General features: G+C 49.0%; 3 protein-coding genes and 1 long non-coding RNA gene across 11 annotated transcripts in view; 3 read left to right on the plus strand and 1 right to left on the minus strand.

The window, feature by feature from the left end:
• LOC140407765 (uncharacterized) overlaps positions 1-9,595 on the minus strand; it is a 21,551-nt gene extending 11,956 nt beyond the window's left edge. Inside the window, exon 1 of the long non-coding RNA XR_011939788.1 lies at positions 9,229-9,595. This is a non-coding gene — a long non-coding RNA (uncharacterized lncRNA). The remainder of the gene's footprint in view (positions 1-9,228) is intronic.
• A 20,389-nt stretch (positions 9,596-29,984) lies between these two features.
• Positions 29,985-236,234, plus strand: LOC140387488 (high affinity cGMP-specific 3',5'-cyclic phosphodiesterase 9A). Of its 3 annotated transcripts, XM_072470641.1 has the most exons (14): positions 29,985-30,386; positions 92,304-92,465; positions 145,645-145,696; positions 147,019-147,121; positions 148,859-149,001; positions 166,233-166,292; positions 182,580-182,757; positions 197,757-197,879; positions 200,632-200,724; positions 201,980-202,047; positions 205,361-205,463; positions 215,138-215,242; positions 217,795-217,941; positions 233,129-236,234. In XM_072470641.1, the coding sequence occupies exons 1-14, from the start codon at positions 30,296-30,298 to the stop codon at positions 233,306-233,308; spliced, it is 1,608 nt and encodes a 535-aa protein (XP_072326742.1). In that variant the 5' UTR covers positions 29,985-30,295; the 3' UTR covers positions 233,309-236,234. The 3 variants fall into 3 exon arrangements, with proteins under 3 accessions (XP_072326742.1, XP_072326751.1, XP_072326761.1); XM_072470650.1 differs by lacking the exon at positions 166,233-166,292; XM_072470660.1 differs by lacking the exon at positions 92,304-92,465.
• Positions 236,235-342,781: 106,547 nt separating this feature from the next.
• Positions 342,782-895,309, plus strand: cacnb4a (calcium channel, voltage-dependent, beta 4a subunit). 6 transcript variants are annotated; one of them, XR_011933885.1, is made up of 15 exons: positions 342,783-342,978; positions 343,389-343,481; positions 654,675-654,794; positions 656,158-656,280; positions 672,489-672,625; positions 717,845-717,921; positions 718,546-718,565; positions 749,395-749,475; positions 774,490-774,548; positions 775,457-775,566; positions 809,340-809,491; positions 816,430-816,525; positions 826,996-827,181; positions 874,808-876,101; positions 894,403-895,309. XR_011933885.1 is itself a non-coding variant. In XM_072470710.1 (14 exons), the coding sequence occupies exons 1-14, from the start codon at positions 342,895-342,897 to the stop codon at positions 874,840-874,842; spliced, it is 1,326 nt and encodes a 441-aa protein (XP_072326811.1). In that variant the 5' UTR covers positions 342,782-342,894; the 3' UTR covers positions 874,843-874,990. The 6 variants fall into 6 exon arrangements, 5 of the variants coding, with proteins under 5 accessions (XP_072326811.1, XP_072326774.1, XP_072326786.1 ...); XM_072470710.1 differs by lacking the exon at positions 894,403-895,309 and having other exon boundaries at positions 342,782-342,978; positions 826,996-827,134; positions 874,808-874,990; XM_072470673.1 differs by lacking the exon at positions 894,403-895,309 and having other exon boundaries at positions 874,808-876,447.
• A 68,971-nt stretch (positions 895,310-964,280) lies between these two features.
• arl5a (ADP-ribosylation factor-like 5A) lies at positions 964,281-1,041,278 on the plus strand. Its single transcript, XM_072470721.1, has 6 exons — positions 964,281-964,651; positions 997,191-997,251; positions 1,023,085-1,023,232; positions 1,026,110-1,026,193; positions 1,032,448-1,032,599; positions 1,032,838-1,041,278. Exons 1-6 carry the CDS (start codon positions 964,606-964,608, stop codon positions 1,032,884-1,032,886), a joined length of 540 nt encoding a protein of 179 aa, XP_072326822.1. The 5' UTR covers positions 964,281-964,605; the 3' UTR covers positions 1,032,887-1,041,278.
• Positions 1,041,279-1,100,257: the final 58,979 nt, after the last annotated feature.

Consider the following 1,100,257-nt stretch of genomic DNA (forward strand, 5'->3'; position numbering starts at 1 on the left):
ACCGAGGCACTCGACGATCACGGTGGGACCACTGACGACTGCGGTGGCGGCGCACCGCTTCCACCCTCGATGGCTCGACCCTCTCCACTGGTTGGTGCATTCCTGCATGTTCCGACTCCAGAAGTGCAGCTTCAGGGAATCTCGGCTGCCTCCAGTGAACCTGTTGGGACTCCGGACGGGGGGCATCGACGGAAGGCAGACCGGACTCCAGATGGGGAGCAGCCAAGCGCCGACTCTGATTCGCGCACGCCAGACCTTGCTCCGGACGGGAGGTGTCGCGGCCTCGGTGATGGCACGCTCAGGGTGACGGCGGATGCCACGGCGACAGGGAATGGATCGCGTGGCAGTCCCACTGGGACGGCAGTGGCAACCAGCACCGGCGGTCCAAGATGGACACACCAATTCGCGCCATCGCCAGACGTTGATGCGAGCAACAATTCTCTCTCCAAGGCGACATGCTTCGACGTTTCTCTGCGGAGTCGCCCTTCCGGCACAGCAGGTGGCCGGAACCAGCGTACACGGTCTCGGCCAACTTCCACATCTGGCACAGTCATCGCCTTGCATGATATTAGTGATGGTGCTACTTCGATGGCGACGACCCATCGGCTACAAGATGCCGTCCACCACAAACATAAAAAGAAAAAGACTCCACCTTGTTCCTGGCATGCAGGGCGGATGGATTGGTGCGTAGGCGCAATCAGCGAGCTTTGCGCCGCCTTCCACGCTCGCAACTGAACCGTACGCACACGCCGGATCCTCCACTGGTTCCCAAGGATGACTTTGTGGAGATGCCACGGATCATGCCCCTTCCATCGCCACCAGAACCAAACCACAGCCAAGGCACCACTAACAAAGATGTTGAATGTTATATTTGCACGAATGAAAAAACCAAGCACTGCACGAAGTACAACAAATGGTAAAGTAGAGACTTCGGCAACAGCATCACCTCCAACAGTCCAAGGTGAACCAGTGTGACCCCAAATCTCCACAGCTGAACCGGCTTGAGGACCAGCCCATTCTTGAGGCGGTCACCCATTAGACTGGACTTATAACGCTGTTCATACGTTCAAAAAGTCAAACACTTCTGTATTATAACCTGTTGTTGTTTATTGTTCCAGATATCGTCTGACCAGACCAATGTTCAAGTTTTTTTTTTCTCTCGCATCCAAGTTTTGTTATGGTACAACCTTGTTAGTGTGACGCACCCGACATCGCCCCATGTAAATAGTTACGTCGTATACACACGCTGTACATAACACACACACACACTCTTCGATGCACTCACGACACAATTATATTTATAACCACGTCGGCACATATCTTTGTAAAAAGGGGGGATGTCATGATATTCAAACACACACATCATGATAGACACACCAACAGACAAATCAAAACACACAACACCACAACCAATGACAGAAAGATATAAAAGCACAGACACGACCCCCGGTGGTCAGTATTAGCTGCAGAGGAGAACCAGGACACATCTGTTGCCAAACACACTTAGGGAGACAGCACGTGCAGAGTATCCAGAACGAACTGTATTATAAGAGTTATAATAAAATAGAGTTGTACCACATACAACTGTGTTGGCTCATCTGTGCACCAGAGCACCCAACACCACAGCTACTATGCAGGTACAGCAAGGAAAGCTAATAGAATGTTACCATTTATTGTGAGGGGAATTGAATATAGAAGTAGGGAGGTTATACTTCAATAAGAAAAACAGAAAATGCTGGATAACCTCAGCAGATCTGTCAGCATCTGTGGAGAGAGAAACATAGTTAACATTTCAAGTCCGTTTGATCCTTCTGCGATACTGCCGAAGGGTCAGATGGCCTCCAGCTCCGAATTTGAATGTTTGTATGTTGAAATTTCAATTCAGTTTTCCTGATCTATAGGAAGATCACACCAAAGTTCTCTAAAGGCCATCTTGACTTTAATATGAGGCTAGTCAAATAAGTTTCTAATCTAGTACTGTGGATTTCAAATGACACAAAAGAATATTAATAGTCCCAGAGGCATTGATTGTACATTTTACTATGCACAGTGCAGCTTCAAAATAAAGTGAATTCCATTCACAAAGTGAGTAGCTTAACTGAATGTGGAGCTATGGTCCAGACAGTCCAGGGAAATGGCTTCTGAACAGTCACAGAACATGACTTATGGCCGCTGTTGTTTCGGCTAAGCCGTCCATATTTCCTGGTGACATCCCTGTTCCCGTGCCCCCCCTCCTCCCCAACAAACACACAGGTCAGCCAGCAGGGAAGAGCAGCAGCTTTGGCAGCTGGATCCTCAGACTGAATCCGAGCTAGTGTGTGACGACAGACAACATTTTTTAATGGCCTGAAGAAGACTAAAAAAGCCTGTGATTGAGACATGAGCAGGCCGAGGGCAACGCTGAATGCTGCCTGGACCCTGGTGTGGGCTGCAGTCTTGGAGGAAGGGATGTTTGTGACCCAAATGCTGTTTGGGTGAGCCCAATTGGCGGTTGTGACTCACAGTTTGGGAACTATTTAATTGGAGCTGGAGTAGGCCTTTTGACTCCTGGGGCCTGCACTACCATTTAATAAGGTCATTGCTGATCTTGAAGCTCAACTCCAACTTTCCAAGCCATCCCTCTATCTCTTAATTACCTTAGTAATTAGTTCACCCGTCTTGAATATAAAAAGTGGAACATAAAAGTGGGCGGCACGGTGGCACAGTGGTTAGCACTGCTGCCTCACAGCTCCAGGCACCCAGGTTCAATTCCAGCCTCAGATGACTGTGTGGAGTTTGCACTTTTCCCCTGTGTCTGTGTGGGGTTCCTCCGGGTGCTCCATTTTCCTCCCATCGTCCAGGATGTGCAGTTAGGTGGATTGGCCATGCTAAATTGCCCCTCAGTGTCAAAAAGTAAGGTGGAGTTACGTGGATAGGATGGGGCCTGACCCTAGATAGGGTGCTCTTTCAGCGGGTTGGTGCAGACTAGATAGGCTGAATGGTCTCCTGCACTGTATTGGGCAGTACGGTAGCACAGTAGTTAGCACTGTTGCTTCAGAGCGCCAGGGTCCCGGGTTTGATTCCCAGCTTGGGTCACTGTCTGTGTGGAGTCTGCACATTCTTCCTGTTTCTGCGTGGGTTTCCTCCGGGTGCTCCGGTTTCCTCCCAAAAGTCCCGAAAGACGTGCCGTTAGGTAATTTGGACATTCTGAATTCTCCCTCTGAGTACATAGCTTCCTGTGGTCGGAATTGAACCCGAGTCCCTGGTGCTGTGAGGCAGCAGTGCTAACCACTGTGCCACTATGTCGCCCCCATTGCAAAATGTGGCTAATGTATTGGATAATGATATTGTGTGCCATCCTATGATGTTTTTCATTTTGTCTGCTGAAAGGTTTTATGCTTGTGCATATGAATCACCAAGCGCTTATCAATCAATGAGATGTGGACATGTTGTACAATAGGCCTTCCTGTGTGCACAAGGCAATACTATTTTAAATTGGTTGTGTACAGGAACAGCTCGCCCCCATTCCTCGACCAGTTCAGATTTGTGTTGTCATGATTCATATTCCAAATTGGGAATAACGAGTTAAAAAAATTAAAGTACTAAGGGATTGCTATACTAATAATAATACTGGAAATATTGGAAATAACTATTGGAAATTATGTTTTTTAAATGGCCAATTTGCTCCGTTCCTTCTCAGGTCGGCAGAAGCGATATCATGGCATCTTTTGAAGGGAAGCTCTCTGTAGCGCACAAAGACTCCGTGAGACGAATAGAGTGAAGTCGATGAGGCTTTATTAAGCGTGTCTGTTCCCCCGCAGCTCGATAGTAGAACGGCCTGCGGGGGAGGACTCCGGCTTCTTATACTCCGCCTTCAGGGCGGAGCTAGAGGTCAACGGCCAACCAGGACCCGGGATCTGTCAGCCAATGACATTAGGGCTTCCAATCCCACATGACCCCCAATACATACTACCACATTCACCCCTTGTCAAAATGAACCCGGCGGGGTGATGCTTCGTATGGTGGTAAGGGTTTAAAGGGCTGGTCCTGGGAGGAAAAAAACATTCACATGGCAATACAGTATTGTACAATTTTGTCCTGTTTCAACTATTTACAGAAGGTAAAGGGAGAAAAGCAAAATGTTCTTGTGAAAAGTCCATATCTTGATTTAGATCGACGCCACGAGTCGGTCGGGCGGTCTTGTCGTCCGTGTCGATCGCCTCGGCCCCGGTGGTGGTGGTGGTGCTTGTACCGGTGTTGTCGTCTCCGGGAGCCTTACGGTTTCAGCTTGGGCTTTATTCTTGGTCGGGCCTGAGGGGAGGGGAACCGATCCTCCTGGGAAGGGGGCGGTCGTGGGGTGCGGCGGTGACAGGAAGGGTGAATGGTGTCGGGGGGTGTGTGTGTTGCCGGCGGGCGCCAGATCCCGCAGGGAGACCGTGTCCTGTCGGCCGTCGGGGTACTCCACGTAAGCGTACTGCGGGTTCGCGTGGAGGAGGTGAACCCTTTCGACCAACAGGTCCGCCTTATGTGCCCGCACATGCTTTCGGAGCAAGGTGGGTCCTGGGGCCGCCAGCCAGGTCGGCAGCGATGTTCCAGAGGAGGACCTCCTAGGGAAGACAAGGAGACGCTCATGAGGCGTTTGATTAGTGCTCGTACATAATAGCGACCGGATGGAGTGGAGAGCGTCCGGGAGGACCTCCTGCCACCGTGAAACTGGGAGGTCCCTGGACCGTAGGGCCAGTAGGACGGTCTTCCAGACCGTGCCGTTCTCCCTCTCTACTTGCCCGTTCCCCCGGGGGTTGTAGCTGGTCGTCCTGCTTGAGGCTATGCCCTTGCTGAGCAGGAACTGGCGCAGCTCGTCACTCATGAAAGAGGACCCCCTGTCGCTGTGGACGTATGCGGGGCAACCGAACAGTGTGAAGATGGTGTTCAGGGCTTTAATGACTGTGGCCGCGGTCATGTCAGAGCAGGGAATGGCGAATGGGAAGCGGGAGTATTCGTCCACCACATTAAGAAAATATGTGTTGCGGTCGGTGGAGGGGAGGGGCCCTTTGAAATCGAGACTAAGGCGTTCAAAGGGGCGGGAAGCCTTAATCAGGTGCGCACCATCCGGCCTGAAAAAATGCGGTTTGCATTCCGCGCAGATGTGGCAGTCCCTTGTGACTGTACGGACCTCCTCTAAAGAGTATGGGAGATTGCGGGACTTGATGAAGTGGAAAAACCGAGTGACCCCCGGGTGGCAGAGGTCCGCGTGGAGGGTTTGGGGGCGGTTAATTTGTGCGTTGGCACATGTGCCGCGGGATAGGGCATCGGACGGCTCGTTCAGCTTTCCGCAACGATACAAAATCTCGTAGTTGAAGGTGGAGAGCTCGATCCTCCACCTTAAGATCTTGTCGTTTTTGATTTTGCCCCGCAGTACATTATCGAACATGAAGGCTACTGACAGTTGGTCAGTGAGGAGAGTGAATCTCCTGCCGGCCAGGTAATGCCTCCAATGTCGCACAGCTTCCACTATGGCTTGGGCTTCCTTTTCCACTGAGGAGTGGCGGATTTCTGAGGCGTGGAGGGTCCGGGAGAAAAAGGCCACGTGTCTGCCCGCTTGGTTAACGGTGGCCGCTAGAGCTACGTCGGAGGCGTCGCTCTCGACCTGGAAGGGGAGGGACTCGTCGATGGCGCGCATCGTGGCCTTTGCGATATCCGCTTTGATGCGGCTGAAGGCCTGGCAAGCCTCTGTCGACAGAGGGAAGGTCGTGGTCTGTATTAGGGGGCGGGCCTTGTCTGCGTACTGGGGGACCCACTGGGCGTAGTATGAAAAGAACCCCAGGCAGCGTTTCAGGGCTTTTGGGCAGTGCGGGAGGGGGAATTCCATGAGGGCGCTCATACGTTCGGGGTCGTGGCCTATTATCCCATTGTGCACTACGTAGCCCAGAATGGCTAGCCGATTGGTGCTAAAAACGCACTTGTCCTCGTTGTACGTGAGGTTCAAGGCTTTGGTGGTCTGGAGGAATTTTTGGAGGTTGGCGTCGTGGTCCTGCTGGTCGTGGCCGCAGATGGTTACATTGTCGAGATACGGGAACGTGGCCCGCAACCCATGTTGATCAACCATTCGGTCCATCTCCCGTTGGAAGACCGAGACCCCGTTTGTGACGCCAAATGGGACCCTTAGGAAATGGTATAATCGCCCGTCTGCCTCGAAGGCTGTGTACTTGCGGTCACTTGGGCGGATGGGGAGCTGATGGTAGGCGGACTTGAGGTCCACGGTGGAGAAGACTTTATATTGGGCAATCCGATTGACCATGTCGGATATGCGGGGGAGAGGGTACGCGTCTAGTTGTGTGTACCTGTTGATGGTCTGGCTATAGTCTATGACCATCCTTTGTTTCTCCCGTCTTCACTACTACCACCTGCGCTCTCCAGGGACTTTGCTGGCCTGGATTATGCCCACCATTAGTAGCCGCTGGACTTCGGACCGAATGAAGGTCCGGTCCTGGGCGCTGTACCGTCTGCCCCTAGTGGCGACGGGTTTGCAATCCGGGGTGAGGTTCGCAAATAAGGTCGGGGGTTGCACCTTGAGGGTTGCAAGGCCGCAGATAGTGAGTGGGGGTATTGGGCCGCCGAATTTGAACGTAAGGCTCTGTAGATTGCATTGGAAATCTAATCCCAGTAAGGTGGGGGCGCAGAGTTGGGGAAGGACGTTTAGTTTGTAGTTTTTGAACTCCCTCCCCTGCACCGTTAGGGTAACTATGCAGAATCCTTGGATCTGTACGGAGTGGGATCCTGCAGCTAGGGAAATCTTTTGTGCGCTGGGATAGGTGGTCAAGGAACAGCGTCTTACCGTGTCGGGGTGGATAAAGCTCTCCGTGCTCCCGGAGTCGACTAGGCATGGTGTCTCGTGGCCGTTTATTAGCACCGTTGTCGTCGTCGTCTGGAGTGTCCGGGGCCGAGCTTGATCGAGCGTAATTGAAGCGAGACGTGGTTGTAGTCGTGGAGTGGGGTCCGTTGTTGCCGTCCAAGATGGCGTCGGGGATGAACAAAATGGTCGCCCCCATACATCGCACGTGGCTGGGGGGTCACAAGATGGCGGCGGGGGTGGACAAAATGGCCGCCCCCACGCGTCGCAGAGGTTTGGGGTGGTCCAAGATGGCGGCGCCCTTCCTCCCCTCATGGTGGCCGGGACCCAAAATGGCGGCGTCTGCAGGTCGCACATGGGGCGCTGGGGGGGTTGGGGAGCGCTAGGACCGCGCGGGGCTCCCTCCTCTCCGGGGACAGCGGTGGTCGGGACCCAAGTTGGTAGTGCCGGCGGGTCAGACGTGGAGCGCGGGGGGGGGGGTTAGGGGGGCGTTAGAGACGGCCAGAACTCCCTCTTCTCCGTGGGGAGTGGTGGTCGGGACCCAAAGTGGTAGCGCCGGCGGGTCATACATGGTGTGCGGGGGGGGGGGGGGGTTGGGGAGCGTAAGCGGCGTGCAGGGCTCCCTGTTCTCCCGGGACCGCGGTGGTCGGGACTCAGAGCGGCTGCGCCAGCGGGTGGGGAGCGTAGGCGGCGTGCAGGGCTCCCTGTTCTCCCGGGACCGCGGTGGACGGGACCCAGAGTGGCTGCGTCTGCGGGTCGTACATGGGGCGCTGGGGGGGTTGGGGAGCGTAAACGGCTTGCAGGGCTCTCTGTTCTCCCGGGACAGCGGCGACCTCGCGGGACCGGCACACAACCGCGAAATGGCCCTTTTTTCCGCAGCTCTTGCAGATCGCTGCGCGGGCCGGGCAGCGCTGCCGGGGGTGTTTCGCCTGGCCGCAGAAATAGCAGCGGGCGCCCCCGGTGCGACTTGGCATTTGGACCGCGCAAGCCTGTGGGGTGTCCGGGGGGGGGGGTGGGTTTGTCGCGACGGGTACGTACGGAGCCCAATGGGCTGCCGCGCGGTCGGGGCCGTAGGCGCGGGTATTACGCGCGGCCACGTCTAGGGAGGCTGCTTGGGCCCGGGCCTCTGAGAGTCCTAGCGACTCTCTTTCTAGAAGTCTTTGGCGGATTTGGGAGGAATTCATACCTGCCACAAAAGCATCGCGCATTAACATGTCCGTGTGTTCATTTGCGTTCACCGAAGGGCAGCTGCAGGCTCGTCCCAAAATCAGCAGCGCGGCGTAGAATTCGTCCATCGATTCTCCGGGACCTTGCCGTCTCGTCGCGAGCTGGTAGTGAGCGTAGATTTGGTTAACTGGGCGGACATAGAGACTTTTCAGTGCTGCGAACGCCGTCTGGAAATCCTCCGAGTCTTCGATGAGGGAGAAGATCTCCGTGCTCACCCTCGAGTGCAGGACCTGTAGTTTTTGGTCTTCTATGACCCGGCCGGTGGCCGTTCTGAGGTAGGCCTCGAAACAAGTCTGCCAGTGCTTGAAGGCTGCTGCCGCGTTCACTGCGTGGGGGCTGATCCTCAGGCATTCCGGAATGATCCTGAGCTCCATAGTCCTTTTTTTTTAGGCACGCTTAATAAATTGTAGCGCACAAAGACTCCGTGAGACGAATAGAGTGAAGTCGATGAGGCTTTATTAAGCGTGTCTGTTCCCCCGCAGCTCGATAGTAGAATGGCCTGCGGGGGAGGACTCCGGCTTCTTATACTCCGCCTTCAGGGCGGAGCTAGAGGTCAAAGGCCAACCAGGACCCGGGATCTGTCAGCCAATGACATTAGGGCTTCCAGTCCCACATGACCCCCAATACATACTACCACACTCTCCCAATGTCCAAGAACCAATATCACTGAATCACACTAATTTCACACGACATTGCTTCCTTGGACAGTGTAAAAAGGGGGACAGAATCAATGTGTGAAAATATTATTTCAGCAAATCCCACCGTTGAACTTAAATTCAATGTATAAAACCTAGAATTAAAAGCTAGTCTCGGTAATGGGGAAACCATGGGAATGACAATCATCGATTGTCGAAATATAAAAATACACAACCTTATCCACTTCAACATGCTGGCAATTTGTTTCAAAGTTTCCTACAAACAGTGGCGCAAATCTTTGCTTTTTTTGATGGAAAACGCCAACGAATACACTAGGTGACGCTGTGCAAACACATTTGCAGCGGTCGTGACGGGAAATTAAGGAACAGCAACGAAATGAACAGCGTTAATATCAGGATTCAGCGATTCCTCGATTGCGAAAATAGACATATTTTCCCCTCAGCCTCCATGAAAAGAAATAGTAGTTCAATGGACAGAAAAATCGACCTCCCTTCGCTATCATCTGAGTTACTTACTTTCACATCTCAACTTCCCCTGAACTTGCCATTTCATTTAAAGTTACGCGCCTGAGAAATGTACCGAAACTGACACGGTTGCAGTTCTATTGCTCCAGAAGCTTTCCCCTCGCACATTACCCAATCTGCACCGCTGGAAAGTCGGAATCAAGTCCTCGTGAAGTCTCTCTCTGCCTCTTTTCGGACTTTGCGCTCGCTAACCAAGGGGTCCCAGAGGTTATCCGAAGAGATACTGGACCAAGGTCCTGTCTGGACACCTCTGGTGGACATGGATGGGAGAAATCCCAGGGAGGAGGGGGAACAGGGTATAAACTCAGCAAGGATGCAGCTTTGCGAGGAAGGTTTGTGAATAAAATTGTGCTGCCAGCAGGGGAGAGAAAATCAAAAGACACATCACGGTCTGTTTTTACAATCAAGTATTTTTAAAAAATGTTTCTATAAAGAACCGCATTAGCCTATCAGAGGTGAAAGATGTGCAGGATGGTTACGTGGCTTGGCCATGCTAAGTTGTCTAAAAATGAGGGCCAGGTCATTCAGGAGAGATGTTCGGAAACACAAAGGGTGGTGAAGTTTAGAACTGTCTTCCACAAATGGCAATTGATGTTAGATGAGTTGTTAATTTTAAATCTGAGAGATTTTTGTTAACCAAAGTATTCAGGGACATGGGCCAAGGGCGGTATATGGCGTTAGGCCACAGATCAGCCATGATCTTATTGAATGGCGGAGCAGCCTCGAGGGGCAACTACGTTGCTATAGCCCCCGGAACAGGGGCATATAGTCGGGATGGATGACCTCTAGATTGCCTGCTGCCTGGACCTACTATTGGCCAGGCCTTGGATAAATATTAGTATCCCTGCTAAATATTAGTATCCCTGTGATTTTTAAAAAAAAAATGTTTATTAAGAATTTTTAACAAAATTTTCAACCATACAAAACAACCCCCCCGCCCCCCCCCCCCCCCCCCCTAACACAAAAGAAAGAAAGCTTGCATGGCAAGACATGAACATTGCAAGTCAATATGATACAGAACTTTGTACATTGGATTCCTCCCGTACATATCAGTTTCCCGGATCATTCATATATTTTCTTGCTCAAATGCCCCCCAGAAAGGCCCCCCTTCCCCCTCCCTCCCTCCTCCCCCCCCAAGAAAGATGTCCCCCCCCCCTCCCCTCCCCGCCCCCGGGTTGCTACTGCTGCTGTCCGACCTTCATCTAACGCTCCGCGAGATAGTCTAGGAACGGTTGCCACCGCCTGTAGAACCCCTGCGCAGACCCCCTCAAGGCAAACTTTATCCTCTCCAACTTGATAAACCCTGCCATATCATTTATCCAGGCCTCCACGCTTGGGGGCTTCGCCTCTTTCCACATTAACAATATCCTTCGCTGGGCTACTAGGGACGCAAAGGCCAGAATGCTGGCCTCTTTCGCCTCCTGCACTCCCGGCTCGTCCACTACTCCAAATAGTGCTAGCCCCCAGCTTGGCTTGACCCGGACTTTCACCACCTTAGATACTGTTCCCGCAACTCCCCTCCAGAACCCCTCCAGTGCCGGGCATGACCAAAACATATGGACATGGTTCGTCGGACTTCCTTAGCACCTCCCCCATCTGTCCTCCACCCAAAAGAACCTACTCAGCCTCGCCCCCGTTATATGCGCTCTGTGAACTACCTTAAACTGTATCAGACTAAGCCTGGCACACGAGGAAGAGGAATTAACCCTACTTAGGGCATCAGCCCACAGCCCCTCCTCAATCTCATCCCCCAGCTCCTCTTCCCATTTACCCTTCAGCTCCTCTACCAAAGCCTCCTCCTCTTCTTTCATCTCCTGGTATATCGCCGACACCTTGCCCTCCCCGACCCATACGCCCGAAATCACCCTGTCTTGAATCCCCTGTGCCGGGAGCAGCGGGAATTCCCTCACCTGCCGCCTCACAAACGCCCTCACTTTCATGTACCTGAAGGCATTTCCCGGGGGTAGTCCAAATTTCTCCTCCAGCGCCCTTAAACTCGCAAACGTCCTGTCGATGAACAGGTCCCCCATTCTTCTAATCCCTGCCCGATGCCAGCTCTGAAACCCCCCGTCCATCCTTCCTGGGACAAACCGATGGTTATCCCTGATCGGGGACCACACCGAGGCCTGGGACTTATCCCAGTTTATCAAGTTGGAGAGGATAAAGTGCCTGGAACTCACTACCGGAGGAGGTAGTGGAGGCAGGGACGATAGGGACATTTAAGGGGCATCTTGACAAATATATGAATAGGATGGGAATAGAAGGATATGGACCCAGGAAGTGTAGAAGATTGTAGTTTAGTCGGGCAGTATGGTCGGCACGGGCTTGGAGGGCCGAAGGGCCTGTTCCTGTGCTGTACATTTCTTTGTTCTTTGTTCTTTGAGGCTCCCATCGCTCCCCTACATCATCTCCACTGCCCCCAGATCTTTAACATTGCCGCCACCACAGGGCTCGTGGTGTACCTTGTTGGCGAGAGCGGCAACAGTGCCGTCACCAGCGCCCCCAGGCTCATTCCTTTGCAGGACGCCATCTCCAACCTCTTCCACGCCGCCCCCTCTCCTTCCATCACCCACTTACGGATCATCGCCACGTTGGCTGCCCAGTAGTAGCCACCCAGATTCGGCAACAGCAACCCTCCTCTATCTCTGCTACGCTCCAGGATCCCCCTCCTTACCCTCGGGGTCTTGCTCGCCCACACAAATCCCATAATGCTCCTGCTTACCCTCTTAAAGAAGGCCTTTGTAATCACAATTGGGAGGCATTGGAATACAAAAAGAAACCTCGGGAGAACCACCATTTTAATCAACTGTACCCTGCCCACCAGCGAGAGTGGCAACATGTCCCACCTTTTAAAGTCCTCCTCCATCTGTTCCACCAGCCGCATCAAATTAAGTTTGTGCAGTGCTCCCCAGGTCCTAGCTACCTTAATCCCCAAGTATCGAAAGCTCCTTTCCGCCCTCCTCAACGGTAGGTCGTCTATCCCACTTCCCTGATCCCCCGGCTGCACCACAAAGAGCTCATTCTTTCCCACATTGAGCTTATAGCCCGAGAAGTCTCCAAACTCCCTTAGGATCTGCATGACCTCAACCATCCCCTCCACTGGACCCGCCACATACAGCAACAGGTCGTCTGCATACAGCGACACTCGATGTTCCTCTCCCCCTCGGACCACCCCCTTCCATTTCCCCGACTCCCTTAACGCCATGGCCAAAGGTTCAATTGCTAATGCAAACAGCAGAGGGGACAGGGGGCACCCCTGCCTCGTCCCTCGATACAGCCGGCATTACTCCGACCTCCGCTGGTTCGTGACCACACTCGCCACCGGGGCTCTGTACAGGAGCTTAACCCAACTAATAAACCCTCCCGCGAACCCAAACCTCCTCAACACTTCCCAGAGATACTCCCACTCTACTCGGTCAAAGGCCTTCTCCGCGTCCATGGCTGCCACTATCTCCGCCTCTCCCTCCACCGATGGCATCATTATCACATTTAGGAGCCTTCGCACATTGGTATTTAGCTGCCTACCCTTTACGAATCCCGTCTGGTCCTCGTGAATCACCCCGGGACACAGTCCTCAATCCTCGTAGCCAACATTTTTGCCAGCAACTTAGCATCTACGTTGAGGAGCGAGATCGGTCTATACGACCCGCATTGCAGTGGGTCTTTATCCCGCTTCAAGATCAAAAAGATCATCGCCTCCGACATTGTTGGGGGCAGAGTCCCCCCTCCCTTGCTTCATTGAAGGTCCTTACCAGCAATGGGGCTAACAGGTCTACATACTTCCTATAAAACTCCACCGGGAGCCCATCCGGCCCCGGGGCCTTCCCCGCCTGCATGCTCCCCAGTCCTTTAACCAGCTCCTCCACCCCAATGGGCGCCCCCAAACCAGCCACCTCCTGCTCCTCCACCCTCGGGAACCCCAGTTGGTCCAAGAATCGTCGCATCCCCTCTTTTCCCCCTGGGGGCAGGGACCTATACAGCTCCTCGTAAAAGGCCTTGAATGCCTCATTCACTTTCACCGCACTCCGCACCATAGTTCCCCTGCCATCCTTGACATCACCTATTTCCCTCGCTGACATCCTCTTACGGAGCTGATGTGCCAGCATCCGACTCGCCTTCTCCCCATATTCATATATCGCACCCTGTGCCTTCCTCCACTGTGCCTCTGCCTTCCCTGTGGTCAACAGGTCGAACTCCGTCTGGAGACTTCGTCTCTCCCTGAGTAGTCCCTCATCAGGAGCCTTTGCATATCTCCTGTCCACCCTTAAAATCTCCCCCACTAACCTCTCCCTTTCCCTGCCCTCTCTCTTCATCCTATGAGCCCTGATGGAGATTAACTCTCCCCTGAGCACTGCCTTCAGCACCTCCCATACTACTCCCACCTGCATCTCCCCGTTGTCGTTGTCCTCCAGGTACCTTTCGATGCACCCCCGCACCCTCCCTTGTCTGCCAGCAGTCCCACATCCAACCGCCACAACGGGCGTTGGTCCCTCTCCTCCCCCAGCTCTAGCTCCACCCAATGCGGGGCGTGGTCTGAAATGGCTATGGCCGAATACTCCGTTCCCTCCACTTTCGGGATCAATGCCCTGCCCAAAACAAAAAAATCTATCCGGGAGTAGGCCTTATGTACATGGGAGAAAAAAGAAAATTCTTTGGCCAAAGGCCTGGCAAATCTCCACGGATCTACTCCTCCCCCCTCCCCCCCCCCCCATCTGATTCATAAACCCCCTGAGCACCTTGGCCGCCGCTGGCCTCTTCCCCGTCCTAGATCTGGAACGATCTAATGCTGGGTCCAACACCGTGTTGAAATCCCCACCCATTATCAAGCTCCCTACCTCCAAGTCTGGAATACGCCCCAACATCCATTTCATGAATCCAGCATCATCCCAATTCGGGGCATATACATTTACCAATACCACCTCCGTCCCCTGCAACCTACCGCTCACCATCACGTATCGGCCTCCATTGTCCGCTACTATGTTCTTGGCCTCAAACGACACCCGCTTCCCCACCAGTATTGTCACCCCTCTATTCTTCGCATCCAGCCCCAACAGGAACACCTGCCCTACCCATCCCTTCCTTAACCTGACCTGATCTGCCACATTCAGATGTGTCTCCTGAAGCATGACCACGTCTGCCTTCAGTCCCTCTAGGTGCGCGAACACTCGGGCCCTCTTAACCGGCCCGTTTAGGCCTTTCACATTCCACGTGATCAGCCGGATTCCCCCCCCCCCCCCCCCCCCACCCCGCCGACTAGCCACCTCCTATCTTAGGCCAGTCCTGTGCCCGCGCCTCCCGCACCCTGCAGTCCCCCAGACGGGGAACCCCCACCCCGACCACCTCTTCCATTTTCAGTTCCCCCTCGGCCAGTGCAGCAGCAACCCTATTGTCCCCCCCCTCTCCCCCCTTCCCTCCCCCCTCCCCGCTAGATCCGCATCTAGCTCTTTTGCTCCCCCCATACTACTTCCGTGAGTCAGCTGACTTCTGCTGACCCCGGCTTCCCCCGCTTTCCCGTTGATCTCCCCCGTGTGGGAATCTCTCCTCCTCCTTACCTTCCTCCACCCCCCCCCCTCCCTAGCGCGGGAAAAAGCCCGCGCTTTCCTGAGCCAGCCCCGCCCCCTGTGGCGCAGCTCCTGTTGCGGCCTTATCCCACTTCCCCCATCCCCGAGTCTCACCTCCCTCCAGCACCGGCGCCCACATTTCCCACTATCTCGTCAACAGAAATTCTTTTAAACAAGAACTCTTCCCACATCCCCATCCATCATCCCTCCCATGAAACATTCTTTACCCATATTTACAACCCCGTATACAGTCAACATCCCCCCCACAACTACAGCCCCTCAGTTCGAGTCCAATTTTTCCGTTTGGATAAAGGTCCAAGCCTCTTCTGGCGTTTCAAAATAATGGTGTCGGTCCTGATAAGTGACCCACAGTCGCGCAGGCTGCAGCATTCCGAACCTGACTCTTTTTTTGTGCAGCACCGCCTTGGCCCGGTTGAAGCCAGCTCTCCTCTTTGCCACCTCCGCACTCCAGTCCTGGTAGACTCGGATCACCGCATTCTCCCATCTACTGCTCCGTACCTTCTTGGCCCATCTCAGGACACACTCTCTGTCCGCAAAACGATGGCACCTCGCCACTATCGCCCTTGGCGGCTCATCAGCCCTGGGTCTCCTCGCCAGGACCCGGTGAGCCCCTTCCAGCTCCAGGGGGCTTGGAGAGACCTCCGCACCCATCAGCGAATGGAGCATCGTGCTCACATATGCCCCGGCATCAGCTCCCTCCCCGCCTTCGGGGAGTCCCAGAATCCGGAGATTCTTCCTCCTCGACCTGTTCTCCAGGACCTCGAGTCTCTCGGCCCACCTCCTGTGCACCGCCTTATGCGCCTCCATCTTTACCGCCAGGCCCAGGATCTCGTCCTCGTTCTCATTAGTATTATCCCTCACCTCACGGAGCTCCACCGCCTGGGCCATCTGGGTCTCTTTCAGCCCCTCGATCACCAACAGCATTGGCACCAGCACCTCCTTTTTAAGCTCCTCCACACAGCGCCTGAGGAATTCCTGCTGGTCCGGCCCCCATGCTGCTCGATCTCCGCCCTCCTGTTTTTTCCCCCTTGTTTTTGCCACTGCTCCAAAGCCTTTTTCTCCGACGCTCCACCGCTAATCCCTGCCATACAACGTAAGGGGGACCTTACTTCACCTTCTCACATGGGATTCAATCAAAACATTTCCGTTGGGGCTCCTCTGGAGAGCCCAAAAGTCCGTGATAGCGGGAGCTGCCGAAATGTGCGGCTTAGCTCCGCATCGCCGTAATCGGAAGTCAGTATCCCTGTGATGATGTCTATTGAATGTTTATGCCTTTGGTGCAACAGATGGTACTATGCAAAGTACTATGCAAATAGCGCTATGGTCCTTGGGAAGCTGTTAATTGGATCCTACTGCCGTTGGGACAGTGCCAGGTCCCAACTGAATGTTGCTGTCAATAAAAAGAATTTATTGTGTGTTATTTATGACCAACACTGTTGCATGTGCGTTGGATACTGCTATTGTTAACAGGGTATATAGTGTATGCCGGTGGGCACCATGACCAAGACACTGCTTTATAGGTGTTAGATATAATCATGTTTGTGAGGGTATTTTATTATGTAAGAGGGAATTAAGACATAGGAGCAGAATTAGGCCATTCGGCCCATCAAGTCTGCTCCGCCATTCAATCATGGCTGATATTTTTCTCATCCCTATTCTGCTGCGTTCTCCCCATAATCCCTGATCCCCTTATTAATCAAGAACCTATGTATCTCTGTCTTAAAGACACTCAGTGATTTGGCCTCCACAGCCTTCTGCGGCAAAGAGTTTCACAGATTCAATACCCTCTGGCTGAAGAAATTCCTCCTCATCTCTGTTTTAAAGGATCGTCCCTTCAGTCTGAGATGGTGTCCTCTGGTTCTAGTTTCTCCTACAAGTGGAACCATCCTCTCCACGTCCACTCTATCCAGGCCTCACAGTATCCTGTAAGTTTCAATAAGATTCCCCTCATTCTTCTAAACTCCAACAAGTACAGACCCAGAGTCCTTAACCGTTCCTCATATGACAAGCTCTTCATTCCAAGGATCATTCTTGTGAACCTCCTCTGGACCCTCTCCAAGGCCAGCACACCCCTCCTTAGATACGGCGCCCAAAACTTAAAAAAAAAATGTATTTTATTCCAAACGATGCAAGTGTTCACAATCATATAAAACACACACATGTTACAGACACTTTGTCATTTTTATATCTTTGTCAATGCTCGCAATATTTGGGGTGGCAGAGGAGCCGGGAGTGCAGGAGGCGAAAGAGGCCGGAATTCTGGCCTTTGCGTCCCTGGTAGCCCAGCGAAGGATTCTCCTTCAGTGGAAAGATGCGAGGCCCCCAAGCGTGGAATCCTGGATCAGCGATATGGCAGGGTTCATTAAATTGGAGAGGGCGAAATTCGCCTTGAGAGGGTAGGTACAAGGGTTCTTTAGGCGGTGGCAACCGTTCTTAGACTTCCTGGCAGAACGATAGACATTGGTCAATGGCAGCTGCAGCTAGGGGGGGGGGGGTTACTTTATTTTTGTTTATGTTATTTACAGTGGAGGGTCTGAGGGGGTGTATACACCTGTTGTGTTAAGTCGGGGTGTTAATGTTAATTTATTATTTATGTACAGGGGGGGGGAGGGGTTTGGGGGGTTGATTTTAGATTGTGTTTTGTACTTAACCCTGTTGGGTTCTTTTTTCTTTCTCATTTTGTTGTTGATATTTTATGAAAACCTTTAATAAAAATTATTTAAAAAAAAAAAGTGAGGGCTTAAGTGGGTCGGTGCCGACTTGATGGGCCGAATGGCCTCCTTCTGCACTGTATGTTCTATGTTTCCTATGTTTCCTATGAAGGTCGGCCAGGTTGGGTCCCGAAGGTTGGCCGGTTGGTACAAATGGGTCCCCGTGCGGAAAAGGCTTTCGACTGGGTCGAGTGGGACTATCTGTGGGAGGTGCTGGGAAGGTTTGAGTTCGGGGAGGGGTTCATTGACTGGGTTAGGCTGTTATATCAGGCCCCAGAGGCTAGTGTAAGGACGAACAGGACAATATCAGATTACTTCAGACTACACCGCGGGACAAGACAGGGTTGCCCTCTCCCCCCACTACTGTTATGGCTGGCCATAGAGCCGCTGGCAATTGCTCTGTGAGCTTAAAAGGACTGGAAAGGGCTGGTCCGGGGGGGAGTGGAACATAAAGTCTTGTTATAAGCGGATAACCTGTTGTTATATGTAGCGGACCCAATGGCAGGGATGGACGGCATCATGGAAATCCTGAGGGAATTTGGCCGTTATTCAGGATATAAACTGAACGTGGCTAAGAGCGAGTTGTTCGTAATTCAGGCGAGGGGGCAGGAGAGTAGGCTGAAGGCGTTGCCGTTCAGGCTGGTAGGAGAAAGCTTCAGATACTTGGGGATACAGGTGGCACGGGACTGGGGCAGGTTGCATAAGCTCAACCTTTCCCGATTGGTGGAACGAGTAAGGGAGGAGGTTCGGAGTTGGGATGTGTCCCCGCTGTCACTAGCGGGGAGGGTGCAGATCGTCAAGATGACGATTCTCCCGAGATTCTTGTTCATATTTCAGTGTCTCCCCATTTTCATCCCGAGGTCCTTCTTCAAGAGGCTGAATAAAATTATCCTGGGATTTGTCTGGGCGGGGAAGTCCCCGCGGGTGAGGAAGGTGATGCTCGAAAGGAACAGAGGGGAAGGGGTCTGGCGTAGCCGAACCTTAGCAACTACTACTGGGTGGCCAACATAGCGATGATAAGGAAATGGATGGTGGGCACGAGTTCGGTCTGGGAGCAGATAGAGGGTGCTTCGTGCGGGGGCACCAGTTTGGTTGCGCTGGTTACGGCGCCTCTGCCGCTCCCCTCGGCATGGTATTCCACCAACCCTATAGTGGTGGCGGCTTTGCGGATCTGGGGCCAGTGGAGGAGGCATGTGGGGGAAGTGAGAGCATCAGTGTGGACCCCAATCTCCGGCAATCACTGATTTACCCCGGGGAACATGGACAGTGGTATCGACTGTGGCGGAGGGCGGAGATTGTGAGGGTGGGTGATCTGTTCCTGGAAGGGAGCTTTCCGAGCATGAGGGCGTTGGAGGAGAAGTTTGGGCTGGTGGGAGAGAATGACTTTAGATACTTACAGGTGCGGGATTTCATGCGCAGGCTGGTGCCGTCCTTCCTACGCCTCCCGCCAAAGGGGAGGCAGGACAGGGCAGTATGGAGGGGAGAGGTAGGTGAGGGTGGAGTCTCAGATATTTACAAAGAACTAATGGAAGCAGAGGATACACAGACTGAGGACCTGAAGCTTAAGTGGGAGGAGGAGCTCGGGGTGGGGGGGGGATGATATTTGGGCAGAAGCTCTGAGCAAACATGACCGCAACATGCGCCAGGCTCAGTCTGATCCAGTTTAAGGTCATGCACCGGGCCCACATGACGGTGACCCGGATGAGTAAATTTTTCGGGCAGGAGGACAAGTGTGCCAGATGCGCCGGTGGGCCGGCTAATCGCCTGCACATGTTCCGGTCGTGCCCTAAACTCAGGGGGTACTGGCAGGGATTCGCGGACATCATGTCCTGGGTTTTGAAAACTGGGGTGGTAATGAGTCCTGAGGTGGCAATCTTTGGGGTGTCGGAGGACCCGGGAGTCCAGGAGGAGAAGGAGGCCGACGTCTCGGCCTTTGCTTCCCTGGTAGCCCGGCGACGAAAACTGTTGGCATGGAGGGACTCAAAGCCCCCGAAGACCGAAGCATGGCTCTCGGACATGGCGAGCTTTCTCGGTCTAGAAAAGGTTAAGTTCGCCTTGAGAGGTTCACTATCGGGGTTCGTCAATAAAATTGTTTATTTATTTTTCTTAAATGGGTTCCCAGAAAAAAAGTTGGCAAAACACTGCCCTGGGCGACACTGCCGACCTCTGTCCAAGGAGAATCTGTCGCTGGGCATTCAGATAAGTGAAGGCCATGGTAGGCCTCCTTCCTCTCCAGCATGGTTGGGGGATGGCTTCAGTCTCACCCCACGGTCGCCGACAAAGTCTCAAACACTGATGTCCAGAACTCAACCAGGTTTGGGTATTAGCAAAATATAGGCACATAATTCGCTGCCCCCTCGAGTATCTTTCACACCTATTCCCCACATCTGGAAAGATCATCACATGAGCCCTGTGGAACACCTTAAATTGTATCAGGCTCATCCAGGTTCAAGAGGAGGCTGAGTTGATCTGATATGGTATTTCACTCCAGGCCCCTCCCCCCAGTACCATTCCCAACTCCTCCTCCCACTTCCCCTTTATCTCTTCCAGCGAAGCCTTCCCCGTCTACAGGAAACACCCATGTATATCCGAGATCATCCCTTCCCCTAGCTCATCACACAATGACAATCTATCCACCAACATATGACACGGCAGCTGAGGGAATGAAGGTAATTCTTTGCACACCTGCATTTCCCAAAATTCACTCTATCTCGGGAGCTGGTATTTTTCCTTCAACTCCTCCAGTCCCGCGAACCTACCCTCTAAAAACAGGTCCCTGGTCCTCTCAACCCTCTCTCTCCTCCAGTTTCTATAAGTTGCATCTACCCCGAGGGTGCAAATCTATGATTTTCACAGATTGGTGACAATACCAACATGCCCCCCCAATCTGAAGTGCTGCCTAACCTGATTCCAATTTTAAGGGGTGCTACCACCACCAGGCTCGCTGTAAACCTGGCAGTGGGGTTGTGACCAGAGCCTTTAAACACAACACAACACAGGATGCCTCCCCTGTATGTGTCAGATGCACTGTGTGAGTGACTATGTTTGTGTGTCAGGTGCACTGTGTGAGTGACTGTGCGTTAGGTGTTTGAAGTGATGTGGGAATGTCGCTTTAAGAAATGTTTGTCTTCTCAAGTGGCTGCAGTGATGTCATTGCGTGGGTGGAGCTGGACTCTGGCTCTGCTTTTTACTTTCGCTTTGAGCTGGAAACTGTTTTTGGCTCTGAGCTTTAGTTTTGTTTTCAGTTGGAGAGCTGCATTCAAACCAAGGAGGTGTATTTTGGTCTCTCTCTCTGCATGCTAAAGAATGTTTCCAGATCACTTGATGATTTCAAAGTAATACCTGTTTCTGTAAGGAATGCAAACCTTTGTTAAAAAGGGTTTTTGACTTATGGATGTTGTTAGGAAAGTTACTAAGGGTTATCTATAGAGTACTGTATCTTTGGGTGGGGGTATCAGTGTTGGTAGTTGATAAGATGTTTACTGTGTGTTTATAAAATGTTAACTGGATTCACAGAATAAACATTGTTTGTTCAAAAATACTTTAGATCTCTGTTGCATCACACCTGTAAAGTGGGTCCTTGTGCTCTCCACAACCAAAATCTATTAAAAGTTGTGGGTCAGGTGAACTCCATGATATACTTTGGTGTTCTCTAAACTCTGGCCCATAATAGATGTCAGATGTACTGTGTGAGTGACTGTGCTTATGTATCAGATGCACTGCGTGAGTAACTGTGTTTGTGTGTCAAATGCACTGCGTGAGTGACTGTGTTTGTGCGTTAGGTGCATTGTGTGAGTGACTGTGTTTGTGTGTCAGGTGCACTGTGTTAGTGACTGTGTTTTTGTGTCAGGTGCAATGTGTGAGTGACTGTGTTTGTTAGATGCACTGTGTGTGACTGTGTGTCAGATGCACTGTTTGAGTGGTTGCATTTGTGTGTCAGGTGCACGGTGTAAGTGGCTGTGTCTGTGTGTCAGGTGCACTGTGTGAGTGACCCTGCCTGTCTGTCAGATGCACTGTGTGTGTGACTGTTGTTGCGGGGCAGGGTTTAGAGAACACCAAAGTATATCATGGAGTTTTTAACATTTTATAAACACACAGTAAACATCCTATCAACTATCAACACAAATACCCCCCCCCCCCCCAAAGATTCAGTACTCTATAGGTAACACTTAATAACTTTCCAAACAACATCCATAAGCCAAACACCCTTTTACTACCAAAACAGTAGGTTTGAATTCTTTACAGAAAACAGGTATTAGTTTGAAGTTATCAAGTGGTCTGGAGACATTCTTTAGCATGCAGAGAGAGATACCTTCTTTGTTTGAATGCAGCTCCCAACTGAAAAATAAGCCAAAAAACTCAGAGCCACAAAGCAGCTTCCAGCTCAAAACGAAAGTTAAAGACAGAATCACAGCCCAGCTCCACCAACACAATGACATCACTGCATCAATTTTATAAAACACACTTTTCTTAAAGGGACCCTCACATGACACCTCCCCACAAGAACAAAAAATAAACCATCAACTTCAAGATGGTTTCATTTTTCAACTTTTCACTTTCCTTTCAGAAATATTGACAGTAAATACACCTTTTAGTTTAACAAAACAAAACATGCAAACATTTGTAATAACATTGTAATAACCACGTCTGAGGATCCTGGGATTGTATTCGTTGGAGTTTAGGAGGTTGAGGGGAGATCTAATAGAAACTTACAAGATAATGAATGGCTTAGATAGGGTGGATGTGGGGAAGTTGTTTCCATTAGCAGGGGAGACTAGGACCCGGGGGCACAGCCTTAGAATAAAAGGGAGTCACTTTAGAACAGAGATGAGGAGAAATTTCTTCAGCCAGAGAGTGGTGGGTCTGTGGAATTCATTGCCACAGAGGGCGGTGGAGGCCAGGACGTTGAGTGTCTTTAAGACAGAAGTTGATAAATTCTTGATTTCTCGAGGAATTAAGGGCTATGGAGAGAGAGGGGTAAATGGAGTTGAAATCAGCCATGATTGAATGGTGGAGTGGACTCGATGGGCCGAATGGCCTTACTTCCGCTCCTATGTCTTATGATCTTATGGTCTTATAGTCCATTTTAGTTCTTCTTCCTCCACCGAACCTGCTTCTCTTCATCACATTTGTGAGAAAGCACCGGCTATCACGTTTTATTGTCCTGCCACATGTATTATTTTGAAATGAAATGGCTGTAACAATAAACTCCATCGAAACAGTCTGGCATTGTTATTCCGGAATCTCGCCAACAACGTCAATGGATTATGATCAGTATATATACTTGTTTCAGATGAATTGCTGGTAATATACATTTGAAAATGTTGCAAAGCCAGCACCAAGCTCAAAGTCTCCTTCTCAATTGTTGAATACTTCTTCTGGTGCTTATTTAATTTCTTTGAAAAATAACCAATGGGCCGCTCTAGTTCTTCGTCGTCTTCTTGTAAGAGCACCACACCTATGCCCACATCACTCGCATCAACAGCCACTTTGAATGGTTTTGTGTAATTTGGGATGGCCAACACAGGAGCAGTGGTTAACACAGCCTTCAGGCCATCAAATGCCTGTTGACACTCCACTGAAATTTGCGACGCTTCTTTCGCACGTCCGTCAGTGGAGCGACCACACTGATAAAATTCGGCACAAATCTCCGGTAAAATCCACTCATGCCAAGAAATCGAATTATTTCCCTTTGTGTCGAGGGTATTGGAAACTCCCCAATAACTTTTGTTTTCACATCCCATGGGACCATTCGACCTTGTCTGATTGTATGGCCAAGGAAAGTGACTTGGGCTTTTCCAAATTCACTTTTGGCTAGGTTTATCACCAAACCCGCCTGCTAAAGTCGATCGAATAACTCCATCAGACGCTTAAAATGTTCTTTCCATGTCGGACTAAAAATTACCAGATCGTCCATGAACACCGCACAATTGGGTAATCCTGAAACAACTTTGTTAGTTAACCATTGAAATGTGGCTGGGGTGTTTTTCATGCCAAATGGCATAACTTTGAATTGGTATATATCATCTGGAGTCACAAAAGCTGAAATCTCCTTTGCCCTTTCGGATAAAGGTCCAACCCACTTCAATTATGCCATTTTTAAGCATACTCTCAATTTCTTTATTAACCTGTGCCAATTTTAAAGGGTTAAGTCGATATGGATGTTGTTTAATTGGAACAGCATTTACCACATCTACATCATGTATAGCTATTTTAGTACTTCCCAACTTATCTCCACAAACATGCCCCTGTAATATCAAAAACTCTTTCAGGTCAGTTTGTTTTTCCTCTGGAAGGTAACTCAACAATTTATTCCAATTTTTAAGAACATCCTCGTTTTCAAATTTAATTTGAGGGATGTCAAATACAAAGTCCAGTAAGAAGTCTTACAACACCAGGTTAAAGTCCAACAGGTTTGTTTCGAATCACTAGCTTTCGGAGCACTGCTCCTTCCTCCTTTGAATTTGAATGAAGAGGAACCAACCTCTTCATTCAAATTCAAAATTCCTCCAAATTCATCCAAATTCCAAGTCATCTGGATTTGGTTCTTCACTTTGAGTTAGAATCATTAAAACATCCTCCTTTTGCTCTTCTTCCCTTTTAAAGTACCTTTTAAGCATATTCACATGACACACTTGGTGAGTTTTCCTTCTATCTGGTGTTCTCACCACATAATTCACCTCACTTAATTTCCTTTCAATCTGAAAAGGTCCACAAAACCTTGCTTTTAAAGGTTCACCTACCACTGGTAACAATACCAGAACTTTATCTCCACTGGAAAAACTACGAAATTTTGCTTTCTTTCCGCTATTCATTTCATCACATGTTGTGCAACTTTTAAATGTTGTCTAGCCAATTTTCCTGCTCTATTTAAGAGTTCTCTAAAATTTGACACGTAATCCAATAATGTAAGTTCCGACTGCTCACTAATTAATTTTTCCTTAATCAATTTAAGTGGTCCACTTACCTCATGACCAAAAATTAGTTCAAAAGGACTGAATTTGGTCTACTCATTAGGTGCATCCTTAATTGCAAACAGTACGAATGGAATTCCTTTATCCCAATCTTCTGGGTAATCTTGACAATAACCCCTCAACATTGTCTTTAATGTCTGATGTCACCTTTCTAACGCTCCCTGTGATCCTGGATGGTACGCAGTTGATTTAAATTGTTTTATTCCTAAACTATCCATAACTTCTTTGAATAACCTTGAGGTAAAATTTGATCCTTGATCCGATTGTATTTCTGTGGGTAGTCCATATCTAGTAAATCCATTTAAGCAACTCCTCCACAATCTTTTTAGCTGTAATATTGCGCACTGGAATGGCCTCTGGAAACCTAGTAGACACATCCATTATAGTCAAAAGATATTGATTCCCACTTTTCGTTTTAGGAAGCGGTCCTACGCAATCAATCAAGACTCTTGTCAAAGGTTCCTCAAATGCTGGAATGGGTATTAAGGGCGCTGGTTTTATCACTGTTTGAGATTTCCCTATCACTTGACATGTGTGACATGATCGACAAAATGTAACTACATCTTCAGGTAGTCCAGGCCAATAAAAATGTTTTGGGATTTTAGCTTTGAGGATTCTATTGCAGCCAGTCCGGATGAAATGATCAGTCGAACACCTTGTTACTTTAACATATTTATTTCTCGGTGCCGGAGCTAGGACCACTGTGTCTCTCAAGAGTCACAATAGCAAGCCAAAGTCAATACATCTAACAGCAGTTCTTATACAGAGTTTGGCTCATTTCTGACGGCAGCTCCCTCGCATTCCTATCTGTGCTCTCAGCTCAATTATAATTCAGCCCCCCTCAATTATAATTATCTTTAAGCCTAGTGCACCCATTCCCAAGGTCGTTACTGCAATTTTGTCTGGTTCAAAAACAACCTTGTTATCAGAAGCCTTTGACAGCCAATCTTGACATTCCTCAGTTTGCTATCAGAAGCCTGTAAAGGCCTGTCTTGACATTTCTTCACACAAAGCTTTACCTAACATTTTGTTTTTCCCATAAAGTTCCAATCGATCATCAGCCAAACTCTCATTTATCGATCATCAGCCAAACTCTCAGCTTCAGTTTTCCTTACTCACAAATGACCTCCCACTGGTACGTCATGTGCTACTCGCAACACCTCCTTTCTATACCCTACCGGCAACACCACTTGATGAATTTCTGCCCACTTTTCATCCGCCTGCATATGTACAGGTCTCCATTTTCTCATCAGGACATCATTTTTACGATGATAACATTCTGGTATACACTCAGATTCCTTTTCCGTGTATGCTTTCTGATACATCCATTTTATTTCTATATCTTTCTGTTGTAACTCCGCCAATTTTCCTGAACTAAAAATATCCACCTCATCCTCCACCTGTTCTTTTTCAACCATCTGATCAAATATATTTTCTGATAATTGAACTTCAACTTTATCTTCACTCTTTGATTTCTCCTCTTGTCTTAACCTGTGACTTTGCTATTACACAATCCGGAATCATCCCAGGATATTCGTCCTTCAACACTTCAGTTGTCTGATTTTCCACTGGCTTATCAACAACATCACTCCCACCTGCGATCCAGCTATATTATTAGCCAAGATAAACTGTAGTCCTGGACAAGACAGCTTCTCTATTACTCCTACTACCACTTCACCACTCTTCACTGGACTTTCCAACCTTACTTTACATAATGGAACTTCTCACCCTGAATTCCACATATTACCACCTTTTCTGGCAATATTCCTCCCAAACTACATAACTCCTCATCTCTGACCATCATAGATTGCGAACTCCCGTATCTCTTAAAATTGTGACTTCTTTACCTATTCCTCCTGGTACACATGAGTAAACTTAACCACACAAGCAAATTTTTAAAAGAGGTCTGGCACTTTCTTATCAATCACCTCTTGATCCGGCTGTACAATCTTGTGCACCTCCTTCGCTTCACTTGGGCTTTCCTTTACCACTTTAACAAATTCCACTGGCTTATCCTGTTTTACCACATCAACCTTCCCAGTGCTTTTCTTCAACCACCAACACTGTGACTTTACATGGCCCAGTTTATTACAGTGAAAACATTTAAAACTTTTCATTTCTCTTCCATCCTCCTGGATTTCTTTTTTAATCGGAGGTACACTCTTCTTATTATCTCCCATCAGATCACATTTACCTCTACCACTTGAGTATTTCTCTTTTCCCCAGTTTCTATCCCTCACAGGCTGAAACTGATGTTGGAAACCAGCTTTGATTTATGAACTAATTCATAATCATCTGTCATTTCTGCTGCTAATCTCGCAGTTTTAACCTTCTGCTCTACCACATGAGTTCTCACGACATCAGGAATTGAATTTTTAAACTCCTCCAAAAATATAATTTCTCTGAGAGCTTCATACGTCTGGTCTATTTTCAAAGCCCTTATTCACCTATCAAAATTACTCTGTTTGTTCCTTTCAAACTCCATGCATGTTTGACCAGATTCTTTCCTTAAATTTCTAAACCTTTGTCTGTAGGCTTCAGGCACTTGTTCATATGCACCTAAGATGGGGTTTTTTCACCTCCTTATACGTCCCAGATACTTCCTCTGATAGTGATGCAAAGACATCACTAGCTCTGCCTACCAGCTTTGTTTGAATCAGTAATACCCACATGTCCTGTGGCCATTTCATTTGTTTAGCTACCTTCTCAAATTAAATGAAAAAGGCTCTTACCTCCTTCTCATCAAACCTTGGTAATGCTTGGACATATTTAAATAGATCCCCACCAAGCCTTCGACTATGATGCTCTTTTTCTTTATCCTCATCACTATCCTCAAACTGTACGTTTCTCTTTACATCCGCCAATTTTAACTGACTGTCATGTTTCATGGCCATTTTCTGAAGTTCAAACTCTCTCTCTTTTTCCCTTTCCTTCTTTCTTTTTCTTTTTCCTCTCTATCTCTTTCTCTCTCTTTTTCTTTTTCCCTCATCTGTAAATCCCTTTCTGTTTCTTTTTGTTCTGCTAGGGTATTCTTTTTTCTTTCTTTTTCTTTAGTTTCTTTTCTTTTTCCCTGATCTGTATCTCAGGCAATTTTAAATGCTCAGCTACCGCCGTAGGTACCTCTTCTTTTTGTATGCTGTCAGGTAACGTTAACTGCAATGTTTTTGCCCAATCTAAAAGCCTTTTTTAGTCTGTGTTCGTAAGGTACTGCGTGAGACCTTCTCCACTCCCAAAAACTTCCGAGCCTCTTAAACTGGAATACCACACCTGAAAAGCAAACACAAATGTGCTCACCCCTCACTGTCTTTAAGTTCACTCAGCCAATCCAATCACGAAAGATATACTTTTACCCCACAAGTCCCCAATTTGTTATGGGCCAGGATTTAGAGAACACCAAAGTATAACATGGAGTTCACCTGAGCTACAACTTTTAATAGATTTTGGTTATGAGGAGCACAAGGGTCCACTTTCCGGTGTTATGCAACAGAGATCTTCTTTTTCAAATTTAGAGTACCCAATTAATTTTTTCCAATTAAGGGGCAATTTAGTGTGGCCAATCCACCTACCCTGCACATCTTTGGGTTGTGGGGTGAAACACACTCAAACACGAGGAGAATGTGTAAACTCCACACGGTCAGTGACCCAGAACCGAGATCGATCCTGGGACCTCAGCGCCATGAGGCAGCAATGCTAACCACTGCTCCACCGTGCTGCCCGTTTGCAACAGAGATCTTCAGTATTTTTAAACAAAACAATGTTTATTTTTTGAATCCAGTTACCATTTTATAAACACACAGTAAACATCTTATCAACTACCAACACAAATACCCCCCAAAGATACCCCCTCTATAGGTAACACTTAATAACTTTCCTAACAACATCCATAAGCCAAAAACCCTTTTTCTACCAAAACAGGTGGTTTGAATTCCTTTCAGAAAACAGGTATTAGTTTGAAGTTATCAAGTGGTCTAGAGACATTCTTTAGCATGCAGAGAGAGAGACCAAAAATACACCTTCTTTGTTTGAATGCAGCTCCCAACTGAAAACGAAACCCAAAAACTCAGCCACAAAGCAGCTTCCAGCTCAAAACGAAAGTAAAAGACAGAATCACAGCCCAGCTCCACCCATACAATGGCATCACTGCAGCCGTTTGATAAAACACACTTTTCTTAAAGGGACCCTCACATGACACTGTGTTTGTGTGTCAGGTGCAAGTGTGAGTGACTGTGTTTGTGTGTCAAATGCACTGTGAGTGGCTATGTTTGTGTGTCAAATGCACTGTGTGAGTGACTGTGTTTGTGTGTCAGGTGCACTCTGTGTGATTGTGTTTATGTGTCAGGTGCAATATGTGTGGCTGTGTTTGTGAGTCAGGTGCACTGTGTGTGACTGTGTGTCAGAAGCACTGTGTGAGTGACTCTTGTCTGTCAGATGCACTGTTTGAGTGTGTGTTTGTGTGTCAAATGCACTGTGAATGACTGTGTTTGTTTGTCTGTCAGATGCACTGTTTGAGTGACTGTGTTTGTATGTCAGCTGCACTGTGTGTGACTGTGTGTCAGATGCATTGTGTGAGTGACTGTGTGTCTGGTGCACTGTGTGACCATGTTTGTGTGTCTTGTGCACTGTGTGACCATGTTTGTGTGTCAGATGCACTGTGTGACTGACTGTTTTAGATGCACTGTGTGAGTGACTGTGTGTCAGATGCACTGAGTGACTGTGTTTGTGTGTCAGATGCACTGTGTGAGTGACTGTGTGTCAGATGCAGTGTGAGTGACAGTGTCTGTGTGTCAGATGCACTGTGCGAGTGACAGTGTCTGTGTGTCAGATGCATTGTGCCCGTGTGTCAGATACATTGTGTGAGTGACCCTGTCTGTGTGTCAGATGCACTGTGCGAGTGACTGTGTGTCAGATGCATTGTGTGAGTGACAGTGTCTGTGTGTCAGATGCATTGTGCCTGTGTGTCAGATACACTGTGTGAGTGACCCTGTCTGTGTGTCAGATGCACTGTGCGAGTGACTGTGTGTGTGTCAGATGCACTGTGTGAGTGACAGTGTCTGTGTGTCAGATGCATTGTGCCTGTGTGTCAGATACACTGTGTGAGTGACCCTGTGTGTGTGTCAGATGCACTGTGTGAGTGACAGTGTCTGTGTGTCAGATGCATTGTGCCTGTGTGTCAGATACACTGTGTGAGTGACCCTGTCTGTGTGTCAGATGCACTGTGCGAGTGACTGTGTGTGTGTGTCAGATGCACTGTGTGAGTGACAGTGTCTGTGTGTCAGATGCATTGTGCCTGTGTGTCAGATACACTGTGTGAGTGACCCTGTCTGTGTGTCAGATGCACTGTGCGAGTGACTGTGTGTCAGATGCACTGTGTGAGTGACAGTGTCTGTGTGTCAGATGCATTGTGCCTGTGTGTCAGATACACTGTGAGTGACCCTGTCTGTGTGTCAGATGCAGTGTGAGTGACTGTGTGTGTGTGTCAGATGCACTGTGTGAGTGACAGTGTCTGTGTGTCAGATGCATTGTGCCTGTGTGTCAGATACACTGTGTGAGTGACCCTGTGTGTGTGCGTGTGTTAGATTCTGGATGTGGGTGTTGAGATTGTTTGCTGCTCTTTCTGTATCACATGTTGCACATTCACTGTTTAAACTCAGTTCCGTGCTGCTTGTTTGGGTGACACACGTCTCCCTCTCTGTCTGCCCCATTCCGCATCTGCAGACCGGTTGAGATTGGCAGGCAGCAGCCGGAGCCGCACACTTTTGATGCGAGATTCTTTCCCTTTCTCAGACTGACCATGGCGACCACGAAGATCATTTATTTCGTTGTGGACGGCAGACCCGAACAGGCGGAGTTCCCCAGCGATTGTCCAGCTCAGGATGTGAAAGGTAGGGAAAGTTTAACACGGGTGAAACGCGACCTGGTGAATTGGGTCAATGTGGGATGTGGGCAAGTTGATGTTCTCGGCTGCAGTCCCCGCGATTGGCTCGGCTGATCAGTTGTCAAGTGTTCAACACACTGTAGCCGGTCCTGCCGTTAACCCGCTCGCATTTGTGCAGCCGTCTGCTTGCAAGAAGAGGCAGAGATTTATAAAGTAAATCTCTTTTCGCTCCCCGTCGTTTTCTTCACTGCTAAAAGTTGCAGAGGTTTTTTAAAATTTAATTGTAATTTTGAGTCTTCTTAATAAAGTTCTGGTTATCTCAGCAGAGCTGTCTGCCAGCCGGGAAAGCACTGTGCAAAATATGACTGGCTTAAATAATAATAATCTTCATTGTCACAAGTAGGCTTGCATTAACACTGCAGTGAAGTTACTATGAAAAGCCCCTGGTATTCCCATGTTCGGGTAGACAGAGGGAGAATTCAGAATGTCCAAATTACCTAACAGCACGTGTATGGGTGTATGGTTCCTCCGGCTGCACAGAAGGAGAATTCAGAATGTCCAATTCATCTAACAGCACATCTTGAACGCAGGTGTGGATGATTGTTTAGAGTGTACTCCTGATCTAAGATAGTCTGTATTTGGGGTTAGAGTTATAATGCAATTTTTAGAAACCGATCAGGTTCACTAATGCCCTTTAGGGAAGGAAATTTGCCACCCTTACCTGGTCTGGCTGACAGGTGACTCCAGACACACAGCAATGTGGTTGACTCTTAACTTCTCTCAAGGACAATTGGGGATGGGCAACATCCTTGCCAAGAATGCCCAAATCACATGAATAAAAAACAAAAATAATTATGTCAGAAAAGAGGATGTCCATTGATGATTGCATGATGTTCAGCATCATTTGTGACTCCTCAGATATTGAAGCAGTTTGTGCCAGTATGCGATAAGACCTGGACAACATACAAGCTTGGGCTGATAAGCAGGAAGTCATATTCACACCATATAAGTGCCAAGCAATGTCTCCAACAAGAGCAAATCTAACCACCTTCCCTCGACATTCAATGGCATTATCATTGCTGAATTCATAAAGTAGTTGAATAACCAACAGAACAAGTTCTCCAAAGGTAATGGGTTAGACATGATGATGAGATCAACAAAACTGAAACCTATTGAAGAATCATTAAAACACTTCAAGGACACGGCAAGCTGTGTTTGTTGCAGTTACCAGCTATGATGTGGGCATGTGTAGAAGTGTGACGGAGAAGGTCATGGCCAGCAATTAGCTCAGGACGGAGGGATTTGGACCAGACTTGATTCAGCCTTAAACTGGGGAGCATGAGGATCTGTGACAGGAAGTGCGATTGGATCAGCTAAGATACAATGATTAACACACTAATGCTCGATCAATAACTCCAGAAGCGAGGTTGGATGGCAATTGAAGGCTTTATTGGACTAGATGTTTCCCCCAGCAGCGCAGGTACAGAATGCAGCTGCTAGGGAGACACAGACTCTTATACTCCGCCTTACTGGGCGGAACCAGCAGGCAGGCTTCACCAATGATATTGCTGTCTCAGGTACCTCCCACACCAATGATCTTACAGCATCAACCTGGGTACCGTAATACCCCTAATACCGACTACCACATTCACCCCCTGTTAAAAAACAGAGTCCGGCGGGGGTGGTGGTCTCGCGTTATACAGTGGTAGAGGTTGAGGTTATGGTGGTACCCGGTATACATTAGTACAGTGTTTTGCCTCGTTACATGTCGCAATTATTTACAGTATTTATTTACATTCAAAATGAAGCAATTAGTCGGTTGGGGGCCCTGGTCGTCCTCTGCAATCGTCGCAGTTTCGGCGGTGATGCAGGCGGCGGCTCGGGCATCCGTGGCTCCGGGAGCGTGGTTTCGGCTTCTTCGGCAGCTTCATCACCGCTAGATGGGACCAATGGGAGAACCGATCCACCTGGGAAAGGGGCGGCTGTGGGGTGCGTCGGTGGGAGGGAGGGTGGGGTTGGTGGTGGGTGTGTGTGTGGGGTCCCAGCGGGCACCAGGTCCCGTAGGGAGACCGTATCCTGTCGGCCGTCGGGGTACGCCACATAGGCGTATTGAGAGTTAGCCTGCAGGAGGTGGACCCTCTCGACCAATGGGTCCGACTTGTGCGCTCGCACGTGTTTGCGGAGCAGGATGGGTCCAGGAGCTGTCAGCCAGGTTGGGAGCAAGGTCCCAGAGGAGGACTTCCTGGGGAAGACAAGGAGACATTCATGAGGTGCCTGGTTGGTCGTGGTACACAGCAGTGATCGGATGGAGTGGAGAGCATCCGGAAGGATCTCCTGCCAGCGGGCGACTGGGAGATTCCTGGACCGTAGGGCCAGTTGGACGGTCTTCTAGACATTTCCATTCTCCCTCTCTACCTGTCCGTTTTTTCGGGGGTTGTAACTGGTCGTCCTGCTCGACGCAATGCCCTTGATGAGCAGGAATTGACGCAGTTCATCGCTCATAAAGGAGGACCCCCTATCGTTGTGTATGTAGGCGGGGAAACCGAACAGTGTAAAGATACTGTGGAGGGCTTTTATGATGATGGCTGCGGTCATGTTGGGGCAGGGGATGGCGAATCCGGGAGTACTCGTCAATCACGTTCAGGAAGTACGTGTTGCAGTCGGTGGAGGGGAGGGGCCCTTTGAAGTCCATACTGAGGCGTTCAAAGGGACGGCAAGCCTTTATCAGGTGCGCTTTCTCTGGCCTGTAGAAGTGCGGCTTGCACTCCGCGCAGATTTTGCAGTTCCTGGTGGCGGTCCTGACCTCCTCGATGGAGTAGGGCAGGTTGCGGGTCTTATTGAAATGGAAGAATCGAGTGACCCCAGGGTGGCAGAGGGCCTCGTTGAGGGTCCGGAGTCGGTCCACTTGTGCGTTGGCACATGTGCCGCGGGATAGGGCATCAGGAGGCTCGTTTAGCTTCCTGGGATAATACAAGATCTCATAGTTGTAGGTGGAGAGCTCGATCCTCCACAGTAAGATCTTATCGTTCTTTATGTTGCCCCGCTGTGCATTATCGAACAGGAAAGCAACCGACCGTTGGTCAGTGAGGAGAGTGAATCTCCTGCCGGCCAGGTAATGCCTCCAGTGCCGCACAGCTTCTACTAGGGCCTCCTTTTCAACTGAGGAAAGGCGGTTTTCTGAAGCGTGGAGGGTGCGTGAGAAGAAGGCCACGGGTCTGCCCGCTTGGTTGAGGGTGGCTGCCAGAGCTACGTCGGACGCATCACTCTCGACTTGGAAGGGAAGGGATTCATCGGTTGCGTGCATCGTGGCCTTTGCAATGTCCGCTTTGATGTGGCTGAAGGCCTGGCGGGCCTCTGCCAACAGGGGAAAAACCGTGGATTGAATGAGTGGGCGGGCCTTGTCCGCATAGTTGGGGACCCACTGGGCATAATATGAAAAAAATCCCAGGCAGCATTTCAGGGCCTTGGAGCAGTGGGGGAGGGGAAACTCCATGAGGGGGCGCATGCGTTCGGGATCTGGGCTTATAACTCCATCATGCACTACGCAGCCGAGGATGGCTGGATGGTCGGTGCTGATCACGCATTTGTCCTTGTTGTAGGTTAGATTAAGGATTTTTGCGGTATGGAGGAATTTTTGGAGATTGGTGTCATGGTCCTGCTGGTCGTGGCCGCAGATGGTGACGCTGTCTAGGTACGGAAACGTGACCTGCAAACCGTACCGGTCAACCATTCGGTCCATCTCCCATTGGAAGACCGAGTCTCCATTTGTGACACCGAAGGGAACCCTTAGGAAGTGGTAGAGCCACCCATCTGCTTCAAATGCTGTGTATTTGCGGTCGCTAGGGCGGATGGGGAGCTGGTGGTAGGTGGATTTTAGATCCACCGTGGAAAAGTCCTTGTATTGTGCAATCTGATTGACCAGATCAGATGTGCGGGGGAGAGGGTACGCGTCGAGCTGCGTATACCTGTTGATGGCCTGACTGTAATCAATGACCCGGCTTTTCCCCAGGGTAGAGGGGTCAATTACTAGGGGGCATAGGTTTAAGGTGAGAGGGGCAAAGTTTAGAGTAGATGTACGAGGCAAGTTTTTTACGCAGAGGGTAGTGGGTGCCTGGAACTCACTACCGGAGGAGGTAGTGGAGGCAGGGACGATAGGGACATTTAAGGGGCATCTTGACAAATATATGAATAGGATGGGAATAGAAGGATACGGACCCAGGAAGTGTAGAAGATTGTAGTTTAGTCGGGCAGTATGGTCGGCACGGGCTTGGAGGGCCGAAGGGCCTGTTCCTGTGCTGTACATTTCTTTGTTCTTTGTTTTGTTCTTTGACCATCCTATGCTTCTCCCCGGTCTTTACAACCACAACTTGAGCTCTCCAGGGACTGTTGCTAGCCTCAATAATACCTTCCTTCAGTAATGCTGGACTTCCGACCTAATGAAGGTCCAGTCCTGGGCACTGCACCGTCTGCACCTGGTGGCGACGGGTTTGCAATCCTGGGTGAGGTTCGCAAAAAGGGAAGGCGGATCGACCTTGAGGGTCGCGAGGCTGCAGACAGTGAGGGGGGGGGGGGGGGGGGGTGGTATAGGGCCGCCGAATTTAAAAGTTAAACTCTGGAGGTTACATTGGAAATCTAACCCTAGGAGCGTGGCAGTGCAGAGGTGAGGGAGGACGTAGAGGTGGAAATTTTTTTATTCCCTTCCCTGGACCGTGAGGTTCGGTACGCAGAACCCGTTGATCTCTACAGAGTGAGACCCAGAGGCCAGGGAGATTTATTGATTAACTGGGTGGATGGGAAGAGAACAGCGTCTTGGAGTGTATAAAGCTCTCTGTGCTCCCAGAGTCCATCAGGCAGGATGTTTTGTGCCCATTGATGAGCACGGCCGTCGTCGCGGTCGCGAGCTTTCGGGGCCGAGACTGGTCCAGGGTCAGCGAGGCAAGTCGTGGCAAAAGTTGGAGGTTTTCCTCGGGCGGTGTGTGGTCATCCGAATCGGAGTCCTGAGACTACAGCCAAAATGGCGGCGCCCACTGGTCACACATTGCTGGGGGTGTGCAAGATGGCGGCACCCATCAGTCGCACGTGTTCCTTGGGGAACAAGATGGCGGTGCCTGGGGCCCGCACGTGGCTCTGGAACAGGAATATGGCGGTGCCCACTGGCCGCATGTGGCTCATGGAGAGAGTTGGTGTGGCTGTCCCAGTTCGCCCCCGGAGACCGCGGCGACCGCCCGGGCCTGGCATACCGCCACGAAATGGCCCTTTTTGCCGCACCCTTTGCAGGTGGAGGAGCGGGCCGGGCAGCGCTGCCGGGGTGTTTGGCTTGCCCACAAAAATAGCAACGGGGCCCCCCGGGGTAGCCTGGTAGTCGCGCAGCACAAGCTTGTGGGGGGATGGGGGATGCACCGGAATCGGCCGCGGGGGTGTTCCACGCTGCCCAAGGAGCCGCCGCGCGGTCAGGTCCGTAAGCGTGGGCGTTTCGGGAGGCCACATCCAGGGAGCTAGCAAGGGCCCATGCCTCCTTGAGGCCTAGTGTTTCATTTTCGAGCAGCCGCTGGCGGATTTGGGAGGACAGCATACCTGCAACGAATTTGTCCCGGATCAAATGTTCTGTGTGTTCGCTGCTGAAACTTGCAGGCAGTCACAGTTCCTACCTAACACCAGGAGCGCACGGTAGAATTCCTCCAGCGATTCCCCGGGGATTTGTCGCCTCGTCGCTAGCAGATGTCGGGCGGAAACCTGGTTTACTGGGCGAATATAGTGTCCTTTCAGCGGGGTCATTGCGGCCTCGAAATCGTCCGCATCCTCGATGAGGGTGTAGATCTCTGGGCTCACCCTCGAGTGGGGAACTTGCAGTTTCTGGTCCTCCGTAGGTGCAGTCGTGGCCGTCCTGAGGTAGCATGCCAGCCAGTGTTTGAAGGTTGCCGCTGAGTTTGCTGCGTGGGGGCTGCGTTGCAGACACTCCGGCTTGATTTGGAGCTCCATTCTTTAAAATCTAGTCCAATAAATTGATTCTCGATCAATAACTCCAGAAGCGAGATTGGATGACAATTGAAGGCTTTATTGGACTAGATGTTTCCCCCAGCAGCGCAAGTACAGAATGCAGCTGCTAGGGAGACACAGACTCTTATACTCCACCTTACTGGGCGGAACCAGCAGGCAGGCTTCACCAATGATATTGCTGTCTCAGGTACCTCCCACACCAGCATCAACCTGGATACCGTAATACCCCTAATACCGACTACCACACACACCAGCGAGAAGATTCAGTAAATGAAACAGGATTGAAAGACAAAACTTATAAGCAGACGTGACTGCGTTTTGTGGTGGAAAATCAAGAGGGATAAACTGACTTGTGCCAAAAATCAGTAACATTAGTTTTACAGAGCTGTACATCACAAGGAAATCCCACATATAAAAGCTAGACTATGATAAATTAACTGACCATGTCCTGTATGGTAAAAAAGGTGCTGGAATACTGTTATAATTCAGCCCCCTTAGCTTGAAGTGCCTGGGGATGTTCATTACATTAAAGACGTTATATAAATATAAGTTGTTGTAAGAAGGAGACATTTGATCCCAGTTTCCTCTCTTGTTTCCCATTTGGCAACCTCTGAAACTTGAAGGTGGCATAAGGTTCAGTTATGATTTCCCATCTGACATAAGCGTTGGAAACTCCCTGTGGCTGCTTGAACATGAAAAATAGTGCGAGGGTGTATGGTTCCCATGGATCCGTAGATCAGCTATAGGTCAAAATATTCAGCGGAGATAGAGAGGGAAGAAAATTGTTCAAGCAGGCAATCTTTGAAAAAGAATTCAGTGACAGAAACTTTGTTCATTCTGACATGCTTAACTACTCAATAATTATTTTGTCAAGTTGAATGATATCTGTTCAATTAAATCTTATTAACAAAGGACTCAAGTCAAGCATTAGAAGGAATCATAAGTATTAGCTGTCCAATTCTAAAGTGAAAAGACTGCGATCTTGATTTTTTTAAAGTGCTCAGCAGTCCCTCATGCCATTGCACATGATAAGGTGGTGAACACGGTCATCTACTTATGTGTCTCTGATTCCTAAGCCCTGCTTATTTCTCTTTGTCTTGCCTGTTTTTCTTTCTCCTCTGTGTCTCTCTCCTATAACTTTAAAAAGAAAATTCTGCTTCTGCTCTTCTACTTCCCACTCTGCTTTTCATTTCGGGTGGGATAACTAGTTGGTGATAATTAAGACAGGGAAACAAACCACCGAAAGTTGCAGGTGAGATTTTCATAGAATTGGAGAATTTTCAGTGTAGAAGGAGGCCATTCAGCCCATCGAGTCTGCACCGGCCCTTGGAAAGAGCATCCTCCCCAAGCCCACATCTCCACCCTATCCCCGTAACCCAGTAATCCCATCCAACCCTTTTGGACACTAAGGGCAATTTAGCGTGGCCAACCCACCTTACCTGCACATCTTTGGATTGTAGGAGGAAACCGGAGCACCTGGAGGAAACCCACGCAGACACAGTGAGAACATGCAGACTCCGCACAGACAGTGACCCAAGCTGGGAATCGAACCCAGGTCCCTGACGCTGTGAAGCGACAGTGCTAACCACTGTGCTACCATGCCACCCTTTTGGGGGTTGGTGATGCAGGGAAGCCATCCCCCTCAGCAGAATCTTTAAAAAAAATCTCCTTATTCAATCACTCAGGCTTCCCCTTCACTCCTTCTCTCCCATTATGCCCATTACCCTTTTATCTTCCCACAAGCCATTTCCCCTTCCTACCTCATGCCCCAAAATGACCCGACTGGCATAAATTGCTCTACACCTGTATCCACCTCTCTCCTTGCTCTACTGTCACTATTCTCACCCATAATCTTTAATCCATCCCCATTCACCCCCTACAGCTGGACAACACTGGAGTCTCCTCACCCTCAACTAGATTCCCTTCTCCCCTTGTATAACGCAGATGCTGGAAATTTGAAATAAAAACAAAAAATGCTGGAAAAGTACTCAATCCGATAGCGTCTCTAGAGAGAAACAAAATTAATGTTTCAGGTCGAGATGACCTTTAATCAGAACTGAAGAAAGATGGAAATGTAACAATTTACAGCTGGATAAGGACATGAAGGATTGGTTGATAGGGTGAGATGAAGTAATGTCTGTGGAAGCGACATGGAACATAAACACCAGCATTGGATGAAATAGCCTGTTTTTGTGCTGCAATTTCTTTAAAAAAAATATATATATTTTATTAAAGTTTTTCGATCAAACTAAAACAAAAATTTCCCATTTTACAACTTTGTAATAATATATACATTGATCGTTTTTTAAATAAATAATATGCTAACTAACGGCAACTGCCAACAACAAAATAAGAAACAACAGAATTAGTAACTAAAATAGTAACTTCGTAAAATCTAATATAAATAACTAATATATAAACACACACATAAAACCCCTGAGGACCCAAATGAGTCCTCCCCCCCCACCCCCTCCCCCCTGGGCTGCTGCTGCTACCTTTCCTATTTTCCCTAATCGCTCTGCGAGATAGTCGAAGAACGATTGCCACCGCCTGGTGAACCCTTGAGCCGAACCTCTTAGTGCGTACTTTATCCGCTCCAATTTTATGAACCCTGCCATGTCGTTTATCCAGGCCTCCACGTCCGGGGGGTTTAGCTTCTTTCCACATAAGTAGAATCCTTCGCCGGGCTACTAGGGACGCAAAGGCCAAAACATCGGCCTCTCTCGCCTCCTGCACTCCCGGCTCATCTGCAACCCCAAATATAGCCAACCCCCAGCCTGGTTCGACCCGGACCCCCACCACCTTTGAAATCACTTTTGCCACACCCACCCAGAACCCATGCAATACCGGACATGACCAGGACATGTGGGTGTGGTTCGCCGGGCTTCCCGCGCATCTCCCGCACCTATCCTCCACTCCAAAAAATCTACTCAGCCTTGCTCCAGTCATATGCGCCCTGTGTAGAACCTTGAATTGTATCAGGCTGAGCCTGGCACACGAGGACGAAGAGTTTACCCTACTTAGGGCATCTGCCCACAGCCCCTCCTCTATCTCTTCCCCCAGCTCCTCCTCCCATTCTCCCTTCAGCTCTTCTACCATCGTCTCCCCCTCGTCTCTCATTTCCCTATATATATCTGACACCCTGCCATCACCCACCCATGCCCCCGAAATCACTCTGTCCTGGATCTCTTGCGCCGGGAGCTGCGGAAATTCCCTCACCTGTTGCCTCACAAATTCCCTCACTTGCATATAGCGAAATGCATTCCCAGGTGGCAGCCCATATTTTTCTGTCAGTGCTCCCAGACTCGCGAACATCCCGTCTAAGAACAAGTCCTTCAATTTCGCAATTCCTGCTCGCTGCCAAGATTTAAATCCCCCATCTATCCTTCCCGGGACGAACCTATGATTGTTCCTTATCGGGGACCACACTGAGGCACCCGTCACTCCCTTATGTCGTCTCCACTGCCCCCAAATTTTCAGAGTTGCCACCACCACTGGGTTTGTGGTGTATTTTTTCGGGGAGAACGGCAACAGCGCCGTCGCCAGTGCTTTTAGGCTAGTTCCCCTACAGGATGCCATCTCCAGTCTTTTCCACGCCGCTCCTTCCCCTTCCCTCATCCACTTACATATCATTGACACATTGGCGGCCCAATAATAATCACTTAGACTCGGCAGTGCCAGTCCCCCTCTGTCCCTACTGCGCTGCAGGAACCCCCTCTTTACTCTTGGGGTCTTTCCAGCCCACACAAAGCTCATAATACTCTTGTCCACCTTTTTAAAAAAGGCCTTTGTAATCAGTACAGGGAGGCACTGGAACACAAAAAGAAACCTTGGAAGAACCACCATTTTAACCGCCTGCACCCTGCCCGCCAATGACAAGGGCACCATGTCCCACCTCCTAAAGTCCTCTTCCACCTGCTCTACCAGTCGTGCCAAGTTAAGCTTATGCAAGGTTCCCCAGTTCCTGGCCACCTGGATCCCCAAATACCGGAAATCCCTTGTTACCCTCCTCAACAGTAAATCGTCTATTCCCTTGCCCTGTTCCCCGGGGTGCATCACAAACAGTTCACTCTTCCCCATATTCAATTTATATCCTGAAAATTCTCCAAACTCCCCGAGTGTCTGCATTATCTCAGGCATCCCCTCCACTGGGTCCGCGACATACAGCAACAAATCATCCGCGTATAATGACACCCGATGCTCTTCTCCTCCTCTAAGTACTCCCCTCCACTTCCTGGAGCCCCTCAGCGCTATGGCCAGTGGCTCAATTGCCAACGCAAACAGTAACGGGGACAGGGGACATCCCTGTCTTGTACCCCTATATAGTCGGAAGTGGTCAGATCGTTGCCTATTTGTAATCACACTTGCCATCGGGGCCCTGTACAGGAGCTGAACCCATCTAATGAACCCCTCTCCAAATCCAAATCTCCTCAGTACTTCCCACAGGTAGTCCCACTCCACTCTATCAAATGCTTTCTCTGCATCCATCGCCACCACTATCTCCGCCTCCCCCTCCGGTGGGGGCATCATCATCACCCCCAGCAGCCTCCGTATATTAGCATTCAATTGCCTCCCTTTAACAAACCCCGTTTGATCATCATGCACCACCCCAGGGACAGAGTCCTCTATCCTCGTCGCCATCACCTTGGCCAAAAGCTTGGCATCTATGTTCAAGAGTGAAATAGGCCTGTATGCCCCGCATTGCAGCGGGTCTTTGTCTCTTTTCAGGATCAGCGATATCGTCGCCTCCGACGTTGTCGGGGGTAGTGTCCCCCTTTCCCTAGCCTCATTAAAGGTTCTCGTCAGAAGTGGGGCCAGCAGGTCCACGTATTTCCTATAGAACTCCACCGGGAACCCATCCGGTCCCGGGGCCTTCCCTGCCTGCATGATCCCAATTCCTTTTACCACCTCCTCCACCTCAATCTGCGCTCCCAGTCCTGTCATCTCCTGTTCCTCAACCTTCGGGAACTCCAGCTGGTCTAGGAAACGCATCATTCCCTCTTTCCCTTCTGGGGGTTGAGCCTTATTTAGCCTCTCGTAAAATACCTTAAACACCCCGTTCACCCTCTCCGCTCCCCGTTCCATCTTTCCCTCCTCGTCTCTAACCCCTCCGATCTCTCTAGCCGCCCCCCTCTTCCTAAGTTGTTGGGCCAGCAGCCGGCTCGCCTTCTCTCCATATTCATACTGCACTCCCTGTGCCTTCCTCCATTGTGCCTCCGCCTTACCCGTGGTCAACAAGCCAAAGTCCGTGTGCAATCTCCGTCTTTCCCTGTATAGCCCTTCATCTGGAGCCTCCGCATATTGCCTATCCACCCTCAAAATCTCCCTCAACAATCTCTCCCTTTCTTTACCCTCTTGTTTCCCCTTATGGGCCCTTATGGAGATCAGCTCCCCTCTAACCACTGCCTTCAGCGCCTCCCAGACCACTCCCACCACGACCTCTCCGTCATCATTAATCTCTAGGTACCTTTCAATACATCTCCTCACCCTTACACATACCCCCTCGTCCGCCAACAGTCCCATATCTAATCTCCAGAGTGGGCGCTGTTCCTTTTCCTCTCCTACTTCCAGATCTACCCAATGTGGGGCATGATCTGAAATGGCTATAGCCGAATACTCCGTTCCTGCCACCTTCGTGATCAGCGCCCTTCCCAGGACAAAGAAGTCTATCCGGGAGTACACTTTGTGGACATGGGAGAAGAAGGAAAACTCTTTACTCCTTGGCCTAGTAAATCTCCAGGGATCCACTCCTCCCATCTGCTCCATAAAGCCCTTAAGCACCTTGGCTGCTGCCGGCCTCCTCCCGGTCCTAGATCTGGACCGGTCCAGCCCTGGGTCCAGCACCGTGTTGAAGTCCCCCCCCCATTACCAACTTTCCCATCTCCAGGTCCGGGATGCGCCCCAACATACACTTCATAAAGTTCGCGTCATCCCAGTTCGGGGCATATACATTCACCAGCACCCCGCCTCACCTTGCAGTCTGCCACTCACCATCACGTATCTACCCCCATTGTCCGCCACTATGTTCTTCGCCTCAAACAATACCCGTTTCCCCACCAGTATAGCCACCCCTCTATTTTTCGCATCCAAGCCCGAGTGGAATACCTGTCCCACCCATCCTTTCTTTAATCTGACCTGATCCGCCAGTTTCAGGCGCGTCTCCTGAAGCATGACCACGTCTGCCTTTAGTTTCTTTAGGTGCGCAAGTACCCTTGCCCTCTTAATCGGCCCGTTCAACCCTCTCACGTTCCACGTGATCAACCGGGTTGGGGGGCTCTTTACCCCTCCCCCTCGTCGACTAGCCATCCCCTTTTTTAGACCAGCTCCTCACCCGGTTCCCACGCACCCGCTTTTCCCCCCGACGGCGCCCTCCCGTCCCGACCATCCCATCCCGTAACAGCTCCCCCTTCCCCTTAGCAGCAGCAACCCAGTTAACCCCCCCCCTCCCCCCGCTAGATCCCTCTCTAGCTTAGTTGCTCCCCCCATATTGCTTCCGGAAGTCAGCAAACTCTGGCTGACCTCGGCTTCCCCCGTTTATCCTTAGCCTCCCATCATGTGAGGCCCCCTCCTTCCTGCGCCCCCTTTTCCCGCCACAATTTCCATAGCGCGGGGACAAAGCCCGCGCTTCCCTCTCGGCCCCGCCCCTGATGGCGCAGCTCCCTCTCTCCTGCCCCCTCCCCTTCCCCACCGGCACCCACATTTCTTTGTGTGTCCCCCCTTCGAGGGGAAAGAAATTTCCCCCCCCCCCCATCTGATTCACAGTCCCTTGCCACCACCTCACTACTTCATTTCAAACACTCTTTCTCCAATCTAGTCCAACTTCTCCTTTTCGATAAATGTCCACGCCTCTTCTGCCGTCTCAAAGTAGTGGTGTTTACCCTGGTGTGTAACCCACAGTCTTGCCGGCTGCAACATTCCGAACTTCACTTTCCTCTTGTGGAGCACCGCCTTGGCCCGATTGAAACTCGCCCTCCTTCTCGCCACCTCCGCACTCCAATCCTGATACACGCGGATCACCGCGTTCTCCCACCTGCTGATCCATGTCTTTTTCACCCATCTCAGGACCATCTCCCTGCCCTTGTAGCGGTGGAACCTCACCACTATTGCTCGAGGTATTTCTCCTGCCTTTGGTCTTCTCACGAAGACTCAATACGCTCCCTCCACTTCCAGGGGGCCCGTCGGGGCCTCAGCTCCCATTAAGGTATGGAGCATCGTGCTCACATTCGCCCCAACGTCCGCTCCCTCTGCCCCTTCGGAAAGACCCAAGATTCTTAAGTTCTTCCTCCTCGAGCTATTTTCCAGGGCTTCCAGTCTCTCCATACACCTCTTATGCAGTGCCTCGTGCGTCTCCGTCTTCACCACCAAGCCCTGTATCTCGTCCTCATTTTCGGCAGCTTTTGCCTTCACTCCACGGAGCTCCATCTCTTGGGTCTTCTGCGCCTCCTTTAACCCCTCAATCGCCCGCAGCATCGGCGCCAGCACCTCCTTCTTGAGCTCCTCCACACATCGCCGGAGGAACTCCTGCTGTTCCAGGCCCCATACCAACTGGCCGCCCTCCGCCGCCATCTTGCTTCTCACTTCCCTTCTTTGCCGCTGCTCCAGAGGATCCTCCGTAATCTGGCCACTATTATCTCTTCTGTCCATTCACATCCGGGGGGGGACTCCCTTCTATGTCACCTCACAGTGGGTTTAGCCTTCGAAAATTGCCGTTGGGGCTCCCGATAAGAGCCCAAAGGTCCGTTAAAACGGGAGGTGCCGAAACGTGCGACTTAGCTGGTCATCGCCGCACCCGGGAGTGGTGCTGCAATTTCTATTTAAATGTGTATTTTTATTTAAAAAAATAAACTGCAAGTCTCGGTACACTCACGATTTTAAAGAGCTCCAAACATAATAGGACTCGGTGTGTGATGCATGATTACTTAATGAATTCATTAAGCTTTGGCACATATCTTCACTGTCCACGTGCTCCTTCAAATTACACTATGTCAGGACAAACTGCCTGCACCTAATACAAAGGAGTTGGTGAAAGACTCAGAAATTGGAAACCTTTGACTTGCCCTAATGAGAGAAAATTGGACAATTTTAAGGAGTAAGAGATGTGAAACCACAGACCTTCAACAAAATACAGAACCTTTTAGTCCTTTCACTCTGCTTCTGACCCACACCCACGCTGACCTTTACACAGTTACGCAAGCACTATTCACAGTAAATGTCTCCCAGTTCTGTTTGAAGACATCTTTTGGAAACATCTTTGTGACATTATTTGCTTTTCTGTCAGTAGGGGTTTGAGACAGCAGCCTGCCAAAGGGTCAAGGTAATACATTGCCTTGTCGTACTCTGCGCCTCTCTCTCTCTCGCATCAACCTTTGCAAGTAATAGCACATTCTGGAGGATGCAGTTAATGGGTCAAAGGAGTAGGAGTGGGTGCATGACTATGGAGTTCAGATGTGGAGAAGTAAGTGGTAGTGACAGCGGAGTAGGAGAGACATACACCTTATCCCTTTACCCCAGCAAACACAGCAGCACAGTGACATTGCGCTTCTGTATCATGCTTCTGATGCTATTTAGGAGGAAAGGTGTTGAAATATTCCGAGTGGTGCAGCAGGTGTTGTCTCCTACATTCAGGTGTAATCCTTGGCTCAATGATGGCCTGGCAGGCAGAAAGTCATGGATTCAAGTTCCACCCCTAGAAACATTTAGGTTCACCTAGGTTTGACTCTTCACTACTGAGCAAGTGCTGTGTCATAATACCCACTCATGTATATAATGAGATGCAGACAGGCAGTGATTGACACACAGGATGACCAGTAAGCACACAACACAGTGCAGCCAATCACCAGACAGGACACTACCACTATAAAGCCAGGGGGCACTAGGTTTCCCGCTCTCTCGGGACCCAGCCACTGAGACAGTCAGAGTCCACGAGCTAGCAAGTGCAAACACCATGCGGTAGCTAGTAAGTTTGGTCAGGCTACTACAAGGTCTCCAATCAGTTCAGTATAGAGTCGACCCACGGCTGAATATATATATCAGTTCTATCATTGAATAAAACAGTGTTGGATCTTCTCCAGTGTTAGACGTCTGTTTCTAGCTTCCCTGCATCGAGTGCAGTCCACATCGAACCTACCTGCCTAACACATCATGCTGCACTGCTGGAGGTTTGGTGGAATGAATGTTGGATTGCAGAACCTTTACAGATCTTGCTGCTTTAAGGATGTTCCCGTTCTGCTGGACCTTGCAGGGTACTTTTGTTTGATTAATTTCTTTGTAACTGTGGTAACAACAGGAGTCATGTTTAACTTCACCGAAAGTAATCCAGAAAACAAATCTTCTATCTGTTTTACAATCTGCCCGAGTTTCATCCCATTGAAAAATTACACAAATGAATTCTGCCGGTTTTCTTACTACACAAACGTTCTCTCCACAAATTTCATCAGGAAAATGCAAGAAAAGTCCATTAAATGTTAGCTAGAAAAATACATTACTATTCCGAACATTGACTCAAACATAGCTAAGTTGTGAAATGAATGCATGAAACAATTGCTGTGACATTAAAAAGTAAATTAATCCATTGGCTGAAAATGATTTTTCTTTAAATTCAGGCTGTTTTCCTTTGACCCTTTAAATTGAGATATTAACCAGCTTTTTCTTAATAGCTGTATACATAATAAGCAGCAGAACCTTCACTCACACATCAGAGAAGTGAGCAGACCTGTTAAATGCTTTTATTAGTATGCTGGGAGCACGCATAATTAGGCTCCTCTAAAATGAACAGAAGTACAGGCTGAAGGAAAACAGTACGGTGAGTGTTATCGACAGGGATTGGGTGGAAGTATGTGTTACCCATGGTCCAGAGTTGTCTGGCTCCTGTTGACTTTACCGTATCTATACAACTGAGAGAAAAATTGCAACAAATGTGATTTTTCCAGCCAGTTTGATACTGGATTTTACGTGTTCTGAAACCAAGATTTCATGCTTCACTTAACATGAAAGCATCTGTTTTTAGTTTCAAACAATTTAATATGAAATTGCAAAAAATGATCATGCCTCATCTCTCTCGTTTGAGGGTGCGATTTAACCATCATGGTGCGCCCGACACGACCTTGGCACACCAGGTAAATAGCAGGAAAGGCAAATTCGAGATTCGCGCCGGGCACAACTCAGTTTGTAATTTATCCGGCCCGTACCTGAGTGCGTTTCGGATTTTGCCCAAAAGGGACCCCTCAGGAGGCTGAGCTTGGTCTGAGGGCTAGAGCACTCTTGGTCAGCAGTCGTCCATGGGCCGGGGAGGTGAGGGGCAGAGGCTGCCATCGCGGTGCTGGTGGAAGCACAGGCTTTGCATCTGTGAGGCCTTCAAGCCATCTTTAAATATTATGGAGACCCCTAACAGGAGCAACCACAGAGGCAGCCTGTCTGTCCTGCCAAACACTTCCAGGACAGAGTCCTGCTCTTGGTTCGATGCTGAAAGTCACTTTAACTCCCTTTGACTATGAGCAGTCTCAAGCTTCACAGCTGAAAGCTATTGAAAATGAGGAATTGGCTTTGTTAGTTGTGAGAGCCTTCATAGCTGCAGGTTGTGTTTGCTGCTAGCTCCTACTTGTGGCTGCAGATGCCTGGAGGCTGCGACTGCTGTTCCCTTCCTTTCGATGAGATGACAGACAGCATGTGCTGCAGGATACTCGGTCTCAACAAAGAGACAGTGCGGCACTGTGCCACATCCTCGTTGACTTGGCACCTCATGAAGGAGGACACCCACTCCGGTGGCCATGAAGGTCACCACTGCCCTCAACCTTTATGAAACCATCTTATTCCAGGGCTTGAGCGGGGCCATGTGTGGCTATAGCTTACAGGTGTATCTGGGAGGTCACTGGTTCCCAGTATGATCGGGCATCCAACCACATTATCTTCAACCTGGATCAGGCCCACCAAGGTGCTCGGGCTGCAGGATTCTCCGTCATCGTCGGGATGCCCCAGATCCAGGGGACAATAGATGGCACGCATGTCACCTTGCGTGCAGGGGCATCAGGGAGTGCAACTTATTAACAGGAAGGGGTTCTACTCCCTGAATGTTCAAATTGTGTGTGACCACAACCTCCATATCATGCTGTAGCGCACAAAGACTCACGAGAGACGAATAGAGATTAAGTCGATGAGGCTTTATTAAGCGTGACTTGTTCCCCGCAGTTCAGCAACAGACTGGCCTGCGGGGGAGAACTCCTGGTTCTTATACTCTGCCTTCAGGGCGGAGCTAGAGGTCAACAGCCAACCAGGACCCGGGATCTGTCAGCCAATGACATCACGGCTTCACAGTCCCACATGACCCCTAATGCATACTACCACATTGACCCCTTGTTAAAAATGAACCCGGCGGGGTGGTGCTTCGCATGGTGGTAGAGGTTTACAAGGCTGGTCCTGGGAGGAAAAACTTTTGCATGTCATCACAGTATGTACAGGGTTTTTTTTTTGTTTTGAACTATTTACAGTATTCGTAAGAGGGAAAAAAGGGAAAAAATTCTCGTTAAAGTCCACAACATTCTAGTGTTACACCGATGCCACAAGTCGGTCGGGCGGTCTGGTCGTCCTTGTCGATCGCCTCAGCCCCGGTGGTGGTGGTGCTTGTTCCAGTGTTGTCGCCTCCGGGAGCTTTACGGTTTCTGCTTCAGCTTCACTTCTGGTCGGACCTGGGAGGAGGACCGATCCTCCCGTGAAGGGGGCGCTCGCGGGGTGCGCCGGTGGCAGGGAGGGGGTGATTGGTGTCGGGGGGGGTGTGCGTGTTGCCGGCGGGCGCCAGATCTCCATGACCCCTAATGCATACTACCACACATGCACGTGTGTGCACGCTACCCAAGGAGCGTGCATGACAGCTACATCCTGGGGTTCTTGGAGATCCCTGGCATCTTTGAAGACTACCCCAGGATGACGGGTTTGCCCTTGGAGGACAAGGGGTACCAGCTGAGGTCCTGGCTGGTGCGGAGGCCCATGCTGCTAGCCATGCTGTCATTGAGCGGTGCATCACACTGCTCAAATTGTGGTTTCTGCAGCACACCTCCCATAGGGTCTCCCACTTTCTGCTGGTCTTCTGTGCCCTCCACAACCTGGCACAGCAGTGGGGCAACATGCTGGAGGAGGAGGAAGGAAATGCAGCCTCGCCTGAAGAAGAGGTGGATCAGGAGGGGCTGGAGGACGAACCTGGGAAGGAGCCACAGGAGGAGCCAGAGGATAGAGGACAGTCAGCGGCAAGGGCTCTACACACCCTGAGGACCCGGGAGGCCCTCATTCCCACCAGATTCTCATCAGACGATGCTGTATTCGTCAGCTCACCATCCCCCCCCGCAAAGGGCGGCATGGTAGCACTGTTCCTTCACAGCGCCATGGTCCAAGGTTCGATTCCCGCTTGTCTGTGCGGAGTCTGCATGTTCTCCCTGTGTCTGCGTGGGTTTCCTGCGGCTGCTCCAGTTTCCTCCCACAAGTCCCGAAAGACGTACTGTTAGGTGAATTGGACATTCTGAATTCTCCCGAAGAGGCGCCGGAGTGTGGAGACAAGGGGCTTTCCACAGTAACTTCATTGCAGTGTTAATGTAAGCCTACTTGTGACAATAATAAAGATTATTGTTATTATTTATCCCATCCCCCATCCCCCCATTTCCATCCTTCTCCTCCAATCCCCCTGCCCTCCAAACCCCCCTCAGCCCCATTTTCCTTCTTTCCCCTCCCCAATCCCCCTCCAGCCCAATCCCCTCCCCCTATTTTCCTCCCCCCCCTCCCCAATACCCCTATTTCCCTAATTCCCCCTCCCCCAATCCCCTCCCCATTTCCCTCGTTCCCTTCCCCATTCCCCCTCCCCATTTCACTCAGTTTCCCCCTATTCCACGCAGCCCCCGCTCCCACCCCACCCCCACCCCAACCACCCTGTTCCACCCTCCAAGGGTCTGTGTAACATCATTCCAGGTAGATGGGTCTGTGTCGGCACTGTCAGCCGGTCAATGTACAAGGCAAGAGAGTGATGATAACTCACTGTGAGTTAAGCTCTGGTACTCCTCGGTTTATGCCAAAATCTGAGTCCTGTCTTCCTGCTGACAGCATGCTCACACTCTCTAAACGGGGTCTGCATCAAGAATGTTTGATCTTGGACCACTATTCCCATAGGGTGGGGGTTGGGGGAAGCGGAGGGCAACAAGGGTTGAGGGTGCATGCATGCCCACTGTGAAGATTAACATGACAGAGGGATCACATGTATGAGGTCTGACATGTTTTAATAGTGACCATTTGACATTTGCACCCCCCTGCCCACCCCCCACTCCCCAACTCCGCCCACTCAGTGCTCCTCACTTTTCTTGATCTTCTGTGCTCTACTGCTATGTCTAGATGTATCCCCATCAGAGATGGAGGCTGCCTGCTTCTTTCCATGCCCTGTGGCCTTTGATGCCCTTGGTGGACGTCTTCTGGAGGGCCTGAAGTCGGAGGGCCTCGGTTGCCTTACCAGCGTCACAGGCATTGCCGGGCTTCCCTGTTCTAGCCGCTGCCCTTGAGGTATGTCGGTGTCAAAAGGGGGAGATTCAGAAGAACTAGAGACTGCCATAGTTTCCTTGGTGGCAGGCCCCCCCGGTTGGCCGCCAACACTTCCACCTCCGTGTCGGTGCTCGTAGGGCCCTTGGAGTCTTCGTGGGATTGACGGGCCGTTGGAGTGAGTTCCAGAGAGGCCTCTGAGTCATCTGGCACTGCCTGTTCCCGCAGCTCCCCATTGTCTGCACCATGGTGTCGGCGCCCTCAGCGATACTCCTCAGTGAGGTCCATGCTCTGGAGTGTCTCAGCAAACTGGGACATGTCCCTCAGTGGCTGGGACATGATGTCAAGGCCCTCAGCCATGGTCATCACAGATGAGCCATGCCTTGGGCACCAGCACTCAAAGACGTGGACGTCGTGTTCCAGGCTTTCTACTGCAGTCGCCACCTGAGCAGTGTTGGCCTCAGTGCCACGCATTGTCGGCAACCTCCTGCGCCAGCAGCCTTTGGGACTCCCCCAATCAGCTATGTGCTCACTGAAAATATTGCTGACATCGCCCCCTGAATGTCACTGCTCTGTCCTACCATCTTCAACAGCTCTGGGAGAACCTTGTCCAGAGGCTCGGCATCTGACTGGGACCCAGTTGAGTCCTGGGATGCCGCAGACCTCCAATTGCTGCCTCCCCTGGATGTTTCTGCCTCCACCTGATGTGTATCAACAACTGTGTGGTGCTCACCAGATTGTGCCCCAGAGGCCTGTCCACTAGTATCGCCCACCGAAGTGTGTCTCTGTGCTGGTGGAAAGTGGGGGTGACAGCTGCGGCGTATGGTCGGTGTTCTCCTCGGAGCTCTCCTCTGAGGTGGTCTCTTGGTGGCAGGGTAGGGAACGACACTGGGTGGTCCAGCCTCATTAGATGGAGATCCTGTGAGACAATGGGCATGTGGTCAGTGAGAGGGAAAGATCATTTTGACTGACATGACCAACTCACTTGAGACAAGTCATCTGGGTGAAGGGGCAGTGGATCCTCACCTCTCTGGCGCAGGACAACCTCACTGTTGGTGACTGCTCTGTCCTCGGTCAACCCGTGATCTCCAGGGCCCGTTCCTCATAGGGGGTGAGGTCTCGGATCTCTGGGACTCCATCCCCCATCTTGGCCCTTAGCCCCTTATTATGGGCTATCTTCTCCTGCGGGGATAAAGAGAGGACATTGTGAGCCGCATGCTTAATCGGTCATGGGTGTCTATGGCAGGTGGCATATGTGGGCACCGCACCCAGACAAGAAGGGGCTCGGCTGATGTGTGCCAGGGGGTTTAGAGGAACAAGCATAAAGGTTCGAATGTGGGAGGGTGCAAGGTGTCAGCCAGTGATTTGTGGGGGGGAGGGGGGGTGGGTGGGGGGGGATATCTGGGAATTCGAGGGGTGGCAGGCAGAATTGATACCAAGAGAGAGGTGGTAACTTACCCTTACAGCTCAGTGGAGACCGCTGGTCTTCTTCCGACACTGGGCGGCAGTCCTCCTGATCATATGCCCGAACTGACAGCCGCTGTTCTGCCTCCCAGGCGGCATTGCTGACCCTGTTGCTGGTCCTCTGATTCCCTCGGGGGAACAGGATGCTCCGTCTCTCATTCACAGCATCGAGAAGCCTGCTCAGGTCGGTATTGCCAAGGTGAAGAGCAGGCCTGAGCGCTGCCATGCCTGTATTTTGACTGGAAGTGAGTGGCGAGGGAGCGTTTAAGAGCAACTCCCTCTTGTTCACGGCGAATCAGTCCAGCGAATCAGATGGCGAGACAGCCAGTAATGGCGAGAAGCTCATGGCGGCTCATTTCGGCACTAAATGCAGTTAAATACAGGCCGCGATCCCGCCAACATGGCCGTGGAGAAACACTTCACCAGTGGCGCCCAAAATGACACTTAGAAATGTTTCCGTTAAATCTAGACTCTTTAAATATCAGAAGGCTTACAATAACAGCTTACAGTTAGCTTGTGCCTTTAACATAGTAAAACCTCCCAAGATGCTTCACAGGCCTGTTATCAAACACTTGACAGCAAGCCACTTAAGGAGACACTAGAGTAGATGACAAAAGTCGTAGCCAAAAAGATAGGATTTAAGGAGTGACTTAAAGGAAGGAGGAAAGCGAGGCAGAGAAGCGAAGGTGCGTGGGGAGGTTATCCCAATGAACAAGACCTTGGCAGTTGAGGGCAGAGCCGACGATAATAGAGTCATTAAAATCAGGGATTCTCAAGAGGCCAGAATTGGAGGAGATTAGATATCCCAGAGGGGTGGAGGCCTGGAGATGATTCCAGTACGGAGATAGCGAGGCTATGGAGGGATTTAGAAACAAGGCGCCAATTTTAAAAACTAGGCGTTAACCGGGAGCTGATCTCGGTCAATGAGCACAGAGGTGATGGGTTTCCCTAAAGCGTGTAGGGATGTCCTCAAAGCATCCCCGAAGAGCCAAGCATCCCTGTCGATTCATGGGAGTCTGTAGCCTGTGACCGACCAACACAGAGAAGGGTTATTTGGGATGGCACCGAAACATCAAGTCACTTCATTGAGAATATACAGAGTCGAAGTTGAGGTATTGGAGGGAGCCTTCAAACCATTCCTGACCCTTCAAGCACCATCCTCCCTGCATGCGGCAGGGTCAGCAAATTACACAATTAACTTTTCAGCCGCCTCAAAATCTATTGAACTGGAATGAAAGCAAGTCATCCATAATCCCCAGGGACTGTCAATGAAGTAAGAAGAAGGTGGGTTTCCCCTCTCTCTCATGTAATAGAATGGCTTTAATTATGCTATGAATAACCACATGAGACTATGTACCCCGCTCATTCAAATAGAGCCAAACTCCTCCTAGAACACATGTACATTGAGAGAGAGGAAAATATACCCAGGTTCCTCAACCCTCAAAATTGGGCACGGCAATTTCTACACTTCCTACCCCACCAAAAATCATGTGGTTCTCTGGGATGGACAAAAAGCCGTTTAAAAACTCAAGCCAATTTTGAGAGGGAAAATATCTGGGGAAAAATTTTTATATCCTGAAAATTATACCCAATCTGGTTCAGTGAAGTAATTTTGAGTTAGGAAAATGGAGTTTCTAATTTCTGACCAATCTTCAGCACATTTTTAGCGTATCACTGTAAACTCACAGTGACGGAGAAAATGCAGGAGAATGGCATAAAGCCAAAATGCTAATCTGCTGGAGGCATGACGGGCCGAATGGCCTCCTTCCACTCTGTAACAATTCTGTGGTACATCCAGTTGATATATTCTGAGTAAGAACAATTGCACTTTCAGTCTGTTGTGTTAATTTTAGGGAATTGGTTAGCTCAGTTGGTCAAATGGGCTTAATCCCTGTACGGCTGGAGTAGTTTATGTCCTTGTTTTGTCCCCGAGTAATATCGTGGAATAACCCAATCTCGGACAATGAGGATGCTGCATAGAGAGAGAGATGTTGGTTTGGGGAAAGGGGCCTCAGTTACTTTAGAGCAGCTTCATTCATTACTGTAAATGCAGTGGCCCATGTGCAAATAGATTCACTATGAACAAACTCCAGTAAAACACTGTAGATCGTGGCATATGAGATGACCCCATTTGTCAAGTACCAGAAATCGTATTTGGGCCTGATTTCAATTTATATGTTGACCCCCCACTTTTCTGATTAGAAATGTTCGCATCAGGGGTTGGCCTCAATTTTTGCGCATCAGAAATGCAAGTTTTAGTCGACTTATAAGCTGGCGCATGAGATCAACCAGGCGACCTGGACCACGCTGCCAAGAAGATGTTTGGGAACTGAAGACACGGCCACACCGAGCATGGCGAAAAGAAAGAAGTATGAAGCTAATTTCAAGCTAAAAGTCACAACATTTGCTGACTCATCAAATAAATGTGCTGTTGCGAGGGAATTCGACGTCGGGATGAACTGGTGCGAGAATGGAAGAAGAAGGAATCCGTCCTCAAGAAAATGCCCAAGACCAAACGTGCCTTTAGCCTGACCTTGAGAAGCAAGTATCCGAATGGGTCCTCGGGACTTGTCAGAATGGTTACATTGTCCCCAGAGATGCATTGTGTACAAAAGCACTTAAGTCAGACCCTGAATCCAGCACAAATTGAAGAGCAGCAGCTGGCTGTGTAACCACTTTATGGAACAAAAATTGAACTAAGATCACTCAGAGACCACCAAAAGGCCTAAATGGCAAAATTGCAAATTTCCAGCCATTCGTTATCAGACAACAGCAAGAACACGTGTACCCATTATCTCACATCAGCAGCATCAATTACATTTTGATATGCGCAGCAGTTGAAATGTGGAGTGGAAAGGTTCGAAAACAGTTCTCGTGAAAACCACAGAAAGTAAGGCGGCACGGAGGCGCAGTGGTTAGCACTGCTGTCTGTGGCGCTGAGGACCCGGGTTCGAATCCGGCCCCTGGGTCACTGTCAAAATTGGGTACTCTAAATTTATTAAAAAAAGAAAGTGGGCGCGATTGGCAGTGGTACTAACCTACATGGCCAACAGAAGGAAACTAAAGCCTACTGTCATTTTCAAATGTAAAATATTACTGAACATTACGTTCGCTGCAGGAGCTTTTGTGCATGTCCATGACAGCAATTTAGTATGGAGTGAAGCTGTGGGTAATGTGTGGCATACGTGTCTGATGCGACCATCAATTCACTCGAGACATGTGTAGAAGTAAACCATGGCTTTAATCAACTTAGAACAATGCCTGCCTGCGACTGATCCAATACTGAGAACCGCCTACAGGTCGACTGCTCTTTATACCTCCCTTCAAGGGGAGGAGCCATGGGTGAAGCCCATACAGGCCCCAACATGTTCCCCTATGGATAATGCCATAAAATGGCCCATAGGAGAAGACCACAAGGGCAACAGCATAGCACAGATACAAATACAAGGGCAACAGCACAGATACAAATACAATGGTGGATTATTGGAATAATACATTCACCACAGTGTCCTGATGACCTCTGGAAAGAATGCAGCTTATTTGTGTAGGACATATTCAGATTCAATATAACCAGTGGAACCAAGAAGCACCTGTGATTGAATAATGTTCACATTACAGTTGTACCAGGGGATTTTTACATCTGTCATTCAACCTTTGGATCTGGATTTGCATTTTTAAAAATGTTTTTTTTTAATTTAGAGCACCCAATAATTTTTTTCTCAAATTAAGGGGCAATTTAGCGTGGCCAGTGCACCTAACCTGCACATCTTTGGATTGTGGGGGTGAAACTGTTATAACCTGCCTGCTTACCATTGGCTGGGGACTAATGTCAACCCCACAATCCTGTGGGAGTATGAGCTTCCCCAATAAGGGGGGCGGAGAAACCATTAGTAAACTCCAAGTATAAATAAAGCTGGCCAGTTTAGGAACCAGCAGGAAGGAGTGTGCAGCAAGGGAAGTTGCTGCTGCTGTTATATATATATATGTTATTGTAAATAAATGTTATTACTCTGTATCCTTAAACTCGTGCTGGATTCTTCATGGCCCTTACAAAACTGGCGACGAGGGTTAAAGTGAATAGCTGTCTACACTGCTGAAGCCACCTCCCTGGATTTTTGTTGGATACAGGTTGGAAGTTGTTTTCTATTATACCATGCCTCTGTACGGACGTTTGGATGTTTTTGATGCTGCGCTGGAAAGCTGGAACCAGTACACACAACAAATGCGTTACTATTGCCGGGCAAACAATATCACCGAAAACGAGCGGCAGGTGGTCATATTGCTCACCGCCTGCGGCCCGCATACATTTGGGGTGATTAGGAGCCTTACGTACCCAGCTTCGCCGGACACCAAAACGTTTGATGAACTTGTGAATATAGTGGGGCAACATTTTTACCCAACCCCGTCCACGATAGTCCAGCGTTACCGGTTTAATACCGCTGAGAGGACCCCTGGAGAATCCCTTGCCGATTTTCTATCCAGGCTACGCAGGATTGCAGAGTACTGTGACTATGGTGAGACCTTGTCAGAAATGTTACGCGACCGTTTGGTTTGCGGTATTAACAATGCGGCCACCCAGAGAAAGTTGTTAGCTGAGCCAACATTGACTTTTCAACAGGCAATTCAAATAGTATTGTCCCGAGAGAGCGCAGAACGAGGAGTGCAGGAGCTACAGGGAATGGAAGTGCATGCCTTGGGGCGCAACCCCTTCCGTTCGAAAACGTCCCCCCGCGCTCCTGCGGTACCTTGGGCGAGGCGCCGTCCGGACCGACGCCAGTGGCCGTCGGACATTCCTCCCCGAAGGGAGCCTTCTCCAGAACCAATGGATGAGGAGCCATGTCCGTGTCAAACTTGTAGGCGCCGACCCCGTCGTGGACACCGGTCCTGGGGGCGCCAGAGGCGCCGTCGTTCCGACCGAAACTGGGACCAGCCCAGTGGCCATAACTGGGACCAGCCCAGGGGCCATACCTTCCATGTGGATGAACCTGCGGCGACTACTCCTGAAGACGTGGAGACGGAGGACGACTGCCTGCAGCTGGATTGTGTGACAGCTCCCCGTGTGGCCCCCATTAAGGTGACAGTACGGGTCAATGGTCACCCGTTTGAGATGGAGTTGGACACTGGTGCAGCGGTCTCCGTGATCGCCCAGAGGACACTCGACCACATCAAGCAGGGTATACAGACCCTTACATTAACCGACTCACAGGCCAGGTTGGCCGCCTACACGGGGGAACCACTGAACAGTGCAGGAACTACAATGACCCCTGTTGTTTATGGACGCCAGGAGGGGCGTTTCCCACTTATCGTGGTGCGCGGCCATGGGCCCAGCCTGTTGGGTCGGGACTGGTTGCACCATTTGCGGTTGCAATGGCAGCACATCCTCCAAACAGATTCTGAAGGATTGACTGAGGTGCTAGGATGATACCCAGATGTATTCCAGCCTGGTTTGGGGAAAATAAAAGGGGCCGTAGCCCGTATCCAAGTCGAACCAGGAGCCACACCGCGCTATTTCCGGGCGTGCCCGGTGCCTTACGCCTTGCTCGAGAAGGTAGAAGGGGAGCTCACGCGTTTGGAGAGTTTGGGTATTATCAGGCCCATCCGTTTTGTTGACTGGGCAGCACCAATTGTACCTGTAATGAAGCCAGATGCCACAGTTCGCTTGTGTGGCGACTATAAACTTACAGTGAATACGGCTTCCCGACTCGACCGATATCCAATGCCTCGCATAGAGGATCTCTACGCGAAGCTTGCAGGTGTACTCTTGTTCACAAAATTAGATAGGAGTCACTCCTACCTGCAGTTGGAGCTGGACCCTGCCTCCCGACCATATGTAACGATTAATACACACCGGGGCCTGTATGAATATACACGGTTGCCCTTTTGGAGTATCCTCTGCCTGTGCTATTTTTCAACGTGTTATGGAGGGCATTTTGAGAGGTTTACCACATGTTGCTGTCTACTTAGATGACGTTTTGATTACAGGGGCGTCGGAGCAGGAACATTTGGAAAATCTGGAGGCTGTCCTTAGACGCTTTTCGGAGGCTGGAGTCCGTTTACGTCACACAAAGTGCGTATTTCAGGCAAAGGAAGTAGTCTACCTGGGTTATCAGGTGGACCGCGAAGGTTTGCACCCCGTCGCAGAGAAGGTGCGTGCGATTCAACAGGCCCCCGCCCCGACTGACACTTCGCATCTTCGTTCTTTTCTTGGTCTCGTAAACTATTACGGGAAGTTCCTCCCCAATCTGGCAACTACGCTGGCCCCGTTGCACCTTCTGCTAAAGAAAAATCACACCTGGGTTTGGGGTCAGCCGCAAGAAACCGCTTTCCGGCGGGTAAAGCAACAATTGTCGTCGTCTGTGTTACTAACCCACTATGATCCTGGAAAGCCTTTGCTCGTCACAAGTGATGCATCCCCGTATGGTATTGGGGCCATCCTGTCCCACAAGATGGAGAAGGAGGCCGAGCGACCGATAGCTTTCACCTCCCGCACATTGACTGCAGCGGAGAAAAAGTACGCGCAGATCGAGAAGGAGGGCCTGGCAGTGGTTTTTGCGGTGAAACGCTTCCACCAGTACGTGTATGGCCGCCATTTCACTATCGTGACTGATCATAAGCCTCTGCTGGGACTTTTCAGAGAGGATAAGCCAATACCGCCCATTGCTTCCGCACGGATCCAGCGCTGGGCTTTGTTGCTTGCTGCATACGAGTATTCTCTGGAGCACAAACCAGGAACGCAGATAGCAAATGCCGACGCACTGAGCCGATTGCCTTTATCGACCGGCCCCATGTCGACCCTCACGACCGGTGAGATGGTTGCAACCCTAAATTTTATGGACACCTTGCCTGTCATGGCATCACAGATCCGTGAGTGAACCCAGACGGAGCCAGTCCTGTCAAAGGTTCGGCACATAGCCCTGTATGGTGGGCAGCATAGACAGCTCCCAGGCGAGTTGCGGGCATTTTCCTCCAAGCTGTAAGAATTCAGCGTGGAAGACGGCATCCTCTTGTGGGGGACGCGTGTGATTGTCCCGGAAAAATGCCAGGAGCTGATACTAAGAGACTTGCACAATGGGCATCTAGGTGTGACCAAAATGAAAATGTTGGCCCGGAGTTATGTCTGGTGGCCAGGCCTCGACACCGACATTGAGAAGGTGGCCCAAAACTGCTCCATTTGCCAGGAGCATCAGAAGCTTCCGCCGGCCGCGCCCCTACATCACTGGGAATGGCCAGGGCAGCCTTGGGCACGCTTGCATGCAGATTTTGCAGGCCCTTTTCAAGGATCCATGTTCCTTCTATTAATCGACGACCAGTCTAAATGGCTAGAGGTGCATAAGATGCAGGGGACAACGTCCTGCGCAACAATTGAAAATATGCGTTTGTCCTTTAGCACGCATGGCCTCCCCGAGGTGCTGGTCACGGATAACGGCACTCCATTCATGAGTGAGGAGTTTGCGAGGTTCATGAAGATGAACGGCATCCGCCATATCCGCACTGCCCCTTACCACCCGGCTTCAAATGGGTTGGCAGAGCACGCAGTGCAGACATTCAAAAGAGGACTAAAGAAGCAATCTTCCGGATCAATGGACACAAGACTGGCTCGCTTTTTGTTTACGTATAGGACCACCCCCCATGCGGTGACTGGGGTAGCTCCCGCAGAACTCCTAATGGGCCGGAGACTTCTCACCCGCCTTAGTATGGTTTTCCTGGACATTGGCGCAAAAGTACGCTGCACACAAGAACGGCAGGGACAGGGATTTTCTCGGCATCGGCCGATTCGGCAGTTTGCGCCCGGTGACCCAGTGTTCGTTCGGAATTTTGCTGGTGGTGCCCAGTGGGTTCCTGGCGTAATCTTTCGCCAAACGGGCCCTATATCTTATCAGGTGCAACCCCTGGGACGTCTCCAGCGCAAACATGTAGACCACGTTCGGTCCAGAAGACTATCCCCTCAAACGATTCCCTGCCCCCGGAGCTCATTTCTACAGCCGCAGAGACCAGAGACAAGGGAAGGTAGTCCTCACAATCTTCCACTGGTGCCTCACTCAAAGCCTGCGCAGGTCGTTACAGAACCGAATGGAGATAGAGACGCTGACATGACGGAGGCAGCAGACTCTGACTCCGAGATGGAGACACAGGATGCATCAGAGGGGGAATCCTCGGGTCCACGGGCCGTGGATGTACAACCGTTACGCCGTTCATCATGGAAGCGCCAGTCTCCGTCTCGTTACACGCTGCCTGATTCAGCGCCGCGTGCAAATGGTGTCCGGCCTGCGCCAAAACGAGTCCGACGCCCTCCTTCGCCAGGGTCTTCGGTGGATTCCTTGGACTTTGGGGGGGGAGGGATGTTATAACCTGCCTGCTTACCATTGGCTGGGGACTAATGACAATCCCACAATCCTGTGGGAGTATGAGCTTCCCCAATGAGGGGGCGGAGAAACCGTTAGTAAACTCCAAGTAAAAATAAAGCTGGCCAGTTTAGGAACCAGCAGGAAGGAGTGTGCAACAAGGGAAGTTGCTGCTGCTGTTATATATATATGTTATTGTAAATAAATGTTATTACTTTGTATCCTTAAACTCGTGCTGGATTCTTCGTGGCCCTTACAAAAGAAACCCACGCAGACATGGGAAGAATGTGCAAACTCCACACGGACAGTGGCCCAGGGCTGGGATTTGAACCCGGGTCCTCAGCGCCGCAGTCCCAGTGCTAACCACTGAAAAATGTTTTGATTGTGGTTAAAGGTATGCTTGTAGAATTAATTCATCTAATACAGAATGTCACCTTGATTAAATTTGAATTAACGGTGTGTTTTTTTCGCATTTCAACATGGCGACCATCTATGCCAACACTCAGTGTATAAGTTGACTCCTGTTTCTGTAAGAACGTTTTGATGGTTCAGTGATCCACGCGTACACTCCAATCTATGGTTCTCACTGGGGCAAAAACAATAATAAGAATCTTTGCTAGTGTCACAAGTAGGCCTACATGAACACCGCAATGAAGTTACTGCAAAAATCCCCTAGTCACCACACTACGGCGCCTGTTTGAATACATTGAGGGAGAATTCAGAATGTCCAGTTCACCAAACAGGCACATCTTTCAGCCCTTGTGAGAGGAAACCGGAGCACCTGGAGGAAACACACGCAGCCACAGGGGGAACGTGCAGATTCCATGCAGACAGTGACCCAAGCCTGGAATCGAACCCGAGTCCCTGGCGCTGTGAAGCAACAGTGCTAACCACTGTGCTACCGTGCTGCCCTAAATGACGCAGCCACAAATGCAGCAACTCAATCAACATCTATTGAGAGAGCAGACTGTTGACATTTCAGGCTCTGATTCTCTTTGGGAATGGGTAGAGTGTTGGTGCACTTTTGCCTAGCCTGGGACATTTGCTACACTTTCAAATTAGAAATTGGCAAAATGACTTTGACTGCAGTTAACAGTGAACAGCCGGAAAGTGAATTGACCGTGAAGGGGAAAACTGTGAAAAGCCGATTCACATAACAGACGGACTCATGATCTGAGAGGGCTCACAGACAAGTGGCTGTGAAGCCAACCCTTGTCTGTTGGGTTCAGCTCAGGACTTCCATGTATTTTACCCAGGAAACTGGCTGTATCCATTTTGCAGGTTAATTGCAATAACAAGCTTTATGGTTTGCAGCTAGCCTCTTAGGCAAAAGCACCTCTGACTTTATACCTCTATTACCACTTACATTTCGAAAAACACAATTATAACTATATCTGGCAGCCATGCATAATTTTATGACTTATATTTGCAATCAGAGAGGAAAAGTCAATCTAATGGTTATGGCATTGTGCTTGATGATGAATTTGTTATTAAAAGAGCCAAATAACATCAGTTCAACTCTATTTACCATGTCAAGAATTAAGAGTTATGTAAATGGGTTAGAGAAACAATTAGAAACATTGCTGCAGAGAGGAGAGATTCAGATATATAATCCAATGATGGATGGATAGTGTGGCACCAATGGAATGCTTCAAGGATCGGCGCTTGGACCAAAGCGACTTACATCTATCTTACTGATGAGACAGAGAGTAATTTGGTGGATGACTTATGGGGGCCGGGAGCTGTATTTTGGATCTTCGGAGGAGGCAGCGGAGTTTATGATAGACGGGCTGGGATTCTCTGTTTTTGGGACTATCTCCCCACACCGTTGTAAAAACCGTGGCCTTTTACGCCAGAAAAAATTAGCGTCAAAAGGCCCAAAATTCATAGCCCTGCAGGGGGCTAGCAGGGACCCGTCGTGAATCTAGCAGCTTTAGCTGCAGATATGGGCCCCCGCACTTCCGGGTGGGAGGCTGCGCATGCGCATGGCTTCCTAAATAGTGCCCCAGATCGGCCGCGCGCCTGACCCGGGCCGCCCGCCCCAAAATAGTCTGGTCCTGTATGAGGCCCCCCTACCCTCCGATTGTCCCGCCCCCGACCATGGCGGCCGCGGACTGAGTCCACAGCCGCCACGAGAGTATCCCGAAGGGCAGGACAATGTTAGATGCATGCCGTCAGGACTTCAGCCGATTGGGGCGGGCCTCTGGCAATGGCCACAGGCAGGGGATACGTGGCGCGGCGTCCGGCGCTGGTCCCGATTCCATGCGCGGAAATGGATTCCGTGAGCTGAAGGTTAGCAAGGGGAGTGGGAATGGGGGGAGCTGGGTGATCTGGGGGCAGGGGGGTAGTACTGCTGACAAGGGTGGGGCCTTTAAAATGGAGGATGAGGAAGGTTGTTGACGGTGGGCGTGTGTGTTTGCACACTTGAGGCGACTGAAGGCAGACGTGGGGGACCAGATCAGGTTGAGGAAGGAATGGGTTGGGCAAGTACTCCACTCAGGGTTGGACTTAAAATGAAGATGGTGGCGATTTTGGACAATAAGCAGGTGGCGTTCGAGGTGGGGAATATAGTGGTGGATCCAGGGGGGATATATATCATGGTTAGTGGGAAACAGGAGGGAATACCAGTAGTATTGGTGAATATTTATGCCCCGAACTGGGACGATGTGGAATTTATGAGGCGGGTGCTGGGGAGGATTCCGGACCTGCATTCTCATCGGCTGATTATGGGGGGAGACTTCAACACCGTTCTGGAACCAAGACTGTGGATACAGGGGGGAAGGCGGTCTTGGATCCGATGGGGGTGAATGGAGTGTTTCAAGATTTCTACAGCAAGCTGTGTAAATCGGAACCCCCAGACAGAGAAGAGGGAATGAGGCGATTTCTGGAAGGGCTGGAGTTCCCGAAGTTGGACGGGGAGCTGGGAGAGGTAATAGAGGTGCTGGAGGCGATGCAATCGGGTAAGTCCCCAGGACAGGATGGATACCCGGTGGAATTTTCTAAGAGGTTTCCGGGAGTGCTGGCATCGCTGTTGGTACGGGCCTTCAACAAAGCAAAGGAGTTGGAAGTGCTCCCCCCCAACGTTGTCGCAGGCATCGATCTCTCTCATTTTGAAGCGGGACAAAGACCCGGAAAACTGCGGGTCATATAGACCAATCTCCATATTGAATGTGGATGCCAAACTGCTGGCAAAGATCCTGGCCACGCGGATCGAGAATTGTGTCCCAGGAGTAATAGGGGAAAATCAATAGGGTTTGTTAAGGAGCGGCACCTGGTGACCAATATTCGGAGGCTCTTGAACGTTATCATGATGCATACAGAGGGGCGCAGGGTTGAGGTGGTGGTGGCTATGGAAGCGGAGAAGGCCTTTGATCGGGTGGAGTGGGGGGTACTTATGCGAGGTCCTGGGACGGTTCGGGTTTGGGCAGGGATTTGTGGACTGGGTCCCGTTGCTTTATCAGGCACCGGTGGCAAACGTGCGCATGAATCAGGTGATGGCAGAGTATTTTAGGCTGTACCAGGGGACAAGGCAGGGATGTCCACTCTCCCCACTGCTGTTTGCTCTGGCAATTTGGCAATGGGCTGCGAGCTTCGAAGGTCTGGCAGGGGATAGTACGAGGGTGGGGAGCATAGGGTCTCACTCTATGCGGACGATGTGCTCTTACATATATCAGACCCGTTGGGGGGGATTAGAGGGATTACGGGGATACTACAGGAATTCGGCCGGTTCTCGGGGTATAAATTAAACATGGGCAAAAGTGAATTTTGCGATCCACGCAAGTGGGCAGGAGAGGAGATTGGGGGAAATGCCATTCAAGGTGGTGGGAGGGAGCTTTAGGTACTTAGGTATCCAGGTGGCACAGGAATGGGGCCAGTTCCACAATTTGAATCTGGGTAGGCTAGTAGAGCAGATGAAGGGGGACCTCCGGAGGTGGGACGCTCTCCCGCTGTCTCTGACGGGGCGGGTACAGAATGTGCAAATGTCAGTCCTCCCGAGGTGGCTGTTTGTTTTTCAGTGTCTCCCAATTTAGATCTCCAAGATGTTTTTTAGGAGGATGAATGCGGTAATTTCGGGATTTATTTGGGTGGGTAAAACCCCACGGGTGAGGAAGGTGCTGCTGGAGCAGGGGCGTGGGGAGGGGGGCTGGCTCTTCCAAACTTTATTAACTATTACTGGGCGACGAATATACCGATGGTCAGGAAGTGGGTAGTGGGGGAAGGGTCGGTGTGGGAGCGAGTAGAGGCAGCATCCTGTAAGGGCACGAGTTTGAGGGCATTGTTAACGGCACCTCTGCCGTTCCCGCCGGCTCGGTACTCCACAAGCCTGGTAGAAGTGGCAGCACTGAGGGTGTGGGGACAGTGGCGGCACGGGTTTGGAAGGGGCGTTGGTGTGGGCACCGATATGCGATAACTATCGGTTCACTCGGGGGAGGGGGGGGGGGGGACTGCTGGACGGGGGGTTTCAGAGGTGGCAGCGGGCAGGGATCGAGAGATTTGGGGATCTATTTATTGATGAGGGTTTTGTGAGTTTGGAGGAGTTGCCAGGTGGGAACGGGTTTCAGTACCTGCAAGTGAGAGATTTTATATGGAGACAGGTCTCGAGCTTTCCACGCCTCCCACAGAGGGGGCTACAGGATAAGATGACGCCGAGAACAGCAGTTGAGGAGGGGAAGGTCTTGGAGATCTGTATGGAGCTGATGGAGTGGGAGGGAACCACAATAGGGGAGGATTATGCAGAGAGTTAACATCGTATTCCAGGCTCAGCCTGATCCAATTCAAGGTGGTCCACAGGGCTCATATGACTGTGGCCTGGATGAGCAGGTTCTTTGAGGAGATGGAGGACAGGTGTGGGCGATGTGGGAGAAGTCTTGCAAACCATGTACACATGTTCTGGGTGTGTCCGAGGCTGAGGGGCTTTTGGCAGGGATTTGCAGACGTAATGTCAGAGGTCCTGCAAGGGTGGGTGGTTCCGAGTCCAGAGGTGGCGATCTTTGGAGTGTCGGAAGACCCGGGAGCCCAGGGGGTGAGAGAGGCCGACGTTTTGGCCTTTGCATCCCTGGTGGCCCGCAGATGGATTTTACTGGGATGGAGGGCTCGGAACCCCCAGAAGTCGGGGGTTTGGGTCAGCGACATGGCGGGATTTCTCAGGCTGGAGAAAATTAACTTCGCCTTGAGGGGTTCGTTACAGGGATTCACTTGGAGGCGGCAGCCGTTCATCGACTTCTTCGAGAAAAATTAGACGGCCAGCAGGGGGGTGTGGGGGGGGGGGGAATGGGATGGGGGAGGGGGGGGAAAGGGGAGACATGGAAATGACCAATGGCGGGAGTGCCGGGAAGGGCTGACGGTATGTTTTTATAAACCATGTTGGTTGGGGTTTGTGTTTGGGGGGAATGATGGTTATTTTGTTGTGGGTTCTGTTGGATGTTATTGCTGAAAAGTGTTCAAATTATAAATGCCTCAATAAAATATTTTCTAAAAAGAAATCTGAGACAGTTTCACAAAAGCATCGGCATTGTGACATTTACATCAGATATTCTAATTGCTGGTTGTAGACATCATGCAGATAATTCCACACTTTGCAAGGAAATTGCACCAGGTTTCTGTTGGGAGTATCAGCAATTTGCATTCACTGCTGACATAGAATTAAACAAATTTGGATAGATTCCAAGAATGTTTAATTTTTTTTCCAGAAATCTTGTTGCAAAAATGTACGGATAGTTTAAAATTGTGTTTTTATCAAATACTGAGATTGTTCAATCTGGGATTCAATTCATCGTGAGCTTTTTCTGTTCAAAAACTGGGTTGAAATTGCTCTGTATGTGGTGTTGAATATTCCAACAATTCCCAAATGCTGTGCATTATTTTAGCAAATTCATCAGCAACTTCGGTTTGGTCCACAGATGTTGCCAGACCGGCTGAGTTTCTCTAGCATTTTGCATTGCTGTTTCAGATTTGCAGCATCTGTCGTATTTTGCTTTTAATGTTGTGAAAATACTGTATACAAATTTTTTATTTAAAATATTTTTTTTAAAATTATAAATTTAGAGTACCCAATTCATTTTTTCCAATTAAGGGTTAATTTAGCATGGCCAATCCACCTACCCTGCACATCTTTGGGTTGTGGGGGCGAAACCCACGCAGACACGGGGAGAATGTGCAAACTCCACACGGACAGTGACCCAGAGCCGGGATCGAACCTAAGACCTCGGCGTCATGAGGCAGCAGTGCTAACCCACTGCACCACTGTGCTGCCCTGTACACAAATTTAACGTGAATACACTGACTCATATGTTAAAAATAATGCACACAAAACAATTGTCACATCTTTTCCACAGCTACAATAAAAATCTCAAATCATAGCTTGCCATGGTTTTAGTTATTGCTGTAAAATGTACTTCCTTTCCATATATTTCCCGTGCTCGATAGCAAAGAAGTATATCATTATAGTATATCATAGAATTTACAGTGCAGGAGGCCATTCGGCCCATCGAGTCTGCACCGGCTCTTGGAAAGAGCACCCTACCCAAGGTCAACACCTCCACCCTATCCCCATAACCCAGTAACCCCACCCAACACTATGAGCAATTTTGGACACTAAGGGCAATTTATCATGGCCAATTCACCCAACCTGCACATCTTTGGACTGTGGGAGGAAACCGGAGCACCCGGAGGAAACCCACGCACACACGGGGAGGATGTGCAGACTCCGCACAGACAGTGACCCAAGCCGGAATCAAACCTGGGACCCTGGAGCTGTGAAGCAATTGTGCTATCCACAATGCTACCGTGCTGCCAGTAAGTGAAAATAACATTAAATTTGACAGTATTTGTAAGTCTCCATGCCCTGGTTGAGTTAATTCATTGAGTTACTGGAGTATTCAACGTGGTATGTCTGATCTGATCATTTCAATAGTGCAAGCAGATTCAGAAACTAGAATATCTGAAACCTTAATTAGTTTTTAGTTAATTAGGGGCTTGTGTTTGACAGTGTGGGCTTCAACCTTTTGGATACAAAATTGGCTTGGCGACCGAAGGCAAAGGGTGGTTGTAGAGGGTTGTTTTTCAAACTGGAGGCCTGTGACCAGCGGTGCGCCTCAGGGATCGGTGCTGGGTCCACTGTTATTTATGATATAGATTAATGATTTGGATGAGAATGTAGGAGGCATGGTTAGTAAGTTTGCAGATGACACCATGATTGGTGGCATAGTGGATAGTGAAGAAGGTTACATAAGATTACAACAGGATCTTGACCAATTGGGCCAGGGGGCTGATGAATGGCAGATGGAGTTTAGTTTGGATAAATGTGAGGTGATGCATTTTAGTAGATCAAATCAGGGCAGGACCTACTCAGTTAATGGTAGGGAGTTGGGGAGAGTTACAGAGCAAAGAGATCTAGGGGTACAGGTTCATAACTCCTTGAAGGTGGAGTCGCAGGTGGACAGGGTGGTGAAGAAGGTATTCAGCATGCTAGGTTTTATTGGTCAGAATATTGAATACAGGAGATGGGACATTTTGTTGAAGTTGTACAAGACATTGGTAAGACCTCACATGGAATACTGTGTTCAGTTCTGGTCACCCTATTATAGGAAGGATATTGTTAAACTAGAAAGAGTGCAGAAGAGATTTACGTGGATGCTGCCAGGACTTGATGGTCTGAGTTTTCATTACCATTCCACCACCATCTTCCCTCAAAGCAGCTGAATGTTTTATCAATCATAAATTGCCCAAGGACTATCTGATGCTATTGAACTTATAGCCATTCCCGGGATTAAATCTCCAGTATGCAATGAAATCAGTGTACTGTTCATCTAGTATGATTGCTCACAGATTGATAGTTTATGAAAACACATTTAACAACATTGATGGCGGTTTGGGTCTTCCGAACCTGATGTACTACTACATGGTGGCGAATGTGGAGAAGGTGCGGAGCTGGGTCAGAGGGGTTGGTTCCCAGTGGGTCAGAATGGAGGAGAGTTTGTGCAGGAGGTCGGGACTGAAAGCACTAGCAACAGCGCCGCTCCCGATAGCTCCGGGGAAATACTCAGGGAGTCCGGTAATAATAGCTTCATTGAGAATTTGGAGGCAGTTCGCCAACACTCAGGGTCAAGGGAAATGCCGATTCGGGGGAACCACAGATTTGAGCCAGGGAGGTGGGATGGAAATTTTCAGAAATGGGAGGAGAAGGGGATTAAGACGCTAAAAGATTTGTTTCTTAGGGCTCAGTTTGCAGGACTGAAGGAGCTGGAAGCGAAGTATGGGCTGGAGCGGGGGGAAGTGTTTAGATACATGCAGGTTCGAGATTTTGCTAGAAAGGAGATACAGAGCTTCCCGGTGGAGCCGGCCTCCACATTGCTGGAGGAGGTGCTGATGACAGGGGGACTGGAGAAGGGAGTTTATGGAGCTATTTTGGAAGAGGATAAGGCACCACTGAAAGGGACCAAAGCAAAGTGGGAGGAAGAATTGGGAGAGGTTATAGAGGAGGGGTCCTGGTGTGAGGTGCTCCAGAGAGTAAATGCCTCCACCTCGTGTGCGAGGTTGGGGCTGATACGCTGAAGGTGGTATACAGAGCACACCTCATGAGGGCGAGGATGAGCCGATTCTTTGAAGGAGTAGAAGATGTGCGTGAACGTTGCCGGGGGGGGGGGGCGCTAATCACGTTCATATGTTTTGGTCCTGTCCAAGGATTTTTAGGGTCATTTCCAAGGTGGTGCACGCGAAACTGGACCCGGGTCTCCGGGAGGCCATATTCGGGGTGTCGGACCAGCCAGGGTTGGAAACGGGGGCGGAAGTAGATATCGTATCCTTCACCTCGTTGATCGCCCGAAGGCGGATCCTGTTGGGATGGAGAGCAGCCTCTCCACCCTGTGCCTTGGTGTGGCAGGGGGACCTGTTGGAATTCTTGACTCTTGAGAAGGTTAAGTTTGAACTGAGGGGAAGGATGGAGGGACTCTACAATTCATGGGCATTATTCATTATGCCCTTTCAAGAACTGGATAACATCGAACATTAGTTGGGGGGGATGGGTGGGAGGATTGGGGGGAGGGGGGCTGTGTGTATTAAGGGTGACTGTGGGTGATCCCTGATTCCTTTTTGTCATTTGTTTATGTAAACATGCGGGCTAATGTTTGGGGTTTGGTGGGAGGATGGGATCGTTGTTATTGTTATGGGGATTGACATTTGTTGCTGATTATTGTTTATTGTTGGTGGGTGTATATTTGGGAGAAAATATGAAAAAGGAGAGTAAGAATTTTTAAAAAAAACAACAACATTGATGGCATTTGACAATATTTTTTCTAAAGTTGTTCTGTTGTTTAATATTTTGACAAAAAAGGAAATTTTTTGCTGCATTGCAGTAAATCATTTCAAAACGATGGGAAAAAACATGTAAACAATCACCCTCTGGCAGATATGTGCAATATTCTTGTTTTTTTATTGGACTCTTTTGAAGCTAAACTATAGTACTCAAGGGCTTCTGCTATCTTGAGGTTGCCAATGATTATTCTGAGCTTCTGTTAATTCGCTCTTAAAATATTTTTATTCTTTACCTCGAGCTGAATTTAATTTGCCGTGTTGGTGACCATGATGACACACATTTTTTGTTGTTGCTTGATTAGAATGTCAATCAGGATAATCTTGGAGGAAATGTAGTTTAATTGGGTAACCCTTGCCATTCTGCAGCCACTTGGACAGTTATGCCACTGGCCGGGGGCATCTACCAGGGCAGGGGGGAATAGTGGGGGGTGGCCAGGAGGTGGGCTGTGGGGTTGGAGTGGACGGAAACTGAACATCATTGCTGCAGTCGGGAAGACAGCCATGCAGCTGCGCAAACCGCTAACAGCCCACTGTGAATTTACTGCCACAGGCCGTATAGGTGACCCCCCCCCCCCCCTCCCCCAGGCCTTCCCCTGGGTGCCCTCTGGCCCCAGCCGACCCATCTGATGTATGGGTGCACTCCAACACAACCAGAGCCACCTTGTTGGCAGGGATGAGTGTGTGCGGGGATTGTAATGTGCATATGTGGCTGCAGCTTGTCAGCCTCCCGAGTGTCAATCACGGACCCGGCGAATCCTGCACCGATTTTCATTGGAATCCATTGTGTTCCACCTGGCGCCGGTGCTGGCCCTCACAGTCGCTGAATCGAAAGTTCAAGAATTCTGGCCCATTGTCAGCCCTTAGGGCTGGATTCTCCGATTGCTGACGTCGAAATCGTGCTCAGCGATCGGCCGGAGAATCCATTTTTACGCCATTTTTCTGATGTTCCGCCCCCTCAAAACGTACTCGAGGAGTGCGCTGCACTTACGTCACCTGAGGCCCTACCCCGATGCTCCATCCTTTATGGGTCGGGTCCCCGACGGCGTGGGGGCATGTGGTCCTGTCACTTTTCGGGGACTTTGCATGGCGACTGCGGACTGTGTCCAGCGCTGCCACTGACTGGGGTGGGGTGGGGGTGGGGGGTGGGAGCCGTTCCGCTGGCAGGTGGGGCTTCAGCAGGGGCTGGGGGGACTGGTGGGTGTGATCCTGGGGTAGTGAGGGGGTTTAAATGGGGGCAGTTTTTGGCAGGCCGGCCCACGCGCAGCCTCGCCATGTTGTATTGCACGGCCGGCGCAGGCCGCTGGCATGCGCATGCGCGGTTACGGACCCGGCCATTCCGCAGGTAAAGCTGGAGGCTATACGTGGCACGGCTGCTAGCCCCCCACCGAGCGGAGCACCGGTGCGGGTGTGACGCGGACATTTTGGTCATAAGACCAGACGGTTCCTGCGGACATAGCCGCAGAATTGGAGAATCCAGCCCTTAGTCTCAGAAACGGAGAATCCTGTCAATTGGCTTGACAGACACTAATAATAAAGTGCAAGTTACCCATTTTTAGAACTGTGCAGCTCTTAAGCAACTGCAAGTTCTTCTATCTATTCTACCTATCATTTTCAATTATTTCCTCTGCAAATCATGCTTCCAATAATTCAGTAAATGACAACAATATATAATCAGGAAATTTCAGTAAATGAATTTCCCAAATTGCAATGAATTCAGAGGAGAAATGATTGGAATATCAAGTTTCAGGACACGTTTTTGTAAGTATTAAGTAAAACAAAAATTGAAAATATTTAAGAAAACTCATTACCCAACATGGAATTTAAATCCATGACCCTTAGATTTAGAGTACCACCATCAACACATTGAGCCAACAAGGTATATTATGAGCTTCCTGCACAAAAACAGACTATAAATGGAAACAGTTCACTTTCATGCTTTGTATGCAATAACAGAAAGACCATAGGCGGGATTCTCCACGATCGGTGCCATTGCCCAGTGCCGGCGTCAAAAACGGTGAGGCACAATCAATTTGGCTGAGACGAAGTTGAATTCAAACTGAGGCTTTATTAGTATCTGAAGTGTGGCCTCCTACAGCAGCTGACGAAATGGCTGCAAGCTGGAGGCCACGCATATTTATAACCCGGCGCCTGGGCGGAGCTAGCATGCAGGGCCCCAGGTGAACCTGTAGTGCAGGTTCTACTGTACAACCCTTAATATAAGAACACAGTGGTTTAGCACAAACGGCGTGAACCACTCTGGCGTCGGGCCGACTGGAAGTAGTGGAATTTTCCGCACTTCCGGGGCTAGGTCGGCGCCGGAGGGGTTGGCGCTGCACCAGCCGGCGCCGAAGAGACTGCGCGAGTTAGCACATGCACAGGACCACCGGTGTGGTTCAGTGCATGCGCAGACCGGCCGGCATATTCAGGCGCATACGCAGAGGGATGTCTTCTCCGCACCGGCCATGGCGGAGCCCTACAAGTGCCGGCGCGGAAGGAAGAAGTGCCGCCAAGGCACAGGCCCGCCTGTAAATTGGTGGGCCCCAATCGCGGGCCATTCCACTGTGGGGGCCACCCCCGCGGTCGGATCCCCCCGCGCCCCCCCCCCCCCCCCCCCGAGGACTTCACCAGCCAACTTCCCTGCCAGGACCCGCCGTGTGGGACCATGTCCAATCCACGCCGGCGGGACTGGCCCAAAACGTGCGGCCGCTCGGCCCATCGGGGCCTGGAGAATTTCTAGGTGGCGGTCCGCTGCCAACGGCACCCGACCGGCGTGGCGTGATCTCCGCCCCCCCTCGAAAACCGGCGCCGGAGAATAACACAGCCGGCGCGGGGCGGCGGGGCGGGATTCACGCCGCCCCCCTGGGGATTCTCCGACCCGGCGGGGGATCGGAGAATCGCGCCCATGGTTCTGAACACAATGTCTGTTATTTCTCTCTGGTGTATGTGGCTGGGAGGGACAGGTGCAAAAGAATGATTTTAAACCCTGCTGTTTTCTATTAAATAGGGACACCGAAGATGGCTATAAATGAGAAACAAAGGTCAAAGGTATTTCTTTCAAGAAGTGTTTTGAACTATTAGATAGTTCATCATGACTCTGAGGTAAAGAAATGCTTACATGAAGTGCTCCGATGATATAATATTTGCATAAAGAATTTACATAAGCTGGATCACGGTATTGAACTTGATGATCAGCCATGATCATAATGAATGGCGGAGCAGGGCCGAAGGGCTGAATTGCCTCCTCCTGCTTCTATTTTCTTGGTAAGATGTGCATTATAAACTCTGACAGTCGGTTTACAGGATGTAAAATTTGCGAGCAGGAAGTGTATGCCGTATAAAAAATGTTTAATGATAAGGTTGCCAATTCCTATTTCTTTTTTAAAAAAATGTATTTTATTACGGACATGTATCAAAACAGGTTACAGCGAATAAACACCCCGGGAAACATACTTCCCAACAATCAACTATACAGTCTGTACAGATTTTTCCTTCTTCACCCCCCCCTCCTCCCCTGCGACGAACAGCCCCTCAAACACGGTGGCAAACATCCCCACCTTTCCTCAAACCCCCCCTGAAGAGCCCCTTAACTCATACTTTATCTTTTCTAATCGCAGGAAGTTGTACAGGTCACCCAATCAAGCCGCTAACCCCGGTGGCAATGCCGACTGCCACTCCAGCAAATTTCATCGCCGTGCAATCAGAGAGGCGAAGGCCAAGACATCGGCCTTCCTCCTCTGCCTGTGCTGCGGCTTCTCTGAGACCCCAAATATCGGCACCAAAGGGTCCGGGTCCACCTTCTCCTCCACTATCCTGGCTAAGACCATGAACACTCCCGCCCAGAATCTTCCCAATTTTTCACAACCCCAAAACATGTGTGTATGATTCGCTGGCCCACCCACACTCTCGTCCCGATCTAACCCTAATCCCCAGCCAGTGGGGCGCATGGTCCGAGATAATTATCCCCGCATACTGTGCCCCCCCCCCACCCCAACCAAAATCTCTCGACTCACTACGACGTAATCAATCCTCGAATACACCTTATAGAAAGCACCATGGATCCACCATTTCCATCCTCTCCATAATCCCCCCCCCCCCAGCTCCCTCGCCACAATCTCCCCCCCCCCCCCTCCCCCCAGCTCCCTCGCCACTTGTACCTTACCCATCGACCTGGGGGTCGACCTATCCATCCTTGGCTCTAGGACACAGTTAAAATCTCCTCCCATGATCAACTGCTGTGTGGACAAATCCGGGATCGCTGCCAGCAGCCCTCTCATAAAACCCATATCATCCCAATTTGGGGCCCCCCCAAAAAAGATGAACATTCCCCAATCCCTACCTCCACTTCAAAATGCGCCCAACCATTACAAAGTGCCAGCAACCAATTCCCAAATATTCTCCCCCAGTTTATGCTCCTTAATGAACTCTTTGGTCGCTTCTGGGGTCTCGATAAAATACTCCCGGCCTCTGAACGTCACCCATAATTTCGCCGGGTAGAGCACCCCAAACCTGATCTGCCGCCGGTACAGCACCGCCTTGGCCTTGTTGAAGCTTGCCCATCGCTTTCCCAACTCGGCTCCAATGTCCTGATACATTCGGACCCTATTCCCCTTCCAGTCACAGGTACGCCCACTGCAGAATCTTCTCTTTCTCTTCAAAATTGTGGAGCCTCACGATCACCGCCCGCGGCAGCTTCCCAGCTCTAGGCTTCTGCCTCAGGGACCTATACGCTCGGTCCACTTCAGGTTCCTTATCTCGCATCCCCACCAGCCCCGCCAACATTTTTAAGACGTACCTCGTGGCACTCACACCTTCCACTCCTTCAGGCAGGCCCACTATTTGCAGGTTCTGCCTTCTCGAGGCATTCTCCTGCTCCTCCACCTTTGCCTTCAACATTTTACAGAGGTCTCCTAGGAGCCCCACCTCCGCCTCCAGAGCCACCATATGATCGCTGTGGTCTGAGATCACTCCATCAATCTCCCGAACCTGCACCTCGAAACACTTCTCCACTTGTTCCAAAGAACTCTTCAGGGGTGCCACCACTTCTTCAATGGCCTTTGCGCGATCTACCCGCATTTGTTCCCTCTGCTGCTGGAATTCAGCTAAAGGCCATCAAGTCAAGTTGAAACCTTCCAGCAGACATACCACTCCCGGGGGAAATTACTCCTCCAACATTCACCTACATCTTTTCATCAAAATTCCACTTAGTATTGGTTAGAAAGAGCTCTTTTCAGTGACTTTGAGCAGGAGCTGCCCTGTATGTGACCACTCACTCCATGGCCCACACCGGGGGAAGGATTATCGGACCCCCCCCGCCGGGCCAGAGAATCGCCGGGGGGCGGCGTCAATCCCGCCCACGCCGGCTGACGAGTTCTCCGGCACGGGGGTTTTGGCGGGGGCGGGAATCGCGCCGCCCCGGTCGGCGGCCACTCGCAGCTGCCCACCCTGCTGATTCTCCGGCTCGCGGTGGGTCGAGCGGAGCACCGGTGCGGGTGTGACGTTTACGGCCGGTCCCGCCGGCGTAAATCAAACCAGGTCTGTACCGGTGGGACCTGGCTCTACGGGTGGCCTGCAGAGTCCTCTGGGGGTCGCGGGGGGATTTGGCCCCGGGGGGTGCCCCCACGGTGGCCTGGCCCGCAATCGGGGCCCACCGATCCGCGGCCGTGCCTGTGCCATGGGGGAACTCTTTCCTTTCGTGCCGGCTGCTGTCAACCTCCGCGATGGCCGGCGTGGAGAAGAACACCCGTGTGCATGCGCTGGGATGACGCCAGCACACGCTGGCGCTCCCGCGCGTGCGCCAACTCGCGCCGGCCGGCGGAGGCCCTTTGGCGCTGGTTGATGCGGCGCGAAGCCCGCCGCCGGCAGCCTGGCCCGACGCCGGAGTGGTTCACGCCACTCCTTGTTCCGGTACGGCCCGCCCCGCCGGGTAGGGGAGAATCCCGCCCCGGAAGTCTAATTCCTATTTGATATGACCATGCGTAATCCTCTGGTGAGCTGGAGTAAAAAGGCACGAGATATTTGGGCCAGGGCACATAGATGTAAACAGTCCCCATTTTAATGGCATGCATGCTTTCCTAATTTTAATTGGATATAAAACTGCGACTACAGTGCCTCTACTGACAGGAGGCAATAATAACAGCGTGACAAGGTTACATATATAAATCAATTATAAACCTGGGTTTGGAAATTATCGTGGAAAGGTTGCCACAAAGTCTTGACAAAAATATGGTTACAAGAGATAAAGACAGGATGAATGTAGAAATATCCTCTAATATGTTATTGAGAAGCAAATTTGCTGGCTGCTGTCTTTCCTCTGCCTCTCATGTACAATCAGACACGCAGACACAAAAACAATTGTGCCTGTGTTGGAAGTGCTGGCCCCAGTGATCAGCCTTACTGAGATTATCATATTGCCTTATATTAAAGGCTTTCTGATTAGGTCAGCGATAGCTAATTAAAATCTACACTAATTAGAGCTGAGAGACCTTTGAAAAGGCTCACAGCACATTTAATGACAAGGCGAACAGCAGATTCAGTATCAGAAGTGGATATCTACTTCATAATAGTCTCTGGTTAACAGAGAAATGGGTGCAAATGAAGCTGGTTGCTTGTGCTCCAAGAGCTTCACAACAGGAGACGCAGTTATTCAACCTTGCAATGTTACAGGAAAACAGATGAACCTGACAACGAGACACAGAAAACCAATGGGCCACTTGCTGATTTATTTTTAAAACTTCTTATCCACTTCAAGGTTCCTAAACCATGTGGTATTGTCAGGCTGGATAATAACAGTGGCAGTAATGAGAAAAGTGTACATATATTTTAAATGTCTTTCCCTGATGGAGGCTCCGAAGAGTTTTGTTCTGAATTTTACATGAGCCTTTTAATGGGTATATTTGAATAAAAAGGGAAATTTAAAATGCTCAAAGGGTCTCCTGTGTGGATTTGTGATGGAAATGTTGTTTCTGGAAATTCACATCCTGCGAATTAAAATCTGCATTAATCCTGGTGATGTCACGATTCGACCATTAATTTAAGAAGTAGTGGTTAATCTAGATATTCTGCTAGTCTTTTGTTGTGGCTGGCTCTGTGCAATTCTCAAAGTTCTCGATCTTCACTGGATTTACGGTTTGGAGTAATGTTGACTAGTTCCAACTTGTTTTTAATGTCAGGCCAATTTTTCTTTGTCTTTTCATGGGCTATTTATCTCAAATTCTCTCCCTATGGTATTCAATCTCTAGAGATTTTAGGATAAGTATTGTTATGACACCCTGGGTTCGTGCGTGGTCAATTCCAGCCCCACACGCCCCTGAGTCCCAACATAAGTGAATTGATCAATAATTTGTATATATATTTTCTGAGATCTTTGATCCTTGATTGCTCCAATGACTTACATGCACCAGAATTTGTAAGTAAAACTTAATAACTTCATTTATAATAAGAACAGCGATAAACATGTAATCGTGATAATAAAACAATGGTCTGCTAATCTAATTCACCGTGCCACCCTCCATCCACATACACACAAGACAGACACACAGTGGAGAAGGGAAGGATCAAAATAGATGGGGATTAAAAGGGACATCAGATGAATATCTTCACTGTTGCAACGTAGTCTTTGTAGTTAGCTATCTTCCTGGACACGAAGTGTTGAAACCCACCAGTTGGATTGGACCTTCTGCTTTGTGCCTTCAATTAGAACACGCAGGTTGTAGAATTTCCTCTGGACAGTCACTTACACTTGACTGACCTCCACCAGATTGACTCTCAGTCTCTCTGAGATAAAATTACAATTCTCTGCCTGAGAATTTAAAAGAGTTTTTTTGTCTACTCTGACTCTTGACTGCTGGCCTGCTCTTTCTTCAGGACAGAACTAACCGCAGTGGAGAGTGAGAGAAAAAGTGTCTTCAAGACCTCTAGAGATCAGGAGAGATATCAGACTGGGCTTTTGTCAGCCTTTCAAACAGGGGTCAGGCTTTCACAGGTAGCCTACAAAGGAGACTGCTTGTAGCCTTTTAATCAGAAATTAAACTTTCACATGCTAGCTGGTGAGAGTTGTAATCAGCAGGCATTAGCTGGTAGCGAGAGTCGAAACCAGTGCCCCCCACTCTCCTGAGTCAAAACAGAACTAACTCAAAATGGAGTCCACCGCCTTCTTTCAGAGTCTTTTGGTGCTCTCCACCAATCAAAATCGAGAACCACTCAAATCCCGAGATTCCAAAAGAGTTTATTGGCTGCTAGCCAAGTCCATCAAAAGGTGACATCACTGGACCGTGCCAAAGAGCACACTGCACTGAGGGGAGTTCTTGGACAAGTTAAAGCAACACATTACACTGGTTAGTCCCGATTAAAAGCACAGTCTGCAGAATTGTACCAGCCAGCATGACAGAACGTAAATGGGATTACACAGGAAAGCAAGATTTAAACGAGGAAAGAAGGGAAACATGAGGATCCTTACAGTGCTGATACATTTTTCTGTGTAGTGAGTTATAACCTCAAATGCATTGCCTTGGAATGGTGACAAAATTAGATTCAATAGTGACTCTCATAAACGAATCGGATATATATATTTGAAAATGAAACAGTCGTAGAGCGGATGTTGGGTTAATTGGATTGCTGTTTCAAAGAGTCAGCATTGACATGATGGGACAACTGGACTCCTGTGTTGTAAGATTCAATGATTTTCGTCTGATCAGAGGTTGGTCTTCATGTTTTTGGTCAGGTTCCAGACCACAGAAGGGGAATTGCGGTAATGTATTTGAAAATGAATCTGCCGAGATGCCATTGTTACAATTTGACACTCACTGGCAATCTCAATCTCACTGAGAAAGTGGAAAATCTCACATTGGTTTAAGTAGAAAAATCTCATGTGGAAGGCCTAAGGTACACTGGCTGACTATAACTAATGAAAGTGAAGTTATTTAAGTCAGTCTGTACTGGTACGTCTTAACATTGCTGAGCACAAATAATTGCCCAAAGTCTTCGGCCGGAATTTTACGTCCATTCCGACCTCCCGGTCCCATCAACAGCGAATCCCGCTGCGAGTTTTCCAGCGTCTGGGGATGGACGCAGCGGGAAACTCCATTGACAACTGCAGGACCAGAAGATCCTGCTTCCATGCGGAGGGGGCAAGGAGTGGAGGGGGGGTGGGGGGGGGGGGGGGGGCAGGGTGCAGGGGGAGAGAGTGCGAGGGCAAAATCCCACCCATAAAACGTTGTCCAATCTTTTCATCTTACAGCTCCTCTTTTCTTTGGCAATATTCACGTTCAGAACTACCGCAAAACAACGCAAAACATGAATGAAAAATATATTTTACAAAGTAGTCATCCAAAATGCTCACCTTCAGCAATGTAGTTGCTAACTTGGTGTCATATAAAAATTTATGTTTGGGGCAGCACGGTGGCTCGGCGCCGAGGTCCCAGGTTCGATCCCGGCTCTGGGTCACTGTCTGTGTGGAGATTGCACATTCTCCCCATGTTTGCGTGGGTTTCGCCCCCACAATTCAAAGATGTGCAGGCTAGGTGGATTGGCCACACTAAATTGCCCCTTAATTGGAAAAAATGAATTGGGTACTCTAAATTTATAAAAAAATATATAATTTATGTTTGCATAAAGAGATTGCAGATTATATTTTTTATCTCACTGGCTTTGGGTCATAGCAGGATTCATAATGACCTAATTCAAAGCGTTAAAGGAAACTTTAGCCTGACCGTTAATATTTTTACTTACGCCCCAGTATTCTTTCCAGATACACAATCCCAAGGTGATTTCTAAAACCATATGCTAAATAAGGCATGCGGAGAAATGCAACTGGGACATGATTCTTTTGACGTTGCTGCTTCAGCCTGAAGTAGATTTGTTGTGTCATCGTCATTGGTTTGTGATCTGCAGGCCTTTGTGTGACCCTACAAGCATTGTTTGTGCCTTAGTTGCCCTGAAGTTTATAAGCAGACCAGTGGAAAACAAGGCTATTATTATTCATCTGGGAACACACAATGTAAGTGGAAAATAATGCTACCCCCCCCACCGCCCCCCGGCCCCACCGCGCCTGCCCCATGGTTAAAATGTCTGTACCAATCTGAAAGATAATTACAGGTGAGGAGGGCTCATCTCAATTAATCCATCCAGATAACTCGAACAACCTCCCACTCTAACATTCAGTTATTTCTTATGTCATTCTAAGGTTTTTTTTCTCTCCACCACGCAAAGGATTTGGCTGTGTTATTATAGTGCAGCATCTGAATACAGAGGAACTCAAGTTGGGTCCCTGTGCAGATTTCACTCATTGCCAACCAATTTAACCCTTTTTTTAAATGAAGCCAAAGAAAGAAAATTTGACTAATTCTGAAATTTCTTAAATTAATTGTTCCTTCCTCGTTATGAAAACGTAAGTATAATAACAAAATCCTGATGGTGGCAGAGAGATGGGTCCCACGGCTGCTTTTTAATGTCAGAGCAATCAATTATAGGAATGAACATAGGAATGTAGGCCATTCAACCCCTGCAGCCTTTAACTAGATTGTGGTTGATCTCCTAACTCAATGCCATCTTCCTGCACTATCCCTGTATCGCTTTATGTCACTGGTATCCATAAATCTATCGAAATCTATTACAGCCTTGGGTCACTGTCTGTGTGGAGTTTGCACGTTCTCCCCATGTCTGCTTGGGTTTTCTCTGGGTGCTCCCACAGTCTAAAGATGTGCAGGTTAGGTGGATTGGTCATGATAAATTGCCCCTTAGAGTCCAGGAATGTACAGATAAGATTACGGAGACAGGGCGGGGTGGACGTGAGAGTGGACATGGCTGGAGCGCGCAGTCAAAGGGGTGGTGCAGACCCGATGGGCTGATTGGTCGCCTTCTGCACTTTCGGGATTCTATCAAATCACTTTCAGACATTGAGGAGTTATACATTAATGAAATATTTCCATGCAAAGATGTCAGTGCCAACAGAGTGTGGGGAAAGATTCTCCCCAGGTTCAGTGAGGCTGCCCTCCATGCATTTCAGGTTAGATGTGATTCATCGAATCCCTGCAGTGCAGAAGGAGGCCATTGGGCCCATCAAGTCTGCACCGACCCTCGGAAAGAGCCCCCTACCTGGTAAATACCAAGGCAAAGTAATTATTTAATAGTTCTGCTATTTTACTATCATTACCTGTGAGTTTAATTTTAATAGCCCCATCCTCATCTTAATTTTCCTTTTGTTATTTGTGTCTCTGTAGAATACTTTATTTCTTTTAGATTTCTTCGAAGGTTTCTTGATAATTTTATTTCAATTTCCTCTGCTTTACTGTTTTCCCCCTGGCCTTTTGTATTCCATTTTCCAACCCCTTCTTTATTGTCTTATATACTTAATATATTTTCCTTAGCATCAATTTTCCCTCAACGACTTCCACGGCATTTTTTTCTTGTCTTTTAGCAGAACTTACTTTTCCTAAACTCTGTCAGTCACTGGTCACTGGGCAGCATGGTAGCACAAGTGGATAGCACTTTGGCTTCACAGCGCCAGGGTCCCAGTTTCGATTCCCCGCTGGGTCACTGTCTGTGCGGAGTCTGCATGTTCTCCCTGTGTCTGTGTGGGTTTCCTCAGGTGCTCCGGTTTCCTCCCACAGTCCAAAGATGTGCAGGTTAGGTGGATTGGCCATGATAAATTGCCCTTAGTGTCCAAAAAGGTTAGGTGTTATTGGGTTACGGGAATAGAGTGGAAGTGAGGGCTTGAGTGGGTCGGTGCAGACTTGATGGGCCGAATGGCCTCCTTCTGCACTGTATGTTCTATGTTCTACATGTTAAATACCTCTTACTGCTGCTTTCCTTTAGTTCTTCAATGATTTCTTCAGCTTACTTTCCCAAGTTACATTCTTAAAATCAGCTTTTCTTTCAGCATTTCCGTATTGATTCCTCTCTTGTTTGACTTATGGAATGAATAGGAAAGCTGTAAATGCAGTAACAACTCTATTCCCTTTTACCTACCTCACAGTACAATGCATTTTCCATGATTATTCTTCTATTTTTATAGCTTTGTCAAACACCTATCCATCTACTTCCCGTTCACTATTGGGTGGTCTGTGATTATACCCTTGAGTTTCTCAATAATAATTATCATCTGGCTGTCTTTGTGCTATCAGTTCAGACAGCTGTTATTAAAAGGATACTAGCAACCTGCGATCACTTGCCCTGGTGCTGCTTTGTACACTTTCCAGGAAATCAAAGTCAGGTATCATTAGGTTTCTGTGCACAGTAATCTGGTATTGGTCTGATGTCACAAGAAGGTTAGAAGTTCCATTAGTGCCAAATAGGACTGAGGCCATCTCGTCTTTAGACTCAACAAATACCTGAGTCATGCGAAGAGGAGGAAGCCCAGGCCGTCTCGTGTTCTTTGGGAAGAGGTGACCGAGGAGGTCAGCAGCGTGGACTTTACAAGAAAGAGTCCCAGCGTCATGATAGGTTCAATGACCTCATGAGGTTGGCAAGGGTGAGTGTGGCATCAGGATAAACAATATTTGCCTGGCGCGATAAGGGCCTTGCAAGTGAATGCAGTAGGTATTCGAGATTAGCTGCCACCCAAAGTTGTATGTTTCCATAAGGACACTGCTGTCTGAAACCATGCCATTGTGCATTCCAAGCAACGATCAGGTCAAATGGTGGGTGGTTGTCAGGATGACGTTGTGATACCTGAGCATCCTGGGCTTCAGTTGTGCACATGTTGATCTGACAATAAGATTGAGCCATGACATGTGGCAGTTTGAGATTGTTTTTTAAAAATAAATGTTTTATTAAAGTTTTTCCAATGCCCCCCCACCCCAGGATGCTGCTGCTGCTGACACTTACTGCTCCCCTAGAAAGTCAAGGAAAGGTTGCCACCACTGGGAGAACCCCATCAAGGACCCTCTCAAGGCAAACTTTATTCGCTCCAGGCTGAGGAACCCCGCCATGTCGCTAACCCAGGTCTCCACGCTCGGGGGTTTCGAGTCCCTCCACATTAACAGAATCCGTCTCCGGGCTACCAGGGAGGCAAAGGCCAGTACCTCGGCCTCTTTCGCTTCCTGCACTCCCGGATCCTCCGCCACCCCAAATACCGCTACCGCTGGGCTCGCCTTCACCCGAGAGTCCAAAACCCTAGACATCACCCTTGCAAACCCCTGCCAGAATCCTTTAAGCGCTGGGCATGCCCAAAACATATGGGCATGATTCGCTGGACTCCCTGCACACCTCGGGCACCTGTCCTCCACCGTAAAAAACCTACTCATTCTTGCCGCTGTTATATGCGCCCGATGCACCACCTTAAACTGGATTAAGCCGAGCCTGGCACATAATGAGGAGGAGTTCACCCTGCCCAGGGCATCAGCCCACAGGCCCCCATCCAGCTCCTTGCCCAGCTCCTCCTCTCACTTATTCTTCAACTCCCCCACTGAGGCTTCCTTTACCTCCTGCAGCTCCTGATATATGTCCGACACCTTCCCCTCCCCTACCCAGACGCCAGACACCACCCTATTCTGGATCCTACGTGGGGGCAGCAGCGGGAATGTCCCCACCTGTTTTCTAAGGAAGTCCCGAACCTGAAGGTACCTGAACGCATTCCCCAGGGGCAGGCCGAACCTCTCCTCCAGCGCCTGCATGCTGGGGAAAACCCCGTCTATAAACAGGTCCCCCATCCTCCGAATACCTGCCCTATAGCAGCCTCGGTACCCCACATCCATCCTACCCGGAGCAAATCTGTGGTTATTCCGTATCGGGGTCCACACCGAGGCCCCCTCCTCTCCCCTGTGTTTCCTCCACTGCCCCCAGATCCTCAGTGCCGCCGTCACCACCGGACTATTGGTGTATCACGCCGGCGAGAACGGCAGCGGAGCTGTGACAAGTGCCCCTAGACTGGTGCCTCTACACGACGCCGCCTCCAGCCGCCCCCTCCTCCATCATCCATTTCCTAATCATGGCCACATTGGCCGCCCAGTAATACCTGCAGAATTTCGGCGGAGCCAGTTCTCCCCCCCCCGGCTACGCTCCAAGAACACCCTTTTGACTCGCGGGGTTTTATTCGCCCACACAGATCCCATAACAATCCTATTCACCCGCTTAAAGAAGGACTTTGGGATGAAAATGGGGAGGCACTGAAATACAAAGAGGAACCTGGGGAGAACCGTCATCTTCACAGTCTGCACCCATCCCACCAGGGAAAGCGGGAGCATATCCCACCTTTCAAACTCTCCCTCCATCTGCTCCACTAGCTGGGTTAAGTTGAGCCTGTGCAGGGCATCCCAGTTCCTGGCCACTTGTATCCCCAAGTACCGAAAGCTCCTCTCCACTATCCTGAGTGGGAGCTCCCTCAGTCTCTCCTCCTGGCACCTACCGTGGACCATGAACAGCTCACTCTTCCTCACGTTCAACTAATACCCTGAGATCCTCCCAAAGTCCCCAAGGATCCGCATGACCTCCCCCATCCCCTCTAATGGGTCCGGAATATACAACAGCAGGACATCCGCATAGAGGGAGACCCGGTGTTCCTCTCCTCCGCGCACTAGCCCCCTCCAATCCCTCGAAGTCCTGAGCGCAATGGCCAATGGCTCAATCGCCACGGCAAACAGCAACGGGGACAGGGGACACCCCTGTCTCATCGCAGTTTGAGATTGTTGATGGAATTTCTGTGTCAAACCTTTTCAGGAGAAGCAAGCTCACAACGCCTGAGAGCGAGCTCATACAGGCAGGGGTCTACCCCACATAGAAGTCATGTTGGAGAAAATTGTGGCCTTCCTCGAGTCCATGTTGACCAGGAGTAGATGTAAGGCCAAGATTGGAGGAAGGCCTGCTTCTGGTGAGATGGCAAACGTATCAGACTGGGTGGAAAGAAGTGATAGTTGGGTAGTTTTTAAGGAGGCTAGGAATTATGCAATGTGTTTAGTGTACATATTTTGCACTTTGGAATCTTAACAAGCTTCATAGTCAGAGGCTTCATGTCATCGCTTAAGGTTCATGGTGGCTGAGGAGTTCATTCATGCATGTCAAGCCATGAAAAGGTTTATTTGAGTTGTGTGATAGGAGTGATGTGTGAAGTAATGTGATACCTGATTACCCCCTTACTGACCTCTCTCTGTTTCAGGAGAAGCCTCTTCAGCGCAACAGAATCTATGCAGCAACCTGCTTCCTCCTCCTGTGAGGATCCCTCACCTCCTCTCTCTGCACCTAGTACCATTATAGATACTGGCACTTTGACAGGGCCCAACAACGTCTCGACTTCCAACGGAAGCTAAAGAAATTCGGCATGTCTGCATCGACTCTCACAAACTTCTACAGATGTGCCATAGAGAGCATCCTATCTGGCTGCATCACAGCCTGATATGGCAACTGAATAGATAGGATAGATGCGGGCAGGTTGTTTCCACTGGTCGGGGAAAGCAGAACTAGGGGGCATAGCCTCAAAATAAGGGGAAGTAGATTTAGGACCGAGTTTAGGAGGAACTTCTTCACCCAAAGGGTTGTGAATCTCTGGAATTCCTTGCCCAGTGAAGCAGTTGAGGCTCCTTTAAATGTTTTTAAGAAAAAGATAGATACCTTTCTAAAGAATAAAGGGATTCGGGGATATGGTGTACGGGTCGGAGAGTGGAGCTGAGTCCACAAAGATCAGCCATGATCTCATTGAATGGCGGAGCAGGCTCGAGGGGCCAGATGGCCTACTCCTGTTCCTAGTTCTTATGTTCTTATGCTCGTTCCAAGATTGCAAGAAACTGCAGAGTGTGGTGACTTCAGCCGAACGCATCACACAAGCTTGCCACCCTCACATTGATTCCGTCTACACCTACCGCTGCCTCAGGAAGGCAGACAGCATTAGCAGAGACCCCTTCCAACCAGGCATTGCCATCTTCCAGACCCTTCCTTCAGGCAGAAGGTACAATGTCTGAAGACTCGCACATCCAGACATAGGAACAGTTTCTTCCCCACAGCTACTCGACTCCTCAATGACTCTTCCTCAGACTGATCTGTTCCCTGTAAGAACACTATTCACGACGCCCTATGCTGCTCTTGCTCATGTATTTGCTTTGTTTGGCCCCTTGTTTTGCACTGTAACCAATCACTGTTTGTCGATGTACCATTTGTCAATGTTCTCTGTTGATTATTCTTGTGTCTACTATGTACGTACTGTGTACGTTCCCTCGGCCGCAGAAAAATACTTTTCACTGTACTTCGGTACATGTGATAATAAGTCAAATCAAATCAAATCAAATCATCAGGGTTCTGCACGTCACACAGGCGTTATGCACACACAGTTGCATGTGTAGCAGCCGGAGAGCATGGACGAGCAGGCCTCGGCAGTCAGAGGAGTATCCAGGGCGATGATGAGACTGATTCTGAGCTGGATGATGAGCCTCTAGGGTCATTCGTAAGGCAACAGATGCTTGAAGGTCAGCAACAGGTCAGTGAAGAATTGACAGACGGGTTGCGTGCTCTGGCCCAGACTGTGGAGGTGTCCATCCAGCCATGAGTTCTGTAATCACCTGCTCTTTGGAGCGCTAAACTCCCTCCATTGACAGACTGGTGGCTGTCCTGGTGGGGCAAACTGAGCATATTGCCGGTGCAATCATCGGCATGCGCTCAAACGTGCACACCATCTCCCTGGCTCTGAGCTCAGGGACACAGACCCAGGACGACCAGGAAACTGGGAGCTTGGCGCCCATCGCGTTCCTGGAACCGCACCGGTTGGCAGGGAGGACTAGCCGGTCCCAGTAGCAGTGGGTGAACAGTAGCTACCTCCATCTGAAAGTCCCTCTCACGTTCCTCTGATGGAGCAGCGTCTCCTTTGTTTATCAGGGTCATTGTCACAGGCCTCGGTCCTTGCCATGGCAACTGCACATTTACATGCGCCTGTGCAAGAGTCTTCTGGATTGATGGGCCACTTCAGGCCACAACCGCACAAAGGATGCCTGCCAAAGCCATCCAGGGCAAGGGAGGTGACGATCAGATGTCTCTCTCCAGTGCAGCTGCAAATAAGAGGGGAAGATTCCGCCAGAGCACTCATAGATGATTTTGGAAATTTGTGACCTTCGTCACGAACAGGGGCACACGGGTGACAGTTCCCTTTAACGATGTTGGTATGTTGGCTTGTGAATAAACACATTGATGTGTTGGGTATGCCGGGTCTGCGAGGACTGCGTTTACTGCGGCAGTGAGAGAGACAGGCTTCCAACACTTGAAGAAATGCAACTCGATTTTATTGAACTCTTAACTGTCATACATACTTTAACTGTGGGTTGACACTATGCTAACTTGACTGGAGACCTGAGGCTAACCTGACCAGACTATCTTACTACCACATGGTGTATATTCTAGTTGCTGCTCATGGGCTCTGACTGTCTCAGAGGCTGGATCCCAAGAGAGCGGGAAAACTAGTGCCCTCTGGCTTTATAGTGGCCGTGTCCTGTCTGGTGATTGGCTGCTGTGCTCTGTGTGTTCACTGGTCATCCTGTGTGTCAATCACTGCCTGTCTGTGCACCATCATATACCTGTGTGTATATTATGACATCCCCCCTTTTTTTTTTACTTATTAAAAAATGTGTGTGGGTCAATAAATAGTGAGTGCGTGTGTGTACAGGAGCTTGACTATATACAAAGTATGTTAACATATTCACATGGGAAGGTGTCTAGTGCAGATAGAGGGCAGATAACAAATTAGGAAGAAACAATATGTACAGATGTGTAAACGGATCACAAGGTAATGCAACATTCAGTCTATAAATTCAGTCTCTGTGGCGGGCGACGAGTTCTGGTTGACCGCCTCAAGGGTGGATCAGGGGCCGCCTGCACTTGAACGGGCGGGACTGCCTCCAATGTAGAGGTCGGTAAAAGACCTGGCAGATCGGTGGCCTCATGGAAAGGCGCGTCCTGAGGAACCAGCATGCGAGGCGGGACATCACGCTCAGGTGGCGGGCGTGGAAGTAGCCGCAGTGCCCGCCTATTACGCCGCAGAAAGGAGCCATCATGCATGCGAATGAGGAACGATCTTGGGGCCACTTGCTTAACCACCACAGCCGTGGCAGATCAGCCACCGACAGATAGCTGAACACAGACTCGGTCAGCAGGAGCCAGAGCAGGGAGATCTGTGGTGTGGGCGTCGTACGCCGAATTGCATTGAGCCCGAGACTGTTGCATCCTCTGCAGGACCAGAAGATTGTCAAGGTCCGGGATGTGGATAGCCGGCACCGGCGTCTGTAGTGTGCGGTTCATAAGAACATAAGAACTAGGAGCAGGAGTAGGCCGACTGGCCCCTCGAGCCTCCTCCACCATTCAATGAGATCATGGCTGATCTTTTGTGGACTCAGCTCCACTTTCCGGCCCGAACACCATAACCCTTAATCCCTTTATTCTTCAAAAAACTATCTATCTTTATCTTAAAAACATTTAATGAAGGAGCCTCTACTGCTTCACTAGGCAAGGAATGCCAGAGATTCACAACCCTTTGGGTGAAGAAGTTCCTCCTAAACTCAATCCTAAATCTACTTCCCCTTATTTTGAGGCTATGCCCCCTAGTTCTGCTTTCACCCGCCAGTGGAAACAACCTGCCCGCATCTATCCTATCTATTCCCTTCATAATCTTATATGTTTCTATAAGATCCCCCCTCACCCTTCTAAATTCCAACGAGTACAGTCCCAGTCTACTCAACCTCTCCTCGTAATCCAACCCCTTCAGCTCTGGGATTAACCTAGTGAATCTCCTCTGCACACCCTCCAGTGCCAGTACGTCCTTTCTCAAGTAAGGAGACCAAAACTGAACACAATACTCCAGGTGTGGCCTCACTAACACCTTATACAATTGCAGCAGAACCTCCCTAGTCTTAAATTCCATCCCTCTAGCAATGAAGGACAAAATTCCATTTGCCTTCTTAATCACCTGTTGCACCTGTAAACCAACTTTTTGCGACTCATGCACTAGCACACCCAGGTCTCTCTGCACAGCAGCATGTTTTAATATTTTATCATTTAAATAATAATCCTTTTTGCTGTTATTCCTACCAAAATGGATAACCTCACATTTGTCAACATTGTATTCCATCTGCCAGACCCTAGCCCATTCACTTAGCCTATCCAAATCCCTCTGCAGACTTCCAGTATCCTCTGCACTTTTTGCTTTACCACTTATCTTAGTGTCGTCTGCAAACTTGGACACATTGCCCTTGGTCCCCAACTCCAAATCATCTATGTAAATTGTGAACAGTTGTGGGCCCAACACTGATCCCTGAGGGACACTGCTAGCTACTGATTGCCAACCAGAGAAACACCCATTAATCTCCACTCTTTGCTTTCTATTAATTAACCAGTCCTCTATCCATGCTACTACTTTACCCTTAATGCCATGCATCTTTATCCTATGCAACAACCTTTTGTGTGGCACCTTGTCAAAGGCTTTCTGGAAATCCAGATATACCACATCCATTGGCTCCCCGTTATCTACCGCACTGTTAATGTCCTCAAAAAATTCCACTAATTTAGTTAGGCACGACCTGCCCTTTATGAACCCATGCTGCGTCTGCCCAATGGGACAATTTCCATCCAGATGCCTCGCTATTTCTTCCTTGATGATAGATTCCAGATATCTATCCTACCAAAGTTAAGCTCACTGGCCTATAATTACCCGCTTTCTGCCTACCTCCTTTTTTAAACAGTGGTGTCATGTTTGCTAATTTCCAATCCGCCAGGACCACCCCAGAGTCTAGTGAATTTTGGTAAATTATCACTAGTGCATTTGCAATTTCCCTAGCCATCTCTTTTACCACTCTGGGATGCATTCCATCAGGTCCAGGAGACTTGTCTACCTTTAGCCCCATTAGCTTGCCCATCACTACCTCCTTGGTGATAACAATCCTCTCAAGGTCCTCACCTGTCATAGCCTCATTTCCGTCAGTCACTGGCATGTTATTTATGTCTTCCACTGTGAAGACCGACCCAAAAAACCTGTTCAGTTCCTCAGCCATTTCCTCATCTCCCATTATTAAATCTCCCTTCTCATCCTCTAAAAGGACCAATAGGGACAGGCTAGAGGACAAAGGAGTCGCCCGGTAGGCTAACAGCGCCAGGTTAAAATCCGAACCCGAGTCAGCAGCTTTGCACAACAGTCTTTTAACAATGTGGTCCCCTTTTTCAGCCTTCCCATTCGACTGGGGGTAGTCGGGGCTTGAAGTGGTGTGCTTGAAATTGTACAGCCGGGCAAAATCCGTCCACTCCTGGCTGAAGAAACAAGGGCCATTATCAGTCATAACTGGAATGCCATGACGGGCAAAAGTCTCTTTGCATGCCTTGATGACCATTGCTGATGTGAGGTCAGTCAGTCTTACCACCTTGGGGTAGTTGGAAAAGTAGTCCATGAGGAGGACATAGTCTCGGCCCTTTGCATGAAAGAGGTCAGTACCTATTTTGGACCACGGGGAGGACACCAGTTCATGCGGCTGTAGAGTCTCTTTGGGCTGAGCTGGCTGGAACCTTTGACATGTTGGGCAATTAAGGACCATATTGGCGATATCCTGACTGATGCCTGGCCAATATACTGCCTCTCGGGCTCGACGGCGACACTTTTCGACCCCCAGGTGACCCTCGTGGATTTGGCCGAGGACCAGCTCTCGCATGCTCTGTGGGATTACTATCCTGTCCAGCTTCATTAATATGCCGTCCACCACCGCTAGATCGTCCTTTATATTATAAAACTGGGGGCACTGCCCCTTTTGCCATCCATCCGTGAGATGTCGCATTACCCGCTGGAGTAAAGGATCCCTGGCCGTCTCCTGATGAATTTAAACGACCCTTTCATCAGTGGCCGGAAAGTTGGATGCACAAAACTTCACTTGAGCGTCTATCTGACAGACAAAGTCCGACTGCTCACACGGTGTGGTGGTGGATCTGGAGAGTGCATCGGCCACAATGAGCTCTTTGCCCGGGGTGTAGACCAGGTCGAAATCGTAGCGGCGGAGTTTGAGGAGGATACGTTGTAGCCGTGGCGTCATATCATTGAGGTCTTTTTGGATGATGTGAACCAATGGCCTGTGGTCTGTCTCGGCCGTGAATTTGGGGAGTCCATACACGTAATCATGGAATTTGTCATTCTCTGTGAGGAGGCCCAGGCATTCTTTTTCAATCTGAGCGTATCGTTGCTCAGTAGGGGTCATGGCTCTAGAGCCATATGCGACTGGGGCCCAGGAGGAGGATTCATCCCGCTGGAGGAGTACTGCCCCAATGCCAGCCTGGCTCGCGTCGGTGGAGATCTTCATCTCCTTGGCGGAGTGGAAAAATGCCAGTACCGAGGCCTTGGTAAGTTTCGCCCTGAGCTCACGCCACTCTTGCTCATGAGCGGGGAGCCACTGGAAGTCCGTAGTTTTTTTGACAAGGTTGCGGAGATTTGTGGTGTGTGATGCAAGGTTGGGGATAAACTTCCCAAGCAAATTGACCATCCCTAGGAAGCGGAGGACCGCCTTCTTGTCCTCCGGGGTCTTCATGGCATTGATCGCCGCCACCTTGTCTGCATCTGGCCGCACACTGAACTGCGAAATACTAGTGCCCTCTGGCTTTATAGTGGTCGAGTCCTGTCTGGTGATTGGCTGCTGTGTTCTGTGTGTTCACTGGTCATCCTGTGTGTCAATCACTGCCTGTCTGTGCACCATCATATACCTGTGTGTGTATTATGACACACACAACTCGCATTCCCTCTTGCTTTTATATTCTTATTGATAACTGTAGATATGTGACTTGTGTCTGAAGATTGAGGTAGGAAATGAAAGGTCGGGTGCGGGCTGGAGGAATTGTGTAAATGTGTAGTTAGATGGAGAATGTTTGCATGCGTGGGCTTTGCGACTCACTCATTGCAAATGCAAGATGGACGGACAATATTTCATGCAACCTCTGAAGTTGCAATGGCTAGAAGACCTAGGTAAACTTTTGGCGTATTACGAGTCTCTAGTCTCATGGCCATCCCCTCGGTCACAACCAGGGACATTCGCAGCAGCATTTTGTACCCTCACCTCATCCTCAACATCGAAAAGGTCTGAAACTTGAGAAATCCTGGGAACATATCATCGCTACTGCCAGGATATCTGGCATGCTCCGTAGTTAGTGGTAGCACACTAGTTGCATTTTGATTGAGTGGAATCCCTTTCTGTTTATGAATGTGCAGGGTTGTCCCGCAGGAGCCTTGTTAGCCATGTGTGTGCACAATCAATGGCTCCCTGTACTCTGGGGAAACCAGCAATGGCAGCAAATCCTCGGGCTCTCTTGTTCTGGCTATGTGTATGCTGCATTAAGGCGATGGAATTGCTGGCCCTCTGGAACATTGCATCCGTGAACAGCTTGATGCAACTGTGTGCAGCCGGCTGTGTTTTCCCAGCCAGCTCTCCAAAGGCTGCCTTAAAAGAACCCGTGGTGAAAAAGTTCAGCACCCTTCAAGCTCCAGGGAAGTTTGATGGGCTCTCCCTTGCGAGTACCTCACAAAGTGATGGAACAGTTGCCCCTGGAAACCCCAGTTATTTTCTGCACCGAATCTCACTCAGTTTCAGGTAGCTGAATTGCTGCCTGTGTACCCTAGGTGCAGCATAATGCCTTCTGCGCCTGCGCTGTGCGTTTTAAGGGTCTGTGGGGCCTGGTGCTGCTTTGTTCCCATCCTGTGGACCCTCGGCCTTCTGGGACATCTTCTGACCCCCCCAAGTCCTATCACTCTTCTGGTCTTCCTCCTCACTGGAGGCTATGTCTCCAATGGAGACTGCAATCCTCATTTGTCTCCGAGAATGTTCACCCCTCGATGCTGGGCTACGGACAGGAAAAGATTCAATGAACTATCATAAGATCCCACTGAAAGAGAGGAGTGTTCTTCGCAATAGAAAATACCCAAAATGTAACTCTGCTCGAAGAAAAGTAGCAATCCCTGCAGCCAATGGATTTTGACCTGCAAAACATCAGACACTGATCGCAGCTGGAGGTCAAAAGCCCACCAAAATGAGGTTGCCTTTAAAAAGAATTGCTTCCCCACCTGTTGTGAAACTCACTTTTAAGGCCTATTATTGCCTTTTGACCAAATAATTCCAGTCAGGTAGGTTGGTAATTGCCTCAATTGGCATTAAAATTAACATTTAATAATGTGGGCAGGTTCCTGATTTGTTGACCATATATGGCATTGTCGTTAACCAACGCGATGACCTCGTGAGTGACCATCACCCAATGTCAACATGCCCCATAATACACACCAAAAAGCGGGAAATGCTCCCAATCGCAGAGTGTATCATTCACCCCTATGCGTTTCCAGCATTGTTTTTCTGAGTTAAGACTGTTCTTTTGTTTTCTTCCAGAGGTTTTCCGAGCTGCTGCAGAGGCAGGTCCCTATGACATCCTGAAGCTGTACAACACAAAAGGCAACATGATAAACATTTCCCCCAAACTGGAGTCTAATATTCGGCAGACACAGTACAAATTGGAAGTTGTTGCTGCTGATTGTAAGACCAATTCCTTGGGTAAGAGGCAATTCCAGCATCGCGTGACAAATACCACATTTCACAATGTGCAGAGAAATTCAACACAACACAGTATGGATAGTCCAAAGTGAACCAACATGACACAGTATGGATAGTCCAAAGTGAACCAACACGACACAGTATGGATAGTCCAAAGAGAACCAACACGACACAGTATGGATAGTCCAAAATGAACCAACATGACACAGTATGGATAGTCCAAAGTGAACCAACATGACACAGTATGGATAGTCCAAAGTGAAACAACACTGCACAGCATGGGTAGTGCAGAGTAACTCAACACAGCACAGTATGGATAATGCAGAGTAACTCAACACGGCACAGTATGAATCGTGCAGAGTAACTTAGCATGGCACAGTATGGATAGTTCAGAGTAACTCAACATGGCACAGTACGGATAGTGCAGGGTAACTCAACATGACACAGTATGGATATTGCAGAGTAACTCAGCACGGCACAGTATGGACAGCGGAGAGTAACTCAGCACGCCACAGTATGGACAGTGCAGAGTAACTCAGTACGGCACAGTATGGATATTGCAGAGTAACTCAACACGACGCAGTATGGATATTGCAGAGTAACTCAACACGACGCAGTATGGACAGTGCAGAGTAACTCAGTACGGCACAGTATGGACAGTGCAGAGTAACTCAGTACGGCACAGTATGGACAGTGCAGAGTAACTCAGCACGGCACAGTATGGATAGTGCAGAGTAACTCAACACGGCACAGTATGGGTAGTGCAGAGTAACTCAACACAGCACAGCACAGTATGGACTCAACACAGCACAGTATGGATAATGCAGAGTAACTCAACACGGCACAGTATGAATCGTGCAGAGTAACTTAGCATGGCACAGTATGGATAGTTCAGAGTAACTCAACATGGCACAGTACGGATAGTGCAGGGTTACTCAACATGGCACAGTATGGATAGTGCAGGGTTACTCAACATGGCACAGTATGGATAGTGCAGAGTAACTCAGCACGCACAGTATGGACAGTGCAGAGTAACTCAACATGACACAGTATGGATATTGCAGAGTAACTCAGCACGGCACAGTATGGATAGTGCAGGGTAACTCAACACGGCACAGTATGGATAGTGCAGAGTAACTCAGTACGCACAGGATGGACAGTGCAGAGTAACTCAACATGACACAGTATGGATATTGCAGAGTAACTCAGCACGCACAGTATGGACAGTGCAGAATAACTCAACATGACACAGTATGGATATTGCAGAGTAACTCAGCACAGCACAGTATGGATAGTGCAGGGTAACTCAACACGGCACAGTATGGATAGTGCAGAGTAACTCAGTACGCACAGTATGGACAGTGCAGAGTAACTCAACATGACACAGTATGGATATTGCAGAGTAACTCAGCACGGGACAGTATGGACAGCGGAGAGTAACTCAGTACGGCACAGTATGGATATTGCAGAGTAACTCAGCACGGCACAGTATGCACAGTGCAGAGTAATTCAGCAGGGCACAGTATGGACAGTGCAGAGTAACTCAGCACGCACAGTATGGACAGTGCAGAGTAACTCAACATGACACAGTATGGATATTGCAGAGTAACTCAGCACGGCACAGTATGGATAGTGCAGGGTAACTCAACACGGCACAGTATGGATATTGCAGAGTAACTCAGCACGGCACAGTATGGACAGTGCAGAGTAACTCAGCACGGCACAGTATGGATATTGCAGAGTAACTCAGCACGGCACAGTATGGACAGCGGAGAGTAACTCAGCATGCCACAGTATGGAAAGTGCAGAGTAACTCAGCACGGCACAGTATGGATATTGCAGAGTAACTCAGTACGGCACATTATGGACAGTGCAGAGTAACTCAGCACGGCACAGTATGGATATTGCAGAGTAACTCAACATGACGCAATATGGACAGTGCAGAGTAACTCAGTACGGCACAGTATGGACAGTGCAGAGTAACTCAACACGATGCAGTATGGACAGCGGAGAGTAACTCAGTACGGCACAGTATGGATATTGCAGAGTAACTCAGCAAGGCACAGTATGGACAGTGCAGAGTAACTCAACACGACGCAGTATGGACAGCGGAGAGTAACTCAGCACGGCACAGTATGGATATTGCAGAGTAACTCAGCACGGCACAGTATGGACAGCGGAGAGTAACTCAGTACGGCACAGTATGGATATTGCAGAGTAACTCAGCATGGCACAGTATGGACAGCGGAGAGTAACTCAGCACGGCACAGTATGGACAGTGCAGAGTAACTCAGTACGGCACAGTATGGACAGTGCAGAGTAACTCAGTACGGCACAGTATGGACAGTGCAGAGTAACTCAGTACGGCACAGTATGGACAGTGCAGAGTAACTCAACACGACGCAGTATGGACAGCGGAGAGTAACTCAGCACGGCACAGTATGGATATAGCAGAGTAACTCAGTACGGCACAGTATGGACGGTGCAGAGTAACTCAGTACGGCACAGTATGGACGGTGCAGAGTAACTCAGCACGGCACAGTATGGACAGTGCAGAGTAACACAACACGACGCAGTATGGATATTGCAGAGTAACTCAGTACGGCACAGTATGGATAGTGCAGAGTAACTCAGTACGCACAGTATGGACAGTGCAGAGTAACTCAGCACGGCACAGTATGGATAGTGCAGAGTAACTCAGTACGCACAGTATGGACAGTGCAGAGTAACTCAACATGACACAGTATGGATATTGCAGAGTAACTCAGCACGCACAGTATGGACAGTGCAGAATAACCCAATATGACACAGTATGGATATTGCAGAGTAACTCAGCACGGCACAGTATGGATAGTGCAGGGTAACTCAACACGGCACAGTATGGATAGTGCAGAGTAACTCAGTACGCACAGTATGGACAGTGCAGAGTAACTCAACATGACACAGTATGGATATTGCAGAGTAACTCAGCACGGCACAGTATGGACAGCGGAGAGTAACTCAGTACGGCACAGTATGGACAGTGCAGAGTAACTCAGCACGGCACAGTATGCACAGTGCAGAGTAATTCAGCAGGGCACAGTATGGACAGTGCAGAGTAACTCAGCACGCACAGTATGGACAGTGCAGAGTAACTCAACATGACACAGTATGGATATTGCAGAGTAACTCAGCACGGCACAGTATGGATAGTGCAGGGTAACTCAACACGGCACAGTATGGATATTGCAGAGTAACTCAGCACGGCACAGTATGGACAGTGCAGAGTAACTCAGCACGGCACAGTATGGACAGTGCAGAGTAACTCAGCACGGCACAGTATGGACAGTGCAGAGTAACTCAGCACGGCACAGTATGGATATTGCAGAGTAACTCAACACGGCACAGTATGGACAGTGCAGAGTAACTCAGTACGGCACAGTATGGATATTGCAGAGTAACTCAGTACGGCACAGTATGGACAGTGCAGTGTAACTCAGCACGGCACAGTATGGATATTGCAGAGTAACTCAGCACGGCACAGTATGGACAGCGGAGAGTAACTCAGTACGGCACAGTATGGATATTGCAGAGTAACTCAGCACGGCACAGTATGCACAGTGCAGAGTAATTCAGCAGGGCAATGTATGGACAGTGCAGAGTAACTCAGCACGCACAGTATGGACAGTGCAGAGTAACTCAACATGACACAGTATGGATATTGCAGAGTAACTCAGCACGGCACAGTATGGATAGTGCAGGGTAACTCAACGCGGCACAGTATGGATATTGCAGAGTAACTCAGCACGGCACAGTATGGACAGTGCAGAGTAACTCAGCACGGCACAGTAAGGATATTGCAGAGTAACTCAGCACGCCACAGTATGGACAGTGCAGAGTAACTCAGCACGGCACAGTATGGATATTGCAGAGTAACTCAACACGGCACAGTATGGACAGTGCAGAGTAACTCAGTACGGCACAGTATGGATATTGCAGAGTAACTCAACACGACGCAGTATGGATATCGCAGAGTAACTCAACACGACGCAGTATGGACAGTGCAGAGTAACTCAGTACGGCACAGTATGGACAGTACAGAGTAACTCAGTACGGCACAGTATGGACAGTGCAGAGTAACTCAGTATGGCACAGTATGGACAGTGCAGAGTAACTCAGTACGGCACAGTATGGATAATGCAGAGAAACTCAGCATGGTGCAGTATGGATATTGCAGAGTAACTCAGCACGGCACAGTATGGACAGTGCAGAGTAACTCAGCACGGCACAGTATGGACAGTGCAGAGTAACTCAGCACGGCACAGTATGGATATTGCAGAGTAACTCAACACGGGACAGTATGGACAGTGCAGAGTAACTCAGTACGGCACAGTATGGATATTGCAGAGTAACTCAGTACGGCACAGTATGGACAGTGCAGAGTAACTCAGCACGGCACAGTACGGACAGTGCAGAGTAACTCAACACGGCACAGTATGGACAGTGCAGAGTAACTCAGCACGGCACAGTATGGATATTGCAGAGTAACTCAGCACGGCACAGTATGCACAGTGCAGAGTAATTCAGCAGGGCACAGTATGGACAGTGCAGAGTAACTCAGCATGCACAGTATGGACAGTGCAGAGTAACTCAACATGACACAGTATGGATATTGCAGAGTAACTCAGCACGGCACAGTATGGACAGCGGAGAGTAACTCAGCACGCCACAGTATGGACAGTGCAGAGTAACTCAGCACGGCACAGTATGGATATTGCAGAGTAACTCAACACGGCACAGTATGGACAGTGCAGAGTAACTCAGTACGGCACAGTATGGATATTGCAGAGTAACTCAACACGACGCAGTATGGATATTGCAGAGTAACTCAACACGACGCAGTATGGACAGTGCAGAGTAACTCAGTACGGCACAGTATGGACAGTGCAGAGTAACTCAGTACGGCACAGTATGGACAGTGCAGAGTAACTCAGTATGGCACAGTATGGACAGTGCAGAGTAACTCAGCACGGCGCAGTATGGACAGTGCAGAGTAACTCAGTACGGCACAGTATGGATAATGCAGAGTAACTCAGCATGGCGCAGTATGGATATTGCAGAGTAACTCAGCACGGCACAGTATGGACAGTGCAGAGTAACTCAGCACGGCGCAGTATGGATATTGCAGAGTAACTCAGCACGGCACAGTATGGACAGCGGAGAGTAACTCAGCACGCCACAGTATGGACAGTGCAGAGTAACTCAGCACGGCACAGTATGGACAGTGCAGAGTAACTTAGCATGGCACAGTATGGATATTGCAGAGTAACTCAACACGGCACAGTATGGACCGTGCAGAGTAACTCAGTAAGGCACAGTATGGATATTGCAGAGTAACTCAGCACGGCACAGTATGGACAGTGCAGAGTAACTCAACACGACGCAGTATGGACAGCGGAGAGTAACTCAGCATGGCACAGGATGGATATTGCAGAGTAACTCAGCACGGCACAATATGGACAGCGGAGAGTAACTCAGTACGGCACAGTATGGATATTGCAGAGTAACTCAGCACGGCACAGTATGGACAGCGGAGAGTAACTCAGCACGGCACAGTATGGACAATGCAGAGTAACTCAGTACGGCACAGTATGGACAGTGCAGAGTAACTCAGTACGGCACAGTATGGACAGTGCAGAGTAACTCAGTACGGCACAGTATGGACAGTGCAGAGTAACTCAACACGACGCAGTATGGACAGCGGAGAGTAACTCAGTACGGCACAGTATGGACAGTGCAGAGTAACTCAGCACGGCACAGTATGCACAGTGCAGAGTAATTCAGCAGGGCACAGTATGGACAGTGCAGAGTAACTCAACATGACACAGTATGGATATTGCAGAGTAACTCAGCACGGCACAGTATGGATAGTGCAGGGTAACTCAACACGGCACAGTATAGATATTGCAGAGTAACTCAGCACGGCACAGTGTAGATATTGCAGAGTAACTCAACACGGCACAGTATGGACAGTGCAGAGTAACTCTGTACGGCACAGTATGGATATTGCAGAGTAACACAGTACGGCACAGTATGGACAGTGCAGAGTAACTCAGCACGGCACAGTATGGACAGTGCAGAGTAACTCAACACGGCACAGTATGGACAGTGCAGAGTAACTCAGCACGGCACAGTATGGATATTGCAGAGTAACTCAGCACGGCACAGTATGGATATTGCAGAGTAACTCAGCACGGCACAGTATGGACAGCGGAGAGTAACTCAGTACGGCACAGTATGGATATTGCAGAGTAACTCAGCACGGCACAGTATGCACAGTGCAGAGTAATTCAGCAGGGCACAGTATGGACAGTGCAGAGTAACTCAGCACGCACAGTATGGACAGTGCAGAGTAACTCAACATGACACAGTATGGATATTGCAGAGTAACTCAGCAAGGCACAGTATGGATAGTGCAGGGTAACTCAACACGGCACAGTATGGATATTGCAGAGTAACTCAGCACGGCACAGTATGGACAGTGCAGAGTAACTCAGCACGGCACAGTATGGATATTGCAGAGTAACTCAGCACGGCACAATATGGACAGCGGAGAGTAACTCAGCACGCCACAGTATGGACAGTGCAGAGTAACTCAGCACGGCACAGTATGGATATTGCAGAGTAACTCAACACGGCACAGTATGGACAGTGCAGAGTAACTCAGTACGGCACAGTATGGATATTGCAGAGTAACTCAGTACGGCACAGTTTGGACAGTGCAGAGTAACTCAGCACGGCACAGTATGGACAGTGCAGAGTAACTCAACACGGCACAGTATGGACAGTGCAGAGTAACTCAGCACGGCACAGTATGGATATTGTAGAGTAACTCAGTACGGCACAGTATGGACAGTGCAGAGTAACTCAGCACGGCACAGTATGGATATTGCAGAGTAACTCAGCACGGCACAGTATGGACAGTGCAGAGTAACTCAGCACGGCACAGTATGGACAGTGCAGAGTAACTCAGCACGCACAGTATGGACAGTGCAGAGTAACTCAACATGACACAGTATGGATATTGCAGAGTAACTCAGCACGGCACAGTATGGATAGTGCAGGGTAACTCAACACGGCACAGTATGGATATTGCAGAGTAACTCAGCACGGCACAGTATGGACAGTGCAGAGTAACTCAGCACGGCACAGTATGGATATTGCAGAGTAACTCAGCACGGCACAGTATGGACAGCGGAGAGTAACTCAGCACGCCACAGTATGGACAGTGCAGAGTAACTCAGCACGGCACAGTATGGATATTGCAGAGTAACTCAACATGACGCAATATGGACAGTGCAGAGTAACTCAGTACGGCACAGTATGGACAGTGCAGAGTAACTCAACACGATGCAGTATGGACAGCGGAGAGTAACTCAGTACGGCACAGTATGGATATTGCAGAGTAACTCAGCAAGGCACAGTATGGACAGTGCAGAGTAACTCAACACGACGCAGTATGGACAGCGGAGAGTAACTCAGCACGGCACAGTATGGATATTGCAGAGTAACTCAGCACGGCACAGTATGGACAGCGGAGAGTAACTCAGTACGGCACAGTATGGATATTGCAGAGTAACTCAGCATGGCACAGTATGGACAGCGGAGAGTAACTCAGCACGGCACAGTATGGACAGTGCAGAGTAACTCAGTACGGCACAGTATGGACAGTGCAGAGTAACTCAGTACGGCACAGTATGGACAGTGCAGAGTAACTCAGTACGGCACAGTATGGACAGTGCAGAGTAACTCAACACGACGCAGTATGGACAGCGGAGAGTAACTCAGCACGGCACAGTATGGATATAGCAGAGTAACTCAGTACGGCACAGTATGGACGGTGCAGAGTAACTCAGTACGGCACAGTATGGACGGTGCAGAGTAACTCAGCACGGCACAGTATGGACAGTGCAGAGTAACACAACACGACGCAGTATGGATATTGCAGAGTAACTCAGTACGGCACAGTATGGATAGTGCAGAGTAACTCAGTACGCACAGTATGGACAGTGCAGAGTAACTCAGCACGGCACAGTATGGATAGTGCAGAGTAACTCAGTACGCACAGTATGGACAGTGCAGAGTAACTCAACATGACACAGTATGGATATTGCAGAGTAACTCAGCACGCACAGTATGGACAGTGCAGAATAACCCAATATGACACAGTATGGATATTGCAGAGTAACTCAGCACGGCACAGTATGGATAGTGCAGGGTAACTCAACACGGCACAGTATGGATAGTGCAGAGTAACTCAGTACGCACAGTATGGACAGTGCAGAGTAACTCAACATGACACAGTATGGATATTGCAGAGTAACTCAGCACGGCACAGTATGGACAGCGGAGAGTAACTCAGTACGGCACAGTATGGACAGTGCAGAGTAACTCAGCACGGCACAGTATGCACAGTGCAGAGTAATTCAGCAGGGCACAGTATGGACAGTGCAGAGTAACTCAGCACGCACAGTATGGACAGTGCAGAGTAACTCAACATGACACAGTATGGATATTGCAGAGTAACTCAGCACGGCACAGTATGGATAGTGCAGGGTAACTCAACACGGCACAGTATGGATATTGCAGAGTAACTCAGCACGGCACAGTATGGACAGTGCAGAGTAACTCAGCACGGCACAGTATGGACAGTGCAGAGTAACTCAGCACGGCACAGTATGGACAGTGCAGAGTAACTCAGCACGGCACAGTATGGATATTGCAGAGTAACTCAACACGGCACAGTATGGACAGTGCAGAGTAACTCAGTACGGCACAGTATGGATATTGCAGAGTAACTCAGTACGGCACAGTATGGACAGTGCAGTGTAACTCAGCACGGCACAGTATGGATATTGCAGAGTAACTCAGCACGGCACAGTATGGACAGCGGAGAGTAACTCAGTACGGCACAGTATGGATATTGCAGAGTAACTCAGCACGGCACAGTATGCACAGTGCAGAGTAATTCAGCAGGGCAATGTATGGACAGTGCAGAGTAACTCAGCACGCACAGTATGGACAGTGCAGAGTAACTCAACATGACACAGTATGGATATTGCAGAGTAACTCAGCACGGCACAGTATGGATAGTGCAGGGTAACTCAACGCGGCACAGTATGGATATTGCAGAGTAACTCAGCACGGCACAGTATGGACAGTGCAGAGTAACTCAGCACGGCACAGTAAGGATATTGCAGAGTAACTCAGCACGCCACAGTATGGACAGTGCAGAGTAACTCAGCACGGCACAGTATGGATATTGCAGAGTAACTCAACACGGCACAGTATGGACAGTGCAGAGTAACTCAGTACGGCACAGTATGGATATTGCAGAGTAACTCAACACGACGCAGTATGGATATCGCAGAGTAACTCAACACGACGCAGTATGGACAGTGCAGAGTAACTCAGTACGGCACAGTATGGACAGTACAGAGTAACTCAGTACGGCACAGTATGGACAGTGCAGAGTAACTCAGTATGGCACAGTATGGACAGTGCAGAGTAACTCAGTACGGCACAGTATGGATAATGCAGAGAAACTCAGCATGGTGCAGTATGGATATTGCAGAGTAACTCAGCACGGCACAGTATGGACAGTGCAGAGTAACTCAGCACGGCACAGTATGGACAGTGCAGAGTAACTCAGCACGGCACAGTATGGATATTGCAGAGTAACTCAACACGGGACAGTATGGACAGTGCAGAGTAACTCAGTACGGCACAGTATGGATATTGCAGAGTAACTCAGTACGGCACAGTATGGACAGTGCAGAGTAACTCAGCACGGCACAGTACGGACAGTGCAGAGTAACTCAACACGGCACAGTATGGACAGTGCAGAGTAACTCAGCACGGCACAGTATGGATATTGCAGAGTAACTCAGCACGGCACAGTATGCACAGTGCAGAGTAATTCAGCAGGGCACAGTATGGACAGTGCAGAGTAACTCAGCATGCACAGTATGGACAGTGCAGAGTAACTCAACATGACACAGTATGGATATTGCAGAGTAACTCAGCACGGCACAGTATGGACAGCGGAGAGTAACTCAGCACGCCACAGTATGGACAGTGCAGAGTAACTCAGCACGGCACAGTATGGATATTGCAGAGTAACTCAACACGGCACAGTATGGACAGTGCAGAGTAACTCAGTACGGCACAGTATGGATATTGCAGAGTAACTCAACACGACGCAGTATGGATATTGCAGAGTAACTCAACACGACGCAGTATGGACAGTGCAGAGTAACTCAGTACGGCACAGTATGGACAGTGCAGAGTAACTCAGTACGGCACAGTATGGACAGTGCAGAGTAACTCAGTATGGCACAGTATGGACAGTGCAGAGTAACTCAGCACGGCGCAGTATGGACAGTGCAGAGTAACTCAGTACGGCACAGTATGGATAATGCAGAGTAACTCAGCATGGCGCAGTATGGATATTGCAGAGTAACTCAGCACGGCACAGTATGGACAGTGCAGAGTAACTCAGCACGGCGCAGTATGGATATTGCAGAGTAACTCAGCACGGCACAGTATGGACAGCGGAGAGTAACTCAGCACGCCACAGTATGGACAGTGCAGAGTAACTCAGCACGGCACAGTATGGACAGTGCAGAGTAACTTAGCATGGCACAGTATGGATATTGCAGAGTAACTCAACACGGCACAGTATGGACCGTGCAGAGTAACTCAGTAAGGCACAGTATGGATATTGCAGAGTAACTCAGCACGGCACAGTATGGACAGTGCAGAGTAACTCAACACGACGCAGTATGGACAGCGGAGAGTAACTCAGCATGGCACAGGATGGATATTGCAGAGTAACTCAGCACGGCACAATATGGACAGCGGAGAGTAACTCAGTACGGCACAGTATGGATATTGCAGAGTAACTCAGCACGGCACAGTATGGACAGCGGAGAGTAACTCAGCACGGCACAGTATGGACAATGCAGAGTAACTCAGTACGGCACAGTATGGACAGTGCAGAGTAACTCAGTACGGCACAGTATGGACAGTGCAGAGTAACTCAGTACGGCACAGTATGGACAGTGCAGAGTAACTCAACACGACGCAGTATGGACAGCGGAGAGTAACTCAGTACGGCACAGTATGGACAGTGCAGAGTAACTCAGCACGGCACAGTATGCACAGTGCAGAGTAATTCAGCAGGGCACAGTATGGACAGTGCAGAGTAACTCAACATGACACAGTATGGATATTGCAGAGTAACTCAGCACGGCACAGTATGGATAGTGCAGGGTAACTCAACACGGCACAGTATAGATATTGCAGAGTAACTCAGCACGGCACAGTGTAGATATTGCAGAGTAACTCAACACGGCACAGTATGGACAGTGCAGAGTAACTCTGTACGGCACAGTATGGATATTGCAGAGTAACACAGTACGGCACAGTATGGACAGTGCAGAGTAACTCAGCACGGCACAGTATGGACAGTGCAGAGTAACTCAACACGGCACAGTATGGACAGTGCAGAGTAACTCAGCACGGCACAGTATGGATATTGCAGAGTAACTCAGCACGGCACAGTATGGATATTGCAGAGTAACTCAGCACGGCACAGTATGGACAGCGGAGAGTAACTCAGTACGGCACAGTATGGATATTGCAGAGTAACTCAGCACGGCACAGTATGCACAGTGCAGAGTAATTCAGCAGGGCACAGTATGGACAGTGCAGAGTAACTCAGCACGCACAGTATGGACAGTGCAGAGTAACTCAACATGACACAGTATGGATATTGCAGAGTAACTCAGCAAGGCACAGTATGGATAGTGCAGGGTAACTCAACACGGCACAGTATGGATATTGCAGAGTAACTCAGCACGGCACAGTATGGACAGTGCAGAGTAACTCAGCACGGCACAGTATGGATATTGCAGAGTAACTCAGCACGGCACAATATGGACAGCGGAGAGTAACTCAGCACGCCACAGTATGGACAGTGCAGAGTAACTCAGCACGGCACAGTATGGATATTGCAGAGTAACTCAACACGGCACAGTATGGACAGTGCAGAGTAACTCAGTACGGCACAGTATGGATATTGCAGAGTAACTCAGTACGGCACAGTTTGGACAGTGCAGAGTAACTCAGCACGGCACAGTATGGACAGTGCAGAGTAACTCAACACGGCACAGTATGGACAGTGCAGAGTAACTCAGCACGGCACAGTATGGATATTGTAGAGTAACTCAGTACGGCACAGTATGGACAGTGCAGAGTAACTCAGCACGGCACAGTATGGATATTGCAGAGTAACTCAGCACGGCACAGTATGGACAGTGCAGAGTAACTCAGCACGGCACAGTATGGACAGTGCAGAGTAACTCAGCACGCACAGTATGGACAGTGCAGAGTAACTCAACATGACACAGTATGGATATTGCAGAGTAACTCAGCACGGCACAGTATGGATAGTGCAGGGTAACTCAACACGGCACAGTATGGATATTGCAGAGTAACTCAGCACGGCACAGTATGGACAGTGCAGAGTAACTCAGCACGGCACAGTATGGATATTGCAGAGTAACTCAGCACGGCACAGTATGGACAGCGGAGAGTAACTCAGCACGCCACAGTATGGACAGTGCAGAGTAACTCAGCACGGCACAGTATGGATATTGCAGAGTAACTCAACACGGCACAGTATGGACAGTGCAGAGTAACTCAGTACGGCACAGTATGGATATTGCAGAGTAACTCAGTACGGCACAGTTTGGACAGTGCAGAGTAACTCAGCACGGCACAGTATGGACAGTGCAGAGTAACTCAACACGGCACAGTATGGACAGTGCAGAGTAAGTCAGCACGGCACAGTATGGATATTGCAGAGTAACTCAGTACGGCACAGTATGGACAGTGCAGAGTAACTCAGCACGGCACAGTATGGATATTGCAGAGTAACTCAGTACGGCACAGTATGGACAGTGCAGAGTAACTCAACACGACGCAGTATGGACAGCGGAGAGTAACTCAGCACGGCACAGTATGGATATAGCAGAGTAACTCAGTACGGCACAGTATGGACAGTGCAGAGTAACTCAGTACGGCACAGTATGGACGGTGCAGAGTAACTCAGCACGGCACAGTATGGACAGTGCAGAGTAACACAACACGACGCAGTATGGATATTGCAGAGTAACTCAGTACGGCACAGTATGGATAGAGCAGAGTAACTCAGTACGCACAGTATGGACAGTGCAGAGTAACTCAGCACGGCACAGTATGGATAGTGCAGAGTAACTCAGTACGTACAGTATGGACAGTGCAGAGTAACTCAACATGACACAGTATGGATATTGCAGAGTAACTCAGCACGCACAGTATGGACAGTGCAGAATAACTCAATATGACACAGTATGGATATTGCAGAGTAACTCAGCACGGCACAGTATGGATAGTGCAGGGTAACTCAACACGGCACAGTATGGATAGTGCAGAGTAACTCAGTACGCACAGTATGGACAGTGCAGAGTAACTCAACATGACACAGTATGGATATTGCAGAGTAACTCAGCACGGCACAGTATGGACAGCGGAGAGTAACTCAGTACGGCACAGTATGGACAGTGCAGAGTAACTCAGCACGGCACAGTATGCACAGTGCAGAGTAATTCAGCAGGGCACAGTATGGACAGTGCAGAGTAACTCAGCACGCACAGTATGGACAGTGCAGAGTAACTCAACATGACACAGTATGGATATTGCAGAGTAACTCAGCACGGCACAGTATGGATAGTGCAGGGTAACTCAACACGGCACAGTATGGATATTGCAGAGTAACTCAGCACGGCACAGTATGGACAGTGCAGAGTAACTCAGCACGGCACAGTATGGACAGTGCAGAGTAACTCAGCACGGCACAGTATGGACAGTGCAGAGTAACTCAGCACGGCACAGTATGGATGTTGCAGAGTAACTCAACACGGCACAGTATGGACAGTGCAGAGTAACTCAGTACGGCACAGTATGGATATTGCAGAGTAACTCAGTACGGCACAGTATGGACAGTGCAGAGTAACTCAGCACGGCACAGTATGGACAGTGCAGAGTAACTCAACACGGCACAGTATGGACAGTGCAGAGTAACTCAGCACGGCACAGTATGGATATTGCAGAGTAACTCAGCACGGCACAGTATGGACAGCGGAGAGTAACTCAGTACGGCACAGTATGGATATTGCAGAGTAACTCAGCACGGCACAGTATGCACAGTGCAGAGTAATTCAGCAGGGCACAGTATGGACAGTGCAGAGAAACTCAGCACGCACAGTATGGACAGTGCAGAGTAACTCAACATGACACAGATATGGATATTGCAGAGTAACTCAGCACGGCACAGTATGGATAGTGCAGGGTAACAAAACGCGGCACAGTATGGATATTGCAGAGTAACTCAGCATGGCACAGTATGGACAGTGCAGAGTAACTCAGCACGGCACAGTATGGATATTGCAGAGTAACTCAGAACGGCACAGTATGGACAGCGGAGAGTAACTCAGCACGCCACAGTATGGACAGTGCAGAGTAACTCAGCACGGCACAGTATGGATATTGCAGAGTAACTCAACACGGCACAGTATGGACAGTGCAGAGTAACTCAGTACGGCACAGTATGGATATTGCAGAGTAACTCAACACGACGCAGTATGGATATTGCAGAGTAACTCAACACGACGCAGTATGGACAGTGCAGAGTAACTCAGTACGGCACAGTATGGACAGTGCAGAGTAACTCAGTACGGCACAGTATGGACAGTGCAGAGTAACTCAGTATGGCACAGTATGGACAGTGCAGAGTAACTCAGCACGGCGCAGTATGGACAGTGCAGAGTAACTCAGTACGGCACAGTATGGATAATGCAGAGTAACTCAGCATGGCGCAGTATGGATATTGCAGAGTAACTCAGCACGGCACAGTATGGACAGTGCAGAGTAACTCAGCACGGCACAGTATGGATATTGCAGAGTAGCTCAGCACGGCACAGTATGGACAGCGGAGAGTAACTCAGCACGCCACAGTATGGACAGTGCAGAGTAACTTAGCACGGCACAGTATGGACAGTGCAGAGTAACTTAGCACGGCACAATATGGATATTGCAGAGTAACTCAACACGGCACAGTATGGACCGTGCAGAGTAACTCAGTAAGGCACAGTATGGATATTGCAGAGTAACTCAGCACGGCACAGTATGGACAGTGCAGAGTAACTCAGCACGGCACAGTATGGACAGTGCAGAGTAACTCAGCACGGCACAGTATGGACAGTGCAGAGTAACTCAACACGGCACAGTATGGACAGTGCAGAGTAACTCAGCACGGCACAGTATGGATATTGCAGAGTAACTCAGTACGGCACAGTATGGACAGTGCAGAGTAACTCAGCACGGCACACTATGGATATTGCAGAGTAACTCAGCACGGCACAGTATGGACAGCGGAGAGTAACTCAGTACGGCACAGTATGGATATTGCAGAGTAACTCAGCACGGCACAGTTTGCACAGTGCAGAGTAATTCAGCAGGGCACAGTATGGACAGTGCAGAGTAACTCAGCACGCACATATGGACAGTGCAGAGTAACTCAACGTGACACAGTATGGATATTGCAGAGTAACTCAGCACGGCACAGTATGGATAGTGCAGGGTAACTCAACGCGGCACAGTATGGATATTGCAGAGTAACTCAGCACGGCACAGTATGGACAGTGCAGAGTAACTCAGCACGGCACAGTATGGATATTGCAGAGTAACTCAGCACGGCACAGTATGGACAGCGGAGAGTAACTCAGCACGCCACAGTATGGACAGTGCAGAGTAACTCAGCACGGCACAGTATGGATATTGCAGAGTAACTCAACACGGCACAGTATGGACAGTGCAGAGTAACTCAGTACGGCACAGTATGGATATTGCAGAGTAACTCAGTACGGCACAGTTTGGACAGTGCAGAGTAACTCAGCACGGCACAGTATGGACAGTGCAGAGTAACTCAACACGGAACAGTATGGACAGTGCAGAGTAACTCAGCACGGCACAGTATGGATATTGCAGAGGAACTCAGTACGGCACAGTATGGACAGTGAAGAGTAACTCAGCACGGCACAGTATGGATATTGCAGAGTAACTCAGCACGGCACAGTATGGACAGTGCAGAGTAACTCAGCACGGCACAGTATGGATATTGCAGAGTAACTCAGCACGGCACAGTATGGACAGCGGAGAGTAACTCAGCACGCCACAGTATGGACAGTGCAGAGTAACTCAGCACGGCACAGTATGGATATTGCAGAGTAACTCAACACGGCACAGTATGGACAGTGCAGAGTAACTCAGTACGGCACAGTATGGATATTGCTGAGTAACTCAGTACGGCACAGTTTGGACAGTGCAGAGTAACTCAGCACGGCACAGTATGGACAGTGCAGAGTAACTCAACACGGCACAGTATGGACAGTGCAGAGTAAGTCAGCACGGCACAGTATGGATATTGCAGAGTAACTCAGTACGGCACAGTATGGACAGTGCAGAGTAACTCAGCACGGCACAGTATGGATATTGCAGAGTAACTCAGTACGGCACAGTATGGACAGTGCAGAGTAACTCAGCACGGCACAGTATGGATATTGCAGAGTAACTCAGCACGGCACAGTATGGACAGTGCAGAGTAACTCAGCACGGCACAGTATGGACAGTGCAGAGTAACTCAGCACGGCACAGTATGGATATTGCAGAGTAACTCAGTACGGCACAGTATGGACAGTGCAGAGTAACTCAACACGACGCAGTAAGGACAGCGGAGAGTAACTCAGCACGGCACAGTATGGATATAGCAGAGTAACTCAGTACGGCACAGTATGGACAATGCAGAATAACTCAGTACGGCACAGTATGGACGGTGCAGAGTAACTCAGCACGGCACAGTATGGACAGTGCAGAGTAACACAACACAACGCAGTATGGGTATTGCAGAGTAACTCAGTACGGCACAGTATGGATAGAGCAGAGTAACTCAGTACGCACAGTATGGACAGTGCAGAGTAACTCAGCACGGCACAGTATGGATAGTGCAGAGTAACTCAGTACGCACAGTATGGACAGTGCAGAGTAACTCAACATGACACAGTATGGATATTGCAGAGTAACTCAGCACGCACATTATGGACAGTGCAGAATAACTCAATATGACACAGTATGGATATTGCAGAGTAACTCAGCACGGCACAGTATGGATAGTGCAGGGTAACTCAACACGGCACAGTATGGATAGTGCAGAGTAACTCAGTACGCACAGTATGGACAGTGCAGAGTAACTCAACATGACACAGTATGGATATTGCAGAGTAACTCAGCACGGCACAGTATGGACAGCGGAGAGGAACTCAGTACGGCACAGTATGGACAGTGCAGAGTAACTCAGCACGGCACAGTATGCCCAGTGCAGAGTAATTCAGCAGGGCACAGTATGGACAGTGCAGAGTAACTCAGCACGCACAGTATGGACAGTGCAGAGTAACTCAACATGACACAGTATGGATATTGCAGAGTAACTCAGCACGGCACAGTATGGATAGTGCAGGGTAACTCAACACGGCACAGTATGGATATTGCAGAGTAACTCAGCACGGCACAGTATGGACAGTGCAGAGTAACTCAGCACGGCACAGTATGGACAGTGCAGAGTAACTCAGCACGGCACAGTATGGACAGTGCAGAGTAACTCAGCACGGCACAGTATGGATGTTGCAGAGTAACTCAACACGGCACAGTATGGACAGTGCAGAGTAACTCAGTACGGCACAGTATGGATATTGCAGAGTAACTCAGTACGGCACAGTATGGACAGTGCAGAGTAACTCAGCACGGCACAGTATGGACAGTGCAGAGTAACTCAACACGGCACAGTATGGACAGTGCAGAGTAACTCAGCACGGCACAGTATGGATATTGCAGAGTAACTCAGTACGGCACAGTATGGACAGTGCAGAGTAACTCAGCACGGCACAGTATGGATATTGCAGAGTAACTCAGCACGGCACAGTTTGCACAGTGCAGAGTAATTCAGCAGGGCACAGTATGGACAGTGCAGAGTAACTCAGCACGCACAGTATGGACAGTGCAGAGTAACTCAACATGACACAGTATGGATATTGCAGAGTAACTCAGCACGGCACAGTATGGATAGTGCAGGGTAACTCAACGCGGCACAGTATGGATATTGCAGAGTCACTCAGCACGGCACAGTATTGACAGTGCAGAGTAACTCAACACGGCACAGTATGGATATTGCAGAGTAACTCAGCACGCCACAGTATGGACAGTGCAGAGTAACTCAGCACGGCACAGTATGGATATTGCAGAGTAACTCAACACGGCACAGTATGGACAGTGCAGAGTAACTCAGTACGGCACAGTATGGATATTGCAGAGTAACTCAACACGACGCAGTATGGATATTGCAGAGTAACTCAACACGACGCAGTATGGACAGTGCAGAGTAACTCAGTACGGCACAGTATGGACAGTGCAGAGTAACTCAGTACGGCACAGTATGGACAGTGCAGAGTAACTCAGTATGGCACAGTATGGACAGTGCAGAGTAACTCAGCACGGCGCAGTATGGACAGTGCAGAGTAACTCAGTACGGCACAGTATGGATAATGCAGAGTAACTCAGCATGGCGCAGTATGGATATTGCAGAGTAACTCAGCACGGCACAGTATGGACAGTGCAGAGTAACTCAGCACGGCACAGTATGGATATTGCAGAGTAACTCAGCACGGCACAGTATGGACAGCGGAGAGTAACTCAGCACGCCACAGTATGGACAGTGCAGAGTAACTCAGCACGGCACAGTATGGACAGTGCAGAGTAACTTAGCACGGCACAGTATGGATATTGCAGAGTAACTCAACACGGCACAGTATGGACCGTGCAGAGTAACTCAGTGAGGCACAGTATGGATATTGCAGAGTAACTCAGCACGGCACAGTATGGACAGTGCAGAGTAACTCAACACGACGCAGTATGGACAGCGGAGAGTAACTCAGCATGGCACAGTATGGATATTGCAGAGTAACTCAGCACGGCACAGCATGGACAGCGGAGAGTAACTCAGTACGGCACAGTATGTATATTGCAGAGTAACTCAGCACGGCACAGTATGGACAGCGGAGAGTAACTCAGCACGGCACAGTATGGACAATGCAGAGTAACTCAGTACGGCACAGTATGGACAGTGCAGAGTAACTCAGTACGGCACAGTATGGACAGTGCAGAGTAACTCAGTATGGCACAGTATGGACAGTGCAGAGTAACTCAGCACGGCACAGTATGGACAGTGCAGAGTAACTCAGCACGCACAGTATGGACAGTGCAGAGTAACTCAACATGACACAGTATGGATATTGCAGAGTAACTCAGCACGGCACAGTATGGATAGTGCAGGGTAACTCAACACGGCACAGTATGGATATTGCAGAGTAACTCAGCACGGCACAGTATGGACAGTGCAGAGTAACTCAGCACGGCACAGTATGGATATTGCAGAGTAACTCAGCACGGCACAGTATGGACAGCGGAGAGTAACTCAGCACGCCACAGTATGGACAGTGCAGAGTAACTCAGCACGGCACAGTATGGATATTGCAGAGTAACTCAACACGGCACAGTATGGACAGTGCAGAGTAACTCAGTACGGCACAGTATGGATATTGCAGAGTAACTCAGTACGGCACAGTTTGGACAGTGCAGAGTAACTCAGCACGGCACAGTATGGACAGTGCAGAGTAACTCAACACGGCACAGTATGGACAGTGCAGAGTAAGTCAGCACGGCACAGTATGGATATTGCAGAGTAACTCAGTACGGCACAGTATGGACAGTGCAGAGTAACTCAGCACGGCACAGTATGGATATTGCAGAGTAACTCAGTACGGCACAGTATGGACAGTGCAGAGTAACTCAGCACGGCACAGTATGGATATTGCAGAGTAACTCAGCACGGCACAGTATGGACAGTGCAGAGTAACTCAGCACGGCACAGTATGGACAGTGCAGAGTAACTCAGCACGGCACAGTATGGATATTGCAGAGTAACTCAGTACGGCACAGTATGGACAGTGCAGAGTAACTCAACACGACGCAGTATGGACAGCGGAGAGTAACTCAGCACGGCACAGTATGGATATAGCAGAGTAACTCAGTACGGCACAGTATGGACAGTGCAGAGTAACTCAGTACGGCACAGTATGGACGGTGCAGAGTAACTCAGCACGGCACAGTATGGACAGTGCAGAGTAACACAACACGACGCAGTATGGATATTGCAGAGTAACTCAGTACGGCACAGTATGGATAGAGCAGAGTAACTCAGTACGCACAGTATGGACAGTGCAGAGTAACTCAGCACGGCACAGTATGGATAGTGCAGAGTAACTCAGTACGTACAGTATGGACAGTGCAGAGTAACTCAACATGACACAGTATGGATATTGCAGAGTAACTCAGCACGCACAGTATGGACAGTGCAGAATAACTCAATATGACACAGTATGGATATTGCAGAGTAACTCAGCACGGCACAGTATGGATAGTGCAGGGTAACTCAACACGGCACAGTATGGATAGTGCAGAGTAACTCAGTACGCACAGTATGGACAGTGCAGAGTAACTCAACATGACACAGTATGGATATTGCAGAGTAACTCAGCACGGCACAGTATGGACAGCGGAGAGTAACTCAGTACGGCACAGTATGGACAGTGCAGAGTAACTCAGCACGGCACAGTATGCACAGTGCAGAGTAATTCAGCAGGGCACAGTATGGACAGTGCAGAGTAACTCAGCACGCACAGTATGGACAGTGCAGAGTAACTCAACATGACACAGTATGGATATTGCAGAGTAACTCAGCACGGCACAGTATGGATAGTGCAGGGTAACTCAACACGGCACAGTATGGATATTGCAGAGTAACTCAGCACGGCACAGTATGGACAGTGCAGAGTAACTCAGCACGGCACAGTATGGACAGTGCAGAGTAACTCAGCACGGCACAGTATGGACAGTGCAGAGTAACTCAGCACGGCACAGTATGGATGTTGCAGAGTAACTCAACACGGCACAGTATGGACAGTGCAGAGTAACTCAGTACGGCACAGTATGGATATTGCAGAGTAACTCAGTACGGCACAGTATGGACAGTGCAGAGTAACTCAGCACGGCACAGTATGGACAGTGCAGAGTAACTCAACACGGCACAGTATGGACAGTGCAGAGTAACTCAGCACGGCACAGTATGGATATTGCAGAGTAACTCAGCACGGCACAGTATGGACAGCGGAGAGTAACTCAGTACGGCACAGTATGGATATTGCAGAGTAACTCAGCACGGCACAGTATGCACAGTGCAGAGTAATTCAGCAGGGCACAGTATGGACAGTGCAGAGAAACTCAGCACGCACAGTATGGACAGTGCAGAGTAACTCAACATGACACAGATATGGATATTGCAGAGTAACTCAGCACGGCACAGTATGGATAGTGCAGGGTAACAAAACGCGGCACAGTATGGATATTGCAGAGTAACTCAGCATGGCACAGTATGGACAGTGCAGAGTAACTCAGCACGGCACAGTATGGATATTGCAGAGTAACTCAGAACGGCACAGTATGGACAGCGGAGAGTAACTCAGCACGCCACAGTATGGACAGTGCAGAGTAACTCAGCACGGCACAGTATGGATATTGCAGAGTAACTCAACACGGCACAGTATGGACAGTGCAGAGTAACTCAGTACGGCACAGTATGGATATTGCAGAGTAACTCAACACGACGCAGTATGGATATTGCAGAGTAACTCAACACGACGCAGTATGGACAGTGCAGAGTAACTCAGTACGGCACAGTATGGACAGTGCAGAGTAACTCAGTACGGCACAGTATGGACAGTGCAGAGTAACTCAGTATGGCACAGTATGGACAGTGCAGAGTAACTCAGCACGGCGCAGTATGGACAGTGCAGAGTAACTCAGTACGGCACAGTATGGATAATGCAGAGTAACTCAGCATGGCGCAGTATGGATATTGCAGAGTAACTCAGCACGGCACAGTATGGACAGTGCAGAGTAACTCAGCACGGCACAGTATGGATATTGCAGAGTAGCTCAGCACGGCACAGTATGGACAGCGGAGAGTAACTCAGCACGCCACAGTATGGACAGTGCAGAGTAACTTAGCACGGCACAGTATGGACAGTGCAGAGTAACTTAGCACGGCACAATATGGATATTGCAGAGTAACTCAACACGGCACAGTATGGACCGTGCAGAGTAACTCAGTAAGGCACAGTATGGATATTGCAGAGTAACTCAGCACGGCACAGTATGGACAGTGCAGAGTAACTCAGCACGGCACAGTATGGACAGTGCAGAGTAACTCAGCACGGCACAGTATGGATATTGCAGAGTAACTCAACACGGCACAGTATGGACAGTGCAGAGTAACTCAGTACGGCACAGTATGGATATTGCAGAGTAACTCAGTACGGGACAGTATGGACAGTGCAGAGTAACTCAGCACGGCACAGTATGGACAGTGCAGAGTAACTCAACACGGCACAGTATGGACAGTGCAGAGTAACTCAGCACGGCACAGTATGGATATTGCAGAGTAACTCAGTACGGCACAGTATGGACAGTGCAGAGTAACTCAGCACGGCACACTATGGATATTGCAGAGTAACTCAGCACGGCACAGTATGGACAGCGGAGAGTAACTCAGTACGGCACAGTATGGATATTGCAGAGTAACTCAGCACGGCACAGTTTGCACAGTGCAGAGTAATTCAGCAGGGCACAGTATGGACAGTGCAGAGTAACTCAGCACGCACATATGGACAGTGCAGAGTAACTCAACGTGACACAGTATGGATATTGCAGAGTAACTCAGCACGGCACAGTATGGATAGTGCAGGGTAACTCAACGCGGCACAGTATGGATATTGCAGAGTAACTCAGCACGGCACAGTATGGACAGTGCAGAGTAACTCAGCACGGCACAGTATGGATATTGCAGAGTAACTCAGCACGGCACAGTATGGACAGCGGAGAGTAACTCAGCACGCCACAGTATGGACAGTGCAGAGTAACTCAGCACGGCACAGTATGGATATTGCAGAGTAACTCAACACGGCACAGTATGGACAGTGCAGAGTAACTCAGTACGGCACAGTATGGATATTGCAGAGTAACTCAGTACGGCACAGTTTGGACAGTGCAGAGTAACTCAGCACGGCACAGTATGGACAGTGCAGAGTAACTCAACACGGAACAGTATGGACAGTGCAGAGTAACTCAGCACGGCACAGTATGGATATTGCAGAGGAACTCAGTACGGCACAGTATGGACAGTGAAGAGTAACTCAGCACGGCACAGTATGGATATTGCAGAGTAACTCAGCACGGCACAGTATGGACAGTGCAGAGTAACTCAGCACGGCACAGTATGGATATTGCAGAGTAACTCAGCACGGCACAGTATGGACAGCGGAGAGTAACTCAGCACGCCACAGTATGGACAGTGCAGAGTAACTCAGCACGGCACAGTATGGATATTGCAGAGTAACTCAACACGGCACAGTATGGACAGTGCAGAGTAACTCAGTACGGCACAGTATGGATATTGCTGAGTAACTCAGTACGGCACAGTTTGGACAGTGCAGAGTAACTCAGCACGGCACAGTATGGACAGTGCAGAGTAACTCAACACGGCACAGTATGGACAGTGCAGAGTAAGTCAGCACGGCACAGTATGGATATTGCAGAGTAACTCAGTACGGCACAGTATGGACAGTGCAGAGTAACTCAGCACGGCACAGTATGGATATTGCAGAGTAACTCAGTACGGCACAGTATGGACAGTGCAGAGTAACTCAGCACGGCACAGTATGGATATTGCAGAGTAACTCAGCACGGCACAGTATGGACAGTGCAGAGTAACTCAGCACGGCACAGTATGGACAGTGCAGAGTAACTCAGCACGGCACAGTATGGATATTGCAGAGTAACTCAGTACGGCACAGTATGGACAGTGCAGAGTAACTCAACACGACGCAGTAAGGACAGCGGAGAGTAACTCAGCACGGCACAGTATGGATATAGCAGAGTAACTCAGTACGGCACAGTATGGACAATGCAGAATAACTCAGTACGGCACAGTATGGACGGTGCAGAGTAACTCAGCACGGCACAGTATGGACAGTGCAGAGTAACACAACACAACGCAGTATGGGTATTGCAGAGTAACTCAGTACGGCACAGTATGGATAGAGCAGAGTAACTCAGTACGCACAGTATGGACAGTGCAGAGTAACTCAGCACGGCACAGTATGGATAGTGCAGAGTAACTCAGTACGCACAGTATGGACAGTGCAGAGTAACTCAACATGACACAGTATGGATATTGCAGAGTAACTCAGCACGCACATTATGGACAGTGCAGAATAACTCAATATGACACAGTATGGATATTGCAGAGTAACTCAGCACGGCACAGTATGGATAGTGCAGGGTAACTCAACACGGCACAGTATGGATAGTGCAGAGTAACTCAGTACGCACAGTATGGACAGTGCAGAGTAACTCAACATGACACAGTATGGATATTGCAGAGTAACTCAGCACGGCACAGTATGGACAGCGGAGAGTAACTCAGTACGGCACAGTATGGACAGTGCAGAGTAACTCAGCACGGCACAGTATGCCCAGTGCAGAGTAATTCAGCAGGGCACAGTATGGACAGTGCAGAGTAACTCAGCACGCACAGTATGGACAGTGCAGAGTAACTCAACATGACACAGTATGGATATTGCAGAGTAACTCAGCACGGCACAGTATGGATAGTGCAGGGTAACTCAACACGGCACAGTATGGATATTGCAGAGTAACTCAGCACGGCACAGTATGGACAGTGCAGAGTAACTCAGCACGGCACAGTATGGACAGTGCAGAGTAACTCAGCACGGCACAGTATGGACAGTGCAGAGTAACTCAGCACGGCACAGTATGGATGTTGCAGAGTAACTCAACACGGCACAGTATGGACAGTGCAGAGTAACTCAGTACGGCACAGTATGGATATTGCAGAGTAACTCAGTACGGCACAGTATGGACAGTGCAGAGTAACTCAGCACGGCACAGTATGGACAGTGCAGAGTAACTCAACACGGCACAGTATGGACAGTGCAGAGTAACTCAGCACGGCACAGTATGGATATTGCAGAGTAACTCAGTACGGCACAGTATGGACAGTGCAGAGTAACTCAGCACGGCACAGTATGGATATTGCAGAGTAACTCAGCACGGCACAGTTTGCACAGTGCAGAGTAATTCAGCAGGGCACAGTATGGACAGTGCAGAGTAACTCAGCACGCACAGTATGGACAGTGCAGAGTAACTCAACATGACACAGTATGGATATTGCAGAGTAACTCAGCACGGCACAGTATGGATAGTGCAGGGTAACTCAACGCGGCACAGTATGGATATTGCAGAGTCACTCAGCACGGCACAGTATTGACAGTGCAGAGTAACTCAACACGGCACAGTATGGATATTGCAGAGTAACTCAGCACGCCACAGTATGGACAGTGCAGAGTAACTCAGCACGGCACAGTATGGATGTTGCAGAGTAACTCAACACGGCACAGTATGGACAGTGCAGAGTAACTCAGTACGGCACAGTATGGATATTGCAGAGTAACTCAGTACGGCACAGTATGGACAGTGCAGAGTAACTCAGCACGGCACAGTATGGACAGTGCAGAGTAACTCAACACGGCACAGTATGGACAGTGCAGAGTAACTCAGCACGGCACAGTATGGATATTGCAGAGTAACTCAGTACGGCACAGTATGGACAGTGCAGAGTAACTCAGCACGGCACAGTATGGATATTGCAGAGTAACTCAGCACGGCACAGTTTGCACAGTGCAGAGTAATTCAGCAGGGCACAGTATGGACAGTGCAGAGTAACTCAGCACGCACAGTATGGACAGTGCAGAGTAACTCAACATGACACAGTATGGATATTGCAGAGTAACTCAGCACGGCACAGTATGGATAGTGCAGGGTAACTCAACGCGGCACAGTATGGATATTGCAGAGTCACTCAGCACGGCACAGTATTGACAGTGCAGAGTAACTCAACACGGCACAGTATGGATATTGCAGAGTAACTCAGCACGCCACAGTATGGACAGTGCAGAGTAACTCAGCACGGCACAGTATGGATATTGCAGAGTAACTCAACACGGCACAGTATGGACAGTGCAGAGTAACTCAGTACGGCACAGTATGGATATTGCAGAGTAACTCAACACGACGCAGTATGGATATTGCAGAGTAACTCAACACGACGCAGTATGGACAGTGCAGAGTAACTCAGTACGGCACAGTATGGACAGTGCAGAGTAACTCAGTACGGCACAGTATGGACAGTGCAGAGTAACTCAGTATGGCACAGTATGGACAGTGCAGAGTAACTCAGCACGGCGCAGTATGGACAGTGCAGAGTAACTCAGTACGGCACAGTATGGATAATGCAGAGTAACTCAGCATGGCGCAGTATGGATATTGCAGAGTAACTCAGCACGGCACAGTATGGACAGTGCAGAGTAACTCAGCACGGCACAGTATGGATATTGCAGAGTAACTCAGCACGGCACAGTATGGACAGCGGAGAGTAACTCAGCACGCCACAGTATGGACAGTGCAGAGTAACTCAGCACGGCACAGTATGGACAGTGCAGAGTAACTTAGCACGGCACAGTATGGATATTGCAGAGTAACTCAACACGGCACAGTATGGACCGTGCAGAGTAACTCAGTGAGGCACAGTATGGATATTGCAGAGTAACTCAGCACGGCACAGTATGGACAGTGCAGAGTAACTCAACACGACGCAGTATGGACAGCGGAGAGTAACTCAGCATGGCACAGTATGGATATTGCAGAGTAACTCAGCACGGCACAGCATGGACAGCGGAGAGTAACTCAGTACGGCACAGTATGTATATTGCAGAGTAACTCAGCACGGCACAGTATGGACAGCGGAGAGTAACTCAGCACGGCACAGTATGGACAATGCAGAGTAACTCAGTACGGCACAGTATGGACAGTGCAGAGTAACTCAGTACGGCACAGTATGGACAGTGCAGAGTAACTCAGTACGGCCCAGTATGGATAGAGCAGAGTAACTCAACACGACGCAGTATGGACAGCGGAGAGTAACTCAGCACGGCACAGTATGGATATTGCAGATTAACTCAGTACTGCACAGTATGGACAGTGCAGAGTAACTCAGTACGGCACAGTATGGACAGTGCAGAGTAACTCAGCACGGCACAGTATGGATAGTGCAGGGTAACTCAACACGGCACAGTATGGATAGTGCAGAGTAACTCAGTACGCACAGTATGGACAGTGCAGAGTAACTCAACATGACACAGTATGGATATTGCAGAGTAACTCAGCACGGCACAGTATGGACAGCGGAGAGTAACTCAGTACGGCACAGTATGGACAGTGCAGAGTAACTCAGCACGGCACAGTATGCCCAGTGCAGAGTAATTCAGCAGGGCACAGTATGGACAGTGCAGAGTAACTCAGCACGCACAGTATGGACAGTGCAGAGTAACTCAACATGACACAGTATGGATATTGCAGAGTAACTCAGCACGGCACAGTATGGATAGTGCAGGGTAACTCAACACGGCACAGTATGGATATTGCAGAGTAACTCAGCACGGCACAGTATGGACAGTGCAGAGTAACTCAGCACGGCACAGTATGGACAGTGCAGAGTAACTCAGCACGGCACAGTATGGACAGTGCAGAGTAACTCAGCACGGCACAGTATGGATGTTGCAGAGTAACTCAACACGGCACAGTATGGACAGTGCAGAGTAACTCAGTACGGCACAGTATGGATATTGCAGAGTAACTCAGTACGGCACAGTATGGACAGTGCAGAGTAACTCAGCACGGCACAGTATGGACAGTGCAGAGTAACTCAACACGGCACAGTATGGACAGTGCAGAGTAACTCAGCACGGCACAGTATGGATATTGCAGAGTAACTCAGTACGGCACAGTATGGACAGTGCAGAGTAACTCAGCACGGCACAGTATGGATATTGCAGAGTAACTCAGCACGGCACAGTTTGCACAGTGCAGAGTAATTCAGCAGGGCACAGTATGGACAGTGCAGAGTAACTCAGCACGCACAGTATGGACAGTGCAGAGTAACTCAACATGACACAGTATGGATATTGCAGAGTAACTCAGCACGGCACAGTATGGATAGTGCAGGGTAACTCAACGCGGCACAGTATGGATATTGCAGAGTCACTCAGCACGGCACAGTATTGACAGTGCAGAGTAACTCAACACGGCACAGTATGGATATTGCAGAGTAACTCAGCACGCCACAGTATGGACAGTGCAGAGTAACTCAGCACGGCACAGTATGGATATTGCAGAGTAACTCAACACGGCACAGTATGGACAGTGCAGAGTAACTCAGTACGGCACAGTATGGATATTGCAGAGTAACTCAACACGACGCAGTATGGATATTGCAGAGTAACTCAACACGACGCAGTATGGACAGTGCAGAGTAACTCAGTACGGCACAGTATGGACAGTGCAGAGTAACTCAGTACGGCACAGTATGGACAGTGCAGAGTAACTCAGTATGGCACAGTATGGACAGTGCAGAGTAACTCAGCACGGCGCAGTATGGACAGTGCAGAGTAACTCAGTACGGCACAGTATGGATAATGCAGAGTAACTCAGCATGGCGCAGTATGGATATTGCAGAGTAACTCAGCACGGCACAGTATGGACAGTGCAGAGTAACTCAGCACGGCACAGTATGGATATTGCAGAGTAACTCAGCACGGCACAGTATGGACAGCGGAGAGTAACTCAGCACGCCACAGTATGGACAGTGCAGAGTAACTCAGCACGGCACAGTATGGACAGTGCAGAGTAACTTAGCACGGCACAGTATGGATATTGCAGAGTAACTCAACACGGCACAGTATGGACCGTGCAGAGTAACTCAGTGAGGCACAGTATGGATATTGCAGAGTAACTCAGCACGGCACAGTATGGACAGTGCAGAGTAACTCAACACGACGCAGTATGGACAGCGGAGAGTAACTCAGCATGGCACAGTATGGATATTGCAGAGTAACTCAGCACGGCACAGCATGGACAGCGGAGAGTAACTCAGTACGGCACAGTATGTATATTGCAGAGTAACTCAGCACGGCACAGTATGGACAGCGGAGAGTAACTCAGCACGGCACAGTATGGACAATGCAGAGTAACTCAGTACGGCACAGTATGGACAGTGCAGAGTAACTCAGTACGGCACAGTATGGACAGTGCAGAGTAACTCAGTACGGCCCAGTATGGATAGAGCAGAGTAACTCAACACGACGCAGTATGGACAGCGGAGAGTAACTCAGCACGGCACAGTATGGATATTGCAGATTAACTCAGTACTGCACAGTATGGACAGTGCAGAGTAACTCAGTACGGCACAGTATGGACAGTGCAGAGTAACTCAGCACGGCACAGTATGGACAGTGCAGAGTAACACAACACGACGCAGTATGGATATTGCAGAGTAACTCAGTACGGCACAGTATGGATAGTGCAGAGTAACTCAGTACGCACAGTATGGACAGTGCAGAGTAACTCAGCACGGCACAGTATGGATAGTGCAGAGTAACTCAGTACGCACAGTATGGACAGTGCAGAGTAACTCAACGTGACACAGTATGGACAGTGCAGAGTAACTCAGCACGGCACAGTATGGACAGTGCAGAATAACTCAACATGACACAGTATGGATATTGCAGAGTAACTCAGCACGGCACAGTATGGATAGTGCAGGGTAACTCAACACGGCACAGTATGGATAGTGCAGAGTAACTCTGTACGCACAGTATGGACAGTGCAGAGTAACTCAACATGACACAGTATGGATATTGCAGACTAACTCAGCACGGCACAGTATGGATAGTGCAGGGTAACTCAACACGGCACAGTATAGATATTGCAGAGTAACTCAGCACGGCACAGTGTAGATATTGCAGAGTAACTCAACACGGCACAGTATGGATATTGCAGAGTAACTCAGTACGGCACAGTATGGACAGTGCAGAGTAACTCAGCACGGCACAGTATGGACAGTGCAGAGTAACTCAACACGGCACAGTCGATTTCGGCGGCGTGAGAGCAGCTGGTTAGTCAGTTTCAGCGGGAGCATTGCTGAAGGAGGGTGCTGGGAGGTAAGTCAACCTTTAAAAGCACTTCTCTTTGCTGGGGCAGGCCAGTCGATTTCGGCGGCGTGAGAGCAGCTGGTTAGTCAGTTTCAGCGGGAGCATAGCGGAAGGAGGGTGCTGGGAGGTAAGTCAACCTTTAAAAGCACTTCTCTTTGCAGGGGCAGGCCAGTCGATTTCGGCGGCGTGAGAGCAGCTGGTTAGTCAGTTTCAGCGGGAGCATTGCGGAAGGAGGGTGCTGGGAGGTAAGTCAACCTTTAAAAGCACTTCTCTTTGCAGGGGCAGGCCAGTCGATTTCGGCGGCGTGAGAGCAGCTGGTTAGTCAGTTTCAGCGGGAGCATTGCGGAAGGAGGGTGCTGGGAGGTAAGTCAACCTTTAAAAGCACTTCTCTTTGCAGGGGCAGGCCAGTCGATTTCGGCGGCGTGAGAGCAGCTGGTTAGTCAGTTTCAGCGGGAGCATTGCGGAAGGAGGGTGCTGGGAGGTAAGTCAACCTTTAAAAGCACTTCTCTTTGCAGGGGCAGGCCAGTCGATTTCGGCGGCGTGAGAGCAGCTGGTTAGTCAGTTTCAGCGGGAGCATTGCGGAAGGAGGGTGCTGGGAGGTAAGTCAACCTTTAAAAGCACTTCTCTTTGCAGGGGCAGGCCAGTCGATTTCGGCGGCGTGAGAGCAGCTGGTTAGTCAGTTTCAGCGGGAGCATTGCGGAAGGAGGGTGCTGGGAGGTAAGTCAACCTTTAAAAGCACTTCTCTTTGCAGGGGCAGGCCAGTCGATTTCGGCGGCGTGAGAGCAGCTGGTTAGTCAGTTTCAGCGGGAGCATTGCGGAAGGAGGGTGCTGGGAGGTAAGTCAACCTTTAAAAGCACTTCTCTTTGCAGGGGCAGGCCAGTCGATTTCGGCGGCGTGAGAGCAGCTGGTTAGTCAGTTTCAGCGGGAGCATTGCGGAAGGAGGGTGCTGGGAGGTAAGTCAACCATTAAAAGCACTTCTCTTTGCAGGGGCAGGCCAGTCGATTTTGTCGGCGTGAGAGCAGCTGGTCAGTCAGTTTCAGCGGGAGCATTGCGGAAGGAGGGTGCTGGGAGGTAAGTCAACCTTTAAAAGCACTTCTCTTTGCAGGGGCAGGCCAGTCGATTTCGGCGGCGTGAGAGCAGCTGGTTAGTCAGTTTCAGCGGGAGCATTGCGGAAGGAGGGTGCTGGGAGGTAAGTCAACCTTTAAAAGCACTTCTCTTTGCAGGGGCAGGCCAGTCGATTTCGGCGGCGTGAGAGCAGCTGGTTAGTCAGTTTCAGCGGGAGCATTGCGGAAGGAGGGTGCTGGGAGGTAAGTCAACCTTTAAAAGCACTTCTCTTTGCAGGGGCAGGCCAGTCGATTTCGGCGGCGTGAGAGCAGCTGGTTAGTCAGTTTCAGCGGGAGCATTGCGGAAGGAGGGTGCTGGGAGGTAAGTCAACCTTTAAAAGCACTTCTCTTTGCAGGGGCAGGCCAGTCGATTTCGGCGGCGTGAGAGCAGCTGGTTAGTCAGTTTCAGCGGGAGCATTGCGGAAGGAGGGTGCTGGGAGGTAAGTCAACCTTTAAAAGCACTTCTCTTTGCAGGGGCAGGCCAGTCGATTTCAGCGGCGTGAGAGCAGCTGGTTAGTCAGTTTCAGCGGGAGCATTGCGGAAGGAGGGTGCTGGGAGGTAAGTCAACCTTTAAAAGCACTTCTCTTTGCAGGGGCAGGCCAGTCGATTTCGGCGGCGTGAGAGCAGCTGGTGAGTGGTGAGTCAGTTTCAGCAGGAGCTGAGACTTTTTCTCTTTTCTTTAAATTAGTTTTTTAGGCGGGATCAGGAAGTCGACCCGCGGACGTCTGGGAAGACCCTCACCAATAAATTCTGGTGGAGAGGAAACCCGAGACACTACACGTGTAGTGTCTCCCACCCGCCCTCCTCCTCTAACCTAATAATAAAACCCATTGGTCTGAGGTAAGTACCATATTTTTATTATATTATTATTATTTTTTATAAAAATTTAATTTAGTTGTTAGCCAGATCTTGGTAGAAAGTTAGAGGAATGGCAGGGAAGGGAGTACAATGTTCCTCCTGCAGGATGTTTGAGGTGAGGGATGCAGTTAGTGTCCCTGCTGATTTTACCTGCAGGAAGTGCTGCCATCTCCAGCTCCTCCAAGACCGAGTTAGGGAACTGGAGCTGGAGTTGGAAGAACTTCGGATCATTCGGGAGGCAGAAGGGGTCATAGATAGCAGCTTCAGGGAATTAGTTACACCAAAGATTGGAGATAGGTGGGTAACTGTAAGAGGGACTGGGAAAAAACAGTCAGTGCAGGGATCCCCTGCGGTCGTTCCCCTGAGAAACAAGTAGACCGCTTTGGATACTTGTGGGGGGGACGACTTACCAGGGGTAAGCCATGGGGTACGGGCCTCTGGCACGGAGTCTGTCCCTGTTGCTCAGAAGGGAAGGGGGGAGAGGAGCAGAGCATTAGTAATTGGGGACTCTATAGTCAGGGGCACAGATAGGAGATTTTGTGGGAGCGTGAGAGACTCACGTTTGGTATGTTGCCTCCCAGGTGCAAGGGTACGTGATGTCTCGGATCGTGTTTTCCGGGTCCTTAGGGGGGAGGGGGAGCAGCCCCAAGTCGTGGTCCACATTGGCACCAACGACATAGGTAGGAAAGGGGACAAGGATGTCAGGCAGGCTTTCAGGGAGCTAGGATGGAAGCTCAGAACTAGAACAAACAGAGTTGTTATCTCTGGGTTGTTGCCCGTGCCACGTGATAGTGAGATGAGGAATAGGGAGAGAGAGCATTTAAACACGTGGCTACAGGGATGGTGCAGGCGGGAGGGTTTCAGATTTTTGGATAACTGGGGCTCTTTCTGGGGAAGGTGGGACCTCTACAGACAGGATGGTCTACATCTGAACCTGAGGGGCACAAATATCCTGGGGGGGAGATTTGTTAGTGCTCTTTGGGGGGGTTTAAACTAATGCAGCAGGGGCATGGGAACCTGGATTGTAGTTTTAGGGTAAGGGAGAATGAGAGTATAGAGGTCAGGAGCACAGATTTGACGTCGCAGGAGGGGGCCAGCGTTCAGGTAGGTGGTTTGAAGTGTGTCTACTTCAATGCCAGGAGTATACGAAACAAGGTAGGGGAACTGGCAGCGTGGGTTGGTACCTGGGACTTCGATGTTGTGGCCATTTCGGAGACATGGATAGAGCAGGGACAGGAATGGATGTTGCAGGTTCCGGGGTTTAGGTGTTTTAGTAAGCTCAGAGAAGGAGGCAAAAGAGGGGGAGGTGTGGCGCTGCTAGTCAAGAGCAGTATTACGGTGGCGGAGAGGATGCTAGATGGGGACTCTTCTTCCGAGGTAGTATTGGCTGAAGTTAGAAACAGGAAAGGAGAGGTCACCCTGTTGGGAGTTTTTTATAGGCCTCCTAATAGTTCTAGGGATGTAGAGGAAAGGATGGCGAAGATGATTCTGGATATGAGCGAAAGTAACAGGGTAGTTATTATGGGAGACTTTAACTTTCCAAATATTGACTGGAAAAGATATAGTTCGAGTACAATAGATGGGTCGTTTTTTGTACAGTGTGTGCAGGAGGGTTTCCTGAAACAATATGTTGACAGGCCAACAAGAGGCGAGGCCACGTTGGATTTGGTTTTGGGTAATGAACCAGGCCAGGTGTTGGATTTGGAGGTAGGAGAGCACTTTGGGGACAGTGACCACAATTCGGTGACGTTTACGTTAATGATGGAAAGGGATAAGTATACACCGCAGGGCAAGAGTTATAGCTGGGGGAAGGGCAATTATGATGCCATTAGACGTGACTTGGGGGGGATAAGGTGGAGAAGTAGGCTGCAAGTGTTGGGCACACTGGATAAGTGGGGCTTGTTCAAGGATCAGCTACTGCGTGTTCTTGATAAGTATGTACCGGTCAGACAGGGAGGAAGGCGTCGAGCGAGGGAACCGTGGTTTACCAGGGAAGTGGAATCTCTTGTTAAGAGGAAGAAGGAGGCCTATGTGAAGATGAAGTGTGAAGTTTCGGTTGGGGCGATGGATAGTTACAAGGTAGCGAGGAAGGATCTAAAGAGAGAGCTAAGACGAGCAAGGAGGGGACATGAGAAGTATTTGGCAGGAAGGATCAAGGAAAACCCAAAAGCTTTCTATAGGTATGTCAGGAATAAGCGAATGACTAGGGAAAGAGTAGGACCAGTCAAGGACAGGGATGGGAAATTGTGTGTGGAGTCTGAAGAGATAGGCAAGATACTAAATGAATATTTTTCGTCAGTATTCACTCAGGAAAAAGATAATGTTGTGGAGGAGAATGCTGAGCCCCAGGCTAATAGAATAGATGGCATTGAGGTACGTAGGGAAGAGGTGTTGGCAATTCTGGACAGGCTGAAAATAGATAAGTCCCCGGGACCTGATGGGATTTATCCTAGGATTCTATGGGAGGCCAGGGAAGAGATTGCTGGACCTTTGGCTTTGATTTTTATGTCATCATTGGCTACAGGAATAGTGCCAGAGGACTGGAGGACAGCAAATGTGGTCCCTTTGTTCAAAAAGGGGAGCAGAGACAACCCCGGCAACTATAGACCGGTGAGCCTAACGTCTGTAGTGGGTAAAGTCTTGGAGGGGATTATAAGGGACAAGATTTATAATCATCTAGATAGGAATGATATGATCAGGGATAGTCAGCATGGCTTTGTGAAGGGTAAGTCATGCCTCACAAACCTTATTGAGTTCTTTGAGAAGGTGACTGAACAGGTAGACGAGGGTAGAGCAGTTGATGTGGTGTATATGGATTTCAGCAAAGCGTTTGATAAGGTTCCCCACGGTAGGCTATTGCAAAAAATACGGAGGCTGGGGATTAAGGGTGATTTAGAGATGTGGATCAGAAATTGGCTAGCTGAAAGAAGACAGAGGGTGGTGGTTGATGGGAAATGTTCAGAATGGAGTACAGTCACAAGTGGAGTACCACAAGGATCTGTTCTGGGGCCGTTGCTGTTTGTCATTTTTATCAATGACCTAGAGGAAGGCACAGAAGGGTGGGTGAGTAAATTTGCAGATGATACTAAAGTCGGTGGTGTTGTCGATAGTGTGGAAGGATGTAGCAGGTTACAGAGGGATATAGATAAGCTGCAGAGCTGGGCTGAGAGGTGGCAAATGGAGTTTAATGTAGAGAAGTGTGAGGTGATTCACTTTGGAAGGAATAACAGGAATGCGGAATATTTGGCTAATGGTAAAGTTCTTGAAAGTGTGGCTGAGCAGAGGGATCTAGGTGTCCATGTACATAGATCCCTGAAAGTTGCCACCCAGGTTGATAGGGTTGTGAAGAAGGCCTATGGAGTGTTGGCCTTTATTGGTAGAGGGATTGAGTTCCGGAGTCGGGAGGTCATGTTGCAGCTGTACAGAACTCTGGTCCGGCCGCATTTGGAGTATTGCGTACAGTTCTGGTCACCGCATTATAGGAAGGACGTGGAGGCTTTGGAGCGGGTGCAGAGGAGATTTACCAGGATGTTGCCTGGTATGGAGGGAAAATCTTATGAGGAAAGGCTGACGGACTTGAGGTTGTTTTCGTTGGAGAGAAGAAGGTTAAGAGGAGACTTAATAGAGGCATACAAAATGATCAGGGGGTTGGATAGGGTGGACAGTGAGAGCCTTCTCCCGCGGATGGATATGGCTGGCACGAGGGGACATAACTTTAAACTGAGGGGTAATAGATATAGGACAGAGGTCAGAGGTAGGTTCTTTACGCAAAGAGTAGTGAGGCCGTGGAATGCCCTACCTGCTACAGTAGTGAACTCGCCAACATTGAGGGCATTTAAAAGTTTATTGGATAAACATATGGATGATAATGGCATAGTGTAGGTTAGATGGCTTTTGTTTCGGTGCAACATCGTGGGCCGAAGGGCCTGTACTGCGCTGTATTGTTCTATGTTCTATGTTCTAACTCAACACGGCACAGTATGGACAGTGCAGAGTAACTCAGCACGGCACAGTATGGATATTGCAGAGTAACTCAGCACGGCACAGTATGGATATTGCAGAGTAACTCAGCACGGCACAGTATGGACAGCGGAGAGTAACTCAGTACGGCACAGTATGGATATTGCAGAGTAACTCAGCACGGCACAGTATGCACAGTGCAGAGTAATTCAGCAGGGCACAGTATGGACAGTGCAGAGTAACTCAGCACGCACAGTATGGACAGTGCAGAGTAACTCAACATGACACAGTATGGATATTGCAGAGTAACTCAGCACGGCACAGTATGGATAGTGCAGGGTAACTCAACACGGCACAGTATGGATATTGCAGAGTAACTCAGCACGGCACAGTATGGACAGTGCAGAGTAACTCAGCATGGCACAGTATGGATATTGCAGAGTAACTCAGCACGGCACAGTATGGACAGCGGAGAGTAACTCAGCACGCCACAGTATGGACAGTGCAGAGTAACTCAGCACGGCACAGTATGGATATTGCAGAGTAACTCAACACGGCACAGTATGGACAGTGCAGAGTAACTCAGTACGGCACAGTATGGATATTGCAGAGTAACTCAGTACGGCACAGTTTGGACAGTGCAGAGTAACTCAGCACGGCACAGTATGGACAGTGCAGAGTAACTCAACACGGCACAGTATGGACAGTGCAGAGTAACTCAGCACGGCACAGTATGGATATTGCAGAGTAACTCAGTACGGCACAGTATGGACAGTGCAGAGTAACTCAGCACGGCACAGTATGGATATTGCAGAGTAACTCAGCACGGCACAGTATGGACAGTGCAGAGTAACTCAGCACGGCACAGTATGGACAGTGCAGAGTAACTCAGCACGCACAGTATGGACAGTGCAGAGTAACTCAACATGACACAGTATGGATATTGCAGAGTAACTCAGCACGGCACAGTATGGATAGTGCAGGGTAACTCAACACGGCACAGTATGGATATTGCAGAGTAACTCAGCACGGCACAGTATGGACAGTGCAGAGTAACTCAGCACGGCACAGTATGGATATTGCAGAGTAACTCAGCACGGCACAGTATGGACAGCGGAGAGTAACTCAGCACGCCACAGTATGGACAGTGCAGAGTAACTCAGCACGGCACAGTATGGATATTGCAGAGTAACTCAACACGGCACAGTATGGACAGTGCAGAGTAACTCAGTACGGCACAGTATGGATATTGCAGAGTAACTCAGTACGGCACAGTTTGGACAGTGCAGAGTAACTCAGCACGGCACAGTATGGACAGTGCAGAGTAACTCAACACGGCACAGTATGGACAGTGCAGAGTAAGTCAGCACGGCACAGTATGGATATTGCAGAGTAACTCAGTACGGCACAGTATGGACAGTGCAGAGTAACTCAGCACGGCACAGTATGGATATTGCAGAGTAACTCAGTACGGCACAGTATGGACAGTGCAGAGTAACTCAGCACGGCACAGTATGGATATTGCAGAGTAACTCAGCACGGCACAGTATGGACAGTGCAGAGTAACTCAGCACGGCACAGTATGGACAGTGCAGAGTAACTCAGCACGGCACAGTATGGATATTGCAGAGTAACTCAGTACGGCACAGTATGGACAGTGTAGAGTAACTCAGTACGGCACAGTATGGATATTGCAGAGTAACTCAACACGACACAGTATGGACAGTGCAGAGTAACTCAGCACGGCACAGTATGGATATTGCAGAGTAACTCAACACAACGCAGTATGGACAGCGGAGAGTAACTCAGCACGGCACAGTATGGATATTGCAGAGTAACTCAGCACGGCACAGTATGGACAGTGCAGAGTAACTCAGTACGGCACAGTATGGACAGTGCAGAGTAACTCAGCACGGCACAGTATGGACAGTGCAGAGTAACTCAGTACGGCACAGTATGGATATTGCAGAGTAACTCAGCATGGCACAGTATGGATATTGCAGAGTAACTCAGCACGGCACAGTATGGATATTGCAGAGTAACTCAGCACGGCACAGTATGGATATTGCAGAGTAACTCAGTACGGCACAGTATGGACAGTGCAGAGTAACTCAACACGACGCAGTATGGATATTGCAGAGTAACTCAGTACGGCACAGTATGGATATTGCAGAGTAACTCAGTACGGCACAGTATGGACAGTGCAGAGTAACTCAGCATGGCACAGTATGGACAGTGCAGAGTAACTCAGCACGGCACAGTATGGACAGTGCAGAGTAACTCAGCACGGCACAGTATGGACAGTGCAGAGTAACTCAGCACGGCACAGTATGGACAGTGCAGAGTAACTCAGCACGGCACAGTATGGACATTGCAGAGTAACTCAGCACGGCACAGTATGGACAGCGGAGAGTAACTCAGCATGGCACAGTATGGACAGTGCAGAGTAACTCAGTACGGCACAGTATGGATATTGCAGAGTAACTCAGTACGGCACAGTATGGACAGTGCAGAGTAACTCAGCACGGCACAGTATGGACAGCGGAGAGTAACTCAGCACGGCACAGTATGGATATTGCAGAGTAACTCAGCACGGCACAGTATGGACAGCGGAGACTAACTCAGCACGGCACAGTATGGATATTGCAGAGTAACTCAGCACGGCACAGTATGGATATTGCAGAGTAACTCAGCACGGCACAGTATGGATATTGCAGAGTAACTCAGCATGGCACAGTATGGATATTGCAGAGTAACTCAGCACGGCACAGTATGGATATTGCAGAGTAACTCAGCACGGCACAGTATGGATATTGCAGAGTAACTCAGCACGGCACAGTATGGATATTGCAGAGTAACTCAGCACGGCACAGTATGGATATTGCAGAGTAACTCAGCACGGCACAGTATGGATATTGCAGAGTAACTCAGCACGGCACAGTATGGACAGCGGAGAGTAACTCAGCACGGCACAGTATGGATATTGCAGAGTAACTCAGCACGGCACAGTATGGATATTGCAGAGTAACTCAGCACGGCACAGTATGGATATTGCAGAGTAACTCAGCACGGCACAGTATGGATATTGCAGAGTAACTCAGCACGGCACAGTATGGATATTGCAGAGTAACTCAGCACGGCACAGTATGGACAGCGGAGAGTAACTCAGCACGGCACAGTATGGATATTGCAGAGTAACTCAGTACGGCACAGTATGCACAGTGCAGAGTAACTCAGTACGCACAGTATGGACAGCGGAGAGTAACTCAGCATGCATTGGACATAAGACCATAAGACATAGGAGCAGAATTAGGCCACTTGGCCCATCGAGTCTGCTCCGCCATTCAATCATGGCTGATATTTTTCTCACCCCCATTCTCCTGCCGTTCCCCCCATATCCCCTGATCCCCTTATTAATCAAAAACATATCTATCTCTGTCTTAAAAACACTCAGTGATTTGGCCTCCACAGCCTTCTGCGGCAAAGAGTTCCACAGATTCAGCATGTCTGGCTGAAGAAATTCCTCCTCATCTCTGTTTTAAAAGATCATCGCTTTAGTCAGAGATTGTGTCCTCTGATTCTAGTTTTTCCTACAAGTGGAAACATCCTCTCCAAGTCCACTCTATCCAGGCCACGCAGTATCCTGTAAGTTTCAATATAACCGCCCCTCATCCTTCTAAACTCCAATTTACAGACCCAGAGTCCTCAACCGTTCCTTATATGACAAGTTCTTCATTCCAGGGATCATTCTTCTGAACCTCCTCTGAACCCTTTCCAAGGCCAGCACATCCTTCCTTAGATACGGGCCCCAAAACTGCTCCCAATCCTCCAAATGGGGTCTGACCAGAGCCTTATGTAGTCTCAGAAGTACATCCCTGGGTCATGTATTCTAGTCCTCTTGACATGAATGCGAACATTGCATTTGCTTTCCTAACTGCTGACTGAACCTTAAGAGAATCGTGAACAAGGATTCCCAAATCCCATAGTGCTTCTGATTTCCGAAGCATCTTCCCATTTAGAAAATAGTCTATATAGTCTATGCCTCCATTTCTCCTTCCAAAGTGCATAACCTCACACTTTTCCACATTTCATTCCATCTGCCACTTCTTTGCCCACTCTCCTAGCCTGTCCAAATGCTTCTTCAGCCCGCCTGCTTCCTCAGTACTACCTGCCCCTCTACAGATCTTTGTATCATCTGTAAACTTAACAGTGTCTTCAGTTCCTTCCTCCAGATCATTAATGTATATTGTGAAAAGTATGGACAGTGCAGAGTAACTCAGCATGGTGCAGTACAGACGGTGTAGGGTAACTCAACAAGGCACAGTATGGACAGTGCAGTATGGAGGTGTAGTGTAACTCAACACGGCATAGTATGGACAGTATGAGATATGATTGGAAACGAGTAATAAGTAGATTTGGAGCAGCTATCCAAGAAACTTACATAGAACATACATACAGTGCAGAAGGAGGCCATTCGGCCCATCGAGTCTGCACCGACCCACATTAATCCCTCACTTCCACCTTATCCCCGCAACCCAATAACCCCTCCCAACCCTTATGGACACTACGGGTAATTTAGCATGGCCAATCCACCTAACCTGCACGTCTTTGGACTTCTTCACTGAAAGAGAAATAAATGCGTGCTGAAATAATCTAGATAATAGGGGAAAAGTGTTGGGTTCATTTGAAATATAATTGGCTACTGTGATGTAAATAGCCAAAAAACTCACTTTAATAGACCTTTTTACTGTTTCTGCTCTGTAACTGTATTGCTACACATGGAGCAATACAGTGACACTGGAAAAGGTGGGAATGTTGCTGGGCATGTCATTGACGCTGTACAGTGGGGTAACAGCAGCAACAGCAAGGTTGGCAGCACCAACCTGCTTCACTGGAAGTAGTTACGTTGTCCTCATACTATGCCAATGCAATGACAGCTGCATATAAACCACAGTTTGCCTTGAGCAAAAAATACGAGTCATCAAAAGAAAAGTTTTCAGTGCTTAGAATCATCTGCAGAGGAAGTATTGTAATATATGATTTGATCAAGGTTTTCAAGATATTTTTAAAAAAAAATTTTTTTATTCATATTTTCACAAAATATCAACAACAAAATATAGAAAGAAAAGAACAACCCCCCCCCCCCACCCCCCATATACATAAATAATAAATTAACAGCCTTCATCAACACAGAGGCAAATATACACCCCCCCCCGCCCACCCCGGGTTGCTGCTGCTGACCATCTTCTAACGTTCTGCCAGGAAGTCGAGGAATGGTTGCCACCGCCTGAAGAACCCTTGTACCGATCCCCTTAAGGCAAATTTCACCCTCTCCAATTTAATAAACCCTGCCATATCGTTGATCTAGGATTCCACGCTTGGGGGCCTCGCATCCTTCCACTGAAGAATCCTTTGCCGGGCTACCAGGGACGCAAAGGCCAGAATACCGGCCTCTTTCGCCTCCTGCACTCCCGGCTCCTCTGCCACCCCAAATATTGCGAGCCCCCAGCCCGGCTTGACCCTGGAACCTACCACCCTCGACACTGTCCTCGCTACGCCCTTCCAAAAGTCCTCCAGCGCTGGGCACACCCAGAACATGTGGGTGTGATTTGCTGGGCTCCCTGAGCACCTAACACACCTGTCCTCGCACCCAAAGAACAGGTTTATCCTTGCCCCGGTCATGTGAGCCCTATGCAGCACCTTAAATTGTATGAGGCTGAGCCTCGTGCAAGAGGAGGAAGAGTACACCCTCCCCAGGGCATCCGCCCACATCCCCTCGTCAATCTCCTCACCCAACTCCTCCTCCCACTTACCCTTTAGCTCCTCCACCGAGGCCTCCTCCTCCTCCTGCATCACCTGATACGTTGCCGAGATCCTCCCCTCTCCAACCCACCCCCCCGACAGCACCCTGTCCTGGACCCCGCGTGGCGGCAACAGTGGGAACTCCACCACCTGCCGCCGAACAAACGCCCTTACCTGCATATATCTGAAGGTGCTCCCCGGGGGGAGCCCAAACCTCTCCTCCAGCTCACCCAGGCTCGCGAACTTCCCGTCCACAAACAGGTCCTCCATCCTTCTAATACCTACCCTGTGCCAGCTCAGGAACCCTCCGTCCATCCTCCCCGGGACAAACCGGTGGTTCCCCCAAAACGGGGCCCACACCAAAGCCCCCATCTCCCCCCTGTGATGTCTCCATTGCCCCCAGATTTTGAGGGTAGCCGCGACTACCGGGCTTGTGGTATACCTCGTTGGAGGAAGCGGCAGCGGCGCCGTCACCAGTGCCTCCAGGCTCGTGCCCACACAGGACGCCATCTCCAGCCTCTTCCATGCCGCCTCAGCCCCTCCATCATCCACTTATGCACCATCGCCATGTTGGCGGCCCAATAATACCCACAGAGGTTAGGCAGCGCCACCCCCCCCCCCCCCCCCCCGCCCCCCCCTATTCACGCACCGCTCCAGGAACACCCTTCTCACCCTCGGGGTCTTCAGCGCCCACATAAACCCCGTAACGCTCCTGTTAACCTGCCTGAAGAAGGCCTTTAGGGATCAGGATGGGGAGGCATTGGAACAGGAACAAAAACTTTGGGCGCACCGTCATTTTAACTGACTGCACCCTACCCGCCAGGGAGAGTGGCAGCACGCCCCATCTCTTAAACTCCTCCTCCATCTGCTCCACCAGCCTCGTGAAGTTAAGCTTATGTAGGGCCCCCAGCTCCTAGCCACCTGGACCACCAGGTACCTGAAACTCCTCTCCGCCCTTTTTAGCGGGAGCTCACCAATCCCCCTCTCCTGGTCCCCCGGGTGCACCATGAACAACGCGCTCTTCCCCATATTAAGCTTGTACCTGGAGAAATCTCCAAACTCCCTAAGGATCCTCATCATCTCCAGCATTCCCCGCACTGGGTCCGCCACATATAGCAGCAAATCATCTGCATAGAGCGACACCCGATGCTCCTCCCCACCCTGCACCAGCCCCCTCCAGTTCCTCGACTCCCTCAACGCCATGGCCAGGGGTTTAATTGCCAGCGCAAAGAGCAGGGGGGACAGGGGGCACCCCTGCCTCTGCCCCCAGTGTAACCGGAAATACTCTGACCTCCTCTGTTCGTGGCCACACACCACCGGGGCCTCATATAGCAGCCTCACTCACCTGACGAACCCCTCCCTGAACCCGAACCTTTTCAACACCTCCCACAGGTACCCCCACTCCACCCTATCAAAGGCCTCCGCATCCATCGCCGCCACTATCTCCGCCTCCCCTTCCATCGCCGGCATCATTATAACATTCAAGAGCCTCCATACATTAGTATTCAACTGCCTCCCTTTCGCGAAACCCGTCTGATCCTCGTGTATGACCTGCGGCACACAGTCAAAGAACAAAGAAATGTACAGCACAGGAACAGGCCCTTCGGCCCTCCAAGCCCGTGCCGATCATGCTGCCAGACTAAACTACAATCTTCTACACTTCCTGGGTCCGTATCCCTCTATTCCCATCCTATTCATGTATTTGTCAAGATGCCCCTTAAATGTCACTATCGTCCCTGCTTCCACCACCTCCTCCGGCAGCGAGTTCCAGGCACCCACTACCCTCTGTGTAAAAAAACCTGCCCCGCACATCTCCTCTAAACCTTGCCCCACTCACCTTAAACCTATGCCCCCTAGTAATTGACCCCTCTACCCTGGAGAAAAGCCTCTGACTATCCACTCTGTCTATGCCCCTCATAATTTTGTAGACCTCTATCAGGTCGCCCCTCAACCTCCGTCGTTCCAGTGAGAACAAACTGATTTTATTCAACCGCTCTTCATAGCTAATGCCCCCCATACCAGGCAACATTCTGGTAAATCTCTTCTGCACCCTCTCTAAAGCCTCCACATCCTTCTGGTAGTGTGGCGACCAGAATTGAACACTACACTCTAAGTGTGGCCTAACTAAGGTTCTATACAGCTGCAACATGACTCGCCAATTCTTATACTCAATGCCCCGGCCAATGAAGGCAAGCATGCCGTATGCCTTCTTGACTACCTTCTCCACCTGTGTTGCCCCTTTCAGTGACCTGTGGACCTGTACACCTAGATCTCTCTGACTTTCAATACTCTTGAGGGTTCTACCATTTACTGTATATTCCCTACCAGCATTAGACCTTCCAAAATGCATTTCCTCACATTTGAGTCCTCTATCCTCATGGACAAAATCTTTGCCAGCAACTTTGCATCTACATTTAGGAGTGAGATCGGCCTATATGACCCACACTGTAGGGGATCCTTGTCCCGCTTCAGGATCAGGGAAATCAGCGCTCCAGACATCGTCGGGGGCATAGCCCCCCCTTCCCTTGTCTCGTTGAAGGTCCTTACCGACAGTGGGCCCAGCAGGTCCGAATACTTCTTGTAAAATTCAACCGGGAACTCATCCGGCCCCGGTGCCTTCCCCGCCTGCATGTTCCCTATCCCTTTGACCAACTCCTCCCACCCAACCGGTGCCCCCAACCCCGCCACCTGCCCCTCCTCCACTCTCGGAAACCTCAGCCGGTCCAGGAAGCGATCCATCCCTTCCTCCTCCAGTGGGGGCTCAGACCGGTACAGTTCCTCGTAGAAGTCCCTGAAGACCCCATTGATACCCACCGCACTTCGCACCGTGCTCCCTCCTCCATCCCTAACTCCCCTGATCTCCCTAGCTGCCTCTTGCTTCCGAAGCTGGTGCGCCAGCATCCGGCTCGCCTTTTCTCCGTATTCATATACCGCCCCCTGCGTCTTCCTCCACTGCGCCTCCGCCTTCCTGGTGGTCAACAAATCGAACTCAGCCTGGAGGCTACTCCGCTCCCTGAGCAATCCCTCCTCTGGGGCCTCCGCGTACCTCCTAACCACCCTCATCATCTCGCCCACCAACCTCTCCCTCTCTCTCCTCTCCCCCCTCTCCTTGTGTGCCCTAATGGAGATCAGCTCTCCTCTGACCACCGCCTTCAGCGCCTCCCAGACCACCCCTACTTGCACCTCTCCATTGTCATTAGCCTCCAGGTACCTTTCTATACACCCCCGGACCCACCCGCTCACCTCCTCATCCGCCAGCAACCCCGCTCTAGACGCCACAGTGGGCGCTGGTCTCTCTCCTCCCCCAACTCGAGGTCCACCCAGTGCGGAGCACGATCAGAAATGGCTATCGCCGAGTACTCCGTATCTTCCACCCTCGGAATCAGCGCCCTGCTCATGACAAAAAAGTCAATCCGGGAATAGGCCTTGTGGACATGGGAGAAGAATGAAAATTCCCTGTCCCCCGGCCTCGCAAACCTCCATGGATCCACCCCTCCCATCTGGTCCTTGAACCCCCTCAGCACCTTGGCTGTCGCCGGCCTCCTGCCCGTCCTAGACCTAGAGCGATCCAATGCTGGGTCCAGCACCGTGTTGAAATCCCCCCCATTATCAGGCGCCCTGTCTCCAGGTCCTGAATCCGGCCCAGCATACGCCGCATGAACCCCGCATCATCCCAATTCGGGGCATATACATTGACTAACACCACCCGCTCCCCCTTCAGCTTGCCACTTACCATCATATACCTACCGCCATTGTCTGCCACAATGCTCGACGCCTCGAACGACACTTTCTTCCCCACCAAGATCGCCCCCCCCCCCCCCCGATTTTTTGCATCCAAACCCGAATGAAACACCTGCCCAACCCACCCCTTTCTCAACCTTACCTGATCCGCCACCCTCAGGTGCGTCTCCTGAAGCATGGCCACATCCGCCTTCAGCCTTTCAGGTGCATGAACACTTGGGCCCGCTTGACCGGCCCATTCAGTCCCCTTACATTCCAGGTTATCAGCCGGATCAGAGGGCTACTCACCCCCCTCCCCCGCCGACTAGCCATAGCCCTTCCTCGGCCAGCCACGTACCCGCGCCCCCCGCACGACCCATTCCCCACCGCGGCAGACCCCCGCCTCGACCGCCTCTGCCAACTCCAGCTCCCCTTTGGCCATTCCAGCAGCAACCTGGTCTCCCCCCCCCCCCCCCCCCCCCCCGGCTAGGTCCCCCCTTAGCTGCATTGCTCCCCCCATTGCACTCCCGTAAGCCAGCTGACTCCTGCTGACCCCGGCCACTCCCGCCGCCCCATCGCCCCCCCCCCCCCCCCCCCCCCCCCCAGGTGTGGAACTTCCCCTCCCCCCCTTGTCCACCAGCAGCCTCTCATCCATTCCACCCGCAGATGGAGCGGCGGGAGTTGCCGGGGTCAAAAGGAGTCAGCTGACTTACGGGAGTGCAATGGGGGAAGCAATGCAGCTAGGGGGGGACCCAGCTGCGGGGGGGCAGGGAGAAAAGCCTGCACTTCCCAGCTCTGGCCCCGCCCCTTCAACCCTAAGTGCGGGAAAAAGCCCGCGTTTTCCACTCGTCCGGCCCCGCCTCCTCTGGCGCAGCTCCCTTTCCAGGCCCGGTCCCACTACCCCCAACTCAAGCCTCTCCCCCCCCCCCCCCCACGGGGCCCCATCTCCCCAACCACCTCCCAAGCAATTTACCTACCTGTGGTGAATGGAACTACTGTTAATTCACCAGTGCACTGTGATATCATGTTACTGCTGTATCGTGTTACGTTATGTGTTTAACCCTGTGGGCTCCACCTATGGGCCATTGTACGGCTTCACCCACAGGGGCATATGTCGGGGCATGTACGGGCTCGCCCATGGCTCCAACCCTTACAGGAAGTATAAAGGCAACTGACCTGCGGGGCCGCATTCATTGTTGTACCGGTCACAGGCAGGCTCAGTTGTAAGCTGATTAAAACCACGGTTTACTTCTCAACGTGTGTTTCAGTGAATTGATGGTCGCATCAATTTAATCAGCTTAAAATACTACTATGGAATCAGCCCTCAAACCTGATAGACTGGAACTCGATCCACAGGCTGCGGAGGCGAGAGAATTTTTTTCGCACTGGCTTCGATGCTTCAAGGCCTATCTCGCCACGTCGTCTACGCCATCCGTCACGGACGAACAGAAACTGAGTCTTCTCCACGCACGGGTGAGCCATCGTATTTCTGTCCAGTTCGACGGCGCCGCGTCCTATACAGAGGCCCTCGCACTACTCGAACGCATATATGTACGGCCCGTGAACGAGGTCTACACGCGACACATCTTCACCACTCACCGCCAGCGACTCGGGGAGTCGCTAGATGACTACCTACACGACCTCAAAGCCCTCGCGCGCAACTGTATCTACCAGTTACGGCCCCTCAGCATATGGAGCTTGCTATCTGAGACGTTTACGTGGCAGGGGTCTGATCGAACTATGTAAGACAGCGCCTGCTCGAAAAAGGGGCCAAGGACCTGGAGGACACGGTAACACTAGCTACCTCTCTGGAGGTCGCGTTTCAGAGCCTCACTGCGTTCCTCGCCGACCACGCGACCCCCTCGTGGGCCCCCGACCAGAGACTACCCCAGGCTTGAGCCGTGCGGCCGCCCACCCATCATGGGGGGCTGCCGTGATATTTTCGCGGCCAGCCCCAACACCCCCGTCAGCACTGCCCGGCCCGCAACGCGAACTGTAGTAACTGCGGGCGAAAAGGACACTTCGCCAAGGTCTGTCTGGCCAGGTCTAAAAACTCAAACTCACAGACCTGATCCACAGACCCACAGGTCCGCAGACCCCGCAAAGTGGCAGCGTGCGACTCATGGGGGCCGCCATCTTGGCCGTCCTCCCCCACGCGGCCGGCCATGTACGATCCATGGGAGCCGCCATCTTGGATGCCATCATCCTCACGGCCCGCCACGCTTGACCAACGGGGGCCACCATCTTGGCCGCCATCTGCTACACCGCCCGAGATGTACGAACGACATGGACAGCAGCCATCGCGGGGCCGCCCCAGCACCTCCGATCACGCCGCCGGCTACCCCAGCTCAGCGCGGTCACCCTGGACCAGTCGCGACCGAAGCACCTCCGGAGCTCCATGATGGCCGTCCGGGTAAACGGGTACGAGACACCTTGCCTTTTCGACTCCGGGAGCACAGAGAGCTTCATTCACCCGGACATGGTAAGACGTTGTTCGCTCCCAATATTCCCGACGCGACAAACTATCTCCCTCGCCTCTGGGTCGCACTCGGTGCAAATCCGAGGGTGCACTACTGATACCCGAGCGATCCAGGACGCTGAGTACGCTAATTTTAAACTATATGTGCTCCCAGCCCTCTGCGCTCCTCTCCTCTTAGGACTCGATTTTCAGTGCAACCTCAGGAGCCTAACTCTTAAATTCGGGGGGCCCCTGACCCCGCTCACCATATGCAGCCTCGCGACCCTAAAAATCGACCATCCCTCCCTCTTTGCGAACCTCACCGCCGATTGTAAGCCAATAGCCACCAGAAGCAGGCGGTATAGCATGCAGGACAGGACGTTCATTAGGTCCGAGGTCCAGCGCCTCTTGCGGGAGGGGGTCATAGAGGCCAGCAATAGCCCCTGGAGAGCTCAGGTGGTGGTCGTCAAGACCGGGGAAAAGTTCCGGATGGCGGTTGATTACGCAACTCGATGCGTACTCCCTTCCCCGGATTGCAGACATGGTAAACAAGATCGCACACTACCGCGTGTTCTCTACGGTAGATCTGAAGTCTGCATATCACCAGCTCCCAATCCGCCCGGATGACCGCCACTGCACGTCGTTTGAGGCAGATGGCCGCCTTTTCCATTTCCTCCTGGTCCCCTTTGGCGTCACAAACGGGGTCTTGGTGTTCCAACGAGCAATGGACCGAATGGTGGACCAGTATGGGCTGCGGGCCACGTTCCTGTACTTGGACAATGTAACCATCTGCGGCCATGATCAGCAGGACCACGACGCCAACCTCCACCGATTTCTCCAAACCGCCCAAAAGCTCAACCTCACCTACAACAAGGAGAAATGCGTTTTCCACACAACCAGGCTAGCCATCCTCGGCTACGTTGTGGAAAACGGGGTCCTAGGGCCCGACCCTGACCGTATGCGCCCCCTCCTCCAATTTCCTCTCCCTCACTGTCCCAAGGCCCTGAAGAGGTGCCTTGGATTTTTCTCCTATTACGCCCAGTGGGTCCCCCTGTATGCGGATAAAGCCCGCCCACTATTTAAGGCCACCATTTTTCCACTTGCAGCCGAGGCTCGCCAGGCCTTCAACTGCATCAAGGCGGACATCGCCAAAGCTGCAATGCGCACGGTGGACGAGTCCGCCCCCTTCCAGGTGGAGAGCGAAGTCTCAGAGGTCGCTCTCGCCGCCACTCTCAGCCAAGCAGGCAGACCGGTAGCGTTCTTTTCCCGCACCCTCACCACCTCTGAAATTCGACACTCCTCGGTTGAAAAAGAAGCCCAAGCCATTGTGGAAGCCGTACGGCACTGGAGTCACTACCTCGCTGGTAGGAGGTTTACCCTCATCACCGACCAATGATCGGTTGCCTTTATGTTTGACAATACGCAGCGGGGCAAGATCAAGAATGACAAGATCTTGAGGTGGACGATCGAACTCTCCACCTCTAACTATGACATAGTATATCGTCCTGGGAAGCTCAACGAGCCCCCAGATGCCCTGTCCCCGCGGCACGTGCGCCAGCGCGCAAGATGACTGATTATGTGCTATCCACGATGACCTCCGCCACCCGGGGGTCACCCGGCTCGCCCACTACATCAAGGCCCGCAACCTGCCCTACTCCATCGAGGAGGTCAAAGCTGTAACCAGAGACTGCCAAATCTTTGCGGAATGTAAACCGCACTTCTATCGACCAGATAAGGCCCACCTGGTAAAGGCGTCCCGGCCCTTTGAACGCCTTAGTAGCGATTTCAAAGGGCCCCTCCCCTCCAATAATCGCAACTCGTACTTCCTGAACATCATAGACGGGTTCTCCCGCTTTCCGTTCGCCATTCCCTGCCCCGATATGACCACTCCCACAGTCATCAAAGCCCTGCATAGTGTCTTCACCCTGTTCGATTTCCCCAGCTATGTCCACAGCGACAGGGGCTCGTCGTTCATGAGCGACGAACTGCATCAGTACCTGCTCAGTAAGGGCATCGCCTCGAGCAGGACTACCAGCTATAACCCCAGGGGAAATGGGCAGGTGGAGAGGGAGAATGCGACGGTCTGGAAGACCGTCCTACTGACCCTACGGTCCAGGAATCTCCCGGTTTCTCACTGGCAGGAGGGCCTCCCTGATACGCTCCACTCTATTACGTCCCTCCTTTGCACGGCCACAAACCAGACCCCTCATGACCGCTTGTTTGTTTTCCCTAGTGGAGCTACCTCAGGGGCCTCGCTTCCGCCCTGGCTGATGACACTGGGTCCAGTCCTCCTCCGAAAACATGTTCGGAGCCATAAGACCGACCCCCTGGTACTCCAACCCACACTATGCGTATATCAGCCACCCCGATGGCCGGCAGGATATCGTCTCCCTCCGGGACCTGGCGCCCGCAGACTCCGACACCACGACCACTACTGCATCCCCCACACTAGGTCCCGTCCATCCTCCCATGTTCAGCGCCCCTACCCTTATTCAACCTCCCATGTTCAGCGCCCCTACCCCGATATGGTTCTCGCGCTCCCTCCCACCCGCCGCACCAGTCCACAGGAATGAAGCTCCGGAAGAGCCGCTCCAGGAGTCCACGCCTGTGCCTGCTCCGGGCGCAGCTCCACAGCCACCCGGACCGGCTGCAACACCAGTGCTTCGGTGGTCGCAACGTACAATCCGGGCACCAGACCGACTGAATCTGTAAACCCGTCACAACCGCCGGACTTCATTTTTTAAACAGGGGGTGAATGTGGTGAATGGAACTAGTGTTAATTCACCAGTGCACTGTGATATCATGTTACTGCTGTATCGTGTTACGTTATGTGTTTAACCCTGTGGGCTCCATTCATGGGCCATTGTACGGCTTCAGCCACAGGGGGATATGTCGGGGCATGTACGGGCTCGCCCATGGCTCCACCCCTTACAGGAAGTATAAAGGCAGCTAACCTGCGGGGCCACATTCATTGTTGTACCGGTCACAGGCAGGCTCAGTTGTAAGCTGATTAAAACCATGGTTTACTTCACAACATGTGTCTCCGTGAATTGATGGTCGCATCACTAACCCCCCCCAACCACGAGCCCACCCGGCGGACCTAATCAAAACAATGCCCAATCAACCCCCATAAAACAAAGAACCCCCCCCTCGAAACACAACACAGCAATCCCCAACCATCCCTCCACCGCGACCCCTCGTCCCCGACCCTTAGTCCGAGTCCAGTTTTTCGGCCTGAACAAAGGCCCACGCCTCCTCCTGGGACTCGAAATAATGGTGTCGATCCTTATAGGTGACCCACAGACGCGCCGGCTGCAGCATACCGAACTTTACCCCCTTTCTGTGCAGCACTGCCTTTGCCCGGTTATAACCGGCCCTCTTCTTCACCACCTCCGCGCTCCAATCCTGGTAGATCTGAACCTCCGTGTTCTCCCACCTGCTGCTCCGCTCCTTCTTGGCCCACCTTAATACACACTCCCGATCAGCAAACCGGTGGAACCGCATCAGCATCGCCTGCGGCGGCTCACTGGGCTTGGGCCTCCTCGCCAGCACTCGGTGGGCCCCCTCCAGCTCCAAGGGCCCCTGAAAGGCCCCCGCTCCCATCAGCGAATTCAGCATGGTGACCACGTAGGCCCCCACATCCGATCCCTCCCCCTCCGGGGTCCCAGGATCCGCAGGTTCTTCCGCCTCGACCGGTTCTCCATCTCCTCGAACCTCGCCTGCCATTTCTTGTGGAGCGCCTCTTGCGCCTCCACCTTCACCGCCAGGCCCAGGATCTCATCCTCGTTCTCCGAGACCTTCTGCCGGACCTCCCGGATCGCCGCCCCTTGGGCGTCTGGGTCTCCAGCAGCTTATCGATTGAAGCCTTCATCGGCTCCAGCAGCTCTGCTTTCCGTTCCTTAAAACAGCGCTGGAGAAGCTCCTGCTGCTCTTGCCTCCATGCTGCCTGGTTTCCGCCCGCCGCCAGCTTGGTCCTCCTCCCTCGCACCTTTCTTTGCTTCAATGCCACTTTTTAAATCGCCCCACTCCTGGTCCAATCTATACACTATCGGGGGAATGTTGCTGTCCCCTTGCCACACCGGGAAACGTCGAACAGGCACCGTTACGGGGCCTAAAAAGAGCCCAAAAGTCAGTTTTTAGCGGGAGCTGCCGAACGTGCGACTTAGCTCCGCATAGCTGCAACCGGAAGTCAAGATATTAAGAGTATCATAGAATCCCTACAGTGTAGAAGGATGCCATTCAGCCCCTGAGTCTGCTCCAACCCCACGACAGTGCACCTTAACTAGGCCCACTCCTCCAGCCCATCCTTGCAATGGCACAGATTGATTTGCACATCTTTGGACACTCGGGGCAATTTTAGCATGGCCAATCCACCTAACCTGCACATCTTTGGATGTGGGAGGACACTGGAGCACCCGGAGGAAACCTACGCAGACATGGGGAGAACATGCAGACTCCACACAGACAGTCACCCAAGGCCGGAATCAAATCTGGCTCCCTGGCACAGTGAGGCAGCAGTGCTGATCACTGTGCCATCGTGCAGCTTATTTCTGCTGATTGGGGAGTCTAAGATGAGGGGGCATTCTCTGAAAATTAGAGCCAGTCCTTTCAGGAATGAAATTAGGAAACACCACTTTACATGGAGACAGGTCACAGTTGAGCCACGATCTCATCGAATGATGGAAGAGGCTGGAGGAGCCACGTGGCCCCCTTCTCCTTTTCATATCTTCCTCTGTTCCTAAGAGATCAGGAGAAACTACTCGTCTCTCTCAGTGGAAATTTTCTAATAGAACTATTACGGGTTGGCAACATGTCAGTAAATGAATATTACCCTCTGCTTACAGGTTCTGAACTGGCAGCAGCATTGGGATTTGATCTATCGGCCATGGAGAAAAGGTTTGTCCATCAAAAATTTCTTTTGAAACATTCAGCTGCTATCTTTCCTTTTCAATATGCTGCCCGCATTCCTTTCCTTCTGTTAAAATACTACAATAATTTTGACAAAACCTTGCGATGGAAAACAGGGACTGGAAAATTATAAAAGGAAAAAGCCACACAAAATCTAGAAACATAGAAAATAGGAGCAGGAGGAGGCCATTCGGCCCTTCGAGCCTGCTCCGCCATTCATTATGATCATGGCTGATCATCCAACTCAATAGCCTAATCCCACTTTCCCCCCATATCCTTTGATCCCCTTCGCCCCAAGTGCTATATCTAACTCCGTCTTGAAAGCATTCAATATTTTGCCCTCAACTACATGCTGTGGTAATGAATTCCACAGGCTCACCACTCTCTGTGTGAAGAAATTTCTCCTCATCTCTGTCGCAAATGGTCACCCCCGATGAGATCCCCCCTCATTCTTCTGAACTCCAGCGAATATATTCCTAACCGACTCAATCCCTCCTCATGCGTCGGTCCGCCATCCCAGGTATCAGTCTAGTAAACCTTCGCTGCATGCCCTCTAAGTTAAGAACATCCTTCCTCAGATAAGGAGACCAAAACTGCACACAATATTCCAGATGTGGCCTCACCAAGAGAAGTCTTGATTACAGCAAGACATCCCTGCTCCTGTACTCTAATCCTCTCGCTATGAAGGCCAACACACCATTTGTCTTCTTCACCGCCTGCTGGACCTGCATGCTTACCTTCAGCGAATGGTGTACGAGGACATCCAGGTCTTGTTACAAATTCCCCTCTCCTAATTTATGGCCAGTCAGCTCATCGTCTGCCTTCTCGTTTTTGATATCAAAGTGGATAATTAAATCCAAATCATATGTGTAATAAAAACGGAGAGCACTGGAAATGCTCAGCTGGTCTGTCAGTGAGGAGAGAAACAGAATTAATGTTTCAGGTCAAAGACCTTTCTTCAGTAGTGACCTGAAACATTAACCCTGTTTCTCTCTTTGTAGCTGTTGCCTGACCAACCAAGTATTTCCAGCATTATGTTTTTATTTCAGATTTCCAGCATCTTCCTTATTTTTGATTAGAATTGCAAGTGTATTCAAAGAAAACTTAAAACTTGCACAGCAAAGTCAACCTACCTTTAAATCTTCTGTGGTAATATCATTGATGGGAAGGAGGCTGTTCCGCTACTGGTGCATCGCTATTCCTTTGCTGGGGCTGTGATTGCAGACCAGCCTGAGAATCTGTCTGAAGGAAATGTCACCGCGAGCAACAGAGGCAACAATATTTAAAGCTACACCAATTATTGTCCCTAGGCTCCAGGCACTAGAGAAGAAAATTCTGGTTGATTCTGCAGACATGCCATCCGTCATGTATGAGATGAGAAATCGGGTTGAATCATTTCGGGACAAACTAGAAGTAAGATAACACAATTTTATTCAGAATTAATGTCCGCATGTTGAGCATTTGTGTGTTTTTATTGAGCGTTTTCCATGGGTCTACATTGTGGCAAATATCTTAACTGAATTACGCACAAAGTTTGAGGAGAAAACTTTTAATGTTTACTCTGGAGGTTATGCTGTTTTTTTCGAATAATAATAATCTTTATTAGTGTCACAAGTAGGCTTACATTAACACTGCAATGAAGTTACTGTGAAAAGCCCGTAGTCGCCACATTCCGGCGCCTGTCCGGGTACACAGAGGGAGAATTCAGAATTCTCAGCTGCGACGGGCATATGCCAATGGCAGCAGGTATCAGGGTGCTCAGAAATCCTGCAATGGACAGATCCGATGCTTAGTCATATATTTAAATCACGCTCCTACAGTGCGATTGGGGGAGTACGATTTGGTGTTAACTGGTGCTGCATGGATTCCTTGTCTGTTGGGAAATGTAGGTGCGAGCTGCTGGCAGCTCCCATGGCAAGTGGCCCTTCCAGTGCTCCTGATGGGCCATGAGGAGTAGCTGCCCTCCCTGCAGCCCCTTTCATGGAGGCCTTTGGAACCCCCCAGTTCTGATCTCCAGCCTTCACTCCTCCTGAACGTGGGTCTTTTGGCTCACTCCATGCCAGCATTCTCAATATTCAGCCAAACCCACAGCGCAGCTCTCCTGATCCTCAGGCCTCCTTCCTCGTCCCTGGTGATATCAGGCCCCCTCCGTACCCCTCCCAAGCACCCCACCCTCCAGCAATGGGCCTGCCCCCTCATCCTCAGTCCTCTCCTGAGGCGCTAGGCTGTCCATTTGGTGATCAGAATAAGTCACTATTAAAAAGTAGATGAGACACCAATTTCTAGTGATCACAAATGTGCGGTTCAATGCAAAATCAGGATATGCTATCTGAGTTGCCCAGCTCCACTAGAAGCTTCACTATACCTCATATCTCACTGAGAGACTCACCAATGTCACAGATGAAAGGCATAAAGCTATAGTAATTATATTACAGATAGCGAGTAACTTCATCACATCACAGGCTTGTCTCTAACAGTTTAAACACATGTTTAATGGTGCGAGTCTTATTTAAGTCCAAACAGCCTCTTGAACATTGAAAATTAAGTTTTTCATGTGTGGAGACTCATTTCGTCAGAATTTAATCATTGCTGGAGATTTAAAAAAAATATATATATATTTTTAAAAACTTTTTCTTTCTCCCTTTTTTTAAATCTCTCCCATCTCTTTATATTATCTTCTGTATGTGATTTGACATCAAATGAACTATTCACGCATGCTGCACACCTCATTAAGAATCCCCCAGTCTCTCACGGCGCCGAGGTCCCAGATTCGATCTTGGCTCTGGGTCACTGTCCGGGGTTTGCACATTCCCCTCGTGTTTGCTTGGACTTCGCCCCCACAACCCAAAAAGGTGGATTGGCCATGCTAAATTGCCCCTTAATTGGAAAAATGTATCAGGTACTCTAAATTTATATTAAAAAATAATTCTCCAGTCTCATTGGTTCAGGAGACTTGCCCTGTTCACAGAGGTTCCTGAATGACCGGAGAGGGCTCCATGTGGAAATAGTTTTCTCTTCATGACTTCCTCCATTTCAAAAGCCCAGAGTAAGCCTCTGGGTAAGTGTAAGTGTGATGAGCTGCTCGCATTGTTCGCTCGCAGATGTCAGCCTTCTGTTTCATCCCTATTAAAACGTGTTAAATGTTTACAGAGTGTTGAACACCTCAGCTGGCTGGGACTATTCAAAGAGCTGACAGAGGGGACAAACAAACCGTCACCATTCTACCACAAACGTTCTTTGAGAAAAACTAAAGAAGAGTGCCAGCAAGTAATGGAAAATTACTTGCATATGAGGTAAATTGTAAATTTAATAATTGACTTATTGTCACAAGTAGGCTTATATTAACACTGCAATGAAGTTACTGTGAAAATCCCCTGGTTGCCACATTCCGGCACCTGTTCAGGTATACAAAGGGAGAATTCAGAATTCTCAGCTGGTACGGGAATTGAACCTGCGCTGCTGGACTTGTTTTGTATCACAAACCAGCTGTCGAGCCCACTGAGCTAAACAAGCCTTGCAAGGTAATGCACATTCCAAGAAACACATTGTGATGAAACTATTTACCGACCCAGCTCTCTTCTACACATTTTAACCATGCCATCATGAGGAAATGAGCAAGGCTGAGAGAAGTGAAAAAGGAAATAAGATAGACAAATATAGTGTATGGGAAGAAACTGGCAGCTTAGGTAATTTCAAAGTTTTCCATAAGCATGCAAATAGTAAAAGGGTAGTAGTAGGAGGGATGGGGCTGAATGGGGTCAAAAAAGGAGGCAGCGAGCAGTGCTGAGGTGTTGAATGAGAATTTTGCTCATGCCTTTACCAAGGAAGAAATTCATGTCTGTAAGGGCCACAACTGATGTTATTTGCTCAGCAAGCCAAATCCCAGAGGGAAACTTGTCTTACTGATCCTCTTTTTGGATTCTGAAAATGAGGGAAAAAACTACTGATCACAAGAGCACAGAGGTCCAGAAATACTTTAGGGAATTGAAAAAAGTTAAATATTTATTAACAAGTAGAAAATAAAATTTAAGCACACAAGAATAAAGTTACACAGTTAAAATAATCTTACAACGATATCTGCAGGTGTGGGACTTTCTGCGGAGGCAGGAACCAACCTTCCCACTCCTGCCGCAGGGGGAATTCAGGTTAGGGTGGTTTCTAGAGGATGGATAGGAGAGGGGAGTGTCTCGGACATATATAAAGAGCTTATGGATTCGGAGGAGACGCAGACTGAGGAGCTGAAGCAAAAGTGGGAGGAGGAGCTGGGGGGAGAGATAGAGGAGGGCCTTTGGGCGCATTGGGTAGGGTCAACACGACCGCAACATGTGCCAGGCTCAGCCTGATCCAATTTAAGGTCGTTCACCGGGCTCACATGACAGTGGCCTGGTTGAGCAGATTCTTTGGGGTGAAGGACAGGTGTGCGAAGTGTGCGGGGGTGGGGCCAGCGAACTATGTCCACATGTGAACCGTTTTGGCCGGGGTTTGCCGACGCCATGTCCAAAGTATTGAATATGAGGGTCACAATGAGTGCAGAGGTGGCGATTTTCGGGGTGTCGCAGGATCCGGGAATCCAGGAGGAGAAAGAGGTAGATGTTCTGGCCTTTGCTTCCCTGGTAGCCCGGAGGCAGATATTACGAGCATGGAGGGACTCGAAGCCCCCGAAATCAGAGACCTGGCTATCGGACATGGCTGGCTTCCTCTGCCTGGAGAAAATTAAGTTCGCCTTGAGAAGGTCTCTGTTAGGGTTCGCCCGGAGGTGGCAACCATTCGTCGACTTCTTCGCAGAGAATTAATCGTCAGCAGAAGACGGGCGGGGGGGGGGGGGGGGGGGGGGGGGTTTTAGGCTGGCATAGATTATGGTGGGACCTGTGGGAGAGGGAGGCAGCATTTGCACTATGTTAATATTTTCCTTGTTATGTATATTGTTGATTTTGTTGCTGTTACAATGCCAAAGAAATACCTCAATAAAATGTTTATTAAAAAAAAAAATCTTACAAAACAGCCCCCTCAAGAAAACCCACTTAGTCAGAACATACAAGCACACAGCATCTTGGCAATACTCCCTTAAAGATTTCTAACTCTTAACAAATACAGCAATGTTACCCAAGGCAAAACTGCTGTCACTTCATTTATAATAATCTAATAATCTTTATTAGTGTCACAAGTAGGCTTACATTAACACTGTGTGGTATTATAGGTATTACAGTACCTGAGAAGCTAAAGCACCATTGGTGGAAACTGTATGCTTTCTATTGGCTAGAGTGTATAATAGCTCCGCTCTGATAGGCGGGGTATAAAAACCCATGCCGCCCCAGCAGCCCTCATTCTGTACCTGAGCTGCTGGGGGAAACATCTAGCTTATTAAAGCCTTCAGTTGGACTACAACCTCGCTTTAGTGGTCATTGATCGTGCATCAATTTAATAAGCTAGAATTTTAAGAAGGATGGAGCTCCGAATCAAGCCGGAGTGTCTGCAACTTAGCCCCCACACGGCGAACACAGCGGCAATCTTTAATCACTGGCTGACGTGCTTTCAAGGGTATCTCGAGACGGCCGAAAATGCACCCACGGGAGAGCAGAAACTGCACGTCTTGCACTCAAGGGTGTGCCCGGAGATTTACACCCTCATCGAGGAAGCGGAAGACTTCGATGCAGCAATCGAGCTGCTAAAAGGACACTATATATGCCCGGTAAACCAGGTCCACGCCCAGCACCTGCTTGCAGCAAGGCGACAAACCCCTAGGGAAGCACGGGAGGAATTCCACCGCGCACTCCTGGTGCTGGGAAGAAGCTGCGGCTGCCCGCAAGTTTCGGCGAGCGAACACACGGAACTCTTAGTCCGGGTGCTTTCGTGGCAGGTATGCTTTCGTCACATATCCGCCAGCGCCTGTTAGAGAAGGACACCCTGGGTCTCAGGGAGGCATGGGCCCTTGCAGGCTCCCTGGACGTGGCCTCCAGGAATGCCCGCGCCTACGTTCCCGACCGCGCGGCAGCCCCCTGGGCAGCGTGGAACCCTGCCGCGGCCGACCCCGAGATTTCCCCCATTCCCCCACAGGCCTGCGCTGCAAGGCGGCCTGGCAACCCCGAGGGGTCCCGCTGCTATTTCTGTGGGCAGGCAAAGCACCCCCGCCTGCGCTGCCCGGCCCGCGCATCCACCTGCAAGGGATGCGGCAAAAAGGGCCATTTCGTGGGGGTATGTCAGGCCCGAGCGGCGGCCGCGGTCTCCAGCGGCAAATGCGGACCGCAACCACAAACTTCTCCACGGGCCCCGTGCGGCCAGCGGTCGCCGCCACCACCATATCCCAGGGCCACGTGCGGACCCCAGGCGCCACCATCTTGTTCCGCGGATGCCACGTTGGAGGGATGGGCGCCGCCATTTTGTGCACCCCCGGCCATGTGCGCCCAATGGGAGACGCCATCTTGGATGAACCCCCAGGACCCCAGCTCTGCCGACCACACACTGCCCGAACAGAACTCTCAACTACTGCGATTGGCTTTGGTGACTCTGGATCAGTCTCGACCTCAAACAATCTCAAAAGCTACGACGACCGTTTTCATCAACGGGCATGAGACGTCCTGCCTATTCGACTCTGGGAGCACGGAGAGCTTCATACACCCCGACACGGTAAGGCGCTGTTCCCTCCTCATCCACCCTGTTAATCAACAAATCTCACTGGCCTCTGGTTCACACTCAGTGGAGATAAAGGGGTTTTGTGTAGCAAACTTCACAGTCCAGGGAAGGGAGTTCAAAAATGTCCATCTCTACGTCCTTCCCCACCTCTACGTGGCTACACTCCTGGGTTTAGACTTCCAGTGTAACCTTCAAAGACTGACCTTCCAATTCGGCGGCCCTATACCCCCCCTTACTGTCTGCGGCCTCGCGACCCTTAAGGTCGACCCGCCTTCCCTGTTTGCGAACCTCACCCCGGATTGCAAACCCGTCGCCACCAAGAGCAGATGCTACAGTACCCAGGACCGGATCTTTATTAGGTCAGAGGTCCAAAGGCTACTGAGGGAAGGGGTCATTGAAGCCAGTAACAGCCCCTGGAGAGCTCAAGTAGTGGTGGTAAAGACCGGGGAGAAGCATAGGATGGTCATCGACTACAGTCAGACCATCAACAGGTTTACGCAGCTGGACGCGTACCGTCTCCCCCGCATATCCGACCTGGTAAATAGGATCGCGCATTATAAGGTCTTCCCCACGGTGGATCTCAAGACCGCCTACCACCAGCTCCCAATCCGCACTAGTGACCACAAATACACTGCCTTCGAGGCAGACGGGCGGCTCTATCACTTTTTAAGGGTTCCCTTTGGTGTCACCAACGGGGTCTCGGTCTTCCAGCGTGAGATGGACCGAATGGTTGACCAGTACGGTTTACGGGCAACATTCCCGTATCTCGTTAATGTCACCATCTGCGGCCACAACCAGCAGGACCACGACACCAACCTCCGAAAATTTCTCCAGATCGCTAAAATCCTTAACCTATCATACAATAAGGATAAATGCATGTTTAGCACCGACCGTCTAGCCATTCTCGGCTACGTAGTGCGAAATGGAGATATAGGCCCCGACCCTGAACGCATGCGCCCCCTTATGGAGTTCCCCCTCCCTCACTGCTCCAAGGCCCTGAAACACTGCCTCGGGTTTTTTAGCTACTACGCCCAGTGGGTCCCCAACTATGCGGACAAGGCAAGTCCTCTGATCCAATCCACAGCTTTTCCCCTGTCGATAGAGGCCCGCCAGGCCTTCAGCCGCATCAAAGCAGACATTGCAAAGGCCACGATTCACGCCATCGACGAGTCCCTCCCCTTCCAGGTCGAGAGCGATGCGTCCGACGTAGCTCTGGCGGCCACCATGAACCATGCGGGCAGACCCATGGCCTTCTTCTCCCGGACCCTCCATGCTTCCGAAATTCGCCACTCCTCAGTCGAAATGGAGGCCCAGGCCATAGTAGAAGCTGTGTGACTTTGGAGGCATTACCTGGCTGACAGGAGATTCACTCTCCTCACTGACGAACGGTCGGTTGCATTCATGTTCAATAATGCACAGCAGGGCAAGATAAAAAACTACAAGATCTTGCGGTGGAGGATCGAACTCTCCACCTACAACTACGAGATCTTGTATCGTCCCAGGAAGCTAAACGCGCCTCCTGACGCCCTGTCCCGTGGCACATGTGCCACCGCACAAGTGGACTGCCTCCAAGCCCTCCACGAGGACCTCTGCCACCCGGGGGTCACTCGCTTTTTCCATTTTGTCAAGACCCGCATCCTGCCCTCCTCCATCGAGGAGGTCAGGACAGCCACCAGGGACTACCAAATCTGCGGGGAGTGCAAACCGCAATTCTACCGACCAGAGAGAGCGCACCTGATAAAGGCTTCCCATCCCTTTGAACACCTCAGCATGGACTTCAAAGGCCCCCTCCCCTCCACCGACCGCAACACGTACTTCCTGAACGTGATTGACGGGTACTCCCGGTTCCCATTCGCCATCCCCTGCCCCGACATGACCGCAACCACCGTCATCAAGGCCCTCCATAACATCTTTGCACTGTTCGGGTTCCCTGCTTACATACACAGTGATAGGGGGTTCTCCTTTATGAGTGACGAACTGCGTCAATTCCTGCTCAGCAAGGGCATCGCCTCGAGCAGGACGACCAGTTACAACCCCCAGGGTAACGAACAGGTAGAGAGGGAGAACGGAATGGTCTGGAAGACTGTCCTACTGGCCCTACGGTCCAGGAACCTCCCAGTCTCCCGCTGGCAAGAAGTCCTCCCGGATGCCCTCCACTCCATCAGGTCACTACTTTGTACGACCACCAATCAGATACCTCACGAACGTCTCCTTGTCTTCCCTAGGAAGTCCTCCTCTGGGACCTTGCTCCCGACCTAGCTGGCAGCACCCGGACTCATCCTGCTCCGAAAACACGTGCGGGCGCACAAGTCGGACCCGTTGGTCAAGGGGGTCCATCTGCTCCATGCTAACCCCCAGTACGCCTACGTGGCGTACGCCGACGGCCGACAAGATACGGTCTCCCTACGGGACCTGGCGCCCGCCAGAACTCCACGCACATTCCAGCCACCAGTCCCACCCTCCCCTCCACTGCAGCACCTTACAGGAGGATCGGTCCTTCCGCCGCCCCCGTCTAGGCCCCCCACCCACCGACACCCCCCGCAGGTGCTCCCTTCCCAGGTCAGCCGTTTTCCCCACCAGCGCCGTCTAGGGGTGACAAAGCTGCCATGGAGATCGAAGCCACGCTCCCGGAGTCACAGACGCCCGAGCCTCCACTGGAGTCACCACCGACGATCACAGAGAATGACCAGGGCCCTCGATCGACTGATTGCTTCATTTTAACTGTAATCTGTAAATATAAACCATCAAATATACATAGCTACCAGACTTGTATATAGTTACTAAACACTGTACGGAGGTATTACGGTACCTCCATAACTAATTATACCATGTTATGTTTTGTAGTTTCTGGCCACCCCCCCCCCGCCGGACTTTTTTTTAAACAGGGGGTGAATGTGGTATTATAGGTATTACGGTACCTGAGAGGCTAAAGCACCATTGGTGGAAACTGTATGCTTTCTCTTGGCGAGAGTGTATAATAGCTCTGCCCTGATAGGTGGGGTATAAGAACCCGTGCCGCCCCAGCAGCCCTCATTCTGTACCTGAGCTGCTGGGGGAAATATCTAACTTATTAAAGCCTTCAGTTGGACTCCAACCTTGCTTTAGTGGTCATTGATCGTGCATCACACTGCAAATGAAGTTACTGTGAAAATTCCCTTGTCGCCTGCTCAGATACACTGAGAGAGAATTCAGAATGTCCAATTCACCTATCAAGCTCATCTTTCAGGACTTGTGGGGGAAACCGGAGCACCCAGAGGAAACTCACGCAGACATGGGGAAAGAACAAAGAACAATACAGCACAGAAACAGGCTCTTCAACCCTTGGGCAGCACGGCAGCAAAAGTTGCTAACACTGTGACTTCACAGCGCCAGGGTCCCAGGTTCGAAACCCCACTGGACACTGTCTATGCGGAGTCTGCATGTTCTCCCCGTGTTTGTGTAGGTTTCCTCTGGGTGCTCCGGTTTTCTCCCACAGTCCAAAGACGTGCAGGTTAGATGGGTTGGCCATGCTAAATTGGTCTTCGTGTCCAAAAAGGTTAGGCGGGGTTATTGAGTTACATGGATAGGGTGGAAGTGGGGTTTAAGTGGGTCGGTGCAGACTCGATGGGCCGAATGGCCTCCTTCTGCACTGTATGTTCTATGTTCTAACCCTCCAAGCCTGTACCGGTCATGATACCAAATTTTGCCAAAATCCTCAGTTCAGTTTTGTGCCGTATCCCTCTCTAGCCATCCTATCCATGTGTTTGTTAAGATGCCTTTTGAATGCCGTCAATGTATCCGCTTCCACAACCTCCACTGGCAACGCGTTCCAGGCACTCACCACCCTCTGCATAAAAAACCTGCCTCGCACATCTCCTCTAAACTTTGCCCCACGGACCTTAAATCTATGCCCCCTGGTGACTGACCCCTCTACCCTGGGAAAGAGTGCCGGCCCATTCACTCTATCCATGCCCCTCATAATCTTGTAGACCCCTATCAGGTCACCCCTCAACCTCCGTCTTTCTAATGAAGACTGTCGGAGTCTATTCAGCCTCTCCACATAGGTAACACCCTCTAGACCAGGCAACATCCTGGTAAACCTCCTCTGCACCCTCTCCAAAGCCTCCACATCCTTCTGGTAGTGCGGCGACCAGAATTGTGAGCAATATTCCAAAACGAGCAGTCTCCACACAGAGAGTGACCCAAGCCAGGAATCGAACCCTGGTCCCAGGCTCTGTAAAGCAACAGGGCTAACCACTATGCTACCGTGGTGGCCTAAAGGTATGCCACATGGTTTCTCACCCGTTTCCACTCTGTTGTGGAAATCCAAGAAAATTCAGAAACTAGGCTGCTGTCTGAAACAAAGACTCTTCTGGTTTCTGGTTGGCTGCTTCAGATTTTGTATCTTCAGGGCAGGTCTGTTCCTCACACAGCAAACACGACTCAACTCAACATCTCTCCTTAAATATCCTTCTTCCCTTTCATCTACGATTCTATTGTCCTCAGCATCTCTTTGAACTCAACTTTTCCAAAAATGCAAAAATCTTTCATGTCTTCCTATTGCCTCCCCTTTCAGGTCAAATCAAATTTAAAGACCTCCCCTGTTTAGTTATGAAACATTTGTAAGTTGTGAAAGTTCCTGACTCTCCTTTGAAATTTAACAACTGAAAAGCCAAGCTCCTATTGATCTCCTAATACAAAATTTTGAACCTCGCCTATTGTAAACCTCCTTCAACATGGCCTCATTACAAATGCACGCACCTCGCTCCTTTATCCCTTCTATCTCTCAACTTGCCCAGACAAGTTTTCTCTATGAACATTTCTCGGGTTTAATTAAATAATTTACACACACACACAAAAATTGATAAAGCTGATGGATGAGAAAGAATGGTTTTAATTAAACTTGCTAAGTAACCAGGACCAGGTGGGATGGTTCTAAGGACTCTGAGGAATATGTGGGTGGGAATTGTCATGGCACTGTCCATAAACTTTTAATCCTCCCTAGATACAAGGATAGTGCCAGAGGACTGGAGAAATCATAAGTGCTTGAGAAACAGGAGCAGAGTTAAGCCATTCGGCCCATCAAGTCTGTTCCACCATTCTATCATGGTTGATATGTTCCTCATTTGCTACCTACAATGTTACAGACCAAGAACTGGATTGCGAAATCAGCCAGAGCATCTCCTCCCTAGAACATGAGTGGGAGTAGGCAATTTAGCCTACCAAGCCTAAACACCCTCAATGTGACAATGGCTGATCCCATCCTGGCCGTTCTCCATAACCCTTCAACCCATTACCAATTAAAAATCTGTCTCACTCCCCCTTAAATTTACTCACTGTCCCAGCATCCACCGCACTCTGGGGTAGCGAATTCCACAGGTTCACATCCCTTTGGGAGAAGTAGTTTTCCTCCAATCTGTTTTAAATTTGCCACCTCTTATCCTAAGATTATGACCTCTCGTTTTAGAATGCCCCCAAGAGGAAGCATCAGCTCCACGCCTACATTATCTATACTTTTAGCATCTTGTATATCTAAATTAGATCTCCCCTCATTCTTCTAAATTCTGAAGAGTATAGGCCTAAACTGTCCAATCTGTCCTCATACGACAAACCCCTCACCTCTGGAATCAATCTAGAGAACCTCCTCTGAACTGCCTCCAATTCCACTACATCTTTCCTCAAATAAGGGAACCAAAACCTGCCCAATACTCCAGGTGCGGTCTTACCAATGCCTTGTATAGTTGCAACACTTCCTTACCTTTATACGCAATTTCTTTTGTTATAAATGCCAACATTCCATTTGCTTTCCTTATTATCTGCTGCACCTGAATGCTAGTTTCCTGTGAATCATGCACGAGGACACCCAGATCCCTCTGCAATGGAGCACCCCAAAGTCTCTCCTCATTTCGATAATAAGCTGCTTTTCCATTTTTCCGACCAAAAAGCATGACCTCACACTTATCCACGTTAAACTCCAAAATCGTAGCCATTACATCCTTGTTCAAAAAAATGTCGCAACATGAACCATGTAATTACAAGTCAGTCATGGTGGGAAATCTTTTAGAAATAATAATTGTCGGGAAAATACTAACAGCTACTTGGAAATGTTAAGTATTAATTAAGAAAAGACAGCATGATTTTTATAAAATGCAATTCATGTTCAAGTAACTTGTTTGATATTTTTGTCAAAGGAACAGAGAGGGTTGATGAAGGTTATGTAGTCGATATACATATATAGATTTCCAAAAAGCAGTTGATAAAGTGCCACATGATAGGCTTGCCAGCAAAATTGAAGCCAGTGGAATAAAAATGGGAGTGCTGCATGGATACAATGTTGGATGAGTGACCGGAAAGAGAGAGTAGTGGTGACTAGTTGTTTAATTTTGGACTGGATAAAGGTGCAGTGGGGTTCCCCAGATGTCTGTACTTTTCTTAATCTATAAAAATGACTTACTTAGACTGTGGTGTACAGGGCACAGTTTCAAAAATTGCAGAAAGTATATAAATTGTGAAGAGATTAGTGGCAGATTTTGAGAGTACATAGACAGGCTGGTTGAATGGGCAGGCATGTGGCAGGTGAACTTTAATATTGAGAGGTGCGGAGTGATGCATTACGGTGGAAGGAATGAGGAAAGGCAATAAAAACTAAAGGGTACAACTCTAAACTTAGTACAGGAACAGAGACTTGTTGGAATACATGTATAAATCATTAAAAGTGGTGTGGCAGATTGAGGAGATGGTTAAAAAGCCACACGGGATCCTGGGTAATATAAATAGAGGCATAGAGTACAAAAGCAAGGAAGTTATGATGAATCTTTATAAAACATTAATTCGGTTTGGCCTCAAATGGAGCATTGTGTCCAGTTCTGGCACTGCACTGCAGCAGGAATGTGAAGGCATTCGGGAGGGTGTGACGGAGAGTTACCAGGCCGGTTCCAGGGATGAGGGACTTCGGAGACCTGGATAATTGGAGAAGCTGGAGTTGTTCTCCTTTGAGAAGAAAACGTTGAGAGGAGGTTTGGCAGAGGTGATCAAAGGGATTACTATCTGAAAAGAAAGAATGTGCCAGGTTACAGGGGTAAGGCAGCCGACAGGGTGGCACAGTGGCTAGCACTGCTGCTTCACAGCACCAGGGACCCGGGTTCAATTCAGGCTTGGGTCACTGTCTGTGCAGAGTTTGCACTTTCTCCCCGTGTCTGAGTAGGTTTCCTCCGGGTGCTCCAGTTTTCTTCCACAGTCCAAAGATATGCGGGTTAGGTGGATTGGCCATGGTCAATTGCCCCTTAGTGTTCAGATTAGATTAAGGGTCTATTAGGATAGGGTGGGGGAGTTGACTTGGGTGAAGTGCTCTTTCAGAGGGTCGCTGCAGACATGATGGGCCGAATGGCCTCCTTCTGCACTGTAAAGATTCCGTGCCCCTGTGTGTTCAAAATTGTGAAGTGTCCAGGAAGACTTGAGAGAGAGAAATTGTTTCTATCGGCAGTAGAGTTGAGAACCAAAGGACACTGATTTAAACTGATTAGCAAAAGCATCTTCATAGAATTTACAGTGCAGAAGGAGGCCATTCGGCCCATCGAGTCCACACCAGCTCCTGGAGAGAGCACCCTAAACAAGGTCAACACCTCCACCCTATCCCCACAACCCAGCAACCCCACCCAACACTAAGGGCAATTTTGGACACTAAGGGCAATTTATCATGGCCAATTTGGGGAGGTGTGGCGCTGCTAGTCAAGAGCAGTATTACGGTGGTGGAGAGGATGCTAGATGGGGACTCTTCTTCCGAGGTAGCATGGGCTGAAGTTAGAAACAGGAAAGGAGAGGTCACCCTGTTGGGAGTTTTTTATAGGCCTCCTAATAGTTCTAGGGATGTAGAGGAAAGGATGGCGAAGATGATTCTGGATAAGAGCGAAAGTAACAGGGTAGTTATTATGGGAGACTTTAACTTTCCAAATATTGACTGGAAAAGATACAGTTCGAGTACAATAGATGGGTCGTTTTTTGTACAGTGTGTGCAGGAGGGTTTCCTGAAACAATATGTTGGCAGGCCAACAAGAGGCGAGGCCACATTGGATTTGGTTTTGGGTAATGAACCAGGCCAGGTGTTGGATTTGGAGGTAGGAGAGCACTTTGGGGACAGTGACCACAATTCGGTGACGTTTACGTTAATAATGGAAAGGGATAAGTATACACCACAGGGCAAGAGTTATAGCTGGGGGAAGGGCAATTATGATGCCATTAGACGTGACTTGGGGGGGATAAGGTGGAGAAGTAGGCTGCAAGTGTTGGGCACACTGGATAAGTGGGGCTTGTTCAAGGATCAGCTACTGCGTGTTCTTGATAAGTATGTACCGGTCAGGCAGGGAGGAAGGCGTCGAGCGAGGGAACCGTGGTTTACCAAGGAAGTGAAATCTCTTGTTAAGAGGAAGAAGGAGGCCTATGTGAAGATGAGGTGTGAAGTTTTGGTTGGGGCGATGGATAGTTACAAGGTAGCGAGGAAGGATCTAAAGAGAGAGCTAAGACGAGCAAGGAGGGGACATGAGAAGTATTTGGCAGGAAGGATCAAGGAAAACCCAAAAGCTTTCTATAGGTATGTCAGGAATAAGCGAATGACTAGGGAAAGAGTAGGACCAGTCAAGGACAGGGATGGGAAATTGTGTGTGGAGTCTGAAGAGATAGGCGAGATACTAAATGAATATTTTTCGTCAGTATTCACTCAGGAAAAAGATAATGTTGTGGAGGAGAATGCTGAGCCCCAGGCTAATAGAATAGATGGCATTGAGGTACGTAGGGAAGAGGTGTTGGCAATTCTGGACAGGCTGAAAATAGATAAGTCCCCGGGACCTGATGGGATTTATCCTAGGATTCTCTGGGAGGCCAGGGAAGAGATTGCTGGACCTTTGGCTTTGATTTTTATGTCATCATTGGCTACAGGAATAGTGCCAGAGGACTGGAGGACAGCAAATGTGGTCCCTTTGTTCAAAAAGGGGAGCAGAGACAACCCCGGCAACTATAGACCGGTGAGCCTCACGTCTGTAGTGGGTAAAGTCTTGGAGGGGATTATAAGAGACACGATTTATAATCATCTAGATAGGAATAATATGATCAGGGATAGTCAGCATGGCTTTGTGAAGGGTAGGTCATGCCTCACAAACCTTATTGAGTTCTTTGAGAAGGTGACTGAACAGGTAGACGAGGGTAGAGCAGTTGATGTGGTGTATATGGATTTCAGCAAAGCGTTTGATAAGGTTCCCCACGGTAGGCTATTGCAGAAAATACGGAGGCTGGGGATTGAGGGTGATTTAGAGATGTGGATCAGAAATTGGCTAGCTGAAAGAAGACCGAGGGTGGTGGTTGATGGGAAATGTTCAGAATGGAGTACAGTCACAAGTGGAGTACCACAAGGATCTGTTCTGGGGCCGTTGCTGTTTGTCATTTTTATCAATGACCTAGAGGAAGGCGCAGAAGGGTGGGTGAGTAAATTTGCAGACGATACTAAAGTCGGTGGTGTTTTCGATAGTGTGGAAGGATGTAGCAGGTTACAGAGGGATATAGATAAGCTGCAGAGCTGGGCTGAGAGGTGGCAAATGGAGTTTAATGTAGAGAAGTGTGAGGTGATTCACTTTGGAAGGAATAACAGGAATGCGGAATATTTGGCTAATGGTAAAGTTCTTGAAAGTGTGGATGAGCAGAGGGATCTAGGTGTCCATGTACATAGATCCCTGAAAGTTGCCCCCCAGGTTGATAGGGTTGTGAAGAAGGCCTATGGAGTGTGGCCTTTATTGGTAGAGGGATTGAGTTCCGGAGTCGGGAGGTCATGTTGCAGCTGTACAGAACTCTGGTACGGCCGCATTTGGAGTATTGCGTACAGTTCTGGTCACCGCATTATAGGAAGGACGTGGAGGCTTTGGAGCGGGTGCAGAGGAGATTTACCAGGATGTTGCCTGGTATGGAGGGAAAATCTTATGAGGAAAGGCTGATGGACTTGAGGTTGTTTTCGTTGGAGAGAAGAAGGTTAAGAGGAGACTTAATAGAGGCATACAAAATGATCAGGGGGTTGGATAGGGTGGACAGTGAGAGCCTTCTCCCGCAGATGGATATGGCTGGCACGAGGGGACATAACTTTAAACTGAGGGGTAATAGATATAGGACAGAGGTCAGAGGTAGGTTCTTTACGCAAAGAGTAGTGAGGCCGTGGAATGCCCTACCTGCTACAGTAGTGAACTCGCCAACATTGAGGGCATTTAAAAGTTTATTGGATAAACATATGGATGATAATGGCATAGTGTAGGTTAGATGGCTTTTGTTTCGGTGCAACATCGTGGGCCGAAGGGCCTGTACTGCGCTGTATTGTTCTATAATCCACCTAACCTGCACATCTTTGGACTGTGGGAGGAAACCGGAGCACCCGGAGGAAACCCACGCACACACGGGGAGGATGTGCAGACTCCGCACAGACAGTGATCCAAGCCGGAATCGAACCTGGGAACCTGGAGCTCTGAAGCAATTGTGCTATCCACAATGCTACCGTGCTGCCCATCTTAAGTGTTTTTTTTTAATGCAGACATCCAGCACACATCAGCCACCGACTTGGCAGGTATAATGCCCTCCTTTTTTCAATAACCATTCTAGAAGAGGGATTGTGCTGGTGAAAATAGTTTTGAGCTCTGATTTGATGAGGAAGAGCTAACAAATGTGAAATGAGGTTTTGACCAAAGATGTGCAGGTTAGGTGGATTGGCCATGCTCAATCGTCCTTAGTGTCCAAAAATGTTAGGTGGGTTACTGGGTTATGGGGATAGGGTAGAGGTGTGGGATTAAGTAGGGTGCTCTTTCGAAGGACCGTTGCAGACCCGATGGACTGATTGGCCTCATTCTGCACTGTAAATTCTATGATTCTATGAAAATGTTCAAGACACCCCAAAGCCCTTTGCAAGCATTGAATGAGTTTGAAGTGCAGTAACTGTTGTTATGGAGGCAAACTCAGCAGCCAATATTTGCACAGCAAGGCCTCACAATCGCCAAAGGAGGTAACTAATACTCCTGGATGGAGGATATTGGCTGGATAACAGATTATTGTGGGCCAGGGTTTAGAGAACCCCAAAGTATATCAAGGAGTTCACCTGACCCACAACTTTTAATAGATTTTGGTTATGGGGAGCACAAGGGCCCACTTTACAGGTGTGATGCAACAGAGAACTAAAAGTATTTTTAAACAAAGCAATGGTCGGGATTCTCCCCCAACCAGCGGGTCAGGCCGTAGCGGCGCCAAAGAGTGGCCGGAACCACTCCGGCGTCGGGCCGCCCGGAAGGTGCAGAATCCTCCGCACTTCTGGGGGCTAGGCCGGCGCCAGCGTGTTCAGGCGCATGCGCAGAACCGCTGGTGTGATTCCTGCGCATGCGCAGGGGGTTTCTTCTCCGCGCCGGCCATCGCGGAGCTTTACAGAGGCCAGTGCGGAGGGAAAGAGTGCCCCACGGCACAGGCCCGCCTGTGGATCGGTGGGCCCCGATTGCCGGCCAGGCCACCGTGGGGGCCTCGGCCAGGCCACTGTGGGCCCCCCCCCCCCCGGGGCTAGATCCCCCCCGCGGCCCCCCGAGGACTCCGCAGGCCGCCCTCAGAGCCAGGTCCCGCCGGTATGGACCTTGTGTATTTCACGCCGGCGGGACCAGCCGAAAACGGGCGGCCTATTGGGACCCGGAGAATCGCCGGGGGGGGGCCCGTCAACGGCCCCCGACCGGCGCGACGTGATCCCCGCCCCCACCAAAAAAACGGTGCCAGAGAATTCGGTGGCCGGCATCGGAGGGGCGGGGTGGTATTCACGCCGCCCCCCGCCGATTCTCCGACCCGGCGGGGGGGGTCAGAGAATCCCACCCAATGTTTATTCTATGAATCCAGTTAACATTTTATAAACACACAGTAAGCAGTTTATCAACTACCAACCCTAACAACCCCCCTAAAGATACAGTACTCTATAGGTAACCCTTAATAGCTTCCCAAACAACATCCATATGTTAAACCCTTTTTAAATATAACAGCAGGTTTAAATTCTCTACAGAAACAAGTATTACTTTGAAATCATCAAGTGATTTGGAGACAGTCTTTAGATTGCAGTGAGATATACAGCTTCTGGTTTGAATGCAGCTCACCAACTCTGAAAATGAAACTAAACACACTGCAGCTGCCAGCTCAAAATGAAAGTAAAAGCCAGACAGACAGCCCAGCTCCACCCACACACTGACATCACTGCAGCTATTTGATAAACACCCATTCCTTAAAGGTACATCCACCTGACAAGATTTATTTGCTCTTTTTTAAATAGCACTGTGAGATTTGTACACCAACCTGAACAGGCAGCTGGGCCTTAGTTTCATGTCTCATTGAAAAAAATTGAGGGCAAAATCCTACCAGAATTTGGCAGGCTAACACTGAAAACTGGTGTACTCTCCAGTTGCACAGACCACAGTTCTGTCGCCAAATCGTGATCGTGTTAGACAAAATAAAATGAGTGGCCGTGGTTTATACCATCATTCTGTTGGAGCGAGGCTTCATCGAGTGGCAACCAGTTCCAAAGAGATCGGGGCACCCTTTAAAGATGGCACCCCTATCAGTGCTGCAGCCTAACAGCCTCCATCATGGAGGCTTCCCCCTCGACAATCCTTGGCGACCCGCTCTCTCCATCCCTCACAACAATCTTTGGCATCCCTCTCCCTCCCTGTCAATCCTCCATGGCATTGAACCCTGCTCCCCCCCCCCCCCCAATAACGCAAAAGGGGCTGCTTTAGCACACTGGGCTAAATCGCTGGCTTTTAAAGCAGACCAAGGCAGGCCAGCAGCACGGTTCAATTCCCGTACCAGCCTCCCCGAACAGGCGCCGGAATGTGGCGACTAGGGGCTTTTCACAGTAACTTCATTGAAGCCTACTTGTGACAATCAGCGATTTTCATTTTTTTCATTTTCAAAAGTATAGCAGGCACTTGCTTGGCTCCACACATCAATGTTTCCCCCCAGTAGGGCTCCCACTAGAGCCTTGGCCAGGCACTGCCCCGACACAGGTTGGCACTGGGCCCCCACGGGCTATACTCATCTTTTTGCCCTCGATCAGATCCCCTCGACCACCTCACATCTGAGCTAATCTGATGTATAAATATTTAGCGAGGGGGGAATCATGTGGTTGGGGAGGGGGTGCGGTAATAATATTGAAATGCATGCAAATGATTTAAAATGAGGGTCATGCCATTTTTGGGCATGAATCTCGTGTCGCTGCTGGCGGGTGGCGGGGAAAATTGGGAAATGCGATCGCTCCGGCCAGAATTGTGTTTCCCGATCCTTGTGAGACTTTCCACCCACGTCACCAATCTTGCGGACGGCAAGTGCAGGCTCAAAATCTCCCATGAGTCTCTGGTATTGCGACCTTTGATCGGTATTTTACTGAAAAGTGTAGATTAATCCTAAACATGCCTGAACAGGAAAATGCTTTCTATTTTTAAGTACAAAAAAATAACCAAAACAAATTTTGATTGTTGCTCTGCATTTTAATCAGTGAAATCTTCCATTCGAAGCATTTTTGCTGTTGTAAATGTCGCATGACTGCTGTTTGAATCTGATTGACTTAACTCAGTTGGAGATTTTCTCCGCACATGCTGTAACTGTGGCAGGACCAGAAGATTTAGTCAAAATCTGTAATCCCTGAATGGAGCAAAAGGCGTTTTTCTTGGCTAAGAGGATTTGATCACCTTATCTCCAAAAACAGAAACAGAGCCTTGCATAAAAACAAAGGCTTGGTTAGTGCTGAGGAACCAACTAAAAATTGGTTTGCTTAAAAAAAATTAAACCGGTACTTAATTATAGAGATATCATCGCTGCCAATGGAGAAAAATGACATCCATGTTGAAATATTACTCATTCCTTTTCAATGCAGCAGTTTGGAGGTTACAGAGGAAGTCCGACAGTATCTGAAGACACCAACCTTCGATAACTGGTATGCAAGCCCTTGCTTTTTGCTACAGCAACTTTTTATCAGTATGAATGATAAATATGGGAATATTAGAATCCAAGATGGCGCCGGAGCTTGGCGACTCTCTGTGAGCTCTCTCCCACAGATCCTCTTCCTTTTAAAAAAATGTATTTTATTACAAACATGTATCGAAACAGGTTAAAGCAAACAAACACCCCAGGAAATATGCTTCCCAACAATCAACTATACAGTCTGTACAGATTTTTCCCCTTTTTCACCCCCGTCACGAACAGCCCCTCAAACACAGTCACTAAACATCCCCCACCTTTCCTCAAACCCCTCTGAAGAGCCCCTTAACTCATATTTATCTTCTCTAATCGCAGGAAGTCATACAGGTCACCCAACCAAGCTGCTACCCCCAGTGGCAATGCCGACTGCCACTCCAGCAAAATTCGCCACTGTACAATCAGAGAGGTGAAGGCCACGACATCGGCCATCCTCCTCTCCATGAGCTCCGGCTTCTCTGAAACCCATGAGACCATAAGAGCATAAGACATAGGAGCGGAAGTAAGGCCATTCGGCCCATCGAGTCCACTCCACCATTCAATCATGGCTGATTTCAACTCCATTTACCCGCTCTCTCTCCATAGCCCTTAATTCCTTGAGAAATCAAGAATTTATCAACTTCTGTCTTAAAGACACTCAACGTCCCGGCCTCCACCGCCCTCTGTGGCAATGACTTCCACAGACCCACCACTCTCTGGCTGAAGAAATTTCTCCTCATCTCTGTTCTAAAGTGACTCCCTTTTATTCTAAGGCTGTGCCCCACGGTCCTAGTCTCCCCTGCTAATGGAAACAACTTCCCTACATCCATCGCCGAGAAGAAACTTATAGCCAAGTTCCGCACACGAGTGCGGCCTCAACCGGGACCTGGGATTCATGTCGCATTACATTCATCCCCCACCATCTGGCCTGCGAAATCCTACCAACTGTCCTGGCTTGGTACAATTCACACCTCTTGAACCTGGGGTTACCCCATCTCTGGATCTGTAAAGATTTAATCACCTGCTAATGCTCGCATTCCAAGCATTGTTTGGCATCTTTGAATTTGTCTATATATGTGTTTCTGGAACAGACCTCTTCATTCACCTGAGGAAGGAGCAGCGCTCCGAAAGCTAGTGACATCAAAACAAACCTATTGGACTTTAACCTGGTGTTGTAAGACTTCGTACTTAAAAAGAATGTTAGAGTACCCAATTTTTCTTTCAATTAAGAGGCAATTTAGTGTGGCCAATCCACCTCGCCTGCACATCTTTGGGTTCTGGGGGTGAGACCCCCGCAAACAAGGGGGAGAACGTGCAAAGCATCAGAAACACAGTCTGTTTATATCTTGAAACATTTAAAAACATATTTTCAAACCTTTAATTGAGAGGGGCATATTGTAACAGTAAGTTGATTGCCAGGAAACAATGATGCAGAAGATCAGTCCTAATAACAAGCAAGATTGTTGAAGCCAGCCAAAGAAGAACTAATATTTCAGGTTGGAAAAGCATGAATAATAATAATAAAAGTAATAATCTTTATTGTCACAGGTAGGCTTACATTAACATTGCAATGAAGTTATTGTGAAAATCCCCTAGTCGCCACATTCCGGCACCTGTTCGGGTACACAGAAGGAGAATTCAGAAGGTCCAAATTACCAAACAGCACGTCTTTCAGGACTTGTGGGAGAAAACCGGAGCACCCGGAGGAAACCCACACAGACACAGGGAGAACGTGCAGACTCCGCACAGACAGTGACCCAAGCTGGGAATCGAACCTGGGATGCAGGCGCTGTGAATCGACAGTGCTAACCACTGTGCTACTGTGCTGCCCATGTAGGAAGATATTTGAGGGTTTTGGAAGATCCCTTTGGGGAAGGACAAAGGGAGTCACGACCGTATTTAAAAAGTTAGTTTCCTTTCCTTGTGCAGTACACTGTTATCAGTGTACAGTCCATCCACAAAGCCAATTTGATATCTGTGAGTTGATGCATCAGAGAAGTTGAGTCAAACACTCCCTCTCATTTTACATTGTTTCCTGTGGATGGGCCTGGGCTCTGCTTGACACTTTCTGATGATGGCACATCGAAGCCTGAGATGCCTGGGTGCTACAGCAGGCTGAATGCACAGTATGCCCACTGCTTCACCCAAGGCAAATAACTGTTAAACTTGGATTGACTTCTAGGCCATATTCATACATGTCGCACCCAGTCTTGAACAAACTGGTCAGATGAGCAGCTATGCAGCGTGAATGTCTTTCATGTGGAATTGCGGTGGAGCAGTGGTATTGTCACTGAACCAGTAACACAGAGACCCAGGGTAATGCTCTGGAGACCAGGTTCAAATCCCACCACAGCAGATGTTGAAATTTGAATTAAATAAAAATTTGGAATTAGAAGTCTAATGATAACCATGCAACCATTGTTGATTGTCATATAAAACCATTTAGTTCACTAATGCCCTTTCGGGAAGGAAATCTGTTATCCTCACCTGGTCTGGCCCACATGTGACTCCAGACCCACAATCAATGTGATTAACTCTTAACTGCCTCCTGCAATGGCCAAGCAATTTAGTCAGCTCAGGACAATTAGGGATGGGCAGTAAATGGCGATGTTGCCAGTGATGCCCACAATTAAAAAAAAGACTCATGAGTAATGCCACAGGAGGCCAACTCGTGTTTTGAAAGAAGTGGATATTTGGAAGGATTTCAAGGTGGGAATGTCATTCCAGTATTCATATGATGATTATAACGGGTTTTCTCTTCATTTCATTCTTAGGACCACTGCCTGTACTCATTTCTAAGTAACTATTTTTTCATTTTAAACTTTTGGGTTCAGAGAAACAAAACAAAATTCAAATATTTAAGCATTTTCTTGGTGTATAAAATTAGGGTACAATTTTTCCATGAGTTACCCACAAAATATTTTTACCGGTAACCATAGAAGAACGTAAGACTGAAAGTCAACGTAACTGTGAAGAATGGGGGGGGGGGGGGAACAAAAACGGCAACATTGATGGGGAGCCAGGTTGGGTGCAGGAAGTAGGGAATAAAAAGACAAAATATTTTCATTTATATAGGGGGTGATTTTGAGCCCGCGTTAGCCGTGTGCGGGATCGCAGATGCCGGCGCAAAACCTGGAGGGAATCGGAAACCGCGAATCTCGCCAGTGAGATCGTGATTTCTGATTTTCAACCCCCCTCGCCGGCGGAGTAATGTGAAAAACACCACGGGAGCCTGGGAACCTCATTTTAATACATTAGCATGTCATTAGTGAGCGGCCGTCATGGTGGAATTGCGCACCTTCATGAACCGCAAGGGATATGACTCGCTCAATGTCCAGCTAGTCTGTGACCATGCGATGTGTATCATGCAGTGTGCTCACTTCCCAGGGTAGTTACATTTTGAAACGTTTGCAGATCCCAGTCATCTTTGAGGGAGAGTTGCGACAGGAAGGATGGCTCCTCGGGGCCAAAGAGTACCCACTCAGGAGGTGACTGATGACGCCAGTGCGGGGGCCACAAATCCCCAGCGAGCCTCACTATAACGAGGCAAATGCGTCAATGCGCGCATTGGTTGAGCAGGCTATTGGACTGCTGAAGATGTGGTTCTGGTGCCTGTACCATTCTGGGGGCCCTCCAATACAACCCTCAGAGGGTCTCCCACATCATAGTGGTCTGCTGCACTCTGCACAACCTGGGACTGCAGCGAGGAGAGCAGCTGGACCAGGAGGAGATGGAGGAGTTCCACATCTCCCCATATGAGGAGCAGATCAAGGAGGGCTGCGAGGGTCAAAATGAGGAGGAGGAAGGACCTTGGACAATGTTCAGGCCCCGCATAGGATGAAAGGTTGGGACGCCCTCATAGCATCTCGGTTAGGGGATGATCAGGACTAGGGAGTGAAGAGCTCTCCCAACATGGGGTCTGACATCAACTCACTAGTGTGGTGCCTGCGGGAGTTCCTCATAATGGTTGCAAAATCCATGGGCTGGGTGCTCAAAGCTATTGGCTGAAGAGCGCAGCAGATGACTATGATGCAGGACCCCCTCTGAGGCTGCAGGAGAACGATACCAACTTGCATTGAGGACAGAGTGATGTTCCTCTCATCCTGAGTGATATGTCTGACTCCTCCAAGACAGAGAGATTATGGCGTCCTGCCACTGAATGGGCTTATCATGGTGTTGAGCGACGCTAGATGCGAAACCTCAGCCAATACTGTCCCCCCTGAGATCAGGTGTTTTTCTCCACCTTACATCCAAGGTGGGCAGGCCCTCAACACTTTGTCAGCCCTTGGCATCCTCATCACTGGAGAAGAGTGGCAGTCATGAGCATTGGCAACATCCATAGACACTCAGGATAGATGGGATGAATGCGTGGCTCAAGAGGGTGCAAGAGGGAGGGATTCAAATTCCTGGGGCATTGGAACCTGTTCTAGGGGAGGTAGGACCAGTACAAACCGGACGGTCTGCACCTGGGCAGGACTGGAACCAATGTCCTGGGGTGTTGTTGGCTAGTGCTGTTGGGGAGAGTTTAACCTAATGTGGCAAGGGGATGGGAACCGATGCAGTAAGTTGGAGGGAAGTAAAACGGGGACAGAAACAAAAGTCAGTAAGGAGGAAAGTGTAAGGCAGAGAAGCCATAGTCCAAAATCAAAAAGGGCCACAATACAGGGGACAGTGACTGAGGAGAGCTCAGTGAATAGGCCCAGTAATACTAAAAGGAATACAACGGGGAGTAAAAACATAAATGGAAAGCGAAGCAGCAGGTTATTACATGAAGATATGGGTTCAACAATAAGGAAAATTAGGAGAAAAGTTAAAAGGAAAAATAACAGTAGAGGTTACTGATAGAGATGTTAAGATTCAAAACGGAAGGAGAAAAGCCAACCTAAGGGTACTTTACCTGAATGCTCGTAGTATTTGGAATAAGGTAAATGAGTTGATGGCGTAAATCATCGTGAATGACTATGATTTAGTGGCTATTACTGAAACATGGTTAACGGATGGTCACGACTGGGAGTTAAATATTAATTAATTAATCACTTATTGTCACAAGTAGGCTTCAATGAAGTTACTGTGAAAAGCCCCTAGTCGCCACATTCCGGCACCTGTTCAGAGAGGCTGGTACTCTGCATTACAAGCCAGCTGTTTAGTTCATTGTGCTTCCAAGGGTATCAAACTATTCGGAAGGACAGAGTGGATGGTGAGGGAGGTGGTGTAGCTCTGTTATTTAAGGATGACATCCGGGTAGTAGTGAGGGATGACATCGGTGCTGTGGAGGATATGGTTGAATCCATTTGGGTGGAAATCAGGAATAGTAAGGCGAAAAAGTCACCGATAGGGGTAGTCTATAGGCCACCAAATAGTAACATTACAGTGAGGCGGGAAATGAACAAAGAAATAACTGATGCATGTAGAAATGGTACAGCAGTTATCATGGGGAATTTTAATCTACATGTCGATTGGTTTAACCAGGTTGGTTAAGGCAGCATTGAGGAGGAGTTTATAGGATGTACCCATGATAGTTTCCCAGAACAGTATGTAATGGAACCTACGAGGGAACAAGCGATCCTAGATCTGGTTTTGTGTAATGAGACAGGATTGATTAATGATCTCATAGTTAGGGATCCTCTCAGAAGGAGCGATCACAATATGGTGGAATTTAAAATACATATGGAGGGTGAGAAGGTAAAATCAAACACTCGTGTTTTGTGCTTAAACAAAGGAGATTACAATGGGATGAGAGCAGAGCTGGCTAAGGTAGACTGGGAGCAAAGACTGTATGGTGAAACAGTTGAGGAACAGTGGAGAACCTTCCAAGCGATTTTTCAAAGTGCTCAGCAAAGGTTTATACCAACAAAAAGGAAGGACGGTAGAAAGAGGGAAAATCGACCATGGATATCTCAGGAAATAAGGGAGAATATCAAATGGAAGGAAAAAGCATACAAAGTGGCAAAGATTAGTGGGAGACTAGAGGACTGGGAAATCTTTAGGGAGCAACAGAAAGCTACTAAAAAAGCTATAAAGAAGAGTAAGATAGATTATGAGAGTAAACTTGCTCAGAATATAAAAACAGATAGTAAAAGTTCCAACAAATATATAAAACAAAAAAGAATGGCTCAGGTAAATATTGGTCCTTTAGAGGATGGGAAGGGAGATTTAATAATGTGAGATGAGGAAATGGCTGAGGTTTTTTGGGTCGGTCTTCACAGCGGCAGACACAAATAACATGATGGAAATGAAGCGATGACTGGTGAGGACCTTGAGATGATTGTTATCACTAAGGAGGTAGTGATGGGCAAGCTAATGGGGCTAAAGGTAGACAAGTCTCTTGGCCCTGATGGAATGCATCCCAGGGTACTAAAAGAGATGGCTAGGGAAATAGCAAATACACTTGTGATAATTTACCAAATTTCTCTAGACTCTGGGGTGGTCCCGGCGGATTGGAAATGAGCAAACATGACACCACTGTTTAAAAAGGGAAGTAGGCAGAAAGCGGGTAATTAGAGGCCCGCTAGCTTAACTTCGGTAGTAGGGAAGATGCTGGAATCTATCATCAAGGAAGAAATAGCGAGGATCTGGATGGAACTTGTCCCATTGGGCAGACGCAGCATGGGTTCATAAAGGGCAGGTCATGCCTAACTAATTTAGTGGAATGTTTTGAGGACATTACCAGTGCGGTAGACAACGGGGAGCCAATGAATGTGGTATATCTGGATTTGCACAAAGCTTTTGACAAGGTGCCACACAAAAGATTGCTGCATAAGATAAAGATGCATGGCGTTAGGGTAAAGTAGAAGCATGGATAGAGGATTGGTTAATTAATACAAAGCAAAGAGTGGGGATTGATGGGTGCTACACTGGTTGGCAATCAGTAACTAGTGGTGTCCCTCAGGGATCAGTTTTGGGCCCACAATTGTTCACAATTTACATAGATGATTTGGAGTTGGGGACCAAGTGCAATGTGTCCAAGTTTGCAGACGACACTAAGATGTGTTATAAAGCAAAAAGTGCAGAGGATACTGGAAGTCTGCAGAGGGATTTGGATAGTTTAAGTGAATGGTCTCATGTCTGGCAGATGGAATGCAATGTTGACAAATGTGAGGTTTTCCATTTTGATAGGAATAACATCAAAAGGGATTATTATTTAAATGATAAAATATTAAAACATGCTGCTGTGTAGAGGGACCTGGGTGTCCTAGTGCATGAGTCGCAAAACGTTGGTTCACAGGTGCAACAGGTGATTAAGAAGGCGAATGGAATTTTGTCCTTCATTGCTAGAGGGATGGAGTTTAAGACTCGGGAGGTTATGTTGCTCTGTTCCGGTCCCAACAGCGTCGCCTACACTGTGGGTATTTCTATTTATCTTGGTGAACCACAAGCCTTCCCTTATATCGATCAAATGACCACACAACCAGTTAGTTAGTTCAAAAGATGGTTTATTTACATACACAAGAGTTATCTCAACATGCAAACACAATATCCACTACGAGTTAAACTACACCTATCAGCTACATAACCTATACTTAACTTCAGGGCAACTGGCACTGTGTAAATGGCAAAGGCCTTTATCTGGACTTCACTTGGCTGGTTCGATGAAAGTGGCTCTCTCTCTGCTGGGCTCAGCCATCAGGTAGCGATCGTTGGTCTTGAACTTGGCTGGCTGTTCCTGCTGCAATTGGGCTTGCACAGGCTGGATCCAAAAAAGACGGAACACATGGCTGTGCTCTCTTTTATCCCTCTGGGATTTTGCGCTCTTTGGGGCGGTCCTTAACCTTGGATCTAATAGTTCGACAGGGCTCTGATCACTGTCTTCGATTTCGGCCAATAAAGGGGAGGGTGCCTTGGTGGCTGGGCGGATCCTGAGCGGTCAATGATCTTGGCAGTTGTGCTTTCTGAGTAAGGGGAGTGGCGCCGATCAGTCTGTGGCTGTACCGGTTGCTTGATTGGAGTTCTATTGTCCTGGGAAAATGGGTCATTAAAATGCAAACGAGCGGGGTTTCGATCAGGTCTGGTCACATAGGCTGGGTATCTGTCTGAGTCCTGGGTCGGCCATAATTCTCATTGTCCTTTGCAGGTAGCCATCTTAGATGGCTACAGTTAGCGAGGCCACACCTGTAGTATTGTGTTCAGTTTTGGTCTCCTTACTTGAGAAAGGATGTACTTGCACTGGAGGGTGTGCAGAGGAGATTCACTAGGTTAATCCCAGAGTTGAGGGGTTGGATTATGAGTAGACTGGGACTGTACTCGTTGGAATTTAGAAGGATGCGGGGGAATCTTATAGAAACATATAAAATTATGAAGGGAATTGAGGCACGATCAATTGGCTGGAGATGAAACTGAATTCAAACTGAGGATTTATTAGTCTCTGAAGTGTGGTCTCCTACAGCAGCTGACGAAATGGCTGCGAGCTGAAGGCCACGCATATTCATAACCCGGCTCCTGGGCTGAGCTAGCATGCAGGGGCCCAGGTGAACCTGTCGTGCAGGTTCTACCGTACAACCCTTAATATAGGAACACAGTGGTTTACCACATGAATAGATAGGATAGATGTGTGGAGGTTGTTTCCACTGGTGGGTGAAAGCAGAATTAGGGGGCATAGCCTCAAAATAAGCAAAAGTAGATTTAAGACTGAGCTTAGGAGGAACTTCTTCACCCAAAGGGTTGTGAATCTATGGAATTCCTTGCCCAGTGAATCAGTTGAGGCTCCTTCATTAAATGTTTTCAAGATAATGATAGATAGTTTTTTGAAGAATAAAGGAATAAAGGGTTGTGGGGTTCAGGCGGGAAAGTGGAGCTGAGTCCTCAAAAGATCAGCCATGATTTCATTTAATGGCGGAGCAGGCTCGAGGGGCCAGATGGCCTACTCCTGCTCCTAGTTCTTATGTTCTTCTGAGCATTGGCAACATCCATAGATAGTCCCCTCTTCACCATGTCAATTGGTGTTTGCTGTTTGCATTTTAGTTGATTTAATTTAATTACAGACTATGCACAAGAGTGTTTGATTTATATATGAAAATAACAAAATATAAAAACAAATACACTTATTTTCCAAACTTCCTCGCAATGTTATTGCCATGTTTTAGTCAGCATCTGATTTGAATCAAAGATGTTAGTTCAATGTGCTCTGAGCACACAGGAACATAGGTACATTATCCCAATTTGTGCTGATTTTAATATTACAATATCAAAAGAGGCAACCCTTGCACCTGCCACTTTAATGTGAAAATTATGTGGCCCTTAGAAGTCCCGGAGATATTTGAAGTGTGTATTTGAATATGCCTGGTTAAATAATGCCTTTTTAAATTTTTTGTGAAATCTCCTATTGATGTGCAAATATTGCTAGCTTTAACATTAGTTGAAAGAGAATTTACCAATGCTCCCATGGTGAATATGGCCTCCTTAAAGTGAAGAGCACCCTTACACATAGGAGACAACCAATTACTGGTAAACAATCGCTGTTATTAAATTGGATGGGGTCTTAGGACATGTTGTCACTCATCTCCCCCAAAATTGCAACCGGTCTTCCTATAATTGCTGACAAAAGTGAGCCCTGGATGTGTCAGAGGGTTTGTCCAGTGCATATAGTAAAGTAATGGTGCCATTAATCAGGGTGGCATGGTGGCGCAGTGGATAGCACTGCTGTCTCACAGCTTCGAGGACCCAGGTTCGATCCTGGCCCCAGATCATTGTCCGTGAGGAGTTTACACGTTCTCCCCGTGTCTGCGTGGATCTCACCCCCACAATCCAAAGATGTGCCGAGTAGGCAGATTGGCTAAATTGCCCCTCAATTGGAAAAAAGAATTGGATACTCTAACTTGAAAAAAAATCAGCTATATGTTCACAATAATGCACTACATCATGGGAAAAGTTGCCAGTTTGGGGTAACTTCAACTGCCTCTGCTATTGTTACTGGGGCTGAAATGTGTGAAACTGGATTGGTGATGATAAAACTCCGAATAGAGTAGTTTAATCAAAAATAACCAACTCCTTCGATATCTTATGTTCTTATTAATAAACAAAGGAAAGCATTGATCTTTGTGAGGGAGACAGAACAATGAGAAAAGAAGAGGGGTTTGGATAGGAACCTGTGTCATGCTCCTTGTGTGCGATTTGGGAGCTCAGGGATATGTCCACTGTCCCTGGCTCCTTCATGTTCAAGAAGTGTGTCCAGTTGCAGCTCCTGTTAGACCGCCTGACGGCTCTGGAGCTGCGGATGGACTCACTTTGGAGCATCCGCGATGCTGAGGACATCGTGGATAGCACGTTTAACGAGTTGGTCACACCACAGGTGAAAGGTACTGAGGGAGCTAGAAAATGGGTGACCAAAAGACAGAACAAGAGTAGGAAGGCAATGCAGGTGTCCCCTGCGTTCATCTCCCTGCAGAACAGATATACCGCTTTGGATACTGTTGAGGGAGATGGCTCACCAGGGAAAGGCAGCAGCAGCCAGGTTCATGGCACCGTGGCTGGCTCTGCTGCGTAGTTGGGCAGGGCTATAGTGATAGGGGACTCAATCATAAGGGGAATACACAGGCGGTTCTGCGGACGCAATCGAGACTCCAGGATGGTATGTTGCCTCCCTGGTGCAAGGGTCAAGGATGTCTCGGAGCGGCTGCAGGACATTCTGGGGGCGGGGGGGGGGGGGGAAGGGTGAACAGCCAGCTGTCGTGGTGCACGTAGGCACCAACGATATAGGTAAAAACGGGACAAGATCCTACAAGCTGAATTCAGGGAGTTAGGAGTTAAACTAAAAAGTAGGACCTCAAAGGTAGTAATCTCAGGATTGCTACCAGTGCCACGAGCTAGTCAGAGTAGGAATGTCAGGATAGATCGGATGAATGTGTGGCTCGAGAGATGGTGCAAGAGGGAGGAATTCAAATTCCTGGGGCATTGGAACCGGTTCTGGGGGAGGTGGGACCAGTACAAACCGGACGGTCTGCACCTGGCCAGGACTGGAACCGATGTCCTGGGGGGGTGTTTGCTAGAGCTGTTGGGGAGAGTTTAAACTAATGTGGCAGGGGGATGGGAACTGATGCAGGAAGTTGGAAGGTAGTAAAACAGGGACAGAAACAAAACGCAGTAAGGGAGAAAGTGTAAGGCAGCGAAGCCATAGTCAAAGATCAAAAAGGGCAACAGTACAAGGTACAGTGACTGAGGGGAGCTCAGTGAATAGGACCAGTAATACGAAAAGGAATGGTAAGCGACGCGGCAGGTTGTTACATGAAGATATGGGTTCAACGACAAGGAAAATTAGGAGAAAAGTTAAGAGGAAATATAACTTAGGAGAGGTTACTGATCGAGGTGTTAAGATTCAAAACAGAGGTAAAATAGCCAACATAAGTGTACTTTACCTGAATGCTCATAGTATTCGTGAATGACTATGATTTAGTGGCCATTACTGAAACATGGTTAAAGGATGGTCACGACTGGGAGTTAAATATCCAAGAGTATCAAACTATTCGGAAGGACTGAGTGGATGGTAAAGGAGGTGCTGTAGCTCTGTTATTTAAGGATGACATCCGGGCAATAGTAAGGGATGATATCGGTGCTATGGAGGATAAGGTTGAATCCATTTGGGTGGAAATCAGGAATAGAAAAGCGAAAAAGTCACTGATAGGAGTAGTCTATAGGCCACCAAATAGTAACATTATGGTGGGACAGGCAATAAACAAAGAAATAACAGATGCATGTAGAAATGGTACAGCAGTTATCATGGGGGATTTTAATCTACCTGTCGATTACTTTAACCAGGTCGGTCAAGGCAGCCTTGAGGAGGAGTTTATAGAATGCACCCGCGATAGTTTCCTAGAACAGTATGTAATGGAACCTACGAGGGAACAAGCGGTCCTAGATCTGGTCCTGTGTAATGAGACAGGATTGATTCATGATCTCATAATTAGGGATCCTCTCGGAAGGAGCGATCACAATATGGTGGAATTTAATATATAGATGGAAGGTGAGAAGGTAAAATCAAACACTAGTGTTTTGTGCTTAAACAAAGGAGATTACAATGGGATGAGAGAAGAACTAGCTAAGGTAGACTGGGAGCAAAGACTGTATGGTGAAACAGTTGAGGAACAGTGGAGAACCTTCGAAGCGATTTTTCACAGTGCTCAGCAAAGATTTATACCAACAAAAAGGAAGGACGGTAGAAAGAGGGAAAATCGACCATGTATATCTCAGGAAATAAGGGAGAGTATCAAATTGAAGGAAAAAGCATACAGAGTGGCAAAGATTAGTGGGAGACGAGAGGACTGGGAAATCTTTAGGGGGCAACAGAAAGCTACTAAAAAAGCTATAAAGAAGAGTATGATTGATTATGAGAGTAAACTTGCTCAGAATATAAAAAGATAGTAAAAGCTTCGACAAATATATAAAACAAAAAAGAGTGGCTAAGGTAAATATTGGTCCTTTAGAGGATGAGAAGGGAGATTTAATAATGGGAGATGAGGAAATAGCTGAGGAACTGAACAGGTTTTTTGGGTCGGTCTTCACAGTGGAAGACACAAATCACATGCCAGTGACTGATAGAAATGAGGCTATGACAGGTGAGGACCTTGAGAGGACTGTTATCACCAAGGAGGTAGTGATGGGCAAGCTAATGGGGCTAAAGGTAGAGAAGTCTCCTGGACCTGATGGAATGCATCCCAGAATGCTAAAAGAGATGGCTAGGGAAATTGCAAATGCACAAGTGATAATTTACCAAAATTCACTAGACTCTGGGGTGGTCCCGGCGGATTGGAAATTAGCAAACGTGACACCACTGTTTAAAAAAGGAGGTAGGCAGAAAGCGGGTAATTATAGGCCAGTGAGCTTAACTTCGGTAGTAGGGAAGATGCTGGAATCTATCATCAAGGAAGAAACAGCGAGGCATTTGGATGGAAATTGTCCCATTGGGCAGTCGCAGCATGGGTTCATAAAGGGCAGGTCGTGCCTAACTAATTTAGTGGAATTTTTTGAGGACATTACCAGTGCGGTAGATAACGGGGAGCCAATGGATGTGGTATATCTGGATTTCCAGAAAGCCTTTGACAAGGTGCCACACAAAAGGTTGCTGCATAAGATAAAGATGCATGGCATTAAGGAGAAAGTAGTAGCATGGATAGAGGATTGGTTAATTAATAGAAAGCAAAGAGTGGGGATCAATGGGTGTTTCTCTGGTTGGCAATCAGTAGCTAGTGGTGTCCCTCAGGGATCAGTGTTGGGCCCACAATTGTTCACAATTTACATAGATGATTTGGAGTTGGGGACCCAGGGTAATGTGTCCAAGTTTGCAGACAACAATAAGATGAGAGGTAAAGCAAAAAGTGCAGAGGATACTGGAAGTCTGCAGAGGGATTTGGATAGGCTAAGTGAATGGGCTAGGGTCTGGCAGATGGAATACAATGTTGACAAAAGTGAGGTTATCCATTTGGGTAGGAATTATTGGGTAGGAAAAGGGATTATTATTTAAATGATAAAATATTAAAACATGCTGCTGTGTAGAGGGACCTGGGTGTCCTAGTGCATGAGTCGCAAAACGTTGGTTCACAGGTGCAACAGGTGATTAAGAAGGCGAATGGAATTTTGTCCTTCATTGCTAGAGGGATGGAGTTTAAGACTAGGGAGGTTATGCTGCAATTGTATAAGGTGTTAGTGAGGTCACACCTGGAGTATTGTGTTCAGTTTTGGTCTCCTTACTCGAGAAAGGACGTACTGGCACTGGAGGGTGTGCAGAGGAGATTCACTCGGTTAATCCCAGAGCTGAAGGCGTTGGATTACGAGGCGAGGTTGGGTAGACTGGGACTGTACTCGTTGGAATTTAGAAGGATGTGGGGGGATCTTATAGAAACATATAAAATTATGAAGGGAATGGATAGGATAGATGCGGGCAGGTTGTTTCCACTGGCGGGTGAAAGCAGAACTAGGGGGCATAGCCTCAAAATAAGGGGAAGTAGATTTTGGACTGAGCTTAGGAGGAACGTCTTCACCTAAAGGGTTGTGAAGCTATGGAAAACCTGCCCAGTAGAGCAGTGGAGGCTCCCTGAAGCAGTAGAGGCTCCTTCATTAAATGTTTTCAAGATAATGATAGATAATTTTTTGAAGAATAAAGGAATAAAGGGTTATGGTGTTTGGGTGGGAAAGTGGAGCTGAGTCCACAAAAGATCAGCCATGATCTCATTGAATGGCGGAGCAGGCTCAATGGGCTGCATTACCTACTTCTGCTACTAATTCCTATGTTCCTATCCAATCCCCTCTTCTTTTCTCATTGTTCTGTCTCCCTCACAAAGATCAATGCAGCTGATCTCTACCTGGTCTCAAATCCACCTCCCTACCTGTTCCCCATATCCCTTTAACCTGTTTTTTAAAATCAGCTATATTTCTATCTCCTTCTTGAAACCTGAAACTTGAAAATGACTGATTCCACCGCACTAGGCGGCACCGAGTTCCACAAATTCAACACCCTCTGCGAGAAGTAGTTCCTCCTCACCTCAGTTTTAAATCTACTGCCTCTCAGCCTATATCTGTGACCTCTTGTTCTAGATTGCCCCACAAGGGGGAACATTTGGTCTAGGTTTACTTAATCAATATCTTTTTGTGTTTTATTTACCTTGATCAGATCCCCTCTCATCCTTGTAAACTCCAGCAGGTATAAGCCAAACTGTTAAATCTCTCCTCATACGTCAACCCTTTCACCCCCGGAATCAATCTGGTGAACCGCCTCTGAACTGCCTCCAATGTCACCACATGAACCAATTGCATAGCCCATTGAAAGAGCCTGCCTCCTGATTCCATGATTTAAATGGATAGGGAATAATTTACAAAATTAGTGAAAAAAATATTTTTGTACTTGTGTCTGCTAAAGGCTGTGGTGATGCATAATTCATTTCTAATGAGACTGCAAATACATAAACCAGCTAGGTTGGCTGTTTATTCTCATGACTTTGTTTACCATTTAGCTCTAATCCAGTTAATTATGTATTTTTTAAAGTCATCAAATTGGATGAAAGCAGTTAGGTCTTATTATCATTCGGATGACTGTTCCTAGGCAATGGCCACAATGAACATGTATTCTGAAAGGAAAATACATCCTAGGTAGCACCAGCTTTCGACGGTGAACTGTCACAATTGCAAAGTGATCAAAGCCTTATGTAGGAGTCTTTTCCTTCATGTTTATGAGGCCTGCACATAGAGAGCATAGGAAAGCAGATGATGTTGAGAGTAACTCTATCTGGAGGGCTCTCAGCCAGCAGTAGCCTGTTTGAAGTGTATAACAATAAACGCCTCAGGTCACAATAATGCTAGACAATGCCAGTAATTGCTGATACATTTTCAAAGTGAATCTTACTGCTAAGCTGGGCGCACTTGGGGCATTTTGTTCTTGCGTTGTTTGTTTTTGCTTACCTCACCCATTGTGCATCATGCAGACTAATTAATTTCATTTTTCTCCTGCAGAATGAGGGCAGAGAAGTGAGCAGTGATATTACTGGCAGGGCAATAATGCCTGCCGTTACACTGTGATCCACGGACAAAGTTTAATCAGAGATGCAAATGGAGCTTGTGTGAAATTTGATCCTTCTCTTATCTTTCATTTCCAATCTCTCAGTCCTCATCTTCCTTTTTGAAGTATCACAGAATCGCTGCTTCTTTGAGGTTCAATCGACCCCCTGGGCGCTTCTTAACCCACAGAACATCATAGAATTCTTACAGTGCAGAAGGAGGCTGTTCGACCCATCAAGTCTGCACCCACCCTCGGAAAGAGCACCCTATTCCCATAACCCCACCTAACCTGCACAACCCTGGACACTAAGGGGCAATTTTTTTTACCATGGCCAATCCACCTAACCTGCACATCTTTGGACTGTGGGAGGGAACTGGAGCACCTGGAGGAAACCCACTCAGACACTGGGAGAACGTGCAAACTCCACACAGTCACCCAGAACTGGAATTGAAACCCGGTCCCTGGGCGCTGTGAGGCAGCAGTGCTAGCCACTGTGCCACCCTGCCGCCCCAAATTATTTAACTGTTTAGAGATTCTCCCTTTCCCATTTTCTAAACATTTACAGCTCCGCCCACATGTACGTGTCTCCAGACGTGTGAACTGCCTTCCCCTGGGTACCACTGTTACAGTTTCAGCCAGGCAATGTAAATGTTGTTTCAACTGGGCTGGATCCTGAACTTGAGTTCATAAGTCTCAGGTTGGTAGCCGAGTACAAATGCACCCAAACTGTTTCCTTTTATAAGTGCTGATGATGATATGGCTCCCTTTCATTACTCCCTTTCATACCAGGCAATGGGAAGATGCAGAAATTATGGTGCTCCTTCAACTGATGTACATAGACTTGGACTTTATGAGCAAATTCAACATTGAAATAGAGGTCCTGCAGCAGTTCCTGTTCGAGGTGTATCGACATTATAACAACATTCCCTTCCATAACTTCAAGCATTGCTTCTGTGTCACTCAGATGGTAAGATAAATAATCCCAGGCACAACTTTAATCAGTCTTGCCAGTTGGAAACTGAGAAGATTGGGTGCAATATTGGTTTTACATCCACTCCACATTGAAGTCAACAAGTAATATTGGACGAGTTGTAAAATCAGTGAGCTACCTGATTCTACCAATCCCATGGGCTTTCCGTCAAAGAAGTCAATGTAAAATTGCTTCCCGTGCCTCAAAGATAAATTGAGATTACTTTGGCAACTGGAGGCTGTTTTTTCACCTTCTCCCTGCAACCCCCCCCCCCCGCGATTCATTTTTGCTACATTTCAGTCTTTTTCCTAGAATATAATTTCAAATTATTTTCTCTGCCCCAACCCAGTACCCGATAGCACTGTCTTCTCATCTCCTGAAGGTGCTCACTCATGCCAGGTGTATTGTTCGACAGGCAGCAGAAGGCATTTGACATCTTGCCCAATAATAATAAAAATAATAATCTTTATTGTCACAAGTAGGCTTACATTAACACTGCAATAAAGTTACTGTGAAAATCCCCTCGACGCAACATGGTGTTGCTGTGCCTGTTCGGGTACACAGAGGGAGAATGCGGAATGTCCAATTCACCTAAGAGCAGATCTTTCAGGACTTGTGGGAGGAAACTGGAGCACCCAGAGGAAGCCCACGCAGACACGGGGAGAGCTTGCAGACTCCGCACAGACAGTGACCCAAGCCGGGAATCAAACCTGGGTCCCTGGTGCTGTGAGACAACAGTGCTAACCACTGTGCTACCGTACTGCCAACCATCCATTTCGCTTCCGTGAGGCTAAACAATGAAGCCAGCAAGCTATCCCAATTATGGAGGACATCCCAACCAAATCTGATCCAGACCTAATCTATGTTCAGACCATTTATGCTATTTCTGAGGGTTCATCCAGGCAGGTTTATGGTGCCTCTAGTCCAGGAGTAATGAAGCTACCTTGGCTCTGATGAAATAACACACGAAAGCCTGGTGATCAAGCCTGGGGCCTTTCAGCTCTGTATTGCTCAATTCCACAACACTGAACGACCTGGAGTTTCTGCATGTTTTCCAACCTATCTCAGTGTAATTTGAATGGAATTGAATGAAATAGCACACAATCAAACGGAACAGTAAATGTGAGTTATGGTCATAACCACTTTATGCTTAAGTATCCATGGCCTTTTATACAATTCAGCAATCTGTTTGCCTGAAGCTGATCCAGTCACAACAAGACTGGTGCTGTGCCTCCCAGGTCAGAAGGGGAGATTAAACCAGTTTAGATGTGGTCACAATGCTTCTAGAAGCTCAGGCTAATGTGCACTCGTGGTCACATGAACCTAGCATTGATCACCTGAACCTGCAGTGACCATCAGTCAATTACAGACTCACCCAGTTGTGTATTTCCTGCTAATTATGTTATATATGTGGGTCATTGTAGTTGTGTGCAATGTCTCTTTCAGAACAGAGTCACATGACATGCGTGACTTCATTGGCCACTTTGGAGGCTTTTGCCCTTAGTCTAGTACCAGTCTTTGTACAATGAAGACCTCTTTAATAAACCTCTATTATTGTTGCATTCAACCCACATGCACCTGCAAACTATTTCTGTTAGTCTAAAGATACAACAGTTTGCAAAAAGAAAACTGGCGGCGAGGAATGAATCAGAAAAAAAATTCCTTTCCAAAGGAAGAGAAAAAGCTGAGCTTAGGTGGTCTGACACTGTAACTGTCAATGTCGAAGAGTCGAGCTGCTGCAACAGATCAATCGATCAAGCAGATTAACAGAGGTTCAGAGAGCACACCCGGTATCGGAACTGGTAAGGTTTTGGGGGCAAGAATTCAAAGAAATGGTCCATACCTATTTTAAACCAGCACTCCGAGGAATTCAGGCTGCAGAGCTCGCCACGTGCAGTTCAGTAAGACTTAGAGGTAAAGCCAAAGATTCTCATGGCTTGTGCTGTGAGTTAAAGCTGTTACAAATAGGTCATTCAACTTTATTTAACTGGACCATTAATTAACGGGAAGTTGGGAGAACATTCCGGTACTGTTAAAAATGGCAGGGAATTTTGGCGCGATGGTCGAATTTGATGAAGAATCAGAAAACTGCAAGTTATACTCAAAGGGCAGCACGGTAGCATTGTGGATAGCACAGCTCCAGGGTCCCAGGTTCGATTCCGGCTTGGGTCACTGTCTGTGCGGAGTCTGCACATCCTCCCCGTGTGTGCGTGGGTTTCCTCCCGGTGCTCCGGTTTCCTCCCACAGTCTAAAGATGTGCAGGTTAGGTGGAGTGGCCATGATAAATTGCCCTTAGTGTCCAAATTTGCCCTTAGTGTTGGGTGGGGGTGTTGACCTTGGGTAGGGTGCTCTTTCCAAGAGCCGGTGCAGACTCGATGGGCCGAATGGCCTCCTTCTGCACTGTAAATTCAATGATAATCTATGATTTCATTATTGTATCCTAGTCAATAATATTTCAGAAGATATTAAGGTCTCTGCACTCCCAAGTACAATTGGAAGCAAAACTTTCAATGTATTAAGAAGCTTGGTTCAGACTGAGAGACCCAGGGATAGGACACATCAAGAAGACCATTATGCACCAAAGCCGTTAATTATTGCAGAAAGATTTTGATTTCTACCGCGACTTGGTGACTCGTTAGATGGCGCAATTACAGATAATTTGGTGTGTGGTTTGAATAATGAGGCCATTCAAAATATTAATGAAAGAAAATCTGAAGACTGCATTTAAGATTGCTATTTCAATCAAGCTCGCGGCTAAGGAGATTTCTCAGCTTGGAGCAAACATGAAGGTCCAGTAACTGGCTGCCATCCAGAAGAGGTCTACCCAGCAACAGGCGTGTCATCGCCGTGCAAAAACGGTCCATTCACAGGCTGATTGTTGGAGCAAGAACAGCATTGTAAAACATGTGGCAGAGCTGGCCACACATCAAGAGCTTGCTGGAGTAAAATAACTTTTCCGAGCAGCATAGTGGCACAGTGGTTAGCACTGCTGTCTCACCGCGCCAGGGACCCGGTTCAATTCTGGCCTTGGGTCACTGTCTGTGTGGAGTTTGTAAATTCTCCTTGTGTCTGCATGGGTTTCCTTTGAGTGCTCCGGTTTCCTCCCACAGTCCAAGGATGTGCGGGTTAGGTGGATTGGCCATGCAAAATTGCCCCTTAGTGTCCAGGGATGTGCAGTTTCGGTTACAGGGATAGGGCAGGGTGGATGGGGGATGGACATGGGTAGAGCATGGGCTCAGTGGGTCGAATGACCTCCTTCTGCACTGTAGGGATTCTAAGTAATGAAAAGAATGCTAACAGGAAGATGCAGAACTCATTTAAAGGGAAATAAAACTCCTCTACCTTTGGGAAAAGATGTTGACTATCTGACTTATCGATGCCCCTCATTATTTTATAGACCTCTATAAGCCTCCTACATTCCAGGGAAAAAAGTTGCAGCCTATCCAGTCTCTCCTTATAGCTCAGACCATTAAGTCCTGGTAGCATCCTCGTAACTTTCTTCTGCACTCTTTCTAGTTTAACAATATCGTTCCTATAATAGGGTGACCAGAACTGAACACATTATTCCATATGTGGTCTGACTAATGTTTTGTATAATTTCAACTAGACGTCCCAACTCCTGTATTCAATATTCTGAGCAATAAAACCTAGCATGCTGAATGCCTTCTTCACCACCCTGTCCACGTTTGACTCCACCTTCAAGGAGCTATGAATCTGTACCCCTAGATCTCTTTGTTCTGTAACTCTCGCCATTAACTGAGTAGGTCCTGCCCTGATTTGATCTACCAAAATGCATCACCTCACATTTATCCAAATTAAACTCCATCTGCCATTCATCGGCCCACTGGCCCAATTGGGCAAGATCCTGTTGCAATCTTGTATAACCTTCTTCACTATCCACTATGCCACCAATTTTGGTCTCATCTGCAAACTTACCATGCCTCCTACATTCTAATCCAAATCATTAATATATATCACAAACAACAGTGGACGCAGCACCGATCCCTGAGGCACACCGCTGGTTACAGGCCTCCAGTTTGAAAAACAACCCTCCACAACCACCCTTTGGCTTCAGTCAGCAAGTTAATTTTGTATCCAATTGGCTACCTCACCCTGGATACCGTGAGATTCACCCTTTTAGATGGTGGAATAAACTCAATAAAACACCTGGAATTAAAAGTCTAATGATAACCATGAAACCATTGCCGATTGTCACAAAAGCCCAACTGGTTCACTGATACCCTTTCGGGAAGGAAGCCTCCATCCTTATCTGGTCTGACCGATATGTAACTCCAGACCCAGGTTAACTCATAATATTCACTAAACCGCTACAAAGAGAACACAAAGAAATAAATCAGGTCTGACTACCCGGCATCTGGCATCGACAGTGGCAAACCCAGCCCTGTTGACCCTGCGAAGGTCTCTTTACTAACATCTGGTGGCTGGTGCAAAACTGGATGGGCTGGCCAACTAGTCTAGGCAAAAGCCTGATTGTGAGTCATACTCACAGAATTGTACCAGGCAGATAATGTCCTGGACACCCCATCACTAGCTATGACACTAAATGTACTCTCAGTCCAGGGTGGTTCACATTGTTTCTGGGTAGTCTCAAAGCTGCAAGGCCAACCTATCAAAATGGAGGTCGACATGACAGCTGCCGTCTCCCTAATTCCTAAGGCCATTTACAAACGCAAACTTAATCACCTGCCTTCAAAGCCAGCAGATGACCTATATCTTCACTCACAAATGTCTGTTCCGCTACAAGAGATTGCCTTTTGGCACAACATCAGCACTACCTTTATTTCAATGGTCAATGGACCAGATCCTTAGTGGCTCACAAGGGGTGCAGTGTTATCTCGAAGATATCTTGTTATCTGGCACCAGGGAACAAAGGATACTTTGAAGCCACATTGAAGGGCCTTCAGAAGCATGGGCTTCGTGTCAGGAAAGATCAGTGTGATTTATTTCAGACATCCATAAAATATCTAGGACATGTAATGGATAGCAAGGGTCTACACAAGATACCTAAAAAGATGGAAGCTATTATGGAGGTTCAACAGCCAACAGACATCACTCAACTTAGATCATTCCGAGAGTTAATCAACTACTATGGGAAATTCATCCAGAATCTGGCAACCCTATTGAAACCGTTAGATATCTTGCTCTGCGCAAAAAAGGCATGGTAATAGATATCTGAATGCTAAAAAGCATATCAATCAGCAAAAGAAGCATTGAAGAGGTGTTGGTACATTTCAACCCTTACTTACCATTACAACTTGTCTGTGGTGTTTCGCCGTATAGAATCATAGAATGTACAGTGCAGAAGGAGGCCATTCAGCTCATCGAGTCTACATCGGCCCCTGAAAGAGCACCCTACCTAAGCCTACACCTCCACCCCATCCCTGCAACCCAATAACCCCTCCTAACCGTTGGATACGAAGGGGCAATTTATCATGGCCAGTCCACCTAACCTGCACATCTTTGGACTGTGGGAGGAAACCGGAGCACCCGGAGGAAACCTACTCAGACGCGGGAGAAAGTGCAGACTCCGCACAGACAGTCACCCGAGGCTGGAATTGAACCTGAGTCCTTGCCGCTGTGAGGCAGCAGTGCTAACCACAGTGCCACCTGGTGTTGGAGTGTCATATATGCTACCTTCAGGGGAAGAAAGACCAATAGGTTTTGCATCTTGCACATTAATAAGTGCAGAATCTAACTACACTCAGTTGGAGAAGGAGGCACTGAGGATTATATTTCGCATACGGAAATGTCACCAATGCCTGTATATTCATCTCTTCACGGTGTTGACAGACCGCAGGCTCTTAACAGCTATTTTTGGGCCACACAAAGGTATCCCTTCATTGGCTGCAAGTAGACTCCAACGATGGTCTTTATTACTATCTGCACATCCCTATAAGATCAAATATCATCAGTCTGAAAATCATGCCAATGTAGATGCATTATCGCATCCATCTTTCCCAGCTGGTCAGGTACTACCCAGTCGTGATATTCTATCTTGTGTACAGATCGAGAATGTTCTAGTGACTGCAGCTCAAGTCCAAAGACATACCAGAAATAGTCCTGTGATGGGGAATGTGCTGATAATGGTATTGAAAGGAAGGATAGCAGTAAAACAATCTGAATTAAAACCATACATTTCCCGGCGACTTGAATTAGCAGCACAGGGCGGATATCTGTTGTGGGGGATGAGAGTAATTATTCCACCAAATTTGTAACGAAGAGTAAGGTAACAGTTACACAAAGGACACCCAGGTATAATTCGAATGAAGGAACTTGCACAAAGCTACATTTGGTGGCCAGAAATTGATGCCCAGATAGAAGAAAAATCAGGACTGTGCCGTGCAAGTGCGCAGATAAGGAACGCACTGCTTGTCCCCATGGCACCCCGGGGAGCTGCCTAAAATGCCATGGCAACATCTGCACGTTGACTTTGCTTGTCCATTCAAAGGGCACATGTTCATTATAGACACACATGCAAAGTGTCCTGAGGTGGTCCCAATGAAGCCAACTACTGCAGAATAAACCATTAAGAAACTCGACGAGATCTTTGCAAGATTCGGAAAACCAGAGCAGATCATGAGCGACAATGGGCCACAGTTTACAGCCCAAGCGTTCGAAGACTATTTAGACATGTGTGGAGTTCAACATATAAAGTCAGCACCTTACCTCCCAACCACGAATGGTTTAGCAGTGAGGTTTGTCCAGTCTATTGAGCATGCGCTGAACATTTCCAAGAACCAAGGTTCACTTCATTGCCGTGTGAACAGGTTTTTAGCAGGGTACTGGAATACGACACATGCGACTACACAAAGTTCACCAGCTTTGCTATTAATGAAAAGGAAGTTGAGGACTACCTTTGTTTTACTCTTGCCAGAGGAGACATCTGACATAGTCGAGCAAAACCAACAGTCACAGGTCTTGAGCCGAGAAAGTAACTCAAGGAAATACTCATTTCAACAAGGAGAACAAGTGTTAGCGTGCAGCTACACCACTAGTGAGACCGGCTCAGACTGGTCCAATAACCTACAAGGTCCAAGCAACAGATTAACTCTTGTGGAGACGCCATACAGATCAATTATTGTCAACGCACACTAGTGTGCCAATGCTAGAACTATCTCAGGAGGTAATAATATCCATTCCATCTGACAGAAGCAGAGATTGCACCAGAGGTAATTGCTACTACTAGCCTTCCCTCGGAAAAAGAGACTGTACCGCCTTCCAGGAGTAGAGACATCTACTGGAGAACCTGAAAATACATCTAAGGTCGAGAATACGGAAGTGTGCAGGCAACCAGCGAGAAATAGTCGCCCACCTGATAAGTCTTATTGACTGTGTTATTACAATGTAATAATTTGATGCCTGCACTTGTGTATATATGTAAAAAAACATGATGGGCTGGATTTATGGGCCCTTCCCCTGGTAGGACCCAAAATCTGCCCCCATCACAGATTCCGCGACAGCGAGAGGGCGAACCACGCAAACTGCCATTTACTTTGGTGAAGCCACGGTGGTTGTGGAGTGGGGGAGGGTTTGGGGAGGAACGCCGGCCAATGGGTGTGCATACACCACATGGACTGCAACAATTCCAGGCCATAAATACTGGCTTTGCCAGTGATGCTCCCAAGAAGGAATTAAAAATGACTTTAAATCACCCAAAATTCAGTTTAAATCAGTCAATTACAGCAGAGGCAGGGCACACTTCTGTAGCTTCAATTAACTGTTGGACACAGTCCTTGTATACCAAGGGCAGATCGAAGGAGTCAATTGAAGCTAATTAAAAACTACGACCAAGAGCATTAAATCAATCAGTTAAAGGATGACTCATTGCCAAGGGATTCTAATCCTCTTTGCGATGCTGGACAATGCCTTTTTTCAGTCAGAGATCGATTATGGTCTCTGAAGCAACTCAATTGTGCTGATTTATGGAAGGTTTTATATTGGGCAAATGCAAATGGGATTGTGTGGAGACTTGACTATAACTTCACCCTGGTAAAAGCGACTCGATATCCAGTGCATTTTGGGCACATTTTGCAGATTGTACCTCTGTTAGGAGCTCCATGCCAATGTGTTCACACCGTGAGCCATCGGGAGATGCCCCAACAATTATCATTCTTTTTTTTAAAAAAAACCTTTTAAAGTCTGACTTTAACATGGAATAAAATATATTTTGACTGCGCTACTTCCCATTGGCCAACTGTGGAGTATCAGCGGATAAATATGCAGGGGTCCCAATAATCGAACCTATCTTCAAAGTTGCCTTCAGATCAATATTGGCTCCATCAAATTTAAACTGAGCGGTAAGATTGGGATAAAAAGCACATGGCACACTCATTAAGAGCATCATTAAAAGATATGAGATAAAACTTGTCATTGCTTGATAAACGTAATAAGAAATGACAAATTAAAGATTAATAATACATGTGGATATCAAGTTCTAATTAGCAGCAGTGACTCGTTTCAAGAGCATTACGGAAAAATGGCAGATCAGATCAGATTCAAAACCTTTTTTAAGTGTAAGTTTTTTGTACATTGCTGACCGGGTGATCACATGGACACTGGGATGAAACTGGTACAAAAGGGATCCTCTATCGGGAGCGCGGGAGTTCCCCCCCGGGGCACGGGTAGACGCACAGCATGTAATAGCTGCTCAGTGTAATCAATAAAACCTCCACTGTTGTTATTCCCTGCTAACCAGATATTGCAACCCAATACTTCTACATGGTGCCAGGAGTGGGCAGAATGGCACAGGGTCTCCGCCACGTCGACCTGCTCATGTTTGATGAAAGTGTTGCAGACAACTGGATAAATTTTGAAAAAGAAAGGTGTATTTACTGCAGTGTCTACTTATCAGACAAATCGATACAGGTACAGACGTACCAATTTACCAGGCCCTGAAGCGGTCGAGAAATTTGAATCTTTTGCTTTTCAAATGGAGGAAGAAAAGGAGGATTCCGAGACATTGTTCAAAAAAAATTGAGCACATATGCATGCCAGTAAAGAACGTTATCTGGATAGATACTCGCTTAGTTTTACTAACCAAAAATTTGATGAATCAATTCAGTCATACACTGCGACTCTAAAACTTCTAGCAAAGCAATGCAGGTTTGGCACCCTCGCTGACAAACCTGTGAGACATATTCCAGATAAACAAACCTCCCTACCTACAGCAAAAGCTGAGAAAAAAAAGAGGTCAGAACTCCATGAGTCCAATGTTAAGGTGAGTTTGGAGCACCTTTACATTCTATTAAGGTAATTAGCATTTAAATTATCTCACGATACTTTCCCGAGGGGAAGAGAGAAAATAAATAAAGAAACATAACATCTACCCAAAATAGATAGTTTGAAGAAACGAGGCAAGCTTGGTCAAAAAGATGAGGCGGCATCGCTCCTCAGGATACAGTATGAGCACTTCTGCCTCATAGATTTGGTTGGCTATCGTCTGTCATAGTTCTTGGGTATTATTGACTGTTTGATTTTTTAGCATCTTCAATGTGAGGTACGGGTTCTGAAAAGTCCCGTTGGATAAAGGATCCTCAAAATGCATTGCTTTTATGTCTCTGATAGGCAGGTACCATTTCCTCCGCATGCCTTATGAGATCTCCAGGCAGGTCTTCCAACGGTGCGCGGAGCAGGACAGCCCTGAGAAATCACTGTCGATGCAATGCTGCGTGTCTTTGTTTAGTTCTCGAAAGAATCAGGACCGTACAGTTGATGTTCAACCCTGCTAAATGCAGATTCAGGAGCACTACGTGGCTCACTGCGGATAGTGTGAAGCCAGACCCAGACAAGACAACTGCCATACGACATCTATCCATTCCCGAGGACAAGCACGCTTGCAGTATGACAAATTATCTTTCCAAATTCATTCCCTGCTACAATGAGGCCACCGGACGGATCCTTCGTCAGCTTCTCCACCGAGATATCGAATCAGCGGAACTCCATCGCATTTAACAAGCTCAAGCAAACCCCCCCACTGATGCAACAGTATTTCAAGATCTGTACACCTGTAGATGGCTCCCAGCAGCGACTTGACGCGGTCTGCATCAAAGGTCCTCACTGACATGAGATTCATTTTGCCCACATCGAGAAGGGACTCCTTGCCAGTCTTCGTTTGTCAGAGATTTCATGGCTTCACATAAGGTTTTCCTGTCAGTGTTGGAACTGATCATAAGGATTGTTAAAAAGCCTCTTCACACTGTGTCTGCCTGACTGCAGTGCATGATGCTCAAGCTGCAATGCTACAACCTCAGTGTTGTCCACAAACGCGGTAAAGAGCTGTACTTGGTTGTTACCCTCTCCAGAGCCTTCCTACCCACCACTGGCCAGGCAGATCATGAGGAAGACATTGACTCATGACCACACATGTACTTTCGCTTTGCCACTGAATCGAGGAACTACAGACGGATCCCATATGCAGGCAGCTCCATATGTCATTATGAAAGTCTGGCCTGAATCTTCAAAGGAGCTTCCCCACAAGCTTTGCACATTCTCCTCTATGGGAGAGGAGCTAACCATACAAGATGATAAGACACTTCCTGGTCAGCGATTTGTCATCCCCACCTCTCTGCAGAGGTACTATACCAACATCTCCACCAAGATAACCCAGGGCTGGAAGCATCCAGGTACGGGGCCAAGGAATCCCTATACTGGCCCCCAATGTATGTAGACATGGAGAGGGGAATATCCAGTTGTGCACCATGCAATGCACTCAAGCTACATCAAGCACTGCACCTACAGGAGGTCCCGAAATTCCCATGGTCACTCACAGTGGCTGATATCTTTGAATGGAACTGTAAACAGCACTTGGTCCAAGGGGTTAGTTTGAAATTAACCACCTGCCAGACACTATCATAGGCAGCCTCAAGAGATATTTCACCACACACGGCAACTCTCAGAGGATCATGACAGACAATGTTTTCCAGTTCGTCTCCGGGGAGTTCAGGGACTTTGCACACACCTGGAACTTTGAGCACATCCTGAGTAGTCCCCTACACCCACAGTCCCAACGTCCTGCCAGGATGGGCAATATGTTCAGCCAAGCGCCAACTTGGGAAATGTGCCCGAGACCACACAGATTCCTATGCTGTACTCCTTAGCCTCCGAAGTGTGGCGAGACAGGGCCTGCCCTCATTAGCACAGCAAATCTTTTCCAGATGCACCAGGACCTCAATCCCCATTGCCAAGGCACTGTTGCAACCAAAAGTCGAAACCAACATGGGTTTCACCCTCATCAAGCGGGGATGAAAGGGAAAGAGGTTATTATGATCACAATTCTCGCACACCCTGCTCTTTAGAACCTGGTCAAACGGTCAGGTTTCAGACCACACACGGCCATGACAAACTGGCGGTGATAAGCAGCCATACCGCACAGTCAAACAGCCATGCGTTCGCCTCAGAAGGTCTTTGTTACATACAAAATCGACAGTACCTACTGAAGGCAGCGGAACCAACACCATCAACCACCACAGTATCCCATGCTTTCGACATGCCTACACCAATAGAAATGGAGGTTCCTCCAGAAGGTAGTGCCACGAGCCCAGAGTCACTGGGTACTCTGCAAGGTCGCCTGATGCCATCCACATTGAAGACACAAGGCTGAGGGCATCTTAAGCACAGCCAACTGGCACAATCACATGCTCAGGGTGCAGGAGTTAACCAAATACAAGGTTCAAGGACCACATGATGAACTAGTCTACTAATGAATTTTTAAAAAAAATTGAGGCCCTAGCACTCATTCCTCTGGCACACCACTCATTACATTCCACCAACCAGAAAAATACCTATTTGTGGTTGCCATCTGCTTTCTGTTAGCTAGCCAATCTTCTATCAATGCCAATATGTTACCCCCGACTCTCTGAGCTTTTATTTTCTGCAATAACCTTTGGTGCGGCACCTTATCAAATGCCTTCTGGAAATCTGAGTACATTACATCCACCGGTTCCCCTTTATCCATGACACATGTGACTCCTTCAAATAATTCCAATAAATTGGTTAAACATGATTTCCCTTTCACAAAACCATGTAACTCTGCCTGATTGCAGTAAACTTTTCTCAGTGTCCTGCTATAACATCTTTAATAAAAGCTTCTAATCTTTTCCCTTTGACAGATGTTAAGCCAACTGGTCTTTAGTTTCCTACTTACTGTCTCCTTTTTTGAGTTAAGGAGTTACATTCTCATGGAACCTTCCCCAAATCTAGGAAAATTAAAACCATCACATCAGCTATTTCACTAGACACCTCTTTTAAGATCCTAGCATAAAGTCCATCAGGACCCGAATATTTGACAGCCCACAGCTCCAGCAATTTGTTACATACTACTTCTCTGGTGGCTGTCATTTTCCTGAGTTCCTCTGTCCCTTCCAATTCCTGATTTACAATTCTGGGATGTTACTTGCATCCTCTACAGTGAAGATTAATGCAAATGCCATCTCCTTACTTTCCAGTATTAATTCCCCAGTCTCACTCTCTATAGGACCAATGCACCTTTTGTTAACTTTTGTCATTAAATTATCTGTAGAAACTCTTTCTATGTTTTCTGTTGTACTCTAATTTTCCCCTCCCAATTAATCTTTTTATCATTCCTGCTGTTCTTTATTTCTGTCCAATCTTCTGACTTGCCATTAATCTTTGCGCAAGTATGTCTTTTCTTTAAATTTTATACCGTCCTTAACTTTTCAAGTTAACCACAGATGGTGGGTGGGTCCTCGCCTTTGAAGTATTTTTTCTCATTGGAATATATCTACGAAACTTCTCTTTAAAAGTCTGACACTGTATCTGTATGGACCTATCCCTTAATCTCATTTGCCGGGGGGCGATTCTCTGGTCGCATTGCACCCCGCACAAATTCTGCTGTGTTGGGAGAATAGTGAGGGAGGCCCGAAATGGGGTCTGCTCCGGGCGCCCAACAGTGCACGACACACCTGGCCCGCTGCAGTTCACGTAATCTGATTCACGCCCAGTGAGGTCATAAACCAGACTAGCATGTTTAAATCAGCATTTAACTGTGCTGGGACAGTTTGAAACCAGATTCTCCCAGCAATGACCCACCAGCCGGCGCAACGTGAGGTCGACGGTAATCACTACTGGCCTCCACCACCGGAGACCAGACGTGATGACCAAGCCGTGGAGTACTCTGAGGACATTTGATGTGAGTGGTTGGGGATATGGCACGGCAGTGCCATGGCACTGCCCCTGCACAGGCAACCTGGCAGTGCTGAGCCAGGGTGCAGTGTCCAATTGGCACTGCCGATGGGTGAGGCCTGAAAGGGACAGGGCTTGAAAGAGGGTGAGTCCTGAAAGGGGGTGCATGAAGGGGGAGGGGGGCATTTGGTGAACCCATAGTGGGGTGTCGCTCACCTGCAGTGGGGGGGGGGGGGGGGCACTGGTACTAGCAGTTGTGAGGGGGGGGAGGGCCTGAACGGAGGCCCATTGGGAAGGCCCCAATGTCAGTGATTCTTGGGGAGTGGGATAATGCCGGCAAGCATGGTGTTGGGATGGGGGGGGGGGCACACTGAAGCCCCCGATGCTGGTGATAGTTATTGGCGGGGCCCTTTACTGACACTTTGTTATTGGGGCACCCTTTAAAAATGGCACCCCGATCTCTGTGAAGCCTCTGGGCAGCACGGTAGCATTATGGATAGCACAATTGCTTCACAGCTCCAGGGTCCCAGGTTCGATTCCGGCTTGGGTCACTGTCTGTGCGGAGTCTGCACATCCTCCCCGTGTGTGCGTGGGTTTCCTCCGGGTGCTCCGGTTTCCTCCCACAGTCCAAAGATGTGCAGGTTAGGTGGATTGGCCATGCTAAATTGCCCTTAGTGTCCAAAATTGCCCTTAGTGTTGGGTGGGGTTCTGGGTTCTGGGGATATGGTGTAGGTGTTGACCTTGGGTAGGGTGCTCTTTCCAAGAGCCGGTGCAGACTCGATGGGCTGAATGGCCTCCTTTTGCACTGTAAATTCTATGAAATTGTATGAAACTCTAAGCCAGGCTTTGTCACTCTTAGTACTGGTGCAAAACTCGCCCCACCTCTCCAAAAACTGTTCTAAGTATGGGTGGATTGTGACCTGGATTGCACTGACCCAGCTGACGGGAATCGTAGCCGGAGAGGACACTTGAATTTTTGGGGGAGAATTGCGCCCCTTATCTTGGACCCACTCTTCTCTCCCTCAAACTAAATAATGTAGAATTCAATCATATTATGATTGTTGCTATCTAGCGGTGCCACATCATTCTCACCACACAATACTCGCCATAGAATTCCCAGCCTCTGACCTGCTCTTGTCCCCATCGTATTTATGTGGCTGGCATCATCCAGTTTCTGATCAATGGTAACTTCAGAATGGTGATAGTGGGAGAGTCAACAATGGTAATGCTGTTGAATGTCAAGTGGAGATGGTTAGCTTCTCTTTTGGTGGAGTTGATTATTGTCTGGCACTTGCGTGGCATGAATGTTACTTTCCACTTATCAGCCCAAGCCTCCACATTGCCCAGGTCTTGCTATATATATTAATAATTGCTTATTGTCACAAGTAGGCTTCAATGAAGTTACTGTGAAAAGCCCCTAGTCGCCACATTCCGGCACCTGTTCAGGGAGGCTGGTACGGGAATTGAACCTGCGCTGCTGACCTTGTCCTGCATTACAAGCCAGCTATTTAGCCCACTGTGCTAAACCAGCCCCTACAAACACAGAGAAACATACATAGAAAACAAAAACAGGAGGAGGCCATTCAGCCCTTTGAGTCTGCTCCGCCATTCATTGTGATCATGGCTGATTATCGAGTTCAACACCCTGATCCCGCCTTCCCCCATAACCCTTGATCCCTTTAGCCCCAAGAGTTGTATCTTTATGACCATGGACTGCGTCCAAGGCTGCATTGATTGTTACGTCCGAGTTAAGCGCAGCATTACATTTAACAGAAAGAGGGTTTAAGGATGTTGAAACATTTCTTTCACAGTGCGTCTTATTTTGTTTTGTACAGATGTATGGGTTGATCTGGCTAACAGACCTTCAAAACAAAATGGACGATATTGACATCCTAACCATGCTGACCTCAGCAATATGCCATGACCTCGACCATCCAGGCTATAACAATGCATATCAGGTAACAATATCCGGTGGACACATGTTAACTTAACACTGTTTTGGATTCACATCTGTTTATTTGTGCTATTTATATAAGCAGTTACTGTTTGTCTAGTGACATTAATGGTGATAAAGGGAGAAGGCAGAACTTTGGCATTAAGACATTTGGGCTCCTTTTGTTGCTTTCACATCACAGGCTGTTTTCCTCTTTGCTAGCACCCTCACACACCTCATCCTCACACAGTATGCTGGCTGGCTTCTTATTGAGGAAACTCAATCCCACCAAAATAGTTAAATTGGAGTGGCCTTCAACATCCTTAAACCTTACCGTCTGTAGTCTTCACTGCCGTGTTCACGCTGGGTTAGAAACAGGCCTAGTCCCCCATGCTGTGATAATTGGGCAACAAGATCCAGGTAGGTAAATAAAGTCTGTTTTCATTCATCATGTCCACATAGGAGGATCAATTATTCCTGGAAGATCAGAATGAACCTGCTCCTCTAGCCTCAACATTAACAATTCTGATTTTATATGGCCTGACGGAGATATTTTCTGATGGGCTGAGGGGCTCCTGAATTGTACAGAACTCTTATCTTCCCTATAATTTAGCTTTTCATGTTATTAGGAGACGGGCTTACCAGGAATCTACCAGTCGTGTTGCTCCCGAAAAGCAGAGCGGCACGGCGCAACGTGACCAGTAGATGCCAGGTGATCCCACTTTCGGGGTCTACCTGGCTTGCCTCGTGGGACGTCGCGATGTGAATCCCGTCCATTGTGGGCAGGATCACTTTCTGGCAAATCTGTATATTAGAGTGAGACAGCTAGTCCTTTGGCAGGGTGGCGCCCTGGTACTGCCAGCTGCCACTGCCAAGGTGGTGTGATCGGGCCGGAAGGTGCACCGTGCGGGTGCAGGGGGGCCAGGGAACTCCCTTATAGTGAGTTGGGGCTTGGAGGGGGTTTGGGGTCGCGTTGGTGGCTCAAGAGATCAGGACGCCATTTTTAAATGGTGTCCCGATCTCTCGCTGCATTGAGGAGTTCCAGCGAGCGGAGCTCCTCACCGCAGAAAATAGGACTATGTGTGGCCTCATCAGGGAGTTCCCTGCTGAGGCCCCCTGACCTACCTGGATGGGCGTTTGATAGCGGGGTATTTCCTGGCACTCCAAGCGCCGAGAAACACTCGGACAATCTTGCACACTACGGGACTCTGTCCCCATTCGGGTAGATCGCTCCATAATCTCTGCTCGACTGGGAAGATTGTAAATTAGGGACGCATTCACAGATCAAAAGAAAGGCACATCTTCACACCAGGAGGTGAAAAGTCATCAAATGTGGCACTTTAGTCCATTTATTTGCATGACTGTCTTATGACAGTATTTATCAAGGTTACTGGTGCTCTGAAGATAGTGACCATTTGAGTCGACTGAGTGGGTCTAATATCCCTTATGTTCCTTAGAATCCGAATCTATGACAGGCATAGGAGCAAGGTGTATCTATCTTGCTGGCAGCATAGTGTGAATAGCTAGCTGAATTTTAGATAATTTGAGTTGCTTGCATGTGCAAAATGGTGTGCCACTCCTAATGCACTCAATTGACGAGTATAATGCACCCAAATGGTGGTTTTGATTACTGCCAATGCTAAACTTGTGACCTGTAATTGGGTGTCAGGACCCGAATTGACCTTGAAGCAAAGTGGAGTTGGTCTACCTCTTTCAGTCAACTGTACAATCAAGCAAAACTAGTGCACACCAATATCATAATAATGGTGTGAATGTATGCTAGTTTTTAATGGAAATATTCCCTAATCCTTGATTTTAAGTATAATGATGATCCAAATTTTAGACCATTGCCTTCTAAAACTTTAATCTAAATTTATCCAAATTCTCTTCTCAATAGTTAAGTCTTTTGCTTCAGCAGAACTATAGAACACAGTTGATTATATCAAGTAACTGAGCAATTGAGACACAGCACTTATGAATACATATAAGTCTAATATATGGAACCTCCTTGCTGTAGAACTGGAGCAGTAAGAGTTTATAAGGGCAGGATTCTCCATCGCGCCCGCCCGGCGATCGGAGGATCCCGCCCGAGGTCAGTGGACTTTTCCATTGTCCACGTCTCGCGCATGACGATCTTGTGGTGGGCGGGATGAAAGAATCGAGCCCAAAGCCTGTTATTGATTAATTATTGCACCAAGGCTTCAAAGCTTATTGGTGTTGCTCGTTACTTGTCAATATGTCATTGCAAAATAATACGGACATAATATTCACAAGGTGGTGTTATTTTCTTAATACACATGCAGAAAACTTTATAATTAAAAACATGTGTAATGACCCATCTGTATCAAAATTATAGTGCCTTCAGGTATCACTGTTAATTTTGGAAGCATTAAGCAGGAGATCTTAAGTTGGCACTGTGAGGTTTCACTCGAGATTGATGTGCCGCCCAGATCAAAATGTACTCTCTCTTTGAGCCAGGTGTTATTTGTCTCGGTTTAGCTCAATTGGCTGGACAGCTGGTTTTGGATGCTGAGCAAGTCCAGCAGCATGGGTTCAATGCCCATACTGGCTCAGGTTATTCATGAAGGTTCTGCCTTCTCAATCTTGCTCCTCGCCTGAGGTGTGGTGAACATCAGGTTAAATCACCACCAGTCAGTTCTCCCCCTCAAAGGGGATAGCAGCCCATGGTCATCAGGGACAAAGGTGACTTTATGACTTTTTTATTGTCTGGTAAATTTTGTGCAAAATCAAACACGTGCTTGTTTACTTTCCTTCAGATCAACGCTCGCACGGAGCTGGCGTTGAGGTACAATGATATCTCACCACTGGAAAACCATCATTGTTCTGTGGCCTTTAAGATCCTGGAAAAGGTAATTTGGCAATAAACGATGAGAAAGCCATCGGTCAAAAGCAGCCAATTTACATTTATTAAGCACATTAAGCTAAATGTAATACTTTTAGGACATTATTTGTTCCCTTGCAGATAGGTTCCTCCAAGTTTATGTGGGTAATTCTAAATGGGTAATTGTGGTCATGAGTTGATTCGAGATGACCTTCAGCAGATGCCAAAATTCTGCAGGTAGCCTGTTGACCCCAAACCTGGAGGAATAGTGGTAAAAGAAAAATACTGTGGATGATGAAAATCTGAAATAAAAACAGAAAATGGTGAAAAACCTCAGCAGGTCTGGCAGCAGAGAGAAATAGAGTTAACGTTTCCTTTTCAGGTCCACTTGAATCTTCTTCACCTCTGAAGAAGCCATACGGACTTGAAACTTTAACTCCATTTCTCTCTCCAGAGATGCTGTGGGCCTGCCAAGTTTTGTTTTCCAGCATTTTCTGTTTTTATTATAGTGGTAGTGGTGCTTGGTTGCTGTGCTTCCAACTAACCACAGGAGGCCCAGGGAGAAGTTACAATAATAAACTTTGTTTTAATATAAAAGGTGGCCTATTGGTCAGTGGCATCAATTCTGGAGTGAAATATCCTTTCCTCACAGTTTTACAAATAAAAGAAAAGTGTTTGGGCTTCCAGTCTGCTCTCCGAACAGATGTTGGGGTCTGGTCTGGGATATTAATTTAAATATTTTTGCTTGCTGGAAATGATGGCTTGTAACATACGTCGGATTTAACTGGACGAATGTGTGCAAATAAAATTGAGCACAAAGACCAACTTGACCAATTTTTGGATTCCCCAGCAGGTCATCACAAACTTCATTAGGTATTTTTCTAAATATGATTCCTAGAATTTTTCAACATTTCTGGAAAAATATTTATGTAAAAATATCTGCTGTGATGCGCGCATAAGTGGATCACAATTAAATAGGCCAAGTTTGCATAACATTCTGGCACTATCCAGGGTTTGTACTAGCCTTTTGAGGATTGTATTGCTTGTTTCTGTTGTTTTGAGGGTCGTATTCCATGATTTCATTTTTTAATTTTTGCTTGGGGATCATATTCCATGATCCATCTATTTTTACTAGCAGTTTGAGAACCTTCGCCTGTGATTCCATCCATTTTTCACGAAGACTATAATTGTTTCACAGTGCCAGTCCTATAATTGAGATGTTCCTTGGTTATAATTGATAATTGGCCCTTAGTAAAATGTTCTTTTATTTCTGGCATCCACAGTCTGACAACAACATATTCCGAAATTTGACAACGGAACAGTTTAAACGGATTCGGGAAGGAATGATAAAGTGAGTACCACCATTTGCCCTGGGGAATGACGTCATGTGAATTATTTATAACATAATCTTTGGGTAGCTCTAGGATTTTTTTTGTTGAATACCAAGGATTGCCATCTAGCAGAGCGACATGGGGAATGTGAAAAATATTATTTTACAATTAAGGCACAGAAAGCCTCAAAATCACCAAGTGCATTGATACCCTTTGCAAAGCGACTGTGTTCCGCACAGGAAATGGCAGATTGACAATTCCCTTTTGGTTTGAACGTGGTTGAACAAAACAAAAATGCACTTTTCTAATAGAAACTCCTTTGACAGACATCAACTGCATTCCAGTGCATGTTGGGCAGCACGGTAGCATAGTGGTTAGCGCAATTGCTTCACAGCTCCAGGATCCCAAGTTCGATTCCCGGCTGGGTCACTGTCTGTGTGGAGTCTGCACGTTCTCCCCGTGTGTGCGTGGGTTTCCTCCGGGTGCTCCGGTTTCCTCCCACAGTCCAAAGATGTGCGGGTTAGGTGGATTGGCCATGCTAAATTGCCCTTAGTGTCCAAAATTGCCCTTAGTGTCCAAAAATTGCCCTTAGTGTTGGGTGGGGTTACTGGGTTATGGGGATAGGGTGGTGTGGGCTTGGGTAGGGTGCTCTTTCCAAGAGCCGGTGCAGACTCGATGGGCCAAATGGCCTCCTTCTGCACTGTAGATTATATGAAATCTATGTTGGGTAGTGTGCTATTTAACAATGCACACTCAAAGTCATAGAATACAGAAACATTTGTTACACCAATTAGTTAATCCCCTAGTGGTTACAGACCGGCGCCTGTTCGGGTACACTGAGGGAGAATTCAGAATGTCCAATTCACCTAACAGCACGTCTTTCGGGGCTTGTGGGACGAAACTGGAGCACCCGGAGGAAACCCACGCAGACCCAGGGAGAACGTGCAGACTCCGCACAGACAGTGAGCCTAAGCCGGGAATCGAGCCCGAGTCTCTGGCGCAGTGAAGCAACAGTGCTAACCATTGTGCTACCGTGCCTACCCAGGTGAGTGCGGTTCTGCGCCCGATTTCTCGTTTCTAGGCTCCCTGCTGCATGTGGAGTCTCAGTACATTTATCTCAACCACATCATTACATTAGATTTTAAAATTGTTCCATCACTAGCTGAATATTGATGATATTATTTCCAGACCCTTTCAAAGTCTTATCATTCGGTTGTATGCTTCTGTCCCACATTTTTCATCCTATTCTTTAACTTTATTAGTTGAAATTTGATTTGCAGTGTGTCAGCCCAAATGCATAACGAATCTAGATATTTTGCTATTGTGCAGTCGACAAATTTGGTTTTCTAATACCTTCAGAGTGAATATTAGAGTCATTTTTTTTGGCAATTAAGGGGCAATTTAGCGTGGCCAATCCACCTACCCTGCACATCTTTTTGGATTGTGGGGGTAAGACCCACGCAGATACGGGGAGAATGTGCAAACTCGAGTGGACAGTGACCCGGGGCCGGGATCGAACCCGGGTCCTCGGTGCAATGAGGCAGCATTGCTGACCACTGCGCCGACTATTACAGTCATAGAGTCATTGAGGTTTACAGCACAGAAATGGCCCTCGGCCCATCGTGTCTGTGCCAGTCAAAAACAAGCACCAAACTATTCTAATACCATTTTCGAGCACTTGGTCTACAGCCCTGTATGCCTTTCCATCGCAAGTGCACATCAAAGTACTTCTTAAATGTTGTGAGGATCTCTGCCTCCACCACCCTTTCAGGCAGCGAGTTCCAGACTCCCACCACCATCTGGGTAAAAAAGGCTTTTTCTCACATCCTCTCTAAACCTCCTCCCTTTCCTTAAATCTATGCCTCCTGGTCATTGATCCCACCACCAAGGGGAAAAGTTTCTTCCTGTCTACTCTATCTATGCTTCTCAAAATTTTATACATCTCAATCATGTCCCCCGTCAATCTCCTCTGCTGCAAGGAAAACAACCCAAGTCTACCCAATCTTTCTTCATAATTAAAACTCTCCAGCCGAGGCAACATCCTGGTAAATCTCCTCTACACCCTTTTCAGTGCTATCACATCCCTCCTACAGTGTGGATTCCAGAACTGCACACAATACTCCAGCTGTGGCCTAACCAACATTTTATACAGTTCCACCATAACCACCCTGCTCTTAAACTGTATGCCTTGGCTAATAAAGGCAAGTATACCATATATTCTTAGCCACTATATCCCTGTTACCTTAGGGACTGGTGTACATGCACATCAAGGTCCCTCTGATCCTCGGTGCTTTCCAGGGTACAGCTGTTCATCATGTATTCCCCTGTCTAGTCTATCCTGCACAAGTGCTTCACCTCACACTTATTGGGATTGAATTCCATTTGCCACTGATCAGCATATCTGACCAGCCCGTCTACATATATATATTGATTGATATTAGTAGTCAATAATCTTTCTTGAGCAACAGATTTGTTTGGAATCACTAGCTTTTAGAGCGCAGATCCTTCATCAGGTAACTCACCTTACAACACCAGATTGGACTTTAACCTGGTGTTGTAAAACTTCTTACTGTGCCCACCCCAGTCCAGCGCCGGCATCTCCGCATCTTGAGCAACAGAGATCACAGAAATGGGCGGCACGGTAGCACAGTGGTTAGCACTGCTGCCTCACAGCTCCAGTGACTCGGGTTCGATACGGCTGTGTGGAGTTTGCACGTTCTCCCCGTGTCTGCGTGGATTTCTTCCGGGTGCTCTGGTTTCGTCCCACAGTCCAAGGATGTGCAGGTTAGTGTCCCTTAATGTCCAAAAGGTTAGCTGGAGTGACGGGGATAGGACGGGTGAGTAGGCCTAGGTAGGGTGCTCTTTCAGCGGGTCGGCGTAGACTTGATGGGCCAAATGGCCTCCTTCTGCACTGTAGGGATTCTATGATTCTATGAAATGTTGCAAAAAGCATATTTAAGGCTGCACAAAAGCAGATACAATGCTTCCAATTTAGAAATAAATAATTATTGCTCACAAAGGAGGAAATCTGTCTTATAAATTAATCGGGCTTCAGTTTAAAAAAAAAAGTAGTCCAAGCAAATGGTTAGTAACACTGTCAGTCTCTATTGATGTATTTACACGAGGAGTAAAATTGTAACATAATGGGTAATGTGCTGGGTGTGTGCGTCGACAGTGGAGGAACATTGTCTGCATTCATCACATATCAGAAAATAACTCGCAGCCCATCGTGCAGCTTCACACTGCATTCGGAAAATTGGCACCAATGTACGTTGATGAGAGGGGGAAATGGCTGAGGGTCCTTGAACTGACGTCAATTTTCTCTATCTTTAGGTGTGTCCTTGCCACAGACATGGCTCGTCACAATGAGATTCTGAATCAGTTCAGATCCATCATGCCTGTGTTCGATTTTAACAACAAAAAGCACAAGGATGTTGTGAGTACCGCGTTGTTCAGCCTCACTCTTGGGATCGCTGCTGGTTTCTGTGCATGACCTAAATGAGAAAACAAAAGACATTTGGGGCGGATGGCATTATCCTATTTTTCTCAGGGGTGGAAGTATGCTCCCCTGGCATTATGCAATGTAGACAATTGAACATGAGTTGGGTGTATGGTCGTGTGTGTAAAGATCATTCAGGTTTCTCATAATGCAAATGAGTACAAAAGCTGCAGTTAACCAAAATGGTGGAGCAAAACAGATGAGAATTGACAAATATTTAGCGATACAAATTTCCCCTTGTATTCAGGCCTTCACGGACACATGAGAACCTAGAAATTCTAGCACAGGAGGAGCCCATTTGCCCTTTTTATTGAATTGAGGCCCCTTTCATTAAGCTGATTTCACACAATAGTCTCCCAACTTTCAGAGAAAAATGTGTTACTAGCCGCCTGTATGCAAAGCTCATTAGTCCCTCAAGATGCTGAAGTTAAATGGCTGTTTCATACCTGGCAGGGCCCGTTTAGCTCACTTGGCTAGGCAGCTGGTTCATGATGCAGAGCAAGGCCAACAGCTCAGGTTCAATTCCCGTGCAGGCTGAGGTTACTCATGAAGGCCCCACCTTCCCAACCCTTGCCTGAGGTGTGGTGATCCTGATGTACGATCCATTACACAAAGACGAGAGAGAGTAGGATGTAATCGAGGCTTTATTACACTGAGATGTGTGGCCTCCTACAGCAGCTGACGAAATGGCTGCTGTACTGGGAGCACACATATTTATACTCCATCTACTGGGCGGAACTAGCAGGCAGGGATCTACCCCCGTACCTGTAGTACAGGGGCCTTAATGGAAAGCACCTATATCAACATCCTATATATACAATATATACATCAGTGGTGACTACCACATTCACCCCCTGTTAAAAAAATGAGTCCGGCGGGGGTGGTGGAGAACTAGAAAAAAAGTTGTGTTTTAAAAGTACAGATAAAATTACAAATTCAGGCGGTCCAGTGCCTTGATCTGACGTTGAGAGTGCCGCAGTGCTGGTGGCGACTCCGGTGGCGGCTTGGTCTTCGGTGACTCTGGGAGCGTGTCGAAATCCTCTTGGGTGTGGGCAAAGGGAGGACGGATTGTCCTGGAGCGGGGTCTGTGGGGTGCGCCGGGGAGGGGAGGGTGGCGCCGGGGCGGGGGGGGGGGGGGGGGGGGGGGCGGGTGGAACCAGCTGGTGGCAGGTCTCTGAGGGTGGCTGGGTCTTGGCGGCCGTCGGGGTACGCTACGTAGGCATACTGCGGGTTGGCGTGGAGTAGCTGTACCCTCTCAACCAATGGGTCCGCTTTGTGGAGTCGAACGTGTCTACGGAGGAGAACAGGTCCTGGGGCTGCCAGCCATGTCGGGAGCGAAACCCCGGAGGTGGACTTCCTAGGCAAGGCAAAGAGACATTCATGGGGGGTTTCATTAGTCGCGGTGCACAGGAGCGACTAAATGGAGTGAAGTGCATCGGGGAGGACCTCCTGCCAGCGAGAGGCCGGGAGATTTCTGGACCATAGGGCCAGTTGGACGGCCCTCCAGACCGTCCCATTCTCCCTCTCCACCTGCCCGTTTCCCCTGGGGTTGCAGCTGGTCATCCTGCTCGAGGCAATGCCCCTATTGAGCAGGTACTGGCGCAGCTCATCGCTCATGAATGAGGATCCTCGGTCGCTGTGGACGTAGTCGGGGAAGCCGAACAGAGCGAAGATGGTGTTGAGGTCTTTAATAACGGTGGCAGACGTCATGTCGGGGCATGGGATGGCAAAGGGGAATTGGGAATATTCATCGACCACACTGAGAAAGTACGTGTTGCGGTCGGTGGAGGGCAGGGGCCCTTTGAAGTCCACGCTGAGGCATTCAAAGGAGCGGGAGGCCTTCACCAGGCGCGCGTGGTCCAGCCGGTAGAAGTCCGGGTGAGAGTGAATCTCCTGCCGGCCAGGTAATGCCTCCAATGCCGCACGGCTTCAATGATGGCTTGGGGCTCTTTTTTGATGGCGGAGTGCCGAATTTCGGAGGCATGGAGGGTGTGGGAAAAGAATGCCACGGCCTGCCTGCCTTTTTGAGGGTGGCAGCCAGAGCGACGTCTGATGCATCGCTCTCGACTTGGAATGGGAGCGTCTCGTCGACCGTGTGCATCGCGGCCTTGCCGATGTTGGCTTTGATACGGTTAAAGGCCTGGTGAGCCTCGGCCGTCAGAGGAAAAAGAGTGGATTGAATGAGTGGGCGGGCCTTGTCCGCATAGTTTGGGACTCACTGGGCATAATACGAAAAGAACCCCACGCGACGTTTGAGGGCCTTGGGGCAGTGGGGGAGGGGGAGTTCCATGAGGGGGCGCATGCGATCGGGGTCGGGCCCCAGAACTTTGTTCTGGACCACATAGCCGAGGTGGCTAAGCGGTTCATGCTGAACACGCACTTCTCCTTGTTAGACGTGAGGTTGAGGAGAGTGGCGGTGTGGAAAAATTTTGCAAGGTTGGCGTCATGGTCCTGCTGGTCGTGGCCGCAGATGGTGTCGTTATCCAGGTACGGGAAAGTGGCCCACAGCCCATACCGGTCAACCATTCGGTCCCTCTCCCGTTGGAAGACCGAGACCCCATTGGTGACGCCGAAGAGAACCCTAAGAAAGTGGTAAAGGTGGCCGTCTGCCTCGAACGCAGTGTATGGGCGGTCCGGCTTGCGGATGGGGAACTGGTGGTAGACAGATTTCAGGTCTACTGTCGAGAAGACCCGGTACTGTGCCGTCTGATTGACCATATCAGATATGCGTGGGAGGGGGTACGCGTCGAGCTGCGTGTACCGATTGATGGTCTGTCTGTAGTCAATGACCATCCTGTTTTTCTCCCCAGTTTTGACCACTACTACTTGGGCTCTCCAGGGGCTGTTGCTGGCCTTGATGATGCCTTCCCGAAGCAGCTGCTGAACTTCAGACCTGATGAAAGTCCTGTCCTGGGCACTGTACCGTCTGCTCCTTGTGGCGACGGGGTTGCAATCCGGAGTTAGGTTTGCAAAAAGGGAAGGTGGGTCGACCTTAAGGGTCGCGAGGCCGCACACAGTAAGAGGTGGTAGGGGCCCGCCGAATTTTAGGGTTAGGCTCTGGAGGTTGCACTGGAAGTCCAGGCCGAGTAGCAAGGCAGCGCAGAGGTTGGGGAGGACGTAGAGGCGGAAGCCATTGAACTCCAAGCCCTGGACAGTGAGAGTGGCAATGCAGTACCCCTGGATTGCCACGGAGTGGGACCCGGAGGCCAGGGAGATTCTCTGGTTAGCGGGGTGTACCGCGAGGGAGCAGTGCCTTATCGTATCGGGGTGAATGAAGCTCTCAGTGCTCCCGGAGTCCAGCAGGCAGGAAATCCCGTGCCCGTTGACCTTCACTTTAGTTGAAGCAGTCGCGAGGTTGTGCGTCGAGACTGGTCAATCGTGACCGAGGCGAGACATGGCTGGTCATTGGCGGTTGCAGGCGATGAGCGGCCGGATGAGGTGCCCGACGGGCATGGGTCCTGAGTCGGGTAAGATGGCGGCGCCCACGGGCCGCATGTGTCGTGGGGGAAGCAAGATGGCGGCGCCCGTTTGTCCTGGGAGGACCAAGGTGGCGGCGGCCACTGGCCGCACGTGTTGCGAGTCGGCCAAGATGGCGGCATCCACTGGCCGCACATGGTCCTAGGAGGGGAAGATGGCGGCCCCACTGGCTGCACGTGTGGGGTGCCGGGACAATAGCGGCGATTGAGCGGGCCTGGTTGGCTGCTGCGGGGCACAGGCGTGGGATTGGCTGAGGGTGGTCACTGGTGGAGTCCACGATGGGCCGTCTGCGGAGTCCACGATGCACAGGGGGATGGGCCGCAGGGTCGTGGGCATAGGCCTGAATGTTGCGTGATGCGACCGTGAGTGAAAGCGCTAGTTTTTTTGGTCGCCGCGAGGTCGAGCGTGGCCCCCTCTAACACGCGCTGGCGGATGTAGTCAGACCCTATGCCCGTAACAAATGCGTCTCTCATTAGCAAATTTGAGTGTTCCGTGGCCGAAATGGCCTGACAGTCACAGTCTCTAGCTAGGGGGCGCCAGAAATCTTCCACCGACTCACCGGGAAGTTGACGCCATGTGGAGAGGAGGTGCCTGGCGTAGAGTGTTAGAGTAGGATGTAATCGAAGCTTTATTACACTGAGATGTGTGGCCTCCTACAGCAGCTGACGAAATGGCTGCTGTACTGGGAGCACACATATTTTTACTCCGCCTACTGGGCGGAACCAGCAGGCAGGGATCTACCCCCGTACCTGTAGTACAGGGGCCTTACCGTAATGCACCTATATCAACATCCAATATATACAATATATACATCAGTGGTGACTATCACAGATCCTCAGGTTAAATCGCCACCAGTCAGCTCTCCCCCCTCAAAGGGGAAAGCAGCCTATGGTCATCTCGGACTATGATATCTGGAATAGAGGGGAGGCCTCAATGAAACACGCTACCTATACCCACGTCCCTTGCCTACTGTATCATCTTTGACATCCATGTCCACATATCTACTATCACTCTACCCACGCTGAAAAATTGACTCTTCTCTGGTTGCTGTGACCTAAAATCCAGCACTGGAAATTTTATCACAAGTGATATTATTCACTTGCAGTGAAACATTCTCCATTCCGATAATGCCTTGTATGATAAACTTTCTACTAACCTTCCTACTTTGCAACAGTGACTGCACTTCAACAATACTTTCCCCTTCAGGCATCCAGGAAATCTGGAATTGCCTGCCCCAGGAAAATGGGGTGGAGGTGCAGGTTGGGAAGGGGTGCAGGTTGGGAAGGGGTGCAGGGAAAAGAACTGGGTGGAGACACAGAGAGGCTCCAAAGAGATATGGACAGGTTAAGTGAGTGGGTAGCAAGGTGGTATAATTCGGGGAGATGTGAGCTGACTCACTTTGATTGTAAGAATGGAAAACCAGAATTTTAAAAAAAGTCGTGGAACCTCTACTGCTGATTATCAAAAGACTTGGGTGTACTCCTACAAGTAACAGAGAAAGTTAGTGTGCAGGTACAGCGAACAATTAGGATGGAAGATGGCATATTGGACTTTATTCCAAGGGGAGCTAGAGTACAGGAACAAAGAGGCCCAGCCACAACTGTACGGGGCTTTCGTGTGAATACTGTGTGCAGTTTTGGTCTCCATATTTAAGGAAGGATAAAGTCGCATTGATGACATTACAGCGAAGATTCCCGAAATTGGTCCTTGGAATCAGAAGCTTGTCATTTATGACAATATAAACAAACGAATATATATAAATATGAGAAGCTGAGTAAATTGGTTCTATATTCTCTGGAGTTGAGAAGAATGAGAGATGATCTCATTGAAGATTCAGAAGGGGATTGACAGGGTAGGCACTGCACAGTTTACACTGGATGAAGAATCTAGGGCGCAATTCTCCCCCCCCCCCCCCCCCACACCGGGGGGGTAGAACAACCGGGGCGCCGCGTGAATCGAGCCACGCCGCACCGACCCCTGCACGCAATTCTCCCAACCCCCCCGAAACCAGCGCCGCGCGATTCACACCGGGCGGCTTGGAGAACCGCCGCAAATGGGCAGCGGCGATTCTCCAGCCCCAATGGGCTGAGCGGCCGTTACGACACGACAGGTTCCCGCCGGCGCTGTCCATCCCTGGTCGCTGCCGGCGGGAACTCTGCGGGAACGCTGGGGGAGGCGGCCAGTGGGGGGGGGGGGGGGGGGGGTGGGGGGGGGGGGGGCGGGGGGGGGTCTTCTTCACCGGGGAGGGGGCCTCCGATGGGGTCTGGCCCGCCATCGGGGCCCACCGATCGGCGGGCCGGCCTCTCCCTCCCCCAGGCCTACCCTTCCGCAGACGACACCGGCGCCATGTTGGTGAGGGGCCGTCGCGCGTAAGAAGTTCCCCGCGCTTGCGCAAGATGGCGCGGCCCAACTGCGCATGCGCGGGTTGGGGCGGCGCCCATTTGGCACCGCGTAAGGTCGCTGGAGCGGCGTGAACCGCTCCAGCGCCGTGCTGGCCCCCTGTGGGGGCCAGAATAGGTCGTGCCCGGGCCCTATTCATGGCGTCATGAAATGCAATGGCGTTCACGACGGCGCAAACACTTACTACCATGTTGGAGAATCGCCCCCCCTAGAACTCCAGGGACAATCTCAGGATAAGGAGGGGATCACTGAGATGAGGAGAAATTCCTTCACTCAAAGGGTTGTGAATCTTTGGAATTCTCTACCTAAGATGTTTGTGGATGTGCTATCATTGACTATACTCAAGGCTGAGAGAGAGAGATTTTTGACCTGGGGTTATGTGGAAGAGAGGGCAGGAAAGTGGAGTTGGGTTAGAATTTGGTCAGCCATGATTGTGTTGAATGTTGGAGCCGGCTCTAGGGGGCCATACGGTCTACTATTCCTATATCCTCACCTTGCTTATCCTCTACCCCTGTGTGCTGCACCTGCAGGAGAGGAGGGCAAGCAAAGAATGAGATGAGAGAAAAATATAGGAAAGGGTGAGGAAGAATTTGGCTTCACCGTGAGGCCGAATGGTGATTGGTTTGGTCTGCAACCTGCACTGTTCATCTCACCATCTCCCAGAGCCTTGGTGGGATTATGGACCGTTTCTCATGGGATGGTGTGGGCTAGCTCTATTTGTTATGTGTGCTCCCTCTGTTTTCCTGTCTTACAAGGCTGAGCGATGAGCTTCAAATTAGCATTTGAGGATGTTTCCCAGTAATTGTGAGATAGACGATGTAATTGGTAACGAAAGAGAAAACGCTGGAAAATCTCTTTCGTTTCAGATTCCAGCATCTGCAGTAATTTGCTTTTATTATGATGTAATTAGTATGTTGGTAGCATGCTGCCAAAGTGGAGGAAGGAGTTCCAGTAATTCATATTAGGGGATTTTACAATATATTTTGTGAGATAGCGAGTTAGTAAATTCCTGAAGCACAGTGCACTCTAAATGTTGACTCCTGCACCTGTTGATTTCAGAGGGTGAACAATGTATAGGTGTCAAAGGGGAAGAGTGGACAGAGACTGGCATAACTAACACTGTAACTGCTCTCAGATGGCGCTGGTGAAGCTATTCAACTGGGAGAACTAGCTCTCACTGCCACTGTAACTTCATTCTCTGTGACTGTTTCAGATTTCCTCCCATGCACACGCAGCAACCATTCTCTCCCTCTCTCTACTCAATCCAACAGTCTCTGAAGATGTGCCTCATTAAAATTCTATTCTGTTCTCCGCATCCATCCAATTCCCTGCAACCTCCACGCTTCAAAATCTTGCATGAGCCATCTATTACAGCTATACCAATCAACCAAGGTTTGCAAAAACTTCACTGCTGAACTGCAACACCCCCATCGTCCTGTCGAAACCTTCAGCCATTCCCATTCATGTAAATGTTGCACAGGAAATTTCCAAGTTCCCTTTCCCCTCTCCTCCAGTCAAGTACTCTTCTGTTACATGCAAGTTACATTCACCCAATATCAGCAGGCAAGCAAATGATCTGGCCGAGTTAGCACTTGGTCTCTTTAGAAGACCCACTCGAGCCAAACGAATGGCCCATGGGTCCAATGAAATCAATTGGCATTCTTTCAAATTGCTATGCCTAAGAACACCTCATGTATCTTCTGCTTTGTGGGGGCATAGAGCTTATAAATTCTGATGCAGCTTGAGCCTTGTTAAGATATTCATCTCATGCACCATAGGCTAAAATAGTATTAAACAGATTTTTCTTTAACATTTGTTACCATGATATGGCCAATGTGGGCAAGGCTGCATTTATTGCTCCTGCCTAGTTGCCTTGAGTCAGCACTGGCTTTTTATGTCTCTCATCGTGTACAAGACCTGGATCACGGCCATTCTCTCTTTGCAATGCTCTAAAGAAAATCTGTGAAAGGGCAACTTTCCATTCTTAGCAGTACAAAGGTTTGGAGTTATTCTGGTGGCTCCAATATATCAGTGTCCATTTGAAGATGGGGCACTCAAGCATTCATGAATTATTCTAAATATAACCTCACAAGTGAGCGGGCACAGTGTCTCAGTTGTGTTTCAGTTCCGAATGAGCTTGTGTTCGCAATGTATTCTAAAAAATTGATCAACTGTCTTGGCAACCCCCCTGCATTTACATTATCTTTAATTTATCAATTTTAAATCAATCTGCCATTTCTCAAATAACTTTACGTATTTACTAACTAAAATATTGCTTTGTGGAGACGGGCTGCCAAGAGCTACTTTCTGTCTGTACCTTTTCACAGCTTCTGCATTCGAGAACATGGAACATACAGTGCAGAAGGAGGCCATTCGGCCCATCGACTTTACACTGACCCATTTAAGCCCTCACTTCCACCCTATCCCCGTGACCCAATAACCCCTCCTAACCTTTTGGGTCACTAAGGGCAATTTATCATGGCCAATCCACCGAACCTGCACGTCTTTGGACTGTGGGAGGAAACCGGAGCACCCGGAGGAAACCCACGCAGACGCAGGGGGAACATGTAGACTCTGCACAGACAGTGACCCAGCGGGGAATCGAACCTGGGGACCCTGGCGCTGTGAAGCCACAGTGCTATCCACTATTCTACAATGTATGTGGCAAATAGGAGGAGACAAAGAGATTAGTGGGAACTGGGTATTGGGTGAAACGGGAAATATTGATTTCTTCCGAGTTTAATTTTCATTGGCTTTAACATACAACGCACAGCTGAACTGATACCACCCACTTTAAAGGCATCAGCCAAAGTCAATATTATACCCAAGCAGTGTGCGTATGTGGGTAGAGGGGAAACTGAAGAGGGAGAAATGAAAGATAAGCGGCGGGATTCTCCCAACGGGAGTCTAAGTGCCGACGCCAAAGTAAAAACCGAATGTTTTACTCAGGCGTCAGCGCCCGTTCCCAGACCCCTATTCTCCCCCCTCAATGGGGCTAGCAGGGGCGTTGCGCGATTTACGGGGGCGGGCCTCGGTGCGGCATCAGAGACCCGGCGCCGCGGGGGTGGGGAGAGTACCGCCCAAGAGATTTACTCTTCCTGACACAGAGTAACTAAGATAGAGAGAGAGAAGATTTCGGATGTAAAGGAAGACATGACTGATTTAAGGGAGCTCTTTCTTTCTAAATATTTTGCAGTTAATTTACACGATTGTCCCAAGATACAAAGAGCCCAGATTGGAGAATTATGATTGGACTGCTGAACCTGACTCATCTCTTTCTTTAATGATATTTCCATCTCTTCATTCCAGACATCTTTTTCTGCTCGGTGTTTTGGGATATGAATGTTGTCAGCTCCTGTATCGAACTTAAGGGTCTTTTCTGCTTTAACAATTTAATGTAAATGACTCAAAAATAATTAAGTTCAAACTGGTGCACACATGCAAATTTCAAATGATAAAATATTTATTTGATAGTTTGAATGTTTCATCTCTTCAAGACACTAGAATGTGAATGACATGCATCATTATATAGGTGCGCACATTCTGACATGCCCACGCGTATATCTGCATATATTTATAGAAAAACATACTATTGTGCATGTTTTTATGGGGAATTAATTTAAGAGTCTCCCAGCTATGACCAAATATCCCTAACAGATGAATAGCCTTAACATTTCCACCCGGTTGCTTTAGACAAAGTCAATTCAGACTTCTTCATTACTGCTTCTTTACAGCTGACAATGATTATAATAAAAGTTAGCGACATTTCCAATGAAGCTCGACCCATGGATGTAGCTGAGCCATGGCTGGACTGCTTACTGCAGGAATTTTTCAACCAGGTATCCTCAAATATTAATGGACATATGTTTAGAGATGTTAATGCTAATATATTTCAATGGAAATGGAGTTATGTATCGGATAATAGATTTCCGGCAAACCATTTTGTCTGCATTGTAGGATATTCAAGACACTCTCCCTGAAAGGTTAATGGATACTAGCAATTCTGTAAGGTTGATTTTCAACCAATTCAGTTTCCGGGAAAGCAGAAGATGTCTCCAAGGATTTTGCCTTCCTCATACTGCAGTAGCAGTAGAATAATTCTCTTCTCGACCCCCTCAAATACCTTTACGTGTGAAAGGGCTGCAGAGCAAAGCTATGGAGGTTCTGAGCCTAGAGAAACAGTCTATTCCACGCCAACTCCATCTGAAAGAAACTGATAGCCATACAGAGCAGCCTTCCGTAACTCAGACCCCAGGCCCGAAGTGGCATTTAGAAAAAGTGTTCGTCTAGGACTGAGGAAAAATTAAAATGCCACCGGGGTAGTCCCCTCTGAGGATTCCAATTGAATTCCCCATTCTAAAGTTCCAGAACCCTTTTGTGATTGTTGTTAGAAATACAGTCCGAAACTTCACGATGATGTTCATAACTTTTCTATTTGAAATATTGAAGCTGAACTGAAACTGAAGAAAAGATGCCCATATATTTAGGACCCTCATGAGATATTTAATTTTAATAATGAAGGAGCGATTTGGAAGAGCTGCTACGTGGACCACCCAGGTTCTTATATTTGCTATAATATGATTAACATTACAGGAAGTCTCTTTGATGAGTTTGTTTCACAATACGACCTGGCCTCCAATGCCTCCATAAAATAATATTGAATTATGATTGTACTGCTGGACGTACTCATCTCTTTAATATTGTTGATTTGAAGAGTTTTTGCACCCTCAACTTTCATATAACTGTTTGACCTCCAGTGCCTTTGATGCAAATATATGTTCCTATTTGTCCTTAAAGTTGGTTTCACTAATTGGTCACTTTGGATGGGTTTGTATCAGAAACTTTAGTTAAATAGTTTCCCACTTTGCACCATATTATCAATAAGAATTACGTACAATTTTGTGACTTTGGAGTAGAGAGGTTTACTATTAAATTTAATGAATAAATATCTTGCTAACTATCTGTTAATCAAATGATAGCCCCTATTGAATTTAATGCAGCGTGGCAGGAAGAGGGTGGGTTGAGATTAGATACATGTTTTAGACCTAATCTGATTTTGCTCTTCTTTGCAATATATGAGAATCAATTCCACTCTATTTGCACTGGGTGACTTTGGTTAAAACCAGGTCAAATAAGGTCATTGTGTCCTCACTGTCGACATCAACGAACATCCGAAAATATGAATTAGGAGCAGGACTTTGCCCCTCTGGCCTGGTCCGCCATTCAATAAGATCATGGCTCATCTCTTTGTAATCTCAAACCCCACATTCCTGCCTGCCCCCAAAACTTTTCACCCCCTTGTTAATCAAGAATCTATCCAGCTCTGCCTTCAAAATATTCAAAGCCTCTGCTTTGCTACATTTTGAGGACGAGACTTCCAGAGACTTATGATCTTCTGAGAGAAAAATATTTCTCCTCATCTTTGCTTTAAATAAGTGACCCCTAATTCTAGATTCTCCAACAAGAGGAAACATCCTCTCCACATCCACCCTGTCAATATTCCTCAGGGTCATAAATGTTTTGATCAAGTCGCCTCTTACTCTTCTAAACTCTAGTGGATACGAAGTCAACCCCTCCAAACTTTCTCATAAGACAACCCTCCCATTCCTGGTATTAGTCAAGTAAACCATCTCTGATGTGCTCCTAATGTGTTCACATCCTTCCTAAGTAAGGAGATCAATATCCATAGAATCATAGAATCCATACAGTGCAGAAGGAGGCCATTCAGCCCATCGAGTCTGCATCGATCCTCTGAGAGAACACCCTAATCTAGGCCCAATCCCCGACCCTATCCTCGTAAATCCTATCAATTCACATAACCTGCACATCTTTGGACTGTGGGAGGAAACCGGAGCAGCCACCGGGAATCCACGCAGACACGGTGAGAAAGTGCAAACTCCATACAGATAGTCACCTGAGGTCAGAATTGGACCATGGTGCTGTAAGGCAGCAGTGCTAACCACTGTGCCACAATACTCCAGAAGTGGTCCCACCCAATGCGCTGTACAACTGAAGCATAACCTCCCTAATTTTGTAATCAATTCTCCTCACAATAACTGATAATGTTCTATTAGATTTCCTAATTCCTTTCTGTACCTGTGTAACTAGTCTTTTGTGATTCATGCACTCATACACCCAGATCCCTTTGACCTCAGAACTCTGCAATTTCTCACCATTTAGACAATAAACATGGCTTTTTCTTCCTGCCAAAATGGGAATTGTTACATTTGCTTATATTATACAACACGTGATTGCAAAAAAGGATATCAGTACTGGGTAAGAGTTCATTGAAAATATAGGTATCAGGTATCTTTCAGGGAGATACAGACACAGATTAATTTATTAGGAGGTTGCCTGGAGCCTAATGCACATGTGCAATGTTTTGTTGTAGAGTGACATGGAGAAGCTAGAAGGGTTACCTGTGTCTCCGTTCATGGACAGGGACAAGGTGACAAAGCCATCATCCCAAACGGGTTTCATCCGCTTCGTGCTGCTGCCGTTGTTTATTGAACTCGCAAATCTATTCCCCAATTTGGAGGTGAGTCATTAACCTTTCCAGCTTTTTGTTCATTGCAGACATTGCAGTTACATATGACTTATCCACAGACACTTCCATTTGGCGGCAGTGAACTGCCTATTTCACCAATGGACATACAGAGAGGAAGGTCCCACAGGAGCAATAGCCATAAGATATACTTGAGAAAATATATAAAGCATTTTTTCTGCCAATTCTGCATCAGAGGAATATATCTTCACCCTCTGAATTTTCAGTCTTTCTCTCCTTTAAGGAGTCACTGAGCTAATGTCAGCTACAGCATTCTCATCGAAAGACTTCATAGGAGTGTGTTTGTGTGTGTGTGTCCCACCCCGGGGTAGGGGGGTGGCGATTCAGGAATAATACGACATTCAATGACAAGTGGTATAGTATAATTGTCAGCATTACCACCCAGAGGAAAATATTTTATCTTGAAAGCACTTCTCTGATTCCTTCTCGATTGAGACAACATGAAAAGATGTCCATAGTATTTTTAAAGGAAAGGTTTAGGGACCATGAAGGTACAAACAAACAAGAGTTTTATTGGAATGGTGGAATTCAAACTCGGGACCCCAGAGCATTACCTTGGGTCTCTGGATTACTAGTCCAGTGACAATACCACTACGCCACTGTGTCCTGCGTAATCTTTGCGTCTCTGGAATGTAGCGTCTAAATTTTTTTTGATATAAATGTTTTTTACTGGGTTTTTGAACATTGTATATTTACAGTTGTGTACACAGAATAAAATATATATATATACATATATAGAAGAGAAAAAATAAATAAACTGGTAGGATATTGTGCACTAGCTCAACAACAGCAACTCTGTACGGTTAGCAATATTATGTTTAACAAATAAGTAGACACATGTTTGTGGAGATGGGGTGACTAGGGAGCTACATATACATTTGGGTGCCAGAGAAACAATTACAGTAGTTATGTCCAATACAGAGAGAGCAATATGAGATTGGATCTGGTGTTGGCGTTGTTACTTGCTTCTCCCGGACGGTTTTCGCTGCCGTTGTTGTCGCTCGTTCACCCCCGCTTCGGCCGTTCGACCCGTCTTTCGCCCGTATTTTCTTTGCTCTCTGTTACTGTGTTTGCTGGGTTTGTTGTCGTTTCCCGTGCTCTCCTTCCGGATATCATTCCCTCGCCCCCCCCTCTCTGGTTCCCCTCTATTGTTCCCTGTCTCCTCTCTCTTCCCTCTTCCCCCCCCACCCAATCCCTTCTGCCCCCCCTTCCACTTCTCCTGTGGTTCGCCTTTCTTTTCTCTTAGGTTTAGCTGCCCCCCCCCCGCCAACGTCCCGGGTCTATCCCTCCCTCTCACACCTTGGCTACTTTCCCCTGATTCTTGGCTACCTGGCTATTCTTCTGCTTGTTCGTTGGCCACAAACAGGTCCCGGAACAATTGGGTGAATGGCTCCCACGTTCTGTGGAAGCTGTCGTCTGACCCTCGCATAGCGAGTTTGATTTTCTCCATTTGGAGAGATTCTGAGAGGTCGGACAGCCAGTCTGCAGCTTTGGGTGGTGCTGCTGACCGCCAGCCGAACACGATTCTACGGCGGGCGATCAGGGAGGCAATGAAATGAAAATCGCTGGAATTTCTCCGTCAGTTCGTCCAGTGTTGCGATCCTGCCGTCCGTGTATAGGTCCCTGACTGTCAGTGTCCCTCCATCCTGTCCCCACTTTTTAAAGGTGTTGTCAGTCAGCGCTGGTGTGAACCTATGATTGTTGCAGATGGGAGCTTTGCCCATCATTTTGTCAGGCAAAATTGCTGCTGTAGTAGGTTCCAGGGCTGGAAGTTGGCTATCACCACCGGGCTGCTGGAGTGTTTTTTGGGTGGGGATGGGAGTGCCGCCATGGCGCGGGCCCAGAGGGAGGTCCCCTTGCAGGAAGCCTCTTCTGCGCGCACCCACTTGGCTTCTGGCTCCTTGATCCATCCCCTGATTCGCTCGGCCGTCGCCGCCCAGTGGTAGAATTGTCGGTTTGGGAGGGCTAGCCCCCCCCTGGATTTTGTTTTTTGGCGGACCTTCTTTGGGATCCTCGCATTCTACCCCCCTGATACGAACGCCATGATTAGTTTGTCTAGTGCTTTTAAAAGGTCTTGGGGATGTAGATCAGGGTAGATCTAAGTAGGAAGAGGCACCTGGGCAGCATGTTCATTTTGATCGCCTGGACTCTCCCCGCGAGGGAGAGTGGGAGTGTGTTCCATCTTTGCAGGTCCTTTTTTACTTCCTCTGTCAGACTGGTGAGGTTCCATTTGTGGATCCCTTTTCAGTCATGGACTATTTGGATCCCCAGGTAGCAGAATTTGTGTTGGGCTTGTTTAAACGGAAGTCCCATTAATGCTGCCCCCCCTACTTGCGGGTGTACCGGGAAGATCTCGCTTTTGCTCATGTTGGGTTTGTAGCCCGAGAAGGCGCCAAACTCTTTCAGGAGCGCGATGATTCCGTCCATGCTGCTCTGTGGATCCGAAATGTAGAGAAGCAGGTCATCTGCATAGACTGAGACTCTGTGCTCTCTGCCGCCCCTTCGAATCCCCCTCCAGCTAGCATCTAAATTTTGAAGAAGCTCTTCTTCATTCTTTCCAGTAACTAAGATATCATTTAAGTACCACTGGACCCCTTCTAGTCCGCTTAGAATTCGATCCATGGCGTGTTGGAACCACGCAGGTGCAAATGTGATGCCAAATGAATATCTGATGTGTCACGATTGTCAAATAGTGTTGTGAATTTGGATACACATTTATCTAGAGATAAGCTTGACTAAGGTTAACTTTAGTGAAATTCTGGCCACCAGCCCACCCACCAAATAAATCATCAGTTAAAGGCAGAGGTTACTCCTCTGCACACAGTACCTGACTGATAATGACATTAAAATCGCCACATATGCAGGGCTGGTTTAGCTCGGTTGTCTAGACAGCTGGTCTGTGATGGAGAACAAGGCCAGCAGCGTGGGTTCAATTCCTGTACCATCTGAGAATTCTGAATTCTCCCTCTGTGTACCCGAACAGGCGGCGGAATGTGGAGACTATAGTTTTTTCACAGCAGTTAATGTAAGCCTACTTGTGACAATAAAGGTTATTTATTTTTATTTATTATGCAGACCGAACCATCTTTCTTCATCACGGGTGCTACCGGCATTGCCCAATCACTTACATGAACGGGCTCGAGGCCCCCATCTTGACCCACCCCTCTAATTCTGCTTCAAATTTAGGCCTGATGGCACTTACCTTGTCTTTAAGCATCTTGCTTGGCTTTCGTCCTTAATCTGTAGCTTGACTAAGATTTCCTTTATGCCTCCCACCTCTCCATTAGAGACAGTGGCATGTTTCTTTAAAATCTTCGGTAGGCCTGCTTTGGACTCCCCCCATGAGATTGACTCTGGCTCAGTTTAACTTGATTCTCTCCAGCCAGGCTCACACCATTAGGCTGGATAGTTATCTTTAACAACGTGCAGGTAAGTCTGGTTGCGGCTATGCAGAGCTAAGCCGCACAATTCGGCAGCTCCTGCTGTCACGGACTTTCGGGCTCGTTAGAGGAGCTCCAACGGAATTTTCTTTGAAGACAACCCATGGGGAAGGGAGAGAGAAGTCCCCCTTCAACTTTTACGGACCGGACCAGAAGTGAAACGGCCAAAAAAGCGGCATTGGAGCAGTGGGATAAGCGAGGGAAGAAAAGCAAAATGGCGGCGGCCGGGGACAAAGCGGAGTGCGGGCCGGAGCTGCAGGAGTTCATCAAGCGCTGCTTCGAGGAGCTGCGCAAGGAGATGCTGGCGCCCATGTTGTCGGCAATTGAAGGACTAGGGATGACCCAGAAGGCCCATGAGGTAAAGATCCAGGAGGTACAGAAAAGAGTCAGTGAAAATGAGGACGAGACCTTGGGCCTGGCGGTGAGAGTGGAGGAGCACGAGGCGCTGCACAAGAGGTGGGCGGGAAGACTCGAAGACCTGGAGAACAGGTCGAGGAGAAAGAACCTGCGGATCCTGGGTCTCCCAGAAGGAGTGGAGGGGGCCGATGCCGGGGCATACGCGAGCACGATGCTTGGGGCGTTGATGGGCGCGGAGGCCCCTTCGAGGCCGCTGGAGCTGGATGGAGCAGACCGGGTGCTGGCGAGGAGGCCCAGGCAAATGAGCCGCCAAGGGCGATGGTGGTGAGGTTCCACCGGTTCACGGACAGAGAGTGGGTCCTGAAATGGGCCAAGAAGGAGCGGAGCAGCAAGTGGGACAATGCAGAGATCAGAATATACCCGGACTGGAGCACGGAGGTTGCTAAGCGGAGAGCGGGTTTCAACCGGGCCAAAGCGGTGTTGCACCGGAAAGAAGTGAAATTTGGAATGCTGCAGCCAGCGCGACTGTGGGTCACACACAAGGACCAACACTATTATTTTGAAACGCCTGAGGAGGCATGGCCCGTCATACAAACCGAAAAGTTGGACTCAAACTGAGAGTTTGTGAGGGTGGGGGGGATGTTTGAGGTTTGGTGTGTGATGGTTGTTGTATATAGGGGGTCAATCACGCGCAGGAAATGTTACATGGGCTGGGGGAGAGAGACAAGGCCGCGACAGGAGCTGCGCCAGAGGGCTTTGGAAAGCGCGGGGTTTTTCCCACGCTAGTGAAGAAAGGCGGGAAGGTGAAGGAAGAAACGATTATGGTTGTGACACTCCCACACGGGGAGGTCAATGGGACGGCGGGGGAAGCCGGGGTCAGCTGACTTACGGGTGTGATGTGGGGGGGGCAAAAAAGCTAGACAGGGGTCTGGCTGGGGGGAGGGGAGCGGGGGAAGGGGAGCGGGGGAAGGGGGGGAAAAAGGGTTGCTGCTGCACTGGCCGAAAGGGAATGGGACACAGAAGAGGTGGTCGGGGCGGGGGTCCCCCAGCTGGGGGACTGGAGGGTGAGGGTGGCGCGACACGGGACTGGCCTAGAAAAGGAGATGGCTAGTCGGCGGGGGGGGGGGGTGAGAGCCCCTCCAATCCGGCTGATAACGTGGAACGTGAGGGGCCTGAACGGGCCGGAGAAGAGGGCCCGAGTGTTCGCGCACTTAAAGGGACTGAAGGCAGACGTGGTCATGCTCCAAGAGACACATCTCAAGGTGGCGGACCAGGTCAGGTTAAGAAAGGGATGGGTAGGACAGGTATTCCACTCGGGACTGGACGCGAAGAATAGAGGGGTGGCAATATTGGTGGGGAAGCGGGTGTCATTTGAGGCCAAGACTATCGTAGTGGATAATGGAGGGCGATATGTGATGGTGAGCGGTAGGTTGCAGGGGACGTGGTTTGTTCTGGGCAGGGCGCTCATCCCGTGGGTGGAGGGGACGGAGTATTTGGCCATAGCCGTTTCTGATCACGCCCCGCACTGGGTGGAACTGGAGCTGGGAGAGGAGAGGGACCAACGCCCGCTGTGGCGGCTGGATGTGGGACTGCTGGCAGGTGAGGTGGTGTGTGGGAAGGTGAGGGGGTGCATGAAAAGGTACTTGGAGGCCAACGACAATGGGGAGGTGCGGTTGGGGGTGGTATGGAAGGCATTGAAGGCGGTGATCAGGGGAGAGCTAATCTCCATCAGGGCTCATAGGGAGAAGACAGAGGGCATGGAAAGGGAGAGGTTAGTGGGGGAGATTCTAAGAGTGGAAAGGAGATACACAGAGGCCCCTGAGGAGAGATTACTTGGGGAAAGACGATGGCTCCAGACGGAGTTTGATCTGTTGACCACAGTGAAGGCAGAGGCACAGTGGAGGAAGGCGCAGGGGGCGACCTACGAGTATGGGGGAAAAGGCTAGTCGGATGCTGGCACACCAGCTCTGTAAGAGGATGGCAGCGAGGGAAATAGGGGGAGTCAAGGATGGAAGGGGAGCCACGGTGCGGAGTGCGACGAAAATAAACGAGGTATTCAAGGCCTTCTATGAAGAGCTGTACAGATCCCAGCCCCCAGCGGGGGAAGAGGGGATGAGACGATTCCTAGACCAACTGAGATTCCCGAGGGTGGAGGAGCAAGAGGTGGCTGGTTTGGGGGCACCAATTGGGTTGGAGGAGCTGAGCAAGGGTTTGGGGAGCATGCAGGCGTGGAGGCCCCGGGACCGGACGGGTTCCCAGTGGAGTTCTACAGGACGTATGTAGACCTGTTGGCCCCGCTACTAGTGAGGACCTTTAATGAGGCAAGAGAGGAGGGGACCCTGCCCCCGACAATGTCGGACGTGACGATTTCTTTGATCCGAAAGCGGGACAAGGACCCACTGCAATGTGGATCGTACAGGCCGATCTCGCTCCTCAATGTGGATGCTAAGTTGCTGGCATAAGTGCTGGCCACGAGGATCGAGGACTGTGTCCCGGGGGCGATCCACGAGGACCAGGCGGGATTTGTAAAGGGCAGGCAATTAAACACCCATGTGCGGCGGCTCTTAAACGTGATAATGATGCCATCGGAGGAGGGAGAGGCGGAGATAGTGGCAGCTATGGACGCGGAGAAGGCTTTTGACCGAGTAGAGTGGGAGTACCTCTGGGAGGTGCTGCGTAGGTTTGGGTTCGGGGGAGGGTTTATCAGTTGGGTTAAGCTCCGGTGGCGGGTGTAGTGATGAACCGGCGGAGGTTGGAGTACTTTCGGCTGTACCGAGGGACGAGGCAGGGGTGCCCCCTGTCCCCCCTGTTGTTTGCATTGGCGATCGAACCCTTGGCCATGTCATTGAGGGAGTCTAGGAAATGGAGGGGGTGGTTCGAGGGGGAGAAGAGCATCGGGTGTCGCTTTATGCGGATGACCTGTTGCTGTATGTGGCGGATCCAATGGAGGGGATGGTGGAGGTCATGCAGACTCTAAGGGAGTTTGGTGAGTTTTCAGGCTATAAGCTCAATGTAGGGAAGAATTAGCTTTTTGTACTACAGACAGGGGGCCAAGAAAGGGGGATAGGGGACCTACCGCTGAGGAGGGCGGAGGGGAGCTTTCGGTACCTGGGGATCCAGATAGCCAGGAGTTGGGGGGCCCTACATAAACTGAATCTGACGAGGCTAGTGGAGCAAATGGAGGAGGACTTCAAAAGATGGGACATGTTACCGCTCTCGCTAGCGGGTAGAGTGCAGTCGGTCAAAATGGTGGTCCTTCCGAGGTTTCTGTTTGTGTTTCAATGCCTTCCCATGGTGATCACCAAGGCCTTTTTTAAGAGAGTAGGTAGGAGTATTATGGGGTTTGTGTGGGCGAATAGGACCCCGAGGGTAAGGAGAGGGTTCCTGGAACGCAGTAGGGACCGAGGAGGGTTGGCGCTGCCAAACCTAGGGAGCTACTACTGGGCAGCAAATGTGGCGATGATCCGCAAGTGGGTGATGGAGGAAGAGGGGGCAACATGGAAGAGGATGGAGATGGCGTCCTTTAAAGGAACGAGCCTGGGGGCGTTGGTGACGGCACCGCTGCTGCTCTCGCCGTCAAAGTATAACACGAGCCCGGTGGTGGCGGCAACGCTAAGGATCTGGGGCCAGTGGTGACGGCACAGGGGCGCAATGGGAGCCTCGGTGTGGTCCCCGATCAGGGGTAACCACCGGTTTGTCCCGGGGAGGATGGAGGGGGGGTTTCAGAGCTGGCATCGGGCGGGGATTAGAAGAATGGGGGACCTGTTCATTGACGGGACGTTTGGGAGCCTAGGGGCACTGGAGGAGAAGTTTGAGATACCCCCGGGAAATGCTTTTAGATATATGCAGGTGAGGGAGTTTGTGAGGCGACAGGTGAGGGAATTCCCGTTGCTCCCAGCACAAGAAGTTCAAGGCAGGGTGACCTCGGGTGTATGGGTCGGGGAGGGCAAGGTGTCGGCAATATACCAGGAGATGAAAGAAGAGGGGGAAGCGCTGGTAGAGGAGCTAAAGGGTAAATGGGAGGAGGAGCTGGGGGAGGAGATTGAGGAAGGTCTGTTTGCTGATGCCCTAGGTAGGGTTAATTCCTCCTCCTCGTGTACCAGGCTCAGCCGCGCACTTGACAGGGGTGAGGTTGAGTAGGTTCTTTGGGGTAGAGGACAGCTGTGGAAGGTGCTCAGGGAGCCCGGCGAACCATGTCCATATGTTTTGGTCATGCCCGGCACTGGAGGGGTTCTGGAGAGGAGTGGCGGGAGCAATATCGCAGGTGGTGAAAGTCCGGGTCAAGCCAAGCTGGGGGCTAGCAATATTTGGAGTAGTGGACGAACCGGGAGTGCAGGAGGCGAAAGAGGCCGGCATTCTGGCCTTTGCGTCCCTCGTAGCCCGGCGAAGGATCTTGCTAATGTGGAAGGAGGCGAAGCCCCCCAGCGTGGAGGCCTGGATAAACGACATGGCTGGGTTCATAAAGCTGGAGAGGATTAAGTTTGCCTTGAGAGGGTCTGTGCAGGGGTTCTACAAGCAGTGGCAACCGTTCCTAGACTATCTCGCGGAGCATTAGAGGAAGGTCGGTCAGCAGCAGCAGCAACCTGGGGGGGGGGGGGGGGACAACGTCCTGGGAGGGGTGGGGGGGGGGGGGAATAGGGATGGGGGGGGGAATGGGGGCTTGCCTGGGAGGGTGAATGAGCAAGAGATAACATGAAGGATTGGTGAAACTGGCACGTGCGGGAGAGAGCCAGTGTACAAAGCTGTCATAGAATTTACAATGCAGAAGGAGGCCATTTGGCCCATCGAGTCTGCACCGGCTCTTGGAAAGAGCACCCCACCCAAGGTCAACACCTTCACCCTATCCCCATAACCCAGTAATCCCACCCAACACCAAGGGCAATTTTGGACACTAAGGGCAATTTATCATGGCCAATCCACCTAACCTGCACATCTTTGGACTGTGGGAGGAAACCGGAGCACCCGGAGGAAACCCACGCAGACACGGGGAGGACGTGCAGACTCCGCACAGACAGTGACCCAAGCCGGAATCAAACCTGGGACCCTGGAGCTGTGAAGCAATTGTGCTATCCACAATGCTACCGTGCTGTCCTTAAGAACAAATAAATCTACACTATATCATTTTACCGTAATTCATGTACCTATCCAATAGCTGCTTGAAGATCCCTAATGTTTCCGACTCAACTACTTCCACAGGCAGTGCATTCCATGCCCCCACTACTCTCTGGGTAAAGAACCTACCTCTGATATCCCTCCTATATCTTCCACCTTTCACCTTAAATTTATGTCCCCTTGTAATGGTTTGTTCCACCCGGGGGAAAAGTCTCTGACTGTCTACTCTATCTATTCCCCTGATCATCTTATAAACCTCTATCAAGTCGCCCCTCATCCTTCTCCGTTCTAATGAGAAAAGGCCTAGCACCTTCAACCTTTCCTCGTAAGACCTACTCTCCATTCCAGGCAACATCCTGGTAAATCTTCTTTGCACCTTTTCCAAAGCTTCCACATCCTTCCTAAAATGAGGCGACCAGAACTGTACACAGTACTCCAAATGTGGCCTTACCAAAGTTTTGTACAGCTGCATCATCACCTCACGGCTCTTAAATTCAATCCCTCTGTTAATGAACGCGAGCACACCAGAGGCCTTCTTCACAGCTCTAGCCACTTGAGTGGCAACTTTCAAAGATGTATGAACATAGACCCCAAGATCTCTCTGCTCCTCCACATTGCCAAGAACTCTACCGTTAACCCTGTATTCCGCATTCATATTTGTCCTTCCAAAATGGACAACCTCACACTTTTCAGGGTTAAACTCCATCTGCCACTTCTCAGCCCAGCTCTGCATCCTATCTATGTCTTTTTGCAGCCGACAACAGCCCTCCTTACTATCCACAACTCCACCAATCTTCATATCGTCTGCAAATTTACTGACCCACCCTTCAACTCCCTCATCCAAGTCATTAATGAAAATCACAAACAGCAGAGGACCCAGAACTGATCCCTGCGGTACGCCACTGGTAACTGGGATCCAGGCTGAATATTTGCCATCCACCACCACTCTCTGACTTCTATCGGTTAGGCAGTTCGTTATCCAACTGGCCAAATTTCCCACTATCCCATGCCTCCTTACTTTCTGCAGAAGCCTACCATGGGGAACCTTATCAAATGCCTTACTAAAATCCATGTACACTACATCCACTGCTTTACCTTCATCCACATGCTTGGTCACCTCCTCAAAGAATTCAATAAGACTTGTAAGGCAAGACCTACCCCTCACAAATCCGTGCTGACTATCCCTGATCAAGCAGTGTCTTTCCAGATGCTCAGAAATCCTATCCTTCAGTACCCTTTCCATTACTTTGCCTACCACCGAAGTAAGACTAACTGGCCTGTAATTCCCAGGGTTATCCCTAGTCCCTTTTTTGAACAGGGGCACGACATTCGCCACTCTCCAATCCCCTGGTACCACCCCTGTTGACAGTGAGGACGAAAAGATCATTGCCAACGGCTCTGCAATTTCATCTCTTGCTTCCCATAGAATTCTTGGATATATCCCGTCAGGCCCGGAGGACTTGTCTATCCTTAAGTTTTTCAAAATGCCCAACACATCTTCCTTCCTAACAAGTATTTCCTCGAGCTTACCAATCTGTTTTACACTGTCCTCTCCAACAATATCGCCCCTCTCATTTGGAAATACAGAAGAAAAGAACTCGTTCAAGACCTCTCCTATCTCTTCAGACTCAATACACAATCTCCCGCTACTGTCCTTGATCGGACCTACCCTCGCTCTAGTCATTCTCATATTTCTCACATATGTGTAAAAGGCCTTGGGGTTTTCCTTGATCCTACCCACCAAAGATTGTTCATGCCCTCTCTTAGCTCTCCTAATCCCTTTCTTCAGTTCCGTCCTGGCTATCTTGTATCCCTCCAATGCCCTGTCTGAACCTTGTTTCCTCAGCCTTACATAAGTCTCCTTTTTCCTCTTAACAAGACATTCAACCTCTCTTGTCAACCATGGTTCCCTCACTCGACCATCTCTTCCCTGCCTGACAGGGACATACATATCAAGGACACGTAGTACCTGTTCCTTGAACAAGTTCCACATTTCACTTGTGTCCTTCCCTAACAGCCTATGTTCCCAACTTATGCACTTCAATTCTTGTCTGACAACATCGTATTTACCCTTCCCCCAATTGTAAATCTTGCCCTGTTGCACGCACCTATCCCTCTCCATTACTAAAGTGAAAGTCACAGAATTGTGGTCACTATCTCCAAAATGCTCCCCCACTAACAAATCTATCACTTGCCCTGGTTCATTACCAAGTACTAAATCCAATATTGCCCCTCCTCTGGTCGGACAATCTACATACTGTGTTAGAAAAGCTTCCTGGACACACTGCACAAACACCACCCCATCCAAACTATTTGATCGAAAGAGTTTCCACTCAATATTTGGGAAGTTAAAGTCACCCATGACTACTACCGTGTGACCTCTGCACCTTTCCAAAATCTGTTTCCCAATCTGTTCCTCCACATCTCTGCTACTATTGGGGGGCCTATGGAAAACTCCTAACAAGGTGACTGCTCCTTTCCTATTTCTGACTTCAACCCATACTACCTCATTAGGGTGATACTCCTCGAACTGCCTTTCTGCAGCTGTTATACTATCTCTAATTAACAATGCCACCCCCCCCCCCACCTCTTTTACCACCCTCCCTAATCTTATTGAAACATCTATAACCAGGGACCTCCAACAACCATTTCTGCCCCTCTTCTATCCAAGTTTCCGTGATGGCCACCACATCGTAGTCCCAAGTACCGATCCATGCCTTAAGTTCACCCACCTTATTCCTGATGCTTCTTGCGTTGAAGTATACACACTTCAACCCATCGCCGTGCCTGCAAGTACTCTCCTTTGTCAGTGTTCCCTTCCCCACTGCCTCATTACACGCTTTGGCGTCCTGAATATCGGCTACCTTAGTTGCTGGACTACAAATCCGGTTCCCATTCCCCTGCCAAATTAGTTTAAACCCTCCCGAAGAGTACTAGAAAACCTCCCTCCCAGGATATTGGTGCCCCTCTGGTTCAGATGCAACCCGTCCTGCTTGTACAGGTCCCACCTTCCCCAGAATGCGCTCCAATTATCCAAATACCTGAAGTCCTCCCTCCTACACCATTCCTGCAGCCACGTTTCCAACTGCACTCTCTCCCTATTCCTCGCCTCGCTATCACGTGGCACCGGCAATAAACCAGAGATGACGACTCTGTCTGTCCTGGCTTTTAACTTCCAGCCTAACTCCCTAAACTTGTTTATTACCTCCACACCCCTTTTCCTACCTATGTCGTTGGTACCAATGTGCACCACGACTTCTGGCTACTCACCCTCCCCCTTAAGGATCCTGAAGACATGATCCGAGACATCCCTGGCCCTGGCACCCGGGAGGCAACATACCTTCCGGGAGTCTCGCTCGCGACCACGGAATCTCCTATCTATTCCCCTAACCATTGAATCTCCTACAACTATTGCTTTTCTATTCTCCCCCCTTCCCTTCTGAGCCCCAGAGCCAGACTCAGTGCCAGAGACCTGGCCGCTAGGGCCTTCCCCCGGTAGGTCATCACCCCCAACAGCATCCAAAACGGTATACTTGTTTTGAAGGGGAACGGCCACGAGGGATCCCTGCACTGTCTGCCTGTTTGTTTTTTTCCCCCTGACTGTAACCCAGCTATTCTTGTCCTGTACCTTGGGTGTGGTTACCTCCCTGTAACTCTTCTCAATCACCCCCTCTGCCTCACGGATGATCCGAAGTTCATCCATCTTCAGCTCCAGTTCCCTAACACGGTCTTTGAGGAACTGAAGTTGGGTGCACTTCCTGCAGGTATAGTCAGCGGGGACACCGGTGGTATCCCTCACCACCCACATCCTACAGGAAGAGCATGCAACGGGCCTAGCCTCCATCCCCTCTTACCTGACAGAATATAGCTGCCCTGTGGACTAACTAGATCTCCGCCCTCCGACTCTGCTCCCAGTCAGTTACACTTTCTGTAAACTCCTGGCTCTCTTCTCACTCTTTGCGGAAATGTCAGAAACAAAATGAAAGGAGCACCTTACTCCCTCCTCACCTAACTCCCTCGGTCACCAAACTCTTACTATAGCACTCAAAATGCACCAAATTCAGCACTCCCTCGGTCACCAAACTCTTACTATAGCACTCAAAATGCACCAAATTCAGCACTCCCTCGGTCACCAAACTCTTACTATAGCACTCAAAATGCACCAAATTCAGCACTCCCTCGGTCACCAAACTCTTACTATAGCACTCAAAATGCACCAAATTCAGCACTCAGTGCAAACAAAGTCTGCACTGTAGGGGATCACTTTTATTCTGTGAATCTAGCCTCTGAAAACTGACCTAATCCAATTAACTAATTAACAAGCTCCAGCTGCAAGTGCCTACAAGTAGAAGCTTGTTTAAAGCTGATTGAAAATTCACCTTCTTCGACACCAAACAGCAACTTTTAAGTTAATTAACTAAATAAAAGAAAGACTAAACTTTAGATAAAAATAAAGCCTTATACTCCCTCGGTCACCAAACTCTTACTATAGCACTCAAAATGCACCAAATTCAGCACTCAGTGCAAACAAAACTCGTTCATGGAATTTGGGTATCACCAGCAAAGCCAACATTTATTACCCGTCTTATTTGCCCATGGGAAGGGCATAAGAACATAGAACATACAGTGCAGAAGGAGGCCATTCGGTCCATCAAGTCTGCACCGACCCACTTAAGCCCTCACTTCCACCCTATCCCCGTAACCCAGTGACTCCTCCTAACCTTTTTTTGGGGGTCGCTGAGGGAAATTTATCATGGCCAATCCACCTAACATGCACGTCTTTGGACTTTGGGAGGAAACCGGAGCACCTGGAGGAAACCCACGCAGACACGGGGAGAACATGCAGACTCCGCCCAGACAGTGACCCAGCGGGGAGTCGAATCTGGGACCCTGGCATTGTGAAGCCACAGTGCTATCCACTTGTGCTACCGTGCTGCCCATAATCCTGAAAGGGTGACCAACCTTGTTCGGCCACTGTACTCCAGTTGTTGTTACGAATAGTGCTGTCAGTAACACAACAAAGTGTTAAAACATGAGAAAATAACTTGATTGAGTTAACAGCAGAGTTCGCTAACCATGTGATGTCTCCCATCTTCCCCTCGAAACATTGATAAATACATTTGGAGTTGGGGACCAAGGGCAATGTGTCCACGTTTGCAGACGACACTAAGATAAGTGGTAAAGCAAAAAGTGCGGAGGATACTGGAAGTCTGCAGAGGGATTTGGATAGGCTAAGTGAATGGGCTAGGGTCTGGCAGATGGAATATAATGTTGACAAATGTGAGGTTATCCATTTTGGTAGGAATAACAGCAAAAGGGATTATTATTTAAATGATAAACTATTAAAACATGCTGCTGTGCAGAGAGACCTGGGTGTGCTAGTGCATGAGTCGTAAAAAGTTGGTTTACAGGTGCAACAGGTGATTAAGAAGGCAAATGGAATTTTGTCCTTCATTGCTAGAGGGATGGAGTTTAAGACTAGGGAGGTTCTGCTGCAATTGTATAAGGTGTTAGTGAGGCCACACCTGGAGTATTGTGTTCAGTTTTGGTCTCCTTACTTGAGAAAGGACGTACTGGCATTGGAGGGTGTGCAGAGGAGATTCACTAGGTTAATCCCAGAGCTGGAGGGGTTGGATTACGAGGAGAGGTTGAGTAGACTGGGACTGTACTCGTTGGAATTTAGAAGGATGAGTGGGGATCTTATAGAAACATATAAGATTATGAAGGGAATAGACAGGATAGATGCGGGCAGGTTGTTTCCACTGGCGTATGAAAGCAGGACTAGGGGGCTTAGCCTCAAAATAAGGGGAAGTAGATTTAGGACTGAGTTTAGGAGGAACTTCTTCACCCAAAGGCTTGTGAATCTATGGAATTCCTTGCCCAGTGAAGCAGTAGAGGCTCCTTCATTAAATGTTTTTAAGATAAAGATAGATAGTTTTTTGAAGAATAAAGGGATTAAGGGTTATGGTGTTCGGGCCGGAAAGTGGAGCTGAGTCCACAAAAGATCAGCCATTATCTCATTGAATGGTGGAGCAGGAACGAGGGGCCAGATGGCCTACTCCTGCTCCTAGTTCTTATGTTCTTATGACATGATGAACATGACCTTGCTGTGTCACTGCAGAGATAAGGTATTATCTTTCAACATGTTAAAGTTGTCTGAGAAGGCAAGTTATCTGAGCCTGCTTGGAATTATATTAAAATATCTCATATTAAATATCAGCAGTTTTAAAGAGTGACGTTTGTGTTTGCAGCAACACATCATTGACCCTGTGCGAAAGGCTTTGGACTACTACACGGAGATGGAAAACGCCTTGGAAATGGAGAAACTGAATCGTACCGGAAGCTCACAGAGTGACAAGATAGGGAAACCTGTAGAGAATCAGGAAGAAAGCAAAAGGGTGCAGATCCAACTGAGTCAAACAAAACCATGAAGAGTAGTCAGCTAAAAGTCAACCATACCGGCACCACAAAGAAAACACAAGCATTGCAATCTTTGCAGAAACATGAAAATAAACAAATAAGTAAAATCAGAGGATTTGGGGTTGAAAATAATCTCAATGAGGAATCCAATGGCATTTATTTGTGGGCCTGGATTTTTCAGTGAGTTATCACTAACCTCAAAGAACCCTGCCCACAACAATTTAACTATCTCTCCAGCATGGTTTTCCCCTTCCCCAAAGTTAGTTCGAATCTGGCACGAAGTTAAGGAGATTTCCATGTACCCAGCTATAGTGAGATCATCAATCAGGGTGAGTGGACAATCACATTGAAGTATTCTCACAGACAGTAAACCAGGTATTGAAATGTATTGATCCAACCTTCACTATTACAATACATTTCACAGAAATTTAAGTAATTATTGGGACACCCATATTAGAAACTTAAATATCATAAAGACATTTACTTTATTTTAGTACATATAAAACGTAGAATTTTTATTCGGTTGAAAATTTTGACATTAGAAATTAGCTTTCCAGGACCAGAGAGATTCCTGAACAATAGTTCTGACTTCGTAAACCAGTAAAACTCAGTTACACCTCAGTAGCCAGACATAGCTACTGATGAGTTTTTTTAACAGTGATATTACAGTATAAAATGGGATGTTTTCAACAGTTTAGTGATTTCTAATTGTTTGCACTTTGCCGGGACTTCAATTTCCTACCACATGGAAAAGTGTAGAATCACTTCTCTGACTTTCAGTAACTTTGGAATTTCTGTTTAATTGCACGCGAGCCAACTCCAGAGGCTGCTGTCAGTTTCGGGGAAGTAATGGGGGGAGTGCTGACAGTTCCACCATCATTACTACCGCAAATGCTGGGCCATAAATAATACATCGCGGGGAGCAGAAAATACCTGAGCTTGCTAAAACACATCTATCTACCTTTATTATTTTTGGCTGTCTCTTGGAAAACATCCTGACAACAGCCTTGCTGTTTACTCATGTATTGTGCTGTGGCCCTCCACTAGAAAAGAATGTGGGGGGGAAAAAATCACAAACATCACTCTTCTGTCCAAGAAAAAACATTTATACATTTAAAAAATAAATTTAGAGTACCCAATTCATTTTTTTCAATTACAGGGCAATTTAGCGTGGCCAATCCACCTACCCTGCATTTAGAACATAGAACATAGAGTGCAGAAGAAGGCTATTCGGCCCATCGAGTCTGCACCGGCTCTTGGAAAGAGCACACCACTTAAGTCTACACCTCCACCCTATCCCCATAATCCAGTAACCCCACCTAACCTTTTTCTGCACACAAAGGGCTAAACCACCTAACCTGCACATCTTAGGAATGTGGGAGGAAACCGGAGCACCCGGAGGCAACCCACGCAGACACGAGGAGAACGTGCAGACTCTGCACAGACAGGGACCCAAGCCGGGAATCGAACCTGGGACCCTGGAGCTTTGAAGCAACTGTGCTAACCACTATGCTACCGTGCTGCCCACATCTTTGGGTTGAGGGGCGAAACCCACGCAAATATGGGGAGAATGGGCAAACGCCATCCGTACAGTGATCTGGGGCTGGGACCTCGGTGCCAGGAGGCAGCAATGCTAACCACTGCGCCACTGTGCTCCCCTAACATTTATACTTTTACCTGAATTACTAAACAGGGTAGATAACAAGCATAAGGAAGTGATGATAGACCAATACAAAGATAAACTTGCAGCATAGTGATTAATAACCACAAAATGGTTTGCACATTTTGGTGAACAATTCTTTTCAAAAAAAAAAAATTTAGAGTACCCAAGTCATTTTTTCCAAATAAGGGGCAATTTAGTGTGGCCAATCCACCTAGCCTGCACATCTTTGGGTTGTGAGGGTGAAACCCCCGCAAACACGGGGAGAATGTGCAAACTCCACGTGGACAGTGACCCAGAGCCGGGATCGAACCTGGGACCTGGGCGCTGTGAGGCAGCAGTGCTAACCACTGTGCTCCCAAACAATTCTACCAGCCAAAAATATTAAAGACAAAGGCTTTTGCTCCGTTACTTTGAGAACTGAGGGACCAATCATAGAATCGCTACAGTGCAGATGGAGGCCATTCGGCCCAGTGGGTCTGCACCGACCCTCCGAAAGAGCACCCTGTCTATCATAGAATCATAAAATCATAGAATTTACAATGCAGAAGGAGGCCATTCGGCCCATCAAGTTTGCACCGGCCCTTGGAAAGAGCACCCCACTTCAGCCCACGCCTCCACCCTATCCCCGTAACCCAGCAACCCCACCCAACCTTTTTGGACACTAAGAGCAATTTAACATGGTCAATCCACCTAACCTGCACATCTTTGGACTGTGGGAGGAAACCGGAACATCCGGAGGAAACCCACGCACACATGGGGAGAACGTGCAGACTCTGCACAGACAGTGACCCAAGCCAAAATCAAACCTGGGAGCCTGGAGCTTTGAAGCAACTGTGCTAACCACTGTGCTGCCTATGCCCATGCCCCACCCAATCTCCGTAACCCAGTCACCGTACCTAACCTTTTTGAACATTAAGGGGCAATTTGGCATTGCCAATCCACCTAACCTGCACATCTTCGGACTGTGGAAGGAAACAGGACCATCCGGAGGAAACCCATACAGACATGGGGAGAATGTGCAACTTCACACAGACAGTTGCCCAAGGCCGGAATCAAACTTGGGTCCTTGGCGCTGTGAGGCTACAGTGCGTTTGAATGTATTGTTGAATGTTGTACGAACTTTTAAATAGATTTATATAGGTTGAAACATATCTTGCCTGTCTCACCCAATACTTTATTTGAGGACCTGGCATGCTCTATGGAGAGGGTACTCAGTTCAGCTTTTGTATTGTAATTAAAGATGGTGGAAATCAGATCCCACCATAATGAGGTAATTTTGTATTTTTCATTCTTGTAGGTTGGCAACAGAGTTTGCCCTACTTTCCGTGATTCCATTTTCACTGGATGTAAGAGCAGAACACTCTTACATTTTTATTTATCAATCTAAGTAAAATATAGCAATGTAAATGATTCAAAGTAGCTGCAGCCACTGAACAGATTTACACCCATTCTAAAACATGTGAACTTTTAGCGATCATTTGTCAGAATGCATGATTTTATTGGTTCACAAGCAGAGCTGGGTTCATGTCTCAAGTGCCTCAGCAGATAAGCTGTTAGGGGCCCAGAATTATGATCTTGTGAGTGCGGGTAGGGGGAAAAGTGGCGTGGTTCCAACGTAGGGAACTAGAATTGCGACTGTCAGCCCAGTGAGGCAGATTTACACCCATTCTAAAACACATGTTAAATGGCTTTCGAGTTGACTGCTGGCGAAGGATGTACCATTAGCACAGCCGTCCCACCTCACGCCTCGCATAAGCGTGACAAATTTCTGCTTCACCGCCTACTAATTCTCACTGCCTACTTACCTTGGGTTTTAAAATCCGCTTTAAGGTATTAAGTTATTGTTTCTGGAGAAGTTTTTAGTCTGTTATTGTGGGGTACAAAGCTACTGTGGTAACCCGCTAAGAAAATAATGAATGTTCTTTATTTGTTCACTGTTTATTCTTGTTTATAAAAAAAAATCATGGCGAGAATAGTGGCGAACAAATCCCAATTACCTATAGTGCAAATTACAAATATTAAAATTGTGTCGGCAACTTGAATAGCATTATTTCAGTCCGGTTCTAATCCATAATTTACGCTACGAGGGCTGTCCCAGAATTTCCACCCCTTTCAGCAGAATTGAACCTGACAACTTTAGCTTGAAGGTCAGGCACCTCCATTATTTATGAGGTGACTGAATTTGCCTCAAGGCACAGGCTTTGGCAGGCATTTTGAAAAGCTTCCATCAGCTGTGCAGCACAGACAGGATTCTGTTGACTGCCCTTCAGCAGTTTCAGGGAGGGAGATCTATTTGTTCCCGACCTTCTGTGAATGAAGAACATGTACTGGAGGTCAGTCAATAAGTATGGAAAGGTTCCCAACAGATTATGGCACCTTGGGAACAGGTGGAGAAAACAAGTGAAGAAAATTCAGATGTATTAGTTATTTCCCCATTGAGCCAACTACATATTTCTGTAACATTATTGATGTAATAAAGCATTGCAAGATGCTAGTTTAGGTCCTGTGTAAGTGTTTTTATTGCGGAGCAGCGGTACCATTTCAGGATGCTCCCAGGAAACAGTATGTGCACAATCCAGAATGTACATCCTGCGAGTGCACTTGGGTCCACAGAATAAGCTGTTTCCAGGCTTCACGATTCACATTGGGAATCCACACACCACTTTCAGAAAGAATTCGAAAACTGGGGAGAGCTTCAGGTAATCCAACAAAACATTTTGAAGTTACGAGGAAAAAAATCTAATTAGAATGGATGCGCCAGAGAAGCACAAACAAATCGAAAATTGGAAAAGGCGAACAGGTAAAGGTGGGATCAGATCCCAGTGAATGCCTGTCACTTATTTTGTTTAGCTGAAACAGGCACAATGTGTGTACATGTTCATTCTGTCTGCAAAGAACAGGACCCTGTGTATTAATATATGTAGCTTCCAGTACAAGCAAATGCACCACATTGCGAGCCTGGATGGCGATCTTAAATTGGTTGTCAGCATAATTTTTTAGCACGCTGAGGATTATTTAGCAAATGTGCAATTGTAGAATCACACCAAATGCTGCACACTGTGGCTGAGTATATCAATTCAACGGCACTCCGAATGTGATTCCTGATCGGGCAGAGAATGGAGCGTCGAGGGGAAATCGGGTTTGGCGCTGATGCTCCAATTTCCTGCCGGCGGCCTCAGCGCGCTACCAACCCTGTGCCAGCGGGAGAATACAAATTACCAATTTGCATCCATTTCCATTTGGTTAACAGGCTGGAAGCCCAATTCTCTACCCCCGCCCCCCCCCCCCCCCCACACCATTATGCCCCAACCCCCACAGCGGCAAATACTCCGGGCAGACTTTGATGCAATTTCGCCCAAGCATGTCCCTAACGCGGTGGACCCCGAGGTGGGTCAAGGGGGTCAGTGCATAACTGAGGTGCCCCCCAAAGTTTATCAGAAGGCCCACCTCCCCACACAATGCAAATCCTGCCCCCGACAAGTAGGGGCATCTCCCCTCCACCACAGGAATAACAGGTCACCCCCTCCCCCACAGCCGCATGCATGAGGATGCCCTGAGCCTCCCATCAAATCCCCCCATCAGCACCCCCAACAGAGACCCCATCGGAGACCCCCAACAGATACCCCTATCAGTCACCCCTGCCTGAAAGCTGAAGTGCAATCCAGGCAATAGAATGAAAATCACTGCATTTTTGCTTACCCTTCACTAACATCTGCTGCCTCAGACAAAGTTGTTTAATGAGCAGAGGCTTCCTTGAAAGACAAGTACACTTCAAAGGGCTTCAAATCCCTTGACAGCCATTTAATTTCACACAGCAATACATTGCACTAGCCAGTGATTGACAGTTTTGTTGGTCCAGGCACAGCTGCTTAGGGGGGCATCATTTGCATTGTGGGGGGAAGGGGCCAGCTGCTGGACCTCGGTATTGGGCCGCTCATTCAAAATGTCGGCCCGGTACTGGAATTCCAGTGGAATCTGGTGAGCTCTCCCCCAAGTATAAATTTGCCTGGTGACCAGTAATGGAGACCAGGAGCAATTCTCTGCTGGTGGGGGCATTTTGGCTCCATAATGGAGAATGCTGCCCTGTATTTTGAGCTTTGCACACGTGGGCAGGTTGGTTATGGTCTGTACCTTGCTTGTTGCGGACAATGTCAGTGTCATGCTGTTTGACATGATCTGCCAATCATCTGCCATATGCATACGGCTTGCATACCTAGTATCACACTGGCACTAAAATTCATATACCTCATTACTCATGGTTTAACCAAGAGATTCACTCGCTACTGAAGGCCAGGTCCGAGGCGTTCAAGACAGGCGACCCTGACCTATGCAAGAAAACTAGGTACGACCTAGGGATGCCAAGAGACAATACCAGACTAAACTTGAGTCACAGACTAACAACATGCACTTTCGTCGCTTGTGGCAAGGCTTAAACAACATAACAGGCTACAAAGCAAAGCCAAGTAGAATCTCCGGCAACAGCGCTCCCCTCCCCGATGAACTCAATGCATTCTATGCTGGTTTCAAGCAGGAAACCAACAAATTATTGTCAATTGCCCCAGCAGCCTCAGACATAACCATACCCACCGTCACAGCCTCCAAAGTCAGATTGGCCTTCTTGAAAGTGAACCACGGAAAGCAGCAGGTCCTGATGGAGTCCCAGGTCGTGCACTCAGATCCTGCGTGGAACAACTGCCGGGTGTGTTCACGGACAACTTCAACCTCTCCCTACTCTGTCCCAAGGTTTCCACCTGCTTCAAGAAGATCACTATCATACCGGTGCCAAAGAAGAACCAGGCAATGTGCCTCAATGACTACCGTCCGATGGCCTTGACATCGATCGTAATGAAGCGCTTCAAGAGGTTGGTCATGAGACACACCAACTCCATATTTCCAGGATGCCTAGATGCACTGCAGTTCACATACTGCCGCAACCAGTTCACAGCAGACTTCATCTCTCTGGTTCTACACTCATCCCTGGAACATCTCGACAACAAGAACTCCGACTTATTCATTGACTACAGCTCCGCCTTCAACACCATAATCCCAGCCAAGCTCATGTCAAAATTCCAAAACCTAGGACTTGGATCCGCCTTCTGCAGCTGGATCCTCGACTTCCTAACCCATAGACCACAATCAATGAGGATAAACAACATTACCTCCTCCATGATAGTCCTCAATATCGGGGCCCCACAAGGCTGCGTACTTAGTCCCCTACTCTACTCCTTGTACACACACGGCTGTGTGGCAAAATGTGACTCCAACTTCATCTACAAGTTTGCTGACGACACAACCATAGTGGGTCGGATATTGAACAACGATGAGTCAGAATACAGGAGGGAAAGAAAGAATCTAGTGGTGTGGTGCAATGACAACAATCTCTCCCTCTATGCCAGCAAAACTAAGGAGCTGGACATTGACTTCAGGAAGCGAAGTATCGTACACACCCCTGACTGCATCAATGGTGCTGAGGTGGAGATGGTTGACAGCTTCAAATTCCTAAGTGTGCATATCACCAACAATCTGTCTTGGTCCACCCACAGGAAACTAAGAAAATTTGGCATGTCCCCATTGACTCTTAATATTTTTTACAGGTGCACCATAGAAAGCACCCTATTTGGCTGCATCACAGCCTGGTGTGGCAACTGCTCAGCCCAAGACCGCAAGATGGACCACCCAGTCCATCACATGAACCCGTCTCCCATCCATTGACTCTGTCTACACCTCCGGCTACCTCGGGAAAGCGGGCAGCATAATCAACGACCCCTCCCACCCGGATTATTCTCCCTTCTAACCTATTCCAACGGGCAGGAGATACAAAAGTCTGAGAACACGAATTAACAGATTCAAAAACAGCTTCTTCCCGCTGTTACCAGACTCCTGAATGACCCTCTTACGGACTGAACTGATCTCTCCACACATCTTCTCTACTAAGTAGCACTACACTTCGTATGCTTCACCCGATGTTTGTGTCTATGTATTTACATTGTGTATAGTATGTACTATGTTTTCATATATGGAACGATTTGTCTACATAAGAACATAAGAACTAGGAGCAGGAGTAGGCCATCTGGCCCCTGGAGCCAGCTCCACCATTCAATGAGATCATGGCTGATCTTTTGTGGACTCAGCTCCACTTTCCAGCCCGAACACCATAACCCTTAATCCCTTTATTCTTCAAAAAACTATCTATCTTTGTCTTATAAACATTTCATGAAGGAGCCTCTACTGCTTCACTGGGCAAGGAATTCCATAGATTCACAACCCTTTGGGTGAAGAAGTTCCTCCTAAACTCAGTCCTAAATCTACTTCCCCTTATTTTGAGGCTATGCCTCCTAGTTCTGCTTTCACCCGCCAGTGGAAACTACCTGCCCGCATCTATCCTATCTATTCCCTTCATAATTTTATATGTTTCTATACGATCCCCCCTCATCAGACTGTATGCAGTACAATACTTTTCACTGTACTTCGGTACATGTGATAATAAACCCAAATCCAAATCCCAATCATTTGTGTGATAGGCAGAATATCTTTTTGGCTTGATGCCAACGTCCTGTTCGTGGCGAATACCATTTGTGTTGCTCCTGATATCGGTAAATCATGTGTTAGAAGCTCGTGGGAGATGTTGGGATCTTGCCTAGGAGCAACATGCCTACTCTGTCACTGGTTTAGTTGTAGCAACAATAAACATGTGCTCAGCATATACCAGAGTGTGTCTGCTGTGTGTCTAGTAAACAAGTACCATGACTAGAATCCACAGATAAGAAGAACCATCTCAGCACATGGTGGCAGCAGTGGAGATACTGATGTAAAAAAATCCATTGGTGTTGCTGAAGGAACCAAAGCGTGAAGAAAACCGATAGCAGTTTGTCCTTACACATCGACGGAGGAAGGAGGCAAATTGGAAAGCAGTAGTGATGGCTGTACCTCGTGAGGAGTCTCTGCCCCAACCCAACCCATTTGACTGTCTCAAGGGCCCGCAGACACACCAGGGGCGGGTTTCTCCGCGAACCGGCAGGGCGGGCCACTCTAGCGCCGAGGAGTGGCGTGAACCACTCCGGCATCGGGCCGCCGGTGGAATCCTCCGCACCTTCAGGGGCTAGGCCAGCGCCGGAGTGTTTGGCGCCCCGCCAGCCGGTGCAGAAGTGCTTGGCGCCACACCAACCGGCACCGAAGGGCCTCCGCCAGCCGGCGCGAGTTGGCTCATGAGCGGGAGCGCCAGCATGTGGTGGGGTCATCCCAGCGCATGCGCAGGGGGGTTCTTCTCTGCACCGGCCATGGCAGAGGTTCGACAGCGGCCAGTGCGGAGGGAAAGAGTGCCCCCACGACACAGGCCTTCCCGCGGATCGGTGGCCCCCGATTGTGGGCCAGACAACTGTGGGGGCACCCCCGGGACCAGATCCCCCCGAGCCCCCCGAGGACTCTGCAAGCCACCCGTGGAGCTAGGTCCCGCCAGTAAGGACCTGTTGTGATTTACGCCGACGGAACCTGCCGAAGACGGGCGGCCACTCGGCCCATCGCTGGTCAGAGAATCGCCATGGGGGGGACGCTGCCAGCAGCCGCCGACCAGCGCACCGCAATTCCCGCCCCCACCAAAAACTCGGCGCCAGAGAATTCAGCAGCCGGCGGGGGCGGGATTCACGCTGCCCCCCGGTGATTCTCCGACCCGGCGGGGGGTTGGAGAATCCCGCTCATTAAGTCACACCTTTCTTTATGCTGTGCGCCCATTAGCAGTTGATGTACTCCTGAAACAGGGTATGGAGGAGTCCACCGTGGCCTTTGAGGTTGTTCTCAATGGCTCTGATGTTGAAACTAAGGGGGAGACAATGGCGTAGGGGTATTGTCACTGGGCTAGTAATCCAGAAACCCAAGGTAACCCAAGGTACCTGGGTTCAAATCCCACCACAGCAAATGATGTAATTTGAATTCAATAAATTGTCTAAGGGTGACCTTGAAGCCATTGTCAATTGTTGTAAGATTCCGTCTGGTTCACTGGTGCCTTCTGAGGAAGGAAATCTGCCATCCTTACCTGGTCTGGCCTACGCATGACTCCAGATCCACAGCAATATGGCCGAGCCTTAAAATGTCCTCTGAAATGGTCTAGCAAACCATTCAGTTGAAGTCAATAAATGCTGGCCCAACCAGTGACACCCACATCACATGAACAAATAAACAAATTACAGAAAGAACATGTTTTAACAAAGGATACCAACAAATTGATTGAATTATTTCTAACCAATGTGCCTCCTCCAGCTAGTTCTTGCGGATATGGGGTGCTGAAGGACATACAAATCAGTGATCGGCATTTCATTTCATGAAAACCTCAGATCATCAGTCTTTCAGTCTTTGATACAGCAGTCAATGCTCTGGCTGTAATACAGTCTTCCCTGGAGTTGAAGATTGTTCCTCTTCTGAGGCTCTTTTCCCGTCTGCCTTGAGGGAGTAACAAGTTCCTCATAGACTCCTGAGTTCTTCACTTTCAGTGCCATAAAGTCCAAAGCTCGATACTCTTCAGTTGTCTCTCTTGGCTGATCAATCTTTCATTGAAAAGTCCTCATTGTCTTTGCATTCAATCACCCTAAACTCTACACAGTTTCTTAACAATGCTGATTAATTGCTGTCCCATTTTGCAGATGTTCATGTTTAATCAAATGTAGAAGACAACTCTCATGTCTCCAAGACTTCTTGCCTTAGGGCCAAGAATACTGTGGGAGATTGAATCCCTCAGGACTGTGACTTTGGAAGGGGGATAATTAGAAGTTGGGAGTTGGGCAAAATCGGTAGTAGAAAAAAGGGAATTACACAAATGCAATTTAAATAGTTAAAGATATAGGCCGGAAAATTTGGAGAGCAGCTAAACGTTTGTTGACTTTTAATGGGAGGCTGGAAAATCCTGTGCAGAGTTTCACAATGTTGTTGAGTGTTGGATAGTATACCTGGGCGGGGTGTTAAAGGTAAGACAAAGTCGCCATAGCCCTAGATGACCACAGGCTGTTTTCTCCTTTGAGGGGGAGAGCTGAGAGTGGTGGTTTAACCTGAGGATCACCCCAGGGTGTTAAGTAATGGGTTAAGAGACATTGCAATTAGTTGTCTCATTTATGTTAAGTATCCATTAATTGACACTGATATGTAAAGGGGCTTCAGGTGGCCTCTGGCAGGTGATGTATAGTGAGAGTTTTGTGCAAAGGCTGTTGGAAGGAAATAAATGTGAGTTTGTGAAAAAGGAACAGAACTTTAGACTCTTCATATCACAGCAACTAAAACGTCTAACAATGGTATCAGAGGATGGTTGCTGTGTAAATGTGAAGGGTTGAAAGATACAACTTTTCCAGATCAAACCAAGGAGTGAGTGGGAAAAAAAAAGAAGGGATATATGGCTGAACCGAGGATAAAGATGGCTGGATATGACTGTCCTCCCTTATTTTCTGAAAGGGAATCGTACGACCAATGGAGAAGTGCAGTAGTCATGTGGACTAAGGTAACTGCTTTGGGAAAGAGAAAACAAGGGGCGTCATTCTCCGACCCCCCAGAGGGTTTGGAGGTTGGGGGGGGTCCGTGCTGGGGTGAGGTTGGGGGTGGGGGTTCGTGCCGGGGTGGAGGTTGGGGGGGGGGTCCGTGCCGTGCTGGGGTGGAGGTTGGGGGGGGGTCCGTGCTGGAGTGGAGGTTGGGGGGGGGGTCTGTGCCGGGGTGGAGGTTGGGGGGGGGTCCGTGCCGTACCGGGGTGGAGGTTGGGGGGGGGGTCCGTGCCGGGGTGAGGTTGGGGGGGGGTCCGTGCCGGGGTGGAGGTTGGGGGGGGGGGTCCATGCCGTGCCGGGGTGGAGGTTGGGGGGGGGGGTCCGTGCCGTGCCGGGGTGGAGGTTGGGGGGGGGTCCGTGCCGGGGTGGAGGTTGGGGGGGTCCGTGCCGTGCCGGGGTGGAGGTTGGGGGGGGGTCCGTGCTGGGGTGGAGGTTGGGGGGGGGGGGTCCGTGCCGGGGTGGAGGTTGGGGGGGGGTCCGTGCCGTGCCGGGGTGGAGGTTGGGGGGGTCCGTGCTGGGGTGGAGGTTGGGGGGGGGGGTCCGTGCTGGGGTGGAGGTTGGGGGGGGGGGGGTCCGTGCCGGGGTGAGGTTGGGGGGGGGGTCCGTGCCGGGGTGGAGGTTGGGGGGGGGGGTCCGTGCCGAGGAGGGGGATGGGAGGGCAAGTGAGTTGGTCCACCTGGCCAGGTGCCAGCCTCCAACAGTTGGACCCATGCGGTCCATGCCACCTGGCTGGGGGGAGGAGGGGATATGGGCAATGATGACATGTCGTCGTTCCCCTCCCCCCCCCCCCCCCCCCCCCCCCCAACCAGGCCGTCATGTTTTCAGATCATCCAGCGATGTTGGCCGCCGTGGTGGCAGCCGCTCATGTCTATGTTGCCCTGGATGAGAAGGAGGAGGAGGAGGAGGAGGAGGAGCGTGCCAGAGAGGCGGCGCAGGCTGCCGCAGAGGGGCAGGCGGCAGCCGCCCAGGCTGGAGTGACACCTGACCGACAGGACGAGGAGGGGGAGGAGGACGTCGCGGCCCCACGGCCACGGAGGCACCCGAGGGCGCCCCGTGTGTACCGGCCCTGGCAGTCATACCAGTACCTCACGGACCGGGAATGCAGGAGGAGACTCCGGATGAGCCGGGAAACCGTGGCACACATCTGCCACCTGCTGGCACACCCGTCACCGCGTGGCACTGGCGGGGGACACCCTCTCCCCGTGTCCATCAAGGTTACGGTGGCCCTGAACTTTTATGCAACGGGGTCATTCCAGGCACCAAGTGGGGACCTGTCCAGCATATCGCAGACATCGGTGCACCGGTGCATCCGGGCAGTGACAGATGCCCTATATGCCATGGCGCACCGCTACATCCGCTTCCCCGTGGACCGGGCCAGCCAAGATGCCCGGGCCGTGGGCTTCTCTGCCGTGGCCGGGTTCCCCATGGTCCAGGGCTCGATCGATGGGATGCACATCGCCGTGCGGCCACCTGCAGATAACAGGGCCGTGTTCACTAATAGGAAGGAGACCTATTCGATGAACGTACAGGTGGTCTGCGACCACCGCATGATGATCCTGCACGTCTGCGCCCGTCACCCAGGAAGTGTACACGACTCATTCGTGTTGTCGCGGTCATCCATCCCCGGCATGTACGAGGGACGCCATCCCCGGCTGAGGGGCTGGTTGCTGGGCGACAGGGGCTACCCATTGTGATCGTGGCTGATGACGCCTATACGGAGGCCACGCAATGAGGCGGAGAACCGCTACAATGATGCCCATGTAGCGACAAGGGGAGTGATCGAGAGGTGCTTTGGCGTGCTGAAGATGCGTTTCAGGTGCCTGGGCCTCTCTGGGGGCGCCCTCCAGTATCGGTCAGATAGGGTCGGCCGCATCATTGTGGTGTGCTGCGTCCTGCACAACATAGCCCAGCAGAGGGGCGATGTGCCGCAGGCAGAGGAGGGCGGAGTGGAGGAGCAGCAGGAAGAGGCCCAGTCCTCCCCAGATGAGGGGGATGGGGGCAATGGTCAGGGCAGACGGGGTAGACACAGGCGGGTGGCTGTCCACCGTTACCGGCTGGCCCAGCGGGCACGGGACAGACTGATAGCCGCCCGCTTCACTGACTAGATGGGCGTGGGAATCGGGTAGTATGGCCACAGACCGCACACCATGGCAACAGCCGACCACCCACACCCCCCACCCATCCACCCACCCAGCACCCTCACCCCCCTCCCCAACCCCACCCACCCCACCCGCATGCACACCACCCCCCCCATTGCCGATCCACCTGCGGCACAACGGGCCGGGCTCACCCAGTTGCGGGTGGACGCGTGTCTATCGCAGGCCATGGAGGATGATGACAACCCGCCCTGCGGTGAGCTCCTGGCTCCACATCGTTGGACTATGTCTGACCCATGGCCACAGTACCACCATCCACCCGGACCATCCCTGCATGCGGCTGTGACACTGCAGCGCACGGTCCCGTCCTCTGCCCGGGGGATGTTGATGGCGGCCCAGGGGGAAGGGGGCAGACTCACCTGGGGCTGAGGTAAGACCACCCCTCACACACACACTTGCGCTCAACGTACATGACACCCCCGCACACTTTGGACAGAGCACAAAGGCAGCTTCGGTAGGTGTAACATTGACTTTAATAACCAAAGGAGTTCATGCACGTGCCCTAGCCCCTAAAACTCATCTGTGCCCTGCACCCGTGCCAACTTACTCAGTGTCTAATTGTTTGGCCTTACGGGCCCTTTGACTACGTCTACGTGGTTCCCCAGACGGTACAGCAGAACTGGAGGTGGACTCCTGTGATTCCTGCCCTCTGACACTGGATCCCTTTGGCGGCCGTTTCCTGGGGCGTCCTGGCCTAGATGGGCCAGGCTGCGGCCCGGGCGACTGGGATGGCGAGCTGCCAGCCTGTCCTGCCCGTTGCCCACCCGATGCACCTGGGACGGAAGGGGGGATTTCGAGGTGTCGCGGTGTACCAGGACCTCCCCTACAGAGGGAGCCGGGACGGACCACACCACCTCCTCCTCCCTCGGGGTGCCCGATGGCCCCCAGGCCTCTACATGGGTGGGGGATGCGAACGGACTGGTCATCCGACGCCCCCCTGACATCTGACGCTGCCAGTCCTGGAGGCCCGTGCTGGTATCGACAGGGGTCTGCAGATTTGCAGCCATGGAGCCCAGGGGGTTGGCAAACCCTGTCTGTGACAGTGCGACGCCGGCTCGCACATGGCCACTGGCGCCGATGCCCTCAGCGATGGCCTGCTGAGACTGGGCCATGGCCTGCTGAGACTGGGCCATGGCCTGCTGAGACTGGGCCATGGCCTGCTGAGACTGGGCCATGGCCTGCAGAGACTGGGCCATGGCCTGCTGAGACTGGGCCATGGCCTGCTGAGACTGGGCCATGGCCTGCTGAGACTGGGCCATGGCCTGCTGAGACTGGGCCATGGCCTGCTGAGACTGGGCCATGGCCTGCTGAGACTGGGCCATGGCCTGCTGAGACTGGGCCATGGCCTGCAGAGACTGGGCCATGGCCTGCAGAGACTGGGCTATGGCCTGCTGAGACTGGGCCATGGCCTGCTGAGACTGGGCTATGGCGTTGAGCGCCTCTGCCATCTGGCGCTGGCACTGGCTCATGGCCTCCTATGAGAGGGCAGCCATTTCCTGGGCCACAGACGCCGCCTGCACGGAAGGCCCCAGGCCTCGCAAACCGTTCCCCATGTCTGACACCGTCGCACCCATTGCCTCCACCGCGGACGCCACCCGTGCGGTGTCGGCCTGGGTGGCACGCATGACCGGCACCACTCCCAGCTCCTGGACGCGGGTGGACTCCTCCACCTGCGACCGCAGCCGCCGCAAGCTGCCCGTCACCCTCTTCGCTCGTCTCCGGGTCGGTGGTTGCATCGGATCTATGTGTGGGTGTGGTAACTGCAGGAACCCGGGATCCATCTGGGCGGCAGATGTTCGCTTGGGCTGGGCTTCCCTCCGACCGCCCAGTCCCTCTGCTGCTCCTACCGCCACCTGCTGTACCTGGACGGCTGTGTTGTGCGCACCAGTGAGTGTACCAGACGCCTCATCACTAAAGTGCCCAACCGAGGTGAGTGTTTCTGCGATGGTGGAGGGTGTTGGTGACAGCAGTGTCGTTGTGTCGTGCTCTTCGTCCCACTCTGAGTCCATGGCACTTTGGGGTGGGGGTTCGTCTCCACCCATCCACTCTGAGTCACTGTCCGGTATTTCGTCTTCCTGGGTAGGGGTGTCCCGGGTAGGGGTGTCCCGGGTAGGGGTGTCCCGGGTAGTGGTGTCCTGGGTAGTGGTGTCCTGGGTAGTGGTGTCCTGGGTAGTGGTGTCCTGGCTCGGATGTGACGGGGGCCTGTGGCTGCCCCCCTCGTCGCTGGGTGGTCGCTCCCGCACGTCACGGGGGTGTCGTCTCCCTGTTGCTCCAGGTTTCTCCATCTCCTGTGGTGTGCGAGGGGCATCCTGCGGGCGTCGCATGCTGGAGGGTCCGGGTCTCTCCATCTCCCGTGGTCTCCGAGGGGCATCCTGCGGGCGTCGCATGCTGGAGGGTGCGGGTCTCTCCGTCTCCTGTGGTCTCCGAGGGGCATCCTGCGGGTGTCGCATGCTGGAGGGTGCGGGTCTCTCCGTCTCCTGTGGTCTCCGAGGTGCATCCTGCGGGCGTCGCATGCTGGAGGGTGCGGGTCTCTCCGTCTCCTGTGGTCTCCGAGGGGCATCCTGCGGGCGGTCTGCATCTGCGGGGATGGGTGCCTGGACGTTTGGTCCTGCGATACACAATGAAGCATGCATGGTTAGACATCAGGCCGTGATCAGGTGATACGGGGGAGGGGGATATAGGGGAGGGGGGATATGGGGACGGGCTGTCGGTGGCTCACTCGCTAGTACGCCCCCGACCTCTGCATCAGCAACCTCCCGGTCCTCAGGTCCGCCAGCCAGTTCTAGGGCCCTTTCCTCGTGTACGGTCAGTGACCTCTCATCAGCGGGCCCTCCTCCAGTCCTCACATGCTCCCTATTGTTGTGTGCGCATTTCTCCTGTGGGGGGGGGGCAGGGGTAAAAGGCAACACTGTTAGGCAGGTATATGAATGCACACCATCGGTTGCGCGTGCATTGCAGAGGTTAAGGTTAGGGCTGGATTCACTTGGGGGGAGGGGGGGGATATGGGGGAGGGGGGTGGATGTGGGGGAGGGGGGATATGGGGGAGGGGGGGATATGGGGGAGGGGGGGATATGGGGAGGGGGGGGATATGGGGGAGGGGGGGGATATGGGGGAGGGGGGGATATATGGGGGAGGGGGGGATATATGGGGGAGGGGGGATATATGGGGGAGGGGGGGATATGGGGGGGATATGGGGGGAGGGGGGGGATATGGGGGGAGGGGGGGATATGGGGGGTGGGGGGGATATGGGGGGAGGGGGGGATATGGGGGGAGGGGGGGATATGGGGGGAGGGGGGGGATATGGGGGGAGGGGGGGGGATATGGGGGGAGGGGGGGATATGGGGGGAGGGGGGGATATGAGGGAGGGGGGATATGGGGAGGGGGGATATGGGGAGGCTCACCCGGCCTGCTCTGACGAGGTCGTTCACCTTCTTGTGGCACTGGGTGCCTGTCCGTCGTGTCAGGGCCACAGCGGCGACGGCCTCTGCCACTTCCCTCCACAGACGCCGGCTGTGGCATGGGGCAACTCTGCGGCCGTGCCCGGGATACAGGGCGTCCCTCCTCTGCTCCACCGCGTCCAGGAGCGCCTCCACATCGCGTGACTCGAACCTCGGGGCTGAGCGACGGCCAGCCATCCAGTCGGGTCTTGCGGTCGGGTGTTCCGGTCGGGTGGGGGGGGGAGCAGCGCGGCCTTATGAGCCGTCACGCCGTGCAGCGCGTATGACGCTGCATGGCGTGAACCACTGCGCAAGCGCGGATCCCATTACGTCGCTGCTAGCCCATTTCGGGCCGGAGACTATCGACCCATTTTTCCGACGTGACGCAAGTCGGATTTGCGCCGTTTTTTTGCACCGATCGGTGGACTTTCCGCCGATAACGGAGAATTTCGCCCAAGGTATGGCATTGGCCCTTTCTCTACCATAGTAAAATCTGAAACCAAGTGCTTTCTGAGCGGGAATTGGACGAGTTAGACTCAGAAGGTCTGGAGACTTTGTTACATTATATGGATAAGATTTATAAGAAAGATGACTTGTTAAGTGTGTATGAAGCATGGTCGGATATTGATAAGTACCGGAAAATGGAGGATATCTCCATGGAAGACTATATAATGGAATTTGGCAGACTATATAAAAGGTTGCAGAAACACAACCTGGAATTTCCACAGTCTGTGTTGGCCTTTAAATTACTTGACTGTGCTGGAGTGAGCCACATGGATAGGCTCCTGGTTTTGACAGGAGTTCAGTTTACTGATAAGGATACCTTATTCGAACAGATGACAAAAGCTTTACAAACGTTTCTGGGGAAACATTCGATTCCAATGGCTCTGATGACACAAATAGGTCAGCCTGCAATAAGGCAGAATATGGAAGATGCACTACTAACAGGATGGCGAAATCGTATGGCTACGAACAGGGCTCAAGACTATAGAAGGAGACCGAGACAAGGAAATTATGAAGACAGAAACCCAGTTAGAACCTAAAATAGGAAGATGAACCCCAGAAATGCACGGGGCATGATAAATCGATGTTTACGATGTGACTCTCAATACCATTATGCTTTCAACTGTCCAACTCGTTATGATAGAGTGTTTGAAGCGACACATGACATGGAAGAGTCAGAAGAGTAAAAAGATAGTGACCAGAAAGAAGGCATTGTCCTATTGACAAGCAGTTTTACGCCAGTAATGAGGGTGTTGGTTGCAGAATCCTTCAGCTGTGCTGTATTGGACAGTGGCTGCACATCTACTGTGTGTGGAATTGACTGGTTAAAATGTTACCTGGACTCTTTGAATGCTGAAAATCGTAACAATGTTAAGGAATACAGTCGGGACACTATTGTATTCCATTACTGAGAGATAATATTTCAAGTAGAGTGGTCAAGGATGTGTTAATGGCAGTTGAAAATGGGACTTTAGCTGATAAAAAGCTTGTGGTCTTAAAACTGCATAGGCAATTTGCACATCCGTCTCCTCGGAGGCTGAAAAATGTATTAAAGGATGCAGGGGTAAGGGATGACGACAATACTAAACTGATAGAACAGGTTAGTGACCGCTGTGAAGTTTGTAGGAAGTACAGAAGGACACCAGCACGACCGATAGTAACCCTACCTTTGGCCAGGGATTTTAACGACATTGTGGCCATGGACCTTAAGATCTGGGATAAAGTAAATAATATATTTATTTTGCATTTTGTAGATTTAGCAACCGGATTTAGTCAATCAACGAAGTAAAGAAAAGAGAGTCATTCTGGATCAAATCGAGGAAAAATTGAAAGGGACTGGAATGGGTCCACCGGCAAAACTCCTTACGGACAATGGGGAGAATTTACTAATGATGAGTTTAGGGATATGTGTGAAAACATGAATATCAGAGTTATGAATACGGCTGCAGAAAGCCCATTTAGTAATGGTGACTGTGAAAGAAATCATGCTGTCATCGATGACATGCTTCGGAAAATTTTGGCAGATCGACCAAATTGCAGGCTAAATTCAGCTTTAGCATGGGCAGTACATGCAAAGAATTCATTGCAGATGGTTGGGGGCTATGGTCCTCCTCAATTAGTGTTTGGTAGAAATCCTAAAATTCTGTCCATTTTGGATGACCAGCCTTCAGCTTGGGAGGGGACTACAATTAGCTTTGGTTTTGCTGAACATTAAATGCATTACATCGCAGTAGAAAAGCTTTTTTTGAAGCAGAAGTCTCTGAAAGAATTCGCAGAGCTTTAAGACATAACGTACGGCCATCAGCAAGGAGGCATGGTATACTATAAGAGAGACAATTCTAATGAATGGAAAGGCCCAGGGAAGATCATAGGCATAGATGGCAAAGCAATTATTTTGCAACATGATAATCAAACTGTTAGGGTACATTCATCAAGGATAATGGGTACAGATTACACTTTGAAGATCAGGATTTAAGGGTAGATTCACCTACACCAGGAAAGGTTATTTTAAAGATCTTCTTGGCTCTATTAGCCACAAAGGCACAGGAATGCAAATCTATAGATATAAAAGCTGCCTTTTTGCAGGGGCATCAGCTCCAGAGACATTTTTCTCCGTCCTCCTAAAGAAGCAGCTAACACAGAAGGGGTACTCTGGAAGGTGAACAAATGTGTATATGGATTAAATGATGCGTCTAGAGTCTGGTATTTTTCGGTAAGGTCAGTTTTGTTAAAGTTAGGCTGTTGCCAGTTGAAAGCAGATCCTGCAATGTTTTACTGGCACTATAAAGGAAATCTTTCTGGCATTTTCATGATGCATGTCAATGATTTTTTGTGGGGTGGGACTAGTGATTTTGAAGCTATTGTAATCTCTGGTTTGAGGAAAGAATTCAGGGTTGGAAGTCAGGCTTCCAGTGCATTTAAATATATTGGACTGGAAATCGGACAGACTAAGTTAGGGGCAACTTTACGTCAGCAATCTTATTTGGAAAGCATCAGCCCAATAGCAATTAGTCGTGGCCGAGTTTCACAAAAAGACACAATGGTTTCAAAAAGATAGAAAAAGTGCAACTGCGAAGTTTAATTGGGCAACTGAACTGGTTAGGTAGACAGACTAGACCAGACGTGAGTTTTGATGTCTCAGAGTTGAGTACAAAAATGAATGATCCCAAAGTGGAAGACATAATAAGAGCAAATAAAGCATTGGCCAAACTAAAAATGCCAGAGTGTGTTTTGAAGTTCCCGGTTTTAGGTGACCTTAGGCACTTGAAACTCATAGTTTATAGTGATGCGTCCTATGCAAATTTGTGATGGGGTTTCAAGCGCAGGAGGTTTTATAATTTTCCTTTTGGAGAACAATGGTAAATGTTGCCCGCTTGTGTGGGAAACAAAGAAAAAGCACTTTGGCTGCTGAGATGTTAAGCCTTGTAGAGACGGTGGATATGGCCTTTTATATAAGTATGATATTGACAGAAATTTTGGGATTAGGGGATTTGTCTAATATACCTATTGACTGTCACATTGACAATAAATCCCTGTGGAAAAATGTGCACTCAACTAAAAGTGTCAATGAAAAGAGGTTACGGATAGACATCGCAAGTTTGAAGCAAATGTTGGACAGAGGGGAAATAACAAAAATTAAATGGGTCGACAGGAGCTATCAACTGTCAGACTGTTTTACGAAAAGAGTGGCGAGTCCACAGAAACTTTTGGATATTGTTAATGAAGGGTGCTTGTTTCTGTGACTTATTTTTTCTTTCTCGTCCAAACAAAAAAAAAAGGGGGGGAAATCATGTGTGTGTTTTTGAGTTTCTTGAAATTTTGTTTTCACCTAATTATTTTTTTTTCTCCAAGGAAGGGGAGACTGTTAAGTAATGGGTTAAGAGACATTGCAATTAGTTGTCTCATTTATATTAAGTATCCATTAATTGACACTGATATGTAAAGGGGCTTCAGGTGGCCTCTGGCAGGTGATGGATAGTGAGAGTTTTGTGCAAAGGCTGTTGGAAGGAAATAAATGTGTGTTTGTGAAAAAGAAACAGGGGCGACATTCTCCGACCCCCCGCCGGGTCGGAGAATCGCCGGGGGCTGGCGTGAATCCCGCCCCCGCTGGTTGCCGAAGTCTCCGGCACCGGAGATTCGGCGGGGGCGGGAATTGTGCCGCGCCGGTTGGCGGGCCCCCCCGCTCGATTCTTCGGCCCAGATGGGCCGAAGACCCGCCGATAAATTGCCTGTCCCGCCGGCGTAAATTAAATCACCTACCTTACCGGCGGGACAAGGCGGCGTGGGCGGGCTCCGGGGTCCTGGGGGGGGCGCGGGGCAATCTGACCCCGGGGGGTGCCCCCACGGTGGCCTGGCCCGCGATCGGGGCCCACCGATCCGCGGGCGGGCCTGGCCATGGGGGCACTCTTTCCCTTCCGCCTCCGCCACGGTCTCCACCATGGCGGAGGCAGAAGAGACTCCCTCCACTGCGCATGCGTGGGAAACTGTCAGCGGCTGCTGACGCTCCCGCGCATGCGCCGCCCCGAGATGTCATTTCCGCGCCAGCTGGCGGGGCACCAAAGGCCTTTTCCGCCAGCTGGCGGGGCGGAAATTCCTCCGGCGTCGGCCTGGCCCCTCAATGTTGGGGCTCGGCCCCCAAAGATGCGGAGCATTCCGCACCTTTGGGGCGGCGCGATGCCCGTCTGATTGGCGCCGTTTTGGGCACCAGTCGGTGGACATCGTGCCGTTTCCGGAGAATTTCGCCCCAGAACTTTAAACTCTTCATATCACAGCAACTAAAACGTCAAACACAGGGCACAAAATTAATTTCTGACTTTGACAGAAAAGCTCAACCACTGTGTAGCTTCAAAATAGAATCATTTTGCTTTCAGACCGCGTGCTTCCATGTTCTACTGAATCTCTGATAATGATAACAATCAGAATGTGGGGAATAATTGATACTGGGGAATTCTGAAAGATTCGCTTCTTCTTCACGTGGACTACTTTGCACTGTTGGTGGATCTGTCATTTACATAGGATATAGATCTAGGTCAATCATTACTGAGTGAAACATTCCATTCTATATACAGAATTCCCTGCACTGCTTGTATTGTACTGAGGGACCACCGATTCCAGCAGCTTGCACACAAATGGAGATGGGAAAACCAAATTATTACAATAATAATAATCTTTATTAGTGTCACAAGTAGGCTGCCATTAGCAATGAAGTTACTGTGAAAATCCCCTAGTCGCCACACTCTGGGGCCTGTTCTGGTACGGGGAAGGAGAATTCAGAATGTCCAATTCACCTAACAAGCACGTCTTTCAGGACACGTGGGAGGAAACTGGAGTACCTGGAGGAAATCCACGCAGACACGGGGAGAACATGCAGACTCCGCGCAGACAGTGACCAATCGCAAACGGGACCCTGACCCTGCGAAGCAACAGGGCTAACTATGGTAGTACCATGCCACCCAACTTGTTAATTGTTAATCTCCTACAGGAGGTCAAAATTAAAAGCTGTTGATAGTCTTTTGGAAAGGGCAAAGCATAGAATCCCTACAGAGCAGAAGGAGGCCATTTGGCCCATCGAGTGTGCACTGACCCTCCAAAAGTGCACCCCACCTGGGACCACTCCCCCGCCCAATCCCGACTAATCCACCTAACCTTTGGATACTAAGGGGTAATTTAGCATGACCAATCCACCTGACCTGCACATCTTTGGACTTTGGGAGGGAACCGGAGTATGGAGGAAACCGGCGCAGACACGGGGAGAAAATGAAAACTCCACACAGACAATGACCCAAGATCGGAATCTAACCAGATCCGTGGCACTGCGAGACAGTTGTGGAGTGGGGTAAATTGGCCCACATCAGTTTACATCTCCTTGTGATGGTATGCCTGAGATCCAGTCTGCACTCTGCCCATCTCAACCAATGGAACTGAGATGAAGTTACATGGTGTCCAAGGCTTGAACTTACAACGCTGCTGTCAAAAGGGATTGGTTATTTGTTATTCTGGAACATTTATTTTCTGCTTTCAGCATATTGTTAGAAGAGCAAATAAGTAAAATCAGTAAAACAATGTAGAATGGTGGGGCTGCTAATTTATTTTGATTGATGCAACGGTAAGAATGTATTTAGATAGCGTTCCCCATTAACCATCCTATAGTTTCACACCAACTTTTACCATTCATGGCCAGTGAGAACACTTCTTCACAAGAAGGGGCTGCCATGTAATACAACCTAATACTTTTTGGAAATGTTTTCTGCTGGAATAACAATGCACAAAGACCCGACACCTCACAGCTGCAATGCTCGTGTCTGCTGAAACAGAAATAAGTTTAAATGTTACTGTTGATCAGAGTTTTCACTGAATGTTCCCGTCCGGGTGATTTGGCCGAACACACAGAGATTTCTGGCACAGGTAAATTCAATTGAAGAATAGTGAGAGAATGGGTAACAAATCCCTTTACTGCACCTCTTAATGGAGCTTTCAATTAAAGCATTTTTTTAAATGGGATGTGGGCATCTCCAACCCTCGTTGGCTTCAGAAGATGGTGGTGAGCTGCCTTCTTGAACCGACGCACTCCCTGAGGTGTTGGTACACCTACAGTGCTGTTCGGGAGGTAATTCTAGGATTTTGCCCCAGCGACAGTGAAGGAACTGCGAAATGTTTCCAAGTCAGGGTGGTGAGTGACTTGGAGGGGAACCTCCAGGTGGTGGGGATCCCAGGTATCTGCTGCTCTTGTCCTTCTAGATGGTAATAGACGTAGATTTGGAAGGTGCTGCCTGAGGAATCTTGGTGAGTTCTTGCATCTTGTAGATGGCACACATTGCTGCCACTATGCATTGGTGGTGGAGGGATTGAATGTTTGTGGAAGGGGGAGCAATCAAGTGTATGGCTTTGGACTGGGTGGTGTTGAGCTTCTCGAGAGTTGTTGGAGGTGCACTCATCCAGGGTGTTATACGTGTTAGTAACAATGATAGTGTCCTTGGAGATCTAGATTTCTAAGTTATCCTACTCTGCTGACCATCTCTCTTTAAGCGACCTTTAATCCAGAGGGGACATGTGTTCACATCCCGCCATGGAAGCTGGTGGAATTTAAATTCAATTAGTAATTCCAGAATTGAAGGCCAGTCTCAGTAATGGTGACCATGAAACCATTGTCGTACTAATGTCCTTTAGGGAAAGAAATCTTCCATCCTCTCCTGCTCTGGCCTACATGTGACTCCAGATCCACAGCAACGTGGTTGACTCTAACTGTCCTCTGAAATGGTCCAGTAAGCCTCTTAGTTCAAGGGCAATTAGGGATGGGCCACAATAGCTGGCCGTGCCAGCCATGCCCTCACCCTGTGAGAGCGAAAAGAAGATGGAGTGATTGGATTCTACTGTACAAGGGTGAAATTGCATTGTTCACTATTAGTATGAATGTGTTGGAGATGTATGGAGATAGGCAGGATAGAAACAGGGGTAGGCCATTAAACCTTTGAGCCTGCTCCACCATTCAATACAATCAAGGCAAGATGTAAGGACCTAGTATATGTTCTTTGCCATACTTTAATCCTCTGCTGTAAAAATGTACATAGTTCAGTAATGTTAATAAAGACTTCTTTGTCACCTCACCAAGACTGCTTCATGGTGTATAAGCTGTACGAATCACGGGTAGCGACAACAGGCAAATCATGGTGGCATTGGGGGATATAAATACACATCCTCTCTGAGGGACTAAATAACTCTCAAGCATAGGACACCAGTAATGAATCTGCACTGACATGGCCTTACTCAAGAAGCAAGACGCTGATAGATCTCACCTGACAAGCTCCAGAGACACCAGAGCCTGGCAGCAGACAAAAGGCAGAAGTTTAGCTTGAGCCAAAGTCTCCAATGATACCCTGTGGAAGATTAACTTCAAGAAAGCTGAACCAACAGCCAGTAACCTGCAGGATGAGATACAGTCCTTTCCAAGTTCTAGATAATCCAGTCCCGTGAGCCATTGTTTTTTTTCAAATCCTATCAGGCAGAAACTCCATTGTGCATTTTGTCGCTAGCACCATTCCTACATGGCGCTCCGAGTCCAGTACGTCAGGGGGGAAGAAAACAAAAAAATAATTAAGCACCGACGTCCCTTGCAATTCTTCAGCCTCCCAACCAATAAAAAATCAACCCTCCTAGTCCATCCCTGACCCTAAATGTAGGGCATGGGCCCAATCCAACATCCGGTGGGCAGGTATCTGTACGGACATAGAAGAGACCATTGCCAATTGTCACACTTGCTCATTGCATTGCTACACCCAGAGTGAGCCATTAATACCTTCACAGCTCCTCGACAGACCATAGCAAAAGCTGGCAATGAACCTGTTTATCGACAACAATAGATCCTTCCTGATCATCATGGACTACTACTCCAGATGGGAGGAGGTCCAGGAGATCCACACACCCAGCCCACAACGGTCATCAAAACACTCAAGGCGATGTTTAAAACTCATGGCATTCTAGACGAGTTCACTTCCATTAACGGCCCCCAGATTACTAACAAATGTTTGACACATTTTGCAGCAGCAGCTGGATTCCACCATCGTACCACCTCCTCAAAGTATCCACAGTCCAATGGGCAAGCAGAATGTGGGGCCCCGTATGGTGAAGGACCTCTTGAAGAAGAATGAGGGCCGTCTCGCTGCCCTCTTGCATAAGGTCCATCCCTTTGCAGTGTGGCCACTCCCCATTGGAGTTCCTGATGGGCAGGATACTGTGCTCTCAACTTCTAATCCTGCAGAAGAAACCCCTGCCAGGTTTGGTCGCCAAAGATTAATTGGCCATACTTGAGAAAGACTTGGCCTACAGACAGAAGCAGACCTCTGCCCACAATAGGCGACACTACACCGGGCACCGGCAGCAGCTGCACCGTGGTGACAAAGTTTGGATGCTGGAGCTCGGGAGATGAGGCACTGCCCTTCGTAAATGAAGACCAATGCTGTTCCTCCCAAATTGGTACACCAGAGGGTGCAGTCTGGTGCAACAGGAGGAGCCTCTACCCTTTTCCTGGCCAGGCACCCCCATTGCAAGTTTAAGCATGATTCATGAGGACTCCTGATGCCAGAGCCACTTGCAAACCAATAGTGAGAGCAAGAACCTCCAGTGCCCGCCACTCTCCGACCGAATGGCGAACGAGAAGCGGAGAGGACCTCCAGACCACCTGAATCTCTGAGGTCAAGGACTTTATGGGGTCGCAAGAACATAGTTAATGTATTTTGTTAATGTTGAAATGATAATCGTGTAGTGGTGAGAACAGTTTGCAGTTGCAAAGCTAAAGTTAAGTACATAAGGCTTACAGTGATGTAAGACTTGAAGCAAACTGCAAGTAACCTAATCACAGTCAACATCCAGGGGTAACCACTGTGCAGGATGGTGGGGCGGGTTGGGGGTGGGTATCGAAGGATCTGGTTTTGAAAGTGCTCAAATGAGACTGAGGACAATAAAACAAAAGCAGTGATGTAAGAAGGCACATGACGTAGAGCTAAGGGCAGTCTGGAGAGAGGTAGCAACATGGAAGGACCTAGTGTGGAGTCCTCTCCTTACCTTTACCCCCTTCTGTAAATATGTACATAGTTCAGTAATGTGAATAAAGATTGCTTTGTAACGTCAATGGGACTTTCTCATTGTTTCCGCCCCGCCAGCTGGCGGAAAAGGCCTTTGGTGCCCCGCCAGCTGGCACGGAAATGACATCTCCGGGCGGCGCATGCGCGGGAGCATTAGCGGCCGCTGACAGCTTCCCGCGCATGCGCAGTGGAGGGAGTCTCTTCTGCCTCCGCCATGGTGGAGACCGTGGCGAAGGCGGAAGGGAAAGAGTGCCCCCACGGCACAGGCCCGCCCGCGGATGGGTGGGCCCCGATCGCGGGCCAGGCCACCGTGGGGGCACCCCCGGGGCCAGATCGCCCCGCGCCCTCCCCCAGGACCCCGGAGCCCGCCCGCGCTGCCTTGTCCCGCCGGTAAGGTAGGTGGTTTAATTGCTGTCCCGGCGGGACAGGTATTTTAGCGGCGGGATTTTGGCCCATCCGGGCCGGAGAATCGCATGGGGGGGCCCGCCAACCGGCGCGGCACGATTCCCGCCGCCGCCGAATCTCCGGTGCCGGAGACTTCGGCAACCGGCGGGGGCGGGATTCACGCCAGCCCCCGGCGATTCTCCGACCCGGCGGGGTGTCGGAGAATCTCGCCCAATATTACCCGCCCAACCGCCCCGGGTCAACCATGAGTCCTCCCCCCCTCCCCCCCCGTTACTTGATCCCCCCGCCACCCCCACCAGGGCGGCCGCAGACTGAGTCCGCAGCTGCCACCCGCGGTACCTGACGGCCAATACGTGGTTAGAACCACGCCGTGGGGAACTCGGCCAGTTGCGCGTGAAGAATCGCGGGGGGGGGAGCCTCTGTCAATGACCCCTACCCACGCTGTGTAGATCGCGTGCGCGCAACTCCCGAGCGATTCTCCCGGGACCGGAGAATCGCTTCAGCGGCACCGGGCATGATTTCTGTGCGAACGCCCATTCTCCGCCCCCCCGCGCTGAACGCGATTTCGGCGCGAAGGCGCGGAGAGTCCAGACCCGTGACCTTCACTGGGTATATTGTTCACAACACCTGTTCAAATCCTTTCATTTGTCATCTTTAGGAATGTATCTCAAGAGAAGATGAATAATAAATTCATTAATTTGTTCAGTGTGTACACTATGGTCCATTGTGCAGAAAACACAGCTTGTATCCTTTTGAATGGTTTGTCACAAGACCCACTTGAGCAGCGACCTAATAAATTAAATTCTAATGTGATGCAGATAAAATGTTCACAAAACCATTTCCCTTTTCATTTGCTATGCTATCTTGTCCTCTTTATGCTGTTGTGGTTGTTGTAATGCATTTAATTATTTCTCATATTTAAAAAAATGACAAATTAAAGAGAGCACGTTCCATTGATTCTCATAATTCACAGCTCAGCTCAGAAAGCTTCACTTTTCAGACTTGTGCACGTATGTAGAAATTGTTGCTGCCATCTAGTGATTTGGAATGATTGAACCACTTTAATGCAAAACAGTTATTGATGAAGTGATTTGTCTTGTCTTATTCAGTAAATTTCTGATTAGTGGGTAAAATGGTAAACTTGTACAATGACAATTTCTCTTGTACACTTGGTGGAGCTTTCCAGTGAATCTGGAAGAATTAAAACCCTTTTTTTTTTACATGTAATGTAATAAAGTGCACAAATCTCACTACTGACTAGAGCAAAAATACTTGGAAATACTCATGACAGGCAACTTCACTGGAGAGAAGCAAACTTTGCGTTTGAAAGAACAAAGAAAAGTACAGCACAGGAACAGGCTCTTCGTCCCACCAAACCTGTGAAATAAAATGAAAATCGCTTATTGTCACAAGTAGGCTTCAATGAAGTTCCTGTGAAAAGCCCCTAGTCGCCACATTCCGGCGCCTGTTCGGGGAGGCTGGTACGGGACTTGAACCGTGCTGCTGGCCTGCCTTGGTCTGCTTTAAAAGCCAGCGATTTAGCCCAGTGTGCTAAACCAGTGCCGACTATGATGTCCTAACTTAAAAATACCTTCTGCCCTAAGGTCAATAACTTTTCATTAGAGCTGAAGAAAGATAGAAAAGTGTTATGGGCCAGGGTTTAGAGAACCCCAAAGTGTGTCATGGAGTTCCCCTGACCCACAACTTTTAATAGATTGTGGTATGGGGAGCACACGGCTTACTCTACAGGTATGGTACAGCAGAAAATGGACCAGTGGTTTTTAAAACAAAACAATGTTTATTCTACGAACTCAAGTTAACATTTTTTTAAACAAACAGTAAATATCTTAGCAACCAGTAAATCAAATACACCCGCAAAGAATACAACACTAAGTAACCTGTATGCTGTCCTTTTACACCCAAAGGACTTAACAAACCTTCAAACAGGAGCACATTAGGTTTACATTTAATACTGAGACTTTTTACAATTCTGAGTTCACCAAATGATCCACAGTCTTTGGATTGCAGAGATCAACAGTAGTGCAGCTGACTGAAAAAACACAGACACACCCAAGCTTTTCCTCAAACTGAAACTAAAAAGCAGAAGTAGAGCTCAGCTCCACCCACACTCTGACATCACTCCAGTAACATGAGCAGCTCCATTTCTTAAAGGTACATTTCTTAAACACACATTTCTTAAAGGGTACTCTCACATGACAAAAGTAAGAGTTTTTAAGTCAGTGGAAAGTGTAGGGGGCAGGAAGAACAAAGGAGAGCTGGGAGTTGGGAGAGCTGTCTCACAGACAACTCAAGCAACAACCTGATATTGTCATACTAACAGAATCATACCTTGCAGACAATGTCCCAGCCACCACTATCACCATTCCTGGGTATGTCCTGTCTCACCGGATGGATAGACCCAGCAGAGGTGAACAAAGACCAAAGAACAATACAGCACAGGAACAGGCCTTTCGGCCCTCCGAGCCTGTACTGGCCATGATACCAACCTTTGCCGAAATCCTCAGCACTTCCTTGTGCCGTATCCCTCTATACCCATCCTATCCATGTGTTTGTTAAGATGCCTTTTGAATGCCGTTAATGTATCCGCTGCCGCAATCTCCCCTGGTGACGCGTTCCAGGCACTCACCAACCTCTGTGTAAAAAACCTGCCTCGCACATCTCCTTGGCCCCCCAGACCTTAAACCTATTCCCCCCGGTGACTGATCCCTCCACCCTTGGAAAGAGTGCCTGCCGTTCCACTCGATCCATGCCGCTCATAATCTTGTAGACCTCTATCAGGTCACCTCTCAACCTCCGTCGATGAAAACAGTCCGAGTCAATTCAGCCTCTCCACATAGCTAACACCCTTCAGACCAGGCAACATACTGGTAAACCCCCTCTGCACCCTCTCCAAAGCCTCCACATCCTTCTGGTAGTGTGGCGACCAGGAATGTGAGCAATATTCCAAGTGCGGCCTTACCAAGGTTCTATACAACTGTAGCATGACTTGCCAGTTTTTATACTCGATGCCCCGTCCATTGAAGGCAAGCATTCTATTTGCTTTTTTGACTATCTTGTCCATTTGTGTTGCCACCTTCAAAGACTGAACAGGTAGACGAGGGTAGAGCAGTTGATGTGGTGTATATGGATTTCAGCAAAGCGTTTGATAAGGTTCCCCACGGTAGGCTATTGCAGAAAATACGGAGGCTGGGGATTGAGGGTGATTTAGAGATGTGGATCAGAAATTGGCTAGCTGAAAGAAGACAGAGGGTGGTGGTTGATGGGAAATGTTCAGAATGGAGTTCAGTTACAAGTGGAGTACCACAAGGATCTGTTCTGGGGCCGTTGCTGTTTGTCATTTTTATCAATGACCTAGAGGAAGGCGCAGAAGGGTGGGTGAGTAAATTTGCAGACGATACTAAAGTCGGTGGTGTTGTCGATAGTGTGGAAGGATGTAGCAGGTTACAGAGGGATATAGATAAGCTGCAGAGCTGGGCTGAGAGGTGGCAAATGGAGTTTAATGTAGAGAAGTGTGAGGTGATTCACTTTGGAAGGAATAACAGGAATGCGGAATATTTGGCTAATGGTAAAGTTCTTGGAAGTGTGGATGAGCAGAGGGATCTAGGTGTCCATGTACATAGATCCCTGAAAGTTGCCACCCAGGTTGATAGGGTTGTGAAGAAGGCCTATGGAGTGTTGGCCTTTATTGGTAGAGAGATTGAGTTCCGGAGTCAGGAGGTCATGTTGCAGCTGTACAGAACTCTGATATGGCCACATTTGGAGTATTGCGTACAGTTCTGGTCACCGCATTATAGGAAGGACGTGGAGGCTTTGGAGTGGGTGCAGAGGAGATTTACCAGGATGTTGCCTGGTATGGAGGGAAAATCTTATGAGGAAAGGCTGATGGACTTGAGGTTGTTTTCGTTGGAGAGAAGAAGGTTAAGAGGAGACTTAATAGAGGCATACAAAATGATCAGGGGGTTAGATAGGGTGGACAGTGAGAGCCTTCTCCCGCGGATGGAAATGGCTGGCACGAGGGGACATAGCTTTAAACTGAGGGGTAATAGATATAGGACAGAGGTCAGAGGTAGGTTCTTTACGCAAAGAGTAGTGAGGCCGTGGAATGCCCTACCTGCTACAGTAGTGAACTCGGCAACATTGAGGGCATTTAATAGTTTATTGGATAAACATATGGATGATAATGGCATAGTGTAGGTTAGATGGCTTTTGTTTCGGTGCAACATCGTGGGCCGAAGGGCCTGTACTGCGCTGTATCGTTCTATGTTCTATGTTCTATCTGTGGACCTGCACAGCCAGATCTCTCTGACTTTCTATATTCTGAAGGGTTTTACCTTTTACAGTATATTTCCCCTCTATGTTAGAGCAACCAAAATGCATTTGACCGGATTAAATTCTATTTGCCATTTTTCTGCCCAAGTCTCCAACCTAGCTATGTCCTGCTGTATCCTCTGACGATCCTCAACACTAATTGCCTCTCCACCAACCTTAGTGTAATCCGCGAACCTACTAATAAGACCGGGTACATTTTCCTCCAAATTGTTTATGTACACTACAAACAACAGAGGCCCCAGCACAGAGCCCTGTGGAACACCACTAGTCACAACCTTCCATTCAGTAAAGCACCCTTCTACTGCTACCCTTTTCCTTCTGTGACCGAGCCAGTTCTGTATCCATCTTAGCACCTCACCTCTGATCCCGTGCGACTTCACCTTTTGTACCAGTCTGCCATGAGGCACGTTGTCAAAGGCTTTACTGAAGTCCATGTAAACAACATCCACCGCCCTCCCCTCATCAATCAGCTTTGTTACCTCCTCAAAAAACCCGATCAAGTTAATGAGGCACGACCTCCCCTTCACAAAACCGTGTTGTCTATCGCTTATGAGTCCTTTTGTTTCTAAATGGGTGTAAATCCTGTCCCTGAGAATTCTCTCCAATAATTTACCTACTACCGATGTGAGGATCACCGGCCTATAGTTTCCAGGATTATCCCTGCTACCTTTCTTAAACAGCGTTACCACATTATCTATTCTGTAGTCCTCTGGGATCTCACCTGTAGCCAATGAGGATACAAAGATGTCAGTCAAGGCCCCAGCAATTTCTTCCCTTGCCTCCCTCAGTATTCTGGGATAAATCCCAAGTGGCTCTTAGGAGACTTATCTACCTTAATATCTTTTAAAAGACCCACTACCTCCTCCTTTTCGATGTTAGCATGATCCAGACTGTCCACACACCCTACCCAAGAATCATCTTCCACAAAGCCCCTTTCATTAGTGAACACTGATGCAAAATATTCATTTAGTAGCTCGCCCATTTCCTCTGGCTCAACACATAGATTCCCTCCACTGTCCTTCAGTGGTCCAATCCTTTCCCTGGCCACCCGCTTGCTTTTTACATATGAATAAAAACTGTGGTGGCACACAGTCGGGAAGGAGTCGCCCTGGGGGTCCTCAACATTCACTCTGGACCCCACGAAGTCTCATGGCTTCAGGTTAAACATGGGCTAGGAAACCTCCTGCTGATTACCATGTACCATCCACTATCAGCTGATGAATCAGTTCACCTCCATGTTGAACACCATTTGGAGGAAGCCCCGAGGGTGGCAATGGCACAGAATATGCTCTGGTTGGGGGACTTCAATGTCCATCACCAAGAGTGGCTCAGTCGTACCACCACAGACTGAGCTGGTCCGGTCCTAAAGGACATAGCTGCTGGACTGGGACTGCAGCAGGTGGTGAGGGAACCATCAAGAGGGGACAAACATACTTAACCTCATCATCACCAACGTGTCTGCTGCAGATGCATCCGATACAGTATCGGTAGAAGTGACCACCGCACAGTCCTTGCGGGGACAAAGTCCCATCTCCACATTGACGATACCCTCCATCGTGTTGTGTGGCACTACCACCGTGCTAAATGGGATAGACTTCGAACAGGTCTAGCATCTCAAGACTGGGCATCCAAAAGCCGCTGTGGGCCATCAGCAGCAGCAGAATTGTACTCAACCACAATCTGCAACCTCATGGCCCGGCATATTCCCCACTCCACCATTACCACAAAGCCAGGGGATCAACCCTGGTTCAATGAAGAGTGCAGGAGAGCATGCCAGGGGCAACACCTGGCATTCCTAAAAATGAGGTGTCAACTAGGTGAAGGTGCAATACAGGACTAGTGTGCCAAATAGCATAAGCAGCAAGTAATAGACAAAGCTGAGCAATTCCACAATGAACGAAACAGATCTAAGCTTTGTGTTCCAACACATCCAGTCATGAATGGTGGTGGACAATTGAACAACTCACTGGAAGATAAGGCTCCACATATATCCCCATCCTCAGTGATGAAGAAGCCCAGCACGTATGTGCAAAAGACAAGACTGAGGCATTCGCAACAATCTTCAGCCAGAAGTGCGAGTGATGATCCATCTTGATCTCCTCTGGACGTCCCCAGAATCACAGATGTCAGTCTTCAGCTAATACAATTCACTCCACATGATATCAAGAAATGGCTGAAGGCACTGGATACTGCAAAGACCCTGAAATTATTCCAGCATTAGTACTGAAGACTTGCCGCACTCCTAGCCTAGCTGTTCCAGTACAGCTACAACACTGGCCCCTACCTGGCAGTATGAAAATTGCCTAACTGTGTCCTGTACACAAGAAACAAGACAAATCCAACCCAGCCAATTACCGCCCTCTCGGTCTGCTCCAAAGTGATGGAAGGAGTCATCAACAGTGCTATCAAGCGGCACTTACTCAGCAATAACCTGCTCACAGATACTCAGTTTGGGTTCTGCCAGAGTCACTCAGCCCCTGACCTCATTACAGCCTTGGTTCAAACATGAACAAAAGAGCTGAATGCCAGAGGTGAGGTGAGAGTGACCATCCTTGACATGAAGGCAGCATTTGATCGAATATGGCATCAGTGAGTCCTAGCTAAATGGGAATCAGGGAGAAAACTGTCCACTGGTTTGAGTCATTAACTGGCACAAAGAAAGATGGCTGTGGTAGTTGGAGGTCAATCATCTCAGCTCCACGACATCACTGCAGGAGTTCCTCAGGGTAGTGTCCTAGGCCCAACCATCTTCAGCTGCTTCATCAATTACCTCCCTTCCATCATAAGGTCAGAAGTGGGGATGTTTTGAGATGACTGCGCAATGCTCAGCACCATTTGCGACTCCTCAGGTAATGAAGCAGTCCATGCAGCAAGACCTGGATAATATCCAGGCTTGGGCTGACAAGTGGCAAGTTAAATTCGCGCCACACAAGTGCCAGGCAATGGCCATCTCCTACAAGAGAGGATCTAACTACCACCCCTTGACATTCAATGGCATTACCATCGCTAAATGCCCCTCAATCAACATCCTGGGGGTTACCATTGATCAGAAACTGAACTGGACTAGTCGCATTAATACTGTGGCTACCAGGGCAGGTCAAAGGCTAGGAATCCTACGACAAGTAACTCATCTCGTGACCGGCCAAAGCTTGTCCGCCATCTACTCGACACAAGTCAGGAGTGTAATGGAATATTCTCCACTTGCTTGTATGAGTGCAGCTCCAACAACACTCAAGCACTCCAACACTTCAACAGCACTCCCGTACCAGCCTCCCCGAACAGGCGCCGGAGTGTGGCGACTAGGGACTTTTCACAGTAACTTCATTTGAAACCTACTTGTGACAATAAGCAATTTTCATTTTTATTTCATTTTCAAGAATCTCGACACCATCCAGGACAAAGCAGCCGCTTGATTGCTCCCCTTCCATAAACATTCAAACTCTTCACCACCGACGAACAGTGGCATCCTTGCGTACCATCTACAAGATGCACTGCAGTAACTCACCAAAGTTCCTCTGACAACACCTTCCAAACCCACGAATGCTACGATATAGAAGGACAAGAGCAGCAGATACCTGGGCACCCCACCACCTGGAGGTTCCCCTCCAAGTCACTCACCACTCTGACATGGAACTATATCACCGTTCATTCACTGTCGCTGGGGCAAAATCCTGGAACTCTCTCCCTAACAGCACAGTGGGTGCACCTACACCTCATGGACTGCAGCAATTGAAGAAGGCAACTCACCTTCTGAAGGGCAGCTAGGGATGGGCAATAAATGCTGGCCTAACCAGCGACACCAACATCATCTAAATATATAAACAAAAGGAGGTGTGTGACACGGTGGAGGTGGGGGAGAAAAAGATTCCACGGTACACCAGCCAAAGAGAATGGTTATGGATATGGTAAAGAAACAAAAACTGTGTCCAAATGAAGCCTGGATTTCAATATGAAAAGAGTCTGAATGAAGGCATAAAGAAAAAATACAATATGTAGATTGATTGTACAAAAGAAAATGTTTTTAAAAGTTGGATCAAGTTTGTTGGAGGGCATTTTGTGATACTGGACTATGATATAAATTATAGGTGGTCCTGTAACTACATTTATGCTCCTATATTACTTTTGAACAGTTCTGATGAAACAAAAGTGTCATGTGAGAGTACCTTTAAGAAATGGATGTTTAAGCAATGTACCTTTAAGAAATGGAGCTGATCATATTACTGAAGTGATGTTAGAGGGTGGGGGGAGCTGAGCTCACTTCTGCTTTTTGAGTTTCAGTTTGAGAATGCAGCTGGGAGTGTCTGGGTGTTTTGCTGTGAGCTGCATGAAGAAACACAGAGCTGGTCTGTTAATTTCTGCAATCCAAAGACTATAAATATATTGAATTTTACCTAATGTGCTCCTATTTTTGAAGGTTTGAAGTCTTTTGGATGTTTAAAGGAACAGTTTGAAGGATTATTTAGTGCTGTAGTCTTTTGGGGTTATCTTTGAAGTAATGGGTGTTAAGATATTCAATGTTTGTTTTAAAAGGGTTAATTTGAGTTCATAGAATAAACATTGTTTTGTTTTAAAAAATCACTTGTCCATTTCTGCTGTTTCACACCTGGAGAGTACGCCGTGTGCTTCCCACACCACAATCTATTACAAATTGTGGGTTGGTTGAACTCCATGAAACACTTTGGGGTTCTGTAAACCCGGACCCATAACAATTGGGGGCTCGAGGGGGATAAAAGTCTATCGATTGGTTTGGCTTAACCAACTGAAAGACAGTGAGGGGTGAGCATATTGTGGTTGCTTTTCAGGTGTGGTATTTTAGTTTAAGTGGGGAATGTGTTGTGGACAATGGCTCTTTCAGAGGCTCAGGAGTTTTTGGGGGTGGACACAGTAACACGCAATACCTTACGGACAGAGACTAAAAGCAGACTGTTAGATTTGGCAAAAGCATTGCAGTTAACATTGCCTGGCAAAATGCGAAAAGATGAGGTACTTACCGCGGTAGCATTTAAATTTGCCTGAGATACATTCTGACTCATTAGAAATGGCAACGCTCCAGTTGCAGATTAAGCAATTTGAACATGAAAAAGAATTAAACCAGCTTGAATATGCAATGAGAGAAAAGAAAAGGAGAGAGAAGAAAGAAACAAAGAAAGAGATAGGGATAGAGAGGAAAAAGAAAAGGAGAGAGAAGAAAGAATAAAAAAAAAAGAGATAGAGGGGAAAGGGAAAAAGAGAGAGAGTTTGAACTTTATAAAATGGCTATGAAACATGAAAATCAGTTAAAATTGGCAGACGCAAAGGGGAACATACAGTTGGATGAGATTGATGAGGATAGTGAGACAGAGCGTCATAATCGAAGACGTGGTGGGGATCTATTTAAATATGTCCAAGCATTGCCAAGGTTTGACGAGAAGGAGGTAGAAGCCTTTTTCATTTCATTTGAGAAGGTAGCTAAACAAATGAAATGGCCACAGGACATGTGGGTATTACTGATTCAAACAAAGCTGGTAGGTAGAGCTAGTGAAGTGTTTGCATCACTACCGGAGGAGGTATCTGGAACGTGTGAGGAGGTGAAAAAATCCATCTTAGGTGCATATGAGCTAGTGCCTGAAGCTTACAGACAAAGGTTTAGAAATTTAAGGAAAGAATTTGGTCAAACATACATGGAGTTTGAAAGGCTCAAACAGAGTAATTTTGATAGGTGGATAAGGGCTTTGAAAATAGACCAAATGTATGAAGCTCTCAGAGAAATAATATTTTTGGAGGAGTTTAAAAATTCAATTCCTGATGTAGTGAGAACACATGTGGAAGAGCAGAGGGTTAAAACTGCGAGATTAGCAGCAGAAATGGCAGATGATTATGAATTGGTTCATAAATGAAGGCTTGGTTTCCGACATCAGTTTCAGCCGGTAAGGGATAGAAACTGGGGACATGAGAAATACTCAAGTGGTAAAGGTAAAAGTGATCTGATGGGAGATAATAAAGAGAGTGTACCTCAGATTTTTTTTAAAATCCAGGAGGGTGGAAGAGAAATGAAAAGTTTCAAATGTTTTCACTGTAATAAACTAGGACGTGTAAAGTCACAGTGTTGGTGGTTGAAGAAAAGCACTGGGAAGGCTGATGTGGTAAAACAGGATAAGACAGCGGGGTTTGTTAGAGTGGTAAAGGAAAACCCAAGGGAAGCGAAGGAGATGCAAACGATTGTACAGCCCGTTCAAGGAGTAATTGATAAGAAGGTGCCAGATGTCTTAAAATGTTTTACTTGTGTGGGTAAAGTTTACTCATGTGTATCAGGAGGAGCAGGTAAAGAAGTCACAATTTTAAGAGGTACAGGAGCTAGTCAGTCTTTAATGGTAAGAGATGAGGAATTATGTAGTTTGGGAAGAATGTTGCCAGAAAAGGTGGTAATATGTGGAATTCAGGGTGAGAGGAGTAGCATTCCATTATATAAGGTAAGGTTGGAAAATCCAGTGAAGAGTGGTGAAGTGGTAGTAGGAGTAATAGAGAAACTATCTTGTCCAGGGATACAGTTTATCTTGGGCAATGATACAGTTGGATCGCAGGTGGGAGTGATGCCTACTGTGGTTGATAAGCCAGTGGAAAATCAGACAACTGAAGTGTTGAAGGACAAATATCCTGGGATTTTTCCGGATTGTGTAGTAACAAGGTTGCAAAGTCACAGGTTAAGACAAGAGGAGAAATCAAAGAGTGAAGATGAAGTTGAAGTGCAATTATCAGAAATGATTTTTGATCAGATGGTTGAAAAAGAACAAGAACAGGTGGAGGATGAGGCAGATATTTTTAGTTCAGGAAAATTGGTGGAGTTATAACAGAAAGATGCAGAAAAACAATGGATATATCAGAAAGCATATACGGAAGAGGAATCTGAGAGTATACCAGAGTGCTATTGCCGTAAAAGTGATGTCTTGATGAGAAAATGGAGACCTGTACATATGCAGGCGGATGAAAAGTGGGCAGAAGTTCATCAAGTAGTATTGCCGGTCGGGTATAGAAAGGAGGTGTTGCAAGTGGCACATGAGGTACCAGTGGGAGGTCATTTGGGGATAAGGAAAACTCAAGCTAAAATCCAGAAACATTTTTATTGGCCTGGACTACATAAAGATGTGGTTAAATTTTGTCGATCATGTCACACATGTCAAGTGATAGGGAAACCTCAAGCAGTGATTAAACCAGCACCCTTAATACCCATTCCAGCATTTGAGGAACCTTTTACAAGGGTCCTAATTGATTGCGTAGGACTGCTTCCTAAAACAAAAAGTGGGAATCAATATCTTTTGACTATAATGGATGTGTCTACTAGGTTTCCAGAGGCCATTCCAGTATGTAATATTACAGCTAAAAAGATTGTGTAGGAGTTACTTAAATTCTTTACTAGATGTGGACTACCCACCGAAATTCAATCGGATCATGGATCAAATTTGACCTCAAAGTTATTCAAAGAAATTATGGATAACTTAGGAATAAAACAATTTAACTCAACTGCGTACCATCCAGAATCGAAGGGAGCGTTAGAAAGGTGGCATCAGACATTAAAGACAATGTTGAGGGCTTATTGTCAAGATTATCCAGAGGATTGGGATAAAGGAATTCCATTCGTATTGTTTGCAATTAGGGATGCACCTAATGAGTCAACCAAATTCCGTCCTTTTGAACAAATTTTTAGTCATGAGGTAAGAGGACCACTTAAATTGATTAAAGAAAAATTGGTGGATGAGAAATCGGAAATTACACTATTGGATTACATGTCAAATTTTAGGGAACGATTAAATAGAGCAGGTGAATTGGCTAGACAACATTTGAAAGTTGCACAAATGTGATGAAACGGGTAGCGGACAAGAAATCCAAAGTTCGTAGTTTTGCCAGTGGAGATAAAGTTTTAGTGTTGTTACCAGTGGTAGGTAAACCTTTAAAAGCAAGGTTTTGTGGACCTTATCAGATTGAAAGGAAATTAAGTGAGGTGAATTATGTGGTAAAAACACCAGATAGAAGGAAGACTCTCCGAGTGTGTCATGTGAATATGCTTAAAAGGTACTTTGAAAGAGAAGGAGTGGAAAAGGAGGTTTCAATGACTCTAATACAAAGTGACGCAAAAAATCCAGATGACTCTGAATTTGACATACTTCAAATTATATTGGTAAATGAGGATGTTCTTAAAAATTGCGATGAATTGTTAAGTTACCTTCCAGAGGAAAAATGAACTGACCTGAAAGAGTTATTGATATCACATGGGCAAGTTTGTAGAGATAAATTGGGAAGTACTAAAATGGCTATACATGATGTAGATGTGGGAAATGCTGTTCCTATCAAACAACATCCATATAGACTTAATCCTTTAAAATTGGCACAGGTTAACAAAGTGTATGCTTAAAAATGGCATAATTGAAGTGGGTTGCAGCCAATGGAGCTCACCCATAGTGATGGTACCAAACCCAGACGGTACCCAATGGTTGTGTGTGGACTATAGAAAGGTGAATGCAGTTACAAGAACGGACTTTTATCCGACCCCACGTTTAGAGGGTTGCATTGAGAAAGTGGAACAATCCGCTTTTATTTCCAAATTGGATTTACTTAAAAGTTACTGGCAGGTACCTTTCTCCGAAAGGGCGAGGGAGATTTCAGCTTTTCTGACTCCAGATGGTATATACCAATTCAAGGTTATGCCAGTTGGCATGAAAAATGCCCCTGCCACATTTCAACGGTTAACTAATACAGTAGTTTCAGGATTACCCAATTGTGCGGTATATATCGACGATCTGGTAGCTTTCAGCCAGACATGGAAAGAACATTTAAAACATCTTATGGAGTTATTCGATCGACTTCAGGAGGCGGGTTTGGTGATAAACCTAGCCTAAAGTGAATTTGGAAAAGCCCAAGTCACTTGCCTTTGCCATACAATCGGATCGGGTCGATTGGTCCCACGGGATGTGAAAATGAAAGTTATTGGGGAGTTTCCAATTCCTTCGACATGACGTGTAATAATTCGATTTCTTGGCATGAGTGGATTTGATCGAACATTTGTGCAAGAGTTTTGTAGCATGCTTGCTCCACTTTCAATGGACAGCGGAGTTGCAACGTGCATTTGACTGCCTGAAAGCTGAGATAACCAATGCTCCTGTATTGGAGAATTGCAAGGGACTCTGTTATCAGACTGAACTGAAGTATCTAACTTTAAAGAGAAAGGCTGAGGCGTAGAGGAATGGATGGATCATGCAGAGACGTTCTTGTTCAAAGAGACTGTCAATCGAGAAGGATTTTGGTTGGAGGAAGAAGAACAAAAAAAAAAAAATGGACTATTTTATTAAACCTGTTTGCATGTGTTGTTTGTTTTGGACCGGTAAAGTGTTTTACTGTGTGCATTTCTTAATTGATGGTGCAAAGGTGAAAAATGAAACCATCTTGAAGTTGATGGGTTTTTTTTTTCTTGGGGGGAGGTGTCATGTGAGAGTACCTTTAAGAACTTCCGGTTGCGGCTATGCGGAGCTAAGTCGCACATTCGGCGGCTCTTGCAAAAGCGAACTTTTGGGCTCTTTTCAGGGCCCCGAACAGCACTTTTTTGACGTTTCCTGATGTGGGAAGGAGATTATACCAGCTCCCCGATAGTATATGGCTTCTACTCGGAGCGGGGCAACTAAAAAGGTGGTGGTGGACCCGAAGAAGGTGCGAGGGAAGAAGAACAAAATGGTGGCGGGCGGAGACCAGTCAACGTGGATGCAGTGGGCGGAGGAGCAGCAGGAGGGTATTCAGTGCTGCTTCAGAGAGATTAAAGCGGACCTGCTAGAGCCAATGAAGGCTTCTATTGATAAGCTGCTGGAGACACAGATGGCCCAGGGGGTGGCGATCCGCGAGGCTCGACAAAAGATCTCTGACAACGAGGACGAGATCTTAGGCCTGGCGGTAAAGATGGAGGCGCACGAGGTGCTCCACAAGAAATGGCAGGAGCAGTTCGAGGAGATGAAGAATCGTACGAGGCGGAAGAATCTGCAGATTCTGGGCCTCCCGGAGGGGCCGGACGTGGGGGCCTATGTGGTCACCATGTTGAACGCGCTGATGGGAGCGGGGTCCTTCCAGGGCCCCCTGGAGCTGGAAGGGGCCCATAGAGTGCTGGCGAGGAGGCCCAAGGCTAACGAGCCTCCGCGGGCGGTGCTGGTGAGGAGGTTCCATCGGTTTGTCGATCGGGAGTGTGTGCTCAGGTGGGCCAAGAAGGAGAGGAGCAGCAGGTGGGAGAACGCGGAGGTTCGGATATACCAGGACTGGAGTGCGGAGGTGGCGAAGAGGAGGGCCGGGTACAATCGAGCGAAGGCGGTGCTGCACAGGAAGGGGGTGAAGTTTGGCATGTTGCAGCCGGCGTGACTGTGGATCACCTACAAGGACCGGCACTATTATTTTGAGTCTCCGGAGGAGGCGTGGGCCTTTGTTCAGGCCGAGAAGTTGGATACAGATTGAGGGTCGGGATGGGCGATTGGGGACTGCGGTTGATATGTTATTTTTATTTTTTTGAGGGGGGGGGCCTTTGCTTTGCTCCTGGTTTCTTTTTCTCTGTATTTTTCTCTTTCGGGTCGGTGAGGGTGGTTGGGGCAGGTTGGGCACTGTTTTGGTGAGGTTGGTCGGAGGGGCTCTTGGAGGGGGGTCGGTAAACGGATCAGGGGTGGTGGCCGGCGGTGAGATGGGGTCCTGCGGGGGAGGGGGAGGCCCGAGTCGGGGGTGAGGGGACTGGGCCTGTAAAAGGAGCTGCGTCAGAGGTGGCGGGGCCGGGTAGGTGGAAAGCGCGGGCTTTTTCCTGCGCTGAAGACTGGAGGGGGCGGGGAAGCGAGGGTTGTTTCCCGCGCTTAGAACGGAAGGGGAGGGGGAGAGCCTTTGGATGGGGAACAAGAGAGGAGGGTGTGTCACACAATGGGAGGAGTCGAAGGAGAGGCGGGAGTGGCCGGGGTCAGCAGGAGTCAGCTGACTTGCGGAAGTGCAATGGGGGGAGTAAATCAGCTAGGATGGATCCTAGCCGGGGGAGTGTGAGGGGTGGTGGTTGGGGGGGGGGGGGGGGGGGTGGAAATCGAGTTGCTGCTGCTATGGTCAAGGGGGAGCTGGAGCGAGTGGGGGGGGTTGAGACAGGGGTATGCCGCTGTGGGGAACGGGCCGGGTGTGGGGTGCGGGCGCGTGGCTGGCTGAGGAGGGGTCATGGCTAGTCGGCGGGGGAGGGGGGCGGGTAGCCCTCTGATCCGGCTGATAACCTGAAATGTAAGGGGACTGAATGGGCCGGTTAAGCGGGCCCGCGTGTTCGCGCACCTGAAGGGGCTCAAGGCGGATGTGGTTATGCTCCAGGAGACACACCTGAAGGTGGCAGACCAGGTAAGATTGAGGAAAGGGTGGGTAGGTCAAGTGTTTCACTCGGGGCTGGATGCCAAAAATCGAGGGGTGGCGATCTTAGTGGGAAATAAGGTGTCATTCGAGGCGTCGAGCATTGTGGCAGATAATGGCGGTAGGTACGTAATGGTAAGTGGTAAGTTGCAGGGAGAGAGGGTGGTACTGGTCAATGTGTATGCCCAGAATTGGGACGATACGGGTTTTATGCGGCGTATGTTGGGCCGGATCCCAGACTTGGAAATGGGGGGCCTGATAATGGGGGGAGACTTTAACACGGTGTTGGATCCGGCACTGGATCGCTCCCGGTCTAGGACGGGTAGGAAGCCGGCGGAGGCTAGAGTGCTGAGGGGGTTTATGGACCAGATGGGAGGGGTGGACCCTTGGAGATTTGCAAGGCCAGAGGCAAGGGAATTTTCATTCTTCTCACATGTCCACAAGGCTTATTCCCGAAACGACTTTTTCATTTTGAGTAGGGCGCTGATAGCGAAAGTAGAGGATACTGAGTATTCGGCACTAGCCATTTCGGACCACGCCCCGCATTGGTGGGCTTGGAGATGGGGGAGGAGAGGGACCAGCGCCCGTTGTGGCGCTTGGAGGTGGGGCTGTTGGCGGACGAGGAGGTGAGCGAGCGGGTCCGAGGAAGTATAGAGAGGTACTTGGAGACCAACGACAACGGGGATGTCTGAGTGGGGATGGTATGGGAGGCGCTGAAGGGAGGGGAGGGCAGGGAAGAGCTGATCTCCATTAGGGCCCACAAGGAGCTGAGGGAACGGGGGGAGAGGGAGAGGTTGGTGGGGGAGATGGTGAGAGTAGACAGGAGGTATGCGGAGGTGCCCGAGGAAGGATTGTTGAGGAAGAGGCGCAGCCTCCAGGCCGAATTCGACATGGTGACCACCAGGAAGGCGGAGGTGCAGTGGAGGAAGGCCCAGGTGGCGATTTACGAGTATGGGGAAAAGGCAAGCCGGATGCTGGCGCATCAGCCTTGGAAGCGGGACGCAGCTAGGGAGATCGGGGGAGTTAAGGACTGGGGAGGGAGTGTGGTGCGGAGTGGGCTTGGCATCAATGGGGTCTTCAGGGACTTTTACGAGGAATTGTACCGATCCGAGCCCCCACGGGAGGAGGGAGGGATGGGCCGCTTCCTGGACCAAATGAGGTTTCCAAAGGTGGAAGAGGGACTGGTGGCGGGATTGGGGGCTCCAATTGGGCTGGAGGAGCTGACCAAAGGGATAGGAAGCATGGAGGCGGGGAAGGCACCGGGGCCGGACGGTGATCAGGACCTTCAATGAGGCAAGGGAGGGGGGTGGGGCTTTGCCCCCAACGATGTCCCGGGCACTGATCTCCTTGATCCTGAAGAGGGACAAGGATCCCCTGCAGTGTGGGTCTTACAGACCGATTTCCTTGCTAAATGTAGATCCAAGGTGCTGGCGAAGGTCTTAGCCATGAGGATTGAGGATTGTGTGCCGCAGATCAACCATGAAGACCAGTCGGGGTTTGTGAAGGGGAGGCAGTTGAACACGAATGTGCGGAGGCTTTTGAACGTTATCATGATGCCGGCGAGGGAGGGGGAGGCGGAGATAGTGGTGGCGATGGATGCTGAGAAAGCCTTCGATAGGGTAGAGTGGGGGTACCTGTGGGAGGTGCTGAAGAGGTTCGGGTTTGGGGAGGGGTTTGTCAGGTGGGTTAGGCTGTTGTATGAGGTCCCGATGGCGAGTGTGGCCACAAACAGGAGGAGGTCCGAGTACGTTCGGTTGCACCGAGGGACGAGGCAGGGGTGTCCCCTGTCCCCTCTGCTCTTCGCACTGGCGATTGAACCCCTGGCTATGGCACTGAGGGAGTCTGGAAGGAACTGGAGGGGGTTGGTGCGGGGTGGGGAGGAGCATAGGGTGTCGCTCTATGCGGACGACCTGCTGCTGTATGTGGCGGACCCGGTGGGTGGAATGCCGGAGGTAATGAGGATTCTTAGGGAATTTGGGGACTTTTCGGGGTACAAGCTCAACATGGGGAACAGCGAGCTGTTCGTGGTTCAGCTAGGGGACCAGGAGAGGGGGATTGGTGAGCTCCCACTAAAAAGGGCGGAGAGGAGCTTCAGGTATTTGGGGGTCCAGGTGGCCAGGAGCTGGGGGGGCCCTGCATATGCTTAATTTTACAAGGTTGGTGGAGCAAATGGAGGAGAAGTTCAAGAGGTGGGACGCGTTGCCGCTGTCCCTGGCGGGTAGGGTGCAGTCAATCAAAATGACAGTGCCATTTTGTTCCTGTTCCAGTGCCTCCCAAAGGCTTTTTTTAGGCGGGTTAACAGGAGTATAATGGGGTTTGTGTGGGCGCGAGGGTCTCCAAGGGTGAGAAGGGTGTTCCTGGAGCGGAGTAGAGATAGGGGGGGACTGGCGCTGCCCAACCTCTGTGGGTACTACTGGGCCGCCAATGCGACGATGGTGCGCAAGTGGGTGATGGAGGGATAGGGGGCTGCATGGAAGAGGCTGGAGACACGTCTTTTGTGGGTACGAGTCTGGGGGCGCTGGCAACGGCGCCGCTGCCGCTCCCTCCAAGGAGGTATACCACGAGCCCGGTGGTGGCGGCTGCCCTCAAAATTTGGGGGCAGTGGAGGCGGCATAGAGGGAAGTTGGGACCTCGGCGTGGACCCCAATACGGGGGAACCACCGGTTCGCCCCTGGGAGAACAGGTGGAGGGTTTTCGGGGTGGCACAGGGCAGGAATACGAAAGTTGGGGGACCTGTTTGTGGACGGGAGGTTCGCGAGCCTGGGTGAGCTGGAGAAGTACAGGCTCCCCCGGGGAACACCTTCAGGTACTTACAGGAAAGGGTGTTTGCCAGACGGCAGGTGGTGGAATTCCCGCGGCTACTGCCACACACAGTACAGGACAGGGTGCTCTCGGGGGGTGGGTGGGAGTGGAGAAGATCTCGGAAACTTACCAGGTGATGCAGGAGGAGGAGGAGGCCTCGGTGGTGGAGGTGAAAGGTAAGTGGGAGGAGGAGTTGGGAGAGGAGATCATTAAATTGGAGAGAGTGAAATTCGCCTTGAGAGGGTCGGTACAAGGGTTCTTTAGGCGGTGGCAACCATTCTTAGACTTCATGGCAGAACGGTAGACATTGGTCAATGGCAGCAGCAACCTGTGGGGAGGGGGGGGGGGGGTGATTTACTTTATTTCTGTTTTTGTTATTTACACTGAAGGGTCTGAGGGGGTGTATATACCTGTTGTGTTAAGTCGGGGTGTTAATGTTAATTTATTATTTATGTACAGGGGGGAGGGGGGTATGGAGGGTTGCTTGTCTAGACTGTGTTTTGTACTTAACCCTGTTGGGTTCTTTTTTCATTTTGTTATTGATATTTTATGAAAACCTTAATAAAAATTATTTTAAAAAAGAGAGTACCTTTAAGAAATGGATGTTTAAGCAATGTATCTTTAAGAAATGGAGCTGAAATGGGGCAAAATCCTGGAACTCTCTCCCTAACAGCACAGTGGGTGCACCTACACCTCATGGACTGCAGCAATTGAAGAAGGCAACTCACCTTCTGAAGGGCAGCTAGGGATGGGCAATAAATGCTGGCCTAACCAGCGACACCCACATCATCTAAATATATAAACAAAAGGAGGTGTGTGACACGGTGGAGGTGGGGGAGAAAAAGATTCCACGGTACACCAGCCAAAGAGAATGGTTATGGATATGGTAAAGAAACAAAAACTGTGTCCAAATGAAGCCTGGATTTCAATATGAAAAGAGTCTGATTGAAGGCATAAAGAAAAAATACAATATGTAGATTGATTGAACAAAAGAAAATGTTTTTTAAAGTTGGATCAAGTTTGTTGGAGGGCATTTTGTGATACTGGACTATGATATAAATTATATGTGGTCCTGTAACTACATTTATGCTCCTATATTACTTTTGAACAGTTCTGATGAAACAAAAGTGTCATGTGAGAGTACCTTTAAGAAATGGATGTTTAAGCAATGTACCTTTAAGAAATGGAGCTGATCATATTACTGAAGTGATGTTAGAGGGTGGGGGGAGCTGAGCTCACTTCTGCTTTTTGAGTTTCAGTTTGAGAATGCAGCTGGGAGTGTCTGGGTGTTTTGCTGTGAGCTGCATGAAGAAACACAGAGCTGGTCTGTTGATTTCTGCAATCCAAAGACTATAAATATATTGAATTTAACCTAATGTGCTCCTATTTTTGAAGGTTTGAAGTCTTTTGGATGTTTAAAGGAACAGTTTGAAGGATTATTTAGTGCTGTAGTCTTTTGGGGTTATCTTTGAAGTAATGGGTGTTAAGATATTCAATGTTTGTTTTAAAAGGGTTAATTTGAGTTCATAGAATAAACATTGTTTTGTTTTAAAAACCACTTGTCCATTTCTGCTGTATCACACCTGGAGAGTACGCCGTGTGCTTCCCACACCACAATCTATTACAGGTTGTGGGTCGGTTGAACTCCATGAAACACGTTGGGGTTCTGTAAACCCGGACCCATAACAAAAGGTACTCATTGGCTTAGATGCCTGTTTAGAAGAGGCAATTTGTAGAAACAGATAGTGTATACACAATGCTGTTAATGTCAGAAAAGACACAAAACGGCTGTTAGATATTTTGTGATATAAATTGGCTGAACAAGCCACATTCCCTGTAAACTGTCTCATGAGACCCAAGTGTGGGTATGTATAGAGAGTGTCCCAACAACCGCTGATTACAGCTTCACAGAACAAGACTTGCAATGTATCCTTGATAAGCTCAAGGTCTACCGCTGTAGACAGCACTCATTATTATGTTAGTTTTGAATGACTTCTGTATGAAGTTAGGGGCGGATAAGACAACACCCACTTTAACCATATATGTGATCATTGGGATGCTTGGAAAATTGATTGACTGCATGTAATAAAGTTAGGTGGATTGGCCATGATAAATTGCCCTTAGTGTCCAAAATTGCCCTTAGTGTTGGGTGGGGTTACTGGGTTATGGGGATTGGGTGGAGGTGTTGACCTTGGGTAAGGTGCTCTTTCCAAGAGCCGGTGCAGTCTCGATGGGCCGAATGGCCTCCTTCGGCACTGTAAATTCTATGATAATCTATGATAAGTGTGACGCGAATATAGTTGATTGATTGTATGTAAATGAAAAAAACAACTAGTTCCGTCCCTTGAATCTGTATATTAACCTGTGTGAGCTTTAGCTCAAGTGGGATAAGGTGCTGTCAGGGGCTGTGGAGTCCCCAGATCTTGGGCGAAATTCTCCTGAAACGGCGCAATGTCCGCTGACTGGCGCCCAAAACGGCGCCAATCAGACGGGCATCGCGTCGCCCCAAAGGTGCGGAATGCTCCGCATCTTTGGGGGCCGAGCCCCAACATTGAGGGGCTAGGCCGACGCCGGAGGAACTTCCGCCCCGCCAGCTGGCGGAAACGGCCTTTGTTGCCCCGCCAGCTGGCGCGGAAATGACATCCCCGGGTTGCGCATGTGCGGCAGCGTCAGCGGCCGCTGAAAGTTTCCCACGCATGCGCAGTGGAGGGAGTCTCTTCCGCCTCCGCCATGGTGGAGACCGTGGCGGAGGCGGAAGGGAAAGAGTGCCCCCACGGCACAGGCCCGCCCGCAGATCGGTGGGCCCCGATCGCGGGCCAGGCCACCGTGGGAGCACCCCCCCGGGCCAGATCGCCCCGCGCCCCCCCCAGGACCCCGGAGCCCCCCCACGCCGCCTTGTCCTGCCGTTCAAAAGGTGGTTTAATCCATGCCGGCGGGACAGGCAATTTATCGGCGGGACTTCGGCCCATCCGGGCCGGAGAATCCAGCGGGGGGGGGGCCCGCCAACCGGCGCGGCCCGATTCCCGCCCCCGCCGAATATTCGGTACCGGAGACTTCGGCAACCAGCTGGGGCGGGATTCACGGCAGCCCCCGGCGATTCTCCGACCTGGCAGGGGGTCGGAGAATGACGCCCCTTGGCTCCCAGAATTTTGACATAATAAACTACGTTTTTTTAACTTATACTCAGGCCTTTGTGTGAATATTTTCACCCCTAACATTTGGCGTAGTCTGGCAGGATGTTGCTGAGCTGGACGCCGCTCGAGCCGGTGGACAAGGCGAGTAGTCAAACCTTTGACCACCAGAAATTAGAGTCACTCGGCGAGGCGGACAGACGGTGAGGTATCATCCAACGAATCTGGTATCAAGGCCAAGTGAGTAAAAGACTCAGTTTAAAATTTATTTTTTTGGTTTTGTTTTGTTGGTCCGCTATACCATTTTCTTTAGTACTAATTGGCTGTTCGGGGACCCATGCTGAGCCTGAATTAAGGGGGCAATTGAGCTCTCACGTGACGGCCAGAGTTAGTTGGGAATCCGAGACGCGCAGACTGTTGAGTGAATAACGGGTCACGAAATTTATCGTGACACAGTGCCAAGCCAGGACCACCACCCGACGGGAGTAGACGATAGGTAAAGCCTCTGAGCACAGTTGCCTAGTCACACCGGATACGCGGGTGATAGAGATGACACGGTTCACACATCATGGAAAAGAGTGGCATGAGGCCGCTTTTCTGGGGTCACCAGGGGATCCTGAGTCTGGCGTTCGGGTAAGAGCAAAATACTCTGGTACAAAATAAATCAATGATCAAAGATGGGTGGGATCCTGATGCAGCCCCCTGTGAACCAGAGAAAAATGGTGAGATACACAGAAGATAAGACAAATAAAGCAGGAGTCATCTTAGTTCACCAGTTAGAAGCACAAATGACATAAATTAAGCCTTCACACCATTTGGAAAACAGGCTAGTTTAAAGGAAGCGAGCTCTCACTCCTTTAAGCATAGCAATAAATCGAGTAAAGATAACGGCAGTACAGATTGTGCAAACTGGCAAAGACATCACAGAAAACTGCTCCAATTACGGCTAATGACTGTCCTGGAATGTCTCAGGAAGAGAGGAAAGAAATAGGCTCCCTGGAAATGGACATTTTAAATCAACTAAAAGTTAGACATGTCCAAAGGACAGGAAAGAAATAAATTAAAGTAAAGGCCAAAAGATCAGAAAGGGGCTGCAATGGTCGATCAGCTTTTTGTTCAGAAATATCTGAGGATGACAAATCCCCCTCCCAAAACGAGGAGAAAATGGGGAGTAAAGTCAATACAAGATTATGGTTAGAAACCTAACAATGGGTTCTTGTCTAAAATAACTTCAGATCGTTTCAAGCCATCCAGATAAACTCAGCAGTAATTCAATTAATTTGAAACAAAAAAATAAACATCCAGTAATATCTCTTTCAAACACTGGTTAAATGGCGAACATTGAGAATTGAATTCAGTTTAAAGAACAAGAAAGAAATTTGAGTAACATTGAAGGAAAGAAAAAATAAAGTTTGAGGTCACGTCACAGATAAAAATGGCATCATGCCAAGTTCTCCGCCTCTTTCGATTCTGTACAAAAATTTAACCATTTCAGCAAGCAGGTCATCTGCACAAAGAAGTATACGTTTCTAAGAATAGCTAACGCCTCTAAAATTAATCAGTGGAAATTGACTTAAATGGAATAACACAGATAAAGTTTTATGACGCAGGAGGATGGAAGATTTTGTTCAGTATTTTAATTAAGCGATTGTGAAATTACTGTCTCTTTACTCTGATATTTGCGACCTGTGAGAATGTGTGTTTGGTCTGTGAATGTTAATATCTCTCTCTGCAAAGATTTATCTTCTGAGAGAGTAACCTTGGGGTTATAATCTGGAATTTTAGAATAGGCTCCAGAAGGATTTTTACCTAACCTATTTTGGTGTGTCGTCTGACATTGTGATTTAAAGATCACAGTTTGAGTGTAGTTAACAAATCTTTCTTTTCAGAGGCTATCATTGACATTTCCAGGGTAACTTTGATACACAAGGAATTTTAATCAGGGTACAAAATCACGTATGTAAGAATAAGAAAATATTAGTTTTATGGTGTTCATTGGAAGTTAGGATAGTTGAAATACATATGATAGTTGCAATACATATGACATATGACCAGGGTTAAAACTTCCCTGACACAAATACTTTGTAATCATCAGTAGGGTAAAACTAACCTGTCTCACAACGCAGATGTTTTAATTCTGAGATTGCAGAATTAAGTGTAAAGGACAGATGGATAAATAAAATATGTCCATGATCATGTTTCTTGTTTAAACAAAAGAAGGGTGGTGACAAAATGACGTCTGGTAGAGAACCACGATACAGCGCAAAATTGGTTCAGTCATATATTCAATAACTTATTGTGTTTGATATTTTAAAATAAATGTTTAAAATTAGCTTCGAAATTAAAACTTCAGACAATGTGCAAAGCTGTTTTTTTAAAAAGGAAAAACACACAATTCTGATTGAAAGCAAATCTATATTCCAAAAAACACATCGTTCTCAGACACTTGATAACAGGAGCTTGGCAGCAATCCAACACTCCCGTGCTGAATTTGCCTGTCCACACTCCCAGCTCTGACTTTGTCATTCTGATAAGGTCATAAAAAGACAAACTGCTGAAGATGTATTTTTAATTGGAACTTACAAATCTTAAGTTTTGAATTGTCAGATATATTCAGATTAGTTAACCCACTCTGTCCCATGCAGAATGGATATTTGGTGTTAGAACATAGAACATACAGTGCAGAACTTTACGAGTAACTACAAGTGCCACGATATTTGCAGTAGCTTCAGGAATTTGAGATAGTTGAGTTATTGTAAACTGGCTAATTAACCAGGCAAATGCACGTCAAGGTCGGGTTCAACAGATTTCGGAAAATAGATATGAAAGGGTTGGTACTGTGAATAAAAATCAGCAGAAATATTTTCAACAAGCAGATTGAATGCTTGATCTGTCTACAAAGAAGAATAGTATAAATTCCACAATATCAACTGGATCTAACCCCTGCATAACACACCTGTTCAGCCCATACAGGATAAGTTTCATACGGACAACATCTAACACCTGGTGACGACCAGGACACTTTTCCAGTTTTCCTTTAAATTTTTCGGTTAAACATTCAAGAAAGGCTGGAACGACAGCAGCAGCTGTGGGGACTCGTGATGGCTCTTGAGATCTCAAAACAACTACAAGCACTTCAAGGCGCTCGAACATCATTGACTCCACAATGTACACAGGATGCACGTAGCTATATGAACTATGGTGCTTTATATAATATTATTGACAGGATGTGCATCCCAGCAGCCAGAGACTGGACCAATGATATAGCTTATTTTAATGCTTGGCTGCAGCTACATTCGGGGAAAGACATCGGATGCGTATCCAACTTGTGTCTGTACTTCTCGCACGTTCCGGTATTGTTTATAATATGAAATAAATATGTACAGTGTTTTAAGTAAGCTTGTTATGAAGCAGGCTGCTAATGACACGGGTGCCCCTAGATTTTGAGGGCGTGACAACCTACACAGGGTTAGAAGAGGCATAATCAATGTTGCACTGACATGACTTAACACAGAAACTTCTGTGGTAAAGTCACTCGACATACGAAGGTTGAATGCGAAGGCGGAACAACTTACAGGAGTAAGGAAGAGAATATCAGGGAAAGCAGAGAAAGATCTAGTCAGCTTGGGGAAGAGGGCCTGGATATACAATTGAATAATAGGACAACAGTGTTAGGTACACACACTAAGACATTCAACATTAATTAACAAACTCATCAACCAAGAAAGGGAGACAGCCGGAAGGCTCTGACAGGGGCAGCTAAGACACAATGTTGATCTGATCTAAAGGGGGGAGGTGCCTGATTGAATAGACTGCCTGCAACTGGCTAAGCTAGCCAAATGACAAGGGGGGCTGGACAACCGTACTCTGAAGGGAGTAACCAGAGTATACTCAGCGATCCCCGACTGTAGAATGGACGAGATGACGGGGGTACAGATGGTCCTGATGATGCCTATCATCACACCGGATTCAGGGCAATAGCCTCACAACCAACTGGAGGACATTGGAATCGTACAGGCTAACCCCTCCATCAGGTACTATCTCATCGAGACCTCTGCTATACGCAGGCAAAATATATGGGATCTCCCTCAAGTTGCCCCCACTCGGTGGGACAGGGAGAGTTGGACGAATGTGGGTTAATCAGAACTCATGGTTGTGTCTTAAGAGATTACACCTGCCCTCATGCATTTTAAGTTTACGGGAGAAAAGGAAAATACCGTAACCTCCTATCGCTATAACTTTTGTACCCCTTAGGCCCTCCACTATAGGCCTAGCAAGGATAATTTGAGTTAGGAGTATAAATAGCCAGTGATAGTCCCACATCTTACAGAAACTCTGAGGGAACGAAGACTCAAGATCAGTCAATCAGTTAAGCTTTAGCACCAGTTAACGGGAAAAAAAATCCACGCTTTGAAAAATAAACACACAGAGGATCTACTTCAGTGACAGTTCGTGGCAGCGGGTATGGGACTGTTAGATGAGCTTACTTGAGAACTGCTATGAATAACATCATGTAATGACAGACAGCAGAGTTAGTTAGGCAGGCAGGAATGATTGATATCAAGACATTAAATGTGACATATATGGGTTCGTTTGAGGGATGATCATTGAATCACATGCACGGTGTACGTACGGAACACCTGGGAGGTTACATGCCCCAAAGGCCATATTAAACGCACCCTGGAGCCCTCATATCATTTCATTGTGGTCAGTTGGAGTTCCGTAAACATCTTCCATGACCAAAAGGGGGAAGTGTTGGAGGGCATTTTGTGATACTGGTCTATGATATAAATTATAGGTGGCTCTGTAACTACATTTGTGCTCCTATATTACTTTTGAACAGTTCTGATGAAACAAAAGGTACTCATTGGCTTAGATGCCTGTTTAGAAGAGGCAATTTGTAGAAATAGATAGTGTATACGCAATGCTGTTAATGTCAGAAAAGACACAAAATGCCTGGTTTTTAAAAAAATATATTTTATTCAAAATTTTTGGCCAACCATGTCAGTACATTGTGTACCCTTTACACAGTAATATAACAATATAAATAACAATGGCCAGTTTTAAGCAAGAAATAAATAATATATAAACAACATCGAAATTTAAAAAAAAACTAAGTGGCAACTGCCTTGTCCCAAATAAATACTCTCCAAAAATACAATTTAGCAGTCCAATATACAATTACCTATAACAACAACCTATACATATTTTACATATACACTAACATCCCTGAGAGTCCTTCTGGTTCCTCCCCCCCCCCCCCCGGGTTGCTGCTACTGTCTTCTTCTTTTCCATTCCCTCTATCTTTCTGTGAGGTATTCGACGAACGGTTGCCACCGCCTGGTGAACCCTTGAGCCGATCCCCTTAGGACGAACTTAATCCGTTCCAACTTTATAAACCCTGCCATGTCATTTATCCAGGTCTCCACACCCGGGGGCTTGGCTTCCTTCCACATCAACAGTATCCTGCGCCGGGCTACTAGGGACGCAAAGGCCAAAACATCAGCCTCTTTCGCCTCCTGCACTCCCAGCTCCTCTACAACCCCGAATATAGCCAACCCCCAGCTTGGTTCGACCTGGACCCCCACCACCTTCGAAAGCACCTTTGTCACCCCCACCCAAAACCCCTGTAGTGCCGGACATGACCAGAACATGTGGGTGTGATTCGCTGGGCTTCTCGAGCATCTCGCACACCTATCCTCTACTCCAAAAAATTTACTGAGCCGTGCTCCAGTCATATGCGCCCTGTGTAACACCTTAAATTGTATCAGGCTTAGCCTGGCACACGAGGACGATGAGTTTACCCTACTTAGGGCATCAGCCCACAGCCCCTCCTCAATCTCCTCCCCCAGCTGCTCTTCCCATTTCCCTTTCAGCTCATCTACCATAATCTCCCCCTCGTCCCACATTTCCCTATATATGTCTAATACCTTACTGTCCCCCACCCATGTCTTTGAGATCACTCTGTCCTGCACCTCCTGCGTCGGGAGCTGCGGGAATTCCCTCACCTGTTGCCTCGCAAAAGCCCTCAGTTGCATACACCGGAATGCATTCCCTTGGGGCAACCCGTATGTTTCCGTCAGCTCTCCCAGACTTGCAAATGTCCCATCTACAAACAGATCTCTCAATTGTGTTACTCCTGCTCTTTGCCATGTTCCAAATCCCCCATTCATTCTCCCCGGAGCAAACCTATGGTTATTTCTTATCGGGGACCACACCGAGGCTCCCGTCTTACCCCTATGCCGTCTCCACTGCCCCCAGATTTTCAGAGTAGCCACCACCACCGGGCTTGTGGTGTATTTCTTCGGTGAGAACGGCAATGGCGCCGTCACCATAGCTTGTAGGCTAGTCCCCCTGCAGGACGCCCTCTCCAATCTCTTCCACGCCGCTCCCTCCTCTTCTCCCATCCACTTACATACCATTGAGATATTGGCGGCCCAATAGTACTCACTTAGGCTCGGTAGTGCCAGCACCCCCCTATCCCTACTACGCTGCAAAAATCCCCTCCTCACTCTCGGGGTCTTCCCGGCCCACACAAAACTCATGATATTCTTCTCAATCCTTTTGAAAAAAGCCTTCGTGATCACCACCGGGAGGCACTGAAACACAAAAAGGAATCTCGGGAGGACCACCATTTTAACCGCCTGCACCCTCCCTGCCAGTGACAGGGATACCATGTCCCATCTCTTGAAGTCCTCCTCCATCTGTTCCACCAACCGCGTTAAATTTAACCTATGCAATGCACCCCAATTCTTGGCTATCTGGATCCCCAAGTAGCGAAAGTCCCTTGTTACCTTCCTCAGCGGTAAGTCCTCTATTTCTCTGCTCTGCCCCCCTGGATGCACCACAAACAACTCACTTTTCCCCATATTCAGTTTATATCCTGAAAATTCTCCAAACTCCCCAAGTATCCGCATTATCTCTGGCATCCCCTCCGCCGGGTCCGCCACATACAACAACAAATCGTCCGCATACGGAGATACCCGGTGTTCTTCTCCTCCCCTGAGTACTCCCCTCCACTTCCTGGAACCCCTCAGTGCTATTGCCAGGGGCTCAATCGCCAGTGCAAACAATAATGGGGACAGAGGACATCCCTGCCTCGTCCCTCTATGGAGCCGAAAATATGCAGATCCCCGTCCATTCGTGACCACGCTCGCCATCGGGGCCCTATACAGCAGCTGTACCCATCTAATATACTCATCTCCAAAGCCAAATCTCCTCAACACCTCCCACAAATAATCCCACTCCACTCTATCAAATGCTTTCTCGGCATCCATCGCCACCACTATCTCCACTTCCCCCTCTGGTGGGGGCATCATCATTACCCCTAGCAGCCTCCGTATATTCGTATTCAGCTGTCTCCCCTTCACAAACCCAGTTTGGTCCTCATGGACCACCCCCGGGGACACAATCCTCTATCCTCATTGCCATTACCTTGGCCAGAATCTTAGCGTCTACATTCAGGAGGGAAATAGGCCTATAGGACCCGCATTGCAGCGGGTCTTTTTCTTTCTTTAGGAGAAGCGATATCGCTGCCTCTGACATAGTCGGGGGCAGCTGTCCCCTTTCCCTCGCCTCATTAAAGGTTCTCATCAGTAGCGGGGCGAGCAAGTCCACGTATTTCCTGTAAAATTCAACTGGGAATCCATCCGGTCCCGGAGCCTTCCCCGTCTGCATGCTCCTAATTCCTTTCACTACTTCCTCCATTTCGATCTGTGCTCCCAGTCCCACCCTCTCCTGCTCCTCCACCTTAGGAAATTCCAGCTGGTCCAGAAAACACATCATTCTCTCCTTCCCATCCGGGGGCTTAGCTTCATATAATCTTTCATAGAATGCCTTGAACACTCCATTCACTCTCTCCGCTCCCCGCTCCATCTCTCCCTCCTCATCCCTCACTCCCCCTATTTCCCTCGCTGCTCCCCTTTTCCTCAATTGGTGGGCCAGCAACCTGCTCGCCTTCTCCCCATATTTGTATTGTACACACTGTGCCTTCCTCCACTGTGCCTCTGCAGTACCGTAGTCAGCAAATCAAATTCTACGTGTAGCCTTTGCCTTTCCCTGTACAGTCCCTCCTCCGGTGCCTCCGCATATTGCCTGTCCACCCTCAGAAGTTCTTGCAGCAACCGCTCCCGTTCCCTACTCTCCTGCTTTCCTTTATGTGCCCTGATTGATATCAGCTCCCCTCTAACCACTGCCTTCAGCGCCTCCCAGACCACTCCCACCTGGACCTCCCCATTATCATTGAGTTCCAAGTACTTTTCAATACACCCCCTCACCCTTAGACACACCCCCTCATCCGACATTAGTCCCATGTCCATTCTCCAGGGTGGACGCCGTTCTTTTTCCTCCCCTATCTCCAAGTCCACCCAATGTGGAGCGTGATCCGAAATAGCTATGGCCGTATACTCCGTCCCCCTCACCTTCGGGATCAGCGCCCTTCCCAAAACAAAAAAGTCTATTCGCGAATAAACTTTGTGGACATAGGAGAAAAACGAAAACTCCTTACTCCTAGGTCTACTAAATCTCCATGGGTCTACTCCTCCCATCTGCTCCATAAAGCCTTTAAGCACCTTGGCTGCTGCCGGCCTCCTTCCAGTCCTGGACCTCGATCTGTCCAGCCCTGGTTCCAGCACCACGTTAAAATCTCCACCCATTACCAACTTCCCCACATCTAGGTCCGGAATACGTCCTAACATGCGCCTCATAAAGTTGGCATCATCCCAGTTCGGGGCATATACGTTCACTAACACCACTGCCTCCCCCTGTAATTTGCCACTCACCATCACGTATCTGCCCCCACTATCCGCCACTATGGTCTTTGCCTCAAACATTACCCGCTTCCCCACTAATATAGCCACCCCCCTGTTTTTCGCATCCAGCCCCGAATGAAACACCTGCCCCACCCATCCTTTGCGTAGTCTAACCTGGTCTATCAGTTTCAAATGCGTCTCCTGTAACATAACCACATCTGCCTTAAGTTTCTTTAGGTGTGCGAGTACCCGTGCCCTCTTTATCGGCCCGTTCAGCCCTCTCACATTCCACGTGATCAGCCGGGTTGGGGGGCTCTTTACCCCCCCCCTTGTCGATTAGCCATCCCCTTTTACCCAGCTCCTCACCCGGTTCCCACGCAGCTGTGTCCCCCCCAGGCGGTGCCCCCCCGCCCCGCCCACCCCACCCCATACCAGCTCCCCCTTCTCCCCAGCAGCAGCAACCCAGTAAATCCCCCCCTCCCACCCCCCCCCGCTAGATCCCCCACTAGCGTAGTTACACCCCCCATGTTGCTCCCAGAAGTCAGCATACTCTGGCCGACCTCGGCTTCCCCCCGTGACCTCGGCTCGCACCGTGCGACGCCCCCTCCTTCCTGCTTCCCTATTCCCGCCATAATTATCATAGCGCGGGAACAAAGCCCGCGCTTCCCTTTTTTGCCCCGCCCCCAATGGCCAACGCCCCCAACTCCTCCACCTCCCTTCCTCCCTCCCCCACAACCTGTGGAAGAGAGAAAAGTTACCGGGTCGCAGGATTAACAACATAAAAATCCTCTCTCCCCCCTTTTTCCCCCCTCTTCGCCCCCCATATTCGCCCCACCACTTTGTCTCGAACGTTCTTTTTTAATAACCCACTCATTCCAATTTCTCTTCAACAATAAATGTCCACGCCTCATCCGCCGTTTCAAAGTAGTGGTGCTTCCCTTGATATGTGACCCACAGTCTTGCCGGCTGCAGCATTCCAAATTTGATCTTCTTTTTATGAAGCACCGCCTTGGCCCGATTAAAGCTCGCCCTCCTTCTCGCCACCTCCGCACTCCAGTCTTGATATACGCGGATCACCGCGTTCTCCCATCTACTGCTCCGAGTTTTCTTTGCCCATCTTAAGACCATCTCTGTCCTTAAAACGGAGGAATCTCACCACTATGGCTCGAGGAATTTCTCCAGCCCTCGGAGCTCGATAGGCTCCCTCCACCTCCAGCGGACCCGTCGGGGCCTCCGATCCCATCAACGAGTGCAGCATCGTGCTCACATATGCCCCGCCGTCCGCCCCTTCTGCACCTTCAGGAAGACCAAGAATCCTTAAATTCTTCCTCCTCGCATTATTCTCCAGCACCTCCAGCCTTTCCACACATCGTTTATGGTGCGCCTCGTGCATCTCCGTCTTCACCACCAGGCCCTGTATATCGTCCTCGTTCTCGGCAACCTTTGCCTTCACGACCCGAAGTTCCCGCTCCTGGGTCTTTTGCTCATCTTTTAGCCCTTCAATCGCCTGTAATATCGGGACCAACAGCTCCTTCTTCATCTCCTTTTTAAGCTCTTCCATGCAGCGTTTCAAAAACTCGTGTTGTTCAGGGCCCCATATTAAATAACCTTCCGACGCCATCTTGGTTTTTGCTTGCCTTCCTTGCCGCTGCTCTAAAGGATCCACCGCAATCTGGCCACTTTCCTCTCCTTTTTCCATCCGTATCCAGGGGGGATTCCCTTCTCGTTTACCGCACAGTGCTTTTAGCCGTTAAAATTGCCGTTGGGGCTCTTAATGAGAGCCCAAAAGTCCGTTCCGCCGGGAGCTGCCGAAACGTGCGACTTAGCTGGTCATCGCCGCACCCGGAAGTCACAAAATGCCTGTTAGCTATATTGTGATATAAAATGGCTGAACAAGCCACATTCTCTGTAAACTGTCTCATGAGACCCAAGCGTGGGTATGGGCTTCACAGAACAAGACTTGCAATGTATCCTTGATAAGCTCAAGGTCTACCGCTGTAGATAGCACACATTATTATGTTAGTTTTGAATGACTTCTGTATGAAGTTAGGGGCGGGTAAGACAACACCCACTTTAACCATACATGTGATAATTGGGATGCTTGGAAAAGTGATTGACTGCATGTAATAAGTGTGACGTGAATATAGTTGATTGATTGTATGTAAATGAGAAAATAACTAGTTCCGCCCCTTGAATCTGTATATTAACCCGTGTGAGCTTTAGCTCAAGTGGGATAAGGTGCTGTCAGGGGATGCGTAGTCCCCAGATCTCCCAGAATTCTGACATGCTAAACTGCTTTTTTTTACTTATACTCAGGCCTTCGTGTGAATATTTTCACTCCTAACAAAGTTGGAGGCAGAAGTTCTATAAAGTTGTTGAACTCAATGTTGAGTGCAAGAGGCTGTCGGGGTGTCAAGCTGAAAGATAAGGGGTGGAATTCTCCGTTGGCTGATGCCAAAATCACAAAACGCGATTGGGCGGAGAATAGGTTCCGACTCTAAAATCACGGTGGGCACCGATTTGACGGCAAATCGCAATTCTCCATCACCTCGACTGTGGCGTCAATGCAGCCAGGAACACCGTTTAGTGGGCCAGACCCGGTATTCTCTGGTGCCTCCGCGATCCGCTGCCACCGATTGGCCGAGTTCCCGATGGCGCGATTCACTTGTGCATTTAAATATCGTGAAACAGGCGTCGTGAAAGTCCATGAATTCTGCGCCGGCGTCAACACTTAGGGCGGAATTCTCCGATGCATGACAGCGATATCGAAATCGGCGATTGGGCGTAGAATCCCTTTTGACGCCGAAATTGGGGGCGGCGCCAGTTTTCACAGGCTCCACCCCCTCCAAAACAGCGTAATCAGGGAGTACGACGCACAACATTGGGACGGCCTCAGGAAGTCACCTGAAGGCTCTCCCCCGATTTTACACCCCCGATGGGCCAACCTCCCGGCAGCGGGTGACACGTGTGCTCAGAGTTTTCATCAACCTCCCGTGATGGCTGCCGACTGTGTCGAGCGCTGCCAGAGTCAGGGGGGGGGGGGGGTACGGTGGGGGGAAGGGAGCCGTCCCACCAGCCGGGTGGGGGAGGGGCTTCGGCTGGGGCTGGGGGTGGTCAAGGGGGGGTTCAGGGGGGCACTATCTGGCAGACCAGGTCCACGCACGGCCGGCGCCATGTTGTACGGCGCGACCACTGCAGAATGTCGGCGTGCATATGTGAGGCCACGCACCCGGCAATTCTTCGGCCGCTTATGTCGGGAACGCTGGGAGTTTCGCATGCGCAGCCCCTGGCGACTTTTTCATCGTAAAACTAGACACTTCCTCCGGACATAGCCTCAAAATAGTAGAATCCTTAGTCTCAGAAACGGCGAATCCCAAGGTGCTTCTCCTGAAGTTTGAGTTGAGCTTCACTGGAACAGAATGGTCAGAGGAGGAACCAATGACAAGTGGCATAATCTCAATGTTCCGCTTGTGCACTGAATGGAGGTTTATTTTAAAAGTATTTTTATTCAACACATTTTCAAGTTTTACAATTCACAACAACCTCTCAAAACCCCCCCAACCCATGAGCCCCCCAACCCATCAAACCCCCCCTCCCTCAACAGTCAATGGTAACCAACCCCTGAAAGTGCATGATAAACAAACCCCAACAATTGTATAACCCCTCACTCGCCCCCCTCAGTGCAAACTTCACCTTCTCCAGGGTCAGAAACTCCAGCAGGTCCCCCGCTACACCGAGGCACAGGGTGGAGAAGCTGACCCCCACCCCAACAAGACCCGCTTACGAACAAGCATCGAGGCAAAGGCTAAAACAGCTGTCCCCGCTCGCCTGCAGCTCTGGCCAGCCCAACACCTTGAATATGGCTTCTAGGGGAGCGGGCTCCACGTCCACATTTAAAACCCCTGAGGTGGTGCTGATCACCGTCCTCCAAACCCTTACCAGCTTGGGGCGGGACCTAAACATATGGACATGATTCGCAGGTCCCCTCCCACAAATCTCCACCCTTTTGAACAGCTGGCTTATCCTAGACTTTGTTAATTGCGCCCTGACCAATACCTTCAGCTGTATCAGCCCTAGCCTCGCGCATGAAGTCGAGGCATTTACCCCCTGCAGCTCCTCGCACCACAGACCCTCCTCCAGCACCACCCTCAACTGCTCCTCCCACCTCACCTTAACCCCTCCATGGACACCCCATCCTCCTCCCAAATCCTCCCTTAAATCGCCAAGACGAGCCCCCTCTCCAATTCCTCCCGCTGACAGCATTACCCTCCAACGATGAGGATGCAGGCGCTATAGGGAAGGTCAAAGTCCCGCTCCTACACATACCTAAAACGTTCACCCAACGCCAGCCCAAGCTTCTCGCCCAGCTCCTCCAAACTTGCAAATCGCCCTCCCAGAAACAGATCCTTCATTTCCTTAATCCTGCTCTCTTCCCATCCCTGGCAGCTTATGTCCATCCTCCCCAACTCGAACCCATGATTTCCCCTAATCGGCATCCCTCCTGACCAGCTTCCAACCTAAAATGCTGCCTAAACTGCCTCCAGGTCTTCAACATGACCACCACCAGACTCACTGTGTACTTCCCTTTGGCCACCGGGAGCCTTTGCCAGCGCCTGCAACCCCGACCCCTGCAAGAGCCCACCTCCATCCTCACCCAGAAACCCCACCTTCATCCCCAAATCTTCTCTGCATTTGCCACCCAATAATAATACATCAAATTTGGGAGGCCTGCCGTCCCCTCTGCAGTATCACCTTCCTAATGTTGGCCACCTTCCCCCTCCAAATGAACAAGGAGATCAACCTGTCCACCCCCCTAAAAAATGCCTCGGGCAAAAAGTCCGGCAGGCATTGAAACTTAGCTGGGTAAACTATGCCGAACCGTACACTTCTGTTATACAGTGCCATCTTCACTCGGTCGTAGGCCGCCCGCCTCCTCGCCAATCCCACTGCACCTCCCGCTTCTGCTTTGCCCAACACAGGACCTTCTCCTTTACGCGGTACCTACAGAAACAAATAATCACTACTCTTGGCGGCTCATTCGCCTTTGGTTTAGGCCTTCACGCCATATGAGCTCGATCCAGTTCGTACCGAGAGGGATCTTCCCCCTCCCCCAACAGCTCCACCATCATCTTGGCAAAATACTCTGTCGGCCTCAGGCCCTCCACCCCGTCGGGCAGGCCCACGATCCTCAGATTTTGCTGCCTAGATCTGTTTTCCAGGTCCTCTTGTTGGCCTCCACCACCCTCTGCAGCTCCTCACCCATCGAGGTGAGTTAATCACTGTGTGGCGACAAGGCCTCTTCCACTCCCTTCAGTCTCTCACCCTGCTCTCGCATGTCGGCTGATGTCCTTGACACTGTCGCCTTCACCGGGGCAATCGCCTCCTCCACCAGCACCTTCAATGCTGCCATCATCTCCTTCCTCATCACCTCCATGTGCTTTGCGAACTGTTTTTCAAGTTCCACAACCATCACCTCGGTCATATCTTTTCTGCCGTGAGCAGTGCGGCTCCACACAGCGACCCAGCCTCCGCCACCGTTCCAGTGGCCGAGCCGACCCTTCCACTCGACGGTGAGTTCGCCCCCTTCTTCATGGCAGCTTTCCTTTGGGTTTTGGACATCCTTCTTCCTGATGTCTTCCTGCACTTATGTAACAATAAATTGCCCCTGGGACCGGGCCTTAAATTCTAAAAAAATCAAGCCTCGAGCAGCAGCCATCCAACGTGTGACCTCCTCCTACATGCCGCCACCGGACGTCTGTCCCTCCAACCTTAACGCCAACACCTTTGCCAATATCTTGGCATCTACATTCAGCAGAGATCTGGGCCTATACGACCCACACTCCACCGGATTCTTGTCCTTCTTAGGCAGCAATGAGATGGAGGCCTACCCCATTGTCTGCAGCAAGACACCCCTGTCCATCGCATCCTCAAACATTCGTACCATCAATGACGCCAGCCTATCCTTAAATCTTTTGTAAAATTCGACCAGAAACCCGCAGGCCCCACCGTCTTCCCTGCCTACATCCTCCCAATTGCCACCTTCACCTCCTCAACCCCACCGACTCCTCCAACCCTGCACTGTCCGCCTCCCCCAAACCCGGGCACTCTAGCCCATCCAAAAACTCCCTGATCTCCCGCTCCTCCTCCAGTGGCCCTGACTTCTACACGCCCCGATAGGACTTCACGAACACCTTATTAATCTGTTCTGGAGTCACCACCAACTCCCCTGTCTTGTCCCGCACCCAAACTATCTCCCTTGCTATGGCCTCCCAACGGAGCTGACCTGCTAACATACACCCTGCCTTCTCCCCATTCTCATAGACAGCACCCCCTCCCCATGGACAATGGGTCAAACCTCGCCTGCAACTCCTTCCACTTTGCCAGGAAACCAGGATCCGGTTTCCTTCCCGTACCTTCCATCCACCTCCAAAATCTCCTCTATCAGTTGTTGACATTTTTACCTCTCTTTCCTATCCAACTTAGCCTTAAACAAAATCACCTCCCTCCTCACACTGGGGTCTTCACTAGGGTTCATTGCTGGAACTCGGCAGAGAGGTAGGTGAGGTGGGATGGGTGTGGTGAGGAAGCGGTTCTCCAGAAAGGAGGGGGGGTCAGAAGCAAAGGCAGCATGGTGGCTTTTCAGGAGGCCCCTGGTTTCCCAATGCTCAGTCAGACACACTGAATGCTGACAGGTGTGTGGAGTCATGGAAGCCCCACACGGTTCTTGTTTAATCCCTAAATCACCATTAAGTATCGATGGGCTCAGGGAGTATTGCATTTAAGTGGGTCCTTAAATTGACTTCACTCACAAGTTTCCTGTGTCAACCTAGTGCGTACTTAATGTGGGGCCGTTGACCTACAGACGTGAGGTCTCCCTTGTGATTTAAGGCTGAGTTAGCTAGATATTTTGGTTAACAAGGGCGTGAAAGGTTATCGGGGATAGGTAGGAATGTGGGGTTGGAGTTTTAATCAGATCAGCCAGGATCCTATTGAATGGTGGCGCAGGTCCAGGACATCCTTTCCTGCAACGTATGAGGTAGACTAAAGGATGTCCCAAAGTGTGGTACATTGGCGAGACCATGCAGGCGCTGCGATAACGGATGAACGGACATCGTGTGACAATCGCCAGGCAGGAATGTTCCCTTCCAGTCGGGGAACATTTCAGCAGTCAAGGGCATTCACCCTCTGATCTCCGGGTAAACGTTCTTCAAGGCGGCCTTCAGGATGCGCGACAACACAAAATCGCCGAGCAGAAACTTATAGCCAAGTTCCTCACACGAGTACAGCCTCAACAGGACCTTGGATTCATGTCGCATTACATTCATCCCCCACCATCTGGCCTGGGCTTGCGAAATCCTACTAACAGTCATGGCCTGAGACAATTCACACCTCTTTAACCTGGGATTACCCCTATCTCTGGATCTGTAAAGACTTAATTACCTGCAAATGCTCGCATTCAACATTTCGTCTTGCATCGTTGACTTTGTCTACATATATGTTTCTGGAACATACCTCTTCATTTACCTGAGGAAGGACTTGTGCTCCGAAAGCTAGTGATTTGAAACAAACCTGTTGGACTTTAACCTGGTGTTACCTTGTTGTTTTTCAGCCTTCCCCATAGAAGTTCAATCTTTCCAGCAGCCTAAAAATTGAGGGTGGGTGGGAAATGGCCTTTAAGTGGCCAATAATTAGCCAGTTAAGAGGTCTCAATTGGGGCAAAGGCGGGCTTCTCTTTCAAGGCCATGCCCGCTCCAACGTAAAATCGCTGAGTGTTGGGGTGGGCGCTCGGACGGAATCCTGTCCATTCAATTATATGCCTTAAAAACCTGCTGGTGGGGAGCATAGAATTCTGGCCATAGTGTCTAACAGCAGATGTGATTCTGCGATTGGACAACACCTGCTAAACAATCCTGAGTGTGCTAAGAATTACACTGAAAAACAACTTATCATCACTTGAACTCATAGTATGGTTCACTTACACATGCTTGAAGCCACACATATTCATACTCAGGGCCATGTCCTTTGCAGACAGAAGGAACCTGTGCACACTTTGCACCTTTTAAACATTTAAACAAAAGCTGAGGGAACAGCCATTCCCTGGTTCATTCCCCAGGTCGATGCCTTGAGCAATCAGAGTTGAACTGCTCGGTTTGTTTGTGACAGAAGCTGGACAGCAAACAGCTCTGTGCTGCATTCTCCATGGCAACATCTCCACCAATCAGAGTCCACTTGCCAACCAATCAAACTCTCTTCCCATGCAGTATAAATTGTACTAAATGATCTGTTTGAGCTGCACGCAGAAAAATAGTTTTCACTGTACCTGGGTACACGTGACAATAAACAAATCCAATCCAATCTTGGGAAAGCCGCACTTGGAATATTGCACACAATTCTGGTCGCCACACTACCAGAAGGATGTGGAGGCTTTGGAGAGGTGCAGAGGAGGTTTACCAGGATGTTGCATGGTCTGGAGGGTATTAGCTATGTGGAGAGGCTGAATAGACTTGGACTGTTTTCATTAGAAAGACAGAGGTTGAGGGGTGACCTGATAGAGGTCCACAAGATTATGAGGGACATGAATAGAGTGGGACGTCAGGCACTCTTTCCCAGGGTGGAGGGATCAGTCACCGGGGGGCATAGGTTTAAGGTCTGTGGGGCAAAGTTTAGAGGAGATTTGCGAGGCAGGTTTTTTACGCAGAGGTTGGTGAGTGCCTGGAACGCGTTGCCAGGGGAAGTTGTGGAAGCAGATACAATAATGGCATTCAAAAGGCATCTTGACAAACAAATGGATAGGATGGGTAGAGAGGGATACGGCACAAGGAAGTGCTGAGAGTTTTGGCAAAGGTTGGTATCATGACCGGTACAGCGCTGTATTGTTCTTTGGTCTTTGATCAATCCAATCCATGTACGAAGGTAAAATGGGTGATGGACTAATTCTGTGAAAATTCTGTTGATTTTCCGGGAGCGGGAGAGCCGGAGTGCAGCTTGGGAACAGGTCAATGATATAAACCTACCTCCAGGTTCCAGCGGCCTTCATTTCCGGGAGCGGGAGAGAGAGATAGAGAGCCGGAGTGCAGCTTGGGAATCAGGTAAGTGATTAAACTTACCCCCAGGTTCCAGCGGCCTTCATTTCCGGGAGCGAGAGAGAGAGAGGGAGCCGGAGTGCAGCTTGGGAATCAGGTAGGTGATATAAACTTACCCCCAGGTTCCAGCGGCCTTCATTTCCGGGAGCGGGAGAGAGAGATAGAGAGCTGGAGTGCAGCTTGGGAATCAGGTAGGTGATTAAACTTACCCCCAGGTTCCAGCGGCCTTCACTTCCGGGAGCGAGAGAGAGAGAGAGAGAGCCGGAGTGCAGCTTGGGAATCAGGTAGGTGATATAAACTTACCCCCAGGTTCCAGCGGCCTTCATTTCCGGGAGCGTGAGAGAGAGAGAGAGAGAGAGCCGGAGTGCAGCTTGGGAATCAGGTAGGTGATTAAACTTACCCACAGGTTCCAGCGGCCTTCATTTCCGGGAGCGTGAGAGAGAGAGAGAGCCGGAGTGCAGCTTGGGAATCAGGTAGGTGATATAAACTTACCTCCAGGTTCCAGTGGCCTTCATTTCCGGGAGCAGGAGAGAGAGAGAGAGAGAGAGCCGGAGTGCAGCTTGGGAATCAGGTAGGTGATTAAACTTACCCCCAGGTTCCAGTGGCCTTCATTTCCGGGAGCGAGAGAGAGAGAGAGAGAGCCGGAGTGCAGCTTGGGAACAGGTATGTGATATAAACTTACCCCCAGGTTCCAGTGGCCTTCATTTCCGGGAGCGAGAGGGAGAGAGCCGGAGTGCAGCTTGGGAACAGGTAGGTGATATAAACTTACCCCCAGGTTCCAGTGGCCTTCATTTCCGGGAGCAGGAGAGAGAGAGAGAGAGCCGGAGTGCAGCTTGGGAACAGGTAGATATAATCTTACCTTATAAACTTTGAAAAAAGGCACTTAAAACCCATGGCCACGCGAAGGCTTTGAAAATCTATGGCCACTCCAGCGGACTCCCCCCCTCCCTCCCTCCCCACACCGTAACGTAAGGAGTCAGTCAGAATAGCTGATGATTTGGTTACATTGGGTGCTGGAATATTGCCATATTGCTATGTGGGGTGGAACCTCCGCTCCACTCCCCCCCCCCCCCCCCCCCCCCCCGCCCCTCGCCAACCTTTTACAAGGTCATTGATAGAAATAGTGGTTGTGACTCGAAATATTGGATTTCCTATGCCTCGGCTGTTTTAGGGACATGGCATATGTTTCTTTTTGCAAAAATATACTTTATTCATAAAATATCTGAAAGAGAAATTGCAAAACATTTCAAATTGTCATAACAAGAAAATACAATGCTGTTCACATTTTCCACAGAGATCAGGATGCACTCTGTGACGTTTCAATTCAGTAATGAGAACATAACAAACATTCCAGGGAGTACAATTCTGTTCAAATTATATACGTTGGCCATGTTGCACTCTGCAGTGCTTCAATGCAGTTACATACAATTAAAGCTAAGACCGCAGTCAGAGGGGAATTGCTCAGTTATCAGCCCCTCAATGTACATTGGCTGCAGGGGTGAGGCCAGGGCAGAGACACCTGCAGTATATGTGCATGGACTGAATGTACACCAGTGCAAATATAATAGTGATTCAGAAAATGAACACACAGTGCAGAAGGAGGCCATTCAGCCCATCGAGTCTGCACCAACCCACTTAAACCCTCACTTCCACCCTATCCCCATAACCCAATAATCCCTCCTAACCTTTTTTTGGACACTAAGGGCAATTTAGCATGGCCAATCCACCTAACCTGCATGTGTTTGGACTGTGGGAGGAAACCGGAGCACCCGGAGGAAACCCACGCAGACACGGGGAGAAAGTGCAGGCTCTACACAGACAGTGACCCAGCGGGGAATCGAACCAGGGACCCTGGCGCTGTGAAGCCACAATGCTATCCACTGTGCTACCGTGCTGCCCGATACTAATATTTGCATAATCATACATACACATGTGCCATAAATATACATGACCAATATGTGCCGTACATAATCCTAAACCTGCTTCGAAATGGAACATAACAGGTTGAGAGGCATCATGGGGTTTTCAGCCAACTGGCTTTGCCACGTATGTAAACCATTAGTTCCCACAGACTCACACTGAAAAGGCTTAAACAGCAAGATAATCTTTATCAGCAGCTGCCCTGAAGGAATGCTGCTTGTAACACAGAGAGCGGCATGGTGGCACAGTGGTTAACACTGCTGCCTCACAGCTCCAGTATGTAGTCCGAGTCTATAGGTATCCAGGGAACACGAGGACAGCAGAGAAGGGAGGATTCCATTGAGCAGGCTGCACTGCCTAGCAACCAATGTTTGTTATGGAACTTTGTCCAACCGACATAGGCTGTGTAACTGTATAAATGTTTATGAATTCTCATGTCCAGTGGACAGACGCATGGTATGCCCAGCAGACTTCTCCCCGCAAGCATAATAAACCATTTGACGTTGAAGCATACCCGAGTGTTGAGTGATTCTTCTGGATTCATTCCCGCTAAAAGCCTTTCCATATTGTGCCTTGGCGGCGACTGCCCCAAGCTTGAGTGCGTCCCTCAGCACCCAATCCTGAACGTTGGAATGTGCCAGTCTGCTGCACTCAGTTGCGGACAATTCTTTGCACTGGAAGATCAACAAGTTTTGGGCAGACAAAAGAGTGTCTTGCACCGAGTTGATGAGCCTCCAGCAGCGGTTGATGTTTGTCTCAGTGTGCATTCCTGGGAACAGCTCATAGAGCACAGAGTTCTGCATCACAGAGCTGCTCGGGATGAACCTCGACAACACCACTACATCTCTCTCCAGACCGTCTTTGCAAAGGCACATTCCACAAGGAGATCTGTGACTGTCTCTTCCCCCTCTGTGGCCGCTTCAAGGCCAGCGTGCGGTAGGGTATGTGTGGCACATGTGCATCTGATAGCAATAGGCATTTCAATGGTTGTTGTGTAGGTACCCTCGGAGGTTAAGACAGGCATTGAATCATAGAATTTACAGTGCACAAGGAGGCCATTTAACCCATTGAGTCTGCACCGGCCCTTGTAAAGAACACCCTACCCAAGCCCACACCTCCACCCTATCCCGTAACCCAGTCACCCCACCCAACCCTTTTTGGACACTAAGGGCAATTTATCATGGCCAATCCACTTAACCTGCACATCTTTGGACTGTTGGAGGATACCGGAGCACCCGGAGGAAACCCACGCAGACACGGGGAGAACGTGCAGACTCCACACAGACAGTGACCCAATCCGGGAATCGAACCTGGGACCCTGGAGCTGTGAAGCATATGTGCTAACCACTGTGCTACCGTGCACTTGCACTTTTCACTTATTCACATTAAATTTCATCTACCACTTTATTGCCGCTTAGGTATTTTATACAATTTGTTCCAAATGAACGAGACCAAGCTATCTAACCTTTTCATCTTGCAATCATTAGAATAGCTCGCAACAAGTTACCAGACTGTAATGGGGAAATAACAATTTATACTGCATGAGAAGAGAGTGTTGATTGGACGTCAAGTGGCCTCTGGTGGAGGTGTTGCCTGATCGATTTGGCCAAGTAATTTCTTTAGTTTAAAATGTTAAAGCACCCCACCTGTAAGTGCAGGGGGAGGGTGGCATCAGTTACCTTTTTGGTTGGAGAGTACGGGGTGTTCTGCTAACCCCTGGTTGAGGAGTCTTCTACAAGTCCTTCCAGCCTTTACAGCGATGGCCATTTACAACTTATCAAAATGATAAGGAATAAAATTTAAGAGCAGAGAAACATTTGTGAAATAAAGGCGACTCACTTAGAATTTTCACAGAATAGTCAACAGTTCTTGAATTTTATCTCCAAAGCAGTGATGTTTTAAATGGACTAGTAATCCAGAGATCCAGGATAATCCTCTGGGGACCCGGTTCAAATCCCACCACGGCAGATGGTGGAATTAAAAAACTCAATAAAACACCTGGAATTAAAAGTCTAATGATAACCATGAAACCACTGCCGATTGTCGTAAAAGCCCAACTGGTTCAGTGATACCCTTTCGGGAAGGAAGCCTCCCATCCTTACCTGGTCTGACCGATATGTAACTCCAAACCCAGGTTGACTCTTAAATGTCACTTAACCGCTACAAAGAGAACACAAAGGAATAAAACAGGTCAGACTACCCTGCATCCGGCATCGACAATAGCAAAACCAGCCCCGTTGATCCTGCAAAGTCCTCCTTACTAACATTTGGTAGCTTGTGCCAAAACTGGGTGGGCTGTCCCACTAGTCAAGGCAAAAGCCTGATTGTGGGTTGTACACAGAATTGTATCAGACAGATAATGTCCCAGACACCCCACCATTATTCCTGGCTATGTCCTGCCTCACCGGCAGGACAGATCCACCAGTGATGGCGGCACAATGGTATATAGATGGGCAGGAGTAGCCCAGGGACTCCTCAACATCCACTCTAGACGCCATGAAGTCTCATGGCACCACTCAGACATGGGCAAGGAATCTTCCTGTTGATTACCACGTACCGTCCCTCTTCAACTGATGAATTAGTACTTCTCCATGTTGAACACCACTTGGGCAAAGCACTTGGAGTGGCAAGGGTGCTGAATGTACTCTGGGTGGGCGATTTCAATGTCTACCACAGACCGAGATGGACATAGCTGCTAGACTGGGATGCAGCAGGTAGTGAGGGAACCAAGAAGAGGGAAAAACATACTTGACCCCAGCTCAATCTGCCTGCTGCAGATGCACCTGTCCATGACAGTATCGGTAGGTGTGACCACCACATAGTCCTTGTGGAGACAAAATCCCGTCTTCACACCCTCCATCGTGTTGTGTGACGCTACCACCGTGCAAAATGGAATAGACTTTGATCAGATCTAGTAACTCAAGACTGGGCCTCCATGAGGTGCTGTGGGCCATCAGCAGCAGCAGAATTATACTCAACCACAATCTATAGTCTCATGGCCCCCACTCTAGGGGCAGCACAGTAGCACAGTGGTTAGCACAGTTGTTTCACAGCTCCAGGGTCCCATGTTCGATTCCCGGCTTGGGTCATTGTCTGTGTGGAGTCTGCACATTCTCCCCGTGTGTACGTGGGTTTCCTCCGGGTGCTCCGGTTTCCTCCCACAGTCCAAAGATGTGCAGGTTAGGTGGATTGGCCATGATAAATTGCCCTTAGTGACCAAAAAGGTTCGGTGGGGTTACTGGGTTGCAGGGATAGGGTGGAGGCGTGGGCTTAAGTAGAATGCTCTTCCTAAGGGCCGGTACAGACTCAATGGGCCGAATGGCCTCCTTCTGCACTGCAAATTCCATGACTTTATCATTCTAATGAAGCCAGGGATCAACTCTGGTTCAATGAAGAGTACAGCACAGCATGCCAGGAGCAACACCAGGTGTACTTAAAAGCTACAACACAGGAAGACTTGCGTGCCAAACGGCATAAGCAGCAAGTAATAGACAGATTGCACAACAAACAGGTCAGAGCTAAGCTCTGCAGCCCTGCCACATCCAGTCCTGAATGGTGGTGAACAATTAAACAACTCATTGCAGGAGCTGGCTCCACAAATGCACAGTGATGGAAGTTCCCAGTACATCAGTACATCAGAGCAAAAGAGGAAGCTGAAGCATTCGCAATAATCTTCGGCCAGAAGTGCCGGATGGATGATCCATCTCAGATGTCAGTCTTTAGTCAATTCAACTCACTCCATATGATATCAAAAAATGGCTGAGGGCACCGGATCTTGCAGTGCCCCCATGCAAAGCTATTCTGGTACAATTACAACACTGGCACCTACCCTGTAATGTGGAAAATTGCCCACATATGTCCTGTACGCAAGAGACAGGACAAATCAAACTGGTCAACTACTGCTCTATCAGTCTACTCTCCATCATCAGCAAAGTGATGGAAGGAGTCATCAACAGTGCTACCCAACGGCACTTACTCAGCAATAACCTGCTCACGGACGCTCAGTTTGGGCTCTGCCAGAGTCATCTTAGCTCCTGACTTCATTGCAGCCTTAGTTCAAACATGAACAAAAGAGCAGAATGCCAGAAGTGAGGTGGGAGTGACTATCCTTGACATTAAAGCAGCATTTGACTGAGTATGTCATCAAGAAGCCCTAGCTAAACTGGAGTCAGAGGGAATCTGTGGAATCTGAGGGAACCTCTCCACTGGTTGCGATCATACCTAGCTCAAAGTAAGGTGGTTGTGGTAATTGGAAGTCAATCATCCCAGCTCCAGGACATCACTGCAGGAGTTCCTTAGGGTAGTGTCATAGGCCCAACCATCTTCAGTTGCTTCATCCCTTCCCTCAGAATTGGCAATGTTCGCAGATGAATGCACAATGTTCAGCACTATTCGCATTCCTCAAATACTGAAGCACTTCAATGGAATACTCTCCAGCAGAGGGCAGTAGAGCGGAGATGCTGATTGGGTGTTGCGGGGGAAATTTGCATACGTCCGTGTGCTCACCCTAACTTGAAGGTGTACCTGAGCAAGAGACCATAGCTGTTCAAGTGAAGACAAGCATCCAGCAGAGGGCAGTAGAGCGGAGATGCTGATTGGCTGTTGTGGGGGAAATTTGCATACGTCCGTGTGCTCACCCTAACTTGAAGGTGGTTTGTGGAGGAGCTGTTGTCAAGTGACACTTAAACCTGAAACACTTCTTCAGTGTTTCCCTCCCTACCCCCCCTCTAACCAAAAAAACCAACCGCTGTAAAGATCAATTGGAAGGCTCGAGGGCAGGTGGAAGTAGAAAGAAGTTGAACTGTGATGTCACAGCCTGCAGGTAAGGGATTGGCTGGTGACTGGTAAGTAGTTTTTCTTTTATTTTCCCTCAGGTGTTATCGTACGGGGTGCAGAGGTTGCTGAGTGAGTGCTTGCTGAGAAGGGGAGTGAATAACAGGTAAGCTCTTTCTTTCTTTTTCTTTTTTTATCTAGAGGGGATGGCAGGGAAGGTAGTGCAATGCAATGTCCTCCTGCAGAATGTTTGAGGTGAGGGACGCCGTCAGTGTCCCTGCTGATTTCATCTGTGGGATGTGCACCCATCTCCAGCTCCTCAGAAACTGTGAACTGGGAACTGGAGCTGGAGTTGGATGAACTTCAGATCATTCGGGAGGTAGACGTGGTCATAGGTAGAAGCTTCAGGGATGTAGTTACTCCGAAGAATAAAGATAGATGGGTGACGGTGAGAGGGGCTGGGAGGAAGCAGTCAGTACAGGGATCCCCTGTGGTCGTTCCCCTTAGTAACAAGTATACCACTTTGGATACTGTTGGGGGGGACTTATCAGGGGTGAGCCATGGGGTACAGGTCTCTGGCACAGAGTCTGTCCCTGTTGCTCAGAAGGGAAGGGGGGAGAGGAGTAGAGCATTAGTCATTGGAGACTCCATAGTTAGGGGGATAGATAGGAGATTCTATGGGAACGAGAGAGACTCATGGTTGGTGTGTTGCCTCCCAGGTGCCAGGCTGCGTGATGTCTCGGATCGTGTTTTCGGGATCCTTAAGGGGGAGGGGGAGGTCATGAGTAAGGTTTCAAAGTTGCAGGAGTGTACCGGCAAGCAGGAAGGTGGTTTAAAGTGTGTCTTCTTCAATGCCAGGAGCATCCGGGATAAGGTGGGTGAACTTGCGGCATGGGTTGGTACCTGGGACTTTGATGTTGTGGCCATTTCGGAGACATGGATAGAGCAGGGACAGGAATGGTTGCTGCAGGTGCCGGGGTTTAGATATTTCAGTAAGCTCAGGGAAGGTGGTAAAAGAGGGGGAGGGGTGGCATTTTTAGTCAAGGACAGTATTACGGTGGCAGAAAGGACGTTTGATGAGGACTCGTCTATTGAGGTAGTATGGGCTGAGGTTAGAAACAGGAAAGGAGAGGTCACCCTGTTAGGGGTTTTCTATAGGCCTCCGAAAAGTTCCAGAGATGTAGAGGAAAGGATTGCAAAGATGATTCTGGATAGGAGCGAAAGCAACAGGGTAGTTGTTATGGGGGACTTTAACTATCCAAATATTGATTGGAAACGCTATAGTTCGAGTACTTTAGATGGGTCCGTTTTTGTCCAATGTGTGCAGGAGGGTTTCCTGACACAGTATATAGATAGGCCAACGAGAGGCGAGGCCATATTGGATTTGGTACTGGGTAATGAACCAGGACAGATGTTAGATTTGGAGGTAGGTGAGCACTTTGGTGATAGTGACCACTATTCGATTACGTTTACCTTAGTGATGTAAAGGGATAGGTATATACCGCAGGGCAAGAGTTATATCTGGGGGAGAGGCAAATGCATCGGATGGAGAGGAAAACTGCAGGGGATGGGCACAATGGAAATGTGGAGCTTGTTCAAGGAACAACTACTGCGTGTCCTTGATAAGTATGTACCTGTCAGGCAGGAAGGAAGTGGTCGAGCGAGGGAACCGTGGTTTACTAAAGCAGTCGAAACACTTGTCAAGAGTAAGAAGGAGGCTTATGTAAAGATGAGACATAAAGGTTCAGTTAGGGCGCTCGAGAGTTACAAGTTAGCTAGGAAGGACCTAAAGAGAGAGCTAAGAAGAGCCAGGAGGGGACATGAGAAGTCTTTGCAGGTAGGATCAAGGATAACCCTAAACCTTTCTATAGATATGTCAAGAATAAAAGAATGATTAGGGTAAGAGTAGGGCCAGTCAAGGACAGTAGTGGGAAGTTGTGCTTGGAGTCCGAGGAGATAGGAGAGGTGCTAAATGAATATTTTTCATCAGTATTCACACAGGAAAAAGACAATGTTGTCGAGGAGAATACTGAGATTCAGGCTACTAGACTAGAAGGGCTTGAGGTTCATAAGGAGGAGGTGTTAGCAATTCTGTAAAGTGTGAAAATAGGTAAGTCCCCTGGGCCAGATGGGATTTATCCTAGGATTCTCTGGGAAGCTAGGGAGGAGATTGCTGAGCCTTTGGCTTTGATCTTTCAGTCATCTTTGTCTACAGGAATAGTGCCAGAAGACTGCAGGATAGCAAAAGTTGTCCCCTTGTTCAAGAAGGGGAGTAGAGACAACCCCGGTAACTATAGACCAGTGAGCCTTACTTCTGTTGTGGGCAAAATCTTGGAAAGGTTTATATGAGATAGGATGTATCATCATCTGGAAAAGAATCATTTGATTAGAGATAGTCAACACGGTTTTGTGAAGGGTAGGTCGTGCCTCACAAACCTTATTGAGTTCTTTGAGAAGGTGACCAAACAGCTGGATGAGGGTAAAGCAATTGATGTAGTGTATATGGATTTCAGTAAAGCGTTTGATAAGGTTCCCCACGGTAGGCTACTGCAGAAAATACGGAGGCATGTGATTCAGGGTGATTTAGCAGTTTGGATCAGAAATTGGCGAGCTGGAAGAAGACAAAGGATGGTGGTTGATGGAAAATGTTCAGACTGGAGTCCAGTTACTAGTGGTGTACCACAAGGATCTGTTTTGGGGCCACTGCTGTTTGTCATTTTTATAAATGACCTGGAGGAGGGCGTAGAAAGATGGGTGAGTAAATTTGCAGATGACACTGAAGTTGGTGGAGTTATGGACAGTGCGGAAGGATGTTACAAGTTACAGAGGGACATAGATAAGCTGCAGCACTGGGCTGAGAGGTGGCAAATGAAGTTTAATGCAGAAAAGTGTGAGGTGATTCATTTTGGAAGGAATAACAGGAAGACAGAGTACTGGGCTAATGGTAAGATTGTTGGCAGTGTGGATGAGCAGAGAGATCTTGGTGTCCACGTACATAGATCCCTGAAAGTTTCCACCCAGGTTGTGAGGGTTGTTAAGAAGGCATACGGTGACTTCCGGTTGCGGCGATGACCAGCTAAGCTGCACGTTTCGGCGGCTCCAGCTTAAACGGACCTTCTGGTTCTTTTAAGAGCCCCAACGGGAAATTCTTTTGTGACGCAACCCGGTGTGGGGTGAGGCAACAGGGAGTCCCCCCCCAGCGGAGAAGAAAAATATCGCCGGCGGCAGCCGGATCTCGGAGAATCCTCGAGGGCAGCGGCAGAAGAAAGAAAGGAGCAAGATGGCGTCGGAGGGAGCCCAGGCGACATGGGGACCGGACCAGGACGAATTTTTAAGACGGTGTGTGGAGCTGCTTAAGAAGGAGGTGCTGGCCCCGATGCTACAGGCAATCGAGGGGCTTAAAGAGACACAAAAGGCCCAGGAGATAGAGCTCCGTGTGGTGGAGCAGAAGGTAACAGACAACGAGGACGAGATCCTGGGCCTGGCGGTCAAAATGCAGACTCACGAGGCGCTCCATAAGAAGTGCATCGAAAGGATTGAAGTCCTGGAAAACAGATCAAGGAGAAGGAACCTCCGGATCCTGGGTCTCCCCGAGGGAGTGGAAGGAGCTGATGGCAGGGCTTACGCGAGCACGATGCTACGCTCGCTAATGGGAGCTGAGGCCTTCTCAGGCCCCTTTGAAGTGGAAGGGGCCCACCGGGTCCCTGCGAGGAGACCAAAGGCTGGAGAACCACCTAGGGTGATGATCGTGCGATTTCACCGCTTCAATGACAGAGAGGTGGTTCTGAGATGGGCCAAGAAGGTACGAAGTAGCAGATGGGAGAATGCGGTGATACGAGTGTATCACGATTGGAGTGCGGAGGTGGCGAGAAGGAGGGCAAGTTTCAATCGAGCCAAGGAGGTGCTGCATAAGAAGAAAGTGAAGTTCGGGATGTTGCAGCCGGCGCGATTGTGGGTCACGCACCAGGACAGACATTACTATTTTGAAACATCGGAAGAAGCATGGACCTTCATTCAAAAAGAGAAACTGGACCAGAACTGAGGGACTGATGTTGGAGGGGAAACGAAAATGCTGATGTATAGAGGTGTAAATTGGGGAGGGGGGGACACTGAGAAATGTGGGCGCCGGTGGGGGGGAAGAAGAGACACAGGCGGGGGATGGGGAATCGGAGCGGGGCAGTAGGGGAGCTGCGCCATGGGGGGTGGAATGGCACTAGAAAGCGCGGGGTTTCTTTTTCTTTTCCCGTGCCAGAGACATGATGGCGGGAAGATAGGCGCAAGGAGGATGGGAGTTCCTCACACGGGGGGCTCAAGGAGAGAGCGGGAGAAGCAGGGGTCAGTTGAAGTCAGCTGACGTTCGGAAGCAATATGGGGGTAGTACATACTAGATGGGGATCTAGCGGGGGTTGGGGGGGGAGGGGGGGACACAACTGGGTTGCTGCTGCGGAGATCGAAGGGGAGCTGGTAAGAGAAAAGGTGGTCGAGGCGGGAATGCGCCGCCTGAGGGACGGGTGGGTGCGCGGAACCGGGACGTGGGACTGGCCAAGAGAGGGTGATGGCTAGTCGACAGGGGAGGGAGGCGGGCAGCCCCCCAGTCCGGCTGACCACGTGGAACGTGAGAGGCCTAAATGGGCCGATTAAGAGGGCCCGAGTGTTCGTGCACTTAAAGGGGCTGAAGGCAGATGTGGCCATGCTTCAAGAGACGCATCTGAAGGTGGCGGACCAGGGTAGGTTAAGGAAAGGATGGGTGGGACAGGTGTTCCACTCAGGGCTGGATGCAAAGAATAGAGGGGTGGCCATATTGGTGGGGAAACGGGTGTCGTTCGAAGCTAGGAACATTGTAGCGGACAGCGGGGGCAGATATGTGATGGTGAGTGGCAGACTGCAGGGAATGGAGGTCGTGCTGGTCAACGTATATGCCCTGAACTGGGATGATGCGGGATTTATGAAGCGGATGCTGGGACGCATCCCGGACCTGGAGGTAGGAAACCTGGTAATGGGGGGGGGGGAACTTCAACACTGTGCTAGACCCAGCGTTAGATAGATCTAGATCCAGGCCCGGCAGCGGCCAAGGTGCTAAGGGGGTTTATGGACCAAATGGGGGGAATAGATCCGTGGAGATTTGCTAGGCCGCTGGCCAAAGAGTTCTCCTTTTTCTCCCATGTCCATAAGGTATACTCCCGGATAGATTTCTTCGTTTTGGGAAGGTCACTGATTTCAAGGGTGGTAGGAACGGAGTACTCGGCCATAGCTGTTTCAGACCATGCCCCACATTGGGTGGATCTGGAACTAGGAGAGGAGAGGGAGCAGCGTCCACTCTGGCGACTGGATGTGGGATTATTGGCGGATGAGGGAGTCTGCGGAAGAGTGCGGGGATGTATCGAAAGGTACCTGGAGGCCAACGATGGTGGGGAGGTCCGAGTGGGGGTAGTATGGGAAGCGCTGAAGGCAGTGGTCAGGGGGGAGTTGATCTCCATCAGGGCTCACAAGGGGAAAACAGAGGCCAAAGAAAGGGCAAGATTACGGGGGGAGATTTTGAGTGTGGATAAAAAATATGCGGAGGCCCCGGACGAAGGACTATACAGGGAGAGGCGACGACTCCAGACGGAGTTCGACCTGCTGACCACAGGGAGGGCAGAGGCACAGTGGATGAAGGCACAGGGGATGAGATATGAATATGGGGAAAAGGCGAGTCGCCTGTTGGCCCACCAGCTTCGAAAGAGGACAGCGGCGAGGGAAATAGGGGGAGTTAGGGATGAAACGGAACCACGGTGCGGAGAGCAGGGAAGGTAAATGAGGTGTTCAAGACCTTTTATGAGAGGTTATATAGGTCCCAACCCCCGGAGGGAAAAGAGGGGATGCCGCAGTTTCTGGGCCAACTAAGGTTCCCGAGGGTGGAGGAGCAGGAGGTGGCAGGCCTGGGGGCGCCAATTGGGGTGGACGAGGTGACCAAAGGGCTGGGGAACATGCAGGCAGGGAAGGCCCCGGGACCTAACGGGTTCCCGGTGGAATTTTATAGGAAATATGTGGACTTGTTGGCCCCGCTGCTGGTAAGAACCTTTAACGAGGCCAGAGAAGGGGGGACCCTACCCCCGACAATGTCGGAGGCGACGATATCACTAATCCTGAAGCGAGATAAAGACCCGCTGCAATGCGGGTCTTATAGGCCTATCTCACTCCTAAATGTGGACGCCAAGTTGCTGGCAAAAGTGCTGACAATGAGGATAGAGGATTGTGTCCCAGGGGTGGTGCACGAAGATCAGACAGGGTTCGTAAAGGGGAGACAATTGAATGTCAACGTGCAACGGCTATTGGGGGTGATAATGATGCCCCCAGCAGAGGGGGAGGCAGAGATAGTGGTGGCAGTGGATGCAGAGAAGGCATTTGATAGGGTAGAGTGGGAGTATCTATGGGAGGTGCTGAGCAGGTTCGGGTACGGGGAGAAGTTTGTCAGCAGGGTTAAACTCCTCTATGGGGCCCCAATGGCAAGTGTAGTCACAAATCGGCAAAGGTCGGAGTATTTTCGACTACATAGGGGAACAAGACAGGGATGCCCGCTGTCCCCATTACTGTTCGCGCTGGCAATTGAACCACTGCCCATAGCGCTGAGGGACTCCAGGAAATGGAGAGGGGTGGTTAGAGGGGGAGAGGAACACCGAGTGTCACTCTACACGGATGACCTACTGCTGTAGGTGGCGGATCCAGTGGGGGGGATGACAGAGGTCATGCAGATATTGAGTGAGTTTGGAGATTTCTCGGGATATAGGCTTAACATGGGAAAGAGTGAGCTTTTCGTGATACACCCTGGGGACCAGAGTAGAGGGATAGATGGCCTGCCACTAAGGAGAGTGGAAAGAAACTTCCGATACCTGGGGATTCAGATAGCCAGGAGCGGGGGAACCTTACACAGACTCAATCTGACTCGACTGGTGGAACAAGTGGAAGAGGATTTCAAAAGGTGGGATATGCAGCCGCTGTCACTGGCGGGCAGAGTGCAGGCGATTAAGATGATGGTCCTCCCGAGGTTCCTATTTGTGTTTCAATGTCTCCCTATATTGATCACTAAGGCCTTTTTCAAAAAAATAGATAGGAGCATCATGAGCTTCGTGTGGGCAGGGAAGGCCCCGAGGGTAAGGAGGGGGTTCCTGCAACGTAGAAGAGACAGAGGGGGACTGGCGTTGCCGAATTTGGGCGACTACTACTGGGCCGCCAACGTGGCGATGATCCGTAAATGGATGATAGAGGGAGAGGGGGCAGCGTGGAAAAGGCTGGAGATGGCGTCCTGCAAAGGAACGAGCTTAAAAGCACTGGTGACGGCGCCACTACTGCTCTCCCCAAAAAAGGTTTACCACGAACCCAGTGGTGGCGGCAACATTAAGTATCTGGGGGCAATGGAGGCGACAGAGGGGTGTGTTGGGAGCCTCGGTGTGGTCCCCGATCAGGAACAACCATCGGTTTGCCCCAGGGAGGTTGGACCGAGGGTTCCAGAGCTGGCACCGGGCAGGAATTAGGAGAGTGGGAGACTTATTTATAGACGGGACGTTTGCGAGCTTGGGAGCGCTAGAGGAAAAGTATGAGCTGCCCCTGGGGAATATCTTTAGGTATATGCAGGTGAGAGCGTTCACGAGACAACAGGGGCGTCATTCTCCGACCCCCCGCCGGGTCGGAGAATGGCCGTTGGCCGCCGTGAATCCCGCCCCCGCCGAAGTCTCCGCTTCCGGAGATTGGGCGGGGGCGGGAATCCGGCCGTGCCAGTTGGCGGGACCCCCCGCTGGATTCTCCGGCCCGGATGGGCCGAAGTCCCGCCCAGGAATTGCCTGTCCCGCCGGCGTAAATCAAACCTGGTATTTACCGGCGGGACCAGGCGGCGTGGGCGGGCTCCGGGGTCCTGGGGGGGGGGCGCGCGGGGCGATCTGACCTCGGGGGGTGCCCCCACGGTGGCCTGGCCCGCGATCGGGGCCCACCGATCCGCGGGCGGGCCTGTGCCGCGGGGGCACTCTTTCCCTTCCGCCTCCGCTACGGCCTCCACCATGGCGGAGGCGGAAGAGACTCTCCCCACTGCGCATGCGCGGGAAACTGACAGCGGCCGCTGACGCTCCCGCGCATGCGCTGGGAATCTGACAGCGGCCGCTGACGCTCCCGCGCATGCGCAGCATTTCCGCGCCAGCTGGTGGGGCAACAAACACCATTTCCGCCAGCTGGCAGGGCGGAAATCCCTCCGGCGTCGGCCTAGCCCCTCAATGTTGGGGCTAGGCCGCCAAAGATGCGGAGACTTCCGCACCTTTTTGCCGGCGCGATGCCCGTCTGATTGGCGCCGGCTTTGGCGCCAGTCGGCAGGCATCCCGCCGTTGGGGGAGAATTTCGCCCCTGGTGAGGGAATTTCCGCTGCTCCCGACACAAGGGATCCAGGACCAGGGTGCTTTCGGGGGTGTGGGTCGGGGAGGGCAAAGTGTCCGAAATATACCGGGAGATGAGAGAAGAGGGGGAGGAGCTGGTAGAAGAACTGAAGGGAAAATGGGAAGAAGAGCTCGGGGAGGAGATTGAGGAGGGTTTGTGGGCTGATGCCCTAAGTAGGGTAAATTTCTCTTCCTCATGTGCCAGGCTTAGCCTGGTCCAATTTAAGGTGCTACATAGAGCACACATAATGGAAGCGAGGTTGAGCAGGTTCTTCGGAGTGGAGGACAAATGCGGGAGGTGCGAGGGAAGCCCGGCGAACCACATACATATGTTTTGGTCGTGTCCGGCATTGGAGGGGAGTGGCGGGAGTGATCTCGAAGGTGGTGAAGGTCCGGGTCAAGCCAATCTGGAGGTTAGCTATATTTGGGGTAGCGGATGAGCCGGGAGTGCAGGAGGCGAAAGAGGCCGATATTGTGGCCTTTGCGTCCCTAGTAGCCCGGCGTAGGATTTTACTCATGTGGAAAGAAGCGAAACCCTTGTGGAGGCCTGGATAAACGATATGGCGGGGTTCATAAAAGTGGAGCGGATGAAGTTTGCGCTGAGAGGATCGGCTCAAGGGTTCACCAGGCGGTGGCAACCGTTCCTCGACTATCTAGCGGAACATTAGGGGGAAAATAGATAGCCAGCAGCAGCAGCCCAGAGGGGGGGACGGGGAGGGGGGCAGGGGGGGGGGGGAGGGTAAATTGTTTGTGTTCTAGATGGGGTGAGGGGGCGGGGGGAGCACTATTTCGTGTTTTGTTTTAGTTCACTATTTTATTTTAACAATGTTATCTATCAGTTATCATGGGCGAAATTCTCCCCCAACGGCGCGATGTCCGCCGACTGGCGCCAAACACGGCGCCAATCAGGCGGGCATTGCGCCGGTCCAAAGGTGCGGAATGCTCCAACATTGAGGGGCTAGGCCGACGCCGGAGGAATTTCCGCCCCGCCAGCTGGCGGAAATGGCGTTTGTTGCCCCGCCAGCTGGCGCGGAAATGCGGCGCATGCGCGGGAGCATCAGCGGTCGCTGACAGTTTCCCGGCGCATGCGCGGGAGCGTCAGCGGCCGCTGTCAGTTTCCCGCGCATGCGCAGTGGGGAGAGTCTCTTCTGCCTCCACCATGGTGGAGGCCGTAGCGGAGGCGGAAGGGAAAGAGTGCCCCCACGGCACAGGCCCGCCCACGGATCGGTGGGCCCCGATCGCGGGCCAGGCCACCGTGGGGGCACCCCCCGGGGTCAGATCGCCCCGCGCCCCCCCCAGGACCCCGGAGCCCGCCCACGCCGCCTGGTCCCGCCGGTAAATACCAGGTTTGATTTACGCCGGCGGGACAGGCAATTTCTGGGCGGGACTTCGGCCCATCCGGGCCGGAGAATTGAGCGGGGGGTCCCGCCAACCGGCGCGGCCCGATTCCCGCCCCCGCCCAATCTCCGGTACCGGAGACTTCGGCGGGGGCGGGATTCACGGCGGCCTATGGCCATTCTCCGACCTGGCGGGGGGTCGGAGAATGACGCCCCATGTTACCATTTTTGTTAATTTGTAAGGGGGAAAAATTGTGTTCGAAAACTTTAATAAAAATATATTTAAAAAAAAAAAGAAGGCATACGGTGTGTTAGCTTTTATTGGTAGAGGGATTGAGTTTCGGAGCCCTGAGGTCATGTTGCAGCTGTACAAAACTCTGGTGCGGCCGCATTTGGAGTATTGCGTGCAATTCTGGTCGCCGCATTATAGGAAGGATGTGGAAGCATTGGAAAGGGTGCAGAGGAGATTTTCCAGAATGTTGTCTGGTATGGAGGGAAGATCTTATGAGGAAAGGCTGAGGGACTTGAGGCTGTTTTCATTAAAGAGGGGAAGGTTAAGAGGTGACTTAATTGAGGCATACAAGATGATCAGAGGATTGGATAGGGTGGACAGTGAGAGCCTTTTTCCTCGGATGGTGATGTCTAGCACGAGGGGACATAGCTTTAAATTGAGGGAAGATAGATATAGGACAGATGTCAGAGGTAGGTTCTTTACTCAGAGAGTAGTACGGGCGTGGAATGCCCTGCCTGCAACAGTAGTGGTCTCGCCAACACTAAGGGCATTCAAATGGTCATTGGATAGACATATGGACGATAAGGGAATAGTGTAGATGGGCTTTAGAGTGGTTTCACAGGTCGGCGCAACATCGAGGGCTGAAGGGCCTGTAATGTTCTATGTTCTATGTTCTCCACTTGCCTGGATGACTGGCGCTCCAACAACACTCAAGAAGTTCAACACCATCCAGGACAAAGCAACGCGCTAGATTCCTACCCCTTCCACGAACATCAATCTCTCCAACACCAATAAGCACTGCAAGAACTCACCAAGGTTCCTCTGACAGCACCTTCCAAACCCACAACCACTACCATCTAGCAGGACAAGAGCAGCAGATATCTGAGAACACCACCACCTGGAGGTTCTCCTCCAAGTCACTCACCACCCTGATTTGGAAATATCTCGCCGTTCCTTCACTGTTGCTGGGGCAACATACTGGAACCCCCTCCCTAACAGCACAGTGGGTGTACCTACACCTCAGGGCCTGCAGAGATTAAAGAAAGCAGCTCACCACCGGCTTCTGAAGGGCAACTGGCAATGGGCAATAAATGCTGACCTAACCAGGGACTCCCACATTACGTAAATTAATGGAGTTTGAGAAATAGGTCTATAGACCTGTTGTTATCCTACATATGGCAACCATATAATTGAAAACAAACCCTCTCACTCACCATTATCAATGCTATAGGAAGTCTAATACTAGTTTATACATTTTCAGGTTTGTTTCAGTGGGTCTGTCTGAACGTTACCCACAGTCTGAACACAGGAAGATAACTATAATGGGCGGGATTCTCTGAGCCCATGCCGGGCCGGGCGGGGATCGCGCGACGCTGCCCTGATGCCGGTCCGCCGATTCTCCAGAGAGATCGGCGCCATTGGCGCCGGCGTGGCGCCGGTTGGGGGCCTCTCTACGCGGTCCCCTCGGCAATTCTCCGCCCGGGATGGGCCGAGCGGCCGTAAAAAAAATCCGAGTCCCGCCGGTGCCGTCCACGTATGCTCTTACCCAGCGGGACCTCGGCATGCATCCATCCGGGGGCGGCCTGGTGGGGGAGGTGGGAGGGGGTCCGACCCCGTGGGGGTGGGGGGGTGGGGGGGCCTCCGTTGTGGCCTGGCCCGCGATCGGGGCCTACTGATCGGCGGGCCGGCCTCTCGGGCTGGGGCCCTCTTTTACTCCGCGCCGGCCCCTGTAGCCCTACGCCATGTTGCGTCAGGGCCGGCGCGGAGAAGGGAGCCACCGCGCATGCGCGATAACTGTGCCGGTCGCACTGCGCATGCGCAGGCCCGCGGCGGCCATTTGATGCCTGCATCGGCAGCTGGAACGGCGTGGGTCGCCCCAGTGACGTGCTAGCCTACTGAGGGGCTCGGAATCGCTGCTCCTGAGGGCCCGTTGACGCCGTCGTGAAACGCGACGGCGTTTACAACGGCGTCAACACTTAGCCTCAGGATTAGAGGGTCCCGCCCAATGAATCTGAAGTTTCAAGTTCCAATATTATTTTGAATTAATTTATTCTTCTTAAGCTTCCCTCTGATCTTTTACATTCTGTCTACTCAGCAGCACGGTTCAATTCCCGTACCAGCCTCCCTGAACAGGCGCCGGCATGTGGTGACTAGGGGCTTTTCACAGTAACTTCATTGAAGCCTACTTGTGACAATCAGTGATTTTCATTTCATTTTTTCATTTCCTTCTAATATTCATTTTAGTTATTCTCAACTGACTTTTGCACAATTCCCAGTCCACATTAGTTTTTTGATTGCTAGTAAGTTCTAAAATACATTTTCTTAGCCTTTCAGGTAGTTTTGACCTCCTTACTGAGCCACTGGGGTCTTTTTCTTTTCTTGTATTGAATAGCAATCTTCTCCATCTGAGAATGAAGCCCCTGCTTAGGAAAGTAAACAACAACAGTTACTGTTCAATGGTTTTAAAATCTTTCCATGTGGGGGATGCCCTGAAAATGTGAACACATTTTTGGATGCTACTCTTCAGGTAGCTTTTTATCAGAATGGAAGAATGGAATTAGGTCATTCAGTCCGCTGAGCCGGATCCACCATTCAGTTGGACCGTTGATGATCTATACCTTAACCCCATTGATCTGCCTTTGCTCCATATTCCTTACCTAAAATCTATCGACATCAGTTTTAAATATTGCAATTGGTCCACATTTCACCACCATTTTGCACAGAGATTTCCGGATTCTCACTGCCCTTTGTTTGAACAACTGCTTCCTGATTTCATTCTGTAATGGCCTAGCCCTAATTTTAATATCATATCCCTTTGTTCTGGATCCTCCCCACCCAAGTAATTGCTGCCTCTGTTGCTGCTCTTTCTTTATTACTTTAAACGTCTTCATTAGGTCACCCCTCTATGCTCAGGAAATAAACTTGAGCAACATATCTTCATAATTGAGGTTCAGTGCCTAATGTAAAACATGGGGCGAGATTCTCCACTCCCGCGCCGGTTGGGAGAATCGCCTGGGCTGCCAAAATTTCCCGGGACGCCGGTCCGACGCCCTCCCAAGCGCGGGCCGCAGGCCGGCGAATCGCCGGAGACACCCAAAATGGCGATTCTCCGGCACCCCCGCTATTCTCAGGCCTGGTTGGGCCGAGCGGCCAGGCCAAAACGACGGGTTCCCCCCTGGTGCCGTCCACACCTGGTCGCTGCCGTCGGGAACAGCGCGGGAACGCTGGGGGGGGGGGGGGGGCGGCCTGCGGGGGGGGGGGGGGGGGGGGGGGGGGGGGAGGGGCGATTCTGCACCAGGGTGTACCTCAAATGTGGGATGGCCCACGATCGGTGCCCACCGATCGTCGGGCCGTCCTCTCTGAAGGAGGACCTCATTCCTTCCATGGCCCCGCAAGATCCGTCCCCCACCTTCTTGCGGGGCGGACTCGGAGAGGACGGCAACCACGCATGCACGGGTTGGCACCGGCCAACCCGCGCATGAGCGGGTGACGCCAGTTATGCGGCACCGGCCGCGTCATGTATGTGGCGCCGCATTTACGCGGCAACAAGGCCTGGCGCGTGTAGATGACGCGGCCCCGATCCTAGTCCATTATCCGGCCCTGAATCGGTCAGGATAAGGGCCGTTTCGCGCCGTCGTGAATCTCGACGGCGTTCACGGCGGCGTGGGCACTTCGGCGCGAGAGTGGAGAATCCCGCCCATGGTACTTCAGATGGAGTAAGACGACGGTTTGGTACAACTGAAGCATCACTCCCTCCAATTTGAATAACAACCTTGTGGCGCACAAAGACTCCGTGAGACGAATAGAGTGAAGTCGATGAGGCTTTATTAAGCGTGTCTGTTCCCCAGCAGCCCGATAGTAAACTGGCCTGCGGGGGAAGGCACCGGCTTCTTATACTTCGCCTTCAGGGCGGAGCATGAGGTCAACGGCCAACCAGGACCCGGGATCTGTCAGCCAATGACATTAGGGCTTCCAGTCCCACATGACCCACAATACATACTACCACATTCACCCCTTGTCAAAAATGAACCCGGCGGGGTGATGCTTCGTATGGTGGTAAGGGTTTACAGGGCTGGTCCTGGGAGGATAGAACAGTTACATGGTAGTACAGTATTGGACAGTATCGTCCTGTTACAACTATTTACAGAGGGTATAGGAAAAACAAAATGTTCATTGGACAGTCCATCTTTATTTTACATCGACGCCACGAGTCGGTCGGGCGGTCTGGTCGTCCGTGTCGATCGCCTCAGCCCCGGCGGTGGTGGTGGTGCTTGTACCAGCGTTGTCGCCTCCGGGAGCCGCACGGTTTCAGCTGTCGGTGCAAAGGGGAGGGGGACTGATCCTCCTGGGAAGGGGGCGGTCGCGGGGTGCGGCGGTGGCAGGAAGGGGGGCAGTTGGGTTGATGGTGTCGGGGGGGTGTGCGTGGTGCCGGCGGGCGCCAGATCCCGCAGGGAGACCGTGTCCTGTAGGCCGTCGGGGTACTCCACGTAGGCGTACTGGGGGTTTGCGTGGAGGAGATGAACCCTTTCGACCAACGGGTCCGCCTTATGTGCCCGCACGTGCTTTCGGAGCAGGATGGGTCCTGGGGCCGCCAGCCAGGTCGGCAGCGACGTTCCAGAGGAGGACCTCCTAGGGAAGACAAGGAGACGCTCGTGAGGTGTTTGATTAGTGCTTGTACATAATAACGACCGGATGGAATGGAGAGCGTCCGGGAGGACCTCCTGCCACCGTGAAACTGGGAGATCCCTGGACCGTAGGGCCAGTAGGACGGCCTTCCAGACCGTGCCGTTCTCCCTTTCTACTTGCCCGTTCCCCCGGGGGTTGTAGCTGGTCGTCCTGCTTGAAGCTATGCCCTTGCTGAGCAGGAACTGGTGCAGCTCGTCACTCATGAAAGAGGACCCCCTGTCGCTGTGGTCGTATGCGGGGTAACCGAACAGCGTGAAGATGCTGTTCAGGGCTTTAATGACTGTGGCCGCGGTCATGTCGGAGCAGGGAATGGCAAAAGGGAAGCGGGAGTATTCGTCCACTACATTAAGGAAATACGCGTTGCGGTCGGTGGAGGGGAGGGGCCCTTTGAAATCGAGACTGAGGCGTTCAAAGGGGCGGGAAGCCTTAATCAGGTGCGCTCCATCTGGCCTGAAAAAATGCGGTTTGCATTCTGCGCAGATGTGGCAGTCCCTTGTGACTGTACGGACCTCCTCTAAGGAGTATGGGAGATTGCGGGACTTGATGAAGTGGTAAAACCGAGTGACCCCCAGGTGGCAGAGGTCCTCGTGGAGGGCTTGGAGGCGGTCAATTTGTGCGTTGGCACATGTGCCGCGGGATAGGGCATCGGACGGCTCGTTCAGCTTTCCGGGCCGGTACAAGATCTCATAGTTGAAGGTGGAGAGTTCGATCCTCCACCGCAAGATCTTGTCGTTCTTGATCTTGCCCCGCTGTGCATTATCGAACGTGAAGGCTACCGAACGTTGGTCAGTGAGGAGAGTGAATCTCCTGCCGGCCAGGTAATGCCTCCAATGTCGCACAGCTTCCACTATGGCTTGGGCTTCCTTTTCCACTGAGGCGTGGCGGATTTCTGAGGCGTGGAGGGTTCGGGAGAAGAAGGCCACGGGTCTGCCCGCTTGGTTAAGGGTAGCCGCTAGAGCTACGTCAGAGGCGTCGCTCTCGACCTGGAAGGGGAGGGACTCGTCGATGGCGCGCATCGTGGCCTTTGCGATGTCCGCTTTGATGCGGCTGAAGGCCTGGCAAGCCTCTGTCGACAGAGGGAAAGTCGTGGTCTGTATTAGGGGGCGGGCCTTGTCTGCGCACTGGGGGACCCACTGGGCGTAGTACGAAAAGAACCCCAGGCAGCGTTTCAGGGCTTTTGGGCAGTGCGGGAGGGGAAATTCCATGAATGCGCGCATACTTTCGGGGTCGGGGCCTATTATCCCATTCCGCACTATGTAGCCCAGAATGGCTAGCCGATCGGTGCTAAAAACGCACTTGTCCTCGTTGTACGTGAGGTTCAAGGCTTTGGCGGTCTGGAGGAATTTTTGGAGGTTGGTGTCGTGGTCCTGCTGATCGTGGCCGCAGATGGTTACATTATCGAGATACGGGAACGTGGCCCGTAACCCATGTTGATCAACCATTCGGTCCATCTCCCGTTGGAAGACCGAGGCCCCGTTTGTGACGCCAAAAGGGACCCGTAGGAAATGGTATAATCGCCCGTCTGCCTCGAAGGCTGTGTACTTGCGGTCACTTGGGCGGATGGGGAGCTGATGGTAAGCGGACTTGAGGTCCACGGTGGAGAAGACTTTATACTGGGCAATCCGATTGACCATGTCGGATATGCGGGGGAGAGGGTACGCGTCTAGTTGTGTGTACCTGTTGATGGTCTGGCTATAGTCAATGACCATCCTTTGTTTCTCCCCTGTCTTCACTACTACCACCTGCGCTCTCCAGGGACTATTGCTGGCCTGGATTATGCCCTCCTTTAGTAGCCGCTGGACTTCGGAGCGAATGAAGGTCCGGTCCTGGGCGCTGTACCGTCTGCTCCTAGTGGCGACGGGTTTGCAATCCGGGGTGAGGTTCGCAAACAAGGACGGGGGTTGCACCTTGAGGGTGGCGAGGCCGCAGATAGTGAGTGGGAGTATGGGGCCGCCGAATTTAAACGTAAGGCTCTGTAGGTTACATTGAAAATCTAAGCCCAGCAATGTGGGGGCACAGAGTTGGGGAAGGACGTTAAGTTTGTAGTTTTTGAATTCCCTCCCCTGTACCGTTAGGGTAACTATGCAGAATCCCTGGATCTGTACGGAGTGGGATCCTGCAGCTAGGCAAATCTTTTGTGCGCTGGGGTAGGTAGTTAAGGAACAGCGTCTTACCGTGTCGGGATGTATAAAACTTTCCGTGCTCCCGGAGTCGACTAGGCATGGCGTCTTGTGGCCGTTAATTAGGACCGTTGTCGTCGTCGTCTGGAGAGTCCGGGGCCGAGCCTGATCGAGTGTAACCGAAGCGAGCCGTGGTTGTAGTAGTGGGGTGGGGTCCGTTGTTGCCGTCCAAGATGGCGTCGGGGATGGACAAAATGGCCGCCCCCATACATCGCACGTGGCTGAGGGGTCACAAGATGGCGTCGGGGCTGGACAAAATGGCCGCCCCCATGCGTCGTACAGGTCGGGGGCGGTCCAAGATGGCGGCGCCCCTCCTCCCCTCGTGGTGGTCGGGACCCAAAATGGCGGCGTCTGCGGGTCGCACATGGTGTGCTGGGGGGTCTGGGGAGCACTAGGACCGTGGGGAGTTCCTACATTGCGAGCGGCAGGGCCGCGGGTGCTAGGACCGCGCGGAGTTCCTTCACTGCGAGCGCCAGGGCCGCGGGCGCAAGGACTGCGCGGAGCTCCCTTGCCGGGGACAGCGGTGGTCGGGGCCCAGGTCGGCGGCGCCGGCGGGTCAGTCGTGGGGCCGCGAGCGCTGGGACCGTGCGGAGCTCCCTCGCCGGGGACAGCGGTGGTCGGGGTCCAGGTAGGTTGCGCCGGCGGGTCAGGTGTGGGGCCGCGAGCGCTGGGACCGTGCGGAGCTCCCTCGCCGGGGACAGCGGTGGTCGGGGCCCAGGCCGGCGGCGCCGGCGGGTCAGCCGTGGGGCCGCGAGCGCTGGGACCGTGCGGAGCTCCCTCGCCGGGGACAGCGGTGGTCGGGGCCCAGGCCGGCGGCGCCGGCGGGTCAGTCGTGGGGCCGCGAGCGCTGGGACCGTGCGGAGCTCCCTCGCCGGGGACAGCGGTGGTCGGGGTCCAGGTAGGTTGCGCCGGCGGGTCAGGCGTGGGGCGCGGGACGGGGGTGAGGGTGGCGTTCGGGATGCGAAAAACCCCCACCTCTCCGTGGAGAGTGTTGGCCGGCACCCAAATCGGGAGCGCCGGCGGCGGGTCGTACATGGACTGCGGGGAGGGGGGTTGGGGAGCGTAGGCGGCGTGCAGGGCTCCCAGTTCTCCCGGGACCGCGGTGGTCGGGACCCAAAATGGCGGCGTCTGCGGGTCGCACATGGCGTGCTGGGGGGGTTGGGAGGCATAGACTGCCTGTAGGGCTCACTGTGGCCCCGGGACGGCGACGACCTCGCGGGATCGGCACACCACCGCATAGTGGCCCTTTTTCCCGCAGCTTTTGCAGATGGCTGCGCGGGCCGGACAGCGTTGTTGGGGGTGCTTCGCCTGGCCGCAGAAATAACAGCGGGCGCCCCCGGTGCGACTCGGCGTTTGGACTGCGCAAGCCTGTGGGGTGTCCGGGGGGGGGTAGGGGTTTTGCCGCGACGGGTACGTACGGGGCCCAATGGCCTGCCGCGCGGTCGGGGCCGTAGGCGCGGGTATTACGCGCGGCTACGTCCAGCGAGGCTGCCAGGGCCCGTGCCTCTGAGAGTCCTAGCGACTCTTTTTCTAGAAGTCTTTGGCGGATTTGGGAGGATTGCATACCTGCCACAAAAGCATCGCGCATTAACATGTCCGTGTGTTCGTTTGCGTTCACCGACGGGCAGCTGCAGGCTCTTCCCAAAATTAGCAGCGCGGCGTAGAACTCGTCCATCGATTCTCCGGGAGCTTGCCGTCTTGTCGCGAGCTGGTAGCGAGTGTAGATTTGGTTAACTGGGCGAACGTAGAGACTTCTCAGTGCTGTGAACGCCGTCTGGAAATCGTCGGTGTCTTCAATGAGGGTGAAAATCTCCGTGCTCACCCTCGAGTGCAGGACCTGCAATTTTTGTTCGTCTGAGACTCGGCCTGTGGTCGATCTGATGTAGGCCTCGAAGCAAGTCTGCCAGTGTTTGAAGGCTGCTGCCGCATTCACTGCGTGGGGGCTGATCCTCAGGCATTCTGGAATGATCCTGAGCTCCATAGTCCTTTTTAGGCACGCTTAATAAATTGTGGCGCACAAAGACTCCGTGAGACGAATAGAGTGAAGTCGATGAGGCTTTATTAAGCGTGTCTGTTCCCCAGCAGCCCGATAGTAAACTGGCCTGCGGGGGAAGGCACCGGCTTCTTATACTTCGCCTTCAGGGCGGAGCATGAGGTCAACGGCCAACCAGGACCCGGGATCTGTCAGCCAATGACATTAGGGCTTCCAGTCCCACATGACCCCCAATACATACTACCACAAACCTCCTTGAGGTAAAGATCTACCTTCCATTCGCGTTTTTGGTTACTCTGTGCTCTGTTACTCAAATCACCTTTTTGTGATTTGTATACATCCAAATCCCTTTACTCCCCCACAACCCCTAGTCTCTCTCCATTAAAAAGATTTGTCTTTTTCAGATCACAAGTAAGGGACCTCATACTTCTCCATATGCCATCATTTTCCTGTTCGCTCAGTGTGTATATCTCCCTTTGTAACTTCCTATTCTCATCCTCACAATTTACTCTGCCCCATAACTTAACATCACCCATCACCTGCAACCTCGGATATACAACTCTCTATTCAATCATCTAATTCACTGATATGTTAATGGTAGAAAGGTGAGTTCTGGGGGCTGGGAAAAAGGATTTGTTACAACCCACCAATCAGAGAAGGCATTTTGTTTCCTTACTCTGTTTTCCACCTCCCAACCAATCACCGGCCCATGTCACAAGGTTACTTCCAATTGTGTGCACTCTCATTTTCGCCAATAATATTTGTATCAAATACCTTTTGGAGGTTCATGTGGACAGCATCCACAGACATTCTCTCAGCCACCATACTAGTGACATCCTCAAACCTTAGTCATCTTTCTTGAGTCAATGCTAACTCTCTTTGACCAGCTCTGATGTGACCAAATGCTCAGTGACTCTGGGATAGAAATTAATCTTGGATGACAGTGCAAAAAGAGCAGTATCGTTTGGGGTGCATGTTGTACCCCTTCCCCAATGTTCAGTTGTATTGAAATCAATAGTACAATAGCAAGATGGCGCCGGAGCGTGGCGACTCTCTGCGAGCTCTCCCAAACAGATCCTCTTTTTACATCTCTTATAATCGTAGTAATCTTTTAAAATTTAATTCTAACACTAGCATTATCACTAACCTTTCTCTTTTATCTTTTTTGCAGGTTTGAATATCTTCCGAGGCCCGTGGAGGAACCTTTTGACCCGACTCGATCTGACCTGGCTGCACTCCTGAAGACTTGATCCGACCTGAAAGCCGATGAGGCCCAAACAGGAAGTGCGGCCCTGACCTCAATTTGGACTGGACCCGGACCTCCGAGCGCCCAACCCAGTCACCGGAGCACCCTGTCCGGCCCCCGATCACGAGCCTATCTGGCTGCATCACAGCCTGGTATGGCAACTGCTCGGCCCAAGACCCGCAAGAACCTTCAGAGAGTCGTGAACACCGCTCAGTCCACCACACGAACCTGCCTCCCATCCATTGACTCCATCTACACCTCCCGCTGCCTGGGAAAGCGGGCAGTATAACTGGCTTACTCACTCTTCTAACTTCTTCTATCGGGCAGGAGATACAAAAGTCTGAGAACACGAACGAACAGATTCAAAAACAGCTTCTTCCCCACTGTTACCAGACTCCTAAACGACCCTCTTATGAACTGACCTGATTAACTACACTCTTGTATGCTTCACCTGATGCCGGTGTCTATGTATTTGCATTGTGGACCTTGTGTTGCCCTTTTATGTATTTTCTATTTATTTAATTTTATTTTCATGTACTAAATGATCGGTTTCAGCTGCTCGCAGAAAAATACTTTTCACTGCACCTCACTGGTCACAAAAAAATACTTTTCACTGCACAAATCCAAACAAACAAATCCAAATGAATGAAACTCAATATCCAGATGTTGCACATAACGTGCAGCCAAAGCAATACTGCCCATTGGTGCAACCACCCAAGTTGAACTACGATTCCTCCATCGCTGATGGTGGATTCCAGTCATTTCTTTACAACTAAACTGGCAGATCTGTAATTACCTGATTTGTCCCTCCCTGCCTTCTTAAATATTTTTCCAGTCCAGAAGCACAATCCCTGGATCAAGAGAACTTCAGTAAATTTATAACTATTGCAGCTGCAAATTCATCACTTATTTAAAAATACGACTTGGGGTGGAAACTGTCAGGTCCTGGCGGTGTGTCTATCTTAAGTCCCATTATTTTCTTCATAACCATTTTTAACACATACTTCCAATAATCTTTACTCATTCTTATCACTGAAGTGAATCAAATAGGCAAGCCCATGCCTCCGATGAATCAAAATATCACCTTATACTCTCAATACTGAATCAGAAGATTGAAGATTCAAGTCTCACTCGGACCTTGAGTACATAAATGCGACTGATTCTTTGTTGTAGTTCTGAAAGTGTGCTATATTCTTTGGAGAGAGTGCAGAGGAGGTTTACCAGGATGTTGCCTGGTCTGGATGGTGTTAGCTATGTGGAGAGGCTGAATAGACTCAGACTGTTTTCATTAGAATGACAGAGGTTGAGGGGTGACCTGATAGAGGTCTACAAGATTATGAGGGGCATTGATAGAGTGGATTGGTAGGCACTCTTTCCCAGGATGGAGGGGTCAGTCACCAGGGGGCATAGGTTTAAGGTCCATGGGGCAAAGTTTAGAAGAAATTACCGAGAAATATTATTGTATTTTGAATCCAACCTGCGAGGCGGGTTTTTTACACAAAGGGTGGTGAGTACCTGGAACGCATTGCCAGGGGAGGTTGTGGAAGCAGGTACATTAGCGGCGTTCAAAAGGCATCTTGACAAATACATGGATAGAATGGGTATAGAGGGAGACGGCACAAGTAACATAGAACATGCAGTGCAGAAGGAGGCCATTCGGCCCATCAAGTCTGCACCGACCCACTTAAGTCTTCACTTCCCCCCTATCCCCCTAACCCAACAACCCCTCCTAACCTTTTTGGTCACTAAGGGCAATTTAGCATGGCCAATCCACCTAACCTGCACATCTTTGGGCTGTGGGAGGAAACCGGAGCACCCGGAGGAAACCCAAGCAGACACAGGGAGAATGTGCAGACTCCGCAGAGACAGTGACCCAGCGGGGAATCAAACCTGGGACCCTGATGCTGTGAAGTTCTATCCACTTGTGCTACCGTGCTGAGGGTTTTGGCCAAGGTTGGTATTATGACCGGTAAAGGGTTGGAGGGCAGAAGGGCCTGTTCCTGTGCTGTATTGTTCTTTGTTTTTGAAGTTTCTGGCTATAGACATTAAATCAAAGTCCTACCTGCCAGTTCATATAGATATAAGGATCTCAAAAGTGACGTGATCAACATTCCTTCCTCCATCATTATGACAAGAAAATACATTAACTTGTTATTCATTCATTTGTTGTTTGTGGGACTGATGGATCTTTGTGTCTATTTGGAACCCTTGTTATCCCTTCTTAGTTTCCAAATAAAAGAGATTCCAGACTGTACTTTTTGGCAAAGTTATTTGAAACTTTATTTGTCAGCCTTTTAGAGTCTACAGGTGATTCAATTTCAGTACAAAATTAAGAGAAAGTTCCAACTAGCCCTGCAGCAAGCTAGTCAGATCGATTGTCTTTAGCAAATACAGTAGTTGGATTCAAAATACAATTACATTTCTTGGTAATTTCTTCAAATCAAGATGCACAGTACAAAATGACTGAGTGATTTAAACAGAAGAGCAATGGCATTAGCAAAGGCAGCAGCAAGATATAGGTTTCAGAAAGTCATAGATTGATTCCAGAATGACATTTTTCATCCCGAAAACTGATCTTTGAAGAATATTACTATCATAAAGTTTCACCCTCTTTACAGCTGCGATTGGCTTTAACTAATTTATAATTCACTCAATGCGGCCGTACTGTCTGTCCGTCAATTTAAGAGATAAATTAATTGGGTGTGATTTTGTAATTTTCCATACTCTGGCTTGCCAATTATGCCTCTAACATTAATTAGATTAACACAGTTTTCGAAAAGTCATTATGACCCTGGATTGGATTGGATTGGATTTGTTTATTGTCACGTGTACCGAGGTACAGTGAAAAGTATTTTTCTGCGAGCAGCTCAACAGATCATTAAGTACATGAGAAGAAAAGGGAATAAAAGAAAATACATAATAGGGCAACACAACATATACAATGTAACTACAAAAGCACTGGCATCGGATGAAGCATACAGGGTGTAGTGTTAATGAAATCAGTCCATAAGAGGGTCATTTAGGAGTCTGGTGACAGTGGGGAAGAAGCTGTTTTTGAGTCTGTTCGTGCGTGTTCTCAGACTTCTGTATCTCCTGCCCGATGGAAGAATTTGGAAGAGTGAGTAAGCCGGGTGGGAGGGATCTTTGATTATGCTGCCCGCTTTCCCCAGGCAGCGGGAGGTGTAGATGGAGTCAATGGATGGGAGGCAGGTTCGTGTGATGGACTGGGCGGTGTTCACGACTCTCTGAAGTTTCTTGCGGTCCTGGGCCGAGCAGTTGCCATACCAGGCTGTGATGCAGCCTGATAGGATGCTTTCTATGGTGCATCTGTAAAAGTTGGTAAGAGTCAATGTGGACATGCCGAATTTCCTTAGTTTCCTGAGGAAGTATAGGCGCTGTTGTGCTTTCTTGGTGGTAGCACGTCGACGTGGGTGGACCAGGACAGATTTTTGGAGATGTGCACCCCCAGGAGTTTGAAACTGCTAACCATCTCCACCGCGGCCCCGTTGATGCTGACAGGGGTGTGTACAGTACTTTGCTTCCTGAAGTCAATTACCAGCTCTTTAGTTTTGCTGGCATTGAGGGAGAGATTGTTGTCGCTACACCACTCCACTAGGTTCTCTATCTCCCTCCTGTATTCGGACTCATCGTTATTCTAGATCCGGCCCACTATGGTCGTATCGTCAGCAAACTTGTAGATGAAGTTGGAACCAAGTTTTGCCATGCAGTCGTGTGTGTACAGGGAGTAGAGTAGGGGGCTAAGTACGCAGCCTTGCGGGGCGCCGGTGTTGAGGACTATTGTGGAGGAGGTGTTGTTGTTCATTCTTACTGATTGTGGTCTGTTGGTCAGAAAATCGAGGATCCAGTTGCAGAGTGGGGAGCCAAGTCCTAGGTTTTGGAGCTTTGATATGAGCTTGTCTGGGATTATGGTGTTGAAGGCGGAGCTGTAGTCAATAAATAGGAGTCTAATGTAGGAGTCCTTGTTTTCGAGATGCTCTAGGGATGAGTGTAGGGCCAGGGAAATGGTGTCTGATGTGGACCGGTTGCAGCGGTATGCGAATTGCAGTGGATCAAGGCGTTCTGGAAGTATGGAGGTGATGCGCTTCATGATCAACCTCTCGAAGCACTTCATTACGACTGAAGTCAGGGCCACTGGTCGGTAGTCATTGAGGCACGTTGCCTGGTTCTTCTTTGGTACCGGTATGATGGTGGTCTTCTTGAAGCAGGTGGGGACCTCGGAGTGGAGTAGGGACAGGTTAAAGATGTCCGTGAATACCTCTGCCAGCTGGTCCGCGCAGGCTCTGAGTGCACGACCAGGGATCCCTTCTGGGCCCGTCGCCTTCCGAGGGTTCACTTTCAGGAAGGCCAATCTGACTTCGGTTGCTGTGATGGTGGGTATGGGTGAATTATGGGCTGCTGGGGCACTCGCCAGCGGATTGTTGGTTACCTGCTCGAGTCGAGCATAGACTGCATTGAGTTCATCGGGGAGTGGTGCGCTGCTGCCAGAGATACTGTTCAGCTTCGCTTTGTAGCCCATTATGTTGTTTAGTCCTTGTCACAACCGCCGAGAGTCTGTCTGTGACTCTAGCTTGGTTTGATATTCTCTCTTGGCATTCCGGATGGCTTTGCGGAGGTCGTACCTGGATTTCTTGTATAGGTCAGGGTCATCTGCCTTGAACGCCTCAGATCTGTCCTTCAGTTGGGAGTCAACCTCGCGATTGAGCCATGGTTTCCGGTTGGGGAACGCACGTACTGCTTTCTTTGGCACGCAGTCGTCCACACATTTGCTGATGAAGTCTGTGACGGTGGTGGCATACTCATTTAAGTTGGTCGCTGAGTTCTTAAATATGGACCAGTCCACTGTCTCTAAGCAGTCACGTAAGAGCTCTTCTGTCTCCTCGGACCAGCACTGCACAACCTTCTTAGCTGGATTCTCCCGCTTGAGTTTCTGCTTGTATGCCGGGAGAAGGAGCACCGTCTTATGGTCTGATTTCCCAAAGTGCGGTCGGGGGATGGAACAGTAGGCGCCCTTGATTTTTGAGTAGCAGTGGTCAAGAGTGTTGTCGCCCCTGGTGGGACAGGAGATGTGCTGGTGGAATTTTGGCAGTACACTCTTGAGGTTGGCCTTGTTGAAGTCTCCGGCCACGATGAACAAGGCCTCTGGGTGTTCTGTTTCGTAGTTGTTTATTACTGTGTATAGTTCGTCCAGCGCCTTCCTCACTACTGCCTGGGGTGGGATGTAAACCGCTGTGATAATGGCTGAAGTGAACTCACGTGGAAGATAATATAGGCGGCACTTCACGGTCAGGTATTCCAGGTCTGGGGAGCAGTAGGTCACCAGAGTCGCCACATCCAAGCACCAGGAGGAGTTGATGAGGAGGCAAACCCCTCCACCCTTCGCTTTGCCTGATGATGCTGTGCGGTCCGCCCGGTGAATTGAGAAGCCTTCAGGTTGTATGGCACAGTCCGGTGAGGCAGGGGTGAGCCATGTCTCTGTGAAACAGAGCACACAGCAGTCTCTTACTTCCCTCTGAGAGGTAAGTCTGGCGTTAAGTTCATCCAGCTTGTTTTCGATTGCTTGGACGTTTGCTGGGGAGAGGGGTCTTGAAACCGCGTTGCTTCAGTCTAACCTGCAGACCGCCGCGTTTCCCTCGCTTCCTCGGTCGGCGGCTGACTGTTACCATGGAAACGGATCTGTCCAGGCCTGGGAAGGCATCTGCCTACAATGAAGTCTTTTGTCACTGGCCTTGGATTCTAGCCAGTCTCAAACAACTTCCAAAATATGAACATTTTATGTCTTATCTGGTTACTTCCCTGTTAGTCAGCTTCTCTTACTCTCATGGTTAATATGATTCAATCAATTACTCCCAATGATTTCTTATTTAAACCCCCTATCTATAGCTAACCATAAAATCTGATTTCTATCAGGGACCTAATGGGCACAAATCATCTGTCATTCTTGTCTGCAATAGTAAATGTACTTCAAAACTAACACACGGCTATGAAGTGGTGTGGATCTGTCCAAGGGTTGATAAGACATTACATAGATACAAATTCTTACGCACTGGAAACGGTATGAAAGCTCTACCGTATGTTGTCAGAAATACTTTGTACAGATGCAAGTAAAAGTCAGCAGAATAGATGGTGATACACCACATAACTTTCACAAAACATTTAACCATCTTCTGAGTTTAACATAACAAATCATTGAGATTCTGGGCCTTTATTTCCTAGAGTTCGTTAAGTCAAGGTCATGTATCATGCATGAGCTTTTGGCACACGGTTTAACTCTTCACTACAACACCAAACCATGAGCTGGAACAATTACCAGTAGCTCTCCCTAAATTTGAAAACTATCATTCAATATCAGGAAAAACGGCACAATTGGAGGAGATGACTGCTGAGGCACAGATTCCATGTCAATGGGTAGTGACATCTAGTGGTAAGTTTACTCAGGATCTGCTGACAGTAGGCATCGTCATACAAATGTGACCTCCCTTTTCCTAACTAGTATATCAAACAATCTAGTTTGTGCTCCCTTAAGCGACTTGACCCTTTTTTTCTGCTGCCAATCTCATGAGAACAGGCACTTTCCATTTTTAACCCTAGCTAGTTTAGTATGCCCTCTATACAAATTTAACAAAAGATAAATTATACAAATTATAAAATCTTCACATGACATGTCGAGTTTCAATGGTATGAAAGAGGATAGATATTAGATCTAGCGCACTGGATATTCCTTTCAAATACGACAAATCCATAGGGAGCTCTGTCCTAACTTTCAAAGAAGCAATGCCAGACACACTATGCTGTCAATGCAGGAAGCAGGAAGCATATAGCTGGAACAATATGCTGGTAAGTTAACAAATAGAGAGGAACATAGTGACATCTGAAAAATCTTAGCCATGAGGTAAGAGATGGGCTGGGGTTATTTTCTTTGGAACAGAAGAGGCTGAGGGGAGATTCAGTTGTGTTGTATAAAACTATGAGGGGTCTATATCGGGTTGATCAGAAGGACCCATTTCCCTTAGCCGAGAGGTTAATAACTGGGAGTGGGATACGGATTTTAAAGACATTGGTAGAAGGATTGGAGGAAAACCTGTTTCACCGCGAGGGTGATGGAAATTTGGAACTCACTGCCTGAAAGGGTAATCTTCATTGCATTAAAAAAACCCTTGACTTTGCACTTGAGGTTCCATAACCTATGAACCAATAGCTGGAAAGTAGGATAAGTCTGGATGGCTCTTTTTAGAACCCATAGAATCCCTACAGCGCAGAAGGAGGCCATTCAGTCCATCGAGTTTGAGCCAACCCTAGAACACCATATCTAGACCTACTCCTCTGCTCTATCCCCGTAACCCCATCTATCCTGCACATCTTTGGACAATAAGGGGCAATTTTAGCATGGCCAATCCATCTACCCTGCACATCTTTGGACACTAAGGGACAGTTTTAGCATGGCCAATCCATCTACCCTGCACATCTTTGGACACTAAGGGGCAATTTTAGCATGGCCAATCCATCTACTCTGCACATCTTTGGACACTAAGGGGCAATTTTAGCATGGCCAAACCATCTAACCTGCACATCTTTGGACCCCGGATCCCGGAGCACCCAGAGGAAACCAATGCAGATACATGGAGAATGTGCACACAGTAACCCAAGGCCAGAATTGAACCCGGATCCCTGGCACTGTGAGGCAGCAGTGCTCACCACTGTGCTGCCCTGTCAGCACAAACAAGATAGGCAGAATGGCCTCAATCTATGCCATAAATCCTCATTGTTTCCATAAACGGTAAATGTGATATTTTCATGAATCCCATTCCGGACTTCTAAGAGCTCAGAGTCCTCAGTATGAAAATCTGTGCCGTACATTAAGCAGGAATTCTGACAGGCCTCTCAGAACCTGCAGCTTCAAATGCAGTGACCTGGCAACCACCGCCTCTTGGTGTTTATGAAGCGTTTGTTCCTTTCCAATTTTCTCTGACAAATTTTGCCTACCCCTCTTTCGAAGCCACTGACCTGCTGTTGCAGCTTTGTTCTGCGGGTCCTCTCCAGCACCTTGGTAAAAGAGCCATCATTCACACGTGAACTTCAACATTGTACATTTGGGAGTTATTTGATTGTGGGGATGGCATTACCATTGATCCCTGCTGTCACCCAGCATGTTCTGTTCAAGCAGTGGTCGGAAGCAAGATCTCTGGCTGACATTCTGTCCCCATACTAAAACACGAATGCCAATTGTGATGTTACTCCTTTGCTATACTGAGATCTATTTAAGACAGGCCATGGTCAAACATGGGACAGAGAATCACAGAGAACTTACAGCATGGAAACAGACCATTCCTTTCTCCTGAACTGGAACATTCTCCACATGGGTCTGCTTCTAATTCATCCAACAATTTCCACATGGCTTTGCTGTTCATTGGAGAAACTTACTGAATCATTCGAGAAACCTATTATGGGCTGAGGAAATTGGGTCTGCACACTCAGGAATTTTGAAGAATGAGAGGTGAACTCATTGAAATATACAAGATTATGGTGGGCTTGCCAGGGTAGATACTGAGAGATTGTTTCCCCTGACAAAATAATCCAGAACAAGGAGGTACACTATCTATATGAGAGGTCAATCGTCTAGGACTGGGATGAAGAGAAATGTTTTCATTCAAAGGGTTGTGAAAACGTGACATTCTCTATCCCGGTGGGTTGTGGATGTTCCATTGTTGAGTGTATTTAAGACTGGGATAGACAGATTTTTGGTCTCTCAGAGAATGGAGAGTTATGGGGACCTGGCAGGAATGTGGATTTGAAGCCAGAGGTCAGTTGGGATTAGAGTGAATGACAGTAAACTCAATGCAGTTTATAGTTTACGCAGGCTCATTTTTCTTATGCCAAAGCAAAATACTACTGATGCTGAAGGTCCACAATAAAAGCCCAAAATACCTAATATACTCAGAATACATCTTCACTAGAAAGGTCAACCAGCTATACGGTTCTAAAGTTGAATATAGTAGTTAGTAGGATAGGTTCCAAATACACACCAGTATAGGTAGAGATCGGGGTGGGGAAGGGGGGGGGGGGGGGGTTGAAAGGGCCATGGTAATGACTCTGGACTAGTAATCAAGAGTTATGGGGCATGGGTTCAAATCCCACCATGGCAAGTGAGGGACCTTGGAGTGAATGTGCACAGGTCCCAGAAGGCAGCAAGACAGGCAACATTGTGGTTAAGAAGACATATGTAATTAAATATTCAGATAAGAGGGCAACGGTGCAGATTTTGTAATTAAGGAGGAGGATTGATGAGGGTATTGTGATTGATGTAGCTTATATGGATTTTAGCAAGGCTTTTGACAAGATCTATTATGATCCTAGACCAGACACCCCAACAATGGCTAGGATATTGGACAGAAACCCCAATATTTTATTTTAATTTTGTAGGACTGTGAGGAAAGGATACCTCACTCCAGAAGTGATTGCACAAAGAAATAAGGATATGGTATATTAAAACAAACTTTATTACTAACACAGTATTAGAATATTTTAACATCACATGATAAAAAAGCTTATAATTACCCTTTAAACAATGTTATTCAATACAGTGAATTCAATACCCTTAACTGCTATCTTTATTCCCACTCAAACAACAAGAAAACAAACCATCACAGCTCTCAATCCACAGTAACTACCAATGGCACATAGGAATACTTGCTGTACAAAGATATTCTTTGAGAAAGAGAGATTTTCTAACACCGCTTTAAAGAAAAGATCAGACTCCTGTCAGACCCATGCAGAAACTCTGGTTGTCTGTCTTTAGAAGCTGTTTTTCCGTTTGTTGTATTTCCCCCTTGTTCTCAGACAAGTCTGCACTGATTTAAAGATTGTTAATCTCTTTTAACTGAACTGCATAGAGTAAACTGCTTCACTTCTGGACACGGCTTAATTCAGATCAGAACTGACCTGCTTTCTGCAAAAATGCCTGAACCTTGGCTCCACCCAGTAATGACATAATCTTACCAAGCTGAAATCTAATTAACTCCACAGGGAATCCCCTTAATCAAAGCAAAATTCCATTAGTCAAGCTTTTTACAATGGTTTAATTGCACCCCTGGCTCCCAAAATATACTTGCCTTCCAAACAAGGGTTTATTTTAAAACGTGATTGCAGCAGTGAACCGCACTCGAGCCTAGGCTTTTAACCCTGCACCAAATATATATAATACTATTCATCTGACATTCCTACACTCATCACAGGTCTCACATGGCAGATTGGTTAAATAAAAGCTCATGGGATCCAGGGGATTGTAGCAAGCTGGATACAAAATTGGCTCAATGGTAGGAAACAAAAGGTTGATTGGAGTCTTTGCAACTGGACAACAGTTTCTGGTGGAGCGGAGGGAGCTCTGTCTAGGTCCCTTGCTTTGGGGTATATATTAACAATTTGGATGTCAATGTATGGAGCATGATCAAGACGTTTGCAGATTATGTTAAACTGGCCGCACGGTTGATGGCGAGGAGGATTGCTGCAGACTGCAGGAAGATATCAATAGCCTGGTCAAATGGGCAGAAAAGTGGCAAATGTAATTCAACCCAGAGAAGTGTGAGGTGATGATTTGGGGAGGTCAATAAAGGATTCCATAGTCAATAGGGAGATACTGAGAGGTGTAGAGGAAGTGAAGGACCTTGGAGTGAATGTCTACAAATCCCTGAAGATCAATAAGTGGTGCAGAAGGTGTATGGAATCATTTTGTTTATTAGCCAAGGTATAGAATAGAAGAAAAGGGAGTTTATGCTGGAACTATATAAAACATTAGTTAGGCCACAGCTTGAATATTATATGCAGCTCTGGTCAGCGCATTACAGAAAGGATGTAATTGCAATTGGGAGTGTACCAAGGAGATTTAAGAGGATGTACCTGATGCACTATCAATTACGACGAGGCGAGAGTAGAGAGTAATCGAGGCTTTATTACACAGAGATGTGTGGCCTCCTACAGCTGCTGCTGAAATGGCTACAGTTTGGTGAGCACACACATTTATACTCCGCCTACTGGTTGGAGCCAGCAGACAGGGATCTACCCCGTACCTGTAGTACAGGGGCCTTACCGTAATATTCTCATATGCAGTGCAGTATATGCAATATAATGTGGTGAATATTATGTGCAGCTCTGGTCATTACAGAAAGGATGTAATTGCAATTGGGTGCCCTACCAAGGAGATTTTTGAGGATGTTCCCAGGATCGGAAGATTGCAGCTATGGGGAAAGATTGGACGGGCTGGGGTTGTTCTCCTTCGAACAGAGGAGGCTGAGTGGAGATTTGATTGTGATGGACAAAATTGTGAAAGGCGTGGGTAAAGTGGATGGGAAAGGACTATTTAACTGAGGTCAGTGATGAGGGGGCATGGATGGGTTTGAAGTGACTGGTAGAAAGATGGCGGGGTGGGGGTGGGAGAAGAAAATCCTTTCCACCCAGAAGGTTGTGGGGGTCTGGAACTCACTGCCTGAAAGGGAAGTAGAGGCAGAAACTTTCATTTAAAACTTTATTTAAAAAGGTGTCTGGTTATGCACCTCAGGTGTGGTAACCTTCCTGGGCTAGGGACCAAATGATGCAAAGTGCGACTGGGTGGGGTGGGTCGCTTTTGGGCTGGCACTGGCCAAGCGGCCTCTTCTTGTGCTGTAAATTGTCGCTGATTCCATGTGGATGATAAAATATTGGCAATGTGGTCACCATAAAGTATTTACTCTTGTCCCACGTGTACCAGTCACCCGTGTGTGTGTATGTGTGTGGTGGTGGTGGTGGTGATGGTGGGGGGGTGGGGGGGGGGGGGGGCGGTGAAGGTAAAGGGTGAAGTACCGTCAATTACCACGAGACGAGAATGGTGAAACAATCGAGGCTTTATTGCACAAGATGTTGTGCCTCCTACAGCTGGAACCAGAATGGGAGCAGCGCAGGAGAGCATACACTTTTATACACCGCCTACTGGACGGAGCCAGCAGGCCGGGATTTACTGTGGTACCTGTAATACAGTGGCAGTACCGTAATACATAGAACATAGAACATAGAACAATACAGCGCAGTACAGGCCCTTCGGCCCACGATGTTGCACCGAAACAAAAAGCCATCTAACCTACACTATGCCATTATCATCCATATGTTTATCCAATAAACTTTTAAATGCCCTCAATGTTGGCGAGTTCACTACTGTAGCAGGTAGGGCATTCCACGGCCTCACTACTCTTTGCGTAAAGAACCTACCTCTGACCTCTGTCCTATATCTATTACCCCTCAGTTTAAAGTTATGTCCCCTCGTGCCAGCCATATCCATCCGCGGGAGAAGGCTCTCACTGTCCACCCTATCCAACCCCCTGATCATTTTGTATGCCTCTATTAAGTCTCCTCTTAACCTTCTTCTCTCCAACGAAAACAACCTCAAGTCCATCAGCCTTTCCTCATAAGATTTTCCCTCCATACCAGGCAACATCCTGGTAAATCTCCTCTGCACCCGCTCCAAAGCCTCCACGTCCTTCCTATAGTGCGGTGACCAGAACTGTACGCAATACTCCAAATGCGGCCATACCAGAGTTCTGTACAGCTGCAACATGACCTCCCGACTCCGGAACTCAATCCCTCTACCAATAAAGGCCAACACTCCATAGGCCTTCTTCACAACCCTATCAACCTGGGTGGCAACTTTCAGGGATCTATGTACATGGACACCTAGATCCCTCTGCTCATCCACACTTTCAAGAACTTTACCATTAGCCAAATATTCCGCATTCCTGTTATTCCTTCCAAAGTGAATCACCTCACACTTCTCTACATTAAACTCCATTTGCCACCTCTCAGCCCAGCTCTGCAGCTTATCTATATCCCTCTGTAACCTGCTACATCCTTCCACACTATCGAAAACACCACCGACTTTAGTATCGTCTGCAAATTTACTCACCCACCCTTCTGCGCCTTCCTCTAGGTCATTGATAAAAATGACAAACAGCAACGGCCCCAGAACAGATCCTTGTGGTACTCCACTTGTGACTGTACTCCATTCTGAACATTTCCCATCAACCACCACCCTCTGTCTTCTTTCAGCTAGCCAATTTCTGATCCACATCTCTAAATCACCCTCAATCCCCAGCCTCCGTATTTTTTGCAATAGCCTACCATGGGGAACCTTATCAAACGCTTTGCTGAAATCCATATACACCACATCAACTGCTCTACCCTCGTCTACCTGTTCAGTCACCTTCTCAAAGAACTCAATAAGGTTTGTGAGGCATGACCTACCCTTCACAAAGCCATGCTGACTATCCCTGATCATATTATTCCTATCTAGACGATTATAAATCTTGTCTCTTATAATCCCCTCCAAGACTTTACCCACTACAGACGTGAGGCTCACCGGTCTATAGTTGCCGGGGTTGTCTCTGCTCCCCTTCTTGAACAAAGGGACCACATTTGCTGTCCTCCAGTCCTCTGGCACTATTCCTGTCGCCAATGATGACATAAAAATCAAAGCCAAAGGTCCAGCAATCTCTTCCCTGGCCTCCCAGAGAATCCTAGGATAAATCCCATCAGGTCCCGGGGACTTATCTATTTTCAGCCTGTCCAGAATTGCCAACACCTCTTCCCTACGTACCTCAATGCCATCTATTCTATTAGCCTGGGGCTCAGCATTCTCCTCCACAACATTATCTTTTTCCTGAGTGAATACTGACGAAAAATATTCATTTAGTATCTCGCCTATCTCTTCAGACTCCACACACAATTTCCCATCCCTGTCCTTGACTGGTCCTACTCTTTCCCTAGTCATTCGCTTATTCCTGACATACCTATAGAAAGCTTTTGGGTTTTCCTTGATCCTTCCTGCCAAATACTTCTCATGTCCCCTCCTTGCTCGTCTTAGCTCTCTCTTTAGATCCTTCCTCGCTACCTTGTAACTATCCATCGCCCCAACTGAAACTTCACACTTCATCTTCACATAGGCCTCCTTCTTCCTCTTAACAAGAGATTCCACTTCCTTGGTAAACCACGGTTCCCTCGCTCGACGCCTTCCTCCCTGCCTGACTGGTACATACTTATCAAGAACACGCAGTAGATGATCCTTGAACAAGCCCCACTTATCCAGTGTGCCCAACACTTGCAGCCTACTTCTCCACCTTATCCCCCCCCAAGTCACGTCTAATGGCATCATAATTGCCCTTCCCCCAGCTATAACTCTTGCCCTGCGGTGCATACTTATCCCTTTCCATCATTAACGTAAACGTCACTGAATTGTGGTCACTGTCCCCAAAGTGCTCTCCTACCTCCAAATCCAACACCTGGCCTGGTTCATTACCCAAAACCAAATCCAACGTGGCCTCGCGTCTTGTTGGCCTGTCAACATATTGTTTCAGGAAACCCTCCTGCACACACTGTACAAAAAACGACCCATCTATTGTACTCGAACTATATCTTTTCCAGTCAATATTTGGAAAGTTAAAGTCTCCCATAATAACTACCCTGTTACTTTCGCTCTTATCCAGAATCATCTTCGCCATCCTTTCCTCTACATCCCTAGAACTATTAGGAGGCCTATAAAAAACTCCCAACAGGGTGACCTCTCCTTTCCTGTTTCTAACTTCAGCCCATACTACCTCGGAAGAAGAGTCCCCATCTAGCATCCTCTCCGCCACCGTAATACTGCTCTTGACTAGCAGCGCCACACCTCCCCCTCTTTTGCCTCCTTCTCTGAGCTTACTAAAACACCTAAACCCCGGAACCTGCAACATCCATTCCTGTCCCTGCTCTATCCATGTCTCCGAAATGGCCACAACATTGAAGTCCCAGGTACCAACCCATGCTGCCAGTTCCCCTACCTTGTTTCGTATACTCCTGGCATTGAAGTAGACACACTTCAAACCACCTACCTGAACACTGGCCCCCTCCTGCGACGTCAAATCTGTGCTCCTGACCTCTATACTCTCATTCTCCCTTACCCTAAAACTACAATCCAGGTTCCCATGCCCCTGCTGCATTAGTTTAAACCCCCCCAAAGAGCACTAACAAATCTCCCCCCCAGGATATTTGTGCCCCTCAGGTTCAGATGTAGACCATCCTGTCTGTAGAGGTCCCACCTTCCCCAGAAAGAGCCCCAGTTATCCAAAAATCTGAATCCCTCCCGCCTGCACCATCCCTGTAGCCACGTGTTTAAATGCTCTCTCTCCCTATTCCTCATCTCACTATCACGTGGCACGGGCAACAACCCAGAGATAACAACTCTGTTTGTTCTAGTTCTGAGCTTCCACCCTAGCTCCCTGAAAGCCTGCCTGACATCCTTGTCCCCTTTCCTACCTATGTCGTTAGTGCCAATGTGGACCACGACTTGGGGCTGCTCCCCCTCCCCCTTAAGGACCCGGAAAACACGATCCGAGACATCACGTACCCTTGCACCTGGGAGGCAACATACCAAACGTGAGTCTCTCACGCTCCCACAAAATCTCCTATCTGTGCCCCTGACTATAGAGTCCCCAATTACTAATGCTCTCCCCCCTTCCCTTCTGAGCAACAGGGACAGACTCCGTGCCAGAGGCCCGTACCCCATGGCTTACCCCTGGTAAGTCCCCCCCCCCACAAGTATCCAAAGCGGTATACTTGTTTCTCAGGGGAACGACCACAGGGGATCCCTGCACTGACTGCTTTTTCCCAGTCCCTCTTACAGTTACCCACCTATCTCCAATCATGCAATGTGTTACTAGTGGTGTTTACCACAAAGGGCTGGTTGGTACTTTTTTTTAACAGACTTCCTCTACATACTTGAATGCAAGAGCTCCTCAGCTTCTGCTCTAATTGCAGACACTGTGCTGTACGTGTCACACCATCAGGGCATCATTCCACTTGTGACAGCTAGAGATTCAAACAAGAATGCAAGCACCCCCCACTAAACAGAAACGGTGCGTTTGCTGCAGTTATTGAGATTGGCACCACAGACAGAAGCCTTTTCAAAAAGAAAGCAGCAAAAAAAATAAAAAATCAAAGGATTGCAATTGGCTCTCCTTTGGGGTCTTTGAAGGTGAACAGCCCTGATTCTGCAAACTGCATTGAGACACCAGGCACATCTCCACACAGATGAGGCCGGTTGCAGAAGGTCATTTGTCACAACCCGCTTTCTGTGCATTTATTGACCAACATCCCCCGCACCACTTCCTCATTTCCCCCACCCCTTCCTCATTTCCCCCCTCCTCCACTCCCCACTCCCTCCCTCCTCCATTCCGAGCAAATGTACTTCTCTCTCCTACGTTTTCTGTGTGTGTGACTGTGGGCTGGAAGCAGCCAACTTCCCCGCCCCCCCCCCCCCCCCCCCCTCACTGACAGAGGGGGGCTGGATGGAGGTGACTGCCGCTGCTGGAGTCGGGACACGGTCTGCTCGGTAGGGGGGTGGGGAAGGATCCAGCAGAGGACGGCGGGTGGGGGGCTGGCCGCTTTGAGGGTTCCGATGCCCCTCCACGCCCCTGTGGACATGCCGAGGGGGGCGAGCCGTCAGCCAGTCAATGGCTCGTCGCCTCCCAGGTGGAACTGAGAGCCGCTCCAGCCCCCTCTCCCCTCGCCAGCTCCAGAGCTAATGATATATGTTAAAATGTCCGGAGTTGGACCTTTATTTACCAAAGAAATACCCGGCGATGGATTACAGCCGCCCATCATCCAGGTAAGAGGATACTTTAGAGCTTATCACTGACTGGGGGGGGGGGGGGGGGGGGGAATGTTGTCTTTATCTATTCTCATGAATACCAATTTGTCATTCACATTCCATTGTCAGGGATTAAAGGAGATTTTCAACCGGTCAGAGCAATGTTGACATATTCACAGAAAGTCACATTCGCATTTTGCCTCACTTGACTTTTGTTTCTAGGGTCACCGAATTCCACACTCGCTGCAAAAATTAAAAACAAAAGTTTTGTTATTTAAACTTTGCCATTCTCCCCCCCCCCCCCCCCCCCCCAACCATTAGAAACTCAGACCCTCTTGTCTGTAGCAATTTTGTGAGGTTTTGTCAAGACATCCTAACCGAGACCCCTATTCATTCCTCCCTCTCTCCCTCCCTCAATATTCGGGAAGCTGAGCCGGGTGAACAGGAGGAGGAGCAGGTTGAAACGTTCTGATGGCAGCACATCCTCCGACACAACTTCGACCAGTTTCATTCTCCGACAGGTAGGACTCCTCAACCAAAGACTGATTTTTTTCCACACACCCTGCCAATGTGGATTTCATCAATTGGCAGATTCATTACAGCGTTTCCTAAACATTTGGTCCCATTGATTAATAATGACGAGGGTGGCATGGTGGTACAGGGCTTAGCACTGCTGCCTCACAGCGCCAGGGACCTGGGTTCAATTGCAGCCTTGGAGGTGGAGTTTGCACCTTCTTCCCGTGTGTGCGTGGGGTTCCTCCGGGTGCTCCGGTTTCCTCCCACAGTCCAAAGATCTGCGGGTTTGGTGGATTGGCCATGGTCAATGTGCGGGGTTGCAGGGGAGTGGGCCTGGGTAGGCTGCTCTTCTTAGACTCGATGGGCCGAATGGTCCCCTTCTGCACTGTTGGGATTCTATGATTCATTGTGCCTATTTTGGTAGCCTATTTTGCCTCAATTACATACGGCACAATTTATATATTTTTGATAGGGAGATATATTAACTTTATCAGCACGTTATATTTTTCCCATTACAGCTTTTTATTTAAATATGAAAAAGCTATTATAATATAAATTGGATCTAATTAGCATAATCCATTAGTGTCATCACTAATAGCATTATTATAACCTTGCAGGAAGGTCTAAGGATTTTGGAATGTGACTTCCTTTCCTTGCTGGAATAAAGTTTGTAACTCCCAAAGGTTGTGGTTTGGGGGCGGGAGGGAGGGGGGGGGGGGGTGGCGGGATGAGGCGGTGGTTGTGGGGAACACAAGGGGGCTGTGGTGATTTGTTTTAAGTCTCTGCTCCGCCTGATTGGTTGGATATCATTACCAAACGCAGAAGGTACAGAACTGGGAGAGTGGATGATATTTCAAGAGAGTGGATTGCTTTTGAAATGAGTACAAAAATTGTAATAGAAAGGAACACTCCAAAATGAGATTCTACAAAAACAACACACTGTGACTGTAATGTTCCAGGATAAGAATGTGTCTCTATTAAAATCGACCATATGTGCAATGTAAATTTTCCACTTGTCCCCTGTTCGATCTGTTATCTCTTCCATTGTGATTCCTTGCTGCTGGCCAGGTAGGGAAAATGACACTTCAGTGCCGAGCATAAAACGGAAGTGGATTACAAACTAGAAAAATTTATGGTGTGAAATTTACCTAAACATATGCACGCACAACTTAGAACCTCCCCACAGGAAAATGTCTTCAGAAATATGTTTACGGTTTTGCTATATCGTGTGCAAATCTTCTCCCATAATAATTGCTGAAAATGATCATCTTCGTTTATTTTAATGAACATGAACCTATATAGCATCGTATCAGATCTCTCAGAGATACCTTGGAGGTCTGACAGAAAATGTACCGCAGCCACTGTTACATAGGTGAGAGGCAGTTGCCATTTTGCACAGAACAATGCTCCCCAAATAGCAATGAGGTGAATGACCTGTTATTTGTGGCGGCTTGGCTGAGGAAGCAATGTTGGGTAGCACATGGGGAGGGTTTCTTGCTCTTTTTTCATATCTGAGAGCCTTGGTTTAACATTACATTGAAAGGGTAGGAGCTCTGGCAAGGCAGCATTCTCCAGCTTTAACCTGGATTATACAGTCAAGACCTGGACCATGACTTGAAATCACAACCTTCTGACCCAGTGATTGTTCCAGACTGTTCTAGTCTGAGTGTTCCAGACTGAGGCAAATTGATACACAGTATGTAAACTTTACATGGATAAATTTAAAAACTGTTTCATTCTGTATGAGAAGTCAACCCAATGGTCCGAATGAGCGGGTGCTTTGTATCTCTATGTCTGTCCTTAGTTCGTGCAGCTGTTACTCTATTGTCACTTTTCCATTGATGGTTTCACCAATTCAGTTTTAGGCCTTTTGTCATTTAGAATCATAGGATCACTACAGTGCTGAAGGAGGCCAGTCAGCCCATCTGAAAAATGAATGAAAATCGCTTAGAGTCACAAGTAGGCTTCAAATGAAGTTACTGTGAAAGCCCCTAGTCGCCACATTCCGGCGCCTGTTCGGGAAGGCTGGTACGGTAATTGAACCCGCGCTGCTGGCCTTGGTCTCCTTTACAAGCCAGCTTTTTAGCCCACTGTGCTAAACTGGCCCCTGAGATAAGACCTCCCCCCAAGAAAAAAAAACCATCAACTTCAAAGGCGGTTTCATATTTCACCTTTTCACTTGCCCATTCCTCACACTTGAGGATAAACTTACATTTTAAAACTTTAAAACAGGCACACGTTTCCAATAATACAGTCCATTTTAATTCTTTGTCATCCACCATCGAACCTGTTTCTCTTCATCACATTCGTGACAAAGCACCGGCTTTCACGTTTTCTCATCCTGCCACATGTGTCATTTTAAAATGAAATGGCTGTAATAATAAATTCCTTCGAAACAGTCTGGCACTTTTATTCCTGAATCTCTCCAAAAATGTCAATGGATTACGATCAGTATATATAATTGTTTCAGACGAATTGTTAAAAGGTTGCAAAGCCAGCACCAAGCTCAAAGTCTCCTTTTCAATTGTTGCATACTTCCTCTGGTGATAATTTAATTTTTTGGAAAAATACCCAATAGGCCGCTCTATTCCTTTGTCGTCTTCCTGCAAGAGCACAGCACCTACGCCCATATCACTCGCATCGATAGCCACCTTGAATGGTTTTGTGTAATTTCGGGTAGCCAACACAGGGGCAGTGGTTAACACAGCGTTCAGGCCATCAAATGCCTGTTGACAGTCGCCGTCCACTGAAATTTGCTTCTTCAGCAAGTCTGTCAGTGGAGCAACCACGCTGCTAACATTTGGCACAGATTTACGGTAAAACCGAATCATGCCAAGAAATCTCATTATCCCCTTCAGGTCGAGGGTATTGGTAACTCCCCAATAACATTTGTTTTCACATCCCGTTGGACCATTTGTCCATTTCCAATTCATGGCCAAGGAACGCGACTTGGCCATCAGATGCTTCAAATGTTCTTGCAATGTCTGAATAAAAATCATCAGATCGTCTATGTACACCACACAATTGGGTAATCCTGAAATTACTTTGTTAGTTAACCAATGAAATGTGGCTGGGGCGTTTTTCATGCCAAAGGGCATAACTTTGAATTGGTATATACCATCTGGAGTCACAAAAGCTGAAATCTCCTTCACTCATTCGGATAAAGGTACCTGCCAGTAACCTTTAAGAAAATCCAGTTTGGAGATAAAAGCTGAACGTCCCACCTTCTCAATGCAATCCTCCCAGCGTGGGATAGGACAAGAGTCTTCTTGTAACTGCATTAACCTTTCTGTAGGCCACACACAATCGTTGGGTACCGTCCGGTTTCAATATCGTTACTATGGGTAAGCTCCATTAGCTGAAACCCACTTCAGTTACGCCATTTTTAAGCGTACTTTCAATTTATTTTTGAACCTGTGCCAATTTTAGAGGGTTAAGTCTATATGGATGTTATTTAATTGGAACAGCATTTCCCACATCTACATCATGTATAACCGTTTTAGTACTTCCCAACTTATTTCCACTAACTTGCCCATGTGATATCAATAAGTCTTTCAGGTCAGTTCGTTTTTTTCTCTGGAAGGTAACTCAATAATTTGTCCCAATTTGTAAGAACATCCTCGTTATCCAATTTAATTTGAGGAATGTCAAATTCAGAGTCATCTGGATTTGGTTCTTCACTTGGAGTTAGAATCACTAAAACCTTTTGCTCTCCTTCCCTTTCAAAATACTTTTGAAGCATATTCACATGACAGACTCTGTGAGTTTTCCTTCTCTCTGGTATTCTTACCAAATAATTCACCTCACTCAATCTCCTTTCAACCTGATAACGTCCACAAAACCTTACATTTAACGGTTCACCGACTACAGGTAAAAATATTAAAACTTAATCTCCATTAGCAAAACTACAAACTTTTGCTTTCTGATCGCTCCCTGTTTTATCACATGCTGTGCAACTTTTAAATGTTGTCTCGCCAATTCACCTGCTCTATTTGATCATTCCCTAAAATTTGACACGTAATCCAATAATGTAGTTTCAGACTGCTCACTCACCAATTTCTCCTTAATCAATTGAAGTGGTCCTCATGACCAAAAATTAGTTCAAAAGGACTGAATTTGGTTGACTCATTATTATTCAGTATATAAATATATTAATGAGTATTAATACTCATTACTGAGGTGCACCCATAATTGCAAACAATACGAATGGAATTCCTTTATCCCAATCCTCTGGATAATCTTGACAATAACCCCATAACATTGTCTTTAACGTCTGATGCCATTGTTCTAACGCTCGCTGCGATTCTGGATGGTACACAATTAATTTAAATTGTTTTACTTCTGAGCTATCCATAACATTCTTGAATAACATTGAGGTAAAACTTGATCCTTGATCCAATTGTATTTCTGTGGGTAGCTCATATCTAGTAAAAAATTTAAGTAACTCCTTCACAATCTTTTTAGCTGTAATATTGCGGACTGGGATGGCTTCTAGAAACCTGGTAGACACATCCATTATAGTCAAAAGATATTGATTCCCACTTTTCATTTAGGAAGCGGTCCTGTACAATCAATTAAGACCTTTGTAAAAGGTTCCTCAAATGCTGGAATGGGTATTAAGGGCGCTGGTTTTATCACCGCTTGAGGTTTCCCTATCACTTGGCATGTGTGACATGATCAACAAAATTTAACTACATCTTTATGTAGTCCAGGTCAATAAAAATGTTTTTGTATTTTGGCTTGAGTTTTTCTTACTCCCAAATGACCTCCTACTGGTACCTCATGTGCTACTCGCAATACCTCCTTTCTGTACCCTACTGGCAATACCACTTGATGAACGTCTGCCCACTTTTCATTCGACTCCGTATGTAAAGGTCTCCATTTTCTCATTAAGATATAATTTTTAAGGTAATAACATTCTGGTATACACTCAGATTCCTCTTCCGTGTATGCTTTCTGATATATCCATTTTATTTTTATATCTTTCTGTTGTAACTCTGCCAACCTCCCTGAACTAAAAATATCCGCCTCATCCTCCACCTGTTCTTGTTCTTTTCCAACCATCTGATCAAAAATCGTTTCTGATAATTGAACTTCAACTTCATCTTCACTCTTTGATTTCTCCTCTTGTCTTAACCTGTGACTTTGCGACCTTGTTACTACACAATCAGGAAAAATCCCAGGATATTCATCCTTCAACAATTCATGGAATCATAGAATTCACATAGAATTCACAGTGCAGAAGGAGGCCACAAGGCCCATTGAATCTGCACTGGCCTCTGGAAAGAGCACCCCACCTAAACCCACACTTCCAACCTATCCCCGTAACTCAGTAACCCCACCCAACCTTTTTGGACACGAAGGGCAATTTATCATGGCCAATCCACCTAACCTGCACATCGTTGGACTGTGGGAGGAAACCTGGCCACCCAGAGGAAACCCTCACAGACACGGGGAGAACCTGCAGACTCCGCACAGACAGTGACCCAAGCCGGGAATCGAACCTGGAACCCTGGAGCTGTGAAGCCATAGTGTTAACCACTATGCTACCGTGCTTCCCAATTCAGTTTTTTGATTTTCCACTGGCTTATCAATCACAGTAGGCACCACTCCCACCTATGATCCAGCCATATCATTACCCAAGATAAACTGTATTCTTGTTAAAGATAGTTTCTCTATTACTCCTATCACCACTCTTCACTGGACTCTCCAACCAGACCTTATATAATGGAATGCTACTCTTCTCACCCTGAGTTCCAGATATTACCACCTTTTCTGGCAATATTCCTCTCAAACTACATAACTCCCCATCTCTTACCATCAAAGATTAGCTCTTAAAATTGTGACTTCTTTACCTACTCCTGCTACACATGAGTAAACTTTGCCCACACGAGTAAATTCTTTAAAGAGATTTGGCACCTTCTTATCAATCACCTCCTGATCAGGCTGCACATTCTTTTGCACCTCCTTTGCTTCAATTGGGCTTTCCTTTATCACTTCAACAAACCCCACTGGCTTATCCTGTTTTACAACATCAGTCTTCCCACTCCCTTTCTTCAACCCCCAATACTAACTTTACATGGCCTAGTTTATTACAGTAAAAACATCTGAACCTTTTCAGCTCTCTTCCACCCTCCTGGGTTTCCTTTTTAATCTGAGGTGCACGATCCTTATTATCTCCCATTAGATGCCCTTTGCCGTTACCACTTGAGTATTTCTCTTTTCCCCAGTTTCTATCCCTCACAGGCTGAAACTGATGTCAGAAACCAAGCTTTGATTTCTGAACTAGTTCATAATCATCTGCTATTTCTGCTGCTAATCTCGCAGTTTTAACCCTCTGCTCTTCCACATGAGTTGCCCCTACATCAGGAATTGAACTTTTAAACTCCTCCAAAAGTATAATTTCTCTGAGAGCTTGATACGTTTGATCTATTTTCAAAGCCCTTATCCACCTATCAAAATTACTCTGTTTGATCCTACTACGTATGTTTGACCAGGTTCTTTCTTTAAATTTCTAAACCTTTGTCTGTAGGCTTCAGGCACTAGTTCATATGCACCTACATTTTTTTTTCACCTCCTCATACGTCCCAGATACCTCCTCTGATAGAGATGCAAACACTTCACTCCCTCGACCTACCAACTTTGTTAGAAACAGTAATACCCACATGTCCTGTGGCCATTTCATTTGTTTAGCTACCTTCTCAAATGAAATGAAAAAGGCTTCTACATCCTTCTCATGAAACCTTGGCAATGCTTGGACATATTTAAATAGATCGCCACCAAACCTTTGACTATCAGGGCATTACAGTAGCACAGTGGTTAGCACAGTTGCTTCATAGCTCCAAGGTCCCAGGTCCGATTCCCGGATTTGGTCACTGTCTGTGTGGAGTCTGCAAGCTCTCCCCGTGTATGCGTGGGTTTCCTCCGGGTGCTCCGGTTTCCTCCCACAGTCCAAAGATATGCAGGTTAGGTGGATTGGCCATGATAAATTGCCCTTAGTGTCCAAAAGAGGTTAAGTGGGGTTAGTGGGTTACGGGGATAGGGTGGCGGCGTGGGCTTGGGTGAGGTGCTCTTTCCGGGGGCCGGTGCAGACTAGATGGGCTGAGTGCCCTCCTTCTGCACTGTAAATTCTCTGATTCTCTGATGATGCTGTTGCTCTTTCTCACTATCCTCATCACTATCCTCAGACTCTACTTTGGCCAGTTTCTGAAGTTCAAAATCTCTCTCTTTTTCTTTTTCCTCTCTCTTTCTTTTTCCCTGACCTGTGCCTCCCTTTCTCTCGCTTTTTGTTCTGCAAGGGCTGTTCTTTCTTTTTCCCTTTCCTCTCTTTCCTTTTCTTTTTGTTCTATTCGGGCTATTCTTTCTTTTTCCCTCATTTTGAATTCAAGCAGCTTTAATTCTTTTTCATGCTCAAGCTGCTTTATCTGTATTTTAATTCTTGCCATTTCCAGTGATTCTGACTGTGTCTCAGGCAATTTTAAATGCGCAGCTACCACAGCAATTACCCCTTCTTTCTGCACATTGTCAGGCAGTATATATAACCATAATGCTTTGGCCAAATCTAAAAGCCGTTTTTAGTCTCCGTTTGTAAGATACTGGGCATGACCTTCTCCACCCTCAAAAATGTCTGAGCCTCTGAAAGAGCATTGTCCACAAAACAGTCCCTATTTAAACCTGAATACAACACCTGAAAAGTAAACACTAATATGCTTATCCCTCACTGCCTTTAAGTTCATTAAGCCAACCACAATCATGAAAGATAGACTTTTATCCCACAAGCCCCCAATTTGTTCTGGGCCAGGGTTTAGAAGCTCCAAAGTATATCATGAAGTCCACCCGACCTACAACCTTTATGTTGAATTTGGCTAGGATGAGCACAAGTGCCTTCCCCTCAGGTGTGATTCAACAGTCTTCCTGGACACTTTAATCAAAATAAGCCTTATTATAAGAACTGATATATATATGTAACCAAATAGCAAGAGTTTTTATCCATTGCAAACATAAAGACACCCCACAGCTACAATAATCTATGTATCTAGGAATAATCTAGGAGTACAGGTCCACAGGTCATTGAAAGGGGCAACACAGGTGGAGAAGGTAGTCAAGAAGGCATACGGCATGCTTGCCTTCATTGGCCGGGGCATTGAGTATAAGAATTGGCAAGTCATGTTGCAGCTGTATAGAACCTTAGTTAGGCCACACTTGGAGTATAGTGTTCAATTCTGGTCGCCACACTACCAGAAGGATGTGGAGGCTTTAGAGAGGGTGCAGAAGAGATTTACCAGAATGTTGCCTGGTATGGAGGGCATAAGCTATGAGGAGCGATTGAATAAACTTGGTTTGTTCTCACTGGAACGAAGGAGGTTGAGGGGCGACCTGATAGAGGTATACAAAATTATGAGGGGCATAGACAGAGTGGATAGTCAGAGGCTTTTCCCCAGGGTAGAGGGGTCAATTACTAGGGGGCATAGGTTTAAGGTGAGAGGGGCAAGGTTTAGAGTAGATGTACGAGGCAAGTTTTTTACGCAGAGGGTAGTGGGTGCCTGGAACTCGCTACCGGAGGAGGTAGTGGAAGCAGGGACGATAGGGACATTTAAGGGGCATCTTGACAAATATATGAATAGGATGGGAATAGAAGGATACGGACCCAGGAAGTGTAGAAGATTGTAGTTTAGTCGGGCAGTATGGTCGGCACGGGCTTGGAGGGCCGAAGGGCCTGTTCCTGTGCTGTACATTTCTTTGTTCTTTGTTGTTCTTTGTATAACACTGAATGAATTCACCCTTAACTGTTCCAATTCAGAAACACAATCCCATGAACCAAAAACCCCTTTTCAAGGGCGTGGCCCAGCACTCTGCATTCTCACTTGAATAAGACTGGCTTTCCCTGAGATTCTGACCCCCTCTCACCAGCAGGTTTAATCCTTTCCAGAAAGCAAACTATATTTTTTTAAGTCACCAAAACAGGTAGCTATAATCAATGTTTTCTTTTCTGGAACAACTCTTTAAAATGAAAATAGAGAGATGGGCCAAAACACTTCTTTTCTCTGTCTGAGTCCACAGCAGCCACAAACTGAAAGCGAAAGTAAAACAAAACTCACAGCCGCAGCTCATCTCCAACCACAAAATGACATCACTGAAGCCATGTGATAAGCCAAAAACCTTTCTTAAAGGGACACTCCCATGAGACCTTTTTTAGGGGGCTGTCCAAAATGGCCACGGTCGGCGCTCTCACCATGAGGGCAGGCCCCTGCGCTCCGGGGTTTCCCTTTGTCCAGGGGGCACCCAACATGGCCGCCAACTGTGTGTATGCCACGTGGGTGTGCCCCTGCACTACGGGGCCCCCTTTGTTTAGGGATCCTCTAAAGTGGCTGAGCGTCATCTTGGTTACTCAGCCTGCTCCTTGCCTGCCAAAGCCAACGCGTATTTTGCTGCCTACCCTTCTTCCTCCCTCTGTCCATCAGCTGTTCTGTGCACACGCCTGTCCACTCCCCCTCTCCCCCCCTTATTCCCCCTCCCTTTCGCTGCGCCCACCCCACCCCCTTGGTCAGATACTCTCTCCCCTGAGAGGTGTGCCGCGGCGCCCCTTACTGCCTGTCTTCCCGTGCTATCGCTCCCTGCTAGTACGGTGGCTCTCCTCCCCGGGCTGGCTCAGCCTTGTGTCTGAGTTGTCTGCCTACCTACATTCCCTTCATTGCCCCTTCACCGCTCTCTCCTCTCTGTAGCCTGACCTTTAGTTCGAAACGAGGCAGAACAGTCCCACGCAAACACATTGTCTATAATATAGCCTCTGGTCTCTGCTTTTCTCTCCCATTGCCGTCCTTCTCCAGTGCCTCTTCACCGCTGCCGAGCCTGTTCTCTGTCCAAGTCGTTGGCTCTTACAAATTTGTTGGCCTCTGCCGGGGTGTTAAAGGCATGTTCTTATCCCTGGTATGTGACCCAGAGTCTGGCCGGGAACAGCATGCCAAATCGCACCTCACTTTTGTAGAGCACCGATTTCGCTGATTGAATTTGGCCCTCTTCTTAGCAAGGTCCGCCCCAATGTCCTGGTAGACCCGGATTCTATGTCCTTCCCATGCGCTTGACTTCATCTGCCGGGCCCTCCTCAGGATCTTTTCCCGGTCCTGATACCGGAGCAGCTTAGTGATAATCGCTCTCGGCTGCTCCCCTGGTTTGGGCTTCGGCCGGAGGGATCTGTGGGCCCTGTCCTGTTCTGGGCGGTTGGGGAAGCTGTCTCTCCCACCTAAATTTCCCAGCATTTGGGCGATATGGTTCGTTGGGTCCCTGCCCTCAATGTCCTCCGGCAGACCCACAATCCGGATATTTTGCGGTTGAGACATGTTCTCTTGGCCCGCGACCTTCCCTTTCATGTTTCCTTGGGCCGCCACCAACCTTTTCACCTCTGCCTCCAGAGCTATGATCCTGTCGCTCTGGTCCGACGAGACCTTTTCGAGGTCCAGGATCGTTCTCTCCTGGGCCTCCACTTTCTTCCCTAAGCCCTCTGTCGTGTGCTGGAGGGAGGCCATCGCCTCCGTCACCACCTCCTTCCCTGCAACCTGGAACTCTGTTTTGATCGTTTCCATCGTGGCGGTCAGTTCCTTTCTAAAGAAGCTCTTCCACTCATCCCTGGGTGGGGAGGGAGAGGTTGCGGTTGGGGTTGTCGTCTGCTTCGGTGCCTCCGCTCGGGTCGCCGGCCTACCCCGTTCTTGGGCAGCCGGGGCTTCCAGGTTGCCTCGTGGTTCCGCCATTCCGTCTGCTCGTTGGTCTTGCCCTTTTCCGCCATTCCTGCCCTCTCGGCTCTTTGAGTTACAGTTCACCGGCATCCTTTTTCCCACTGTTAGCCTTCGTCTTGGGGTTTGTTTATGTTGGCTGATTGAGCCAAACATCTCTGCAAATTAGCTCTTTTGGTTCTAGTTGGGAGGAGAGCCACCTGATATGTATCTGCTCAGCACATCGCTGTCACCGGCGGCTTGGCTCACTATCTGTGCGGAGTCTGCACATTCTCCTCGCGTCTGCATGGGTTTCCTCCGGGTGCTCTGGTTTCCTCCCACAAGTCCCGAAAGAAGTGCTTGTTAGGTGAATTGGACATTCTGAATTCTCCCTCAGTGTATCCAAACAGATGCCGGAATGTGGTGACTAGGGGATTTTCATAGTAACTTCATTGAATGTTAATGTACGCTTACTTGTGACAAAAATAAAGATTATTATTCTTACCCTCAGTCAGTCCTTCTCCCTCAGGTGTGCCTCTTGGAGACAGACTGTGTCAACCCTCAGGTTTTTTAGATGGGCGAAGATTCTGGATCTTTTCACTGGGCCGTTGAGTCCCCTGATATTCCAGATGATTATTCTGCCAGGACGTGCAAGTGTTCAGTCCAGAGAACGAGAAATTATAGATAATGGTTCCTCTGTGTCCACTATTGCTGTCTTCCCAGCCCGTTTTTCTGGATGAACTTATTTGCATCATCAAATGTGGAGGAACAGAGAGATCTTGGGGTTCATGGCCACAGATCTCTGAAGGTTGCCACTCAAGTGGATAGAGCCGTGAAAAAGGCCTATAGTGTGTTAGCGTTTATTAACAGGGGGCTTGAGTTTAAGAGCCGCGGGGTTATGCTGTAACTGTACATGACCTTGGTGAGACCACATTTGGAGTATTGTGCAGTTCTGATCACTGTAGGAAGGATGTGGAAGCATTGGAAAGGGTGCAAAGGAGATTTACCAGGATGCTGCCTGGTTTGCAGGATAGGTCTTATGAGGAAAGGTTGAGGGAGCTAGGGCTTTTCTCTTTGGAGTGGAGGAGGATGAGAGGTGACTTAATGGAGGTTTATAAGATGATGAGGGGGATAGATAGAGTGGACGTTCAGAGACTATTTCCTCGGGTGGATGTAGCTGTTGCAAGGGGACACAACTATAAGGTTCAGGGTGGGATATATAGGAGGGATGTCCGAGATAGGTTCTTTACTCAGAGAGTGGTTAGGGTGTGGAATGGACTGCCTGCTGTGATAGTGGAGCCGGACACTTTAGGAACTTTCAAGCGGTTATTGGATAGGCACATGGAGCACACCAGAATGATAGGGAGTGGGATAGCTTGATCTTGGTTTCGGACAATGCTCGGCACAACATCGAGGGCCAAAGGGCCCGTTCTGTGCTGTACTGTTCTATGTTCGATGTTCTATCAGGCGTGTTGAAATCCAGTTCCTTTTTGTTGTATGTTACGCAAAGTCTCTCTGGATGGTTCATTTCGAACAGCACTCTGTTTTTGAATAAAGCCACCTTGGCCCCATTAACCTTAGACCGGTGCTTGGCTAGGTTGGCCCCCATGTCCTGATAGATGCTGATTGTACGTCCCTCCCACCTCCAGGACTGCGCGCTTCTCACCCAGTTCAGGATCCGCTCTTTATCCTGGAATTTGTGGAGTTTTACTATGGTGCCCCGTGGTGATTCTCCTGCTTTGGGCCTTTGCCGGAGCGACCTGCACACCCAGTTTACCTCTGGGGGTTTGGGAAAACATTCCCCACTGGCCAGCTTTCCGAGCATCTACGCGACATGCTCCGTCCGGTTCCTGCCCTCTAAGCCCCGAGGTTGCCCGACAATCCGTAGGTTCTGGCGGTGGGACCTGTTCTCCCGATCCTGATTGGTTTTATTATCCACAATAACCTTTGGTGTGGCACCTTATCAAATGTCTTCAGGTGATTTCTGATTGAAATATGCGTGTGCTTCCTGGCTGCCATGCTGGGGTCTTGGTGGGCCAGTGAATTTTATTCTTTTATGAGATGTGAGTATTGCTGACAAGGCCAACATTTGTTGTCTTCATTAATTGACCTTGAACCAAGTGCCATTGAGTAAATTGTTGGGTCGGAGGCTGACAAATTAGAATCATAGAATCTACAGTGCAGAAGGAGGCCATTCGGCCCATCGAGTATGCATCGGCCTTTACAAAGAGCACCCTACTCAAGTCCACGTATCTACCCTATCCCTGTAACCCAGGAACCCCCACTTAACCTTTTTTGGACACTAAGGGCAACTCTTCCATGGCCAATCCACCTAACCCGCACATCTTTGGACTGTGGGAGAAAACCCACACAGACACGGGGAGAACGTGCAGACTCCGCACAGACAGTGACCCAGCCGGGAATCGAACCTGGGACCCTGGAGCTGTGAAGCAATTGTGCTAACCACTATGCTACCATGCTGCCGGTAAAAATTGTCGGATCCAGATGGACTTCACCCTAAGGTCTTGAAAATGGTGGCCAATGAGATTGTTGATGCATCGGTTTTGATTTTTCAAAATTCCTTAGACTCGGGGAAGGTTCCATTAGATTGGAAGATAGCAAATGCAACTCCTTTATTAAAAAAGGAGGAAAGCAGGAAACTACAGGTCAGTTAGCCTATTACCTGTCATAGGGCAATGCGAGAAACCATTATTAAAGATGTTATAGCAGGGCACTTGGAAAAAGTCAAGGCAATCAGGTAGTGTCGACATAGTTTTGTGAAAGGGAAATCATGTTTAAACAATATATTTGAGTTCTTTCAATGAGTCACATGTGCTGTCGCTAAAGGGGAACCGGTGAATGTGCTGTACTTAGATCACCTGAAGGCATTTGATAAGGTTATTGCGGACAATAATAATAATAATCGCTTATTGTCACAAGTAGGCTTCAATGAAGTTATTGTGAAAAGCCCCTAGTCGCCACATTCCGACGCCTGTTCTGGGAGGCCGGCACGGGAATTGAACCCGCGCTACTGCCTTGTTCTGCATTACAAGCTAGCTGTTTAGCCCACTGTGCTAAACCAGCCCCTAAAACCACATGGTGTAGTGGGTAACGTATTGGCATGGATAGAATATTGCCTAGTTAACCGAAAAAAGAGAGTAGGCATAGATGGTTCTTTTTCTGGTTGGCATGATGTAATAATAATCTTTATTAGTGTCACAAGTAGGTTTACATTAACACTGCAATGAAGTTACTGCAAAAATCGCCTAGTCGCCACACTCCGGTGCCTGTTTGGGTACACAGAGGGAGAATTGTGTTGTCAGCAGATTTAGAAGCCATACCTTCAGTACCTTCATCAAAGTCATTTATATCATCATAGAATTTACAGTGCAGAAGGAGGCCGTTCGGCCCATCGAGTCTGCACCGGCTCTTGGAAAGAGCACCCTGCCCAAGGTCAACACCTCCACCCTATCCCCATAACCCAGTAACCCCACCCAATACTAAGGGCAATTTTGGACACTAAGGGCAATTTATCACGGCCAATCCACCTAACCTGCACATCTTTGGACTGTGTGAGGAAACCGGAGCACCCGGAGGAAACCCACGCACACACAGGGAGCATGTGCAGACCCCACACAGACAGTGACCCAAGCCGGAATTGAACCTGGGGCCCTGGAGCAGTGAAGCAATTGTGCTATCCACAATGCTACCGTGCTGCCCTATATAAATTATAAAATGTTGAGGCCCCAGTACTGATCCCTGTGGCACATCACTCATCACGCAGTGGTTAGCACTGTTGCTTTATAGCGCCAGGGTCTCAGGTTCGATCCCCAGTTGGGTCACTGTCTGTGCAGAGTCTACATGCTCTCCCTGTGTCTGCGTGGGTTTCCTCCGGGTGCTCCAGTTTCCTCCCATTAGTCCCGAAAGATGTGCTTGTAAGGTGAATTGGACATTCTGAATTCTCCCTCTGTGTACCCGAACAGGCGCCGGAGTGTGGCGACTAGGGGATTTTCACAGTGACTTCATTGCAGTGTTAATGTTAATGTAAGTCTACTTGTGACAATAAAGATTAAGGAGAAAGTCAATTGTGAAGAGGCCGTAAGGAGACTACAAAGGGACATAGATAGGTTAAATGAGTGGGCAAAAATCTGGCAAATGGATGATAATGTGGGCAAATGTGAAATGTCCTAACTGGTGGGAAGAATAAAAAAGAAGCTTATTTTCTAAGTGGTGAAAGATGGCAGAGCTCTCCTAGTGCGCAAATCAAAAAAGGCTAGTGAACAGGTACAACAAGTAATTGGGAAAGCTAATAAAATGTTATTGTTTTTTAGAATCCCTACAGTGCAGAAGAAGGCCATTTGACTCATTGAGTCTGCACCGACACTCTAAAAGAGGCCATGCCTCTGCTATACCCCGGACACTAAGGAGCAATTTAGCATGGCCATTTCACCCAACCTGCACATCTTTGGACTGTGGGAGGAAACCGGAGCACCCGGAGGAAACCCACGCAGACACGGGGAGAACGTGCAAACTCCACACAGATAGTGACCTGAGGCCCGAATTCTACCCGGGTCCCAGGCCTGTGAGGCAGCAGTGCTACCAACTGCATCACCATGGTGCCCCCTTGGTGTTGAGGCGATTGATTACAAAATGTCAAGTTTCAGTTGTACAGAGTGAGACCACATCTGGAGTATTGTGTACAGTATTTTGTTTTTGAAAGTGTTTTTATTGAAGTTTGGGGTGGATGTGGTGTAATGGAATTACCGCTGGACTAGTAACCCAGAGACCCAGAGTCATGCTCTGGGAACTTGGGTTCGAATCCTGCCACGGCAGATGGTGAAATTTGAATTCAATAAAAATCTGCAATTAAAAGTCTAAAAGGTGACCATTCTCGATTGTCGTAAAAACCCATCTGGTTCACTAATGTCCATTAGGGAAGGAAATCTGTCATCCTTACCTGGTCTGGCCTACACGTGACTCCAGACCCACAGCAATGTGGATGACTCTTAAGTGCCGACATGGATGGTTAATAAATGCTGACCCAGCCAGCGACGCCCACATCCCATCAATGAGTAAAGAAAAAAGTTTATAATTTTATACACTGCACAATAAACAAAAGTATGTGGATCAGTTAGAATTTACAATGGCTCAACATTGGAATTAATCCCCCATAACCCTACCTTATTACTCTCCCCTTCCCCCCTTTTTGTTATTTTAATACATCTTATTGGAATGCATATTTTACGAGAAGTGATTGACATATATTTACATATATATAGCTCTTCCCCCCCCTTCCCCTCTGTCGATTGGTCCCTCCACCCCCTCCTCCCCCACTCCTTAGGTGTTTCTTTACGGTTGTGTTCTATTTCGTTTTCTTTGCTTGTGCCTGTCCTCGCCGCTCTTTAGGTCCCGTAGCTAGTTTTGTTGGTCTGTGGTTGCTGGTTGGTGTTGGCATTTCCCCCCGGGAGATTGGGGGGGTGGGGGGTGGTGTCCCTTCCCGTACCGGGTGGCTCGGCCTTGGCCAGCCCTAATTCTTCCCTGGAGCCCTTTGTCTCTGGTGGAGGGCCCTGTTTTTGTGGCCTTGTCCTTGTCCCCCTGTTGTTTATTCTGGCCATTCCCAAACCTTCCTACTGTCCCTGGCTCCCCCCCCCTCCCTCACCTCCCCCCTCTACCTGTCATGGATGATTTTAATCTTCCCATAGATTGGGTAAATTAAATTAGCCACAATGCCGTAGAGGAGGAATTCCTGGAGTGTATAGGGGTGGTTTTCTTGACCAATATGTGGAGGAACCAACTAGAGAACAGGGCATCTTAGACTGGGTAATGAGAAGGGAATCATTGCCAATCTGGCTGTACGAGACACCTTGGAGATGAGCGACCATAACGTGATAGAATTTTTGATCAAGATGGAGAGTGAAGTAGTTGATTCGGCGACGAGGGTGCTGAATCTCAATAATGGAAACTATGAAGATATGAGGTGTGAGTTGGCCTTGATAGATTGGGAAGAGTTACTTAAAGGGATGATAGTGGATAGGCAATGGCAGACATTCAAGGAATGCTTGGGGGAACTGCAATAACTGTTCATTCCTGTCTGGCACAAAAGCAAAATGGGTAAGAGGACCAATCCATGGCTTACAAAGGAAATAAGAAATAGTATTCAATCCAAGGAAGAAGCATGCAGATTGGCCAAGAAAAATAATAGGTCTGAGGATTGGGAGCAGTTTAGAATTCAGCAAAGAAGGACCAAGGGATTGATTAAGAAGGGGAAAATACAGTCCGAACGTAAGCTTGCAGGGAACATAAAGATTGACACTAAGAGTTTCTATAGATATGCAAAGAAAAAGAGATTGGTAAAGACAAATGTAGGCCCCCTACAGACAGAAACAGGGGAATACATAATAAGGGACAGATAAATGGCTGAGCAATTGAATACGTACTTTGGTTTTTCTTCACAAAATAGGACACAAATCAGATACCAGAAATGTTGGAGAATGAAAGGTTTAGTGAGATGGAGGAACTGAGGGTGATCAATTATTAGTAGTGAAATGGTGCTGGGAAAATTGATGGGATTGAAGGTGGATAAATCCCCAGGGCCTGAGAATCTGCATCCCAGAGTGCTTAAGGAAGTGGCTCTGGAAATAGTGGATGTATTGGTGGTCATCTTCCAGGATTCTATAGACTCTGGAACAGTCCCTGCAGATTGGAGGGTAGCTCACGTCACTCCAATATTCAAAAAGGGAGGTTGAGAGAAAACAGGGAATTATAGACCAGTAAGCCTAACAGCGATAGTGGGGAAAATTCTTGAATCATTATCAAAGACTTTATAGCAGAATATTTAGAAAGCAGTGGCAGGATCAGTGAGAGTCAGCATGGATTTATGAAGAGCAAATAATGCTGGATAAATCTGTTGGAATTCTTTGAAGATGTAACCAGTACAATTGACAAGGGGGAGCCAGTCGATGTGGTATATTTGGACTTTCAGAAGGCGTTTGAGAAAGTCCTGCATAAGAGATTGTTGTGCAAGATTAAAGCGTATGGGATTGGAAGAAGTGTATCAAGGTGGATAGAAACCTGGTTCGCAGAGATAAAACAAAGATTAGTATCATGTGAGAGTACCTTTAAGAAATGGATGTTTAAGCAATGTACCTTTAAGAAAACAGTGATGTCAGAGAGTGGGTGGAGCTGAGCTCAGTTCAGCCAGTTTGAAGTTTCAGTTTGAAAAAGAGCTTGGGTGTGTGTCTGTGTTTTGCAGTGAGCTGGATCTGCTGTGATCTCTGCCATGAAGACTATCTCGGGATCATTTGGGTGATTTAAACTCATAATAGTAAAGCCTTTAACCTGATGTGTTTCTGTTTAAAGGTGTTAAGTCTCATGGAAGTTGAAAAGGATAACTGAAGGATTACTTAGTGTTGTAATATTTTCAGGGTTATCTTTGAAGTAAGGGGTGTTAAGGGATCCACTGTTTATTTAAAAGGTTAAGTTGAGTTCATAGAATAAACATTGTTTTGTGTTAAAAACCACGTGTCCATAATTGTAATACCTGGGGAACAAGCCGCGTGCTTCAAAAGCAACAATCCATTAAAGGGGGAGGTTGGTTGAACTCCATGATACATTTTGGGGTTCTGAAAACGCCTCGCCCATAACATTAGGAATTAATGGGTCCTTTTCAAATTGGCAGGCAGTAATAGTGGGGTGCCACAGGGATCGGAGCTGGGACCCCAGCTATTCACAATATATATGAATGATTTGATGAGGGAACAAAATGTAACATTTCAAAGTTTACAGATTATACCAAGTTGGGTGGGAGGGTGAACTGTGACGATGATGCAGAGATCCTACATCATGATCTGGACAGGTTGGGCGAGTGGGCAAATCAATGGCAGATGCAGTATAATTTGGATAAGTGTGAGGTTAATCACTTTGGAAGCAAAAACAGGAAGGTAAATTACTACCTGAATGGTTGTAAATTGGGAGAGGGGAGTGTGCAGCAGGACCTGGGTGTCCTTGTGCACCAGTCGCTGAAGGTAAGCATGCAGGTGCAGCAGGCGTGAAAGAAGGTTAATGGCAACACTGAACGAACTGACAGAGAAATTCCAACTAGCCAGGGGGAACGAGCTAAGGTACCTGCAACTCAAAAACATCGTACGAAAGGAGACAAGGACGTACCCACAACCGCCACGACAGACATTACTGGAAGAGTTACTGGTCGCAAGTAAACTAGATAACAGAAACTGCAGTGACATGTATGACCGACTGGTAGAAAGGGCCGACACTGTACTGGACGCAACAAGAAAGAAATGGGAGGAGGACCTGGGGATTAAAATAGGGTGGGAACTCTGGAGCGAAGCACTGCATAGGGTCAACTCCACCTCCACGTGCGCAAGGCTCAACCTGACGCAACTAAAAGTGGTACATAGAGCCCACTTAACAAGAACCCATATGAGTAGGTTCTTCCCAGAGGTGGAGGATAGATGTGAACGGTGCCAAGGAGGCCCCTTGTGCCAAGGAGCTGGTTTAGCACGGGCTAAATCGCTGGCTTTTAAAGCATACCAAGGCAGGTCAGCAGCACGGTTCAATTCCCGTACCAGCCTCCCCGAACAGGTGCCGGAATGTGGTGACCAGGGGCTTCTCACAGTAACTTCATTTGAAGCCTACTTGTGACAATAAGCGATTTTCATTTCATTTCATTTTCATTTCATTGCCTCCCTGATCGCCCGCTGTAGAATCCTGTTTGGCTGGAAGTCAGCAGCACCACCCAAAGCTGCAGACTGGCTGTCCGATCTCTCAGTATCTATCCAAATGGAGAAAATCAAACTCGCCATGCGAGGGTCAGACGACGGCTTCCACAGAACGTGGGAGCCATTCACCCAATTGTTCCGAGACCTGTTTGTGGCCAACAAACAAGCAGAAGAATAGCCAGGTAGCCAAGAATCAGGGGAAAGTAGCCAAGACATGAGAGGGAGAGATAGACCATGAGAGGGGATGATGCCCCCCCCCCCTCCCCCCCTCCCCCCCCCCCCCCACCACACACACACAAACAGATGCCTACTTATGTGTTGTAAATATTATTGCCAATTGTACAGAGTTGCTGCTGTTGAGCTGGTGCATAATATCTTACCAGTTACTTTATTTTATTTTTTATTATTTTTTAATTTTTTTGGTATGTTTGTGTGTGCCCTTCTCTTATATATATAGAACATAGAACATAGAACAATACAGCGCAGTACAGGCCCTTCGGCCCACGATGTTGCACCGAAACAAAAGCCATCTAACCTACACTATGCCATTATCATCCATATGTTTATCCAATAAACTTTTAAATGCCCTCAATGTTGGCGAGTTCACTACTGTAGCAGGTAGGGCATTCCACGGCCTCACTACTCTTTGCGTAAAGAACCTACCTCTGACCTCTGTCCTATATCTATTACCCCTCAGTTTAAAGTTATGTCCCCTCGTGCCAGTCATTTCCATCCGCGGGAGAAGGCTCTCACTGTCCACCCAATCCAACCCCCTGATCATTTTGTATGCCTCTATTAAGTCTCCTCTTAACCTTCTTCTCTCCAACGAAAACAACCTCAAGTCCATCAGCCTTTCCTCATAAGATTTTCCCTCCATACCAGGCAACATCCTGGTAAATCTCCTCTGCACCCGCTCCAAAGCCTCCACGTCCTTCCTATAATGCGGTGACCAGAACTGTACGCAATACTCCAAATGCGGCCGTACCAGAGTTCTGTACAGCTGCAACATGACCTCCCGACTCCGGAACTCAATCCCTCTACCAATAAAGGCCAACACTCCATAGGCCTTCTTCACAACCCTATCAACCTGGGTGGCAACTTTCAGGGATCTATGTACATGGACACCTAGATCCCTCTGCTCATCCACACTTTCAAGAACTTTACCATTAGCCAAATATTCCGCATTCCTGTTATTCCTTCCAAAGTGAATCACCTCACACTTCTCTACATTAAACTCCATTTGCCACCTCTCAGCCCAGCTCTGCAGCTTATCTATATCCCTCTGTAACCTGCTACTTCCTTCCACACTATCGACAACACCACCCTCGTCTGCAAATTTACTCACCCACCCTTCTGCGCCTTCCTCTAGGTCATTGATAAAAATGACAAACAGCAACGGCCCCAGAACAGATCATTGTGGTACTCCACTTGTGACTGTACTCCATTATGAACATTTCCCATCAACCACCACCCTCTGTCTTCTTTCAGCTAGCCAATTTCTGATCCACATCTCTAAATCACCCTCAATCCCCAGCCTCCGTATTTTCTGCAATAGCCTACCGTGGGGAACCTTATCAAACGCTTTGCTGAAATCCATATACACCACATCAACTGCTCTACCCTCATCTACCTGTTCAGTCACCTTCTCAAAGAACTCAATTAGGTTTGTGAGGCATGACCTACCCTTCACAAAGCCATGCTGACTATCCCTGATCATATTATTCCTATCTAGATGATTATAAATCTTGTCTCTTATAATCCCCTCCAAGACTTTACCCACTACAGACGTGAGGCTCACCGGTCTATAGTTGCCGGGGTTGTCTCTGCTCCCCTTTTTGAACAAAGGGACCACATTTGCTGTCCTCCAGTCCTCTGGCACTATTCCTGTAGCCAATGATGACATAAAAATCAAAGCCAAAGGTCCAGCAATCTCTTCCCTGGCCTCCCAGAGAATCTTAGGATAAATCCCATCAGGTCCCGGGGACTTATCTGTTTTCAGCCTGTCCAGAATTGCCAACACCCCTTCCCTACGTACCTCAATGCCATCTATTCTATTAGCCTGGGGCTCAGCATTCTCCTCCACAACATTATCTTTTTCCTGAGTGAATACTGACGAAAAATATTCATTTAGTATCTCGCCTATCTCTTCAGACTCCACACACAATTTCCCATCCCTATCCTTGACTGGTCCTACTCTTTCCCTAGTCATATCTTATTCTGTGTACATAACGGTAAATATACCTTGTTCAAAAACCCAAGTAAAAACATTTATTAAAAAAAAGTAGGCTAATGGTATGTTGGCCTTCATTGCGAGAGGTTTTGAGTACAGAAGCAGGGATGTGTTGCTGCAATTATACAGGGCCTTGGTGAGACCACACCTAGATTATTGTGTGCAGTTTTGGTCTCCTTTTCTGAAGAAGGATGTTCTTGCACTTGGGGGAGTGCAGCGAAGATTTACCAGACTGATTCCAGGGGTGGCGGGACTGTCATATGAGGAGAGAGTGACTAGGTTAGCAATGTTCTCGCTGGAGTTCAGAAGAATGAGGGGGGGGATCTCATAGAGACTTATAAAATTCTAACAGGAGTAGACAGGGTAGATGCAGGGAAGATGTTACCAATGATGGGTGTATCCAGAACCAGGGGTCACACTCTGAGGATTCAGGGTAAACCATTTCGGACAGAGATGAGGTGACATTTCTTCACACAAAGAAATTCATTCCCACAGGAAGTAGTTGATGCTGAAACATTGAATATATTCAAGAGGCAGCTAGATATAGCACTTGGGGAGAATGGGATCAAAGGTTATGGGGAGAAAGTTGGATTAGGCTCTTGAGTTGGATGATCATCCATGATCGTGATAAATGGCTGATAAATGGCAGAGCAGGCTTGAAGAGCCAAAAGGCCTCCTCCAGCTCCTATCTTCTATGTATCCATGTATCTCCTGGTGTCTTGTTGGCTCCTGTGTGGCACTCCCCTCCCTTTGCTCTATTGGCTGTTGGCTTCATACAGGTCCTGGAATAAGTTGGCAAATGGCCTTCACATTTTGTAGAAGCCCTCCTCTGACCATTGGATGGCAAATTTGATTTTCTCCGGGTGGAGAAATTCCGACTGGTTGGCCAGCCTGTCTGCAGCTTCCGGTGGGTGCTGCTAATTGCTAGCCGAGCAGGATTCTTCGGCGGGCGATTAGGGAGGCAAAGGCAAGGGAGCCGGCCCCCTTCCCCATAAATAGTTCTGGCTGGTTTGATACCCCAAAGACTGCCACTTTCAGGCTTGGCTCTACCCTCACCCCACAACCTTGGACATTGCCTCGAAGAAGGCTGTCCAAAACCTGAAGGATCTGGGGCATGCCCAGAACATGTGGGTGTGGTTGGCCGGACCTCCCTGGCACCGTTCCCATTTGTCCTCCACCGCCGGGAAGAACCTGCTCATTCAGGTTCTGGCCAGGTGCCCTCTGTGCACCACTTTCAATTGCATGATGCTTAACCTTGCGCATGTGGAGCTGCAGTGGGCCTGTTCACTGCTTTGCTCCAGAGTCCCCAACCTCTCCCTCTCACTTTTCCCATGTTTCGTTCAGTGGGCAACGTGTCCTTTATAATAGTTGTCTGTACAGGTCCCCGCAGTTCCCCCTCCCGGTTGCCCATGCCCAGTAGTTCCTCAAACATTGTGTGTCTCGAGTCTGTGGGTATGATGTCGTCCCCTTGCGGAGGAAGTTCTTTACCTGTAGGTGTCGCAGTTACTTCCCAATGGGTCGTTGTAGGTTTTCTGTCAATTCCTCTAAGGCCGTTAACCTGTCCTCTGTGTAGATGTCCCCAACAATCAGCGTCCCCCTGTCTGGCTCCACCTCCTAAAGGTGGCGTCCAACATGGCTGACGTGAACCTGTGGTTGCTACAGATGGGGCCATAGTAGACATTTTGGTTAAGACGAAGTGCTGTCTCATTTGGTTCCAGGTTTGGATTCTGGCTCCCACCACTGGGCTTGGTGAGTGTTTGGCTGGTGGGAGCGTTGCCATGGTGAGGGCCCGGAGAGTCGTTCCTGTCCAGGAGCTCTCCTCCATCCTCACCCATTTCATTTCCGGTTATGTCACCCATCACCTCACCCTTCCTGCAGTGGCTGCCCAGTGGTAGTATTGTAGCTTTGGGAGGGCCAGGTACCCCATGTTTCTTCTCCTTTTGGGGATCTTTGTGTTTTCTCTCTCTCTCTCTCTCTCTCTCTCTCTCTCTCTCTCTCCCCCCCCCCCCCCCCCCCCCCCCCCATCCCCCACCTCCCGACACACACACACATACACACACACACACAAACGGCATAATCATTTTGTTGACAAACTTAAAGAAGGTCTTGGGGATGTATACCGGTATGGATTTGAACAAGAAGAGGAACCTGGGTAACACGTTCATCCTGATCGTCTGCACCCTCCCCCCTAGGGAGAGTGGGAGTGAGTCCCATCTCTGTAGGTCCTTTTTTACTCCACCAGACCGGACAGGTTCCATTTGTGGATCTGTGTCCAATCGTGGGCAATTTGGATCCACTGATAGCGGAATTTGCTTTGGGCTTGTTTGAATGGCAGTCCCCCCCCCGACCCTGCTTTGCCCCTCCCCCTTTCGGGTTCACAGGAAAGACTTCACTCTTGCTCAGGTTGAGCTTGTATCCCGAGAAGGCTCCGAACTCTCTCAGGTGCTGGTTTCCGAGTCTGAGATGTAAAGGAGCAGGTCATCCGCGTAGAGTGAGACTCTGCTCTCCGTCTCCTCTTCGGATTCCCTTCCAGCTTCTCGCCACCCTGAGGGCGATCGACAACGGCTCGATTGACAGGGCGAATAGGAGCGGGATAGCGGGCATCCCTGCCGTGTGCCTCTGTGCAGCTGGAAGTATTCAGAGCTGGTGGTGTTGGTCCATACGCTCGCCGTGGGGGCGTTGTACAGGAGTTTCAACCATGAGATGAACTCTGTCCCCAGCCCAAACCGCTCTAGCACCTCGAGGAGGTACTTCCACTCGACTCTGTCGAAAGCCTTTTTTGTGTCCAGGGGGATGATCACCTCTGGTGTTCTCTCCCCGGATGGGGAAACTATCACGTTTACCAATCGCTTGATGCTCACTGTTAGCTGTCTACCCTTATCAAAGCCTGCCTGGTCTTCTACGGTGACTCTGGTATGCAGTTCTCCAATCGCTTAGCCAGGATCTATGCGAATATTTTTGCATTCACATTCACATGGGTCTGTAGGATCCACATTCGGTTGGGTTTTTGTTTTTCATGAGTATCAGCGATATAGTAGCTTGTGTTAGCCACTCACGAGTGAGTCTGTAAACATCTCCTGCTGTTGCGGATTATTTGTAGAGGTCCGCCGGGAACCCGTCGGGCCCCGGTCCCAGCCTCACCTGCTTGGAGCTGATGCCCTCCATGATCTCTCCCAGTTCTCATGGTGCTTCCAGCCCCCTCCTCCTATTGTCCCCAACAACTGGCATGTCCAGTCCATCGAGGAACTGTTTCATCCCCGAGTCCGGTTGGGGTGTTTGGCGGTGTACAGCTGCCGATAGAAGGCCTCGAATGGTTCATTGACCTTTTTTGGTTGACTACCAATCCGCCTTTGCTATACGTCACCTGCGCTATTTCCCTCGTGGCTGCCTGCTTTCTCAGCCAGCGAACCAGCAGGCGGCCAACCTTGTCTCCACGTTCGTAGAAGGTCCTCCATGTCTGGCAGAGTTGGGGCACTGTTTTCCCGGTGGATAACAGGTCAAAGTCTATTTGTAGCTTTTTCCTATCCGCTAGAAAATCTACGGTCAGGGTCTCGGAGTATCTTCTGTCTACTTCCAGAATGGAGACAATCAGTTGTTGCCTAGCCGCCCTTTCTTCCCTGTCTCTGTGTGCCTTGTAGGCGATAATCATCTCTGATCACAGCCTTCAGCGCCTCCCAGAACGTGGAGGGTGAGACCTCCCCATTCCCGGTTGTTAGTAATATACTCGTCAATGGCCTATGACGTTTTCTGGCAGAAAACCTTGTCGGCCAGGAGGGCCGTGTTCAATCTCCATGGGGGGGGCCTTGGGAACGGCCCATCTCCAGCCTCATATCCTGTTTAGTGTACAATATTTGTCTCCTTAGCTAAGGTAAGAAGCAGTTCAGTAAATGGTTTCTAGACTAATACCAGGAATGGGTGGGTTGCCTTATGAGGAAAGGTTGGAGAGGTTAGGTTTCTATGATGAGCAAAATTTATTTCTCTCTCAGAAGGTCGTGAGTCTCTGGAACTCTCTCCCTCAAAAGACAGTGGAAGCAGAATCTTTGAATCTTTTAAAGACAGTGCTAGACAGATTCTTGATTAACCAATGGGGTTTCAGGTTGGCAGGAATGTGAGGTTGAGGCTCCAATCAGATTAGCTATGATCTTATTGAATGGCGCAGCAGGCTCATTCCTATGTTTGTTTGTTTTGTTTTACTGTCACGTGTACTGAGATACAGTGAAAAGTATTGTTCTTCGTACACTCCAGACAGTTCATTCCGAACACGAATAAAAAACATAGAGCATACATAAATACACAATGTAAATGCATAGACACTGGCATCGGGTGAAGCATACAGGAGTGCAGTACTACTCAGTAGAAAAGATATGTGAAGAGATCTGATCAGTCCATAAGGAGGTTATTCAGGAGTCTGGTAACAGCGGGGAAGAAGCTGTTTTTGAATCTGTTAGTGCGTGCTCTCAGATTTGTGTATCTTCTGCCCGATGGAAGCAGTTGGAAGAGTGAATAACCCTATTGGGAGGTGTCTTTGATTATGCTGCCTGCTTTCCCAAGGCAGCGGGAGGTGTAGACGGAGTCAATGGATGGGAAGCGGTTTGCATGATGGACTGGGCTGTGTTCACGACTCTCTGTAGTTTCTTACGGTCTTGGGCCGCGCAGTTGCCGTACCAATTAACGAATTGTTAAGAGTCAACCACATTTCTGAGGGTCTTGCCAGACCAGGTAAAAATGATAGATTTCCTTCCCTAAAGGACATTCATGAACCAGATGGCTTTCATGGTCAATATTACTGAGACTAGCTTTTCAATTTCATATCATTCATTGAATTTAAATTCCACTAGCTCCCATGGTGAGTTTCGAACCCACCTTCCCCAGAACATTAGCCTGGGCTTCGGGATTCCTAGCCCAGTGGCCTTACCGGTACACCACTTGCTGTTTTCAGTTTCTCATTTCTTGCTATCTGCTGCTTCATCTCTGACATTTGTTTTTGCTTTGACTGAGCAATTTAAGAGAACAAATTGTCCTCCCAAAGGTGTTTGGAACACAGAAATCAGTTGTGTAGAGCTTGGATCGTACACCTTCTACAATACTGTGGTCAATTTTGTCTATTGAATTGTAAGGAAAGATATATTTTAATTGCAGGGGGTTCAGCTAGTGTTACAAACTGTGATCGGAATTGTTTCTAGTGGGCTCATTGCATGACATTTGATCCAGTGACATTTAATTCCATGACATTTCCTGTAGTTTGCATGTCATTGCATATTTATCATAATGGGGACCCCTGTAGTTAAGTACCTTTGGGGTATCTCGCTGTGTGTGGCATTCTGAGAATCAGAAAGCCACTTGCGAGCGGGTGAAGAAAGTAAACTGATGCAAGTCACAGATGCAAACGGCGTACGCGATGTGAAAACCCTACTTTTCGCCCGGGTTGCCAGCCGCAGTAGCAGGGTGATTCATCTTTCTTACCTGGAAACCTCTGGACAATCCGGAAGTGTTGACACCTGGCTTGAACCCTAATCTCCAGCACGGACCATAGGATAGGAGAAAGGAACAGCAGCCAATCGTTTATGTCCAATGAGGTGACTACCTGGATGTTGAGCACCTGAGTAAGATTCAATCAAAGGGGAAAGTGCCAGGTGGGGAAGCAGGTAAGAAGAACGAATACGGGAGGGAAAGGATAAGAAAAATGGCCGGGACAGTGGATAAGTGAGGTGAAAATGAGAAAGGAAAGTTTCATCTCTCACCCAACTCCTGTAAAAATGGTTTGGATTCAGATTCGGTGTGAAATGTACCAGTCCTGAGGTGGGATCCTGAATCACAACTGCGGTGAATTCGGACGTCACTTGTTGAGGTGGAAGAAAGCTGCAAATGGATGATAACAGGCTGACCTGAACTGAAACAAGTGCAGCAGGTTGGGTGCTTGGGGCATCTGCCACAGGGTACAGGACCTAAACTCAGTTCAGTACCCCCGTATCATTCCCCCCCCGCTACCTCGGAAGAGAACTAGAGGGGGGTGTACTTGTTCATATAATGTAAAGTGCTTATCCGCTTTAGGTCTCCTGCACAAGGTTGTGAAAACAGTAACCTGCACAATGAAATGCAACATTCTGCCGCTGCCTGGGCAATCAATATTGCGACTTGACCGCGGACTGGTGAAGTGTCTGGAAACCACAGGGTCAAGCCAACAAACCTCCCCACTCAGGTGCAAAACAATCTGCTTTAATTTGGGCTGGGCTCTGATCGGACGCTGACAGTTTCTCCGTTGTTGAGTATGAGCTGAGTATATAGCTGGGCATACAGGCCACTCCAGGAGTCAAAGAATGAATGACAGGTGCCTCCTGACACTGAGGAACAAACAGCCTGACCAGATTCTCCGATTTTGAGGCTATGTGCGGAGGATCCGTGGCATTTTACATGGGAAAAATCGGTGCCGCCCCCTCACCGACTCCGACCGTGGCCGCGCCACGTAAAACACCCGGCCTCCACGAAATAAAGGCCGGAGAATTGCTGTGTTCGTGGCCACGCTTGCGCATGCCGACAACCTGCAGCGGTCGCGCCGTACAACATGGCGCCGGCCGTGCGTGGACCCGACCTGCCAGATCGTGCCCTTCTGGGCATCCCTTCACCACCCCATGGGCACACCCCACCAGTCCCCCCTGCCCTCGCCGAAGCCCACCCCCCCCCTGGCCATCCCCCCCCGACTGTGAACTCGGCCCCGCCATCCCCCCCCCGACTGTGAACTCGGCCCATTAGGGGCAGAGCATCGGGGAAGGGCCTTCAGGTGACGTCCTGAGGCCGTCCCAATAGCGAGAGCCGCGGAGACGCCGGTTCGCAGCGGGCGGAGTTTGCGAAAAGAGGCGCCGCCCCCAATTCCAATCGTAAAAAGAGATTCTCCTCCCAATCGCCGATTACAAAATCGGCGCGAGAAACAGAGAATCTCGCCCCCCTGTTTATCACATTTTTCAGTCGATCCACTTGCTGCCTCTGCTCGTACCTGACTTGTCGGAAGCCAGCCAGGCCTCGAACCAATCTGAAATGTGTCAGCCCTCCCTTGTTGTGATATTGAAGACATCAGCAACAAACACCAGCCAGCATATAGGACTAGACCTGTTTACTAACCGTATCTGACTGTGACACTCCATAAAATAATTTTATAAAACTTTTAATAGTGATGCTAATTCTGTTGCTGCAACTGTGTAATATAACTTTTGAAGAACTTAGCTGAAATATGATTGGCCTTATGATAAATATTTTAGAGACCAATATGAAGTCCTATAACAAATGTGAAAACAATGTGCAGTGAAGTATACATGAGTAAAATACACCCATCAATTAAATGCACATTTTTTCAGAATCTTAATTCTTTTCCGCATTAATTCAGTGTTAAAAATTCTGGTTAAACACAGACTAGTTCAAACCGGAAAGTGTTTTAAGTGGACAGATTTTCTGAGTTTCTAGTGGCTTATTCACTTTCAAAAGTACATAGTCTTACTTCACCAGTCCATTGTCTCACACACAAAAAAATGTAATAGTTTTATCATCTTGCAAGGAAGAGTTAGCCTTTCTACTTGTCTGATGCCACCATATCTCCCCGTGCTCTTTCAGCAAAGGTCACCCTCACTTTAAGAGGCGTAATCTCGCTGGAGGTAGAACTTGGGGCAGTTGTGCCAGAAATTGCGTGTATTGTGGGCTGGTTACTGACTTCCTGACATGAGTGGAAGGACAAATGCCCCGGCATGATGTCGTCAACATCATGGAGGCTTTTTGCTTTTTGCTCACCACTTTCTTTCTGTGGGATTTGTGGGTCTGGTCACAATTGGGGCTTGTGTCTCTTCTCAAAGTTAAATTATGTGGCCCAAAATCTGGCCATGAAACTATCAGAGGGTTGTGGTTCAATGCTTGAGGAAATGCATAGAGAATTAAATTTTTGAGGATACTGTGAATAAAAAGTAAAATGAAGGCAGGAAATAAGCACTGGTGGAATTAAAACAACAAAGAAAGAGGCTTACAGTAAATTCCTATCCTCCAAACTGCACAAATCGATTTGGCAACATTGCATTCATTGGCTACTGTCTGTTAGTTGAGGTTGCTATTTTCCACTTGTTGTTACATTTATATAGCATATAAGCTTCTGGAATTTACAAAAAGGGGTTATGCAAGTGGAAGTGTTTCTGTCTCGTGTGGACAAATTTTAAATGATTCTGCCTGGGAGACGGTGGTAGATAGCAGGGTGTGCAGAAAGATTTATGGGCAGCGATGGGTGATCTGGCTTTAAGGCCACTTATTTGTTGTAATTTGTAGTAGGTGTCAAAGGATATTGGCTTCCAGAGGATTTTGTGTTGTACCCTTCAAAGGAATGACCGTGAGTATTAACGTCGCTCCTAAAATTAGCCCTCTTGTAGCTTCTGCAACTGTGCTGGCCTGGTTAAGTTTCCATGGTAACGAGAGTCTTATTGATTTCACATACAGTTTAAAGAAAAAGAGAGAGAATTGCACTTGGAGTGTGGGAATGATTGTAGCAGAAATTTGAAATAATGCCACCCGTGCTGCTATTGTTACACAATGGAAAAACAAACACATGCTGAGTAATGAAACAGATCTTGCCCCCTGCTTCCCTTTCTTTGGTAACAATTTGTCCAGCAAAGTTGAGATTTTGTACTCGAAGAAAATAATTAAGTCTGGACTCTGTGACATGATTTGCTCTCTCCAGTTAAATTCTGCAGACATGCAAGATTTGTTCCCTCTGACCGTTTGTTCAAAACCGTCATTTTGTCACATGCTTTTCCACTCATCGGAACAGAACGGACGGATGGCTTCGGGTGCAGAAAGAGAGGAGGTCCTTGAGAATTTGCAGCTCTTAAACCCAAAGGTGTGAAAGCTGTCAGGAGGAAAATCGGGCTGGGGTCGTCTCATCCTGGCAGTCCATTTGTATGGTCCAAGTTGGGTTGTGTTACACTATGAAGCTGATATCAATTGAAGCAATGTGATCTGTGCGTTTCAGTGCCGGTGTGATGCCAGAGATGTATGCCATATGGCCCAAAGACTGGTGGACCGTATCGAACTATATGTCCCTTCGGCTGTTCCCAACGGGCAAAGTACTGACCGGAACCAACCAGCCCGTGCTTGCAAAATTCAGAACATAGGACGTGAATCCACAATTTACAATAAGATTACACCTAACTTAGAAGAGGGGTTGTAAATAAACTTCTTTAATCAGGATGTGATTGAGTTTGCAGGCATTGATTGTCTGAAAAACAAAGTTGCCTCTCACATCACACGGAATCTTTTCAGGCTGGTGGAGGTTTGCTTGGGAATGAACAGGGAAAATTACATCTTGTTGGGATCCCAATGTGATCCTACGTTCTTCTGGCTTTCTTAGAGGTGGGTTGCCAGTCCAGCGGGAAGCCAATTGAAATATTTAGAAAGCCATTTCCAGCTCACAGTTCCCCCTTTCCCAACCGTGTATAGGTTACCCGCTGTGTCTGGAAATCTGGTTGGAGAATGCAAGTGCACAGCAGGAGGTCATTAAAGACTGAAACTGATTTGATATCAACACGATAAAAGGTTAGCTTGCCAAGTCTTAGGTTAGCAAAAGTGAAAGGCTTGCGCTAACAAGAGCAGTGAGTTTGTGTGGGCAGAGCCAATTATTTCAAATACCTTGGATGCTTTTGAGGGGCAAGTTTCTTCATCACCTATGAGATTGTACAGTGCCATGTGCTTCACATATTAGGCCATTGTGTGGACCTCCTGAGGAGGAGGTGCAAGATGCTTCAGCTCAGCAACCACAGTGACAGGGGCAGCAACACCAACAGCAGAAGCTACCCTCACAGCAGCCACATGTTCTGGATGGGACAAAGGGACTGGATGCAGGCTGCACCTAGAAGGTGGCACTACCCTTAGCACAGGACTTAATCATAGCTCCTTAATCATAGAATTTACAGTGCAGAAGGAGGCCATTCGGCCCATCGAGTCTGCACTGGCTCTTAGAAAGAGCACCCTACCCAAGCCCACACCTCCACCCTATCCCCATTACCCAGTAACCCCACCCAACACTAAGGGCAATTTTGGACACTAAGGACAATTTATCATGGCCAAATCCACCTAACCCACACATCTTTGGACTAAGGGAGGAAACCGGAGCACACGGAGGAAACCCACGCAGACACGGGGAGAACGTGCAGATTCTACACAGACAGTGACCCAAGCCAGGAATCGAACCTGGGACCCTGGAGCTGTGAAGCAATTGTGCTAAACACAATGCTACCGTGCTGCCCGCACAATGCTACCGTGCTATAAGGTGACTTATAGTTCAAAGGTCAGCTTCTTCGAGCTCTCTGAACAGCACTATCTCTCTTAGACTGTCCGGGTAGTCATTGACCTCTGCACCCTCTTGAAAGATGACATAAGGCCAATAAGAGGCGGTTCAAGGTAACCAATGTGAATCCAGGGCTCGGTTGCTGACATATGTAGAATCTTACATCCTGCTGCTCATCATTGCATCAACTGGTTCACTGATGACTTTTTTGTAAGAGCTTCCAAATGTATTAACTATGAAATGGATGTGGCCATTTGGACCTAGGAGGCTGTTGCCTTCGCCCCCATCTCAGATTTCCACAGATCCAGGGGGTTGTAAACTGCACCCATGTGGTAATCAAGGTGGCATCAGAACAGACAGGCAATTTTTTTCTTTGGGAAGGTCTTCCACTCCTTCAGTGTGCAGCTGGTATGTGACCACCGCAAGAAGATAATGTGTGTGCAAGGCATCCAGACAGCTGTCATGGACCCATTCATCCTTTGGTGTTCTTAGATTCCCTCTACTCTACACCAGACAGCCTCAATGGATAGATCCTGAGGGTACAAAGGATACCCACTGAAGACCTGGCTGGTAACTTCCAGTGAGGAATCCCATAAGACCACAAGACATAGGAGCAGAAGTAGGCCTCTTGGCCCACCGAGTCTGCTCCACCATTCAGTGAGACCATGGCTGATCTGATATAATCCTGAACTCCACTTTCCTGCCTTTTCCCCATCAACCTTGTTTAAAAATCTGTCTATCTCAGCCTTTAACATACTTAATATCCTAGTCTCTACAGCTCTCTGTGGCAAAGAATTCCACAGATTCACTACCCTCTGAGAGAAGAAATTCCTCCTCATCTCTGTCTTAAAATTGGTGACTCCTTACTCTGAGATTATGCCCCCTGGTCCTAGACTTTCCCACAAGGGGAAACAACCTCTCAGCATCTACCCTGTCAAGCCCTCTGAGAATCCTACATGTCTCAGTAAGGTGGCCTCTCGTTCATCTAAACTCCAATGAGTACAGGCCTAACATACTCAACCTCTCCTCATGAAAAAAATCCCTCCCTACCTGGGATCAACCTCGTGAACCTTCTTTTTTTAAAAAAAAGTATTTTTTATTGAGGGTTTGCAAAATTTTTCATAATAAAACAGTAGTAACAATAATAACAAAACAAACTAGAGTGAACATTAACATAGTGCAAAAAGAGAATATACAATAACAATTAAATAGACATTACCCCACGCGACTCAGTCTTCCCACTGAAGCACTACCCCCCCCCCCCCACCTCCACCCCCCCTTCGGATTGCTGCTGCTGCTGACATTTTAATTTTCCCCGAGAAAGTCGACGAACGGCTGCCACCTCCGAGAGAACCCTCGCGTAGACCCTCTTAAGGCAAACTTTATTTTCCCGAGACTGAGAAACCCAGCCATGTCGTTAACCCAAGTCTCAACACTCGGGGGCTTCGAGTCCCTCCACATTAATAAAATCCGTCTCCGGGCTACTAGGGAGGCAAAGGCCAAGACGTCGGCCTCTTTCGCCCCCTGAACTCCCGGGTCTTCTGACACTCCAAAGATCGCTATCTCTGGACTCAGCACCACCTGTGTGTTAAGCACCTTGGACATTGCCCTCGCGAACCCTTGCCAGAACTCTCTAAGCTCCGGGCATGCCCAAACCATGTGGGCATGGTTTGCAGGGCTACCCGTGCACCTCATACAACTGTCTTCTACCCCAAAAAGCTTGCTCATTCTCGCTGCCGCCATGTGTGCCCGGTGGACCACCTTAAATTGAATTAGACTGAGCCTGGCACATGATGAGGAGGAATTAATCCGGCCCAGGATCTCTGCCCACAGACCCACTTCCAACTCCTCACCGAGCTCCTCCTCCCACTTGCCCTTGAGCTCCTCCATCGGGGTTTCCCCCGCCTCCTGTAGTTCCTGGTAGATATCTGACACCTTCCCCTCCCCCACCCAGGTGCCGGAGACCACCCTGTCCTGTATCCTCAGTGGCAGCAGCGTCGGAAAGGCCTCTACCTGTTTTTTCAGGAAGGCTCGTACTTGCAGATATTTAAAGGCGTTTCCTGGCGGCAGATTACATTTGTCCTCTAGCACCTTCAAACTGGGAAAGCTTCCGTCTATGAACAGATCTCCCATCCTTCTGATGCCTACCCTCTGCCAGCTCTGGAACCCACCATCCATCCTACCCGGGACAAACCTGTGGTTGTTACATACGGGGTCCAGATCGACGCTCCCTACAGCTTTAGCACAGGGCTAAATCGCTGGCTTTTAAAACAGACCAAGGCAGGCCAGCAGCACGGTTCATTTCCCGTACCAGACTCCCCGAACAGGCGCCGGAATGTGGCGACTAGGGGCTTTTCACAGTAACTTCATTTGAAGCCTACTTGTGACAATAAGTGATTTTTATTTCATTTAATTTCTTGTACCTCCTCCACTGTCCCCAGATCTGCAGTGTCGCCACCACCACTGGACTTGTGGAGCAACGGGTCGGTGAGAACGCAAAGGAGCCGTTATCAAAGCTCCCAGACTAGTACCTTTACATGACGCCGCCTCCAGCTGCTCCCACGCCGCCCCCCCCATCGCCCACTTCCTAATCATAGCTATATTGGCCGCCCAGTAGTAGTTGCGAAGGTTCGGCAGCTTCAACTCCCCCTCGACTGCACTCCAACAGCGATCTCCTGACTCGCGAGGTCTTATTCGCCCACACAAAGCCTGAAATGATCCTACTCACCCGCTTAAAAAAGGCCTTAGGGATGAAGATGGGGAGGCACTGAAAGACAAACAAAAATCTGGGGAGGACAGTCATTTTCACGGTCTGCACCCTCCCTGCCAGTGACAGCGGGAGCATGTCCCACCTTTTAAAGTCCCCTTCCATTTGCTCCACCAACCGGGTCAGGTTGAGCCTGTGCAGGGCATCCCATTTCCTGGCCACCTGTATACCCAGGTAACGAAAACTTTTCTCTACCATCCTGAGCAGCAGCTCTTTCAGTCTCTCCTCCTGCCCCTTGGCTGGATCACAAACAATACCTAGTGAACCTTCTCTGGACTGCCTCCAATGCCAGTATATCTGTCCTTAGATAAGGGGACCAAAACTGTTCACAGTATTCCAGTTGCGGTGTAACTTGTGCCTTGTATAGTTTTAGCAGGAATTCCCTCTGAAATATAGGTCAACATTCCATTTGCCGTCCCAATTATTTGCTGAACTTGCATGCAAATTCCTCTGTGCTGAATTTCCTGCAGTCGTTCTCCATTTAAACAATATTCAGCTCCTTTATTCTTCCTACCAAAGTGCATAACTTCAAACGTCCTACATATATTCCACCTGCCAAGTTTTTGCCCACTCACCGAACCTGTCTGTATCTCTCTGTAGACTCTTCTTTCCTTCCCATCTATTTTTGTGTCATCTGTAAACTTGGCAGTAGTGTATTCACTTCCCTCATCCAATCATTAATATATATTGTGAATAATTGTGGCTCCAGCACAGATCCCTGTAGCACTCCACTAGTTACAGGTTGCCATCCTGTAAATGCTCCTCTTATCCTAACTCTCTGTCTTCTTTCAATTAGCCAATCCTCTATCCATGCTAATACACTACCCCCAACATCATGGGCTCTTATCTTATCAAGTAGCCTTTTGTGTGGTACCTTATAGGATGCTTTCTGGAAACCCAAGTATATTACATCTACTGGTTCCCCTTCATCTACCCTGTGCATTATCACATTAAAAAATTCTATTGAATTTGTCAGGCATGATTTTCCCTTTATGATGACTCTGCTTGATTATATTATGCATTTCTAAATTATCTGCTATTAATGAAAAAAATGAAAAGAAAATTGCTTATTGTCATAAATAGGCTTCAAATGAAGTTACTGTGAAAAGTCCCTAGTCGCCACATTCCGGCACCTATTCGGTGAGGCTGGTACAGGAATTGAACCCACACTGCTGGCCTTGTTCTCCTTTACAAGCCAGCTGTTTAGCCCACTGTGCTAAACCAGCCCCATTACATCCTTTATAACAGACTCCTTCTGACAGAAGTTGAGTTAACTGGCCGATAGCTACTTTTGTTTTGTCTCCCTCCTTTTTTGAATAAAGGTTTTACATTGGCAGTTTTCCAATCCTCTGTGACTTTTCCAGAATTTAAGGATCTTGCAACATTACTACCAGTGCATCCATTCCCTCTGTAGGTACTTCCCTTAATATCCTGGGATGCAACCCGTCAGGTCCAGGGGACCTATCTGCCTTTAGTCCTATTAGTTTCCCCAGTATTGTTTCCCTAGTGATTACTACTGTAGTTATTTCGTCCCCCCCTTCTGCACCTTGATTATTTATTTTTGGAATGTCTTCCACCGTGTAAAAAAAAACATAAAATGTGAAGACTGACGCAAAGTATTTGTTGAACCCCTTTGCCATTTCCTGGTTCCCGAATATTATTTCCCCAGTCTCATTCTCTAAGGGAACTATTTTCACTTTGGCCTCTCTTTTTATATACTTAAAGAAACTCTTGCTGTCCGTTTTTAGATGACATGCTAGTTTACCCCCATAGTTTAATCTCTTTTTTTTTGGTCATCTTTTATTGATGTTTAAAACTTTTCCAATCCTCTGGCTTACCAATCTTACTAATCTTTGCCACATTTTATGTTTTTTCTTTCGGTTTAATGCTATCCTTCACTTCTTTGGTTAACCATGATTGATTTATTCACTTCCTAGAATCCTTCTTCTTTAGTGGGATATATTTTAGTTGTGAGTCATGAACTATTTTCAGAAACATCGGCCATTGCTGATCAACCATCTTTTCCTGCGAAACTCTTTTCCCAGTCCACCGCAGCCAACTCTGCCCCCATTCCTTTATAATTACCCTTATTTAAGTGTAGCACAGTTGTTTCTGATCCACGATTCTCACTATCAAATTGAATGCTGAATTCTACCACCTTTGGTCACTGCTTTCTGGGGGATCTTTTACTCTGAGATTGTTCATTAAACCTGCCTCATTACACATTATCAAATCCAAAATAGCCTGATCCTTGGTCGGATCCACAACATATTGTTCGAGGGAACTGTCCCGCGTACACGCGATGAATGCTTCCTCATGACTACCTCTGCCAATTTGATTTTCCCAATCTACATGCCTTTTTACATGCCTTTATTATTTCCTGATTTATTCTTTGTCCTACAGTATAGCTACCATCTGGAGAACTATAGATGGCTCCCACCAGTGTCATCTTCTCCTTGTTGTTTCTTACCCATGCGAATTCTACACCTTCTGATCCAAGACCATTTCTTGCTGTTGTACTTGTTCCATTTTGTACTGACAAAGCTAACCCTTTCCTTCCTGCCTGTCCTTACAGAAAGTCACATACCCCTGAATGCCCACATTCTCCACTTTGATTTAGGCGGCACGGCGGCACAGTGGTTAGCACAGCTGCCTCACAGCTCCAGGGACCCAGGTTCAATTCCGGCCTAGGGTGACCGTGTGGAGTTTGCACTTTCTCCCGTGTCTGCGTGGGTTTCCTCCACAGTCCAAACATGTGCGGGTTAGGAGGATTGGCCATGCTAAATTGCCTCTTAGTTTCTCAATGGTTAGGTGGGGTTACAAAGTTTTGGAGATAGGGTGGAGGTGTGGGCTTAAGTAGGGTGCTCAGACCTGTTGGGTCCAATGGCCTCCTTCTACACTGCAAATTCTATGATTCCTCTGAATATTTCATTCCCAGTTTTATAATAATCTTTATTATTGTCACAAGTAGGCTCACATTAACATTGCAATGAACATAGAACATAGAACATTACAGCGCAGTACAGGCCCTTCGGCCCTCGATGTTGCGCCGACCTGTGAAACCACTCTAAAGCCCATCTACACTATTCCCTTATCGTTCATATGTCTATCCAATGACCATTTGAATGCCCTTAGTGTTGGTGAGTCCACTACTGTTGCAGGCAGGGCATTCCACGCACTTACTACTCTCTGAGTAAAGAACCTACCTCTGACATCTGTCCCATATCTATCTCCCCTCAATTTAAAGCTATGTCCCCTCGTGCTAGACATCACTATCCGAGGAAAAAGGCTCTCACTGTCCACCCTATCCAATCCTCTGATCATCTTGTATGCCTCAATTAAGTCACCTCTTAACCTTCTTCTCTCTAACGAAAACAGCCTCAAGTCCCTCAGCCTTTCCTCATAAGATCTTCCCTCCATTACCAGGCAACATTCTGGTAAATCTCCTCTGCACCCTTTCCAATGCTTCCACATCCTTCCTATAATGCGGCGACCAGAATTGCACGCAATACTCCAAATGCGGCCGCACCAGAGTTTTGTACAGCTGCAACATGACCTCATGGCTCCGAAACTCAATCCCTCTACCAATAAAAGCTAACACACCGTACGCCTTCTTAACAGCCCTCTCAACCTGGGTGGCAACTTTCAGGGATCTATGTACATGGACACCGAGATCTCTCTGCTCATCCACACTGCCAAGAATCTTACCAAGAAATCGGAGAACCCGGAGGAAACCCACGCAGACACTGGGAGAACGTGTAGACTCCACACAGACAGTGATATTGGCTATAAGATCATACCCATTAGCCTCAATTTGTGTCGGTAATCCATTAATTTTGTACCGAATGCCATGTGCATGTGGGTAAAGAGCCATTAATTTTGCTCTGTTACCATTATTTCCCGTTTTGACCCTATTTGTTGCTGTTTTTAAAAATAATTTGTCCACTGTTGCTTCCTGTCACATTCTGGGTATCATTGTCTAAACAGCTGCCTTGTAATACTGTCAAATCCTTTTGCTTTCCAAGCCTATATATCCCCTTTACAGACCCACCCCCACCCTCTATTTAGTTAAAAGCTCTATCTAATTCCCTTTGCAGTTTGAAAGAATACAGTTCAGATGCAGGCTGTCCCAATGGTACAACCCTCCTCTTTCCCCCAGTACTGATACCAATGCCTCACGAACTGAAACCCATGTCTTCCACGCCGGTTTTTGAGAAAGATATTCATCTCTTTAATTTTATGTACCCTATGCCAATTTGCATGTTGCTCAGGTAATAAACCAGATGTTAAAACCTTGGAGATTCCGTTGTTTAATTTAGTGCCTAGTTCCTCAAACTCTCTATGCAGAACCTCTTTCCTAGTTCTACCTATGTCATTGGAGCCTACTCTAGGCAGCACGGTATTGTAGTGGTTAGCACTATGGCTTCACAGCTCCAGGGTCCCAGGTTCGATTCCCGGCTTGGGAATTCCGACTGCCCAAGTTACCTAACAGCACATCTTCCGGGACATGTGGGAGGAACCCGGAGCACCCGGAGGAAACCCACGCAGCTACGGGGAGAACGTGCAGACTCCGCACATACTGTGACCCAAGCCGGGAATCGAACTGGGACCCTGGTGCTGTGAGGCTACAGTGCTAACCACTGTGCTGCCGTGCCACCCCAACTTTCCTGAGGCCTGAAAAGATGCTTCCATGTCTATCCTTCAATTACCTACAGTTTGTGTTAGATTTTAAGGGGAAAGATTAAGATTTTTAAAAAGATTAATCTCTTAAACTTCCACACTTATCTCAATTCCAGAGTCTTACTTACTGCAGCTAGCACTCCGTTGATAGGATGAGGGGAAGTAAATCAGGTGGGAGGAGGTTTGTTTACAACATCAAGACCAGTTTTTGTGCTGTAAGTTACATGCAATTCAATCATGCCATTACTAATCACGAAAAAGTTGATCTGATTCTTTTCATAATATCAGCATTTGATAGATGTGTGTCTCTTTCAGGGGCTTCAAAGAGTGTTTAGGAGAAATCCATAATGTTGCCTGTCTCAATGATTTCAAGGTATCATTTGCCAAGTGTGAGAATCCAGAATGAAACCAGTCATAACAAATTATTTCAGAGGTAGGCTAATCTGTGTAACAACAGGCTTCCTGCTTTTAGTCCTATTTTGTTCAGGAATTTTTTTCATTGCTAAGTTATTTTGACAAGCGCTAACTGTTCTTTTCACACAGGTTTCTTATTATTAATAATTCCCATATATGCATGTGCTAAATCAGGCAAACAGCACATTGACTGTACTGATCCCATCTCCCTGCAATTCCAGAAGCAGCCACCAGATAGAGCAGTTGCATTGTTTTAAGCAAAATGAATCAAATTAGTCATTGCCACTGTTTGAGTTGAGCAACATAACCACATGCTTGGTGGAGCTAATGGAATCCTAAAAATCTAATTCACTGGTTTCCAGGAACATGGTGGCCGCAATTTAATTTAAAAAAAATCAGAGTTTATTCTGGATGTGATTAGAGGTGGCCGTACCTGGTGCTACGACCCCGCTATCTAAAGGCACTTTGTTGCTATTTTGGCCCAAGGCGGGGAATGTCACCCCTCGAGGCCGCACTTAGTGTAATTTCCTGTACTGAGGAGCTCTGATGAGCAGAGCTCCTCAATCAAGAAGAGATTGGGGAGCCATGTTTAAATGGTGCCCCGAACCCCTGACTCCCCAACGCCACCCCTGGAACCCAACTCACCTATAAGGGGGTCCTCGGGGCCCACCACACCCCACCTCACATAGGCAGAGCGCCCCCAGGCTACAGAACATCTAGTTTAAATAATTAATTCTTAAACAACTACTTGATAAAGGTGACTAGAATAAATAAAATAATAAACTACTAACACTATTTGACTATTGTAGAGCAACTGCAAAATATGTCTATCCCTCAGCACGACCTGCTCCCAACTCCCCTGCCACAAGGTCTCGTGGTGGGTTCACATTGCCACCTAGTAGTCGGAGATCGTGAGTAATATTATGTACAGAACTGGTTTATGCATATCATCACAATCCCCAACTGAGCAAAATGTCAGCCTGGCACCCTGGTAGTTCCCCTGCCAGCCTGGCAGTGCCAGGGTGACACCTGGGTGGCACTGCCAGGGTGGCAGTGCCAGGGTGCCAGGCTGGCAGTGCCAAGATGCCCAGGTGGCACCAGCAGTGCCAAAGTGCCACCCGACCCAGAGGCTGACCACCCAGGGCCTCCGATCGGCTGGGAACCACCACCCCCCCTCGCCCAAGTGCTGATTCGCCTGATCCCCGTTTGTGGGGAGCAGTGCTAAATGGCACATGGCTGGGGTCTCTTCGGCGAGGTCAGTCGGTGCCAGGTGGCCGTTCGAACTGGCGTACACGTAATTAAGTGGACTTTTAAACTCACTTCGCTATGCGAGTCTGGGTCCATCCCATTGTGGGTCGGATCCAGATTGTGATGCCTCACGAGATCAGGTTAGATCTCACGAGGCGTAACAACCATCGGGAATCCAGTGAGAGGCCTCTCCCGGGATCTACCGGCCGCGTCCCATCCCGATTCCGGCAGGACATGGCGGTAAATTGTGGCCGATGTTTTCAGATGTCATGCTCACAGAAAAGGCCCTTCGGCCCCAAGAGTCAGCGCCAGTCAAAAGCAACCACCTAACTATTCTAATCCCATTTCCCAGCACTTGGCCTATAGCCTTGTATTCCTTGGGATCGCAAGTGCGCATCTAAATACTTCTTAAATGATACGAGAGTCTCTGCCTCCTGGTCATTGATCCCTCCACCAAGGGGAAAAGTTTCTTCCTATCTATGTAACTCATAATTTTATAGTAAGAAGTTTTACAACACCAGGTTAAAGTCCAACAGGTTTGTTTCGATGTCACTAGCTTTCGGAGCGCTGCTCCTTCCTCAGGTGAATGAAGAGGTATGTTCCAGAAACATATATACAGACAGATTCAAAGATGCCAGACAATGCTTGGAATATGAGCATTAGCAGGTGATTAAATCTTTACAGATCCAGAGATTTAATCACCTGCTAATGCTCATATTCCAAGCATTGTCTGGCATATTTGAATCTGTCTATATATATGTTTCTGGAACATACCTCTTCATTCACCTGAGGAAGGAGCAGCGCTCCGAAAGCTAGTGACATTGAAACAAACCTGTTGGACTTTAACCTGGTGTTGTAAGACTTCTTACAGTGCTCACCCCAGTCCAACGCCGGCATCTCCACATCATAACTTTATACATCTCAATCATGTCCCCCCTCCGTCTCCTCTGCTCCAAGGAAACCAATCCAAGTCTCTCTTTATCGCTAAAATTCTCCAGCCCAGGCAACATCTTGGTAACACTTTACTTTTAAAACAAGATGGAGAAAGAACACTCTGCTTTGGAAACAAAATGGAATTCAGAAGAATGTGTGTGAGAAAAATCTCATTCTATCACAAGGAGATGTGAATGAGTGACCCTTGAACAGTATTTTGTGTCAATGGTCAAGCTGTCAGAGATGGTTTGCGAGGACAATGGAGAGTTGATACCACGGCGTCTTTGGCTTTATTAATTGGGGCATTGAGTACAAGAGTAAGGAAGTCATGTTGAACATGTATCAGAGACTAGTTAGGCCTCATCTGGAGCACAATGGACAAGGCAAGTGCTGAGAATCTGTTCCCACTCAAGAACCAGAGGGCCCAGATTCAAAATAATTGGCAAAAGTGGTAAAAGTGACGGGAGGAAAGGTTTCAACACCCAGAAGGTAGTTGGAGCCTGGAATAAATCTCCTGAGATGGCGGTCGAGGCAGGTTCAGTTGAGGCATTCAAAAAGGAGTTTTGCTTAACTGAAGAGGAAGAATGTGCCAGGGAAGTCGAACTCGGTTGACTGCTTTTTCAGAGAGCCAGTGCAGGCTCGATGGGTTGAATGGCCTTCTTCTGCACTGTAAAGACCCTGTGATTTTCTTTTATTATTTGTTCAGGGGATGTGGGCCAGAATTTGTTGCCTATCCCTTGAACTGAGTGGTTTGCTAGGTCATTTCAGAGGGCATTTAATAATAATATTTTTTATTTCTGTCACAAGTAGGTTTACATTAACACTGCAATGAAGTTACTGCGAAAATAAGAGTCAACCACATTGCTGTGGGTCTGGAATCACATGCTGACCAGACCAGGTAGGGATGGCAGAATTATTTCGCTCAAGGACATTAGGGAGCCAGATGGTTATTTTATGACAATGGTTTCATGGTCATTATTCGACTTTTAATTCCAGATTTTCTGAATGAAGTTTCACCATCCGCCGCCATCTTTGGATTTGAACCTGGGTTCACAGAGCATGACCCTATGTCTCTGCATTGTTTATCCAGTGACAATGCCGTTGCACCATCGCCTCCTCTAAAATCCCACCAGCTGCCTTTGGCGAGCCACCTCTGCAGCGGGAAAAGCTGCGGGATCGAAAAATCCAAGCCATTGATTTTATTTTTTATTTTCAAGGTATAATGCATGCTACCTCTTTGGTAATCAGCTTTTCTAATGTATGTGTGTGTATGTCTGTGTCTGTGACTGCATGGGTGGGTGCGGTTGCAATTGCATTTAGGTGTTGAGTAATAAATATTTATTCTTTTTTAAAACTTATGAGAAAACCTGCCATTCGTCTGTTTGCGAGCGTTACAGCACACAGGAGGTTGAAACACTTTTAAAACATAACAGTCTTCGGCCAGTCAAGAGGTAGAACAAAGGGGGTAACTGTTGTGTTGGGTGTTCTGATGTACAAACGATCCAACACGGCTGGAGATGGTGTAACTCAATTTTATTAACTACTTAACTGTAACAGCACACTGCTATCTTGGGTACGTGCATTACCAGCTAATCTGTGGACCCTGTCCTATTACTATCTGGGTGAGGCACTCAGCACATGGTGAATGTCTGAGTGGCAGGCTCTAAGCTCGGTGCTCTAAGCTGGCTGCTGCTGGAATGAGCGGGAACTGTAGTGTCCCCTGTTTTTATAGTGTGTGTGCTCTCACTGGTGATTGGCTGCGATGTTGTGTGTGTGCTGGTTGGTCCTACTGCATGTCCATCAGTGTGTGTGTGATTGCACCATGATATGCTGATCTAAATATCATGACATCCCCCTTGACGCAAACAATATGTGCCTACATGATAATAAATAAAGAAGTGTGGTGAGTGCATCTAATCATGAGTGTGCAATATTTACAACAATATGTACATGTGGCTTTACTATATACACAGGAAGGTGCCAGGTGCAGAAACTAACTATGTTACACCAAGAACAAAACCAATGTCATTAACAAACAATAACAAAATCTTAAACAGTATGGCAAAAAGTCAAAATCTTAAACAGTATGGCAAAAAGTCTGAAACAGTATGTCAGAACAAGTCAGTGAGTCCAATATGAATGAAATGAAAATCGTTTATTGTCACAAGTAGACATCAATGAAGTTATTGTGAAAAGCCCCTAGTCGCCACATTCCGGCGCCTGTTCGGGGAGGCTGGTACGGGAATTGAACCGTGCTGCTGGCCTGCCTTGGTCTGCTTTCAAAGCCAGCGATTTAGCCCTGTATGAAAAGGTTCATAAATTAAGTCTCTCAGGTGGGCGATGAATTCGGGTTGACCGCCTCAAGGGTGGGTCAGGATCCATCGGCTGAGGAACGGGCCGGGCGATGGTCGAGTGAGGAGGATGCAGGGTGTCCGGAAGGTCAACAAAGTCCATGGCAGGGACAACAGGAGGGCGTGGCACCGGTGCAGGATCACGTAGCGAGCGCGGAACCAGACGAAGGGCACGCCGATTGCGGCGGTGAATAGAACCATCAGGCTGACGAACCAGGAACGAGCGGGGAGCTATCTGTCAGAGAACCTCAGCGGTTGCCGACCAGCCGCCCTCCGGAAGGTGTATGCGCTCATTATCTCCAGGCGGCAGGGCAGGAAGATCAGTCGCCCGAGCATCAAGTGTTGACTTTTGTTGCTCACGCTGTTGCTGCATCCGCCGAAGTACCGGAGCATGGTCGAGGTCTGGGACGTGAATGGATGGCACAGTGGTCCTGAGGGTGCGCCCCATAAGCAGCTGGGCCGGCGATAGGCCTGTGGACAGTGGGGCCGAGCGATAGGCCAGCAAGGCGAGGCAGAAGTCAGATCCTGCATCAGCAGCCTTGCAGAGGAGACTTTTAACGATATGGACGCCCTTTTCTGCTTTGCCATTCGACTGAGGATGCAGAGGACTGGACGTCACGTGTGTGAAGTTGTATGAGCTCGCGAAGGAAGACCATTCCTGACTCGCAAAGCAGGGGCCATTGTCTGACATCACGGTGAGCGGAATGCCGTGGCGAGCAAAGGTCTCTTTGCAGGCTCGGATGACAGCCGATGACGTGGTGTCGTGCAGGCGGATGACCTCTGGATAGCTGGTAAAGTAGTCGATGATGATGTAGTCCCTGCCGAGCACATGGAACAGGTCCACGCCCACCTTCGACCAGGGGGACGTGACCAACTCATGGGGCTGAAGGGTCTCACGGGGTTGTGCCGGCTGAAACTGCTGACAGGTGGAGCAATTGAGCACTGTGTTAGCAATGTCCTCACTTATTCCCGGCCAGTACACAGCTTCTCGGGCCCTCCGCCAGCACTTCTCAACGCCAAGATGGCCTTCGTGCCGTTGTTCTAAGACAAGCCGGTGCATGCTGTGTGGGATCACGATGCGGTCCAGCTTCAGGAGGACACCATCAACGATTGCCACGTCGTCCCGAATGTTGTAAAACTGTGGGCATTGTCCCTTGAGCCACCCGTCCGTCATGTGATGCATCACACGTTGCAGAAGGGGGTCGGCCGCAGTCTCACGTCGAATGTGGGCCAGGCGTGCATCAGTGGCCGGCAGATGGCAGAAGTGAAGGCTACATGTACGTCGACTTGGCAAACAAACCCCTCAGGGTCGGATGGCGTGTTGACTGCCCTGGACAGAGCGTCTGCTATGATGAGGTCCTTACCCGGGGTGTATACAAGTTGAAAGTCGTACCTCCGGAGTTTGAGCAGAATGCGCTGGAGGCAAGGGGTCATATCATTGAGGTCCTTTTGAATGATGCCAACTAGTGGGCGATGGTCAGTCTCCACAGTGAACTGGGGAAGGCCGTACACATAGTCGTGGAACTTGTCAACGCCAGTCAACAGGCCTAGGCACTCCTTTTCAATCTGCGCATAGTGCTGCTCTGTGGGGGTCATGGCCCGTGACGCATAGGCGACTGGGGCCCATGATGAGGCGTCATCCCGTTGCAGGAGGACCGCCCCAATGCCGGACTGGCTGGCGTCAGCCGAGATTTTCGTCTCCCTTGCAGGATCGAAAAACGCCAGTACCGGGGCGGTGGTAAGCTTGACCTTGAGCTCCTCCCATTCACGCTGGTGGGTGGGAAGCCACTGGAATTCAGTTGTCGTCCTGACAAGGTGCTGGAGAGCCATGGTGTGGGAAGCAAGGCTGGGGATGAACTTCCCCAGGAAGTTGACCATTCCGAGAAAGCGTAGCACCACCTTCTTGTCTGTGGGCTTCTGCATGGCCGTGATGGCAGCCACCTTGTCGGCATCCGGCTGCACCCCCAACTGGGAGATGTGGTCCCCCAGGAACTTCAGCTCGGTTTGTCCAAAAGAGCATTTGGCTCAGTTAAGACGCAGGCCCTGGTCCCGCTGGAGGCGACTGATGTGCTCCTGCGGTGTGGTGGACCAAATAATGATGTCGTCTACATAGACACGCACCCCTTCGATGCCCTCCATCATCTGTTCCATGATGCGATGGAACACTTCAGAGGCCGCTATGATCCCAAATGGCATCCTGTTGTAGCAGTATCTGCCAAATGGAGTGTTGAAAGTGCACAGCTTCCTGCTGGACTGATCCAATTGAATCTGCCAGAAGCCCTTTGAGGCATCAAGCTTGATGAATATTTTTGCCCGAGCCATCTCGCACGTGATCTCCTCACGTTTGGGTATGGGGTAGTGTTCCCTCATTATGTTGCGATTTAAGTCTTTCGGGTCTATACAGATCCGGATCTCGCTGGAAGGCTTCTTGACGCACATCATGGAGCTGACCCATGGAGTCAGCTCCGTTACCCGGGAAAGCACTCCTTAGTCCTGAAGGTCCTGCAGCTGCTGCTTGAGGTGGTCCTTGAGGGGTGCTGGGACCCTGCTAGGTGCGTGAACTACCGGGGTGGCATCCTGTTTAAGCCGGATTTTGTACGTGTAGGGCAGTGTGCCCACGCCCTCGAAAACATCCTGGTTGTGCGTGAGGATTGAGTTGAGCTGCGCCCTAAAGTCTGCATCTGGGAAATCGGACGTGCCTTCTGGAGAGAGAATGTCCACGCCGAACGAGGTGGAGGATTTTGCACGCCTGTGCGCCTAGCAGAGAGTCCTTTGAGGAGCCCACGATTTCGAATGGTAGTGTGGCTTTACGTGAGTTGTGTGTCACTTCGAGCTGGCACGACCCCGTGGCGGGGATGACGTTGCCATTATAGTCAACGAGTTGACAGTTGGATGGCAGAATAGGTGGTTTAACCTTCAGGGTCTGGAATGCTGACCATGCGAGGAGATTAGCAGAGGCACCAGTGTCCAGGCGGAATCTGATCTGGGATCGGTTGACCGTCAGGGTGGCACACCACTCGTCGTCCGGATCAATGCTGTGCACTGACAGCGGCTGGTGCATTCGACTTGGGGACAACTTGTTCTTGTTGATGACAGCAACGCGGAAGGGCACCCTGTCCTCAGTGGCACTGTGTGATGTCGGGATCGGACTCGGTGAATGTGGGTTGAATTGCCCGACCGTTTCTGCGAGGCTGGTAAAACGGGTACGAGTTGGCAGGGTGAGCAGCTCGACAGCAGGCAGCATAGTGGCCCAACCTGCCACAGCGTAGGGATTGTCACGCTTTGGCAGGACATTGCCGCTTTAAATGGGCGGAGCCACAGTTGCCGCACGTTGTGACGTCAGTGCGTTCGTTGCGCCACCGTGCATGCGCGGTGCGGTCTTGTGTATTGCGCGCCTGCGCATCGCGTTCCTCTGCGTCAGCGTCCCCTCTTTTGGCGCGTACAAGCGTGGGAGGCCTCGGAAAGCACACAAAATGGCCGGCCTCCTCCAGGCCGTGGCCCGGGAGGTACTCGATCTTTTGGACCAACTCCGCCTCGTGGGGCCCATGCCACGCCGTTTCGGCCGCCTGGATGTGTGAGTCCCGGCTGGTGGCATTCTCAATCAGGACGCAGGTCTCGACGGCAGTCGCCAGGGTGAGTTGCTTGACCCGAAGGAGCTGCTGGCACAGGGTGTCCGACATGACTCCGAAAACTATCTGGTCGTGTATCATGGAGTCAGAGGTGGTCCCATAGCCGCAGGACTGCGTGAGGATGCGGAGGTGTGTTAAGTAAGACTGGAAAGGTTTGTCCTTACCTTGCAGGTGCTGCTGGAACAGGTACCTCTCGAAGCTCTTGTTTACTTCAACGCTGAAGTGTTCGTCGAACTTCAGGAGCACCGTCTTGTATTTGGTTTTGTCCTCGCCGTCCGTAAATGTAAGGGAGTTAAAGATGTGGATGGTGTGTTGCTCCGCCGTGGAGAAAAGAAGGGCAATCTTCCTGGTGTCCGATGCATTCTCCCTGTCTGTGGCCTTGAGGAAGAGTTGGAAGCGCTGCTTGAACAGTTTCCAATTGACCCCGAGATTGCCAGCGATTCGGAGCGGCGGCGGCGGCGGGTTGATGTTCTCCATGGTGCAGGACGGCGGATTGCTGATATGTTGCAGGTAGGTCTCACAGGCGCTGGCTTGCGTCCACTTCTGGTATCATGTCGTGTTGGGTGTTCTGATGTACAAACGTTCCAACACGGTTGGAGATGGTGTAACTCGATTTTATTAACTACTTAATTGTAACAGCACACTGCTAACTTGGGTACGTGCATTACCAGCTAATCTGTGGACCCTGTCCTATTACTATCTGGGTGAGGCACTCACACATGGTGAATGTCTGAGTGGTAGGCTTTGAGCTCGGTGCTCTGAGCTGGCTGCTGCTGGAATGAGCGGGAACTGTAGTGTCCCCTGTTGTTATAGTGCGTGTGCTCTCACTGGTGATTGGCTGCGATGTGTGTGTGTTGGTTGGTCCTACTGCATGTCCATCAGTGTGTGTTTGATTGCACCATGATACGCTGATCTAAATATCATGACAGTAACCATCTTACCTTCCTTAATTGTCAGTAACACAAATAACTTGAGAAACCAAGGCTGTGCCTTCGCTCAGAGGTGGGTGTAAGAGATCTTTTGCCACTTTATCATAATACTGTTAGTGGGAGCTTGCTATGTGTCAATTGATTGTGCTGTTTCCCCACGTCCCTCATCACAACCGTGACTACACTTCAAAATTCCCTCATTGGCTGTAAAGTGCCTTAGTTATCAAGACTTTTTTAAACTGCCTCCACCCAGACTAATGAGGAAGATTTAAAAAAAACATTTAGGGGGAGTGTCCATGAGGCGATTGGGATTTCTGTGACTGCTAACATAAGTGCTTTGTGAAAGTACTGTAAAAGAAATGCAAGCCTTTTTTCTGTGTCATTTGGGGACAGGAATTAGATAGGTGACTGCGTGCAATACATTAAAATACAAACAGGCTTCTACCAGCACTTAGCAATACAATCAGTGGTTGGAGTTTGAAATGTAGAGGCAGCAGTTTTACTAGGGAGTGTGGCGACTAGGGGATTTTCACAGTAACTTCATAGCAGTGTTAATGTAAGCCTACTTGGCGACATTAATAAAGATTATCATTACTATAGAAATGTTTGATTGTTGGGTGATCACCTGAAGACAGCAAACAAATGGGTGGTTTTGGAAAAGTCGGCTCTGCAGGTCGTGAGGGAGAATTGAGCTATCAGCCTCTCCTGTGCAATGCTTGCATTGTTGACCTGTGTGAACCATCCACTGACATTGAGGAAGGTCAAGCAGCCAGAAAGTGGAAGACACTCGTGTGTGCGCATTCGTTACCACGTTGCTGCTACCAACCAGACTCTGTCCTTCAGTGTGAGCAGCAGGGATTCCAGAGCAGATTGCAACAGTGTTTCCTATAGAGCTTAAATGGGGTATGTGCCAACATATCTGTGGTGTTCTTTGTGTTGCTAAATTCAGGATGGTTGGCGTAGTGTTCACAAAGACCACAAAATAGTTTGAACTTAAACAAAGCTATAAATTTATTAACACTACTAATTTGGATTCGACACATACTCCTAAAGAATATACAGTTGATTGTTAACATTTAAACTACGCTCATCTACAGCTAATCTTTTTGCTGATATAAACTATGATCTGCTCTCACTCACACTATTTGTACTTCTGACTCTCTCTAGCTAACTCCTGCACACACTCTCCCACAAGTCTCAGCATCACTGCCTTATATACTCGTAACTGTAGCTCCCTCTAGTGGCTACTCCAGACACTTCATTAACCCTCGCAGTTCTTACAGTTATGATAATACCACAGTATCTAAAAAACACATGAGTTCTTAGGTATCACTTGAACGCTTTCATTCCCCACTGTGACTCAGTGCACCAACTCAATAGTATTTACAGCCAACCCAGTATGATAAAAGCCGCAAAGAGTTTAAGCTGGTCGAAGTCCAATAACCGAGTAGGCGATCCATAAAGTGCTGTCATCTCTGCAGGGACCCTTATAATTTGTGTGGGGCATTGAGCAAAACAAAAGACTGTCTCTGTGGACACCTCTCTGTCCAATAACCTTCTTAATTGGTTGAAAAGGCCAGGCAAAGTGCTGCAGGCACTTCTGTTGTAACATAACAAGTGGATAAAACAAGAAAGATCAGATGATAGAAATGAAGCCAGAGAAGAAAAAGAGAGGGGGGGGGGGGAAGGGAAAGTAGAGTAGCAAACAGAAAGAGGGGGGGGGGGCAGAAAAGGAAGCAAACTCAAATAGATAGAAATGAAATGGCTGGATATACAAACACCTCCACTGTCTGTTTTTCTTTCTCCCTGGGTGATTTAGAATTTGGAACTTGCAGCATTGCACCATGCCTTGGCTTATTTTGCAGTTGCTGTAGCGAAAATCCGGTTCACATTACTAATTAATGTTTCTTTGCTCAGGAATCCTGAGATTGCTATTGTTCCAACAATATTGTAATGCATTTAAATACTTTGTTTGATTAATGAGGACCATCTGGTCAGAAAACATGAATGCACGCTAGTTGTATTTAATTTATCGATTAATATACCTGGTGCTGATCAAAGCAGTGTTTTGCTGCAAAATAAATGGCTTCAGTGTAAATATTAGATGCTGGAACATCTCTTTTTGTTCTCTTATAAAATGGTCTCACTGATTTCCCAGCAGCACTGATATCATTTAAAAAAAATGTTTTTATTCAGGATTTTTCATATTGTACAAAACAAAGGCAAACGTGACCACACATCAAAAACAAAAGAAGAAAAAAAGAGAAACATATCCACATCGGTCGTCTTTCATTATTTACATCAATTGACTTTTGTTACTTTCAATAGTTACAGCTTATTGCTTTACTTTCTCCAGTAGGCGTTCATTTCTGGCTGGGTCCCCTGCCTCCACGCCCCCCCCTTGCTTCCTGACCTCCTCCCCCCCCAGGTGGTGCTGCTGAATGCCAGCCGAGCAGATCCTCCAGCGGGTAATCAGGGAGGCAAAGGCAAGGGCACCCGCCCTCCTCCACCTGGCTGTTCTGAGACCCCTAAGAGTGCTGCTCTCGGGCACGGCGCCACCCTCATCCCCACCACCTTGGACAATGAAGAAGGCTGTCCGGAACTCAACAATTCTGGGGCAAGACCAGAACATTTGGCTGTGGTTGGCTGAGCATTTATCCTTCACGTCCGGGAAGAAACTGCTCATTCGGGTTCTGGTCAGGTGAGCTCCACGTACCACTTCCAGCTGCATTGGGCTTTGCCTTGGGCATGTGGAGGTGGAGTTGACCCTGTACAGTGCTTCGCTCTAGAATCCCCACCCTCAGGGCAGCATGGTAGCACAGTGGTTAGCACAGTTGCTTCACGGCTCCAAGGTCCCAGGTTCGATTCCTGGCTTGGGTCACTGTCTGTGCAGAATCTGCACGTTTTCCTCGTGTCTGCATGGGTTTCCTCCGGGTGCTCCGGTTTCCTACCACAGTCCAAAGATTTGCAGGTTAGGTGGATTGGCCATGATAAATTCCCCTTAGGTTAGGTGGGGTTACTGGCTTACGGGGATAGGGTGGAGGTGTGGGCTAAAGTGGGGAGCTCTTTCCAAGAGCCGGTGCAGACTCGATGGGCCGAATGGCCTCCTTCTGCACTGTAAATTCTATGATTCTATTTCAAACCCTAGATCTCCCATTTTTCCCTTGTCTCATTAAGTGGTGTGCACGCCCTACCCATTAGTCGCCATAACAGATCGCTTTTATTTCCACTGCCGAGTATGTCCGCGTCCAGCAGGTCTTCTAACAGCGATTGTTGCGGTGGTCATGGGTACGTTCTTGTTTCCCTATGTAGAGTTTTTTGACATGCATGTACCTTAGCTTGTTTCCCCCCAATCAGCTGAACCTTCTCTGTTAGTTCCTCTAGTGTTGTCAGTCTTGTCTGTATAGAAATCCGTAACTGTCAAAATCCCCCCATCCTGTCTCCACCGTTTGAAGGTGGCGTCTATTGTGACTAGTGCAAACCTGTGGTTGTTGCAGATGGGGGCTTTAACGGACATTTTGGCTCATTCGAAGTGCTGTGGTAGTTGGTTCCATGAACGGAGTGTTGCGATCATCACTGGGCTGGTTGAGTGACTGTTCGGTGGGGATGGGAACGCAGCCGTGGCCAGGGTCCAGAGGGAGGCCCTCGTGCAGGAGACCTCCTCCATTCATAGCCACTCAGCTTCTGGCTCCTTTATCCACTCCTTGACCCTTTTCGAGTTGCTGCCCAGTGGTAATGCTGCAAGTTTGGGAGGGCTAGGCCCCCCCAATGGTTCTCGTTCTCTGCAGTACTTTTTTGTGGATCCTAGGGTTCTTCCCAATCCCCCCCCCCCCCCCCCCCCCCCACACACACACACACACACAAACGCCATGATCAGTTTTTCTAGTGAGTTGTAGAAGGCCTTGGGGATGTAGATCGGTATGGATATGAACAGGAAGAGGAACCTGGGCAATATATTCATCATGATGATCTGAATTCTCCCTGTCTCACCTCTGCAGGACCTTTTTTACTTCCTCCTCCAGACTTGGCAGGTTCCATTTGTGGATCTGTGCCTATTCATGGGCGATTTGGATCCCCAGCTGGTGGAATTTGTGTCGGGTGCGTTTATATGGCAGCCCCTCCAGCTCTGCCCCTCCCCATTGCGGGTTCACCAGGAAGATCGCACTTTTGCTTAGGTTAAGTTTGTAGCCCGAGAAGGCACCAAACTCTTTCAGGAGCTTCATGATTCGCTCCATGCTGCTTTACGGGTCCAAGATATAGAGGAGCAGGAATCCGTATAGAGCCAGATTCTGTGCTCTCTGTCTCCTGTCCGGATCCCCTTCATATTCTTCGCCGCCCTGAGTGTGATCGCCAGTGGTTCGATCGCTAGGGTGAACAGCAGCGGGGAAAGCGGGCATCCCTGCCTAGTGTCTCTGTGCAGCTGGAAGTATTTAGAGTTGGTAGTATTTGTCTGTACACTCGTTGTGGAGGCACTGTATAGGAGCTTCACCCAGGCGGTGAACCCTGCGCCAAGCCCAATCCGCTCCAGTACCTTTACAAAGAACAAAGAACAAAGAAATGTACAGCACAGGAACAGGCCCTTCGGCCCTCCAAGCCCGTGCCGACCATGCTGCCCGACTAAACTACAATCTTCTACACTTCCTGGGTCCGTATCCTTCTATTCCCATCCTATTCATATATTTGTCAAGATGCCCCTTACATGTCCCTATCGTCCCTGCTTCCACTACCTACTCTAGTAGCGAGTTCCAGGCACCCACTAACCTCTGCGTAAAAAACTTGCCTCGTACATCTACTCTAAACCTTGCCCCTCTCACCTTAAACCTATGCCCCCTAGTAATTGACCCCTCTACCCTGGGGAAAAGCCTCTGACTATCCACTCTGTCTATGCCCCTCATAATTTTGTATACCTCTATTTGGTCTCCCCTCAACCTCCTTCGTTCCAGTGAGAACAAACCGAGTTTATTCAACCGCTCCTCATAGCTAATGCCCTCCATACCAGGCAACATTCTGGTAAATCTCTTCTGCACCCTCTCTAAAGCCTCCACATCCTTCTGGTAGTGTGGCGACCAGAATTGAACACTATACTCCAAGTGTGGCCTAACTAAGGTTCTATACAGCTGCAACATGACTTGCTAATTCTTATACTCAATGCCCCGGCCAATGAAGGCAAGCATGCCGTATGCCTTCTTGACTACCTTCTCCACCTGTGTTGCCCCTTTCAATGACCTGTGGACCTGTACTCCTAGATCTCTCTGACTTTCAATACTCTTGAGGGTTCTACCATTCACTGTATATTCCCTCCCTGCATTAGACCTTCCAAAATGCATTACGTCACATTTGTCCGGATTAAACTCCATCTGCCATCTCTCCGCCCAAGTCTCCAGACAATCTAAATCCTGCTGTATCTCCGACAGTCCTCATCGCTATCCGCAATTCCACCAACCTTTGTGTCGTCTGCAAACTTACTAATCAGACCCGTTACATTTTCCTCCAAATCATTTATATATACTACAAAGAGCAAAGGTCCCAGCACTGATCCCTGTGGAACACCACTTTATGAGGTACTGCCATTCAACTCTGCCAAAGGCCTTTTCTGTGTCCAGTAAGATGACCACCTCTGGTGTTCTCTCCCCAGATGGGGTCATTATCACGTTCAGCAGGCGCCTGATGTTTGATGTGAGCTGACTACCTTTGACAAAGTCCGGTTGGCCCTCTGCTACCAGCACTGGTACGCAGCCCTCCAGTTGCCTGGCTAGGATCTTGGCCAGTATTTTTGTGTCTATGTTTAGCAGCGAGAGGGATCTTTAGGACTCGCATTCTATTGGGTCTTTGTCTTTCTTGGGTATCAGCAAGATTAAGGCTTGTGCTAGCATAGGCAGCAGGGTACCCCTCGCCAGCGAGTCCATGAACATCTCTCGCAAGTGCGGGGCCAGTGCTGGCGCAAATCTTTTGTAGAATTCCGCCGGGAATCTGCCTGATCCCGGGGCCTTCCCTGCCTGCATGGAGCTGATACTCATGATGACTTCCCACCTTTCTAGTGGTGCTTCCAACCCCAATTTTCTGTCTTCCCCAACAACTGGCATGTCCAATCTACCGAGCAACCTTTTCATCCCCAAGTTCCCTGCTGGGGGCTTGGAAGTTTACAGCCCCTGGTAGAAGGCAGTGAATGCCTCTTTGACCTTATCCAGCTCCGCTACTAGTTTGCCTTTGTTATCTCTAATCTGAGCTATTTCCCTCGTGGCTGCCTGCTTCCTCAGCTGGTGAGCGGCTGATTCTGTCTCTGTGCTCGTACAGGGTCCTCTGTGCCTAGCGGGGTTGGTGCATTGCTTTCCTCGTGCAGAACAGATCAAAGTTCATTTGCAGCTTTTACCTCTCCGCCAGGAACTCTACAGTTGGGCCTCAGAGTATCGCCAGTCTACCTTCAATATGGAGTCGACTAGCTGTTGCCTAGCTGCCCTCTCTTCCCTATCCCTATGTGCCTTGTAGGCAATGATATCACCCCTTCAGCGCCACTCAGAACGTGGAAGAGTGAGACCTCCTCATTCGCGTTGTTAGTAATGTACTTGGCTATGGCCTGTGATATTTTCTCGCAAAAAGCCTATTGGCCAGGAGGGCCGTGTCCAACCTCCATGGTGGGCGTTCCATCCTTAATAACCCTGGGAAGCACCGATTTCCCTACTACAAAAAAGTCGACCCGTGTATATACATTGTGTACCTGGGAGAAGGAGAACTCCTTCTCACCTGGGTCGGTGAACCGCCCCCATCTGCTCCATGAAGAAGCCGAGTTCTTTCGTCATGTTGGGGTTCTTCCCCGTTTTGGGGTTCGACCTTTCTGTCCGTGGGTCCAGCACACAGTTAAAGACCCCCATGATAAGTCGGTGTGTGTTAACGTCGGAGATTTCCACCATGGTCTTCTTTATAAACTCCGTGTCGTCCCAGATGGGAGGGTCCACATTCACCAGGACACCACTGACCATGACGCTCTGTCACCCTGGCTCTGTGGCAGTCCTTGTTGCGGGAAATATTGTCCTCTTATTTAACAGTATGGCTACTCCCCAACTCTCATCCGAGAGCAGGAATTGTAGGTCTGTCCCATCCATCCCTTCCTTACCCTCAGTCGGTCTTTCTACCTCAGGTGCATCTCATGGAGGAAGACTATGTCGACTTTCATACTTTTCAGGTGGGCGAAGACACTGTGAAGCACGATCATTTGGACAAAGACGATAGTTGAATCCAACTGAGGCTTTATTGATATCAGATGTGTGGCCTCCCACAGCAGCTGGCGAAATGGCTGCTGGCTGGAGGACACGCATATTTATACAGGCAGGGACTACCGGTGAACCTGTAGTACAGGTCCTACCTTACATCACCTAATACAGGTGCAACAGTGGTTTACCACATTCACCCCCTGTTAAAAATTGAGTCCGGCGGGGGTGGTGGATAACTATATACAACAATGAGTTAATATTTACAAGATTTGAGCAAACAAATGTCCTTTGATGTCCGGTGGACCGGTCAGAGGTTAAGCCGGTCCGGGGCCTTGATGTTGCTCTGGGAGCGACGCAGTGGTGTCGGCGATGTTGGTGCTGATCTGGTCGATGGTGACTCCGGGAGTGTGCCGAAATCCTCTTCATCATCGGGCATGGCCGGGGGGGGGAACAGATGGTCCTGGGGGCGGGGGGGGGGGGGGGGGGTGTTGGGAGCGACGGGAGAGTGGAGGGTTGCGCCAGGGGCGGAGGGGGGGTGGAACCTGCTGGTGACAGGTCCCTGAGGGAGACAGCACCCTCTCCACCAACGGGTCCGCCTTGTGGAGTCGGACGTGCTTACGGAGAAGCACGGTTCCCGGAGCTGCGAGCCAAGCCGGGAGCGACACCCCGGATGTAGACTTCCTGGGGAAGGCAAAAAGACGTTCATGGGGTGTATTGTTCGTGGCAGTGCAGAGTAAAGAACGAATGGAGTGGAGTGCATCAGGGAGGACCTCCTGCCAGCGGGAGGCTGGGAGATGTCTGTACCATAGGGCCAGCTGGACGGCCCTCGATACCGTCCCGTTCTCCCCTCTCTACCTGTCCGTTTCCCTGGGGGTTATAGCTGTTCTTGAGTCGGTTGGTACGTGACCTCAAACTTTGGTATCTTTTTCCTGATGGAAGAAGGTGGAAGAGGGTATGTCCGGGATGCGTGGGGTCCTTAATTATGCTGGCTGCCTTTCCGAGGCAGTGGGAATTATAGATAGAGTCAATGGATGGGAGGCAAGTTTGCGTGATGGATTGGACTACATTCACAACCTTTTGTAGTTTCCTGCGGTCTTGGGCAGAGCAGGATCCATACCAAGCTTTGCTACAACCAGGAAGAATGCTTTCTATGGTGCATCTGTAGAAGTTGGTGAGAGTCGTAGGTGACATGCCAAATTTCCTTAGTCTTCTGAGAAAGTAGAGTCGTTGGTGGGCTTTCTTAACTATAGTGTCGCCATGGGGGGACCAGGACAGGCTGTTGGTGATCTGTACACCTAAATACCTGAAGCTCTCGACCCTTTCTACTTCGTTCCCATTGATGTAGACAGGGGCATGTTCTCCACTACGCTCCCTGAAGTCGATGACAATCTCCTTTGTTTTGTTGACATTAAGGGAGATATTATTGTCGTCGCACCAGTTCACCAGATTCTCTATCTCATTCCTGTACTCTGTCTCGTCATTGTTTGAAATCCGACCCACTACGGTGGTGCCATCAGCAAATTTGAAAATTGAGTTGGAGGGGAATTTGGCCGCACAGTCATAGGTGTACAAGGAGTATAGTAGGGGGCCGAGGACACAGCCTTGTGGGGCACCGGTGTTGAGAATGATCGCGGAGGAGGTGTTGTTGCCTAACTTTACTGATTGTGGCCTGTGGGTTAGAAAGTTCAGGATCCAGTCGCAGAGGGAGGAGACGAGGCCCAGGCCAAGGAGTTTGGAGATGAGTTTCGTAGGAATGATGGTGTTGAAGGCTGAGCTGTAGTCGATAAATAGGAGTCTGACATAGGTGTCTTTGTTATCTAGGTGTTGAGTGCAGGGCCAAGGAGATGGCGTCTGCTGTGGACCTGTTGCAGCGGTAGGCGAACTGTAGTGGATCAAGGTAATCTGGGAGGCTGGAGTTGATTTGTGCCATGACTAACCTTTCGAAGTACTTCATGATGATGGATGTTAGAGCCACTGAACGATAGCCATTAAGGCACGCTTCTTATTTGTGGGCTGTGAGCTCTATGATCCTGTACTCCTTGTGGTGAATGGAACTACTGTTAATTCACCAGTGCACTGTGATATCATGTTACTGCTGTATCGTGTTACGTTATGTGGTTAACCCTGTGGGCTCCACCTATGGGCCATTGTACGGCTTCACCCACAGGGGGATATGTCGGGGCATGTACGGGCTCGCCCATGGCTCCACCCCTTACAGGAAGTATAAAGGCAGCTGACCTGCGGGGCCACATTCATTGTTGTACCGGTCACAGGCAGGCTCAGTTGTAAGTTGATTAAAACCACGGTTTACTTCTCAACGTATCTCTCAGTGAATTGATGGCTGCATCAATTTAATCAGCTTAAAATACTACCATGGAATCAGCCCTCAAACCTGATAGACTGGAACTCGATCCACAGGCCGTGGAGGCGAGAGAAATTTTTTCGCACTGGCTTTGATGCTTCAAGGCCTATCTCGCCGCGTCGTCTACGCCAACCGTCACGGACGAACAGAAACTGAGTCTTCTCCACGCACGGGTGAGCCATCGTATTTCTGTCCAGCTCGACGGCGTCGCGTCCTATACAGAGGCCCTCGCACTACTCGAACGCATATATGTACGGCCCGTGAACGAGGTCTACGCGCGACACATCTTCACCACTCACCGTCAGCTCCCCGGGGAGTCACTAGATGACTATCTACGCGACCTCAAATCCCTCGCGCGCAACTGTAACTACCAGTTACGGCCCCTCAGCATATGGAGCTCGCTATCCGAGACGTTTACCTGGCGGGGGTCCGATCGAACTGCTCGAAAAAGGGGCCCAGGACCTGGAGGACACGGTAACACTAGCTACCTCTCTGGAGGTCGCGTTTCAGAGCCTTACTGCGTTCCCCGCCGACCATGCGACCCCCTCGTGGCCCCCCGACCAGAGACTACCCCAGGCTTGTGACGCGCGGCCGCCCGCCCACTGCCCTAGATGTACGAACGACATGGACAGCAGCCATCACGGGGCCGCCCAAGCACCTCCGATCACGCCGGCGGCTACCCCCAGCTCAGTGCAGTCACCCTGGGACCAGTCGCGACCGAAGCACCTCCGGAGCTCCATGATGGCCGTCCGGGTAAACGGGTACGAGACACCTTGCCTTTTTGACTCCGGGTGCACAGAGAGCTTCATTCACCCGGACATGGTAAGACGTTGTTCGCTCCCAATATTCCCGACGCGACAAACTATCTCCCTCGCCTCTGGGTCGCACTTGGTGCAAATCCGAGGGTGCACTACTGATACCCGAGCGATCCAGGGCGCTGAGTACGCTAATTTTAAACTATATGTGCTCCCAGACCTCTGCGATCCTGTCCTCTTAGGACTCGATTTTCAGTGCAACCTCAGGAGCCTAACTCTTAAATTCGGGGGGCCCCTGCCCCCGCTCACCATATGCAGCCTCGCGACCCTAAAAATTGACCCTCCCCCCCTCTTTGTGAACCTCACCGCCGATTGTAAGCCAGTAGCCACCAGAAGCAGGCGGTATAGTATGCAGGACAGGACGTTCATTAGGTCCGAGGTCCAGCGCCTCTTGCAGGGAGAGGGTCATAGAGGCCAGCAATAGCCCCTGGAGAGCTCAGGTGGTGGTCGTCAAGACCGGGGAAAAGTTCCGGATGGTGGTTGATTACAGCCAGACCATTAACCGCTTTCCGCAACTCGATGCGTACCCCCTTCCCCGGATTGCAGACATGGTAAATCAGATTGCGCACTACCGCGCGTGTTCTCTACGGTAGATCTGAAGTCTGCATATCACCAGCTCCCAATCCGCCCGGAGGACCGCCACTACACGGCGTTTGAGGCAGACGGCCGCCTTTTCCATTTCCTCCTGGTCCCCTTTGGCGTCACAAACGGGGTTTTGGTGTTCCAACGAGCAATGGACCGAACGGTGGACCAGTACGGGCTGCGGGCCATGTTTCCATACTTGGACAATGTAACCATCTGCGGCCATGATCAGCAGGACCACGACGCCAACCTCCACCGATTTCTCCAAACCGCCCAAAAACTCAACCTCACCTACAAGAAGGAGAAATGCCTTTTCCACACAACCAGGCTAGCCATCCTCGGCTACGATGTGGAAAATGGGGTCCTAGGGCCCGACCCTGACTGTATGCGCCCCCTCCTCCAATTCCCTCTCCCTCACTGCCCCAAGGCCCTGAAGAGGTGCCTTGGAATTTTCTCCTATTACGCCCAGTGGGTCCCCCAGTTTGCGGACAAAGCCCGCCCACTATATAAGGCCACCATTTTTCCACTGGCAGCCGAGGCTCGCCAGGTCTTCAACTGCATCAAGGCGGACATCGCCAAAGCTGCAATGCGCGCGGTGGACGAGTCTGCCCCCTTCCAGGTGGAGAGCAAAGCCTCAGAGGTCGCTCTCGCCGCCACACTCAACCAAGCAGGCAGACCGGTAGCGTTCTTTTCCCGCACCCTCACCACCTCTGAAATTCGACACTCCTCAGTTGAAAAAGAAGCCCAAGCCATCGTGGAAGCCGTACGGCACTGGAGGCACTACCTCGCTGGTAGGAGGTTTACCCTCATCACCGATCAACGATCGGTTGCCTTTATGTTTGACAATACGCAGCGGGGCAAGATCAAGAACGATAAGATCTTGAGGTGGAGGATTGAACTCTCCACCTCTAACTACGATATAGTATATCGTCCTGGGAAGCTCAACGAGCCCCCAGATGCCCTGTCCCTGCGGCACGTGCGCCAGCACGCAAGATGACCGATTACGTGCTATCCACGACGACCTCTGCCACCCGGGGGTCACCCGGCTCGCCCACTACATCAAGGCCCACAACCTGCCCTACTCCATCGAGGAGGTCAAAGCTGTAACCAGAGACTGCCAAATCTGTGCGGAGTGTAAACCGCACTTCTATCGACCAGATAAGGCCCACCTGGTAAAGGCGTCCCGGCCCTTTGAACGCCTTAGTATCGATTTCAAAGGGCCCCTCCCCTCCAATAACAGCAACACGTACTTCCTGAACATCATAGGTGAATTCTCCCGTTTTCCGTTCACCATTCCCTGCCCCGATATGACCACTCCCACAGTCATCAAAGCCCTGCATAGTGTCTTCACCCTGTTCGGTTTCCCCAGCTATGTCCACAGCGACAGGGGCTTGTCATTCATGAGTGACGAACTGCGTCAGTACCTGCTCAGTAAGGGCATCGCCTCGAGGAGGACTACCAGCTATAACCCCAGGGGAAACGGGCAGGTGGAGAGGGAGAACGTGACGGTCTGGAAGACCGTCCTACTGACCCTACGGTCCAGGAATCTCACGGTTTCTCACTGGCAGGAGGTCCTCCCCGATGCGCTCCACTCTATTACGTCCCTCCTTTGCACGGCCACAAACCAGAACCCTCATGACCGCTTGTTTGTTTTCCCTGGGGGAGCTACCTCAGGGGCCTCGCTTCCGCCCTGGCTGATGACACCGGGTCCAGTCCTCCTCTGAAAACATGTTCGGAGCCATAAGACCAACCCCCTGGTAGAGAGGGTCCAGCTCCTGCACTCCAACCCACACTATGCGTATATCAGACACCCCGATGGCCGGCAGGATACCGTCTCCCTCCGGGACCTGGCGCCCGCAGGCTCCGACACCACGACCACTACTGCATCCCCCACACTAGGTCCCGTCCAACCTCCCATGTTCAGTGCCTCTACCCCTATCCAACCTCCCATGTTCAGCACCCCAACCCCTATCCAACCTCCCATGTTCAGCGCCCCTACCCCTATCCAACCTCCCATGTTCAGCACCCCTACCCCTATCCAACCTCCCATGTTCAGCACCCCTACCCCTATCCAACCTCCCATGTTCAGCGCCCCTACCCCGATATGGTTCTCATGCTCCCTCCCACCCGCCGCACCGGTCCATAGGAATGAAGCTCCGGAAGAGCCGCACTGCCCCAAGAGAACTCTCAACTGCTGCGGTTAGCCTCGGTGACTCTGGATCAGTCTCGGCCTCGAACACTCTCAACTGCTACGACGACCGTATTCATCAACGGGCACGAGACGTCCTGCCTAATCGACTCTGGGAGCACGGAGAGCTTCATACACCCTGACACGGTAAGGCGCTGTTCTCTCCTCACCCACCCAGTCAATCAAAAATCTCCCTGGCTTCCGGTTCCCACTCAGTGGAGATAAAGGGGTTTTGTGCAGCAAACCTCACAGTCCAGAGAAGGGAGTTCAAAAATTTCCGTCTCTACGTCCTTCCCCACCTCTGCGCGGCTACATTCCTGGGTTTAGACTTCCAGTGTAACCTTCAAAGTTTGACCTTCCAATTCGGCGGCCCTATACCCCCCCTTACTGTCTGCGGCCTCGCGACCCTTAAGGTCGACCCGCCTTCCCTGTTTGCGAACCTCACCCCAGATTGCAAACCCGTCGCCACCAGGAGCAGACGCTACAGTGCCCAGGACCAGATCTTTATTAGGTTAGAGGTCCAAAGGCTACTGAGGGAAGGGGTCATTGAAGCCAGTAACAGCCCCTGGAGAGCTCAAGTAGTGGTGGTAAAGACCAGGGAGAAGCAGAGGATGGTCATCGACTACAGTCAGACCATCAACAGGTTTAGGCAGCTGGACGCGTACCCTCTCCCCCGCATATCCGATCTGGTAAACAGGATCGCGCATTATAAGGTCTTCTCCACGGTGGATCTCAAGTCCGCCTACCACCAGCTCCCCATATATACTAGTAACCGCAAATACACTGCCTTCGAGGCAGATGGGCGGCGCTATCACTTCGGTGTCACCAACGGGGTCTCGGTCTTCCAGCGCAAGATGGACCGAATGGTTGACCGGTACGGTTTACGGGCAACATTCCTGTATCTCGATAATATCACCATCTGCGACCATGATCAGCAGGACCACGACACCAACCTCCGAAAATTTCTCCAGACCACTAAAATCTTTAACCTTACATACAACAAGGATAAATGCGTGTTTAGCACCGACCGCCTAGCCATCCTCGGCTACGTAGTGCGAAATGGAGTTATAGGCCCCGACCCTGAACGCATGCGACCCTGAACTCCTTATGGAGTTCCCCCTCCCTCGCTGCTCCAAGGCCCTGAAACGTTGCCTGGATTTTTTTAGCTACTACGCCCAGTGGGTCCCCAACTACGCGGACAAAGCCCATCCCCTGATTCAATCCACAGCTTTTCCCCTGTCGATAGAGGCCCGCCAGGCCTTCAGCCGCATCAAAGCAGACATTACAAAGGCCACGATGCACGCCATCGACGGGTCACTCCCCTTCCAGGTCGAGAGCAATGCGTCCGACGTAGCTCTGGCAGCCACCCTCAACCAAGCGGGCAGACCTGTGGCCTTCTTCTCTCGTACCCTCCATGCTTCCGAAATTCGCCACTCCTCAGTCGAAAAGGAGGCCCAGGCCATAGTAGAAGCTGTGCGACATTGGAGGCATTACCTGGCTGGCAGGAGATTCACTCTCTTCACGGACCAACAGTCGGTGGCGTTCATGTTCGATAATGCACAGCGGGGCAAGATTAAAAAACGACAAGAGCCTGCGGTGGAGGATCGAACTCTCCACCTTCAACTACGAGATCTTGTATCGTCCCGGGAAGCTAAACGAGCCTCGTGATGCCCTATCCCGCGGCACATGTGCCACCGCACAAGTGTACCGCCTCCGAGCCCTCCACGAGGACCTCTGCCACCTGGGGGCCACTCGCTTTTTCCATTTTGTCAAGACCCACAACCTGCCCTACTCCATCGAGGAGGTCAGGACAGCCACCAGGAATTGCCAAATCTGCGCGGAGTGCAAACCGCACTTCTACCGACCAGAGAAAGCGCACCTGTTAAAGGCTTCCTGTCCCTTTGATCGCCTCAGCATGGACTTCAAAGGCCCCCTCCCCTCCACCGACCGCAACACGTACTTCCTGAACGTGATACGGGACCTGGCGCCTGCCGGAACCCCACGCACATCCCAGCCACCAGTCCCACCCTCCCCTCCACCGCAGCACCTTACAGGAGGATCGGTCCTTCCGCCGCCCCCCACAGGTGCTCCCTTCCCAGGTCAACCGTTTTCCCCACCAGCGCCGTCTAGGGGTGCCGAAGCTGCCATGGAGATCGAAGCCACGCTCCTGGAGTCACAGACACCCGAGCCTCCACTGGAGTCACCACCGAAGCTCCGATGATCACAGAGGGCGACCAGGGCCCCCGATCGACTGATTGCTTCATTTTAATTGTAAACTGTAAATATAAACCATCAAATGTACATAGCTATCAGAATTGTAAATAGTTACTAAACACTGTACGGAGGTATTACGGTACCTCCATAACTAATTACACCACGTTGCCATGTTTTGTAGTTTCAGGCCACCACCCCCGCCGGACTCTTTTTTAACAGGGGGTGAATGTGATATTATAGGTATTACGGTACCTGATAGGCTAAAGCACCATTGGTGGAAACTGTATGCTTTCTATTTGTATGAATGTATGATAGCTCCGCCCTGCTAGACGGGGTATAAGAACCAGTGCCGCCCCAGCAGCCTTCACTCTGTACCTGAGCTGCTGGGTGAAACATCTAGCTTATTAAAGCCTTCAGTTGGACTAGAACCTCGCTTTAGTGGTCATTGATCGTGCATCACACTGCTCCTTCCTCAGGTGAATGAAGAGGTAAGTTCCAGAAACATATATGTAGACAAAGTCAAAGGTGCAAGACAATGCTTTGAATGTGAGCATTTGCAGGGGTAACCCCAGGTTAAAGAGGTGTGAATTGTCTCAAGCCAGGACAGTTGGTAGGATTACGCAAGCCCAGGCCAGATCGTGGGGGATGAATTTAATGCGACATGAATCCAAGGTCCCGGCTGAGGCCGTACTCATGTGTGTGGAACTTGGCTATAGGTTTCTGCTCGGCGATTTTGCGTTGTTGCGCGTCCTGAAGGCTGCCTTGGAGAACGCTTACCCGGAGATCAGAGGCTGAATGCCCTTGACTGCTGAAGTGTTCCCCGACTGGAAGGGAACATTCCTGCCTGCCAATTGTCGCGCAATGTCCGTCCATCCGTTGTCGCAGGGTCTGCATTATCTCGCCAATGTACCACGCTTTGGTACATCCTTTCCTGCAGCGTATGAGGTAGACAACGTTGGCCGAGTTGCACGAGTATGTACCGCGTACCTGGTGGGTGGTGTTCTCACGTGTAATGGTGGTATCCATGTTGATGATCTGGCACGTCTTGCAGAGATTGCCATGGCAGGGTTGTGTGGTGTGGTCGCTGTTCTGAAGGCTGGGTAGTTTGCTGCAAACAATGGTTTGTTTGAGGTTGCGCGGTTGTTTGAAGGCAAGTAATGGGGGTGTGGGGATGCCCTTGGCAAGATGTTCACCTTCATCGATGATGTTCATCTTCATCGATGATGTGTTGAAGTCTGCGAAGAAGATGTTGTAGTTTCTCCGCTCCGGGGAAGTACTGGACAATGAAGGGTACTCTGTCGGTTGTGTTAGAACATAGAACATAGAACATAGAACAATACAGCGCAGTACAGGCCCTTCGGCCCACGATGTTGCACCGAAACAAAAGCCATCCAACCTACACTATGCCATTATCATCCATATGTTTATCCAATAAACTTTTAAATGCCCTCAATGTTGGCGAGTTCACCACTGTAGCAGGTAGGGCATTCCACGGCCTCACTACTCTTTGCGTAAATAACCTACCTCTGACCTCTGTCCTATATCTATTACCCCTCAGTTTAAAGTTATGTCCCCTCGTGCCAGCCATATCCATCCGCGGGAGAAGGCTCTCACTGTCCACCCTATCCAACCCCCTGATCATTTTGTATGCCTCTATTAAGTCTCCTCTTAACCTTCTTCTCTCCAACGAAAACAACCTCAAGTCCATCAGCCTTTCCTCATAAGATTTTCCCTCCATACCAGGCAACATCCTGGTAAATCTCCTCTGCACCCGCTCCAAAGCCTCCACGTCCTTCCTACAATGCGGTGACCAGAACTGTACGCAATACTCCAAATGCGGCCGTACCAGAGTTCTGTACAGCTGCAACATGACCTCCCGACTCCGGAACTCAATCCCTCTACCAATAAAGGCCAACACTCCATAGGCCTTCTTCACAACCCTATCAACCTGGGTGGCAACTTTCAGGGATCTATGTACATGGACACCTAGATCCCTCTGCTCATCCACACTTTCAAGAACTTTACCATTAGCCAAATATTCCGCATTCCTGTTATTCCTTCCAAAGTGAATCACCTCACACTTCTCTACATTAAACTCCATTTGCCACCTCTCGGCCCAGCTCTGCAGCTTATCTATATCCCTCTGTAATCTGCTACATCCTTCCACACTATCGACAACACCTCCGACTTTAGTATCGTCTGCAAATTTACTCACCCACCCTTCTGCGTCTTCCTCTAGGTCATTGATAAAAATGACAAACAGCAACGGCCCCAGAACAGATCCTTGTGGTACTCCACTTGTGACTGTACTCCATTCTGAACATTTCCCATCAACCTCCACCCTCTGTCTTCTTTCAGCTAGCCAATTTCTGATCCACATCTCTAAATCACCCTCAATCCCCAGCCTCCGTATTTTTTGCAATAGCCTACCGTGGGGAACCTTATCAAACGCTTTGCTGAAATCCATATACACCACATCAACTGCTCTACCCTCGTCTACCTGTTCAGTCACCTTCTCAAAGAACTCAATAAGGTTTGTGAGGCATGACCTACCCTTCACAAAGCCATGCTGACTATCCCTGATCATATTATTCCTATCTAGATTATTATAAATCTTGTCTCTTATAATCCCCTCCAAGACTTTACCCACTACAGACGTGAGGCTCACCGGCCTATAGTTGCCGGGGTTGTCTCTGCTCCCCTTTTTGAACAAAGGGACCACATTTGCTGTCCTCCAGTCCTCTGGCACTATTCCTGTAGCCAATGATGACATAAAAATCAAAGCCAAAGGTCCAGCAATCTCTTCCCTGGCCTCCCATAGAATCCTAGGATAAATCCCATCAGGTCCCGGGGACTTATCTATTTTCAGCCTGTCCAGAATTGCCAACACCTCTTCCCTACGTACCTCAATGCCATCTATTCTATTAGCCTGGGGCTCAGCATTCTCCTCCACAACATTATCTTTTTCCTGAGTGAATACTGACGAACAATATTCATTTAGTATCTCTTCAGACTCCACACACAATTTCCCGTCCCTGTCCTTGACTGGTCCTACTCTTTCCCTAGTCATTCGCTTATTCCTGACATACCTATAGAAAGCTTTTGGGTTTTCCTTGATCCTTCCTGCCAAATACTTCTCATGTCCCCTCCTTGCTCGTCTTAGCTCTCTCTTTAGATCCTTCCTCGCTACCTTGTAACTATCCATCGCCCCAACCAAAACTTCACACTTCATCTTCACATAGGCCTCCTTCTTCCTCTTAACAAGAGATTCCACTTCCTTGGTAAACCACGGTTCCCTCGCTCGACGCCTTCCTCCCTGTCTGACCGGTACATACTTATCAAGAACACGCAGTAGCTGATCCTTGAACAAGCCCCACTTATCCAGTGTGCCCAACACTTGCAGCCTACTTCTCCACCTTAGCCCCCCAAGTCACGTCTAATGGCATCATAATTGCCCTTCCCCCAGCTATAACTCTTGCCCTGCGGTGTATACTTATCCCTTTCCATCATTAACGTAAACGTCACCGAATTGTGGTCACTGTCCCCAAAGTGCTCTCCTACCTCCAAATCCAACACCTGGCCTGGTTCATTACCCAAAACCAAATCCAACGTGGCCTCGCCTCTTGTTGGCCTGTCAACATATTGTTTCAGGAAACCCTCCTGCACACACTGCACAAAAAACGACCCATCTATTGTACTCGAACTATATCTTTTCCAGTCAATATTTGGAAAGTTAAAATCTCCCATAATAACTACCCTGTTACTTTCGCTCATATCCAGAATCATCTTCGCCATCCTTTCCTCTACATCCCTAGAACTATTAGGAGGCCTATAAAAAACTCCCAACAGGGTGACCTCTCCTTTCCTGTTTCTAACTTCAGCCCATACTACCTCGGCAGAAGAGTCCCCATCTAGCATCCTCTCCGCCACCGTAATACTGCTCTTGACTAGCAGTTCCGTGTTTGTCTTTTTTTTTTAGAAGTTTCTTTTAGAATTTACAGTGCAGAAGGAGGCCATTCGGCCCATCGAGTCTGCACCGGCTCTTGGAAAGAGCAACCTACTTAAGCCCATGCCGCCACCCTATCCCCGTAACCCCACCTCACCTTTTTGGACACTAAGGGCAATTTATCATGGCCAATCCACCTAACCCGCACATCTCTGGACTGTGGGAGGAAACCAGAGCACCCGGAGGAAACCCACGCAGACACGGGGGGAACGTGCAGATTCCACACAGACTGTGACCCAAGCCGGGAATCGAGCCTGGGACCCTGGAGCTGTGAAACAACTGTGCTAACCACTATGCTACCGTGCTGCCCAGTTACTGTGAAAAGCTCCTAGTCGCCACATTCCTGCGCCTGTTCGGGTACACAGATAGAGAATTCAGAATTCTCAGCTGGTACGGGAAATGAACCCGCTGCTGGCCTTGTTCTGCATCACAAACCAGCTGTCTAGCTCACTGAATATGAATGGTGAACATATCATAGTGACACCTGAAGAATGGTCACTTTGGTATGAGCTGTTGGCGAGCAGGAGCTGTATCAGAATGAGAGGTAGAAGGAGAGAACATTGGAGAATCTGTGAACTCTGGTCCTACCACTACAACAAACAGGTGAATGGAGAGACAAAGAAATGTGTCACTGAACAAACTTACTGTTGCCATCTGACTTTGTTGTTGCTTTTCTTCTGAGGAGGTTGGTGCGTTTTTTTGCTTTGGCGCGTTGGAACTGTCGATCGATGAGTCGAGCGCCATATCCCGTTCGTACGAGGGCATCTTTCAGCGTCTGTAGATGTCCGTTACGCTCCTCCTCGTCTGAGCAGATCCTGTGTATACGGAGCGCTTGTCCATAGGGGATGGCTTCTTTAATGTGTTTAGGGTGGAAGCTGGAGAAGTGGAGCATCGTGAGGTTATCCGTGGGCTTGCGGTAAAGCGAAGTGCTGAGGTGACCGTCCTTGATGGCGATGAGTGTGTCCAAGAATGCAACCGATTTTGGAGAGTAGTCCATGGTGAGTTTGATGGTTGGATGGAACTTATTGATGTCACTGTATAGTTGTTTCAGTGATTCTTCGCCGTGGGTCCAAAGAACAAAATGTCATCGGTGTATCTGGTGTATAATGTCGGTTGAAGGTCCTGTGAGGTGAGGAGGTGTGGTTCAAAGTTGTGCATGAAGATGTTGGCTTGTGATTAGAAAATTGAGCATGAACAATATTTCCCCTCTATGTTAGACCTACCCAAATGCATGACCTCACAGCAGTCCGGATTAAACTCCATTTGCCATTTCTCTGTTCTGCTGCCTCGACTGCTCTGGTGGTGCATTGCAGTACATCTCCTGGAGGGTTGCCTGCTTTGTGCTGGTCTGCTGTGCCCTTCACAACCTGGCACAGCAGCGGGGAAATGTGCAGGAGGTGGAGAAGGAGGAACATGCAGATCTGTCAGAAGAGGAGCCGGAGGAGGTGGGGCTGGAGGACAAGCCCGGGGAAGGGCCCGCGGGAGCAGCCGGAGGATGCTGGACAGGTGGTGGTGGCGAGGGTCGGACGTGCCTGGGGGGGGGGGGGGGGGGGGGTGCAGGGATGCCCCCATCCTCAACTGCTTCTCGTAGGATGTGTTATCGTTTGCCATCTCACCTATCCTCCCCTCCCCCCACCCGATCCGCCTCTCACACCCCCTAAGAGGTGAGAGCAGACCAGCACAAAGGGGTGATGATAACCCGCTGTGAGTTGAGTTCTGGTGATACTCCATCTATGCCGTAGTCTGACTGCTGTTTGTCTGCCAACAAGGCACTCACACCCGTCACCTGCACGTGTATGCTTGTGGGGGGGGGGGGCTGGGCCACAAATCTAGGACCACCGAGCCCAGGAGGCTGGGAGAGGGCGAGGGCTGAAGGCAAACAGGGGAGGCAGCTTCAGGCTGGCCTGCAATGCGGAATAATGTGACAGAGGATTCACATGTCCCGGGTGTAGGGTTCTCTAATGGTGTACAATCGTGACCCTAACTGCCCCTATCTATTGATGGTGCCGCCAGCGCCTCTGCAGTGCCCAATTGAGACTGGGACATGCCCCGCAGCGCCTCTGCAGTGCCCACCTGAGACTGTGAGATGCCCCGCAGTGCACCAGTAATGCCCACCTCAGACTGGGACATGCCCCGCAGTGCACCAGCAGTGCCCACCTGAGACTGGGACATGCCCCGCAGTGCACCAGTAATGCCCACCTGAGACTGGGACATGCCCCGCAGTGCACCAGTAATGCCCACCTGAGACTGGGACATGCCCCGCAGCGCCTCTGCAGTGCCCACCTGAGACTGGGACATGCCCCGCAGTGCACCAGTAATGCCCACCTCAGACTGGGACATGCCCCGCAGTGCACCAGCAGTGCCCACCTGAGACTGGGACATGCCCCGCAGTGCACCAGTAATGCCCACCTCAGACTGGGACATGCCCCGCAGTGCACCAGCAGTGCCCACCTGAGACTGGGACATGCCCCGCAGTGCCTCTGCAGTGCCCACCTGAGACTGGGACATGCCCCGCAGTGCACCAGCAATGCCCACCTGAGACTGGGACATGCCCCGCAGCGCCTCTGCAGTGCCCACCTGAGACTGGGACATGCCCCGCAGTGCACCAGCAATGCCCACCTCAGACTGGGACATGCCCCGCAGTGCACCAGTAATGCCCACCTGAGACTGGGACATACCCCGCAGCGCCTCTGCAGTGCCCACCTGAGACTGGGACATGCCCCGCAGTGCACCAGCAATGCCCATCTGAGACTGGGACATGTCCCGCAGTGCACCAGCAATGCCCACCTGAGACTGGGACATGCCCCGCAGCGCCTCTGCAGTGCCCACCTGAGACTGGGACATGCCCCGCAGTGCACCAGCAATGCCCACCTGAGACTGGGACATGCCCTGCAGCGCCTCTGCAGTGCCCACCTGAGACTGGGACATGCCCCGCAGTGCACCAGCAATGCCCACCTGAGACTGGGACATGCGTCGCAGTGCACCAGCAGTGCCCACCTGAGACTGGGACAAGATTCACCTGCGTCAGGGACACATTTCTCAGTGACGGGGACATGTAGTCGAGGCCCTCAGCCATGGCCTTCACTGACTGAGCAATGCCTTTGGCTCCGCCACTCAAGGTGCTGACGTTGTGCTCCAGGCTCTCCACTGGGGTCACCCCCTGCGCTCGTAGCCTTTGGGACAACCCCCTCCGACTAACACAGCTGCACCCTAGCTTCTGCATCAGCTCCAGGGTAACCTAGTTCAGAGGCTCAGCACCTGACTGAGACCCAGCTGGGACTTAGGATCCAGAAAACCTCCGACTGCTGTCCCCCCCTAGCCGTTCCTACCTCCACCTGATGTGCATCTACAACTGTGTGCTGCTCACCAGAATGTGCCCCAGAAGCCTGTCCACTAATTTCTCCCATCGAGATGTGCGTCTCTGTGCTGGTGGAGGGTGGGAATGACAGCTGAGACGCCTTGATGGTGATATCCTCGGAGCTCTCCTCCGAGTGTTCTCTTGAATAGCGGGTGGGGGGGGGGATTCCGGATGGTCCGGCACCATCGGATGAAGATCCTGCGGGAGAATGGACATGTGGTCAGTGGGAGGGAAGGATCATTATGTCTGGCATGAACAACTCACCTGTGACAGGTCGTCTGGGTGGTGGCCAGTGGATACTCATCTCTGCGGCGTAGGCCAATCTTGGAGACTGAGCTGCCCTCAGCCACCCCTGTGACCTCCAGGGCCTGTTCCTCGTAGGGGCTGAGGACTCTGATGCCTGGCACCTTGCCGCCCGCCTGGGCCCTTTCCCATCTTTTGTGGGACAACTTCTCCTGCGAGGACAGAGAGAGGGCAACGTGAGCCGCACGCTTCATGTAACGCGGGGGAGGGGCTATGGTGGAGAACAGGTGTGTGTATGGATGGGGTGTGCAGATGGGTGGCAGGGTGTGCTGGGGCACAGGTGCGGTATTGTGTTGGGGCGGGGTGTGGTGCAGTGCGTTGGGGGGGTAGGAGGGGGGAGTGGCAGGTAGGCCCAGATCGTTCAGCTTCTTACGGCACTGACTGGTGGTCACTCCCAGTGGTGATGGCCGCTGCCGCTGCCTCCCAGGTCGCCCAGGCTGCCCTGTGGCTGACGCGCCGACCCCTCGGGGGAACAGGCTCTCCCACCTGGACTCCACCACGCCCAACAGTCTGACCAGGTCAGCACCTCCAAATCGCGGGACTGGTCTGCACGGTGGCGTGGCTGCGTGTTGTCTGGGGTTTGCCCTGTGGGATCCCTTGTTAGTGGGGAGCTGCCGAGCGCGGTCCAGGCGAATCAGGTGGCGGGACAGTCTTTTCCAGCGTGTAGCCAGCGGGGCATCATTGGCTGCCCTGATTACCGTTAGACACCAGTGGCGGCCTTACCAGATTTGCTTTCCGGAAACACCCGTTTGTTCCCGCTCGCTACCACACTTAGAAACCTTTCCGTTAGATCACGCCCAGAGTGTAGTGCATCTGAGTCCGACCCCTGCTGCCACAGACATACATCACATCCTGTTGAGGTAGTAAAGATTGACAGCAGTTTAAGATAAGGTTCCATATCATAACAGGGCAATCTGAGGAGGCATGGAGGATACATGGGGACATAAGGGAGGCATGGGGTGAGGAATATGTGGGATGAGGTGAGGTTTAGAGGGCCTTCAAACAATGCTGGGAGCTTGGCTGCCCCCTCCAGGCCACCATGTATCCTCCATGCCCCCTTCCTATCACCCCTGCCCCCTGTATGGCCCCGTGTATCATCCACCCCCCTCTCCCCACGTCACCCAGTGCATCCAGCAGAGAGTGGGAGAGGGGGAGAGGAGTTTCAAAATTGACCTGGATGTTGCAGATTAAAATAAGGAACACATTTTTGCTGCAATATTATTTAATAAGTATGGAGTAACAACCATTTATTCAGTTAGCACCACATACCTCTTTTTATAATTATTATTTTCACTGCAGAATGCATAACAACTCTTTTAACACGGATCATGTGCCTTCTACCTGTGCTATAAAATGAGTCATAAGACACGGTGGCTCACAACCAGCCCACTCTCGTACTGTAGAGTATGTGGGTGCACATCAAACATCGCAATTGGCTGCACAGCACAGATCTAAATATCAGTAAGTATTAGTAGTGAGTCGCAATGTTGCCTGGATTCTAAAAATATACTAGATTTAACACTTTAAATACTGAAAGAAAATGAAATCATTCTACAGTTTGAGAGTGTGCATTTTTAACCGCTCACTAAATTCCTCCAGGAGACTGAGGCTATTAACCTGGATTTTGTAAAGGTGCAAATGTGACCAGTTAAACTCCACCCAGCCCCAGTCTCTCCCTTTCTTTCTCTCCCGCCAATTCTGGAAAATTAGCGAGGGCTGTGCGATGTGGCTTTCATATTGTAGGGATGAAGATCTGTACTCCTGTGATGTCACCACTGCTTTTGATCCTGTTCTAACAATACTACACCATGTTTCTACGGCAACTTTTATTCTTAGGCAAGGATGCTAAGGGCTACGGAACCAAGGCAGGTACATGGAGCTAAAATACAGATCGACCATGATGGAACTGAATTGAACAGTCACGGTGAATTGAATGACCTGCCCCTGTTGTTATTCTCCTAACTGTATCTGTTTAAAAACAATCTGCTTGTGCAGGCTTATGCCCTTGTAATGCTTTTCCAATCGCAAACAGCTACCATTTTGCTCGTAATATCCCCCTACATCTGGACGAAGTTCATTTGGGCCTGATAGAGCAAAATGACTTTGTCCACCCAGGTAGGATGAATATCGGGGCATATTCAGCCCAGCAGCCTTGAAAAATATGCTGATCGCTGCTTGTTCCCTCCACTCTGTTCCAACTCAGAATAGCAGTCCTGGTTAACATAATAATAATCTTTATTATTGTCACAAGTAGGCTTGCATTGACACTGCAATGAAGTTACTGTGAAAATCCCCTAGTCGCCACACTCCGGCGCCTGTTCGGTACACTGAGAGAAAATTTAGAATGACCAATTCACCTAACAAGCCCGTCTTTCGGGACTTGTGGGAGGAAACCAGAGCACCCAGTGTGGTGTTCTTTGTGGTTCAGATCCTAGGATGGTTGGCGTAGTGTTCCCAAAGACCACAACTAGCTTGTGTATTGAACTAGGCTATAGATTTATTTACACAACTTAACTGAATTCGACCTCTTCTGTATAATAAACAATTGACAATAAATATGCATCTACCAATAATCACTAATACAATAACTATGATCTGCTGATGGCAGCACGGTGGCGCAGTGGGTTAGCCTTGCTGCCTCACGGCGCCGAGGTCCCAGGTTCAATCCCAGCTCTGGGTCACTGTCCGTGTGGAGTTTGCACGAGTGCATGGGTTTCGCCCCCACAACCCAAAGATGTGCAGACTAGGTGGGTTGGCCACGCTAAATTGGCCCTTAATTGGAAAAAATTAATTGGGTACTCTAAATTAAAAAAAAAACTTTGATCTGCTCTCACTCACACTAGCTTTCCTACAGTCTTTCTTCTAGCTTTCCCAGAAGGCTCTCCTCAACACTCTCCCAGAAAGCTTAGCATCGATGTTTTATATCGTTCTGCATCTAGCTCCCTCTTGTGGTTGATTCGGACATAACATTACAGTTCTGTACATTTCTCATAATGTCACACCTGGAGGAAACCCACGCAGGCATGGAGAGAATGTGCAAGCTCCACACAGACAGTGACTCAAGCCTGGGACCCTGGCGCTGTGAAGCAGCACTGCTAACCACTGTGTTACCGTGCAGCCCATAGTTCTGATTCTTTCCGTTTCCCACATTAGTCATCCTCAGGCCTTCTAAATAAGACGGCCAATGAATTCACAATCAAGGCACTTTTAAGCTATTGACATTCGCCCACTTGGAACTATGTTGTGTACACCTGTCCAAACTAATTTCACATAGTCATTCTCTAACCAATAAACAAAGAAGGTTTTCAATTCCATTGTCTTCATTGGCTTCGAAATTCAGCATCTCAGTCCTCACACATTTTGTTTTCAAACTGTAACCTATCTCGACATACTTAATTCTTTAAAAATAAGCACCACTCCAAGCATAAACAGGGATTGCGATCGATCTCACTTTATTTGGACCATCAATTTTTTCGCAGCAATGAAAGTTTAAATTTTCTAACATCAGCATTTTCTGGTTCTTTCTTTAAAAAAATTTTTTTATTGAGGCATTTATAATTTTAACAATTTTAACCATCAAATTTCAACAAAAACAAAAACACATCAATATAACCAACAAACCTCCAGAGAACAAACCCCAGACAACATGGCTTACACAAACAATGCCACCTTCCCCAGACCCCCGCTTAGTTGTTTCTCCTTCCCTCACTCGGTTCTCCCATGCCTCCTCTTCTCCCCCCCCCGCCCCCCCCCCCCCCTTTCCCCCCGCTGACAGCTTAATTTTTCTCGAAACCCCTGCAACACACTCCTCAAGACGAATTAAATTTTCTCGAGTCTGAGAAACCTCGCCATGACGCTAACACATACCCCCGACTTCGGGAGCTGCGAGTCCCTCCATCCTAGTAAGATCCGTCTCCGGGCCACCAGGGAGGCAAAGGCTAGGACGTCGGCCTCTCTCACCCCCTGGGCTCCCGGGCCTTCCGACACACCAAAGATCGCCCCCTCTGGACTCGGAACCACCCTCAGCTTTATTACTTTTGACATGACGTCAGCAAACCCCTGCCAGAAACCCCTCAGCTTCGGACGTGCCCAAAACATATGGACGTGGTTCGCAGGACCTCCCGCACAGCGCCTACACCTATCCTCCACCCGCTCAAAGAACCTGCTCATCCGGGCCACAGTCATGTGTGCCCTGTGGACCACCTTAAATTGTATCAGGCTTAGCCTGGCGCACGACGAGGATGCATTAACTCTCCTCAGGGCCTCCTCCCACAACCCGGCCTCCACCTCCTCACCCTGCTCTTCCTCCCACTTTCTCTTCACCTCCCCTTTTGGGGCTCCCTCCCACTCCGTCAGTTCCTTATAAATCTCTGAGACCTTCCCCTCTCCTACTCCTGTTCTCGACACCACCTTATCCTGCAGTCCCAGGTGCGGGAAGGTCGAAACCCGCCTCCGCACAAAGTCCCACACTTGTAAATACCGGAACCCATTTCCACTTAGCAGCTCAAACTCCCCCTCCAGCTCCTCCAAGCTCGGGAAACCCTCATCAATAAACAGATCCCCGCCCGCTGCCATCTCCGAAATCTCCCATCCAGCCTCCCCCGGGGCGAACCGGTGGTTATTGCATATGGGTGACCACACCGATGTCCTCTCCAACTCCATGTGCTGCCTCTACTGTCCCCACACCCTCAGGGCTGCCACCGGGCTTGTGGAGTGCCGAGCCAGCAAAAATGGCACTCCACAAGCTAACGCAAAAACTGCCGTTAGCAGTGCCCCTAAACCCGTGCCCCTATTTTCTGGTTCTTCTAATCATGCTAAGCCTCCCTTTTTTAGTCACACACAGAATGAGTTGCCGCTGACAAGTCAGCGTTTATTGTCCATTCCTGGAATTATGCTTTTTTTTTTGCATTATCTTTTATCCGATCTTTGTTTCATCTCCACTCCTGCTTTCTGATATTTAAGAAGGAAAATAACTGTCACTCCACCAAGCCTTACCGTTATTGGGCGTGCTTTCCAGTTCTGGTAAAGGATCATCAACATAATCCATTAACTCAGTTTCTTTCTCTGTGACCTGCTAAGTGGTTCCATTATTTTTTGTTTCTTCTGCAGATTTCCAGCAGCCATTGTATTATGTTTCTGTTTTACTTTTGAAGTGTAGTCACTGACGTAATGGAGGAAACACAGCAGCCAATTTGCACATAGAAAGCTCCCATAAAACAGCAACTTGATGATGAAACACAGAAGATACTTGAAACATGAGACCCTGAAGGGTCTTGACAGGGTGGAAGTGTAGAGGATATTTCCTCGTGTGGTGGTGGGGGGGGGGTGGGATCTAGAATTAGGGACCACTATTTAAAACTAAAACAGAGAAGGGCAGCACGGTGGCGCAGTGGCTAGCACTGCTGTCTCACGGCGCCGAGGTCCCAGGTTCGGTCCCGGCCCTGGGTCACTGTCCGTGAGGAGTTTGCACATTCTCCCCGTGTTTGCACGGGTTTCGCCCCCACAACACAGAGATGTGCAGGGTAGGTGGATTGGCCACGCTAAATTGCCCCTTAATTGGAAAAAATGAATTGGGCACTCTAAATTTAAAAAAAACGAAAACAGCGATGAGGAGAAATGTTTTTTCTCAGAGGGCCGTGCGGCTCTGGATCTCTGTTCCTCAAAAGGCAGTGGAAGAAGAATCTTCGAATATTTTTAAGGCAGAGATAGTTACATTCTCGATTGACAACGGGGTGATAGCTTAGCGGGGGAAGGCAGGAATGTGGGGTTCAGTTACAATCAGATCATCCATGAGCTCATTGAATGGCGGAGCAGGCTCGAGGGTCCGAGTGGCCTACTCCAGCTCCTTGCTCATATGATCTGTTTCAGAGATGATGGCTTTCACACTGGAGAGAGCGCCCCCGCTATTCTTTATGATCATCCGCCATTTCATTTATTTTCCTTATTCCCTTTATTCTCGTAATTCCATATTTTCAGATTCAGGATATTGCCTTTGTTTATCCCTGCTGGTGTTGCATCCTGATCCAGTTTGTCAGTTTCTGCTCATGGCTGACTTCCGTCTGATACAGAACACTGGCAGATCCACCCCAGCCCAGTCTGAATACTGCTGCCTGTCAAGTCTATGTCCTGTTGTAAAACCCACTCTCCCCTTCATTCATGATATCACGTTGCGCTGTTTTCGACTATCTCAAAAATTTCTTCTGTCACCTTCATCATTATGTTGTCTGTTCTATTTCGCTTGTTGAAAAGATAACTTGGAACAGCCAGCTCACTGGGAGAAAATAATCAGCAAGCATACTTGGTAATAGCTTATGACTCAATCCCTCCTGACAAGAGCTAAGAATAAGGCAGCTGAAGAGCCATTGAAAATGAATGCATGGATTGGCTGCTTTTAGAAGCTGTGTATGGTTAACAATTCATGCGCATCTTGTACTATATGGGAAGCTCATCATTCTGTTAACTCCTACACCGCATAGGAAATGACTTCAATAAACCAGCTAATATTTATACCCACCAAACAACTCAAACCAGACACTGGGATAAAACATATTGAGAATCTCGAGTTAGGCAGAGGCCTGGATATTCTAGTGACAAAGGAACCACTGGGTGTGATTTTACGGAAAAGTTTCTAAGTCAGGCGGGATTGGCTGGGAGTTTCTCTCCGGCTCTGCCAGTGAGTTCCTCACCGCTATCTAGCCACACTGAGTCACTTTTTCAGACCCTGGGAGGTTTCTCTTCAAGCTAGCACACGCGGAGGGTGAGATTTCACAGCGCATTGCGCCCGGCGAGGATCCGTGTGGGCCTGTGAGATCGCAGGAGAGGCCCAAATCAGGAACTGCTCTGGGTGCCAAGCAGTTTGGGATTAACCAGCCCGCTCCTGTTGGAAGTGTCCAGATCCCATCGAAATGAGGCGATGAACCAATAATCACCAATTACAGTCAATCTTATCTCATTAATGAGATGGTCGCTCAACCTAACAGCCTCCTGCGATCTAATCGGCTCCCTGATAGGTCACAGGCACTGATTACTACTGGTCCACAGGCCACTTCAGGCCCCAAGGCAGTTGCGGACAGGTCAGAGTAACTTAATGGCTCTCCCCTGGCACCTAGGGCACTTTGGCACAGCCACGCTGGCACCTTGCTACTGCCACCTTGGCACTACGAAGGTGGCACTGCCAGGCTAGCAGGGACATTGCCAGGGTGGCAATGCCAAGGTGCCCAGGTGCCAGGGAGGCACTGCCAAGGGTCAGGGCCAGAGGGGGACCATGTCCATGAAGGGAGGGATGAGAGGGGGTATGAAGGCTAGGGGAGGGGTGAAGAGCAGGTATGAAGGGGGTCTCTGTAAGATTGAGAGTTGAAGGGGGGCTCGAAGGTGGCCGTGGGAAGGCCTGAAAAGGGGTTGTGGCCCTCTGCGCCCCACAGCAGGGTGGCCTCACATTGCCCATGGGTGGGGGATGTGGGGACCTTCAACCTCACTTAGAGGTCGGGGACCCTTTCAAAATGGAGGCACGAGCTCTGAGGAGCCGGTCTGGCCAGCGGGTTCAGCTTCCCAGTGATGAAAAAAATATTCTCATGGGCTCGCCCGGAGAGAAAATCCCCAGGGCCCCAAAAAATGACTAAGTGTGATCAAATAACGGCGGGGAACCAGTCGACAGAGATGGGGGAGAAACACACAGAAATGTCACTTCGAGGGTGTGATCTAACGGCTGCACCAGATCGACTGCGAATCCGAGCGAGGCGGTTCGATCGTGGGAGGGTTCGAAATCGGGAACCACACCAGGCGGCGATGGGTTTCTGATCTAACCAGCCCGCTCACGTTGGCGAGATTTGTATCACGCTGCGGCACGGCGAGAAACCAATCAGCACCAATTAAAACCAATCTCCATCTGGGTCTGGGGAGAAACTCCCAGCCAAACCTCCCCTGAATTGACACTGAGAAACATTCCCATTAGATCGTGCCCGTAGTCTCCCAGTTAACTCTATATGTCTTATCTTCAAATCCAGGGAGGTGGGAATGGATAGCAAGCTGCAAAATGAGAAGAATTTGCAGTGTTGACTGAAGGGACGGTCAAACCGATGAAGTTTGAGGGGGAATTTTAAGGTAGGAAGAGGGACGGCAAGGAGGAGTTTATGGAGAGCATTCCTGAGTATGGCAGAATAATGGCTGAAGGTTTGCCCCCCAAGGTTTGGTGTCATAGGAAGGGGGTGCAAAGAAGTTGGAGTTGGAAGAGTGTACGGCTTGTAGCAGCTTGTAGGTATGGAGAGGTAACAAAGAGGGAGATGGTGAGAGGCTTGTGAAAGAGGATGAGGATTTTGAATTTAATATATTGAGGGATGATGAGTCAGTGGAAGTTGGTATTGACAAAAGATGAGGGGCGATCGGGGCTTAAAGTGGGACAGGATGTGAACAGTGAAGTTATTGATGAATTGACGTTCCAGAGGGACAAGTATTCTGAAATCTAAGTGCCTCATACCTACTTCCCTGCGACTAAATCACAAACAGTTAATTAAAAATAGTTGATCAGCATAATGAACGAGGATCTTGCTGAAATATTTTGACATCTCTCGGACGGAAGAAACTTACTTGTTCAGCTTGTGAGGTATGATTTTTTTTCCGGAAGGATGTGGAGGATGTAGATGTGGAGACTGCATTTGAACTATATGCATTTGAACTTGATGCTTTTGAACTTGATGAAAATGATCAAGGCAGAAAGAACTGTATCTTCTGTCTTCTGTATCTATACAAAGCTTCTGGCAAGTTAAACTAACAAAGGCTAAGGCCGAATCTTTGTCTGGCACCGGGACAACCCAACCTGTGTACTTTCCAGGCTCGCAAACTGCACTCCTGAATGACCTGTGACTTCATGGCCCATTTTTGTCTTCTTGCAAAGGCCTGGGATTACACTGTGCATTTTGCGGGCAGAATAGAGCAGATAAAGAGTGTGAATGTGGAAGGGGTGCCATTTAGAAGGCCCGCCTCGGTTTTCCAAAACAGCAGCCAAGCTCCCAACATTCTTTATAGGCCCCCTAAGCCTCACCCCTCCCTTATCATAGAATCATAGAATTTACAGTGCAGCAGGAGGCCATTCGGCCCATCGAGTCTGCACCGGCACTTGGAAAGAGCACCCCACCTAAGCCCACACCTCCACCCTATCCCCATAACCCAGTACCCCCACCCAACACTAAGGGCAATTTTGGACACTAAGGGCAATTTAGCATGGCCAATCCACCTAACCTGCACATCTTTGGACTGTGGGAGGAAACCGGAGCACCCGGTGGAAACCTACGCACACACGGGGAGAACGTGCAGACTGCGCACGGACAGTGACCCAAGCCGGGAATCGAACCTGGGACCCTGGAGCTGTGAAGCAATTGTGCTAACCACTATGCTACCGTGCTGCCCTCACCCCTCACCCCATGCCCACTTAGATTTTCCATGCTACCCCAAGGCACCTCTGTGCTCTTATGTATGCTCCATGCCTCTCAGATCAACAGTGCCATCTCCCGGCCCCGCTCTGCATCCAGTATTCTCGATACCCTCTCAGACTGCTCTTTTATGATATGGCGTGTATGCACTTTTTAGGATGCGTATCTGAGATACCCTCAATTACAACTCGAGAGAGATGATTGGTAATACAAAGGCTTTAATTAGCAGAGAACCAGTCAGCTACCGAGAAGTGTGCTCACTGCACACTGCCCACTGAACATTACCTTATATATGGCTCCCTGGGGGGTGGAGCTGGAGGCGGAGTCCCCCAGGGTTCCAAACCCGGTCTTAAAGGGATCATTACATTAAAGGTGCAGTAACCATTCATCACATTCACCCCCTGTTTTAAAAGAAAACACAGATTCCGTCGGGGGTGAAGTGGAATTACATGTCCAGTCTTTTGGGTGGTCTGATTGTCCTTGTTGACCTTCTCAGCTCCGGCGGTGGTGCGGCTGATATGGGCATCTTCAGTAGGGGTTTATCCGGGAGCCCAGTGGTTTGGGCCTTTGCCCATGGTGGAGCAGGGTGGTATCTGGGGTAACTAGGGTGATTGGTGCCGACGCCAGCGGGGGGTGGGGGGGGGCGCTAGAGGGGGCGCTGTCAGCGTCGGCAGCCGGTGCGGGGAGGGGAGCGTCGGTAGAGGGGGGGGCATCGGTGGGAGAGCCAGCGGGTGCCAGGTCTTGCAGGGAAACTGTGTCTTGCCTTCCGTCGAGGTGCTCAACGTAGGCGTATTGGGGGTTTGCATGGAGCAACTGGACCCTCTCGACTAGAGGGTCCGTCTTATGGCTCCTCGCGTGCCTCCTGAGCAGAACTGGTCCCGGAGTCGTCAGCCAACGTGGAAGCGAGACCCCAGAGGTGGACTTCCTGGAGAAGACAAGCAAGCGGTTGTGAGGGGTCTCGTTCGTGGCCATGCAGAGGAGTGACCTAATGGAGTGTAGGGCATCGGGTAGGACCTCCTGTCAGCGGGTGGTTGGGAGACTTCTTGACCTTAGGGCTAGAAGGACAGCCTTCCAAACTGTCGCATTCTCCCTCTCCACCTGCCCATTTCCCCGTGGGTTATAGCTGGTCATTCTGCTCGTGGCGATGCCCTTGTTGAGCAGATACTGACGCAGCTCATCGCTCATGAACGATGTACCCCGGTCGCTGTGGATATAAGCAGGGAAACCAAACAGGGTGAAGATGCTGTGCCGTGCCTTGATTACGGTGGCCGAGGTCATATCGGGGCAGGGGACAGCGAATGGGAAGCGGGAGAATTTGTCGATAACAGTGAGGAAGTAGATGTTGCGGTTGGTGGACGAGAGGGGCCCTTTGAAGTCCTCGCTTAGTCACTCAAAGGGCCCAGAGGCTTTCACCAGGCGAGCCTTGTCTGGTCGATGGAAGGGCGGTTTGCACTCCGCGCAGATCTGGCAAGCCTTGGTCATGGCCTTGACCTGCTCGGTGGAGTAAGGTAGATTGCGGGACTTGATGAAATGAGCAAGCCGGGTGACACTCGGGTGACAGAAGTCATCGTGGATGGCCCGCAGACGGTCTTCCTGCCCGTTGGCGCCCGTGCCGCGGGACAGGGCATCTGGGGACTCGTTGAGCTTCCCCGGATGATGTGTAATATCATACGTGTAGGTGGAGAGTTCGATCCTCCACCTCAAAATTTTATCATTTTTTATTTTGCCCCATTGTGCGTTATCAAACATGAAGGCTGGGGGCGAACCTCCTACCGGCTAGGTAGTGCCTCCAGTGCCACACAGCCTCCACAATGGCTTGTGCCTCCTTCTCGACTGCAGAGTGCTGAATTTCCGAGGCGGTGAGGGTTCGGGATAAAAATGCCACTGGCCTGCCTGCCTGGTTGAGAGTAGCAGCCAGGGCGACGTCTGATGCATCGCTTTCTACCTGAAAGGGAATGGTTTCGTCCACCGCGTGCATGGCGGCCTTGATGATATCGACCTTGGTACGACTGAAGGCCGACCGGGCCTCAGCCATGATGGGAAAAACCGTGGTCTTAACGAGTGGTCGGGCTTTGTCCGCATATCTGGGGACCCACTGGGCGAAATAGGAGAAGAGCCCCAAGCACCGTTTGAGTGCCTTGAGGCTATGGGGAAGGGGAAGTTTCTTAAGGGGGAGCATACGGTCGGGGTCTGGACCTAGGACCCCGTTTTCCACGACGTAGCTGAGGATGGCTAGTCGGGTTGTGTGGAAAACGCATTTCTCTTTGTTGTAGCTCAGATTGAGGGCCCGGGCGGTCTGGAGGAACTTTTTTAGGTTTGCGTCGTGGGCCTGCTGGTCATGGCCGCAGATGTTGACATTGTCCAAGTACAGGTAAGTAGCCCGTAAGCTGTTCTGGTCCACCATTTGGTCCATCGCCCTTTGAAAAACGGAAACCCCATTTGTGACGCCAAAAGGGACCCTGAGGAAGTGAAAAAGCCGACCGGCTGCTTCGAAGGCCGTACAGTGGCGGTCCCGGATCCGGGTTGACAGGGAGCTGATGGTAGGTGGATTTTAGGTGAACCGTGGAGAATACACGGTACTGGGCGATCTGGTTAACCATTTCTGCTGTGCGGGGAAGGGGGTACGCATCGAGCTGCATAAAACGGTTTGTGGTCTGACTATAGTCCTCCACCATTCGTTTTTTTTTCCCAGACCGGACTACCAATACTTGTGCTCTCCAGGGGCTGTTGCTAGCCTCTATGACCCCTTCTTTCAGCAACCGCTGAACCTCTGACTTGATAAAAGTCATGTCTTGGGCTCTGTACCGCCGACTCCTGGTGGCGACGGGCTTACAGTCGGGGGTGAGGTTCGCGAAGAGGGGGGGTGGTGCAACTTTAAGTGTTGCCAGGCTACATACCGTGAGTGGGGGCAGAGGTCCACCGAACTTCAGTGTCAGGCTTCGGTGGCTACACTGAAAGTCCAGACCGAGCAGGGGGTGCAGAGGTGAGGGAGGATATAAAGTTTGAAACGGGCGTATTCGGCGCCCTGGATCGCGAGGTTCGCGACACAATACCCCGTGATTTGGACCGAGTGGGATCCGAAGGCGAGGGCGATAGTTTGGGAGGTGGGATAGGTGCTCAAGAGGCAGCGCCTTACCGTTCCTGTGTGGATAAAGCTCTCCGTGCTCCCGGAGTCGAAGAGGCAGGAGGTGTCGACCCCGTTTATTTGGACCTGCATCATGGAGTTCGCAGGTGCTTCAGCCATGATTGGTCGAGGGTGATCGCTCCCAGTTGCGGGTAGTCAGAGTCCTCAGCTGAGTCGGACTCACAAAATGGCCGCCCGGAGTCACAAAATGACCGCCGTCGTCGGTCGCACGTGTCGGATTTTGAAGATGTCCGCCGCCAAGGTGGCCGCCCCCATGACTCGCACGAGGCCGATGATGCGTCAGAAGGGGGCGTGCCTGGCAGGCGCGCAGCCACGTTGCGGGGCTTGTGGGCCTGGGAGCTCGACTTTTGGGCCCAATTAGACTTTTGTTTCTGGGCCTTGGGCCCAGCCAGGCAGACCTTTGCGGAATGCCCCTTCTTTCCGCAGTCGTTGCAGATTGCGGAGCGGGCTGGGCAACGCTGACGTGGGTGCTGGCCTTGCCCACAGAAATAGCACGGTGTGCCCCCGGTGTGAGCGGCTCGAGTCTGGAGGGGACCGAGAGAGGCCCGCAGGGTCCGTGGAGTACGTGCAGAGATTATGGTGGGCCACTTCCAAAGAGGAGGCAGCTTTACCGTGCCTTGAAGGTCTTTTGCTCCGTCTTCGAGGAGTCGCTGCCTGATGTATGTGGATCGTATACTGGACACGAAAGCATCTGGATGTGCAAGTTCATATGGACTTCTGTCGTCACCTCCTTGTGGTCGCAGTTCCTAGCAAGCGTGGTGAGTCTTTCCATGTACTCGTCTAGCGTTTCCCCGGAGCGCTGCCGGCAGGTCATGAGCAAATGCCGGGCGTGTACCTCGTTTATTGGCTTAACGAAACGCTTCCACAGGATTTCTACCGCTTCCTCGCACATGGTGACCTTCTCGATCACGGAGGAGAGTCTGTGGCCGACCCGGGCGTGTAGTAGGCTCAGCTTGCGAGGTCCTTTGACTGTAGTATCCGAGGAGAGAATTCTTCGAGACAGGATCTACTCCCATTTGGAAGCAAATGGACGTATTAGTGAGAGGCAGCACGGTTTTGTGAAGGGGAGGTCGTGTCTCACTAACTTGATCGAGTTTTTCGAGGAGGTCACTAAGATGATTGATGCAGGTAGGGCAGTAGATGTTGTCTATATGGACTTCAGTAAGGCCTTTGACAAGGTCCCTCATGGTAGACTAGTACAAAAGGTGAAGTCACACGGGATCAGGGGTGAACTGGCAAGGTGGATACAGAACTGGCTAGGCCATAGAAGGCAGAGGGTAGCAATGGAGGGATGCTTTTCTAATTGGAGGGCTGTGACCAGTGGTGTTCCACAGGGATCAGTGCTGGGACCTTTGCTCTTTGTAGTATATATAAATGATTTGGAGGAAAATGTAACTGGTCTGATTAGTAAGTTTGCAGACGACACAAAGGTTGGTGGAATTGCGGATAGCGATGAGGACTGTCTGAGGATACAGCAGGATTTAGATTGTCTGGAGACTTGGGCGGAGAGATGGCAGATGGAGTTTAACCTGGACAAATGTGAGGTAATGCATTTTGGAAGGGCTAATGCAGGTAGGGAATATACAGTGAATGGTAGAACCCTCAAGAGTATTGAAAGTCAAAGAGATCTAGGAGTACAGGTCCACAGATCACTGAAAGGGGCTACACAGGTGGAGAAGGTAGTCAAGAAGGCATACGGCATGCTTGCCTTCATTGGCCGGGGCATTGAGTATAAGAATTGGCAAGTCATGTTGCAGCTGTATAGAACCTTAGTTAGGCCACACTTGGAGTATAGTGTTCAATTCTGGTCGCCACACTACCAGAAGGATGTGGAGGCTTTAGAGAGGGTGCAGAAGAGATTTACCAGAATGTTGCCTGGTATGGAGGGCATAAGCTATGAGGAGCGATTGAATAAACTCGGTTTGTTCTCACTGGAACGAAGGAGGTTGAGGGGCGACCTGATAGAGGTATACAAAATTATGAGGGGCATAGACAGAGTGGATAGTCAGAGGCTTTTCCCCAGGGTAGAGGGGTCAATTACTAGGGGGCATAGGTTTAAGGTGAGAGGGGCAAAGTTTAGAGTAGATGTACGAGGCAAGTTTTTTACGCAGAGGGTAGTGGGTGCCTGGAACTCACTACCGGAGGAGGTAGTGGAGGCAGGGACGATAGGGACATTTAAGGGGCATCTTGACAAATATATGAATAGGATGGGAATAGAAGGATACGGACCCAGGAAGTGTAGAAGATTGTAGTTTAGTCGGGCAGTATGGTCGGCACGGGCTTGGAGGGCCGAAGGGCCTGTTCCTGTGCTGTACATTTCTTTGTTCTTTGTTCTTTGTTGAGTTCAGGTAGGCCTCAAAACACCGAAGCCAGTATTAAAAAATTTCTGCGCCCTCCGGCGACTGAGCGTCCAAATTGAGCTTCTCCGGCTTTAGACCGCTGTCCATCTTGAAGTAGTCTGCTAATTAAATTGAGATACCCTCAATTACAGCTCGAGAGAGATGATTTGTAATACAAAGGGTTTAATTAGCAGAGAACCAGACAGCTACCGAGAAGTGTGCTCACTGCTCACTGCCCACTGGACATTACCTTATATATGGCTCCCTGGGGGGTGGAGCCGGAGGCGGAGTCCCCCAGGGTTCCAAATCCGGTCTTAAAGGGATCATTGCATTAAAGGTACAGTAACCATTCATCACAGTATCTTAAACTACTGTCAATCATTACTACCTTGACAGGATATGATGTATTAATCCCATGACTTGTAGTCAGTCTGTAAGCGGCAGGAGTCAGAATCAGATGCACTTTGCTTAGTTTTATAGTTAATCCTATCTGTGTGTAGCCTTATCTTCAAATAAAGAACCTACATTATTCTTTCAACCATCTTCATGTATGATTGGTGCATTTATGCTGAAGAGAAGATGAATGTTACAGTCCATGTCACCCCATGTCCTAATGTATCCTCCATGTCATCTTAGGTCGCTATGCCACCCAATGGCACCTCTATGCCTCCATGCATTCTTTATCTACCCCATGGAACCTCCATGCCCTCTTAGATCACCTGTGCCACCCATAACATGGGTATTCTCCATAGTTATTTACCCAGAATGCCCGATGTATATTTGTCAGGAATAGCAATTAAATCATGACAGATTAAAATATAATTGGATTTAGCTATCCTGAACCAACTAAGAAAATCATGAATGGGCAAAAAAGGCCAAGGAACAAAAAAAGCATGTAATTCTTTAAGTACCTGTTATGTTTGTTTAAGAAACCGCAACAAATACACATTCACTTCTTATAGGCTTGTAAAAGATTGAGTAGTACTAAGAATACCTGTTGAGCTGAAGCTTTTGAAACCCAGCCAGTCATTCATAATGGAACAGCTGTTGTAAAAAATACTTCCAGTTCGATTGGGCAGAACAGTGGCCCGTTTCCATTTAAAAGTAGAATGCCAGTCAATCAATGGAGGGGGAACAGGTGCAGAGCATTTTTTTCAACCTTCAGAAGCAGCTTATTTTAGAAACCAGCTAGATCTGGCATTGCAGTTAAACCAGAGCAGAGGACATATTTTTCACTGCATTGTGCTGCTTTCTCCAAGGGAAAATTACTGTAATGCATGTGAGCAATTACACAATGCTGGGCAATATTAGAATCTATTTAACTGTGAAGGACTATTCGCATGATGAATCATTGCATTAAAAATACATCTACATTACAATACAGCATCTCACAGAATCTTTATTGCCCTGAAGGAGATCATTCAGTCCATCGAGTACTGGCTCTCTGAAAGAGCATTCTACCTGGTCCCACTGCCCTTCCTTATTCCTGTAAACTTGCACATTCTTTCTTTTCAAATAGTAATCCAATTCTCTTTTGAATACCTCAAGCTAACGTGCTTCCACCTCCCTCTCAAGAATTTTGTCCCAAACTAGCCTCTGGGTGTAAAATATTTCTTCACATCAATAATATTCCCGTTGCCAATTATTTTGAATCTGTGTCCTCTAGTTCTTAATGCTCTCTTTAATGGGAACAGTTCCTCACTATTTACCCTGTCAATACCCCTGTGGATCTTCTATACCACTATCAAGTCTCCTCTTAGTCTTCCTTTGTCCAAGGAAAACAGTCCAAACTTCTCCAATCTATCCTCATAGTTACAGTTCATTATCTATGGAATCATTCTTGTGAATCTCCTTTGTACTCCCAATGGCTTTACATTCCTCCTCAGGTATGGCATCCAGAATTGGATGCAATAGTCCAGTTGAGGCCAACTAGTGTCTTATATAAGTTCAACATAACAATTCATTCTTGTACTCTTACACTCAATGCCCCTATTAATCCCCCTCCCATGGTGGGTTTGCCATCTTGCTGCTAGGTTCCCAGCCTGAGTGCATGTAAGTGCTGGTTAAGCCAGCATTTATTGCCCATCCCTAGATGCCCTTCGGAAGGTGGTGGGAGTTGCCTTCCTGAACCTCTGCAGTCCTTGAAGTGTAGGTACACGCACTGTGCTATTAGGGAGGGAGTTCCAGGATGTTGCCACAGCGACAGTGAAGGAGCGGTGATCTATTTCCAAGTCAGGGTGGTGAGTGACTTGGAGGTGGTGGGGTTCCCAGGTATCTACTGCTTTCATCCTTCTAGATGGTAGAGGTCATGAGCTTGGAAGGTGTTGTCTAAGGAACCTTGGTGAGATTCTGCAGTGCATCTTGTTGATGGTGCACATGGCTGCCACTGTTCGTCGGTGGTGGAGGGTTTGAATGCTTGTGGACAGGCTTTGGGGGGGTCAGGAGGTGAGTTACTCGCCAAAATGAACATCCGTGAGCAGGTTATTGCTGAGTAAGTGCCGCGTGATAGCACTGTTGATGACTCCTTCCGCCACTTTGTCGATGATGGAGAGTAGATTGATAGGGAGTAATTGGCTGGGTTGGATTTGTCCTGTTTCTTGTGTACAGGGCACACCTGGACAATTTTCCACATTGCCGGGTAGATGCCAGTGTTGTAGCTGTACTGGAACAGCTTGACTAGGGGTGCGGCAAGGTCTGGAGCACAAGTCTTCTGGACTATTGCTGGGATATTGTCAGGGCCCAGAGCCTTTGCAGTATCCAGTGCCTTCAGCCATTTCTTGATATCACATGGAGTGAATTGTATTGGTTGAAGACTGACATCTGTGATGCTGGGGACCTCCGGAGGAGACCGAGATGGATCATCCACTTGGCACCTCTAGCTGAAGATTGTTGCGAATGCCTCAGCCTTGTCTTTTGCACAAATGTGCTGGGCTCCTCCATCATTGAGGATGGCGATATTTGTGGAGCCTCCTCCTCCAGTGAGTTGTTTAAGTGTCCACCACCATTTACGGCTGGATGTGGCAGGACTACAGAACTTAAATCTGATGCGTTGGTTGTGGAATCGCCTAGCTCTGTCTATTACTTGCTGCTTATGCTGTTTGGCACATAAGTAGTCCTGTGTTGTAGCTTCACCAGGTCGACAACTCATTTTTCAGTATGGCTGATGTTGTTCTTGGCTTGCTCTCCTGCACTCTTCATTGAACCAGGGTTGATCCCCGGCTTGGTGGTAATGGTGGAGTGGGGGATATGCTGGGCCATGAGGTTGCAGATTGTGGTTGACTACAATTCTGCTGCTGCTGATGGCCCACAGCACCTCATGGATGCCCAGTCTTGAGTTGGTAGATTTGTTCAAAGTCCTTTTTAGCATGGTGGTAGTGCCACACAACACGATGGAGGGTATCCTCAGTGTGGAGATGGGACTTTGTCCCTGCAAGGACTGTGTGGTGGTCACTTCTACCGATACTGTCATGGACAGATGCATCTGCAGCAGACAGATTGGTGATGATGAGGTTAAGTATGTTTTCCCCTCTTGTTGTTTCCCTCACCACCTGCTGCAGTCCCAGTCTAGCAGCTATGTCCTTTAGGACCGGACCAGCTCAGTCTGTGGTGGTACGACTGAGCCACTCTTGGTGATAGACATGGAAGTCCCCCACCCAGAGCATATTCTGCGCTGTTGCCACCCTCAGTGCTGCCTCCAAGTGGTGTTCAACATGGAGGAGTACTGATTCATCAGCTGATGGTGTGTGGTGCGTGATAATCAGCAGGAGGTTTCCTAGCCTGTGTTTAGCCAGAAGCCCTGAGACTTCATGGAGTCCAGAGTCAATGTTGAGGACACCCAGGGCAATTGCCACCCGACTATATACCACTGTGCTGCCACCTCTGCTGGGTCTGTCCTGCTGGTGAGACAGGACATAGCCAGGAATGGTGATCGTGTTATCCAGGACATTGTCTATAAGAAATAATTCTGTGAGTGTGACTATGTCAGGCTGTTGCTTAACTAGTCTGGGAGACAGCTCTCCCAATTTGGCACAAGCTCCCACATCATTATAGAATTTACAGTGCAGAAGGAGGCCATTCGGCCCATTGAGTCTGCACTGGCTCTTAGAAAGAGCACCCTACCCAAGCCCACACCTCCACCCTATCCCCATTACCCAGTAACCCCACCTATCACTATTACCCAGTAACCCCACCCAACACGAAGGGCAATTTTGGACACTAAGGGCAATTTAGCATGGCCAATCCACCTAACCCGCACATCTTTGGACTGTGGGAGGAAACCGGAGCACCCGGAGGAAACCCACGCACACACGGGGAGAACATGCAGACTCCACACAGACAGTGACCCAAGCCAGGAATCGAACCTGGGACCCTGGAGCTGTGAAGCAATTGTGCTAACCACAATGCTACCGTGCTGCCCCAGATGTTAGTAAGGAGGACATGCAGGGTCGGCAGGGCCTGGTTTGCCATTGCTGTTTCCGCTTCCTGGTTCGATGCCGGATGGTCTGTCTGGTTTCATTCCTTTTTTGTGTTTTCGTAGCGGATGAATACAACTGAGTGGCTTGCTAGGCCATTTCAGAGGGTATTTAAGAGTCGACCACATTGCTGTGGGTCTGGAGTCACATGTTGGCCAGACCAGGTAAGGATGGCAGATTTCCTTCCCTAAAGGACATTAGTGAACCAGGTGGGTTTTTACGACAATCGACAATGGTCTCACGGTCATCATTAGACTTTTAATTCCAGGTATTTTATTGAGTTTAAATTCCATTGCTTGCCATGGTGGGATTCGAACCCGGATCCCCAGATCATTATCCTGGGTTTCTGGATTACTAGTCCGGCGACAATACCACTACGCCACCGGCTCCCCAGGTTGTCTCAGTTAGTGCCAACCTCATCGTTTAATATAAAGTCATTTGCTCAGACGATCACCACACTTTCTTCCACCATCTAATTTTTCTAAGTCTTCCTCCGCATTTACCCATTTCACCGCTGGATTGGGAAAGACAATACCAAATAATAGAGGACTTTGTTCAAATCTGCAAAGCTTTCAGAGTATCTTCAGTACGACAATTGTTGCAGACAATTGGTATGCAGGATAGCTGCTTTATCTGTGGCACTTTTATCACGTATCACTTTATTTTATGTATTTGTGTTGTCTTTCCCTCCCCACCCAGTATTAAGACTTCATTCCTTACACTTTTCTGTAATCTTGTTAATAGGTTTCTCTAAGCGTCATGGATAAATGAGCCATTCCGAATGACTGTACGTGTTGAAAATGAACAAAGGTACTGACTTTTAAGTAGAACTCGGTGTTGTCAGACATGATCTGAAATGAATGACACTTCACTTGTTTTTATTGTCCATGAATCTACTGCACTGAGGAATAAAACAAACACTGTCTGGCTGATAGCAGTGCTGGTTTCGCTAATCTTTCTTCATTCTGAAGTGTTAGCAAACCCGAGGAGTACTTAGCAAAACGATATTCCTCTTTCTGAGTGGTTCTTCGCCTCAGCTCTGCCTTTCACTTCAAGAATTTATGGCTGTAGCTTTCTCAGCACTTCCAGGATGGGTCCGGGAATATTTCCAAACCTACGGCTGGATCACATTTGCTAATGTAACGATGCCCGCTGCGACGGGAAACTGACCGTTGTACATGAAGATTGCTGGATGCCCAAAGCGGATATTAAAATGGTCCTGCGGCTCCATCGAAAAAAAGACAAAGTTGTGCCATCGATGCCAAGGATGAGTCACCTGCATTTTACTCCAGCATTGGGCACAGACATGTTTATACACTTAAGGTTGAATAAGATGCTTCAAGGATGCCATTAATCTAACATTTTATTTGTTTTTGTTGGCAGGTCTTTTTCTTGTCCACTCAATAAGACGTGTTTCGGTTTTCATGAGCTCATTTACACTGGACTCGAACAGAATTTGGAACCCTCGAAATAGCATAAAATTCATTTTAACCTTTCCTTAAATTATATTGATTTTCTTCCCCCTTCATTCTGACTCTCATACATAATCGCACCTGCTAATATTTTTCATCCCACTTACGTCGTGCTCCAGCCTTCTCCTTGGTTTTATCTAATTCGTTGTAATGTTCCAAAAATCCTTGGATTCTGGGGAAGTATTGGAGGATTGGGGAACTGACAATGTGACACCACTATTCAAAAGAGGAGGGAGGAAAAATCCCAACATCTATTGTTGGAAACATTTTGGGATCAATTATTAAGGAAGTCATGGCAGCACATTTGGAAAATCATAATCTAATCAAGCAGAGTCAGCATGGTTTCGTGAAAGGGAAATTGTGTCTGCCTAATTTATTCTAATTTTTTGAGGAAGTCTCAACCAGAGTGGATAGAGGGGAACCAGTAGATGTGGTGTACTTGGACATCCAGGAGCCATTCAACATGGTATCTCTCTAAAGGTTCAGTCGTAAACTAAGAGCCTATGATGTTGGAGGTAGTATATTGGCATGGATAGAGAACTGGCTAATGGGCAGGAAACAGTGAGTGGGAGGTAAGACTGTGAGACTGTGCCATGTCCCTCTGAGACTGCACCATGTCCTCTTGCACCTCTGACATGTCCCCCTGCGACTGGCCAAGGTTAGTCAGCGCTCGGCCAATGCTCCCGCTGCCCTCAACCGCGATCCTTTCTGACTGGGCAAAACTCTGAAGTGCGGCAGCAATGTCCATGTGGGGTCGATACATGTTTGTCTGTGACTGGGCTCTCCATGTCCTGTGCCTCAGCCATTGAGCGCATAGATTGCCCCAAGTCTTGGATGTCTTGACCCATGGCTCTGACGTTGTGCCCCAAGGCTTCCACTGCAGTCGCCACACGTTCAGTGTTGGCCTGGGTACCACGCATTGTCGTCAAAATCTCCAGTACCTGGAGGCGGTTGGACTCCTTCAGCTGCACCTGCAGATGCTGGAAAGATGCTGACACTCCCTCCTGTAAATCCGAGCCCTGCCTCTCCACCAGTGATGGGATCATACTTTCCAGAAGCGCGACACCTGTCCGGGCGACAGCTGTTTCCTGGGATGGGGCAGCCCATCGACTGCCAGCTCTCGCAGAAGCCTCTACCTCCACCTGACTTGCCCCAGCATGTGTGGAGTATGCACCAGAAGGTGACCCAGGAGCCTCTTTATTAAAATGCCCAACCGAGGTGATAGTCTTTTCGATGGTGCAGCAGTAACGAGAAGTCAGATGTCTTCCCTGGACAGATGTTCTGGGGTGTACTGGGAATCTGGCTAGGGGGCAGTGACCACGGATGGGCTGGCTTCGTCTGATGATGATCCTGAAAGACAAAAGACAGGACATGGTGAGATCTTGGGAAGGAGTGGTCTAAGGGAGAGGGGTGACTCACTTTGCTTTGGGATCTCACTTGGTTGCTGCATGCTGACTTCTGCTTCTGAGACTGTCCTTTACTCAGCCTCTCCTGCTTGCTCCATCGCCCTCTGCTCCGTGATGTATACACTCGCAGGTCTGAGTTCCCCCTCCAATTCCCTGGCACTCTCTCCGATTATGGGCCATCTTGTCCGAGGGGACTCATAAAGGACATGGTGAGATGCATAGAGGCAGGTTCTATGGGGGGATCTGCCGCTGGTGTTATGTATTTGCAAGGCAGCTGGTCAAAGAGGACAATCCAGGCGTTGGGGTTTGGTGGAAGGTGGGTTGTCAGGGAGATGCAGGCAGGTGGGTTTTGGTTGTCCTCTAGGGGAGTGAGGAGTGATGTGAGGAGTGAGTGACGGGAATGATGCCAGGAGCACAGAGGTGGTGACTCATCCTAAGGAGGTCATTCATCTTCTTCCTGCGACTTCCCGACGGCGTGGGACACCTGTGCTCTCAGTTTTCGTCAACCTCACGTGGTGGCTGCGGACTGTGTCCAGCGTGCCCACAGTTCCATTGGCTGGGGGGGCTTCGGCGGGGGCTGGGGAGTCTGGTGGGGGGTGGTCTGAGGGTGCTGATGGGGGGTACAGGGGGGCACTAACTGGCAGGCCAGGTCCCCGCGCGGCCAGCGGCATGTTGCACGCCACGGCCGCTGTAGGTCGTTGACGTGCACATGCGCGGCCATGGACCTGGCAATTCTCTGGCGTTTCTGTCGGGAACGCTGGGGGTTTTACGTGGTGCGGCTGATAGCCCCCCACCAGCCCGAGCATTGGTGTGGGGGCATCACCGACTTTTTCATCGTGAAACTAGACACTTCCTCCGGACATAGCCTCAAAATCGGAGAATCCAGCCCTGAGTTTCCCTAACGGAGAATCCTCCCCATTATTTCATTGGAGGCGGTTCAGAGAAAGTTCACTAGGATGATCCTCAGTATGGAGGGATTGTCTAATGAGCAAATGTTGGGACTCAATGGCATTTAGAAGAATGAGAGGTGATCTCTTTGAAACCATAGGATTCTTCGGGGGCTTGACAGGGCAAATGTTCATAGGATATTGCCCCTTCATGGGAAAGTCTAGGACCAGAGGGCATAGTCTCAGAATAAAGGGGTGGCAATTTAAGACTGAGATGAGGAGGAATTCCTTCTTTCAGAGAATTGTGAGCCTTTGGAGCTCCTTGTAAAAGAGAGCTGTGGGGCACAGTCATGTGTGTCTTTAAGGCGGCGATATAGTTTCTTGATCAGTAAGGGAATCATGGAATATGAGGAAAGGACAGGAAAGTGGATGTGAGGAATGTCAGATCAGCCATGATTCAATTGAATGGCGGAGCAGGTTTGAGGGGCCAAATGGCCTATTCCTGTTCTTTTTTCTTATGGTTTAATAATGACTGGAAATTCGCCTCTCCAGTTCGTTAACCCAGATTTTCGTATTTCAGCTTTGCATCGGTCCGATGCTTTTCTCAGTGGGTTTGTTGAAACTGGTCATTCTATTTTAATGCTGTGACTTAGAAAAACCCAGAAAAAAGTCATTTTGGGCTTCCTTACATCATTGAGTTGCATGCTTTTAGATGGAATATTCTCTTGCATCTTCGCTTAACCTCAAAGGTGTGACAAAATTGCAATAACAATGCTTCTCTGAGAGCTATGCCTCTCTATTTAGTTGCAACAATGGGTACTTTCATTGGAAATGAGTCAGTTCCCCCTCCGGGGCTCCTGCCTTTTTGCCACAATTTCTGATGTGTCCTCGTGACTCATTTAATCCTCGGTATCAGATATTTACAAATTGTTTTGCGCATAATTGGCCTATGGATCAAGATGATTTCCTTCAATTTTTCTTTTGTCTTTGCTGCTTATTGTCACTCGATCTTTTTGATATGTAAACCAATAAAAGCAATCAGCCCATTCAGCCCCCTCCCACCCAAATAGCAATGTTGAAGCTGTGGCGATCTCTTCACAGTGATTTATGTGGAAAAGTGTTTTATGTGGAAGTGTTTTATGTGGAAGTTTGAACAAATCACTGCTTAGGCTTCTCAAAAAATCATAACAGTAAAATATGTGTTACAATTAATTGGTTTTGATTTTCACCAAGAAATGATTTGACCACAAATCTCTTAAACCTATACGGCTAGATAGACAATGGACAGCATTTTATAGCTCAACTGAAAATGCGCTGAGCCATTAAAAAGTCTATTGACTTTGGTAAAACTGGGAAATCCCACCGACAGGGGGGGCTGTAAAATTCTGTCCCAGTGCTGTTTCAAGAAATGGCCTCACAAGCATTTGCCGTTGAATAAGTGATTAACCACAGCACACATTCACCTGTTGCATTGGTAAATGTCCCAAGGTGCTTCACAAGAGCTGAATCCAGCAGAATCTGACACGAGGCAAAAGAAGATCTTAGGAGAGTTGACTAAATGTTTGATCAAAGGGGTTAAAGGAAGAAAGAGAGGTGGCCAGGTTTTAAGAGAGGACTTTCAACACTTGGGGCCTGGTATTTTAAGGTGTAGCTACCAATGATGGGAATAAAGGAAATGGGGATTCGTAAGATGACAAAGTTGGTGAAAAGAAGAGGTTTTGGAGATTTGTTGGGCTGGAAGAGGTTTTAGAGATTGGGAAGTCATAGCCATGAAGGAATTTTAACATGTTCTTGAGAATTTTCAAGTTGAGACAACAGTGGACTGAATGCTTTGGTGGAACAAATTCCAAGTTGGCAGCTACTCTAAGTCAAGTCAACGGGCAGCAAGGTAGCACAGTGGTTAGCACAGTTGCAGGGTCCCGGCTTGGGTCACTATCTGTGCGGAGTCTGCATGTTCCCCCCGTGTCTACGTGGGGTTTCCTTCGGGAGCTCCGGTTTCCTCCCACAGTCCAATGATGTGCAGGTTGGCTGTGCTCAATTTCCCTTAGTGTCCAAAAAAAGGTTAGGTGGGGTTACAGGGATATGGTGGAGGTATGGGCTTAGGTAGGGTGCTCTTTCCAAGGGCTAGTGCAGACTAGATGGGCCGAATGGCATACTTCTGCACTATAAATTCCATGATTCTATGAAGTAATCGAACTGACAGTAGCACAGTACCGAGGGAAGCCTTCATCATTTGAAGTGGCATGAAATCTAAATACCTTTGAGAGTAGACATTAAGATTTCATGGTATTATTTGAATAAGTACATCCTGGCCAAAATATAACGAGCGGGATTCTCTGGTCTGCCAGCCACATTTTCCTGGCCAGCACGCCCTCGCTGGCAGCGGGATTCTCCGTTCCCGCCACCTGCCAATGGGATTTCCCATTGTGGCCACCTCACACCGTCTGGAAACCCGTGGCTGTGAGTGCGCTGCCGGCGCAACGGGGAATCCCGCCGGCGGAGAATCTCACTGCTGTTCGTGTGGTCTTGCTACATGGTAAGAGCAAATAACTTGCAATTCTATTTGCCTTTCACTCTCACAGTTCTTCAGAGCCAATGCAATTTAAAAAAAATTTGTTATGGGACATGTGTGAGGGTTGCAGGCTGTGCCAGCATTTATTGCCCATCCATATTTGCCCTTTAGGGGCAGTTAAGAGTCAACAACGTTGCTGTGAGTCTGGCGTCACATATAGGCCAGACCAGGTAAGGATGGCAGATTTCCTTCCCTAAAGGACATTAGTGAACCAGATAGGTTCTTATGATAATCGACAGTGGCTTCATGGTCATCTTTTAATTCCAGATTTTTAAAAATTGAATTCAAATTTCACCAACTACAGTGCCGGGATTTGAACCGAGGACACCAGAGCATTACTCTGGGTCTCTGGATTATGATAACCCAGGAAATATGATAACCGATGGAGCAACAGTACCCACACTTTGAAAACATTCCCCGTGCAATGCGGATGATCTAAAAGGGAGATGTATTAAGCCAATAGATAAATCCAAGTTTTTCTTTTGCTTGCAGAACACAGTGTCCAACATTAGATGTGATTCCATGAGTTGGCAGCACTTGCTGAACAATCCTGAGTGTGCCAAGAATTACACTAACAACCAATTTAAGATTATTCGTTGGGCTCGCAATATCACTCACTCACACTTGCTAGAAGCTACATATAGACATATGCAAGGATGATATGTAAGGAGAACTACATGTTCAGATATTGCACCCACTACAACTAAACAGAAGCATGAGGGACAACTGTTCCCAGGTGCATTCCCCATGGCAACGCCTTGATCAATCAGTGTCGATTTGCTTTCTTTGAATTTAAACAAAGATTTGGGGAGATAACTGTTCCCTGATGCATTCTCCGTAACAATGCCTCAATCAATTAAAGTCCACTTGCCAACCAATTAGCACCCTTTTTTCATGCAGTATAAATTGAGTGGTTTGGGTCTGGAATGCACTGCCTGGAAATGTGGACTGGAAATGTGGAAACGTGCACTGCCTGGACAATCGCCAGGCAGGAATGTTCCCTTCCAGTTGGGGAACCATTCAGCAGTCAAGGGCATTAAGCCTCTGATCTCTGGGTAAGCGTTCTCCAAGGTGGCCTTCAGGACGCGCGACAACGCAGAATCGCCGAGCAGAAACATATAGCCAAGTTCCGCACACATGAGTACGGCCTCAACCGGGACCTTGGATTCATGTCACATTACATTCATCCCCCACCATCTGGCCTGGGCTTGCAAAATCCTACTAACAGTCATGGCCTGAGACAATTCACACCTCTTTAACCTGGGGTTACCCCTCTCTCTGGCTCTGTAAAGACTTAATTACCTGCAAATGCTCGCATTCAAAGTATTGTCTTGCATCTTTGACTTTGTCGATATAAATGTTTCTGGAACCTACCACTCCATTCACCTGAGGAAGGAGCAGTGCTCCGAAAGCTAGTGATTCCAAACAAACCTGTTGGACTTTAACCTGGTGTTGTAAGACTTCTTACTGTGCTCACCCCAGTCCGACGCCGGCATCTCCACATTATGGGAATGTGGTGGAGGCCGGTTCAATTGAGACATTCAAGAGGGCATTAGATGATTACGTGAATAGAAACAATGTGCAGGGGTATGGGGGAAAAGGCAAGAGAATGGCACTAAGCCATAATACTCCTTTGGAGAGCCAGTGGAAACACGATGGGCCAAATGGTCTCCATCAGCGCCGTAACAATTCTATGAAATTATTCCCTTTGAAATTTGGCATTCTTGCCTCTGCCCTGATGAGTGCACGATGAAAAGCTTCCACATATTTTTCAGCAATCACTTGTAGATTTTTGTAATTGCTCTTGGACCTGTGCTCATGTTTAGGTAAGGTATCCAGTCCACCGCAATGTATTTTTGCATTAGAATTTCTGCAGTAGCTCCCTCGATGCTGATGCTAATTTCATTATTCAGCATGGAAGTGGAGCTGATGGATCATTCGATTACTTATTCTGTTGAGTTAACTGACTTCAGCCTCTTACTGATTCAATCTTGAGCTTGACACTCAGCAATTGTAGTGAGATCAGCGGTGCCGAAATTTCAGGCTGATGGTATTTATTTGTCCTGGGAAGGTGGTGGCGGAGTACCTGTTTGAAACACTGCAGTACCTGTAGTGTTGCTCTCTTTGGTTGTTTCTAAATATGGCGGTCAATATGGTCGCCTTCCTTAATTTTAATTACGTTTGCTTTCGAGTCGCCAGGTATCTTTCGATACCGCCACAAGGTTCAAACCCGAACACTGATCAAAGAGTCGGTACACCAGTTAGTTAGTTCAAAGTCAATACTATTTATTTACATACACAGTAATATCTACGCATGCACAAAATACTACAGACTAAACTAACACTACTGCTAAAGCCTATACTTAGCTTTGGGCACCCACTCAGTCAGAGGAACAATGGCTGTTGTTTGGGTCTGAGGCTGCTGGGGTTGAAGGGGCGTACAGGAGAACAGCGAAGGTCGTCCATCTGGTAGTGAGCGTTGACCTTGGGCATACTTGCTTCAGGTACAGCTGGTGGAAGGGTCTCTCCGCTTTGAGAGCCGATTCCAAGAGAGCGATTTTCTCTTGGGGCCTTCTTCCTATACCCGAAGGGGGCTTCGCGCGCTTTTGGGCGGGCCTTGAATATGGCCTCAATCAATTGGGCCATTTCTTAATCATTCGCATTGATCCTGACCAATAAAGGGGTGGGTGCCCTGATGGCTGGGCGTGTCCTAGGTGGTCGTTGGCCTGCTTTGTTTTCTGCTTTCGGTTTGGGGAACTGGCGCCGCGAGGTCTGGGGCCAGATCAGTTACTTACGTATCTTCCTTTGTTCCCGGAGATGCGCCATCCATATGCTAATGAGCCTACAGTTTCAGTCTCGTCTGGGAGCTGTTTCTCCAATATGCAGACAGGCTCTATGCCTGCTTGCTGTCTTAACATTGTCCATTTTCCCTGCAATCTTTGCAAATGTCCATTTTGTATTCTGGAAGTGGCCATCCCAGATGGCTACACTCCTCCTTGTGATCCTCAATGCGAAGCGTGAAGGATCACATTACCGCATCGTCTTCGTTCTCCTCCCAAGTCGGGCACCCATAAGCACTTGACAGGCTCTACACTGCTCTGTCCTATGAATTGCAACTTTTACCTAAATTATTTTACATACATACATCATTATAAAATTCTACGTGGCGCTATGACATTCAGGCATGCATTACAAAATAAATAAACTGGAACCTCTAACTGTCCTTAACTAAACTATCCTCAATCAATCCAAAAATAATCGACAACACTTTAAACTGTACAATAGCAGCAACACAGGTCTCTCTGGCTTGGCAGTCAAGCACAGAGTTTTACATTTCTTTATTGAAACAAAACGAACACACAAAAGAAAACGGATGTACTTTAATTCACTTAAAGGGGTTGCGGGGTTTGTTGAAGTCCGGAAATAGGGGACCTGAGGGTGTATACCGGGGTGCGGGAGACTTTCCTCCACCATTTCCTGAGTCTAAGGGTCTGAATGACACTGCAGAGTATCGCCAGTACTAACAGAGCTTCCACATTGTAGGACAGGGAATACCAGGTGATGAACTTGTCACACCAGGTCGGTGTATCGGTAACTATCTCGGGGTTTAGTGTATGGCAGGGGTGGGAAACATTCACGGCCTGTGTGTTAGGGGTCAGGGGGGTAGTGGCCACGCGCAACTGGAGGGATCCCGCTAAGATCCAACCGTAGAACATGATGGTTGTCTTCATCTTTCCTTCCATCTGTTTTCTTCTTTTCTTTTTCTTGAGGCTTCTGTGGTTCCGGAGTTCTATGGACACAAGCATAATTTCTGTTATTATCTTGTTTAAGATCTCGTGTGTCTGCCTGTGTGTCTTTTATTGCCAATTACGCATTATAATTGGTCACCATCTGTGACTCCCTCATTTAAAAAAAACCCAAATATTTGGGACAAGACATCCGAGAAAAATACTGACACAGTGCGAGCCGTCTCGCAGCCTGTGTGATCTAAGATCCCAGTGTTTGATGATGTAAATAGCACCTGGAAGCAACCTAAGGGTTGCCATAAAGAAACAAAAAGTTTTGAACTTAAAGACCCCAAATGGGGTGCATATGGGCCGCCGTGGCGGGTAAGAATGGGTGGAATCTCCGGGTAGGACGGTGACCAGTGCTGTATGTGCTCTACCCGAGCGTAGCTGACCAGATGGGCGTTCCTCTGGCAGGGCGGGGACCAGTGCCGTTTCTCCACAGCCTGAGCGACCGTCAAGAACGGTAAGGATTTGTGGCCGTCGTGGGGGCTGCCTCTTATGATTACCTTCGAATCAGAAGAGTAGCTATGATTGGTTGTCCGTGGACAAACTTGTTCCATTAACTGCCAGTAGGCGTTAAAAGAGTGGTGGCGTGGGGCCATGAAAACTTTAAATTGACAAACAACATTTAACATTCATAATAATGAACAAACATACATAACAAACACGGTGCGGGTTCCATCAGAAAGGACACCGTAACTCTCCATCGCCTCCTTTTTACCATCATCTGAACACCTTATTGCTGTAAAGCGAACAGAGTCGCAAAGGGATTCGTTTGGTGGGAGTCAGACTCTATGTCATCATCTTCTCCCGGCTGCCATACTCTTGACTGGACTAGGTGCGCTAAAGCTGTTTGGGGCGAATGGGGTCCATCTCATCATTCCGGATGAGTCTGAACGAATTATCTCGGTGGTAGAATCTTGTGTCGAGGTTGGAGCTGCTAGGTTTAATCCATAATTGTCGGGCGGTGGGTCTGGGTCAGGAGCTTTAATGTACGTCATCTCGAAGGGGTCGCTGGAATCATGTTCAGTATTGCTGGGAGTGGGGCTTGGTGCAGGGGTGTAATCGTAGCGTGGTGTGCTGGTGCTGTCGCTATCACTATCGCTGTCGCTGCTGGTTGAAGGAAGCGAGAGGCGGAGTCGTGGCTCTGGGGGTGGAGTCGTAGTCGATTCTGAAGATAGGCTGGACAGGTTGGGGGAGGGTAGGAATACGTCGTTCGTGGGCGGGGCGTGCTCATCTGCTGCTGCAAGCGAGATGTGGTGTGCGTGTTTGTTCTGCGAGCCATAAGCCTTAAGCTGGTTTATGTGGAACCACGCAGACTTGCCATTCGGGTAGGTGATCTTATACACAGAGGGGCTGACTTTATCTGAGTTAGAGAATGGTCCGGACAATTTGGGGGAAAGGAATGAACTGGGGTTGTATAGGGATAGCATCACTTGCTGCCTTGCTGCAAACTTGGTGGCATGTACTGTCTTATCAAAGCAAACTTTGCTTTGCTTCTTGTGGGTTCCAAGCCTGACGGCTGCTGCAAGCTGGGCGGCCTTCACATTGTCAACAACCTGTTGTACTCCTTTCTCATGCGTGAGGGCGGTGACTGTGGGGCTGGCCAAATCCAGTCCTAATAAATATTCTGTGCCTTTCATGGGGTGTCCAGTTATGAGGGTGTGGGGGGTGTATCCTGTGGACGTGGATACTGTGTTTCGAATGAACATTAATGCAAATGGGAGAACTGTGCCCCAGGTGCTGTTGGACCATTTTTCTGAGGGTGGCTTTTAGAGTTCTGTTCATCCTTTCTACAATGCCGCTCGATTGGGGGTGGTATGCTATATGGAACTTTTGCTTTATTCCGAAAATTGTGAGGATGTTTTTCATCACTGCGTGGGAGTCCCCATCTTGTAAAGATGTGCTTTGTTTGGATTTTAGCTATCGTTTTGGCAGTGTTTGTTCTGGATGGAAAAGCTTCCATCATTTTGTGAAGGCGTCAATGACCACCAACTTATACTTAAAACCATTTCTGCAGAGGGGTAGGTGTCCTATATAATCTATTTGCAAATTCGTCCAGGGGCCATTTACGGGGCGGGTGTAACTAAGCTGAGCCTTTCGTGCATATCTGTCTGGATTGTTCTGGGCACAGATTAAGCAATTTTCAATGTAGTGTGTAACATTGGCTTTTAAATCAGGCCACCAGCAGAGAGGTCTGAGGTGGGCTAGGGTGGGTTCAATGCCCTGGTGTCCATGATTGTCATGGAACTGACAAATAATTTGATTCCTGTCCTGGCTGGGGACTACATAAATGCCGTCTTTTAGAATCACACTGTCAAGTGTGGTTATTGTGTTTTTAAACTTATCATAAGGGGCTGGGAAGTTGCCTTTTAAAACTTCCCTGAGCTTCTCATCTTCCTTTAGAGCCTTTGCCAAATCTTGGATGTAGGTCTGTGAGACCTAAACTGCGTGTACTGGGGCGCTTTCGGGGGACGTTCCAAAAGTAACCATGTCTGGAACCTGCCTTCGCTAGTGCGTCTGCTTTAACGTTACCAGGGGGGGGAAGAACGATGATGACTGCGAACATAGATGATTCCATATTTACGGTCTGTGGCCGTTTTCAGAATATGTTGGAGTAATGGGGCTGAGCGTAGGGGCTTTCCGTCTGCGGAAACGAATCCTCTAGTTTCCCACAGGGGTAGGAATTCTGTTAAACTGTTGCAGACATATAAGCTGTCCGAATATATGTCGGCTGGGGTCGGAAACGAGTCGGGGTGATCTACAATATAAGCTATGGCTGCCAGTTTTGCTTCCTGCGAGCCTAGATGTCCTGGCAATTTTAATGAAATCCCTTCTAGGGCACGTCCTTGCACGTCCTCAACATAAATGCCGCAACCGGTAATTCTTTTCCCGTTTAAAACTGTGGAGGAGCCATCCACATAGATTCTAAGGGGTGTGCATGTGTCTGTGGGCTGGGGTCTCTGGGGTGGAGTACCTGCTTTCCTGGGGGCTGACTTTGGTATGAAGGGTCATGTATTATGTTTTGTGGATATTATTTCACACTCATGTGGGGTGCCTGCATAATGTAAATTATCGGCTAGGAAAGTGTGGGTCTTGGTTCTCTTCACTGTTATGTCCCATTCCTGTAAAAGAAGGGTCCAACGGGCTGCGTGGATTTGGCTGACTGTGCCATCCTTAAGTCTACCACCTAGTAGTAGCTGTGTTGGGGTGTGTTCAGTGAGAATGGTGATGGGGTTGAGTCCTGTAATGTAGGCGAAGTATTGTACTGCCCAAAAAGCTGCGAGCAGGTGCCTTTCGCAGGCAGAAAACCCTTGCTCGACTGGTTCTAATATGCGTGAGGCGTAAGCCACGGGCCTAATTGATCATGTCGTTCTTGGACGAGCACGGTCGAAAGGGTTCGGTCGGTAGTTGCAACCTCAATTGCGTACGGGGAAAGTGGATCTGGGACCTGTAATGCCCTCTGTGAGGGCTCTTTTTAAAGCGTCCACGGCATCCGTGTGCTGTGGAAGCCATTCCCAAAGTGCCTGTTTCTTGAGAAGTTCGGCTAGGGGTGCTGCTTTTGTGGCGAAACCGTCCATATGGTTTCGGCAGTAGCCAACCACTCGTAGAAATGACCGGAAGGCTGAGACATTATGGGGCAGGGGTAATTTGATGATCGAGTCAATTCTTTTCTGCTCGATCTCGCATTTGCCGTGTGTGATTACTGTACCTAAGTAAATCACTTTTTCCTGTAAAATCTGGGCCTTCATGGGGTTCACTTTACAGCCAATTTGTTGTAGGAGTCCTAATAATTCAGCGAGAAGCGAAATGTGCTCTCCCTTTGTGTCCGTCTGTCGTAGCAGATCATCTACATATTGGACCAGACAATTGGGTCGGGAAAATTTTGCTGAACCATTTGCCAGCTGTCGGTGGAAAATGGAGGGGGAGTTGTGGAAGCCTTGTGGAAGACACGACCATGTATACTGCTGTCCCTGGAATGTGAATGCGAATTTGTATTGGCACGCTTTATCCAATGGAATGGACCAAAAGCCGTTGCTAATGTCCAAAACCGAAATTTTGTTTGACTGTAGTCCCTGTTTGAGCATGGTCTTGGGGCTCGTGGCTATGGTGGGGGATGCTACTGGGGTTACTTTGTTCAGTTCCCGGTAATCAATGGTCAGTCGCCATGATCCATCCGGTTTCCTGACGGGCCAAATTGGTGCATTATTCATGGAGGCTACTGATCGGAGTATGCCTTGATCAAGCAAACTCGGTATAACTTTTGAGATTTCTCCCTCTGCTTCTTGGGGAAAACCGTATTGCTTTTGGGGTCTGGGGTCGGGACCTGTAATATTCACCAAGCCAGCGATCTTGCCACAGTCGTGCTTGTGCTATGCAAATGCTGCTTTGTGTTGCTGCAGGACTTCCCTAACTTGTTTGTTCTGGCTAATGGCGCGAGGGTCGAACCAGAAGTCTCCTGCTGCACTGATCCTATTTTCATACTCTCCAACTGTGAGCGTGGCGGGGGCTCGTACTGCCTTTGCCATTCTCCATACACATTTATTTACCGGATCAAATGAGAGGTTGTGGGAGCACATGAAGTCAATTCCTAAGATGTGTTCGGCTGCCTGGGGTAGATCGACCAGAACTACGGGGTGTTTTGTTTTAATGTTCCCTATTTGGATTGCTACAGGGGCTGTGATGTGTCCCTGCTGTAAATGTCCTGTAAAACCGCTGAGCGTAATGGTGTCTGTCATGGGCCATGTGTCTCGCTGAAACATCGTGGAGGAATTGAGCGTGATGCAGGACCCTCCTGTGTCCCAAAGGAATTCTACGGGGTGTTCCCGGACTGAGCCTGCCACTACCGGTCTACCGGACTAGTCCCAAAGGGTGTCGCAGACCCAAGTTGGGGAGCCCGAACACCGTCAGTCAGTGCCGTTCATATCTGCGTTCTCAGAACGGGCACTAACGCTGTGGATTGGCTTTGCCCTATTGTTTAGGGTGCCTGGCTGTTGGTTTCTCTGCTGCTTCTGGGGGGCTTGACATTCTCGTGCATAGTGTCTTAATTGTCCACAGTTATAACGCTCCTGGGATTTGGGTTGCTGTGGGCTGTTCCTGCCCTCATTTACCCATGCGGGGTTCTGGTGCGTCCTAACTGGATGCATGTCTGCCTGTTCTTCTTCTGTTTTAACAAATGCGGTTTTGCCTTGGATGGACTGTTCCCAAGTGCTGGACAATCGTTTCAAAACCCATTTCTCATTGTGGGCCTCGCCTGAGGGCTCGTAATTTGCGCAAGCTCTCTGTCTTGCCTCTGTCGCATGAGAGACTAGGATGCAAGTCCATTTGGCCATATTATCTGGGGTCAAATGGGCGCGGGCTAACTCTCTGAATACTGCTGTGAAATGCATCCACAAGCGTCCAGCAAACGCTGTGAGGTGCTCTGTTTTCTTTTGCCTACACTTGTTTAGGCCTTCTACTTTGTTATAGCCGATCGCACCTAGGATCGCTGTGTGCATTTCTTGGAGTGTGCCTCCTCCTACATTCTGTGGGTTGGGAAGGGCTGCCATGGCTGAAGGGTCGAGGCTTAAAACTGTGAGCTTCACTTGCTCCTTTTCATCCAGGTCGTACATGGTCGCTTGCTGTTTTACTCTTGCAAAGAACTGGTGGGGGTCCGATGTGGGTAGCAATGGTGTAATTTTATCACACGCGCCTCTTAATTGAGTGACGGTTAACGGGGCAGTGTATAGGAAATCTGAGTCTCCTTCTGCTGCGGCCCTGAGATGTGTGGTTACAGGGTTCATAGGGGTGTATTCTGCATGTGTAGTCGGGGGTTGGGGTGCTTTTCGTTTCTGGGGTTTTTCCTGTGTACATGTCCCAAGTACATATCTATGGGCAGTCTCGTTTAACACCTGCCAATCGGGACCATTTTCCTGGTCTAACTGGGGTCCAAATGTGCTCTGAAACCCATTCTGAACAGAAAGCAGAGATTGCAATTCTGCAATTTGCTTCCGGCACGTTGCGTGATCTACCGAGTTCTGCCTTTGTTCCGTTGTGGAACTGTGGAGTGCTCATGGAGCTGCTTTTAAGTCATTGCACTGTTTCTGCAACTGCTCGACCTGTTCGGTTTCCTGTCTTACCAACACCGCGCGTTGTGTGTCCTGGTAGGCTTTGTCATATTGGGACTGAAAGCTGCTCAAATGGGCGAGACAAGACTGGTGTGCCTGCTTGGCATCCTCCACCTCCTTGTCCCTCGCTGCTAACTGTTCTCTCAGTTCTTTGTTCTCTCTCTCATATCCACTCACATCTCCTTCACTGTTCTTGTCTCTCTCCTCAATCTCTCTACGGGGCATCCTCACGACCTCCGCTGTGCCTTGCAATGGTGCCACGCAGGACGCGATTGCCATTGGCTTGCGAGCTTTCCCTAAGCTCTTCTTATGGAACTCTGTCAGGTTCTCCCACCAAGTATACCCTATACTCCCGGGGCCTGTCTCATCATTGGTGCAGAATTCACTCCAAAGGGGCCATCCTTTCCCTTTGAGATATTTTCTGATCTCTTCTTCCCATACAGGACAATGTCCTACTCTACAGGTCGCTGCGACCTCGAATTCCCGGGGGTTCATAAGGCGTTCCATTGCCTTCATTGCTATTTTTCTCTATCTCTGTGGTCTCTACCAAATTTGGAGTAGGGGGTGATAAAGTGGTGATGTAAACACGGGTGTGGCTTACGCTAATTTCCGGTCTACAAAACTCCTGACAGTTTTACACAACAAAATCTCTCAGGTTTACCTTATATCCCTGTTAGTACGCATGTATTAAAACACTTCCGAATCTCGGAGGTTTGATCAGTATCGTTCTTACACTTGTGGTTTTTCGGTTTCCAATTGGATTCCAATTCAAATTTGGGTTCTCTCGGAGTGACTAGGCCACTTCTAGGACGAGTCCCGTCAGATGTGGCCAGTAAATGTTGCTCTCTTTGGTTGTTTCTAAAGGTGGAAAATTATAGGCCAATTAGCCTAACCTTGGTTGTTGGCAAGATTCTAGAATACATTGTTAAGGATGAGATTTCTAAATTCTTGGAAGTGCAGGGTCGGATTAGGACAAGTCAGCATGGATTTTGTAAGGGGAGGTCGTGCCTGACAAACCTGTTAGAGTTCTTTGAAGAGATAACAAATAGGTTAGACCAAGGAGAGCCAATGGATGTTATCTATCTTGACTTCCAAAAGGCCTTTGATAAGGTGCCTCACGGGAGACTGCTGAGTAAAATAAGGGCCTATGGTATTCGAGGCAACGTACTAACATGGATTGACGATTGGCTGTCAGGCAGAAGGCAGAGAGTTGGGATAAAAGGTTCTTTTTTGGAATGGCAACCGGGTCCGAGTGGTGTCCCGCAGGGTTCAGTGTTGGGGCCACAGCTGTTCTCTTTATATATTAACGATCTAGATGACGGGACTGGGGGCATTCTGGCTAAGTTTGCCGATGATACAAAGATAGGTGGAGGGGCAGGTAGTATGGAGGAGGTGGCGAGGTTGCAGAAAGATTTAGACAGTTTAGGAGAGTGGTCCAAGAAAGGGCTGATGAAATTCAACGTGGGCAAGTGCGAGGTCTTGCACTTTGGAAAAAAGAATAGAGGCATGGACTATTTTCTAAACGGTGACAAACTTCATAATGCTGAAGTGCAAAGGGACTTGGGAGTCCTAGTCCAGGATTCTCTAAAGGTAAACTTGCAGGTTGAGTCCGTAATTAAGAAAGCAAATGCAATGTTGTCACTTATCTCAAGAGGCTTGGAATATAAAAGCAGGGATGTACTTCTGAAGCTTTATAAAGCATTAGTTAGGCCCCATTTAGAATACTGTGAGCAATTTTGGGCCGCAAACCTCAGGAAGGACATACTGGCACTGGAGCAGGTCCAGCGGAGATTCAGACGGATGATCCCAGGAATGGTAGGCCTAACATACGATGAACGTCTGAGGATCCTGGGATTATATTCATTGGAGTTTAGGGTGTTGAGGGGAGATCTAATAGAAACTTACAAGATAATGAATGGCTTAGATAGGGTGGACGTAGGGAAGTTGTTTCCATTAGCAGGGGAGACTAGGACCCGGGGGTACAGCCTTGGAATAAAAGGGAGTCACTTTAGAACAGAGATGAGAAATTTCTTCAGCCAGAGAGTGGTGGGTCTGTGGAAGTCATTGCCACAGAGGGCGGTGGAGGCCGGGATGTTGAGTGTCTTTAGGACAGAAGTTGATAAATTCTTGATTTCTCGAGGAATTAAGGGCTATGGAGAGAGAGCGGGTAAATGGAGTTGAAATCAGCCATGATTGAATGGTGGAGTGGACTCGATGGGCCGAATGGCCTTACTTCCGCTCCTATGTCTTATGGTCTTATGGTCTTATGGCGATCAATATGGGCGCCTTCCTTAATTCTAATTACGTTTGCTTTCGAGTCGCCAGGTATCTTTCGATACCGCCACAAGGTTCAAACCCGAACACTGATCAAAGAGTCGGTACACCAGTTAGTTAGTTCAAAGTCAATACTATTTATTTACATACACAGTAATATCTACTCATGCATAAAATACTACAGACTAAACTAACACTACTGCTAAAGCCTATACTTAGCTTCGGGCGCCCACTCAGTCAGAGGAACAATGGGCATTGTTCGGGCCTGAGGCTGCTGGGGTCGAAGGGGGGTCCAGGAGAACAGCGAAGGTCGTCCGTCTGGTAGCGAGCGTTGACCTTGGACTTACTTGCTTCTGGTGCAGCTGGTGGAAGGGTCTCTCCGCTTTGAGAGCCGATTCCAAGAGAGCGATTCTCTCTTGGGGTCTTCTTCTTATAACCGAAGGGGGCTTCGCGCGCTGTTGCCTTCCCCTCGGGCAGATTTGAGCAAATTTTCCGGGGTCCATGCTGCGAGCCACGCCTTTAATCCAGGAATTATAGGACAAAAAACTGCAGCTGGCTCGTTTTATGTCCGTACACTTGTCTGCGAACCCGTTTGGTGGTACGGAATCCTCAAAATCCATTCCTCTGAAGTGAAATCCTCCTCGATTTGTTCACCGAACCTTTGGTAACGTATTGTATGATTTCTTATCGTACCCCTGGCTGTCAGCAGTGAACCGCAATCGTTCCCGACAGAATATCATCGTCGCTGCGTAATCAAGGATGGTGCCATCCGAGGGGAGCTTATTTTGGATATGCGAGTCAATTGTTGCAAAATGTATATGTATAAATTGTACTTTAGAAAACAATCTGTGACTATCTCAGATAATTGGGCCAAGACGACAGTGTTCCCATGAGTCAAACAAAAGGTGGGAGACATCCATCACAGTTCACTTATGGTTATGGAGAACGGTGACTAAATTGAAACATTTTGTGAGTTATGTAGGTGCGATTCAATGGGAACATTTTTAAGTGTCATTTTGGGCATGTTTGGCAGTGTGTTTCTCGACGGCAGCGTTGACAAGATCGCAGCCCGTATTCAAGGCCACTTAGTGCCGAAAATGAGCTTCTCGCCATTACTAGCTGCCTCGCCACCTGATTCGTCCGCCTCGCACCTCAGCGTCTCGCCGCTGACAAGGGGGAGCTCCTTTTAAATGCTCCCTCACCACTCACTCCGTGTCAACACATAAGCATGACAGCGCGCAAACCAGCTCCTCCTGGCCAGGCTTCCCGACGCTGTGGATGTGAGGCGGGACATTCTGTTCCCCCAAGGTGGTCGGAGGACCAGCAGTAGAATCAGCAATGTCACCTTGAAGGCAGCGGCTGTCAGTTCAGGCAGCATGACCAGGAGGCCGGCTGTCCAATGTCGGTAGGAGACCACCGACCTCCACTGAGCCGCAAGGGTAAGTTACCACCTCTCTGCTGGCATCAGTTCCGCCTGACACCCCTCAAATTCCAACTCCCCCCCCCCCCCCCCCCCCCCCCCATAGATCATTGGCTGACACCTCGTACCCGTCCCATCCAATCTTCAAGTTTGTTCCTCAGAACCCACTGGTTCCCACCAACACACCCACTTCATGTCCAGTGCGGTGCCCACACATGCCACCTGCTATAGACCCCTGACCCATCAAGCCTGCCTTCTCTTTGTCTCCGCAGGAGAAGATAGCCCATAGTAAGCGGGGAAGGGCCAAGATGGGGGAAGGAGTCCCAGAGATCAGAATCCTCGCCCCCTATGAGGAATGGGCCCTGGAGAGCAGGTCGGCCTGTGCCACAGAGGTGAGGATTCGCTGTGCCCCTTCACCATGATGACCTAAGTTCAGGTCAGCCAAAATGATCCTACCCTCTCACTGACCACATGTCCATTGTCTCACAGGATCGCCATCCGATGGAGCCGTGCCACCCGGAGTCTCTCTCTCCCTCCCCCTCCCCCATTGCTGAGGCGCTGCAGAGCCTGTTCCAGTCACTGAGGAGCATCACTGAGGGCGTCGACACTATCATGTAGACAATGGGGAACCGCCAGGGCTGGCAGAGTCAGATGACAGGGGCCTCTGGAGCTCACTCCAGCTGCCTCTTCCTCCCATGGAGACCCCAGGGCCCTATGGGCTCCGTCAGGGAGGAGGAGGTGGAGGAGGCACCGATGTCCGTAACACCCTCTGCCAATGCCTGAATCCCCGCCCCACATCTCATTCACTTATCTTAGAAACCTATCTTCTCCTAAGCCCACACCTCCACCCTATTCCCACACCATCCCAGTAGCAACTAACTACAGGCAATTAATCAGTTTAACTTTGATAATGGGGAAGCCTTTATGAGCAATAACCTTGGACAAAATGAATAGTCAATTGGGCAAATGAAGGTTAACTAAAAAACGACAGCATGCATTTCCAAGGGAAAATCATGTTTAACTGGCTTGTTTGAGTTTTTTGACAGGCAGAAAACCAACAAGCCAAAGATGAGATAAAGAGAGGATTGATCAGGGTACTGTTGTCGTTCTGGTATACGTGGGGCTGGATTCTCCGCCGTGGGGATGCTCCATTTTGCTCCCACAATGGGAAACCACATTGACCAGCGAAATGGAGCGTTCCACCAGTGTACTGGAACAGAAATCTGGCGTGGCGGGACAGAGAATCCAGCCCATGGACTTCCAAAAGGCATTTGATAAAGTGCCACAAAATAGACTTAGAGTCATAGAGGTTTACAGCATGGAAACAGGCCCTTTGGCCCAATTTGTCCATGCCGCCCAGTTTTACCACTAAGCTAGTCCCAATTGCTCGCATTTGGCCCATCATCCTCTTTCCCCAGCTTTCCCATATAGCTGTCTAAATGCTTTTTAAAAGACAAAATTCTATTACCGTTCCAGACACTCACCATCCTCTGTGTGAAAAAATTGCCCTTCTGAACCCTTTTCTTTCTTTCCCCTCTCACCTTAAACCTATGCCCTCTAGTTTTAGGCACCCCAACCTTTGGGAAAAGATGTTGACTATCTACCTTATCTATGCCCCTCATTATTCTATAGACCTCCAAAAGATCACTCCTAAGCCTCCTTCGCTCCAGGGAAAAAAGTCCCAATCTATCCAGCCTCTCCTTATAACTCAAACATCAAGTCCCACTAGCATCCTAGTAAATCTTTTCTGCACTCTTTTTAGTTTAGTTTAATAATATCCTTTCTATAATAGTGTGGCCAGAACTGTACACAGTATTCCAAGAATGGCCATACTAATGTCTTGTATAACTTCAACAAGACGTCCCAACTCCTGTATTCAATGTTCTGACCAATGAAACCAAGCACGCCGAATGCCTTCTTCACCACCCTGTCCACCTGCGACTCCACCTTCATGGAGCTATGAACCTGTTCTCCTAGATCTCTTTGTTATATGACTCTCCCCAGCTCCCTACCATTAACTGAGTAGGTCCTGCCCCGATTAGATCTACCAAAATGCATCACCTCACATTTATCGGAATTAAACTCCATCTGCCATTCATCGGCCCACTGGACTAGTTGATGAAGATCCCTTTGCTTTCCGAGATAACCTTCTTCACTGTCCACTATGCCACGAATCTTGATGACATCTGCAAAAGTACTAACCATGTCTCCTAAATTCTCACCAAATCACTGATCTAAATAACAAATAACAGTGGACCCAGCACCGATCCCTGAGGCACACCGCTGGTCACAGGCCTCCAGTTTGAAAAACAATCCTCTGCAACCACCCTTTGGCTTTGGTCACCAAGCCAATTGGCTACCTCACCCTGGATCCCGTGAGATTTAACCTTATGCAACAACCTACCAGGAGGTACCTTGTCAAAGGCCTTGCTAAAGTCTAGGTAGGCAACATCGACTGCACTGCCCTCATTTACCTTCTTGTTTACTCCTTCAAAAAACTCAGTCAAATTCGTGAGTCGTGGGGCGGGATTCTTCCCTACCTGGCCGGGCAGGCCGTACCGGCGCTGAGGAGTGGCGTGCAGCACTCCGGCGTCGGGCTGCCCGGAAGGTGCGGAATCCTCTGCACATTCAGGGGCTAGGCTGGTGCCGGTGGAGTTGGTGCCGCGCCAGCTGGCGCGGAAGAGCTTGGCGCCCCGCCCACCGGCGCCGAAGGGCCTCCGCCGGCCGGCGCGAGTGGCGCATGCGCGGGAGCGCCAGCGTGTGCTGGCGTCATCCCAGCGCATGCGCAGGGGTGTTCTTCTCCACGCCGGCCATGCGGAGGTTGACAGCAGCCGACGCGGAGGGAAAGAGTGCCCCCACGGCAGAGGCCCGCCCGCGGATCGGTGGGCCCCGATCGCGGGCCAGGCCACCATGGGGGCATCCCCAGATCCCCCCGTGCCTCCCCGAGCACCTCCGAGGACTCCGCAGGCCGCCCGCAGAGCCAGGTCCCGCCGGTAGGGACCTGGTTTGATTTACGCCGGCGTGACCGGCCAAAAATGGGCGGCCGCTCGGCCCATCGCGGGGCGGAGAATCGTCGGGAGGGGCGGCTGCCAGCGGCTGCCGACCCGCACGGCGCGACTCCTGCCCCCGCCAAAATCCCGGCGCTGGAGAATTCGGCAGCCTGTGTCGGGTCGGGATTCACACCGCCCCCTGGCCATTCTCCGACCCGGCGGGGGTTCGGAGAATCCCGCCCAATATGTAAGTTTGAAGGCCAAATCCACTGTTGTCACGCTAGAGTCTGATTTGCTGTGTAGATTTTGGCTTCTTGGCTTTCTGTCTGTCTACTGTGAATTGTTACCTCCATTGTGATCTTCTCGCTGACATCATTACACTTTACTCTTGATATTGGTGAGCTGATGCCCCAAAACACTTTTCTCAGAATCTCTGTAGGTTCATTGTGCTGGTTGTGGAAGTTGATTTCCTTGTGTACTTTTAAATGGATATATGAAAGTTTCTAAAAAATTGCTATTAATAGATCGGTGCTGAGTTGAAAATCAATAGGCTTTTAAGGGAGATCACGTGGATGAAATATAACTGAGACATTTTTTATTCTTGTGCAGAGTACAAATTGAATTACTCCAGTGAAATCACACTGAGTCCATGAATTTCGGTAGACAGTAGCATCATAAATGCATTTGTAAAGCTTTTCCTGACATTTCCTGCAAAACTGTAAGGATACTCTATTGGAATGGGGTTGTTGCAAATGGATATAGGAAACCTCTCATTGCATAAAGTCTTTCTGTCATCCTTCATGTAGCTGTACTATAGTTAACAGGACTTAAACTCATCCTTAGATTGTTGGAGTAAGAAGAACAATCTTATTAATATAGTATCTTTGTTTTTAATTCCAGTCACCAATGTATTACCAGAATTTCTGTTGTCTCTCTTTCCATTCCTGTAATCAAAGTCAACTCTGAACAAATACTTAATTGCACCCGACACAACAGTGTCTGATTGATATGATGTGCATATATATGCATCAAAAAAGGCCAAATTATGTCATTGTTCAGTTGTCTTAGTGAGAAGGTGCACACTTGAACCCTTTCCTAACTCAGTAAGAGGGGAGGCAATGGCAGAGTGATATTGTTTCTGGACTAGTAATCCAGAGACCCAGAATCACGCTCTAGGGACCAGGATTCGAATCCCGCCATGGCAAATGGTGAAATTTGAATTCAATAAAAATCTGGAATTAAAAGTCTAAAGGTGACCATGAAACCATTGTCGCAAAAACCCATCTGGTTCAATAATGTCCTTTAGGGAAGGAAATCTGTCGGGATGGGCAATAAATGCTATCCCAGCCAGCGGTGCCCACATCCCATGAACGAATAAAAAACGTTAACCTAAACCTTTAAAAAAGTTTGGGATACCAATGCTGAAGGACCCATCTACAAAGAGCAGTTCTTTAACCTCAGGTTTCATTTGTAACTAATGTTCCCGAAAACATTGTTTTCTTCAGGTTCAAAAAGGGCCACAAAAATAATGGCCAGGACTTTGTATTAATAATATACATTCATAGGGATGTTATATCCTTCATTTAAAAACCCTGTACACACTAGAACAACAACTTCAATTTATATAACACCTTTAATTCAATAAAATATCCAAAAGGTTCTTCACAGGAGTTATCAAACAAAATTTCACATCGAGCCACATAAGGAAACATTGGGGCAGGCAAACAAAGGGTGAGTCAAAGAGATAGCTTTTAAGAAGCATCTTAAAGGAGGAGAGAAATATGGAGAGGTGGAATGGTTTAGGGAGGGAATTCCAGAGCCTAGGGCTTGACAATGATGGTGGAGTGCTGGAGTGATTCAAATTCAAATGACAATGCGTCACAGGCCAGATGATAAGAACATAAAGATCTCAAGAGGTTTTTATGGCTGGAGGAGATTAAACTGATCGTGAGGGGGGGGAGTCACGGAGGATTTGAAAATGAGGATAAAACTTTTAAAGTTGAGTTGTTGCTGTATCGGTTGTTAAGGTATGTCAGCAAGCACATGGACTTGATGCGAGTTAGGATATGGGAGCAGAGTTCCAGATGAGCTCAAGTTCACAGTTGATCGAAATTGGGAGGCCGGGCAGGAGAGCATTGGATGTGGCAAGGCCGTAACTGAGTATTTCAGCTGTTGGTGAGCTGAGGCAGGGACAAAGATGGGCAACACTACACAGCTGGAAGCAGGTGGTCTTGATGATGATTATTAAAAGATAACATAAAGGCAAAAGCTAAGGCACAGAGGGCAGTGGCAGGCTGGAGGATTGGGAAACGTTTAAAGACCAACAAAGGATTCCTAAAAAATAATAAAAAGAGGTAAACTTTGAAAGAAATCTCAAGCAAAATATAAAATGTATAGCAAAAGACTCTATAAGTATATAAAAAGGAAGAGAGTAGCTAAAGTCAACGTTGGTCCTCAGAGGATGAGACTGGGGAGTTAAATCAATATTTTGCCTCGGTTTCCACGGTGGAGGACAATAGAACCAGCCCAATAATAACAGGTAATGCTGACGTTGTTGAAAAGGAGGAACTTAAAACAATTGCCATCACTAGGGAAAAAGTACTGAGCAAACTATTAGGATTAAAGCAGACAAGTCCCCAGGGCATGATGTATTCCATCCTAGGGTCTTAAAGGAAGTGGCAGCTGAGATAGAGAAGACATTAGCTATTGGTGAAAACGGGGACACGGATGCAAAATCTTGCAAGAGTCGGAAAATGAGATTCTCACCGACAAGATCTCGTTTCCCGATTTTCCCAGTCCCTCGCTGGCGAATTTACATAGTCGCGAATGGCCTACATGCACAGACCCCCCCTCACTGAATGTTCAAACTTTGGCGATGTGTTGTCACATCAGCAAGGTTTACCACTGCTTTGCGAAGACGGGAAACAGACAAGGAGTTCCCACCGGGGTTGCCAAGGTCACTAGAGCACTGGTAGGGAATAGGGGCATGCCTGGACACTGCCCCTTGGTACGGATTGGCACTTCCCTGGCACAGCCAGGTTGGCAGTGCTGGCCTCTGCCAATTTGTAGCAGGGAGCAGTGCTGGGGATCCCAATTAGGGTGGGTTCCCATTATGTGTGGGTGTGTGTGTGTTGAGTCCTTTGAAGGGGGGACTTGGCAGTGACGGGGGATGCTTGCACTGAAGGGGGGGGGGAGGAGTAGGCATTGAGGGGGGGACCTTGTAGTGATGGGGGGGAGTGGGTCTTGTGGGGTGGGGTAAACCCCTAATAATTGTGACGTAGGGGTGTAGGAGAGCTCCCGATAATTGTGGGGGGTGCTGTGAAGGGTTTAACGTCAGTTCTGATCTGGGCGTCCTTTGAAGATGGTGCCCATTCTCTGTGGAGCCGGCCTTGCCGGCTCTATCTGGTCCCACCATGCCGGGCTGACAGTGTAAACCACGCCCCCTGATATTCTTTTGTCAGAGTGGCTCAAGGTCTGGTCTGAAAACTGGCAGTGCATCTGGAGAGGTAGACCCCGGTTTTTAGTCGGAGCCTGACACTGACAAATTTCCACCTTATATTCCAAAATTCCCTGGATTCTGGAAAGGTTCCAGTGGATTGGAAAAAGGCAAATGTAATGCCCCTGTTCAAAAAGGGAGAAAGGCTCCATTTGGCAGACTATGTTCTACTGGAGGTCAATTGCACGTGATTTGTGCTTCCAAATCACGAAGCGGTTCCCAATCCTCAGCCATGCAGACTTGTGCATGGATAGGATTACGAGCGTTTCCTGAGAGAATCCTGCTATTGCGCCGCCATTTTAAATGGGCAAACCCCCCCTATCGCAATGCAGTCCGCCCCTCCCCGCATCGCAAATCAGCCCCCCCCACTCCCGAAATTCCTGGATCCCCCCCATCCCCCAATTACAGGGGTGACCTACCCCGCCTCCCCCAGAGAGACCCCTTATATAGGGTAACCCCCACAAAGACCAGAGAAAGGGGGACCTCCCATTGAGACCCCCTAGATAGGGGGAACCCACACACAGACCCCAGAAAAGGGAAACCTGTCAGGAAGCCCCCCCCACTGTAAAAGAAACCCTTGTCTGGAAGCGAGAGTCCAATCCAGACAGAGGCAGTGACAGGTGGTGGTGTTCTCATGTATCTGCTACCCTTGCCCTTCTAACTGGTCATCGGTTTTGTGTGGTGCGAACGTTACTTGCCACTTGTCAGCCCAAGCCTGGATATTGTACAGGACTTGCTGCATTTGAATGTGGACTGCTTCAGTGTCTGCGGAGTCGCGAATGGTGCCGAACGTTGTGCAGTCATCAGCGAACATCCCCATATCTGACCTTATGCTGGAAGGAAAGTCGTTGATGAAGCAGCTGAAGATGGCTGGGTCTAGGACACTGCCCTGAGGAACGCCTGCAGTGATGTCCTGGGACTGAGGTGACTGATCTCCAACAATCACACTCATTCAGAGAACCGTGGATGATAAGAGACATTCAGGATAGGATGAGAAGGAAAAGAGAGGCTTTTGGCCAGTACAAGGGGAGCAAATCAATGGAGACATTAGTGGAGTACAGAAAGTGCAGGATGGAGCTTAAGAAAGCATTAAGGCGAGCAAAGAGGGGTTATGAGAAAGCTCTGGTAAAAGTAAGGAAAATCTATAAGTATATCAATGGGAACAGGATAACCAGAGAAAGAGTAGAGCCCATTAAGGACCATGAGGGATATCTGTGGGTGGAGCCAGACGATATTGGTAGGGTGTTGAATGAATCCTTCATTTCTATCTTCACCCAAAAGAATGAGACGGTATATATAGAACTTGGGGAGAGAGACTGTGAGGTTCTTGAGCAAATTGTCAGAGGGAATGACAAGGTATTGGAGGTGTTGGCAGGCTTAAAAGTGGCTAAGTCACCAGGTTCAGATGAATTGTGTCCTAGGATGCTGTGGGAACCAAGGCAAGAGGTTGCAGGGGCTCTGATCCAAATTTGTAATTCCTCCCTTCTCTGGGAGGTGCCTGAGGACTGGAGAACAGCTAATGTGCTCCCACTATTTAAGAAAGGCTTAAAGGGATAAGCCAGGAAACTACAGGCCAGTGAATCTCACGTCAGTGGTAGGGAAACTATTGGAGAAAATTCTGAAGGAGAGAATCTATCTCCACTTGGAGAGGCAAGGTTTGATCAGGGATAGTCAGCATGGCTTTGTCAGAGGGAGGCCATGCTTCACAAATTTGATTGAATTTTTTGAACATATGCCTAGGTGTGTAGATAAGGATAGTGCAGTTGATATTGTTTACATGGATTTCCCACATAGGAGACTTATAAAGACGGCAAATGCCAATGGGATACAAGGCAAATTGATGCAGAGGGTGATGGCAGATGGTTCATCATAGAATTTACAGTGCAGAAGGAGGCCATTCGGCCCATCGAGTCTGCACCGGCTCTTGGAAAGAGCACCCGTCCCAAGGTCAACACCTCCACCCTATCCCCATAACCCAGTAACCCCACCCAACTCTAAGGGCAATTTTGGACACTAAGGGCAATTTATCATGGCCAATTCACCTAATCTGCACATCTTTGGACTGTGGGAGGAAACCGGAGCACCCGGAGGAAACCCACGCACACACGGGGAGGATGTGCAGACTCCGCACAGACAGTGGCCCAAGCCGGAATCGAACCTGGGACCCTGGAGCTGTGAAGCAATTGTGCTATCCACAATGCTACCGTTGCTTTAGTGAGTGGAGGCTAGTGTCCAGTTGTGTACCACAGGGATCTGTGCTGGGTCTCCTACTATTCGTCATTTAACTAAACAATATAGATCACTATGTACAGGGGGGAGGATCAGTAAGTTTGTGGATGACACAAACATTGGCCAGGTGGTTAACAGTGAAGTTGAGTGTCTTGGGTTACAAGAAGATATAGATGGGCTGGTCAAATGAGCAGAAAACGTAACCCTGAAAAGTGTGAGGTGAGACACTTTGGAAGGAGTAATTTGACAAGGAAGTATTCAATGAATGGCCTGACACTGGGAAGTTCCAAGCAACAAAGGGACCTTGGTGTGTGTGTCCATAGATCTCTGAAGGCCGGAGGGCAGGTTGCTAGGGTAGTGAAAAAGGCTTATGAGACACTTACCTTTATCAATCGAGGCACAGATTACAAAAGCAGGAAGGTCATGTGGAGTTATATAGAACTTTGATGAGACCTGGAGTACTGTGTGTAATTTTGGTCACCACATTTTGGAAGGATGTGATTGGACTGGAGCGGGTGCAGATGCGCTTCACCAGGATGTTGCCTGGGATGGAACATTTAAGTTACGACGAGAGGTTGGACAGGCTTGAGTTGTTTTTACTGGAGCAGAAAAAGCTGAAAGGTGACCTGATTTTTGTGGACAAGATTATGAGGGGCATGGACAGGGTGGATAGGGAACCGCCGTTCCCCTTAGTTGAAGGGTCAGTTATAGAACATAGAACATGGAACATAGAACGATACAGCACAGTACAGGCCCTTCGGCCCACGATGTTGCACCGACATGGGAAGTCAAAAAACAAAAGCCATCTAACCTACACTATGTCATTATCATCCATATGCTTATCCAATAAACTTTTAAATGCCCTCAATGTTGGCGAGTTCACTACTGTAGCAGGTAGGGCATTCCACGGCCTCACCACTCTTTGCGTAAAGAGCCTACCTCTGACCTCTGTCCTATATCTATTACCCCTCAGTTTAAGGCTATGTCCCCTCGTGCTAGCCATTTCCATCCGCGGGAGAAGGCTCTCACTGTCCACCCTATCCAACCCCCTGATCATTTTGTATGCCTCTATTAAGTCTCCTCTTAACCTTCTTCTCTCTAACGAAAACAACCTCAAGTCCATCAGCCTTTCCTCATAAGATTTTCCCTCCATACCAGGCAACATCCTGGTAAATCTCCTCTGCACCCGCTCCAAAGCCTCCACGTCCTTCCTATAATGCAGTGACCAGAACTGTACGCAATACTCCAAATGCGGCCGTACCAGAGTTTTGTACTGCTGCAACATGACCTCATGACTCCGGAACTCAATTCCTCTACCAATAAAGGCCAACACTCCATAGGCCTTCTTCACAACCCTATCAACCTGGGTGGCAACTTTCAGGGATCTATGTACATGGACACCTAGATCCCTCTGCTCATCCACACTTCCAAGAACTTTACCATTACCAAATATTCCGCATTCCTGTTATTCCTTCCAAAGTGAATCACCTCACACTTCTCTACATTAAACTCCATTTACCACCTCTCAGCCCAGCTCTGCAGCTTATCTATGTCCCTCTGTAACCTGCTACATCCTTCCGCACTGTCGACAACACCACCGACTTTAGTGTCGTCTGCAAATTTACTCACCCACCCTACTGCGCCCTCCTCTAGGTCATTGATAAAAATGACAAACAGCAACGGCCCCAAAACAGATCCTTGGGTACGCCACTTGTAACTGAACTCCATTCTGAACATTTCCCATCAACCACCACCCTCTGTCTTCTTTCAGCTAGCCAATTTCTGATCCACATCTCTAAATCACCCTCAATCCCCAGCCTCCGTATTTTCTGCAATAGCCTACCGTGGGGAACCTTATCAAACGCTTTACTGAAATCCATATACACCACATCAACTGCTCTACCCTCGTCTACCTGTTCAGTCACCTTCTCAAAGAACTCGATAAGGTTTGTGAGGCATGACCTACCCTTCACAAAGCCATGCTGACTATCCCTAATCATATTATTCCTATCTAGATGATTATAAATCTTGTCTCTTATAATCCCCTCCAAGACTTTACCCACAACAGACGTGAGGCTCACCGGTCTATAACTGCCGGGGTTGTCTCTACCCCCCTTGAGGGGACACAAGTTCAAGGTGAGGGCAGGAGGTTCTGGGGGATTTGAGGAAAAACGTTTTTACGCAGAGGGTGGTGACGGTCTGGAATGCACTGCCTGGGAGGGTGGTAGAGGTGGGTTGCCTCACATCCTTTAAAAAGTATCTGGTTGTGCTCTTGGCATGTCATAACATTTAAGGCTATGGGCCAAGTGCTGGCAAATGGGACAGACTTGATGGGCTGAAGGGTCTCTTCTGCACTATTATTCTGTGATTCTGTGATCTTCCTTTGTGCCAGGTATGACTCCAACCAGTAGAGAGTTTCCCCCCGATTCCCATTGACTCCAGTTTAGCTAGGGCTCCTTGATGCCATACTCGGTCAAATGCTGCCTTGATGTCACATCAACTTTGGAGTTCAGCTGTATTATCCATGTTTGAACCAAGACTGTAATGAGGTCAGGAGCTTACACTGAAAAATAAGACTTCATATATTAAAGCAATCCAGTTTTAAAAATGACAAAATACATGTAAAGACTATGAATGCTTTCTGGACGCAGGATATTCAGATTTTGGTCCCTTGCAACAGTGTTGCACGCAGTTGTTAGAATTTAAGAATAGAATTCCTACAGTTCAGAAGGAGTGCATTCAGCCCATCGAATCTGCCACTGACCCTCTGAAAGAGCACTATACCTAGGCCCATTCTCTCACCCTGTCCCCGTAACCCCACCTAACCCAGAAACGGGGTGTAAACTCAACACAGACAGCTGCCCAAGGCCGGAATTGAACCCAACTCCCTAACGCTGTGAGGCCACTGTGCCCGCAGGATACTCAATGTGTAGTTCCAATATCATGTATAATAAGTTGGTCGATTAGAAAAACATCCAACCACACAGATGTTATTCACAACAGCTTTTTGAATGAAGTGAATCAATGCCGTGCCATTATTCTTTCTCTGCTCTGGTCAGGGTTTTTCAAAGAATGGAACTGGTGCATGTTGATAATAATAATAATCTTTGTTGTCACAAGTAGGCTTACTTGAAAAGCCCCGAGTCGCCACATTCCGCCGCCTGTTCAGGTACAGAGGGAGAATACAGAATGTTCAAATTACCTAACAGCACGTCTTTCGGGACTTGTGGGAGGAAACCGGAGCGCCCGGAGGAAACACACGCAGACACGGGGAGAACGTGCAGACTCCACACAGACAGGGACCCAAGCTGGGAATCGAACCTGGGACCCTGGTGCTGTGAAGCAACAGTGCTAACCACTGCGCTACCGTGCATGAATCGGTGTTGGAGTCTTTGGGCAGGATTCTCCCGCTACAGGCTGGATGGCCCGGCTCCAGCACCAAGAGCAGCGCGATCCACTCCGACCGCGCCCCCCCCCCCGGATTCCGGTACACGGCCGACAAGCCAGGTCCCGCCGTGATGGACCATGTCCATCTCACACCGGCGGGACTGGCCGAAAACGGGCGGCCGCTCGGCCCATCGGTGCCTGGGGTGGGGGGGGGCGCTGCCAACGGCCCCCGACCGGCACGGCGTAATCCCCACCCCGGTCCGAAAACCGATGCCGGAGAATACGGCAGCCGGCGGAGGGGCGGGATTCACGCCGCCCCCTGGGGATTCTCCAACCCGGCCTTTATTCCTTGCCTTTGGAATATGATGACCACCGAAGAATATCTGCCACCTGGAAATGAGACTGGAGCGGAGGTTAATTCACTTTTTCTTCACCTGGATTTATTGCACATGATGAGAAATCTGGTCCAAGCCGGATGGATTATCCCAATTGGGTGTTGGCCGTCCGAATGTAATGGATCATTTTAACTCAAACCCTGGCAATTCTAATGTGACTGTTGCAATGGTAGCAACTCTCCCACCTGCTCTTTTCTGATTAGCAACAGGCGCACTTTCAAATACATTATGGCCGCGCTCTCCTGTACCAGTTCTATAATCGGGATGATTGATAACAAAGAACAATAGAGCACAGGAACAGGCCCTTCAGCCCTCCAAGCCTGCACCGATCACGTGTCCTATCTAGACCAAACGCCTGTACCCTTCTATACCCCGTCTGTTCATGTACCCAACTGGATAAGTCTTAAAGGTCACTAATGTATCTGCTGGAAACACCTCACTTGGCCACCGCCACCCTCTGTAAAAATCTTTCCCTGCACATCTCCACTGAACCTATCCTCCCTCATCTTGAACTTGTGCCTCCTTGTAATTGTTATTTCCGCCTTGGGAAAAAGTCTCCAACTGTTCACCCTATCTATACCCCTAATAATTTTATAAACTTCTATCAGGTTGCCCCTCAGCCTCTGTCTCTCTAGGGAGAACAATCCCAGTTTATTCAATCTCCCCTCATAGCTAATAACCCCATACCAGGCAACATGCTGGTAAACCTTTTCTGTACTCTCTCCAAAGCCTCCTCGTCTTTCTGGTAGTGTGGCGACCAGAATTGGACACAGTATTCCAAATGTGGCCTAACCAACGCGCGACTTTGCTGAGAATGACCAAAAAAGTATATCTGCTTCCCTCTGTAGCCCACATACCCTGCCTTCAACTCTCCTGTACAATCAATTGCAGCATCAGCCTCGCTCCTGATCTATTCTCTAATTTCTTGAGGAAACTTCAAATTACATACGTTGTTCTTTATCTGCCCTCTTTCATTCAGGTCCTTACCGTTCACATTTTTTTGTGACCCTGCACTCTGCGACACTTCTGACACCACCCGACGACCCACCTGTGGGTCGCGACCCCTACTTTAAAAAAACCCTGTTCCAGATGGTAGTGGTCGTGGGTTTAGAAGGTGCAGTCTAAGGAACCTTGGTGAGTTACTGCTGTGCATCTTGTAGATGGTGCATGCGGCTGCCACTGTTTGTTGGTGGTGGAGGGTTTGAATGTTTGTGGAAGGAGGAGCAATCAAGTGGGCTGCTTTGTCCTGGATACTGTCGAACCTCTTGAGTGTTGTTGGAGCTGCACCCATCCAGGCAAGTGGAGAGCATTCCTTTGCACTCCTGACTTGTGCCTTGTAGATGATGGACAGACCTGGGTGGGGTCAGGAGGTGAGATATTTGCCATTGGATTCCAAGTGTTTGACCTCCCGTGGTAACCACGGTATTAATATGGCTAGTCCAGTTCAGTTTCTGATCAATGGTAACCCCCAGGATTTTGTTTGTGGGGGATTCAGCGATGGTAATGCCATTGAATATCATAGGGTGATGGTTTAATTATATGCTTCATTATCTGAGGAGTCGCAAATGTTGCTGAACATTGTGCAGTCATCTGCGACATCCCCACTTCTGAACTTATGACTGAAGGGAGGCTATTGATGAAGCAGCTGAAGATGGTTGGGCCTAGGACACTACCCTGAGGAACTCCTGCAGTGATGTCCTGGAGCTGAGATGAATGACCTCCAACCACCACAACCATCTTCCTTTGTGCCAGGTATGACTCCAACCAGTGGAGAGTTTTCCCCCTGATTCCCATTGACACTAGTTTAGCTAGGGCTCCTTGATGCCTTGTAGATGGTGGACAGACTTCAGTCAAATGCTTCCTTGATGTCAAGGGCAGTCACTCTCACCTCAGGTATTTAGCTCTTTTGTCCATGTTTGAACCAAGGCTGTAATGAGGCCAGGAGCTGAGTGACCCTGGCAGAACCCAAACTGAGCGTCCATGAACAGATTATTGCTGAGTAAGTGCCGCTTGATAGCACTGCTGAAGACTCCTTCCCTCACTTTACTGATGATGGAGAATAGACTGATAGGGTGGTCATTGGCTGGGTTGCATTTGTCCTGTTTCTTGTGTACAGGACACTCTGTGTAACTTTCCATATCGCCGGATAGATGCCAGCGTTGTAGCTGTACTGGAACAGCTTGGCTAGGGGTACGGCAAGTTCTGCAGCACAAGTCTTCAGTACTATTGCCAGGATATTGTCAGGGCCCACAGCCTTTGCAATATCCAGTGCCTTCAGCCTTTTCTGGATATCAAATGGAGTGAATCGTATTGGCTGAAGATTGACATCTGTGATGCCGGGGACCTCTGAAGGAGAGCAAGATGGATCATCCACTTGGCACTTCTGACCGAACATTGTTGCGAATGTTTCAGCCTTGTCTTTTGCACAGATGTGCTGGGCTCCTCCATCATTGAGGATGGGGATATTTGTGAATCCTTCTCCTCCAGTGAGTTGTTTAATTGCCCACCACCATTCATGGCTTGATGTGGTAGGACTGCAGAGCTTAGTTCTGATGCGTTAGCAGGGTGGATTTTGCAGGGTCGACAGGTTCGTTGTTGTTTCCAGTCCTATGTCGATGCCAGATGGTCCGTCCGGTTTCTCTCCTTTTCGTTGATTTTGTAGCAGTTTCATACAACTGAGTGACTTGCTTTAGAATGCCTGCTGGAGATCTCACAACCATTAATGATGACTCTTTAGCAGTTAGGGGACAATTCTGTCATATCATTAAAACCTCTTGCACCTTTTTTTTACTGATGGAATGAAGACGCGTATTCTTTGCACAGGTTGTGTTTCTCGGAAATTCCCTGAAGCACTTCATTGAACTCCATTGACTCATTTTAGACACAAATGGTAGCTTTTTAGTATACCGAAGGTTCCCAAGAACAGTATTGACTCAAATGACCAAATAATCTGTTTTTGGTGTGGTTAGGCTGCGGGATGAATAAAAGCTAATGTCACAGATCTCCATTCCCTTCTATGAATAGTGCCATGGCATATTAAACAAAAATGGCACTTCAATACTGCACCAAAATGTCTGCCTGGCAAACACTTCAAGGCCCTTGAAATTTGAAGTCAGCTGCCATAGGTTTATTAAGCATATAGTGTACATAGTATATAGTATGTATATAGTTCAAAATGTCACATTATAGTCAAAACGGATTGGTTGACGATTCAAATATGTGACAACTCTAAGCCCAGTACCTTAATAATTTCCAATCAAAACTAGAAAATGCTATTAAAGCTCAGCTGGTCGGTCAGCATCTGTGGAGAGAGAAACCGAGTTAATGTTTCGAGTCCGTATGAGACTCATATGCACTCAAGATAAACTCTATTTCTCTCGCCACAGATGCTGCAGGCCTGCTGAGTTTTTCGAGCAATTTCTGTTTTTATCTCAGATTTCCAGTGTTTTGTTTTTTAGTGTAAGTGGCTGTTATAAATTTCTCTTATTTCCTCTATATGATAATATACACAATTTTACATTACACCGTTATACAAATGATATGCAACTCCCCATATAGAGAATTTAATTCACTTAACCCTTATTAATAATTGTAGTTAAGCTGGTTGTTTCCATATGGCTAATATGGTAACCCCTTTATTTCATTATCTTATTGATAATTTTACTCTCGTTCCATATAGTTGTTACTCCAGGATTTTTAAATATAATTCTGGCCTAGTTTCTGTATCCTTTGTATCAATTAAAAAGGATGATGTATGCCAAGATGTTTTATTCTGCAGAACTGTTTCCTCACGTTGCTATCAAATGATTAAATTCCTCTTAAACTAACTTTACAGCCAGCATGTTTGCAAGTGGAGGTGGAGGGGTGGGGGTTGCGCTGTGGGGAGGGGAGCGGCAGGAAAGAAGACCGAAAAAGTATTTGGATGGCTTTCCAACTTCTGGCAATCCCGAGCTCTCTGCACTCTAAAGTGGGAGGGCCGTGACCTAGGTCAGCCCACACTCCCTTTCTCTAATTGTGACCCGCAGGTGGTTAATTACTGATTACCTAAGGGCTGTTTACCATCCAGTGTCAATTTTCAGGTGAGGCGTTCAGGGACTGAGGGAAGCCGTCAAAGTGATCCGACTCAGGCCTCGGGGGGGGAAGTGGAGGGGTTGCCTCTGTCAAAAGCCTCTTTTTTCAACAATGGGTTTACCCCCAAAAGGTCTGGCCCCTTGGGAGCTCCTTCTTCTCCCTTCGGCCTCTCTACCAACACCCTCATGTCCCTTCAACCAACCACCTGGGCCTCACCTCCCCTCTCCACCCAGATACTCCCATACTTACCTGGGGCGAAATTCTCCGTTCTCGGCGGAAAGTCCGCCGATCGGCGCAAAAAACGGCGCAAATCCGACTTGCGTCACGTCGGAAAAATGGGTCGAAGGTCTCCGGCCCAAAATGGGCTAGCAGCGACGTAACGGGATCCGCGCTTGCGCACGTGGTTCACGCCGTGCAGCGTCATACGCGCCGCACGGCGTGACGGCTCATAAGGCCACGCTGCTCCCCCCCACCCGACCGGAACACCCGACCGGAACACCCGACTGGATGGCTGGCCGCCGCTCAGCCCCGAGGTTCGAGTCACGGGATGTGGAGGCGATCCTGGACGCGGTGGAGCAGAGGAGGGACGCCCTGTATCCCGGGCACGGCCGCAGAGTTGCCCCACGCCACAGCCGGCATCTGTGGAGGGAAGTGGCAGAGGCCGTCACCGCTGCGGCCCTGACACCACGGACAGGCACCCAGTGCCACAAGAAGGTGAACGACCTCGTCAGAGCAGGCAGGGTGAGCCTCCCCATATCCCCCCTCCCCCATGTCCCCCCATATCCTCCCTCCCCATATCCCCCCTCCCCCATATCCCCCCTCCCCCATATCCCTCCTCCCCCATATCCCTCCTCCCCCATATCCCCCCTCCCCCATATCCCCCCTCCCCCATATCCCCCCTCCCCATATCCCCCCTCCCCCATATCCCCCCTCCCACATATCCCCCCTCCCCCATATCCCCCTCCCCATATCCCCCCTCCCACATATCGCCCCCTCCCCCATATCCCCCCTCCCCCATATCCCCATATCCCTCCTCCCCCATATCCCCTCTCCCCCATATCCCCCTCCCCATATCCCCCTCCCCATATCCCCCATATCCCCCCTCCCCATATCCCCCATATCCCCCTCCCCCATATCCCCCCTCCCCCATATCCCCCATATCCCCCCTCCCCCATATCCCCCTCCCCATATCCCCCCTCCCCCATATCCCCCATATCCCCCCTACCCCATATCCCCGTACCCCATATCCCCAAGTAAATCCATCCCTAACCTTAACCTCTGCAATGCACGCGCAACCGATGGCGTGCATTCATATACCTGCCTAACAGTGTTGCCTTTTACCCCTGCCACCCCCTCCCCCCCACAGGAGAAGCGCGCACACAACAATAGGGAGCATGTGAGGACTGGAGGAGGCCCCACTGATGAGAGGCCACTGACCGAACACGAGGAAAGGGCCCAGGAACTGGCTGGCGGACCTGAGGACCGGGAGGTTGCTGATGCAGAGGTCGGGGGCGTAGTAGCAAGTGAGCCACCGACAGCCCGTCCCCATATCCCCCCTCCCCTATATCCCCCATATCACCTGATCACTGCCTGATGTCTAACCATGCATGCTTCATTGTGTATCGCAGGACCAAACGTCCAGGCACCCATCCCCGCAGATGCAGACCGCCCGCAGGATGCCCCTCGGAGGCCACGGGAGACAGAGAGACCCGGACCCTCCAGCATGCGACGCCCGCAGGATGCCCCTCGGAGGCCACGGGAGACAGAGAGAGCCGGACCCTCCAGCATGCGACGCCCGCAGGATGCCCCTCGGAGGCCACGGGAGACAGAGAGACCCGGACCCTCCAGCATGCGACGCCCGCAGGATGCCCCTCGGAGGCCACGGGAGACGGAGAGACCTGGAGCAAAAGGGGAAGACACCCCCGTCACGTGCGGGAGTGACCACCCAGCGACGAGGGGGGCAGCCACAGGCCCCCGTCACATCCGAGCCAGGACACCACTACCCAGGACACCACTACCCAGGACACCACTACCCGGGACAGCACTGCCCAGGACACCCCTACCCGGGACAGCACTACCCAGGAAGACGAAATACCGGACAATGACTCAGAGTGGATGTGTGGAGACGAACCCCCACCCCAAAGTGCCATGGACTCAGAGTGGGAAGAAGAGCATGACACAACGCCACTGCTGTCACCAACACCCTCCACCATCGCAGAAACACTCACCTCGGTTGGGCACTTTAGTGATGAGGCGTCTGCTACACTCACTGGTGCGCACAACACAGCCGTCCCGGTACAGCAGGTGGAGGTAGGAGCAGCAGAGGGGCCGGGCGGTCGGAGGGCAGACCAGCCCAAGCGAACATCTGCCGCCCAGATGGATCCCGGGTTCCTTGAGTTACCACACCCACACATAGATCCGATGCAACCACCGACCCGGAGACGAGCGAAGAGGGTGACGGCCGGCTTGCGGCAGCTGCAGTCGCAGGTGGAGGAGTCCACCCGCGTCCAGGAGCTGGGAGTGGTGCCGGTCATGCGTGCCACCCAGGCCGACACCGCACGGGTGGGCGTCCGCGGTGGAGGCAATGAGTGCGACGGTGTCAGACATGGGGAACGGTTTGCGAGGCCTGGGGCTTTCCGTGCAGGCGGCGTCTGTGGCCCAGGAAATGGCTGCCCTCTCACAGGAGGCCATGAGCCAGTGCCAGCGCCAGATGGCAGAGGCGCTCAACGCCATAGCCCAGTCTCTGCAGGCCATGGCCCAGTCTCAGCAGGCCATGGCCCAGTCTCTGCAGGCCATGGCCCAGTCTCAGCAGGCCATCGCTGAGGGCATCGGCGCCAGTGGCCATGTGCGAGCCGGCGTCGCACTGTCACAGACAGGGTTTGCCAACCCCCTGGGCTCCATGGCTGCAAACCTGCAGACCCCTGTCGATACCAGCACGGGCCTCCAGGACTGGCAGCGCCAGATGCCGGGGGGGCGTCGGATGGCCAGTCCGTTCGCATCCCCCACCCATGTAGAGGCCTGGGGGCCATCGGGCACCCCGAGGGAGGAGGAGGTGGTGTGGTCCGTCCCGGCTCCCCCTGTAGGGGAGGTCCGGGAACACCGCGACACCTCGGTCTCCCCCTCTTCCGTCCCAGGTGCATCGGGTGGGCAACGGGCAGGACAGGCTGGCAGCTCGCCATCCCAGTCGCCCGGGCCGCAGCCTGGCCCATCTAGGCCAGGACGCCCCAGGAAACGGCCGCCAAAGGGATCCAGTGTCAGAGGGCAGGAATCACAGGAGTCCACCTCCAGTTCTGCTGTACCGTCTGGGGAACCACGTAGACGTAGTCAAAGGGCCCGTAAGGCCAAACAATTAGACACTGAGTAAGTTGGCACGGGTGCAGGGCACAGATGAGTTTTAGGGGCTACGGCACGTGCATGAACTCGTTTGGTTATTAAAGTCAATGTTACACCTACAGAAGCTGCCTTTGTGCTCTGTCCAAAGCATGCGGGGGTGTCATGTACGTTGAGCGCAAGTGTGTGTGTGAGGGGTGGTCTTACCTCAGCCCCAGGTGAGTCTGCCCCCTTCCCCCTGGGCCGCCATCAACATCCCCCGGGCAGAGGACGGGACCGTGCTCTGCAGTGTCACAGCCGCATGCAGGGATGGTCCGGGTGGATGGTGGTAATGTGGCCGTGGGTCAGACATAGTCCAACGATGTAGAGCCAGGAGCTCACCGCAGGGCGGGTTGTCATCAGCCTCCATGGCCTGCAATAGACACGCGTCCACCCGCAACTGTGTGAGCCCGGCCCGCTGTGCCGCAGGTGGATCGGCAATGGGGGGGGGGGGGGTGGTGTGCTTGCGGGTGGGGTGGGTGGGGTTGGGGAGGGGGGTGAGGGTGCTGGGTGGGTGGATGGGTGGGGGGTGTGGGTGGTCGGCTGTTGCCATGGTGTGCGGTCTGTGGCCATACTACCCGATTCCCACGCCCATCTAGTCAGTGAAGCGGGCGTCTATCAGTCTGTCCCGTGCCCGCTGGGCCAGCCGGTAACGGTGGACAGCCACCCGCCTGTGTCTACCCCGTCTGCCCTGACCATTACCCCCATCCCCCTCATCTGGTGAGGACGGCGCCTCTTCCTGCTGCTCCTCCACTCCGCCCTCCTCTGCCTGCGGCACATCGCCCCTCTGCTGGGCTATGTTGTGCAGGACGCAGCACACCACAATGATGCGGCCGACCCTATCTGACCGATACTGGAGGGTGCCCCCAGAGAGGTCCAGGCACCTGAAACGCATCTTCAGCATGCCAAAGCACCTCTCTATCACTCCCCTTGTCGCTACATGGGCATCATTGTAGCGGTTCTCCGCCTCATTGCGTGGCCTCCGTATAGGCGTCATCAGCCACGATCGCAATGGGTAGCCCCTATCGCCCAGCAACCAGCCCCTCAGCCGGGAATGGCGTCCCTCGTACATGCCGGGGATGGATGACTGCGACAACACATATGAGTCGTGTACACTGCCTGGGTAACGGGCGCAGACGTGCAGGATCATCATGCGGTGGTCGCAGACCACCTGTATGTTCATCGAATAGGTCCCCTTCCTATTGGTGAACACGGCCCTGTTATCTGCAGGTGGCCGCACGGCGACGTGCATCCCATCAATCGCGCCCTGGACCATGGGGAACTCGGCCACGGCAGAGAAGCCCACGGCCCGGGCATCTTGGCTGGCCCGGTCCACAAGGAAGCGGATGTAGCGGTGCGCCATGGCATATTGGGCATCTGTCACTGCCCGGATGCACCGATGTCTGCGATATGCCGGACAGGTCCCCACTCGGTGCCTGGAATGACCCCGTTGCATAAAAGTTCAGGGCCACCGTAACCTTGATGGACACGGGGAGAGGGTGTCCCCCGCCAGTGCCACGCGGTGACAGGTGTGCCAGCAGGTGGCAGATGTGTGCCACGGTTTCCCGCCTCATCCGGAGTCTCCTGCATTCCCAGTCCGTGAGGTCCTGGTATGACTGCCGGGGCCGGTACACACGGGGCGCCCTCGGGTGCCTCCGTTGCCGTGGGGCCGCGACGTCCTCCTCCCCCTTCTCGTCCTGTCGGTCAGGTGTCCTTCCAGTCTGGGAGGCTGCCGTCTGTCCCTCTGCGGCAGCCTGCGTTGCCTCTCTGGCACGCTCCTCCTCCTCATCCACGGCAACATAGACATTAGCGGCTGCCGCCACGGCGGCCAACATCGCTGGATGATCGGAAAACATGATGGCCTGGTGGGGGGGGAGGGGAACGACGACATGTCATCATTGCCCATATCCCCTCCTCCCCCCAGCCAGGTGGCATGGACCACATGGGTCCAACTGTTGGAGGCTGGCACCTGGCCAGGTGGACCAACTCACTTGCCCTCGCATCCCCCTCCCCGGCACGGACCCCCCCCCCCCCAACCTCCTCCGCGGCACGGACCCCCCCATCCCCCTCCCCGGCATGGACCCCCCCCAACCTCCTCCCCGGCACGGACCCCAACCTCCTCCCCGGCATGGACCCCCCATCCCCCTCCCCGGCACGGACCCCCCCCAACCTCCTCCCGGGCACGGACCCCAACCTCCTCCCCGGCACGGACCCCCCATCCCCCTCCCCGGCATGGACCCCCCAACCTCCTCCCTGGCACGGACCCCCCATCCCCCTCCCCGGCACGGACCCCCCAACCTCCTCCCCGGCACGGACCCCCCATCCCCCTCCCCGGCACGGACCCCCCCCAACCTCCTCCCCGGCACAGACCCCCCCCCCCCCAACCTCCTCCCCGGCATGGACCCCAACCTCCTCCCCGGCACGGACCCCCCATCCCCCTCCCCCGCACGGACCCCCCCCAACCTCCTCCCCGGCACGGAACCCCCCCCAACCTCCTCCCCGGCACGGACCCCCCGCAACCTCCTCCCCGGCACGGACCTCCCATCCCCCTCCCCGGCACGGACCCCCCTCCCGGCACTCCCCCGGAGCCCAGCCCACTCTAACCACCCCCCCGCCGCACACACACACACACAACCCGAGACACACCTCTCCTCACGCATTCAGACTGCGGCCACGCCATCGCCTGCCCAGAGCCAACCCCCCAGGCCGTCACTCACTCCACGGGTCGGCGTGAACCTGGAGCACAGGGTCACGCCGATGAAAAGGAGGTTTAATTTACGTCGACGTGAACGGTCATCACGTCGACGGGACTTCGGCCCATCCGGTAGGGAGAATATCGGCAGGCCGAAAATCGGCTGCCTTGCGCAGACCCGTGCCATTCTCCGACGGCAGCGGCGACATTAACTCCCCGCCGACTTTTCTCCCTTCGGAGACTTCGGCAACCGGCGGGGGTGGGATTCACGGCGGCCAACGGCCATTCTCCGACCCTCTGGGGGGTCGGAGAATGACGCCCCTGGTCCTGGACGCCAGGGACTTGGAATGGAATTCTCCCCTGGTCCCACCAGCAGGTTCAATGGCGGGCAAGGGAAGAGAACATGGTGGGAGTGCAAGAATGCGTTCCACACTGGCGTTAACTTCTCACGTTATCTTCCATTGATGCCCACCATGGAGAATGGGGAAACAGACTGGAGGCTGGCCTGAAACTGATTTATCGATTCTGCTAATGGGATGCAGATGAAGGCCCACCTACACCCAATTCTCCATGATGCCGGCTGGAAAGCACTCTGGTGCAAAACATGTCTGGAGCAACGTGGTGTATAGAAGTCAGCACAAACCGGAACAATACCTGGGTCCGTCTCCCGAGTTTGGAATGGACGTTGCCTCCAATCCTGGACCCTGGAACACCAGAGCAGTGGGTGGGAGGGGAGCATGTACAATATTCATCTTCCAACCTCAGATGTTAACGGGGATTGACCTTCATTTTTGGGGAGGTCCGTCTTCCTTCTTCAATCGTGAAGCATTGATGACAGCGGACTACATGCCATCAGGTCTGCCCCACCACGGATTAGGCGAAAAAAATACAGTTCCAGAATTACTGCGGTCGAGATTGGAAGATACGCATGGCCGGGATTCTCCGACTCCGCGCTGGGTCGGAGAATCCCCTGGGGGACGCTGGAATCCCGCCCTGCCATCCCGCTGCCCCAACGCCAGCTTCCCAATTCTCGGGCGCCCACGGGATTCCCGCTGCGCCGATCGGGGGCCGTTGAAAGCGGGCCCCCCAGCGATTCTCTGGGCCCCAATGGGCCGGGTGGCCGACAGGTTTGGCCGAGTTCCACTGGCGTGAATCTGCGGGGGCCGTCCTGGCGGGGGGGGGGGGCGCACGGGGATCCGACCCCGGTGGGGGGCTCCCACAGTGGCCTGGCCCGCGATCGGGGCCTACCGATTGAAGGGTGGGCTGGTTCCGTGGGGGCCTATTTCACTCCGCGCCGGGCCGCTGTAGGGCGGCGCGGTATTGCCCGGGGGCCGGCGCGGAGAAGGGAACCCCGCGCGGAATCACGGCGGCTGCAGCGCACATGCGCGGAAATACGCCGGCCATAACACGCATGCGCGAACTCGCGCCGGCCGTTCCGCGCCGTCTGGAGCTGCAGGGGCTACTCCGGTGCCGACCTAGCCCCCTAGGAAGGGGAGGATTCCACATTATCGGGGACCGTTGACGCCGGAGTGGTTGGCGCCGCTTTTCATGCCGGCGTGGGAACATGGCCTCATTATTGGAGAATCCCGCCCCTTGTGTGATTTCCCACCCACTGCATTATCCCACTCCCGCAACAGACTGACGATGGCAGAGGGGGTGATCAACAGTTAAAAAGCATTGACAGTAGCTGAACTGGAAGGTCCCATCCAGACCAACGGCAGGCCTCCTTTGCTGCCAGAAACCACGCCATGAGGGAGAGTGGACAATCACGCCCTTAGTGCCAGGTTGGAGAATTCCGCCCTTAGGTCCTGGGGACTGTTTGGAGTCCCAGTCTTGTCTATTGTAGCTCCTGGTGCTTCTCGGACTAGAGAGCTGCCAGCTAATCAGATTGACAGGCAGCTCTCTGAGGCAGGACTTCGTCCCGACTGAGGGGCGGAAGTCCAACCTCCAGTCAATAATTGCTCGTTGGAGCGTTCAATGACTGTGTGGCAGCCGGAATTGGTTCTTCATCACCACTTTACATGACGGGGAAGGGAAACTCCCACCATCCTGCAAATCTTGACCTAGGCATCAGCATGCAATAGCATGTCTTTCCTTAAATCTACTTTTAATTTATGTTAGAACTTCCCTATGTCATGCAATGGACAGCCCTAGCCCAACAACCCTGTGGCACTTTAAATTAACTTGTATTTCACTGCTTAAAAGGGAAATTTTAAAGATTAACGTTACTTCTTGATAATGGAAAACCAACAGCACTACAGCATTAGTCGTCTTCAGGATATTCAGATTAACCCTTTCACATGTACAGTTGCGTTACAGACCACGGATATCACTTACTGCTGCATTCTGCCATATTTCTTTCATGTCCTTGTTAACCAGTTACAATAAAGCAAATACCTGTTGCTCTCAAACTACAAACACATTGAAGTTATGTAAAGAATTTCTTTCCGTTACAATTTGCACGGGGACATGTTTTCCACACCACAATAACTTCACATGATCTGCACTTGCAGTTTTGATTCAAATTCCTTTTCCTCCTGCGAGTTCAACATCAATTTCAAGTCACTTTTCTTCATTCAAGGCACATTGCGGGAATGCGATGCAATGACCTCCACTTGCCTGGATGAGTGCATCTCCAAGCACCACATCATCCAGGTCAAAGCAGGCCGCTTTGAGCACCACCCCTTGCCCACCTTAAACATTCACTTCCTCCGACACCACATGCAGAGTGGCAGCAATGTGTGCCATCTACATGGCAACAGCTCGCCCAGGTGTCTTCGACAGCACCTTTCAAACTGGCAACCTCGACCACCTAGAAGGTCAAGGAAAGAAGGTGTTTAGGAGCTCCACCGCCTTCACATCCCCCATCAAGCCACGCACAATCATGACTTGGAAATATATAATAATAATCTTTATTATTGTCACAAGTAGGCTTATATTAACATTGCAATAAAGTCACTGTGAAAATCCCCTAGTCGCCACATTGCGGTGCCTGTTCGGGTACACAGAGGGAGAATTCAGAATGTCCAATTCACCTAACAGCACGTCTTTCGGGACTTGTGGGAGGAGCCCCATGCAGACATGAGGGGCGGGATTCTCTGAAATGGAGGCAGAGTGTCCACGCCGTCGCAACCGCCATCGTGTTTTACAACGGCGTGACCAGGCCGTTCCCTCGTCGAAGGGGCCAGCACGGCGCTGGAGTGGTTCGCGACACTCCAGCCGCAGATACAGGCGCGAACTGGGCGCCGCGCAATCCGCGCATGCGCAGTTGCGCCGGCTCCAACGATGACATGCGCAATGGCGCCGGTGCCAACCGACGCATATGCAGTAGCCTCGCGGAGTGCCGCGGCCCCTCACCAAGATGGCGCCGGGGTTCTGGGGCCGGTCGCACAAGGAAGTAGGCCCGGGGGGGGGAGAGTGGCCGCCCCGCCGATTGGTGAGCCCCGATCGCGGGCCAGACCCCATCGGAGGCCCCCCCTGGGAACGGAGCCCCCCCCCCTCCACACAGGCCCTCCCCCAAGACTTTGCGACCAGTACCCGCCGGCAGCGACCAGGTGTGGACGGCGCCGGCGGGACTGGGCCGTTTACGCGCGGCCGCTCGGCCCATCCGGGCCGGAGAATCGGCGGCCCGGCCGCGGATAGTGGGCCACAACCGGCGGCGCGACAAACGCGTCGGCACGAATGGCGGCGATTCTCCGCACCTCGGAGAATCGCGCGCCAACGTCGGACCGGTGTCGCGTGAAAAAATGGCGCGAATGCCGATTCTCCCAGCTGGCGCGGCTTCGGAGAATCCCGCCCGGGGAGAACGGAGGAAACCCACGCACCCACGGGGAGAACGTGCAGACTCTGCACAGAGAGTGACCCAAACGGGAATCGAACCTGGAACCCCGGCGCTGTGAAACAACAGTGCTAACCACTGTGCTACATCACCGTTCCTTCATTGTTGCTGGGTCAAAATGCTGGAAATCCTTCCTAAAATCACTGTGGGTGCACCTACACCACATGGACCTTAACATTCAAGATGGCTGCTCATCCCCACCTTCTCAAGAGCAAATAGGGATGGACAACAAATGCTGGCCCAGTTAGCAACACCCATATCCAATGAAAGAATTTTAAAAAAATCAAGTTCAGATTGTAATTGCTTTTCATGGTTCAAATTCCAATTCTAGTTCATTTTTCTTTTGTTCCAATAATGGTACCTGTAGGTGAATCACCTTAATGATACAGAAAATTGCACCTATACTCAGCGAGGTTATTATCTTTGAAAGTGACCACTGAACACCACTGTTACCAGTACTTCCCCTCACCTCCTCTGCAGGCACAGACAATATACAAGAAAATGTGTGTTGCAAACCAGAAACCTCTGATGACGGTGTCCTATTAAAATAAAGAAGAACTCCAGTTAATATTCTATAAAGAGGCACTGATATATTGTGCAAATAAAGGAACGTTACAAGAGGCTGTTGCTTTAGATGAGGGCACCTTAATTAGAAAGTGTGCAACTCAAGACACAGAGATTTAAAAACATGCACTTGGGCTGCACAGCCATAGGAAAAAAAAACATGCTGGAGCCTTAAAGAGACAGTGATGTGCTAATTATTTTATTGAACCGGGCCTGTGTGTCCCTAATGAAGTCACACTTTCTCTTTAAAGAGCTGCACGTTGATGCAAATAAGATGATGCTAAGTGTGAAATTAGCTGAAATAATAGAAATGCTTACATGCTTCAGCTGGCCTACCAATAGGAATATCCCATAGGCGTGTTCTGCATGTAATTTCCATGAAAACATAGAGACAGATTAATTGTATATCTTCTGGTGATAATGTCAAAATAAGGATACGAAATTGAATATTTACGACTGGCTGAACACGGACGTCCCTGTGCAAATTGCTAAAAATAACTTGCTTATCTAATGCAGAAGGAATTTATCAAATCACTTTCGGAGGTGAAGAAGCTTTCTCCCCCTTGCCATCGGCTCTTCATATACAGACTAGAGGAACAAAGGCTGTTCTCAGCTAACTGGAGTCTAGCTCAGCCAATCACAGAGTCCCTTTCCGGCTGTGTCATCAGGACCTGATGAGGAGAGGATGCTTTTTATTCTGTAGTTGAAAGGCAGAGAAATGCCAGGTCTGGGCAGCCTCTGGGGATAACCTGCACTCCATGATGTGAATGAACAGCGTCTCTCTCTGTCGCTCTCTGTCTCTGCTTCTTGACTGGGCTACGCATCTCTGTAACAGACATCGGCAGGCGCTGGGTTCCTGGGCCTCCTGGCTCTCCATTTGCAGCCGGACTGACATATTTATATTCTGTGGTGTTTATCAGCAGTGCTGGTTGATCAGAGCTCCATGTACGACAATCTGTACCTGCATGGATTCGATGACTCAGAGGCGGTGAGTATCTGTTGTGCGAGTGAACTGGAAAGAGCGAAGGGATTAGAAAAGTCTATCGAGCAGCACACGGATCAGGACATGTTTTTTTTTTGTTGAAAAAGCACTGGTTGCAAATTCTCTCACAGCAGAGATTCCTTTGAATTTGGTGACACCTGCAATAATATTCCATTAAAGCAGGTGACGAGAATGTCGATATATGAATCAACTGGAGGCCTGACTGGGCTGTAGTCACCAGCAATTCCAGCCTCTCCGTCTCTTAGCAGCAAGAGCAGAAAGCAACAGCAATGGATAGTGTCTTCTCTCTGTCAAGCCTTAACAACCCCCACCTGACAACTATTAACACAGCGTTTGGAGTGAGAGAAAAACAACAGACTTGGCTTGAACGCACAGAGCCAGAGTTAAAATGTTTTGATTTCCTTTTTTATTATCTAAAGTGTTCATTTATTTAACCGATTCAAAATACAAAGTTAAAATTCAGACTGTCCCTCGAGAAGTGTGTGTATGTTGCTCAATAGACAGCAGAGCACCGTGCTCTGGAAGAATATTGTTTGTAGCATAAGTATGGAGGATGCCTCTTGCTTTGTTAACATGATTTCACACAGCTGGATCCTAATATACTTTAGCCATTTTGTATGATAAACAGTAGCATTTGTATACAAGCAGGATCAATGGCAATACCACACTGGTGACAAAGCTGTGCTTTTAATGCGAGATTACATTTGCTACTTTTGAGATACAGTTGACGTACAAGGCCAGAGTCAAATAGATCTATATTGTTAGGGACCGTGTTTATGGTGCCTGCTTTATGTTGACAAATCTTTTGCTTAAGTGAGGTTGTGTGCCAGGACAATCCATTGCTTTTCTCAACAGACTGTAGCTTTCTTTTGCCTTGTTTTAAATTGGCTAATTATTTAGAACCACAGCACACCTTTCACATCTATTAGCCTTGATTGAAAGCAATGTACAAGACTGAGGTTTAAAGTCGTTTCCACATAATCTCATAATGGCTGCTTTTAACAGCAGTAACTCCCCTCCGTGAACACTATTTTGGGAGCTGTGCAAAGTGCACGTGACAGCAAGGATATTTTACATCAGTTCTCTAATGAGGAGCAACCCTGAAAAAATTGTTAATACGATCAGAGGTTGCCATATGTTCCAAATGTTATCATGAAGATAACGTTATACAACTAACGTCTCTTCAGATGTTGTTATTTTGATATCTTGGGTTGCCTGTTTTTGTCGCTCATCCTCTGATTGACATCCTCCTGAACATTCGAAGTCTTAATTGACGTGAAAATGTCATGTTGTATAAGAAAAGAAGACTTTCATTTATATAGTGCCTTTTGCAACCTCAGAATGAGGCACTTTACGGCCGATGAAGTTTCCTTTTTTAAAGGATGGCCCTGTTGTCCTATGATAACCAGTGGGTGTGCAACAAGGCTCCACGGACAGCAACGAGATACTTTCCTGATTATTTGTTTTAGATGTCACTCGCAGGAAGGAATTTGGCCAGGACAACGGGAAGACCTCCTTTTCCCTTCAGATTTGGTCACGGAATTATGTTTACAGCCATCTGAGAGGGAAGATAGGGCCTCGGTTTAACGTCACACCTGAAGAGATGGCTTCCTCCTGCACTGAATTGTCAGCCTGGATTAGGTGCTAAGATTTCAGTCCAAGCAAGTTTACCCCAAAACAGCAATCTCTGCACTTCATGTGAAGTGCTGTGAGATTAGTTTAACTGAATGGTTGGCAAAGTTATTGGGTGAAATTATTTTAGTAGGAAATTTATTGGAACATGGAATGCTTAGCCATAAACAATTGTTGCAGGAAATTCATGTATTTGTAAAGGAGAATTGGATTAATGTTAGAAAAGAAACATTGTAGGTCCATGGGGAGAAAACAAGGCAGCACTATTGGTTCTGAGGTTCCCTTGCAAAGAGCCATCATAGATGTAATGGGCCAAAGAGCGTTACTCTGTGCTATAGACGTTTATAGTTTAAAAGTTCTGTTTGAAAATGGTTTATTCACAGTGTAAATAATTTCTGTAGAAAACCAGTAACACCTGAGAGCATCCTGTTGGCCATTCGATCCATTATGCTTGTGACAGCTCTTTGAAAGACCTATCCAATTAGCCTTGATTGAAATCAATGTAAAACATTGAGGTTTACAGTCGTTTCCACATAATCCCATAATGGTTGCTTTGCTCTTTCCATATAGTTGCAAATTGTTTTCCTTTTCAAGTATACCTACTTCCTCTTTCAAATTAAGTTATTGAATGTGCTTCCATTACCAGTTCAAGAACTGAATTCCAGATCATAAGATGTAACTGCAAAAGCATTTATTATCTCTTTTATGGTTCTTGGGACAACTACCTCATATTTGTGTTCTCTGGTTAGTAACTCTCCTACAACAGTTGCTCCATATTTACTTCATCAAAAGCACCCGCCTTCCCATTGCATAATTTTGAATACCTCCATTAAATCACCACATAATGGTCTCTGTCCAAAGAAGCACAAGCTTCTCTAGTCTCTCCACCTAACTGAAGTTCCTCTTCCCTTGTAACATTCTGGAAAATCTCCTGAGCAACCTCTCCAAAGCTTTGACATTCTCTGTGAAGTTTGATGCCCAGAATTAGATACAGAACTGAATCTGAAGCCCAATCAGTGATGTATAAGAAATGTTCAGCATAAATTCAGTTCATTGAACACATAAAGAAGAACTAGTGTCAAACTATAAAGCATTGATAAACAGGTTCTGGAACCCATGAATTATTTTGGCTTTGTCGGTGTCATGAGCCGATGTCAGAGTAGGTTATTTGGTGGCATGTATTTGTTTCCAGTTTTATTTTCTGAATCTCTGTGTGGCATTCTTTGACCACATAAATGCACTAGGCCCAGTGATTGTTAATGTATCAATAACCAAATGCATGTAGCATTATGACATTAAATGAATATATTCCAGATATTACCATAAAGATTATATGCACTTGGCTCCAAAATGGCTGTGCAATTCAGTTTGAAGACCAGTCTGACATCTATTAGCGTGTAGTGTTTTTCTACACAGCATGACATTTTGATAGAGGTGAAAAGAATGCCAGAAAGGAATGGAAAATGTTAGCTCTAAGTAATAGCCGTTTTTAATATGCGAAGGAAAGCAATAATCCACTGAACTTGCGCTATTTTGTCAACCATGCTAATTCAAAATTTTCGGTGTAATCGCTGACCTTTCTCCATATTTACTCTATTTCCCAAGTATGTATCCAGCAGACTTTTTATTTCTTCAATTGTGACATTGCTGGGTTTTAAACAACGTGATATCAGACATATCAGGGTAGGGGAGGGGAGGGGGAGGTGGAAGGGGGGCATTAAGGAATCAATTATTTCTCAACTTTGCTTCAAGCCATATTCTGATGTCTCATTCCAAGAGAAGATCGAGACAGGCTCAGTGCACTTTTCACTTTATATTATCCTAATGATTTACCAAAAGTGTCATCCTTTGTGGCGAACAAGTTAAACTCTGCACCCGAATAGATACCAGTTTGGTCTTCAAACCGAATTGCACAGACATTTTGGAGCCAAGCGCATGTAATCCTTGTGGTAATATCTATAACTTATTTATTTAATGCCATAATGCTTGCTACATGTAATTACTTATTTATTCAGTCACGGGGCCTGACTGAATAAATACCCGATTTGCGAGGAGGCATTATGGGAGATACTGGAACAATTCCCCTGTGTGCGCAGAATTATACTGAAGGCACTTTTTGTGACCTTAGAAGTTCAGTTGATCACTGGAGGCAACGTGAATTGCATACAGTTTTCCAATTTTAGCACCAACTAATTGATCATTGTGATATTTCACCACTCTCTGGAAAGGATAAAATGTGCAAGTTGCTGTCACATGGAGTAGTTGAGGTGAATGGCACAGATGCTTCTCAGCGAAGTCAGATGAGTGTATGAGGGTGAAAAGGAATAGGAGGCTATGCAACTATGCAGGTATGGTTAAATGAAGTGGGTTGGGAGGGAGGCTCATGTGGAGCATGAGCACCACAAGCACAGACCATTTGAGTCTAATGACATGTTTCTATGCTGTAGACTCCATGCAATTTTATGTAATCTTGATCGAGCCGCCTCACAGTTTCGCTGAGGATTAATGACAGTTGTGGTGAGTCTGAATGCAGATGCCTGCTGTGAACTTGTCTGATGTATAGGTTTCCAACTTGGGTCACTGAGGTCATCAGACAATTCTTTGTTGCATGTTTTTCTGCATTGGTATATCTGCATGTTAATAATAATAATCGCTTATTGTCACAAGCAGGCTTCAACGAAGCCACTGTGAAAAGCCCCAATTGGTATATCTGCATGTTATTCCCAATGCTTCAAACTACCAAATAACATCTTGTGTGGTTATGGCATTGTTTACCTTTTCAGCATCTGGCACCATCCTTCAAAGGTTAGTATTGAATAAAAGACCTGGGAGGCATGTGGCGCAGTGGTTAGCACTGGGACTGCGGCGCTGAGGACCTGGATTTGAATCCTGGCCCTGGGTTACTGTCCATGTGGAGTTTGCACATTCTCCCCATGTCTGCGTGGGTTTCACCCCCACAACCCAAGGATGTGCTGGTTAGGTGGATTGGTCACACTAAATTGCCCCTTAATTGGAAAAGAAAAATAATTGGCTACTCTAAATTTATATTAAAAATAAGACCTGAATTTATAGAGTGCCATTCATGACCTTAGAACATACGGAAGTGCTTCAGTTACAACCAATGAAGTACTTATTGTAGTGTAGTTGCTATTGCAATGCAGGAAATATGGCAACCAATTTGAGCACAGCAAGCTCCCACAAAAAGCAATGTGATAATGTCAGGCCAGTCTGTTTTGTGCTGTTGATTGAGGGATAAATAATGGCCAGGACACCAGGGATAATTCTCTGCTGCTCTTCAGAATATTGCCCTGGGATTCTTTATATTCACCAGAGAGCATGCACAGGACCTCAGTTTAGCAAAGATAAACTAAAAGATGGTACCGCCAGTAGTGTAGCACTCCTTCAACACTGCACTGCAATGCAATGTCAGCCCAGAATTTTGTGCTGAAGTCCTGGAGAAGGCCCTGAACCCCCCTCGACATCAGACTCACAAATTCAAGCATGCTACTGACAGAGCCATGGCTGACTCATCACAGTCAAGAGTCACTTGGAATGTGTCATTGTTTAAGCAGGAGCCCTCACAGGGATAGTTGAAAATCAGTAGTTTACTGATGATGCAAATTGAGAAGGTCCAAACTCAATGTCTAGCTGAATTGTTTGTTACATTGGATATCTAGATTGCATTTGAATCATGGTACAAGGTGCAAAATGATGATTTTCAACACCAAATTCTCTTTGTGACCAAAGCTTTGCAGTTGACAAAAGGAAAAAAACTGGCATTTATATAGCGTGCTTTGTGACTTCAAGCGCTCTAAAATGCCCCATAGGCAGAAACTTGCAGCAACTAAGGTGTGCACACAAGATCCTGCAAATAATAATGAGATAAACAATGAGATATTTGGCACGGGAGGCAGTGAAGTAGTGGTATTGTCACTGGATTAGTAATCCAGAGACCCAGGATAATGCTCTGGGGTCATGGGTTTGAGTCCCACCAGGGAAGATGGAATTCAATAAAAAATGAATCTGGAATTCAAAGTCTAATGATGACCATGAAACCATTCTCAATTGTTGTAAAAACCCATCTGGTTCACTAATGTCCTTTAGGGAAGGAAATCTGGTGTCCTTACCTGGTCTGGCCTACATGTGACTCCAGACCCACAGCAATATGAATGACTCTTAAATGCCCTCAGAAATGGGCAACAAATGGTCACATCCCATGAATGAATGAATAAAGGAAAAAAACCAACTAAATAATCTGCTTTAGCGACGTTGGTTGAGGGATAAACTTTGCACAGGAGACCATGAGTTCACCAAAAAGTGGGACAGGGTGATTTATGTCCATCAGTGAGGCATTGTAACATCGGATTCACAAGACAGCGCCTCCAACTGTGCAGCCCTCCCTCATTAGGATGCTGAATGTCAGCCTAGATTACAAACTCAAAGTTTCTTGAGTGGGATTGGAATCCATGATCTCCTGATTTCAGGAGCAAGAGTGCTACCACTGAGCCAAAGCTAATATCCAATGAATAAAAGGAAAACTCACGCATGTCAGCACTCATGGGACATTATCACAGAACAGCTTCTAGATGGCCAGCCAGAAAGTGTATTGCCCGATCCTACATTTTATTCAGTCCCAAAATAGACTCAACTTGTGCTATCCAGTTATTTTAGATTAATTCTACTCTGTTTATGCAGAACCAATTGGACAGTTCTCATCTCCCTTTGCACTAAAAGGGTCTAAAAGGGGCCATGAAATGTCTTTAGCAAACACGGTCAAGGAGAATCCCAAGGCTTTTTATGCATATATTAAGAGAAAGAGGGTAACAAGAGAAAGAGTAGGCCCACTCCAGGACAATGGAGGGAAGTGAGGCGTGGAACCACAGGAAGTGGGTGAAATCCTTAATGAGTACTTTGAATCAGTACTCACCAGGGAGAAGGACATGACGGATGTTGAGGTCAGGGATAGGTGTGTGAACGCTCTTGAGAACATTCATCAAAGGATGAAGTGTTGAGTATCCTAAATTGCATTAAGGTAGACAAGTCTCCGGGGCCGGATGGGATGTATCCCAGGTTACTGCAGGAGGCAAGGGGAGAAATAGCTGGGGCCTTTAGAGATAGCTTCACATCCTCTTTGACCACAGGCGAAGTTCCAGAGGTCTGGAGAATAGCCAATGTTATTCCCTCGTTTAAGAAAGGAAGCAAGGATAATCCAGCAAATTATAGGCCGGTGAGCCTGACATCAGTGGTGGGGAAGATTTTTGAAAAAATACTGAGGGACAGGATATATACACATTTGGAGGAAAACAAACTAGTTAGGGACAGGCAGCATGGTTTTGTACGGGGAGGGTCATGTCTCACCAACCTGATTGAGTTTTTGAAGAGGTGACAAAGAAAATTGAAGAGGGAAGGGTTGTGGATGTAGTTTATATGGACTTTAGTAAGGCGTTTGACAAGGTCCCACATGGCAGACTGGTTAGATAGGTATAGAACTGGCTTGGTTAAAGAAGACAGAGGGTAGCAGTGGAAGGGCGTTTTTCAGAATGGAGATATGAGCTAGTGGTGTTCCGCAGGTATCAGTGCTGGGACCTCTGTTGTTTGTAGTATATATAAATGATCTGGAGGAAAATGTGGGTGATCTGATTAGTATGTTTGCGGATGACACGAAGATTGGCAGAGTTGCTGAGAGTGCCAAGAATTGTCCGAGGATACAACAGGATATAGATGGATTGGTGACTTGGGCACAGAAATGACAGATGGAGTTTAATCCGGCAAAATGTGAGGTGATGCATTTTGGAGGATCAAATCCAGGTATGAATTATACTGTAAATGGCAGAACTCTTAGGAACATTAACATACAGAGGGATCTGGGCACACAGGTTCACAGTTCCTGAAAAGTGTCAACACAAGTGGCCAAGGTGATTAAGAAGGCATATGGCACGCTTGCCTTAATCAGCTGGGGCATTGAGTACAGGAGTTAGGAAATCATGTTGCAGCAATATAAAACCTTGGTTACGCCGCATTTGGAGTATTGTGTGCAGTTCTAGTCATCACATTATCAGAAGGACGTGCAAGCTTTGGAAGGAGGTCAAAGAAGGTTCACCAGGATGTTGCCTGGTCTCGAGGGTGCTGGTTATGAGGAGAGGTTGAATAAACTTGGATTGTTTTCACTAGAAAGATGGAGGCTGGGGGTAGGCCTGATAGAGGTCTACAAAATTATGAGAGGCATAGACACGGTGGATAGTCAGAGGCTTTTTCCAAGGGTGGAAGTGTCAATTACAAGGGGACAGAGATTCAAGGTGAGAGGGGTAAGTTTAAGGGAGATGTGCAGGGTACTTTTTCATGCAGAGAGTAGTGGGTGCCTGGAACTCACTGCCAGAGGATGTGGTGGAAGCAGGCACATTAACAACATTTAAGAGGCAGCTGGATGGGTACATGAATAGAATGAAAAATGAAAATGAAATGAAATTAAAATCGCTTATTGCCACAAGTAGGCTTCAAATGAAATTACTGTGAAGAGGCCCTAGTCGCCACATTCCGGCGCCTGTTCGGGGAGGCTGATACGGGAATTGAACCGTGCTGCTGGCCTGCCTTGGTATGCTTTCAAAGCCAATGATTTAGCCCTGTGCTAAACAGCCCCTAGGGAGGAAATAGAGGGTTATGGACTGAGTAAGGACAGAATGTTTGGTTTTTAGTTAGGGCATCATGATCGGCACAGGCTTGGAGGGCCGAAGGGCCAATTCCTGTGCTGTACTTTGTGTCCAAATACTTAGTGTATGGGCCAGAGAACAGGATCAGCACAGTTTGCAAATAGTAGTGAAAAGTATTGAAGAGAATTTACCTTCAGTTCATCTTTTTCTAATGACCTTTAACAGTATAATTCAAAGGCTGTCATCCTATCACCATTCCTAATAGCTTGTAGCCAGTGCCATTCCATAAGGGTTGAGAGCTTGCCAACTCGCTTTGTCAAAACATCTAAGCTGAAAAAGCTAACTTTATGGTAACCGGTTTTAAAACCGCTGAAGGAAGTACCATTTCATCGAGTTGGTTGCTTCAGCAAATAAATCTCTAGGCCAACTCAACAGGCTTTTCTCTAGATGTTTTTGTACTCCATAAAGTCAGTCTTTACCACTGGGCTGCACAGTAGTACATGGTTAGCACTGTTGCTTCACAGCGCCAGGGACCCGGGTTCGATTCCCGGCTTGATTCACTGTCTGTGTGGAGTCTGCATGTTGTCCCCGTGCCTGTGTGGGTTTCCTCCGGGTCCTCTGGTTTCCTCCCACAGTTCCCAAAAGACATGCTTGTTAGATGAATTGGACATTCTGAATTCTACCTCTGTGTACCCGAACAGGCGCTTTAGAGTGGCAACGAGGGGATTTTCACAGTAACCTCATTGCTATGTTAATTTAAGCCTACTTGTAACACTAATAAAGATTATTATTATCACAACCCTCATATCTGTACCCTGATATCTCTGCGTTAAGGAATGGAGAGTCATCTCCTAATGGTCATCCAGTAAAGCCGTTGGGAGCACACTAATCTGCTCATTAGTTGATGACAGGATTGATTTTTACCATGATGGCTTCCATCACATTCTCATGCCCTTCTCCGTCGCTGCTTTTCTATCTTTCCTGACTCAGTGAACTGCCATGGAATCATTGCCGGAGTAAAGGTGCTTGTCAAACGACCTGCTGGTGATCACGGTTAAGCTTCAGGCCTCAGGGAGAGGAAAAGGTTTTGGAAAAGGAGGAATTAAGGGGAAGGAAAGAAACCCGAGAGTATGGTAGATTTGGCAGTGTGCCACCGTTAAGTGAACAAAATTGATTTTGTTTCATATAGTTGCTCTGCTCAAAGTTGCAATACCTCACTCTGCAGTGGTATCCGCATTGAGGCTGAGATTCCAGCCAGCATTTTCGGATTTGGAATGTTCTGCTTTAAGAGCTCATTTGCATTGCAGTGAAATCATGTTTGCTTTGCATTACATCGCACACCTCTATAGATAAATCAGCTGGCTCAGTTCTCTTCGCCCCACATGCTGTGATACTTCTGTTTTATAGGGTGCTATGAAAAGGGAGGCCACAGCCAGAACTGATATTTTGCCAGGAACTGCTGAATCAACTTTAATCCTTTGCATGGATGACAACCCCATCCATGCCACATTCAGAACGGTGACACACCTTTGAAAAACATTGCATTTGGAGACCCGTTCTACATTCCGATTAATGGGAAATGGCAAAAATGCTGTTTCGAATTTTGCTTTCCTCATTTTCTGCGTTCTTTTAATTGTCAGGAGGATAGGGCCTCGGTGATTGAGATACATGGCCAATTCCTCCCTGGGGGCGTGTGGGGTGAGAGTAGGGGGTGGGGGGGGGGGGGTCCTTCTACAATTCTGTTGCACCATTTTGAAAGCCTCTTATTAATATTTTGTAACACTTATTTGGCAGCGAGAAGCATCATTTTCTGCATTGCTCAATACAATGCACTTAACAGTGCCTCAAGGCTCTTTGAGGCACAGGCATCGGCACCCACGCTGGCAAGTAATAATAGAATCAGCCCTGCGTCTGACTTCAAGCATGCAAGCTGATATACTGTTATAGCAAGGCCTTTCTGTTTTAATATAATGGATCTGAACCCTATCATCAGGCGACTTCTTGCACTGGGAATTCTATAGGAGTACTTGTGTAAACACTGCTTTGTTAGACCGTCAACAATGGGCATCTTTTCGGTGCAAAAATAATCTGCAATTCAAATGGTATTTAGCTGTACACAATGTATTTCTGTGCCACTTTCCTATCAGACATTTTGCATTGTGCCACTACGGAGGTGGCGATGATGGGGAAATATTTATAGCATTTTAAGTGTGGGCAACATTTTAAACTCTTCTGAGTGACACATGAGCTTGGACATCATCACACCATTAATCCTATATTATTAGCGATGGGAAACGTCACTGTGCCACAATGTACTATCAAAACGTTTGTAAAATTGATCAGCTGTGAATCGGTTTTCATTTCTAAAAGAAAAATCAGGTTCCTGGCCAGCGAGGAAACCGTTTGTGAACTCTCGTTGCCACGTCCACTCCAGTTCTTCCTCTGCCTAAAATCTAGGACGCTAACATAAAAAGTGCAGGGAAAATTAATTCAGTCGAACTTTATTAACGTTAGTAAAATGCTATGTTTAGTGCCACTCAAGAAAATGTCAATTTACTTTGCCTCAGGAATAATACCAGTGTAAATACTACAGGTATAATTGCACCCAAAAGATATTGCACATGTTAAACTAAATTGTTGCTGTCTCTTTAACCTGCAGAATTATGTTTGCTATCACTGCCTGACAGCTGTGAATCTTTTTTATTTGGGTTTAACGTGTCAGCACCAATTGGCCCACTCGCTGTGCCAAAGTGCAAAAGGTTGATCTTTAAAATGTAAATGCTGCCACGACCAACATAAAATTCCTGGGATCATGCGTCCTTTTACATTCTGATATGCCGATTGATCGGCTGCCATTTTCGATGTGGGTGCTTGTTCAGGAATGGCTGCCCTGATGCAGGGGAGCTTGGGTTTTCTGATTTAATAGAAAGCAACAGCTGAATTGGTCCAGTTCACAGCATCTCTCACTTTCCCAGCCTTCCTTTCAGGCACACACACAGCAGACTTGCCACCTGCCTCACCTGCACACTACTGGACAGCGGCAGAGCTTCCATTGTCAACCAACAATATGAATTAATAATAAAAACAGAAAATTCTGGAAAAGCTCAACTGGCCTGGCAGCATCTGTGGAGAGGAACAGAGTTAACGGGGGCGATTTGACGGGACAGAAATAGAGTCCCGAGAAACATTGCGCTCTTTAATGACACCTTGCCATTTCTTTTGGCCTCGTGAGGAACGCCCGACCGAGGCCGCACTTACCTCATTTCCTGCACTAACAAACTCAGCTCGCCAGTGCAGGAAGACAACTCGTGGATATTTTGATTCCCCGCAAACACCCCACCACCGCCTCCGGACCCCCTCACTTCACCCAACTCCCTCACTTCACCCAATTTACCTCTTAGGGGGTCCTCGAGCCCCACCTCTCACCCCACCTGTTAAGGACAAGGCACCCCCGGGCCTTATCCCTGGCATTGGCACTACCACCCTGGCATTCCTGCCAGCCTGGAAGTGCCACCTGGGCTTCAGTGTGCCATTGCCTGGGTGGCAGTGCCAAGGTGCCAGGCAGACAGTGCCAGGGTACCATCCTTTGTAGAGCCCGACCACCCAGGGATCTCTAATGGCCTGGGAGACCCCCCCCCCCCCCCCCCCACCCCCCCCCCCCCCCCGCCCCCCACCCCCCCCCCCCCCCGCCCCCCAAGGTGCCATTACGCCTGGTCCAAGTTTGTGTGGATGAGGTCTCTCAGGCGAGGCTGTTAGTTCCCGGGCCCTGGGAGAGCACGATGCAGACATATTCAAAGGAACCTAATGGCTTATTTAAACATGTTCATTTGGATCTCGCCCAACAAGGGTGAGATCCAGGTTGCGACCTCTTGCGCGACCTCGTTAAATCTCGCGAGGTATTTTGTGCGTCGTGAATCTCGAAAGAGGTCTCTTGCGAGTTCAAAGGTCACATTGCATCACCAAGCCAGGCTCGATGAGGCCATTAAATTGCACCGAACGATATGGATCTAAACGATCCTTCTACAGAACACTAAACAATGTTTACATGGCTTATTCCTCTTCTCAGGGTAACATTTTATTATAGTTGAGGCTCTAAATATTTTAAGTAATTATGTGGGAAAATATCTATTTCATAACTTTTGAAAATGTTGGTGACTGAATAGGACAGAGTGTTTCTTCCCTTTCTGATCCCTGTGTCTCCAATCACCCTCTTGCATTCTTCCTGATACCCCTTAATACTTGCTGCACATCTCCAATATCTCCTACTCCAGCTCTGTGATTCACATTTTCAGTTTGGTCTCCAGAAATATCTCTTATTTTCTCATCCTCTGTGGTTCTTTAACCCCTCTGCAACTCGATCTATTGGTACGTCTCATAGCTGGGGGTTACAATATAAGTTTATAGAATGATTGACTATAGTATTCCATGGTTGAGAAAAGTCATGATGTAGAGATGCCGGTGTTGGACTGGGGTGAGCACAGTAAGAAGTCTTACAACACCAGGTTACAGTAAAACAGATTTGTTTTGAATCACTAGCTTTCGGAGCACTGCTCCTTCCTCAGGTGAATGAAGAGGTTAGTTCCAGAAACATGGGCGAAATCCTCCGGAAACGGCGCGATGTCCGCCGACTGGCGCCCAAAACGGCGCAAATCAGTCGGGCATCACGCCGCCCCAAAGGTGCGGAATGCTCCGCATCTTTGGGGGCCGAGCCCCAACCTTAAGGGGCTAGGTCGGCGCCAGACAAATTTCCGCCCTGCCAGCTGGCGGAAAAGGCCTTTGGTGCCCCGCCAGCTGGCGCGGAAATGACATCTCCGGGTGGCGCATGCGCGGAAGCGTCAGCGGCCGCTGACGGCATTCCCGCGCATGCGCAATGGAGGGAGTCTCTTCCGCCTCTGCCATGGTGGAGACCGTGGCGGAGGCGGAAGGGAAAGAGTGCCCCCACGGCACAGGCCCACCCGCGGATCGGTGGGCCCCGATCACGGGCCAGGCCACCGTGGGGGCCCCCCCCCGGGGCCAGATCGCCCCCCCCCCCCCCAGGACCCCGGAGCCCGCCCGCGCCGCCTTGTCCCGCCGGTAAGGTAGGTGGTTTAATCTACGCTGGCAGGACAGGCATTTTAGCGGTGGGACTTCGGCCCATCCGGGCCGGAGAATCGCACGGGGGGGCCCGCCAACCGGCGCGGCGCGATTCCCGCCCCCGCCGAATCTCTGGTACCGGAGACTTCGGCAACCGGTGGGGGCGGGATTCACGCCAGTCCCCGCCGATTCTCCGACCCGGCGGGGGGTCGGAGAATCTGGCCCCTAATATATAGACAAAGTCAAAGATGCAATACAATACTTTGAATGCAAGTCTTTGCAGGTAATTAAGTCTACAGTTCCAGACGGAACAACTGGAGTGACGGAGCAACTGGAGCAACTTGGGGCAGCATGGTAGCATAGTGGTTAGCTCAATGGCTTCACAGTGCCAGGGTTCCAGGTTCGATTCCCGGTTTGGGCATGGTTTGTGCGGAGTCTGCATGTTCTCCCTGTGTCTGTGTGGGTTTCCTCCGGGTGCTCCGGTTTCCTCCCACAGTCCAAAGGTGTGCAGGGTAGGTGGATTGGCTATGCTAAATTGTCCTTCATGTCCAAAAAAAGTAAGGTGGGGATAGGGTGGATGTGTGGGGATAGGGTGGAGGTGTGGGCTTAGGTAGGGTGCTCTTTCCAAGGGCCGGTGCAGACTCGATGGGCCGAATGGCCTCTGGTCTGCACTGTAAATTCTGTGTCGTTCAGAAGGAGGGCAGAATCTAAATTGATTGACAGCTCAAGCAACCCTGATCAGGAAAATTATGTTGTAGTTGATTAAAAGTGGATAAAATTATTGTCACACATGCGGCATCTGTCTCTTTGTTATGGTTTGGGACTGTTTCTTTAATTTAATGTAAAATGGAGACATGGAAAGTGTCATGTGACCTGTTCTGAATTCTACCCGACAACAAGCTTGGGTGGCTTGGCTGTTAAAATATGGAGGGGGAAGATTATCTTACTGGGAAGAAGGTGCGAGATATTTATACCTAAAAACAATGGCTAGAGCAGTAGTGCTGAATGTGGATAGACTATTAGTTTCCAAGTCCCAGGGAGATGATAGGAAAGACAGGCTTTGTAAATGGTTATATTTAAACTTCAAAAATTTAAATTTAAATCTATTTAACTTCAAGATAGAATGGAGTTGTTGGGGTCTAAAGGATAGTGAAATAGCATTTCTACCTGTATACAGGCACATGTGATTCATGTTGCCATGGAGATGAACTTTGAGAGCAGAGCCCACAAGATGCCATTTTAAATTGTATTGCAGGTTTTCTTAAATGTATCACTGATCCTCACAGAGACACTCTGCAAGAATCTGAGGGAGGGAGAGAGCAAGTTCATGCTCTGATTGAAGATACCAAGATCAGGAGGCTTTCAATAAATCTGGAAGATTTGCCAAGCTTTCACTTGAAGGAGGGATCTGCGGGATGACCCTCACTATGAAATTAACTTTGGGGCTTAGATCTCATCTGGCTGGAAAAGGGAAAAGAAGATGAGATTTACTTGGGATTGCTTCTGAGAGAATAGAGTGTCTACACAAGGGACAGAAAGTACAATTATGCTGGGGATTTTGGCTGTCCTGAAAAGTTAAATGGGGGAAAATTTTCCGCAGCTTAGAGTATGTTACCAACAAAATAGTGTTTAAACAATGTTGTTTTTAGTTTGCTTGTTACAGTAAAAGTCTTTCCCCCCCCACATTTTTTCAATTAAGGGGCAATTTAACGTGGCCAATTCACCTACTCTGCACATCTTTGGGTTGTGGGGGTGAGACCTACGCGGACACAGGGAGAATGTGCAAACTCCACATGGACAGTGACCCGGGGCCGGGATCGAATCTGGGTCCTCAGTGCCGTGAGGCAGCAGTGCTAACCACTGCGCCACCGTGCTGCCCCATTGCAGTAAAAATCTTAAACTGAAATCCTGTCATGTGATCCTTTCAGTTAGTGACTGGATGTTTGAGTTTATTTTTTGAAGTTATTGGTCTTTACGGGAATCGTAACATTATATAATCTATTTATGGCTGAGTTTGCTGTATTGGGCTCCACATAATGCAAACCAAGGACAGTTTTCAACATCAGATTTGTTATCTGTAAATTACTTCAGCACATTGCACCAAAAGTTGAATTTTACATCTTTTGTGAACAGAACACAAGTTCTTGGGTAAGTAAATGATGCGAAATATCAACACCAGCCCTATACTTGCAAGGAGGGATGTTTAATCACCATCCACTCTTGATGTAATATACATTTGCTAAAGATCTCTTGATTAACTTTTGCTGCTGCTAACAGTAGATCTGTGTCCCAGCTCAGCTGGCCCTGAGAATAATCGATGCCAATGATGGAATTACAAGCTCTGATCAAAGGTCTTGGATAAATATCACCTATGTGTCATTCATCAGCTTTAACTGAATTCAAATACAGATAATTGGTTTGAACCCCCCTTGCTACCTGTCACTTTCTGCAGTCTGTATTGTTACTTGCTCGTGGGTTTTTGATTCTGTTTATGAAGCAATGCTTCTGTACTGACATTTGCTCAATTACCACGATTGAGATTAAATTAAAAGTATTAAAGCTTCTGATGCAAGACTAGAGTGCTTTCAGGGTTACAGCCGGCAGGTAACTGAGATTACTTTTCACAGAACGGTAAAGCATAGAAGGGGACCATTCAGCCCATCATGTTTGTACGAGATCTTGGAAAGCACTATCCAAATAGTCTGACTTCCATGTTCTTTCCTCATATTTTCCCATTCTTTTATGAATCCAGCTCCCATCATTATTTTGCAATACATTCCAGATCACAACTCAATATTGTGCATTTTTATAAAATATCAAAATATCCTGGGCGCAATTTAAAGGTCTCGTCACGCCTGACTTGGTGTTGCGACGAGGCCGTTGAATCTCTTGAGAGGCCTCCCGCGATACTCGCGATGCGCGAGACGCCTCGCGAGATTCAACCAAACCTCGTGAGACGCCATGATCGTGATCTCGCCCTCATGATGCCAGTTTGGCAGTCCCCAAGTACCACATTGCTCATACCAGGTGTCGAGCCCAGGCTCGGAGGAGTCATACCCAAAAGAGGTGGGTGAGGGGGGGGGGGGGGGGCTCGTGGACCCCGTAAGAGGTATGTTGGGTGAAGTGGGGAGGTTCAGAGGCTGTGGTGAGGTCACTGAGGGGAGGGGGCAAAAGATCGGGGCTGCCTTTCAAAAAGGTGCCCCGATCCACTCATCAGTGCAGGAAATTACTATAGTCTGGTGAGGTGTGTGTATGTGAGAGAGGGGGTGAAGTGTGTGTGGGAGAGAGAGGGGGATGTGTCTATGTGTGTGTGTAGGAGAGACAGGGGGATGTGCCTGTGTGTGTGTGGAAGAGAGAGGGGGATATGTGTGGGAGAGAGGGGGATGTGTGTGTGAGTGTGAGAGAGGGGGATGTGTGTGTGTGTGAGTGTGAGAGCGAGAGAGAGATATGTGTGTGTATGTGAGAGAGAAAGCGGGATGTGTGTGTGTGCGAGAGAGGGGTGGAACATAAGTGTGCATGTGAGGAGGCGGCATGTGGTGCAGTGGTTAGCACTTGGACTGTGGCGCTGAGGACCCGGGTTCGAATACCGGCCCTGGGTCACTGTCCGTGTGAAGTTTGCACATTCTCCCCATGTCTGCGTGGGTTTCACGCCCACAACCCAAAGATGTGCAGGTTAGGTGGATTGGCCATGCTAAATTGCCCTTTAATTGGAAAAAGAATAATTGGGTACTCTAAATTTAAAAAAAATGAAAAAAAAGTGTACATGTGAGAGGGGATTTGTGTGTGTGAGCTATGGATGCCTGGTCATCTCTCAATAGTGACTAAGAGGTTGAACCAGAGCCATAACCTTTTTAGTTTTAAAATGGTGCAGAAAGATCGATACGTTCCAGGACTGATAATATAAGAAATACAAAACAAACTTTATGAAAACAAAAGAAAGAAAACAATAATAATACCTTTAAACTTCAACCCTAACAATAACAGATTACATGTAGTTTCTTAGCCTTTACACACTAATTCCCATTAAACAGCACGTCAAATACATACAGCTCTCATTCCCCTTACATAGACAGGCAAAGATGATACTTGTATTGACAAAGCAATTCTCTGCTGTAAGTCTGCTGGAGGGGTCAGTCACTAATGGGCGCATAGGTTTAAGGTCCATGGGACAAAGTTTAGAGGATATGTGCGAGGCAGGTTTTTTACACAGAGAGTGGTGAGTGCCTGGAACGCGATACCAGAGGAGGTTGTGGAAGCAGATACATTAACTGCGTCAAAAGGCATCTTGACGGTGCTGAAGGTTTTTGGCCAAGGGTGGTATCATGACCGGTACAGGCTTGGAAGCCAAAGAGCATGTTCCTTTGCTGTTTTGTTCTTTGTTATCCTTTAGAACCCTTTTTGAATGTCTGTATTTGGAGCAGCTTCTTTTATGACCTCTCTGGGTGACTTTTAAAAATTATTCTCCCTGTAACTGTTCAAAACAGCATTTCATCTGTCTCCCTAAGCTTGGCCCAGCCCATCAAACAAAGGTTATCTGGGGTATCCATCTAACATCGTTACCTTGGCTGATTGCCCACTCCCATTTATACAAAAAGAACGAGCCATGCTATTGATATGAAACTGACCTCCCATTGACGGATAAAGAGGCTATCGGACCCTGTAATGGGCTAATAGCTGGTCAGATAGGATGGTCCCGAAGAACAATGGATCTGAGGCATCCTGTGTATTCCCACTAATGAGTTTAAGCCTGCCTGGGACAATGCAACTTGGTCAGGTGGAAGCGTATCCTTCTAATTCTGTGCTAGCAGGGTTTTTTTCTCCTCAGTCTGTTTAAACCCGAGTTTGCTTGCTACATTGGGGCCTCATTTCTGGACCCAATTTCCAGATATCTCCCTCACGTGATGGTGTGTGTGTGGTCCATGTGGGGTGTGTGGTCTACCTGCATGAGGGAAAGAGAGCTGCGTGTGTCCGATATGAGTATCAGCTTTGCAGCATTATTCCTCCCATTAAAATGGCAAAAGGAAAGACTTAAATTTGTTGAAATAAGTCAACCTCTCGGTTTTTCCCACTCCTAAAGTGGGTACTACTTCCAGGGATTAATGTTGAGGGGCCACAGGAGGGTGGCTTAACAAAGGGTTAATGTGAGGTGGCCATGTACATGGTGAATGTATTTGTGACTGTGCCTCTTCCTAATTCCTAATATATGCATGGAGATAGTTAGAAAATACTTGTCTAAATTTGATTTCTGTGTTTGCACCTATTTTGTGGCAAAACATTATGAGAATGCTTGCTTTCTCTGATTCACTTGGAAGGACACTGGGGGTTCTGCAGCTCAAGGTTTGGGGAACCCTGGTTTATCGTATATTCCTTGCTTTTGTACGCTATATCTTGACTTATAAAACCAAGGATCTGACAGCTTTACATCACCTTGTCTTGTTGCACTCAAAAGATTTATGCTCCCGGGTGGTAGATTTCCATTCCTAAATGACATTAGTGAACAAGGTGTTTTTTTTACAACAATTGATGATCGTTTCATGATCATCATTATTAAAACTAGTTTTATTATCCAGCTATTTGATCCCTACAAAAGGCTGGAATTCTCTGGCCGTTCGCTGGCAGCGGGATTCTCTGGTCCCGCCAGCAGTGCATCCCCATGCACAGGATTCCGGGCAGCGAGGGTGAGGGGTGGCTTCAATGGGAATTCCCATTGACAAGGGCGGGAGCAGAGGATCCCGCTGTTAATGGACGGCGCGCCACTGCCGCCTGCCACCGAAAAGCACGAGGCTGGGAGGCCGGAGAATCTCGCCCATAAAATCGAATGCCCAATACTTAGAAGCTATGAAAGGAATGAACTATTTTTGTAAAATATATCTCATTTCAATTTTTAACGAAGTGCATGAATAGGAAAATTTATTTTAGGTCATTCATTTGTTCCGTGCTCGGAACCAAAAATGTTATTCTCTTGTTTTAAAAAGAAATTCTCACATACTATAAGAATAAACGAAAAATAGCAGGAGTGGGCCTTCCGGGCCTGCTCTGCCATTCACAAGATCATGGCCAATCTTCTACCTGAACTATAGCTTCCTGCATTATCCCAAAGCCCCTTAACCTCCCTAGTGCCCCAATCTAATTGACACCCGTGTATCAATGTTCCAGAAAGTGAAGAATTCTGAAGCTTCACAATCATCTAAGTGAAGAAATCTCTTCACATCTCAGTCCTAGACTGCTGAGCACTTATTCTGAGGTTAGATCAGCTGGGAGAAAGAGCCTCTAAGGATATTGTATATCAAGCCTTGTCAGAATTTTATATGTCCCAATAAGATCACCTCTCATTCTCCTCAACACCAGAGAATTCAGACACATTCTACTCAATCTCTCCTCATAAGACAACCCTCGGGCGAGATTCTCCGACCCCCCCGCCGGGTCGGAGAATCGCCGGGGGCTGGCGTGAATCCCGCCCCCGCCGGTTGCCGAAGTCTCCGGCACCGGAGATTCGGCGGGGGCGGAAATCACGCCGCGCCGGTTGGCGGGCCCCCCCCGCGCGATTCTCTGGCCCGGATGGGCCGAAGTCCCGCCGCTAAAATGCCTGTCCCGCCGGCGTAAATTAAACCACCTACCTTAACGGCGGGACAAGGCGGCGCGGGCGGGCTCCGGGGTCCTGGGGGGGGCGCGGGGCGATCTGGCCCCGGGGGGTGCCCCCACGGTGGCCTGGCCCACCATGGCGGAGGCGGAAGAGACTCCCTCCACTGCGCATGCGCGGGAATGCCGTCAGCGGAGGTGTCATTTCCACGCCAGCTGGCGGGGCACCAAAGGCCTTTTCCGCCAGCTGGCGGGGCGGAAATTCGTCTGGCGCCGACCTATCCCCTCAAGGTTGGGGCTCGGCCCCCAAAGATGCAGAGCATTCCGCACCTTTGGGGTGGCGCGATGCCCGTCTGATTTGCGCCGTTTTGGGTGCCAGTCGGCGGACATCGCGCCGTTTCCGGAGAATTTCGCCCCTCATCTCTTGAATCAATCTAGTAAACTTTCCTTTCACACGCTGCAAGACAAATACACCATTCCTTAGTTTAAAAAAATATATATTGATTCAAATTTTTCAACAGATTTTCAACAAACCACCAAAAAGAAAGAAACAAGAGCACAACAATCAAAAATTATACAAAAATTATACATTGGATTTCCCCCATATACGATAACCCCCCATATGACATTTAAAAGCACCAATAGGGAAGCCCCCCCACCCACCCAAACGCCACCCCAAAAGAAGCCCCCCCCCCCCTGGACTGCTGCTGCTGACCTCCTCCTAACGCTCCGCGAGATAGTCTAGGAATGGTTGCCACCGCCTGAGGAACCCCTGCACATACTCTCGCAAGGCAAACTTTATCCTCTCCAGCTTGATGAACCCTGCCATGTCATTGATCCAAGCTTCCACGCTAGGGGGCTTCGCATCTTCCCATAATAGCAAAATCCTCCGCCGGGCTATCAGGGACGCAAGGGCCAGAATACCGGCCTCTTTCGCCTCCTGCACTCCCGGCTCGTCCGATACCCCAAATAGTGCCAAACCCCAGCTCGGCTTGACCCGGGCTTAGTCCTTGCAAAACCCCTCCAAAACCCACCCAGTGCCGGGCACGACCAGAACATATGGACGTGATTTGCCGGGCTTCCCGAGCACCTCCCACATCTGTCCTCCACCCCAAAGAACCTGCTCAACTTCGCCCCTGTCATATGCGCTCTGTGAGTAACTTTGAACTGTATTAGGCTGAGCCTGCCGCAAGAGGAGGAAGAATCGGCCCACAGACCCTCATCTATCTCCTCCCCCAGCTCCTCCTCCCACTTGCCCTTTAACTCCTCCACCGAGGCCTCCTCCTCTTCAGCTCCTGGTAAATCACCGAAACTTTGCCTTCTCCAACCCATACACCCGAAATCACCCTGTCCTGAATCCCACGTGCTGGAAGCAGCGGGAATTCCCTCACCTGCCGCCTCACAAACGCCCTCACTTGCATGTACCTGAAAGCGTTTCCCGGGGGTAACCCAAACTTCTCCTCCAGCGCCCCTAAGCTCGCAAACGTCCCATCGATGAACAGGTCCCCCATTCTTCGAATCCCTGCCCGATGCCAGCTCCGAAACCCCCCATCCATCCTTCCCGGGCCGAACCAATGGTTCTCGTGAATCGGGGACTAAACCGAGGCTCCCACCTCGCCCCTGTGTCGTCTCCACTGCCCCCAGATCTTCAGCGTCGCCACCACCACCGGACCCGTGGTGTACCTTGTCGGCGAGAGCGGCAGCGGTGCTGTCGCCAGCGCCCTCAGGCTGGTGCCCACACAGGACGCCACCTCTAACCTCTTCCACGCCGCCCCCTCTCCCTCCATTACCCACTTACGGATCATCGCCACATTGGCTGCCCAATAATAGTCGCACAAATTCGGCAGAGCCAGCCCTCCCCTGTCCCTACTACGCTCCAGAAACACCCTCTTTACCCTCGGGGTCTTATTTGCCCACATGAAACCCATGATAATCCTACTTATCCGTTTGAAAAAGGCCTCCTTGGGGATCATAATGGGAAGGCATTGGAACACAAAGAGAAACCTCGGGAGGACCGTCATTTTGACCGACTGCACCCTACCCGCTAGTGAGAGTGGCAGCATGTCCCATCTTTTAAAATCCTCCTCCATCTGCTCCACCAACCGCGTCAAATTGAGCTTGTGCAGGGCCCCCCAACTCCTAGAAACTTGGATCCCCAGGTACCGAAAGCTCCTTTCCGCCCTCTTCAGCGGCAGCTCGTCTATCCCCCTTCCCTGGTCCCCTGAATGCACCACAAAGAGCTCACTCTTCCCTCCGTTGAGTTTATACCCCGAAAAGTCCCCAAACTCCCTTAGGATCCGCATGACCACCGTCATCCCCTCCACTGGGTCCGCAACATGCAATAACAGGTCGTCTGCATACAGCGACACCCGGTGCTCCTCTCCCCACCGGACCAGTCCCCTCCATTTCCTGGACTCCCTTAGTGCCATGGCCAGAGGCTCAATTGCCAGTGCAAACAACAAGGGGGATAAGGGGCACCCCTGCCTCGTCCCCCGGTACAGCCGAAAGTACTCCGACCTCCGCCGATTCGTAGCCACACTCGCCACCGGGGCTCTATATAGCAGCCTGACCCAACTGATGAACCCCTCCCCGAACCCAAACCTCCGCAACACTTCCCAAAGATACTCCCACTCCACCCGGTCAAAGGCCTTCTCCGCGCCCATAGCTGCCACTACCTCCGCTTCCCCCTCCACTGGGGGCATCATGATCACATTGAGGAGCCTCCGCACATTTGTATTTAATTGCCTACCCTTCACAAATCCCGTCTGGTCCTCATGAATTACCCCCGGGACACAGTCCTCAATTCTCGTAGCTAGCACCTTCGCCAGAAACTTAGCATCAACATTGAGGAGCGAGATCGGTCTATATGACCCATATTGCAGTGGATCCTTGTCCCGCTTCAGGATCAAATAAATCAGCAGCCTAGACATTGTCGGGGGCAAGGTCCCCCCCTCCCTCGCCTTATTAAAAGTCCTCACTAGCAATGGGCCCAGCAGGTCCACGCATTTCCTGTAGAATTCAACCGGGAACCCATCCGGCCCCGGGGCCTTCCCCACCTGCATGCTCCCCAATCCTTTAACCAGCTCCTCCGGCCCAATAGGTGCCCCCAAACCAGCCACCTCCTCCTCCTCCACCCTCGGGAACCTCAGCTGATCTAAGAATCGTCGCATCCCCTCCTCCCCCGCTGGGGGCTCAGACCTGTACAGATCCCCATAGAAGTCCCTAAATACCTCATTTATTCTCACCGCACTCCGCTCTGTATTCCCCCCTCTATCCTTAACTCCACCAATCTCCCTCGCTGCCTCCCTCTTATGAAGCTGGTGTGCCAGCATCCGACTCGCCTTCTCCCCATACTCATACGCCGCCCCCTGCGCTTTCCTCCACTGTGCCTCTGCTTTCCCTGTGGTCAACAGGTCGAACTCCGTCTGGAGGTTCCGTCGCTCCCTGAGTAGCCCCTCCTCGGGGGCCTCTGCATACCTCCTGTCTACCCTTAAAATCTCCCCCACCAACCTCTCCCTCTCCCTCCCCTCTCTCTTCTCCCTGTGGGCGCTAATGGAGATTAGCTCTCTCTTGATCACCACCTTCAGCGCCTCCCAGACTACCCCCACCTGCACCTCCCCTTTGTCGTTGGCCTCCAAATATCTTTCAATGCACCCCCGCACCCGCCCGCACACCTCCTCATCCACCAATAGTCCCACATCGAGGCGCCACAGCGGGCGCTGGTCCCTCTCCTCCCCCAACTCCAGCTCCACCCAATGCAGGGCATTGTCCGAGATGGCTATTGCCGAATATTCCGTTCCCTCCACTTTCGGGATTCGCGCCCTACTCAAAATGAAAAAATCTATCCGGGAGTAGGCTCTATGGACGTGGGAAAAGAAAGAAAATTCCCTGGCCTGCGGCCTGACAAACCTCCATGGATCCACTCCCCCCATCTGGTCCATAAACCCCCTGAGCACCTTGGCCGCAGTAGGCCACTTACCCGTCCTGGACCTAGACCGGTCCAGTGCTGGGTCCAGCACCGTGTTGAAGTCCCCCCCATTATCAAACTTCCTACCTCCAGATCCGGAATCCGACCCAGCATGCGTTTCATAAATCCGGCATCATCCCAATTCGCGGCATATACATTCACCAGTACCACCTGCACCCCCTGCAACCTACCGCTCACCATCACATATCGACCTCCATTATCCACTACAATATTCGTTGCCTCAAACGACACCCGCTTCCCCACCAGTATTGCAAACCCTCTGTTCTTCACATCCAGCCCTGAATGAAAGACCTGGCCTACCCATCCCTTTCTCAGCCTAACCTGATCTGCCACCTTCGGATGTGTCTCCTGGAACATAACCACGTCTGCCTTCAGTCCCTTTAAGTGCGCGAACACCCGGGCCCACTTGACCAGCCCGTTCAGGCCCCTCACATTCCAAGTTATCAGCCAGATTGGGGGGGCTACTCCCCGCCCCCCCCTGCCGACTAGCCATCTCCTTTTCTAGGCCAGCCACGTGCCCACGCCTCCCACACCCTCCAGTCCCCCAGGCGGAGGACCCCCACCCCGACCACCTCTCCTACTTCCAGCTCCCTTTTGGCCAATGCAGCAGCAACCCTGTTCACCCCCCCTCCCCCCGCTAGATCCACATCTAGCCATTTTGCTCCCCCCATGACACTCCCGTAAGTCAGCTGACTCCTGCTGACCCCGGCCTCTCCCGCCATTCCATCGACCCCCCCAGTGTGAAAATCCCCCCATCCCTTGGCAGTCAGTGTGCGCTCCTCTCCAGCACCGCCCTCCACCCACCCCCCGGCCCCACCCCCATCCTTCCCTACCGTGGGAAAAAGCCCGCGCTTTCCTGAGCCGGCCCCGCCCTCCCGGCGCAGCTCCTTTTTGAGGCCTTACCCCAACTCCCCATCCCCGCGCCTCCACTTCCCCTCTTTCTCCGTGGGGCCCTGCCCCTCCAACACCGACGCCCACACTCTCCCACAGCCCCCACATCAAATCCATTCACCCATCCCCACCCAGCACCAAAACAAAAAGAACATTTCCCAAACGCAGTAAACACAGTAAACATCCCCCCACGACCAACCCTCAATTTGAGTCCAACTTTTCAGTTTGTAAAAGTTCCATGCCTCATCGGGCGTTTCAAAATAGTGGTGCCGATCTTGGAACATGACCCACAATGGCGCTGGCTGCAGCATCCCGAACTTCACCCCCTTCCGATGGAGCACCGCCTTAGCCCGGTTTAAACCAGCCCTCTTCTTAGCCACCTCCGCACTCCAATCCTGGTAAATTCGGATCTCCGTGTTCTCCCACCTGCTGCTCCGCTCTTTTTTGGCCCATCTCAGGACACACTCTCTGTCCACAAAGCGGTGGAACCTCACCAGTACAGCCCTTGGCGGCTCGTTGGCTTTGGGTCTCCTTGCCAGGACTCGATGAGCCCCATCCAGCTCCAGGGGCCTCGGGAAAGCTCCCGCAACCATCAGCGAATTGAGCATTGTGCTCATATATGCCCCGGCATCGGGCCCCTCCACTCCTTCAGGGAGACCCAGAATCCGAAGATTCTTCCTCCTCGACCTATTCTCCAGGTCCTCGAATTTTTCCACCCACCTCTTGTGCGGCGCCTCGTGCGCCTCCACCTTCACCGCCAGGCCCAAGATCTCATCCTCGTTCCCCGAGGCTTTTTGCCGCACCTCCCGGATCGCCGCCCCTTGGGCCTTCTGGGTCTCCACAAGCTTCTCAATCGCCGCCTTCATTGGCGCCAGCATTTCTGTCTTCAGCTCCTCCAAGCAGCGTTTAAGAAACTCCTGCTGCTCCTGCGACCACTGCGCCCACGCTGCTTGGTCTCCACCCGCCGCCATCTTGCTTTTCCTCCCTCGCACTTTTCGCTGCCCCAAGATCACTTTTTTAACCGCTCCACTCCTGGTCCAATCCATATAATGTCGGGGGGACCTTGCTGTCACCTTCCCACACTGGAAGCCGTCGAACAATTGCCACTGGGGCCTCTCTGGAGAGCCCAAAAGTCCGTTCCCGGCGGGAGCTACTGAACGTGCGACCTACCTCGGCATAGCCGCATCCGGAAGTCCATATCATTCCTTAGTTAAGGAGACCAAAACTGTACAGAGTGCATCAAGTGCAGCCCCACCAAAGCCCTATATAATTGCAGCAACACTTTTTATATTTGTGTATTGATTGTGGGCTTTGCTGATTAGGCCAACATTTATTGCCCATCCTGTGTTGCCCTTGAGAAGATGGTGAGCTGTGGTGTAGGTGTAGGTGCTCCCACAGTGCTGTTAGAAAGGGAGTTCAAGGATTTTGGCCGAGCAACAGTGAAGGAATGGCGATATACTTCCAAGCCAGGATAGAGTGTGGCTTAGAGGTGGAATTGCAGATGGTAATGTCCCAAAGCTGCTCTTGTCCTAAGTGGTAGAGGTTATGGGTTTGGAAGGTGCCACCAAAATAGCTTGGGTAAGTTGCTTCAGTGCAACGTAGATGGTACGCGCTACTGCCACTGTGCATTGGTGGTGGAGGGAGTGAATGATTAAGTTGGTGGATAGGATGCCAGTCAAATGGGCTGTTTTGTCCTGGATGGTGCTGAACTCTTTAAGTGTTTTTTGAACTGCACTCATCCAGGCAAGTAGAGAGTATTCCTTCACACTCTTGACTTGTGCCTTGTCGATTGTGGACAGGTTTTGAGGAATGAGGAGATGAGTTACTCACAACAGGATTCTTAGCCTCTGTCCTGCTCTTGTAGCTACAATATTTATATGGCTTGTCCAGTTCAGTTTCTGATCAATGGTAATCCCCAAGATACTGATAGAGGGGAATTCAGAGATGGTAATGCTATTGAATGTCAAGGGAAGATGGTTTGATTCTCTCTGGTTGGAGATGGTCATTGCCTGACACGTGTGGCGTGAATATTACTTGCCACTTGTCAGCTCAGGACTGAGTGTTGTTGTCCAGGCCTTGCTGCACAGGGACAAACACTGCTGCAGTATCTGAGGAGTCGTGACTGGTGTTGAACATTGGGTAGTCATCTGTGAACCTCCCCACTTCTGACCTTATGATGGAGGGATGGTCATTGCCAAAGCAACTAAAGGTGTTTGAGCCTTGGACATTACCCTGGACATTACCCTGAAGAACTCCTGCAGCAATGTCCCCGGGCTGAGATGTTTGACCTCCAACAGCCATAACCATCTTCCTTTGTGCCACGCATGACTCCAACCAGCTGAGAGTTTTCTGCTGATTCCCATTGACTCCAGTTTTGCCAAGGCTCCATGGTGTCCCATTCGGACAAATGCTGCTTTGCTGTCCAAGGCAGTCACTCTCATCCCCCTTCATGAGTCCAGCTCTTTTGTCCATGTTTGCGCCAGGCTGTAATGATACCAGGAACTGAATGGCCCTGGCGGAGACCAAACTAACACTTGCTGACGTTTTTCTGCTCTGACCATCTTGCACAGCCGTTTGCTTCTTGTTTGCTTGCTGGAACTAGCTTTCCATGATTCATCTGCACACCATACCAAAGTTTAACAGTTTCACAGTTTTTAAAAAGGGGCTTTTCTGAACTTCCAACCAAAGTGGGTAATTTCCCAGTTCCCCACATTAGACACCATTTGCCACCTTTTCTGTCACGGCCCCCACAAATCGTTCCTCTAAATCTTTGCAATTTTCATCCTTTGGAGGATTTGGGGCAGCACGGTAGCACAGTGGTTAGCACTGTTGCTTCACAGCACCAGGGTCTCGCATTCAAATCCCAGCTTGGGCCGCTGTCTGCGCGGAGTCTGCACGTTCTCCCCGTGGCTTTCCTCCAAGTGCTTCTGTTTCCTACCACAAGTCCCGAAAGACGTGCTTCTTAGGTAATTTGGACATTCTGAACTCTCCCTCCGTGTACCCGAATAGGCGCTGGAGTGTGGCGTCTAAGGGATTTTCACTTTCTCCCCGTGTCTGCGTGGGTTTGCTCCGGTTTCCTCCCACAGTCCAAAGATGTGCAGGTTAGGTGGATTGGCTAGTGTCCAAAAGGTGAGGTGGGGTTACTGGGTTATGGGGATAGGGTGGAGGTGTGGGCTTAAGTTGGGTGCTCTTTCCAATGGCCGGTGCAGACTCGATGGGCTGAATGGCCTCCTTCTGCACTGTAAGTTCTATGATTAAGGATTTCACCCACTTCCTGTGGTTCCCTCCATTGTCCTTGAGTGGGTCTACTCTTTCTCTTGTTACCCTCTTTCTCCTAATATATGCATAAAAAGCTTTGGGATTCTCCTTGACCATGTTTGCTAAAGACATTTCATGGCCACTTTTTTGCTCTCCTAATTCCACGTTTAAGTTCCTTCCTACTTTCACTGTATTCCTCAAGGGCTGCGTCACGTTTTAGATGCCTAGACCTATTGTATGCTTCCTTTTTCCTTTTGACTAAACTTACAATTTCCCTTGTCATCCATGGTTCCTGAATCCTGCCATTTCTAGCCTCCATTTTGTGGGACATACCTGTCCAGCACTACAATCAGCTGGCCTTTAAAAGCTGCCCAAATATCAGACATGGATTTGCCCTCAAATAGCCGCTCCCAATCCACATTCCCCAGTTCCTGTCTAATTTGGATGTAATTGACCCTCGCCTTATTAAGCACCCTCACCCACGGGCCACTCTTGTCCTTATCCATGATTACCCAAAATCTTATGGAATTATGGTCGCTAAGCCCAAAGTGATCTCCCACTGAAACATCAATCACCTGGCCTAGCTCATTACCCAATACCAAGTCTAGTATAGCCCCCTTCCTGGTTGGATTGTCAACATACTGTGTCAAAAAGCCTTCCTGGACACATCTAACAAATTTCTCTCCATCAGAGCCCCTAGCTATAAGGGATTCCCAGTCAATATGGGGGAAGTTAAAGTCACCCATCACAACTACCCGGCTTTTTTCACACCTTTTCAGTATCTGACTACACAATTGCTTCTCTGTCTCCTGCGAGTTGCTGAGAGGTCTAAAGTACACTCCCAACATTGTGATTTTGCCCTTCTTATTCCGGAGTTCCACCCATAATGCCTCACTACAAGATCCCTCAACAGAGCTGTGACCTGCTCCCCAATCAGCAATACAACACCCCCACCTCTTTCGTTTCCCCTTCTATTTTAATTCTTACTCTCACACTGACCTCTCTATCCTCGACCCGTAACAGTGTCTAAATGAAGCTCGTCATCAGCTTGGGAAACAGCCCTTCATCTTTCAGCGAGGTACTTTAAAGCCTTCTGGAAGCAACATTTGAGTTGAACAATTTCAGACTGTAAACTCTACCTCCATTTTGTCACGTGTATGTTTCTGTCTTAATTCTGTTTGTCTTTTGTCTTTTCTTTTCGACGAGAGCTGTTCATCATTCTGCCATTCCCACCAATTCGGACCCATCTTTTTTCCTACTTTACTTGTTCCATTGTCACTCCATTACCTTTTGGTTTTGCCCCACCGACTCTTCTGTTATTAAACATCATCCACCCTATCACAGGCCTTCCCCTTGTTCTGCTTATACCCTCTCCCATTTCAGGTCTGCTTAAATCCTATTACATCCCAGTTCTGGGGCGGGATTCTCCCCTACCCAGCGGGACGGGGGATCCTGGCGGGATGGAGTGGCGTGAACCACTCCGGCGTCGGGCCGCCCCAAAGGTGCGAAAAATCCGCACCTTTAGGAGTCAAGCCCTCACCTTGAGGGGCCAGCCCCGCGCCGGAGTGGTTGGCGCGCCACCAGCCGGCGGGAAAGGCCTTTAGCGCCACGCCAGCCGGGGCCGAAAGGACTTCGGCGAGCGGTGGGAGTCCGCGCATGCGCGGGAGCGTCAGTGGCTGCTGGCGTCATCCCCGCACAGGCGCAGGGGGGTGTCTCTTCCGCGTCGGCCATGGTGAAGACCGTGGCCGAGGCGGAGGGAAAAGACTGCCCCCACAGCACAGGCCCACCCGCGGATCGGTGGGCCCCGATCTCGGGCCAGGCCACCGTGGGGGCACCCCCCGGGGCCAGATTGCCCCGCGCCGCCGATAGAGGTGGTTTGATCCTCGCCGGCGAGACAGGCATTCCAGCAGCGGGACTTCGGCCCATCGCGGGCTGGAGAATCGCGGCGGGGGGGGGGCTGCTGACTGGCGCGCCGCGATTCCCGCCCCCGCTGAATATCCGGTGCCGGAGAATTCGGCAACTGGCGGGGGCGGGATTCACGCCAGCCCCCGGCGATTCTCCGACCCGGCGGGGGGTCGGAGAATCCCGTCCCTGGTTAAAAAGGTAATCGAACTGAAACGTTAAACTCTGTATCTCTCTCTGAAGATGCTTCCAGAGCCGCTTTGTATTTCCAGTATTTGCTGTTTACTGCCAGGGGTAGAGTTCATGTAAAGATAAGTGAATTACTTGTTGGCACTCATTTGTACTCTCTCAATCTTTCGCAGGCCAAGCAAAAATTGGGCCAATTCTTGAGACATTCGTTCTTGTTACAGTGGCACCTGGATCCATCATGATGTGTTGTTATCTAATATATAAAATAAAAGAACCATTTCCTGATTTGCCTATTAAAAGTTGAATCACTGTCAACACTTTTTTGCTTACAATTCAACAAGGAACTGAGGATAAGCGTTCCACGAAACCCTTTCAACGCCATTCACCACATGCTCTTTAACAATACACCTTGAAGTTTTTTTTATTAAGGTCTGGGTAGGAAAATAATGTTCCCTGAAGATGTGGTATTGGAAGGAAGACTGTGACAGAAAATCATCTGACGTGATTTGTCTGCCGCTGAATATTTTTTTGTTTGTTCAGGAGATGTGGGCATCTCTGTCTAGATCAGCATTTATTTGGATTTGGATTTGTTTGTTGTCATGTGTACAGGGGTGCAGTGAAAAATATTGTTTTGCGTGCAGCTCAGACAGATCATTCTGTACATGAAAAGAAAATACATAATAAAGCAAACATAAAATACACAACGTAAATACATAGACACAGACAGTGGGTGAAGGATACAGGAGTGTAGTACTACTCAGTAGAGAAGATGTGTGAAGAGATCAGATCAGTCCATAAGAGGGTCGTATAGGAGTCTGGTAACAGCGGGGAAGAAGCTGTTTTTGAATCTATCAGTGCTTGTTCTCAGACTTTTGTATCTCCTGCCCGATGGAAGAAGTTGGAAGAGTGAGTAAGCCGGGGGGAGGGATCTTTGATTATGCTGCCCGCTTTCCCCAGGCAGCGGGAGGTGTAGATGGAGTCAATGGATGGGAGGCAGTTTCATGTGATGGACTGGGCTGTGTTCACGACTCTCTGAAGTTTCTTGCGGTCTTGGGCTGATGAAAATCGCTTATTGTCACAAGTGGGCTTCAAATGAAGTGACTGTGAAAAGCCCCTAGTCGCCACATTCCGGTGCCTGTTCGGGGAGGCTGGTACATGGTAATGGGGACATGCCGAATTTCCTTAGTTTCCTGAGGAGGTATAGGTGCTGTTGTGCTTTCTTGGTGGTAGCGTCGACGTGCGTGGACCAGGACAGATTTTTGGAGATCTGTACCCCTAGGAATTTGAAACTGCTAACCATCTCCACCTCGGCCCCGTTGAGGCTGACAGGGGTGTGTACAGTACTTTGCTTCCTGAAGTCAATGACCAGCTCTTTAGTTGTGCTGGCATTGAGGGATAGATTGTTGTTGCTGTACCACTCCGCTAGGTTCTCAATCTCCCTCCTGTATTCTGACTCGTCATTGATCGAGATCCGGCCCACTATGATCGTATCATCAGCAAACTTGGGGGCCCTGGTATTGAGGACTATTGTGGAGGAAGTGTTGTTGTGTCTTGGCATCCCTGATGAATTTGCGAAGGTCGTACCTGGATTTCTGGTATAGGTTAGGGTTGCCTGACTTGAACACCTCAGACCTGACCTTCAGTAGTAGGGAGTCAATCTCCCAATTAAGCCATGGTTTCCGTTTGTGGAATGTACATACTACTTTCTTTAGCATGCAGTCATCTACACATTTGCTGATACAGTCTGTGACAGTGATGGCATTCTTGTCACTGATTTCTTAAACATGAACTAGTCCACTGACTCCAAGCAGTAACGTAGGAGCTCTTCTGTTGCCTCGGACCAGCACTCTACGACCTTCTTAACCAGATTCTGACGCTTAAGTTTCTGCTTATATGCTGGAAGAAGGAGCACTGTCTTCTGGTCCGATTTTCCAAAGTGCCCATTTATTGCCCATTTCTGTTTGCCCTTGAGAAGGTGTTGAAACACTGCAGCATATGTGATGTAGGTATACCCACCATGCAGTTAGGGAGGGAGTCCCATGATTTTGACCCAGCGATAGTGAAGGGACAGTGTTATGTTTCCAAGTCAGGAGGTGTGTGGCTTGGCGGGGACCGTACAGTTAGTGGGATTTCCATGTGTCTGCTGCCCTTATCCTGCTAGGTGATAGAATCATATAATGCAGAAGAGGCCCTTCGGCCCATCAATCCTGCACCGACAAAAAATCCACTCTATGGGCGTGATCCAATGGCAATGCTGCACCCGAAAAGCAGCTCACCATGGCCCAGCGTCTCCACTGATAAAAATCAGGAGGCCCTGCTCCTGGGATATACTTGGCTCGCAAGATCCAACGCGATCTCGCGAGACGTTGCGATGTAAATCCCGCCCATTTTGGGGTTATCACTTTTAGGTCAATCTGCATTTTAGAGTGAAATAGTTAGTCTTACTTTAATGTGCAGATTCCCGAGGTACCTGAGGCGGTGGGATTCATCCCCTTCACCTTGGAGACCTCATGCAAGTGCCGTTCAGCACTGGTCTCCACACACGAGGACCAGATGGAGTGGCCTTTGTGGGGGTCTCCAATGGGATCAGAGGCCCCCCAGCTGCATGCCCTTTGAGCAGGGTGGTGCCCTGGTACTGCTGGTGCCACCTGGGTAACATGGCAGTGCCACCTGGATTCTAGCCTGGCACTGCGCAGGTGTCCAGGTGGCACCATCAGCTGGCATGGGTACTACCAAGGTGCCAGGTTGGCACTGCCAAGTGGCATTTACTGGGTGTGCACGATTGGGCAGGGGTGCTGCGGAGAACCTCCCATTGTGTGTTTGGGCTGAGGAGGAGGTTGGGGGCTTCGGGAGCTTCGGAGAAATCTTGCTACACTGCGGAGTTACAGCAAGCAGTGCTCCCCACTGTACAAAATGGGACTATGTGCGGCCGCGCGTTCCCCGTTGAGGCCCATTATACTACGCGAGTCGTGTTGCCATGTGTTTCTCAGCACTGCGAACGCTGGGAAACATTTGGCTAAACATGCTCACTTTGGGACTTTGTTACCATTTGGTTGAATCGATCCCTAAACCTACACTATTTCACTTCCCAGCACTTGGTCCATAGCCTTGAATGTTATGAATTTTAAGAGCTCATCCAGGTACATTTTAAAGATTGTGAGGGTTCCTACCTCAGCTACCCTCCCAGGCAGTGCATTTCATATTTCCATCACCTTCTGGGTGAAAAGCATTTCCCTCAATATTCCCTCTGAACCTCCTGCCTTTCACCTTAGAATTATGCCCACTAAGGGGAACAGCTGCTTTTCTACCCATCCATTTCTAACCACAGCCTAACCCATGCCCTCAACAGCTCCAATATAACCTCCCTGCTCTGAAATATGCCACGACTGATAAAGGCAAGTGCCCCATATGCCTTCTTAACTACCCTATTCACTTGCCCTGCCACCTTCAGGGATCTGTGGACAAGCACCTGTTCCTCTGAGCTTCCGAGTGTCCTGCCATTCATTGAGTACTCCCTTCTCACCTTACTCCTTCCAAAGTGCATCGCCTCACATTTTTCAGTGGTAAATTACATCTGCCACTGCTCAACCCATCACCAATCTGTCTATATCCTCCTGTAATGCCTAAGACCTTCTTTTTCACTCACAGCCACCTGATCAATCTTCGTGTCATCTCCAAACTTACCTAAGATCTTGGTGGTGGCGAAGAAGCTTTGGTGAGTTCCTAAATGCATCTTGTAGATGCACCAAAGGTGATGGAGGGAGTGAATATTGAAAGTGGTGAATAGCCTGCAAATCAAGCGGGCTGTTTTGTCTTCGATGGTGTTGAGCTTCTTAAGTGTTGTTGGAGCTGCAGTCATCCAGGCAAAAGCTGAGTATTCCATCACACTTTTAACTTCTGCGTTGTAGATGGTGGACAGGCATTGGAGAGTCAGGAGGTGAGTTACAATCCGCAGAGTTCCCAGCTTATGCTTCTTATGATCCAATGCTGGAGATACTGGTTCAATGACAGTTTTGTTGATAACGTTTTGGAAAACTGAAGCTATAAAAGGGAATGCGGGGTATAGTTTTCCAAGAATTAAGTCACATAACGACATTCAACCTCAGAACTGCTTGTTTGAAAAGTATGGGCCTGCCTCAAGATATCATTGGTACTATCAGATAGAAAAGGAATGGTGAGAATCTCTAATGTGCTTTTAGAAAATAAAAAGTTAGGTCGCCAGATTTGCTGGGTAGGTTTGAAGTACCAATATTTTAGTGTCAACCAAACATTAATAGCCTGCTGCAAAGAAAGTGGGAGTGGTGTGCAGGCCCCCTAATTTTAACCAAAGGGTAAGACAGAGAATAAAAGAAGAGTTAATGGGAGCTTGTCAGAAAGGTACGGTGATAATCATGGGGAATTTTAATCTACACATAGACCGAAAAATCAGATGGGTCGAGATGAGGAGTTTGCACAATTTATTTCGAGATACGTTTCTTCAAACTTATCTGGAGCCAACCAGTGAGCAGGTTTTGTGAAAGGGAAATCATATTTAACCAGGTTCTTTGAAGGAGTCACATGTTCAGTGGGGAAAGGGGTGGATGCACTGTACTTAGATTTCCAGAAGGCATTTGATAAAGTGCCACATCAAAGGTTGTTATGGAAAATAAAAGCTCATGGTGTAGGGAGGTAACATATTGGCATGGATTGACAATTGGCCGGCTAACAGGAAGCAGCGTTGGCATAAATGGGTCTTTTTCTGTTTGGCAGGATGTGACAAGTGGTGTGTGACTGGGAACAGTGCCAGGGCCTGAACTATTTACAAGTCATAAAAATGACTTGAATGAATGGGCTGAAGGCATGGTTGCTAAATTTGCTGACAACACAAAGATAGGCGAGGAATTAAGGAGCACACAAAGGTACATCGATAGGTTAAGTGAGTGGGAAAAATAAGACCAAAACTGGAGTATTGTGAATGGTATTGGAAAATGTAAATGCATTAGAAGTAGTTCAGGGATGGTTTACTAGACTAATACCAGGGATGGGCAGGTAGTCTTGTGAAGAAAGGTTGGAGAGGTTAGGTTTGTAGCCACAAACGTTTAGGGTAAGAGACAATTTGATCAAAATCTCAAAGAACTTGAGGGATATTGATAAGGTGGACGTGGAGAGGATGTTTCCTGTGGTCAGAGAATCTGGAGCGATGGGTCACTGTTTAAAAATAAGGGGTCACTCATTTAAGACACCGGTGAGCAGAATTTCTTTCTCCGAGTGCTGTGACTCGATGGAACTCTCTACTCAAAAGACAGTGGTAGCAGAATCTTTGAATATTTTTAAGGCAGAGATAGCTAATAATAATCTTTATTAGTGTCCACAGGTATTCTTACATTAACACTGCAGTGAAGTTACTGTGAAAATCCCCTAGTTGCCACACTCCGGCGCCTGTTCGGGTACACTGAGGGAGAATTCAGAATGCCCAATTCACATAACAAGCATATCTTTCGGGACTTGTGGGAGGAAACCGGAGCGCCCGGAGGAAACCCACGCAGACACGGGGGGAACGTGCGGACTCCGCACAGACCATGACTCAAGCCGGGAATTGAACCTGGGACTCTGGCGCTGTGAAGCAACAGTGCTAGCCACTGTGCTACCTATCGGGGGTCAGCGGGAATGTAGGATTGAAGCAACAAGCAGATTAACCATGATCATATTTTAATTCGTTCAAGGGACATGGGCGTCGCAGGCTGTGCCAGCATTTATTGCCCATCCCTAATTGCCTTTGAGGGGGCAGTTAAGAATCGACCACATTGCTGTGGGTCTGGAGTCACATGTAGGCCAGGCCAGGTAAGGATTCTTTCCCTAAAGGACATTAGTGAATCAGATGGGGTTTCATCCGACAATTGACAATGGCTTCATGGGCATAATTAGACTTTTAATTCCAGATATTTTATTGAGTTTAAATTCCATCGCTTGCCATGGTGGGATTCGAACCCGGATCCCCAGATTATTATCCTGGGTTTCTGGATTACTAGTCCAGCGACAATACCACTCTGCCACCGCCTTCCCTGAATGGGGGAAGCAGGCTCGAGGAGCCGAGTGGCCTACACCTGCTCCTAATTCTTTTGTTTATATGTACGTTCATTCAATTGTGGAATATGGCATTACACTAGGAATTTTCAGAATATCTCATTTTGGTAATTGTACAGCAATAATGGAGAGTAGTATTGTGCATGGATGGAATAATATATCACCACTCACTTATGTGCAGTTTATTTGTGTTGGTCCCGTGATTGCAAAACTACAAGTAACCGAGGGTGTAACAAATCAGTGTTTTAATGAGATGTGTAAATTATCCTCTTGGCTGTGACGCTAAATGGAAATGTTATTGACCATTTCCTAAGATTATCTGCTTCATAAATTACGGTGTTCAGCGTCCACAATGTAAATTGCAGCTATAGTGAAAAGCTGCTCTACATTCTCAGAATGCAACATAAAACATAACCGTCAATTCATTTCATCCAAAAAAAAAGACTCAGCCAGACGTTGTGGGTTCAGGCCTCAACCCAGAGATTTGAGTATATGGCCTGGGCCGATATCTCAGTACACTACTGAGGAAGGTCAGAACTGTTGTCGGTGCTGTTTTTCATATGCGATGCAGACTGAGGTTTCCCCTGCCCGCCAGTCTGAATATAAAATACCCCATAGAAACTTATAAAAAAAGACTGGAGCACTTCTGCAGGTATTCTGCCGGATATTTACGCTCATCCAACATCAGTCTCTCTCTCTTTTCATATAGTATCTAAATCAACAGAAGGCTCCTAATCATAGCTTATGCTAGGATATCACTGTGGGGCAAGCTGAGGAGGTAGGCCAAAAGAATTACCTCAACTGACATGTGTTTGAACCTGCATTGTAGCCATTATTCTGTCCTGCGCTCTTAGCATGCAGCTAACTGAACTAACCAACCAACATCAGCACAACTGCAGGTGGCACAGTGGTTAGCACTGCTGCCTCAGGTGATAGTCTGTGTGGAGTTTTCACTTTCTCCCCATGTCTGCGTGGATTTCCTCCGGATGCTCTGATTTCATCCCACAGTCCCAAGATATGCCGGTTAAGTGGATTGGCCGTGCTAAATTACCCTTAGTGTCCAGATGGTTAAATTGGGTTACGGGGATAGAATCATAGAATTTACAGTGCAGAAGGAGGCCATTCGGCCCATCGAGACTGCACCGGCTCTTGGAAAGAGCAGCCTACCCAAGGTCAACACCTCCACCCTATCCCCAGAACCCAGTAACCCCACCCAACACTAAGGGCAATTTTGGACACTGAGGGCAATTGATAGGGTGAAGGCATGGGCTTAAGTAGGGTGCTCTTTCCAAGGGCCAGTGCAGACTCGATGGGCCGAGTGACCTCCTGCTGCACTGCAGGGACTCTATGCCAACAGGTTAATTGGTCATTTATTATGTTGCTGTGTCTGGGATCCTGTTTTGTACACATTTGCTGCTACAATTTCCGGCTTTACAGTAGTAACATTGCGAGTCTGTGAAGACAAGAAGACTTAGGAGCAGAATTAGGCCTTGCGGCCAATCGAGTTTGTTCCGCCATTCAATCTTGGCTGATATATTTCAGATGCCTGTTCTCTTGCCTTCTCCCCATATCCACTGATCACCTTATTAATCAAGAACATATCCCTCTCTATGGGCAGCACGGTGATGCAGTGGTTAGCTCTGCTACCTCACGGCGCTGAAGACTTGGATTTGATCCCGGCTCCCGGTCACTCTGTATGGAGTTTGCACATTCTCCTCGTGTCTGCGTGGGTCTCACCCCCACAACCCAAAGATGTTCCGCAGGGATCAGTGCTGGAACCTTTGCTGGTCGTAGTATATATAAATGATTTGGAGGAAAATGTAACTGGTCTGATTAGTAAGTTTGCGGACGACACAAAGGTTGGTGGAATTGCGGATAGCAATGAGGACTGTCAGAGGATACAACAGGATTTAGATTGTTTGGAGACTTGGGCGGAGAGATGGCAGATGGAATTTAATCCGGACAAATGTGAGGTAATGCATTTTGGAAGGTCTAATACAGGTAGGGAATATACAGTGAATGGTAGAACCCTCAAGAGTATTTTTTAAAAAATATATATTTTATTCAAGATTTTTTGGCCAAACAGTGTTTCTTTTAAACAACAATAAAGCAATATAAATAACCGTGGCCAGTTTTAAACAAATAAATAAATAATATATGAACCGAGACAAAAACCAAACTAAGTGGCAACTGCCTTGTCAAAAATAAATACTCTCCAAAGATACAATCCAACAGTCCAATATACATTACCTAAAACAAGTGCCTATACATATACAATAACATCCCTGAGAGTCCGTCCGATTCCTCCGCCCCCCCTCCCCCCGCCCCCCCCCCCCCCCTCACCCTGGGTTGCTGCTGTTGTCTTCTTCTTTTCCATTCCCTCTATCTTTCTGTGAGGTAGTCGACGAACGGTTGCCACCGCCTGGTGAACCCTTGAGCCAAACCCCTTAGTACGAACTTAATCCGTTCTAACTTTATAAACCCTGCCATGTCGTTTATCCAGGTCTCCACACCCGGGGGTTTGGCTTCCTTCCACATTAACAATATCCTGCGCCGGGCTACTAGGGACGCAAAGGCCAAAACATCAGCCTCTCTCATCTCCTGCACTCCCGGCTCTTCTGCAACCCCAAATATAGCCAACCCCCAGCTTGGTTCGACCTGGACCCCCACCACCTTCGAAAGCACCTTTGCCACCCCCACCCAAAACCCCTGTAGTGCCGGGCATGACCAGAACATGTGGGTGTGATTCGCTGGGCTTCTCGAGCATCTCGCACACCTATCCTCTATCCCAAAAAGTTTACTGAGCCGTGCTCCAGTCATATGCGCCCTGTGTAACACCTTAAATTGTATCAGGCTTAGCCTGGCCCACGAGGACGATGAGTTTACCCTACGTAGGGCATCAGCCCACAGCCCCTCCTCAATCTCCTCCCCTAGTTCTTCTTCCCATTTCCCTTTCAGCTCATCTACCATGATCTCCCCCTCGTCCCTCATCTCCCTGTATATGTCCGACACCTTACCATCCCCCACCTATGTCTCTGAGATCACTCTATCCTGCACCTCCTGCGTCGGGAGCTGCGGGAATTCCCTCACCTGTTGCCTCGCAAAAGCCCTCAGTTGCATATACCGAAATGCATTCCCTTGGGGCAACCCATATTTTTCCGTCAGCGCTCCCAGACTCGCAAACGTCCCATCTACGAACAGATCTCTCAATTGTGCTACCCCTGCTCTTTGCCATGCTCCAAATCCCCCATCCATTCTCCCCGGAACAAACCTATGGTTATTTCTAATCGGGGACCGCACCAAGGCTCCCGTCTTTCCCCTATGCCGTCTCCGCTGCCCCCAAATTTTCAATGTAGCCACCACACCGGGCTTGTGGTGTATTTCTTCGGTGAGAACGGCAACGGTGCCGTCACCATAGCTTGTAGGCTAGTCCCCCTGCAGGACGCCCTCTCCAATCTCTTCCACGCCGCTCCCTCCTCTTCTCCCATCCACTTACACACCATTGAAATATTGGCGGCCCAGTAGTACTCACCTTGGCTCGGTAGTGCCAGCCCCCCCCTGTCCCTACTACGCTGCAAAAATCCCCTCCTCACTCTCGGGGTCTTCCCGGCCCACACAAAACTCATAATACTCTTCTCGATTCTTTTGAAAAAAGCCTTCGTGACCACCACCGGGAGGCACTGAAACACAAAAAGGAATCTCGGGAGGACCACCATTTTAACCGCCTGCACCCTACCTGCCAGTGACAGGGACACCATGTCCCATCTCTTAAAGTCCTCCTCCATCTGTTCCACCAACCGCGTTAAATTAAGCCTATGTAATGTACCCCAATTCTTGGCTATCTGGATCCCCAGGTACCGGAAGTCCCTTGTTACCTTCCTCAACGGTAAATCCTCTATTTCTATGCTCTGCTCCCCTGGATGCACCACAAACAACTCACTTTTCCCCATGTTCAATTTATACCCTGAAAAATCCCAAACTCCCCAAGTATCCGCATTATCTCTGGCATCCCCTCCGCCGGGTCCGCCACATATAGCAACAAATCATCCGCATACAGAGATACCCGGTGTTCTTCTCCCCCCCTAAGTACTCCCCTCCACTTCCTGGAACCCCTCAGTGCTATGGCCAGGGGTTCAATCGCCAATGCAAACAATAACGGGGACAGAGGACATCCCTGCCTCGTCCCTCTATGGAGCCGAAAATAGTCAGACCCCCGTCCATTCGTGACCACGCTCGCCATCGGGGCCCTATACAGCAACTGTACCCATCTGATATACCCATCTCCAAAGCCAAATCTCCTCAGCACCTCCCACAAATAATCCCACTCCACTCTATCAAATGCTTTCTCGGCATCTATCGCCACCACTATCTCCGCTTCCCCCTCTGGTGGGGGCATCATCATTACCCCTAGCAGCCTCCGTATATTTATATTCAGCTGTCTCCCCTTCACAAACCCAGTTTGGTCCTCATGAACCACCCCCGGGACACTATCCTCGTTGCCATTACCTTGGCCAGAATCTTAGCGTCCACATTCAGGAGGGAAATAGGCCTATAGGACCCACATTGCAGCGGGTCTTATTGCTTCTTTAGGAGGAGCGATATCGTTGCCTCTGACATAGTCGGGGGCAGCTGCCCCCTTTCCCTCGCCTCATTAAAGGTTCTCATCAGTAGCGGGGCCAGCAAGTCCATATATTTCCTATAGGATTCAACTGGGAATCCGTCTGGTCCCGGGGCCTTCCCCGCCTGCATGCTCCCAATCCCTTTCACTACTTCCTCCGTCTCAATCTGTGCTCCCAGTCCCGCCCTCTCCTGCTCCTCCACCTTAGGAAATTCCAGCTGATCCAGAAAGCACATCATTCTCTCCTTCCCATCCGGGGGCTGAGCTTCATATAATCTTTCATAAAATGCCTTGAACACTCCATTCACTCTCTCCGCTCCCCGCTCCATCTCTCCCTCCTCATCTCTCACCCCTCCTATCTCCCTCGCTGTTCCCCTTTTCCTCTGTTGGTGGGCCAGCAACCTGCTCGCCTTCTCCCCATATTCGTACTGTACACCCTGTGCCTTCCTCCATTGTGCCTCTGCATTACCCGTAGTCAACAAGTCAAATTCTACATGTAGCCTTTGCCTTTCCCTGTACAGTCCCTCCTCTGATGCCTCCGCATATTGTCTGTCCACCCTCAGAAGTTCTTTCAACAACCGCTCCCTTTCCCGACCTGCTTTCCTTTATGTGCCCTAATAGATATCAGCTCCCCTCTAACCACTGCCTTCAGCGCCTCCCAGACCACTCCCACAAATTGACTCCTTGTAATTGACCCCTCTACCCTGGGAAAAAGTCTCTGACTATCCACTCTGTCTATGCTCCTCATAATTTTGTAGACCTCTATCAGGTCGCCCCTCAACCTCTTTTGTTCCAGTGAGAACAAATCAAGTTTATTCAATCTCTCCTCATAGCTAATGCCCTCCATACCAGGCAACATTCTGGTAAATCTCTTCTGCACCCTCTCTAAAGCCTCCACATCCTTCTGGTAGTGTGGCGACCAGAATTGAACACTGTTCTCCAAGTGTGGCCCAACTAAGGTTCTATACAACTGCAACATGACTTGCCAATTTTTATACTCAATGCCCCGGCCAATGAAGGCAAGCATGCTGTATGCCTTCTTGATTACCTTCTCCACCTGTGTTGCCCCTTTCAGTGACCTGTGGACCTGTACACCTAGATCTCTCTGACTGTCAATACTCTTGAGGGTTCTACCATTCACTGTTTGTATTGTGAATAGCTGTGGTCCCAACACTGATCCCTGCAGAACACCACCAGTCACCAGCTGCCATCCTGAAAAGGACCCCTTTATCCCTACTCTCTGCCTTCTGCCAGTCAGCCAATCCTCTATCCATGCCAGTAGCTTGCACCTGACACAATGGGCTCTTATCGTATTTAGCAGCCTCGTGTACAGCATCTTGTCAAAGGCCTTCTGGAAATCAAATAGATCACATCCACTGGTTCTCCTTTGTCTTACTTCCTTGTTACCTCCTCAAAGAGTTATAACAGATTTGTCAGGCATGACCTCCCCTTGATGAATCCTTGCTGACTCAGTCCTATTTTACAATGCGCTTTGAAGTACTCCGCAATCGCATCCTTAATAATAGACTCGAAAATCATGCCAACAACCAAGACAGGCTAACTGGCCATTAATATCCCATCTTCTACTTCCCAAAATTCTTAAAATCCTGTTACATCAGCCATTTTCCAATCCTCCGGGGCCAACCCTGCCTCCAGTGATTCCGAAAAGATCACCACCAATCTCCTCAGCTATCTCCTTCAGAAGCGTAGGGTGTAGTCCATCCGGTCCGGGTGATTTATCCACCTTCAGACCTTTCAGTTTCCCCAGCACCTTAGTGATGGCCACTACACTTACCTCTTCCCCCTCACATTCTTGAAGTTTTGGTGTGCCACTCGTGTCTTCCACTATGAAGACTGATGCAAAATACCTATTTAGTTCCTCTGTCATTTCTTTGTTTCCTATTACAATTTCTGCAGCCTCATGTTCCAGTGGTCCAATGACCATTCTTGCTGCTGTCTTACCGTTTATCCATCGAAAAAAGTCTCTTGCAATCTTCTTTTATATTACGATCATCTCCACCCGTACTGCTCTTTTAGTTGTCCTCTGCTTGCTTTTAAAGGCTTCCCAGTCCTCTGGCTCCCCACGGTAGCACAGTGGATAGCACTGTGGCTTCACAGCGCCAGGGTCCCAGGTTCGACTCCCCGCTGGGTCACTGCCCGTGCAGACTCTGCACGTTCTCCCCGTGTCTGCGTGGGTTTCTTCTGGGTATTCCGGTTTCCTCCCACAGTCCAAAGACGTGCAGGTTAGGTGGATTGGACATGCTTAATTGCCCTTAGTGTCCAAAATGATTAGGAGGGTTTATTGGGTTACGGGGATAGGGTGGAAGTGATCGCTTAAAGTGGGTCCGTGCAGACTCGATGGGCCGAATGGCCTCCTTCTGCACTGTATGTTCCCTTGTCCATGGTTGCCTTGTCATTCCTTCAGCATGTATCCACCTTCTTGAGATGAATTTCTGTTGTGCCTCCCGAATAATCCTCCAAAACTCCTCCCATTGCTGTTCAACTGTCTACCCTGCTAGGCTCCCCTTCTAATCAACACTGGCCAGTTTCTCCTTCATATCTTTGTAGTTACCCTTATTCAATTGTAAACCAGTTACATCTGATTCCAGCTTCTGGGTGGGATTCGCCCTTCTGGGGACTAAGTCCCCATGCCCGCCAGAAAAAGGGCGAAAATCACTCCAGACATTTTCCTCGAAGGTCTGGGCTGATTCTCCGTTTTCCAGGGGGCTAGCAGAGCCCCAGCGTGCATCCCGCAGCTCTGGCTGCCAGCAGGCCTCTGCTAGCCAGACCGCGTGGCCGGGCATGCGTACGGTGGCCACAAGCGGGTCCGCGCATGCGCGCGGCGGCCCACCTTGGCGCTGGCGCCGCCGACATGGCAGAGCCACACAGCGGCCCGCGCGGAGGAAGGTAGGTCCCTCCCAGATCACGATGGCCCGCTGATCGGTGGCCCCCGATTGCGGGCCTGGTCACCGCTGAGATCCCCCCAGAGTCAGATAGCCCCCACCAGGACCGCCACCGTGTGTCCCAGCTCCCGCGGGTGGTACCACATGCCATTCACGCTGGTGGGAGTTCGGCCGATCGACCGCGGAGAATCGCTGCGGGGGCCTGTTCCAATGGCCCCCGAACGGCGCGTGTGGGACTGGCGGGTCCGTGGATGCGCTGACGTGGCAGATGTCCGGAGTGAACGGCTATTCTCTGCCCCCGCGCCGGGCGCGTTTCCGGCACGGAAGGTCGGAGACTCCCACCCTCTTTCTCCCAAACTGCAGGGTGAATTCTACCATATTGTGGTCACTGCCCCCTAAGGGTTCCTTCACCTTAAGTCTTACAACACCAGGTTAAAGTCAAACAGGTTTGTTTCAAATCACTAGCTTTCGGAGCACTGCTCCTGCCTCAGGTGAATGAAGAGGTATGTTCCAGAAACATATATATCGACAAAGTTAAAGTTGTAAGACAATGCTTTGAATGCGAGCATTTGCAGGTAATTAAGTCTTGACAGATCCAGACTTAAAGACTTAATTACCTGCAAATTCTCACATTCAAAGCATTGTCTTGCATCTTTGATCTTGTCTATATGTATGTTTCTGGAACCCACCTCTTCATTCACCTGAGGAAGGAGCAGTGCTCCGAAAGCTAGTGATTTGAAACAAACTTGTTGGACTTTAACCTGGTGTTGTAAGACTTCTTACTGTGCTCACCCCAGTCCAACTCAGGCATCTCCACATCATTAAGTTCCCTAATCAAGTCTGCCTTATTACACATCACCAAATCCAGAACTGCCTGTTCCCTAATTGGCTCTACCACAATCTGCTCCAAAAAGCCATCTCGTAGACATTCCACAAATGTCTTTCCTTGGAATCCGCTACCAACCTGGGGGGTGATTCTCCAGTATTGGGCCCAAGAGTTCGTGCCGTCGAGTTTCACGACGGCGCGAACTGGGCCCAGTTATGTATGATTCTGGCCCCCATCGGGGCCCAGCATGGCGCTGGAGCGGTTCATGCCGCTCCAGCCTCCTTTCGCGGTGCCAAATGGGTGCCGTGCCAACCCACGCATGCGCAATTGGGCCAGCTCAATCCTGCGCATGCGCAGTTGGGCCGTGCCATCCTGCGCATGCGCGGGGGACTTCTTGAGTGCACCGGCCCCAACTCAAGATAGAGTCGGTGTTCAGGTGCCGGCCGTGCCAGAAAGTAGGCCTGCGGGGGGGGGGGAGGCCCGCCTGCCGATCGATGGGCCCCGATCGCGGGCCAGACCCCATCGGAGGCCCCCCCGGTGAAGGAGCCTGATTTCTATCTCCTGATTTATTTTCTGCCCCATATCCTGACTACTGCTCGGGGGCCTGTACATAACTCCCATCAGGTTCCTTTTTCCTTTGAAATTCCTCAACTCTACCCACACAGATTCTACGCCTTCTGACCCTCTATCGCTTCTTGCTGTCAATTTAAACCCCCCCCCCATTATTTAATTTAAAGCCCTATCTACAGCCCTAGTTATTCACCAGGATTCTGGTCCCAGGTTGATTCAGGTGAAGGCTGTCCCATCGGAACAGCTCCCTCCTTCCCCAGTACTGATGCCAATGTCCCATGAATTCAAACCCATTTCTCCCACACCAACCTTTGAGCCACACATTTATGTCTTTAATCTTATTGACCCGGTGCCAATTAGCTCGTGGCTCAGGTAGTAATCCAGAGATTATTACCTTTTTGGTCCTGCTTTTTAATTTAGTCCCTAGCTGCTCATATTCCTTCAGCAGAACCTCTATTCTTGTTCTACTTATGTCATCGATATCTACGTGGACCACAACAACTGGATCTTTACCCTGGCACTTCAAGTTCCTCTGCAGCCTAGATTAGATATTCCGAGCACAAGGTAGGCAACACAACCTTCGGGACTCTCGATCCTGGTCACCGAGTACAGGGTCTATGCCCCTAACTGTACTATCCCCAATTTCAACTACATTTCTTTTTTCTCCCCCTACTTGAATGGCTCCCTGTACCACAGTGCTCTGGTCAGTTTGCTCATCCTTCCCACAGTCCTTGCTCCCATCCAGTCAGGGAGCAAAAATCTCAAACCTGTTGGACAGGGATAAGGCCTGAGGCTCCTGCAATCGTACCTCCTGGATCCCTCTACCTACCTCACTCGCAGACACACCCTCCTGTCCCTGACCACTGGCTGAATTCAGGCTAGTTAATCTAAGGGATCTGACTGCCTCCTGAAATACAGCACCCTCCCTGATATGTCGCAGCATCCGAAGCTTAGAAATCAGCTCATCAACTCTGAGCCGAAGTTCCTCAAGCAACCAACACTTTCCACAGGTGCATTCAGTAGGAAGCACAATGGGGTCCACCAGTTCCCACATCATGCAGGAACAATACATCACCGACCCTGCCGCTCTATTTTATTTAAATGCTCTGTGATTCCCTGAGTTCATAATCGGCAGTATATAAATGTAGGGATTCTCTTCAATACAGTGTTTGAAAACTGTAATTTCTAAGGGCGTGATCTACCAGTCACATTGGGCGCGGGGGGCTCCTGAGAGCCCTTTACAGTGAGTTGGAGTTTGGGGGGTGCTCAGGGCTCGAGAGTACAGTGCGCCATTTAAAAATGAGGAGCAGGGCTCCTCAGTGCAGAAAAGGGGGCTAAGTGCAGACTTGTTCGGGAGTTTCCCGCTGAGTCCCCCTATCTACCCAGATGGGTGTGTTCCTTCGCGCTTCGAGTGCCGGTTAATCTCATGCGCTATGGGACTCTGGCCCATTCGGGTGCACCCTAAATCTTCAAAACTGGACATTTTACAATGTTAAATTGTAAATATTTTGGGAGGAAAATGTTGAACTTTGTTCTGAATAATGCTTTCAAAATTGCAACAAGAATAATATAACACTGATGTAAACTATATCATCGCACTTAGGTTAGGATGTATGTCACTCTGGCCGAATAAACAATTGTGTGTCAAAAGCAAAACTCAGTTAACAAATCACGAAAGATCGATTTTACCGGATCCAGTAAGTGAAATAACTCTTTGTATTCCAGCAGCTGTGGAACACTGGTCAGATATTGCGTACCTCGTGTTGGCTTCCTTCAGGCAGTGAATGGAAACCTTATTAAAGACCTAGCCAATATCTGTCTTCATCACAGGGTGCACAAAACCCGGTGTTTGTCACTGCTAATGAACACAGAAGTCAAAATGCTTTCACTTTGAATGCTGGAATGACAGGAGCATTATGAGCTGTCAGCAGCTTTTTGTTTACTTGTGGAGTGGCGGATACCTTTGGGTTTTAGAAAGTCTGGGCCTTGTTGCGGATTAGAAGCATTAACCCATTCACTCCAATGCTAATCATCCTGCAGCTTAAGCACTCTGTAAGATCGCAGCAAGTTGTAAATTACTAACGGAGAATTCTTTATTGCTACTGATTTTCAGATTTAAACAACTACACGTTATATTAGAGCTGTGTGTGTCAGCCGCGTCGGAGATTTGCAGTATGCTAATAAAGAATGCAAATAATTTGCACTCTGTGTCTTAAATCAATGTATGTTTGCCAGGAAACCCGCCCTCCCCCCACTGTGTGCTTTTGTTTCAGGGAATGGTGACTCAAACACAATGGGCGGGGTTCTCCGCCCCACAAGCCCCGTTTTCCGACAGAGCGCACACCCCCCCCCCCCCACCCCCTCCTCCTCCCCCTCCCCTCCACCGCCGCCGCCAGCGGGATTTTCCGTTCCAGCAGCCGGCCAATGGGGTTTTCCATTTGAAATGCTCTCTGTATGCAGGAATGGTGAGGTCTTTGTGGTAAAGGTGACGAGAGAACATACGGCTTTGTAAATGAACAAAACTGTTTATTAATTAACTAAAACACTCAAAGGTTTCCATGATTACAGTTGGATGCAATGGCTAAATATAAACAACTATGATTAACTATTATTAATTACTGTTGACTCAGGAGCTGCTTGATATTCGACTGCACCCTGTGCCTACTGTCCAGGTTGCCTCTCTGTGCTGTCCAGGAGAATACATCTCCCACATGTGGGTGTCTTCCAGTAATCTTCTCCTGTATCCACGCCACCTGTGGTCGGATGCTAGAATGTGTCCTGACTCACCATGTGGCCCTCTTCCAGTAATCTTCTCCTGTATCCACGCCACCTGTGGTCGGATGCTAGAATGTGTCCTGACTCACCATGTGGCCCTCTTCCAGTAATCTTCTCCTGTATCCACGCCACCTGTGGTCGGATGCTAGAATGTGTCCTGACTCACCATGTGGCCATCTTCCAGTAACCTTCTCCTGTATCCACGTCACCTGTGGTCGGATGCTAGAATGTGTCCTGACTCACCATATGGCCACCTTCCAGTAACCTTCTCCTGTATCCACGTCACCTGTGGTCGGATGCTAGAATGTGTCCTGACTCACCATGTGGCCATCTTCCAGTAATCTTCTCCTGTTGTCACACCACCTGTGGTCGGATGCTAGAATACTAATCTGTACATACATGCACTAATGTTTACATGCGGTTTTGTTATTATATTATATACATAGATGATAGTTTACACATCATCACACCATTGTGGCCATTCCACATCATTGCGAAACCCACGGGCGTGGGTGCGCTACCAGCAAAGCAGAGGATCCCACCGACGGAGAATCCCACAGAATATATTTCTATTAGATTGAAGATATTGTGGGTGCGGCATGGTTAGCACTGTTGGTTCTCAGCTCCAGGGTCCCAGGTTCGATTCCCGGCTTGGGTCTCTGTCTGCGCGGAGTCTGCACGTTCTCTCCGTGTCTGGATGGGTTTCCTCCCGGGTGCTCCGGTTTCCTCCCACTGTCCAAAGATGTGCAGGTTAGCTGGATTGGCCATGCTAAATTTTCCTTAGTGTCCAAAAAGGTTAGGTGGGGTTACAGGGCTGGGCTGGAGGTGTGGGTTTAGGTGGGGTGCTCTTTCCAAGGGCTGGTGCAGACTCGATGGGCTGAATGGCCTCCTTCTGCACTGTAAAGTCGATGTTTCTATGATATAACTGCTGCATGGCTGTGGTCACTGCCACCAGTAGCTGGAGTGTCTGAAGGTTTGCCAGATCACAAAAGCAAAATCCTGTGGATGCCCGATGGCTTTTCTGACACGCAGCGCCATTACCCCCGCCACCTGTAGGGCAAGGAGGCAGCTCCCAAATCCGCCCCTGCCGGAGCAGTGATTCAAATCCCATTCTGTTGGCACCAATGTGATAAATATCATCCAATTGAGCCAACACTGCCCCCCCCCCCCGCCCCAAATTGATGGAGTCCAGGTTTCTGTGGCAGCATACACTTTTCACACACAGGGCAGCACTGTAACGCAGTGGTTAGCACAGTTGCTTCATAGCTCCAAGGTCCCAGGCTCGATTCCTGGCTTAGGTCACTGTCTGTGTGGAGTCTGCATGTTCTCCCCGTGTGTGCGTGGGTTTCCTCCCACAGTCCAAAGATGTGCAGGTTAGGTGGATTGACCATGATAAATTGCCCTTAGTGTCCAAAAAGGTTAGACTGGGTTACGGGGATAAAGGGGATAGGGTGGAGGCGTGGGGCTTAAGTAGGGTGCTCTTTCCAAGGGCCGGTGCAGACTCGATGGGCTGAAAGGCCTCCTTCTGCACTGTAGATTCTATGACTTTCCATGCAACTGGGAGCCTAGAGGTGTTGGCAGAGATGGTAGAGGCTTGAATTTCGATCCATCACACGGCTGACCAGAAATCTCCCCCTCTCCACCAACCGTTGGTATACTCAAAGGATTCACAAGTTGATACTCCACCTACTTGGCCGTGTTATGCATCTTCCTTGCCCGTCAAGTCCTGGACTGGGACTTGAACTCATAGCTTTCAGCCTAGAGGCAGGGACCACCACCCACTGCACAACAACACCGCTTCCGGAAATCCGAAATAAGAACAGAAACCGCTGGAAACACTCAGCAGGTCAGGTACCATCAGAAGAGAGAGTAAGAGGAAACGTTTTGAATCTCGGTGATGAGGGGTGGGGTGGAAAAAACACACACACAGAGGAAGGCCTGTGATAGGGTGGAAGGAAGAAGGGATTAAATAACGAAAGGACCAAAGAGAATGTTAATGGGACATGTACAGAAATGAAGTGTTGGATTCAATGGCAAAAGAAACATCTATGTCCGGTTTTGGGTGGGTTTAGTGGGATTGGATTGGATTTGTTTATTGTCATGTGTACCGAGGTACAGTGAAACGTATTTTTCTGCGAGCAGTTCAACAGATCATTAAGTACATGGGAAGAAAAGGGAATAAAAGAAAATACATAATAGGGCTAACACAAGGGGTGTTCCCTGACGGCAGCAGTGCCGAGAAATGACCCGCTATTCCATGGCACTTGGCTATTTATTTTGGCCATGGGGAGTTTCTCTCCGCCGAGGCCGCACTTGAGTCATGTCCTGCTGGAGAGCCCAGCAGTAAAGGTTCTTCGCAGATTGGGCCGCCATTTTGTCTGGCTGTCCCGATCTATCTCACCCTCCCCCCAACCCCCCTCGCGACCCAATCACTGGCAGTGCCAACTTGCCACTAGGACACTGCCAAGGTTCCAGGCTGGCAGTGCCAATGTGCCTGGGTGCCAGAGGGAGTGACAAGGTGCCACCCTGCCCTGTCCCCGACCATGTGGGGGTCGCTAATGTCCTGGGAGACACACCGGGTGGTGTCATTGCGACTGGTCCTTGTTTATGTGGACCAGTACTAATGGGCACCCTGGCGAGGTCTCCCAGGCCCTGGGTGAATCCTGCGAACGCATATTTAAATGATCCTAATGGCTCATTTAAATATGCAGATCTGATCACGCCCAGTGATTTTGTTATGTCTTGCACGTCGCAAATCCCGCGAGAGGCCTCGTCCCGATGTCAGGTTGGGTGCGCCGAGGTTGCTGAATTGCGCCCGAAGGGCAGAATGGTGAACAGCTACTGTTGGCTAGCAGAAGCACGGGAGAAACAAGGCTAACACTAAAAAGGTTGTCACACTGACATAGAAATTACTGAAGAAATGATATAGCACACTCAGGGCCAATATTAGGCATAAAAGAGAATGAGCTATTTGTAACTAAGAACTCCAAATTCCAACAAATTAATGATTTGAGCCTCTCCACCGTTAGCCTTGCAAAACCCAAAAAGATTGGAACGTCACCATCATTCTGCACCTTACCGTTGGGTGTTGTGAAATTTCTGCATTTGCCCATTTTACCTGTTCTGTGGTGTGCGTTGTATAGGCTTTGATTCATATTTCCACATCTCCGAAGGATTCTGGAATTTCCTAGCCAGCAGCCCTGCTTCCTGCAGGTTCGAGTTTTCTCATAATAATAATAAGAAATCTTTATTGTCACAAGTAGGCTTATATTAATACTGCAATGAAGTTACTGTGAAAAGCCTCGAGTCGCCACATTACGGCGTCTGTTTGGGTACACAGAGGGAGAATTCAGAGTGTCCAAATAACCTTACAGCACGTTTTTCAGGACTTTGTGGGAGGAAACCGGAGCACCCGGAGGAAACCCACGCAGACACGGGGAGAACGTGCAAACTCCGCACAGCCAATGACCCAAGCCGGGAATCGAACCTGGGACCCTGGAGCTGTGAAGCAACTGTGCTAACCACTGTGCTACCATGCTGCTCCATTGCATCATAAGTGATGATTCAGCATCTCCAAAGGATTCAAAGGAGGATAAACCTCTTCAAGCTCTCTTCAAAACCTCTTGAGCGACACGGTAGCACAGTTGCTTCACAGCTCCAGGGTCCCAGGTTTGATTCCCGGCTTGGGTCACTGTCTGTGCGGAGTCTGCACGTTCTCCCCGTGTCTGTGTCAGTTTCCTCCGGGTGTTCCGGTTTCCTCCCACAGTCCAACGATGTGCAGGTTAGGTGGATTGGCCATGATAAATTGCCCTTCTGTGTGCCCCTTTTTAACACTGTCACAGTGTTACTGTACGAGACAGTTTCTTTGCTTCGTTTTCTACACAGGCCTTTACAGAGTTTGACACGAGTATGCTGATCGCAGTTGTTTTGACTACTTGAGAACTGACAATTAATAAACAACAGGTTTGGTTGAACTCCTGGGATCTGCAAATCTGGAAGATATGATTGAAAACATGAGACAGTAAATGCTGAGTCACTTAATGTTCATATGTGATATTTTGCTTTCACAAATGAATGGCAAATACTGCAGTGAAAATAAGCATGTTTTTGATGTTCAGTATTTTGGATGTGCTGTTTAACAATATCAATTACAAAGGAGATCTAGGACAGAGTTTTACACCTCTCACTGCCACCCACCCTTCCCCCTTCTGCCTGCCCCCTCGGGGGATCGCTGGCAAGTGGTTGGTAGCATAATATCAGGTGGGATCCTGGGGAGAGGGGAGTCATTGTTCCTGTCACCTAACCACCTTTTCAAGCATTTTACCAGCGGCAGTCTAGGTGTTGGGCGGTCTGCTAGCCTTGGACCAATTGAGGTCCTTAGGTACACATTCACTGCCGGTTAAGGCCTCCCCCCACATTGCCTGACTGGATATGGTGAGGCTTCCCATTTCCCTTGGACTCTGGCCTCCAGATCAGGGACTGGCTATAGTCCCAGTCATGGCCACTGATTCCAGTGGCACTGTTGGAACTACATTGCTGCAGTCATCTGATTATCCTGCAGCTCTTGGAGATGGGGCGTTCTTCCTCAAAGGGTGCAAGCTACGATCTCCAGCAGTGAATTTATTGAGCCATGCAAAATTGCACTGTCGCTTCCCAGGTCAGAGGAGGTGGGCTCGGCCCAGCTTTCCACATACAACTCAGCCTCTGGGGCTAATTCAGGTGTTGTGTGAAATTAGAAAAATCAGAAGCTAGAATCAAATCTGTCTGATAAAGCACAGAGCTAAAAATGATTGTGAATCTTATCTCTCATTTGGCCACTGACTGAGGAGAAGCATCTTCAGTCAGAGGGTGGTGAACCTGTGGAATTCTGTACCACTGAAAGTATAGGGGAGATGTCAGAGGTTGGTTCTTTACACAGAGCGTGGTGTGTGTGTGGAATGCACTGCCACGGAGGCGGTGGAGTCAGAGTCATTCGGGATATTTAAGCGACTCTTGGACAGGCACATGGACAGCAGTAAATTGAAGGTGTGTAGATTAGGTTGATCTTAGATTAGGATAAATGGTTGGCACAACATCGTGGGCTGAAGGGCCTGTACTGTGCTGTACTGTTCTATGTATACTTAAGAAGGAAATAGATTTCTAGACATTAAAGGTGTCAAGGGCTATGGGGAGAGCGCGGGAGTATGGTGTTGGCATAGAGGGCCAGCTATAATCCTATTGAATGGCAAAGCAGATTCAAAGAGCTGAATGACCTACTCCTGCTCCTATTTCCTATGTTTCTTACTGCCATTTGTGTCGGTAGCACTCTCCCACCTCTACGTCAGAAGGCTGTGGGTTCAAATTCCACTTTGGAGGCCTCAGGGCAAAATCAAGGCTGAGTATTGAGGTTCAGTGCTGAGGATGTGCTGCACTGTCAGGGGTGCCACCTTTCAGATGAGATGTAATATCTATCCCGGACGTAAAGGCCTTGTTTGCCTTCTCAGTTGGGTGTAAAAGATCCCAAGGCGTGTTTCCAATGAACAGCCTGGGCATTCTCGTGGGTGCCCTCGTCAATATTCATCTCTCACCAAACATCACAGCAACATGGTGCTTTTTGACAGACCTTGCTGTGCGCAAATCTGTTCTTGGATTTCCTACATTACATTTGTGCCAATACTTCAGAGAATTACTGAACTGGCTGGAAAGTGCTTCAGGGTGGCCTGAGGACATGAAAGGCGCTATAGAAATGCCAGTCTTTGTTCCATTTTTATTAAACCATTCTCACCACTCGGCAAGTAAGGATGAAAGATTCACACCAACACAATGACGCTACCGACTGCTCCTTCTGCCAAACTCTTTAAGAGCCCATTGAAATTGGTTCAACATAAGGCTGGCACTTTTCCAGTCCCTCATTGGACATCATTAATCTGGTAGATGTATCAATACCTCACTCCACGAGCGATTTCATACAAAATAGGGATATGGTACATCAAAACAAACTTTATTATTAACACAGTATTAACAGATCTTTAACATCACAGCAGAAAATAGCTTACAATTACCCCTTAAACAACCCTTGTCAATACAGTGACACAATGACTGCTATCTGTATTTCCAACAACAGAACCATCTCATATCTCCATTCTCTTTTAAACATAATTAGCAGACCCAGGCATACTTGCTTTCCAGAGATGTTCTGAGAGGTTGTTTTAGACAAAAGGCCTGAATCCTGTCAGAACCATGCAGAAATGCTGGCTGTAATTCTTTAGAAGCTGCTCCTCAGCTTGTTTGCGCTCACCTTCCAGCCATACAGTTTGGAACTGTATGTAATGAAACCGCTGATCTATCCACAGACACATCTTTACCTGAACTGCAGTGAGAGCAAGTGCTTGACTTCTGCTCACATTCCAATCTAAAACTCAACTGAACTGCCTTTCTGCAAAATGCCTAACACCATTGCTCCTCCCATTAATTACATCATCTTACCATGCTGAATCTAATTAACTCCACAGGAAACTCCCCCCCCCCCCTTAATCCAAAGAAAACTCCATTAGCCCAAGCTTTTTACAGTGCATTTATTGCACCGTTGGCTTTCAAAACCTTTCAAACCAGGATTCTTTAAAAACACTAGTGCAGCAGTCATGCTAACCCAGGCTTTTAACCCTTACTCCACCAAATACCTATAATACAATATATCTGAAATTTATACAATTAATCACAGAACCAGATGGGCAAAGTGTCAACCTGAGGTCCACTGCCACACTCCACACTAAATTATCAGAGATTTGGTCTGGTGACCTACTAGCGGGCTTATTGGTGGTTCAGGCAGGACAGCCAGTAACACAAGATTTTTAAAAATTACCTCTTTCCTATTTGACTAGGAGGTGATTGCTGTAAAATACAAAGGAATCTGTTACGTCCAATGATTGTCTGTGTTAAGCTAAGAGTTGGCTTGTTGTAATGGGCGGTATAGCTGGCAGTTTTGAGAAGGGAGAGGGGAAAGAATAATGGTTGGATGGTTAAAGATTGTAACACAATTGAAGATTTCCTCCACGAAGAGGAAAAAGTAGATAGAAAGAGGTGTAACAAAGAGTTATTTTGAGGTGGTAATGCCATTCGGGTGTTTCCTTTGCCCTCTCAAGTTTCTTGACCTTTTGGTTTTAATTGTTCTGGAGCTACGGACTCCTCCTGTCGTGTGACTCCACATGTGCCAAAACTGTAGAACTCTAAGACACAGTTGAAGACTCCGATGCTTCCCCACAGATGAAGAGGAGGCAGGAAGGGTCAGAAAGTCAACTCGGCAGTTTTCATGAACTAATTACCAAGTCCTCCAGGGAGAGGTGGCGGGGGGGGAACGACCCACAGTGGGTCTCTGTGAGAGGCTGAACAATGCAGGAAAGTTTCAGATAATGGGAGGAAAATTAAAAACTTTGTGATGAGCACGTGTCTGCGGTTTAAGACAGAATATTTTCTTAAAGATACAATTTGATGGTAAACCTGAAGAAAAACCAAATGGTGAACGAATTGCAAGCAATTCAGAAACTACCTCCACAAGCACCTGAGTGACAAGTTTACTGGAGCAAAAAATGGTTAGGAATGTGCACATTGGAATTCCTTCTGGGAATGAATTGAGACAAAAAGTGTGACAAAACCATGACAAAAAAAATGGACCCACTTTTAGTGCAAGCAGGTGCAAAGTTTTTCAAAAAGCAATAGATGTCTGGAATTGTGCCTTTCACAACATTATTTGGAGCAATTTAATAAATGAACAAATAATTGACTCAGTTATTGTGACACGAGTGGATATCAGTGCACGTTTTATAGTTCCTGAGTTAAATCGTTGACACAGTTCCAAATTAATAAGTTAAAGATATTACTCAGTAGGACGCTGTGTAAAATTATATTAAAAATCCAGTATGAAGGATTTGGTTAATTCACAAACAGCTCAGTTGTAATTTTATATTTGTGCAAAAACAGTAAGTGAACACCATAGGCAGAGTTAAAGTTTCCATTTGATAAATACAAACAAGCGGGGTAATACATAGGCATCACAGGATTAGGAGCCAGTCTACCATAAGGATGCAACCAGCTGGTGCACTTGTTTCTATGACAACTTGTGCTTTTTTTCCCCCTGTGGCACCTGCAACATTTATATGGAAATGTGTTGTGATTACACTGCTGGATTTAGTACCCAGAAATATGTTTGACATATATTTTAACCTTTTAAATCTATGATCTTACCTGCTGCATGGGATCATTCTGTTAAACAGAACCTTTGCTCGTCACTATTACTCAATTGCTAAAAACAGTGAACATTTTAAAGAGGAAAATAAACACTAAAATGCAAGATGGAATCTCTCAGTCGAAGCTGTGCTAAAGAATTATCCCTAAAACAACAACATATATTTTTGCTAATTCAGGTCGACACGACCTGCTTTATGTATTTCCTTCATTTCCATTTTTGAAAATGATTTTTTAGCATTTGCTGCTTTTCGTTTTACTCTCGTCACAAAATCAAGGTTTTAGAAACTCAATTGAATCTCTTATTCTTATTTATGGTATGCCAATAAATAGCGGAGGGAAATATAAGGTGATTGTGAAAGGACCAGGGGTGACATGAGAAAGTGTGGTGGAAACAGATTCCGCAGTCGCATTCTAAAGAAACTGGATAAATGTGTGAAAGGAAAGGAAATTAAAAGGCTATGGGGCAAGAATGGGATTAATTACTCATGATTTAGGAGCGGGAGATGACCACTCTGTCTTCAAATTGACAGAAGCGGCACAAAGTCGATGGGCTGAATGGCCTCCTGTGCTGTATCATTCTATCTGAGCATCGGTGGCAGGGCTGGCATTTATCCCTCCTCCCTTGCTGCCCTGAGTTTACAGTTAAAATTACTCATGTCTAAAATGGAATCTCCATTCAGTCGGAGTGGCCCAATGAATTATGAAATCACTTTAAAATTTTCATCCGACTGTTAAGATGTTATTTTTCAGCTGCAGTTTGTAAGGCGACGATGAAGCAAAAAGCTTAAATCCCAACGTTGGTGCTTAAAATGGAAACTTCTTTAAAGTAATAAAATAATGAGATTACGATGAGCAAGTTTGTAAGCTTGCGCCAACTCTCTTGACAACAATTTGTGTAAGAGTAGTAACAGTGATATTAATGGAGATAGTGGTAATATCACTGCACCAGTAATCCAGAGACCCAGGCCAATCCTCTTGGCACAGCGGGCGTGCACAGTGGCTAACACTGTTGCTTCAAAGTGCCAGGGACCCTGGTTCGATTCTCGGTTTGGGTCACTGTCTGTGCAGAGTCTGCACATTCTCCCCGTGCCTGCGTGGGTTTCCTCCGGTTGCTCCGGTTTCCTCCCACAAGTCCCGAAAGACGTGCTGTTAGGTGAATTGCACATTCTGAATTCTCCTCGTTGAATCCGAACAGGCGCCGGAGTGTGGCGACTAGGGGATTTTCACACGTTACTTCATTGCCGTGTTAATATAAGCCTACTTGTGACACTAATAAAGATTATCATCCCATCACAGCAACTGGTGGATTTTGAATTGAAATAATAAATCTGGAATATAAAGCTAGAATCAGTAATGGTGACCATGAAACCATCATGTAAAAATCCATCTGGTTCACAAAAGTCCTTTCATGAAGGAAATCTCCTGCCCTTACCTGGTCTGGCCGACATGTCACTGCAGACCCTTAACTGTCCTCTGCAATGGCCGAGCAAGCCAATCTGTTCAAGGGTAATTCGGGATGAACAACAAATGTTGACTCTGTCAGCACCGCTCACATCCAATGAATAAAGAAAACACACATATTCTGTGAAGGCTGCCTGGTAAATTTACAAATAAATAATTTATTCAAGAAAATTAGGCCCACCACAAGTCAGACTATAACACACAAACACGGGTTATAAAGATACCATGGGAAGCAAGAAACTAAACGGCATATCGAAAATTCTTACTTTTACACAAATTTACTTGATCACAAACAAACATATATATATCATTCACCCACCCCAACCTCAAAACCCTAGCCTAATTGGGAGTTTCTGTGGGCTGAGGGAATTTACTCTACAGTTCCCAGGAAAAATAGCTAAACAGGCATGAAAGTTTTTTGGCTCTTCCTGAAAACTGACTGGTCTGTTTGGCTCCTGGGCCTTTATCCTGCTGGTCTGTCTCCTCCGGAGGAATCTTTTGTGGTCTGTGTAGTCTGGTGTTCGTGATCTTCTGCCTTGTAGTCTGGTAGAAGCCCAATAGCACGAGGACCCTCCCTGCCCTGCGTCCCGTATTCTTAAGGGCAAAAACCTGAATGGAGCTGGCTGGCCCCTCCCACAGGTGAGTTCCAGGACAAAGGCCTGTTAATTGCTGGCAGGATGAAACTGATTTGATCAGTTTCTCCACAAAGGTTCAGTAATGACTCCGGAGACCGCTGATCTCTTGCAAATGGCTCAAAGTGGGCATTGGGGACACTGTTAATCGTTTTCCCATTAGTAGAGTGCGATTTCGTCTGCCAGGGCAAAACTCATTTCCATACCATTATTTCTCCTGTAGTTGATTCGGGCCGTCCAGATCCTCCAGTTTAATTTTCCTGTTGGCCCTGTCATGACTCATGGCCCTTTTTCTGTTCCTATCCGAGATGGGTCTGGGGGGGGGGTTATATTCTGCTGTCTGCCTGCTTGCAGACATCTGGGGCGGGATTCTCTCACCCCGGGGCCGGGCTGAAGAATCGGCGGGACCGGCGCGGATCGTGCCATGCCGCCCCAATGCTGGTCCACAGATTCTCCGGAGAGCGGAGAATCGGTGGCGCTGGCGCGGTCGGGGGCCGCTCAACGGGGCCCCCCAGGCGATTCTCGGCGGGGGATGGGCTGAGCGGCTGCCAAAAACGCTGAGTCCCGCCGGCGCCGTTCACACCTGCTCTTAGCCGGCGGGACCTCGGCGTGGATGTATCTGGGGGTGGCCCAGTGGGGGGGAGGGAGGTCTGACCCCGGGCGGAGGCCTCTGCTAGTGGCCTGGCCACTCTCGGGCTGGGGGCCTCTATTGTTCTGCGCCGGCCCCTGTTGCCCTACGCCACATTGCGTCGGGGCCGGCACGGAGAAGGGAGCCAGTGTGCATATGCGGCAATCGTACCGGTGCCACTGCGCACGCGCAGACCCGCGGCGCATATTTGACGCCGGGGATCGGCAGCTGGAGCGGCGTGGATCGCTCCAGTGCCGTGCTGGCCCCCTGTAGGGGTCAGAATCGCCGCTCCTGAGGGCATGTCGAGAAACGTGACGGCGTTTACGACGGCGCCAACACTTAGTCTCAGGATTACAGAATCCCGGCCCTGGTTTTGGTTGTTTTCTGTCCAGCATTTGTCCTTTTAAAATGGAGCAGTATCCTTTTGCAATTCTTGTCCAGTTTTGTTCAGTTTTGTGTTCAGCTGCTGAGTTGCTATAACTTCCACATGGGTGTAAAACACACATGCGCTTCTGAAGTCGGAATCCACATTGTGAGGAGCACAGGAACATTACATTTCCACCAATGTTAGTGTACTGGTGTGGGCTTTGGAAGCCTTTACAAAACAGTGTACCTCCTTGGAGAGCTGATGACCACTGGGGAAGCCTTTTGAGGAATCGAGAACATTTTGAAATGTAAATGTCAAATATTTTGACACCTTAAAATGTCATTTATTAGACACTATAATGTAATCCAGATGTACTTTAAATGCAGTGATTCATCATAGGGCCCTATCCTGCAAAGGTAGGTTGACCTTTAACATTGCCATACATGTTGTCATACATTGCAGTACTATTTCCATTGAAGAAAGTGCCATAATGCGTTACAAAAGCATTAAAAAAGTCCTGTCGGCATCTGCTGTCATGTTTTGTTCTGAGATTTAAATTGACTGATAGCTCTAGCTGTTTTAAAAGAACCCTGCTTTTGAAAATTGAAATAAATCTGCACTTGCATGCTTTCCATTGATTGACAGGCACTTGGCTTTGAAATGGAAATGAAACATAATTCTGAGCTATCAGTTTCAGAGAATGTAATTTTTGTTATGACAGCTTTGTTATGACAGCTGTAGCCATTATGAATGTCTGGCTACATTTCGAAATCTGACAATGGCTTCCGCTCAGCAGGTGGTCCATTAATCCAAGAAACACTGAAGCTTTTAAGAGGCTGTGATAACATTATGCCTTTGAAGTGGTTTTCTGTTTGTTTACAAATCTTATCACACGTAAAGGATTACAATTTTTTCACACTGGAGTTGTCTTTTTCCAATGTTAATGGTGGTGTGCTTCAACTCAGGATTTTCTGAGATTGTTAAAGGTTTAATAACACAATAAGCTCCTCTATATTTCAGCACCGATGAACAGAAATCTTTACAGGCTCTGGTTAGAAAAGCTACTCAAACTGAACTATTAAAAGTTGGAAAGTCAATAATTAAATTGTGGATGCTTGATATAGAACAAACAAACAAAGAACAAAGAGAAGTACAGCACAGGAACAGGCCCTTTGGCCCTCCAAGCCCGTGCCGACCATGCTGCCCATCTAAACTAAAATCTTCTACACTTCCTGGGTCCGTATCCCTCTATTCCCATCCTATTCATGTATTTGTCAAGATGCCCCTTAAATGTCACTATCGTCCCTGCTTCCACCACCTCCTCCGGCAGCGAGTTCCAGGCACCCACTACCTGGCTTATATCTGAAGTATAAGTAAACTAAATCAGGAGATGATTGGCTATTGGCAGAATTGATGGGGTCATATTTTGGGTATAGAATTTAACTCCTCTGCCCATAGATTTTGACTGACATGCTGAATGTTTCCCATTGTTGATTTAATATTTTGCCATTGTCCTAAACAAAGCATACGTTTTGTGTCAATATTTTTTGTTCCTTAAAAGGAGAGGACACCAATGCTTGGAAATGATTTTATTTTTTATCATCTATCTGCCAATAAGCATCAAATCCTTCCATGTCATGTCCACCATGGAGCCAATCAGATTAGAGCTTCTGAGTCTCCTTTTAAAAAAATTCATTTTCAGGGTGTGGACGTCGCTGGTTAGGTCAGCATTTATTTACAAAGGAAGTTAGGAAATGCATCAAAGCAAAAGAGAAAGCCTATAATGTGGCAAAGAGTAGTGGGAAGTCAGAAGATTGGGAAGTCTACAAAAACAAACAGAGGATAACAAAGAGAGAAATAAGGAAAGAGAGGATCAAATATGAAGGTAGGCTATCCAGTAACATTAGGAATGATAGTAAAAGTTTCTTTAAATACATTAAAAACAAACGGGAGGCAAAAGTAGACATTGGGCCGCTCCAAAATGACGCTGGTAATCTAGTGATGGGAGACAAGGAAATAGCTGAGCAACTAAATAAGTACTTTGCGTCAGTCTTCACAGTAGAAGACATGAGTAATATCCCAACAATTCAGGAGAGTCAGGGGGCAGAGTTGAATATGGTAGCCATCACAAAGGAGAAAGTGCTAGAGAAACTAAGAGGTCTAAAAATTGATAAATCGCCGGGCCCAGATGGGCTACATCCTAGAGTTCTAAAGGAGACAGCTGAAGAAATAGTGGAGGCGTTAGTTATGATCTTTCAAAAGTCACTGGAGTCAGAGAAAGTCCCAGAGGATTGGGAAATCGCTGTTGTAACCCCCCTGTTCAAGAAGGGAACAAGGAAAAAGATGGAAAATTATAGGCCAATTAGCCTAACCTCGGTTGTTGGCAAGATTCTAGAATCCATTGTTAAGGATGAGATTCCTAAATTCTTGGAAGTGCAGGGTCGGATTAGGACAAGTCAGCATGGATTTAGTAAGGGGAGGTCGTGCCTGACAAACCTGTTAGAGTTCTTTGAAGAGATAACAAATAGGTTAGACCAAGGAGAGCCAATGGATGTTATCTATCTTGACTTCCAAAAGGCCTTTGATAAGGTGCCTCACGGGAGACTGCTGAGTAAAATAAGGGCCCATGGAATTCGGGGCAAGGTACTAACATGGATTGACGATTGGCTGTCAGGCAGAAGGCAGAAAGTTGGGATAAAAGGTTCTTTTTCGGAATGGCAACCGGTGACGAGTGGTGTCCCGCAGGGTTCAGTGTTGGGGCCACAGCTGTTCTCTTTATATATTAACGATCTAGATGATGGGACTGGGGGCATTCTAGCTAAGTTTGCCGATGATACAAAGATAGGTGGAGGGGCAGGTAGTATGGAGGAGGTGGGGAGGCTGCAGAAAGATTTAGACAGTTTAGGAGAGTGGTCCAAGAAATGGCTGATGAAATTCAACGTGGGCAAGTGCGAGGTCTTGCACTTTGGAAAAAAGAATAGAGGCATGGACTATTTTCTAAACGGTGACAAACTTCATAATGCTGAAGTGCAAAGGGACTTGGGAGTCCTAGTCCAGGATTCTCTAAAGGTAAACTTGCAGGTTGAGTCCGTAATTAAGAAAGCAAATGCAATGTTGTCATTTATCTCAAGAGGCTTGGAATATAAAAGCAGGGATGTACTTCTGAAGCTTTATAAAGCATTAGTTAGGCCCCATTTAGAATACTGTGAGCAATTTTGGGCCCCATACCTCAGGAAGGACATACTGGCACTGGAGCGGGACCAGCGGAGATTCACACGGATGATCCCAGGAATGGTAGGCCTAACATACGATGAACGTCTGAGGATCCTGGGATTATATTCATTGGAGTTTAGGAGGTTGTGGGGAGATCTAATAGAAACTTACAAGATAATGAATGGCTTAGATAGGGTGGACGTAGGGAAGTTGTTTCCATTAGCAGGGGAGACTAGGACCCGGGGGCACAGCCTTAGAATAAAAGGGAGTCACTTTAGAACAGAGATGAGAAATTTCTTCAGCCAGAGAGTGGTGGGTCTGTGGAATTCATTGCCACAGAGGGCGGTGGAGGTCAGGACGTTGAGTGTCTTTAAGACAGAAGTTGATAAGTTCTTGATTTCTCGAGGAATTAAGGGCTATGGAGAGAGAGCGGGTAAATGGAGTTGAAATCAGCCATGATTGAATGGTGGAGTGGACTCGATGGGCCGAATGGCCTTACTTCCGCTCCTATGTCTTATTGTTCATCTCTATTTGCCCTTCAGAAGGCGGTGGTGAGTTGCCCTCTTGAACCGCTGCAGTCCTTGAGGTGTAGGTACCCCCACTGTGCTGTTAGGGAGGGAGTTCCAGGATGTTGCCCCAGTGACAGTGAAGGAACGGTGATATATTTCCAAGTCAGGGTGTTGAATGACTTGGAGGGGAACCTCCTGGTGGTGGGGTTCCCAGGTATCTGCTGCTCTTGTCCTTCTATATGGTAGTGATCGTTGGTTTGGAAGGTTCTGCCTAAGGAACCTTGGTGAGACTTCTTCACCAATGCATTTCAATCTTGAGTATTGTTGAAAAATAAACCTTGAAGCTATTGCTCTTGCACTCATCAATAGAAGTGAATCAGCAGCTTTACATTTGGATTGCTGAGCGGGAGTCTCACTCTGCTACAGTTGTGTTTAGTTACAGCCTGCAAGGTTGGTTCTCAAAGCTTTAGGAGCTGTGGAGGATTTATCAACATCACCATTTTCCACTGTTTTAATTTTTGCCATGAGCACATTGCCCATCCTGCAGAAGTAAATTAATACGGCAGAGCTATAATTAATTTCAACTGCAACAACCAACCACCTTTTAAAAATGTGTTTGATGGATGCGCGCGTCATTGGTTAGGCCAACATTTATCCCAATTTTCTTCCCACACTGTGATGCACTGAGGAAGACTTTCATTCATTTCCATCACTAGGAATTCCCAATTTGAGGCTCCAGGTGCTTGCCCTCTGGGCAGGCTGGCACTCCGTCACTGCAGGTGCCACCTGTGTACCTTGGCACTGTGAGCCTGGCACCCTGGCACTGCCAAGGTGTCCTGGTGGCACTGCCAGCTGGAAGGGGCATTGCCAGCGTGCCAGGCTGGCATTTTTCCTGTGACGGGCATTGGGCCCAGGGATGCCCTGTGCGGTTACACAGGGTGCACGCGGGCCTATGGGCCCCTGGAGGTCGTCTCGGGGTGTCATGAGATCGGTTGCCATTTGAAAATGGCGTTCCGATCTCCTCCTGCACTGAGGCATTGAGGGAGAATTAGGGAATAGGGCCAGTATGGCTCTGAGGCAGAGCAGACAGGGAGAAGTTGCTGAACACAGCGGGTCTGGTGGCCTGGAGTGCATATGTTTTAATGCAAGTATTACGGGTAAGGCAGATGAACTTAGAGCTTGGATCAGAACTTGGAACTATGATGTTGTTGCCATTACAGAGACCTGGTTGAGGGAAGGACAGGATTGGCAGCTAAACGTTCCAGGGTTTAGATGTTTCTGGCGGGATAGTGCTAGGGGCCTGGACGGGGCAGAGTTTGTAAGGAGCATCCAGGAGGGCTTCTGAAAACAATATGTAGACAGTCCAACTAGGGAAGGGGCTGTACTGGACCTGGTATTGGGGAATGAGCCGGGCAGGTGGTAGAAGTTTCAGTAGGGGAGCATTTCGGTAACAGTGACCACAATTCAGTAAGTTTTAAAGTACTGGTGGACAAGGATAAGAGTGGTCCTAGGGTGAATGTGCTAAATTGGGGGAAGGCTAATTATAACAATATTAGTTGGGAACTGAAGAACCTAGATTGGGGGAGGATGTTTGAGGGTTAATCAACATCTGACATGTGGAAGGCTTTCAAATGTCAGTTGAAAGGAATTCAGGACTGGCATGTTCCTGTGAGGAAGACGGATAAATACGTCAAATTTCGGGAACCTTGGATAACGTGAAATATTGTAGGCCTCGTCAAAAAGAAAAAGGAAGCAGTTGTCCGGGCTAGAAGGCTGGGAACAGACGAAGCCTGTGTGGAATATAAGGAAAGTAGGAAGTAGTAGGAAGGAAAGTAGCAAGGAGTCAGGAGGGCTAGAAGAGGTCACGAAAAGTAATTGGCAAATAGGGTTAAGGAAAATCCCAAGGCTTTTTACACATACATAAAAAGCAAGAGGGTAGCCAGGGAAAGGGTTGGCCCACTGAAGGATAGGCAAGGGAATCTATGTGTGGAGCCAGATGAAATGGGCGAGGTACTAAATTAATAATTTGCATCAGTATTCACCAAAGAGAAGGAATTGGTGGATGTTGAGTCTGGAGAAGGGTGTGTAGATAGCCTGGGTCACATTGAGATCCAAAAAGACGAGGTGTTGGGCGTCTTGAAAAATATTAAGGTAGATAGGTCCCCAGGGCCGGATGGGATCTACCCCAGAATACTGAAGGAGGCTAGAGAGGAAATTGCTGAGGCCTTGACAGAAATCTTTGGATCCTCACTGTCTTCAGGTGATGTCCCGGAGGACTGGAAAATAGCCAATGTTGTTCCTTTGTTTAAGAAGGGTAGCAAGGATAATCCAGGGAATGACAGGCCGGTGAGCCTTACGTCAGTGGTCGGGAAATTACTGGAGAGAATTCTTCAAGACAGGATCTACTCCCATTTGGAAGCAAATGGACATATTAGTGAGAGGCAGCATGATTTTGTGAAGGGGAGGTCGTGTCTCACTAACTTGAAGAGGTCACAAAGATGATTGATGCAGGTGGGGCAGTGGATGTTGTCTATATGGACTTCAGTAAGGCCTTTGACAAGGTCCCTCATGGTAGACTGGTACAAAAGGTGAAGTCACACAGGATCAGGGGTGAGCTGGCAAGGTGGATACAGAACTGGCTAGGTCATAGAAGGCAGAGAGTAGCAATGGAAGGGTGCTTTTCTGATTGGAGGGCTGTGACTAGTGGTAAGTTTGCAGACACCACAAAGGTTGATGGAATTGCGGATAGCGATGAGGACTGTCAGAGGATACAGCAGGATTTAGATCATTTGGAGACTTGGCCGGAGAGATGGCAGATGGAGTTTAATCCGGACAAATGTGAAGTAATGCATTTTGGAAGGTCTAATGCAGGTAGGGAATATACAGTGAAAGGTAGAACCCTCAAGAGTATTGACAGTCAGAGAGATCTAGGAGTACAGGTCCACAGGTCATTGAAAGGGGCAACACAGGTGGAGAAGGTAGTCCAGAAGGCATACGGCATGCTTGCCTTCATTGGCCGGGGCATTGAGTATAAGAATTGGCAAGTCATGTTGCAGCTGTATAGAACCTTAGTTAGGCCACACTTGGAGTATAGTGTTCAATTCTGGTCGCCGCACTACCAGAAGGCTGTGGGTGTTTGGAGAGGGTGCAGAAGAGATTTACCAGGATGTTGCCTGGTATGGAGGGCATTAGCTATGAGGAGAGGTTAAATAAACTCGGTTTGTTCTCACTGACTTTCTTCAAGAAAGTCCAGAGTGATTCGCTTGTGTTTTCACGTTGGAGTGGGGACATAGCCCCATTATTAGAGAATCCCACCCCTGATCTCTGGAACCTTTCTAGGAAATCTCCTCTGTACCCTCTCAGGAATCCTTCCGAAAGTGTCACGATCAGAATTGAATGTGATACTCTAGCTTGCTAACAACCAGATTTGGAAAGTTTCAACATTACTTCCCAGCTTTTGTACTCAGTGGCGGTCTATACGAAGCCCAGAGATTCGCTTCTCTTACTTTGATTCAGTAGATCAAAGCAAAGTGTCCTCCAATTACGAGTGATTTCTTTATGTAAGCAACATTACATTGGAGCACTTTGGCAGAAGCAGCATAGATTTTGAGCAAGGTCTTCTTGCTCTTTGGTCCCACGAAGGCACATTGTGGGTTTCCCGGCGGTGTGGGGTGGATTCTGTGGGAAATCCCATTGACAGTGGCGGGATCAGAAGGTCCCACTGCCGGGAACCACGCAGCGGGGAGGCCAGAGAATCTCCTTTCCGTCTATTCTTTTAAAAACTAATGTGAACTCATTCCAGACAAAGGACGCTCTCTCTACTCAGTGCATCTCATTTCATTTCATTCATCTGAGCTATTTTGTGTGCCCTTCCACTTTCTGTATGCAGGTCAAGCTGGAGCTGCACACCCTTCAACTTTCCAGCAGACCTGTGCCATTATCCTGCCAAAGCAGGCTGAGACTGAGACATACTTAGCCTGGCATTTTCCAGCTAGTGTCCATCTTTTTCCTTTGACATGGAGGTGCAGGTGCAGGTTGGCCCCAGTTGTCATGTGAATGTCCTTTTAAGAAAGGTTTTTGTTTTATCGCATGGCTTCAGTGATGTCATTGTGTGGATGGAGCGGGGCTATGGCTCTGTGAGTTTTTGGTTTTGCTTTCACAATTTGACTGTTGTGGACTCATACAGGAGAAAGAAGTACTTTGGCCTGTCTCTCTCCAGTTTCATTTCAAAAATCTGTCCCAGTAAAAATCACCTTGGTGGTGGGTTTTAAGATATAGTTTGCTTTCCGGAAGGGTTTATACCTGCTGGTGAGACGGGGGTCAGAATCTCAGGGAACGCCAGTCTTATTCAAGTGAGAATGCAGAGTGCTGGGCCACGCCCTTGAAAAGGGGTGTTGGTTTATGGGATTTTGTTTTTGAATTGGAACAGTTAAGGGGGAATTCATTAAGTGTTATACATAGATTAATGTAGCTTGGGGTGTCTTTATGTTTTTAATTGATAAAAATTCTTGATGTGTTTTATATAAATGTTAACAAAGTTCTTAGAATAAAGCTTATTTTGATTAAAGTGTCTCGGAAGACTGTTGAATCACACCTCAAGTGAAAGCCCTTTTCCTCATCCTAGCCAAATTGAACAAAAAGTTATAGGTCAGGTGAACTCCACAATACACTTTGGGGTTTTTAAACCCGGGCCCATAACACAATGAATAGTCCAGATCAGGGCAGTGGTTTAGAATCGTAGACATAGTGAAAAATCTTTCAAAATGTTTGTTTTATTTTTGCACCTGACACTACATGGTTATGGAGGCTTAAAGGTCAATTGACAATTTATTTCAGCGGGGGTAGGCATGAGCAAACTCCCCTCCTCCTAATGGAAGGTTGGCATCAGGATTCAGAGCAACTTGACATGCAGTTGTAGTGGTGCCAGCCATGTATATGGAAGATCCCATCCAGTAACCCTGGACAGTTTAGTGGAGATGGTTAGCAGTTTCAAATTCCTAGGGGTACACATCTCCAAAAATCTGTCCTGGTCCACTCACGTCGACGCTACCACCAAGAAAGCACAACAGTGCCTATACTTCCTCAGGAAACTAAGGAAATTCGGCATGTCCACATTAACCCTTACCAACTTTTACAGATGCACCATAGAAAGCAGCCTATCTGGCTGCATCACAGCCTGGTATGGCAACTGCTCGGCCCAGGACCGCAAGAAACTTCAGAGAGCCATGAACACCGCCCAGTCCATCACACAAACCTGCCTCCCATCCATTGACTCCATCTACACCTCCCACTGCCTGGGGAAAGCTGGCAGCATAATCAAAGACCCCTCCCACCCGGCTTACTCACTCTTCCAACTTCTTCCATCGGGCAGGAGATACAGAAGTCTGAGAACACGCACGAACAGACTCAAAAACAGCTTCTTCCTCGCTATTACCAGACTCCTAAATGACCCTCTTATGGACTGACCTCATTAACACTACACCCTGTATGCTTCACCCAATGCCGGTGTTATGTAGTTACATTGTGTTCCTTGTGCTGCCCGATTATGTATTTTCTTTTATTTCCTTTTCTTTTCATGTACTTAATGATCTGTTGAGCTGCTCGCAGAAAAATATTTTTCACTGTACCTCAGTACCCGTGACAATAAACAAATCCAATCCAGTCCAATCCAGTGGGGTCAACACTGATGGTCTGAGCAATAATAGCCTCAGTGTTTGAATTGTAGCCCTCGAATTATGGGAAGCCAGTTTAAGGAGCACATTTTCCTGCACTTGCACTGGGCACAAAGAATCGACCAGCCTCCCATGGATTGAAATTGGGAAGCGAGGTCCTGTAACACAGCACATCCCATTCTCTGCCCATACATTTAATTTGGTGGAAATTCAATGCGGTGGGGGTGTATCAGGCACAAAACCCTCACTGAACCCAGGCAACCCTTTGTGTCTACATGCAAAATAGAACTTTTGCTTTGTTGTGCAGGGAGAAAATGGAAGTCATAAATCAAGAATCCTTGTCTGAAAAGGGGGCTTTCTGGTGGTCTCAGTTCTGCTCATGACCAGGGCTGTTCCCATTTCAGATCTACACTCTTGGCTGCTTTAGTGAAGCATTAATACAACTGGTGGAATATGAAATGAAATGAAATGAAAATCGCTTATTGTCACAAGTAGGCTTCAAATGAAGTTACTGTGAAAAGCCCCTAGTCGCCACATTCCGGCGCCTGTTCGGGGAAGCTGTTACGGGAATTGAACCGTGCTGCTGGTCTGCTTTCAAAGCCAGTGATTTAGCCCTGTGCTAAACAGCCCCTAATCTATATGCCATTTCAGTGTAGTTTTCTCATTTGCCTTATTAATAAAACGTAAATCAATGGAAATTAACTTGCACCAATTCATCTCTTCCCATGGTTGAAATGTCACAAATGTCACACAGTTAATTACTTTTTTGGATCTTGTGGAACAGAAGGAATTATTTAATTACTAGTCTATTGTTTTGTTGGATACAAAAGATACTTTTTTTCTGAAATCTCAACAATTCTCGTACATGTACATGTTGGGACTAATTTTCCTGACATATTCCCCCCCCAGGATAATGCTAGGTTTGTGTGTTTTGAAGGTATTGACTTTCAGTGATATCACTGGTGGAATTAACCAGACGAGATGCTGCAATTGGCAAGTGAGTATTTTCAAGCACGCAAGCATTCATCATATTAGCTACAGGTGTCAACTCCTTCTATTAAAAATGTCACGTTGACTAATATTTCCTTTCTCTGTGGCTCATGCAGGAGCTGGCAGTTGATGTATAAGAAAGTATTCTGCTCCATTAACTGTAGTGCATCTATTGTCTGGGAGACATTAAGGGAGCGATTTTCCGGCCTCGTTATGCTCTTGCTCAAGCGAAATAAGGCCGTCGAATTGCGGGAGAGGCCAAAAATGAGAACCGCGCCAGGCGGCAAACAGTTTGCGATTCACCCAACCCGTCTGCCCCACCGACCATCCGTGCGGCTGAAGGCTATTGCTAATAGGGAATTGGTAATTGTGGTTAAGTGAGTACTTCACACAACCAAAGTGGACTCCCGTGGGTGGGCGGGCCATGTAGCATGGGGGAGTCATTGCCGAGCATCCCAATCACACCTTGATTCATGGACATAGTGATCGAACACTGCAGGGGGGAAAAACACCACACACGCAACAGCCAACACCCGAAAACAGCTTGGCCATTCCCATCTGAGAGCGGGACATGTCCCGCAGAACTACATCATGGTCAGCCTGGTACTGGGTCAGGTCCTCCATCAAGTCGGACAGTCTGCCCAGACCCTTAGCCATGGCCGTCACCGATTGCGTGATGCCTTGGACACTTTCGCTTATGATGCCGACGTCCACCAGACTCTCCACTGTGGTCGCTACCCTAGCAGTACATCAATGGAAATAACTCGCACCAATATAACTCTTCCCATGGTTGAAATGTCACACATTTGATTACTTTTTGGATCTTGTGGAACAGAAGGAATTATTTAATTACTAGTCTATTGTTTTGTTGGATACAAAAGATACTTTTTTCTGAAATCTCAACAATTCTCGCTGCTCCTCTCTTTTACATGTTGGAACTAATTTTCCTGACATTCCTCCGAGAAAATGCTATGGTTGTGTGTTTTGACCACTAACATTTCCCACCGTGGTGCGTGTATCTGCACTGGTGGAGGCATGACAGCTGTGATGCCTCAATCATGTCTTCCTCAGAGGTCTCCTCCGAGATGTTTTCCCGGGACACTGGAGAGGGAGCCATCTGCGATGGGCCGGTGCTGTCGGCTGGAGGAACTGCGGGAGAATGGACGTGTGGTCAGTGGGAGGGATAGGTCAGTCAGTATGGCAATAACAACTCACGTTTGACAGGACCCCCGGGTGGGTTCCTCACCTCTACGGTGTCCGCCAACCTCCGCATTGGTGACCGCTCTGTCTTCGGCCACACCGGTCACCTCCAGGATCTGCTCCTCGAAGGTCATCAGGATTCTTATGTCTGGCAGACCACCGCCGGTCTGGGCCCTCTCCCGATGATTGTGGGAGAGCTTTTCCCGAGGAGACACAGAGAGTGCATCATTAGCCACACATGTGGTTCACAGTGATGTGAGTGGGGTTGTGAGTGTGTGGGGGAGGGGGGGGGGGTGTTGAAATGTGTGGGGGGGCTGAAGGGAGAGGGGGAGTGGAGGGAAGGCTGGGGTACCATGGAGAGTTGGGGAGTGGATGCTTGCATGGGGGCGAAGGTCTGACTGGGGGTGGGTAGGCGTGGGTGTCCACTCACTTGTGTTGCCCATTGTAGATCGTTACTCTTTCTCCGGCACTGAAGGCCAGTCCTCCTGGTCACACACCTGGCGCTCACTGCGGCCGCCGCCTTGTCCCAGGCAGCATTGGCTGCCGTGGGGCTCATCCTCCGGGACCCTCAGGGGAACAGGCCTCCACGGCGTCTGGGGGCCTCCCCAGGACTGCATCCCCAAATCTTGGGGCCAGTCCCCTGGGCGCCATGGTTGCGAGCTGGCTGGGGTTGGCTGAGCAAGAGCTGTTTAAATGCTGCTCGACTTTGTTAGCAGGGGGGCGAGCGTGGTGTCGGCGAATCAGCTGGCGAGCCTTCATTTTCCGGCGAGAACATAGAACATAGAACATACAGTGCAGAAGGAGGCCATTCGGCCCATCGAATCGGCACCGACCCACTTAAGCCCTCACTCCCACCCTATCCCCGTAACCCAATAACCCCTCCTAACCTGTTTGGTCACTAAGGGCAATTTATCATGGCCAATGCACCTAACCTGCACATCTTTGGACTGTGGGAGGAAACCGGAGCACCCGGAGGAAACCCACGCAGACATGGGGAGAACATGCAGACTCCGCACAGACAGTGACACAGCAGGGAATCGAACCTGGGACCCTGGTGCTGTGAAGCCATAGTGCTATCCACTTGTGCTACCGAGAAGCCCGTGGGGCCTCGTTAAGTGGACCAATTAACATTGATTAGCATTGCCGGCCTCGCTGAGCCGAGCACCGGGAAGCTCTTGGCAGCTCCCGCTCTCTACAACACTTCGAAATCTTTCTGGAGAGTAGCGCTTTAAGTTTGCATTACAAAGCGTGAGTAAAGTTCAATCAAATGCATCTGGAAATAAAAATTGACAAAAAAAAAGTATTGAACAGACCAGGCAGCAGGAGAAATGGGCTGAATTCTCCCACGCTGGTTGAGCCCGCTGCTGTGTGGCTACTGTGGATATGCAGATGGAGAGAGAAAATGGAAACCCTTATGAAGTGGAGGGGGTTCCCGCAGTCAGAGAATGTGGCAGCAGAAAGGCAGATGGGCTCTCGCTGAGGACCATCCACCAGCCATTAAGGAAATTCCCACTACAAAAACACATTTTTAAATTTGATGTGGCAATACTCCAGTCATCTGGCACAATTTCCACAGAACATGGTGAATTATTTTGATAGTTTTGGCTAGATGTCTTCGAGCTGAGCTCCGAGCCCTCAGACGTAAGCCATCAGATCCCAGTGATTTGCCGAACCTCAGCAAATCTGAATAGCCTATTTTAGTGTAAGTTCCAGTAACTACTCGACACCTACCTCAGGGGGTTTTATAATCCCTTTATTCATCTTGAGAAAACTGTGTTGACTTGTCTGTCTTGACTGCAATATTTAATTTGCAGTCCTAACCTTATCTTGATGGATTTGATTTGGATTTGTTTATTGTCACGTGTACTGAGGCAGAGTGAAAAGTATTGTTCTGTGTGCAGTGCAGACAGATCATTCCATACATGAAAAAAACATTGAGCATACATAAATACACAATGTAATCACATACAGGCAGCGGGTGAAGCAGACAGGAGTGCAGTACTATTCAGTGTAGATGATGTTTGAAGAGATCAGATCAGTCCATACGAGGGTCATTCAGGAGTCTGGTAACAGTGGAGAAGAAGCTGTTTTTGAATCTGTTCGTGCGTGTTCTCAGACTTTTATGTCTCCTGCCTGATGAAAGAATTGGAAGAGAGAATAACCCAGGTGGGAGGGGTCTTTGATTATACTGCCTGCTTTCCCCAGGCAGCGGGAGGTGTCGACAGTGTCAATGGATGGGAGGCAGATTTGTGTGATGGACTGGGCTGTGTTCACGACTCTCTGTAGTTTCTTACGGTCTTGGGTTGGGCAGCTGCTATACCAGGCTCTGATGCAGCCAGATTGGATGCTTTCTATTGGGCATCTGTAAACATTAGTAAGAGTCAATGTAGACATGCTGAATTTATTTAGTTTCCTGAGAAAGTATAGGCACTGTTGTGCTTTCTTGGTCGTAGTGTCGACGTGGGTGGACCAGGACAGATTTTTGGTGATGTGCATACATAGGAATTTGAAGCTGTCAACCATCTCCACCTCAGCACCATTGATGCAGACAGGGGTGTGTATGACAGGGTGCTTCCTGAAGTCAATGACCAATGATTATCCTCTTTCAAATAATGCTCCAAGAGTCAGTATAGATCTGATAGGCCAAATGGCCTTCTTTGCTGCTGCATGACTCTATTTCTGTGAAAACTATTTTTTATTGCCCTTTATATATTTGGTAGCTTTTTCGTGATTCCTCTTATGTTTTGTAGCTCTCCTTTTTTATATGTATTTATTGTTTATCTGTCCTGTAATTGCGAAAGACCTCTTTTGTCCAATCTTCCTATTCACCCATGGAACACCAGCCTTTAATGCCACCTCTTTCTCCGTTGATTTCATCCTTTCCATCTCTTGTTATTCCATCTCTCAATGTGGAGAGAGTTTGTTGGGATCACACCTCTGTTTAAGTCCTGAATCTGTGGTTCTGTAATATAATTCACATTACATACCTGCCACCCCCCCCCCCCCCCCCCCCCCCCACTCCCTCCCACCGCCACAGCATCCTTCCCACAGTACCTTGAAGGTTTTATAGGCATGTACATTTCGCAGCAAATTCTGACCCAGCCACAGGATGGTTCTATTATTAAACGTTCTTGTATATTTTTCTGGGGAATCTATACCACATATTGACTATTGTCGGAGGAGGTGGTGGGGGGGAGGGGGACAGGAAGGGTGATTCATAACTGTTCTTGCGCTTGCAATTTCAATTCTGCAAGGCAAATAAAAGAGCTGAATGGTGCTGAAACCAGCAATTAACTAAGGATTTGGGGGATTTAAAAATAAACAGTGCTATATGTATTGACCTTTTAACATTTGGCTCCTGTTTCTGAAGGTGCAGCTTTACCATCAGAAGACCGTACAGCCTCCTGCTTTTCCAAGCAAGAGTGGGCAGTCTCTTACCTGTGCCAACAAAAAAAGAAAAATAGACTTCCACTTGTATAGTGGCTTTCATGATCATTGGACATCTCAAAGTACTTTACGGTCAATGAAGTACTTTAGAAGTGTAGTCACCTGTAATTTAGGCTCTTTTATTTTATTTGTTCATGAAATGTGGGAGACGCTGGCTGGGTCAGCGTTTATTGCCCATCCCTGAGGGCATTTAAGAGTCAACCACTTTGCTGTGGGTCTGGAGCCACATGTAGGCCAGACCAGGTAAAGACGACAGATTTCCTTCCATAAACGACATTAGTGAACCAGGTGGGTTTTCACGACAATCGACAATGGTTTCATGAATGGTCATCATTAAACTTTTAACTACAGATTTTCTGAATTGAATTCTAATTTCGCCATCTGCCATGGTGGGATTTGATCCCGGGTCCCCGGGTCATTATCCTGGGTCTCTGGATTTCTAGTCCAGCGACAATGCCGCTATGCCACATCCTGCCCTCGTCTTCAAAGGCAAGGTGCTGCTTGAAGATTGTGAATATATATTAGAAAGAGCCAACCCTCGTCGCATAAATTGCGCTCAGTTTTGAAGCTTCAAATGATCTCAGTGTAACAGAGTGCGTTGAGAAGAGTGACAGGATTGAGTGCAATATTATTCAATAATGAAGTGTGTGCTCTAGTTGTAAGTGAGTGCATCTGTTACTAATTGGGGGATGGTTAGGGCCTTATTTTTAAGTATATATACAAACCAGTTTCCACCTGTGTGGGGGGAAGGAAAGAGAGCTTCCACCTGTGTTCGTACCTGTACCCATACCTGTACCCGTACCTGTACCCGTACCCTCGGGTTTTGTAAATAAATCTATGTTAAGGAAAGACTAGCTCCAGAATTCTCCTTTAGCAGTGAATGATCAGCACAGTATAACAGGTCAGATGACTGGATTTTTTTCAGGGATTGATTATCAGATATATTTATTTTCTTTATAAGTGAAATCAACATAATACACTGAATTGGAGAAAGACTGAAGAAAGCTGCAGAACAAAGGGATATGGCCATCCTCGTGCAAAAATCACAAAAAGCTAGCATGCAAGTTCAGCAGGTAATAGGGAAGGATGGAATGTTGGCCTTTATTTCAAAGGGAAAAGAGTACAAAAATAGGGAAATCTTCCATTCCTGGAATACTGTGAACAGTTTTGGTCGTCTTATCTAAGGATAGTTTGATGAATAGTTACTGTACCCTTAACACCATGTAGGTGATGCCCCTTTAAGACCAGGTTTGGAGCCTTGGGGGACTCCGCCTCCGACTCCGCCCACCAGGGAGTCGTATATAAGGTGACGCCCTGTAGGTGGCACTCAGTAAGCACACGTCTCGGTCACTGACTTGTTCTCTGCTTATTAAAGCCTTCATTTACCATTCTACACACTCGTGTCGTTATTGAGGGTACTACAGATAGGAAAAATATACTGCCGTTGGAGGCAGTCCAGAGAAGGCTCTCTAGGGTGATCCCGGACATGGAGGGATTTTTTCTGAGGAGAGATTGAGTAGGTTGTGCCTGTAATCATTGGAGTTCAGAAGAATGAGGGGGCAGCCTTTTGAGAAATATAGGATTCTCAGGGGACTTGATGGGGTAGATGTTAAGAGGTTGTTTCCTCTTGTGGAAGAATCTCGGACCAGAGGGCATAATCTCAAAGTAAAGTGTCGCCCATTGAAGATGGAGATGGGGAGGAATTTCTTCTCTCAGAGGGTAGTGAATCTGTGGAATTCTTTGCCACAGAGAGCTGTAGAGGCTGGGTCGTTGGTATGTTCAAGGCTAATAGAGAGATTTTTATTCAGTAAGGGAATCAGGGGTTATGGGGACGAGGCGGGAAAGTGGAGGGAGGATTATCCGAACCAATCAGTCACGTGATCTCCCAGGCCTTTGGAGGCGTCCATGTAGTCAGGCTCTGAGGAGGGTGACTGATCGGATAGGATAATCCTCGAACTCCACTCCCTGGTGCTCCCGCTGCCACCCGAGCAACTTGAAAGTACCAGCATGGCACCTTGGCACTGCCACCCAGGCACCCTGGCAGAGCCACCCTGGCAGTGTCACCCTAGTACTGTCAGGGCGTCAGGCTGGCAGTGCTAAGGTACCAGGTTGCCCATGCCAGGGATTGGGCCTGGGGGTTGCCTGTCTTGAGGTGGGGTGAGGGGGTCTGGAGGATCCTCAAGACCATCCCCTAACAGGTAAGTTACGGAGTTGGTGGGGGGGTCAAGAGATCGGGACAACGTTTAAAAATAGCGCACTCTCCCTTCCTGCACTGGCTAGCTCAATTCACCATGAAAACCTCGCTCAGCTGTTCATTCAACATCACAACATTGCTTTAGGTTCGTAGGGTTCATCCATAATTCTTGAATTTTGTATTTTTTTTTAAATGTGGGAAGGAAAGGTTGGTGCAAGAATATATAGCTTCTGAATTGTGAATTAAGAAGTAGACTCCTGCCATGTGCAATATAAGAAGCACGATGGTGGTTAGCTGTGAAACTGCAAAACCTTGGGCTCATGAAGGGCTCAAAAGTCATGAAGAATCCACCAAGAGACCATCCAGGTTTCAGGCTTCACTTTTGACTGCTGTCATGTGAGAGTACCTTTAAGAAATGGGTGTTTATTACTGCAGTGATGTCAGAGAGTGGGTGGAGCTGGGCTGTCTGTCAGCTTTTTACTTTTGTTTTAGGCTGTTTGCTGCAGGGTGTGTTTTAGTTTCGTTTTCAGAGCTGGATAGCTGCAGTCACAGCCAGAAGGTGTATTAGAGTCTCTCTCTGTAATCTAAAGATTGTAAATCAATCCTGGTGATTTAAAACTAATAACAGTAGTGACTTTAACCTGGTGTGCTTCTGTTAAAAGTTTCTTTTTAAGTCTTATGGATGTTAAAGGAAAGTAAGAATTACTTAGTGTTGTATTCTTTGGGGGTTGTATTTGAATTGATGGTTGCTAACATATTCACTGTTTGTTTTAAAAAGGTTAACTTGAGTTCATAGAATAAACATTGTTTTGCTTCAAAAAATACTTTTCCATTTCTGCTGTACCACACCTGTACAGTGGGCCGTGTGCTCCCCATACCACAATCTATTAAAAGTTGTGGGTTAGGTGAACTCCATGATACATTTTGGGGTTCTCTAAACCCTGGCCCATAACACTGCAAAGAACGAAAAGAGCCAATTGGTTCAATATCACTGAACAGGAAGATCCCATATTTAGTCCCACTCTGCGTTAAGGTTGTTGACCTCGGGTAGAGCTGTGGTAGGGATCCTACTGTAGTTGACCAATAAGCTTTGGTTAGGACCAGTCAAGCTGTATCCCCGCACCTCATTTCCATTCATTGACGAGAGGAAGTCCATGTGTGTGGATGTTGGGGTGGGATGAGGGTCAAGCGGGAAGGATGTTCCTCCTCCTCCTGCTGCTCCTCCTGCTCTCCTCCACATGATAAATAATCCAACGCACCCATTATCTGGGGTCCAGCATGAATTATGGCTAGTGTGGTGAGGTATAGGTCAACTGGTGTCCTTGGAATTGTAGCTTTCACGGACGGAGGTCAGAATTAATATCTGGGCCTAACGTCAGGGGTAGAAAGTGTATGGGTTTCCTGCTGTTTTGGTTTTCCGGTTTGGGTGTCAGTGCTAATCCTGCACTTACATCAAACTAGCACAAAAGTGCAATACAGTTCAGCTGGTGTGGCTTGGGATAGGCATATGGCAGCTTAGCTCTAGGGGCTAGCGCTAAGCTCCAGAAGTGGCAGTCAGCCCACTTTTCATGGGTCAAAGGCCAGATGCCACTGTGCTGCCATTTAGTTCCTGTGACTGGAGAACAAACAACCGCTCAGCTCAACCAGCTCCTCTGGATTGCTAGCAAAAGGTTGGACACTGGCCAAATCTTTCATGTTTGTGAGTGTTCGTGTATGCGTGTCCGAGTGTTTGTGTGTATATGTGTATCCGAGTGCTTGTGTGTGTATATGTGTGTCCGTGTGCTCGTGTGTGTAAGTGTGCGTTTCTGAGTGCTTGTGTGTGTGTCCAAGTGCTCATATGTGTGTCTGGGTGCTTGTGTGCGTAGGTCCGAGTGCTCCTGTGTGTATTTGAGTCCGGATGCTTGTGTGTGTATGTCTGTCCGAGTGCGCATGTGTGTGTATGTGTGTCCAAGTGCTCATGTGTGTGTGTATCCGAGTGCTTGCGTGCGTAGGTCCGAGTGTTCCCGTGTGCGTGTCTGAGTACTCGTGTGTGTATTTGTGTCCGAGTGCTCATGTGTGTATGTGTGTCCGGGTGCTCGCGTGTGTCCATGTGTGTCCGTGTACTCGTGTGTGTGTGTGTGTGTGTTTGTGTGTGTATGTCTGTCCAAGTGCTTGTATATGTGTGTCCGAGTGCTCATATGTGTATGTGTGTCAGAGTACTCGTGTGTGTGTGTGTGTGTGTGTGTGTGTGTGCGTGTCCAAGTACTTGTGTGTATATTTGTGTCCATATACTTGTGTGTGTATTTGTGTCCGAGTGCTCGTGCGCGTATGTGTGTCCGGGTGCTCGGGTGTGTAGGTCTGAGTGCACGTGTATGTATGTGTCCGGATGCTCGTGTGTGTGTGTAGGTCCGAGTGCTCATGTGTATATGTGTCCGAGTGCTCGTGTGCGGAGGTCTAAATGTGTGTGTGTGTCTGAGTGGCCCACTACACGGCATTCTTACTGTTATAAGACTTGCTATTGATACAATGTTCCCCTTTTCAAACAACAGGTTTGAATTCCTTCCAGAAAGCAATTATCTCTTCTAGTAGTCTGTAAACAGCTTTTAAAATGAAGATAGAGGAACACGTCTTTTAACCTGTGCAGTTCAAAACCAGTCCAAACTCAAAGCGAAAGTACAACTCAGAGCCACAGCCCAGTTCCACCCACACAATGGCATCACTGAAACCATGTGATAAGACAAAAACATTTCTTTAAGGGACTCTCCCATGACACTGAGTGCTCATTTGTGTGAGTCTGAGTGCTCATGTGTTTGTGTGCCCGAGTGCTCATTTGCGTAGGTCCGAGTGCACATGTGTGTGTGTCCGAGTGCGCATGTGTGTGGTGTGTATGTGTCCGAGTGCTCATGTGTGTGTGTGTGTGTTTCAGTGCCCGTGTGTGTATGTGTGTCCGAGTGCTCGTGTTGTGTCCCAATGCTCATGTGTGTGTGTCCGAGTGCTCACGTGTGTATGTGTTCCAGTGCTTGTGTGTGTATGTGTGTCCGAGTGCTCATGTGTGTATGTATTCCAGTGCTCGTGTGTGTATGTGTGTCCGAGTGCTCATGTGTGTATGTTTTCCAGTGCTCATGTGTGTATGTGTGTCCGAGTGCTCATGTGTGGTATGTGTGTCTGAGTGCTCACGTGTGTGTGTGTCTGAGTGCTCGTATTTATATGTGTGTCTGAGTGCTCATGTGTGCATGTGTCCCCGAGTGGTTGCGTGTGTGTATGTATGTCTGAGTGCTCGTGTTTATATGTGGGTCCAAGTGCCCATGTGTGTATGTGTGTCCAGGTGCTCGTGCATATGTGTGTCCAAGCGTTTGTGTGCGTATGTGTGTCCGGGTGCTCATGTGTGTGTGTATGTGTGTCCGAGTGCTTGCGTCTGTGTGTATATGTGTGTCTGAGTGCTCTTGTATGTTTGTGTGTCCGAGTGCTCGTGTGTGTGTATGTGTGTCCGAGTATTCGGGTCTGTGTGCATATGTGTGTCTGAGTGCTCGTGTGTGTGTGACCGATTGCTCGTGTGTGTGTGTCGGGTGTTAGTATGCATGCATGACAGAGTTCTCCCGTGTCCGAGTGCTTGTGTTTTTTTTATTTATTCATGGGGCCAGGGCAGCTAAGATTGTTGTGGATGGGGGCAGCATGTGGCGCAGTGGTTAGCACTGGGACTGCGGCACTGAGGACCTGGGTTTGAATCCCGGCCCTGGGTCACTGTCCGTGTGGAGTTTGCACGTTCTCCCCGTGTCTGCGTGGGTTTCACCCCCACAACCCAAAAATGTGCAGGTTTAGGTGGATTGGCCACGTTAAATTGCCCCTTAATTGCAGAAAAAATAATTGGTACTCCAAATTTTAAAAAAAAGATTGTTGTGGATCTGGAGTTACATTTAAATAGTCTTTATTGTCACAAGTAGGCTTACATTAACACTGCAATGAAGTTACTGTGAAAATCCCCTATTCGCCACACTCCGGCGCTTGTTCGGGTACACAGAGGGAGAATTCAGAATATCCAATTCACCTAACAGCGTGTTTTTTGGGACTTGTGGGAGGAAATCGGAGCATCCGGAGGAAACCCACGCAGACACAGGGAGAATGTGCAGACTCCAGACAGACAGTGACCCAAGCCGGGAATCGAACCTGGCACCCTGGAGCTGTGCTAACCACTGTGCTATGTAGGCCAGACCAGGTAAGGCCAGCAGATTTCCTTCCCTGAAGGACATTAATGAACCAGATGGGTTTTCATGACAACCGACAATGGTTTCATGGTCAGCATTAGACTTTTTTATTTTTGTATCTGCAGTGGGAGGATTTGAACCTGCGCCCCCCCGAGCATTACTTTGGGTCTCTGGTTAACTAGTTTAGTGACAATACTACGCCATTCTGCAGGCCGCGGTAATACAAGTGAAAGTGAGAAATAAGCCATTGTCTCTCACTTCTACTTCTGCTGAAATACCTTTGGTGCTACAGTGTATCATTGATTGGATTGCAACAGCAAGATGAGAAAATGAGCTGAAAGTTCAAAGAATGCATGTCAATAATCAATCTGTGGGACGTGCAGGGCAAGTGTGAACGATCTGGTAGTGGCAATGTCACTGGGTGATGGGAACGACGTGAGGGGGGTCAATGGACCCACTGTAGATTACACTATTAAACCAAAGTAGTTTCGACTGAACCCAGCACTGATGTGTTCTTGGGCTTGTGTGCACGGTGGAGATAATGCCAAGAGATCTTTCAGCCTGGCTTTTCGGGAATAATATTGATGATAACTGTCTCTCCAGAATTTATCTTCAGTTGGGACAGTGTCGCAGTAGTAGGAGATAATTGGAAGAGTGCTAGATAAATAATTGTCCTCTCCAGTATCAGAGCATTTTTATGATAGATTTTCTCACTGGGGCACTTAAGAATCTTATTGGCGTTCATAGATGAAAGCTTTCCCATTTCAGGGACACACTGAAAGCTGTGGTTTCATCTGCATCAATACAGTGTGTACGTAGAAGATTCCGGAAGAGCTGACAGGCCAAATACATCGAGAGGCATAAAATTCACAGAGATGTGAGGTTAGAAAGGGTTCTTTGCAGACAGACGTTTAACACCATTCACACAGCAGTTAATTCTGAGCAAAAACATCCATTTGTTTATTTTAAATTGGTTAATGCCTCTGTTAAAATAACAATACTTCATCCACAGCACTGTCCAGATACCTAATGAATAGTAGGGATTACAACCCTGATACACAGTGTAGGTGAAACTGTTGAAATCAATGAACTGGATAACCAACAGTGTGCTTGTTTGCTGATCTCTGTGTATGAGCATCTGGAGGCATTGAAAGTTATTAAGCAGATGTGCCTTTTTGCAAGTGCTGTGGCCACCCTGTACGAAAACCTTTTGGTAAGAGGCATGACTTCCTGGGTGCTTCCTGATCGCCGAGCTGGCTAGATTGCAGCCCCGTGCCAGAAATGATCTCCCGTGAACTTCGTGGCAGAACTGGCTGCCCCGCAAGCTAATTCGCCAGAACCGTTCCCGGCAGCTCCCTGCTAACAAGGGGGAGCAGCTCATAAACGCTCCCTCTGGACTAATCCCAGGCAGCACACGACCATGGCAACACGTAGACCTGCTCCATGATTTGGGATGCCGACCTGACCAGGCTGCTGGACGTAGTGGAGGTGGGACAGGTTACCCTGTACCCCTGACGATGTCGGACCAACAACAGCGCCATCAATGCCGCCTGGGAGGCAGTGACAGCGGCCGTCGGTTTGGGCAGTGCTACCAGGTGGACCACTGTGCAATGTCGGAAGAAGACCATTGACCTCCATCGAGCCGCTAGGCTAAGTTAGGACCGGCCCCTTGGCATCAGACCCGCCTGCCACCCTCCTGACCCCCCCCCCCCCCCACACACACCAGCAGTCAGCGGCTGGCAACTCGTACCTCCCACAGGGTATCACCGTGCTTATGTCTCAGCACACCCTGGCACCCACCAGCACAATCCCTTCATGCCCAGGAACAGTGCCTGTGCATGCCACCTGCCATAGATCCCCCCCCCCAATGCAACAAGCGCATGGCGCCACAAGAGACGTTTGCCCATAACAGGCGCAAAAGGGCCCAGACGGGCAGCCAGTTTCTGGGCACCAGAAGCCTCACCCACAATGAGGAACGGCCCCTGGGGATTGTGACTTTGGCCGTGGAGAGAGCAGTCATCGACAATGAGGTTGGCCTGCGCCGCAGAGCTGAGGATCCACTGCCCCTTCATTCAGATGACGTGTCTCAAGTGAGTTGTTCGTGTCAGACAAAATGATGCTTCCCTCTCACTGACCACTTGTCCATTCTCTCGCAGGATCTCCAAATGCTGTGCCCCCCCCCCCCCCCCCCCCCCGGCTCCCCCCGCCACCCAAGAGAACACCTCGGAGGACAGCTCCGAGGAGATCACCGTCAAGGCGTCACAGTTGTCATCCCCATCCTCCACCAACGCAGAGATACACACCTCGGTGGGTGACATTAGTGGACAAGCTTCTGGGGCACAATCTGGTGAGCACCACAAAGCTGTTGATGCACATCAGATGGAAGCAGGAACACCCAAAGGAGTTAGCGGTTGGAGGTCTGCTGCATGCCAGTAACTCAGCTGTGTCCCAGTCATATGCAAGGTTATCCTGGAGCTGATGCAGACGCAAGGTGATGTACCATCAAATACCACAAGATGAGAACGGTGGAACAATCGAGGCTTTATTGAACAAGATGTTGTGCCTCCTGTAGCTGGAACCAGAATGGCTGCAGCACAGAAGAGCACACACATTTATACACCGCCAGCTGGGCGGAGCCAGCAGGCAGGGATTTACCGTTGTACCTCTAATATACGGGCAGTGCCGGAATACATATAATATACTACTAGTGGTGACTACCACATTCACCCCCTGTTAAAAAAAGAGTCAGGCGGGGGTGACAAAAACATTACAAGTTAAGTCTGTCGGGGGCCTTGACCCTCCTCTGCGATCGCCTCAGTCCTGGTGGTGATGTGGGCGCCGACTTGGTCACCTGCGACTCCGGGAGCGTGTTGTCCTCGTCTTCGTCACCCCTGAGTGGAACCAGTGGGAGGACGGATCCTGCTGGGGTGGGAGCTGCGGTGAGGTTCACTGGAGGGAGGGTGAGTGGCGCAGGGGTGAATGAGGCAACCGGGGGGGGATGTGTCAGGTCGGGGGTCATGGGTGGGGATCCCACGGGTGCCAGGTCCCGGAGGGAGACTGTGTCTTGGGCGCCTGTCAGGGTGTGCCACGTAGGCGTACTGTGGGTTTGCATGGAGGAGGTGGACTTTCTGAACCAGGGGGTCCGATTTATGGCTCTGCACATGCTTCCAGAGGTGGACGGGTCCAGGAACTGTCAGCCATGTCGGGAGCGAGACCCCGGAGGTGGACTTCCTGGGGAAGGCAAACACACGTTCGTGAGGGGTCTCATTAGTCGCGGTGCAGAGGAGCGAACGGATGGAGTGGGGCGCGTCGGGGAGAACCTACTGCCAGCAGGAGACCGGGAGATTTTTAGACCGCAGGGCCAGCAGTACGGCCTTCCAGACCGCCCCGTTCTCCCTCTCCACCTACCCGTTTCCCCGGGGGTTGTAGCCCTTGCTGAGCAGGAACTGACGCACCTCATCGCTCATGAAAGAGGATCCCCGATCACTGTGGATATAGGTGGGGAAACCGAACAGAGTGAAGATGCTGTGCAGGGCTTTGATTACTGTGGCAGAAGTAATATCGGGGCACGGGATGGTGAAAGGGAACTGGGAGTACTCATCAATCACATTCAGGAAATATGTGTTGCGGTCGGTGGAGGGGAGGGGCCCTTTGAAGTCCATGCTGAGGCGCTCAAAGGGGCGGGAAGCCTTCACCAGGTGCGCTCTATCTGGCCGGTAGAAGTGCGGCTTGCACTCTGCACAGACTTGGCAGTCTCTGGTGACGGTCCTGACCTCCTCAATGGAGTAGGGCAGGTTGCGGGCCTTGATAAAATGGAAGAACCGGGTGACCCCCGGGTAGCAGAGGTCATAGTGGAGAGCCCGGAGTCAGTCCACCTGTGCGCTGGCACATGTACCGCGGGATAGGGCATCAGGGGGCTCGTTGAGCTTCCCTGGGCGATACAAGATCTCGTAATTATGGGTGGAGAGCTCGATCCTCCACCACAAGATCTTGTCATTTTTGATCTTGCCCCGCTGTGTATTATTAAACATAAAGGCAACCGACCGTTGGTCAGTGAGGAGAGTAAATCTCCTGCCAGCCAGGTAATGCCTCCAATGTCTCACAGCTTCCACAATGGCTTGGGCCTCCTTTTCAACAGAGGAGTGCCGAATTTCAGAGGCATCGAGGGTGCGGGAAAAGAAGGCCACGGGCCTGCCCGCCTGGTTGAGGGTGGCAGCCAGAGCTACGTCCGATGCATCGCTCTCCACCTGAAAGGGGAGGGACTCGTCGACCGCGTGTATCGTGGCCTTGGCGATGTCCGCCTTGATGCGGTTGAAGGCCTGGCGGGTCTCAGCCATCAGGGGAAAAACTGTGGACTGAATGAATGGGGGGGGCCCTTATCCGCATAATTAGGGACCCACTGGGCGTAATAGGAGAAAAACCCCAGGCATCGTTTCAGGGCCTTGGGGCAGTGGTGGAGAGGGAGTTCCAGGATGGGGCGCATGCGGTCGGGGTCAGGCCCTAGGACTCCATTTTCCACGACATAGCCAAGGATGGCTAAGCGATTGGTGCGGAACATGCATTTCTCCTTATTGTATGTGAGATTAAGGAGTTTGGCGGTATGGAGTAATTTTTGGAGGTTTGCGTCGTGGTTCTGCTGATTGTGGCCGCAGATGGTGACGTTATCTAGGTACGGGAAGGTGGCCCGCAGTTCGTACCGGTCAACCATTCGGTCCATCTCTCGCTGGAAGACCGAGACTCCATTAGTGATGCCGAAAGGAACCCTAAGGAAGTGATAGAGGCGGCCATCTGCTTCGAACGCAGTGTATTGGCGGTCCTCCGGGCGGATGGGGAGCTGGTGGTAGGCGAACTTCAAGTCTACTGTGGAAAGACTCGATACTTCGCAATCTGATTGACCATGTCAGATATGCGTGGGAGGGGGTACGCGTCGAGCTGCGTGTACCGATTGATGGTCTGACTGTAGTCCATGACCATCCTGTGCTTCGCCCCAGTCTTCACTACCACTACTTGGGCTCTCCAGGGACTGTTGCTGGCCTCAATGATCCCCTCCCGCAGAAGCCGTTGGACCTTCGACCTGATAAAGGTTCTGTCCTGGGCACTGTACCGTCTGCTCCTAGTGGCGACGGGTTTGCCGTCCGGGGTGAGGTTCGCAAACAGGGAAGGTGGATCGACCTTAAGGGTCGTGAGGCCACAAACGGTGAAGGGGGGTAGGGGTCCGTCGAATTTTAAAGTCAGGCTTTGGAGATGGCACTGAAAATCCAGGCTGAGCAACAGGGCAGTACAGAGGTGGGGCAGGACGTAGAGCCGGAAGTTGCTTAACTCTACGCCTTGGATGGTGAGGGTCGCGATACATTACCCCCGTATTTCAACGGAATGGGATCCGGAGGACAGGGCGATTTTCTTGGTGACGGGGTGTACCGGGAGGGAGCAGCGCCTTACCATAGTAGGGTGGATGAAGCTCTCTGTGCTCCCGGAGTCAAAGAGGCAGGTCGTCTTGTGCCCATTAATCTTCACCTTCGTGGTCGTGGTCGCGAGGTTGCGGGGCCGGGACTGATCCAGGGTGATAGAGGCGAGCTGCAGAAGATGCTGGGAGGTCCCGGGCTGGTCAGCGGTGGCGGAGCTAGTGGTAGGCGATGAACGGCCAGACGAGCAGGGGTCCTGAGACACAGTCCAAAATGGCGCCGAAGATGGCGGCGCCCACGGGCGCACATGGCAGGCGGCATCAAAGATGCCGGCACCCATGGGCCGCACGTGGCTTGTGGTGAGGAAGATGGTGGCGCCCACGGGCCGCACGTGGCTTGCGAAGAGGAAAATGGCACGCCCCTGGGTCGCATGTGGTGGGTGTAGAAACGCCGGGCCTGGAAACAGCGGCGACCGACCGGGCCTGGCAAACAGAAACAAAGTATCCTTTCTTCCCACACCTGTTGCAGGTCGCGCTCCGCGCCTGGCAGTGCTGCCTGGGGTGTTTGTTTTGTCCACAAAAATAACACTTCATCACAGTGCAGAAGGAGGCCATTCGGCCCATCGTGTCTGCACCGGCTCCTGGAAAGAGCATCCCACCCAAGGTCAATACCTCCACCCTATCCCCACAACCCAGCAACCCCACCCAACACTAAGGGCAATTTTTGGACACTAAGGGCACTTTATCATGGCCAATCCCCTAACCTGCACATCTTTGGACTGTGGGAGGAAACCGGAGCACCCGGAGGAAACCCACGCACACACTGGGAGGACGTGCAGACTCCGCACAGACAGTGACCCAAGCCGGAATCGAACCTGGGTCCCTGGAGCTGTGGAGCAATTGTGCTATCCACAATGCTACCATGCTGCCCCATTGGGCCCCCCAGGGTTGGCTGGCTGCCGCGCAGGCTTGCGGTGAGCTGAGGTCGGCAGCTGGTGGGGCCCACGACGCCCACGAGGGTGCCACGCGGTTGGGGGCGTTGGACTGAATGTTACGGGAGGCCACTTCTAACGAATTAGCGAGCTGCCTAGTCCCCGCAATATCGAGTGTACCCCCATCGGACGTACGCAGACTTCATGCCCGTGAAGTAAGCGTCTCTAATTAAAAGTTTGGTGCGCTGGAGTGCCGAAACTGTCTGGCAGTCACAGTTCCTACCTAGGATCTGCAGGGCACGCAAGAAATCATCCAGAGTCTCCCCGGGAAGTTGCTGTCTCGTGGCCAGGAGGTGCCTGGCGTACACTTGGTTCACCGGTCGAACGTAATGTCCCTTAAGGAGCGTCATCGCTTCGGAGTAGGTGGCCGCATCCCGGATGAGGGGAAAAATGTCAGGGCTCATCCGTGAATAGAGGACTTGGGAGCTTCTGCGCTTCCAAGGGTTCTTCAGCGGCTGCTCTGAGGTAGCCTTCGAAGCAGGCTAGCCAGTGGTCCAAGGTGGACGTGGCGTTGGCTGCTTGAGGGCTCAGCTGCGGGCGATCAGGCTTGATGAGGAAATCCATCGTTTAAAAAATCTTGTTCAATAAATTGATGTACCATCAATTACCACAAGACGAGAACGGTGGAACAATCTAGGCTTTATTGAACAAGATGTTGTGCCTCCTGTAGCTGGAACCAGAATGGCTGCAGCGCAGGAGAGCACACATATTTATACGCCGCCTGCTGGGCGGAGCCAGCAGGCAGGGATTTACCGTTGTACCTCTAATATACGGGCAGTGCTGTAATACATATAATATACCACTAGTGGTGACTACCACACAAGGGCGTGGCCGTAACATTCAGGAGGGGATGTCAGCGACACTCTGGCTAGCACATAGCCGATTGGAGGAGTCCCAAAGGGTATGGGTGCAGGAAATGACGGTAGCATTGCATGACACCGAGCTCAACACTGCTACGGTGGCGACCTCAGTGGAAAGCCTGCAGTTTGGCGTCCGAGTCATAAGTGGTGGTTTTCAAGACATGGATCAGTCTGTGACCACCATGGCTGAGGGCCTCGACATCATGTCGCTCAGTGACTGGGACATGCCCCAGGCGCAGGTAAACATTAACAAGGCACTGCAGAGTGCGGCAGTCACTGAGAAACATCGCTGATGGCATCAAGACCATGGTGCAGTCAATGAGGAGGCACCAGGACTGGCAGAGCCGGATGACGCTGAGGCCTCTGGAGCTCACTCCAGCTGCCCCTCTGTCCCGTGGAGACCCCCAGGACCCTATTGGCACCGTACAGGAGGAGGGAGCACTGTAGGTAACCCAGTACCTGCCACGGGAGACGATGGCGGTCTCCAACTCACCTGGATCCCCACCTCCTAACACTCTCAAGATCAGTGGACAAAGAAGGGTGGCACGGCGATGCCAGTGACATCGGTAAGTTGGCCAGGGCCCTCTGGCTCCAGGTCCCCCAGAGGTCGGCCTGCCTTGGCCATCAAAGGCCACAGGGCATGAAAGTCATATGTTCACATGTAGGCCACACCAGGCAAGGACAGCAGATTACCGTCCCTCAAAGACTCTAGTAAACCGGATGGGTTTTTATGACAATTGGCAATGGTTTCATGGCCATCATTCGACTTTCAATTCCAGATTTGTTTATTGAATTGAAATTTCACCATCTGCCATGGTGGGATTCGAACCTGGGATCACCCTGGGTATCTGGATTACATACCTGTGACAATACTACTGTGCAACTGCCTCCCAATTGGGAGACTGTTCTCCCAATTTTGGCGCAAGCCCCCAGATGATTGTCAGGAGGACTTTGCAGGGTTGATGTTGGGTGCGCCATCTGGTTTATTGACATTGTTGCGGTTGGATACAACTGAATGGCTTACTAGGTCGTTTCAGTGTTAACCACAGAATCACATGTCGGCCAAACAAGATAAGGATGACAGATTTCCTTCCCTAAGGGACATTAGTGAACCAGATGGGTTTTTACAAGATTCAACAATGGTTTTACTGTCATCATTACACATTTGGTTCCAGATTTCCATTGAATTCAAATTACACCACCTGCTGCGTTTAGTTGGTCCGGCCTACATGTGACTCCTGATCCACAGTAAAGTGATTGACTCTTAACTGCCCTCCGAAATGACCAGTCAGTTCAAGGGCAATTAGTGATGGGCATTAATTGCTGAGGTCTTCTGACCCAGTGGGCAGCATCCCTATCTCTGAACCAGAAGCTCTGGGTTCGAGCCCCACACCAAGACTTAATGGCCATGGAAGATGCGTCCTCCCAAGAGCGGGAAAGACTCCTGGTCAGTCATGCTTGATGCGGAGTGGCGACTCTCAAGGTTTAAGCCCCTGGCGAAAGACTGGAGACTTGTTCCGGGAATTACTAACGATGAAAACAGACAAAAGCCTGCTTTCGTGCATCGCTGGGTAAGGGAAGAGAATTGGAATTGGAATTAAGTGTTAGCCTCGCCAGTGATGCCCACATCCCATGAGGAGGAAAAGAAAGCAATGTGACCCGGGGATCTTATGAGAAAGTGATTTTCATTTAGCATATTTTCGTTTCACATACCATTTTTTGAGGAACGCATTAAGAATGAGGAATAGCTGTAGCGGACTTGTGCTTAATATAGTGGGAGCTAGACCTGAACCCGTATGCTTTTGTAGACTTGACTTGTTTTCAGAGCGACTGGCTCTTCTGAGCTTTGTGGTTGTCCAGTTCTACCCCACTGGATAGCTGATGGACAGGAAACTGACAGTAACAACAGCAAAAAAAAAAAAAAAATCATGAAATACGGAAACTGCCCAGAGGTTGGAAGATTGTGTATTCCATGAGATACTCTTTTCTATTGATAACCACATTTGGATGCAATTCCAGGGTAGGGAACGAAAATGAAAAATTCTGAGAGAAAAACAACATAGGTCATCTTCAGTCCTCGATATGTATTCGCCCTTGGGTTAATGCACTCATCTAAAGTGAGTTGTCAGAGTAATTCACGTTATATAAGCAAAGAGATTTTTCCGTCTAGTGTCATTCATTACACCTCAGGATCAATGACATAGCCTAAATAAGTCAACTGCATGTCTCCTCTGTTTTTGTGAATATTTTTGTGTCTCACTCTCTATCTTTCCCTCTTTGTTTGTCTCTCTTTTCACTGCTTTATTGCATTGAATCCAAATCTCTGAGTTCACTTCCCTGAAGTATGTTCACTCACAACAGTTGGGCACACTCACAGCCTGAATGTTCTGGTTACAATCAAAGTGACAGTCCCATCACTGTCTATACCCCATGTGTACTGGACATGGATAATGATATGTTCCTGATATTTTGGTTCCATGAATTAGGTTGGTGATTCCAATGGGCGTCCGCTCGGCCCATCGGGGCCTGGAGAATGGCCGGGAGGGGGCTGCTGCCTCCGGCCCCCTACCGGCGAGGCGTAAGCCCCGCCCCCGCCCGAAAACCAGCGCCGGAGAATACGGCAGCCGGCGGCGGGGCGGGATTCACGCCGCCCCCCCGGGGATTCTCCGACCCAACAGGGGGTCGGAGAATCCCGCCCCTGACATTTAAAGCAGGCCAGAGATTTGATTGAAAGAGGCCGATATTCTGGCCTTTGCGTCCCTGGTAGCTCAGCGAAGGATCTTACTTATGTGGAAGGAAGCGAAACCCCCCAGCGTGGAGTCCTGGATAAACGACATGGGTGGGTTCATAAAACTGAAACGGATGAAGTTTGCGTTGACAGGATCGGTTCAGGGGTTCTCCAGGCGGTGGCAACCGTTCCTTGACTATCTTGCGGAACGTTAAGGGAAAATAGATGGTCAGCAGCAGCAGCCCAGAGGGGGTTGGGGGGGCAAGGGGGGAGCACTATTTTTTGTTACTTTCCTAGTTCACTATTTTATTTAAATAATGTTACTTATTAGTTATTGTGTTACCTCTTATGTTGGTTTGTAAAGTGGAAAGATTGTGTTTGAAAACTTTAATAAAATATATTTAAAAAAAAAAGAAAATCCCTGAAGCCAAGTGACGTTTTCTCATTTGCTGACATTAAGGTGATGAGTCCACCACTTAGAGGGGATAACCCTCTGTAAAGTACAGCATTGTTTTTATCTTTCCAAAGCGCATAAGCAGTTTGCAGTAGTGGAGGGTCTGCACAGGGGCCTTGGCCTGTCCTGAACCTGTTCAGCAAGGACCACACTCACTGTGGTAGTTCAAGACAGACGGGTTTGCCACAAGGAACTTGTTTGTGACTTCCCGCATTTCCCATTACTTGATCCTCCGTGGATCAAGAGGATGTCTGCTGGCAGATTCTACTCAGAAAGGGTGTTCCATATGGAACGCCGAGATGGGAGGCAGGCAGTAAGTGGGTTAGAGTTGAACAGTTCATCATGGGGTGGGTAAGTGAGATGCAGCATGGATGTTTCAACCAGCTTGTAGATTTTGTGATGGGAGTGATGTTTGCGAGACAGGAAGTCAGATATTTTTTTATTCTTTCATGTAAGGCCAGACCAGCTAAGGATGACAGATTTCCTTTCCTGTAGGGCATTAATGAACCAGATGGAATTTTACTCTGATCAACAATGGCTTTATACTCATCGTTGGACTTTTAATTCCAGATTTTTATTTGATTCAACTTTTACCATCTGCTGCAGTGGAATTCGAAACCTGGGGCGAAATTCTCCCCCAACGGCGCGATGTCCGCCGACTGGCGCCCAAAACGGCGCCAATCAGACGGGCATCGCGCCGCCCCAAAGGTGCGGAATGCTCCGCATCTTTGGGGGCCGAGCCCCGACATTGAGGGGCTAGGCCGACGCCGGAGGAATTTCCGCCCCGCCAGCTGGCGGAAACGGCCTTTGTTGCCCCGCCAGCTGGCGCGGAAATGACATGTCGGGGCGGCGCATGTGCGGGAGCGTCAGCGGCCGCTGACAGTTTCCCGCCCATGCGCAGTGGGGAGAGTCTCTTCCGCCTCCGCCATGGTGGAGGCCGTTGCGGAGGCGGAAGGGAAAGAGTGCCCCCACGGCACAGGCCCGCCCGCGGATCGGTGGGCCCCGATCGTGGGCCAGGCCACCGTGGGGGCACCCCCTGGGGTCAGATCACCCCGCGCCCCCCCCAGGACCCCGGAGCCCGCCCACGCCGCCTTGTCCCGCCGGTAAATACCTACTTTAATTTACGCCGGCGGGACAGGCAATTTCTCGGCGGGACTTCGGCCCATCCGGGCCAGAGAATTGAGCGGGGGGCCCGCCAACTGGCGCGGCCCGATTCCCGCCCCCGCCCAATCTCCGGTACCGGAGACTTCGGCAACCGGCGGGGGCGGGATTCACGGCTGCCAACGGCCATTCTCCGACCCGCTGGGGGGGTCGGAGAATGATGCCCCAGGTCCCCAAGACCATTACCCTGAGTTTCTGCGTTACTAGTCCAGTGACAATAACACTTTGCCACTGCCTCTCCGTTAAAATGAGGGATATTACGCAGCGCCTGCCAGTTATAATGGGGAATGTTGCTTTCAATTAAGTCTCAACAAAAAGTGGTGACTTTTACCAGAGGTTTCGAGAACTTTGATGTGGAGTAAGAGAGGGTAAATGCTGAGGTCTGAAGTGTTGTGGCAACAACGCCCCATCCACGTCGATCCAGCAAGTTTGGTTAGTAGGTTATTTCTGGTGTTGACCTTTGCTGCTGCCCCAGATGGACAGTGTCCCGTCTTGAGTCATTCCCAAGTATATTGGGCGCAATTCTCCCATCGGGAGACTAAGTCCCGACGCCGGAGTGAAACCCAGAGTGTTTCACTCCGGCTTTGGAGGCTGTTCCCAGCCCCCTATTCTCCTGTCCCCGGGGGGGCTAGGAGCGGCGCCGTGTCATTTACGCTCGCCGGGCCTTGGCGTCGTGTAAAAGCGGTTCTGCGTAAATGACGCGACCGGGGCCGCGTATATGACGTCACCCGCGCATGCGCAGGTTGGCCGGCGCCAACCCACGCATGCGCGGCTGACGTCCTCCCCGCGGCCGACCCGCAAGAAGATGTCGGATGGATCTTGCGGGGCAGCTGAGGAAAGGAGGTCCTCCTTCAGAGAAGCTGGCCCGCCGATCGGTGGGCACCGATCGCGGGCCAGACCCCTTTTGAGCCCCCCCTCACCGGTTCAGGAACCCCCCTCGCCCCCTCCACAGGCCGCCCCCCCAGCATTCCCGCGCTGTTCCCGCCGACAGCGACCAGGTGTGGATGGCGCCGGCAGGAACTTGTCGTGTTGGGCAGGCCGCTCGGCACATCCGGGCCGGAGAACCGCCGCTCGCCCATTACCAACGGCAAGCGGCGTTTCTCCCAACGGCCAGCCGTGATTCGCACCGCACCGGTTTGGTGGGGGGGGGGGGGGGGGGGGTGGTGTGGGAGAATCGTGTGCGGCGCCCAGGCGATTCTCCCACCCGGCGTGTGGGGGGGGGGGGGGGGGAATTCCGCCCATTGGGTTAGCATCATGCTCATCCATGGCTATATACAATTCTTCTTTGGAATTGACATTGTGGAGGTGGATTACACTGGAGATGGATTTCGAGGGATTCAACACTAGGTGCCATGTGTTGCACCCAAGTCTTCATTAAGGACCTGGTCCAGAATGCAGTAGGATGAAGTAAACACTAAAATCTTCATTAAAGACTTGGTCAAGAATGCAGAAGGATGCAGTAAGTCCTTACTTAAGATTGTGCTTCGTTCCTGAAAATCCCGATTTTAAGTGGGCTGCCTTAAGTGAATCCTAGGTCGACATATGTTGAAGCTGGAGTTAGATTCCTTTGGACATTTTCTGCCTGGAAAAAAGCAATATACAAGTTGAAATACTGTACGATACATGTGCAATACTGTATATTCTGAGCTGAATAACTTGCACAATAAAATACATCGCTAAAAATAAAAGAAATACAATATACAAATTAAATTATTTTTTAAAAATCAGGGCAGTACTCCCCCCAGTACTTTAAAATTGACCAGGCTCCATTTAGTATCAGAATTTGGTCAGTGCAGTTAGTAGTTACCTACATTGACCAACTTCTGCCATCAATTAGAGTCCAAGTCTTAGTGAGAAAATGGAACCAATGATGTACAGGCCCCGCACGGAGGCCGGAGGCCAGGAGGAGGGTCTTCAAAGGGGGGAGGGCGGTGGAGTTCGAAAGAGGGGGTGTCATGGGGAGTCAAGGGCGCGAGAGGGAGGAAGTGGGTGAGGGTGGAAGCTCTACAGGAAAGTCATGTGAGTATACAGGCCACAGTAGAGGAAGTCTTTAGCAAACGATTTTAAGGTGAAAGTGGCAATGTTAAATGGATATGCTGACACTACTTTATTAACAACATTAAAGTGACACAACAACATTGAGGGAGTCAAGGTTAAGTGAGGACTTACTGCAGATGAACTTGTGGAATGCGGTTGTTGGCAAATTATTTGTCTCTATGTTGAACAGGGTTGAGTCCTGTGGTAGTCCTTGACCTGCCTTTTCTATGCCTGTCTTCCTGAATCATCTATTGCAAACAAATATTTCAACAACTGTGCTGACTCAGGTTAGAGTCAGTCTTTCTTTCATTTTCTCACAAAATATGGGTGTCGCTGGCTAGGCTAGCATTTATTGCCCATCCTACTTGCCCTTGGGAAGATCTGTATTCTTGAACTGCTGCTGTCCAAGTGATGTAGGTGCACCCATAGTGCTGTTAGGGAGGGAGTTCCAGAGTTTTGATCCAATGATAGCGAAGGAATGACAATATATTTCCAGGTTGGAATGGTGTGTGGCTTGTGGGGCGGGGGGGGGGGGGGGGATCTTGCAGGTTGTGGTGTTCCAATGCATTGCTGCCCTTGTCCCCCTTGTCTGAATAGAGTTTATAGCATTCCAGTGTTCCATACTGTATCATAGGCAGCTGTGAAGTCAAGTATCATTGTGCCTGTCTTCAGGTTCTTTTAGAAGCTGTTTTCGATGTAGGTGGAGTGTCAGAACTTGATCACATGTGCTTTGCCCCTTATCAAAACCAGATGGGTTAACACTAAGGACGGTCTCTACTTCTTCAATGGAGACTGCCATAGTTGAGGTAGTAATTTGCCATGAGCCCATGCACATTAACCTCATTGTTAAAGATTGAGGAAGCTTTTATCTCATCGGCAGACTGGATTTCATCCCAAATATGCCTGCATCATCATCGATTGCCACCGGTTTACATCTTCTGTCAGAGACAGGTGGCTAAATAGACCAAAATTGTACGGGTAACTTTTTCTCTCAATAATATCATGGTGGAACAGTTACTGCCACTGTGTAAGAAAATACATCCCCACCCCCGTTTGAAAGAGAATTTGTTTGTCCGTGATGCCTGATTTGGTTAGCTAATGCATGGGGATGCAACCACATCAGAAAATGCTTTCAAGATTAATACCATGTGCACAGTATGAGCTTGTTGCAAATGCAGCGGAGCTGAAAGGAAGGAGTCAGATTGCCGTCAGGGTGACAGTGGGAAAGTGATTACTCAGTTTTCTCGGTTTTATGGCTCAGTCACTTCAAGCGTTTACTCAAAGAGTCACAGAGCCATTTACGGTACAGAACTAGGCCATTTAACCCATCAAGCATATGCTACCTTGCCATTGAGTAATCCAGTCAGTGTCATTACGCCTCCCATTCCTGTCATCTCGCAAGTTTATTTCCTTCATGTGCCCATCCAGTTCCCTTTTGCAATCGTTCATTGTCTCTGCTTCGACCACTCTCGTGTCCAGCGAGTTCCAGGTCATTACCACCTTTAATTGGAGAAAGAAAACTAAGACTTGCATTGATGCAGTGTCTTTCATGACTTCAAGGTTTCTCAAAGCACCCTACAGCTAATGACGTACTTTTGAAATGTAATCTGATTCGAATATAACGAAAACAACAGCCAATTTGTGCACAGCAAAGTTCCATGAGCTGCAATGTGATAATGACCACAGAACTCATCAATGCTGGTTGAAGGATATATATTGGAAGTTTGGGAGTGCAGAACTTGAGCGTTGCCGAAAAAAGAGACTATTTTGTCGAAGTGTTTTGTCTTGCACTCATCAGGACAATTTGCAAGAATACCAATGGAAGCAGAAAGCAACAAATGTATGCTGTGTGAGAAGAGACTGCTGACTGGTTGACAAATGGACTGTGATCAGTAGAGGCATTACCATGGTGAATGCACCAGTTGGTGGTGACTGACAGTTAACTGCCAAGCATTGTTTGAAATTTGAATGAGGCAGCTTGACTCTGATTGGTGAAGGCATTGCCCTGTGGAATAAACAAGTGAATAGCAATCACTTATTTTGTTTAGCCAAAATAGACGCAATGTTCTTTCTGTCTGCAAGGAATAAGGCCTGTGCATTAATATATGTGGCTTCCAGTACATGCAAATATGTCACGCTGCGAGCTCGGCTGAATCTTAAATTGGTTGTCAGCATAATTCTTATCACACTGAGGATAATATAACAAATGATGTCCAATTGTGGAATCACATCTAATGTTGGTCACTGTACTTTGAGTTTTGCAAGCATGAGCTGGTTGGGTATGCTCTGTACCTTGCTCATTGCGGACATGATCCTCCAGTCTTTGGGAGGTATGGGACGGGATACTCCAATAACGGGGTATGTCCCCACGCCAGCGTGAAAAGTGGCGCTAACCACTCCGGCGTCAACGGTCCCCGATAATGGGGAATGTTCCCCTTCCGAGGGGGCTACGTCGGTGCCGGAGTGGTCCCCGAAGCTCCAGCCGGCGTGGAACGGACGGCATGATTCCATGCATGCGCGGGGGTTCCCTTCTCCGCCCCGGCCCCGGGCAATATGGCGGAGCCCTACAGGGGCCCAGCGCAAAGGAACATAGGCCCCCACGGAACCAGCCCGCCCACCGATCGGTAGGCCCCGATCGTGGACCAGGCCAACGCGGGGCACGCCCGCCCCCCCCCCCCCCCGGGGTCGGAACCCCCCCCCCCTGCCTCCCCCACCCCCTCCCCTGCCTCCCCCCCCCTCCAGGACGGCCCCCGCAGACACACCTTCCAGGCGCCCGGGAATCGGCGGGGGAGGATCGGAAAGCCGGTGTCGGGGCGCGATTCTCGCGTCCCCCCGGGGATTCTTCAACCTGGTGCATCACACTGGCACTGAAATGCACATACCACATTACCCATTTATGTGATAGACAGAATGTCTTTTTGGCTTTACGGCAGTGTCCTGTTAGTGGTGAATACCACTTTTGTTGCTCCTGTCTAGTAACGGCATGGAACAGCTAGCTTCACCTGTTGCTCAAATCTTTGAGATAGTTTTCCCTTCCAGGATAATCTGAGGTAGAGTGTGCACTTTTCAGGGCCGAAAGTGATGGTCTAAACTCCATTCATGAGTTTGCGCCACAGACAGTGTGCAATTACCTAATCAGGGTCGCTAATCAGCGTCCATTTGCCCACCAATCAGCATTCTCTTCTCATACCTTTGCATTGTATCCTTGCAAATGTCCTGATCAATGCAACATGAAAAGCTTAAACAAGAAAGTCTATTGTCATGAGAGGCTATAGTCATGAGAATGAGAGGGGATCTCATTGAATCCTACAAATACTTAAAGGAATAGATAATTAAGATGCTTCCAGTGGTTGGGGAGTCTAGAACCGGGGGCACAATTTCGAAATAAGGCGGATGCCACTTAGCACCGGGATAAGGTGAAATTTATTTATAGAGGGTTGCGAATCTTTGGAATTCCCAACCCCAGAGAGCTGTGGAAACTCCGGCATGGAGTATGTTTAAGGTAGAGATTGACCGATTCTGATTAACAATAACTTAAAACAGTTATGGGGATAATGTGTTTAAAAGGCATTGAAGTGTCTGATCAGCCCTGATTGTATTGAATGGAGGAGCAGGCTCGATGGGCTGAATGGCCTACTCCGGTACCTATGGTGACTTAACACCATTTGATGTTACATTTTGGTAAATTTCCACCTTTATGCTGCCAGTGAGGAGCCTTGTCTGTTGGGGTGTGTATCAGCAACTTTAGTATATGCTTTCCAACTATTTGAAATATTTAAAACATTGTGTTCAACCTGTACTCAGTTTCTGATAAGCGCTGTGGACAGCCCAGACTTCAGTCACTTCAACAAAGGTGGAATATTAACCCTTTGAGCAATTTATCTGTCTCTTTTAACACTTGCTGTTGCCACTTGCATTCCTTATTCTAGCGACTACTTCCTGTGTTGCTCTCTGGGGCGTGAGATGGAGGTGAAAACATTCAATGATGGTCCTGTTGGTCTGGAATTCTGGGTGTTACCTTCCCTATGATGATAATAATCTTTATTAGTGTCACAAGTAGGCTTACATTAACACTGCAATGAAGTTACTGTGAAAAGCCCCGAGTTGCCACACTCCGACACCTGTTTGGGTACAGAGGGAGAATTCAGAATGTCCAATTCACCTAACAAGCACGTCTTTCGGGACCTCTGGGAGGAAACCCATGCAGACACAGGGAGAATGTGCAGGCTCCGCATAGACAGTGACCTAAGCCAGGAATCGAACCAGGGACCCTGGTGCTGTGAAACAACAGTGCTACCCACTGTGCTACCGTGCCGCTCAGAGTTGAACTCATTGAGGGAAAGGGCTCAATCCCCCCACCCCCCCTCCCCACCCCACTTTTGTATTGAAAACTTGCTGGGCTGGAGGGGAAATAGAATGGGGAAATCTTGTTCCCCCCCCCCCCCCCCCCCCCGCCGCCCCCCCCAACACCCAGGTCAGGTCTAACTACAATCTTTCTCTAGAATGTTGGCCATTCGAGAGTTCAGAGAACATTATCTGGTTGGTAGGTGGTTTTGGCCTCCATCAGTGACCAGCCCATCAAAATTAACATTGAAGGGGTTTTGCTTGAATGCTTGTGGAGTTGGCTTCAAGAAGGATGCTAAGATGTGTCCAATGTTTCTCCCATTGAATCTGGAGAACGTGGCACAGGCACTGCTAATGGAATTTCTCTAGTGCTCTTATGTATCACTGATGCACAGTCCAGGGGCGTGGTGAGGACAATCCTCTGTAAATGAGGGCTTTTGTTGTCCTGGAGAAATCTTTGTTGTCAAATACTCAGTGCCGTAGTTTTTAGAAGGCTGAGCTGATGTAGCTGATCCCATATTGGATCTCCTCTCAGCGGTGGCCTCTCGTAGAGAGAGGTGGCTGCCAAGTTAAATGTCACAGTCAGGTGGGATGTGGGAGAATGTCTCCCCTCTCTTTCCACTCCTTGATCGACCACTAACGGTGTTATTAAAATAATATTCTTGCCAATTCCTGCCCATGCGGGCAGCATGGTCGGCGTGGGCTTGGAGGGCCGAAGGGCCTGTTCCTGCGCTGTACTTTTCTTTGTTCTTTGTTCTAATTCGGTGAGTGTTTAGTTCTTTAGTGATCTGAGTTTCAGGTCAGCGCACACTGGTTTTCTAAGTTGTTAACAGAAAAGAGAGCTGTGTTTATTATACTTAACATCTGATCAAAATTATAAAGATGCTCCAACCACCCCACCCCATCCCAACCCCAACCACACACACACACACACGTGTTAGAATGTGGGAAGATAGGTTACGTAGTTAGAGTTCTGTAGAGGAAGCAGGGGGCCGCAGAAGGACTTGGGTAGGCTAGGAGAGAATACATGAGCAGGGATGTCCTACTGAGGCTGTATAAGGTTCTGGTCAGGCCCCATTTGGAGTATTGTGAGCAGTTTTGGGTGCCGTATCTAAGGAAGGATGTGCTGGCCTAGGAAAGGGCCCAGAGGAGGTTCACAAGAATGATCCCCGGAATGAAGGACTTGTCATATGAGGAGCAATTGAGGACTTTGGTTCTGTACTCGATGGAGTTTAGAAGGATGAGGTGGGATCTCATTGAAACTTACAGGATATTGAGAGGCCTGGATAGAGTGGACGTGGAGAGGATGTTTCCGCCAGTAGGAGAAACCAGAACCCGAGGGCACAGCCTCAGACTGAAGGGGCGATCTTTTAAAACAGAGATGAGGAGGAATTTCTTCAGCCAGAAGGTGGAGAATCTGTGGAACTAATTGCCACAGAAGGCTGTGGAGACCAAATCACTATCTATAAGACAGAGATAGATATGTTCTTGATTAATAATGGCATGCGGGGTTATGGGGAGAAGGCAGGAGAATGGGGATGAGAAACATATCAGCCATGATTGAATGGTGGAGCAGACTCGATGGGTCGAATGGCTTAATTCTGTACCAGGTCTTATGGTATATGGGTCTTGTGGTGATATACATCACTGTAAGTACACAAAGGGTTAATGTACGTACACTACATCTAGCTAGACACTAGAGGGAACACCAGAGACATGACACACAGACAGTCAACCAATAGATCAGTAAGATAGGACACGACCAATGGGCATTCACGACACACACAGAGGTGACACTACCACAGGAGGGCATTACACCAACCCATATAAAAGGACACATCACACATGCTCAGTCTCTTTCCAGTGGAGACTCTCAGTGAGCACAGACACAGGGTTGATTGAACATCACTCCCACCACATGGATTGTAGCAGACTGGTTAGTCAGTCTGAGTAGCTATAGAAGGATTAACAGTAGAGTCAAATCCAAGTAGGAGAATTGTTAATAGTTTAATAAACGTGTTAAAGCTATCCCCAAGTCTGAACCTTCCTTTGTCAGAGTGCACATCAAGGAAGCAGCTTATACTACGACAAGAGCATAACAAAACATGGTTCCAGGAGTGAACTGTTAAATCCATATAGTTGCAACACAACAACACAGTGACAACCAGCAACAACAGCCAGGCAAGATGATGTCTGAGATTCCTGTCCCACAGCAGCTCAGGTACCAAGGCAATCTCAGTGAAAACTGGCGTTGGTTCAGGCAGAGATTCGAGATCTACCTAGTAGCGTCCGACCTAGATGACGTGGCGGATACAGAGAAAATAAAGCTTCTACTCACCATCGCGGGTCCAGAAGCAGCTGAAATCTTCCAGACCTTCAAATACTCAAAGGGGCAAAACAAGAGCGATTTCCAGGCAGTCCTGGACAAATTCCAAGAATTCTGCGAGGAACATACAAGAAGAAGAGGTAAAAGAGGCGCCAAAACTCACCGCGAGGTAGGCTTGCAGCAACGAATGGCAGTTTTGAATTGCAGCAATCTTGGAAAAGGTGCTGCACATGCGCAGTTGCACGAAGAGCGCACAGAACGGGAAGGTCCGTTTGCGCATGCGCGAGTAGCCCCGCATGCGCAATTGAGAACAAGGCCCCAAGTAAAGGAACAGCGATCTGCGCATGCGCAATCGCTTCCTACGCTCTACGTCACACGCTTCATGACGTCCGAGGCCCCGGACCACGCCCACTTAAAGGGGAAATGTCCCAAAACACGGGAAATTTTTTTTTAAAGCCTCAAAACCAGATTCTTTCACCTGGAACGACAGCGCAATGCCTGAAATTCGACCAGTAGCTGAAAGTAACCTCCGCAGAACCCTGCAACAAGCAGTTAGCACCACCCAAAGAGATGATACAGTCCTTGAAGACTATGACTCAGACCTTGAATTCTTCTTTGGACATCGCAAGCCCAATGCCAGCTCCTGTGTACTTATAGTGATGTATATCACCACAGGTCTTATAGCCTGATAACTTAGAAGGTTTAGAACTGGGTTTTATGTTCATTCTGGGTTCTGCATCGAGACAGTTATAGTCATTTGTAGACGATTTATTTCTATTTTCTGGAGTCAGCAGCTGCTGGGTTAATTCTTAAAACAATGTCTGCAACAGTGTTGATGGCCAACCAACAAGCAGGGCTCAAGCTTGCAGATGGAAGGAGATAGAGGGAAAGAGAGAGAAAGAGTACACACTTAAGGTCCTTCTTCTGAGTCTCCAATTCTGTTCTGACTAGTCTGGAGAAAAAACAGTTTCTTAAACACAGGGCGCATAACATTATCCTTTTCAGCAGCTGACTAATTAATAAAAATGGGTGGACGGACACAAAACACCATTCCGCAGCCCTGCGGCTGCACACATTGCTGACAGCCTACTGTGAACTTAGGGCCACGGGTCGTATAGGTGTCCCCCCAGGACACCCCCCTAGGTGCCCACTGGCCCCAGCCGACCCATCAGCTGTATGGGTGTGCTCCAACCAGTGCCATCTTATTGGCTAGGATGAGTGTGTATGGGGATTGTAATGTGTCTAAGCGGCTGCAGCTTGTCAGCCTCCCGAGTGTCAATCATGGACTCAGCAAATCCTGCACCATTTTCTATTGGAATGGATTGAGTTCCCCGTGGTGCCGGTGCTAGTCACTCCGCAGTTTGCTGAATTGATAAAGGTTCGGCGCCAGTTTTGCTGTCATGAAAGCCCACGAATTCTGCGTCGGCGTCAACACTTCGGCTCAGAAACGGAGAATCCCGCCCATGTTTCTGTGCTGTAAATTCCACGTTTCAATAGCAGCTTAGCAAGACTCCCAATCAAATTGAAAAAATATAAATCAGTATTCTGGATCCTTGTAATTTTGCCATAAAGCAGCTCCTGTTGATACATTTAATTCATGCACAGACAAGAAAAAACATCATTGAGTTAAATGTTCTGCCGCTGATACATATCAGCTTATTTTGGCCTGAATAACTTAAATCATAATAAAAGTAATGAATTCATCTGTGTGTTGAAGATCATCTGCCTGAACATCACAATTTTACATCCTGGTTATTTCAGTTCTAAACTGCAACACCGAATGAAAGAAAGGCCCCTGTGTAAAGGTGGCATCAACCCTAAGTCATAATGTGCCAAGTAATTTCTGAGGCACTAAATTTGCATGATTCCTTCTTGGGAGTCAAGAAGTAGCTCAACACCACTTTCTCAAAGCAACGAGAGATGGACAATAAATGCTGGCCTAGCCAGCGACACCCACGTTCCATCATTGGGCGGGATCCTCCCGCACTTGGCGCGATGGCCCGATACCAGTGCTAACAACGGCGTGAACCACTCCGGCGCGGGCCACCCAGAAGTTGCGGAAACCTCCACACTTCTGGGAGCTTAGCCGGCACCGGAGGGGTTGGCGCCGCGCCAACCGGAGGCGAAGGGTCGCCGTGGTTCCACACATGCGCAGAACCGCCGGCGTGTTCTGCCGCATGCGCAGGGGGTTTCTTCTCCGCGCCGGCCATGGCTGAGCTCTACAGAGGCCGGCGCGGAAGGAATGAGTGCCCCCACGGCACAGGCCAGCCCACATATCGTAGGGCCCCAATCGCGGGCCAGGCCACCGTGGAGGCCTCCCCCGGGTCTTGATACTCTAGCGCCCCCCAAGGACTCCACTAGACGGCCTCCCAGCCAGGTCCCACTGTGTGGGACCATGTCCATTTCACGCCGGTGGGACAGGCCAGGAATTGACAGCTGCTTGGCCCTTCGGGGCTCGGAGAATTGCCGGGGGGGGGGGGGGGGGGGCACTGCCAACGGCCCCCGACCAGCATGGCGTAAATCCCACCCCCGCCCGAAAACCGGCGCCGGAGAATATGGCAGCCGGCGTCGGAGCGGTGGGGCGGGATTCACGCCGCCCTCCGGGGATTCTCCGACCCGGCGGGGGGTCAGAGAGTCCCGCCCAATGACTTCAAAAGAACTGCTCGCAGCATCAAGAGTTTGACCATTCTCATCTCATTCTGAATAAACAGTTGCCAGCGACTCAGGTATCACCTTGCACCTTGCCTTGCCAACCTACTCTGACACATTTCCCTCAGCTTTTCAAAAGCAATGCACACTCTTAGTGTAAGGAGCTACATGGACTGTTCTTCTGAGGCTTTGCTGATGTTTGCGAATAAAAATTTGTGATCATTTTTGCCACTTTTCAGTCTTGCCTTCTGAGTGGATTCAGTGTGTGATTTAGATATCTCACGAGCCGAGACCAGGTTTGACCCGGCTGGTTTAGCTCAGTGGGCTAGACAGTTGGTTTGTGATGCAGAACAAGGCCAGCAGCGTGGGTTCAATTCCTGTACCAGCTGAGAATTCTGAATTCTCCCTCAGTGCACCCGAACAGGTGCCGGAATGTGGCGAGTAGGGGCTCTTCACAGTAATTTCATTGCAGTTTTAATGTAAGCCTACTTGTGACAATAAGGGTTATTTATTTATTCATGTAGCACTCGTCGCCTGACTGAATATTCCATTTTATGCCTTATTGCTAATGCCAGGGATAATGACACCACCAGTGCTGTCCAACAATAGAAGTTCTCCGGTGGAAAGCTCATTAAGACCTCTCCCTCTGACAGCCTATTTACAATTTCCACTGCTGTAGCCTTCGGTTAATTTAATCCTTTTCCTATGAGACACAAATAACCCAGATTAGACCTCCCAAGATAAAATTCAGGCAATTTTCTCATAGCCGGAAAGCGATCAGGAAAAGACTCACAAAATATCAGACAAATGCTTTGTTATTTAACGCTAAGCATGCAAAATATTTGATCTTTAAACTCTCCAGTTCATTAAATCATGTTTGGAATTCCTTAAACGACAGGATTCCATTTTATTCATTCAAGGAGATGTGGGCTTCACTGGTTATCACTTATTGCCCATCTCTAATTGCCCTTGAAAAAGTGGTTTGACACAACTAAGTGGTTTGCTCAGCCATTTCAGAGTCACTTAAGAGTCAGCCATATTGCTGTGGATCTGGAGTCGCATGTCGGCCAGACCAAGTAAGGATGGCAGATTTCCTTCACTAGAGGGCACGAGTGGACCAGATGGGTTTTTATGACCACAGACAATGGTTTCAGGGTCATTATTAGACTCTCAATACCAGTTTTGTTTTAATGGAATACAAAATTTCATTAAACTTCTTCCATCAGGCAAGAGATATAAAAGTCTGAGAAGACACACGAGTAGACTCTAAAACAGCTTCTTCCCGGCTGTTAGCAGACTCCTAAACGACCCTCTCATGGACTGACCTCATTAACACAACACCCCTGTTTGCTTCACCCGATGCCGGTGTTTATGTAGTTACATTGTGTACCTTGTGTTGCCCTATTACGTTTATATTTTTTTCTTTTTCTTTACATGTATTTAATGATCTGTTGAGCTGCTCACAGAAAAATACTTTTCACTCGGTACACAAGACAATAAACAAAAATCCAAATCCAAAATTCCACCACCTGCCCTGGTGGGATTCAAACATTAGAGCATTACCCTAGGTCTCTAGCTTATGAATCCAGTGACATTACAACTACAACTTGCCTCCCCATGCACCATCACTGAGGGAATCTGATCAAATATGAAATAAACTCATAAATGTTGGGAAGTTAAACTAGAAAGAAAGGTTACTGGAGAAATGTAGCAACACAGTGAACCCGGAAAGAAATGGCCGGAATTTTCCGGCTTTTCTGATGCACATTTCCCGCCGGCAGTGGACTCCCGCCCACGGATTTTCCAGCGGCCTGGGGCGGTTGCAATGGGAAATCCCATTGACAAGTATAGGGTGGTATTCTACGACCCCCCCCCCCCCCCCGGGCCGGAGAATCCCTGGGGGGCAGCGTGAATCCCGCCCCGGCGACTGCCGATTTCTCCGGCGCCGGGATTTTGGCGGGGTCAGGAATCGCACCGCGCCGGTCGGCGGCCGCTGGCAGCGGCCCATCCCCACGATTCTCTGGCAATGGGGGCACTCTTTCCCTCTGCACCGGCTGCTGTGGACCTCCGCCGTGGCCGGTGCGGAGAAGAACCCCCCTGCGCATGCGCTGAGATGATGCCAGCACACGCTGGCGCTGCCTCGCATGCGCCAACTCACACCGGCCGGCAGAGACCCTTCGGCGCTGGTTTGTGCGGTGCCAAGCCCCTTCCACGCTGGTTGACACGGCGCCAACCTCGCCGGCGCCGGCCTAGCCCCTCAAGGTGCTGTTGTAGGGAAAAATCCCTTGTACCAGTGCAGTCAAGAGGCCGTGTCTCAAGGCAAGGTTCAAAGCGTTGTTCTTTATTGTACAATTACTGAAGCCTTCAGGGAGACCCACGCAGCCAGCTCAAACAGTGTCTTGGTCCACGTTGATCTCAACAATTACACATTCGCTCTGGATTTTTATAGGAATCCAAATTCGAGTGGGAACATTTGCTCATACATAATAGGTAAAGGGTAGTTTTGATTTAGATCTCTCAGACAGGTTTAAACTGAGAATATGCATCTTTGTCAATTTGCATCTGTATGGTGTGTGTCCGTGTTGATGAGATTATCTGTGCTCGCTCCAGTGTCCCTCCCTTCTCTAATGTGTTTTCCATTATCTCCCTGATGTATCTCCTTAACTAAATCGACCTCCGATGTCTGTGGCTGTGCTATGCTTTGTTTCTGTGTTTGCTAGATGAGGTGTTAATGTCATCTTTGTCCTGCTGTGTGTGTGGGGGATGCTAATCTCATCTATACATTTCTTTTATTCCTCCTATTCTGGTTTCTTTGCCTGCCTTGGCCATTTTATTAATACATTATTTCATTCTTTCATAAGTCTTTGCAATACAGTTGTGCCATATATCCCACTGCCAGGGTCTTGACTCGCAGATCTCCCGATCTCCTGGCCATGGGGCCGTTTTAAGATGCAGCTTTGTGCTATTACTGGGCAGAACAAGTATCTTCCATCAGTGCAGAAGGGGATTTAAACAAATGTCCATCCAGGTGTCCCCTTCTGCATTGTGGGCACATTATATTATAAACGGTGCCAATCAGTCCAATAAAACAGTCCAATAAATGTTAAACGGTGCCAATCAGTCCAATAAAACAGTCCAATAAATGAAGAATGTTTGATGAGATGAGATAAAAATATGGTCTTGGAAAATGGCCTACTTCAGTGCGGAGGGTGCCGCACCTTCCGGGCGGCCCGATGCCGGAGTGGTTCATGCCACTCCTCGGCGCCGGGACCGCCCGCCCCGCCGGGTAGGGGAGAATCCCGCCCATAGAGTCCCCCTGTCAGCGAACGGCGCGCCACTGAGAAACACACGGCTGGGGGACCGGAGAATCCAGTCCCATCAGGGTACCCATATTTGACAATTTGCTCTCACACCCATGTCCAAAACCATCCTGGATGGGTCTTGGGAGGGCAGAAGCAGTTTAAGGGGGGACATTAAAATAACTCACTTTATAGATGATGGGATTTGTTTCATTCCATTAAAGTTTTGTTATTGGATTATGTGGACGTGAGATTGCTCCATGACAGTTAGAATTAAATTGTGATGAATGTTTCTTTGTTCGGAAATATTAAACTTGATTTCAGGAAATTTGCTTCATAGAATTTAGTGCAAGTGATCTTTCAGTAATTGTGCTTGTACCAGAATTCGATTCAGCTGGATGTCAGAGGTCCTGCGACATTTTTTGAAAAAGCTTCTCCCAATGTCCTAGCAGGGGCTGGTTTAGCACAGTGGTCTAAACAGCTGGCTTGTAATGCAGAAGAAGGCCAGCAACGCGGCTTCAATTCCTGTACCGGCCTCCCCGAACAGGCGCCAGAATGTGGCGACTAGGGGCTTTTCACAGTAACTTCATTGAAGCCTACTTGTGACAATAAGTGATTATTATTATTTAACATCCGTTCCTCAACCAACATGAGTAAAACAGATTAACTGATCACTTTGTTTATCATTGTTGGCGGAACTTTGTTTCGGGCAAATTGGCTGCTTTGTTTGTCTTATTCCAATACTCCATCCACTCCAAGAGTAGTTAATCGACTCTGGAATATTTGGGGATATCTTGAGGGGTTGGATGGAGAGTTTGGACATCTTCCGGTGGGGGGGCAGCTTTGGACATCGTGGAGGGGTAGCATTTGGACATTCGGGCTTTGGGGGTTTGGACATTGGGGGGGCTGGTGGGCCTTTGGACATTAGGGCGTTGGGGGTTTGGACACCCTGGAGGGATGGTGTTTGGACATTGGGGAGCCAAGGGTTTGGACATTTGTGGGGGGTTCGGGGGTTGGGACCTTTGGGGATCATAGGCTTGGAGATTTCGGGGGGGTCAGGGGCTTGGACATGTGGAGTCAGGGGGTTTGGACATTAGGACATTGGGGGTTTGGACATCATGGAGGGGTGGGAGTTAGGACATCGTGGAGAGGTGGGGTTTGGACATTTGGGGGGATCGGGGGTTTGGACATTTGGGGGGATCGGGGGTTTGGACATTTGGGGGGATCGGGGGTTTGGACATTTGGGGGGATCAGGAATTGGTATCTTAGGGGGGTCAGGGGTTGGGGCATTGGGGGCTTGGAAGTCATGGAGAGGTGGGGTTTGGACATTTGGGGGTGATCGGGGGTTTGGACATTTGGGGGGATCGGGGGTTTGGACATTTGGGGGGATCAGGAATTGGTATCTTAGGGGGGTCAGGGGTTGGGGCATTGGGGGCTTGGAAGTCATGGAGAGGTGGGGTTTGGACATTTGGGGGTGATCGGGGGTTTGGACATTTGGGGGGGATTCAGGGGTTTGGACATCATGGAGAGGTGGGAGTTTTGGACATTGTGGAGAGATGGGGTTTGGACATGGGGGTCAGGAGTTTGGACATTTGGGGGGGTTCAGGTGTTGGGGCGTTTGGGAGGTCAGAGGCTTATTTATTTGGGGGGTTTGGGGGTTTGGACATTGTGGGGGGATGTCAGGGGGTTGAATATGGGGGACTGGGGGGATTGGACATTATGGAGGGGCCGGGGGTGGGGGGGGGGTTGGATATCGGAGGGGTGGGGTGTTTAGTTGAGGTTTGGGGCTGTGGAGGGTGTACCATGCGAGGCTTGGCCTGGGTGTTTAAAACTCTTACTCTGAAGTAACACGGCAGAGCCATTTGAAATTAGCAATTTAAATCGCTTTTTCGGGTGGCGCACAACGCAATTGTCCAGGATGAGTTAGCCCTCCTGGACAATTTCCGGCTAAACCCTTTCCGAGCGGAATTTCCAACACGTCTTTGGATACGCCCCAAATCCTACACTGGGGAGCCAGGAAGTTCTTGCCCAAAATGTGTTGTCCTTTATTTACTGATATCTTATAAATGATGAGCTCTCTGTATGACAATACTCACCCTATTGACTTGAAGTTGAGAATGTTGGGCTCATTTCTTGTTTTACTGCAAAATCCCTGAGTATTAATATTGTCATGTGAGAGTACCCTTTAAGAAATGGGTGTTTAAGAAATGTACCTTTAAGAAATGGAGCTGCTCATGTTACTGGAGTGATGTCAAAGAGTGGGTGGAGCTGAGCTCTACCTCTGCTTTTTAGTTTCAGTTTGAGAAAAAGCGTGGGTGTGTCTGTGAGCTGCACTGCTGTTGATCTCTGCCATCCAAAGACTATCTATGGATCATTTGGTGAACTCAGAAGTGTAAAAGGTCTCAGTATTGAATGTAAACCAAATGTGCCCCTGTTTGAAGGTGTGTTAAGTCTTTTAGATGTTAAAAAGACAGCATACAGGTTACTTAGTGTTGTATTCTTTGGGGGGTGTATTTCCTTTACTGGTTGCTAAGATATTCACTGTTTGTTTTAAAAAGGTTAACTTGAGTTCATAGAATAAATATTGTTTTGTTTTAAAAACCACTGGTCCATTTTCTGCTGTACCATACCTGTGGAGTGAGCCGTGTGTTCCCCATACCACAATCTATTAAAAGTTGTGGGTCAGGTGAACTCCTTGATACATTTTGGGATTCTCTAAACCCTGAACCATAACAATTGGGGGCTCATCCAGGATAAAAGTCTATCTATTGGATTGGCTTAGTGAATTTAAAGACAGTGAGGGGTGAGCATATTGTCGTTGCTTTTCAGGTGTAGTATTTTAGTTTAAGTGGGGAGTGTGTTGTGGACAATGGCTCTTTCAGAGGCTCAGAAGTTTTTGGGGGTGGAGACTGTCACACACAGTCCCTTATGGACAGAGACGAAAAGCAGACTGTTAGATTTGGCAAAAACATTGCAGTTAACATTACCTGACAAAATGTGAAAAGATGAGGTAATTATGGCGGTGGCTAAGCATTTAAAGTTGCCTGAGATACAGTTTGACTCATTGGAAATGGCAAAAATTCAGTTGCAATTTAAACAAATGGAACATGAGAAAGAATTTGGGGCAGCACGGTAGCATTGTGGATAGCACAATTGCTTCACAGCTCCAGGGTCCCAGGGTCGATCCCGGCTTGGGTCACTGTATGTGCGGAGTCTGCACATCCTCCCCGTGTGTGCATGGGTTTCCTCCCGGTGCTCCGGTTTCCTCCCACAGTCCAAAGATGTGCAGGTTAGGTGGATTGGCCATGATAAATTGCCCTTAGTGTCCAAAATTGCCCTTAGTGTTGGGTGAGGTTATTGGGTTATGGGGATAGGGTGAAGGTGTTGACCTTGGGTAGGGTGCTCTTTCCAAGAGCCGGTGCAGACTCGATGGGCCGAATGACCTCCTTCTGCACTGTAAATTCTATGATAAAAAATTAAAGCAGCTTGAATACGAAAGAGAGAGAGTGGAAAGAGAGAGAGGAAAACGAAAAGGAGAGAGAAGAAAGGAGAAAAGAAAGAATAGTCCTTGTAGAACAAAAAGAAAGAGAAAGGGAGATACGGATCAGGGAAAAAGATAAAGAGAGAGAGTTTGAACTTCAGAAAATGGCCATGAAACATGACAGTCAGTTAAAATTGGCAGACGTAAAGGGAAACGTACAGTTGGATGGTAGTGATGAGGCTAGTGAGAAAGAGCGTCAAAGTCGAAGGCTTGGTGGGAATCTATTTACAAATGTCCAAGCATTGCCAAGGTTTGACGAGAAGGAGGTGGAAGCCTTTTTCATTTCATTTGAGAAGGTAGCTAAACAAATGAAATGGCCACAGGACATGTGGGTGTTAATAATTCAAACAAAGCTAGTAGGTAGAGCAAGTGAAGTGTTTGCATCACTACTGAAGGAGGTATCTGGGACGTATGAGGAGGTGAAAAAATCCATCTTAGGTGCATATGAACTAGTGCCTGAAGCTTACAGACAAAGGTTTAGAAATTTAAGGAAAGAATTTGATCAAACATACATGGAGTTTGAAAGGCTCAAACAGAATAATTTTGATAGGTAAGATAAGAGCTTTGAAAATAGACCAAACGTATGAAGCTTTCAGAGAAATTATGCTTTTGGAGGAGGTAAAAAATTCAATTCCTGATGTAGTGAGAACTCATGTGGCAGAACAGATGGTTAAAACTGCGAGACTAGCAGCAGAAATGGCAGATGATTATGAATTAGTTCATAAATCAAAGCTTGTTTTCTGACATCAGTTTCAGCCTGTGAGGGATAGAAACTGGGGACATGAGAAATACTCAAGTGGGAAAGGTAAAGGTGATCTGATGGGAGATAATAAGGAGAGTGTACCTCAGATTAAAAAGAGATCCAGGAGGGTGGAAAAGAAATTAAAAGTTTCAAATATTTGCACCTTAATAACCTAGGCCATGTAAAGTCACAGTGTTAGTGGTTGAAGAAAAGCACTGGGAAGGCTGATGTGGTAAAACAGGATAAGACAGTGGGGTTTGTTAAAGTGGTAAAGGAAAGCCCAAGGGAAGCGAAGGAGGTGCGAAAGATTGTACAGCCTGATCAAGAGGTGATTGATAAGAAGGTGCCAGATCTCTTTAAAGAATGTACTTGTGTGGATAAAGTTTACTCATGTGTGTCAGGTGGAGCAGGTAAAGAAGTCACAATTTTAAGAGATACGGGAACTAGTCAATCTTTAATGGTAAGAGATGAGGAGTTAAGTAGGTTAGGAAGAATGTTGGCAGAAAAGGTGGTAATATGTGGAATTCAGGGTGAGAGGAATAGTGTTCAATTATATAAGGTAAGGTTGGAAAGTCCAGTGAAGAATGGTGAAGTGGTAGTAGGAGTAATAGAGAAACTATCTTGTCCAGGAATATCTTGGGTAATGATATAGGTGGATCGCAAGTGGGAGTGATGCCTACTGTGGTTGATAAGCCAGTGGAAAATCAGACAACTGAAGTATTGAAGGACGAATATCCTGGGATTTTTCCGGATTGTGTGGTAACAAGGTCGCAAAGTCACAGGTTAAGACAAGAGGAGAAATCAAAGAGTGAAGATGAAGTTGAAGTGCAATTATCAGAAACGATTTTTGATCAGGTGGTTGAAAAAGAACAAGAACAGGTGGAGGATGAGGCGGATAGTTTTAGTTCAGGAAAATTGGTGGAGTTACAACAGAAAGATATAGAAATAAAACAGATGTATCAGAAAGCGTACACGGAAAAGGAATCTGTGTGTATACCAGAGTGTTATTACCATAAAAGTAATGTCTTGATGAGAAAATGGAGACCTTTACATGTGCAGGCGGATGAAAAGTGGGCAGAAGTTCATCAAGAAGTGTTGCCAGTAGGGTATAGAAAGGAGGTGTTGCGAGTTGCACATTAGGTACCAGTGGGAGGTCATTTGGGGATAAGGAAAACTCAAGCTAAAATCCAAAAACATTTTTATTGGCCTGGACTACATAAAGATGTAGTTAAATTTTGTCGATCATGTCACACATGTCAAGTGATAGGGAAACCTCAAACAGTGATAAAACCAGTACCCTTAATACCCATTCCAGCATTTGAGGAACCTTTTACAAGGGTCCTAATTGATTGCGTAGGACTGCTTCCTAAAACAGAAAGTGGGGATCAATATCTTTTGACTATAATGGATGTGTCTACTAGGTTTCCAGAGACCACTCCAGTATGTAATATTACAGCTAAAAAGATTGTGGAGGAGTTACTCAAATTCTTTACTAGATATGGACTACCCACAGAAATACAATCGGATCAAGGATCAAATTTTACCTCAAAGTTATTCAAAGAAGTTATGGATAGCTTAATAATAAAACAATTTTAATCAACTGCGTACCATCCAGAATCGCAGGGAGCGTTAGAAAAGTGTCATCACACATTAAAGACAATGTTGAGGGCTTATTGTCACGATTATCCAGAGGATTGGGATAAAGGAATTCCATTCGTACTGTTGCAATTAGGAATGCACCTAATGAGTCAACCAAATTTAGTCCTTTTGAACTAATTTTTGGCCATGAGGTAAGAGGACCACTTAAATTAATTAAGGAAAAATTGGTGAGTGAGAAATCATAAATTACATTATTGGATTACGTGTCAAATTTTAGGGAACGATTAAATACAGCAGGTGAATTGGCCAGACAACATTTGAAAGTTGCACAAAATGTGATGAAACGGGTAGCGGACAGGGGGCGGGATTCTCCGACCCCCCCGTTGGGTCCGGAATCGCCGGGGGTCGGTGTGAATCCCGCCCCCGCCAACCTCCAAATTCTCTGGCCCCCCAGAAATCAGCCCGGCGGTGAGTCGCGCCGCCCACCTCGGACTCAATGGGCCCCGGGGCTGCCCAAATTCTCCGGCCCGCACTGGGCAGAAGTCCCGCCCCTCTTTGCCAGTCCCGCCGGCATAAATTGGAGTAGGTCCTTACCGGCGGGTCCTGGCGGCATGGGTGGCCTCCGGGGTTCTTGGGGGAGGGGGGGCGCGGGGGGATCTGGTCCCGGGAGGTGTTCCCACGGTGGCTTGGCCCGCAATCGGGGCCCACCGATCCGTGGGCGGGCCTGTGCCGTGGGGGCACTCTATCCTTCCGCACCGGAGACTGTACTGGTCCGCCATTCCTGATGCGGAAACGAAGCCCTCTGCATATGCGCGGGGATGATGCCAGCACACGCTGGCGCTCCCGAGCATGTGCCAACTCGTGCCGGCCGGCGGAAGCACTTTCCCGCCGGCTGGCATAGCGAAAACCACTCCGGGGCGGGCCTCCCCCCTGAAGGAGGATTCCGCACCATTGGGGCGGCCCGATGCCGGAGTGGTTCACGCCACTCCATCCCACCGGGTCCCCCCGCCCCGCCGGGTAGGGGAGAACCCCACCCAAGAAATCCAACGTTCGTAGTTTTGCCAGTGGCCATATAGTTATAATGTTGTTACCAATGGTAGGTGAACCTTTAAAAGCTAGGTTTTGTGGACCTTATCAGATTGAAAGGAAATTAAGTGAGGTGAATTATGTGGTAAAAACACCAGATAGAAGGAAGACTCACCGAGTGTGTCATGTAAATATGCTTAAAACGTACTTTGAAAAGGAAAGATAGAAAAAGGAGGAGGTTTTAATGATTCTAACTCAAAATGACGAACCAAATCCAGATGACTGTGAATTTGACAGACCTCAAATTAAATTGGAAAATGAGGATGTTCTTAAAAATTGGGATAAATTGTTGAGTTATCTTCCAGAAGGAAAACAAACTGACCTGAAAGAGTTATTGATATCACATGGACAAATTTTTGGAGATAAAATGGGAAGTACTAAAATGGTTATACATGATGTAGATGTGGGAAATGCTGTTCCAATCAAACAACATCCATACAGACTTAACCCTTTAAAATTGGCATAGGTTAACAAAGAGATTGAAAGTATGCTTAAAAATGGCATAATTGAAGTGGGTTGCAGCCATTGGAGCTCACCCATAGTGATGGTGCCTAAACCAGACGGTACCCAATGGTTGTGTGTGGACTATAGAAAGGTGAATGCAGTTACAAGAATGGACTCTTATCCTATCCCACGTTTGGAGGATTGCATTGAGAAAGTGGGACAATCAGTTTTTATTTCCAAATTGGATTTACTTAAAGGTTACTGGCAGGTATCTATCCGAAAGGGCGAAGGAGATTTCAGCTTTTGTGACTCCAGATGGTGTATACCAATTCAAAGTTATAACATTTGGCATGAAAAACGCCCCAGCCACATTTCAACGATTAACTAACAAAGTTGTTTCAGGATTACCCAATTGTGCGATATACATCGACGATCTGGTAATTTTCAGCCAGACATGGACAGAACATTTGAAACATCTGATGGAGTTATTCGATCGACTTCAGGAGGTGGGTTTGGTGGTAAACCTAGCCAAAAGTGAATTTGGAAAAGCCCAAGTCACTTTCATTGAGGTGTTTCTGATACCCTCAAGACGAAGGGAAATGATGCGATTTCTTGGCATGAGTGGATTTGATCGAAAATTTGTGCAAACGTTTTGTAGCGTGATTGCTCCACTGATGGACTTGCTTATGGAACTTCGGAAATTTCAATGGACAGCGGACTTTTGACAGGCATTTGACTGCCTGAAAGCTGCGATAACCAATGCGCATATGTTGGAGAATTACAAGGGACTCTATGATCAGATTGAACTAAATTATCTGACTTTAAAGAGAAATGCCGAGGCGTAGAGCAATGGACAGATCGTGTAGAGACCTTCTTGTTCAAAGAGACTGTTAATTGAGAAGGATTTCAGTTGGAGGAAGAAGAACGGGGGAAAAAATGGACTATATTATTGTACCTGTTTGCGTGTATTGTTTTTTGAAACGAAAAGTATATTTACTGTGTGCATTTCTTAAAGGATGGTGAAAAGGTGAGAAATGAAACCATCTTGAAGTTGATGGTTTATTTATTTTTCTTGGAAGGGAGGTGTCATGTGAGAGTATCCTTTAAGAAACAGGTGTGTAAGAAATGTACCTTTAAGAAATGGAGCTGCTCATGTTACTGGAGCGATGTCAGAGAGTGGGTGGAGCGGAGCTCTACCTCTGCTTTTTAGTTTCAGTTTGAGAAAAAGCTTGGGTGTGTCTGTGAGCTGCACTGCTGTTGATCTCTGCCATCCAAAGACTATCTATGGATCATTTGGTGAACTCAGAAGTGTAAAAGGTCTCAGTATTGAATGTAAACCGAATGTGCTCCTGTTTGAAGGTTTGTTAAGTCTTTTGGATGGTAAAAGAACAGCATACAGGTTACTTAGTGTTGTATTCGTTGGGGGGTGTATTTGATTTATTGGTTGCTAAGATATTCACTGTTTGATTTAAAAAGGTTAACTTGAGCTCATAGAATAAATATTGTTTTGTTTTAAAAACCACTGGTCCATTTTCTGCTGTACCATACCTGTAGAGTGAGCCGTGTGCTCCCCAGACCACAATCTATTAAAAGTTGTGGGTCAGGTGAACTCCTTGATACACTTTGTGGTTCTCTAAACCCTGACCCATAACAATGTGTCAAATTGGGGACGGAAGGAGCTAAGGGACAATGTTCATTTCCATTTTGTGCCCTTCATGTGTTTTGATTATTACCATGACAAACCTTTCTGCAGGTCTCGTTTCTGTGCAGAAATGCAAATGGCAAATTAATGGAAATGAAACAAATGGAGAAATAACCTTAATCGTAGAATTCTACAGTTGCCAATCGGTCTATATAGATATTGACCATTTTGAGTGTTAGCAAATACATGATACCATAAGACATAGGAGCAGAATTAGGCCATTTGGACCACCTCTGCCCCCTGATTCTCCTGCAGGTCTGATATCCCACTGGTGTCTTCCACTGTGAAGTCTGATGCAAAGTAACTATTCAGTTCCTCTGCCATTTTTAAAATTTCCTATTACTACTTCTGCAGCCTCATTTTCCAGTGGCCCATGTCTATTTTTGGTTCTCTCTTACCTTTTTTATACTGAAAAAAACTCTTGCTATTTTATTTTATATTACTAGCTAGCTTGCATTCCTATTTCATCTTCTCCCCTCTTATTGCTTTTTTAATTGTCCTCGGCTCACTTTTAAAGGCTTCCCAATCCTCTGGCTTCCCACTAATCCTCGCCAGCTTGTATGCTTTTTCTTCTACTTCCCTCATCAGCCATGGATGCCTCGTCCTCCCCTTAGCATGTTTCCTCCTCCTTGGGATGAATTTCTGTTGTGCCTCCTGAATAACTCCCCAAAACTCCGATCATTTCTGTTCCATTGCCTTCCCTGCTAGGATCCTCTCCCAATCAACTCTGGCCAGCTGCTCCCTCATGTCTTTGTAGTTACCTTTACTCAATTGCAGCTTCTCCCTCTCAAACTGCAGGGTAAATTCCATCATATTGTGGTCACTGCCCTTAAAAGTTCCTTCACCTTAAGTTCCCTAATCAAGTCTGCCTCATTATACATCACCAAATCCAGAATTGCCTGTTCCCTAGTAAGCTCTGTCACAAGCTGCTCCAAAAATAAATCTCTTAGACATTCCACAAATTCCTTTTTTTGGGATCCACTACCAACCTGATTTCCCCAGTCCACCTGCATATTGAAGACCCCCATGATTATTTTAATATTGCCTTTCTTATATGCCTTTTCTATCACCTGATTTATTTTCTATGCCGCAACCTGACTACTACTAGGGGGCCTGTGCATAACTCTCATCAGGGTCTTTGTTCCTTTCTTATTCCTCAACTCTCCCCATATCGATTCTCTGCCTTCTGATCCTATATCACTCCTTGCTATTGATTTAATTTCATTCCTCACTAACAATGCAACCCTGCCCACTTTGCCCATCCGTCTGTCCTTTCGATAGGACACATTTCTTTGGCTATTTAGATCCTAGCCCAAACTAGAATAACCTTTGTTTTTATCCATTCATGGAATGTAATCAACAGTCGCATCTGCCCATCCTGAAATGCCCTTGAAAATGTGGTGGTGTGCCACCTTCTTGAGCTCCATTGAATAGTTTGCAAAGTTATTTAACAAGAGCAGTTAAAAGTCAAACACATCACTCTGGCGGATTTATGGGCTGAGGAATGGGGCTGTGGAATTCCCCAAGTGGACTTCCCTTCGCCTTCGTCCCTGCTCCCAACCCCGTTTGCCGGGGTGGGGAGAGGGCCCTGGGGTCTTAATGGAGAGGTCTGGGGTGGAGGGAGCCCCTGCAGAGGGTAGGCCATGGACGGGAGTGCACCAATGTGGAAAGCGAGCCCTTGAGGGAGGCACTCTCTACCTTTCCCATCCAAGCTCCAAACAGGATGGCACGCTGGGCTTCCCCCTGTCCCGAAGTTCCCCCTGCCAGATTCAGAATTGAAGTAACCCAAGAAGCAACCCATAACAGGTCAGTAATTGGCCACTTAAGGACCTCATTTGGGGTAAAATGTCTGACAGTGTAATTGCCTTAGTTTAGCACTAAATGTTTGTTGCTTCAAAAATCAATTAACTGCAGAAGTAAAACAGAAGATGAAAAATAGCTGACTATTGTTCAGGCCTTGCTAAGATAATTAATCAAAGCATGTATATTGCTATCGATCGATGGGACTGCCCGACAATGAGATGAAGATGACAAAATTTGAAGGAAATAATTTTCCATTACCTCTCCCTCTGTGCTGCAGATTTCTGCATTTAAGTAATGCTCTGCTCCTTTATTATTCCTACCAAATAAACAACTTCACATTTTCCTACATTATATTCTATCTATCATATTTTTGCCCACTTACTTAACCTGCCTATATCCCTCTGGAGGCTCTATGAGCGCGATTTTCTGGCGGTGTTGCGCCTGGTACCGATTCCGCTATTCCCGGTGAATAGCAGATCTCCGAAATGAATTTCATACCGGACACCGAACTGATCACGATGCTCTCAACCGACACTATCCCAGCACCTGGGCAGTGCTAACCTGGCACTCTGGCACCCTGGCAGTGCCAACATGTCACTGTCAAGTTGGCACTGCAGGGGTGCCAGGGGGCAGAGTCAGGGTGTCAAAGGGCACTGGCAAGAGATGGGGCCTGAGGGGGGCCATGGTCATGAAAAGGGTGGGCTGAAGGTGGTGCATAAAGGGAGGGCCAAAAGGGCGGAGGCCTGATGCGGTGCATGAAGAGAGGAGGCATGAAGCGGACATATGGGGGTGTTGCTGAAAGTGGGTGGCTGAAGGGGGGTTGGCCTTAAAGGTGGGAGGGCCCTCAGCAACCCCAAGGTGGGGTATGCTCACTTGGGGGCATGGTAGCACAGTGGTCAGCTCTGTTGCTTCACAGCCCCAGGGACCCGGCTTCGATTCCCGGCTTGGGTCAGTGTCTGTGCCGAATCTGTACGTTCTCCCCGTGTCTGCGTGGCTTTCCTCCGGGTGCTCCGGTTTGCTCCCGCAACCCCTAAAAGACGTGCTTTTTAGGTGAATTGGACATTCTGAATTCTCCCTCGGTGTACCCGAACAGACACTGTAGTGTGGCGGCTAGGGGCTTTGCACAGTAACTTCATTGCAGTGTTAACGTAAGCCTACTTGTGACAATAAAGATTATTATTATTAAATGCCCCAACGCCGATGAAGGTGGATGCGGGTGGGGCCGGGTCACCCTCATGGCTGTGTGGGGGAGGGGGGGGGGGGCGCCACGTGACATTTAGTTGTGGGGGCAGGTTGCCCCTCCGGCTGACAGTTGAGGGTGCTGCCCATGTCTACGGGGGTCGCGAACAGAAGGGGCTGGTTTAGCACAGGGCTAAAGAGCTGGCTTTTAAAGCAGACCAAGGCAAGCCAGCAGCACGGTTCAATTCCCGTACCAGCCTCCCCGAACAGGCACCGGAATGTGGCGATTAGGGGCTTTTCACAGTAACTTCATTTGAAGCCTACTTGTGGCACTAAGCGATTTTCATTTCATTTCATATCTGTGGTTGGCGGGTGTGGGGAACTTTCATCTTAACCTTGAGATCTGGGCACCCTTTAAAAGAGCCCACAGTGGAGAGTCTAATGCACAACGTCAGCAGCACGAGTGTCCAAGGGGACTGCGGAGCCGATCTTGCCGGCGTCTTTAATTCCCCACTCCAGAAATAATTCCACGACCGCGATTCTCTGGCCTCATTTCACTCGAGTAAGAGCACAACGGGGCCAGTGAATAGCGGGAGAGGCCAAAAACAAGAACCGCGCCAGATGCCAAACCGTTTGCGATGCAATGGGTCCGCTCCCGTAGGCGATATCGGAGCCCCACCATAGTGTGGCGAGAAACCAATTATCGCCACTTAAGCCCTATTTCCAGACAATTAACAGAAGCCACCCCTTATCCTACGGCCTCCTGTCATTCAGCGGCCTCCCCAGCAAGTGGTCACACTGGTGCCGATTAGTACTCCTTTTGAAAAACGTGAATCTGTGGATGGGCTGCTGAGGGGAGCCGAGGAGGTGAGTAGCCATCTTTTCCCACTGACAAAGAGCCCGGGGCGCTGGGCTTGCTGTCTCTGTGCTCCGGGAGAGTGGGTGGCAGGGGGAGGGTGGTGGTGGTAGGGGAGTCTGAATGTCAGGGGTATGCTGCCAAGGGGGGGCTGGGGGGGAAGGGTCGGATGTGCGCAGGTCCGCCATGCCACGGCGTTCTTGTCAGCAGCATGAACAGCTGTGCTGCTCTGTTCCATGTGCTGACTGCAAGACGAGGCCTCATCAGAAGGGTGGAACCCGGGGGAGCTGGTGGTCACCGCCGCCAGCCCATAGGATCGGTCCGGGTTTCCCCCTCCCGGTCGGTGCCCATAGAGCCCTGGGGTTAACCTCGGGATGGGGGGCCGCCAGATTGAGCTCCGGCTGCCCTGCATCATCTGGCTCTACCAGCCCTGGCAGCTTCCCAATGTCCGCACCATGGTGTTGATGCCCTCGGCGATGCTCCTCAGTAATTGGGCCATGCTGTGCAGTGACTTGGCAATGTCCACCTCCGACTGGGACAAGTTCCGCAGTGCCTTGGTCTTTCCAGTCTGAGACTGGGACATGTTCAGCAGTGCCTCATCAAGGTCAGCCTGGTACTGGGCCTCGTCCCCCAACGAGTCGGGCAGTCTACCGTGGCCCTCAGCCATGGCTGTCATCGACTGCGCAACTCCTTGGACACTGATACAGCCGACGTTGTGCACGAGGCTCTCCACTGTGGTCACCACCCTATCAGCGTTGGTCTCGGTGCCACGCATTGCTGGCAACATCTCCTGTGCCCGTAGCCTCTGGGCCTCCTCAAATCGGCTATTGGAGTGTCGCTGACATCTCCCTATGGGTCAGGGGATCCAGCAGAACTCCGACTGTGGTCTTGCCTGGGCATTTCTGCCTTCACCTGATGTGCATCAGCGACTGTGTGGTGCTCACCAGATTGTGCCCCCAGAAGCCTGTCCACTAACGTTGCCCACTGAGGTCTGTGTCTCAGCGCTGGTAGAAGGTGGACGCATCGACTGTGGCATCCTTGGAGCTCTCCTCCGAGGTGGTCCCATGGAAGACAGGGGAGGGGGCTACCCTGGATGGATTGTCGCCATCGGCTGGAGCACTTGTGGGAGAATGGACTTGTGGTCAGTGGGAGGGATGGGTGAGTCTGAATGTCATTAACAACTCGTGTTTGACAGTCCATGCGGGTGGGCCCGGGTGGACCCTCACCTCTGCGGCATGCAGCGACTTCCGTATTAGTGACCGCACTATAGGGCCCGTTCCTAGAAAGTTGCGAGGAGTCTTATGTCCGGCACCACTCCACTTGTCTGGACCCTCTCCCGACGATTGTCAGAGAGCTTCTCCTGCAGAGGCAAAGGGAGGGCATCGTTAGCTGCACGTGCAGTTTACATTGGCGGGAGGGGTGGTGGTGTGAAGGGAGCGGGGATGAATGGAGGTGGGTGAAGGGTGGGTTGGGGGGTCAGATGGAGTGTTTGGGGGGCTGGTGGCTAGTCCTCCTGGTCACGCTTGCCGAGCCGACGGCCGCTGCCACTTCATCCCAGGCAGCACAGCTGCCCTGTGACTCATCCTCCGGGACCCTCGGGGGAACAGGACATTCCCTCTGGTCTCGACCGCATCTAGGAGCCTCCCCAGATCCATGTCGCCAAACCTGGGGGCCAGTCTCCTGGGCACCATTGCTGCGAGCTGAGTGGGACTGGCTGTGCAAGTGCTACTTAAGTGCTGCTCAACCTTGTTAGCGGCAGGCTGGGAACGCTGTCCCGGAGAATCAGCTGACGAGCCTTCATTTGCAGCGTGAAGCCCGTGGGGCTTCCTTAAGTGGACCAATTAGCATTGAATTCTGTTGCCAGCCTTGCCAGGCTGAGCACTGGGACGCTAGTGGCAATTGCCGCTCGCTACCACTCTTGGAATTCTTTCCGGAGAATCGCGCCCTATGCGTGGGAATATTTCAGTGGGAATCTCCCCAAGCTCTAAAAATCACTAAGTGTGGGTGAATTGCAATCTGGATCGTGCCCACACCCCCGGCTGAAATCACCCAGCAAAAATGACACTTGGGGCACGATCCCCCGAACAATGGCTATCACAGTGACCACTTGACTTCCCAATTTTTGTGTCACCTTTAAACTTGGCAATAATACATTCACTTCCCTTGTCCAAGTCATTAATATATGTTGTAAATATTTGTGGCCAGGTTGCAATGCTGAAAATGCCCCTTATCCAAACTCCCTGTCTTCTATCAGTTCGCCAATCCTCTATCCATGCTAATATACTATTCCCAACAACCTGAGCTCTTATTAAGTAGCCTTTTGTGCGTGATCTTATCGAACACTTTATGTAAATCCAGGTATATTCCATCGACTGGTTCCCCTTTATTTCTCCTGCTTATTTTAAATTGTTGTCAGATAAATATTATAGCTACAAATCAGGTCAGAGGCTAGGAACCCGATAGCAAGTAACACACCTCCTGACTCCCCAAAGCCTGTCCACAATTTACAAGGTCCAAGTCAGGATTATCATGGAATACTCACCAATTTCCTTGATGGGTGCAGCTCCAACGACACTCTGGAAGCTCAGCACCATCCAGGACAAAGCAGCCCACTTGATTTGCATCCCTTCCACAAACATTCACTCCCTCCACAACCGACGCATAGTGGCAGCAGTGTGTATCATCTGCAACATGCACTGCAGGACCTCAACAAGGCTCCTTAGATGCGACTTTCAAAACCCATGACCACTACCATCTAGAAGGAGATATCTGAGAACACCACTATCTGGAAGTTCCCCTCCAATCCACACATCACCCTGACTTGGAAATATATCGCCGTTCCTTCACTGTCGCTGGGTCAAAATCCTGGAACTCCCACCCTAACAGCACTGTGGGCGTACCTACACCATGGGCTGCGGTGAGGACAGCTCACGGCCACGTCCTCAAGGAAATTTAGAGATGGGAAATGAATATTGGCCGAGCGAAGCCCACATCCCTTGAATGAATAAAAAAAAGGCTTCCTGTCTCTCAAGTGAATCGAAGAGTATAGCGAGTGGAGGCCACAGTCAGATCAACCATGATCTCATTAAATGGCAGAGCGCTCAAGGGACCAAATGGCCGACTAATCCTGATGTGTATATTTTCAAATTGATCACAGAGTTCTGATTGTAATGAAATCTTTCATTTTAAACACTAATGTTGCACTGCCATTGACAGTGATAAATTAAGTTGCACCAAAAATAATCTCAGGAGATGACATTATTATAGCTGTAGAACTTGGCCAAGTTGTGTTATCTGTTAACGTGCGGGGATGCGTTAATGCCAGCGAGGATAGTCTTCACTTTGTTAGTGACACAAATACTTCCTGCAAAGTTTGGACTTCAGGTATGATTAACTCCACATGGGTGGAATTTTCCCATCCTGTCCGTGGCGGCGTTGGTCGTGGGTGGGAGTGGAGAATCAGGCAGGAGCCAAGAAGCCAGAAATCTGCAGGTGTAAAAACATATTTCAATTCTCGCAATGCGGGTTAAAGGCCGGTCGATCTTCCTGCTGGCTGATGGTGTGAACACCATTTGCATTCATTTGAATCGCACGGATGCACATCAAAACAGCTGACCGCTGGAATCCTGTCAGGCCTATCAATCAGGTGTCACACCAGCGTGGAAATACGTCGGTCTAAAACCCGATTGCTAGAGAGTGGCGTACACAAGACAGCCCTCAGCTCAAATAAGACTTCGAGGTGAATGCACCAAAGCCTTTCTGTTAGTGCACTGACACTGCGCTGCACTGTGCTGCACTGCACTGTGCTGCATTGCACTGTGCTGCGCTGCACTGCACTGCACTGTGCTGCAGAGTGCTGCACTGCATCTGATCCCCTGAACACCACTCTGCACTGCCCTCCAGCTCCATGCCAAGCTTGTCTTCATGGAGAGGACCATGCTGCTGAACCCATGAATCCTTTTATGCCATTGTCTCGTATTAACACTGCGCCTGGAGTTGGGAAGTGCAACGATCTCCTTTCCCCCAGCACCACACATCAGTGTCTATCAGGTTGTGCCGCGGACTCATGCAGCCATTGCAACAAAGTTCTGAAGTTTGGACCAGGAGTGGGGTGCAAGTTGCGGCCAGGCCGGTGATCTGGCAAAGACAAGGGGACCAATGTGGAAGGAGGCCTGTGCAAGGAGATGGGGGCAAGGCAAAGGCTCACAATGATTGGCATGGGGCAAGGAGGTTGATAAAGAAAATGCACAATGGAAGGCAGAGCGAAGGCTGAGAGGATGGGAGCTGGACCCCGACAATGCTGCATGAAATGCAGGATAACAAAAGGGTCTAAGGGGTCGCACACGTATTACTGGAAGGGCATGCACATAGATAGCAGATTATAGAATGGGTGCGTGTTTGTGTGGCACATTAGGGATGGTTCACATGAACACTAAACATGTCGGGGCTGCAATGCATTGTGAAAGTTACTGTTGTCCATGGTCCTCTTTAGAAATGGGAACTATGACAAGGCTCCCATTTAGGTTCAGGCACTGGCAGATAGGTGTTACAGAGAGCAGGAATTCCATCTGTAAACTGGAAAGTAGTCACAGATGATAGGCAGTCCAGGGGCAATGTGGACCTCAGACTGAGGTCAGAGACAGGAGACGGTGCAGAATAGCAGCGGGCATGCAGCAGGAGCAATCATTGGAAGCATGGTGTACCCCAGATGCAGGTCCACAGGTGGACCACATGTGGCATAAGCACCTCACAGGTGATTGGCTCGGGGGGGCTGGGGGGGACGGGTTGGGAACATTGGTACATCCACCAGCACAACGACAGTATTGTGGAGGAAACTGGAGAATAACCAGTGGCATCTTTACCTACACATTGTTAGATTCCAGGTAAATATGAGGCCTGGGGACAGTGAGGGAGGTAGATTCAAACTCAGTCCTGTAATAAAGCCACCATCTTGACACACAGGTAAAATGGCATCTTCCAAAATTGAAAGTAAGATGGGTTCTATCTGGGAAAGGTGTGGTGAAGTATGGGAGGGCTACTAAGCTGGGCTCTGAGGCTCCTTCTTGTTTCTGCCATTGCAGTGGACAAGGGTCCAGGTTAATTACACTGGACACAAAGCCCATTGCCCAGGAAGCAAGAGCAAACCAGATTTATAAATTTGCACTTTTAAATAGATAGGCAAAACTCAATAGCTTCACATCAAAGTTTCAAAAGTGACATAGTTGAAGGCAGGAATCTGTCTTTGGAGAGTGAAGGCTATAGTGAAGGGGGCTCAGCTTTGTTAATTCTGCCATCGCAGTGGAGTCACAGGTTAACAATTCATACCATTCATCAGTGACCAAACGGATTTTTCATTCACCATGAGTAATCAAATGCTGAGTTACATCAAATCAAAGAATGTTGGTTCAGTGAGGGAATTACAATTTCTCACCCACCACAGGGCTCTGGATGTCAGATCTGTGGAATGGAATGCTGCTTACCTCTATGTGTGCGCTAAGGTCCTAAAGGTAATGTATCAGGAGGAACAATGCAATCTAAGCTGCCAAAGCTTAGCTGTCCCAGTGCTCCCATAGGTCCATCATTCACACCTTTCTTTTCTGCACCCTTTAACTATTCTGGTTTTCAATATATCGTTTCAGAGAGGAAGCAAAAGTGATAATGGATCTGGTGGTCCAGAAGCTTTTCTTCAAATCCTCATTCGGTGCAGGAGGGAAAGGTGTCTATGTGCAGCTCCAGCAGGGGCACTGCCGGGGTGGGGGGGGGGGGGGGGAGGAGGAGGGGGGGGGGGGGGGGATGATGATGACCAATGGCCAGGGGAGCCTCAGCATCGACTAGAGGATGGGGAGCAGAGACCCAGGCAGCGGAGATGACTTGCCACACTGAGAGCCTTATATTCGACGAATCTACCTGCACATGAGTTGGGATTGTTCAGAGATCTGGTCCGCAACTCATGGCCCTTACCCCAAGAAGGCCTAACGCCACATGGGTTTGGAAGCTTGCCCCTGCCAGTGGTCCTAAAGGCGATGGTAGCATTCAACGTCTTTGCCTCTGGGTCTTTCCAGGGGTCAACTGGGGACCTGTGCAGCATTTCTCAATCAGTAACACATCACTGCATTAAGAAAGCGAGTCATGCCCTTTTACAGGAGATCACATCATTAGAAAGTGTTTGTTTGGATGAGGATAATCAGACTGCGAGATTCACCGGCTTCGCAGCTCTCTCAGGGTCCCCAAGAACTCAGGCCTGGGGTCTGGCAAGTGGCGAGGGCGCCGGCAGAGATGTCCACCTGGTCTCAAAAACGGAGAAATCCGCTCCATATGAGGCATTTCTCGAACTTTCTTTTACTTGATATTATTTCATTCTGAGCAGAAGAAAGGGGGGGGAAAAAAACTTTTAGGAAATTGGAACCATTTTTTAAACATTGAAAAATGAGAAGCAAGTGCCGGGTTCAGAGTCGAGCGGATTGACAGAGTTGTAAAGAACAGGAAATAGGATATGGAGTGACGCCAAGCTTGGTTGTTCAAGTTGAAATAGTCACAGAGAGGGAGAGATTACTGGGGATAAAGAGCTCTGGTGTTGAGGAGATCTGAGATCTTGCATTGAGACAATGTGATAAGTGAGAACAAAAGAATTATTGGATATAAAATATTTTTGAATTTTATGCCAAGAACCCATTCTACCAATTTGTACAATGACTTTAAAAAAAAAGCAAAAAACTGCAAATGTTGAAATCCTGGGGCTGGATTCTCCGTTTTTGGGACTATGTCCCCACGCCGTCGTCCCAGGTTCGATTCCGGCTTGGGTCACTGTCTGTGCGGAGTCTGCACATCCTCCCCGTGTGTGCGTGGGTTTCCTCCGGGTGCTCCGGTTTCCGCCCACAGTCCAAAGATGTGCAGGTTAGGTGGATTGGCCATGATAAATTGCCCTTAGTGTCCAAAATTGCCCTTAGTGTTGGGTGAGGTTACTGGGTTATGGGGATACGGTGGAAGCGTGGACCTTGGGTAGGGTGCTCTTTCCAAGAGCCGGTGCAGGTTCGGAGAATCCAGCCCCTAAACTAAACAAATGTTGGGCGCACTCAGTAGCCGTGGCAACATCAGTGGAGAGCAACACAAGAGTTCACGCTTTAGATTGATGACTTTTCACTGAGGTTCTAAGAAGTGACAGAGTTTTTTCAGCGAGATTCTGTTAAAACAGAAATTATAGTGAGATTTGTAAGGCTGTTCAGAACTTTCTCTGGCCTATCTTCCGTGCAGCATGAGGCGCGATGTACAGACAAACATTTAATTTGAAGTGATCTGAAAGTGGGGCCAAAATTCAGGTTATGTTTTACTTGCATATTGTTGCAGCTTACTGCAGGTTTTGGGGTGTATCCAAAATGCTTGCAAATTCAAACTTAAGCACTTCTTATCAGGTCAGCCTGCACCAAAAGTTTCAGTGTGAACATCCTCTTGATGCTGAAGTGAGGAGACTGGAGCAGAGCAACACAGCAACAACAATGTTCTTTGGTTTCTTGCCAAGCTGAAATATCTGGAATTTTTTGTTTGGATCGACCCTGATAAATAATTCATCACAAGCTGCTGGGCCCTATCCGGGGCTGGAGCTGGGAGCCTGCCAAAATGATGGAAGTGGCACAGCAGCTGAACTCGGGACAGCGTTCCTGTTTGCATCTCTGGTGCACCCTTCCACGGGAGCTGTGAACTCATCCTGAGGGTGACACATCCCAAAATGCTGCCAAAGCTGGTCTGCGCTCTGCGGTGTTACTGATCAGTATGAAGTCTGTTTCACGATGTGCAGCATTCTGGTGATACATGGCTGTCTCTGTTAGGCTGCTTTGTGATTCAGTGAGAGGGGAGCTGAAACAGCTGTCCACAGTGATTTATACACCAGTTACCTGTCTGATACATTTGTGGGAAGCTTCATAGCTGATGTTGCAAATTAATGATTTAAATAAAATATTTAAAAGGGAGACTTGCATTTATATAGCCTCTTTCACAACCTCTAGATTCCCCAAAGCACTTCACAACCTATGAAGCACTTTTGAAACACCATCACTGTTTCAGTGTGGCAGGCACTTTGAGCACAGCAAGCTCCCACAAACAGCAATGTGATGATAACCGTATAACCCATTTGTTCCAGAATGCTGTGATTGCATTGGGCCATGTGACCAGCGATAGCTCCGCTCTGCTTCTCTAAAGAAGGATAGAAATTAGATCTTTTCATCCACCTGAGATGGAGCCTCAGTCTGATATCTCAACCATAAGGCAGCACTCCCTTAATGTTGCACAGGAATGCCAGCCTTGATTTCTGAGCTCGAATGGGACTTGAATCCACAGCACTTTGACTGGAGGGAAGAGTGCTGAGCCGTAGTTGACATGGTCAATAGCTTGGTAAATAGTCGAAGGAGGAAGTGATCTTTGCTACACCTGGCAGCATCCTCTTTACAATACAGTCTGACCTCCTATGTCCTTACGGCAAGTGACATAGATCTACAACTGGGAGCCCCCAATTAAGCCTGTTGTCCTGCTCTAGAGCCAGGAGAGCCAGTTCTGTTAAACAGATATGATTGATGGTACAATGGTGAGTGCAAGCGGTCTGACTCTGGCACCCCCTTATCTCGCCTGGAGTGCCTGCCTTTGCCTTGTGCCATATCAACCATGATTAGCACCTTAGTTTGACTTGCTGACCACTGACAGCCACTCATGTCAGACTGACAGCCTTAAAGCTCCCTCAGCTCTCATGGAAGTGTGTAACGCAAGTCGTCCTTTTTCATGTTCCTCTCTTTTTCAGCTCTCTGCTGGTATCTTGCAAGTATTTCAGTGAAATTGGTTTCCCAGTGAATTAGGAGGTACTGAAAGTGATTCCACAATTGAATGGACAGAAAATCAAGGATTGAGACCCCACCATTGACAGTAAGTGCTGCTTCTCGAGGCAATGTTCGCTGTTGTGTTTTCATAATTGCAGAAAGGCGCCAATCACTCTCAGCTATTGAGTAACACATTGTGGGGTCACCTATTGAGACTGTAGGCACATGAAAACATTTACGCAAAGGTAGAAAGCTTGAAGTCATCAGCATCAGAGCAGTGTGGGCTGTGTTCTCCTCATGGGCCAAAGCGAAACTGCGACTGGACACACTTTCCCTCTTGTGATGGCATGCTGCTATCCCTTAAATGCACATTACAACATCCGCTTATCTTAATTAAGTTCCACACGACTATAAGGATTATCTGGACAAGAAAAGCAATTGTCATAGAACATAGAAAAATACAGCACAGAACAGGCCCTTCAGCCCACGATGTTGGGCCGAACCTTTGTCCTAGATTAATCATAGATTATCATTGAATTTACAGTGCAGAAGGAGGCCATTCGGCCCATTGAGTCTGCACTGGCTCTTGGAAAGAGCACCCTACCCAAAGCCAACACCTCCACCCAACACTAAGGGCAATTTTGGACACTAAGGGCAATTTATCATGGCCAATCCACCTAACCTGCACATTTTTGGACTGTGGGAGCAAACCGGAGCACCCGGAGGAAACCTACGCAGACACGGGGAGGATGTGCAGACTCCGCACAGACAGTGACCCAAGCCGGAATCGAACCTGGGACCCTGAAGCTGTGAAGCAATTGTGCTATTCACAATGCTACCGTGCTGCCCTTAAGAACAAATAAATCTACACTATATCATTTTACCGTAATCCATGTACCTATCCAATAGCTGCTTGAAGGTCCCTAATGTTTCCCACTCAGCTACTTCCACAGGCAGTGCATTCCATGCCCCCACTACTCTCTGGGTAAAGAACCTACCTCTGACATCCCCCCTATATCTTCCACCATTCACCTTAAATTTATGTCCCCTTGTAATGGTTTGTTCCACCCGGGGAAAAAGTCTCTGACTGGCTACTCTTATCTATTCCCCTGATCACCTTATAAACCTCTATCAAGTCGCCCCTCATCCTTCTCCGTTCTAATGAGAAAAGGCCTAGCACCCTCAACCTTTCGTCATAAGACCTACTCTCCATTCCAGGCAACATCCTGGTAAATCTCCTTTGCACCTTCTCCAAAGCTTCCACATCCTTCCTAAAATGAGGCGACCAGAACTGCACACAGTACTCCAAATGTGGCCTTACCAAAGTTTTGTACAGCTGCATCATCACCTCATGGCTCTTAATTTCAATCCCTCTGTTAATGAACGCTAGCACACCATAGGCATTCTTCACAGCTCTATCCACTTGAGTGGCACCTTTCAAAGATGTATGAACATAGACCCCAAGATCTCTCTGCTCCTCCACATTGCCAAGAACTCTACCGTTAACCCTGTATTCCGCATTCATATTTGTCCTTCCAAAATGGACAACCTCACACTTTTCAGGGTTAAACTCCATCTGCCACTTCTCAGCCCAGCTCTGTATCCTATCTATGTCTCTTTGCAGCCGACAACAGCCCTCCTCACTATCCACGACCAATCTTCGTATCGTCTGCAAATTTACTGACCCACCCTTCAACTCCCTCATCCAAGTCATTAATGAAAATCACAAACAGCAGAGGACCCAGAACAGATCCCTACGGTACGCCACTGGTAACTAGGATCCAGGCTGAATATTTGCCATCCACCACCACTCTCTGACTTCTATCGGTTAGCCAGTTTGTTATCCAACTGGCCAAATTTCCCACTATCCCATGCTTTGTTACTTTCTGCATAAGCCTACCATGGGGAACCTTATCAAATGCCGCACTAAAATCTATGTACACTACATCCACTGCTTTACCTTCATCCACATGCTTGGTCACCTCCTCAAAGAATTCAATAAGACTTGTAAGGCAAGACCTACCCCTCACAAATCCGTGCTGACTATCCCTAATCAAGCAGTGTCTTTCCAGATGCTCAGAAATCCTATCCTTCAGTACCCTTTCCATGACTTTGCCTACCACCGAAGTAAGACTAACTGGCCTGTAATTCCCAGGGTTATCCCTAGTCCCTTTTTTGAACAGGGGCACGACATTCGCCACTCTCCAATACCCTGGTACCACCCCTGTTGACAGTGAGGACGAAAATATCATTGCCAACGGCTCTGCAATTTCATCTCTTGCTTCCCATGGAATCCTTGGATATATCCCGTCAGGCCCGGGGGACTTGTCTATCCTCAGGTTTTTCAAAATGCCCAACACATCTTCCTTCCTAACAAGTATTTCCTCGAGCTTACCAGTCTGTTTCACACTGTCCTCTCCAACAATATGGCCCCTCTCATTTGTAAATACAGAAGAAAAGTACTCGTTCAAGACCTTTGCAAAAACTTATGAAGATATAGACAAAAGTAAGTTAATAAAAAATGTGAATAATTTTCAACAGGAGCCAGTACTAAAGAATATTTTAAATTGGATAAATGGGGGGGGGGGGGGGGAAGCTAAAAGGCCTTTAACCTTGTCATGTGAGAGTACCTTTAAGAAATGGGTGTTTATATAGGTATCTGCAGTGAGAGTACCTTTAAGAAATGGGTGTTTATTACTGCAGTAGTGTGAGAGAGGGGGTGGAGCTGGGCTGTCTGTCAGCTTTATACTTTCTTTTTAGGCTGTTTGCTGCAGGGTGTGTTTTAGTTTTGTTTTCAGAGCTGGATAGCTGCAGTCACAGCCAGAACATGTATTAGAGTCTCTCTCTGTAATCTAAAGAATATAAATCGATCCGTTGGTAATTTAAAATTAATAACTGCTCTCAGTAGTGACTTTAACCTGGTGTGCTTCTATTAAAAGTTTCATTTTAAGTCTTATGGATGTTAAAAGGAAAGTAAGAATTACTTAGTGTTGTATTCTTTGGGGGTTGTATTTGAATTAATGGTTGCTAAGATGTTCACTGTATGTTTTAAAAAAGGCTAACTTGAGTTCATAGAATAAACATTGTTTTGCTTTAAAAAATACTTTTCCATTTCTGCTGCACCACACCTGTCGAGTGGGCCGTGTGTTCCCCATACCACAATCTATTAAAAGTTGTGGGTCAGGTGAACTCCATGACACTTTGGGGTTCTTTAAACCCTGGCCCATAACACCTTTTAGTCAGACAATCAGTCCTCAATGGTGTACCCAAACCAATCCCACCGAAGCTGCCAAAAAATAGTTTTTCCTTTAATCCATTATAATGTTTAAATGAATCTAAAGATGCGTTCTGTAAGGCTACTCTAGGCTGGTCTAAAGGAACTTACGGAAAATTAAACTCCGCATTATTTATTGCAGATCCATGTGCAAGAATCAAAGCCATATTTTCTAATCATCTAGTGCAGAGCTTCCTAAACCTCTTTCCCATTACGACCCTATTTGAAAGCCCAACAAAGTTTGGATGACCACGGGGTGAAAATCTAAGAGGTATGAGAATTGTTGAGCGAAGGGGAGCTTCAGCTGTTGAGTGGGGGATGGGAGTGAGGTTTGATGTGGTGGGAAGTGTTTAAACTGCAGGGTTCTTTTAAAAAAAACACATCATTTTACAGCAAGAATTAGGCCTCAATGATTTGTTTGTTAGAACATGCCCACTAATAGGCCGACAAACCTAAGGATTTAAAGGGGCTTCTCAGCATTCAGCCCTCAGTCTGAGCACCATGGCGGCCATTGTTGCCTTGGAGATAACTATTCCAAATTCTTGTCTTGGCACACAATTTGGGGAAGACCTGACTTTGTTACCTATCCCATTACTGCACCACCACAGTTAGTGACCAGAAAATGCCTCCTTTCCCCAAATTTTTCTCTTTAATTTTCACCAACATTTGTTGCGTATCAACTACAGGGCATGAAAATGTATTATTTAGCATTGGTACAAAACAAACTTGGTGAGATGTTGAATGAAAGAAAAAGCTGGTTACACAGGACTCAAAACTAGATATTCATTGTTTGCTAAGAATGCTTCTTTCAAGAAAAATCCTTAAGGAATAGTTCCTATGGCTGCCATGTGGTTACTTAAAGCAGAAACATAACTTGGGTTGTTCCAATATTGTCGATTTCAAGTGACGAGGCTGTTTGCAACGTCTAACCCATTGGGAGCATTGGAAAGTATCGCCCGTAGTCAACCTTTGCTTTGTTATCTGTGTATTACTTTCTCCGTGTAACTCATGCAGAGTTTCGCTCATTCAGGCTGATGTGGAAAGAGTTCAAGCATGCGATGTAGCTGGACGGTGACACTGTACATTGCACAGGTCTCGGAAAGGATTTGACAGATGTTGCCAAATATGGACATGATGTACAATGTCATTCAGTGTGTTTGCTTCCCCGCTGTTCAAAGAAGTCAACTTATCAAGGTTCACTTCACTTAGAAACCTCAGTGAGGTCTAATTCACAGATATGGCTCACTCCAAATTGATATATTTTGAATAGTTGCCTCGGTACTGAGGAAAAACAAAACTCTACTGTGGTCACAGGGATGTTACTGGATTCAATGGTACTGACTGAATAACCTTGAATGAATGCTTTTCAGCGTTGTTCCTTTTGTATATTTGAATTAAAAAAGATTTTTTAAAATTTCTCAGGATGTTGGAAATGCTGTCAAGACCAGCATTTATTCCCCATTCCCAGTGTCCTCCAGCATTAGCGGTGAGGTTTCTTCTTGAATCGCAGCAGACCATAAGAAGAACAACAACAACTTATATTTCTGTAGCACCTTTCATGTAATAAAATGTCCCATTCACAGGAACGTTGTAAAACAAAGTATAACACTGAGCCACGTAAGGGAATATTAGGTCAGGTGACCAAAAGATTGGCCAGAAGCAGCTGCAGGAGGCAACACATCTCTGCTTAATAAAGCCTTGATTACTCTCTACTCTCGTCTCGTCGTAATTGATAGCGCATCAATTTATTAAGCAGAGATTTTCCAGCGATAGACCTACGCATCAAGCCAGATTGCTGACAGCTGCACCCTCAAGCAGACAACGCCACGTCGGCCTTCGACCACTGGCTAGCTTGCTTTGAAGCCTACATCGGATCAGCGATGAAACAACCCTCAGAAGCACAGAAACTCCAGATCCTGTACACACGGTTGAGCTCCGATATTTTTCCTCGTATCCGGGACGCGCCCAACTACACTGAGGCCATGGCGCTTCTGAAAGAGAACTACACCCGGCCGATCAACAAACTCTACGCCTGGCACCGCCTGTCCACGCGGCAACAACGCCCCGGTGAGTCATTGGAAGATTTCTGGCGTGCCCGGCACGCCCTGGTGATGAACTGCGATTGCCAGGCAGTTTCAGCCGTTGAACATTCCGAACTCCTAATCGGGGAAGCTTTCGTTACGGGTATAGGGTCGGCGTACATCCACCAGCGCCTCTTAGAAGGAGGTACGCTCGACCTCGCGGCAATCAAGAAACTTGCGACCTCACTAACGGTAGCCTCCCGTAATGTACAAGCGTACGCCCCCGACCGCACGGCACCCCCCTCCTGGACCTCGTGGACCCCACCAGTGACCGCCCCAGCCAACCACAAGCCTGCGCCATGCGGCAGCCAACCAACTCCGGGGGGGCCCAAGTGCTATTTCTGCGGGCAGACAAAGCACCCCCGGCAGCGCGGCTTGGCGGGGAGCGCAATCTGCAAGGCCTGCGGGAAGAAAGGACATTTCGCTGCAGTGTGCCAGGCCCGGTCCATCGCCGCTGTAACCAGCCCCATTGTTCCAGCACCCCCCATGTGCGACCCGTGGGCGCCGCAATTTTCGTCCCCGCAACCCATGTGCGCCCCGTGGGCACCGCCATCTTCCCCCCATCAGACCTCATGTGGCCCATGGGTGCTGCCAATTTTAACGCCGGCCGCATGTGCGCCCCGTGGGCACCTCCATCTTCGGCGCCATTTTGGACGGCGCCTCAGGACCCCTGCCCGCAACCGCTGCCGACCAGCCCGGGGCCCACCAACACCAGCCACAGCTTGCCTCCATCACGCTCGACCAGTCCCGGCCACACAACCTCGCAACCGCGACAACGACGGTGAAGGTCGATGTCCACAAGACACCTTGCCTTCTCGACTCCGGGAGCACCGAGAGCTTCACCCACCCTGATACGGTAAGGCGCTGCTCCCTCACGGTGCACCCCATCACCCAACGAGTCTCCCTGGCCTCCGGATCCCACTCCGGGGAGATCCGGGGGTACTGCACCGCCACCCTCACCGTCCAGGGCGTAGAGTTCAGCGACTTCCGGCTCTACATCCTCCCCAACCTCTGCGCTGCCTTGCTATTCGGCCTGGACGTCCAGTTCAACCTCCAAAGTCTAACTCTGAAATTCGGCGGGCCCCTACCACCTCTTGCTGTGTGCGGCCTCACGACCCTTAAGGTTGACCCACCTTACCTGTTTGCAAAGCTCACCCCGGATTGCAAACCCGTCGCCACCAGGAGCAGACGGTACAGTGCCCAGGACAGGACCATCATCAGGTCGGAGGTCCAGCGGCTGCTGTGGGAAGGCTTCATTGAGGCCAGCAACAGCCCCTGGAGAGCCCAAGTGTTGTTGTAAAGACTGGGGAGAAACACAGGATGGTCACTGACTACAGTCAGACCATCAATCGGTACACGCAACTCGACACGTACCCCCTCCCACGCATACCTGATATGGTCAATCAGATTGCACAGTATCGGGTCTTCTCTACAGTGGATCTGAAATCTGCCTACCACCAACTCCCCATCCGCAAGGCGGACCGCCCATACACTGCATTCGAGGCAGACGGCCGCCTTTACCACTTCCTTAGGGTTCCCTTCGGCGTCACTAATGGGGTCTCAGTCTTCCAACGGGAGATGGACCGAATGGTTGACCAGTATGGGCTGCGGGCCACCTTCCCGTACCTCGATAACGTCACCATCTGCGGCCACGACCAGCAGGACCATGACGCTAACCTTTTCAAATTTCTCCACACCGCCAAACTCCTGAACCTAACGTATAACAAGGAGAAGTGCGTGTTCAGCACCAACCGCTTAGCCACCCTTGGCTATGTGGTGTAAAATGGAGTTCTAGGGCCCGACCCTGATCGCATGCGCCCCCTCATGGAACTCCCCCTCCCTCACTGCCCCAAGGCCCTCAAACGATGCCTGGGGTTCTTCTCATACTATGCCCAGTGGATCCCTAACTATGCGGACAAGGCCCGCCCACTCATTCACTCCACAGTTTTCCCCCTGACGGACGAGGCTCACCAGGCCTTCAACCGTATCAAGGCCGACATCGCCAAGGCCGCGATGCACGCGGTCGACGAGACCCTCCCCTTTCAAGTCAAGAGCGATGCATCAGATGTCGCTCTGGCCGCCACCCTCAACCAGGCAGGCAGACCCGTGGCATTCTTTTCCCGCACCCTCCATGCCTCCAAAATTCAGCACTCCTCCGTCGAAAAGGAGGCCCAAGCCATTGTGGAAGCTGTGCGGCATTGGAGGCATTACCTGGCCGGCAGGAGATTCACTCTCCTCACTGACCAACGGTCGGTTGCCTTCATGTTCAATAATACACAGCGGGGCAAGATCGAGCTCTCCACCTACAATTACGAGATTTTGTATTGCCCCGGTAAGCTCAACGAGCCCCCCGGTGCCCAATCCCGAGGTACATGTGTCAGCGCACAAGTGGACCGACTCCGGGCCCTACACGATGGTCTCTGTCACCCAGGGGTCACCCGGTTCTTTCACTTCATAAAGGCCCGCAACCTCCCCTACTCCATTGCGGAAGTCAGGGCTGTCACCAAAGACTGCCAGGTCTGCACGGAGTGCAAACAGCACTTCTACCGGCCAGACCGAGCGCACCTGGTGAAGACCTCCCGCCCCTTTGAATGCCTCAGCCTGGATTTCAAAGGGCCCCTCCCTTCTTCCGACCGAGACATGTACTTCCTTAACGTGTGCGACGAATGCTCCAGATTCCCCTTCGCCATTCCATGCCCCGATATGACGTCTGCCACAGTCATCAAAGCCCTCAATAACATCATCACTCTGTTCGGTTTCCCCGCTTACCTCCACAGCGACCGGGGATCCTCCTTCATGAGTAATTCCTGCTCAGCAAGGGCATTGCCTCGAGCAGGACAACCACTTCAACCCCTGGGGAAACGGGCAGGTGGAGAGGGTGAACGGGACAGTCTGGAAGGCCGTCCTGCTGGCCCTACGGTCTACAAATCTGCCGGTCTCCCGCTGGCAGGAGGTCCTCCCCAACGCCCTCCACTCCATCCGATCACTACTTTGCACTGCGACTAATGCAACCCCCCATGAACGCCTCCTTTCCTTCCCTAGGAAGTCCACCTCTGGGGTTTCGCTCCCAACGTTGGCTGGCAGCTCTAGGACCCGTTCTCCTCCACAAGCACGTGTGGCTCCACAAGGCGGACCCGTTGGTCGAGAGGGTACAGCTACTCCATGCAAACCCGCAGTACGCCTAGCTGGCCGACGGCCGCCAGGACACAGTCTCCCTCAGGGACCTGGCACCAGCTGGGTTCCCCACCCCACCCCCCCAACTGCCCCGGCGCCTTCCATCTTCCCCCAGCGCACCTGACCACAGACCCCGCTCCAGGACGATCCGTCCTCCCATTGGTTCCACCCGGGGATGAAGATGAGGATTACATGCTCCCGGAGTCACCGGCGACCAAGCCGGCGCCTGCATCGCCACCGGGAATGTGGCGCTCACAACGGAGGATTAAGGCACCCGACCGGCTGAATTTGTGAACTTTTCCAGAACTGTACACTTTAAAAATGCTCACTTACATGTAAATAGTTTTCCACCCCCCCTGCTGGACTCTTTTTTTAACAGGGTGTGAATGTGGTAGTATATATGATGTATATGAGAAGTAATATGGTAAGGCTCCTGTACTACAGGTACGGGGGTAGATCCCTACCTGCTGGCTCCGCCCAATAGGCGGAGTATAAATGTGTGTGCTCACCGAGCTGCAGCCATTTCGGCAGCAGCTGTAAGAGGCAACACATCTCTGCTTAATAAAGCCTTGATTACTCTACTCTCGTCTCGTCGTAATTGACAGTGCATCATTTACAGAATGAAAATTGTAATGTTCTTTATCAGTGTCACAAGTAGGCTTACACTGCAGTGAAGTTACTGTGAAAATCCCCTAGTCACCACACTCCGTCACCTATTTGGATACACTGAGGGAGAATTCAGAATGTCCAATTCACCTAACAAGCATATCTTTTGGGACTTGTGGGAGGAAATCGTAGCACCCGGAGAAAACCCACACAGACACGGGGAGAACGTGCAGAGTATGCACAGACAGTGACCCAAGCCGAGAATCAAACCCAGGTCCTTGGCGCTGTGAAGCAACAGTGTTAACCACTGTGATATCGTGCTGCCCATAACCATGTGGTGAAGGTGCTTCTCCAATGCTGTAAAGAAAGGGCGCACAAGATTTTTACCCAGCAATGATGTAGGAACAGGAATATAAGCCCAAATTAGCTAGGAGACCAAGGGAAGATAATACAGCCTAAATGGTACCTTTTAAAGGCAAAAGGAGAGAGACCTGGAGAGTGCCATCTTTGAAGATGGCAGGAGACGTTCACAAAATAGACAACATCACAACAAAGCTTATAGATCCTGGGCTTGATATCGGCACAAAGCATAATAGCCACGAGATTATGCTAACCTTTTATAAACTGCTAGTTCAGTCCAGACGGAGCATTGTGCCCAATTCTAAACGTCATGCTTTGAGAAAGATGTGAAGGTTTTGGGGACAATGTAGAAGAGACTGAGCAGAATGGTTCCAGGGATGGCCGATTACAGTCAGGCCGATAGACTGGAGACGCTGGAGTTGTTTCCCAGAGCAGCGAAGGCTAAGAGGAGGTTTAATAGAGATGTTGAACACCAGGAAGAGTTTGTCGAGAAACGGTTTCGAACGGATGAAGGGTCAACAACGGGAGGCACAGGTTTGAAGCAATCGGTAAAAAAAATAGAGACGGTCTGGAGAAAAAACTTTATGAGGTAATGTTAGGATTTGAATCCATTGCCTGACACGGTGCTGGATACAGATTCAAGAGTAGCCTTTGAAAAGGAATTGGGTAAATGCTCGAAGGAGAATAAAATTGCAGGGATATGGGGAAAGATTGGGTGAATAGCTCTTAGAACGAACCAGCACAAACCTGATTGGCTGAATGGTCTCTTTCTGTGTTTTGCTGTTCTGTAATTCTTGAGGTCCTTCCCTGTAATTCTCACAGACCAATGCAACTTTAACCCATGGCGCATCAATTTGAACTCAGGACCCAGAGTGAATAGCAAGGGTTTAACCTACTGCAATTTCAGTCCTCTCGGTACCTTGTGTCCTGACCTGATGATTTTGGATGGATGTGGTGGGGTGCGGAGGCTGTTTTGCAAACCAAGCAGGTATAAGCCTGTGAGGTAAGGCAGCACCACACTGGTAAGTGCTGTCACTTACGGGATGACCCCAACCAGCAAACAGTGAAGGAGATGATAAATCTGAAGGATGATACCACTGTTCTGCTTTACTTTACATTGAATTCACTAGCACTCACCATAATAAAGAATTTCTGCAAACATCATTCTTAATTAATTTACCATGTAATTCAAAATATTTACAGCACAAAAACAGGCCATTCGGCCCAACAAGTCTATGTTTGTGCACCATGTGACCCTCCTCCCACCGTTGATCACCATATCTTTCTATTGTTGCCTCACTTGTCTGCATACTCAGCGTCCCCTTTACTGCACATATCCCGGTTGCTCAATTACTCCATGTGTTAGCAAGTTCTGCATTCTCACGACTCTGAGTAAAAACACTTCTGAATTTGGTAATCTTATCTTATATTTGTGGGTCCTAGTTCTGGTCGCTATGCCGATCCTATCAAACCCTTTCATTGTGGTAATGATTTCTGTCAGGCCCAATCCTCTCTTTCATAGAATCCCTACAATGCAGAAGGAGGCAATTCGGCCCATGGAGTCTGCACCAGCCCTCTGAAGGAGCGTCCCACCCAGGCACACGCCCCTGCACTATCGCCGTAACCTCACACTAAGGGGCAATTTAGTATGGCCAATCCACCTAACCTGCACATCTTTGGGTTGTGGGAGGAAACCGGAGGAAACCCACGCAGACACGTGGAGAACATGCAAACTCCACACAGTCACCAGAGATTGGAATTGAACCCGGATCCCTGGCACTGTGAGGCAGCACTGCTATCCACTGTGCCACCATGGAGAAAAGAGCCGCAGACTGTGTTGCCAATCAGGGAAAGATTAGGGAATTCTTTTAAATGGGTTTACACCAGTGTATGGGGGGGAAAGAACGAGCCTGTGCCTGTGCGCTGGGTTTTTGGTGAATAAATCTGTGTTACGAAATAGACTGGCTCCAGATTTATTCTTTCCTCCTGCCTGACCAGTGAATTTAACAGACTGTTCAATCTGCCCTGGTAGGTACAATCATTTAGTTCTGGTAGTATTGTAGCAAATTGTTTTGGGGTCTTCTGCAGTACGTCTATCAGTATTTTGTAATGTGTTCATTGTACTTTGTGTGGTTGAACAAAAGCTCGATACAAGTTTAACGCAATTTCTCTTCTTTTCCGTTCCCTTCCTCCAGAAATAAACCTCAGTACTTCGTTCACTTCTGTTATTAGCTTTAATTACTTGGGTCAGCACCTTCAATGATTTGTGCATTAGAGTCATAGAATAGAATCATAGAAAAGGTCCAGCACGGAAGGAGGCCATTCAGCCCATCTTGTCCATGCCAGCCCGAGGACACCCAGGTGCCCTTTCTAATCCCACCTTCCTGCACCCGGTCCACAGCCTGCGTCCGACAGCAATTCAGGTGCAGATCCAGGTACCTTTTAAAAGAGTTTAGGGTCTGTGCCTCCACCACCAACTCGCGTAGCGAATTCCAGACTCCCACTACCTTCTGCGTAAAGAACGTCCTTCCTCACTTCCCCTCTACATCTTCTGCCACTCATCTTGAATCTATGTCCCTGGTTCGAGAATTCTCTGCCAAGGGAAACAATTTTATCCTGTCCACTCGAACTCTTCCTCTCATAGTTTTGCACGTCTCAATTTGCACACCTCAGCCTTCATTGTTCCAAGGAAAATAAGCCCAACCTACCCAATCTCTCCTCAGAGCCACACCTTTTCAGCCCGAGCAACATTCTTGTACATCTCATTGTAAACCTTCTCTGATACCCCTAGATGCCCTTTGTTCCTCTACTCCATTTAGATGCTCATTTTCCAAGGAGTAAGTGGCCTCCTCAGGCTGCCGATCAAAATGTATTACCTCATACTTATCCATGTAGAAATTCATTTGCCAATGGCACGTCCATTCTCAAAGATTTGTTAAATCTGCATTAACTGTAACCCCAACTCGGTGTCATCTGCAAACTTGGAAGATGTACTTCCGATATCCTGGACCAAATGGTTTCTGAAAATAGTGAAAATCTGTGGACCCAGCACCAATCCTCATGGAATACCACTTTCCACCACTACCTAACCCCATCTCTCTGATCTCTATTTTGTAGCCAGCTTGCGATCAATCCTGTTTCCTGTCCCCTGACTCTGCATGTTTGGATCTTGAGTCCGCTATGTAGCCACTTCTTGAAGGCTTTTTAGAAATTCAGATGTTTTGCGTCTACTGCATTACCGTTGTCAATCCTTGCGGCTCTCGATAAGCTTGGTCATGCGTAGTGGCCTGTTTTGGAATCCGCTCTGACTCGTCCATTGTATTTTCAGTTTCGAGATGCTTTTCTATTAAATCTTTCAGTAAAGATTCCATTCGCTCCCAATACTGGGAGAAAATAAAGCTACATTTTATTGGAATAAAATAACCAACTTAAGAAATAGATAGACACAGATTTCTTATTCATGTTTATCTTTGATTTTGGGGTGAGTGGTCGAAGTGGTGGAAATGCAGTTTTAAACCTTTCCAACAAATGTTGAAGGCTTCGTTCCTCTGAGCACATTGTGTGCACGTGCTGCACATTTGTTTCCTGCAGGAAATATTTGCCTCAAAAGTGTCATCTGTGTTGTAATAGTTTATAATTTGTTGGCTGGACTCCGTATAACATTGTTTTTCTAACTGTTGGGAGGATATTGGTGAGAGAACATTGTCTCTTAAAGAAGTCTTTGTCGGTTATCGTATAAGTCTTTATGAGCAAATAGAACTATTTACAGGTGTACAGTACAAGGGACAGGCTAGTAGCTATATCCATTCTTCGGTCTTTATCAGTCTTCACTCATAACCATACTGACCCCAGGGTCTAGGTCTTTTGTCTTCTTACATCACTGTGTGGGTGGTACTGTAATCAGTCCCATATTAACCCTCTATGCCCCAGATCCTTATAGTCCAGCTACAGTTCTCCCTGCCCACCCGCTTCCAAGTCTTTATCCAACGTTTCTGGAGTTACACTAGTTTACTTCATGTCTTACATTGTCATTGGTCTTGTTGCTGTCACCACATTATTGCTATTACTCTATTAGCATTATTAATACCTTCTCACCTCTCCTCCCTCCCCCCTCAAGTCGCTGAAATTCCAAATTCAGGCAGCCTGGAGTTTGTAGCCGTTCCATATCTGGTTCACCATTCTGTGGTAAGCTCTATTGTTTCTGATTCCTCCTGGTGGCTTGGAGGTTGGACTGGCATTTAGATGTCTTACTTGATAGTTCTGTACTGTGCGATAGTTTAGGGAGAGGGCAGAGACTGCTCCGTTTTATCCGACTGTGCCCTCTGCAGGTTAGGACTGAGATTGATACTTATTCTGCCTGATGACTGTACCTTCTATCGTGAGATCTGTGATCCAGACCTGGTCATCCTTCTGCAGTTGTGGCAAGTGCCTGGTGTGGTGCCTTCTGTTGGAACGGGAAGCTGGCCTCTGTTTGGGTGGTACAGTGGAGCAGTGGTTAGCACTGCTACCTCGCACACCAGGGACCCAGGTTCAATTCTGGCCTTGTGTGACTGTCTGTGTGGAGTTATCACTTTCTCCCCGTGTCTCCGTGGGTTTCCTCTGGGTGCTCCGGTTTCCTCCCACAGTCCAAAGATGCGCAGATTAGATGGATTGGTCATGGTAAAATTGCCTCTTATTGTCCAGGGATGTGTAGGTTAGGCAGGGTTATGGGGATAGTGTGGGGGAGTGGACCTCGGTGGACTGCTCTTTCAAAGGGTCGATGCAGACTCAATGGGTCGAATGGCCTCATTCTGCACTGTAGGGATTCCAAGGTCTTTATGAGCTTTTTGTTTGAACACCCAGGTAGCCCTTGGTTACCAACCTTGGCATTACTTTATTCGGCAGGGTTGGCTGTTGTGTGCGAAGGTTCCTGCCCATCATGAGCTGGGATGGGGATAGGTTGCATTGTAAGGGTTAGATCTATATGTGACTATTGCAGTGGGAAAGTACTCATTCTTGTTCAGGAGGGATTTTCATTCTGTCTCTGCATTTGACTGCATGGGGAGCTGACGTGGTGGTGGAAGCCCTTAGGTTGTCAGCTGTGGCTCTTTGTCTGACCGGATGGCTACTCCAGCATCTGGATCAATTTTAAAATTGTTGGATGGACATTGGCGAAGATGTCTGCATTCCAGAGTGAGGAACTACAATCTATGACCTCATCCAAGGATGATGGCTGTGCATCTTCTGGGTTTTTTGTCTTGACCTTCTGGATTACTATTGGGCATTTCAAGGGTTTTGACTTGCAGCTTGCCAGAGGGTCCAATCCTGTTGCAGGAAAAGCATTGGGCTGAACTCACAGAACACTGATCTCTCCAGTGAGGATGCTTTGCACTGGAGCGCTGGCAAGGTCGCTGCTGGGTGGCTCGGGAATTGCTTTCCCTGACTTGGATCGCCCCCTGCTTCTTTGTGGCATGATATTCTGGACTGAGCGTTGGCTTCTACTGTTTTATTATCACCCCCTTAAAATTGTCTTGTTCAAAGTTCGATCTTCTTTAACTTGCAGGTCTGTAGACTTTTTGTTAAGTCTGAAGCAATGCTGTATGTCAGGAAGCTTTTCAAACAAAGTCCAAATTTTGCAACTGGTCCCGTCCTTGGTTTAGTCCAAATTTAGTTGGAGCTTTTGAATTGTTAAAAACTGTCCAATTGTCTGTGCAGTTTTAAGAGCTTACAGGCTTTCAATATGTCGTTGTCATGGACTCTGCGGCAAAGGGATTTCCTGCATATACTGGTTTTGGCAGGCTTTTACAAAATGGTGAAGGCATGCTTCTTGAAGAAGGCCCTGAACAATGACTGCCTGGATTGGCTGCGTGCCAGCTTTTTAATCTTGGGTTTGCTCTGCACAGTAGCGAGGCATTTGAATTTAAGGTTAAGCTAGTCGTTTTCTGAGCTGGACAATTGCAACGTTCCCGAGAGCTTTGAATAATTCTTTGTTCTTATCCTATGCATTTGGAGGCCATGTTGGGGAATTTCTAGGGAATCCAGTTTTAGTGATGGACTTTTCTTCAACAGCGCCTTTGACACTGAATTAGGAAATATGTTCTTAGGACTGGCTGCAACCTGGAACTTTAAACTTTATTTCCAGAAGGTCTTTGACAAGGTGCCACATAGGAGACTGTTAAATAAGTTAAAAGCCCATGGTGTTAAGGGTAAGATCTTGGCATGGATAGAGGATTGGCTGACTGGCAGAAGGCAGAGTGGGGACAAAGGGGTCTTTTTCAGGATGGCAGCCGGTGGCTAGTGGTGTGCCTCAGGGGTCTGTGCTGGGACCACAACTTTTCACAATATACATTAATGATCTGGAAGAAGGCACCGAAGGCACTGTTGCTATGTTTGCAGATGATACAAGATCTGTAGAGGGACAGGTAGTATTGAGGAAGAAAGAGGGCTGAAGGAAGGATTTGGACAAGCTCGGAGAGTGGGCAAAGAAGTGTCAGATGGAATACGATGTGGGGTTATGCACTTTTGAAGGAGTAATTTAGACATAGACTATTTTCTAAATGGGAAATGCTTAGGAAATCAGAAGCACAAAGGGACTTGGGAGTCCTTGTTCACGATTCACTTAAGGTTAAAGTGCAGGTTTAGTCGGACGTTAAGAAGGCAAATGCAATGTTAGCATTCATGTCAAGAGGGCTAGAATACGGATGACCAGGGATGTGCTTCGAAGCTGTATAAGGCTCTGGTCAGACCCCATTTGGAGTATTGTGAGCAGTTTTCGGCCCCGTATCTAAGGAAGGATGTGCTGGCCTTGGAGAGGGTCCAGAGGAGATTCACAAGAATGATCCTTGGAATGAAGAGCTTGTCATATGAGGAACGGTTGAAGACTCTGGATCTGTACTCGTTGGAGTTTAGAAGGATGAGGGGGGGTCTTATTGAAACTTATAAGATACTGTGAGGCCTGGATAGAGTGGACGTGGAGAGGATGTTTCCACTTGTAGGAAAAACTAGAACCAGAGGACACCATCTCAGACTAAAGGGACAATCCTTTAAAACAGAGATGAGGAGGAATTTCTTCAGCCAGAGGGTGGTGAATCTGTGGGACTCTTTGCCGCAGAAGGCTGTGGAGGCCAAATCACTGAGTGTCTTTAAGACCGAGATAGATAGGTTCTTGATTAATAAGGGGATCAGGGGTTATGGGGAGAACGCAGGAGAATAGGGATGAGAAAAATATCAGCCATGATTGAATGGCGGAGTAGACTCGATGGGCCGAGTGGCCTAATTCTGCTCCTATGTCTTATTGTCTTATGCTCTTAAAAGATTTATCTCACTCTTGCAAGCTCTGTGGCCTGAAGCTGGACTTCTAAGGGAGATTCAGTGGAGTCTTTTGTTGCAGTAAAATCTCTGTTTTTTGCTTCCAGTCCTTTCCTCTGGAGTGTTTCCTGGTAAATTCTCTCTGTGTTCAGCTTCTGTTGGGATCGTTGAAGCTTTTTCTTACTCTACCACCATCTTTGTTTGTTTCAGCATTTTAGTGAGGATGAGGTTTTTGGTCCCCTGTGTTAGGAGGGTGTTGGCTACAGAATGACGTTTCGTGAAAAGGCCTTTGTCATCTTCAGTAGGTTAACTGTAAGTCTTTATTAAGAGGCAGAACTAGAGTAAAGGTCTTAACCTGCCTCTGCTCAACATGACGCTGACCCCTGAATCTGAGTGATGTGCCTTCTTATTTCACTGTGTGGGCGGTACTGTACTCAGTCTCACATTAACCATTTTTAATCATCTTTATTGTCACAAGTAGGCTTATATTAACCCTAGTCGCCACACTACGGTGCCTGTTCGGGTACACTGAGGGAGAATTTGGAATATCCAATTCACCTAACGGCATGCCTTTCGGGACTTGAGGGAGGAAACCGGAGCACCCAGAGGAAACTCATGCAGACACGGGGAGAACGTGCAGACTCCGTACAGACAGTGACCCAAGCCGGGAATCGAACCTGGGACCCTGTCGCTGTGAAGCAACAGTGCTACCCACTGTGCAACCGTGCTGCCCAATGCCAGACCCTTATACTACACAAGCTGGAGACCCTGAAGCTTAATTACTCCAAATTTCTGATCTCGCACTCATCTCATTTGCTTCAGGTTGAGGCAGTGCAATTACCTTTCGAGCTTGGAGACATTTTTTACAAAATGGATCTTTTGCCCTTGCTGTACATATTAATTAAACATGTTTGTGGCAATGACGGCATTACATTCCTTTGTGTAGATTATACTGTCGTTTGGAAGCTAGGGCGGGATTCTCCGACCCCCCGCCGCCGAATTCTCCGGCACTGGAGAGTTGGCGGGGGCGGGATCGCGGCGGGCCGGTCGGCGAGCCCCTCCCGGCGACTCTCCGGCCCGCGATGGGCCGAAGTCCCACTGCTGTAATGCCGGTCCCGCCTGCGTGAATTAAACCACCTCCCTTACCGGCAGGGCCAGGTGGCGTGAGCAGGCTCCAGGGTCCTGGGAGGGGGGGTGGGGGTTTGGGGGGGTGATCTGGCCCCGGGGGGTGCCCCCACGGTAGCCTGGCCCGCGATCGGGGCCCACCGATCCGTAAGCGGGCCTGTGACGTGGGGGCACTCTTATACTACTCGTCGGCCGTGTAGGTCTCCGCGATGGCCGACGCGCAGGTGACCCACCATGCGCATGCGCGGGGATGACATCAGCAGCCTCTGACGCTCCCGCGCATGCGCGGACTTCCGCCGGCCGGTGGAGTTGCTTCGGCCCCGGCTGGCATGGTGCCAAAGGCCTTCCACGTCAGCCGGCGGGACGGCAACCACTCCGGCGTGGGCCTAGCCCCTAAAGGTGAGGACTTGGCCCCAAAAGGTGCGGAAAAATGCGCACCTTTGGGGCGGCCCGACGCCGGAGTGGCTCACGCCACTCCATCCCTCCGGGACCCCCCGCCCCGCTGGGTAGGGGAGAATCCCGCCCCTGGTTAGGAATCTCTTTGAATGTACATTGATATTTGTTGGAGCTTCTTCAAAAGGGAATGTAACAAAACCACTGCTCCTTTGATTATCAGTCTGTTGTCAACATCGTGGAATTTTGACTGAATTCCAAGTACTCAGTTCCCTTAATGGAGCTGTGCAGGCAAAGGTGATAAAGATGGTGAACAAATAATAATAAAACACATCTGAATGACAACGCTGAAATTTCTCCTAGTAAACCTGTTTACACATCGTTGGTAAAACTGTCAACTAGTTTTCGAGTTCTCCTCTAATTTGGAAACATTTTGACATTAATGGCAGACATAAAGCAGCCACTAACTTCGTAGCGGGGAAAGTTTTGAAATCTTAACTTCCAACTCTTAATATTTGCACAATTGCTTGTAATATAACAGAAACAGCAAATATTCTATCCCATGAGCTTAGTTGCCTGACTTTTCTCCAATGGGTATCGAAGAAAGTTATTGTCTAAGTAACTGATTATGGGTAAGATTAATTTTTAATGAACTAATGATGAACATGTAGCAGAGTCTCATCCGTTGTCACAGAAACAGGGGGCGGGATTCTGTGATCCTGAGGCTAAGTGTTGACGCCGTTGTAAACGCCATCGCGTTTCTCGAAGCGTCAACGCAGCCTCAGGATCAGCAAGGGCCAGCACGGCACTGGAGTGGTTCACGCTGTTCCAGCTGCTGATCCCGGTGACAACTGGGCAGCGGTGCCAACGCGCACATGCGCAGTGCCTTCCTTCAACGCTCCTGCCCCAACGCAACATGGCGCAGGACTACATGGGCCGGCGCGGAAGAAAGGAGGCCCCCAGTCAGTGAGGCTGGCCCGCCGATCGGTGGACCCCGATCGCGGGCCAGGCCACATCGGAGGCCCCCCCGGGGTCGGACCCCCCTCTCCCCCCACCACAGGCCGCCCCCTGATCCTTCCACGCCAAGTTCCCACCGGCTGAGAGCTGGTGTGGACGGCGCCAGCGGGACTCAGCGTTTTTATGACAGCCATTCAGCCCCATTCGGCGCGGCGTGATTCCCGCCCCCGCTGAATCTCCGGTGGCGGAGAATTCGAGACACGGCGGGGGCGGGATTCACGCCGGCCCCCGGCGATTATCCGACCCGGTGGGGGGTCGGAGAATCGCGCCCCAGGTTTGGGGTGCTCTACCCGGCGAAGTTATGGGTGACGTTCGGAGGCCAGGAATATTATTTTGAGACCCCAGAAGCGGCTGAAGACTTCATTAAGGACCATAAACTGGGGGAGAACTGAGTGGACAATGCTTGGGAACCGGGTGCTGGCACTATGTAATGGTCGGGAGCATGTTTGAAGTGGGTGTAGGGATTGGGGGACTTTCGCCTTTTTTTTGGGGGGGGGTTCTATTCAATGTTGAGATTGTAAGGAGTTGTAGGGGTGAAAAGTTTATGTGGGGATGGATGTTCCCATCCCCCCTCCTGTTTTATGGCTACCTGGAGTTCAGGAGAAGTCCTTGTTTGGGTGGGGGAGGGTAAGGCCAGCAGGAGGCCTTCTTCTTTGAGCTGAGGAGTGGGGGGTGGGGGGGGGGGGGGGGAGAGGGAGGGGGAGGTCATTAGGATGTGTCTTTGAGCAGGGGCAGCTGCGCTAGCAGTTTATGCTGGTGAACGGAAGTGAGGTGGTGGGGGAGAAGGGCCACGAGGGGTGGCCGGAGGGAGGGGGGAAAGGGGAAGTGGGGGGGAGAAGGAGGGGAAGGGGAAAAGCGAGTGGGGGGGGGCTTCTGCGACGTGGCAGGGGGTGAGAGATGACATGGTCAAGGGCGAAGAAAGGGGCCATCTGGGATGGGCTAGGTACAGAGTGGAATTAAAGGGGTACTACTTAAGTGGGGATGATGACGGACGGTAGAGGGGATTGGTGGTGCAAGCCTCCGGTAAGGTTGCTAACGTGGAACGTCCGGGGACTGAATGGGCCGGTTAAAAGGTCGCGGGTGTTCGCGCACCTCAGGAGCTTGAAAGCGGGGATTGTCTTTTTGCAGGAGACACACCTCCGTGTGAAGGACCAGGTTAGGTTAAGGAAGGGGTGGGTCGGGCAGGTTTTTCACTCGGGGTTTGATTTGAAATCGAGGGCTGTGGTGATTTTAATGAGCAAAAAAAATGGGATTCGTAAGTGCGAAGGAGGTGAGGGATCCAGGTGGGAGATATGCGATTGTGAGTGGGGTATTAGAAGGGGCACCGGTAGTGTTGGTAAATGTGTATGCCCCAAATTGGGATGATGTGGGTTTTATGAGGGGGTTGCTGGCAGCAATCCCGGATTTGGCCATGTACCAGTTGATCATGGGAGGAGATTTTAATTGTGTCCTGGAGCCGAGGGTGGATAGATCGAGCCCCAGGTCGATAATTAGGGTACGAATGGCAAGGGAGCTGGGGGGGGTTTATAGAGAGGATGGGTATGGTGGATCCATGGTGGTTTCAGAACCCAGGGGGAAGGGAGTATTCCTTCTTTTCACACGTCTACAAGGTGTATTCGAGGATTGATTACTTTGTAGTGAGTCGGGGGAATTTGGTTGGGGTGGAGGGGGCAGAGTATGCGGGGATAGTTATCTCGGACCATGCACCCCACTGGTTGGACATTCGGTGCAGTACGGGACGAGAGCAGAGGCCGGGGTGGAGGTTTGACTCGGGGGTGTTGGCGGATGGAGGTTTTTGTGATAAGGTGCGGTTGGCGATTTGGGATTATGTGGAATTCAATCAGAATGGGGAGGTGTCGGCGCGCATTTTTTGGGAAGCACTGAAGGCAGTGGTCCGAGGGGAAATTATCTCATTTACGGTTCGTGCGAATAAGGAAAGGAGGGCGGAACATGACCGTCTAGTGAGCGAGATAGTAGAAGTGGACAGGGAATATTCGAGGGTGCCCACCGTGGAGGGATTGGTGAGGAGGAAAAAGTTGTTGGGGCAATTTGACAGGCTGACAACGGGGAGGGCGGTAGGGCAACTGCGTAGGGCAAGAGGGATGCAATACGAGTATGAGGAGAAGGCGAGCCGCAGGCTGGCGCACCAGCTGCGGAGGCAGGCTGCACCCGGGGAAATATTGAAGATACGTACTGGGTATGTGGTGTCGGAGCCAGGGAAGATAAATGAAGCATTTAGAGAGTATTACCAGGGACCTTATGAGGCAGACCCAGGAGGAGAGGAGGGGGACATGGGGTGGTTTCTGGACGAGCTGGAATTTCCCCAGGTGGAGGAAGCAAAGAGGCAGGTGTTGGAGGAGCCCCTAGGGCTGAGGGAGGTGCTGGATAGTATCAGGGATATGAAGTCGGGGAAGGCCCCTTAGCCGGATGGGTACCTGGCAGAATTTTATAAGGAATTTGCGGCGGACCTGGCACCACATCTATTGGGGGCGTTTAATGAAGCACTGGAGAAGGGGGAGTTGCTGGAGACGATGAAGCAGGCAGTAATCACACTAATCCCCCCAAAAGGGAAGGATCCGGTGGAATGTGGGTCGTATAAACCCATATCACTATTGAACACGGATGTGAAAGTATTGGCTATGTTGTTGGTGGGGAGGATGGAGGATTGTGTCCCGGGGGTGGTTGCAGAAGATCAAACAGGTTTCGTGAAGGGCAGGCAGCTCGCGACTAAAATATTCGCTGTTGAATGTGGTGATGAGAGCTCTGGTACAGGAGGTGGTGGTGTCCATGGACGCGGAGAAAGCATTTGATCGGTGGAGTGGTGGTACTTGTTCGGAAGGTTTGGGTTCGGGCAGAGATTTGTGGAGTGGGTGCGGTTGCTGTATGTGGCGCCAAGAGCGAGGGTGAGGACGAATGATATGAGCTCACGAAGCTTTAACTTACACAGGGATACGAGGCAGGGGTGCATGCTGTCGCCGCTACTGTTTGTGCTGGCCATAGAGCCATTGGCGATGGCTCTCAGGGGGTCGGCAGAGTGGCGGGGGATTATGAGGGGACAGAGGGAGCATCGGGTGTCGCTCTATGCCGATGACCTCTTGCTGTATGTTTCGGATCCGTTGGAGAGTATGGGAAGGATTATGGGCCTGTTGGGGAGGTTTCGAGGGTTCTCGCGATACAAGCTGAATGTAGGGGAAAATGAGGTATTCCCAGTGAATGAGCTGGCACAGCGGGCTAATTTAGGGGGGATGCCATTTACAGTAGCGAGGGATAGGTTTAGGTACTTGGGGATTCAGGTAGCGAGGGAATGGACGGGGCTCCGTAAGCGGAACTTAATGAAGCTGGTGGAGGAGGCCAGGGAGGATCTTGAGAGGTGGGATACACTGCACTTAACGTTGGCAGGGAGGGTCCAAATGGTGAAAATGAATATTCTGCCAAGGTTCTTGTTTATCTTTCAGGCTCTCCCGATCTTTATACCAAAGGCCTTTTTTCGGAAAGTGGACACAATCATCTCTGACTTTGTATGGGCGCGGAAGGTGCCGAGAGTGGGGGGGACCCTGCCACAGAGGCAGAGGCAGCGGGGGGGTGGGGGGTTGCCGTTGCCAAACTTACTTCATTATTGGGCGGCGAATGTGGACAAGGTGCGGCAATGGTGGGAAGGAGAAGGGGTAGAGTGGGTTTGGATGGGGGAGGAATCTTGTAAGGGGTCTAGTTTGAGGGCTATGGTGACGGCAGCATTGCCAATGGCTCCAAGTAGGTATTCAGGGAGCCCAGAGGTGCAGTCCACGGTGAAGATATGGAATCAGCTGAGGAGGCATTTTAGGGTGGAAGGGATAGAACATAGAACATAGAAAAATACAGCACAAAACAGGCCCTTCGGCCCACGATGTTGTGCCGAACCTTTGTCCTAGATTAATCATAGATTATCATTGAATTTACAGTGCAGAAGGAGGCCATTCGGCCCATTGAGTCTGCACTGGCTCTTGGAAAGAGCACCCTACACAAAGTCAACACCTCCACCCAACACTAAGTGCAATTTTGGACACTAAGGGCAATTTACCATGGCCAATCCACCTAATCTGCACATTTTTGGACCGTGGGAGGAAACCGGAGCACCCGGAGGAAACCCACGCAGACACGGGGAGGGTGTGCAGACTCCGCACAGACAGTGACCCAAGCCGGAATCGAACCTGGGACCCTGGAGCTGTGAAGCAATTGTGCTATCCACAATGCTACCGTGCTGCCCTTAAGAACAAATAAATCTACACTATATCATTTTACCGTAATCCATGTACCTATCCAATAGCTGCTTGAAGGTCCCTAATGTTTCCGACTCAACTACTTCCACAGGCAGTGCATTCCATGCCCCCACTATTCTCTGGGTAAAGAACCTACCTCTGACATCCCCCCTATATCTTCCACCATTCACCTTAAATTTATGGTTTGTTCCACCCGGGGAAAAAGTCTTTGACTGTCTACTCTATCTATTTCCCTGATCATCTTATAAACCTCTATCAAGTCGCCCCTCATCCTTCTCCGTTCTAATGAGAAAAGGCCTAGCACCCTCAACCTTTCCTCGTAAGACCTACTCTCCATTCCAGGCAACATCCTGGTAAATCTCCTTTGCACCTTTTCCAAAGCTTCCACATCCTTCCTAAAATGAGGCGACCAGAACTGTACACAGTACTCCAAATGTGGCCTTACCAAAATTTTGTACAGCTGCATCATCACCTCAAGGCTCTTAAATTCAATCCCTCTATTAATGAACGCTAGCACACCATAGGCCTTCTTCACAGCTCTATCCATTTGAGTGGCAACTTTCAAAGATGTATGAACATAGACCCCAAGATCTCTCTGCCCCTCCACATTGCCAAGAACTCTATCGTTAACCCTGTATTCCGCATTCATATTTGTCCTTCCAAAATGGACAACCTCACACTTTTCAGGGTTAAACTCCATCTGCCACTTCTCAGCCCAGCTCTGCATCCTATCTATGTCTCGTATCTTCGTATCGTCTGCAAATTTACTGACCCACCCTTCAACTCCCTCATCCAAGTCATTAATGAAAATCACAAACAGCAGAGGACCCAGAACTGATCCCTGCGGTACGCCACTGGTAACTGGGATCCAGGCTGAATATTTGCCATCCACCACCACTCTCTGACTTCTATCGGTTAGCCAGTTTGTTATCCAGCTGGCCAAATTTCCCACTATCCCATGCCTCCTTACTTTCTGCAGAAGCCTACCATGGTGAACCTTATCAAATGCCTTACTAAAATCTATGTACACTACATCCACTGCTTTACCTTCATCCACATGCTTGGTCACCTCCTCAAAGAATTCAATAAGACTTGTAAGGCAAGACCTACCCCTCACAAATCCGTGCTGACTATCCCTAATCAAGCAGTGACTTTCTAGATGCTCAGAAATCCTATCCATCAGTAACCTTTCCATGACTTTGCCTACCACCGAAGTAAGACTAACTGGCCTGTAATTCCCAGGGTTATCCCTAGTCCCTTTTTTGAACAGAGGCACGACATTTGCCACTCTCCAATCCCCTGGTACCACCCCTGTTGACAGTGAGGATGAAAAGATCATTGCCAACGGCTCTGCAATTTCATCTCTTGCTTCCCATAGAATCCTTGGCTATATCCCGTCAGATGTCGGTGCTAACGTGAGAATCATGGGTTTGAGCCGGCGGGGGGGGGGATGGATAGTCTATACAGGAGGTGGAGGGAAGTGAGTTGGTCAAGGTGAGGGATTTGTATTTGGAGGAAGGGTTCGCCAGTCTGGAGGAGCTAAGGGAGAGGGTAGAGCAGCTGAGTGGTAGTGAGTTCAGGTGTCTACAGGTTAGGGACTTTGCACGAAAGGCCAGGAAGGGATTCCCTAGATTGCCAGGATACACCCTGCTGGAGCGATTGCTGCATCCGGATGTGGAAGGGGAGGGAAGAATTGGGGTTATATATAAGTGGCTGGGGAGCAGGGAGGTGAGCGGGTGGTGAAGATCAAGGAGAAATGGGAAGTGGAGTTGGGAATGGAGATCAATTGGGGAGTATGGAGAGAGGCACTGCGTAGGGTAAATGGGACCTCCTCTTGTGCAAGAATGAGCCTGATACAGTTTAAGGTGGTGCACAGGGTGCATATGACTCGGGCGAGAATGAGTGGGTTCTTTCGGGGGTAGCAGCGGAGTGTGAGAGGTGTGGGCGGGGGCTAGCGAATCATGCTCACATGTTTTGGGGTTGTGAAAAATTGGGAAGATTCTGGGCGGGAGTGTTCGCGGTCTTAGCCAGGATAGTGGAGGAGGGAGTGGACCCGAACCCTTTGGTGGCAATATTCGGGGTTTCAGAGAAACCGGAGCTCATGGAGAGGAGGAAGGCCGATGTCTTGGCCTTCGTCTCTCTGACAAATTTTGCTGGAGTGGCGGTCAGCATCGCCACCGGGGGTAGCAGCATGGTTTGGTGACCTGTATGACTTCCTGCGGTTAGAGAAGATAAAGTATGAGTTAAGGGGCTCAGCAGGGGAGTTTGAGAAAAGGTGGGAAATGTTTGTGACCGTGTTTGAGGAGCTGTTCGTCGCAGGGGTGTGTGGGGTGGGTGATCGAGGGGGGGGGGGGGGGGGGGAGTGGGGGGCGGGGGGGCTGAAAAAGGAGAAAAATCTGTACAAACTGTATAGTTGATTGTTGGGAAGAATGTTTCCCAGGGTGTTTATTTGCTGTCACCTACTTTGATACAAGTTTGAATAAAATGCGTTTAAAAAGAAAACTATGTAAGACGGGTCTTGCATCAGTGGTGCTGGACATCATAGTCAGTGCGAACCTGCCTTCTCAAACGTCACATTTCAAATTCAAGAGCTCCTTTGGTGACCCATTGCACAGCACTCAAGTTTCGAAGGACAGGAAAAGGCTGTACATCCTGTCAGTTCTTTTCTATTTTTAGCGATTTCCTGGGCTGTCAGAGGGTGGTGATCGGACTTCATTGTGTGTTTAAGTGCATGAGTGTGGAGTTCTATTTCTCATCAGTCAAGGACAATGCAGAAATGGACAGTGTTACTACAGCTGTCAAAAATGCTCCCAACATTTCACTACCTGTTCATTGCATCGTGTTCAAATCTTAACCAAGCCAACAGCACAGAAGAAAACTTGGGGAAGGGTATCTTTTTATTTTGACAAACCTTTAAATTTTCTTTTTTTAGAAAAAATATATTCACTCTTCGCGTTAATGAGGAATGAAAGAAAAAAGAACTACATTTACGTAGCACGTTTCACGATGTCTCAAAATTCACTGTTGTAATGTGGGAACGTTGCAGAGAAATTAAACAGAAAAGAAAAGGAAGAATAATGTGGAGGCTCGAGACATGCACTGGATGCGTCCAGTGGTTAATGAAGGGGTTTACTGATGAAAGACAAGGGCAATCAAGTAACAGGCGCAGAAGACTCTACAACAGGTCTTAACATTTTGGCTCCAGGGTCCACAGCACCCGGGGTCCTGCTCCCAGGGCCTTGCGCAAACTCCCTATTGGCCGGGGTTCACGGGCTCCCAAGCGATTGGCCCCGAGCCAGTCACGTGCTCCATGGAGCCCGCCCCCTTAAAGGGGCAATGCTACCACAGTGTTCAAATCTTAACCAAGCCAGCTGCACGGAATGAAACTTGGATGAGGGTTTCCTTTTATTTTGACAATCCTGAGATTTAAAAAAATATATATTCACTCTCCGCGTTAATCAGGAAATAGAGAAAAAAGAACCACAATTATATAGCACCTTTCACGATAGCAAAAAACGTTCTTTACAGTCAGACAAGTATTTTTGAGGTGTGGTCACTGTTGTAATGTGGGAAAGTTACGGGGCAAATAAACAGAAACGTAGAAAAGAAAAGGAAGAATAATGTATTCAGTTCTGTAGGGACCGTTTTTGGTGACCATTTTGTGTCCAAAATAGTTTCCACCCTCTGAGCACACAATTCTGATACGGGCTATCAAATATATTTCAGTAACGCTAAACAAAAGGCACCTTTACCCATGTCGGAAGCAGACATTAGGCCATTATCATATTCAAATCAGGTGTCTAACTTCGTTTGTACCTGAGGCAATGCTGATTGCCTCCGGGAAAGCCAATAACATGACACAAAATGAAAAGAAGGTTGGTACTCACCTTTATCACTGCCGCTCCCAATCCAGCTATCTCTGACCCCCCAAATTCCCTCTTAACCCCAGTTGACCCCAGTCCCGATTTCAGAGTTTCTCTGCCTCCCGATTGCACTCTGAACCCCCCAGTCTCAACGATACTGCAGATCCTTGCAATCCTCTTTCCAACTTCCTTGTGCTCCCCTGACCACAAATCACATTTGAAGGCCTAGCTGCTCCTCCCCCACATCTTTGCGATCTTACCCTATCGCTGACCTGACTACTGCCACGTGAACTTGCAGGCTCTGCTGCGCCTTCTATGTGACAAATGAGGATTGAGGACCACAATTCTGTGTCCCGTTGTTATCGCTCTGCAAGTGGGGATCTTCACTGCTAAAATCTTAGGTCGCAATATTTTGGATTGCGCCCTCAACATTCAGGTTGCTACTTGCAACAGAAAGATGTTTCACATTAAATCGTGCCTTGGCCCCTCTTTAAAATATAATTCTGCCAATTGATTTCTGCTGTAATATTTAGTGAGCAACTTGTAAATTAAATCCTGATAGTCCTGTGTATCAAACCAAGGGATAATACCATCTCTGGTTAAATTGTATGATTCAGTGAAGCCTTCTTACCATTGTACCTGCTTCCATGACAACTCTGTTGGTAAGAAGGCGATGAGCAATCACAAGGTTACCATACTTTTCTACAGAATAGTACGTTCCACAAGAAATATATTCAAGGGCAGTCAGAGACAATGGGCGATATTCTCCGTTTGGGTGACTTAAGTGTTGACGCCAGGACTGGGGGTGCTATTTCTGGAGCAATTCTGAAGGTGCTGAGCACCAAAGAGCCTGGCACTGTTTTTAAGCACTCCACTTATCACTCACTCACTGCAGCCACCAAGATGGCTCAAAGAAGACCTGCCTCCGGAGGTCAGGAGTCCAAGGTGGACTCACAGCTCCATGCCAGTGAGTCCGAAGGGGTGGGGGTCACTGGTGAGTCCTCTGCCCTGAGAGGGGCAGATAAGCAGGGAGGGTTCCGTAGGTCGTGGTGCGGGGTCCTCCGGTTGGGGTGAACTCTGCTGATCCCCTGCTTCCTCTGCATTGGGGCAGCGTTTCTGAGGAATGCCAACACCTGGTGGGCTCCTGATTGAGCTTGGCACTTGATGCTTCAGCTGTGGTATGAGGGTGTCTAGAGGGGTGGCCTGGCTGGGCTCCCAGGTGAGCAGAGGCCTTCAAAACATTTAAAGGACACAGGCCAGCACTCAGCAGTGTGAGCAGCCAGGAGTCTGTAAATAACACCAAGGGGTGTGTATAAAAGACAGACTGCAGCAATGGCGGCCTGAGCCCGGCTTCCCCAATCCCAAGGGGGACACAGAGTCCACGGATTTGGCATTAAGTCACTACCCATTCCTGCCCCCAGCTCGGGCAGCCATCCTCCAGCAAGCCTGACGGTTTCAATGGTTTTTCATTGTTATTTTATTCTCCCGCTCCCCCTCACCATACATGACACCCAGTTCATGTTTGTAAATACTTGTAATAATTCACGCCCGTGAGACTCCTGCCTGAGAGGAGCGAAGCATTGCAGAAGGGCAGCGCGGTCGGTGTCCAACCCGATAATCATATTCAAGTGCATGCTAATGCCGGTTTTGCATGTCGCCACTGGGGCGGGAGCAAACTGCGTTACCATCATCAACGAGGGATTGGCTCTTGGCATCCGAATCAGTGCGGGTGTGGAACTCAATTTTGGTCGGACGCCCATTTCTTCGCCCGATTGCGGTTCACATTTGCGGCATCGGCAGGCGGAGAATTTCACCCAATGTAAGTAAACCGATCAGGATTTGTTTTTGTTGCTGATGACATCTGATCTGCTCTTCGATATGGCAGCACATTGCAGACAGCATGTTATTTTCTAGAAACCTTAAACCAATGGATAATCCTAACTTGAGGAACTGCCACTGCTTAAGTCACAACTGTTCATCACTCAATGAAAGTATCTCTCTGTATCGATTCTAATCAGCACCTTGAACCTCCCCCCTGCATCTACCCTGACTATATATAATGGAGCCCCATGTGCTCTGCAGTTTATGTTACAGTCTCTAATAGATATATGAAGGTGATTACAAGGAAATCTTAGGGTATAAATGTATAAACACATTTTGGTTCACTGCTAGCTTTAAGCCTTCTGCCTTGCAGATACTTTCATGTTATTAATGTGCTAACTGAATGTAACTTTTCAATCGCTTTTGCAACGTTTATTGGGTGAAGTAATGCTGCTCTTGCAAAGCCCAATTAATGGCAAGTGAATGCATTATTAAGAAGGCTGAAATATATGAACCCATATTTAATGACTCCACTCAACTGTGACTAAAGGTGACAACTTCTCAGATTACAACATGGGCCAGAATTTTTCCACAGGTGGAGGGGGTCGCTGATTTATCCAAAATGGCATCGGAGGCCTGATGTGAAATACCCAATCACAAACCAGGCACCCGCCATTTTTACTGGGGTTGTGTGTGTGTTGGGGGACAGGGAGGATGTGTGTATGAAGGGGAATGGAGGTGTAGTTCACATAATCATGGTTTACAGTGACCGCTACAGCTGCCTTGACTCAGATCCAATTTCCGCTAGTGGGATGTCCAGAACACAACCTATGCACTTTAAACCTATCAAGAAAAAGCCTGGAGTTGGTGGAGTTCTTTGGAGTATGAAAGGGTACCCTTGTGTAGAGGTCCAGAGACACTTTTGGAATAGGTAAGGTGCCCTTTGGGAGAGGTCAAGTGTTTTTTAAAGTATTAAAATTAGACTGGAATGTGTAAAATGTGGATAAATCTATTGGATAAACTTAGACTGTCAAGGGAACTATCAAGGCTCATTGGAACTGTCAAACTGTCAAAGGATTGAAATAGCCTGATGTTTAAATTTTAAGCAAAGCTTTCTACATGTTCAAAAGAATCCATGTTCGCTATTTTACTCGGTTTACGTAAGCCGAAGGATTACCATTATAGGATTTGTGCTGCATGATTAATTTCACAAGCTATTATTATCACTGTGGGGTATCCCTTTATTATTGTCCCTGTTGGGTGCCTATCAGTTCACAGTTTGATAGATAGCTCAAAGTGCCTATAAGGTCTTTGTGGAGCTATGGAAAAAAATGTTTGTTGTTATAAGGGATTAAGTGGTTGAATGAATTTAAATGTAGTGACTTTTTTTATCAATGAGAATGACCTTTTTAAGAGTAAACTTATCAATAGGCACTTAGAACTTTATTTCCTCTGAGTGTGGGTCCTGAAGTCTGCCCATTGATGACACTGGTTGAGTTGACATGGAGAGTGTAAGGGTAACAGGTGGGTTGGTATATGCTAGCACTAAGGTAACATGGAGCTATAAAGACCAAGGAGTTAGTGGGGGGGGGGGGGAAATAGGTTGGCATTGAGGGTGTGAAAGTCTTTGGGGTTTGTAGAGCTTCAGAGGTTAGCATGGTGGGTATACGGGGCCATGGGGGTAGGTGGTGGTCACTAGTTGCATGGAAGGAATGAAGGACCATGGGTGGGTGGGGTGTGAGGGGGCGCAGGGCGGAGTGGGTGCTGAGAGTTACAGGGTTGGTTTTTATTTTAGTGACATTTTGCAGCTGGAACGGGATCACTGAGTCCGGCCTTTTGCCCTGCCCGCCTTCACACTCGGAAGCCCCTGTGCCTTCTCCGAGCTGATTCTGGTCATTAAGAAGGCATAAGGTATACTTGCCTGTGGTAAACCACTGTGTTGCATTGTGTTGTATTGTTACATGCCTGGGCTTGTCCTGGCTGGCTCCGCCTGTGGCTCCTCCCCTCGGGCTCATGTATAAAGGTGGCTGGTCTCTGCCTCCGCCCCAGTTCCGGATCAGAGGCCAGGAGGCTAGCTGTTTAGTGTATTAAAGCCTCAGTTATATTCATCACTCGCCGTGTGCTTATTGAAGGCATATCATTGCCTTTATTAGCCGAGGCATTGAGCTTAAGAGCAGTGAGGTTATGCTGAAACCTGTATAAAATGTTGGTTAAGCCAGCTAGAGTATTGTGTGCAGTTCTGGAATCCACATTATAGGAGGGATGTGATAGCACTGGAAAGGATGCAAAGGAGATTGATTAGGATGTTGTCTGGGCTGGAGAGTTTTAGTTATGAAGAGAGATTTGATAGACTGGGCTTGTTTTCCTTGGAGCAGAGGAGGCTGAGGGGAGGCATGATTGAGATGTCGAAAATTAGGAGGAGTATAGATGGAGCAGACAGGGAGAACCTTTTCCCCTTGGTGGAGGGATCAATGACAGGGGAGCACAAATTTAAGGTCAGGGGCAGGAGGGAGGTTTAGAGGGATGGGAGGGGAAACCAGAGGGTGGTGGGGGTCTGGAACTCACTGGCTAAAAGGGTGTTGGAGGCAGAGACCCTCATAAGGTTTAAGAAGTATTTAGATGTGCATTGCGATCCCAAGGCTATGGGCCAAGTGCTGGAAAATGGGATTAAAATAGTTAAGTGGTTATTTTTGACTGACACAGGCGCGATGAGCCGAAGAGCCTCTCTGTGCTGTAGGCCTCTATGAACCCAAGTAGTCCACCATTTTGCATGTAACCGGTAGCAACAAAGATCTCTGGCCAGATTTAAGTTGCCTGCCTCTCATCTACATTGAGTACATAGAACATAAAACATACTGTGCAGAAGGAGGCCATTCGGCCCATCGAGTCTGCACCGACCCATTTAAGCCCTCACTTCCACCCTATCCCCGTAACCCAATAACCCCATCTAACCTTTTTGATCACTCAGGGCAATTTATCATGGTCAATCCACCTAACCTGCACGTCTTTGGACTGTGGGAGGAAACCGGAGCACCCGGAGGAAACCCACGCAGACACGGGGAGAACGTGCAGACTCCGGAAAGACAGTGACCCAGCGGGGAATCGAACCTGGGACCCTGGCGCTGTGAAGCCACAGTGCTATCCACTTGCTATCCCGTACCAGCCTCCCCGAACATGCGCCGGAATGTGGCGACTAGGGGCTTTTCACAGTAACTTCATTTGAAGCCGACTTGTGACAATAAGTGATTTTCATTTCATTTCATTTCATTTTCATTTTGTGCTACCGTGCTGCCCTACTGGAACTGAGTACTACTGGAACTTCTGAACTTTTGTATCTGTGCCTGCAAGTTTAAGTTATCCATACATGCCTACTTTCGTCATGGAAGCCATCACTTCTGGAATAGCAGACCACCTTGCAACAGTTGGAGCCTGCGAGCTTCTGAAGGAATACACCATTTTGATTCTGGACTGACGTGAAACCATAATTCTTAGTTTTGTCTGTGGCCTCGGTCCTGAACAATGCAACGTTTTGGGGGGGGGGGGAATTGGACACCTGATGAATTAGGTCCTTTACAAAGCAGGAAGGGAAGATTTTCATCTCCTTGTTCAGAGCTGGGCCCAGAACTGAAATGGTTATGTTTTTATTCACTGTCACTCAGTTCCAAATCACTGATCTCCAGAGCTTCGAAAGGTTAGAATAGAATAGAATCATAGAATTTACAGTGCAAAAGGAGGCTATTCGGCCCATTGAGTCAGCACCGGCCCTTAGAAAGAGGACCCTACTTAAGCCCATGCCTCCACCCTATCCCCATAACCCCACCTAACCTTTTGGACACTAAGGGCAATTTAGCGTGGCCAATCCACCTAACCCGCACATCTTTGGACTGTGGGAGGAAACCGGAGCACCCAGAGGAAACCCACGCAGACATGGGGAGAATGTGCAAACTCCACACAGCCAGTCACCCGAGGCCGGAATTGAACCCGGGACTGTGAGGCAGCAGTGCTAAGCATTGCGCCGCCTTGGAGAATGTTTACCCGAAGATCAGAGGCTGAATGTCCTTGAGTGCTGAAGTGTTCCCCGACTGGAAGGGAACACTCCTGCCTGCCGATTGTCTGCCTGAATCGCCGATGTACCACGCCTTGGGACTTCCTTTCCTGCAGGTTCTTCTTAGACAGCCCCTTGGGAGTCAAGGATGATTTGTTTCCACACAAAAAGGTAGCTGAGGAGTCCAATGCATGACCTACAGTCCCTGTCACAGGAGGAGGGATGGGGTGAGGTGCCTGGATTGCCATGTGCTCCTTTCACTGTCAATGCTTGGCTTCAGGTCCTTCCAAGATGCTTTTCCTCCACTTCGGGCTGTTTTGGGCCTGGGATCCCAGGAGTCGATGGGGATATTTGGATTTGATTTGATTTATTATTGCCACATGTATTAGTATACAGTGAAAAGTACTGTTTCTTGCATGCTGTACAAACAATGCATACCGTACATAGGGAAGGAAGGAGAGACTGCAGAATATAATGTTACAGTTATAGCAAGGGGTAGAGAAAAGATTAACTTAATACGAGGTAGGTCCATTCAAAAGTCTGATGGCAGTAGGGAAGAAGCTGTTCTTGAGTCGGTTGGTACGTGACCTCAAACTTTGGTATCTTTTTCCTGACGGAAGAAGGTGGAAGAGAGGAACCCCGTGTCTCCCCCTGTCTGCATGGGTTTCCGCCGGGTGCTCCGGTTTCCTCCCACAGTCCAAAGACGTGCAGGTTAGGTGGATTGGCCATGATAAATTGCCCTCAGTGACCAAAAAGGTTAGGAGGGGTTATTGGGTTACAGGGATAGGGTGGAAGTGAGGGCTTAAGTGGGGTGGTGCAGACTCGATGGGCCGAATGGCTTCCTTCTGCACTGTATGTTCTATGTAGAGTATGTCCGGGGTGCGTGGGTTCTTGATTATGCTGGCTGCCTTTCTGAGGCAGTGGGAATTGTAGACCGAGTCAATGGATGGAAGGCTGGTTTGCGTGATGGACTGGGCTACATTCACAACCTTTTGTAGTTTCCTGCAGTCTTGGGCAGAGCAGGAACCATACCAAGCTGTGATACAACCAGAAAGAATGCTTTCTATGGTGCATCTGTAAAAGTTGGTGAAAGTTGTAGCTGACATGCCAAATTTCCTTTGTCTTCTGAGAAAGTAGAGTCGTTGGTGGGCATTCTTAACTATAGTGTCGGCATGGGGGGACCAGGACAGGTTGTTGGTGATCTGGACACCCAGAAACTTTCAGCTCTCGACCCTTTCTACTTCGTTCCCATTGATGTAGACAGTGGCATGTTCTCCACTACGCTTCCTGACGCCGATGACAATCTCCTTCGTTTTGTTGGCATTGAGGAAGAGATTATTGTCTTTGCATATTGTGCTTTTTCAAGGAGGCTTTGAGGATGCCCTTGAAACAATTCCTCTGCCCTTCTGGGGCTTGCTTGCCGTGTCAAAGATCTGAGTAGGGTGCTTGTTTCGGGGGTCACATGTCAGGCATGCGGATGATATGGTGCAGCCGATGGAGCTGATCGAGCATGGTCAGTGCTCCGATACTGGGAAGTTGAGCGGGAACGCTGATGTTGGTGGGCATGTGCTGTCAACGGACCTGCTGGATCTTGTGGAGGCAGCGCTGACGTTAAATGTCCAGGATTTTGAGGTGCCTACTGTATATAACCCACATCCCTGAGCCATATAGGAGGGCAGGTATCAGACTGCTTTGTAGGCCATAAGCTTGATGCCAGGTCTGAGGTCCTGGTCTTCAAACACTCTCTTCGTCAGGTTATACTTCATTCAAATGGAGTGTGGTTGGAAGCAGCTTACTTTTGGAAGTGCCTCCTATTACATAACAAGGCCTGCAACTTGAATCAGTTCAACCAGAAATTATAATAGAAAACACTGGACAAGCGCAGCAAGTCTGACAGCATTGGATTGGATTTGTTTATTGCCACGTGTACTGAGGTACAGTGAAAAGTATTTTTCTGTGAGCAGCTCAAACAGATCATTTAGTACATGATAAGAAAAGAAAATACATAATAGGGCAACACAAGGCACACAATGTAAATACATAGACACCGGCATCGGGTGAAGCACACAGGAGTGTAGTATTAATCAGGTCAGTCCATAAGCGGGTCGGTTAGGAATCTGGTAACAGTGGGGAAGAAGCTGTTTTTGAATCTGTTAGTGCGTGTTCTCAGACTTCTGTATCTCCTGCCTGATGGAAGAAGTTGGAAGAGTGAGTAAGCCGGGTGGGAGGGGTCTTTGATTATGCTGCCCGCTTTCCCCTGGCAGCGGGAGGTGTGGATGGAGTCAATGGATGGGAGGCAGGTTTGTGTGATGGACTGGGCCGTGTTCACGACTCTCTGAAGTTTCTTGCGGTCTTGGGACAGGCAGTTGCCATACCAGGCTGTGATGCTGCCAGATAGGATGCTTTCTATGATACATCTGTAAATGTTGTTAAATGTCAATGTGGACATGCCAAATTTCCTTAGTTTCCTGAGGAAGTATAGGCGCTGTTGTGCTTTCCTGGTGGTAGCGTCGACGTGGGTGGACCAGGACAGATTTGTGGAGATCTGTACCCCTAGGAATTTGAAACTGTCAACCATCTCCACCTCGGCCCCTTTGATGCAGACAGGAGTCTGTCCAGTACTTTGCTTCCTGAAGTCAATGACCAACTCTTTAGTTTTGCTGGCATTGAGGGAGAGATTGTTGTTGTTGCACCACTCCACTAGATTCTCTATCTCCCTCCTGTATTCTGACTCATCATTTTTCATGATCCGGCACACTATGGTCGTGTCGTCAGCAAACTTGCAGATGGAGTTGGAACCAAATTTTGGCATGCAGTCATATGTGTATAGGGAGTTATAGTAGGGGGCTAAGTATGTCGCCTTGTGGGGCCCTGGTATTGAGGACAATCGTGGAGAAGGTGTTGTTGTTTATTCTTATTGACTGTGGTCCGTGGGTCAGGAAGTGGAGGATATAGTTGCAGAGTGAGGAGCCAAGTCAACAAAGAACAAAGAACAAAGAAATGTACAGCACAGGAACAGGCCCTTCGGCCCTCCAAGCCCGTGCCGACCATGCTGCCCGACTAAACTACAATCTTCTACACTTCCTGGGTCCGTAACCATCTATTCCCATCCTATTCATGTATTTGTCAAGATGCCCCTTAAATGTCACTATCGTCCCTGCTTCCACCACCTCCTCCGGTAGCGAGTTCCAGGCACCCACTACCCTCTGCGTAAAAAACTTGCCTCGTACATCTACTCTAAACCTTGTCCCTCTCACCTTAAACCTATGCCCCCTAGTAATTGACCCCTCTACCCTGGGGAAAAGCCTCTGACTATCCACTCTGTCTATGCCCCTCATAATTTTGTATACCTCTATCAGGTCTCCCCTCAACCTCCTTCGTTCCAGTGAGAACAAACCGAGTTTATTCAACCGCTCCTCATAGCTAATGCCCTCCATACCAGGCAACATTCTGGTAAATCTCTTCTGCACCCTCTCTAAAGCCTCCACATCCTTCTGGTAGTGTGGCGACCAGAATTGAACACTATACTCCAAGTGTGGCCTAACTAAGGTTCTATACAGCTGCAACATGACTTGCCAATTCTTATACTCAATGCCCCGGCCAATGGAGGCAAGCATGCCGTATGCCTTCTTGACTACCTTCTCCACCTGTGTTGCCCCTTTCAATGACCTGTGGACCTGTACTCCTAGATCTCTTTGACTTTCAATACTCTTGAGGGTTCTACCATTCACTGTATATTCCCTACCTACATTAGACCTTCCAAAATGCATTACCTCACATTTGTCCGGATTAAACTCCATCTGCCATCTCTCCGCCCAAGTCTCCAAACAATCTAAATCCTGCTGTATCCTCCGACAGTCCTCATCGCTATCCGCAATTCCACCAACGTTTGTGTCGTCTGCAAACTTACTAATCAGACCAGTTACATTTTCCTCCAAATCATTTATATATACTACAAAGAGCAAAGGTCCCAGCACTGATCCCTGTGGAACACCACTGGTCACAGAAGTCAAAAAGTCCTAGGTTTTGGAGCTCTGTTATGAGTTTGGCTGGGATTAAGGTGTTGAAGGCAGAGATGTAATCAATAAATCGGAGTCTGATGTAGGAGTCCTTGTTGTTGAGATGCTCCAGTGATGAGTGTAGGGCCAGGGAGATGGCATCTGCTGTGGACCGGTTGCAGTGGTATGCGAATTGCAGTGGATCTAGGCATTCTGGAGTATGGGGTTGATGTGCTTCATGACCAACCTCTCGAAGTACTTCATTATGATACATGTCAGGGCCACCGGACGGTAGTCATTGAGGCACATTGCCTGGTTCTTCTTTGGCACCAGTCTGATGCTGGTCTTCATGAAGCAGGTGGGGACCTTGGAACGGAGTAGGGACAGGTTGAAGATGTCCTTGAACACATCTGCCAGCTGGTCCGCGCCGGCTCTGAGTGCATGACCAGGGACCCAGTCCAGACCCATCGCCTTCTGAGGGCTCACTTTCAGGAAAGCCGATCAGACTTCGGAAGCTGTGACGGTGGATATGGGTGTGTTTTGGGCTGCTGGGGCAGTTGACAGCGGATTGATGGTTTCCTGCTCGAACCGAGCATAGAATGCATTGAGTTCATTGGCGAGGGGCGCACTGCTGCCGGAGATGCTGCTCGGCTTTGCTTTGTAGCTCGTTATGTTGTTTAGGCCTTGCCACAACCGCTGAGAGTCTGTAACGCTAGTCTGTGACTCTAGCTTGGTCTGATATTCTCTCTTGGCATCTTGGTCAGGGTCGCCTGACTTGAATGCCTCAGACCTGTCCTTCAATTGGGAGTCAATCTTGCGATTGAGCCATGATTTCTGGTTGGGGAATGTACGTACTGCTTTCTTTGGTCCACAGTTGTCTGCACATTTGCTGATGAAGTCTGTGACTGTGGTGGCATACTCATTTAGTTTGGTCGCTGAGTTCTTTAATATGGACCAGTCCACTGCCTGCAAGCAGTCGCGTAGGAGTCTTCTGTTTCCTCGGACCAGCACTGCAGGACCGTCTTAGCCGGATTCTCCCGCTTAGGTTTATGCTTGTATGCCGGGAGAAGGAGCACCGTCTTATGGTCTGATTTTCCAAAGTGCGGTCGGGGGATGGAACGGTAGGTGCCCTTGATTTTTGTGTAGCAGTGGTCAAGAGTGTTGTCACCACTGGTGGGCCAGGAGATGTGTTGGTGGAATTTTGACAGTACACTCTTGAGGTTGGCCCTGTTGACGTCCCCGGCCACAATGGCTTCCAAGAGTTCTGCTTTGTTGTTGTTTAGAACTGTGTACAGCTTGTCCAGCGCCTTCTTCACTTCTGCCTGGGGTGGGATGTAGACCACTGTGATAATGATGAGCAACTGTGGAGAGAGAAGGGAGCCAACATTTCGAGTTTAGATGACTTCTTTGTCAAAGCACTGGCAATTTGAAACTGAGCTGAGCGTTTGCAGTATAAATAGAATATGCTGGAAATACTTAGCAGGTAAGGTTGCTTTCGTAGAGGGAGGAATAGATCGACCACCTTGCAACAGGATTTTTCTCTAATTGCCCTCCTATCACCCCACCTCTCACTTTGCAATTTCTGTTGTCATTTAATCACTCCTACCCTCTGCTTGATCAAAAACCTTTCCACTGCTTGATTACCTTCATTTTTCCAAGTGCCCTGCTGTAACGCCTTTAATAATGGCTTCTAATATTTTTGCTACAACAGATGCTAAGCTAACTGGCCTGCATTTTCCTTCTTTCTGTCTCTCTCCCTTTTTGATTAAAGGAGTAATATCCGTGAATTTCCAATGGAACCTTCTCCAAATCTTGAGGGCAGGATTCTCAATCCCGCCGCACCCTATTTCTGGTGTGGCACAACCCTGCCAACAGCGGGATCCTCCGTCCCGGCAGCCGGCCAATGGGTTTACCATTGTGGGCACCCCCATGCCGTCAGGAAATCCGTGTGCATGAATGCACTGCCGGCGAAGCGGAGGATCCTGTCGACAGAGAATCCTGTCCAGGGATTTAGAGGTTTGGATCAGAAATTGGCTAGCTGTAAGAAGACAGAGGGTGGTGGTTGATGGGAAATGTTCAGCCTGGAGTTCAGTTACTAGTGATGTACCACAAGGATCTGTTTTGGGGCCACCGCTGTTAGTTATTTTTATAAATGACCTGGAGGATAGCGTAGAAGGATGGGTGAGTAAATTTGCGGATGACACTAAAGTCGGTGGAGTTGTGGACAGTGCAGAAGGATGTTGCAGGTTACAGAGGGACATAGATAAGCTGCAGAGCTGGGCTGAGAAGTGGCAAATGGAGTTTAATGCAGAAAAGTGTGAGGTGATTCATTTTGGAAGGAGTAACAGGAATACAGAGTACTGGGCTAATGGTAAGATTCTTGGTAGTGTGGAAGAGCAGAGAGATCTCGGTGTCCATGTACATAGATTCCTGAAAGTTGCCACCCAGGTTAATAGGGTTGTTAAGAAGGCGTACGGTGTGTTAGCTTTTATTGGTAGAGGGATTGAGTTTCGGAGCCATGAGGTCATGTTGCAGCTGTACAAAACTCCGATGCGGCCGCATTTGGAATATCGCGTGCAGTTCTGGTCACCGCATTATAGGAAGGATGTGGAAGCTTTGGAGCGGGTACAGAGGAGATTTACCAGGATGTTGCCTGGTATGGAGGGAAGATCTTATGAGGAAAGGCTGAGGAACTTGAGGCTGTTTTCATTAGAGAGAAGGTTAACAGGTAACTTAATAGAGGCATACAAGATGATCAGAGGATCAGATAGGGTGGACAGTGAGAGCCTTTTTCCTCGGATGGTGACAGCTAGCACGAGGGGACATAGCTTTAAATTGAGGGGAGATAGATATAGGACAGATGTCAGAGGTAGGTTCTTTACTCAGAGAGTAGTAAGGGTGAGGAATGCCCTGCCTGCAACAGTAGTGGACTCGCCACCATTAAGGGTATTTGAATGGTCATTGGATAAACATATGGACGATGAGGGAATAGTGTAGATGGGCTTTAGATTGGTTTCACAGGTCGGCGCAACATCGAGGGCCGAAGGGCCTGTACTGCGCTGTAATGTTCTATTGTTCTATTTAAATACCTGTTCATCATCACATTGCTGCATGTGGGAACTTGCTGTAAGCAATTGGTTGCTGAGTGTTTTTCATTACAATGGTGATTGCCCTTCCTAAGTGCCTCATTGGCTGATACATGTCATGTTCTGTAGACTGGCCAGTGTGAATGATGCGCTACAGAACATCTAGTTCTTAACTAGTTAAAATAATTTATTATGAATCAATTACGTGGTAAAGATAACCCCAATAAAAATATAATAAACTACTAACACGAACTAACTATTCCAGAGCTACTGCAAAATACGTCTATCCACCAACACAACTTACTCCCCCCGTCCCGAGGCACAGAGTCACATGGTAGGTTTACACTGCCACCTGGTGGTCGGAGGTCATGTACAATATTATGTACAAAATTGCTTACGCATATCATCACAATACATGCTTTGGGATGCCATGTGGTCGTAAAGGGTGCCATAGAAATTCAACTATTCCGAAGCTTTCGTGTCCAGCTCCTTCCTTCTACGCCATAACTTGAAATTCCGATAACTTAATCTCCTCAAAATACTGCTGCCTGCGTTCCAATTTGCAACATATCCTGTATACACGTCACTGAACTACATGTGCAATTCTCATCCTTGCGTTCAAATCACGTTCCAAACTCTCCAAGGCCACACATCTCCCTGTCACTGTGACATCCTTCTGCACTACAACCTTCCATAGACTCTGGATGCCTCCAATTCTAACTTATTGAACAGCCTTCATTTCCTTTACCCAACCATTAGTGATCCTGCCCTGAGCTGCCTCGACCCTAAGTGCCAGAGTTTCAATCCGAAATGTTCTTGGTCTTGTTGTGCGAATACAGAATATTTACCAAGTCTGCTGAGGTAAAGAACTCAGCAACTTCATTGGAACATGTCTTACTGTGTCCATATCTTACTACAGGTAAGATTGTGTGACATTGAATTACTTCCTGTGATAATGCATCCCACGTCTCATTAGCATGTCACACAGTCAGAATATCTCCCTTAAACTACATAAACCTCTCCGCACCTCCACTTCACACTTTTTCCTTTTAAGACACTCGTTGAAACCCTCCTCTGTCGGCCAACTTCCCTGGTATCTGCTTCTGTGTCTCGGTGCTTTGGTCAAAATTTGTTTGATAACTTGACTGTTTAACTACTTCAGTGCTTGTTGCTGTGACTAACTTTCTCCTGCAGCATCATTTTGCACAGAATCAGTTTAAAGTATCTTCAACCACAAGTAATGATATAATGGCCAGCTATACAGTGTAAACTGTACCATTAATCTGGGAAGACGATGTTCTTGCTCTGTTTGGAGCGGCAACAGTCATTATTTTAGCTATTACGACAAACTCTTTTTCAGGACATGGTGCACTTTAACAGGAGTTTATTGTATATAAATTAGATTCAGACGGGTGATTTTTAAAAAGCATTCTCCTCACGCTGGTGACAATCTCAATAGGTAATGCTGGGATTACCAACTGGCGAATCTCCTTGTGAAATGCGTACGGAGGGCGATCGAGATTAACTTAAAAAGGTCTAATAATCAAACCTACCATCTTTTCAAAATTTCTGCAGTTCTGGTCACCACAAGGGGCGGCATGTGGCGCAGTGGTTAGCACTGGGACTGCGGCGCTGAAGACCCGGGTTCGAATCCCGGCCCTGGGTCACAGTCCGTGTGGAGTTTGTACATTCTCTCCATGTCCTCGTGGGTTTCACACGCACAGCCCAAAGATGTGCAGGTTAGGTGCATTGGCCATGCTAAATTGCCCCTTAATTGGAAAAAAAAATAATTGGGTACTCTAAATTTAAAAAAAAAAAAAGTTCTGGTCATCGCATTATCAGAAGGAGGTGGAGACTTTGGAGAGAGTGCAAAGAAGGTTCACCAGGATGTTGCCTGGTCTCGAGGGTGTTGGCTATGAGGAGAGGTTGAATAAACTAGGACTGTTTTCACTGGAAAGACGGAGGCTGAGGGGAGACCTGATAGTGGTCTACAAAATTATGAAAGGCATAGACGGGCTGGATAGTCAGAGGCTTATTTCAAGCGTGGAAGTGTCAATTACAAGGGGGCACAGGTTCAAGGTGAGAGGGGGAAAGTTTAAGGGAGACGTGCGGGTAAGTTTTTCACGCAGAGAGTGGTGGGTGCCTGGAACGCGCTGCCAGAGGGTATGGTGGAAGCAGGCACATTAGCAGCATTTAAAGGGCATCTAAGTAGATAAATGAATAGGGAGGAAAATAAGGGATACGGACCGAGTAAGGGCAGAAGGTTTTGTTTTCAGTTAGGGCATCATGATCGGCACTGGCTTGGAGGGCTGAAGGGCTTGTTCCTGTGCTGTACTTTTCTTTGTTCTGTGTTCTCTGATTAATCAACCTTCTCCCATCAGCATACTCTTGCTTCTACCATGCTGGGATTTCAAACATCTAATAGAGTGGAATTTGCTCACTTTCAATATTCTTAAAAAAAAAAAAAATTTAGAGTACCCATTTCATTTTTTCCAATTAAGGGACAATTTAGTGTGACCAATCCACCTACTCTGCACATCTTTGGGTTGTGGGGGTGAAACCCATGCAAACACAGGGAAAATGTGCAAACTTCATACGGAGGGTGACCCAGAGCTGGGACCGAACCTGGAACCTAGGCCCCGTGAGGCAGCAATGCTAACCACTGCGCCACCGTGCTGCCCTCAACATTTCTTTTAAACATTGGTGCACACTATAGACAATTTGCCTTTAATCAAGGCCCATTCAATTACGATATAAACTGAATTTTCCTTGGCATTAAATGACTTTTTAAAAAAATCATGCAACGTAGTCACTTTCTTTGTGAGTTCTCATTTAACTTTTGGTCCTCTGGTTTTTATTGTAGGGTTCAGCAGACTCTTACACTAGCAGGCCATCCGATTCTGATGCTTCCCTGGAGGAGGATCGTGATGGGGTTCGACGCGAATCAGAGCAGCAAGCAGCAATACAACTTGAAAGAGCCAAAGTAAGGGGATACTGATTCTGGCAGAGGTCAACCTGCTTCAGGAGAAGAAAAGTGCCCAGTATGATATTGTTACAAATAATTCCGCTATGTGTTATCCTCAAACATGGTAATTGGAACATTTAAAGATAACAGAAATACGAGTACACATATAAGGTCGAAACTTTAAAAAGCTGACCTTCAGTGATTTTGTTGTGCTCCTTGACAGCTAAGTAGATAAATACAACTTCTGGGCAATCACTTAGTTTCTGTTCTGATGCTGGTTATAGGCTGTATTAATAATTCTAAAACTGGGTTTGCAGTGGGGCATAACGAACATACAAATGTACGGAATTGTCGGGAAGAAAATGGCCAACTTGTCCATTAGGCCTTCTTAACATCATGATGGTCAGACCTTCCTGAATAAAACTTCTTTTACCTCTCCCTCATGGTGGCGAGGGAAATCCAGAGTGGGATGTGGTGAGGTGGAGGGGGGGGGGGGGGGAGTGAGCACCTGCAGGGGGCAGATGTTGGCAGCGGTGGGGAGAGTGAAGGATGTGGGAGTTGCTGGCCAAGTTGGATAGGGGACCCTTGAGGAAGGCACCTTTCACTTTTTACCCAAGGCCCAAGCAAGATGGCCAGCCAAGCTTTCCCCTGTCCTGAACTCCTCCCGCCAGCCTCAAAATTGAGGCCAAGTGCGAAGCAGCCTTTCAGTGGCCATAATTGGCCTCTTAAGGACTTCAATTGGAGTGAGTGCAGCAAGGCCATCCTAGGCCTCACCCACCCCAGATAAAATTGTGGACAAGTCGTGCAGAAGGGCGCCGGAAGGACTACCTGGGGCATTTATGGCCCCACACCCCGTTATCACACCCGCTGGTGGGGGACTGTAAAATTCTGCTCCAGGGGGGTATCAGCGTTCACTGATATTAAAAAGTAAATCAGATGGCATTTTCTATTTCAGTTCACACGTGCAAGTTAGGAAGTTTCTGTAAGAATTGTCCTGCTCCCCCAAAGGTTTTGGTATCTTGCCATGAGACTCACCATTGAAACAGATGGAAGTGAGTGAAGGTGGAGTATTTATGTGATGGATACCCACAAAAAATCACAGAAAAAGTTAAGGCTTGGTCATTCCAGTAATTAGTAGATCTTTAAAAGTGCGATCAGTCTTAACTCCTGCTGCATGGTCACTCTGGCACTGAAAGTGAACATTTACAAGTGTGGAGTTGCATTCCTTCAGAATTATTGTTAGAGATGCTTAAAAACAATAAATATTTAAATAAACACCACAATCGTTTAGCGTCAGTATAAAAGCAAAACCATTTAAACTCACTCTAAACATACAATGTAGATGAACCCCAATGCTGACTCTGTGTATTTTATTTTTTAGACCAAACCAGTTGCATTTGCAGTAAGAACAAATGTCACTTATTGCGGAGCTCTGGATGAAGATGTACCAGTCCCAGGAACTGCCATCTCTTTTGATGCCAAAGACTTTCTACATATTAAAGAAGTAAGTCAACGAGCTTCACTCACCCAAAGAGGGAATTAAAAGTCTTTGGCACGCGTTTGAAATGTGGAAAGGCCGGAAGTTGTTCAGGAATGGAACCTATCTTGGGGTGGAACATAGAGTACAGCACAGAACAGGACCTTCGGCCCTCGATGTTGTGCCGAGCTTTGTCCGAAACCAAGATCAAGCTATACCACTCCCTGTCATTCTGGTGTGCTCCATGTGCCTGTCCAATTACCGCTTGAAAGTTCCTAAAGTGTCCGACTCCACTATCACAGCAGGCAGTCCATTCCACACCCTAACCACTCTGAGTAAAGAACTTACCTCGGACATCCCTCCTATATCTCCCACCCCGAACCTCATGGTTATGCCCCCTTATAACAGCTACATCCACCCGAGGAAATTGTCTCTGAACGTCCACTCTATCTATCCCCCTCATCATCTTATAAACCTCTATTAAGTTGCTTCTCATCCTCCTTCGCTCCAATGAGAAAAGACCTAGCTCCCTCAACCTTTCCTCATAAGACCTCCTCTCCAATCCAGGCAGCATCCTGGTAAATCTCCTTTGCACCCTTTCCAATTCTTCCACATCCTTCCTATAATGAGGTGACCAGAACTGCACACAATATTCCAAATGTGGTCTCACCAGGGTCCTGTACAGTTGCAGCATAACCCCACAGCTCTTAAACTCAAGCCCCCTGTTAATAAACGCTAACACACTATAGGCCTTCTCCACGGCTCTATCCACTTGAGTGGCAACCTTCAGAGATCTGTGGACATGAACCCCAAGATGTCTCTGTTCCTCCACATTCCTCAGAACCTTGCCATTGACCCTGTAATCCACATTCAAATTTGTCCTATCGAAATGAATCACCTCGCACTTATCAGGGTTAAACCCCATCTGCCATTTTTCGGCCCAGCTCTGCATCCTATCAATGTCTCATTGCAGCCTACAACAGCCCTCCACTCATCCACTACTCCACCAATCTTGGTGTCATCAGCAAATTTACTGACCCACCCTTCAGCCCCCTCCTCCAAGTCATTTATAAAAATCGCAAATAGCAGAGGACCCAGCACTGATCCCTGTGGTACACCGCTGGTAACTGGTCTCCAGTCTGAAAATGTTCCATCCACCACCATTCTCTGCCTTCTATGTGATAGCCAGTTACTTATCCAATTGGCCAAATTTCTATCTATCCCACACCTCCTTACTTTCTTCCTGAGCCGACCATGGGGAACCTTATCAAATGCCTTACTGAAATCCATGTATACGACATCAACTGCTCTACCTTCATCTACACACTTAGTTACCTCCTCAAAGAATTCAATCAAATTTGTGAAGCAAGATGTACACTTCACGAATCCGTGTTGACTATCCCGGATTAAGCTGCACCTTTCCAAATGGTCATTAATCCTATCCTTCAGGACCTTTTCCATTAACTTACCGAAAACCGAAGTAAGACTAATCGGCCTATAATTACCAGGGTCATTCCTATTTCCTTTCTTGAACAGAGGAACAACATTCGACACTCTCCAGTCCTCTGGCACTATCCCCGTGGACAGTGAGGACCCAAAGATCAAAGCCAAAGGCTCTGCAATCTCATCCCTTGCCTCCCAAAGAATCCTAAGATATATCCCATCTGGCCCAGGGGACTTGTCGACCCTCAGGTTTTTCAAAATTGCGAATATATCTTCCCTTTGCACATCTACCTCCTCCAGCCTACCCGCCTGTATCACACTCTCATCCTCAAAAACATAGCCCCTCTCCTTGGTGAACACTGAAGAAAGGTATTCATTCAATGCCTCTCTTATCTCTTCTGACTCCATGCACAAGTTCCCACTACTGTCCTTGACCGGCCCTAACCTCACCCTGGTCATTATTTTATTTCTCACATAAGAGTAAAAAGCCTTGGGGTTTTCCTTGATCTGACCCACCAAGGACTTCTCATGCCCCCTCCTAGCTCGCCTAAGCCCTTTTTTTTAGCTCATTCCTTGCTACCTTGTAACCCTCAAGCGACCCAACTGAACCTTGTTTTCTCATTCTTACATGCGCTTCTTTTTTCCTCTTGACAAGACATTCAACCTCTTTTGTGAACCATGGTTCCCTCACATGGTCATTTCCTCCCTGCCTGACAGGGACATACCTATTAAGGACACGCAGTATTTGTTCCTTGAACAAGCTCCACTTTCCATTTGTGCCTCTCCCTGGCAGTTTCTGTTCACATCTTGGGCGCGATTCTCCGACCCACCACCTGGTCGGAGAATCGCCGGGGGCTGGCATGAATCCCGCCCCCGCCGTGGCCCGCATTCTCCGCCACCAGAGATTCGGGCCCACCCCCGGCGATTCTCCGGCCAGCGATGGGCCGAAGTCCCGCCGCTGTCAACCCTCTCCCGCCGGCATGGATTGAACCACCTTTTGAACGGTGGGACAAGTGGCGCGGGCAGTCTCCGGGGTCCTGGGGGGGTCGCGGGGCGATCTGGCCCCGGGGGGGGGTGCCCCCACGATGGCCTGGCCCGCGATCGGGGCCGACCGATCCGCGGGCGGGCCTGTGCCGTGGGGGCACTCTTTTTCTTCCGCCTTCGCCATGGTCTTCACTATGGCGGAGGGGAAAGAGACCCCCTCCCCTGCGCATGCACGGGGATGAAGTCAACAGCCACTGACGCTCCCGCGCATGCGTCGCCCGGCGAAGACCTTTTGGCGCTGGCTGGTGTGGCGCCTTTCCCGCCAGCCGGCGGAGCGGAAACAACTCTGGCGCGGGCCGAGCCCCTCAAGGTGAGGACTTGGCCCCTAAAGGTGCGGAGACTTCCGTTCCTTTGGGGCGGCCCAACGCCGGAGTGGTTCCTGCCACTCCATTACGCCAGAACCCCTGCCCAGCCGGGTAGGGGAGAATCTCCCACAAGATTCCCACAAACAAATCTAACACTTGGCCCAGTTCATTACCCACTACCAAATCCAATGTGGCCCCCCCCCCCTTGTCGGCCTATCCACATATTGTGTCAGGAAACCCTCCTGCACACACTGTACAAAAACTGCCCCGTCCGAACTGTTCGACCCATAGAGGTTCCAATCAATATTTGGAAAGTTAAAGTCACCCATGATAATTACCCTGAGACCTCCACACCTATCCGTAATCTGCGTTGCAATTTCTTCCTCCACATCTCTATTACTATTTGGGGGCCTATAGAGAATCCTAACAAAGTGACCGCTCCTATCCTATTTCTAACTTCAGCCCATATTACCTCAGTAGGCAGATTCCCCTCGAACTGCCTTTCTGCAGCCGTTAAACTACCCTTGATTAACAATGCTACTCCTCCACCTCTTTTACCACCTTCCGACTCCTACTGAAACATCTATACCCCGGAACTTCCAGCAACCATTCCTGTCCCTGTACTAACCATGTCTCCGTAATGGCCACAACATCGTAGTCCCAAGTACCAATCCGCACTCCACGTTCACCTACCTTATTCCGGATGATCCTTGCATTAAAGTAGACACACTTCAACCCACCTTCTTGCCTGCCGGTACACTCCTGCAACCTTGATACCCTGCTCAGACTTTGCTGTTGCTTTATAACTCGCTGATCATACCTCCCACATTCATGTACAGATCATAAATGTACACTACAGACAACAAGCGACCCAACACCAATCCCTGTGGAATACCATTGGACACAGATTTCCAGTCACAAAAATAACCTTCAATCATTATCCTCTGCCTCCTTCCGCTAAACCAATTTTGGATTCAATACCAAATTGCCCTGAATCCCATGGGCAGCCTCCCATGCAAGACCTTGTCAAAATCTTATAGAAGTCCATGTAGACAACATCAACTGCGCCACCCTCATCTATACACCTAGTTACCTCCTTGAAAAATTCAGGTGAATTTGTTCCACATGAACTCCCTTTGACATATCAATCACTTACATTGATTATTGTCACCTCAAACTCTTATAATAATGACTTTAAACCCTCTCCCCATGTCAGTTCTAATTTCTTTGCCACCTCCTGCAGGTAGCTCAAGCACGACACAGAAGCTGGAGCAGAAGTCAGCTGAGGACTCCTCAGAGGAAGCTGTACACTCTGAGGACACGTCATCACACGGTTCATACGCGGCCTCCATCAGTGCAGATAAACACCTTGATGGGGCCTCTAAGGGAGACGGCTAGATTATGGTGTGGTTATCGCCTTCTTCCCGTACCAGCCTCCCCAAACAGGCGCCAGAATGTGGCGACTAGGGGCTTTTCACAGTAACTTCATTTGAAGCCGACTTGTGACAATGAGCGATTTAATGAATTAATTAATTCAAACTGGAGCTTTGTGTGCATTCCTCTTGTCCTGTGGAGCAGCAAGCAGCTGAGGACAAAGCAACTGATGCTGCTGCTTTTTGCTTTTGCTGCTCCTGTTGGTGTTCCTGGTGTTGTTCCATTTTTTTTTATCACATTAGAGGCCCAAAGTAGCACAGCCTAAGCTGCTGCCACACTACAGGGAAGCCTGATGGCAGGGTCAAAGTGAAAAAAGTGCAAAATAGTCAGAATAACCTCGAGTTTAGAAATCATCTCCAAAGCAAGTGAAAGGATAGTCTCAGAACAAGTCCAGTGAGTGAATGTCCTTCACTGAAGCAAGAAGGCAGCTATCCTGTTTCAGTATTCAAATACTTCCCAGCCTGCCAGTTTCACAGTCCTGTCAGTCCCCACTGTATTCTCACCTTATTGACCATGGCGAGTTTCAGACAAGTCAGGAAACCTTTGCGCTGACCTTTGAAGCCAGAATGCAGAGTTAAATCTGTTTCCAATTTCTTTTTTACATATTTAATTCATAGACCTGCCTTGCCACCCCATCAGGGTTTCCTACAAACCTTTGAAATAAAAGAACAAAGAACAAAGAAATGTACAGCACAGGAACAGGCCCTTCGGCCCTCCAAGCCCGTGCCGACCATGCTGCCCGACTAAACTACAATCTTCTACACTTCCTGGGTCCGTATCCCTCTATTCCCATCCTATTCATGTATTTGTCAAGATGCCCCTTAAATGTCACTATCGTCCCTGCTTCCACCACCTCCTCCGGTAGCGAGTTCCAGGCACCCACTACCCTCTGCGTAAAAAAACTTGCCTCGCACATCAACTCTAAACCTTGCCCCTCTCACCTTAAACCTATGCCCCCTAGTAATTGACCCCTCTACCCTGGGGAAAAGCCTCTGACTATCCACTCTGTCTATGCCCCTCATAATTTTGTATACCTCTATCAGGTCTCCCCTCAACCTCCTTCGTTCCAGTGAGAACAAACCGAGTTTATTCAACCGCTCCTCATAGCTAATGCCCTCTATACCAGGCAACATTCTGGTAAATCTCTTCTGCACCCTCTCTAAAGCCTCCACATCCTTCTGGTAGTGTGGCGACCAGAATTGAACACTATACTCCAAGTGTGGCCTAACTAAGGTTCTATACAGCTGCAACATGACTTGCCAATTCTTATACTCAATGCCCCGGCCAATGAAGGCAAGCATGCCGTATGCATTCTTGACTACCTTCTCCACCTGTGTTGCCCCTTTCAATGACCTGTGGACCTGTACTCCTAGATCTCTTTGACTTTCAATACTCTTGAGGGTTCTACCATTCACTGTATATTCCCTACCTGCATTAGACCTTCCAAAATGCATTACCTCACATTTGTCCGGATTAAACTCCATCAGCCATCTCTCCGCCCAAGTCTCCAAACAATCTAAATCCTGCTGTATCCTCCGACAGTCCTCATCGCTATCCGCAATTCCACCAACCTTTGTGTTGTCTGCAAACTTACTAATCAGACCAGTTACATTTTCCTCCAAATCATTTATATGTGCTACAAAGAGCAAAGGTCCCAGCACTGATCCCTGTGGAACACCACTGGTCACAGCCCTCCAATGAGAAAAGCATCCTTCCATTGCTACTCTCTGCCTTCTATGGCCTAGCCAGTTCTGTATCCACCTTGCCAGCTCACCCCTGATCCCGTGTGACGTCACCTTTTGTACTAGTCTACCATGAGGGACCTTGTCAAAGGCCTTACTGAAGTCCATATAGACAACATCCACTGCCCTACCTGCATCAATCATCTTAGTGACCTCCTCGAAAAACTCTATCAAGTTAGTTAATGCACCGACCGGTTAAATATGGAAGTGATTGAGATTATTTCGAGTTTCCGACTTGCCTGCATGTTTTCAGGTTTTTACCCTCACAAACGTACCAGCACCTGCCCCGCCTTGTTGGTTAAAATTCGGCCTGATGTGGATTCTGTCATCACTGGATATCTAAACAGCATTATTGCCAGCAGAAGCTGCTTCAATTATCATTGATTAGAGAAAATGCCATACATTCCTATGCTAGCTGAAGGTTAGGATCAGTAACTGAACCATTAAAATCGATGGGCTTGTACTGCTGTTAGTGCTGAAACAGTATCTGGATGAATTTCCTTTAGAGTGGCGTGAAGCCAGCGTTCTCAGTCCGAAATAGAAATGCACAACATCATGATGCTGAGGAGGAAGGGAAATAGTGACACCCTTTTTCCACCTTGTACTATACCAGATAGGTGAAGAAATAAATGGACCAGAACTTTGTGGAAGTGAAGAGATTGAACATTTTAAGCCTTGCGAATAAATAACATAATCAGGTTTTGTGACACTTTGACTACAAATTTACTGCATGGAGTTTGAACATTTTTCTTTATTATGAGTATTTCTATAGTTTCAATACTTCAAAGGTTAAATGCCATCCAGTGAGTTTAAATCAACTTCCAATTCAAATTATATGACCAAGGGTGGAATAATCATGGCGACAGGATTCTCGCTCGCCAAGTCCCTCGTTACCTCTGTTGGGAAAGCCTGATGGAATTGGTGAGCAGTTAAGTGGCCAGCGTCGGTCCTTTCATGGTATTCACCAACCCGGTGGGGGTGGGGGGGAGGGGTTTGAGGGGGGGAGGGGTTTGAGGGGGGGAGGGGTTTGAGGGGGGGGGAGGGGTTTGAGGGGGGGAGGGGTTTGAGGTGGGCGGGGGGAGGTCGTGTCCACCCCCTCATCTGCCGGCCAATCAGTTGGCAGCAGCTCTCTGTTGCCCACAGCACCATCTTCCTGCTGGCTGCCACTGGTAAAGGACCCGAGGAGAAGCCTAGCATCCCCAAGGGACCTTACAGGTGAGTAAGGGCAGGATGAGGTGCCTCAGGGAAGGGATCTCCAGCTGGAGCATGAGTGAGCTCGGAACAAAGATAATGGGGTGGTTGGCTTTAGGACAGCCCCAACCATCTTCCCAACACCGGTACCTTGATCAGGCGTTGAGTGCCTTTGAGCAAGCGCCCCTTTGTTGTACAGGTTTACATGATGAGCCCCCCACTCGCTACTTGTATTCAGCCGTGGCCACAGGATGAGGCTCTCAATTTGATTTGATCTGATTTATTTATTGTCACATGTACCGAGGTGCAGTGAAAAGTATTGTTCTGCGCACAGTGCAGGCAGATCGCTGCATACATAAACACATAGAACAGATTAGAATTCACAATGTAAATACATAAACATAAGACGTCGGGTGCAGCATACGGAATATATTTCTACAACTGTGGAGAATATGTGTGATGAGATCAGTTCAGTCCTTAAATGGTCATTCAGGAGTCTGGTAACAGCGGGGAAGAAGCTGTTTTTGAATCTATTGGTGCATGTTCTCAAACTTTTGTTTCTCCTGCCCGATGGACGAGGTTGGAAGAGAGAATAAGCCAGGTGGGAGGGTTTTTTAATTATGCTGCCCACTTTCCCAAGGCAGCGGGAGGTGTAGATAGAGTTAATGGATAGGCGGCGGGCTTAATTCGGCATTAATATCCCACTTACGGGCCGCAACTAGCTTTTTGGCAGGAATTATGTTTACGAGTGTTCCCGGCCTGGTTTATTCGAATGGAGATGGGAAGGCAGCCAAGTCGCAACGCACTCTCCCACTTGACCAAATGCAGCACCCCCCGACCACCTCTCAACTCCCCTCTGGAGGAGCACTAAATCCCCAACACCGCAATAATCTCTTCCCGTGCCCTCATATTTGTGGCATAAAGTGAGAGTTGTATTGTGTGACTTGAAGAGCGGTACTGTCTCAGTCTTTGCACTCTCTATTTTATCAGTTAAGAGATGTATACAACTTACAAAAAGACAGGTTTTATTGCTGCTCCCCAAATAAAACATTTATAGATATGCTCACAGTGAGGATGTTTCAAGAATAATCAGATGTTCTGAACATGAGTTGTGTTTATTTTGTTCAGGGAGGGGCTGGGAAGCAAGCTCCTGTTTTGTGGAGCTAGAGTGGGAATAACCTTTTTATTCCTATTGTGTTACATCAGCTCATTTCCTCCCTGGTTTCTCTGTGTAATTGGGACGTGTTGATATGAAAAGCATAATTGTAGAAATGTATTCAAATATATTTAGTAACATTTATTGCATGGGAAAATAGATTAAACCAAGGTGACCCATGCTATGATAATTGTATAAGTGTGTTCCTTTTAAGATACGAAAATGGCTTATATGTCATCTTGTCAGAGTTGCATTTTAATTTGCCACTAATCAGTGCAAAGTAACGGAAGAGTATGATGACCCATTCCAGTTTAGTATCAGGAGCCTATGTCACAAACTTATGACATGCTTTAACTGTGAAATAACATTGTGGGCACGATGTAATGGCTGCATTGTGCTTGAGCGAAAGCGCGACGAGACCGTTAGATCGTCGGAGAGGCTAAAATTGGGAACCGCGGCCAGTGCCAATCGGTTTGCAATCTAACAGGCCGTTTCCCTTGGTGAAATCAGCATCCAGCCATGGCATGGTGAGAAACCAATGATCACCACTTAAGGCCAATCTCCATATAATTAACGGGAGTGACCCCCCCCCCCCCCCCCCCATCTAACGGCCTCTCGTGATCTAATAATAATAATATTACTAATAATCTTTAATGTCACAATTAGGCTTACATTACGACTGCAATGACGTTACTGTGAAAATCCGGTAGTCGCCACACTCCGGCGCCTGTTCGGGTACAATGAGGGAGAATACAGAATGTCAAATTCACCTAACAAGCATGTCTTTCGGGACTTGTGGGAGGAAACCGGAGCACCCGGAGGAAAGCCACACAGACACTGGGTGAACATGCAGACTCCACATAGACAGTGACCTCGAGAATTGAACCCGGGTCCCTGGCGCTGTGAAACAACAGTGTTAACCACTGTGCTACCATGCACCACCGCCCCAACAAGAGGTCACGTGGGTGCCGATTAGTACACCGTTTTAAAAACGTAAAACTGGTGGAATAGCTGCTGCAGGGATGTGAGGAAGTGAGTAGCCATCTTCGCTCCCAGACAATGAGCCCAGGGGCACTGGGGTTGCTGCCCGGGTGCTTGGAGCCCCTGTGGAGAGCAGCCTCGGTCGGGGTGGGATGCCATCGGTGGGGGGGGCATCGCCTCTAGGCCGGGGGTTGGGTGTCTCAGTGCCCGTAGGTCCGCTACCCCTGGGTCATGTGTAGGCGTTACGGGGCAATCCCAAAGAACAAAGAAATGTACAGCACAGGAACAGGCCCTTCGGCCCTCCAAGCCCGTGCCGACCATGCTGCCCGACTAAACTACAATCTTCTACACTTCCTGGGTCCGTATCCCTCTATTCCCATCCTATTCACATTACCTCACATTTGTCCGGATTAAACTCCATCTGCCATCTCTCCGCCCAAGTCTCCAAACAATCTAAATCCTGCTGTATCCTCCGACAGTCCTCATCGCTATCCGCAATTCCACCAACCTTTGTGTCGTCTGCAAACTTACTAATCAGACCAGTTACATTTTCCTCCAAATCATTTATATATACTACAAAGAGCAAAGGTCCCAGCACTGATCCCTGTGGAACACCACTGGTCACAGCCCTCCAATGAGAAAAGCATCCTTCCATTGCTACTCTCTGCCTTCTATGGCCTAGCCAGTTCTGTATCCACCTTGCCAGCTCACCCCTGATCCCGTGTGACTTCACCTTTTGTACTAGTCTACCATGAGGGACCTTGTCAAAGGCCTTACTGAAGTCCATATAGACAACATCCACTGCCCTACCTGCATCAATCATCTTAGTGACCTCCTCGAAAAACTCTATCAAGTTAGTGAGACACGACCTTCCCTTCACAAAACCGTGCTGCCTCTCACTAATACGTCCATTTGCTTCCAAATGGGAGTAGATCCTGTCTCGAAGAATTCTCTCCAGTAATTTCCCTACCACTGAAGTAAGGCTCACCGGCCTGTAGTTCGCGAGATTATCCTTGCTACCCTTCTTAAACAGAGGAACAACATTGGCTATTCTCCAGTCCTCCGGGACATCCCCTGAAGACAGCGAGGATCCAAAGATTTCTGTCAAGGCCTCAGCAATTTCCTCTCCAGCCTCCTTCAGTATTCTGGGGTAGATCCCATCAGGCCCTGGGGACTTATCTACCTTAATATTTTTTAAGACACCCAACACCTCGTCTTTTTGGATCTCAATGTGACCCAGGCTATCTACACACCCTTCTCCAGACTCAACATCTACCAATTTCTTCTCTTTGGTGAATACTGATGCAAAGTATTCATTTAGTACCTCGCCCATTTCCTCTTGCTCCACACATAGATTCCCTTGCCTGTCCTTCAGTGGGCCAACCCTTTCCCTGGCTACCCTCTTGCTTTTTATGTACGTGTAAAAAGCCTTGGGATTTTCCTTAACCCTATTTGCCAATGACTTTTCGTGACCCCTTCTAGCCCTCCTGACTCCTTGCTTAAGTTCCTTCCTACTTTCCTTATATTCCACGCAGGCTTCGTCTGTTCCCAGCCTTTTAGCCCTGACAAATGCCTCCTTTTTCTTTTTGACGAGGCCTACAATATCTCTCGTTATCCAAGGTTCCCGAAAATTGCCGTATTAATCCTTCTTCCTCACAGGAACATGCCGGTCCTGAATTCCTTTCAACTGACACTTGAAAGCCTCCCACATGTCAGATGTTGATTTGCCCTCAAACATCCGCCCCCAATCTATGTTCTTCAGTTCCCGCCTAATATTGTTATAATTAGCCTTCCCCCAATTTAGCACATTCATCCTAGGACCACTCTTATCCTTGTCCACCAGTACTTTAAAACTTACTGAATTGTGGTCACTGTTACCGAAATGCTCCCCTACTGAAACACCTACCACCTGGCTGGGCTCATTCCCCAATACCAGGTCCAGTACCGCCCCTTCCCTAGTTGGACTGTCTACATATTGTTTTAAGAAGCCCTCCTGGATGCTCCTTACAAACTCCGCCCCGTCTAAGCCCCTGGCACTAAGTGAGTCCCAGTCAATATTGGGGAAGTTGAAGTCTCCCATCACCACAACCCTGTTGTTTTTACTCTTTTCCAAAATCTGTCTACCTATCTGCTCCTCTATCTCCCGCTGGCTGTTGGGAGGCCTGTAGTAAACCCCCAACATTGTGACTGCACCCTTCTTATTCCTGATCTCTACCCATATAGCCTCACTGCCCTCTGAGGTGTCCTCTCGCAGTATAGCTGTGATATTCTCCCGAACAAGTAGCGCAACTCCGCCTCCCCTTTTACATCCCCCTCTATCCCGCCTGAAACATCTAAATCCTGGAACGTTTAGCTGCCAATCCTGCCCTTCCCTCAACCAGGTCTCTGTAATGGCAACAACATCATAGTTCCAAGTACTAATCCAAGCTCTAAGTTCATCTGCCTTACCCGGAATACTTCTTGCATTAAAACATATGCACTTCAGGCCACCAGACCGGCTGTGTTCAGCAACTTCTCCCTGTCTGCTCTGCCTCAGAGCCACACTGTCCCTATTCCCTAGTTCTCCCTCAATGCCCTCACCTTCTGACCTATTGCTCCCGTGCCCACCCCCCTGCCATACTAGTTTAAACCCTCCCGTGTGACACGAGCAAACCTCGCGGCCAGGATATTTATGCCTCTCCGGTTTAGATGCAACCCGTCCTTCTTACACAGGTCACACCTGCCCCAGACAGCTCCTGCCTGTCTTTCCCACTGCGCACCCATACTTCCCACAGACTGTGATGGCCTTGGCAATGCGGCTGAAGGCTATTACTAATAGGGAATTAGCAATCATAGTTAGGTGAGCACTTCACAGCTCCCAAGTAGATTCCCGTGGGTAGGCGGGCCATGTAGCATGTGGGGGTTATTGCCTAGCATCCTTATCAGACAATGCTGCCAGGTCACTGTGCCTGAGCACTGCAGGAAGCAACACCACGGATGCACCAGCCAACATTCGAACACCCAGGGACTGGGCCCCAGCACTGGGGACACCTCCGTGACTAGAGGGTGGGTGTGTGCACCGGTGAGGGAACCAGCGCCCGGTCCAGGTAACATTATGTGTGGGTGGCTGGGGTCCGGTGACCAGGGGCCCCCACTGCAGCCGGGGGGGTGTGGGCAGGGCATGTTGGATGGCAGATGATCTAGGGGATGGGGGGTCCCGGGGTGGAAGACACCACTGATCCCAGTCTCACACCCTCTCCAATTCCTTGCAGATATTACACTATGGATGATATCTTGGGCCCTGCAGAAACTGTTCTCGTGGTGCTGCTGTCAGGCCAGGCGGCCAGACACTGGAGAAGGCAGCGGCAGCAGAATCGATGGAGGCTCGAGGCGGGGGCCTATGTGCAGCATCCCGCCCCTCACCCTGAGAACTCGGCCGCCCAACAGGCTAGGGAGGGACACCGAGGGGGAGGCTGGCGAGGGCCCAAGGTGCACAGGCATTGCTGGTCTTGCGAACAGATGGCGGACAGCGTGTACCGCAGAAGGCTCTGTCTTGCGGACTTGGCACCACATGGAGAAGAGGATACCCGTTCCCGGTGGCCATCAAAGTCACTGCAGCCCCGAACATTTACGCATCAGGATCATTCCAGGGCTCGAGTGGGGACTTGTGTGGCATCTCACAAGCTACAACCCACAATGCATCTGTGTGTTCACAGATGCCCTGTTTGCACGCACACTAACTATATAAACTTTGACCTGGACCAGACCAACAAAATGCCCAGGCAGCAGGATTCTCTGCCATTGCCGGGATGTCCCAGGTCCAGACGACACATGTTGCCTTGCATGCACCAGGTCATCTGGGAGTGCCCTACATCAACAGGAAGGGGTTCCACTCCCTGAACATTCAGCTTGTGTGTGACCACCATCCGAAGATCATGCACATGTGTGTACGCTTCCCAGGGAATGTACATGACGGTTACATCCTGGGGCAGTGGGACATTCCCAACCTCTTCAACGACCACTCCTGGATGGCCGGTTGGCTCTTGGGTGATAAGGGGTACCCTCTGAGGACCTGGCTAATGACGCCATTACGGAGCCCAGGGACTGATACGGAGAACTGATACAATAAGGCCCATGCAGCCACCACTCGGACTGTCATTGAACAGTGCAGCCGACTCCTCAAAATGCGGTTCCAATGCCTTGACCGCTTTGGTGGCGATGGAGGACAAGCCCGGGGAGGACCTGCAGGAGCAGCTGGAGAATGGTGGACAGGTGACAGCGGTGAGGGTCTGGCTAGCCCGGAGGGCCAGGGAGGCCCTCATCCTCGCTCTCTTCACACAGGATGTGGCCTCTTCCACCATCGCTTCCCCTGCCCCCTCCACCCCCCCCCCCCCCCCACTCTCCCCATCCTGTCCCACCCTCCCAGGGTCTGTATAACATCTCTCCAAGATGATGGGACTGTGTCGGCACTATCAGTGGGCCTCTGTTGAAGGCAGGGGGGTGATGATAACCCGCTGAGCGCTGGTGCTTCTCAATCTATGCCATAGTTTGACTCCTGCCTGAGTGCTCGCTCACACCCATCACCTGCACGTCGTGTACCTGGGTAGTGTGGGGAGCGGGGTGGGGGGGTGCATGCCCGGTGAGCTGGGGTGGAAAGTTGGTAGGTCAGCCTGCATTGCGGAAGAATGTGGCAGAGGCATCATATTTCTCGGGTGCAACGTCATTTAATGCTGTACATATGTGTCCCACAACTGCCCCAGCCCCTGATGGTGCTGCCCCACCCTCTGCCCCCTTACTCTCCTTTCCCCCCAGGGCCCCCTCACTGACCCTCAACCTGCTTAGCCTTCCGTTCTCTACCATTGCACCTAGGTGTGGTCCCAGGATGCACATCAGCGATGGAGGTAACTTTCGGGCGGAGGCAGTCCCAGGGGGCCACCGCCAACCCTTCTGTGCAGCACGGTGGAGGTTGTTGGTCTTCTTGTGGCGCTGGGTGTCGGTTGTCCTGGTGCTGCTCCCCGAGCTGACGGCTGCTGCTACTTCCAGGTGGCACTGGCAGCCCTTGTGGCTGACCCTCGGGGGAACAGGGAATCCTGCCTGGTCTGGATGCATTTAACAATTTGACCAGGTTGGCATCCCCGACTCGTGGGGCTGGTCTCCTCGCATGGCTGCGAGCTCTGTGGGGTTTGCAAAACGAAGGAGATTGTCATCGACTTCAGGGAGCGTAGTGGAGAACATGCCCCTGTCTACATCAATGGGACGAAGTAGAAAGGGTCGAGAGCTTCAAGTTTTTAGGTGTACAGATCACCAACAGCCTGTACTGGTCCCCCCATACCGACACTATAGTTCAGAAAGCCCACCAACGACTCTACTTTCTCAGAAAACTAAGGAAATTTGGCATGTCAGCTACGACCCTCACCAACTTCTACAGATGCACCATAGAAAGCATTCTTTCTGGTTGTAACGCAGCTTGGTATGGAGCCTACTAAGGAAACTACAAAAGGTTGTGAATGTAGCCCAGCCCATCACGCAAACCACCCTCCCATCCATTGATTCTATCTATAATTCCCGCTGCCTCAGAAAGGCAGCCAGCATAATTAAGGACCCCACTCACCCCGGACATACTCTCTTCCACCTCCTTCCGTCAGGAAAAAGATACCAAAGTTTGAGGTCACGTACCAACCGACTCAAGAACAGCTTCTTCCCTACTGACATCAGGGGCGAAATTCTCCGGTATCGGCGCGATGTCCGCCGACTGGCGCCCAAAACGGCGCAAATCAGTCGGGCATCGCGCCGCCCCAAAGGTGCGGAATGCTCTGCATCTTTGGAGGCCGAGTCCCAACCTTAAGGGGCTAGGCCGTCGGCGGACAAATTTCCGCCCCGCCAGCTGGCGGAAAAGGCCTTTGGTGCCCCGCCAACTGGCGCGGAAATGACATCTCCGGGCACCACATGCGCGGGAGCGTTAGCGGCTGCTGACGGCATTCCTGCGTATGCGCAGTGGAGGGAGTCTCTTCCGCCTCCGCCATGGTGGAGACCGTGGCGAAGGCGGAAGGGAAAGAGTGCCCCCATGGCACAGGCCTGCCCGCGGATCGGCGGGCCAGGCCACTGTGGGGGCACCCCCCGGGGCCAGATCGCCCCGCGCCCCCCCCCAGGACCCCGGAGCCCGCCCGCGCCGCCTTGTCTCGCCGGTAAGGTAGGTGGTTTAATCTACGCCGGCGGGACAGGCATTTTAGCGGCGGGACTTCGGCCCATTCGGGCCGGAGAATCGTGGGGGGGGCCCGCCAACCGGCGCGGCGCGATTCCCGCCCCTGCCGAATATCCGGTGCCGGCGAGGGCAGGATTCACGCCAGCCCCCGGCGATTCTCCGACCCGGCGGGGGTTCGGAGAATCTCCCCCCAGACTTTTGAATGGACCTACCGCGTATTAAGTTGATCTTTTCTCTACACCTTGCTATAACTGTAACATTATATTCTGCAGTCTCTCCTTCCTTCCCTATGTACGGTATGCATTGTTTGTACAGCATGCAAGAAACAGTACTTTTTCACTGTATACTAATACATGTGACAATAATAAATCAATTCAATTCAAATTGCTCAACAGGATAGGTTTGAGTGCTGCTCCCCCGTGTTAGAGGGGAGATGCCGGGTGTGTGAAGCCCGTGGGGTCTCTTTAAGTGGACTAGTTACCGTTTGACAACGTTGGCGGCCTTGTTGGGTCGAGCGTTGGGAAGCTCGTGGTAATCCCGCTCACTACCACACTTCGAAACCTTTCCAATAAATCGCGCCCTGTGTGTATTGCTTCTTTTTTGCTATTGCGTTGTGTTTAGGAATATATTTGGTAATCATGAACAGTAGATCACAGGAGAATTAATGCAATTGAAACGATAATAACAGTTCAATTTAACCTCAACACCTTTGATGTTATGTCACATTTTGATGTTGTCATTTCCATCTGTTTCGACAGAAGTACAACAATGACTGGTGGATAGGGCGGCTGGTGAAGGAGGGCTGTGAAATTGGATTCATCCCGAGCCCCCTCAAACTCGAGAACATCCGAATACAACGAGAGCAGAAATCTCGACAGGGACGTTTTTACAGTGGGTAAGGATCTAAACGTTGGGTCAAGATTAGCAGGCAGAGGGCTGATTTAGAAACAAATTGGGAGAAGGAGTGGGGAAAGGGGGGCAGTTTCCACTGTGTTCTATTTGTCATGAAGTCATAAAAACGTCATGCTTCAAAGAGTACATAGCTTTGCTGTGAAAGATCTAAGTTGCACTATCATGTTTGGTACCTGTGGAGGGGGCATACTGAAACTGCTGTCTTCTCCTGGAGCCAATTCTGATCGAATGATGATAGCAAAGGAGCATTACCAAATTACGGGGTGGTGCGGGTGTCATCTGGAGTTGGGGCTGCTACTCCCCGAAAGAGTTCAGAGGCAGTCAAAGGAGTTGCTGCATGCCGAGGTTGGCTGTTTACAAAGCTCACCTCGGTGCTGTGGCACCGTTGTGATAATGATAGCAAAACAAAGACCAGCCCTCCACTCTCACCTCCTCAACCCCCACACACCCAATGCCCCATCCATGTCAACACGTGCCACTTCATGACTCTCCTCCCCCTCATACCCTTCATGTCAGGCTATGTCCCTCCAACCAACCCCCATGGCATCTTTGACGAAAGCTAATCTGTTCTTCCTTGGGTCATACCCTATCTGTTGCCAGAAATCAGCTGCGGTGGAACGGAGAAGACCGCCCAATATATCTCAAAAACTAATGGAAGAATTTCAACAAATCCTGGCAACAGATAGGGTATGACTCAAGGATAAAATCTGGCTAGGGACGCCGTCGGGATTCTCCCATTTCGCCGGCTGGTCAATGGGGTTTCCCATTGTGGGGCAACCGCACGCCGTCGGGAAACCCCCGGGCTGCCAGCAAAACAAAGAATCCCGCGGCGGAGAATCCAGACCATTGTTTACAGACAGACTGATCAAACAGATCAATCATGGTCTTATTGGATGGCGGAGCATGCTCGAGGAGCTGAATGACCTACTTTCGCTCCTATTTCGTATGTCCGTATGACCATGTGTACTAACAAAGGGAATAACAACCCGAGAAGTTCAGATAGTATTGGAAATTTAGCAGGTAAAAGTTTAAGCATTTTTCTAAAAGCCACATGAACATTAGATTGAGGCTACTGTCAGGTGAGCACTTTAATGTATCCAGCTTTTTCTTTTCTCTCAAATTCAGATGGATACCTTGGCTCTTTTGTGGTGTTACTTACAGGCTGATGAGGGTGTTCCACACAATTGTTGCATCCTGACATTGCACTGAATGAGATTCTGGTTTTCATTTTGCTTTTGTGATTGTCGAAGTCAAGGATATTGATGCTGCAAAATTGAGCATTTGTCCATTTTGGGTACCAGTTTGCGTTCCAGATCAAGTACAGCATGTGCCAGCTGTTGAGGATGTTTCTCTCTATTCTGTCCCAGCTGTGTGCCGTGACTCCGTCCTATGACTGAGTTATAAATCCTGTGCATTGGGCAGCACGGTAGCACACATGGCTAGCACTGCGGCTTCACACCGCCAGGGTCCCAGGTTCGATTCCCGGTTTAGGTCACTGTCTGTGCGGAGTCTGCACGTTCTCCCCGTGTCTGCGTGGGTTTCCTCCGGGTGCTCCGGTTTCCTCCCACAGTCCAAAGACGTGCAGGTTAGGTGGATTGGCCATGCTAAATTGCCCTTAGTGTCCAAAAAGGTTAGGAGGGGTTATTGGGTTTTGGGGATGGGGTGGAAGTGAGGGCTTAAGTGGGTCGGTGCAGACCCGATAGGCCGAATGGCCTCCTTCTGCACTATATGTTCTATGTATCTATGTAACATTGTCTTTCTTCTGAGTTGGTTGTTGCCTCAGTGGCTGTGTCGGGTGGCCTGAATCAGAAGACTGTGCGTTCAAGTATCACCCTAGAAAGGTGAGTGCAAAATCCAGGCAGACACTCCAGTGTTGTACTGACTGAGTGCTGCACTGTCGGAGGTGCCATCTATTGGATGGGGCGTTAAACCCGTGCCTTGTCTGCCCTCTTGGGTGGATGTAAGAGATCCAAGACTTTCCTGAATTAAAAAAAAAATCATGTGAAAAAATCAAGACCAACAAGGACAATGCCCATGCCTAATTGTCCTTCAACTAAAGGGACAATCCTTTAAAACAGAGATGAGGAGGAATTTCTTCAGCCAGAGGGTGGTGAATCTGTGGAACTCTTTGCCACAGAAGACTGTGGAGACCAAATCACTGAGTGTCTTTAAGACAGAGATAGGTAGGTTCTTGATTAATAAGGGGATAAGAGGTTATGGGGAGAAGGCAGGAGAATGGGGATGGGAAAAATATCAGCCATGATTGAATGACGGAGCAGACTCGATGGGCTGAGTGGCCTAATTCTGCTTCCATGTCTTATGGTCTTCTGGTGTAACTAAGTGGCTTGCAAAGCTACTTCAGAGGGGCGTTAAGAGTCAACCGCATCGCTGTGGGTCTGGAGTCAAAGGTAGGCCAGACCAGGTCAGGACGCAGATTCCCTTCCCCAAAGGAGAATAATGGATTGGTATAACATTTGATGGTAATTCCATGACATCTTTACAGAAACTAGCTTTCAATTCCTTATTTTTTTTCCAATTAATTGAATTCAAATTCCATCAGCTGTCACGATGGGATCTGAACCCATGGCCCAGGCTTTGGCCTCTAGTTTAATATTCCATTGACATTACCAGTTTGGCAGCATCTCCCCTAAATGGATCACAGCACCTTGGAGGTTTACAGCACAGAAGCAGATAATTCAGCCAGTTGCCACAAACTTTGTGCCTCGCTGCCCACTTGACGATGTTGTCATCATCAATGTCATTATTGTGTCTCTTCCAGCTCTTTGTTAAAGCAATTCTAAACTAAACATGCGCTCTCCTCAAAGCTTCAAAAATCTCTATTTAAAGAAAAACGGGATAAATATTTGAAGTGCAAAGTAATTGTCTCTGCCTCAGCCAACCACTGGGCAGAATTTTACAGCCCCTCCCGCTGGTGGGATTTTCCAGGCCCATGAAAGTCAATGGGCTTTTAAATTGCTCGCTGCATTTTACACGGGGTTGTAAAATTCCGCACATTCTCTGTTGAGAAGCATTTCTAAATTTGATCGATTGGCATTCTCTCATTGACCATTGGAAATCTTTGGTTCTCCAGAACGATGCTGCCTCCATGTCCAAGGGTTCTTCGGTGTGCTCTGTGGACACCCTGGAGGTCGCAGAAATGGCAGAGGCTGATAGGGTGGAAGATGAAGGCAAGGCTTCATCATGGCTCTGAAAGGGAGGTGAATTGCTGAGAGCTGAAGTGAGTGAAATAGATTGGACTTGTTGAGAGCCCTGTCAAACACAGCTGGGCAGGATTCCTTCTCTGAGGAGAAAGGAAAACATAATGGCAACTTGCTCTGGTCTTGTATTTAGGAAGCAATGCCAACAATCTAAAAGTTACCAACCTTGCAAGCTTTCTATTGTCTGCAAGAGGATATTTGATTGTTAGACCATAAGACACACAGCAGAATTAGGCAATTCGGCCCATCGAGTCTGCTCTGTCATTCAATCATGGCTGATATTTTTCTCATCCACATTCTCCCCACCTCTCTCCATAACCCCTGATCCCCTTATTAATCAAGAACCTATCTATCTGTCTTAAAGACACCCAATGATTTAGGCTCCACAGTCTTCTGCGGCTGGTTTAGCACAGGGCTAAATCGCTGGCTTTGAAAGCAGACCAAGGCAGGCCAGCAGCACGGTTCAATTCCCGTACCAGCCTCCCCGAACAGGTGCCGGAATGTGGCGACTAGGGGCTTTTCACAGTAACTTCATTTGAAGCCTACTTGTGACAATAAGCGATTTTCATTTTTTTTTTCATTTCAAAGAATTCCAATGATTCACCCTCTGGCTGAAGAAATTTCTCCTCATCCCTGGGTCGTCCCTTTAGTCTGAGATTGTGTCCTCGGGTTCTAGTTTTTCCTACCAGTGGAAACATCCTCTCCACATCCACTCTATCCAGGGCTCGCAGTATCCTGTAAGATTCGATAAGATCCCTCCTTATCCTCGAAGAGCATTAGTTTCCCAATGAAGTCCACTAATCTGTGCTCTGGAAGACCTGTCTATATAGTGGTCTGTGCTGCAGCCCCTGATGATTGAAGCCATCCTCTCACTTCCTGCATTTTCTACATTGAATCTTAAGCACAAAATTGGGAGTTCAGCCAGCAGATCCATGTCAGTCTTTGTCCTTCACTCAAACCTTCTCCGATCTCTTCATCTCACCTTCTACTCCATACGACCATAATATAGATGCTGAGAGGTTGTTTCCTCTTGTGGGCGAGTCTAGGACCAAGGGGCATAATCTCAGAGTAAGGGGTCACCAATTTAAGAAAGGGATGAGGAGGACTTTCTTCTCTCAGAGGGTAGTGAATCTGTGGAATTCATTACCGCAGAGGGCTGTAGCGGCTGGGTCGTTAAGTATGTTGAAGATTGAGATGGACAGATTTTTAATCAGTAAAGGAATCAGGGTTATGGGGATAAGGTGCAAAATTGGAGATGAGGATTATCATATCAGACCAATCATTGAATGGCGGTACAGACCCAGTGGGTCGAGTGACTTACTTCTGCTCCTATGTCTTATGGTCTTATGACCTTTATGGCTCCACACACCTTCTTCACCAATCCTACATCATCCCAGTTGGGACCATACAGGCTTACCAGTGCCACCAGCCTCCCCTCCAATGTCCTTGTCACTATCACATACCTGCCTCCCTGGTCTGCAACCACTTTCTCCATCTGGAACCGTACTCATTTGCTAACCAGGATCGCAACTCCTCAAGCCCAGCCATCAAATCCCAAATGAAACACCTGGCTGACCCAGCCCTTTCTGAGCCTCACCTGGTCCTTCACCCTCAAGTGAGTCTCCCGCAGCATCGCCACATCGGCCTTCAAACCTTTCAGATGCGCCAGCACCCTTGGTCTCTTGACTGGGCCACTCAACCCCCTTACGTTCCACGTAACTATCCTAACCAGGGGTCTCTCACCCCCCTTCCCTTCTTATCCACCATCATCGTAACACTGGGCCCTGTCCCATGAGCCTGACCCGCCCCTATCCATTGTTAACACTGAACTCCCTCCCACTCCCAGAACCCCCCCCCGCACTTCCTCTCGCAAAACCCTCACTCAATATCGATTCCCCCCCCCCCCCCCCCCAAACACACTTTCACACCTCTTCGACTCATCAAAGCCTGCTCGCCAGGCTCCAATGTCCCCAGCCCCTCCCCCCACCTCACCTCCGTTCACGAGCCGACTTAAGTTAGCTAGGAAGGGGGCCCCCACCCAAGGCTTTCCCTCCCCTCCCGCCAAGTCCCAGAAAAACAATCAAACCTTAACATCTTAACAAAATAAGATAAAACCGTCGCAACAAAGAATGACAATCAAAAAACTTAAACTCTATAACAGCGTGAAGTAAATAAAGAACAATGTAGGTAAAAAAATAACACATTTACACACTCTCCCAACTCCTCATTCACAGTCTACAACCCCTTTTCAGTTCCAGTCTTCACTTCTGTCCCAGGCCTTCTGCCTTGACGAACACCTCCGCCGCCTCCACTGTCGCGAAGTAGAAATCTCTGGCATTGTACGTCACCCCTAGCTTCGCTGGATACACCACACCAAATTGCACTCTGCTGTAGTATAATGCCGTCTTAACTCGGCCGAAAGCCGCTCGTCTCTTTGCCAGCTCCATCGTCAAGTCCTGGTATATGCGAACTCCAGCACCAGCCCACTGCACCTCCCGCTTCTGCTTCACCCAGTTCAACACCTTCTCCTTCATGTGGTATTTATGAAAGCAGATGATCACTGCCCTTGGCGACTCATTTAACTTTGGCTTCGGCCTCACCAGCTGATGGGCTCGGTCCAGTTCATACTGGGAGGGCTCCTCACCCTCCTCCATCAATTCCACCAACATCTTGGCGAAGTACGTGTCAGTCTAGAGCACTCTACTCCTTCGGGCAAGCCCACAATCCTCAAATTTCGCCACCTCGAGCGGTTCGCCAGGTCCTTCAGCATTGCTCGCAGCCCCTTTGGCCTCAACCACCCTCCGCAGCTCATCCCCCATTGAGGTGAGCTGGTCGCTGTGCTGCGACATGGCCTCCTCCATTCCCTTCACCCTCTCGCTCTGCTCTCTCACCCCGACTGATGTCTTCACCACAGCTACTCTCACAGGGGCGACTGCCTCCTCCACCAGCGTCGTCAAAGACACCGCCATCTCCTTCCTCAATGCCTCCATGTGCTTCGCAAACTGCTTCTCCAGCTCCAAAGACATCACCTCAGTCATCCTCTCTGCTGTGAACAGTGCAGCCCCACCCGACAGCCCAGCCTCCACCATCTTGCTAGCTCCCTGGCTGGCCCTTTCACTTGATGGTGAACACTCACTCCCTCACTTCTTCACGTCTGTTTTTCTTGATCCTTTTGATATCCTTTGCCTCCCTTGTATATTCCTTCAATCAATCATTCACAAATTGCCCCCCAGGACCAGGCTTTAAAACTCCTAAAAGCACGCCTCAAGCACGCACCACCCAACATGTGACTTCCCCTCTCCATGCCGCCACCGGAAGCATGAATTATACGTTAAACGGGTTCCCGGCGGCCTTCAGTGGGAATGGTGATCCGCCATTATCATGCCATGACGGATGGGACCACAAGTTGCTGCTGTGATTTCCCACCATGAGGAACCCAATTATTTTCATCCCGTCGTATTCCCCGTCCCTGCCCTATATGGACCGCGTTGCTGGTGAGGATGGAAAGTTCCGGTCCAAATATTACTCCAAGCCCATGGTAGTACATACTGCATTAATATCTTTCCTTACTGGCTAGGTGTTGTCAAGTTTGTCTCAGATCTAATATCTCTGCCCTTGGCATATGACGCAACATCAAATAACTATGATAACACAATACACACTTGGTCAATGTTGTGTTTCTGGATCGGTTCTGAATGCCTGAGAGGAATTTTTCAGAATATTCTGACTCTTTTTGGTCATGAGCTTTTTCTCTATTTATCTTCTTTCAGGAGAATGGCTGGCTACTTGTTGGGGGGTGGGGAGAGGTGGTGGGGAGATGGTGTATTGAGGGGGTGCGGTGGTAATGGGAAACATGTGGACTGTATGTGTTCCAATCATTATTACGTGGGACTTTTTCTGCATGTCAGTTTTGTAAGCTCATAGTTCCTTGGCCCAGGTGAGCAAATATTCACTTTCAATAAATGGTAGCGAGAAATGGTAGATCGAATCCGGGCAGGACGTAGTCGGTTAATGGAAGGGTGTTGGGGAGAGATATAGAACAAAGAGATCTAGGAGTACTGGTTCATAGCTCTTTGAAAGTGGAGTCACAGGTGGACAGGGTGGTGAAGAAGGCATTCACCACACTTAGTTTCATTGGTCAGAACATTGAATACAGGAGTTGGGACATCTTGTTGTACAAGACATTAGGTTTTTTTTCTTTTCCATAAATTTAGAGTACCCAATTAATTTTTTTTCTAATTAAGGGGCAATTTAGCGTGGCCAATCCACCTAACCTGCACATCTTTGGGTTGTAGTGGTGAAACCTACGCATACATGGGGAGATTGTGCAAACTCCACACGGACAGTGACCCAATGCTGAATTCGAACCCGGGTCCTCAGTGCTGCAGTCCCAGTGCTAACCACTGCGCCACATGCCGTCCCATACAAGACATTAGTAAGGCTACATTTGGGATACTGTGTACAGTTCTGGTCACCCTGTTATAGAAAGAGTGCAGAAAAGGTTTACGAGGATGCTACCAGGACTTGATGCTTTGAGTTATAACGAGAGGCTGGATATAACATAGAACATAGAAAAATATAGCACAGAACAGGCCCTTTGGCCCACGATGTTGTGCCAAACCTTTGTCCTAGATTAGTCATAGATTATCATTGAATTTACAGTGCAGAAGGAGGCCATTCGGCCCATTGAGTCTGCACTGGCTCTTGGAAAGAGCACCCTACCCAAAGCCAACACCTCCACCCAACACTAAGGGCAATTTTGGACAGTAAGGGCAATTTATCATGGCCAATCCACCTAACCTGCACATCTTTGGACTGTGGGAGGAAACAGGAGCACCTGGAGGAAACCCACGCAGACATGGGGAGGATGTGCAGACTCCGCACAGACAGTGACCCAAGCCGGAATCGAAACAGGGACCCTAGAGCTGTGAAGCAATTGTGCCATCCACAATGCTACCGTGCTGCCCTTATGAACAAATAAATCTACACTATATCATTTTATCGTAATCCATATACCTATCCAATAGCTGCTTGAAGGTCCCTAATGTTTCCGACTCAACTACTTCCACAGGCAGTGCATTCCATGCCCCCACTACTCTCTGGGTAAAGAATCTACCTCTGACATCCCCCCTATATCTTCCACCATTCACCTTAAATTTATGATCCATTGTAATGGTTTGTTCCACCCGGGGAAAAAGTCTCTGACTGTCTACTCTATCTATTCCCCTGATCATGTTATAAACCTCTATCAAGTCGCCCCTCATCCTTCTCCGTTCTAATGAGAAAAGGCCTAGCATCCTCAACCCTTCCTCGGAAGACCTACTCTCCATTCCAGGCAACATCCTGGTAAATCTCCTTTGCACCTTTTCCAAAGCTTCCACATCCTTCCTAACATGAGGCGACCAGAACTGTACACAATACTCCAAATGTGGCCTTACCAAAGTTTTGTACAGCTGCATCATCACCTCACGGTTCTTAAATTCAATCCCTCTGTTAATGAACGCTAGCACACCATAGGCCTTCTTCACAGCTCTATCCACTTGAGTGGCAACTTTCAAAGATGTATGAACATAGACCCTAAGATCTCTCTGCTCCTCCACATTGCCAAGAACTCTATCGTTAACCCTGTATTACGCATTTATATTTGTCCTTCCAAAATGGACAACCTCACACTTTTCAGGGCTAAACTCCATCTGCCACTTCTCAGCCCAGCTCTGCATCCTATCTATGTCTCTCTGCAGCTGACAACAGCCCTCCTCACTATCCACAACTCCACCAATCTTCGTATCGTCTGCAAATTTACTGATCCATCCTTCAACTCCCTCATCCAAGTCATTAATGAAAATCACAAACAGCAGAGGACCCAGAACTGATCCCTGCGGTACGCCACTGGTAATTGGGATCCAGGCTGAATATTTGCCATCCACCACCACTCTCTGACTTCTATCAGTGAGCCAGTTTGTTATCCAACTGGCCAAACTTCCCACTATCCCATGCCTCCTTACTTTCTGCAGAAGCCTACCATGGGGAACCTTATCAAATGCCTTACTAAAATCCATGTACACTACATCCACTGCTTTACCTTCATCCACATGCTTGGTCACCTCCTCAAAGAATTCAATAAGACTTGTAAGGAAAGACCTACCCCTCACAAATCCGTGCTGACTATCCCTAATCAAGCAGTGTCTTTCCAGATGCTCAGAAATCCTATCCTTCAGTACCCTTTCCATTACTTTGCCTACCACTGAAGTAAGACTCACTGGCCTGTAATTCCCAGGGTTATCCCTATTCCCTTTTTTGAACAGGGGCACGACATTTGCCACTCTCCAATCCCCTGGTCCCACCCCTGTTGACAGTGAGGATGAAAGGATCATTGCCAACGGCTCTGCAATTTCATCTCTTGCTTCCCATAGAATCCTTGGATATATCCCGTCAGGCCCGGGGGACTGTTTTTCAAAATGCCCAACACATCTTCCATCCTAACAAGTATTTCCTCGAGCTTACCAATCTGTTTCACACTGTCCTCTCCAACAATATCGCCCCTCTCATTTGTAAATACAGAAGAAAAGTACTCGTTCAAGACCTCTCCTATCTCTTCAGACTCAATACACAATCTCCCGCTATCGTCCTTGATCGGACCTACCCTCGCTCTTGTCATTCTCATATTTCTCACATATGTGTAAAAGGCCTTGGGGTTTTCCTTGATCCTACCCGCCAAAGATTGTTCATGCCCTCTCTTAGCTCTCCTAATCCCTTTCTTCAGTTCCCTGCAGGCTATCTTGTATCCCTCCAATGCCCTGTCTGATCCTTGTTTCCTCAGCCTTACATAAGTCTCCTTTTTCCTCTTAACAAGACATTCAACCTCTCTTGTCAACCATGGTTCCCTCACTCGACCATCTCTTCCCTGCCTGACAGGGACATACATATCAAGGACACGTAGTACCTGTTCCTTGAACAAGTTCCACATTTCACTTGTGGCCTTCCCTGACAGCCTATGTTCCCAACTTATGCACTTCAATTCTTGTCTGACAACATCGTATTTGCCCTTCCCCCAATTGTAACCCTTGCCCTGTTGCACGCACCTATCCCTCTCCATTACTAAAGTGAAAGTCACAGAATTGTTGTCACTGTCTCCAAAATGCTCCCCCACTAACAAATCTATCACTTGCCCTGGTTCATTACCAAGTACTAAATCCAATATTGCCCCTCCTCTGGTCGGACAATCTACATACTGTGTTAGAAAAGCTTCCTGGATCCACTGCACAAACACCACCCCATCCAAACTATTTGATCTAAAGAGTTTCCACTCCATGTTTAGGAAGTTAAAGTCACCCATGACTACTACCCTGTGACTTCTGCACCTTTCCAAAATCTGTTCCCCAATCTGTTCCTCCACATCTCTGCTACTATTGGGGGGCCTATAGAAAACTCCTAACAAGGTGACTGCTCCTTTCCTATTTCTGACTTCAACCCATACTACCTCAGTAGGCTGATACTCCTCGAACTGCCTTTCTGCAGCTGTTATACTATCTCTAATTAACAATACCACCCCCCCCCCCACCTCTTTTACCACCCTCCCTAATCTTATTGAAACATCTGTAACCAGGGACCTCCAACAACCATTTCTGCCCCTCTTCTATCCAAGTTTCCGTGATGGCCACCACATCGTAGTCCCAAGTACCGATCCATGCCTTAAGTTCACCCACCTTATTCCTGATGCTTCTTGCGTTGAAGTATACACACTTCAATCCATCTCCGTGCCTGCAAGTACTCTCCTTTGCCAGTGTTCCCTTCCCCACTGCCTCATTACACGCTTTGGCGTCCTGAATATTGGCTACCTTAGTTGCTGGACTACAAATCCGGTTCCCATTCCCCTGCCAAATTAGTTTAAACCCTCCCGAAGAGTACTAGAAAATCTCCCTGCCAGGATATTGGTGCCCCTCTGGTTCAGATGCAACCCGTCCTGCTTGTACAGGTCCCACCTTCCCTAGAATGCGCTCCAATTATCCAAATACCTGAAGCCCTCCCTCCTACACCATTCCTGCAGCCACGTGTTCAGCTGCACTCTCTCCCTATTCCTAGCCTCGCTATCACGTGGCACCGGCAACAAACCACAGATGACAACTCTGTCTGTCCTGGCTTTTAACTTCCAGCCTAACTCCCTAAACTCATTTATTACCTCCACACCCCTTTTCCTACCTACGTCGTTGGTACCAATGTGCATCACGACTTCTGGCTGCTCCCCCTCCCCCTTAAGGATCCTGAAGACACGATCCGAGACATCCCTGGCCCTGGCACCCGGGAGGCAACATACCTTCCGGAAGTCTCGCTCGCGACCACAGAATCTCCTATCTATTCCCCTAACCATTGAATCTCCTACAACTATTGCTTTTCTATTCTCCCCCCTTCCCTTCTGAGCCCCAGAGCCAGACTCAGTGCCAGAGACCTGGCCGCCAGGGCCTTCCCCCGGTAGGTCATCCCCCCCAACAGCATCCAAAATGGTATGCTTGTTTTGAAGGGGAACGGCCACGAGGGATCCCTGCACTGTCTGCCTGGTTTTGTTTCCCCCCTGACTGTAACCCAGCTATTCTTGTCCTGCACCTTGGGTGTGGTTACCTCCCTGTAACTCTTCTCTATCATCCCCTCTGCCTCCCGGATGATCCGAAGTTCATCCAGCTTCAGCTCCAGTTCCCTAACACGGTCTTTGAGGAGCTGGAGTTGGGTGCACTTCCCGCAGGTATAGTCAGCGGGGATTGGCTGGGACTTTTTGCCCTGCAGCTTAGGAGGCTTAGGGGTGATCTTTTCGAGGTCTATAAAATAATGAGGGGCATGTAACATCTTTTCCCAAAGGGAGGGGAGTCTAAAACTAGAGGGCAGATGTATAAGGTAAGAGGGAGAGATACAAAAGGGTCCAGAGGGACAGTCTTTTCACACAGAGGGTGGTGAGTGTCTGGAACAAGCTGCCAGAGGCAGTAGTAGAGGCGGGTACAATTTTAAAAAGCATTTAGACAGTTAGAGGGGGAACGCTGGGTATAGAGGATTATGGGCCAAATGTGGGCAATTGCGCCTAGCTTAGTGGTAAAATCTGGGCAGCAAGGCCAAGTTGGGCTGAAGGGCCTGTTTACATGCTGTAACCTCTATGACTCGAACAATGAACAGTACGAAGTCTTACAGCACCAGGTTAAAGTCCAACAGGTTTGTTTGGAGCCACTAGCTTTCAAGCACTGCTCGTTCCTCAGGTGAATCACCTGCCGAAGGAGCTGCGCTCTGAAAGCTAGTGACTCCAAACAAACCTGTTGGACTTTAACCTGGTGTTATAAGACTTCTTTCTGTGCCCACCCCAGTCCAACGCCAGCAGCTCCACATCATCTATAAATGAAGGTGCTCAGATGTCGATGATTGATTTGCATGGGTGAGTCAGAGGAACCACTTTTGAATCCACATCAAAATGTGCTATTTATATTACACTGTGCCAAATCATACATAGTGCGTAACAATTCATTCACACCATTTCAAACACAGGATGCGAATGATTGGGAGTTTACACATTTCTTTTGACGTGTATCACCTCCCTCCCCACTGATGGAAAGTTGCCTGCTTTTGGTGGCAGCTGCTCTACCAATTTACAACAGGGGTCAGGTTAAACTTTCCCCATTTCCCCCAAATTAATTACACCCAGAGACACTTAGACGACAAGGAGCTTGCCAGAGGCTGCCTTACTTGTTAAGATCCCTACCAAGATCAACAAAACAAAATAACCAAATTTACTGAGCAACCCCAGTGAAGGTCCAATGGACAAGATTCTTTTTACAACTTTTACTTAAACATTCAAACCAAAATTGACATGAATTAAATATGAATGAAGAGGAAAATTGCAGTCATTAGAAATTATATCTCACATATTACCTGGGAGGCGGTGGTTTAGTGATATTGTCACTGGATTAGTAATCTAGAGACCAGGGTAGTAATCTGGGGTCCTGGGTGCGATACCCCACCATAGTAGGTGGTGAAATTTGAATTCAATAAAAATCAGGAATTAAAAGTCGAATGATGACAATGAAACCATTGCGATTGTCGTTAAAAACCCATCGGGTTGACTAATGTCCTTCAGAGAAGGAAATCTGCCGCCCTAACCTGGTGTGGCCTACATGTGATTCCAGACCCACGCAACGATGCGGTTGACTCTTAACTGTTCCCCACTGAAATGGCTTAGCAAGCCACTCAGTTCAAAGGAAATTAGGGATGGGCAACAAATGCTGGCCCTGCCAGCGAGGCCCACATCCAAATAACGAATAATTTTTAGTTTCTAAATTGCGGATACTACAATGTTAGATCTGACAGCTTTATCGGGCAGCTCTCTCAGCCAATTTGGCACCGAGTTCAGCCACAAAGTCGTTAGAAACTCTATTTTTCTTCAGGCAGGATTCCAGCTCCTTTCCAGCGAGAACAGCAAAAAGTGACAATACAGATAGTCAGATCTTTAAAAAGGAGTAGGCAAAGAAGCTTGCAATGGGTATCAAAATCAACTCAAATTAGGGAAAAGAGGGTGCAGCCCTTGGCAGCAGGGCTTCATGACCACCCCAGGGTGGGGAGAAAGAGGAGGAGCAGGAGGAAGGAAGGAGGCGTCTGGGACCATGGCTTTGGATGGGCTGTCTGTGAGCAGTTCATCAGGACCTGGTTCCGCTGAACATATTCCCACATCGTTACTGCTCCACAATTCCCCGCCTTTCCATCCCTGCACTATGGATCATCAGAGCACCATCTTGACCAAAATCCCGAAACAAAACAAATCACAAAACAGCCATTCCATACAACGTGGCATGGTTGGTCTTCAAATGTTCTTGTGGAGTTAAAAATGACGACCCGATCTGAGAGGTGCGGGTCCCGTCCAAGAGATTAGGCCCCACCCCTCACATATACAGCGCCGATCCCAGCATGCCGTGGAATGGCATTGAAAGTCTGATTTGAAAATAAAAATGTTCAAAGTACCATGGACCTAGGTTCCCGAACGGAGAATCCCGGCCAGCATTCGATCTATGGAAGAGGCATACAAATTGGTCAGAAAAACCAGCAGATCTGAGGATTGGGAGCAGTTTAAAATTCAGCAAATTCAGGGATTGATTAAGAAGGGGAAGATAGAGTACGAGAGAAAGCTGGTGGGGAACATAAAAAGCTGACATTTGTTAGTGGCCAGGGTTTAGAGAGCCCAAAGTGTATCATGGAGTTCACCTGACCCACAACTTTTAATCGATTGTGGTATGGGGAGCACACGGCCCACTCTACAGGTGTGGTACAGCAGAAATGGAAAAGTATTTTTTAAGGCAAAACAATGTTTATTCTATGAACTCAAGTTGACCTTTTTGAAACATACAGTGAACATCTTAGCAACCATCAATTCAAATACAACCCCCAAAGAATACAACACTAGTAATGCTTACGCTGTCCTTTTAACATCCAGAAGACTTACAAAAGAAACACCTTTTAACAGAAGCACATAAGGTTAAAGTCACTACTGAAAACATTTATAATTCTGAATTCACCAAATGATCAAGAGATAGTCTTTTCATGGCAGAGAGATCAGCAGTACAGCTGCTCTGTCTAGCTTCAGCTCCAACAATGAAAACGAAATAAAACACACCCTGCAGCAAACAGCCTAAAATGAAAGTAAAAAGCTGACAGACAGCCCAGCTCCACCCGACATCACTGCAGTGGTAAACACACATTTCTTAAAGGTACTCTCACCACAGATATTTATATACACACCCATTTATAAACACCCATTTCTTAAAGGTACTCCCACATGACACTGGTAAAGCGTCTCTAGGTACACAAAGAGAAAAAGATTGGTGAAGACAAAAGCAGGTCCCTTACATTCATAAACAGGGGAATTTATAATGTAGAACAAAGAAAGAGCTAACATACCAGAAATGTTGGGAACACAGGGTTTAGTGAGAGGAAGGAACTGAAGGAAATCAGTATTAGTAGGGAAGTGGTGTTGGGGAAATTGATGGGATTGAAGGCTGATAAATCCCCAGGGCCTGATAATTTATATCCCAGAGTACTAAAGGAAGTGACCATAGAAATGGTTGATCCAATATTCTTTAGATTCTGGAACGGTGCCTACAGATTGGAGGGTAGCTAGTGTAACTCAACTATTTAAAAAGGTAGGTAGAGAGAAAACAGGGAATTATAGACCAGTTAGCCTGATGTGGATACTGGGGAAAATGCTGCGGTCATTATAAAAGATTTAATAACAGCGCACTCGGGAAAGATCGGCAGGATCAAACAGAGCTAGCATGGATTTACAAAGAGGAAATCTACTGGAATCCGTCAAGGATGTAACTAGTAAAGTTGACGTGGGGGAGCCAGTGGACGTGGTTTATTTGGAATTTCAGGAGGCTTTCAAGAATGTCCCATATAAGAGATTAGCATGTAAAATTAAAGCCCGGCAGTGGCGTAGTGCTATTGTCACTGGGCTAGTAATCCAGAGACCCAGAGTCATGCTTTGGGGACCCGGGTTCGAATCCCACCATGACAGATGGTGAAATTTGAATTTTTAAAAATCTGGAATTAAAACTCTAAATGGTGACCATGGGCGAAATTCTCCCGAAACGGCGCGCTGTCCGCCGACTGGCGCCCAAAACGGCACCAATCAGACGGGCATCGCGCCGCCCCAAAGGTGCGAAATGCTCCGCATCTTTGGGGGCCGAGCCCCAACATTGAGGGGCTAGGCCGGCGCCGGAGGAATTTCTGCCCCGCCAGCTGGCGGAAACGGCCTTTGTTGCCCCGCCAGCTGGCGCGGAAATGACATCTCCGGGCGGCGCATGCGCGGGAGCGTCAGTGGCTGCTGACAGTTTCCCACGCATGCGCAGTGGAGGGAGTCTCTTCTGCCTCCGCCATGGTGGAGACCGTGGCGGAGGCGGAAGGAAAAGAGTGCCCCCACGGCACAGCCCCCCCCGCGGATCGGGGGGCCCCGATCGCGGGCCAGGCCACCGTGGGGGCACCCCCCGGGGCCAGATTGCCCCGCGGCCCCCCCCAGGACCCCGGAGTCCACCCACGCCGCCTTGTCCCACCGTTCAAAAGGTGGTTTAATCCACGCCGGCGGGACAGGCAATTTATCCGGCGTGGCCCGATTCCCGCCCCCGCCGAATATCCGGTGCCGGAGACTTCGGCAACCAGCGGGGCGGGATTCACGCCAGCCCCCGGCGATTCTCCGACCCGGCGGGGGTCGGAGAATGACGACCCATGAAACCATTGCCGATTGTTGTAAAAAACGCATCTGATTCACTAATGTCCTTTAGGGAAGGAAATCTGCCGGCTTACCTGGTTTGGCCGACATGTGACTCCAGACTGACAGCAATGTGGTTGACTCTTAAATGGGCAATAAATGCTGGCCTAACCACATGGATGAATTTTTAAAAATGAATAGAAAACTGGTTGGCAGACAGGAAACAAAGAGTAGGAGTAAAGTTTTTTTTTCCCAAATGGCAAACAGTGAATAATGGGGAACGGCAGGGATCAATCCTAGGACTCCAGCTATTTATAACATATATTCGTGATTTAGATGAGGGAACTAAATGTAATATCTCCAAATTTGCAGATGATACATGCTGGGAGGAGGATGCAGAGATGCTTCAGTGTGATTTGGAGAAGTTGAGTGGGCAAATGCATGGCAGATGCAGTATAATGTGGATAAATGTAAGGTTATCCACTTTGGTAGGAAATACAGGAAGGCAGATTATTATCTGAATGGCTGTAGATTGAGAAAGGGGAATATGTAATAAGGCCTGGGTGTCCTTCCGCACAAGCAGGTGCATCAGGTGGCAAAGAATGCAAATAGTATACTGGCCTTCATAGCGAGAGGATACAGGCACAGGGTTGTCTTGCTGCAATTATACAGGGCCTTGGTGATTGGATTGGATGTGTTTACTGTCACGTGTACCGAGGTACAGTGAAAATTATTTTTCTGCGTGCTGCTCAAACAGATCATTTAATTCATGAACAGAAAATACATAATAGGGCAACACAAAATATACAATGTAAATACCTAGACACCGGCGTCGAATGAAACACACAGTAGTATTAATCAGGTCAGTCCATAGGGTATAGTAGGGTAGAGAATGGTAGGTGAGACTGCACCTGGAGTACTGTGTACAGTTTTGGCCTCCCTATCTGAGAAAGGGTGTGCTTGCTGTAGAGGGAGTGCAGCGAAGGTTTAGCAGATTGATTCCTGGGATGGCGGATTTGATGTATGAGGAGAGATTGAGTCGGTTAGGATTATGTTCACTGGAGTTTAGAAGAATGTTTGATTTATTGTCATGTGTACCGAGGTACAGTGAAAAGTATTGTTCTATGTACAGATCAGACGGATCGTTCCATACATGAAAAAACCTAGGACATACATAAATGCACAATGTAAATACATGGACACGGGCATCGGGTGAAGCTTATGGAGTGCAGTACTATTCAGGAGAGGAGATGTGTGATGAAATCAGTTCAGTCCATAAGAGGGTCAGTCAGCAGTCTGGTAACAGTGGGACAAAGCTGTTTTTGAACCTGTTAGTGCGTGTTCTCGGACTTCCTGCCCGATGGAAGAGATTGGAAGAGAGAATAACCTGGGTGGGAAGGGTTTTTGTTTATGCTGCCCGCTTTCCCAAGGCAGCAGGAGTATAGACAGAGTCAATGAATGGGAGGTGTGTTTGTGTGATGAACTGGGCTGTGTTCATGACTGTAGTTTCTTACGGTCTTGGGCCGAGCAGTTGCCATACCAGGCTGTGATGCAGCCAGATAGGATGCTTTCTACGGTGCATCTGTAAAAATTGGTACGAGTCAATGTGAACATGCTGAATTTCCTGAGTGATGCACTATCAATTACGACGAGACGAGAGTAGAGTGTAATCGAGGCTTTGTTAAGCAGAGTTGTGTAGCCTCCTGCAGCTGCTGCCGAATTGGCTGCAGCTCGGTGAGCACACACATTTATAGTCTGCCGACTGGGCGGAGCCAGCAGGCAGGGATCTACCCCCATACGTGTAGTACAGGAGCCTTACCGTATTACATCTCGTTGGTGATATATACAACAGTGGTGACTACCACATTCGCCCCCTGTTAAAAAAGAGTCCAGCGGGGGTGGTGGAAAACTATTTACATACATTTTAAGGTTAACATTTTGGGGAAAGTTCACAAATTCAGCCGATCGGGTGCCTTGATCCTCCGTTGTGAGCGCTGCAGTCCCGGTGACGATGCAGGCGTCGGCTCGGTCACCGGTGACTCTGGGAGCATTTAGACATCATCTTCATCCCCAGGTGGGACCAAGGGGAGGACGGATGGTCCTGGAGCGGGGGCTGTGGTGAGGAGCGCTGAGGGGAGGAAGGGTGGCACTGGGGCAGAGTGGGGGGGGAGATGGTGACCCAGCTGGTGCCAGGTCCCTGAGGGAGACTGTGTCTTGGCCGCCGTCAGGGTACGCCACGTAGGCGTACTGCGAGTAGCTGTACCCTCTCGACCAACGGGTCCGCCTTGTGGAGCCGCACGTGCTTGCGGAGGAGAACGGGTCCCAACGCCACGTTGGGAGCGAAACCCCAGAGGTGGACTTCCTGGGGAAGGCAAGGAGACGTTCATGGGGGGTTGCATTAGTCGCCGTGCAAAGTAGCGATTGGATGGAGCGAAGGGTGTCGGGGAGGACTTACTGCCAGCGGGAGACCGGGAGACTTTTGGACCGTAGGGCCAGCTGGACGGCCTTCCAGACCGTCCCATTCTCCCGTTCCACCTGCCCGTTTCCCCGGGGGTTGTAGCTGGTCGTCCTGCTCGAGGCGATGCCCTTGCTGAGCAGGTACTGACGCAGCTCATCACTCATAAAGGAGGACCCCCTGTCGCTGTGGAAGAAGACGGAGAAACCGAACAGGGCGAAGATGGTGTTGAGGGCTTTGATGACGGTGGCAGACGTCATATCGGGGCATGGGACGGCGAAGGGGAATCTGGAATATTCGTCGACAACTTTAAGGAAGTACTGTTTCGGTCGGTGGAGGGGAGGGGCCCTTTGAAATCCGCGCTGAGGCGTTCAAAGGGGCGGAAGGCCTTCACTAGATGCGCGCGGTCTGGCCGGTAGAAGTGCGGTTTGCACTCCGCGCAGACCTGGCAGTCTCTGGTGATAGCCCAGACCTTCTCAATGGAGTAGGGCAGATTGCGGGCCTTTATGAAGTGAAGGAACCGGGTGACCCCTGGGTGACAGAGTGTCGTGTAGGGTCCGGATCCGGTCCACTTGTGCGCTGGCACATGTACCTCGGGATAGGGAATCGGGGGCTCGTTGAGCTTACCGGGGCGATACAAAATCTCATAATTGTAGGTGGAGAGCTCGATCCTCCACCTCAAGATTTTATCATTTTTGATCTTGCCCCGCTGTGTATTATTGAACATGAGGGCAACCGACCGTTTGTCGGTGAGGAGAGTGAATCTCCTGCCGGCCAGGTAATGCCTCCAATGCCGCACAGCTTCAACGATGGCTTGGGCTTCCTCGACGGAGGAGTGCCGAATTTCGGAGGCATGGAGGGTGCATAAAAAGAATGCCACGGGCCTGCCTGCCTGGTTGAGGGTGGCGACCAGAGCGACGTCTGATGCATCGCTCTCGACTTGGAAGGGAAGCGTCTCGTCGACCGCGTGCATCGCGGCCTTGGCGATGTCGGCCTTGAAACGGTTGAAGGCCTGGTGAGCCTCGGCCGTCAGGGGGAGAACGGTGGAGTGAATGAGTGGGCGGGCCTTGTCCGATAGTTAGGGACCCACTGGGCGTAATATGAGAAGAACCTCAGGCATCATTTGAGGGCCTTGGGCAGTGGGGGAGGGGGAGTTCCATGAGGGGGCGCATGCGGTCGGGGTCGGGCCCTAGAACTCCATTTAGCACCACATAGCCGAGGATGGCTAAGCGGTCGGTGCTGAACACGCACTTCTCTTTGTTGTACGTTAGGTTGAGTAGTTTGGCGGTGAGGAGGAATTTGGAAAGGTTAGCGTCGTGGTCCTGCTGGTCGTGGCCGCAGATGGTGACGTTATCCAGGTACGGGGAGGAGGCACGCAGTCCGTACTGGTCAACCATTCATAGAATTTACAGTGCAGAAGGAGGCCATTCGGCCCAGCGAGTCTGCACCGGCTCTTGGAAAGAGCACCATACCAACCGCACACCTCCACCCTATCCCCATAACCCAGTAACCCCACCCAACACTAAGGGCAATTTTGGACACTAAGGGCAATTTAGCATGGCCAATCCACCTAATCTGCACATCTTTGGACTGGGGGAGGAAACCGGAGCACCCGGAGGAAACCCACGCACACACGGGGAGAACGTGCAGTCTCTGCACAGACAGTGACCCAAGCCGGGAATCGAACCTGGGACCCTGGAGCTGTGAAGCAATTGTGCTAATCACTATGCTACCGTGCTGCCCATTCGGTCCATCTCCTGTTGGAAGACCGAGACCCCATTACTGACGCCGAAGGGAACCCTAAGGAAGTGGTAAAGGCGACCGTCCTCTTCAAACGTGGTGTACGGGCGGTCTGCCTTGCGAATGGGCAGCTGGTGGTAGGCAGATTTCAGGTCCACTGTCGAGAAGACCCGGTACTGTGTAATCTGATTGACCATATCAGATATGCGTGGGAGGGGGTACGCGTCGAGCTGCGTGTACCGATTGATGGTCTGACTGTAGTCAACGACCATCCTGTTTTTCTCCCCAGTTTTCACAACTACCACTTGGGCTCTCCAGGAGCTGTTGCTGGCCTCGATATGCCTTCCCGCAGCAGCCATTGGATGTCGAACCTGATGAGGTTCCTGTCCTGGGCACTGTACCGTCTGCTCCTGGTGGCGACGGGTTTGCAATCCGGGGTGAGGTTTGCAAACAGAGAAGGTGGGTCGACCTTAAATGTCATGAGACCGCATACAGTAAGGGGTGGTAGGGGCCCGCCGAATTTCAGGGTTAGACTTTGGAGGTTGCACTGGAGGTCCAGGCCAAGTAGCAAGGCAGCGCAGAGGTTGGGGAGGACGTAGAGCCGGAAGTCGCTGAACTCTACGCCCTGGATGGTGAGAGCGGCGGTGCAGTCCCCCCAGATTTCCACGGAGTGGGATCCAAAGGCCAGGGAGATTCTCTGGTTAATGGGGTTTAACACGAGGGAGCAGCGCCTTACCGTATTGGGGTGGATGAAGCTCTCTGTGCTCCCGGAGTCAAGAAGGCATGATGCCCTGTGCCCATCGACCTTTACCGTCGTCGACACGGCTGCGAGGTTGAGTGGCCGGGACTGGTCGATCGTGATGGAGGGGAGATGTAGCTGGCGTTGGAAGGCCCCTGGCTGGTCGGCAGGCGATGAGCGGCCCGATGAGGTGCCCAACGAGCAGGGGCCCTGAGGCGGGGAAGGTGGCGGCGCCCACGGGGCGCACGTGGTGGGCGGCATTAAAGATGGCGGCGCCCACGGGCCGCCCGAGGCCTGATGAGGGGAAGATGGTGGTGCCCAGGGGCCGCACGTGTCCTGAGGCAAGCAAGATGGCGGCACCCACGGGCTGCACATGGTCTGAGGCGAGGAAGATGGCGGCGCCCACGGGTCGCACGTGGGGGGTGCAGGAACAATGGGCCTGGTTACAGCGGCGATTGAGCGGGCCTGGCACACAGCAGCGAAATGTCCTTTCTTCCCGCAGGCTTTGCAGAGTGCGCTCCGCGCTGGGCAGCGCTGCCGGGGGTGCTTTGTCTGTCCGCAGAAGTAGCACTTGGGTCCACCGAGGTCGGCTGGCTGCCGCGCAGCGCAGGCTTGGGGTTGGCTGGGGGCGGTCGCTGGTGGAGTCCACGATGAGGTGTTCGCTGGTGGGGTCTATGATGACCAGGAGGGGGGCGCCGTGCGGTCGGGGGTGCACGCTTGTACATTACAGGAGGCGACCGTTAGTGAGATCGCGAGTTTCTTGGTCGCCGCGAGGTCGAGAGTAGCCCCTTCTAAGAGGTGCTGGTGGATGTAAGCCGATCCTATGCCCACAACGAAAGCGTCCCTCATTAGGAGTTCAGAATGTTCAATGGCCGAAATGGCCTGGCAATCGCAGTCCCGCGTCAGGGCGTGCAGGGCATGCTAGAAATCTTCCACAGACTCACCGGGGAGTTGATGCCACGTGGACAGGAGGTGCCTGGCGTAGAGCTTGTTGGTCTGCTGGGTGCAGTTCTCTTTCAGTAGCGCCATGGCCTCAGCGTAGGTAGGCGCGTCCCGGATGAGGGGAAAGAAATTGGAGCTCAGCCGGGTATACAGGATCTGGAGCATCTGTGCCTCTGAGGGTGGTTCTGTCGCAGATCCGATGTAGGCTTCAAAGCAAGCTAGCCATTGGTCGAAGGCCGACCTGGCGTTGTCTGCTTGAGGGTGCAGCTGTCAGCAATCTGGCTTGATGCGTAGTTCCATCGCTGTAAAATCTCTGCTTAATAAATTGATGCACTATCAATTACGACGAGATGAGAGTAGAGAGTAATCGAGGCTTTATTAAGCAGAGATGTGTTGCCTCCTGCAGCTGCTGCCGAAATGGCTGCAGCTCAGTGAGCACATACATTTATACTCCGCCTACTGGGCGGAGCCATCAGGCAGGGATCTACCCCCGTACCTGTAGTACAGGAGCCTTACCGTGTTACATCTCGTATGTGACATATACAACAGTGGTGGCTACCAGACTGAGTTTCCTGAGGAAGTATAGGCACTGTTGTGCTTTTTTGGTGGTAGCGTCGACGTGGGTGGGGCAAGACAGATTGTTGGCTATGCGCGCACCTAGGAATTTGAAGCTGTCAACCATCTCCACCTCAACACCATCGATGCAGCCAGGAGTGTGTACGATACTTTGCTTCCTGAAGTCGATGTCGTGTACTTAGTTTTGCTGAAGTTGAAGGAGAGATTGTTATTGTTACACCTACCTCCCTCTATCTCCCTCCTGTCCTCTGACTGTGGAGGGATCTGATAGAAATCTATAAAATTCAAACAAGACTAGACAGGGTAGGTGGAGAAAGAATGCTCCCAATGGCAGGGGAGCTCAGTACGAGAGGTCACACGGGGGTAAACCATTTAGGACAGAGGTGTGGAGAAATTTCTTCAGCGAAGAGTGGGGAGCCTGTGAAATTCTCTACCACAGAAAGCAGTTCAAGCCGAAACATTGTATATTTTATGAAGGAGTTAGATATTGCACTTTGGAGAGCTGGCACGGTGGCGCAGTGGTTCGATCCCGGCCCCGGGTCACTGTCCGTGTGTAGTTTGCACATTCTCACCGTGTCTGCATGGGTCTCACCCCCACAACCCAAAGATGTGCAGGGTAGATGGATTGGCCACGCTAAACTGCCCCTTAACTGGAAAAAAAAAGAATTAGGCACTCTAAATTTATTTTAAAAAAGATATAGCTCTTGGGGGGGGAAAAAGGGACCAAAGGATATGGGGGAAGGCAAGAACAGGTTGCTGAGTTGATTGATCAGCAAGGATTCGAATGAATGGGCGGCCCGGTGGCACACTGATTAGCTCCACTGCCTCTCAGCGCCAGAGACCCAGGTTCAATTCTGGCCTTGGGTGACTGTCTATGTGGAGTTTGTACATTCTCCCAGTGTCTGTGTGGGTTTCCTCCGGGTGCACCGGTTTCCCCCCACAGTTGAAAGATGTACGGTTTAGGTGGATTGACCAGGTTAAATTGCCCCTGAGTGTCCAGAATGTGCAGTTTAGGTTATGGGGTCACGGGGAGAGGGAGGGTCGGACGCTGGATTGGACATGGTGGAGTGCTCAATCGAAGGGGCAGTGCAGACTCGATGGGCCAAATGGCCTCCTCCTGCACTGTAGGGATTCGGCAATTCTGAAGGGCGGAGCTAACGCGAAGGTCCAAATGGCCAACTCCTGCTCCTATTTCTCTGTTTCAAGTGGTATGGGACTAAATTGGACAAGTCTTTCAGAGTGCCAGCACAGGTGTGACAGGCTGAGTGGCCTAAATCCTTCTATGTTACAAGATTCTTTGATGCTGTGGCATGTTTCTGTTAATCAACGCTGCATTGAACAAGATTTCATGACTAATTGAACTTCAATATTTTCATTCTTTGGTGCATGTTAGAGTGAGTAACACACACATCATGCAATAATTAGGCGAGATCACGCATTTTAATGTTTGCCAACTCCAAAAATGTATATGTCAAAGCTGAGTCATCCTTACTCTGGAGTAAAAAAGTAAGAGAAACAGATCCTTTCGTGAATCTTGTTTGCAGTGCAAGCATCTCTCATTTTTCCGCACTGTTCAGGATATCTGTATAAAGCAGTCAACGTGGATTTGGATCATATTTTGAGGCGGTGAGTTTTGCTCAGTTGGTGGAAAACCAGAACACCGGGTTAGGCACTGATTTTTAAAAAATCCTTCATTAAAAATACAGCGTTAAATTTTATTTATTTTTGCAACTGTAGAGCTTTGCTGCAGATTTTCCACACAAGATAAATGCTTCCCCTCCCTGTATTTTATCAGTGAATGTACAGCTCCGAGTAGCTCAGTCCTACCCTGTGGGGTTGTCAGCCTCAGTATTGTTGCTCCAGAAAAGCACTCGAGCACAGTCTTAAGTTTATTTCTCATCTCACTGGCCGGGGGAGAAGATCGACACGGGAAGAGCGCGAGGAGAGCGGCGGGGACACAGTGAAAGAGCGCGAGGAGAGCGGCGGGAACACAGTGAAAGAGCGCGAGGAGAGCGGCGGGGACACAGTGAAAGAGTGCGAGGAGAGCGGCAGGGACACAGTGAAAGAGAGCGAGGAGAGCTGTGGGGACACAGTGAAAGAGCGCGAGGAGAGCGACAGGGACACAGGATAAAAGAGCATGAGGCGAGCGGCGGGGACACAGTGAAAGAGCGCGAGGAGAGCGACAGGGACACAGGATAAAAGAGCATGAGGCGAGCGGCGGGGACACAGTGAAAGAGTGCGAGCAGAGCGGCGGGGACTCAGTGAAAGAGTGCGAGGAGAGTGGCGGGGACACAGTAAAAGAACGTGAGGAGAGTGGCGGGGACACAGTGAAAGAGCGCGAGGAGAGCGACAGTGACACAGGATAAAAGAGCACGAGGCGAGCGGCGGGGACACAGTGAAAGAGTGCGAGCAGAGCGGCGGGGACTCAGTGAAAGAGTGCGAGGAGTGTGGCGGAGAAACAGTGAAAGAGCGTGAGGAGAGCGGCGGGGACACAGTGAAAGGGCGCAAGGAGAGCGGCGGGGACACAGGATAAAAGAGCACGAGGAGAGCGGCGGGGACTCAGTGAAAGAGCGCGAGGAAAGCGGCGGAGACTCAGTGAAAGAGCGTGAGGAGAGTGGCGGGGACACAGTAAAGGAGCGCGAGGAGAGTGGCGGGGACACAGTGAATGAACGCGAGGAGAGCGGCGGAGACACAGTGAAAGAGCGCGAGGAGAGCGGCGGGGACACAGGATAAAAGAGCACGAAGCGAGCGGCGAGGACACAGTGAAAGAGCGCGAAGCGAGCGGCGGGGACACAGTGAAAGAGCGCAAGGAGAGCGGCGGAGACACAGTGAAAGAGCACGAGGAGAGCGATGGGGACACAGAATAAAAGAGAGTGAGGAGAGCGGCAGAGACACAGTGAAAGAGCGCGAGGAGAGCGGTGGGGACACAGTGAATGAGCGCGAGGAGAGCGACAGGGACACAGGATAAAAGAGCACGAGGCGAGCGGCGGGAACACAGTGAAAGAGTGCGAGCAGAGCGGCGGGGACTCAGTGAAAGAGTGCGAGGAGTGTGGCGGAGACACAGTGAATGAACGCGAGGAGAGCGGCGGAGACACAGTGAAAGAGCGCGAGGAGAGCGGCGGGGACACAGGATAAAAGAGCACGAAGCGAGCGGCGAGGACACAGTGAAAGAGCGCGAAGCGAGCGGCGGGGACACAGTGAAAGAGCGCAAGGAGAGCGGCGGAGACACAGTGAAAGAGCACGAGGAGAGCGATGGGGACACAGAATAAAAGAGAGTGAGGAGAGCGGCAGAGACACAGTGAAAGAGCGCGAGGAGAGCGGTGGGGACACAGTGAATGAGCGCGAGGAGAGCGACAGGGACACAGGATAAAAGAGCACGAGGCGAGCGGCGGGGACACAGTGAAAGACTGCGAGCAGAGCGGCGGGGACTCAGTGAAAGAGTGCGAGGAGTGTGGCGGAGACACAGTGAAAGAGCGCGAGGAGAGTGGCGGGGACACAGTAAAAGAGCGCGAGGAGAGTGGCGGGGACACAGTGAAAGAGCGCGAGGAGAGCGACAGGGACACAGGATAAAAGAGCACGAGGCGAGAGGCGGGGACACAGTGAAAGAGTGCGAGCAGAGCGGCGGGGACTCAGTGAAAGAGTGCGAGGAGTGTGGCGGAGACACAGTGAAAGAGCGTGAGGAGAGCGGCGGGGACACAGTGAAAGGGCGCAAGGAGAGCGGCGGGGACACAGGATAAAAGAGCACGAGGAGAGCGGCGGGGACTCAGTGAAAGAGCGCGAGGAAAGCGGCGGAGACTCAGTGAAAGAGCGTGAGGAGAGTGGCGGGGACACAGTAAAGGAGCGCGAGGAGAGTGGCGGGGACACAGTGAATGAACGCGAGGAGAGCGGCGGAGACACAGTGAATGAGCGCGAGGAGAGCGGCGGGGACACAGGATAAAAGAGCACGAAGCGAGCGGCGGGGACACAGTGAAAGAGCGCGAAGCGAGCGGCGGGGACACAGTGAAAGAGCGCAAGGAGAGCGGCGGAGACACAGTGAAAGAGCACGAGGAGAGCGATGGGGACACAGAATAAAAGAGAGTGAGGAGAGCGGCAGAGACACAGTGAAAGAGCGCGAGGAGAGCGGTGGGGACACAGTGAATGAGCGCGAGGAGAGCGACAGGGACAGAGGATAAAAGAGCACGAGGCGAGCGGCGGGGACACAGTGAAAGAGTGCGAGCAGAGCGGCGGGGACTCAGTGAAAGAGAGCGAGGAGTGTGGCGGAGACACAGTGAAAGAGCGCGAGGAGAGCGGCGGGGACACAGTGAAAGAGCGCGAGGAGAGCGGCGGGGACTCAGTGAAAGAGCGCGAGGAGAGCGGCGGGGACTCAGTGAAAGAGCGCGAGGAGAGCGACGGGGACACAGGATAAAAGAGCACGCGGCGAGCGGCGGGGACACAGTGAAAGAGCGCGAGGAGAGCGACAGGGACACAGGATAAAAGAGCACGAGGCGAGCGGCGGGGACACAGTGAAAGAGTGCGAGCAGAGCGGCGGGGACTCAGTGAAAGAGTGCGAGGAGTGTGGCGGAGACACAGTGAAAGAGCGTGAGGAGAGCGGCGGGGACACAGTGAAAGGGCGCAAGGAGAGCGGCGGGGACACAGGATAAAAGAGCACGAGGAGAGCGGCGGGGACTCAGTGAAAGAGCGCGAGGAAAGCGGCGGAGACTCAGTGAAAGAGCGTGAGGAGAGTGGCGGGGACACAGTAAAGGAGCGCGAGGAGAGTGGCGGGGACACAGTGAATGAACGCGAGGAGAGCGGCGGAGACACAGTGAATGAGCGCGAGGAGAGCGGCGGGGACACAGGATAAAAGAGCACGAAGCGAGCGGCGGGGACACAGTGAAAGAGCGCGAAGCGAGCGGCGGGGACACAGTGAAAGAGCGCAAGGAGAGCGGCGGAGACACAGTGAAAGAGCACGAGGAGAGCGATGGGGACACAGAATAAAAGAGAGTGAGGAGAGCGGCAGAGACACAGTGAAAGAGCGCGAGGAGAGCGGTGGGGACACAGTGAATGAGCGCGAGGAGAGCGACAGGGACACAGGATAAAAGAGCACGAGGCGAGCGGCGGGGACACAGTGAAAGAGTGCGAGCAGAGCGGCGGGGACTCAGTGAAAGAGAGCGAGGAGTGTGGCGGAGACACAGTGAAAGAGCGCGAGGAGAGCGGCGGGGACACAGTGAAAGAGCGCGAGGAGAGCGGCGGGGACTCAGTGAAAGAGCGCGAGGAGAGCGGCGGGGACTCAGTGAAAGAGCGCGAGGAGAGCGACGGGGACACAGGATAAAAGAGCACGCGGCGAGCGGCGGGGACACAGTAAAAGAGCGCGAGGAGAGCGACGGGGACACAGGATAAAAGAGCACGAGGCGAGCGGCGGGGACACAGTGAAAGAGCGCGAGGAGAGCGATGGGGACACAGGATAAAAGAGAACGAGGCGAGCGGCGGGGACACAGTGAAAGAGCGCGAAGCGAGCGGCGGGGACACAGTGAAAGAACGCAAGGAGAGCGGGGAGACACAGTGAAAGCGCACGAGGAGAGCGATGGGGACACAGAATAAAAGAGAGTGAGGAGAGCGGCGGAGACACAGTGAAAGAGCGCGAGGAGAGCGGTGGGGACACAGTGAATGAGCGCGAGGAGAGCGGCGGGGACACAGTGAAAGAGCACGAGGAGGGCGGCGGGGACACAGTAAAAGAGCGCAAGGAGAGCGGCGGGGACACAGTGAAAGAGCGCAAGAAGAGCGGCGGGGACACAGTGAAAGAGCACGAGGAGGGTGGCGGGGACTCAGTGAAAGAGCGCGAGGAGAGCGGCGGGGACTCAGTGAAAGAGCGTGAGGAGAGTGGCGGGGACACAGTAAAGGAGCGCGAGGGAGTGGCGGGGACACAGTGAATGAACGCGAGGAGAGCGGCGGAGACACAGTGAATGAGCGCGAGGAGAGCGGCGGGGACACAGGATAAAAGAGCACGAAGCGAGCGGCGGGGACACAGTGAAAGAGCGCGAAGCGAGCGGCGGGGACACAGTGAAAGAGCGCAAGGAGAGCGGCGGAGACACAGTGAAAGAGCACGAGGAGAGCGATGGGGACACAGAATAAAAGAGAGCGAGGAGAGCGGCAGAGACACAGTGAAAGAGCGCGAGGAGAGCGGTGGGGACACAGTGAATGAGCGCGAGGAGAGCGACAGGGACACAGGATAAAAGAGCACGAGGCGAGCGGCGGGGACACAGTGAAAGAGTGCGAGCAGAGCGGCGGGGACTCAGTGAAAGAGTGCGAGGAGTGTGGCGGAGACACAGTGAAAGAGCGCGAGGAGAGCGGCGGGGACACAGTGAAAGAGCGCGAGGAGAGTGGCGGGGACTCAGTGAAAGAGCGCGAGGAGAGCGGCGGGGACTCAGTGAAAGAGCGCGAGGAGAGCGGCGGGGACTCAGTGAAAGAGCGCGAGGAGAGCGACGGGGACACAGGATAAAAGAGCACGAGGCGAGCGGCGGGGACACAGTGAAAGAGCGCGAGGAGAGCGACGGGGACACAGTATAAAAGAGCACGAGGCGAGCGGCGGGGACACAGTGAAAGAGCGCGAGGAGAGCGATGGGGACACAGGATAAAAGAGCACGAGGCGAGCGGCGGGGACACAGTGAAAGAGCGCGAAGCGAGCGGCGGGGACACAGTGAAAGAGCGCAAGGAGAGCGGGGAGACACAGTGAAAGAGCACGAGGAGAGCGATGGGGACACAGAATAAAAGAGAGTGAGGAGAGCGGCGGAGACACAGTGAAAGAGCGCGAGGAGAGCGGTGGGGACACAGTGAATGAGCGCGAGGAGAGCGGCGGGGACACAGTGAAAGAGCACGAGGAGGGCGGCGGGGACACAGTAAAAGAGCGCAAGGAGAGCGGCGGGGACACAGTGAAAGAGCACGAGGAGGGTGGCGGGGACTCAGTGAAAGAGCGCGAGGAGAGCGGCGGGGACTCAGTAAAAGAGCACGAGGAGAGCGGTGGGGACACAGTAAAAGCGCGAGGAGAGTGGCGGGGACACAGTGAAAGAGCGCGAGGGGAGTGGCGGGGACACAGTAAAAGAGCGCGAGGAGAGTGGCGGGGACACAGTAAAAGAGCGCGAGGAGAGCGGTGGGGACACAGTGAAAGAGCGCGAGGAAAGTGGTGGGGACACAGTGAAAGAGCGCGAGGAGAGCGGCGGGGACACAGTAAAAGAGCGCGAGGAGAGTGGCGGGGACACAGTAAAAGAGCGCGAGGAGAGCGGTGGGGACACAGTGAAAGAGCGCGAGGAGAGTGGCGGGGACACAGTGAAAGAGCGCGAGGAGAGCGGCGGGGACTCAGTGAAAGAGCGCGAGGAGAGCGGCGGGGACAGAGTAAAAGAGCGCGAGGAGAGTGGCGGGGACACAGTAAAAGAGCGCGAGGAGAGCGGTGGGGACACAGTGAAAGAGCGCGAGGAGAGCGACGGGGACACATGATAAAAGAGCACGTGGCGAGCGGCGGGGACACAGTGAAAGAGCGCGAGGAGAGCGACGGGGACACAGGATAAAAGAGCACGTGGCGAGCGGTGGGGACACAGTGAAAGAGTGCGAGGAGAGCGACGGGGACACAGGATAAAGGAGCACGAGGCGAGCGGCGGGGACACAGTGAAAGAGAGCGATGGGGACACAGGATAAAAGAGCACGAGGCGAGCGGCGGGCACACAGTGAAAGAGCGCGAGGAGAGCGATGGGGACACAGGATAAAAGAGCACGAGGCGAGCGGCGGGGTCACCGTGAAAGAGCGCGAAGCGAGCGGCGGGGACACAGTGAAAGAGCGCAAGGAGAGCGGCGGAGACACAGTGAAAGAGCACGAGGAGAGCGGCGGGGACACAGGATAAAAGAGAGTGAGGAGAGCGGCGGAGACACAGTGAAAGAGCGCGAGGAGAGCGGCGGGGACACAGTGAATGAGCGCGAGGAGAGCGGCGGGGACTCATTGAAAGAGCGCGAGGAGAGCGGCGGGGACTCAGTGAAAGAGCGCGAGGAGAGCGGCGGGGACACAGTGAAAGAGCACGAGGAGAGCGATGGGGACACAGTGAAAGAGCGCGAGGAGAGTGGCGGGGACACAGTGAAAGAGCGCGAGGAGAGCGGTGGGGACACACAATGAGCGCCAGGAGAGCGGCGGGGACACGGTGAAAGAGCGCGAGGAGAGCGGCGGGGACACAATGAAAGAGCGCGAGGAGAGCGGCGGGGTCTCAGTGAAAGAGCGCGAGGAGAGCGACGGGGACACAGGATAAAAGAGCAAGAGGCGAGCGGCGGGGACACAGTGAAAGAGCGCGAAGCGAGCGGCGGGGACACATGAAAGAGCGCAAGGAGAGCGGCGGAGACACAGTGAATGAGCGCGAAGCGAGCGGCGGGGACACAGTGAAAGAGCGCAAGGAGAGCGGCGGAGACACAGTGAAAGAGCACGAGGAGAGCGGCGGGGACACAGGATAAAAGAGAGTGAGGAGAGCGGCGGAGACACAGTGAATGAGCGCGAGGAGAGCGGCGGGGACACAGTGAAAGCGCAAGGAGAGCGGCGGGGACACAGTAAAAGAGCGCCAGGAGAGCGGCGGGGACACAGTGAATGAGTGCGAGGAGAGTGGCGGGGACACAGTGAAAGAGCGCGAGGAGAGCGGTGGGGACACAGTGAATGCGCGCGAGGAGAGCGGCGGGGACACGGTGAAAGAGCGCGAGGAGAGCGGCGGGGACACAGTGAAAGAGCGGGAGAAGAGCGGCAGGGTCTCAGTGAAAGAGCGCGAGGAGAGCGACGGGGACACAGGATAAAAGAGCAAGAGGCGAGCGGCGGGGACACAGTGAAAGAGCGCGAAGCGTGCGGCGGAGACACAGTGAAAGAGCGCAAGGAGAGCGGCGGAGACACAGTGAATGAGCGCGAGGAGAGCGGCGGGGACACAGTGAAAGAGCGCAAGGAGAGCGGCGGGGACACAGTAAAAGAGCGCGAGGAGAGCGGCGGGGACACAGTGAATGAGCGCGAGGAGAGCGGCGGGGACACAGTGAAAGAGCGCGAGGAGAGCGGCGGGGTCTCAGTGAAAGAGCGCGAGGAGAGCGGCGGGGACACAGGATAAAAGAGCACGAGGCGAGCGGCGGGGACACAGTGAAAGACTGCGAGCAGAGCGGCGGGGACTCAGTGAAAGAGTGCGAGGAGTGTGGCGGAGACACAGTGAAAGAGCGCGAGGAGAGTGGCGGGGACACAGTAAAAGAGCGCGAGGAGAGTGGCGGGGACACAGTGAAAGAGCGCGAGGAGAGCGACAGGGACACAGGATAAAAGAGCACGAGGCGAGCGGCGGGGACACAGTGAATGAGCGCGAGGAGAGCGGCGGGGACACGGTGAAAGAGCGCGAGGAGAGCGGCGGGGACACAGTGAAAGAGCGTGAGGAGAGCGGCGGGGACACAGTGAAAGGGCGCAAGGAGAGCGGCGGGGACACAGGATAAAAGAGCACGAGGAGAGCGGCGGGGACACAGTGAAAGAGCACGAGGAGAGCATCGGGGACACAGGATAAAAGAGTGTGAGGAGAGCGGCGGAGACACAGTGAAAGAGCGCGAGGAGAGCGGCGGGGATACAGTGAAAGAGCGCGAGGAGAGCAGCGGAGACACAGTGAAAGAGCGCGAGGGGAGCGGCGGGGACACAGGATAAAAGAGCGCCAGGAGAGCGGCGGGGACACAGTGAAAGAGCGCGAGGAGCGCGGCATGGACACAGTGAAAGAGCGCGAGGAGAGCGACAGAGATACAGTGAAAGAGCACGAGGAGAGCGGCGGAGACACAGTGAAAGAGCACGAGGAGAGCGGCGGGGACACAGTGAAAGAGCTCGTGGAGAGCGGCGGAGACACAGTGAAAGAGCACGAGGAGAGTGGCGGAGACACAGTGAAAGAGCACGAGGAGAGCGGCGGAGACACAGTGAAAGAGCACGAGGAGAGCGGCGGGGACACAGTGATAGAGCTCGAGGAGAGCGGCGGAGACACAGTGAAAGAGCGTGAGGAGAGCGGCGGGGACACAGAATGAAAGAACAGGACACAGCTGCCGGAGAAGCGGCCTTCAGATTTTCGATGGGAGAAGTGGCCAAGGGTCTGTCGGGAAGGTAGGTTTATCTCTTTAAAAACTTTTAAAACTTACCATGAAGAGTGACATCACAGCAAAGCAGTGACCTGTTTGGCTGGTAAGGAAAGTGCTCCAATTAGCAGTAGCTGGGAGAAATGTAACTCTTCGTGTGTTGGTAGGTATTGTGTTTGTTAAGTAAAATCTTTATTCCTTTCACTTATTCATTATTTGATATATTTGTAATCAGTTAAGGTAAAGTGGCAGGAGATCCCAGACCCGTATTATGCTCCTTGTGCTCAATGTAGGAGTTCAGGGACGCGGCCGATGCCCCTGCCTCCTTCACGTATGGGAGGTGTGTCCAGCTGCAGCTCCTGTTAGACCGCATGACGGCTCTGGAGCTGCAGATGGACTCACTTTGGAGCATCCGCGATGCTGAGGAGGTCGCGGATAGCACGTTCAGTGAGTTGGTCACCCGACAGATTAGGATTGGTGAGGGAGACAGGGAATGGGTGACCAAAAGGCAGAGAAAGAGCAGGAAGGCAGTGCAGGTGTCCCCTGCGGTCATCTCCCTCCAAAACAGGAAGACCGTTTTGGATACTGTTGGGGGAGATGACTCACCAGGGGAAGGCAGTAGTAGCCAGGCTCATGGCACCGTGGCTGGCTCTGCTGCACAGAAGGGTGGGAAAAAGACTGGCAGGGCTATAGTCATAGGGGATTCAATCATAAGGGGAGTAGACAGGCATTTCTGTGGTCGAAAACGAGACTCCCGAATGCTATGTTGCCTCCCGGGTGCACGGGTCAGGGATGTCTCAGATCGGCTGCAGAACATTCTGAAGGGGGAGGGTGAACAGCCAGTTGTCGTGGTGCATATAGGCACCAACGATGTAGGTACAAAATGGGATGAGGACCTACAATCAGAATTTAGGGAGTTAGGAGATAAGTTAAAAAGTATGACCTCAAAGGTAGTAATCTCAGGATTGCTACCAGTGCCACGAGACAGTCAGAGTAGAAATTCAAGAATAGTCAGAACGAATACATGGCTTGAGCGATGGTGCAGGTGGGAGGGGTTCACATCTTTGGGACATTGGAACCGGTTCTGGGGGCGGTGGGGCCATTACAAATCGGATAGTCTACACCTGGGCATGACTGGAACCAATGTCCTAGGGGGTGCTTTTGCAAACACTGTTGGGGAGGTTTTAAACTAATGTGGCAGGGGGGCGGGGACCAGATTAGGAAGTTTGAGGTCAGTAAAGAGGCAGCAACTAAAGCCAGTAAGGTACTAGATAATAACCTCAGTGTGACTAAAGGGAAGAGTAGACAGGGACGAGATGATGAACGCAAAGGGACACGTGGTCTGAGGTGCATTTGTTTTAATGCGAGAAGTGTAGCAGGTAAGGCAGATGAACTTAGGGCTTGGATTAGTACCTGGGAATATGATGTTATTGGTATTACTGAGACTTAGTTGAGGGATGGGCAAGACTGGCAACTAAATATCCCAGGGTAAAGATGCTTCAGGAGGGATAGAGAGGGAGGTAAAAGGTGTGGAGGAGTTGCATTACTGGTCAGAGATGATATCACAGCTGTGATTAAGGAGGGCACGATGGAGGATTTGAGCACTGAGGCAATATGGGTAGAGCTAAGAAATAGGAAGGGTGCAGTAACATTGTTGGGACTTTACTACAGGCCTCCCAAAAGCGAGCGTGAAGTAGAGGTACAAATATGTAGACAGATTATAGAAAAATGTAGGAGCAATAGGGTGGTCGTGATGGGAGATTTTAACCTCCCCAACATTGAATGGGACTCATGTAGAGTTGGAGGCTTAGATGGAGCAGAATTTGCAAGGAGCATCCAGGAGAGTTTTTTAGACGAATATGTAAATAGTCCAACTCGGGAAGGGGCCATACTGGACCTGGTATTGGGGAATGATCCCGGCCAGGTGGTTGAAGTTTCAGTCGGTGATTACTTTGGGAACAGCGAAAACAATTCGGTAAGTTTTAGAATACTCATGGACAAAGGCGAGAGTGGTCCTAAAGGAAGAGGGCTAAATTGGGGAAAGGCCAAGTATAACAAAATTCGGCAGGAGCTAGGGAATGTGGATTGGGAGCAGCTGTTTAACGGTTAATTCACATTTGAAATGTGGGAGTCTTTTAAGGAAAGGTTGTTTAGAGTGCAGGACAGACATGTCCCTGTGAAAATGAGGGATAGAAATGGCAAGATTAGGGAACCATGGATGACGGGTGGAATTGTGAGACTAGCTAAGATGAAAAAGGAAGCATACATAAGATCTAGGCAACTTAAAACTGATGAAGCTTTGGAGGAATATCGGGAAAGTAGGACAAATCTCAAACGCGCAATAAAGAGGGCTAAAAGGGGTCATGAAATATCTTTGGCTAACAGGGTTAAGGAAAATCCCAAAGCCTTTTATTCGTATATAAGGAACAAGAGGGTAACTAGAGAAAGGATTGGCCCACTCAAAGACAAAAGAGGGAATTTATGCGTGGAGTCAGAGGAAATGGGTGAGATTCTTAATGAGTACTTTGCATCGGTATTCACCAAGGAGAGGGACATGACGGATTTTGAGGCTACGGATGGATGTTTAAATACTCTAGGTCAAGTCGGCATAAGGAAGGGGGAGGTTTTGGGTATTCTAAAAGGCATTAATCATAGAATTTACAGTGCAGAAAGAGGCCATTCGGCCCATTGAGTCTGCACCGGCGCTTGGAAAGAGCACCCCACCCAAGGTCAACACCTCCACCCTATCCCCATAACCCAGTAACCCCACCCAACACTAAGGGCAATTTTGGACACTAAGGGCAATTCATCATGGCCAATCCATCTAACCTGCACATCTTTGGACTGTGGGAGGAAACCGGAGCACCCGGAGGAAACCCACGCACACACGGGGAGGATGTGCAGACTCCGCACAGACAGTGACCCAAGCCGGAATCGAACCTGGGACCATGGAGCTGTGAAGCAATTGTGCTATCCACAATGCTACCGTGCTGCCCCATTAAGGTGGACAAGTCCCCAGGTACAGATGAGATCTATCCCAGGTTGCTGAGGGAAGCGAGGGACGAAATAGCTGGGGCCTTAACAGATATCTTTGCAGCATCTTTGAGCACGGGTGAGGTCCCGGAGGACTAGAGAATTGCTAATGTTGTCCCTTTATTTAAAAAGGGTATCAGGGATAATCCAGGGAATTATAGACCTGTGAGCTTGACGTCAGTGGTAGGCAAACTGTTGGAGAAGATACTGAGGGATAGGATCTATTTGGAAGAAAATAGACTTATCAGTGATAGCCAGCATGGTTTTGTGCAGGGAAGGTCATGTCTTACAAACCTAATAGAATTCTTTGAGGAAGTGACAAAATTAATTGATGAGGGAAGGGCTGTAGATGTCATATACATGGACTTCAGTAAGGCGTTTGATAAAGTTTCCCATGGCAGAATGATGGAAAAAGTGACGTTGTATGGGTTTCAGGGTGTACTAGCTAGATTGATAAAGAACTGGCTGGGCAACAGGAGACAGTGAGTAGTGGTGGAAGGGAGTGTCTCAAAATGGAGAAAGGTGACTAGTGGTGTTCCACAGGGATCCGTGTTCGGACCACTGTTGTTTGTGATATACATAAATGATCTGGACGAAGGTATAGATGGTCTGATTAGCAAGTTTGCAGATGATACTGTTGCTAACCTTTGGTTGGTTCAATTGGTTCTGTTTTATAACCTTTGCTCTCGAGTCGCCAGGTATCTTTATGATACCGCCACGAGGTTCAAGTTCAAGTAATGATCAATAACTCAATACACCAATTAGTAAGATTCAAATCAAAGAACATTTATTGTACACAGTAATCGCTACTCATGCATAAATTCTACTTCTAAGCTACTTCTACAACTAACAGGCCTATACTTAGCTTCGGACTGGCCCACCAGGTCAGGGGAACAAATGGCCTTTTGTTCGGGTTCTGAGTCTGCGGGATTGAAAGTTGGTACGGATTGGTAGCTAGGAACGCCTATCCCTGCACGTCCTCGACGTAAATGCCACATCCTGTTATGCGCTTCCCTTCTAATATTGTGGAAGATCCATACACATATATCCTTATGGGGTCGCACGTGTCTGTGTGCTTGGGGCTCTGTGTTGAACTACCTATCTTTCTGGAGGGTGTTTTAGCAATAAAGTGGCCTGTGTTGTGGTGTGGAGAGATAATTTCACATTCATGGGGGGTTCCGGGGTACTGTAGGTTATCGGCTAAAAAAGTGTGAATCTTTGTCTTTTTAACAGTGATGTCCTGTCCCTGCAAAAGAAGGGTCCATCTGGCTGCTCTTATCTGACTAACTGTACCGTCCTTGAGTCGTCCGTCCAGTAAAAGTTGGGTGGGGGTGTGTTCCGTCAGAATTGTGATGGGGTTTAATCTGGTAATGTAAGAAAAATACTGTCCTGCCCAAAAAACTGTGAGCAGGTGCCTTTCACAGGCTGAAAATCCCTGCTCCACAGCATCTAAAACTCTGGAGGCGTAAGCCACGGGCCTTAACTGTTCGTGCCGTTCCTGAAGGAGCACGGCCGAAAGGGTGCGGTCTGTGCTTGCCACCTCTATCGCATAGGGGGAAAGCGGGTCTGGAACTTGTAGTGCGGGGGCTGCTATGAGTGCTTGTTTCAACGAGTCCACGACATCCGTATGCTGCGGAAGCCATTCCCAGGGGGGTCCTTTCTTTAGAAGGTCTGCGAGGGGTGCTGCCTTGCTGGCGAAACCGTCAATGTGGTTTCGGCAGTAGCCAACCAGTCCTAAAAACGACCGGAGGGCAGAAACGTTCTGGGGAAGGGGCAATTTAGCAATCGAGTCAATCCTTTTATGCTCGATCTCGCGTTTACCGTGCGTGATAATTGTACCCAAATATATCACCTTGTTCTCCAAAATCTGGGCCTTTTTGGGGTTAACTTTACATCCAATTGCTTGTAGGAGTTCCAGGAGTTTGGACAGAAGCTTGATGTGCTCTTCCTTGGTGTCTGTCTGCAGTAGTAGGTCGTCTATGTACTGGACCAGACATTCGGGGCGAGAGAATTTGGCTAAACCATTTGCCAGCTGTCGGTGGAAAATGGAGGGGGAGTTGTGGAATCCTTGTGGAAGGCATGTCCACGTGTACTGTTGATTTTTAAAGGTGAAGGCAAATTTGTACTGGCACGCTTTTGCCAATGGAATGGACCAGAATCCATTACTGATAACCAAAACCGTAAAGTATCGGGAATTGAGTACCTGATTGAGCATGGTCTCGGGACTTGTGGCTACTGTGGGGGCTGCTGCGGGGGTGATTTTGTTGTATTCACCGGTAATTGATGGTCAGTCGCCATGATCCATTGGGCTTTCTCACTGGCCAAATCGGGGCATTATTAGTGGAGGCTACTGATCTAAGTACGCCCTGCTCCAATAAGCTGTCGATTACCTTTGAGATTTCTCCCTCTGCCTCTTGGGGAAATCCATATTGCTTTTGGGGCCTAGGGTCAGGTCCTGTGATTTGTACTGAACCTGTCATCCGGCCACAGTCGTGTTTGTGGGTCGCGAATGCTGTCCTGTGCTTCTGCAGAACTGCCCTAACCTGCTTGTCCGTGCTAAGTGTAGTCGGGTTCAACCAAAATTCGCCTACTGCGCTAATTTTGTTTGCCGTAGTCACCTGTTGTGAGTGTTGCGGGGGCTCTTGCGGATTTTGCCATTTTCCAGACACATTGGTTGACTGGATCAAAGGATAGGTTGTGGGAATTCATAAAGTCCATGCCCAAAATGTGTTCTGCTGTGTGGGGCAGTTCGACTAGAACTATGGGTGCTTGGTGGTGATGTTGGCGATTTGAATGGGTACAGGGGCTGTGATGTGTCCCTGCTGTGAGTGGCCTGTAAAGCCGCTGAGGGTGATAGTGGCTGTAGTGGGCCACGTGTCCTTTTGGAACATGGTGGAGGAATTTATTGTGGTGCGGGCCCCTCCTGTGTCCCAGAGAAACTCGAGGGGCTGTCCCCGTAATTTTGTTGCAACTACCGGTCGTCCGGACCTATCCCAAAGGATGTCGCAGACCCAACTGGGGGAAACCGAACACCGTCAGTCCGTTCCGTTCAGGTCCGTCTGATCTGAATGGGCGCGAACGCTATGAATGGGCTCTGTCTTATTCTTACTTAGAGTGCCCGTCTGCTGGGCTCTCTGTGGCTTTCGTGGGGCATTGCACTCTCTTGCAAAGTGTCCCAACTGTCCACAGTTGTAACACTCCTGTGACTTTTGTGGGGGGCTGTTCTTGCTTTCATTTACCCATGCGGGGTTCTGGTGTGCCTTAACTGCTTGTATGTCTGCTTCTGCCTGCTTTTCTTCGGGATTTTTAACTGTGGGTTTGTTTTGGACAGCCTGCACCCAGGCGCGGGACAATCTTTTTACGACCCATTTCTCATTATGAGCCTCCTCTGAGGGATCATAATTCGCACAAGCTTTATGTCCTGTTCCTGTGGCATGGGAGGTAAGGGTGCGGGTCCATTTGGCCATGTTGTCTGGGGACAAATGGGCGCGGTCTAAGTCTCCAAAAACTGCTGCAAAATGGATCCACAGGCGTCCAGCAAAGCTGTGGGGTGCTCGGTTTTCTTTTGCCTGCACTTATTGAGGTCATCTACGGGGTCAGCCCAGTTATACCCGATCACATCTAGGACCGCGGTATGCATTTCTGCAAGGGTGCCTCCTCCTACATTCTGTGGGTCGGGAATGGCTGCTACGACCTAAGGGTCCAAACTCAAAACTTTGAGCTTTACATGCTCTCGCTCATCCAGGCCATAAATGGTCGCCTGCTGCTTTACTCTGGCAAAGAAGTGGTGGGGGTCTGAGGTGGGGAGGAACGGTGTGATTTTCTCGCACGCGTCCCGTAATTGGGTCACTGTTAAGGGGATGGTGTTCAGAAATTCCGTGTCGTCCGATGTGGCTGAGTGGTGAGTGGTCACTGGATTCATTGGAGCCTGAACTATCTGCTCTGTGGGGGGTTGGGGTGCTTTTCTCTTTTGGGGCTTTCCCTGCGCACATGTTCCCTGAACATACCTCTGCGCTGTCTCATTTAACTCTTCCCAATCAGGGCCGTCTTCCTCGTCTAACTGTGATCCAAAGATTTCCTGGAATCCTTTTTGAACTGAAAGCAGAGATTGCAGTTCTGCAATCTGCTTCCGGCACTTTGCGTGGTCTAGTGAGCTTTGTCTTTGCTCTGTGGTGGCAGCATGGAGTGCTCTTAACGCTGTCTTCAGGTCACTACACTGCCTCTGCAATGCCTCTACCTGCTTCTCGGATTCTTCTCGTACCAGGACTGCACGTTGCGTGTCCTGTTAGGCCTTTTCGTACTGGGACTGGAAGCTGCTTAAGTGCGCCAGACAATACTGGTGTGCCCACTTGGCATCATCCACCTCTCCGTCTTTTGCTGCCAACTTCCTCCTTAACTCTACGTTCTCTCTTTCTACCTCACTGACATCGACTTTGCTCATTCGATGTATGCCTTCTATCTCTTTCCGGAGCGTCCTAACGACCTCCTCTGTGCCGCGCAATTGTGCCAAGCAGGAAACGATTGCCATCGGCTTGCGAGCTTTTCCTGAGCTCTTCTTGTGAATCCCAAACAACAGCCTCCAAATCCTGCCTAATCTGGTTGTAGTTAGCCTTCCCCCAATTTAGCACCTTAACCCTAGGACAACACTCGTCCTTTTCCACGAGTATTCAAAAGCTTACGGAATTGTGGTCACTGTTCACCACATTGTTCTCCCACTACAATTTTGATGACCTGGCCGGGCTTGTTCCCTAGTACTAGGTCCAATGTAGCCCTCTCTCTAGTCGGACTATACAAATATTGTTCCTGAAAAACTTCTTGGACACACTTAATAAATTCCCCACCATCCAAACCCCTAGCCCTAAGGGATTTCCAGTCAAAATGAAGAAAATTGAAGTCTCCCACTACAAGAGCCCTATTATTTCTACTTACGTATCTGTTCCTCAAGTTCCTGTGGGCTGTTGGAAGACCTGTACAACACCCCCTTCATAGTGACTGCCCCCTTCCTGTTTCTGAGCTCTACCTACAGTGCCTCGTTACTTCATTTGTATGCAGGAGGAGGACAAGGGCGCTCATCATCAAGGGTCTTTATGGAGCACCCCATACCTCCAACTCAACCAAGAGTAACGCCTAAGGTGGCTACAATTCACTCAGGAGATGGTCACTGAATTGTGCCAACTCCTTCGACCAGATCTGAGGATGCACAGCGGAGAAAGGATGGTGCTGCCAGTGGCCATGACCTTCAACTTAATGCAGGTAGATCCAAGTGGCAACAGGCGTCGTTGGGAGTGTATTGATGAGGGTGCAAGGGCCATTGAATATGCTCTTTCCTCCTTTCCACTTCCATCACTATGGCCTCCTGTGTAGTATCTGAAAACCTGGTAGCCCTTTCTCTGGCCTCTTGTTCCATTACCAGTTTTATTGTTTCCATCAAAACCTTCCTGAGATTTTTCAAGGGGCTGCTGCAGCCTGAGGTCAATTCCTTCATTAAGAGAAGCAGACTGCCTTTTAGAAGGACCAGCTGATTGTAATACATGTTAGCCACGCACACTGCTAGTCCCCCTGTTTAGTATGAAGCCAATCGGGAGTATTGTTAATATTTTCATAGGATGTGGGCATCCCTGGCTAGGCCAGCGTTTATTGCACATCCCTAATTGTCCGTGAGAAGGTGGTGGTAGTGGTGAGCCACTTTCTGAAACATTGCAGACCACGTGGTGTAGGTACACCCACAGTGCTGTTCAGGAGGGAGTTCCAGGAGTTTGACACAGCGACAGTGAAGGAACAGTGATTTATTTTCCAAGTCAGGATGGTGAGGGGAACCTCCAGGTGGTGGTGGATCTCATCTGGCTGCTGCCCTTGAACGTCTAGATGATAACTGCTGTGGGTTTGGAAGGTGCTGTTGAAGGAGCCTTGGTGAGCTCTTGCAATGTATCTTGTAGATGGAACACAATGCTGCCACAGTGCATCATTGGTGCAGGGAGTGAATATTTGTGGATGGGCAGCCAATCAAGTGGGCTGCTTTGTCCCGGATGGTGTCGAGCTTCTTGACTGTTGTTGGAGCTGCACTCATCCAGGCAAATGGAGAGTAGTCCATCACACTCCTGACTTGTAGATGGTGGACAGACTTGGGGGAGTCAACAGGTGAGTCACGTGCCACAGGATTCCTAGCCTCTGACCTGCTCTTGTAACCACAGTATTTGTATGACTAGTCCAATTCAGTTTCTGCTCAATTGATGTTGGTTGTGGGGGGGATTCAGCAGCAGAAATACAAATTTTCACTGGGCTGGACCACATCACCATGTTGATGAACTGGCAACACAAATATTTCATGCAGCCTGCCACAACAGCGATGAATGCAGGCTAATTGTGTGACACAATCCCTGCACCTGAAAACAAACCTCATCAAATTGTTCCCGCCATTGTTTCGTGGAAGTGCCAATACATTGCTCAGGTGGATACCACCTAAAAAAAGAAAGGAACTTATATTGGCCTCTATCATTGTCATTGCCATGATATTACTATTGAATGCTTATGATAAGAACGGTTAGGTAATGTTTTATGATCCATCAGCTCTGCATCATTAATTCATCATTAAACTCGCAGAAATTGTGGTTTTTAGTTCCTACAGGAAAATGCATTTTGTTTTCCGTTAAACAACATGAATCCATTCAGTATTTGTTTAAATATTCATTCTCAAGGTGCGGGCATCCCTGGCAAGGTTGGCACTTATTGTCCACTCTAGTTGCCTTGAAAAGGGCAATGATGGGTTGCCTTCTTGGTTCAACTAATGGCTTGCGAGCTCATTTTGGAGAGCAAGTAGGAGTCAACCACAGCGGTGCACTTGGGGAGTCCCACGTTTGCCAGACTGAACCAGGCTGACAGATTCCCTTCCCTAAAGGACGTGGACCAGATGGGTTTTAACGTCATCCTGACAGCTTCATGGGCACCTTTCTGGATTAATCCCTTCCTGACAAACTCCAGCTGAACGCTTGAGTGAACTTGGATGAACGATTGCGCTGCTGTCAGCTTTAAGTTGTAATTTCTGAGTGGTGCTTCCTCAGTTGGTTAGTCACTGGCGAGCAGCCGAGGTTCAACTATTTATAAATCTGTCTGCTTTGGGTGATTGTTTTGGTAATGGAAAGCCCTTAAGCTCCATTTCCAGCACTTTATTTCAATGAATGGGTGCTTAAGGTTGCCACCCTGTGCCAAGTCCGAAACTAGACTGGGTGTGGGACAGGAGGCACAATTGTTGCTTGAAATCTGCTTTGATGCTGGCGAAGAAATCTGTCAAAAACGACTGAATCATCATAATAAAAGCAAGATACAGCAGATGCTGGAATCTGAAACAAGAACAGAAACATGCTGGAAAATCTTAGTCCTTATGACTCTTCAGAATCGTATGGACAATAAGCGCTAATTCTATTTTCTCTCTGCACAGGTGCTTCCAGACCTGCTGAGGTTTTCCAGTATTTTTCTGATTTTGCACTGATTCATCATCATACTTTGTCCAGTGATGATATTATGGAGATGCCACTCTCCTTTTCCTAGAGCTCTCACTATCCTGTTAGAATTTCAAAATAGCTTTCAATTCCATAATTACTGCCCTCTTAGGATCATAGAATGGTGCAGAACAGAAGGAGAACATTCGGCCCATGAGAGTCTGTGTCGGTTCTTTCAGCCACTTCTTTCAGATAGCAATCCAGTCTGTCCCATTCCTTGGCTCTTTCGCTAAGCAACTGCAATGTCTTGAAGGATATACCATGGGCGGGATTCTCCGTCCCGCCAGACACGTTTTCTGGCATGGCGCGCCCCCGCTGGCAGCGGGATCCTCCCACCCCGGCAGCCGGCCAATGGGGTTTCCCATTGTGGCCACCCCCACGCCGTCGGGAAATCCGCGGGTGCGAGTGCGCACCTGGAGAAAGTCCAGAGTGATTCTCCATTTTGAAGGGGGCTAGCAGGGCCCTGGAGTGCTCCACGTAGCTCCGGCTGCTGATACGGGCCCTGCACTTCCGGCCGTGGGTCCTCTCATGCGCGCGGCGGCTCAGTGCAACATGGTGGACCCACACAGCAAGTCGGCCCCGACAATATAGGTCACCCCCAGATCGCCCGCTCCCGCCGATTGGTGGCCCGCGATGGCGAGCCTGGCCGTCCTGGAGGCCCCCTCCCAGTGATGGATCCCCCCCGCCCCCCACCGGCCGCGGACTGGGCCCGCAGCCGCCACTCCGAGCTCCCGCCGGGTGGAACCATGAGGGAACTCGGCCAGCTGCCGGTTGAGAATCACCATGGGGGACTCTTTCAATGGCTGCTGCCTGGCGCCGTGTCGACCGCTCCATTCGCCGAGCTCGATTTCGGCGCGGAGGCTCGGAGAATCCCGCCCATTATCATTGCTGATGTTTATTTTATTCTCATTTAGAACTCCCAGATGTCACTGTGGGAGACAGCAGAATAGTGTCTAATTTGTATTCTGATTCCACTTTACAGAGAGCTGACACGTTTTGTGATTTAAGCCGGAGAGTCTGTTTTGTGAATGTCTTAACTAGAACTCTCTAACTGATAATTTTAGTAAAAATAAGTCAGTGCCAACATGGTTCACTGGACACCTCTTAAGTTGTAATCATTAGGGATCTATTTAGAAGCAGGATGATCAAAAGCACTTAATGCAGCACCTGTTGATTCTTTTAAGAACGAGTTACATAAAGGTACCTTTCACTTTTTAATTATATTGAAAGAATAAATATGAGTGAGACTCAATAGACCTCTTAAATGATCCTGATGGGCAGCATGGTAGTGCAGTGGTTAGCAGTGTTGCGTCACAGTGCCAGGGTCCCAGATTCGATTCCCAGCTTGGGTCCCTGTCTATGTGGAGTCTGCACGTTCTCCCCGTGTCTGCATGGGTTTCCTTTGGGCACAAGTCCCGAAAGACATGCTGTTAGGTGAATTGGACATTCTGAATTCTCCCTCTGTGTACCCAAACAGGCGCCAGAGTGTGGCGATTAGGGGATTTTCACAGTAACTTCATTGCAATGTTAATGTAAGCCTACTTGTGACAATAATAAAGATTATTATTGTTAGCTTTGCATATTTTCTGATAATTGATTTTGTTCATGGTTTAAAGCCGTGGAAACAGTGTAAGGATTTTGAGCATGCTCTCAGTGACATTCTTTGCTGTTTTCCTCACTCTCGGTTAATTCTTTTCATTAGGAAGTCAAGTGGGAACTCTTCTTCCAGTCTCGGTGATATGGTGTCTGGTACGTGGCGTTCTCCCTCCCCTTCTGCAGGTGAATTTGTTCTTGCTAATTAAACCACACCTGGAGTATTCGACTTGCAATTGCTCAACTGACTTTAACTCTGTAGGTATTTTAGGGTATTCCGAGAATACCTGATCACCGTGTGTATTGCATGGCAGAGCAAGTTACAGCTTACAGAGTTCAGAAAGCATCATAAACCATGAGAGTGAAACTCGAGTGGTTTATCTGTGTTTTCTGAACCCGAAGAACTCGTATATGCATATATAATGAGTTTCTTAATGCTTCACTGATATAAGGATATTGTTCAGTAGAGGGGATGTGACTGAAAGTAGATCCAGCCCAAAGTGGATGCCAAGCTTGTCTGATTCAAACTGCTGTGTCATTGCACCCTCTGTCTTGTTTTTTTGCCTTGTTGAGTACTATACCACTGAGGTTTCTACAAAAAAAAAAGCACAACCCAGATATATGTATGAATAATGTGAAAACATTCTGTGCATTGTTTCTGTAATATAATTATTTGCAATTATTGCACAATGAATTCTATTTGAGATCATGCATATTTTGACAGCTGGAGCGACCTTTTTTTGTAATTGAATACAATGATATCCAGGGCTAGACCATTTGTTCTTAAAAAATGTATTTTTTCCTTTGCAGCAAAACAGAAGCAAAAAGTGGTGAGTGTTTTTTCCATCCTCTTGTTTTCATTGCTACCGTCCTGCGCCAGGCTATCACCATCATTGGGATTGTCTGATTCACTCTCTTCTGGTAATGAGAGCTGAGGGTATTTTCCACATTATTAGATTGTAAGCCTATTGGAACGAATGGACCTTTGTCGAATTTCTACACCCCTGTCTCAGACTTTTGAGAAAAAATTTGAATTTATTTTGATGCACTGCTTTTTGCTCTCTAGCCATTTCTAAAATGCTTATTAGCAATGACTGAATTGTACTGACAGGAACACAGATTAACAGAACCTAGAAAGTCATGGCCTGCCTCCTGACAGTATCTGGGAAATACAAGCACTGATTTTAGGTCACGGGAAATTTGGGGTGAAGGCGGGCAAACGATTGTTTGGCATTTTGAGGCCTGGCAAGACTTCAATTCCCAGGCCTCATCTGCACAGCCTCAGTCAGGTTCCTGCCCAAATCCAGGGAGAAGTGGAATAATGGGAGCATATGGAGGGAAGGGGTATTCCTCAGAACTCAGTTAAGTCTTGGAGAAAGGGTTCAGGAGGGCCTTGACATTGTTGGGTGGGGAGGGGAATAGATCTGGCACGGGAGACTTAAACTTTCCCTGCAGGACCTGAAGGCTCTGCCAGGCCTCACAGGAGAGTTAAAAATTGAAATAACTTGAATTTTTGGGCCTTTTCTGGTCCTGACGCCTCTTCCCACTTTGTTGGCCTGGTCAGAAAATTACACCCATTTCCCCAAACCCACTGGCTGGTTGATGACAATATTGGACGCCACCTTGCATTTAAAGAATGACACAACTGGTTTCAGGTGCCTTTCCTTCCAGTTCAGACCCCCCCACCCCCCCCCCCCCCCCGCAGGGGTAATGGGGGGGGGGTTAAATTTCCGGCAGTAATCTGAAGACAGCACAGATAGTTTTGTGGCTTTTTTGTGGCTTCACAGAAGTAATATTTTATTACCCACTTAGGCAGTATAAAAAAAAACTAAAAAACACATCATTCAGCCTCATTCAGTGAGACACCAATGTATGACTGACTAATCGGATGGCAAATATTTCTGGAGTAGTGCATAAGTTAACTAGCAGTGACAGAATCAACTATCAGTGACCAATATGGTGCAGAGTATTGTGATCTGAAGTTGTATATATTAGTCACGACAATGCTGCTTCCATATTAATTAAATGTCTTAAATATTTGCTTCCTTGACTGCAAGAATCAAGAAAAGAGAGTGTTGCAATTTTAAGTTTTTATAGAATTGTTTCTTGCAACCCTTTCCCAGTAGTGAACAAAATTGAAAAGATAGTTAAGATTAACTTTGCACCCTAGTGGGGCAGGGCTAGAAATTGGATAGTTTTTGGGGGTATGTGGATCACTATTTACAAACTTGCTGCACCTGTTTAGATTGAGATGAGCAACACACAAACTTGGGCCTCACCGCGCCAGGGACCCAGGTTTAATTCCAGCCTTGGGTGACTGTCTGTGTGGAGTCTGCACGTTCTCCCTGTGACTGCATGGGTTTCCTCCAGGTGCTCCGGTTTCCTCCCACAGTCCAAAGGTGTGCAGGTTAGGTAATAATAATAATAACCGTTTATTGACACGAGTAGGCTTCAATGAAGCTGCTGTGAAAAGCCCCTAGTCGCCACATTCCGGTGCCTGTTCGGGGAGACCAGTACGGGAATTGAACCCACGCTGCTGGCGTTGTTCTGCATTACAAGCCCGCTGGTGGATTGGCCATGATCAATGCTCAGGGTTACTAGGATAGAGCAGGGGAGTGGCCAAGGTAGGGTGCTCTTTCGGTGGGTCAGTGCAGACTGAACGGTCCAAATGGCTTCCTGTACTGTCGGGATTCCGTGGGGATTCTATGAAACTTTGTGTACCCACCTCATCGTTTGCTGGTGCACCTCCAGCGTTGCGTTCTGTCTCCTAATGCTGACAACAAGCTCTCGACAAGAAAGAGTTGTTTGCAGACCAAATAGTACAACTCTTCTTAAAGGCAGGCTGCATCTTAGGAAAGATGGTCAGAAAGATTGCTGCAATGCAAATTATTGCAAAGTGACCAGGGCAGAATAGGACCCGTGTGACGGATGGGCCGCTAGGCACGTTGGTGTTGCAGATGGGTAGGTGGAAAGGTGCCATGGATCTGCAGGACCAACCTCCAAAGAAAGGGTGAGAAGGCAGCCAGATAGGTTAACTCCTGGAGTCAGAACCTGAGAAACTGGCAGCAGTGCCACAAAAAGTCGAATGATCACATGGCAATGCATCTTAACATGACACCTCATATCCATTACCCCAACCAGCCTCTCATTCCTCTCAATCCATCACACCCACATCATACACAGCAGCACCCCCTGGCATTCAGGACTCATGCCTAGCATCTCAATACTCCACCGCACCCTCACACGCCTACCAATTCTGCCTGACTTACTCCCACCTCTGAATGCCTCCCCAAACCTTCAGTTGTTCAGCTGTGGCAGGCACATCATCCAAACACAGTTGGACACAGCCACTGACATCGTGCCCTCTGTCTTGTAGGACAAGGTGACTCACAACAGAAGGGAGCAGAGCAGAATGGTGGTTCTCCGCACCACGTCAGCTGCGGCAGAACCCATGGCATTCAATGTCAGTGAAAACATTGGGATGAATGGCATTTTCTTGCCTTACCTCCTTTCTCAACCCTCATCACCGCCTCGTTCTGCTATTTGGCATGATGTCCAAGTTGCTGATGATGTGTCCATGGACCTCACACTTCCCAGTCTACCGCTCTTCCCTCATACCAAACTTCCCCTTCTGAGTTCCAATTTCCGACACCAAGTTCTGCTGCCTATCCAGTCACCCTAGTCCCCACAGCACTGGTGAAGAGATCCCGTCACTTGATCTAATGCTTGCAGCCACCAGTTCAGAGTCTAGCACTGAAAGTACTTTGGCGCGCCTGCATAGACTAGGCGAGGGGTCAAGGATAGTTACATTTTCTGGCTCACCAGAGGATGAGCTTTGCTGTGGAGGGCTCAGGTGAGGATTTCACTGGGGTAGCATACAGGAGAGCACTGAATGGACATGCACACTGAGATGTTGGGTGCATTGGCTGACCTGCTGTCACTGTCAAAGAGCAAGAGTAGTCCCACTGCAAGTAAGTGGAGGGCACCACATAGAGCTTGCCCTCTCCATTACCTCTACTCCATCTCCCTGTCATGCTGCAGACTCAGAGGCATTGCCATTCCTGCCCGAGGCATCACTCTGTGGCAAATTCAGGAACTCATCAAAGCTCCTTCAAAATGCTCTTGAATGTTTACACTTTGCAGTGGAGAAAATTGGAAGAAATGACATTGCCTGCAATGAGGATTCATGGAAGGGCATCTTGTGTCTCAGTGGGAAGAGTCCCAAGCTCGAAGCTAAAAACGCTTGAGTTCAAGTCCCACTCCAGACTAAATGGCCATAGAAGGTGCGTTTATAACATTATCAATCTCTAATCTTTCCAGTATGTCCAGAGCAAGCGGAAAGTGCGGGAGGGTTTCCTGGTCCGCCAGTCAGATGAGGAAAAATGTTTTCTCTCGTAGGTTCGTGAGCCTTCGAAACCTTCTTCCATAAAAGGCAATGGAAGCAGAGTCTTTGACTATTTTTAGGCAGAGGTGGATAGATTCTTGGGAAGCAAGGGGGTGATAGGTTATCGGGGGTAGGCGGGATGAAGATTTGAATCGGATCAGCCACAACCTTATTAAATTGCGGAGCAGGTTCAAAGGGCCTAATGGCTACCCCTTGTTTTTAGGCTCGATGTGGGGTTGGCACTTCTGAAGCATCAGTCAAGCAGCTTGTTTCAGGAAAAACGAGCCACAAACAGATGTAACAGTGTACCTAGAATTTATAGAATTTACAGTGCAGAAGGAGGCCATTCGGCCCATCGAGTCTGCACCGGCTCTTGGAAAGAGCACCCTACCCAAGGTCCACACCTCCACCCTATCCCCATAACCCAGTAACCCCACCCAACACTAAGGGCAATTTTGGACACTTAAGGGCAATTTATCATGGCCAAACCACCTAACCCGCACATCTTTGGACTGTGGGAGGAAACCGGAGCACCCGGAGGAAACCCACGCACACATGGGGAGAACGTGCAGACTCCGCACAGACAGTGACCCAAGCCGGGAATCGAACCTGAGACCTTGGAGCTGTGAAGCAATTGGGCTATCCACAATGCTACCGCGCTGCCCGACTACTCCTAGTCTGCCACATAGGAGTCTGTTAAATAAGTTTAAAAACCCATGATGTTAAGGGTAAGATCCTGGCATGGATAAAGGATTGGCTGACTGGCAGAAGGCAGAGAGTGAGGATGAAGGGGTCTTTTTCAAGTTGGCAGCCGGTGACAAGTGGTATTCAGCAGGGGTCTGTGCTGGGACCACAACTTTTCACAATATACATTAATGAACTGGAAGAAGGAATTGAAGGCACTGTTGATAAGTTTGCAGATGATACAAAGATCTGTCGAGGGACAGACAGTATTGAGGAAGCAAGGGGGATTTGGACAAGCTAGAAGAATGGGTAATGAAGTAGCAAATTAAATATAACGTGGAAAAGTGTGAGGTTATGTACTTTGGAAGGAGGAATTTAGGCATAGACTATTTTCTAAATAGGGAAATGCTTCGGAAATCAGAAGCACAAAGGGACTTGGGAGTCCTTGCTCATGATTCCCTTAAGGTTAATGTGCAGGTTCAGTCGGCAGTTAAGAAGGCAAATGCAATGTTAGCATTTGTGTCGATAGTGCTAGAATACAAGACCAGGGATGTACTTCTGAGGCTGTATAAGGCTCTGGTCAGACCCCATTTGGAGTATTGTGATCAGTTTTGGGCCCCGTATCTAAGGAAGGATGTGCTGGCCTTGGAAAGGGTCCAGAGGAGGTTCACAAGAATGGTCCCTGGAATGAAGAACTTGTTATATGAGGAACGGTTGAGGACTCTGGGTCTGTACTCGTTGGAGTTTAGAAGGATGAGGGGGGATTGTATTGAAACTTACAGGATACCGCGAGGCCTGGATAGAGTGGTCGTGGAGAGGATGTTTCCACTTGTAGGAAAAACTAGAAGCAGAGGACACAATCTCAGACTAAAGGGACAATCCTTTAAAACAGAGATGAGGAGGAATTTCTTCAGCCAGAGGGTGGTGAATCTGTGGAACTCTTTGCCGCAGAAGGCTGCGGAGGCCAATTCACTGAATGTCTTTAAAACAGAGATAGATAGATTCTTGATTAATAAGGGGATCAGGGGTTATGGGGGGAAGGCAGGAGAATGGGGATGAGAAAATATTAGCCATGATTGAATGGCAGAGCAGACTCGATGGGCCGAGTGGCCTCGTTCTGCTCCTGTGTCTTATGGTCTTATATCTCTCAAAGAGTGACAAAGTATGAGGATGCTTGACCTTTGAATAACACCACTGCAAAGCTCATCATGTAGCTTCAGGCTTGGATTTGTTCCTTTGATATCCTGGCTTCATATTAGTTATTTTGGGCAGTGTGATGTCAGGATAATGCATGCACCCATATCTTTCCAGAATTCCACTGACATCATGCACATGGAAATCACCAATGACACATCGTTACCCTCCCTCGTCCACCGGGGCATCTGTAATGCTGCTAGAAGAGACCTGATGCACGATCAATTACACAAAGACAAGAGTAGGATGTAATCGAGGCTTTATTACACTGAAATGTGTGGCCTCCTACAGCAGCTGACGAAATGGCTGCTGTCCTGGGAGCACACATATTTATACTCCGCCTCCTGGGCGGAGCCAGCAGGCAGGGATCTACCCGCGTACCTGTAGTACAGGGGCCTTACCGAAAAGCACCTATATCAACATCCTATATATACAATAGATACATCAGTGGTGACTACCACATTCACCCCCTGTTGAAAAAATGAGTCCGGCGCGGGTGGTGGAGAATAATATACAGAAAGTTGCGTTCTAAAAATATAGATAATATTACAAATTCAGGCGGTCCGTTGCCTTGATCTGTCGTTGAGAGCGCTGCAGACTCAGGCATCGGCTTGGTCTTCGGTGACTCCGGGAGCATGTCGAAATCCTCTTCATCCCCGTGTGTGAGCAAGGGGAGGACAGATTGCCCCGGAGCGGGGGCTGCGGTAGGGTGCACCGGGGGAGGGGAGGGTGGTGCTGGGGCAGTGGGGGGGGGGGATGGAACCAGCTGGTGCCAGGTCCCTGAGGGAGACTGTGTCTTGTCGGCCGTCGGGGTACGCTATGTAGGAGTACTGCGGGTTGGCGTGAAGTAGCTGTACCCTCTCAACCAATGGATCCGCCTTGTGGAGTCGAACGTGGGTACGGAGGAGAGCGGGTCCTGGAGCTGCCAGCTATGTCGGGAGTGAAACCCCGGATGTGGACTTCCTAGGGAAGGCAAAGAGACGTTCATGGGGGGTTTCATTAGTCGCAGTGCACAGGAGCGACCGAATGGAGTGAAGTGCGTCGGGGAGGACCTCCTGCCAGCCGGAGGCCGGGAGATATCTGGACCATAGGGCTAGCTAGACGGCCCTCCAGACCGTCCCATTCTTCCTCTCCACCTGCCCGTTTCCCCTGGGGTTGTAGCTGGTCGTCCTGCTCAAGGCAATGCCCCTGTTGAGCAGGTACTGGCGCAGCTCATCGCTCATGAATGAGGATCCCCGGTCGCTGTGGACGTAGGCGGGGGAGCCGAACAGAGCGAAGATGGTGTTGAGGGCTTTGATGACGGTGGCAGACATCATGTCGGGGCATGGAATGGCAAAGGGGAATCGGGAATATTCATCGACCACACTGAGAAAGTACATGTTGCGGTCTGTGGAGGGCAGGGGCCCTTTGAATTCCACGCTGAGGCGTTCAGAGGGGCGGGAGGCCTTCACCAGGCACGCACGGTCTGGCCGGTAGCAGTGCGGTTTATACTCCGCGTAGACCTGACAGTCTCTGGTGTTCGCCCTGACTTCCTCGATGGAGTAGGGCAGGTTGCGGGCCTTGATCAAATGGTAAAAACGTGTGACCCCTGGGTGACAGAGGTTGTCGTGCAGGGTCCGGAGTCGGTCCACTTGTGCGCTGGCATGTGTACCTCGGGATAGGGCATCGGGGGCACGTTGAGCTTACCCGGGCGATACAAAATCTCGTAATTGTAGGTGGAGAGCTCGATCCTCCACCTCACGATTTTATCGTTTTTGATCTTGCCCTGCTGTGTGTTATTAAACCTGAAGGCAACTGACCGTTGGTCAGTGAGGAGAGTGAATCTCCTGCTGGTCAGGTAATGCCTCCAATGCTGCACAGCTTTAACAATGGCTTGGGCCTCTTTTTCGACGGAGGAGTGCCGAATTTCGGAGGCATGAAGGGTTCGTGAAAAGAATGCCACGGGCCTGCCTGCCTGGTTGAGGGTGGCGGCCAGAGCGACGTCTGATGCATCGCTCTCGACTTGGAAGAGGAGCGTCTCATCGACCGCATGGATCGCGGCTTTGGCGATGTCGGCCTTGATACGGGTAAAGGCCTGGTGAGCCTCGGCAGTCAGAGGGAAAACAGTGGATTGAATGAGTGGGCGGGTCTTGTCCGCATAGTTTGGGACCCACTGGGTGTAATACAAAAAGAACCCTAGGCGACATTTGAGGGCCTTGGGGCAGTGGGGAAGGGGAAGTTGCATGAGGGGGCGCATGCGATCGGGCCGGGCCCCAAAATTCTGTTCTGGACCACATAGCCGAGGATGGCTAAGCGGTTTGTGCTGAACATGCACTTCTCCTTGTTCTACGTGAGGTTTAGGAGAGTGGCGTTGTGGAGAAATTTGGCAAGGTTGGCGTCATGGTCCTGCTGGTCGTGGCTGCAGATGGTGACGTTATCCAGGTACGGGAAAGTGGCCCGCAGCCCTTACCGGTCAACCATTCGGTCCATCTCCCGTTGCAAAACCGAGACCCCGTTGGTGACGCCGAAGGGAACCCTAAGAAAGTGTAAAGGAAAGTCTGCCTCGAATGCAGTGTATGGGCGGTCCGCCTTGCGGATGGGGAGCTGATGGTAGGCAGTTTTCATGTCTACTGTCGAGAAGACCCGGTACTGTGCAGTCTGATTGACCATATCAGATATGTGTGGGAGGGGGTACGCGTCGAGCTGCGTGTACCGATTGATGGTCTGACTGGAGTCAACGACCATCCTGTTTTTCTCCCCAGTTTTGACCACTACCACTTGGCTCTCCAGGGGCTGTTGCTGGCCTCAATGATGCCTTCCCGAAGCAGCCACTGGACTTCAGACCTGATGAAGGGCCTGTCCTGGGCACTGTACCGTCTGCTCCTGGTGGTGACGGGTTTGCAATCCAGGGTTAGGTTTTCAAAAAGGGAAGGTGCCTTAAGGGTTGCGAGGCCGCACACAGTAAGGGGTGGTAGGGGCCCGCCGAATTTCAGGGTTAGGCTCTGGAGGTTGCACTGGAAGTCTCCACCGAGTAGCAAGGCAGCCAGAGGTTGGGGAAGATGTAGAGGCGGACGCCGCTGAACTCCACGCCCGGGACAGTGAGAGTGGCGATGAAGTACACCCGGATCGCCACAGAGTGTGCCCCGGAGGCCAGGGAGATTCTCTGGTTAGCGGGGTGCACCGCGAGGGAGCAGCGCCTTACTGTATCGGGGTGAATGAAGCTCTCCGTGCTCCCGGAGTCCAGCAGGCAGGAGATCTCGTGCCGGTTGACCTTCACTTTAGTTGAAGCAGTCGCGTGGTTGTGCGTCGAGACTGGTCAATTGTGACCGAAGCAAGACGCGGCTGGTCGTTGGCGGTTGCAGGCGATGAGCGTCCGGATGAGGTGCCCGATGGGCATTGGTCCTGAGTCCGTTAAGATGGTGGCGCCCACGGGCCGCACGTGTCGTGGGGGAAGTAAGATGGCAGCGCCCGTTGGTCCTGGGTGGAACAAGATGGCGGCGCCCACTGGCCGCACGGGTTGCGAGTCGGGAAAGATGGCGGCGTCCACTGGCCACACGTGGTCCTAGGAGGGGAAGATGACGGTGCCCACTGGTTGCACGTGGGGGGTGCCGGGACAATAGCGGCGATTGAGCGGGCCTGTCACTCTGCAGCGAAATGTCCCTTTATCCCACAGGCCTTGCAGAGGGCGCTCCGCGCCGGCAGTGCTGTCGGGGGTGCTTTGACTGCCCACAGAAGTAGCATTTGGGCCCCCCCGGGGTTGGTTGGCTGCCGCGTGGCACAGGCGTGGGATTGGCTGAGGGCGGTCGCTGATGGGGTCCACGATGGGGCGGCCGTCTGTGGAGTCCACGATGCACAGGGGAGGTGGGCCACGCGGCCGGGGGCATAGGCCTGAATGTTGCGCGATGCGACCGTAAGTGAAAGCGCTAGTTTTATGGTCGCCACGAGGTCGTGCGTGGCCCCCTCTAAGAGGCGCTGGCGGATGTAGTCAGACCCTATACCCGTAACAAATGCGTCTGCCATTAGCAAATTCGAGTGTTCCGTGGACGAAACAGCCTGACAGTCACAGTCTCTAACTAGGGGGAACAGGGCGCGCCAGAAAACTTCCACCGACTCACCGAAAAGCCGCGTGGAGAGGAGGTGCCTGGCATAGAGTGTGTTAGTCCGTTGAGCGTAGTTTTCCTTCAGTAGCGCCATGGCCTCTGCATAGGTCGGCGCGTCCTAGACAAGTGGAAAGACGTTGGAGCTCAGCCGCGTGTAAAGGATCTGGAGCTTCTGAGCTTCTGGAATTTTGTCTGGCGCAGACCCGATGTACGCTTCAAAACAGGCCGGCCAATATTCAAAGTCCTTTTTGGCGTTGTCTGCTTGCGGATGCAGCTGCAGGCGATCCGGCTTGATGCGGAGCTCCATCTTCTGAAAAACTCAGTGTAATAAATTGATGCACAATCAATTACACAAAGACGCGAGTAGGATGTAATCGAGGTTTTATTACACTGAGATGTGTGGCCTCCTACAGCAGCTGACGAAATGGCTGCTGTACTGGGAGCACACATATTTATACTCCGCCTACTGGGCGGAACCAGCAGGCAGGGATGTACCCCCGTACCTGTAGTACAGGGGCCTTACCGTAAAGCACTTATATAAACATCCTATAGAGACAAGACATACATCAGTGGTGACTACCACAAGACTCTGCAAAATAAATTTTCACCCAGTACCTTAAGATTCACACAGTTTATGGGAACTCAAAAAACAAATCTTCATGCACAAAGGCTTGTGAGAATGTGGAATAAACTGCTTCAGAAGCCAAAGATGTTGGGCTGGCTTCTCCGTTTCTGAGGCAAAGTGCCGGCGCCAACGGAGAATCCATGGTGTTCCACAATGGAAAAATCATGGAAATCCCTCACCGATTCCGGTACTGGTAAGGGGCTAGCACCGGCGGCGCGAGGAACACCCGCGGATCCCGCGGAGAACAGCCGGAGAATCGCTGTGTCCCGGGCTGCGCATGTGCAGGGCTGACATCCTGCAGCTGCGTATGCCTACACCCGTACCGGTCGCGCCGGGAAACATAGCGCCGGCTGTGCTGGACCATGAAACCGCCCACCCGGAGTCCACAGCCCACCCCTGGCCACTCCCCATCACTCCCCTCGGCCCTAGCAGAAGCTCCCGGGGCAGCGGCATGGATCTCGACCGCGTGTGGCGACGCTGGACACGGTCCGCAGCTGGCACGCCACGCTCTCGACCGCTGGAACCACACGTGGCCTGCGCTGTCGGAAACTCGGCCCATTGGAGGCTGAGCATCACGGGTGGGCCGGCTGACAACGCGCCAATGGCGTTGCGGCTGCACGCGATACGCGTTCCGATGATGCCAATTTGGAGAGGGTGGAACATCGTGAACCAGCGTCAAACCGCCGCCTGCCCCGATTCCGGCGCAGGCTACGGAGAATCCCGCCCCCAGAATCATTTGAGGTGCTTTGAAGGGAGAGGGATATCTCGGAATGAAGAGTTAGGAAGAAAAGTCGGGGCGGGATTCACCCCTACCCGGCGGGGAGGGGGGTTCCGGTGTAATGGAGTGGCGGGAACCACTCCGGCGTCGGGCCTTTCACCTTGAGGGACTAGGCCCGCGCCGGAGTGGTTTCTGCTCCGCCAGCTGGCGGGAAAGGCCTTTAGCGCCATGCCAGCCGGGGCCGAAAGGTCTTCGCGGGCGACGCAGAGGAGGGGGTCTCTTCCGCCTCCGCCATAGTGAAGACCATGGCAATGGCGGAAGAAAACTAGTGCCCCCATGGCACAGGCCCGCCCGATCGCGGGCCAGGCCACCGTGGAGGCACCCCCTGGGGCCAGATCACTCCGCGCCCCCCCCAGGACCCCGGAGCCCGCCCACGCCGTCTTGTCCCGCCGTTCAAAAGGTGGTTTAATGCACGCCGGCAGGAGAGGGTTGACAGCGGCGGGACTTCGGCCCATCATGGGCCGGAGAATTGCCGGGGTTGGGCCCGCCGACCTGCGCGGTGCGATTCCTGCCCCTGCCGGCCGGCGCGGCACGATTCCCACCCCCGCCGAAACTCTGGTGGCGGAGAATTCGGGACACGGCGGGGGCGGGATTCACGCCTGCCCCCGGCGATTCTCTGACCTGGTGGGGGGTCGGAGAATCGTGCACAGGGAATTTGATTGAAAGGATCATGAGGGTGCCATGAAGTGGAGGACCTACTGTTGTTTTGAACTTTTGGGCGGAGAGATGACGGATGGAGTTTAATCCGGACAAATGTGAGGTAATGTATTTTGGAAGGTCTGATGCAGGTAGGGAATAGACAGTGAATGGTAGAACCTTCACGAGTATTGACAGTCAGAGAGATCTAGATGTACAGGTCCATAGGTCACGGAAAGGGGCAACACAGGTGGAGAAGATAGTCAAGAAGGCATACTGCATGCTTGCCTTCATTGGCCGGGGCATTGAGTGTACGAATTGGCAAGTCATGTTGCAGCTGTATAGAACCTTAGTTAGGTCACACTTGGAGTATAGTGTTCAATTCTGGTCACCACACTACCAGAAGGATGTGGAGGCTTTAGAGAGGGTGCAGAAGAGATTTACCAGGATGTTGCCTGGTATGGAGAGCATTAGCTATGAGGAGCGGTTGAATAAACTCGGTTTGTTCTCACTCGAACGACGGAGGTTGAGGGGCGACCTGATAGAGGTCTACAAAATTATGAGGGGCAGAGACAGAGTGGATAGTCAGAGGTTTTTTCCCAAGGTAGAGGGGACAATTACTAGGGGGCATAGGTTTAACGTGCGAGGGGCAAGGTTTAGAGGAGATGTACGAGGCAAGTCTTTTACGCAGAGGGTAGTGAGTGCCTGGAACGCGCTGCTGGAGGAGGTGGTGGAAGCGGGGGGAACGATAGTGACATTTAAGGGGCATCTTGACAAATATATGAATAGATTGGGAATAGAGGGATACGGACCCAGGAAGTGTAGAAGATTTTAGTTTAGACGGGCAGCATGGTCGGCACAGGCTTGGAGGGCCGAAGGGCCTGTTCCTGTGCTGTACTTTTCTTTGTTCTTTGTTCTTGTTCGCACAAATGGATTCAGTCTTAGTTGATCTGAAAGCTGTATTGTTTCTGTGATCGGCAGTTTTGCAGCTGCATACCCAGATGGCTAATTGCCCATTCTGTGTTTTGACACATTTGTTTAAAAAAATAAATAAATAGAAAATTGCAGGAGGGGGGACCCATAATTTCTCATTGTAGATTTCTAATGGCTGAGGCTCCACATTGGAAGCGCACATTTAGATCATCAGCCCTCCAGACTCACCATGGCTCTCATTTTAGAAATGGCAGACATTGCACTTGAGAAGACAGAATACGATGCCTAATACATTTTTAAAATGCACAAGACACCAAGATTTAGCAAATACTCAACAGTGATCGTGGGGCTAAGCACTGGGATTCGCATTTGCATCCCACTATGCAAGATGGTGGAATTTAAACTCAATAAATAATGACGATGAAACCCCAGTGGCACAGTGTTTAGCACTGGTGCCTCACTGTACCAGGGACCCAGGTTTCATTCCGACCTCAACAAAGAACAAAGAAATGTACAGCACAGGAACAGGCCCTTCGGCCCTCCAAGCCTGTGCCGACCATGCTGCCCGACTAAACTACAATCTTCTACACTTCCTGGGTCCGTATCCCTATATTCCCATCCTATTCACGTATTTGTCAAGATGCCCCTTAAATGTCACTATCGCCCCTGCTTCCACCACCTCCTCCGGTAACGAGTTCCAGGCAACCTCTACCCTCTGCGTAAAAAACTTGCCTCGTACATCTACTCTAAACCTTGCCCCTCTCACCTTAAACCTATGCCCCCTGGTAATTGACCCCTCTACCACGGGGAAAAGCCTCTGACTATCCACTCTGTCTATGCCCCTCATAATTTTGTATACCTCTATCAGGTCGCCCCTCAACCCCCTTCGTTCCAGTGAGAACAAACCGAGTTTATTCAACCACTCCTCATAGCTAATGCCCTCCATATCGTGCAACATCGTGGGCCGAAGGGCCTGTACTGCGCTGTATTGTTCTATGTTCTATGTTCTATACCAGGCAACATTCTGGTAAATCTCTTCTGCACCCTCTCTAAAGCCTCCACATCCTTCTGGTAGTGTGGCAACCAGAATTGAACATTATACTCCAAGTGTGGCCTAACTAAGGTTCTATACAGCTGCAACATGACTTGCCAATTCTTATACTCAATGCCCCGGCCAATGAAGGCAAGCATGCCGTATGCCTTCTTGACTACCTTCTCCACCTGTGTTGCCCCTTTCAGTGACCTGTGGACCTGTACCTCTAGATGTCTTTGACTTTCAATACTCTTGAGGGTTCTACCATTCACTGTATATTCCCTACCTGCATAAGACCTTCCAAAATGCATTACCTCGGGTGACTGTGTGGAGTTTACACATTCTCCCATTGTTTGCGTAGGTTTCCTCTGGGTGCTCCAGTTTCCTCCCACAGTCCAAAGATGTGCAGGTTAGGAGCTAAATTGCCCCTTAGTGTCCAAATGTTTTAGAACATAGAACATAGAACAATACAGCGCAGTACAGGCCCTTCGGCCCACGATGTTGCACCGAAACAAAAGCCATCTAACCTACACTATGCTATTATCATCCATATGTTTATCCAATAAACTTTTAAATGCCCTCAATGTTGGCGAGTTCACTACTGTAACAGGTAGGGCATTCCACGGCCTCACTACTCTTTGCGTAAAGAACCTACCTCTGACCTCTGTCCTATATCTATTACCCCTCAGTTTAAAGCTATGTCCCCTCGTGCCAGCCATTTCCATCCGCGGGAGAAGGCTCTCACTGTCCACCCTATCCAACCCCCTGATCATTTTGTATGCCTCTATTAAGTCTCCTCTTAACCTTCTTCTCTCCAACGAAAACAACCTCAAGTCCATCAGCCTTTCCTCATAAGATTTTCCCTCTGTACCAGGCAACATCCTGGTAAATCTCCTCTGCACCCGCTCCAAAGCCTCCACGTCCTTCCTATAATGCGGTGACCAGAACTGTACCCAATACTCCAAATGCAGCCGTACCAGAGTTCTGTATAGCTGCAACATTGACCTCCCGACTCCGGAACTCAATCCCTCTACCAATAAAGGCCAACACTCCATAGGCCTTCTTCACAACCCTATCAACCTGGGTGGCAACTTTCAGGGATCTATGTACATGGACACCTAGATCCCTCTGCTCATCCACATTTTCAAGAACTTTACCATTAGCCAAATATTCCGCATTCCTGTTATTCCTTCCAAAGTGAATCACCTCACACTTCTCTACATTAAACTCCATTTGCCACCTCTCAGCCCAGCTCTGCTGCTTATCTATATCCCTCTGTAACCTGCTACATCCTTCCACACTATCGACAACACCACCGACTTTAGTATCGTCTGCAAATTTACTCACCTACCCTTCTGCGCCTTCCTCTAGGTCATTGATAAAAATGACAAACAGCAACGGCCCCAGAACAGATCCTTGTGGTACTCCACTTGTGACTGAGCTCCATTCTGAACATTTCCCATCAACCACCACCCTCTGTCTTCTTTCAGCTAGCCAATTTCTGATCCACATCTCTAAATCACCCTCAATCCCCAGCCTCCGTATTTTCTGCAATAGCGTACCGTGGGGAACCTTATCAAACGCTTTGCTGAAATCCATATACACATCAACTGCTCTACCCTCGTCTACCTGTTCAGTCACCTTCTCAAAGAACTCGATAAGGTTTGTGAGGCATGACCTACCCTTCACAAAGCCATGCTGACTATCCCTGACCATATTATTCCTATCCAGATGATTATAAATCTTGTCTCTTATAATCCCCTCCAAGACTTTACCCACTACAGACGTGAGGCTCACCGGTCTATAGTCGCCGGGGTTGTCTCTGCTCCCCTTTTTGAACAAAGGGACCACATTTGCTATCCTCCAGTCCTCTGGCACTATTCCTGTAGCCAATGATGACATAAAAATCAAAGCCAAAGGTCCAGCAATCTCTTCCCTGGCCTCCCAGAGAATCCTAGGATAAATCCCATCAGGTCCCGGGGACTTATCTATTTTCAGCCTGTCCAGAATTGCCAACACCTCTTCCCTACGTACCTCAATGCCATCTAATCTATTAGCCTGGGGCTCAGCATTCTCCTCCACAACATTATCTTTTTCCTGAGTGAATACTGACGAAAAATATTCATTTAGTATCTCGCCTATCTCTTCAGACTCCACACACAACTTCCCATCCCTGTCCTTGACTGGTTCTACTCTTTCCCTAGTCATTCGCTTATTCCTGACATACCTATAGAAAGCTTTTGGGTTTTCCTTGATTCTTCCTGCCAAATACTTCTCATGTCCCCTCCTTGCTCGTCTTAGCTCTCTCTTTAGATCCTTCCTCGCTACCTTGTAACTATCCATCTCCCCAACTGAAACTTCACACCTCATCTTCACATAATGTGGAGATGCCGGCGTTGGACTGGGGTGAGCACAGTACGAAGTCTTACAACACCAGGTTAAAGTCCAACAGGTTTGTTTCGATGTCACTAGCTTTCGGAGCGCTGCTCCTTCCTCAGGTGAATGAAGAGGTCTGTTCCAGAAACACATATACAGACAAATTCAAAGATGCCAAACAATGCCAAGAATGCGAGCATTAGCAGGTGATTAAATCTTTACAGATCCAGAGATGGGGTAACCCCAGGTTAAAGAGGTGTGAATTGTACCAAGCCAGGACAGTTGGTAGGATTTCGCAGGCCAGATGGTGGGGGATGAATGTAATGCGACATGAATCCCAGGTCCCGGTTGAGGCCGCACTCATGTGTGCGGAACTTGGCTATAAGTTTCTGCTCGGTGATTCTGCGTTGTCGCGGGTCCTGAAGGCCGCCTTGGAGCACGCTTACCCAGAGATCAGAGGCTGAATGCCCTTGACTGCTGAAGTGTTCCCCGACTGGAAGGGAACATTCCTGCCTGGTGATTGTTGCGCGATGTCCGTTCATTCGTTGTCGCAGCGTCTGCATGGTCTCGCCAATGTACCACGCTTCGGGACATCCTTTCCTGCAGCGTATGAGGTAGACAACGTTGGTCGAGTCGCACGAGTATGTACCGTGTACCTGGTGGGTGGTGTTCTCACGGGTAATAGTGGTATCCATGTCGATGATCTGGCACGTCTTGCAGAGATTGCCATGACAGGGTTGTGTGGTGTTGTGGTCACCGTTCTGAAGACTGGGTAGTTTGCTGCAAACAATGGTTCGTTTGAGGTTGCGCGGTTGTTTGAAGGCAAGTAGTGGGGGTGTGGGGTTGACCTTGGCAAGATGTTCATCGTCATCAATGACGTGTTGAAGGCTGTGAAGAAGATGACGTAGTTTCTCCGCTCCGGGGAAGTACTGGACGACGAAGGGTATTCTGTCGGTTGTGTCCCGTGTTTGTCTTCTGAGGAGGTCGGTCCGGTTTTTCGCTGTGGCGCGTTGGAACTGTCGATCGATGAGTCGAGTGCCATATCCCGTTCGTACGAGGGCATCTTTCAACGTCTGTAGATGTCTGTTACACTCCTCCTCGTCTGAGCAGATCCTGTGTATACGGAGCGCTTGTCCATAGGGGATGGCTTCTTTAATGTGTTTAGGGTGGAAGCTGGAGAAGTGGAGCATCATGAGGTTATCCGTGGGTTTGCGGTAAAGCGAAGTGCTGAGGTGACCATCCTTGATGGAGACAAGTGTGTCCAGGAATGCAACTGATTTTGGAGAGTAGTCCATGGTGAGTCTGATGGTTGGATGGAACTTATTAATGTCATCGTGTAGTCGTTTCAGTGATTCTTCGCCGTGGGTCCAAAGGAAAAAAATGTCATCGATGTATCTGGTGTATAACGTCGGTTGAAGGTCCTGTGCGGTGAGTAAGTCCTGTTCAAACATGTGCATGAAGATGTTGGCGTATTGGGGTGCGAATTTGGTCCCCATGGCTGTTCCGTGCGACTGGATGAAGAACTTGTTGTCGAAGGTGAAGACGTTGTGATCCAGAATAAAGCGGATGAGTTGCAGAATTGCGTCTGGAGATTGGCAGTTGTCGGTGTTGAGTACTGAGGCTGTTGCAGCAATGCCGTCGTCATGGGGGTTGCTGGTGTAGAATGCCGAGACGTCCATTGTGACGAGGAATGTTCCTGGTTCAACTGGTCCATGGGTGTTGAGTTTCTGTAGGAAGTCCGTCGTGTCGCGACAGAAGCTGGGTGTACCTTGTACGATGGGTTTCAAGATGCCCTCGATGTAGCCAGAGAGGTTCTCACACAGGGTCCCATTGCCTGAAACAATAGGGCGGCCTGGTGTGTTGGCCTTATGTATTTTCGGGAGGCAGTAGAGATCTCCAATGCGGGGAGTACGTGGGATGAGAGCACGTAGGGTGCTCTGAAGATCTGGATCCAAGGTCTTAATCAGTCTGTTAAGTTGGCGGATGTGTTCCTTCGGATCTGCGGGTAACTGTCTGTAGTGTTCTTGGTTGTTCAGTTGTCGGTATACTTCTTTGCAGTAGTCCGTTCTGTTCAGTACAACAGTGCTGCTTTGTCTGCTGGTTTGATGACGATGCTGTGGTTGGTCTTGAGAGCGCGAATGGCATTGCGTTGTGCTTGTGTGACGTTCGGGGTTGTCTTGTGAATGCGACTGATGAATCTGGCATTGACGCGACTCCTGACGGCTTGAGCATACATGTCGAGTCTAAGGCAGCGGCCTTCCGGAGGGGTCCAATTCGACTCTTTCCTCTTCGGTTGCCGCACCGCAGATCTCTCGGTCTGCTGTTCCGGTTCATTGGTAGTCTGCTTGGGTTCGCTGTTGGCCTCTTGGGGTCTGTGGAAGAATTCCCGGAGCCTCATTCGCCTGATGAATTCCTCCGTGTCTGCCGCGAGACTGATGGGGTCCATTTTGGTGGTGGTGCAGAAATTAAGCCCTCTGCTGAGGACTTCGATTTCGTCTGGTTGAAGGGTGTAGTCTGACAAGTTGACAATAGATTTCCCTGTATTGTTTTCTACTGTGACACCGGGGGTGGCTTGGTTGCTGCCGGTGGTGATGCCAAGTTTCTCAAGCTTTCTGTTCTTGGTATGCATATGTCTATATATGTGTTTCTGGAACAGACCTCTTCATTCACCTGAGGAAGGAGCAGCGCTCCGAAAGCTAGTGACATCGAAACAAACCTGTTGGACTTTAACCTGGTGTTGTAAGACTTCAGACAATCTTCACATAGGCCTCCTTCTTCCTCTTAACAAGAGATTCCACTTCTTTGGTAAACCACGGTTCCCTCGCTCGGCGCCTTCCTCCCTGCCTGACCGGTACATACTTATCAAGAACATGCAGTAGCTGATCCTTGAACAAGCTCCACTTATCCAGTGTGCCCAACACTTGCAGCCTACTTCTCCACCTTATCCCCCCCAAGTCACGTCTAATGGCATCATAATTGCCCTTCCCCCAGCTATAACTCTTGCCCTGCGGTGTATACTTATCCCTTTCCATCATTAACGTAAACGTCACCGAATTGTGGTCACTGTCCCCAAAGTGCTCTCCTACCTCCAAATCCAACACCTGGCCTGGTTCATTACCCAAAACCAAATCCAACGTGGCCTCGCCTCTTGTTGGCCTGTCAACAAACTGTGTCAGGAAACCCTCCTGCACACACTGTACAAAAAACGACCCATCTAATGTACTCGGACTATATCTTTTCCAGTCAATATTTGGAAAGTTAAAGTCTCCCATAATAACTACCCTGTTACTTTCGCTCTTATCCAGGATCATCCTCGCCATCCTTTCCTCTACATCCCTAGAACTATTTGGAGGCCTATAGAAGACTCCCAACAGTGTGACCTCTCCTTTCATGTTTCTAACCTCAGCCCATACTACCTCGGAAGATGAGTCCCCATCTAGCATCCTCTCAGCCACCGTAATACTGCTCTTGACTAGCAGCGCCACACCTCCCCCTCTTTTGCCTCCTTCTCTGAGCTTACTAAAACACCTAAACCCCGGAACCTGCAACATTAATTCCTGTCCCTGCTCTATCCATGTCTCCGAAATGGCCACAACATCGAAGTCCCAGGTACCATCCTATGCTGCCAGTTCCCCTACCTTATTTCGTATACTCCTGGCATTGAAGTAGACACACTTCAAACCACCTCCCTGAACACTGGCCCCCTCCTGCGAGGTCAAATCTGAGCTCCTGACCTCTATACTCTCATTCTCCCTTACCCTAAAACTACAATCCAGGTTCCCATGCCCCTGCTGCATTAGTTTAAACCCCCCCAAAGAGCACTAACAAATCTCCCCCCCAGGATATTTGTGCCCCTCAGGTTCAGATGTAGACCATCCTGTCTGTAGAGGTCCCACCTTCCCCAGAAAGAGCCCCAGTTATCCAGAAATCTGAATCCCTCCCGCCTGCACCATCCCTGTAGCCACGTGTTTAATTGCTCTCTCTCCCTATTCCTCATCTCACTATCACGTGGCACGGGCAACAACCCAGAGAAAACAACTCTGTTTGTTCTAGTTCTGAGCTTCCATCCTAGCTCCCTGAAAGCCTGCCTGACATCCTTATCCCCTTTCCTACCTATGTCGTTAGTGCCAATGTGGACCACGACTTGGGGCTGCTCCCCCTCCCCCTTAAGGACCCGGAAAACACGATCCGAGACATCACGTACCCTTGCGCCTGGGAGGCAACATACCAAACGTGAGTCTCTCACGCTCCCACAAAATCTCCTATCTGTGCCCCTGACTATCGAGTCCCCAATTACTAATGCTCTGCTCCTCTCCCCCCTTCCCTTCTGAGCAACAGGGACAAACTCCGTGCCAGAGGCCCGTACCCCATGGCTTACCACTGGTAAGTCGTCGTCCCCACAAGTATCCAAAGCGGTATACTTGTTTCTCAGGGGAACGACCGCAGGGGATCCCTGCACTGACTGCTTTTTCCCAGTCCCTCTTACAGTTACCCATCTATCTCCAATCTTTGGTGTAACTAATTCCCTGAAGCTGCTATCTATGACCCCCTCTGCCTCCCGAATGATCCGAAGTTCTTCCAACTCCAGCTCCCGTTCCCTAACTCGGTCTTGGAGGAACTGGAGATGGCAGCACTTCCTGCAGGTAAAATCAGCAGGGACACTAACAGCATCCCTCACCTCAAACATCCTGCAGGAGGAACATTGCACTCCCTTCCCTGCCATCCCTCTAACTTTCTACCAAGATCAGTTTTAACATAGATTAACATAGAATTTACAGTGCAGGAGGCCATTCAGCCCATCGAGACTGCACCGGTTCTTGGAAAGAGCACCCTACCCAAGGTCAACACCTCCACCCGATCCTCATAACCCAGTAACCCCACCCAACACTAAGGGCAATTTTGGACACTAACTGCAATTTATCATGGCCAATCCACCTAACCTGCACATCTTTGGACTATGGGAGGAAACCGGAGCACCCGGAGGAAACCCACGCACACACGGGGAGGATGTGCAGACTCCGCACAGACAGTGACCCAAGCCGGAATCAAACCTCGGACCCTGGAGCTGTGAAGCAATTGTGCTATCCACAATGCTACCGTGCTGCCCACGGTAGCATTGCAAAGTTAAATGGGGTTATAGGGTTGCGGGGGTGTGGGCCCAGGTAGGGTGCACGTTCAGAGGTTCACTGCAGACCCAATGAGCTGAATAGTCTCTTTCTGCACTGTAGGGATTCTATGATTGATGTAAAAACCCAACTGGTTCACTAATGTCCTTTTAGGGAAGGAAATCTGCCATCTTTACCTGGTCTGTCCTACATGTGACTCCAGATCCTCAGCCATGTGGTTGACTCTTAAATGCCCTCTGGATTGGCCTAGCAAGCCACTCAGTTGTATTCAACTGTTATAAAGAAAATACAAAGGAATGAAACTGGACGGACTACCTGGCATCAACCTAGGCACGGAAAATCCAGCCCTGTCGACTCTGCAAAGTCTTACGTACTAACATCGGGGGCTTGTGCCTAAGTTGGGAGAGCTGTCCCGCAGACTAGTTGAGCAACAGCCTGACATAGTCAAACTCACAAAATCATACCTTACAGATAATGTCCAAGATACCACCACCACTATTCCTGGGTATGTCCTGGCTCACCAGCAGGACAGACCCAGCAAAGGCGACGGCACAATTACAGTCGAGAGAGAGTTGTCCTGGGAGTCCTCAACACCGACTCTGGACCCCATGAAGACTCATGGCAAACATGGGCAAGGAAACCTCCTGCTGATTACCACGTACCAGCCACCATCAGCTGATAAGTCAATACCCCTCCATGTTGGTTTAGGGGCTGGTTTAGCACAGTGGTTTAAACAGTGGGCTTGTAATGCAGAACAAGGCCAGCAGCACAGGTTCAATTCCCGTACCGGCCTCCCCGAACAGGCGCCGGAATGTGGCGACCAGGGGCTTTTCACAGTAACTTCATTGCAGCCTACTTGTGCCAATAAGTAATATTTACTGTTGAATATCACTTGGAGGAAGCACTGAGGGTGGCAAGGGCGCAGAATGTACTCTGAGTGGGGGACTTCAACGTCCACCGCACAGTCGTTGTGGAGATGATGTCCCGTCTTCACACTGAGGATACCCTCCATCATGTCGTGCGACCTTACCCCATTGTGCTAAATGGGTTAGATTTCAAACAGATCTTGCAACTCAAGACTCGGCATCCATGAGGCGCTGTGGGCCATCAGCAGCAGCAGAATTGTAGTCAATCACAATCTGCAACTTCATATCCCGGCATATCCCCCACTCCACCATTACCACCAAGCCAGGGGATCAACCCTGGTTCAATGAAGAGTGAAGGAGAGCATGCCAGGAGCAACACCAGGAATACCTAATAATGAGGTGTCAACCTGGTGAAGCTACAACAAAGGACTACTTGTGTATCAAACAGCATATGCAGCAAGTGATAGACCGAGTTAAGTGATTGCACAACCAACAGATCGGATCTAAGCTCTGCCATCCTGCCACATCGAGAGGTGAACAATTTAGCAACAATGGAAGTGCCCAACATAACAGTGCAAAAGGTAAGGCTGAAGCATTCACAACAATCTTTAGCTAGAAGTGCTGAGTAGATGGTACATCTCAGCCTCCTCCTCCTCTGAAGGTCCCCAGCATCATAGATGTCAGTCTTCAGCCAGCTTTCTTTACTGGGGTGGCACAGTGGTTAGCACTGTTGCCTCACAACTCCAGGAACCCGGGTTCAATTCCAGCCTCAGGTGACTATCTGTGTGGAGTTTGCAGTTTCTCCCTGTGTCTGCGTGGCTTTCTACCGGGTGCTCCGGTTTCCTCCCACAGTCCAAAGATGTGCAGGTTAGGTGGGTTGGCCATGATAAATTGCCCTTTAGTTTCCAAAAGGTTGGGTGGGGTTACGGTGTTACGGGGATGGCGTGGAGGCGTGGGTTTAAGTAGGGTGCTCTTTCCAAGGGCCAGTGTAGACCCGATAGGCCAAATGGCCTCATTCTGCACTGTAAATTCTATGATTCTATCTATGATTCTATGGTTCTCCATATGATATTAAAAAATGGCTGATGGCACTGGATACTGCAAAGGTTATGGGCCCTGACAATATTCCAGCAATAGTACTGAAGACTTGTGCACCAGAACTTGCCGCACCCCTAGCCAAGCTGCTCCAGTGCAGCTACAACACTGACATCTACCCGGCAATGTAGAAAATTGCCCAGGTGTGTCCTGTAGACAAGAAACAGGACAAATCCAACCCGGCCAATTACCACCCTCTCAGTCTACTAATGCTCATCAACAAAGTGATGGAAGGGGTCAGTAACAGTGCTATCAGCGGCACTTACTTGGCAATAACCTGTTCACGGCCGAATAGTCTGGGTTCTGCCAGGATCATTCAGCTCCTGGCCTCATTACAGCTCAAACAATGCCAAAATAGCTCAATGCCAGAGGTGAGATGTATTATGATCCCAGATCAGACCCCAACAATGGCCAGGATACTCTACCGAAACCCCAATATTTTAGTGTATTTTGTAAGACTGTGCGGAGAGAATACTTGCACAAAGAAATAAGGATTTGGTATTTTAAAACAATACTTTATTATTGACACAATATTAAACTCTTTAACAGCACACTCGAAAATAGCTTACAATTGCTCCTTAAAACAATACTACTCAGTACAATAAATACAATAACCTTAATTATGATCGGTATTCCCAATTAAAAACATACAGCTCTCAATGCATCCTACATCCCAATGGCACAGAGTAATACTTGCTTTCCAGAACAGATTTGGCTCCTGTTAGAACCCCTGTAGACTCTGGGCTGGGTGTCTTCAAAAAGCTGTTTCAACTGGATTGTTTCAGCTTCTCCCTTGCCCTCAGACAAGTCTGCATTGTTTTAAAATCCATTTTTAACTATCCTACCATGAGAGCAAAATACTTTATTATGCTCTAAAGGATAGCCAGATCCGAACTCAACTTAAAATCATTCTCAAAATGCCTGAATGCCTTAACTCCACCCAACAATGACATCGTCGCCCCAGGCTGAAAACACATTAACTCCCCAGGGAGAACCCTAGTCAAACAACAGTGTATTAGCCCATGCTTTTTACTCTGGTCAATTTCACCTCTGGCTCCTGAAAGCTTTCTGGTCCTGCAAAACAAGATTGTTGTAAAGACATGACTGCTGCATTCAAACACACTCTAACCTAAGCGTTTAACCATTACATTTCCAAATGTTTATAATCCAATATATCTACAATCCCTCATCACAGGTGAGAGTGACTGTCATTGACATCAAGGCAGCATTTGACCGAGTATGGCACCAAGGAACCCTAGCAAACTGGAGTCAATGGGAATCAGGGAGAAAAATCTCCACTGGTTGGCATCATACCTGGCACAAAGGAAGATTGTTGTGGTGGTTGGAAGTCAGTCATCTCAGCTCCAGGACATCACTATAGGAGTTCCTCAGGGTAGTGTCCTAGGCCCAACCATCTTCTGCTGCTTCATCAATGACCTCCCTTCCATCATAAGGTCAGAAATGGGGATCTTCGCAGATGACTGCACAATACTCAGCACCATTCACGACTCCTCATACGGAAGGAGTTCACGTCCAAATGCAGCAAGACCTGGACAATATCCAGGCTTCGGCTGAGAAGTGGCAAGGGACATTCACACACCACACAAGTGGCAGGTAATGGCCATCTCCAATAAGAGAGGATCTAACCACCGCCCCTTGAGATTCAGTGGCATTACGATAGTTAACTTCCCCACTATCAATATCCATTGACCACAAACTGAATTGGACTAACCACAGAAATACTGTGGCTACCAGAGCAGGTCAAAGGCTAGGAATCCTGAGATGAGTAACTCACCTCTTGACCCCCCCAAAGTCTGCCCACCATCTACAAGGCACAAGTCAGGACTGTAATGGAATACTCTTCACTTGCCTGGATGAGTGCAGCTCCATCGACACTCAAGAAACATCCAGGACAAAATAGCCCACTGATTGCTTCCCCTTCCACAAACATTGCATCCCTCCACCACCGCCGAACAATGGCAACTGTGTGTACCATCAACAAGATGCATTGTGAGAACTCACCAAGGTTCCTTTGACAACATATTCCACAAACATGACCACTACCATCTAGAAGGGTGAATGCAGCAGGTACATGGGAATATCACCACCTGGAAGTTTCCCTCCAAGTCAATCATCATCTTGACTTGGAAATATATTGCTGTTTCTTCACTGTCGCTGGGTCAAAATCCTGGAACTCCCTCCCTAAGAGGACCAAGGGTGTACCTCTGCCTCAGGGACTGCAGCGACTCAGAAGGCAGCTCACCACCACCTTCTCAAGGGCAACAAGGGATGGGCAATAAATGCTGGCCTCACCAGCGACACCCATATCCTGTAAATAAATTAAAAAGTGTCAGAACTGCAGAATCTTTCTCTTTCTACCCAATCAGTTCTTTTAGAGTCCAGTTTCAAGCAAACTTAACAATGTTTATATTAATTTGTCAATGCGTATGTTGATTCAATAAAGACAAATGACTGAATAAATAATTGCACAACCGTGGAACTTACTCAAATTCATACATTTTCCAGCAAAAAGCATTTTCCTGTTTGAGTTCTCCCTCATCCTTATTACATGCTTCCAGACAAATGAGTTAATCAGTTAAATGTACCCAGAGATGAACAACTATCCACTAAGAGCCCTTTCAACATTCAGGGAATCCAGTTATTGTTACAATGTTACTCCTGGACAGGTCAGATCCCAGGATGGTACCTGTTTTCATAGATCCTGATTTTAATTTTTTGTTCAGATGCATGGATGATCAGAGTCACAGGACAGAAAAGTAAAACATTTATTAAACGAGGAAAGATGAACACTAATACATTACCCCTTCACCTCAGCTATCCCTTTACAAATAGATATATATATATAGATTTAAAAGGATGACACAAGTTGCAAAATGTTCTCAGTAATACAGACACCAGGTAAACCAGTAGGCAAACTGTGATCAGACACCCTACATTCTGAAACCAAGCCACTGATGCCACCCAATACAACTTCAACGGATTTCTCATTAATGCCCCCTGCCGCTTGTCACATTGTGAGCAAACTGATCTCGCTGGAGGGTTTCCGATCTCTACTCTCAAAGAATGTGCCTTGGAATCTTGTCCTAAACAACACATTCTTTTGGATGGCTTCACCAAGGATCCACTTCCAAGGTTTCAACCTTTCCTTCCGGCATTCCTCTGCCCTGGATCACCATATGCCTTTTAAGTTCCACACAATCTCTCGAGTACAGAGACACACCAACAGAACACCCCTGCTTAAACGTTTTGCATAGGTGTCACCAACATTTTGACCTCTTCAGATATCCGGCTTCTTACCTAGCTGACTTTAAATCTAGTTCCTGTAGCTGTCTCTTTAACTCATAGGGCTTTCACTGTGTGTTACTTTAATTCTGCTGAACAGGACCTTGTTCAACCTGCTGTTCTTTGTTCCTTTAACTTACTGTCTTCCTGAGACATGATTTTGTCCCCACTTCCTGGTTTCTGGAACTTTCTTTTATTCTTTTGGGAAATCTTAGAACATAGAACAGAGAACAATACAGCGCAGTACAGGCCCTTCGGCCCACGATGTTGCACCGAAACAAAAGCCATCTAATCTACACTATGCCATTATCATCCATATGTTTATCCAATAAACTTTTAAATGCCCTCAATGTTGGCGAGTTCACTACTGTAGCAGGTAGGGCATTCCACGGCCTCACTACTCTTTGCGTAAAGAACCTACCTCTGTCCTATATCTATTACCCCTCAGTTTAAAGTTATGTCCCCTCGTGCCAGCCATATCCATCCGCGGGAGAAGGCTCTCACTGTCCACCTTATCCAACCCCCTGATCATTTTGTATGCCTCTATTAAGTCTCCTCTTAACCTTCTTCTCTCCAACGAAAACAACCTCAAGTCCATCAGCCTTTCCTCATAAGATTTTCCCTCCATACCAGGCAACATCCTGGTAAATCTCCTCTGCACCCGCTCCAAAGCCTCCACGTCCTTCCTATAATGCGGTGACCAGAACTGTACGCAATACTCCAAATGCGGCCGTACCAGAGTTCTGTACAGCTGCAACATGACCTCCCGACTCCGGAACTCAATCCCTCTACCAATAAAGGCCAACACTCCATAGGCCTTCTTCACAACCCTATCAACCTGGGTGGCAACTTTCAGGGATCTATGTACATGGACACCTAGATCCCTCTGCTCATCCACACTTTCAAGAACTTTACCATTAGCCAAATATTCCGCATTCCTGTTATTCCTTCCAAAGTGAATCACCTCACACTTCTCTACATTAAACTCCATTTGCCACCTCTCAGCCCAGCTCTGCAGCTTATCTATATCCCTCTGTAACCTGCTACATCCTTCCACACTATCGACAACACCACCGACTTTAGTATCGTCTGCAAATTTACTCACCCACCCTTCTGCGCCTTCCTCTAGGTCATTGATAAAAATGACAAACAGCAACGGCCCCAGAACAGATCCTTGTGGTACTCCACTTGTGATGTACTCCATTCTGAACATTTCCCATCCACCACCCTCTGTCTTCTTTCAGCTAGCCAATTTCTGATCCACATCTCTAAATCACCCTCAATCCCCAGCCTCCGTATTTTTTGCAATAGCCTACCGTGGGGAACCTTATCAAACGCTTTGCTGAAATCCATATACACCACATCAACTGCTCTACCCTCGTCTACCTGTTCAGTCACCTTCTCAAAGAACTCAATAAGGTTTGTGAGGCATGACCTACCCTTCACAAAGCCATGCTGACTATCCCTGATCATATTATTCCTATCTAGATGATTATAAATCTTGTCTCTAATAATCCCCTCCAAGACTTTACCCACTACAGACGTGAGGCTCACCGGTCTATAGTTGCCGGGGTTGTCTCTGCTCCCCTTTTTGAACAAAGGGACCACATTTGCTGTCCTCCAGTCCTCTGGCACTATTCCTGTAGCCAATGATGACATAAAAATCAAAGCCAAAGGTCCAGCAATCTCTTCCCTGGCCTCCCAGAGAATCCTAGGATAAATCCCATCAGGTCCCGGGGACTTATCTATTTTCAGCCTGTCCAGAATTGCCAACACCTCTTCCCTACGTACCTCAATGCCATCTGTTCTATTAGCCTGGGGCTCAGCATTCTCCGCAGTTTCCCTGTCTTGTGTTCACCTTCTCCTGGCACTTGCTTACAACCAACTCAAAAGTTATTTCTGTCCCAGGGAGGCCCTTGGTTGCTGAGCAACAGCCTTGTTTTTCTTTAAAAACCTGGTTTGCTTTCATGTTGAAAACCCTCATTACAATGCAGGCCTATGAGCCAAACTGAGGTTATTAACCCTTTAAAATACAAATATATAAAATCAAACCTACTTAAAGTTATACCTTATTTCTAACACAGAAATGCAAATAGAAAATATTTAAAACTACCTGGTTGCTGACAATATACACAATTATTAGATTTATAAATCAGAAATCTTAAATACCAGACCAACAACCAGAATAAAACTTGCAATTCAATTTTAAATCTTGTTTTTTAATATCTGTTTATACAACATAGAACATTACAGCGCAGTACAGGCCCTTCGGCCCTCGATGTTGCGCCGTCCTCTGAAACCACTCTAAAGCCCATCTACACTATTCCCTTATCATCCATATGTCTATCCAATGACCATTTGAATGCCCTTCGTGTTGGCGAGTCCACTACTGTTCCACGCCCTTACTACTCTCTGAGTAAAGAACCTACCTCTGACATCTGTCCTATATCTATCTCCCCTCAATTTAAAGCTATGGCCCCTCGTGCTAGACATCATCATCCGAGGAAAAAGGCTCTCACTGTCCACCCTATCCAATCCTCTGATCACCTTGTATGCCTCAATTAAGTCACCTCTTAACCTTCTCTCTAACGAAAACAGCCTCAAGTCCCTCAGCCTTTCCTCATAAGATCTTCCCTCCATACCAGGCAACATTCTGGTAAATCTCCTCTGCACCCTTTCCAATGCTTCCACATCCTTCCTATAATGCGGCGACCAGAATTGCACGCAATACTCCAAATGCGGCCGCATCAGAGTTTTGTACAGCTGCAACATGGCCTCATGGCTCCGAAACTCAATCCCTCGACCAATAAAAGCTAACACACCGTACGCCTTCTTAACAATCCTCTCAACCTGGGTGGCAACTTTCAGGGATCTATGTACATGGACACCGAGATCTCTCTGCTCATCCACACTGCCAAGAATCTTACCATTAGCCCAGTGCTCTGTCTTCCTGTTATTCCTTCCAAAATGAATCACCTCACACTTTTCTGCATTAAACTCCATTTGCCACCTCTCAGCCCAGCGCTGCAGCTTATCTATGTCCCTCTGTAACTTGTAACATCCTTCCGCACTGTCCACAACTCCACCGACTTTAGTGTCATCTGCAAATTTACTCACCCATCCTTCTACGCCCTCCTCCAGGTCACTTATAAAAATGACAAACAACAGTGGCCCCAAAACAGATCCTTGTGGTACACCACTAGTAACTGGACGTTAGTCTGAACATGCCCCATCAACCACCACCCTTTGTCTTCTTCCAGCTAGCCAATTTCTGATCCAAACTGTTAAATCACCCTGAATCCCATGCCTCCGTATTTTCTGCAGTAGCCTACCATGGGGAACCTTATCAAACGCTTTACTGACATCCATATACACCACATCAACTGCTTTACCCTCATCCACCTGTTTGGTCACCTTCTCAAAGAACTCAATAAGGTTTGTGAGGCACGGCCTACCCTTCACAAAACCGTGTTGACTATCTCTAATCAAATTATTCCTTTCCAGATGGTTATATATCCTATCTCTTATAAACCTTTCCAAGATTTTGCCCACAACAGAATTTTATTTCAATTGATAGTTAAGAAAAATGTTTTGACTTAACAATTGATTTAACCAGTGTAGCTAATGTTGCCTGTGCCTCATGAGGCTGTCGGCAGGTCCATGCCAAAGTGATCCACTGGTCTCATTAAGTTGTCACTCGTGAACTGTGGGTGCCCTTCTTGGCCCAGTGGCAGCTGGCCAGTCATGTAAGGGGAGCGAGTTTGACTGACTCGGATAATTGCCGATCACCTCAGGTGAGTCTAGGTGAGGAGAAAATTATTTCAATGTGGCACCGGTTGCAGCACTCTTGCGCCTCTTGACTCCACATTGAGGCACATTTAAAAAAAACTTGAGACGTAACTTTGGGTGGCAGTGGTTTGATTACTGTGTGTACTTGAACCTGAAGGCTGCATCTAACAATGCAAAGGAGCGCCAACACAGCAACTATTTTCTAATGGTGTCCTCCAGTAATCTAAAGGGACACTTCCACCTGTTTAAATATACCTTCCATTGTCCCATGGAGGAATTACCCAAATGATAATATGATGGGCTCCTCTGTGGATCACTGTCAGCATTCGATCTACAAGGTATCCAGGCCTACCCAGTGAATGTATTCCATTAGGAACTCTGCTGAATATCATGAAATTGGTCTATCACATTCCATAGAGGAACTACTTTGGAAGGTGCGTATTCTTAACAAGATCCATCTAATATTTTGGGGAACATAACAAAGTAATTGTTTTAAATTTCATGGGATGTGGGCATTGCCGGCTGGGCCAGCATTTTATTGTCCATTCCCCAACTGCCCTTGAACTAACTGGCTTGCTCGGCCATTTCAGAGGGCATTTAAGAGTCAGCCACATTGCTATGGATCTGGAGTCACATGAATCTCCCCCATAAGTACAGTCTGTTGTATTGTAAGTGCTTTACCCTGAAGTAACATTGCCATTAACTATTCGGATATAATGTGTTTTCTCATGCATCATTATTGTTTTTATTGAACGCAGACTGAGCACATTCCTCCTTATGACGTGGTGCCGTCCATGAGGCCCGTTGTGTTGGTGGGCCCATCGTTGAAAGGTTATGAGGTAAGGGATACTGCTGGATTGCCAAAATTAAGTAGGTGCAGATGGGTAACTTTAGCAGCGATGTTCTTTCAGTTCTCAAATGCCTGTTCACAAACCTTTTCCTTGATCTTCCGCCGTGCCTGGTAGGGGTGGGACTGAAAGTGGCAATCATTTTGACCTGGGTAATTCGGATCGACTCACAATTGTTTTTGTTTTCAGCTAATTCAGAAATGTTGCATTCAGGTGGCTTAGGAAAACATCTCGGGTGGAATATCTCGGGCCCAACAGCAGCAGGATGCTTTGGTGGGTGGGGCGGGGGAGGGGGAACGACATAATTTGGTGTGAGGCCAAAAATCAGTTTCCTGATGGCGGGGTGAACTTTGTTCTTGGGATTTTGAAGGAGGCTTAAAGGTGGGTCGAGCTTGCCGACCGGGAAGCTCTTTTGCATGTATCAGTGTGCCGTGTATGCTCATCAAAAGGTCACCTCACTGGAATTACATTCCCCTTCCAAGTTATGTTCCCCCAAGTTACAGTGTTCACATTCATGACTGGACGTAAGCAGCGTGCACCTGGCAAGGTAGACTACTTCCATGATTAACTTAACTGAGATTTGCTGCTTCATTGTCCTCTTTGGGCTGCATCTGTACATGCCAACCTATGCTTGAGACTGGTTAGTGATGCAAGTTGCATGCAGGGTGACCAAGGAAGGGAACCACAACACTAATTCCAATTAATTAAAAATGATGTTGTAAAAAAGCCAGAATAAAACAGCAGGTTAGATCCCAGTTCATAATTCACTGGGCAGTTATTGGGCGCGATCTAACTAAAAGTAAAGCGGGATTGTTCCCTGCCCTTGTAGCTCCGGGAATGACCCTGCTATCGAACTGCACTCAGTTTTACTTTTGAGCCTCAGAATGGCAAATTGGATCCAGAATTGGCCGAGTGGCAGGCAGCAGAGGGTGATGGTTGAGGAGTGTTTTTCTGACTGGAAGCCTGTGCCCAGTGGGGTCCCGCAGGGATCAGTGTTGGGGCCTTTGTAGTTTGTGATTTATATAAATGATTTAAACTTGAATGTAGGAGGGTAGATCTGTAAGTTTGCGGATGGTACGTAAATTGGTGGGATGGTAAATTGTGAGGAGGATAGCCTTCGATTACAGGAGTACATAGACGGGCTGGTCAGATGGGCTGATCAGTAGCAAATGGAATTCAAATCAGATAAGTGTGAGGTGATGCACTTTGGCAGGACAAATAAGACAAGGGGATACACGATAAACAGCAGGACACTGGGAAGCACCAAGGATCAGAGGGACCATGGTGTGCATGTACACCGGTCCCTTAAGGTAGCAGAGCAGGTAGATACAGTGGTTAAGAAGGCATATTTGGACTTTATTATCCAAGGTATAGAGTTTAAGAGCAGGGAGGTTATGCTGGAACATTATAAAGTGTTGGTTAGGCCACATCTAGATTATTGTGTGCAGTTCTGGAATCCACATTATAGGAGCAATGTGATAGCACTGGAAAGGATGCAGAGGAGATTTACCAGGACGATGTCTGGACTGGTGAGTTTTAGTTATGAAGAGAGATTGGATAGACTTGGATTGCTTTCCTTGGAGCAGAGGAGACTGAGGGGTGTTGTGGGCCAGTGTTTAGAGTACCCCAAAGTGTATCATGGAGTTCACCTGATCCACAACTTTTACTAGATTGTGGTATGGGGAGTACATGGCCCACTCTACAGGTGTGGTGCAGCAGAAATCTAACAGTATTTTTTAAAGCAAAACAATGTTTATTCTATGAACTCAGTTTACCTTTTTTAAAACATACAGTGAACATCTTAGCAACCATCAATTCAAATACAACCCCCAAAGAATACAACACTAAATAAGTCTTAAACGTTCCTTTTAACATCCATAAGACATAAAAATACCTTTTAACAGAAGCACATCAGGTTTAAATTCATACTGAGAACAGTTATCACTCTGAATTCACCAAATGATCAAGAGATAGTCGTTACATGGGAGAGAGAACAACATTGCACCTTTTTTTGTTGCATTGCACCTTTTTTGGTTGGCTGCAGCTCCAACACTAAAACGAAACCAAAAAACACAGTGACCAAAACCAAAGTGAAACTAAAAGCTGACAGACAGCCCAGCTCCACCCACACTCTGACATCACTGCAGTAATAAACACCCATTTCTTAAAGGTACACCCACTACAGTTATTCTATAAAAAACACCCATTTCTTAAAGGTACTCTCACATGATACCTCCCCCCAAGAAAAAAAAACCCATCAACTTCAAGATGGTTTCATTTTTCACCTTTTCACTTTCCTTTAAGAAATACGGACAGGGAATATACATTTCACTTTTCTTTTAACAAAACAAAACACGCAAACATTTATAATAATATAGTCCATTTTAGTTTTTCTTCCTCCACCGACCCTCCTTCTGTTCATCACATTCGTGACAAAGCATCGGGTCCATCACGCTTTCTTGTCCTGCCACATGTACTAATTTTAAATGAAATGGCTGTAACAATAAACTCCAGCGAAACAGTCTTGCATTGTTATACCGGAATCGCTCCAAAAATGTCAACGGATTATGATCAGTATATATAATGTTGTCAGACGGATTGCTGGTCACATAAATGTGAAAATGTTTCAAAGCCAGCATCAAACTCAAAGTCTCCTTCTCAATCGTGGAATACCTTTTCTTGTGAGAATTCAATTTCTTTGAAAAATAACCAATAGGCCGCTCTAGCCCTTCGTCGTCGTCTTGTAGGAGCACCGCACCTACGCCCACATCACTCGCATCAACCGCCACTTTCGTATAATTTGGGATGGCTAACACAGGAGCAGTGGTCAAATGCCTGTTGACATTCCGCTGTCCACTGGAATTTGTTACGCTTCTTGAGCAAGTCCGTCAGTGGACAACAAAGAACAAAGAAAAGTACAGCACAGGAACAGGCCCTTCGGCCCTCCATGCCTGTGCCGACCATGCTGCCCGTCTAAACTAAAATCTTCTGCACTTCTGTGGTCCGTATCCCTCTATTCCCATCCTATTCTATTCATGTATTTGTCAAGATGCCCCTTAAACATCACTATCGTCCCTGCTTCCACCACTTCCTCCGGCAGCGAGTTCCAGGCACCCACTACCCTCTGTGTAAAAAAACTTGCCTCGTACATCTCCTCTAAACCTTAAACCTATGCCTCCTAGTAATTGACCCCTCTACCCTTGGAAAAAGCCTCTGACTATCCACTCTGTCTATGCCCCTCATAATTTGGTAGAACTCTATCAGGCCGCCCCTCAACCTCCATCGTTCCAGTGAGAACAAACCAAGTTTATTCTCCTCTCCTCATAGCTAATGCCCTCCATATCAGGCAACATCCTAGTAAATCTCTTCTGCACCCTCTCTAAAGCCTCCACATCTTTCTGGTAGTATGGCGACCAGAATTGAACACTATACTCCAAGTGTGGCCTAACTAAGGTTCTATACAGCTGCAACATGACTTGCCAATTTTTATACTCAGTGCCCTGGCCAATGAAGGCAAGCATGCCGTATGCCTTCTTGACTACCTTCTCCACCTGTGTTGTTCCTTTCAGTGGCCTGTGGAACTGTACACCTAGACCTCTCTGACTGTCAATACTCTTTAGGGTTCTACCATTCACTGTATATTCCCTACCTGCATTAGACTTTCTAAAATGCATTACCTCACATTTGTCCAGCTCAAACTCCATCTGCCATCTCTCTGCCCAAGTCTCCAAACGATCTAAATCCTGCTGTGTCCTCTAACAGTCCTCATCGCTATCCGCAATTCCACCAATGTTTGTGTCGTCTGCAAACTTACTAATCAGACCAGTTACATTTTCCTCCAAATCATTTATATATACTACGAATAGCAAAGGTCCCAGCACTGATCCCTGTGGAGCACCACTAGTCACAGCCCTCCAATCAGAAAAGCACCCTTCCATTGCTACTTTCTGCCTTCTATGACCTAGCCAGTTCTGTATCCATCTTGCCAGCTCACCCCTGAACCTGTGTGACTTCACCTTTTGTACCTGTCTGCAATGGGGGGGCTTGTCAAAGGCCTTACTGAAGTCCAGAGACAACATCCACTGCCCTACCTGCATCAATCATCTTTGCGACCTCCTCGAAAATCTCTATCAAGTTACTGAGACACGACCTCCCCTTCACAAAACCGTGCTGCCTCTCGCTAATACGTCCATTTGCTTCCAAATGGGAGTAGATCCTGTCTCGAAGAATTCTCTCCAGTAATTTCCCTACCACTGACATAAGGCTCACCGGCCTGAAGTTCCCTGGATTATCCCTGCTACCCTTCTTAAACAAAGGAACAACATTGGCAATTCTCCAGTCCTCCGGGACATCACCTGAATGCAGTGAGGATCCAAAGATTTCTGTCAAGGCCTCAGCAATTTCCTCTCTAGCCTCCTTCAGTATTCTGAGGTAGATCCCATCGGGCCCTGGGAACTTATCTACCTTAATATTTTTCAAGACGCCAGCACCTCGTCTTTTTGGATCTCAATGTGACCCAGGCTATCTACACACCCTTCTCCAGATTCAACATCCACATATTCCTTCTCTTTGGTGGAGCGACCACACTGCTAAAATTGGGTACAAATTTCCGGTAGAATCCACTGATACCAAGAAATCGCATTATTTCCCGTCGTGTCGAGGGTATCAAAAACTCCCCAATAACTGTTATTTTCACCTCCCGTGGGACCAATCGACCCTGTCCAATTGTATGGCCAAGGAAAGTGAATTCGGCTTTTCCAAATTCACTTTTGGCTAGGTTTATCACCAAACTGCCTCCTGAAGTCGATCGAATAACTCCATCAGATGCTTTAAATGTTCTTTCCATGTCTGGCTAAAAAGTACCAGATTATCGATGTATACCGCACAATTGGATCATCCTGAAACAACTTTGTTAGTTGACCGTTGAAATGTCACTGGGGCATTTTTCATCCCAAATGGCATAACTTTGAATTGGTATATACCACCTGGAGTCACAAAAGCTGAAATGTCCTTCACCCTTTCGGATAAAGGTACCTGCCAGTAACCTTTAAGTAAATCCATTTTGGAAATAAAAGCTGATTGTCCCACTTTCTCAATGCAATATTCCAAACGTGGGATAGGATAAGAGTCCGTTCTTGTAACTACATTAAACTTTCTATAGTCCACACACAACCGTTAGGTACCGTCTGGTTTAGGTACCATCACTATGGGTGAGCTCCATTTGCTGCAACCCACTTCAATTATGCCATTTTTAAGCATACTTTCAATCTCTTTGTTAACCTGTGCAAATTTTAAAGGGTTAAGTCTATATGCATGTTGTTTAATTGGAACAGCATTTCCCACATCTACATCATGTATAGCCATTTTAGTACTTCCCAATTTATCTCCACAAACTTGCCCATGCGATATCAATAACTCTTTTAGGTCAGTCTGTTTTTCCTTTGGAAGGTAACTCAACAATTTATCCCAATTTTTAAGATCATCCTCATTTTCCAATTTAATTTGAGGTATGTCAAATTCAAAGTCATCTGGATTTGGTTCGTCACTTTGAGTTAGAATCATTAAAACCGCCTCCTTTTTCTCTCCTTCCCTTTCAAAGTACCTTTTAAGCATATTCACATGACACTCGGTGAGTCTTCCTTCTATCTGGCGTTTTTACCACATAATTCACCTCACTTAATTTACTTTCAATCTGATAATGTCCACAAAACCTTGCTCTTAAAGGTTCACCTACCACTGGTAACAACACTAAAACTTTATCTCCACAGGCAAAACTACGAACTTTGGATTTCTTGTCCGCTACCCATTTCATCACATATTCTGCAACTTTTAAATGCTGTCTAGCCAATTCACCTTTTCGATCTAATCGTTCCCTAAAATGTGACACGTAATCCAATAATGTAAGTTCTGATTTCTCAGTCATCAATTTTTCCTGAATCAATTTAAGTGGTCCTCTTACTTCATGACCAAAAATTAGTTCAAAAAGACTGAATTTGGTTGCCTCATTAGGTGCAGCCCTAATTGCAAACAGTACGAATGGAATTCCTTTATCCCAATCCTCTGGATAATCGTGACAATAAGCCCTCAACATTGTCTTGCCACCTTTCTAATGCTCCCTGCAATTCTGGATGGTACGCAGTTGATTTCAAATGTTTTATTCCTAAGTTATCCATAACTTCTTTGAATAAACTTGAGGTAAAATTTGATCCTTGATCCGATTGTATTTCTGTGGTAGTCCATATTGAGTAAAAGATTTAAGTAACTCCTCCACAATCTTTTTAGCTGTAATATTATGTACCGGAATGGCCTCTGGAAACCTAGTAGACACATCCATTATCGTCAAAAGATATTGATTCCCACTTTTCGTTTTAAGAAGCATTCCTACGCAATCAATTCAGACCCTTGTAAAAGGTTCCTCAAATGCTGGAATGGCGCTGGTTTTATCACTGCTTGAGGTTTCCCTGTCACTTGACATATGTGACAGGATCGACAAAAGTTGACTCCATCTTTATGTAGTCCAGGCCAATAAAAATGTTTTTGTATTTTAGCTTGAGTTTTCCTTACTCCCAAATAACCTCCTGTGCAACTCGCAACACCTCCTTTCTCGACCCTACCGGCAATACTACTTGATGAACTTCTGCCCACTTTTCATTCGCCTGCATATGTAAAGGTCTCCATTTCCTCGTCAAGACATCATTTTTATGGTTGTATCACTCTGGAATACACTCAGATTCCTCTTCCGTATATGCTTTCTGAAACATCCGTTTTATTTCTACATCTTTCTGTTGTAACTCCGCCAATTTTCCTGAGCTAAAAATAGCAGCCTCATCCTCCACCTGTTCTTGTTCAAAAATCGTTTCTGTTAATTGCACTTCAACGTCATCTTCACTCTTTGATTTCTCCTCCTGTCTTAACCTGTGACTTTGCGGTCTTGTTACTACACAATCCGGAAAAATCCCAGGATATACTTCCTGCAACACTTCAGTTGTCTGATTTTGTACTGGCTTATCAACCACAGTAGGCATCACTCCAACCTACGATCCAGCAATATCATTACCCTAGATAAACTGTATTCCTGGACAAGACAGTTTCTCTGTTACTCCTACTACCACTTCACCACTCTTCATTGGACTGTCCAACCTTACCTTGTATAATGGAACACTACTCTTCTCACCCTGAATTCCATATATTACCACCTTTTCTGGCAATATTCTTCCCAAACTACATAACTCCTCATCTCTTACTATTAAAGATTGACTAGCTCCCGTATCTCTTAAAATTGTGACTTATTTTCCTGCTCCTCCTGATACACATTAGTAAACTTTACCCGCACAAGTAAATTCTTTAAAGAGATCTGGCACCTTCTTATCAATCACCTCTCGATCAGGCTGTACAATCTTTTGCACTTCGTTCGCTTCACTTGGGCTTTCCTTTACCACTTTAACAAACCCCACTGTCTTTTCCTGTTTTACCACATCAGCCTTCCCAGTGCTTTTCTTCAACCACCAACACTGTGACTTTACATGGCCTAGTTTATTGCAGTGAAAACATTTGAAACTTTTAATTTCTTTTCCACCCTCCTGGATTTCTTTTTTAATCTGAGGTACGCTCTCCTTATTATCTCCCATCAGATCTCCTTTACCTTTACCACTTGAGTATTTCTCATGTCCCCAGTTTCTATCCCTCACAGGCTGACACTGATGTCAGAAACCAAACTTTGATTTATGAACTAATTCATAATCATCTGCCATTTCTGCTGCTAATCTTGCAGTTTTAACCCTCTGCTCTTCCACATGAGTTCTCACTACATCAGGAATTTAATTTTTAAACTCCTCCAAAAGTATAATTTCTCTGAGAGTTTCATACTTTTGGTCTATTTTCAAAGCCCTTATCCACCTATCAAAATTACTCTCTTTGATCCTTTCAAACGGCCTGTATGTTTGACCAAATTCTTTCCTTAAATTTCTAAACCTTTGTCTGTAGGCTTCAGGCACTCGTTCATATGCACCTAAGATGGATTTTTTCACCTCCTCATACATCCCAGATACCTCCTCCGGTAGTGATGCAGACACTTCATTAGCCCTACCTACCAGATTTGTTTGAATCAGTAATACCCACATGTCCTGTGGCCATTTCATTTGTATTGCCACCTTCTCAAAGGAAATGAAAAAGGCTTCTACCTCCTTCTCGTCAAACCTAGGCAATGCTTGGATATATTTAAATAGATCCTCACCAAGCCTTCGACCATGACATTCTTTCTCACTATCCTCTTCACTATCCTCCAACTGTACGTTTTCCTTTACATCCGCCAATTTTACCTGACTGTCATGTTTCATGGCCAATTTCCGAAGTTCATACTCTCTCCCTCTTCCTTTTTCCTCTCTCTCTCTCTCTTTCTCTCCCTCTTTATTTTTCCTCTCTCTCTTTCTTTCTCTCTTTCTTTTTCTTCTGTCTCTCTTTCTCTCTCTCTTTCATTTTCCCTGAACTGTATCTCCCTTTCTCTTTCTTTTTGTTCTGCTTGGCTTTCTGTCTGTTTTCTTTTCTGCCCTCTCTTTTTCTTTTTCCTCTCTATCTCTTTCATATCCAAGCCGCTTTAATTCTTTCTCATGTTCCGTTTGTTTAATTTGTAACTGAATTTTTGCCATTTCCAATGAATCAGACTGTAACTCAGGCAATTTTAAATGCTTAGCCACTACCATAATTACCTCATCTTTTCGCATTTTGTCAGGTAATGTTAACTGCAATGTTTTTGCCAAATCTAACAGTCTGTTTTTAGTCTCTGTCCGTAAGGTACTGCATGTGACTGTCTCCACCCCCAAAAACTTCAGAGCCTCTGAAAGAGCCATTGTCCACAACACACTCCCTACTTAAACTGAAATACCACACCTGAAAAGCAACCACAATATGCTCACCCCTCACTGTCTTTATGTTCACTAAGCCGTTTATTCTATGAACTCGGTTAACCTTTTTTAAAACATACAGTGAACATCTTAGCAATCATCAAATCAAATACACCCCCAAAGAATACAACACTAAGTAATCCTTAAATTTTCCTTTTAACATCCATAAGACATAAAATACCTTTTAACAGAAGCACATCAGGTTTAAATTCACTACTAAGAACAGTTATCACTCTGAATTTCGGCGGCAGCGGTGCGCAGGGGCCCTCTGGGAGGTGAGTAGCGACTTTAAAACCACTTACCTTTACAGGAGCAGCCCTTTGGATTTCGGCGGCAGCGGTGCGCAGGGGCCTTCTGGGAGGTGAGTACTTACTTTAAAAAGCCTTGCCTTTACAGGAGCAGCCCTTTGGATTTCGGCGGCAGCGGTGCGCAGGGGCCTTCTGGGAGGTGAGGACTTACTTTAAAAAGCCTTGCCTTTACAGGAGCAGCCCTTTGGATTTCGGCGGCAGCGGTGTGCAGGGGCCCTCTGGGAGGTGAGTAGCGACTTTAAAACCACTTACCTTTACAGGAGCAGCCCTTTGGATTTCGGCGGCAGCGGTGCGCAGGGGCCTGCTGGGAGGTGAGTACTTACTTTAAAAGGCCTTGCCTTTACAGGAGCAGCCCTTTGGATTTCGGCGGCAGCGGTGCGCAGGGGCCTTCTGGGAGGTGAGTACTTACTTTAAAAAGCCTTGCCTTTACAGGAGCAGCCCTTTGGATTTCGGCGGCAGCGGTGCGCAGGGGCCTTCTGGGAGGTGAGTACTTACTTTAAAAAGCCTTGCCTTTACAGGAGCAGCCCTTTGGATTTCGGCGGCAGCGGTGCGCAGGGGCCCTCTGGGAGGTGAGTAGCGACTTTAAAACCACTTACCTTTACAGGAGCAGCCCTTTGGATTTCGGCGGCAGCGGTGCGCAGGGGCCTTCTGGGAGGTGAGTACTTACTTTAAAAAGCCTTGCCTTTACAGGAGCAGCCCTTTGGATTTCGGCGGCAGCGGTGCGCAGGGGCCTTCTGGGAGGTGAGGACTTACTTTAAAAAGCCTTGCCTTTACAGGAGCAGCCCTTTGGATTTCGGCGGCAGCGGTGCGCAGGGGCCTTCTGGGAGGTGAGTACTTACTTTAAAAAGCCTTACCTGGTCCCGTGTCTGTTCTTCTTTTCTGTTTTATTTGTTTTTATATAAGGCGGGAACCGGAAGTTCGACCCGCGGACCTCTGGGAAGTCCCCCCCCCCCCCCCCAACCAATAAATTCTGGTGGAGAGGAAACCCGAGACACTACACGTGTAGTGTCTCCCACCCGCCCTTCTCCTCTAACCTAATAATAAGACCCATTGGTGTAAGGTAAGTGCCATATTATATTATTATTATATTATTAGCATTGTGCAGGCCAAGGTTCGGAGGTGGAGGAGCAGTCTCTGTCAGCGAGAGAACCTGAGAACATCTAAGACACTCAGAAGGTAAGTAAGTGATTTTTACTTATTTTTACTTTTATACCTTTTTTCAAATTGTGTGTGTCGGGGGGAAACTAAAGTGACATCACAGAAAAGCTGTGGCCAGAGTGACTGGTTGGGATTCTACCCTAAATTTTAAAAAAATTTGAGTATTTGGTAACTAATTAAACATAATAACTTAATTATAATTTAGAGGGATATCTAAGCCAGAGATCGGAGAGTATTATAGTTAGCTATCGCATTTCTATTAGAAATCTAGTGCTAGGAAACAGATAGTTGACAGTAACGTTGAAATTTTTATTAAAATATATTTTTTAAAAAGACAAATTTTAATTTTTAATTAATTGACGCAATGTCAGTTAGAGGGGTGCTGTGCTCTGACTGTGAGATGTGGCAGGTCCGGGAGGCTTCCAGCGTCCCGGATGGCTTCATCTGCAGAAAGTGCACCCAACTGGAGCTCCTCACAGACCGCATGGTTCGGTTGGAGCAGCAATTGGATGCACTTAGGAGCATGCAGGTGGCGGAAAGCGTCATAGATCGCAGTTATGTAAATGTGGTCACACCCAAGGTGCAGGCAGAGAAATGGATGACCACCAGAAAGGGCAGGCAGTCAGTGCAGGAATCCCCTGTGGTTGTCCCCCTCTCGAACAGATATACCCCTTTGGATACTGTCGGGGGGGATAGCCTATCAGGGGAAAACAGCAGCAGCCAGAGCAGTGGCACCACGGCTGGCTCTGATGTTCAGAAGGCAGGGTCAAAGCGCAGAAGAGTAATAGTAATAGGGGACTCTATAGTCGGGGGCACAGATAGGCGCTTCTGTGGACGTGAAAGAGACTCCAGGATGGTATGTTGCCTCCCTGGTGCCAGGGTCCAGGATGTCTCCGAACAGGTAGAGGGAATCCTGAAGGGGGAGGGCAAACAGGCAGAGGTCGTTGTACATATTGGTACTAACGACATAGGCAGGAAGGGGCATGAGGTCCTGCAGCAGGAGTTCAGGGAGCTAGGCAGAAAGTTAAAAGACAGGACCTCGAGGGTTGTAATCTCGGGATTACTCCCTGTGCCACGTGCCAGTGAGGCTAGAAATAGGAAGATAGAGCAGATAAACACGTGGCTAAACAGCTGGTGTAGGAGGGAGGGTTTCCATTATCTGGACCACTGGGAGCTCTTCCGGGGCAGGTGTGACCTGTATAAGAAGGACGGGTTGCATCTAAACCGGAGAGGCATAAATATCCTGGCCGCGAGGTTTGCTAGTGTCACACGGGAGGGTTTAAACTAGTATGGCAGGGGGGTGGGCACGGGAGCAATAGGTCAGAAGGTGAGAGCATTGAGGGAGAACTAGGGAATAGGGACAGTGTGGCTCTGAGGCAGAGCAGACGGGGAGAAGTTGCTGAACACAGCGGGTCTGGTGGCCTGAAGTGCATATGTTTTAATGCAAGGAGCATTACGGGTAAGGCAGATGAACTTAGAGCTTGGATTAGTACTTGGAACTATGATGTTGTTGCCATTACAGAGACCTGGTTGAGGGAAGGGCAGGATTGGCAGCTAAACGTTCCAGGATTTAGATGTTTCAGGCGGGATAGAGGGGGATGTAAAAGGGGAGGCGGAGTTGCGCTACTTGTTCGGGAGAATATCACAGCTGTACTGCGAGAGGACACCTCAGAGGGCAGTGAGGCTATATGGGTAGAGATCAGGAATAAGAAGGGTGCAGTCACAATGTTGGGGTATACTACAGGCCTCCCAACAGCCAGCGGGAGATAGAGGAGCAGATAGGTAGACAGATTTTGGAAAAGAGTAAAAACGACAGGGTTGTCGTGATGGGAGACTTCAACTTCCCCAATATTGACTGGGACTCACTTAGTGCCAGGGGCTTAGACGGGGCGGAGTTTGTAAGGAGCATCCAGGAGGGCTTCTTAAAACAATATGTAGACAGTCCAACTAGGGAAGGGGCGGTACTGGACCTGGTATTGGGGAATGAGCCCAGCCAGGTGGTAGATGTTTCAGTAGGGGAGCATTTCGGTAACAGTGACCATAATTCAGTAAGTTTTAAAGTACTGGTGGACAAGGATAAGAGTGGTCCGAGGATGAATGTGCTAAATTTGGGGAAGGCTAATTATAACAATATTAGGCGGGAACTGAAGAACATAGATTGGGGGCGGATGTTTGAGGGCAAATCAACATCTGACATGTGGGAGGCTTTCAAGTGGCAGTTGAAAGGAATACAGGACCGGCATGTTCCTGTGAGGAAGAAAGATAAATACGGCAATTTTCGGGAACCTTGGATGACGAGTGATATTGTAGGCCTCGTCAAAAAGAAAAAGGAGGCATTTGTCAGGGCTAAAAGGCTGGGAACAGACGAAGCCTGCGTGGAATATCAGGAAAGTAGGAAGGAACTTAAGCAAGGAGTCAGGAGGGCTAGAAGGGGTCACGAAAAGTCATTGGCAAATAGGGTTAAGGAAAGTCCTAAGGCTTTTTACACGTACATAAAAAGCAAGAGGGTAGCCAGGGAAAGGGTTGGCCCACTGAAGGATAGGCAAGGGAATCTATGTGTGGAGCCAGAGGAAATGGGCGAGGTACTAAATGAATACTTCGCATCAGTATTCACCAAAGAGAAGGAATTGGTAGATGTTGAGTTTGGAGAAGTGGGTGTAGATAGCCTGGGTCACATTGTGATCCAAAAAGACGAAGTGTTGGGTGTCTTAAAAAATATTAAGGTAGATAAGTCCCCAGGGCCTGATGGGATCTACCCCAGAATACTAAAGGAGGCTGGAGAGGAAATTGCTGAGGCCTTGACAGAAATCTTTGGATCCTCGCTGTCTTCAGGGGATGTCCCGCAGGACTGGAGAATAGCCAATGTTGTTCCTCTGTTTAAGAAGGGTAGCAAGGATAATCCCGGGAACTACAGGCCGGTGAGCCTTACTTCAGTGGTAGGGAAATTACTGGAGAGAATTCTTCGAGACAGGATCTACTCCCATTTGGAAGCAAATGGACGTATTAGTGAGAGGCAGCACGGTTTTGTGAAGGGGAGGTCGTGTCTCACTAACTTGATAGAGTTTTCCGAGGAGGTCACTGAGATGATTGATGCAGGTAGGGCAGTAGATGTTGTCTATATGGACTTCAGTAAGGCCTTTGACAAGGTCCCTCATGGTAGACTAGTACAAAAGGTGAAGTCACACGGGATCAGGGGTGAGCTGGCAAGGTGGATACAGAACTGGCTAGGCCATAGAAGGCAGAGAGTAGCAATGGAGGGATGCTTTTCTAATTGGAGGGCTGTGACCAGTGGTGTTCCACAGGGATCAGTGCTGGGACCTTTGCTCTTTGTAGTATATATAAATGATTTCGAGGAAAATGTAACTGGTCTGATTAGTAAGTTTGCAGACGACACAAAGGTTGGTGGAATTGCGGATAGCGATGAGGACTGTCGGAGGGTACAGCAGGATTTAGATTGTCTGGAGACTTGGGCGGAGAGATGGCAGATGGAGTTTAATCCGGACAAATGTGAGGTAATGCATTTTGGAAGGTCTAATGTAGTTAGGGAATATACAATGAATGGTAGAACCCTCAAGAGTATTGAAAGTCAAAGAGATCTAGGAGTACAGGTCCACAGGTCATTGAAAGGGGCAACACAGGTGGAGAAGGTAGTCAAGAAGGCATACGGCATGCTTGCCTTCATTGGCCGGGGCATTGAGTATAAGAATTGGCAAGTCATGTTGCAGCTGTATAGAACCTTAGTTAGGCCACACTTGGAGTATAGTGTTCAATTCTGGTCGCCACACTACCAGAAGGATGTGGAGGCTTTAGAGAGGGTGCAGAAGAGATTTACCAGAATGTTGCCTGGTATGGAGGGCATTAGCTATGAGGAGCGGTTGAATAAACTCGGTTTGTTCTCACTGGAACGAAGGAGGTTGAGGGGAGACCTGATAGAGGTATACAAAATTATGAGGGGCATAGACAGAGTGGATAGTCAGAGGCTTTTCCCCAGGGTAGAGGGGTCAATTACTAGGGGGCATAGGTTTAAGGTGAGAGGGGCAAGGTTTAGAGTAGATGTACGAGGCAAGTTTTTTACGCAGAGGGTAGTGGGTGCCTGGAACTCGCTACCGGAGGAGGTAGTGGAAGCAGGGACGATAGGGACATTTAAGGGGCATCTTGACAAATATATGAATAGGATGGGAATAGAAGGATACGGACCCAGGAAGTGTAGAAGATTGTAGTTTAGTCGGGCAGCATGGTCGGCACTGGCTTGGAGGGCCGAAGGGCCTGTTCCTGTGCTGTACATTTCTTTGTTCTTTGTTGAATTCACCAAATGATCAAGAGATAGTCTTTACATGGCAGAGAGAACGCCATCACACCTTTTTTGGCTGGCTGCAGCTCCAACACTAAAACGAAACCAAAAAACACAGACACACCCAAGCTTTTCTCAAAGTGAAACTAAAAGCTGACAGACAGCCCAGCTCCATCCACACTCTGACATCACTGCAGTAATAAACACCCATTTCTTAAAGGTACACCCACTACAGTTAGTCTGTAAAATATACCCATTTCTTAAAGGCATTCTCAAGTGACAGGGGGAACATGACTGAGATGTATAAAATTATGAGGGACATAGATAGTGTAGACAGGATTAAACATTTCCCCTTGGTGGAGGGATCAATGACTAGGGGGCATAGATTTAAGGTAAGGGGCAGGAGGTTTCGAGGGAATATGAGGGAAAACCTTTTCACCCAGAGGCTGGTGAGAGTTTGGAAATTGCTGCCTGAAAGGGTGGTGGAGGCAGAGACCCTCATAACATTTCAGAAGTATTTAGATGTGCAATTGCGATGCCAAGGCACACACGGCTGTGGGCCAAGTGCTGGAAAATGGGATTAGAATAATTAGGTAGTTGTTTCTGACCAGCGCAGACGTGATGGGCCGAAGGGCCTTGACTGTGCTGCAGACCTGAATGACTCTATAAGTCACAAAGAGTGTGAACTGTTGCTTTTTGACTTCAAGACGGATGTGAATAGCTGACACTTGATAAGAATTACAGAATAACACATCTGTTACTTTATAAAGCAGTGATGTCCAAGCATTTGGATTCATGGGTCACTAAGCATAAACCATGGAATATAAGGAGCCACATAGATTGCATTGCTGGATTGAGTGGTTGGAAAAAGTAGTGCAAGATGGAATTTAGTCTGGGGCGGCAGAGTCATTTACTCTGGACCTAAGAACGATCGATCAGAGGATTTGGTAAATGGTGAGAATCTCAGACTCAATTGGCTGGTCTTTGAGAGTTGATTCGTCAGAGATCGGGGGCTTGATCAGGGGGCCATAGGGCCACACTTGGACATATCTGCTAGGAAATAGTTCTGTTAGTGTGAAATACTCTCCCTATAGATTTCATCTATTCAGCAATAATATCTGGCTAAAGACCTGTGTAAATCCTAGGGGACAGGAGATTTCATTCAACTGAAAAAAGAAATGGGTGATCTACCATGATGATGAAACCTGTAACTCCCATCTGATTTAAGTTGCAATCCTAACTGGGTTACAATGTTCTGAGTACAACAGGTCAGATTTGCTTCACTTCATTTATATTGGAAGTAGGTCATTCAAATTATATGCCAGTTTTCTTTCAAAGGAAACGAGACGCATGTTCATCATGGGACGGAAGCAGTGGACACCTGTCCATGGTTAAAACTGACATGAACAAGAAATTATAATTGGCCTGATATTAGCCAAAGACTAGCCTCCTTGCCTCACACGACTGACAAGCCCCAAGGATTAAATTCATATAAATTAATTTATATAAGCCGTCTGCCTTGATTGCTGCGCCTCTAGCATTGCAATTAAGTACACTGGCTGACTGGCCATTATTTGTCATTGCAGGAGAACCATGTACAAGAAAAATGAAAGAGGAATGTTTTGTTCCTCTGCACACATAGTAAGGGCAGTAAAGGACACTTGTGGCTAATGTCTTCCTCAGTTGTGGCCTCCGACACTTTGTTTTCCTCGTCTTTTGGCCTCCATTTGATGCAGAACTGAGTAAATGCTACTGGAGACCAGATTAACTGAAGATTCTCCATTCCTGTGCTCCCAGTACTTGTCAGAAAGCACATGTTGAGATATTTCACTCCATCCATCCGTGTTTTTCTGTCAGTCAGTGGGTTGACGGTGTGCTGTCTCCTAATATGCACTCATTACCATGCAGGCAGACCAAAGAACATTCCTGTTACAGCCACTGAGTGAATAAAAGTTGTGAAAAGCTGTACGTGAGGAGAGGGATGACTCAAAGCGAGCCAAGGCCCACTGAATATATAATTGTGTGTAAAGATCCCAGTTTGGACTACTTTGGGATAGTAATCAGCTTCACATCTCACTGGTAACTGTAAGTGACAGTTGTAACAGATTATCTATAAATGTGCCTATGGGGCACACTGACCCTTCAGTGCTTTGCTGTCTAATTGACATTTAGCACAAATTAAGGTGACCTGGCCCTTTGTATTTGTTACAGCTCACTTCAAGTTGAATCTAATGTGTTTCTGGAATGTTTAATGTCACACCACCAGAATGATTGTCTACCTCAGTCTGAGCCGGCATCCTAGACTTTAAGGTGCAAAATGAGGCTTTGGCTGGTAATGGATAAGAACATCATGTGAGAAATAGGAGCAGGTTTAGACCGTGCTGCCTCTGGGCCCTCTCCACTATTCAATTAGGTCTTGCTGATCTTCTACCTCATCTCCACTCTCCCTCCCTATCTCCAGACTCCCTGTATTCTCCCAGAGGTCCACTCCTGAATTCTGTATCATTCTTTCACGTGGTCACCACTCTTGCGGTCCTGTATTGCCGAAGCAGTGATTTAATTGATCTTCTTTAACCTTTACAGAGCAGATAACAAACCTAACATCAACAAGAGGTCAGTTTGCACTGATGCTGTACACCATAGTCATAAGTTCATAATATATAATAATAATAATCTTTTTATTGTCACAAGCAGGCTTACATTAACACTGCAATGAAGATACTGTGAAAACCCCTAGTCGCCACATTCCGCCGCCTGTTCGGGTACAAAGAGGGAGAATTCAGAATTCTCAGCTGGTACGGGAATTGAACCCGTGCTGCATCCGCTTGGTGGCCACGGACCTGGAAATTCTCTGGATGTTTTTGTCGGGAAGGCCGGGTCTTTTACATGGCGTGGCTGCTGGACCCCCATCGGGCGGAGCATCGGTGCGGGGGCGCCGCTGACATTTTCATCGTAAAACTAGACACTTCCTCCGGCTAGACACTTCCTCCGGACATAGCCTCAAAGTCGGAGACACCGGCCCCATGTTTTGGGGAAGCTGCACTTGATTCTTGACGCAGCAACAGGAGGCAGATGCCCCAAGTCTCTGAGGCTGTGCATGTTACTGATTCTTCATGTCAATCAATTGAGTTATGAAGAAAGATTAGAAAAGCTCAGATTTTTCAGCTTTGAAAGATGGGAAAATGTGTGTCAAACCATAAAAGGGGTATGTAAATTGGAATAATAAACCTAAATTCAGGGCCCAATATCAAATTAAACCACGTTTAACTAAAATAGCACCACAGGCATAGATGTAAATTAGTCCTTTGTTTTTATTTTTAAAAAGCACATGAACGTTAAGTCATGAAAGGCAAATTGGGGAATAACATCAACAAGCACTTCATGCAGAACATGATTAATTGGGAGTCAGCGGCATTGTGGTAATGTCACTGGGCTAGCAGAGGTTCATGTTATTGCTTGGGTCAAGGCTTCAAATCACACCATGGTAGCTGGTGGATTTTAAGTTTAGTTAAGTCTGGAATTGAAAGCTAGTCTCCGTATTGTGCCATGAAACTGAGACTAGGTTTCATGGCAACTCAGACTATATTTGATTGTCTTTAAAAACCCATCTGGTTCGCTCATGCCCTTTCGGGAAGGCAATCTTCCATCCTTATCTGGTCTGGTCTACGTGTGAGCTCAGACCCACAGCAATGTGATTGATTCTCAAAGCCCCTCCAAGAAGGCCACTCAGTTCAAAAGCGATTGGGATATGGACAGCTAAAGGCTGGCCTTGCCAGTGACACCCATGTCTCGTGAAAGAATAGAAAAAATAAATTAAAAAAACGTGGAACAATCTTGCAGATGGAGCACACCAGAATGATAGGGAGTGGGATAGCTTGATCTTGGTTTCGGACAATGCTCGACACAACATCGAGGGCCGAAGGGCCTGTTCTGTGCTGTACTGTTCTATGTTCTACCTTGTTCTGCATTACAAACCAGCTGTCTAGCCCACTGAGCTAATCCAGCCCAGGATCAGAATTAAGCCATTTGGCTCATCGAGTCTGCCCCGCCATTCGATCATGGCTGATCTCATCCTGGCCTTGACACCACCGTCCTGTCTGTTCTCCATAACCCTTCTACCCATTACCAATTCATAATGTGGGGTGGCACGGTAGTGCAGTGGTTAGCACTGCTGTCTCACGCGCCGAGGACCTGGGTTCAAACATGGCCCCGGGTCACTGTTCATGTGCAGTTTGCACATTCTCTCCATGTCTGCGTGGGTTTCATCCCCACAACCCAAAGATGTGCAAGTAGGTGGATTGGCCCGCTAAATTGCCCCTTAATTGGGAAAAAAAAACAGTTGGGTACTTTAATTTTTAAAAAAATATTTCTAATTCCTCAAATTTACTCTCTGTCCCAGCATCTACCACCCTCTGGGGTAGCGAATTTCACAGGTTCACAACCCCTTGGGAGAAGTAGTTCCTCCTCAACTCTGTTAGAAATTTGCTACCTCTTATCTGAAGAACTTAGTCCTTTGATGTAAAAAGTGCTTCTTAAACTAATCTCCATTTGCTGGCCAAGCAGATGTGAGAAAACTGTGCAAGTGTATAACTGGTCAAGTAGCAGTGTAAACACACTTTGGGCGTCATTCTCCGACCCCCCGCCGGGTCGGAGAATCGCTGGGGGCTGCCATGAATCCCGCCCCCGCCGGTTGGGGGCGGGAATCGCGCCACGCCGGTTGGCGGGCCCCCCCGCTCGATTCTCCGGCCCGAATGGGCCGAAGTCCCGCCGATAAATTGCCTGTCCCGCCGGCATAAATTAAAGCACCTATTTACCGGTGGGACAAGGCGGCGCGGGCGGGCTCCGGGGTCCTGGGGGGTGGGCGCGGGGCGATCTGACCCCGGGGGGTGCCCCCATGGTGGCCTGGCCCGCGATCGGGGCCCACCGATCCGCGGGCGGGCCTGTGCCGTGGGGGCACTCTTTCCCTTCCGCCGGAAGAGACTCCCTCCACTGCGCATGCGCGGGAAACTGTCAGCGGCCGCTGACGCTCCCGCGCATGCGCCGCCCGGAGATGTCATTTCCGCGCCAGCTGGCGGGGCAACAAAGGCCGTTTCCGCCAGCTGGCGGGGCGGAAATACCTCCGGCGTCGGCCTAGCCCCTCAATGTTGGGGCTCGGCCCCCAAAGATGCAGAGCATTCCGCACCTTTGGGGCGGCGCGATGCCCGTCTGATTGGCGCCGTTTTGGGTGCCAGTCGGCGGACATCGCGCCGTTTCGGGAGAATTTCGCCCCTGGTCTTAATCCTGAAAGCTGGTTGGTGAAGGAAGAAACCAAAGCTAGTCTTTACTTGGAAGAGATTTATTCACAGAATGAAACATTACAGCTATATATCTCCTCACAATGACCCACCACCTACATCAGTTTGCTTAGTCATAGGATGTGGATATCACTGTCTAGACAAGTATTTATGGCACATCCCTAATTGCTGTTGAGGAGATGATGATACAGCATCATCTGTGGTATTGGTAAACCCATAGTGCTGTTAGGACGGGAGTTCCACGATTTCAACCTAGTGACAGTGAAGGGAGGCGATATAGTTCCAAATCAGGACGGTGTGTAGCTTTGAGGGGTACTTAGAGGTGGTGATGTTCCCATGCATACAGCTTTCTTGTCCTTCTAGGTGGTAGAGGTCGCAGATTTGAAAGGTGCTGCCAAAGAAGTCTTGGTGCGATGCTGCAGTGCATCTTGTAGATGGTCCACACTGCTGCTACTGTACATTGGTGATGGAAGGAATTAATTTCAAGGTGGTAGATGGAGTACCAATCAAGTGGGCTGCTTTGCCCTGAATTCTATCGAGTTTATTGAGTGTTGTTGGAGTAGCACTAGTCCATGCAAGTGGAGAGTATTCCATAACATTCCTGACCTGTGCCTTGTAGACGATGGACAGGTTTTGGGGGGTCAGGAGGTGAGTTACTTGCCACAGAATTTCTAGCCTCTGACTTGCTCTGGTCGCCACAGTATTTATATGACTGGTCCAGTTCAGTTTCTGGTCAATGGTAACTTCCATGATGTTGATAGTGGGGAATTCAGCAATAATGATGCCATTGAATGGTAGACGGTTGGATTCTGCCTTGTTGGAGATGATCATTGCCCTGGCACTTGTGGGGCACAACTGTTACTTGCCACTTCTCAAGCCCAACCTGGATGTTGTCCAGGTCCTGCTGCATTTGGACATGAACTGCTTCAGTATCTGAGGAACCGTGAACTGTGGTGAACATTGTGCAATGTTCAATTAACCATTCCCGCTTTTGATCTTATGCTGGAGGGAAGATCATTGATGAAGCAGCTGAACATGGCTGCGCCTCAGACATTAACCTGAGGAACTCCTGCAGCATTGTCTAAGGACTGAGAAGAGTGACCTCCAACATCCACAACCATCTTCCTTTCCACCAGATATGATTCCAAGCGCTGGAGAATTTCACCTTTGATTTCCATCTTGAGTACAGAGAATCAATACCCTCCAGTTGTACATACTTAACCTCAGTTGATACAATGAACACTTACAGAGTGGCCTTTCATATTTTGCCCAACCTAAGAAGGTTGTGCAGTGCTGGTCCGAGGAGAGAGAAGAGCTCTTACGTGACTGCTTAGAGACAGTGGACTGGTCCATATTTAAGAACTCAGCGACCAACTTAAATGAGTATGCCACCACCGTCACAGACTTCATCAGCAAATGTGTGGACGACTGCGTGCCAAAGAAAGCAGTACGTGCGTTCCCCAACCGGAAACCGTGGCTCAATCACGTGATTGACTCCCTACTGAAGGGCAGATCTGAGGCGTTCAAGGCAGACGACCCTGACCTATACAAGAAATCCAGGTACGACCTCCGCAAAGCCATCTGGAATGCCAAGAGAGAATATCAAACCAAGCTAGAGTCACAGACAGACTCTCAGCGGTTGTGGCAAGGACTAAACAACATAACGGGCTACAAAGCGAAGCCGAACAGTATCTCTGGCAGCAGCGCACCACTCCCCGATGAACTCAATGCATTCTATGCTCGGTTCGACCAGGTAACCAACAATCCGCTGGCGAGTGCCCCAGCAGCCCATAATTCACCCATACCCACCATCACAGCTTCCAAAGTCAGATTGGTCTTCCTGAAAGTGAACCCTCAGAAGGCGACGGGCCCGGACGGGATCCCTGGTCGTGCACTCAGAGCCTGCGCGGACCAGCTGGCAGAGGTAGTCACGGACATCTTTAACCTGTCCCTCTCCACTCCGAGGTCCCCACCTGCTTCAAGAAGACCACCATCATACCGGTACCAAAGAAGAACCAGGCAACATGCCTCAATGACTACCGACCAGTGGCCCTGACTTCAGTCGTAATGAAGTGCTTCGAGAGGTTGATCATGAAGCGCATCACCTCCATACTCCCAGAACGCCTTGATCCACTGCAATTCGCATACCGCTGCATCCGGTCCACACCAGACACCATTTCCCTGGCCCTACACTCATCCCTAGAGCATCTCGAAAACAAGGACTCCTACATTAGACTCCTATTTATTGACTACAGCTCCGCCTTCAACACCATAATCCCAGCCAAGCTCATATCAAAGCTCCAAAACCTAGGACTTGGCTCCCCACTCTGCAACTGGATCCTCGATTTTCTGACCAACAGACCACAATCAGTAAGAATGAACAACAACACCTCCTCCACAATAGTCCTCAACACCGGCGCCCCGCAAGGCTGCGTACTTAGCCCCCTACTCTACTCCCTGTACACACAGGACTGCGCGGCAAAACTTGGTTCCAACTCCATCTACAAGTTTGCTGACGATACGAACATAGTGGGCCGGATCTCGAATAACGATGAGTCCGAATACAAGAGGGAGATAGAGAACCTAGTGGAGTGGTGTAGCGACAACAATCTCTTCATCAATGCCAGCAAAACTAAAGAGCTGGTAATTGACTTCAGGAAGCAAAGTACTGTACACATCCCTGTCAGCATCAACCAGAGTGTGGTTAAAATGTGGAACTGGCAACCACATGGCTGAGGTGAATGGCATGGATACATTTATGCTACACAGACATATAAAGGAGAAAAGAATAGGGAGGTACGTTTATGATGTTGTTGGATGAAGAGGGATGGAAGGTGACATATGTGGAACATTAACATCTGCATGACCCTGTTGGGCCAAATGGCCTATTTCTCTGCTGTCAATACTATGCAAGTACAGACATTTGATTTTCTCAAAGATCTACCAAATCCAACATTGTGTATTTTGAACGTCTGTTATCAGTGTTAGCAGTTTCAAATTCCTAGGGGTGCACATCTCCAAAAATCTGTCCTGGTCCACCCACGACGACGCTACCACCAAGAAAGCACAACAACGCCTATACTTCCTCAGGAAACTAAGGAAATTCGGCATGTCCACATTGACTCTTACCAACTTTTACAGATGCACCATAGAAAGCATCCTATCAGGCTGCATCACAGCCTGGTATGGCAACTGCTCGGCCCAGGACCGCAAGAAACTTCAGAGTCGTGAACACCGCCCAGTCCATCACACGAACCTGCCTCCCATCCATTGACTCCATCTACACCTCCCGCTGCCTGGGGAAAGCAGGCAGTATAATCAAAGATCCCTCCCACCCGGCTTACTCACTCTTCCAACTTCTTCCATCGGGCAGGACATACAGAAGTCTGAGAACACGCACGAACAGACTCAAAAACAGCTTCTTCCCCACTGTCACCAGACTCCTAAATTATCCTCTTATGGACTGACTTCATTAACACTACACCCTGTATGCTTCATCCGATGCCGGTGCTTTTGTAGTTACATTGTATATGTTGTGTTGCCCTATTATGTATTTTCTTTTATTCCCTTTTCTTCTCATGTACTTAATGATCTGTTGAGCTGCTCGCAGAAAAATACTTTTCACTGTACCTCGGTACACGTGACAATAAACAAATCGAATCCAACCCGTGGTCCATTGATTTCAATGGAGAAATATTGCAAGTTGGCTGAAGCTGGGTCCTAGAATAGGAGTCCTGGAACTAGAATTCATAAATATACGTTTGTTGCTAATCATTCCAATAGTGCATTCAGAGGGAACATCTTCACCCAGAGTGTGGTTAAAATGTGGAACTGGCAACCACATGGCTGAGGTGAATGGCATGGATACATTTATGCTACACAGACATATAAAGGAGAAAAGAATAGGGAGGTACGTTTATGATGTTGTTGGATGAAGAGGGATGGAAGGTGACATATGTGGAACATTAACATCTGCATGACCCTGTTGGGCCAAATGGCCTATTTCTCTGCTGTCAATACTATGCAAGTACAGACATTTGATTTTCTCAAAGATCTACCAAATCCAACATTGTGCATTTTGAACGTCTGTTATCAGTGTTCTCAGAGCTGATGTCTTCAGCTGATATCTCTAGAAGGGCTGTTCCTACTTGTGTGTGCTATGCCTCATTTAGTGGCTTCATGAAGAGAAGAATATAAGGACATGGTCATGACAGAGTACAAAAAAACAATTGCCAGTTTCTCAGCTGTTTTCACATTAAGTTGACCATGCGGAAAGCAAGGGAGAAAAGTGTTTAATAAGCTGTGTGCGTCAATTTAAAATAGAATACACCCAAAGTTTTTTTGATGCTTATTTATTACGAGATCAGAAGAAATGGCTTTTCCATTGCAAAGTGAGGGGAGGGCAGTCCTCAAGTGGATTGGTCGTGCACATTTTGTCACTGCCGCAGAGCAGTACCCACAAACAGGCGCAATGGCAGAAATTCTACATTGACCCTGCTGAAATAGATTAAATACCCCAAGCTCGACAGCTATTTGCTCTCTCTTTCTCTCAGATTTTTCCTTGTGACATGAGGTTGCCACAATGCTGGTTAATCGCCCTTCTGGATTCACGTCAACTGATTTTTGTGGATTCGGCTTGTGGTTTTATTGTTGGATGCCTTTCCTGTTGCTAACACTTCCAATTTATCTGGGCTTTGGGGCTGATGCCGATAAACACTGGTCTGCCTGCGCCAGCCACAAAGTCTTGGAATGGGAGTCAAAGCAGGAGCATTCTTGCTTTGAGACAGGAATGAGCCACAAGACCCCTAAAGGACAATTTATCCATCAGAACTAAAAATCATACTGTCTACAATAACAGGCAGAAATCACACATAAAACGTTTTACCAATCCAGCTCCCATTTTTACATGAGCTTTTTTATTGCAACCACTTTAGTTGTGCTTTGAGATTGGGGTGAACAGATACATAAGAATCTTCTATAATTATTTTCATCTTGTGCGATTCTTTCCCTGATCAACATTTTTCCTTCTCCTTCCAAACCTTCCTCCTGTGCAGGTTACTGACATGATGCAGAAGGCCCTCTTTGACTTCCTAAAGCACCGCTTTGATGGAAGGTGAGCAAAACCCTTTCCCACGTTTCTCTTCAAAGCCTTCATGACTTGTCTTCTTTTGACCATGTTTGCACCTTCAACAAGCGGGTTGCAAAATCATGTTGGACCACGTCCGCAAGAAGATTTTATTGAATTACTTTGCAAAAGCAATTGATATTGCAGAGTTAGAGAATTCCAGACAATTGAGGAAAGACGTCGGAAAGACGTAGTGACATTGAAGGTTCATTAGGTTGATTTCAGAGATGTGGGGTTTGTCATATGAGGAGAGATTGAACAGCTTAGGCCTATACTCGAGAGTTTAGAAGAATGAGGGGTGATCAAATTGAGGTATACCAGATGATAAAAGGTATGGATAAAGTAGTCATGGAGTGAATGCTTCTTGTGGGGCATTCTAGAACGAGAGATCATTGTCTGAGGATAAGAGGTAGCAAATTTAAAACAGAGGTGAGGAGAAATTACTTTTCCTAAAGGGTTACGCATCTGTGGAATTCGCTACCCAGAGTGCGGTGGATGCTGGGACAGTGAGTAAATTTAAGGAGGAGTTTGACAGATTTTTAATTGGTAATGGGTTGAAGGGTTATGGAGAATGGGCAGGATGGTGGAGTTGAGGCCAGGATGAGATCACCGTGATCGATGGGCCGAGTGGCCTACTTCTGCTCCTATTTTCTAGGTTTCTAAATAAACCGTCACTGGGAGTCAGAACTAAAAATGTGCGGCTGCTCAGTAGGTGCCTCAGATAGGGCCTTTTGCCAGCACTCTGAGCAGAAATGCTCTGTGCCTCAGGCTGTTCTAACTTGGTGCTTATTGTGTCAGAGAACTGACAGGTAAATTAAATACCTGTGACGACAATTGATCGCAATTAGCAAAACCACTTGACTGAACAAATATTGCTTGCTTGCTTTCTGCTACAGGATATCAATTACACGTGTGACAGCTGACATATCCCTGGCCAAGCGTTCGGTCCTAAATAACCCCAGCAAAAGGACAATAATGGAGCGTTCCAACACACGTTCCAGTATAGGTATGATTTCAGTTTCTTCCTCTTCGACGTTCACTGTTGTTTCTATCAGTTTCCATGCAGTTTCAAATTCTCTGGGCAACCACATTGTGAAGCGGATTTTTACCTGACGCTACTTTTCAATTTTGTTCTACAATAGCCTCAAAGCAAAAACTCATCTCGTTCCTGTTCGACCTTCCAACATTTTTAAAAAATGGCTGAATTTACTATTCATGAGGTAATACGACTAGCCACTAATGCAGGGATTTGGACGCTAAAGCAGGAATGTTGTTACCTGTAAGAGATTGAGAGTTTATGGGCTGGATTCTCCAATTTTCAGGCTATGTCCTGACGCCGACGTGGGAACAGTGGCCTTTTACTACAGAAAATGTGGGTCAAAACGGCCACCGATCCTCCGTTTGGCTGGGGGGCTAGCATGCCGGCAGCATGGGGCACCTGGCTCTAGCTGCCGATATGGCCAGAGAATTGGCAGGTCCGTGGCCGCGCATGCGCACGGTGGCAGCCTGCAGCAGCGGGCCGTGCAACATGGCACCAGCCGGGTGCGGACCCGACCTGCCAAATAGTGCCCCTCACCTTTGGCCGACTCACGATCCCCAGACCACCCCCCACAGTGTCCCCAGCCCCTGCCAAAGTCCCCCCTGCCCGTGGATCGGCCTTCCCCCGACTGGACCGAGTCCGCAGCCGCCACGCTGAGTTCCCGACAAGTAATACCATGAGAGACCCACTCCTAGAGTACGCCGTTTTGGAGGGGGCAGCGCATCGCGAAAGCGGCGCCACCCCCATTCTCGCCGCGAACTTTGAGTCCCCGGCCGATGGCCGAACGCGATTTCTGACTTCAGCCAAAACTTTCTGCCCTCTCAGTTTTAGCAATAGGTCATCGGCTTGAAACGTTAACTGTGCTTCTGCCCACAGATGCTGCCTGACCTGCTGAGTATTTCCAGTATTTTACGTTTTTATTTCAGATTTCCATCAGCCGCGGTATTTTGCATTATATTCAGCCCCCATTTTGTCTGTTTGAGATGTTGGCTGTCTTGGCCTTTATCGCCAGCACTTTCTGCTGCCATTTTAATATTTGTGAAGGTGCACATTGACCACCTTCTCAGGCTAGGATGTGAACACATTAGGGGAGCAGCAGGAATTAAGCATGCATTAGTACATTATTATGGGCCAGGGTTTAGAGAACCCCAAAGTATATCATGGAGTTCACCTGACCCACAACTTAAAATAGATTTTGGTTATGGGGAGCAGAAGGGCCCACTTTACAGGTGTGGTGCAACAGAGAGCTAAAGTATGTTTAAAACAAAACAATATTTATACTATGAATTCAGTTAACACTTTATAAGCACACAGTAAACATCTTATCAACTACAAATACTGATACTTTCCCAAATACAATATTCTATAGGTAACGCTTAATAACTTCCCAAACAACATCCATGAGTTAAATCCTTTTTTAAAATAAAGACAGCAGGTTTAAATGCTCTACAGAAACTGGTATTACTTTGAAATCATCAATGATCCGGATACATTCCTAAGTTTGTAGAGAGAGAGATCAGTATACAGCTGCTTGATTTGAATGTAGCTATCCACCTCTGAAAAGGAAACCAAAAACACACTGCAGCTGCCAGCTCAAAAACTAAAGTGAAAGACAGACAGCCCAGCTCCACCCACACATTGACATCACTGCAGCTATTAGTTAAACACCCATTTATAAAAGATACATCCACCTGACACCTCCCCCAAGAAAAAAAAACCCATCAACTTCCAGATGGTTTAATTTTTCACCTTTTTACTTTCCTTTAAGAAATATTGACAGTGAATATAAGTTTTTTTTAAACAAAACTGGAATCCCTCTTGATTGACAGTCTCTTTGGACAAGAAGGTCTCTGCACGATCCATCCATTTCTCTATGCTTCAGCATTTCTCTTTAAAGTGAGGTACTTTAGTTCAACCCAATCACAGAGCCCTTTGTAATTCTCCAACACATGAGCATTGGTCAACACAGCCTTCAGGCAGTCAAATGCCTGTTGACACTCCGCTGTCCACTTAAATTTGCTACATTTCTTTAGCAAGTCCGTCACTGCTATGGCACAAATTTCTGGTAAAACCCACACATGCCAAGAATTCGCATTATTTCCCTTTGTGTCGAGGGTATTGGAAACTCCCAATAAATTTTGTTTTCACGTCCCGTGGGACCATTTGACCCTGTCCAATTGTATGGCCAAGGAAAGTGACTTGGGCTTTTCCAAATTCACCTTTGGCAAGGTTTACCACCAAACCCACCTTCTGACGTTGATCGAATAACTCCATCAGATGCTTTAAATGTTCTTTCCTTGTCTGACTGAAAATTACCAGATCATCGATGTATATCGCATAATTGGGTAATCCTGAAACAACTTTGTTAGTTGACCGTTGAAATGTGGCTGGGACGTTTTTCATCCCAAATGGCATAACTTTGAATTGGTATATACCATCTGGAGTCACAAAAGCTGAAATGTCCTTCGCCCTTTCGGATAAAGGTACCTGCCAGTAACCTTTAAGTAAATCCATTTTGGAAATAAAAGCTGATTGTCCCACCTTCTCAATGCAATCCTCCAAACGTGGGATAGGACAAGAGTCCATTCTTGTAACTACATTAACCTTTCTCTAGTCCACACACAACCGTTGGGTACCGTCCGGTTTTGATACCATCACTATGGGTGAGCTCCATTGGCTGCAACCCACTTCAATTATGCCATTTTTAAGCATACTTTCAATTTCCTTGATAGCCTGTGCCAATTTTAACGGGTTAAGTCTATATGGATGTTGTTTAATTGGAACAGCATTTCCCACATCCACATCATGTCTAGCCATTTTAGTGCTTCCCAAAGTATCTCCACAAACTTGCACATATGGGGCGTCATTCTCCGACCCCCCGCCGGGTCGGAGAATGGCCGTTGGCCGCCGTGAATCCCGCCCCCGCCCCCGCCGAAGTCTCCGCTCCCGGAGATTGGGCGGGGGCGGGAATCCAGCCGCGCCGGTTGGCGGGACCCCCCGCTGGATTCTCCGGCCCGGATGGGCCGAAGTCCCGCCCAGAAACTGCCTGTCCCGCCGACGTAAATCAAACCTGGTATTTACCGGCGGGACCAGGCAGCGTGGGCGGGCTCCGGGGTCCTGGGGGGGGGCGCGGGGCGATCTGACCCCGGGGGGTGCCCCCACGGTGGCCTGGCCCGCGATCGGGGCCCACCGATCCGCGGGCGGGCCTGTGCCGTGGGGGCACTCTTTCCCTTCCGCCTCCGCTACGGCCTCCACCATGGCGGAGGCGGAAGAGACTCTCCCCACTGCGCATGCGCGGGAAACTTTCGGCGGCCGCTGACGCTCCCGCGCATGCGCGGGGAAACTGACAGCGGCCGCTGACGCTCCCGCGCATGCGCCGCATTTCCGCGCCAGCTGGCGGGGCAACAAACGCCATTTCCGCCAGCTGGCGGGGCGGAAATCCCTCCGGCGTCGGCCTAGCCCCTCAATGTTGGGGCTAGGCCGCCAAAGATGCGGAGACTTCCGCACCTTTTTGCCGGCGCGATGCCCGTCTGATTTGCGCCGGCTTTGGCGCCAGTCGGCGGGCATCCCGCCGTTGGGGGAGAATTTCGCCCATGATATCAATAACTCTTTCAGGTCAGTTAATTTTTCCTCTGGAAGGTAACTCAACAATTTATCCCAATTATTAGGAACATCCTCGTTTTCCAATTTAATTTGAGGGATGTCAAATTCAAAGTCATCTGGATTTGGTTCTTCACTTTGAGTTAAAATCATTAAAGCCTCCTCCTTTTGCTCTCCGTCCCTTTCAAAGTATCTTTTAAGCATTTTCACATGACACACTCGGTGAGTTTTCCTTCTATCTGGCGTTCTTACCACATAATTCACCTCACTTAATTTTCTTTCAATCTGGTACGGTCCACAAAACCTTGCTTTTGAAGGTTCACCTACCACTGGTAACAATACTAAAACTTTATATCCACTGGGAAAACTACGAACCTTTGCTTTCTTGTCCGCTACCCGTTTCATCACATTTTGTGCAACTTTTAAATGTTGTCTAGCCAATTCCCCTGCTCTATTTAATCGTTCCCAAAAATTTGACATGTAATCCAATAATGTCAGTTCCGACTGTTCAATCACCAATTTTTCTTTAATTAATTTAAGTGGTCCACTTACCTCATGACCAAAAGTTAGTTCAAAAGGACTGAATTTGCTTGACTCATTCAGTATATCCCTAATTGCAAACAGGACAAATGGAATTTCTTTATCCCAATCCTCTGGATAATCTTGACAACAAGCCCTCAACATTGTCTTTAATGTCTGATGCCACCTTTCTAATGCTCCCTGCGATTCTGGATGGTACGCAGTTGATTTAAATTGTTTTATTCCTAAGCTAACCATAACTTCTTTGAATAACCTTGAATTAAAATTTAATCCTTGATCCGATTGTATTTCTGTGGATAGTCCATATCTAGTAAAGAATTTAAGTAACTTCTCCACAATTTTTTTAGCTGTAATATTACGTACTGGAATGGCCTCTGGAAACCTAGTAGACACATCCATTATAAGCAAAAGATATTGATTCCCACTTTTCGTTTTAAGAAGCGGTCCTACGCAATCAATTAAGACCCTTGTAAAAGGTTCCTCAAATGCTGTAATGGGTATTAAAGGTGCTGGTTTTATCACTGCTTGAGGTTTCCCTATCATTTGACATGCGTGACATGATCGACAAAATTTAACTACATCTTTATGTCGTCCAGGTCAATAAAAATGTTTCTGGAGTTTAGCTTGAGTTTTCCTTACTCCCAAATGACCTCGCACTGGTAGCTCATGTGCTACACACAAAACTTCCTTTCTATACCCTACTGGCAATACCACTTGATGAACTTCTGCCCACTTTTCATCTGCCAGCATATGTAAAGGTCTCCATTTTCTCATCAAGACATCATTTTTACGGTAAGAACATTCTGGTATCCACTCAGATTCCTTCTCCCTTTATGCTTTCTGATACATCTGTTTTATTTCTATATCTTTCTGCTGTAACTCCGCCAATTTTCCTGAACTAAAAATATCCGCCTCATCCACCACCTGTTCTTGTTCTTTTACCACCATCGGATGAAAAATCGTTTCTGATAATTGCCCTTTGACTTTATCTTCACTCTTTGATTTTTCCCTTTGTCTTAACCTGTGCCTTTGCGACCTTGTTACTACACAATCCGGAAAAATCCCAGGATACTCGTCTTTCAACACTTCAGTTGTCTGATTTTCCACTGGCTTACAAACCACAGTAGGCATCACTCCCACCTGTGATCCAGCTATATCATTACCCTAGATAAACTGTATTCCTGAACAACACAGGTTCTCCATTATTCCTACTACCACTTCACCACTCTTCACTGGGCTTTCCAACCTTACCTTATATAATGGAACACTACTCTTCTCACCCTAAATTTCACATATTACCACATTTTCTGGCAATATTCTTCCCAAACTACATAACTCTTCATCTCTTACTATTAAAGATTGACTAGCTCCCGTATCTCTTAAAATTGTGACTTCTTTACCTGCTCCTCCTGATACATATGAGTAAACTTTACCCACACAAGTAAATCCTTTAAAGAGATCTGGCACCTTCTTATCAATCACCTCTTGATCAGGCTGGACAATCTTTTGCACCTCCTTCGCTTCACTTGGGCTTTCCTTTACCACTTTAACAAACCCCACTTATCCTGTTTTACCATATCAGCCTTCCCCGTGCTTTTCTTCAACCACCAACACTGTGACTTTACATGGCCTAGTTTGTTACAGTGAAAACATTTGAAACTTTCATTTCTCTTCCACCCACCTGGATTTCTTTTTTAATCTGAGGCCACTTGAGTATTTCTCTTTTCCCCAGTTTCTATCCCACACAGGCTGAAACTGATGTCGGAAAGCAAGTTTTGATTTATGAACTAATTCATAATCATCTGCCATTTCTGCTGCTAATCTCGCAGTTTTAACCTTATGCTCTCCCACATGAGTTCTCACTACATCTGGAATAGAATTTTTAAACTCCTCCAAAAGTATAATTTTTCTGACAGCTTCATAACGTTTGGTCTATTTTCAAAGTCCTTATCCACCTGTCAAAATTACTCTGTTTGATCCTTTCAAACTCCAGGGGCGGGATTCTCTGACCCTCCGCCGGGCCAGAGAATTGCCGGGGGGGGCGCCGTGAATCCCGCCCCGAGACCGGCAGCCGAATTCTCCGGCGCCGGTTTTTTGGCGGTGTCGGGAATCGCCTCATGCCGGTCGGGGCTGTTGGCAGTAGCCCACCCCCCCCAGCGATTCTCCGCGCTGCGATAGGCCGAGCGGCCGCCCGTTTTCAGCTTGTCCTGCCGGCATAAATTACACAAGGTTATTACCGGCGGGACCTGGCTCCGCGGGCAGCCTGCAGAGTCCTCGGTGGGCCCGGGGGGGGGGGGGGGGGCACCCAGGGGGGGGGCACCCACGGTGGCCTGGCCCTCGATCGGGGCCCACCGATCTGTGGGCGGGCCTGTGCCGTGGAGGCACTCTTCCCCTCTGCGCCAGCCGCCGTAAACCTCCGCCATGGCCGGCGCGGAGAAGAAACCCCCTGAGCATGCGCTGGGATCACACTGGATCCTCCTGGCGCACCCGCGCATGCGCCAACTCGTGCCAGCTGGCGCAGGTCCTTCGCACCAGTTGGCGCTGCGCCAACCCCGCCGGCGCCGGCCTAGCCCCCAAAGTTGCGGAGGATTCCGCACCTTCCAGACGGCCCCATGCCGGAGTGGTTCACGCCACTCCTCGGCGCCGGTACGGCCCACCCACCAGATACTGGAGAATCCCGGCCCATGTATGTTTGACAAGGTTATTTCCTTAAATTTCTAAAACTTTATCTGTAGGTTTCAGACACTAGTTCATGTGCACGTAAAATGGATTTTTTTCACCTCCTCATACGTCCCAGATACCTCCTCCGATAGTGATGCAAACACTTCACTCGCCCTACCTACCAGCTTTGTTTGAATCAGTAATACCCACATGTCCTGTGGCCATTTAATTTGTTTAGCTACCTTCTCAAATGAAATGAAAAAAGCTTCTACCTTCTTTTCCTTCTCATCAAACCTTGGCAATGCGTGGACATATTTAAATAGATCCCCACCAAGCCTTTGACTATGATGGTATCTCAGGCAATTTTAAATGCTCAGCTAGCGCCGTAAGTACCTCTTCTTTCCGTGTGCTGTCAGGTAACGCTAACTGCAATGTTTTGCCAAATCTAAAACCTTTTTTTAGTCTCTGGTCGTAAGGTACTGCGTGTGACCTTCTGCACCCCCATAAATGTCCGAGCCTTTGAAGGAGCCCTTGTCCACAACACACTTCCAACTTAAACTAGTATACCACATCTGAAAAGTAAACACAATATGCTCACCCCTCACTGTCTTTAAGTTCACTAAGCCAATCCAATAGATAGATTTTTATCCCCCTCGAGCCCCCAATTTGTTATGGGCCAGGGTTTAGAGAACCCCAAAATTTATCATGGAGTTCACCTGACCCACAACTTTTAATAGATTGTGGTATGGAGAGCACAAGGTCCCACTTTACAGGTGTGGTGCAACAGAGAGCTAAAGTATGTTTAAAACAAAACAATGTTTATTCTATGAATTCAATTAACACTTTATAAACACACAGTAAACATCTTATCAACTACAAACACTGATACTTTCCCAAATACAATATTCTATAGGTAATCCGTAATAACTTCCCACACAACATCCATAAGTTAAATCCTATTTTAAAATAAAAATAGCAGGTTTAAATGCTCTACAGAAACAGGTATTACTTTGAAATCATCAATGATCTGGAGACATTCCTTAGCTTGTAGAGAGCGAGATCAGTATACAGCTGCTTGCTTTGAAAGCAGCTATCCACCTCTGGAAACGAAACCAAAAACACACTGCAGCTGCCAGCTCAAAAACTAAAGTGAAAGACAGATAGCCCAGCTCCACCCACACACTGACATCACTGCAGCTAATTGATAAACACCCATTTCTTGAAGGTACATCCACCTGACAACAAACCACATAGGATGATATTGGAGATGTGGTTTGGAGGGCTAAACCGGCCTAAGAGAGTTTATAGGAAAATGTTTCTGAGGTGGAAGATGGATTGTAAATCTCAGCAGATACAGCTGCAGTATGGCTGTAATACAGGACAGCTTTGGACAAAACATCCATCCAACATTGTATTCCTTGTACATAATTCACCATCCAAACGTACCTGCGTTTGATTATTTAAAAAAAAAATTGAAGTATTTTTTTTCCAATTAAGGGGTAATTTAACGCGGCCAGTACACCTACCCTGCACATCACTGGGTTGTGAGGATGAGACCCATGCAGACTCAGAGAATGTGCAAACTCCACATGGACAGTGACCCAGGGCCGGGAATGAATCAGGGTCCTCAACACCGTGAGGCAGTAGTGCGAACCACTGCCTGTGCCGCCTCTTCCTGTGTTTGATTTTTGGTAGACACATAACACAAACTGTTGGATATAATTGCTTTAATACTTGAATTTTAATTACAAAGCTTTATATTTGTCTGGATGTAAACCCCCTATCCCAATTTATGGAAACTATTCTAATCTCTCCACACTGACACACATAACCACTGCACAGCGAAACACGAAGAAGATTTTCTTTTAGTCTACTTTTGGGATACATTTGTAAATTTAATGTTGATTTATTCTCTTCACCATGCCAGCCCACCAGGTTTGCATTGCCTACATCAAGAAGGAAATTAGGGTTACAAAATGTTTCATTTTTATAAACCCTTAGAAAATTGTCACGGAAGTTAATACACTGTCCTGTTAAATAATCCGTTTTGTAGCTCCGAGACGTCAACAACTTGACTGCAACATAGAGCCTTGAGTTCTGAGACAGACTCGCATCAGTTAAGTGACTTACCTGGCTAACTACTAAAGGGAGTTACAACTGGAATTAGGGAAGGGAAATATTTGACATGGCCAGATGTCCCGTACCAGCCTCCCCGAACAGGCGCCAGAATGTGGCGACTAGGGGCTTTTCACAGTAACTTCATTGAAGCCTACTTGTGACAATAAGCGATTTTCATTTTTCATTTTCCCAATGAACATCAGATCCGTTCTTGAATGTCAGAATGCATCACAACTTTTAATTCTGCTCGTGCACAATTGGGTGACACTTTGGGTTCCTGGTCCCAAGGGCAGCATCAAGGTGGGGCCAGGAGGAATTTCAGAATACTATGAATCAGGTCAGTGACATTCCTGCCTCCGAGCTTTCTTCTCTGAGGTGGGTCATCACCCGCAGAGGTTAACTGCCTGTCAGCAGCAGGTAGCCAATCTCCCTCATTGACAACCTATTTATGGGCTGATTGGACATGTCAATGGGGTCTTCCTGGTACCAGAACTGAGAGCCAGGTCTGACAGGTGTTTGGTGGTAGTTTGCTGGTGGTTGTTCTCGCTGGAGGATGGGGGGAGAGGGAGACTGTGAAGCCTCATGTTTTAACCCTATAGTCCATCATCGCCAGGCCACAGCTGCTGTCAATGATCTCCCCTCAAGGGGTTAGACTTGCAGCTGTGGCCACTGTTTATTTAATTGGTGCCTAACCAGTTCAGAGGGCACCCCAAGGCGGAGGTGCCTTTGCGTTTTCCCTTCAACAGTGGCAGTGCCCACCCTCTGGCAGTGAGGCTGCCATCCTACCAAGGCTGCAGACCCTCATCCGTGGCCCCCCGCATCATCATTTGTTTGGAGGGGGATGTGTTTTGCACTGGCATTGAGAGAGGTGAGGCGTTATTAGGCCAGCAGATCCGGCTCCTCAGAGATCGGAGTGCCAGATTGGCATGGCCAAGGTGCCAGGGGGCAGTGCCAGGTCACTGAGTAGCCATGCCCATGAATATCTAGTGGCTCCAGAAACTCTGAACTCCCCAGCTCGGCCATCACATCTATCCAGAGAATTCAACAGTGGCTGCGAGAAGGTCCTCACTGAGGAACCATTGGACTTTAATGTCTGCTTTAATGTCTGAGTTCTGCCAGCTGCTTTTATGGCTGAAAGCTACCTCCAGCACAAGCATGCTGTTCAGGCATAAGAGGTTGAAAAAGACCCGCTATGGAAAAGGTGCAGTCAGACAGAGCACCTGGGCTTTCTAGGAAGCACTTCAGATCAGGAAAAAAGTCTGTATGAAAAGAATGCAATCAGATAGAGCACCTACTCAAAAGATAAACCCCTTCAAAATTAATGGACCGTGATGTGTCATAAATACAAACAAAAGCATACCCTCTTTTGAAAGAGCCTGCAACGGTCAGTCAAGAGGCTTGTAAAAGTTAATGGACTGTGAAATGGAATTTAAACAATGCAGTTCAAAGCTTTTAGGTACGTCAGCAATCCAAGGGGCTTGAAAAGGTTAATGGGGCATGAAATGTAATGTGAACAAAGCACTTCAAAACTTTTCAAGTAAACAGAGAGAAGGCTTTCACCTTCAACCTGACAGCATTTTGAAAGAGACATTCTGGGAGCGAGTTCAAAGCTTTTCAAAGCTAGAGAGAGAAGCCCTCATCCTGGAGAAGCCTCCTACCTCTCCAGCCTAGCCCGACCTCCCTTCAAGGACCACCCTTTGCACTCTAGCAGTGACTGCTTTGCCTACGGGTACCCTAGAAGTAAGTCTGCAGATGGTACTTTTTCACCCTCGGAGCCCATGGCATCTGGCCTCTGCTTTTAAGGATCTGTAGTGATTTGCGCCCAGGTGACTTCCCACTTGCGGGGCAAGGCGGTGTGGGGGCGGGGCGGGGGGGGGGGCGCAGGGCGGTGGCTGGCAGTCTACCGGGAAGCTGCTGCGTCCTGCTTTAATCTCCCTTACGAAATTAAATTGAATACAAATGAGTTCTGAACAGGTTCTTGTCCTATCTGGGTGAGCTCCTGATCATACCAGCTGGAGCAGGCTGGGGACATCGCTATCTGATTAACGCCTAGCACAAATACAGCTTCGGGCCTCTCAGCAAATTCTGAGGAGCCGGATCTGCCGGCCTAATTTGGCCTTGACTCTCTCAATGCTGGTGCAAAACATAGACCCCCTCCAAAAAAAGGACGACGCGGGAGTGGATTGCGATTGGTATCCCACCCACCCAACTGGAGATGACACATTCATTTCTTGGGAGAAATGCACCCATGATTTTGCCCGATGGTCCTGGAGGCAACAGGATCAATATAATTACTGTCTAACACTAAGTGCTCAACCAATGCATTGTTGCTCACCTGCTAGTGAACACATACCGTTCCCAGTTAATTGAGAATTTCAAATAGCTGGGCATATGAGCAATCCTCCACATGTCCAATTTGCCTGTTGCTTTTAGCCTGTGGAATCTGCCCTCCAAGGCAAATGGGCTGCATTCCATTGCACTGACAGCCTGGAGCTCCTTCTTGGAATGATTCTGCAATATAAACACAGCGGTGAACTGTGCTTTCTCCTGAATTGTGAGACCGTTCAAAATTAAAAGCACCTGATCAGCTGCCAGGGGAGACATCTCCTGAAATTATGAATGCAGTGCGTCAAATCAGACACAGGGCGCCTCTTTGGAAATGCCAGTATTTATCTCCAGACATGTCTGTCGATTTGATTTCTGCTTGCTTTGAAACCCTGTGGAAATAAGGAGGCTTTTGATGTGTGAAAATACACGTGGCCATTGACAAAGAATCAGGACCAGATTTGTGCTATCATCTGTTTTGAATGTCTTCAATAATCCCAAAATTGTTATGCTTATTTATCTTTGACTGCCGTGTCAGGTTTCCAAATGGCTTGCATTTGTTGCTTCTTGCAGGAACTGCTATATTAATAATAATTTCATGCCTGTCAGTATTTATTTCCTTCAACTCATCCAACATTGGCATTTCTAACACTGTATGTGTGGTTTGTTTGCGTGTACGTGGTTTGTGTGTGGTGTGTGTAAAACAATTTTTAGTCATCTTCCCCCTGAACAAACCAACGATTAATTTGTCTACGCTTTCTTTGTCATCTTTTCTCAAAGATGGGCAGTGGCAGATTTACATCCTTTAGTGTCACTGAAAGTAGGACAGGTGCAGACAAGTTCATCAGGCCTATCCAAGTAAAGATGATTCTAGTCCACAGTTCATATTCCTCATTACTTGTAATGATGACAAGATGTAAATACTTACATTGCTGATTGTGTGGTCTTTTGGGGGTTGTTCTGACCATTTAATTTCCTCCATCTAGCTGGTAAGAGTGTACGTGCGGTTATTTATTTTCTTGGTGGAACCTTTGGTTTTGTGCAGCCTACCCTGCAATGCAAGAGATGTCTGCAATAATTAATGGCGGGAGACACCCTTAAGTTACATACGAACAAGGAGCAGGAGTAGACCATTCAGCCCCTCAAACCTGCTCCGCCATTTAATAAGATCATGGCTGATCCACTAGTAACCTCAATAATGCATTCCGCTAACCCCTGATAACCTCTCACCTCCCTGCTTACCAAGAATCTATCCACTCCTGCCTTAAAATTAGAATTAAGAATAACTTAAGAAACAGGTACAGTGGGAAAACTTTAAAATGGATGGATTAAGATGGGCCAATGACTGTTCTGATCTGGAAGGTGAGATTGAAACTCATTCCCCCTCCAGGGATAGGCTCAAATCTGGCCCGCAATTATCACATGACGAGTCACCAGTTCTAATAAGAGTTACAGAATTTACAGCGCAGAAGGAGGCTATTCAGCCCATCGTGTCTACACCGGCCCACCTAAGCCCACCTCCACCCCATCCCCGCAACCCAGCAGCCCCACCTAACCTTTGGTCTCTAAGGGGCAATTTAGCGTGACCAATTGACCTAACCTGCACATCTTTGCACTGTGGGAGGAAACCGGAGCACCCACAGGAAACCCACGCACACACTGGGAGAACGTGCAGACTCTGCACAGACAGTGACCCAAGCCGGGAATCGAACCCGGGCCCTGGCGCTGCGAAGCCATAGTGCTAACCACTGTTGTATGGTTCTTGCTCTTTGGAGGAGTGACAGTACAAGGGACTTATTAGCATTACTTGCTCGAAGAGTAGCCTGAACCCTGCTCATAGGTCTGTGTGTAATTAGGGAAAATGGGACAAAACCTACAACAAAGAGAAAACTCCACTTTTGCCATCAATGATATTTTTGCAGCTGTGATCATTTGCTATGTGTGACTGACTCTACAACCACAATCCCCAGCATGGAAACATGTAACATTTTAAATTCAAACTCATTTAAGTAAACGCTGTCACACCCTTAATTGCCAGTCAGCCGGTTGAACAGTGAAAAAGTGCAATTGGGAAATATTCTGGAATTTAAACTCCACTGGGCCACGAGAGTTTGTGGCTGAGCTGTGTGTAAATAGATTATTGGCATGGGGCAGAATGTATGAAGGGCTGTGTTAAGGAGGTGGTGGCGTAGTGGTAGTGCCACTGGCCTAGCTGTCCAGAGACCCTGGAGTAATGTTCTGTGTAGCCAGGTTGAAATCCCACCACGGCAGATGTTGAAATTTGAATTATTTTTAATTGTGACCATTGCCGATTGTTGTAAAAACCCATCTGGTTCACTAATGTCCTTTAGGGAAGGAAATCTGTTGCGCTCATCCAGGCTGGCCAGTATATGACTCCAGATCACAGCAGTGTGGTTGATTTTTTTTTTAAAAATGCCTCCTGAAATGGCCGAGCAAACCACTCAGTTGATGGGCAATAAATTCTGGCCCAGCCAGCGACAGCCACATCCCATGAATTAATTTTTTAAAACTGTAAATATTGTGGAAGGAGTCTGGTGACTGATCAATTGCATTTTTTTTTTCCTTTAGACCAAATTTTTGATCAAAATTACAATTTCCAAAAATTTGAATATGGGAATCTTTGGGTGCAGTGGGTAATGTCCCTGCCTCCGAAATTCTGGCTTCAAGTCCCACTTTGGAATGGCCATGGGAGGTGTGGTAGCGTGGTCTCTTTAAAAGGCGATACTCCAAGAGCCACGTGACAGGCCTAAAGCCTACGCGGACACAGCGTACGAACGTAAACTTATCAGGAGTTTAGGCGCGGTTCTGGCCATTGGGGTTTGGGGAGTTAGTCATGGGAATAAGACCCGTGTATTAGATTTCATTGATTTTACAGTACAGAAGGAGGTCATTCGGCCCATTGAGTCTTTACCGGCACTTGGAAAGAGCACCCTACTCAAGCCCACGCCTCCATCCGACCCCAGTAACCCCACCTAACCTTTTATGAACACTAAGGGCAATTTAGCATGGCCAATCCATCTAACCCACAAGTCTTTCGGGACTTGCGGGAGGAAACCGGAGCTCCCGGAGGAAACCCACGCAGACACGAGAGAATGTGCAGACTCCGCACAGACAGTGACCTAAGCCAGGAATCGAAGCTGGGACCCTGGAGCTCTGAAGCAACTATGCTAACCACTGTGCTACTGTGCTGCCCAGTGTATATTAATTGTGCTGCCCAGTGGAGATAGTTCGCCCTAGTTCGCTAAACCTCTTTTGTGTTTCAACACCGCCTCGTCGGTCGCAATATCACAGAAGGTGTGTTCGCCGATTATCAGCCGTAAATCCTTTCCATGATGTGGAGATGCCGGCTTTGGACTGGGATGAGCACAGTAAGAAGTCTTACAACACCAGGTTAAAGTCCAACAGGTTTGTTTCAATCGCGCATATAGACACTAACATTAAGTTTCTACAAAGATGCAAGAAAGCAGACAAGATCCTGAAAGGGCTACAGATCACAAACCCACTCAAGTCGACCTACAACACAGACTACGCTGAGAGACTCTGCCGTCGCACCTCTCTCACACTCCTCAACCACCTCGTACGCCAGCTCTACAGCAGACGCCGCAACCTGGAAACCAAGATAGAGGCCATATTCTCAACTTTCACTCAGGACGCAGCAGACCAGCTGCGGAACACCGCCAAACAGATGAGACAACAATACTATGCCACCAAATGCACAACACGAACAGGAAGCTTGAGCAACTCGGCATCACCACCAGCAGCAACCAAGTCACCCCCGGTGTCACAGTAGAAAACAATACAGGGAAATCTATTGTCAACTTGTCGGACTACACCCTTCAACCAGACGAAATCGAAGTCCTCAGCAGAGGGCTCAATTTCTGCACCACCACCAAAATGGACCCCATCAGTCTCGCAGCAGACACGGAGGAATTCATCAGGCAAATGAGGCTCCGGGAATTCTTCCACAGACCCCAAGAGGCCGACAGCGAACCCAAGGAGACGACCAATGAACCGGAACAGCAGACCGAGAGATCTGCGGTGCGGCAACCGAAGAGGAAAGAGTCGAATTGGACCCCTCCGGAAGGCCGCTGCCCTAGACTCGACATGTATGCTCAGGCCGTCAGGAGTCGCATCAATGCCAGATTCATCAGTCACATTCACAAGACAGCCCTGAACGTCACAACGCTACGCCACCCGCGCTCTCAAGACCAGCCGCAACATCGTCATCAAACCAGCAGACAAAGGAGGGGCCACCATCATACTGAACAGAACGGACTACTGCAAAGAAGTGTACCGACAACTCAACAACCAGAAACACTACAGACAGTTATCCGCAGATCCGACCAAGGAACACATCCGCCAACTCAACAGACTGATTAAGACCTTGGATCCAGATCTTCAGAGCACCCTACGTGCTCTCATCCCGCATTGGAGATCTCTACTGCCTCCCGAAAATACAGAAGGCCAATACACCAGGCCGCCCTATCGTTTCAGGCAATGGGACCTTGTGTGAGAATCTCTCTGGCTACATCGAGGGCATCTTGAAACCCATCGTACAAGGTACGCCCAGCTTCTGTCGCGACACGACGGACTTCCTACAGAAACTCAGCACCCATGGACCAGTTGAACCAGGAACATTCCTCGTCACAATGGACGTCTCGGCACTCTACACCAGCATCCCCCATGATGACGGCATTGCTGCAACAGCCTCAGTACTCAACACCAACAACTGCCAATCTCTAGGCGCAATTCTGCAACTCATCTGCCTCATTCTGGATCACAACATCTTCACCTTCGACAACAAGTTCTTCATCCAGACACACGGAACAGCCATGGGGACCAAATTCGCACCTCAATATGTCAACATCTTCATGCACAAGTTTGAACAAGACCTACTCACCGCACAGGACCTTCAACCGACGTTATACACCAGATACATCGATGACAGTTTTTTCCTTTGGATCCACGGCGAAGAATCACTGAAACGACTACACGATAACATCAATAAGTTCCATCCCACCATCAGACTCACCAAGGACTACTCTCCAAAATCAGTTGCATTCTTGGAACCACTCATCCCCATCAAGGACGGTCACCTCAGCACTTCGCTTTACCGCAAGCCCACGGATAACCTCACGATGCTCCACTTCTCCAGCTTCCACCCTAAACACATTAAAGAAGGCATCCCCGATGGACAAGCCCTCCGTATACACAGGATCTGCTCAGACGAGGAGGAGCGTAACAGACATCTACAGACACTGAAAGATGCCCTCGTATGAATGGGATATGGCGCTCGACTCATCGATCGACAGTTCCAACGCGCCACAGCAAAAAACCACATCGACCTCCTCAGAAGACAAACACGGGACACAACCGACAGAGTACCCTTCGTCGTCCAGTACTTTCCCAGAGCGGAGAAACTACGACATCTTCTTCGCAGCCTTCAATACGTCATCGATGAAGATGAACATCTTGCCAAGGTCATCCCCACACCCCCACTACTGACCTTCAAACAACCGCGCAACCTCAAACAAACCATTGTTTGCAGCAAACTACCCTGCCTTCAGAACAGCGACCACGGCACCACAGAACCCTGCCATGGCAATCTCTGCAAGACGTGCCAGATCATCGACATAGATACCACCATTACACGTGTGAACACCGCCCACCAGGTACGCGGTACATACTCGTGCGACTCGGCCAATGTTGTCTACCTCAGACGCTGCAAGAAAGGATGTCCCGAAGCGTGGTACATTGGCGAGACCATGCAGACGCTGCGACAACGAATGAACGGACATCGCGCAACAATCACCAGGCAGGAATGTTCCCTTCCAGTTGGGGAACACTTCAGCAGTCAAGGGCATTCAGCCTCTGATCTCCGGGTAAGCGTTCTCCAAGGCGGTCTTCAGGACGCGCAACAACGCAGAATCGCCGAGCAGAAACTTATAGCCAAGTTCCGCACACATGAGTGCGGCCTCAACCGGGACTTGGGATTCAAGTCGCATTACATTCACCCCCCACTATCTGACCTGGGCTTGCGAAATCCTACCAACTATCCTGGCTTGAGACAATTCACACCTCTTTAACCTGGGGTTACCCCTATCTCTGGATATGTAAACACTTAATTAACTGCAAATGCTCGCATTCTAAGCATTGTCTTGCATCTTTGAATTTTCTCTATATATGTTTCTGGAACATACCTCTTCATTCACCTGAGGAAGGAGCAGTGCTCCGAAAGCTACTGTTTGAAACAAACCTGTTGGAATTTAACCTGGTGTTGTAAGACTTCTTAATGTAAATCCTTTTGGTACAGCTATGGTAGGTGGTAAGTGTGGGAAAGACTCCTGGTCAGCCATGTTTGATGCAGAGTGCTGCCCATCAAGCTGTAACCTCTGGTGACAAGCTTGCAACCTTTTCTAGAAAAAACCCGCTCTGGAAACAAATGTAAGCAGGTGCTTTGTCGGCCTCGAGACAGGACTGGAATGGAAGAAGCGCGAGTCAAACACTTTACAATCGGTCACTATGGACTGAAGGCAGTCACTGATGATGCACGAGCCACTGAAACATGTTCCCTCCACTTACAGCCTAAAATAGTTCGAGAAAATAATAGAAAACTTTAATTGAAAGAAGACTGGGCTTTGAGGAAAGAAGAATAGATGTCAAACTTTAGCCCTGGAGGCTAACAACTAAATGGACTTCAGATAAGCACATGAGATGATAAATGGCTTGTAGAAAACAAACCCAGAGCACTCTTTCAAAAGAAACCATTACAATAGTGCGAGGAAGCACAGACAAATATAAGGAAAAGACAAACTTACACAAGGAGTTACCGACACTTGCAAAAGATTCTCGATAAAATAACAGGTTAAAAAGTACCTCAGTCATCGGAGCCAACTGTAAAAGGATACTTTTTTACCCTTGAAAGGGAGGCATTTTACATCTGGAACAATGGTTTAAGTTGCTCCAAAAGTATTTATCTTGGGCACAATATTTACTGCTGAGTATCCTTAACAACAATTTTTATTCAAAAAACATACATTTATATTGGCTGGGATTCTCTGTTGTGAATCCGCCCTGCAACCGCTCCGAACGAGGACGGGGAATTTGGCGCTCAGCCAAATCTCCCATTCACTGCAGCAGGAATGGAGAATCGCGCTGGTGTGAATGAACGGAGAATCCTGCCCTGAATGCCTTATCAATTTGTCAAAATGTCTCAAAATACACAACAGGCGCACAGCACTGTTACATTTATGTGGTAATATTTGGTCAGTACTGTATGGTGCGGTGAGTAGGGAGCTGATGGAGAGAACAAAGATGGGAAGCAAAGTTTAATTGTACTCCTCTGACTCATGTATGTTGGGCAGGCTTGATGGGCCTACAATTCTTTTCCCGCACAATAATTTTGTAGGTCCTTATGCTGCTGAGCAGTATTGAACCAGATGTTCCCGAGAAGTAGCTATTCTGTTTATGTTTCCAGTTTAGGTGTAAAGCGAGTTTGCTCTCGTAAGACTGATTAATTGGCTGAAGAACTGATTAACTTCAAAGCCTGGACCAAATCCACCTAACGTAAACCAATTTGAAGCAAATTTTTGATGGCATAAATTTATATTGTCACCAATAAAATCCATCCCCGGAATCTTCAGATGGTCTGCAATGTAGATGCCGTCTGTTGCATTATAGTTTCAACTCTACAGCCTACAGAGCAGAATACAAATTACATAAATGAACAAACTGATCTGAGTCATCAGTCACTTTAATATTAGATTTTCCTCTCTGGGTGATGGTTGACAATGTTATTATAAACATACATATTAAAAGGTGCACTTGGACTAACCAGATACCTCTTGTGATTCCTAAGCTGTGCTTTTAGCTTTCCTCCTTTTCGCAATCTCCTAAGCACTGAAGTAAATCATTAGCAGTACTATGAGAACAAATCCTCTCGATTAGGGGTGGAGAGTAATGGTGGCACTAAGCCATCTGCCAATTCGGGCCTGCTCCATGATTCAACAAGATTATGGTTGGTTTTCTACCTCAATTTTCCACTTCTCATCCTATCCCTCAGATCTCTTAGTGGACAAAAATCTATTGACTGCTTTGAGTATGCTCAACGACTGAACATTGCTAGCTGTTTGGGGTAAAGAATTCCAAAGATTCACAACCCTTTGAGTGAAGAAATTTCTTCCCACCTCATATTGACTGAGCCTTTCTCCTAAAGCAGTGACTCCGTGTTCCAGATACCCCCACCAGGACACAGCAGACCACCACAAAGTGGGAGATGCGATCCAGGCATCCAGTCCACATTTTGAGCACAGGTGGCAACATGGGCCTCTTTAAATTGGGTCCCATCCTCGGCCTCTGGCCCCCGCACTGGAGCTCTTTTGGAGTCCAACCAATTAAACAAATGTAAACAAATTAAGGGACAAATCAATAGAGACCGCACCTGATAGGGGCACTGCCCAAACTAAAACAAAGATCAATGGAAACTTTAAACCAAAATGTGATCAAAAGGGTCTATAAAGCACACCAAACTATGCAGGCAGTAAGGCAGTAATGGTGTCAGTGGACAACCTATGCTCCCTCTCCAGGGACACCTGGCCATCAATGAAGAGGGGCAGACAGTCAGGCTACACAAATGCCTCAATCGGCCTCCACCTGGACCTCATAATGGCAAGTTTCACCAAGTGAAGTGCAAACAAAATTTCAATAAAAGGTTTGATAAGAAACTAAAAAGGGGGCGCAGACTAAAATATTTAATGTAGGCATGGTCCATGGACTCCACAAGGCCCGAGGTCCCTATCTGCTTCAAGAAGACGACCATCATCCCTGTACCAAAAAAAAGCCAAGCAGCGTGCCTTAATGACTATTGTCCAGTGGCTCTGACAACCATCATCATGAAGTGCTTCGAAAGGTTAGTCATTGCACGAATCAACTCCAGCCTCCCGGATTGCCTTGATCCACTGCAGTTCGCCTATCGCTGCAATAGGCCCACAGCAAACGCCATCTCCATGGCCCTGCATTCTACCCTGGAACATCTAGATAACAAAGACACCTATGTCAGACTCCTATTTATCAACTACAGCTCAGCCTTCAACACCATCATTCCTACAAAACTCATTTCCAAACACCGTGGCCTTGGCCTCGGCTCCTCCCTCTGCGACTGGATCCTGAACTTTCTAACCCACAGGCCACAATCAGTAAAGATAGGCAACAACACCTCCTCCACGATCATCCTCAACACCGGTGCCCCACAAGGTGTGATCTCAGCCCCTTATACACATATGACTGTGTGGCCAAATTCCCCTCCAACTCGATTTTCAAATTTGCTGATGACACCACCGTAGTGGGTCGAATTTCAAACAATGACGAGACTGAGCACAGGAATGAGATAGAGAATCTGGTGAACTGGTGCGACGACAATAATCTCTCCCTCAATGTCAACAAAATGAAGGAGATTGTCGTTGACTTCAGGAAGCGTAGTGGAGAACATGCCCCTGTCTACATCAATGGGAACGAAGTAGAAAGGGTCGAGAGCTTCAAGTTTTTAGGTGTACAGATCACCAACAACCTGTCCTGGTCCCCCCATGCCGACACTATAGTTAAGAAAGCCCACCAACGACTCTACTTTCTCAGAAGACTAAGGAAATTTGGCATGTCAGCTACGCCTCTCACCAACTTCTACAGATGCACCATAGAAAGCATTCTTTCTGGTTGTATCAAAGCTTGGTATGGTTCCTGCTCTGCCCAAGACTGCAGGAAACTACAAAAGGTTGTGAATGTAGCTCAATCCATCATGGAAACCAACCTCCCATCCATTGACTCTATTTATAATTCCCACTGCCTCAGAAAGGCAGCCAGCATAATTAAGGACCTCACGCACCCCGGATATACTCTCTTCCACCTTCTTCCATCAGGAAAAAGATACCAAAGTTTGAGGTCACGTACCAACCGACTCAAGATCAGCTTCTTCCCTACTGCCATCAGATTTTTGAATGGACGTACCTCGTATTAAGTTGATCTTTTCTCTACACCATGCTATTACTGGAACATTATATTCTCTCCTTCCTTCCCTATGTACGGTATGCATTGTTTGTACAGCATGCAAGAAACAAGACTTTTCACTGTATGCTAATACATGTGACAATAAATCAAATCAAATCAAAAAGACAGAAAACTGGGGAGTCCGTGAACCGGTGCCAATGATGGTTGCATGGCACTGCTGTGTGCAATATCCTCCACCCCAGGGCCCCAAGATTAAAGGGGCGGACTCTTCCATAAAGGGACCTCCATTGAAGACCTCCGCCGCCAGACGGCAACAAGGCCTGTCCAGGCGACGGACGAGGAGGTGAAAAGTGTGCAGCAGCAGCCCATACAGAAAACCCCTCATTGCAGTATGGAAGAGTATGGAGGGCATTCCTTCGAGGTGGCTAGGGTTGTGGGGCTCCAGCTCCCGAGGGATGTTTCGGGGCCGATGTGGAATTCCCTCCAAGCAGGGGTCCGCTCAGACGTGAGTCCGCCGCACACCTCTGCATCCTCGAGAGTGCGGGTGCCATCAGGTCCGAACACAACCGTTTTGAGGTCATGGATGGCATCGGTTGTGAGCTGGACACCCACCACCACTCGATGCTCCAATTCATAGGGTGTCATCCAGCACACTCCTCCGCCACCAGCATGTTTCCGATCCTCGTCACCCCAACAGCCTAACAACTAACATGTGCTCTAACAACTAACAAGGCCAATTCTTCAGTAGCAAGAGCCTTCAGCTGTGAAGCTAGAGGCTGCTCACAGACAAAGGGAGTTTGTTCAGCATAGAAACAAGAGCAGAGCTCTGTCCTGGAAGTGTTTTGTAGGACCGAGGCAGCAGCTATAGTGCCCCTGTTATCGGTGTGCACAATATTCAAAGGTGGCTAAAAGCCCCTCCATAAGCCCACAAGACAAAGGAGCAGAATTAGGCCATTTGGCTCAATCGAGTCTGCTCTGCCATTCAATCATAGAACATAGAACAATACAGCACAGTACAGGCCCTTCAGCCCACGATGTTGTGCCAACCATTTATCGTCATCTAAGATCAACTGAACCTACACCCCTTCAATTTACTGCTGTCCATCTGCCTGTCTAAGAGTTGCTTAAATGTGCTTAATGACTCTGACTCCACCACCCACACTGGCAGTGCATTCCACGCACCCACTGCTCTCTGTGTAAAGAACCTACCTCTGACAGCTCCCCTATACCTTCCTCCAATCACCTTAAAATTATATCCCCTCGTGACAGCTGTTTCCGCCCTGGGGAAATGCCTCTGGCTATCCACTCTATCCATGCCTCATATCACATTGTACACCTCTACCAAGTCACCTCTCTGCCATCACCAAACGCAGACTGGGTGATCGCTTTGCTGAGCATCTTCGGTCTGCGTGCACGCAGGACCCTGACCTTCCTGTTGCTTGCCATTTTAACAAAAGACCCAGCTCCCATGTCCACATGTCTGTTTTTGGCCTGCTGCAATGTTTCAGTGAAGCGCAAACCAAACTGGAGGAACAACATCTCATCTTCCGGTTAGGCACGCTACAGCCTTCCAGCCTGAACATCGAATTCAACAACTTCAGATGATCAGCTCTACCCCACCTCGACCCATTTGTTTTCTTTTCATTTTAACTGTCTTTTACCATTTCTTTCTTTCTTAATATACATTTAATTTTTCCCCCCCTCCCAATCTTATCCACCTTTGCTTCATCTTTCTCCTCTTTGCTTCCCCCTTCCCCTGCCTCCACATCTACAGTGATGTGTTAAGTGAGTTGGTTCAACGTTGACTGCAACGTTGACTGCAGTGAAACTAGAAACAAGCTTCCGACACAGGAGATGGTCCAACACTGTTTTATTGAACTTGCTGATTGCTGTACATAATCTGCTGTGGGTTGACACTCTATTAATTTAACTGATAACCTCCTACTGGCTTGACCAGACTAGCTCTCTACCACATGGAGATGGTGCTCACTGGCTTGTGCACTCTAACTATCTCAGTAGCTGTGTCCTGTGAGAGAGTGCGAGTCTTAATGCCCTGGGGGCTTTATAGTGGTGGTGGCCTGTCTGGTGATTGGTTGTTCTGTGTCGTGTGTTCATTGGTTATCCTGTGTGTCAATCACTGCCTGTCTGCATCTCATCATACACATGAGTGGATATTATGACATACAGTTCATCCTCTGATGTTAGTTTCCCTGCTGTTTGACCTTTCACATATTTTGTCCTCTCTGGGGACTGCCATTAGCGCTCTTTCCCCTTGGTTTCTGTGGCCATTAGCACCCGGTTTCCCTGGGTTTCTGTGGTTATGACTCATCTTTCATTCTCACTCCATAGTATAAATATTTCCCAATTTCTCTGTCTGTTAGCTTTGACAAAGAGTCATCGGACTCGAAACGTTAGCTCTTTTCTCTCCCTACAGATGCTGCCAGACTTGCTGAGATTTTCCAGCATTTTCTCTTTCGTTTCAGATTCCAACATCTGCAGTAATTTGCTTTTATCTCTGCCTTCTTCGCTCCAGTGAGAAAAGCCCTTGCTCCCTCAACCTTTCTTCTTAAGACATGCCCTCCAATCCAGGCAGCATCCTGGTAAATCTCTTCTGTACCCTCTCCAAAACATCCACATCCTTCCTATAATGAGGCAACCAGGACCAGACACAATATTCCAAGTGTGGTCTAACTAGGGTTTTATAAAGCTGCAGCAAACCTCGCGGCTCTTAAACTCAATCCCCCTGCTAATGAAAGCCAACACACCATACGCCTTCTTAACAACCCTATCAACCTGGGTGGCAACTTTGAGGGATCTATGTACGTGGACCCCAAGATCCCTCTGTTCCTCCACACTTCCAAGAATCCTGCCTTTAACCCTGTATTCAGCATTCAAATTCGACCTTCCAAAATGAGTCACTTCACATTTATCAAGGTTGAACTCCATCTGCCACTTCTGAGCCCAGCGCTGTATCCTGTCAATGTCCTGTTGTAACCTGCAACAACCCTCAACATTATCTACAACTCCCCCAACTTGGTGTCAACAAAGAACAAAGAACAAAGAAATGTACAGTACAGGAACAGGCCCTTCGGCCCTCCAAGCCCGTGCCGACCATGCTGCCCGACTAAACTACAATCTTCTACACTTCCTGGGTCCGTATCCCTCTATTCCCATCCTATTCATGTATTTGTCAAGGTGCCCCTTAAATGTCACTATCGTCCCTGCTTCCACCACCTCCTCCGGTAGCGAGTTCCAGACACCCACTACCCTCTGTGTCATCGGCAAACTTACCAACCCACCCTTCCACTTCCTCATCCAAGTCATTTATAAAGACCACAAAGAGCAGAGGTGCCAGAACAGATCCTTGCGGGATACCACTGGTCTCCGACCTCCAGGCAGAATACTTTTCATCCACTACCACTCGCTGTCTTCTTTTGGCCAGCCAATTCTGTATCCAGACAGCCAAATTTCCCTGCATCCCATGCCCCCTAACTTTCTGAATGAGCGTACCATGGGGAACCTTATCAAATGCCTTACTAAAATCCATATACACCACATCCACTGCCCGACCTTCATCAATGTGCCTTGTCACATCCTCAAAGAATTCAATGAGGCTTGTGAGGCATGACCTGCCCCTCACAGAGCCATGCTGACTACCTTTAATCAAACTATGTTTTTCTAAACAATCAAAAATCCTATCTCTCAGAATCCTTTCCAATATTTTGCTCACCACAGATGTAAGACTGACTAGTCTGTAATTCCCAGGGGTTTCCCTATTCCCTTTCTTCAACAGGGGAACAACATTCGCCTCCCTCCAATCATCCGGTACTACTCCAGAGGAGAGTGAGGATGCAAAGATCATCGCCAACGGTGCAGCTATCTCCTCCCTCGCTTCCCGTAGTAACCTTGGGTATATCCCGTCAGGCCCAGGGTACTTATCTGTCCTGATGCTTTTCAAATTTTCCAGCACATCCTCCTTCTTACTATCAACCTGTTTGAGTCTATTAACCTGGTTCACACTGTTCTTATGAGCAACAAGGTCCCTCTCTCTAGTGAATACTGAAGCAAAATATTCATTTCGGGCCTCCCCCATCTCCTCAGACTCTAGGCACAAGTTCCCTCCACTATCCCTGATCAGCCCTACTCTCACTCTGATCATCCACTTATTTCTCACATAAGTGTAGAACACCTTGGGTTTTCCCTAATCCTTCCCACTAGGGCTTTTTCATGCCCCCTTCTAGCTCTCCCCATTTTTGAGTTCCTTCCTGGCTACCTTGTAACCCTCTAGAGCCGAGTCAAATCCTTGCTTCCTCAACATTATGTAAGCTTCCTTCTTCCTCTTGACTAGAAGCTCCACTTCTCTTGTCATCCAAGGCTCCTTCACCTTACCATTCCTTCCTCGTCTCAGTGGGACAAAACTGTCCAGCACCCACAGCATTTCCCCAAGAACAATTGTTCCCACTTTATGCTCCTCAGCTCCTGTCTAATAGCAGTATAATTTCCCTTCCCCCAATTAAATACCTTCCCATGCTGTCTGTTCCTATCCCTCTCCATGACTATGGTAAAGGTCAAGGAGTTGTGGTCACTGTCACCAAAATGCTCTCCCACCGAGACATTTGACACCTGGCCTGGTTCGTTGCCGAGCACCAAGTCCAATATGGCCTCCTCCCTAGTCAGCCTATCTACATACTGAGTCAGGAATCCTTCCTGTACATACCTGACAAAATCTGCTCCATCCAAACCATTTGCACTAAGGCGGTTCCAGTCAATATTAGGGAATTTGAAGTCATTCATGACAACAACTCTGTTACTTCTGCACTTTTCCAAGATCTGCCACCCAATCTGTTCCTCTATCTCTCTGCTGCTATTGGAGGGTCTATAGAAAACTCCCAATAAAGTGACTGTTCCTTTCTTGTTTCTGACTTCCACCCATACTGACTCAGTAGACAAACCCTCCTCAACTACCTCCTTTTCTGCAGCTGTGGTGCACTCCCTAATTAACAATGCCACTCCCCCTCCTCTTTTACCTCCTTCCCTATTCTTCTGAAAACATCTAAACCCCGGAACATCTAACAACCATTCCTGCTCCTGTGAAATCCATGCCTCCTTAATGGCCACAACATCGTAGTTCCAAGTACTGATCCATGCTCAAAGTTCATCTCCCTTATTCCTAACACTTGCATTGAAACAGACACACTTTAACCCATTCCACTGAGTGCAACTTTGCCCTATCAACTGTCTATCCTTCCTCATAGACTTGCTGCATACTATTTCTGCCTGTTCAACAGCTACCCTATCCTCTGATCCATAGCTCTGGTTCCCATCCTCCTGCCAAACCAGTTTAAACCCTCCCGAAGAGCTCCAGCAAACCTCCCACCCAAGATATTGGTGCCCCTCCAGTTTAGGTGCAATCATGACTGATATGTTTCTCATTCCCATTCTCCCCAAAACCCCTGATCCCTTTATTAATCAAGAACATATCTATCTCTGCCTTAAAGACATTCAGTGAATTGGCCTCCACAGCCTTCTGCGGCCAATGCGTTCCACAGATTCACCACCGTCTGGTTGAAGAAATTCCTCCTCATCTCTGTTTTAAAGGATCGTCCCTTCAGTCTGAGGCTGTGCCCTCGGGTTCCAGTTTTTCCAGTTTTCCTCTCCACGTCCACTCTATCCAGGCCTCTCAGTATTCTGTAAGTTTCAATAAGATCCCCCTCATCCTTCTAAACTCCAACGAGTACAGACCCAGAGACCTCAACTGCTATGACAAGTCCTTCAGTCCGGGGACCATTCTTGTGAGCCTCCTTTGGACCCTTTCCAAGGCCACCACATCCTTCCTTAGACACGGGGCTTACAACTGCTCACAATACTCCAAATGGGGTCTGACCAGAGCCTCAGACAGCCTCAGCAGCGCATTCCTGCTCTTGTATTCTAGCCCTCTTGACATGAATGCTGACATTGCATTTGCCTTCCGAACTGCCAACTGAACCTCCATGATAACCTTAAAAGAGTCTTGAACGAGGACTCTTAAGTCCCTTTGTGCTTCTGATTTCCAAAGCCATTTCCCATTTAGAAAATAGTCTATGCCTCTATTCTTCCTACCAAAGTGCATAACCTCTCACTTTTCCACATTGTATTCCATCAGCCACTTCATTGCCCACTCTCCTAGACAGTCATAGAACATAGAACATAGAACAATACAGCGCAGTACAGGCCCTTCGGCCCACGATGTTGTCCGAAACAAAAGCCATCTAACCTACACTATGCCATTATCATCCATATGTTTATCCAATAAACTTTTAAATGCCCTCAATGTTGGCGAGTTCACTACTGTAGCAGGTAGGGCATTCCACGGCCTCACTACTCTTTGCGTAAAGAACCTACCTCTGACCTCTGTCCTATATCTATTACCCCTCAGTTTAAAGTTATGTCCCCTCGTGCCAGCCATATCCATCCGCGGGAGAAGGCTCTCACTGTCCACCCTATCCAACCCCCTGATCATTTTGTATGCCTCTATTAAGTCTCCTCTTAACCTTCTTCTCTCCAACGAAAACAACCTCAAGTCCGTCAGCCTTTCCTCATAAGATTTTCCCTCCATACCAGGCAACATCCTGGTAAATCTCCTCTGCACCCGCTCCAAAGCCTCCACATCCTTCCTATAATGCGGTGACCAGAACTGTACGCAATACTCCAAATGCGGCCGTACCAGAGTTCTGTACAGCTGCAACATGACCTCCCGACTCCGGAACTCAATCCCTCTACCAATAAAGGCCAACACTCCATAGGCCTTCTTCACAACCCTATCAACCTGGGTGGCAACTTTCAGGGATCTATGTACATGGACACCTAGATCCCTCTGCTCATCCACACTTTCAAGAACTTTACCATTAGCCAAATATTCCGCATTCCTGTTATTCCTTCCAAAGTGAATCACCTCACACTTCTCTACATTAAACTCCATTTGCCACCTCTCAGCCCAGCTCTGCAGCTTATCTATATCCCTCTGTAACCTGCTACATCCTTCCACACTATCGACAACTCCACCGACTTTAGTATCGTCTGCAAATTTACTCACCCACCCTTCTGCGCCTTCCTCTAGGTCATTGATAAAAATGACAAACAGCAACGGCCCCAGAACAGATCCTTGTGGTACTCCACTTGTGACTGTACTCCATTCTGAACATTTCCCATCAACCACCACCCTCTGTCTTCTTTCAGCTAGCCAATTTCTGATCCACATCTCTAAATCACCCTCAATCCCCAGCCTCCTTATTTTTTGCAATAGCCTACCGTGGGGAACCTTATCAAACGCTTTGCTGAAATCCATATACACCACATCAACTGCTCTACCCTCGTCTACCTGTTCAGTCACCTTCTCAAAGAACTCAATAAGGTTTGTGAGGCATGACCTACCCTTCACAAAGCCATGCTGACTATCCCTGATCATATTATTCCTATCTAGATGATTATAAATCTTGTCCCTTATAATCCCCTCCAAGACTTTACCCACTACAGACGTGAGGCTCACCGGTCTATAGTTGCCGGGGTTGTCTCTGCCTCCCTTTTTGAACAAAGGGACCACATTTGCTGTCCTCCAGTCCTCTGGCACTATTCCTGTAGCCAATGATGACATAAAAATCAAAGCCAAAGGTCCAGCAATCTCTTCCCTGGCGTCCCATAGAATCCTAGGATAAATCCCATCAGGTCCCGGGGACTTATCTATTTTCAGCCTGTCCAGAATTGCCAACACCTCTTCCCTACGTACCTCAATGCCATCTATTCTATTAGCCTGGGGCTCAGCATTCTCCTCCACAACATTATCTTTTTCCTGAGTGAATACTGACGAAAAATATTCATTTAGTATCTCGCCTATCTCTTCAGACTCCACACACAATTTCCCATCCCTGTCCTTGACTGGTCCTACTCTTTCCCTAGTCATTCGCTTATTCCTGACATACCTATAGAAAGCTTTTGGGTTTTCCTTGATCCTTCCTGCCAAATACTTCTCATGTCCCCTCCTTGCTCGTCTTAGCTCTCTCTTTAGATCCTTCCTCGCTACCTTGTAACTATCCATCGCCCCAACCAAAACTTCACACTTCATCTTCACATAGGCCTTCTTCTTCCTCTTAACAAGAGATTCCACTTCCTTGGTAAACCACTGTTCCCTCGCTCGACGCCTTCCTCCCTGTCTGACCGGTACATACTTATCAAGAACACGCAGTAGCTGATCCTTGAACAAGCCCCACTTATCCAGTGTGCCCAACACTTGCAGCCTACTTCTCCACCTTATCCCCCCCAAGTCACGTCTAATGGCATCATAATTGCCCTTCCCCCAGCTATAACTCTTGCCCTGCGGTGTATACTTATCCCTTTCCATCATTAACGTAAACGTCACCGAATTGTGGTCACTGTCCCCACTGTCCTTGTTCTTCTGCAGCCTCCTCACTTCCTCAATACTAACTGTTCCTCTGCATATCATTGTATCATCTGCAAACTTAGCAACAATGCCCCAGTTCCTTCTTACAGATCGTTAACATTCACCGTGAAACCCCCCCCCCACCCCCCCCCCCCCGCCTCTTGTCCTAGGGGCGACCCCTACCTAGCCTAATCTTCTGAGGGGTCCCCCACACTCCTGAGCACTGGGACAGCAGTTCCAGTGCTCTTGAGCTGCGTGCCGGAAAATGGAAATGCCCACTCACATATTCAGCCCCCCTCAGCAGCCATTGCACCAGTTTCATGTTTTTAAAAAGGAGTACTAAATGACGCCATGGGGATTGCTTGCTAGGGAATTGCTGGGAGGCGATTGTATTCAACTTCAATTTTGCTCATGAGAATAGGGGTGGCACAGTGGTTAGCACTGCCGCCTCATAGCACCAGGGAGACGGGCTGAATTTTGACCTTGGGTGACTGTGTGGAGTTTGCACTTTCTCCCCATGTCTGCGTGGGTTTAGTTCAGTTGGCTAGACGCTGGTTCATGATGCAGAGCAAGCCCAGCAGCGCCGGTTCAATTCCCGTGTCGACTAAGGTTATTCATGAAGGTCTCGCCTCGTCAACCTTGCCCCTTGCCTGAGGCGTGGCGATTCTCCGGTTAAATTACCACAAGTCAGCTCTCCCCCACAAAGGGGAAAGCAGTCTATAGTCATCTGGGACTATGGAGACTTTACTCACTGTTCTGGGGGGATATGCTGACAGCAAAGTCTAAATTAAGTTGATATTTATGAGAGAGTTGGATAGTCAAGTGCAGACTACTTTATTCCCAACCTTTTCAAAAAAAAAAATTATGGTGTTATTTGAAGAACATCAGGGGCGGGATTCTCCACTCCCACGCCGAAGTGGCCGCGCCATCGTGAACGCCGTTGAGGTCACGACGGCGCGGAACGGCCCCGGTCCCGACCAATTCAGGCCCTGACAATGGGCCAGTATCGGGACCGCATCATCTACACACGCCAGGCCTTGTCGCCGGCATAGACGACGCGGCCAGCGCCGCATAACGGACGTCATCCACGCATGCGCGGGTTGGCCGGCGCCAACCCGCGCATGCGTGGTTGCCATCCTCTCTAATTCCGCCCCACAAGAAGGTGGGGGATGGATCTTATGGGGCCGCGGAAGGAAGGAGGTCCTCCTTCAGAGAGGACGGCCCGACGATCGGTGGGCACCGATCGCGGGCCACCACACATTCCAGGTGAAGCCCGGTGCAGGATCCCCCCTCGCCCCCCCACAGGCCGCCCCCCCAGCGTTCACGCACCGCCCACGACTGCAGCGACCAGGTGTGGACGCCGCCGGGGGGAACCCGCCGTTTTGGCCTGGCCGCTCGGCCCATCCGGGCCTCAGAATAGCGGGGGTGCCGGAGAATCGCCATTTTCGGTGTCTCCGGCGATTCTCCGGCCTGCGGAGAAACTCGACCGGGCCGTTCCCGCCGCTTGGGAGAATCGCGGGAGGGCGTCAGATCGGCGTCCCCGGAAACTGTGGCGGCCCAGGCGATTCTCCCAACCGGCGTGGGAGTGGAGAATCACGCCCCAGGTGTTTAGGCAAACAGCTGGTCGTATTTCTCGTTGCTGGTTTTTGGAGAATGGTAACTTCATTTGCCTACGGAACCCCAGTTCATCGTATAAGATGTTTTACTAGACATTTCGGAGGTTGTAATAAACTTCTGGTTAATCATTTTTATACAAGGTTGCATTCATATTTTGGGTGAACACCGGCCGTCAGAATAGGAAATAAAAATAAACAAGCTGCTTCCAGTGCAGCTACAACACTGGAATTTACCCGGCACTGTAGGAAATTGCCCTGGTGTGTCCTGCACACAAGAAACAGGACAAATCCAACCCAGCGAATTATCGCCCTATCAGTCTAATCTCCATCATCAGCAAAGTGCTGTCAAGTGGCACTTACTTGGCAATAACCTGCTCACGGACACTCGGTTTGGGTTCCGTCAGAGCCACTCGGCTCCTGACTTTATTACAGCCTTGGTTCAAACATGGACCAAAGCGCTGAATGCCAGAGGTGGGGTAAGAGTGACTGTCCTTGACATCAAGGCAGCATTTGACTGAGTATGGCATCAAGGAGCCCTAGCTAAACTGGAGTCAATGGGAATCAGGGGGAAAACTCTCCACTGGTTGGAGTCATACTTGGCACAAAGGAAGATAGTTTGTGGTGGTTGGAGGTCAATCATTTCAGCTCCTGGACATCATTGCAGGAGTTCCTCAGGGTAGTGCCCTTGGCCCAACCATCTTCAGGTGCTTCATCAATGGCCTGCCTTCCATCATAAGGTCAGAGGTGAGGATGTTTGCAGATGACTGCACAATGTTCAGCACTATTTGCAACTCCTCAGATAATGAAGCAGTCCGTGTCCAAATGCAGCAAGACTTAGGCAATATCCAGGCTTGGGTTGACAAGTGGCAAGTTACATTCGCGCCACACAAGTGTTAGGCAATGAGCATCTCCTAAAGATAGGATCTAACCATCGCCCCTTGACATTCAATGGCATTACCATCGCTGAATGCCCCACAATTAACATCCTGGGGGTTTCCATTGATCAGAAACTGAACTGGACTAACCACATTAATACTGTGGCTACCAGGGCAGGTCAAAGGCTAGTAGTCCCACAGTGGGTAACTCACCTCCTGACCCCCCCCCCCCCAAAGCCTGTCCACCATCTCCAAGGCACAAGTCAGAAGTGTAATGGAATACTCTCCACTTGCCTAGATGAGTGCAGCTCCAACAACACTCAAGAAGTTCGACTCCATCCAGGCCAAAGCAGCCCGCTTGATTGCTCCTCCTTCCACAAACATTCAAACCTTCCACCACTGACGAGCAGTGGCAGCCGTGTGTACCATCTACAAGATGCACTGTAGTAACTCACCAAAATTCCTTCGATAGCACCTTCCAAACCCATGACTACTATGATGTGGTGACTACTACCATCTAGAATCTACCATCTACTACTACCATCTAGTACATGACTACTACCATCTAGAAGGACAAGAGCAGCAGATACCTGGGAACCCCACCATTTGGAGAGTCCCCTCCAAGTCACTCACCACCCTGACTTGGAAATATATCACCATTCCTTCGCTGTCCCTGGAACAAAATCCTGGAACTCCCTCCCTAACAGCACAGTGGATGTACCTACACCTGAAGGACTGCTGTGGTTCAAGAAGGCAACTCACCACCACCTTCTGAAGGGTAACTAGAGATGGACAATAAATTCTGGCCTAACCAATGACACTCACATCCCATAAATAAATAAAATAATTTAAAAAAAATATGTCAGAACAGAATTACGGCAATGGTAAGGGTTTTTAAAAATTTGTTCATGGGATATGGGCATTGCTGACTTGGCCAGCATTTGTTGCCTCCTCAATTGCCCTTCTAGGGCATTTAAGAGTCAACCACATTGCTGGTGGGTCTGGAGTCGCATGTCGGCCAGACCAGGTAAGGATGGCTGATTTCCTTCACTAAAGTACATCAGTGAACCAGGTGTGTTATTACAACATGGTCATTATTCTAGATTTTTATTGAATTCAAATTTCAACACCTGTCGTTGGATTCGAACCCGGCCCTCCTGATCGTTAACCTGTGCCTCTGGATTATTAGTCCAGTAACAATACCACTACGTCATTGCCTCACCATATATTCATACTGGTGAATATCAACAGGTAACAGACAAATCAGGTACATAAATTACAATTAAATTTGAGAAGAGGTGATCATTGCTGAATGGTTAAAAAAAAAGTTAAATCGCCATAGTCCCAGATGACCATAGGCTGCTTTCCCCTTTGAGGGGGAGAGATGACTGGTGGTGATTTAAACTGAGGATCACCACACCTCAGGCAAGGGGAAAGGTTGAGAAAACGGAGCCTTCATGAATGGTATGCATGTGTCCTTGCATATGCCAAGGAGCCTATGCTGATTGATGACCATTCTAGGGATGAATTCAATAAAGTATAACTGTTTTTTCTATTTTCTTCTTTCAATAGCTGAAGTGCAGAGTGAAATTGAAAGAATCTTCGAATTGGCCAGGACTTTGCAGTTGGTTGTTTTAGATGCGGACACCATTAATCATCCTGCCCAGCTCATTAAGACCTCCCTTGCACCAATCATTGTTCATGTCAAAGTATCTTCTCCAAAGGTAAAATATTGCGTCCATATACAAGTTTAGCAAGAGTGAATTTTAAATATATACATTTACTTCACATGTTTTGCCTCCTTCAGGTGCAACAGCACACTGTTTTTTGTTTAAAAAGCCACTTTGACTCAGCGGGTAGCACTATCAGCAGTCTCATAGGTTTTATGGTTCAGGCTCCATAAACTAACATTTTATATAACATGTAAATTGGCACTTAAATTTGAAGTTACTTTTCAAATTGTCAGAGGTGCCAGCCTTGGACAAGGTATTAAACTGAAGCTCTGTCTGTTAGGCCAGGGGTTCATGTAGGTGGTAAAGATTCCATGTGATATTTGTAGAACATTAGGGAGTTTAGGCAAACAGCTGGTCATATTTCGCACTGCTGCTTGTTGGAGAATGGTAACTTCATTTGCTCACAAAACCACAGTTCCTTGTAAAAGACTGGACATTTCTGAAAGTTGTAGTAAAGCACTAAGCAATTGGAAGTCCATACAATCGTAAGAAATAGGAGCAGGATTAGGCCATTTGACCAATCAAGCCTTCTCTGCCATTCAATACAATCTTGGCCGATCTTATTATGGCATTAAGTCCACTTTCCTACCTGGCTTCCAAAGCCCTTGGTTCCCGTGTTGCTTAGAAATCTGTCCATCTCCAATTTGAATCTGTTCAATGACCCAGCCTCCACTGCTCTCTGTGGAAGAAAATTCCAAAGACTAACAACCCTCTTAAAGAAGAAATTATGCAAATCTCTCTCTTAAATGGGAGACCCCTTGGGCGGGATTCTCCGTCCCGATGCACCAGTTTTCTGGTGCGATGTGCCCCCGTCCTGCCAGCCAGTCAATGGGTTTCCCATTGTGACCACACCCACGGCGTTGGGAAACCTGCGGGCATGAGTGCGCTGCCGATGAAATGAAATGAAAATGAAAATCGCTTATTGTCACAAGTAGGCTTCAAATGAAGTTACTGTGAAAAGCCCCTAGTTGCACATTCCTGCGCCTGTTCAGGGAGGCTGGTACGGGAATTGAATAGTGCTGCTGGCCTGCCTTGGTCTGCTTTAAAAGCCAGCTCTTTAGCCCTGTGCTAAACCAGCCCCTGATGAAACGGAAGATCCCGCCGATTGAGAATCCAGCCGATTATTTTTAAATGGTGTTCCATTCCATGAGAGGAAAAATCTTCTCAGCATCTACCCTCACCGTCAAAACCATGTATGTTTCTTTGTCTTTTTCATTCTTATAAACTCCAGTGAGTATAGACTCAACCCTTTCACCCCCCTTGTAATAAAGGCCAACATTCCATTTGCCTTCCTAGTGTACAAGGACACCCAGATCCCTATGTGCTGTAGCATTCTGCAGTCTCTCTCCATCTCAATAATATTCTGCCTTTCTATTCCTCCTACCAAAGTGGATAACCTCACATTTTCCCACATTAGAAAATCTAACTTTCAAAAATGATTAATTATCAGGGTCTGAGTGTCACATGTTGCCGTTCTCTGGAAGGTGCTATGTCTACCTCTTGAACCCTTTGTATTGGTTTGATGCAAGTGAATGGCTTGATTAGCCCCTTCAGAGGACAATTAAGAGTCAACTACGATAGACATTGTGATGTGACAGTCATTGTGCTGGAGTGATGGGTTGAATAATATTCCTTTATCTCTGATTTTCTTTTGTTCTTGCATGTATCTAACAGTGCTATGAACCCAAACTGTATGTCTGGCATTTTGTGTGCAGTTATATGGCGTGACCCAGCGATAAATACGTGCATCTCTTTATAACCTGGCCAATCAGCACTGCAACCTCTTGTGATAATAGTAATTCATCATGTCAAAGTATTACCAATTTCTACCGTTTTCTCCCACCAAAAGGCATCGTCATTTCCAGCAAATTCTGTAATCGAGAGTTCTGGCTCAGACCCCCAAGCATTGTGGCCCTCTCTAAAACTGGGGCCCACTGCTAGAGGTGACCCCAATAGCTTCAGCAGAGGAGGCCATATATAATTCAGCGGATCAAGTTTTGTTGGACGTGTAGCAGGCAGTAGAGGACATCGGAATTGCGGTTAATGCTATACTTGGATTTCAGAAAACTATTGACTGATCACATTGGCGATGGATGGCAGAAATAAGGAGTCAAAGATGGAGGGTTAAAATGTGATGCTAAATCAATACTTGGTTTAAAAATAGGGAACAGAGAATATAAGCAGGATGTCCCAGAGGCCAGTTTCAAGATTACTCTAAATTTAACTATACACGGATACTGGTGGCGTAAGCAAAATCTTTAAGCTCACTGTTGATTATAAAACAGGATTCAGTTCAAAAAAATGCAAGTCAACTGAAGTATCCCATTAAAATCCTGTCATTTCCTGGGTATACACTCCAGTCTGCAAAATGAGGATGTCCATCCATTTCTACTTTCTGGCCTGCGAGGAAAGGAAATTACGAGGTTGAAATTGACCTGCGCCAGCAGGGTGAAATGACCGACTCATACCAAATCGGCAGCTTATTCATCGCTGCGCCAATTTTTACTTCCCATTGACTTGGAAAATATTGTGAAGATGTTTCACAGCAAAGCAAAACTTCCGTGAAACCAAGAAATTAGTCTCCAAAAAAAGCCAGAACAATCGTTCTGTGAACCTCCGTGGAAAGAATTGCCTGAGGTGAACAATCAGCTGCCTATTTGCTATAAGCATATCTGTCGATACTAGCATCGGCCAGTTTCAAGGCCTACGGATTTACCAAGGTCAAGCCGTCTGTAATCCTTGAGCCGCGCACCATAGCCTGTGATCAGCGGTCTGCCAACTTATGGCTCCCTCACCCCTTTCACCATCAGAAAGCTGGACTTGTCCCTCCGCCCTCCCCACGTCACCCTCAGCAAAGCTGACTGTCATCCCCGACCCTCCTTCTATCACCCGTGACCAGCCCTTGGTTACCCTTAACTCTCCTTGCCTTCATTGGACGGGGCATCGAGTATAACAACTGGCAAGTCATGCTGCAGTTGTATAGAGCCTTGGTAAGGCCGCTCTTGAAATACTGCACCAAATTCTAGTCGCCACACTACCAGAAGAATGTGGAGGCTTTGGAGAGGGTGCAGAGGAGGTTTACTGGTTTGGAGGGTGTTAGCTATGTGTGGAAGCTGAATAGACTCTTGACTGTTTTCATTGGCACGACGGAGGTTGAGGGATGACCAGATAAAGATCTACAAGATTATGAGGGGCATGGTTAGAGTGGATGGCAGGCACTCATTCCCTGGGTGGAGGGGCAGTCACCAGGGGGCATAGGTTTAAGGTCCGTGGGGCAAGGTTTAGAGGAGATGTGCGAGGCAGGATTTTTACGCAGAGGGTGGTTAGCGCCTGGAACGCGTTGCAAGAGGAGGTTATGGAAGCAGATACATTAACGGCGTTCAAAAGGCATCTTGACAATCACATGGATAGGATGGGTATAGAGGGATACAGCACAAGAAAGTGCTGAGGGTTTTGGCAAAGGTTGGTAACATGACCGGTACAGGCTTGGAGGGCCAAAGGGCCTGTTCCTGTGCTATATTGCTCTTTGTTCTTTGCTCTCCCAACTTCACCTTGGTTGGCTCCTCTATCATTTTTGTGCTGCCTTGGGTAGCGATTGACTGTTCCCATCATCCAGCTCCCTCCTGCAGTCTTCATGAACCTTCTTAGGGCCATCACGACCCAACCTCCTTCCGTCAGACAGCTATGCCCTGCCCCACCTGTACAGCCAGCACCCAGGCTCAGCCTCCTCTGTCTTGGTCCAATACAGTTCGCCAAATAAGAAAAGCAGCTCCTACTCACTCCAAATGCACCACAAAGACCACCTCACCTGCTGTATGCCCCCTCTAAACCAGTTGTGAGTCTAAAACACGTGTTTCTCAAAGGTACAATTTAACTTGGCGACTGTGTGTTTTAATGAGTATTCACCAGATGCTAATGCATTAAAAATAGGTTCCTGCCACAACAGTATGCCTTTAATACACTACCAACTCCCAGCCTGCCACTGGGAAGCTGATATTCCACCTCCTTTACAATTAAATGCTCCTGGGCCACCTCGGTGAATTGCCTCTTTTTAAAAATCATTTCCACTCTTCCCAGGTGTATTGGCCAATTTCTTCTATTTATATTTCTTCCTGCATCATTTGCCTCACTTACCATAAGACCATGAGATGTAGGAGCAGAATTAGGCCATTTGGCCCATCGAGACTGCTCCGCCATTCAATCATGACTGATATTTTTCCCATCCTCATTCCCCTGCCTTCTCCCCATAAGCACTGATCCCCTTATTGCTCAAGAACCTATCCATCTCTGTCTTAAAGACACTCAGTGATTTGGCCTCCACAGCATTCTGTGGCAAAGAGTTCCACAGATTCACCACCCTCTGGCTGAAGAAATTCCTCCTCATCTCTGTTTTAAAGGATCGTCCGTTTAGTCTGCGACTGTGTCCTCTGCTTCTGGTTTTTCCTACAAGTGGAAACATCCTCTCCACGTCCACTCTATCCAGGCCTCGAAGTATCCTGTTTGTTTCAATAAGATCCCCCTCATCCTTCTAAACATAACGAGTACAAGAACCAAAGATCTCAATTGTTCCTCATGCGTGAAGCTCTTCATTCCAGGGATCATTCGTGTGAACCTCGTCTGGACCCTTTCCAAGGCCAGCACATCTTTCCTCAGATACGGGGCCCAAAACTGCTCACAATACTCCAAATGGGGTCTGACCAGAGCCTTATATAGCCTCAGAAGTACATGCTTAGTCTTGCATTCTAGCCCTCTTGACATGAATGCTAACATTGCATTTGCCTTCCTAACTGCCGATTGAACCTGCACGTTAACCTTAAGAGAATCGTGAACAAGGACTCCCAAGTCCCTTTGTGCTTCTGATTTCCTAAGCATCTCCCCATTTAGAAAACAGTCTATGCCTCCATTTCTCCTTCCAAAGTGCATAACCTCACACTTTTCTACATTGTATTTCATCTGCCACTTCTTTGCCCACTCTCCTAACCTGTCCAAGTCCTTCTGCAGCCCGTCTGCTTCCTCAATACTACCTGTCCCTCTACCGATCTTTGTGTCAACTGCAAACTTAGCAACAGTGCCTTCAGTTCCTTCTTCCAGATCAGTAATATATATTGTGAAAAGTTGTGGTCCCAGCATTTCATCCCCTGAGGCACACCACTAGTCACCGGCTGCCATCCTGAAAAAGACCCCTTTATCCCCAATCTCTGCCTTCTGCCAGTCAGCCAATCCTCTATCCATGCCAGGATCTTACCCTTAACACCATGGGCCGTTAACTTATTTAGCAGTCACCTATGCGGCACCTTGTCAAAGGCCTTCTGGAAATCTAAATAATACACGTCCACTGGTTCCCCTTTGTCTAACTTCCTTGTTACTTCCTCAAAGAACTCTAAAACATTTGTCAGACATGGCCTCCCCTTGACGAAGCCATGCTGACTTAATCCTATTTTATCATGCACTTCCAAGTACTCCGCGTTCTCATCTTTAATAATGGACTCTAAAATCTTACCAATGACCTAAGTCAGGCTAATCGGCCTATAATTTCCCGACTTCTGCCTCCCTCCCTTCTTAAACAGCAGTGTTACATTAGCCACTTTCCAGTCCTCTCGGACCCTTCCTTCCTCCAGTGATTCCTGAAAGATCACCACCAATGCCTCCACAATTTCCTCAGCTATCTCTTTTAGGACCCTGGCGTGTAGTCCATCTGGTCCAGGTGATTTATTCATCTTCAGACCTTTCAGTTTCCCCAGAACCTTCTCTTTAGTGATGGTCACTTCACTCACCTCTGCCCCCTGATTCTCCTGGAGCTCTGGCATCCCACTGGTGTCTTCCACCGTGAAGACTGATGTAAAGTAACTATTCAGTTCCTCTGCCATTTCTTTGTTTCCTATTATTACATCTCCAGCCACAATGTCCAGCAGTCCAATGTCTATTTTTGCCTCCCTTTTACCTTTTATATATTGAAAAAAACCTCTTCCTATCTTCCTTTATATTACTAGCTAATTTGCACTCATACTTCATCTTCTCCCCCCTTATTGCTTTTTTAATTGTCCTCTGCTCACTTTTAAAGGCTTCCCAATCCTCTGGTTTCCCACTAATCCTTACACACTTTGTTGATTCTTAACAGCATGGCACAGACTGTAAACCCACCAGGTGTAGCGATCCCAGGAGCTGTCAGCATGGCACTCTTGATGCCTCACCACCAACCCACCTAAGGCTATGAATGAAATCATATTATTACCATTTGATTACGAGGCACGCCAATGGACACTGGGGACATTCAAAAGAAATTTGAACTGAGTTCTAAGGGCTGTTGGAGGAAGGGTCAAAAGTGATGGAGCATCAAAGATAATGATGGAGGGAGAATCAAGGGTGATGGAGGGAAAGTTAAAGGCGAGTGAGAATGGCTGCAGGGTGATGGTTTCTAGCTCGACAGTCATAGAAGATATAGTTAAGGCGAAGGAGGAGAGGTTAAAGATGATGAGGGAGCCTTGCAGGGTGATGGTTTGCAACTCCAGGTGTTTAGGTATGGCAGGTTGCGGGGGAGGGGGGTCCGCAGTACTTCAGGTTAAAAATCCTCCTCTTTGAAAGGCAGAATGTTGCTTCCTGCCCACCCCCATCACACAATTGGCCGGGCCCCCGACTATGCAGAGCTAATTGGCTGACTGCCCCACCTCGGAGCAGAAATTCCAATCCCACCATCAGCACTCTCACCGCTGCATGAAGATTCCGTCCAGGGCATTGACCAGGCTTTGGAAAGGTGCAGACTGAAGATGCGAATGAAATGAACAGTGTCTTTGTGTTTGTATGAGAGAACGTCGCTGTGGAAGAAGCTGAGATTTATTATACATCCAAGTTCTAATATTAGTGCTTTTAGCATCTCAATGTTGTAAGTAATTACTGCTTTGTTTGAAGAATCTGTTTCTTTTTTTCACCAGGTGCTGCAGAGGTTGATAAAGTCCAGGGGAAAGTCACAGAGTAAAAACCTTAACGTCCAGTTGGTGGCAGCAGATAAACTGGCACAATGCCCTCCAGTACGTAATAATTCAGCAAATTGTTTTGATTGATAAGAGTACGTTAACAAGCTAAGAGCAACTGGAACGGTGCACAAAGCAATTTAGCTTGCTGCCTGTACTTACCACTTCCAGTTGATGTATATTTGTCGTAAGTATAAGTTTTGGTAATTTGATGAAAGCAGGTTAAACAAACACTTCCTGCCCAAGTTTGAGTTTGCCTTTCGAAAAGCAGGTGCCAGATTCAACGTTTGGCTTGAGTTTCAAATGATTTTGCCTCAAAAGAAAATTAAATAGTCAAATATTATTCTGAATTCCTGAACTGGTTGCAAATTATGACAGCAACTTTTATTCATATCTGGAGCGGGATTCTCCGACCCCCGCCAGGTTGGAGAATTGCCGGGGGCTGGCGTGAATCCCGCCCCCGCCGGTTGCCGAATTCTCCGGCACCGGATATTCGGCGTGGGCGGGAATCGCACCGCGCCGGTTGGCGGCCCCCCCCCCCCCCGGCGATTCTCCGGCACGCGATGGGCCGAAGTCCCGCTGCTGGAATGCCTGTCCCGCCGGCGAGAATCAAACCACCTCTCTTACCGGCAGGACAAGGCGGCACGGGCAGGCTCCGGGGTCCTGGCGGGGGGGCGCGGGGCGGTCTGGCCCCGGGGGGTGCCCCCACGGTGGCCTGGCCCGCGATCGGGGCCCACCGATCCGCGGGCGGGCCTGTGCCATGGGGGCACTCTTTTCCTTCCGCCTTCGCCATGGTCTCCACTATGGCGGAGGCGGAAGAGACCCCCTCCACTGCGCCAGCTGGCGGGGCACCAAAGGCCTTTCCCGCCAGCTGGCGGGGGGGAAATCAGTCCGGCGCGGGCCTAGCCCCTCAAGGTGAGGGCTCGGCCCCTCAAGATGCGGAGGATTCCGAACCTTTGAGGCGGCGCGATGCCGGACTGATACGCGCCGTTTTTGGCGCCGGTCGGCGGACATCACGCCGATTGCGGAGAATCCCGCCCCTCATCTTTAATGGAATAAAATATCCCCAAACAATTCACAGGAACGTAAAATTTGATACAAGTGACAAAAGGCAACATGAGTGTTGATGGCTGACAGCTTGATCAAAGAAGAAGGTTTTAATCAATAGAATCCCGACAGTGCAGAAGGAGGCCCTCCATGCAGAGACGAGGAGAAAGTGCAAACCCACACGGTTAACCAAGGTCGGAATCAAACCCCTGTCGCTATGAGGCAGGCGTACTAACCACTAGGCCACCATGCCACTGATGGAGCATCTTAAAGGAGGAGAACAAGGAAGAGAAATTTAGAGAAAGAATTCCCAAGCTTAGCTTGGTAGCTGAAGGCTGGCCTGTCACTGATGGAACAATTAAAATTGGGGATGCTTAAGAGGCCATCGTTAGAGGAGCATGGATATCTTGGAGTGCTGTGGGGATAGAGGAAGTTACAGAGGCAGGGAAGGGGCGACTATGAAGGATTTTAAATTGAGATGTTGCTTAACTGGGAACCAATATAGGTCAGCGACCAAAAGAGTGATGAGTGAATGATACTTGATGTGAGATATGATACGGGTAGTAGGGTTTTGGATGAGTCATGTATCGGGAGGATAGAATGTGGGAGGGCAGTCAAGAATTGGAATAATCAAGTCTAGAGTAACAAAAGCATGAACAAAGAACATTACAGCTCTGGAAAAGGCCCTTCGGCCCTCCAAGCTTGCACCGATCATGGTGCCTGTCTAATCTAAAACCTTCTACACTTCCGCGGTCCGTATCCCTCTGATCCCATCCTATTCATGTATTCGTCAAGATGCCCCTTAAATGCCGTTACTGTATCTGCTTCCATCACCTCCCCTGGCAGCGCGTTCCAGGCACTCACCACCCTCTGTGTAAAAAAACCTGCCTTGCACATCTCCTCTAAACATTCCCCATTGCACCTTAAACCTGTATCCCCTAGTAATTGACTCTTCCACCCTGGGAAAAAGCGTCTGACTATGTACTCTGTCCATGCCACTCATAATTTTGGAGACATCTATCAGGTCACCCTCAATCTCTGTCGTTCCAGTGAAAACAATCCAATTTTATCCAGCCTCACCTCATGTCGATTGGTTTAACCAGGTCGGTCAAGGCAGCCTTGAGGAGGAGTTTATAGAATGTATCCGCAATAGTTTCCTAGAACAGTATGTAATGGAACCTACGAGGGAACAAGCGGTCTTAGATCTGGTCCTGTGTAATGAGACAGGATTGATTCAGGATCTCATAGTTAGGGATCCTCTCAGAAGGAGCGATCACAATATGGTGGAATTTAAAATAAAGATGGAGGGTGAAAAGGTAAAATCAAACACTAGTGTTTTGTGCTTAAACAAAGGAGATTACAATGGGATGAGAGAAGAACTAGCTAAGGTAGACTGGGAGCAAAGACGTTATGGTGAAACAGTTGAGGAACAGTGGAGAACCTTCCAAGCGATTTTTCACAGTGTTCAGCAAAGGTTTATACCAACAAAAAGGAAGGACGGTAGAAGGAGGGAAAATCGACCGTGGATATCTAAGGAAATAAAGGAGAGTATCAAATTGAAGGAAAAAGCATACAAACTAGCAAAGATTGGTAGGAGACTAGAGGACTGGGAAATCTTTAGGGGGCAACAGAAAGCTACTAAAAAAGCTATAAAGAAGAGTAAGATAGATTATGAGAGTAAACTTGCTCAGAATATAAAAACAGATAGTAAAAGTTTCTACAAATATATGAAACAAAAAAGAGTGGCTAAGGTAAATATTGGTCCTTCAGAGGATGAGAAGGGAGATTCAATAATGGGGGATGAGGAAATGGCTGAGGAACTGAACAGGTTTTTTGGGTCGGTCTTCACAGTGGAAGACACAAATAACATGCCAGTGACTGATGGAAATGAGGCTATGACAGCTGAGGACCTTGAGATGATTGTTATCACTAAGGAGGTAGTGATGGGCAAGCTAATGGGGCTAAAGGTAGACAAGTCTCCTGGTCCTGATGGAATGCATCCCAGAGTGCTAAAAGAGATGGCTAGGGAAATTGCAAAAGCTGTAGTGATAATTTACCAAAATTCACTAGACTCTGGGGTGGTCCCGGCGGATTGGAAATTAGCAAATGTGACACCACTGTTTAAAAAAGGAGGTAGGCAGAAAGCGGGTAATTATAGGCCAGTGAGCTTAACTTTGGTAGTAGGTAAGATGCTGGAATCTATCATCAAGGAAGAAATAGCGAGGCATCTGGATGGAAATTGTCCCATTGGGCAGACGCAGCATGGGTTCATAAAGGGCAGGTCGTGCCTAACTAATTTAGTGGAATTTTTTGAGGGCATTACCAGTGCAGTAGATAACGGGGAGCCAATGGATGTGGTATATCTGGATTTCCAGAAAGCCTTTGACAAGGTGCCACACAAAAGGTTGCTGCATTAGATTAAGATGCATGGCATTAAGGGGAAAGTAGTAGCATGGATAGAGGATTGGTTAATTAATAGAAAGCAAAGAGTGTGGATTAATGTGTGTTTCTCTGGTTGGTGTCCCTCAGGGATCAGTGTTGGGCCCACAATTGTTCACAATTTACATAGATGATTTGGAGTTGGGGGACCAAGGGCAATGTGACAAGTTTGCAGACGACACTAAGATGAGTGGTAAAGCAAAACGTGCAGAGGATACTGGAAGTCTGCAGAGGGATTTGGATAGGCTAAGTGAATGGGCTAGTGTCTGGCAGATGGAATACAATGTTGACAAATGTGAGGTTATAACAGCAAATAACAGCAAAAGGGATTATTATTTAAATGATAAAATATTAAAACATGCTACTGTGCAGAGAGACCTGGGTGTACTAGTGCATGAGTCGCATAAAGTTGGTTTACAGGTGCAACAGGTGATTAAGAAGGCAAATGGAATGTTGTCCTTCATTGCTAGAGGGATGGAGTTTAAGACTAGGGAGGTTATGCTGCAATTGTATAAGGTGTTAGTGAGGCCACACCTGGAGTATTGTGTTCAGTTTTGGTCTCCTTACTTGAGAAAGGACGTACTGGCACTGGAGGGTGTGCAGAGGAGATTCACTAGGTTAACCCCAGAGCTGAAGGGGTTGGATTACGAGGAGAGGTTGAGTAGACTGGGACTGTACTCATTGGAATTTAGAAGGATGAGGGGGGATCTTATAGAAACATATAAAATTATGAAGGGAATAGATAGGATAGATGCGGGCAGGTTGTTTCCACTGGCGGGTGAAAGCAGAACTAGGGGGCATAGCCTCAAAATAAGGGGAAGTAGATTTAGGACTGAGTTTAGGAGGAACTTCTTCACCAAAGGGTTGTGAATCTATGGAATTCCTTGCCCAGTGAAGCAGTAGAGGCTCCTTCATTAAATGTTTTTAAGATAACGATAGATAGTTTTTTGAAGAATAAAGGGATTAAGGGTTATGGTGTTCGGGCCGGAAAGTGGAGCTGAGTCCACAAAAGATCAGCCATGATCTCATTGAATAGTGGAGCAGGCTCGAGGGGCCAGATGGCCTACTCCTGCTCCTAGTTCTTATGTTCATAGCTAATACCTTCCAGACCAGGCAACATCCTGGTAAAACTCTTCTGTACCCTCTCCAAAGCATCCACATCCTTCTTGTAGTGTGGCGACCAGAATTGTATGCAATATTCCTCATGTGGCCTAACCAAGGTTCTGTACAGCTGCAGCATGACTTGCCAATTTTTATACTCAGTGCCCCGACCAATCATGCTGTATGCCTTCTTGACCACCTCTGTTGCCACTTTCAGTGATCTGTGGACCTGAACTCCCAGATCTCTCTGCCTATCAATACTCTTGAAGATTCTGCGGTTTACTGTATAATCCCCACCTGTATTAGACGTTCCAAAATGCATTACCTCGCAGTTGTCCAGATTAAACTCTATCTGCCAGTTCTCCGCCCAAGTCTCTAACCGATCTATACTCTGAAAATCCTCTTCACTATCCGCAATTCCACCAACCTTTGTGTCGTCCGCAAACTTACTAATCAGAGCAGCTACAATTTCCTCCAAATCATTTATACATACTATGAACAACAAAGGTCCCAGCACTGAACCCTGTGGAACACCATGAATCATAGCCTTCCATTCACAAAAGCACCCTTCCACCGCTACTCTCTGTCTTCTATGACCGAGTCAGTTCTGTATCCATCTTATCAGCTCACCTCTAACCCTGTGTGACTTCACCTTTTGTACCAGTCTGCCATGAGGGACCTTGTCAAAGGCTTTACTGAAGTCCATATCGACAACATCCACTGCATGGCTGGGGGTTTCAGCAACAGATGAGCTGAGGCAGGGGTAAAGACAAGCGCTCTTACTGAAGTCGAAATAAATGGTGTGAGTGATGTTGTGCTCTACTGATATAAACACCAATCACTCATAAGGGATTGTATAAACAGTCTGTGTGTTACTTTATTTAGAATAGACTCATAAGAGAACCTATACAAAGGTAGAATTTTTGAAGACATCAGCAGCAGAGCTGTGTGTGATGTGCTCAGCTCGAAAGCAAAAGTAAAACTAAGACTGGTTCACAAGACACACTTCCCTTCTAGTGATGTCAGGTTGCTATCCTTTAAAGGCATATTACAACAAGTGATGATGCAGCTATCTGGCCAGAAGCACATTTTGGGATTCCGCCTCTGCCTGCTGCCAGGGAGAGGGTTGGAGTTGGTATTTGGGCAATAAAGTTTGTGGTGGGGAGCAAAGACAATGGCTTCAGTATTCCCAATATTTACTTGCAAGCAATTTCTGGTCATCCAGTTGGACAAGCAATCTGACAATTCTATGACAGTGGAGGAGTTGAAAAAGGTGGTGGTACTGGGTGTCATCAGCCTGGTGCTTTTGAGTGATATTGCTGAGGAGCAGTAGATGAGACATAGGAGGAGGCCAAGGATAGCTCCTCTAACCTTGGGCGACACCAGATGTAACAGTGCCTGAACAAGTAGGGAAGCCATTTCAGGTGATTCTCTGGTTACGATTGGATTGATGGAATTGGAATGCAAGAGCATTCCAAGCCACCTGGATAATGGTGGAGTGGAATTGCCAGAGAATGATTTGACCAATCATTTCAAAGTCTGTAGATAGATCAAGAAGGAAGCAGATACATAATTACCTTTATAATAATCTTTATTGTCACAAATAGGCTCACAGTAACACTGCAATGAAGTTACTGTGAAAAGCCCTGTGTCGCCACATTCCGGCGCCTGTTCGGATACACAGAGGGAGAATTCAGAATGGCCAAATTACCTAACAGCACGTCTTTCGGGACTTGTGTGAGGAAACCGGAGCCCCCGGAGGAAACCCACGCAGACACTGGGAGAACATGCAGACTCCACACAGACAGTCACCCAAGCCGGGAATCGAACCTCGGGCCCTGGAGCTGTGAAGCAGCAGTGCAACCCACTGTGCTACCATGCTGCCCCAACATTAACGTTGTTCAAAAGACATCTTGACAAATACATGGATAGGATGGGTATAGAGGGATACGGCACGAGGAAATGCTGAGGGCTTTGGCCAAGGGTGGTATCATGACCGTTACAGGCTTGGAAGCCAAAGGGTCTGTTCCCGTGCTGTATTGTTCTTGGTTCTTTGGAATGAGAGTTTACCTTTGTCACAACCACATAGGATAAATTTGTAATTTTGATTAGAGCTACCTCAATACTGTGGCTGGGTCTGAAAACTGATCAGAGAGATTCAAACATGGAGTTTTTAATGGAAGGGTGGATATGGATTTGGAAGGCAAAGACAGGTTGAAGGACTTTGGAGAGGAAAGGGAAATTGGCGATGAGGTGGGACTTTGCTGGGAGGTTTCAATGGTTGGTTGTTTGAGGAAAAGGATGATGGCGGCAGCTTTAAAGGAGAGAGGGACAGTACCCGAGGAGAGACTATAACGATATTAGTTAACACGGCAGCCAGGACTGGGAGTTTGGTAGTCAGCAGATTTGTGGAAATTGGTCCGAAGGAGCAAACATGGGTCTGAAGGACAAGACAAGATAGGAAAAGGCATGTGGGAAGATAGGAGAAAAGCTGGCGAACAATGTGAGCTCCGAGCTAGGGCAGTGGGAATTAAGCCTTTGTGGAAGTTTGGTCCAAGAGGCCAGACAGTATGAAAGACCCAGCAGAAGCAGCTGAGTGGATGGTCTCAATTCTAGCGACAAAGAAGTGAATGAGTTTCTGCGAACGTTCCTGTTCACGTGCATGACTGCGCAGAACCTTGGAAGGCCTTGTTCTGTGAAAAATACTGAACACTTGCCACCCCGCAAAAGAGTTTTAAGTACCGTTAGCTGAAGAAAATGTCACTGAGCTCAAAAACTAAATTTTTCAGAGGACTTTGCTCCCCACCACTGTAAGGTGGAGGAGATGAGCAAGAAGGTGGATTACAATAGAAAAAAGACGATGGGAGGGTGGGGGTCATCTTTAGAATCCAGGAAGATTCTGGAATACTGAGCAGTTTTGGCAGATGAGCAAATGTGTGCATGCAAAAGATTTAAAACTCTGTTTAAAACATCGTGCACATGAAATGCATCCAGATATGTTATCGCAAATATGTCGCCAAATTGCATTGTTTCAAATAAAAAGATGGTAGATTCAGCCCAATGGAGTAACAAATTCCCTTTCATCTCCTGCCACTAACCTTGTACATTCATATATATTCTTCAGTTCCAGTGTCAATTACTCCAGATTTTGCCTTGCTGGCTTCCCATATTTCACCCTCATTAAAGTAAAAAAAAATTGCGATTCACGTGCGGTCATGCAGCAAATCCCTTAGCATCCCACTATCCGTGACCTTGCTGATTTACATTGGCTTTTGGTTCCCCAACGCCTCAACTTAAAGTTCTTGCACTTGTCTTTGAATCCCCTCAAGGCCTCACTCTTCTGTATTTCTGTAACCTCAGCCAGTCCCGCTAACCACCCACTCCCTCCCTTCACTGCTGTTCTTCTGACTCCAGACTCATCCATCAAGCATGGAAGTGCCTTAGGCTGTTATGGACTCACTCTCTGAAATACCCTCCACCTCCTTCTTCAACTTCAAGATCCTCCTAAAAAGACAAGCAAATTACTGCGGATGCTGGAATCTGAAACAAAAACAGAAAATACTGCACAATCTCAGCAGGTCTGACAGCATCCGTGAGGAGAGAATGGAGCTAACGCGTCGAGTCTGGATGACTCTTTGTCAGAGCTTTGAACAAGCTTTTGGGCACTCCTGCAGTTTGATTTGACTTTGTCACAACTCAGTGAAGTGCTTTGGGAGGTCATTTCTTTGTTCAATGTGCAGTATAAAATCAAATTTGTGGTTCATATATTTACCATAGAAATTACAGCATAGAAAGAGGTTATTTGACCCAACTGGTTTATGCTGATATTGTGCTGCACATGAGCCTCCTCAAAGAACAAAGAACAATACAGCACAGGAACAGGCCCTTCAGCCCTCCAAGCCTGTGCTGGTCATTATGCCACCCTTGGCCAAAACCCTCAGCACTTCTTGTGCCTTATCACTCTATGCCCATCCTATCCATGTATTTGTCGAGATGCCTTTTGAACACCGTTAATGTATCTGCTTCCACAACCTCCCCTGGCAATGCGTGCCAGGCACTCACCACTCTGTGTAAAAAAAACCTGCCTCGCACATCTCCTCTAAACTTTGCCCCATGGACCTGAAACCTATGCCCCCCGGTGACTGACCTCTCCACCCTGGGAAAGAGTGCCTGCCCATCCACTCTGTTCATGCCCCTCATAATCTTGTAGACCTCTATCAGGTCACCCTTCAACCTCTGTCATTCTAATGAAAACAGTCCGAGTCTATTCAGCCTCTCCGCATAGCTAACACCCTCCAGACCAGGCAACATCCTGGTAACCTCCTCTGCACCCTCTCCAAAGCCACCACATCCTTCTGGTAGTGTGGTGACCAAAACCTACCCCACTTGATCTAATCCTTTCAACATATCCTTCTAACCCTTTACCCTCATACCCATCTGACTTCTCCTTAAATGCACCTGTGCTATTTTCAAATATTCTCAATTGCTCCATGCAATTGCATGTTCTGCATTCTAACTAATCTGGGTATATAGGTTTCTCCGAATTCCTTATTGGATTTATGAGAACAGTAAGAAGTCTTACAACACCAGGTTAAAGTCCAACAGGTTTATTTGGAATCACTAGCTTTCGGAGCACTGCTCCTTCCTCAGGTGAGTCACAAACAAGGGGGTCAAAGTGATACCAAAGGGAAGGCGATGCACAAAGAATCCAGATTTGACAGGTAGAGGTCCAAATGGGGCACGGGCACCTCGCAGGTGATGGGCTCAGAGGGAGGGAGGTTGGATTGAGGAACAGACTTATTCTTGAGGCTGCTAGCTTTTTTCCTCTCGGTTGCTCACATCCTGCACGGCCTGGTGAAGACAGGTGGGCTGGAGAGAGTGATCCGAGTGTGCTGGACTGGCATTTGAATATGGTGTTGGAACCAGCCAGCAGAGGGCGGTGGATAAACCAGTTGATAGTTTGCCACGTAATCTGGAGGGGAAAGCACCTGTGCATAATTAATGAGATTCCAAGTGCAGAATCTGGCGCTGGATCCCACCATTCTGACCAACGGGACAGGTCCCATCACCACACTTGGTCTCAAAATGGGAGAATTCTACCCTATCTAACCAAGGTTCTAAAAATATTTAACATAACCTATCGATTCTATTCTTCTCGAAATAAACTCCTACTTTTTTTCTCTTGTTCCCAGATTGCTTTGTCCATTTCCCCTTTCAGACATGTTAATCTGAATTATAAATCCACAATCCCGTCACCTTTATTCATTTAGCCTCTCAAAATATTTGGAATAATCTATACAATAGATGACCACTGTAAATGTCACCACAAAACCAGAGGCTGCTCTCCCTCTTTAGAGCTGACTGGTGGTGATTTAACCTGAGGGTCACCACACCTCAGGCGAGGGGCAAGGTTGAGAAGGCGGGGCCTTTATGAATAACCTCAGCCGGTAGGGGAATTGAACCCGCGCTGCTGGCTTCGCTCCGCATCATGAACCAGCCGCCTGGCAACTGAGCTAACCGACTCCCTAATTTACATTTGATGACCAAACTCCAAATGGAAGCAATAATTCTGTTGTAGAGACGAAAAGCCACATTAAAATTTCAACAGGTAACCATCACATCCAATTCACCACATAAAATCGTGGGCATGGTGTCCACTTTCTGTACCCCCATAGCATCACAGAGTCTTGCTCTGCAGAAGGAGGCCATTTGGCCCATTGTACTCATGTTAAACACTTTACCTTACCTTTTAACTCACCATGGACAATTCCACAAAAGACTTGCTATCTAAAAGAATTACATACCATCTAATCTTCTTCATTGGATTTTGTTTTGAAAAGTTTTATAATGTAATGTAGTTTGTTTAGAAAAATGACAAAATAAATCACTATTTAATTTTTGTCTCTAAAAGACACTGATTTGTTTCTCTCTATGTGACAGGAAATGTTTGATGTTATACTGGATGAAAACCAGTTGGAGGATGCATGTGAGCATTTGGCAGAATACCTTGAAACATATTGGCGTGCGACACACACCCCCAGCAGCGCACCACTGAATCCATTGCTGGGCCGAAACCTAGGTAGTACTGCACTGTCAACATATCCTACAGCTATCTCTGGGTTGCAGGTATGAACACAAACAATGTGGTTACCTGTGGAAGTAACGGAACGAAGTAAGCCATGACTGATATGTCATCCCAAATATTTGAACACCTCAGCCTCTTGTACCAAGGTGTGCAAATGTTAAATTATTTACCCTAGCTATGAAGTTCCTCATCCTATGGGCGTGGGTCAATGCCACAAATTGATAAGAAATCTATGTCACCTATGGGCAGCACGGCAGCACAGTGGTTAGCACAGTTGCCTCAAAGCTCCAGGGTCCCGGGTTCGATTCCCGGCTTGGGTCACTGTCTGTGTGGAGTCTGCACGTTCTCCCCGTGTGTGCGTGGGTTTCCTCCGGGCGCTCCGGTTTCCTCCCACAGTCCAAAGATGTGCAGGTTAGCTGATTTGGCCATTCTAAATTGCCCTTAGTGTCCACAAAGGTTAGACTGGGTCACGGGGTTATAGGGTGGAGGGGTGGAGTTTAAGTAGGGTGCTCTTTCCAAGGGCCGGTGTAGATTCGATGGGCTGAATGGCCTCCTTCTGCACTGTAAATTCTATGATTCTTTTAAAAAACTTCGCACCATGCTTGGGTAGAGGTGCACCCGTAGGGTCACATTTCTTTCTCATGCCTTTCTGATCTTGGCATCATAGAACCTTACAGCACAGAAGTAAGCCACATGGTCCATCATAGTCATAGAGTTTTACAGCACAAAAAGTGACCCTTTGGCCTAACTGCCCCTCGTATATGCGCCCCCCCCACAAAACTCCCATCTATTTTGATCCTATTTTACGGCACTTGTCTGTCTTATATGCTATGGTGTTTTAAGTGCTCATCTAAATGCTTCCTTAAATGTTGTGAGGCTTCCCGCCTCTACCACCCTTTCAGACGGTGAGGTCCAGATTCCCAACACCCTCTAGATGAAAATGTTTTTCCTCAAATCCCCTCGTAATCTCCTGCCCCTTACCCCTGGTTATTGACCCCTCTACTAAGGGGAAAGGTTCCTTCCTATCCACCCTATCCATGTCCCTCATAATTTTGTACACCTCGATCAGGTTCCCCCCTCAGCCTTTTCTGCTCGATGGAAAACAACCATTGCATATCCAGCCTCTCTTCACAGCTAAAACGCTCCAGCCCAGGCAACATCCTGATGAATCTCCTCTGCACCCTATCTGGTGCAATCACATCATGCCTGTGTTGCACTCAGCTTATGAACACATATTAAATTAATATAGGATATTTTGTTGCTGGATAACTTACTCTTAAAACTTGTAAGACGATAAGCATTGATATTTTGGTGAGAGCTAGGCCCATATTGCTGTCAAATGAATAATTTATGGATTGGTCAATACCTATATCCCAAATAGAATCTAAGTGCTGTTAATGACAGAGATTTGTGCCAATTGCACTGCAATTGCTTGAATGTCAGTTGATGACTTTGACACTTTAGAGGTTTTTCCATTACTTGACATAGGACTGGCTACATAGTCGGAACGACTTTATAATGGGAATTAGAGGATGTTCCAAGAGACTGAGAGGAACTTTGTGCCCTCTCCTCAGGTTGTCTGTGCTAACACAGAACTTGTCCTGACATCTCTTTCAAGTGATTGTTGCCTAAGCCCAATTTCCTTCCAGGCTTTGAGCTTAGCAGAACTAATTTATTAAAACAATAAACCTTTTGAAAATTCTGAAATGTTAGGATCATAGAATCCCTACAGTGCAGAAGGAGGCCATTCAGCCCATCGAATCTGCACCGGCCCTTGGAAAGAGCACCCCACCCAGTCCACGCTCCCATACCATCCCCGTATCCAGTAGCCTCACCTAACCTTTTGGATACTAAGGGGCAATTTATCATGACTAATCCATCTAACCATCTTTGGACGGTTGGAGGATACCGGAGCACCCAGAGGAAACCCACGCAGACACAGGGAGAAAGTGCAAACTCCACATAGGCAGTCACCCGAGGCCGGAATTGAACCGGGGTCCCTGATGCTGTGAGGCAGCAGTGCTAAGCACTGTGCCACCATGCTGTTCTTTAAAAACACAACAACTATGACACTACAAATGATCTCAAATATTAAGAGAAATGTTTTAATATGCACACAGTAAGAAGTCTTACAACACCAGGTTAAAGTCCAACAGGTGTGTTTCGATATCACTAGCTTTCAGAGCGCTGCTCCTTCCTCAGGTGAATGAAGAGGTATGTTCCAGAAACATATATATAGACAAATTCAAAGATGCCAGACAATGCTTGGAATGCGAGCATTAGCAGGTGATTAAATCTTTACAGATCCAGAGATGCTCGCATTCCAAGCATTGTCTGGCAACTTTGAATTTGTCTATATATATGTTTCTGGAACAGACCTCTTCATTCACCTGAGGAAGGAGCAGGGCTCCGAAAGCTAGTGATATCGAAACAAACCTGTTGGACTTTAACCTGGTGTTGTAAGACTTCTTACTGTGCTCACCCCAGTCCAACGCCGGCATCTCCGCATCATTAATATGCACAGGTAGCGAAGCACGTACACGAGCAGGAAAGCAACAGAAGGTGAGATCCTAAATGGCTTGACAACACCAATTTATATTTATATGGCATCTTTCACGTAACAAAGCAGTCCAAGGTGCTTGAGAGGAGCATTATAAAACAAAGGAAAACACTCACCCACAAAAGACGATATTGGGCGGGATTCGCAATCTTGTCCATTGTGGGACCTGTTACGAGCGAGAATGGAAAATTTGGCATTCGGTCAATCACTCCCATTAACCTTCAGCAGCTCCGGAAAATTCCAGCCGCGAACAAAGACATAAGATTTCGAACATTGGACCAAACGTTTACTCGAAGAGGTAGGTTTTAGGGAATGCCTTAAAGGAGGAAGTGAGTCACGGCAAACCATTATTTATCAGACTGGTCGGTGGATAGGCAATGGTGTTTCCCCAAAGGTGAGTGATAATCGAGGCCGGAATGTCCCGGCTGTTCAGCCTGGCTTGATTTTCCGGTCCCCCGGATGGCACACCCCACCGTGGATTTCACCGCAGTGAGGGGCGAATTCAATGGGAAACCCTGTTGACACTGGCGGGACCAGAAGATCTCCCCGCCAGCCAATGACAGGCTGCCTCCGCCGGCGTGAAACACGTGGCGGGTTGCGTGAATAATCACGCCATTGATCTCTGCTTTTTTGGATATGTATAAACACTTGAATGTTTGAATGCAGAGCAAAATTTCAGCATTTGTTAAAGCTGTCTAAATTGGAGATGCGGCAAACAATGAGGATGGTACCAATAGACTGCAACAGGACATAGGTGGGCAGACAAGTGGCAACGGAATTTAACACAGAGAAGTGTGAGATAATGGCCAGAGATAATGGGCCCAATACATTTTGGCAGACGGGATGGGCGAAATGTAATGCCCCCCTTCCCCTGGGGTAAGTTTGGAGGTGGGTGGGGGGTGTCAGATGAGCTCCCTGCCATCTTCCCGCCTCTGCCACAATTAAGTCTGTGCTGGGAAGGCTTGTGGACGGCAATTAATGCCCTTTTCAGGATCTCAAGAATGTACCTGGATAGAGGGACTTGGGAGTGGCAAGACATACTGAGAAAGTAGTGAGAAAGTCATGTGGGATCTTGGGCTTCATAAACAGAGGTATTGAGACAAGAGCAGAGACGTTATGCAGAACTTTTATAAAGTTCTGGTTCGGCCACAGCTAAAGTATTGCATCCAATTCTCATCACCACACTTTAGGAAGGATGTGAGGGTGCTTTAGAGGGTGCAGCAGGGATTTACCAGAATTAATATGGTCAGACAGTGCCCTGGCACTGCCCTGGTGCCAAGTTGGCAGTGCCAGGCAGGCAGTGCCAAGGACATGCCCTCTGGGGAGCCCCATTGAGTGCTGGGGGGGCCTATGCTTGTGGTGGTGGGGGCTGTCAGCATTAGGGGGGCGATGGTGCCTACATTGTGGTGGGGAGGCCCGGCGCCTGTGAAGGGTTGGGGGGGGTGGGCATCAGTGCCCCGATCCTTGGGTGATGGGGGGGAGCTTGCCCTGATGCTTGCGGGGGGTGGGTTGCGTCGAGCCTGCGAAGGGTGGTTGGGGCAGTGTCTATGATAAGGCACGAAGGATGGGGTAAGTTATGAGGAAGCTGTGCGGTGCCTGTGAAGGGAGAACGGAGCCCTGATCCTTGGTTGCGAGGAGCTTGCCCGTATGCTAGAATAGGGGGGTGGGGAGGATATCCCCAATGCTTGTGGGTGGGGGTAGGTCGCGCCAGAGATTGTGAAGGTTGGTGCCCGAGATGAGGACGGGGTGCTGTGCCTTTGATGAGAAAGAGAGCAGTTGCCTGTGATAACGAGGTGGGGCCTGTGATTATGAGAGGGGCGGTACCAGTGATGAGGTGAGGTGGGGAGCCAGAATGCCCGTGAGGTGGTCGATGCCTCTGAGGGGAGAGGAATACCCCCATGGGGTGGGGGGGTGAAGGAGGGGATGTCGAGTTACCCCGATGCTTGTGTGATGGGGATGGTGTTGTGCCTCGATGCATGTTGGGGGGGGTTCCCGATGACAATTGCGGGGTGGGGGGAGGGGGGGGGGGGCCTTTTATTTAAGTCGGAGATCAGGCTACCTTTGAATTCCTGGCCCTGTTGGCTTCTTTATGCTCTGCCCCTCCAGCTGACTGTCTGATTCTCACTTCCCCATTTAAAATGCTCAATACGGTGAGAAAGCTGAAGTGAATCCGGCGAGCTTCACATCGGCGTTCCCGCCAGAGCCAACACAGAAATATTTGGAATGATTCTGCCAGATGTGAGTGAACTCAGAATAGCAGCCCTGGTTCTATGCACAAAATAAGTAATAAATTAAATAGGAAGTCAGCACTTTTAGACTTGTACATGGGGTAGTGAGGAACATTGTCAGGAAGGTTGGTGTTCTTAAACAAGTGAAAACATTCCCCATCAAAGTATGTACAGTCGATGCTGTAAATACCTTAAACAAAATCTTCTGGAGCTTGTTGTAACCTGATTAATTTGAAGGCTGCTTTCCAAACAGAGTCTTTCCTTTTTCATGGTAAACAAGTCTCCCATGACCTGCTGAGTTTATCTGGAATTTTCTGTTTGTATTCCGTGCTTCTTACGTTTTAGAGGTGTTATGGGCCAGGGTTTAGAAAACTCCAAAGTATATCATGGAGTTCACCTGACCTACAACTATTTATAGATTTTGGTTATGAGAAGCACAAGGGCCCGCCTTTCAAGTGTTATTCAATAGAGGTCTTCAGCGCTTTTAATCAAAAACGTTTATTCTACGAATTCAGCTAACATTGTTATAAACCCACACTGTAAGCATTTTTATCAACTACAAACATAAATACCCCACACAGCTATGGTACTCTATATCTAACCCTTAATGAATTCCCCTAAGCTGTTTCAATTTAATAACAGCAACCCATAATCCAGTACCCCCTTTTAGCAAAACAGTATGTTTGAATTCCTTCCAGAAAACAGTTATCACTTTTAAATTATCAAGTGATCTGGAGAAATCTTTTAACATGCAGAGAGAGAGAGAGAGACTCCAAGATCCTTGTCTGTCTGAATCCAGCTTCCAAATGTGTAAACGAAAGTAAAACTCAGAGCCAAAGCTTGAGCTCCTAGCTCAAAAGCGAAACTAAAAACCCAGGGCCACAGCCCAGCTACACCCACACAATGACATCACTGAAGCCATTTGATAAGACAAGACATTTCTTAAAGGGACACTCCCATGACAGTGGAAGCTCAGATGAGCATGAGCTGTAATCAGCATCTGGCACTGATATGATAACTTTCTCTGAAGTTATTCCACATTTACGTGACTGAAAATATTAAATGCACGTAATTCGTTTGCAGTTTCTGAAAAAAATCTGCAACCCTGCTTGTTATTTTCATTTGGTAGCGTACAATGCAGTGACATAATCATTTAAACTTAAGGCGTTTTCCTGCAATATCAGCAAAGCCTGAAGCCAGAGCGGCAAATAGGCATTCAGGCCACCGACGGCAATGGTGGCTTTTTTCAGCATACAACGCGAAGCTTCAAGGAAATAAAGAACAGTCAGGGGTTGCATGTCGTAGCTGGTGGATGGCTCTGATTCACCCACCCCACCATCAACTCAGCGAATCAATGATCCGGGCGCCATTTTAAAAAATCATTTAATCAGACAGGAAGGTGGTCGGCGGGAACCCCACACATGCCATCTTCACCCCATTTAAGTCAAGGCCTCTGCTCATTTACAGCCTCATTCCGTCACTGCTGGTATCAACCTATTGGAAAATGGGGGATGCTATCCGAGGAGCATGACAAGCAAACTGTAATAACCAGCACAGGACATATGGTGTGGGGATGATTGTTTTCCCCATGCTCCTTGAGGAGTATGAGCTCCCCCGCTAGGACCTGTATAAAAAGTCAGTCAGTTTGGAACCGACCAAGGAAAGAGTACCCAGTGAGGTTCTGCCATTGCTCATGTATATAATTGTTGTAAAATAAATGTTGTTCACTTTTACTTACTTTGGACTCTCCGAATCTTATTAAACTGGCAACGAGGGTAAATCTGGAGCTGTAAGCCACCTCCCCACATTGATTTTTTTTCTTCTGGACCATGCTGTGGAGTTGGGTGATGGACATTGCCTCTGTTTGGGTGTTTGGATGCCTTTGACCCTGGTTTGGAAACCTGCGATCAGTACGCAGAGCAAGTGTGGTACTTCTTCAGAGCGAATAATATCACAGAAAATGAGCGCCAGATTGTGATTGCTGATGGCCTGTGAAGCGCACACATTTGGAGTGATCCGGGGCCCCACGTTTCCCGCGGTGCCCGATACACTCGTCTGACCATCTCGTCATGTTGGTGGGACAGCATTTCAACTCCACCCCGTCTATCATGGTTCAGCGATTCAGGTTCAATACGGCGGAGAGATCTACCAGGGAGTCCGTTACAGGGTGAACAACAATGAAACTCAGAAGAAACTTCTTGGCAAATCTTCCCTCACATTTTAACAAGCGCGACAAATCTCCCTTTCTCAAGAGAGCGTGGCAAGGGTCGTCCCAAGAGTTACAGGATATGGAAGTGAATGTTGTCCAGAGCCACCCCATGTGGTTCCCCATGACTCGGAAGGAGCGCCTTCGAGCGATTCTGGCCTTTGGTCAAGGGGTCAGGTGCCGTGACATACACTGTCCCCAGAGAGTGCCTCAGGCGCCCTGGTAATAAGCGTCGACCCCGCAGTAAGGTCTTTTGTTTGGACCACCCGGAAGAGGCCGAGGGTGATGCGGCGATACATCTTAATGGTGTTTCGACGTCTCATGTAGTCACAATCCGTATTCCGGTGCAGGTCATTGGACATTTACTCCAGATGGAGTTGGGCACAGGAGCTGCTGTTTTGGTAGTGGCACATCACACCTTCAACCAGATCAAGCAGAGACTGAGTACCTTGTCATTGACGGGCAAGGCAGCCCAGTTGGCCATGCATATGAAATAATATACACCAGTGTATCATGGTGCAGACACACACTGATGGACACACAGTGGGACCAATCAACACACACAACACCACAGCCAATCACCAGTTAGAGCACACGCACTATAAAGACAGGGGGCATCAGAGTTCCCGCTCATTTGTGTTGCAGCTAGCTAGGAGGACAGAGCTCACAGCCTGCAACACAGACATTCACCATGTGCTGAGTGCATCGACTGATTAGGACAAGGCAAAGATCTTTAGTTTAGATCTTTGGATTCTCGCTGTCTTCAGGGGATGTCCCGGAGGACTGGAGAATAGCCAATGTTGTTCCTCTGTTTAAGAAGGGTAGCAAGGATAATCCCGGGAACTACAGGCCGATGAGCCTTACTTCAGTGGTAGGGAAATTACTGGAGAAAATTCTTCGAGACAGGTTCTACTCCCATTTGGAAGCAAATGGACGTATTAGTGAGAGGCAGCACGGTTTTGTGAAGGGAAGGTCGTGTCTCACTAACTTGATAGAGTTTTTCGAGGAGGTCACTAAGATGATTGATGCAGGTAGGGCAGTGGATGTTGTCTATATGGACTTCAGTAAGGCCTTTGACAAGGTCCCTCATGGTAGACTAGTACAAAAGGTGAAGTCACACGGGATCAGGGGTGAGCTGGCAAGGTGGATACAGAACTGGCTAAGCCATAGAAGGCAGAGAGTAGCAATGGAAGGATGCTTTTCTAATTGGAGGGCTGTGACCAGTGGTGTTCCACAGGGATCAGTGCTGGGACCTTTGCTGTTTGTAGTATATATAAATGATTTGGAGGAAAATGTAACTGGTCTGATTAGTAAGTTTGCAGACGACACAAAGGTTGGCGGAATTGCGGATAGCGATGAGGACTGTCGGAGGATACAGCAGGATTTAGATTGTTTGGAGACTTGGGCGGAGAGATGGCAGATGGAGTTTAATTCAGACAAATGTGAGGTAATGCATTTTGGAAGGTCTAATGCAGGTAGGGAATATACAGTGAATGGTAGAACCCTCAAGAGTATTGAAAGTCAAAGAGATCTAGGAGTACAGGTCCACAGGTCATTGAAAGGGGCAACACAGGTGGAGAAGGTAGTCAAGAAGGCATACGGCATGCATGCCTTCATTGGCCGGGGCATTGAGTATAAGAATTGGCAAGTCATGTTGCAGCTGTATAGAACCTTAGGCCACACTTGGAGTTTAGTGTTCAATTCTGGTTGCCACACTACCAGAAGGATGTGGAGGCTTTAGAGAGGGTGCAGAAGAGATTTACCAGACTGTTGCCTGGTATGGAGGGCATTAGCTATGAGGAGCGGTTGAATAAACTCGGTTTGTTCTCACTGGAACGAAGGAGGTTGAGGGGAGACCTGATAGAGGTATACAAAATTATGAGGGGCAGAGACAGAGTGGATAGTCAGAGGCTTTTCCCCAGGGTAGAGGGGTCAATTACTAGGGGGCATAGGATTAAGGTGAGAGGGGCAAGGTTTAGAGTAGATGTACGAGGCAAATTTGTTGCGCAGAGGGTAGTGGGTGCCTGGAACTCGCTACCGGAGGAGGTGGTGGAAGCAGGGACGATAGTGACATTTAAGGGGCATCTTGACAAATACATGAATAGGATTCGAATAGAGGGATACGGACCCAGGAAGTGTAGAAGATTGTAGTTTAGTCGGGCAGCATGGTCGGCACGGGCTTGGAGGGCCGAATGGCCTGTTCCTGTGCTGTACATTTCTTTGTTCTTTGTTTGTTGTTAAAGCTAGTATCGTATTAACCCACAGTCTGAGTATGTTTAAACAGTTAATGATTCAATAAAATAGTTTTGTACTATTTCAAGTGTTGGTGACCTGTATGTGGTCCAGAACACCCAACACATCAGTATACAGGTGCACTTTTGATGATAATGGGGTCTATGCTGACCAGTGGTTTATGGAGGTCAGTCGTTGTACCTTCGCGGTGCTGGGTGATGCCCCTAGCTTGTTGGGCCATGATTGGCTGCGCCGCTTGAAGATTGATTGCCAGCATATCCTTCAAAAGGGGATGGTGTTGAGCAAATTCGCCGAAGTTTTCCAGCCAGGCCGTGGGACCATTAAGGCGACCATAGTAACTATCTAGGTGGACCCAGAGGCCCAATTCCGATATTTTCAGGCCCACTCGATTATCGGGAAGGTCGAGACTGTTATGTTCAGGTGCTTGGTCGGACAGTATTAGTGCACCAGAGAACATCTAGTTCGTGACTAATTGAATGTTTATTGATTAACAATAATGTGGGTTAGTTAACAATATGAAAACTATTAACACCACTAACTATTAAATCACTTATTGTAAAATTATCTAAGAGCTATTACAAATGTGACTCACCACGATGATGACTAGCTCCAGACTCTCCGAGGTAACAGTGTCACGTGGTTGTTCTTTGCTGCCACCTGCTGGTTGGATGTGAATCTGTTAATATTTACATAACTGCTGCAGGGCAGAACCCTTGGGAATATTAACAGACAGAGGGATTTGGCGTGCAAGTCCACAGTTCCCTAAAAATCGCAACAGATGGCCAAGGTGATTAAGAATAAGAATAATCTTTATTGGCACAAGTAGTCTTACATTAACACTGCAATGAAGTTGCTGTGAAAAGCCCCGAGTCGCCACTTTCTGGCGCCTGTTCGGGTACACAGAGGAAGAATTCAGAATGTCCAATTCACCTAACAGCACGTCTTTTGGGACTTGTGGGAGGAAACCGGAGCACCCGGAGGAAACCCACGTAGACACAGGGAGAACGTGCAGACTCCGCACAGACCCAAGCCGGGAATCGAACCTGGGAGCCTGGTGCTGTGAAGCAACAGTGCTAACCACTGTGTTACCGTGCCACCAAGATTAAGAAGTCATATGACATGCTTACATTCATCAGCCAGAGCACTGAGTACAAGAGTTTGGAAATCATGTTGCAGCTGTTTAATGCATTGGTTAGGCCGCATTTGGAATATTGTGTGCACTTCTGGTCACCACATTATCAGAAGGACGTGGAAGGTTCACCAGGATGTTACCTGCCGCTGCCCAGGGTAGAGGATCTATACAGCTTGGTTAGACCGTTACCCGCTGCCCAGGATGGAGGATATATACGCTACATTGGTTGGTGGATCGACGTTCGCTAAACTCAACATGAGTAACGCTTATTTGTAACTACGTTTGGGTAAGGCCTCAAGAGGAAGTATGTAACTATCAACGCACACAAGGACCTGTATGAATACACCCGATTGCTGTTTGGTGTGGCCTCGGCGTGTGCTGTGTTTCAGACGGTGATGGAAGGCATTTTGGAAGGCCTGCCGTGCAGTGGCATCTATTTAGGTGACGTTTTGATCATGGAGGCCACGGAGGAAGAGCACCTGCAGAATCTCAAGGTGGTGCGACAGAGGTTTTCGGAGTATGGAGTCCACCTGCGCAGGGGGAAGTGCATCCTTCATGCCAAGGAGGTAGTGTATTTTGACTATTGTGTCAATCGCGAAGTGCTGCACCTAGTAACGTTTAAGGTACAGGCGATAAAGATGAACCCTGCACCACGAGACCCCACGGAGCTCTGTTCTTTTTTAGGGCTCACAAATTATCACAGGCAGTTCATTCCGAACCTGGCTACCATCCTGGCCCCCTTTCATTTGCTGTTGAAGAAGCGCCACCCTGGGTTTGAGGTGCATCCCAGGCGATGGTCTTTAAGGATGGAAAGTGATGCTTACCCTCTTCGAAACAGCTGACTCATTTTGACTCATCAAAACCACTATGTGACATGTGTTGGCTCACCATATGGCATAGGAGTGGTCCTGTCCCATTGTAAGGGTGACGGCCGTGACCATCCGTTTACCTCCTGGACGCTGATGGCAGCTGAGAGGAACTATGCCATATTGAGACGGAGGGCCTCGCCATTGTTTTTGGTGTCCACGTTTTCACCAATACGTCTACGGTTGCCATTTTATCGTCATAACTGACCGTAAGCCGCTACTCAGCCTCTTTCGTGAGGACAAGGCAGCCCTGCCAATAGCGTCCGCACGGACACAGTGCCGGGCTTTGCTGTTGGTGGCATGTGAATACCCTTTTGAGCACTGTCCAGAGAAACACATTGCAAATGCGGATGCATTGAATCATCCTCTCCTGCCAGTCATGGCAGCTGACCCGCCCATGGTGGACGAAGCCATCGCTGTCCTTAACTTTGTGGACTCCTTGTCTGTGACTGCTTCCTGTGTGCGCGTGTGGATGCAGACCGATGCTGCGCTGGCTAAGGTGCGTCATCTGGTGTTGTACGGTGGACTTCCAGGAGAGTTGAAGGTGTTTGAAGCTTCCAGGAGAGTTGAAGGTGTTTTCTTCCAGGTTTTCAGAACTGACCATGGAGGATGGAATCTTCCTGTGGGGCACAAAGGTCATCATCTCTGCAAAAAGGCAGGTTGGTTTTGAACAATCTTCTTGCAGGGCGTGCTGGAGTATCCAAGATGAAAATGTTGGCCAGAAGTTACATTTGGTGGCCAGAGTTGGATGCAGCTATCAAGACTTTGGGCCAGGACTGTCCCATTTGACAGGAATATCTTCCCTGCGGCAGCACCCTTACATCCCTGGGAGTGGTTGGTTTGATCTTGGGCACGCGTCCATGCGGATTTTCCTCATCCTTTTTTTGTGGTCGATGTTTTGATCATGGTGGACGGCCACTCAAAGTGGCTAGAGGTCATCCCACTATCACTCACCTCTGCTTGGAATCCAGCGAGGACCCAAGGCCTGGGATATATATTGTATATTGTATATTGTACTGGCGGCAGCAGCTACCACCTCCCTGCTGGCGCTGCCAGTCAATGGAGCTGCCAGCCTCTGGCCAGCAGCTCCTGGTGGGTGGGACCTCCACCCCAGAGTCTTTAATCCCAGGGGAAGGCCTGCCGCTGCCCTGTCAATTGTCTGATTGCAACAAGCTCTGGATTTTGGATTTGATTATTGTCACGTGCACTGAGGTACAATGAAACATATTTTTCTGCGAGCAGCTCAAACAGATCATTTTGTACATGAAAAGAAAAGGAAATACATAATAGGGCAACACAAGGTACACAATGTAAATACATAGACACCCGCATCGGGTGACGCATAAGGACTGTAGTATTAATCTGGTCAGTCCATAAGAAGGTCACTCAGGAGTACGGTAACAGCAGGGAAGAAGCTGTTTTTGAGTCTGTTTGTGCGTGTTCTCACACTTTTGTATCTCCTGCCCGATGGAAGAAGTTGGAAGAGTGAGTAAGCCGGGTGGGAGAGGTCTTTGATTATGCTGCCCGCTTTCCGCAGGCAGTGGGAGGTGTAGATAAGGTCAATAGGCGGCGGGTTCGTGTGATGGGCTGAACTATGTTCACGGCGCTGTGAAATTTCTTGTGGTCTTGGGTCGCGCAGTTGCCATACCATTGTCATGTGAGAGTACCTTTCAGAAATGGGTGTTTATAAATGGGTGTGTATATAAATATCTGTAGTGAGAGTACCTTTAAGAAATGGGTGTTTACTACTGCAGTGATGTCAGAGAGTGGTTGGAGCTGGGATGTCTGTCAGCTTTTTACATTCATTTTAGGCTGTTTGCTGCAGGGTGTGTTTTAGTATCGTATACAGTGTTGGAGCTGAAGCCAGACAGAGCAGGTGTACTGTTGATCTCACTGCCATGAAAAAACTATCTCTTGATCATTTGGTGAATTCAGAATTATAAATGTTCTCAGCAGTGAATGTAAACCCAATGTGCTTCTGTTAAAAGATGCTTCTTTTGTCTTCTCGATGTTGTTTGGGAAGTTATTAAGGATTACTTAGTGTTGTATTTTTTGGGGGTTGTATTTGAATTGATGGTTGCTAAGATGTTCACTGTATGTTTTAAAAAGATTAACTTGAGTTCATCGAATAAACATTGTTTTAATTTAAAAGTATTGTAAATCTCTGTTTGTACCACACCTGTAGAGTGGATCGTGTGCCCCCCATAACCACAATCTATTGAAAGTTGTGGGTCAGGTGGACGCCATGATACGCTTTGGGGTTCTCTAACAAATTGGAGGCTCGTCCGGGATAAAAGTCTATCTATTAGATTGGCTTAGTGAACTTAAAGACAGTGAAGGGTGAGCATATTGTGGTTGCTTTTCAGATGTGGTATTCTAGTTTAAGTGTGGAGTGTGTTGTGGACAATGGCTCTTTCAGAGGCTCTGAAGTTTTTGGGGGTGGAGACGGTTACATGCAGTACTTTATGGACAGAGACTAAAAGCAGACTGTCACATTTGGCAAAAACATTGCCGTTAACATTACCTGACAAAATGCGAAAAGATGAGGTAATTATGGCGGTGGCTAAGCATTTAAAGTTGCCTGAGATACAGTTTGACTCATTGGAAATGGCAAAAATTCAGTTACAAATTAAACAAATGGAACATGAGAAAGAATTAAAGCAGCTTGAATACGAGAAAGAGGAAAAAGAAAGAGAGAAAGAGATAGAGAGGAAAAAGAAAGAGAGAGAGAGGAAAATGAAAGAGAGAGAGAAAGAGATAGAGAGGAAAAAGAAAGAGAGAGGAAAAAGAAAGAGAGAGAGAGGAAAAAGAAAAGGAGAGAGAAGAAAGGAGAAAAGAAAGAATAGCCCCCGCCAAACAAAAAGAAAGAGAAAGGGAGAGACAGATCAGGGAAAAAGATAAAGAGAGAGAGTTTGAACTTCAGAAAATGGCCATGGAACATGACAGTCAGTTAAAATTGGCAGACGTAAAGGGAAACGTACAGTTGGATGATAGTGATGAGGATAGTGAGAAAGAGCGTCAAAGTAGAAGGCTTGGTGGGAATCTATTTAAATATGTCCAAGCATTGCCAAGGTTTGACGAGAAGGAGATAGAAGCTTTCTTCATTTCATTTGAGAAGGTGGCTAAACAAATTAAATTGCCACAGGACATGTGGGTATTACTGATTCAAACAAAGCTGGTAAGTAGAGCTAGTGAAGTGTTTGCATCACTACCGGAGGAGGTATCTGGGAGGTATGAGGAGGTGAAAAAATCCATCTTCGGTGCATATGAACTGGTGCCTGAAGTCTACAGACAAAAGTTTAAAACTTTAAGGAAAGAATTTGGTCAAACATACATGGAGTTTGAAACAGAGTAATTTTGAAAGGTGGATAAGGGCTTTGAAAATAGATCAAACGTATGAAGCTCTCAGAGAAATTATACTTTTGGAGGAGTTTAAAAGTTCAATTCCTGATGTAGTGAGAACTCATGTGGAAGAGCAGAAGGTTAAAACTGCGAGATTATCAGCAGAAATGGCAGATGATTATGAATTAGTTCATAAATCAAAGCTTGGTTTCCGACATCAGTTTCAGCCTGTGAGGGATAGAAACTGGGGACATGAGAAATACTCAAGTGGTAGAGGCAAAGGTGATCTGATGGGAGATAATAAGGAGAGTGTACCTCCGATTAAAAAAGAGCTCCAGGAGGGTGGAAAAGGAATGAAAAGTTTCAAATGTTTTCACTGTAATAAACTAGGCCATGTAAAGTCGCAGTGTTGGTGGCTGAAGAAAAGCACTGGGAAGGCTGATGTGGTACAATAGGATAAGACAGTGGGGTTTGTTAAAGTGGTAAAGGAAAGCCCAAGTGAAGCGAAGGAGGTGCAAAAGGTTGTACAGCCTGATCGAGAGGTGATTGATAAGAAGGTGCAAGAACTCTTTTAAGAATTTACTTGTGTGGGTAAAGTTTACTCGTGTATCAGGAGGAGCAGGTAAAGAAGTCACAATTTTAAGACATACAGGAGCTAATCAATCTTTAATGGTAAGAGATGAGGAGTTATGTAGTCTGGGAAGAATGTTGCCAGAAAAGGTGGTAATATGTGGAATTCAGGGTGAGAGAAGTAGTGTTCAATTATATAAGGTACGGTTGGAAAGTCCAGTGAAGAGTGGTGAAGTGGTAGTAGAAGTAATAAAGTATCTTGTCCAGGAATACAGTTTATCTTGTGTAATGATACAGCTGGATCGCTGGTGGGAGTGATGCCTACTGTGGTTGATAAGCCAGTGGAAAATCAGACAACTGAAGTGTTGAAGGACGAATGTCCTGGGATTTTTCTGGATTGTGTAATGACAAGGTCACAAAGTCACAGGTTAAAACAAGAGGAGAAATCAAAGAGTGAAGATGACGTTGAAGTGCAATTATCAGAAATGATTTTTGACCAGGTGGTTGAAAAAGAACAAGAACAGGTGGAGGATGAGGCGGATATTTTTAGTTCAGGAAAATTGGCGGAGTTACAACAAAAAGATATGAAATAAAACGGATGTATCAGAGGTGTTTATAAATGTGCAAGTATATAAATATCTGTAGTAAGAGTACCTTTAAGAAATGGGTGTTTACTACTGCAGTGATGTCAGAGTGTGGGTGGGGCTGGGCTGTCTGTCAGCTTTTTACTTTTGTTTTAGGCTGTTTGCTGCAGGGTGTGTTTTAGTTTTGTTTTCAGTGTTGGAGCTGAAGCCAGACAGAGCAGGTGTACTGTTGATCGCTCTGCCATGAAAAGACTATCTCTTGATCATTTGGTGAATTCAGAATTATAAATGTTCTCAGTAGCGAATGTAAACCTAATGTGCTTCTGTTAAAAGGTGTTTCTTTTGTCTTCTGGATGTTGTTGGGGAAGTTATTAAGGATTACTTAGTGTTGTATTATTTGGGGGTTGTATTTGAATTGATGGTTGCTAAGATGTTCACTGTATGTTTTAAAAAGGTTAACTTGAGTTCATAGAATAAACATTGTTTTAATTTAAAAGTATTGTAAATCTCTGTTTGTACCATACCTGCAGAATGGACCGTGTGCTCCCCATAACCACAATCTATTAAAAGTTGTGGGTCAGGTGATATCCATGATACACTTTTGAGTTCTCTAAACCCTGGCCCATAACACCAGGCTGTGATGCAGCCAGATAGGATGCTTTCTATGTTGTATCTGTAAAAGTTGGTAAGAGTCAGTATGGACATGCCAAATTTCCTTAGTTTCCTGAGGACATAAAGATGCTGTTGTGCTTTCTTGGTGGTAGCGTCCACGTGGGTGGACCAGGACAGGTTTATGGTGATGTGCACACCTCGGAATTTGATACTGCTAACCATCTCCACCTCGGCCCCATTGATGCTGACAGGGGTGTGTACAGGACTTTGCTTCCTTAAGTCAATGGCCAGCTCTTTAGTTTTGCTGGCGTTGAGGGTTAGATTGTTGTCGTTATACCGCTCCATTAGGTTCTCTACCTCCCTCCTGTATTCTGAATCGTCCTTGTTCGAGATCCGACCCACTATGGTCGTGTCATCAGCAAACTTGTAGATGGAGTTGGAACCAAATTTTGCCAAGCAGTCGTGTGTACAGGGAGTACAGTAGGGGGCATAATACATAGCCTTGCGGGGCCCCGGTATTGAAGACTATCGTGGAGGAGTTGTTGTTGTTTATTCTTACTGATTGTGGTCTATGGGTGATAGACCTGTACTTTGGTTAATATATCTTATGTGTCGCCGCACTATATATCACTCGACAGAACTTAAAACTGAGCTTCATGCGTGAAGTAAATTGTAGCTTTATTCAGTCAGTTTTCAAATGTCTCTTGATCAGGTCAGTTTGCTTGCAAATACAGAGTTTAAAAAGTTTGTTTTGTCCAAGCAAATACAGATGACTGAGTTGAATTCAATACAAATTACAGTTCTTGGTGATTTCTTCAAATTAAAATACACAATATAGAGAAGTTGAAAATAGACAAAATGGCGGCTTTCAGAGCAAAACGCAGGAAATAGTAAAAGAAATGAAGTAAGATGATTCCGGAATAAATTGTTCAGAGCGGCACTTATTTTTAAGGTAATTGCTATCGTTAATGTCCTGTCCCCTTTCAGTCTGTGATTGGGTCATAATAATTATAGTTCATCTTATTTGATAGAAATGGCTGTCCATCAAATTTTGGCATGGTGTGACTGTGATATTCCGTTCCCACCAAACTTTATTAATTCGCATGAACACTGACCTAGGAACGCTGCCCAGATTTACGTACTAACAAATGTGTCTGTCTGGAGTTTTAATCTGATCATTCTCATGCTATTCAGCAGTTTTCACTGTTTGTCGGTTTGAACTGTGTGACCTTAATGACCCATTTTAATTCTGAACCACTTTCCTAAATCATTTTGATTCTGAACCATTTCTTCCTTTTAAACTTATATATTAAAAGCTAGATTTCTATCAGTATGACCGTATTAAATGATCACTTGTGGTTCTTAGAGAGCTCCGTAAGCAACGGTCAGCAGCCCAACAAAAAGACCACGAGGACGCCCTTATGTCTGCCAGAGATGAACTCCAGACAGCCTCTGCGCAAATTTTAAGCTTGAGAGATCCGATCAATCCTTTTTGCACTACCAAAACTGAGAAAAAAGAAAAATACCGAGCTTCAGGCCACTAATGCCGAACTTCAAAGTACTGAAGCCAGGGATATGCCCTGTTATTACAGACAAAATAAGTCCCATTATAAGGAGTGAAATGGGCAATGTCCTCATAGATCTGAAAATGTGGTATTACTCGTTGTAGCGCACAAAGACTCCGAGAGAAGAATAGAGTGAAGTCGATGAGGCTTTATTAAGCGTGACTGTTCCCCCGCAGTTCAGTAGTAGACTGCCTGCGGGGGAGGACTCCTGGTTCTTATACTCCGCCTTCAGGGCGGAGCTAGAGGTCAACGGCCAACCAGGACCCGGGATCTGTCAGCCAATGACATCACGGCTTCCCAGTCCCACATGACCCCTAATGCATACTACCACATTCACCCCTTGTTAAAAATGAACCCGGCGGGGTGATGCTTCACATGGTGGTAAGGGTTTACAAGGCTGGTCCTGGGAGGAAAACTTTCGCATGTTATTACAGTATGTACAAGGTTTTTTTTTTTGTTTCGAACTATTTACAGTAATCGTCAGGAGAAAAAGACAAAATGTTCTCGTTAAAAGCCCTCATATTGTAGTGTTAGATCGACGCCACGAGTCGGTCGGGCGGTCTGGTCGTCCATGTCAATTGCCTCGGCCCCGGTGGTGGTGGTGGTGCTTGTTCCGGTGTTGTCGTCTCCGGGAGCCTTACGGTTTCAGCTTGGGCTTCACTCCTGGTCGGGCCTGGGAGGAGGACCGATCCTCCTGGGAAGGGGGCGGTCGCGGGGTGCGGCGGTGGCAGGAAGGGGGTGATTGGTGTCGGGGGGGTGTGTGTGTTGCCAGCGGGCGCCAGATCTCGCAGGGAGACCGTGTCCTGTCGGCCGTCGGGGTACTCCATGTAAGCGTACTGCGGGTTCGCGTGAAGGAGGTGAACCCTTTCGACCAACGGGTCCGACTTGTGCGCCCGCACATGTTTTCGGAGCAAGATGGGTCCTGGGGCCGCCAGCCAGGTCGGCAGCGACGTTCCAGAGGAGGACTTCCTGGGGAAGACAAGGAGGCGCTCATGGGGCATTTGGTTAGTGCTAGTGCACAGTAGTGACCGGATGGAGTGGAGGGCGTCCGGGAGGACCTCCTGCCACCGTGAAACCGGGAGGTCCCTGGACCGTAGGGCCAGGAGGACGGTCTTCCAGACCGTGCCGTTCTCCCTCTCTACTTGCCCGTTCCCCCGGGAGTTGTAGCTGGTCGTCCTGCTCGAGGCTATACCGTTGCTGAGCAGGAACTGGCGCAGCTCGTCACTCATGAAGGAGGACCCCCTGTCGCTGTGGACGTATGCGGGGCAACCGAACAGTGTGAATATGGTGTTCAGGGCTTTAATGACTGTGGCCGCGGTCATGTCAGGGCAGGGGATGGCGAATGGGAAGCGGGAGTACTCGTCCACCACATTAAGGAAGTATGTGTTGCGGTCGGTGGAGGGGAGGGGTCCTTTGAAATCCAGACTAAGGCGTTCAAAGGGGCGGGAAGCCTTAATCAGGTGCGCACCATCCGGCCTGAAAAATGCGGTTTGCACTCTGCGCAGATGTGGCAGTTCCTTGTGACTGTACGGACCTCCTCCAAAGAGTATGGGAGGTTGCGGGACTTAATAAAGTGGTAGAACCGAGTGACCCCCAGGTGGCAGAGGTCCTCGTGGAGGGTTTGGAGGCGGTTAATTTGTGCATTGGCACATGTGCCGCGGGATAGGGCATCGGACGGCTCGTTCAGCTTTCCGGGACGATACAAGATCTCGTAGTTGAAGGTGGAGAGCTCGATCCTCCACCTTAAGATCTTGTCGTTTTTGATTTTGCCCCGCTGTGCATTATCGAACATGAAGGCTACCGACCGTTGGTCCGTGAGAGAGTGAATCTCCTGCCGGCCAGGTAATGCCTCCAATGTCGCACCGCTTCCACTATGGCTTGGGCTTCCTTTTCCACTGAGGAGTGGCGGATTTCTGAAGCGTGGAGGGTTCGGGAGAAAAAGGCCACGGGTCTGCCCGCTTGGTTAAGGGTGGCCGCTAGAGCTACGTCGGAGGTGTCGCTCTCGACCTGGAAGGGGAGGGACTCGTCGATGGCGCGCATCGTGGCCTTTGCGATATCCGTTTTGATGCGGCTGAAGGCCTGGCAAGCCTCTGTCGACAGAGGGAAGGTCGTGGTCTGTATTAGGGGGCGGGCCTTGTCTGCATACTGGGGGACCCACTGGGCGTAGTATGAAAAGAACCCCAGGCAGCGTTTTAGGGCTTTTGAGCAGTGCGGGAGGGGAAATTCCATGAGGGCGCGCATACGTTCGGGGTCGGGGCCTATTATCCCATTGCGCACTACGTAGCCCAGGATGGCTAGCCGGTTGGTGCTAAAAACGCACTTGTCCTCGTTGTACGTGAGGTTCAAGGCTTTAGCGGTCTGGAGGAATTTTTGGAGGTTGGCGTCGTGGTCCTGCTGATCGTGGCCGCAGATGGTTACATTGTCGAGATACGGGAACGTGGCCCGCAACCCGTGTTGATCAACCATTCGGTCCATCTCTCGTTGGAAGACCGAGACCCCGTTTGTGACGCCAAATGGGACCCTTAGGAAATGGTATAATCGCCCGTCTGCCTCGAAGGTTGTGTACTTGCGGTCACTTGGGCGGATGGGGAGCTGATGGTAGGCGGACTTGAGGTCCACGGTGGAGAAGACCTTATATTGGGCAATCCGATTGACCATGTTGGATATGCGGGGGAGAGGGTACGCGTCTAGTTGTGTGTACCTGTTGATGGTCTGGCTATAGTCTATGACCATCCTTTGCTTCTCCCCTGTCTTTACTACTACCACCTGTGCTCTCCAGGGCCTGGATTATGCCTTCCTTTAGTAGCCGCTGGACTTCGGACCGAATGAAGGTCCAGTCCTGGGCGCTGTACCGTCTGCTCCTAGTGGCGACGGGTTTGCAATCCGGGGTGAGGTTTGCAAACAAGGATGGGGGCTGAACCTTGAGGGTTGCGAGGCCGCAGATAGTGAGTGGGGGTATTGGGCCGCCGAATTTGAAGGTTAGGCTCTGTAGATTGCACTGGAAGTCTAATCCCAGTAATGTGGGGGCGCAGAGTTGGGGAAGGACGTAGAGCCTGTAGTTTTTGAACTCCCTCCCTTGCACCGTTAGGGTAACTATGCAGAAGCCTTTGATCTGTACAGAGTGGGATCCTGCAGCTCGGGAAATTTTTGTGCGCTGGGACGGATGGTCAAAGAACAGCGTCTTACCGTGTCGGGGTGGATAAAGCTCTCCGTGCTCCCGGAGTCGACCAGGCATGGTGTCTCGTGCCCGTTTATCAGCACCGTTGTCGTCGTCATCTGGAGCGTCCGGGCCGTGCTTGGTCCAGCGTCATTGAAGCCAGCCGTGGTTGTAATGGTTGAGCGTCTTCTTCGAACCCCATGGAGCCGTCGACGCTGGGGTCCGTTGTTGCCGTCCAAGATGGCGTCGGGGGTGAACAAGGTGGCTGCCCCCATGCATCGCTCATGGCTGGGGGGTCACAAGATGGCGGCGCCCCTCCTCCCCTCGTGGCGGCCTGGACCCAAAATGGCGGCGCCTGCGGGTCGCACATGGGGCGCTGGGGGGGTTGGGGAGCGTTAGGAACACGCAGGACTCCCTCTTCTCTGGGGACAGCGGTGGCCGGGACCCAAAGTGGTAGCGCCGGTGGTTCATACATGGGGCGCGGGGGGGGGGGGGGGGGTTGGGGAGCGTAAAAGGCGTGCAGGGCTCCCTGTTCTCCGGGGAGAGCGGTGGTCGGGACCCAAGGTGGTTGCGCCTGCGGGTCGTACATGGGGCGCTGGGGGGGGTTGGGGAGCGTAAAAGGCGTGCAGGGCTCCCTGTTCTCCTGGGACCGCGGCGACCTCCCGAGACCGGCACACAGCCGCGAAATGGCTGCAGATCGCTGCGCGGGCCGGGCAGCGCTGCCGGGGGTGTTTCGCCTGGCCGCAGAAATAGCAGCGGGCTCCCCCGGTGCGACTTGGCGTTTGAACCGCGCAAGCCTGTGGGGTGTCCGGGGTGGGGGGGGGGGTGGGTTTGTCGCGACGGGTGCGTACGGAGCCCAATGGGCTGCCGCGCGGTCGGGGCCGTAGGCGCGGGTGTTTCGCGCGGCCACGTCTAGGGAGGCTGCTAGGGCCCGTGCCTCTGAGAGTCCTAGCGACTCTTTTTCTAAAAGTCTTTGGCGGATTTGGGAGGAGTTCATACCTGCCACAAAAGCATCGCGCATTAACATGTCCGTGTGTTCATTTGCGTTCACCGGCGGGCAGCTGCAGGCCCGTCCCAAAATTAGTAGCGCGGCGTAGAATTCATCTATCAATTCTCCGGGACTTTGCCGTCTCGTTGCGAGTTGATAGCGAGCGTAGATCTGGTTTACTGGGCGAACATAGAGACTTTTTAGTGCTGCGACCGCCGTCTGGAAATCCTCTGCGTCTTCGATGAGAGAGAAAATCTCCGTGCTTAACCTCGAGTGCAGGACCTGTAGTTTTTGGTCTTCTGTGACCCGGCCGGGGGCCGTTCTGAGGTAGGCCTCGAAACAAGTCTGCCAGTGCTTGAAAGCTGCTGCTGCGTTCACTGCGTGGGGGCTGATCCTCAGGCATTCCGGGATGATCCTGAGCTCCATAGTCCTTTAGTCACGCTTAATAAATTGTAGCGCACAAAGACTCCGAGAGACGAATAGAGTGAAGTCGATGAGGCTTTATTAAGCGTGACTGTTCCCCCGCAGTTCAGTAGTAGACTGCCTGCGGGGGAGGACTCCTGGTTCTTATACTCCGCCTTCAGGGCGGAGCTAGAGGTCAACGGCCAACCAGGACCCGGGATCTGTCAGCCAATGACATCACGGCTTCCCAGTCCCACATGACCCCTAATGCATACTACCACACTCGTGATATTCAGTAAGCCTGTTATTAAGGAGGAGCGAATAAGTCGCTGAGTTTGGAACGGATTACATTTGTAAGATGAACTTACATCGAAATAATGGGAACAATTACTATATCTCAACTTAACCCCTTCAGGGTGATTACTAACAAGGCACATGGATCCACTTGGAGTAACAGTAGGCAGGAGTTGAATCTGGGGAGGGTTTTTGTTTGTGTCATAGTTACGTTGATACCTTCCTCTAAAAGTATTCAATGAATAACCTGCAGATTTCCAATGTTAGACGTAATTATTAACATCAATTTGCCATTTGGAGTTCCAACATGTGTCTGCTCTTGCACGGATATGGGAAGAGCGGTTTGCGCTTTGAAAAACATACCACTCAGCGGTTTCTGAAATGTTAAAAGGAAGGGGAATGAAAGGGATACTTCCCTCTGAATGGGTAGGAATTGCAGTACATACCCAGCACCCGGAGATTTTAAACTTTTCAGCATAAATGTGAGACATTTGAAGGAAGGAATTGTCATGTAACCATTTAGTAAGGCCTGCTAGGCAGACCATGCAACTGAAAATCAATAATGTGGCAAACGTTTTTACGGATTATTATTCTGATGCGCTCGCTTCACACGCGATGCGTGAATCCAGTTTTTCTTCCCTTGGAGTTTTACGGCCGATTGTGTAGTAGGAGGTACGTGGAAGGGGCCCTCCCACTTGGCCCCGAGAAGGTCCCTTTGTAGCTTCTTAATGTAAACCGCTTCACCAGGAACAATGTTATGTCCACCTTCAAGAGGCTCTCCCCACGCTGCTGAAACCTGTTGAGAAGCAGAACTAACAGCATTTGTTAGATTTTGACAATAGCTAAGTAATGCATCACTCATTAAATGGTAGTCTGCCTTTCGGAAGTCAATAGTTCCTGGCAGGGAAATGGGTCTGCCTGTGATAACCTCAAACGGGCTTAGGCCAGTTGTTCTGTTTGGGGTTGCTCTGATACTGCATAATTCTAGGGGCAAAGCTTGAATCCAATTCATGCTTTCCTGGCTGTATTTGGACAGCCGTTCTTTTAAAGTCCGGTTCATACGTTCCACTAGTACTGATGATTCTGGATGATCCGGACAATGCAAATTCCAATCAATGTTCAGTAATCTGCACACCTCCTGGCATACAGCACCCGTAAAGTGGGTTCCATTATCTGAATCAATGCTAGCTGGTACTCCCCACCTGGGAATATTGGGCGGGATTCTCTGACCCCCCACCGGCTGCCGTATTCTCCGGCGCCGTTTTTCGGGCGATGGAGTAATTCCCGCCACGCCAGTCGGGGGCCGTTGACAGCGGCCCCTCCGGCAATTCTCCGGGCCCCGATGGGCCGAGCGGCTGACCATTTGTGGCCAGTCTCGCCGGCGTGGGTTACTCAGGTCCCACACGGCGAGACCTGGCAAGTGAGTATGCGTGGGCGGTCCTTGGGGGGGGGGGGGGGGGGGGGCGCGGGGGGATCCGACCCCGGGGGGGCCACCACGGTGGCTTGGCCCGCGATCGGGGCCCACCAAACTGTGGGCTGGCTTGTTCCGTGGGGGCACTTCTTTCTTCCGCGCCGGCAATGGCGGAGCCCTACAGGGGCCGCAGATCACTGGGCCCCGATCGCGGGCCAGGCCACTGTGGGGGCAACCCCCCGGGGTCGGATCCCCCCGAGGAGAAGAGAACCCCCTGCGCATGCGGCAAAATACACCGGCGGGTCTGCGCATGCGTGGAATCATGCCGGCCGTTCCGCACATGCGCTAGATCACGCTGGCCCTTTGGCGCATGCGCAAACTTGCACCGTCCCTTCGCCACTGGCTGGAGCGGCGCCAACCCCTCCGGCGTCCACCCAGCCCCCAAAAATGCGGATAATTCCACACTTTTGGGGGCTGTTGACGCCGGAGGGGTTGGCGCCGGTTTTCCCGCCGGCGTGGTTTCTACCCATCTAGAAAATGTATCTACTATCACGAGGACCTCAGTGTATTTTTGGCACGGAGGAAGGGTGATGTAATCGACCTGTATGTGCTGAAATGGTCCTGCAGGGGCAGGAGCTCTTAGCTGAGGCACCTTTGTGACAGGTTCTAAGTTGTTCTTTTGGCATGTAACAGAGCGGTCCGATACCAATTGTGCATGTCTTTTGAATCCTTTGCCACACCAACTCCTGTGGAATCGATCCACCATCTGTTGAGGGGCTAAATTTAACCTGAATGGATCTGTTGTGCCAGGAATGGCATCAGTTACTGTGGTACCATTGGTTTATCAGTCTGAACTTGTCTCCAAATATCATCATCATACTCCTCAATACCTGAGTCTAGCCATGACCATTCTTCTTGTGCTGTACAGTTATGTGCATTTCACGTGGATCTTGTAATAACTTGGTCACTCCCAATCGGTAGATGTGCCTTGGTGCTGCTGAAGGACGCCACTTGGAGGCAGCTTTCTTTGCTGCTTGGTCTGCAAAGGCATTTCCTTTAGGTTCCATAGGGTCTTCTTGAGTATGAGCCTTACATTTGAGAATAGAGACTTCTTTTGGTAAAGCCATGGCTTCTAGGAGGTCTTGTACTTCTTTCCCATTTCGTATAGGTGTCCCTGCTGTGGTGACGTATCCTCTTTTTTTCCATAAGTGACCAAAATCATGGGCTACTTCAAAACCGTATCTGGAGTCCGTATAGATGTTGGCTGTTTGATCTTTCACCACACGACATGCTTCTATTCAAGCCCTTAATTCAGCCTGTTGAGCTATGTTCCTTGGGACAAACTCCCTTCTGCCATTACTTCACACAAGCTGGTGACTGGCCATCCAGCCTTTCTGACACCTTTATCAATAAAGGAGGAACCATCTGTAAATAGAATCAAATCTGGGTTCTGTAGTGCTTCTTCTCTTACCAGACGTCCCTCTTCCATTTATTTTGTTACTTCCACACAGTCATGTTCTTCTATTTCTCCCCCCTGTTGCTCCTCAGGAAATGGGAGCAAAGTTAACGGATTTACTGGACTGGCTCGGTGGAAGTAAAGATTAGGTGCTTCCAACACTTCTGTCCACCTGGTCCATCTGGCAGATGTGACTTGTGAAACTCTGTTCATGGAAAGCAGAGAATGGACTGCATGGGGACATTTAATAGTCAACTGCTGGTCCAAGACAATGCCTGCTGTATGCATCACAGCTCGACATGTGGCTTCCATGCCTCTGAGGCAGCTGCCATATGCTTGTGACACATTGTCGAGTTTGCCAGAGTAGTATCCGACAGGTCTTAACTGGTCACCATGTTCTTGGGCTAGTACTGCTGTCATGTAGCCTTCCTTCTCATGAATGAACATAGTGAAAGGTCTTCCATTGTGTGGAATGCCAAGTGTAGGTGCTGTGCACAAAGCACGTTTCAGGTTCAAGAATGACTCTTTCTGTTCCAATGTGAAGTTAACTGAGTCTTTTGATTTCCAGTTGCCTTTTAGGAGATCATTTAATGGTTGAGCCATCTGAGTAAAGGAATCAATCCAATTTCTGTTAAAATTGCAAAGTCCCAAAAATGACTTCGCCTCCTGGACAGTTGTCGGCTCTCTGGCGTCTCTTATTGCTGCCGTCCTGTCCTGGGTAAGTTTTCTTTTACCTTTGGAGATTGCCTGACCTAAGTAAATAACTTCATCTTGAGAAATTTGTGCTTTGGCGAGGCTTGCTTTGTGTCCATTGTAGCAAAGGTGGTCTAAAAGGGAAGACAAATCTTTCTCATGGTCATCCTCATTAATGGAGACTATCAGAACATCATCCACGTATTGGATAATGGTGGAGGGCATATCAGGTAGTTCCATCAGGTGGTCCTGTAGAGCCATGTGAAAACAGTAGGGCTTTTGTGGAATCACTGTGGAAGTCTGGTCCATGTGTACTGTTGTTGGTTAACGGTGAAAGTAAACCATTGTTGCACTTCCTTCGCCAGCCGTACTGACCAAAAGCTATTTGCCATGTCTATAACTGAAAACCATTCAAGCTCCGGTGTTAAGGCATTAAAGATTGTAGATGGATCGGCTACCAAAGGAGCTTTTCTGTCAATGCATTCATTGGCTTTTCTACAATCAATAGTCAGGTGCCATATGCCATTAGCCTTTTTGACAGGCCACACTGGACTGTTTGAGGAACTATGGATTTTGATTAAAACTCCTCTTTCTTCCAATTGCTGTGCCACAGGTAGTATTCCCTCAATTGAAGAGGCGTTAATGGGATATTGGGAGGTACACGGCGGTGGAACCCCAGTAAAGGATGCTGGTTCCATTTTCAAAAGACCACAGTCATTTTTGTCCTTTGGCCAAATTGGGTGTTGCTCAAGTTCAATCTTTTTGAGGTGTCTGAGAGACCATGTAACTTTGCCATTCTCAAAATTAAGGGATGAATTCAATTGTGAGATGATATCCATTCCCAGATGGGCCCAACCCAAATTGAAGCTGTCATTTGATATTTGCCAAATTCAAGCAGTAAAGGTTCTGTCCGTCGAAGGGTTAATGGATCACCTCCTACTGCGTAGGCTTCAATGTGTTTTCTGTTTAAGGGGAAGAATTTAGCATATTTGTTCAGAAAACAGGTTAACTCTGCTCCAGTATCAAAAAGAAAATCAATTATTTGCCTCCCACTCTCAATGATATATACAGTCCATTCGAATCGTGTTTAATTAAGGGGGTAACGCTGTTTGAATGGACTCACAGAGTGGGGTCCACTAGTTTTTTGACCTCTCAAGTTGTGGTTTTCATTGCTGTCTGTTAAACCTGCCGTCATCATCATAATCGTTTCTAGGTGGCAAGCATGGGCAGGGTCCAGGTTGTTCCCTGTACGTATCGTCGTAATATGTGTTCCTGGACGGATTCCTAATGTTGTCACGGGGTGGGTCCCGATAGTATGAGTCATGGGGCGGTTCCCTGTAGTCGTCATGGGGTGTATCTCAATAGTTGTTACGGGGTGTATCCCTGTGATATGAGTCACAGGGTGGATCTTTGTAGTCTTTTCCCTGTAACTCCTCTAGTCTGAAACTACACGGTTTTGCCCAATGTCCGGTTTTACCTCAAAAATTGCATTGACCCAGTTTTCTGAGATCCTTTAACGGAGCAAAAAGAGGGGCTGTGGTAGATGTTACCAATGCTGCAGCGCCGGCAGCGGCTGCTGCTTCAGGCTGGTCCTTGTGGGACGTCACGGTTTCTAACTTCCCGTCCTCGTTCAATTTGAATTTATCGTTCTACCAATCCCCTGTCAGTAGTACCCACTAGACCCCAGTCAGGAAGCACCAGGCTTAAAGCTTTAGACATTTCTGGTCTTAAACCATTGACGAAAGCGGTTTTAAATGGTCCCAATGTACTCCGATCCCAAGTGTCTTCTCCTGCCTGGAGAGCCATTCCTGAGTACTCCACCCAAAATACTCTAAACCTTTCCTCATAGTCCTGCACATCTTCTAAGTTTTTCTGAAGACAAGCAGTTATTATTGTCCAATCAGTTTTAGGAGGGTTGAATGATCTTACCCATTCTTTAATTGACTTCCAGGCCGCCTCCAGATTTTGTAAATCGTCTCCGAGGGCTCTGAGAACGTCTGTCGAGAGTTTTTTACTATCGCGGGCACCAACCATTATGGACAAAACCTGTACACCATCCATCGGATGTAAACTGTAAATATGCTGTAGCCAAACCTCCCTTTTTAGGATGCGGGAGTTCTTTACGCCATCTATTCACTTTATCGGGGTCGGCTGGATCATGAACCCAATGTCGTGAATAGTGAGATTTATAGGTCGAAACGTTGTCAGCATCCTTTGTTTCCAACGTTTCGACTTTAACTCTTTTAGTGCGCAATGGGGCTAGTTTCGGGGCTAGCTGGATAACAGTAGGGCTCACACTAGGAACGTTATTTCCATTGTAACTAGATCTGTCATTTCCGTCACTATCCTCAGCAGAGCTAACAAGCTTCTTTTGTTCAGTGCCTCGTGGATTGATAACAATCTTGGGACCTGGTGAAGCTACAGAGAAAGGATTCGTAATCACAGAGAAAGGATTTTCATTTGGGATTAGCGGGGTATATTAGAACAAAGAACAAAGAAATGTACAGCACAGGAACTGGCCCTTTGGCCCTCCAAGCCCGTGCCGACCATGCTTCCCGACTAAACTACAATCTTCTACACTTCCTGGGTCCGTATCCCTCTATTCCCATCCTATTCATATATTTGTCAAGATGCCCCTTAAATGTCACTATCGTCCCTGCTTCCACCACCTCCTCCGGTAGCGAGTTCCAGGCACCCACTACCCTCTGTGTAAAAAAACTTGCCTCGTACATCTACTCTAAACCTTGCCCCTCTTACCTTGAACCTATGCCCCCTAGTAATTGACCCCTCTACCCCGGGGAAAAGCTTCTGACTATCCACTCTGTCTATGCCCCTCATAATTTTGTAGACCTCTATCAGGTCGCCCCTCAACCCCCTTCGTTCCAGTGAGAACAAACCAAGTTTATTTAACTGCTCCTCATAGCTAATGCCCTCCATACCAGGCAACATTCTGGTAAATCTCTTCTGCACCCTCTCTAAAGCCTCCACATCCTTCTGGTAGTGTGGCGACCAGAATTGAACACTATACTCCAAGTGTGGCCTAAGGTTCTATACAGCTGCAACATGACTTGCCAATTCTTATACTCAATGCCCCGGCCAATGAAGGCAAGCATGCCGTATACCTTCTTGACTACCTTCTCCACCTGTGTTGCCCCTTTCAGTGACCTGTGGACCTGTACTCCTAGATCTCTCTGACTTCCAATACTCTTGAGGGTTCTACCATTCACTGTAAATTCCCTACCTGCATTAGACCTTCCAAAATGCATTACCTCACATTTGTCCGGATTAAACTCCATCTGCCATCTCTCCGCCCAAGTCTCCAAACAATCTAAATCCTGCTGTATCCTCTGACAGTCCTCATCGCTATCCGCAATTCCACCAGCCTTTGTGTCGTCTGCAAACTTACTAATCAGACCAGTTACATTTTCCTCCAAATCATTTATATATACTACAAACAGCAAAGGTCCCAGCACTGATCCCTGTGGAGCACCACTGGTCACAGCCCTCCAATTAGAAAAGCATCCTTCCATTGCTACTCCCTGCCTTCTATGACCTAGCCAGTTCTGTATCCACCTTGCCAGTTCACCCCTGATCCCGTGTGACTTCACCTTTTGTACTAGTCTACCATGAGGGACCTTGTCAAAGGCCTTGCTGAAGTATATATAGACAACATCCACTGCCCTACCTGCATCAATCATCTTTGTGACCGCCTCGAAAAACTCAATCAAGTTACTTGATCGACTACATTCGCATTTTAGGTGCCCGCCGCTTTTAAAGCTTTCAGATTGTTTTTCAACGATTTAGAACGACTTTTCAGGATGCATATGGTAGTCTCCATAATGGACATTTTAGTCTCCAGAATACAATTGTCTTTTAGTAGTTGTGCATTTTCCATTTGAAGTCCGTTATTTTTGCAAAGCAGTTAGTCATTGTGATGTTAATTGTTGAACTGTGGATTCCGAGTCAGAAAATAATTTTTGAGTCTCAGTGAGTTCACTTTTAAATTCGGAATTTTTCTTTTGGACATCGGAATTAGTGTTCTAAAGTTCAGAATTTTTAATCTGGTAATCGCTAATAATGTTCTGAAGCTCGGTGTTTTTCAGGAGAACTTCGGCATTAATGGTCTGAAGTTCGGTATTTTTAGTTTAAGATTGCAATATTTAGTTTGAAATTCGCTATTAATGGTCTGAAGATCAGAAACTGGACTTTGAAGTTCGGCATTAGTGGCCTGAAGCTCAGTATTTTTCTTTTTAAGATCCGCAATCTGTTTTTGGAGTTCACAGTTTTGGTAGTGTAAAAAGGATCTAGATTGATCGGACCTCTCGAGCTTAAAACTTGAATCTTGTAAAAGCGCAGAGGCTGTCTAGAGTTCATCTCTGGCAGACTTAAGGGCTTCCTCGTGGTCTTTTTGTTGGACTGCTGACCGTTGCTTATGGAGCTGTCTAAGAACCACAAGTGACCATTTAATACGGTCATTATTTCTTAAACGGGTGATCTATCCCCAAACTGTCTTAACATCTTCGAAGCACCATTGGCCTTGAGTAATGTTGTATTTTAATTCAAGCTCCGCAATTGCTTTGGACAAATTATAATGGTTACAAATAGAATTTGTAAGATCACTGAAATATATTCACTAGAGACATCTGGTGGAGCCCGGCCCCCCCTTATGGTTGAGAGGAAGTCTGCTGCACTTTTTGAAGTTACAGGGGCTTTTAAAGGAGTGTTGGCCCCCATAACTTCAACTTTGAAGGAGTAGGGTCTTTTATTTTTCTCACCCCTTGTAACCCTTCAGCAACACTTAGAAGCAGTAGGGATGTTGTACTGGCATCCCGTTTAACTCTTCCGAAAAATATTAGAATAAAGTGATTTCAACACGTACTATCTCAGTCTTTTCTTCTAAGTTTCTTTTGCCGCTAGGGGAAATAGGGCGGGCCATCACGGCTTGAAATGAGGCAAAGTAAAAGTCTTACCTCTGTCCAGCTGACCTTCCGATCGTCTGGTCTGGTCTTTGGTTTTCTGGGGACCTCTCCGGCAAGGTTTTCCTTCGGGCCGCACCGTTCTTTCGCCATTCGTCCAACTCCGTCGATTCTCCCTCTTGTATCCTGCCGACTACGCCAATTGATAGATCTGTACTTTGGTTAATATATCTTATGTGTCGCCGCACTATATATGGTTTAGCACACTGGGCTAAATAGTTAGCTTGTAATGCAGAACAATTCAGCAGAACGGGTCCAATTCCTGTACCTGCCTCCCCGAACAGGTGCCAGAATGTGGCGACTAGGGGCTTTTCACAGTAACTTCATTGAAGCCTACTTGTGACAATAAGTGATTATTATTATTATTATATCACTCGACAGAACTTAAAACTGAGCTTCATGCGTGAAGTAAATTGTAGCTTTATTCAGTCAGTTTTCAAATGTCTCTTGATCAGGTCAGTTTGCTTGCAAATACAGAGTTTTTAAAAGTTTGTTTTGTCCAAGCAAATACAGATGACTGAGTTGAATTCAATACAAATTACAGTTCTTGGTGATTTCTTCAAATTAAAATACACAATATAGAGAAGTTGAAAATAGACAAAATGGCGGCTTTCAGAGCAAAACGCAGGAAATAGTAAAAGAAATAAAGTAAGATGATTCCGGAATAAATTGTTCAAACCGGCACCTATTTTTAAGCTATTTGCTATCGTTAATGTTCTGTCCCCTTTCTGTCTGTGATTGGGTCATAATAATTATGGTTCATTTTATTCGATAGAAATGGCTGTCCATCAAATTTTGGCATGGTGTGACTGTGATATTCCGTTCCCACCAAACTTTATCAACTCGTATGAACACTGAACTAGGAACGCTGCACAGATTTACATACTTCATTCATTCATTTCATTTCATACCAACGAACGTGTCTGTCTGGAGTTTTAATCTGATCATTCTCATGCTATTCAGCAGTTTTCACTGTTTGTCTGTTTGAACTGTGTGACCTTAATGAACCATTTTAATTCTGAACCACTTTAATAAACCATTTTGATCTGAATCATTTCTTCCTTTTAAACTTATATATTAAAAGCTAGATTTCTCTCAATGGGTCAGAAACTCGAGGATCCAGTTGCAGAGCGAGGAGCCAAGTCCTAGGTATTGGAGCTTTGATATGAGCTTGGCTGCGATTATGGTGTTGAAGACAGAGCTGTAGTTCACTGAAAGAAATGGCATGGGGCTCTCGCCAGCTCTCCAGCTGCTAACTAGGGCTCTGCCACCTCCACAAGATTCTCCCTACAGTATATAAACCAAATTGGGTGTGAAATTATGCTTTGGAAAATCCAAAATAATTTTTTATCACGCACATGTAACCACAGTGTTCCCGATTCCTCTGTCCCATTTTGTCTGATACGCAGTCAAATCCTTCCTAAATTGCTTCCCCATTGCCTGTGTGTGGGTGTGTGTTTATCATCTCCTGACTGCATCCAGTCAAATCCTGCTTACTTCCTTTGGCTCCTCCAACTTGGCTGAATTCTCTCAATCTGACCATCTGTTTTTCATTGCTTATAGAGTGTTCTCTGTGTTACACATTCACTGCCCAGAGCCCCTGGGGTTAACTTGGATAGCCCACGAATAAAGGAGGCGGAGGATTTACTGCATACATCAGTAGGGGTCCCAATATAATTTGTACTTGCACTACTTAAAGATGGTCTGTGCCTCCAAAAGGGAGCTGCATTCTGGCTGAAGCAAGTGCTGAGAGTTGTTCTGCATCTAAACCTGACCTGAGAATGTGTGAAGAATTTGTGGCCATGGGAGTCCACCCAGGTTTTCGGGGAGTGTACGAGAGGAGATGGTTGAGGAACAAAGAACAAAGAACAGGACAGCACAGGAACAGGCCCTTTGTCCCTCCAAGTCTGCGCTGATCACGTGTCCTATCTGGACATGCCTATATCCTTCTGTACCCTGTCTGTTCATGTGTCTATCTAGATAAATCTTAAATGTGGCAGCACGGTAGCATAGTGGTTAGCACTGCAGCTTCACAGCACCAGGGTCCCAGGTTCATTTCCCTGCCGGGTCACTGTCTGTGCAGAGTCTGCACATTCTCCCCGTGTCTCCGTGGGTTTCCTCCGGGTGCTCCGCTTTCCTCCTACGGTCCAAAGACGTGCAGGTTAGGTGGATTGGCCATATTAAATTGCCCTTAGTGTCCAAAAAGGTTAGTAGGGGTTATTGGGTTAGAGGAATAGGGTGGAAGTGAGGCCTTAAGTAGGTCGGTGCAGACTCGATTGGCCAAATGGCCTCCTTCTGCCCTGTATGTTCTATGTTAAAGGTCATGAACGTATCTGCCTCAACCACCTCACTTGGCAGCGCATTCCAGGCCACCACCATCCCCTGTGTAAAAAACGTCCCCCGCACATCTCTGCTGAACCTTTCCCCCCTCACCTTGAACTTGTGCCCCCCTTGTAATTTTCAATTCCACCCTGGGGAAAAAGCTTCCAACTGTTCACCCTATCTATACCCCTCATAATTGTATAAACTTCTATCGGGTCTCCCCTCAGTCTTCATCTCTCTAGGGAGAACAATCCCAGTTTATTAAATCTCTCCTCATCGGTAATACCCTTCATACCAGGCAACATCCTGGATAACCTTTTCTGTACTCTCTCCAAAACCTCCACGTCCTGGTAGAGCGGTGGCCAGAATTGGACACAGTATTCCAAATGTGACCTAACCAACGTTATATATAATTGCAACAATAATTTTCGAGGTTTTTTACTCAATGCCCTGTCCGATGAAGGCAAGCATGCCATATGCTTTCATTATCAGCATTTCCACCTGTGCTACCACTTTTAAGGATCTGTGGACATGCATGCACAGATCTCTCTGTGTGTCTGTGCTCCTGATGGTTCTGCCATTTATTTTATAGCTCCCACCTGAATTGAATCTACCAAAATGCATCACCTCGCATTTGTCCGGGTTCAATTCCATCTACCATTATCTGACAAATTTTGCAGTCTATCTATATCCTGCTGTATTCTCTGACAATCTTCATCACTATCCGCAACTCGTGCAATCTTAGTATCATCCGCAAACTTGTTAATCAGACCCACTGCGTTTTCTGCCAAGTCATTTGAGGTGGAGTGGAGGAGAGAGATCCTGGGCGGGGTTCTCCGACCCCCCCGCCGGGTCGGATAATCCCCGGGGGAGGGGGGGAGGGGGGGGGCGAATCCTGCCTCGACGCCGGTTGCCGTATTCTCCGGCACCGTTTTTCGGGCGGGGGCTGGATTCCCGCCACGCCAGTCTGGGGCCATTGGCAGCGCCCCCCCCCCCCGGCGATTCTCCGGGCCCCAATGGGCCAAGCGGCCGTCCATTTTTGGACAGTCCCGCCGGCATGAATCACTCAACTCACGCACCGGCGGGACCTGGCAGGTAAGTCGGCGGGGGCGGTCCTCAGGGGGGGGGGCGCTTCATGGGGGGAATCCAGCACCGGGGGGGAGGCACCACTACGGTGGCCTGGCCCGCGATCGGGGCCCACCGATCTGCGGGAGGGCTTGTTCCATGGCGGCACTCCTATCTACTGTGCCGGGCCCTGTAGGGCTCCGCCATGGCTGACGCAGAGAAGGGAACTTCTTTATTTGGTCATTAGCTATGAGGAGCGATTGAATAAACTCGGTTTGTTCTCACTGGAACGAAGGAGGTTGAGGGGCGACCTGATAGAGGTCTACAAAATTATGAGGGGCATAGACAGAGTGGATAGTCAGAGGCTTTTCCCCGGGGTAGAGGGGTCAATTACTAGGGGGCATAGGTTTAAGGTGAGAGGGGCAAGGTTTAGAGTAGATGTACGAGGCAAGTTTTTTACACAGAGGGTAGTGGGTGCCTGCAACTCGCTACCGGAGGAGGTGGTGGAAGCAGGGACGATAGTGACATTTAAGGGGCATCTTAACAAATACACGAATAGGATGGGAATAGAGGGATATGGAATAGAGGGATTCCAAATAAAGAAATTTGCGCTTGCACCAAAATATGCCGTCGCAAGCGCGGAATCACTCCGGCGGTTCCGCGCATGCGCGAGATCACACCGACCCTTCAGCGCATACGCAAACTCGCTCTGTCCCTTCAGCGCTTGCTGGAGCGGAGTCAACCCCTCCGCCGTCCACCTAGCCCCCTAGAAAGTGGAGAATTCCGCACTTTCTGGGCCTGTTGACGCCAGAGTGGTTGGCACCGGTTCTCCCGCTGGCGTGGGGACTTAGTCCCCAGATGGGAGAATCCCGGCCCCTGTATCCTTGGACCAAGGCACCTTCCTGCTATAAAATGAGAGACAGTGGGAACAGATCACCACAGAGATAAATGCCAGGATTTCACCTGGATACAGTTCTGCACGAGTGGTCACGGTCAGTGAATGGAACTTCAAATGCCATATTCTGTCAACGGAACCAGCAGCCTTGGCACTTCTCAATTCACAACACCCTGTCATTCTCTGGCTGCATCACAGCCTGGTATGGCAACTGCGCGGCTCAAGACTGGAAGAAACTACACACAATCGTGAGCACAGCCCAGTCTATCGCACAAACCCGCCTCCCATCTATTGACTCTGACTACACCTCCCGCTGCCTTGGGAAAGTGGGCAGCATAATCAAGGACCCCTACCACCCTGGTTTTTCTCTCTTCCAACCTCTTTCATTGGGCAGGAAATACAAAAGTCTGAGAACACACATTAACAGATTCAAAATCCTGATTCAAAATTCAACAGGCCTAAGGCCTGTTTAGTGGCACAAGGGTGTACATTGTATTTTTCTGTTTGAAGCTTAAGTAGTGTGAGTCACCCTGGTTAGCTGAGGTTTGTATAAAAGATAGACAGAAAGCGCGCTCAGTAAGCTTTGCGCAGGTGAAGGAGACACATCCTGAGTGAGTGAGACACATCCAGAGTGGGAATTGGAACTTGGTAATTTGGTGCAGTTAGGTAATTCGGTGCAGAGTGGGAGAAGGTGCTTTTTCCCTACCGTTTTGTTCTCTTTCTTCTGGTTGTAACTTTTAATCTGCAGGGAGAGAGCCAGAGAGCATCCTGGGAAGATAAGTGATTTTTATTTTTATTATCTTTTCAAATTGTGTGGGGGGGGAAAAACTGAAGTGACATCACAGTAAAGCTGTGACCTGATTAGCTGGTTGGGAATCTGTTAAATTTGAAAAAAAAATAATGCAAAACAAATCTAATTGATTAACTAGATAGTGGAGTAACTAAACCTGAGGGCAGTGATCGGTATTTACAAAGAACAAAACAAAGAACAAAGAAATGTACAGCACAGGAACAGGCCCTTGGGCCCTCCAAGCCCGTGCCGACCATGCACCCCGACTAAACTACAATCTTCTACACTTCCTGGGTCCGTATCCCTCTATTCCCATCCTATTCATGTATTTGTCAAGATGCCCCTTAAATGTCACTATCGTCCCTGCTTCCACCACCTCCTCCAGTAGCGAGTTCCAGGCACCCACTACCCTCTGCATATAAAACTTGCCTCATACATCTACTCTAAACCTTGCCCCTCTCACCTTAAACCTATGCCCCCTAGTAATTGACCCCTCTACCCCAGGGAAAAGCCTCTGACTATCCATTCTGTCTATGCCCCTCATAATTTTGTAGACCTCTATCAGGTCGCCCCTCAACCTCCTTCGTTCCAGTGAGAACAAACCGAGTTTATTCAACCGCTCCTCATAGCTAATGCCCTCCATACCAGGCAACATTCTGATAAATCTCTTCTGCACCCTCTCTAAAGCCTCCACATCCTTCTGGTAGTGTGGTGACCAGAATTGAGCACTATACTCCAAGTGTTGCCTAACTAAGGTTCTATACAGCTGCAACATGACTTGCCAATTCTTATACTCAATGCCCCGGCCAATGAAGGCAAGCATGCCGTATGCCTTCTTGACTACCTTCTCCACCTGTGTTGCCCCTCTCAGTGACCTGTGGACCTGTACTCCTAGATCTCTTTGACTTTCAATACTCTTGAGGGTTCTAGCATTTAATTTTACAGTAAAAATTGTCTAGCGTCAGGGCCATGTAGTTAATTGTAACTCAATCTAACAATAATTCAAGTGTTTACTTTTAATTAATTAATTAGTGCTTAAATGTCACTCAGCGGGGTGCAGTGCTCCAACTGTGAGATGTGGCAGATCTGTGATGCTTCCAGCATTCTGGTCGACTACATCTGCAGCAAGTGTAACCAATGGCAGCTCCTCACAGACCGCGTGGTTCAGTTGGAGCAGCAATTAGATGCACTTAGGAGCATGCAAGTGGCGGAAAGCGTCATAGATAGGAGTTATAGAGACGTGGTCACACCCAAGCTGCAGGCAGAGAGATGGGTGACCACCAGAAGGGGCAGGCAGTCAGTGCAGGAATCCCCTATGGTTGTCCCCCTCTCGAACAGGTATACCGCTTTGGATACTGTTGGGGGAATAGCCTATCAGGGGAAAACAGCAGCAGCCAGAGCAGCGGCACCATGGCTGGCTCTGATGTTCAGCAGCGAGGGTCAAAGTGCAGAAGAGCAATAGTCATAGGGGACTCTATAGTCAGGGGCACAGATAGGCGCTTCTGTGGACGTGAAGGAGACTCCAGGATGATATGTTGCCTCCCTGGTGCCAGGGTCCAGGATGTCTCAGAACGGGTAGCGGGAATCCTGAAGGGGGAGGGCAAACAGGCAGAGGTCGTTGTACATATTGGTACTAACAACATAGGCAGGAAGGGGCATGAGATCCTGCAGCAGGAGTTCAGGGAGCTAGGCAGAAAGTTAAAAGAGAGGACCTCTAGGGTTGTAATCTCGGGATTACTCCCTGTGCCACGGGCCAGTGAGGCTAGAAATAAGAAGATAGAGCAGCTAAACACGTGGCTAAACAGCTGGTGTAGGAGGGAGGGTTTCCATTATCTGGACCATTGGGAGCTCTTCCGGGGCAGGTGTGACCTGTATAAGAAGGACGGGTGGCATCTAAACTGGAGAGGCATAAATATCCTGGCCGCGAGGTTTGCTAGTGTCACACGGGAGGGTTTAAACTAGTATGGCAGGGGGTTAGGTACCGGAGCAATAGGTCAGAAGGTGAAAACATTGAGAGAGAACTAGGGAATAGGGCCAGTATGGCTCAGGAAGAGCAGACAGGGAGATGTTGCTGAAAACAGCGGGTCTGGTGGTCTGAAGTGCATATGTTTTAATGCAAGAAGTATAATGGGTAAGGCAGATGAATTTAGAGCTTGGATTAGTACTTGGAACTATGATGTTGTTGCCATTACAGAGACCTGGTTGAGGGAAGGACAGGATTGGCAGCTAAACGTTCAAGGATTTAGATGTTTCAGGCGGGATAGAGGGGGATGTAAAAGGGGTGGCGAAGTTGCGCTACTGATTAGAGAGAATATCACAGCTGTACTACGGGTGGACACCTCAGAGTGCAGCGAGGCTATATGGGTAGAGATCCCGGGTAAGAAGGGTGAAGTTACAATGTTGGGGGTTTACCACAGGCCTTCCAACAGCCAGCGGGAGATAGAGGAGCAGATAGGTAGACAGATTTTGGAAAGGAGTAAAAGCAACAGGGTTGTTGTGATGGAAGACTTCAACTTCCCCAATATTAACTGGGACTCACTTAGTGCTAGGGGCTTGGATGGGGCAGAGTTTATAAGGAGCATCAGGAGGGCTTCTTAAAACAATATGTAGATAGTCTAACTAGGGAAGGGGCTGTATTGGACCTGGTATTGGGGAATGAGCCCAGCCAGATGGTAGAAGTTTCAGTAGGGGAGCATTTCGGGAACAGTGACCACAATTCAGTAAGTTTTAAAGTGCTGGTGGACAAGGATAAGAGTGGTCCTAGGGTGAATGTGCTAAATTGGGGAAAGGCTAATTATAACAATATTAGGCGGGAACTGAAGAACCTAGATTGGGGCCGGATGTTTGAGGGTAAATCAACATCTGACATGTCAGTTGAAAGGAATTCAGGACCGGCAAGTTCCTGTGCGGAAGAAGGATAAATAACGGCAAATTTCGGGAACCTTGGATAACAAGAGATATTGTAGGCCTCGTCAAAAAGAAAAAGGAGGCATTTGTCAGGGCTAGAAGGCTGGGAACAGACGCAGCCTGTGTGGAATATAAGGGAAGTAGGAAGGAATTTAAGCAAGAAGTCAGGAGGGCTAAAAGGGGTCACGAAAAGTCATTGGCAAATACGGTTGAGGAAAATCCCAAGGCTTTTTACACATACATAAAAAGCAAGAGGGTAGCCAGGGAAAGGGTTGGCCCACTGAAGGATAGGCAAGGGAATCTGTGTGTGGAGCCAGTGGAAATGGGCAAGGTACTAAATGAATACTTTGCACCAGTATTCACCAAAGAGAAGGAATTGGTGACTGTTGAGTCTGGAGAAGGGTGTGTAGATAGCCTGGGTCACATTGAGATCCAAAAAGTTGAGGTGTTGGGCATCTTGAAAAATATTAAGCTAGATAAGTCCCCAGGGCCTGATGGGATCTACCCCAGACACTGAAGGAGGCGAGAGAGGAAATTGCTGAGGCCTTGACAGAAATCTTTGGATCCGCACTGTCTTCAGGTGATGTCCCGGAGGACTGGAGAATAGCCAATGTTGTTCCTTCGTTTAAGAAGGGTAGCAAGGATAATCCAGGGAACTACAGGCCGGTGAGCCTTACGTCAGTGGTAGGGAAATTACTGGAGAGAATTCTTCGAGACAGGATCTACTCCCATTTGGAAGCAAATGGACATATTAGCGAGAGGCAGCATGGTTTTGTGAAGGGGAGGTCGTGTCTCACTAACTTGATAGAGTTTTTCGAAGAGGTCACAGAGATGATTGATGCAGGTAGGGCAGTGGATGTTGTCTATATGGACTTCAGTAAGGCCTTTGACAAGGTCCCTCATGGCAGGCTGGTACAAAAGGTGAAGTCACACGGGATCAGGGTGAGCTGGCAAGATGGATACAGAACTGGCTAGGTCATAGAAGGCAGAGAGTAGCAATGGAAGGGTGCTTTTCTGATTGGAGGGCTGTGACTAGTGTTCCGCAGGGATCAGTGCTGGGACCTTTGCTGTTCATAGTGTAAATAATTTGGAGGAAAATGTAACTGGTCTGCTTATTAAGTTTGTAGACGACACAAAGGTTGGTGGAATTGCGCATAGCGATGAGGACTGTCAGAAGATATAGCAGGATTTAGATTGTTTGGAGACTTAGGTGTAGAGATTTCAGATGGAGTTTAATCCAGACAAATGTGAGGTAATGCATTTTGGAAGGTCTAATGCAGGTTCGGGAATATACAGTGAATGGTAGAATCCTCAAGAGTATTGACAGTCAGAGAGATCTAGATGTACAGGTCCACAAGTCACTGAAAGGGGCAACACAGGTGGAGAAGGTAGTCAAGAAGGCATACGGCATGCTTGCCTTCATTGGCCGGGGCATTGAGTATAAGAATTGGCAAGTCATGTTGCAGCTGTATAGAACTTAGTTAAGCCACACTTGGAGCATAGTGTTAAATTCTGGTCACCACACTACCAGAAGGATGTGGAGGCTTTAGAGAGGGTGCAGAAGAGATTTACCAGGATGTTGTCTGGTATGGAGGGCATTAGCTATGAGGAGCGGTTGAATAAACTCGGTTTGTTCTCACTGGAACGACGGAGGTTGAGGAGCGACCTGATAGAGGTCTACAAAATTATGAGAGGCATAGACAGAGTGGATAGTCAGAGGCTTTTTACCAGGGTAGAGGGGTCAATTACTAGGGGGCATAGGTTTAAGGTAAGAGGGGTAAGGTTTAGAGGAGATGTACGAGGCAAGTTTTTTACACAGAGGGTAGTGGGTGCCTGGAACTCGCTACCGGAGGAGGTGGTGGAAGCAGGGACGATAGTGACATTTCAGGGGCATCTTGACAAATAACATGAATAGGATGGGAATAGAGGGATACGGACCCAGGAAGTGTAGAAGATTGTAGTTTAGTCGGGCAACATGGTCGGCACAGGCTTGGAGGGCCGAAGGGCCTGTTCCTGTGCTGTACTTTTCTTTGTTCTTTGTTCTAAAACCAGCTTCTTCCCCGCTGTTACCAGACTCCTGAATGACCCTGTTATGGACTGAACTGATCTCTCCATGCATCTTCTCTACTGAGTAGTACTACACTTCGTATGCTTCACCGGATGTCTGTGTTTATTGTATGTCCGATGTTTTTTTTCATGTGTGTAATGATCTGTCTGCACTGTACGCAGAACAATACTTTTCACTGTACCTTGGTACACGTGACAATGAACCCAAATCGGCGGGACGGTAGCACAATGGTTAGCACTGTTGCTTCACAGCTCCAGGGTCCCAGGTTCGGTTCCCGGCTTGGGTCACTGTCTGATGTCTGTAATTTCTTTCCGTGTCTGCTTGGGTTTCGTCCAGGTGCTGCGGTTTCCTCCCACAGTCCAAAAATGTGCAGGCTAGGTGGATTGGCCATGCTAAATTGCCCTTCGTGTTAAAAAGGTCAGGTGGGGTTACTGGATTATGGGGATAGGGTGAACGTGTGGGATTAAGTAGGGCCCTCTTTCCAAGGGCTGATGTCGACTCGATGGGCCGAATGGCCTCCTTCTGCACTGTAAATTCTATGATCTATTCTGGGATCTAGGAAATCCAAATCCAACGATGGTTGAATAGCAGCTTTTGACGACTGATGTCTCTGCTTCCATTGTCGTACAAGCAAGAGCCAGCTCACATCTTGAGTGCTTCAGTGGAAGCTCAAACACCCACCATCATAGCTTCGAACACCAGTGTTCAAAGGGGCTTCTGGAGTGTCACGGCAGTAAAGTACTCTGATTTCCAATGAGGATTGCTGAGGAACCACCCCAGGAGTGGTTTCATCTCAGGATGAAAACATTTGTGCTTGAACCCCTGCCTGTCCAACAGTGCCTTTTCCAGCCAAGACTGTAGCTGGTCATGCCGAGATTCACAGAATTACAGAATAATACAGGGCAGTAGGAGGCCATTCAGCCCATCGAGTCTGCACTGACACATGAAAAACACCTGACCTGCCTACCTAACCCCATTTGCCAGCACTTGACACATAGCCTTGAATGTTATGATGTGCCAAGTGCTCATCCAGATTCTTTTTACCACCCTCCCAGGCAGTGCATTCCAGACCGTCACCACCCTCTGGTTAAAAACGTTTTTCCTCAAATCCCCTCTGAACCTTCTGCCCCTAATCTTGAACTTGTGTCCCCTCGTAACTGACTCTTCAACTAAGGGGAACAGCTGCTCCCTATCCACCTTGCCCATGCCCCTCATAGTCTTGCACACCTTGATCAACATAGAACGTACAGTGCAGAAGGAGGCCATTCGGCCCATCAATTCTGCACCAACCCCTTAAGCTAATAACCCCTCCTAACTGACACTAAGGGCAATTTAGCATGGCCAATCCACCTAACCTGCACGTCTTTGGACTGTGGGAGGAAACTGTAGCATCCGGAGGAAACCCACGCAGACACAGGGAGAACGTGCAGATTCCGCACAGACAGTGACCCAGCAGGGAATCAAATCTGGGACCCTGGCGCTGTGAAGCCACAGTGCTAACCACTATGCTACCGTGCTGATCAGGTCACCTCTCAATCTTCTCTGCTCCAGCGAAAACAACCCAAGCCTATCCAACCTCTCTTTGTAACTTAAATATTCTATCCCAGGCAACATCCTGGTGAATCGCCTCTGCAAGCCCTCCAGTGCAATCACGTCCTTCCTATAATGTGGTGACCAGAACTGCACACAGTACCCCAGCCGTAGCCTCATCAAAGTTCTATACAACTCCAACATGACCTCCCTGCTTTTGTAATCTATGCCTCGATTGATAAAGGCAAGTGTCCCATATGCCCTTTTCACCACCCTATTAACCTGCCCTCTCGCCTTCAGAGATCTATGGACACAAACGCCAAGGTCTCTTTGTTCCTTGGAACTTCCCAGTGTCAGGCCATTTATTGAATACTCCCTTGTCACATTACTCCTTCCAAAATGGATCACCTCACACTTTTCAGGGTGAAATTCCATCAGCCACTTTTCTGCCCACTTGACCATCCCGTCGATATCTTTCTGCAACCCAAGCCACTCAACCTCACTGTAACCACCCGGCCAATCTCTGTGTCATCCACAAACTTACTGATTCTACCCCACACATTGTCATCTGTGTCGTTTATATAAATTGCGCAGTCTAAAGATGGGCCTTCTAGCCCAGAGCTGCTCAAGTTCATCTCCAAGACCACCTGTGTTTTCCCTATTGACGGTTAGCAGTCATTCACTAGCACATGCTGCCGTCACTGATGTCGTACAGTCACTGAGATAGGAAAAGGCACCAGGAAGATGGGAATTCACAAGGGGCTGATTATCTCTGTTTGCAATGTAACATGATTCTGAATTTGGATCAGAATGTGTTGCATTTTGTGTTGGTTTCTATTTATGCATTGTGGCCAAGATGGTCAATGTGGTGGTCTGGTGTCAAAGGAAATGTTCGACAGATTAAAACCTAGTCTAACATCTTGGTGACTACACAACTGACCCCCCGAATCAACCCCCCATCCCCCAAACCCTTCAATAAACCCTGACCCCCCAACCATTCGACTAACCCCCCCCTGACCTGACCACCTCACTACTCACGATCTGAATATACCTCCGACTCTAACTACCACCTCCCACTACACACCCGATACAACTATCCCCCAACCAACTGACTACCCACCAGACTCGATCCGACATTCACCCAGAGGGTGGTGGGCGTCTGGAACTCACTGCCTGAATTGGTGGTTGAGGTAGAAATGTTCAGCTCATTTATAAGTCACCTGGATCTGCACCTGAAGTGCTATAGCCAGGTGCTGGAAAGTGGGATTAAAATGAGCGGCTACCTTCCTTTTGCTCTTTTTTGGCTGGCACAGACATGATGGGCTGAGTGGCCTCTTTCTATGCCGTACCTTTTCCATGGTTCTATATTTCTTTGCTGTAAAAAAGGGGGGTATGGCCTGTCTTCCGCAGACTCTACTCTGCTACAGCTGAGTTCCCCAATGGGCACGGGGCTGTGCATTTCTGGGAAAAATGGGCTCAAACCTTTGCGGTAGAAAGTGTATAGCAGCCTCGAGTTGAAGAATTTTGTTTGCAGCGACAATCCGGCGATTGTTGCCACTGTCTGAAGATTTGGCCCTCAGTTCCAGGCATTAAAGTTATCGAGATCTAGACTGGGATTTTCTAGCCCTGTCTGCTGCTGGGGTCTTCCAGTTCCGCCGAAAGACAATTGGCTTTTGGCTAGCCTGCCGGATCCCCCACACCAGTGCCTGACACACCAGGGCAGGAAAATCCTGAGGCTATGGATTATTGTGCCGAGTGGAGTCCAAATGTGCTTTGAACTTGAAGATTGCTTCTCACTGTTTTATTCCCCCTGATATGTCCTGATAAAGCTCTGACAGCTTATCGTGCTTGCCATTGTGCTTCATTACCTTGGACAGAGTAACTGTTTTTCTATTCATTCATTCTGGCCAGTATTGGCCTCACCCTACTGCCCTCACGGAGGTCGTGGTGAGTCACTTTCTTGAACTGCTGCGATCCATATGGTGAAGTGCATCAGTGCCGATCTCTCTGACTCATTTTCTAATCCAAACTTAGTGTGAATCTATCTGGTGGTGCCTAGAGCAGATGGAGTGTGTTACAATGCAATCTCAGAAAGATTTTCTGCCCTGAGGCATCCTCTTCAAGAGGGTCATTCTCCTGAGCTGATCGTCGGGGACAGAGGAAAAGTGGAAGTTAGTATGGCAGTGAGAGTCTAGAAAATCGCAAATGAGAGAGTTCATGCTGCAGCTTGAGGCTGTACTGCACTGCAACTGTAACACAAAGGACTTGATTAAGAATTGGTAAAGCAAGATCAAAAAGGGATAATCTAAAATGAAGATCGAAGACGGATTATAAATTTATATTTCTTCAAGCTGAGCTAGACTTTTGTATCAGGGAGCCAGGGGGTGCACACAGGAGTGTAGAGCTGAGAGCACAGCCAGATCAACCAGGGTCATATTAAATGGTGGAGCAGGCTTGAAAAGTCAAATGGTCTACTCCTGCTCTTAAGCCCTGTTGTCTTATGTAAGACAAGCAGTGCCTGATCACAAATCCCAGCATCAGGAAAGGGATGACTTACTGGGAGCAGAGCCAAGAAGACGAATACCATGTTTGTCCGCCTTGCAAGAAATGATTGACAGTAACAGCAACCATGGATGAACTGACCAGGCATGGGCCAACATAAAGCAATGGAAGAAAAGAAGGAAAGCAAACCCAAATTCCAGTCCAACCCCCAAGCCAACAACAAGAACCAGAACCAAAATAGCCTGTCACTCTTCCAACAGAACAGCAAACGCGATGAGGAAGCGTTATATAGCCCCCAGACCGCCTGAACCTCTAACTTCAAGGACTTGAAGTGGGGAGATGGAGAAATGAACAGATTGTTAATGCTAATACTGTATAGGCAATAATGTTAGAATATCATTAAGGTTGCATCAATAAAGGAAATGCATAAGACTTATAACAATGTAAGACAGTAAACTAATGGAGCTCTATACCCATAGAATAAAAACTTGGGGGAGGTGTAGTATAAGGGTCTGGTATGTACAGGGTTAATGTGGGACATTATTGAGTCTGGTACCACCCACACAGTGATGTAAAAGGACACGTAACCCAGACCTGGGGTCAGTGTGATGTTGGGCAGAGATGTGTTAAGACCTAGAGATGGAGATAGTTCCATGCCTGTACCCTTTATGTTTATATGTCTATAGTTAGAAATAGTTAATAAGGACTTGCTATTAACATCCAGAAGACTACAAAGGCTTCTTTATCAGATACTTCTGTTACCGACACCATTATGACAAATGGCATGAGTAAAAAGGCATGAGGTGGAAACATTTGGGAACCATTTCCAAAGTCATTTTTTCCTCTTACTACATGTCATGTCACAAAATATTCATAGATTGCATTGTACAATGCTATGTCCTAATTTGCATTTGAAGGAATTACTAGTAGCTGCTTCCACCATTTTCTTTGGGTATCTATTCCATTGTAATGTAAGCCTACTTGTGACAATAAAGATTATTATTATTATAACGGGCCGCATCTACTTGAACTGCTATTCTGGATAAGTTGAAATAGCTTGACATGTTTTTATTGGTGAAGAAGATATCTTCCATCTTCTCGCCTCCAGGAATTAATTTGTCACAAAGTAAAAATAGTGTCCTGAGGTTGAATATAATTTGAATATAGTGTTCTGGGCTTTATTAATAAGAGCATAGAGTGCAAGAGCAAGGGGATTATGCTGAACTTATACGATACACTAGTTAGATCTCAGCTACACACAGTAGGAAGGATGTGATTGCATTGGAGAGCGTGCAGAAGAGGTTCACAAGAAAGGTTGCAGGGATGAGAATCTTCAGTATAATAATAATCTTTATTGTCGCAAGTAGGCTTACATTAACACTGCAATTAAGTTTACTGTGAAAATCCCCTAGTCGCCACACTCCGGGGCCTGTTCAGGTACACAGAGGGAGAATTCAAAATGTCCAATTCACCAAACAAGCACATCTTTCGGGACTTGTGGGAGGAAACCGGAGCACCCGGAGAAAAACCTTCGCAGACACGGAGAATGTACAGACTCTGCACAGACAGTGACCCAAGCCGGGAATCGAACCTGGAACCCTGCCGCTGTGATGCAGCAGTGCTAACCATAGTATGAGGATAGATTGGAAAGGTTGGGACTGTTCTCCATGGAGAGAAGAAAGCTAAGAGGAGATTTTTAGAGATATTCAAAAGCAGGAGGGGGCTGGACAGAATAGATAGGAAAAAACTGTTCCTGCTCGTAAAAGGATTGAGAACGAGAGGGCAGATTTAAAGTGATTTGCAAAAGAAGCAAATGCGATGCAAGAAAAACCTTTTTCACACAGTGAGTTGTTTGGGTGTGGAATGCACTGCCTAGAAGTGCCATGGAGGCAGGTTCAATCAAGGTATTCGAGAGGGCATTAGGTGATTATTTGAATAGAAACAATGTGCAGAGGTACGGGGAAAAGGAAAGGGAATGGCACTAAGTCACAATGTTCATTTGGAGAGCCGGTTCAAACATGTTGGGCCAAATGGCCTCCTTCTGTGCGCAAACAATTTTGTGGGTGAGATTCTCTGGCCTCCCTGTGGCATGTCTGTCGGCGGTGAGAAGCGGCCCGCCAATGGCCAGCCGCGGAATCTTCTGGTCCCACCAGAACTGTATCAGCTCGTAACGATTTCCTAAACATAGTCCTACCTCATGTCTTTAAGTTTTGTCGATTAGGAGGTCTGTTACTCTCTCATGCTAACTTACAGCAGTTCCACTAATCTAACTCTGACCTTTTGTGTCAACCAGGGCCAGCGGATGAGCAACAGCAATCACTCTGGTGAACACTTACCTGTTGAACGAGCACGCTTAGTCCACTCTGACGAAAATGGCCACAGCGAGAGGGCACGGAAGAACCGTAACCGCTTGTCTTCAGGTTCCCAGCACAGCCGAGGCCAATACCCACTTGTGGAGGAGGAGTATTCTGACCCCTATCAGGACACATACAAATCACGAAGGAGTCATGGGTCACCTGGAGGCCACAGCCACGATTCTCAGCACAGGCTATGAAAAACGTTGCTACTCACCTACAGGATACGAAATAGATAAAAGATTTTTTTTTAACAAGTAAAACCCCTGCCTTGCGACGTATAACTCATGAACAGGGAAGTATCTAGGCAGTATTCAAGAGTGTGTTATTGAAACAACCCAATGTGGTTTTCAGAAAGTCACTTTTTTTTCTTTTTTGAGGCTGGTTTACTCATAAGGGAGACAGTCTAGTAAAGTATTTTCCAAAATACTTTACTAGATTTGTAAATATGAAGAATGTACGGTGGTGTGATCTGTGGTACCGTGAGTTACGGACACTGTGTCACTGATTTCATCTGCCTCTATATATTTTTAGCATATGAAATAACCACATATGTTACCACAGTTGGTGCTAAAGCAGATACCTGCTCTGTTGCCATGCCAACTTAGCCCTACAGTCAGTGTGGTGGATCTGTGTCCAGGTGGGTTCCCAGCACTTAACCTGCCTGAAAACTTCCCAATGCAATGACAAAGCCCCTTTAATGCATAACAATCTTCACCTGATTTCTTGTTAGCAATAAATGGTATTGCGATACAACCCTGCACTACCATTGTTTCAACAGATTTTGCTTCAGCGTATGCTTCCAGAATTTACACAGCTCTCCATTATGTGTACAGCACACTTGCATGAGACAAGCAGTAACGAACCATATATTTACAGACAAGATATTATTTAAACTTAAGAAAAATAAATTAAGCTTTCATGCATTCGCTATTTGTGTATGGTTTTTGAAAGATATTATTTATAAAGAATGAATTCGGGCTGTACATTATATTGCTGATGTGAATTCCTATATTTTTCATGTTTAAAGAATTCAATGTTATTAGTTAGCAGAAGCAATAGTGCACCAAATTCTAGTACAGTTGCAGTCTCTCGCCAGGACTACTTGTATGGTGGTATCCATTTATTAAACCCTTGCATTTTTGAAGAGAACACTGGGAAGCCTTCATTTCATGTATCCATGACAGCCGCCCTTCAAAGTGGTTTGAGTTACAGAATTCATTTTGGCACAAGGTAAGGTGTTTGGGAAATACTTTGCAACAGTGATTGAGCAACTTAAGTTACTGATTATATCACAGGATTCAAAATTGGCATTACGCTTATTTCTTAACCTCTCGGAATACTTCTCCTATAAATTATTTCCGGTTGCGCAGAAGCTTTGGCTTTCGTTCTCTTGGCTAATCAGCTGTAACCTGTAATTACAGTGGACGTGCAATACTGTCACACATCGCTGAGCAAAAAATTACATTATTTGTCATTTGTTTTATTATTCTTTGATTACTTTCAACAATTGTACTTGAGTTGTCTCATCTGGAATCCTAAATATCTTCATTACATTTGACGATACATGGTAGCATAACAGTGTGCATGTTCATTTCCATCTAGTTGTATCTGTTACATGGCATGATCAGCTGGAACAGGGAGGGGGCTGCGTTATGGGGAGAGAGAAGGGGAGAAAACGTGATGAGAAAGTTAATTGCGAGGCATTTGTTTTGCTTAGTGGTATACCTGAGAGATACACAATGTCAGGATGTCCTAAAGTGCAATTAAGTCCCTTTTGTGCCAACACTGTTGCAACATATGAAATGCGGCAACCAAATTGCATACAGCAACCTTCCACAAACAACTACGTGATAATGGCCAAGGCGTTTGCTTTACTTGGTGTTATTTGATGGACAAGTATTGGCCAGGACACTGTGGAGAATTTCCCTGTTCATTTTGAAATCATGTCACGAGATCTTTTATGTCCACCTGTAAGTAGTAGGTAGCACCTGTGCAATACAGCACTAGAGTGTCGGCCTAGAATTTGTGCCCAAGACTCTGGGATGGGACTTCAACCACAGCTTTCTGACTCGGAAGTGCGAGTGCAGTCAACTGAGTGGTTCTCTGTATAGGGAAGGGAATAGGGTGGTGGGTGATTGGCACTGTAAGCTGACACACCAGTTGACGGTTCAGGTTCTTCTGGCACTAATCTTGCTGGCAGGAGAAACAGTGACAAGTACTACTGAGAATGAACACCTGGACTGCAATATGAAGACAGGTTTGATTAAAAGAAGAAAGAATTGTGTTACCATCCCTGGAGTGACCTATAATGTTTACAAACGACCATAAGACCTAGGAGCAGCATTAGGTCATTTGGTCTATCGAGTCTGCTCCGCCATTCAATCACGACTGATATGTTTCTCATCCCCTTCTCCTGCCTTCTCCCCATAACCCCTGATCCTCTTATTAAGCAAGAACCTATCTATCTCTGTCTTAAAGTCACTCAGTGATTTGGCCTCGGCCGCCTTTTGCGGCAAAAAATTCCACAGATCCACCACCCTCTGGCTGAAGAAATTCCTCCTCAGTGTTAAAGGATCGTCCCTTCAGTTTGAAGCTGTCGCCTCGGGTTCTAGTTTCTCCTACTAATGGAAACACCCTCGCCACGTCCACTCTATCCTTCTATCTCCTCATCCTTCTAAACTCCAACGCGTACAGACCCAGACCCCTCAACCACTCTTCATGTGACATTCCAGAGATCATTCTTGTGAACCTCCAGAGACATTCAAACTCCTAGTTAATAGCTGAAATGGATGAGACAACACAATTTCACGTTTTAAAACTTTTACCTTATTATAAATGACTAAAAATCCTCTATTGACTAAATTGTATTTTCTTTTTATAGGAAATCTATACTTTAAACTACAGAAAGAAACATTCCACTCTATATTGATCGCATATTGCACTCTCCATAGATTTACAGTCCTTATAGCAAACTATCCATAGTTGTACACAAGCTTATAATGGGTTTCTGTATCCGTGCTTTGCTAAGTAGTAACTTCAAGTGACTATCTACAGGCAATTCCTTCAGTTTATGGAGAGGTTCATAAATCCCATACCAGCAATAAAACCTGCTACTTATTCCCCCTGGCCATGCCAGGATGAATTTTCCAGAATCCTTGGATGACTGCAGGGAGCATCTCTTTGTCTGGAGACAGTCTCCCCACATGTCCGGCTCTGGCAGTTCACAAAGCCAAGCAGCCTCTCCACTCTACTGGCCGTCCAGAACTGCTGTTGGTGATATTTATTGATTTGTAGGGAATCCTGTAACCTGATCTCAAAAATGGTTTCCTCTGCCCCCTTCCCCATGGCACATGAAAGCCTTGCATTTAGGAGCTAATTAGTGATTCTCAACCCCAACAACCTTTCATCTTAAAAGGAAATGAACAGCTAATAGCACAACTATTTAGAACCCTATATCGAAAACACCTTTCTGAGACATTGGGAGAGATCCAAGAACATTAATTTTTACGGCTTCCCCCCACCACCACCACCTCTGCTGTTGTATTTGAAGGTGAACGGGCTCATAAAAGAAAACAAGTGGCCTGCCCACCGCCTTCCTGCCCACCGTGACCTGCCTCCCTTTTTACGGTGAATGGCTAAGACATCAGGCAGCCTGTCCATCCTTGGACCTAATGAGGCCTTAAGTGAGCAATTAATGGTCACATAAGGGCCTCATTGCACCTCTACCCCTGTAATACCTGCAGTGGGCAAGGTAGAAGCAAGGCAGGTGCCCCGGCAGATTTTATCGTTCAGGCTGATGTCGGGCAGGAAAATTGGGGTTATCCGCCCCCCCCCGCTGACTTCTAAAACACTGTCCCACCGTCCTGCCTCCCTTGGTGGTGTCTGCCAGGCATGCAGGGTCCACTTCTTCTCTGGGACTGCTTGTGGTCCCAGCATGGACACTACTCGATCCTCACGCTGTTGGGACTACAGAGCTTCCAGCCAATTAGATTGGTCAGCAGTTCTCTAGGGCAGGACTTCTTTCCAGGTGGGAGCAGAAGTCCCACTCTTGCTCGACTATGACTGCCCTCCAGCACATTATTATAGAATCCCTACAGTGCAGAAAGAGGACATTCAGCCCATCAAGTCTGCACCGACCCTTCAAAAGACCATCCTACCTAGGCCAATCCTCCACCCTGTATCCCCACCATAAGGGACAATTTAGCATGGCCAATCCACCTAACCTGCAAGCCTTTGGGCTATGGGAGGAAACTGGAGCACCCGGTGGATAAGGGGATAGGGGAGAACGTGCAGACTCCACACAGACAGGCACCCAAGTTTGGAATCAAACCCGGGTCCCTGGCGTTGTGAGTCAGCAGTGCTAATCATAGAATTTACAGTGCAGAAGGAGGCCATTCGGCCCATCGAGTCTTCACTGGCTCTTGGAAAGAGCACCCTACCCAAGGTCAACACCTCCACCCTATCCCCATAACCCAGTAACCCCACCCAACACTAAGGGCAATTTTGGACACTAAGGGCAATTTATCATGGCCAATCCACCTAACCTGCACATCTTTGGACTGTGGGAGGAAACCGGAGCACCCGGAGGAAACCCACGCACATACGGGGAGGATGTGCAGACTCCGCACAGACAGTGACACAAGCCGGAATCGAACCTGGGACCCTGGAGCTGAGAAGCAATTGTGCTACCCACAATGCCACCGTGCTGCCCTCTAACTAACCATTGTGTCAGCCAATGCTGAGCAGCCAGGTTTTGAATGGGTTTTTGGGGCGGGGGAGGATGGGGGAAGGGGAACGATAGGGAATACCCCCTCCCCCCTCATTAGATTCAACCCAGAGATTACTCATTGCAAACTCAGAGACTGCTGCCATTCTCTCCAAGAGTAGCTACCTAGTAATTATTTTCAGTAAAATAACCTAACCTTTCTTTGATCTCTAACAAGCAAACCACCCAGGCTTATTTTCAGATAGATTGCAGAACAGGCCACATGACCCACTTCGTTTACCCAACATTTAAAACCACAGTCCCAAAAGATAATAATCTCATAAACCTCATGATCATATCATTCACCCCTAAAGAATGAAAAGTCATCACCATGATGAAGCATTTTCATGAACATTATACAAAATGCAACAACTGGTAATATTCTGTACACTTTGACAACTAACTTACAATTAACTTACTACAGACACGACAAATAACATTCTAGCCCCAGGCTTTCACATTGTACATTAAACAGTCCATCTTGGCAGCATCACGATGCTTAACCTGCCGCAATCTAATACATGGACCAGTTAAGATTTAAAATTCTTCTTGGGGCCGATTCTTAGGCTGAAATTTCCAAGCACTTCCCATCAAAGGAACTTTCAGTCCCGTTGAAGGCGCTCCCCCCCCCCCCCCCCCCCCCCCCAACCATGGTGGGTTCCTCGATGGCGGGGCGTGCGAGCTGCGCAAGGCGCCTTGGACGTCAACCCGACTGGAAGATCCTGCCGGTGGCCAATGGCTAGTCATGTCCGCCACCGGAAAACATGCTGCGGGGGGGGGGGGCTGGAATCTCCCACCCTCAAAGCCCAAAGATGTACAGGCTAGGTGGATTGACCGTGATCAATGCACGGGGTTGGGGGTAGCCCACGGTGGTGCAGTGGGTTAGCCCTGCTGCCTCACGGCGCCGAGGTCCCAGGTTCGATCCCAGCTCTGGGTCACTGTCCGTGTGGAGTTTGCACATTCTCCCCATGTCTGCGTGGGTTTCGCCCCCACAACCCAAAGCTGTGCAAGGTAGGTGGATTGGCCACGCTAAGTTGCCCCTTAGTTGAAAAAAATGAATTGGGTACTATAAATTTAATTTTAAAAAATCAATGCGCAGGGTTACAGGGATAGGGTGGGGGAGTGGGACTAGATAGGGTGCTCTTTCGGAGAGTCGTGCAGACTCGATAGGCCGAATGGCCTACTTCTGAACGGTGGGGATTCATGGCTTCCTTCCTCTCAAAGGACAAAGAAGTGGTTTTGTTGCTGGTTGTTCTTTTCTCATGACAATTGAAGTTTATTTTTTTCCATATTTTTGGTTAAAGGTGCCATAATTGATTTAGTTTGTAAAACTTTGTCTCGGGCTTTTGAATATCACCAGATATAAATTGTCGACTCGGAAAATACTCCCTGTCAGAGTGACTTTTACCTTCGAGATCGGGGGGTAGGCAGGATGCAGATTTGAGGTTACTGTCAGTTCAGCCACAATGTTATTAAATGGCTGGGCAGGCTCAAGGGGATCAATTGCCTACTCCTGCACTCCGTTTGTATGCTTATGTGTTCCTTTGGAATCAGTCTGTGCACCACTTGGCCCAGGTTTTAATGTCTTATCTCCATTTTCTTTCGTGGCTGCAGATTTTTTCATGTCTAAATCTGCAAAAACGATTTCTGCTGAGATTCACCCCCAGCCGTGTGTGTCTTGGTGGCACACCGATCACTGGTGGCGGGATTCTCTCATCCTGCCACTTGTCAATGGGATTTCCCATTGAAGCCACCCCACGCCGCCGGGAAATCCGCAGGCAGGGATGCGCTACTGGCGGGAAAAGAGAATTCTACAGGAGGATTACAAATACCTGATTCTATGAGCACATTGGCAACTTCAGTGGATTTGCCTCCCATACTAGCATAGAACATGGAACATACAGTGCAGAAGGAGGCCATTCAGCCCATCGAGTCTGCACCAACCCACTTAAGCCCTCACTTCCACCCTATCCCCATAACCCAATAACCCCTCCTAACCTTTTTGGGTCACTAAGGGCAATTTAGCATGGCCAATCCACCTAACCTGCACGTCTTTGAACTGTGGGAGGAAACTGGAGCACCCGGAGGAAACCCACGCAGACACGGGGAGAACGTGCAGACTCCGCACAGACAGTGACCCAGCGGGGAATCGAACCTGGACGCTGGCGCTGTGAAGCCACAGTGCTATCCACTTGTGCTACCTTGCTGTCCACTAGGATGTGGCAAGACATTATCCCCTATGAATCATTCCTAAATCTAAAATTGACATGATTAATGGGGAGATGATGGCGACGAGGGGCTTTTCACAGTAACTTCATTGAAGCCTACTTGTGACAATAAGCGATTATTATTATTATTATGGTGGCATCGTGTTAATGCCGCTGGACTAGTAATCCAGGGGCCCAGGCTAACGGTACATGGGTACAAATCCCACCACGGTGGAATTTAAGTTCAGTTAATAAATGTGGAGTATAAAGCCATTTACAAAGTACAAAGACCATGACAATTATCATCAATTGATATTTTCAAAAACCAACTGGTTCATTAATATCCTTTACGGAAGGAAATCTGCTGATCTCGCCCAGTCTGGTCCACATGTGACTCCAGATCCAGAATAATATAGTTGACTCTAAACTACCCTCTCAAGTGGCTGAGCAAGCCACTCCTTTCAAGGGCAATTAGAGATGGGACATGAATTCTGTCCTTGTCAACGATGGCCATGTCCCATGGATGCATTAAAAAAAAACAATTTTGACATCATTTGTATAATAACTGGACTACCGATTAAATTCGCTCTACACAATGGAATAAATAAACAATTTCCATAATACCCTGTATCAAAACATTTCTACTTAGTGAACCCTCTGGAGAAATATTCATGGGCTGGATTCTCCGTTTCAGAGACTAAGTGGTGACGCTCAGACTGAATCGCGTGGGTTCTGTGGCCCCGAAAGTGGGGCTTGTTCCGGAGTGATTCAACTCATCCTAATGGACTACCACAAGCACCACGTGGAACTAGTGCAATTCCAATTAACTCTGACGTGTGATTCACCGGGGTCGGGATCAGCACTAGAGAGCCTGACAAGCAGGAGCTGCATATAGGCACGCCACTCCCCAAACACCCTCATCCCAGCCAAGAAAATGGCACAGGTTGCGCTGGAACGTGCCCATCCCATTGTAGGGTCAGCTGGGACCAGAGAGTGCCTAGGCAGGTGGGCTGGGGAGGCACCCAAAGGGCTAAGTTTACAGTGGGCAGTCAGAAGTGTACGCAGCTGCATGGCTATCTTGCAGTCTGAGGTAATGGTAGTCCGTGCCCGTCCACTCCAGCCTCACGGCTCATCTCCTGGCCGCCCCAATACTCCCCTCGGCCGTGACAGAAGGCCCCCAAGCCAGTGGCACAACTGTCAGCACACTATAGCGATGTTGGACACTTTCCATACCCCCTCTCTCTCCCTCAACAGCCATGGCGCCTTTTTCCTAATTTTAAATACAAGTGAACCTTGCCGTCAGCAATTCCTCGGCGGAGGCGAAGCATCGCTGGTGGCCCGGAAATTGCCGGGTCGGGCCCACTAATAATATGCCAATGGCGTTTACTGTACTATTTGGTTGTCCATGCCGGCATGCGGCGTTGAACACATTCATGCCGCTGTAGAGGCACTGGAGCATGGCATTCAGTTGGGCGCCCCGCACTAGCCTCGATTGTCGGCTGACGTGCAATTCTCCCACCAATCGTGTTTCCCGATTCCGGCGTCGCTGGATGGAGAATCCAGCCCCACATTTTTCTGCTAACATCAGGATTTGAGCTGAACCCGCATTCTTAAAGTTAATGATACTTTTGGGGCCTTTAGCAGACAAAATTGGAGCTACTTCACCCTCAAGTATAAAATTCCTATGATATCTTGGGTCCCAATTGCACCCGCTGTTAAAATACATTAAATGGAATTAGTTTTTCACCAGCTCCACCTACTGGTACAGAATTCTCTGGAGAAACACCAGACACACTCTCAAAGTCTTAACTTCCATCAATCCGGCAGTAAAGTCAGCAAATAAACTGAGCCCAAAAGCAGGCCAGAATCCTCAAGTACAGGCTCAAGACAGGCTGAACTGCAAACCTTTTGGCAGACTACTAAATGAACAGCCAGTTTTCAAAGTGAGCTTGGGCTTAGTCAGGCTTACAGGGAACTCCTGACATCCTAAATTAATATAGCCTTTCACTGCGCAGCCACTGTACACTTCAATGCCCCATTTTATGACAAAAGTAACATGTTGGTCTCTTTAAATCATTTTTATCTTCTATATATCCCTTTTATTACTCTGAGAAGCATTTGTCCTTTCAACTTTGCTGCGCCCTTATGGTCATGAGTGTTCTGTTCACTGTCAACTCATTCACCTCTCCAGCTTCTGTGTGGCTTTGCAAACAAAGCTTGCCTGCCACCAATGCCCGGAATGGTTCACAACCTACCCTCCGTTAGAAACTTTACCCTTATATTCAAAACTTTACAGACTTGTAGGTGGGATTAGATTCCTACAGGAATACTGATTTTGAATTCTTTCGCTAACAACACCTCACCAATGTGTTCAGAACCATGCTCCGGTTCATCGACCTGCACCATTGATCAAAAGCCACTTCTTTTTCTCTGGCAAATTCCTCAAAAGTTTGATTTTATCTCTTAGTCAGATTTCTAATTTTCTTTTTGTCTCTAAGCTTCTGGAACCTTCTCGTACGCGTTTAGCACAGCAGTCCTAATTCTCGTAATCTGCATGCTATTCATCAGAAAGAGTGGGCGGGGGTGGGGGAACGACCTCATGCTTTTCCCACCAAAACATTTGGTAATAACATTGTCCAAATTTATTGTGGCCGCTCCAACTTTGTAGCAACTTTCTCAAATGAGACAAAATACATTTTAACTCCTTCCTCACTGAAATTAGGCACTGGGTGAATATTCACTGCCAAATCAAAACCAGGAGCTAAATCTGACCCCTTGTCAAATCTACCTGCTACTCCCTGTTCATTTAATCAAAGTGTTTCTTTATCCAGTTCAAATTTCCTGGTCTCTCTTCCGCGTTGCAATTCAAGCCTTTCCCTTTCCCTTAGTCTTTGAAATTCTAACTCCAATTTTCCCATTTCCCTTTCTTCTCTTTTTTTTCTCCTCTTTCGAGTTCAAATTTTTGTTTTTCTCTCTCTCTTTTGCACTTGTTTTCATTCCTCTTGCCTTTTCTTTCTCCTTCCTTTTGAGTTCAAGTTGCTTTCATTTGTAACTGAACCGGAACCAACTTAATCTGTGTTTTATCTCAATTGCAGTTTTCCTCCTCAAGCTTCAAATATTGAGCCAATACCTCAGCTGATCTACTTCCATAGCACCCATTTTCTCCCTCTATTTCCAACTTTTCTGCCACTGCTTTTAAATTAACCTTTGTCAACTGTTGCGAGACACTCAAGGACTCTCTTTCGAGGAAAGCTTCCACAATAGACCTATAGCCATTTTTAACTTTTCAATGAATTCAGCATAAGTCACTCTGAAATCTTTTACGTGTAAACTCTGGCCATATGCAGTGTACTAGCCTCAGTCAGTGAATTCTAAGTATCACAACGAGCCCCCAATTTAATTCCAATCTCCATGGAGACTGCTAAATCTCTTTTTTCTTTTTTAAAATAAATTTAAAGAACCCAGTTCATTTTCTTTCCCCAATTAAGGGGCAATTCAACGTGGCCAATCCACCTATGCTGCACATCTTTGGGTTGTGGGAGCGAGACCCACACAGACACGGGGAGAATGTGTAAATGCCACACGGACAGTGACCCTGGGCTGGGACTGAACCCGGGATCGAACCCGGGTCCTCAGCACCATGAGGGAGCAGTGCTAACCACTGTGCCGCCCATACTGATAATGTTTAAAACAAATTTGAACTGCCAGTTAATAACTGAAAAGGATGTCCTGACAAGATTTTACAACTTAAAAAAGTTACAATAACAAATTACTGAAAAAATCCTATTTACTAAACAATGTTTTCTTTTGGTCGGCAACTTATATTTTAAATTACAGAAAGAAACATTCCCATTTGTAATTATCACATATTGTAATTGCATAGAGAGAGCAGTCCTTCTAGCAGACATAGAAACATAGGGCAGGTTTTATGGCCACGTAATAGCCACTTAAGGGCTTTATCCCATCTAGCCTCAATGTTTAGGCTTGCAGGTGCGGGTAAGGTGGGAATATGACATTTAAACCTTTCCCCACTCTGAAGGCACCCTCAGAGGGCCCTTCCCCCAGGACATTGGAACCACGGGAACTCTTCTCCCCCCCCCCCCACCCTGGGCCTACACCGTGACACTGCGATCACCCCCCTCCCGGGCGTCACCAACCCTCTTGACCCCAAGACTTCCGGGACTTAACTTTTTGAAAATCCCGAGATTTCCTCCGGGGCAAAGAGCTGTTGTACTGCTTCTGGCCGCTGTAATAATCAATAATCTTTATTAGTGTCACAAGTAAGCTTACTTTAACACTGCAGTGAAGTTACTGTGTAAATCCCCTCGACGCCACATTCCGGCGCCTGTTCGGGTACACAGAGGGAGAATTCAGAATATCCAATTCACCTAACAGCACGTCTTTCGGGAGTTGTGGGAGGAAACCGGAGTATCCGGAGGAAACCCACGCAGACACTGGGTGAACGTGCAGACTCTGCACAGACAGTGACCCAAGCCGGGAATCGAACCAAGGTCCCTGGTGCTGTGAAGCAGCAGTGCTGACCACTGTGCTACTGTCTCGCCCAAAACTGTGCCCAGCCATGTTGAAGAGCTGTTGGCCAATCAGATTGGGTGGGTGGAATGCTGAAGTGAGCGTTAATTGGTAGTGGATGTTCGAGAGTCGGCAGCTGCATGTTAGGCGCTGACTCTCGGGATGGTGAGCGCCGATTGCTTGCCATCCTTAAAATTCTACCCTTAAAAAATAGAAGCAGGAGTAGGCCATTTGGCCCTTTGAGCCTGCTCCGCCATTCAATGTGGTCATGGCTGATCCTCTACCTCAACGCCACACTCCCCCGCTCTCCCCATGCCTCTTGACACAGTTGGCGCTTGGAAATCTATCTATTTCCTTCTTAAATATATTCAATGACTTGGCCTCCACATCCTTCTGTGGTAGAGAATGCCACAGGTTCATCATCCTCTGAGTGAAGAAGTTTCCCCTCATCTCAGCCCTCCATGGCCTACCTCATATCCTGAGACTGTGACCCTTTGTTCTAGATGCCTAGCCAGAGGAAATAACATTCCTGCCTTAAGTCTGTCCAGTCCTGTCAGAATTTTAAACATTCCAATGAGATCCCCTCTCATTCTTCTAAATTCCAGTGAATACAGGCACAGTCGACCCAGTCTCTCTTCATACAACAACCCTGTCATCCCAGCAATCAGTCTGATGAACCTTCGCTGCCCTCCTTCTATGGCAAGTATATCTTTTCTTAGAATAGGAGACCAAAACTACCCACCCTATGGTCTCACCAAGGCCCTGTATAGCTGTAGTAATACATCTTTGCTCCTGTACTCAAATCCTCTTGCAATGAAGGCCGACATACCATTTGTCTTCCTAACTGTTTGCTGTACCCCATGCTTGCTTTCAGTGGCTCATGTACTTGGACCCGCAGGTCTCTTTGTACACCAACATTTCCCAATCTATCATCTTTCAAATGACACTCTGCCATTCCGTTTCTCCATGGAAGTCAATAACTTCACATTTATCCGCATTATATTCCACCTCCCATGTATTTGTTCACTCGCTCAACTTGTCTAAACCACCTTGAGGCCTCTTTTTTAAATGTATTTTATTCTAAACATGTATTAAAACAAGTTACAGCGAATAAACACCCTGGGAAACATACTTCCCAACAATCAACTATACAGTCTGTACAGAGTTTTCCCCTTTTTCACCCCCCCTCCCCCACGACGAACAGCCCCTCAAACACGGTGGCAAACATCCCCACCTTTCCTCAAATCCCCCCTGAAGAGCCCCTTAACTCATACTTTATCTTCTCTAATCGCAGGAAGTCGTACAGGTCACTCAACCAAGCCGCTGCCCCGGTGGCGATGCCAACCGCCACTCCAGCAAAATTTGCCACCGTGCAATCAGAGAGGCGAAGGCCAAGACATCAGCCTTCCTCCTCTCCATGAGCTCCGGCTTCTCTGAAACCCCAAATATCGCCACTAAAGGGTCCGGGATCTTGAAGCCTCTTAACAGCCTCCTCACCACTCACATTCCCACAAAGTTACATTTCATCAGCAAACTTGGAAATAATGGGCGCGGTCCAACTACACACAGTTTAGATACAGCCACATAATTTCTTGTACTTACCAATAATCTAATTCTCATATGTATTCTTCATCAAATTTTTATTCTAATTCATAATTTACACAAAAGTTATTGCCCTTCAAACAATTTTCTCAATTAAAATCAACATTTTGGCCCAGCTTGGCATCTCACATTTGGATTGACAAATTGTGTGAGAAAATTAATTTAACCAATTATACATTGGGCACAGAAAATCAAATTGGTGATAATGTATTTAAGTTTAGTGTATGTCAGTCTTACAGATTTTTGGTATCAGGAAATGTGACTCGCAGTTAAATAGCATCTTTACTTTGTTTGTGTCTAATTTCTGGGATGAGCTATTTGTCGAAGATATCTCTTTCTCTGATGCTCAAGGGGGCTGGCTGTCTTTTCAAAGTATTTGTTTCCTATTGGATTGATGATGATCCATCTAAATGCATCTATTTCCTTGTTTAACTGAGAAAACATTCAGTATGAATTACTTTATATTCTCCAGAATGTCTCCCCATGACTTCCCTCCCCCAGGGGCTGATTTAGCACTGGGCTAAATCGCTGGCTTTGAAAGCAGACCAAGGCAGGCCAGCAGCACGGTTCAATTCCCGTATCAGCCGCCCCGAACAGGTGCCAGAATGTGGCGACTAGGGGCTTTTCACAGTAATTTCATTTGAAGCCTACTTGTGACAATAAGTGATTTTCATTTCATTTCACTCAGGGTCAGCGCATGTTTTCAGAGGTTGCATTTGGAAAAGGATATGAGGAATTGGGAGGGAAGGAATTTTCAAACCTGAGGTGCAGATTCATTAAAATGCTCATCTTCTGCTCCTGTACTTTATTCTCCTTCTAGTTCATTTCCTTAAATAAATTCAACAATTCACTTTACACTTGTTATTGGTGTGATTTTAGAACAAAGTGCAGATGTAGAAAAAGTTCTTAATTTAGGGTCTATTGTACTCAGATTAGCCCACAGAAACGTAACTCTGAAAGGTACACACTGGGAGAATCAATGAATTTCAACAATTTTATTAACCAGGAGCATGGAGCCCTGGTAGGGTTTAACCAAACTCGAGCCAACAATACAAACACATAGCTGAATGCTTGGATCCGGAATTTGAACCATTTGGTAGAAGGTAGACAAAATCGTTTTTCAATCAGTTGGCTGCCATTTAGGAATGCAGTGACAGAGAATGAAAATAGACCATTCACATCATCCAGGACACTTTGATGCTCAGTTATTTGTTCAAGATAGATCATGTTCATCTCCAACTTTGTGCCAAGCCTATATGTATTCTCTGCTGCGTCATTCATTTCCGTATCTTGTTTTCCAATGCTTCCAATGTCCATTTATTGGACCAAATGGAAATCTATCAAATAATCTAACAACTCTTAAACGTGAAGTGGTTTGTCCATATTACATTGAGCTTGTGCTTTCCTGAGCTTACAATCATGCTCGACGATTTTATATTCCAATATCCACACAAAAACAACCCAATAACTTTTTTTCCATTGAGACCATTTAAGCTTCTTCGATATCACTTTATAATTCAGTAATTTAAGTGCCATTATATATTTTGCAGGGTGGTTTCAGAAAGAATGTTCCCGATGGTGGGGGAGTCCAGAACTAGGCAGTCTTAGTTTGGGGATAAGGGGTGAACCTTTTAGGACTGAGGTGGGAGAGTGGTGAATCTGTGGAATTCACTACCACAAAAAGTAGTTGAGGCAAAAATATTGTGTAATTTCAAGAAGGAATTAGATATAGCTCTTGGGGCAAAGGGATCACAGGATATGGGGGGAAGGCGGGATCAGGGTATTGAACTCGATGATTAGCCATGATCATAATGAATGATCATAATGAATGGCGGAAGAGGCTTGAAGGGCCAAATGGCCTCCTCCTGCTTCTATTTCCTATGTATGTTTCTGTGTTTTTAAATGTGGTTACCAAAGCTGATTACATTTCATGTGGTCTCAGCAGTGTCTCATAGAATGTGGGTATTCAACCTAGACCTATACTAAATTGGTCTCTTACATGGGCTGACAATCTATGAGTTACGGCAGTCATAATATAGTGTGATGGCATTTTCAATATTTATCAATATTCAATATTTATCAATATTCAATATAGATCTACTAATTTAAAATTGGTGCTGGACAATACAGGAAAGAATTCTTGAAGGGACTCCTCAGTCTCGTGTATCCAGCAATAAAGAAAATGTACTCACAGGGAGTTCTGGTCAGAAATTAGGCTAAAGCATTGTACCCTCAAACCACCAAATCATATTTCCTGCTGTCTTGGCTCACAGAGAGAAAGATTTTGAGTCTTCTTTCTATTATTTTATGATATCTAGAACAAGTCTTCTAATAACGACAGCACCTTATAATTGCACAGTATCTTCAATGAAGCGAAGCATCATGAAATGCTTCAGAGACTTAAGGAAACCCAGATGGCCGGCCAAAGAAGATATCAGGAGGCATTGGTCAAAAGGTTGGTTTTAAGGAAGGTCATGAAAGAGAGGAGGGAGAGGGTAAGGGGAGGCATTCAGTGAGTGGGGCCTTAGCAGATAAAAGCATGCCGAGGCCAGAGCAAAGTTGTCTGTCTTTCCTATCTCCAGAGGAATTAAAATGCTAAATCTTAAATTAGTTACCAGTCTCAATATCAAAGCCAAGCAAATGTTTCATTTACAATGGCAAGGAGGAATTATCATAGCAAATACACGTGAACCTAAGTACAGGAAAAGGCCAATCGGTCTCTGAATCTTTTTGAACCTCAACTCCATTTACCTTCCTTTATTTCATATCCCCTAACACCCTTGCCTAACAAAAATGTGTCGCTTTCAATTTGGAAAATTTCAATTTTTTAACAATAAATTTAAAGTACCCAATTCTTTTTTCCCCTCCCCAATTAATGGCCAATTTAGTGTGGCCAATCCACTACCCTGCACATCTTTTGGGTTGTAGGGGCGAGACCCACACAGACACAGGGAGAATGTGCAAACTCCACACGGACAGTGACCCGGAGCTGGGATCGAACCTGGGACCTCAGTGCCATGAGGCAGCAGTGCTAACCACTGCGACACCGTGCCACCCAGGAAAATTTCAATTGACTCTTTGTTCACCACATTGTGGGGAAAGCATTCCAAATTTCCAACCACTTCACCATCTCAATCCTAACGGGCTGGACTGTAATTTTAAGATTGCAACAACAACTTGCGTTTATAAAATACAATTTATTAGAAGGCTTTCCTCGGTGGAATTATAAGACAGAATGTGACACTGAGTCACATGAGGAGATATTAGGACATAAGACCAAACGCGTGATTGTAGAGGTACATTTTGAGGAGTGTCTTTAAGGAGGAATGTGAGGTCAATGGGTAGTGAGGTTTAGGGAACGCATTAGGCAGCTGGAGTCACGACGACCAGTGGTGGAGTGATTAAATCTGGAATACCCCAAGCAGACAGAATCAGAGGATCTTGCTCTCCCTTGTTCTGCATTCCTCCACCTGAGGCAATCATTTCTGTGGATCTACCCAATCTAATCTGCCTAGAGCTTTGAACACCTTGAGTACATCACTTTTTAACCTTCTAAACACAAAGGATGACAAACCAAATTTACACAACCTATCCTCATAATTTAAGCCTGTCGATCAGTCTTCCTCCTGGGTGGGCAATCTGTCATGTATAAAAGATGCATGCTTTAAAGTTAGAAGTCCACTGCATGTGGTGAAAACTGGATTCTCATCTAAACCTCCATCCCAACGCCTACATAACCTGCCCCTGATAGTAGTATTCAGACCAACATTTGTTTTAACATGTTGTTCAAGGAAAGGTAATCTGGAGTGAAAGACGTTTGTGCAGCCTTATCTTAACCCAGTTAGATAGGAAAATGCCAATTTTGAAGCCTTGATAATAATGGTGATATCTTCTCTGTGTATGCTCATTATAGTGAAAAAGTAAATGTGAATTCTAAGCAGGGACTAGTACTGTAAATTTGCATCTACTTTATGCACTAAAATAGCAAAAAGGGGAAAATATACCTCTCTCTTAGTCTTCCTTTTAGATGCCAAGTGATTGGAGCTTTATTTGCCCTTGGAAATATACTTTGCACCTCAGTGGAGCCTTTTTTAAAAATGTGAACACAAATGACATGTTGTATTCTTTGCAAGTGACTACTTTAATCATGGTTTGTTAAACGCGACACTGCTATTTAAAATTAAACTGCTGCATGATCTAGCATGTCAAACATTGATAATAAATGCATTACAAGATTACTTGTATATTTGTAAAATTGTTTATCTATTTGAAGTAACCTTCAACGTTAAACTATCAGTCGAAGATTGATGACCAGCTAGGTTTCTGTACTAGGCGGGTTAGAGCAACATGCCTTTAAGTGTTTCCTTTTTAACATTGAACAAATTAAATCGTAATCATTAAACGTTGTGACTGCATGACATGTATGTACATGCGTATCAATCAAATTAAACAATCTGCCATTATTCTAACTGCAAAGAAAATCTAAATATTTAGCCCTTAAGTACACCAAGGTAGAAACTGGTCCACATTGTAGCCATTTTCTGGGAGGAACCCATGGAGTAAAAATAAATCCAACATCATGGGGCTATGTCCTGCAGCCTAAAGATGCCTGAAATGTGTCACACCCCGTATTGTTTTTTAGGCATCTCTAGTAGCCACCTAAAACATCCATTTGATCCTTACCATATGTTAATGCTTGATTGAGGACACCTCTGCCAAATTGGGCTGCTCTGATTTTCCTGGCGTGGATATATGACAGCTGCCAGCAGATCACCCAAATTGTCCAAATGGAGCCCAAGGACCTATTTCAAGGATCTGAAAATTGGTCATAACCAATATTTACTCCATCTTGTTTTTCTAAAAGATACCTGGTGCTAGGTATAGTGAATTGTCGCTGGTGCATCATCAGCCAGTTACTGTAGGATTAAGAGCTCCTGAGAATTGTGAATGGGCTATTTACATGGAGTTCTAGTTCCCTTTTATCTAACGGAGCTGTAATGGAAAAGTCAGAAATGCACCAGAAAAATAATGGTGGTGGCCAGCAGGGCCATTTCTTAACAGTGTGGAAAGCTTCAAAACTGGAATTGGCAGTGAAATGGCACCAACTTTATTCAGTGTGGGACAACTGGATTCTAACATCTTGCACAAAATGAACATTTCTTCGCGAATATAGAAAGGTTGTACGACAGATGTACATCTAAAGTCTTCTATGAATTGTTAGAGAAGTACTAGTTGAAACTTGTTCCATTTAATATCTGTTAGTTTGGATTTTGTTAGAAGCTATGTAAAGCATGTATGCCTATGAACAACTTTAATGAAAGCTATGATGGTGTTCCTTGAATTGGATGTCTTTATAGTTCAAATATGTGCTCCGATTTTAATCTGGAACACTCAGCGAGAAGTGAGCAAATTCAATCCAATTCATCCCACATTCCGCTTTTGTCTCCACTGAAGTAGAATTGAACTGGGTGTGTGAATTGGGCATCAAACCAGAACTCGCCCAGGTCTCGCCAAGCACATCTGGTTAAAATCAGTGTAGAATTTGTTTGAAGAACAGGAGGGTGGTGAGATTATCTCTACCCCTTGTCCTGAGGAGATACTGCTTAAAATGTGTGGTAATCATGTCATGCACTCCCCCACTAAAATTGATATGCCTATAAATTTATAACAACAAAGTTTTTATGAATTTGTTGATTTTGCAATTAATGGAATCCAGTTATTTTTCTTCTATAGTAGTTATTGCAGTAATTCACCATCTATTTGCTGTGCTACTAAATAAATCCTGTATAACAATCACATTAGTTTGTTGATTCAAAATTTTTGCTGATAAGTAGATCAGTGGGAAGGGTATACTGCCACTCTAATTGTGATGAATGCAAAACTTACATATTGAAAAAGCAAAGCAAAATGTATTGACACATTTAGAATTATTTTGATCTTAGACAATAAAATAAATATTTGTCGTGAAGGTTAAAGGTGTCAGTAGCTCGTCTTCCATTTCTAGTTTTCAGGATATAAAATGAGTCTAGCTGCAAAAACTACAAGCCCCACCTGTAGTTGTCTTTTAAATTGTGTTGAAAGTTCAGAATAACAAAAGCCTGTCTGAAGAGAATATAACATAGTATTTTAATGAAAAATCTCACCTTTTAGAATTTGGGATTAGAAACTTAAAAAGTGCTATATAATAGATATTTTTTGTATTAGAAATAAATCTTTACAATTCAATTATACAGTAGCACTTTACCTACCTTTAGTACTTTCATTAGCTAATTTAAAAAAGATCTAATGCTGTACTACATTTAGAATACCTCAGTGTTATAAGGGTCAAAGTCAGTCATATGGAAATTACTATTATAAAATGAATACGCATTGTTACTTTGTTTTATTAACTTTCATTTCAAATGGTCTTTTTGAATGATGTTTTCAGATATGTGGAATTGAATTTGCTAAGACTTGGATTGGAAGATGGGCTACATACAGTTCCTATGTTTGCTGTTACAGATGTTTTGCCAAATGCCTTGCCTGTCAAATTTTTTTTGAAAGAGTTATCAAGTAAGGCTATTCCTGCCAAACTATTATAAGGAGGACTTTACTCCACAATGAGAAGACAAGTTTAGCAACATTCCTTCCTTCGACACTTGTTCACCAGGGCAACTGGACACCCTGAGGACTTAATAGCATGTTAAAAAAGTATAAGACCTTTTTTGCACATTTCTAATACGAGTTTACAAAAAAAGTGGAAAAAGCTTGTACATAAATAGTTGCTGCTTTAATTGGTATGGAAATTATTAATAAGAAATATATTTAACATACTGTACAACAGAGTTACCCTGTGCAGGGCTCTATGAAAGATATCCTTCTGTGTAAGGTCTATAGCATTGTTCCTTACAGCACACAGTTTATAGTATTTTTAGTATTCTGAAGAGCATGTTGGGTGACTTCCATTTCCTATGCAAATGTGCACTGTGTTGCATGTTATGCTGACTTCCCGCAGCTTTTACAGTGGCATTTTGTTTTGGAGATTTCAGAGGTTGATTGCTTCGCTATTTTTTTGTGTACAGAGAATTGGAAAATGAAATGTAAATGGCGTGCATGGAATTATAACTTTCTGAAAAATATGGTTTCTGGAAATTAGATGTTAAAATCAGCTGCATTTTCAATATAGATTAGAATTTTTCTAAAGTAATTAAAAAAAAAAAAAATGTTTCTTCAAACTGGTGGTCTTGTGTTCAGTTTACTTCATGGTCCTTCTCGAAGAATGCAGTCCGGGCTGAAATATTAATTTTTCCAGGCCATGGACCACCCCACAATCTCTAGAATGTTACAAACTACATTAATAAAGAAGATAATCATACCACAATTTTAAATGCTAGAATGTTTTGATTCAACATTTTTATACAGTTTTCTGCATTATGGTGCGTTTAATCTGAAAAAGCCCCGGGGCACCCAACCCTTAGACCTCCTTAAACTGCTGCAGTTTGCACTCACTGGGAACTGGAATGAAGCTTTCTGGATCCATTAGACACCTGTAAATGGCGAACCAAGGTGACATTTGACTTATTCAACTGGTCTGGATTTGAGCATCTCTATTCAGTAGTTATGAAGAGCAATGGAGCCAATTTTGACCTGCTCGATGTAATCACACCTCCCAATTTTGCTCATGCATGAAAAAAAAGTGCTACATAATACATAAGAAATAGGAGCAGGAATAAACAATACAGCCCCTGACGCCTGCGCTGCCATTCAGTTAAATCAATGTTGATGTTCTACATTAATGCCACCATGCCCAAAATTCTATGTAACTCGGTCTTGGACACGCTGAGCACCTACAACCCTCTGGCATGGAGAATGGCAAAGACTCACAGCGTTCCGTGTGAAGAGACTTCTTGCCATCTCAGTTCTAGACGGTCGATCCCTTATCCTGAGATGATGTTCCTTAGGTCTAGGCTCTCCAGCCAAAGGAAGTAGCCTTTCAGCGCCATCTTGCCAAGTCCCCTGAGAATTTTATAAGCCCCTGAAGAGTTTTGCTGTTGAATCGATCAGAATGTGGTTGCGTATAAACTGTGGGGAAACTCTTCTTTGTACCATGGCTGATATCGTAAAGTGCTCTACCTCATTACAAAGGGAAATGCAGTTCAGGGTCATGCGCAATCAATTACTCTCGAGACGAAGGTGAGTCATAACTAATAGGCTTAAATCTGCAAGAACTGTTCCCCAGCAGCTTCGATACAGAAAGTGAAGGCTGCTGGGACGGCATTGATTCTTATACTCCACCTCTCAGGGCGGAGCTATGTACATCGGCCAATGGTAGACTCCTGGGTCTAGTCAATGGTCATTCACCTCTCAGGTACCACAATACCTGGTATTACCACATTCACCCCCTGTTAAAAAGAGCCCGGCGGGGTGATGGCCAGCGTTAAAGTCGCCTTTCGCATGGTAGGACCAGGTATGGAGGTGCCGTGATATCGAGGGTAATAGCAAAGTGTTCATGGTGCAGCAATCAGTCGATCGGGTGGCCTGGTCGTCCTTCTGGAGCGTCTGGGCTTTGGCGGTGAACCTGATGGGGGTCCCGGCGGTTGCGATTCCGGGAACGTGGCGTCGCCCTCCCAGGCAGCTTCATCACCCCTAGGCGGTGCTGTTGGGGTGAAAAGTAGGCCGGGGGGGGTGCCTGTAGGGGGCATTGGTGTGTGTTTGGGCCTAGGCAGGGGCGGCGGGAGTACTGACCCTCCGGTCAGGTGCTGCGGGGAGAGTGGGGTTGGGGGCACTGGCGCGGGTGCACGTGGGGCTCCAGCAGGCGCCAGGTCCTGAAGGGAGACTGTGTCTTAGCGGGTCCGAGTGTCGCTAGCCAGGTTGGGAGCGAGGTTCCGGAGGACTTTCTGGGGAACACAAGGAGACGTTCATGAGGTGTCTGATTTGTGGTAGTACAGAGCAGCGACCGGATGGAGTAAAGGGCCACCGGGAGGACTTCCTGCCAGCGGGAGACTGGGAGAATTTTGGACCGTAGGGCCAGCAGGACGGTCTTCCAGACCGTTCCGTTCTCCCTCTCTACCTGCCTGTTTCCCCGGGGGTTGTAACTGGTCGTCCTGCTCGAGGCGATGCCTTTGCTGAGCAGGAATTGACGCAGTTCGTCACTCATAAAGGAGGACCCCCTATCACTGTGTATGTACGCGGGGAAACCGAACAGTGTAAAGATACCCTGGAGGGCCTTGATGACGGTGGTTGTGGTCATGTCTGGGCAGGGGATGGCGAATGGGAACCGGGAGTACTCGTCAATCATGTTCAGGAAGTATGTGTTGCGGTCGGTGGAGGGGAGGGGGCCTTTGAAATCCATGCTGAGGCGTTCAAAGGGACGGGAAGCCATTATCAGATGCGCCCTCTCTGGCTGGTAGAAGTGCGGTTTGGCAGTCCCTGGTGACAGTCCTGACCTACCCGATGGAGTAGGGCAGGTTGCGGGTCTTGATAAAATGAAAGAAACGAGTGACCCCCGGGTAGCAGAGGTCCTCGTGGAGGGATCGGAGGCGGTCCACTTGTGCGGGAGGCTCGTTCAGCTTCCCCGGACGGTACAAGATCTCGTAATTGGAGGTGGAGAGTTCGATCCTCCACCGCAAGATCTTGTCGTTCTTAATCTTGCCCCGCTGTGCATTATCGAACATGAAGGCAACCGACCGTTGGTCCGTGAGGAGAGTGAATCTCCTTCCGGCCAGGTAATGCCTCCAGTGTCGCACAGCTTCTACTATGGCCTGGGCCTCCTTTTCGACTGAGGAGTGACGAATTGCGGAAGCATGGAGGGTGCAGGAGAAGAAAGCCACAGGCCTGCCCGCTTGGTTGAGGGTGGCCGCCAGAGCTACGTCGGGCGCATCGCTCTCGACCTGGAAGGGGAGGGACTCATCGATGGCGCGCATCGTGACTTTTGCAATGTCTGCTTTGATGCGGCAGAAGGCCTGGCGGGTCTCCGTTGACAGGGGGAAGGTTGTGGACTGGATCAGGGGTCGAGCCTTGTCTGCGTAATTGGGGACCCACTGTGCATAATAGCTGAAGAAGCTGAGGCAGCGCTTTAGGGCCTTGGGGCAGTGAGGGAGGGGGAACTCCATGAGGGGGTGCATGCGCTCAGGGTCGGGGCCTATGACTCCACTTCGCACCACGTAGCCTAGAATGGCTAGACGGTCGGTGCTAAACACGCATTTATCCTTATTGTAAGTCAGATTAAGGATATTCGCGGTCTGGTGAAAATTTCGGAGGTTGGTGTCGTGGTCCTGCTGGTCATGGCCGCAGATGGTGAAGTTATCAAGATACGGGAACGTTGCGCGTAAGCCATACCGGTCAACCATTCGGTCCATCTCACGTTGGAAGACCGAGACCCCGTTCGTGACACTGAAGGAACCCTTAAAAAGTGATAGAGCCGCCAATCTGCGTTGCAGTGTACTGGCGGTCACCATTACGGAGGGGTAGCTGGTGGTAGGCAGACTTGCGATCCACCGTGGAGAAGACCTTGTATTGCGCAATCCTGTTCACCAGGTCGGCTATACGGGGGAGAGGGTATGCATCCAGCTGCGTAAACCTGTTGATGGTCTGGTTGTAGTCAATTACCATCCTATGTTTCTCCCCGGTCTTTACCACCACTACTTGAGCCCTCCATGGGCTGTTGCTCGCTTCGATGACCCCTTCCCTCAGCAGTCTTTGGACCTCCGACCTGATAAAGGTCCGGTCCTGGGCACTGTATCGTCTGCTCCTGGTGGCGACGGGTTTGCAATCCGGGGTGAGGTTCGCAAACAGGGAAGGCGGGTCGACCTTAAGGGTCGCGAGGCCGCAGACAGTCAGGGGGGGTATAGGGCCGCCAAATTTAAAAGTCAGGCTTTGCAGATGGCACTGGAAATCCAGCCCAAGGAGGGTGGCTGCGCAGAGGTGCGGCAGGACATACAGGCGGAAATTGCGGAATTCCCTGCCTTGGACAGTGAGGTTCGCTAGGCAGAACCCCTTTATCTGCACTGCGTGTGACCCGGAGGCCAGGGAGATCCTTTGGTTTACGGGATGGGCGACAAGAGAACAGCACCTTACCGTGTCGTGGTAAGCTTTCCGTGCTCCCAGAGTCGATCAAGCACGACGTCACGTGGCCGTTGATGGAGATCGTCGTGGTAGCTTTCGCAAGCGTCCGGGGCCGACTCTGGTCCAGTCACCGAGGACAGCTGCAGTAAAAGAGAGTTCTGGTCGGGCAGCGTATAGTCGGCTGTGCTGGAGGTCTGGGGTCCCATCCAAGATGGCGGCAGCCATGGGTCGCACATGGAGTCCGGGGATGCAGAAGATGGCGGCGGCGAGGGACGAAATGGCGGCGCCCACCCGTCCAGCGTGGTGGCCGGGGGGGCAAAAGGGCCGCGCCCGCAGGTCGCACGCGGCCTGAGGATAGGGGGGTGGTGGTGGGCGGCCGGGGCCTGAAAAAAAGGCTGCCGATAGTCGCTGGAGATTGCGGCCACGGCAGACCCCGACATAGTGGCCCTTCTTGCCGCACCCTTTGCAGGTGGCGGTGCGGGCCGGGCAGCGCGGGCGGGGATGATTCGCCTGCCCGCAGAAGAAACAGCGTTGTCCGGCGGCGGTAGCGGGCTGTCTCGCTATGCAGGCTTGCGGGGTTAGAGGGAAGGTCTTAGGGGCTGCCGCAACGGGGTGCCATGCAGCTCAGGGGGACGCTGCACGTCCGGGAGCAATAGCCAGCACGTTGTTATACGCAACGTCCATGGACCCTGCCAGGGCCCGTGCCTCAGTCAGTCCCAAAGTGTCCATTTCTAGGAGCCTTCGGCGGATAGCTGGGGAGGTCATACCTGCCACGAAAGCATCCCTAATTAAATGTTCCGTGTGCTCGTTCTCCGAAACTGGTGGGCAGCCACAGTTTCGGCCCAGCACCAACAGCGCCCGGTAGAAGTCTTCCAAGTGTTTCTTCGGGGCTTTGCCTCCTAGTCGCCAGCAGGTGACAAGCATAGACCTGGTTCACAGGGCGGATATAATGTCCTTCTAGCAACCCGATCGCTGCAGCATAATGCTCCGCCTCCTCGATCAGAGGGTAGATCTCAGGGCTGACACACGAGCGTAGAAGGTGCATCTTTTGTCTTTCAGTGGGGGTGTCGGCAGCCGTGTCGAGGTTGCCCTTAAAGCATGCCAGCCAATGTTTGAAGATAGCAGCAGAGTTGTCCGCGTGGGGGCTGAGCTGAAGGCACTCCGGTTTGATACGGAGATCCATCCTTTCATAGAATCATAGAATTTACAGTGCAGAAGGAGGCCATTCGGCCCATCGAGTCTGCACCGGCTCTTAGAAAGAGCACCCTACCCAAGGTCAACACCTCCACCCTATCCCCATAACCCAGTAACCCCACCCAACACCAAGGAAAATTTTGGACACTAAGGGCAATTTATCATGACCAATCCACCTAACCTGCACATCTTTGGACTGTGGGAGGAAATCGGAGCACCCGGAGGAAACCCACGCACACACGGGGAGGATGTGCAGATTCCGCACAGACAGTGACCCAATCCGGAATCGAACCTGGGACCCTGGAGCTGTGAAGCAATTGTAAATTGTAGCAGATTAAATTGATGCACAATCAATTACTCTCAAGACAAGGTGAGTCATAACTGTTAGGCTTTAATCTGCTACAACTGTTCCCCAGCAGCTTCGATACAGAAAGTGAAGGCTGCTGGGATGGCATCGGTTCTTATACTCCGCGTCTCAGGGCGGAGCTATGTACATCGGCCAATGGTAGACTTTTGGGTCTAGACAATGGTCATCCACCTCTCAGGTACCGCAATACCTGGTATTACCACACAGGGGAAGTGTGAAAATCCACTTGGTTCTTGCAAGCAGAGTAGCATTCCTGCTGCCCTGACAAACATGGGGCGGAATTCTGGGCTGTTTAGCACAGGGCTAAATCGCTGGCTTTGAAAGCAGACCAAGGCAGGCCAGCAGCACGGTTCAATTCCCGTAACAGCCTCCCCGAACAGGCGCCGGAATGTGGCGACTAGGGGCTTTTCACAGTAACTTCATTGAAGCCTACTTGTGACAATGAGCGATTTTCATTTCATTTCATTTCATTCTGTTTCGCAACGTTGGAAGCACAAATCGTAATCGGGTGGAGAATCGCGGAAAATCGAAAAATGGAGGTATGTGCCTGCCGCTGATTCCGATACTTCCGGTCTCTCACTGGTGCCGATATCAAAGTTTCTCACGCAGATCCATGCAAAACCATCATGCGCATGGATTTCAATATCATTAGCACTTGAACACAGTATGCTCCACCCTTCCGCAATGTTCTGCCCCTCTTAGGTGGAAGTCTCACAGGTCGAATTAGTGCCAGTATTGACAAGCGGAGCCTGGGTGCCATGGCTGCGGAGGGGCTGTGGGAGGCTAGAAAAACATTGAAAAGCTCCCAAATTGTCGGGCTTGCTGGGGGGGTGGTTGCCTAGCCTGGAGGTAGTAGCAGGGAGCGATGATGCAATAAATCTAAACTCATCGATCCTCATAGTAAATTCCCTGTTCAGCGTGGGAGATCCCTAAGCTATAACTGCAACATTACCTATGCTATGAGGTCTATCATAAATGAAGAGCCTGATGACACTCACTGTCATCTATCACATATGAAGAATAACCATAAGACCATAAGACATAGGAGCGGAAGTAAGGCCATTCGGCCCATCGAGTCCACTCCGCCATTCAATCATGGCTGATTTCAACTCCATTTACCCGCTCTCTCTCCATAGCCCTTAATTCCTCGAGAAATCAAGAATTTATCAACTTCTGTCTTAAAGACACTCAACGTCCCGGCCTCCACCACCCTCTGTGGCAATGAATTCCACAGACCCACCACTCTCTGGCTGAAGACATTTCTCCTCATCTCTGTTCTAAAGTGACTCCCTTTTATTCTAAGGCTGTGCCCCCGGGTCCTAGTCTCCCCTGCTAATGGAAACAACTTCCCTACAGCCACCCTATCTAAGCCATTCGTTATCTTGTAAGTTTCTATTAGATCTCCCCTCAACCTCCTAAACTCCAATGAATATAATCCCAGGATCCTCAGACGTTCATCATATGTTAGGCCTACCATTGCTGGGATCATCCGTGTGAATCTCCGCTGGACCCGCCCCAGTGCCAGTATGTCCTTCCTGAGGTGTGGAGCCCAAAATTGCTCACAGTATTCTAAATGGGGCCTAACTAATACTTTACAAAGCTTCAGAAGTACATCCCTGCTTTTATATTCCAAGCCTCTTGAGATGAATGACAACATTGCATTTGCTTTCTTAATTACGGACTCAACCTGCAAGTTTACCTTTAGAGAATCCTGGACTAGGACTCCCAAGTCCCTTTGCACTTCAGCATTATGAATTTTGTCACCGTTTAGAAAATAGTCCATGCCTCTATTCTTTTTTCCAAAGTGCAAGACCTCGCACTTGCCCACGTTGAATTTCATCAGCCATTTCTTGGACCACTCTCCTAAACTGTCTAAATCTTTCTGCAGCCTCCCCACCTCCTCCATACTACCTGCCCCTCCACCTATCTTTGTATCATTGGCAAACTTAGCCAGAATGCCCCCAGTCCCGTCATCTAGATTGTTAATATATAAAGAGAACAGCTGTGGCCCCAAAACTGAACCCTGCGGGACACCACTCGTCACCGGTTGCCATTCCGAAAAAGAACCTTTTATCCCAACTCTCTGCCTTCTGCCTGACAGCCAATCGTCAATCCATGTTAGTACCTTGCCTCGAATACCATGGGCCCTTATTTTACTCAGCAGTCTCCCGTGAGGCAACTTATCAAAGGCCTTTTGGAAGTCAAGATAGATAACATCCATTGGCTCTCCTTGGTCTAACCTATTTGTTATCTCTTCAAAGAACTCTAGCAGGTTTGACAGGCACGACCTCCCCTTACTAAATCCATGCTGACTTGTCCTAATCTGACCCTGCACTTCCAAGAATTTAGAAATCTCATCCTTAACAATGGATTCTAGAATCTTGCCAACAACCGAGGTTAGGCTAATTGGCCTATAATTATCCATCTTTTTCCTTGTTCCCTTCTTGAACAGGGGGGTTACAACAGCGATTTTCCAATCCTCTGGGACTTTCCCGGACTCCAGTGACTTTTGAAAGATCATAACTAACGCCTCCACTATTTCTTCAGCTATCTCCTTTAGAACTCTAGGATGTAGTCCATCTGGGCCCGGAGATTTATGAATTTTTAGACCTCTTAGTTTCTCTAGCACTTTCTCCTTTGTGATGGCCACCTAACAAAGAACAAAGAACAAAGAAATGTACAGCACAGGAACAGGCCCTTCGGCCCTCCAAGCCCGTGCCGACCATGCTGCCCGACTAAACTACAATCTTCCACACTTCCTGGGTCCGTATCCCTCTATTCCCATCCTATTCATGTATTTGCTTAGTTTAAACCTCTTAGTTTCTCTAGCACTTTCTCCTTTGTGATGGCCACCTAACAAAGAACAAAGAAATGTACAGCACAGGAACAGGCCCTTCGGCCCTCCAAGCCCGTGCCGACCATGCTGCCCGACTAAACTACAATCTTCTACACTTCCTGGGTCCGTATCCCTCTATTCCCATCCTATTCATGTATTTGCTTAGTTTAAACCTCTTAGTTTCTCTAGCACTTTCTCCTTTGTGATGGCCACCTAACAAAGAACAAAGAAATGTACAGCACAGGAACAGGCCCTTCGGCCCTCCAAGCCCGTGCCGACCATGCTGCCCGACTAAACTACAATCTTCTACACTTCCTGGGTCCGTATCCCTCTATTCCCATCCTATTCATGTATTTGTCAAGATGCCCCTTAAATGTTACTATCATCCCTGCTTCCACCACCTCCTCCAGCAGCGAGTTCCAGGCACCCACTACCCTCTGTAAAAAACCTGCCTCGTACATCTACTCGAAACCTTGCCCCTCTCACCTTAAACCTATGCCCCCTAATAATTGACCCCTCTACCCCGGGGAAAAGCAGTTTGACGTTAGTTTGACGACATCATAGATTAGCATCTTAAGAGGGGATAGAAATGTCAGGATCAGATCGGTGGGGGGGGGGGGGCTTTAGAGAGTCTAAAGCCAAATGCAAAATGCTACACTTCGATTAGAAAAATTCAGAAAGTATGAGCATTGTTGATTTGGCAAATTGAATAAAACTTGTATTTATTGGACGTCTTGAGTGCCGACTTTCTTCCAAAACAACAAAAAGCAGTTTGAATTTCACATTGCAACATCAGCAGCTGAGGCCAAAGGAGCTTGTTCATTTAATAAACCCTGTCCTCAGTCAACACTGACAATTTCTGCTTAACATCCCATTCCCTTTTTGACAGCTGGATTTTTTGGCAGAACTGTGTAATCTGCGTTATGAGAGGAAATTAGCAAATAATTATTACAATCTTACAATCCAACGAATCTCATTTTGTTGCATCCTCACTCTTTCTGAGCCAGGTGTTTCACTGTACAGGCCTCAACAATCTGAAAAGGTTTATAAATTTCAATTGGGAATCCAATCATAGTTATTCTCATGTACTTGGAGTGAATGAAGTGACTGTCAAGAGAAGACACTGAGAGCTATGCAGTGGTTCATAGAAATTGCAATCGAACCTGATTTGACTTGATATATAATTGCTAATCAATCTGATGAGGTTCATGGTGCATAACGTTTCCTGAATGCAGTACTGCTCATTTTTGGCAGCTGTTGTTTCTCTCTCTTGGTGCCTTTTGTATTAAGAAGAATATTTCATATTGACAACAATTCAGTGCCGTAATCAACAAAACAAAATAAGTTCAGATGCCATAGTCCTCCCTTCTTTGAAGATAGTCTTTCTGTTTAAAGGTCGGTGTAGTGATCTCTGTATATGTAAATACATGAATAGTTTTTTTTATTATTAAATATTTTATTGAAAATTTTTGGTCAACCAACACAGTACATTGTGCATCCTTTACACAATATTATAACAACACAAATAACAATGACCTATTTTATAAACAAAAAATGAATAAATAATAAATAACAAAAAATGAAAACTAGCCCTAATTGGCAACTGCCTTGTCACAAGTAACACTCTCCAAAAATATAATTTAACAGTCCAATATATAATTATCTGTAGCAACGACCTATACATACTATACAGTATATATTAACAACCCTGAGAGTCCTTCTGGTTCCTCCTCCCCCCCCCCCCCCCCCCCCCCCGATCCTGGGCTGCTGCTGCTGCCTTCTTTTTTCCATTCCGTCTATCTTTCTGCGAGGTATTCGCCAAACGGTTGCCACCGCCTGGTGAACCCTTGAGCCGACCCCCTTAGGACGAACTTAATCCGCTCTAGCTTTATAAACCCCGCCATGTCATTTATCCAGGTCTCCACCCCCGGGGGCTTGGCTTCTTTCCACATTAGCAATATCCTGCGCCGGGCTACTAGGGACGCAAAGGCCAAAACATCGGCCTCTCTCGCCTCCTGCACTCCCGGCTCTTGTGCAACCCCAAATATAGCCAACCCCCAGCTTGGTTCGACCCGGACTCCTACTACTTTTGAAAGCACCTTTGTCACCCCCATCCAAAACCCCTGTAGTGCCGGGCATGACCAAAACATATGGGTATGATTCGCTGGGCTTCTCGAGCACCTCGCACACCTATCCTCCACCCCAAAAAATTTACTGAGCCGTGCTCCAGTCATATGTGCCCTGTGTAATACCTTAAACTGAATCAGGCTTAGCCTGGCACACGAGGACGACGAGTTTACCCTGCTTAGGGCATCTGCCCCCAGCCCCTCCTCGATCTCCTCCCCCAGCTCTTCTTCCCATTTCCCTTTTAGTTCATCTACCATAGTCTCCCCTTCGTCCCTCATTTCCCTATATATATCTGACACCTTACCATCCCCCACCCATGTCTTTGAGATCACTCTGTCCTGCACCTCTTGTGTCGGGAGCTGCGGGAATTCCCTCACCTGTTGCCTCGCAAAAGCCCTCAGTTGCATATACCTGAATGCATTCCCTTGGGGCAACCCATATTTCTCGGTTAGCGCTCCCAGACTCGCGAACTTCCCATCCACAAACAGATCTTTCAGTTGCGTTATTCCTGCTCTTTGCCACATTCCATATCCCCCATCCATTCCCCCCGGGGCAAACCTATGGTTGTTTCTTATCGGGGACCCCCCCAAGGCTCCAGTCTTTCCCCTATGCCGTCTCCACTGTCCCCAAATCTTCAGTGTAGCCACCACCACCGGGCTTGTGGTGTAGTTCCTCGGTGAGAACGGCAATGGGGCTGTCACCATAGCCTGTAGGCTAGTCCCCCTACAGGACGCCCTCTCTAATCTCTTCCACGCCGCTCCCTCCTCCTCTCCCATCCACTTACTCACCATTGAAATATTAGCGGCCCAATAATACTCACTTAGGCTCGGTAGTGCCAGCCCCCCCCCTATCCCTGCTACGCTGTAAGAATCCCTTCCTCACTCTCGGGGTCTTCCCGGCCCACACAAAACCCATGATGCTCTTTTCAATCCTTTTTAAAAAAGCCTTCGTGATCACCACCGGGAGGCACTGAAACACAAAGAGGAATCTCGGGAGGACCACCATCTTAACCGCCTGCACCCTCCCTGCCATTGACAGGGATACCATATCCCATCTCTTGAAATCCTCCTCCATCTGTTCCACCAACCGCGTTAAATTTAACCTATGCAATGTGCCCCAATTCTTAGCTATCTGGATCCCCAGGTAACGAAAGTCCCTTGTTACCTTCCTCAACGGTAGGTCCTCTATTTCTCTACTCTGCTCCCCTGGATGCACCACAAACAACTCACTTTTCCCCATGTTCAATTTATACCCTGAAAAATCCCCAAACTCCCCAAGTATCCGCATTATTTCTGGCATCCCCTCCGCCGGGTCCGCCACGTATAGTAGCAAATCGTCCGCATACAAAGATACCCGGTGCTCTTCTCCTCCCCTAAGTACTCCCCTCCACTTCTTGGAACCCCTCAACGCTATCGCCAGGGGCTCAATCGCCAGTGCAAACAATAATGGGGACAGAGGGCATCCCTGCCTTGTCCCTCTATGGAGCCGAAAATATGCAGATCCCCGTCCATTCGTGACCACGCTCGCCACTGGGGCCCTATACAACAGCTGCACCCATCTAACATACCCCTCTCCAAAACCAAATCTCCTCAACACCTCCCACAAATAATCCCACTCCACTCTATCAAATGCTTTCTCGGCATCCATCGCCACTACTATCTCCGTTTCTCCCTCTGGTGGGGCCATCATCATTACCCCTAACAACCTCCGTATATTCGTGTTCAGCTGTCTCCCCTTCACAAACCCAGTTTGGTCCTCGTGGACCACCCCCGGGACACATTCCTCTATTCTCATTGCCATTACCTTGGCCAGGACCTTGGCATCTACATTTAGGAGGGAAATAGGTCTATAGGACCCGCATTGTAGCGGGTCCTTTTCCTTCTTTAAGAGAAGCGATATCGTTGCTTCAGACATAGTCGGGGGCAGTTGTCCCCTTTCCTTTGCCTCATTAAAGGTCCTCGTCAGTACCGGGGCGAGCAAGTCCACATATTTTCTATAGAATTCGACTGGGAATCCATCCGGTCCCGGGGCCTTTCCCGCCTGCATGCTCCTAATTCCTTTCACCACTTCTTCTACCTCGATCTGTGCTCCCAGTCCCACCCTTTCCTGCTCTTCCACCTTGGGAAATTCCAGCCGATCCAAGAAGCCCATCATTCTCTCCCTCCCATCCGGGGGTTGAGCTTCATATAATTTTTTATAAAATGTCTTGAACACTCCATTCATTCTCTCCGCTCCCCGCTCCATCTCTCCTTCCTCATCCCTCACTCCCCCTATTTCCCTCGCTGCTCCCCTTTTCCTCAATTGGTGTGCCAGCAACCTGCTCGCCTTCTCCCAATTTTTGGAATGTACACCCTGTGCCTTCCTCCATTGTGCCTCTGCAGTGCCTGTAGTCAGCAAGTCAAATTCTACATGTAGCCTTTGCCTTTCCCTGTACAGTCCCTCCTCCGGTGCTTCCGCATATTGTCTGTCCACCCTCAAAAGTTCTTGCAGCAACCGCTCCCGTTCCTTACTCTCCTGCTTCCCTTTATGTGCCCTTATTGATATCAGCTCCCCTCTAACCACCGCCTTCAACGCCTCCCAGACCACTCCCACCTGGACCTCCCCATTATCATTGAGTTCCAAGTACTTTTCAATACACCCCCTCACCCTTAGACACACCCCCTCATCTGCCATTAGTCCCATGTCCATTCTCCAGGGTGGGCGCCCTCCTGTTTCCTCCCCTATCTCCAAGTCCACCCAGTGTGGAGCGTGATCCGAAATGGCTATAGCCGTATACTCCGTTCCCCTCACCTTCGGGATCAATGCCCTACCCAGCACAAAAAAGTCTATTCGCGAATAGACTTTATGGACATAGGAGAAAAACGAGAACTCCTTCCTCCTAGGTCTGCTAAATCTCCACGGGTCTACACCTCCCATCTGCTCCATAAAATCTTTAAGTACCTTGGCTGCTGCCGGCCTCCTTCCAGTCCTGGACTTCGACCTATCCAGCCCTGGTTCCAACACCGTATTAAAATCTCCCCCCATTATCAGCTTTCCCATCTCTAGGTCCGGAATGCGTCCTAGCATCCGCCTCATAAAATTGGCATCATCCCAGTTCGGGGCATATACGTTTACCAATACCACCGTCTCCCCCTGTAGTTTGCCACTCACCATCACGTATCTGCCCCCGTTATCCGCCACTATAGTCTTTGCCTCGAACATTACCCGCTTCCCCACTAATATAGCCACCCCCCTGTTTTTCGCATCTAGCCCCGAATGGAACACCTGCCCCACCCATCCTTTGCGTAGCCTAACCTGGTCTATCAGTTTCAGGTGCGTTTCCTGTAACATAACCACATCTGCCTTAAGTTTCTTAAGGTGTGTGAGTACCCGTGCCCTCTTTATCGGCCCGTTCAGCCCTCTCACGTTCCACGTGATCAGCCGAGTTGGGGGGCTTCCTACCCCCCCCCTTGTCGATTAGCCATCACCTTTTTCCAGCTCCTCACCCAGTTCCCACGCAGCTGTATCTCCCCCAGGCGGTGCCCCCCCGCCCATCCTCTCCCATACCAGCTCCCCCCTCTCCCCAGCAGCAGCAACCCAGTAATCCCCCTCTCCCACCCCCCCCCACTAGATCCCCCGCTAGCGTAATTACTCCCCCCATGTTGCTCCCAGAAGTCAGCAAACTCTGGCTGACCTCGGCTTCCCCCGTGACCTCGGCTCGCACCGTGCGACGCCCCCTCCTTCCTGCTTCTCTATTCCCGCCACGATTATCATAGCGCGGGAACCAAGCCCGCGCTTCTCCCTTGGCCCCGCCCCCAATGGCCAACGCCCCATCTCCTCCACCTCCCCTCCTCCCCCATCACCACCTGTGGGAGAGAGAAAAGTTACCACATCACAGGATTAGTACATAAAACCCCTCTTTGCCCCCCACATTCGCCCCACCACTTTGTTCGAACGTTCTTTTTAATAACCCGCTCATTCTAGTTTTTCTTCCACAATAAAAGTCCACGCTTCATCCGCCATCTCAAAGTAGTGGTGCCTCCCTCGATATGTGACCCACAGTCTTGCCGGTTGCAGCATTCCAAATTTTATCTTCTTTTTATGAAGCACCGCCTTGGCCCGATTAAAGCTCGCCCTCCTTCTCGCCACCTCCGCACTCCAGTCTTGATAAACGCGGATCACCGCGTTCTCCCATTTACTGTTCCGAGTTTTCTTCGTCCATCTAAGGACCATTTCTCTATCCTTAAAACGGAGGAATCTCACCACTATGGCTCTGGGAATTTCTCCTGCTCTCGGTCCTCGCGCCATCACTCGGTATGCTCCCTCCACCTCCAACGGACCCGCCGGGGCCTCCGCTCCCATTAACGAGTGCAGCATCGTGCTCACATATGCCCCGACGTCCGCTCCCTCCACACCTTCAGGAAGACCAAGAATCCTCAGGTTGTTCCTCCTTGCGTTGTTTTCCAGTGCCTCCAACCTTTCCACACATCGTTTCTGATGTGCCTCCTGCGTCTCCGTCTTCACCACCAGGCCCTGTATATCGTCCTCATTCTCGGCTGCCTTTGCCTTCACGACCCGAAGCTCCCGCTCCTGGGTCTTTTGTTCCTCCTTTAGCCCTTTGATCGCCTGTAGTATCGGGGCCAACAGCTCTTTCTTCATTTCCTTTTTGATCTCTTCCACACAGCATTTCAAGAACTCTTGTTGTTCAGGGCCCCATGTTAAACTGCCACCTTCCGACGCCATCTTGGTTTTTGCTTGCCTTCCTTGCCGCTGTTCTAAAGGATCCACTGCAATCTGGCCACTCTCTCCTCCTTTTTCCATCCGTATCCAGGGGGGATTCCCTTCTGGTTTACCGCACAGTGTTTTTAGCCGTCAAAATTGCCGTTGGGGCTCCTATCAAGAGCCGAAAAGTCCGTTTCACAGGGAGCTGCCGAAACGTGCGACTCAGCTGGTCATCGCCGCACCCGGAAGTCAAATACATGAATAGTTAATGTGCAGCCAGTACAGTCAGATGATCAGTAGAGGGCAACACTAACAGGGAGTATATAAAAAGCTCAAGCTGTTTTCCCGCTCTCTTCGTGTGTGTTGTAGCTAGAGAACAGAAGTGCTGTAAGATCAGATGGCAGAGTATTATATTCATTGTTAATCTAATTCAATCTTGTTTAATTTGACTACTAATAAAAGTATTGAAGAAAATAACTCACAAATAAATTAATTAGTTACTTAATAAATAATTTGTTATCATTGGAATACAATGAGTATTCATCATCAAAGTTAAGTTTAACTCGGCATAAACAAATGAGTAACATATATTAGTCCCAAGTAATATAAAGTCGGCAGTTATAAAAATAAATGTAACATTTCTTTTTGTTTCCGTTTTTTATGTAGATTCCGCCAGCACCCCCACACCCTGCCCCGCACATACTTAGGTTTATGCAAATATTGCTGATGGCTTTATTGAGAAACCAGCAAAGATCAATCCAGAGGAATCTATTTTTGGAAAAGTCTCAACAATGCACTTTAAAAATAATTGCGTGATTAAACAGGGATGGTTTTATGAAAGGGAAATTGTGTTTCCCAAATGAATTTTGAGGCTGTAACTAGTAGGATAGATAAAGGGGAGGCAATAGCTATGGTATACTCTGATTTCCAAATGGCATTCGATAAGCTGTCAGACAAAAACATTAATGCACACAGTAAGGGCTCATGGAGCTAGGGTAGTATATTCAGAGAATACTGTGATCAGTTCTGGCCTCCATACCTATGGAAGGATTTACATTTATTTATTCATTCACAAGATGTGGGCGTCACAGGCTACACTAGCATTTACTTGCCTTACTTGCGGATTAGTGGAGGTCCTGGATTGTTTCCTGCAATGACTTATAAAGGTTGTCTTTTGATGAGTGGTTGAATACATTGGGCCGATATTTTGGAATATGCAGAATAGACAGATACCAATGAGAAAGAAACATTCTAATCGGAGAGCCCATCATTTGTGCCTAACTAAAATAAAATAATGATAAAGCAGACATTTGCACAAAGATTATTGGAAAACCGGCGCCAATGACTCCGGCGTCAACGGCCGCCCAATGTGAGGAATTCTCACCATTCTAGGGGGCTAGGTTGCTGCTGGACTCGTTGGCACCGCCCCAGTCGGCGGCAAAGGGCCGGCGCGAGTTTGCGCATGCGCGGACCGGCCGCCGTGACCTTGCACATGCGCGGACCGGCCGGTGTATTTTCACACATGCGTGGGAGTTCTCTTCTCCGCGCTGGCCCCGGGCAATATGGCGGAGCCCTACAGGGGCCCGGCGCGGTGGAAAGAAGGCCCCCACGGAACAAGCCCACTCGCAGATCGGTGGGCCCCGATCGCGGGCCAGGTCACCGTGGAGGCCCCTCCGGGGTCAGTTCCCCCCCCCCCACCCCCCCCCCCCCCCCCAGAAGACCACCCCCGCACACACACCTGCCAGGTCCCGCCGTGCGTGAGGTGAGTAATTCACGCCGGCGGGACTGGCCAAAAATGGACGGCTGCTCGGCCCATCGGGGCCCGGAGAATCGCCAGAGCGGCCGCTGAAAAGGGCCCCCGACCGGCGTGGCGGGAATCCCGCCCCTGCCCGAAAAACGGCGCTGGAGCATAGGGCAGCCGGCGGCGGGACGGGATTCACGCCTCCGCCCGGGGATTCTCTGACCTGGCGCAGGGTCGGAGAACTCCGGCCTTGAATTTTGCAAGTTGAAAGGAATGTGAGAAAAGGGATGAAATCCGGTAAGGAAAGGGTCAACCTTGTTATAAACTATTCAAATAGCAAAATGTTTATTAAACTTTAAAATGTGCAAAGAAGGCAACAGTAAAGTACAACATTTATAATTAACAACAATAATTGTTAACCAGACACTATACTTAAGACGACACCTTCCCCAAAACAACATCCCATAAGTTTTAGCACTATGAGAGAAATCCAGAAACGAAGTACCACACAGGATCTGAAACTAAATTTTTTTCTAGTTTAGAGTAGAATTTCAGGGTTCTAAGGGTCTAACACAGATAGCGTCTTTGCCTTTGGCACAACAGCGTATAACAGAACTTTTTTGTTTGTTTACAAACTGGGGTGTGATCTAAGCCACTAGAATGCTTGACACCACTTCACTTAATACAGTATCGTTTTCACCCTGCTACGAATGTAACCTGCATCTCAGCGCAACTAACTGCCTATCTTTACAATTGCTTACTTTTCATTTCATTCCAACTTTCTAACAGAGGGAAAAACTAGAGTATGAGTAAAACTAGCCTGCAATGCAAAGAAGGATAGTTGGAGTTTCTATAGATATTTAAATAATAAAAGAGTTAACAAAGTGAGCACTGGTCCTATGGAATGTGTGTTTGGGAAATTGGTAATGGAAAGTATGAAGTAACATCCTAGAAGTAGCTGTAAATCAGGAAATGGAAGGGAGGGAGGAATTCAGGAAAATGACAATCACCAAGAAAATGGTATTGAGCAAATTATTGGGTATATGGGTTGACAAATCCCCAGGTCTGGGTGGACTTCACCCTCGGATCTTGAAAGAACTACTTAATGAGATAATTGATGCATTGGTTTTAATGTTCCAAAATTCCCTAAATTAGGGGAAGGTTCCATTCGACTGGAAAATAGCAAATGTAACTCCTTTATTCAAAAAGGGAGGGAGATAGAAAGCAGAAAACTATAGGACAGTTAGCCTAACATCTGTCACAAGAGAACATGTTGGAAGCCATTTTTAAAGGTGGTATAACAGGACACCAGGAGAAACACAAGGCAATCAGGCAAAGTCAACATAGTTTTGTGAATGGAAAATTGTGTTTAGCCAATTTACTGCAGTTCTTTGAAGGAGTCTGTAGATAAAAGGGGGTATACTGGTGGGTGTACTGTACTTCGATTTCCAGAAGACATTTGATAAGGTGCCGCATCAAAGATTATTTCAGACACTAAAAGCTCTGAGTGTAGGGGGTAACATATTGGAATGAATAGAAGATTAGCTAACTAACAGGAAACAGAGTTGACATAAATGGGTCTTTTTCTGGTTGGCAGGATGTGCCGGGTGGTGTGCCACAGGGATCAATGATGGGGCCTCAACTTTCTACAATTTGTATGAATTGCTTTGATGAAGAGACTGAAGGGATGGTTGCTAAGTTTTCTGATCACACAAAGACAGGAAAGTAAATTGTAAGGAGAATGCAAGGAGGCTACAGGAGGGACATAAATAGGTGTTTAAATAAATATTTTCATTCCAAAATTTTACAGATTATCTCATACAAAACATTCCAACATAATACAACCAATTTGTAATTTTTTACAAGAGAATAATAATAACAACCCTAAATTTCCCAACCCCCCCATGATCAACCCCCCCGACTACTACCTCTTGCACCCCACCCCCATCACCCCCCCCCACCAAACCTACCCCAACCTTCGCCACAAATGAGCCTTGAAAGAAAGTGATGAATGGAACCCTTCCTCCAATCCTCTAATGTTATACTTAACCTATTTAATCTCAGAAACTCTGCCAAATCCCCCAACCATGCCGAGCTCTTAGGTGAAGCCGATGACCTCCATCCAGGACTCATCTCCAGGCTATTAGAGAGGCGAAGGGCACGACATCAGCCTTCCTTTCCTCCAGGATCTCCGGTGGGTCTGACACCTCAAAGATTGCCACCAGTAAACATGGTTTCTTTGCTTGCAGCACATAACTGTTGCCCATATCAGTACAGCACATGTCCCCAGGGTTATCCCTAACCTCACTGTCTCCCGTACGCCTGCAGAACGACCCCCTCCAAATATGTCCCAGCAGTGGTGTGCTCCTGAGAGCCCTATCTTGACGGCGGTCTGGAGCGCTACGTTCACCTGAATTCTCCCCTTGCTAGTTTGTTCTGCAGACTGCCTGGTATAATCCTGGGCTAATTCTGTGGCGCGTTTCATTGCCTCACGAATTATACTGCCCAGTGTCTTGTCAATGTACAGGGAATCATCCCACCGGGCTCCGAATAAATACCCTGATGTGCTCCCTGGCAGGTGGAATTCTCCCACTGTCAATGAGTCTGTGACTTGCAAACAGAAGTTATGGCTGCTACCACAGAGTAAACTTCCTGAGATGATCTCAGTCTCCGGCGTCGTGAAGCACCACTATGTCGGCTCCACCTGTATAGCTTTGAAGGCTTCCCGTAAAGGCAGTATGTTGACCATCACTTTGCTGGTATTAGACAGGGGCTCAAGGGTTTTACATGCACACACACAATATAATGTATCAACTCTGAACAGCACTCCGCAGTGCTTATGTATGCCAAACCTTCGCTGTGTGCAATGTACCCCCTGGATCCAGTTCGATAGACCCAGCCCTCCGATACTGTCCCCAGGGATTCAAACCTGTAACCGTCCTCAAAGGTGCCCTTTGTTTGACTTTCCTGAGGGACCGCCATTATGAATCACATCCCTCCCTCAATTGGTTCGTCGCCTGGCCTGGTGACCACAAGCTCATGCCTGTCCCTATGTAAATTTAAGAAATTTAGCCTGTGTAGGGAGGCGAACAGATGCCGCGGGATGGTTCCAAATCGTAAGTCTGTGATGTCAGCTTTGATACCGTCAATTGCATCCCTTGTCAATGTATCGCAAGCCCTGCCTTTCGCTTGCTCTTCTGTGGTGTCAATTATTCCTGTTGATAGCATATCTAAGACTCGCACTAGCCCTTCTTGTAGGTTTATTGCAGTCAGTGCATATTCAGTCCCATAAACTCCGTACTGCAGCCCTTTTCCTACTTCGGCTGCTACCCAGGAGGCATAACTGTTGGCCTCCACTAACTGTGCTGAATTCATAACAGAATTTGCGCTGCCAAACAACCGCCAACGTCCCCTAGGCTACTGCATTTGCTGCGCCTGTATAATTTTGATTCGGGGACGATCCTGTAGGTATAGTCGTCTATGGCAGAGCAGCCAGGGTGAGCCTCTCCCCCCTGCCCGATATCCATATCCCCCATACCCCCCTCCCCCATATCCCCCATATCCCCCCTCCCCCATATCCCCCCTCCCCCATATCCCCCATATACCTCCTCCCCCATAACCCCCCTCCCCATATCCCCCCATATCCCCCCTCCCCTATCCCCCATATCCCCCTCCCCATATCCCCCCTCCCCATATCCCCCCTCCCCCATATCCCCCCTCCCCATATCCCCCTCCCCCATATCCCCCGCTCCCCATATACCCCCTCCCCCATATCCCCCCTCCCCCATATCCCCCCTCCCCCATATCCCCCTCCCCCATATCCCCCATATCCCCCCGCCCCCATATCCCCCCTCCCCCATATCCCCCCTCCCCCATATCCCCCCTCCCCCATATCCTCCCCTCCCCCATATCCCCCCTCCCCCATATCCCCATATCCCCCCTCCCCCATATCCCCCCTCCCCCATATCACCTGATCACTGCCTGCGTGTCTAACCATGCATGCTTCATTGTGTATCGCAGGAGCAAACGTCGAGGCACCCATCCCCTCAGATACAGACCGCCTGCAGGATGCCCCTCAGAGGCCTGGGAGACGGAGAGACCCGGACCCTCCGGCATGCGATGCCCGCAGGATGCCCCTCGCACACCACGGGAGACGGAGAGACCCGGACCCTCCGGCATGCAACGCCCGCAGGATGCCCCTCGCACACCACGGGAGACGGAGAGACCCGGACCCTCCGGCATGTGACGCCCGCAGGATGCCCCTCGCACACCACGGGAGACGGAGAGACCCGGATCCTCCGGCATGCGACGCCCGCAGGATGCCCCTCGCACACCACGGGAGACGGAGAGACCTGAAGCAACAGGGAGACGACACCCCCGTCACGTGCGGGAGCGACGACGCAGGCGTGTGCCACCCAGCGATGAGGGGGGCAGCCACAGGCCCACGTCATATCCGAGCCAGGACACCACTACCCAGGACACCACTACCCAGGACACCCCTACCCGGGACAGCACTACCCATGAAGACGAAATACCGGACAGTGACTCAGAGTGGATGGGTGGAGACGAACCCCCACCCCAAAGTGCCATGGACTCAGAGTGGGACGAAGAGCACGACACAACGCCACTGCTGTCACCAACACCCTCCACCATCGCAGAAACACTCACCTCAGTTGGGCACTTGAGTGATGAGGCGTCTGGTACACTCACTAGTGCGCACAACACAGCCGTCCCGGTACAGCAGGAGGAGGTAGGAGCAGCAGAGGGGCCGGGCGGTCGGAGGGCAGCCCAGCCCAAGCGAACATCTGCCGCCCAGATGGATCCCGGGATCCTGGAGTTTCCATACCCACACATAGATCCGATGCAACCACCGATGCGGAGACAAGCGAAGAGGGTGACGGGCGGCTTGCGGCAGCTGCAGTCGCAGGTGGAGGAGTCCACCCGCGTCCAGGAGCTGGGAGTGGTGCCGGTCATGCATGCCACCCAGGCCGACACCGCACGGGTGGCGTCCGCGGTGGAGGCAATGGGTGCGACGGTGTCAGACAGGGGGAATGGTTTGCGAGGCCTGGGGCTTTCCGTGCAGAGGGCGTCTGTGGCCCAGGACATGGCTGCCCTCTCACAGGAGGCCATGAGCCAGTGCCAGCGCCAGATGGCAGAGGCGCTCAACACCATAGCCCAGTCTCAGCAGGCAATGGCCCAGTCTCAGCAGGCCATAGCCCAGTCTCTGCAGGCCATGGCCCAGTCTCTGCAGGCCATCGCTGAGGGCATCGGCGCCAGTGTCCATGTGCGAGCCGGCGTCGCACTGTCACAGACAGGGTTTGCCAACCCCCTGGGCTCCATGGCTGCAAACCTGCAGACCCCTGTCGATACCAGCACGGGCCTCCAGGACTGGCAGCGCCAGATGCCGGGGGTGCGTCAGATGGCCAGTCCGTTCGTATCCCCCACCCATGTAGAGGCCTGGGGGCCATCGGGCACCCCGAGGGAGGAGGTGGTGGTGTGGTCCATCCCGGGTCCCCCTGTAGGGGAGGTCCCGGAACACCGCGACACCTCGGACTCCCCCCCCATTCCGTCCCAGGTGCATCGGGTGGGCAACGGGCAGGACAGGCTGGCAGCTCGCCATCCCAGTCGCCCGGGCCGCAGCCTGGCCCATCTAGGCCAGGACGCCCCAGGAAACGGCCGTCAAAGGGATCCAGTGTCAGAGGGCAGGAATCACAGGAGTCCACCTCCAGTTCTGCTGTACCGTCTGGGGAACCACGTAGACGTAGTCATAGGGCCCGTAAGGCCAAACAATTAGACACTGAGTAAGTTGGCACGGGTGCAGGACACAGATGAGTTTTAGGGGCTAGGGCACGTGCATGAACTCGTTTGGTTATTAAAGTCAATGTTACACCTACAGAAGCTGCCTTTGTGCTCTGTCCAAAGTGTGCGGGGTGTCATGTACGTTGAGCGCAAGAGTGTGTGTGAGGGGTGGTCTTACCTCAGCCCCAGGTGAGTCTGCCCCCTTCCCCCTGGGCCGCCATCAACATCCCCCCGGGCAGAGGATGGGACCGTGCGCTGCAGTGTCACAGCCACATGCAGGGATGGTCCGGGTGGATGGTGGTACTGTGGCCATGGGTCAGACATAGTCCAACGATGTGGAGCTAGGAGCTCACCGCAGGGCGGGTTGTCATCATCCTCCATGGCCTGCAATAGACACGCGTCCACCCGCAACTGTGTGAGCACGGCCGTTGTGCCGCAGGTGGATCGGCAATGGGGGGGGGGTGGTGTGCATGCGGGTGGGGTGGGTGGGGTTGGGGAGGGGGGTGAGGGTGCTGGGTGGGTGGATGGGTGGGGGGTGTGGGTGGTCGGCTGTTGCCATGGTGTGCGGTCTGTGGCCATACTACCCGATTCCCACGCCCATCTAGTCAGTGAAGCGGGCGGCTATCAGTCTGTCCCGTGCCCGCTGGGCCAGCCGGTAACGGTGGACAGCCACCCGCCTGTGTCTAGCCCGTCTGCCCTGACCATTGCCCCCATCCCCCTCATCTGGGGAGGACTGCGCCTCTTCCTGCTGCTCCTCCACTCCGCCCTCCTCTGCCTGCAGCACATCGCCCCTCTGTTGGGCTATGTTGTGCAGGACGCAGCACACCACAATGATGCGGCCGACCCTATCTGACCGATACTGGAAGGCGCCCCCAGAGAGGCCCAGGCACCTGAAACGCATCTTCAGCACGCCAAAGCACCTCTCTATCACTCCCTTGGTCGCTACATGGGCATCATTGTAGCGGTTCTCCGCCTCATTGCGTGGCCTCCATACAGGCGTCATCAGCCACGATCGCAATGGGTAGCCCCTGTCGCCCAGCAACCAGCCCCTCAGCCGGGGATGGCGTCCTCGTACATGCCGGGGATGGATGACCGCGACAACACGTATGAGTCGTGTACAGTGCCTGGGTAACGGGCGCAGACTTGCAGGATCACCATGCGGTGGTCGCAGACCACCTGTATGTTCATCGAATAGGTCCCCTTCCTATTGGTGAACACGGCCCTGTTATCTGCAGGTGGCCGCACGGCGACGTGCATCCCATCAATCGCGCCCTGGACCATGGGGAACCCGGCCACGGCAGAGAAGTCCATGGCCCGGGCATCTTGGCTGGCCCGGTCCACAGGGAATCGGATGTAGCGGTTCGCCATGGCATATAGGGCATCTGTCACTGCCCGGATGCACCGATGTCTGCGATATGCCGGACAGGTCCCCACTCGGTGCCTGGAATGACCCCGTTGCATAAAAGTTCAGGGCAACCGTAACCTTGACGGACACGGGGAGAGGGTGTCCCCCGCCAGTGCCACGCGGTGACAGGTTTGCCAGCAGGTGGCAGATGTGTGCCACGGTTTCCCGCCTCATCCGGAGTCTCCTCCTGCATTCCCGGTCCGTGAGGCCCTGGTATGACTGCCGGGGCCGGTACACACGGGGCGCGCTTGGGTGCCTCTGTTGCCGTGGGGCCGCGACGTCCTCCTCCCCCTCCTCGTCCTGTCGGTCAGGTGTCCCTCCAGCCTGGGCGGCTGCCGCCTGCCCCTCTGCGGCAGCCTGCGCCGCCTCTCTGGCACGCTCCTCCTCCTCCTCATCCAGGGCAACATGGACATTAGCGGCTGCCGCCAGGGAGGCCAACATCGCTGGATGATCGGAAAACATGACGGCCTGGTGGGGGGGGGGGGGGGGGGGGTGGGGGGGCGGGGGGGGGGGGGAGAACGACGACATGTCACCATTGCCCATATCCCCTCCTTCCCCCCAGCCAGGTGGCATGGACCGCATGGGTCCAACTGTTGGAGGCTGGCACCTGGCCAGGTGGACCAACTCACTTGCCCCCCCATCCCCCTCCCCTGCACGGACCCCCATCCCCCTCCCCGGCACGGGCCCCCCCCCCATCCTCCTCCCCGGCACGGACCCCCCATCCTCCTCCCCGGCACGGACCCCAACCTCCTCCCCGGCACGGACCCCCCATCCCTCTCCCCGGCACGGACCCCAACCTCCTCCCCGGCACTGACCCCCCCCCAATCCCCCTCCCCGGCATGGACCCCAACCTCCTCCCCGGCACGGACCCCACCCCATCCTCCTCCCCGGCACGCACCCTCCCCCCATCCTCCTCCCCGGCATGGACCTCCCATCCCCCTCCCCGGCACGGACCCCCCCCCCATCCTCCTCCCCGGCACGGACCCCCCCACCCCCATCCCCCTCCCCGGCACGGGCCCCCCCATCCTCCTCCCCGGCACGGACCTCCCATCCCCCTCCCCGGCACTGACCGCCCCCCCCATCCTCCTCCCCGGCACGGACCCCCCCACCCCCATCCCCCTCCCCGGCACGGGCCCCCCCATCCTCCTCCCCGGCACGGACCTCCCATCCCCCTCCCCGGCACTGACCGCCCCCCCCATCCTCCTCCCCGGCACGGACCCCCCCCCCCATCCCCCTCCCCGGCACGGACCCCCCCATCCTCCTCCCCGGCACGGACCTCCCATCCCCCTCCCCGGCACGGACCCCCCTCCCCATCTTCCTCCCCAGCACGGACCCCCCCCCCCATCCCCCTCCCCGGCACGGACCCCCCCCCCATCCTCCTCCCCGGCACGGACCCCCCTCCCCATCCTCCTCCCCGGCACGGACCCCCCCATCCCCCTCCCCGGCAAGGACCTCTCATCCCCCTCCCCGGCACGGACCCCCCCCCCCACCATCCTCCTACCCGGCACGGACCCCCCCCCCATCCCCCTCCCCGGCACGGACCCCCCCCATCCTCCTCCCCGGCACGGACCTCCCATCCTCCTCCCCGGCACGGACCCCCCTCCCCATCCTCCTCCCCGGCACGGACCCTCCCATCCCCCTCCCGGCACGGACCTCCCATCCCCCTCCCCGGCACGGACCCCCCTCCCCATCCCCCTCCCCAGCACGGACCCCAACCTCCTCCCCGGCACGGACCCCCCATCCTCCTCCCCAGCACGGACCCCCCTCCCGGCACTCCCCCGGAGCCCAGCCCACTCTAACCACCCCCCCCCCCCCCGCCGCACACACACACACACACAACCCGAGACACACCTCTCCCCACACATTCAGACTGCGGCCACGCCATTTCCTGCCCAGCGGCCAACCCCCCAGGCCGTCACTCACCTCCACGCTGGTCGGCGTGAACCTGGAGCACAGGTTCACGTCGATGAAAAGGAGGTTTGATTTACGTCGACGTGAACGGTCATCACGTCGACGGGACTTTCGCCCATCCGGAAGGGAGAATATCGGCAGGCCCAAAATCGGCTGCCTTGCGCAGACCCGTGACATTCTCCGCGGCAGCGGCGACATTAACGCCCCGCCGACTTTTCTCCCTTCGGAGACTTCGGCAACCAGCGGGGGCGGGATTCACGGCGGCCAACGGCCATTCTCCGACACACTGGGGGGTCGGAGAATGACGCCCCACACATCATTATCTATCACATGTGTGCAATATTCCTGACAGTACAACCCTCCAAGGCCAGGCTCCCACACAAAGGGGGCAGACTGGCCCATCCGGCTGTTACATTTAAATACGGACCAACTACCCAAGCTTCTCCTTGTGATCCTGTTACATTGCATGTATATCCCCACATTCCCAAACCCGTATGTACATCATAAATCCCCTTTATGAGCAAATGTCCGTCAGTGTCCAGTTCAGTTTTTAGTCCCAAGTCGGAAGGGGTGGCAAACCACCCTCCTCCCGCACGTGCCTTCAGAAAGTGCCATCCTGTGGGTCGCTTAATGCTGTCTGTCCCCTGTGGTGTTGGGCGTTCTGACACACAGATGAGCCAACACGGTTGTATATGGTACAACGCTATTTTATTTAAACTTTCTATGTACAGTTTTGTCTTGATACTCTGCACGTGGGGATTCCCTGTTTGTGATCTTGTAACAGGTCTTGTCCGTGTCTTTGTCCCCAGACCTACTGTCCACTAGGTGTCGTGCTCGTGCTTTTATGTGGTTGCTGTCCTTGTGTGTGATTGGTTGTGGTGTTGTGTGCTCTGATTTGTCTGTTGGTGTGTCCATCATGATGTGTGTGTTTGAATATCATGACATCCCCCAGTTGGCGTTGGCCCAGTTGCAGCCTGGATCCCTGAGTCTGATGGGTGCACCGGGTCTTTCAAGGGGCACCAAAACTGTGCGCTCTGCCATCGTCCTTCCCCATACGGTCGTGATCACTTGGATTCGATGGCTGTCCGGTGTGATCCTCTCCGAGATCCACCAGGTCGATTTCTTTATTCATTCCCCCGTTTCGTCTGCGGGGAGTTGCACATATTGCCCCGGGTGCAACATGGGTGGTCGCTGATGAATGCCGTGGGTGCCTCCCAGGTTTGTCCTAGGCGTATCCATGAAAGCAGGAAGCTGTAACAAAAGATGGTATGAACCCCTCATCACTAGGGGAAGTTAGACCTCCTTTGGTTCCTTGTACATTTTAATTTGCGTAGAATGCTTCCACTTTGGCGTGCCTTTCATTTCAATTAAGGCACATGTATCCCCTGCAACAATCACTCCCAGCCATCTGGGCTGTAAGCCTGCCCTTTCTGGAAGTACCTTATGTGGTAGTCACCACTGATGTATATATTGTACATAGAGGATGTTGGTGTAGGTGCTTTACGGTAAGGCCCTGTACTACAGGTACGGGGGTAGTTCCCTGCCTGCTGGCTCCGCCCAGTAGGCAGAGTATAAATACGTGTGCTCCTCGTACAGCAGCCATTTCGCCAGCTGCTGTAGGAGGCCACACATCTTAGTGTAATAAAGCCTCGATTGCATCCAACTCTCGTCTTTGTGTAATTGATCGTGCATCACCTTAATCATGACTCTGTCCCCAGCCTTTGAGGTCTGGCTGTGGATGCAATCCCTTTCTTTCTCCCAATCTCTCACTCTCTGTGTGTCTATCACTTCTCCCTTTAAACTGTACAGCTCCTCCGCTAGGAGCCTGATAAATTTAAACACTCTCTCCCTTGCATTACAGCTCTCTGCAACCCCTGTTACTATGTCCTCTGGGAGTGCCATAGCCCTCCCAGTCATTAATTCGAATGGTGCCAGTCCTGTCCCCCTTGCTCTTGTGGCTCGCATTTTCATGAGTATGGCGGGTAAAATCTTTACCCAACCCTGTCCAGTGTCTATTAAAGCTTTTATCAGACCGTTCTTAAGGATAGTTTGTCCTTTCAATCATGCCGGAACTCTGGGGGTGATACGGACGTGAAATCGCTGTTTGACTGCTAGCAGGGCACAAGCCTGCTTCATTACCTTGCCTGTGAAATGAGTGCCCTGATCTGAATCTAGCTGCAGTGGGACTTCCTCTCTATCTGTCCGTTACCCCGGGGGTTGTAACTGGTCGTCCTGCTCGAGGCGATGCCCTTGCTGAGCAGGAATTGACGCAGTTCAACACTCATAAAGGAGGACCCCCTATCACTATGTACGTAAGCGGGGAACCCGAACAGTGCAAAGATGCTATGGAGGGCCTTGATGACGGTGGTTGCTGTCATGATATTCAGGTAAACATCATGGTGCAAACAGACATACATACTGATGGACAGATCAACGGACCAATCGACACACACACAACACCACAGCCAATCACAGGCAAGAGCTTACACACTATAAAACAGGGAACACGACACTTCCCGGACATTCCAGCAGGAGACAGCTCAGGGCACAGAGCTCACAGCAAGCCACTCAGACATCCACCATGTGCTGAGTGCCACTCCAAGATAGTATTGGGAATAAGTCCACAGATTCAAGGGTTATGATCGAACCTCAGTAACCAGTTTACCACTGTAAATAAATGTTAGTAATAAAACTGAGTTGTACCATTCGCAACCGTGTTGGTTTGTCTGTGTAGCAGAGCACCCAACAAATCATAGTACCAGGATTGGAACCCGGTAACTGTGGGACCTACCATCTACTAATTGTGCACGCCTGGCCCCCTAACAGCATATTGTGCACGGCTGGCTCCCTAACAGCACATTGTGCACGCCTGGCCCCATAACAGCGCATTGTGCACGGCTGGCCCCCTAACAGCGCATTGAGCACGCCTGGCCCCCAACAGCGCAGTGTGCACGCCTGGCACCCTAACAGCGCATTGTGCACGCCTGGCCCCCTAACAGCACATTGTGCACGCCTGGCCCCTAAGAGCACATTGTGCACGCCTGGCCCCGTAACAGCGCATTGTGCACGCCTGCCCCCTAACAGCACATAGTGCACGCCAGGCGCCCTAACAGCACATCGTGCACGGCTAGCCCCCTAACAGCGCATTGTGCACGGCTAGCCCCCTAACAGCGCATTGTGCACGGCTGGCCCCCTAACAGCACATTGTGCACGCCTGGCCCCCTAACAGCACATTGTGCACACCTGGCCCCCTAACAGCACATTGTGCACGGCTGGCCCCCTAACAGCGCATTGTGCATGCCTGGCTCCCTAACAGCACATTGTGCACGCCTGGCCCCCTAACAGCACATTGTGCACGCCTGCCCCCCTAACAGCGCATTGTGCACGCCTGGCCCCCTAACAGCGCATTGTGCACGGCTGGCCTCCTAACAGCACATTGTGCACGCCTGGCCCCCTAACAGCGCATTGTGCACGGCTGGCCCCCAAACAGCGCATTGTGCTCGCCTGGCCCCCTAACAGCGCACTGTGCACGCCTGGCCCCCTAACAGCGCATTGTGCACGCCTGGCCCCCTAACAGCGCATTGTGCACGGCTGGCCCCCTAACAGCGCATTGTGCACGCCTGGCCCCCTAACAGCGCATTGTGCACGGCTGGCCCCCTAACAGCACATTGTGCACGGCTGGCTCCCTAACAGCGCATTGTGCACGCCTGGCCCCCTAACAGTGCATTGTGCACGCCTGGCCCCCTAACAGCGCACTGTGCATGCATGGCCCCCTAACAGCGCATTGTGCACGCCTGGCCCCCTAACAGCGCATTGTGCATGGCTGGCCCCCTAACAGCGCATTGTGCACGCCTGGCCCCTTAACAGCGCATTGTGCACGCCTGGCCCCCCTAACAGCACATTGTGCACGGCTGGCCCCCTAACAGCACATTGTGCACGGCTGGCCCCCTAACAGCGCATTGTGCACGCCTGGCTCCCTAACAGCACACTGTGAACGCCTGGCCCCCTAACTGCGCATTGTGCATGCCTGGCCCCCTAACAGCACATTGTGCACGCCTGGCCACCTAACAGCACATTGTGCACACCTGGCCCCCTAACAGCACATTGTGCACACCTGGCCCCCTAACAGCACATTGTGCACGGCTGGCCCCCTAACAGCACATTGTGCACACAAGGCCCCCTAACAGCACATTGTGCACGGCTGGCCCCGTAACAGCACATTGTGCACACCTGGCCCCCTAACAGCGCATTGTGCACGCCTGGCCCCCTAACAGCACATTGTGCACACCTGGCCCCCTAACAGCACATTGTGCACACCTGGCCCCCTTAACAGCGCATTGTGCACGCCTGGCCCCCTAACAGCACATTGTGCACGCCTGGCCCCCTAACAGCACATTGTGCACGCCTGGCCCGCTAACAGCGCATTGTGCACGCCTGGCCCCCTAACAGCACATTGTGCACACCTGGCCCCCTAACAGCACATTGTGCACACCTGGCCCCCTAACAGCGCATTGTGCACGCCTGGCCCCCTAACAGCGCATTGTGCACGCCTGGCCCCCTAACAGCACATTGTGCACAGCTGGCCCCCTAACAGCACATTGTGCACGCCTGGCCCCCTAACAGCACATTGTGCACGGCTGGCCCCCTAACAGCACATTGTGCACGTCTGGCCCCCTAACAGCGCATTGTGCACGCCTTGCCCCCTAACAGCGCATTGTGCACGCCTGGCCCCCTAACAGCGCATGGTGCACGCCTGGCCCCCTAACAGCGCATTGTGCACGCCTGGCCCCCTAACAGCGCATTGTGCACGGCTGGCCCCCTAACAGCACATTGTGCACGCCTGGCCCCCTAACAGCACATTGTGCACGGCTGGCCCCCTAACAGCGCATTGTGCACGCCTGGCCCCCTAACAGCACATTGTGCACGGCTGGCCCCCTAACAGCGCATTGTGCACGCCTGGCCCCCTAACAGCACATTGTGCACGGCTGGCCCCCTAACAGCACATTGTGCACGCCTGGCCCCCTAACAGCGCATTGTGCACGCCTGGCCCCCTAACAGCACATTGTGCACGGCTGGCCCCCTAACAGCGCATTGTGCACGGCTGGCCCCCTAACAGCGCATTGTGCACGCCTGGCCCCCTAACAGCATATTGTGCACGGCTGGCCCCCTAAATGCGCATTGTGCACGCCTGGCCCCGTAACAGCACATTGTGCACGGCTGGCCCCCTAACAGCACATTGTGCACGCCTTGCCCCCTAACAGCGCATTGTGCACGCCTGGCCCCCTAACAGCACATTGTGCACGGCTGGCCTCCTAACAGCACATTGTGCACGCCTTGCCCCCTAACAGCGCATTGTGCACGGCTGGCCCCCTAACAGCACATTGTGCACACCTGGCCCCCTAACAGCACATTGTGCACAGCTGGCCCCCTAACAGCACATTGTGCACGGCTGGCCCCCTAACAGCACATTGTGCACGCCTGGCCCCCTAACAGCACATTGTGCACGCCTGGCCCCCTAACAGCACATTGTGCACGGCTGGCCCCCTAACAGCACATTGTGCACGCCTGGCCCCCTAACAGCACATTGTGCACGGCTGGCCCCCTAACAGCACATTGTGCACGGCTGGCCCCCTAACAGCACATTGTGCACGCCTGGCCCCCTAATAGCACATTGTGCACGGCTGGCCCCCTAACAGCACATTGTGCACGGCTGGCCCCCTAACAGCACATTGTGCATGCCTGGCCCCCTAACAGCACATTGTGCACACCTGGCCCCCTAACAGCACATTGTGCACACCTGGCCCCCTAACAGCACATTGTGCAGGGCTGGCCCCCTAACAGCGCATTGTCCACGCCTGGCCCCCTAACAGCGCTTTGTGCACGCCTGGCCCCCTAACAGCGCATTGTGCACACCTGGCCCCCTAACAGCACATTGTGCACACCTGGCCCGCTAACAGCACATTGTGCACACCTGGCCCCCTAACAGCGCATTGTGCACACCTGGCCCCCTAACAGCACATTGTGCACGGCTGGCCCCCTAACAGCGCATTGTGCACGCCTGGCCCCCTAACAGCACATTGTGCACACCTGGCCCCCTAACAGCGCATTGTGCACGCCTGGCCCCCTAACAGCGCATTGTGCACGCCTTGCCCCCAAACAGCACATTGTGCACGCCTGGCTCCCTAACAGCACATTGTGCACGCCTGGCCCCCTAACAGCGCATTGTGCACAGCTTGCCCCCTAACAGCACATTGTGCACGGCTGGCTCCCTAACAGCACATTGTGCACGGCTGGCCCCCTAACAGCACATTGTGCACAGCTGGCCCCCTAACAGCACATTGTGCACGGCTGGCCCCCTAACAGCGCATTGTGCACGCCTGGCCCCCTAACAGTGCATTGTGCACGCCTGGCCCCCTAACAGCACATTGTGCACACCTGGCCCCCTAACAGCGCATTGTGCACGGCTGGCCCCCTAACAGCGCATTGTGCACGCCTTGCCCCCTAACAGCACATTGTGCACACCTGGCCCCCTAACAGCGCATTGTGCACAGCTGGCCCCCTAACAGCACATTGTGCACGGCTGGCTCCCTAACAGCACATTGTGCATGGCTGGCCCCCTAACAGCACATTGTGCACAGCTGGCTCCCTAACAGCACATTGTGCAGGGCTGGCCCCCTAACAGCGCATTGTGCACGCCTGGCCCCCTAACAGCACATTGTGCACGCCTGCCTCCCTAACAGCACATTGTGCACGCCTGGCCCCCTAACAGCGCATTGTGCACGGCTGGCCCCCTAACAGCACATTGTGCACGCCTGGCCCCCTAACAGCACATTGTGCACGGCTGGCCCCCTAACAGCACATTGTGCACAGCTGGCCCCCTAACAGCGAATTGTGCAGGGCTGGCCCCCTAACAGCACACTGTGCAGGGCTGGCTCCCTAACAGCGCATTGTGCACGCCTGGCTCCCTAACAGCACATTGTGCACGCCTGGCCCCCTAACAGCACATTGTGCATGGCTGGCCCCCTAACAGCACATTGTGCATGGCTGGCTCCCTAACAGCGCATTGTGCACGCCTGGCTCCCTAACAGCACATTGTGCACGCCTGGCCCCCTAACAGCACATTGTGCATGGCTGGCCCCCTAACAGCACATTGTGCACGGCTGGCCCCCTAACAGCACATTGTGCACGCCTGGCCCCCTAACAACGCATGGTGCACGCCTGGCCCCCTAACAGCGCATTGTGCACGGCTGGCCCCCTAACAGCACATTGTGCACGCCTGGCTCCCTAACAGCACATTGTGCACGCCTGGCCCCCTAACAGCACATTGTGCACGGCTGGCCCCCTAACAGCACATTGTGCACGCCTGGCCCCCTAACAGCACATTGTGCACGGCTGGCCCCCTAACAGCACATTGTGCACACCTGGCCCCCTAACAGCGCATTGTGCACGGCTGGCCCCCTAACAGCACATTGTGCACAGCTGGCCCCCTAACAGCACATTGTGCATGGCTGGCCCCCTAACAGCGCACTGTGCACGGCTGGCCCCCTAACAGCACATTGTGCACGGCTGGCCTCCTAACAGCACATTGTGCACGGCTGGCCCCCTAACAGCGCATTGTGCACGCCTGGCCCACTAACAGCACATTGTGCACGGCTGGCTCCCTAACAGCGCATTGTGCACGCCTGGCCCCCTAACAGTGCATTGTGCACGCCTGGCCCCCTAACAGCGCATTGTGCACGCCTGGCCCCCTAACAGCGCATTGTGCACGCCTGGCCGCCTAACAGCGCATTGTGCACGCCTTGCCTCCTAACAGCACATTGTGCACGCCTGGCCCCCTAACAGCGCATTGTGCACGGCTGGCCCCCTAACAGCGCATTGTGCACGCCTTGCCCCCTAACAGCACATTGTGCACGCCTGGCCCGCTAACAGCACATTGTGCACGCCTGGCTCCCTAACAGCACATTGTGCACGCCTGGCCCCCTAACAGCGCATTGTGCACGGCTGGCTCCCTAACAGCACATTGTGCACGCCTGGCCCCCTAAAAGCACATTGTGCACGGCTGGCCCCCTAACAGCACATTGTGCACGCCTTGCCCCCTAACAGCACATTGTGCACGCCTGGCCCCCTAACAGCACATTGTGCACGGCTGGCCCCCTAACAGCGCATTGTGCATGGCTGGCCCCCTAACAGCACATTGTGCACACCTGGCCCCCTAACAGCACATTGTGCACGGCTGGCCCCCTAACAGCACATTGTGCACGCCTGGCCCCCTAACAGCACATTGTGCACGCCTGGCCCCCTAACAGCGCATTGTGCACGCCTGGCCCCCTAACAGCACATTGTGCACGGCTGGCCCCCTAAAAGCACATTGTGCACGGCTGGCCCCCTAACAGCACATTGTTCACGCCTGGCCCCCTAACAGCGCATTGAGCACGCCTGGCCCCCTAACAGCACATTGTGCACGGCTGGCTCCCTAACAGCACATTGTGCAGGGCTGGCCCCCTAACAGCGCATTGTGCACGCCTGGCTCCCTAACAGCACATTGTGCACAGCTGGCCCCCTAACAGCACATTGTGCATGGCTGGCCCCCTAACAGCGCATTGTGCACGCCTGGCCCCCTAACAGCGCATGGTGCACAGCTGGCCCCCTAACAGCACATTGTGCATGGCTGGCCCCCTAACAGCGCATTGTGCACAGCTGGCCCCCTAACAGCACATTGTGCAGGGCTGGCCCCCTAACAGCGCATTGTGCACGCCTGGCCCCCTAACAGCACATTGTGCACGGCTGGCTCCCTAACAGCACATTGTGCAGGGCTGGCCCCCTAACAGCGCATTGTGCACGCCTGGCTCCCTAACAGCACATTGTGCACAGCTGGCCCCCTAACAGCACATTGTGCATGGCTCGCCCCCTAACAGCGCATTGTGCACGCCTGGCCCCCTAACAGCGCATGGTGCACAGCTGGCCCCCTAACAGCACATTGTGCATGGCTGGCCCCCTAACAGCGCATTGTGCACAGCTGGCCCCCTAACAGCACATTGTGCAGGGCTGGCCCCCTAACAGCGCATTGTGCACGCCTGGCCCCCTAACAGCGCATGGTGCACAGCTGGCCCCCTAACAGCACATTGTGCATGGCTGGCCCCCTAACAGCGCATTGTGCACAGCTGGCCCCCTAACAGCACATTGTGCAGGGCTGGCCCCCTAACAGCGCATTGTGCACGGCTGGCCCCCTAACAGCACATTGTGCACAGCTGGCCCCCTAACAGCGCATTGTGCAGGGCTGGCCCCCTAACAGCACACTGTGCAGGGCTGGCTCCCTAACAGCGCATTGTGCACGCCTGGCTCCCTAACAGTACATTGTGCACGCCTGGCCCCCTAACAGCACATTGTGCACGGCTGGCCCCCTAACAGCACATTGTGCACGGCTGGCCCCCTAACAGCACATTGTGCACGCCTGGCCCCCTAACAGCGCATGGTGCACGCCTGGCCCCCTAACAGCGCATTGTGCACGGCTGGCCCCCTAACAGCACATTGTGCACGCCTGGCTCCCTAACAGCACATTGTGCACGGCTGGCCCCCTAACAGCACATTGTGCACGCCTGGCCCCCTAACAGCGCATGGTGCACGCCTGGCCCCCTAACGGCGCATTGTGCACGGCTGGCCCCCTAACAGCACATTGTGCACGCCTGGCCACCTAACAGCACATTGTGCACGCCTGGCTCCCTAACAGCACATTGTGCACGCCTGGCCCCCTAACAGCACATTGTGCACGGCTGGCCCCCTAACAGCACATTGTGCACGGCTGGCCCCCTAACAGCACATTGTGCACGCCTGGCCCCCTAACAGCGCATGGTGCACGCCTGGCCCCCTAACAGCGCATTGTGCACGGCTGGCCCCCTAACAGCACATTGTGCACGCCTGGCCCCCTAACAGCACATTGTGCACGGCTGGCCCCCTAACAGCACATTGTGCACACCTGGACCCCTAACAGCGCATTGTGCACGGCTGGCCCCCTAACAGCACATTGTGCACGGCTGGCCCCCTAACAGCACATTGTGCACGGCTGGCCCCCTAACAGCACATTGTGCACGCCTGGCCCCCTAACAGCACATTGTGCACGGCTGGCCCCCTAACAGCACATTGTGCACGCCTGGCCCCCTAACAGCACATTGTGCACGCCTGGCCCCCTAACAGCACATTGTGCACGGCTGGCCCCCTAACAGCGCATTGTGCACACCTGGCCCCCTAACAGCGCATTGTGCACGGCTGGCCCCCTAACAGCACATTGTGCACGGCTGGCCCCCTAACAGCACATTGTGCACGCCTGGCCCCCTAACAGCACATTGTGCACGCCTGGCCCCCTAACAGCGCATTGTGCAGGCCTGGCCCACTAACAGCACATTGTGCACGGATGGCTCCCTAACAGCGCATTGTGCACGCCTGGCCCCCTAACAGTGCATTGTGCACGCCTGGCCCCCTAACAGCGCATTGTGCACGCCTGGCCCCCTAACAGCGCATTGTGCACGCCTGGCCCCCTAACAGCGCATTGTGCACGCCTTGCCTCCTAACAGCACATTGTGCACGCCTGGCCCCTTAACAGCGCATTGTGCACGGCTGGCCCCCTAACAGTGCATTGTGCACGCCTGGCCCCCTAACAGTGCATTGTGCACGCCTGGCCCCCTAACAGCGCATTGTGCACGCCTGGCCCCCTAACAGCGCATTGTGCACGCCTGGCCCCCTAACAGCGCATTGTGCACGCCTTGCCTCCTAACAGCGCATTGTGCACGGCTGGCCTCCTAACAGCACATTGTGCACGCCTGGCCCCCTAACAGCGCATTGTGCATGCCTGGCCCCCTAACAGCGCATTGTGCACGCCTGGCCCCCTAACAGCACATTGTGCACGGCTGGCCCCCTAACAGCGCATTGTGCACGGCTGGCCTCCTAACAGCACATTGTGCACGGCTGGCCCCCTAACAGCGCATTGTGCACGCCTGGCCCCCTAACAGCGCATTGTGCACGGCTGGCCCCCTAACAGCGCATTGTGCACGGCTGGCCCCCTAACAGCACATTGTGCACGCCTGGCCCCCGAACAGCACATTGTGCACGGCTGGCTCCCTAACAGCGCATTGTGCACACCTGGCCCCCTAACAGCGCATTGTGCACGCCTGGCCCCCTAACAGTGCATTGTGCACGCCTGGCCCCCTAACAGCGCATTGTGCACGGCTGGCCCCCTAACAGCGCATTGTGCACACCTGGCCCCCTAACAGCACATTGTGGACGGCTGGCCCCCTAACAGCGCATTGTGCACGCCTGGCCCCCTAACAGCGCATTGTGCACGGCTGGCCCCCTAACAGCTCATTGTGCACGCCTGGCCCCCTAACAGCGCATTGTGCACGGCTGGCCCCCTAACAGCGCATTGTGCACGCCTGGACCCCTAACAGCGCATTGTGCACGGCTGGCCCCCTAACAGCTCATTGTGCACGCCTGGCTCCCTAACAGCACATTGTGCACGCCTGGCCCCCTAACAGCGCATTGTGCACGCCTGGCTCCCTAACAGCACATTGTGCACGCCTGGCCCCCTAACAGCGCATTGTGCACGCCTGGCTCCCTAACAGCACATTGTGCACGGCTGGCCCCCTAACAGCGCATTGTGCACACCTGGCCCCCTAACAGCACATTGTGCACGCCTGGCCCCCTAACAGCACATTGTGCACGCCTGGCCCCCTAACAGCGCATTGTGCACACCTGGCCCCCTAACAGCACATTGTGCACGCCTGGCCCCCTAACAGCGCATTGTGCACGCCTGGCCCCCTAACAGCACATTGTGCACGCCTGGCCCCCTAAAAGCACATTGTGCACGGCTGGCCCCCTAACAGCACATTGTGCACGCCTTGCCCCCTAACAGCACATTGTGCACGCCTGGCCCCCTAACAGCACATTGTGCACGGCTGGCCCCCTAACAGCGCATTGTGCATGGCTGGCCCCCTAACAGCACATTGTGCACACCTGGCCCCCTAACAGCACATTGTGCACGGCTGGCCCCCTAACAGCACATTGTGCACGCCTGGCCCCCTAACAGCACATTGTGCACGCCTGGCCCCCTAACAGCGCATTGTGCACGCCTGGCCCCCTAACAGCACATTGTGCACGGCTGGCCCCCTAACAGCACATTGTGCACGGCTGGCCCCCTAACAGCACATTGTGCACGCCTGGCCCCCTAACAGCGCATTGAGCACGCCTGGCCCCCTAACAGCACATTGTGCACGGCTGGCTCCCTAACAGCACATTGTGCAGGGCTGGCCCCCTAACAGCGCATTGTGCACGCCTGGCTCCCTAACAGCACATTGTGCACAGCTGGCCCTCTAACAGCACATTGTGCATGGCTGGCCCCCTAACAGCGCATTGTGCACGCCTGGCCCCCTAACAGCGCATGGTGCACAGCTGGCCCCCTAACAGCACATTGTGCATGGCTGGCCCCCTAACAGCGCATTGTGCACAGCTGGCCCCCTAACAGCACATTGTGCAGGGCTGGCCCGCGAACAGCGCATTGTGCACGCCTGGCCCCCTAACAGCACATTGTGCACGGCTGGCTCCCTAGCAGCACATTGTGCAGGGCTGGCCCCCTAACAGCGCATTGTGCACGCCTGGCTCCCTAACAGCACATTGTGCACGCCTGGCCCCCTAACAGCACATTGTGCATGGCTGGCCCCCTAACAGCGCATTGTGCACGCCTGGCCCCCTAACAGCGCATGGTGCACAGCTGGCCCCCTAACAGCACATTGTGCATGGCTGGCCCCCTAACAGCGCATTGTGCACAGCTGGCCCCCTAACAGCGCATTGTTACGCCTGGCCCCCTAACAGCGCATTGTGCACGGCTGGCCCCCTAACAGCACATTGTGCACGCCTGGCCCCCTAACAGCGCATTGTGCACGGCTGGCTCCCTAACAGCGCATTGTGCACGCCTGGCCCCCTAACAGCGCATTGTGCACGGCTGGCCCCCTAACAGCTCATTGTGCACGCCTGGCCCCCTAACAGCGCATTGTGCACGGCTGGCCCCCTAACAGCGCATTGTGCACGCCTGGCCCCCTAACAGCGCATTGTGCACGGCTGGCCCCCTAACAGCTCATTGTGCACGCCTGGCTCCCTAACAGCACATTGTGCACGCCTGGCCCCCTAACAGCGCATTGTGCACGCCTGGCTCCCTAACAGCACATTGTGCACGCCTGGCCCCCTAACAGCGCATTGTGCACGCCTGGCTCCCTAACAGCACATTGTGCACGGCTGGCCCCCTAACAGCGCATTGTGCACACCTGGCCCCCTAACAGCACATTGTGCACGCCTGGCCCCCTAACAGCACATTGTGCACGCCTGGCCCCCTAACAGCGCATTGTGCACACCTGGCCCCCTAACAGCACATTGTGCACGCCTGGCCCCCTAACAGCGCACTGTGCACGGCTGGCCCCCTAACAGCGCATTGTGCACGCCTGGCCCCCTAACAGCGCATTGTGCACGCCTGGCCTCCTAACAGCACATTGTGCACGCCTGGCCCCCTAACAGCACATTGTGCACGCCTGGCCCCCTAACAGTGCATTGTGCACGCCTGGCCCCCTAACAGCGCACTGTGCACGCCTGGCCCCCTAACAGCGCATTTTGCACGCCTGACCCCCTAACAGCGCATTGTGCATGGCTGGCCCCCTAACAGCACATTGTGCATGGCTGGCCCCCTAACAGCGCATTGTGCACGCCTGGCCCCCTACCAGCGTATTGTGCACGCCTGGCCCCCTAACAGCGCATTGTGCACGCCTGGCCCCCTAACAGCGCACTGTGCACGCCTGGCCCCCTAACAGCGCATTTTGATCACCTGGCCCCCTAACAGCACATTGTGCATACCTGGCCCCCTAACAGCGCACTGTGCACGCCTGGCCCCCTAACAGCTCATTGTGCACGCCTGGCCCCCTAACAGCACATTGTGCACGCCTGGCCCCCTAACAGCTCATTGTGCACGCCTGGCCCCCTAACAGCACATTGTGCACGCCTGGCCCCCTAACAGCACATTGTGCACGGCTGGCCCCCTAACAGCACATTGTGCACGTCTGGCCACCTAACAGCACATTGTGCCTACCTGGCCCCCTAACAGCGCATTGTGCACGCCTGGCCCCCTAACAGCGCATTGTGCACGCCTGGCCCCCTAACAGCACATTGTGCACACCTGGCCCCCAAACAGCACACTGTGCACGCCTGGCCCCCTAACAGCACATTGTGCACGCCTGGCCCCCTAACAGCACATTGTGCACGCCTGGCCCCCTAACAGCACATTGTGCATGGCTGGCCCCCTAACAGCACATTGTGCACGTCTGGCCCCCTAACTGCACATTGTGCACACCTGGCCCCCTAACAGCGCATTGTGCACGCCTGGCCCCCTAACAGCGCATTGTGCACGCCTGGCCCCCTAACAGCACATTGTGCACACCTGGCCCCCTAACAGCGCATTGTGCACGCCTGGCCCCCTAACAGCACATTGTGCACACCTGGCCCGCTAACAGCGCATTGTGCACGCCTGGCCCCCTAACAGCACATTGTGCACGCCTGGCCTCCTAACAGCACATTGTGCACGCCTGGCCCCCTAACAGCACATTGTGCACGGCTGGCCCCCTAACAGCACATTGTGCACGGCTGGCCCCCTAACAGCACATTGTGCACGGCTGGCCCCCTAACAGCACATTGTGCACACCTGGCCTCCTAACAGCACATTGTGCACACCTGGCCCCCTAACAGCATATTGTGCACGGCTGGCCCCCTAACAGCACATTGTGCACACCTGGCCTCCTAACAGCACATTGTGCACACCTGGCCTCCTAACAGCACATTGTGCACACCTGGCCTCCTAACAGCACATTGTGCACACCTGGCCCCCTAACAGCACATTGTGCACGGCTGGCCCCCTAACAGCACATTGTGCACGGCTGGCCCCCTAACAGCGCATCAACAAATATCCAGGAATCCCTTTATTTACCAGTGAGGGCTGAAATATGTTATTGCTTTAGGGAACTGAACATCTTCGCTAAATCCTTAGCTGAAACCTGTATTACCGATCCTGGGGCACTCCACACACCCCCCACTGCCGTTTCGGGCTGTGGGACCCTGACCTTCCTTGCCCCCTCCCTTTGCCCAACAATGTTCCTGCTCGTGTCCTGGTCTCCTGCAATTCAGACACCTCAGGAGTCCCTGTTTGGTTTCTTTCTTGCTTTTACACTCCCTTGCAAAATGCCCTTCTTTCCCACAGGTGTAGCTCTGTCTTCCTCCTCCTAATTGTCCTACGGAGCTAACCTTGGACCCCTTTCCTATGTTAGCCTCTGCCTTCATAGCCCATGCTAAGACCTGATTAAAGACGTTCCCTACCGGAAGTCCCATATCTACGATCTTAGTTAGGTGCGGCCCATTCCATCCGTTAACATTTTAAGAAAGATTTTGGCATCTCTACTGGGGGCTACTGTCCCTGAATGAGGCTTAAACACTTTAATTTCTTCTCTGCATAATCCTCGACCCTTTCCTTTGGTCCCTGTTTAAGTAAGGTGATCAATGTCCAATTTGGGCACTGCCTTTTTAAAGGTTGCAAAGCAGGAGTCTTTGTTTCCCCCACCCCTCTGCGTGACCCACGTGCGATCCCTATATGGGCTTGCCCGTACCGGTGAGGGAATCTTTGCCTTTAACAATAAATGGATATCATCATTGGTTAACCCATGAGCCTCCCGTAATTCGTCCAGTTTATCCCAAAAAGGGCCATTATCATCCTGTCATTTTAGAGAAAATGAAAAAAATGAAAATCGCTTATTGTCACAAGTAGGCTTCAAATGAAGTTACTGTGAAAAGCCCCTAGTCGCCACATTCCGGCGCCCATTCGGGGAGGCTGCTACGGGAAGAGGGCAGTTCGTTCAAGATCATTTGTTTTCCCCCAGCTGTGAAGGGCGTTTGAATATGCTGCTCGGTGGTTTGCCCCTCCATCGTTTTCCTCACTTCACGCAAGGGACTCCAGGCAACGTTTCCTCCTTTTCCTCATAAGGAGGGGGTATGCATAATCCCCGTGCATTTCCTCCTCGACACTGTCCCAATCATCCCCGTAGTCACTCTCCTCCATGACACGTGGTGCGGTCGGCGTCACAGTCCCCACAAATCTGCCCTGTGGATTTCTCCTGTCCCCTTCCTGCGCACGTCTTACAGCTGCTACTCTTGCCTCCTGTAATTCTTTGCTACCTATGTTCCTTAAAATTGCATTTGCAATTATTACCCCCTTCTCATACTTATTCTTGGTTTGGCCTGCCCACCAGGCCTTCTGCTCAGCCGAGGGTGCGCCTGGGTTGTATCCTTTCTCCCTCATCTTTGTAATTCATTTACTATTGCGGGTTACAATCATCTGCACGATCGATCCCTCGGGCCCCCATCTATCTTACTCTACCTTGCTCTTGCTGCTTGTTTTATCTGATCCGGCCATCTCTGCCGTTCACTCTCTCACACACACACACCACTCCTGCGGGGTTCCTCCTCCGCGGCTCTACCCTCTCGCGGTTACTCCTGCGGCTACTCCTTTCTCACATTAGGTGAGATCCTTCTAACTCTTTCTCCCATGGTATTTCGCCCTATGGGTTTTTACTTGTGACCAGGCACTTCAATCTCCAAAGCAAGTTTTCCTTAACTTAACTACCCAATCCCACACCCCAGTTTCCCCCAACAATATTTACATCACCTCATGTGGTCAGACTTTTCCTCCGTTTTGTTCTTTAAGATCGCAACTTACGGCCGGCCAACGACTAACGTGGAATCGCTTCCTAACTATGGGTGGTAGATTAAAAGGCACTCACCCGATTTGGAGCCATATAGTCACCGGTCGTCCTGTGTTGACCTCCTGCCCTGACTACGCCAACTGTTGGAGGGAAGAAAAACCTCAAAGTCTGTTCTCGACAGCGTGGTGTTGGTAAAACTTGGTTTAATTCGGAAAAACTGTGTGCACGCAGGAGAGGCAAGTTCTGCTGCTAGCTTTAGCTCGCAAAAGTCAGCTCTGCCTGTCCTCAGAATCACATGCATATATATTTAAAGTTCTTCAGAGTCACAAGCAGGTATTGACGTCACTGAATCATTCGGAACAATACAAAGTGATCAGTATGCATATATTCTGGTCCCCGTAATGGAAAAATGATTAAAGAATACAATGTTTCCTTACAATCTCATGGGTTTGTGCTTAACATATTTAACTTCTAGAAGAGGTGCAAATGTGTTGGACAATGGATCCCTTAGACTTACTGGGACCTCCTGTGTTTCCTTTTCATATTCAAATGCTCTGTGATATGATTAAATCATTTCCAATGTGGGTGACTTTAATCCCTTGCTTGCTGGTTTTCCTTTGGTATATGTTTAACCCCTTGCCTGCTGGTTTGCCCTTGACCTGTGCTATTACAATACTTTGAGACATCTTTATTATACCAATCCTGACACATATAGCAATTTCTTCTGCTAACAGTGCCGGGCATCAACGGAGCCTGGGGTGAGGAGATGGGGGGGGGGGGGGGCATGCAGGGCAGAGCCCGCAGTGTCAACCAGAGCAACCACGTAGCCCATTGGACCTGGTTGGGCACAGGGGTGCGCACCATGCTAATGTGTCGGCCTTTCACCCCCAGAGACAATGGATATTGGAATTTATCCAGCCTTTCTCCTTGTCGCCACAGCCCTGAGAGTTGCCCTGTGGCTGTACATGCTGGCACTGCTCGAGGAGAGGAAGCTGCAGCAGCGGAGAGTGCAGCAGTGGAGCATGCAGCAGTGGAATTTGCCCCAAAGGAACAGGAGGCAGCCTCCGAGGATGGAGGTCTGGCCGCCCAACAGGCCAAATAGGTGGAGGAGGAGGTGCAAAGGAGGCACCGCATGAGGCCTCGCATGTACTGGCAGCACCTGTCACTCACAGACCTGCCAGATCAGGCTTGCCGTCGAAGACTCTGGCTGAGCATGGAGATAGTGCAACATAACTGGCAGATCATGGCACACCTGGCACCATGGGGGAATGGGGGAAGACACCAACGCCCGGTTGCCGTCAAGGTCAAGGTCGCCACAGGGTCCTTCCAGGTGTCGAGTGGGGACCTACCTGAGATCTCACAGACCTCGGAGCACAAGTGCATCCACGCCATCTCTGAGGCCCTATATGCCCAGTCGGCACAATACATCCATTTCAATGTGGCCTGAGCCCACCAGGATGCCCAGGCAGCGGGGATACATCCATTTCAATGTGGACCGAGCTCACCAGAATGCCCAGGCAGCGGGGATACATCCATTTCAATGTGGCCCGAGCCCACCAGGGTGCCCAGGCAGCGGGGATACATCCATTTCAATGTGGACCGAGCCCACCAGGATGCCCAGGCAGCGGGGATCGTCGCCATGCTTCGAATCCAGGGAGTGATCGATGGGATGTATATTGCCCTATGAACACCTGCAGATGACAGGCCACTCCACACAGACCGAAAGGGGTTCCACTCGATGTACATTCAGCTGATATGTAACAATAATAATAATCTTTATAAATGCCACAAGTAGGCTTACATTACCACTACAATGAAGTTACTGTGAAATTCCCCGAGTTGCCACATTCCGCGCCTCTTCGGGTACACAGAGGGAGAATTCCGAATGTCCAATTCACCTCACATGTGACCATCAGATGTGGATCATCCACGTCTGCACCTGATACCGGGGCATGTGCACGACTTCTTCGTCCTGGCACACTCGACGATTCCTGAAATTTCGAGATGCCTCCCCCCCCCCCCCCCACACACACAGCTGGGACTTGGCTCCTGGGTGACAGGGGTTATTTGCTGCAGTTGTGGTCTCTGATGCATATCCGCAGGCCACAGACCAAGGTGGAGATCCACTACAACGACGGCCATGCAGCGACCAGGGGTGTGATCGAGCGGTGCTTTGGCCTCCTGAAGATGCGGCTCAGGTGCCTGCACTGCTCTGGAGGGGCTCTCCAGTATGATGCTGAGAGGGATACCCGCACCGTGGTGGCCTGCTGCAACCCCCACAACATCGCTCAGCAGAGGGGTGACGTGCTGAAGGAGGGGGATGAACGCTAGGCCTCCTCTGACAAGCAGGATTTGGGGGAGGGTGGGCATGGACAGGACATGGAGCCCAGGCAGGCAGGGGAGGCCGCACGACATCTGCACCAGGGCCAACATGCACAGGGTGCTCTGATCACCTCCAGGTTCACCGATTTGGGGGGGGGGGGGCGAACTGCCCAAGGGCAAGTACACCGCATCCCACCACTGCCCACCTGCCGGACACCCCCTCGCCTGAAACCCCACCCTGATACGTATCTGCCGCACGACAGGGTTCATGCCCGCCGGACGCCCCCTCGCCTGTAACCCCCTCCCCGGTACGTATCTGCCGCACGACAGGGGTCATGCCCCGGGCTTGCACTAACACTGGGTCTGGTCCATGGGATGGCGGATGATGAAAACCCGCTCTGCGATGAACTTTGGTGTTCCGCATCGTATGATGTCTGACTCCTGCCACCAGTAGCATTTTCCACCGTCCATCTGGGTGATCCCTGCATGCGAGCCGGCCATTCCATCACACGGTGCTATTAACTCCCTTGGGCGACGGTGGTGGGAATGGTCGCAGGGGAGCATGTGGTGCCCAGGCCACACTCAATGTCCTCCCATTCCACCTCAGCCCGCCGCCCCCCAGCATCCCTTCTCTGGCCAGCCCAGACCAGCTCACCCCTCACACCCATCTGACAGAGCACCAAGGCAGTTTGTACCAGTGTGAACAGGTGTTTAATGTGACAACATACATATATACGCAGAGTCGTGCCCTAGTTCTAATTGTGCCCTGCACTTAACTGGTGTCTAACTTTATGGCCTTATGGGCCCTAATGCTACATCTAGGTGGACCCCCAGATGGTGCATCGAGGGTGTGGCCTGCTGTGATTCTTGCCCTGCGACCTGGGTCAATGTTGGCGGCCATCTTCTGGGGCAACCGGGCCTGGATGGGCTCGGCTGCTGCTCGGGTGGAGTGGTGACATCCTGTTCTGTCCACTGCCCACCAGATGCACCAGGGACAGGAGGGGGAGTCTGAGGTGCTGCAGTGTTCCGGCACTGGCACCTCCTCTGCGGGTGTCACCGACACGGGCCCCTTCACTTACTCCTCCCTCTGGGTGCCTAATGACTCCCGGGCTACTCAATGTGATTGGGGTTTCTGCGGAGCTATCGCCTGAGGCTCCCCCACCACCTGGTGCTGCCAGTCCTGGAGGCTCGCTCTCGTCTTGACCAGGATCTACATGCTCACGGCCATGGAGCACAGGGAGTGGGCCATCGCTGTATGGGGCTGTGCTACATCACTCATTGACTGTGCCGCCACCTTCTGCGTCTGTGTCAGATCAGCCGGTGACTGCGCCATCTCCGTCTGGGACTGGGCCACCTCCCTCTATTCTTCCCAACTTTGGCCAGCGCCTGGGCAATGCTGCTGACACTCTCAGCCATGGCCCGACGTGACTGGGCCACGCTCAGAAGCGCCGCTGCAATTTTCAGGTGGTTCTTGCGCGTGGCTGCCTGTGAGCCAGCAGCCGCGTCTTGGGCCCGGCCAGCACCTGTAAGGAAAGACCCAGGTCTTGGGCACGCTGATCCATAGCTGCGACCCTCGCCCCCCAATGCCTCCACTGTGGACACAATCCATGCGGTGTTGGCCTGGGTGGCACCATGGTCGGCACTTCCTCTTGCTCCTGCAGGCGGTTGGACTCCTCCACCTGCGCCTGCAGGTGCTGGATGCTCGCCGACAACCCCTCATGGCATCCCTGGCTTTGCGACTGCATCTGCACAATTGATGGAACTGTCTGTTCCAGCAGCCTGAAACCCATCTCAATGGCACCTAGTATCCCGGGTTCAGCCTGCCTTCCGATCGTCCGCCCCCTCGACTGTTCCTACCTCCACCTGATGTATTGGTCAGCGGTGTGGTGCGCACCAGATCGTGTCCCAGGAGCGTCTTCACTAAAGTGCCCAGCTGAGGTGAGTGTTTCTGGGATGGTAGAGAGCTGTGATGGGAAGTCGGAGTCACTCCCAGACTTGAGCTTGAGGTCTCCCGAGTCTCCCGTGTTGAGGGCTGCCGTCTGGGCTGCTCTCTCGTCACTGCTCGGCTCACGGGGAGGCTTCAGCAGTGGCACTGGCTGGGGCTGGGGGACACCGGATGGCCGGAATATTGTGTACAGTAATGGTCTCCTTATTTAAGGAAAGATGTAAATACATTAGAAGCAGTTCAGAGACAGTTTACTAGTCTGATACCAGGAATGGGTGGTTTGTCGTATGAGGAAGTATTGAAGAGGTTCGGTTTGCCACCCGCACATTGATTCTGTCTACATCTCCCGCTGCCTCAGGAAGGCAGACAGCATTATCAGAGATCCCTCCCACCCAGGCATTGCCTTCTTCCAGACCCTTCCATCAGGCAGAAGGTACAGAAGTCTGAAGACCCGCACATCTAGACATAGGAACAGCTTCTTCCCCACAGCTACAAAGCTCCTCAACGACTCCCCCTCGGACTGATCTGTTCCCTGTAAGAACACGATGTACGACGCCCTATGCTGCTGTTACTCATGTATTTGCTTTGTTTGGCCCTTTATTCCTCACTGTAACCAATCACTGTTTGTCGATGTATCATTTGGCAATGTACTCTGTCGATTATTCTTTTTTTGTCTACTATGTACGTACTGTGTACATTCTGTTGGCCGAAGAAAAATACTGTTCACTGTACTTCGGTACATGTTGTTATATTACTTGGTATATTGTTGTTACATTACTTATATTACTATGTTATATATGCTACTCATTTGTTTATGCCGAGTTGAACTTAACTTTGATGATGAATACTCAAAGTCGGCCAGTATAACAAAATAATTTTTTTTAAAAATAAGTTTTATTAAAGGCTTTCATAAAATACCAATAACAAAATGAGAAAGAAAAAAGAACCCAACAGGGTTAAGTACAAAACACAATCTAAAAAAAGCAACCCCCCAAACCCCTCCCCCCTGTACATAAATAATAAATTAACATTAACACCCCGACTTAACACAACAGGTGTATACACCCCCTCAGACCCTTCCAGTGTAAATAACATGAACAAAAATAAAGTAACCCCCCCCCCCCTAGCTGCTGCTGCCATTGGCCAATGTCTATCGTTCTGCCAGAAAGTCTAAGAACGGTTGCCACGGCCTAAAGAACCCTTGTACCGACCCTCTCAAGGCGAATTTCACCCTCTCTAATTTAATGAACCCTGCCATATCGCTGATCCAGGATTCCACGCTTGGGGGCCTCGCATCTTTCCACTGAAGGAGAATCCTTCGCCGGGCGACCAGGGATGCAAAGGCCAGAATTCCGGCCTCTTTCGCCTCCTGCACTCCCGGCTCCTCTGCCACCCCAAATATTGCGAGCCCCCAGCCTGGTCTGACCCTGGATCCTACCACCCTCGACACCGTCCTTGCTACGCCCTTCCAAAATTCCTCCAGCGCTGGGCATGCCCAGAACATATGGGTGTGATTTGCTGGGCTCCCTGAGCACCTAACACACTTGTCCTCACCCCCAAAGAACCGGCTCATCCTTGTCCCGGTCATGTGTGCCCTGTGCAGCACCTTAAACTGTATGAGGCTGAGCCTCGCGCACGATGAGGAAGAGTTCACCCTCCCTAGGGCATCTGCCCACGTCCCCGCTTCGATCTCCTCTCCCAACTCCTCCTCCCACTTACCTTTCAACTCCACCACCGAGGCCTCCTCCTCCTCCTGCATCACCTGGTAAGTTTCCAAGATCTTCCCCACTCCCACCCACCCCCCCGAGAGCACCCTGTCCTGTGCTGTGTGTGGCAGTAGCCGTGGGAATTCCACCACCTGACGTCTGGCAAACACCCTTACCTTTAAGTACCTGAAGGTGTTCCCCGGGGGGGCGCCCGTATTTCTCCTCCAGCTCACCCAAGCTCGCGAACTTCCCGTCCACAAACAGGTCCTCCAACTTTCGTATCCCTGCCCTGTGCCACCCCGAAAACCCTCCACCTGTTCTTCCTGGGGCGAACCGGTGGTTCCCCCGTAATGGGGTCCACGCCGAGGCCCCAACTTCCCCCCATGCCGCCTCCACTGCCCCCAAATTTTGAGGGCCGCCACCACCACCGGGCTCGTGGTATACCTCCTTGGAGGGAGCGGCAGCTGCGCTGTTGCCAGCGCCCCCAGACTCGTACCCACACAGGACGCCGTCTCCAGCCTCTTCCATGCAGCCCCCTCCCCCTCCATCACCCACTTGCGCACCATTGTCGCATTGGCGGCCCAGTAGTACCCACAGAGGTTGGGCAGCGCCAGCCGCCCCCCCCATCTTTACTCCGCTCCAGGAACACCCTTCTCACCCTCGGAGTCCCTCGCGCCCACACAAACTCCATTATACTCCTGTTAACCCGCCTGAAAAAAACCTTCGGGGTAAACATGGGGAGGCTCTGGAACAGGAACAAAAACCATTTTGATTGACTGCACCCTACCTGCCAAGGACAGCGGCACTGCGTCCCACCTCTTGAACTCCTCCATTTGCTCCACCAGCCTTGTAAAGTTAAGCCTATGCAGGGCCCCCCAGCTCCTGGCCACCTGGACCCCCAAATATCTGAAGCTCCTCTCCGCCCTTTTTAGTGGGAGCTCGCCAATTCCCCTCTCCTGGTCCCCTAGCTGAACTACGAACAGCTCGCTCTTCCCCATATTGAGCTTGTACCCCCTTCTCCATATTGAGCTTGTACCCCACAAAATAATTTATTGAGTAACTAATGAATTTACTTGAGAGTTTGATTCTTCAATACTTTTACTAGTAGTCAAATTAAACAAGATAGAATTAGGTGAACTATGATTATTATACTATACACTCTGAGCTCATTATACTTCTGTTATCTAGCTACAACACACCTGAAGAGAGCGGGAAGACAGATTGAGCTTGTTTATATACTCCCTGTTAATGTTGCCCTCTAGTGATCATCTGACTGTACTGACTGCCCATTAACCCTTCATGTATTTCCATATACAGAGATCACTACACATGTGACAATAAATCAAATCAATCAATCAGTTTATAAGAGTAAAAGACGGCATTAAACCAGTGGCCCATCTGTCCTTTCAGGAACCTGTAAAATCCCAAGACACTATTTTGAAGAAGAGCAGTGGAGCTCCTCATGAACTCGAGATCAACATTTATTCCTCAACCCTGTATCACGAAAACAGAAAGATCCAGTCATGATCACACTGCTGCCTGTATGACCTTGCTGGGTGCAAATTGTTGTGTGCATTTCCTATGTTCTATCAATGTCAACACTCAAAAACACATTTAAAAAAATTATTTCATGAGATGTGGGCATCGCTTGCAGGACTAACAATTTTTTATTGTCCATCCCTTTCCCAGACTCTACATTCCCTTCCCTGGACTCCTGTTCCCTTTCGCAGACCTGTATTTATGTATTCCCTATGTTTTTTTTTCATGTATGGAATGATTGGTCTGGACTGTACGCAGAACCATACTTTTCACTGTACCTCAGTAAACGTGACAATTTAATCCTCTCCCCAGACCCCCGTCCCTTTCAAACCACTCCTGACACCAACCTCTCCGTCCCATTCCCCTCAAGCCTGCCTGTACCTCTCCCTGGACCCGCGCTAGACTTGACCGACCAGGCTCAGGCCTTAGCAAGCCACTGCTTCCATCACTGGACCCAACTTCAAAGAAATACCCCCCTCCCCCTGTCAAATCTGGCCTGAACCCCCTGCTGCTAGATGCCCCAACCCCATCCTTGGAAACCTTTCCTGCCACCAAACCCATGCACCCTCAGACTCAATTACCCCAACCCAGCCATTTCTTGAAGCCAGGAGGAAAGTGGTGTTGGCTACAAGTACTGCTACTCCTATGTAGCTATGCGTGTACGCTGTGCCGGCTCTGGATTGCTCATAATAATAATAGCTTATTGTCACAAGTAGGCTTCAATGAAGTTACTGTGAAAGGCGCCTAGTCGCCACATTCCGGCACCTGTTTGGGGAGGCTGGGACGTGAATTGAACCCGCACTGCTGCCTTGTTCTGCGTTACAAGCCAGATGTTTAGCCCACTGTGCTAAACCAGCCCCCTGGATTGATAATAATAAAAATAATAATAATAATCGCAGCCACCAACGATGTCCAGACAGTGGCAGGCGGAGACCTTGAGCAGACTCCTGAGCAGCTGCCTGGGGAAATCCAGGACAAATGGCATCACGGAAAGCCCATACCCACGCGGGACATCAATTCAAACTCCGGGACAATTCGGGCTGAAAGAGGATCTTAAGTTTTCAGAGTTTTACTGCAAGGCCCAGTTTCCCGTCTGCTTCAATAATATTCTTTATTAGCGTCACAAGTAGGCTTACATTAACACTGCAATGAAGTTACTGTGAATATCCCCTAGTCGCCACACTCCAGCGCTTGTTCGGGGTACACAGAGGGAGAATTCAGAATGTCCAATTCACCAACAGCACGTCTCCCGCGACTTGTGGGAGGAAACCGGAGCACCCGGAGGAAACCCACGCAGACACGGGGAGAACGTGCAGGCTCCGCACAGACAGTAAAGAAGCAGTCGACAAAGACCAAGAGGTTGATTTCTGAGTGAGCGCGCACACAAGTGTCATCCGCAGATTGGAGCTCAGTGACTGATGTAGGTTGGAATTTGGTTTTGGATTTATGCGGCGTAGGTTGAACAGTTCCTCGTCAATCTCATAAATGATTTCAAATCACTTCCGGTGGCAGCCATGCAGTGGGTGGTTGCACACAGGACAGCTCCGGCTCAAAGGCGTTGGTTTGGGCATTTTATACCCGTTAGTGGGGTAGCTCTGGCAGTAAAGTGGTGCAGAAGGTGGAGAGGGAGGCGTTCTCCCCAAGATTGGCATGTCTCCTGGCTATCAGACCCGGCAAAAAAACAATTAAAGACCTGGTTAAGGAATTGGAGGGGACCTGCGGCACCACAATAATTGCGAGAATGGTGGAGGGGGAATGGACGTCGCCAGGGGATAGGCCCAGATGGAGCAGTTGATGGTCTTCATCAAAGACGAATTTCACCAGCAAAAGAAGGAAATGCATGGTGACTGGTCGAAGGCTGTTGAGGGAGCACTAGCAACTCTACAAGGATCGATGGACCGTGTAGGCAAGTCCCTTGAGGCACAAGGGGCGACAATACGCGAGGTGGAGAAGGTGGTATCCGACCAAAGTGATTGGATCATGCCCCGGAGGCGGATGCGGGGATCCTGGGGGACCTATGCAAGTCACGGCGAGTGAAGGTCGAGGAGCAGGAGACCACGTCCAGGCGGCAGAACCTGCGAATTGTGGGTCTGCCGGAGAGTGTGGAAAGAACAATGGCACAAAATATGTTTTGAGGATGCTGGCTGGGTTGGAGGAGGAGAGGGTCCTGGATAAGGCCTAGGCGGTGGACAAGGCTCACAGGTCTCTAAGGCAGAAGCCAAGAGCGGGGGAGCCGCCATGGTCAGGTTGCAAAGTTCGTGGAAAAAGAGAAGATCCTGCGGTGAGCCAGGGAGAAGTGAGACTCTGAATGGGAACTGTGTCTGAATATACCAGGACATTGGTGCGGAGCTGGCCAAGAGGCTTGCTGGATTCAACGGTTAAAGACCTGGCGGTGTTGTGCCGAGATTTGGGGTGCAAAACTGTGGGTCATATTTGAAGGCCATGAGTATTAATTTGAAACACCATTAGAGGCCAATGACTTGATAAGGGACCATTAACTGAAGGGAACTGAGGGTTGGTGTGAGATGGAGGAGCTAGATCTGCAAAGGTTGGACATTATGGTGATTGTGTGTTGCAGGAGGGTGGGGGCTTTTTTTGTGGGCGGGGGTTATATATTTGTAAGTGTGTAATCACTCCCCCCCCCCCCCCCCCCCCCCCCCCGCCCTGCCGTTCGTAGTGCTTTGTTTTTTGGATGGAACGATTTGCGATTTGGGGTGTTTTTTTCTTTATGGGTAAGGGGTGTGTATGGGTGGGGTTGCTGGTTGAGGGGCATTCAGGTGGGTAGGGAGCCAGTTGCACAGGGTAAGGAGGGGCTGTTGAGGGGGGGGGGCAGAGGGGTGTGTAGGGGACCTTCAAGCAGGAGCTATCATGCTGGCAGGTAATGCTGGTGAATGGAAGAGAGGTGGGGAGGAGGCCGCGAATGGTGGCCAGGTGGGAAGGGGGGGGGGGCGAGGTGGAGGGAGGGAGGAGGGGGCATCGTAACGTAGCAGAATTGGAGACTGAGCATGGTTATGGGGGGGAGAGGGGAGCCATCTTGGATGGGCCTGGTTTAGGGTGGTATTAGTGGAAGTAGGGCCGGAGCGGTAAAGGGGAGTGGAGGCACAAACCTCAGGTAAGAATTGTAACGTGGAACGTCTGTGGGTTAAACAGGCCGATTATGAGGTCTTGGGTTTTTGCACACCTGATAGGTTTGAAGACGAAGATGATCTTTTTACAGGAGACGCATCTCCGGGTGAAGAAAAAAGAACAAAGAGCAATACAGCACACTAATAGGCCCTTCGGCCCTCCAAGCCTCCACCGATCACGTGTCCTTTGTAGACCAACCGCCTGTATCTTTCTATACCCCGTCTGTTCATGTGCCTATCCAGATAAGTCTGAAAGGCCACTAACGTATCTGCCTTAGCCACCTCACTTGGCAGTGCATTCCAGGCCACCATCACCCTTTGTGTAAAAAACGTCCCCCGCACATCTCCACTGAACCCGTCCCCCCCTCACCTTGAACTTGTGCCCCCTTGTAATTTCAAATTCCGCCCTGGGAAAAAGCATCCAACTGTTCACCCTATCTATATCCCAAATAACTTTATAAACTTCTATCAGGTCACTCTCAGCCTCCATCTCTCCAGGGAGAAGAATCCCAGTTTATTCAATCTTTCCTCCATTCCAGGCTGTGGTAAACCATGTTATTGTCTTATATTCACTGAGCTGTATTGTACATGCCTGGGCTTGTCCAGGCTGGCTCCGCAGGTGGCTCCTCCCTTCAGGCTTCTGCATAAAAGTGGCAAGTCTCCGCCTCTGGACCCAGTTTGAGTCCAGAGACAGGAGGCTTGCTGTTTAGTGTATTAAAGCCTCAGTTATGTTTATCACTCGTCGTCTATTATTGATGGTGTATCAATTTAATACACTAAACTTCTAAAGATGGACTCTTCACTCAAGATGAACTCCTCACTCAAGCCTGATCGCTTGCAACTGGACCCACAAGCAGCTGACGCTACAGAAACTTTTGAAAACTGGCTAAGCTGCTTCGAGGCGTACATCACATCTTTCAACGAAGACTTCGCAGACCTCCAGAAGAAGCAGGTCCTCCACGCATGGGTGAGCCCAAGAGTTTTTAACCTCATGAGGGACGCCCCCCTCGTTTGCGGAGGCAATAATGCTGCTAAAGGGACATTACGTGAAATCCGTTAATGAGGTGTATGCTAGGCACCTCCTCGCCACGAGATGCCAACGCCCTGGGGAATCACTCGCGGAATTCCTGTGTGCCTTGAGCATCCTCTGCTGAAACTGTGACTGCCGGGCAATATTGGCTACCCAGCACGCGGAGATGCTGATCAGGGATGCCTATGTCGGGGCATGCACTCAAACTATATCCGCCAACGATTATTAGAAGGGGGGACACTCGGCCTCCCAGAGACAGTACAACTCTCCAACTCACTGGAGGTGGCCTCCCAGAACATGGGGGCCTACACCTCCGACCGCCCGGCATCCTCGTGGGCCTCGTGGGCGCAGCCATCAACCGACACGGGTGCGATGCAAGCCTGCGCCGTGCAGCAGCCCGCCAATGCAGGAGGCCCGAAGTGCTACTTCTGTTGCCAGAGTAGTCACCCCCAACAACGCTGCCCGGCACGGAACGTGACCTGTACCGGCTGTGGGAAGAAGGGACACTTTGCAAAAGCCTGTCAGGCCCGACCCCCCCCCCCTAAATCTTCTAGGCCCAGCAGCGCTGCCTGCTGCCTGTCGGGGCCACCCCCAGCTGCAGCACCACCCGCTATGTGCAACCCGTGGGCGCCGCCATCTTTAATTTCGGCCGACACGTGCGATCCACGGGGGCCGCCATCTTGGATGCCATCTTACACCCCACCCGTCATGTGCGATCCACGGGGGCCGCCATCATGTACCTCACCCGCCACGGGCGACTCATGCGGGCCGCCATCTTGGGACCACTCCGCGGCCTCCCGGGAGCCCTGCTCACCCGACCGTACGCTGGCTGCCGCCACCTCCGACCGGCCTACCGACCGCCTTCCGACACTCGCCTCCGTCACACTCGATCAGGCCCGGCCGCACCACCTCGCGAAGTCCACGATGACCATCTGGATCAACGGGCACGAGACGGCCTGCCTTTTCGACTCCAGGAGCCCAGACACAGCTTCATACACCCAGATACGGTAAGGCGCTGCTCCCTCCCCATCCTACCCGCGACCCAGAAAATCTCCCTGGCTTCCGGATCCCACGCAGTGGAGGTCCGGGGGTACTGTGTCGCGATCCTCACTGTGCAAGGCGTAGAGTACACCAACTTAAGGCTCGACGTCCTCCCCCATCTCTGCGCTGCCCTTTTACTGGGGTTCTACTTCCAGTGCCATCTCCAGAGCCTTACCCTAAAGTTCAATTGACCCCTGCACCCCCTCACCGCCTATAGCCTCGCGACACTTAAGATCGCCCCACACTCCCTCTTCGCAAACCTCACCCCTGACTGTAAGCCCGTCGTTACCAGAAGCAGTCGCTACAGTGCCCAGGACAGGGCCTTCATCAGGTCAGAGGTCCAGCGACTCCTGCGAGAGGGGATCATTGAGGCTAGTAACGGCCCCTGGAGAGCCCAAGTGGTGGTCGTCAAGACTGGGGAGAAGCACCGAATGGTCATCGATTATAGCCAGACCATCAACCGGTACACACAGCTCGATGCGTACCCCCTCCCCCGCATATCGGACATGGCCAATCAGATTGCGCAGTATCGAGTCTTCTCTACAGTCGACTTGAAGTCTGCGTACCACCAGCTCCCTATCCGCCCGGAGGACCGCCAATACACTGCCTTCAAGGCCGCCTCTATCACTTCCTCAGGGTCCCCTTCGGCATCACCAATGGGGCCTCGGTCTTCCAAAGGGAAATGGATCGAATGGTTGACAAGTACGGGCTGCGGGTCACGTTCCCGTACCTAGGCAACTTCACCATCTGCGGCCGTGACCAGCAGGACCATGACGAGAACCTCCAGCGCTCCCTCCACACCGCAAAACTCCTGAACCTAACTTATAATAGAGAGAAATGCGTCTTTCGCACAACCCGCCTGGCCATCCTCGGCTATGTTGTGGAACACGGAGTCCTCGGGCTCGACCCTGACCGCATGCGCCCCCTCCTGGAACTCCCTCTCCCCCACTGCCCCAAGGCCCTGAAGAGATGCCTGTGGTTCGTCTCTTACTATGCCAAGTGGGTCCCCAAATACGCAGACAAGGCCCGCCCACTGATCAAGTCCACCATGTTTCCCCTGACGACTGAGGCCCGACTTGCCTTCGATCGCATCAAAGCAGACATCGCCAAAGCCGCGATGCACGCTGTGGACGAGTCCATCCCTTTCCAAGTGGAGAGCGATGCGTCGGACTTTGCTCTGACTGCCACACTCAACCAGGCGGGCAGGCCCGTGGCTTTCTTCTCCCGTACCCTCCATGCCTCCGAAATTCGACACTCCTCCGTCGAAAAGGAGGCCCAAGCCATAGTAGAAGCTGTGAGACATTGGAGGCATTACCTGGCCGGCAGGCGATTCACTCTCCTCACTGACCAATGGTTGGTTGCCTTCATGTTCAATAATACACAGTGGGGCAAGATTAAGAATGACAAGATTCTGAGGTGGTGGATCGAGCTCTCCACCTACAGCTATGATATCTTGTATCGACCCGGGAAGCTCAATGAGCCCCCAGATGCCCTATCCCGCGGTACATGTACCAGCGCACAAGTAGACCGACTCCGTACCCTCCACAACGACCTCTGTCACCCGGGCGTCACCCACTTTTTCCACTTTATCAAGGCTCGCAACCTGCCCTAATCCATCGAGGAGGTCAGGTCTGTGACCAGGGACTGCCAGGTCTGCGCATAGTGCAAACTGCACTTCTATCGGCCAGACAGAGCACATCTGGTAAAGGCCTCCCGCCCTTTTGAGCGCCTCAGCATGTACTTGAAATGGCCCCTCCCCTGCACTGACCATAACGTGTACTTCCTCAACATCGTTGACGAGTACTCCAGATTCCCCTTCGCCATCCCGTGCTCTGACATGACCTCTCCCTCCGTTATCAAGGCCCTGCACAGCCTTTTCACCCTGTTCGGGTTCCCCGCCTACATCCACAGTGATCGGGGCTCCTCCTTTATGAGCGACGAGTTGCGTCAGTTCCTACTCAGCAAAGGCATCGCCTCTAGCAGGACGACCAGCTATAACCCCCGGGGAAATGGACAGATGGAGAGGGAGAACGCGATGGTCTGGAAGGCCGTCCTCCTAGCCCTACGGCCGAAAAGTCTCCCAGTCTCCCGCTGGCAGGAGGTCCTCCCCGATGCGCTCCACTCCATCCGGTCGCTTCTATGTACGGCCACTAACGAGACTCCTCATGAGCGTATGTTTGCCTTCCCCAAGAAGTCCACCTTCGGGGTCTCACTTCCGTCCTGGCTGACAGTCCCAGGACCAGCCCTTCTCCGCAAGCTTGCAAGGAGCCATAAAACCGACCCCCTCGTCGAGAAGGTCTTGCTGCTCCATGCAAAGTTTAGCACAGGGCTAAATCGCTGGCTTTGAAAGCAGACCAAGGCAGGCCAGCAGCACGGTTCAATTCCTGTAACAGCCTCCCCGAACAGGTGCCGGAATGTGGCGACTAGGGGGTTTTCACAGTAACTTAATTGAAGCCTACTTGTGACAATAAGCGATTTTCATTTCATTTTCATTTTCAATATGCCTACGTGACACACCAAGACGGGCGGCAGGACACGGTCTCCCTTCGGGATTTGGCTCCTGCAGGCTCCCCAGTGACCATCACCACCACACCCCACCCTACACCGTCTTCCGCCACCTCCGCCCACCTCCCTCACGAACTGACTCCCGCAGGCCCAAGGAGGACAGGCACCACCACCTCCACCCATACACTCCCCCCCCTCCCCCCCCCCCTTCGCCGACTCAACATTTGGGTGAGAAGAAGAAGTCAAACACGCTCCCGGACACGCAGGTCTCGATGCCGGTGCCCACATCACAGCCGGGACTGAGGCCGGGAAGGTCAAGGCCCCCGAAAGACTGGACCTTTAAAACCACTTCACCCCCTTTTTTTTTAAAAGGGGGTGACTGTGGTAAACCACGTTATTGTCTTATATTCACTGTGCTGTATTGTACATGCCTCGGCTTGTCCAGGCTGATATTCCGCCTGTAGCTCCTCCCCTCAGGCTTCTGTATAAAAGTGGCAAGACTCCGCCTCCGGACCCAGTTCGGGTCCAGAGGCAGGAGGCTTGCTGTTTGTGTGTATTAAGGCCTCAGTTACGTTTATCACTCGTCGTCTATTATTGATGGTGTATCACAGGCAACATTCTGGTAAACCTTTTCTGTACTCTCTCCAAAGCCTCCACGTCCTTCTGGTAGTGTTGTAACCAGAATTGGACACAGTATTCCAAATGTGGCCTAACCAACGTTCTCTAACTCTAACATGATTTTCGAGCTTTTATGCTCGGTACCCCGTCCTATGAAGGCAAGAATGCCATATGTTTTCTTTACCACCATATCCACCTGTATTGCCACTTTGAAGGATCTGTGGACCTGCACGCCTAGATCTTTGGGTCTCTATGCTCCTGATGGTTCTGCCATTTATTTTATAGCTCCCAGCTAAATTGGCTCTACCTCGCATTTGTCCAGGTTAAATTCCATCTGCCATTTCTCAGCCCAATTTTGCAGCCTTTCCAAATCCTGTTCTATTCTCTGACAATCTTCATCAGTATCCGCAACTCCTGCAATCTTAGTATCATCTGCAAACTTGCTAATCAGACCGCTACATTTTCTACCGAGTCATTTATATATATTACAAAGCGCAGAGGTCCCAGTACTGATCCCTGCGGGACACAACTAGTTACAGACCTCCATTCAGAAAAACACCCTTCCATTGGTCTTCTATGGCCAAGCCAGTTGTGGATCCATCCAGCTATTTCACCCGTGACCCCATGTAATTCAATCTTTTGCACTAGCCTGCCATGAGGGACCTTATCAAATGCTTTACTACAGTCCTTGTCGATAACATCCACAGCCCTTCCCTCGTCAATCATTTAGGTTGAGAAAGGGATGGGTGGGACAAGTATTTCACTCAGGTAACAAAAGGTCGGGGTTTGTGGGGGCCAAGGAAGTGCGGGACCTGGGGGGTAGATATGTGATAGTGAGTGGGGTGCTGAAGGGGACGCCAGTTTCACTGGTATGGGTGTCTACCTCCATCGGAGTCCGCTGTAACTCATGGGCTCCGCTTGCCGCTTTTTCTAAGTAAAAGCCAGCTGCAATGCTTGTTTGCAATCCAGCTCAGCCTCTGCTAACAGACATTTCTGTATTGCCAAATTATTTATTCCACATTAGCTATGAGGAGCGATTGAATAAACTCGGTTTGTTCTCACTGGAACGACGGAGGTTGAGGGGCGACCTGATAGAGGTCTACAAAATTATGAGGGGCATAGACAAAGTGGATAGTCAGAGGCTTTTCCCCAGGGTAGAGGGGTCAATTACTAGGGAGCGTAGGTTTAAGGTGCGAGGGGCAAGGTTTAGAGTAGATGTAAGAGGCAAGTTTTTTAACACAGAGGGTAGTGGGTGCCTGGAACTCACTGCCGGAGGAGGTGGTGGAAGTAGTGACATTTAAGGGGCATCTTGACAAATACATGAATAGGAATAGAGGGATATGGACCCAGGAAGTGTAGAATATTGTAGTTTAGTCGGGCAGCATGGTCGGCACGGGCTTGGAGGGCCAAAGGGCCTGTTCCTGTGCTATACTTTTCTTTGTCCTTTGTTCTTTGTTCACATACCAAACGATCTCGGAGCTTATCATTTAGTGTCAGGCCAAATTCACAAGCCTCTGCTAATCACCTTAATCTTGTTAAAAAGTTTGGAACTGACTCCCCAGTGTCTCAGAATGCTGAGTAAAACCAGTACCTTCGCAGGATCAGAGGTGGCTTCGGGTCATAGTACTCTTTTACTAAGTCCGTCAATTCCTGGAAAGTTTTTGTGTCCGGTGCCTCCAGAAAAGTGAGATTGCGCATAATGGCAAAGGCTGCTGGCCCACATGCGGTCAGCAGAATGATCCGTTGCCTTTCATCCGGAATTATATCGTTTGCTCTAAAGAAGTACTTCATCTGCTCTACATATTGGGCCCAGTCTTCCACTGCAGGGTCAAAAGAGTCCAACTTTCTGAATAAAGACATTTTGCCTTACCCTCAATATGCAGCAGCTGCTGTCGAGCAGCTTTCTTCGGGTCGTTCCGTTTTCCTCGTCGCCACTGTAATAAGTCCACAGAGGCAGAAGTCCCGTCACCAGAATTCCTTTTATTTACAAACCCAACAGCTGAACAACCATGACCATCAGTCTGCTGTCTACATCGGCATTGCAGAGGATCTGACACACCCTGTTATGTACACAGAAAGGGGTTCCCTGATTGGGCCACTCATCAGGGAACTCATATTCTAATTGGCCAATCTCAAAGCCTGGCCTAAGTCATTACCGAGGGTTTGTGGAATGTATGGGAATGGTTGATCCGTGGAAATTTAAGAACTTGGGGGGGTGGTGGGTGTACTTCTTCTCGCACGTGTATAAGGTGTATTCGAGAGATGATTTATTTGTGGTGAGTCGAGCGGTGTTGATGGGGATGGTGGAGTATGCGGAAATCATGATTTCGGATCATGCGTCGTATTGGCTGGAGGTGACACTTAGCTCAGGACAAGTGCAGAGGCCGGGATGAATGCTGGATTTGGGTCTTTTGGCAGTTAAGGGGTTTTGTGAAAAGGTGGGGTCAGCAGCTGGGGACTACGTGGAGCTGAATCAGAATAGGATGGTGTTGGTGGCCACGTTCTGGGAAGCGTTGAAGGCAGTGGTCCGAGGGGAGATTATCTTGTTCAACATGCACGGGGATAGGAGGAGGAGGGAGGAGCATGGACGGTTGTTGGATGAGATAATCGAGATGCCAAGCAAATACTCAGTGCTCCCACTCAGGAATTGTTGGTGGAGAGGAAGAGGTTGCACGGGCAGTTTGATAGATGGACGACGGGAAGGGCAGGGGAGCAGCTATGGAAGGCGAAGGGGGTGCAATATGAATATGGAGAGCAGGCGAGCTGTATGCAAGCTCACCAGATGTGAAGGTAGGCTGCGTCCAGAGAAATTCTAAGGGTGCGAACATACAAAGAGGACGTAGTGTCAGAGCCAGGGAATATAAATGAGGTGCTCAGGGGGTATTGTCAGAAGCTGTTCAGAGTTGAGCCGGGTAGAGAGGAAGTGAATATAGGATCCTATCCTTTCAGTCGGGTTGAGGTTTCCAAGGTTGGAGGAGGAGAGGTGCTGGAGGAGCCGCTGGGGCTGAGGGAGGTGATTGACAACATTTGGGAGATGCAGTCAGGGAAGGTTTCAGGCCGGACGGCTTTCCAGTGGAGTTTTATAAGGCGTCTGCGGCAGAGTTGGCACCGCATTTGTTGGGGATGTTTATCGTGAGGTGTTGGAGAAGGGCAAGCTGCTAGAGACACTGACACAGGCGTCGATCACACTAATCCCGAAGAAGGGGAAGGATCCGTTGGAGTGTGGGCTGTATAGGCCCATTTCTTGTTGAACACAGAAGTGAAAGTGTTGGCTAAATTAGTGGTGGGAGGATGGAGGAATGTGTGCCAGGATGGTCGCTGAGAATCAAACTGGATATGTAACGGGTAGGTAGCTCTCTCGTAATATCAGGAGGCTGTTAAATGTGGTTATGACTCTATCAGTGGGACGGGTGTCGGAGGTTATTGTCTCTATGGATGCAGAGAAGGCTTTTGATCGGGTGGAGTGGAGGTGTTTATTTGAGATCTTGCGTAGGTTTAGGTTTGGTCCAAAATTTGTGGCATGAGTGCATCTATTGTATGTAGCCCCGGTGGCAAGTGAGATAAATTCACAGAGTTTTGGACTGCACAGGGGAACAAGACAGGGGTCTCCGCTGTCGCCGTGTTGTTCCTGCTGGTGATTGAGCTTTTGGCAATGGCCCTTAGGGGTCTGTGCGGTGGCGGGGGATTGTGAGGGGGAGCAGGAAGCACCATGTGTCATTGTACGCGGACGGCCTGTTGTTGTCTGTGTTGGACCCGCTGGAGAGTACGGGGAGGATCATGAGAATATTGGAGAGGGTTGGGGCCTTCTCTGGGTATAAGTTAAATGTCAGGAACAGTGAGGTTTTCCGGTGAATGCGGCGGTGTGGGGGGGTCAATTTGGGGGTGTTGCCATTCAAATTAGCTAGGGAAAGGTTCAGGTAATTGGGGATTCAGATGACAAGGGAATGCACAGGTGGAAATTGACAATGTTGGTGGAGGAGATTAGGGAGGATTTTAAGAGACATTACACCTGACACTGGCAGAGAGGGTACAGGTGGTAAAGATGAATGTGCTGCCAAGGTTCCTGTTTGTTTTCCAGACCCTCCCAATCTTTCTTCCTCAGGCCTCCTTCTGGAAATTGGAGACAATGATTTTGGAGTTTATATGGGCAGGGAAGGTGCTGAGGGTTTAGAGGGCTCTGCCACACAGGCAGAGGCACAAAGGGTGATGCATGATCAATTGCACAGAGACGAGAGTTGAATACAACTGAGGCTTTATTACTCTAAGATGTGTGGCCTCCTACAGCAGCTGGTGAAATGGCTGCTGTATAGGGAGCACACATATTTATACTCTGCCTACTGGGTGGAGCCAGCAGGCAGGGACTACCCCCGTACCTGTAGTACATCTTCTAATATGTACAACAGTGGTGATTACCACATTCACCCCCTGTTAAAATTGAGTCCGACGGGGGTGGTGGAGAACTATATACAGAGCAAGTTTAATATACAGAAGTGAAAAAAAATATTTCTTTCTGAAGTCCAGTACAAGGTGGTTTGATAGTCCCGAACCAATTATAGTTCTAGCCGGTCCGGGGCCTTGATGTGGCGTTGGGGGGCGATGCAGTGGTGGCGACGATTCCGGTGTTGGTCTGGTTCTCGGTGACTCCGGGAGCGTGCTGAAATTCTCTTCATCCGCGGGCGTGGACAGGGGAGGACAGATGGTCCTGGGGACGTTGCTGCTGGGTGCGCCGGGGGAGGAGGGGGGGGTGGAGCCGAGCCGGAGGGGTGTGTGTGTGTGGAACCTGCTGGTGCCAGGTCACTGAGGGAGACAGTATCCTGGCGGCCGTCGGGGTACTCTGCGTAGGCATACTGGGGGTTTGCATGGAGTAACTGCACCCTTTCAACCAACGGGTCCGCCTTGTGAAGTTGGACGTGTCTACGGAGGAGTGCGGGTCCTGGAGCTGCGAGCCAGGTCGGGAGCGACACCCCGGATGTGAACTTCCGGGGAAGGCAAAGAGACGTTCATGGGGTGTGTTGTTAGTGGCGGTGCATAGTGGCGACCGAATGGAGTGCAGTGAATCTGGGAGGACCTCCGCCAGCGGGAGGCCGGGAGATTTCTGGACCGTAGGGCCAGTTGGACGGCCCTCCAGACCATCCCGTTCTCCCTCTCCACCTGCCCGTTTCCCCGGGGGTTATAGCTGGTCGCCTGCTGGAGGCAAAACCCCGCTGAGCAGGAACTAACGCAGCTCATCACTCATGAATGAGGATCCCCTGTCACTGTGGATGTAGGCGGGGAAGCCGAACAGAGCGAAGATGGTGTTGAGGGCTTTGATGATGGTGGCAGATGTCATATCAGGGCATGGGATGGTGAAGGGGAATCTGGAGTATTCATCGACCACACTGAGGAAATACGAGTTACGGTCGGTGGAGGGGAGGGGCCCTTTAAAATCCACGCTGAGGCATTGAAAGGGGCGGGAGGCCTTCACCAGGCACGCGTGGTCTGGCTGGTAGAAGTGCGGTTTCCACTCCACACAGACCTGGTGATTGCCCTGACTTCCTCGATGGAGTAGGGCAGATTGCGGGCCTTTATGAAATGGTACAACTGTGTGACTCCCGGGTGACAAAGGTTATCATGCAGGGTCCGGAGTCGGTCCACCTGTGCACTGGCACATGTACCTCGGGATAGGGCACCTGGGGGCTCGTGGAGCTTGCCGGGGAGATACAAAATCTCGTAGTTGTAAGTGGAGAGCTCGATCCTCCACCTCAAGATTTTATCATTTTTGATCTTACCCCGATGTGTGTTATTGAACATGAAGGCTACCGACCGTTGGTCAGTGAGGAGAGTGAATCTCCTGCCGGCCAGGTAATGCCTCCAATGCCGCACAGCTTCAACGATGGCTTGGGCCTCTTTTTCGACGGAGGAGTGCCGAATTCCGGAGGCATGAAGGGTGTGGAAAAGAATGTCACGGGTCTGCCTGCCTGGTTGAAGATGTCGGCCAGAGCGACGTCTGATGCATCGCTCTCCACTTGAAAGGGCAGCATCTCGTCTACTGCATGCATCGCGGCCTTGGCGATATCGGCTCTAATACGGTTGAAGGCATGTTGAGTCTCGGCCGTCGGGGAAACGGGTGGACTGGATGAGTGGGCGGGCCTTGTCCGCCTAGTGTGGAACCCACTGGGCGTAGTATGAAAAGAACCCCAGGCAGCGTTTGAGGGCCTTGGGGCAGTGGGGAAGGGGGAGCTCCATGAGGGGGCGCATGTGGTCGGGATCGGGCCCCAGAACTCCGTTCTGGACCACATTGCCGAGGATGGCTCAGCGGTTCATGCTGAATACGCACTTCTCCTTGTTATTGGTGAGGTTTAGGAGAGTGGCGGTGTGGAGAAATTTGGCAAGGTTGGCATCGTGGTCCTGCTGATCGTGGCTGCAGATGGTGACGTTGTCTTGTTACGGGAAGGTGGCCCGCAACCCGTACCGGTTGACCATTCGGTCCATCTCCCTTTGGAAGACCGAGACCCCGTTGGTGATGCCGAAGGGAACCCTGAGAAAATGGTAGAGGCGGCCATCAGCCTCGAAGGCAGTGTATGGGCGGTTCGCCTTCCAGATTGGGAGCTGGTGGTAGGTGGATTTTAGGTCGACAGTTGAGACGACCCAGTACTGTGCAATCTGATTGACCATATAAGATATGCGTGGGAGCGGGTACGCGTCGAGCTGCGTGTACCTATTGATGGTCTGGCTGTAGTCCACGACCATTCTGTGTTTCTCCCCAGTTTTCACCACGACCACTTGGGCTCTCCAGGGGCTGTTGCTGGCCTCGATGATGCCTTCCTGAAGCAGTCGCTGGACCTCGGACCTGATGAAGATCCTGTCCTGGGCATTGTACCGTCTGCTCTTGGTGGCGACGGGTTTGCAATCCGGGGTTAGGTTTGCGAATAGGGAAGGTGGGTCGACCTTTAGGGTCGCGAGGCCGCACACAGTAAGGGGTGGTAGGGGCCCGCCGAATTTCAAGATTAGGCTCTGGAGGTTACACTGGAAGTCCAGGCCGAGTAGCAGGGTAGCGCAGAGGTTGGGGAGGACGTAGAGGCGGAAGCTGTTGAATTCTACGCTCTGGACCGTGAGTGTGACTATACGTACCCCCGGATCGCCACGGCGTGGGATCCGGAGGCCAGGGAGATTCTTTGATTGGCGGGGTGTACCGCAAGGGAGCAGCGCCTTACTGTATCTGGATGGATGAAGCTTTTGGTGCTCCCGGAGTCCAGCAGGCAAGAGGTCTCGTGCCCATCGATCTTCACGCTTGTCGAGGCGGTGGCTAGATTGTGCGGGCGAGACTGATCGATCGTGACCAAGGCGAGTCGTGGCTGGTGTCGAACGATGGGGTGTCCGGGGGGCACTTGTCCTGGAACAATGGTGGTGCCCATGTGCCGTGGGGAAGACAAGATGGCAGCGCCTGATGATCTTGGGTTGAAAAAGGTGGCGGCGCCCATGGGCCACACATGGTCCGAGAAGGGGAAGGTGGCGGCGGCCACAGGCCGCGCGTGGTCTGAGGGGGAGAAGATGGCGGCACCCACTGGCCGCGCGTGGTCTGAGGGGGAGAAGATGGCGGCACCCACTGGCCGCGTATGGTCTGAGGGGGAGAAGATGACGGCGCCCACTGGCCGCGTGTGGTCCGGGGAGGTGAAGATGGCGGCGCCCATTGTCCGTACGCGAGGGGGGTCGGGGCAATAGCGGCGACTCACCGGGCCTGGCACACCGCAGCGAAGTGCCCCTTCTTGCCGCAGGTCTTGCAAAGGGCGGTGCGGCCGGGCAGCGTGGTGGGGGTGTTTCTGTTGCCCGCATAAGTAACATCGGGGGCCCCCGGGGTTGGCTGGCTGGCGCGTGGCACAGGCATATTGGCTGGGTGTGGCCCCCGGTGGGGCGGCCGTCTGCGAAGTCCACGATGTGTAGGAGGGGTGCGCTGCGCGGCTGGGGGTGTTGGCCTGAATATTGCGCGAGGTGACCGTCATAGATAGCGCCATGTTGTTGCGAGGTCACGCATGGCCCCCATCTAAAAGCCGCTGGCGTATGAGGTCTGACCCTATCCCCGTAACGAAGGTATCCCGCATGAGGAGGTTCGAATGTTCCGTGGCCGTGACGGCCTGACAGTCACAGTCTCTGAGCAGAGGAATTAAAGCACGTCAGAAATCTTCGACGGACTCACCAGGGAGTTGACTGCGAGTAGAAAGTACATGTCTGGCGAAGAGCGTGTTCGTCTGCTGGGCGTAATTCTCTTTCAGCAGCACCATGGCTTTGTCATAGTTCAGCGCGTCCTGGATAAGAGGAAAGACGTTGGAGCTCAGCCGCGAGTAGAGTATCTGGATCTTCTGAACTTCCGGGATTGGGTCTGGTGCAGACCTGATGTAAGCTTCGAAACAAGCTAGCCAGTGTTGAAAGTCCTTTTTGGCGTCGCTGATTGCGGATCCAGCTGCAGGCGATCTGGCTTGATGCAAAGGTCCATCTTCTGAAAATCTTAGAGTAATAAATTGATGCACGGTCAATTGCACAGAGATGAGAGTTGAATAGAACTGAGGCTTTATTACTCTAAGATGTGTGGCCTCCTACAGCAGCTGGCGAAATGGCTGCTGTATAGGGAGCACACATATTTATACTCCACCTACTGGGCGGAGCCAGCAGGCAGGGACTACCCCCCGTACCTGTAGTACAGGGTCTTACCATACATCTTCTAATGTGTATAACAGTGGTGATTACCACAAAGGGGATTGGCATTCTCAAACCTGCTGCACTATTACTGGCTGGTGAATGTGGACAAGGTGAGGCAATGGTAGGGGGAGGGGGCGGAGTGGATCAAGATGGAGGAGGAGTCCTGTAGGGGTACCAATTTGAGGGCTATGGTGATGGCTCCACTGCCACCAGCTCCGGGAAAGTGTACGGGCACCCAGTGATTTTGTCGATGGTCAGGATGTGGAATCAGCTGAGGAAACACTTTAAATTGGAAGGAATGTCGATGTTGACACCACTGTGTGGGAACCATAGATTTAAGGGGGAGATGGATGGGATATATGGGAAGTGGAGGAAGGCGGGGCTAGTGAGGGCGAGTGACTTGTACTTGGAAGGAAAATTTGCAAGTCTGGATGAGTTGTGTGAGAATTTAAGTTGCCGAGAGGGAGTGAATTTAGATATATGCAGGTGAGGAGTGGAGGACGTTTCCCAGGAGTACACCTTATTGGAGCAACTGCTGTTCCCGGATGAGTTAGGAGAGGGTAGGATTGGGGATATATACGGGTGGTTGGGGGAACAGGGGTGTGAGGATAAAGGACAAATGGGAGGAGGAGTTGGGCGGGGGGGGGGGGGGGAAGATAGGCTGGGGACTGTGGTGCGAGGCGTTGCATAGGGTGAATTCAGCCTCCTCCTGTGCGAGGGTGAGCATGATTCAGTTCAAGGTGGTGCACAGGGTGCCTATTACCCAGGCGAGGATAAATGGGTTCCTCCAAGGGATGGCCGATGAGTGCGAGAAGTGTGGGGGAGACTGGCGAATCATGCGCACACGTTCTGGTGCTGCGAGAAGCTGGAGAGATACTGGGAAGCGGTGTTTGGGACGCTTTCTAAGATTGTGAGGGTGGAGGTCAGGCCGGACCCAATGGTGGCGATCTTTGGGGTATTGGATTTGCCGGAGTTGCTGGATGGGAAGTGAGTCGATGATGTGGCCTTTGCTTCTCTAGTTGGCCGGTGAAGGATCTTGCTAAATTGGAGGTTGGATAAGCCGCCGAGGGTGGCGGCCTGGCTGGGGCTTGTATATGATTTTCCCCGGTTGGAAAAATTACATTTGAGTTGAAGGGGTCAGCGGAGGGCTTCAAGGCATAGTGAGGGATGTTCATGACGATGTTTGAGGAACTGTTCATCAAGGAGGAAGGGGGACGGGGTAAAAGGGAAAAAAATGTACAAACTGTGGAATGTGTGTTGTGGAGTGTAGTTTCTGTTGTATTTTAACACATGTTTAGAATAAAATACATTAAAAAAGTAAAGTATTTCAATGCCTTGGGGTAGGTTGTTGGAGGTTTGGCGAAGAAGATGCAGACAAGGGGTGATGCGATGACACAGCACTTAGCACTGCTGTCTCACAGCGCCAGGGGCCTGGATTGGATTCCGACTTTGGGTGACTGTGCAGAGTCTGCACATTCTTCCCGTGTCTGCGTGAGTTTTCTCCGGGTGCTCGAGTTTCCTCCCACATTCCAAAGATTAGGTTAGCTAGATTGGATGTGCTAAATTGTCGCTAGGTGGGGCTACAGTGAAAGGGTGGTGGAGTGGGCCTGGGTAGGGGGCTCTTTCAGAGGGTCAGTGCAGACTCGATGGGCCGAATGGCCCCCTTCTGCACTGTCGGGATTCTATGGTTTCCAGCCTTGTTTGACCTCAGTCTTGGTTCCACTGGGGAGGACCTGCAGACCTGTGCAGGTGGGTAAGCCACCCTGTGTGTAACCTTAGAGCGCAGGCGCAATGCCGGCGCGTCAGCACCCAGCGCGCGCACGGCAAACTGACGTCTGGCGCGCAGGTGCGGGCAGCTGCCGGCGGGTTGGCGCGCAGGCGCACTGCTCTGCGGGGGTCCGGGGTTAGTGCGCAGGTGCAGTTGGCTCCCCGGCGGAACGGAAAGGCCGGTGGGCGATTGTGCATCTTTTAGGCCGGGCGCGATGGCCGTTTCTCCGCGGCTAACGTCGCTGACCAGCGGTCGCTATTGAGGCAAGGGCCTTTGGAGAGGGAGCATTCCTGGTTGTTATCGGTTCGCTGCTTCACACCGAGGGAGTGGGACTGAGGCCAGTATCCGGACCACCACCACCAGCCGCCGCCGCCGCCGCTCTAGTACCCGGGCCCCTGGCAGGAGGCCCCGGCCTTGTCGCTGGCGAGACCGTTGCCACAGGCCCAGCCTGCCTGGAGAATGGGAATCATCTTCACCAAACTCTGGAGACTCTTCAACCACCAAGGTGGGGCCCAGAGCAGCGGGTAAAGTGCTTGAGAGAGCCGGGGTTGGGCTGGGGGTGTCTGACTGCTCACTTAAACCCCTCTCACAGAATCGCAGCCCTGACAACTCCACCTCGGGGACGCTGACTGCCCACACACAGCCTCACTCACCCATTGTTATATTCGATTCATTCACTGTCACAATTTGACTTATTTATTCTCCCTCCCTCTCTCTCTTGTCCTACCTGCTTTAATCAATTGTTTCTAAAATCAGCCTCAGTCTCATTTACAGTGTTGGCCAGAGCCAAGCTATTTAATCTGTCTCAATTGTATCTGACCAGCGAGGTTCAATTCGCTCACAACTTCAGATCCATTGAGCTTCACGTCTGGTCTGACCTATCCAGCCTTACTCTATTTATTTGGGCTTAGTCTTACTAAATAACAAGGCAGTGGATTTAAGCGTTTCCAGTTTCTTTCTGTTTTGACTTCCGTATCCACTTCGCTACTTCTCGTTTACGATATCTGACTCATCCACTCTCATTAGTAACTTTTGGACATTGCTAATAATTTTGTTCAGCAGAAACACTTTTTGATTCTGAACCTCGCTGTTGACGTTTTTCCTGATTCTGTTTTAAATGTGCATCATTGTGAGTCCAAGTGCAATCAAATAGACACATCAACCGTTGTACACCTAATTTGACTGCAATGCACGTCAGGTTCCATGAGTTATGCATTATAATAAGGCATATATTCAACTTGTTCAGGGATGAGTTAGTGTTAAATTTAAAAAGGAGGCTTTGTCTTCTATCTGTGTGAGCATAATCTAGGATTACTTGAGGTCTATGCTGTCGGTCGCAATGGTGCAAGTTTTGCTTTCTGGTTCTTGTGGTTGTGGAGTGTTTTATTTCAATGTTCTTAGTTTATGAAGTGTTTGAGCGTTAGTTTCTGTTTTGCAGACTGAAGCTGAAAATCAGTGGCAACCGAGCGTAAGAACCATGGAACCTGGTTCATGGTGTGACTTGTCAAAAATAGTTTGTGAGAAAAGTGTTATTTGATCATGATTATTGTATAACTAAAAGAAAAATTGTCTGTCAGAATGTTTCTTCCAAATTTGGTTAAGAAATACATTCTCATTTAACTGCCACGTTTGGCCCCATGTGATAGTGAAGGTGTGTTATATGTACTCTGGCATTCCCTGATGTAGACTTTTTCAATACAGAGCTTAACTGCACTTATTGCTGGAGTTGCAAATTAAAGTTAATACTGTTTTCTATGTTAGTAATGTTCATGAGCTCTGTAGAAAATAAAAAATTACCTGCAAGAGTTAGGAAAATTAAAACGCAACAGTGAACCTTGTCTATGTGGCAAAATAGATAAGAAAAGTTCTATTTTGCAATAAAGTACTAGTGGTTGGCCTTTTTAATGCTCTGAAGCTTTATTATACACTAGTCACAGTATTACTGCTGATTACTCCAAAGTGCAACTGGTAATAACAGGCATATTACACACCGAGAATTGTATTTAGTGCAAATGGAAGAGTTGTTTTCCCTGACAGCTACCTTTTTAAATGGCGGAAACCCGGTTGGATTGCTTGAGCACTTTTCAAATCCATCTTCACTCGCCACCTTGCAGAATGAAGTTATACGCCGTGTTCAGAAGTAATCTCAAAACTCCTTGAGGCGGTCTTATAAGATGTTTGACTTTAGCTCAACCAAGATCTGTTTGAGAGTTAAAAGACTATATAAAAGATCAGGGTATGGTTCCTTCAATTTCTAAACTGATGTGAGTGAACATTCAATTGGGGATATGTTTTCTGTTTCTATCAATACATTGTTCCCACAGTCAGAAATTCTCGTACTAACAGAGCTGCACTTGGTGTCTAACTTTTTAAATGTGATGAGAGTTGTGATGAAAGTACCCTTTCAATTAGTGAGCTCCAGATTGCCATGACCTTCTGGATGAAAAGAATTTCATCTTAATTCATCATTTCATTTTTCATTTCATCTCCCACTTACTTAAAAAAGATCTTCTCTATTACTTTAAAACATTTACAGGCCTGTCAGTATTTGTAGAAAGATAGGTTAATATTTTGGGATACAGTTCCTTTAGACTAAAATATCAACCTTCAAAAATGTTGAACATGTAAAAAGGGAAAAACAAGTTCAAGGATTGCAGAAAGGGAATTAATGTCCTTTATGTTGTGAAAACCACTTCTTTGGAAAACTGGCAATCTAAAGGCATTAATTAAAAGACCAAAAAACCTATGCTCATCACCACTAGTATCTTGTATGCTATCACAAGCCTGAATTCTTTCATTTTGACAGTGATGTGAATAAACGATAATGTTGCATACAAGGGAACAGTGGTTTATATTATAAAAGGTATCATTGCATAGGCACACCTTGTGACCAATAGTTTACGCCAACATAACCACTAAGTGGCACCAATAACATGAATTGTGAAAAGAGTAATTGGTTTCTTGTGCATAAACCACTAGTTCAGATATGTGCAATATATTCATTTCAACATCAAGTAAAGAATATTTTTAAGTGTGTTTTGTACTTCAAACATACGTTGGTTGGTGGCACAGTGATTCGCACTGCTGCTTCACAGCTCCAGGGACCCTGGTTCAATTCTAGCCTCGGGTGGCTGTGTGGAGTTTGCATTTCTCCCCGTGTCTGCGTGGGTTTCCTCCGGGTGCTCCGATTTCCTCCCGCAGTCAAAAGATATACAGGTTAAGTGGATTGACCATGCTAAATTGCCCCTTAGTGTCCCAACGGTTAGGTGCGGTTACTGGGTTGCGGGGATAGTGTGGTGGTGTGGTCTTGGGTAGAGTGCTCTTTCAAGGGCTGGTGTAGACTCGATGGGCCGAATGACCTCCTTCTGCATTGTAAATTCTATGATTGTCTACATCCACATTCTTGACTGTTGTTGGATGGGATTAGCTCGCTGTTAATCTGCAACCTTCAAACTGAATTGTTTGTGGCATCAGTTTCTAACACCAGCCATTTGTGGTAAGTGAGACTGTTGAACCAGGGACAGTTATGTGTTGTGGGCTGAAGTGACGATTGCATCTGCCATGTGCCGACATTCTGCATTGAATTTAAACTGAGGTAGCAGGACCGTTTTCTCAACTTCACATGTTTATTCAGGTGAAGCACTGATCAAAGTATTTATTTTGCCTCTGATGCCCGTTAATCCACCAAATCTAACTCAAAGGAGAAGTTGTTGTTTGTTTTAATTATTATTTTTAATGTTTTGTGCAAAATGGGAGGGCGTTAACCAACTTTTTACAGGGGGACTTTTTTCATCTATAAAGTCTGTTAACCGCTACACAGGGGGCTAAGGCTCGAAAAATAAATTTTCTTAGAAAGCAAAAATGGATGAACAATATTTCAGGCTAAAAGTTCAGAATGCAAATAGATAGTAATGGACAATCTGGCAAACGTGTTTGTGTTGTAAAATTGTCACAATTGTGTTTGAAATAGAACACTCCATGAAATCCGCATCCCCTTGAATTCCAACTCTAAAAATAGCTACTGAGTCTTGCAGTCACTGTTGACATCTCAGGGAACACTTTGAACCACATAGTCTTGATGGCAGTAACTACCAAAGATTTGGTTTGTTGAGTAAAAACTTTACAAACAATAGGAACTATGCAATTTGCAAGTTTTAAAGCCTTCGACTCAATTTCTTTATCGTCCATATGGAAATTCATTTTGGGTACGTTGTATGTTCATTCAAAGATTACATATAAATTAATAACAATAAAAAGAAAGAAATGGACCCTATCTCAGAGGCCTAACTTTGATCAATATGTATTAAAACTATTCCAATGAATTAAAATAATCAGGCAGAGACTTCCATCATGAGTGTCTATCCTCATCCACTCATGAAATGAAAATGAAAATCGCTTATTGTCACAAGTAGGCTTCAATGAAGTTACTGTGAAAAGCCCCTAGTCGCCACATTCCGGCGCCTGTTCGGGGAGGCTGTTACGGGAATTGAACCATGCTGCTGGCCTACCTTTGGTCTGCTTTCAAAGCCAGCGATTTAGCCCTGTGCTAAACAGCCCCTGTCATCAAACTCCCGTTAAAAGTTCTTATTGAAAAGAGCACAACTGAGCTCAAGAACCGATTTGACCTGTAGCTGAAGGATTTTCCCCTTTTCTCCGAATGCATCAAATAGTAATACTGAGACAAGGGGTGATTCTCTTTGCACATGACACTTTTGTCAAAATTCTTCGAAGCATATTTTGTCAAGAAAGATATGCTCATCAAATATCCTTCCTGCCTGGTTCAATAAGCTCTGCACCCTTAGTCTGACTTCCTAAGACTACCGTATCAGGAGAGACATCCACAAAGGATAGCACTCTCAACTACAGCTGCATTGAAGAGTTTCATCATAATAGTAGGATCTACTTGAAAGGATTTTAATTTTAGCACATCTGTACACGGTTCCCAATTCAACCTATCTACTTTGATACCAGGATACTTGTAGCTGGTAACAACTACATTGATACCAAGATACTTGTAGCTGGTGACAACTACATTGTGCACATCATGAATCCTCACCAGAACAATATTGTTAGCTGGCTTTTTCCTAAAGTCTGTAACTAATTCTTTTGTTCCTGTTAAGAGAGTTCTCATGGCACCATTTTACGAACTTCTCCACGAGTTCCTCTACTTTACTTCACTGTTCCTTATAAGATCTACAAGTACTGTATCATCAGCATACTTAAGGATCATTAATTTGTTGTGTTCTGATTGACAGTAATTTGTGTAGGGATGAAAAGCAACGGTGAAGGTACACAGCCCCGAGGAGATCCAATATTCGTTAACATGGGCTCGAATAAATCCCAGAAACTAATACCTGTTGGGTGCTATTGTGAAGGAAATCACATCCAAAGTAGGAGAGTGGAATTGGCATTGAGGTTTTTGAGTTTGTTGGTTGCATGATATTGAAAGCTGAAATAGAAGCAACAAAGGACACGTGGGCATAGTTGCCTTTTGGGCCAAGGCCTCTTTCTGCGATGTAACTTTTCTATGTTTTCTTTCTATGGTTCCTTCGGTTTTCTGCTGATCTAATCTGGGCTTCATGCTTTCTGTGGATTCACTGTCTTTGAATTGCTTCTCTACCTCTTTTTGTTGTTGATAACGTGAGATCCTTCTAATTCGCAAAGTGAAGTATACTGCCAAATCATGTCCTCAAATTCTTCATTTTCAAACTGGCTAAAAAATCCATTCAATTCTTTGCACTATGATAAGGATCACCAAGAAAGGTCTTCAGTGAATCTGAAACCGTTTCACAAACAACTCCTGCTGCCAGCTTCATTTAAGTATGTGGAGAATATATAACAACATAATGTGTAATTGATTGAATTCATGAGGCAAGTAGAAGAGTTTAAAGCTATGCACAATTGCTCATTGTTAGCGAATACATTTCTTAACATGAAAATTTTGACAGCAGCGTTTATTCACAGAGTAGTCATCTAACTCATGTTTGCGGCAAGTTCGTGGGTTTTGATTCCATTATGGACTTTTAAAAAGAAATGTAAAAATTTTCATAGCGAAAATCATGCAAAACAATTAATTGGAATTACACAATAAAAGAATGAGACTAACCTGCAAAAGCACATGTTAACATAACCCCAAAAAACTAAATTAACCCTCTAACGGTGACGAGCTCCTTAAAAAAAAAAATGAATGGCTGCCATCTTAGATAGAATCCTTCTACCGACCCTCTAATGGTGTAGTTAATGGACGGCACGGTAGCCCAGTGGGTAGCACTGTTGCTTCACAGCACCAGGGTCCCAGGTTTGATTCCCAGCTTGGGTCACTGTCGACGCGGAGTCTGCACGTTATCCTCATGTCTGCGTGGGTTTCTTCCGGGTGCTCCGGTTTCCTCCCACAAGTCCCGAAAGACGTGCTTGTGAGGTGAATTGGACATTCTGAATTCTCCCTCTGTGTACCCGAACAGGCGCCGAAAAATGGTGACTAGGGGCTTTTCACAGTAACTTAATTGCAGTGTTAGTATAAACCTACTTAGAACATAGAACATAGAAAATACAGCACAGAACAGGCCCTTCGGTCCACGATGTTGTGCCGAACCTTTGTCCTAGATTAATCATAGATTATCATTGAATTTACAGTGCAGAAGGAGGCCATTCGGCCCCTCGAGTCTGCACCGGCTCTTGGAAAGAGCACCCTACCCAAACGCAACACCTCCACCCAACACCAAGGGCAATTTTGACATTAAGGGCAATTTATCATTGGCCAATTCACCTAACCCGCACATCTTTGGACTGTGGGAGGAAACCGGAGCACCCGGAGGAAACCCATGCAGACACTGGGAGGACGTGCAGACTCCGCACAGACAGTGACCCAAGCCGGAATCGAACCTGGGACCCTGGAGCTGTGAAGCAATTTTGCTATCCACAATGCTACCGTGCTGCCCTTGAGAACAAATAAATCTACACTATCATTTTACTGTAATCCATGTACCTATCCAATAGCTGCTTGAAGGTCCCTAATGTTTCCGACTCAACTACTTCCACAGGCAGTGCATTCCATGCCCCCACTACTCTCTGGGTAAAGAACCTACCTCTGATATCCCTCCTATATCTTCCACCTTTCACCTTAAATTTATGTCCCCTTGTAATGGTTTGTTCCACCCGGGGAAAATGTCTCTGACTGTCTACTCTATCTATTCCCCTGATCATCTTATAAACCTCTATCAAGTCGCCCCTCATCCTTCTCCGTTCTAATGAGAAAAGGCCTAGCACCCTCAACCTTTCCTCGTAAGACCTACTCTCCATTCCAGGCAACATCCTGGTAAATCTTCTTTGCACCTTTTCCAAAGCTTCCACATCCTTCCTAAAATGAGGCGACCAGACAGTACTCCAAATGTGGCCTTACCAAAGTTTTGTACAGCTGCATCATCACCTCACGGCTCTTAAATTCAATCCCTCTGTTAATGAACGCGAGCACACCATAGGCCTTCTTCACAGCTCTATCCACTTGAGTGGCAACTTTCAAAGATGTATGAACATAGACCCCAAGATCTCTCTGCTCCTCCACATTGCCAAGAACTCTACCGTTAACCCTGTATTCCGCATTCATATTTGTCCTTCCAAAATGGACAACCTCACACTTTTCAGGGTTAAACTCCATCTGCCACTTCTCAGCCCAGCTCTGCATCCTATCTATGTCTCTTTGCAGCCGACAACAGCCCTCCTTACTATCCACAACTCCACCAATCTTCGTATCGTCTGCAAATTTACTGACCCACCCTTCAACTCCCTCATCCAAGTCATTAATGAAAATCACAAACAGCAGAGGACCCAGAACTGATCCCTACGGTACGCCACTGGTAACTGGGATCCAGGCTGAATATTTGCTATCCACCACCACTCTCTGACTTCTATCGGTTAGCCAGTTCGTTATCCAACTGGCCAAATTTCCCACTATCCCATGCCTCCTTACTTTCTGCATAAGCCTACCATGGGGAACTTTATCAAATGCCTTACTAAAATCCATGTACACTACATCCACTGCTTTACCTTCATCCACATGCTTGGTCACCTCCTCAAAGAATTCAATAAGATTTGTAAGGCAAGACCTACCCCTCACAAATCCGTGCTGACTATCCCTAATCAAGCAGTGTCTTTCCAGATGCTCAGAAATCCTATACTTCAGTACCCTTTCCATTACTTTGCCTACCACTGAAGTAAGACTAACTGGCCTGTAATTCCCAGGGTTATCCCTAGTCCCTTTTTTGAACAGGGGCACGACATTCGCCACTCTCCAATCCCCTGGTACCACCCATGTTGACAGTGAGGACGAAAAGATCATTGCCAACGGCTCTGCAATTTCATCTCTTACTTCCCATAGAATCCTTGGATATATCCCGTCAGGCCCGGGGGACTTGTCTATCCTCAAGTTTTTCAAAATGCCCAACACATCTTCCTTCCTAACAAGTATTTCCTCGAGCTTACCAATCTGTTTCACACTGTCCTCTCCAACAATATCGCCCCTCTCATTTGTAAATACAGAAGAAAAGTACTCGTTCAAGACCTCTCCTATCTCTTCAGACTCAATACACAATCTCCCGCTACTGTCCTTGATCGGACCTACCCTCGCTCTAGTCATTCTCATATTTCTCACATATGTGTAAAAGGCCTTGAGGTTTTCCTTGATCCTACCCGCCAAAGATTGTTCATGCCCTCTCTTAGCTCTCCTAATCCCTTTCTTCAGTTCCCTCCTGGCTATCTTGTATCCCTCCAATGCCCTGTCTGAACCTTGTTTCCTCAGCCTTACATAAGTCACCTTTTTCCTCTTAACAAGACATTCAACCTCTCTTGTCAACCATGGTTCCCTCACTCGACCATCTCTTCCCTGCCTGACAGGGACATACATATCAAAGACACGTAGCACCTGTTCCTTGAACAAGTTCCACATTTCACTTGTGTCCTTCCCTGCCAGCCTATGTTCCCAACTTATGCACTTCAATTCTTGTCTGACAACATCGTATTTACCCTTCCCCCAATTGTAAACCTTGCCCTGTTGCACGTACCTATCCCTCTCCATTACTAAAGTGAAAGTCACAGAATTGTGGTCACTATCTCCAAAATGCTCCCCCACTAACAAATCTATCACTTGCCCTGGCTCATTACCCAGTACTAAATCCAATATTGCCCCTCCTCTGGTCGGACAATCTACATACTTAGAAAAGCTTCCTGGACACACTGCACAAACACCACCCCATCCAAACTATTTGATCTAAAGAGTTTCCACTCAATATTTGGGAAGTTAAAGTCACCCAAGACTACTACCCTATGACTTCTGCACCTTTCCAAAATCTGTTTCCCAATCTGTTCCTCCACATCTCTGCTACTATTGGGGGGCCTAGAGAAAACTCCTAACAAGGTGACTGCTCCTTTCCTATTTCTGACTTCAACCCATACTACCTCAGTAGGCAGATACTCCTCGAACTGCCTTTCTGCAGCTGTTATACTATCTCTAATTAATAATGCCACCCCCCCCACCTCTTTTACCACCCTCCCTAATCTTATTGAAACATCTATAACCAGGGACCTCCAACAGCCATTTCTGCCCCTCTTCTATCCAAGTTTCCGTGATGGCCACCACATCGTAGTCCCAAGTACCGATCCATGCCTTAAGTTCACCCACCTTATTCCTGATGCTTCTTGCGTTGAAGTATACACACTTCAACCCATCTCCGTGCCTGCAAGTACTCTCCTTTGTCAGTGTTCCCTTCCCCGCTGCCTCGTTACACGCTTTGGCGTCCTGAATATCGACTACCTTAGTTGCTGGACTACAAATCCGGTTCCCATTCCCCAGCCAAATTAGTTTAAACCCTCCCGAAGAGTACTAGAAAACCTCCCTCTCAGGATATTGGTGCCCCTCTGGTTCAGATGCAACCCGTCCTGCTTGTACAGGTCCCACCTTCCCCAGAATGTGCTCCAATTATCCAAATACCTGAAGCCCTCCCTCCTACACCATTCCTGCAGCCACGTGTTCAACTGCACTCTCTCCCTATTCCTAGCCTCGCTATCACGTGGCACCGGCAACAAACCAGAGATGACAACTCTGTCTGTCCTGGCTTTTAACTTCCAGCCTAACTCCCTAAACTTGTTTATTACCTCCACACCCCTTTTCCTACCTATGTCGTTGGTACCAATGTGCACCACGACTTCTGGCTGCTCACCCACCCCCTTAAGGATCCTGAAGACACGATCCGAGACATCCCTGGCCCTGGCACCCGGGAGGCAACATACCTTCCGGGAGTCTCGCTCGCGACCACAGAATCTCCTATCTATTCCCCTAACCATTGAATCTCCTACAACTATTGCTTTTCTATTCTCCCCCCTTCCCTTCTGAGCCCCAGAGCCAGACTCAGTGACAGAGACCTGGCTCTAGGGCCTTCCCCCGGTAGGTCACCCCCCCCCCCCCAAACAGCATCCAAAACGGTATACTTGTTTTGAAGGGGAACGGCCACGAGGGATCTCTGCACTTTCTGCCTGTTTGTTTTTTTCCCCCTGACTGTAACCCAGCTATTCTTGTCCTGTACCTTGGGTGTCGTTACCTCCTTGTAACTCTTCTCAATCACCCCCTCTGCCTCCCGGATGATCCGAAGTTCATCCAGCTTCAGCTCCAGTTCCCTAACACGGTCTTTGAGGAGCTGAAGTTGGGTGCACTTCCCGCAGGTATAGTCAGCGGGGACACCGGTGGTATCCCTCACCACCCACATCCTACAGGAGGAGCATGTAACTGGCCTAGCCTCCATCCCCTCTTACCTGACAGAATATAGCTGCCCTGTGGACTAACTAGATCTCCGCCCTCCGACCCTGCTTTCAGTCAGCTACACTTTCTGTAAACTCCTGGCTCTCTTCGCTCTCTTTGCGGAAATGTCGGAAACAAAATGAAAGGAGCACCTTACTCCCTCCTCACCCAACTCCCTCGGTCACCAAACTCTCACTATCGCACTCAAATGCACCAAATTCAGCACTCCCTCGGTCACCAAACTCTCACTATCGCACTCAAATGCACCAAATTCAGCACTCCCTCGGTCACCAAACTCTCACTATCGCACTCAAATGCACCAAATTCAGCACTCCCTCGGTCACCAAACTCTCACTATCGCACTCAAATGCACCAAATTCAGCACTCAGTGCAAACAAAGTCTGCACTGTAGGGGATCACTTTCATACTGTGAATCTAGCCTCTGAAAACTGGCCTAATCCAATTAACTAATTAACAAGCTCCAGCTGCAAGTGCCTACAAGTAGAAGCCTGTTTAAAGCTTATTGAAAATTCACCTTCTTCTAAACCAAACAGCAACTTTTAAGTTAATTAACTAAATAAAAGAAAGACTAAATTTTAGATAAAAATGAACCCTTATACTCCCTCGGTCACCAAACTCTCACTATCGCACTCAAATGCACCAAATTCAGCACTCAGTGCAAACAAAGTCTGCACTGTAGGGGATCACTTTTATACTGTGAATCTACCCTCTGAAAACTGGCCTAATCCAATTAACTAATTAACAAGCTCCAGCTGCAAGTGCCTACAAGTAGAAGCCTGTTTAAAGCTTATTGAAAATTCACCTTCTTCTAAACCAAACAGCAACTTTTAAGTTAATTAACTAAATAAAAGAAAGACTAAACTTTAGATAAAAATGAAGCCTTATACTCCCTCGGTCACCAAACTCTCACTATCGCACTCAAATGCACCAACTTCAGCACTCAGTGCAAACCCAAACTTGTGACAATAAAGATTACTAAAAAAAAACCTTCTCCAAATTTAAAAAAATCACATGATCCCCCAATCAAACCGAGGCACTGGATGGAGTAAGAGACCTCCACCAAAGCAGAACTTGGGGCGACAAATGGGGGAGCATTGAAAAATAAATAAAAATCTCGGGAGTATGTTCATTTTAATATACTGAACCTTGCCCACCAAGGACAGGGAGGTTATCCCACCTCTGCAAATCAGACTTGACACCATCAACCAGATTAGATTAATGAAGTGAGGCCAAATTGTGGGCCACATGGACCCCCAGATAATGAAAACTAGTCCTGGTAAGGTAAAAGATAGCATCTCCAGGTGGGCTCTCCTCCCTAGGGGATTGATTGGAAAGCATTCACTCTTGTCAAAGTTGAACCTGCATCCAGAGAAGGAGCCAAAACTCCTAAGCAGCTTCATTATCTCATCTACAGAGGGTACATAGCCTGTAAAACAGAGAAGTAGGTTGATTTATCCCCCTCCACTTAACAGAGGAACTCAGCACTCTAGCGCTGTTCTATTGCCAAGACAAACAGGAGTGGAGACAGTGGACACCTCTGTTTCGTGCCCCTATTCAATGGGAAGTAGCCAAAGTTCAGAGCATTATTAAGAACACTTACAGTGGGGGCCCTATACAATAGTCAAATCCAACAGATAAACTTGTGTCCAAACCAAACCAAACGCTCCAAGAATCTTACTCCACTCTATCAAATGTCTTTTGAGCATCTCGGGAAACAATCACCTCCAGTTTGGACACCGAGGAGGGACAAAGAACAGCGTTTAGCAGGCAACATGGATTGGCCAACAATTGCAACTCTTTTAAAAAATATATATATTTATTAAAGTTTTTTAACACAATTTTTCTCCCTTACAAACAATAACCCCCCCACCCCCCCGTAACAAAAAAAAAAGAGAAATCGCGCAGAGCAAGATATATACATGGCAAAATGATATATTTACACAGCTTTGCACACTGACCCTCACCCGTACGTGCCAGTTTCCCCAACCCTTCATGTTATCTCTTGCTCATCCACCCTCCCAGGCAGTCCCCCCCCCCTCCTCCCAGGACGTGTCTCCCCCCCCCCCCACCCCCCACAAGGTTGCTGCTGCTGCTGACCAACCTTCCTCTAACGCTCCGCGAGATAGTCTAGGAACGGTTGCCACCGCCTGTAAAACCCCTGCGCAGACCCTCAAGGCGAACTTAATCCTCTCCAACTTTATGAACCCAGTCATATCATTTATCCAGGCCTCCAGGCTGGGGGGCTTCGCCTCCTTCCACATTAGCAAGATCCTTCGCCGGGCTGCTAGGGACGCAAAGGCCAGAATGCCGGCCTCTTTCGCCTCCTGCACTCCCGGTTCGTCCACTACTCCAAATATTGCTAGCCCCCAGCTTGGCTTGACCCGGACTTTCACCACCTGAGATATTGCTCCCGCCACTCCTCTCCAGATCCCCTCCAGTGCCGGGCATGACCAAAACATATGGACATGGTTCGCCGGGCTCCCTGAGCACCTTCCACATCTGTCCTCTACCCCAAAGAACCTACTCAACCTCGCCCCCGTCAAGTGCGCTCTGTGGACCACCTTAAATTGTATCAGGCTGAGCCTAGCACACGAGGAGGAGGAATTAACCCTACCTAGGGCATCAGCCCACAGACCTTCCTCGATCTCCTCCCCCAGCTCCTCCTCCCATTTACCCTTCAACTCTTCTACCAGCGCTTCCCCCTCTTCTTTCAACTCCTGGTGTATTTCCGACACCTTGCCCTCCCCGACCCATACACCCGAGATCACCCTATCTTGAACTTCTTGTGCCGGGAGCAACGGGAATTCACTCACCTCTCGCCTCACAAAAGCCCTCACCTGCATATATCTAAAGGCATTTCCCGGGGGTAACTCGAACTTCTCCTCCAGTGCCCCTAGGCTCGCAAACGTCCTGTCGATGAACAGGTCCCCCATTCTTCCAATCCCCGCCCGATGCCAGCTCTGGAACCCCCCGTCCATCTTCCCCGGGTCAAACCGGTGGTTACCCCTGATCGGGGACCACACCGATGCTCCCAATGCACTCCGGTGCCGTCTCCACTGGCCCCAGATCCTTAGCGTTGCGGCCACCACCGGGCTCGTGGTATACTTTAACAATTGCAACTCTTAACGAAGCCTGTCTGATCTTCCGAGGTCACCTCTGGGAGGCAGTGCTCCAGCTCGCAGCGCCAGCACTTTCGCAAGTAACCTAATATCCAGATTTAAGAAATCGGTCCATATGATCCACACTCTGTTGGGTTTTTGTCTGCTTGAGAATAAAGGAGATAGAGGTCTGTGTGAGGATAGAGAGCAACAAACCTCTGAATAGGGAGTCATTAATCATACCCATTATTAAAGGTACCAACTGGTCTGCGAAGTTCTTATAAAATTCAATGGGGAGGCCGCCAGGGCCAGAGGCTTTACTTGTTTGCATCCACCCAATGCATTTCACAATGTTCTCTGGGCCCAATGGCGATTCCAACTCCTTGCTCCTCTCCCCCTCCACAGCTGGGATTATAAGCTGTCTAAAAAGTCAGTAATGACTGACCCCTCAGCTGGAGGCTCCAATCTATTTAGACCCCGATAAAATGATTCAAAAGCCAGAGTGACCTGAGGAGGAGCGGAAACCAGATTGTTGCTTGAGATATGTACCTGAATGTTCTCCCGGTAATCCGCCTGCCACTTCAGCTGGTGAGCTAAGAAGCGACTGGCCTCCCCATATTCCACCATAGAAGGGAGGCGAGATCTATCCACCACAAAAAACATCCGCGAGTATACCTGATGCACATGAAAACTGTTTTATCACCTGGATGCAAAACGCACCAAGGCCCCCCCCCCCCCCCCCCAAACAAACCATCTTCTATGAAAAACATCAAAGCTCTGGCCACCCCTGATGGAGTCAAGAGATTTAGGCTTGGACCGATCCAGACAAGGGCTCAGAACACAATGCAAACCTAAATCGGGGAGGCCAGCAAATTATTAATAAAATTCCCATTATCCCAGTTTTGAGTATAAGTATTAATCAGGACCACTGGAATTAATATAGATATTAAGGATTAATCAGAACCACTGGAGTGCCCACCAAAGAGCCACAGGCAGCAACATGTCTGTCATTGGGGTCGGCCAAGATTTTCACAGCAGAAAACGGAACCCTTTTACGAATTAATATTACTGCACCCTGGGTCCTATGATCGAAGCCCAAATGAAAGACTTGCCCCACCCACCCCTTCCGCTCCTTGTCTGGTCTCTGACCGGCAAATGAGTTTCCTGCAAAAACACCACATCAAATTTTAAACTCTTTAAGTTGAGCAAATACTCTCAACCTTTTCACTGGGCCGTTCAACCCCCTGACATTCCAGGTGACCAAACGAATTGGGGTTCTCCCACCCCTCTCAATACGGAGTCAGCCATTTCCACCAAGAGAAATTACCCAGTAGATACAAAAACAGTACAGCAAACAGGCTAACCCAAGCTGGCCATCAAATCACGAAATGAAACAAAGAGAAATCTACAGTTACTGTCAGTAAACTCCTTGCCCTCACCCTCTGATACAACCCCACCCAAATACGCATACAGATAACAGCAAGGTGAACGTGAACAATTAAAATCTACACCTAGCAAACTTAAACAGAACAAGAACACTAAGCTCATTATTTAAAACAAAACTACTATAATGAGCTGTAGTCAGCCTTTAACTCTTCGGTTAACAGGGCGGCTCCCGACTAGAGTGAAAAAAAATGGTTGCACACAGCAAAGTATTAAAACTCCATAAACCGTTGTGCTCCAACAGGGAACGATATATTTTCATAACGATCAGAACAGAACCCCACATGAAACTAAACCCCAAACCTGGGCCCTAACTGTAAAAATTCAACCCCACCAAGAACAGGAAAATGCAAAAATAAACATAGAACCCCAACGATTCAACATGCCCATCCTCAACATCCCCCAAAAAATCAATCACACTGCGCCCAACCCGGATTTCTTTCCAAAGGAATCCGCCTCACCCGGCAATTCAAATAAATAGTCCTTTCCCTCGAAAGTTACTCTTAACTGCACCAGGTCCACCACACCAAATCGGACTCCACTTTTGTACAGGGCGGCCTTGGCTTTATTGAACACATCCCTCTTTGCCAGCTCTGTTCAAATCTTGGTGTAACATGATGGGGTGTCTTTCCCATTTGAAATCGCGATGTTCCTTCACCCAGCTCAGAACCCGCTCTTTCTCATTGAAGCTATGAAACTTCACTATTACCAAATGCTTGAATCCTCAGGATGAGGCCTCTGCCGGAGTGTATGGTTGGCCTGCAGGCAGGGACGTGAATCTACCCTTCCCCACCATCTTCCCAAACATCACCACAAAGTAATCAGTGGGTGTTGGGCCTTCCATCCCCTCTGGCACCTCCACGATTCAAACGATTCCTCCAGGATCCATTCTCCAAGATTCATCTTGGCCTTCAGCGACTTATTTGCCTCGGCCACCAGAGGCCTCTCCACTTTCAATGAGGCAATGTGATCACTATGTCTCAAAAGGGCCACTTCCATGTCTATTATCATGGCTCCATGGGATTTCACGGTTTTGTTGGCCTTCTCCAGAGCCACTCTTAACGGGGGCCAAGGCCGTCTCCATCGATTTGCGGAGGGCCTTCGACACAACCTGCCAATGTTTATCAAATTCTTTTGCCAATGTGCGCGAAAGCACCTTGGCTGTTAGTGGAATGCTCAGAGCCCCAAAGACTGACTCCGCCATTTTTTCTGCCAGCAAGCTCTGAGAGGTCTCTGATTCCGTCGACGAACGTCTACTGTCTGCTTTTTCCCCCCTGACTTTACTGGGCATTTCACCTATATAGGATCCTTATTCCATTAATTTTGTGGGTTTTCAAAAGAAAATACCCCGTTTAACTAAAAGAAAAGGGCAAAAAGTAAGGTACTCTAGTGGGAGCCATGCCATGGACGTCTTCCCCCTACCCTACATAATGCCACCAGAAGCCCAATTATGGACTTGAGCAGATAATTCAAATCAATATCTCAATGAGGGGGCGCTGCATTACCAGAAGTTTCTTAACATTTGAAAGTTTTGGCACCAACATTTATTCACCGAGTATTCATCTAACTCACATTTGAGTCAAGTTTGTGTGTTTTGTTTCCATTATTGATTTGAGCAGATAATCTAAACTGACACCTCGCTGAAGGCATGGTTGCATTGCCAGAAATACTGTATCACCTACACAACTGATTTAAAACAAAATCCTGGCAACAGTGGTCAGTCAGCCTGACAGCTATGGTGTGAAACTGTGACAATGATACAGAGCACTTGGCAAATAAAGGCTAATAAAATAGAGGGTAATAAATGAAAGCTAACACGGGTGTGTTAAAGGCAAAGCAAGTTTGACGTCTTGATTAAATTCTTTGAAATAATGTAGAGTTGATATGAGTAGTATAGGTTTTTGAGTATGTGAAATTTGAAAATGCTTTTGGTAAAATACCACATAAGAAACATGTTAACAAACTGGTAGCAAATGTGATTAAAGGGACAATGGCTGCATAGAAACAAAATTGGCAAGGGGGTAGAAAGCTTGCTTGAAGGAATCACGAGCCACCTAAAGGCCATTGCTGTATGGTAATGAAGCTAAGCCAATTTACACCAACAAAGAACAAAAACTCAATAACTTCTATCTCCAGTGTCGATCATGTGGACAAGAGGATCAAGCAACAAAGATTCACTAGATTGATTCCTGAAATGAGAATGTAGTCCTATGAGGAAAGATACAGATTACTGGACTGAGATGAGAAATAATTTCACTCGAGGGGTTGTGAATCTTTGGAATTCTCTACCCCATAGGCTTCTGGATGCTCCCATCACTGAATACGTTTAAGACTCGGATAGACAGATTTTTGGAGTCTCAGAACTGAGGGATGTGAGAAGTGGGTGGGAAAATGGGGTTGAAGCCCAAGATCAGCCATGATTGTATTGAATGGCAGAGTAGGCTCGATGGGTTTTGTGGTCACTATCTTCTACTTATGTTCTTAGATGGTAGAATGGGCCTACATTCTGTTAAGTTCAGAAGAATGAGAGGTGGTCTCATTGAAGTGTATACAACTCTTAGGGCTGCACGGTAGCACAGTTGCTTCACAGCTGCTTCACAGCTCCAGCCTCCCAGGTTTGATTCCTGGCTTGGGTCACTGTGTGGAGTCTGCACGTTCTCCCCGTGTCTACGTGGGTTTCCTCCGGGTGCTCCGGTTTCCTCCCACAGCCAAAGATGTGCAAATTAGGTGGATTGGCCATGCTAAATTGCCCCTAGGTGCTGTTACTGGGTTATGGGCTCGATGGGCCGAATGGTCTCTTTCTGCACTTTGAATTCTATGATTCTTAATAGGGTACTTAATGAGAGTCTCTTTTCCTTGTATGGATAACTAGGTTTCAGGATCGACTGGTTGCAGGGATAATGCTCCCCTGCTTTTTTTGAGGAAAAGCAGAAGGCAGTCCGTAACAGGGATCACAGTCTCAGGACATGGGGTAAGCTATTTCGGACTGAGAGGAGAAGAAATTTCTTCACTCAGAGGGTGGCAAACCTGTGGAATTCTCTACCACAGAAGGTTGTGGCGGTTAAGTCACTGAACGATTTTAAGAAAGAAATGAATAGACAGATTTCTAGACACTAAAGGCATCAAGGGGTTTGGGGAGCGAGCCAGAGAATGGCTTTGAGATAGAGGATCAGCCATGATCTCACTGAATAGCGGAGCAGGCTTGCTGAGCCAAATGGCCTAGTGCTTCTATTTTCTATGGGCTTGATTTTACCACCGTGTTGTGCCTGGCATGGATCTGGGCACGCTGGTTAAATAGCAGGAGAGGCCAAAATTGGGATCAGCACCATGCGCAAACCGGTTCACTATCTAACCGGTGGTGGGTTTCAGATCTCTTTCTCCTCCCACAAACATGACGAGAAGATCATTGACATCAATTAAGACCAATCTCCATCTCATTAGCAAGATGGAAGTCCTGTCTGTCCTACCAAACAATTCCAGGAATGAGCCCTGCTCTTGATTATATGCTGCAGGTCACTTTAACTCCCTCTGATTGTGAGCAGCCCCAGCTTCACAACTGAAGGCTTTTGCGAATAAGGAATTGACATTATTAGTTGTGAGAGCACTTCACAGCTGCAGGCTGTGTTTACTGCTTGCTCCTTATGGGTGCAAATGCTGTTGCTGTTTCCTTCCTTTTCTGTAGCCGGAAAGTCAATTCTTTTTTTTTTAATATGTTTTATTGAAATTTTTTTCCCCAAACAACAATTTTTCCCCTCTTACAAAGCAAACGCAACAATAACAATACAGACATTTTTAACAATACACAAGTAACAAAACCCCTTTATCTTTGACCTAAACTAAACTAAACCCCCCCCCCCCCCCCCCCCCCCCCCCATCCCCCTGGGCTGATGCTGCTGGTCATCTGTCTTCCCTCTAACGTTCCCCTAGGTAGTCGAGAAATGGCTGCCACCGCCTGGTGAACCCTTGAGCCGATTCTCTCAGGGCAAACTTTATCTGCTCCAGTTTAATGAACCCCGCCATATCATTTACCCAGGCCTCCAGTCCGGGGGGTTTCGCCTCCTTCCACATGAGTAGGATCCTGCGCTGGGCTACTAGGACGCAAAGGCCACAACGTCGGCCTCTTTCGCCTCCTGCACTCCCGGCTCTTCCGCAACTCCAAATAGAGCTAACCCCCAGCCTGGTTTGACCCGGGCCTTCACCACCCGCGAAATCACTCCCGTCACTCCCTTCCAATACCCTTCCAGTGCCGGGCACGCCCAAAACATATGTGCGTGGTTTGCCGGGCTCCCGCCACACCTCCCACATTTGTCCTCCACTCCAAAGAACCTGCTCAATCTTGCTCCCGTTATGTGTGCTCTATGTAGCACCTTAAATTGAATCAGGCTAAGCCTGGCGCATGAGGAAGATGAATTTACCCTGCTTAGGGCATCAGCCCACATACCCTCCTCTATCTCCTCCCCTAGATGTTCTTCCCACTTTCCTTTTAGTTCGCCCACCGACTCCTCCCCCTCTTCCCTCATCTCTCGGTAAATCTCTGACACCTTGCCCTCTCCGACCCACACCCCTGAAAGCACCCGAAAGTCAATTCTTTTAAGCACCTTGGATCCTGGAACATTGGGCTCAGGGCTATGTACAAGTCCAGAAGGTAATCTGGTTTGTAGCAAGAAGATGCTGCAGGACCTGGTGCATGGCATTGATCCAAATGGGACTCCTGATGACGCTGTTGAAGAAATGCTTTCGCAGATTGCTGATGCTTTTGTTGCTGGTGTGGTGAGTGCTGCATGTAACTGGCATGTCACCGAGGATGACTGGAAGTCAAGGATGTTCAACTGCGCCTTGAACGCCAGTGGAATATGTGGATGCCAGGATTTGGTTCCGTGTGGGAGGGCCTGCACAGCTGTGGCTCCTGGATGGAGAATTACACTGATACGTGGAACAAGTAACACATTGATGGATAGATCATTTCTATGACGAAGTTCTGGACATGACAATATTCTCAGAACTATCCTGTTTTGTTGAGGAACCTGCAAGGGGAGATACAGTGTGTTTGTTTTTTTTCTTGTGCAAATGAGCTGATGTAGCTTTGTATTGGTATCAATATAGAACAGTGACATTTCCTTGTATAATGGTTAGTGTGATATATGGATAGTTACATAGCTGATTTTCAAGTCTTTGTTACTGTTGACCATTCAATAAAAATGCATTCTTGTGGGTACACGTGTCATGTGCGAGTGTTGCCTAACATTTCAATCAAACTGTGAGGTCTGGACACATTGCCTGGACCTTGGAGGCGTCAGCACCGTAGAGGAAGCGACCAGTCAGTCATGGAGTCTAAGAGCTTTACAGCACAGAAGGAGGCCATTCGGCCCGTCGAGTCTGCACCGGTCCTTGGAAAGAGCACCCCACTTAAGCCCACACCTCCACCCTATCCCCGTAACCCAGTAACCCCACCTAACCTTTTGGACACAAAGGGGCACTTTAGCATGGCCAATCCACCTAACCTGCACATCTTTGGACTGTGGGAGGAAACCGGAGCACCCGGAGGAAACCCACGCAGACACGGAAAGAAGGTGCAATCTACACAGACAGTGACCTGAGGTCCGGAATTGAATACGGGACCTTGGATCTGTGAGGCAGCAGTGCAAACCACTGTGCCACCATGCCGCCCAGACACACAGGAGCTGATCTTCAGCACAGGGGATATCCCCATGACCAAAGGGTGAGTGTGTGGATCAGGGAGGGCACCTCAGCATGGCCTCACTAATGTCCCCGGCAGGAATCTGGGGACTGCGGATCTCCTGCTATAGCCGGGGGGAGTGTGCAGAGCGAGATGTTCCAGCACAACTGACTCGGTAGATGGCACCCTGAGAGAAGGCGGGACACGGAAGCATGTGGGAGGCTTGGATGATTTCAGGGTCCCGGGATGGAAGCCCTACCTAATTGTCGGGTTCTCACTCCTTCTCCAATGCCTTACAGATGCCACAATGGATGGTTTTGTTGATCCCGCGGTGTCTGCCCTTATGGTGTTGGTGGAAGTCCTGGCTCCTGAGTAGGAGTAGGCAGCAGCAGCGGCATCGATGCAGGCTAGAGGCGGAACCCGAAGTGCAGGGGGGGCCCCCGCATACTCCGCAAACCCGGCTGCCCATCAGACTGAGGAGGGACCAAGAAGGGGACGCAGGCGAAGGCCCATGGTGTACCAGCGTCGGTGATGGGTCAAGGAGATGACAGCCTGTGCCCCAGGAGGCTCCATCTCGACAGACACAGTGTGGCACCTCTGCCATGTCCTCGTGGTCTTGGCACCACGTGGAGGAGAAGGATGATCGCTCATGAAGGTCACCATAGCCCTGAACGTTGATGCCACTGGAACATTCCAGGGCTCGAGCGGGGACTGGGGCGGCATTTGTCAATCTTCAGCCCACAAGTGCATCCTTGAGGTCACGGATGCCCGGACAGCTGACTCGTATGAACTTTGAGCTGGACCAAGCCCATCAAGGTGCCTGGACAGTAGAATTCTCTGTCATCGCTGGATGCCCCAGGTCCAGGGTTGCAGGCCAGCCTTGCCGAGGGCGATTGCTCTCTCCTCGGTCAACCCTGCAGTCTCCAGGGCTTGCTTCTGGGAGGGGTCCAAAAAAAAGGTTAGCTGGGGTTAAGGGATAGGGTGGAGGTGTGGACTTAGGTGGGGTGCTCTTTCCAAGGACCGGTGCAAAATCTCTGCTGTTAGTATCCTGTCCTCGAAGACTTATCTTGGCTTCCAGTCTTGCAATGCATTGATTATAAAATTCACATCCTTGTTTTTAAATCCCTTCATTGCCTTGTTGCTCTCTCTCTAACGTTTCTCCATTTCTGGCACCTTGTGCATCCTTGATTTTAACTTTACCAAAACGTATTAAAATTTATAAAGACTGCATATAAATCCCGTAACAGCCTCCCCGAACAGGCGCCGGAATGTGGTGACTAGGGGCTTTTCACAGTAACTTCATTTGAAGCCTACTTGTGACAAGCGATTTTTATTTCATTTCATTTCATATAAATATGATATCTCTTTCTGCCTTAAGACCTAGCATATTTTAAAAAACGTGCAACACAATAATACAGTGAAGTGAAAGGATTCCCAGACCAATTTTAATTTGTTTTAGTTACCACTGGTGGCAATGCCTTCAGCTGTTTCAGCCCTTTGAGTTGGCGACATAGTGATAATGTCACTGGGCTAGTAATCCAGACATCTGGTCTAATGCTCTAGGGTTCTAGCTGATGGAATTTAAATTTAATTAATAACTCTGGAATATAAAGCTAGTCTCGGCAATGGGGAAGCATGAAACTATCATCTAATATGGGCAGCACAGTAGTACAGCGGTTAGCACTGTTGCTTCACAGCACCAGGGACCCGGGTTCGGTTCCCGGCTTGAGTCACTGTCTGCGGAGTCTGCATGTCCTCCCCGTGTCTGCGTGGTTTTCCTCCGGCGACTCCGGTTTCCTCCTGCAAGTCCCGAAAGATGTGCTTGTTAGGTGAATTGAACATTCTCTCTCCATGTACCCGGGCAGGCTGTGTAGTGTGGCGACTAGTAATTTCATTGCAGTGTTAATATGAGCTTACTTGTGACACTAATAAAGATTATTATTATTAAAGACCCATTTGGTTGTCTGTTTAAAGGAAGGAAAACTGCCATCCTTACCCTGTCTGGCTTGGGTGTGACTTCACACACTCAGTAATGTGGTTGACTCTTAGCTGTCCGAACAAATTCAGTTCAATCCGTGCAAGGGCAGTTAGGGTTGGACAACAAATACTGGTCTTGTTGGCAACACCAGCATCCCATGAAAGAATCCTTTTAACGCTTGCCTTGCTTGGTCATTTTTAATATCTTCTTGCGTTATTTGGTGTCAGGTTTTATTTGCTAACTCCCCTGTGAAGCAACTCCCCTGTGAAGCAACTTGAGACATTTAGTTATGTTAAGGGCGTTATATAAATGAAGTTGTTCTTGTAGATGGACAATACTAAAAGTCACAAGGATGGTTATTGGGTAAATTGGAAATATACTGATGCAGTGCGGTGGGATTTGCTCTCTAGTGGGGTCAAAACAGAGAAAGCTTTGTTTTGCAGCTGATGTTTTAAAATATTCTTCTACCTTGAGCACTGAAGAATCACTACAAACAAATAGCAGGCTTAAATGCATATTATTGGACAGGTGGTTCAGGTTACATACTGCTTTTGGGAGTTGTTTGGACAGGACCCACCATACGTGGCATTTTTAAAGAAATGACTGATTCTGGTCTTTTCTTTCCATGTTGTAAACCCAGGACCTCAAAACAAATATTCTGCACTATCTGTTCATCCAATCCATCCTCTTGGTTGAATTGTTATTTTTAAGAGTTTCTTTCACTTTTTTTGTTCAATGAGTAGTTGTTAAATTCAGCGTCAAATTATATAAAAAAGAATGTTTGGGCTTTTGAGGCAGTTATCCTGTCCGTCTGTTTGCAAAACGCAATGTAATTTCTGTAAGATGTTGGAGTTAGCACTGTTGGAAATGCTCTACATGGAGCAATTTACTAAACACTTTTCAATTGAAGTAACAGACGAACTTTAACTGTGTTACTGATATATTTGTGTTCTGTGATCTCAGTGATGGGATGTTCTTTATTCAGCCACAGACTCTATGGCACTGAAAGTATTAAAGTTGTAAATTTAATGGTGTGCCAGGTTGAGTATGAAATGAGTAATAATGTAAAAATTGTCCACGCCTCCCTTTTTTGTTCAACGCCTTATTTTCTGCTCAGTTGGTAGTACAATGCTGGGAGTATATTACCCAGCATTGGCTCGCTGAGGTCACTTCCAATGCTGTCATGCACTATCACCTGAACCACTTTACTCCTCCGTTACTGTATAAAATATATAAAAGACTGCTAGCAAGATCTAAAACTGTATAATCAAAATTTAAAAAAATTTCCTGGGTTTCCTCCGGGTGCTCTGGTTTCCTCCCACAGTCCAAGTGCAGGTTCGGTGGATTGGCCATGCTAAATTGCCCCTTGATGTCCAGGGATGTGCAGATTAGGTTATGGGGTTAAGGGATTAGGGCAGGAGGACCTGGGTAGGGAGCTCTTTTGGAGGGTTGGGTGCAGACCCGATGGATGGCCTCCTGCACTATAGGGATGCTATAGTTCCATGCTATGATTCTGCAAATGATGTTGAATCTGCAATGACTCCCAACATTTTTATTTTTATTTGTATTCAACATATATCCCTCTGATTAAGTCTGAAAGATTCATTCACAGAGCATTGCTGGCTACTGCTGTAGTGACAGTTTTCGTTCCACCCAAAGATGTTGCATTTTGTTTTAGCATAATATGATTGCAATTGTCCAATTTTGCTATAAGTTAATCAAGGATCAAAAATGCTGAATTGGTCATTTTAGTAAACTTTTTCAAAATTTGTTACCCCATACTTTTTAAGTCTCACACTTGTTTGCATCTTTTGTAACTTCAGGGTGCCCTTAAAATGTTTGCTGGCCAGTGAAGTAGAACCATTATAGTATAGTAGCATAGTGGTAATGTTCCTGGACTGGTAATACGTAGGCCTGGATTAATGTTCTCAAATTGAGAATTCAAATCTCGTCATGGTAATTGGGGAATTAAAATTTAATTAATTAAATAATCTGGCCTAAAAAGCTAGTTACCAGTAATGGTGACCATTACAGGATTATAGAATTGTTATGGTGCAGAAGGAAGTCATTTGGCACACATTGTCTACACCGGCTCTCTGAATGAGCAACTCACCTTGTGCCAATTCCACACCTTCTGTCCTTAACCCTGTGCATTTTTACTTTTTAGATGGCAGTCTAGTACCCTTTTGAATGTTTCAATTGAAATAGCCTCCACGACATTCTCGGGCAGCGCATTCCAAACCCTAACCACTCACGACGTAACAAGGCCTTTCCTCATATCATTTTTTTTTTTGCATCTTTTACTGATTAGTCACTGAGATTTACAGCACAGAAAAAGGCCCTTCAGCCCATAGTGCCTGCGCAAACCATCAAGCACCCATCTATTCTAATCCTGTTTTCCAGCACTTGGTCCATAGTCTTGTCTGCTGTGCTGCTTCAAGTGCTCATTTGAATGCTTCTACTGCCAGATGCTGAATGAAGGAATTCTCTATCACAAAAAGCAGTAGAGACTAAAATATTTTGTTTTCAAAGAATTAGATATCGCTCTTGGGGCTAAAGGGATCAAAGGATATAGGGGGGAAACGTGACCCAGTTACTGATTTGGATGATCAGCTATGATCGTAATGAATGGCAGAGCAGGCTCGAAGGGCCAAATGGCCTACCATTTTCTACGTTAAATGTTGAGGGTTCCCACTTCTACCGCCCTTTCAGGCAGTGAGTTCCAGATTCCCACCACATCTCGATGAAAAGGTTTTTCCTCAAGTCCCCTTTAAATTTCTTGCACCTTATCTTAAATCTGTGCTCCCTAGTTATTGGCCCCTTTGCTAAAGGGAAATGTTTCTTCTGATCTACCCTACTTATGTCCCTCATAATTTTGAGGACCTCAACAAGTCTCGCCTCAGCCTTCTCTGCTCTAAGGAAAATAAGTCAAGTCTGTCTTCATAGCTGAAATGCTCCAGCCCAGGCAGCATCCTGATGAATCTCCTCTTTAAATCTGTGCCCTCTCTTACTCGATACTTGCATGAGCGGAAACAGTTTCTCCCTATCTACTCTTTCCAGGCCCCTCATGATTTTGAATACCTCTATCAAATTTCCTCTCCGCCTTCTCTCTAAGGAAAATAGTCTTAACTTCTCCAATCGATGCAACTGACGTTGCTCATCCTGAAAACCATTCTTGTGAATCTTTTCTGCACCTGTTCTAAGGTCTTCACATTCTTGCTAGGTGCCCACACTCTAAACTACCGGATGGTCATAAAATCCCATCTCGTTCATGAATTCTGAAGGCAGCCCCAGGCATTGTTCAGATGAATCCCAACATGCATGCCACATTTTTCCAAATGTGTTTCATGCTACATGTTTCCCCGCCAACATCACAGAGAATCTGGCAAGGGAGGTCAGGCCTGTACCTGCATCCCACTAATGGGTTGCAAATGAGGTTCACTCCAGCCTCTGGTAGGTTTCTCAACCTGCCATAGCGGACACCGGCAGAAGAACCTGCTGTCAATTCACAGCGAGTGAAACCGATTTCTGGGCATCTTGCCCTGCCTGCCATTGAACACACCAACAGGGGCTTGGGAGAATTCCACTCTTTGTATCTGATTTGCAGGAGTGTTGAAAGCTGTGGAGGGGAAGTCACACTTGTGCGTTTCCGCATCGTGTACGTATAGTTAAAATGGGCAATTGAAAGAGCAATGTTCGTAAAAGCAAAATTTTGCTCTTATACCAGATTTTTTGAAAATTTATACCAGACATTTATTTTCCATAGAATCCCTACAGTAAAGAAGGAGCCCGTTCAGGCCATCGAGTTTACACCGACCCTCTGAAAGAGCACTCTACCTACGCCCGCTCTTGCATCCTATCCCCATAACCCCACCTATTCTGCACACCTTTGGACAGTGGGAGGAAACAGGAGCACCTGGAGGAAACCCAGGCCAACACAAGGAAAACATGCAAACTCCACAGTCACCCCAGACCGGAATTGAATCCGGGTGGCTGATATTGTGAGGCAGCAGTGCTAACCATTGTGCCACCATGGACTTGGGTGTCACTGGCAAGGCAAGCATTTATTGCCCATACTAATTGCTTTGTTTAAAAAAAAAAAAAAAAAATTATTCAAGGCTTTTTACATGTACACATGAAAATTTCATAAGACCAAAACATTAACGTCAACAGAAACCAGAAATCCCCAACCTCCTCGGTAACAACACCCCACTGCACTCTGCCTTCCTAATTCTCACCCCCCCCCCCCCCCCCCAACCCCCAAAGCCGACCAACATCTCAGTCCACCTTGACAAAATCAATGAGCGGCTTCCACCTCTGGGTGAACCCTCTCCTCCAACCCCTGCAAAGCGAGCTTGACTTTCTCCAATGCAGGAATTCTGCCAGTTCACTCAGTTCAGCAGCTCCGAATCGTGCCAACACAATAGGATCCGTCTCCGTCCTCTCAGGGAGGTAAAGGCCAATACGTTGGCCTCTCCCCTCCCAGCTGGACTCCCGGATCTTCCGACACACCAAATATTGCCACCTTCGGACCCGGGGCCACCCCCACACCCAGAATCATGGACTATAACATCCGAGAACTCCTGCCAGAACCACCTCCGCTTTGGACAAGACCAGAACATATAGATGTAATTAGCAGGTCCCACCCACACCTATCCTCCACCTCTGCAAAGAACCGGCTAAGTGTTGCAACCGTCATGTGGGGCCTATGCACCACCATAAATTGGATGAGGCTTAACCTCGCACACGACAAGGACGCATTGACCCTCCACAGGGCCTCCTTCCACGTTCCGGTCCTCTTTCCATTTGCACTTAATCTCCTCCACCGGAGTGCCTTCCCCCTCCATCAACTCACAAACCCCAAAATTAACCTATTCACCTTCCTGAAAAAGGATTTGAGAACAAAAGTGGTGAGGTTCTGGAACAGGAACAATTTGTTCCCTGAAAACCGGCCAAATTCCTTCAAGATCGCCATGATCCTTTCAAAGCTGCCCACCGGGTCTGAAATGTATAGCAGCAGATTGTCCGCAAAAAGGGAAATTCTGTGCTTGCCCCCCCCCCCCCCCCCCCCCCACGCTTAACCCCCTTCCAACCCCTAAGCGCAATTGTCAATGGCTCTATCGCCAAGACTACTAAGCGATGGGGAGATGAGGCACCCCTGTCTCGTCCCCGATGTAGCCCAAACTCAACCTGTTCATCTGAACACTTGCCATCGGAGCCCTGCATAGAAGCTGAATCCGATCAACAAACTCCTGACCAAACCAAACACCTCCACCCGTTCAAAGGCCCTCTCAGCATCCACTGCCACTACTATTTCTACCTCTTGCCGAGGACATCATTATAACATTGAGAAGCCTGCGCACATTCGCCAACAGCAGCCTTCCCTTCACAAATCCTGTCTGGTCCTCCCCTTTCACCCTGGCACACAATCCTCTATTCGCGACGCCAGCTCGTTTGCCAATATCTTCGGCACAACATTAAGCAGCGATATTGTCCGGTACGATCCACGCGACTCTCCGGGACCATATCTTTCTTCAATATCAGGGTTATGGAAGCCTGCAACAATGTTGGGGGGCGCTCCCCCCTACCCCTCACCTTGTTGTACGTCCTCGCATGCTTCGTCAGCTTGTCGGCCAGCATCCTATTTCCCTTTTCCCTGTTCTCATACTCTGGCCCTCTGTAGCTGCCCCAGCACCTTCCCGGTGAACACTAACCCAAGCTCATCTGGAGCCTCTGGTGCCGCCGAGTACTTCCGATCCACCCTCAAGATCCCATCCACCAGCCACGTCCTCGCCTCCTGTTTCACCCTCTTGCTAGGCGCCCAGATCAAAATAAATTCACCGCCTTGGGTGTCTCCCACAGCATGGCGACCGTGACCTCCCCAGTGTCATTTAGCTCCACATAGCCCCAAATGGCGACCCTCACGCATCCCCTCATCTGCCAACAACTCCACATCTAACCTCCACTGTGGCTGTTGGGCCTCCCCCTCCACCACCCGCAAATCCAATCAATGTGGTGCATGGTCGGAAACCGCAATCGTCGAAGACTCTGAGTCGGCTGCCCCTCCAGCAGTGCCGTAGCCATCGCAAATAAATCGATCCGGGAGTACACCCGGTGAGAAGTACGAGAACTCCCTCGGCCTCCCAAACCTCCTTGGGTTGGACCCCCCCATGCATTCCACGAACCCCCTCAACTCCCTAGCCATGCCGACACCTTCAACGACTAGGACTCAACTGGTTTAGCACAGTGGGCTAAGACAGCTGGCTTATAATGCAGAGCATGACCAGCAGCGCAGGTTCAATTCCCGTACCAGCCTCCCCGAACAGGTGCTGGAATGTGGCGACTAGGGGCTTTTCACAGTAACTTCATTGAAGCCTACTTGTGACAATAAGCGATTATTATTTGGGCAGCACGGTAGCATTGTGGATAGCACAATTGCTTCACAGCACCAGGGTCCCAGGTTTGATGCCAGCTTGGGTCACTGTCTGTGCGGAGTCTGCACATCCTCCCCGTGTGTGTGTGGGTTTTCTCCAGGTGCTCCGGTTTCCTCCCACAGTCCAAAGATGTGCAGGTTAGGTGGATTGGGCATGATAAATTGCCCTTAGTGTCCAAAATTGCCCTTAGTGTTGGGTGGGGTTACTGGGTTATGGGGATAGGGTGGAGGTGTCGACCTTGGGTGGGGTGCTCTTTCCAAGAGCCGGTGCAGACTCGATGGGCCAAATGGCCTCCTTCTGCACTGTAAATTCTATGATCTATCTATGAAACAGGTTCAACCTCCGATCTAGGACCATATTCAAATGACCCTGTAATCAGCCTCCCTAACACCCGCCCCATGTCATGCCAATTCAGGGCATAAACACTCACCAGGACTACCGGCATCCCCTCCAATTTTCCACTGACCATCAAATATTTATGATGTGGAGATGCCGGCGTTGGACTGGGGTGAGCACAGTACGAAGTTTTACAACACCAGGTTAAAGTCTAACAGGCTTGTTTCGATGTCACTAGCTTTCGGAGCGCTGCTCCTTCCTCAGGTGTTCCTCACCTGAGGAAGGAGCAGCGCTCCGGAAGCTAGTGACATCGAAACAAACCTGTTGGACTTTAACCTGGTGTTGTATCAAATATTTAACCCTTGAATCGGCCACAATGCTCCCCACCTCAAATGCCACTTTCTTATTAACTAACACCGCCACTCCCTTGTCTTCATGTCTAATCCTAAGTGGAACACCTGCCCCACCCATCCCTTCCTTAACCTCGTCTGATCCCCCAACTTTAGGTGCATCGCCTGCAAAACACAAAGTCCGCCTTTAAACCCCATATGCGCGAAAACACGCAGGCACTCAACCGGCCCATTCAACCCTCACATTCCACGTGACCAGTTTGGTCGGGTACTCCCCTCCCCCGCCGATCATGCGTACCCCTTTTTAAGCCATCCACGTCATGCGCGACTCCAGGCCTGCCCTCCGTTGTCTGCCGCCATCTGACCCTTCCCAATTACGCCATACCAACCACACCCATTTCAGCAACCCTCCCCACACACCCAAACAAGAAACCGACCCATTCCCCCCTCCCCACCCCTTCCTCCTGACGAACCCCCACTTCACTCCCGTTAATTAGTCTGCCCAGCCAGCATGGTGGCCTCTGCCCAAGGCGTCTGACCTCCCCTCGCCCCTCCGCCCTCCCAACAACCACCAAACCAAGAAAACAAAAAGGCACATTCACCATCACCGCTCCCCCATTGTAGCCTGCCCCAATCCAATGTGCCCCACGATTTACACAGATCTCCTCTGCAAAGTTCAATGTCCTCCCACTCCTTTCCATCCATGGTCTCTCATAAAGTCTATTGCCTCCTCCGGCAAGTGAAAGTAAGATTTCTGCTTTAGATTCATCACCCACAAGGGGCAGGGTACAATACCACAAAGTTCACCCCCTTCTAGTAGACAAAGGCCTTTATCCAATTATATCGCCCACCACTTAGCCAGCTCCGTACCCTGGTCTTGTAAATCCACAGCTCACTCCACTACAGGTGCACTTCTTGGTCTGCCTTGCCCATCTCAAGATCTTCTCTTTATCCAGGAACCGATGCAGCCTCACCAACATTGCCCTTGACGGCTCCCCCACCTGCAGCCTCTTCACTGCCCTGTGTGTCCGATCCACCTGGAGGGGCCAGTCAGAGGCCTCCTCCCCCAACAGCTCCTCCAACATGCTCGCCACAAACTTGGCGGCCTCCGTACCTTCGATGCTTTTGGGCATCCCCACAATCCTCAGATTCTGCTTCCTGGCAGAGGTCCACCAACTTATCTCTCGGCCCTTTCTGGCTGCTCATCACCATCCCCATCTCCGCCTCCAGTGATGGCAGTGGATCCTCATGTTCCGTCACCGATTCCTCCACCTTCTGGATCACCAGGCCCTGAGCCTCCTGCCTCTCCCCAACCTGCTTGATTGTTGCCATAAGCGGCTCCGCCACCGTGGCCAAATCCTCCAAAGCCGCCTTCCTCTGCTGCTGGAATTTGCTATTTAAGAACACCACCAGCTGCTCCCTTGACCATTGGGAGGGCAGTGCTGCCCACTTGCAATCCGCCATCTTCGCCTGTGTCGCACCATGAAAACTTTCCTGCTCCAACTGCTTTCTTCCTCGTGGCACTCCTCATACGATGAGCCATACACCAGCCTCACCAGAGGGGCACTCATGCACCTTTTGCCCTCAAAACACCCCACAATTCAGGTGGGGGAGCACCCAGAAAATCCACCTTGAGCGGGAGCCACCAAATCCGTTACATTGCCCTGTTGAGTGGCTTGCTTAACCATTTTCAGAGGGCAGTTAAGGCAACCATATTGCTGGGCATGTGGAGTCACATGTAGGCCAGACTGGGTAAGGATGGCAGATTTTGTTACCTAAAGAGCATTAGTGGATTAGGTAGGTTTTTACGACCATAGATGATAGCATCATGTTCACCATTACTGAGACAGACTTTCAATTCCAAATTTCATTAATTGTATTCAGATTCCCCCAGCTGCCTTGGTGGGAGTTGAACCCATATCCCCAGAGCACTAGCCTGACCCCTGGATAACTAGTCCAGTGACATTACCCCAACGTCTCGCCCATGCTCATTTACTTCCAACAATGCAGGATTTTGATTTTGCTCAATAAATATTGTTATGACTGTAAATAATACTTTTTGTTCAGTTAAATTAGGGATTTAAACACCCTAGTAGTATGGACTATTTCAAACATTGTGACGTGTAATATTCAGTTATAGGATAAAGGCTGCAGGACTGTTGGTAGTTGATAAATGCCACTGGTCATCACCAGAAATGCTGATCCCAACAATGCCATAGATACATAAATACATAGATACTATTTGTTACTTTACGTGCAGCTTTCTTTCTGGCTTAAGTTGCTTCATGGGGTGAATCCTTTAAATTTTGACAGCAATATACCCATTGAGTATGACTGCCCTGATGGCAGAGAAGCTGAATTCAAACTTATTAATATCTATTCCTCATATTAAAAAAAAATCAATTCTCCACAGCAATCTGTAGGGCAGCATATCATCATATACAAACAGCAATCTGCTTTACTCTATAGACAACAAAATGTAGAAAATGTATAGCCCATCTTATTCGTTTACCATACATTGGAATACCAAGTTGGTGAACACGAGAAATGTAACTTTTTTTGTTTGAAGATTTTAAGTTCGATGAAGTGCACAAATAATTCTAGTAACTTATGGACTGAAAATTAGGCTTTTGCAAAATCGCAAGGCTGCCATTGTTTACCCTTTCAATGAAAGGGTTTTCAGATCTGACCCAATGACCTTGTGTGTTGAGAATATTGTTGACAAAACTAACTGCTGTATCTATCTTTGCTATAGACAATTTGTTCCCAACAGCATTTCAGATGGTTATTTCCAAAACCCAATATAATTGACTGCTGAAAATGTTATAACTTTTGCTCTTTTATCCTGGTTTATACGACAAAATAGTTCTTTTTTATATCTCGTGAAATTCATTAATCGCGCTGATTTATTTCTCTTTCAGAACATAAAGTAATTATCGTTGGCTTGGACAATGCTGGGAAGACAACAATTCTTTACCAGTTGTAAGTATAATGAGGACCAGAGAATTCTTCTCCCTTATGTCATGTGAGAGTACCTTTAAGAAATGGGTGTTCATAAATAGGTATGAATATAAGTATCTGTAGTGAGAGTACCTTAAAGAAACGGGTGTTTATTACTGCAGTGATGCCAGAGAGTGGGTGGAGCTCGGCTGTCTGGCAGCTTTTTACTTTCGTTTTAGGCTGTTTGCTGCAGGGTGTGTTTTAGTTTCATTTTCAGTGTTGGAGCTGAAGCCAGACACAACAGGTGTACCTTTGATCTCTCTGCCATGAAAAGACTCTCTTGATCATTTGGTGAATTCAGAATTATAAATGTCTTCAGTAGTGACTTTAACCTGATGTGCTTCTGTTAAAGGTTATGTTTTTTGTAAGTCTTCTGGATGTTAAAAGGATAGCGTAAGCATTACTTAGTCTTGTACTCTTTGGGGTTGTATTTGAATTAATGGTTGCTAAGATGTTCACTGTTTGTTTTAAAAAGGTTCACTTGAGTTCATAGAATAAGCATTGTTTTGCTTTAAAAAATACTTTTCCATTTCTGCTGTACCACACCTGTCGAGTGGGCTGTGTGCTCCCCATACCACAATCTATTAAAAGTTGAGGGTCAGGTGAACTCCATGGTACACTTTGGGTTTTCTAAACCCTGGCCCATAACACTTACAATTCAAAAGTTGTCTTCTCAAATGATGCAACTCTTGTTTAGTTCTCAATGCGGTTCAATGATGTTGGCTTTTGCTTATACAGTTGTGCAGTGGATAATGTATCATCTGAAATTCTTTCCTTTTTTAATGTCTCACAATCGTAGTTTTCAGTTAATCCTTTATCACAAAAACATAAGCTTGTGGGTTTGTTATAGTTAAATGGACTGCAAATTTAACTCTTAAACTCATTTCAAAGAAACGTTATTCTTTAGGTTTGCCAGTGGCCTAAGCTTTTAGCTATTGCATATTGAAGTTAAAACAACAAATGTTACAATCCCAGCTAATGGTACTACTGAAAATCAGGTCTCAGAATGGAACCCTGGCTCTCTTGACCGTATTTTTAGTTAAGAGATGTGGATGAACAGTCACAGAACTGCCGATTAACTTTTAACAAAAGAATAAGATGTTTATTAAACTTGAAAAGATTGACTACAATACAATACTCCTTCACACTACCTATATATATCTTTACAGGTGTACTCAGCTTTTTAAGGATAGCACAAGTTACAAAATGTATCTTGTACTATAGTGTTCTCGGCAAATACACAGTCCAGAGTGTATCTGTGGTCAGATACACCACACTCTGAAACCAAGTGGCAGATGCCACCCAATACAACTTCTGTGGATTTCTCATCAAATTCCCCCAGCTACTTATAACACTGTGAGCCAACTGGTCTCACTGGAATCTTTCTTCCACCAGTGTGGTTCCACTCTCAAAAAAACAAGCCTTGGAATCTTCTCGCAAACGCCCAATCTCTCAGGTACCCAGCCGCCCCAATGTCAGCAACTGACTCACAGGTTCTATTAAGGTGTCACCAACCTTAGGATTACTTCAAATATCTGGCTTCTTGATAGACAACTTCACCAGGTCTGCACTTTTCAGCTCCATCTTTAACTGAGAACCTTGCTCTGCCCTTTAACTTCAGTGAACAGTACGTTGCACAGATTGTCCCTTTATCCTTGTTGTCCCTGGAACTTTTCTTTTCATTCCCTTGTTTCTATAACTATCTGTTCTTTTGCTCCTGGGACTTGTTTCTGCACCTTACTTCATTCCCTTACTGCTCTGCTGGCAGTTTCTTTGAGAGCTGCTTTCTTCTCAGATACCTGGGGCGAAAGTCCGCCGATCGGCGCAAAAAACGGCGAAAATCCGACTTGCGTCACTTCGGAAAAATGGGTCGATAGTCTCCGGCCCGAAATGGGCTAGCAGCGACGTAATGGGATTCGCGCTTGCGCAGTGGTTCACGCCGTGCAGCGTCATACGCGCTGCACGGCGTGACGGCTCATAAGGCCGCGCTGCTCCCCCCCACCCGACCGGAACACCCGACCGCAACACCCGACTGGATGGCTGGCCGTCGCTCAGCCCCGAGGTTCGAGTCACGCGATGTGGAGGCGCTCCTGGACGTGGTGGAGCAGAGGAGGGACGCCCTGTATCCCGGGCACGGCCGCAGAGTTGCTCCACGCCACAGCCGGCGTCTGTGGAAGGAAGTGGCAGAGGCCGTCACCGCTGTGGCCCTGACACCACGGACAGGCACCCAGTGCCACAAGAATATGAACGACCTCGTCAGAGCAGGCAGGGTGAGCCTCCCCCCCCCCCCCCCCTGCCCAATATCCATATCCCCCCTCCCCCATATCCCCCCTCCCCCATATCCCCCTCCCCCATATCCCCCCTCCCCCATATCCCCCCTCCCCCATATCCCCCTCCCCCATATCCCCCCTCCCCCATATCCCCCCTCCCCCATATCCCCCCTCCCCCATATCCCCCCTCCCCCATATCCCCCCTCCCCCATATCCCCCCTCCCCCATATCCCCCCCTCCCCATATCCCCCCTCCCCCATATCCCCCCTCCCCCATATCCCCCCTCCCCCATATCCCCCCTCCCCCATATCCCCCCTCCCCCATATCCCCCCTCCCCCATATCCCCCCTCCCCCATATCCCCCTCCCCATATCCCCCCTCCCCCCTCCCCCATATCCCCCCTCCCCCATATCCCCCCTCCCCCATATCCCCCCTCCCCCATATCCCCCCTCCCCCATATCCCCCCTCCCCCATATCCCCCCTCCCCCATATCCCCCCTCCCCATATCTCCCCCCTATCCCCCATATCTCCCCCTCCCCCATATCCCCCCCTCCCCCATATCCCCCTCCCCCATATCCCCCCAGTCTCAGCAGGCCATGGCCCAGTCTCTGCAGGCCATTGCTGAGGGCATCGGCGCCAGTGGCCATGTGCGAGACGGCGTCGCACTGTCACAGACAGGGTTTGCCAACCCCCTGGGCTCCTTGGCTGCAAACCTGCAGACCCCTGTCGATACCAGCACGGGCCTCCAGGACTGGCAGCGCCAGATGTCGGGGGGGCGTCGGATGGCCAGTCCGTTCGCATCCCCCACCCATGTAGAGGCCTGGGGGCCATCGGGCACCCCGAGGGAGGAGGAGGTGGTGTGGTCCGTCCCGGCTACCTCTGTAGGGGAGGTCCCGGTACACCGCGACACCTCGGACTCCCCCCCCCCCCTTCCGTCCCAGGTGCATCGGGTGGGCAACGGGCAGGACAGGCTGGCAGCTCGCCATCCCAGTCGCCCGGGCCGCAGCCTGGCCCATCTAGGCCAGGACGCCTCAGGAAACGGCCGCCAAAGGGATCAGTGTCAGAGGGCAGGAATCACAGGAGTCCACCTCCAGTTCTGCTGTACCGTCTGGGGAACCACGTAGACGTAGTCAAAGGGCCCGTAAGGCCAAACAATTAGACACTGAGTAAGTTGGCACGGGTGCAGGGCACAGATGAGTTTTAGGGGCTAGGGCACGTGCATAAACTCCTTTGGTTATTAAAGTCAATGTTACACCTACCGAAGCTGCCTTTGTGCTCTGTCCAAAGCGTGCGAGGGTGTCATGTACGTTGAGCGCAAGTGTGTGTGTGAGGGGTGGTCTTACCTCAGCCCCAGGTGAGTCTGCCCCCTTCCCCCTGGGCCACCATCAACATCCCCCGGGCAGAGGACGGGACCGTGCGCTGCAGTGTCACAGCCGCATGCAGGGATGGTCCGGGTGGATGGTGGTACTGTGGCCATGGGTCAGACATAGTCCAACGATGTAGAGCTAGGAGCTCATCGCAGGGCGGGTTGTCATCATCCTCCATGGCCTGCGATAGGCACGCGTCCACCCGCAACTGTGTGAGCCTGGCCCGTTGTGCCGCAGGTGGATCGGCAATGGGGGGGAGGGGTGAGGGTGCTGGGTGGGTGTATGGGTGGGGGGTGTGGGTGGTCGGCTGTTGCCATGGTGTGCGGTCTGTGGCCATACTACCCGATTCCCACGCCCATCTAGTCAGTGAAGCGGGCGTCTATCAGTCTGTCCCGTGCCCGCTGGGCCAGCCGGTAACGGTGGACAGCCACCCGCCTGTGTCTACCCCGTCTGCCCTGACCATTGCCCCCATCCCCCTCATCTGGGGAGGACTGGGCCTCTTCCTGCTGCTCCTCCACTCCGCCCTCCTCTGCCTGCGGCACATCGCCCCTCTGCTGGGCTATGTTGTGCAGGACGCAGCACACCACAATGATGCGGCCGACCCTATCTGACCGATACTGGAGGGCGCCCCCAGAGAGGTCCAGGCACCTGAAACGCATCTTCAGCACGCCAAAGCACCTCTCGATCACTCCCCTTGTCGCTACATGGGCATCATTGTAGCGGTTCTCCGCCTCATTGCGTGGCCTCCGTATAGGCGTCATCAGCCACCATCGCAATGGGTAGCCCCTGTCGCCCAGCAACCAGCCCCTCAGCCAGGGATGGCGTCCCTCGTACATGCCGGGGATGGATGACCGCGACAACACGAATGAGTCGTGTACACTGCCTGGGTGACGGGCGCAGACGTGCAGGATCATCATGCGGTGGTCGCAGACCACCTGTACGTTCATCGAATAGGTCCCCTTCCTATTAGTGAACACGGCCCTGTTATCTGCAGGTGGCTGCACGGCGACGTGCATCCCATCGATCGCGCCCTGGACCATGGGGAACCCGGCCACGGCAGAGAAGCCCACGGCCCGGGCATCTTGGCTGGCCCGGTCCACGGGGAAGCGGATGTAGCGGTGCGCCATGGCATATAGGGCATCTGTCACTGCCCGGATGCACCGGTGCATCGATGTCTGCAATATGCCGGAAAGGTCCCCACTCGGTGCCTGGAATGACCCCGTTGCAGAAAAGTTCAGGGCCACCGTAACCTTGACGGACACGGGGAGAGGGTGTCCCCCGCCAGTGCCACGCGGTGACAGGTGTGCCAGCAGGTGGCAGATGTGTGCCACGGTTTCCCGGCTCATCCGGAGTCTCCTCCTGCATTCCTGGTCCGTGAGGTCCTGGTATGACTGCCGGGGCCGGTGTACACGGGGCGCCCTCGGGTGCCTCCGTTGCCGTCGCGCCGCGACGTCCTCCTCCCCCTCCTCGTCCTGTCGGTCAGGTGTCCCTCCAGCCTGGGCGGCTGCCGCCTGCCCCTCTGCGGCAGCCTGCGCCGCCTCTCTAGCACGCTCCTCCTCCTCCTCCTCATCCAGGGCAACAGAGACATGAGCGGCTGCCACCACGGCGGCCAACATCGCTGGATGATCTGAAAACATGACGGCCTGGTGGGGGGGGGAGGGGAACGACGACATGTCATCATTGCCCATATCCCCTCCTCCCCCCAGCCAGGTGGCATGGACCGCATGGGTCCAACTGTTGGAGGCTGGCACCTGGCCAGGTGGACCAACTCACTTGCCCTCCCATCCCCCTCCTCGGCACGGACCCCCCCCCCCCCAACCTCCACCCCAGCACGGACCCCCCCCCCCCCAACCTCCACCCCAGCACGGACCCCCCCCCAACCTCCACCTCAGCACGGACCCACCCCCAACCTCCACCCCAGCACGGACCCTCCCCCCAACCTCCACCCCAGCACGGACCCCCCCCCAACCTCCACCCCAGCACGGACCCCCCCCCCCCAACCTCCACCCCAGCACGGACCCCCCCCCCCCCAACCTCCACCCCAGCACGGACCCCGAACCTCCACCCCAGCACGGACCCCCCCCAACCTCACCCCGGCACGGACAACCCCCCCTCCAACCTCCACCCCAGCACGGACCCCCCCCCCAACCTCCACCCCAGCACGGACTCCCCCCCCCCCCAACCTCACCCCGGCACGGGACCCCCCCCCCAACCTCACCCCGGCACGGGGACCCCCCCCCAACCTCCACCCCGGCACGGGGACCCCCCCCCCCCCAACCTCCACCCCAGCACGGGACCCCCCCCCCCCCCCCCCCCCCCCAACCTCCACCCCGGCACGGACCCCCCCCCAACCTCCACCCCAGCACGGACCCCCCCCCCCCCCCAACCTCCACCCCGGTACGGACCCCCCCCAACCTCCACCCCAGCACGGACCCCCCCCCCCCAACCTCCACACCAGCACGGACCACCCCCCAACCTCACCCCGGCACGGACCCCCCCCAACCTCCACCCCAGCACGGACCCCCCCCCCCCAACCTCCACCCCGGCACGGACCCCCCCCCAACCTCCACACCAGCACGGACCCCCCCCCCCAACCTCCACACCAGCACGGACCACCCCCCAACCTCACCCCGGCACGGACCCCCCCCCAACCTCCACCCCGGCACGGACCCCCCCCCAACCTCCACCCCGGCACGGACCCCCCCCCAACCTCCACCCCAGCACGGACCCCCCCACCTCACCCCGGCACGGACACCCCCCAATCTCCACCCCGGCACGGACCCCCCGTGCACCTCCCCGGCACGGACCCCCTCCCGGCACTCCCCCGGAGCCCAGCCTACTCTAACCACCCCCCCCCCCCCCCGCCGCCGCGCGCACACACACACACAACCCGAGACACACCTCTCCTCACGCATTCAGACTGCAGCCACGCCATTGCCTGCCCAGAGCCAACACACCAGGCCGTCACTCACCTCCACGCTGGTCGGCGTGAACCTGGAGCACAGGGTCACGCCGATGAAAAGGAGGTTTGATTCACGTCGACGTGAACGGTCATCACGTCGACGGGACTTCGGCCCATCCGGAAGGGAGAATATCGGCAGGCCGAAAATCGGCTGCCTTGCGCAGACCCGTGACATTCTCCGCGGCAGCGGCGACATTAACGCCCCGCCGACTTTTCTCCCTTCGGTGACTTCGGCAACCGGCAGGGGCGGGATTCACGGCGGCCAACGGCCATTCTCCGACCCTCTGGGGGGGTCGGAGAATGACGCCCCTGATTCCAACTCCAACTGAGCCATAAGAGCTTCTGCTTTTCAGTGTGGGCCCCTGGTTGTTCAGCAACAGCTTTTTTTTTTAACCTCTAAAATTGCTTTTACTTCATAAACCTTCAATTACAATGCAGGCACAGTTTGAAGTGAAACTCACAGACATGCAGGCACCGTTGGTTAACATGAAGCTGACTAATGTTTTAACCCTTTCTTACACAGAAACACAGAATTGAACTTAATTAAAGCTGTACTTTGTTTCCAAACCTACAGATACAAATATAGATTACTTAAAACTACCTCTGTTTTCTGACACACGAGTATTAATGGTTAAGTTTCTAAATATCAAGAATACATTCTTGACTTCTGGTAAAGGTAATGTAAAAGGTGGCTCCTGCCAAGGTCCCACTATTTTGATCCATTTTGCCCATTTGTTTTGAGGGATTTTGCGTTCTAACCCAGTAGATTGGAATTCGGAAAGGTTTGTTGAGGAATGTCAAAAGCCTCGGCGAAAAAAGCTGCGGGAGGCAACCCCTGGCTCGGAGCCCGACAAAGGAATCTGAGGGAGAAAAGTTGGCGGAGGCGGCCGCACCCATCACGCTAGAAACAAAGACACCTATGTCAGACTCCTATTTATCGACTACAGCTCAGCCTTCAACACCATCATTCCTACGAAACTCATCTCCAAACTCCGCGGCCTTGGCCTCGGCTCCTCCCTCTGCGACTGGATCCTGAACTTTCTAACCCACAGGCCACAATCAGTAAGGATAGACAACAACACCACCACCACGATCATCGTCAACACCGGTGCCCCACAAGGCTGTGTCCTCAGCCCCCTACTGTACTCTTTGTACACCTATGACTGTGTGGCCAAATTCCCCTCCAACTCGATTTTCAAATTTACTGATGACACCAAAATAATGAGTCGGATTTCAAACAATGACGAGACAGAGTACAGGAATGAGATAGCGAATCTGGTGAACTGGTGCGACGACAATAATATCTCCCTTAATGTCAACAAAACAAAGGAGATTGTCATCGACTTCAGGGAGCGTAGTGGAGAACATGCCCCTGTCTACATCAATGGGAACGAAGTAGAAAGGGTCGAGAGCTTCAGGTATTTAGGTGTCCAGATCACCAACAATCTGTTCTGGTCCCCTCATGCCGACACTATAGTTAAGAAAGCCCACCAACGACTCTACTTTCTCAGAAGACTAAGGAAATTTGGCATGTCACCTACGACACTCACCAACTTCTACAGATGCACCATTGAAAGCATTCTTTCTGGTTGTATCACAACCTGGCATTCCTGCTCTGCCCAAGACCACAGGAAATTACAAAAGGTCATGAATGTAGCCCAATCCATCACGCAAATCAGCCTGCCATCCATCGACTCTGTCGACAATTCCCGCTGCCTCGGAAAGGCAGCCAGCATAATTAAGGACCCCACGCACCCCAGACGTACCTTCTTCCACCTTCTTCCACCTTCTTCCATCAGGAAAAAGATACCAAAGTTTGAGGTCACGTACCAACCGACTCAAGAACAGCTTCTTCCCTGCTGCAATCAGACCTTTGAATGGACCTACCTCGTATTAAGTTGATCTTTTCGCTACACCTTGCTATAACTGTAACATTATATTCTGCAGTCTCTCCTTCCTTCCCCATGTACGGTATGCATTGTTTGTACAGCATGCAAGAAACAATATTTTTCATTGTATACCAATACATGTGACAATAATAAATCAAAAAAAACTTTGGCGGGGGTGATGTTGCAGGAGTTGGAGATGTTTGCCAGGCAGATGGATGCCCAATTCGAGTGACAAGGGAAGGAGATTAAAGTGCTGTTTGAAGCCACTATTGAGGAGGCATTGGGCCCGATGCAGGAGCAACTGGGCAACACTGCCAATGTTGTAAAGGAGCAAAGGGAGACACTGAAGGGCTTAGAGGAGGCCTTGTCGAGGCACAAGGATCAGCTGGCCTTGTTGGAAGTTGAGGTGCTGCTCATGTCGGATAAGAATAAGGGCCCGAAGGCCAAAGTGAAAGATCTGGAGAACAGGTCGAGGCGCAAGAACCTCGGAGTGGTGGGCTTGTCTGAGGGAGCGGAGGGTCCGAGGCCAACAGAGTATTTTTCAGAAATGTTCACTTGGTTGGTGGGCGGGAATGAAAGTGTTCGCCACTCCGGAATTGGACAGGGCACATTGGGCCACCCGTGAGCAGTGATCATCCAGTTACCAGAGGAAGGAGTGGGTCCTGGAGTGAGCCAAGAAGAGTCATGACATCGATTGGGATGGGCACATGGTGTGGATCTGCACGGGAGTCACACGGGACGAAAGGTGAGGTGAGGATACAGAACTGGCTCGGTCACAGAAGGCAGAGGGTAGCAGTGGAAGGGTGTTCTTCTGAATGGAAGCTTATGACTAGTTCCACAGGGATCTGTGCTTGGGCCTCTGTTGTTTGTAGTATACATAAACGATTTGGATGAAAATGTAGCTGATCCGATTAGTAAGTTCGCGGATGACATCAAGGTTGGTGGAGTGGCAAATAGTGTTGAGGATTGTCAGAGGATACAGCAAGACATAGGTTGAAGACTAGGGCAGAGATATACCCGGGCCTCGGGATTGGATTGGATTGGATTTGTTTATTATCACGTGTACCAAGGTACAGTGAAAAGTATTTTTCTGCGAGTAGCTCAACAGATCATGAAGTACATGAAAAGAAAAGGAACTAAAAGAAAATACATAATAGGGCAACACAAGGTGCACAATGTGACTAGATAACACCGGCAACGGGTGAAGCATACAGGGATGTCGTGTTAATGAGGTCAGTCCATAAGAGGGTCGTTTAGGAGTCTGGTAACAGCAGGGAAGAAGCTGTTTTTGAGTCTGTTCATGCGTGTTCTCAGACTTCTGTATCTCCTGCCCGATGGAAGAAATTGGAAGAGCGAGTAAGCCGGGTTGGAGGAGTCTTTGATTATGCTGCCCGCTTTCCCCAGGCAGCGGCAGATATAGATGGAGTCAATGGAGGGGAGGCAGTTTTGCGTGATGGACTGCGCTGTGTTCACGACTCTCTGAAGTTTCTTAGGGTCTTGGGCCGAGCAGTTGCCATACCAGGCTGTGATGCAGCCAGATAGGATGCTTTATATGGTGCACCTGTAAAAGTTGGTAAGAGTTAATGTGGACATGCCATATTTCCTTCGTTTCCTGAGGAAGTATCGGCGCTGTTGTGCTTTCTTGGTGGTAGCGCCGATGTGGGTGGACCAGGACAGATTTTTGGTGATGTGTACCCCTTGGAATTTGAAACTGCTAACCATCTCCACCTCGGCCCTGTAGATGTTGACAGGAGTGTGTACAGTACCTTGCTTCCTGAAGTCAATGACTAGCACACTGGTACTGTGAAGCAACAGTGCTAACCACTGTGCAACCGCGCCGCTCACAGTAACTTCATTGCAGTGTTAACGTAAGCCTACTTGTGACACTAATAAAGATTATTATAAAGATTATTTTCCAAACTTGAAAGCCTTGAGCTTCCACTTGTTTCCCCCCCAGTTTTATCAGCGAAATAGGCGGAAATCAGCCAAACCAGTGTAAGAAGATCACAGTTTTAAGTGCTTAGCTACATCGTGTACAATAATTTGAGTTTCTACAATTGTTAATGCTGCTTTGGAAACTGGCCCACGTGAAGCTGACCACGCCCACCCAGACTGAAAAGGAAAATGGGTATGACAAGTTTCCACTGAATGCAACTGATCGAGAAGACTCTTTAAATTCAGTTCACTTTGGAAAAACAGCATAATTTCACGTGCAATTTGTACCCAGTTTCCAGATTGTGTCCAGAGTGGGTTTTTAGTGAGAAAAACTGATGGTCAAAACCTTTATTGAAAATTGAAGATAAAAATGTCATAAATAATCCTGAATCAGTTTGAAATGTGTGAATGTCAAAGACTAATGAATATGCTCAATAGAAGAAAGTTTTAAGGATTCATTTACGGTAACAGTGCACAGCTCCACTGTTAGTGAATTACATGTTTAATTTTGCTGGGTTCCTGAAGTTTAAACATGTTAGTAAGTGCTGCTGGTTTTCTTTTGCATGGGAAAGAGAAGCTGGGTCATGGGCACGTCAATTAAAACAAATCCTATTGTGTTCGTATAATTGTACTAATGTTGTTTACTTGGCTGAATAGGATCCACTGTGCTTGCAGTGTAGGTTGAGCAGTTAGATTGGATTACCTGATCTTTCAGGCACCCTTCTCATTCCATGACGTTTGAATAGTATTGCCAACATTCTCCGTGACATGTATATAGTTTCCTGATTGGGATACTTACTGATACTCACCTTGACAGTTTTCTTTTTAGCTTGAGAGCTTTGTAGTAGTACTCGCCTTTCTGCTGAGTGTTTGATTGAAGAATTCTGTACGATTTAAGAGCATGGAAATATTTCCCATCTGAAGCTTTCATTAATTTCTCTTACATTTTTCTGCCATTTCACTTGAGATTCTACCTCACTTATGATGCCCAGCGCCCAGCCAATTGGAGATGTAAATATCCTAGTACTTATGCTGGTCCTCATTTGTGTGTGAGCAACCATTGTTTAACTGCATTTAATGTAATTATTTCCCACGGTTTGTGCATCCCTGCCCTACCCCAAAATGCACGGATTGAAAGTGAAGTTGCACATTTGTTCAGTTCAGCTGTAAGAGAGAAATGGAAATGCTCAGAGGGCTGACAGTACCTGTGGAGATAGAAACAGAATTAACATTTCAGGTGATGACACTTTGTCAGTTTCAGTGCAGTCATATTTAACTGTCTCCATGACTCCACTACTTTATTCTTGAAGTAGTGCAGTAACATTTTAGTTATGAAAATACTGTGCTTGTATACTCTTTTACTTTCATTATACACATTTATATAAAATAAACTATACAGTATTACTGTATAGTAAACAATGGTAGTTCTGCCTCAGATAATTTGCATAATCCAAAAGGTAATATTCACATTGCTCCCTCGCCAAGAGGGGCAAATAGCCTATTTCTGTATCTTAACATCTAATGTATTTTTAGATTGACTCAATTCACACACACACCCTATGCTGAATTTGATGCTTCTCTTTATAATTCTGAAGGATGTTTGTGCACCTCTAACTCTACATTTTTAAATATTTCTTAAAAGCATTGGAAACAGTCTTGGGAGTTATTTTTGTGTAAATCACAAGTACTACCCATAGCCCTCATTTCCCTTCATAGTTAGTTGAGTAATGCTTCAGATGTTATATCAGGAGCCTGTTCTGCACATTTCCCCTCTTTCTAGGACAGTGTCAGGATTTTTGAATAACGTGACATTTACAAGGAATGGCACACCAGTATGTAGATGAGCATCTATTTACAGAATTTAGTGTTTTTAAGTTATTGGTATTCCAGAATTTAGTATTTAGCTTTGTTATTCTTGGGATATTCTATTCAGTTGTTTTTGATACTGTTGTGAGAATACATATGTACCCCACAAAATGTTTTGGGGAGTGTCCTTATCAACTTTTGAGTTATTATAACCTTTATTATTGTCACAAGTAGGCTTACATTAATACTGCAATGACGTTACTGTGAAAATCCCCGCGTCGCCACACTACAGTGCCTGGTCGGGTGCACTGAAGGAGGATTCAGAATTCGCCAAACGCGCACGTCTTTCGGGACTTGGGGGAGGAAACCGGAGCACGCGGAGGAAACCCACACAGACACAGGGAGAACATGCAGACTCCGTACAGACCGTGACCCAAGCCAGGAATCAAACCCGGGTCCCTGGCGCTGTGAAACAATACTGCTAACCACTGTGCTACCGGGCCGCCCTTACTGAGGCTAAAAATAAAGTTTTAATTTTGCAGTATTTTTTTCTGAAGCCACATATGCTGCCTTGTACATGAATTCTATCTTTTGAAATTGTTGAAATTTTAAAAAGTAATTGGCGGGCTTAGTTTTTAAACTAGTAGCTTTTCCTGAAGACAGTTTGCAATGAGCTGAAGAATTGCAGTAGCATTATTGTTAAATAGCTACAAATGTGTTTTCTCTCATTTTTTAGGTTATTCCTTAAGTACCCACAATACATTGCTCGCAAATGTGTTAGATTCACAAAGACCTGAATTCTGAATATCAATGAATTGAGTAAGGGTTGGCATTCACTTGGTTTGAGTCGCCATTCTATTATTTATATCCAAATTGGTGAAACTGAAATGCAACTCGCTTTTCCTCGGGGTTCTAGGTTTGAATCCTGCTCAGACAGACTACCTAAAAGCTATTTGCACTCCTTGTATTGGAAGTTGTTAGTTAAGAACATAGAACATACAGTGCAGAAGGAGGCCATTCGGTCCATCGAGTCTGCACCGACCCATTTAAGCCCTCACTTCCACCCTATCCCCGTAACCCAATAACCCCCCCCTAACCTTTTTGGTCACTAAGGACAATTTATCATGGCCAATCCACCTAACCTGCACGTCTTTGGACTGTGGGAGGAAACCGGAGCACCCGGAGGAAACCCAAGCAGACACGGGGAGAACGTGCAGACTCCGCACAGACAGTGACCCAGCAGAGAATCGAAGCTGGGACCCTGGCGCTGTGAAGCCACAGTGCTAATCACTTGTGCTACCGGGCTGCCCTAAGTTTGGGAACCTTTTATCCAGCTGCTTGTGGGTGCAAAAATGCACAAGAAAAACCCTTTATTTGCTTGCTCGTTGCTGCAACCATAATAACTTGCATTTTATATAATGCATTAACATGATCAAATGCTCCACCCTCCAAACCCCATCACCGACAACACCCCCTCCAACAGTGAGGAGGCAGTGTCACGGGAAATGTCAGGAAAATCTTCCTCGCAACGTCCCGCACATGCATATACCTGAAGGCCTCCCCCTGTGGAATCCTAAACCTCTCCATCAACTACTACAAACTAGCAAATTGCCCTTCCAAAAATAAGTCCTTCATTTTCACAACCTCATAACCTAGCATCTAGCCTCGTCAACTCAAAGACATGATTCTCCCGGACCGGCATCAGCTTCGACCTCGCCCCTAACTTAAAATGCTGCCGAAACTGCCTCCATATTTTCAGCGTGGCCACCACCACCGGACTACCCAAGTATTTCCCTGGGGCAAACGGGAGCGGCACCGTTGCCAGCGCCTGCAAACCCGACTCCCTAAGAGAGCCTGCCTCCATCCTCACCCCACGTTGTCTCCGCCTCCCTACCCCAGCCCCGCATGCCTTCTCGATGTTTGCCATCCACTAATAATACAACAGATTTGGAAGCACCAAATCCCCCCCCCCCCGACTGTCGCCCACTCTGAAGCACCATCTTCCGAAACCTCGCTAACTTACCCGCCCATAAAAATGCTGAAATCAACCATTCCACCACCATAAAAAGACCGGTAAGCACCATCCCGGACCCGAATAATCTCTTGAGGCTGCCTGCTGACCAAGCTGTCCCGCCAACAAGTGACTGGCCTTCTCCCCGTATTCGTATACTACCCGCTTCGCCTGCATCAACTGACGTACCACTTTCCCTGCGGACAAAAGATTAAACCGTACCTGCTGTTCCATTCTACTGACCAAAGGTTCTGGAGTGGGTTCTCCACATATTTCCCATCAACTTCCAAGATTTCATCTACCAGCCACTGCAGCTCCTCTCTTGCCTCCCTATCCACCTGCGCCTTAAAATGAGATGATCTCCCCCCTCACCGCCGCCGCCTTCAGCAACTCCCAAACCTCTGACGGTGAGACCGCTCCAATAACAACAGCCTCCCCATATTTAAAAAATCAAACCTTGAATATATATTATGCACTGCGAAAAAAAGGAATACTCTCTACCCCTAGGATGCAAGAACCATCTCGAGTCCGCTCCACCCATCTTCATAAACGCTGCCAACACCTCCTCAACCCCCCCCCCCCCCCAAAACCCCGTACCCACACCCCCTCCGCCGAAGGGGTCAACGAGCGTGGCCTAGACCGATCCACCTTCAGATGCAACACCATGTTTAAGTCTCCACCTAAAATTAACTGATGCGTGATGTTTTTGAAAACTCACCACTATTCTTAGAAGTCCCCCTATACCAAAAAGGGCCGACATTCTAAATGGTGATCAGGGATTCTCAATCCCCGACTCCGATGCAGGCTTCAGCGGGTGCTATTCAGGTCAAACTATGTTTTCAAGTTATCCCCTGGTATAACCCATACCTTCACCGAAGATTTCATCTACTTACCACTTAGTAGCATCGATCCTGAGTCCCGCATTGCTAAGTAAGTAAAGTAGACTGTGGAATAACCACTATTTCAGGTTAAATTAAGTTATTTTATTGTTATATTTTTTCTTTAAAAAGCTGCAAATACTTTCTTTACAGAAAGGAAAAAGATCTTGCTTCTGGATCCTTCTCGTTGGTTGAAGGGACCTTCAGGCCCACCTTGACAATCAATCTTCTTTTAAAAATCTGGTCTTTAGATGTATTCGCTTATGAGCTCAGTTGCTGTGTTCTATCTTTCCCATGTACCGAGCTGTGAGAGCTGACTCTGCTGGCTATCTCTCTGCTGACTGTGGCTACTCTTTAAATTCTAGTCTTCCTTAAATGTATTCGCTATTTTAGCTCGGCTGCTATGCCCTGTCTCTTTCCCATGGTCGAGCTGACTGTAATCTGACTCTGCTTCTCCGCCTCTCTGAGTTCTGGTTCTGGCTGCTGTTCCCTTTCTTAGGGTTTATATATTTTTCGAACAGTTGTCTAGTTTTTATAACTTTATTGAAAGTAACATTTTCACTTTGATTGTAAAAAGTATCTTTGATCTAAACCTTCTAACCCAACTAAGTATTCATTTTGACATGACTTCATCTCATAGATCTGATTACATTGTTTCCTTTGTGATGTTCAAAATGCTTTGACTTCAAGAGGTGTTGCTTTTAATTCCTATCATTTCTATAGTTTTATTTTCCAATTGTGTCCTCAGCTCATAATTTTGACTTTGATTTTGGCCTAGAATTCTCACCAAATTCAACTGAACCTCATCCGTTTTTCCAGCTGCTAACTAAGATAGTTAATTTCAATGAAGGTGTGAGCCATTGTTTTTGGCTTCATTCAAAATCCTGTTTGTCTTGCTTGCCAAGCCTGCTTGACCAAGGATATCTGCATTTTACAATCCTTCCCTGGCAGCTGCTGTTAACCCTTTGTGGGATCTTTCCCTGTATCCTCTCATGTTTCTCTCAGACCAGATATTGCCAGGCTTCCATATTTCAAATGACACATCTTTCCATATTTTCAATAACACCCCGTCTAGACATTTGAAACATAACTATAGCTTTTGGTCAATTATCTCCCCATCTAATTGTACTGACTAACGTTTATCCCCGATCTTTCTCATTTGTATGTACATGTTTTGTGATTTTAAATTGTGCACCAAAATCAATTCGTAAATGTATCCATATCACAGACCAGTGTCTTTTTTCGTTCTTTCCTCAAGTCCAATTACCGTGAACCATAGCCGAAGCTGCTCAGAAAGGTAACACAATAGCTATTTGTGAGCTCTACTACCTCCAAAGCATTTTACTTCCTTGGGGTGGCAGCACCATAGAAGCTTCCTCATGTCCCTTAGACACAGCACACAACTCAGTCCATCAGGAACCAAAAAGGTCTTTTGTCCATCACTGGCTGTCTAGTGTCCCATTTTTCCATCATCCAAATTGCTTTCCGTTTCTCATTGGAATGGTAAATTATGATATCATGTACTATCCACTGATTCCCTTGCTTCATTAATTTAAAAGGTTCAATCGATCCTGCTTCTATCCCTGACTTCTCCAAATTAATGTCTAACATTTGTCCTGAACCATGTATGTCTGCCAACCCCTGGTGTACATCAGAGAATATTTTTCTGACAAATTTCCTTCAAATCCCTTTCGTCTGTTATCATTTCTCTTACAACATTTGCAATACAATATACCAACAGTATTCACAAAACCACATCGAACTATCACTTTTTCTTTTTAAATTCTCCCTATTGTTAAATACACAGTTTTTAAAAAAAAGTCTTATCTTAACACATTACTCATCATCTAACCACATAAATAGACCGTGTGTTACAACTTTACATAATTGCAACTGTTATCACAATTTCAATACTAAAAATAAAGAACAATATCGACACATCCCTTCGTGGCTTTGGGACCAATAGTCATTATATACTAAATATGGCGTGGAAACAACATCAATATTATTTGTGATGTTCTATGCAGTTAAATCAAGAAAACACACTAAACTACCACTATTCCCCTTCTATTAAAACATTCACACAGTTTAGAAATGCTGATCAAGTTCCTGAACGGAACACGTACCCCCATTATCATAACATAACAATCCCTACCAATTTACATGACATTTCTTCTTTAATAACTATTACAGCTCTTCAATGCAAAATTGTTTGCCGCATTGGTAATAATTTTCCCGCCATGGCATCAAGCTACAAAAATTCTTAAACTATTGTCATTTATCATAATGGGGTTCCTCGTCAGTCGCTGCTGTCTGCCGAGACCCTTAATAACTCCACCGCGGAGTACATACCCCGTGGAGACCGCAGATCATCCATCAGCTGATGTCCAATTAGAGATGTCTGACTGGAGGTTTCACTGCTCAGTAATAATTTGATACTTTGATTTGTTTCTAACCCGTAAAGTTTTCCTCCGGGCTCTTGTCATTTAATTCCCTCAAATATGTAGCCAATTGTATCATTAGTTTTCCCCCCAATCCTGTCTCAAACATTCTTCTCTGGAGTGTAGCTCTCTTCCTTCTTGTGAACTGGTTTGTCTGTTACTTATTTTTTCCATCTGAAAAATCAAATGAACAGGTCAAGGGTGGAGAGGGCCCTATTCTATAATTTGTACTTTCTATTTTCGTTTGGATTCCCCAGCCCTCTCCAGGACTTCCGGATTTCTTTTGCTACCATTTCTTTCCTTTTTAAAAAAAAAACTGGTTTGTTTTCCTTATCCTTGATACGCATCATACAATTAAAGCCTGTTAAGCCTCCTCTTTCTGTCATTGCACCCCTGAGTGAGATTCGAAGAATCTCAAACTCCTCCTCTTTTGCTCACTCGGTAATCCAATCGAGTCAAAACCTTACCCTGATACATTCCTGATATTGCTACTGCATTTACTTAATTGTTTTATTTTGATTACGACCGGATCTTTATGAAAGGTAATTTCCAAACATGACATTTTAACTTCATCATCTGTCCTATCAATGCTGCTAACGGTTTTAATTCACTGTCTTCCCACCAATTGGGTCATGTGTTTTAATTGTGATACAATTTCTTTTGCTCCAGACACCATGCTTCTCTAATTAAACTGTATGTTTATCCAGATTCTAAAAAATCTTGTCTTGACATTTTGCAGCTTCACTGATTATTTTCCCTGCAGTTTTAATTGGTAGCTTTACCCAAACTTCCTCTATATTATCAATTAGTTTTAATATCTTAATTTTACTTGCATCTACTTTTATCAAATCTTTCCCTGCTATCAGATTCTCATTTCCTTATACTGCAAGTAATTCTCTTAATCTAACTTTTTATCCAATGTCTTTATTCTCCAAAGCTCCTTCTTTCATGTATTTAACATTCTAAACATCATTATGTTTTTTGCTACTGACATGCTTGTGATTGTCGGGCACTAGGACCCTGTGGAGCTATGCAGTGTCAATTTGAACGCTCAGTTTCAAAGCCTGCAAGCAGCTGACTGCTGCCCAGTACAAACTCTTTATCGGTTTATTCTGAGACCAATTTAGCTCTGAACATACTGATTTGCCACCTCATAATACTTATCACATTCCTACCTGCCATTTATAACTTCCAATTGATGTCAAACTCGGTCTTGCAAACTACAACATTTAAAAAAAAATACAAACACCAAAGGAAATTTACAAATCCTTATTAAACATACACACACTCATTCATCCACTCAGATCTTTGACCTCTATTCAGTGGGGTTTTAGTTACTTTTAACAAAAATCGAGACCCCCTCCATGCTGATAAAGTTTCACTTATGCAGGAGTTTTTTTCCTCTGTTAATTTCTTCCATTCTTGTTTCATTGCTTCAACTCTCTTGACCATGTTTCAGAGCAAGAGGACTATTCTAATTGCCATTTTTCGGAATTCTAAGTTCTGTTTCTGGTTGTCCCTTTCAGTTGCAATCTGAAATTAAGGATGAGTACCCTTTCTGGGCCCCATCCAAGGCTAACTAAGGCACTATCTTCCTGTTTTAGTTAAGGGTCGATTGGTTATTGGTCTCTAAAGATTCTAGACGTCCCCCATTTCTCTAGGATTTAACCTCACAATGTGCCTTACTCTAAGGATTTCTTTTCTGACCTCTTTTTACCAGTAATGGATGGAAGATTTTTAGTGCTGTCACCAAGATGTCTTGAAGACTTTTTCTCAGGGTCAGCATCTTCTAGGCTGCTGATTTTCATACCCAACCTGAGTTTTATGTCCCCTCGATCCACAGAATATCCTTACAAAAGTCAATCACACATGACTTTCCAGACTAAACTCGGCAGGTAAAGTCTGACTCACACACAGACCAGAAACTTCTAATATTCTAGCCTTTGAGCCGGTTAGAAACTTCTAATATTCCAACCGTTTCTTGGGAACTAGAAACTTCTAATATTCTAGCCCCCACTCTAGCCCCCATTCTGCTCAACTAGAAACTTGCAATATTCTAGCCTCGCTTTACCTAGAAACTTCTAATATTCTAGGCTCCACGCTGGATGCCATGGAGAAAGCAAAACAACTGGCTGGGCGTAATTAACACAGTGTTAACACGTAGGGTGCCATGTAGAAAATAAAGCAACCCCGCTAGGCGTAATTAACAGGGTTTTAATTAAAACATTGGGCGCCATGTTTTTGCTCGGCTGCTATGCCCTGTCTCTTTCCCATGGCTGAGCTGACTGTAATCTGACTCTGCTTCTCCGCCTCTCTCTGAGTTCTGGTTCTTGCTGCTGTTCCCTTTCTTCGGGTTTATATATTTTTCGAACAGTTGTCTAGTTTTTATAACTTTATTGAAAGTAACTTTTTCACTTTGATTGTAAAAAGTATCTTTGATCTAAACCTTCTAATCCAACTAAGTATTCATTTTGACATGACTTCATCTCATAGATCTGATTACATTGTTTCCTTTGTGATGTTCAAAATGCTTTGACTTCAAGAGGTGTTGCTTTTAATTCCTATCTTTTCTATAGTTTTATTTTCCAATTGTGTCCTCAGCTCATAATTTTGACTTTGATTTTGGCTTTGAATTATGTTTGTTGTAGACTGATAGTCTCCAGTTTTCTTTAATTTACCTGGTGTTAGCAAATTGTCACACCTAGAATGCTCACCAAATTCAACTGAACTTCCTCCGTTTTTCCAGCTGCTAACTAAGATAGTTAATTTCAATGAAGGTGTGAGCCATTGTTTTTGGCTTCATTCAAAATCCTGATTGTCTTGCTTGCCAAGCCTGCTTGACCAAGGATATCTGCATTTTACAATCCTTCCCTGGCAGCTGCTGTTAACCCTTTGTGGGATCTTTCCCTGTATCCTCTCATGTTTCTCTCAGACCAGATATTGCCAGGCTTCCATGTTTCAAATGCACATCTTTCCATATTTTCAATAACAGTGAATAGACCTGGTATGGCAGCCTCGATCCTCTTCATAAAACCTACATCGTCCCAATTCGGGGCATACACGCTAACAAACACCACCAACCTCCCCTCCAAAGCACCCGTCACAACGTGTTTGCCCCTAATCTGCCACCACCTTCTCCACCTGAAATCTAACTCTCTTATCCACTAATATCCCTACACCCCAGACCCTGCTACCAAAGCTCGTGTGGAACACCTGACTCTCACAACCTTCCCAAAGCCTAACCTGGTCCTTCACCCTCAAATGGGTCTCCTGCAACCGCACCACTTTTGCTCTCAAGCTCTTCAAGTGCAAGAAAACTCTCGCTCACTTCACCGGTCCATCCAACCCCTGCAGGTTCCACGTTACCATTTTTCTGGGGGTGTCTCACCTCAGTCATGGCCACAGCCCCCTGCCCTACCCACGAGCAGCACCAGGCCCTGTCTCTAGTCACCTTCAATGGTAGCACAGTGATTAGCACTGGTGTTTCACAGGGACCTGGGTTTGATTCCCGGCTTGGGTAACTGTCTGTGTGGAGTCTGCATGTTCTCCTGGTGTCTGTGGGTTTCCTCCAGGTGCTCTGGTTTCCTCCCACAGTCCAAAGATGTGCAGGCTAGTTGGATTGTTCATGCTAAATTGCCAATAGTGTCCAAAGGATAGGTGGGGTTGCTGGGTTACAGGTGCAGGAGTGGGCTGAAGTATGGTGATCTTTCAAGGGCCGGTGTAGACTCAATAGGCTGAATGGCCAACTTCTGCACTGTACATTCTATGATATATGAACCAGCTTACCCTTCTTTACCCCCTCCCCGCCACCGCTTCTCAAACTCCCCAACCACTTCTCTCTGATACACCCATCCTCCCATTGATTCACACCTCCCAGGGCCAACGAATCCTGTCCCATGGCTCCTCTCTCTCTCTCCACCCCCCCACTCGTTCCCATTCACTAGCCAACATACGTTTGCTAGAGAGGTGGCCCCCATCAGAACCCCCTCCCCCATATGCCTTGTACAAAAGCTAACAGAACTCCCCCTCCATCCAGCCCTTCTAACCAATCCCACATGAAAAACCCCAAACAAAATGGGGAAAGAAACCACAACACCTTATCCCAACATCCACAAACTGTCCCCTCCCAACAGCAACAAAAAAAGAAATCAAAGTCTAAACTCCATTGAGTCTCAAACCTTCAGTCCTCATGAATGTCTCCTGTAGCCACGTAAAATGGCTGCGTCCCGATTAATGTGGCCAAAACCCGACTTAAAATGGCTAACAGGAAAGGCTGATGGGAAAAGCAGGTAACAAGACACAAACAGACAGCTGCAGTCAGAATCTCATATTCGGCTCTGGGGAAGTCGGCCCAGATCGATACTCAGGGTATTAACAGCCCATCAACCCAGACATTTGCAGTTGTACTCAGGACTATCAACAACCCATCAACCCAGACATCTGCAGTTTAATCGGCTATCCCCAGGAACAATTGCAACATATTAGCAATTGAATACCGGGCCAGACCTGTCGGCGCCTGCAGTGGCCGAAACAAAGGCAGGTGAACGACCACCCCCCGATCGGGGAATCGCCCCGCAATTGGACGTATCGAACCCAGTGATTGGGGACAAGTCCAATCACTTGGGACTCGGGGTCAAGGGCCGCCCCGAGAGGCTGGAAGCCCCTGGGCCCTATAAAGTGAGGGGCCAAGTTCAGATCGCTCTCTCTCCCTTCTTCGCCTGCTCGAGCCCTTCGCAAGAACAGCAACCGGCAACTGTAAGTTTGAATCCAGCGATCGCTATCCGATAAAGACTCCTAGCCATCGACCTGTATCAGCCTTTTGTATCCCGCGGGCCAGATACGATTGGATAAGCCATTTGTTTCCCTGATCTGGTGGGCTCTTCCTAAAGCTAAGTATTGGCCAGTAGTGATAGGTTTATTATATAGATAGTAGGATTATTGTATAAACATTACTTGTTGTATATAATAAATGACCATTGATTTCAATCTTACTAAGCGGTGTGCTGACTTATTAATCATAACTTGAACTTGAACCACGTGGCGGTATCAGAAAGATACCTGGCGACTCGTGAGCAAAGGTGACGTAATCAGAGCTAATAAACTAAGGCTAAAAAGAGCAACACTCCGCTGCCTCAAAGTAATAGTCCTTTGAGTTATGTGTAATTCTCAACTTAGCCAGGTAGACCACCCCAAACCGCACATCACTTTTATAAAACGCTGTCTTCGCCTTGTTAAAGACCATCCGGCATCTTGTCAGCTCCATCGTGACGTCTTGGTATATACGAATAACACTGCCTTCCCACCTCATTTCTCGATTCAGCTTGGCACATCTCAGCACCTTCTCAAAGATGTGAAAACAGACTATCACAGCTCTCGGCGGCTCATTCGTCTTTGGCTTTGGCTGTGGAGACCAATGAGCCCTGTCCAGCTCAAAAAAGGAGGTGTCTTCCTCCTCCCCCAACACCTTCGCAAACATCTCCGAGAAGTACTCCATAAGTCTCCGACCCTCGATAATAATCTTTATTATTGTCGCAAGTATGCTTACATTAACACTGCAATGAAGTTACTGTGAAAATCCCCTCGTCGCCACCCTCCGGCGCCTGTCCGGGTACACAAAGGGAGAATTCAGAATGTTCAATTCACCTAATAACTTTCGAGACTTGTGGGAAGAAACCAGAGCACCCGGAGGAAACCTACACAGACACCAGGAGAACGTGCAGACTCCGCACAGACAGTGACCCAAGCTAGGAATCGAACCTGGGACCCTGGCGCTGTGAAGCAATAGTGCTAACCACTAACCCCTCAGGCAATCCCGCAATCCCCGTTTCTGCCGCCGCGATCTGTTCTGCATGTCCTCCACCTTGGCTCTCAGTCCTTTATTGCTCTTCTCCACATTCCGCAGCTCCAGGCTGGTCGCTGTGCCACGTCCACCCCCTTCAACACCTCTCCTTGCTCCCGCACCACAGTCTTTCCAGAGCCTCCTTTATCGGGGCCATCATCTCGTCCACCAACTGTTTGAACGTTCCCATCATTTTCTTCCCATGCCGCTCAAAATGCATGGCAGACTGCCGCTCGAACTCCACCGCCATCATCTTGGCCAACCTGTCTACTGTAATAGGCGCAACCCCACCATCTTTCCTCCCATTGCACTCTGCATGGAACTCGAGCTCTCAGGCAGAGGAGCGCTCGTTCCCTTTCGACCCGTATTCTTCCATTGGGCTTTTGACATCCTCTAATTAGCACAACCTTACTGGAGGACGTTCATATAAATTTCCCCCCAAAACTGGGTGAAAAGGGCCAAAAAACGAAAGCTGTAGCGGGAACCTCCCTACGTGCGATCTCCACCTACATGTCGCCACCGGAAGTCCCCACACTACTGGAGTTGGTGATTGAAACACTTAATAAGTTAGAAAGATGGTTGAAGGAAAGGGGGATAAAACAGCATGGGGAACACTGCAGACACATGCGATTAGGACTTGCTGAAGGCCTGTTCCATGTTGTAGTTCTAGATTTTTCTATTTCAGCCTGACGCCAAGCCAGTATCTGTCTCACTCTCTTAATTTAGAATAAATTCCAAGAATTTTAATCTTCACAGGCTGGTGAATCAAACTTTATTGTATGCTTTTTTAAAATCCAAGTGAATTATGTTCACAATATAACAGCAGTTGCTAGTTAAGTTACATCCTCATACTCAGCAGACTGTGAACCATTAATTGTTATAACCCCTGCGCTAGTGCGCGATCAATTCCAGCCTCAATTGCCCCAGAGAGACGCAACACAGGTGAATTTAGACATTCTTTTAAAATACCTGAAGACATTGGCTGAGCCCAATAAACTGCAGTCACCAGATTGTAAATTTAACACAAATAACCTTTTGTTATTTAAGTGATATAATTTAACTGACAAAATGTCTACCTAATACTTCCTCCCCAATCCCCCCTTTTCCAACTCTCACACACCCACACAACACAGAGGGAAAGAGTGACAGAGAGTGAGAAAAGTAATGATAACATACGAGAATAAAGAATCTCTGCACTAAAGTGGCTTCCAGTTAAAGTCTCTCAGGAGTTCAAGCTTTCATTTTGATACTTCTTCCTTTTAGGGTTGAAGATGGTTTTCTCTGGCGAGGCTGTCTACTTTCTCTGTAGATTCAAGATCATTTCAAATATAGAGTATAGACGTGCCAGATGCTCGCTGGTTTCAATACAATACAGCGTTCTTTACTTCAGCAGCAGGACAGAGAGAGAGATCCTTTTTCTTTTGAGGTCTAATAAATTCTGCCCACCACTCCCAGAAGCATCATGCAGGAACCAATCACTGATTATTGTCAGGCAGAACTCTGTCCCTGGCCAACCCACAGGTTGTCAGCCAGCCAATCGAACCAACTTCCTCCAAAGCTGGTTTCTAAGATTCGCGCGGCGCCGCCGAGTCTATTTTCCCCTCTCCGAAAAAACAAATTCTGGAGCACACTGTCCTCACTAGCAGGCTGCCTCCGTTGAAGTCCACTGCTGAAAGACACATTGAGTCCACGGACCAAAAATAATAAAAAGAAATGGGAACAAAGGAAAATCAAAAGGAAGGACTCCAACAATTTAGTTAAAAGGGAGCAGCTGGTATAAGAAATAACCTGCAACTTGTTACATTTTTTTCAGTACAACACATTAATTTCTTAACCGTACAAGTTATTTTAACGAAAAGTTTCATGTGGATCAGCTTTGCCAATGTACTTTCTGGTCCCACCACCCTCCAAAATCTCCAATTATCTTGAGTCCTGTACCACAGAGGAAGGTGAGAGAAGGACTCTCAGAAATATTTGCAAGTAAGGATCACCGATCTGCCTGAGGTTAAACCCAAACTGGCAGGTACTTTTTACTTTGGAATGAGAAAAAGATTAATTTTCAAATGGATTATAAAAAATTTAGTGTGAAAGTGGAATGCTGCAATAACTTGAGAGCAACAGACTGCAATAGATCTTAACTGATGGTGGCAAGTTCTCATTTCTATCAATATACTCATCCTCATAATAAGGCTGTGATACAATCTGCTTTAGTATGTTCTGTTGGTAATGACAAGCGCACTGAGCTGTGTTCCTAAAAGCTTGCTGATGTAATAACATTTATGTTTTATAGCTGTCAATTTTATGCCGTCTTATAGGTTAAAAATTAAAATCACTCAGTTCTTTTCAAAATTCTCATATTAGCCTGGGACTTGTAAAAAATCTCATCAAGTGTCTATGATTTTACCTCTTTCTTTCCAGCTCCATGAATGAAGTTGTACACACATCTCCTACAATTGGCAGTAATGTAGAGGAGATAGTGGTAAATAACACACATTTCCTGATGTGGGATATTGGAGGTCAGGAATCACTGCGCTCATCATGGAACACCTACTATACCAATACAGAGGTAAAATTCAACTTGAAGCTCTTTACACAAAAATCCCTCCGGCAAAACGGGTGTAATTTTCCCATATTCAGATGTTCAGTGTTTCTATAGATAATACATTTTTCTTCCATTCTTTTCAATTGTAATAATGTGCCAGTATCCTGAGCTTTACTCTTATCCCCTTAAAATTTGCCTTTCTAAATTATATTTATATTGTATTCATCCTTTATTCTATAATGGCTCTAACTTTAAAATCTACTGGATTATTACCAGTGTTTTGATTCTGACCTGCTGTTGCATTTTCTGTGATCATTTAATATCAGGCCCAATTGCTTACCTGTTTGTGTTATCCACTGACTATTATTCAGTGCAATAATCTAAAGTTGAACCTGGAATCATGTTTTCCATCTATAGTTAATTTAACCCATAACAACAGAGTCTGATCCTATACATGCACCTCCTATATTTGTACAAAGTTCTTTGTCTGTTTCTCCTCCTGGCTTCGTAGCCTATAGTTAGTGTATGTAGCCACGTTTCTTTTCTGCTTTTGCCTTCGACTTATCCTCAAGATTTTATTGTTACCTGCAGTGGATGCCTTATAAGTCCACCTCCATTCTAATCAGTGACTCTTTCATGCACAAGTCCACACCCACTGTCCCACACACTGTTTTTACATGTCTTTGTTTATCCACATCATGATTTATTTTTATTTGATTTATTGTCACATGTACCGAAGTACAGTGAAAAGTATTTTTCTGCGGCCGAGGGAACGTACACAGTACGTACATAGTAGACAAAAAGAATAATCAACAGAGAACATTGACAAATGGTCCATCGACAAACCGTAATTGGTTACAGTGCGGAACAAGGGGCCAAACAAAGCAAATACATGAGCAAGAGCAGCATAGGGCGTCGTGAATAGTGTTCTTACAGGGAACAGATCAGTCCGAGGGGGAGTCGTTGAGTCTTGCTGATGTGGGGAAGAAGCTGTTCCTATGCCTGGATGTGCGGGTCTTCAGACTTCTGTACCTTCTGCCTGATGGAAGGGTTGAGATCGAACTGGATCTCCGCAGTACCAAACATTGCCTGTCCAGCAAGGATCTTGAGATCTCCTACATTATTTCCAAGACTACATTATTTCCAAGACTCCTATTATCAATCATAGAACTAGAGACATCCATTTTCTTTGGTGGTTTATTTTATAATTTCTACAGATGGTCAAATCTGTATATTCCAAAACCTACCAGCCCCTGCTCTGAACCATTGACATCAGTTTTCTGTGCTTTAACTACCTCTTATCAGTTTATTTTTCCTCTTCCTATTTCTGTTCACTTTGAACCTTTCTCTACCTTATTGGCTTAAATTATCCCCCACCGGGGCGGCATGGTGGCACAGTGGTTAGCACTGCTGCCTACGGTGCTGAGGATCCGGGTTCGAATCCAGGCTCGAATCCGGGCCCTGGGTCACTGTCCGCGTGGAGTTTGCACATTCTCCCCGTGTCTGCGTGGGTTTCACCCCCACAATCCAAAGATGTGCAGGGTAGGTAGATTGGCCCTGCTAAATTGCCCCTTAATTGGAAAAAAATAATTGAGTACTCTAAATTTATAAAAAGAAATAAAAAATTGTCCCCCACTTGCCTTATTAACCCTTTCTGAAAAGACATTAGTAGTAATTTCCGAACCTTCTGCAAACTAGGAGTTCCTGTGCCACGAATGCCTCAGATCCTGCAGATCAAGAATTGGTCCCTTCGGTCACCAATATCATAGAATCATAGAATTTATAGTGCAGAAGAAGGCCATTTGGCCCATCGCGTCTGCACCGGCCCTGACAAAGAGCACCCTCCTGAAGCCAAAATATCTCCCCTATCCTCGTAACCCAGTAACCCCCACTTAACATATTTTGGACACTAAGGGCAATTTCGCATGACCAATCCACCTAACCCGCACATCTTTGGACTGTGGGAGGAAACCGGAGCACCCGGAGGAAACCCTCGCAGATACGGGGAGAACGTGCAGACTCTGCACGGACAGTAACCCAGCCGGGAATCGAGCCTGGGACCCTGGAGCTGTGAAGCACCTGTGCTAACCACTATGCTACCGTGCCAGCTACCGCAGAGACCAGCCTTTCCAAGATCTCCACCTGTGAAGAATATGCCATTATCATTATCTGTAGCAATCTAATTCACATGAAGCTATCCTAGCTCTAGAGCATCCTTAGCTCCAGCATTTCTACCAATTTTCCAAGAATCTGAAACCCTCGCTATTTATTACAGTATCCTTCTCACCAATATTGACATGTCCAGTCGTCTTACCCAAACAAGTGATGTGGGGAATAAATGACTCAATTTCGGGTTGTTTAAATTCTCACTCTAAAATGTCCAAGACCGCCATCTTGTTTCATCCTAAAAGATTGGTGGCTATTTTAACTCCAAGTGGGAAAGTGACTAAACACGAGGCTGACCCATCTTGGATCAAGAAAATTGATTTCCTGTCCAATTTTTAATGACACTCTTCCTTTAACATGTAACCACCGGCTAAGCCCCAGAGAGGAAAATTAGGGTTGTCCATGTTGTTAATGCATGTGTGAGTGGTGCTAACAGTTCACCCATCCTATGCTAATAAGGCATGAACTTCAATATGGTTCATGCTTCATGTATCAGTTTCAGTGGATTGGCCCACTCGCTTGATTTGGGAGACTTTGCAACTGATTTGGGCAACTAAACATTGCACCCATCCGGCATAGTCAGCCCGTGGGGACATGAGAAGCCTCTTGCTAGATTCATATAATTGTAAGAGTCTGACATAAACTGGGTTCTACCATTTGTTTTATAACTAGCTGTAATTATATTGTTAAACAAAATCATTACATCCGTTTTAGCTTTTAATGTGTGTGTTTCAGTTTGTGATCGTGGTTGTAGACAGTATGGACAGGGAGAGGATAGCTATAACCAGAGATGAGCTCTACAAAATGTTGGCACATGAGGTAAGCATTTTGATTGTTCAGATTATTCACGTATTTTATGCTTCTTCTGAATTGCAGATTACTTGGAAATGAACAACAATTAAATTGGTAAATTAGCCTTTACTCCCCTATCATATAGACTTGCTCTTGTACAAAGATGGTATACTTAAAGAATCTTTTTAGGATTGCTATTTCTATGCATCCATGCTAAAAACAGTTGATACATAATTTAAAAAGTTTTAATACCACTAAAGAAAATGGACGTTTTCTTAAATTAAAGGGATGCAAACACTAAAATGTATTTACATCATTCGATCGCCACGTAATTACTGAGTGACGGATTTGTTTTTTTCTCTGAAAGCAACAAGGTTTGGAACTGATCCACACTTGGGCATTAAGGACATAATTAGAATGGATTTCATAAATACCTTTACTCCGTGTCAGTAATACCGTCTTCATCAAGGAGTTCTAAAGTGATTTTTTTCTTGAATGAAATTTGCCCAAATTTAAAACTTAGATGGAAAATGTAATGCTTTTTTTCATTCTACCAAAGCATTTTTTTTCCTGCTCCCTTTTAAATGTTGTCCAAAATTTTAAAAATAGATTTGTAGTTATATATCTCTAATTCTTGCACTCAGCAGGCATCCATTGTGTCACGCCAGAAAGTGTTACATGGGAACGTGCCCTCAGTTTCTCATGCTGAATGTCACACATGCAAAATTTGAGTGGTTGAAATGAGGCCTTGCCGTTAAATTATGAAATATCTAATTGACCAAATGCAAATGAATCCAAGGCAGCTTGATTCAGTTTATGATTAGCAGTGAAAAATTAATAAGCAGCACAGAACAGCAAGCAAATTACTCAGTATTTTCCCCCAGAGCTACCAGCCATGAACTGACAGAAGCTGATCAAGTTACTCAAACTACTTAGCTTTCATCTCAACTGCTTTGCAATTTACAATTTTATTTTTGGCCCAAACAGGGTCATCTGCCACATTGGATATTCTATGCACATTTACTAATGTCCTTGGGTTATCTTTTCACTTTTACTCGCAAGAGAGAATCTTGGCTAATTTCATGCTCAAAATCCATTTTCAAGACCGGGTTTCCATCCAGTCAAGAACCCCAGAAGGGCAGTTCTGAAGAGATTGGGTAGTGGAGGTGTTCGCCATGAGTGTCAGACCGGTGCGGGGGAGAAGTCGACAAGGAAATTTTAAAATGAGTTTGGGTGGAAAGTGATGGTGAGGATGGATAAGCCGAGCAGGCTATAGATGGTGAATAGACGTATGGTAGCACTCTGAGATCTTGCTACATTACAGAATGTAAAAGCGTCATTGTTTCTCATAAGAATGATAAAAGCTGCTTCATATGTGAGATAAGATGGCAGAAAGAAGAGGTGGTCAGTGTGAAGAGCAGGAAAGAATTGTTTGAGAGTTAGGAGATGGGGAGTGTAGGTCAAAATGATAATTACCAAAAATAGAATGTCATCAGTGCAAAAATTGAGATTGCATAAAAGGGATATTTTTCTGATTATCCCATTGAAAGTATGTTCCGTGTCAGAATGGAAATGATTTATTGGTCAGAAGGAGCAGACAAATTTTCTTTGAAGACTGACCATCCCAAATAAGCAATATAATTTGACCAAACTATATAAAAGCGATTCCTACTGCAGTGCAGGACTACAGATCAAAAACAAAGTTTTTTGGGGTAATGTTGGGATCACCTGATTTTTTAATAAAATGGATAATGCAGCAAATTAACTTACTTCAAAGTTGTAGTTTGTTTTACTTAATTGATTATCTTTACAGTGATTATGAACAGTAAATTCTTCCAGATTTTACTTTATAAATAATAAATGTAGTAATCTTTATTGTCACAAGTAGGTTTTCATTAACACTGCAATGAAGTTACTGTGAAAAGCCCCTAATCGCCACATTCTGGCGCCTGTTCGGGTACACTGAGGGAGAATTCAGAATGTCCAAATTACCTAATAGCACGTCTTTCAGGACTTGTGGGAGGAAACTGGTGCACCTGGAGGAAACCCACGCAGACACGGGGAGAACGTGCAGACCCTGCACAAGCCGGGAATCGAACCTGGGACCCATATGTGAAGCCATAGTGCTAACCACTATGCTACCGCGTATTACTCCCTCAGTGTGTCCCAAGGTGCTTCATGTACAGTGAGTTATATTGGTTGTTTACTCACAGTTATATAGGTAAACACAGTTGTCAATTTATACACAGCAAGATTTCGCAAAGAGCATCTGAGATGAATGACCAATTGAGAGAGGAATGTTTGCCAGGGTTCTAGGAAAGCTACCAATTCATTGTGAAGTTATGCTATTGGACTTTTTTTTTTAACATTCATCTGATCAACTCCGATTAATCTCTCATTTTGAAAGATTTCACCTTCAACAATGCAGCATTCCCTGAGTACGTTCAGAACAACCAGGTACTCAAATGATGAGTACTCAAGATGAGTTGTCACTGTTTTGTTTTGACAATGTGCAGCACGGTAGCACAGTGGTTAGCACAGTTGCTTCACAGGTCCAGGGTCCCAGGTTCGATTCTCGGCTTGGGTCACTGGCTGTGCAGAGTCTGCACGTCCTCCCCGTGTCTGTGTGGGATTCCTCCGGGTGCTCCGGTTTCCTCCCACAGTCCAAAGATGTGCAGGTTAGGTTGATTGGCCATGCTAAATTGCCCTTAGTGGTCCGAAAAGGTTAGGTGGCGTTACGGAGATAGGGTGGGGGTATGGGCTTGGGTAGCGTGCGCTTTCCAAGGGCTGGTGCAGACTCGATGGGCTGAATGATTCTATGAAATCCTGAAGCTGGATTTGTATCTGCAAGCTCTTCACCCCAGTTAATGTTCTTAGCTGACGATGCTGATTATTTCAAATTATTATTCTTTTTTTTTAATACCGAGTTCCAGTGTTGCTTAAGTCAAATCATCGGGTAATTCAATTATTTTGCCAGGAGGAGCAATTATTATAAAACATTATGACTAATAGATGAAGCGAAATATTAAATGTTGTAATTACTAATTGTGATTGAAGTGTACATAATGTTTTGCTCTGATCTAGATTATCTGGATCTTAACATATGCAGTGAGCTCACTCTGGTCTTAAATAGGAGTTGGCATCAAATAAGTCTAATTTTAACACTTATAAATAGTGTTACGTTTTAATATATTCCCCTGAAGGTTCAAAGTCACAAATAAGGCTTGGTCTACAGTTTTGTTCTGAGGGAGGGATGAGGCGGTCGAAGAATGAAGAATTCAGGAAGGAATGAGCCTGATGCCGTTTTGAGCCCTATTTGACATTTGTACTTAGTGTTGAGTTACTTTTTTTTATTTGGTCCCTGCACATTTTAGAGTGAAACTGCATCCTAGCACAGATTTTATTAATTTGACTGCATGACACCTCAGCTCTCTTTAATGTATTGCATTCAAAGGACAAAGAACAATACAGCACAGAAACAGGCCCTTCTGCCCTCCAGGCCTGCACCACCATGGTACCTGCCTAAACTAAAACCGTATGCATTTACAGAGTCGCTATCCTTCCATTCCCACCATATTCATATATTTATCTAGATGCCCCTTAAGTGCCGCTATTGTACCTGCTCCCACCACCTCCCCAGGCAGCACGTTCCATATATTTATCACCCTCTGTGTAAATAAACTTGCCTCGCACATCTGTTGGAAGAACTAAGAACAGGAGTGGGCAATTCAGCTCCTCGAGCCTGTTCCACCATTCAATATGATCATGGCTGATCTCATCTTCATCTTCCTGCCCACTCTGCATGACCTTCAAATATATACTATATCTGGTTGAATAACTCCTGCAAATACATGTGCCTCTGTGACATTTTAAAGATTAGTAAGCTGTGATATAGGCGCTAAGAGTTTTCTCATTTGCTCCCACTCTGCCACCATAATTTCCCAGAACTGTGATGGAAATTAATGGACATTATGTCAACAGAGTTTCTGCTGGACTTGTGAAGTTACAGAGATAGCACGGGGATAATTTTGACAGAATCTCTGCTCATTTTTAAATTTATGCATGCATGCATAAACAGTTCAGGATAATCGTGAAGAATTGAACCTCAAAAGTTCAAAAATGATCAATTTTTGTTTTAGGTCATTGTGAACCACATGGCAAGCAAAGCGTCAGTCTTCTGAAAACAAGTTTTCTAGGTCACAAACCTGAATATTTTTAAATTTCTGTTTTGGTCGGGGTTGTTCAAAATGGGAGAAAGGTTTAGTTGAAATAAGTACTGGGCCAATTGTTCCTCAAAATCTTCTGACGAAAGAAATTTGGCTTTCCATCAAGAAGGGGAATGAAGCTGATTTTTATTTCTGAATTTCAGAAGGATGCCTTGGGCCCACTACTCGTTGATCTGATTGTTATTGGCAAAGTTGATCTTTGTTGATTCAGATCTTTGTTGACTCAGTGAAGCCTGATTTTATTTAGTAGAATTATTTGAAAGTCAAAAATCCTAACAACCGCCTGCAGCTGTTTTCCTAACTCATAAAAGCAGCACTCAGTCTTTGATGGAATTTACATCTGTTTGAATTGAGTGCAGTGCTCAAAAGGCTATTTGCTGTCAGCTGGGCTGAGTTGACAACATTCTTACCTCTGAGTCATAAGATTGCGGTATTGAGCACATAAATTACCCGAGCATTTTGAGTGCATAAGGAGAAGTGCTGCTTGTTCAGAAGTTCGCTCTTTTGGATCACAGACATGAAGCAAGGCTGCGTAGAGATTACTGACCTGGTTTGTTCGCAATGTGTTGTGGAGCATTACGGTCGGTACCTTCCGCTGTAACAATGACCATCCCTCCCTTTAATGAAGAGTACCGAAACGCTTCATTAAGAACTTTGCTGTTCTGGTGGGCCTTGATGCATGGAAAATGGTTGTCATGTTAACCTACCTAGAATTACCACGGAGACAGGCTCTTTGGCCAGAATAGTTTGTGTTGCTGTTCAATCTCCATCTGAGCTGTCATTCTCACCACTTTATTCCTCTTTGCTTAAACCGTCTACCTCATCTATTCTTAAATGTTGCCGTGTCTCTTTCAAAAGCTAACTCGGATTGTGCATTCCACAGCCTCGCAGCCCTCTGTGTTTTTTTAAAATCTCCTCTGTCATAAATCACTTTAACATTTAATCTTCTGTGTGTTCCTTGTTTTAGAATCATCAGTCACTGGAAATATCTGCTTCTGTCTACTCATTCGCCTGTCCTTTCATAATTTTATGCACTCCTTCCTCTGATCCTAATTTCCCATCTGTTCTTGGACAAACCCCACTTTTTCTTTTGTATTTCTGCATACCCAGCAGTGTCCAAGTAAACTTGTGCTTCAACACCCTTCCTATAGTGCAGCGCATAAAACTATCTACCAGATTCCAGATGTGGCCTCAAGCTTTTATATACATTCACAGTGCAACTCAACTTTTATGTTAAAAACTGGCTGCATTTCAAAGTGCTTGGATATTCCTGTCCGAGACAAGGGGTTAGGTAAATAACCAAGTAATCTTGGTTATTTAATCTCGTGAATCTTCGGCATATTGCAATACTTTTTACATGAAGTGGGACACTGCATGTGTACTTGGATGAACATGCAGAGAACCATCTTGCAGACATATGTTATCAGCATAATAGATTCCCCACAGCTATTAAACATATTCCATGCAAAATTTTAAAATGGTTATCCTCAAAATCTTGCGTGTACTGTGCAAAATCTGAGCTGTGTTGCAGTTGGAATATTTTAGCAGTAGTCAGTCGTTGACATCTTTTACGATAGAAATCATACTGACAAAACTCAATCGCCTTTCAGTCTTTTACGTTTCTTATGGATTACACAAAACATTTGGCCATTATTTGGTATTTAATATGACTTGGACCTGATATTAGGGCAAAAGTGTTCTCTTTGAGACTGGTCCTAGTTAACAAATATTTTATTGCCATCTTCCACCTGCAATTTTTCACACGTGAACAGAAGTTGTATGATCAGTATTCAGCGCCTAGAGAATGAAATTCTATTCTTTCCTCCTTTACACCATGCTGACACCTTGAAACTGCTCATCAGTGAACCGCTGCTATTTCTCCAAAATTGGTTTTCGTGTGATAAGCATTTCTTGTCCCAAAGTTTTGAGGAATTTTGCTTCAGAGTTTTAAAAGTCTTATTAAAAATTGAAGTTTTAAAATCCATTTCATGTGAAGAAGTAAAATAGATACTGTTTTCCCAGAGCAATAACAATATTCTGTATTTTACAATTCAGGATCTGAAGAAAGCCGGACTGCTGATCTTTGCCAACAAACAAGATGTTAAAGAATGCATGACTGTAGCTGAAATCTCTCAATACCTTAAATTGACCTCGATTAAAGATCATCAATGGCATATTCAAGCTTGCTGTGCTCTGACAGGAGAAGGGTGAGTGGTTAGAATTTTACCATTTAGAGTTGTTTTATTTGGACATATATAATGAGATAAATCAATTTGGCAGTCTGGAGTTGGACATTTCTTTTAGTGATGCTCACCACTGCTCTCAAGTTCAAAGCCTTTTTGTTCAAAGTTGTGTGTGTGAGACTGACCTCTTAGAATTTATTTGAATATAAATATGCATGATATTGAACAGTATTTGTAGTAAGTGCTCTTTCTGCCTTTGCAGGTTATGTCAGGGATTAGAATGGATGACGTCAAGGCTTAAGGTCAGATGACCTCCATGGATCAGGATGCACGGACCATTAATATCTAAACTGTATATCTCTTCCAGCGGTTACAGCTCCATGCTTGCTGGATTTATTGGTATTTATTTTTCGGACTGAATAAAGTTTACGACCTTCACACTTGCTTCAAGTACAAGTTTGGAAAGACTTTCCTTAAGGATCAAGATTGAGTTCAAGACTCCAAATTCAATTGATCATTTGTAGCTTTTCTTTTAAAGATGGCTGTGATTAATTGACGTTTTTGTTTGGAACCAGCACATTCTGCTCAGGGTAGGATTTTATAGTATTTGGTAAGTATTCGGAGGGGGAAGTTAATTTGTATTCCAACATTATCATACGAATTGCTTGACACTTTCTCTGTTAAATAAAAGAAGCTATGATCTCAATGGAACACTTATGCTGCTCATGGCTGAAAATCCCAAGTTCTGGCTGAGCTACTTGTTGCTGTTATGATCTGGTTTTGTCTGACATCGCTGTGCTATGAAGAAACTCGAATATTCTAGCGATTGTTCTTTGATTTTAGAGTGAACAACAGGCAAAATGTTTTATATAATTTTCTGTAATTTACAAAGGAATGCTTTTGGGAGTGAGTTGCATGACACAAGGCAGATTGATACTGAAGCCACTGAAATATCACCAACTTTGTGCTGGGAGGTGGGAGTACAAGTACTTTAAATTGTTTCTTTACCTTAACACTATTTCTCCACAAATTATTTCATGAGTTATATCATGAGTAAATTCATGGACCATTTGGAAAATTTTTAAATAATTGCAGAGCTTCTTCACTCTGAATGTTTGACAGTTTAGCACAGTGAGACTTTGATTGATCCAGCAAAGTTCAAAGATGCACTGCTGACTTCCTGATCTCATTCTGCTGTAATTTCACTACAAATTCAACTTTTAAAATATTTAATTCAAACTTTTTGGCTGATTGGCTTTGTACCTATTTTGAAGATTTGGGCTATAACTACATTGTCAAACATGAGCAAAATGAAAGTAATGTTTTAATATGTCTTCATACAGCATTATTTGAATCCCCAACAAAAGTTGTTTGTACTGTGATTTTAAAAATTACTTTGCAATATTACAGCACCACGTTAACTGGGATTAGTGTGGAGAATTATTCAGTTAAAATTTTGCCATGTCAGACTAGTATCAACCAACAGTGTGTTATATCAAACTTAAAGTTCACTGCCATTAGAAATTGGGACTTGTGGACAATATGGACAGAAGCTTGCGCCAGGCTTTATTCTGTACCGAAGCCTGAGACCCTAAATTACAAAATCTTTGATAGGTGGGGTCAGAAAGTGGGAATACTGTGATGCATAGTTACTGAACAGAAGAACTTGCATTAAACTTCAAATGAAAAATATCATATCTGATATATATATATATATATATATATGTGGTGGCTCTCCTCATTGATACAGTACATTTATGTTTCTTTCTGTGATGAACCTCCAGGAAGCTGATCTGTAACGAGCACCCACTTGCATGGTTGCATATGTACTGCATTATTTTTTTTTAAACTTGTGCAAATCTTCAGGTTTTAGCACCAGAAGAAACATGAATATGGAAAGAGCACTAACCACATTTTTTAAGTAAATGGTTGAATTAAAGGTTTATTTATTCTTCCCCACAAGTGTTTAGTCCACAATTCATGAGATGCAAAATGTCCTAGATCGGTATGAAGACACTAAATGTAAAATGATCAATTTCTTTGCTACCAGTACATTACTGATTAATGGTTTACGGAATAATGATTCCAATTCAAATGAAACTGACTTTTTAATTTTTTGCTGCAATACAGTTCATGAAATCAATTATGTATATTGTAAATTTGAATTCATAAAAGAAACTTGTATCATGAGTAAAACTGGACTTCACTAACCTCAATGTGCTATAATTTGTTTTATGTAACAGTAAAAATTTCACCAATGGCGTGAAAAAATAAGCTAATATTACACATTGGATATCTGTATTCTGGCAACAATTAGAAGTAATTCAGTTCACAAAAATGTTCACTGCGTTTAAGTTTGATTTTTTTTTTGGTCTTGAATGGTGGGCAACACTGACGAGACAATATGCAGTAACCAACACTCTTTTCCCCTTGGAACTGGAGACAGCCTGTGATGTGTGTAGACCAGACTGGGTTGGAGTGGCAGGCTCCCTTTCCTAATGGACACTATTGAATCAGTTATGACAACTCGGCAGCTTTCACGGGCATGAGGCTTATGAGGAGCTCCGATCTAATCTTGGTAGCCTCCGGACAAATTTGCAAACTGAATGTGTTGTTGTATTGAGATTCTGGAACTCTTTGTTTGTATTCACATTTTAATTTCATAAAATGTTCACTGTTTCTTGATTGATTTTAAAATTACAGTCAAGCCAGATTCCATGTTTGATCAACCGAGCTACAGAAATTACCAACTGATCTTGTATCTCGTGCTGTCGAGGCTGGGGACTTGTTTATATGGTGCTCTGTTTTACTTTGGAAAGCGATCAAAATATCAAGTTTATTCAGATCTCAGCCTTCTGCTGGAATCGTGCCAGCCCAATCTGATATGTTCATCATGTTTGTCAACACTGATTTTTTTTGTTGGAGGATTTGTACTTTGAGGTTTGACAGTCTGGAGGATATTGACGCATTCTCTGTAGAAGTACAAATGTTTTCAAATGGATATCCTTTTCCCACAACGTCTCTCAGAAACCAAATACGTATTTGAGGTACTATCATTTTGGGCTTGTTTATTTATGTTGTGCCTCATAGTGAAATATTCGGTTAAACCCTCAACTTCCTTATTGAATACTTACTTTAAAAAAAATAATATGTTGGTTTCACATTTTCTCTTGACGGTTATAGAATCAGAACGGTTTCAGGAAAGGTGGAGGCCATTTGGCATTTCGAGTCCGTGCATGCTTATCGAGCCTCCCCTTAATTCCATCTATAGTGTAGAAACCACTATCTATACTATTCAACCATTCCTATGTTCCACATCCTCATTACCCTCTGGGAAAATTCTCCCGAAACCTCACCCAACTGAGGGCGGTATGAGGTCTGTAATTTGCAATCTGATGCTGACACTGTTTTTAAATATTTTTAAAAAATGTTTGTTCATCTTGGATCGAGATAATGTAAGATGTAGGGATTTCAAATGGTTTAAACTTCTGACTTGGTGTGCCCCCAACTGTGTCAGGTAAACAAATTAGAGAAGGTTTGTTCCCTTATATATGTGCATTGCATTTTGAGAATACTTTCAACAAATGTCAAACAGCCCTGTAAAGATCATTAAGGGCTTTGAATAATGCAGCATTCACAGAAAGGTGGTTCTATTTCATTGAAATTATTTTCGATGAAATCAGTAATAATGTTAAATAGATTGGAAAGAAATTCCATATGCAAGATTATAATAAAATGCCTTGCATTGTACAAGCTATTTAATGTCGTATCACTTAAACAAATCATGCTTTACTGGTATATCTAGTTGACAAAGCAGTGATTCATGTCAGATCTAAGTTAAATGCAGACTAGTCTTTTCAAACTTTTTTGCCCCGGACCCATTTTTACCAACTGGCAGACCTTGGCAACCCATGCCGGCCGACTTTCGCGACCCACACTGCCCGAACTTTGCGACTGGCTTTTTTTGCTTATCTTTAATGTGAAATGTGAGCCTGCTTGGTCCTCACGACCTCACTTGCTTTGTCATTCAATGTTACATTTCTGCTAAGGGCTTCAGCTGATGACTTAAGTTCTCACTGCATCCTTTGAAGAAAATCAAGAGGTTTGTCCTCAAACTTGCCATGCTTAGTCTTCAAATGCCTTTGAAATTTTGACGGTTTTATATTTCATTTACCAGTACTTCCCTGCACATAACCTAGAAGGGCTTTGCATCCTGATTTGCTTTGGCACAATTAATAAAGCCAGACCTCAAAAAAAATCATCTTTATACTGCTTTGTTCCCAATATCAGTTTCTTTGTCATGGATTGTTTATCAGATGTCCTGGAGCTCACACCAGCACTGCTTTGTCCAGCCGTGGACTTTCCTGAGAAACCCTCTCCAGTAGATTCAGTTGAGAGATCCTGGCCTGTTTGTGTTTCTGGCCCTCTCTTCCTTATGCCAGATTGGTCTATCTTCAGTTCTTCACATACTCCTGTTGCTCTGGCAGCTACAAAATGTAGAATCTATCCTCCGTGATTTGGCGGCCAAAGCACTGATCACGTGACGTTAGTGCACTTGCCGAGTGCGTGACCTGCTCTCTGCCACCACTTCTGGTGGGAATACTCTGCTGTTTTTAAAAAGAAATTTGGTCCTGGGACAACACACTGACATCAGGAAGAGACGGTATGGGGACAGAGTGCTGACATCAGAAACTGATAGTCTGCCACGCTGGGCACCGGGCCTATGCACTGCCGGATTTGCCTGAAGGGGTATATGCCTATGCACTCCGGATTTGCCTAAAGGGGTATGCATGCGGCATTCTTTTTTTAAAAAGTAATATGGTGTCCCATGAATTAAAAAAAATAAATTTAGAGTACCCAATTCCTTTTTTTTCCAATTAAGGGGCAATTTAGTGTGGCCAATCCACCTAATTTGCACATCTTTGGGTTGTGGGGGGGCAAAGCCATGCACACACGGGGAGAATGTGCAAACTCCACACAAACAGCGACCCGGGTCCTCAGTGCCGTATGACGCAGTACTAACCACTGTGTCACCATGCTGCCCCGTCCCATGAGTTTCATTTGTGAACTTCTAATACACAATTATAGTGACACGATTGCAGAGATTTCAAATATTCGCACCGATTTCACATGCTGGTCCATAAATACCACTTGCCCTGCCCCAGAGGAGAACCACAAGTCATTTCTTCACTGTGATTACTGCTGGTGCCTTTTCCTTGGACCTCAGTTTGAAGAACAAACAAATAAATGCAATTCCTGTTTATGTGGCTATCACATACTTTCTCCACCTTGTGGTGGCGTAGGCATTGAAGTACACTTGTGGAAGCCAGTGAACTGGTGCTGACTGCCAGCATCGTGACCCCTCATTCTCACCCCTCTCACAAACTTCACGCGACTGCTCTCCGTGTCCTTCACAGGCCCCGAGCTCCAACAGTCCCACCGCCGAAAGTACCGGCCCCACCTCATCCTGCTGGTCAGCGTACAATGGGGCATCAGATGTGACGTTAGGAAAACTGATCACCCATTGGATAACCTGTGCGCCCATCAGATGGAGCAAGGCAAAATGCTGCGGATGCTGGCAGGTGCGGGTGGCATTCCCAACCTAAAAGCGACCATTGGGCGCTTCTGCAATTGGAAGCGTCACGACAAATTGTGGGTCACAATTGTGAGTTTGAAAAACCCTGATGGAGACTATAGCCAGATCTTAATTAAGCAAAGGGTCATTATTCTTGATTTGGGTTGCTGGTAACATTTTCCTGCAAGTCTTGATAGCTTATGTTTTCAGCTCAGATACTTGCAGAGTTTGGAACCTGAAGCCACTAAAAAATGGCCGGAACCATCATCAAACAGGCAATATTTTGATGTGTGAACAAAAACAGATTTAATCAAGCTATGCAAATCACCTTTTTTAATGCGTGCTAAAGAAATATTAGATTCCGTTGTGTTTAACCATTTTCCCTAGCTGCCCCAGCTTGTTTAATTTTTAAAATGTCACTTACAACAAGCAGATTTGTACAAAGCAAATGGTTACTATTTTTGGTGACGGGCAGGGGTGTGGGCGCTGGGAGTGTTGAGGTAGAAATGTTGGTCAGGATTTACCTGCATTTTGTCATTGGATCACCAGATATGTTCATTGAATCACCAGATAAGGTCCCTGGATTCAGCTGAACTCGACCAAAAACAACTCTGATGTTTTGGAACTTGATGTGGCCTCAATAGATGTGGTTTTTCTGAAAGGTGGTACTCCTTCAGTATTTCACTGAAATGCCCTCAAATGGCTAAAAATTGCAGGTGCATGTCCCATGTGTCTAATCATGTAGCCTGAGAATATGGAACCTATCACTGACTCAGGCAACTCAATTGAAACGGGTATGAAGATGTATTTGGAAAATTATAGAATAAACTAATATCTGACATTTTACTTCTGCTCAATATTAATATAGTGAACGTAGATAGAGTTTTCTCATTGAAACAACTGACATTTCAGGAACATAGGACGTTGTATTGGGGACTTATCTGAATGGACAAATAACTTGATAGCTACTTTAAAAGTTCATTTGGAAATTGTGCACAAGTGTTTATCAATTTTTTTATTTTCAGAATTAATCTCAAGTTCAATTTGGAATTGGCATGCATTTTCCTTTGCATCATGAAGTGCATCAATTGCATTTGCACCTTGCTCTATGCACCTGCAATTTTTAGCCTCAAGTTAGCTACATCCACCTGAGCTTGATGTTTGGACCATAGAACCACAGAATGTTATGGTGCAGAAAGAGACCATTCAGTCCAACATGCCTGTGCTGGCCAAAAAAGAGAAAATAGAAACTAGCCGCTCACGTTAATCCCATTTTCCAGCACCTGGTCTGTAGCCTTGCAGGTTACAGCTACCTTTTAAATGATTTGAGATTTTCGGCCTCAATTGTCAACTTAAGGCAACTGAAGCTGGTGAATTTTGTACATTAAAAAAAATTCTCTCTGGAATGGCGTGACTAGATCAAGCACACTTTACAAAGCGGAATAACGAGCCCACATTGCGTGTGTTTAAAAACGGTCACGCGAGGTTGAGCCAATTGCCAACTCTGTTTAATCTTCCTTTCACCATCCCTACCACATACAAAGAGCAATACAGCACAGGAACAGGCCCTTTGGCCCTCCAAGCCTGTACTGGTCATGATACCACCAGTGGCCAAACCCCTCAGCACTTCCTAGCTGTATCCCTCTATACCCATGCTATTCATGTATTTGTCGAGGTGCCTTTTGAATGCTGTTAATGTATTTGTTTCCACAACCTCCCCTGGCAGCGTGTTCTAGGCACTCACCACCCGCTGTGTAAAAAAGCCTGCCTCGCACATCTCTAAACTTTGCCCCACAGATACCTATACCCCCTGGTGACTCCTCGTGGAAAGAGTGCTTGTCCATCCGCTATCCATGCCCCTCCTAATCTTGTAGACCTATTGTACATATTCATATTTTAAAACCAGCTTGGATAAAACAAAACTTAAAGCCAACTTACAGCTAGGTTAAGCTCTTCCAATGATAGCCAATACTGCAGAAACTGTGTTTATGACGTTCTTCATTTATAGTGCTTGATGTGGCAGCACGATTATAGATTCTGAGAACAGACCAGCGACCTGAAACGTCATGTCTTCCTCTTTCCGCAGATACCGTCTGACCTACTGAATATTTGCAACATTTTCTGTTTTTAATTATAAAATAGCAGTTAACTGGGCATGTGTTCGAAAAATCAAAGCAATTTGCTGCCTATTGCTTCTACAAAACACCTGGGTTCCATGTGGTTCTGGGGTCATCTGAATCTGAAGATCAGTTGCATATTTTCTATGCCAGTATTTCGTTTTTATAAATTCTATCCAACCCATTGCTTGATGAGGTTTGTGATACCATCATTTACAGGTTTAAACAATTTTCTGTAGATGATCAGAAATGCCCTTTTCAAATAATGTGTACATGTATGATGCAAGGGTCCCATGTGTCTAATCATGTAGCTGAAAAGCTTTCAATGTTGCAAAGATTTTTTTTTTAATGTCTTCCATGTATCTCCTGTGCTTTATTGAAGATTGCTTATATTGGGGTAAAGAAATTGTCAGGGACAGTTTGTAATGTAGCATGCACTTTGGTACAGTGAGTTCGCCAGCTTTCAGTTTTCTCTGGTTGTGGTGCATCTTTTTTTTTTAAACCATTGAACCCTCCCAAACCTTGTGCCTGGAGGACTGGCTATTTGATGCTAGTTAGCTATATGTTGTACAAGTGTGCTCCACCAAGACACATCCCTCATGGGAATTCAACAAAATGGGGGAATACAAGCTGCTTCTAGTGTTGGAGCACGAGTCCTTACTGTTACTTGTTTTGATCACTTGGATGATCTGTTTCTCTTTTAAGATTATCAACTGCATCCCATTTGCTTTTGTCTGCCTCTCTGCTCCTGCAGTAAGTGTTAAAGCTGTAACGGGCAAAATTTTAATTTAACTTCTGGCACAAGTTGTTTGCTCTAAAGCAGATGGAAGTTTGTACTAGCAAACAAAAATTGTAAATAAAGTGAAACAATGTCAGAATGCAGTAAATGAGTCTTATTTGAGCATGAAAAACACGGGACATTGCTTCTGACTCATTTGAATGGAGCAGAATTCTTTTGAAATGGCAAGGTTTTGTTTTCAAATAAATAAACTATTCGCGATGTTTATCTAATTCTATTCACTTTCCTATCCACAAGTATTTTTTGTGTTTTATGAGGGGCGTTTTCCCTATGTGACGTGACAACAATGCAGTTGACTTTGTGGCAAGAATGTCAGCAATCTAAGAGCTGGCAGGGGGCATTGTAGCTAAATCCAATTCAGCCGTCAGACATGCACACTTTCTAACAGACGCCATAAGCCAGCAATCAAAAAGTGGAACTGAGACAAAAATAGTTTAAGGTCAAAATGGTGTTGGCTCTCTGCTCTATTTTAATGAAGGGCAGAAAGTATGTAGTCTGAGCCAGTTGGGCTGATCAGCGAGTCAGCTAAAATTCAGCAGCTTCCTTCTAGCTGCTGTTTGCATTGTGCACTGTCAAAATCCTAGCTCTAAGAGCTCCAGGTGATTTGTGATTAATTGCTCATTAGCATTCCATATAATCATCCAGTATTGTGCCTTTGATTGATGACACTGCCTGCAAAAACTTTTGTGTAATTCCTGTTGTCTTTAGTTCTTATGTAAGGGCACTGAATTCTGTGGGTGCTTGTAAGTGCACCATCTTATCTTAAAAGACCGAGAGGAAACCAAATCTCATTCGTTCAGGAGAACTGTACTGCCACTCGATGATAAAAAATGGCTTTCTGAACTATTAAATCTGTTCTGTAACTGTTGTACTATGTGTGTTGATGTGCCTTTTTGCTTCTGTACGTTATTTCCTGTCAAATCTGACCTGGTATTTTTGTCTGTACACTGCTTTTTCCACTTGAGTGCCGAATATGGTTTGTATCCCTCATTCGTGCCCTTCTGGGTATAAATTCGTTATTGTTTCTGATACACACTTAACATGACTTCAGATATAAACCATTGTAATTTAATATGTATAGTGGATTGGAGATATTTTTTTTCAATGTGACTTATTTTTGCAAAGTATTTTGAATAACCATGCCTTTGGTCTCGAACTGTAGCGTTTTAAATGAGAAATAAATATATATCAACATTTATAAAGCTTTCCCTTTTAAATCCAATTACCAAATGATTCTGTGAATTTCCAGTGCTGAACATGAAACTTTGGGTAAGTTGCAGCAATCTGAAGGCCTGTCAACAATTTGACGTCTATTGCAGTACACTAAGAACTTTTCCTCAAGCTATGTTACTAATGTGATGCAAAATTGTAATACCAACGTAATTAGGGGGTAACTTGAAGTGGTAGTACTGCCAACAATAAAAACAGCGTAGAATGAATTAAACTGGGCCTGATGACCTTGCGAAGGCGATTGAGGTGGCAGTGGCACCCATTCCTGTCACTTTGGACAGGGTGGAACAATGGCTGGAGGCGCAGGCTTGACGATTCAGAATGTGGAGGAGACCATCACGATCATAGTGATTGGACTGTCTCCTTGGAGGCGATGTTGGGGGAGGGCAGAAGATATTCAAGGCCGACAACCTGGAGAATCGCTTCAGACACACAGAATTTGAGGATCGTTGGGCTGCCGGAGGCCATAGAAGGTGCGATGCCACAGATTATGTGGCGAAAATGTTTGGGAAGCTGGTGGGGGAGGGGGCCTTTGCGAACCCTCCCGTAAGTAAACTGGGCCCACTGGTCATTGTGATAAGCCCAGATCTGGGGGGCGGTCACGGGCAATCATAGTCCGATTCCACAGGTATTTGGATAAGGAAAAGATCCTGAGGTGGGCAAAGGACACTGGAATGTATATGGGAGAGCCATCCCGTCGAGATCTAGGTTCAATTCCAGGCTTGGGTCACTGTAGATTTCCTCCAGTTGCTCCGGTTTCCTCCCACAAGTCCCGAAAGATGTGCTGTTAGGTGAATTGGACATTCTGAATTCTCCCTCGCTGTACCCGAACAGGTGCCTGAGTGTGGCAAAGAGGGGATTTTCCCAGTATCTTCATTGCAGTGTTAATGTAAGCCTACTTGTGACACTAATAAACATTATTATTATACAAAGTTGCGCCTCCGGAGGAAGACTTGACTATGGTAGTTTCTGGATGTGTTGGATTTCCCGGAGGTGGAAAGGGAAAGAAGGCAGGAGCTGAAGGCACTGCTTGGGTTAGAGGGAATTATAAAATGTTCAATGCAATTGGGGAAGGCACCGGGCCCGGATGGATTTTCTGTGGAACTTTATAAACTGCGACTGTGTTGGGACCACACCTGTTGGGCATGTTTAATGATTCTCTGTCCCGGGGGCTGTTACCAGCCACAATGGCACAGGCATTGATCTACCTGATGTTGAAAAAGGATAAAGATCCCATGGAGTGTGGGCCATATAGGCCCATCTCGCTGTTGAATACAGATGCAAAGTTGCTGGCGAAGGCACTGTCAACCCTTTTGGAGTGGCGCTGCCAGGCGTAATTTCTGACCTTCAGACCAGTTTTAAAGGCTGGCAGTTGTCAACCAACCTTAGAAGACTCCTGAATGTTGTGCTATCGCCCTCGTTGGGAGTCCATCCAGAGGTAATCATCTCCGTGGACCCGGAAAATGCTTTTGACTGGGTGGGGTGGGGGGGAGTTGACTTTGGACCTAATTTCATTTAGTGGGTTAGGCTTTCGTAAAGGACCCCCACTGTGAGCGTCCATACCAATGAACTGAGTTTGGAGTACTTTTGGATATATAGAGGTACAAGGCAGGAATGTCCACTTTCCCTGTTACTGTTTGCTTTGCTGATGAGCAGTTGGCCATTGTACTTAGGTCGTCGGCCGGATGGAAAGGTATAGAGAGGGGAGGTAGGGAGCATAGGATATCCCTGTATATGGATGATCTGTTGTGAGATGTCACGGATCCTCTCTAATGTGAGGAAAACATTGGGGGTGCTTAACAAGTTTGGTTCCTTGTCCGGATATAGATTGAAATTGGGCAAGAGTGAGGTTTTTCCACTGAACCCTCCGGGAAAGGGAGCTGATCTGGAAAGGCTACCGTTTCAGCTGGCCAGGACTAGTTTTAGGTATCTGAGAATATGGGTAACTCATGATTGGACCTCAATGCATAAGTTGAAACTGGCCAGTCTGGTAGAGGAGGTGTAGGCGGATTTGAAGAGGTGGAATGCCCTCCCGTCGTCTTTGGCGGGAAGAATGCAGACGGTTAAGATGACCATTATTCCGAGGTTCTTGTTTGTGTTTCGATGTGTCCCAGTCTTTCTTCCTCTTTTTAGTAAGGTGAACAAGTTAATTTCGACTCGTTATTGGGTAACCTCCCCCCCCCCCCCCCCCCCCCAAACCACCCAGGTTCCAAGTGCGATCTTGCAGAAGGATAGGTGGACGGGGGGGGCACTATCTAATTTGTATTATTGCTGGGTGGCAAATGTTGAGAAAAGTGCGGGGGTGGTTTAGGGAGCCGGAGTCAGTTTGGGGGCAGATGGAGGAGGCTTCTTTTAAAGGTTCAAGCTTGAGGCACTTGTTACTGCTTCAAGCCCAGTGGTAATCGCCTCTCTAAGGGTATGGCATCAATTCAGACAACACTTTAAATTAGGGTCTATGTCGCTACTGGCGCCTATCTGTGGGAACATTGATTTGTGCCTGCTGGGACGGACTCGGCATATAAGATCTGGAAGAGGGAGGGGTTTGAGAGGTTTAGGGATTTGTTCGTAAAGGGTTGCTTTGCTGAGCTGGAGGAGTTAGTAGAGAAGTTTCAACTTCCGAGAGGGAATGGGTTTAGGTATTTGCAGGTGAGAAACTTTGTAAAGAGCTCTCTTCATTTCCTGGGTTGCCGGAGCCTTCACTTATGGATAGGGTGCTGTTCCTTGACGAGTTGGGGAAGGGAGAATATTGGATATTTATGGGCAGATGATGTCGATGGAGAAGGCTCCGCTGGAGGAGGCAAAGGGGATATGGGAGGAAGAGTTAGGTTTGGTTTTGAAGCAGGGTGTGTGGAGCGAGGCACTGTATTGAGTTACCTACACCACCTCGTGTGCAAGGTTAAGTTTAATACAGTTTAAGTGCTGCATAGGATGCACTTGACCAGGGCATGTATGCGTGGGTTCTGCCTGGGTGTCGAGGATGTCAGTGGTGTCCAAGGAGGCCGACGAACCACTCGCTTATGTTTTGGTCTAGCCCCAAGTTGGCTAAATTCTGGGTTTCCTTCTTTGAAACAATGTCAGAGATTTTGGGAGTTAGAGTTGAGCTGTGCCCAATGATGGTGATCTTTAGCGTATTGGACTTGTCGGGGCTGCAGGAGGGGAGGAGGGCTGATGTCTTGACCTTTGCCTCTCTAATAGCCCGGAGGTGAGAATTGCTCCGATAGAGGGCACCAGAGCCCCCTAAGGGGTCAGTATGGTTGGGCGATTTGTTGGAATTCCTGCATTTCGAAAAGATTAAGTACGTAATTGGGGGATTGGAGGAGGAGTTCTGCTCCAGGTGGATGCCATTTATTACTTTCTTTAAGGAACTGGTTGTCGTCAGCGAATAAAAGGGCTGGATAGGCGGGTTGGTGGGAGGGGGTGGGTTCTGGGTTTGGTGCGGCTGTGTTGGGATAGTTTAATAAAAGTTGTACAAATGTGCTCGCTTATTCTGTATGTGATCATTGAACATTTTTTCTGAATAAAAACATATTTTAAAAAGCTTTGGTGGATAATCAGAAGCATAATAGGAGATGGAGTACAATGTGGATACGCGTGAGGTTACCCACTTTGATAGGCAAAATGGAGGCGCAGAGTATTTCTTCAATGGTGAGAGATTGGGAGTGCTGATGTCCAAAGGGTGCTGGATGTTGTTGTTCAGAAGTCACTGAAAGGTAACATGCAGGTGCAGCAAGCTATTAGGAAGGTAAATGGTAGGTTGGTCTTTATCTCAAGAGGATTTGAGTACGGGAGTAAAAATGTTTGTTTTAATTATGTAGAATCTTGGTTAGACCCCACCCTGAGTACTGTGTATAGTTTTCATCCCCTTACCTATGGAAGGATATTCTTGCCATAGGAGTACAGTGGACTATTTCCTGTGATGGTGGCACTATTCCTATGAAGAGAGATTGAGGAGACTGGGCCTGTATTCTCTGGTGTTTAGACGAATGAGAGACGGTCTCATTGAAACCTACACAGTTGCGAAGGGCCTAGACAGGGTCGATGCAGAAAGGATGCTTCCCTGACTGAGGAAAGGAAGGGTGGATGGCTATAGACAAGGGGCACAGTCTGAATAATGGGCAAGCCATTTCGAACTGAGTTGAAGAAGAATTTCTTCACTGAGGTTAGTAAATATCTGGAATTCTTTACCCTGGAGTGGTTTGGGGATAGTGTGGGCAAATTGTAGATGATCAGCCATGTTGTAATTGAATGGGAGAGCTGACCTGAAGGGCTGAATGGCCTACTCCTATGCTCCTATAAGTCTATAATAATAATCATCTTTATTGTCACAAGTAGGCTTACATTATCACTGCAATGAAGTTACTGTGAAAAGCCCCCAGTCACCACATTCCGGCGCCTGTTCGGGTACACGGAGGGAGAATTCAGAATGTCCAATTCACCTAACAGCACGTCTTGTGGGACTTGTGGGAGGCACCCGGAGGAAACCCACGCAGGCACGGGGAGAACGTGCAGACTCCACACAGACAGTAACCCAAGGCGGGAATCGAACCTGGGACCGTGGAGCTGTGAAGCAACAGTGCTACCCACTGAGCTACCGTGCTGCCCTATGTAACACCTTTTGTTTATGTTGAGTGACATCTCTACCTTCCTGTTAAGCAACTAACCTGCAGTCATCTGTTTCAGCATTTAAACCATTTGGTGCTGTGCCTCCAGGAAATTCAGTACACCGTGGGCATTTGAGATCCGGTCAAAGGGCTTGCAAAAGCAAGTGCTTGGTTTGGGGATTAACAGAAGGAGAGATTAATTTGTGTGATAGGGTGAAAGCTGGCTGCTGCAGAATAAAACTCCTGCTTTGTCTATGGAATTGAGTTTTGTTAGGTCAGCCTTTGTGTAGATATTGAACTGCCACAATAATGTCGCTTGCAGTGGGTTCTCAAGGAAACCTGCAAACTAATATATGTTTCGCTTTCTGCAACAAGCTGCTTGCTCATGAGCTCTGGATGTCACTTAGGAAATATAATTAATATTTCTAGAAAATATCTTTGCCTGATCCCAACCATTGGTAAAAGAACATAAGTAGAGCAGATGCAAGCCCATCGAGCCTGTTCCACCATTAATGATTTGGTTGATTAAATGTAGAAAAATTGCTTCCATTTGGGGTTAGCACAGTGGTTAGCACTGCTGCCTCACAACGCCAGGGACCTGGGTTCGTTTCCAACCTCGGGTGACTGCGTGGAGATTGCACCTGCTCCCCGTGTCTGCGTTGGCTTCCTCTGGATGCTCTGGTTTCCTCCCACAGTCCAAAGATGTGTGGGTTGGGTGGATTGACAATATCAAATTGCCCCTTAGGTTGGGGTTGCAGGGATAGGGCGGTAGATTGGGCCTAGGTAAAGGTGGTCGTTCGAAGTGTTGGTGCAGACTCGATGGGCCCACCGTAAGGATTCTATGATTCTGTCAGAGCCCAAACTAAAGCTCGTCACTAATGAAGCTAAGAAGCTTTGGAGATTTATTTGGCAAGAATATGGAACTGGCTACGACAAGGAGTCATTGAAAGGAACAGCACAGATACTTTTAAGTGGAAGCTAGAACAACATGAGAGAGACCTGAATAAAAGGTTATAATAACCTGGTTAAATAAAGAGAGGTGGGAGGAGGCTAATGCAGAGTATAAACACTGACACAGACCAGTTGTGCGAACGCTTACTTTGTGCTATAAATTCTACATGACTCGACTTAGTAACTACACCAGAGTACTAGACTACATATTTTCAACGGTGCTGTTGCTATGGCTAAGTACCCAAGTGTACAGTTTTTCCACATGCTGGACACGGAGTGGCTGAGTTAGTTGCACGATCCCCATGGAATCGGTTGTTTTTAAGCCATTTTACTTGGATGTTGTGAGATGACAATTAGGGGGTAGAAGCCCCCGACCTCTTCAAAGAATTAATCTGTCGATTCCCTGACCGCATTGTTAAAAAACATTTGTCATCGTTTGAAATCTTAGAATGAAGAGGACAGAAATGACCTTCAGCAGCAGTGGACTAACTGCAGCCAGCTTTCCATCCTGTCAACATTTGCTTCCTTCATTCAGCTGTCGTTTATTGTCCAGAAAAGCTGTGGCCGGACGTCTACACATTCCAACCCGGCTCTTGATTTTTCTATTTTGAAGAAGCATGATAAATAACAATACTGACATCATGGTCCGGTGAGCAAAATAGTTTTCATGTCACGTTTATCCAGTTTCCTATGGGAAGAATCATGACAAATACTGGGAGAATGGTGAATCACAGCAACATTTAAAATATTAACCTGCCGTGAATTTGTGGATCTCAACATCTTTTTATATATATAGTGTTCATCTTTAAAATTGTTAATGGATGTGATGTTCTTGCATTCAATCCTAATCTATTGCAGTGTCAATGTAAGCCTACTTGTGACACTAATAATGATTATTATTAATCTAAAGCCTACTTAAGGCACATGTGTCCATTAAATTTAACTTTTTACTGTTTTAAGTCTTTGTGAGATGATCATCTATAAGACCATAAGACTATAAGACATAGGAGTGGAAGTAAGGCCATTCGGCCCATCGAGTCCACTCCACCATTCAATCATGGCTGATTTCAACTCCATTTACCCGCTCTCTCTCCATAGCCCTTAATTCCTTGCGAAATCAAGAATTTATCAACTTCTGTCTTAAAGACACTCAACGTCCCGGCCTCCACCGCCCTCTGTGGCAATGAATTCCACAGACCCACCACGCTCTGGCTGAAGGAATATCTCCTCATCTCTGTTCTAAAGTGACTCCCTTTTATTCTAAGGCTGTGCCCCCGGGTCCTAATCTCCCCTGCTAATGGAAACAACTTCCCTACATCCACCCTATCTAAGCCATTCATTATCTTGTAAATTTCTATTAGATCTCCCCTCAACCTCCTAAACTCCAATGAATATAATCCCAGGATCCTCAGACGTTCATCATATGTTAGGCCTACCATTGCTGGGATCATCCGTGTGAATCTCCGCTGGACCCGCTCCAGTGCCAGTATGTCCTTCCTGAGGTGTGGGGCCCAAAATTGCTCACAGTATTCTAAATGGGGCCTAACTAATGCTTTATAAAGCTTCAGAAGTACATCCCTGCTTTTATATTCCAAGCCTCTTGAGATGAATGACAACATTGCATTTGCTTTCTTAATTACGGACTCAACCTGCAAGTTTACCTTTAGAGAATCCTGGACTAGGACTCCCAAGTCCCTTTGCACTTCAGCATTATGAATTTTGTCACCGTTTAGAAAATAGTCCATGCCTCTATTCTTTTTTCCAAAGTGCAAGACCTCGCACTTGCCCACGTTGAATTTCATCAGCCATTTCTTGGACCACTCTCCTAAACTGTCTAAATCTTTCTGCAGCCTCCCCACCTCCTCCATACTACCTGCCCCTCCACCTATCTTTGTATCATCGGCAAACTTAGCCAGAATGCCCCCAGTCCCGTCATCTAGATCGTTAATATATAAAGAGAACAGCTGTGGCCCCAACACTGAACCCTGCGGGACACCACTCGTCACCGGTTGCCATTCCGAAAAAGAACCTTTTATCCCAACTCTCTGCCTTCTGCCTGACAGCCAATCGTCAATCCATGTTAGTACCTTGCCTCAAATACCATGGGCCCTTATTTTACTCAGCAGTCTCCCGTGAGGCACCTTATCAAAGGCCTTTTGGAAGTCAAGATAGATAACATCCATTGGCTCTCCTTGGTCTAACCTATTTGTTATCTCTTCAAAGAACTCCAACAGGTTTGTCAGGCACGACCTCCCCTTACTAAATCCATGCTGACTTGTCCTAATCCGACCCTGCACTTCCAAGAATTTAGAAATCTCATCCTTAACAATGGATTCTAGAATCTTGCCAACAACCGAGGTTAGGCTAATTGGCCTATAATTTTCCATCTTTTTCCTTGTTCCCTTCTTGAACAGGGGGGTTACAACAGCGATTTTCCAATCCTCGGGGACTTTCCCTGACTCCAGTGACTTTTGAAAGATCATAACTAACGCCTCCACTATTTCTTCAGCTATCTCCTTTAGAACTCTAGGATGTAGCCCATCTGGGCCCAGGGATTTATCAATTTTTAGACCTCTTAGTTTCTCTAGCACTTTCTCCTTTATGATGGCTACCATATTCAACTCTGCCCCCTGACTCTCCGGAATTGTTGGGATATTACTCATGTTTTCTACTGTGAAGACTGACGCAAAGTACTTATTCAGTTCCTCAGCTATTTCCTTGTCTCCCATCACAAAATTACCAGCGTCATTTTGGAGCGGCCCAATGTCAACTTTTGCCTCCCGTTTGTTTTTAATGTATTTAAAGAAACTTTTACTATCATTCCTAATGTTACTGGCTAGCCTACCTTCAAATTTGATCCTCTCTTTCCTTATTTCTCTCTTTGTTATCCTCTGCTCGTTTTTGTAGTCTTCCCAATCATCTGACTTCCCACTACTCTTTGCCACATTTTGCTTTGATGCATTCCCTTACTTTCTTTGTCAGCCATGGCTGCCTAATCCCCCCTCTGATAACCTTTCTTTTCTTTGGGATGAACCTCTGTACTGTGTCCTCAATTACTCCCAGAAACTCCTGCCATTGCTGTTCTACTGTCTTTCCCACTAGGCTCTGCTCCCAGTTGATTTTCGTCAGTGATTGGGTCTGTATCTATCTGTATATACACTCCAAAACTATGCATCTCAGGGTAGGTTTTCCAGGGCTCTGGTTGGAATGGTGTACTATAGGCTTGTCTGATTTCGGAAAAGGTGACTCTGCCAGACCTGCCGGGGTTTAGCTGAGTGTATTTTCAGTTGCTTTTTCAATCCAGGGCAAGGAATAAAGAACAATTCAGCACAGGAACAAGCCCTACGTCTCTCCAAGCCTGTACGGTCATGATACCACCCTTGGCCAAAACTCCCAGAACTTCCTAGTGCCGTATCCCTCTATACCCATCCTATCCATGGGTATTTGTCGAGATGCCTTTGAACGGCGTTAATGTATCTCCATCCACAACCACTCCTGGCAGCGCATTCCAGGCACTCGCCACCGTCTTGTGTAAAAATAAAACCTGCCTTGCACATGTCTTCTAAACTTTGCTCCATGGACTTTAAACCTATGCCCACTAGTGACTGACCCCTCCACCCTGGGAAAGAGTGCCTGCCCATTCACTCTATCCATGCCCCTCATAATCTTGTAGACTTCTATCAGGTCACCCCTCAACCTCCGTCTTTCTAATGAAAACAGTCGGAGTCTATTCAGCCTCTCCGCAGGGCTAACACCCTCCAGACCAGGCAACATCCTGGTAAACCTCCTCTGCACCCTCTCCAAGGACTTGCTGAAAAGGCAGCAGAGAAGCCCTGTAGAGAGGCAACATTTGAGGGTTATCACTGCTGTTTCTTTTTAGTGGAAAGTGGCCAAAGTGGCAGGCTCAAACTATAGCTGAACAAAATCATGCTGATATGAAATATAAATTGGAGAAACCTCTGGCCAACTGAGGTATGGTTGTGCTGGACGACTCTGCCCAGAGGAGTAGAACGTAACTTCTGCGTCTATATGTAAGCTGAAAACAGATACAAAGATCACAAGTTTGAAGCAAGAGTAGATGATTCCGCCAGTTGAGCCTGCTCCACCATTCAATACAATCGCGGGCTTTAGCTCCATTTTCCCGCCCACTCCCCCGTCCTTTGATTCCCTGAGAGGTCAAATGTTGGTCAACCCCAGCCTTAAATGTATTTAATAATGGAGCATCCACCACCCTCTAGGGTAGAAAATTCCAAATATTCATGACCTTTTCAGTTAAGAAGTGTCTCCCCCTCTGTCTTAAATGATGGCCCCACACTCTGAGACTGCCCCATGTCCTGCATTCCACAGCCAGCAGACTCCACCTCGGTGTCCACCTTCAAGCCCCTTGAGGGTCTTGTATATTTCAATCTCATTGCCTCACATTCTTCTAACTCCAGAGAATTAAGGTCTAATTTACTCGGCCTCTCTCATCGTAGGACAACCTGCTGGCCCCAGAGTCAAACCTAGTGAACCTTTGCGAAACTACCTCCAGTGCAAGTACATCCTTCCTTAGATACGAAGACTAAAGCGACAAACACTACTTTGGGTGTGAATTCATCAAAACCCTGCACAATTATAACAAGACTTGCTTATCCTTTCTACCCTTGTAATAAAGGTTAATATGTAATTTCTCTTCCTAATTGCAAGCTGTACCTGCATGCTAACTTTGAATTCCTTGTACAAGCACAACCAAGTCTCTCAGAACGTTAACATTTGCAAGTTTCATGCCTTTAAAAAACTATTCTGCCTTTTTATTCTAAAGACTAAAGTGAATAACCTCTCACCTCCCTACAGTATACTCCATCTGCCACCTTGTTTCCCACTCACTTAATCTGAGTTTTTCTCTTTGCAGCCTCCCTGTGTCTTCACAGCTTACTGTCCTACCTGACTTTGTATTGTCAGCAAACTTGGACACATTACGCACTGCATTTCCATCTAAGTCATGAATATAGGTATTAAATATCCGAGCTACCAGCATTGATCCTCGTGGCATTCCACTGGCCGCACCCTGCCAACTTGTGAATGCTCCACCCAAAAAAAAAGCTAATAAATTTGTCAAGAAATATTTATCTTGTATAAAACTACATTGGCTTTGATCATACTGCAATTTTCTAAGTGCATTGCTAAAACTATCTTAATAATAGATTCTAGCACTTTCCCAATGACTAATGCCAAGCTAACGGCACCCACATTCACCTTTCTTGAATAGCAGTGTCACATTTGCTGACTTTGAATCTGCAGGGGCTGTTCCATAAACTAGGAAATTTTGGAAAATCCTAGCCAGTGGATCCAATATCTCTGCAGCTATTTTTTTCAGTTAGAACTCCAGGATGTTGGCCTTTGGGTCCTGGGCATTTATTGGATTTTAGCCCCTTGAGTGTCTCCACTACTTTTTCTCTGCTGGTATTAATCGCCTTAAGTTCTTTGTTCTCCTTATCACATAAGCTGCCCGATACTTCTGGTGTGCAACTTGTGTCTTCTATTGTGAAGACAGGCAAAATATTTGTTCAATGTCTCTGCCATTTCCTCATTCTCCATAATTCTCCTGTCTCTACTTCTAAGAGATGAATGTTTACTTTCGCTACTCTCTCCCTTTTTATATGTTTATAAAAGCTTTTACAATCTGTTTTATATTACTGACTAGTTTGCTCATTTTCTAATTTTTCTCTTTTCGCTCATTTTTTTATGTGGCCCTTTTCTAGAACATTCCCAGTCCTCATACTTGCTACTGTTCTTTACAACCTTAAGATTTTGTTTTACCACATGGCTTGTAGCACGGCTTCAGTGATGTCATTTGTGGGTGGAGCTGGGCTGTGGCTGTCAGGCGAGAGGGGGTTTAGTGTTTTGGTTTCATTTTTCGCACTGGTCGTTTGGACTGCAGAAGAAAGAAGCAGTGTTTCCCTGTTTTCTCTGTTTTATTTTGAAGCTCTTCCAGTGAACTGAAAGCACATTGGGTGTGGCAAACTGCCTTGGTAACCTCAAAGCTTTCCAGAAGGAGTTTTGATCTGCTGGTTGGAAACTGGACCAGAATCTCAGGGAAAGGACCAGTCCCATTCAAGTGAGATTACAGTGTGCTGATCCACACCCTTGAAAGGGGTTTTGGTTTTATTGAATTTTGTATTGAATTGGAACAGCTAAGAAGGTTTCATCAAGAATTATATACATAGATTACTGTAGCTGTTGTGTGTTTTTTTTCATGTTTATAATTGATAAATTCTTGCCAAGTGTTTTATATATGTTAACTGCATTCTTATAATAAACTTTGTTTTGATAAAAGTGCCTCAGAAGTCTGATGAATCACACCTAAAGCGAAGACTCTTGAGCTCATCCTAGCCAAATTCAACATAAACGTTATAGTCCAGTGAGCTTCATAACACACTTTGGAGTTTCTAAGCCTTGGCCCATAACACCCATCCTTAAAGTTACAAAGCCAATGCCCAGAGTGGACAGGGAAAACTCTTAATCCATCTCATTGCCTGCTCCAAAAGCCAATTCAATTTTAAATTGACACCAATTCATGGTCTCCATGATATACAAGAGAGATATACAAGATCCAAGCTGACAAGAAAAGGTATTGCACCTGAGTGTGGGCTTGAACATGGTAGCATTGTGGATAGCACAATTGCTTCACAGCTCCAGGGTCCCAGGTTCGATTCCGGCTTGGGTCACTGTCTGTGCAGAGTCTGCACATCCTCCCCGTGTGTGCGTGGGTTTCCTCCGGGTGCTCCGGTTTCCTCCCACAGTCCAAAGATTTGCAGGTTAGGTGGATTGGCCATGATAAATTGCCCTTAGTGTCCAAAATTGCCCTTAGTGTTGGGTGGGGTTGCTGGGTTATGGGGATAGGGTGGAGGTGTTGACCTTGGGTAGGGTGCTCTTTCCAAGAGCCGGTGCAGACTCGATGGGCCGAATGGCCTCCTTCTGCACTGTAAATTCTATGATAATCTATGAAACACTTGATCTTATTGAAGTACCGATTCTGCTTCATGGTCTTGTGAGTCAAGTTCCTTCCTCACAAATGTCGTGATGTCATCTTTTACGATCAGGGCCACCTCTCCTCCTTTGCCATTCTACCTTTGTGAAATATTGTATACCCTGGAATATTTCTTTCCTAACTTTGGTCACCCTGTAACCATGTCTCTGTAATGGCGATTAATTCTAAACCAGTTATCTCTATTTGTGCCACTCGTTCTTCATTTTTAAAAATTCATTGATAGTACGTGGGTGTCACTGGCTAGGCCAACATTTATTGCCCATCCCTAATTGCCCTAGTCCATTTTATTGCAAATGCTTTACATGTTCAGGTAAAGAGCCTTTAATTTCATTTATTTCCTATTCCCTGCATGGACCTTACTCGCTAATGCACAACTACCATTTAATTACCATTAATTTCCAATCCTGTCCCACTCTGCTGGTTTTTACTCACGTCACTACATTTGTTCTGTTGCCTCTACCTTTCTCTTTTGATTTCTAAATTGCTTTTGCCAATTATTTTAAATCTGTGCCTCCTGGTTTTTGATCCTTTCATGAGTGGGGAAGTCTTCGCCCTATCTACTCTGTCCAGACCCCTCATAGTTTTGAGTACCCGTGTCAAATCTCCTCTTAACCTCCTTTTCTCCAAGGAAATAAGTCCCAACTTCTTTAATCCATCTTCATAATTGAAGCTTCCCATCCCTGGAACCATTCTCGTAAACTTCTTCTGCACTCTCTCCAGTGCCTTCACATGCTTCCTAAAGTGCGGCTCCAGGAACTGGCCACAATATTCCAGCTGAGATCTAGCCTGTGTCCGTGGTAGTGTGGCCCGTGTAAGAAGCATGCCCTCGCGGTCCATGTGGCTGGGTGACTGGCTCATGGCCTACTGTGTGGGAGCACACAAACCCTGTCCAATGAGGGTCCCAGGGAGTAGAATTCCAGAGTGAACCCAGGAGCCAGTGTTAACACTTAGATTAGTGACTCAGTGCATGTATACAAGTTAGTTGCCAATAAACACTTTGTTCTTCATTACGACTATCTACCTGTTATTGCCTTGAGCCCCCATAATGTCTTCTACAAGTTCAATAAGGGTTTGAGAGCTTGACTTTTAAAAAATTACTGTTAATTCTATGCAGGTTTTATTTCAGCATAGGCTAATACCTACCTTGTTTATCATTTACATTAACCAAAAGTTTCAAATTAAACCTAAAGTATAATGTGTTGCTGTCGACACTCATTATATCCAATTAAGTTTCAATTGTACACGGACAATTTAAACAATGGAAAGGCCAATCATAGAATCATAGAATCCCTACATTGTAGAAGGAGGCCATTCAGCCCATCGAACCTGCACCGACCCTCCAAAAGAGCAACCTACTCAGGTCCACCCTGTCCTATCCCTGTAACCTAACCTGCACATCCCTGGACACTAAGGGGAAATTTAGCATAACCAATCCACCTAACTTGCACATCTTTGGACTGTGGGAAGAAACCGGAACATCTGGAGGACACCCACGCAGACACAAGACGAACGTGCAAACTCCTCACAGTCACCGGAGGCTGGAATTGAACATGGGTCCCTGGCACTGTGAGGCAGCAGTGCTAGGCACTGTGTCACTGTGCCGCCACTGGTATAGTCTGTACTCTGCCTCTGACAAACAGCTAAAGGAACATGCTGTTTCATTTGAGCAGCCAATTGCTGGGATGTAGCCACTGTGGTGGCACCGTGCTGCCCAGTGAAATGAAATGAAAGTAGTCTTTAGTGCATCAAATGGGGAATAGAAAATAATATGTTGTATTTTATTTTAAAATAGCTACAGTAATCAACATCCTGGAAGTTACCATTGATCAGAAACTGAACTTGACTAGCCATATTAATACTGTGGCTAGCAGGGCAGGTCAAAGGCTAGGAGTTCTACGGGAGAAACTCACTTCCTGACCCCCCAACGCCTGTCCACCATCTCCAAGGCACAAGTCAGGAGTGTAATGGAATACTCTCCACTTGCCTGGATGAGTGCAGCTCCAACAATACTCAAGAAGCTCGACACCATCCAGGACAAAGCAGCCCGCTTGATTGCTCCCCTTTCCACAAACATACAAATCCTCTACCACCGACGAACAGTGGCAGCCATGTGTACCATCTACAAGATGCACTTAGACAGGTTCCTTAGACAGCACCTTCCAAATTCATGACCACTACCATCTGGAAGGACAAGCAGCAGATACCTGGAGCCCCACCACCACCCTAACTTTGAAATATATCGCCATTCCTTCGCTGTCACTGGGACAACATCCTGGAACTCCCTCCCTAACTGCACTGTTGGTGTACCTACACCTAAAGGACTGCAGCGGTTCAAGAAGGCAACTGACCACCACCTTCTGAAGGGCAACTAGGGAAGGGCAAGAAACACTGGCCTAGCCAGCGACACCAACATCCCGTAAACGAATTTTTAAAAAAAAGCTTGGAAACAAAATTTCTCCACTCTACTTCAAAAAGAAAGCAAGAATCAAATTAGCTTTTGTTCGAAACCAATTATTTATCCTTTAGATTAGTCAGGTTCCAACTGCTAATGAAGATAATCTGTAGTTCCTTTCAAAGTTTGCATAGAATTTATAGCACAGCAACAGACCATTCGATCCAAGGGTTCTATGCCAGTGTTTATGCTCCACACAAAACTCCACGAGTTCCTCTTCATCTAACCATCTCAATATCTTTCCTTCTTTCTCCGTCAAGTGGTGCTCTAGCTTCCTCTTAATGCACCCATGCTTTGCCTCAACTGCTGCAGAAGGTTCCTCACCTTGTCACTCTGAATTTCTTATTTTTGACTATATTAATTCTGTCTCTTCTGGTTTTGATGATGCGTGTTTTATTTCCAGATAGCTCATGCAAGTGTCTATTTATGCAACTGATGTATTATCTCCCAAGTGGCTGGACCATACGTTTGCAAGCACTTGGGAACATTAATTCTTGAGTGAACAGTTAATATTAGCACACTTGCTTATTAACATGGAGTGAAAAGATTGCCTCCGACTGTTCGTAACACTTCCTATCCTTGTCCCCAGGAACTTCTTTACCGACTCTTTAATCAAACTTTTTCTGGAATACATAGTGCCGACTTTCCCTAATATTTTAATTCGGTTTCGAGAATGGACCTTGAGAGCTGTGGCTGGTATATAGGGCTGGATTCTCCGCCTGCCGCGCCACATTTCTACTTCACCCGCCGGCGGGATGCTCTGTTACGCCGGCCGGTCAATGGGGTTTCCCATTGTGGGGCAGCCCCACACTGTCGGGAAACCCCCGGCTGCCGGCAAAATGGAGCATTCCGCCGGCAGAGAATCCAACCCCCGAGTTATGCCACCCATGAACACTTTGTATCATTTACAGACTTTCAAACAAAGCCTTAATGCATAACGAGCTGTTTATGTTTGTTACATCGAGGGGCATTTAACCTGTTGTAGGCTGATTCCAGTTTTTATTTTATTCCACTTTTTCTTTGCTCAGTGCAAGTTTTGGGCAAAATTCCTAACTTGCAAAGCTCTGCAGCATAGATTCAGTCTCAAGACATCAATCATCCTGTCCTGATCCTAACTGATGATACTGGACAAGTTAGATCCCAAAATCAAAGAAACCTGTTTAAAAGAAACTGTGGAGGTCAGTTCCTGAACCCATTCCCAAAAGTCTGCCCAAGTACTTTTAATTGAAAGTGTAGAAATCTCATTAAACAAGAAAAGTGAACTGTATTACTGGAAGAAAGGTTCGAAGGATTTCAATACAAACACCAGGGGCTGGATTCTCCCAAAATGAGACTATGGGCGGGATTCTCCGCTCCCGCGCCGGTTTGGAGAATCGCCTGGGTCGCCAAAATTTCCCGCGACGCCGGTCCGACGCCATCCCGCGGTTCTCCCACGTGGCGAGAACGGCCCCGTCGAGTTCTGCGCTGTGCAGGCCGGAGAATCGCCCGAGACACCCAAAATGGCGATTCACCGGCACCCCTGGTATTCTCAGGCCCGGATGGGGCGAGCGGCCAGGCCAAAATGGCGGGTTCCCCCCGCCGCCGTCCACATCTGGTCGCTGCCAGCGGGAACAGTGCGGGAACGCTGGGGGGGGGGGGGGGGGGGGGGGGGATCCTGCACCGGGGGGGGGCCTCAATTGTGGTCTGGCCCTCGATCGGTGCCCACCGATCGTCGGGCCGTCCTCTCTGAAGGAGGACCTCCTTTCTTCCGCAGCCCCGCAAGATTCGTCAGACATGTGCGGGTGACGCCGGTTATGCGCCGCCAGCCGCATCATGTATGCGGCGCCGCCTTTACGTGGCGACAAGGCCTGGCGCGTGTAAATGACGCGGCCCCGCTCCTAGCCCATTATCAGGCCCTGAATCGGTCGGGATAGGGGCCGTTTCGCGCCGTCGTGAACCTCGACGCCGTTCACGACGGCGTGGGCACTTCGGCGTGGGAGCGGAGAATTGCGCTCAGTATCTCCACGCCGGCGTAAAACCGGTGGAGTTTTACTCCCGAAATTCCTATAAAAAAGTTGGACTAATTCAATGCCCTGCAAGGGGCTAGCAGGGACCCGGAGTAAATCCCGCAGCTTTAGCTGCGGATACGTACCCCGCACGTCCGGTTCGGAGTTTGCACATGTGCACGGCGGCTGCCTACAGTGGCCGCGCCGAGCTGCATGGCGGACTCAGATTACGGAGCCGCACAGAAAAAGGAACAACCCCCCCCCGATCGGGCGCGCGCCCGAGCATCAAAGTGCGCAAATCTAATCCCCGGCCTCCGATCCCCCCACCCCCAACCTGGGCGGCTGCAGACTGAGTCCGCAGCCACCACGCCAGCATCCCGACCAGCAATAGGTGGTTAGTTCCACGCCATCGGGAACTCGGCCGATCAGGAGCGGAGGATTGCTGGGCGGTCCTCTGGCAATGGGCCCCCGGCCGCGCGCCATACTCCGCGGTCACGCCGAGTTTCGGGGCCCAGTGAATCGCTGGACCGGCGCCAGGCCCAATTACGGCGTGAAAGTGGATTCTCTGCCCCCGCGCCGGCCCCGATTTCAGCACGGGGCTGCGGAGAATCCAGCCCCAGAAAATGATTCAAACTCACCCAATCCTTTTATACCACAATACCCTGACAGACACACAACCCCCGTGAAGATTTACTGCTACCACAACATCAAGACTTTTTGCTTTGGCTGGCACAGTTGAAAATGATTTTCTTTCTGGCGAATTTCTGAGCACTTACCAGATGCTTTTTCCTCAGCTGGTCTCACTCCCTGAGACAACCAGAAGCTGCAATCTAAACTCAACGTCCCCTAGCAGTCTTGCCTAATTTCTTCTCTCTGGCGTACGCGCACTGACTGCATAGTTGACTGTTGTCTTTCCCTCTGTCTCTGCGTGCCCCTGGAACTGAACAAAAAATAGCAGAAGGAAGTGGGCTGCAGTTACATACTTAAGTGATGAGGGCTCAGGAGAAGCTCTAGCCGTCTCGGAAAGCTGCAGAAGATTGGTGACCGTGGCGTGTAGGGGCAAAGGTACTCCTTTGGGAGCAGTAGTGCTCTGCTTGGAGAGGCTGAAGAGCTGCGTTGGTGCTTGAGTGCATACTTGGAAATCCAGGGGAACAAATTTTTGGGAGACAAGATTGAAACCGTTGCTAAGACTGTCTGAGTTGGAGCAACATTTGGCGAGAATTCCAAGTGACATCTTCAAAAGTGAAGAGTGAAATCCCTCATGAGTGAAACAGAGGTACAGTGAGATTGGTTGACTGTTTTTAATAATAATATTATCTTTATTATTGTCACAAGCAGGCTTTCATTAACACTGTAATGAAGTTACTGTGAAAATCCCCTAGTCGCCACATTCCGGCGCCTGTTCGGGTACATTGAGGGAGAATTCAGAATGTCCAAATTACCTAACAGCACGTCTTTCGGGACGTATGGGAGGAAACTGGAGCTAACGCGCTGACATCTGACACCTGAGTGGGTTGTTGAGAAATCCATGGGATCTGTCTTGGTCACATCTGGCATTGGTTAGGCAGTGTGGCATGTTCGATCAGTTTGCCTGTTAATTTGCATGCCGCTCATAACCCTTTTCGCTGGCGGCGGCATTCTACCTTCCTGCCGCGTGTCAATGGTATTTCACATTGTAACCACCCGCGTGTCAATGGTATTTCACATTGTAACCACCCGATGCCGTCAGGAACACCACGGGTGTGCTGCCAGCATGAAAAGTGATTTGCAATGACTGGAAAATTCCGGTCAATGTTTTGGCCTCAGCTACTTCCTGTGCTAACGAAATCCACAGGCTCACCACTCTCGGAAATCTCTTCCCATCTCCATCCAAAATGACCTACCCGTATTCTTGTTTGGCTAAGTGACCTGCTTTTCTGTGCTTGTAATACAATGTCAAACTTCCACCTCAACATAGTAAACACTGATAGCAGATTGTTCATTAAACAACCCTATCAATTCCTTGTGTATTTACTTTAATTTGTTCAATTTTGAATGCCATCAACTCACTAAAGTGATTGTTTTCCTGTGCATTTATTTTTTAAAAACTTTGTTGTTTCAGTTGTTTTGGTTGCGAGATTTTTCATCCTCCCTTTGTCTTTGTTCACCTCCCTTTTATTTCAATTTGTAAATTGCTTTCTACTCTTTTTGACATTAGTTTGAGAGTTTTATGGGTTTTCTTTTGCCTTTTAATCGTAGCCTAATTTGCCTGTTCATACGCAGGAGTGCGATCTTAAACACGATGATCTCTGTTTTCACTGGAATATTCCCAGACTCTGCTGTACCTGCCTCATAAATATTGTTCTGCTGTTTTGTACTTCATCTTTGCCTCCAATTTATCCTGACCGAATTCTTCTCCATTCCTCTCTCGATTTCTCTGTTCTAATCAACATTTTTATGACTCGCTTCCATATTGAAACAAAAAATAATTATATATTCAAGATCATTACCAAGTTTTCTTTTACCTTCATGTTGCTGACTGGCTTTGATTCATTGCCCAAAACCTAATGCAATATTTGAAGATAAAAATGCTAGAAATATACAGCAGGCCAACCTGGCAATATGTGAAGAGGCACTTTAACATTTGAGGAATAAATCTTCATTTGCATGCAGAGGTTATGTCCAGAGGTTAACTTGCTTCATTGTTCTAATGAACGGTCAAACTTGAATCTTTAACATACCTTAACTACATTAAATTTCCATTGAGCAATATCTTGATTTCAAATTTCTCATCTTTGCTTTGAAATTACCCCTTGTCCTCCCACCTCTTTAACGCTGTAATCTCCTCTGGATCCCTCTGATATCTTCATTCCTCTCAGTCTGGTGTCTTGCTTCCTCAGATTTCATCATGGCACCGTTGGTGGCTATCCCTTCATTTGCCTCGACTCCAAGCATTGGGCTATCCTCATTACGCCTCTCTGCCTAACTTTCCTTTTTTAAGACACTCTTTGACCAAGCTTTTGGTCATCTGACTTCATATGTCCTTAAGTGGCCCAGCATCATACTTTGTCTTATAATGCTCCTGCCTGTCACCTTGCGATGTTTTATTATGTTAAAGGCCCAAAATGAATGCTATTGTTACTGTCCTTTCTCTTTACTGATCCTGGTGGATTGGCTGTGCGTTTCCACTGTTTTATGATGTTTTGCATTTGCAATCGTTAGACCTTTTAAGTGTTGCATCTTTCCTTGTGGAGCTGTTAACGTACTGATTTAAAACAATCTTGAACGCATTCTGTAAATGCCTCCTATTTAAATCCCCCTCATGTGTTGAATGCATTCCATGAATGCCACCCAGTTTAAAACAATCCTCTTGTGTATCCGCCCAGCCCTACTTTGAATATGTCAAGCCCACCCCCCTTATTAGTGGCTTATTTATTTGTCCTCAGTTGTTTGAACAGTTTGGTCTCTTATCCCTCGAGCACATCGCTTCCAATTCTTCTCCAGTAAGAGCAATATTTATTTAGCCACTAGTTTGGGAAAGAATGGGTCACTACATCCCAACTGAACAGTTCTCACTGGCTCGGCCTGTTATCCAGCTTCTTGCTAAAGAGTCCTATTTGCTACATATCATAAAATAATGGTTTCAACGATAACCATTCAATAACCGCCACATCTTCTGACCTTTTTTCTTTTGGAAAATAGCATGCAATCTCCCCCTCCCAAATCTTCCCCAATCAACATCCTGAAGGTAACCATTGATCAGAAACTGAACTAGACTAGCCACATTAATACTGTGGCTACCAGAGCAGCTCAAAGGCTAGGAATCCTACGGCGAGTAACTCACCTGCTGACCAACCCCCCCCCCCCCGCAAAAAAAAAGCCTGTCCACCATCTACAAGGCACAAGTCAGGAGTCAGGAATACTCTCCACTTGCCTGGGTGAGAGCAGTTCCAACAACACACAAGAACACCATCCTGGAAAAAGCAGCCCTCTTAATTTGTCCCCCTCCCCCTTTTACAAACATTCAAACCCTTCACCACCGACGAACATTGGCAGCCGTGTGTACCATCTACAAGATGCACTGCAGTAACTCACCAAGGTTCCTTTAGACAGCACCTTCCAAACCCACGACCCCTATCTCGAAGGACAAGAGCAGCAGATACCTGGGAACCCCATTGATTTGTTATGTTGCAGATGTAACATAAGTGGCTTCCTTGTGGTGCACTTGACAAAGGAAGGTTCAGACGTGGAGATAACATCAACACGTTTATTAAACTATTTACACTTATATTACTCGGATTAGACACTACTGCTAATCCTACTATAGCTACCCAGATTGACTAACCAGTTGCTGCAATCCATGTGGTGGGTGGAATATTGAATCAACCCTGTGTCTCTACTCACTGACTGTCTCCACTGGAAAGAGGCAGATCATGTGTGTGGTGTCCTTTATATATGGGTTGGTGTAATGCCCTCCTGTGGTGGTGTCACCTCTGTGTGTATCGTGAATGCCCATTGGCCGTGTACTATCTAACTGTTCTATTGGTTGAGTGTCTGTGTGTTATGTCTCCTGTTGGGGCGATTGGGGCCCACCAATCGGCGGGCCGGCCTCTCCCCCTCCCCCCTCCCGGGCATACTTTGTTGCGCAGCCGGCCCCTGAATCCTCACGCCATGTTGCGTTGGGGCCGGCACACTTAAGAAGTCCCCCACGCATGCGCAGGTTGGCGCGGCGCCCATTTGGCACCGGGAAGGGAGGCTGGAGCGGTGTGAACCACTCCAGCGCCGTGCTGGCCCCCTGTGGGGGACAGAATCGGTTGTCCCCGTGCCCGTTTCGTGCCGTCGTGAAACGCAATGGCGTTGACGACGGCGCGAACACTTTGTCTCCATTTTGGAGAATCGCCCCCAGTGTTCCGGAAAGAACATATTGGTGAGCAGCCCAGATGAAATATAATCAAATTGAACACAATGGACCAGAGATTACAAACACAATTGGTAGCATTTAACTCATATCCTAACATAATCACAAGGACCAACAACCGCCACTACAATAGCCACTGGTCTAGATCAGATATAAATATAGAACCTGGCCGGAATTCTCTGACCATTCACTGATGGCGGGATTCTCTGGTCCTGCCAGCAGCTGCGAGTTTACCGGCGGCGTGGGATGACTTCAATAGGAATTCCCATTGACAGTGGAGGGAGCAGGGAATCCCGCTGCCAGCGAACGACGCACTGTCTCCCACTGCAGAGAAACATGTGGCTGGGAGACCAGAGAATCCAGCCCCTTGAATGGAACCTGGGGCGTCATTCTCCGACCCCCCAGAGGGTCGGAGAATGGCCGTTGGCCGCCGTGAATCCCGCCCCCGCCGGTTGCTGAAGTCTCCGAAGGGAGAAAAGTCGGCGGGGCGTTAATGGCGCCACTGCCGCGGAGAATGTCACGGGTCTGCGCAAGGCAGCCGATTTTCGGCCTGCCGATATTCTCCCTTCCGGATGGGCCGAAGTCCCGTCGACGTGATGACCGTTCACATCGACGTGAATCAAACCTCCTTTTCATCGGCGTGACCCGGTGCTCCAGGCTCACGCCAACCAGCGTGGAGGTGAGTGACGGCCTGGGGGGTTGGCTCTGGGCAGGCAATGGCGTGGCCGCAGTCTGATTGCGTGAGGAGAGGTGTGTCTCGGGTTGTGTGTGTGTGTGTGTGCGGCGGGGGGGGGGGGCGTGGTTAGAGTAGGCTGGGCTCCGGGGGAGTGCCGGGAGGGGGTCCGTGCCGGGGTGGAGGTTGGGGGGGGGTCCATGCCGGGGTGGAGGTTGGGGGGGGGTCCGTGCTGGGGTGGAGGTTGGGGGGGGTCCGTGCCGGGGTGGAGGTTGGGGGGGGGGTCCGTGCCGGGGTGGAGGTTGGCGGGGGGGGGGTCCGTGCCGTGCCGTGCCGGGGTGGAAGTTGGGGGTTGGGGGGGGGGCCGTGCTGGGGTAGAGGTTGGGGGGGGGGTCCGTGCTGGGGTGGAGGTTGGGGGGGGTCCGTGCCGTGCCGGGGTGGAGGTTGGGGGGGTCCGTGCTGGGGTGGAGGTTGGGGGGGGGGGTCCGTGCCGTGCCGGGGTGGAGGTTGGGGGTTGGGGGGTCCGTGCTGGGGTGGAGGTTGGGGGGGGGGTCCGTGCTGGGGTGGAGGTTGGGGGGGGTCCGTGCCGTGCCGGGGTGGAGGTTGGGGGGGGTCCGTGCTGGGGTGGAGGTTGGGGGGGGGGGTCCATGCCGGGGTGGAGGTTGGGGGGGGTCCGTGCTGGGGTGGAGGTTGGGGGGGGTCCGTGCCGGGGTGGAGGTTGGGGGGGGGGGTCCGTGCCGGGGTGGAGGTTGGGGGGGGGGGGGGTCCGTGCCGTGCCGTGCCGGGGTGGAAGTTGGGGGTTGGGGGGGGGGCCGTGCTGGGGTAGAGGTTGGGGGGGGTCCGTGCTGGGGTGGAGGTTGGGGGGGGTCCGTGCCGTGCCGGGGTGGAGGTTGGGGGGGGTCCGTGCTGGGGTGGAGGTTGGGGGGGGGGGTCCGTGCCGTGCCGGGGTGGAGGTTGGGGGTTGGGGGGGTCCGTGCTGGGGTGGAGGTTGGGGGGGGTCCGTGCCGTGCCGTGCCGGGGTGGAGGTTGGGGGGGGTCCGTGCTGGGGTGGAGGTTGGGGGGGGTCCGGGCCATGCCGGGGTGGAAGTTGGGGGGGGGTCCGTGCTGGGGTGGAGGTTGGGGGGGGTCCGTGCCGTGCCGGGGTGGAGGTTGGGGGTTGGGGGGGGTATCCGTGCTGGCGTGGAGGTTGGGGGGGGGGGGTCCGTGCTGGGGTGGAGGTTGGGGGGGGGGGGGGGGGTCCGTGCCGAGGAGGGATATGGGAGGGCAAGTGAGTTGGTCCACCTGGCCAGGTGCCAGCCTCCAACAGTTGGACCCATGCGGTCCATGCCACCTGGCTGGGGGGAGGAGGGGATATGGGCAATGATGACATGTCGTCGTTCCCCTCCCCCCCCCACCAGGCCGTCATGTTTTCAGATCATCCAGCGATGTTGGCCGCCGTGGTGGCAGCCGCTCATGTCTCTGTTGCCCTGGATGAGGAGGAGGAGGAGGAGGAGCGTGCCAGAGAGGCGGCGCAGGCTGCCGTAGAGGGGCAGGCGGCAGCCGCCCAGGCTGGAGGAACACCTGACCGACAGGACGAGGAGGGGGAGGAGGACGTCGCGGCCCCACGGCAACGGAGGCACCCGAGGGCGCCCTGTGTGTACCGGCCCCGGCAGTCATACCAGGACCTCACGGACCGGGAATGCAGGAGGAGACTCCGGATGAGCCGGGAAACCTTGGCACACATCTGCCACCTGCTGGCACACCTGTCACCGCGTGGCACTGGCGGGGGACACCCTCTCCCCGTGTCCGTCAAGGTTACGGTGGCCCTGAACTTTTCTGCAACGGGGTCATTCCAGGCACCGAGTGGGGACCTGTCCGGCATATCGCAGACATCGGTGCACCGGTGCATCCGGGCAGTGACAGATGCCCTATATGCCATGGCGCACCGCTACATCCGCTTCCCCGTGGACCGGGCCAGCCAAGATGCCCGGGCCGTGGGCTTCTCTGCCGTGGCCGGGTTCCCCATGGTCCAGGGCGCGATCGATGGGATGCACGTCGCCGTGCGGCCACCTGCAGATAACAGGGCCGTGTTCACTAATAGGAAGGGGACCTATTCGATGAATGTACAGGTGGTCTGCGACCACCGCATGATGATCCTGCACGTCTGCGCCCGTCACCCAGGCAGTGTACACGACTCATTCGTGTTGTCGCGGTCATCCATCCCCGGCATGTATGAGGGACGCCATCCCCGGCTGAGGGGCTGGTTGCTGGGCGACAGGGGCTACCCATTGCGATCGTGGCTGATGACGCCTATACGGAGGCCACGCAATGAGGCGGAGAACCGCTTACAATGATGCCCATGTAGCGACAAGGGGAGTGATCGAGAGGTGCTTTGGCGTGCTGAAGATGCGTTTCAGGTGTCTGGACCTCTCTGGGGGCGCCCTCCAGTATCGGTCAGATAGGGTCGGCCGCATCATTGTGGTGTGCTGCGTCCTGCACAACATAGCCCAGCAGAGGGGCGATGTGCCGCAGGCAGAGGAGGGCGGAGTGGAGGAGCAGCAGGAAGAGGCCCAGTCCTCCCCAGATGAGGGGGATGGGGGCAATGGTCAGGGCAGACGGGGTAGACAAAGGCGGGTGGCTGTCCACCGTTACCGGCTGGCCCAGCGGGCACGGGACAGACTGATAGACGCCCGCTTCACTGACTAGATGGGCGTGGGAATCAGGTAGTATGGCCACAGACCGCACACCATGGCAACAGCCGACCACCCACACCCCCCACCCATCCCACCCAGCACCCTCACCCCCCTCCCCAACCCCACCCACCCCACCCGCATGCACACCACCCCCCCCCCCCCATTGCCGATCCACCTGCGGCACAACGGGCCGGGCTCACACAGTTGCGGGTGGACGCGTGTCTATCGCAGGCCATGGAGGACGATGACAACCCGCCCTGCGATGAGCTCCTGGCTCTACATCGTTGGACTATGTCTGACCCATGGCCACATTACCACCATCCACCCGGACCATCCCTCCATGCGGCTGTGACACTGCAGCGCACGGTCCCGTCCTCTGCCCGGGGGATGTTGATGGCGGCCCAGGGGGAAGGGGGCAGAGTCACCTGGGGCTGAGGTAAGACCACCTCAACGTACATGACACCCCCGCACACTTTGGACAGAGCACAAAGGCAGCTTCGGTAGGTGTAACATTGACTTTAATAACCAAAGGAGTTCATGCACGTGCCCTAGCCCCTAAAACTCATCTGTGCCCTGCACCCGTGCCAACTTACTCAGTGTCTAATTGTTTGGCCTTACGGGCCCTTTGACTACGTCTACGTGGTTCCCCAGACGGTACAGCAGAACTGGAGGTGGACTCCTGTGATTCCTGCCCTCTGACACTGGATCCCTTTGGCGGCCGTTTCCTGGGGCGTCCTGGCCTAGATGGGCCAGGCTGCGGCCCGGGCGACTGGGATGGCGAGCTGCCAGCCTGTCCTGCCCGTTGCCCACCCGATGCACCTGGGACGGAAGGGGGGGGAGTCCGAGGTGTCGCGGTTGTACCGGGACCTCCCCTACAGAGGGAGCCGGGACGGACCACACCACCTCCTCCTCCCTCGGGGTGCCCGATGGCCCCCAGGCCTCTACATGGGTCGGGGATGCGAACGGACTGGCCATCCGACGCCCCCCCGACATCTGGCGCTGCCAGTCCTGGAGGCCCGTGCTGGTATCGACAGGGGTCTGCAGCTTTGCAGCCATGGAGCCCAGGGGGTTGGCAAACCCTGTCTGTGACAGTGCGACGCCGGCTCGCACATGGCCACTGGCGCCGATGCCCTCAGCGATGGCCTGCAGAGACTGGGCCATGGCCTGCTGAGACTGGGCCATGGCCTGCAGAGACTGGGCTATGGCGTTGAGCGCCTCTGCCATCTGGCGCTGGCACTGGCTCATGGCCTCCTGTGAGAGGGCAGCCATTTCCTGGGCCACAGACGCCGCCTGCACGGAAGGCCCCAGGCCTCGCAAACCGTTCCCCGTGTCTGACACCGTCGCACCCATTGCCTCCACCGCGGACGCCACACGTGCGGTGTCAGCCTGGGTGGCACGCATGACCGGCAGCACTCCCAGCTCCTGGACGCGGGTGGACTCCTCCACCTGCGACCGCAGCCGCCGCAAGCCGCCCGTCACCCTCTTCGCTCGTCTCCGGGTCGGTGGTTGCATCGGATCTATGTGTGGGTGTGGTAACTGCAGGAACCCGGGATCCATCTGGGCGGCAGATGTTCGCTTAGGCTGGGCTGCCCTCCGACCGCCCAGTCCCTCTGCTGCTCCTACCTCCACCTGCTGTACCGGGACGGCTGTGTTGTGCGCACCAGTGAGTGTACCAGACACCTCATCACTAAAGTGCCCAACCGTGGTGAGTGTTTCTGCGATGGTGGAGGGTGTTGGTGACAGCAGTGGCGTTGTGTCGTGCTCTTCGTCCCACTCAGAGTCCATGGCACTTTGGGGTGGGGGTTCGTCTCCACCCATCCAATCTGTGTCACTGTCCGGTATTTTGTTTTCCTGGGTAGTGCTGTCCCGGGTATGGGTGTCCTGGGTAGTGCTGTCCCGGGTAGGGGTGTCCTGGGTAGTGGTGTCCTGGGTAGTGGTGTCCTGGGTAGTGGTGTCCTGGGTAGTGGTGTCCTGGCTCGGATGTGACGGGGGCCTGTGGCTGCCCCCCTCGTCGCTGGGTGGTCGCTCCCGCACGTGACGGGGGTGTCGTCTCCCTGTTGCTCCAGGTCTCTCCGTCTCCCGTGGTGTGCGATGGGCATCCTGCGGGCGTCGCATGCTGGAGTGTCCGGGTCTCTCCGTCTCCCGTGGTCTCCGAGGGGCATCCTGCGGGCGTCGCTTGCTGGAGGGTGCGGGTCTCTCCGTCTCCTGTGGTCTCCGAGGGGCATCCTGCGGGCGTCGCATGCTGGAGGGTGCGGGTCTCTCCGTCTCCTGTGGTCTCCGAGGGGCATCCTGCGGGCGTCGAATGCTGGAGTGTGCGGGTCTCTCCGTTTCCTGTGGTCTCCGAGGGGCATCCTGCGGGCGGTCTGCATCTGCGGGGATGGGTGCCTGGACGTTTGGTCCTGCGATACACAATGAAGCATGCATGGTTAGACATCAGGCAGTGATCAGGTGATACGGGGGAGGGGGATATAGGGGAGGGGGGATATGGGGACGGGCTGTCGGTGGCTCACTCGCTAGTACGCCCCCGACCTCTGCATCAGCAACCTCCCGGTCCTCAGGTCCGCCAGCCAGTTCCAGGGCCCTTTCCTCGTGTATGGTCAGTGGATTCTCATCAGCGGGCCCTCCTCCAGTCCTCACATGCTCCCTATTGTTGTGTGCGTGCTTCTCCTGTGTGTGGGGGGGGTGGGGGAGGGGGGGATATGGGGGAGGGGGGATATGGGGGAGGGGGGGATATGGGGGAGGGGGGGATATGGGGGAGGGGGGATATGGGGGAGGGGGGGATATGGGGGAGGGGGGGATATGGGAGAGGGGGGGATATGGGGGAGGGGGGGATATGGGGGAGGGGGGATATGGGGGAGGGGGGGATATGGGGGAGGGGGGGATATGGGGGAGGGGGGGATATGGGGGAGGGGGGGATATGGGGGAGGGGGGGATATGGGGGAGGGGGGATATGGGGGAGGGGGGATATGGGGGAGGGTGGATATGGGGGAGGGGGATATGGGGGAGGGGGGAGGGGGGATATGGGGGAGGGGGGAGGGGGGATATGGGGGAGGGGGGGATATGGGGGATATGGGGGAGGGGGGATATGGGGGAGGGGGGATATGGGGGAGGGGGGATATGGGGAGGGGGGGATATGGGGGAGGGGGGATATGGGGGAGGGGGGGATATGGGGGAGGGGGGGATATGGGGGGGATATGGGGGGGGATATGGGGGAGGGGGGGATATGGGGGAGGGGGGGGATATGGGGAGGGGGGGGATATGGGGGAGGCTCACCCTGCCTGCTCTGACGAGGTCGTTCACCTTCTTGTGGCACTGGATGCCTGTCCGTGGTGTCAGGGCCACAGCGGTGACGGCCTCTGCCACTTCCCTCCACAGACGCCGGCTGTGGCGTGGGGCAACTCTGCGGCCGTGCCCGGGATACAGGGCATCCCTCCTCTGCTCCACTGCGTCCAGGAGCGCCTCCACATCGCGTGACTCGAACCTCGGGGCTGAGCGACGGCCAGCCATCCAGTCGGGTGTTGCGGTCGGGTGTTCCGGTCGGGTGGGGGGGAGCAGCGCGGCCTCATGAGCCATCACGCCGTGCGGCGCGTATGACGCTGCACGGCGTGAACCACTGCGCAAGCGCGGATCCCGTTACATCGCTGCTAGCCCATTTCGGGCCGGAGACTATCGACCCATTTTTCCGACGTGACGCAAGTCGGATTTGCGCCGTTTTTTGCGCCGATCGGCGGACTTTCCGCCGATAACAGAGAATTTCGCCCCTGGACTCTTAATGATTGGCTGAATGAATCTATGATATGAATCATCATTGGGGCAGACGTTTGCTTGGTGAAGACGTTTGCTTGGTGACAATATCACTGAGCTCGTCATCCAGAGACCCAGGTAACACTCTGGGGATATGGGTTCAGATCCCAACCTGGCATAAAATCATAGAATTTCCAGTGTAGACGGAGGCGATTCTGCCCATCGAGTCTGCACCAGCCCTTGGAAAGAGCACCCTACTTAAGCCTCCACCCCATATGCCAGTAACCCCACCTAACCTTTTTTGGACACTAAGGACAATTTAACATGGCCCAATCCACCTAACCTGCACATCTTTGGACTGTGGGAGTCAACCGGAGCACCCAGAGGAAACCCACGCAGACACGGGGAGGATGTGCAGACTCCGCACAGACAGTGACCCAAGCCGGAATCGAATCTTGGGGCCCTGGAGCTGTGAAGCAACAGTGCTAACCACTGTGCTACCGTGCTGCCTGGCAGCTAGTTGAATTTGAATTCCATTAATAAAACCTGGAATCCAAAGTTGGTTTCAGTGATGGTGACGATGGCCGAAATTCTCCCGAAACGGCGCGATGTCCGCCGACTGGGGCCCAAAACGGCGCCAATCAGACGGGCATCGCGCCGCCCCAAAGGTGCGGAATGCTCCGCATCTTTGGGGGCCGAGCCCCAACATTGAGGGGCTAGGCCGACGCCGGAGGAATTTCCGCCCCGCCCAGCTGGCGGAAACGGCCTTTGTTGCCCCGCCAGCTGGCGGGATATGTCGGGGCGGCGCATGCGCGGGAGCGTCAGCGGCCGCTGACAGTTTCCCCGCGCATGCGCAGTGGAGGGGAGTCTCTTCCGCCTCCGCCATGGTGGAGACCGTGGCGGGAGGCGGAAGGGAAAGAGTGCCCCCCGCGGCACAGGCCCGCCCGCGGATCAGGTGAGCCCCCGATCGTGGGCCAGGCCACTGTGGGGGCACCCCCTGGGGCCAGATCGCCCCGCGCCCCCCCCCCCCCAGGACCCCGGAGCCTGCCCACGCCGCCTTGTCCTGCCGGTAAGGTAGGTGCTTTAATTTACGCCGGCGGGACAGGCAATTTATCGGCGGGACCTCAGCCCATCCGGGCCGGAGAATCGAGCGGGGTGGGGCCCGCCAACCGACGCGGCGCAATTCCCGCCCCCCGCCGAATCTCCGGTGCCCGGAGACTTCGACAACCGGCTGCGGGGGCGGGGATTCACGGCAGCCCCCGGCGATTCTCCGACCCGGCGGGGGGTCAGTGAATGAGGCCCCATGACACTACCATCGATTGTCGTGAAAACCCATCTGGTTCACTCACATTCTTCATGGAGGGAATTCTGCCGCCCTTCCTGGTCTGGACTTCGTGTGACTCCAGACCCTCAGCAATGTGGTTGAATTTTAACTGCCCTCTGAAATGGCCCGAGCTCAGTTCGATGGCAATTAGGGAGTGGCCACAAATGCCGGCCTTGCCAACACCTTCCACATCCCATGACAATAATTAAAAACAATGACATATCCATCTGTGAGATGGGCCATTGGATTTAGGAAAAAGAGCTTTTAATGCACACAGCCGTTTCCTCAGAATCCCCTTTGTCCTTACATGTTTGCAATCCATTTTACACATAGTTATCAGTCATTACTTAATTATTAGCTTCCAGGTTAAGATGCAAGAAAATCCGCCAGCCTAAAACAAAATATGTAATTTTGCTCAGGACAAGTCAAAAGAGAATTAAAGCAACTTGTACTTTTTAAACCATGTGGGACATCTTGTATCCATGATTTACGACAAACCCGACATTTTAATAAAACATGTGGAGAACTCCTCTGATTAATAAACAAAAGCTACAGATGGTGCTTTTTCAGGTTTTTGTTATTTTCATCCTTGACAGCGCCCATTACATTGCATTCAGGATATATACCAGATGGGAGCCAATTTAAAACCATCTATAGCCACTGCCAATGTATCTTCTCTGACGGTAGCAAAGAAGTACGGCTGGCTCTGTCAATCACTGGTAATGAACACACAGAGGTTCTTGGGTTGGGGGGTTGGTGAGAGAGGGGACGTGTGCTGAAATAATCGAGGGGAAGCTGAATTGTTTATCCTTCTGAGCACTCAATAATCCGTCAATGTGGCATCTGACTCCAATATTCATCCACACTGTCAAACGTGAGAATCTTTCATTTGAAACTCAATGCAGACAGCAGGGTCCTGAACTCTGAGCCCAAACCGAGTTATTTATAAACTCGTGCAGTGATGAATTACATTATTTTTGTGTACAGGAAGGCTTCGGGTGAGCAGTTTCTGTATAATTTATTTGACAAGTATCTATTCGGTAGCTCTGAGTTCTGCCTGGTGACGAATGCAGTGCACAGCTATGAATTTGTTCCACTACTGAGAAGGGGAAACAATCTGAAGCAAACAATAGAATAATAACAAAAAAATCTCCTCAGACTTTAACATTGAAATGGGTCAAAGAAATCAGTCATCATTATTAATGAGAAATCTTAACATTTCGTGGCGAGAATTTCACCGTTATAATTCTGTTGCCACCGATAAATGAACTTTCCAAATTGAAAAATTCTTTAAATAATTTGGTAAATCTCAGGGTTATTCAAGGTCACAACGCTTTTCAATGATGGTGGCCTGCAGTGTCCAGATTATGATCTTGGAATCCAATTGTAGCCGAGTGCCCAATAGGGGAGACAGTGGTGAAGCGGTATTGTCGCTGGACTAGTAATCCAGAGACCTAGACTCATCCTCTGAGGATCTGGGTTCGAATCCCGCCATGGCAGATGACGAAATTTGAATAAATCTGGAATTAAAGCTCTAATGGTGACCATGTTGCTTGTCGTAAAACCCATCTGGTTCACTAACCTTTAGGGAAGGAAATCTGTCTGGTCTGGCCTACATGTGACTTCTCCACAGCAATGTGGTTGACTTTTAAATGCCCTCAGGGCATTGATGGGCAATAACTGTTGGCCCAGCCAGCGATTTCCACATCTCATGGACAAACTTTTAAAAATTAAGTGATTATGCGAAACTAACAGACCTCCCAAGGTGCTGCTGAAAGTGAACTAGGATATTACCCACAGTATATTCTTGACAAAGTGGTTATAAATGGTTATACACCTAAAACATTTAACATATAGCTAATTAATCTCTTGCATCATTGTGCATTGGGGCATGGGATTCCTTCTGTGTCTACTACCCAGAAATGATTCTACCGCCTATTCTGCAGACATTAAGTTACGCTCAAATTTCTAGCTAATCCATTTTGAATACTTGAAACTTAAAATGGGTGTAAACCAGTCTACCCAATTGGGGCCCAGAGTGCTGAACATGCACCGTATTTATGTTTTCAAGTATGAAAATTGCACAGCACAGAAACGGATCCTTCCGCCCAAACCAGTCCTTTCCAGTGCTTTTATTCCAATCAGGTTTCCTTCCACAGTTCCTCTTTCTAACTCTGTTAGCAATACCTTCTGTTCCCTTCTCCCTCAGATGCCTGATTAGCTTCCTCTTAGATCAGTGCTTCTCAAACTATTTTTCCAAGGAGACCCCATTTTAACACTTTAAAATTAATATGGGGCAGGATTCTCCGACCCCCCACCGGGTCGGAGAATTGCCGGGGGCTGGCGTGAATCCCGCCCCCGCCGGTTGCCGAATTCTCCGGCACCGGATATTCGGCGGTGGGCGGGAATCGCGCCGCGCTGGTTGGCGGCCCCCCCCCCCCCCCCCCCCGGCGATTCTCCGGCCCGGATGGGCCGAAGTCCCGTCGCTAAAATGCCTGTCCCACCGGCGAGAATCAAACCACCTCTCTTACCGGCAGGACAAGGCGGCGCGGGCAGGCTCCGGGGTCCTGGGGTGGGGGCGCGGGGCGGTCTGGCCCCGGGGGGTGCCCCCACGGTGGCCTGGCCCGCGATCGGGGCCCACCGATCCGCGGGCAGGCCTGTGCCGTGGGGGCACTCTTTTCCTTCCGCCTTCGCCATGGTCTCCACCATGGCGGTGGCGGAAGAGACCCCCTCCACTGCGCATGCGCGGGGATGCCGTGAGCAGCCGCTGACGCTCCCGCGCATGCCCCTCCCGGCAAAGTCAGTTTTGTGCCAGCTGGCGGGGCACCAGAGGCCTTTCCCGCCAGCTGGCGGGGCGGAAATCAGTCCGGTGCGGGCCTAGCCCCTCAAGGTTAGGGCTCGGCCCCTCAAGATGCGGAGGATTCCGCACCTTTGGGGCGGCGCGATGCCGGACTGATTTGCGACGTTTTTGGCGCCGGTTGGCTGACATCGCGCTGATTGCGGGGAATCCCGCCCACTATCCCAGATGCCAACAGAAACAATGCAATAATAAAGCAAAATATTGACATTCTGTATATAGTTGCTAAAGTTTTTGTATTATAGATCAACATATACTATATAATTGAAACATGAAAATCAGTGATTTGAAAGTACTTTGGAAAAATTTTGTTATTTTATGTACTCACCCGTCCATTACTTCATCTGAGTGTTGGCGAAGAAGTGGTGAACACTATTGATCTTCACAATTGCTTTCAGCATTATTGATCTATAGCAATATCACACCAAGGTTTCCAAAAGGCCACCTTTATACCATTGATTCTAATGTGAAACAAGTCAAATAGAATTTTAATTTTCTACTATGTATTTCAATGACAAAATAATATTCATAGTCCTTGAGGCTGCAGTTTTGTTGTGGATTCGGCTGCATGCAACGAAGTTTTAAACTAAAATGCATTTGATTCACAAGTTAAGTAACTTGGGCATCATTCTCCGACCCCCCCCAGCGGGTCGGAGAATGGCCGTTGGCCGCCGTGAATTCCGCACCCGCCCCCGCCGAAGCCTCCGAAGGGAGAAAAGTCGGCGGGGCGTCAATGGCGCCGCAGACCTCGTAGAATGGCACGGGTGGGCGCAAGGCGATCGATTTTGGGCCTGCCGATATTCTCCCGTCCGGATGGGCCAAGGTCCCGGCGACGTGATGACGGGTCACGTCGGCGTAAATCAAACCTCCTTTCAATCGGCGTCAACCTGTGCTCAGGGTTTACGCCGACCAGCGTGGAGGTGGGTGACGGCCTGGGGGGTTGGCCGCTGGGCAGGCGATGGCGTGGCCGCAGTCTGAATGTGTGGGGGGAGAGGTGTGTGTAGGGTTTTGCGTGTGTGTGTGCGGCGGGGGGGGTGGTGGGGGGAGGGGTTAGAATGGGCTGGGCTCCGGGGGGAGTGCCGGGAGAGGGGTTGCGTGCCGGGGAGGGAGGATGGGGGGGTCCGTGCTGGGGAGGAGGATGGGGGGGTCCGTGCCGGGGAGGGGGATGGGGGGACGGGGTCTGTGCCGGGGAGGGAGGATGGGGGGGTCCGTGCCGGGGAGGGAGAATGGGGGGGTCTGTGCCGGGGAGGGAGGATGGGGGGACGGGGTCCATGCCGGGGAGGGAGGATGGGGGTGTCCGTGCTGGGGAGGGGGATGGGGGGATGGGGTCCGTGCCGGGGAGGGGGGGGTGTGAGGGCAAGTGAGTTGGTCCACCTGGCCAGGTGCCAGCCTCCAAGAGTTGGACCCATGCGGTCCATGCCACCTGGCTGGGGGGAGGAGGGGGTATGGGCAATGATGACATGTCGTCGTTCCCCCCCCCCCCAACCAGGCCGTCATGTTTTCCGATCATCCAGCGATGTTGGCCGCCGTGGCGGCAGCCACTAATGTCGATGTTGTCCTGGATGAGGAGGAGGAGGAGGAGCGTGCCAGAGAGGCGGCGCAGGCTGCTGCAGAGGGGCAGGTGGCAGCCGCCCAGGCTGGAGGGACACCTGACCGACAGGACGAGGAGGGGGGGGATGACGTCGCAGCCCCACGGCAATGGAGGCATCTGAGGGCGCCCCGTGTGTACCGACCCCGGCAGTCATACCAGGACCTCACGGACCGGGAATGCAGGAAGAGACTCCGGATGAGGCTGGAAACCGTGGCACACATCTGCCACCTGCTGGCACACCTGTCACCGCGTGGCACTGGAGGGGGACACCCTCTCCCCGTGTCCGTCAAGGTTACGGTGGCCCTGAACCTTTATGCAACGGGGTCATTCCAGGCACCGAGTGGGGACCTGTCCGACATATCGCAGACATCGGTGCACCGGTGCATCCGGGCAGTGACAAACACCCTCTCTGCCATGGCGCACCGCTACATCCGCTTCCCTGTGGACCGGACCAGCCAAGATGCCCGGGCCGTGGGCTTTTCTGCCGTGGCCGGGTTCCCCATGGTCCAGGGCGCGATCGATGGGATGCACATCGCCGTTGCGGCCACCTGCAGATAACAGGGCCGTGTTCACCAATAGGAAGGGGACCTATTCGATGAACATACAGGTGGTCTGCGACCACCGCATGATGATCCTGCACGTCTGCGCCCGTTACCCAGGCAGTGTACACGACTCATACGTGTTGTCGCAGTCATACATCACCGGCATGTACGAGGGACACCATCCCCGGCTGAGGGGCTGGTTGCTGGGCGACAGGGGCTACCCATTGCGATCGTGGCTGATGACGCCAGTACGGAGGCCACACAATGAGGCGGGAACCGCGACAATGATGCACATGTAGCGACAAGGGGAGTGATCGAAAGGTGCTTTGGCGTGCTGAAGATGCGTTTCAGGTGCCTGGACCTCTCTGGGGGCGCCCTCCAGTATTGGTCAGATAGGGTCGGCCGCATCATTGTGATGTGCTGCGTCCTGCACAATATAGCCCAGCAGAGGGACGATGTGCCGCAGGCAGAGGAGGGCGGAGTGGAGGAGCAGCAGGAAGAGGCGCAGTCCTCCCCAGATGAGGGGAATGGGGACAATAGTCAGGGCAGACGGGGTAGACACAGGCGGGTGGCTGTCCACCGTTACCGGCTGGCCCAGCGGGCACGGGACAGGCTGATAGCCGCCCGCTTCACTGACTAGATGGGCGTGGGAATCGGGTAGTATGGCCACAGACCGCACATCATGGCAACAGCCGACCACCCACGCCCCCCACCCATCCACCCACCCAGCACCCTCACCCCCCTCCCCAACCCCACCCACCCCACCCGCATGCACACCACCCCCCCATTGCCGATCCACCTGCGGCACAACGGGCTGGGCTCACACAGTTGCTGGTGGACGCGTGTCTATTGCAGGCCATGGAGGATGATGACAACCCGCCCTGCGATGAGCTCCTGGCTCCACATCGTTGGACTATGTCTGACCCATGGCCACAGTACCACCATCCACTCGGACCATCCCTGCATGCGGCTGTGACACTGCAGCGCATGGTCCCGTCCTCTGCCCGGGGGATGTTGATGGCGGCCCAGGGGGAAGGGGGCAGACTCACCTAGGGCTGAGGTAAGACCACCCCTCATACACACACTTGCGCTCAATGTACATGACACCCCCGCACGCTTTGGGCAGAGCACAAATGCAGCTTCTGTAGGTGTAACATTGACTTTAATAACGAACGAAGTTCATGCACGTGCCCTAGCCCCTAAAACTCATCTGTGCCCTGCACCCGTGCCAACTTACTCAGTGTCTAGTTGTTTGGCCTTACGGACCCTATGACTACGTCTACGTGGTTCCCCAGACGGTACAGCAGAACTGGAGGTGGACTCCTGTGATTCCTGCCCTCTGACACGGGATCCCTTTGGCGGCCGTTTCCTGGGGCGTCCTGGCCTAGATGGGCCAGGCTGCGGCCTGGGCGACTGGGATGGCGAGCTGCCAGCCTGTCCTGCCCGTTGCCCATCCGATGCACCTGGGACGGAAGGGGAGGAGTCCGAGGTGTCGCGGTGTTCCGGGACCTCCCCTACAGGGGAACCCGGGACGGACCACAGCACCTCCTCCTCCCTCGGGGTTCCCGATGGCCCCCAGGCCTCTACATGGGTGGGGGATGCGAACGGACTGGCCATCCGACGCCCCGCCGACATCTGGCGCTGCCAGTCCTGGAGGCCCGTGCTGGTATCGACAGGGGTCTGCAGGTTTGCAGCCATGGAGCTCAGGGGATTGGCAAACCCTGTCTGTGACTGTGCGATGCCGGCTCGCACATGGGCAATGGCGCTGATGCCCTCAGCGATGGCCTGCAGAGACTGGGCCATGGCCTGCAGAGACTGGGCTATGGACTGCTGTGACTGGGCTATGGCCTGCTGAGACTGGGCCATGGTGTTGAGCGCCTCTGCCATCTGCCGCTGGCGCTGGCTCATGGCCTCCTGTGAGAGGGCAGCCATGTCCTGGGCCACAGACGCCGCCTGCACGGAAAGCCCCATGCCTCGCAAATCGTTCCCCATGTCTGACACCGTTGCACCCATTGCCTCCACCGCGGACACCACCCGTGCGGTGTCGGCCTGGGTGGCACGTATGACCGGCACCACTCCCAGCTCCTGGACGCGGGTGGACTCCTCCACCTGCGACTGCAGCCGCCGCAAGCCGGCCGTCACCCTCTTCGCTCGTTTCCGGTTCGGTGGTTGCATCGGATCTATGGGTGGGTGTGGTAACTCCAGGAACACGGGATCCATCTGGGCGGCAGATGTTCGCTTGGGCTGGGCTGCCCTCCGACCGCCCGGCCCCTCTGCTGCTCGTACCTCCGCCTGCTGTACCGGGACGGCTGTGTTGTGCGCACCAGTGAGTGTACCAGACGCCTCATCACTAAAGTGCCCAACCGAGGTGAGTGTTTCTGCGATGGTGGAGGGTGTTGGTGACAGCAGTGGCGTTGTGTCGTGCTCTTCGTCCCACTCTGAGTCCATGGCACTTTGGGGTGGGGGTTCGTCTCCACCCATCCAATCTGTGTCACTGTCCGGTATTTTGTTTTCCTGGGTAGTGCTGTCCCGGGTAGGCGTGTCCTGGGTAGGGGTGTCCTGGGTAGTGGTGTCCTGGGTAGGGGTGTCCTGGGTATTTGTGTCCTGGGTAGTGGTGTCCTGGCTCAGCTGTGACGGGGGCCTATGGCTGCCCCTCTCGTCGCTGGGTGGCACACGCCTGCGTCGTTGCACCCGCACGAGACGGGGGCGTCGTCTCCCTGTTGCTCCAGGTCTCTCCGTCTCCAGTGGTCTCCAAGGGACATCCTACGGGCATCGCACGCCGGAGGGTCCGGGTCTCTCCGTCTCCCGTGACCTCCAAGGGGCATCCTGCGGGCGTCGCATGCCGGAGGGTCCGGGTCTTTCCGTCTCCCATGGCCTCCGAGGGGCATCATGCGGGCGGTCTGCATCTGCGGGGATGGGTGCCTCGACGTTTGCTCCTGCGATACACAATGAAGCATGCATGGTTAGATACGCAGGCAGTGATCAGGTGATATGGGGGCGGGTGGATATGGGGACGGGCTGTCGGTGGCTCACTTGCTGGTGGGCCCCCGACGTCTGCATCAGCAACCACCCGGTCCTCAGGTCCGCCAGACAGTTCCAGTGCCCTTCCCTCATGTTCGGTCAGTGGCCTCCCATCAGCGGGGCCTCCTCCAGTCCTCACATGCTCCCTGGTGTTGTGCGCGCGTTTCTCCTGTGCGGGGGGTGGGGGGGGTGGTGGTAGGGGTAAAAGGCAACAGTGTTAGACAGATATATGAATGCACGCCATCGGTTGCGCGTGTATTGCAGAGGTTAAGGTTAGGGCTGGATTCACTTGGGGAAATGGGGGAAGGCGGATATGGGGGAGGGGGGAAATGGGGGAGGGGGATATGGGGAGGGGGGATATGGGGAGGGGGGATATGGGGGAGGGGGGATATGGGGGAGGGGGGATATGGGGGATATGGGGGAGGGGGATATGTGAGATATGGGGGAGGGGGGTATGGGGGATATGGGGGAGGGGGGATATGGGGGAGGGGGATATGGGGGAGGGGGGATATGGGGGAGGTGGGATATGGGGGAGGGGGATATGGGGAGGGGGGATATGGGGGATATGGAGGAGGGGGGATATGGAGGAAGGGGATATGGGGGATATGGGGGATATGGGGAGGGGGGATATGGGGAGGGGATATGGGGATATGGGGGAGGGGGGATATGGGGGATATGAAGGAGGGGGGAAATGGGGGAGGGGGGATATGGGGGAGGGGGGATATGGGGGATATGGATATCGGGCAGGGGGGGAGGCTCACCCTGGCTGCTCTGACGAGGTCATTCACCTTCTTGTGGCACTGGGTGCCTGTCCGTGGTGTCAGGGCCACAGCGGTGACGGCCTCTGCCACCTCCCTTCACAGACGCCGGCTGTGGCAAGGGGCAACTCTGTGGCCGTGTCCGGGATACAGGGCCTCCCTCCTCTGCTCCACTGCGTCCAGGAGCGCCTCCACATCCCGTGACTGGAACCTCGGGGCTGAGCGGCGGGCGGCCATCTGGTCGGGTGTTCCGGTCGGGTGTTCTGTTCGGGTGTTCCGGTCGGGTGGGGGGGAGCATCGCGTCCTGATGAGCCGTCACGCCGTGCAGCGTGTATGACGCCTCACGGCGTGAAGCACGTGAGCAAGCGCGGAGCCCGTCACGTCGTTGCTAGCCCATTTCGGGCTGGAGACTTTGTGACGTTTGGGGCGGTGTGATGAAGGTCGGATTTGCGCCGTTTTTGGCGCCGATCGGCGGACTTTGCGCCGATAACGGAGAATTTCACCCCTTATCTTATTGTGGAGCCATGCTCCTCTCAAGCTAGGGCTGGGCTTTATGAGGATAGTGGAGTGTGCCTGAACAGGCATAGGACACAACGTGCAATCGTTACTGACCACTGAGGTTTCAGTCAGCCTCTCCACATCCTGAGGTGACAAAAGACCCAGTGCAATCTTTCTCCCACAACCCTGCTGCCACTCTCCCGCCTCACACACAGTCAGCCAGCGGTGGGGGTCAGCTTTGACTCAGAGCCCATGGGCGGCTATAATGTCAAAGAGTTTTGAGAAGAAGGCGTCGGTGCTGAGAGCAGATTGAATAGAAAGATTCAATATTTAAATATTGTTTTTCCATAGAACTGGGGCTCGATTCTCCGAAATGGAGACAGAAATGGGCGCGGGCAGTAGAGATTCTGTCCCCCACAGGGGGCCAGCAGGCGCTGGAGTGGTTCACGCCTCTCCAGCCTCCCTTCCCGGTGCCAACTGGGCGCCGTGCCAACCTGTGCATGCGCAGTTGGGCCGCGCCAACCCGCGAATACACGGGGGGCACGTCCTCAGCGTGCCGGCCCCATGGCGTGGGGGTTCAGGGGCCGGACACCTAAAATAATAGGGCCGGGGCTGGAGAGGCCGGCCAGCCGATCGGTGGGCCCCGATCGCGGGCCTGACCCCACCGGAGGCCCCCCCCCCCCCCGCCCCACCAGGTGAAAGAGCACTTCTCCCTGCCCCACAGGCCGCCCCCGACCCTACGCGCAGAGTTCCCGCCGGCTGCAAGCAGGTGTGAACGGCGCCGGCGGGACTCTTGGCCGCAAGGCCGCTTGACCCGTCAAGGCCGGAGAATCGGCTGCCCGGCTGCGGACAGCGCCCCGCGGCCGGCACCGTGCCAAACCCGCCAGTGCAAACGGCGCCGATTCTCCGTTCCTCGGAGAATCGCCTGCCGGCGCCGGGGGAAAAAATGGCACGCACGGCGATTCTCCCATACGGCGCGGCATGGGAGAATCTCGCCCCTGGTCTATTTCACATCAGGGCAGCAATAAAGTGGAGATCACAAGAAAATGACTTGGAAACAGAGAGACTGAGAGAGAAGCCGGACAAGGGAAGGACTAGATGGTGCTTGGGCCTTTCTACCAGGACATGGAGGAGGGGGAATGTACGACCCCAATCGATCCCAATTGGGGTTGCGACCCACAGATTCGGAGCCACTGTCTTAAATGCATTTATATTATTCACCGCTATCTATTTTATTTTGATCCTGGACCAGACCCCAATAGTGGCTAGGATAAAGAACAAAGAACAAAGAACAATACAGCACAGGAACAGGCCCTTCGGCCCTAAAGCCTGCACCGACCATACCTGCCTAAACTAAAACCGCCTGCACTTACAGAGTCCGTATCCTTCCATTCCCAACCTATTCATATATTTGTCTAGATGTCCCTTAAATGCCGCTATCGTACCTGCTCCCACCACTTCCCCAGGCAGCACGTTCCATATATTTACCATCTTCTGTGTAAAAACTTGCCTCGCACATCTGTTCTAAACTTTTCACCACATACTTTAAACCTATGCCCTAGTACTTGACTCTCCTGGATTGGATTGGATTGGATTTGTTTATTGTCATGTGTACCGAGGTACAGTGAAAAGTATTTTTCTGCGAGCTGCTCAACACCCTACCCTAGGAAAGAGCATCTGGCTATCCATTCTGTCCATGCCACTCATAATCTTGTGGACCTCTATCAGGTCGCCTCTCAACCTCCGTCATTCCAGTGAGAACAGACCGAGTTTTTTCTAACCTCTCCTCATAGCTAAAGCCTTCCATCCCAGGCAACATCCTAGTAAACAGCTTCTGTACCCTCTCCAAAGCATCCACATCCTTCTGGTAGTGTGGCGACCAGGATTGTACACAATATTCCAAATGAGGCCTAACTAAGGTCCTGTACAGCTGCAACATGACTTGCCAATTTTTATATTCAATGCCCCGGCCAATGAAGGCCAGCATGCTGTATGCCTTCTTGACCACGTTATCCACATGCGTTACCGCTTTCAGTGATTGGTGAACATGCACACCCAGATAACTCTGCCTGTCAATACTCGCAAGAGCTCTACTATTTATTGATTATTCCTACATACACTGGACCTTCCAAAGTGCATCACCTCACACTTGTCCTGATTAAACTCCATCTGCCACTTCCAACCAATTTATAACCTGCTGTATCTTCTGACAATCCTCTTCACTATCCGTAACTCCACCAATTTTTATGTCGTCTGCGAACTTACTAATCAGACCAGCTACATTTTCTTCCAAATCATTTATATATACCACAAACAACAAAGGCCCCAGAACTAACCCCTGTGGAATGCTGTAGTCACTGCCTTCCATTCAGAAAAGCACACTTCCACTACTACCCTCTGTCCTCTGTGCCCAAGCCAATTCTGTATCCAACTTTCCAGCTCTTTTCTGATCCTGTGTGAATTCACCTTTTGTACCAGTCTACCATGAGGTACCTTGTCAAAGGCTTCAGTAAAGTCCATGTATACAACATCTACTGCCTCATCTATCATCGTTGTCACTTCCTCGAAAAACTCGATCAAATTAGTGAGGCATAACCTCCCCTTCACAAAACCATGCTGTCCATCACTAATAAGTCCATTTGTTGCCAAATGTGAGTAAATCCTATCGCTAAGAATCTTTTCCAATAATTTCCCTACCACTGATGTGAGGCTCACCAGCCTATAATTTCCCGGATTATCCCTGCTGCCCTTCTTAAACAATACTCTATACTCCTCATTCACTGAGCTCTTCTCTTTAGTGAATACTGAGGCAAAATATTCATTTAGTATCTCTCCCATTTCTTCTGTTCCATTCATAGATTCCTTCCAATATCCTTGAATGGACCAACCCTTTCTTTGGCTACCCTCTTGCTCTTTACATATGTACAAAACACCTCAGGATTTTCCTTAATCCTGTTTGCCAACGACGTTTCATGACCCCTTTTAGCCTTCCTAACTCCGACCTTAAGTTCCTTCCTACTTGCTTTATATTCTTCAAGGACTTCATCTGTTTTAAGCGTTTTAGACTTTATGAATGCTTCCTTTTTCTTTTTGACAAGGTTCATAATATCCCTCGTTATCCAGGGTTCCCTATACTTGCCACCCTTATCTTTCGTCCTCACAGGTACATGCCGGTCCTGAATTCTAATCAATTGACATTTGAAAGCCTCCCGCATGCCTGATGTTGATTTTCCCTCAAACAGCCTCGCCCAGTCAACACTCTCCAGATCCTGCCTAATGCTTTGTAATTAGCCTTCCGCAGTCTAACACATGAACCTGAGGACCACTCTTGTCCTTTTCCATAAGCAGCTTAAAACTAACAGAATTATGGGGCGACATTCTCCGACCCCCCCGCCGGGTCGGAGAATCGCCGGGAGCTGGCGTGAATCCCATCGGTTGCCGAAGTCTCCGGCACCGGAGATTCGGCGGGGGCGGGAATCGCGCTGCGCCGGTTGGCGGGCCCCCCCGCTCGATTCTCCGGCCCGGATGGGCCGAAGTCCCGCCGATAAATTGCCTGTCCCGCCGGCGTAAATTAAAGCACCTACCTTACCGGCGGGACAAGGCGGCGCGGGTGGGCTCCGGGGTCCTGGGGGGGGGCACGGGGCGATCTGACCCCGGGGGGTGCCCCCACGGTGGCCTGGCCCGCGATCGGGGCCCACCGATCCGCGGGCGGGCCTGTGCCGTGGGGGCACTCTTTCCCTTCCGCCTCCGCCACGGCCTCCACCATGGCGGAGGCGGAAGAGACTCCCTCCACTGCGCATGCACGGGAAACTGTCAGCGGCCGCTGACGCTACCGCGCATGCACTGCCCGGGGATGTCATTTCCGCGCCAGTTGGCGGGGCACAAAAGGCCGTTTCCGCCAGCTGGCGGGGCGGAAATTCCTCCGGCGTCGGCCTAGCCCCTCAATGTTGGGGCTCGACCCCCAAAGATGCGGAGCATTCCGCACCTTTGGGGCGGCGCGATGCCCGTCTGATTGGCGCTGTTTTGGACGCCAGTCGGCGGACATCGTGCCGTTTCGGGAGAATTTCGCCCATGATCACTGTTCTTGAAATGATCTCCCATTGAACCTTCGATTGCCTGGCCGGGCTCATTCCCCAGCACCAGGTCTAATCTGGCCCCTTCCCCAGCTGGGCTATTTACATATTATTTCAAGAAACCCTCCTGGACACGCCTATCAAATTCTGCTCCATCCATGCCTCGAGCAGTAAGCGTGTCCCAGTCAATATAGGGAAAGTTAAAATCACCCACCACAACAGAAAACCCAATATTTTATTTTAATTTTGTTAGATTGTGAGGGAAGGATAACTTGAGATCACTCCCTGAGTGAGCTCACGCAAAGTAGGGATATGGGGCGGGATTCTCCACTCCCGCGCCGAAGTGCCCACGCCGTCGTGAACGCCGTTGAGGTTCACGAAGGCGTGAAACGGCCCCTATCCCGACCGATTCAGGGTCCGATAATGGGCTAGGATAGGGGCCGCGTCATCTACACGCGCCAGGCCTTGTCGCCGTGTAAAGGCGGCGCCGCATACATGACGCGGCCGGCGCCGCATAACTGGCGTCACCCACGCATGCGTGGTTGCCGTCTTCTCCGAGTCCGCCCCGCAAGAAGATGGCGGACGGATCTTGCAGGTACACAGAAGGAAGGAGGTCCTCCTTCAGAGAGGACGGCCCGACGATCGGTGGGCACCGATTGCGGGCCATCCCGCATTTGAGGTACCCCCGGTGCAGGATCCCCCCCCCCCCGCAGGCCACCCCCCCCCCCCCCCCCCCCAGTGTTCCCGTGCTGTTCCCGACGGCAGCGACCAGGTGTGGACGGCGCCGGGGGGAACCCGCCGTTTTGGCCTGGCCGCTTGGCCCATCCAGGCCTGAGAATAGCGGGGGTGCCGGAGAATCGCCATTTTGGTGTCTCTGGCGATTCTCCGGCCTGCGGCCCGCGGAACTCGACGGGGCCGTTCCCGTCGAATTGCGGGAGTGCGTCGGACCGGTGTCCCGGGAAATTTTGGCGGCCCAGGTGATTCTCCCCACCGGCGCAGGAGTGGAGAATCTCGCCCATGATCTACGAAAACAAACTTTATTACTAACACAGTATTAAAACATCTTTTTTTAAAATAAATTTAGTGTACCCAATTAATTTCTTTCCAATTAAGGGGCAATTTAGTGTGGCCAATCCGCCTACCTTGCACATCTTTTGGTTGTGAGGGAGAAACCCACACAAACACGGGGAGAATATGCAAACTCCACACAGACAGTGACCCAGAGCCAGGATCAAACCTGGGAACTCGGCGCCGTGAGGCAGCAGGGCTAACCCACTGAGCCACCGTGCTGCCCTGTATTAAAACATCTTTAACATCACACAAGGAAATAGCTTACAATTACCCAGTAAACAATGCCAATCTATACGGTGATACAATGACCTTAACTGTTATCATTATTTTCACTCAAACAACAAAATAATCTCAGATCCCAATCCACTTTAAAACACAGTTAGCATTCAGGAATACTTGCTGTACAGAGATGTCTTGGATACTGCACATAGAGAAAGAGAGATTCTTTGCGACTGCATGAAATAAAAAGAGGTATTGTTCATACAATCTAAAATGGAGAACTGCAAAGCCCATGCAAACATTCTGCTGATGTCACTACTCATCACATGATGCTTTACCAGCAGGGGTGTATTCTCTGATACATAACACCACCCTTTCCTCTTTAAAACCTACTTCTTTGACCAAGCTTTTGGACACCTGTCCTATTACCTCTTCATGTGGAAGATGTTTTACTATGTCAGTGTTGGATGTTTTACTATGGATGTTGCTGCTCTTGTATTACATCAGATAGGATAGTCAACTGAAGAGTTAGATCATAATGTAACCAAAGTCACATTCGCTAGTGTAGTGTAGATGAGCCAATTATTACCATAGTGTTGATGGTTTGAGAGTTCTTGTGGCACAATGGGTAGTGTCAAAGAACAATACAGCACGGCAACAGGCCCTTAGGCCCTCCAAAACTGTACCGGTCATGATACCAACCTTGGCCAAAACCCTCAGCACTTCCTTGTGCCGTATCCCTCTATAGCCATCCTATCCATGTATTTGTCGAGATGCCTTTTGAACGCCCTTAATGTATCTGCTGCCACTACCTCCCCTGGCAACGTGTCCAGGCATTCACCACCCTCTGCGTAAAAAACCTGTCTTGCACATCTCCTCTAAACATTGCCTCACGGACATTAAGCTTATGCCCCCTGGAGACTGACCCCTCCACCCTGTCCCTCCCTTTGGGCCAGCAGCCCTGTTTTTGAGACCCACCCCCAAGGACTTAATGGCCAAGGAAGGTGCGTTTATAATGTGGTAAACCCAGGTTGAGTGTGTCAACCTGCAAAATCCTTCCAACACACCAATGGCTGGCAATAACAACGCAAAAACTCCTGGTCAACCATGTTTGATGTGGAAATATAAGCTATAAGCGACAGACTAGCAACCTGTTCCGGGAATATTTGCTGTGGAAACTGAATAAAGCCTGTCTTCGTGCACAACTGGCTGTGGGAAGAGAATGGGGAATTGATGTTTTGGTTACGTCCAGTCATTCATAGGTTTTCAAAGCCATCGTGCAATCTCAAAGAGCATAAAATTAAAAGGGTCATTAGCTGACACAAAGCCCTGTTTTAGAATGGCAAGAGGAGGTAGCATCGATCAGGACTAGCTATCATCAATGATCCAAAAATGATTCATTTATACACCACCATTTCCAAATAGAGAAGCAGAAAAATGTAAAAGGCAAGTTCCAAATAAAATATGGGGCGGGATTCTCCGACCCCCCCGCCGGGACGGAGAATCGCCAGGGGCTGGCGTGAATCCCGCCCCCGCCGGTTGCCGAATTCTCCGGCACCGGATATTCGGCGGGGGCGGGAATCGCCCCGCGCCGGTTGGCGGGCCCCCCCCCCCCCCCGCGATTCTCCGGCCCGGATGGGCCGAAGTCCCGCTGCTAAACTGCCTGTCCCGCCGGCGTAGATTAAACCACCTACCTTACCGGCGGGACAAGGCGGCGCGGGCGGGCTCCGGGGTCCTGGGGGGGGCGCGGGGCGATCTGGCCCTGGGGGGGTGCCCCCACAGTGGCTTGGCCCGCGATCGGGGCCCACCGATCCGCGGGCGGGGCTGTGCCGTGGGGGCACTCTTTTCCTTCCGCCTTCGCCACGGTCTCCACCATGGCGGAGGCGGAAGAGACTCCCTCCACTGCGTATGCGTGGGAATGCCGTCAGCGGCCGCTAACGCTCCCGCGCATGCGCCGCCCGGAGATGTCATTTCCGCGCCAGCCAGCTGGCGGGGCACCAAAGGCCTTTTCCGCCAGCTGGCGGGGCGGAAATTAGTCCGGCGCCGGCCTAGGCCCTTAAGGTTGGGGCTCTGCCCCCCCAAGATGCGGAGCATTCCGCACCTTTGGGGCGGCGCGATGCCCGACTGATTTGCGCCGTTTTGGGCGCCAGTCGGCGGACATCGCGGCGATACCGGAGAATTTCTCCTATGGTTACAGAGCGGCTCATACGTTGTGTTTGAGATTCTAAAGAAAATAAATGTGAGACATTCTGATAATAAGCAAATAAATCTGCTGAGGGGCATTGGGGGAGGAAGGAATTGTCCAGTGGAAGATATGGGAAATTTGTATTCCCGGGATATTGCTGCTAACTCACAAATGCACTCAATTCTGTTTCACTCAAACTGTTCAGAATTCAGCTTTCCTCTGCTAAAGTGCTATTTACGGAAACAAAGCAAAATGCTGTGGATGCTAGAAGTTGGAAATAAAAACAGAAAGTGCTGGAAAGACTCAGCAGGCTAGGCAGCATCTGTGGAGAATGAAACAGAATTAATGGCCGGGATTCTCCCCTACCCGGCGGGGCGGGGGCTCCTGGCGAGATGGAGTGGCGTGAACCACTCCGGCGTCAGGCCGCCCCAAAGGTGCGGATTTCTCCGCACCTTTAGGGGCCAAGCACTCACCGTGAGGGGCTAGGCCCATGCCGGAGAGGATTCCGCTCCACCGGCTGGCATGGAAGGCCTTTGGCGCCATGCCGGCCGGGGCCGAAAGGACTTCGCTGGGCGGCGGATGTCCGCGCATGCGCAGGAGCATCAGCGGCCACTGACGTCATCCCCGCGCATGCGGGGGGTGTCTCTTACGCGTGGGCCATCGCGGAGGCTGTGGCCAAGGCATAGGGAAAAGAGTGCCCCCACGGCACAGGCCCACCCGCGGATCCGTGGACCCTAATCGTGGGCCAGGCCACCGTGGGGTCACCCCCCAGGGCCAGATTGCCCCGCGCCCCACCCCAGGACCCCGGAGCCCACCCGCGCCGCCAGTCCCGCCAATAAGGTAGGTGGTTTGATTCATGTCGGCGGGACTGGCATGACAGCAGCGGGACTTCGGCCCATCGCGGGCTGGAGAATCGCCGGGGGGACCCGCCGACCGGCACGGCGCGATTCCCGCCCCCGCCAAATTTTCGGTGCCGGAGAATTCGGCTGCCAACGGGGGCGGGATTCACGTCGCTCCCCGGCGATTCTCCGACCCGGCGGGGGGGGGGGTCGGAGAATCCCGCCCAAGGTCTTAGGTCATTGACGTTTCCGCAGTTCTGAAGAGAATTCATCATCCTGAAATGTTGGCCAGAATTTTCCGACCCCTCCCACCCAGTGGAATCTTCTGGTGCAGTCAAAGTCAATGGATATTTGCAAGGCTTGCTGCATCCGCCACGGGAGCCCCCATGCTGGGGCTGGAACATACCGGACACTAACCCTGGGCGAAATTCTCCGTTATCGGCAGAAAGTCCGCCGATCGGCGCAAAAAACGGCGCAAATCCGACTTGCGTCACGTCGGAAAAATGGGTCGAAAGTCTCTGGCCCGAAATGGGCTAGCAGCGACGTAACGGGATCCGCGCCTGCGCAGTGGTTCACGCCGTGCAGCGTCATACGCGCCGCACGGCGTGACGGCTCATAAGGCCGCGATGCTCCCCCCCCACCCGACCGGAACACCCGACCGGAACACCCGACTGGATGGCTGGCCGCCGCTCAGCCCCGAGGTTCGAGTCACGGGATGTGGAGGCGCTCCTGGACGCGGTGGAGCAGAGGAGGGACGCCCTGTATCCCGGGCATGGCCGCAGAGTTGCCCCACGCCACAGCCGGTATCTGTGGAGGGAAGTGGCAGAGGCTGTCACCGCTGGACACCACGGACAGGCACCCAGTGCCACAAGAAGGTGAATGACCTCGTCAGAGCAGGCAGGGTGAGCCTCCCCCATATCCCCCCTCCCCCATATCCACCATATCCCCCCCTCCCCCATATCCCTCCTCCCCCATATCCCTCCTCCCCATATCCCCCCTCCCCCATATCCCCCCCTCCCCCAAATCCCCCATATCCCCCTCCCCATATCCCCCCTCCCCATATCCCCCCTCCCCCATATCCCCCATATCCCCCCTCCCCCATATCCCCCCTCCCCCATATCCCCCCTCCCCCATATCCCCCCTCCCCCATATCCCCCCTCCCCCATATCCCCCCTCCCCCATATCCCCCCTCCCCCATATCCCCAAGTGAATCCAGCCCTAACCTTAACCTCTGCAATGCACGCGCAACCGATGGCGTGCATTCATATACCTGCCTAACAGTGTTGCCTTTTACCCCTGCCACCCCCCCCCCCCCCACCCCACAGGAGAAGCACGCACACAACAATAGGTAGCATGTGAGGGCTGGAGGAGGCCCCGCTGATGAGAGGCCACTGACCGAACACGAGGAAAGGGCCCTGGAACTGGCTGGCGGACCTGACGACCGGGAGGTTGCTGATGCAGAGGTCGGGGGCGTACTACCAAGTGAGCCACCGACAGCCCGTCCCCATATCCCCCCTCCCCTATATCCCCCTCCCCCATATCACCTGATCACTGCCTGATGTCTAACCATGCATGCTTCATTGTGTATCGCAGGACCAAACGTCCAGGCACCCATCCCCGCAGATGCAGACCGCCCGCAGGATGCCCCTCGGAGGCTACGGGAGACGGAGAGACCTGGACCCTCCAGCATGCGACGCCCGCAGGATGCCCCTCGGAGGCCACGGGAGACGGAGAGACCCGGACCCTCCAGCATGCGACGCCCGCAGGATGCCCCTCGGAGACCACGGGAGACGGAGAGACCCGGACTCTCCAGCATGCGACGCCCGCAGGATGCCCCTCGCAGGCCACGGGAGACGGAGAGACCTGGAGCAACAGGGGGGCGACACCCCCGTCACGTGCGGGAGCGACCACCCAGCGACGAGGGGGCAGCCGCAGGCCCCCGTCACATCCGAGCCAGGACACCACTACCCAGGACACCACTACCCAGGACACCACTACCCGGGACACCACTACCCAGGACACCCCTACCCGGGACAGCACTGCCCAGGACACCCCTACCCGGGACAGCACTACCCAGGACACCCCTACCCGGGACAGCACTACCCAGGAAGACGAAATACCGGACAGTGACTCAGAGTGGATGGGTGGAGACGAACCCCCACCCCAAAGTGCCATGGACTCAGAGTGGGACGAAGAGCACGACACAACGCCACTGCTGGCACCAACACCCTCCACCATCGCAGAAACACTCACCTCGGTTGGGCACTTTAGTGATGAGGCGTCTGGTACACTCACTGGTGCGCACAACACAGCCGTCCCGGTACAGCAGGTGGAGGTAGGAGCAGCAGAGGGGCCGGGCGGTCGGAGGGCAGCCCAGCCCAAGCGAACATCTGCCGCCCAGATGGATCCCGGGTTCCTGGAGTTACCACACCCACACATAGATCCGATGCAACCACCGACCCGGAGACGAGTGAAGAGGGTGACGGCCGGCTTGTGGCGGCTGCAGTCGCAGGTGGAGGAGTCCACCCGCGTCCAGGAGCTGGGAGTGGTGCCGGTCATGCGTGCCACCCAGGCTGACACCGCACGGGGGGCGTCCGCGGTGGAGGCAATGGGTGCGACGGTGTCAGACATGGGGAACGGTTTGCGAGGCCTGGGGCTTTCCATGCAGGCGGCGTCTGTGGCCCAGGACATGGCTGCCCTCTCACAGGAGGCCATGAGCCAGTGCCAGCGCCAGATGGCAGAGGCGCTCAACGCCATAGCCCAGTCTCTGCAGGGCATGGCCCAGTCTCAGCAGGCCATGGCCCAGTCTCTGCAGGCCATCGCTGAGGGCATCGGCGCCAGTGGCCATGTGCGAGCCGGCGTCACACTGTCACAGACAGGGTTTTCCAACCCCCTGGGCTCCATGGCTGCAAACCTGCAGACCCCTGTCGATACCAGCACGGGCCTCCAGGACTGGCAGAGCCAGATGTCGGCGGGGCGTCGGATGGCCAGTCCGTTCGCATCCCCCACCCATGTAGAGGCCTGGGGGCCATCGGGCACCCCGAGGGAGGAGGAGGTGGTGTGGTCCGTCCCGGCTCCCCCTGTAGGGGAGGTCCCGGTACACTGCGACACCTCGGACTCCCCCCCCTTCCGTCCCAGGTGCATCGGGTGGGCAACGGGCAGGACAGGCTGGCAGCTCGCCATCCCAGTCGCCCGGGCCGCAGCCTGACCCATCTAGGCCAGGACGCCCCAGGAAACGGCCGCCAAAGGGATCCAGTGTCAGAGGGCAGGAATCACAGGAGTCCACCTCCAGTTCTGCTGTTCCTTCTGGGGAACCACGTAGACGTAGTCAAAGGGCCCGTAAGGCCAAACAATTAGACACTGAGTAAGTTGGCACGGGTGCAGGGCACAGATGAATTTTAGGGGCTAGGGCACGTGCATGAACTCGTTTGGTTATTAAAGTCAATGTTACACCTACAGAAGCTGCCTTTGTGCTCTGCCCAAAGCGTGCGGGAGTGTCATGTACTTTGAGCGCAAGTGTGTGTGTGAGGGGTGGTCTTACCTCAGCCCTAGGTGAGTCTGCCCCCTTCCCCCTGGGCCGCCATCAACATCCCCCCGGGCAGAGGACGGGACCGTGCGCTGCAGTGTCACAGCCGCATGCAGGGATGGTCCGGGTGGATGGTGGTACTGTGGCCATGGGTCAGACATAGTCCAACGATGTGGAGCCAGGAGCTCACCGCAGGGCGGGTTGTCATCATCCTCCATGGCCTGCAATAGACACGCGTCCACCCGCAACTGTGTGAGCACGGCCGTTGTGCCGCAGGTGGATCGGCAATGGGGGGTGGTGGTGTGCATGCGGGTGGGGTTGGGGAGGGGGGTGAGGGTGCTGGGTGGGTGGATGGGTGGGGGGGTGTGGGTGGTCGGCTGTTGCCATGGTGTGCGGTCTGTGGCCATACTACCCGATTCCCACGCCCATCTAGTCAGTGAAGCGGGCGGCTATCAGTATGTCCTGTGCCCGCTGAGCCAGCCGGTAACGGTGGACAGCCACCCGCCTGTGTCTACCCCGTCTGCCCTGACCATTACCCCCATCCCCCTCATCTGGGGAGGACTGGGCCTCTTCCTGCTGCTCCTCCACTCCGCCCTCCTCTGCCTGCGGCACATCGCCCCTCTGTTGGGCTATGTTGTGCAGGACGCAGCACACCACAATGATGCGGCCGACCCTATCTGACCGATACTGGAGGGCGCCCCCAGAGAGGTCCAGGCACCTGAAAAGCATCTTCAGCACGCCAAAGCACCTCTCGATCACTCCCCTTGTCGCTACATGGGCATCATTGTAGCGGTTCTCCGCCTCATTGCGTGGCCTCCGTAGAAGCGTCATCAGCCGCCATCGCAATGGGTAGCCCCTGTCGCCCAGCAACGAGCCCCTCAGCCGGGGATGGCGTCCCTCGTACATGCCGGGGATGGATGACCGCGACAACACGTATGAGTCGTGTACACTGCCTGGGTAACGGGCGCAGACGTGCAGGATCATCATGCGGTGGTCGCAGACCACCTGTATGTTCATCGAATAGGTCCCCTTCCTATTGGTGAACACGGCCCTGTTATCTGCAGGTGGCCGCACGGCGACGTGCATCCCATCGATCGCGCCCTGGACCATGGGGAACCCGGCCACGGCAGAGAAGCCCACGGCCCGGGCATCTTGGCTGCCCGGTCCACGGGGAAGCGGATGTAGCGGTGCGCCATGGCATATAGGGCATCTGTCACTGCCCGGATGCACCGGTGCACCGATGTCTGCGATATGCTGGACAGGTCCCCACTCGGTGCCTGGAATGACCCCGTTCCATAAAAGTTCAGGGCCACCGTAACCTTGACGGACAAGGGGAGAGGGTGTCCCCCGCCAGTGCCACGCGGTGACAGGTGTGCCAGCAGGTGGCAGATGTGTGCCACGGTTTCCCGCCTCATCCGGAGTCTCCTCCGTGAGATCCTGGTATGACTGCCGGGGCTGGTATACACGGGGCGCCCTCGGGTGCCTCCGTTGCCGTGGGGCCGCGACGTCCTCCTCCCCCTCCTCGTCCTGTCGGTCAGGTGTCCCTCCAGCCTGGGCGGCTGCCGCCTGTCCCTCTGCGGCAGCCTGCGCCGCCTCTCTGGCACGCTCCTCCTCCTCATCCAGGGCAACATAGACATTAGCGGCTGCCGCCACGGCGGCCAACATCGCTGGATGATCGGAAAACATGATGGCCTGGTGGGGGGGAGGGGAACGACGCCATGTCATCGTTGCCCATATCCCCTCCTCCCCCCAGCCAGGTGGCATGGACCGCATGGGTCCAACTGTTGGAGGCTGGCACCTGGCCAGGTGGACCAACTCACTTGCCCTCGCATCCCCTCTCCCCGGCATGGACCCCCCATCCCCCTCCCCGGCACGGACCCCCCCCCCAACCTCCACCCCGGCACGGACCCCCCCATCCCCCTCCCCGGCACGGACCCCCCGCCAACCTCCACCCCGGCATGGACCCCCCATCCCCCTCCCCGGCACGGACCCCCCCAACCTCCTCCCCGGCACGGACACCCCCCCATCCCCCTCCCCGGCACGGACACCCCCCCCAACCTCCTCCCTGGCACGGACCCCAACCTCCTCCCCAGCACGGACCCCCCATCCCCCTCCCCGGCACGGACCCCCCCCCAACCTCCTCCCTGGCACGGACCCCAACCTCCTCCCCGGCACGGACCCCCCATCCCCCTCCCCGGCACGGACCCCCCCCAACCTCCTCCCCGGCACGGACCCCCCATCCCCCTCCCCGGCACGGACCCCCCCCAACCTCCACCCCGGCACGGGCCCCCCATCCCCCTCCCCGGCACGGAACCCCCCCAACCTCCTCCCCGGCACGGACCCCCCCCATCCCCCTCCCTGGCACGGACCCCCCCCCAACCTCCTCCCCGGCACGGACCCCCCATCCCCCTCCCCGGCACGGACCCCCCCCCCCAACCTCCTCCCCGGCACGGACCCCCCATCCCCCTCCCCGGCATGGACCCCCCCCCCCAACCTCCTCCCCGGCACGGACCCCCCATTCCCCTCCCCGGCACGGACCCCCCTCCCCAACCTCCTTCCCGGCACGGACCCCAACCTCCTCCCCGGCACGGACCCCTCCATCCCCCTCCCGGCACTCCCCCGGAGCCCAGCCCACTCTAACCACCCCCCCCGCCGCACACACACACACACAAGCCGAGACACACCTCTCCTCACACATTCAGACTGCGGCCACGCCATCGCCTGCCCAGAACCAACCCCCCAGGCCGTCACTCACCTCCACGCTGGTCGGCGTGAGCCTGGAGCACAGGGTCACGCCGATGAAAAGGAGGTTTGATTTACGTCGAAGTGAACGGTCATCACGTCGACGGGACTTCGGCCCATCCGGAAGGGAGAATATCGGCAGGCCCAAAATCGGCTGCCTTGCGCAGACCCGTGCCATTCTCCGACGGCAGCGGCGACATTAACGCCCCGCCGAATTTTCTCCCTTCGGAGACTTCGGCAACCGGCGGGGGCGGGATTCACGGCGGCCAACGGCCATTCTCCGACCCGCTGGGGGGGTCGGAGAATGACGCCCCCTGCTTCTAATCAGAGATGCTCTCACCCCTTGACATTCAATGGCATTACCATCCCTGAGTTCCCCCACCATCAACATCCTGAGGGTTACCATTGACCAGGAATCTGATGGCCCATCTCCGGGAACAAAGGAAAAACACTCAAGCAAGCGATACAGCTCCAGACATCCCGGCGCCAGTTCCCCAAACCGAAAGCGCAAACAAAGCAAGGCCAACGGCCACCTAAGACACACCCAGCCATCAGGGCACCCACCCCTTTATTGGTCAAGATCAATAGCGGTGACCAAGATGAGGCCCAATTGATTGGGCTCTTCCAAAAGCGGGCAAAGCCCCTCCGGGTATAAGAAGAAACCCCCGAGAGAGAATCGCTCTCTTGGAATCGGCTCTCAAGCGGAGAGACCCGTCCACCAGCTGCACCAGAAGCAAGTAAGTCCAAGGTCAACGCTCACTACCAGACGGACGACCTTAGCAGTTCTCCTGTACCTCTTCGAACCCAACAACCTCAGATCCGAACAACGGCCATTTTTCCTCTGACTGAGTGGGCGCCTGAAGTTAAGTACAGGCAGGGAAGAGATGGTCGAGTGAGGGAACCATGGTTGACAAGAGAGGTTGAATGTCTTGTTAAGAGGAAAAAGGAGACTTATGTAAGGCTGAGGAAACAAGATTCAGACAGGGCGCTGGAGGGATACAAGATAGCCAGGAGGGAACTGAAGAAAGGGATTAGGAGAGCTAAGAGAGGGCATGAAAAACCTTTGGCGGGTAGGATCAAGGAAAACCCCAAGGCCTTTTACACATATGTGAGAAATATGAGAATGACTAGAGCGAGGGTAGGTCCGATCAAGGACAGTAGCGGGAGATTGTGTATTGAGTCTGAAGAGATAGGAGAGGTCTTGAACGAGTACTTTTCTTCAGTATTTACAAATGAGAGGGGCCATATTGTTGGAGAGGACAGTGTGAAACAGACTGGTAAGCTCGAGGAGATACTTGTTAGGAAGGAAGATGTGTTGGGCATTTTGAAAAACTTGAGGATAGACAAGTCCCCAGGGCCTGACAGGATATATCCAAGGATTCTATGGGAAGCAAGAGATGAAATTGCAGAGCCGTTGGCAATGATCTTTTCATCCTCACTGCCAACAGGGGTGGTACCAGGGGATTGGAGAGTGGCGAATGTCGTGCCCCTGTTCAAAAAAGGGAATAGGGATAACCCTGGGAATTACAGGCCAGTTAGTCTTACTTCGGTGGTAGGCAAAGTAATGGAAATGGTACTGAGGGATAGGATTTCTGAGCATCTGGAAAGACACTGCTTGATTAGGGATAGTCAGCACGGATTTGTGAGGGGTAGATCTTGCCTTACAAGTCTTATTGAATTCTTTGAGGAGGTGACCAAGCATGTGGATGAAGGATGTAGTGTACATGGATTTTAGTAAGGCATTTGATAAGGTTCCCCATGGTAGGCTTATACAGAAAGTAACGAAGCATGGGATAGTGGGAAATTTGGCCAGTTGGATAACAAACTGGCTAACCGATAGAAGTCAGAGTGTGGTGGTGGATGGCAAATATTTAGCCTGGGTCCCAGTTACCAGTGGCATACCGCAGGCAACAGTTCTGGGTCCTCTGCTGTTTGTGATTTTCATTAATGTCTTGGATGAGGGAGTTGAAGGGTGGGTCAGTAAATTTGCAGACGCTACGAAGATTGGTGGATAGTTGTGGATAGTGAGGAGGGCTGTTGTCGGCTGCAAAGAGACAGAGATAGGATGCAGAGCTGGGCTGAGAAGTGGCAGATGGAGTTTAACCCTGAAAAGTGTGAGGTTGTCCATTTTGGAAGGACAAATATGAATGTGGAATACAGGGTTAATGGTAGGGTTCTTGGCAATGTGGAGGAGCATAGAGATCTTGGGGTCTATGTTCATAGATCTTTGAAAGTGCCACTCAAGTGGATAGAGCTGTGAAGAAGGCCGCTGTGCTGGCGTTCATTAACAGAGGGATTGAATTTAAGAGCCATGAGGTGATGATGCAGCTGTACAAAACCTTGGTAAGGCCACATTTGGAGTACTGTGTGCAGTTCTGGTCGCCTCATTTTAGGAAGGATGTGGAAGCTTTGGAAAAGGTGCAAAGGAGATTTACCAGGATGTTGCCTGGAATGGAGAGTAGGTCTTACGAGGAAAGGTTGAGGGTGCTAGGCCTTTTCTCATTAGAATGGAGAAGGATGAGGGGCGATTTGATAGAGGTTTATAAGATGATTAGGGGAATAGATAGAGTAGACAGTCAGAGACTTTTTCCCCGGGTGGAACAAACCATTACAAGGGGACATAAATTTAAGGTGAATGGTGGAAGATATAGGGGGGATGTCAGAGGTAGGTTCTTTACCCAGAGAGTAGTGGGGGCATGGAATGCACTGCCTGTGGAAGTAGTTGAGTCGGAAACATTAGGGACCTTCAAGCGGCTATTGGATAGGTACATGGATTACGGTAGAATGATATAGTGTAGATTAATTTGTTCTTAAGGGCAGTACGGTAGCATTGTGGATAGCACAATTGCTTCACAGCTCCAGGGTCCCAGGTTCGATTCCGGCTTGGGTCACTGTCTGTGCGGAGTCTGCACATCCTCCCCGTGTGTGCGTGGGTTTCCTACGGGTGCTCCGGTTTCCTCCCACAGCCCAAAGATGTGCAGGTTAGGTGGATTGTCCATGATAAATTGCCCTTAGTGTCTAATATTGCCCTTAGTGTTGGGTGGGGTTGCTGGGTTGTGGGGATAGGGTGGAGGTGTTGACCTTGGGTAGGGTGCTTTTTCCAAGAGCCGGTGCGGACTCGATGGGCCGAGTGGCCTCCTTCTGCGCTGTAAATTCTATGATAATCTATGATTAATCTAGGACAAAGGTTCGGCACAACATCGTGGGCCGAAGGGCCTGTTCTGTGATGTATTTTTCTATGTTCTATGTTCTATGTTCTATGTTAGCGTTAGAGATAGTTTAGTTTGTAGTACTTTGTGCATGCGTAGATCTTACTGTGTGAGTAAATAAATAGTATTGACTTTGAACTAACTAACTGGTGTATTGGCTCTTTGATCAGTATTCGGGTTTGAACCTTGTGGCGGTATCGAGAGATACCTGGCGACTCTAAAGCAAACATAATTAGGATTAAGGAGGGCGATCATATTGACCGCCATATTCATAACCAGAGAAACAGAGCAACACCCTCCAAGGCACACACCATCCTGACTTGGAAATATATCGGCGTCCTTTCACTGTCACTGGCTCAAAATCCTGGAACTCCCTCCCGAACAGCACAGTGAGTGCATCTACATGGACTGCAGCAGTTCAAGAAGGCAGCTCCCCACCACCGTCTCAAGGGCAACTAGGGATGGGCAATGAATGCTGACCTAGTCAGCGATGCCCACATC

The sequence above is a fragment of the Scyliorhinus torazame genome, chromosome 2 (assembly GCF_047496885.1).
Source record: "Scyliorhinus torazame isolate Kashiwa2021f chromosome 2, sScyTor2.1, whole genome shotgun sequence".
Lineage (NCBI taxonomy): Eukaryota > Metazoa > Chordata > Chondrichthyes > Carcharhiniformes > Scyliorhinidae > Scyliorhinus > Scyliorhinus torazame.

Coding starts and splice junctions, on each gene's coding strand:
- LOC140387488 (XM_072470641.1), top strand. CDS start 30,296: ATGGCGACCACGAAGATCATTTATTTCGTTGTGGACGGCAGACCCGAA. Junction 145,697..147,018: donor CTATCGGCCATGGAGAAAAG/GTTTGTCCATCA, acceptor TATTGTCCCTAG/GCTCCAGGCACTAGAGAAGA. Junction 202,048..205,360: donor ATTCGGGAAGGAATGATAAA/GTGAGTACCACC, acceptor CTCTATCTTTAG/GTGTGTCCTTGCCACAGACA.
- cacnb4a (XM_072470673.1), top strand. CDS start 342,895: ATGATATATGTTAAAATGTCCGGAGTTGGACCTTTATTTACCAAAGAA. Junction 342,979..343,388: donor TACAGCCGCCCATCATCCAG/GTAAGAGGATAC, acceptor ATATTCGGGAAG/CTGAGCCGGGTGAACAGGAG. Junction 775,567..809,339: donor CAACACACGTTCCAGTATAG/GTATGATTTCAG, acceptor TTCTTTCAATAG/CTGAAGTGCAGAGTGAAATT.
- arl5a (XM_072470721.1), top strand. CDS start 964,606: ATGGGAATCATCTTCACCAAACTCTGGAGACTCTTCAACCACCAAG. Junction 997,252..1,023,084: donor ACAACAATTCTTTACCAGTT/GTAAGTATAATG, acceptor CTTTCTTTCCAG/CTCCATGAATGAAGTTGTAC. Junction 1,023,233..1,026,109: donor CCTACTATACCAATACAGAG/GTAAAATTCAAC, acceptor TGTGTGTTTCAG/TTTGTGATCGTGGTTGTAGA.